The sequence below is a fragment of the Mesoplodon mirus genome (assembly GCF_964341445.2).
Source record: "Mesoplodon mirus genome assembly, chromosome: 9".
Classification (NCBI taxonomy): Eukaryota; Metazoa; Chordata; class Mammalia; order Artiodactyla; family Ziphiidae; genus Mesoplodon; species Mesoplodon mirus.
In genome coordinates this window covers 74,315,177-75,357,472 of record NC_138985.1, presented here as the reverse complement: position 1 = coordinate 75,357,472, position 1,042,296 = coordinate 74,315,177, and the positions used below count along the sequence as shown (strand labels likewise).

The 1,042,296-nt window shown below is 41.2% G+C and overlaps 2 protein-coding genes and 1 pseudogene across 12 annotated transcripts; 2 read left to right on the top strand and 1 right to left on the bottom strand.

Moving 5' to 3' along the window:
• Window positions 1-135,459: 135,459 nt before the first annotated feature.
• ELMO1 (engulfment and cell motility 1) lies at window positions 135,460-732,377 on the top strand. 9 transcript variants are annotated; one of them, XM_082632561.1, is made up of 25 exons: window positions 135,460-135,657; window positions 137,885-137,953; window positions 159,768-160,069; window positions 196,092-196,213; window positions 270,408-270,557; window positions 294,560-294,600; window positions 295,581-295,653; window positions 330,190-330,240; window positions 340,348-340,517; window positions 351,305-351,340; window positions 360,892-360,991; window positions 369,180-369,331; window positions 371,657-371,735; window positions 378,185-378,235; window positions 381,134-381,256; window positions 382,927-383,058; window positions 438,720-438,824; window positions 472,618-472,726; window positions 557,925-558,061; window positions 687,961-688,124; window positions 697,124-697,236; window positions 706,719-706,826; window positions 713,983-714,065; window positions 725,212-725,289; window positions 730,808-732,377. In XM_082632561.1, exons 5-25 carry the CDS (start codon window positions 270,480-270,482, stop codon window positions 731,006-731,008), a joined length of 2,184 nt encoding a protein of 727 aa, XP_082488687.1. In that variant the 5' UTR covers window positions 135,460-135,657; window positions 137,885-137,953; window positions 159,768-160,069; window positions 196,092-196,213; window positions 270,408-270,479; the 3' UTR covers window positions 731,009-732,377. The 9 variants fall into 9 exon arrangements, with proteins under 9 accessions (XP_082488687.1, XP_082488688.1, XP_082488685.1 ...); XM_082632562.1 differs by lacking the exons at window positions 135,460-135,657; window positions 137,885-137,953; window positions 159,768-160,069 and adding an exon at window positions 168,495-168,565; XM_082632559.1 differs by lacking the exons at window positions 135,460-135,657; window positions 137,885-137,953; window positions 159,768-160,069; window positions 196,092-196,213 and adding exons at window positions 168,500-168,760; window positions 228,976-229,063.
• A 95,434-nt stretch (window positions 732,378-827,811) lies between these two features.
• On the top strand, window positions 827,812-1,007,912 carry AOAH (acyloxyacyl hydrolase). 2 transcript variants are annotated; one of them, XM_082632566.1, is made up of 21 exons: window positions 827,812-828,247; window positions 844,077-844,172; window positions 860,761-860,827; window positions 869,126-869,225; window positions 891,076-891,135; window positions 897,003-897,073; window positions 906,111-906,171; window positions 907,257-907,327; window positions 908,204-908,252; window positions 910,646-910,694; window positions 912,557-912,651; window positions 934,983-935,074; window positions 953,970-954,052; window positions 971,022-971,058; window positions 971,760-971,834; window positions 981,557-981,729; window positions 988,176-988,234; window positions 988,317-988,376; window positions 989,641-989,737; window positions 996,766-996,842; window positions 1,007,639-1,007,912. In XM_082632566.1, exons 1-21 carry the CDS (start codon window positions 828,121-828,123, stop codon window positions 1,007,765-1,007,767), a joined length of 1,728 nt encoding a protein of 575 aa, XP_082488692.1. In that variant the 5' UTR covers window positions 827,812-828,120; the 3' UTR covers window positions 1,007,768-1,007,912. The 2 variants fall into 2 exon arrangements, with proteins under 2 accessions (XP_082488692.1, XP_082488693.1); XM_082632567.1 differs by lacking the exons at window positions 996,766-996,842; window positions 1,007,639-1,007,912 and adding an exon at window positions 988,466-988,536 and having other exon boundaries at window positions 989,641-989,699.
• Window positions 1,007,913-1,032,606: 24,694 nt separating this feature from the next.
• LOC309810341 (heterogeneous nuclear ribonucleoprotein A1-like) lies at window positions 1,032,607-1,033,700 on the bottom strand (annotated as a pseudogene). Its single transcript has one exon. The product of its transcript is annotated as a heterogeneous nuclear ribonucleoprotein A1-like (transcript).
• Between the last annotated feature and the right edge of the window lie 8,596 nt (window positions 1,033,701-1,042,296).

Here is a 1,042,296-nt window from a genome sequence, read left to right as displayed (position 1 = left end):
GAGGTCCTGCATCATCTTCACTATCATTATTCTGAATTCTTTTTCTGGAAGGTTGCCTATCTCCACTTCATTTAGTTGTTTTTGTGGGGTTTTATCTTTTTCCTTAATCTAGTACATAGCTCTCTGCCTTTTCATCTTGTCTGTCTTTCTGTGAATGTGTTTTTTTCCCCACGGGAACAGGATTGTAGTTCTTGCTTCTGCTGTCTGCCCTCTGGTGGATGAGGCTATCTAAGAGGCTTGTGCGCAGGGAATTTTTTAAAAACAGCATCTATAGGATTTATTGCTGATGTTACTTAGATATGACACCCAAATATCTTATTGTGTTTCCCCTTCCCAAAATATTATACCCTATTCATTCCCTTCTGCACACTCCTGAGGTCGAAACTCAAATTCCTTTTCCTTCAGGAGCCCTCTCTGGCCCTCTTATACATTCTCAGCTGCTTTCTCAAAATGCTTCACCTAAGTGTCTCATTCCTTCTTTCATTGCTTCATTAATTCCCATTTTAATTCTTTATTTTAGTCATTTGTGTATCTGTTTTTAATGTTGAATTTCTTTCAGAACTAACATGATTTTTTTTATAGTAGGCATGAATTTTTAACTGAATGTGTGAAATAATGGTGAAAAACCACCTTGACCTTATTAAACATATCCCTGAAAGGGCCGCGTTTGGATCTAATTCAGCAACTGATGTTGCAATTTTAGAATAAACTGTTGGCCCAGGGCACCCTCTCCTAAGGAGCAGGGCTGCCTCCCTGGCTCTCTGTGAGCCACCTTGCCTTGGGCGGCGAGCTCTTCTTTGTCTCTGTCATCGATCCCTGAAGCACAGCAAGAAGCCTAGCCTCAAACTCCAGTTTCCCTCTGCCTTCTCTCATTCTCCTACTTTTGGGGAATTCCCTGGTAGTCCAGAGGTTAGGACTCTGAGATTTCATTGCTGAAGGCCCAGGTCCCAGGTTCAATCCCTGGTTGGGGAACTAAAATCCCTCAATCTCCCACAAGCCAAATGGCAAAAAACAAACAAACAAACAGCCATGCTTCCTTGGTTCCTTTTAGTGAAAAGAATGAAGTCTGACGCTTACCACACCACACACCATACACACCATTAAGCCATTTGTAATCTGACCCCAACTTATATTTCAAAGCATACTTTTTGTCATGACTGCTCTTTCCTCACCCCACCCTCAGCTGATGCTCCATACCTACAGGCCTTCTTGCCATTCCTGGAATGTTTTTTTTTCATACCTACAAGTTGTTTCTTCTCTCTATAGACCCCAAACGTACAGTTTGGCACTGGAGACTGAGGTCTAAATTATATCCTAAATGATTTTATTTCTTTTCTTAACAATGGGCTTGTTCTCCCATTGCCTCTCAGAGATATATAAATGTCTTAGCATGACATACTAAATCTCTCCCGCTGGCCTTTATAATTCTATATCCAGCCTCTCCGCCACTGGAGCACCAGGATTCCCCCATCTTCCCTGAAGAATTTCTTCATTGTTCTGCTCTGACCTCAACCCACACAGGAGAACTCTTCAGCTTTGCCTGAGGCTTGGCAGGGGCTATTTCCTTGAGTCTCACCAGTTCCCTTCCCCATGCTTTGCTCACAACCCTGCTTGGGCCTCATTGGTCATTACCCATGGGCTGATGCCTACCTCCATATCATAAGTAAGACATAAAGTGGCTTCTGTGGCTGTTTTATAAGGAATCCATGATAGAACCAACATTAGAGGCCAGTCTACGAATTGAGAATCCTAAAAAAAAATTGTACAGTCCTACAAAATAGCATTAGGCAATCCATATCCTCATGAGTGCCTAGACTTCAGGTCCCAGGACCACCTCTCCTTTCTAGAAGTGCATCTATAATCTACTTAGGGATTTCTCACTTCGTTCAATAAAGAAATCATATTATTTTAAGTATCTTTCATCTAGTAGGTAGTTAATATTCTGAGATTAATAAAACATATCCCTCCCTGCATTTAAATCTCCTTCTGTCTAGTAGGGAAGAAAGAGGTACATAAGTATTTACAACAACACCGACACCTACAGGAAGATGCCACAAGAATTCAGAAAGGGGAGTAATTTATATAATGCAGTGGAGAGTGAAGGCATCAAAATGTAGCAGCAATGGAGTAATGCTTGGGCACAGATTTGTAACAGGTGCTGGACCTTGGAGGATGCATTAAAGTTCTAGATGCAGACAGAAAGAGATAGAGCACTCCAGGTAAAGACAAGAGTCCGAGAAAAGGCATGGATGCATGTTCAGGGAATTGCCGATAGTCTGATGTGCCAGGAATATTAGGTAAATGAGGAGAAAAATAGGTGAATATCTGTAGATGAAGCTTGTCTCCTGAAAATTATAGAGATGCAAATTGTAAAATATCAAATGACATTTTAATATTTCAATTCCAAAAGCTTACTTTGGGCAACAGAATGGAGAAAGGATTGGAGGAAGGCAGGACAAAAAGATTAATACTGTTAACAGGCTATTATGCTGCTCAAGTTTAAATATTATAAGGATTGGTACAAGTTGACACCACAGGAGAATTCACCCCCAACTAACAAAAATTGAAGACTCAGGTTGGAGAGGACATTGCGTGCTTCATGTACATCAGTTATCAAGTGATGACATCTATATATTAAATCAACAATAAAAAGACAGGAATAATCACTGGACATTTAAAGAAAACAAATGCCATTTTTCACAGAAGTAGAACCAAAAATTCAAAAATTTATATGGAACCACAAAAGATCCAGAAAGCCAGAGAAACCTTGAGATAAAAGAACAAAACTGGAGGTAACACACTCCCTGATTTCATGCTATATTATAAAGCTATATTGATCAAAACAGCTACTAGAAGAAATAAAAGATACATAGATCAATGGAACAGAATTGAGAGCCCAGAAACATACCCACACATACATGGACAATTAATTTACGAATAGAATATACAATGGAGAAAGGACAGTTTCTTCAATAAATGGTGCTGGGAAAACTGGGCAGCTACATGCAAAAGAATGGAACTAGACCACTATGTCACACCATACACAAAAATCAACTCAAAATCAATAGAAGACTTGAAGGTAAGACCTGAAATCATAAAACTCCTAGAAGAAAATATAGGCAGTATACTCTTTGACATTGGTCTTGTCAATATCTTTCCAGATATATCTCCTCAGGCAAAGAAAACAAAAGCAAAAATAAACAAATGGGACTACATCAAACTGAAAAACTTCTGCACAGCAAAGGATGAAAAATTAAGACAACCCACCAAATGGGAGAAGATATTTATTGACAAAGGCGAAGAATTAATACAGAGAATCAATGTGCTAAGTGGCTGCCTTAAGGTCGGGAGCAGAGTAATGAAGTATGACTCATAGTGGCTGCTGTGCCAGTAACTGGGAGCTTTGGGTGACCTGATCAGGCTCGTGATAAAAGGCCTGGTCCCTCGGACCTTATTCTTCATTCCTCTTTGCTTCCCATTCCATCCCTGGATCACTTCTCCTGCTGCACAGTGAACAAAAGGGACTGTGGGTGACAGCTTCCTGATCATTCAATATCAGAGAACAAGTGCTACCCCAGTTATTTCTTCATAGTTCTTATCACTGTCATCTGACTTTCTCCTTGTCATCCTCCACACCCACATTTGGACCCTTCTGGAAAGAAAGGATCCATGAAAGCTGTATAATTTACCACTGTGTCTGCAGGACCAGAGGAACACCTATGCCAGGGATCAGAAAACAAAAATCACAAAATCTTAGCATTAGGGTGAAACCTAGAGCTTCTTGTGTCCATTTAAACTGAGGAAGACACTGCGGCCCACACAGGGACCTTCCTTACCTAACAAAGCAATCACTAGCTAAATCTCAGCAATCCTGTTCCCATCCAGAACTGTTCCCATGACACAGCACCATTATAGGAGGACATCAGAGGCCTAGAGAGGTAAAACGCAGCTTCTACTGCTCTAAGCCCACCCTCATATATTCCTCTTCAAGAACACCAGATGGGAGCCACAAGGAATATCCAGCCCCAGCTAGAAGAGGCAAAACCATGAGAAAAGGTTGTTTGTGGACAAATGGCTTCCTTGACTTTGAGATACCTTTAGAACAAATTACATTTTGTTATTTCTGTTGGAAATAAATAGGGGCATTCACTTTAATCACTCTGGGAAAATTAAACAGCGTTTTATCCAAAATATTTTGAGAAAAGACTCTGGAATGACAGCTCCATATTAAGAACCACCTCAGGGTAGCTAAAAAAAATCTGTCTCAGGGCTCCCCTGGTGGCGCAGTGGTTGGGGGTCCGCCTGCCGATGCGGGGGACGTGGGTTCATGCCCCGGTCCGGGAGGATCCCGCATGCCGCGGAGCGGCTGGGCCCATGGGCCTATTGGCCACTGGGCCTGCGCGTCTGGAGCCTGTGCTCCGCAGCGGGAGAGGCCACAGCAGGGAGAGGCCCGCGTACCACAAAAAAAAAAAAAAAAAGAAAGAAAAAAAAGAAAAAAAATCTGTCTGAAAATATCAGAAGCAGGGTGGAAAACAACAAAACAGAAATATCAGCTCTAAAGAAATCCATTTGAGGGACTTCCCTGGTGGTGCAGTGGTTAAGAATCTGCCTGCCAATGTGGGGGACACAGGTTCATGCCCTGGTCCACATGCCACGGAGCAACTAGGCCCGTGCACCACAACTACTGAGCCTGTACTCTAGAGCCCGTGAGCTACAACTACTGAGCCCACGTGCCACAACTACTGAAGCCTGTGCGCCTAGAGCCCGAGCTCCGCAACAAGAGAAGTAACCTCAATGAGAAGCCCATGCACCATAACGAAGAGTAGCCCCCCTCTCCACAACTAGAGAAAGCCCACGCGCAACAATAAACACCCAACACAGCCAAAAATAAATAAATGAATAAATTTTTTTTAAAAAAAGAAATCCATTTGAAAGAATTATATGCCTAAGTAACATATTAAACAGTCACCCGTCCCCTGTTTTTTCCTTGTGTTTGTACTCTTTCATGGTCATTTTCCTTTGCTTATACTATTTCTGAAGCTTGAAAGGAATCTCCTTGTTCTTCAACTAAATAGCAAAAAAAAAAAAAAGCTTGCTTGGGCAATTTTAAGTAAAGTTACAGATCTGCAGCCTCGCGAATGAAAAAATTCAGTTTCAACAAACAGCAGCGTTCTGGGTTTGAGCTATTATTTTTGCAATCATTTGAGGAGTTAAACTTTGTTCCCTACTTGATAATTTCTGGTGACCCATAAGGAAGTGAAAGCTGAGGTCAGATCCCCATGAGGGTGAAACTCAGAGCCTTTGTGTTTGTACAGAGTAAGAGCCACACTGCCCTGCAAGCCACCTCAGCACACTATTTCACCACCTACTTTCTCCAAAATAAGGAGCAATCTGTGAGTTCTTTCCATTCCCAGGGGGAGCTTTTTTCAGATATCTAGGTCTGTTGGTATTAAAATGTGCTGTGAATTCTGACGCTCGCATATGTCCCTCACCTCCTTACTGGAAATCTTGCTCCAAAGAAATACCTAGTTGCCCAAGGATTGTGTGTTCTCAGAAAATGTTAAACCTGTGGGTGTGTGTTCCTGGAAATCCCCTTTGCCCAAGGCTGTAATGGTCTTCTTGACACCTTCATCACAGGACCTGGCCTCCTTAATCCACCCCAGCCCCAAAGACAGAAACAACCTGTCAGGTAACCAGTAAGGGAGGAGGGCTTCCGAGAGACAACACTTGGTAGTCAGCCATGCTAGTAACTTCCTTGCCTCTAAGCTTGCATATAGCCCAATGAAGAACTGAAACATAACCAAGTAAGGATAGGATATAACTAAAGAGGCTGCTTTTCACATTTTCATTTCACATGATTCACGCTGAGTATGTTTCATCAAGAGTATCACAAGTAGGCTTTCTTCTTTTCAGCACCACTCTGACCATTTTTGGTGCTTATCTACTTGTTCATCTTCTCCATTTTTTTTCCTTCATAATAACTACAATGGTTTTGTTTCCTTTTCTTTTCTCGGTGTTCCTGTGTTTTATTTTATTACAGAAAGAGGCAACGAAACTAAAGAAACTAAAGAAAAATTAGATGAACAGAATTTTTCCACTCTCTTGAATATTTTAGTATATTTTCTGCTAGTATCTTTCTATTCATCTATGTTAGTGAGATAGATATAATTACATTGTACCTCAATTTTCAACCCATATTTTTCACTAGTGATATATTGAAGGACTTAGCCTTGAAGCTTCTGTACTTTTTTTTTTTTTTTTTTTTTGTGGAACGCGGGCCTCTCACTGTTGTGGCCTCTCCCATTGCGGAGCACAGGCTCCGGACGCGCAGGCTCAGCGGCCATGGCTCACGGGCCCAGCCGCTCCACGGCATGTGGGATCTTCCCGGACCGGGGCACGAACCCGCGTCCCCTGCATCAGCAGGCTGACTCTCAACCACTGCGCCACCAGGGAAGCCCGCTTCTGTACTTTTAAATGACTACGTAACATCCCATCAAGTGGTCATCTTCAAATGCTATTTAACCAAATATTCAGCAATGGGACATCTCCAACTTACTGTTATAAATAACTCTATGATAAACATTTTTGTGAATTAAGCATTTTACATATTTTGGATTATTTCCAGAAGCTGGCATCCAAGAAAAGAGTGGTTGTATGACATGAAAATATTTATGGATCTAGATTTACAGTGCCAAATTGTTTTACATTGATGGATACAAAATATTCATTTAAAGTAAAAAGTTTCTTCCTGCTTTCTAACTTAAGCTGTTACTATCAAGCAGGTTTATAAAAATACTTTTTCCAAATGACTCCAATCAGCCAGCAATCTTTATTCATTATTCTTATGGGCAGAATTCTGAAATGGGCAAAACGAGGAACTATGGGTAAAATGCTGTCCTCAAGTAACTCATTGCCCCTTGAAACCATACCCTCAGCCCTCAGCAAGCTAAGCCAACAACGAAAGAAAAGTATTCCAGAAGTTCTACAGGTATTCTCCTGTTCAAATCCTGTCTTTGCTTCACATCTAAATAGAGCTCTGGAAAAATCATTGACCTCTGTCTTGGAGCTCAGTTTAATCTGCCAACAAGTCAAGATGCCACTGCCAACAGAACATCTAGGGAGGACTGGGAATGGGAACTTCCTTTAGAGAATGTTGAGTCTCTTTATTAAGGGAAACATGACTTTTCATTTGAGAACTCACCAACATCTATGGTTGGAAGGCACCATACCTCCAAGGCGAATGTGAAATATCTTAGAGCAGTAAGGCTTTCCACAAGTCAAAGCTACTGAGAAATTAGCAAGGCAAATCTGCTGAGGCTCCCCCTTCTCTCATCTTCAGTCCCAGGTGCCTCTGGGTCTGTGCTTTCTCATCAACAATGGACATGTCGATTCTAGCACAATTTGTCGATAACAGAGCTGCCATGTTCTCAGTTCTTCCTCGTTTTGGAAATGTCACATACGTTACTTATAATCCTCCCAAGAAGTCTAGGATCTGGGTATTTTTATCCTTAATGAAGAAATTGAGGCTCTGGAAAGCTCAGAAACTTTCCCAGGTTCATTCAGCTAACTAGTGGCAGCACTGAATCCCAAATGCTGAGTGCCAGTTCACAGAGTTGCAGCAGTACAGAAGTCTTCCTCCTGTGAAAAAAAGTGGACATTCCATCCTGCTGCAGCCCTGTTTTCCTCTGAGGTGGGGATTCTCCTAGATAGTTGGTCCTTGTTTCTCCACTGCACTTGTTTACACATCTATGACCAGTTACCAGGGTATTTAAAGGCAGTTAATTTGAATACTAGCAGAAGACTTGGAGAAGTAATTAAATAGGCCCACTTGATATTCTCTAAAGCCAATAAATGTTTGAGAAGTGGTTCATCAGGTTGCACGATAATAGAAAAACAAAACCACATTAAAGTTTAATTACCAAAATTTGATTTGTCCTGAAGATAGAGTCCTGAGCCCCTTTCTTAATTCCTTTCCACTTCTTGAACTGTAAGTCCATAATTCCCCCTTTTTGAGATTGGAAATCACACTCAGAGATGGTTAAAGTGGGCCTGACCAGCTGCTCAACCCCAGATGAATCTAGCCCAGGGAGAGCCATGTCTAGCCATCGATGGACACAAGGGGCTGCTCTATGTAAGTGCCTGCTGCCCGGTGCCCAGGGATCCCTGATGAGCATCTGGGACACAGTCTTCTCCTAAGAATGTCAGGTTGGAGTCGTACCACACCTCTCCTCTGACTGCTTTTTGCCTAGTTCCTGGTTTTTCTTTCCAGCCCCCTCTTGGTCTTAAGTTTCTCTGAACCCAAAAAACATCTTCACATTCTGCTGCTTCTGTCTTTCACCCCATTCCCTCTTTCACTCCATGCCCTCGCATTAATTTAGATGTGTCCCTCCCAGGACCAGCCAGCCCCTCAAATATTGATTCCAGCCTGGCTCCAAAGTTCTTTAGGGACTCCTTCCTCTGTTATTCATTTTGGTCCCTATTCCCAAGGGCTGCTCCTGCTTCCCTTCATCGTCGCATTATTTCTAATGGAATCTCTGGAAGAATTCAAGCTTTGCCTTATGCTCTTATTCCCTCACCTCGTTCCTTCAAAGTTTATCCCCTATCCCATCCCACAGGGGCTAAAGTAAGTTCTTGCAGAAATCCCAGCATAGGAGGAGGTGCCACTTATTTCCTCAGTTTCCCCTCTAATTCTCAGCTCTCCCCACTCCTTTGTTTTTGATTTGCTACCTAGCTGCCTCTGAACTGCATATTCTAACCACAGTCAAGGTGAATTCTAAGATTAGATAATTTAGTCCCTTCTTACAAAAATGACTCATGACTCTCAGATACGTGTGGCAAAGGGTGCGTTTCAATATTTTCGAAGAGAGGAAACTAAGTTGCTAGGAGCATTTTGGTCCTCTGTACAGGAAAAGAGGACCATTTTGTCCATTATTAAATACAGGGTGAGATCCATGTTAGAAGTTAAAATGGGTAGAAGAAGCAACTAACCATTAATGCCAGATGAAAGAAGAGGTGCCAGATATTCAAACATGGATTGGAAAACTTCTTGGCAGATTATTGTACAGAAAACTCATCACTGAATCTGATGGTAAGATAAGATGACCAATCCTGAGATTCCATAATTTAACAAAGACAGGGCTTTTGCAGTCCTGTCCTAACTCCATCTCTTAGCTCACCCAGACTTCCACTTTAGGCTCAGACAACAGAACTGCCCTGTGATGGTCTGATTACAAAACAGCCAAAGGCATTTCTTTCTTGGCTCTGATTCACCCTCAGCTTCTTAAAGCTACCAAATACCAGTATCAGTAGCTTCTCTGGATTCTGGCCACAGAATTATTCTTAAGATAGAATACTCAAAGAGGGCTTGGACTTCCAAGTTCCAAGAATGGCCAACAGTGAAAAGCATTCACTGAAGATCGAAAACCTGTGTCATTGACTTGTCCTCAATATTTTTCCCCTGGATGATGTTTTTTCATCTCAGATGACATGCTAGTATTTTGGCTAATATTCTGTATTCATTTATTTAAGCTACAGCTATGTACAATGAAAGTAGAAATGCCTTGCCTTTCCCATATTTTCTGAGTAAGATGGTGTAGTGGGGTTGAATGGTGGCCAGCACCCAGAAAGATATGTTCAATTATTAATCCCAGAAACCTATGAATGTGACCTTATTTGGAAAAAGAATCCTTGTGGATGTAATTAAATTAGGGATCTCAAGATGAGATCATCCTGGATTATCCATGTAGACCCTAAATCCAATGACAAGGGTCCTTTACAGAGACACACAGGGACTTCCCTGGTGGCGCAGTGATTAAGAATCTGCCTGCCAATGCAGGGGACACGTGTTTGAGCCCTGGTCGGGGAAGATCCCACATGCTGTGGAGCAACTGAGTCCCCGCACCACAACTACTGAGCCTGTGCTCTAGAGCCTACAAGCCACAACTACTGAGCCTGTGTATCACAACTTCTGAAGCCTGCGTGCCTAGAGCCCATGCTCCGCAACAAAGAGAAGCCACCGCAATGAGAAGCCCGCACACCACAACAGAGTAGCGCCTGCTCGCTGCAACTAGAGAAAGCCCACGCACAGCAATGAAGACCTAAGGCAGCCAAAAATAAATAAATAAGTAAATTAATTAAGTTTTAAAAAAAGACACACAGAAGAGAGATACACAGAGAGAAGAGAAGGTCATGTGAGACAGAGGCAGAGATTGGACTTTATGCAGCCACAGGCTAAGGAATGCCTGGGGCCTATAAGAAGCTGGAAGAGGCAAGGAATGATTTTCCCATAGACCCTTCAAGGGGAGTGCGGCCCTGTGAGCGTTTGATTTTAGACTTCTAGCTTCTGACCTGTGTCAGAATAAATTTCTATTGTTTTAAGCCACTAAGATTGTGATGATTTGCTATGTTACCCCCAGGAAACTAATACAGGTGGATATTAGTTTGGTGTTTACATTAACACCAGCAGAAGAAAGTCTGAATTGTGGCAGAACCTCTGAGTCTGTAATGTCAGAACCCCCCAGATTTGTGTGAACATTTTCAAGTACAAATTGGCTGTGTTCCATACCACTGGCTTCGCAGATTGCAGAAGGAAGTTAAGAACATCTGATGAAACTCCTCATTTACAAATAGTAAAACAGACTCTTCATGCCTCTATATTGCACCCCCTCAAAACACACACACACACACAAACACACACACACACCCCACTTATCAGGGAAGTCTAAAATAAAAGAGTATTATGAATCTGAGCTCTGCTTGAGTTATGTATCTTCAAATTCCATGCTGTTGGTGGACATCCAAAACTTTAAAAAATTCCCTAAGGTCCTATGAGTCAGAGATATCTTCATATTCTCTACCAGCCTTGAGACCTCAGAAGAGCCAAGATTTATGTGGATGAGGCACCAGTTGGCAAATGTCCTGTTTCCTTTGCCTACTGGTGGCTCTTTCAAGACGTTCCCTGAATGGGTGTCACTCTTCTTGCCTCAAATCAGACTCACAAGCAGAAAAGACTCTCTAACCCACATTTTCCCTAAAGTTTCTATTTTATCCAGAATCATCATTCACTTTCTTCATATCATTTAATACAATGTCTGTTAAAGTATCTGTTCATTTGTATATTGATTGACCGTTTTCCTCACTAGGCAAGAATCTCCATAAATGACCATGACTATTTAGTCCATCACTATTATGATGCAAAGTCCATAGTAAACACTAAATATTGATTATTTATTGAATTTAAGACTTCTAATCTCCCTTACTAGGTATAAGCTTTTTAATGGTGGAAACTTTCAATATAATTTATGTATTTTATCCCTGAGAGAAAAAGGAATACATTGCAAAGCTATGAGACCAGGGGATCCATTTCCTGGTGTATTTATTGTTTTTGAATAATTATATTTAAGATGCATATGTTTTCCCAAGAGATATGTAAAGATTATATAGTAATGAATGAGGGACACAAAGTAAAAGGAGACACAGGCCTGCCCTCAAGCAGCTTATAATCTAGTGTAGGGGGCAGATGCATGTAGTAGAAATACATGCAGGTGGAATGAGATAGTGCTTTGAGGGCACAGTGGTGGGGGGAGAACAAGCTGCACTGGGAAAAGGAAGAATCCAGGAGGGCCTCACAGGAGAGGCTGCTTTTGAAATGGAACTGAAGGATGGAAAGGATTTTGCAGGCAGAAAGAGAGTAGATGAAAGGAGGAGGAGACTGGAGATGTCAAGGGATGGAACAGCATGAACCACAAAGAACAGACAACAAACTTTGAAGGGTTTGTTAAGGAGCAACATGGTCCTCTCCATTACGACCTGAATGTGTCAACCAGCAAACACACAACCTCCATAGATCTTGATGATCTAGTCCTGGTTGTTCAGAGATGTCCTCAATGCATTTAACTTTTGGAGAGAAGGGCAGTGACAGTAAGAGATATGTTTGTATTTCTCTTTTCTTGTTTTGTTTTAGACCACATGCTTTAGACTAGAGGAAAGAAGTGTAGCTTTTCCCTTTCGTAGATTTGGAAGCAGCTTCTCATTCTTCTCACAAAGCCTCAGTCCACATTTTCTGGGGCCACATTCCCTGCTGACAGTTATTATGTGTTATAAAAATGATGTAAATTTTAATCTTAGTCAGAGACACACACAATTAGGAAGACCTGTCTGTAATCAGAAATAGCCATGGTTTACACATGGCCTTGCTCCATTGTGATAATATCCATCATGGAAAATTGAGGGTCTTTGGCTAGGGAACCTTCCACATATCTTCCTGGGCACCTTATATAGAGCTGGGTCCTAATAAATGCTCACAACACCCTTGGCCCTGTGGGAGACACTTTATGCAGCTCTAGTCTGTAAGGGAAAACCCTCCCTTTAATGTTCAGATAAAAAGAGTTTGAGTTGAAAACCTAGCTGAAAGTTCAGCAACGTTATGTCCTCTTCTATAACAAATGAGATACAAGTAAGTAAAGTTGAAACTTCATTCAGAAATAGAAATTTTTAAGAACGGAATCATGTAAACTGAAAGAAAAACATGCTTTGCAGTACACGGATTCCTGAGCAATGGAACTAACTCACCTGGGAATACAGAAGTTACCACTTTCAGCCAACAAGAAATGATACTTTTGATCACACGCTAATTTTTTTTTTTTTACCATTCTTATTGAAAAAACAGATCCAAGTGAAACAGGATAATTTTTGTTCTTTGGGGTGCTACATTTTATACTAAAGCCCTGGATATTACTTCCTCTAATCTCTGTCCATCCTATTCCCTAACAAATCTTATTTTTTTCCTGGGTCCTAATTTCTCTCAGCAACATATTATACATGGCCAAAAAAAAAAAAAAGTAGTCCTTTATGCTCTAAGTCATTTTTCATTTCCTTTAAGAATTTTCCATTATTCCTCTCCAAGGAATCTTTCCCACCCTAATAGTTAGTTGTACCAGTTTTGTTTCACATCATTTCAAGGTGTCATTATAGTCACTAATTTAGCTTCTCCCTCTCTATAATGAACTATAGACACCCATGGCAGGAACTGTATCTAATTCTTTTCAGTTTCCCCCATAGTTCTTAGCAAGACTGTTGTCTACATGGTTAATTGAAAGAATGAATGATTTGTGGACAGATGTGTTTGCCTGCCTCCTCAGACTCCGTTTCTGCCTTCTTCAAAGCCCATCATTTCCATTTTAGGATCTATGTCATTCTCAAGAAGTTGACTCCATGCCTCAACTTCAAAGATGGGATTCTATACTTGGGTTAAGGTAAACTGAGTAGTACATTTCAACCCTCATCTTATACATAATTGCAATTATTGGTTCAAGATGGACATATGACCTCAGATGGTCCAGTCAGAAAGAATTTCAGGACTCTTTCTGGGAATGCTGGGCAAAGGCAAATCCTCTTGTTTTTTTTGTTTTTGGCTGTGCCACATGGCTTGCAGGATCTTAGTTCCCCGACCAGGGATCGAACCTGTGCCCCTGCAGTGGAATCTCCTAGTCCTAACCACTGGACTGTCAGGGAATTCCCCAAATTCTCTTGTTTTTACTAAGTAGAGTGAGTATATTTAGACTTAGAAGTGTTGCAGTCATTTCACTACCATAACAGAAATCAACATATATTAGGCTCATGATGCTGATTAGTGGTAGCTTGTCAGTAGACATTTAGGTATCTGGTATATGAAATACGTTCTAATAAAAAAAAAACAGGAGACAAAATCCCCTATCAAGTTTTGAACCACTAAAATCTGATAATTAAAGAAGTTAAAGTTTTATCCAGTTTGCATTCATAAAATGCTATTACAGTGTTTCCTCATCTGTAATATGGAACCAATAATGAGGTAAATTATGTAAAGCACTCAGCATGGGCCTGGACACTGAGCAGCCACTCCATAAATCTCAATAGTTTCCTTTCTTTTCTTCCCCATCTAGAGGTCTTTTTCAAAAAACAAAAAAACTAGTAAAACCCTGAAATATATCAATAACCTGAAATTCTTATAATAGCATGTTCTGAAGAATTCAGAAAAAAGATAAATAATACTCAGGAACGAAACTTCATCTTCCAACTTCCATGAGGATACAACCAACCCACACCAGGACTCATATTTTTGGGACTCCTAGTGCTTGAGACACTGATTAATGGGAAGCCATTGCAAAGAACCTAACAGCTTACATCCTGTTTCTACACAACATAGTAACAAACCATGGTGTAACAGTACTTGCTACACAAATGGCAGGTTAAAACACAAAGAAAAATAAACTCTCGATTTCTCAAATTAGACCTTTACAGTAAAAAGTATTCATTGGAAAAATAAGGATAATGTAAAGGTATAAACTTCAATTTGATTTATTCAAGGTTATTTGGATAAATTCATGTTTGCTTCTTTTTTTATTGTTCTTTACCTTGAATTGCCTAAGAAGTTGGGTAACCAGCAGTTAGTTACCAAGAGTTCTAAGTTATTAAAAAATCCTAATACAAACATAATGCTCTAGAATCTAATAGACTGTAAGCCTGCATAGTAATTATCTTCTACCAACTTACCTTTTATTTTGTTGTAATGTGAGGAAAACCCACTCTATTACTCTTCCTGAAATATTTTAGAGCCTTATAGGAAAATACAGTCCTTTGGAGTCAAGTTAACCTATTAGTTCCATTAGCAAAACTGTAGAGTATCGCTCTTTTGATTACCATGATTAAATGTAGTAATTTAAAGGATATATATAGGAGAAAAATAGCCTGAGCCTGGGTCCTAGCTCTGCCACTTATTGGCTGTGTACATCTCTTCACTTTAAAATATTACCACTTCAGCTTTACAGAAGATAATAATACATGCCCTGCCAAACCCATAGACTCTCAAGAGACTAAAAAAGGATCCCACCAACATTTGCCACCAAAATATCTGGCATAAAACCTATCCTTCACTGTATCTCAGAGGAAAATCTAGAAACCCAGGTCCAGGAGGGAAGAAGAGAATGCAACGAAAGACATGCAGAAAATAATAGAAAAGCCATTGGCTTTGCAGACAAAAATGACCATATTTGAATTTTGATACTATTATCAATTTGAACTTAAGGAATTTATTTAATCTCCCTGGGTTCAGTTCCCTTATTTATTTATAAACGGAGATTACACTAACAACACTGCAGAATTGTTAAATGAGAGAACAAAGAGATGTAAAGGGCCCAGTTTAGAGGCTTGCATTAAGAACTTCTTAATAAATGGTTGCTGCAATTACACAGAATAGTCAAGTAGAGAAATAAGGTTTCAATCATGTAAATATGTAACTAATGGGTATTTTGTGCAGTGAACTGGAGGTTCTTTAGCCACAAGGCAGCATATATTGAAGACGACATATATTTAAAGTGATGGAACAATTGCAGATATAGAGTCTGGGAACTTTCATTAAGTAATAAGGCTCAACGCAGACAAGTGTAACCCTGGAACCATGTGGAACCCAGAAAAGCACTTAGAATCTAGGCAGCAAAAAGGAAGAGAAATCTAAACAAGACCTAAGAGATATGCCTGGGAGACACTGGCTAAGGTTTCTGGTTTTTTGTTTTTTTTTTAACAGTTTATCCATAAGAAAGCATTATAAATTAGCATCAGAATCTAATAACATTTTATCTGAATTTTCTTATATGTAAATTGTTTGACTTGATTGGTATCACACTGTGTATATTTGTGGCAGGGCATTGTTTGCCCAATTCTTCACCTTTCCCTTTATGCACACCCTCCGACCTGTGACTTTGCAGTCCCTAATTTATTTCCAGCTCCCTTGACTTTGTGTTTGGCCAAGTGACTTGCTTTAGCCAAAAGATTAAGGTAGAAATGACAGTATGAGAGTTTCACACTTAGACCTTAAGAGGCGGTATTTCTGCCCATTCCCCGTGCCTCTGCCATTACCCTGAGAACAGAATCCTGGGCCAGCCCCTGGTCCCAGAAGGAGGATGAAAGACACACGGAGTGGAGCTAAATCATCCAGGAGAGCCCAGCCTCAGTCAGCAGACACAGGATGTTGGAGCAAGACCAGCTGAGATTTGCAGAGCTGACCATCTGGGGCTAGACCAATTGGCTGACCCTCAACCAGTACACAGGTGGAAGAGGATAAACACTTGCTCATTTTGCTATTGAGTCTTGGGATGACATATCACACAGCATTTTGCTGGCATTTAACTAACTAAATACAATGTCCTTAATAGGTGTTTTGTTTTTTAAAATAATATCCCCATCTAGCTCATGCATTGCCACCAGAAATGTAACCACTCTTTGCCATCTTTCAGGCATCAGGTTTATGTTTATTTTTTTAAAAAATGGCCTTTGATTCGTAACCTGATACGTTATCCAGAGACACGGAGAAAGGTTGTGTGAAAACAAATTCTAACAGTAACTGGCTATTTGACGATATTAAAAAAATATTTTGGGCAAGATAATAGTATTAGAGTTATTTTTTAAACAGAATCCTTGTCTTTTATAGATACATATCAAAATATTTATGGATAAGATGATATTACATCTGGGGTTTTCTGGGGTTTTCTTCAAAATGATCCAGTTTCAGGGTAGGTGTAATAAATCAAACCAGAGCAGCTGGGAATTGCATCATTGTAGCTGGCCGTAGCTGGGTAATGAGTACATGGGGTTCACTACTCCCTACTGTGCTGTATATTTCAAATTTTCCATAATAACAGTTCTAATTAGTAATCTGAAAAAGAGTAAGGGCAGAAAACACTTTCTTTAAAAAAGACAAATAATGGTGAAAGATAGTTATACTTCCATTTTCTGTTATGAGGAGTAAAGATGATAAAATTCAATGCCTCGAAAGGAGACATTGCCAGTGGGGCTCCCTCCAGATCACCAAGTACTCTCAGCTTCTCTACTAGGAACTCATCCTCATTTTACCCTCTGCAGAGAGGGCTTTGTGAACAGAGAATCCACGCTGTGAGACAAATGCAGAGGGAAAACTTAGTGCAGGTGTGCTGGGCACACACAGGCATTCTATGACTGCTCAATCAATAAAAAACACTCCTGGTGGAGGGAAGAGAAGCCAGCTCACACACAACAGACACACTGTAGTCCCTGCTACTGTGCTTCCGGCTTTTACACTCAACTCCCAAGCCTCCCTCTCGCTTAAGTACTTACCACACCCACTGGGGGTTACTTGTGGTTGTCTGAACTTCACCCTTGGCAGGAAACATCTAGTTCAAGACATCCCTTTACAGATACTTCTTTTATCTGTGCCTTAAATGAGTTGTGTTGGCAAGGTATTTGAAAACCATTGCCGTCAGTGAAAATCAAAACAACAATAAGATCTTTTTCATCTAGTGAAGTAAAATATTGTGACAATCTTCAATGCTGGCAAAGATAAGGTAACACTGCTCATTAGAGTTGAAATTGAGACCACATTTCTAGAAATCAATTTGGCAGTGTATGGCAAGTTCATGAATAGCAATCATGCTCTTTGAGTCAGTAATCCCTCTTAAACTAATTACTAAGCAATATTAGCAATGTGTACAAAATGTATGCACTAGACGCAGAGATTTGTTAACGGTAAGTTAATTCTGCTACACCCATATGACCTACTATGCCACTAAAATAATGCTTATAAAGAAATATTAAATAAAATAGAAAATCCCTGTGATAAAGAAGACAAGACTGTTTATACACTGTATTTATTGTAAGTGACTTTATCAAATATTTGAGTAGTTGCTTTGGGCAGGTGGATCATGAATAATTTTGATTTCTTTCTGAAGACTTTTTCATTGTTTTCCAAATTTTCTTCAATAATAAGAATAAATTTTCATTATTATAAAAATATTTAAAAACAATTAAAACTATTAGTTCTTCTAATATTTCCTCCATCATGCAAAATTGCCCTATATTTCTTTTTTTTCCTTTCTCATTTCAGTGTTCTCTTTTAAAGTAAAAAAAAAATTTTGTTGAGATATAGTTGATTTACAAAGTTGTGTTAATTTTTGCTGTACAGCAAAGTGATTCAGATATATATATATGTGTGTGTGTGTGTATATATATATATATATATATATATATATATATATATATATATACACACACACACACATTCTTTTTCATGTTCTTTTCCATTATGGTTTATCACAGGATATTGTACATAGTTCCCTGTGCTATACAGTAGGAACTTATTGTTTGCCCTGTATTTCTTAACTGCCTGATAATAATGACTTTGATGACAGACACAAACAACAGCCTTAGGTATACTCAGAATAGGGGCTATGGCTTGTGCATCTATATATAGTTTTTCTTGGCTCAGTTAAAAATGTAATTTAATAACACCTTCATCTCAAGGTCATTTTGAAGATAAAAGAGACACAATGTATAAAAAGTTTGTATAAGCCTTTAAGTTCACAGTTTCCTTTGTATGTAAAATGTTGAGAAGACGTGGGTAATATACCGTACCTGAACATGCATTGTAAACTATGCAAAATTGCCATTATTATTACTTATTTGAATGAGTACTTTAAGCAAGGCATTTGGACCTTGATACTGTGTTGCTGCTCAAACCCTCTTGCATAATACAGCCAAGGGTTATACATAATAAACCCTGGCTATCTGGGGTCAGTCCCTGCACATGCCTCCCTCTTCGCCCTTATCGGTTTCCTGAAGTCATCTGCCCTTTCCCAAGAGGGACACATGCCTTTCCTGCAAGCACAGCGCTCCTCTGAGACATGACATTATTACTTCCAGGACTTACAAGGGCAGTTTTAGCTTTCACTACTCCCTGCAAATGACACCTTCTTTTGTCACCACCCTGTTAGAACTCCCATTAAACTGTAGAGGAAGAAGTGTGCCTCTTAGCACAAAAATAAATTCAGGAAGAATAACAACTCCCTGCGTAATTGGAGCACAGACTGCTTTCGGCTGGCCTTTTTGCCAAGTAATTATTTAGGAGACAATTTGGAAAAAAATGCTGACAGAATGAAAGGCCAGATTCAGAGCTCAGTTCATTGACTAAATTAGTTCTTTACCCAGGTTTAGCCATTTTTCCTCATCATGTTTCAGTATGGCCACTTATAAAATTATAACCTTAAATCTGCTGGGCTGCTGTGATGGTCTAAATGAGCTAACTTCTAGATCCAAAGCATCTTAGAGGTCACATGTTATCTGAGAGGTCATTCACATTCCAAGGTTCTTTTCAATTTAGGAAATTTCTTTCATACCCAGGCAGACACTTTCAGCTTCACAGAATTCACATTTTTATTTTTCGAGACAGTATGTGGTATTGTTAGACAAAAATAATAGCCGGAAGGTGCTTTATTGTACGTACAGAAGGCTACCCTCTTCTAACAACCTCACCACAGTTAGAGTTCTGTTCTTGGGGTCTTTACAATATAACTGTTTTTCCTTTTTAAATGAACTTCTTCATCAACTGAATATTCCTACCTTCTCTCTTTTCTCTCAGTACCCTGCCATCTTTTCTTATTCAGGCAAGTAACTAAGGTTTTCAACATAGTGTAGGATTATAAGCTTTGGCACTGGAGTCTTGCCTTTATTATTTACTAGCTGGGCCATCTTGGGCAAGTTAATTACTATCCCCATACTTCCTTTTCCTTGTCTGTCAGTTGTATGACTATAATGGTACATATTTCATAAAGTTGTTGTACTAAATGTTTTACTTGCATGCGGATAGTCTACATAAAACACATCACATAGAACTTGGTATAGAGGTTGCACTCCATAAATGTTCATCATTGATGATGCTGATAAAGATGGTGTAGTTTCCAGCACCTTCCTCATATGGCCAGATTATCTGAACATTCTAGTTTGCCAATGTCCTTCTTAAATTATAATGGCAGGGGGACTTCCCTTGTGGCGCAGTGGTTAAGAATCCACCTGCCAATGGGTTCGATCCCTGGTCCAGGAATATCCCACGTGCCATGGAACAACTAAGCCTGTGCACCACAACTACTGAGCCCGCATGCTGCAACCACTGAAGCCCGTGCACCACAACTACTGAGCCCACATGCTGCGACTACTGAAGCCTGTGCGCCTAGAGCCCCTGCTCCACAGCAAGAGAAGCCACCACAGTGAGAAGCCCGTGCACCACAACGAAGAGTAGCCCCCCGCTTGCTGCAACTAGAGAAAGCCCTCACGCAGCAACAAAGACCCAATGCAGCAAATAAATAAATAAATAAATATTATAATGACAGAACTGGAGGCATAAACATGTTACAATCAGGAAAACTCAGAACACAGTGGGGGTGCTCACCACTTGATCTGGGTGTTAGCTATTTGAAATTGAGCAAGTTATTCAGTCTCTTGAAAGTCTACAGATTCCTCATGTATAAAATGGGAATAATAAGATTATTCACTTTGTAAGGCTGTTGTGAACATTTTAGTAATGGTGCTATACTAAGGTACTAAATATGTACAAATCATGGTTCTAAGCACTACATTTAGGACCATCTTGACAAACAGTAAACATTCAGTATTATTATGACAGGAGAAGGTCTAGGAGGTTTAGGGTACAGCTGTCTGAATCTAGGGTGATTTTTTTTTTTTTTTTTTTTTTTTTTTGCAGTACGCGGGCCTCTCATTGTTCTGGCCTCTCCCGTTGCGGAGCACAGGCTCCGGACGTGCAGGCCCAGCGGCCATGGCTTACGGGCCCAGCCGCTCTGCCGCATGTGGGATCTTCCCAGACCGGGGCATGAACCCATGTCCCCTGCATTGGCAGGCGGACTCTCAACTGCTGTGCCACCAGGGAAGCCCTAGGGTGATATATTTTCCCTAGGCGCAGGGTCTGAGGTTACCTCACCCCTGAGAAACCCCACACAGATCTGACCACATCTCTGCCCAGCTCCACTACCAGACACGTTAACAGGAAGGAGGTAAAGGGAAGAAGAGAAGAAGGTTGGGAAACACAGGAGAGAAAGAGGAAGAGGCCATAGCAGTGACAGAGAACTAAGGAACACACCAGGTGGGTGGTCCCTCTCGGAAAAAGGAAAGAGGAGAAGAGCTACCAACAAGAGGGCTTTCTCTTATTTTCCTTCATCCATGCCAGTCTCTTTGCAGGAGTCTACAGTCTATAAGATTTCCGTAAAAAAAAGAAAAAAAAAAAGAAAGAAAGAAAAGAGCCTTACAATATTCAAACGTCACTTGCTTATGAAGAGGCAATGGCATGAAGAACAAAGAACATGAGCTTTGGTATCAGATGCATTTTCCTTTTTTTATAGTTGCATTTTCATGGCACCCATCGTTAAACCTCTCCATCTGAATACCAGATTCAGCTGTCTCTGCAAAGTATAGCTTTTGATTCATGTGACTAAGATTCTTCTTATAGATTCTTTTGCAATTCATTTGTGAATTCTTATCACTGCCGGAGAAGTTAAAGGCACTGTAGAGTGATAAAAGATATTTCCACTTCCTCTTGGTACTTACAGAAATCTGGAGTATTGAGAAAAGTTCTGTCCACTGGGAGAGTTTAACCTCAAGCCTCTTTCTTGGATCTTTTACGAGCATTTTGATGTTCAGAATTACTGATAGGCCTGAGTCCCTCTGTGCTCTGAATTCTGGAAGTTTACCCATCCCAAACCAGTGATTCTCAATCTATTGACAGATTTGCACCATTTTCCCCCTTCTCTGCAACCCCTAGAGTCCCTGCCCAGAGGGTTTAGTGTTAGATGCCGCCAATAATAAATATCCCCGTCACAATCTGAAGGTGAAACTGAAGAGAAGCGGTGTGACTCTTCCTGTGTCAACAGCATCCAGGCCCGAGGGCTTAGGAGACAGCAGACAACCCCTTCTAGTGGAGGGTCTCAGTCTTCCTCTGAATGACCCTCCTTGGAGTATACATGGCTGTCGTCTTCAGTGGTGGTTTTCTGAGATTCCTGTACCTCCTGATTTCCAGAAAAAATGTAGCAGATGCCCCGAATCTTTATTCTTATAGCCCTTCCAATAGAATCTCTATTCTTATAGCCCTCCAAGTGACATGGAGGTTAAATTTGTTCTAGAATAGATGATAGAGAGAGCAAAGTAAAGGCAATTTTCTGAGAGATAATTGCTGATTATAATTGCAGCCTCTGATCCTCTACATTAAATTCCTCCCTGTTTGGAACACCTAGAGTGTTGTGTTTTTCTTTTTCTTTTTTTTTTTTTTCCATGATACTCTGGCTGTTGCATCAATGCTGGCTGCACGGTAGAATTGCCTGGGAAGCTTTTGAAAAGGACTGATGCATGGCTCCCACTTCTGGGAAGGAGACTAGGTATCCATATTTTTCAAATGCTCTTCAAATATTTCCAATGGGCGTCCAAAGATGAAAACCACTGTCTCAATCTCAAATTGAATTCCCAACCTCAGGGTTTGATTTCTTTTCTGTCAGACCCTCATCTTTTTTTTTTAATGTCTTTATTGGAGTATAATTGCTTTACAATGGTGTGCTAGCTTCTGCTTTATAACAAAGTGAACCAGCTACACATATGCACGTATCCCCATATTTCCTCCCTCTTGCATCTCCCTCCCACTCTCCCTATCCCACCCCTCCAGGTGGTCGCAAAGCACCAAGCTGATCTCCCTGTGCTATGTGGCTGCTTCCCACCAGCTATCTATTTTACACTTGGTAATATATATTAGTCCATGCCACTCCCCTCATCTTTTTATCATTTCAAATCAGGTTTATCAAGTCAGAGGACTCACTCTATCCCTTCCCTCAGTGTTTTCCCAACAAATTGAAGAGAGGCCAGTATAAGCAATTTTCAAAATGGCTCAGGGTTTCTGGATATCTGGCTGAAAGTACATGGCAGACACAAATGCCAGTGCAAATGTAAAAATACAAAGAAATAAAATATTTAACATAAGTGATTTTTTAAAATTGATCAGGCAGTTTGAAAAATAAACAAAATTGTATTTTGAAAATGAAAAATATACCCATAGAACCAGAATCTCAAAAGACATATTCAACAAAGAAAATAAAAATTGGTAAACTATATAATAGATACGGAAAGAAATTACTCAGAGTGTGGCTCAGAAAGGAAAATAATAAGAGCAAACACACCGTATACATTTCTTATCACAAAAAAGAAGTGACATGGAGGTTAAATTTGTTCTAGAATAGACGATAGAGCAAAGTAAAGGCAATTTTCTGAGAGATAATTGCTGAGAATTTTCCAGATTTGATGAAAAACATCGATTGTCAGATTCAGTAAGGTCAAAAAATCTTAAGTAGTGTGAATAAGAAGAAATCCATACCTAGACATAGCATAGTGAAACTGCAGAATACTAAGGAAAAAGAGATGCTGACGCTAAAGCCAGCCTATTAGAAAAGACGGATCACCTAAAAAGAAAAGCCTTTACAGGTACAGGTGGGTTTTTAAAAGCAGCAGTGGAGGCCAGAATATAGTAAGATATTACCTTAAACAATGAGTGAAAATAACCATCAACCTACAAAGTATACACAGCAAAATTGTCTTTCAAGAATGTAGACAAGAAAAAGACCTTTCGTACAACAAAAATTGAAAGAGAGTAACACCAGCTTATTCTTTCTAAAGGAACATGTACAGGATATATTTAAGGAAGAAGGAAAGTTACACAAGAAGGGAAATCTAAGTTACAAAGGAAAAAAATGTTAATCAAGGAAACTAAAAATATGGTAAATCTAATCAGATTTTGTATAAAACAACAATAATAAGGGTACCTAATTTATTGGGTTAAAATACAAGATAATACTAAAATATTGGGCAATATTATCATATATAAATGTTGGGGGTTCTCTGTCAATGTATTCTAAGATCTGTATATTGCTTAGGAAAAAAGTAAGACATTGTTTAACTTCAGGGTTTTTAAATTATAATTTTTTAAATTATGAATTTTTTAAATTCATAATTCTTTAATAGCACTAAAAGAATAAAACTTGAATGTATATCTTCCAAACTAGTAAAGGGAGAAAAATGAAGCGAAGAAAAAGCAAGTTCAATTAGTTCAAAAGAAAAGAACACAAAGATGGAAGGAAGGAAAGGAGGAAGGAAGGAAGGGAGGGGAAAAAATAAAACCTACAAAAATGTATACAAATAGCAAAAAATTAAAAGGTAGATGCACCTTTCATTAATAATTCATTTAAGTTGACCATACTCTACAGTTAAAAAAGATTATCAGATTTATGTTTAAAAATCCATAAGAAGTCCATTATTTAGATACATCTTAAATAAAAGAAACTGGAAAGTTTGAAAGAATAAAAATTAAAATGCTATGCAAGATAAACTCCAATTTAAAAAAAAGGAAGGGAGGAAGGAAAGAAGAAATTAATGTATCTATTATCATCACAAAACAGGCCTTAAGTTGTGTATAATAAATGCCATATGAAATAGGTACAGCCTATTGTGAGGTAAAAGGGAGTAGCACCTAATTTTTCCCAAAAAGGTTAGGGGAAGAATTGAAAGAAGTTAAAGGAAGAAAAGGAAATAAACATTTGGGCAATGTTTGTTGAGCAGCTGCCTATTCCTGGCCCTAACCCAGGCGATTTATTTGCATTCTCTCCTTGCAATCCTTATGACAAGTCTCTACAATATGAATTATTACCTCCAGGTTAAATAGGTTGCCCAAAGACTCATATGTGGCTGAACAGGAAATTATATCAAATTCTGTTTGGTTTTTTTTTTACATCTTAATTGGAGTATAATTGCTTTACAATGGTGTGTTAGTTTCTGCTTTATAACAAAGTGAATCAGTTATATATATACATATGTTCCCATATCTCTTCCCTCTTGCATCTCCCTCCCTCCCACCCTCCCTATCCCACCCCTCTAGGTGGTCACAAAGCACGGAGCTGATCTCCCTGTGCTATGCGGCTGCTTCCCACTAGCTATCTATTTTACATTTGGTAGTGTATATATGTCCATGCCACTCTCTCACTTTGTCACAGCTTACCCTTCCTCCTCCCCATATCCTCAAGTCCATTCTCGAGTAGGTCTGTGTCTTTATTCCTGTCTTGCCCCTATGTTCTTCATGACCTTTTTTTTTTCTTAGATTCCATATATATGTGTTAGCATATGGTATTTGTTTTTCTCTTTCTGACTTACTTCACTCTGTATGACAGACTCTAGGTCCATCCACCTCACTACAAATAACTCAATTTTGTTTCTTTTTATAGCTGAGTAGTATTCCATTGTATATATGTGCCACATCTTCTTTATCCATTCATCTGTCGATGGACACTTAGGTTGCTTCCATGTCCTGGCTATTGTAAATAGAGCTGCAATGAACATTTTGGTACATGACTCTTTTTGAATTATGGTTTTCTCAGGGTATATGCCCAGTAGTGGGATTGCTGAGTCGTATTGTAGTTCTATTTTTAGTTTTTTAAGGAACCTCCATACTGTTCTCCATCGTGGCTGTATCAATTTACATTCCCATCAACAGTGCAAGAGGGTTCCCTTTTCTCCACACCCTCTCCAGCATTTATTGTTAGTAGATTTTTTGATGATGGCCATTCTGACCAGTGTGAGATGATATCTCATTGTAGTTTTGATTTGCATTTCTCTAATGATGAATGATGTTGAGCATTCTTTCAAGTGTTTGTTGGCAATCTGTATATGTGCTTTGGAGAAATGTCTATTTAGGTCTTCTGCCCATTTTTGGATTGGGTTGTTTGTTTTTTTGACATTGAGCTGTATGAGCAGCTTATAAATTTTGGAGATTAATCCTTTGTCAGTTGCTTCATTTGCAAATATTTTCTCCCATTCTGAGGGTTTTCTTTTGGTCTTATTTATGGTTTCCTTCGCTGTGCAAAAGCTTTTAAGTTTCATTAGGTCCCATTTGTTTATTTTTCTTCTTATTTCCATTTCTCTAGGAGGTGGGTCAAAAAGGATCTTGCTGTGATTTATGTCATAGAGTGTTCTGCCTATGTTTTCCTCTAAGAGTTTTATAGTGTCGGGCCTTACATTTAGGTCTTTAATCCATTTTGAGTTTATTTTTGTATATGGTGTTGGGGAGTGTTCTAATTTCATACTTTTACATGTCCCTGTCCAGTTTTCCCAGCACCACTTATTGAAGAGGCTGTCTTTTCTCCACTGTATATTCTTGCCTCCTTTATCAAAGATAAGGCAACATATGTGTGTGGGTTTATCTCTGGGCTTTCTATCCTGTTCCATTGATCTATATTTCTGTTTTTGTGCCAGTACCATACTGTCTTGATTACTGTAGCTTTGTAGTATAGTCTGAAGTCAGGGAGCCTGATTCCTCCAGCTCCGTTTTCTTCCCTCAAGACTGCTTTGGCTATTTGGGGTCTTTTGTGTTTCCATACAAATTGTGAAATTTTTTATTCTAGTTCTGTGAAAAATGCCAGTGGTAGTTTGATAGGAATTGCATTGAATCTGTAGATTGCTTTGGGTAGTAGAGTCATTTCCCAGTGTTGATTCTTCCAATCCAAGGACATGATATATCTCTCCATCTATTTGTATCATCTTTAATTTCTTTCATCAGTGTCTTATAATTTTCTGCATGCAGGTCTTTTGTCTCCTTAGGTAGGTTTATTCCTAGATATTCTTTTTGTTGCAGTGGTAAATGGGAGTGTTATCTTAATTTCTCTTTCAGATTTTTCATCATTAGTGTATAGAAATGCCAGAGATTTCTGTGCATTAATTTTGTATTCTGCTACTTTACCAAATTCATTGATTAGCTCTAGTAGTTTTCTGGTAGCATCTTTAGAATTCTCTATGTATGGTATCATGTCAGCTGCAAACAGTGACAGCTTTACTTCTTCTCTTCTGATTTGGATTCCTTTTATTTCCTTTTCTTCTCTGATGGCTGTGGCTAAAACTTCCAAAACTATGTTGAATAAGAGTGGTGAGAGTGGGCAACCTTGTCTTGTTCCTGATCTTAGTGGAAATGGTTTCAGTTTTTCACCATTGAGGACGATGTTGGCTGTGGGTTTGTCCTATATGGCCTTTATTATGTTGAGGAAAGTTCCCTCTGTGCCAACTTTCTGCAGGGTTTTTATCATAAATGGATGTTGAAGTTTGTCGAAAGCTTTCTCTGCATCGATTGAGATGATCATATGGTTTTTCTCCTTCAATTTGCTAATATGGTGTATCACATTGATTGATTTGCATATATTGAAGAATCCTTGCATTCCTGGAATAAACCCCACTTGATCATGGTGTATGATCCTTTTAATGTGCTGTTGGATTCTGTTTGCTAGTATTTTGTTGAGGATTTTTGCATCTATGTTAGTCAGTGATATTGGCCTGTAGTTTTCTTTCTTTGTGACATCTTTGTCTGGTTTTGGTATCAGGGTGATGGTGGCCTTGTAGAATGAGTTTGGGAGTGTTCTTCCCTCTGCTATATTTTGGAAGAGTTTGAGAAAGGTAGGTGTTAGCTCTTCTCTAAATGTTTGATAGAATTCACCTGTGAAGCCATCTGGTCCTGGACTTTTGTTTGTTGGAAGATTTTTAATCACAGTTTCAATTTCAGGGCTTGTGATTGGTCTGTCAAATTCTTTCAAACCAGAAAGCTCACTATGTGAAAACTGAGGCTCAAGGTTTTGTGTGTAGAGTTGACAGATAAAACACAGAATACTCAGATTTGAAATCCAGATAAACAAATGATTATTTTTGTATAAGTATCCCATGTAATATTTGGGACATACTTATACTAAAAGAAAATTATTTACAATTTATCTGAAATTCAGATTTAATTGGGAGTCCTGTATTTTTGTTTTCTTACTTTGGCAACTCTAGGTAGGGATGAAATAAAAGGGAGGGAGTTGGGTTGAGTGACGGTGCTTATCAGAAGTCTTCCCTTGGGTCACGAAGCAAGACTTCCCTCCATTCCTCTGGCAACAACCCATTCAAACATACAAAGAAATATATACATTATCTTTTTCTTAATTGTTATTTATTTATATTTATTATTACTATATAATACTATGTAATAATTACATTATTATTATTATGTCACAAAGCAATATAAGAGGTTGGAGAAAGAAACTCAGGAAAAATATTAATACATTCTCTTTTTTGCCATATTCCATTTTGAGCCCTTGGAGGACCTATTTGTAACTTGCTAAATCACAAGTGAATTGTGAGATTTATTGTCCCTAAGTTTTCATATGGAATTCTTAGGGGTATATATACTATAAAAATGTTTCATCACAGCTACATAGTTTCATGCATCACTGGGGTCCACATTTGCTTCACAGTCTAAGCTGAGGGTACAAATCCTGGTTGGACTGGAAGAATGAAGCACCCAGGCTGGGTTATTCATAAATTTCCTGGGGCAGATGGGTTTTAAATTAAGCTTTATGGGAGGAAAAGAACATAGGTTAGACTCTTCTATAAAAAAGAATATTGCCTAGTAGACTGTATCATAGAAATATGTAGGAGCTGGGTAAACTTTATAAATTAATGTCTAAATTATATGACTTTTAATTTACATGAAAAATATCATTGTGTGATATTCAATTTTAAGTATGAAATCATACAAATACATATGTCAATTACCCATACACACTTGCATTTTTTCTGCACATTTGAAGAATGGGAGATTCTAATTAAAAATCCCTTTTCATCAGAGCAGTGGCATCACATGTGCTTGGGAAGATTCAGGGTAGAACATCTCCTGTGATATGCCTCACCCCATCTTTCCACCCTCAAGTCACAAATGAAGACAATCTGACATGCTGATGGTAGGTGATCTTTTTTTTTTTTTTTTTTTTTTTAGCTCAGACACTATGTTATGCCTTGCTGAAAGAGAAATCTATAAAAAGGGAATTGGGTGTTGAGGCTAGACATGCAATGCCCTTCCGATGCTATGCTACTGAATTTCAGTTTCCACATTCACCCCCTAACCCAAATTTTTCAAAGAGTTAAACTGTAACAAAATACACGTTGCACTAAGTTTATTCTGATCATATAATTTTTCTTTGATGATTCAGAAAGCAACCCAAGCATCTTAGTATGCTTCCAAGCCATCAATTCAATAATTTATTAAAATTGAGGCATAGGGTGTAATGAAAAGACTGTGGGGCTTAACATCAGCTCTACCATAATATGGATAATTGAGGACAAGTGTTCAACTCCCTGAGCTTCATTTTAGCTGACAAGAGTTATCCTTTAAGAAATAATGAAAGGAGGCACGGACTACCTGTTAGGCCCTTTGGCCTCTCAAGCTCCAGTTCTCACTATACAGGATCAGAGAAGCAAATGGTATGAGGCACCATCCTGATTCTTTATCATGCCTAGAAACTGGCAGTTTATTTAAATAAATAAACAAACCCCAGATTAAATAAACCCATTTATATCTATAAATATTTAACTATTACTCATAGTTACAATTTTTAAAATTAACAATTTACACATATTTAATTATTCAAAATGTAAAATACAATTTTAAAAAGTCAAATTGATTTGGGATTTCTTGCTACTTGTAATCTAGAGCATGGGTTTGCAAACTACAGCCCAAGGGCCAAATCCCACCTGCCAACCAATTTTATAAGTAAAGTTTCATTAGAACACAGCCATGCTCATCTGTTCAAGTATGATCTGTGGCTGCTTTCCTGCTACAGTGGCAGTTGAGTAGTCATGATAGGGATGGTATAGCCTACAAAGCTCAAAATATTTACTATCTGTTATTTTATAACAACAACAAAAAATGTTGCCAGTCTTTAATTATAGATCAAAGGATTTTTTTCTGTTGTAAGTAAACTTGAGTGTGATCCATTTAGAGTGATGGGCAGGAATTTATTCATGGTCTCCAATGGTGATCAAAGTACAGCTCAACAAGGTGGTAGCACACCAGACTGGAAGCTTCTATAGTCAGAAGTCAGATCTGTCTTCAGATCCTCCCTTATGTAGATAATATACACGTGAAATTGTTGGGAGGATTAAAGCTAAGCATGATCTAGTAAGTGCCCCCAAAATGTTCAATCTTTCTATTTAAATAGAAATTTAAATTTCTATTCTGTTTCATCTCAGAAGAAAGAAAGAGAAAGGGGGGTCTCTCAGGTACAGTCACTCTGATAAAATGAAACAAAACAAAGTCCCCTTGCAGCACTATTTACAATAGCCAGGTCATGGAAGCAACCTAAATGCCCATCGACAGACAAATGGATAAAGAAGATGTGGTACATATATACAATGGAATATTACTCAGCCATAAAAAGGAACGAAATTGGGTCATTTGTAGAGATGTGGATGGATCTAGAGACTGTCATACAGAGTGAAGTAAGTCAGAAAGAGAAAAACAAATATCGTATATTAACACATATATATAGAATCTAGAAAAATGGTACAGATGAACTGGTTTGCAAGGCAGAAATAGAGACACAGATGTAGAGAACAAACATGGACACCAAGGGGGGAAAGTGGGGTGGTGGTGGTGGTGGTGGTGGTGGGATGAATTGGGAGGTTGGGATTGACATGTATACACTAATATGTATAAAATGGATGACTAACAAGAACATGCTGTATCAAAAAAAAAAAAAGCAAGGTCCCTGTGTAATTTTATCTAAGCATAGACAAAAACAAGGTCATGGGGCCATCCATAAAATACCAAATACACCCTTTCCTGATTAAAATTAATGACTTCTTTTTCTTCATTGAGCGTAAAATTGTTTCTGCCTTATGACAGCATCCAGTACAGAATGAAGCCCCACATCCTTAGACACTCCCCTGAATCACCCCATGAAAGCTCAAACCCTGTAATAGATTGTTTCTAACACTGCCTTACTGAGGTGCCCATGGTTCCCCATGGTGTGTGCTTTCCCTCCCTGCAATGAATCATAAACCCAAGTTGTCCAACTACAGGTGTCCCTATGGTCTTTGTCTGAAAGTCGTTGACAGTGAGATACGAATAGTTTCAGTTTGTTTTATTTGTATTATAAAAACTATAAACTGTACAATGGTGGTAGCAGGGAAGAAGAGTAATAATTATTGAATAATACTATGTCCTAGGCATTTTTCAAACACTATTTCTTTCGATTCTTATAATTCTCATTTGAGTTAGACATTGTGATCTACATTTTACTGACAGAAGGAGCTAAGGATTGTTGACGCTGACCAAGGTCTGGGGCATGGAAGATGTGTGTGTCACTTAGAAGTGTGTAATGGCTGAGAGAATCACAACTTTTTATAAGGAAAGCCAATCTAGTAAGGAATAAAGCCTATGTCTCCCCCTGTGACAGCCTCTCCTGTATGTATCACACAGTGCTGGGCACTGGGGCCAGGATGCATAGATTGTCTTTCTGAACATCTTAGAAACTTCTCCATTCCTCCTTCTCTTAGACTTAAGCCCTCGGAGCAGCTGTTAGTTCTGTCCCTGCTGTTAGCACTTAAAATACAAGGTTAGGAATATGGGATGAGAAAGAACCAACCACCCAACCACAAGCCTTCAGAATCACCCAGGGAGATCAGTCAAACCACTGATGTCCAGAGCCCCACCTCAGACCCCTGGATCAGAATCTATGGGGAGACCTTGATATTGGTGCCCTTAACAAGCTGTTCAGGTGATTCCAATACAGACTCACCTTGAGAGTCACTAATGTAACTGAGTGTCATATTCCTTGCTGTTTATCCAAATTTCATCCACACATCAAGTCTCATTTAAGAGTCTCAACCTTCAGACCTCTCCGTCTTCAGGTACATTCCTCCTCACTGAATTACTCCAACACTCAGAGTCTGCATCACACAGCTCATGCCTGAGTATGGAGGCTGATGGGGAAAATTCAGGACTTGAAGACAAAATTCACTCTCCTGATCTGCCAGGGTATCCAGGTGACCTTAAGCCTTGATTTCATCATTTGCAGTATAAAGGAAAAATAGTCTCAAACCTGGCCTAGGACAGAGTTTTCTGTGTAATCCAGTTCACATGTTCTTCTGGAAAGCAATTAGCTTTCTTGATAAAACACTTTAAATTTTTTCTAATAAGACTTAATGGTATTAAAGACCTGTTTTAGAAAACTAGTTACCCATCCAATCATTTGACTAATGATTTGCACTTATTCTTTTTCCTTTTATGTGATCTAATAAAGATTATCTAACCACTTTTTTTTTCTGTAATTGCCTCTGCCAAGAGAAAAATCTTAGAATTGGTCTGTTCCAGATCTTTTCCCATAAAGAAAATTCGACATTAAACTTTCACGTTCTCGTAATTAAATTTTCTGAAAAAATTAATAGTAAAATAAAGATTAATATACCTACCTCCTCCTTATAAGCTACAAAGCATTTGACAAATATAGAGTCTCATAATGACTTATGACCTTTGCATTTGTTTTACATGGATAAATTGTGTCTCTCCAACTATATTATTATCTCCTGGAAAGCAGGGATCATAAACATCTTTGAATATTTCTGTATGTCTTTCTCTCTATAATATTATAAAGAGTGAAGTAGATATAATAATTCCTATATTCCTATTAAATTTTTTTCTGAAAATTCAATTAAGAGAAACTGAAGTGTTTTATGTCAAATTTTCTTCATGGGAAGAGATCTGAAACAGACCAGTTTAACAATTTTGCTCTTGGTAGAGATGTTTGTAGGTTAGATTATGTTTAATGGAGTATGGACAGAAAGAGAGAGGGAGAAAGCCGGGGAGGGAATTGATGAATGTGATGATTTTTTTCTTAATTCCTGAATCTCATGTTTCTCTAAATTAAGCCCTTGCATAGAATACAGTCTGTGCTTGATAGGGTCATGACTTTGCAAAGAGATTACAGTTTAGGAAAAGATAAGACCTGCACTAAAATAATCTTATGCAGTCTATGCTGAATTAATTACATGAGTGCCACTGTATCTGCTGTGAAATAATAAGAAATAAACATATTGCTCTGCCCCTGGTTCACAGAGCTCCTAAAACCATTGTAATTTGGTGGCATTAAAGGTGTGGATCACAATATTCCAAAGAAAATAATGTGTGATGTGCATTTGAGGAAAGAGGAGATGTCCTAATAGTTGATGCAGAGGAAACAGACTGGAGAATAGTGGGATATAATTTATGAAAAGTATACAGTCAGGTGTTCTCAGACTAGTCTCCCCAATATTTCTAGACCAGAGATAGCTGGAAGCCAGAATAGATAGGCAGTTTATTTTTTCATGTGATTCTAAGAACAGAAGCAAGAATTTGCTTTTTACACAAAAGAACAGATATTATGGTTCCATTTGTGTGAATAACTTAAAATAGTCAAACTCAAAGAGGCATAAAGTAAAATGGTTGTTACCAGAGGCTGGGGTAGGAGGAATGGGGAGTTATTGTTTAAGAGGTACAGAGTTTCAGTTCAGGATGATGAAAAAGTTCTGGAGATGGCTAGTGGCGATGGTTGCACAATAATGTGAATGTACTTAATGCCAACGAACTGTACATGTAAAAATGGTTAAAATGGTAAATTTTCTGTTATGTATACTTTACCAAAATTTTAAGAAGAAACAGGAGAAGAGTTTTTTAGGGTGGACTCTCCATTTAGTCAGGAAAGCATAATTTTGGTGAGCCTTTTAGCTGTACAAATGGAAGGTAAGTGACACTATAAGTACTGAAGATGCTTCAGACCTAGATGGGCCACAATTCTGTTCAATGGGTCTTGCTCTTCAGAGATAATTATGATATGATCTTTTTTTGACACCCTCTAACTGAGGATTAACATAGGAAGGAAGAGACTTGAATTTGTGGATGTAAAGATAAGGAGGGGAGAAGACTTCTGCCCAGAATGATAAGTAGGCCCCAGCAGCATGGCCTCACACCAGGGCTAATGAGAATGGCTGCTGGGAAGAAGTGCTGATGCCTCTAGCAGGTGATCTCTAACTTTGAGTTTTTCATTTCTGTCTAAAACATTGTAATTTCTTAAGCTGTTATCAAGCCTTCATATAATTCATGGGCCAGAAAACTATAGCCCATGGGCCATCCACATGTTTTTGTAAAGCTTTTATCTGATCACAGCAATGCCTATTTATTTATGTGTCATCTCTGGCTGTTTTCGTACTACAACTGGATTACTAAGTAGTTGCAACAGAGATTGTATGGCCCTCAAACCTAAAATATTGATTATCTGGTCCTCTCAGAAAGAGTTTGCCCCCAAAAAGCGCGTCACAGATTCAAGTTAGTTGTGCTTGAGAGGAAACCAAAGGGACCTTGTCCACCTGTTGGAATAAAGTGGACCAGAGAGGCAGAGAGATGATATTCAGATAAACCTGAGGGCAGCAGTTAGACTGAGGGGCACCCACTGTTGTGGACTTGTAGAATGTGTGAACCAGGTCTCCAGAAATCTTCGGGAGGGGACTGAGCTCCTCGTCATCACTTAAGCAAGATCTTGGACCAAGAATAGAAATGAGCTATATATTTGAGATTCCATGTATGAAGCTTCTGGTTTTGGGACTCTGTCTGACTAGTCTTAATCTCTGAGGAGATCCAGTGATATGCAAAACCTCCAAATATTGATAATTGAACAAATGATATCACTTAATGCACAGATACTGCACAGGCACACTCTATAATTACACCCCAAAGTGAACAGCAAGTTGCTATTTCCCTCACAGTTTCTGAGGCAGAGGAGGAGTGAAGGGAGGGCAGGAAGTAGGACGCACCCTTTAGAATAAGGATGTTCAGGCATAGCACCAGATTATACAAAGCTCTGTAGTCTTTTCTTTAAACATTTCTTAAACTTTTTCAATCTTAGGACTTAAATTTCCCTAAAGAATTGAATGAACCATAAACCAGCTATTGTAGATTGAATTTCTCTTTCAGAAAATGAAATTATTCCTAGAGAGAGAAGAGAGGTATGTTTGGATCTCAAGTCATTTCCCACCCCCTGTAGCTGTGGGGACTCCCCAGCCAACAGTGCTCAGATTTTGGCATCGTCAATTAACCATGCACTGGAGGTCAGGCTGAACTTCTTTATCAGGGAGCAGAGTGATATCCTAAACTCTATTAGATCTGACTTTTGGATTGCCCAGGAAAACCTTCCATTTATGTGTAATGCTCAGCTGGTACAACTTCCTACCTGATGCTGAGAATGCTGCTATTCATTAACAAAACTTCACTCTCCAGTCCGTCAATCCCAGAGGCTAAATTACTGGAAAATCTGTAACATGTGAATTAAATTCAACAGACTTCACTCTTTTTAAAAAATGGCTTAATCTCCAGGAACTGCAATCTTTAGTTGACCAAGTATTCTGAAATCCCAGTTATGTCCAAAGTTGAAAAGAAAAGCAATCTTTGGACTTAGTAACTACTGTTTTTAGAGCATTTGGGGTTCAAAGCCTTTGGTATTTATTGTACATAATCTTAATGACAGTGTCTTTATCTTTTCATTCATTCATATATTCATTCCAGAGATGTTGAGTACTCAGTATGTGACAAACACCATTCCAGAATACAAAGATTAAAAAAAAGCATAGTTCCTGCCCTTAAGGAAATCATATTTTTAGGAAAGAGACTCTGCTTAGATTAAGTTTGATTATGATTGTCATGAATAATGCCATTGTCATCAAAAACAAGATAGGACAATGAGAATATTTGATGAATATTTTTACATAACTCATAATAGATTCGAAGACATTTTGCAAAGCAATATTTTCAGAAATGTTTGACCAATTACAGAATTTTTCTCAAGGTTATTACTTGGAAGGATATCACTGATGTGTGCATATTCAAATATTCTTTAAAATATTTTCGATGTGTTATTTTAGTCATAATATGCTAACATCTCTTATGGTGCCAGCACAGAGGCTTAGACATGGTAGACACCCAAAAAGCAAGCATTCCCTTGAATTTTAGATTTGGAATTTTTAGGAATCAGCTAGTCCTGTGGTCCTTAATCTTAACTGGGTTTTAGAGCACTTTGAAAATCTAATGAAATCTTTGGAACTCTTTTTCCCATTATAAAGCACATATTTACAAACACTCAGATTTTTGTATACAGTGTTAGGGGATTGGTGGATTACCTTAAGTATCATCCATAAACTCCTTTGGGGTCACATGATCTAGTCTATATCTTCCATTTTATAACTGTTAAAAATCGTTGCCAAGAACCGGGATTGGAAAATTATGGCCCTGAGGCCAAATACAGCCTTCTTCATTTCTTCTTCTTGTACAGCCTGAGCTAAGAATGGCGTCTACATTTTCAAATAGTTACATTTTAAACAGTTATGTAAGAGCCTGTGTATTATCTTCAACTTTGCCTTTTGGCTTGCAGAACCAAAACTATTCACTACCTAGGCCTTATAGGAAAAATTTGCCAATCCTTGCCCTAGAATGGTCAGAAAATATCTTCTAAATCACTAATCCAATTACTAGAAAACAGAGGACTAGAATTCATACCTCCTGATTTCTCATCCATTGGTCTCTCATTACTCCTATTGATCAATTAAACTGTTGACTGATTGATTTAAACCCAATAAAAAAGAAAACAAGGAGTTGTAAATCTAGAGTACTTGATAAACAATTTCGTCGATAAATAATTGGACATTTTTGCAGAAGTTGAAATCCAGAGAACTAAATGACCTATCCAAAATCATATTACAAATTTGTTAAAGAAGCAAGACTAAGCTGTGAAACTCAGGGTGCGCATTACTGACTACTTTTTTTTTTTTTTTTTTTTTTTTTTTTTTTTTTGCGGTATGCGGGCCTCTCACTGCTGTGGCCTCTCCCGTTGCGGAGCACAGGCTCCGGATGCGCAGGCCCAGCGGCCATGGCTCACGGGCCCAGCCGCTCCGCGGCATATGGGATCCTCCCGGACCGGGGCACGAACCCGTATCCCCTGCATCGGCAGGCGGACTCTCAACCACTGCGCCACCAGGGAGGCCCCTACTGACTACTTTTTTAAACGTTGCATTATTTTCCATTCCACATGTTTGAAATGCAGTACTTCTTGTGAAAGGAAATAATCGTATGGAAGGAACTTACTTAAGGAAAATATTTGAACAGATGCTGTTGTTAACTTCTAATTAAGTGATTTTTAAAGTTATTTTCAGATTCCTCCTGTCATGTAATACTGTAAAAATGGAATGCAAAGAATTATGATAACCATTATCACAAAATCACACACGCTATCTTGAATATATTCTTTTAGAAATTTCAAAGTACTTGATTGCTATTGATTGTTTTCTTCTATCGATTAGGGCTACCAAAATGGTTTCAAACTATATATGACAATATTAGCAATAATAGAGTTTAAAGATTTTCATAATAAAAAATAATAAAACTACTTAAAAGATAAACATATGGGGCTTCCCTGGTGGCGCAGTGGTTGAGAGTCCGTCTGCCGATGCGGGGGACACGGGTTTGTGTCCTGGTCTGGGAGGATCCCACATGCCACGGAGCGGCTGGCCCGTGAGCCATGACCGCTGAGCCTGCGCGTCCGGAGCCTGTGCTCCGCAAGGGGAGAGGCCACAACAGTGAGAGGCCCGTGTACCGCCAAAAAAAAAAAAAAAAAAGATAAACATATGAATAATATGTGAAAGCAATACCAGATCCCCTAAAGACTTCTATGAGGTTTTTAGCCAGAGTCCTTTTTTTTTTCTGATCGATTTTTAAAACATTTTTGTCCATATTTAACCACTAATAAAAATTAGGTGTCAAACTCAGAGTAGAGTGTACTACACAGGAAGAACAAAACAATTGTTTCTATAAAGGAGGAGTTGTGGTCAGACTAGATAAGCTTGTTTTTTTTTCAATATATTTTTTTAACATCTTTATTGGAGTATAATTGCTTTACAATGGTGTGTTAGTTTCTGCTGTATAACAAAGTGAGTCGGCTATATGTATACATATATCCCCATATCTCCTCCCTCTTGCATCTCCCTCCTACCCTCCCTATCCCACCCCTCTAGTTGGACACAAAGCACGGAGCCGATCTCCCTGTGCTATGTGGCTGCTTCCCCCTAGCTATCTATTTTACGTTTGGTAGTGTATATATGTCCATGCCACTCTCTCACTTCGTCCCATAAGCTTGTTTTTCACAGTAAGACTGTCAGGAGATTCTGAATTAGGACTACGTTGGTAAGTCTGTCATGCTCTCTTTATGCATAACCTCTATTCACATGCCCCCCAGCCCAAGTCTTTTGCACTTACCTGAAAAAGCCAGATTTCTCAGGGAAATGTGCAGAGTTAGACCATCTGTCTGAATTCCAAATCTGATTCTTTTTTAATGGCAAGGCTACTTGGGCACTTCCGTGGTCTGCATGCACTCACAGGGCCTGGCCGGTTCACCAAACAAAAGGAAGCTAGTGTTCCAAGTTAAGTTCTGCAAAGAATCAACAGCAACCACAAAACCTCAAGACCATTTCAAACACACTAATATTGAAAAACCAAGCTCTTAAAGATGAACAGTCCAAGTTGCAAAATTATAGGAAGGCCAACTATAAAGAAATATTTTTTTAAGGTTTTAGGACTACTGTGAGAATCCATTTAAAAAAAATTATTCAAACTGAATTTTGTAGAGAATGGGGGGAAAAGACAGTGATGTTATCAAAACTGCAAAGAGAAGATGAACTGTGTGCTGTGTTTAGGGTGGAAGAATATATATATATAATTTCCTTTCAGAAAATTTCCGGAGTTGTTCTATACCCCACTGGGGACCTAGGACTCCTACTCTTATAATTTATTTTGGTGATTAGCTCTGTCATTGGTATATAATATTGACTAAAACATGACACTAACATCAGCTCATTTAATTAGAGTTAAGAAAGAGGATATCTGAACCAGAGTCTATTACAGTGCCCAAGGAGGGGAGTGTGCTTGTCCACAACCTCGTTTTTTAGACCCTTAACATTATCTTCAAAAGAAGTTCTGCACACAGTCATAAAGATATACTGCAAATGTTGAAAGAAAACTAAGTTCCTCAAACTGCTCTAACTTGCCTGCCATTTTATGCAACACTATACATTTTTTTTTTTGCGGTACGCAGGCCTCTCACTGTTGTGGCCTCTCCTGTTGTGGAGCACAGGTTCCGGATGCGCAGGCTCAGTGGCCATGGCTCACGGGCCCAGCCGCTCCATGGCATGTGGGATCTTCCTGGACCGGGGCACGAACCCGTGTCCCCTGCATCGGCAGGCAGACTCTCAACCACTGCGCCACCAGGGAAGCCCTATGCAACACTATAAATTAATATTTTGTCAATATTGTAATTATCTTGTAAATCACCTAATAACATATAGAAATCTGTGAGTTTAGATTGCTGATTTATTAAATATCAACATTTTAAACACCATTCGAATTTTTAAACTCTAATTTGACATTTCTTTATTTAAAAAAAATTATGGGAGCATCAAACTTGTACCGTCCCTGAGTTCTCTCTACTTTAAAGGCCCGAATTAGAATTATGATTTTGGTAACTTCAGATGATTTGTGGTCTCCTTTGCAATGCTGGAATACTAATATTCTAGGCAAACATTTTGCAACTCTTGTTACTCATTGTCCACATTTCTCATTCCAAACATAATGTTATAAATGCACCTGATTTTGTTTTTTCAGTTGCAAGGGAAGTATTCTACATCTGGAAAGTCTTCAATTTTAGCAGGTGTGCACCATTTGTGTTATAGGAATAAAAATGTTATATGCTTCAAAATAACTCATGCCGGAGGAATTTCAATTTTTAGTTATGGTAGAGAAGACGGTTATAGACAAACCCACCCTCTGAGAAGAACTAAAAAAAATTGGATAGCATATAAATTCTATTGGCTTTAGAAAGCTGTCCAGGCAGTGAGAACCTGAAGAAACCAAATCCCCAGGAGAAGAGAAGTACAAAAGGTGAACCTGATTTTTGACTCTTTTTTACTCAAGGTGCTCCTGTTTATAACTGGCCACTGAGAAGCAGAGAAATCAAGCAGAAAGGGGTAGCTAGGGAGCACAGAAGTGGAGGGTACTTGGGTTAGGGAGCAAAATTAGAGTCTAGAAATTACCAAGGAGGTAGTGCCCTTATAGTCACCTTAAGCTTTCAGGTAGAACCCCTGCAGGGCTACGCCTTAGGAGAAGGCATTAACTAGAAATACTGTTCACAAGGTTGAAGCCCAGTTTAAATCAAGTAAATTAGATGATTAGATAATCATTGAACAGATTAGGGAATTCACCACCATTTTAACAGCCTACCTCCGGCCCCAAACAAAAGTCATCTCTGGAGGATGATAACACTATGCAGATCAACAAATTTTCTCTCAAATTTTTTATGTACAATGTCCAAATTTCAATAAATGTTAATAGGCATGTCAGAAGGTAAGACTATATAACCAAAATCATGAAAATAAATAGAAAATAGAAACATGCACAAGGAGATCCAGAGCTGAGGGACTTTAAGATAACTGTGATTAATAGTTTGAAGAAATTAGGTAAAATATAGAGGTTTTTGTATTTTATACTGTAATCTATCCTTAAAATCAAATGGAAATTTTGAAACTGAAAGATAAAATACTGAAACTGAGAGATAAAATAACTAAAATTAAATACCTAGTTACAAATAGGGAGACTCTTTGGCGGGGGACTAATAGAAGATTAGTCCCAGAAGATGAGAATTAGAATAGTTCAGTAGAAAACATCAGATTGAAGAACAGAGGAGGGAATAAAAGACACAGGAAAAGGTCTAATTTTTTTTTTTAATGTAAAGGACAAAGGGAAAAGTTCTAACATGCCCATAATTGGTGTTTTAGAAAGAGAGTAGAGAAAGAATTGGGCAGAAGCAATATTTAAAGAGGTAATAAATTTTTTAATTATATAATTTTAAAAAGACATAGACTCAAGAAGCACTGTGCACCTCAAACAGGGTAGAAATGAAAAAAATCCACACCTAGTTATATCTAGAAAAATTGCTAAAAACCAAACAAATGAAACAAACAATCTTAAAATCAGTTTGAGGGGGGGGAATTATTTTTAAAGGAGCAACAATAAGAGTAAAAGCAAAATCCTCAACAATGAAACCCAAAGGAAATGAAAGAACACCTTCAAAATTGTGAAAGAAAATAACTGCCAACTTAAAATTCCTTATTCAATGAATATACTAATTATCTTGAAGGCAATATATAACATTTCCAGACAAACCAAAAATAAGATAATTTGTAACCTGCAGACATGAACTAAGGGAACTAACAGGAGTTGTTCAGGAGCAAGTGTATCCAAGATGGAAGCCAGAACTGCAAGCAGAAAGTAGGGAGCAAAAGAAGGAGTAAATGTGTGGGTAAACCTAAATACATTTTGAAAATATTATGGTAACAATAATTATAATGCCTAGTGAGGTTCAAAATATTGGGGGAACCAAAATACATGACAATAATAGAGTAAAACATGAGAAGAAGGTAAATTCAATTGAAGTGTCCTAAAATCCCTGCATCTTCTTGGTGGTGGTAAAAGTACAAATTTATTTTAGACTTTAATCAGTTTAGAATACTCATTGTAGTCTCTGGGGTAGCCACTAAAATAATAAAGACATAACATATAATTAACAAGATAAAATAGAAAAAAAAAAGAAATGACAAAAATATTAATCCAAAAAATGCCCAAAGAAAAGGAAAAGAATGGGTTGACAAGTAGAAAACAGAGAGTCAGTGAGTAACTTTAAAACCCTTAATATAATAATAATATGTAAATAAGTGAGCCGTCAAAAACCAGTTTTTTAGATCAGATGGAAAAAAGTACATACAACTCAATGTTGTTTCAAAGAGACACACCTGAAATACAACAACACAAAAAGGCTAAAATAAGAGAATGAAAAATGAGCAGGAGAGGGATCTATGAAGCACAGAATCTCTGTTTGAAGATAGGCACTGATACTAGAAACACCTTCCACGAAATCATCCAGTCTCTCTACCTGTTCGTTGACAGCTCTGACATTTAAAGCTATTCATTATTTACAAGCTGAAATGTCTCACTGTACCATCTACCCACATGTTCAATTCCCCCTCTGCCACAGAGAAAAACTTAATCCCTTTTCTATACGACAGCACTGTAAGTGCTGATAATACTTGACTTGTCCAGTCTTCTCTTCTCCATGCCTGGAGCTGTGTTCTGTTAAAACAATACACGTGCGGTGTGGCTTTGAGTTCCTCCACCCTCCTGGCCACTCTGCTTTCAATACCCTTCAGTTTAGTTAACTTCCTCCTTCTTCACGGTTTATCCAGAATGGCACCTAATGCCTTCAGTGTACTCTGACCTGTGAAACGATGTCTGTTTGTTATATGGTGCTTTCTTTAAGAGCTTCCCACAAGCACATTTTCCACCATCCTGTGGTTTAGACCCAAGAGAAGACCTTTGCATTGATCTTTGCTAAACTTTACTTTGCTCCAGGCTTTTCCATAACTTTTTGGATCCTAAATCTAATCACCACGTCGTCATTCAAGATGTTCAACAGAACATAACTGAAGTTCAAGGCCTCTCTCAGCCACCTGAAAGCTTCCAGTTGGGCAACAGTCCATTCATGTGTGTCCTTCAGCTAGAGCCATTCTCCAGATACCATACAGCCTTGGATTCCAGAATGTCAATATGGCCAGCAGCTACCTTGCTGAATGCCTGGATGAAAACCACATAACCTATGTCTAATGAATATTGTTCATCTTCATTCTGGTAACATGTCCAAGATATCCCTGTCACAATTTTAACTTTCCAGCCACTCTGTACTCACAGTAGAACACAAGGATTTGGAAATTCATCTGCGTTCAGGTTCCTCCCTTTCACCTGGTTAACTGAGTATCCTCAGAAAAACCACATAGACTCTCTGAGCCTCATTTTGCTAATTAAGACAATAGGCTAATTGCCTAGGCCTCTGCTGGAGAATTTTGCTTTGATTTGTTTTATGATGTGCATGAACTTTGTCTAAAGCAGCATTTTCCCTGTAAATTATTCCATGAATTGCAAACTCCACATACAGAATGTTCTGAAACAGAGACTATGAAACATCCCCATGAGTGCAAAGGCCCAAGGTTTTTACCATTTAATGCATTCAGACACTATATTTAGTTATTAAAAAAATGTTGTCACCTGTAAAGAAGTACTGTTATACAGGAAGGTAATGATGATGACACAACCATAGTGAGGATGACAATGATGATGATGATGATGCCTTGATATTCAAACTGTGGCTCCCACCCTGAAGTCTACACCATAATACTTCTGTTGTTGGAATAACTAATAACACTCACCTGGCTTCTCATAGTATGAGGAGTTCTATTTATATGCATGTCAGGATATTATAAGGCATTTCAGGGCAGTTGCTAGGGTGACAAATGAATTATATGAGGAAACATAAACGTACCTCAAATCTATACTTCCTCTCAACAAGGGACTAGATTCAAGGTCTATGTAATTCCTAGGAAACAAGCTTCATGGTGCCATTTTTAAAACAGAACTTGTTTTTCTAGAAGCAGAGCATCAGCCCTTGCACTGTAGTAGACTGCCCTCCTATAAATAGATAAGAAATCTAATGGTATTTTGACTTAGGCAGGAAGTCTTAGGACATTGGAGAAGAATTTCAGTTTTCAATGTATTTATTCACCAATAAATTTCACACACACACACACATACACACACACACACCCCAAATAGATCTAGTAACTGGATCACCAGAAACCTTTATTCTAGGCTAAGCCAGGCCAGCACCTAATCTGAGCTTCACACATCCCCACCCCATTTACAGAAATAGTCTTGGGCTTTTTCTCTTGATATTAACCTTAACTTCTTGCCTCATCATCCATTTCTATATACACCCAGCTCCCAACCGTATGGCTTTGTCTTCCCCTTAGTGGATCTGTACTTGCCCCTTGTAGCTTAAGGTAGATTTGGCTTTTTCAGTTCCAGGAAGCCTCCCTACCTGATTGAGCCCTACCCTGGAACTCATCAATGATGGTTTCCTTGGTTACCTAACACTCACTCCTCAAGTGAGAGGTTGAGAGAGTTTACTTGAGAATGGCCAGCTCTTGCCAGAGAAGTTTGAGACAATTGCAATAGACCTTTCCTTTAGCAGCCCCCGAAGTTTCATTCTCGTTGAAAAAAAATCTCCCCAGGTTTTCTGTTTACTTAACATTTTTGTCTCAGTTCTCTATTTTGGTCACCGTGTCTCCAGAGTACATTTTTTTCTTGAAGGATAAATTTATTAATTTATTCAATGAATACTTATTGTACCAGGCATTGTACTTAACAGCATAGTTCCAGAAGCTGCATGTTAGTTTGATTCCTGCCTTTGCTGGGGAACCTGTCATCTGCTTGTGCAACATCACTCATGGGCCTCGTCACATGGGCCAGCACTCTGCTAGAGAGTGTCTCTTTGTCTTTGAATTCCTTCACCTGGGAATACAAGTCTTCCCATTCACACTCTCTGTCTCATTTGCTATCATCCCCAACTTGTTCACCAAAAGCTTAATTTCTCTACCATAATAAACTCATTTGTTTAATCCAATATCCATATGTCATGTACAGTTCAACAGAAGATGAGATCCATGAAATTAGGGACTGTGATTTATCTACATCCAGATGACCAAAACTTAGTAGCACAACAGCACAAAACACATTGTATACACTCAATAAATGATTACTTAGTGAGTGGATGGGTTGATGGATGGATGGATGGTCGCTTAGTATGTGCCAAGCAGATACTAAGAATTTTATACAAAATAAATAAACCCTGGGGATGTAATGTTCATCATGGTGGAAATAGTTAATACTGTGTGTATTGTATATTTGAAAGTTGCTGAGAGTAAATCTTAAAAGTTCTCTTTTCAAGAAAAAAAAACTTGTAACTATGTGCAGGGTTGGATGTTAACTAGGCTTATTATGGTGATCATTTCACAATATACACAAATATCAAATCATTATGTGGTATACCTGAATCTAATATGTTATATGTCAATTATATCTCAATTAAAACTAATCAATAATTATATTATCCCCTCAGCAATTGTAGGGAGTAGGAATCATTAGTCTAATTTTACAGATGGAAAAAAACTCAGAAATATTTTGATAACTTTCCCAAGATTATTGTTAACAGTAATACTGTTATTTTGTTTATTAAGGTATAGTTTATTTTCACTATTATATTAGTTTTAGTTGTACAATATAGTGATTCAAAATTTTTATAAATTATACTCCATTCGTAGTTATTATAAAATATTGGCTGTACAATATACCCTAGTAGATTATTTATTTTATACAAAGTAGTTTGCATCTCTTAACCCTCTACCTTTCCCCTCCCTCTTCCCTCTCCCCACTGGTAACCACTACTTTGTTCTCTATATCTGTTAATCTTTTTTGTTATATTCACTCATTTCTTTTATTTTTTGTATTCCACATATAGGTGATATTATACAGTATTTGTCTTTGTCTGTCTGACTTATTTCACTAAGTATAATATCCTCCAGGTCCATCTGTGTTGTTGCAAATGGAAAATTTTCATTCTTTTTTATGACTGAGTAATATTCTATTGTATAAATAGACCACGTCTTGTTTATCCATTCATCTGCTGATGGACACTTAGGTTGCTTCCATATCTTGGCTATTGTAAATAATGCTTGTATGAACACTGGGATGAATATATCTTTTTGAGTTGGTGTTTCATTTTCTTTGGGTATATACCCAGGACAGCAATATTGTTATTACTTGGTATCATGTTAGTCAGAGTTGCATTAATGATTAATAATGATTAGTAATCCTGTTAGCTAGCATCTATTGGATATTTATGCCTTCAATAGGTATTTTCTTCACATTATCTTATATAGTCCTCAGATAACTGTAGAATAGTGCTATTATTATGTCTATTATATGTATTTTTTAATGCCACATCCAAAAGTGTTCTATAGGTGCATGACACTCTGAATGAAAGATGTGAAAGCTACCTTTTCACTTATTCACAGTTCTTTCTCCATGGCCAACACAGGAGGTAGAGCATACAAAGAACCCCTGCTTCTGCTTTTCTAGGAACAGTATTGCCCAAAGCAAATAAAATCAGTAGATATCTACAGTTGCTCCTTCAGTTCTTCAATACTAGAAAGATAGTCATCTGGACCACTAAATTGTCATCACTAAATTAGTTTGAATTTATCTCCCAGTAGGGATAGCAGTCAGGATAGGACCACAAGGTTTTGACAAGCTATGATAGTATTAAAAAATACATATATTTCTCTTACACACCATCTCAGACAATTAAATAGCGAGTTAAATGTGGTGTTCTTTTTTTTTTGCAGTACGCGGGCCTCTCACTGTTGTGGCCTCTCCCATTTTGGAGCACAGGTTCCGGACGCACAGGCTCAGCGGCCATGGCTCACAGGCCTAGCCGCTCCACGGCACATGGGATCTTCCCGGACTGGGGCACGAACCCATGTCCCCTGTATCAGCAGGCGGACTCTCAACCACTGCGCCACCAGGGAAGCCCCTGAATGTGGTGTTTTTGTGATGAGGACACAACTATGAATCAAGTTCATCTAATGTCATCATTCCTAATTTTATTTATTTTTATTAAAAATTTTTACTGAGGTATAGATGACATATAACTAATTGTTATATTAGTGTCAGATATACAACATAATGATTTGTTATTTATATATACTGAAAAATGGTTACCACAATAAGTCTAGTGAACATCTTTCCCCTTAAATAGATACATTTTTTTCCCTTGTGATAAGGTCTTTAAAGATTTACTCTTAGACACTTCCAAATATGCAATACAGTATTATTAACTATAGTGATCCATTATTCTTATATCGGCTTTCCCAGTAGAGACTGATAGCTCTCACAGGATTTTTTCACTTTTAAAAAATCTTAATTCTCTCTTCTCTTCCACCTGAATCATTTTTAAATTTCTATCCTCTGGGTCACTTATTCTCTCTTGCGTCAGATCTGCTGATGCTTTCTAATGCATTCTTCATCTCATTCATTGATTTCTTCAGCTCCAGAATTTCTGTTTGGTTCTTTTTAATAATTCCAATCTCGTTGGTAAAGTACTCCCTCTGTTCATTAATTTTATTCCTGAGTTCATTAACTTGTCTTTCCGAGTTTTTCTGTAGCTTGTTGAATTTCTTCATAACAGCTATTTTGAAGTTTTATCAGTTAAGTTGCAGTACTTCATGCATTTGAATTTTACCGCTGGAGAATTGCCATTTTCTTTTCGTGATACCATATTAACGTGATTTTTCATAGTGGTTGATGAAATGTGCCTCTTCTGTTGCATGTGAAATATCAGATACCTTTCTTATTTACGGAAGGAAGGCTTTGTTTACTTTGATTCTGACAGTTCAACAATCTAGCAATTGGAAACTTTTCTTTTGCTTTCCAGAAGATGGTGCTATAACACAGGGTTTTGGATTGTTTTACTGAACAGACTCTCCATGCTACACACTTTCACTTTCCACCTCTTCTGCCAGAGAGGTCGCCCCTGCCACCACTACAATCCCAGCAAGTGGCAGTGAAGGTCTGGGTTGTGAGGCTCCCCTGGCCTGTTCCTCCTTTTCCTCTGCCTCCAAACTCCACTCCATCCTGTTCTGACGGCTTGCTGAGTTTTCCTGTCAGGTGGGCTGCACCTCTACAACTTCTCTATCTCCCATGAGTGCCCAGTTTTGCACTCTCCAGATTACCTTCTTCCTTTTGGTAGCAAGTGGGGGTGGGCAGGCTATGACTCCCTTGGATCCACATCCTCCTCTGAGGTCCTATCCACTTCCTATCTACTTTTCACAGGTGGAAAGGTGGCTTTCCCGGGTGTCTTGGTGTACTGTGCAGAGGCACTTTTGATGGGTTATGGATGTCTGGTTAGTTGTGAATCAAAAAGAAGAGAAAAAGCAAATGACTCTTGCCACCACTATGTCCACATCACTCTCCTCAAAAACTTTGCTTTAAATAAGAATGGCCCTAGGATAACTATAGAAAATTATATTTGTTTTCTATTTATTAACTATTTCACCTTTTTGAAAATATAAATCTAAATGATATATCTTGGTCCTGGTCAGCCTTTATCCCGATGGCGGTAATGCTGCAAGGATGGCTGTTTGCCACCTCTAGTGAGACTTGTGAAGAATGATGCTCATCATGTCATGTCTCTGACTGCAGCCCAGGACACAGCTCTTCAGTGGCACAGGCTTGTCTCCAACCAGCTGATGCTGCATCACAACCACGTAGATATACAGAGAATTAAACCTCCTGTAGCTATGGTGCCAATAGACTGGAATATCTGTGGGTACATCCTGTAACAGGGCCAATGTCACAATAGTGACCCCAGCAGGTTTTAGGTTCTCCCCTGGACAGGCTCACAACAAAGTTTAATTTGAGTTGAGTTTTATCTATACTGATGCACTCATTATCTTTTGTAACACATTGTTATTCACCACTCTGTGTCCTAGTTTGAATAAGCATCTTCAGGAAGCATATATCTTTTTTTTTTTTTAATTTTTGGCTGCATTGGGTCTTCATTGCTGCGCGCGGGCTTTCTCTAGTTGCAGTGAGTAGGGACTACTCTTCGTTGTGGTGCTCCGTCTTCTCATTGCGGTGGCTTCTCTTGTTGCAGAACACAGGCTGTAGGTGCACCAGCTTCAGTAGTTATGGCTCGTGGGTTCTAGAGTGCAGGCTCAGTAGTTGTGGCGCATGGGCTTAGTTGCTCCGCAGCATGCGGGATCTTCCTGGACCAGGGCTCAAACCCGTGTTCCCTGCATTGGCAGGAGGATTCTTAACCACTGCACCATCAGGGAAGCCCACATATATCATTTTATGGGATGCTTTAGGCAGGGGTCAGCAAACTTTTTCTGTAGATGGCCAGATAGTACATATTTTAGGCTGTGCAGGCCATATGAGCTCTGCCACAACTACTCAAATGTGCCCTCATAAGTCAAAAGCAGTGATAGACAATAAACCAATGACTGTGGTCCAATAAAACTGAATTTATAAAAACAGACAGCAGGTCAGATTTGGCATGTGGGCCATATTTTGTGGCCTTCTGCTATTAACAGAAACAATTGTAGTTAGATGCAGGGTTCTAGAGCAAACTTGAAGCAGTTCTGAAGAGTATGATATAAAATCCAGTTTGATCCATCTTCAGACTGCTAAAGGTTTCACATCATTGGAATCTTGATCCAATTGTTAAACATTCTGAGCCACCTCAGACATTTCACTAAAGCACTGCCATTCTTCTTGCCCAGGAAAATTGTGTGAGAATAGGTGTAGACCTTCTGAAATTTATCTGGTTCCTTTTTTCTTTCCTCTGCATTATCTTTGAGCATAGAAAATGGGCAGAACCTCTAGTTTAAAAATTTTGCCAGGGCTTCCCTGGTGGCGCAGTGGTTGAGAGTCTGCCTGCCGATGCAGGGGACACGGGTTCGTGCCCCAGTTCGGGAAGATCCCACATGCCGCGGAGCGGCTGGGCCCGTGAGCCATGGCCGCTGAGCCTGCGCGTCCGGAGCCTGTGCTCCGCAACGGGAGAGGCCACGACAGTGAGAGGCCCGCATACCGCAAAAAAATAAAAATAAAATAAAATAAAAATTTTGCCAGAATAAACATCTGATCTGGATACTGCTCCTAACACTTTTCAAATTTCTCTTTCAACTTAAGGGCTCTCATCTGTTCAGTTGGTACATAGTGGGCTTCATGACTATTCTCTTGCCAGCCATGGTGCAAAAAATCTCCCAGGCCTCTCAGGAATTAGCCTGAGTGACGGCGAATTGCAGTATGAGTGCCTGTAGCGTTATAATCTTGAAGGACACTTTGCTCTGAAATGAGTTCTAAGCTGTAAACTCACCCATTTTAAATTTTAGGGTCTTGTTAAATCGGTCAACAATTCCTACCGTAACTGGGTCATCACAAACAAAATTGTCTCATTATATATAGGATTTTAAAAACTCACACATTAAGAGATTTTGAAATTTATTCCCTGATGAATTTCCCACCCCTTTCCTTAAAATGTTCCAAAATAAAACTGACCCCCATTTTGGCTGCTCATTCCCCCCCTCCCCAAAATAGTAAATCTCTTTTTAAAAGTGTCTCTGCCACGGTAATTTTAGAGAACTTTGTCATTTAAAAAAAAATCACCTTTATTCACATAAGCAGTCTAGGCAGAAAGCACGTATTTATAACATCAGAGGAAGTTCTTTCAGATAAGACCTATCTTGAGGCATAGGTTCGGACAAGTATCTAACTTTTGGCAGGTGGCTCATTGGGAACACACACGCTGACCCAGCCCTGCTTTAACGACCTTACAGCACACTCCCATAACATTTGCAGAAGCATATCCTCCTGCAGCGTAAAACTGTGGCAAACTCCTGTATGAGTTTTGATCATATAAACAGTTCAGAGTTGCTGTCATAAAATTAACAGTTTCCCTAATAAAACACAACATCTGCATTTTATATCCACCATGGGTTATGAGCCCCAGCAGATCAGAGAGTTTGAGTTTGCCTTTTCCTCCTCACTAGGTACCAGGTACAGGAAAACTATTCTGAGTTCCAGATTATATCGATTATAAAGCTATCCACCAGAAGACATTTAGAAATAACCCTCCCTAGGAGACCTTTCACATCAATTGCCTGGCTGATCTTAGGAAAGAATTGTGAGCAACAGATGGTAGAGGCTGACGGTCCATTCGCATTGGCAAACACATCCAGGCTCTCATTTTCTTGGTCAGCCATAAAGCCTTAACATGGAGAAGGAAATAACATGAAATAAGATGAATTCTATGGAATACAAAGTCCATCCAATTAATACTAAAACCCAGCTAGACTAGGGTTTCAAACCCCTTCTTGGTCTTTAGCTTCTGAAATACAGAGCAAACACCAGCTTTGTTGATAGTGACAGTGCCCCAGAGAATAATTTTTTTTGCATAGCGTCAGAGCCAACCTCTGCAAACCATGTCAGCCTACTTTTCCCTCTGCGGTGAATTCTGGCAGACTCTTCTTTCAGTCTCTTAGACCACTAATCTGTTCTTTACTCATATCAGCTTTGCAATTCAATTCATCTACTGTTTTCTTTTTAATTTCCAAGGACTCTGTCTCAATTTATAACATCTATGAATTCTCTTTTGTTAATGTTTTTGTTTGTTTGTTTGATTCCCCCATTAACTCTGCTTCCTTGAATATTTCCTTTGTCTTCATCTTATCAGTGCCTCTGTTTCACACTATTAGCCTTCTTGAAATTTTGAAGATTTAGAACTCTATGCTCGTATTTTGAGTTGAGGGTTTAGACGTAAAACACTGTTGGTCACGAGTCTATTTTCATTCCCCAAAGAGAGTTCTCATTCTCCTGCTGTGGCTGAAAGTCCTGATCATGGACTAGTGGTGTTTGTTGAGAGGAGGGGCTGGGGATGAGTTTGGGCAGAGTGGGCAGGAGGTCAAGTGAGTAGAGTGGCGCTCTCCATTCTTCCTGTCAACCAAATGCTTCTCTAGGAATCTCTATGTCAGAACTTTCTCTACAGCAGTTCCTGCCTTGGCTTTAATCTAGGGGTAAAGCCTGGTGTCTACTGATCCTTTTCCATTTTTAATTCCCAGCTGTCACCCAAAGGTAGAGCCTTATCTCCAAACTCTGCTCTGCCTCTTGGTCCAGCCCAGTCTCCCCAGGGATTTCGCTGGCGGGCAGTGTAAGTGGAGAAGCAGCAGCCCCCAACTAGCTCAGCTATTTTGAAGGAAGACCTTTAATGAATTACCCCAATGGTTGCCTTGTTTGCATTTGTTGACTCTGACTTTAAAATTTCTCTGGATCTCTTTGGAGAGGAAAGAATCCCATCTGAGATACTTTTCTCCAGCCTGTATTTTGGATTGTATTCTTTTAGCTCTGATTAATAATTGCAGTGCCTCAAGACTTCTGCTCTACTGATAGCAGACTTTCATTTTTTTTCCCATCACTGTTGGAAATTATATTTTTTAATATACATGTTTCAGATCTGTCAATGAACTTTGGGACAGAAGAGGAAAGAGGTGCAAGTGCTGAATCCTTCAACTTACAGCAGTAGTTAGAAGAGGTTATTTATCTTGGTAGAGATGTATGGGTTTGCTTTATCATTTACTCTCTGCCTCTTTCTGTGTGTGTGTGTGTTTGTATGTGTATGTATGTGTATACATATATTTATATTTCTCCAAGCCTTAAATGATCTTTTAAAGTATTATGATCGGGGCTTCCCGGTGGCGCAGTGGTTGAGAGTCCGCCTGCCGATGCAGGGGACACGGGTTCGTGCCCCGGTCTGGGAAGATCCCACATGCCGCGGAGCGGCTGGGCCCGTGAGCCATGGCCGCTGAGCCTGCGCGTCCGGAGCCGGTGCTCCGCAACGGGAGAGTCCACAGCAGTGAGAAGCCCGCGTACCGCAAAAAAAAAAAAAAAAAAGTATTATGATCAATTTTATGGATGAAAAATTCAGTTGAGGCTTAAGAACAATTAACTTGATATAATTTCAAGCAATAGGTATCTTCGTACTACACCTGATCTAGTACATCATTTTATCTAATTTTTTATACTTTTAAGTGATTTGCCCCATCTAGACTTTGAACTGTATCATTTCAGGATAATCGTTTATTCATCTCTGTCACTAGTGCCTAGTAGTGGCTGACATATACAGTAGGCACTCAATCCATGTTTGCTAAAATCAGTTGAAGTGAAAGAACCAGGACTCTAATCCAAGTTTGTCTCACTTCAGAGTATACATTGTTTTCACCACATTCTCCATCAGAGCTGACAACTGCTCTAATTCTTTAGAGTTAAGACATCACTCCCTCCCAATGCAATGTAAGGAAACTGCATACTCTTGCAATCCCCTTCCTCTAGCTTGACACATTTCCCCAAGTGATCATTTGCATATTCAGTAACTATTCTCCACAGAAGTCTCTAGCAATGAGTTTTAGAGACTAGAACCCTAGAGAAAACAAGCAACATGTCTCTGTTTTGCTTTTTCTAGTTGCTTCCCTGGTGGTCCACAAACTTAGGATAACATACAAGTTGGAAAATTAACCAGATGTGAAAATAGAATATGTCAGGAGTAACAGCTTTGGAGACAAACAGAAGCAATCAGTTAAAGCTGAGGCTGCACCAGTGCTGGAATTCAAGTGTCTGATCATGATTAGCAAATAGCACTTAAAGGGTATCAGTTCACATAGATCCATTTGGGCTAGTGCTTTATGGTTTATGAAGAGAAAGGAGGCTGTACATGCAGGTTTACATGAATACATAAAGGTTTAAAAAGGGCTAATGGAAGCAACTTCAAGTATCTTCCCAAGACTGAGTCCATGGGCTCAGCTCTAAGTCTTACAGAGGCTAAAAGATCTTTTTTTACGAGGAACACTTTCAGACTTTCAGGCATGAGTAGGGTAACTTGGATTTCCAGACCATAGATGAAGTGCAACACAGAGTGAGTACGATGAGCATGGTCCTCGTTTCTGCTCAGAACCCATTAACTATCATGATTATAGTCCTGTGAATTAGTGCATTGATGATGGGGGCCACACAGTAGTGACAGGACACCCATGGAGACCAGGAGGTCCAGCAGGAGGTGGTGTAAGCCCATTGGAAACTTGTGAAGAAAAACAGCAGTACCTAGACCACATTTGTAATAACTGTGAGACAAATGACATACCTTGTAGGAATCCCTCAGAACTTTTGTGGGAGGCGGGGGCTGCAGAAATTGACTTCACAGGGAACCAAGAAATAAGTTAATAAGCCAAAATAATTTGAGAATTAATATGAACATGACCTCACTTTTACCCACAGCTCTTGGGATCTATGAAGATTCTGATTTTATTTCCTTTCTTTTTAACCATTTCCTTAATTCCTAGTGTCATGTATGTTTAGGCATACTATCATAGCTTATTTAATAAAATAGTCTCTGAAATCTCACTGCCCAGTCTGGATACCCAGTTTTGTCATTTGCTAGTTGTGTTACTGCCCTACATTTACTCCTGGACCTTTGTGTGCTCACTACACACATCTGCAAAACAGTACCTCCTTCAAAGCATCATTGTGAGTATTAAATGAAATAATGGATTCAAACATAGCATAGGGCTCAGCCTCCTATAAGCATTAGTTCATGTTAGCTGTGTGGTTATTGTCATTAGTATCATCATCATCATCGTTATTATTGAGTTCATCTTCATTTGGGGCATTAGACCTACTCATCTCACTGTAATTTTCATTTTCTCAACATTTTTTTTTTCATCATAGACTTCTTGGCTTTCTGAATAGTCATCCGCATGCAACGACTTGACTCTCGCTGTGAATTTTCCCTTTTCATTTCAGTGGATAGTGGTGTTTGTTGACTTATTTATTCCTTCATTATTCACTAAATCACTTAGTCAACCACTGTTTAGTATGCCTACTGTATGTTAAGCAGAATTCTAGGAGCTACGCATATGGCACGGGAATCATGCATACAGCATTAAGCTGCCCTCAGGGAGCTTATATTATCATGGAGGAGATAGACAATAAGATAAATAAATATGTAATGTAATGTCAGGTCAAGGCAAGGGCTATGAAGAAAAATAAAGTAGGGCAAATGAAGAGAGAGTGACAGGTAATGTAAGTTAAAATGCAGAAATCAGGAAAGGTACCTCTTTATTTATAACAGAGCATGAGGATGTTCAAGCTCAAGGACACTGATGAAAGCAATAGAGTTCTTGGAGGTAAGCAATTAAGAGGAGTCTCCTTGATAGCAACAAGGAAAATGGTAAAGCAGCTAGAAGTATAACAGAGAGAACCAGAGAACAAGACAGCTAAGAAGAGCTTTCCTGGGGTAAATCAAGCCTCAAAGACTACCTCTGCAAAGGGGCCCAACTCTAATTGAATCAGACTGTGGAGCAATTTATGACCCAAGGTGTTGTCAAAAACAATAGAGAAATCAGCCAGCAAATAGTGGAGGATAACAGCTTGGTGTGATAATCTGCCTGAAGCTTAACAGGGTGTTCAGGGAAAGAAACAGTCAAAGAGAACCAGCTAAAGCCATATTCATCCCTGGGGAAGGAGGTCAGTGAAACTATGCACATGCCCAAGGCTGCACCCTTTAGGGAGTGACATCTGAGCATGCATACTACATGGGAAGTAGACTTCACTGAACTAGCCCAGCCATGTCACTAAATTAATAATCAAGCAGGGCTTCCCTGGTGGCGCAGTGGTTGAGAGTCCGCCTGCCGATGCAGGGGACACGGGTTCGTGCCCTGGTCTGGGAAGATCCCACATGCCGCGGAGCGGCTGGCCCGTGAGCCATGGCCGCTGAGCCTGCGCATCCGGAGCCTGTGCTCTGCAACGGAGAGGCCACAACAGTGAGAGGCCTGCGTACCGCAAAAAAAAAAAAATAATCAAGCAAATAAGCAAGCAAACAATAAGAATACCAAAGAAAATAGGGAGGAGACAGATTTGTATTCATGTTTGCAACAATATATTATTGAAAATGTCTGGTTTTCAACAAAAAAGGATAAGACAAAAATAAACAGGAAAGTGTTGCCCGGAAACAGAAAAAAAGAGTAGACAAAAGAAATTGCCTTTGAGGGCTTCAAAGCAGCCATTATAAACATCAGAGCTAAAAGAAGCATGTTATAGAAGTAAAAAAAAAAAAATGATGACAATGTCTTACCAAATAGAGAATATCAAAGGAAATTCTGGAATTGAAAAGTACAATAACTGAAATTAAAATTCAATGAGTTGGTTCAACATATTTGAGCTGGCAGAAGAAAGAATTAGCAAACACAAAGATAAATTGATAGAGGCTGTGTAATCTGAAGAATGGAAGGAAAGAAGACAAAAACTATAGTCAGCCCTTTGTATCTTCGGGTTCCACATCCTCAGATTTAACAACCACACATCAAATTTCAAAGCTGGTTGAATCTGCATATGCAGAACCCCCAGATACGGAGGGCTGACTCTATTCCACCATTCTATGTGAGAGATTTGAACATTACTGGATTTTGGTATCTACAGGGGTTCCGGAACCAATCCCCTGAAGCTACCATGATAATCTCAATACATATAGAAAAAGCATTTAACAATATTCAACATGCTTTCATGAAAAAAAAACTTAAATAGAAATAGAAGGTATTTCCTCTCTCTGATAAAAGGCATCTACAAAATTCTCACAGCTAATATACTTAATGGTGAAGCTGAAGACTTTCCCTTTAAGGCCAGGAACAAAACATGGATGACCACTCTCATCACCTGTATTCAACATTGTACTGGAGGTTCTAGACTGAGCAATTAGACAAGAAAGAGAACTAAAAGACATACAGATTACAAAGAAAGAAGTAAAACCATCTCTAATTTCAAGTGGCATTATATTTTATGTAGAAAATCCTAAGGAATCACTAATTAATGAGTTAAGGTTACAGAATATAAGATCAACCTATAAAAATCAATTGTATTTCAATAGCAGCAGTGAATGATCTGAGAATGAAATTAAAAAAAAAAACAATTTTACTTAATAGCATCAAAAAGAATAAAATACTTAGATGTAAATTAACAAAAGAATTGCAAAACTTGCACTGCCAAAACTACAAAACATCATTGAAAGAAATTAGAAGAAAACTAATAAAATGTAAATATGTTCATGGATCAGAGACCTAGTATTGTTAAGGTGATAATACTCCCCAAATTGATCTATGGAGTCAGTGTCATCTTTATCAAAATCCCAGCTGTCTTCTTTGCAGAAAAGTCATCACGGGACTGTGGAGTAGAGAACAGATGGAGAAGGCAAGAGTGGAGGTGGGAAACCCAGTTTACAGGTAATGCCACTCATCTAAGTGAAAGACGGTGTTAGTCTGTATTAAGCTTAGGGTGGTGAGGGACTTCCCTGGTGGTCCAGCGGTTAAGACTCCACGCTTAAAATGCAGGGGGCGCAGTTTCGATCGCTAGTCAGGGAACCAAGGTCCCACATGCTGCAGGGCACAGCCAAAAAAAAAAAAGAAAGCTTACGGTGATGGAGATAGAGAAATGTGACTAGATTCAAGACATATTTGTGGGTAAAATAAGAAAAAATATGAAAGTAAACATAGGGCTAAATAACATGTCTGTAAATGTATATGATCTTGGAATAATTTCCTCTAATGAGCCCTTCAGAGAATAACTGCCAGATAAATCTAAATAAATAATGAGAATCTGCTCAATGACTAAGGTGCAATGTTATTCTTCAGTGAGTGTTCTGCAGAAAAAGCAACATCTTTCTTGATTGTTCTTGGCAACTTCTCAGAAATTCTCACTTAATTGTTTTATTGTGGAGCAGGAAACCTTGCTGTATCTTTTAAAACCTCCTTCCCCAACTCAAAGCCTCTGGCAGAGAATTAGGGGGTGGGAAACAGCACAGGTTCTCAGGATTCCTAATAAAAATAGAAAGCCATTAATTTCAGAATAGATGTTTAAAGCTATTACATTATTAACTTAAATGAAGGTCTGAACTTTTTTTCTAATTTCCATTTTATTGAGGCATAATTGACGTATAAAGTTGTAAGATAAATTGTACATCATAGTGATTTGATATATGTATACACTGTGAAAGGATTCTCCTCATCTAGTTAATTAACACATCCGTATCCATCACCTCACATATTTATCTTTTCTTTTTTGGGGGATGAACATTTAAGTTCTACTCTCTTAGCAAATTTCAATTATACAATACAGTTTTATCAACTATAGTCTGAACTTTTAAGCAATTTTTTTCTATCTCTCATCTTCAAGATACTACAACAGATAGCAAGCAGGAGACAAATACAAAAGTTGTGGTTTTCTTGTAAATATGAGTTTATTCTCAGGTTGCTAAATCAAAGGGATTAAACCTACTGATGTCTATTTAATCATTAAACTAAGTAACAGGATATTTTACTTTTAGCCTTATAGTCTATACTTCAGGTATCAGCCTTAGCTCCATCAGCAAAATTCATCCTTTTAATTTATGACTTTCATTCTAATTACTAATTTCTTTACACAGTGTGTTTAACTGCATTTTTGTACCTGGGATTATCTCATTTGAAACTCTTTTTATCAAATATTTTAACATCTAATTTTGTGTGTGCTTTCAGAATTAGATAGCCTAGAGGGAAAATGCTTTGCTGAGCCAACGATAAAAATACTATTTTAAAAACTTCTTTACTAGCAGATGCAGTTGACATGGCTTTTTAGAATTTTTAATTGACTATGGTTACCCTAGGACTTTATATTCATTGAAGTCAAAGCCCATGTTTTAGTTACCTTGTTATTAGGAGGTAGTGCATTGTTCTGTTTTGTTTTGTACACATAGTTCTGCTAAATAGGTGCTGAATTCAACACTAATATCAAAACGAATGTATTTTTATATTTAGCATTTATGCTGTAACAGTATTAAACTGTATGAGTTTTTAATGTGATAAGCTCTGCAAAGCATTTGTAGAAATTTCAGGATCTGAAAATCAGTTACCTTTAGGACAGATAAATTTTTTGTTCTAATAAGAGTTTAATTTAATTCTAGATAAGTAAAAATCAGGGAAAGGGCTGATTAATAAAGTTAAGGAAAGAAAAGATCGAGTACTTACAGGAAACTATCTGTGGAAATGTTTTTAAATCAAGTACATTATACATAATGGCGATATATACCCATTTACGCAGACTCCAGATATAACCAAGCAAGTATGACAGGCCATTATGCTGGCTGTAGTGAGACTCCACCTATTCAGATAATCATCCTTTTGCTTAAATCACACTACATATCTTTTCTTGACAATGAAATTAGGTTAGAGGGGAAAGAGAACATTAACAGTTACTATGTGCTGACCATGGGGCTTGGTCCCAGTTTCATAAATTGATTTCAGACATTAGAGCACCAAAAACTCCAGTGTTTTTTCTCAGTGATACTATCTGTAATTAAGTAATAGCAAAACAGAGAACTCCAAAGATGCCAGGCCAAATTATTACCAGAAACAAAAAATAAAACATCCAGATTTATAGCAGAAAGCTGAGATAGTGGTACAAAGAAACAGAGATGATAAATGTTAATAATTACCCACAAATACTGCAACTACTACTGTTTGTGCACTGCATAGCACACTGTGTGCACAGAGCCCTTAATTTTCCAACCTGGTAGTATTTCAAGGAGGTATTTTTGTTGCATGTTCTCATCTTAATATTCCCCTGTGCAAAGTGGTTAAGCTTTGGATGCAGCTCTGTGAATTCAGTGAGTCAACATTTCCAATGTGATTTGGTCTCAGAGAAGCAGGTATTGCAGAATATGATAAGCTACTCTGTAGATACAGACACATAATGGATGGGTGCATGAATATTTAGACAGATAGAAGCCACCATTTCTTGAGTACTTCCTATGCATCAGACACTGCCCTAAGTACTTTACATAATTACTCCTCACATAGAACTATTTCCCCATTTACTTTGTTATAAAGCAGAAACTAACACACCACTGTAAAGCAATTATACTCCAATAAAGATGATAAAAAAAAAAACTATTTCCACGTTTAAAAAAAGTTCAAACAGCAAGGTTTATTATTGTACCAAGGTTAAATGAGGGCAGACTAGGAATCCAACCCAGGCTTGTCTGTTTCTAAACCATGTGGTTTATAAAAATCATTACATCGTGCTCTGTCTTATAATTAACAATTGTGTAGAAAATGTTTACTGGGTGCCAGTGTGTTTACCCTTTGATTACATGGTATGTGTTTCAAATACATGAGCTCATCTCAGCTGAGGATTATTTTATACATGAGGCTCAGAAAAGCCAAATATTAAATCGTCTAATGACTACTAAACCCTTGGAGTCCTTTGTTTAGTGTCCAAATTCAATCACTTGGAAAATATGTCTTTCCTCTTAAGCATTTCTGTAATCAGTGCTTAGGAAGGAAGAAGCAATATCTTTTGTTTTTAACTTTTAGATGAGGCAACTGAATCACAAAGAATTCAGTGACTTGCAAAGTCTCCTTTGCCAATCAGTGGTAAAGCCAAATTATAGCTCCTGTATCTGAATCATGCTGTTTCTCTGGACTGCTCCTCACCTGAAAAGGCTACAATCAGCCTTTGTTATTCCACTGCCCCTGAAGCTCCTATGACTTTCACGTTGCTTTTGTCCTCTTGATGGTCTCCAGGGAGACCAGGAGGATGCTGCCTGGAGAAATAGTGCCTCTCTTGTAATATACAGTAAGACCTTGATGGGTCTTTTGGCAATGTGAGTTTTTTTCTATGTGTGGGGCATGTGTGTGTCTTTTGTTTTTAATAAAAGACACTTTGGAGGGATAATATGCTGGCTGGACTTCAGTTTTAAAAATAAGTTTTTCAGCTTGTAATCTAAATGACTCACCAAAGATATGAAAACCTAATCAAAGATTGTTGATAAAGGACTCATAAGCAGCGCCTGTCCTGTATATACATGTGAGGCCCCAAGGGGAGAACCAAAGATTTGCAAAGCAAGATCTACCAAAAATTCAGCCTCTTCTGCAGACAGAAGTGCCTATACTGTAAGAACACAAAGACCTGCTTCCTGACTGGCCTTGGCAGAGGAGGACATGCATTCTTATTACCATGACACTGGTTAATGTGGGCTGTTAGCTCTTACAAGGGGCAAGCCCTGTACTGAACCAAATGGCCAGTATGGACAAGAAAGACAGAACAGCTAAGGAAACTTACACAATGCTTGTTCCTAGGAGGTTTAGTAAAAATAGCACATATTTAAGCAGGTAACCTGAATTAGTTACCTTTCTTGATCAGTAAAATTTTGGTAAAAATAATAACAACTACAATGATGACCTTACTGGGCTGTTGGGAAAATTTAAAGAAACTATATGTGTATGTGGTATGTATTTTATATACATAAATATTTTACAAATACTATATACATATAAAGCATTTAACAGTATTTATTTATTCATTCATTCATTCAAACACACAATAAATGCTGGATACCTAGGTTCTTTTTGTTCTGCTCTCTTGTCTTATATCTCAACCTGAGTTTTGGCACAATGCTTGAGATGCCTCTTAAATCCATTTTTCTATTTTGATTTGGATTTAAAATACATTTAGAATACATTTTGATGGTTTAATGGTTCTGAAGGACCTAGGGGCAGGACAGGAATAAAGACACAGATGTAAAGAATGGACTTGAGGACACAGGGAGGGGGAAGGGTAAGCCGGGATGAAGTGAGAGAGTGGCATGGACATATATACACTACCAAACGTAAAATAGATAGCTAGTGGGAAGCAGCTGCATAGCACAGGGAGATCAGCTCGGTGCTTTGTGACCACCTAGAGGGGTGGGATAGGGAGGGTGGGAGGGAGACGCAAGAGGGAGGAGATATGGGGACATATGTATATATATAGCTGATTCACTTTGTTATAAAGCAGAAACTAACACACCATTGTAAAGAAATTATACTCCAATAAATATGTTAAAAAAAATAAATTAAAAGCCAACATGCTCCTCCCTCCCCATTGCTGCAAAAGTGCCAGTACAGGCTGATTCAGCCCAAGTAGAGATAACCCTGGAATATTACCTCAGCACCGAGGGAAGTTGTGCTGTGAGATCAGCATTCTGGCCTGATCACGAATGGATTTTTCAGGAGGGTGTGGAGATAAAGGAACCCTCCTACACTGTTGGTGGGAATGTGAATCGGTGCAGCCACTATGGAGAACAGTATGGAGGTTCCTTAAAAAACTAAAAACAGGGCTACCATATGATCCTGCAATCCCAATCCTGGGCATATACCCTGAGAAAACTCAAATTCAAAAAGGTACATGCACTCCAGTGTTCATAGCAGCACAATTTAAATTAAAGACATGGAAGCAACCTAAATGTCCATCAACAGATGAATGGATAAAGAAGATGTGGTATATATATGTAATGGAACATTGCTCAGCCATAAAATAAAAAATGAAATAATGATATTTGCAGCAACATGAATGGACCTAGAGATTATCATATTCAGTGAAGTAAGTCAGACAGAGAAAGACACATATCATGTGATATCACATATGTGGAATCTTAAAAAAATAATACGAATGAACTGCTTTACAAAGCAGAAATAGACTCATAGACATAGAAAACAAACTTATGATTACCAAAGGGGTTAGCAGGGGCAGGGGGAGATAAATTAGGAGTTTGGGATTAACATATACATACTACTATATATAAAAATGGTAAACAACAAGGACCTACTGTACAGCACAGGGAATTATATCCAATATCTTGTAATAACCTATAATGGAAAATAATCTGAAAAAGACTATATATATGTATAACTGAATCACTTTGTACACTTGAAACTAACACAACATTGTAAATTAACTATACTCCAATTTAAAAAAGAATGGACTTTTCCAAAGGCAAATAAATAAATAATAAAATACATTTTGATTGTTTAAAGAAATTATCATTTCTCTCTTCTGCTAGAAGAACAATGACTTAGATGTTTCTATTAAATCTAAGTAACTGGCTTCTTAAAACTGTAAACAGTTGGAATCAGAGGGTTTCAGGGGAAAGAAAAAGATGAGTGAAAAAGCATTCCCCTGAATGCATGCTACTCTCTTAAAACTCAATTTTTTTATCCTGATACCCTCTCTGTTCATCAGCCCACAACATTTGCTTATCTCAGTGGATATTTAACAGCCGAGCTCAGTTGGTTGTCTTTATGTTAGGGTCTGCTGTACTTCCCAGATTAGAGTTATCTATAATTTGCATCTCACAGTGCCTGAAATGGTACCTCCGGGCACTCTCCCCCTTGTTCTCTGCCTCAGTGTCTTTACAAAGGCTGTCCTCTCTGTCTCAAGCTCTTGAATACACACCCTGCAACACTGCCAGCTACCTCCTAGGGACCACCCCTCCCCCTAGCCTCTGCACAATCCCACCTCTTAGTTAAGTCCTGGGCAGTCTTCAGATTTCAGCCAGCTGCTTAGGAGAGTTGGGTCCCCTTATTATATACATTCTAAAAACAAAAACTGTACATTTTCTTTAACTTGTCAGGTTGCAATTATATGTGTGTGTGTGTTTATTTGATAAACATCTGTCTTGTCCTCAGCACCATAAGCTACAGAATAATAAAGACTTTGTTTTCTTCTTCTTATATCACTGTACTAAGTACAGTGCCAGGCACATGGTAAGCATGCATGCATTTGTTGAGTGAATAAAGTATTGGTAATGGCCTACCAAAAAAAATCGTTCTCATAAATATTCCTAAGCCTCAAGTCCACATAGGGTGATGCTAAAATGGCCCTATAAAAGAGGTATTCACTAGAATAGTGAGTAGAACAGCCAGGGTCTTGGGAAAAATCAAGTTTGCTTTTTCAGATACCTTATAGTCAATCCTTAGGTTAAACCTAATTCACATACTATGTATGGTGGCAGCATGAATACAACAGCCAGGATAATATGAGTTGTGCTTTCTGCTCCATGACTGTGTACCCTGCCCTTCTGAACAACACCAGGCACACAGGAAGGGAAGGGCATCAACCTCTGTAGCTCTCCTGTGATGTGTCAGTTATTTTACCTATGCCATTTCCTTGAAGGGAAGGATGTAATTCTGTTTATTCCATGTTGCCTAAGGCACCTATGTCAGTCTAGAACATATGGCAAGCATTGTATTAACTATTAATGCTTGTTTAAAAAATTGCATGAACGGGCCTCCCTGGTGGCGCAGTGGTTGAGAGTCCGCCTGTCGATGCAGGGGATACGGGTTCGTGCCGTATGGAGGATCCCATATGCCGCGGAGCGGCTGGTCCCGTGAGCCATGGCCGCTGAGCCTGCGCGTCCGGAGCCTGTGCTCCGCAGCGGGAGAGGCCACAACAGTGAGAGGCCCGCGTACCGCAAAAAAAAAAAAAAAAAAAATTGCATGAATGAAAAGGGGGATCCTATGACAATGCAGGCAACCATAGACAAGCAAAAACAATGGTTACTTATGGGGACATGTTTTATATACATGTGATTTAGAAGAGAGAACTGTAGCTGGAATAAAATTCCGAAAAGTAAAAAAATACATTTGGCTAGTGCTACAGTAGAAAGTGTTGAAGTAAAAGGCAATTAAGAGTGTGTTAATCACTGAGATAAGTTCTTAGCTAACTGTGAAAAGATAAGATAACCAAATTTGACTAGGTAAGAATAAGGAGATGCTTGTTATGTGGTACCTACCTCCAAAGACATTGCTTAAGAAATCTGCTTGGCTTCAGCATAGGTAAGCCCTCTAGATTTTGTTTGTGTGTTCACAATGGAAAATTCCAAATCAGTACAGAAGTGGAAAGAATAATACAATAAATCCATGCACCCATGGCTCAAATAGGTACAAAAGTAGAAAGAATAATACAATAAATCCATGCACCCATGGTTCAAACTTCATTTTTTTTTTAAAGATTTTTTTGATGTGGACCATTTTTAAAGTCTTTACTGAATTTGTTACAATATTGCTTCTGTTTTATGTTTTGTTATTTTAGCCGTGAGGCATGTGGGATCTTAGCTCCCCAACCAGGGATCAAACACACACCCCCTGCACTGGAAGGCAAATTCTTAACCACTAGACTGCCAAGGAAGCCCCTCAATTATTTTAAACACATGAAAAATCTTTCATTTATACCCCCACCATTTCTCCCATAACACTAGATTATTTTGAAGCAAATCACTGGTATTATAATATTTCCTCAATGAATGTGCCAATCCTAAAATATAATGACTCTTCTTTTTAACATAACCACAATACCATTGTTATACTTAAAAATGATAATTCCTTAGTATCTTAGTATCACAATATATCACATAAATGTTTTTATTGTTTATTGGTTGGTTGGTTGTTTTTGTGTTGTTGTTACTTGTTTGTTTTTACAGTCGGCTTGTTAGAATCAGAAGCCAAACGGAATCCATATCTTGTATTGGTTGATATATCCCTTATGTCTCTCTTAATCAATAGTTCCCCCCTCCTTTGTAATTTTATTTGTATTTTGTTTATCTTTTGAAGAAAGTGGGTCATTTGTAGAGTCTTCCACGTACTGGATTTCACTGATATGTCACCAGAGTGTTGTTTAACATGCTCTTCTGTCCCTTGTGTTTCCTGTACAGTTGTAGTTAGAGGCTTGATAGATTCATTTTCGATGTTTGGCAAGAATACTTCATAGCTGGTATTTTGTACTTCCTTTTGCATCACTTTAGGCATCACACAGTATCTGATTGTATCTCTTTTTTTTGTTGTGTTAAAATTGATCAGTAGATTCAAGTGTTGCCAACCTGAGCAGTCCACTATAAAGTTTTTTATTAGTTTTAACCAAATAATTTTAATAGCCTTTGATACTCTTTGCCTAGATGCAGTTTTCATTAGTGGTTGTGAAATGTTGGTATTCTAATTCTCTCATTTTTTCTGCATTTATCATTTAGAATTCTTTTATAGAGAACATTTTCTTATCAATGGAATATGAATATGTATGTATATTTAGTCTTCATTATAGTTTGTATACAAATTACAGGATAAATACTTTCCCTTTGTTTACCAGTTTTCAGAATGAATTGGTTCCCTAGCATCTAATAGTGGTCACAAGTTTGTTTGTTTTTCTTCAAAGCATTATGAACTCATGGATTAAATACGTTCAATATACTTCAATACACTGTAGTTATTATCCCTATTGATGTTTCAATTACCCATTTTTGAGACAAGTAGAAGCCAATTCAAGTTGCCTCTTCAGTCCTTTTGATATGGCTCCAGTGATTTTCAATAATCTCCTTACTTTCAATATTGAGATTTCAGGCTAATTTTGTACATTTGCTGCCACAGACCTGGAATCAGCTATCTCTTCAAAGAGCTCTTGTTCCTTTTATGGAAATGAGTGTTCAGGGACTACAGTCTGGATGCTTGGGATGATCTTTGCTCTGGGTTAGTAATTTTTTCTAGTTCTTTTCAGTGGACAAACTTAGAAAATATGTAACTTTTGAAGAGAAAACTCATCAGGTTTTTATAAAGTTCGTATTTCCAATTCAAATTTAGGCCTATGGGTTTTTACACAATTTCTTTGATTTTATATTTGTATCTCTTTCCTCTTATGCTGAAAATATTGACTCAACAGCATTAACATAATTACTTATTTGCTTTATCCATATATATATACACACACACATATGTGTGCATGCATACCTACCCCTATTATACACACATTGGTTTAGAAAAAAAATCTCAATAACATTAACACTATGCTTACTAAAAACAGCTGAATTTTGTTGTTCTTTTTGTCCATAGGATCTATTCCACAAAGGATATCCTGTCAAATTACTGTGTTTTACAATCAATGAAATAATTTTTCTCTCACTGATAAAACCAGCAACTCAATAGAGTTAGTTTCATTTGTGTCATTTTGCCTTTTATTACTTAGACTTAATTTTGTTAATAATAATGTGAAGAATATACATGATTCCAAATCAAATCTACTAAATAAGATACATGCAAAGAAGTCTAACTTCCGTCTATACCCCTTCCAATCTATTTTCTCCCTCCCCACTGGTTTTTAAATATAAGCAAATGTAGGTATCTATTTGTATCCTCTCCTTTCTTAGGTAGAAGTTAGCATAGTTTGCAAGCTTATCTCCAGAGTGCTTTTTTCATTAAATAAAAAATCCTAGAGATCCCTTTATAGTGATATACGGAGAGTTTTTGCATCTTCTTTATGCAGCATGGTCCTCCAGTGTCCTGACCTACTAGGGCTTATTCCTCTACTAGTCTACATTTGTCTGGTCTCTAGGCTTTTACTTATCAGAAGCAGTGCTGCAATAAATAGTCTAGAACATGTATCTTTTCATATTTTTACTATTGTATTTTCTGGATAGATTATTAAAAATGAGATGGCTGAGTTAAAGGGTAAATGCATATGTAATTTTGCTAAATATCACCAATAGTGAATGAGAGTTTTTCCTTTCTCTCAGCCTTGCTGACAATGCATGCTGTCATACTTTTGGATTTTTGCCAATCTGGTATGTGAGAAATGATATCTCAGTGAAATTTTAATTTACATATCTCATATTCTGAGTGAGGTTGATCATCTTTTCTCACACTTCAGGACCATTTGCATTACTTTTATTTTTTTCTAAAGATTTGTTGAAATTTTTCTTCTCTATGTCTAGAAGTCCTTTATGCATGAGGTGATATAAGTTGAAGTATTTTTCCAAGTCAGCCATTTGTCTTTTTACTTGCCTTATCATGTAAAAGTTGTTTCTGGAATTTGAGTCGTAAGAGGAAAGTATTCCACACTCCTAATCCATAGAGGAATTTGTCCATGTTTTCTTTTAGTATTTATATAATTTTTCACATTTAAATTTCTAATAAATTTGAATTTATTCTAGTACACAGTAGAGGGATAGATTGATTTGTCTCTTTCCAAATGGGTATCTAGTTATGCCAATATCATTTATTAAAAACTCCACCTTGCTCTTCCTCTTTCTTCCTCTTCCCTTCCTTTCCCTCCATTTTTGGAATAATACACTTTCAAAGCTATTTAGTAGAGTGTCCCCATGTGACACAGAGTGGTAGTGCCTGAGTAGAGTGAGAAGGCTCAAAGAGGAAAGGCCTTAAATAGGATATCAGAGTTCGGGTTGTGCCTGAAGGGTGTGTGTGTGTGTGTGTGTGAACGTGTGAGTGTGTGTGTGTGTGTGTGTGTTGGTTAGGAGGACCCAGTGTTAGGCGTGAGAACTCAACAAAGGAAGGCGGACATTTACATGTTTGGGAATCAAAGTATGAAACATCAGGGCCAAAGCAGAATGAGGAGGTCATACGCACACAAGGTTGGCTTGGCACGCAGTGTTGAAGCCCAAGCAGGGAGAGGAGGATGTCCACACTGGGGGGAACCCCAGCACAGGGTGTCAGAGGCCAAGTAACATGTTGTAGAAAGGCATCTGCATGGAGGAGGAGGTGTGGCAGTAGTGACAGGGGATTGGTTATATCCAGAGGAATTGAAACAGGTAAATATGTGAAGGATTTTGAGAGATGATTATCTCATTGTTAAAGAGTTACAACATAAAATGAAACAAAACGAAAATGGACCCCCTTAACTGAAAACTGCAAGATAATGCAGAGAGAAATTAAAGAAAAACTAAGTAACTGCAAAGAAATACAATGTTAATGTATTGAGAAACTCAGTTAAGAAGTGAATCTTTCCCAAAGTGATTAATAGAGTCAATGTCATCCCTTTCAAAATTCCAGCGACATTTTGGTAGAAATTAGTAAGTTGATTTTAATGTTTATAATGAAATACAAAGGACCTAGAATAGCTAAAATAATTTTGAAAAAGAAGAAAATAGAAGATTACAAGTATATGATTTTAAATCTTATTATAAAATTATACTAATAAAGTATGCTATTGGCATAAGGATAGATATATATCCATGGTATAGGTCTGTTTAATTTCTCTCTGCAATATTTTATTGTTTTCAGCATAGAAGTCGTACATGTCATTTGTAAGTATATTGAATTTTTGACTCTATTTTAAATGGTGTTGGCTTTTAAATTTGATTTTTTAATTGGCTGTTGCTAGTGTATGTAAATAAAATTAACTTTGCATCTTGACTTCTATCCTGTGAGCTTGTTATATTCCCTTTTTAATATCAGTTGTTCTTGTGGATTCGTTTAGAATTTTCTGCATATATAATCATGTCATCTATGAACAAAAATAGCTTTTTATTATTCCTTTCCTCCGTATACTTTTTATTTCATCTTCATGCCTTATTGCACTAGCTAGGACTTCCAGTACAATATTAAATAGAAGTGATGAGAGTGGGAAATTTTGCCTTATTTCTAAACTTAGGGAGAAAAGAAGTCTTTTACCATTAAGTATATTAGCTGTAGTTTTTTTTGCAGGTGTCCTTGATCAGGTTAAAAAAAACTTCCCTTTATTTCTAATTTGCTGAGAGGTATTATCATAAATAGATATTTAATATTTTTCTGTATTTATAGAAATGATCATATGGTTTTATTCCTTTATTCTGTTAAGATAATGAATTACATTGACTGATTTTCAAAAGTTAAACTAACCTTGCATTGCTGGAATAAAACTCAGTTGATTATAATGTATTATCTTTTTTATATAGTTCTGGATTTTATATCCCAATATTTTGTTAAGAATTTTCTATCTAAGTTAATGACACTATAAGTTTGTAATTTTCCTTTCTTATAATATATTTTAATATGTTTGTCTTATCATCAAAGGCAATATGTTATGTTGGCCTCATAAAACAAGTTTTGATATATTTCCTCATCTTAAGTTTATTGAAAGCACCTGGGTAATATTAGTTTTATTTCTTCTTTAAATGTTTGTTAGAATTCATCACTGAAGCCACAATAGCCTAGACATTTCTCTGAAAGAAAGCATTTAATTATGAATTCAGTTTCTCTAATAGAGATGAGACTATTCACTTTTTCTATTTAATTTTATACTATTTTATGTAAATTGTGGGGGTTTTTTTCAAGCAAGTTTTCCATTTCATCTAAGTTGTTAAATTTTTTGGTGTAAACTTGTTCATTGTTTTTTCTTATCACCTTTCAATACCTATAGGTCTTGTATTGATGTTCCTTTATCCTTCCTAATGTTAGTAATTTCTGTCTTCTTTTTGCTTTGTCTTTATCAGTCTTGCCAAAGTTTATCAATATTAGTAGTCTTTCAACAACCAAACTTTTGGAGTCATGATATTCTTTATTAATTAATTTCTGCCTTTATTTTGGTCCTTGCTGGGTATGTCTAAATATATGACACATTTCAATGCTCAAATATGTGGAAGTGACCTGTTTATGCACAGAGGCCAGTCAGGAAATGAACTTCTATTTGTCAGAAGTTACTGACTAACTTTCAATAGAAGCTATTTAACTAACCGTTAGACATAATTCAGTTAAGGAAAAAGAAGCAAAACAACCCCTTTAATAGAATAGGAAATGCAGATAAAAACCCTAATGTTATTTGATAAGACTTATATTTTATTGTTAAACCTAAATCTTCTAAATTATTCAAGTTCAGTCACCTGGGTTGTAAAAAAAATATTATTTTCATGGTATAGTATATAATCGATTGCTCATAGCCAAAATTTTTCAGAAAAACCTTTGACTTTTAATGAGAAAAAAATCATAGACCTAAACTTTGATTGAGAAACTAAAGAGAGTGGTTTGTATTTAAAGGTATGCCATTGTTAATTGGTAAATCCGTTTTTTAGTTTATTTAATAGGATTTTTTTTATTGGTGATGAATTTGTCATTGATATCTCTGAATTCAAGAAATAATATACATAAGTATTTTTCAGAGAAATGGTACTCGGTGTCTGTGTAATGGGTACAGTGTTTTAAAAACATTTTCTGATTTGTTTTTTTCTAACTGGGAATCATTGTGTCTCCCTGTATCTTGGCCAACGAAAGGCTTGGTTTGAGAAGGGAGAGGCCTGATGTAAAGAAGCCTCAGTGGAAGATGGGAGTGTGAAAAAAAAATGTACTCTGGTCCCTAAAATAGACAGAAGAAAGTGACTGAAGGATAGGAAAGTAGTGAGGCACTTGGATCCCGATCTCCTCTTCTGGTCTAAAGTCCTAGAGTAGGCTAGGGAAAGCCAAGAGCAGAAGGGCTTTCCTCCCACTTCCTGCCTGGACTCTGGGAGGAGACCACCTTGCAGGTTGCTCTGCCTCCAAACAGTGGTGGCTTCATCAGAGTAAAGGGCAGTACAGCAAATTTGGAGAGGGGACGAACCATGTGTAAGCCCGTGAGCTGCACTGTCCTCCTGCACCTTCAGTAGCTTATTCTGCTATTAGGTGTCAAAACTGAAATGCCAGCCTGGGCAGTCTGAATTCAGAAACTGAACAATTAATTACCCAGCTGTGCATGGAGAGAGGGGGCATGGAAGAGAATCTCTGCTGTTTCCAAAATGCAGTGAGCCTTCCTAAGATCGCTACTGCTGTTGTTTTCCCACCTGAGCTTAAAGGTCCTCCAAGCATGACCAGACTCGTGGAAAGGCTTATGCCCTGCCATCCAGCAAGGCATAGCTACACCTGTATTAAGAGAAAGATGTATAGCCTTAAATGTACTTACCATTAAATAAGAATGAAAATATATAGCCTAATACTCTAAAGAAGAAGTTAGAAAAGCAATGATAAATAACCATTAAAAAAGCAGGTGAGAAGAATTAATGAAGATAAAAGCAGAAATTAACTAATTAGAAAATGAAAATTTTGCAAGAAATAAATACATATTGATTCTTTGAATATACCAGTCATCAAAACAAATCTCTGAAAATCAAATCAATATAAAAATAAAGAAAATATGAATATGAAACATATGGAATTAGAAAGAGAATATAACTAAAAATACAAAGGGGTATTTTTTGTTTTAAGTTCTAGGGAATGTTATGTATAATTACATGCTGAAACTCTGAAAATTTCATTGATACTGATGACCTTTTAGGAAAAGTAAGAAACCAAATTAAAAGAAGAAAAGGAAATAAACCTGAATTGAGCAATATTCATGAAAGAAAAAGATGAAGCTGTCAAAGCGCAAAAGCTGCTGCCCCTGGGGAGCCATTTCTCAGGCAAGTTTGTTCAGATCCTAAAAAGTATGTCCTTGCTGTTTAGATTCTTTTTGAGCTTATAAAGTTTCCTTATTAATATTAAAAAGCTAACATAATCCTGATTCCTAACCCTAATAGAAATAACACACAGAGGGTAAAAACAAAACGTATTGCATCTTCATGTATAAATGTTAATGCACAAACCCTAAATAAGATAGAAAATCTAACTTTTTCATGAAAAAGCTGAATTGAAAAAAGTCAAAGAAATTTCCTGGCTTCAAGTCTTCTCAGTGCCTTTAATTGGTTCATATACAAGAAGGAGGAATTGTGTTCAGTCTTTCCAAATTTAGTTGATTATAAAATCTTTTTTAATGCCAGACATGATGTGCTTTATAACTCAGTTTGAGAAATATTCAGCAATGTCAATAGATGAAAGCAAGGAAAAGCAGGTGATCATTTTGATAGATGGTAGAACGGGGAATGACAAAATTCATTTTGCTAAAACACTTTGGAAAACCAGACGGGAGTGTACTTCAAAACTAAGAGCCAACATAAAATTTCACAATGATGGATTAGAGGCATTTTTGCTAAAGTCAGAAAAAGAAAAAAAGACTCAGCACACTTATGTAAGAATGCTTATATATTCCCACTGGGGTACTGATGAAAGAAGAGAAATAACAGACACAAATACAGGGAGGGAAAAATATAGTGTTAGTTTACAATGACTGGTTATCAGGAAAAGAACTCAAAAGAGCCAACCAGTAAAAGTTGAAATCATAAGAATGTTCAACAAGGTAATCAGTTAGCAAAGAAAAGCTCAAAAGTATATTAATAAAAATAAACTATTGGGAAATGGAAAAATTTTCCTATTTTCCATAACCACAAAATATAGGAAGTAAATAGAAAAAAGTAAAAGAAGTATCCTGGACTTGAACAAAATGCTTCAACTCCAATGAGGGACATAAATGAAGACTTGGATAGCTAGAGAGACAACATGACTCTGACAAAGCAAATATCAAGTTATCTAAAGAAATGCAGTACAAGGAAAGCAAGTAGGCTGATGAGGGGGAGCCAGCAGGGCCAGGATGGTTCCTCACGGAGCTGACCTGACCCGACCAGAATTGCTGGTTATTGGGCAGCTAGTGCATCTCCCTGAAAGAGTATGATGTGATGGTCGAACAAAATCCACCCCAAGGAGAGGTTCTATGGAGGACTTTGGGCCCTGGGACAAGTATCTGTTAAGACTCCTGTTGGGAGAAAGCAGATCAGCACTGTGGTGAGCTCCAAAGAAGTTTCAGATGGCCTATTCAAACCTACTGAGAACAAACGTGGATAGGCTGAAAAAGAGGACACAGAAAGCAAGAATAAGAAGAGCAGAGCAATCCAGTAGGAGGCACAGAATTTCCTGCTTTCATTTTACTTTTGGCTACAAAGCCAGATTCCTGGTTCCCCCACAGTAACTGTTTTCATGTGTGATTAGGGTCATTTTGGAGGAAAGAAAGTTGTAATGTTTACAGGCCAGTTGTGGTGAGAAACCAGGTTACTTTAGATCTGGCTAATTGGTCTGGGTTGTGTGCTTGTGTATGCCTGGATTATAGTTTAGAGTCTCTGCAGCCATCTGTGTGAAGAGCAATGTTCACCATTAAGAAAACAAAACAAAGGAAAAGAAAAAAGTTACTTTTTGAAGAAAAACAATCAGGGATAGAGTGGGGAAGACTTGGAATCCTAGATGTAAAGCCACATTATTTAACACACTGTGCTATCAGAATAATGTAGGGTATACAAACCAACGACACGTATTAGAAGGCCTTGAAACACCCTCTAGTGTGTATAAAAATACATTCATTATGAAAGTGATTTATCAGTTAAGATAAATTTGGCTACATGAAACAGAAATCCAGTTATGCAGAATTCACTAAAGAGGAGTTTCGGTTTCTCACAAGCAAGACGTCTAGAGCTAGCATGATTATTCCAGAAAATCACCTGGGGTTAGAGTTCTCTGACCTCCTGTCCCACCATCCTCAGCAGGTGGATTTGCCTCAGGTTGGGAAGATGGTTACCTCACTGACTAACAGCATCCACCTCATATTTCAGGAACAAGGAAGGAAAAAGGTGAAATGACACTTAACGTGAGACCACCACTTCATAAGATGTGAGCTGTTCTGCTCTCTGGCACACACAGTCAGCTGCAAGGAAATATGTGCCTGTTGCTCCCAACAATTGGGTTCTATTTGTCTAAAAAACAATGAGAAATGGTTATGATTAGTAATGAGTCAGCCATGAGTGGCATTTTAAATAAAGGATGAAAGGTTGGATTGATCAACACATAGAGTGATTCTGGCTAAGCATGGCACGGCAGGGGTGCAGGGGAAGAAAACTAAATTAGAGTTCTCCCTCACTTACTACATAAATATAAATTCCACGTGGATAAAAAATGTAATTGCCAGGATAAATCATGGGTAATACTCATGCAGTCACGCGGTGGGGGGGATGCTTTTCCAAGCCCAATGCCACAAGTGTAAAGGAGCATAAAGGAAAAGATTGATGAATTCAGTTATTGAAATGTTGAAAACCTTTTTGTTATAGCTTCCAAGCAACAAAATATCCATGAACATAATTCAACAAAAAACTATTTACTAACAAAAATCTTTTCAATATATACTACAAAGGGTAAATCTCCTTAATGTAAGATTTAATTAGAGAACAATTAATACAATAAATGGCAAAGGTTCATTAACACAGTTTGGAAGAGAAGAGAAAATTAACTATCTGATACATGAAAATATGCTTAACTTCATTATTAAGCAAAGGAATGCTAATTGACAATAATGAGTTACCATGTCTTACCTATAAAACTGTCAACTATTAAAAAACCTGATGACATCAGTGACTGGGGTACAGACATATATGTCTACTAGGAGAAAAACTCGAACTGTTTTTCAGTGGGCAATATAACAGTGTATAATACACAGTATATTATAAACAGTATATAATATATTAAATACCTTAAATGCCATTGCTAATGTTTCTTCTGTAAAAATTTTTAGGGATCTGTGAAAGGCTTAGCTATGAAATTTTTGTCATGATATTGTTATTTAGAGTAAAAATTTGGAGAAGCATAAATGTTCACAACAGGAAATTGGTTAAATAATTTTGTTATACAAAAATAGTTTATTCTCTCATTGTTAATTATACTATACATGAAATTTTGTGATATGGAAATACTCTCTTGATATATTAAAAAGAACATACAGGGTAAGAAACATTAAAGAGACTGACAAACAGAGACTAAGAACAAGATTGACACGCAGAGAAGATTCAAATGAATCTTTGAATTTATGTTTCAATTATCTGTAATTTCCTTTTATAATTAATATGCAACATTTATAACAACATCAAAAAGCAATAAAATTTATCGTGAATAATGTTACACCAAAATATCAGTGATGGTTATCCCAGGATCAGAGGACTGTGGAGGCTTTCCATTTATGTTTTCATTTATAAACTTTTCTGTGTTTCCCTTTAATGAACAAGTAAACTGCAATCTGAGGAAACAAATACTATTTTTTAAAAAATAACACTGAGATGCTCTCTGTTGCTCTCGTAATAGAGTCCAAAGTTCATTAGAAGGTATGTAAGTTTCTTCATGATCTGGCCTTTACTTGCCATGAGACATCTCTCTTACTATCTGTTCTACCACAGTCCAAGGCTGGCCAGAACTACTTTCAGTTCTCTAAAAATAGCAAAGCTCCCCCTCCCCCTCTGGGCCTTTGCTCCTGCCCACATGCCCCTTCCTGACTTCTCACAGCTCCTTCTACTGGAACCCTCACACCCCCTCACCTTCACCACCCAGCTTGGTGGGTCAGGTGCCCTGTGCATGCCTACATCATTGCATTAATCGCACACCATTTTCTGTTTGCTTGTCTTTCTCACACACTGGACTCTACATTCCTGTAGGGAAGCATTTAATGAGTGATCAGCAATTATTGTTGTCAAAGGAGGTAATGAATGAGTAAGAGAACAAATGGAATCAGCCTCTGTGTATCAGACCCTGCTGTGGACATCTCATTTACTTTATCTCATTGAATACTAACTGAGATTTATGCAGCAGGTGTTATGCACCCCTTTCCAGCTAAGGAGACCAAAAATTTAGGAATTTGGATCACACTCAGCAGCCCCTGGTGTGTAGTAAGTGATAAAAATTACAGAATAGGGGCTTCCTTGGTGGCGCAGTGGTTGAGAGTCCGCCTGCCGATGCAGGGGACACGGGTTCGTGCCCCGGTCCGGGAAGATCCCACGTAACGCGGAGCGGCTGGGCCCGTGAGCCATGGCCGCTGAGCCTGCGCGTCCGGAGCCTGTGCTCCGCAACGGGAGAGGCCACAGTAATGAGAGGCCCGCATACCGCAAAAAAAAAAAAAAAAAAAAAAAAAAAATTACAGAATAAAAGTGCACTCACAGTCTGTGGCCATTTCTATAAAGTCAAAACTAAGTGAAGAAATGAGATAATTAAAACAAAAAGCACTTTGCTATGATGAGGTTGAGAGTGGAAATAGAAACAGGTTATTTTACTTTTTTCTTTTCATCTTGAATTATTTTAGATATCTACATAGAGGCCTGGATTCATCTGCATTGAAGCCCCTCGAGAATTTTGATAGGTTGAACCAAAACAGAATAATGAAATGCACCCTTCTAGGCAGGAAGGCAGAAGCAGACATAAAAGATGATTTCTCTGTGTTATTTGGCCTTTATGAAAAGGACCATGATGAGCTCCTAGAAAATGCATTATTGATGTGATGTAATAAGGTGAGCTATCTTTCTTCTTTTCAAATAATGACTTATTTTATATTAACCGTGGTATGAAACAGTGCCACTAAAATTGTTTTTCAGCACAAGTGAATTGTATTTGATCTCATACCCTGCCTTTTCCATCTGTTTCAATAACTCTCATGTTTCATCAATGAAGCTTTATTCATGTCATTATTCCATTTCTAGTTCAGCATGGATGCAATGGATTTGAGAAATTTTTCTTGCCTGAATCATACCCTTTGTTCCCTACATTTAGTTTTCTTGGTTTCTGAGTGATTCTTGGTCAATTCACGCTTACCTTCATATTTCATTTCCTTCTACAAAAAACCTTTAACTGAGCTACAGTTGAGAAAACAGATGTTTGCCAATAATTAAATATTTTGTTGTTTAAAAGGGCAGCTGCCTCTGCTTAATGTCTTGAAAAATATTAAAATCCACAGCCCTGTTCTTTTACTGTATGTGTGTATCTTAATTGCATGCAAGATTGTTACTGGAGCAACAGGGCAAACAAACTCAAAATCCATATAAAGGGATTTTTATTTAGAATATCAGTTTGGAGGAGAAAAGCTAATTAGGGCTTGATATAACATTTACAAATCCAAATTACACAAACATTAATGTTCTTCCCCAGCTACATTTGATAATGATGTATTTGTTGTCTGCTTAGCATTCAGTTGGCACGAACTCATAAATATATACATAGTGAGTGAATATCCATTTTCTTCCTTCCCATGATGGAAAGTCTTTTGTGTGCCAGGCACTCTGCTAAACAGCGTCTCTGTTCTCTCGGAGCTCACGGTCTCGGAGGAAGATGAAATCACACTGATGAGCGTATAATTACAAGCCAAGGTGAGTGCCCTGAAGACAAGGAGCATGGTCACAGGAGTTTCTCTGGGGTGAGACAGTCCACACCTTCCAAACCTCTACACTGTGGTCCCTGGTAAATCTGTGAAATGCCTGCCCTGCCTGTGCTCACACTGAAACATTTTCCCTGCCAAATGCTTGAGGCAAAAAACTTGATAGACCTGACCTGGCCAGAATTTTAAAATTCAGTTAGAAAGTCTTCTGCTTCTGCGGTTGATACTGCAATGCATCTTATTTTCAGATTTTTAAATTTTTAAATGTTTAAAAAAATAAATTTATTTGGGGCTTCCCTGGTGGCGCAGTGGTTGAGAGTCCGCCTGCCGATGCAAGGGACGCAGGTTCGTGCCCCGGTCCGGGAAGATCCCACATGCCATGAAGCGGCTAGGCCTGTGAGCCATGGCCGCTGAGCCTGCACGTCCGGAGCCTGTGCTCCGCAATGGGAGAGGCCACAACAGTGAGAGGCCCGTGTACCGCAAAAGAATAAACAAATAAATAAAAATAAAATTATTTATTTATTTATTTTTGACCGCGTTGGGTCTTTTGTTGCTGCGCGTGGGCTATTTCTAGCTGCAGCGAGTGGGGGCTACTCTTCGTTGCAGTGCACGGGCTTCTCATTGTGGTGGCTTCTCTTGTTGTGGAGCACGGGCTCTAGATGCACGGGCTCAGTAGTTGTGGTGCATGGGCTTAGTTGCTCTACAGCATGTGGCATCTTTCCGGAGCAGGGCTCGAACCTGTGTCCCCTGAATTGGCAGGCAGATTCTTAATCACTGCACCACCAGGGAAGTCCCTTATTTTCAGATTTGAAATGAGAAATTTCATCCAGGTGGCTGCCCACCTACCAAGGCTTTATTTAGAATATTTGGTTTAGAGAGTATCTGCAGCAAAGAAGGGCCTGGAACAAGCACCAGAATTAAATCCACTGTGGCAATGGCCAGGCAATGTGGTAGTGCTCGGCAGCATGCACAGTGTTGCCTGGACAACTCTGTCTCGCTTCACCATTGCTCACAAACTCCCTTTGCATCCCATGTACACACACACACACACACATAACCCTTACATCAAGTGTGTACTATTAATTAGAATCATTAGGAAAAGATTGATAAAGCAAGAGGTGCTTGAGTCCATCCAGGATAACTGAAACCCAGGGAAGGAACTGAATGAGAAGAGTGAAAAATTGGCCTTTTGACAAATACACACGGTCAAGGTAAACACTGTATCTGGGAATGATTGACTGGGCTCCCAGTTAAGTGAGTTCATGTTAGACACTTGATGACTTCACATGGGGTAACTATTATCTGACCAAGCTGCAGAAAAACACAACTCAGAAAGTTAAGTCTGTTAGCAGAGAAGGGAGGGGAGGAGGGAGGGAGGGACAGCCCAGTCCTCAGGGTTATTTCATGTCTCTTTGAATGTTCAGTTTCAGATTTGAACCCAAGTCTCTCTGACCTCAAAGCTCTACATTTTCTGCTAAAGTGTAAGCATACAACAAAATCCCCATTTCCAAAAGTCAGCCCTCCACATAAACTCAGTTCATGCTGATTTCAAAAAGCAGAGGCAGTTTTAATGGTTTCCCATGACATGATGAAAACACCCAAACTCCCCGAAAGGCTTTCACAGCCTCCCACCCAACAGCTCGACTATTGATCTGATCTTACTTTCCACTTCCAGGAACAGCTCTAGTCTGCAGCATTTCATGTTGGTGGCCGTCTCCCTCTGGACGCTCCTTTCCCACCCACCAAAGTCCTTTGTGTTCTTTGTGTCCCTGCTCCTACCATCCCACCTGCTGTAGGAGGGCTTCCCAATTCCCTTCCCAATTCTTGTCACTCTCCCTGGACTTCTGTCACCTGTCTCATGTCTGAGGTTATCTTCAGCCATCTGAGCATCTCTCTACAGACCCAGCACAATGCAGGGCACAGAACTGGCTTCGAATAAATATCAGTTACATTGAATTTAAAGATGATGGGTCTGTAACTTTATTTGCAGCTAACCTTAATATCCTCTGGAGGTTTCTCCTGGAAAATGGGAACATCACATTTCAATGATTAACACAAAATCCAAAGGGAGCAAAGCCAGCATGGCTGTCTTGTAAGCGGCTCCTGTTACTTCCAGTACCTGATTAAGAACTTGCCGGCCCGACCAGATTATGTGTTTATGTTAGACCCAATCTGAAGGATGAAATGATGCTGGATAGAAAAAGTCCCATTGATTTTCTTTCATGTGCCTCAGCTCAGCAACTGTGCCTGGGTGCCAGCCATGTCCAGTGTAACAATAACCAGAGGCCTGGGTGTTCTGAGGTGAGCTGTGGGCTTGAAAGGCACGTTACAGGGTCCTCAGTGTTTTCTCTGGGAGATGCACCTGCTTAGATGCCATTCAAACTACCAGTTTCTTGATAAATTGTCCTTGTACTGCTCCAGCAGAACCCAGGTGGCTGTCTGCACAGCCCTCAGGTTGATGGCTAGCAGACCTGCTCTGCAGGACTCTAGAAATGCAGCACCTTTGTCTTCCTTAATTCCTTAATTGGCACAGAGGAGATTCCATCCTCCTGGGAAGGCCACAGGGAGACAGAGAGCAGCGTGGTAAAGAAAGCATCCCGCCCATTGAAATGATACCTATTTATTCCATGAGCACTTACACCCAAAAGGAAACAAACATAAAATTACAAAGTAGTTTATGCCTTTCTCCTTATTCATTATTTCCAACATTATTCTTCACAGCCACATGCTGCCTTCCTTTAAAAGGCACCAAAACACTTCTCAGATGTTGTCAGAGTGCTATTCTTTCAACATTTCAGGATGTTGAAACTTTTCATTTAATATAAAAGGTTGAAATATCTTTTAAAAATAATAAAAAGCAAGAAAAAAGTTCATGAAGGCCCTTGCCTAGTGAGTGGGAAATTGCCACACTTCCACATTTTTCCCAGGCGTTGCTTGCTGTGACTTCCTGCACCTGCCAAATCCTCTCATCATTCTGTCCTCAGGTTTGCTGATGCTCCCTTCTCTACACCTGACACAGACCAAACATGGAATATGACCCCTTCTTCCTTGATTCCCACAAAACTCCCTACACAAGGCAAGTATGTGCAATCACTTTGACCAAAGATCCTGGGGCAATGGTTGGGGGCAGGGCTTACGTTACAGAGCATCAAAAGAATACATGGAGGGCCTCCCTGGTGGCGCAGTGGTTGAGAGTCCGCCTGCCGATGCAGGGGATACGGGTTCGTGCCCCGGTCTGGGAGGATCCCATATGCCGCGGAGCGGCTGGGCCCGTGAGCTATGGCTGCTGGGCCTGCGCATCCGGAGCCTGTGCTCCGCAACGGGAGAGGCCACAACAGTGAGAGGCCCGCATACCGCAAAAAGAAAAAAAAAAAAAAAAAGAATACATGGAAATGGAATATTTTTCTTTTTAAAATTAATTTTTATTGGAGTGTAGTTGCTTTAAAATGTTGTGTTAGTTTGTTGCTGTACAGCAAAGTGAGTCAGTCATATATATACATATATCCACTATTTTTGGGATTTCCTTCCCATTTAGGTCACACAGAGCATTGAGTAGAGTTCCCTGTGCTATACAGTAAGTTCTCATTGGTTATCTATTTTATACACGGTAGTGTATATATGTCAGTCCCAATCTCCCAATTCATCCCACCCTCCTTCCCTCCTTGGTAACCATAAGTTTATGCTCTACATCTGTGACTATGTTTCTGCTTTGCAAATAAGTTAATCTCTATCATTCTTCTAGATTCCACATATAAGCGATATTATACAATATTTGTTTTTCTCTTTCTGACTTACTTCCCTCTGTATGACAATCTCTAGGTCCATCCACGTCTCTGCAAGTGGCACTATTTCGTTCCTTTTTTAATGCCTGAGTAATATTCCATTGTATATATGTACCACATCTTCTCTATCCATTCCTCTGTCGATGGACATTGAGGTTGCTTCTGTGTCTTGGCTATTGTAAATAGGGGTGCTGCAATGAACATCAGGGTGCATGCATCCTTTCAAATTAAGGTTTTCTCTGGATATATGCCTAGGAGTGGGATTGCTGGGTGATATGGTAACTCTATTTTAAGTTTTGTAAGGAACCTCCGTACTGTTCTCCATCGTGACTGTACCAATTTACATTCCCACCAACAGTGCAAGAGGATTCCCTTTTCTCCAGACCCTCTCCAGCATTTACTGTTTGTAGATTTTTTGATGATGCCCATTCTGACAGGTGTGAGGTGATACCTCGTTGTAGTTTTGATTTGCATTTCTCTAATAATTAGTGATGTTGAGCATCTTTTCATGTGTTTGTTGGCCATCTGTATGTCCTCTTTGGAGAAATGTCTATTTAGGTCTTCCACCCAAAAAATGGAGTATTTTTCAATCAAACTTATAAACACCATTTTCCTTTATGGTTTTAAAATGAGTAATGCACTTTAACATCCTATTCTTGAAGTCATATTTTCAATAAAGTAAGACAACTGAAAGGTGGCCATTGCTGTTTCTAGAAGTCCCCTGGCCAGTCCTACTACCAGGAGGGCCAGCCTAAGGTTTTTGCCTGCTTTTCTTTTCTCCTCAAGGCCCAGCCTCCCATCACGCACTCAGCTGACTCCCTTTCCTCCTCCACCCCCTCCCTCTCTCTGTCCACACAAACTCTGAATTCAACTCAATTTCTCATGCAAAGCCACTCAGTTCTCTCTATATTCTGTCCCCTGCCTTCAAACCCTGTGTCTATCTGAGTGGTAGGAGGGAGAGCTACACTCAATAGAGCCACAGATCTCTTAATTCATTTGGTTAAGCAAAAATCATTTGCCCCCGAGAGCAATCACGTTAGCAGAGGGCAAAAGCATAGATGCAGTGTTTGTTTAAATAGCAATTAGAAAAATTGTTGCTACCCTGAACTGTGGCTTCACCAAAGAACCCGATTTTTTTTTTTGAGAACCCTATTTAAAATGTGGCAAACAGTAGCAATTTGTATGGGAACTTTGTCTATTTGGCCTGCTGCAGAAAGGCAGTCCTCTTTCAAATGAGCTCTAGGAATGCTACTGTCATCGTATCTTCCTGGGTCACTAGCCAGCGACAGGACAATTGAGACAATGTAAAGAAGACTACCCCCACCCCCTTTTCCCAGCCCAGTGATCTGCACAACCATCATTGGTATTCTTTTTTTTTTTTTTTTTTTTCTTTTTGCGGTATGCGGGCCTCTCACTGTTGTGGCCTCCCCCGTTGCGGAGCACAGGCTCCGGATGCGCAGGCCCAGCGGCCATGGCTCACGGGCCCAGCCGCTCCGTGGCATATGGGATCCTCCCAGACCGGGGCACGAACCCGTATCCCCTGCATCGGCAGGCGGACTCTCAACCACTGCGCCACCAGGGAGGCCCCCATCATTGGTATTCTTGACTCAGCCCTCCCACAACAGCTCTATTCAGTCTCTTCAATTCTGTTCAGACTTTTTGACCTGGATCTCAACTCCTTTTGGGGGCCTTACTTTGTACTTCCTATGCCAGGGTCCTGGACCTGTTCTGAATCTACCCTGATCCTGGAAAATCTGCTTTCTGTGCATTGTCCCCACTCCATCTAATCTGTTTAGCTTCATATGAGCAGGATTCAGTGACCTCTGCCTTCATATCATTTTTGCCAGTCCCAGTTTCCAAAGGTCACATGAAAGCCTTGAGGAACATCATCCTTTCCCTGTCATTTCTTCCTCCAATATCCCAACTCCCACTGGGAGTTGACGTTTCTTCCCAGAGGCTTATTCCAATCCTCCACTTTGAGTGGAGTGCACTCTCTGCCTTGCTTCTGGAACTTTGAACCATCAGAAAGAACCATGGAAATATTACTGGTCTAAGACCAGCCAAATGCCTCTTTGTTCTGAACAAGAGCATGTTGGAGTCGTTTGCTTGCATTAAAATGGAAATTTCAGGACAATAAGAAATAGAAACTTGTTCAAGGTCTCACTCTCCAATCCCCTATTAAATGAAGTACCATGTGATATTTAAATAGCACCTGCACTCCTGGATAAAGGAGGGCTTCTTCAGCTGCAGACCTGCCTGGAGCCCCAAGCAGTGGGTGACGGCCCTCGAAGCAACCAAAACGCTGTGAGCAACCAGCATGACCCTTTCCAGGGCAGGGTAGCCATCTCTACCCTCTTGCTATTGCATCCAGGCCCAAAGGTATGATCATAACTTATCTTACCAGATTTGGGACAATATGGGGTAAATGTCATCCTAATTTTGGTAGAAACATAAAAGCAAGTAAGCATGATGTCTAAACAGATGGAATTTTAGTCTAGGGTTTGCAAAAGTTATATTCGCCTTCATTGTAATCGTAATTGCCTATAGAGTGGTAAGTAGAACTCCTTGTTCCTTTCATAAAAATCTGCAACTAATAGCCTCAGCCTGTTAATCCTGTTTCTCATAATTGAGAAACACTATCTGATGGACTCAGGGGTCTCCTGTAACAACCACATGCCAGTGAGCGGTACTGTTCTGAGAAGAACATCTGCCTTCCTTGAGGACCACATACCCTGGTCCTCTTACAGGTGGACACACATACTCTGCCTCAGTGACTAGTCTGGGGTTGGCAACATCTTCATCCTGGGCAATCAGAGCCCTTCCCATGGAACTGTGTAACTTGAGCTCACCAGAGACAGCCCTTTCCACTCTGGAGGTAAGGTTGGGAATATGTGAGTCCAGAGCCTTCAGCTGCTCCTGGGCCTACTGCCTGTCCCAAGCCCGCCTGCAGGAGGAGAGAAGGAACCTGACACACACAAGAGAAGCAGAGGTGAGGGACACCGAGGGGGCCCGAGGTTCCAGTGACAAACGTCCTTAGAAAAGCTGTGGGTACTTCCTGAGGCTCTGTTTTTAGGTTGTGGTTTTTTTCTGATATTGGTCTTGACTTTCTGAACTACCCTGATCCCTCCAATGTATCTTTTTTTTTTTTTCTAAGAAGATGTTGGGGGTAAGAGTTAATTAATTTATTTATTTATTTTTCCTGTGTTGGGTCTTTGTTTCTGTGCGAGGGCTTTCTCTAGTTGTGGCAAGCGGGGGCCACTCTTCATCGCGGTGCGCGGGCCTCTCACTATCACGGCCTCTCTTGTTGTGGAGCACAGGCTCCAGATGCGCAGGCTCAGTAGCTGTGGCACACAGGCCTAGTTGCTCTGTGGCATGTGGGATCCTCCCAGACCAGGGCTCGAACCCGTGTCCCCTGCATTAGCAGGCAGATTCTCAACCAGTGCGCCACCAGGGAAGCCCACCTCCAGTGTATCTTTTTATGCTTAGAGGAATCTATTTGGTTTTCTAATACCTGGAACTCAAAGAATCCTAATTACCAAATGGCCCATTATTTATCTTGGTAATTGATATAATTACTATGTGCCAGCAATTGTATGAGGCCTCGAGGAAATGCACGTAAGTAGGATGGCTTCTCCTCCTACAGTACTCACCTTCCAGGGGAAGCTGCAGCTGGTTAGCACTCCTTTCTCTGAGTTCCTGGATTTATCTGGGTGTCAACGACCCTTTCTGAGGATACTTTAGCACGCTCTCTCCACAGGAGCAGCAATGGCCCTTTTTCCATTTTATATTCCTATTATCTAGTGCAATCATAAAGACCCTCTGAATATTTGTTATGGGAATAAGTGAAATGCAATAATAATAACAATGAAGATGTTTTATAGTTTTCAAAGCCCTTTCAGATAAATTATATCAAATACCCAGAATATCCATGGGATCTTTATAGTAGAAAGTTGATGTTTATCAGCATCACAGCCAAATAAAAACATCCTGTAAGACCTTCAGCTTCCTTCCCTTTTCTTATCTAATCTTAATATGGCTTTCTAAGGAGGCCTTCTTACTGGGAAAAGAATGAGCTAGTGACCGAGAGCAGGGGAGGAAGGGTGATAAAAGCATCTGGTTAACTTGGTTGCATTTCCTGAAAATAAAATTAATTGGTTTCTGTCGAAGATGAATCTCAGGGCCTCAGGTACCTAACAACCTGATCCTCCAGTGGTGACCTAGGAAGCAAAGTTCAGGATCTGCAAAGCTGAGGCCCCGACACCTCATTCACTCTTTCATTCAACAAGTTCTATTCAGTGCCAATTATGTATCAAGCATCACGGTAATTGTTGTGACTCTCCTCACTCTCCGTAGTTTACAGCCTAGTACAGTGGTTCTCAAACTGACTTGTACCTTGGAATCACCAGGAGAGCTGACACCTGAATCCCACCCCCAGAGATTGTAATTTCATTAGTCTGGGGTGTGATCTGGATATCTGGAGTTTTCAAATGTCCCCAGGTGATTCTAAGTGTGCCACCAAGGCTGAGAACCACTGGTCTAGGGGAAGAGAAAGATGCATAAGCAGGGAATTACTAGTAAGATTTAAGCACATGATGCAATGGGGCCACGTGAGACCCTCTCTGCCCAGGCTTGGAAGACCCTGAGAGGCTTCCCGGAGAGGCAACAGAGACCTAAGGGGCCATGAGGACTGGCCAGGTGATGATGCTGGGGAGATGGGAGAAGAGTATTCTGAGCAAAAAGAACAGTAAATGTCATAAGAAAGTGCCCTGAAGAGAGAGAGCAAGCCTGGTGTGTTAGATGAGAATAGAAAATGGCTTTACAGCAAAAGGAGAGATAGGCAGTGATAAAAATTGAGCTTGAAAAGGTGAGCAAAGGTCAAAACACAAAAATGGAAGTTTTGGGAAGTAATTCGGAAGGCAATGGGGACACGTGACAAGGTGTGCACCAGGAGAATGAAAGCATCAGCTGTGTTAGAGCCAGAACCCTCATTCATCGGAATAACTCTGATGGCCACACCTGTAAATAGGACCAGCCTGGTGGCATGTTAATGTGGCTTTGTAATTGTGTTAATGATTTATCCTCTCTTTTAAAAATCGTGTCTATACCTAGTCATTGTGTGTGATAAATTTATAGGCTTCTTTTTCTCCCCACGAGATCAAAGCCACTGCATCATCTCATTAACCTTCACCACTGGAGAAGATGGTGAGGTAAATGATATTATATTAGGGAAAATTTTAAACACTTAAAGTTTAAAAGACTTGCCAAAAACTCAGTGTGATAAACGGAGAAAATGCCAAGTTCTGGGGCTGCTTTTTCTGCTGATTCTTAGGCTCTGATTTATCTGTGAGATGACATTGTGGAGAGAGAGGAACAGGTCAGCTTAGAGCATTTCTGAAGAGTAGGGCAGCACCGAGCTTCAAGCTAGCCCGCATTTAGAAAAATATCAGAGAGGAACGAAATTGCTTTTTGCTCAAAGAAACTCTTCTGGTTTCAGTTCCAGGGGAAATAGTTAATTCATGAACTGAGCTGTGAGAGAAATGAATGCACTGGTTCCCAGAGGAAAAGGGATCTGGCCATCTCACCAACTGCTAATACAAAGTTTAGGCTATTTTACATTTGCCCTGAATGCTAGATGAGCTAGCTAGATATTGCTTATCTAAAGCTAAAACACTTTGGACTGGATTTGACAGGTAGACTTTTGCTAACTCAGCCACAACATGATGAGGTTGGCCCATTTATTTGGTTTTGAATCGGTCGACTGTGTTTCCCAACAAACTGCCAACTCTCGTAGGCCCCCATCTGATTTTCTGCTGCTCATGCCTGAAGTCCCCTCTCAGCCTGATCACCTGAAAAAGATGGTTCAAGTTTATCTTCCAGTTCCAGCTTTGAACTCAGTCCATTGCCTGAGTTCAGACAAAGAAGTCAGAGTGTGGATTAGACCAGTGCTTCTCAAACTGTAATGCATGTACTCCCAAATCACCTGGAGATCTTGTGAAAGCGCAGACCCCACATGCTGCATTTCTGACAAGCTCCCAAGTGGTGTCAATGCTGCATGTCCATAAGCCACACCTTTTTCTCTACCTGTTCTGAACCTCTGAGATCTCTCCTCTCAAAAGCATCTTCCCCGTCAGCCTGCTTCAGTTTCTGTTAGTAGAGCATCTGAGTCTTAAAGGCCTTTTGCCCTTCCAGAGTCTCCTTTTTAAAACACTTTCCCTGGAGGATTAATATTTGATGCTCTGTCTCAGCTAAGCGTATCAGGGATTAGGTTTCAGTTGGTTGAAATACAAACCAAAATGGAATGAGTCAGGACTGTAGATATTAAAGGGACAAATGCAGCAGGGAACAAAGAAAGGGACTCATTGATGATACATTCTTCCCCAATTAAAAGGAAACTAACAAATGAAAACCAAGCCACTCTTCTTGTCTTCAGCAGAGTTTCAAGCCAGAGAATGTTACCTAGAACACACTGGAGAGTCATAACCTTGGAGGTAAATCCCACTCTGCCCTAGGATTGGGACTTGGGGCAAACTCTAACCTTCTGCATTCGTTTCCTAATCTGTAGAATGGAAATGACAGTACCTACTCCATCCACCCCAAGTTATTGTGAGGGTTAAATGAGATATCTAATCTTAGCTATTGCCAAGCACCTAGTATGATGGTCCTAATAGTCACTCAAAATATAATCAAAATGTACCAAACAATGCTGTTGAGGTCTGCAAAATTCAGATTAGCAGAAGAGCTCGAGAAGGACTTCAGGAATTCAATAAGCTCCAGTTTGGGATGTACAAAGGAAATACACATCATGTAATTTGTCCTCTTGTATCTTGTACTCCATCTCAGCTCTCCGCCTGTGATGATGCCTTCCTCGATGACTCCTTTTTTTTTTTTTTTTTTTTTTTGCGGTACGCGGGCCTCTCACAGCTGTGGCCTCTCCCGCTGCAGAGCACAGACTCCAGCGGCCATGGCCCGCGGGCCCAGCCGCTCTGCGGCATATGGGATCTCCCCGGACCGGGGCACGAACCTGTGTCCCCTGCATCGGCAGGCGGCCTCTCAACCACTGTGCCACCAGGGAAGACCCCTCGACTCCTCCTTTTAATGATTGCTCCTATCTCATTTACTCCTAGATTCTTTTTCTAGGGAAATGCATATTTAAGAAAAAAAACAGCCGGAGGAATTATTACGGATTCTTCTTGGTATACCTTACTTAATTAGAAGAAAACACTGAAAATCCATTACTTCACTTGCCATTTACTACCTGATGTTGGGCAAATAACAAACTTTCCCACCCTTGGTTTCCTGCTCTGTTGAGTGGAAGCAAGAACAGCTATCCCAGAGGGTTGTTGTGCAGCTAATATGGAATATTATTGTACATGGCCCTTCAGTCATTGAAAACTGCAGTCCCTTCTACCCCAAACCCCCTTCAGTGTCCCTTCATCCCATGTGTCAAATGGACTAGTCCCTTAGAAGCAAATAAACCAACCCAAACGTTGATTCTAACCTTATTGCTTCATTTTTTTTCCAAACACGATATGTTCACTCCTGTTCTCTTAACCCTTCCCAAGCTGATGCTGCCCATTTCCCCCCAAACTGTAGCAGCCCAAAGAATTAATTGGAGAAGCTGAGTTGAATGTGATGTTTTAGGGCTGTTCTTTTCTAACAATAGATCTAAACAGGGCTAATTTGAATTTCTAAGGAGGTCAGCATCTCAGCCACTCAGCCTCATGGTGGGAACTGCTCATGGGAAAAGGAGGTGTCAGGGACAACACTGCAGGGGTCAATGGGGACCCCCCAAGAGGGGCTCTCCTTCTCCTCCCTAGGACTCAAATGGCCCCAAGCCAAGAATCCAAAACAAAATTGTCAACATATGCTTTGTTTTCCGACAAATGATGTTCAGTTTAGGCCATGATAATTTTTCTAAAATACCATTTAATATAAATTTTGTTTTTTATGTGTGTTAGCAGATGGGGCCTGAAAGGTGCAGAGCAGAATGGCTGTGTGGTATGTCGTAAGTCAGGTTGGTAGAGTGACAGGTTCCATGTGTCTGCATGGGGTAGGGAGCTGTTAAAAAAATAAAAAGAAAATCAGGTCAACACTTAGGTGTTATGAAGATGAAAAAAATCATAATTTAAGAATCTAGGTGTTGTTAATCTGATTTTTTTTAAGATGGGAAATGAAGTGTTGAAATACCCCTTGGGTAGAGCACCACTTTGATCAATTCTCACCTCCTCTTTGGGCCTCAGTTTCCTTATGCAGAAAAGGAGGCTAGTTTTGGGTCAGAGATCACAAAGAGATTTCCCTTCATGTGCTAAGTCTAACCTGTGGCAGTGGCTGCTCTGAGGACTGGCCTGAGAAGTCTGAGGCTCCAGCTGGACTGGTGTCACGATAAGTAATTATTATCTGTCATGAGTCTAGGGTAGAGCCTGTTACAGTTGTGCTAAACACTTGAACCCATGTGAATTAGATGGTTTCTGAAATCCCTTGCATTCTTTTTTTAAAATATTTATTTATTTTCCTCTTTTTTTGGCTGTGTCGGGTCTTAGTTGTGACACATGGGATCTTCGTTGAGGCATGCGGGATCGTCTCGTTATGCATGCGGTCTCTTTGTTGTGGTGCTCGGGCCTCTCTCTAGTTGTGGCATGCAGGCTCCAGGGCACATGGGCTCTGTAGTTTGCGACATATGGGCTCTCTCGCTGAGGCTCATGAGCTCAGTAGTTGTGGCACACGGGCTTAGTTGTGGCGTGTGGGATCTTAGTTCCCCGACCAGGGATCGAACTTGCGTCCCCTGAATTGGAAGGCAGATTCTTTACCACTGGACCACCAGGGAAGTCCCATCCCTTGCATTCTTAATAGTTATTGAGCCTAATGTGGCCACCATGGGATGAAGGGCACAGGAAGAGGAGGAGCTGCAGAGTATTAGATTGGGAGGCTCCAGAGAGAGGAGAGTCACCTACAGGTCACCTAGGAGCATAGCTTTGGTTAAAAGACACCCTGAAGTTTGGCTCCCTTTGCCACTAAATGCCACCCACAAAAATTCAAGCCCAGACAATACATGTGACACAGAGACCAAGAAACATTTATATAAAAAAACAACAAAGGGCTTCCCTGGTGGCGCAGTGGTTGAGAGTCCGCCTGCCGATGCAGGGGACACGGGTTCATGCCCCGGTCTGGGAAGATCCCACATGCCGCAGAGCAGCTGGGCCCGTGAACCATGGCCGCTGAGTCTGCGCGTCCGGAACCTGTGCTCCGTAACAGGAGAGGCCACAACAGTGAGAGGCCCGTGTACCGCAAAAAATAAAAATTTAAAAAATTTAAAAAATAAATACAACAAAAATATAGGTCCTCATAGTTCCCTCATTTGGCACGTAGGATGGGTTGAATGGTGGTTCCCAAAAAGATTTTTCCATTTCTTCATGCCTAGAACCTGTGAATGTTCCCTTATTTCATAAAAGGGTGTTTGCAGAAGTAATTAAGTTAAAGATCTTGAGATGAAATCATCTGGGATTACTCAGGTGGGTCCTAAATCCAGTGATGAGTGTCCTTATAAGAGACAGGAGAGGTCACACAGGAAGAGGAGGAGGGATTGTGGCCATGGAGGCAGAGGTTGGAGTGATGCAGGCCAAGGAGGGCTGACAGCCACCAGCAGCTAGAAGAGGCAGGGGAGGATCCTCCCCTGGCCCCCAGAAAGTAAACATGAGAAAATAAACGTCTGTTGTTATAAGCCACCAAGTTTCAGGTCATTTTTACAACAGCCTCAGGAAGCTAATATAGCAGCCTATTGGACCAATGGTGGGCACAGAATGGCTTAGGCTGGCCAGAGGAAGAGTCAGCGTCGTGGGTTCTGCAGAGGACACTGGCCCAGGTCCCCACCATTCCTTCCAGCCTCCCCTGCCCTTCAGACTCTGCCTGACACAGGATCATTTCTGCAGCCCAAGCAAGGAGCCCATGCCCGGACTCCTCTGGGCCTCCACTCAACTGCACCACCTTAGCCTTCAGATGGCCTCATGCAGGCCACCCTCAAGCCCACCTGGACCTCAGCCAAGTTCTATAGTCTAACTCAGCTATAAGCTTAATAATTCAGGTAATTCTAGTTGCACAGAATGCTCCTGGCTCTGTTGGAGAACATACTCTCAAGATAGACTCCCTCCCCTTTATTACCCAAATGACAGCTTATGACTGTATGCACAAATACCACTGAAGCTCGGCCAGCATTTGCCAGCTGAAAATGGAGCAAAAGAGGAACTCAAATGTGATCAACCTCCCTGAAACAGTGTTTGATAAGGAAACGTTACTCTCCAATTTGCAATACATAATGGGCAAAGGGACCATTTCTGAAATTTCATCTTGATAACTTCAGAATTTCAATCTACAGGAGGGAACAGCAATTCACAGTAATAACAAGTAGACCAAACCATGAATTTTTTTTGCTGTTATTGCCCATGCCTTACCTTTTTCTAATGATGGGTATTGCTGGGCATACTGAGGAAATCTGAATTTCAGTATATAGCAAGCCCCTCTCCCTCCCCTGAAACTTACACACACTACGCCCACTTCTCATTTCATTCCACAGCCACTTACTAGACCTCTCTAGTAAAAACAGAGCCAGCTGTCCTGTGAGCTCTCCCTCCCCTCCCCTGTCACAGCTTGTGGCAAGGGACTAATGTGGCTCAAATCTCTCACTTTATTATGAGAGTTGTGGTGAGGAAAACCCAGGCCACGGATTCTATTTACTATATATTGCTATAATACCATATATTATTATAGCTTACTATTTACCATCTGTGTGACATAGAGCATTTATTTGACACCTGGGAAACACTGGCTTCTCATCTATGGGGAAGGAATAATAATAGTTTTCTTGCATGATTACAGTGAGAATCAATGTACTTAATTCTGGGCCTGGCACATCTAAAGTCCTCAGGAAATATTCATTACTGTGATTCCCATTGCTATTATTGTGATTGTTGTCTTGACTCCCCTCCCCCAAAGATACATAATCCCCTACCTCCCCCGACCAGGTCTGCTTGCCTCCATGTTTGCTCATATGATGACTGAGGGAGGGATGCAGACCATGGAAGAAATGGAAGCACAGACTTGGAGCCCGCTGGGTCAGAAGGGGTCCGAACCATTCCAAGACTAGGAGATGCATCTGTGTACCAGCCTCTTTGATTAACTCTCTTTCATATTCTGTACACAGAGTCCTCATTAGACACTTTTGCTTCAGAAATCACAGCAGCCTAACTGACACTTGGTTTTATCTCCCAAATCACCAACCTGTGTATGAAATATGCATCACCCCAAGAAACCCATCACAAATTTTGCTTTGTGAATGATTAGACACGTTACTCCAAAACTGCCCAGTGCAGACAGCCCAGGCTGCTTTGGCCCCTCCCTTCTACCTGGAATAGCCCTGCCAGTCACCTTTGGCCAAGCACAGAGGGAAGGGCTTCTGTTTCTGTCCCCACCAACCTGGTCTTTGTCCACCAAAACCTCCAGCCTCATCCCCCTTGGGGTTCTGGCTCTACGCAGCACTTTAAACTGTGGTACATCCCACTGCACCCCCTTCAGCGCCTCAGCTCTGACTCTTCCCCTCAACCTGCCGCTGCCCTCACCTCTCCATTTAGCCATGCTCTTCTGTACCTGTACACACCTGGCTCTTGACCAAAATGCAGGTTATTGACATTGCCTTGGACCTCCTTAGGCAAAGTTCAACCTTCCTGATTGTTCCCACCAATGTACTCAGCTCTGTTGTAAGTGGGAGCTGGGAAGTGCGCCTGGTCATCCAGGCGATGCTCCAAATGGCCCTGCAGTGTCCTCACCGGAATCAAAGTTCTCCCTTTCGCTGTACAATCAATCAGCCTTGAAGTTTACCTGATGGACTTATGTAAATGACCGTGAGAAAGCAAAGGCTCTCCCTTTGGGACTGGTAACCTAACAGGTAGGCATTCCTCAGGGTCCTCTGTTGGCCAAAACATTGGGAACCTTTGTACCCTTTTCAAAAATGAGTTATTTAAACAAAAGTCAGTCAGTGCATTAGTTTGCTAGGGCTGCCATAACAAAGTATCACAAACTGAGTAGCTTAAACAACAGAAATTTATTATCTCAGTGTTCTGGAGGCCAGAAGTTTGAAATCAAGATGTCAGCAGGGTTGCTGCCTTCTGAGGGCTGTGGGGGACAATCTGTCCCACGCCTGTCCTCCAGCTTGTGCTACCCTCAGGAGCTCTTCACCTTGTAGATGGCTTTCTACCTGTGTCTTCACATCATCTTCCTTCTGTACATATCTGTCTGTGCATCCAAATTTCCACATTTTATAAGGACACCAGTCATATTGGATTATGGACCACCCTAATGACCTCATCTTAATTTGATCATCTGCAAAGACCCTATTTCCAAATAAGGTCACATTCACAGGCCCTGGGGGCTAGGACTCCAACACATTTTGGAGGGGACACAACTTAACCCATAACTTAGGTACAGTGTATCCTTATTTATATCAAGGATTCATTCCCCAAAACCTCATAGGATATAAAGCTTTCATAATTAATTTTTCTAAAGGAAAAACAATAGTTGAGGGCAAGGTGGAGGGACACTTATCTCAAGATGTATTTATCATGTTGTTCTTTAATATTTCTTTTTTTCTTTTCTCAGTCTCTTCTCTGATATTTTCCTTTGGGGACTCACTGAATTTATTGCCTGGCCTATCCCAGTGGTCACTTGGCTCGTGTAATGGCATTTTATGTAAATTTCACTGCAAAGTTACTGATTTTCAGACCTGATTTTCAGCACTTGCACAAGCAATATGACAGTGACATCTTGGATGATACAGTTATGTGATACAGAAATTTTTAAATGTTTCAGTAGCAATGAATATTAAAATAACAGCACAAAAGGGATCAAAACCCCTTGTAGAAATTCTGGTGCATGCAAACCTGAGGGTGATCCACAGCCCTCTGACAGAGAAAGCAGGGTATTTCCATTAAGCAGCTGAAGTGACACTGTCGCCTGGCAATAGTGTGAACACGGGATGCAATTCATACAGGCCCCCTGCTTTGAAATTGTGAGAATTTTTATTTTATTGAAGTATAGTTGGTTTACAATGCTGTGCCAGTCTCTGCTGTACAGCAGAGTGACTCAGTTTTACACATATAGACATTCTTTTTAAAATATTCTTTTCCATTATGGTTTATTCCAAGAGATTGGATATAGTTCCCTGTCCTGTACAGTAGGGCCTTGTTGTTTATCCATTCCAAAGGTAATCATTTGTGTGAATTTGTTTTTAATTTGAGGAATTTATAGCTTTTTTAAATTTCAAATTTGAGTAACCAGTTGAGACCTTGTTATTACTTCCAGGTCACACTGTTTCAAATTCACATAGTTCAAATTTGCATTAAGTGCCACTGAACTGTGTAATAAGCATCTTTCCTTTAGCAGGAAGAATTGTAGAATAAAACTACCCAGAGGAAACCAGACAGATGGAAGCCTCATGTCTAGTCACAGATGCCAGCTTCGTGTAGATCAGGAAGAAGTGGGTTTAGACATGTCTCATGGTTTTAAATTATTTATTCCCCAGTCCCTTCTGCCTAGCTCTGAAGTCTACTAACAAAAGAAATATTACCTTTATTATATGTTCGTTTGTCCTCCCCGTCTCCAGCTGCCAAAATAAGCCTTTCGTTTCTTGGTATAAATGCTAAGCTCCTATAGCAAAATGACCTAAAGGTGACATGAGGCAGTTAGCACTCAGCAGTGTCCTGCTGTGGGTGCCCTCATATCAGGAGTCCTGAGACTCAGCTTTTAATTAAGACTTGGCTCTGCCATCAAAAAGTGATACTTCTTGGGACAATTTGTCTGGATTTCCATGTCTTCATAGTAATTGGTTTTGTGCATTTTTGTTAAAGTGTTGGAATGACAAAGGCAACACAGGAGATGCACCACTATCCTCTTTTAGGGAGAAATATGGCTCGTGAGAAGGGTATCTCAAATCATGAACCCTCTCTTCTCCCCACTAAAACCATGGTTCTCCCGAGTCCCCAGGTGGTGCTGAGGTTTCATGGGCCATGGAGAGCCCCTTGGGCCCTCCCCACCGCTTTTGCTAATGTTCTCATTATGAACAGCCACACACCACCGGCTCCCAAGCTTAAGTCTGCACCTTCACCCAGCCCTTATGGGGAAGAAGAGGCTATCTCGGCAGTGTTGTGCTGATCCTGACTTTAACTGCCCCGCAGGTCTTGGACGAGCCCATCCTTGGGCTCTTGGATAGAAGGGCCTCAGGTAGACACAGTATACATTTTTCTGACTAAAAACACATGATTTGTTTCACAAGAGATTTGTGAATTTTCAAATAATCTGAAAAATATGACAAATCATATTTAGTTAAGCCTCTAATTAATTGCCTTGATCAAAAAAGAACAAACTTACATTAAATTCATCTACCCAAGGAAATCAGAGTGGGACCCATGACCACTCATTTCTCCCTTATTAGTGAGAAACAAGACTCCTCTCCCCCACCCCAACCAATCTCTATTGCTGATTCCACAGTCCAGCCCCATTTTTTTTTTTTTTTTTTTTTTTGCGGTACGCGGGCCTCTCACTGTTGTGGCCTCTCCCATTGCAAAGCACAGGCTCCAGACGCTCAGGCTCAGCGGTCGTGGCTCACGGGCCCAGCCGCTCTGTGGCATGTGGGATCTTCCCGGACCGGGGCACGAACCTGTGTCCCTTGCATCGGCAGGCGGACTCTCAACCACTGCGCCACCAGGGAAGCCCCAGCCCCATTTCTTCTTTCCAAAATCCTTTCCTGTCTATTTAAAGGAAGACATTAATTTTCAGCCTCATGGAAAGATAAACAAAAGGAAGAATGCATCTTGTCCCAGTCTTTAGGAATTTCAATGTAAAAATGCATTCCATTTGTAGAACAAAGGCTTGTTATTTTCACCCCATCTTCAGGAATGGTGATTCCCAGAAAGGTCTGGAATTTTAACTTTTGGTTTCATGCTTGACATCTGGATGGGTTTGTTTATGTGTGACTGTTTCTTATCTTGGGAAGGCGGGAGTGGTGAGAGAAAGGCATTAAATACTCAACTCTTGCCTGCCCACCAGCACTGGCAGCAACTGGTGTCAATAAAGATAGTGGAAAATGAACTGTGATTCCAACATCTGTGAACCAGGTCTCCCTTGGAGCTGACGTGCAAGTTGGAGACAGGTAGACGGCGCCTTGCCTCTTCAGGCTGCAGTGGGGCAGAATAACTTCTTGGGGGAGGTAAACAGGCTTCCCAGGCATGAATATCATTCTACTCATTTTCTTCTGGAAACAGTGCTCTGAAAAAGGTTGATGAAGACGTCAGGATACCCAGTTATTTTAGAGCCATTTGGCAATTTTTTCTGTAGTCGTCCAAAAGGTCATTAGACTTGCTAACAGCCGATGTTGAATGCCAACTTGTTTGCAGAAGAACCCAGTTATCACACACAAAAACCCTCCGGTCGCAGATCAGTTTACTCGCCTGCCAGCTTTCAGAAAAGAGAAAGAAACAGATGTTCCTCGTGCTCTGACTTCAGCAGACCTCCAACCAACCCCTCCAGCAGCAGAGACCTGATCTCAGCCCAGTGGGCACCTTTGAACCAAAGTCCTGCGTCCCCTCTGGCATCTGGTCCACCCCACCCACTCTGCCCCCAGCCTCCCAGGCCCAGTCAGTGCTCAGAGGAGCCAGGTCTCTTCTAACTTGTTTTCCTTTTTTAAAACAGAGAAGTGATTTTTTTTTCTGGTTTTGAAAATAACCAAGAGCTGCAGTGCTAACTCTCAAGGTGAACTTGGCCGAAAGGAGGCATAGTTGTGGACTCTGTGACCTGCCAGCTTGAGTGACAGGATGTTTACAGTCATTAGGAGACTCTGAGAATTGAAGCCCTCTGTAGATTTCTTGGTTTTTTTGAATGCTTAAAAATACAGTGATTTGGGGCTTCCCTGGTGGCGCAGTGGTTGAGAGTCAGCCTGCCGATGCAGGGGATACGGTTTCGTGCCCCGGTCTGGGAAGATCCCACATGCCACGGAGCAGCTGGGCCTGTGAGCCATGGCCGCTGAGCCTACGCATCCGGAACCTGTGCTCTGCAACGGGAGAGGCCACAACAGTGAGAGGCCCACGTGCCGCAAAAAAAAAAAAAAAATACAGTGATTTTTTAAAGGGCCTCATTTAGGAATCATCTATCTCATGTTTCCTAATCTGTATATTTAAACTTCTATGTCATTTATCAATACAGTAGAGGCACTAATGATGAATAATTATGAGTGTGGAACTTTAAAAGTTCAGAATATGTAGTCATTTACAGAGGCAGCGCAGCACAGTGGTCAAGGCACAGACTCTGGAGCCAGCCTGCATTTGAACCCTGGCTGTGTGACCTTGGACAACTGACAACCTCTCTGAGCCTCTTTTCCCTTTTGTAAAAAGCACATGAGAAAGATCCTTCTTCATATGATTTTTGTGAGGATTAGAACAGTGGTGAATAGGTGAGAGCTAATGGTATTTACAATTTTTTGGAAGCACAAATTTGAATCGTGTGCCGTGGATTGACATGCAATAGCTTATCCCCTGACCTGAGAGACAGGCTATTGTAGATCAGTGAGGAAGAGTGAATACATTAATAATGATGCTGGGACGGTTGGTGACCCCCATGGGAAGGCAATGAAAATAGAGCCCTGCTTCCCTACTTTCATACACGAAAATCAATTATAGACAGAAATAAATTAAGGACTTAAACATGAAAGGTAAAACTTTAAATTTTTTAGAAGAAAACATAAGAGAATATCATTTTGTCCTTAGAGTAGGAGACTTTTTTTTTAAAGACAAAAACAGGTGAAACTATTTTTGAAAGCTATTAATAAATTCAACTACATTAAAATTAAGCACTTCTGCTCATTAAGATACCACAAAATATTGAAAAGATAGGCACAACCTGGGAAAAGAGATTTGTAACACATTTAACTGACAAAAGATTCATGTCCAGAATAAAAAGAATGCCCATAAATCAAGAAGAAAAAAGCAAACAACCTAACAAAAAAGATCTGAACAGGTATTTCACAGAAGAGAAGACAGGAAAGTTACTGAACATATGAAAGTATACTCAGTACTGTTAGAAGACAAGACAATGCAAGTTAAAATCACAGTAAAATGCTACTTCACACCTACCAAGTTGATAAAATACCAAGCATGGCTAGAGGGCAATGATCAGGGACTCAGATGCACTGGTAGTGGGAAGTGCGTGGGTATAACCATTTTGTAACACAACCAGGTATTGGCAAGTAGAGTTGAAAACCCACAACCCTACAGCCTAAGCCCACTCCTAAGAGTGGATCCCCAAATTTGCTGCATGTCACAATCACCTGGCATGCTTTTAGAAATCCTGTGCCCAGGCTGCACCCAGATGAATTTAAATAAGAATCTCTGGGGGTGAGACCAAGACATCAGTATTTTTTAAAACAGCCAGATGATTCCCATGTGCAGCCAAGCTCTCCAGCCAAGGGTACCCCCTGCCTATGACCTTCAGCTGCTTCTCAGAGGATGCTGAAGAGGAAGAGGCCCAGGTTTGATGAGACACCTGGAAGGCTACAAGCATGGTGAGCAAAATCCCACACAAGCTTCCCTTCCACAGGCACTGCCTGCAGGAGAGGGGTCCTGTCCACTCTGGATTTCTACCTCTTGTGCCACATAAAAAGCAAAGTCCCCAGCAGCCCATCTGGCCCAAGGCACAGCCATGACCTCTTCCCCTACACCAACTGGGTAGCTGTGCTCAAACTGTACAGCTGAGGATGGGGCTTTCTGTGCTGTGGAGCTGAAGGCTGGGCAGGAGTGGAGGGACTCCCAGGAGGTGGACTTTAGTCAGAGGTCTCTAAATTGGGGGCTGCCAGCAGACTGTCGCTGATGTTCCGTTTTACAACATCCATATAGCTGTAGGGTGACTGCTCAAACGAGGCAGGCCTCCTCAGCAAATAAGAGCTTCCTCATTATTTTGTAATAGTTGATATAAAAAATTGTGATTGAATTTGAAATCCAGTTGCATTATCAAGGGATTTTTCAACCTAACATTTGTCAATGAAAGAAAAGGAAGAGTTGTTTGATTCTTTAGGTATCATTCTTCAATTGTTATTACATGGTTTTAAAATTTTTATTCCTAACCTTGAGAGTAATGGCTTTTGTCCATGAAGACTATCAAAACTTTAAAGATGGGCTTCCCTGGTGGCGCAGTGGTTGAGAGTCCGCCTGCCAATGCAGGGGACACAGGTTCGTGCCCCGGCCCGGGAAGATCCCACATGCCGCGGAGCAGCTGGGCCCGTGAGCCATGGCCGCTGAGCCTGCGCGTCTGGAGCCTGTGCTCCGCAATGGGAGAGGCCGCAACAGTGAGAGGCCCGCGTATTGAAAAAAAAAATTTTTTTTTTAAGAGATCATCATTTAAAATCTTGATCAAAATTGCATGTAACTATTTCATGCATAAAACCTGATTTTTTAGAAAAGTATGTTCAAGGAGAAAATCTCAAGTTTCTTTTATTTTTTAAATGTGAAAAGAGTCTATATAGAAGTGTTATACTTTTTCCTAACATAATTATGTAATATTAAAAAAATCACTTTCTTAACATAATTATGAAACATAAAAATAGTTCTTTTTTCACCCGTACCTATAGAGATGCCCCCAAATCACCTGCAGCTTACCCCAATATGCAGAACAAATATCATCTTTTTCGATGCACCATGACGGCTTGGGAAGCATGGCCTTAAAGAGAAATTTTGCATGAAAAGTATGTAAGAATGTATTTTATAGCAGCATTCTTTATAATAGTAAACAAACAGAAAACCACCCAAAAGATCGACAACAGAATGGATAAATGGTGGCGTGCTCATTCAACGGAATAGGACACAGTAGGGGTATCAGTGAACTACAGCAACATGTCACCATGAAGCAATCTCAACAGCTTTATATTAAGCAAGGGAAAAAAAGCAAGTCACAGAAGAAAATGTACAAAGCTCAAAAATAGGCAAAACCAAACAATAAATTTGGGTGAGAGGGCATTAGTGATTTTTTTAAGGGAAAATACAGCCATTCACTCATTCAAGTCCACTCAAACCTTGACACTTGCTGTTTTTTCTGCCTGGAATACTTTCCCCAGAGAGTGATTTGGTTTTTCCAAAATAAGGCACTACCTTATCTGTGAGGTCTTCCCAGATCAGCTGATAGAAAATTGTACAAGAGAACATGCAGCGCGGGGGCGTGCGCACACACAAACACACACACACATCCATCCAGACATACCCCTGCTCACACCACACAAGGATACACATCATGTGCACACTCCATACCCACCTTATTTGACTTCATAGAATTCAACACCTGGCATATAGATTTATTTGTTTACTGTCTGTCCTTCCCACCCAAGGGAGCAGAAACTTATTTTGTTCACTGCTATCTCTCCAGCACCTAGAACGGTGGTTGGCACATACTAGGAATTCAATAAAAATCATTGGATACAAATGGGGATTTATTTAGCAGTTACTTTATTCACACTACCAAATTCTAGTGCAGGTACAAGATTTAAAGTCACCAACTTGGGTATGTAAAAAAGCACAAGCTGCTTGTCAAGCACAAGCTGCTGTCTGTCCTAAAGCACTTAGCCCACTGGGTCATGGCACATCTGCTTGTACATACATGTCCTGAACTAGGCTGTGCACTGCTTAGGGGTAGGTATCACATTTTATTCATATCCACATCCCAATACCCCAGGCAGGGCCTTCCACAGAGCAGACAGTATTTGTGGCATGGATGGGGGGATGCATTGGTGGGTGGGTGGGAAGGTAAGTGGATGGAGGAAAGCCTAGGGCAGCTCCAAAGCCCTTTTGCAACAGAAAGATGTAGAGGCCTGTGTGGCCCCTGTTGTTTCACAGCTGTGTTGGATGACTTGAGCTGTACGTGACTTGGTAAAGAGTGCATTACTCTATTACATTGTGAATAATGAACTCTTTCCAACTAGGTGCATACACAGACAGAAAATAGCAACAAGTTCTTAGAGTTCAGGTAGTTTCAACTCTGTAGCTGAAGAGTACATATGTATTAGGGTTGTTCAGAGTTTATGCAGACCCTTTAGGATGGCGTCGTAAGTCCTCTCTCATCTGGCCCCAACCTCCCTTCCCAGGCTTCCTTCTCCTCTATCTCTTCACTGCCTGCTGAGAACTGGTCAGTCCAAGAACACTTTACAGATATCCCATCATAATCAACTGCCCCCTCTCTGCACACCCTCGGAAAACTACTGTGTTTTTTGTCTTTGCAATATAATTTGTCCATTTTATAGATAAGGAAACTGAGGATTACAGAGATTAACTAATTTGCCCAAGCTCACAGAGTTAGTAAGTAGAAGCAACAGGATGTGAACCTGGGCTATGTAACTCCAGAGGAAATGTTCTTGAACACCATGCAAAGAGCAGGGATGTTTACTTATTTTAGCAAATATGTCAATAGTACTCGGAAAAATGGTGCTGATGTGCTGAACTGGCATCAGCCATTATAAAAAAGAATGAGTAATTGACACAAATCATAACTCTTGGTTACTTCAGTGACTAATCTCTTTATTCAGATTACTATCATGATATATACATACATATATATATATAGATATATACATCAACATATTAATTGTCAATTTCAAATGTATAATCTGTGTTTCCCTGGGCCAGAATAAAGGCTGGAGTTCAAAGCAGGGTCAAATTAACAGTAATTATTATTCTTTTATGATCTTTATTTCCTGCTTGCTCTTATAGGACTTACAACCTACTGCCAAGCTTCCCCAGAATCTGTTTATTCTAGGGAACTCCTTGGAATATCACATACATTAAGGCCCTGTTGGTTACTAACATATGGTATGGACCTTCTCTCCAACTGTGTTCTGACACCTTGGATGAGGCTCGCTAATGCCACCTCTGCTATCATGAGTAAGACAGCACCATATTTTCCCCATTTCACCAAAACCATCTTACAGTCCAAGTATAAAGCAAGAGAATGCCTGTCTCCTTTTATATTTCCCTTAGGACCCTAAACTCAAAACTAGTCTTAGATTGCCCTGGTATCTACAAGATTTTAACAAAACCATCTTTTTCTGTTTTGACAAGACACACCTCTGTCCTATGCAACCATTCCTTTGGCCCTGCCAAGGACCAACAGGGCATCCTCCCCTAAGGAAACCTTTTGAGGAGGTGGTAGAGTCTGCCCTTGGGTTTGCTACAGCAGAATGCCCAGGAATCCAACTGGCCCTAAGGTCCATGCTCAAGCTGCCAGTGCCTGGCCTTCACAGCCTCTAGGCTCTGTGATCATTTTTCTAGTCAGGCCATGTTATAAACTGACTTGGTGACCCTACCCACCCACCCCAATTCATACATCGAAGCCCTAGCCCCCAGTGTGACTGGCCTTTACAGAGATAATTAAGGTTAAATGAGGTCATAAGGGTGGGGCCCTAATAGTACTGGTGTTCTTAAGAGGAAGAGACAGACGCCAGGGAGCTCCCTCTCTCTCTGTATGTGCACAGGGGGAAGGCTAAGTGAGGACCCAGTGAGAAGGTGGGAAGAGAGGTTTCACCACAAACCAACCAACAGCACCTTGATCTTGGACACCCAGCCTCCAGAACTTCAAGAAAATAGATTTCTGTTGTTTAAGCCACCCGGTCTGTGGTATTTTGTGATGACAGCCCTAGCAGACTGATATAGACCATAAAGGTCCAAACAAGTTCACTCAACAACTAATAGGAATCGCAATGCAGTAAAATTCCCCACACGCTTTTTCAGGGAAAGACATTTCTGGGACACCTTTTGCCCCAATGATTATTCCTCACCCACTGATTTCTGTGTTCCAAGGAGAAGCTTCCCTTCCTGCTGACTTTAAGCTTCCTGTGGAATAAAGATCATCTACAGGAAAGGCATCATCTAATCTCAACCACAGAGACTCCCTGAGGGATCAAGGAACACAGCCAGAGAATTTCACTCTCTGGGCATCTCTGCTCCTATGCAAAGAGGGGCTTATGCAGAAAGGATTTACCCACATAACAAAATTGCCATAAGGTAACTGCTAATGACATGGCTGCCGCTCCATGCAGAGCACCTGCCGCCACCTGACACAGCACAGAGCTCCACATTTTGGCAGCACTTCTTTGTCTAACAAAAATGATCTTATTTTCACAAGCAGCTGGAACTGCCAAAAGCCCCAGTGAACAAACACAGGCTGGCATATGCCACGATGGGGCTGAGAATATGAGTTCCTGGGACGGGAACTGGCAGGTTTACACACTTCCAGGTCCCAGCAGGCAGAGCACAGGTGACAGACACACACTGACCTGCATGTTAACGTCCCCAAAGTGCAGAGAACAGGACATGGGAGACGCAGAGGTGAAATTGGTATGAAAGTGCTTTAAGGTGAAACAAAATGCTTCTCACTGCTTTAACCACTGAGGAGATTTTCAGATTATTCAAAGGCAAAGGCAGCCTGTAAACAAGGTACAGGCACATAAAATATGTTTTTAACTGGAAAAGCTATCCAGGGCTGTCTAAATGCTTCATATGATAGAAATATTTACATTTACATAGAAGGAAGAAAAATGGTTAATTGGATTCTTTTGAATGAAGGACCATTAAAGTGTATTTTCACAATAATTGGTAGCTTCTTGCTCAGGGACACTTGCAGCTATAGGAGACTCTCAGGAATGTGGGAAATCACCCCTTCTCCGGTGGCAGCCTCTTGGATACATCCTCTGCACTGCCACCGTGCCCCCCAGAGAGCTTTATAAAATGCACAACTCTTCACATCCTCCCGAGGGTTGCTCTTTTTTGCCCTCAAAGTTATAGCTACAGTCGTCAGCATGGCCCATGCATGAGTCCCTTCATCATGGCCTTTGCCTACCCCTCTGCCATCATCTCCTGCCCTCAGACATCACCCCACACAATAAAGATCCCAAACTACTCACTTTCAAGCTGTCTTCATCTCCATAACTTTGCATATACTCTTTCATCCTCTACTCTGCTGAGTGAATTATGACCCATTCTTCAACATATGGGTCAAATTTACTCTTCTTTTCAAAGCTTCCCTGATGCTTCTAGGCAGTATTACTTGCTCCCTCCTTTACATCCCCAGAATACTTGAGGAGTCCCTTTGACGTGAGGTTTAATATTCCATTTTGTTAGGATGTCTTGATACATATTGAGATGATGGGCCCAGGTGGTAGGTACCATTCTTATTTTTCTTTGAGTCTCTTTAGTATCCTCTAGGGCCAAGCATATTAGCTGTTTGCCTAGAAAAATCTTTTCCTGTTAAAATATGTGGAAACAGACAAACAAATGAAAAACACAAGGTGATTCATAAAATATCTTGAAGCATATGGAAAAGGTAATGTTCCCTAAAAATGTAGAAAAATATACAATAAAACAACAAAAGAGGAAGGGAGGGAAGAAGGAAGGGAAGAAGGAAGAAAAGAAGAGCAAAGAAAATTATAGAGGACATTAGCTTGATGTCTTCAAAAAGACATAAGGGCATGACCTCCAGGAAACAGGATCAGGGAACCACAAGAAGAGAAGAGGTTGTGATGAAAGAAGAGACGTGACAGGAACTTGTGGAACTGGAAAAAAAAAATGCAAAAAGGCAAGGAATTACAAAAGCAAAACCAAGGCTAAATTAGAGCCATAAAAACCTCTTTCTTATTGTTCAGCTGTGTTTCCCCACCTGGCACATCAGGCCCTGGCTTCTTCCTCCTGCCCAGTCTAAGCTACAGGAGTCCCAGCAGATCTCCTGACTTAGCCCCACCCCAGACTTCCTCCTAACAGCCAAAGAGAGGGCCATCTTGGAAGTCATCTTCTAGCCCCAGTCCAGCCTTCAGATGACAGCAGCCCCAGCCCACATCATGACTGCAACCTCATGAGAGGGCCCCACCAGAAACACCCAGTAAAGCTGCTTGGATTCTGACCCCCAAAAACTGTGAGACAAACAATGTTTACTGTTTTAAGTCATTACGTTTTGGGTAATTTATTATGTAGCAATAGATAAATCAGTGCAGCATGGATCCACACACGTAGTATAAGACTAAGCAAAGTTATCTCTTTTTCACTAAGTGGGACTTTGGGACCAGACCCAATATGGAATCTTTAATGGAGACTCTGTGACTCTCTTGCTTACACTTGGCAGCTATGAGACTTAGGGACAACGCTGAGAGAGACACTTCCGCTATGCATTTCCTTGAGGCCCAAACTCATAGTCTAGCCCTCTAATTATTGCCAGTCAAATGGCCCAGTAAGGCCATTCCAAGGAAAACTGTGCCAAGTAAAAGCAAGGAAGAGGGAGGTGGAATCTGAATCTGACCAACAGGCCCATGGAGGTGGGAGGAGGGGACGAGGAAACAGCTTGTAAGAGGACACAGCCCCTCACCCTCTTCACAGAAGCAATCCCAGAAGAAAAGAGCAAATTTGCAGAAAAGGGAAAACTTTCCATTCTGACCTGGAATCCAGACCTCTTTCCTTGTCCCTCAAAATTCTCCACCTCCAAGTGCTCAGAGTTATTAAATATCTGTAATCAGATCCATTCACATTAGATTCCTCTGACCTGGGTTGCAGTGGGGTTAATGCAAAGGAGCTTTATGCCTTCCCTGGAGGCCAAATGGCATTATCTCCTGGCCTCCTAGGGCTATTGTTCTCTGCTTTTTACTAATAAAGGCTGGGGTCTGATTAATTCTATGACAGAATAACAGTTTCTAATAATAACCTATCTTCTCAAGTTCATTTTCACTTAATAACATCATACTCTAGTACATAGAGTCACTCAAATGAATAATCAACCAAGTGTTTTCACACTTACACCTTGCTAAAGTGGCTTTAATGGGCAGGGTATTTAGCACAATAATTGTTTACATACAGCAACAAAAAAATTGCATGAATTCGTTAATGTTTGTAATTTTTTTTCTAAATTAAAACTGTCCCCTTTTATTGAATTCTCACTAATTATTTTCATCTTGACAGATAGCTCATATTATGCTTTGGGTGAATTATCAGCAAATTGATGAATTTGTGTAGCTTAAATGAAAGAAATATTTCACCAGCAATAGCTATTTGACTATTGCCCAGCAGTCAATTTCATTCCTTGTTTAAAAGACTAACTTGCATGTTGGGCCCTTTTTTACATGTATGGATGGATGGATAGATAGAACAGGAGATAGATGGGTAGACAGACAGACAGGGAGAGAGAGAAAAAGAGAAAGGGAGAGAGAGCCACCCGGGTATACAGAAATGGAAGGCAAAGCTGAACCACACAGGAGACAAAAAGTCATTACCACTTGGCAGAACACAACACACTGGAATCTGAGTCCTGGTTCTGTGCCCTACTCCGGCACTTACAACTTTTTTGCCGAAAGCAAGTAACTGCAGCCATTCTCAGGTCCATTTCCTTGTCTGTGGTAGGGGATACCACTGCCCCCGTCCTGCCTGTGGTGTTGAAATATTTGAGTAGGTGACAGCGCTCTAAAATGACAATCAACAACAGTGTAAGAGATCATAAAGATGGGGAGAAAACCCCTCATGTGGCTGCCACCTTAATTCCTACCCCTCTATTTCCAAACTTGCTTATGCTGTTCTAATGGGCACAGTGGAGGCTTCTTGTAAGGATTCCAGTGTTTGGTTCCTTTGAAACACCGCCTCTCAGTGACTATGGCCAAGTACCTAGAGGAGCAGCCAGGGAGTATTTGCATCAGCACCTTTTAGATCATACTCCAAACACTTTGTTCTTGCCTACCCCAAACCTTCACTTCCAGAATGAAACCAAACTCCTGCTAAAATAAAAATTAGCATAAAAGTGACTTTAATATCACTGAGCACACAATAACCAAGACCCAAACTGTGATTAGATGTCCTGCTCTGCTTGGCCCTAAATTAAAACCACCAAAAAAACAAAACTGTTCCCTCTCTCTCTTCCCTCCTTGCTCCTGGCGGGTTGGAGTGACTTTTGACGACCTTTGCCCTCCCTCTAGGACTAAGAATTTTTTTTTTTTTAAGAAGATGTTGGGGGTAGGAGTTTATTAATTAATTAATCTTATTTTTGCTGTGATAGGTCTTCATTTCTGTGCGAGGGCTTTCTCTAATTGTGGCAAGCGGGGGCCACTCTTCATCGCGGTGCGTGGGCCTCTCACTATCGCGGCCTCTCTTGTTGCGGAGCACAGGCTCCAGACGCGCAGGCTCAGTAGCTGTGACTCACGGGCCCAGTTGCTCCGCAGCATGTGGGATCCTCCCAGCCCAGGGCTCGAACCCGTGTCCCCTGCATTAGCAGGCAGACTCTCAACCACTGCGCCACCAGGGAAGCCCCTGGGACTAAGAATTTTAATCATGGCATCCCGAGGCCTCACTCAAAGCCATCGAGTTCTCCTCATTTTACAAAGCCCACCTTGAGCTGTCGAGACTAGCACACAGTTATACGGCCCCTGGGATGCCCCCACTCCCACCTCCCCAAACACAGGATTGTGCAAAAGAGCATGTTTCTTGCCCATCTTTTCCCCTCGTATCCTCTGTTAACCTGTGACACAGTATTTTGGTCAAAGCGTCAATGAATGAGTCACAAATGGTGAGAGAGAGTTTCCACTTCACAAATAGTTTTCAGTGTGGGTGGTACCTTACCTTAGTAGATTTGTCAACTGCTTTTTCAAGCTCGGGAATCATGGAAACCTTTGCAGCACTGCATAGAGCTCAAGAAAAATTAGCCGAGAAACCATTAATGTGATATAAAAATGCACATGTGCCCTGGGCCAACGGAGGCGAAGGCAGACGTGTAATGCTAATAAGATGATTCACAGGCACTTCTGGGTCCTCTAAGGATGCCCAGGACCCAGAAATACTTGTATCATCTTTGCAGCTGTTTGTATCAACAAAATACATTTTTCATTGGCCATGAAACAACAACAAAAATGCTCAGAGATAATCTCCAACATCTGTTAATCCAGTCTGAATTTTAGGGGAGCCAGGGAAGAATTCTAAGGAAACGTGGGTTTTTATCACCTCTAGGCAACTGAATGAACACGCTCATCACTTTAAGACTCTTTTCCACAAGCCCACAAGTGCCATCCTCTCTGCCAGGAAAACCTAAGCATCCATGTCCACTTGTCCCCTCTAGATCTTCACTCTTACGCCTCCCTCAATGGCCACCAGAAAATACATTTATTGGAAGCCACATCAAAACCAGATGGCTCGTCATGGATTTGGGGAGCCTGGCTTCAGCCCACTGTTGCCGTGACTTTCATGACTTTTTATCAGCATTGCCACCACTGCCACCCCAGATGATTAATTAAGAGAAACCAGATCTATTATTGTCACACCAAGTGGTAGATCCAAATAATTCTGAGAGTCCTAGATGGGTGAGTATGTCATATTTTAGAATCAGGATAGGAGTGGGGCTTTACTTATTTTCTTATTCTAAGGGAAAGCAAGCTCTCAGTTGCTGGCCTCCAGCCCAGATTCATGGTCAAAGACCTGGGCTTTGTGGCCTTGAGCTTTCTCCACCTCCATTCCTCCCTTCCAAACTACATGATGCAGACTCTGCTGATGTCCGTGGAAAATGCTGTGATGTACAGCCCAGATCTCCCTTCAGGAATGAAAGGCTCATTTTCCTGGCTGTTCAGTGGGCAGTTGGCCAACAGCGCTTAGCTCTGAGCCCTCTCGGGGAATTGCCTTGGCTGAAGGGAGCCACCTTGCCCAGGGCAGCCCTCATCCAATGACTGGTCCACAGGGGGATATAAAGACCCTTCCCCTTTGCCCCAACTCAGGACAACTCTGAAGAGCCATCCTTGCTTCAAAGCTCCCTGAGGGGTCAGCTGCACCTTCCTTAGAGCTGCATCACAGCCAAACAAACTTCTCCCTCTGCCTACGCCTGCGTTCTTCCATCCCCTGCAGGGGTTGATCCCAAGACAACTTCCTATAATATTTCTTGCATACTAATCTCTATCCCAGAGTCTACTTCCTGGAATCCAACCTCTGGCTATCCCCATGTCCCTCAGTCCACCTCCATTTTGACTTAAGCTGAGGCTGAGAATCTGGTGACTGACAGCGTCCAACCTTGAGCACCTGCATTTCTTGGCATCTCTGCCTGGGGCTTTCTTAGCAAAATGGTACAACTGGGGAGGATGGAACTTAACACGCCTGGAAGGACCCAGGATAAATGCCCACCTTCCCATATTTGGGTGGCACAGTTCTGAGGCATATTCCACAGTTTCTCCAGAGTCCCTGAGATCTGTGTCTCCACTGTGCCCCCAGCCACCTCACCTGTGGACACATTGTTGGCTTTCTCCTTCTTTGTCTCATTGCTTCACTCCCTGCTTCTCTTCCCGGGATCACCTCCCAATAAGCCACTAGCACCCAGGTTCCTGCCTCAGAGTCCACCTCTGGGTGAGATGTGCTTATTTCTTTCCCTTTCTAAGCTGGAAACTCATCTTCCTGGGGGCAGAACCAAGGGGGCACTTGCAGGAAGGGGGCCATGAGTCACGATGAGTGTGAGTGTCAGGACAACCGTGGAAGATGCTAAGGACACGAGCTAGATCCTCCACAATGCCTGGCTAGTGTCGACGTATTTTATGATAAAATTTATTAAGAGAAGGTAGGCTTAAATGTCACCCTTCCCCCATCTTCCTGTGTGGGAACTCCCCAGGTGACCAGAGATTGGATGACAACAGTGACTGTCGCTTACCAAGCCCTGTGCCGATTCAGGGAGCAGCACTGGGCAGGATCTCACTCATCCTTCGAGGTCGATAAAATCATTGACTCAGTTATGAAAACTGAGACTGAGAATGGTGAGTGATTTCCATGGTCTCACCATTAATCAGCTAAGAGCCAGGATTCAAATCCAGAGCAGATCACTTCAAACTGCTAATTCCTAATCAGGGGGTAAGAGGTCACTGAAATATGCATGTGCCCAGTCAGGGGAATGCTGGGCAGCTTGGGGTCAGTGATTTGAAGAGGAGAAATGACATGGTCTTTGTGTATTTCAGGGATACCTACGAAAGCATGTAGGAAAAGGGCTAACAGGGTCCCGAAAGCTCTAAACACAAAAATATATTGAGGAGGGTAGAGAATGAGAAAAGAGATAAAATAACCACATCATCTTCCAGGTCAGCAGGGAGCCCTTGAGAAATGAGCTTGGTGACAGTCCGAGCAGGCTGAATATGATCTGTCCTGAGGAGGGCCTCTGGTTTCAATAGTGTGCCCCCAGATGTCACTTTTCAACCAACATTTATTGAGCGCTCTTGAACTGGAGACGTGGAAATAAGCAGAAAAGGCAAGTGCCCTGCCCCCAGAAAGCGAATCTACTAGTCAGGGGAAACTGATGAGAAATAAATAAATTGATATATTATAGAGTCCGAGAGTAATAAGAGCTATGAACAAATTAAAGGGGTGTGTTCACAGTTGATAATGGCAGGTGCAATCTTAGATGAGGCAGCAGAGAGGCCTCTGGGGAAGGTCACATTGAGGGAGATTGACAGATGGGAGGCAAAGCATCCAGGGGAGGGAGCAGCAGGTACCAAGGCCCTGGGCAGGGCTGGGGAGCAGCAAGCAGGCCAGCGTAAAATAAAACACCCCACTAAATACACACTTTCCCCAGGCTTAACATTAAAGCAGTGTGTGTATTTATCAGAAAGCAAGCTGAGCTTTCTGTTAAATGCCCGACTTGAGCCCCGTATTCCAAGGACACCTCCACAGCTCTGTACCATAGATCATCCCCTAGGAAACCCAGCAGAGATCTGCAGGCTTCACGGTGCTCATGTCCTCTCCATTTATAGCTGACCTAATTTTTCTCTAGGCGAAAAATGCACACGCCACGCGGCTCTGCGCGCAAGCCGACTCCGTTGGTCGCAAACCGATGTCCCTTCCGTCCTGCTGCCCAGCCCTTGGGTTCCAGCGCTGTTACCACACACCTGCCCGGGCCGGGGGCAGGGTTCTAACGAGATGGAGAATATTTTATTCTGTCAGTGGTTGTTGGAGGATTCCTCTTAGGGAAGATCTACCTTGGTGAAGAAATGCTTTTAAGATTTCCATTTGGAGCAGAAATAGTTCCAGGGTTGGAGAAAGCAAGTGCGTGGAGGGGGAGAAGTACTGACTGGGTGGGCATAGGGGCAAAGAAGAGGAGGAAGAGAGGGGGAGGGAGAGGACCGATGGACTGGGCTGGATAAAGGGAGCCTTCCCTTGCATACCCCGGATCTTAATACATGGAACAGCCAGAAACTGCTTGTTGTGGTTAGTTCTTTTTTTTTTTTTTTTTTTTGTGGTACACGGGCCTCTCACTGTTGTGGCCTCTCCCGTTGCGGAGCACAGGCTCCAGACGCGCAGGCTCAGCGGCCATGGCTCACGGGCCCAGCCGCTCCACGGCATGTGGGATCTTCCCGGACCGGGGCACGAACCCGTGTCCCCTGCATCTGCAGGTGGACTCTCAACCACTGCGCCACCAGGGAAGCCCCTGTGGTTAGTTCTTATAAAACAACTGTGATAGGGTTTCCCTGGTGGCGCAGTGGTTGAGTCCGCCTGCCGATGCAGGGCACACGGGTTGGTGCCCCGGTCCGGGAAGAGCCCACATGCCGTGGAGCGGCTGGGCCCATGAGCCTGTGCTCCGCAGCGGGAGAGGCCCGCGTACCGCAAACAAACAAACAAACAAACAAACAAAAGAAACGCTGTGATAGGTTAACTCTTGGTTGTCACCAGGTGAAACCAACACAGTAAAGGAGGATGAAGGGGCTGGAGCTGCAGGACGTGGGGAGTGTTAGGCCCACAGGAACTTGGGGGAGAGCTTTAAACTTTCACAGGCCTGGATGTTATTGGCCACAAGAAAACATCTCCGTTCGGTTCGCCTCCTCTCTCACTGACGTCTCCCTTGCTTCCTCTGCACCTCTGTTTTATTTTTCTTTCGTGATAATCTAGATTAGGTAGTAAGATAAAAGATGGATTTCAGAAAATAGATAGGCTGCGAATAAACATAAATAGTCCCAGCCTATGATATCTTTGTGACACAACTCTTTTTCCCTCCCTCTCCACCCCTTCACCCTTCCACCTTGGGGGTGCAGATATACTTACAGTTGCTGCCATTTATTGCACTCCTAATATATGTGCAGGCATTATCTTTAATTCTTCTAAAACAAGATAGTTAATACTACTTCTGTTTTACAGATGCAGAAACCAAGGCTCACGGGGGGTTGCTCCAGGCCACATGACTAAAACAGAGAAGTGACTAAAACAGAGAAGTGCCTAAGTCCTTCTGAACTGATTTCCCATTGCCTCCAAAAGAAAAAGTCTTTGGCCTTTTCTTGATTCTGAGAGGAACCAATCTCCCTGTTCTCTGAGAGTGGCTTTTGCAAGATCAATCCTGGGACAAGCCCTCGATTGAGCTTATTCCTTGGCAAAGCCAAGGTGGTTCAGGTCACCAATGGGTACTGAACATCTGCCATGGGGGCCTCAGAACAGAAAGAGCAGAGGGTGCAGGGCAAACGGGAGCATGGAGGTGTCCAAAAAACAAGGGATTGAGTCCCTCCTTCCCAAATTTCTAACGAAATTTTAAACGTACCTACTTGGTGACTTTACCAAGCTGTCAGAAGAATCCAGGAGCAGGAAAGATGCATGTCTCTCCCCGTATACCTCCTTACTCCTCTCTTTCCCATCCTCATGGCTTACCCTGTGGCTGGTTGAATATTATTCTGTCTCATATCTTCCTCGTTTTGCTGTCAGGAGGATCCAATACGATAAGGTGTATGCCAGTACTTTGTAAACTCTACTAAATTACTAGAAAAGCACCATTCTCAGGTGTCGTATTAAGCCTGGTGGAGGCCATCCATGTGCTTGTTTCAGTGTCCTCACAGGGTGTTGCACCTCAGTTACAGCCATTATCCTCACCAGCACCAGCAGCAAGAAATATTCATCGACCTCTTCTGTTATGCCAACCTCTACGCTGAGCACAAAGGTAATTCTGTCTAACCTTTCAAAACACTCTGTAAGGTAGGTATTATCACCTCCATTTTACAGAAGAGGATGTTAGGAATTTCGTCCCTAAATAAGATGCTTTGGGTGAATTTAGGTATATTGCTTTCTGGAGCCAGGTATTTGAACGTTGCATGAAGTAACTTTCTTGGTTAAACTATATCCTTCAAGGAGTTAGAAGAAAAACAGAAAGGACAGGTGCTCTTAGGGAAAACAAGTGTTTAACAGGGGCCCCTTAACTCAGTCCACAAACCCGTAAATCACAGAAATATCCTACAAGCATCTCATGTCCCCTCATCACCATGAGCGTAGACAATTCCAAGACAAGTTGCTCTGGGAAGGTCATTTGCAGCCAAGTCAGCCTTTGGGAGAAGGAGAGCAAGCTGTGACTTACGAATGCATCAGACCCAGGCTGGGGATGACATGTCACCCCTGTTATGTCAGACTCTACTTGGTCCCTCCCTGGGGCCTCATTTGCCTCTACTCTTTCCCTGTTTTCTACTCCTACTTCCTTCTGTGTCCTCCACAAATCTCATTACCAATCAACCCAATATTGGAACTTTGTGTTTAGAAAAGGCCTTAACAATGATGGTCCTGTTTAGTCACGGAGCCAGGTACTGTTCCAAGTGATTTACATGTACCTCGTTGTCAGATCCTCATGGGTACCTGTGAAGCACTGTTAGTCCCCGTTTTACAGATGAGTGGACTAAGGCACACAGAAGAGAGGAGACTTTCTTAAACTCATGCTGACTTTAAAAGGCAGAGCTGGAGTGGGGACCCAAGCAGTCCAATGTGGCTGCTTTAGAGACTATTTCAGTCATTTTAAAAGATCATTTTATTCTGGAAAGTCCCGAGTATCCAGGAAGATGATAACTGAAAATGTGGTAATCGGTGAATATGTCTCCGGAAAGTCAAGGCATTGTTCAGCCTAGAATTGGATTACAAAGGAAAAGAGTGGCAGGTCCTCACTCATAACAAGAGTGGTTTTAAAAAGAAAGATGAGGGCTTCCCTGGTGGCGCAGTGGTTGAGAGTCTGCCTGCCGATGCAGGGGACATGGGTTCGTGCCCCGGTCCGGGAAGATCCCACATGCCGTGGAGCGGCTGGGCGCGTGAGCCATGGCCGCTGAACCTGCGTGTCCGGAGCCTGTGCTCCACAACAGTGAGAGGCCCGCGTACCGCAAAAAAAAAAAAAAAAAAGAAAGAAAGATGAAAATAAGAATGAGGGATGGAGCCAAAAGCAAGAGCCCCTACCTGGAAACCCAGACACCTTTCAGAAGTCCAATGAGAGCTACTATGCACAGAGTGAGCATTTGGTATGGAAACTGAGCCAGGGCTTTAGAGCATCACCTCGTTGGGTGTTCCCAACCCCCCTGAGAGGGAAGTCATTTGCCAAAGGTCTTTGAGCCAGTGAGAGGGCGAGTTGGGGTCTGAATGCCTTTCTGTGGGAGGCCAGAGCTGGAGCTCTGAACCACTTGCTATGCTTTTCAGAAGGTTGAGATAGAAAGTCAGTTGCAGCTGGCTAGGTGCTGTGCTGATGAAGCCAAGTGTCGTGCTGATGGAGCTAAAGATACAGGCACTGTTCCTGAGGTGGGCAGCTTCATCAACAGAGTGGAAATAAGTGGGGCGTTCACTTGACCAGCTCGGTAAGGACCAATGAAAACCGATGTCCATCCTAGGAAGACCACTCCAGGAGGTCCTACCAAGACCAAATAAAGACACTTCTCAGCTTATATTAGAGTTGGTTCCCTATTACATATTAATTATAATATACTCTCTGGTCTTAGTAAATCGGAGTGGGAAGATAAATGTTATGCCTACAAATCTAATTTAAAATAAAAATGTTCTCTGTAACTCATCTTTGATTCTTGTGAGCCAGTTTATTGCCATATAAATGGGTGAGAGTTGATCATATTCTGAGAACTATTGCTTTAAGTATTTTAACTAAAGTCCTCTCTAATGGTTTATTCAACCGCTAACCATTTATTAAGAAACTACAACTCAGTTGTAAATGTCATCAGTAAGCATAAAATTGTTAAACACCAAAATAAACTCTGGTAGGAGCAGCAAAGAACAGTCCTGAATCTAGTTGCTATGCTATTCTCTAGTCCTGACTCTAGTGGCACTGACAGTCCTGCCTGGGAAGCCACCACAGAGTAAGGGCCCACCAGGGAGCAGTGTCTGGGAAATACTCTTCCAGATCAGGACTTTTCTCTTTCCACCAAAATCTGGTAGAACTAGAAATTTCCCCTGACACTGCCAACGCCAACAATGAGAAGGACAGTCTTATTTGCTTGTTTTTAAACAGCTAGTAGATTTACAGGATGAGAACATCACCTCTCCAGCAATTGCACAGACTTGTCAAGAGCAAACAGGAACACCAACAACTAGAGTGTTAGAAATGCAGTAGATAAAAAAGATTCTGTGACATTAAGTGGGAACTCAAGCCCTTGCAGGGAGGAAACCCAATGCTCAGGATCTAGATGCCTAGAGTCCCATTCTGAGGGCCTCTGAGCTGAGCGAGGAAGTGGCAGCAGCAGAATCTATGCAACATTTCCGGTGCTCCAACATGCTGACGACAGGGTGTGCTCTCTGTCAACCCTGGAAGCACAGCGAAATAAGTTTTCTTTTTGTTGTTTGGTCATTGGCTATACCTGTGTTTAATAAAAGGAACCTCCTGGGGCTTCCCTGGTGGCGCAGTGGTTGAGAGTCCGCCTGCTGATGCAGGGGACACGGGTTCGTGCCCCGGTTCAGGAAGATCCCACATGCTGCGGAGCGGCTGGGCCCATGAGCCATGGCCGCCAAGCCTGCGCGTCCGGAGCCTGTCCTCCGCAACAGTACACAAAAAAAAATTAAAAAATAAATAAAAAATAAAAGGAACCTCCTGTAGATTCAGTTTGTCTCAACTAATTCTTTTGTCAATTCTACAGATCTCCAGTTTAGAAACTGCTCGGGCACCTTTAAAGAATCTTTCCAAAATGGGGTCGACCCACATGACAATGACTGTCAAGATCCTGGGGACTCGAGTGAGCCCACGCTCTAAGTCAGCAGCCACCCTTCCATTATAGTGTGTGAGACAAAAAGTGAGATAATGAGAGATACTTGGGATTCAGGGTCTCGAGGTCAAACATATTAAATGAACTGTTAGGTGACTGCACCCGTGAGAGAACAGTGAGGAAAGAGCATGTTCTTTACCCCTGGGGAATTTCTTAGTGTCGTAAAAGGTGAGGAACTGCACTGGAGGACATGGGTTGATTAAAAATATCAATGCAGTGAAACATTGGAATCTGGAAATCCTAGACTCAAACCAAGCTCTGCCACCTATTAGCTGTGGTCCTTTGTGCAGTTTCGTTATTTGGGCTTTATTTTGAGCCACAGGGTCATAACAGTGAAGCACCTGCCAGGAGTTGCTACACTGCTCTTCTATCTATTTGCCACTTTGTTTATGTTGACTGCCTGTCTCCTTCCCTTGCTCGTCAAATATGTACTAATTATATACTCTGTTTCATCTCCCCTCATTGTTACTTATATATGCTTTTACTATTTCTTTATAAGTAATAAAAATTAACACCTGATTACAAATGGACAAACACTATATGAGGTACTTAGAGTAATCAAATCCATAGAGACAGAATGTATTTAAAGTAGTGGTTGCTGGGCTTCCCTCGTGGCTTAGTGGTTGAGAGTCTGCCTGCCAACGCAGGGGATGAAGGTTCGAGCCCTGGTCCGGGAAGATCCCATATGCCGTGAAGCCACTGGGCCCGTGCGCCTCAGCTGCTGGGCTTGTGCTCTAGAGCTTGTGCTCTGCAACCCCCCGCTCACAGCAACTGGAGAGGGCCCAAGCGCAGCAACGAAGACCCAATGCAGCCAAAATAAAATAAATAAATGTATTAAAAAAATAAAAAGTAAAATAAAATAGTTGTTGCCAGGGGTTCTGGGGCAGGGGGTGTGGTGGTGGTAGGGAAATGGGGAGTTAGTGTTTAATGGGTATAGAATTTCAGTTTTGCAAGATGAAAAAAGTGCTGGTGATGGATGGTGGTGATGGTTTCAAAATGATGGGAATGTACTTAGTGCCACTGAAGTGTATACTGGTTAAAACGGTAAATTTTGTGTTATGTCTATTTTATCATAAATTAAAAAATAGAAACAGAAGATAAATACCTGACTCACTCTCGAGACACTTACCTACAAGATCCACAAGATTCCAGAATAGAAATATTTGTCACATCCAGACCCACCTCAACACTGTCTTTTGGGAAGAACTGAGGTGGGAAAATACACACGCTCCCCGCTCCCCCCCACCCCCCCACCCCGGCAAAGAGGATACACACAGTACCCAGCAGAGGGCAGAAGAGAGTCAAGGAGGCATTTCGCCTGGAATTTTGGTTTTGTGATCATTCTTTCTTTTCTAATTTGTTGTCTTAATTAAATGTTATTGCCTTTAAAAGTGAAAGTCTTTCTAAGACAACCACATTAGAGGACAGAGGATAAACGACTCTTCCACTGAGTTAAATGATCACATCATTTAAACTGTCACATGGAAATAACTGCTCTGTGCTGGGTTTTCTGGTGGTACCAAGTTCCAACTTAACTAGTCATTTTTGTTTTGTGTGTATATCCTGTACCTGGATTCTTTTACAAAGTACTCTATGAATAACTGTACTGGTGTTTGCAGAAAGGACAGTAAGAACTGCACTAAGTCTCAGTGGAAATACTATTGTAAAATTAATGGAATTCAGGTATTTAGGTGTTTTCTTTCCTCCCAGCTGAGCTACACTGCCATAACCAAATACCGTAAAGGCGCTGCCATTCACATTCACTTTAACTGAGAAAATAGCTTTCTCCTTCCCTTGATTTTCTCCCTACCTTGATTTCCTACAACATAGTTACAGTTATCCTTGATGGGCAGTAATTACTTTGGGGGAGATTGCTTTCTGGCTTAAAAGGATATTGCCATTTTATTATGTTAAAACACCAAGGGAATACTTTTCAAAGAAGAGAGCAGCGTTTTTACTACAAGGGTTTTCTCACTTCTCTCTTAAAGGAAGCCGCATTTAAGGTTGCGGATTGTTTTTTGACGTCTGGTTTCAAACAGCCTGGGAGTTGCAGGGCTGGCATGTGTATTGGAGAGGAAGGTTTGTTTAATGACAATGAGCATTAGCTCTCGCCTTCTCCCTTAGCAGCTGCTAGGCATCGTGTTAAAACTGGTGGCAGCAGCAGTAACTGCCCAGGCAATAATGGTTCTTCCTTTTCTTCAGGTAATTTGGATGCAGATAGCTTTCTCTTTCCTGCATCGAATATGATTTAAGTCCCAAATATCCGTTATTATTTCACCTGCCTTGCAACGGGAATTGTAAGCGCTCTGATAAATGATTTGAAAGACTGTCTAATTTCCGAGGTAAATACCTCTGCCGGCTGTTAACTTGCAATTTTATAACGTCTAAAACATTCTGAAATTCCTCTGTGCATACCCCGAGTGAGCTGACAGCCACGTGTCCCCAGCATCAATTCTGCCAAAAAAAAAAAAAAAAAAAAAAAAAACTAGAGAGAAAAGAAAACTATTTTTCTCTTTCTCTGGCAGTGGAAGAATACTGCTCACAAAATCCCGCTTGTGTGAACAATGAGCCTTTTTCTATAGAATAGAAATGATGGGGGAGCCCATCCCTACGCATGCTAGGATGGGCTTAAGGCATTTAATTTCTGTCTTCAGAACATTCCCTTCTCCTTTCTCGGAGTCAAGCTGAAGGGAGAGTGGGAGGGCACAGAGATGGGAAGCTAGGAGATCAAAAAAGAACCAGACAACTGAACAGCCCTGAGTTCTTTCAGAGGCTGAAAACCCTCTGCGTTGAGCTACCTTGTGTTGTGTGCTGTGTGAATATTTGTGGCAACATAAAGATGGGTCGATGTCATCTCCAAGCTCAGTTGCCCTTCTGTACATGGTAATCGCTTGGTTTACAATAAGCTTCAGGAAAACCCACTTTCATGTGGAGTTGACCACATGAAAGCTCTGTAAGAGTTATTTTCAAAACCTTAAATCCCGAATTTCCATGAGGAGAATCTAAACAAATTGTACAGACTAAATAAACATCACTGTGGTGAAGGAAAGGCTCCAATATGGAAATCATGGTGACACATGCGTTGGCAGGAGATGCATGCTACAGTAAAGTAAAATGTAAACAGCTTTCCTTGATAGAGAATCCCATATGGAAAATGTAATCTGGCTGTAGAATGTAGACCACATAAAACACCATGTCTCTGCACTGAGTGGTAAAGCTAAAGAAGACAGTGTAGGGATGCTTGTGTTCATCCAGGCTGCACCGGGAGGGTGAACTTGTCTGTTGAACTCCATTGTGGAAAGTGGGTGCCCAGCTCCCCAGGGCACACTCCACTACAGCTCAGGCTCACAGAAGCGTTTGTTTCCTTGGGTCACAACTAAGTTCATCACAATAGAGACTTCGTCCTTCTGATAAGGGCTGTGGAAAAGGATCTGAATCCATATTTAGTGTGCCCTATATGCCAGACACTATAAAATTTAATTAAAAATTTAAAATAAAAGTACAGAAAATAATTTAACAAACACTGTCTCCAGATTAACAAATGCCAATATTGTATTCTCCTTGGCTCAGATCTTTGTGCGTTTGTATAAAAGATGCAAAATATTCCAGCTAAAACAGAAGCTCCCTTTGCTCCCCTCCTGAGTCCTTTTCCTCTCCCTCCCTCCTTCCCTGAAAAGGTGCCGCCCTGAATTTGGTGACTATCATCCTCCTGTGGATGTGTTAACCACGTTACCTCATTTATTCCTTCTAGCAACTCTTTGAAAAGGATATTATCCCCATGTTACAGATGAGGAAACTGAGACTCAAGGAGATCAGTATTTGCCTAGGGTCACACAGCAAGTTGGTAAAAGAGTTGAGGTTCAAAGTCAGTGTGATCTTATTCGAAACCTGTGCCCTTTTTACTGCATCCTACATCCAGAAGAGCTGGTCCTGTTCCTCACGGCACCTGAGGACCACAAGGATTCTTCCCAGCTGAATCATTTCACCTCTCCAGATCTTGATTCATGAGCTTTACTTTATGATTCCTTAATGGAACTATTTTCAAAGCTTTGCTTTTTTGGTTTGTAAAGCCCAAACACAAACCCAACTGGGGAGGGGTAAAATGGGAGAATTACACTATCTTATTATATGCATGTGGACCTCCTATCTAATATTAAATACACCGCTGGTGCATGGTTGCCTTCCTGAGGGCTAACTGTACATCCCATATTTCATTGGTTCCATGCCGTTAGGGAGCTAACATCTACCTTAAAGATTTGGGAAAACTGAATGGGCTAAAATATGAAACAACTTATCCCACTTACTGGCACCGGGTAGTGCTCAATGAATTGTATCTAAAGGAATGATTACATATATCTAAAAAGGTACAGATCTACTGCAAATTCTAGAAAAATGTCAAGACTGGATTTAAATATATAAAAAGATAAGAATCCAATTTATGTTATGTGCTTTTTACTACAGTAAAAAAAGAAAAAAGAACAATTTGATTTGAGCTAATGGTGTAGGGGTGGAAATATTTTCCTCTACCCTCTTAGGTTTTGTACTGGGGGTCTGCAAATTAAACAAACTTATAGCTTAACAAGGAATGTACCAAAAAGTGGCTCTCTAAGCAGCTAAAAATGGGAGTTTATATACCTAACTTAATGGCAGGGGAAGAGAGGAAAGAGAGAAGAATATTCTGTGAAATGAACGAATGGTTTTCTAGGGGAACAAATGGGAGATAAGAAAGTTTGTGATAATGTCCGTTTATGCAAATGGGAGTGGTCTTTTCAGATTTTTTCTTCATGGCCATAAAGCTCCCGGGGTAGGGGATTCTTGGCAGCCTCACTCCCAGAAGTTTCTGCTTTTTGTGGTAAAGGAAGGCTTCTTTCTGCATCTGTTAGATCTAAAATGTCTTTACTAAAATAATCGTCATATCAATTGTGGGCGTCTGAGTGGGTCTCCACATTGGCATTAAAACCCTTCCCCACCCCTATATATTAAATAAACGTGCTATAATGTTGTTAGGCAGATTTTATAAAGTTTTAAAATAAAGTGATATCTTCTAAGCTGTTACTGTGTAAACTAAGACAAAGGAAGCCTTTCCAATCCAGGAGAAAAAAGTTCTAGCAGAGTGTAGATTCAGAGACCATTGCAATGGTGAAAAGAGCCCTGGATTAGTAACCCAAGACCTTTGTCACAGGAACAATGTTTACCTCCTGTGTTCCACCGCCCAAGGGTCTGGGACCTGCTGGTCCTCAGTTTTCTCACCTATAAAATGAGGATGATAATACTGTCTAAGTTGCAGGTTTCTTTGAATAAGATCTATGTAGGCTGAAAAATCATTTGGCTTATAAAGGCTCATTTATGTTAGATTAAAACATTTTAAAACAGTATGATCCTATAAATAAGGTGACATTTTATTCATTTAAATCAACAGAGATGGGACGGTGATTAAACTTGAAAACTTAACTTAAAAAAACACATACATATATATATATAAATATTCACCTCCAGGGAATGCCAAGCTGACATTCACCCTTAGGCACTCTGATGGCTGTAGTTTAGCACAACGACAGTCAATGCTGTTGTTTTGGAGACAAAACTGTTTTTAAAAAACTGGATCAAGTAAGAGCCAGAGACCTTACTGAAATAAAGCAATAGCTACTTAAGGACATCCTTGAGCACGGTGACCTTGTAGAATGCAATTGTTCTTACAGAACGTTGTGTCCTCAGTACCTTAGCCTTTTTATTTTCCTGGCTCAAGCCAGAAATGCCAACTTCTCCATCTATCCTAGAATCTCTGGCATGTTTATGGATGGAAAATGGCTGACCATAGGTTCATTTTTGGTTAGGTGATCTTCAGTTAGAACTGAAATTTATCTGCTATTTTAAGCAAGATTTTATAAGCTAGCCACCTACCCTCCCCACCCCAAACACACACGCACACTACCTTTCATAAAGAGTCCTCCCCAACCTCACAGGTTTATCTGGAAAAAAGTGAAGCAATCGTCAGCGTAGCTATTAACACTAACTTCAGAATTGCAAGGTCCAAGTGGATATAAACATCAGTATAAAGTATCCTATGTGCAGTGATTTTTTAAAAATAATATGCTTCTAAAAATTAAGCTTTTCATGTGGAAATTGTCAAATAAATAGCTGTGCTCATTTCTAAAGGGATAAATAGCTCCAGGGTTTCATTATTTGCTACAAATTTTCAAAAGAATTGATTAAAACTCACATCTGGCTAGCAGTCCCTGAGAGACTCTCCTATTTTCCACTAAAATACATACAAAGTTGCTTTTTGTTTGTTTGTTTCTAAATGTCAGTCATAAAAAAAAAAAAAAAAAAGAACCACTGTGTTCAAACTCGTTGCATGGTCTGGCCTTTCCCTACTTGCACTTTCATCTTACCCTTTTCCTTCTTAATGAAACAAACTTCCCACCTATTATACCACGTGATCTTCTATGCCTCAGGCTCACGTGTCCCACCTGACTCCAGTTCTTTGAATTACTGTTTATTCTTCAATACTCAGCTCAAACACTGTCTCCTCCAAGACCCATTGTCCATTGAATGACCTAAAAACCCAGTCGTATGGAGTTCCAGAGCATTCTGTAGCAATAGTTCAAAAACCTCTTCACATTACATTGAAGCTATCTCTTCCCCTGTCTGTTTCTGCTCTGTTAACCTAAAACATTATAAAAGAGCCAGTTATTTTACCAGCAAAACAGGGTTTACTTGGGAGCAGCAAAGAATTGCAATCCTAGACACGCATTTATGGCGAACCACATGCATGTCAGGTTTAACAAGGGAGAGGAGAAGGGGAAGTGGGAGAGGCTGTTATAAACAAAAAGTTCATTTTTGAGGGAACTGGGAGTTCAAAGTATAGTGGTTTTTTATTGGCTGAGCTGTTGCCAGGCAAGGAGAAAACCTTTCTTCTTCCTGCTGGCGATAGTAATGTCACTTTCTGCCAGAGATCTAAGAAGGTGTATCTCTCCCTATTGGGATCTGTACTGATACAAGTGGTAGGTGCATGAGAGCTCCCCAACTCCATTTTCATGAAATTTCCCTTTGAATTTTCACAGCTCCCACTCTGCCGAGGTCTTCAGGACAGAGCTGATGTGCTGTTTAGCAATTCCTAACTCAAGGTTTCACCATGAAATTATTATTTCCATTTTATAATGTGTAGTTAAAATGTCATTATTCTCAAATTAACAGTAAACTATGTAGTTAATTACAGAGCACAGAGAACAATGGTTCAGTTGTTCCAAATTCATGTTTAACTATGCATGCACATCGTATGTGTGTATGTGCACAAAATACTTGAGTTAAAATAACCCATGAAACCAACATTTTCTAAAGCAAATTTTTAGAAACATTTGTTTCATGAGCTACTCAATGAAAAAAGGAAAATTGAAATTAAATAGTCTGAGATATCCTACACTAAGAACATTGCAGACATCCTTGAACACAATGGTTCCAATAGTTGTCTGACCGTGACACCAATTTTGTCAAGTACACTTCTGAACATTCAGAGTAAGTAGAGTTCTGTGGACATACATTTTGAGAAATGCTGCATGACTTATTCTAACCCGCCAGTTGCTAATGTGGCAGACAGGTCAGACCTAGATGTCCCAGCACAGATGGAAGGTTTTTTTTGGAGTGGACTATGCTCTTACCAGAGCACAACCAGAAGGAACAGACACATTCCAAGTGGTACTCTGTTGGAGGACTATTCATCTTATCTTTTCCAATTCTAAAAATTCTGCTCTGTTTTCACAGGCAGTCCTTCTAATTCAATGAATAATGTTTTCTCCTTTGGGGGCATGTGTAAATGGATTGTTAACTATTTTGAAAAGTACCCATCTGTGACAACAGTCATGCTTATGGGTGGCAGTTAATTGAGACAATTTGGGAGATGATGATGACTCACAAACAGGAGGGAAGAAAGGGCAGAGAGGCGCCCCCTTTCTTTATAATATCATTTATTTTTAATATCATATTTTCATATTTATTTTGTATTTGTGTACAGTATCATATTTGTAATATATTTTCCATTTAGGTGTTTTTTAAATTAAAGCATGGTTTGGGGAGTAGGTACCAAAATGCACTCCTAATTTACAGTTTTGGGTGGAATAAGGACAATTTAGCTTCTCCTACTTTATTCATGAAATCAGCACAGGAAATGCTACACTATCATTTGTTTGTGGCTTCATCTTCAGCACAAAATTAAGTTTTCTGCCTGGTGTCATTTGTCGAACAGTCTTTTAAAGCAGTAATTTCCCTGCATCCCTTACAAAGGCAGCCCATCTTTAAAACCACTGCATGCCTACGTCACGCAACAAATTGTCACTAAGGAGAAGGAACATGCTGAGAGTTACAACGCTGACCAAGTGCAGAGCAGACAATCTCTCTGACCATCATCTTATCACAAATGCAGACTCAACTGTTAACTTTGGTAATAGTTCAGAAGGTTAACACTCTGCCCTGTGTGCCACGAAGTAGGCATAACTACATTATACACAAAATCGTACATGTGTTGAACATACCAACTATACAGAGGAGCCCAATGTGCCATAAAATATACATGTATCATATACAAAATGATGAAATGTCAGTCTAAATATTAAAGAAATTTTACCCTAAACTGAATGTTTGTTCCAGCAATAATAAATAATTTACAATATTTGATTAAATATACATTTGCTAAATGCTTAGGATTTAAAGATGCTGTAAGGAAATTATAGGGAGTCCATATCTTTTTGAAATGTTGGACAGAAAATTCCGGTTTTCAAATCCCTACCTAAAGTAGCATTCAAATCATTTTGCATTTTCAGGAGAACCTGTAATTACCACCTTTCAAGCTAGGTGGTGTACTCAAGAACAGAAAAAGCTATCAAATGGCTGAATACATTTGATTTAGTAAGGTCAAAAGAAACAGAGAGGATAATTTAAAACTTGGAAAGAGGTAACCATCTTATAAAGAATTCCAATGTGTTTGATAAAGAAAACAGACTGAGAGACAGAGAGGTATGGAAAAATGGTTCAAATAGTCTTGGGGATACCTCTCAACAGGGATTCTCCAAGAGTAAGCCACCTACCACCAGGAGAGCTGGTTAAAACACACATTCCTAGGGCACCCTGGCACACCCCCAAATTACTGCATCACACTGATGAGGATGAATTAGAGACCTGAATCTGTCTAGTAGTAAGAAACCCCAGTTGGTTGACAAGTTCTTGATGTTCAGAAACTTTGTTTTCAGCTTCCTATAGCTCAGAGGTCCCCCAACCTTTTCGGCACCAGGGACCAGTTTCGTAGAAGACAATTTTTCCACGGATAGGGTTGGGGGGAATGGTTCAGAGGGTAATGCGAGCGATGGGGAGCGATGGGGAAGGGCATTTCGCTCGCCCGCCACTCACCTCCTGCTGTGCGGCCCGCGGAGTGTGTGGGAGGTTGGGAGACCCCTGCTATTGCTTGTATCTTGAAGATCAGCCGTCGTAGGTTTCACTCTAAAATCTCCAGATGAACTTTTGCTAAGTTACTATCACTCCAAGAAAATTCATAGTGGCAGGTTCAACCCTGTATGTAATAAAATATTTGGAAAGCAGTTTGAGCTTTGTAGAATGGGAAAAATGTGTTTTATGAAATGCAGTGAAAGTGAATCTCTTCTGGGAGGAATGGGTGGTATTTATATTAGGTATTCAAAAGTCGAACCACATTGGTCTGCCTTTCGAAGTAATTACATTGATCTCTGGAGTTCAGAGAAATGTATTGCTTATTCCCTGTGGATATTTTCAAAACCTCTTTTGAAGAACCAAAGCAGTTTTCTTCCTCTAGTCTGAGTCACAAAGGAAAACATGTTCCTGAATTGCAGCTAATTATCGTGAGTAATGTGTGTGTGTGCACATGCGCGTGCATGTGTGTTTGTGTGCTCTCTAGAACCTCCTGAAATGAATTTTCTGGGTTTTATTTTAGATGAGAATTTTTTGGTGTAGTCAAAAGCTTGCTCTTTTAAACTCACCTGTTTTAAAATATTTTAAAATGGATAATATACTAAGATAACCACTCCAACTTCAACTGAAGTTGAATACAGAATAAAATATAACCATTGCTTTAAGACTTAGCACAGTCCGTGTGAAAATATATTCTGTACAGAGTTTGAAGTAGTGGCTTCTTCAGGGCCCACTGAGGACTATTGGCCCCTACAGTACCTGAACCCAGGCATCTTTGCTCTTTGAATATTTGTACCTACATTGTATGGTTTTCTTATTTTTTCCTTACTTTCAATTGTTATTTCATGTCACTATCAATACACCAAAGCAGTAGGGAGGACTCTTTCTATTTCTAATCTGCAGAAGTCTTGGAAGGTGATAACCACATTTAGTTTGTTAGAAATGTGTATAGAACAAGGAGAGTCGGGGTCCAGTGGAGTTAAGAATGCTGCATTAGTGAAGTGGCAGATACTTTGCAATATCTACCCTGCCAATGCTTTCTAATTATTTTCTCTGGGTTTTTTTTATTTTTTTTTTTTGCGGTACGCGGGCCTCTCACTGCCGTGGCCCCTCCCGCTGCGGAGCACAGGCTCCGGACGCGCAGGCTCACCGGCCATGACTCACGGGCCCAGCCGCTCCGCGGCGTGTGGGATCTTCCCGGACCGGGGCACGAACCCGCGTCCCCTGCATCGGCAGGCGGACTCTCAACCACTGCGCCACCAGGGAAGCCCTATTTTCTCATTCTTGATTGTTTTTCCAAAAGGTGAAACTGCAGGTATTTGAATTGTGGGTAGTTGAACTATTATTTCAAGCAAATCTTCCTAATCTACTTTTACTTGTGATTATAATCATGATATTTATAGAAAAGATTTGTGGCCCCCTCCAATTATATAAGTCGTCTTAATAATAGTAGAGAGTATTTTCTTTCTTAAATAAATCTAAATGTGCTTCAGAGTTTTCATTGATAAGAAAGCATATCTGTATTATTTTCTAGGCATATATGTATATGTGCATACACACATATAAATGCACATATGTGAGTGTGTATTTAATATGGGGCAGAGTGAAAAAAGGAGCTCATTCTTCCACTTTGGGAAATGACTTCATATGCATCTGCTTTCTTTGAGTTACTTTCATTGCTTAATTATCTTTATCAGGGTCACTAAAAGGTAGAAATGCCAACAAAAGCAGGAATAAGGGTACTTTACAAAGGATCAGTACACCAGGACTGGAACTGTTTGTCTGCTCTCTCTCTGGGGCAGGATAGGGGAGTTGCTAAACAAAAGTAGCTATTTCCCAGAACAAACAATGGCATTCTCTGTGACCTGGAGCACAGCTGGCAACCCTGGATGCTCAGACATAACTCCCTCCCGTGCTGACTTTTCCTCCAGCCGCATCTACAGTGCCAGCAACTCAGACACGTTGAGCATCTTACTGTTTCTTTTTGATTTTAAAAAACATTTCTTCTAATGGAAAAAAATTAGCATTTTCTTATTATTTTTCTTTTAACTAAAGAACAACTTTGGTAAATTTATAAATCTCTAAATACATGGAGTTTGTTTGTTGGGACTTTTATCTGGAATTACTAAATACCCATATGACCAGGTGCTCCAGGAGGGTGAAGACAGAATTTGCTTTGCTCAACATGGTCTGTCTAGCATGGCCCAGTGCCTGGCACACAGTAGGCCCATGCTAAACATTGTTCATCAACTGACTGATGATAGTTACAAACAGAAGCTCATCTGTGGGATCAGTTGGATTACAACATAAATGTGATTTTTTGTGTGTCTCTTACTGATTTATTTCCTCTTGTTCCCCTCACATAGCTTTGAAAATATATTTTAAATTTCATGAGAAGCAAATGACATATTCCACTATGCCATCTAAAATCTCCTTTTCTGAATTCAGGTTTCATCTTAAGTGTAGAAAAAGTGATACAGGCTCACTGTAGAAAAAGTAAATACAGAAAAGTATATTTTTGAAAATACCCATAATCTCACTGCCCCGAAATAACCACTAAAATGTTTGTTGTTTCCTTATATTTTTCTGTATTTACATCTTTAATTTATATCTACATTCACATAATTGGATATTGTAAATATAATTTCATATTCTGCTTTTAAAGTTAATGTTATTTCTTGAGCATATGCAATATCATTAAAACCTCTTTAAAAAAGCATAATTTTGATAGCCATGTTGTATTCTACCATAGAGAGATGCCCCATAATCAAGTTAAATTCATTTTTCTATTGTTGAGTATTTAGGTCATATGGAATATTTTATCTTTATGACCATCTTTGCACATAATGTTTGTGAACATCAGAGTACTTTCTTGGAACACTTTCCTAAAAATATACTTGATTATTTTTAAGGCTTTTGATTAAGTATTGCCATATTGCTTTCTGGTTTTATTACAATTAGTAGATTAAACTTCTATCAGCAGTGAATGAGACTCTAATAGTAGCTGATAGCAGCTACCTTTTTTGTTGAAGTCTTATTATCTGCCAGATACCATGCTAAATGCTTTACGTGTATTATCTCATTTAACTTTATCCATAACAATATAAAGTAGGTATTATTTTATACCCATTTACAGATGACAAACTGAGGCACAAAGAGGTTACATAACTTCCCCAAAGTCATACAACCAGATTTTTGGACCCAATGATCTGACACCAGAGCCCTGGCCCTCACTATACTGAAGGAATCTATGGCAGCATTGAAAGGTACACCTTATATCCAGTATTTTAATTCTTTGCTAATTTCATAGAAGAAAAAACAGTATCTCGTTTTTTCTAAGTTTCATTATTTTAATATTAGCAACTTTATGTGCTTTGCTGATATAGTTATTCAGCCAGTTGTTTTTCTTCCAGTGTGAATTGTGTGTTTCCATCATTTGCTACTTAGTGACTTTATTTTAATATAAACTTACTAAGTATTAAAAATATTCTCATTTGTCTGTGCCTGTGCCTGTTGTGGCTAAATACGGTTCCTGTTTGGCATTTACTTGTATTTATGATATTTTGGATATATGAAACTTCTTCATTTTTAAGCAGTTGAATATATTGATAGTTCTCTTTGTGATTCCTTCCATCTCTTTTATGCCCAGAAAGAAGTTCCATATCCAGATACCAGATCGATGTTAACTTAAATTTTCTTTAAAAACTATGTCCTTTCCTGGAAAAGAAAAGTCTTACTGATAGCCTCGGGTTTCTTCTATTTGTCTGAGACTGCATTGTTAGAATCAAAGTGGAAACAAATATTTTCTAATATTTTTGGTACTCTGAAAACACAATTCATAGAAATTTCAGGGCAGCAATTTTGTCTGCCCCTCCCACCCCTCCCCGCCAAGAAGGGGAAAACAAAGAAAGCATAGGTACACATTGCTGATGACAATCTGATACAAAGGATTGGGTTTTGGTTCCGGGCATTCTGTTTTGTTGTCACCAACGTAGGTTCCCCCTTCCTGGCACTGTAATACACTTGGACTTGTTCTCGGTATGAGATGCCAAAAGACTACAGTTACTCATGAGGTGTTACTTCTAAAATTTAAGCCCAGCAGGATGTAGTTCTAATCAGAAATATCTGCCTTCTGAGCTAGATCATTGTAGAGTAGTCTTTGTTTACAAAGCATCACATTAAATGGCAACAAAGCCTCCTAATGCCACAATTAGGGCTCCTTTCATTTTGCCAACACTATTTGCTGATAATTCTTCATGTAAAAGCTTTGATATAAACCACTTTTTCTTCATTCTACTAACTTGTATCAACATATTTGGGAGTATAATATTCTGTTTAAAAAGAACATATTTGGGGGAGACAGTGCAAAGCTTCTTCATCCACTCTAAAATCTAAGCCTAAAATTATTTACATGCAATTTTCAGTGATTTATTAATTAATTATCCACTAAAGTAGGGCTGATGTTGAAAAGGGTAGATTTGCTATTCGTTACTGATGTGCCAGGAAAAGAAAACCTATAATTATAAACAAGACACAGGCAACCATGGTAACAGAGAGATCTACTTTTCATAACAAAAAAAAATTTTTCAAAAACAACTAATGTTCCTTAATGTTTGACTAGTTGTCACAAGCAATTCCAATGGCCTCTGTTACATTTTTTAAGAAGTTAATGTCTAGATAACTATAGATCTAGACCCATTAACTTTAGACTAGCTATATGGACCTGGGTTTTACTGACTTTAGATTTTAAAATCCTGCAACTGTTTTTTGATCCAATTTTAGACTATTCTATAATGTAAGTAACTTATCAACAAACAGTCAATAATGTGGAAGTTACACAGTGATTTATAATGCATTATAGGATAGTGAGCAATTACTCTTTTAAAATAATAACTGTAATGGGAATCAAAATGGTTTTCCAAATATAATGAACAGTCACTCTCATCCAGCTACTTTTCGTACCACAAGACTAGAAGATATTTCACAAATTATCTGGACCGGCTTTGAAAATAAATCCAAGCAACTGAAGGGAATAAAAATCACTTCCCAGAATACCCTAGTCAGAAATAATTATTCATAGCAACAGCTAAAATTTATTGAGCACCTACTAGATGCCTGAGAGTTTCCAATCAACTGACACTGATTTCTCAGGTGCTGTGTTGTCCTCATTTCATGCATAAGCAAAATGAGGCTTAGAGAGTCAAGTAAGTTGTTTAAAGTTAACCTTCTGGTAAGGGGCAAGCCTGGGATTTAGACTTGACCTGTCTGAGTTCAGGACTCAAGCTCCTAACTCCTATGTAATAAATAAATGTCAACCACATTTTGCCAACCCATCCTAGGTACATGACTATTAATAAGGCTGACTCTTCCACCCTTCCCTAAGCTTCATTCAGCCAACATAGTGTTCAAGATATCTGGGAAATTGGGATCCCACAAAAGATGCCAGGAGTGACCCCATTAGCCAAGATCACTTATCTTTAAAGACAACTAAGACTGTTTGAAGGTCTCTTATTTTTGGAATAAAGGGCCCCGCCTCCCTCAGAGTAATGCACCACCTTTTACGTAGAATTTTTTCTGTGTGGGAATAGAGTTCAAGGTGGCCCTGAATAGCTTTTAATGGGATTCTTTTTTTTTCATGACACATGGAATGTCCGTGTGTGAATAATTTATAGCCATTCTTTAAGCAAATAGTGGACCAGAACTCCAAATACTAAGTGTACTCTCAGGCTTTTTGATGCCCATTCCCTCTTGCCATAAAAACATTGCCAATTTCTTGATTGTGTTAATGTACTGTATTATATAAGATGGTATCATTGGGGAAAGCTGAGTGATGAGAACATGGGACCTCTCTGTACTGGTTTTGCAACTTCTCATCAGTCTATAATTATTTCAATGTAAAAAAGTTTTAAACTATTGCCAAATCTCCATTTTGCCTGGGAAATGAACTTCTGATTTTTGCAGCTGGTAACTTTCAAGGTTCCTCTTGGGGAATTGGCCATCGGTTTGAAGAATCACTGATGTGTGAGACGGGCACAATTTGTTAGCATACAAGGAACAACAGAGCGTGTCCATAAACCTGCATCAGAGGGTCAACCACATGCCCTTCTCCAGGAATCCAGCTGAGGGCCAGGCTGCCTCTGAAAAGCCTCATTAGAAATGAAAGTCAGCCTGTTGTGGAAGAATCCCAGCTACCTCTGGTGCCACTAACACCCCTGAACAAGAAGAACTCACCAGGTGACAGGATGAGCCGGAGATTCCTTCCTGCAGGGGAGGAATTAGCCGAACTCATGCCTGACTGCTTCCTCTGCCTGTTTACTGAAATGTATCAGTTTCAAATCCTGACAAGGACAGATCACAGGACTGCTGGGTTCCAGGAACAGAGTGTGCAATAGAGAGAAAAGCAAAGCAATCTTGCACGGGAGATCAAGGCCAGCCTTGAGCAGAGCCTCAGGAGGGTGCAGGTCCCTTGTCACTGGGGGATGGTACGCCCCTCACCCAGGAAGTTTACTCTCTGTAAAACACCTTGAGCAACTAGGAACAGTTGCTGAAATAAGACACTGATGTGAAGAACTGAAGGATGCTAAAGGAAAACATTGAAAGATTTGTTCTGGAGGCACCTGTCTGAAATATGATCATTGCCTTTTTTTTTTTTTTTAAGAGGGAGAGGAGGGAAATAAAGGACTCAGTAGCTTCATGTAGTCAATGAGGCTGATCCTGGAAGTTCCTGGAACTCACTTTGGCTCATCCTGCCCAGAAATGCTGTGCCAATAAAGGTTTGTCTCCAGTCGGTAGTAGAGGAACCTGTTGAAGGGAGTATTCGGAAAAAAGGCTGCAACTTTGAAAAGATAGTTTCATGCTGCACACAGCATGAATTCAGAGATGGAAGATGTGCTAACAGAATCTTGGAAGACAAATGACAGGGCAAGGAATACAAGGAGCTCTTGCGTGAGCCATTTCACAGGCTGCCTCGAAGCTGCCTCGAAACTGCCCGTTCGTCTTCTGCTGTCAACCAACTAAAAGCCCTGTTGGCCTCTCTGGAAATAGATTGCTAAATAAGCCTAAGCTTTTTTGGTTTGTAGGATTGGTGAATCAAAGGGGCAGCAGATTTATTTCATTCCTCTAAATATCATTTATAACATGGCTAAGTGGCCCAGAGTAAAACCACAATAAAGGTGATTCATGCAGGAAACCCACTCTGTTGAGGCAGAAATGAAAATCCACATTAAATCACAGTCCAATCTGTGCACGGGGGGAGTTAGATCAAGCCAAGCTCAGTGGATTCCCAGGCACACTGAAGGCTGAATGCAATTGCTCTTGTAAAATGGGTATATGAGACTCCTTTATAGTGAGAATGCAACCTCCAGCTCTGGGAGCAGAGGCACCCCTGAATGGGGTGAGTTACCCAGTGGCCCTGCCAGGTGGGTATCTGGGACCATATTCCCAGATGGCAGCCAGCCTGGGGATCTATTCAGTTACCACAAGCTCCTTGCCGGGAAGTTTTCATCAGCTCCACTATCTACCAAGACAACTGGACCCAGTACAGAAACCCACCTTTGCAAATTGCCCTTAAAGTGGCCTCTGTGTGACTGAGTCAGGGATGTCCACTGCCTCTTGGCACTTGAACTCAACCGTAAAGTTGATCACCTGAAAAAGTTGTTGATCCTCACCTTCACCTTCCTTTCTTGCCCTGAAGGTCTAAAGTATTAAAGAATGATGTAAGTGCAAGAACAGGACATAGACATAGAGAACAAAGGTATGGATACCAAGGGGGAAAGGGGTGGAGTGGGAGGAACTGGGAGCCTGGGATTGATGCACATACATTATTGATACTATGTATAAAACAGACAACTGATGGGAACATACTGTATAGCACAGGGAACTCTACCTAATGTACTGTGGTAACCTAAATAGGAGGGAAGTTCAAAAGGGAGGGGATATCTGTATGTGTATGGATGATTCATTTTGTTATGCAGTGGAGGCTAACGTGACATTGTAAAGTAACTATACTCCAATAAAAATAAATTAAAAAAACATATAACCAAAATAAATAAATAAATAAAATTTCAGTAAGCTAAAAAAAATAGAACAGGTCATAGAGCATGTGTGGTGGCCCACTATTTTCCATGTGACTTACTTTTTGTGACATTAAATTCCTCCTAGCTTTTTTTCCTTCCTTCAGCTGGCACCACATTTCTTCCCTTTTTCCTTCTGATATCTATCAGTTCTTACACCTGGGCATTGGTAATGATCAAGTGAAATGCTTTCTGCACCCAAATCCTCACTTTTCAGTGAGAAGTTGACTGGGGCTCCATCATAAGGCCTCCAAGCATATTGTAAATTAATCAAAAATGTAAAATCTTTTTAGTACATCTGATTTGGGGTTTTCCTTCTCCATTGGTTCTTCCCTTTGTGTTAGTAATGTTGCAACTTCACATATAGTTATTCATAGTGAATGATCTCTAATGCAAGCTGGTTGACAGCAAGGGAGTCTGAAATGGAGACAGTCCGTAACTACACACAGATCAGAGTGGTACTGGCCATAAATCATTGGTCCTCATCTGTTGTCTTTACTGGAAGCTGACAGAGGTCATTGTGACACATTCTAAAGGGTGGTCTAAGCAGCATGCCCAGAGCTGTGATAAAGGTAGTATTCCATCCACAATGAATTTAGCAAAGACAAAACCTCATCAAAGCAAAGCTCTTTCCCTGAAAAAAAGGAAAATCTATTCACTTGTTACACTTTTATCAAAAGTGCTGATGTCCTTAGAGGTAATAGTAAGCTATCTTGTCCATTGACAAAACACTTGAAAACTGGATTTAGATGGGAATTGTTGGCTTTCTTCAAAAATAATTCATGTCTATTACTATGCCTGGAAGGGATGCACTGCAAACATCAGCAATAAAGAAGGCTTATTTTATGGGAAAAGCAATCTGGTAGACTGAAGACAGAACACTAAATTTGTGTGGTCATGCAAATCTCATAAGCATGAACTAAAATATACTGAGTGCATCAATTAACCAGAGCTCTTATTGGATTTTTTTTCCTACAAAAATGGTTTCTCATCTCAAAACAGTCAGTATTTTAATTTGTTTCCTTTTCAAAGACTAAGGATGTGCTCCTGCTAACAAGCTGCTGCTCATCAAACTATAAGGAGAGAATTAATTTAATGAAGAGTTTCTATTTAGGAAGAAGCAGTAGGAGGAAAGGGCAACAGTGGGAGCTTCCACCAGGCTGGCTAGGGTTTTACATGCTGGAGAAGCAGCTGGAAATTTGGATGACAGTTTTCAAAGATGGATGATAAGGAAAAGGTCACTGAAATTGAAATGGTGGGTGGGAAAATGGAGCAGACCAGGATAATGTGGCAAAACTGAATCATCTCATGCGTGTTAAAGCTTTTAAGGAACTCTTTTCTTTTTGTTTCAAACAGTTTGCTATTCTCCCTGGTGACTAACTGTCCCACGAATGGCATAGATTATTGGCCCTTTTCTTCCACCCAAATCAATTCTAAAAGCAATTTTTAAAGTTCAGTTTATATGATAGAGGATGTTCCCTTCAGACCCAAGAAAAATTGTGAATGTGTGTCTTTTACTTAAGTATGATTTTTTAAGCGAATGTTTGTTTCCAAACTACCTTAAAAACAGTGTGTGTATTTACAAAACTAACAAACACTATAGCTTGGAAAATTCCTTTGGCACAGACCGGAGCGATCAGCCACAAATGCTCCTGACTTAAAAGCTGCACCAAATAAAACTTGACAGCAAGGCAAAATATTTTATAGGCAAAGTGACATTTTATAATAATGGAATAATAAATGCAGAAGGGAAAATGAAGCAAGGCTGAAATATCATCTCAGATCCCTTGGATGCTAAAGAGGGGTGAATCTCAATTAGACTTTTCCTGTTTTTATTGCACTAATAATTATGGCTATGACTGAAGCACTCAAACTTAGAGATCTCCAGTATTTCTAATCATGGTGTCACATGTCTCCAATCACTTGTCTATATGAGAATGTGATGATACAGTGCAAAAGCCTTGGCAGCATGCTGAAGTGGATGGAAGAGAGCAATGGGAAAATCACAGGACCACTTTATCAAGCACTTCAACTTGGAACCAAATCAAGCAATGTTTTTTTGTTTGTTTTGTTTTGTTTTTTTTGCAGTATGCGGGCCTCTCACTGTTGTGGCCTCTCCCGTTGCAGAGCACAGGCTCCAGATGTGCAGGCTCAGCGGCCATGGCTCATGGGCCCAGCCGCTCCGCGGCATGTGGGATCTTCCCGAACCAGGGCATGAACCCGTGTCCCCTGCATCGGCAGGCGGACTCTCAACCACTGCGCCACCAGGGAAGCCCTCAAGCAATGTTTTAATCATCCTGATGAACACAATCCAACCCAAAACATCTAGAACTCGACAGAAATCAGATTACAAATGGAATTAATAAAGACCAAGTAAGTTTACTTGCCTGTCTCCATCTTCCTCCCCTTGATGAAACTCAACTACCAGAGGTGATTTGGGCCAGTTTAGGAAAATCAGCAAGGGTCCATCAATCATCCTTCTATTCCATAGCACAACAATTGTAAAGAGGGTTAAAAAAACAAACAAACCCTGATGTTTAACTCTGGGAAAAGAGAAACAGTCAAGGCTGGTCTTAACACAGTGGTTTTTTAGATTAGGATGAAAAGACAGCCAGGGTAACAAGGAGAGGAAAATTGGAGTGTGTTTTCACTCAGTTCTAGAGATATGCATCTGCCTTTCTCTAAGTCCTGGTCAAATGTACTTTGGGACAGATGGTAGCTAGACTTATTGTGATAACCATGTCGAAATGTATATAAATATCGAATCACTATGACGTATGCCTGAAACTAATATGATACTGTATGTCAACTGTATTTCAATTTTAAAAAATGTACTTTGGGTTCACAATGGACTCCAGACTGGAAAAACCCTGTAAGTCCTCATTTTCATCACTCAGAAACAGATGTTTCCGCAAAAGAATGACCATGGTGTAACACAGAAGAAATAAACCAAGGCAACAAGGAACTCAAAATCATCAAATTAGTAGATAAAACAATGATTTAACTAGGCATTAATTATTCATTCATTTGATAGCCATTTATTGATGCCCACTTTATCCAAGGTACTTATGAGGTGATGGAGTACAACTGGAAAAGACTCAAGCGTCTTATCTCTGGATAGTTGGTTTCATTAGGTCTGGAGTGGGGTTTAGAAACAGGTCACTGTTTTTTTTTTCTTTTTAACTACTAAGATAATTCTAAGGATCAGCAAATTGGGAACTCATGACCTGAAACAGTGATTATCAATCTTTTTGTTGTCTGGTAGGTCATAGAGAGAACGGTAGGGAGGAATTAGAGTTGATCCAGAGACCATTGATCATAACTCCAGTCTCTGTGGTTGTAGGACAGCAGCTACAGGGGGTGTTGCTGGGGAAGACTCAGGACTCTTGATTCAAACACTATGTTACTGCTTAGAAGCTATGTGACCAGGATCAAGTCATTAAACTCGAAGAGGAAATTACACCCACTTTCAGAATTGTTCAGCATTCCAAGTGAGATCATAACAAGGCTCTGCCCAGTGCCTGGTCCATTGTAAGGCTGAGTTTCTGTCCTTTTCTTGCATGTGGCGTACCCTCTCTTTTTTCCCTGTTACTTTTAAAAATTGTTTTCATTTTTCATAACCCAATCCCAATCCACATTCTCCATGAAAGTTTCTCGACACCCCACTACTCCCACCTCTAAGGCTCACTGACCTCCCTCTTCTATACTCCTTCAGCCCTCATATTCAGGATCACAAAATCTGATGCTGAATTGTCCTCCAATTACTTCATGGGTATTGCTTTAGTTTTCCTGGCTGGGTTCTTGCTGAGCACTTGGACAATGTTTTCCTCCATAGAGATACAAAAGAATTACTTGTTGGTTGGTCAAAAGTACCTGTTGGGCTGCTGCCATAAGAGACATCTAGGGCTTCCCTGGTGGCGCAGTGGTTGAGAATCTGCCTGCTAATGCAGGGGACACGGGTTCAAGCCCTGGGCTGGGAGGATCCCACATGCCACGGAGCAACTAGGCCCGTGAGCCACAACTACTGAGCCTGTGCGTCAGGAGCCTGTGCTCCGCAACAAGAGAGGCCGCAATAGTGAGAGGCCCGTGCACCGCGATGAAGAGTGGCCCCCGCTTGCCACAACTAGAGAAAGCTGTCGCACAGAAACGAAGACCCAACACAGCAAAAATAAATTAATAAATTAATAAACTCCTACCCCCAACATCTTCTAAAAAAAAAAAAAAAGAGACATCTAAAGAGGGAGGGGATACCCTCACTTTTCTGTCAGCATAATGCAGTCGAGACCTGCCAACCCTGCCACCGTCTCTGGTAGGCATTAGTATTCTGAAAAAATCATCAGAATGCCAGTCTCCTTCCACCCCCACTCATTTATTTTGTTGGAAAAATGCAGGTTTTGCATTTTTCCATGAACCAGATTTTACTCTATGCACAGAGTGAATGCAGCGTCTGTGTTTAGCATCCCAATGTGATAATTACGCATTATGCTTACTCCGTGGCTAAATCCTACATTTCTAAACTAAAACACAAAGGAATGACTAAATACTCTAGTGTGTTATCTTGCCCTTCCTTTCCATTGTGATTTTTTTTCTTATCATCCAGATTGCCCCCATGCTGAACCGTGACTGTAAAAATAACGGAGAAACCTCAGATGTGTATATAGCTTGAAAGGTGAGTGACAAGAAGAGGGGAATTGCAGGGACATCTGTGCCAGCAAACACATGAGCATATTGGGAAGAGGTAGCAGTGTGTGTGTGTGTGTGTGTGTGTGTGTGTGAAACAGTATGCCTATGGAGAAAAGATTTTTTTTTTAATGAGAAACAAAAGCTGGGTTATGTAAGCAGCATGGTTCGAAATGGCTTGTATAGCAAGAATGGAAATAGGGTATGAATATTAATAAGAAATTCTGAATATCATTTGACCACAATTTTATCCAGGAAGCTTTAGATGTGTAGATCACATAATATATCATACAAATTCAAAACCAACTAACCCCATTGCCTAAATTTCCCCCTTCAGCACACTAATAACCAGTTTATTAATATTTCCACATATTACTCAGCCAATTTGCCTTAAACAAATTAGAATTTTGCATCTCTGAAGACCTAAAAGTGAAAGAAGAAAGAAATAACAAAACAAGAACCATATACAAAAATTAACTCCAAATGGATCAAAGGATTAAATGTAAGAGCCAAAACTATAAAACTCACACAAGAAAACATAAGGGTAAATCTTTGTGACCTTGGGTTGGACAATGGATTCTTAGATATGACCCCAAAACATAAGCAAGGTAAGAAGAAAAAATAGATATGTTGGACTTCTTTGAAATTAATTAGGTACTTTCAAAAGACACTATCAAGAAAGTGAAAAGACAACCCACAGAATGGGAGGAAATATTTGCAAATCATGTATCTGATAAGAGCCTTGCATCTAGAATATATAAAGAACCCTTATAACTCAGTAATAACAAGTAACCCAATTAAAAATTGGCAAAGCATCTGGGGCTTCCCTCGTGGTGCAGTGGTTGAGAATCTTCCTGCTAATGCAGAGGACACGGGTTCGAGCCCTGGTCTGGGAGGATCCCACATGCCATGGAGCAACTAGGCCCGTGAGCCACAACTACTGAGCCTGTGTGTCTGGAGCCTGTGCTCCGCAACAAGAGAGGCCGCGATAGTGAGAGGCCCACGCACCGCAATGAAGAGTGGCCCCCGCTTGCCACAACTAGAGAAAGCCCTCGCACAGAAATGAAGACCCAACACAGCAAAAATAAATAAATTAATTAATAAACTCCTACCCCCAACATCTTCTTTAAAAATTGGCAAAGCATCTGAATAGACATTTCTCCAGGAAAGATAAACAAATGGCCAGTACGCAAGTGAAAAGATCACTAGTCATTAGGGAAATGCAAATCAAAACCACAATGAGATACCACTTCACATTCACTAGAATGGCAATAAAGGCATACCTTGGAGATATTGCAGGTTTGATTCCAGACCACTGAGATAAAGTGATTAGCTCAATAAAGGGAGTCACACAATTTTTTTGATTTCCCAGTACATGTAAAAGTTATGTTTACACTACACTGTAGTCTATTAAGTGTGCAATAGAATTATGTCTAAAAAACAATGTACATACCTTAATTTAAAAATACTTCATTGCTAATCATCTGACAGCTCAGGTTGCCACAAACTTTCAATATTTAAAAATGCACTATCTGTAAAGCACAATAAAATGAGATATACCTGTAACTCAAAAGTCAGGTAATAATAAGTGTGGGTGAGGATGTGGAGAAAATGCAACCCTCATACACTGCTAGTGGGAATGTAAAATGGTACAGCTACTTTGGAAAACAGTTTAGCAGTTCCCCAGACAGTTAAACATAGAATTGACATTTGACTCAGTAATTCCACTCCAGATATATACTCAAGATAAATGAAAACACATGTCCACACAATAATTTGCACACAAATATTAATAGTAGCATTATTGATAATAGCCAAAATGTAGAAACAACCCAAATATTCATCAACTGATGAATGGACAAACAAAATGTGGTTATCCATACAATGGGATATTAATCAACCATAAAAAGGAATTAAGTACTGGTTTCATGCTATATCGTGGATAAACCTTGAAAACATTGTGCTAAGTAAAAGCAGCCAGTCACAAAAGACCACATGTCATATGATTCCATTTATATAAAATGTCTACATAGGCAAATTCCTAGAGATAGAGAGTTGAGTAGTGTTTGCTTAGGTCTGTGGAGAATATAATGGTGACAGCTAAAAAGATACGGGGTTCCCTTTTGAAGTGATAAAAAATGTTCTAAAATTGACTATTATGGTGGTTGCACAACTCTGTAAATATACCAAAAACTACTGAATTGCGTACTTTAAATGGGTAATGTATGTGAATTATTATTTCAATAACACTTTGCAAAAGAAAAAAAAAGAAGAAAGAGAAAAAAAGGAAAAATGAAGCAATCAGCATGATCTTGGACTCTGTTAGAAGCTCAAACTATCAAATAAAACTGTATCAATGAAATTGTTAGTGAATTAAATGATAGAAAATGAAAAGAAAATGCTCACATAAAACCCCATCCCAACCTCTAATCCATTCCCTAAAGCTCACGCACCATGATGTGAATTTCAACGTTGGGCTCTTACATAAGTGAGAGTTTCTTCCTCGAGCAGAACTTTGATCCTCCATACATTTGTCTTGAAAATTGGAAGCCTCAAAGCGAAGTTGGTGTCAAATGGCTGACTACCAGGTGGCATTTGTCACAGTGTTCAACCTCCGGAGCCTAAACCTGATAGTATTTTTGTTGAGTAATCTCCCAGAATTTGATTAGGAAACCAGTGAATCTCGAGAATGAGATCAAATGAGCAAATCTTAACTCCTGAATCAGGGATAGTAAGGGCAAAGATTAAATATACTTCAACCTGTCCATGGACTCTAGCCCAGAATGGATCTCTAGGCCAGTGTTTTCAAACTGTGCCCTGTGGAGGCTACTGTGGGGAGAGAGCCCAGGAGGATATGCTTCAGGGCATCCCCCAGAGAATCTCTGCTTCTACCTGTTCTAAATACAGAGTTTCCTCTTAAAGAAGAGATTTAGCAGATTTTTGGCTAAAACAAGTATTGAAACCTAGGGATCTAGACCATATTAATTCACAGAAGCATCCTCACAAGGTTTTTGGCAAAAAATAGATCGCATTCAGGTCCTGATATCACTCACAGAGGAAACCTCACCAGCTCACACAAGACCTGCTTCCTACGAAGGACCCTCACCCAAAATATTTCTGGGAGGGTCCTGGAGGCATTTTGCTTACTCTCAAGAACAAGTCAACATTTATTCATTCAAAAAGCATCAACTCTGTGCCTGGCACAATGCAAGTATCTGCCATGCTTCAGGTCAGGAGTTCCTGCCCTTCCCTCATCCTTGACTTAGTTTTTTTGGCTAGACAATACTAACACTTCCAACCATGAGAGACAGCCTATCTTTCCAGTCACTTTTGACCAGCTACTAATAAAAAAAATGCAATAACACCTTGATGTTTCCTTGAGGAAACATGATGCTCCCTAATCCTTCCAACACAAATACATACCAAGAAGATTTTCTGGCTCTTAAAAAATGATCGTCTTAGGTCAGAGATAAAGCTAGATTTTCATCACGTAGCTTTAGACTATGGGGTTTCTAATATTAATGGACTGTCTGCTGTTTGCAGAATAAACAAGCTTTTGAAAATCTAACTTCCAAAACCAGCCATTGCTGGTTTCATGTGGAATCTAACTAGCAGTTTCTGACTTGGCCTCACCCAGCTTCCCACTAAAATACCCATGGGGACTCAGAACAATGAACCCTCAGACAGACAACCCACCCACTACCAGAGTATGTATGACAACTGCACTAACTCATTAGTGGCGTTCAATATTTGTAGGGAAGAAACCAGCTTTGGCAGAACCAATGAAAAAATTTATGCCTTCCACCCTGACTCAGGGATCTGAGTCTCTCCCAGCCATAACTTGGACAAGTGCTCTTTTGCCTTACTCCATCCGGGAGGTCAAAGCATTAGAATACGTCAATCTTTTCAGAGCAACCTAGGTAGAAAAAAATTGGATATTTAGATTTTTGTCTCTATATTTTTGGCAATATTGCTTCTATGCGCCAATACTATGGTGAAATTATCTTAAATTTGAATGATGATAGAAAGAATTCTATTTTGTTCACTGATGTGCACCCAGTACCTAGAACAGTGCCTGGCCATAGAGTAAACACTCAATTAATATTCACTGTTTAAATGTTTGTATGTAATTAGTTTTAAAAAATAATCAATAGGACCTCAATTGGCTTCTACTCACACTTGCACTTTAGTTTTTGAAGAGAATTTAGGCATGGAATTCTTTAATAATTGATGGATACGTTATTTCATAAAGAATTTAATCATGAAATTCACCAACAACTTAGAGGAATAAAAGCAGGAGCTTGATGAAAGAAAGAATAGTCCATTTAACAGCAAAGGAATTAAAATAAAAAGGAACTTTGTTTATTTGTGACCTTCAAGGAATCAGCCCCACATCCTCTCCCTGCCCACCGGCAGCCAGTGCTAGCAAGTCTGCTCATTTGCCAGAGCAGAGCTGGGTTCCCTGTCAGTGCTGCTGACAGCAAAAACAGAATAATTACTTCTTAAAGCCATGTATTAATTGAAGCACTTGGGAGAATTCAATTTGTAAAAAATATAGAATTCAGTGGGAACAAAAGAAATACTGTGTTTAAAGTCAGAATAGAAAGGTTAGAGACTAAAGAGAGGTGAACTGAACGAAGTGTGGGGAAAACATGGTGAGCGGAAGGCACTAGGGAGACCAGCTCCTCACGACAGTGTGCTTTGCACACACCTCTCCGCCCGCCAGTGTAGGCACCGCCCTCTGCACACTTACACCACCTGCCTCCCACTATCCAGACAAGGTGGGGAAAACTCACTAACCTCCTGGTGTTGATTCTAGAACCTACTTATTTTAGGAAAGGGCACCAATGTCATGAGTACTGACTGGAGATTGAAGTCCACATGGCGTTAAAGGTAGCTCTGGGGCCTTCTTTCTTTCTCTTTTCTCCCTGTCCCAACTCCTATGACTCTTATCTCTAAATTATTCCTTGACTTCCTCAGCTTTGAGGAATAAACATAAAGTAGGAGGCTAAAATAGTTTTAATTCTGTCATTTAAAGGTGCTTTCAAATATAGGTTTTATTATGCTTTAAGTATGGTAAGGCCTCCAGATCAGAAGACAACTGCCACTGAAAAGATAGTTTGTTATACTCACAGATGCCAAGAAGAGGGGCATACTACATCATGGAGGGCTATGTAGGGAAGCACCAGGGCTGGTCAGGAGGCAGAGGGAGAGGGGAAAATTGTGAGCAAGAGCCTTCATTATGATTTCTGAAGGAAGGAATGGGTCTGGCATGGTACACGGACTTAGGATTGGCTAATTTGGACCATTTCAATGGGCTCTGGGGCACAGAGTCTGTCCCTAGTCTGTCAGTTTTCTAGTTCCTGACCCTGTGGAGATTAGGGCAAGTGTACAGTGGCCCAGAATGTGAAAGCTGGATAAAGGCAGTGACTGGGGATAAGGGCTCTGGATTGGTTGCTTTGCATTTGAAAGGCGTGCTCACTGTCCAGTTGTTCACTATCTCTAGGAATCAGCTAGCCCCGGGAGGGGTAGTCCCTCCAAGCTCAGCAAGGCCCTAGAAATGAAAGCATCAGAACACAGAAAATAAAAGACATGGTTCATACAAGAGGCACTTGCATAGATTGAGTTTACTAGACTAGTAAAGCATTTCACTTGGTGACTTCCATCATAGCACGGAACTCCAGTTTTTGGAAGGTCAGGCTCCTTATAAATTCAAAACCAAAAAGGGTCCCACAGTGAACGTGAATAAACTGCTTGTATTTCTTGGGAACCATCCTCATCCTTACCCTGGGGATTTTCCCTCTCTGAATACTAAAAAAATGCTTCAGGAGAAGGATGCTTTATATTTCATTCTTGAGGTTAACTTGTCACAATATGAAGGAAAAGGATGGTTTAGGAACTGTTGATGAGAACAGGGAGATTTTCTCTCCATTGCAAGGTGAAAATCCAGCCTAGTACATCAATAGTAGAAGCTCTTATCAGTCAATAGAAGTTCAGAGCCTTGGAGAAACGGGTCTGCAGGAAATTACTTTGCTGGAGTGAAAAAAAAAATGACATCAGGTTATTGGCCCCAAGTGGCTCTTAACTTCCAAAAATAAAATACAGATGAAGATGTCAAAAGAAGGGGGAATGTTCAACCACACTAAAAATTAAGATTTCCTACCAGCATATTACTGGAGTTTGGAAAGAATTCTCTCTAGCACTAAGGCTGTTGGAATTGAATTGAAAAATATAATCAGTGGCTCATTCAATGAATACCAGTTTACCAAATGGTAAGAAGAGCTTGCTTTCTTCTTGCACTGTTTACACCCTGGTTGCTGGAACCCAAGAGGGGGTATATAGATTTATCGTTCTCTGGGATGGATAGACAAGCAAAGCAAAAACAGAAGCAAAATATGCCCATGGAAAAAATGTATTAACAATGAATAAAGGATGTCAGACCTGATGCTAAAAACTATAGAGGAAAAATAAGCCTCCGAAATGGCTTTATTTCAGAAACCAAAGGAAATTGTTAAAAACTGTCAACCTTAACAGGATGAAAGATATAACTTTTGTGGAAATGAAGCAGGAAAGAAATAGGAATAGAAGAGTCTGAGATGAAAAGGGGACTGGGTGAGATAAGGAAGGTATTCAAGAAAACTAAAAATGTAATAATAGCAGAACCCCAAACCACAACAATTACTGGGAAAAAACTGAAACTGTCAGAAAATCAAATCAGTGTAGAGGAGGCAAGATTTAGAAACTCTTCAGGAAAACAGAAAGAAAATAAAGAAATAAAAAATGATAAGAAAGAGGATGATAAATGTCTAGGACAGAGAACAGAGAGTCAGCTGAGAAATTGTGTGGTGGACCTGAGGAAGGAAACACAATGACAGAACAAGAGCAAGAAATCAGACTTCCCCAGACCAAAAAAAACTGGGGAATTTGACTTGGTAGGCTTCATCACATTCCTAGAAAATTTAGTACATCTTGACAAAATACTTGACATACAAGAACTACAAGAAAGGAAAAAATATATATAAGCTTCTAAGCCAAAAAGTGGGTTATGTGTAAAGGATAAAAATCAGGTTAGCCTCTGTGACACTAATCTGTGGCTAGATTTTATGGTGTGAAAAGTCAGCTGATAATGACAGGAACCACTTAGTGCAAGTAACTGTTGAGAATTTACTTACAATATCAAAGACAAGTCTAAGAAAACTTTTTGAAAAAGAAGGTATATATGACAAAAGAATAATTTAATTCATAAAATTTAAGTCAAAAACTTAAAATTGTGTTATAAAACCCAAGAATTAGGGCAATTAAGGTAGGAAAAATGTTTTAAATCCCACATATCATATGAGGACTCAGAAGATTGCTATCCATTCTTGATTTGATATAAGAAGATTACAGTTTTTAATGTTATTTTTTAAAAAAAAAAACCTTAAAGACAACCAACAGCAACATGAAATGCACAATACATGACCTGCAAATCAGGGAAGATAAATGCAAACATATCACAATGTGATCCTGGCCTATTAAAAAACTCAAAATGGATTAAAGACCTGAATGTAAGGCCAGACACTATAAAACTCTCATTGGAAAACATAGGCAGAACACTCTATGACATAAATCACAGCAAGATCCTTTTTGACCCACCTCCTAGCGAAATGGAAATAAAAACAAAAATAAACAAATGGGATCTAATGAAACTTAAAAGCTTTTGCACAGAAAAGGAAACCATAAACAAGACCAAAAGACAACCCTCAGAATGGGAGAAAATATTTGCGAATGAAGCAACTGACAAAGGATTAATCTCCAAAATATACAAGCAGCTCATGCAGCTCAACATCAAAAAAACAAACAACCCAATCCAAAAATGGGCGGAAGACCTAAATAGACATTTCTCCAAAGAAGATATACAGATTGCCAACAAACACATGAAAGGATGCTCAACATCACTAATCATTAGAGAAATGCAAATCAAAACTACAATGATGTATTACCTGTCACCGGTCAGAATGGCCATCATCAAAAAATCTACAAACAATAAATGCTGGAGAGGGTGTGGAGAAAAGGGAACCCTCTTGCACTGTTGGTGGGAATCTAAATTGATACAGCCACTATGGAGAACAGTATGGAGGTTCCTTTAAAAAACTAAAATTAGAATGACCATATGACCCAGCAATCCCACTACTGGGCATATACCCTGAGAAAACCACAATTCAAAAAGAGTCATGTACCACAATGTTCATTGCCACACTTTTTACAATAGTCAGGACATGGAAGCAACCTAAGTGTCCATCGACAGATGAATGAATAAAGAAGATGTGGCACATATATACAATGGAATATTACTCAGCCATAAAAAGAAATGAAATTGAGTTATTTGTAGTGAGGTGGATGGACCTAGAGTCTGTCATACAGAGTGAAGTAAGTCAGAAAGAGAAAAACAAATACCATATGCTAACACATATATATGGAATCTAAAAAAAAAAAATGGTTCTGATGAACCTAGGGGCAGGACAGGAATAAAGACACAGACATAGAGAATGGACTTGAGGACATAGGGAGGGGGAAGGGTAAGCTGGGACGAAGTGAGAGAGTGGCATTGACATATATATACTACCAAATGTAAAATAGATAGCTAGTGGGAAGCAGCTGCATAGCACAGGGAGATCAGCTCGGTGCTTTGTGACCACCTAGAGGGGTGGGATAGGGAGGGTGGGAGGGAGACCCAAGAGGGAGGGGATATGGGGATATATGTGTACATATAGCTGATTCACTTTGTTATACAGCAGAAACTAACAACATTGTAAAGCAATTATACTCTGATAAAGATGTTAAAAAGAAAAAAAGGAAAAGAAAATACATTGGTATCCCTCACAATACTGGTATGTCTTTACATTTACTGGGGGATAAGTAAACTTGAAAATATATTTAAATGTAGTAATTTTTTGGGCTTCCCTGGTGGCGCAGTGGTTGAGAGTCCGCCTGCCGATGCAGGGGACACAGGTTCGTGCCCCGGTCTGGGAAGATCCCACATGCCGCGGAGCAGCTAGGCCCGTGAGCCATGGCCGCTGAGCCTGCGTGTCCAGAGCCTGTGCTCTGCAACGGGAGAGGCCACAACAGTGAGAGGCCTGTGTACCGCAAAACAAACAAACAAACAAACAATTTTTATACATGCATTAAAAACAGACACAATAGCTGTGTAAAAAAAAAGTCTATTAAAATCTATTTGTAATAGGCATGTATTTATTTTCATTTCAATTTTTAGTGTTTTCTAAAATAAATATAGAGGATGGATAAATAAATATATATTTATTATATAAATAAATATAAATAATTTAAATAATAATTAAACTATTAATTTAAATAAATATTAATAATTAATTAATTAGCATTAATTAATAATTATTGATTAAATTAATAATACAAATTTTATATATTTATATAATAAATATACTTAATTTTATATTAACTTTAAATATAAAATGTTTTATTCTTAAAAAAGAGACGTCTCTCATACATAAATGAAAAGAAATTCATTGGCATTTTCCAACCAGTTTCCATGACCAGCATTTGTTTATTCTGTGCAATTCACCATCAGAACGGTCCTCATGGGCAGACTCAATTTAAAAGCCTATGAGAAAATGGTCTTAGTGCAAACTTCAGTTGGATTTTTGGAAAAAAATAATCTGAATTGCTTTAGATAACTATTTTGAACATCTACTGGGTTATATAGAAGGTTCTTCTTTTCTTTAAATTCTAGATTAGCAGTTCTTCATGTGCCTTTGTCTTTGATTAGACTATGGTCTCTTGGAGGCCCAAGATTTTTTTTTTTTCCGATTCCCACTACCTATCCCAGAACCTGAATATATGATTGTTCCATTGAAGTGAAATGAAATGATATAAATGAAATTATTCTGCCACATGGTTTGTGCCATCACCATGTTCATTCCCATTATTGGACGAAAGGCACTGAACTCACAGCTTCTGCTTTCTTTAGTTGCATCTTGGGCAATTTCAAACTATTCCTCCCTCCAATTTTTTTTAAAGTTTACTCACACCTGCAAAACCCAGGTGGTTACTATATATGCTTTTAATTACCAGTAGCTTAAATGTACCATAGTTGTAAAATTGCATTTGTTTTGCTTACATTTAAAACTTTTTCCATCATCTGACTTTATTTAGGTCCTGACTTTTCTTCCCCCAATTTCTATATAGCTGCATTAATTTCACTTTCTTCAGAAAACTTGTTTGAGCTAATAATTTAAACATGACATGCTTTTTCACAGCTCCAGGCCTTCGCTCATGCTGTTCACTTGGCCCAAGCCTCCTTTCCCTTCCTTTCCCCTCATATTTATACTCGTCTGAATTCAGATGTCACCTCTTCGATGAAGCTTCTTTCCCTATGAGTTTTCATTGCACACTGTATGGTCATTATGCTAATGCTTCTCCAGCATGGCAGCGCCTGTCTCCTTCACACCCAGCCCCCTTCTTAGAACACTATGACATACAAATATTCAATAAACCAATTTACTGCGAGCAGACCATGTGCAAAGTCCTCTACCAGACCCCCAGGGTACAGCATTGAACAGGCAAGTAACAGTGACAAGGTACTCTCCTCAAGTAGCTCCCAAGCTTGTCTAATAAAATAAAGATTAGTTTTGATAGAGCTGTGACCAAAATAGAATGAATACTTGCAGTGTCTGTTTTGATAGGAAGGGTCTATTCTGATAGGTGATCAAGGCAGACCTACTTGAGGGGAATCTAAGGCAAAGGTCTGAAATATAAGAAGGAGCTCACCATGCGGAGAACCAGGTAAGCGCCTTCCAGGCAGACAGAAGAGCATGTACAAAGCCCCTGAGGAGGGCACAAGCTTGCTCTGTTCAAGGAAAAGGCCAGTGTGCCTGGAGCAGAGGGTGAGAATCACCCCCAGTGGAGAAGAGTGGTATGAGTTGAAGTCAGGCAGGGGGACCCCGATAACGCTGGCCCTGCAGCCAGCAGGGAATTTTGTTTTAATTCCATTGGCCATGAGTTCCCACTCAAGAGTTTTAAATGGGAAGTGACATTACCTCATTTCTATTTTTAAAAGATCACTGTGAAAGTGGATTGTTACAAGATACATTTTGGGTGGATAGTGGTGCTGTTTACCAAGGTTGGGAAGAAGGTGGGGTGTGGAGTGTGTTTCCAGGGCTGGGGGTAGGTTTTAGACACAATGTGTTTGAAAGTGGAACAATCAAGTAGGTAGGCAGATTTATGAATTCACACTTCATGAGAAATGTCTGGCTCAGAGATTTAATTTAGGAGATAGTCGCATCTAATGGTATTTCAGGCTATGGGATAGGAAAAGATTAGTTTGGAAGAAATGGAATAGGACCCAGGTCAAGTCCTGAGGCAACCAATCATTCAGAGGTCAGATGGAAGAGGGAAAACTAGCAAAGGAGTCCAAGAAAGAGAAGCCAGTAATGTTGGGGGAGTGTGACTTGAAGGGAAACAAAAGGAGAGTATTTTAGAAGGAGGAAACAGCCTGTTGTGTGGAATGATGCTGGCAGAGTGAGTGAAGGAGGATAGAAGATGTCCTTCTGTGTTGATAAATCCCAGGTGGTTGGCCACTTTGTCAAAAACAGTTTTGATGGGGTGGCGGGAACAGAAGTCAGGTTGGCATGGATTGTAGAGAGGGTGGAAATGAGAAAGGAGAGACAGTGAGGGAGTTGGCCTTCGAGACAAATTTTGCTGTGAAGGGGAGCAGAGAAGTCACTTTCTACCTATCTCCATAATACATACAGGACATAAGGTTTTGAACACACTGTAATACCTCTTCTTCACTACTGCTCAAAATATAGCAAGAATCAACTGACCAAACAGCAATATTTACAAGAAACGGTGTGGTTGGGAGAAGTTTTCTTTTAATCACGTATTGAAACCAAGTTCCCCTAAGACTGAGTTCCCCTGACAAGTTTATGGTTAACTTCTTTATCAAAAATTTTATTCCTTTTCTTATCCCCTCTGACCTCAATCCTGTGCTAACTGAATGCTAAACATCCAGAGTAAGATGAATAACACTGCTGGTGTCGATAACACTGTTAATGTACTGAGACTCGGGTTGCTTCTCCTGGGCAAGATGAGCTAACAGACCCACCCCACCATGCCCCTGGTCATGGACCACCAGACCAGAGACCCCTAAACTGTAGGCATCTTGACTCCCAAAACTACACCTAAGAAATGTCACAAGAGGATGACTACCCCCAGCCTCGTTTTTCTTCCCCTTTAAAAAATCCCTAACTCAAAGACCAAGTTGGTGTGGGTCTGAGGCTTGTCTCCCACTCTCTTGCTTGGCGCCCTGCAATAAATCCTGATTTTGCTGCAAACACTTGCCATCAGAGTTTGGCTTTCTGTGCCGTGGGCACATGAGCCCTTGCTTGGTTACAGTGTTTTTTCGTTCATTTCTGTACTATCCTACACAGCTAAATTAACAATAGCTGACATCTTAAAGGGAATTATAATTTTCCAACTAAAATATTAATTTATTCAATACTCCTAACAACCCTATGAGACAGATACTCTGACTATTCCATTTCATAGATGAGGAATCCAAGAGAGTTAAGAGATTACACCAGACCACAGAGCTAGTGAGTGGTAGAGGCAGAATGAAGACCCAAGTTCTAACTCCAATGTCTGCATTCCCAACCTTTGCAAAACAAGAGGTGGAGATAAGAAAGAAGTTATTAATGGCTTAGGATAAACACTGGAATCTTAGCCATCCTCATTTAAAGAAAAATGGTCTTTCTCAATTCACTAATAATTTTGGTAACAAGATGAATGGCTTTGTTGAATAATCCTTAGCAATAATTTAAATAATTCTACGGGTAGCTGAGAATAAATGAATGGAGGCCTTAGGTATGATTCCTTCCCTTTTTTTTAGTGCTAGAAGGAAAGGGATTTAGGAAACGCTGTGAACTTCCTACTAAATTTGGAATACTGATGACAATATTCTAAATAAGTCTCTGACAATATGCCCCAGATATTCATAAGAGAAGTGTCTGAGTAAAAGTAGTAGTACATGCTTTATTTACTGGATTTATGAAAATGTGCTTATAGCAGTAGCTTCTAGGCATGTTTAAAAAGAAAGTAGGTTCCCTGAACATTTGACAAACTTCCATCAGTAGTTAAGGCAACATCCAGGTAGAAAAGTTGAGTCACATGCATTACCTAAAGAGATCACCAAATGCATAAACATCAAGAAATGATACACAGGAAGTATGAGCATACACAGGATGGATACCCCCTTAAAACAGAACCCATATGACTCTTCAAATCAATGCTCTATGCATTAAGAGAGCAAAGTGACACAACTCAACTCTAGGAGATGTTTAAGGCAGACAGTCATTCAATCATACATGCAGTTAGTCATCTCACAAATGGTTTTGAGTTTTTCTAAGCACTCAGCATTGCAAAAGAAGAGGCTCAAGCTCTTGGGGAATTTATGATCTTTATGGAGAGATGAGTTCTTTGGCTTATTTGTTGAGTGCCATAGGAGTGATAGACATAAGAGTGACATTAGGATGAATGAATACAAGGCATAGTTTAAAATTTTTTTTTTTTGCAATTTTTAAGGAAATATGTGCCCGGTGTTTAAATTACAAACAAAAGAAGTAAAACAAACACACACAATTCATCCTTAGAGAGCATTGATATTTTTGGATATGCATTTATACAGTTGAAATATAATGTACATACAAACATCTATCTCTTTTTCATTCAATGATATGTAGTGTTTCATACCACATGATATAATTTCCAACATCATTAAAAATTCTTCATATATACAGGCCATTTTAATGATTATTTATACTCCATTATATGGATGGATGAACTGTAACTTATTAAAGTATTGCCCTATTGTTGACCATTTGAGTTTCATGCAACTTTTGATTGTTGTAGCTATAAGCTAAGCTGGAATGAACACATTTGTGCCAATCATGTTTGTTTTTTCTTTTTTTTATAAATTTATTGATTTTTATTTTTGGCTGCATTGGGTCTTTGTTGCAGTGCATGGGCTTCTCATTGCGGTGGCTTCTCTTGTTGCAGAGCATGGGCTCTAGGCACATGGGCTTCAGTAGTTGTGGCACACGGGCTCAGTAGTTGTGGCTCGCAGGCTCTAGAGCACAGGCTCAGTAGTTGTGGCGCACGGGCTTAGTTGCTCCGCGGCATGTGGGATCTTCCCAGACCAGGGCTCGAACCCGTGTCCCCTGCATTGGCAGGCAGATGCTTAACCACTGCACCACCAGGGAAGCCCTCATGTTTGTCTCTATCCCTTATTATTTCCTTAAGTATACATCACCAGGAGTGAGTGAAACTTCAGGGTCAAAAGATATGAACGTTTTTAAGACTCTTGTCAGATCACTTTCCAGAAAGACTGCAGCAATTTCTACCTCTTCAAGGAATGCATAGGTGTGTCTGTCTCATTAAACTTTGGACCACTAAAATCCTAACTTTAAAAAATATACATTTGGGGCTTCCCTGGTGGCGCAGTGGTTGAGAGTCCGCCTGCCGATGCAGGGGACACGGGTTCGTGCCCCGGTCTGGGAGGATCCCACATGCCGCGGAGCGGCTGGGCCCGTGAGCCATGGCCGCTGGGCCTGCGCGTCCGGAGCCTGTGCTCCGCAGGGGGAGAGGCCACAGCAGTGAGAGGCCCGCCTACCGCAAAAAAAAAAATAAAAAATAAAAAAAATATATATATATATATACATTTGTTAGTTTGATGAGGAAAACAATTAGTCATATTATTTGAATTCTTTGAGATTTTAAATTCCATTAATGTTCCATAAGCCACCTGCATTTCTCCTTTTATAAATTATCTGTTAATATCCTTGCTCATTTGTTTTTTGGAGTTTTAGTGTTTTAATGATGTATTTGAGTTAATTGTATATCAATATCATACCTATTAACAAATGTTTCAAAATATCTCCCTCACTAACAGTTTGCCTTTCAATTGTGTCTCTGCTTCCTGTCCACAGGATGGACAGGAAGCAGAGGCAGAGATGCATTAAAGCATCACTTTGGGAGGAAGAGGGTTCAGGTGGGTGTGGAGTTTCCAGACACATGTATGCCTCTATTCTGGCAGATGAGGGTGAAAAGTGTGCTGGTAAGGGCTGTGTATGGTTCATACTTCACATTCTTGTTAGTATGTAGCGATGAACTATTGGAGGCTTAAAAAAAGTGACATAATCAGATCTACATCTTAGAAATCAAGATCTAGTGGTAGGGAGGAGGATGGATTAGAGGGAAAGACATTTTCAGTCAGCTGCTGGACTCCTGGAAGACCCTCCTCAGTGGTCTCCTGGGCTTAACTGATACAACTTTAAGTTCCTTTATGTTTAAATTTAAATATTTAAACTTAAACTGAAATATGGAATGAAGTAGGGTCAATATTTCTTTCTGAGAGAAAGAAATAAAATAGGTAAAAATGAGTGAAGAGATCAATAAATTGAAAATGTTTATGGGACTGATGTTAAAGGAACATAGGCCTTTCTTTTGCAATATGTGCTTATTTGGTGAAATATTTGACTAAATCCTGGTAATCATATAGAAAAGTAGCAGAGATGAAACTGTAAGAGATGGGCTAGCCTAGCCTGACAGCAGAAGGCATTAGTGTTAGAAGTTAGAATTATTTGTAGATAATGGGTAATCTAAAAGTTTTAGACATGAATAGAGTTGCTTATTGGGAACATTAGCCTGGGAATGTGCAATTTGGATTGGAAAGAGAGACCAACTAGAAGCAGAAAGCTCAGTTATGAGTTCATTGTTTTGGCACAATATTTCCAGAGGGCAATTTGGTGATAATGCAGCAACATATATAATACATCCATCTTTTGACCCTACAATTTCACTCCTAGGAATTTATTAAAGAAATAATAGGGAAAGTGTTTTAGAGTTGTATGTTCAAAGATGTTCATTGAATTGCCATATATAATAAAGAAAATGTAAAAACTAAACTTCCAACAATTCATAAGATGAAATACTGTGAAGTGATTAAGTATCATGAAGTAAATCTGTATTTATTAACTTTGAAATGGCTTCATAATATACTTAAATATACTTAAATACTCTACATTTAGAGTGCCTCCTTCTTCACTTTAATCCATATATCATCCTATCCTGGTGATGCTTGTAAGATTGTTATCACAGTGGTGATTTCTAAAGCAAATCTTATTTAAAGTAAACTTCACAAAATAGAATGGTTCAATTCTCCTCTTTCCTTCCTAGAAGGAATGAAGTAAAACAGGACAAGGGCCAGTGCTTGTTTATACACAGTCCCTGATGCAAAATAGCACTCAGTAAGTCTGTGCCTAATGTTAAATTAGTGCAGGTTCTGTGTTCTGTAGGTTAGTAACACATAGTAATATACCAATTCTTTTTCATATCAATGACTGCAAAGGCACTTTTCTCCAAATACAGTTAGTCATCTGATGGCTTCAAACTTAAGTCTTCAACAGTCCCCATAAGGTCTGCTAGAGAGATGTGGTGTGGACTTCTACTATAGCAGAATGATCCTGGCTCTGGATTGAGAAATTTGCTTTCAATTTGCATCTGTCACTTTACAGTTGTATAAATTTGGCAGGTCACTTAACCTCTTTGAGTCTCTGCTTCATCTTTAAAATAGAGATAATAAAATATCTTTCCTTTAGTTGTGGTGTAACTGAACACAAACAAAAGCCCTTCCATTACTTAATCCTTGCTACTTCACATTAGAAATTTCAGACAAGGAATATCAATATCTAGAAAAAGTTATTTTTTATCTTACTTAAAAGCAACATACCCACAACCCACTATCTAGAATGCTAAACTGTTTTCTCTTTATAATTAATCTCTTTGGAATAAACCACAGATCATTTCCCCCAAATATTACAGAACTTTCCTATTTTTATAAGTTCATATGCAAATTGAAGAAGATCTCACCTCAGTTATGAGTACTCAAGATAACATAATTATGCTATTCATGTAACCTACCTTGAACTTATCTTCAAATCCATGGTGTATTTTCCAGAAAAGAGGGCCTACCTTCTTTAGGTTCATTTAAAATGTTTTGCTTGTGGAAACAAAATGCTATTTAAGATTTTTGCCTTCAGGCAAATATATAGGGAATCTCACTTGCCCTTTACTCCCTGTTCATGTCCCAAATACTAGACTCATTAGGGGAACAAATTCACATGCTTAGAAGCGAATAATTACTGTACTTGGTAATAAATGTTATTGTATTAACATAAAACCTAATGTTGTTCCTCCAAATTTTATCCAAGAATTTAGCAAAACAAAAAAATTTTTAAATACAAGAATCACATCAACTCCAAAGCCTTAAAATTGGCAATTAATAGTAAAATTACTACACTGTCTTTAAATTATCTTTTCACATTTAATCCCCTGCTTTTCCTTTGAAATGAAAGAAGAGTTAAGGTCATGTTTGAGGGCAAACAATATGGAGTGTTGACAAAGAATTGCAAAAATTGAGACTTTGATCTTAAAATAAAATAGATGTCATGGAGGAACTTTATGAAAGTTAACCTTCAATCAAATTCTGGGACCTCAATCCAAAAAAGATCAATGTATATAGAATCAAAGATGAGCTAAATTTCTCCAGGTATATATGTCTTTGGAGAGACCAAGCTAGAGGATGAGCTCAGGTGTGCTGTTCCCGAGTTGTGTGTGGTGACCCAGGAGGGGAAGCTGGAAGATGTGATTGTGATTCTTGGAGACCCTGTGAGCAAGGAGAGAAGTGGAAGAGCTAAATTGCTTAGAGGGCCTGATTCATGTGTCATGTGCCTCAACAAAGTGGGAACAGTGTTTCAGGAAAATTCTGACTGGCCTCTGGAGGGGGCAACTGAGTTCTACAGACTGAAAGGAGAACTTTAAAAAAAATCAACTTGAATGAGGCACAATCTACTCACCTTTTAAAAAATTCACTCCTTTAAAATTTTTAGATTTTTATTTTGAGATAATTGTATATTTACATGCAGTTGTAAGAAATAATACAGAAAGATTCCATGAACTGTTTACCCAAGCTAGTAGATGAGTGAAACTGTAGTAAAGTATCACAATATTGTTTTATAAAATATAGTACTATATAAGAAGATATATTAAAAATATATAGAGAGTACACTATCACAACAAGGATATTGACACTGATACAGTGGAAAAGAGGAGCAGTTCCATCACAAGGATCCTGCATGCAACCCTTACATAACCATACACCTCCTTTCTCCCTCACTTTCCCATCCACCATCGCTGACCCCTGGCAACCACTAATCTGTTCTCCATTTTTATAGGTTTGTCATTTCAGGAATGATACTTAAATGAAATCATCACACAGTGTGTGATGTGTGACCTTTTAGGGTAGGATTTTATTTTTACTTAGCATGATTCCCTGGAAATTCATCCAAGTTGTCATCAATATTTCATTCCTTTACATTGCTGAGTATTATTCCATGATATGGATGACCACAGTTTGCTTAGCCAGTCCCCTGCTGAAAGACAAAATGACTAATTTTAAGTTTTTGATGAGTTTTGACAAATTGATATGCCCTGGAATCATTGCCATAATCAATAAATAGGACATTTACTCAAGAGAAAAGAAAATATATGTTCACACATAAGCTACATGAACCTCTGTAGCAGTTTAATTCATAATAACTAAAAACTAGAACTAAACCAAATGGCCAACCACAGATGAGTAAATAAATGAATAAATAATGACATATCTGTACAATGCAATACTACTCAGCAGTAAGAAGAAGTGAACTACTGATATAAACATCACACATAGTGAAAAAAGGCAAGACATAAAAGAGTATATGCTCTATGATTCTGTTTATATGAATTTCTAGAACAGGTAAAGCTAATCCATAGTGTCAGAGAGCAGATCAGTGATTACCTAGAGCTGGGTGAAGGGAGGGGAGAGATTGACTGCAAAGGGGCACAAGAAAACTTTTCATGGTTTAAGAGAACATTTTAAACCCGCAACCTGGAGAGAAACTACTGCTCAGAACAGAAGGGCCTTACTTTCACAGAAATCAAGAAACTGGTGCAAATTAAATTTGTTTATGGAGGATAGGAAAAAGAGTAAAGTAGGAATAGAGGCCCAAAGAACCAAGGTATAGAAGAATAATGAACCCCAAAGGTGAAAACAGAGGAAACTTGGAAAAAAACTTATCAAAGCTTCAAACTGCAGAAGGCTGAAGGGAACATTGTAACACGAGGATGTGAGCTTCATCTATTTGACATCAAGTTTGTAGTATGCAAATTCCCCCTCCTTGGCTTGTGATCTTTACACAGCTGTGTGTCTGCCTTTCTTTGGGTCCTGCAGGAAAAGTTAGCCCAGTAAACACAGAAGGAAAGGGTGTTGAGATTGCAGGTGTGGTCTTTGACAGGAAAATTCTTTGATTCCACTAATTAGTAAAGACATGAAATTACCTCTAATAGCAGAAAGCAAACAAGGAACAGTTTCTTCGCTTTACTTGGGACCCTTTCATGACAAAATACATTGTCATATTTTCCACCAAGATCCTTCTGGAAGCCCTCTCTATCCCTCTGAAAAGCATGTAGTGCTAATGTAGTAAATAGCATGCCTAGATAGAAATAAGCCCTTATGGCACAATATATATGCCAAATTCTTTCCGCCTTTGAAGGAGACAGTACTTACCTGGGTTGTAGGGAGAGAAACTGGGGCAAAGACAATGGAAGGCTAGCGACATGAGTTGAGCCTGAAAGAGAACAAAAGGGAGGTTCAAATCCAGGTGAGAGTAGGGATAAACGTCCATTCCAGGGGACTTGTAGGTGAAAGAGAAGTGAGATATGTTACTGGAATTCAGAACTGGGGGAATAAACTAAAGTAAATAGGAAGCCAGCTGGAATTAAGTTGTAATTGGGGAGAATTATCAGTAGATGCTAAAATCACTGGGTAAAAGATTGTTCTGGAATAGGCTATTTGTACAGTGTAAAATATCCTCCCACAGATTTCTTATTAGTTGTCAAAGGAAAATGTACTTTTTCACTGGCCTAATCTAGCTGGTGGTGACAAACTTCCCAAGAGTGGCACAGACTGACAATGCATATACGATGTGATGCAGCATCAAGTGCCCGTATTACCCATGAAGTGTTCATGCCAAAAATGTTTAACCTGAAGCTCATCACACCTAACTCCTACAGAAGCACAAAGGATAGAGGGATAAATAAATAAAATGAAACCATAGGTGGGGCTTCCCTGGTGGCACAGTGGTTGAGAATCTGCCTGCCAATGCAGGGGACACGGGTTCGAGCCCTGGTCTGGGAAGATCCCACATGCCGCGGAGCAACTGGGCCCGTGAGCCACAACTACTGAGCCTGCACGTCTGGAGCCTGTGCTCTGCAACAAGAGAGGCCGCGATAGTGAGAGGCCCGCGCACCGCAATGAAGAGTGGCCCCCCGGGCTTCCCTGGTGGCGCAATGGTTGGGAGTCCGCCTGCTGATGCAGGGGACATGGGTTCGTGCCCCGGTCCGGGAGGATCCCACATGCCACAGAGCGGCTGAGCCCGTGAGCCATGGCCGCTGAGCCTGCGCGTCCGGAGCGTGTGCTCCGCAACAGGAGAGGCCACAACAGTGAGAGGCCCGCGTATCGCAAAAAAAAAAAAAAAGAGTGGCCCCCGCTTGCCGTAACTAGAGAAAGCCCTCGCACAGAAACGAAGACCCAACACAGCCAAAAAAACCCCCAAAAAAAACCAACAAAAAAAAGTGCTCTGTAAACTTTTTTTTAAAAAAAGAAAGAAACCATAGGTAACAGACAAATCCAGAGTATTTGCTGTTCTATAAGAGGATTTGCCTGTACCCTATACATTATTAGTAATAGTAATCAGTAATAGTTCTAGATAGAAGGGAGCATTTCACCTCCTAATACTGTAGGCCCTAGATAAAGTTAATTGACAAGTTATAACTCAAATGACTAAAGAAGAAACCCCAGATAGATCTTTAGACCCAGTGCTTAATAAGAAAAAAATTGGAGGTTAAGGCCAGGGTTTCATGCTATAGCATTTGTAGAATATAAGTACGCATGTTAACTAAACAAATATGTATAGTTTTCATTCAACATGACTTCAGTCATTTTCAACTTGTCCTTTTGTTGTCCTTATAGAGTCTCACATAAAAGATGTCTCTTCAGATATTCTTGTAGCTTTTTACAAAAACTTGGTAGACCCCACTTCATTCCAGTAGACAAGATTCTAAGGCTCAGGGAGAGCACCTTACAGGAGAAATCTATTAATTCAGTGGAATCGGCCCAAGTATTCTGCATCAGCTGGTCAGTACAGGTAGATCTAAGTCCCTGACAGCTTTCGATAAAATAACTCAGGACTGCTCCCTCCAAAAAACATAATTTTGTCCCTTACATTTTATTTTGAAAAATTTCAAGCATACAGAAAATTTGAAAGACTATTTAAATAAATGCCTTTGTACCCTCCTTGTAGGTTCAAGAATTGTTAACATTTTGCCCAATTTCACTTATATATATATATGTTAAGACATTCTCCTCCATAAGCCCAATACTATTTATATACACAAGAAAGTGAAAAATACCATATCATCTACTATACAGTGACTAAATTCCCCAGTTGTCCCAATAATACATTTTGTAGCTTTCCCCAGTGAATCAGGATCTAGTCAAAACTTACTCATTGTATTATTTATGTGTGATTAACATTTTTTATCTCTTATAGTATGGAATAATCTCTTTATTTTTTCCTCACTGGTTTTTTCTTCTTTCTTTTTTAAATCTTCATGACACTGACATTTTAAAGAATCCAGGTAAGCCCTCCTGTTCATGAGGAGTGGGAAAGCTTGGCTGCATGGGGGCCAGAGCATGGGGAACTGAGCGCCAGGGCTTTGGAAACCACGGCAAGCAAGATCTCCATGCGTGGCAAAGAGTGAGCTGCAATGCCAGCAGACTTGTCAGCCCTCAACATGGAGGCTCCAACATGAAGAAGCCACAGACCGAAAGACCTCTTTGGGGGTCACCCATAAAATTCTCATCCACTCATATGATCGTGGAGGGGGCGACGGACCTATACAATCAACTGAGATTGGATCTCCAGCCAACTCAGTAAGTGGGTGCTAAATTAGAGTGAAGTGATTTGGAAAATTAAGGGAGGTTTGTGTTGAAGATGGTAGCCTGAACACTTGAGTTTTCTCACCTTTGTCCAAAATCCCATTGAAATAACAGTAAAGATATACAAAAGGGGATCAATAGGTAACCACAGAGAGAACAGAATGGGGGAACAGAGGCCAGAGTTTTGATGAAATTATGTAGCATGGAAGGTGGACTAGATCTTCGTGATCATCTATCAGAGTGGAGGGAGCTGCTACTTAGAAGAGACACAGGGGAAGGATGATACAAAGACATAGGGGCAGATCTGTCCAGCAAACCTTATGCTGGCTCAGAGGCTGCAGGCACTGGGAGCAAGAATGGACTATGGAGCAGTAATCAAGGAATTTAATTAAGCAATAATCAAGGACTGAGTACAGAACAGCTCGGTCAGTGGGTCCCACCTATATTTAGAGGGTGATCAGCATCAATACTGTTTACCACTTAGTTAAAAATGGAAAGCTACTGTCTGAAGAAACTAAAAGATATGCCTGAAAATACCTACACATATACTATCTGTGTTCACAGATATAAATATTAGGAAATATAAACTGATAATCTGTGATCACTGGACCATCAAAGAAAACCATCAGTCCCAGAGACAAGAACCAAGGTGAACAAAGAGAAAAAATGAACCTCAAATTAACAGATAATTCTGGAAACAGAGAATTTATAAACAAAACAAAACAGTTTTTAATTAGAATCTTGGAAGAGGTTCACGAAGACATGTCCTTAAAAAAGGAATTGGCTGCTATGAAAAATAGAACAATCAGAAATACTAAAAAAAAAAAAAAACATGACGGCTGATACTAAAAGAATTCACTAAAAGGGTCAGAGGATAAAGTCAGGAATCTTCTAGAAAAGCACAGAGCAAAAAAAGGGAAGAAATGTAGGAGATAAGGAGATGTGATACAGAAGGTCCAACAATGATTTAGATAGAACTTCCAGAAAAGAGAATATAAAAAATGAGATGAAAATGAAGAAAATACAGAAAGAAATTTCCCAAGGTTGAAAGGGACAGGTCTTCGTTTGAAAGGCTTGTGTAGTGCCAAGAGGGAACGGTGATAAAATACCCTCACCCATTTCCATCCTGACAACAGTTCAGAATGTCAAGGATAAAGAGAAGATTCTAAGTGCTTCTAGAAATGAAAACACATATACAGAGGCACACACACAGGTACATGAGGCAAACCACAAAAGAAGAAGATGGTTTTGACCTCTGACTTCTTATCAGCTGGAAGACAGGAAGCCATGTTTTTAAGAGTTCTGATGGCTACTAATCTGCCAATCAAATGTAACTGCAAAGTAAGGATAGTCTCAGACATGAAGGTTCTCAGAACTGTTGGCCTTCCATTCACACTTTCTAAAAAAAAAATTTTGGTTATGTATTTCAGTGAAAAAAAACAGAGTCTTAGAAAGCAGAAGACAAGGTATTCGAGAAATGGGGGACATAACTAGAGGGTAATGGAAAGAAATTCTAGGAAAACAGTGAGGAAGTAGGCGACAATGGGACAGAAAATCTGAAGGCTCTGTGGAGAATGTCTTCAAGAGTAAAGTGAATTCCATGTGTAAGGACATGGAAGACTTTAATATGTTTTGGCAATTTCAGACTCCAAGGAGGGAAAAAACCATAAAGTGACGATGCTTCCATGAAGTAAGTTAAAATATACCCAAATTGTGGACAACTGACAGACTTTAGAAGAGAGAATCTGTTCAGTCTTGACTCCTGACACATTCTTCTTCAGGGGTGACTGGTTTAATGACATAGGATTATATTCCTTCTCTTTCAGTGCAGTCATGCTATTTGGCTCTGCCATGTGTAATAACATATGATATAATACTGTAAACTCTGCTTTAAAATTTTTAGAATCAACTAATAGACACTATATAAAGAAACTTTCATTATAGTGTCAGGAAAGAAGGTAGCAGAATATAAATATAATAAACACTGCAAATGTAAAACTAGTATTAAGTTTGGAAATATAATGTCATAATTACACACATCTAGTCCTCCTCTAGTCCCACCCCCCTGGGGCTAAAAAGAAGAGTTTGTAGCCACACCAGAAAAGGGAGGAAGGGAGGAAGGAAGGAAAAGAGGGAGGGAGGGAGGGAAGGAAGGAGAAAGAAAGGCCACCAGAGTTTTGGAGAGTAGACTGGATCAGATATAGAGAAAATTAAAATGGGAGGAAACCTCAGCTGATCTCTTTTTGGCTCTAGAGCTGGGATGGCCTTGAAGAGATGCTCTGAACTGGGCAAGGGAGGGCAATTCAGGGAAAGGTACTCAGGCATGAGGTATCAACACTGATATTCTCAGCAGCCTGGGGGGATCAGGGACAGGGTGGTGATTCCACAACTGAGCACCTTGGTCCTGAGGTGGGGGTGGAGGATAGAAAGGAAAGGGGAAGGGGTTCGTGTGGTGCACACAGCATCCACTAGAGGTAATTATAAAAAGTGTCGATTAGAGAATCTGGAAATTAATATTTTGATCATCAAAAACAAACAAAAAACTAAAATAAAGGGAAGAATGGACAAGGCTAAAGAGTGAATTAACGAGCTGGAAGACAGAGCCAGTGTACTCTCCTAGAGGACAGTATAAAGACTCATAGGATAAAAAGAATGAGAGAAAGTGAAGTGACATGAATGATAATATCAGAAGGCCTGTGTCAATAAATAAAACACTGTCATCAATAAAACACCAAAATGTGATGTTATAATCAGAAAGAAGAAGAATTGAGAAAGAGGGGGTAAGCCAAAGTTTTAGAAATCTTTCATAGAAAAGAGTAAATAGATACTGTATGAAATTGATAAACCAAGAGATAATAGTATAGACAATTAGAACTATGGCACTAACCACCTAAATAATTAAAAACAGAAATGATTAAGTGTGTTGACCTTTAGGGACCAGGACTGGAGATGGCGGGGGTGGGGGGGAGAGAGTTGCACTTTTCATTTACTTTTTTATATTAAAAAAAAATTTGACATATATTTCTTTAAAAAATTTTTTAAAGAAAAAATAAAGATTATTGTACTCCCACCTGACCATTATAGAAGAGGTTAATAGCCATTACTAGTGCAGAGTGGTTAACATTCATCTTGGCTAAATTTACTGAGTATTTACTATATGCTAGGCATTGCTTGAGAGAAGTATCATCATATAATCAACTCCATATTATAGGCTCAGAGAAAAATACAATAATTTGTTCAAGGTCACATGGCTATTAAGAAGTAGAGCTGGGATTCCTTTCCATATCTGTAAACTCCGCAAGCCTGGACATTTGAATACTTTGCAGAGTTTGCTCTGATGAGACTGGTGGGTCAATCCTCTTGTCAGAGTTTACTGTAACACCGTAGGGATTCCTTGAGTTATTGATCAATGCAATTTCTTTGGCCATCATTCTTTGGGCAAGGGGAGGTAGAGAGTGGATATAGATCTGAAAGTCTTGATAGATGCCCTGCTAAACACAAATCCAAACAGGGGAGTGCATTTGGTTAATGCATGACTTGGCAGTCCATGGAGACATTTTTTGTTTAAAAATAGGGTGGGATGGCTAGAGCAGGAGGAGCTGGTGCAGGGAGTAAAGTTTACATGTTTTGATGGGTGTCCTCCACCACTGGACAATTTATAATGACTATGAAATGGGGATCTGCTGGGCATGAACCCAGAGTAATGGTGTCACAGAAATGGTCAGTAGCCAAACAAGAGTAGAGTCATCCCTTTCATTTCTCGAGCCCGTCCTTGACCTGGGGGCAAGTGCTGCAGGTAGTCGCATGTTGGACACAGGGTTACAAGAAGGCCAACCAAGTTCAGTGTTTGGTTGGGCCGAGGTAGCAAGGCAAAAGCAAATCGTTTGTTTGTGGGCCTCTACAACTAGGATGACCGACCATCTGTTCTACAGGCCCTCTGCTTCCTTTGTAACATTTCCGTTTCTCCAGTTCTCCCCAGCCCCTTGGTTTTGGTGACTTAGGCTCCATCTTCTCTAGCCTTAGCTTCCTGCAATAACTCCCTATCTGTTCTTCCCACGTGCCTTTTTGTCTCCCCTCTAATCCATTCTCTATTCGGTAGGATCAACCTTTAAAATAAAAAACCAACCATGATAGTCTCTTGCTTAAAAGAGTCCACTTGGAAAACAAAACAACAAAAAAATCCCAAACAAAACACTTGTCAGTGCCTTCCCATTATCCTTAATATATTCAGCATGACTGACAAGGGCTTCCAAATTTTGGCTTTTGCCCTGTGCTCTTAGATTCAATTTTGATATTCTCACACTTTAACCAAATTGACTTTTTTAAGGTTCTGCCTGCACTATGGTCCCTATAGACCTTTGTGCAAACTGTTTTTTGATCTAGAACCCCTCCCCATTACCCAGCCCACCGCCTTCCCCCACTGTCCTGGCTAACGTATACTCATTCACCCTTCAGGGTTTCAACTGTAGCAGAGCTTCCCAGGGAGACTTACAGGTGATGGTAGCATCCCTGCCTCCACATTGTACTTCAATATTTGGTTATTACTATGTTCTTCTACTACATTCTGTCTTCTTAACTAGGTTGGAAGTGCCAGGAGGGGCCCCCCATGCTTCTCATGCTCACCACTGTAGCCTCCCTTCCTCCCACGGTAGCTCACATTTAAGGCCTTCAGTGCACATTGAATTAAGGAATGATGGAGAGAAGGAAGGCCCTGGCACACAGACCCCCTTGTCACTCTGCTTGTCCCACGGCTGACCCCAGTGGCTCTGTACTGCAGGTGTCTGCCTGCTACCCAGACATTGTTATCTCTGGTACAGCAGCTTCCTGGAGCTGAGGTCACTCTCTCTACCCCCAGAGCTGTTTCAAGACTAGAGTCAAGCCATCGTGAGCCTGATTCTAAGACAGGAAAAGAGAATAGATTTTTCAAGCTATAGATCAAGGAAGTTGAGGCTGATTTGAGGCAAAATTCTGAAGCAAATTATGAAATGTATTATTAAATGCACAGGGCTTATTTGCAGTTCAGTAAGTGTTTTTTAAAAATGAATTAGAAATGAATATTTGTGAATGCTTAGGAAGGAAAGAGTTGATCAACATGAGTCATCATTGATTAAAAATATAACAGGCCATTTTTGCAATTTGGGGTTTCATGGTGACATTTGGGTACTCATCCCTCCTCTCTTGGAGTTCTGTAAACACAGGAAGAATAAAGATGTTAGAAACACAGGATCGAGTTATTAAATCTGGGAAATTCGCCCAAATACCTCTCTATCCATCAACAATGCAAAGCTGTCTTGTAAGCATGGTTGCGGGAAGCAGTTTAGACTTCAGGCTTCAGTGAATTTTGTTCTTTAGCCAGCTTTCTCTGCCATGCTTCCTTTTCTCCTAGCCATCTTGAAACTGAGATGCGTGGTCCTATAGGGGAGATCCTGAGTCCACTTCCCCAACCGTTTGAGATGTAGATGAGGCTGGCCCATCTGCAGAGAGCCTAGCCCTGCCCTGGTGGACTTACTGCAAATACTAGTGATGAGCTGCCCTTGGATTCTGATCCTTATTATAAAATGGCCACCCTCCTGCCACAGCATGACCTGATGATTGAACGGCCCAGTCTCTGACCAGGAGATGAAATAAAATCAGAGTTGTGATACTAGCTCTTTCCCTGCCCTATGGGTAGAAACTGATGCGTGGGGAAAGGGAGGAGATGTTGCTCTTATTTACTGATTAGAGGACTGTTACAGATACTAGCTAAACTAACATTTAGTGAGTGCTTCTATGTGCCAAGCCCTGTCCTAAGAGCTTTACTGTATCAACTCATTGAATCCTCACTCAACCCTCCCAGGTAGGTATGGTTTTAGTCCGTAAGTTAAGTCACTTGCATAGGGTAATGCAGCTAGTAAATGGCAATGCTGGAATTTATATCCAACAACCAAGTCCAGAGATGGAGCCCTTCTACATGTTACCACCACACAGCCTGCTCTACACAAAGTGCCCACTGCAGACCACCAGCTAGCCCAGGGTGAAGGTGGATTTCTCTAAGGCATTTGACACATCTAATATGTCTTTATGAATACAATAGAAAAATAAGGCTTGGTAATTGCACAGTTAAGAAGGTCATTAGTAACTGAATGAACCAGTGAACCCAAAGAATGCTGATCCCCACCATGGCGGAGGGAGCTTCTTAGTAGCATCCAGGACCCTAGTGTTCTAACCTAACCTGCAGACATGGGGAGACACTGGATGCCTGAATCAAATCCAAAGAGACTTAGAGAAGGTGGACCAGAAACTGGTTTCCAAGACTAACCTCATAAGCATGCACATGGCCTAATCGTAACACAGCAAAGAATTTCTAGTCTTCCCCTTGCACTGGGATCCACAGTGAGATGTATCTGAAAAATAATTGACAAGAGCTTATAACTTGTTTTTAATGGTTAGTTAGCTAGTTAATTTATATGACAACTAACTTTTTTAAAAGGCAGAGACAGGTGTCCTTTAAAAAACAGTGAAAGAGATTTGAAGCCATATCACATGAAAAGGAGTTAGAGTAGCTGAGAATGTTTAATCCTCGGAAGAGAAAGTTTAGGTAGAATTCTAGGTCTATCTTCAAAGATCTGAAAGATTATCTCTTGCAGGAAGGATGTGACTTACTCTGTGTTAACTGCAGAGGGCAGAGCTGGGACCACAGGTTACAGGGAGGTGGATTTGTCTAATTGCTGTGCAAAGTTCCCTGTCTACCCTTGGAACAATTATGACACCTAACATTTACCGAGTATTCATGGTGTCTGCACTAAAGTAAAGGTCTTTATGTGCCTTAGCTAGAAAGTTGTGGATCAGATTCATACTTATCACTATAAGCATCTCATCATCATTAGTAAAGGCTCCATTTACTGACTGCTTATTAAATTACCTCATTTGATAGCTGCCCTGTTGACTGTTATTATTGTATCATTACTGTTTTACAGATGAAGAAATAAAGAAGTGAAATTACTTTCCTGGAATCATACTGTTTTAAGTTATTGGTTTATAATGATCTGGACCCGAATATTCCAGCTACTAATACTGCCTCCTGGGGTTATGCATATAATAAGGGGTTAGATCAAGGCAGTTCATTAGAAATATAATGTAAGCCGCTAATGAGAACCATGTGTATAATCTTACTTTTCCTAGTAGTCGTGTTAAAAATGTAAAAACCAACCAGTGAAATTATCTTTAGTGTATATAATATACATTTTATATCTTAACCCAATACATTAACCCAACTGAATCATCACATCTAAACTATCATCATTTGTTGGAATGATGTAATCAACGTTAGAATTATTAACGAGCTATTTTACATTCTGTTTTTCACACGAAGTCTAGTGTCTATTTTACACTTAACAGAACATCTCAGCATTAGCCACATTTCAAGCGTTCAATAGCTGCTTGGAACTCTTGGCTGCTAATGGACAGTCAGCACATGGTTAAAATTTAAGTCTCCTTGGGGGGCTAGGGGGTGGGATTGAAACTTAAAGAACAGGTTTGCTTCCACCTTACATTCTAATGCCTCCCTGCCCCCGACTTACCTCCTTTGTCATTTTGCAGGGAATGTATAGCAACTGCCTTTGCCTTTTCTGGTAGAGCCAGCGTAGATATTTCTGAATTTGGAGAGGACAGGTGTTTCTCCTTCCAACAATTGTCAATTTCCCTCCTGGCAGCTATTCGGAGTTAACGTGTTTGATTTCTGCTTTGAAAAGGACTGAAGTAGGTTGTATGAATCAACTAATGTACCCTAAATACCAAATTGGGGGTAGAACGTTTTGCTTTATGCAAAGTTATGCAAAATTAGGGAGTCCCTGGCTTAATTGATGAGAAATAAATCCTTTGGTCGGTAAATGCACAGGTGACTGAGGAGGAGGAAACGTTCTCTTGTTATTTTTGTCGCGCCGTCCAAGGGTCGAGGCAGAACGTCAAAACAAACACATCAGCCTCTTAAGGTAGCTTTAAAACAGCCCACCGAAGTTTCCCCTCAAAATTCCAAACCAGTTGCCCAAATTGAAAGCTTATAAAAAGATGCCGCGCACTTTCGGCCTCCCGGAGGTGGCGCTATGAGGGTGACGGAGTTAGTGCCTGCAAAACGCCGCGTGTGAGCTCATTCGAGAAGTCATGCTCTGCACACATATTATTTATAGCAGAACTGAGGCGTACGCGGTGTTTGACATTTTCTTCTTTTTAAGTAGGGGGACTTCAAAAAGTCGTGGGCACCCCCATCCCCCAGGCAAAGTGCAGTGGGCCGGCGTCAGGGCGCCGGCTGGAGGCGAACGCGCCAACCACGCGTGTCCGGGCGCAGGTGCGGGGGGCGACGGCGGCCACTCCGCAGCGTCCGCTCGGGAGGAGATTTCGCGGCTAATCTCGGGATGCCTTGCAGATGCAAAATGTGTCTCTGGCCAGCAGGAGGAAGGAAGAGGAAGTGAGAGCAGCGGCCGCCGGCGGCGCAGCAGCCGGCCGACCCGGAGTGTAAGTGCGTGTTCTCTGGCGAGCGCGAACCGGCGAGGATGGGCAAGGGATAGAGGCAGAGCCACTCACACCGCCGGGGCCCCGAGTTGGGCGACAGACCCTCCGGTCCCCCTTCAGTGGTCGCGGGGTCGCCAGAGCTCTGATTGCTGGGAACCCTCGCCGCCGCCGCCGCCACCGTCCTGCGACCCCGGGCAGGTTCGTAAAGTTTCCTGGGCTGGCGCGGCGCCCTGACTCGCTGACCTCAGCGGAGCCGGGGAGGGAGCTGGGGCAAGGAGGAGGCTTCTTGAGCGGGGGGACTCTGGGCGCCGCGGAGACACTTTTGTTTTCTCCCTGGGGGCGCCGCGGCGCAGGCGGGGGGTGGCCGCCGGGGTGAAGGCTGCGGGCGCGTGGGGCACTCAGCCCCAGCTGGGAAAGTCAGGGCGGAGGGGGCGGCGGGAGGGCGAGTGGGAGCGGAGGGAGGGGCGCAGAGGAGGGAGCGCAGGGCCGGTGGCCAGGGAACCCGCAGAGATGTTTCGGTCAGGGCGGGCTGGAGGGGGCTGACCGAGGGCTGGGCTGCTGGCGCCGGGGGGCTGGGGACAGGGAGAGTGTGTGATTGTGGGGTTGGAGACCCGAGAGGCTGCGCGGGAGAAGGGACTGGCAGCTAGGACTCCCGGCTTTTCTCAGGCGCTCGCAGATGGAAGGGAATCCCCCGGCGAGCGCGCTCCTGGGAGGGGGCGGTGATGGTCTAGAGGCGGGGAGGGCCGGGAGGGACGCGAGGGGGCGGTTGGGGCAGCTGGGAGCCCCGGGCGACTGTTAGTAAATACCCGCCTCCCGGGGACACGCCGAAGTCCCCCCGGGACCGGGAAAGGAGGTGGGGGGCTTCGATGGGTGATCCCTGCATCAGAGAGGGGGCGCAGCGGGTGCGCCTGCAGAGAAGGAAGGCAGCCGAGCTTCGGGGGCCCTGGAATCCGAGCAGAGAGGGGCGGCCGAGATCGCAGGAGTAGCTTTGAGGAAGAGGAAATACAGAACTCAGCCGGCCCGGGGGTGCGCGCGTGCGTTTGGGATTGGGAAGTCCGTGTGGTGCCGCGGGCGCGCGCGAGGGCGGCGAGCGGCGAGTGTGTGTGTGTGTGTGTGTGTGTGTGTGTGTGTGTGTGTGTGTGTGTGTGTGTGTGTGTGTGTGTGTGTGTGTGTGTGTGTGTGTGTGTGTGTGTGTGTGTGTGTGTGTGTGTGTGTGTGTGTGTGTGTGACCGCGAGGGGCTCCGGAGCCGAGTGACCCTCTGCCACCTAGGGGCTGTTTGAAATTGGCTGCTCCGGGAAATTGGCTGCTCGGGGCAGGGGTTGCTGGCGGCGGGACCTGCGTTGACCTAAAGCCTAGCGCTTGGCCCCGGTAGTGACCCTGCTCTGCGGGCCTCTGGACAGCTCCAGGGACTCGCAGGACATACATATTTCGTGATGCCCAGTGCCCCAGACGTAGGGCCTGCTAACACCACTGGCCATAAATGATGCGGATCTGGTTCGTTATATTTAAGATTTCAGAGAACCTATTGCAAGGGTTTCTGCCTCTGGAGGCAGAGGCCACAGGCTCCTCATTTACGGCTGCCAGTGACTTGGGGGTGGTGTGTGGGGCAGTGGAAGAATTTCTGAGTTGTTGTTCTTGGATTTTTTTGTCTATAAAAAAATAAAAGTAAATAAAAGTTACTGTTTAACCCTAACCGAACTAGTAAATAAAAGTAATTAATGACCCGTATTTATATATCAACTTTACAGAACTGGGCACTGAGTTAGAAGGTCAGACCCCCTGCTGTCAAGTAGCAGCCTTTTCTTCCTTACAGCTGACCTTCTGAACCTGCTCTTTACTATGGTACATTTCCTATCTCTTAAGGGCTGTGGTTAAAGGTTCATGTTGATTTCTTACCACACTTATTACTCACTTTTGTTTATTTTTAATTAGATGGATTGTACATCCTCTGGGGAAATTGTGAGGGAATGACCTAGAGTGTTGGGACTCTGCAGGGGGGATGGTGTGAGGAGGGCAGGGAACTAGGGAAGAAGCTTGGTAGGTGTCAGGGAGGGGCGCGCTGGGAGGCTGGCCCAGACCTGGGTCTGGTGGAATTCAGGACCTGGAGCAGTCACTGGGTTACAGGATGGGTGGTCCTATTGATGGCCTTATCCCCCTTTCCCCCCCAACCCTTTCACGTGTCTCATCTCTCTGCCTTTCTTGACTACAGCTACTCTGACTGCCTTACATTCTTCTTTTACACCAAGTTCTCTCATGAGGAGCCTCTCCCCACCGTGTCCAGGTGGCTCACTCCGTTGCTTCCTTCAGGTCTCTGCCCAGTTATCAGTTTGCAGGAGGGCTTCCCTGACTGCCTCATATAAAATAGCAACCAGCCACTCCCTGGTCCTTTTAAGTCACTCAGTTTTCCCTCTTAGCACTTATTACCCCCTGGCATTATATGTTCACTTGTTTGTTTGATTATTGTTCGTCTCTCCCCTTAGAATGGAAGATCCACGAGGGCAGGAACCTTGTCTTGTTTACAGGTCCAGAACTTAGACTGGTTCCCACATAGTAGGTGCTCAAGAAATACTTGTTGACTAAGATATGCCTTTATGGGAGAGGCTCACCAGGGAAATATACCACAAAAACAAAATACTGCAGCATCAGCAGCAAGTAAGAAGCCCAGGTAACGGGCTTTTGCTTCCTCTCCTCTGTCCTCTCCCCATGCCCAGCCACACTTCTTGCAGATCCCTTTCTACCTTGAGTAAACTCCTCCCCTTAGAATTTCAGCCTGAAGAAAGGAACAGAGAGGTGATTCCTTGGGGGAGTGGAAAACCAGAACAGTTTATTAATAACGCATAACTGCTTCAGATCTGCTGTCTGTATCATCACTCTCCTTGGAGAATGTCTTTTAAAAGTGTGGTGCTTTAGCCAAAGAAAGACTCCCCTGGGAAGAAGGGAATTACTGTGAGTGCAGTGAAGTCAGAGACATCCACTGTATCCCACTCCACTCCCCCAGCAGATGGGAGACAAGGAGAGGAGAGGAGTAAGGGAAGAAGGAGAGGGAGACAGAAAGGGGCTGGGTGGCAGATGCTGGGGAGAAGAGAGATGAGAAATGCCCAGAAGAAAAATGAAAGAGAGAAAATGGATGAGGGGTTTCTACAGTGCTGCTAAATCATAAGCCTTTATTAAATTGAGATAGGGCAATATTTGAGTGTTTTAAGGTAATATACCCCTTTGGGTGTTGGGTGTGAATGGGTGGGGAAAGGCGGAGGAAGGGAGTGCTTTGAAGCCTTGCAGAGAGGATGTGGCTAGGGGTGTGCCAAGGGGCTCTGAGCACACACTTTGCTGACATTATTATCTTTCTTAACACTGAAGGTTTAGAGGTAATCATTCCTATGGAGGACATTTCCTGTCCGGATCTAAGACGGTGGGTACCCTTAAGGTTTGGAACTGAAGCCTGCAACCACTTTTCAATGCCTGAAACCATCCACGTGGGTAGTTTGATTTATAAGACATTCATTTTGTTGAACGTAGAAAAGGTGGGGAATTGCTAAACCCTCTCTACCTCACAAAGCCTCAAGTGTTTGCTGCTACTTGTGCAACTCCAGTTCTGCTGCTTCTAACTAACTAGTCTAGTGTTTTTGAAGCTTAGCATTACGACTAGGAATGGATCATAATATCAATTTATTAGGTCCGGACCAGCAGTTGAAAACATGAAATAGAAGAGAGTACAATGGAAAATTGAGTGTTTTTCAAAACGGACACCAAATCTTAATGTCAAGTGTATCACTTAATGTGGGTCATGATGAAAAAAGTCTGTTTTAATAATTCTGGAGGCCCTAGGAATGTACATTTTAAACCATTTGCCAGGGATTCTGATGAAAGTGGTTCATAGGGCCATACTTTAAAAAACACTTAGCTCCCCGCCCTCCAAAATGCTATTGGTTTAATCTCCTGCAAGAGATGCTGTTTCCAAATGTTGAATCAGATGGAGTAAAAGCATCAGTCATTGACTTAACTTTTAAAATACTACTGCTAGGCCCCGAGGCTGATGTCTTGGCAAAGCTGGAGGGCCAAGTATATGTTTTTCACTTTAGTGATATGGAGAGACAGTAGATTATGTGTAATAACTCTTTCTTTTTTTTTTTTTTTTTTTTTTTTTTCTTTTTGCGGTATGCGGGCCTCTCACTGTTGTGGCCTCTCCCGTTGCGGAGCACAGGCTCCGGATGCGCAGGCCCAGCGGCCATGGCTCACGGGCCCAGCCGCTCCGCGGCATATGGGATCCTCCCAGACCGGGGCACGAACCCGTATCCCCTGCATCAGCAGGCGGACTCTCAACCACTGCGCCACCAGGGAGGCCCTGTAATAACTCTTTAAGTTAGAATAAAATGAGTGAAAATACTCTTTTCTGGACAAGTTTTAGTTTAAGCTTTTGAGGTCTTTAAGGTTTTGAGGTCTTTGGAACCTTACTTCACTGAACTTTTCCTTTCATATTGTATGCCTCACGGTCCCCATATGCATGCTTTTAATTACTTTCAGAGGTTTGCAAAGACAGAAGTAATCTCTTCTGGTGGCAGCCACACTGCTGTGATACACAATCAGATTAAGCTTCTTAGCTGACCAGGGCTTGGGACTGGCTAACCAAAGAAGAAAAAGGCTGAGAACTTCAGCACTGTCCAAAACATCAGGATTTTGAAGACCAGCCATCCAGGGTACAGAGTGTGGCTCCCATGAAATGCGTGTGGCCCGTGAAAGCCTTTGAATATGCCAAGCACAGCATTTTTAGGTACAACAAAGCCAGCCTGCAAGCACAATGCAACACTGGTGGCAGTTTTCAGTTCCCTGGATAATTTAGGTTGTCTGAGTGCCAACAATTGGAACTTACAGATAATAGCCAGAACTGAAGCTCTCAAATCACGCTTTTGATCCATGATTAATTTAACTTGTGACTTAGTACTATGCTTTCTAAGCTTTCACAGGATAAGTGCAGGTCTGTTTGAGCAGATTTTTGTCCCTGGCCTAAGGTGGGGTGAACAGCCAAGTATTGTGTAGGAATCCATGCGGGAGAAGGGATGCTAGCTCATCAAACAGAATTAACCACAGCAACAACCTGGCCTAGTGCTGAGTAGAGAAATTAGTCACATGTATAAATAGAATGAGATGATGAGTCTCAGTCAGTGTTCTAGGCCCCCGCAAACACTGATTTCCAGAATCTGAGCAAGATTATTATTGGAACCTCAATTTTAGGAATTAAGGCTACAGTTTTGACTATTTTCGTTCTAACAGTTAATACGGGGAGCAAAACTTCCCATGGTAGAAAACACTGGAAAACGTCCGTACTAATTGCTGGGCTCCAGGACTGCTATGGGTTGGGTGGGTTGTACTTGCCGGCTAAGGAGCAGTGGTTTGAGGGCGGCAGGACTGAGTAAGCCCTGACTGAGCGTTGCCCCAGGGGGCTGAAGTCACAGGATCCATGCAACATTTTCCTCCATGTGCCGGCAACTGACATGCTTCCTCCTGGAATGCTGTTTTCGAAATGGTGGGGATGAACTGGTATAGTATTCATATCCCATTTTATAGAAGTGGCTTGGAGAAATGAAATGTCACTAGTATATTTGGAGAGTAGATCTGAGCCTACACCCACCTTTTCTGACTCTTTTTACCCTGCTGTTTCTTGCCCGTGCCCCATGACGCCTGTGTTGAATACTTATTCTTCTTGTTGGTTCTCCTGGACTAGGCTGGTCTGAGGCCAGGATCCCCACATTGAGCTATGCTGCGGCCCTCCCAGGGGGCCCTTCACTCCTGTATGCTGGTAGAAATGCCCTGGGTTCTGATGGTTGTGCCCTGGGTTACTGTGGCACCTAGGGATGTGTCTGCCACCACCGAGGCCAAGTCTTTCAGTGCCTCCCTTTGGATATCCCATTCTAAAGCTGACCTCTTTAGTCCTGGGAGTCAGAGATCCTTCTCTCAGGGACAGCATGCCCATCACCCAAGCTCATGATATTGATGCGTATAAGCCAGAATGCAATTCATTAATCAAAAATGAGAATGATGTTGGCCGAGGGGAATAGACACATATTCTTTAGCCAGCATTTTTTTTTCTCTGTGGATGAGTCATGGTGAAAGCAAAAGCATGGAACCACTTGCGGGGATTGGGGGGGGGACCAATTTGGGGGGGGTAATATGTTTAACAGAGTAATTTCCAGCTAGTCACAATTTTTGCTGCTTCTGCCCCATGTATTAATACCAACTAAGTGAACCAGAGACTGGAGTTCTTAACCAGGATGGTTTCTCCCTTGAGTGATGCTGAGGCTACTGATTCTCTTCTTTTTCTTCCTGCAGGCTATTGCCCATTCTATGTTGACCATTTATATCAGGCAGTCTCAACCTTGGCACTGTTGACATTGATTATCCAGAGGCTGGATAATCCTTTGTTGCGGGGGGGGTGTCCTGTGCATTGTAGGAAGTTTACTAGCTTCTCTGGCCTCTACCCACCAGATGCCAGTAACAGCATCCAGTTGCAATAACCAAATATGTCTCCAGACGTTGCCAATTGCTAACCTCCTTCTCCTAGTAAGAACCACAGTTTTTTTTTTCTTTTTTTTTTGTGGTACGCAGACCTCCCACTGTTGTGTCCTCTCCCGTTGCGGAGCACAGGCTCCGGACGTGCAGGCCCAGCAGCCATGGCTCACGGGCCCAGCTGCTCCGCGGCGTGTGGGATCTTCCCGGACCGGGGCACGAACCCGTGTCCCCTGCATTGGCAGGCGGACTCTCAACCACTGCGCCACCAGGGAAGCCCCACAGTTTTGTTTTCTTGCATAAATTAGTTCAACTGTGGGCTATCAGACATGCTAGACTTTTGACAGCAGTTATAAGTGCCCCAGTTTTCTATTTACTGGTTATTCCTTTGCCCTAAGGTGGTTTATTTACAGATGGGTGGTCTCATCCTTTATGTTCATTTATTTCCTCTAGTTCTCCAGATTTCCTCTCTAGCTTCCTCTCCTCCTATAATTGCAATTGTCTCCCTAACCCAAGTTGCTTTCAAGTCTGAATTTCATGTGTATTTCTTCCTGGCACCCTCTGGTTGAAAAAAACTGTAGCTAGTGATTTTATGCCTCAGTTTCCTCACAGGGTCTTGAATTCTGGCCCCTGGTTACTGTGTTAGCTATAACCTCCACCTAATGCGAATAAGATCAGTGAAATGAGGGAGGTGGTCGCAAAGCTCAGCTGGGCTCGTTCAGAGGTCTCTGTCACAAGATTAAGGAAATGTCTGCTTGGGAATGAGTTAACAGGGTGAAATGCCTCCTCTGCTGGTAAAATACGCCTTGGTTAGTTGGGTAGTAATAAATATTGATGTTCCATTAGCATGACCAGGACATTGCTTTAAGGTATTGCTATATGTGGAGTCCTTTTCCACTCTGTCCATTAGATTTCCGTCCTAATCTTGCCACATTTGTTTTCTTATGTAATTATCTGTCAACCTGTTATTTACCTTTGCTGTCGGGCTGCTGTAGCAGAGTAGCATCTAGGGGCTTAAGGGATGGAGAGAGATTGTTCAGCTTGTGTACTAGCTTGTCTCCCCGAGGCAGTCGCCTTCTTATAAGTCACAGCCCTACAGTAAACCTCCACCCTTCCTTCCGCCCTTTGTGCCTTTTTTTTTTTTTTTTTTTTTTTTTTTAGCTTGAGATTGAATTTAGAAAGCCAGCGTTTTGTGTTGTGGGGTTCTGTGGCTGAGCAGTCCTGGATGAGCTATATTTTCCAGGCTGCTACACACAATTACCCTTAATTTCGAAGCATAGTGCATTTCAAAATAATTTTTTTTTTTTCTGTTTTCAGGCTCTTTAATCCAGATGCAGAGCCACAGCTGGCTTTGCCCTTGCCCACCAGAAGGCATGTGGCTTGGGAGGTAGAACCAGTGGAGGGACTTTGGTTAGATTGCGTATTTTTGGCTGAGTGAAGAGTGAATTCCAATAACACTCAGTAAGGCTGGTTTTTTACTTGACTCCTGCCCACCCTCACCACTGCCCCACCCCATCATTTTCATAGTAGCATTTTTATAGTGGGCCATGTGACCTAGTTATTCCAACTGTGAGCCATTCATAGGAAGTGACCAAGTATTCAGAAATTTCAATTTGGGGGAATAGGACTGATCCTTTCATACACTAAATAGTAAGCGTGTATTGTGTATGTATGTGTACGTGTGAGAAAGACACACACACACACACACACACACACACACACACACATACATATCCATGTAGCTCTCCCAATATTGAAAGGTCTTCAGGAGCAAAGAAACTATTATATCACCTGGTAAATCCTTTTTTCTCCAGTGCTTATCACTTTTATAGCAAGTCAGAATAAATCACATTAAATCAAAACTTTTCTCAAGGAATGAATATATTTCCATCATCCTTAGACTTACTTGACTGCCAAGAAGTGAGTTCAACTCGTTAGAACTACTTTCTCAATTACTGTCCATTCTTTGAGAGTTTTGAGAAACATTTGCCTGGATTAATATGAGAGAAGCACAATAAAGATTTATTTATTAATTGTAGTATATTTTTAAAATGTGTGCCATATACTTAAATATCCATATAAATATTATTAAATTGAAATACTGTTGGGCTTACAGCACCCATCATAATACTTCACTCATTCATTCATTCATTCATTCTGCAGCCATTTTGATCGCATTTTATGTCCTGTAGTCAAGTCTCTTGCTGGTCATTATAAGACCCGCTTCATATGAGCAGTGTGGTGAGAGGGGCTGGAGGGGAAACAGATCCATTAATAGATAGTCATTATAGAGTGTGATAAATGTGTGTTTACAGTGTGTGCAGATCACAGAGGAAGGAGCTCACAATGAAATGACTTTGAGAAGGATCTGGAAAGCTGAGTGTTAAAAGAAAGAACCTGGTAAGACCAGGGAATACAGCCATCAGGGTAGTGGGAGAATGTTTGAGAGAGGCCTTGTGTCAACTCTTCTGGGAGCTGGGCATTTGGATTGAGCAGAAAGGAGTGCTAAAGGATTTTAGGCAAGGAAAAGACACAGTTGGAATTCAATAAGAAATCTAAGTCCCAAGGCCACATGGAAGATAGATTAGATGGTACAGCAGGAGGGAGGTGCCAAGGAAAGATGGAAGCTGTAAGCCCTTTCCTTCTACCCGAATAAACACACGATCTTGGTCAAATGAATAAATAAAGCAGTGTGTTTCCTGTGTAAATGCAACTCCATCTTCAAGTCTGAGTAGTGGGCCAATACTCTTCCTTTAAAGAGGCAACTTCCAGAGGGCCAACCCCTCCCCCCTCAAGCTGGATTCAAGCCAGAAGGAAAGGATATTGACGTTGATGAAAAAAAGATTTGCTGACTGAATGAATTTGGGGGAAAAAGGGAAAAGTCTTTGAGGTGTAAAGCTAAATAAATACATACTTGTTGGTTGAGGGTTCAAATTATCTTTTGGACTCTCATGGGTGGTTGACTTGGTGTATGTTAATTACCTTTCTCAGCCTCAGTTTTTTGTTTTTTTTAAGAAGATGTTGGGGGTAGGAGTTTATTAATTTATTTATATTTATTTTTGCTGTGTTGGGTCTTCGTTTCTGTGCAAGGGCTTTCTCTAGTTGTGGCAAGCGGGGGCCACTCTTCATTGCGGTGCACGGGCCTCTCACTATCGCGGCCTCTCTTGTTGCGGAGCACAGGCTCCAGATGCGCAGGCTCAGTAGTTGTGGCTCATGGGCCTAGTTGCTCCATGGCATGTGGGATCCTCCCAGACCAGGGCTCGAACCCGTGTCCCCTGCATTAGCAGGCAGATTCTCAACCACTGCGCCACCAGGGAAGCCCTCAGCCTCAGTTTTTACACCTTTCAAATGGGCGTACTATAAGTCTCTACATCTTGGAGTTGCTGAGGTAATTAAATAATAATTGTAAAGTAGGATACCCCAAAAGCATTGGGTTGGACTTGCTATTATTGTTGATGTTATTAGTACTAATTCAGTAGTTTTTATTCAAGTTTTTTATTCAAATACGTTGCTAAAATCATTTAAAGACGTACATCTATTATTTTATCTTCTTTAAGTAGCTTGGGGAATTCCTCCTAAAATCTTGACTAGACTATTAGGTTGATTTACATATCTTTTCTTCAAGAATACAGCAGAAGTAAACTGCTGAAAAACAGGTCAGGTAAAATTACCATCAATTGTGAATTAAAAGAACTGACATAACAAATCATGTTAGCAACGTGGGGTCCTCAAATAAAACCTCTTGTAAATGGATCTCTATCCCCCATTCACTGACAACTAACCTGGGATTTTACTGTTTTATTATTATTTTACTTTGGATAGAGAGAACGGAGGTTGCTAATTGGGGGTCTTTCCCTTTCCTTGAATCCAGCCTTCTGGGGGCTGTTTGTACTTGTCCAGCGTGGATTGGAGCCCAGTGAGAAACCCCCAGTTTGTGAAGCAGTAGTGGAGGAGCATTTGGCAGGACTTTAATTCGGTTGAACTGGGTTTCATATGATTATGTTGTATGTTAAGGAGTTAGCTCAATGGTTCCAATAACGCTTTGTAAGTGTCCCTTTCTGAATCATTTGGAACTTCCTGTGAGTAGGGGACAGTTCAAATGTTCATTGACAGGTGGGTGGTAGGAAAGTATTAATTTTTCTTCTTTAACCTGAGCCTAGAAATCAGATTAGAAAATATTCTGGAGATGAAAAATAGAAAAATAAAAGTAAGACGTCTGTAATCCTGAGTGCACAGACCCAGTATAGCTCTGTCATCTCAGCATGATTAAGTGTACCAACTTTCTCTTTCAAAAGTGCCCCAGGTTGGACAATTCATTTTATGACCACCTAAGTAGAAGCCACCTGTTTCCATTTCTACTCATTCTGTCTGGCTATTGCCAGTTTGTTTGAGTGCCTTTTCTACTTTCTGTTCCTTCAGGAAGGCAACAACTAGCTGACAGGCTCCCAGCTCATTAAGTAGTGGTTCATGTACCCGCCACTTGGTAATGGCTTTTATGGAGTGGTTGAAAAAAAAAAAAAAACCTCAATGTAGACACTAAACTGCCATGAAGTATGGGTATAGGAGAGAAATGTGCCAAATGAAAACTACTTCTCCAAGCTTGTGCTTTGAAAAGTATAGTCCGCGCACCTCCTATTACTATAGTCATGAAAAGTCACTTATCAATCACTATAATCAAATCTTGTTTGGTACCTGACAAATTATATACTCTCTTCAGTGTACAATAAAAATCTCCATCACTTTCTCTTCTCCCAGACAGGGTGATAAGTATGGATTTTTAAGCTGCTAGATTGTCAGTTGTGTGACAATGCCTCTTTACTGTATATCAGGATTAGTGCAGAGCTATAAATAGGATCTAGTGTTAAATAAATGTTTAAAGACCCATAAAAAGATTTTTATAGTGAAATATAGATTTACAGTAAATCACTGGAGAATTATATCCATACCAAAATATATATCAGATTAACAGTGAGTCAAACATATTAATTCACCTTGGACCCATTTTACAGATGAGGAAATTTACTTGTCAGGGAGGCTGGCTGCCCAGATCAATGCAAGGCCCAGGGAAATGGTATAATAGCAGTTGTTATGTTGAATTTCACTCTTCTTTCAAAATCGAGGAATTTTCTGCAGCGCACCGAATGCTACGCTCTTTTGCTTCCAAGTCTCCGTCCATTTGTCCAATTCATTTTTGCCTCAGTTGAACCCATTACATTGGAATATTGTGTTTAGCTGGGAACAATTTGCTGTGAGAGCTTTGCTTCAGGAACATGTAAAAGAGCACAGTCAGGGCAACAAACCATTCATTACCTGAGCCAGGGCCTACTGCCAGCAAGATGGCAGAGAAAAGAGGGCAGTAATGGTTGATTCGTTTATATCCCCGTGAAATATCATTCCACCGTAGTAGAGATTGTGTTGTAATTATGGCCAACTTATTGAGGGCCATTCGAAATCATTCAGATATGCTGCTAACAATTCTAGCATTTGAAAATGCAGTGGAACAGTCTGAGAATTGGCACCCGAGAATGATAAGACGCACGAAGGCGTACACAAATATAAGAAGTAAGTCATCATGGAAACCAGGTCTCTTTTCATTTCAACATATGTCTTTCAGACAATGAATAGGCTTTAGGGTAATTTTTCATAACTAGATCAATGCAAGGCCCAGAGAAATGGCATAATAGCAGTTATAATGTTGAACTTCACTCTCCTTTCAAAATCCAGGAATTGCATTAGGAAGAGTTGGGCTCATCCTTTTGAAGTGGTAAATGCAAAAGAAGGTATCTAGTATCATATGCAGGGGAAGGGAAACTGCCATAGGACTTAGTCTTCAGGGTGCTGGAGAGACCCTGGAGCTTTTAACTTTTAGGAGAGGGATCCGAGTGTATTTTAAATTCCTGGTGGCTATTGTGGGTCTGCGTTTGCCTCCAGTGTTTGCTTTTTAGATACTCTTTTAATTCCTTTGTTCATTCACAAATATTTAATGAGCATCAGCTATGTTCCATGGGTGTGCTAGGTGATACATAAACAATGGTGGGTTTCCTTCCTAGGGAAGAAAACAAAATAGTCCTTTAGCTGATGTCATGGGCTACTTAGACACCGGTGGAGGAAATGTACATTACTCAAAGGATCGCACAAATAAATGTGACATTTAAACTGTGCCAGGGACTGTGGGGGAAAGGGCTGATGCTGGGAGAGCCTACAGCAGGGGGATTTATATAGTCAGGGAGATCTGGGAAGAGGAAGAACGGATTTTACTGGGGAAAGAAGAGTCCCTGCGGGTGGCTAGTGTGTGTGAAGGTCATGTGAAGGGCGGACTTGGATGTTGAAGGAACTGAAGACCAGAACGCTGGGCAGGGGACACTCCAGGCCTGGATTAGGCTGAGGAGGTGGGCTCGTTGGGACCACGGCTCTGGGCCTTTACCAAAAGAGCAATGAGAAATCACTGAAGTGTTTATCCAGGGGAGTGATGTGACCACATTTATGTTTTGCAAAGATCTTTCCGACTTCAGTGTGTAACTTTTACATCATTTAAAACCGGTCACAGTGTGACTGCACCATTACTACTTTTAGAATCTTAACAATTTCTAAAAGAATCAATTGAGCCACTGGTGTCTCCTTCAAATTTTAAAGAGCAGTTTAACTGAGTGATTTAGCATGGGTATTGCAACCACTTAAGAATGATATAGTACCGAGATCTGTGGTTCACAGACTTCAAAATGCCTAAGAATCGCTGGGGACCCGGAAATTGCATTTTAACAAGTCCGTCAGGTGATTCTTTTTTTTTTTTTTTTTTTTTTTTTCCGTACGCGGGCCTCTCACTGTTGTGGCTTTTCCCGTTGCGGAGCACAGGCTCCGGATGCGCAGGCTCAGCGGCCATGGCTCACGGGCCCAGCCGCTCCGCGGCATATGGGATCCTCCCAGACCGGGGCACGAACCCGTATCCCCTGCATCGGCAGGCGGACTCTCAACCACTGCGCCACCAGGGAGGCCCCGTCAGGTGATTCTAATGCAAGTGGTCCTGATTCCACTTTGAGGAGCCTGGTCCTAGAAAGTGCTAAGGAGTGAAAGAAGAATTATAAACCTCAAGGTAGAACATTATCAGGCAGCCAGTAACGGATGGATCCTCTTTATTGCCTGGGTTTTAACTTGGACCTCTTCTCCCCACACTGGCAGGATTTTCTTGCAGTGCACCTGAAATGGATTCTAAATCCTTTGAGTTTCTTCTAATTTATTCCCTAATCCTTTCATATGCAGCTGTTTTCTCAGACCTGTGGCTTACTACTTCTATGTCTCTGATATTTTAGATTTCATTTTGTAGCCATTTCATAGGAATCTTCTTATGTAAGTGCCGAAGAAAGCCACGAGGCAGGGAGGTAGTGGGGAAGCCTGACCCGACGAGGAGGGTGGTGAGAAGCCCCTCCATGGATTTTGCTTACTTCGCCATCTGAAGCAGGAGACTGAGCACATTGTACAAGGGAGAGACCAGACCATAGTTGCCACAATGTGGAATTGTTTCCAGGGACGTAAAGGGCCAGGGATACAGGAGGATTACTTTGGTGGGGGAGGGCGTCTCCTTTAAAGCTATTCTCTAGTGCCCTCTTAAAATTCTGCTCAGAAACCGATCATGAGGAAGAGAGTGGGCTCACGGCTGTTCCCCAGGGAGTGTAAGAGCCCAGAATTCCTTCGCAAGTGAAATTAGGTTGAAATGAACATTAAGAGTAAACTTAGGACAGAAAAGTCACAGAAAAGGCATCAGGCAATTGGTGGCGAGAAGAGAGAATGAAGTGCCTTGAACCCACATCTCCCCCTGGTCAACGTGACACATCTCAGTAGTCACCTCCTCAGGGAGCCTTCCTTGATTTCCTGGTATCCCCTCCTGGGACACGCCGAGTGCTTCCCTGTGCTGGCATTTATGGTGCCTCTTGTGCCTCTTTACGCTCTGCTTCCTGTCTTTGTTCCTGAGTAGACTGGAGGTCCTGAGGGCAGATATTCCCAGTGCTGAGGCCACAACAGGTGCTCAGTCAGTGCTTGTGGGGAGAAGCACTGGGGTACGTGTATGTGAGCACTGCGTCCTTTTGGAAGAGCCCTTTAAAATGGCTTCTTTGCCCCGAGTCAGGGCTGCAGGGCCACGTGGCTCGGGGATGGCTGACGTGTAACTCTCATTGCACTCAGTTTTGCTGAAGACCAGTCCTGCCTGAGGTCACTGTGATGGAGGTGGGGGCCAGACCAGATGTCAGATGTGGAGGACAAACGGCCGCTGGCCTTGCAGTGCCTTAATCCTGTGGTGGCAGTGGTTACTGCTTTACTGTCATTCCACTGGACCCTGCGTGTAATGAACGCTCCAGAGGAGGACACCAATGTTGTCATCACATTCTGTCTGCAGAAGTATTTATACCTCGTGTGTCTGCTTGTAATTCTCTGCTAGTCACCAAAAAATCCTATGGGGCAGAGATATTAGAAGAGCATAAGCTGGAAGAATGTAGAAAACATTTCTTGGCTTCAACCCTGAAACTTCTACCCCCTCTGTGCCTTCATCCACAGTTCAGCCAATGTTGAATCTGGAGAATATGTTTCTCTCTTCCTTCCTCCCAGGGCCTGTGGGCGACCAGGCATTCATGACACAAACTGGGGCTGGGATCCTTACCACATACGTGGTTACCTTCATTTTATTTATTATATTCTGAGAGCACTGTGACCTTTATAATTTATGTTTCTAGGCTAAAATTGCACATTATTTTTCTAGCAGCTATCAAAGGTTTCAGCTAGCAATTGAAACTTGATAGGTGTCGTGGCTCTTCATTGCTGGAACCATTTATCCTGATGTTCAAGTGCTGAGCTGAGCCCATTACTTTTAAGCCAAACAGCACACACACAGTAAACCCTAAACTTAGTGTTCTGAGTTCACTCTGGAAGTAGAGCATATTTGGGCCTTTGGAGCCACATTCTCAGACCTTCCACAGCCCTTTTCTCCTTCAATTAAATAACCAAACGACTCCTTGCTTCCCCAGTGTGGGGATCATGCCAGTTGCTGAGTATGTCTATTCCAATTATGTATTCTGGAGCTGGGGAAGTAACCGCAGGATGGGTTTGGGGACCCACTGCAAGATGGATCTGAGCTGAAACCCCATTGATCACTTGAATTCCATAAGCACCTTCTCGGACTGGTGGGCCACCAGGGACATTTTGGGTCTCCTGGAATTAGTGTCAGTTCAGAGGCTGTGACCAGTAATCCTCCAAAGGTTTGGTTATTTCCTATTCCCCATTGCACAGTCTCCTCAGTAAAAGGCTGCCAGTTCCTTCGGGGGAAGACTGGGAGAAAGATTAACAGTATATATTTTTGGCAATGTACCAGGGTCCTTCCTCAAGGGGGCCCAGCCTCCCCTTCATTTAAGGGATTTTGGGTCTATAAAGTGGTTCAAGTTGGGGAATTGATGGAGGGGCCACGACTCTGTTTTTATGGTTCAGGTTAGACTTTCATTCACTTGACCTAGAACTTTCCTGTTTCTACAGATCCAGTAAGAATGTAGTAGGCTTCCTATATATTTCACTTGTAGAAACACCATGGTTAACTAGCTAACACCATAGGTCTGTGTGAATCCCGCTGTTCTGATTGCTGCTTCGACTCTGCTGTCTATATGGGAACCACGCCACACTAGAAGGTACTTAAATAGAACCCTTGACTGGCTGGAGGCCTGACGCCCTCGCTCCCTTAGACACTTTGCTGAGCTGCCTTGGGGGAGTGACAGAGGCAGGATCTCCACAGCTAAACAGATGGAGTTTGAAATTACTCATTCTCTACTTGCTGTGGGCAAATTCATTAAGCTCTCATAGCTTCCATTTCCTCTTGTATAAATGGAAATGGTGTCCATGTAATGCCATGATAAAATGAAACACGTTGCCAAGGAACAGAGTTCCTTGGCTCCAGCGGGTGTGCAATAGATGCGAAAGGATATATACGTTTTGAACCTCTCCTCCAAAATTGTGCGTTCAAGACCAACAGTTGGTTAGAAGGGATGGAATTAGGAATCACAAATGAACTCACAAGGTACACCATTCCTGTATCTTTCCACACCCCTCAGTTTCGCTGACTCTGAAACACGTGCTCGATTTTAACTTTCGTAGAAAAAAAAATGCCATTTCATTAGAATAGGTTATGTCTACAAGAAAATTTCATGATGTTTTCTGTTCTTTGCATTATGACTTTTTAAAGTTCACTGTGTTTTCCACTACCAGAGTTGATTCCTGCGTCTTATTTTTCTCTCTTTAGAGAAAATAAGGTCCCTAGGACAGGTGACCTTCTCAGTGCTTCCCTGATGCTGGTGCAGAGTCCTGTTTGTGGACCCCATTTGTGGACTTCATTCACTGACTCATTCTTTAGACACTCGATGCCAGGGAAGTGGTGATACACAGGGACTGACTTTCCTCCCTTTTGGGGGCAGGAGGCAGTCATGGACACACCAGTAACGCAGTGTGGCTGATACTCTCATGCAGGCACCAACCACTGTCGCTATTGGTCAACGTCCTGCTTCATGGGAGATGTTGTACCTCATGAGCTCTGCAGGCTCTGGTGGTCCAGGCATGGAGTTCAGCGTCAAGTGGCCAGAGTCTTGGTCCCGGGGTTGAACTGACTATAATCTGTGCCTACCTTGATGGCCTCAGTTTTCTTAGCTGTATAATATGGAGGAAGGGGGCTAGATGTAATCAGTGGGTCCCAACCAGAAATCTCTGGATCAGTCAACTGCTTCAGAATCATCTCAGTGGTTACAAAGGATTAGAATCTGGGCCCTCAACACCAGAAATTCTGATTCTGGGTGAGTTCTGGAATCCCTATTTATACAAAGACTTCCTGCCCTAGCCAGTTGTGCGATGAAGCCCCTTTGGGGAATCCCTGGATGACTTCTAGGTGCCTCTTCCCTATGGTTCTGCTCTTCATCCTTTACAACCTGTTGCCCTCTTAAATGTCTCCTGCAGAAAGCCTTCTGACCTCTGACTGATTGGTCTCCATAGAGAATTAATTCATGCATCTGTGCAAAAAAAGAGAAAGACCAACCTCATCCATTTGTGCTTGTTTACTTTTCTGTCTCTTCTTTTGGCCTGGGGGCTCCTGAGTATAATGAGGGCACCATATTTGTCTTTACATCCTCTGTGCCCTGCCCATTGCCTGGCATGTGGAATGTACCCAAAGGGGCATTTTAAAGACAGCAAGATGGGAGAGTATGAAACTGAAGATCAGCCCTTCTCTCTGCCTGTTAGCACATCTGGGAAAGGTTTAAGAGACGTTTCAAACAAATCGCTCCAACAGGTTTGCCATTGCCCATTGAGTTGGTTAATCTATGCTGGCCCCTTCCTTTCAAATATCTGACTGTTACAGAGGTAACTGTATTCCATCCTGTAGCCTTGAGACCCCCAGGATGGACGTGGAATCACTGAGAGAAGTGGGAGGAGGAAGACAAGTTGGACATTAACAGTTTAAACTCAGGGGTTTTGCAAATACAAGTACTTCCAATATATGACTTGGCATTCCCTCTGTATGCCTCCTCCCTTCCCCAATTGCAAAAGACAACCGACACTATGTGTGCCCAAATCATCCTCTGGACGGAACAGAGTCACACTGAGAAAAGGAAAGTTGATTTCCTGGTTGCCCTCCCACTCACAGAGTTCTGGGTGGCGCCATCCCACACTATTTGCATCACTGAGCTACACACACACTGCCAAGACTGCGTCTTAAATTTAAACACATTCTCAGGAGGATAAAGAAAGCCCGAGGGAAGAAGGTAACACTTCGCCATAGAGGTGCGTAAGCACTGTACATTGTATGTTTTACTTCTGCTTTTGGGTTAAGGACAGAACATTAATTAAAAAGTAAAAAGCTCATCTTCTGAGCAACAATTAATTTGTGCATTGCTGTACTTTCATCTGTTGAGCCTTTGAATTTTTGAAAACATAAAGACTGAAAAATATTTCCTAGGGGTCTCTCCAGTGTGCCTTCTCACTTAATTGTTTTGATCTTTAGGCTACGTGTTGACTTGAGAAAGAACCAGTGTTAAAGAAAGAAATGTCATCGTAAAGTTCTGGTTCCTGATTGCCGTCTGTGTGACACAGATGTGACAGGACTCTAAGCGTGTACTCTGATGTTCACTGGTTCTGCCCCACCCCCGTCCGGAGTCGGATGCTCCCATTTAATCAAGGCTGTTAAGAAGCAACATAACTGGATTCATTAGCCTGAGTTCTGAAAGCTCCTCTGAAGAGTTATTTTTGTATTCATCCAATTTTAATATTTGGGGACAGGCTGAACCACTTTCCAGGTGCCAGAAGTGATCATTCAGTTTTCTTATTAAATACTATTTTAGATTCAAAACGATTATTATTTTTTTTGTGGACTGCTTTGTGCCTTTGACCCAGTTCTCTTTTCCCTGGGATGTGTGTCCTGAGAGGATGAGGTTTATGATATTAGTAATACCTGGAATATTAATCCCTTTCAGGTGAAATCACTGCCCAGCACACACACAAACACACACACACACACCCTCCCTTCCCAAACATGCATCTTTCATGTGGCTGAACTGCCTGTGGAGCATGTATGGGGAAAACTGATTTTTCTCCTCTTTTCAGAACGAGAAAGAATATACAGAGGCCTTGTGAGACAGAGCTGGAGTAACCAAGGCCCCTAACTGGCAAACCTGGGCACTGTTGTCGTTATTGTTCCTTTTAAGCAGGACTTTCGTGCTCCTGGATGATGTGCCAGGAAGGAGGACCACAGGCCTTGCAAGAATGAGCGAGCGTGCCATTCACAGAAGTAGGGAAGCTGTCAGCAGCCATTTCCTCTAACTATAATTTGCTACAGCCTGGAAATGAATAAGCGACAGCTATTAAAAGGGCTTTAGAATGATTGCAGTTAAAAGTAAAGATATTATAGCAAAGCTATTATAGACTACCACTTATACTTGTTTCTACTCATGGAAGGGCTGGACATTGGGGCCCATAAAATGTTTACAGAATAGTATCCTTTTCTATTGGTCTTTTCTATTTATGACAGTCTACAATACTCTTTATGTCTTTTTCCATTTCATAGTGGCTTTGGTTTTGCTGATGTCTGAAGGAGGGTGACATTACATTGGAGGGAGCTGTGACACATTTTCAGCATTGGTTGCTGCCAACCTGGGGTGAGGTGACTGGGGGTTATTTCATCTGAGTGTTAGAGTTCTTCAACTTGTGCTTTTTCTGGGGGTGGGATGAGGGTAGAGCAGGTGCTCTTGTTCTTGGCTGGGTGTCGTTATGCCTGTTATATGCTTTTTGTGAGTTTCAGTTGTGGAATTCAAAAAAGTCTTAGCCCGAAACATATCTTAAAAATGTCTCCCCACCTCTCAGCTAATGTAGCACATCCTAGAGATGCCATTTTTTTTCTTGTGAATTGAACTAGAGGATCGTTGTCCATTTTGGCAAACCATTTTGTTCCAAATAAGTACACACGTTAATTTGCTTGACAGAGGAAAAGAGTACCTGTATCTGAACTTGGGAGAGAATTCTGAAGGTCATTCTTGCTTTGGAAAGTCCCAGGCAACTCCATGCCCTTTGTCATCTCTGATTTCCAGCTGTTAAATGATTTGAATCTAGTTTCTAAAAAGGATCCCTTCGATGGTCTGAACCATGATGCTTCCTTGCTGGGGCTGGGTGGTTGTTGGCATTTGTAAAGCTTTGTTTGTGATTTTTCAGGAGAGATGATATCTCATCTTTTACTGAAAGGATCTTGGAGATCCTGAGTTACTGCTTCCCAGTGTGTGGTGTTGAAGATGATTCAGGTATTAATGCTGGCTTTTGAAAGGTATTTAAATAATTGTTCATTCATTTTAATGCATATTGGAAAAAGGTAACAAGCGCATCAAATATATGATTTCACAGATTTTCATGCGTAGGGTGAGACTAAGGTGAAATAATTTTAAGAGAAATATTAAGTAAAATAGGGCTGGAAAATAGTCTTTGAAGAGCTAGAGTTTGGAATATGCTGATATAATCCAAAGTCTGCCTTTTGCCAGTGATGAGGCTAGATAGGGACCAACATGCCAAAGTCTGCTTAGTGGTGACTTTGGGACAGAAATCCAAACAGTGTGTTACACTAGTGAATAATAACAAGGACAGCTAACCTTTACTGAGTGTTTACTGTGTGTGATGCAAAGTGATTTATACACATTATCTCACTTAATTCTCACTACAGTCCTTTGAGTTAACTACTATTGATATTCTTATTTTATAGATAAGAAAGCTGAAAGTTTAGAGAGGGTGAATAGCTTGCCCAAGGTCATAGAGCCAGAAAGAGGCAGAACCAAAGAGAAAGATGGACTGCATGTCAGGTGATCTTAGGTCAATGAGAATAGTTAACATCAAAGAAGACCTTGAAGAAGGGATCCTTTTGTTAGGAGATTGGAAGACCTGCAGAGCAAATATTTGTTGAGAGCTTAAAAGTGTGCTGAACTGCTAGGCACCAGGCACCAACTGAGACTTGCCTGGAAACCCTTGTGAATTAAGGGTTTTGTAGCCTTGTTGGAGTGGGTGACTTTCGTAAGACTTTCTTGGGGAGATTCTCTGTGAATTAGCATGTTAAATGCTGAGAAGCCTGCAGTCAGGGATCTGTTTTCTTCTGTAACATGTTGGTTTTCAAACTCAGTTAACCACAGTTTCCCTCTTTCTCCAAATAAAACCTATCACATTTTGCAGAACCAATATTCTGTGGAGCACTCATTTGTGATCTCACCTAATCCTTTTAACTCATTGTACACGTGAGAAATCTGAGGCCCATGACTTGGCCAAAGTCAAAACTAGTTGTTGGCAGAGTTTGTGTCATTCGTTTATTCATTCAATGGATATACATCTAGTGTATGTAACTATAATTGCTATCAATTTTGGTGTGTATTACTCTTCGGTACATTAAAAACAAAATGTTCCAGAGGTCCCTAGATTGAAGTGAGTCTACTGGTCATCCTTGCTAAAAAGCCAATTCTGAAACCATTGACCTTAGGCAGTCCTTAGAAGACATTATTTATGAAAGCAGTCAAGTTGGAAAATCATCTCTATAGGTTTCTCAGCATTGCTAAATTGTTTCATTGGCTAGAATTTTCATATCACATCTGTTTGTTGATTCCTGGGCTTTTGGCCATGTTGCTACAGTGCCAGAATCTCTAAGGCTCTACCCAAATTGCTAATATGGACAGATTCCTGAGTAGGATATAGTTTGTTTAGTTACAATAGAGATGGGACACAGAATCTTATCAGATGGCTAGTCTTTCATAGCTTCTGTTTGGAGGAACTACCTGTGGGTACTGGGCAATGTGTCCATCTGGTGATTTTCTGAACTATATAGCACACTGTGGCCTTGTAAATCTCTGCTCATGAATACTGAAGAGGACTCATGGAAGGATGCATAGCTTCTGTTGCATCATACATTTCAAGCATACAAAAAATGGCTGATGTTGGTACAGTATGAGGGGTCTATGAGTCCACTGGGCTAGAGGTTCTGAGCTGCCCAGGTGGAAGATAAAGAAGGTCAACAAACAAATGGCTTTTCCACTTGCATATCTCCTTTTCTAAGGGATTTGTGACTGAGGAAGATCATTTTGCTATGGAGGAAATGATGATCTGGTGCTCATGGCTCTTTACAGTTTGCTTTGTTGTCCTGGGAAAGGGGGAAGTGCCATGCTGGACCTTGCTCTGCATTCCACAGGGGACTCCCTGCTTCTGAGGGGCCCTCACCCATCAGATCCACCCACATAGCCCTCAGGAAGCAATACTTCATCTCAAGCAGAGCATTTAATTTAGGAGAAGGGTATCCTGAATTTTAGATAGGGGTATTTTAATGGTTAGAAATGCAACCTCTCTGGTAGAGGGCACTTATGATTTAAAAGAAGAGAAACGGAAATGAATCTGACACTGTCTGTCAAACTCATTTCTAGGTTTCTCATGGGAAATCTAGGTTTCCCCAAGAGGGTATTTCCCTGAGAAGGAATTGTTTATTTCATTCTACCTGGCTTTATGGATCACAGCATAATCAGACATTTATTTCTGGGCAAAAAAGGCCAAAAAATACTTATATAAAAAGGTTAAGAATTGAGATAGATGTTTTAGAAGTAATATAAAATGGGAAGCTGCAAGTTTTATTTAGCCTCAGAAGTGAAAGCAAAGCTGTAAGAGGTTAGGTAAAGAGACACAGGCTTAATCGTATCTGTAGGAGTTTACTGTAGGCGATGAGAGGAACGCCTGACTACATAGAAAAATGACTTGAAGGGAAATGGTGGACTTTTTTCCCTTTCATATTTTTAGGAAATAAGCTGTAATGTGGAAGACATTGGTACAGGTCAAAGAGCATGATACCTGGAGCTTGAAAGAGCCAGGCCTGAATCCCACATTCTCCACTTATTAGATATGGGAATTTAAGCAAGTTATGTGATATTTTTGAATCTCAATTTCTTCAGCTGTAAAATGTAGATAATAATACAGACCTCTAGAGGATGCTATGCAGTGCTTAACAGGCCTGACACATGAGGAGTGCCCAATAAATTGTAGCTTTTATTAGGAACTATAAATAGGAAAGTATCTAAGTGGTGCCCACCACACCTGGAAAGGAGCTCTGAAATGCCCTCCGGAGGTGCTGTAGACCCTGTGACTTAACTTAGTGTGGCATCATGCTTGTCCAATTTTGTTTGTTTCTAAAGAAATCATATAGTGCATCATTATTGGAACACATTTTAGAGTTTTTACACTCAGTTAACTAATTCTAAAACCCTTTACCTAAATAGGAAGGCAGGTGTTGTCTGCTTCATCTGTTTATTTGTACACCTGTTTAAGCATTTAAGAATCCATCAAAACATTTAAAGTCATGAAAGCTAATTGCTTCATGACTAAACAAAATTCCCTAAAAGTGTATATTCCTGCCAACAGTTGAATCCTCTAAAAGAGGCAGGAAAACCACATGAGCTTCTCTCTACTAATGCTGTTGATGTGTTGGGACTTGTACCAGGTCCCTTAGGCCAAAAGGAAGCACAGATTTGGGGGGAAAAAGTCTGATGAGTTAAGCCAATAACATCCAACCTCTTGGCCAGAGAGATGTAAATTGTTTCTCTAAACTCACAGAAATGAGACTTTCAGGGTTGGAAAAGACTTTGATAAGTAATGCAAACTCCTCTTTTTATTGAATTTATTTCTCTGGATGCTATATATGTAATTGGTAATCAATAAATATTATTTGCTTGCCTGTGAAATTGTTTCAAGTTGGGATAAGGATGAATCTGTTGTGTTGAAATAGAGGAAAGCTAATTTTCTTATGCTGGGACTGGCTGTAATCTTATTAGCCAGATGGTCTAACCATTAGAGCTAACCAGCCAGACTAGGCCACAAATATCTCAGTTGCACAATGCAACTGGATTTGTGAGCTGCAATCTTTTTTTTTTTTTTGGACATTTTTATTTTATTCTTTATTTTTTATTTTTTAACTTAATTTAATTTATTTTTATTTGTGGCTGTGTTGTGTCTTCATTGTTGCGTGCAGGCTTTCTCCAGTTGTGGCGAGCGGGGGCTACTCTTGGTTGCGGAGCACGGGCTTCTCATTGCGGTGGCTTCTCTTGTTGTGGAGCACGGGCTCTAGGAGTGTGGGCTTCAGTAGTTGTGGCACGTGGGCTCAGTAGTTGTGGCTCTCAGGCTCTAGAGCGCAGGTGCAGTAGTTGTGGCGCACGGGTTTAGTTGCTCCGCGGCATGTGGGATCTTCCCAGACCAGGGCTCGAACCCGTGTCCCCTGCATTGGCAGGCGGATTCTTAACCACTGCACCACCAGGGAAGCCCCTGCGAGCTGCAGTCTTTAAGGGTTATCATTTGTATGGGGACAGAGGCACCTCTTGTCTGCATTTTGGGAGCATAGATTGGCTCCCTGGTCTCACTCAGGTCAGCAGCACCTCTGCCCATCCTTACTGGCTCCAACCCCTTGCGGTTAAATCCCAGTGCATTTGTAAGCCCCAAGTGCAGGGACCAATTTTGGCCGATGCAAGTGGTTAACCCTTCTGGCAGGCCCTCTCCTCCTGCTGTTTATGAGGCGTGGCTCTTTCATCTTTGCCTGTTGGAAGAGCATTCAGAAAAATCAATTGCAGCTCCCAATTTTGAAAAAGCCTTTAATTTTCCATCTTTTCCTTTTGCAGCTTCATCCACTTGCTGCATATTCAACCCCAAAGAAGCTGGGGTTGAAATGAGATGATAGATTCAGAACGGCCTGCAGTTTAGAGGATGTGATTATAGTAGAGGGTTTCCAGCCTTGAGTTTGCTTAGCTTTGAAATCTGGAGGACTGTCCTCACAGGGAAAGATTCCTGGCTTCTGGGGAAACAGCACTGTGGCCCAAATGAACTGTGATATTTATCTTGATAAGGTGCTTGAGGAGGTTGCTGGATGTAGAAGAGAGTAGGTTTCTGAAGAGTACAAGCAATCTTGATCCCTCTTGGCTGGTAATCGCAAAATGTACGTGCCCTAAGAAATCAGAAAATATGTGGTGGGTACGGTAGAAAGAGTCAAGTTGGCTAAAATAAGGAAATAGGGGGAGAAAGCTATTTAGAGAGAATTTGGCATATATTTGGTATTTGTGTCTGTTTTTCTCTTGAAATGGGCTCATGTGTTGGCAAGGAGCTTCTAGCTGTTGTCAGAGATACGAACATCTGTGCTCCTTTGCAGAAAACTCAGGACTCTAAAGTGTTTGGGGGAAACTAAGTAACTGCCACTTACTGTCTCCTCCTTAAGAGCTGAGTCTCTACTGCTCAGAGTGTGTTTTTAAAAGGAAGACGTGGCTTATGGCTTTCGGCTTTACTTTTGCCTACCACGTGGCAGAGGAGTTCCCAGAGATGAAATCTAAGGCTGTCAGATGTAAGTGTGCATACTTGAGGCAAATCAGTTTTACGTGCTTTGTTAGAAATAAGAAGGAAAGATGCCAAGTTAGCAAGATCATGGTGACACAGGTATGCAAGGAGAGCCATCAAGGTGTGAAGCCTTTGCTTTAGTCCCCGTAGCTAATGCTGAATGCCGTTACAATGATCCCCAAATATCAATGGCAACACAATAAGAATGTAATTTTTGATCACTTTGAAGTCCAATGGGGTCACCCTAGGCATCAGTATCTACCCAATACACTACCCATAGTCTGCCTTCCTTTAGCCAGAACTCAATCACAGGCGTGGCCAAATGCAGAGGAAACCGGGAAATGTACTTACGCCATGTGCTTGTGGGCAATGCAATTGGTGTACGTAAGTTGTAGTATCATCTCTGCCGCAGCCCTAAATGTTCTTCCTAGACAGTTGTGGATTCGGGTTTTGTGGGGTCTGAAGCTTATGCAAGTCTGGGGCTTATGTTAGAAAATTACACAGAATTAGATACACAAGTGAATATTTATTTAGAAGGAGGATGGGAAGGACTCAATCAAGTGAGAGGCCCTGAAGATTAAGGTTGCTTAGCGCCACGGTAAATGTCTCTCTGTTCTTAGATGTCTGCATATAAAATGTGTTTTTCCCCAACTTGCTCGGTGCCCCCATGGAGCACTTAGTGCTAGTGAGGGTGTCCCAGGCTAGCTACCTCTCATTGCCCTTCAGAGTGAAAACTGCTTCAGCCCTTCTGGGAAGCCAGTAGGCTGGCTATCCGCGCTGAGAGCCTGTGACACATCTCCAGCTGTAAGTCAGTGGTCTTGCCTTTGCATGCCTGTGAGAGGCTGAGGGCATGGGTGTAGATACAGATTCAGGCTGTTCAGAACCCAGCCACCATTTACTCCACGTTCTTTAGCTTTTCCAAGCTAAAAATTCTGCCCTCCCCCCAACCCCCTGCCAAATTTATACAGTTGGCATAGCAAAGCACATAACTCGGTGCTGGTATCAAGATTAGCTGGGATAATGCACTGAAAGTGCTTAACTTAGTGCCTAGAAGTTAACAAGAACTTCATCCACGTTGTCTATTTTTTACTGTCATCACACTAGGCACAGATTTATGTTTGAAGATGCTCAATCTGCATTAGCCATATGTAAGAAAATGAAAGCTTTCTAATTGGCCAATGACAGGTAAATGCTTGAATTGTGTCTCCATGCAAAGGACTATTACAGTAACTAGAAATGATGATACAATGTTTTGTTCAAGGAAAAATGCATATCATATAATAAGTGAAAACAGAATGATATGCAACAGTATGATCTGAATTATGTAAATCATGAGTAAATTAAAAAAACACTGAAATTAGGAAAACCTTAGCATTGCTCATCTCTGGGTGATAGACAAATGACCAAACTTTATTCTCATCTTTATAGTTTCTGCATCTGGCAAATAGTATTTATTTATTTAAATAATGATACTGCTGATCCTGCCTTATAAATCCGATATTGCAGCCTTAAATTTGCCTAATATTATATTTTATTGTTTCCAAAGTGCGATCACATCACATTTAATCTCCACAACAATTCTGACAGGACAACAAAGGGAAAACATGCTTTTAATGGAAAACAGATCAAACAAAACAAACCCACCCAACCACTAAAAACTTTGAATTGGTAGAAATTTCCAGACATCATTGTCACAGAAGTCTCCATCTCCTGCCTCATGTTCCCCTAATTAATTCTGCTGTTCGCCAAGCACTGTAACAAAGGAAAAAAAACTACTCCCTTCTAGATTAATATAGTTTTCTATTTAGATTTGTAATTACAAGTATTTTAACAGTGTTGGTTTGGATTATTTCTTTATAGAAGTTTTAGAATGGAGCTTGGAACCTTAGCCTTGTTCTACCAGAAAAACACTTTCTGCATTTTATGGAGGTGAAAAGTCCACTTTGGGTCAGAGCCTGCCTGCTTTCTGCTCTGTGCTCCCCACCCTCCCCTCCCCTGCAGGCCCAGCTCTTGAAGATGGGGGGTGGGATTGCTGAAGGGATCTCTAGGACCGGGGGGCCAATACCTCCTGATCAGATCACCCTGCATGCTCTTCTCCCCTGGCTGACTAGTGTTCTATACCTGGCTTCTGCTTTGTTCCAGGTGCCAGAATCCTTGCTAGAAGAACCCACTGAGAGCTGGGCCCTGGGCTCATACCAGTCCCTCCTTCCTTCCTGCCTGGTACTCCACTGCAGAAGCTGAAGTTTGCCTCCTGCCCTAGCCAGGTGACTGACACCACCTTATAAGTCTGATTCTGGCTACCTGCCTGTACCTGGGAATACTGTGTGTTCTCTGATTGGCCCTCTCCACATTTGGCCTTGCCTGATGTTTCTTATTCCCGATCTGACCTGCAGATGCTGACCCAGTTACTTGAGCTGACTCTAAGGCATCCTTGCCTTGATATTCAGCAGGTACAGAGTTCCACTGGGGCAGTTCACTCCCTTCCAGCTACCTCAGCTGCCTTTCTCCTTGCTGTTGGCCTTGCTCACTCCTGGGGCCTGGGCAGATCCAGTTCCAGGTTCTGGAATCTCCCACGGGTCTTACCTCATTGCGGTGATCTGGGCCAGGTCACCAGATACTGTGCTTTGAAAAGACAATCTGTTTTTAAGTTGCTAACTGCTTGGAGGACAGCAGAACTGCAGGCTGCTGGAGGGGCTGGAAGTTAGGGAGCAGGGTAGGATACTCTTATTTCAATTTTGATTAAAAATACTCTTCAAGACAGTTCAAACTATGTTGCACTTTCTACTTGTAACAGTCTCAAGTCTGGGAAAGTATCGTGGAGTGGCAGTTTTCACTTCTCTTCTTTAACAGACAGGTCAGGTTAAGTGGAAGTGTGGGCAGGGAAAAGAGTAGTCGGTGAGAGCCTGGACTGCTGGGTTTGATTCCTAGGGCTGCCCTAACAAATTGCAACTGGGTGACTTAAAACAGCAGAAATTTGTTCTCTCACAGTTCTGGATGCTAAGAGCGCAAAATCAAGGTGTCAGTGGGGTCTTGCTCCCTGGGAAGTCTCTAGGGGAGGATCCTTCCTTGGCTTTTCCAGCTTCTAGTAGCTCCAGGCATTCCTTGGCTTGTGCAGCATAGCTCCCATCTCTACCTCTGTCTCCCTGTGGCCATCTTCTTTTCATGTGTGTCTGTCTTTCATGATGTTTTCCTCTTCTTGAAAGGATGCCAGTCATATTGGATTAGAGTTCACCCTAATGACCTCATCTTAACTTGATTATATCTGCAAAGACCCTATTTCCAAGTCAGGTCACATTCATGGATACTGAGGGTTAGGACTTCAATATAGCTTTTGGGAAGACACAATTCAGCCCATAACTGCTGCCTGTGGTCCAGTTCTGGGTGCCTGCTTCATTGGTGTGGCCACCAGCAAGGCTGCTTTGGGTCTCAGTTTTCTTGGCTGTAAATTGGAGATAATAATAGTGCCTTTCTTATAGGATTGCTGTGAGAATTAAATGGGAAAAGGCTTGGGAAATTATCTGGCTTATAGAAAGTGCTCAGTAGGGGTGAGCTTTTAAGGCCAGTCACTTCCAGTCCTAGGATTTTCCAAGCTAGTTCATGGAGAAATTGAGGAAGTGAATGAGCCACACACAGAGTAACACTATGGTAAAGCAGAGGTTAACTCTTTCGATGCTGTGGTGCACAGGACTCATCTGCATACAAATTTTGCTTCCAAGGTTGTTGTCACCACTAATTTTGCTCAAGTATTTGCTTGATGGAAATCTCCTATGCTGCTCTTTAAAGTGAATGCAAAGTAACCCTGTTGTGCAAGTTCTAGAAAATCTTGGCCCCTAGCTGGACTGAGCAAATGTGTCTATCCTTTCAGGGTGGTCCTGTATGACACCTGGCTTGTGCACCACTCACCTCCAGGGTACAGTTCATATCGTGGTCTGTGTGAATGCTGCTGCATGCCTGGACCCTGTGTGTGGTGGCCCCAGGTCCTTCCTGGGGTTGTGTGAGGTTTTCAAGTAGCACAGTCATGGTGTGAAACTTGAACCACATTCCGCTGGCTTAATTATTCAATAGAAACGGGGTTCCCAGGATTCTAAAGAGAAGTCCATCCCTTTGGAGAATACATATGTCTATTACATTATCCATCAGGATAAAACCTGAGAGTTGAATGCAAGTCAAATTGTTATTTTTCTCTCTGATTCATCTTTGTGAGGTTGGTGTCATCAGTTTTATAGTTGGCAGCACATCTGATTTAGGAAATAGATGCTACAAGTTGAAGGCCTAAATAAAGCTTAGCTTTAGATTGAAGTCCAATAAAGGAATTATCTATAGTTAGTTCACTTATTTCTGGTACAAGTCAGTTACATATCTGAAAATACAGGCTTAAATCTGCATGCTCATTTAGTTGTGTTGATCATCTGAAATGCTGGTCATTAGAAAGGTTATAGTTTCATTATGGAGTATAATTTGAACTTAATTTGTATGTGGGTCTATTGGTGTTCTGGGAATTTTGCTCTAAGATGTATTGAAGGTGTGCTGTAGCTATGAGGTGTATGAGTTGTTGACGAGTTGTTGAGGTGCTATTTATTTTTAATATACTCCTTTTTTTTCTTCCCAAAACAAATAATCAAGGATTAATGTTTAAGTGGCATCCATTTACTTCATACTGAGAGTTATTATTACTCTAATTCATGTTTCTTTTCCCTTGAAGCTCTGATGTATCTTTGGGAAGATAAACCTTTTTGTGTATTAATTATTTTTCAGTATTAATTATTACAACACAGCAGTGAACATTATTGCACACTTATTATGTGCCAGGCACTGTGCTAACTGCTTTAGATAGATTTTTATTATTTAATTTTTCTATCCATACTAGACTTTTGAGTAATGTCTATTAGAATTCACATTTTATAATGAGGATCTGAGACCTGGGGAAGCAAACCTGCTGAGGTTTCATGTTTGTGAGTGGCAGAGCCAGGGTTTGAACCCAGGTATTCTGGCTTGGGATCCCCTGCTCCTTAACCCTACACTCTTGATATTGCAGATACAGGCATATCTTTGCATTTGAGGAGAGAACTACAGGTGCAATCTAGAACTTTCCAGTGCTTCAGAAGGGCTCTGCGTTTTCATGTAATATGAATTTCGGGACAGTGGATTGATTCACTTTGCTTAATTTGTTTTGTTCAAGTTGGCATCCTGCTACTTTGCACAGGCAGTAGCTGAAAGCAGTGGGAGATACCCCAGTAGGGCTCTGGGTTGCAAGATATGTTAGCATGGAATTAAGAAGTTCACACCTTCATATAACCTTGAGACTGACTCACTTGTTATCAAGATGAAAACTATGGCCCAAAGTATGTGTTTCAGAACATAGGATGTTACTTGGTTTTCTGTAATAAATAATAGCAAAGTCAACTTAAATAACTACTTTAAGTTATTAAATCAACTTAGATAACTGGTCTAAAAAGTTAAATAAGTTTCTTTTTTTTATTTCAGAAAATTTTCCAGGCCTTTAATATATGTATACTATGTGCATTGCCATCTCCAAGAAGAAAAAAAAAGGAGTATTAAGTGTTTTTGGAATGTACCTGACAATTACTTGATTGTCCATTTGTTCTGGCAGATAAGATTTGTCATAATGCATCCATGATGCATTGTTTTAGATTTTTCCAGTCTAGCAGTTAGGATGACTTTGACTGTAAGTAACAGGAGACCCCGCGCCGAGTGGTTTAAACAATAAAACTTTATGTAAGTGAAAAGGTTAGAAGTATAGGGAAATCTAGAATTAATTAACAGCTTGATTCAGCCACTCCCTAGGTCATTTAGGGTTTGGTTTCTTTTTGTTTTTCTCTGTCTGCCAGAGTTGAACTTTGGAGCTGGGCAAGGGGAAAATTCCCCTAGCTAATGAGCAGGGTGCATCACCAAAGAATGGCAGGACAAAAATCTGATACTTTTTAGGAACAGTGAATGGGAGCATGGATGTTTGAGAGGCAGCCAACAAATGTCCACTGTGGCCAGTGACCTGGTACCCCTAACTTAGATTAATGAAGATATTAATCTCCTCTCTTCTTCACCTTGTATGTATTGATATTCCACACGTATTGTGTAGGCTTTTTCCCTGCCTCAGGTATTTTCAGTTAATATTTCTATAGTTACCTCTAAACACAGAAAAATTTTCCAGCAGCATTCTTAGAGGTAGCATTCTGCATATTTCAGTTTCCCATATAGCAATCCTGTAGACCTGATAAGATATTAGTATTGGCTGCTAACATCTAAGAAAATTTTTTTCCAAGGAAATTAAAAAAAAAATTTTCTTAGCAAATTGAATGTCATTATGACATGTTACCCATTCCTTGCTGTATGATTCTTATTTACACTTAATATTATTTTGATATTAAAATATCCCAGTGGATGTAAATTGAGTTCTCTTAATTTACCCTTTCACATGACTGCTTGCAGGTTTTCCCTCAGTTCTCAGAAAAGTGCTGAAGGATGTTTCACTCAATGACAGGCTGGGGTTTTAGACAGCAAGAAAAAGAGAACTAAGGGCTGTAAGTTTGCATGTCACGGAGACAGTCACTTTTGGCCCTGGGGATTTCTTCTGAGAAGTGAGAAATGCCTTCAGATGACTTGGTTCATTTGGTGGTTGCCCTTTTTGCCACGTTGTAACAACTGGTATTTCCTTCTGTTCAGTAAATGGACTGAGTGTCTGCTCTGTGCAAGGTATTTGGTGTGGAGTCTAAGTTGATTGGGAGACTTTCCTTAGAAGTACAGGCTTCCTGGTCTTTCAGCCTGGTCAGGGAGATGAGACAAGCATACAAATAACTAATACAAAGGATCAAATGTGGAGGGAGGCACAGAGAAAAGTCTAAGGGGCTGAGCGGAGGGAAAGATCCCTGGGGAGATGAGGAGTCCTGTGTTGGTGGAGGAAGGGGGAAGAATGGGGACTTCAGACAGAGGAAGAGTTAGGAAAAGGATAAATACTCTAGTTTGGTTAGAGTCTAAATGTTGTGAAGCAGTTAAAAAAAAAAAGAATTCTCTTACTAGTGATTTATTGTTGTATAACAAATTAGCCCAAAACTTAGTGGCTAAACCAACAGTCTTTATTATCTTCTATGGTTTCCATGGGTCAGGAATCCAGGAGCATCTTGGCTGAGGGGTTCTGGTTGAGGGTCTGGCCTGAGGTCATAGACACATGTCAGCTGGGGCTGCAAGTCATCTGAAGGTTCGACTAAGGCTAGAAGATTTGCTCCAAGGTGGCTCATTCACATAGCTGGTAAGTTGGTGCTTGTGCTCTTGACAGGACAGCTGGCCTCTCCCAGAGTGAACTTTTAAGATAGAGATAGTCAAGTGGCAGCTGTATCCTTTTTATGATCTAGTCTTGGAAATCACAAAGCATCACTTCCTAAGCATTCTATGTTTTAGAAAAGGCCAGTCTAAGGGGAGGGAGAACTAGGAGTCATTTTTTAAAGGGAGGAGTGTCTAAGAATGTGCACACAGAATTTTAAAACCACTACTGTTCTTGAAAAAATAAATGACAGAAGCAAAACAATAGTTGCATTGCAGTGGTTTTCCTTTAGTTGTTTCTACTACAGTGTTACTCATCTTAGTTGGCATGCTAGACTGTTTTGATTGGTAAACTATGGTGTAAATAATGTCAAAAGCGTATTTTCATCTAGTTATTTAAAATAAAAAATAAAAATAAAATAAAAATTGGTAATTTATTCAAAAGTTCTCCTGTAGCAGAAACTTACTACATAAGAGAGATAAAGCAGAAGTGACTCAGGCTGAGGTTGTGGAGGAGGGGTGCAGCCTCCCATCAGCACCCAGGAAGGCCCCACAGACACCTTGGACCCTGAGAATGGCACTCAGTTTGAAAGCCATGCCATGGATCCATCCAATTATTTTTCGATTTTCTTTGAGAATTCAGTTTGTTCTTTTGAAGAACTCTTCCCCATTCAGGGATTCAGAATTGCTTTGTAAAGTGTATTCTAATTGTAAGAATTATTTTCTGTAATTTAAATAACATGGTTGAGCCATGGCACTGAATGATGGTTAGTATTGTTTTATTCAAAATGTGTTTTGTGGGTGATGGTGGGAGGTGGTTGAGAGAGAGGAGGGGACTTTAGTTGGAACAGACTTTTCCCCTCTGTGGAGCACATATTAGTTAAATACACACTTGGGACTCAAACATAAAGTGATGGTTACAGCAATGAAAGACAGGGCCCACCATTCTCGCGTGATATCAAAACTAAAAGCTATCCATGACCATGTGACCTCAAACCATCACGATATTGCTGCTGCAGTGGGAGGCAAACTTCTGAGAAATGGAGAATGTGTGTGCTTTGGCGTGAGTGTTTTGATAATTACCAGAAGTAACAGGGGAAATTTTCATGAACCAGGTAAGGAAAAATATGCTTATTAGTCATATGAATAGTAGTTTTCTCAACACAATAATATACTGCTAAAGTCCACCCCCCCCCCAAAAAAAGCCATTTCTGTAGACTGCAGGAAAAGAGACTCTTTAATACAATAGAGAAATTGGAAAAGCAGAGTACATTACCTCTCTCTAATTTAGCACATTTAAAGGGCAATAGCCAGCAAAATTAAATTTTATTTAAAGAATTCTGAGGATGAAAAGCATGAAGATATTAATTTTTCTCCACTACCACTTTCATTGCTGCTACGATCCACTTTACCCACTCATTCCTGGAAAATAAAGAACGTAAAGCTTGCTGCAGTGATTTCTTTTTAAAATAAAGAAGTATTGTAGCAGATGTAGAAAGCCTAGAAGAGACCAGAGGCTGGGCGCTAAATGAGAGAAGGGAGACTTTTTTTTTTTTTTTTTTACAAAGATGTGTGTGTGGAAAGTGATGATTGCTCAGTGAATTCATCCATTGACCATCAGTATTAATACCAGTGGGATTTCCCATTTAGAATATTGCTAAGGTAGAATTAGTTGCTGTATCTCCACAATTATTTCTTAAAATGATTTTCTATGAACCAGTAAAATGCCATGCTACTTTTTGTCCCTACTTCCTGTTCCTGCTGTTCTAGGTTTTATGTGAAAATGTATTTGTGGGAGTGGAAGCCTGAGCTCTTAGCAGGGTGCCTGGCATGGAGTAGCATCTGTAACCATGAATTCCCTTCCTCCTCTTCTCCTCATGTGTATTTGCACTTGACCTCAGCATCCAAGTTGGGAGGGTGTCAAAAAGTGTCAGAGAAGATGCCTATAAATTGCATCTTTCCGTCATGCAGCTGAAAATTCTTCCACTTACGTCTTCTTCACTTTGCAGGTTTATCTGTTTCTCTCTCAACACGCAACCCACTGTTTCTTTCTCCACCAAAATATAAGTCAGGTTGCCATCATTTAGGCCTAGGCCAGCAGGACTAATGATGGGATCTCATTTCTCTGTTAGTTTTCTCTTGTTTGAATGAGGAAAGTGACTATAAACCTGGATTATTGTTCATTCTGTTTTCTTTATATGCCATTCATTCATTCATTCATTTGTTCAGGATAACATTTATTGTGGGCCCACTGTGTAGGGCTGTGTGTGTGTTGGGGTGAGGTGTGGGGCATGGAGGTTACTGTGCTCTAGGTATCCAGGCCTTTGTCTCTGCCTTTTGGTATCTCACAGTCTGGTGGAGGGTTGGAGAGATAGACATTTAAACAAGTAGGTACATTTCAGATAAGCACTTACGGACCTCCTGTGGTATGCAGTGAAGTGAACCAAATATCATGTAGATGTCAGGTTTTACTAAACTTCCTTTCTTTCAAGGAGTTCATAGTTTAGTACAGGAAAGAAGACATATCTAATTTAGTAAACATTTAGAGAGCTGTGTCTGTCAGTAAACTGCTCTAGTTGGGAAGTTCAAGTTTATTTTCATGTTAATTACATGAAATAAACCCTTCATATGCAAAGAAAGTAAAGACCTTTGGAAGGGAAGTAATTAGAGTGGGAATTGTGGAGGAAGTGGGAAGCAGAATAGTTAAGGGTAATTAAGGGCTCAGACTCTGGGAGTCATATATATCTGGGTTGGATCTTGCCTCCATTACTTAATAGCTGTCTGATTTTCAGTGTGTGTGAGGGTGGAATTAATTTCCTCTCCCAGACTCAGTTTCCCCGTCTACAAAATGGGGATGATATTGGTAATATTTACTGTGGCAGATTGTATTTTCTGAACATGTTCAAACCAGTATCTCTCATCCCTCATGTTCTTTTTACAATATCACTTTGACAGTCCTTGCATCTAGTGATAGAGTTTATGTCCCTTCTCTTTGATCTTGAGTGGAATGTTGTGACCACCTTGACCAACAAAGTATAGCAAAAGTGTTGCTACATGACTTGCAAGGCTAGATGATAAAAGTGCTATGCATCTCCATCTTGCTCTGTGGTGTTCATTCTTGGAAGCCAGCCACCATGCTGTGAGGAAGCCCAAGCTGCCCATGGAGAGGCCCAAGTAGGAGGAATTGAGGCCCCTGGCCCACAGGCCTGGCTGAGCTCCAAGCCGACTGCTAGCTCAACTCTCCAGCATATGAGTGAGCCCTCGTGAAAGTGGATCCTGCAGCATGCCGCACGTGAGTTGCCCTGGCTGCCTCTACGTGGAGCCTAGACCAGCCATGCCTGCCCAATCCTGCCAAATTGTAGATTCATGAGCAAAGTAAATGACTGTTGTTGTTTGAAGGCCCTAAGTCTTAGGATGGTTTGTTACACAGTAATAAATAACCAGGACATATGCCATATAAGGCTGTTAGAAGAGTCAATGAAATGATGTGTGTAAACCAGCACAAAACTAATGCTTCACTAATGATTGCTCTTTTCACTATTGTTGGTAGTTGAGAAGATATTTAATGAAAATCAGCATTAATTCAAAGTGAGGTCACAACCTAAAGTTCCCCCCAAGAACTTCTGGTATCTAGTAGGTTTTAGGGAACTTGTTTTATTCCCTTTTCTATCATTTGCAAAATCTGTTTTGTGTCAGCTTCCTAGAGTCCTTTTCTCCTGGGTTTATGATGCTGACTTTGTGCTGGACTCTGTCCTCTGCTGAATCAGAGTTTCACTCAGGCTTTCAGTGTCATAACCAGACTTGTAATCAATGTTTACACTTTCATAATGTTCTTTTTTTTATTGTAGTAAAAAAAGTAACATAAAATTTATCATTTTAATCATTTTAAAGTGTACAGTTTAGTGCTGTTCACTCTATGAATATTGTTGTGCAACTGATCTCTAGTAATTTTTCATATTTCAAAACTAAAACTTCATACCTATTGAACAACAACTCCCCATCGTCTGTCCTCCACCCCCCCCAGCCCTAGGCAACCACCATTCTACTTTCTACTTTCTATTTCTAAAAGTTTGACTCCCTCCTGTAAGTAGAATCACACAGTATTTGTCCTTTTGTGACTGGTTTATTTCACTTAATGTCATGTCCACAAGATTCATTCATGTTGTAGTATGTGACAGGATTTCCTTCTTTTTTAAAGGCTGAGTAATATTCCATTGTACATATATACCACATTTTGTTTACCCCTTTATCCATCAGTGGACATTTAGTTTGCTTCCACCTCTCGACCATTGTGAGTAATGGTGCAGTGAACATGGGTGTGCAAATATGGCTCTGCTGTTATTATTTTCCCCTCCCACCAATAGCAGAATCTCTTTGAAGTGCATTTGAGAGGGGTAGAGGCTTGTCGGTGTTCATTGCAATCTTTTTTACCAACATATCTTGAGGTAGTTACACGTAATCAGGTAGCGAGGCTGCCTGGATTCTAACGGGGGTTTCAACCTCAGTAGGCATATCTGTTGTGTAACCTGAGTAGTTTTAGAGTTATACCTCTATTTGTAGGCTCTATTGCTTTCAGAGCAGTTTTAAAAGCATTATTTTATTTAACCCTTGCTACATGGTGGCTGTTTCTTTCATATGAAGAATATGAGGATACAATTATGGTACAGATATAAACTCTGTGAAGCTATAGGTATTCAATGTAGTATTCACTATTCTTCACCAAAGTGGGCTTTTCTTTTGAATAGACTTGAGATAGTTTTTTACCTTATCTTTTAAATTAATAGATGCTATATTTTAGAGCAGTTTTGTTTTAGAGACAAATTGGGCACAAAGTAGAGAAAGTTCTCATCCCCTCTCTCCCTGTACCATGTCCACTATTATTAACATCTTGCATTATTATGGTACATTTGTTACAACTGATGGACCAATAACAATATATTATTACTAACCAGAGTGCAGAGTTTATGTTAGGAGTCACTCTTTGTTTTGTGTAGCTGTATGCATTTTGACAAATGTATAATGTAGGTATCCATTATTCCAGTATCGTACAGGATAGGTTTTATTGTCCTGAAAATCCCCTGTGATTCACCTGTTCATTCCTCCCTTCTTTCCTCCCCGCCCCTGACTGACAGCTATTGATCTTTTTATTGTCTCTATAGTTTTGCCTTTTCCAGGCCATCATACAGTTGGGATCAACAGTATATAGCCTTTTCAGACTGGCTTTCTTTGCCTAGAAATATGCCTATAAAAGTAATCCATGTTTTTTGTTTGTTTGTTTGTGGCTTGCTAGCTCATTTCTTTTTAAGGCTGAATACTATTCCATTGTGTGGAGGGACAGCAGTTTATCCACTCTCATACTGAAGGGATGTCATAGTTGTTTGGGGGTTTTGGCAATTAATAAGGCTGCTATAAACTTTTGTGTGCAAGTTTTTGTGTGGACATGTTTTCAGTTTATTTGGGTAAATACCATGGAGTGCGATTGTTAGATCCTATGGTGGGAATATGTTTAGTTTTGTAAGAAACTGCCAAACTGTCTTCCAAAGTGGCTCTCCCATTTTGTATTCCGACCAGCAATGAGTGAGAGACTTCCTATGAGTCCACATCCTCACCAGCATGTAGAGTTGTCAGTGTTTTGGATTTTAGCCATTCTTATAGGTATATTGTGCTATCTTGTTGTTTGAATTTGTAATTTCCTAATGAAACACAATGCTGATAATTTTTTCATATGCGACATGTTTTTATTTTTATTTTTTAAAGTTTTATTTTGAACTAAGTATAGACTCACAAGAAATTGCAGAAAAATAGTATGGCGAGGTTCCTTAATTCAGCTTCCCCCAATGGTAACATCTTACTTAACGAGAACATTATCAAAACCAGGAAGTTGAGACTTCACAATACAATGACCAGACTATAGGCGTTACTAGAATTTCACCAGTTTCTGCATGCACTCATTCTATTTTTGTGTGTGTATCCAGTTTTATGAAATTTTATTGCATGTGTAGATTCATGTAACCACGGCCACAATCAAGATAGAGAACTGATCCATCACCACAGACACTCCCTACAGCTCTGCCTTTGTAGTTGCATGCTCCCCCAAACCCTGCCTTGCCCCAATCTCTATTGACCACTGGTCAGACATATGTTTTTAAAAATTAGCCCTGGAGTTATTGATGCAGTTTTGTCTCTGCATCAGTATAGTTTGAAGGTTATTGATTGATTGATCTTCCTTTTGACTTTGATATTTATGGCTCTAGTCCCAGGTTAGTTAAAATGAGCACGTGTATCTTCATGTATTTTTTGGAACAGGAATCTTTTCTTCTTAGAAGTTGAGTATAAAGAAATTTTGCAGAGTGCACTGCAAGGTTTTGAATGGGTAACACAAACAGTTGCAGTTTAGTGAATTTGAATAAAATGGGAACACTTCAGGCACTTGGGACAGGCTTGTTGCTGCAGATCCTGAAGTATAGTCATGAGTCCTTATGCAGCAGATAAAAGTAGGCTTGCATTATTATTTTTATTATATATTATATATGTGTATATTATTATAATGTTGCAAAAATTTTATTAGCAAGTTCCTTTAAGTAATGACCTACTTTAGTTCACTGAAAACATGATTCAATTTCCTGAAACATAATTTACAAATAATTTTTCAGGTGAAATACCAATGGGTATTTCCTAACCAGCAAATGATAGCACTGTGAGGAAGTGGAAGACTCATGAGAGAGACAACACAAGGTGGGAGGAGGAAGGAGTCCTTGTGAGCGTGAGCCTGTTTCAGGCCTGGTGAATGGTGTTCAACAATAGTGCTGGAGCCCAGGAAAGATATTTATTGAGGGTGTTGGGAACATTTTTTTTTTTTTTTTTTTTTTTTTGCGGTATGCGGGCCTCTCACTGTTGTGGCCTCTCCCGTTGCGGAGCACAGGCTCCGGATGCGCAGGCTCAGCGGCCATGGCTCACGGGCCCAGCCGCTCCGCGGCATATGGGATCCTCCCGGACCGGGGCACGAACCCGTATCCCCTGCATTGGCAGGCGGACTCTCAACCACTGCGCCACCAGGGAGGCCCTGTTGGGAACATTTTAATCTCTCATTTCAAAGGAGAGAAAAGTGTACTTCAGAAATCACTGGTGATTTTTATTTAAACTTTTTTTTTTCTTTTAAGGAAAAGGAAGCACAGCATTTTGTGTCTTGGAGTTTACTGCCCTCAGATTCCAGCCAGTGGCCACTTAAGAGGTCTATATATGGTGGGAAAGTTAAATTTGTGCTGGGGGATTATTAGTTAAATAATTAATTTGTAAAAACAACTGCATTCCATCGTTCTAGAGCAGAGTTTCTCAACCTCAGTGCTACTGACATTTTAGGCCAGATAAGTTTTTCTGTTGTGCGGCTGTTCATTGCATTGTAGGAAGTTACCAGAATATTTGGCCAGTACCCACCACAGTAGCACTCCCTGCCCAAGTTATGTCAAAGAAAAAAGTTTCCAGATGTTGCCGAATGTCCCCAGGGGAGGAGGAGCTACTCCTGTTTGAGAACCACTGGTTTTATATTATATATATATATACATATATTATATATATATGTATAAACAAACACATATATTCTTGAAAAATATATAGTATTATTTCCCAGTTGACATAATGGTGTAGTGTGTATATTGTTCTGCATCTTGCTTTTGTCCATTTGTTAATGTTTTTGAGATTCAGCCATGTATATAAATAGTTTATTTTTATTATTTGCCGTATATTGGGTCACCTTTAGACCATATCACATTTTATTTATCTATTTATTGATGGGCATGTAAGTTGTTTCTAATTTTGCCATAAAAAATTATTCCTCAGTGATTATTTTTATCCATGTCACCCAGAGCATGTATGTGATCATCCTAGATATTGAATAAAAGCCCCCTAGAATTTATTCAACTTTACTATAAATGACCAAATTGTTCTCCAAACAAGTTATATTAATTTATACTCCCAGTTGGCAGTATATGCAATCCTATTTACACCACATTCTGACACTTGATGTTGTAGAATTGTTTAATCTTTGTTCATCTGAAAGGTGAACATGATATCTTATTGCTGTTTTAATTCACATTTTCCTGATTACTAGTGAGTCATAAAGTTTTAAACCTGGAAGGAACTTTGTAGTCTTCTAGTCAATACTTATATTTTAAAGATGAAAAAAATGAGACTAAGAATATTTTCTTAATTCTTTCTCACCTTTACTTTTCTTCACCAATAATATTTTTCTGCCTCATTGTTTCATGTCCCTCATTGTTTTGTCCTATTGAATTCAGTAGCAAATCAAATGAAACCTTTCACATTTGCAAGGAAGGCAGGAAATGTATAGAGAAAAACATGAAAGATTTTGATAGTACAGAGTTCCTCCTTGCAATATTGTTTTTCACCAGCCACCCCAAGAAGATGGCTCTTTACTGAACTTATTATGTTAGGCACAGGACCTAAACCAAGGAGGACACACAGGTGTATACATGAATGATGGAATGAACCCTAAGATGTAATGAGCAAAAGATAAGATCCTAGGAGCATCTAAGGCTTTTTTTTTTCTCATCTCCTCTGCATCTTAAGTTTAATTTCCTGATTGTGCCTGCAGCCTCAGCGGACCTGGGAATTACTAAGAATGGAAGGAAGTGTCGCTATTTTCCTTATTTGGAAGGATTCCCCAGTGAATTTTGATCCACGCTCCTGGGGTCAGCCCTCTTGAGTCCAGACTCCTAGATGCCAGCTGTTGAGACCAGCAGAGTTGACCCTCCGTGGCAGAGCAGTCTGGGCACTGTCCCCTGAGGGACACGTGGTCTCCTCTGTAAGGCCTCCAGACTGGAAGAGGTCCTGCCTGTCTGTGTTATAACTGGTCCGACTCTAATAAGCCTATTTTCCTGAAAACCTCATTCCCAGTAATGAACACAGCATCCCGAGTACCAGTAAGCATGTCCAACGTGATTTCAGTGCCCCACGCACAGGCAAGTTTAATTACTATGTGCTTGCCTCAGATGGGAAATGAAGGAACATGTGACCTACAAGGCTAGCATTGCAGTTCTATGTAATCCATTTCATCACAGGTATTTGTGTCAGTCAAAACAACATGGAAATATATTTGTTTTATTTGTGATTTGGGAAAATAACTGCAGATAAGCCAGCTTTCCCCAGAGTTAAACTCTGTGAGCTTATTTTTATGCTAAATGGTGCACGTAACACATGTTAATATTTTGTCAAGCTGAAAAATAGTTCTTGCTGAAAGAGACTCTGTTTAGAGGCTTTTTCAAGCCACTGCATGCAGGATGCGCTAAAGCCCATTTGTGTGTTCAGTTCTTCTGTGATTTGTGTTTTGAGTAGGCATCTGTTGATGACCTATTGTGGGCAGCATACAGTCACGTTGCTGGAGCTAGAAAGAGGACTAAGAGGAAGACCCTGTCTTTGGAGCCCTCTGTCAAGTGGAGATAAAGATGTGCAAACAGATAGTCACTGAGAAAGGAGCCAGGTACAGGCAATAGGGGACAGAAAGGAAGAACTGAATAACCACTTTGGGGAACTTGCAAGTTTCCTCAAAGGAGGAGCATTCCTGCTGTATCCTGAATAATGTGTGAGGGTGACAAGGATTGGAGTGTGGGCAGGGCTGAGTCTTGGGATGGGCTGGGAGGGGAGGGTGTTCAGGCAGAGGGAACAGTATGTGCAAAGGCAGGGAATTGTGAGAAAGCCTGACCTTTTGGGAAGAATTGTTAGTGATTATTCATTCTTGTTATTTGGTCTGGATGTATTAAAAACACCCATGCCCTGCTTATGGGAATGATTCATTTGGATAAAATCCTATTACCACCCCAAGTTATGCTGTGTAACACAAGCATTTCAGCCCCCCAGCTGGTGGCCCCCATTACCAAGGCTTCAGTGATCTGGCCACAGTGACTTCTCTCCAGGGAGTATGTGCTCAGCAAATGCCTTCTCCCTGGCCAATTTCATAGCATCCACACTTTTAGTGAGGACTCCTGATCGTGCATCCATTTGCATTTTATTCAGTAAAGATGAAAAGGGGGGAAAAAAGAGGGGAAGAAATCTGAGCCAAGTAATGGCTGACTTTTTTTTTTTTACTAGATATTTTGTTTTTTCTGATGAAAATAGTACTTGATAGTAACAGTTATCTAGCTACAACCTTAGTCTATTTAGTACTAAACTTTTAAGTTAGCCTTTCAGAGTCCATAGAAAACTATGAAAAAAAGATCCAGGAAACTTTTGGGACTGGAGTGTGAGACCTCCTTCTTTTCATGCTGAATTCAGAATCTTTGCTACATTTCTGCAGAGAAGCTAGATCTCAACACTGATTGGAATTCTGGGCCCTACAGATGAGGAGTCGTTGGACAATGTTTGGGTATAAGAGAGCCCTTATGGAAACAACCTGAAGGACCCGGGGAATTTACTTATTACTTACTAGGTTGTTACTTCCATTAATGCAATGAAGCGTCTGAACCATGCCTTTTTTTCTGGAGATGTCATTATCAGAGTAAAAATAAGTGGGAAGCCTAGGGATGCCCTGGAAAGCTGAGGGAGCGGCAGTAAAGTGCATTCCTTGGAGTGAAGTGAAGGTGAAGGGGAGGAACCGCCCAAGGTCAAATTCAGGGTTGGGTCTTGGTGGGAGGGGGAGAGGTCGTTTGTTGAAAGGTGAGGACGGAAGATGCTGATTCAAACCTTCCCACGCGCTCCTTAAATTGGGTACGTTTCTGAACTGATGTGAGAAGAAAACTATGATAATTTTAGGGATTCTTCCCCTCCCCCAGTCCCCTCTTTCCTTTTTCTTTTTTTCTATGAATAGACTTTATTTTTTTGGAACAGTTTTAGATTTTACAGAAAAATTGAGCAGATAGTGCAGAGTTCCAATATACAATCCCCTTTCTGCACAGTTTTCCCTGCTAGAAACATCTTGCATGAGTGTGGTACATTTTTTAAAATTAATGAACCAATACTGATGCATGAATATCCATTAACATCCACAGTTTACATTAAGGTTCACTCCTTGTGTTGTACATTCTGTGGGTTTTGACAAGTGCATGTGTCATGTAGCCACCATTATAGTATCATACAAAGTAGTTTCAATGCCCTAAGAATCCCCTGTGCTCCACCTGTTCATCACTCTTTCCCTTCTCCGTCCCTTCCACCTGCACCCGCAGCCTTCAAACCCCTGGCACACACACATCTTCTGATCTTTTTACTGTGTCTATAGTTTTGCCTTTTCCAGAATGTCATGTAGTTAGCATTAAACTGCCTGTAGCCTTTTCACACTGGCTTTCTTCACTTAGAAATATACATTTAAGATTCACCATATTATTTTATGCCTTGATAGCTCCAGCACGGTTGCTGGGTTGTATGGTATATAGACTAAATGTTTGGCTTTGTAAGAGGCAACTGTCTTCCAAGTTGGCTGTATCTTTCCTCCTTGCTTTTGAACTTTCCACATGACTTTCGTTTGGGAGCAGAACATAGAAATAATTTGTGGGAAAATGCAGGTGCTACTTAAATTGTAGCACACGGATTCCAAAATACCTAGAGAAGTGTTTTGTATTAGGTAGAATGTGGTAGGTGGAGACCTGACCAACAGTCTCTTACTGTAAAGACATTTATTGTTTACTTAACCAAAAGTCAGGGCCAGGTGGCTTCAGATTCATTAAGTAGCTCAAGGAAATCATCAAGGACCCAAGATCTTTTCTTCTGCTCTCCCATACTAAGTATGTGGCCTTTTGTCTTTTGTTCACACTTATAGTCTCAAGATGGCTGCTGTAGCACCAGGCACTGCCCTCACACCCTTAACAGGAAGAAAGAGGAAGGGGAAACACCAGCAGCTCTCCTGTCCCTTTGTCTCTTATATTAGAAAAGTGACCTTAAGCAGATATCCTCTGATGTCTTTTTGGCTTCAGATGGTTCATTTAGTCACTCTAGCTGCACAGAGGCCAGGAAGTGGCTTTTCTGAGCCCCTTGAATGTTTGACCAGGCCTCACTCATCTATCTTGGGGACTATTGCATGAGCTACTTGTCACTTTTTTTGGCCTCAGCATCCTCACTCATCTGTGATATGTGATATCAGTCACTTTCAAACTGTGCTTCCATGAGACCAAACTTTCTGAGGATGAGCTTAGTGGTCACTGCAGGGGGAGTGAGTGGGAGCGGGGGACAGTGAGCCAGGCTCTGGCCTCCCATTTCTTCCTGGATAAGCAAACTTACAGCTTCCTCACAGGTTAGGGCTCCTGGAGGGTTTCCTTTGGATAAGGCCTCTACAGCTAAAATTAAGGGTGGAAGCACCCTGGGTTAGATGATGGTGAATGTTTCAATTCTAAGAGTCAGACTTTTGGACGAAAGTGAGACAAGGTTATTAGTCTCTTCCTAAGTGCTTCATAAAATTCTTAGGATTTTTGCCTTGAAAATTTTACCAAATGCACATGTTGTACAGAGATGTTGTCCTCTGTCCTAAAGGAGGAGGACTTCGCCATTTGTAAAGTGGTTTAAATCTTACCTCTTCTTTGATGAGGAGATAGTCTGGAGGTGGAAGATAAAAAGATGGTCAACAGCCTGAGTGTTATCCCTAAAAAGTGGAAAATTTGATCTTCCTTCATCTTTTCAAACACAGTTAATCAAATGTCCCTGAGTAATTGAAGAGGATGATTTGTGTTCTCTTCTATGCTCTTTGAACTCTTTTCCATGTTTATGTGAATATGTGGACTTCTCAGGTGGACATTTTATCTTTGATGTAACTATTTCATCTATAGTGAAAAATGTTGTGGGCTTTTAAAATTATTTCAGTTAAAATGCTTTGTAATTTATATTTGTCCCCTGAAGTGATTTTGTGAAATTTTAGGAAGAGAAAGTACATTAAAAAAAACCACAAATAGGTATGTGTTTAAAAGATGGGCAGAGGGTCTTTTTTTTTTTTTTTTTTTTTTTTTTTTGCGGTATGCGGGCCTCTCACTGTTGTGGCCTCTCCCGTTGCGGAGCACAGGCTCCGGACGCGCAGGCCCAGCGGCCATGGCTCACGGGCCCAGCCGCTCCGCGGCATATGGGATCCTCCCAGACCGGGGCACGAACCCGCATCCCCTGCATCGGCAGGCGGACTCTCAACCACTGCGCCACCAGGGAGGCCCGGCAGAGGGTCTTAATAGACATTTTCCCAAAGAGGACATGCAGACACATGAAAAGATGCTCAACATTATTAATTATTAGGGAGCTGCAAATCAAAACCACACTGAGATATCACCTCACACCTGTTGGAATGGCTATCGTCAAAAAGACGACAAGTGGGGAGTGTTGGCAAGGATGTGGAGAAAAGGAACCCCTCATGTACTGTTGGTTGGAATGTAAATTGGTGCAGCCACTATGGAAAACAATATGGAGATTCCTCAAAAAATTAAAAACAGAACTACCATACAACCCAGCAAGTCTACTCTGGGTATTTATCCAAAGAAAATTAAAACACTAATTCAAAAAGATATTGCACCCTTATGTTCATTGCAGCATTATTTAAAATAATCAAGATACGGAAGCAACCTAAGTGCCCATCAACAGATGAATGGATAAAGAATATGTGGAGGGCCTCCCTGGTGGCGCAGTGGTTGAGAGTCCGCCTGCCGATGCAGGGGATACGGGTTCGTGCCCCGGTCTGGGAGGATCCCGCGTGCCGCGGAGCGGCTGGGCCCGTGAGCCATGGCCGCTGGGCCTGCGCATCCGGAGCCTGTGCTCCGCGACGGGGGAGGCCACGGCAGTGAGAGGCCCGCATACCGCAAAAAAAAAAAAAAAAAAAAAAAAAAAAGAATATGTGGAACATATATATATATATATATATATATATATATATATATATATATATATATATAAAGTATAAAATCTTGCCGTTTGCTCCAACATGGATGGACCTAGAGGGTATTATGCTAAGTGAAATAAGTCGGAGAAAGACAAATACTGTATAATTTCACTTATATGTGGAATCTAAAAAACAAAACAAATGAACAATTATAACAAAGTAGGAACAGAGTCAGAGATACAGAGAACGAACAGGTGGTTGCCAAAGCAGAGAGGGAAGAGGGGTGGCAGAGGAGAGAAATAGATGAGGGAGATTAAGAGGTACAAACTCCCAGTGGCAAAATAAATGAGTCAGGGGTATGAAATATATAGTGTGGGGGAATATAGTCAATAATTATGTAATATCTTTGTACGGTGGCAGATCATAAGTAGATTTATTGTGGTGATAATTTTGAAATGTATAGAAATATCAAATCACTATGTTGTGTAACAGGAACTAACATAGTGTTGTAGATCAATTATACTTCAAAAACAAACAAACAAACTCACAAAAAAGAGATCAACCTTGTGGTTACCAAAGGTGAGATGTGGGAGAAGTGGGAACTGGATAAAGGCAATCAAAGGTACAAACTTCCAGTTACAAGATAAATAAGTACTAGGGATGCGTTGTGCAACATGGTAAATATAATGAACACTGCTGTATATTACATGTGAAAATTAAGAGAGTAAAGCCTAAGAGTTCTCATCACAAGGCAAAAAATTTTTTTCTATTTCTTTAACTTTGTATCTTATATGAGATGATGGATGTTCACTAAACTTATCGTGGTCGTCATTTCATGATGTATGTAAGTCAGATCATTATGCTGTACACCTTAAATTCATACAGCTGCATGTCAAGTATTTCTCAATGAAACTGGAAGAAAAAAAAAAAAGAAAAACAAACAAACTAGGTCTGCACTCCCTAAGGAAGAATTGGTGAATCTACTGCTGTGTAAAGCTGACTTTTCTGTTTTTTTTTTTTTTTTGGAAATAATTCCAGTGGCTTCATAGTTGGCACAGCACTTTGTGATATATGGACAACATGCTGATGCAGATTCCATCCAGGAATGCCCCCCTGATCCTGGGCTGCATGCTGCTTTTCAGGTCTTATTGGTACAGTGTTTAGATAGAGGAACCCTGCTGTGTGCAAGACAAAGGGCTTCAGTTCTAAAGGAGCATATGCCCTCTGATGTTCTACATAGTCATGTGTCATCTCATTATGATGCATAACTCCCTCCAAAGTAGAGGTTATTACATTTTACAGGGGAAATGGCAGAGCTGGAGCTGTAGTCTCCCCAGAAGCCTGAACATTTGCCACTAAATCAGTTGCTCTTCCCTTCTACAATTAATTGGCATTTCTCACACAAATGCGGGGAAAGAGAATTATCAATTTTTGGAATACTTTTTTGGGTCAGATAATTTGCGTATTTTAAGACATTTAATCTTCACATCAACCCTAGGGGGAAGAGAGTTTATGCCAGTACGTGGAGTGATTGTTACAGTATTATCCCCATTTTATGTCACAGCAAACTGAGAATTTTAGAGGAAATGGGTCCTTTAAAGGACATGTGAAAATCTGCTCAAGATGTTGGAATAATGGTACTACAGGAGACTCCAGATAATACGGTTTCTGGCCTCTGTGGATTTATAAAGGTCCTCCCCAAACAGAGTCAACTCAGTTTATTCCTTTTACAGAAAGCACAATGCCATGCCTTGTCCAAAAGGATGGTGAATGTTTGTCTACTGGAAGAAAAAGATAAAAAGTCCAGCCTTTCCTCCTCTCCCACACACTTTCACAGTGGCTCATAGTCAGAGTACTTGGGTTCCCCCTCTCTGCCTGTATCGGGCTGACACTGGGGCTAAAGTAGAGGGTAGGATGTGTTGGCACATTGTAACTGTCCACAGGGCTTCCTGAGAGTGGGTTAGGGCCCTGGTGAAATACAGAATTGGTGGTCCCTCCAGCAAGGACTCACTGACTGAAAATCTCTACATAGAATTTAGATCAAAATTGCCTGACACTCCATTTCCCCAAGTCTAGGAAGAGACTCATTTGCCTCCCGCTCTCCTCTCCCCTAAGAGTTTGTCGAGTGAGTTGAATCAAGGACATGATCCCAGCCCTCACTGTGCTGTCCTGGCAGAGCCTGGGTGGGTAATGACATCAAGGAGAAGCCAGAACCTGGAATGGATGTGCCTCTTGGATGGAGGTGGGTTGCAGATGGGAGGGCATAAACCAGCTGGGGACTGAGGACCTTGGTCCAGCCAAATGGCAGAATGTGGTGTCCAGATTGGAGGGTCTCAGGGGCAGATGTCTGGCCAGCAGTTGTTGGGTTGGTGAGGGTATATGTGAGGTGGCTGCTCCTTGTCACACTAAGTATTAGCATTAATGAAGCTGTGTTTGGACCAGCTAGTGATCCAGTGTATCTCAAAGGTCGGTACTGGGTTAGAATATGCTAGGAAGGTGGGGATGATTCTCTTAGGAGGTCAGAGCCTTAAGCTGAGCATGGTGTTTCCCAGAGAGGAGCCAGGAATAGAATAGGGCCCCTTGAAGGAAGCCCTACTGTGCCTCTGGGTTGGGGTTGAGGGTGATGAGGGAGGGACTCCCACACGGGACACAGACCTATCATGGGGCTGAGTCCAAGAAGTGTTAATGTGCCTCAGTTAGGATCATCCTTTTTTCCATTTTCCAAGAGGGATTTATGGGTGAAGGTGAGGCTGGAAACCCATGATGTGACAATAGCAGCAGTACACAAGAGCCTGTGCTATCTTCTGATCTCTTGTCCTTCTTTGTCATTTCCCTGGGGGAGGAACCTTCTGCCCTTTGGTTTCCTTACTTAGAAAAGTTTTCTTTTGTTTCAAGTGTCCAGGAATCATGTCAGGAGATAAATAAAATAATGGAAACAAAGCAGGAACATAAACAAGTTTGGTGAAATCAGCCCCTTTTTGGTTCCCATCTGAATTTCCTTATCCTGTTACTTGAATTAAGCAGTGAAGAGAGCTTCAGAAGAAAGAGCATGTCATGATTAATTGAACCCTTACTTTTAAATAAATATATAGATTGAATTTTCATCTGAAAGAAACTTGAAAGTCCTGGAGGTAGGAAGTGAAAATAAAAATAAACAAAAAAATAGTAACCGACTTACTTTCTAGGTGACTGAGAATACAGTTCAAAAGTCCTTTGCTGTTTTTCATGTATTTATACATCACCCCCAAAAAATGACCCTGGGAACAGAAAAAGGTAGTACTTATTTACTAGTGTCTAGTATATGTCAGGGTCTGTGCTGGAGTTTGTATGGACGTGAGCTCATTTACTGCTCACAACAGCCCTAATGAAATGTGTGTTATTGGCCATGTCGATGAGAAAATTGAGGTTCAGAGACATTATGTGGGCTGCCTACAGGAAAATCACTGGTAAATGGACCTGCAGGATTCCAATTCTGTCTTCACAAACATGCTGTTCTTAACCCTGCTGTGCACCTGTGCTACCAAATGAGACTGTCTTACAGATATCTTTTATAGTCATTACTTTACCCTATATATTCCTCATATATTGATTCAAAGATGAGCTTGAACCTACCTTCAACTTTCTTAATCTTTGATAACTGAATCTTCCTATTTTGAGCATGAAGTGTTTTAAACATTGCTATTCAAAGGGATAGAAAGGTAAAGAAGAAATGAAATTAAGAAATTTTATACTATGAGAGGCTGGAAAAATTACAAAGTATTTTGAGCTTCTCTTGGGTCTTACATTATTTCTTGTTTTAATATATAAGTTAAATAAAATTCAATTGGCTATACATTTTGCAGACATTCTACCGTTCATTAGAGTTTAAGAGTATGACTAATTTTATATTTCCAGCCAGTTTGTTTCTTTCTGATGAAAATTCCTATCTTCAGTCTATACCATTCTGTTTTTCTTAGGGTTATGCTATCAGATTTAGACAAATAATCCTTCATAACATGATGCAGAAATTCTTTATTTTCCCTTTTTTCTTGTTCAATGAAATCGTTTGATGCTCTGAATTTTCTTCTTATTACTTCTTTGCCTGAGTTGTCCTGTAGGATTTCGTATATAGCTTTCTCAAAATAATTAGTTTCTGGACAGCACATTGAACACCTGTGACATTCTAGTGCAGAGGGAAAATACCTGAAACTTGGAAACAGGCAAATAGGCAAAAGGATAACTGTGTCCCTTCAAAGTCATACTGGATTATAGTCCCTACCCAAGGATTATCTAATTCTCTAGGCCTGTGTGCCTTTCTTTGCTTTTCTTTGATTTACTATTTACTGTTGTAAAATAGTTTACAAATCTATAAGGGTGAATGAATACCTATAGAAACTTGTGCAATGCAAATGATTATTCTTTTCCATTAGAAAAGATAATCCCCAAAGTATAATTTTGATGCTCTGCAAGGCATTAAACAAAGTTTGTATCTACTTTAGCAATCTGATTTCAGCATTCTTTCTTTCAGCGACTATATATAAATATTTCTCTTCCATAATCCTTTGAAACAATATTTCTGTTCTGTTGGTTTTCTCATTGAATTAAATACATCTTTAATATGTAGTTATTTTATGAGGGTCATTTTTTAACATTTTGGAAGTTGCTTTACACTAGGAACAATGTTAGAATCTTTCACCTGTGTCAAAAGAAAAACCAGAGCTGGACAGTAGTTAAAGCCATAAAACCAATTTTACTCAGGAACCATTGCAATAGGGGGAAAAAAGTCCTTAGTACAGAACTAGGCTCAATTCCAAATGCAACAAGGGAAAGTGGGGATTTATAGCCGAGGAACAGGGTTGGGGAGTGGTCAGTGGAAGGAAAATCACTAAGGGGAAACATTAAAAATAGGGGGATTCTTGCTAAACAGACTCAACAGGATTCTTGCTGAAGGCAGGCCAGGGTGATCACAGTTCACCTGGAGGATGAGGAATTTGATCAGATATTGAGGGTGAGGATTCTTTCTAAGCCAATTTAGCAGGATTCTTGTTAAAATTGGACTCTACAAGGACAGAGATGGAAGCAGAGGGCTCAGAGGACACTGACTAAAGTTTGGCAAGGGGAAGATCTTTGTTATGTGTATTATGCAATTTAATATTCACATACATCTTCTTAGGTGAGCTTATCATTGTCTCCACTGTGCTTAGGAAGAAACAGAGGCTCAAGAGTGTTCAAATGACTTAGTTCAGGATGGACAGGGTATAATGTGGAGGCACCAAATTAGCCCAGGTTTATATGAATCAAGGTCCACTGCTGATTATACTTCACCATGTTGCCCGGAAAACTCACATGCTTCCCACCAAGGACAGTGATGACAAAGTGTGGCTGAGGGTGACCCAATACTGTGCACAAAAGAATATAGATAAGTAAAAGGAAGAAATAAGTGAAGGAAAAAAGGCTGATATTGTCTACAAAAGAACTATGATACTGTTGGGGTTTTTTCTCCCCATAAATCAAAAAGAAAGTGTGTAAAATGTGTGTGCAATTATTTTGAGTCATTGGATGGATATTACTTGGAAAGTCCCCATCTCTTACTTCAGACCTGAATATTTGCTTATTGGGTGTATGGAGAGAAGTAGGTAAAAAATAAGAAGTAGCAGAGGTGCTTGCCTTACATTAGAACAAACAAAACATTAGGAGGGGAGAAGAACCATAACTGCTTCCAGACTTTGGCCAGACATCAAGTTTTCATCTTTTACTGTGTAAAGGTATAGTTCCTAAGCTTAGCTTTTGAACACTGTAGGGTGTTTTCAGTTTTTCTCAAGGATCTCATAAAGTTCTCAAAACAAAATTGGTTATAATTCACATTACTTAAAAATAAATACATGAGAGGTGTGCTATGACATTAAGTCAATAGTATGCTGCCTCAAGTCCAAAATTTCTGGAAATGATTAGGGAAACATAAATGGTAGGTGGCAGTGAGAGAGGCAAGGATGAACAAGTCTTAAACATCTCTCTCTCTTTCTCTTACTGTAAAATTACCCCCAGCTATGCCCACAATAATCACTGCAGTAGGTAACGTTAGGAACTCAAACGTATTTAAAATACTAGGGCTGAAACTCAGCATGCTGTGGTATCTATAACAGCAAACAGTCCTTGAAATCCTCTACTAACCCGGATTTGTATAAATTCACTAGAATTCCAGATTTAAGAGGTTGGGAAATTGGTTTTATGTCTGGAAGTGTCATTAGCAACAACCTACTGTTGTTATATTCTGCATCCTGATTAAAGGCATCCCAGTTACATCCATTTAATCCAGAAGCCCCTGGGCTTTTCTGTATGTCTTTTTTTTTTTTTTTTTTTGCGGTACGCGGGCCTCTCACTGTTGTGGCCTCTCCCGTTGCAGAGCACAGGCTCCGGACGCGCAGGCTCAGCGGCCATGGCTCACGGGCCCAGCCGCTCCGCGGCATGTGGGATCTTCCCGGACCGGGGCACGAACCCGTGTCCCCTGCATCGGCAGGCGGACTCTCAACCACTGCGCCACCAGGGAAGCCCTTTCTGTATGTCTTGATCCTCTACTTCTCACGCTCCTAAAAAATTCCATGGATGCTGCATCCTGTGTTTCTATGGAATTTGGCCCCTGTTTCCTCCTCATTGTTCCTGTCCTGGACTAACCTTCATCAGCTTCTGGTCTGACCGATAACTGCAATTTTCTCCTCACTATATTCTGTGTACTTAGCTTCCCTTCTGTTCCTCCTTCTTCCTCTCTGTAGATGGTTCCTCGAATTGTTGTAAAAATATCTGCATGATCTTGCCACTGGGTTTCAAACCCTTTAGTGGTTCCTCATGGCTTAAGGGACAAGGTATGCAGAGTTTTGCTAAACCTATGAAGGCCTTTCTGACCCAGTCCCTGTCCACCTCATTCTCCAATCTCCCCTCTCCTGCAGCTCACCTTTGCTCTCAGGCTGATCTGGGATCTATTTACATCTGCTTTCAGCAGAACATGCCAGACTGTGTTGAGCCAGCCAGTCCCTGTGCTGGATTGCTTCCCTCTCAACCTGGACTAGATTCTCCTTCTCAATACTGCACTGTAGCTGTTTATTTATATTGAATAACATTTCTGTAAGGGACCATGCTGTCCTTCAGGGCAGGGCAGTGTCCACTGTATGTTGGTGTCCCTGTGCCTAACAGGGAGAGGCTCTCCATAAATGTTTATAGGTTGAATGAATGAATGAGTGAAGTGGGACCTTTTTTGCATGAAGAAATGAATGCAGTTTACCTCTATGGAAAAATTGTGTGAGTAGGACCTAAGGAATTGTATTATTTATCCGCAAAAGCATTTCATCTGTCTTCTTTTCCTTTCTCTATATCTCATCTCTGTAAATGCTTCTCTGTGAATCTGCTGTCATTGCCATCATTACAGTTCCCCCCAAGGGGGCGGCAGAGCAGGGGGGCACTGTTTGTGATAAAGGGCAGAGAAGGTACAAACCAAGACATGCCCAGACCCTCCCTAGCTCAGCCCGTCCTTGGGTTAGGCAGGCCAATCTTCATGGACTTGTGGGGATTTGAACACCACACACAGACACACACACACACACAGACACACACAGACACACACACACACACACAGACAAGCGGGGGGAAAAAATTGAACATTACCAGCAAAGGGAGAAACCAAAATTATGTACCACTCAATGACATTCAAGGGAAAGGATGTAGCATCACTTTTCCATGATGTTCTGCCAAAAATTCATAACCTGAATTTTATCAGAGGAAGCATCAGACAAAGCCAAATTGAGAGATTTTATCCAAAATAAACAGCCTGTAATCTTAAAAACTGTCAAGGTCAGAAAAGTCAGGGAAAGACTGAGGAAAGTGTTTTAGAATAAAGGAGGCTAAGGAGACCTAACAACTAAAAGCACTGTGTGATTCTGATCCTTTTGCTATAAAGTACATTCGTGGGACATTTGGTAAAATTTGAATGGGGTCCAGGAGCAAATGCAACATGTATTCAATGTTAATTTCCTGGTTTTGATGGTTGTGTTGTGGCTGTGGGGGAGAATGTCATTGTTGTAGGAAATGCACACTGAAGTATCACTGAGTGATGGGGCTTCTGTTTGGCAAGTTACTTTCAGGTGTTTCAGAAAGAGAGAAAGGTTTTTGTACATGACTTACAATATTTTTTGGTGAATTTGAGATTGCTTGAAAATTAAAAAAAATTTTTTTTAAAGAAAAAAGTTAAGAAACCAACTTGGACTTTTTATCATGGACAAGTTGTCTTGATGAGATTCGATCTGCATTATATGCTGAGGGAAATGTGCAGAAGAGGGGCCTTGGTGTTCCTTGAGAAGATTTAGGGGTGGAGACGTGGTGAAGCCTAGGGGCATAGCCAAGAGCAAGCCTGCATCTCAGCAGCTCTCAGCAAGTGAAAACAGACTCTGAAGACAGACTGTCAGCTCTGGGATAGCAGAGAGACCTCCCAGGGGCAAGTGCAATTAGCAGGTTTCTGGGGACTGGGGAGCAAGATGCCAATTTGATGATTTAGTGTGAGAAAATGTACACAAGGCCATTGGCACTCTTTGACTAGCGGATTTCCTCCCTGTTGCAAACTTCAAGGGGGAAGCCAGGTGGCAATCAGGAGACTGCTTGGTAAGTAAGGAATCACAGTGAGAGGAGCTGACCAGTGTGATCAGAGCATCCAGAGGTAACTGTCCAGGGCAGCCTGATTTCTGCGTTCTGCACATGAGCCTCACACTTGGCAATGCTTTGTGGAGGCGTGAGTCTGGGACGGGGCTTGCCCTCCCTTGGGCAGAGCTGGGGTGGCCTCCCAAGCTTCAGTTTTTGTCTGCTTTCATGGTTGGCCACCTCTCCGCTTGTGTTCTTTCTTTAGATACGGTAATAGCCTCAGCCAGGTTGTGGACCCCTGAATGTCTTTGCCTGTGTGTGATTCTGTGTTGCCTCCTTCTGGGTTGATTTCATACGTTCACTCTCAGGGACATATACCCTCTTCATTCAGGTTCCTTAGAGATCCTTCTTGCTGCTACTGGCCACATGAGAACTGTGTTAGAGAGAGACTGCACTCTAGAATAGCAACTTCCCTCTTTCTGTTTTTATTTATTTTTTTAAGTCTGCAGCCATGTAAAAGGAAGGAAAGACTTTTTTTTTTTTTTTTTTTTGTAAAGAGGCTTACCTGCTTGGAATATCATATTATCCTCTAACTTCCCTGGGTTGCAGGCTTTCTTTTAGAGATTTAGCCCAAATGGATATTTTTTCCCGATTGAGGCCTGCTACGAACCAAAGGAATTCGGTTCCTTGGTGCAAAGTCCATGCAGGGCCGTTGGATGTGGGTGGAGACTACAGTTCACTTTCTACAACTGAGTAGTGCTGTCTCAGGGGTGAGACCCCACCCCTCCCAACCCTGCCCCTTCAATCCCCCCTCCGCTGGAGGGTTTGCTGTTCTTTCTCCCACAGGTAGCCATATCTCCTCCAGGTACTTGAAGGCCCCGGGCTCCTTAGCCCTGGAACCTGTGGTCCCAAATGGCTCCTTATGTAAAAGCCGTTTGTTTCCTGGTGAATGTTAACGGCAGTTGCCCTAACTTTGAGGCTCTTGAGTGCTAGAATCTGTTTTTGAAGAGGTGCTGGAAACCCGAAACCTGGCACGCAGGTTAAGTCTGCCTGCGGCCCAGAAGCAATGGTTCTGTATGGCTCATTGGTTAGAGACCAGCCAAGAGGGTCTGGGTCCTTCTGTGAGTGATGAAGACCATGGGAGCCCTCAGACACGAACCCTGTATTCTTCAAAGGAAGGTTAGAAGGTTGTTTTGATTTTTACAAAGGAAGCACACGTACATATATGGTCTGGCCCACACTGGTCTAACTTCAGAGTCCTCAATTTAGTGTAATTTTATATTTTGTTTACCCCTTTGCCCATACCATACCATGATAAAGCCTTTCATACAGATGCCTTTATAAATAACTACTCCTTTTCCAGAACATGCCTGATTTGCCTTTCTACACTGTGGACATTGAACCACGTGTTCAGTTGGGGTGTCTAGCAACCCCACCTAGTTGCTACACGGTCACTAGGTCAGCTGTTGAGTCCTGGCTTGGCCATCTGTGCTCTGTGGCAGATGTCGGACCATCCTCTCATCTAAAAGTGCTGCCTCATGAAGAGCTCATGGCCCTTAGCACCTGGCGGACAGAAACACTAGCTTAGAGGGTGGAGTGGTGAGCACCTGCAAGGCTCAAGGAACAGAGACTTGGTTTCCATTTGTAAACAAAACAAAACAAAAAGCCCCATGTGAATTCTGGCACTAGTCTTTGCCATCTGTTTGATTTTTTTTACTGGGTCAGGCGCTGTGATGAGTACCAACCTCTGCGGACCAGTGAAAAGGATTAGAAGTAGAATCACCTGAAAGATGGCATTCAAAGCAGGTAGGGCCTGTGGTCTGCTTAGGGATGTATAACTTTCACTTGCGTTCTGTTGCTAGGCCTCCTTGCATCTGGGAGTAGGGGCTGGGGTGGCGGGGAAAGGCAGGCAATAACAAGAAATGTGTCCCTTGGGGCCTCCTACTAAGCTGTGCCTCTGTCAGTCAGATTTCCTATTTGATGGAAATAGTTCTGCTCTCTCCAGCTCTGCCAGGCATCCCCCTTGGAGAGAGGGGTGGGAACTGGATGTGAAACTGATGTGAAACTGATCCCACTCCTCCAAGTGGCCAAGTGGCTGGAGGCTGACAGCTGTGTAAGGAAACGTTCCCTGTCATGGGCTTTGGGTCCCTGCTCAGTCAAAAGGCAGACTTTTTACTCCCAGTGACAGCTGCAAAGTACAGATTTCTGGTGGGGCACTAGCTCTGAATTCCAAATACCATTTGAGTTTCAAAAGCGTCTACGTTTCCACGTCTCTGGTGCTCTTTTACAACTTGGCACTGTGATTGCCGATGCACGGCCATCCACTTTTACTAAGAATTCTAGCCAAATGATTTGCGGAATGAGAGCACAGGTGATACTTAAGGCTTTGCTCCTTGGGGGATGAAAGTGGTGCGGAATGTGCTCTGAATTTCAAGAGATGAGAAAGGTGGGTGGTATGGGGACGGAAGGCGATGAGATTTTGGAAGCTGGGTGACGCCTGTGAGGCTGTGGAAAACATGTATTTCTGTTTACAATGATTAATTTTTGTTTCAGAGAGCAACTCTCCCTACTGAGGGTTGCATGTGCCAGAGAGTTAATAAAGGATCCTGGGGACACCCGTGCTTCATGCTTTATGCATGCCCATAGGTGGAGGTGGAAGCATTTGGATCTAGTACAACTTGACAGTCTATTTCCTGTGGTTGAGGGATGGCTGGATTCGCTACTGTAAGAGCAGGATCTGGAGCCTAGCCCTTCGCCCAAGCTGTCATTCTTGCCTGTTAATGCAGGATGGACGGTGTTATCTTCTAACTTTGATAATTTGTGACTCAGAGATTCTTGCATAGCTGAGATGTTTTAACAATGAATTAAAGTGTACAGATTTCAAGTAACAACTTCTTTGCTTCTGTTTGAGGCAATACACTTGACTGTCCACATTCATGTTAACGCAGTGGTGGAAAATAAATCTCAATGTTTTAAAATAGACTTTAAAAAGCATTACCAAGACTACTCAGTGCCTTTAAAAAGAATCCTCCTCCTGAACTTTGAAAGTCTTTCTCTCCAAACATAAAGGAAAGGTCTTACATGGCTGTTTTACTTAATGTGGGCTGGTTTTATTTTGGACTCTTTGAAACCCAGCACGAAGGCTAAAATTCTGCTATGTAGAGAAGTAAAAATGAAAGAAATGGTGAGGTTTTGGTTGTGCTAAATTAAAGTGACAAGGTACAGATAACAGGGCACGGCTGTGTCCTCAAATTAGCCCTCTCTAATTTGCTGCTGTGGAAAGTAGTGCTTTGGTGTTGCATTGTAATTTCTTTCTTGAATTAAAAGTTAAACAAAAAAAGAAAGTCTACTTTGCTCAAAAGAGGAAACCTGAAAAACTCAAGCCTTTCAGTATTTAAATGGCCTATGGTTCCCTGTGTGCAGGGAACTATTTGAGCAAATCCTGCTTCAAAAATATGTAAATTACATGGTTTTATTTTTAGAAGCCACACTATGTGTTGGATTGTTTTGTGTGCTACTTAAAGTTATCCTTTTCCAAAGCTTTTGTTGTAATTCAGAATGTATTTTGCGTTGAGCAGGTGGCAGCTGTATTTTGTGTGGTCTCTTGTGTAAATACAGTACCACGTCATGTACAGAATAGATTTCTGATGGCTGGAGGGTGGGGCGGGAGTGGGGCGGAGAAGAACAAGGCTCCCTTCTCCAACTTCTGTTTAGTTCTGTGCAATAACTCTATACTGGTGGGGAGCCAGGATGACATTTGGTTTCCCCAGTCACAAAATGTCTTGCCCCAGATTATGATATTCTTTTCCCCAAAGTCAACTTCCCAGAAGGCTGAAATGTCATTTTGCAAAGTGTGGTGGCACATGAACTATTTTATTATATTACAGAAAATCAGCTGCACAGATTGCAGAACAAAAGTCAGGATTGTTTATCACAACACTTTTTAAAAATTGCAATTTATGATCATTTGTCTTTTGTTTTCAGTTTCTATGGGTATTTGCTCAAGGAGAGACCCATGACTCCACATCAGACCGTCCATTCCTGGGTGCTGACACTTTCACCCTCCTTTGAGGCTTTAATTCGTCACGACTCATTCCACACAAACATCTAAGATGTTTCCTAAAGTGTGTTCCACAGATCATTAACAGATGTGATGTTTAAAGAGTTCCACAGTCAAATTTGAGAGACACTGGGAAAAACAAAGCTAAAAGACTGCTTTACTGAAGGACTTTTCCAGGGCCTTTAACAGACAAATGTGCATGTGAATTGTCAGGACAGTAAGTTCATCTTCTTGCTGTGTCCTCACCTGTGGTCTCTTTTGAAAGGGCACCAATCTCATTCATGAGGGATCCACCTTCAGGAGCTAATCACCTCCCCAAACCTTACCTTCAATACCGTCACACTGGGATTAGGTTTCAACAGAGGGAATTTGGAGATGCAGACATTCAGTCTGTAACATAATGGTTCAATGAGAGGCTGCGTGTAAAGGCACTGAGTTCAGGGCCTGGGAGACCAGCGTTAGACTGTTGGGAGACGTATCAGGAAACCTGCCATCCTCTTCTGCAACCCCTTCCTCCTCAGTGAGGCTCCCTAGACAGGAATAATCTGCCCTGCTACCTTATGCCTATTATCCAAACCTTGATTCCTCCTTCCTTATTCCTCTCTTCCTCCCCAACAGTCTGCTCATAACAAGCCCAACATTCAATAGGCTTCCAAAGAAAAGGAAACCTGCATTCTTTGTTTTTTAAATTGTTTTTCTTTTTTTAATTAATTTTTTTTTTGGCTGCGTTGGGTCTTCGTTGCTGCACGCGGGCTTTCTCTAGTTGCAGTGAGCGGGGGCTGCTCTTCGTTGCACTGCGCGGGCTTCTCATTGTGGTGGCTTCTCTTGTTGCAGAGCCTGGGCTCTAGGCACGTGGGCTTTCAGTAGTTGTGGCACATGGGCTCAGTAGTTGTGGCACGCTTGCTCAGTAGTTATGGCTCACGGGCTCTAGAGTGCAGGATCAGTAGTTGTGGCGCAAGGACTTAATTGCTCCCCTGCATGTGAGATCTTCCCAGACCAGGGATCGAACCCATGTCCGCTGTGTTGGCTGGCAGGCAGATTCTTAACCACTGAGCCACCAGGGAAGTCCCAGATAACTCAATTCTGTAAGCAATACTGGATTGGCTCCCAGACCAGGGAAGCAAATTCTTTGTTTTTGTACGATAAAGGAAATAATTGGGCCAATTAGTGAAATTTGAATAGGAAATCATATACTAGTGTTGTATCAGTTTTAATTTCCTGACTTTGATAATTGTGCTTTGTTTATGTAAGTGAACTTTTTTTTTTTTTTTTTTTTTGCTGCGCTGCACAACTTGCAGGATCTTAGTTTCCTAACCAAGGATTGAACACGTAATCTTGGCAGTAAAAGCTCGGAGTCCTAACCAGTGGACCACCAGGGAATTCCCTGTAAGTGAATGTTCTTGATCTTCAGAAATACATGTTGAAGTATTTAGGGTAAAAGGGCATCACGTCTACAACTTATTCATATACAGTTATAGGGGAGGAAAAACTATTCTTTTTCCATTATGTTCCTAGTTTCTCCACTTGGGGCCCTGCAAATTAGTCTGAAAAAGACAGAATAATGAGAGAAAAACAAATAAGTTTATTGACACAAGCAGCATGCATACCCAAGGGAGAAACTCAGTGATGAGTGACTCAAAGAGGTGGCTAGGACTTGGGTTTGTATAGCATCTTAACAAAGAACAATAAATTTTAGAAAAGTGATGGGACAAAGGAAAGGGACTTTAGGTTTCCAGGGGTGGCAAACTGTGGGAAGGTATATGTATGTGAAAACTAATGGAAGGTAAGGGTCAATTTAATAAGGTTCGTTTGTGCAGGTCTACCTGGTGCCACCTCAACTCAGGAGTTAAGGTTGTTATTCTGTTTTCAAGCAGATCAGCAGAGGGCAGAAAGCTCATCCTGTGTCTGCTTTTTAAGAAATTGCCTTCAGTCAAAACAATCCTTGTGATAGAGTGGCATATTTTGGGGTGGTGTACTCTGAACTACTTCACAATTCAGAAAAAAGTAATAATACAAAAAAGAGATAAAACGTTAGTATTTGCTGGGTGAAGGATATACTTCATATTCATCTTGGAACGTTTTTTAATTGAAATATAGTTGATGTACAATTTTATATGTTACAGGTGTACAATATAGTGATTCACAATTTTTTAAGATTATACTCCATTTATAGTTATTACAAAATATTGGCTATATTCCCCAGGTTGTACAATATATCCTTGTAGCCAAACTTACACCCAGTAGTTTGTACTTTCCACCCCCCCACCCTTATATGGCTCCCCCCACCCCCACTGGTAACCACTAGTTTGTTCTCTATATCTGTGAGTCTACTTCTTTTTTGTTATATTCACTAGTTTGTTGTATATTTTAGATTCCATATATAAGTGATATCATGTAGTGTTTGTCTTTGTCTGACTTATTTCACTTAGTATAATGCCCTCCAAGTCCATCCAGGTTGTTGCAAATGGCAAAATTTCATTTTTTAATAGTTGAGTAATATATGTATATATATGTTTTATATATGTATATATATATACATATATATATACATATATATATATATAAAATACATTTTCTTGATCCATTCATCTGTTGATGGACACTTAGGTTGCTTCCATATCTTGGCTACTGTAAATAACGCTGCTGCTTTGAAAGTTGGGATACATGCATCTTTTCAAATTAGTGTTTTTATTTATTTTTTGAATATGTACCAAGGAGTGGAATTGCTGGGTCATGTGGTAGTTCCAGTTTTAGTTTTTGAGAAACCTCCATACTGTTGTCCACAGTGGCTGCAGCAGTTTACATTACCACCAACAGTGTGTGAGGGTTCCCTTTTCTCCACACCCTCACCAACACTTGTTATTTGTGTTTTTTTCTTTTTTCTTTCTTTTTTTTTTTTTTTTTTTTTGCTAATAGGCAATCTGACAGGTGTGAAGTGATATCTCATTGTGGTTTTGATTTACATTTCCCTGATGATTAGCAATGTTGAGCATCTTTTCATGTGCCTGTTGGCCATCTGCCTTCCCTCTCTGGAAAAGTGTCTAATCAAGTCTTCTTCCCATGTTTAATTGGGTTGTTTATTTTTTTGATCATTTTGGAACATTTATGTAAGTCTGAAATTATTTCAAATTATGAACTCTAAATTGAGTTCAGGAGAGAACATTTAATTTTCTCCCAAACTTCAAAACATTTCTAAGCTAGTAGTCTCTAAATAGTAGGAAGAAGGCTCTTCTTTTTTAAGTATACGGCAAGTGATTTTGAGATTGCCTTAAATTCATATCAATTAGCTAAAAATATTTCAGACATTATACCTTCTATCCATAGAGTAGTGTGAGTCTTGACATGCTAACAGAGCCACTTAGAATAAAGTGGACCAGTAGGAAGTATTTTTCTAATGCTGAATTTTTAAATAGTCTTAAATAGTCTTTTAAATTCTTAAATAGAAAACTAGTCTGTAATTGAAGATATTTTTACTCATACTGTTCATAAACTTACAGGCTAATCTCAACCCTTGTCATTGAATGTGTTTTAAAAGAGTAAATAAAAATGTACTAAGAAGTGAGAAACCGTAGAGGGGATTTCCTGAAAAGTGAGAGTGATCATGTACTGGAAGCTTGTTGAAGAGTCTTTCCTCCCCTGTGGACTAGGAAGAGGCACAGATACTTGATTTCTCATGGTCTACATGTCAATATACCTGGACATTAGTCTGTGGATGATTCAAGTTTTGACTCTTAAAAATATTTATAGGCCCACAAATTTACATTTTTTATTAATCTTAGGACCTACATCCCATTGTGAAATCACCCATTGTTATTACAAGTAACTTGGGGCTCCCTTGTGAATTGTCACTTATTAGTAGCTAGTTCCTGCAGTTTAACTCTTCAGTAGTGTAGAGTCATAGATTGCTAACTACTTTTATACAGATTTGTATCCATTCTATGAAGAAGAGTTTTGCCTCTCTCTGCACTTTCCACTGGAACTTTGATAAACTGGCAATCTAGGAGTCTTAATAATTATAACTAATCTAGCTAGAGTAATGGTACCCTGCTTTAGAAAGAGCAGTTCTTTCCTTGGTGATGCTGATCTAATGAATGGATGTAAGCTGTGAAGTCGGACATTTTCTGGGGGTCTGTCCTCACTCTAACGTATCTGTATAACCTTATACAAGCTACAGTCCATCCTCCTTATTGGGGGCTTCCATATTTGTGAATTTGCCTACTTGAGAGTAGTAACCTCAAATCAGTGCTTATGGTGCTTTTGTAGTCATTCACAGACATGAACAGAGCAGTGAACATTTGGAGTTACCCAGTGAACAAGTTCCCAGTTGAAGTCAAATAAGGCACTCTGCCTTCTTTTTTCAGCTCTTGTACTGTAAACAGATGTCCTTTTTTCATAGTCTATTTAATGCCATGTTTTCCACATTTTTATGCTTTTTGTTTATAATTTCACTGTTTAAAATTAGCTCAAAGCACAGTGATAGAGAGTTCTCTGTGTTCCCAAGTGCAGGAAGCCTACGCTATGCCTTAAAGAGAAAATATGTATGCTAATTATCTTTGTACATGCATGAGTGACCGTGTTGTTGCCATGAGTTCAATGTTAATGAATCAACAATACATATCAAATGAGGTGTCTTTAAACAGAAACACACATGAAACCAAGTTATTTATTGATTGGCTGAAGGAAGTATTGTGGCCAGTCACTAGCTTGCGGGAACGTAATTCTGCATTTCCCCTTGGAGCAGTGGTTCAGCATTGGCTAATTTAGTGTTCATGAAGACTCTATAGAGCATAACTACCACGATTAAGGAGAATTAACTCCTTATTTGATCTCTCCGAATCTCAGCTTCCTTATAGGTAGAGTGACTATATTACTCATCATAAAGCCCAGAACGAAGGTGAGAATTTATCAATCGTTATCCTAGTTCAACAGGTGTAAACAAAGACTGTGTCGAGCAGACTGGGTCATATAGTCATCCTATCACAGGTAATGTGGAGATTAAAATACCTAATTTCAGTAGCATTCAACAAATATTTCTTGATCCTCTCCTGTGGGGCTGGGTGTTGTATTGGGCGATAGCTATCAGTGGTAAACAAAACCACCATGTCCCCTGCCTGCATAGAGTTTACTGTCTGTTGGACGAAGGGACATGAATGAATAAACACACAAATAAGTATATTGTCACATGTTTTGACTGATTCTATGAAAGAAAATTACAACCAGTTCTATAGGTTTTAATTGTAGAGAATAAATATCTAATTTTGAAGTTGGGTGTGTCAACTGAAAAAAAATGCACAACCTAAAATTGAGAATTACGTTTTACTCGGTGGACTTTCTGAGGACTCAAGCCCAAGAGGCAGCCTCTCAGATAGCGCTGAGGGACTGGTCTGAAAAGGAAAGGGAGGAGCCAGGATATATAAGAGTTTTTGCAACAAAAACCAGGGAGTCAGAACATCAAAAGATTAATGTTAATTAAAGAAAACCAGACATCTCAAGTTAATGAATTTAGCACTTTTCTATGTATGGGAAGATGGAAGAGTCTGGGCTCACTGAAATCATTCCTTTGATATGCACGTTAGCTATCTGGGGCCAGCATCCTGTTCTTTCCTATCCTGAGTCCTCTCAGGGTGCACTGTTGGGGTCCGCTGTAGTGGCTGATGGCTTGATGGCTGCAACATTCTTTGTTTACTGATATGGCAGGCGACATTTTTCATCCACAGGTAATAAGGCAAGGAAGAGGTCTCTGAAAAGGTGACGTTTAATCCGAGATCAGAAGATGATCTTCAGTTTATCTTTCCAAGTAGAGAGTGAGGTAGGATAGAGCCTGACCCTTTCCAGAAAGACTGTAGTGGCTGAAAAGTAACGAACAAGGAGAGAATGATACAAGACAAGGTCATGGTGAAGATACTAGGAGCAGTGGGAATCCATTGAGGGATTCTGAATTGAGAAGTGATAAGATATTTTAAAAGTTCTCTGTAGTGGGGCTTCCCTGGTGGCACAGTGGTTGAGAGTCTGCCTGCCGATGCAGGGGACACAGGTTCGTGCCCCGGTCTGGGAAGATTCCACATGCTGCATAGCGGCTGGGCCTGTGAGCCATGGCCGCTGAGCCTGTGCGTCCGGAGCCTGTGCTCCGCAACGGGAGAGGCCACAACAGTGAGAGGCCCGCGTACCGCAAAAAAAAAAAAAAAAAGTTCTCTGTAGTGAGTGGAATTGGGAGTGGGAGGGGAGGAGCAAGTGAATGCAAGGGGCCACTTAGGAGGCTACTGCATCAGTCCCAGTGATGTAAACCAACTATACCCCCCGCCCCCGCAAAAAAAAGAAGTCCCAGCGGAAGTGCTGGTGGCAGTGGAGGTGGAAGAAAACTGGGAGAGATACATGAGGTCAGATCTGCTCGTCTTGGCAGTGAATATGAATGAGCGGGATAAGAAAAAAAAAAAGTTAGGAATGGTTCTTAGATTGCTTGACTAGAGGTTCCACTTCCTGAAAGGGGAAATGTTGAAGGATAAACATTGTGGGGACCAGAGTCAAGAATTTAGCAAATTAGATGTAAATGTATTTACATAGAAGACCATGGATAAATGCTAGTTTCTTTTCCTGTTTTATATCCTAGCCGTAGCAGTTTTTGGAATTTTTTTTTTTTTCTTCATCTCTTTCTCTCTGTGGGTTTGTGTGACATTCACATTTGGTCAGTATTCTTTCATTTTTCATATCAATTTTCTGAACATTCTTTTATGCACATTAGTTGGAAGTCAGTTAACACCCCATCTCTTCAGTGCTGCCACTATCTGAAAACTTTAGGGGTGTATCTGGTCCACATTTCAGGTCTGATTCAGGATGCCAGGAAGAGAGAGAACTGGGAGCCAGAACTGGCTTAGATCCTTGCGCAGTCCATGTGGTACCCCAGTGTAGGCTTCTAATGTCACAGTTCTTATATGTACACATCTGAGCTCAGCTGCTGCCCGGGTACAGGCTCCCTCAGCCAGCATGACTGGATTGTGGACGAACTCTCCAGATCCTGTTTTTGAACTTGGGTTTTACTTCTGACTTTTCCTTCTGTCTTTGGGACCTGCTGGGCAGAAAACTTTTCCTCTACCCACTTAGATTGGGTTGGTCTGGGGCTTGCCCATTAACTGACAATAGCCAGATTATAAGGAGAAAAGAGAAATCTTATTTACCTGTGCTTACAGTAGTACTCAGTAAGGAGTAATTTGTCAAATATTCAGAGGTAAAGATCTATACACCAGTTTAAGAAAAGGGAAGGGGGCTTAGAGCTTCAGTGGGAAAGTATGGAAAGTTCTGTTGGGCTCGTTGATGTTAATGGAAACAGAATTCATACTTTCTGGTGGTAAGAGTCACTCTTCCCTCTGAAGGGCAGGTCAGGGGCAACTGTATTATGAGGAGGCTCTGCTCTGAGTTTAGATAATTTTTTTTTTCTGTAGCTGCTGATTGTTTTGATGTTTTCAGTTTAAGGTAATTTTTTTTTTGGTGGTACGCGGGCCTCTCACTGGTGTGGCCTCTCCCGTTGCGGAGCACAGGCTCCGGATGCACAGGCTCAGCGGCCATGGCTCACGGGCCTAGCGCTCCGAGGCATGTGGGATCTTCCCTGACCAGGGCATGAACCCGTGTCCCCTGCATCGGCAGACGGACTCTCAACCACTGCACCACCAGGGAAGCCCCAGTTTAAAGTAATTTTAATGCCACTTTGGTGGGCTATTAATTAATCCCTTCAAACTCTAGGTTTCGTTTTGCTCAGGGCAATCCCTACCCATTTGAGACTAATAAGTTGAATGTCAAAAGGAAGGGTTCTGGGTCGCTTTTTTCCTGGCAACTCCTCTATCCTTATGCAAATTTACCCATCTTCTCCCCTTTGAACTGCTCTGTCTACCAAGGATTGTTGGGAGGGGTGACCCTTTCAGGTCACAAAAGGTCATGGCCCTCCCTGTCCTGGGGAGGTACTAGTGTTTCATCCCTCATTTGCATAACTGTGTGAGGCCACAGAGTTGACTCATCCCTGAACTAAGATCTGTTTCTAGTGACCTAAGTTTGCTGACCCAAAGACAGACACATGGTCTGGCAGCTTCCCTTTCTTGAAACTTTAAGACCTGCCACATCCTGTGGATATGGAGATTTTTAGCTAATGGATAATTAAGGGATGCTGTGAATTAAAGGCTCACAGATTTCTTGCAACTTTTTGATCTTGGATAAACAAAAATGTTTAAAAAACAGTGATTATAAGGCCAGGTCTCTGTTCAAAGGTATAATCCTAAACCTTGCTGAGCTGATTCAGCCTTTCCCTCTTGGGCTGCATGAACTGGTCCTTTTTGATTAGGAAAAATTTGATATCTGGTTACTGGTTCATAAAAACAGAAAGATTTTCCTTCTTTTTCAGTTACCAAGTTTTTAGCAGGGAAATGGTAACCTGTTAAGGTGTGATTATGTGTGCTTTTGAGTACTGCTTTGCTTCCAAGGAGAAAAACTGTTAGAGGCATCAGGGAGATGGGAACAAAGAACCAAAAATTACTATGTAAAACTTTTAGATATTTTTTAAAACAATTAAGTAATGTTCTTTTTATCTGGCAAGTGATAATGATGCCCTGGATATATAGTATATTGAACTTTTGTGAGACTTTCAAAAATTTATTGTTAAGTTTTTGGACAACATGGAGAAATGGGAGCTAGATGCCTATACAGTTAGATACAAATGGTTGTATAACAACAGCAAAGCTTCAGCAGCCACCTCCTCCTTTTTCCTTCCTGGACTGCTTGGGTGTTCAAGGCACTGGCCTTCAGCCAGGACTCACTGGTATACTGGTCCCTCATGGCCAGAGTCCATTCTGATTGGTCACCGTGCACCCTATGTCTGTGTTAAATATTTTAAATGTGATCTTAGGGTATGAACTACAGCTCTTGGGAAAAGCAGGCTGAAGCTGGGCCAGGGCCATATGAGTGCTTTGGGAACTTCATACGTGGTACCCATACCCCAGCTATAATTGAAACGAAAAATAAATCATAGTGTCAGGAAATCCAACACAGTGCACATTTTCCCATGATGTAGACTTCAGCTTTCTGTTTAGAACTATTAAGTAAAAAATTATGTTTTATTTTCTCATGGATTGGATGCTCCTGCTTTGTTAGTGCCTTAAACATGAACCTTTGCTGAGCTCAGAGTGGGCCTCCTAAGGCAGCAGGGAAAGGAGAGAACTGGGGGTTATGCATTGATTCTACTTACATTTTGAGCTTCTATTGGTAGTTGCCTTGGCTAAAAGTGAGTAAAAATTGTTTGCATAGCCATTAAGCATTTATGATAATGTGTAAAGTTGTTTTTTTAAAAAAAGCATTGCTTAAATTAAAATAGCACCATGAGCAAATAAGCCTTAGACTTCTTGTAATAAAAAAAATGAAACAAAATACTCAACAGAGGCATTTGCCACAAAATGTATATTTATTAAACGACCACTTTGCATATTGGCTTAGTTACATTATTTGCTTTTGGTTTTAGGGTAAATAAGTGTGCCTTTGCCAGAAGAACAGACCTCCCCTAGCGCCATCTTCTCTTTTACACCTGACTCTCCTGCTGTCATATGAAATGCTGACTTGCAAAGCAGATGATGAGGTGGGATTTGAGGTGATGATATTTGGGGTGATCTTTTCCTAGAGATGTTACAGTGTACTGTGACTATTTCTCAGCACTGAGAGTCTGGGTGGAAGACTAGCAGATCTTTACAAGCCTCAGGATGGGCTTCTAGCTTCATTTGCCATCATAAAAGCCTGTCTGACGGGGGAGATGTCTCATGATAATCTCAAGCTCCCTTCTGCTCTATGCCAGGTTGAAAAGAAAGATAATTATGAAAAAAAGAGTGATGAAGAGAAGCGCCAACTGCCAGATCCCTTAATGAGTGAAGGATTTATCTAGAAACACAGCTGAAAATACCCATTAAATGTGTAAACTAGACTGAAGGGATTGACACAAAGTAGACTGACAATTATTTATTGAATTACTGCATTTTTATTAGTTTGAAATGCACTTGCATATGTTCCAATTAGCCCTGGGGAGGAGAAAAAAGTATATTAGTAACAATTCAAAGTTATAAAAAATGTTAATTATTAAGCTGCTATAACTCTAAAAATGAGATGTGTAGGTTAGGGTTGGATGGATAGAAAGAGAAATCTATAGAAAATTCTGTTTTGGAACTACCAGGCTTTATGACCTTAGGAAATAAAGATAATAAACATTTATTGAACATTTATTGTGTGCCAGGTTCTCATGGGAGCACTTGGCATCATTTAATCAACGTAGTAACCTTATGAGGTGGCAGTATTATTCCCGTTCTACAGACGGGTAACTGAGGCCTGGAGAGCTTAAGGGAAGGTATTTGGCCAGAGTCACCTGGCTAGTTAATGACACAGTCAGGATTCCAACCCAGGCCCTCTGACCTCAGAAGTTATGGTCTTAAACATATGAAGATATGTTTCTTGCCTCTGTCATTTAACTTCTCTGGGCAGTTTTCTTATTTTTAAAATTAAGGATCAGGACTAGATTATTTGTGATTAATCAGAGAGTTTTGAAACTAGAAGCTCATTGCTTTTTTTTTTTTTTTAACTGAAACTGAGAAGAGCCAATGTTCATCCCATACTCACCACAAAAGGTCAAGAGAATGACTAAATGGCAATTACTAGCCAGTATTTGTAGCGACTTAAGTCATTTCAGGATTTTACTTTTGACAGTTTCTTTTTATTAGTTTTAGTAACAGGGACATGGAAAAAAGGTATTTCTGAGCCTACATCTCAACTGCTTTCTCATTTCTCTCTGTATGAACCCCACCCCCAGCCCATCATCCCCCGGACTAGCTAAATAATCCCATGACAGGCCATCAGCTCATCAAGGGAGTGATGCAGGAGGTGCATGAGAGGAGGAAATTTCAGGCAAGGAATAAGGAACATGCCACTGATTAAGAGAATCAGGAAGAAACTGCAGTCATTCTGTCCTGTTCAGATCTGAAGGTTTTTAAAGTCTACATCAGTAGAAAATATGCTCCTTACTTCTTTAGGAAAGAAACTATTTATTCTTTACCAGATTATAAATTCTTCTGTGTTATGCATAGTTTCTTAAGACATAGCTAAGTTAAATATATACAGGAAAGTTTAAAGGTACCTCCAATGTTTATTAATTAGTAAAGGAATGCATCATTCTTTTGTTATTATGCTAAACTTTGGCCTTTCACATAAGTGAAGTTGCTAGGTAAATAAATACCAAAATTTAACATTTTTTTTTAATTCAAACAGAAAGTCACAAAAAGTATAATCATCCTCATCGGTTCACTCAGTCCCATGTAATTAATTTTTTTTCATCTTGATCTTTTGTTAACACTTTTATGAATTCATCAGTTTTCCATTAGAGTTCGGAAAATGCTTATTCATTCAGTTCAGCAGTATAGTCAGTTACCAGAAACCTGTACTTGTCAGAGTCTTTTCCATGAATTCCTTGAAGATGAAACCCTTTTATAGGAACATACTTGTAAAGCATCAGAGTACACCCGGAACTGTGTGTAAATGACAAAAGACTTAAAAATGACCACGGTTAAAGACTTGATGAAAGTTCATAATAATACAATTGACAAGGAAATTTAGTTATTTCTGAGATATACATTTTAAAGTAATAACTAGAATTATGACTTATAACATTATACCGGAACACATAAGATTTTTAGGAATCTCATGTAATGTCTGAAACATTTATATTAACATATTTCCATACAAATAACCCAAAGAAAGTTTAGTATTAGTTTTTTTTAATTTTTTTAATTTAATTTAATTTATTTTTTTATATAGCAGGTTCTTATTAGTCATCAATTTTATACACATTAGTGTATACATGTCAATCCCAATCGCCAAATTCAGCACACCACCATCCCCACCCCCCCGCGGTTTTCCCCCCTTGGTGTCCATACGTTTGTTCTTTACATCTGCGTCTCAACTTCTGCCCTGCAAACCGGTTCATCTGTACCATTTTTCTAGGTTCCACACACATGCGTTAATATACAGTATTTGTTGTTCTCTTTCTGACTTACATCACTCTGTATGACAGTCTCTGGATCCATCCACGTCTCAACAAATGACTCAATTTCGTTCCTTTTCGTTGCTGAGTAATACTCCATTGTATATATGTACCACATCTTCTTTATCCATTCGTCTGTCGATGGGCATTTAGGTTGCTTCCATGACCTGGCTATTGTAAATAGTGCTGCAATGAACATTGGGGTGCATGTGTCTTTTTGAATTATAGTTTTCTCTGGGTATATGCCCAGTAGTGGGATTGCTGGATCATATGGTAACTCTATTTTTAATTTTTTAAGGCCCCTCCATACTGTTCTCCATAGTGGCTGTATCAATTTACATTCCCACCAACAGTGCAAGAGGGTTCCCTTTTCTCAACACCCACTCCAGCATTTGTTGTTTGTAGATTTTCTGTTGAGGCCCATTCTAACTGGTGTGAGGTGATACCTCATTGTAGTTTTGATTTCAATATCTCTAATAATTAGTGATGTTGAGCAGCTTTTCATGTGCTTCTTGGCCATCTGTATGTCTTCTTGGGACAAATATCTACTTAGGTCATCTGCCCATTTTGGGATTGGGTTGTTTGTTTTTTTTAATATTGAGCTGCATGAGCTGTTTATATATTTTGGAGATTAATCCTTTGTCTGTTGACTCATTTGCAAATATTTTCTCCCATTCTGAGGGCTGTCTTTTCGTCTTGTTTATGGTTTCCTTTACTGTGCAAAAGCTTTGAAGTTCCATTAGGTCCCATTTGTTTATTTTTGTTTTTATTTCCATTACTCTAGGAGGTGGATCAAAAAAGATCTTGCTGTGATTTATGTCAAAGAGTGTTCTTCCTATGTTTTCCTCTAAGAGTTTTATAGTGTCCGGTCTTACATTTAGGTCTCGAATCCATTTTGAGTTTATTTTTGTGTATGGTGCTCGGGAGTGTTCTAATTTCATTCTTTTACATGTAGCTGTCCAGTTTTCCCAGCACCACTTATTGAAGAGACTGCCTTTTCTCCATTTTATATCCTTGCCTCCTTTGTCATAGATTAGTTGACCATAGATGCATGAGTTTATCTCTGGGCTTTCTATCCTGTTCCATTGATCTATATTTCTGGTTTTGTGCCAGTACCATACTGTCTTGATTACTGTCGATTTGTAGTATAGTCTGAAGTCAGGGAGTCTGATTCCTCCAGCTCCATTTTTTTCCCTCAAGACTGCTTTGGCTATTCAGGGTCGTTTGTGTCTCCATAGAAATTTTAAGACTTTTTGTTCTAGTTCCTTAAAAATTGCCATTGGTAATTTGATAGGGATTGCATTGAATCTGTAGATTGCTTTGGGTAGTATAGTCATTTTCACAATATTGATTCTTCCCATCCAAGAACATTGTGTAGCTCTCCATCTGTTGGTATCATCTTTAATTTCTTTCATCAGTATCTTATAGTTTTCTGCATACAGGTCTTTTGTCTCCCTAGGTAGGTTTATTCCTAGGTATTTTATTCTTTTTGTTGCAGTGGTAAATGGGAATGTTTTCTTAATTTCTCTATCATATATTTCATCATTAGTGTATAACAATGCAAGAGATATCTGTGCATTAATTTTGTATCTTGCAACTTTACCAAATTCATTGATTAGCTCTAGTAGTTTTATGGTTGCATTTTTAGGATTCTCTATGTATAGTATCATGTCATCTGCAAACAGTGACAATTTTACTTTTTCTTTTCCAATTTGTATTCCTTTTATTTCTTTTTCTTCTCTGATTGCCGTGGCTAGGATTTCCAAAACTAAGTTGAATAATAGTGGTGAGAGTGGACATCCTTGTCTTGTTCCTGATCTTAGAGGAAATGATTTCAGTTTTTCACCAGTGAGAATGGTGTTTGCTGTGGGTTTGTCATATATGGCTTTTATTATGTTGAGGTAGCTTCCCTGTATGCCCACTTTCTGGAGAGTTTTTATCATAAATGGGTGTTGAATTTTGTTAAAAGCTTTTTCTGCATCTATTGAGATGATCATATGGTTTTTATTCTTCAATTTGTTAGTATGTTGTATCACATGGATTGATTTGCGTGTATTGAAGAATCCTTGCATCCCTGGGATAAATCCCACTTTATCATGGTGTATGATCCTTTTAATGTGTTGTTGGATTCTGTTTGCTAGTATTTTGTTGAGGATTTTTGCATCTATATTCATGAGTGACATTGGTCCGTAATTTTCTTTTTTTGTCATATCTTTGTCTGGTTTTGGTATCAGGGTGATGGTGGCCTCATAGAATGAGTTTGGGAGTGTTCCTTCCTCTGAAATTTTTTGGAAGAGTTTGAGAAGGATGGGTGTTAGCTCTTCTCTAAATGTTTTATTATTATTATTATTATTTTTTTGCGGTACACGGGCCTCTCACTGTTGTGGCCTCTCCCGTTGCGGAGCACGGGCTCCGGACGCGCAGGCTCAGCGGCCATGGCTCACGGGCCCAGCCGCTCCGCGGCATGCGGGATCCTCCCGGACCGGGGCACGAACCCGTGTCCCCTGCATCGGCAGGCGGACTCTCAACCACTGCGCCACCAGGGAAGCCCTTCTCTAAATGTTTGATAGAATTCACCTGTGAAGCCATCTGGTCCTGGACTTTTGTTTGTTGGAAGATTTTTAATCACAGTTTCAATTTCATTACGTGTGATTGGTCTGTTCATATTTTCTCTTTCTTCCTGGTTCAGTCTTGGCAGGTTATACCTTTCTAAGAATTTGTCCATTTCTTCCAGGTTGTCCATTTTATTGGCATAGAGTTGCTTGTAGTAGTCTCGTAGGATGCGTTGTATTTCTGCGGTGTCTGTTGTAACTTCTCCTTTTTCATTTCTAATTTTGTTGATTTGAGTCCTCTCCGTCTTTTTCTTGATGAGTCTGGCTAATGGTTTATCAATTTTGTTTATGTTCTCAAAGAACCAGCTTTTAGTTTTATTGATCTTTGCTATTGTTTTCTTTGTTTCTATTTCATTTATTTCTGCTCTGATCTTTATGATTTCTTTCCTTCTGCTAACTTTGGGTTTTGTATGTTCTTCTTTCTTTCGTTCCTTTAGGTGTAAGTTTAGATTGTTTACTTGGGATTTTTCTTCTTTCGTGAGGTATGCTTATATAGCTGTAAACAACCTTCTTAGAACTGCTTTTGCTGCGTCTGTTAGGTTTTGGATCTTCGTGTTTTCATTGTCATTTGTCTCTAGGTATTTTTTGATTTCCTCTTTGATTTCTTCAGTGATCTCTTGGTTATTTAGTAACGTATTGTTTAGCCTCCATGTGTTTTTGTTTTTTCCCTGTAATTCATTTCTAATCTCATAGCATTGTGATCAGAAAAGATGTTTGATATGATTTAAATTTTCTTAAATTTACTGAGGCTTGATTTGTGACCCAAGATATGATCTACCCTGGAGAATGTTCCGTGTGCACTTGAGAAGAAAGTGTAATCTGCTACTTTTGGATGGAATGTCCTATAAATATCAATTAAATCTATCTGGTCTATTGTGTCATTTAAAGCTTGTATTTCCTTATTTATTTTCATTTTGGATGATCTGTCCATCGGTGTAAGTGAGGTGTTAAAGTCCCCCACTATTATTGTGTTACTGTCGATTTCCTCTTTCATAGCTGTTAGCAGTTGCCTTATGTATTGAGGTGGTCCTATGTTGCGTGCATATATATTTATAATTGTTATATCTTCTTCTTGGATTGATCCCTTGATCATTATGTGGTGTCCTTCCTTGTCTCTTGTAACATTCTTTATTTTAAAGTCTATTTTATCTTATATGAGTATAGCTACTCCAGCTATCTTTTGATTTCCATTTGCAGGGAATATCTTTTTCCATCCTCTCACTTTCAGTCTGTATGTGTCCCTAGGTCTGAAGTGGGTTTCTTATGGACAGCATATACATGGGTCTTGTTTTTGTATCCATTCAGCAAGCCTGTGTCTTTTGGTTGGAGCATTTAATCCATTCACGTTTAAGGTAATTATCAATATGTATGTTCCTATGACCATTTTCTTAATTGTTGTGGGTTTGTTTTTGTAGGTCCTTTTCTTCTCTTGTATTTCCCACTTAGAGAAGTTCCTTTAGCATTTGTTGTAGAGTTGTTTTGGTGGTGCTGAATTCTCTTAGCTCTTGCTTGTCTGTAAAGCTTTTGATTTCTCTATCAAATCTGAATGAGACCCTTGCCGGGTAGAGTAATGTTGATTGTAGGTTCTTCCCTTTCATCACTTTAAGTATATCATGCCACTCTCTTCTGGCTTGTAGAGTTTCTGCTGAGAAATCAGCTCTTAACCCTATGGGAGTTCCCTTGTATGTTATTTGTCGTTTTTCCCTTGCTGCTTTCAATAATTTTTCTTTGTCTTTAATTCTTGACAATTTGATTACTGTGTGTCTCGGCATGTTTCTCTTTGGGTTTATCCTGTATGGGACTCGCTGCGCTTCCTGGACTTGGGTAGCTATTTCCTTTCCCATGTTAAGGAAGTTTTCGACTATAGTCTCTTCAAATATTTCCTCTGGTCCTTTCTCTCTTCTCCTTCTGGAACCCCTATAATGCGAATGTTATTGTGTTTAATGTTGTCCCAGAGGTCTCTTAGGCTGTCTTCATTTCTTTTCATTCTTTTTTCTTTATTCTGTTCTGCAGTAGTGAATTCCACCATTCTGTCTTCCAGGTCACTTATCCGTTCTTCTGCCTCAGTTATTCTGCTATTGATTCCTTCTAGTGTAGTTTTCATTTCACTTATTGTATTGTTCATCTCTGTTTGTTTGTTCTTTAATTCTTCTAGGTCTTTGTTAAACATTTCTTGTATCTTCTCGACCTTTGCCTCCATTGTTTTTCCAAGATCTTGTATCATCTTCACTATCATTATTCTGAATTCTTTTTCTGGAAGGTTGCCTATCTCCAGTTCATTTAGTTGTTTTTATGGGGTTTTATCTTCTTTCTTCATATTTTACATAGCCCTGTGCCTTTTCATCTTGTCCATCTTTCTGTGAATGTGTTTTTTGTTCCACAGGCTGCAGGATTGTAGTTCTTCTTGCTTCTGCTGTCTGCCGTCTGGTGGATGAGGCTATCTGAGAGGCTTGTGTACGTTTCCATATGAGAGGGACTGGTGATGGGTAGAGCTGACTGTTGCTCTGGTGGGCAGAGCTCAGTAAAACATTAATCCACTTGACTGTTGATCAGTGGGGCTGGGTTCCCTCCCTGTTGGTTGTTTGGCCTGAGGCAACCCAATACTGGACCCTACCTCGGCTCTTTGGTGGGGCTAATGACAGACTCTCGGGGGGCTCACGCCAAGGAGTACTTCCCAGAACTTCTTCTGCCAGTGTTCTTGTCCCCACAGTGAGCCACAGCCACCCCCTGCCTCTACAGGAGACCCTCTAGCACTAGCCGGTAGGTCTGGTTCAGTCTCCCCTGGGGTCACTGCTCCTTCCCATGGGTCCCGACGCACACACTACTTTGTCCCGATGCACACACTACTACAAGAGTGGAGTCTCTGTTTCCCCCAGTCCCGTCGAAGTCCTGCAATCAATTCCCACTAGGCTTCAAAGTCTGATTCTCTAGGAATTCCACCTCCCGTTGCCGGACCCCCAGGTTGGGAAGCCTGACATGGGGCTCAGAACCTTCACTCCCGTGGGTGGACTTCTGTGTTGTAAGTGTTCTGCAGTCTGTGAGTCACCCACCCAGCAGTTATGGGATTTGATTTTACTGTGATTGCACCCCTCCTACCATCTCACTGTGGCTTCTCCTTTGTCTTTGGATGTGGGGTATCTTTTTTGGTGAGTTCCAGTGTCTTCCTTCAATGCTTGTCCAGCAGCTAGTTGTGATTCTGGTGTTCTGGCAAGAGGGAGTGAGAGCACATCCTTCCACTCCGCCATCTTGGTTCCTCTAGATCTAATATTTTTATTTTAATAAATTATGATGGAATTCTATAATTTTATTAAGTGTACTATATAGGCAAATGATGATATATAAAAGATATATATTGTTTAATGGAGAATAATAAAATTAATACCCAGGTACCTACCTACCACCCAGCCTGAGAAATAGAACATCACCAGTGCCTTTGAAGCCCTGATCCCATTTCATTCCCTCAACCTTGTAACCTTTGTCTTGAATATTTTATTAATGATATCTTTGTTTTTTATTTTTAGAGTTACACAAATATAAACTATATTTTGCAACTTTATAAAAAATGGATTTTTCTCTATGACCTTTTCTGTGACTTGTTCAACATTAAAATTATGTTTCTGCGATTCACTTGTGTTGATGTATGTATTGGTAGCTGTAGTTCATTTTCACTCTTTATAGTATATTCTTCTTTATGGATATGCTGCAGTTTATTTTTCTTGGGTTAGACATTTATTTGAGTTGTTTCCAGTTTCTTGCTGTTAGGGTGATGCTGTGAATAATTTTGTATACTTCTCCTAGATGATCAAGAGTTTCTTCAGGATGTATACCCAGGAGGAGGAGCCATGTTTTAGTGTGTACAACGTATAGCTTTACTAGGCAATGATAGTGTATTCCTAAAGTAGTTGTGCTAATTTAAATTCTTCCCAGGGCTATATGAAACTTCCTGTTTCTTCACCTATTTGTCAGTACTTGAGATTGTCAGGTTGTATAAATTTTCTAGTCTCATGGGTATAAAATGGTGTTATATTGAGGTTTCTTTGCATTTCTTCAATTACTGATGAAGTTGACCATCTTTTCATAGGTTTATTGACCTTAATATTTTCTCTTGGATGAAATGCCTGGGTATACCTTTTGGCTTGCATATTCTTTTCATATTAATTCATTGGAATTCTTTATATATTATATGTATTAAGTCCTTGTTCATTATGTTACATATATCTTCTCAATATGTGACATATTTTTATATTATATTTTTCTTATGGCACCTTTTGTAAATAGTTTTTAATTATATTGTAGGTGAATTGATCATTCTCTTTATGTTTTGGACTATTTATAACTTGTGTAAGGTATCCTTCTTATCCTATGATAATTAAGATGATCTTGTATATATTTTTAAAGATTTTCTTTCTGTTCATTTTAATACTTAATCTCAGGAATGGTTCCATTTAATGTAAATTGTGAGGTAGGGGTTGAATTTAATTTTTCCTTCACTGTTCCAGAGCCATTTATTAAATACTTCATTTTTCCCCACACTGGTCTGCAGTGTCACCCTTAGCATATAGCAAGCTTCTGTCTGTCTGTAGACCTTTCTCCAGCCTTTATGTGTGTTATATGTCCTTGTTGATGTCTTTACAATGTTGATTCCTCTTATTCATAAACTTTAGATATCTCTCCATTTACTTTGGTGTTTAATATTTTTTAATAAATGTTATTATCTTTTTTTTTTTTTTTTGGTATGTGGGCCTCTCACTGTTGTGGCCTCTCCCGTTGCGGAGCACAGGCTCCGGACGCGCAGGCCCAGCGGCCATGGCTCACGGGCCCAGCCGCTCCGCGGCATGTGGGATCCTCCCGGACCGGGGCACGAACCCACGTCCCCTGCATCGGCAGGCGGACTCTCAACCACTGTGCCACCAGGGAAGCCCTAAATTTTATTATCTTATACAGAAAGATCTTGTAAAAATCTCTTTTGTTATTATTGTATATTTAAAAGACTGCTATTTCCAATGCTTTGTTGCTAGTGTATAGAAATGCAAATCACTTCTGTATTTTGATCTTATACGCAGAAACCTTGACAACTATCTTATTAATACTAATAAGGTTTCTAGTAGACAATCATATCATTCAAATAATAACAAATCTGCTTTCCCTCCCTTCCAATCCTTATAATGCTTGTTTGTTTTTCTTGTCTTATTGTGTAGGCTGAGACCTCCAGTACAATATTTAATAGAGGTTGTGCTATTTGACTTCCTTGCCTTGGTTTTGATTTTAAAGGGAAAGCTTGATGGTTCATAACTGAGAATGATTATTGTTTTTTGTAGACATCCTTTAGGAAGAAAATTCTGCTCTACTCCTAATTTGTCTACTTTGCTAAACGGCTTTAAAAAATTATGATTTACTAAAGTGTTGGTGATTCTGATGCCCTGTTTAGTTATGGCAGAGAGGAGTTAAGTTTATTATTCATGATTGATGAAGATCCCTGCAGTGGTTGTTAGTGGGGAGGGGAAGGTAGGAGGAAGTAACCTGTGATTGCTGTATGCTTATTTCTACGTGTTTATATTGCTATAAAACAATTCCACATACATCACCTCATTTTGGTTATTATTCCCAGCTTTTTTTTCTTGTTTAGAGCATTCTGATTCCATGACTGTGACCGGAACTCAGGTCTGATGCCCACCAGTTTTTCCAAGTACACTCTGGTGATACTTAATTTGCACCATTCTTAAGTAACCAATTCTTTCTTCTATTGCCTTCCTCAGTCTCTCCAGTTCACACACTTATTGAATTTAATCTGCAACCTGTTATTTTTCACTGTATTTCTGAGGAATTGCCTTAAAGCATCTAAGAAATAAATGACTTCCTCAGAATCTGATCAATTTATTCATTTATTCACTCACTTCCTCATTCACCAAATATTCATTGAGAATATACTATGTGACTATAGACATAATAGTGAAGAATACAGCATCCCTGCCCTCATAGAGCTTATACTCTGGCGTGGAGTCACGATAAACGAACAGATGAATATATAATATGTTGCAAGGTAATGATAAGTGATGAGTGAAGGGGGGTGAGTGAGAGAGAGAGGGAGAGGGTGACTGGGAATGTGTGTGCTGGGGTGTGTGTGCCAATTTTATTGGCATTAGGTCACGTAGAGAAGGCTTCTCTGAGGAGGTGACATTTGGGCTGAGTCCTGAATTCGGTGAACATGCCAGCTATGGGAAGTTGTAGGAACAGTGGGTGGAAAGTGTGATAAATCTGAAGAACTTCAAGACTTCCTGGGTGGTCAGAGGAGATTGAACAAAGAGGAGCAGAGTAGGAGGTGGGGACAGAGAAAGAGGCAGAGGCCAGAAAACGTTGGGCTTGTAAAAACTCATCAGATAGATTTTGCTTTCCTATTCTGATTGCCATAATGGAATTAGGTAGGTGTAAAGTAATTCAGTAGCATCTGGTATCTTTTTGTTCTTTTACTCTTTCAGTCCGTTATCCAGTTGTTGAGAATAAGAATGTAAACTCTTTGAGAGCAGCAGCCTGAGTTTCTTTCACTCTTGTGTCAGAGTCTCCAGGCTCCATGATTGATGGAAGGAAAAACCTGTGTTAATATTTATGAAACAAATAGACAATCTCTCTTAGAGGTGTATGGGGAACACTGTCACTGAACTGGGGCAGGTTCTTGGCATCATGTTGGGAGATGCTGCTGTTCTGCAGGGACTCTAGAGGAATGAAACTTGGAAAAGGGCAGGTGTAAGCTAGTTGTCTTCCCAGCCTTGAAATGCTCCATGGATGAGGCTCGTTAGTGTGAGGGTTAGAAATTCTCAGAGTCTGACTTCCTCTCTTCAAGTGGTAACATATAACTTAGTCAAGTGTAAATGATTCGTTCATGATTCCATAACTTTGTCTTACTTCAGCTACTGTTCTGAACACTAGGTGTTAGGAGATTGGAACTAATCTTATTTTGAGCTGGGTCTTAACTTCTATGCCTCAGTCTGCTACCTGTGTAACAGTATTTGCCTCCCTGTCTCACAGAGATTCTATGTGTGATGAAATGAGATGGATGTTTGAAGGTTTGGTTTGTCTGTTTTTGTTTGTTTGTTTGTTTGTTTGTTTTGCGGTACGCGGGCCTCTCACTGTTGTGGCCTCTCCCATTGCAGAGCACAGGCTCCAGACACGCAGGCTCAGCGGCCATGGCTTACAGGCCTAGCCGCTCCGCAACATGTGGGATCCTCCCAGACTGGGGCACGAACCCGTGTCCCCTGCGTTGGCAGGCGGACTCTCAACCACTGCTCCACCAGGGAAGCCTGGTTTGCCTGTTTTAGTATGTGAGAAATAGCTAATGCTGAAGTCAGATATAAAATAGTTATTGCTAATAATGTTTATTTTTGTTGTATGCAATATAATCTAACTTTGAAGAAAAAATACACTGGACATTCCATTGAGACCACCTAAATATGACTATGGTTTCTTCCTTCATCTTTTAGAAGAATGGCACAATTATGAAAATTGAGGGGCAAAAGTAAGGATACTTTTTCTGAATTTTCCTTCTCATCCTTTAGCCTCTTTGAGTTTGATGGGGTTTTCTGCTTAGAATTTAGAAACAACTTCTGGGTCATTTTAATAACAGTAGGAACCTCATTGGTGGAGAGGTCCCTGTAAGTGGTGGACGGAAGTGAAATCTAGTTTGGTGACTCATCCATCTGATGTTTTCTTATCAATGTAGTTGTAATCTTTAGTAGGTTATACAGTGAATATTAACTATTTTACATTTTTATACTTGTGAAGCTTAAAATCATTGCACGTAGTTGATATTATGACAACACAGGAAGAATAATGGTGCTTATGGTGATACTTTACTATGTCTCTATCTGCCTAACAAAAGGTAAGTGATGAGTTGGAATAATTACAAGTAATGGAGAGAAAAGAGCCTACTATTGAGGAAAAGAAGAATCTTCAGATGCGCCACGTTGATGAACTGGTTGGTTAGTTCTTCAGCTCTTCGCTTTACCTCAGAAGCCACATTTTTTTCTGTGTCTTCACACACTGGGTTTGAACTTTTACCATCACTGAGATCAAAGTTTTGGTCTTAAGAATTAATGACTGAGATGAGTAGTTGGTATTTGAGAATTGTCAGTTCTGCAGTAGAAGACGGTCTTCTCTTCTGCTTTTTCTAATGAGGAGTGCTTCTCCGGGTACCGGTGTTGAGCAGATCTCCTGCTGCCTTTGTATCCTGCGGCTGCTTTGGTGCTGGCCAGCACTAACCGGAGGGAGCTTGGATGTGTCTCTTCCCTGTTGAGAGCTGAGCTTCTGGTTTCATTCCTGTCTCCTCACACTTCAAACATGATCCCCTGCAGCAGCAAGCTTGGGAGTTGATCAGTGTTCACCAAAACAGTTTCTTTTATTTTCAGGTGCCCTTTTAAAAGACTCTTCATTCTGTGAAGTTTCACAGCCTTTGAGTACTCTAGGAATTTAAGACCACAACTTAGAATTTAAAACACAAAGTGGAAATGTGCCCTGATATTATAAGGCATTTCAATAAAAGTGGATGTGTTTCCCAATTGATGGGAGTAGGCAGGAAAACAACGATTGCTTTCCCATTTCATGCAGGCTCAGATGTAAACCTGTGGGAGTGAAGAACTTTTTATTTGATAAAAGCTAAAAACTTACCTGCATTTCTCACCTTTCAAGTTATGATAGTCATTCACAACTGCCAAATATAAAGATGTTTTGGACACTATTCAGAGCTTATCTTTAGCAAGTTCCAAGTGTGAGACGTATAAGAGTTTATAAAAACATTCTGAGCTTTGTTAAGAAGATGCTTTGGACACACTTTCAATAAGATTCACTTTTTGAGTTATTTTTCCATCAATGGTGGTGGAACAGGAAATATCCTGAGCTGTCTTGCACCTGAAAAACAGGATGTGTCCACAAAAGCACTCTAGTGTGATCCATTTTCTCAAGCAAAACTTGCCAAATTTTAAGATGGTGAAATGAAAGGAAGAAGAAATTTGGTTTGACTTGAACTTTTCTTTTAATTTTAATTATTAAAAGTGAGGATTCTGGAAAAAAATTTCGAGAGCAGAAATAAAGACCAGAATTAAAGTACTAAAGCATGTCTTATAGAACTCATCCATTATTTTTCCTATACATTAAAGGTTTTTGAAATGAACAAATAAATATGGAAAGAAATCTCTTCCCAATTGGATTAACATTTAGGTGAAAGCAAAAATGGTCAAGTTTGAGTAAAACTCTTCAGAAGATCCTTAATTTAAGCATAAGTCTGTTTTAACACTCTAGATCTTTGTTTGAAACTTGGAACACTTTTAGTCATAGAGTCAATACTATATTTGGCAGAATTGATGTTAGACACACAGCCATATGAGGGTCTCCTGGGTACCTCTGAAGTCTCATTTTGTATTAATAAAGAAAGAGATAAAAATTGATTGGAGAATTTGATTCTAAGGGAAAAATGTATTGAGGGTTCCAGTTTGGCATGCTGGGAGGATATTATCCTTCACCACTGCTTATTCCATCTTAAAGTTTTATGAATACCATAAGTGATTAAATCAGTTTCCTATTAGTAAACCTTATGTCTGTTTATAACATTTTCCCATTGAAAACAGTGCAGTCACCAACTGTGTAGATGGCAGTGAGTTCAATATTATTCCTACTGATAAGGGTGCAGAGTGCAATTACTCTTTATTCCTGGCAGTTGCTTGCAACCACATATGCCTTAATGAGTCAGTTGATCTGGGGATTGGGTTGAAATCCTTTTGAAATTTGAGGAGCTTAATTTGATCCCACTTTTGAATAGACAGTCACCTACCTCCTGGTGGGTATGCCAAGGAGTACCCTCAAGCAGATCCTGGATTTTTCTCAAAATAAGTAATTTGTGTCTCGTGGCCCCTAAGCTTGTTTTATGCTTTAATGTATGGCTGAATTAATTTTTTAAAAAATATTTATTTATTTATTTGGTTGTGCTGGGTCTTAGTTGCAGCAGGAGGGCTCGCCAGTTCCTTAGTTGTGGCATGTGAACTCTTAGTTGAGGCATGCATGTGGGATCTAGTTCCCTGACCAGGGATCGAACCCAGGCCCCCTGCATTGGGAGTGTAGAGTTTTAACCACAGAGCCACCAGGGAAGTCCCTGAATTAACTTTTGCCTGGAAATTTTTTAAGTAGATGTTTGAAATGTCTACCTTATTTTTTTTTAAAAAATCTCAGCAGAATTTCATAAACTTTCATTTTAACCTGTGTAACTCCCCAGTGAACTCTCTTGTACATGAGTAAATTGATTTGCTATTTAGGTTCTTTGCCATAATAAGCTCATTAAATGCTGAGGCCTGCTACCAAAAAGTCATTATTTCAGTTTTGAGTACTTGTTCTGAGGCTGTACTCTGACAGAGCTAGATGTCAATTAAGATTATTCCTTGGGCCTCCCTGGTGGCGCAGTGGTTGAGAGTCCGCCTGCCGATGCAGGGGATGCGGGTTCGTGCCCCGGTCTGGGAGGATCCCATATGCCGCGGAGCGGCTGGGCCCGTGAGCCACGGCCGCTGGGCCTGCGCATCCGGAGCCTGTGCTCCGCAACGGGAGAGGCCACAACAGTGAGAGGCCCGCATACCGCAAAAAGAAAAAAAAAAAAAAAAAAAAGATTATTCCTTGTTAGTGGAAATAAAATCATTTTACCTGCTTATAAAAGAATCCCTCTGTTCTTTCTCTTGGGGAGAGAGGGATAAACTCACAAAAAGTTTATCCATTAAGTGAAAAGGTAAAAAGATAGAGGTTGTGAAAAGATCCCTGTCTAAACTCACTGGAAGTTATGATCGCAGTCAGGGGGTACTTTTCCTGCAGAGCTGTGTCTCAGAGTGCCTTTCAAGTTGCAGGTTCTGTCACAGCATCAAGAGGTATGTCTGTGATGAGCCTGAAAAACTCAGGCTGTATGATTCCTGTCCACGGGGTCAAAGTCAGAGCAAGTTCAGGAAGTCACCTTCAATATTATGTAAGTATGAGATGGGAAGGTGCCGTAGGGATCCATGATGGAAAAAGCGTTTAATGCCTTCTTCCTTGTGAACCATATTGGTTGTAAAAGCCTAGATTTGCTGATTCATAGGGCTAATGGCGGCCGGTTCTCAGTTTGTGCCAGGCCCTGTTCTAAGCACTTTGTGTGTGTTAAAAGTCAGAGGAAGTTGAATATAATGGTTCTGAGCACAGACTTTGGACTGGCTAGATTGCTAACGAGCCACGTTAGTGGCTGGTTTCCTCAGTAACTCTATTTCTTCATTTTTAGAATGGAGATTATAATAGCACCTATGTCACAGGGCTGATGGGTAGACTGAATGAGTTAAAATACATGAACTGTTCAGTAGGGTACCTGGCACATAGTAAGTTATATAAACATTAGCTATTACCATCATCATCTTATTACTCATCTCAAGAAAGCTGTGAGATAGTTACTGTGGTTTTCTCCATTTTAGAGTTGAGTAAACTGAGGCACAGAGAGCAATTTTCCTAAGGCTAGGAGGCAGTGAAACTAGGATTAGAATACAAGCAATCTGAGTCCAATCTGTGGCCATAACTGCTATACTCTGCTGCCTCTCAACTTAATAAGAAGGAAATGGCCATGAGTTTTAGAGGTAACCTGCAGTAAAGCAGATTAGGTTTACAGAGAAGAGGAGGAAGGGTGTCTCTTGTACTAGAGGCTTGGACTTTACTACTGGGTCATCCAGGTGAGTCTACTCGGTAGTGGTCAACAAATTGGCTGGGATGCGTCTTCCTTTTAGAGTATTCCTATCTCAGTAATGGCATCACCATCTATTCTGTTGTGTAAGTCAGAATCCTGGCTCACCCTTGACTCCAGCTTCTCCCTCTTCCCCTAGATCCAGTTTATCATCAATTTCTGTTGATTTTTATCTCTAAAAACAGCTCATAAATCTTTTGCCTTCTCCATCTACAAGGCCACCACCCCAGCCGCCATCAGTCTTACCAAGCCTTACCAGTCCATCCTTGCCCCATCCCAGTCTGCTCTCCGATAGGCTGAGGCAGAATGCAAATCTGCTTATCTTGTGCCCTGACTTAAAGCATCACCCACTTTTGCATTCAAATCCAGATATGTCTGACTCTAAAACCCATCCTCTTTCTTATGCCATCTTGCCTCTATAAAGTTTAAAGCCATTGGCTTTGATTTGCAAAGCTGAAAAAAGTAAGATTCTTAGGTGTCAAGTGGAATCTGGTTTTCCTTGACCTCATTTATTAAATTCATGCTTCAGGTAATCAGGCCCTAGAATCTGACCCCACTACCAGGCCTGTCAGCAGAACTCAAGTGTTCCACAAAGATTTATAATATCTGACCTTTTTTCTAGGCAAGGCAAAGTATATTACAGTAGGAACATAAGATGCAGGGCAGTTCTTTCTAATTTTCTTCACAATCTCCTTCACTAATCTAGCTAGGTTTTGTGTGTGTGTTGTTTTTATTATTATTGGTTTGTTGGTTTGTTTTTTGTATGACTGAGTCCTTATCAAAACAGATATTAGCAAGTTGAGTCTGAAGTTTGCTAGAACTGAGTACAGATAAAAAGAATCTTTTAAAATTTTTTAATTGATATGTAGTTGATTTACAGTGTTGTGTTAGTTTCTGTTGTACAGCAAAGTGATTCAGTTATACATATGTATACATTCCTTTTTTATATTCTTTTCCATTATGGTTTATCACAAGATATTAGATATAGTTCTCTGTGCTATACAGTAGGACCTTGTTGTTTATCCATTCTATATATAATAGTTTGCATCTGCTAACTAAAAAGAATCTTAAATCATCAGCATCCTGTTAATTAACCAACATAAATTTTAAAAGGTACTCAGTTAGCAAACTGCCAGCACTGAGTTGGAATTCTTCTATCTTCCTCTTATCAGTTTTTAATCTCACCGCTTCCCAGGGCATGTAGACAGATTGTAGGGAAGCTCTGCCCAGTGTAAAGTGAAGGGGAAAAGCATTTAAAAAAAAATCCATCCAGAATGTGATCTTCTGGATATCAATAACCTCAAGGTGTAATCAGTAATACTGGCTTTCAGAATAGAACTGCAGGCCACCTTTCCCCCAGTTTGTACCCTGGTTTTATTTTATTTTTTAAAATTTATTTATTTTTATTTTTGTCTGCGTTGGGTCTTTATTGCTGCGTGCGGGCTTTTCTCCAGTTGCTGTGAGCAGAGGCCATTCTTTGTTGCGGTGCGTGGGCTTCCCATTGTGGTGGCTTCTCTTGTTGCAGAGCACGGGTTCCAGGCACATGGGCTTCAGCAGTTGTGGCTCGTGGGCTCTAGAGCGCAGCCTCAGTAGTTGTGGCTCACGGGTTTAGTTGCCCCTCGGCATGTGGGATCTTCCCGGACCAGGGCTCGAACCCGTGTCCCCTGCATTGACAGGCAGATTCTTAACCACTGTGCCACCAGGGAAGCCCCCACGGGTTTGATTTTTAAATAAACATGATGAGGATTTTCTGGATTCATATATATGTGTGTGTGTGTGTGTGTGTGTGTGTGTGTGTGTGTGTGTGTGTGTGTGTGTGTGTGTGTGTGTGTGTGTGTGTGTGTGTGGAAGAGCAATCCTTTTGTTCCCCCATCCACAAGGAACACTGGCCTCCTGGATCCACTGTTATCTTGGTGTTCGCGTGAAACACTCTTCAAAGTGTGGCCACCTGTCCTTGCTGCTAGCACGTCCCCTGATAGTATTTTATCTTAAAATAAACTGCAGCAAACTTGTGAGGGAACCCAGATAAAAACCAGAAGGAAGAGACTTCTCTCCTACAATCCAGGGAGTTTTGATAGCACCTCCTAAGGTGAAAGAGGTAACGAAAAACCTGCAGGCTTTTGTTTCTGTTTGTGTTGCTGGGGTGTGTGGGTTTGTGCCTGGTAACCAGAGGGATAAACTACCTAAAACCCTGAAAATGGAGGAAATTCATGTTTTCTAACAAAATCTTTCCCAAGAAACGTTTTGAGCTTCTTCTGTTTAGAGCCACAAGAGGAGCTGTGTAATCATTGGCCACTGTGCCTTTATCCCCACTGAAACCTCAGCTTCTGCATAGCTGCTAGGACACACAGCTGGGGAGGCTGTGCAGTAACTGGGGCAAGCCTCCCTGCTGTGCAGAGAGCACCCCTTTGGTCCTTGTTTGGGGACTATTAACTGCCTCATGACTGAAGACCTCATCCACTTCTCCTTGCGGAGAAAGGGTCTAGAAGAAGTCGAGTCCTGGTCACCTCCCTATACTCAGAGAACCTTCCCGGGAGGCCTGGGCCTGTGGTCAGGAGAGAAAATGGGTCTCTTCTGTTTCAGCAGGTTATCTGCTCAGGCGGTTCTCTGTGACTTCCTGCCTTTGCAGTGCAGGTTAATCCTTCCAGAATCTTAACCCTAACCTTCCTCTTCCAATTCCTCCCAACCCGGTCACTTACCTAGAAACTTTTGCTCATCCTTTAAAACCCATAAAAAAAAAAAAGTTCAAATCTAGAAAACCTCCATGGACGTTCAGGCTGAGTTATCATTCCCTCTTGACTCTCATAACAGTTTGTCCACCTCTGTTATGATGCTTAAGGGAAAAATAATTGCCGTGCAGTGGGACCTGCATGTGTTTCACTAGAGGAGACAACAGACAGCATCACCCAGTTTATTCATCCGGGTACCGCATGCCTGGTAAATTAATAGTCATCATAATGCCACAGCAGACCCTGTTCTCATTGCTTTTTGTGTTTAGTCTTCACGGCAATCCTATGAGAATGGTTCTACTGTTGCTCCAGTTTTACAGATGAGGACGTTAAGGGTGAGCCATGTTATGTAACTCATCCAGAGCCACAGAGCTGTGGACATGGAGAACCAGGATTAACCCAGGCAGACATCTGACAACACTCACTCACATGCCTGTGCTCATCTGAAGAATAGAACCTAAAACGCCAGAGGAGGGAGAAAAAGGCAGAGGCTGTTGCCATCCTGTGTGCATGGGGCGTGCGGCATTGCGTCAGGCACTGCCGTTCAGTATGACTAATTCTGTGCTGAGTTGTCAGGTGGAAGCCTGTGGAAGCACAGCCCAGCACCCGCCTTCTGCAGAGGGCCCTCACTGCTAATCTGATGCAATCGAATTTCCTAGGGTGGCCTTTAGGGCTCTGCTGTTGCTGGAAAGGTTTTGCGCATTGTTTTTTGATCAGCAGGTTTGGAAACTTTGAGTGTTTGGCTCACAGGATGGTGGAAGTGCTCCAGCGTTTCCTGTGGCCTCGAGTCTGGGTTCTGAGATAGGGAACTAAGCCTGAGCTTTGCCTGCCCCACTGGGGAATGTCAACACACATCACCGAGTGACAGGGATTGCCAGAGGAGGGTAGCTGGGAGAGATGCTGGGGAGAGGAGGGGAGCAGTCACTGGCATTACAACAGCTGAAAAGGAATTTGAAAAGCAAATGTCCAAAAACCAGAACAAGGGAAGAAATGTGTACATTAGTTTGAAAATAATGAAGTTTCCATTTGAGATGCTGATTCCCTAAGTGTGAGAGAGAGAGCACTCAGAGTTGAAGGGATGAAAATCAGCGGCTCTGATCTCATCTTGTTTTTGACAGAATTTCTTTGGGAGGAAAATGAATGTGGAATTAGCCCTGCTCTCACCTATGAGCATCTCCATTTCTGTTTCTGTCCAGCGGGACAAATGAATAGGTGCTGCTTGAAGAAGCTCCTAAAGGTTTTCTGTGCAAGGAATTCTGGATTTTAAAAATGCATCATTGGCTTGTGTAATCTCTCATATCAAAAAAAAAAAATCTCTGAATTTGCTTTTAAGGAAAGAGTGGTTCATTCGTTTATTTATTCACTTGTCTGAAAAATATTTATTGAGCAGCTGTTTGCCATGCCATCTGGTCAGGAACAGAGGTACAGAGATGAGTAAGATATATGACCCCTGCCCTCGGGGAACTCATAAACTAATAGCATAAGGTGTAGAAAGGTGCTCTGGTTGGTGCATTGTAAGCACCTAAGAAGACAGATGTTGCGGCAGTTACTTCTAGCCTTGGAGGCTCTGGGGTCAGGGAGATCTCTCAGAGGAGCGGGCACATGAAATTGGCTTTGAAGTCTAGGTGGTAATTTTTGAAGCCAACACAAGGGGAGGGGAAGAGACGTTCTGGAACGCAGAGGGAACATTATGAACAGAGGCAGGAGCCACAAGAATTTGGCAAGCCCAGGAAATGGCCAGCAGTTTTATGAGGAGAGAGATAGCCAACATTTTACTCGGTGCCGTCCCTCTGCATTCAGTAGATCATGGTACACTCTGAGAGTGATCCTGACCTGGCCAGTCTGGGGCTTGCCTTCTTTAAGCAGTGCTCCTATCAGCCACTGCAAAAGCACTGTATCGATGATCTTAAGGGAAAACCTATTTGTCATCATGTCTGACTTACAGTCTTTGCCTGTGTCTGTGGGGGTAGGACGCAGGGATACAGTTGGTGGGGGGAAGGGTGTACTGGAGTTGTGGTGCTCAGAGGCAGGCTGGAGCCAGAAGGGTTTATGTGCCCTGAATCACCTTCCAGAGATTTAAAGCAAGAAGTGAGATATTCAGATTCTAGCTATCACAATTACAAATCTTCTCTTTCTTTTGTTATTTATCTTCTGATGGTTTGCACAGTAGAAGCTGTGGTTAGTTGAATTCCTGAGTGAATTGGAAAGAGTTACTCAAAGAACCGGGGCTGCTTTCCTGGAGACAATCCCGTAGACGCAGGTGATGATAATTCAATACGGGACTAAAGGAGAGAGTTTTCTCTGCCACTTTCCACTATATTTCTGGCCAAGACTATTCAACAATTCATTTTTCCTGAGAGACAAAGGAGGCAAATGGACTCAAAGCATCACTTCTCAAAGTGTGTCCCATGAGAAACCAGTGTCACTGGCTGCTCTAGGAAAAAGATAAGAGTTTTCTGGACAGATATATTTGGGAAGTATTGTATATTGCATATGAAGATTTCAGAGTACACCTACATTACATTAAAGGCCCAATAAGTCCTGTAGTAAATAAACCCTTTTCAAAATATGGTATAGTGATTAAAACCATGGGCTATGGAATGAGACAGATGTGGATTGAGTTCTGGCTGGGCTCCATAGGTGGCTATGAGACTTTGGGCAACTGACTTAAATGTCTCTGCATCTCAGTTTCCTCGTCTGTAAAATGGTTTAGTAAATGGTACCTATTTCATAAGGTTGTTATGAAAAGTATATAGTCCATGAAGTAGTTATTATTATTAGCTATTATCCATTCAGTGTTTTACAAGAGCTTTGACTGTTTTTTGCATTAAATTAATTAATATCTCAAAGAAATAGTGCTGTGTGGGAAATGCTGGACTAAGACTAATTCCTGAATTGCAGGCATGACTTCTGTTAGCAGTCCAACAGAGCAAAGGCAGCTCCTAGGCACTGAGGGCTCCATCAGGAATATGCATGTACAGGTATCAGAGCTCTAGAATTGGGGAGCACAGTATCATTCCCTCTAGGCTGCGAGGTTAGATTGTGTAACTTCAGTGTGTTTTGTGTGCCAGTCAGCTCTAAGGGAATGGCAGGATTCTAACTCAGGGCAGTAAAATGTTATGGTAGGGTTGATTTGTTAGGAGTTTTTCAATTACAGGTGGTGGAAACCTAACTCAAACTCACGTAGCATAACAGGGAATTTAAGAGTTCATAAATCTAGGAAGAATATTAGGATAGATCAAAGATCGGAAGGAAACGTGTAGGAGACAGAAACTCAACGTAGTTAGGACTCCTGGCCGCTTTTCTTCCCTCCTGTCTCTCCTCTCTACTTGTCTTTGCTTCTCTTTGCCTCAGTCCTTCCTATAGCAAATGGCCCTTCCCTATCTGGAGGGAATATGGCTGCTGACAGCTTCAGCTGAACAAGCCGTGCAGAAACAGAGAACTCTCTCCTTCCAAGGCCTCATAAATCAATCCCCAGAAATCGATTTGCTTGGACCAGGTCTGTCCCATGGACCAATCACTGGTGCTGTGATTGGCTAGGCCTGCCACATGCCTATTCTTGGTTAGTAGCCAGTGGGACGGGGCCTGCTACCTGAAGAAAAGAGATGGAAAAGCTCACTAGACCACTAGACGGACAAAAACTGAAGCTACAAGAGCTTGCTAGAGCTGTGTGTGAAGGAAATAATGCTGGAGTAAAATGCTCCAAAATTATCCTCAAGTGGTATCAAGGTATTCATGTTTTTATGTCAAATTCCCTTTCCTGTCGGTTTTCTTCAATTTATCCTTGCTCTATATCTCAGCTCCCTTTTTTGCAGTTAAAATATTATATGTATGGGGCTCCCCTGGTGGCGCAGTGGTTGAGAGTCCGCCTGCTGATGCAGTGGACACGGGTTCGTGCCCTGGTCCGGGAAGATCCCACATGCCGCGGAGCGGCTGGACCCGTCAGCCATGGCCGCTGAGCCTGCGCGTCCGGAGCCTGTGCTCCACAACGGGAGAGGCCACAACAGTGAGAGGCCCGCGTACTGCAAAAAAAAAAAAAATTATATGTATGACTATTAATATCCGCTTTGTAAAGTTGGTCTCTATAAAAAGGTTTTTTAAAAAGCAAGATTAGAATCAGTCACCTGAGTGACCTGGTTCTCAACCATGGGTGATTTTGTCCCCCAGGGGACATTGGGCAATGTCTGGAGACATTTGGATTGTCACGACTGGGAGGAACTACTGGCCTCTGATGGATAGAGTCCAGGGATGCTGCTAAACATCCTGCAGTCTCCAGGATGGATCTGGTCCAAAATGTCATTAGTGCAGTGCTTAAGAAATGCTGCTTTAGTGGTTTCATGAGAACCGAAATTATAACAACCAAATTTATTACTCTAAATTTTATGGATTAAAAATAAATTAATTTCTTATTTTCAAAGGGCTTTTGCTTTTACTTTTTTTTCCTTGATGGTAACGATATATGAGAATATTATTTTGCCTGCTGTGTCACCAGTGAATAAGTGTTTGTTTCTTTTCTACCGATATGTTATTCAACAAAGGTATTTTTGTATTTTAATTTGCGTTTCTCTTATTACTATTAAGCATGAAGTTTTTAGGTATTTATTGATCATATATTTCCTCTTGTGTGAATTGCTTTGTCTGTTTTTTTTCTTTTAGATTGTACAAGTATTTTTTTCTTATAAATTTATATTATTAATGATATTTATGCCAGGTTGGGTCATAGTTGTTGCAAATATTTTCTCAGATTGTTATTTGTCTTTAAATTTTTATAGTGCTTTTTGGAATGCAGAAGATCTTAAGCATCTTTGTGTTAAACTATCAGCCTCTTATGTTTTCTGTTTTTGGTGTTGTGAGTTTGCTAGGGCTGCCATGACAAAGTACTGCAGACTGAGTGGCTTAAGCAACACAGATTTATTGCCTCACAGTTCTGGGGGCGGAAAGTCTGAGATCAAGGTGTTGGCAGGGTTGGCAAAGTGAGGTCTCCCTTCTTGGCTTGTAGATGGCTCTCTTCTCCCTGTGTCCTCAAATGGTCATCCCTTTGTACCTGGGTCCAAATTTCTTCTCCGTATAAGGACACCAGTCAGATGAAATTAGGGCTGCCCTAATGACCTCATCTTAATTTAATTACCTCTTTAAAGGCCCAATCTCCAAATACAGTCACATTCTTAGGTACTAGGAATTGAGACTTCAACATGTGAATTTGGAGGGGGACATACAATAGCCCACAATAGGTATCATGATAGAGAGGCCTCCATCATCTTGAGAATATGTAAATATTTGGAGGAAGTTATTCAAACTGCTGAGATTTAGCATCTTCATTCATTTACTTCAGATAGTGCCAGCTGTCGCTCGGGGCTGGGGTGAAGAATAAGTGAGAAAGTGTGTATTTCAAGTGCCCAATTCAGTGTCTGCTCTCAGCTCGTGCCTGCCCCTTTCTGCCAGCTATCCCATAGCCTCCATGATGAGAATTCAAGATGCTGTGACAGCACTGTTCTCTGCAAGTTTGCAACATATCGTAAGCCAAGAGTATCTAATTTCACATTTCCCCACCTGGCAAGTAAATGGGCCGAGTTAATAGTGAGATGACCACATGAGGCTTTTGTGCACAGCATATCCATAAAATGAAATATTGGGTTTCTGCATTTGATTCAATTCTCTTTACTTTCGTCTGAATGCTTGTGTCTTGCACAGTGTTCCCCCATTTCTGAAGCCGTAAAGTTTCTTCCTTAGCCCTCCACTCTTCTCACAATGGCCATCAGTTCCCTAACGCAGATGGAGAATCTGAGATGGCAGCCCTACCATTTATCGCTCCATATGGACCCTCCAGTGCAGGAGGCACACGTCCACTACCTTTGGCAGTCGTTGCTTACCTATGTGACTGGTAAAGAGGAATGTCTGTCCCTCCCTGATATATGTTTGGGAAGGGAAACAAAGGCAGAGTTCAGCAAGTCTGAATGATCACAACATCCCAAGTAATGTCCAGCTGACAGCTCCTATTTCCTGTATTCTTCTACCAAGACAGTTAGGGTGTTGAGATACTATAAGTCTGTTTGGAATAAAAAGAATGTGTACAAAGAAGAGGGGAGCAAAACTTTTATCCAAATCTGTTTCCAGTGAGCCTTCCTGAGGCACAGTGTATGGTGCAAGGCAGTGTCCTCAAAAGAGAAAACTAGAGAGCTCAAGGCAGACAGTGTAGTCAAAGGAGATTGGAAGATGCCACCTCAAAATATTCCACTTTGCAATAAGGATTATTTTTGAGCTGAAAGCAGTTAAGAAACAGTACATTCAGAAGGAGCTCTCTGCCTTTCTTTCTACTTAAAAGCAGGGCATAAATTTCCATTTGTAAAAATGTCCTTCCCTCCCAAACGAGAAAGAGAACTATTCCAGAGACAACTCTTGTCACCTGAGAGGACTTGAGATGGCATAACAAACCTTACTAAACAACCCTTTCTTACCATATATTTCCAAGTTACCTTTCCACAACATACAGTTCCACCCCACCCCCACCCAAGAAGCCCTAACCCCCTCGTCCTTTGTCTAGCCTTTTCTCCACACTTTATCACCCCTTGTTAAGATGGTTTGTGAGCTACAACTTTTAACCATCTCTTTGAGTTACTCATCTCCGAGTTCTCCTGCATGTATAGGCATTGCATGAATAAATAAACTTTTTTTCCTCCTGTTAATCTTTGTTTTGTTAGTTTAATTTGCATGCCTCAGTTACTGAACCTAAGAGGATTGAGGAAAGGTTTTTTTTTTGTTTGATTTCTTTTTTCCCCCTCCTCTACATAGTACAGAGAGAAGCGCTGCTTTCAGTGCCACTTTCAGAGGTCCTTTTCCTTTGTATGTAACTCGAATGCCAAGGGAAAATGTTGTCTATTTCTTTTTCTATCAAGGACCACTTAACATTTAAAATATGGGACTAGTTCTCCCTCCCCACTATTCATTCCCATAATCGTTATAAACCTATTATCTGTCATAAGTGGATAATGATGGCCAGTGGGGCAGAGGACAGCTTGCCTATGGAGAAAAGGGAAAGAGGAGTTGAAGCAAATCGTTTTTCCAGCTGTTTGGTGTTTCTTTCCCATTGATCTGCCTTTTGGCCTCTACTGATCCATCTGTCAGGCTCTTTCAGTTTGTGGCGGCACACAGTTCACCAGGGCAATCGTGCTAGTTTTCCCACTACACAGGTCCTATAGAACATCCTCATAGGCTTAACTTTTTATTCTCTTAATAGGGTTTGCTGGTGTAACAGAAAGTCTAGAAATAAGATAAAAGGGTTTAAAGCCATTCAGGGACCCAAAGCTAAAACTATATGGAAAATTCAGCGGAAAAAAATGTGTGAGGTATTTGGGAATTTTATGAACTCCAAGACCTAATCAAGCTGCCTGGACAAACAGGGAGAGATGTAACAGATCTTTTAAGAGACTTTAGTGAGACGAGTTTCCAACACAGACACGTAGCACTTTGGGCTTAGAACAATGTGTAGCGACAGACAGATTTCTAGATAGGAATCAAGAGTGTTTTTTTTCCATTGTCTTAGAGACGTGACCCAAAGATAAGAAGGAGACATTCAGCAGAATGATAAAGACAATTTCAACTTGCTCAGGGGTTATAGAGTCACATCTGACATGCAGATTTTGTTAACTAACTCCCAAGTGAGAAGTGACTCCTTTTTTTTCCTTTAATTCACTCAACTATTAACAATCTCTTTGGCATGCATATTAAGGTTGTATAATCTTGGTACTGGAATAAAGTAAATCAGTCAGCAGTCAAGCAGGAACATTGTAGAATTCTCCACTCATTCCCTAGGTAGGGAGAACCACAAGGCAGAGTGGTTGGAAGGTCTAGCCTACACTTCCCTTTAGTGGTTCTTAAATTTTAGTCTGCATAAGAATTATTATATCCAGGAGTTTATTACACAAATTCATGCAGCTTATATTTACTGGGCAATTTTGACTAGACTTAGTTTTATCGCCAGTAGCTCTGATGAGATGTCATTCGTGGAAAGTATGCATTCAGCTGACACCATGAATGAGATGCTTGTGTGCCCTGGTGATGTAACTGTGTTCAGGAAGTGCACCCTGCCATAAGAGTGCTCTAGGTGTGGTAGGGGGAGGCTGACCAGAAGACTCAAGTGCCATGAGTGCTGTGCCTGGGGAAGCAAAGACTCTAGGAGATTACATTTGTTGACTGAAATTTAGAAATGCGTTTCCATCTCAGTTATGCCTGACCAAGCACTGGGCCTGCATGTTGATGTTTCTTGGAGAGTCTGATGAAACTATTAGTCTTGTTTGAAGTTCAGCCATGGGTTTCCCTGATCATTAGTAATCTGCCCAGAGAACTTGGTAGCTCTCAACTTAACTGGAGGATGATTTTGCCCCGCAGAGGACTTTTGGCAATGTCTGGAGACATTTCTGACTGTCACAGCTGAAGAGGAGTATTGACCTCTAGTACGTAGAGGCCAGGGATGCTGCGAACCATCTTACAATGTACAGGACAGCCCCACAGCAAAGGACTATGGCCCCAAACGCTAACAGTGCCAAGGGCAAGAAAACCTGAGCTACAAACTTTCTCTTCTGAATTACATCAGTAGCAACAGTGACTATATGTAGAAGCCTCAGGGCTAACTGTTCCCTCTTGGAAATATAAATTCAAGAGGATAAAATGTGGACTTCTGAGGATAACGTTGTGGATCAGATTATTCATTCTGCAATTGTGCACCTGACTCTACCCATGGGAGCCTGGCTGCACCCTGTCTCTGCCATTTGTTAACGTGGGGAAAACTGATGAGGTCTAATTTGGCTGGTTAAGTGAGTTCCCAAGGGATGCACCCTCGCCTCTTTGCTCTCAATGGCTGCTTTGTACACTGCTCTTATGTTGTTCTCCACAGAGACACAGGGAGAACTGCATTATTCTGTTCTCACCTGTTCAACAGGTTTTGTCTGAAGAGTCTTTGAGAAATAAATATCAGTTAAAAAGGAAAAAAGCACGCTTGGCCTTTGATTCCTGGAAGGCCAGAGGACCTCTTTCAGTGTAACTCTAGACTATTTTGTGTAGAGTTGGGAGGAAGGTGCTCAAAATGCATTTTTATTTCTATTATCTACTCTCTTAACCACCAAGATTATGTGTTCTTTGTTTTGAATAGTGTTACCTGATATTTACTGAGTTATTTACCTGATAGTTACTGAGTCTGTTTTCACATTAGAACCTGTTTTCTTAACTCTTACTCTAGGAAGTGTAATTGAATCTAGATCTTGAAGTGACTTGGTACAGATAAAATACACTGTCCTTGGAATTCTCAAGTGAATTAAAAGAGTGTAGAGACTATGAAGAAGTCTGTCCCAGTGCAGATTGTCTGCTTGTATTTGTACCTATGAGATCCATAATTTATGTAGCAAGTCCCTGTTGTTGAATATTAAATTGTTTTCAAGTTTTGGGAATTACAACCAAAACAGCAATTGGCGTTGTTATGGTTAAGTTAATAATTATTTCTTGAGGAAGCATCCTAGAAAAGTAAAATCACTCAAGGGGAACACAAAATTTTAAGGCTTTTGGTACAGTCTACCAAAAGTACCTCTGGAAAGTTGTACCAATTTTTACTCTGAATAAATGTGCGTGGACATGAACTTTCTTCTTTAGAAGTCACGACCAAGAGTTAGGGTAGGAGTGTCTAGGCGGGGACAAGAGTATGGTCAATGAACCTACCAAGTTATGATCCAACAGCTGCTGGAACTCATTCTCTTATTACTCTAGCTCTTACTTACTTGGCTTTGGCCACTCACCTGTTTCTGGAACATACAAGGCATGCTCCTGCCTCAGGGCCTTTGCACTTGCTGTTTGAGAAATAGAATATTGCCTACCATATGGGTAAACAAAGGATCTAGCTACCACATTACAGCCACCCTGATTGTGAGCCTTGAGGGCACTCAGGAAGGAAACAAAGAACGCTTGCCATCTAGCAGTCATGAGACTGCAGCCATCCCCTATGGTGCAGCTTGAGGAAACTCTGGATGAGGAAACACCACTGGCCCCAGATAGCTGAGGTGCATACCAAAGGAATGATTTCAGTGAGCCCAGACTCTTGCATCTTCCCATGCATAGAAAAGCATTAAATTCTTTAACTTGAGATATCTAGTTTTCTTTTATTAACAGTAATCTTTGTTCTGATTTCCTGGTGTTGTTGCAAAAACTCCTATATATCCTGGCTCCCCGCTTCCTCTTCAGAGCAGTTTGCTCAGGGTTATTTAAGATGCTGCCTCAGGGCTTAAAGTCCTAAGAATGTCCAATGAATAAAACATAACTCTCAACTTTTAGGTTGTGCATTTTTTTTTCAGTCGACATGTTCCCTTGGCCTGTGACATGATTCCTCCAGGTGTCCACATGGCTCACCTCCTCACTTCTCATAGGTCTTTACTCAGATGCTATGTCTCACTGAAGCTTTCCCTGGTTTCCCTATTTAAGACTGCAGTCCTGCCCCTCCCACAGAGATATACTTACATGCTTCAGATTCTCCTTCCCTGATTCATTTCTATCCATATCCCTTGATGCCACCTAACATGTAGATTTGCTGCTGTATCCCCAGCACTGAGAACAGGGCTGGTACAGAGTAGGGCTCAGTAATTATCTGTTGAACGGGCTACTGAACCACTGCTTTGAAGGTTTGCCCCTGCTGGTTAGCACTCATTATCGTCACACCAGGCTGTCTTCATCATCCTTGGCCAAAGGGACAGCGGTTCTGTTTTGCGTCATTTCCTTTACTTGTCAGCTCTGGTGAAGTTAGTTTTTCATATAACTGCTGGTGTTGTTGTGATTAACTGCCATTAGGCTGCCATTATTAACTCTGCTATCTCTATCATCTTAGCCATGCCTAATGGCCACTGAGCTCGGGGATGGTAACTGACAAGTCCCACTCTGGTTTGATAAAGAACCAAAGGCACATGTTTGATTAACATCTTCAAACAGAGATCAACTTCTGGAGAAAGACTAAGAACCCAGTAGAAAAAAGGCAAAGTATTTGGACAGTTCACAGAAAAGTAGACATGGGACTTTGCATCTTTATATTCAACCTCTCTCATAATAAGAGAAATAGACATTGAAAGTACATTGAGGGCTTCCCTGGTGGTGCAGTGGTTGAGAGTCCGCCTGCCGATGCAGGGGACACGGGTTCGTGCCCCGGTCCAGGAGGATCCCACATGCCGCGGAGTGGCTGGGCCCGTGAGCCATGGCCGCTGAGCCTGCGCGTCCGGAGCCTGTGCTCCTCAACGGGAGAGGCCACAACAGTGAGAGGCCCGCGTACAGCAAAAAAAAAAAAAAAGTACATTGAGGACCTCCCTGGTGGTGCAGTGGTTAAGACTCTGCCTGCCAATGCGGGGGACACGGGTTCGAGCCCTGGTCTGGGAAGATCCCACATGCTGTGGAGCAACTAAGCCCGCGTGCCACAACTACTGAGCCTGTGCTCTAGAGCCCTCAAGCCACAATTACTGAGCCCGCGTGCTGCAGCTACTGAAGCCCACGTGCCTAGAGCCCATGCTCCGCAGCAAGAGAAGCCACCACGATGAGAAACGCGCGCACTGTAACGAAGAATAGCCCTGGCTCGCTGCAACTAGAGAAAGCCTGCACGCAGCAATGAAGACCCAACACAGGCAAAAATAAATAAATTAATTAATTTAATTAAATAAAAAGAAAGTACATTGAGATACATTTTTTTCAATGCATCAGGTGTGCAAAAGTTCAATCTGTTGGTGAGTCTGTGTGTAAAGAGGCAAGCCTCATCCATTGCTGAAGGGAGTATAGATTGGTACAACTCTCACTATGGAGATATATTTGGAGATGGCTATCAGAATCTAAAACTGCCTATGCTCTTTGACCCAACAATTTTACTTCTGTGAATCTACTGTAAAAATATACTTGCACATGAGCAAAATGATGTATGCATAAGATTTTTCACCAGAGGCTTTTTATAACAGCCAAAGGTGAGAGATCACCCAGTGGCCCACGGCAGGGGACTGGTTCTTCAGATAAGACACTGGGAAGTTGCTGCATAGCACAGGGAGATCAGCTTGATGCTTTGTGATGACCTAGAGGAGTGGGATAGGGAGGGTGGGAGGGAGCCTCAAGAGGGAGGGGATATGGGGATATTCATATACATATAGCTGATTCACTTTGTTGTAGAGCAGAAACTAACGTAACATTGTAAAGCAGTTATACTCCAGTAAAGATGTAAAAAAAAAAAAAGGCTGATAAACATAAAAAAAGAAATCAAATAAAATATTAAAAAAAAGATACTTCCATACAAAGAACAACTATGCAGCTGTAGAAGGAACCAGGACACAAAATTTGTATTAATATAGAAGGATTTAGAAGATACATGAAATGAAAAAAAAACAGGGTATAGAATGCTGCCTTTTACGTAAAGAAAGTGGGAACTATAATATGCTTTTGCATTTGACTTACATACCTGAAGAAGTTCTGGAGCGATACATAAGAAAGTAGTAACCGTGGCTAGCTGGAGGGGTAGGGATAGAAGTGGGTATTGGGTGGGTGTATCATTTCGGGAGGAGGGAGATTCTACACTCTCTTTACATGCACACACACACATGCACACACGTTCAAGATTTGAATCACATGAGTGTTTTACCTATTCAAAAATATTGTTTTTATTTATTTGTTTTAATTTATTTATATTATTTATTTACTCTTGGCTGCGTTGGGTCTTTGTTGCTGCATGCAGGCTTTCTCTAGTTGCAGAGAGCTCGGGCTCTAGAGCGCAGGCTCAGTAGTTGTGGAGCACAGACTTAGTTGCTCCGCGGTATGTGGGATCTTCCCAGACCAGGGCTCGAACCCATGTCCCCTGCATTGTCAGGCGGATTCTTAACCACTGAGCACCAGAGAAGCCCCTCAAAATATTAAGTTAAACAAGTTATCCTAAAAGAAACGAGTGAGTCTAGGAGAGAGAGGCAGCAGAGGATAATCTTACTTCCTTTGTGTAAGCAACACTATTCATTCCAGTGAGAATTCAAGGTCTGTTCTGAATGCTGTACTAGCCGCTACAATTAGTTTTCTTTGCGTCTTGTGAACTGGCCTTGGGGAGGGAGTGTGTGTGCATGTGTGTGAACCTTGGGGCATTGCGCCTTCCTTATGAAATCCTGGTTGCTATAGTGCGGAGGAGCTCTATTTGTGACACACGGAAAACACTTTAAAGATATGCTGCTTCCTGGCCATGACTTCCTGGGCAGTCTGTCCTTCCGGAGGCTGCTGAGCACGAGGAGTTTGCATGCACTTCTGGGCAGAGTGAGCCAGGCTCATTCAGACCCTGGGCACCGTTCAGAGTAGAAGCAGGCAGTAAGGGATGCCTTGCTTCCCACTGAGGACTTGGGAGGCTGTCGCCTCTCTGGGGCCTCGTCTCCAACTCCGGGGCATTGGCACCTTCCCCTCCTTTGCCTTCTCTCCTCTGGAGCCACCCGTGAATGGTGCAGTTGGCACCCTGTGTCTTCTGCACCCAGAGCCGTTTCTTGTACCAAAACCACCAGTGAAAACAGGAAGTGATAAAACAAAATTCGCCCTGCATCTGCACTGAGCGACTTCTCTTTCTCTTTTTGTCATTCCTCATTAGGTATAGACACGTGCGGCCATCTACACTGTAGGATCCCACTTCCACCGGCTTTGGACATTCCGGGGATTTGCAATGCCGCCACCTGCGGACATCGTCAAGGTGGCCATAGAATGGCCAGGCGCCTACCCCAAGCTCATGGAAATCGACCAGGTTAGTAATACTGGCAGTTGTTTAGGGGTTATTTTAGTTTCCCTTCTATTCTGAATTTACACAGACTTCAGATAGCTCTTTTTTCTCCTGTTCTCTCTCTGGCTGTGTTGAAAAATTGGTGTGATAATAGTTGCAGTGTAGTTTGATTTCTGTACCACATGCAGTGGCGATGGATGGGGTTTTTATACTCATCCAACATCTACTTGGAGTGTGTCAATACAGGGTTTGTGTCTGAAGCTGTGAGGGAGGCAGGAGGGACAAGAGGACTAGACTCTGGGCAGTTGACACAGTGGAGGCTGTCCCAGCCCTGCCTTGCAGAGACTCATGACTACGTGCTGATTGTTTTATCATAGACAACACAAATCTTAATTTTTGGAATCACTCTTCTCTTTGGTTTTTGCATAAGTAGCCAACAAGTACGTTGCTACTTTGTCATATTAATAGTTTGGTCATGCGTGGATGGATCTAGAGACTGTCATACAGAGTGAAGTAAGTCAGAAAGAGAAAAACAAATATCGTATATTAACGCGCATATGTGGAACCTAGAAAAATGGTACAGATGAACCGTTTTGCAGGGCAGAAATTGAGACACAGATGTAGAGAACAAATGTATGGACACCACGGGGGGGAAGTGGAGGGGGGGTGGTGGTGGTGTGATGAATTGGGCTATTGGGATTGACATGTATACACTGATGTGTATAAAATGGATGACTAATAAGAACCTGCTGTATAAAAAAAAAAAGTTTGGTCGTGAAATTAGTGTAGAGGGATGGTTCTTGGATCCTAGCCAGTTGTAATTTTATTATTAGAGTAAAATGCACTCTGGGTCTAGTATATTGTCTGGTATGTAATAAATACTCAGTACATTTTTACTGAATGAAAAAATAGCAAGAAGATTTTTAAAATGGTTTTACCTATGGAGGCATCGTTTAGTTTGTGTACTGACAGTCTTATGATGTAACTCTCATTTACTATAGATTATAGGCTATCTCAGGAAGGTGGTTTTTGTCATTGTAAATGACTTAAAAGAAAAAAAGATTGAGGCCTAGTGTATGCTTAAGGGTTTCATGAAGCATATAGTATAGGATTCTAGACGGCTTTCTACATTTTCAAAATTAGGGTACCATGGCAACTCCACTTTTTATGTTCTTGATATTATTTTATGATCTATACTTTTCTGATACTATTTTATGATCTATACTTTTTTTTTCTGGTCAGATTTTATTATCTGATTGAAGACCACTGCAAGATTTACATGGCATTGTGTGGATCCAAAGGATTCATTAGAATGAATTATAAAGGTCAAATAAGAATTAGTTGAGTTTGAGCATGAATGTAAGAAAGGGTCCATTTTTAGGTTTGTTTTCAAAAAAGGTGTCATCAGACCAGCATGTCATAGTCATTTGAACTGTTCTCTGAGGCAGATTTTGTTGACTTCAGAAGCAACCCATGAAAGTAGAGAAGCCCGCCCAGTAATTTTATATACATTTGTGTCAGACAACAGTTGTTTACCTTTTTTTCACATGCTGTTTGAGAGAGGATATGTGTTGAATGTTACTTGAAAATATGGCTGGACTACTTGGTGAAGACTAAATGTTGTTAAGATTAGGTTTGTCTACAACCCAGGAGAACAACGGTTTCAAAGAGATAGAAGTTGGCCTCTCAAGTCCACATGGCAGTCCTGGGCTGGCATGATGCTCCAGTGTCATGGACCCAGGCCCCTTCTGTCTTGTTGCTTTGCCTTCTCCATAGGTGGGGCTGAGGACCAGGTGCTTGAGCATCACCTGAGAGCTCAGTAGATATGCAGAGTCTCAGACCCTACCCAGACCTCCTGACCCAGATGTGCATTTTAACAAGATCCCCAGGGGATTCCTTGTGTTGTTAAGTCTGAGAAATGCTGAGCTGGATACCAGGTACCCAAGCCCAAGGCCACATCAGAACCACCTGGGGCACTTGTTCAAATGTTCTCTGGGGCCCCAGCCCCAGAGATTCTAAGTCAGTGGTTTAGGTAGACTATTTCCTTTTGCTTCTGCCATGGCCCAGGGTGTCTGGAAACCTCTTCTTTAAGACAGTAGCTCTTGATATATACTCTTAGGGGCCTGTGGAGTCAGTATCTTGTTCCTGCCTTTGGGGATGGCCTTTGCTGTATGTGTGTCTTAATAATTTTTTAAAAAATATTCTTTTCATTTTGGAACAAGTTTAAATTTATAGATGAATTACCAAGATGGTATAGAGAGTTTTTGTATTCCCTTCACTCAGTTTCTCCTGATGTTAAAATCTTAATATAACTGCGGTACATTTGCCAAAACTGGTAGATTACTAGTAACTGAACTATAAAATTTATTAGGATTTCATCAGTTTTTCCACTGATGTCCTTCTGTTACAGGATCCAGTGCAGGAATACCAACTGCACTGTAATGTTTCATGTTTCCTTTGTCTTCTTAGGTCTTTGACAATTTCTAAGTCTTTCCCTTGTTTTTCATGGCCTGATAGTTTTGAAGAGTAACTTTACTTCAGTACAATTTCACACGCAGAAATGACAAGAATAGTACAAAGGAATTCCTGTCTACCTTTTATCTAGATTCACTACTTATTAATATTTTGCTTCATTTGCTTTATTGTTTTTTCTCTCTCTAGTATACCTATCCCCTTTTGAACCATTTAAGGGTGACTTAGGAGCATCATCTCCCTTTACCCCTAAATACTCAATGTGTCCTTCTTAAGAACAAAATCACTCTCTTACATAACCACAGTCTCTTTAAAGAAACCAGAAAATTGAACATTAGTTCAACATTATCATCTAATTCAAAGCCCAAAGCCCATATTTAAATTTCATCAAGTATCCCAATAAGGTCCTTGATAGGTATTTTCCTCACAGTCTGACATCCCTCCAGGATCGTGTATTACATTTATTGCCATGTCTCTCTGGTCTTCATGGATCTAGAATGGTTCCTTAGTCTTTCTTCATCTTTTGTGACCTTGATAGTTTTGTAGAGTACAGGACAGCTGTTTTGTGGAATGTCCTTCAGTTTGGGTTTCTCCGATGTTTCCTTCCAATTAGATTCAGGTTTTGCATTTTTGGCAGACAGGCAAGAGAGATGAAGTTGTGTCCTCTTCAGGGCATCATATCAAGAGGCACCTGAAGTTTCCTTGTCTCCTTCTTGGTGATGGTTCTAGATTTATACATGATTATATTGAGGTCCATACAAGTTAGATGATTTCCTAGTCAGTGAGACCAGGACACAAACCCAGGCCTCCTGTACTTTGAAGACTCAACTTTTAAACCGTTGGCTAAATTGTAGGGCTCCTGCTAATGCCATATGGAGACCTCCACAAAGAGTTAGAGACCCAGTCCCTTTTTGCCCTACAGCCGCTGAAGTTGGAGAGTGGCAGTGTTGGTGTCAGGTGCTGTTTCTTTTTTCTTTTTAAGATTTATTGTTTATTTATTTAATTTATTTTTGGCTGCGTCGGGTCTTAGTTGCAGCATGCAGGATCTTCGTTGAGGCATGTGGGCCTCTCTTCAGTTGTGGCGTGTGGGTTTTCTCTCTCTAGCTGTGGCACACGGGTTCCAGAGTGCGTGGGCTCTGTAGTTGTGGTGCACGGGCTCCAGGGTGCATGGGCTCTGTAGTTTGCGGCACACAGGCTCTCTAGTTGAGGCATGTGAGCTCAGTAGTTGTGGCGCGCGGGTTTAGTTTCCCTGAAGCACGTGGGATCTTAGTTCCCTGACCAGGGATCAAACCCGTGTCCCCTGCATTGGAAGGCAGATTCTTTACCACTGGGCCACCAGGGAGGTCCCCAGGTGCTGTTTCTTGATCGAGTTGGAAGTTGGCACAAGAATTGGAAATGTATTTGCACAAACAAGGAAGACTTGAGCAGTGATTATTACTGGGGTTTTCTCCTAATCTTCTACCTTGTTCAATTACAGGTCACACCACCTGTTTCTCTCCCATTGCAAGTTACCTTTGCTCCTTTACTCTTAGCTACCATTTCACTAAAAGGAATTCCTGGAAGCTGGGTCAGGCAGTGCTGCCCCATCTTCTCCCCAAACCTCCAGTACCCGTCCACTTGTCACACTGTGTTGTCCTTGTCAATCAGCTTAAACCAGTGGTCCTCAACCTTGTGTGTGCCCAAGAGTCACCCGGGGAGCTGGTGAGAAACGCACGTCCCCAGCCCAGCTGCAGAGACTGTGATTCTGCCGACCAGGGATGGATCCTTAATCTGGTTTGTGATGAGCATTAGGTGAGTCTAAAGCAGGGCCTCCCACACTGCATCATGCAGGGGCTCGTGAGAAACGGCCATGAGCCCGAGTTACTCCATTTTTGAATACTGTTTCTCTAGTGCCTGGTGAACAACATTCCTTGAGAAGTGAATATTTAATTAATGAATAACCAGGAGAGGGAGCTTCCTGAGTGGGGATCAGTTCTGCTCAGCCAGGGCCCATGAGGTTCAAGGGGATGTCTGCTTGGAGTGGACTGGTTTACCTTCCTTCTGAATTTTGAGGAGACAATTCTGTGTTTCCACTCCACAGGAAAAGCCCCGAGGAGCTTCTCACAACTGGAGTTTGCTGTGTCATATGAGGCTCTCGAAAGAGCTGTCAGCTAGCTCTTTTGTTCACAGCAGCAGCCTCTGCTCCTGCCTTCACTGTCTGTTGTTGGCTTTCAACCTCAAGAGCCACTTGAGGCTGTAGGTGATGATTGTCTGGATACACAGAGCCCAAAAGGCTCCCCATCCACTCTTCCTGTTAACCTAATATTTTTTTTTTCTTTTTTTTTTTTTTTGCGGTATGCGGGCCTCTCACTGTTGTGGCCTCTCCCGTTGTGGAGCACAGGCTCCGGATGCGCAGGCTCAGCGGCCATGGCTCACGGGCCCAGCCGCTCCGCGGCATGTGGGATCCTCCCGAACTGGGGCACGAACCCACGTCCCCTGCATCGGCAGGCGGACTCTCAACCACTGCGCCACCAGGGAACCCCCCCCCCCCTAGCGCTTTTGACACGAGGCATGATGCTGAGAGGCAATGTGTCCTAACAGACACAGTATGGGCTCTGGGACATTTAAATCTGGGTGTGGGCCCTGGAGCCCCCCATTCTGTGAGAACCCAGTTAGCCTCTATGAGCCTTGGTATCTTGGCCTGGTCAAGTCGAGATAATAATTTCCCATTTCTATGATGGTTGTGAAGATTAAAGAAAATATGTGAAAAGAATATAGGACACTGCCAGCTCAGGGTAATTACTCAGTAAAGGCATTATTGCTGCTAGGTCAAGCAAGTCTGCATGAAATTAGAAAATTAGATGCTCTGATTTTTGTTTTTACTTGCCCTTCCATCGTGCACAGTTTCCCACCTTTCTCCTTCTTTCTCTGCCTAGCTTTGTAAAAGTCTAGAAGGAGAAAAAATTAAAGGGCAAGTGGGAGGGAGGCATCAGCTAGTAATAAAGGAGCATGCTAACTGGACATGCAGCCAATTCATGCTATGGAATATTCACTGGCTCCCTAGTACTCCTCCACAATATTTTCTCCCATCTCTTGGCCACCCACCAATATTCTGGGAAGCAGCCCCTCTGTTCCTTGCACATGCTCTTTGGTCCTCCAGTCTCTCCTGCCTCTGTCCTTCCCCCACATGCCTTTCTTTTCGAGGAGTACACTGAAGCCAGAAAGCCACTGCTCCCATCCGTGCCTCAGAAGTTCTCTGCTATGTGTTTGCACACCTCCACAGACCACTCAATGCCTTTGTCTCCTGTCATGCTGTCTTGCTTTTCCACTGCCAGCAGAGATGGGAAGATGTGTCCCTACTCTCTTCCTAAGGCATTCAGCCTGTCCCAACCTCCATCTCTTTTGCTCCACCTGTGTTTTGACTTGTCCTCTCCCCTTACCTGAGGCTTTGCCCATCAAAATCCCCTTCATTTGTTCTTTTCTCCTCTGCTTTCAACAGGAAGCTCTTCTATACCTATACCTTGGAAAATCCTCCTCTTGACCTAGTAACTCTCTTGCTGGAGTATAATTTATTTTCTGTCTTTCCATCCCAAGCCGATCTAAGTGCTGTCAGTATATGTCATCCATGTTGCTTTGGAATCTACTTAATCTTAGTATGAATAACAATTTCCCTCCCTCTGGTGTTGCTGTCTTTGATGGCACCTATGCCCTCCCATTTGCTAAATCGAGTGGTCTTCACTCTGTCTTGGTGTCACTCAGCAAAGCTGCTCGTTCGTATCTTCTTGAAACTACCCCCCTCCCTTCATTCAGCTTCAGTTCTGAGATTCTCCCTCCTTGTCTGATTAGTCTTTGTGGGTTTCCTGCATGGTTCCGTGTCTTTCTCCTTCTTTCTAAATCAGTCACAACCTCAGTGCTTAGCCCTCTGGTCTGCGTGTTCACCAGTGACACTTGTTGGCTCAGATTCCATGTTCTTTCATGGCTTTAAGTGTAACTTCTCTCTGAATAATACCAGCTCTGGTCACCAGCTTGTCCTACTAACTGGTCATCAGTTCATCTCTCTGTTTAGTGGATGCATTATTTCCCTCTATAAACCTTCAGTTGCCTACAGAATACAAGCAAATGGTTGGTAAAACTGCTCATATGTGAACCTGAAGGAAGGGAGTCTGATAGGTGTTACCAACTTTTGGAAGTTATTTCATGTAGAATGGGGTTCATGAGATGTGTTATTTATGGCCCCAAGTGTACAAACTCCATCCACTCCCTATAACAAGATAGATCTCATCTCTAATCAAGAAAAGCCAGCATGGGCCATCTTGGCAGGCAAGGAGCCCTGATCATCTCTCTTACTTGTGCATCAAACACTTGGGCAGACTGCTATGCTGCAAGTTCAGGCCCAGAGAGGATGATGGGAGGAGATGCACGGTTTTCAATCTTAGTTCTGCAGATCCTTCTCAAATGGTTCAGGGGCGAGGGGTGTGTGCCATGGGCTTCCAGGCTCTCCACACTCACTCCTGCCACAGCAGCTGCTATTGACCTCTATTCATTTTTAGATGCTTTGGGGAAAGAGTTTGTTCGAAGGAAGTATACCACAATTAAAAGAAAAAGTCACGGATGATTCTTGAGCTTTTTAGTATCCCTGAGACTTGAGTCAGATTCCTTAGCTTGCCTTCATGTCCTGCCATGATTTCCCTTTACATTATCCCAGGTTCAGGGTATTTGCAGGTGCTGCATGCAATTCTCAAGTACCCTCTTGCTTTGTAGGAGCTGCCCCTTTAGGAGTGTGTCCCTGCACATTTTTGCACTTTTTTTTCTTTTCATGTCTTGTAGTTTCTTTCTAACAGCCAACTTGCTTGGGTTCCTTCTGCCCTCTCTTCCCCTCTCCACTCCACTAAATCCTGGCTTTGCTGGCACTGCGGAGAGCCTTCTTTCTGCTCAAGTCTTTTTTGATCACGTAATGTAGTTGTTTCTCCATCCTTCTTATACCATTTTCTTTGCCTGTAGATTTTATTTACAGTTAATATAACCTGTGCCTGTTATTATTTACATGTGCCCATGTCTTTTGAAGTATATTATAAGATGTAGATTATAAATAGATTATAAGATGTTATTATAAGCTCTTGGTGGTCAGCCTGATTTACATACTACATTTGTGTCCTGTGGTCCGTCACAATGATCTCTATTTATGTGGGTCTACTTTTGGCTTGAATTGTGAGTAGTAAAGATAAGAACAAAACACTGGTTATTCTCCATTCTCCAAACAGAAAAAATTACAATAGCACTCCTTCTCATACATGGTTGCAGATTTTATTTTTCTCAAAGAAACATAGATGCATGTGTTTTTAGGCAAGCATGTACAAACTGATTGCCCACGGTTCTCCCTCAGCTGTCCTATTTCTGTAATATATTTAAGATATAATTCAATACATATAAATTCGATTTACCCATAAAGCTCACTCATTTTTAAATCTCAATACATAAAGTACATTGAAGTTTTTGTGCTTGACATAGGCGTTTAACTCATTCGGTGCGTAACGCCTAGTAGTAGTAGTGATAATGGCCTGTACCATCTCCTCAGCACATATTATGCGCCAGGCACTGTGTTAAGTGCCCTGCACAGAGTATTTCATCCCCTTCCTACAGCCCAGCAAGGCAGGCTTTATACTTCCCAGGTCATGATTGTCCAGAGGCTCAGTGAGTTGCCTGAGATCACACAGTTAGGAAGCTACTGATTTGAGTCTAGCACTGGGTGACACTAAAACCCAGACAGTTTCTACTAAATCATAAATCTGTTCAATAGTTCTTTTTTGATTTCATTTCAGCTTTATTGAGGTATAATTGACATATGGTGAGAACAATTGAGTTTTACTCTCTTAGCAAATTTAAAATCATACAATATAGTAGCATCAACTACAGTCACCACGTTTTACATTAGAGCCTCAGGCCTTGTTCATCTTATAGCTGAAAGTTTGTATCCTTTGACCAACCTTTCCATATTTCCCCTGCCTTCCAGCCTCTGGCAACTACTTTTCTACTTTCTGTTTCTATGAGTTTGATTTTTTTTTTTGTAGATTCTACATATAAGTGATACTGGATGGTATTTGTCTTTCTCTGTCTGGCTTATTTCATGTGTTTGGTAATTCTCTTTGAGTCTCTCCATCTCTTAGGGCTCAGTTTAATGGTGGTTTGAAGAGATGCCTATGCCACTGCCAGCTTGCCTGCTACATCCACTGACAATGTGACTTCCATGGACATGTTGTATTATGAAAGCCAAGATTGTATTACCTTAAAAGTTAGGGAAAATATGGCGAGTGGTCTGGGTTTTTACAGAAGGAGCCCACCTGAAGCGAGACAGAGCCTTGAAATGCAGGTTTCTTTGGGGCTGGACACTGGGAGAGGCAGGCTGGCCTGGTGATTACGGGCATGGACTTTGGGTGGACTTATTTGGACTCAAAATCTGGGCTGCCACTAAGTGCTGTGTGACTGGGGACAAGCCTCCTGCTTTGTAAGGAAGAATTGTCAATATTTATACATCGTTCCTGGCATTGTGGGGATTCGGTGAGGTAATCACTCAGCGCCCTGCTTTATAATAGAAACCATTAGGAGCCAATTATGATTTTTTTCAGTCATACATAGAATAGAACAAGTTTCTTATGTTTCAAGCAAGACTGGAACCAATAATACAAACTTTTCCTTAAATGCATTAAAGTTAGCTCTTCAGCCTGAAAACCCATAATTCCCAAAACATTTAAGTATTGAGAGCCTGGTGAACGAAAATGACAGTTGAGCTCCAAATAAAGAGTCTTGAATTCAGATGCAATCACACAGAATATACAATCTGAGTGTATTTAATACCCCTGAACACTATGTTTAAAAATAGTTAAGATTGTAATTTTAATGTTACGTGTATTTTACCACAATAATAGTAATAAAAAATCCCATAGAATCAAGAAAATGAGACTGAATTTCTGGAAAGTGAAGCTCCAACCTTGCCCTGCAGAAATGAAAAGTCACGTAATTTTTCTGGACTGTTCTTTCCTGAGTGGTTGGATTACATCAGGATTTCTCAACTTCAGCACTATTGACATTTTTGACTGCATAATTCTGAGTTTTGAGGGCTGTCCTGTGCATTGTAGGATTTTAGCAGTATCCGGGCCTTTACCCACTAGTTGCCAGTAGCATTCCCTCCCCCAGTTGTGACAACCAAAAATGTCTCCAGACATTGCCAGTATCCCCAGGGTGGGGGACAAATTTCCCTTGTTAAGGATGGTCTAAATCAGTGGCTCCCAAGTTCGGTTCTGCATATGAATTGTTATGAAACATATTGAACACACAGAGAGGATTATTTGTAGGTGTGGTTCAAGGCCTGGGAATTCCTGTTTTTTTTCAAGCTCCATGGCGATACTGATGCTCTTGGACCCAGATTTAGAAATTACTGTCTCTACATCCCACTACATTTCTAGCTGTATCTGCTTGTGATACCTCTGGCTCCCACAGTAATGTTTAGGGAGTACCTCAGTGCTTCCATCAGTAAAATGGTCCTAATGGTTCTTCACCTTTAATTACTCTGCAGAGAGTATGAGCATAACACCTTCAAGAGCTTCTTCTGTTCCACTTAAGAAAGCCTGGGTGATGTCGCACCACTATTTTCTGTGCTGTCATAATCAGGTAGAATGATATTGGGACAGGAATAGTCATTGCTCATCTGATTTTTGCAACTGTTGGATTTGGTATTGTAACAACTATTTCTTTTTTTAAAAGATTATTTATTTTATTTTTGGCTGCTTTGGGTCTTTCCTGCTGCATGCAGGCTTTCTCTAGTTGTGGCAAGCGGGGGCTACTCTTCGTTGCGGTGTGTGGGCTTCTCATTGCGGTGGCTTCTCTTGTTATGGAGCATGGGCTCTAGGCTCATGGGCTTCAGCAGCTGTGGCTCGTGGGCTCAGTAGTTGTGGCACACGGGCTTAGTTGCTCCACGGCATGTGGGATCTTCCCAGACCAGGGCTCAAACCCGTGCCCCCTGCACTGGCAGGCGGATTCTTAACCACTGCGCCACCAGGGAAGCCCCTGTAACAACTATTTCTTTTCTTTTTTTTTTTTTTTTTGCGGTATGTGGGCCTCTCACTGCTGTGGCCTCCCCCATTGCAGAGCACAGGCTCCGGACGCGCAGGCTCAGCAGCCATGGCTCACGGGCCCAGCCGCTCCACGGCATGTGGGATCCTCCCGGACTGGGGCACGAACCCGCGTCCCCTGCATTGGCAGGTGGACTCTCAACCACTGCACCACGAGGGAAGCCCATGTAACAACTGTTTCTTAAACTTCCTTTACTATAAAGTGACCGAAGTACTTCTCTTTCTGGTTTTAGCTCTGTCCCTTTGTACGTGAGAGTGTATGTAACTTCATAAAATCTTAGAGTTTGCCATGCTTTGGAAGAGAAAGACAGAAAACATATGTCTCCCCTCAGCTGAGAACCCAGTTTAATTGCACAGGAATGAACTCTAGTGTTCTGCTTTTTCTTCTGAAAATGAACTACAGATTTCAGTTTCCTTTCTGGGTAGGAAGGGGTGATAGTCTCCTCCATTCTATTTCCCTTCCCGAACTCTGTCACTAAGAGCACATTGGGGAACTCAGGACAGAGCCTTTTATCAACCGTGTTTTCTTGAGATTTTGGTGACTAAGACATCTCACATTTCTAGAACCTTTTGTGTGTGTCACATTTTGTACTTCATTTTCCTGTTAGGTCAACTGGCAGTTTGTGGCGGGGTATGCATTAAGCAGGACTCTGGGTTCCCAGGAAAAGGTGTTTTGTTCTGCAGAAAGGCAGCTTGTACTTTGTCTCTAGGGGTATATAGACCTGTGCAGTGTGCCCAGAACTGTGAGGGAATGAGAGCAGCCTCGGGGAAAGAAAATGTGTGCTCTTCTAAGTTGATTTTTCTAGAATTTCCATCAGATGTACTTGCGGGTCCTGTAACTAAGTCAGCGGCACCAGCGTGGCACTGGACAGCCTCCCCTGCAGCTCCCAAAGCCTCTCAAATAGCAAGTCCTGTGGGGGTTCCCTCCTCAGTGATTCCTGATTCTGGCCACCTTTGCTCCGTCCTCGCTGCCACTGCTCTCGCTTGTCTCCACGTACCTCCTCGGCTGGCCTCCCGGTCACCACTCTTACTTCCCCTCCGGTGCGTTCTCCCAGGCATTCTGCAGTGACTCTCCCACTGCACTTAGAATAAATTCCACACGTCCTTGCTGTGGTTATTAGGACCCTGCTATCCTCAGCTCTTGCCTACATCACCAGCTTTGCTTAGAGTCAATGTGGCTTCCCCCAGATTCCTCTGTCTTGGTTCTCATTATAATTGGCTTTTTTCCTTTCATGAATGCATAGTTCTCAGAGCCTTTACAAATGTGATTTTTCTCTTAACTGGAAATTACCGCCCCTTCATTTCTCTGCTTATCTAACTCCTGTTCACTCTTCATCCCACATGAAGAGTAAGCTGCTGAAAAGTCTTCAGATTTCTCAGATCAGACCAAGGCCCTTGTTATACGCACTTGTAACATCCTATATGGCTCCACGTATTCATTGTGTGATGTTCTGCACAGGCCAAGTGTGTTCCCAATGCCTAGGACAGGGCCTGATATGTGGTAAAATCATAATAATGTGAACAAAGGAAATAGGTGATGTTTGTACTTTTTCTGTCCTATGATGCAATTAAATATAATTATGAAAAGAGTGGCCCTGGTGAGAAAAGCATCCCTTCCCTTGTTCCCACCATGCATTCTAAATATATTATTATATCTTATGAATTGACTTTATGAAGATCTATTTTTGTCCTTCCATCAAAGTCATCCATAATCAAAAGACAACCAAATGACTTTGAGATAAGCTGTATCAATTTTCAAAACGATTATAGATGGATCATTACCCTGGGACAAGTTTGTGGTGATCTATTTGCATTCATCATCCTCGTCACCATAAGATGCTCATAATTTCCTCTGTCACTTCATTCTTGACCTCCTGACCCATATAAACAACTACCTGTCTGCTTACTTGTCATGCCCATCTAGATGTCCCTTGCACCTCAAACTCAACATATTCAAAACAGTCCTCATTGTTCCTTCCAACCCCAAGCCTGTGCAGTTTTGCTTTTCTTCATATTTTCCTTTTCTCAGTGACATATGAACACACACCCAGTTTACTGAAGCTGAAATTACATGTCTTCCTAGACTCTTCTCTTTCCCTCAGCTTTTCTTTCCAATCAGTTACCTCAGAAAACTTACCTGCATCTGGTCCCTCTTTGTCACACCTGCTGCTGCTGCTGTAGGTGGCCCTATTCCCTCTGGTCGGTGTGGAGGAACATAGAGATCAAGGGAGGACTTAAAAATAAGTGTGTCGTAGATCCTCAAAGGAAGAACTTTGGAAGAGACAGACTAGTATCTACACAAACAGGAAATTATGCACACAAAGTAGGTAGACATAACTTGAGAATAGAGGAATATGAGACAGAAACAAAAATCTCAGAAATAAAAAATATACATATAGTAAGTAAAATGTAAAAAAAAAACCCTACAACAGGAAAAAAAACCAATAAAACACATAGAGTTACTCTACAGTGGATTTGGCTATAGAGAGAACCAGTAACTTGGAAGATGAAAATAAGGAATACATCCAGAATACATTCCAAAAGATAAGGAATGAAAAATATATATGAATGCGAAGTTGTGTTGAAAGGACACGTGAAGAAGTTCCATCCTGTGTTTAATTGACAATACTATTAATGAAGAACAAGAACAGAAGGAATGATGGAGAGGTGATATTTGAGGAGATCCTGGCTAATATCTTACCTCTCTGGAATTGAAAGAAGTTCCATAGGGGCTTTGGATTTGGCTGGTTGGATGGATAGAGGCTCTGCCATGAGGAGTTGTGCGGACTTCATACTCTAAGAGTCATGAAAAAAGGGAAGGTTTCTAAGCAGGGGAGTGACATGGTGGTATGATTTGTACTTTTGGAAGGTCAAAATTTGAGAATTGTTTTGTGAAGGTAAAATGAAATAAGAGAGACTAGTTAGACAGCTCTTGCAGTAGCCCAGGTGAGAAATGATTATTATGTCATGGCCTAGGATAGTGACAGAGGAGACAAAAAGAAGTCAGACGTATGTCTCATCAAGACATATGAGAAGATTAAATTGACAGGAAATTGGTGATTGATTATACGTGGGAGGTAAGCGAGAGCAAAATGTTTAAGGATGATAACGAGATTTCTTGTGAACAACTGGGCATATGTTGGTGACAGCTACCAAGATAGAAAACACTAGTGGAGGAATATTCAGGTGGAGTTGCATTCTTCATGGAACACTTACAAATGGGTACAGGAAAATACGGCAGCTTATCCATATGGTTGGACTTCCTTTCAGATTTCCTTTGTGTTTTGGTACACTGGCCAACTTGTCTCTTGGCCTCCAGTGTAATCACCTATCATTAGAAAATGCACATTTGATTGTGTCACTTTCCTGCTTAAAAACCTATGATGAGTCCAAATTGTCAAGAGTTAGACATTTTTGGCCTCCAGCTTGCCTTTCTAGCCACTTTCTCTCATTCACGCATATGACATTGTCAGCTCCTCCATATGCAACATGAGCATCCACTTACCGTGCCTTTATGGGTGCCCTAAGTAATCCAAATAGCAACTATTTTTACTTGCTTCTCTTTACCCATGGGCAGAATAAAGAAGTTTAGAGAGTAACCTCTGAGGTTGACTTGGCAGGACCGAAGAAGAACAAACAACATGAAGGAGAGGGAAGACGTAACATTGATTGCAAGGTTATTTTCTGGCAGACTAGAAAAAGATGACTAAAAGTTGAAAAGTGAAAAAGAATTTTGGAGTAAGATTTGAATTTGAGGTTATGGAAGTTAAAATGGCCTGAGACAGAAGGGGACTATGGAGAAGTCAGGACTGGAGGTGTTGATTTGAGCATCAAAAGTGAGAAGAAAGCTGGAGCAGAGAGTTCTTCCCCTGGATATCGGAAGCTTCAGTGTTGACTTGGGAGTTCATCATAATTTATGTGGATAGTCCATGAAGCAGGATCATCTACTATTCTCATGGTAGTGCTACAACATTGAGCCTTAAATAACATTTTTCAAAAGCTCACTATGTGCCAGGAATTAAGAGGCCCAGAATTTCATTGCCTTCCCCTCAGGTGTTAGCTCTGGGCCCTTGGGCTTGTTGTTGATGGTTGCTAGTACTCCAGATTTGGGACAGAGTTAAAGAGCAAGGGTTCTGGAATTATATAGGTCTGGGTTCAAATTCTGGCTTTGCCCCATATGCTGTGAGGCTTGGAGCAAGCTACTTAACATCTCCAGATCCTCATACAGTTTTCTCATTTGTAATGTAGACTTAGTAACATCATCTTGTAGGGGATATATGGTAGTCACTCAATAAATAGTAGCTACTGCTATTATCATTATTGTCAGAAGGGCTAGCCAAGTGATGATAGATAATGAAAGTCTGGGTTGATGATATGTCAAAGGTAGGGGAGTTTTAGAAAGTGCATGAGGTTGTGGCCATTGTTTGGATATTCCAGACCCTTCCAGAAGAGCCTGTTTTATTGTTCTTTAAGGCTGTGGTTTAGCCTCAGGTTGCTGTGGTCACATTCATGGGACATATATTTGAGACTTGGAAGCTCACTTCCTCCACTACTTGCTGGCAGATATCTCAGCACATCCATAAGCACTCTAGAAAGAAGGATGAATAGGCATTAGTGCATCCACTCACAAACAAAGTAAAGCAACTACATGGCCAAGTGAGACAAGTAGTAAAAAGGGACAAAAAGCCCCAAATTAAAAAAGTAAACTCACTTCTTAATACTCCCTTTGCCACTAGTTCTACTTAGTATTCTTCGACAGCTGCCTTATACCCAATCTCAGCTTCTTTGCAGTTGATAAACCTTCATAATCCTGTGTTTAAATTGAACTTGAACTCTACCTTGCCTTCAGAGCTTATCTGGCTTTTTCGTATCTACCCACCTGGTCTGATATCACCCTGTCCATCAGAGTCAGCAGTCATTTCTGTTTATCCTACCGAACCTGTCTGACTTTTTTACTTTCATACCATGCACATAAATACGATTGACCTTCCACATATGAACTTGACACAGATAAGGAGACTATTTCACAGGAGTGAAGACAGGCAAACCTTAAGACCTGAACTGAGTCACAGTGTGAATCACTCATTTCCACATAAAAAAGGACACTTGACTCAAGTTGTGGTGGAATGAAATGGCCTGCCAGCCAGGCCCAAGTCATCTGAGAGTACTTCTTGGAAAAGACAGATATTAAGGAAGGTAGAGAGAGATATAGGAATTGGGAAATTTGTTGTTTTTGCTGCCTGAGATATTGAAATTTGGAAAAAGATTTTATATCCATAGCAACATTGATATTAGGACAATGGAAAATAGTCAAGGACAAGGAAGGAGACTCAAATAGATAACTGATATGAGTAGGGCTTTATTTTTGCATTGTTCATCTCTACATTTCTGTCTTTTTCTAAAATTGTAGTGTCCCTTCCAACTGAAGGAGAGCACAGTTTCTACTGAGTAGAAGTACATCACAATTCCTAAAAGAGAAAGAGGTGTTTCTATTCCTCTTTAACCCACTAATACGTGAGAGTACTAATTATTTTTTGTCTTTGCTCACTTACATAGTCCAGTGATGTTTATGATGCAAAGACTGTACTTTGTCTCGCTGAATCTAATATTTAATTAGTTCCATGAAGCTTGAAACAAATCATTTTTAGTAAACCATTTAGACACAAATCATTTGTCAAAAAAAGGTAGCATAGCCTGTCATCTTTCAATTTTTAAAATTAATGTGATACATAGTTTTACTACTTTGGAGATGTAGTTGTGAGCTCCCCCCTTTGTCATTTCTGACAGTCACTGAAGTCTTGTGTCAGTGATTCACATTGGAACTGTTGTCAAAATACTTGCTTTCCAAGAACCAGCTAAATTTGCCTCAGGAAAGTGTGGTTTTTGTCGTTAACTTTCAGATTATTTAGGCAGCTGTTAGGAAAACAGAATATGCATACACACCTCTCGGGACACATTGGATTCCTCCATACTAAAGGTATATGGCTCAGAAGCATGGAGAGTAGTCATCGGGCTCAATGGAGGAGGAATAACGCTGTTGTGAAATGACTGGTGTCATTGACACAGTGTCAGGAGGCACCTCCGGGAACCAGAAGAGTTATTGCACATGAAATTTTCTCCAAGTCACATTCTAGGCTAAGTCGTAGTAAACACGCATATCCCTTTTCAGAGGTGTCCTGACATTTGGAAGCTGGGTTTCTTTTTTTTCTGGGCCAACATTACTCATAACTGCTGTGCAGAATATGTTCAATGAATTTCCATCTATAAAAGCAAAGTAAAATCCCAAGTGCTGTCAAACTGTCAAAATAAAGCAGCTGTCACATTCTTTTAAAGCACTAGAGAAAGGCTTTTTAATAGTCTGGGACCAAAAACTTTAAGTCTTTGTGAAAAATGGTTTTGCAATTACAGGGCTGTATGACAATGGCACTACACAAGGGCAGCTGCGTGGTGGTGATGGGGGATTGCTCCTGTCTTCCTCTTGCTGTTGGTCTTCCATCTGTAGCTCCTGCCTGAGCTTCAGAGGCAGTCGGAAGAGACCAGAAGAAAGGGAAAGAAGCTAAAGGCTGAAAAAAGAAGTGTTCTTAATCAAAAAATGTTCATCAATTTGCACCCTTGTGGCCTAGCAACCACTCGCTTGGAGGTGACAGAGGTGTCTCAGAGGCAGTCTCTGCCTCCTAATGAGTATAAGCTAGTTAGCAGAAGAAAGGAAAATGAGTTGAAGAATAAAGAACAGTATGAGATGAGTGCCAAAGTCAGCACTGGGAGTTGGAGTCACTTGAGGAAGAAGGAAGAATTGGATACTCATTCATTCATGTATTTAATTTCTTTAACCAACTTTAAAAAAAAGTACCTGCAAAGCGTCCAAGCAGGATTTAAGAGATGAAAGAACCTATTCATAGGTAACATTTATCCAATGCCTTGCTATGTACCAGGTGCAATTTCAAGGGTTTTACATACATCCTCTCAGTTAATCTTCACTACCCTACAATGTGCAAGATACTGCTTTTATTTTCAGAAAAGAAAATGGAAACATTGAGAGGAGAAGTAAAAAGCCTAAAGCTACAAAATTAGGGACTGCAGAAGTTGGGGTTCAATCCCAGGAAGTCATTTTCTAAAGTCATTCAAGTGCTTATAGTTGGGGGAAGGTATAGAAAAGCTAGTTGATAAAAATTCAGCATTCAAAATGCTTTTCTGGTGTCCCTTTACTTACTGTCATCTCATAAGCATTTTTCCCCTCATGTATTTAAAAGCATTTGAAATACATAAGATTTCAGTGAAGCCAAGCTTTCTTTTTGGGATGATGCTCATTTTAGGACAGACCTGGGCCTGAGAAGTAGATGTCAGAGGTTGGAACTGCAGCGCACAATCCATAGTTGCTGACAGGTGTGTATCACATCGGATGGGGAAGCTACCAGCCTCCATGGGCTGGTGTCAAGGCATCAATGTGGGCAGCAGCAGACTTGAGAGCTCCGAGGTGAGCATTTGGCCTGGGTAATATCCCCAGGCCGGGTGCCCTGCCAATGGGCAGAAACAGGTGGTTGAACAGGAACTGCTCCACTCATCAGGGAGGGGACACTGATGAGGGACAGCGGCTGGGTCGTGTCCGGAGAACGTGCCTCAAGGCAGGTGGGACTCCACAACCTCTGAAATAAACAACTGGGGACTCCCAAGGATGTTTCTTCTTGGGGTTCTCTCATGCCTGAAAGCAACCATGAGCTTTGGGTGGGAGAGTGATCTTTTTTTTTTAAGAGATGAAAGGGAGGCAGGGGGGAGGATCTGGTTTACTGAGGAAGAAGGTGAAGTGTTCATCTTGAAGGGGTGGCAGGACATCCACCGGGGGTTGTTGGGAAGGGAGGACCAGGCCTTAGAAGGAGGGTCACAGTGGGTGACATGGATTCAGGAATTTATGACACTGGCATTTCATTAAAGGCAGGAGAGAGTGTAGAAAGGAAAGTGAAGGATCAACATCCACTTTAAGGATTAGGTAGAAAGAATATATATTCTTTTCTCTCTCTAATCCTTAAAAAAATCTTTTTTTTTTCTTACCCAATTGCAGTAGGTTTAATAGTGGACCCAAAAAGTATGTCCAAGTCGTAACCCCCAGAATATGCAAAGGTGATCTTATTTGGAAAAAGGGTTTTTGCATATTTAATTGTGGATCTTGAGATGAGATCACCCTGGATTTAGGGTGGGCCCTAAATCCTCCTTATAAGAACAGGAGAGAAGACCATATGAGGACAGAGGCAGAGATGTAGATCACAAATGAATTGCTGGGGAATTTGGCCATTCTCAGGAATCTAGGTGATTTTATGTAAAGTAGATAAATCTTTTGTACAGGAAATTTGCTTTCTGGACTTACTCTTTGATAAATTAAGTTGACTAAAGGAATCCTTTGGGAGAATAAGAGTAAAAATAAAAAGGGAGGAATAAATTTCCCCAAAAAAACAACAAAAAAAGCTTACCCCTTGAATAGAACTGTTGGCACATGGTACCTTTCCAATCAAATTCGTATGGAAATGCATACTTTGACAAATAAAAATTTTTGTGCCATCATTAAGATTTTCCCAGATTAATATAAAGAGAAAAAATACTTTCTCATGCTGCAAGATGACCTCACCATTGCTAAAGGGAACGGGGTAGAGAGTGCACATAATCCCCAGTACCCTGCACAAGGAAATCTGGTAACTGTCTAGCCCTCTGGGTTATCCTTAAAAACATTCCTGCTCTTCCCTTCTCACTGCTGAGTCTGAGAAGGCAGTTTTGACCTTCAGAACAAAAAGCTTAAGGGATTTAGTTACGATTTTTTTAAGTTATGAAAACATGCTCAGGCAATTAAAATAATTGTGCCTCAATATTCTACATCCAGATATATTCATATCGAGTGTAGAATTTAGTTTTCATTCCTTTAGAGTTTATGGAATCAAAGGGAGAGGAACCAGTTTTCATCCTTTTAGATCAAATTTTCTTTTCTCCTGGGCTTTTGTCTCAATGAGGTAAAAGGCAAATTATTCCGTGGGTCTACAAAAAGCTACCAAGGCATTGCACTTGTCAGCCTACTTCCAAGTCATAGAGAACTGGGCAGATAGACAGAAACATCTTATGTAACCTGAACAAATGTTAACTAAACCATAGAGCCGACCTTTGGCTTAGAATTTAAGTCAGGCAAGGGGCTCAAGTCAAATTGAGGGCTTTGTATAGGAAGTGAGAAAAGCACTGCTACCAGAAGAGCGTATTTGGGGTATCTCATTCAGTCCCTGTTTACAGGAGTAGTTTGTGCTTACCTGTGTGGCCTTTCTAATGGATGGAGACAATTATACCTGTTGAATTATACTCTTCATCACCTGGCTGACTCAATGCTCTTCCAAGCTGTGAATCACAGAGTGGTCTGTGAGGGGAGTAGTGACAACCTTCACGTGTCTGAGCAGCTGCTTAGAACCACCCTGCAGTGGGTTACCTGGTAGGAAGTGGGATGTGTGCTGATTAATCCAGGCTATGCTTCGAAATGGTTTACTTTTACAGTCAAGCCTTTTTTGTTTGTTTGTTTTTGAAAGGAATGTTAGTGAATGTGTGGATTTTCCATTTAACAGAAGTGTACTGAGTCTCCTCTGTATACTGTGCAACTAGTACTGAGGGGTGGAGAAGGTTACAAAGATGAATTAAGATGAATTAAGGTGCCTTGTTCTCAAGGGACAAGAAGATAAGACAGATATACTAAGTCCTTAGGAGTGATATATTTAATGTGCTAAGCACAGAGAGACTGATCTCTATCTGGGGAAATCAGGGACATCTCCTCAGAGGAGGTGTCATTGTTAGAGTTGGAACAGAAAGGAGGAGATGGACATTTCAACAAATGGCATTAAGTGAAAGTATGGGGGTGGGATTTTTTTGGATGAATCATCAGCTAATCCAGAAGCATGGGGAACATGTACAACATTAGTAAAGCTTGATTGCTTGAGACCAGATTGTGGAAGGCCTTGGATGACAAGCTAAGGGATTTATACTGTACAGGTGATGGTCATGGGGCATCTATGAAGGATACTGGAGCCAAAGAATGACACGAGTAAAGTTTGTGGGGAAAGCGTGATTTTGCCTAGTTATAGTTAACATGGGGATTAGAGATAAAGAAACTGGAGATGCAAAGACTTTTTTGCAAGGATCTGGCACCAAGATCCTGAGAACTCTTAACCAAAGGTGGTAGTAAGATCTGGAAAGGATTAAGGGGAGAGAGGTTGTGGAGGAAAGAATGGTGGGACTCAGTGTCTTGTAAATACCCATATGTCACAGAATAGAGAAGGCAAAGATAAGTTCCCTAGAAGTGTACATGGAAGAACTGCCAGAAATAGGCAAGGCGAGTGCAGGAACTAATGGAAGATAGGAATCTGAGTTTGATAGACCAGTGGAGCATTTGATTGGAAACTTATGGCAAGTAGTTAGTGCTAGTAATGATGGGCTGGTACTCAGGAAAGGCACTGGGGCTGAGGAAACAGAATTAAGGGTGATGGAATTGGGGTATGACTTATGTGGTAGGAGTTGGAAGGAGGAGTGTCAGGATTTTACAAGAGTGGTTAGGAGGAGGTAAGAAGTAATGATGTGAATGTCACAGAGGAAAATGCTACATCACCTGTAACAAATCAGAACTGGAGAGTGAAGAAATAAAGGTTAATGATGCTCCGGGCTGTATTGGTGTCATAATGAGACACAGAAATCATGGCTGGGATGGAGGGAGTTTGGGGGCAGGGGCATGCTATTATTGGGGTAGATTGATGGGTAGGGAATGGTGAGAGTGATTTTTTGTTTGTATATTTAATAAAATGCTTGAAGGAGAGTTAACATGCTGTTTCTAACAAACTGTCAGAGATTTGCAAGGGCGTTTGGGATCAGGCTATAGACTTGGGGCAGTTGAAATGAATGAGGAACTGACCAATTAAGTAAAAACAGAAGAGATAGGAACAGAAATTTGGAGTTAGGAAGCTAGAGATAAAAGAGAAATAATGAAGGATCTCTTGAATTTTATCGAAGGATTATTGATTATAACTGTAGGAGACTGAAGGAAATATAGCAGCTCTGGAAAGAGTGTTTCAAAAAGAAGGTAGCAATGATATTGTCAAATAAGGTGGATGAGAATTGTGAAAAGTCACTGGAATTAGATTTGGGCGGTGGAGCCAGCGTTTCATTGGAACAGATAAAGAACGGAGGGGACAGGTGTAGGAAGTGGGCCATGGGACCAGCCCTGTCCTTACATAACATTCGTTTTAATTGGTGAGGCTGCATAATGAGTGCATTATGTTCAGTTAACTATGGTTCCTTTTCCTCTGTGGTTTAAAGTTTTTCTTTAGTCTTTCTCTATTAAATCTCTAAGTTTTGTTCTTCCAGAGTCTTTACTCCTTTCATATATCCAACTTCAGAATGTTCTAGATATGACAGTTCTAGAAGCCCATAGACTTCTGTCTTTTCAAATTTGATTCTGAATCTATGAATCAGACCTGAATTAAAATCCAAGAAATTCCTCTAAGTTACCTAGACTAAGAATTCTAATTCTGAAAGCTGTAATTTAAATGCTTTCTCCTACATCAATAGCAACACTTTCTTGGCCTGATCTGTCCTTTCAATGTAACTTAAGTCTGAAATCCAGCCCTCTTATTTATATTTCAGTTTTGAGGGTACAAGAAGTAAGATTGGGAGGGTAGGAGACCTCTAGGTCCTCATGAAATACCGATAGCCTGGAGAGGCCTCTGGCAACTGGAAGTGCAAAATCCTCATCTTATGGGAAAAGTTTTGTTTCTAAAGCTCCTTTGTCCTTTGGTTGTGAGAGCACATTTGCCCCTTGACTCACAGCCAGAGCCATAAACAATGGACAAGTTCTTGCAAAGGTCTAGGAGTTGTGTAACCTGTAACATCACTGTAGAACCCAATCTCCATTTCCAATCTTATTCTAAAGGAGACCACCTCAGAATGTCAGGAATACTTACCATCTTTCCACCCCTCAACAATTCTAGGTTCCTTTTCTGCCCACTGCATTTATGTTGTAGGGGTAGGCAGACATTCTTTTGAAAACATAGTGGTGGGTTTAGTCATAGACCCCAGAGCTCCAGAGGGAGGGAGAGCATTGGAGGAACACTGAGGACTGTGTTGGAGCTTTTATCAGGGCCTAGAGGCCCTTAGAAAGGACTATGAAGAGTGCTCAGAACTAACGAAGAGGGCAGACCTAGCAGCATCGGGCCCAAGGGCAAGGATGCAAAGAGGAAATCAAGGTCTTCTAGTGATGTGAGAGGGTAGGGAAGTGGAGCCCTTACCCTTTTTTGAACCTTTTGCCCTTTGTTTTAATTCTCATTTAACTTAATTTAATTTAATTTAATTTAATTTAATTCTTATAACAGCCCTGAGGAGTGGATAGGTCCTCTGCCCATTTTACAGGTTAGTTAGTTGAGGTTCAGCAAATTAAGGAAATTGTAGGTCTCACTGCAGAGAGGGTGACACAGCTAGGATTTGAACTGAGTCTGCTTGATTCAGAATTCCTTCCCCCATATGACAGTGCCCCGCAGAGGGACAGGAGGAGAACATGTTTAGATGCTTTTCTATGGTTGTATCTGAAAATCCAGGGCCATGTGTTGTATTTCTTTGATTTCTCTTCCCCATTTGTTTCTTGTCTGTGATGTGTTCCTTTGGTTGACACACTACTGCCCATCCCAGGAGATAGCCAGGGTCTGTTTGCATCCAAAGCAGAAAGAGTTTCGACATCTCTGGGCGAGCTGTGTGTGTCTCTTCACTGCATTCTTTCAATCTGGAGGCAGGCGGAGCACAGCTGTGGCTGTTAGGCCAAGAGCACAGCTGTAGTCAGCCGCCAGTTGACACCATGGCACATGGTGTCATGGTCCCATTACTCGAGTGTGTCCTGCTCAGGCCGCTGCGTGATTGGCATTTGCATGGGCCACAGTTGGGGGAAGAATTCTATGTACTTTGTAGGAACAATGTCACCATGCTTCATATTCCATTTGCCTCATGTTCTCATAAAAATATTCCACATCCAAGCTTGTTTGCATAAAATGAAACTGCTGGTTGCCCGATTCATGTCCTACTCTTGAGGAATTCTGGTTATCATTTGACCTGGCGGATTGTCATTGCCTGTGAGATATTTGACCAAAGCTATGTTTCATCTTGATTTTAATGTGGCTAAGTTAAATATGATATATGTTTTTTTTCAATTAGCAATGTTAAAGTGTAGAAAAATGACCACAAGGTTGATAAATCATTAATATAGTTGGTGGTGATGGCTGGTCGATTATTACCTTGAGAAAAACAACACACTCACTGACACAACCAAGAATAGCAAATGTAAATTCTTCTTACTTAGATATCTCTTTATTAGGCCTCTTCTTCTTCTTTTTTTTTTAAATGTAAAATGATGAAATGAAACTGAGACAAAGTATTTCCTTTTTTTCTATTTTTCAGAAAAAACCACTGTCTGCAATAATAAAGGAAGTCTGTGATGGGTAAGTGTTACTCAGGATTTATCCAGGGAGCTCCAGTCCACAAATTGAAAGGCAAATAAAATATTCTTGAGCAATCATTAAATATTATTCACTAAGTCACTATTTGACCTGCCAAAAGACACCAAGAATTGCTGTGTAAGATTTCCATGCCTTTTCAACCAAAAAAATTATCACTGTTTCTCAAGGAATAGAAAGTGTAGAATGGCTGATATGTGGACACTGGAATTGATATTATTTATTTTGAAAAGTTGTGGTTCATTCATCCTGCTCACTGGTGAGGTTAAGTACACACTTCATCTGGTATAAAATGAGAGGGCCACTCAGGTCTCCACAGAAGATAAAATAATTTAAAAGACAGGTCAATGGGTGGTTGTGCTGCCATGTGGAACTCCACAATGATAGTGAACTTTCTTACTTCTCTGGGTTGCTCTAACAATCCAAAGGAAAAGCACATTGATATGGAAGTTGCATGAAGTTTTTTATTTTTAAATCAGAAGTGTGAATATAGTATTACCTGGAATTTATTTAAGACCTGGGATCCTCAATTGGAATGTTCCAAGCTACAGCAAGCATACCGACTGGGGACTGTAGACTACAGAGGCAATTAAAATGTAACAATTATCAAAAATTTAAATTGCACTCATTTTCTTTGTTTTCCTCTCTCTGCTCCACTCACTCATTCATAATAGGGAGGAATGGAACTTTATATTTAAATACCCTTCCCTCAAAGCCATGAAGATAAAATGCCTAAAGGTGAGCAATAGGCTTGGAATAACACCTAGATGACCCACATCTGAAATGGTTGGTCTCAGGGTCATGAAAGGGGGGCTAATGCCATTTTGTTTTAGGAACTGCACTGTGGGTATCTTGGGTACTGGCTCAATTCCAATCATAGGGTGTTTATTTCATCTAACTCTATCAAACTATAAACAAGAAAATGTTTTTTGTTTTTCTGATCAGTTTATGCTTGTATTTTTCAGGTGGTCCCTTGCCAACCATGAATACTTTGCACTGCAGCATGCTGATAGTTCAAACTTCTATATCACAGAAAAGGTAGGTCAACTGCATTATTTAATCTGGGACACTTATATTTAAAGGAAATTAAAACATAACTGATGTTTCCTCTACTCAGGACTAAACATGCTGGTCTAAATTTTGCATCTCTACCATCCACAAAAATAGAGTCTGCAAAGCAAACAACTGCTACTTTAGTATTAACAAGGGGATATTTAGCCCATTCAAGAGTGAAGACCAAATATGTTTCTGCGTCCTGTTTTAGCAACAGCATTTGGCTTCTAACTGTGAATTCACTAATTAGCTCTCTTTCTTATTGCTTGGTTAAAGCATTTATTTGATACTTAATGACTTAGTATAGCTTTCCTTTCTCAGATTTTTTTTTTCAGAATAACCTCTAAGCCCTGCTTAAAGTTATTGAAAGAATGACAAGAAACCATTTCGAAGGTGGCATTGCATAGGCACTGAGTGTTCTGTGGTTCTTGGGAACACTGCTTCCTTCTTGGGTGATTTTAACTCTTTAGGAAGCTTGGAGGAGAAGGAGGGAATTGTGAAGACTACAGTGGCTCTGGCAGCAAGTACAATTAATGTCTTAGAGATCCCTGATAAGAGAAAGGAAAACTAACATTTATTCAGCACCTACTATGTGCCAGGAACTGGGCCAAGCACATTACCTCTGTTTGTTGATTTTGTCCTCAAGACTAACCTGTGATGGAAACCACAGTGGCTTTGGTTAAGAGATAAGAAACTGAATCATAGAAGTCAGATGGCTTGGCCAATATCTCAGGGGTAATAAACCACAGAAAAAAGTGCTTTATTCTTCCCAGATGGTCCCTGGAATTTTCATAACTGATCATGTTTTCTTCTGCACACTGATTGCCAGAAGGCTGAGAGTTAACAAGTGGACTAGATTTCCTGGCCTGTGTTGTATCTATTCCTTTTACTTGTTGCTTTGATTCATTCCGCAAACAGTTTTCTGTCTTTACTTCCCCCTTGCTTCATTTTCTTCAAATATTTCATTCCTTTTATATTTATATAATCTGCATGCTATTCTTGGTGAGATAAAGAGGATATAAATAAATAAAAGTTAAATGTTAGCAGTTGAATGTACTGTTGTTGATACCCTTAAACAGAAGACTGTCTCATTTACCTTGGTTCACCTTTTAAAGGTAGCTAAAATATTGTGACTTTTGGGGTATTATTGGAAAAGATTGGATGGCTGTCTACTATTTAGGATATAATATGAAAAAGTTTAAAAATTATTAAGTGATAAAATTATAGGACAACAGAAGTTATAATAGTGTTTTTCAAGCATCACCATTTAATGAGTAGTGAAATTAATTTAGTTGGTGTTCATAGCATTAAAAATTGGAATATAATAGAGTAGAATAGGTCACAGTACATCACCTGTGTTGTTTCTGAAAGACTTATGTCACACACACACCTGTATATAATACTAGTATATTGTGCTAGTTTTTTACCCTAGGCTGTGCCCCAAAAGCCATTGAGTCACAGTTAACTCTGCCTTTGATTAACTGTATTGGCTTGTGTCCCCTGGTGGCTGTCCTGTCTTCTGTCATTATTCTCAGGAGACCTCAATGTATTGGTGATTACTAAGGATGGAATTCTCAGACTAGAGAACATAAGCATCACAGGGAGAATCATTTTAAAATGTAGGTTTTTCAGATCGCAACCCCAAAGACTCAGAATGAGCAAGCCTTGGATATGGCCTAGGATTTTGCAGTTTAAGAGCCCTCTGTGGAATTCTGATGCAGGTACCCAGGGACCACTTGGAGGAACACTGCTCTCGGGCCCTTTTCTGAAGAGGTGGGACCCGAGTGTCCCAGGCACTGGGCACTATGAACAGAGGTCAAGTGCTAAGTTTCATTTAGGAGGGTGTTTGTGTGTGGCCAATTCGTAGAATAATTTAAAAATTCATGTACTATTTATGCTTTTACTCTAATTAACATTAATATCTAACATTAATATCTAATTTTCTGATATTAACATTAATATCAGAAAATTCAAACTACTCAACAATGGATAAATTATTATTTTATTGGGCATCCTAGTTATTTTCTGAGAGATCTTGTTTGGCCTGAGGAAATCCTTAATGTTGAATTTAAAGGGACTGCCACCTAAATCTGTCTTCAATCTGTCTGTCTCTCTTCATTGGCCAGTAGTGAGGATTCTTCCTTTACTAAAAGTTTAGGGAATGAGAAGCCTCATTTTCCCAATTGCAGCTCTTTATTTGTAAGTAAAATGTCGTCACTCTTCCTCCTACAGCTGTCACTGAGCACAGTGTCTGCATGTGACACAGAACGTGACACACAAAGGGCAGGAGATGGACCTTGAATCCTGGGTCCACAGGGGCAAACCTGGGCTGCCTTCAGTCTGCGGTTAGGTCTGTCTAGTTCTTTGCAAGTATTCTTAAAAATAGAGCCCATTTCCCATTTTTTTTTTTTTTTTAAGTAATGTGTTTAGCATCATCTTGGTTACTTACAGCCCAGTGAGTTGTTAGGTGATATTTGTGTTACCATGGTAACTGGTGACTAATTTTCGAAACTTGTGCATGTTCTTAGTTAATGACTTTCCCTTGTATGTGAGGTGGTCTCCCTTCCTCTGACACAGGTAAAATATCACCTGTAATTTTTTTTTTTTTTTTTTGCGGTATGCGGGCCTCTCACTGCTGTGGCCTCTCCCGTTGCGGAGCACAGGCTCCGGACGCACAGGCTCAGCGGCCGTGGCTCACGGGCTCAGCCGCTCCGTGGCATGTGGGATCTTCCCGGACTGGGGCACGAACCCGCATCCCCTGCATTGGCAGGCGGACTCTCAACCACTGCGCCACCAGGGAAGCCCCCCTCACCTGTAATTTTAAAGAAGAAAAATTCTCCAGCCCTGGCTGGACAAGCTAACATATTCTGTAACTGATAGATGCTTGTGATTCTCTACTAAGATCCTCAGGAAGGCACCTCCCCTGCTTTTCTCATGTTATCCAAGCCCATTTTCTGAAATTGTCTTCATTTGCTTATTGGGCCATTAACGTCTGTTTTTCATCGCAGGGGGAAAAATGTCATGTTGTTGAGCAGCGTTCAGCAGAAGCATAGCATGCAAATGCCTTAGAGAAAGTTAAGATTCAGCTATTTACAAGTTCAAATTCTGCCCCAGTAACTTTCATATTTCAGGGTGATGTCTCAGAGACGGAGAGAGAAAATACAAAAGAAAAAGTGAATTGTGTATTTTTCAGCTTTATGGAGGTGTAATTGACAAACAAAATTGTAAGGTATTTAAGCATATGTCATGGTCATTTGATATACATATACATTGTGAAAGGATTCCCATCCTGTTAATTAACATATCCATCATTGCTATTTATTTATTTGGTGAAAACATTTAAATTCTACTTTCTTAGCACATTTCAATTATACAATACAGTGCTATCAACTAAGTCACCATATTTTACATTAGATCCTGAGACCTAAGCGTTTTATAACCTGAAATGTTGTACCCTTTTACTTACTTCTATTTCCCCCAACCCTTCAGCCCCTGGCAACCATTGTTTCTACTCTCTGTTTCAATGAGTTTGACTTTTTTTTAAGATTCCACGGATAAGTGATTGCATGCAGTGTTTGTCTTTCTCTGTCTGACTTGTTTCCCTTAGCATGGTGCCCTCAAGTTTCATCCATGTTGTTGCAAATGGCAGGATTTCCTTCCTTCTCATGGCTGAATAATATCCTATTGTATATATCTACCACATCTTCTTTATCCATTCATACGTTGACATCACTTAGATTGTTTCCATATCTTGGCAGTTGTGAATAATGCTGCGGTGGATATGGGAATACAGATACCTCTTCGATATCCTGTTTTCATTTCCTTTGGATATATACCCAGAAGTGGGATGGTTGGATCCTTATTGTAGTTCTATTTTTGATTTTTTGAGGAACCTTCATGCTGTTTTCCATAATGCCTATACCAATTTATATTCCCACCAACAGTGTATGGGGGTTCTCTTTTTTTCACATCCTTACCAGCACTTATCTCTCTCTGTTTTTGTTTTTGATAATAACCATTCTAACAGGTATGAGGTGATTTCTCATTGTGGTTTTAATTTGCATTTCCCTGATGATTAGTGACGTTGATTAGTCATATATGTGTTGGCTGTTTGTATGTCTTCTTTGGAAAAATGTCTATTCACTTTCTCTGCCCATTTTAAAAATTGGGCTTTTTTTCTATTGAGTTGTGTGAGTTTGTTACATATTTTGGATATTGACCCCTTATCAGATATATGATTTGCAGATATTTCTCTCTTTTCCACGTACTGCCTTTTCATTTTGTCGATGGTTTCCTTTGCTGTGCAGCTTTTTAATTTGATGTAGTCCCATTTGTTTACTTTAAGTATTCCAGTGGAATTTGTCTTCCGAAAAAGAATTTTAGAGAGAGAGAGGGCTAAGCGTTTTAGTCCATTATCTTCATTCCAGTCTGATGAGGCAGGTTATTATTATCTCCATTTTACAATGAGGAAAGTGAGACAGAGAGAGATTATGCAACAACCCGTTTAGGTCATACAGATGGGCAGTGGTTGAGCTGCGGCTTGGACCCAGGTGAGTCTGCCTCCAAAGCTGCCTATGCCACCTCCTGGTAACCCTCTGTCCCCACTAACTGGGCCCTGGTTTGTTTATGATGCTCCTTTTTTTTTTTTTTTTTTGCTGACACCAGGCCAGTGATCCTGATGGTAATTGCCTCAGGACAATAAATATAGGAAGTTAAAGCCTGTGAGCATTGCTTACCAGCTTTAGTCTGTGACCTTTTTATTCCTTAAGAGGATGGCTTGGAGGAAGTTGTAACAGATAATCTTCCACTCACTGGGGGTTAGCAAAACACATTTTCATTTGCCTTTGGTCTGGATTGTATAATTGTCTAAGGTAGTATTATTGCATTAATACCATATTTTTTAGGCAAACAGGAAAATTGCCTTGTCATCCTTAACCCTAAGCATGCAGACAGGTAGGTCCCCAGAAAGCATGGAGCATGGTAGAGGGCACCTTTAGGAGATCGTGTACTTGTGGACAATTGAAGTTCTCTCACGATTTCAGGATGGTATTTTGGTCCCCCTGTGCTAAGACCCACTTCAGAATGTGTGAAGTACAGTGATACACCATGGCAGTATCTTGTTTCTATAAGTTTTTTGTAAGAATAGAGATATCCATTTCTCATCCAGGCCCTCTCTGCAAAGCTGGCCCCAGGAACTTTCGGGGAAAGAAGTGGGGTCATTTGAAGGGCACCCCTTTTTAATGCCATTCCCACTTCCTAGGTGCTCTGTGTTCTCAGGCAGGCCTTGAGCTTCCCCGAATCCCTGGGCAGACAGGGCTTGTGTATCCCTGGGACTTGTATGTCCGACCTGGGTCAGGAGACTACTCAGTCATCGAGTGGAATTCAGTTCACCTGTCACACTTTAAGCACGGGCTCTACAAAGAGCTCAGTGAGATGAATCCCTTTCAATCTATGCATCCATGGATCTCAGGGTCTAGTGGGGGAAGAATACCTTGAAGTGGGCACAGGTTTTGAGGAAGAAGAGGAAGGAACCAAGTGATTATAGAAGAGAAGAGGGATCCAAAAGGGTCCTGGAGTGGGCTAACTGTGTCTGAACTGAACTTTGAGAAACTAACGGGAAAAGTATTCATTCAAAGACAGGACTCTGTTTGTGAGTTTTAGGCACCTTCTCAGGTCAGCTGGGGCATTAGTCGGGGGGATGGTAACAAGTGTCCTGAACATTTGTTGGATGCTTGCTATGTGGCAGGCGCTGAGCTAAACGCTTCGCTTCACATGGGCTCTTTGTTGTACTTGAGTCTTCACAGGAAGCCTGTAAACCAGGTTTTATTGTTACCTGCTCCATTCTCTGGAGGGCACAACTGAGGCTCACGGGTGTAAGCAACAGAGCAGGGATGGACACAGGAAGTCTGGCTCCAGAGCCAGTGTCCTGTGCTCTTGGGCCGTGCTGTGGGACAGGCAGGAATCTCGGCAGTTCTCATCATGCTGTGCCACAGATGGAAGGCACACCAGTTCTTGGTGTGGGAGGTGGAAATCCATCTTTCCATCCTCTATTTTACCTCCCTGGTTTCCTCTACTGACAGTCCTCATTCTACTACCTCTTGGTCCTCCAAAAAGCATTTGTTCCTATTTATACCCATGACCCAATAACCCAATTGCATCAGCATTGCTGAGCGAAGTAATTTGCCTTAGAAATTCCCCAGAGATAACACACATTACCAGCAGAGTTTCTTTTCCATTTGGAACGAGGCTGGTGAGCCCAAGGGAGCTGGTTCCATCCCTGTGTGGGAAGGTTGGCTTTGCATAGAGGAAATGGTTGGTGCTTCTCAGCTGGGTTGGTTAACCCAAGGGCGTGAGTCCTTATTGGTCACTAAACAAATTGAGCACAGGGGTGTCATGTGACTGCCTCAAGGACACTGTAATGAAAACAGTTCAATGCACTAGACATCTCTGGCGCTTGCTTCATCTTTTAAAAGTGGCTAAAGTATTGTGGGGTTTGGGGTATTATTGGGAAAGGATTGGGGAATTTTCTTCTATATGAGTATAACGTGAAAAGTGTAAAATTGTTTTTGAATGATAAAATTACAGGACAATAGAGGTAATAGTAGGGCTTTTCAAACCATTGGTCATCACTTGTTAGTGGGTGGTAAATCAATTTAGTAGCTTGAAGGAGCATTAAAAAACGGACTATAACAGGATAGAAAACAATCAGAGTGTGTTACATGTGTTGTTTTGTGAAATATTTGTTTCATGTGCATTCATACGTAATACATGTTTAGTCTTATTTTTTACCCTGGGGTCAAAAATGTTTGAAAGTCACTGAAAATATTTACGCGGTGGGGAATTAACTAGGGAGAATAAACGCACATGCTGTATGTTAAGTAGTTTAAGGAAGCCTTGTGTTTGGAATGTGTTCTTCCCTGGAGAAGGTAATACACACACCAGCACCACCCGCACCAGCACCAAACAAAATACAAAGAAACTGAGGCACGTCTTCCCCTGGGGAGCTGCCGGTCCGCTGGCTCCTAGGAGGGGCAGCCTACGGCCTGATGCCATGTGTCCCTTCTCTATTGCCCCCAACAGCTAAGGGGACCAGAAGTTGACACCTTACCCTAGCTGAGCCCCCCTGGCCCCCCACACTGTGCTTCTCTTCTGGGAATCTGAAATTGAGAGGTGAGTTGGGTGATGATATTTGCCAGAACGGGAAGGTGAGATGGAGTCAAAGCTGCTGTGGTGTCGGGCAGGTGCGTCTTCCTACAAGCTTGAGTGTGGGGCTTTGCAGCCCCGGCCATACGTACAAGTACACAGAGTAACACCAGTCTGCAGAAAGGATTGAGATAAGTGGGGATGAAGGCCTGGGAGGGAGTCAGAGGATGGGCAGAGGGAGCGGCTTCCAATCCTGATTTCCTCTCTGCTTTCTGTTTCCTGTGTTTGCATCCCTGTGAGAGGATATCCTGTGGCTTTTCAGTCCTTCCCCTGAAATCACTGTACTTGGGTCTCCGTTACTCTTTTTTAAAAATTATTTATTTATTTATTTCTGGCTGTGTTGGGTCTTCCTTTCTGTGCGAGGGCTTTCTCTAGTTGCGGCGAGCGGGGGCCACACTTCATCGCAGCGCGCGGGCCTCTCACTGTCGCGGCCTCTCTTGTTGTGGAGCACAAGCTCCAGACGCGCAGGCTCGGTAGTTGTGGCTCACGGGCCTAGTTGCTCCGCGGAATGTGGGATCCTCCCAGACCAGGGCTCGAACCCGTGTCCCCTGCATTGGCAGGCAGATTCTCAACCACTGCGCCACCAGGGAAGGCCTCTGTTACTCTTGATCAAAGAACTTTCACTGGGACAGGCATTTTAATTTGAGCAAACCAGAGCTCAGGAACATTGTAAATTTCCTAACCTAGCCACACATCCTATGCGACATTCCTTTTTCTGCTGCTGCTTGTGGTAAAAGATTCTGGATTTGTTCAACAGAAGCCACTGTGGCTGCCTCAGCAAGTTATCCCTGCTGATCTGGGCCAGTGCCTCCAGGACCGGCTCTCAGCAGGCAGAAATGGGCAAAGAAAGACGGTCCCGCTTTTCACCTTGCCCTGACTCTTCAGCTCTTCTGGGGCTCCTGGCTCCCAGCATTTCTCTCTTGCTGCCCTGTTGCCCCATCTCTTGCCTTTCTCATACCCTGCTGCCTGCTCTCCCTTTGTTAAAGACTCCACATTCACATGTGCCTTGCTGCTGAATTCTTTCTTTTTTGATTTGTAACTGAACCTGACTTCTGGTATGGATGCTCCTTGCCCTACTGGCTGCTTGTATGCCTGTCACCAGCCTTTAGAAAGCACTGGACTCTTCTAGACAGGCTGCTTGTCTTGGATCTGCCAGCTCATAATCTAGGGCTGTCAAAAAAAAAACAGCCATGCCAGGAGGAAAAGAGCCATGCATGCATGTATTCAAGAAAAGAAACTTGTACTGACTTCCCATATGTGCCAAGCGCTGTGCTAAGCTTTTAACATCTTAATTGAGATATAATTCATACACCATAAAAACTACCATTTCAAGTGTACAATGCAATGGCTTCTAGCATATTTACAGAGTTGTACAGTACTTTATGTTTTAGATAGTAAAGCTGTGTCATTTCTATCCAGGGTATTTTCAAGTTCCAAACCAGAAGCTCTCAGGTGTAAATGGAGATCATGGCCTCAAATCTAGACATGCGGGTCCACTAGATCAAGGCTGCACTTCAAACATTTTTAACAAGTCCAGGTGGTACTAGTGCTCCATTTGAACATTACCCATTAGAAATGTGGGCAGCCTCTGGATCTTTCTCTTTATTCCTGCATGCGATATGTCAGCTGAAGAAAAATGCACGACCTAAAAGTGGCCAGTTATGTTTTATTCAGGGACTTTACTGCGGACTATAGCCCAGGAGACAGCCTCTCAGGTAGCTGTGAGGAACTGTTCCAAAGAGGGAAGGGAGGAACCAGGATACAGAGGAATTTTTGCAAAACAAAAAACAAACCCCAAAACATTTAGTCAAACATCAAAAGATTACTGCTAATCACAAAAAACCAGGCATCTCAAGTTAATGATTTTAGTACTTTCTACATTTGGGAGGATTCAAGAGTCTGGGCTCACTGAAATTATTCCTCAGATATGCATCTTAACCATCTAGGGTCAGTATCCTGTTTTTCTACATCCTGAATTCCCCTCAGGGCACAGGATGGGGGCTGCTGCTGTGGCTGATGGCTTGATGGCAGCAACATTTGTTGTTTACCAGAATGGCAGGTAACATTCTTTGCTTACTGAAATGGCAGGCAACATTTTTTGTCTGCAGAAGAAAACCCATGTTGTGAAATCTTACCGGCTAGAAGTCCTGTGCGCTGCCTGAAGTGGGGACATCATTCTGCTTGGTTTCCACCGTTGCTGAGAGAGAACGAGGTCCAACTTCCTTCCTTAACCTGGCCGTCAGGGCGTGTCACAATCCAGCCCCGGTCGACACGTTCAATTTGCCATCTTTTTCTTGTTCTCTCCGCTTTAGCCAAATTGCCTTAATGTTCTCCAAATAAACCTTGCGCTGTCTCCCCCGTGTAGCTTTCCTCGCCTGGAATTCAGTCCTGCCTACCCTCCCTCCCTCCGTCCCATTCTGTTTCAGGCACTAGATTAGATGCTGGGAATAAAGACATGAAATGACAGACTCCTTGCTTCTGGGGGAGATGAGTCTTACCAACAAACACACCCAGGAAGTAATGCCATTAAAACAACTGCCATTTCGGGACAGCCGACCCTCCTCTCCCTCCCAATCCTAAATTGTCTGAGCTGGAAGAAACCATAGCTGCTTGCCTGAAATAATCTTAATCCTGGTGTTGGTGATTAGTGTCTTCATTCAGTCCTTCAGCTCTAAATCTCTTCCCTTCTTCTCTGCTGCTACAGGAATTATTGTCTTTTTATTGTCTCTTAGGTTCATTTGATACTTAAGCAGGATCTGCATGTCTTTATTGTTGCCTTGAAGTGGTACTTAACTATTTGTGTGCAAACTTGTATTTTCCCCTCCCTGGAGTTGCAAGTGCCTTGCAAGTAAAAACTTCATGTTCTCCCTCTGGGGCCCCTGCAAGTGTCTCGTAGTTCCTTGAACATATTCTTCAGGTGTTCAAAGATTGTTTGTGGATTTTATGTGATGCAGTTTTCTCTGTAAGATAAAAGGTACAATTAGTTGCTTAATAGATTATGTATGATGTTGGCTAATTCAGTTACCAGAATATGCACATAAACTTTCAGATTATTCACAGCAGAGGGATCATAGAGTGAGTAAATGAATCTTAATGCTCCTCTTAGAGTCTTAAGTCAGTGTTAAAAAGTTGGCTTTTAGGGCTTCCCTGGTGGTGCAGTGGTTGGGAGTCCGCCTGCCGATGCAGGGGGCACGGGTTCGTGCCCCGGTCCGGGAGGATCCCGCGTGCTGCGGAGCAGCTGGGCCCGTGGGCCGTGGCCGCTGGGCCTGTGCGTCCGGAGCCTGTGCTTCGCAACGGGGGGGGGCCGCAACAGTGAGAGTTCTGCGTACCGCAAAAAAAAAAAAAAAAAAAAAAAAAAAGTTGGCTTTTAGTACCGCAGGACTGATTAATTATCTTTTCCAAAATAAGTACATACACACATACATACATACACATAATATTTATACTGTGCTGGATGTCGACTAAAATTTTTAAAGATTCATCAGATTTCATAAGATGACACTTAAACCCAGTCCCATGGATTTAAGTACTCCTTCTTTAGAATAAATGACCTGTTTCTGAGAATTTGGTCAGCTGTATGAACTTATCTCTAGTTCACAGCAATAGCTATGGGGAGGGAAAAATAAGAGACCCTCTGGTACCTCATACAAATAATTCTCCATTAGGCAGATGATCAAAGAGTAATACAATTTCAAAGTCAGTATTATCATTTTTTGTTTTGTTTTGTTTTTTGGGTTTTTTTTTTTTGCTGTACATGGGCCTCTCACTGTTGTGGACTCTCCCGTTGCGGAGCACAGGCTCCGGATGTGCAGGCCCAGCGGCCATGGCTCACGGGCCCAGCCGCTCCGCGGCATGTGGGATCTTCCTGGACTGGGGCACAAACCCGTGTCCCCTGCATCGGCAGGCGGACTCTCAACCACTGCACCACCAGGGAAGCCCAGTATTATCATTTTTATTTTCATTATAGCAAACAACAACTTCTGAGAACCAAACTATAGTTTTGACAGATAATTTACCCCCAATTTTATGATTTTTGTTGTTCAGTTCTGAGAAAGTGAGTTTTACTTTATTTCACCCTGCCCCCAGAATATCAATATCCATTGATATTCTTGTAGTTCACCCATCTTTGGTTCTTTATTTCCTGCAGTTGGCTCTGTGGAAGCAGTGATCACGGAAGAGTAGAGAGATTTCTAGGCTTAAATACATGCTTTAGAGTTTCCATGAAGGAAAACATGGGCAGTGACTTCGAAACCTTGTCAGCATTTTCTCCCCACTCCACATACTCTTTTTCATTAAATGAAGGAGAAACTTAGGATAGTCACACTCCACTGTGGTGACACATTTTCCAATAACCAAGGAACAATTGAATGCAAGTGTTTGCAGTTGGAATTATATGTACATACGGTGAAAGCCAGTCACTAAGAACAGAGGTTGTAGCAAGAATCTTGAGCAACAGGAAAAGCACTTTGGAATTTGTCATATTGTGTTTTCTGTGTCTTAGTCCTTTCAGCTTGGCTAACAAAAATACCATAGACTGAGTGTCTTACAAACAACAGTTTTGGAGGCTGGTAGTTCAAGATGAAGGCGCTGGAGATTCAGTGCTTGGTGAAGGGCTGCTTCCTGGTTCATAGATGGCCTTCTGTTGCTGTGACCTCATAAGGCAGAAAGGGAGAGTCAGCTTTCATAAGGGCACTAATCCCATTCATGAGGGCTCCCCTCTCATGATCTAATCACCTCCCAAAGGCCACACCTCATAATAGCATCACACTGGGCATTAGGATTTAACAAATGACTTTTGGGTGGACACAAACATTTAGTCTATAGCAACGTGCCACATGTGAACCAGGAAAGTTTTATTATCATCCCCCAAGTATGTAGTTAGTTAGTATCACAGGACTGATTAATTATCTTTTCCAAAGTAGTTAGTATCTTACATTTTGAGTTTCTCCAAGACAGGAACCAAAAGATTATTAATATTATTCATATTTACTTTAAGAACATATTGGATTTTTCCCAGTTCAGTCGTCAAAGACAAAAGGCTGCAGTTGAGCTAAGGGAAGGATGATAGCCACATGACATACTTGGGTATTTGGTTCCTGGGATGTTGTTTGGGATAGATGATAAGTACTACTCTTGGGTTCCCTCAGCCCTTTCTCAATTCATCAAGCCCAACTCGGGAAAATTGAAGTATACTCACACACTGGTACACATGCATACATGCATCAGACTGTCCTAACTTTCCCCAGGAGCTATCCAGCCCTGCCATTAGGCTTCAGCCAGCTGTTTTCTTTTCTGGGAATGCCGCCCCACCTCTCTCCTGGTACCTTTGCTCTTAGTGACTCAAACTAAATTGGCATTAAACTTTCTGAAGTCTCTAAAAACATTTTTGGGGTGTTTTTAGAGTTTTCTAATTAAGAGTTTGGGAATTGGATGGGAGCTATCATTTAAAATCATTTAGTGCTTTTCCTCTAGAGAGGACTTGGAAGAGTATATACTTATTTCAGGATGAAGTAAAAAAAAAAAGACAATCCAAGTTGAGTAATATAAATGCGAGGGAGCAGGGGAGAGGAGGGTACTGACTGCCACCAGCATTACTCAGATGTCAGTGGGTTTTATGTCATGTTATTTAATGTTTACCACCGACTGTTGGATAGAGGCTATAACAAGATGATTGCACAGACGGCTAACTTTTTTGCTTAGGCTCCCTAGCTTGTGTTTGGTAAGATACTACTGCTTCTAGAATTGCAGGCAAAGATAAATGCCAGAGGTCATGATAATTCCATGTTCTCCAGTTCAGCTATTAAACAAATGAATAGATTGACTCAAGTACTGAAACATTTAACTGTGTAATGCTCAGATACAGGATGAATGACACAGGGGTTTCCTGCAAAGGCAGGCACTTGTTTACCAGAAATGATCCTAGAAACACCAGAACACCCCTTCTAAAGAAAACAAACAACAGTAAAAAGCAAAAACCCATTATCAGTAGAGGAGGTTAGTTCTGAGAATGGCTCTGCGACTCTTACATTGTGTTCCAAAGCCAGAAACCTAATTGCAGATTTCCTAAGTACAATCCCATTCATGTTTTTTATACTCTAGGAATGAGGTTTATTTTTGAATAGCTATTGGACTATGTTTCTCAAAGTTTTAAGTTGAAGACAAAATATATACATTGTGCCAAAGGTAACAAAAAAGTCATGAAACAATAGTCACCGAAATGCGTTTTCATTGTTGTTGTTATTTTTAGTCTATTATTTTCTATTTTGTTTTATGTTTTTTCAGTGTTTGCTAGGATCCATCAGGATGACTTCATGACTATTACTGATTGTGATCCATAGTGTGAAAAACATTTCATTACATTCTTTGCTGTACAATGTCACAAAGTTAGATATCCTCACTTTACTATCCCAGTATCTAGAGCAATGCTCAAAAAAATATTTATTTAATGAAAACATGAATACCCAGTACAACAGTAAATCAGTGACTCAAGGGCAGACTTGAGGGATAGGCATGAACAAAAGGAAGAAGAGAAATAAAAGAAAAAGATACAAAATTTGGTAGAAAGACTGGGGAGAGGGCAGAGGAAGGAGTTCTTGCCTCAACCCAAGAAAGGTAGTATGCCTGCAGCTGTTTTCTGGATATAGCACTCTGTGACATTTGGGGTTCTAGGATGCCCACACACTTTCCACTGTGATCAGAGTTAAGTTACAGTAATAACTATTGCATGATCATTTCTTTTTATCTCCATAGTTCCATTCATTTTTGCATTAAAAATACCCCATATTTAGTAACCTAAAGCAAAACCCATTATTAGTGGAGATGATACTGATTCCCTGGGTGAGGCATTTGGACATGGCAAAGCAGGGATGATGGCTTGTCTCTGATGATGTCTGGAGTCTCATCTGGGAAGGCACAAATACCTGGGGGCTGGAATCATTTGGAAGCTTCTTCACTTACATGTCTGGCTCCTGGGCTGGGATGACGCAAAGGCAGAGCTCAGTTGGGACTGTACACTGGAGTGCCTACCTGTGGTCTTTCCATGTGGCTTGGGCTTCCTCACAGCATGGTAGCAATGTTCCTAGAAGCTCCCTGAGAGGGCATTTCCTGAGAGCCAATATTCCAGGAGAACCAAGCAGAAGCTGTATGGCTCTTTATGACCTAGCCTTGGAAGTTCTGTAGAATCCTCTGCTGTACTCTATTGCTGAAATTAGTCATAACCCTCCCCAGATTCAAGGGGAGAAGACATGGGCTCCTCCTCTCTATGGAAAGGATGGCAAACAACTTTGGAGCTTTTTAATTAAACCACCATATGCCATATCCCATTACCTTTCTTTTTCAGGAAAAAGCTGTTAGATAGAGTTACCATTTTCCAGAAGTTATCCAAAGATTAAACTTATCTTTTACTTTTGCCAGATTTCAACTTTTTAAGCTAAGAGGAAGAAGAAAAGGTAGTTAAAATAAGAAATATAGAAGGAAGTTTAGAGCATTAAAACATAGGGCAGCAATGAGTTGATTTTCCACATTGATAAAAGATATAGGAGGAGGAACAATTTATTGCTTCTTTTTCTTAAGGGTGGAGAGGGGAAGTTGGGTAAATTGAGCAAGTGTTCAGAGGGATTTAGAGGGAATTAGGCACCTTGATATTTACGCCTTCTTTTGAGTATAATTCTTGGGGAAATGGGTTTACCTCCTTTGCTGTGTCTGAAGATTAAAGTTAAAAAATAAGTGCTTTGTTACCATCAACTCCACTTGTAAACCAGTAACTGCTCTTCATTTATCAAAGACAGTCTTGTGCTTGGTACTGTGACTAAAGAGAAAGCTGAAAAATACCTGGTTTGTTAATTGCAGTCCTATCAAGTCTCTAGGGCTGATGCAGGGCAGGTTAACCTTGGTTATCAAGTACCTTCTTCAGTCACTTCTCATTCTTACAGGGGAAAAATACAAAAAAAACACAAAACTTTAAAAGTGATTCATTGTCATCTTATCTAAGCTTTTCCATTTCACTTAGAGATGAATAGGAAGGGATGGTTCCTCCTCTATTCTTATTTTTTAAATGTATTTCTTCTCTTTTCTCATTGTTAGTCTGCTCCCTATTGTTTATTTTTAATTCTCCTCTGACCCTGTTTCTTCCTGCTGACCCCTTCCTTCCTTCCTTCTTTCCTTTCTGTTAGTCTGTAACTCTATTTTTCTTTCATTCCATCTTTCCTCACTACCATCTCCTTTTTTAGGTCATTAGCCATCTTTTTAAAAATTTCTCTTCCTAGTCTCTGTTCATCTACTTTTCTTTCTCTCCTCTATGTTCAGATGCCCTCCCTCTTGAAACTTTAGACTTGCAAGCACTGTAGTTTAGATTTTTAGGTATAAAAAAATAGTGAGGTGCCACTTTACTAATATAATGCAACTTACATAAAACTTTCCTTTTTTCAGTATCTGCTACTCCTAAGCAAACAGATATGAAATCTCAAGTTTCATTAAAAAATTTACATAAACAGATAAGCATATTGGAGACATATTAGAAGTAAAAAAAAGAGTAAAAATTGTTTTAATTATCAGAATCCTAGTGCTCAGAGAAAACCACTGACGTTTTAGTATATACACTTCAAAATTTGAGTTTGAGTGTGCATTTGTTTTGTAAAATGTGATCATAGCATACACATTCTTTCATAACTTGCATTTTAACTTAATATATAGCGGGCATCTTAACATGTTAGTGTACTCTGCCTACTTCACTGTGTAATGAAGATTAAATTGGATAATGCTGGCAAAACACTTTGCCAGGCGCTTAGCTCACGGTCACCCCTCAGTGAGTCATATTTCCTATTTATTCGTCAAACTTAATGGCTGAGAAGTATTGAACTCAGTTTTTAAGTCAGTTCTTTTTGTTTTAATTTTTAGATTGTTTGCTTTTTTCTTTCTTCCTCTTTCTCTCTCTCTTTTCTTTAAATAACACTGAAGTGTCCATTCCTTAAACTGAGTCTTTGTGTAATTCCTTAACCATTTCCTTACAAAATATCAATAGAAGTTGAATGAAGAGTCAAACTGGGTTGTCCTGACTTAATTCAACCACTGCTTACTGATGACCCCCTGGGTGCCAGGCCCTTTCATGAGTGATTTCATTTAAGCAATTAGGGCTCACAGAGGTCTTGGGAGGTTTTGGAGTTTAGGTCACACAACTATGAGTGTCATCTTTGGAACTGAAACTGAGATCTATATTATTGTGAAGAACGTTCCATTTCAGGGGATTTTAGGGATGGTTCATGAATTGCAGAAGTATTTGATATATCTGGCCTTTTAAATGGTTATTTTGAACTTTTTCAACATGAATAAAAAATCAACATAAACTGTAGTAATAACCTTATTATTATTAACTTAAGCTGTTGGGTTAAGTTGACTTTAGGTGGACCTCAACATGAAGCATTTTATTTCCTTTATCCTTGTGCATACATTTACACTTCTTATAAACGTGTCATTGACTGGGAAGATTGGAGTGTTTTATTTTAAATCAGGCATGAATCTACCCACTCGAGTAAAATCATCTAAGTAAGTTTACCTGTGCCACACCTGAGTACCTGGTTCATGTACAGTCAGGGCTAGTTCAGGCTTCTCGGCTTGGCCGCATGTCAGGTGTCCAGTAACAGGGGAAGACCCAATTTTATTCCTTTATGTAAGTTTGGGGTGCTTTTTTGCCTGACCTCCAGTATTTATTATGAGGAATGAGAGTTGAGGTTAGATGTTAGTTATACAGATCTGAAAGAAAAAAATGCCCTATTGTTCCCTTTCCAAGCATCTGGAGAAACTCCTGAGATTTAAAGGTTACCATTGACAGCTACATATCTGGGTATGGTAGGCAGAATTCTAAGGTGGCGCCCAAGATTCCCATCCCCTACTGTTGCATGCCCCATACAAATCCTTCCTCTTGAGTGTGGTCTGGACCTGTGAATCTGAAGGGATGTCACTCAGGTGATTACATCACAGTTTGTCAAAGGGATTTGCAGATACAGTTAAGGTCCATAAACACTTGACTTTGGGTTGGCTTTGGGTTCATCAAAAGGGAGATTAGCCTTGTGCACCTGACTTAATCAGATGGGCCCTTTAAAGAAGGTGAAACATTAAAGCGATGCTCTCCTGTTGGCCTGAGAAGGTGCAAATTGCCAGGTTGTGGAGAAGGCTACAGGGTAAGGACCTGAGAGCAGCCTCTGGGAGTTGAGTGTGATCCCTGGTCAACAGCTGGTGAGGAAATGGGAGGAAGTGGGAGGAAGTGGGATCCTTAGTCAAACAACCACAGGAAACAAATTAAGTAGCAACTGGAATGAACTTGGAAGTGGCCTCTGAGTTCCAAATAAGGATGCAGCCATCTGACACCTTGATTTCAGCCCTGTGTGACCCTGAGCAGAGGACCCAGTTAAAATGTGCTACCCTCCTGACCCCATAGAAACTACGACATCATACATTTGTTTCAGCTTCTGAGGTTTTGGTAATTTGTTTTGTAACAATAGAAAATGAGCACATTGTGTGAATGTATCCAGATTTTCTCTACATTGAATAAGATAACAGAACACAAAAGCAAATTGAATGTGGAAGCTTGTTATATTATTGTAATGATCATCCATAATGCCAGATATTAAATTTTTATGTTAATAAAAAAACCTCATTATTCCTGCTGATTACCTTAAAAAATATACATTTACAAACCTAAGCTCGTAAAACATGTTAATATTAATACAATACCTCTTTGTCTATTTTAGGTTCTGAGGGATTTTTTTTCCTTTTCTAGAACAAAAAGATTCCATTATTTGAAAACCACTGGCTTGACTAATAGGCACTTTTTAAAAAGACTGCATTTTGGTTGTTTTAAGAATGTAACTGTTGGCAGGGAAAAGAAGAGCGGGATTGTGCAAGGCTAATTTATAGTCAGCACATTGGTTTTAAATATATGTTTATCTTTAATTGTTCCTTCATTACAAAGTAATGCATAGATGTAAGAAATCCAGCCATTACTTTTGATTTAGACAGATGAGTTTCACACTAGTGATTGTTTTTAAATCAGAAGTCATTTAAATAGTAATTTAAAACTTCTAAAGCATGCAATATTTCAAACCTCTCAAAAAGTACAGAAAATGATATAACTGATACCCATACACCCAATCATCTAGATGTTAATAGAGGTTAACATTTTGCCTGTTGCTTCAGGTTTTCTTTTTTAGAAAAGTGCAAATCCAGCTGCAATGCTCTTCTATCATTTCTCCTGTCTCTCCTCCTATTCCTCCCTCCCAAGAGGTAAATACTAGCCTGAAATGGATGTATATTATTCTCATGAATGTTTTATAGATTTTCTACATATGTATGTATTCATGAATAATATAGAGAATTGTTTTATACTTTAAAATTTAAATGATTGGTATCATACGGAAGGTAACATTTTGCAATTTCATTTTTTCACTCAAAGTTATATTTTTGAGATAAATAATGAATAATGTCCCGTGGCATGAATAAAGCACAGTTGATTTATCCTTTTTTCTGCTAATAAGCAGCTGTTTCCCCAATTTTGGTGTCACAAATAGTACTGTCATGAATATTCTTGTTCATGTATTCATGTGATTCCATTTGAACATTTCTCTAGAATAGGAAGTAGGAAGCTGTTGGGTTGAATCTTTAACTTTGCTAGGAGTTGCCAAACTGCTTTCCAAAGCGGTTCTGCTAGACTGGTCCCACCCACAAAGTAGAGTTCCTCTTCCCTTCTTTTCACCCTGTGTTTGTTGTCATAGTCCTGCTAATGCTAGCCAACTGGATGGTGGGGGGGGGGGCATGCGACTTCTTGTGGCTTTAATGTGTATTTCCCTAATTGCTGAGGCTGAGCCTATTTCCTATGTTTGTTATGCTTCAGATTTCCCTTCTACAAACTGCCTGTACAGTCTTTGTGGAATAGTGGGAAGGGAGTGTTTTATTCTCATTGATTTATAGGAGTTCTTTATAGGATATGGACAATTCTTTTTTATCTAGCTACCCCTAGTCCACTAGTCCATAACTGTTTAATTTCCTATGGTGTCTCTCGTCAAACAGAAGTTAATAAGACCATTTTAATATCAGATTGATCACTTTTCCCTTTATTCCTTGGGCTACTTATGTTTTGTTTAAAAGCACTTCCACTAGTCATGTATTATAAAGGTATTCTCTTTTATTTTCTTGCAGAAGTTAGAGAGTCTTGATTTTCGTATAGATCATTAATCCATTTTGAAAGAGAGAGAGAGAGAGAGAGAGTGTGTGTGTGTGTGTGTGTGTGCGTGCATGTTTCTATTAGGTAGGGATCTAATTTTATCTTTTTCCTCATAGCACCTTTTATTGAGTAACTCATTACCTATCTTCCCACCCTCATGATTTACATCGTCACCTCTGTAGTGAGTCAAGTTTCCGTGATTATAGGCATCTCAGTGGCTTTCTGCTTTTTTGTTCCTTACCATACAGCTTTGAGCACTTACAACTCAGTAACAAGACTTGATGTTTAGTGGGATGAATCTGTCTTCTTTTCCTTTATCAAAATCACCCTGCGTAGTGTAAGTCTTTTACTTTGCCAAATGAATTTTAGCATCAGTTTGTCAAATCCTGCAAAAATTTTGATTAAAATGGAATTAACTTATGTATTAATTTTGGAGGGAAATTGCTTTCATTAGCATATTGTTTATCTCATCCACGAAAACAATATATTTTTCCATTTATTAGAATGTTCCTTAAACTTTTTCAACAAAGTCATAATTTTTACCTCAAAGTTCTTGTATATATTTAGTAATATATGTGCCTAGGTACCTCATAATTTTGTATCTATCATAAATTGTATCTGTTTTTAAGCACTTCCACTCTTTATGACTATTTATGTACAATTTATTGAGTGTTTGCTGTGTACAAGGCTTTCTGTTGAGCTTAATTTCTGCAAATACACCGAGATGTATTTATCAGTGTATTTCTTGTTTTTTATTATTAACAAAATTAAGTATCAGAGAGATTAAGTAACCTTATGATTATATATGATTAACTGTATAGCCTAGATTTTAACTCAGTTTTATCTAAATCTTTTATCTAAATCTTTACCTTTTGCTAAAAGCCTTTTCTTTTAAATCAGCTAATGTTTCTCTGATGTATGTCATCTTGTTTCACAGTATCTTTTTATAGTAAAAACCCAAAATCTCATTACAGAGTCTCTATGTGAAAAAGGCATTTATTTCACCAAGTAGAAGTCCCTTCATACCAGTTAGTTAGACACGTTTATGGCAGAGAATAAGTCTATAAAAGAAATGTTTCTCTGGCTGTTATTTTTGGATCAACTCTTAAGGAAAACACCTGTCCTAATTGACTTAGTGTGTTCTTTTTCTTGCTCACTACTTCACTTGTGCTTAGAGGAATTTAGGGTGAGTCCTCCCGACAAGACAGATAGCTTCTTAGAGGCAAGGCCTGGATGTCCAAGTGCAGGGTGGATGCTCCAGTGAAAAGAAAGAAGAAAAGCTAAGATGTAGATGAGCTTTTTCATACATTTAAAGTTTTTTTAAATTGACACAACATTATGTTAATTTCAGGTGTACAGCATAATGATTCAGCATTATGTATATTGTGAAATTATCACCACAATAAGTCTGGTTAACACCCCTTACCATATGTAGTTAACAACTTTTTTCTTAGCAACTTTCAAATATGCAATACAGTATTATTAACTGTAGTCACCGTGCTGTACATGACATTCCCATCACTTGTTTACTTTATAACTGGAAATTTGTGCCTTTGACTCCGTTCACCCATTTTGCCCACCCCATACTCCGCGCCTCTGGCAACCACCAATCTAATCTGTTCTCTGTATCTATGAACTAGAGTTTTGTTTGCTTTTTTTGTGTGTGTGTGAAGATTCCACATATGAGTGAGATATACAGTATTTACCTTTGTCTGACTTATTTCACTTAGCATAATATCCTTAGGGTCCATCCATATTGTAGCTAATGACAGGATTTCCTGTTTCTCATGGCTGAATGATATTTCATTGTATATATGTATACCACATTTTCTTTATCCATTCATTCATCAGTGGACACTTAGGTTTCCATATCTGGGCTATTATGAATAATGATGCAGTAAACATGGAGGTGCATATATCTTTTCAAGTCAGTGGTTTCATTTTCTTTGGATAAATACGCAGAAGTGGGATTGTGGGATCATATGGTAGTTCTATTTTTAACTTTTTGAGGACCCTTCATACTATTTTCCATAGTGGCTGCACCAATTTACATTCCCACCAGCAGTGCACAAGGGTTCCCTTTTCTCCACATCTTTGCAAACACTTGTTATTATTTTATCTTTTTGATGATAGCCAATGAAAACAGGTGTGAGGCAATATCTCATTGTGGTTTTAATTTGCATTTCCCTCATGATTAGGGTTGTTGAGCATCTTTTCATGTACCTCTTGGCCATTTTCCTTTGGAAGAAAATGTCTTCTCAGTTCCTCTGCCCATTTTTTTTTCATCAGATTGTTTTTTTGCTATTGACTTGTAAAAGTTCTTCATATATTTTGGATATTAACCCCTTCTCAGATACATGATTTGTAAATCATTTGTAAATTATTTTTTGCCATTCAGTATGTTGCTTTTTCATTTTGTTGATGGTTTCCTTTGCTGTGCAGAAGCTTTTTAATTTGATGTAGTCCCACTTGTTTATTTTTTTTACTTTTGTTGCCTTTGCTTTTAGTGTCAAATCTAAAAAGTCCAAGACCCATGTCAAGAAGCTTACTGCCTCTGTTTTCTTCTAGAATTTTTATGGTAATACTTTCAAAGTTTTGACTGTTTAATTCCCTCCTCTTTCATTTATCATCCATACTGACTTCTCTGGAGAAGTCTACTTAAACTCTAATTTTTCTCCTAGTGCAAGAAGGAAGAAGAGATAGGATAGAAGGGAGGAACCTCTAGTGGGATTCCAGCTAAAGCCCATTTGTTCTCTAGTGTGTCCTGTTGGGTACTTTCACTTCCAACACTGAGGCCAAGCCTGCTTTTCTAAGGCCTCTATCTGGCCTCTTCTCATCACTGGGCCCTTCCTCTTAGGGCTGAAACAGGTGAGTTTCTGGGAGTGGTTCTGGATGGTTTTGTGAGCGTCAGAGCTCAGTTGTAGATGTCTGGGACTGTTTGTAACTCTGCTTCTGTGCTAGAGCAGCCTGATGCTGTGGCTTAGGTGAACAATATGGTGGAATATGGTTCACTTCCATTCAGGACATTATTGAGGACACAAGGATTGATAGTGGAACATGAGCAATTATACTTCAGTTATCCCTTTTAAAAAATGCTTAATGATACACGTGCCTCCTAGTAGGCATGAAATAAATAGCTACTGGTTGACTGAAGATTGTAGAATAGGGAAGGAAAGGAAAGATGGTCTGAGATTTATCTGAATTGTGGGAGGAAGAAAGGGACAGTATTTCTGTCTTTGAAGACATAAGTGGCCAGTTAGTTTTAGTTTACAGATATATTCTGGCTATTGCTTTAGGTCCTATAACGATTAAAATATCCATTCCATTCATTCAAAAAGTATGTATTGAGCACGTTTTACATACAAGGCACTGTTTTGGACACTGGTGATGATCAAAACCTGAAGATGCCCACTCCTCTCATGTATATGTTCTCATGGGTGTGGGTGGAGACAGACAGGAGATTTTAAAAAAATGAACAAGGTATTTTCAGATTGGAGTAAGTGCTCTGAAGGAAATAAATGGAGTAACATGATAAAGATTTGGGGGCAGAGTTTGTTAGGCAGGCATTGCTGTTGAGCTTAGTCTGCCAGGCTAGCCATGTAATTTAGGTTCAAGAATGGGTCAGAAATACGACTTGACTTGGTTTAAATTTCCAAATAACCAGATATGGATGAAATAAGGCTACAGGAGAGTGGGCATGGTTTCCAGAATTGGGGGCTTCTTCCTCCAATTACGTGCACCCCAAGAAACGAACTTACACTCCTGCTCTAAGGCTTCAATTCTGCTGTCAGTGTTCGTGTTACCCAAGGTTAATGTCTGGGTTCTGGGTGTTCACGTTGGGATTGTGCCAGCTCTGGGGCAATCTGCATCTCTCTGCAAGGCCCCAGATGTCCATCTGTGGCCAAGATTGCTGTAAAGCATCAGGGAGTGTCCTTCTAAAGAGGTAACATTTGTGCCAAGACTTGAGAGTCACAAGGAGGCAGATCATAGCATTGCAGGAAAAGGCACAACCAGTACAGAAGCCTTGAAGCACGAAGGGCTTGGTGTGATACGGAACAAAAGGGAACAGGATAGTGAGCTGGGGAGTGGGGGAGTATCAGATATGATTGTTAGAGGTTGGCCAGGGCCACATCGGGAGTTTTTTAAACCATTGTAGGAATAGGGATTTTCTTCTAAGTACAGTGGAGAGCCACTGTTTTAACCCAGGCTCCATGAACTTGTATAGGAAGAAAGTTATAACTGTATGAAAACAAAAATTTTGCATTATTTCAATGATGAATGTAGACAACCAGCCATGATAGTATAAACAGTATCTGTATTGATGTTACCAGTAGAAATCATAGATATTTCCACTTATTACTGTTATTGCAGTGATCTCAAAATGTCATTTATGATCATTACACTAATTAGAAATTACAGTAGTTATTAGCGCTTATAATGTATTTTGTTATTTCATGCATTAATAAAGGCACCATTGAACTATATAGCCTGTGGACCAAATCCAGGCTGCCACCTGGTTTTGTAAATAAAGTTTATTGGAATACAGCCATGCCCATTCATTTATGTATCATAGTTGCAAAAGAAAATTTCTTTCCCTGCAATGCCTAAACTACTTAGTATCTGACTCTTTCTGGAAAAAGTTTGCTGATACCTGTACTGATAAAGCAGCATATATATTTGGTACAATTTAAAAAATTGGGTAACTGTTGGTTTCTTTGCAAGCTCATGTGTTTTATTTTATGCATTTGAAAATGTTATTTATAGAAGTGACCCATAGGCTTCACCAGACAGCCAAAACATCCATGACCAGGGGGCAAAAAGAAAGGAAAAAGAATCCCTGCCCTGCAGTGTTCCAGGCAGGGAGACAAAATGGCTTGATCTGTATTTCCTCTGCCTTCCCCCTTCCTGATCTGGCAAATTTTTCATGTTTTCAGTACCCAGTACCTAAGCTGCCTCTTCTTTATGGATGATGTTTTGAGTCCTTCCCTTGTGCCAGGCAGGGTCTTTATTAGGACTGTCTAATTTAATGCCCATGACAACACCATATGGTCTAGGTGTGACGGTCTTCATGCAGCAGTGAGGGAGGCTCAGAGGTGTTGTCAAGCCCATGTATTAATTTACCGAATGTTCACTGAGCACCTGCTATATGCCAGGCTCTGTGCCAAATGCCCAGGTGACAAAGCTGTCCGTGATGATGCCAAGGTTTGAATCAGGCCCGTCTGATGCCAGTGTTGGGGAGGCTCACATCACAGCAGGTGATGTTCAGGATGACAGGTGACGCCACACTGTCTCTTTGAAGCCAGACAGCAAGCAGCCAGCAAACTCGGTCACTCTTCCTTCTCTTGTGTTTCCATCCCACTTTACTCCATAGCTCCCTCTGCTCTAAAGGTTTATGTCTCGTTCTCACTCCTTAGTTTGTTGTTTGCATCAGCTTTGCCTAGAATAGACCATGGAGTTGGTATTTTCCCAGCTGTAGCAGCAACCTTAGTGATCCCTGCCAATGCCACTGGAATGGCCCTTTAAAATCTTTCTTTTTTGCAAGCATGAGCTTCTTTCCTGTAAGTGCATCTCTCTTCTCCAGCACTTTGTGGATTTCTAAGACCACAGGCTCTAATTTGCCCATCTCAACCCAGGTTTAAACATTTGCACATGTCATTTGATTGAGGGGTAGGTTAAAATTGATAGCAGGAGGGCCTGGCAATCAAGTCTCTATCTCAAATGAATAGAAAAATGGGACTGTAGGGCAAGGCCTGGTCACCGTGGTTCACCCCAGCTTGTGCAAGTCCTTCTGTCCAAAACCAGGGAGGTTCCTTTCTCCCCTAGAAACGTAGCCAATGTTCGTTAGCTGGGTTGGGCAAGTACAGTATCAGGCATTTTTCTTAATTTCTTTTCTTTTTTCACATGTTGCAAGTGAAGAGCATTGTTCACCTGATTATCTACCTGGGCACCAGCAATTTATCAGTATATACACACATATTTCATCAATTTGAACTCATACTGCAATACTGTTTTGCAACCTACATTTTTCACTTGCTAACTAAAAACAATGCAGGAGGCTGCAAATAAGAAAAGAGTTTATTTGGGGTCTTAAGAATTGCAATTCGGAAGACACAGGTTGGGATAACCCTGAAAGAGCGTTCTGGAAGAGAAAGAGTCAGGGGCTTATAAAGACAAAAAGCCACCAGATTGTTAAAAGTTGCCTGGGGTGAGAGCTGTGGTTGACTCTGACGTGAATCAGAAAATATTTGTCCTTAAGGAACCACAAGCTGTTTTAGGATAGGGGTCCAATAAGTCGATAGACCATCACAAGTTATTTTAGGATAAGGGTCCGATAAGTATCTTGAATTTCTGGCAGGTGTTCTGGATCCCTTCATCAGGTCAAAAGGTCAGATTCCTTCCAGTCTGACATGTGCATGGGTCACACTTCCTTAAAGGCCCCCAGCTTCATTTTAGAGAGCTCTCTTCGCAATACGGACTCCATTTTTATTTTCCTTTCACATACTTCACAACACAGTGTGACATGTTCTCATATTATTAAACACTCTTTCATACCAACACTTTAATGGCTATATTATGTATCATTTTCCTGCTTTAGCATTTTTATTTAAATTTTCCTTCATATTAAGTGACATTTGGAAGATTTGGTATGTCAGTCAGGGTTCAGTCAGGATACAGTTCAAATATCATTATTTGAACTGGGGAAATTTAATTTAAAAATCAGTAACTAGTGGAATCTGTTAACTGTGAGCAAAGGGGTAGAAAAGGACTCTGGTGGGTCCCCAGAAGGAGCAGCTGTGGCAAAGTAGCTGTGGCCTCTAGTCTGAGGAGGAGAGGACAATTTAAGAACTAAAGACCCCCCAGGGGGCACAGCCCCCTTCCCCAGGGCTCTTCAAAGAGAACATGGCTACCACAGAGGCATCACCACAGTGATGAAGGATGCAGGCCTGTGCTGAACTATGGGAGTGTGTCTTGCTGGAAGGTTGAGTAAGCAGAGCTGCTTGGAAGTGGCTTCTGGTAGGAGTAGGGCCTGAGGGTGGATCAGACCTGTGGACTTGACATTTACTACTGCTACCATGACTACTACTACTAAAATGGTGGCTTACAAGAGAACTGCCTTTCTATGACCAGGCAGGATCATTCCAGTGCTCTCTTTTTTTTTTTTTTTTTTTTTTTTTGCGTTATGCGGGCCTCTCACTGTTGTGGCCTCTCCCGTTGCGGAGCACAGGCTCCGGACGCGCAGGCTCAGCGGACATGGCTCACGGGCCCAGCCGCTCCGTGGCATGTGGGGTCTTCCCGGGCCGGGGCGCAAACCCGTGTCCCCTGCATCGGCAGGCGGACTCGCAACCCCTGTGCCACCGGGGAAGCCCTCCAGTGCTCTCTTTTGGTGAAGCTTAACATTCTCCTACGATGGCAAACGGGAAATGCTTGCAGGGTCTATCTCCAATATACAAAGTGAGGCCAAGAATGTTGGATTTAGGGTTGAGAGACAATAAATGAATAACTGAAACACTTGGGCTTGCTTTTAGTTGTATTTCTCTGTTATAAACAATGTTTCGGTGGACATCATCTTTTTTGTAAAATGTCCACCTCTCTGATGTTTCCAAAGGAAAAATTCATAAAATTTGATTTTGATTTTTAAGGCTGTTATTAACGTTACAAAATAACCCATGAAAAATGTGTCTCTACTTACTGTCCTTCAAGTTATGTGTGGGAGGAAAGGCACATATTTTTGTCATAGAACTTATTACTTACTAGCTTTTCGGTTCTTGGGTTTATCTATTGGATTGTTAACTTGGAGACTGGAGGTGCTCCGAGCCAGGAGTCCTATGGTTGGAGCCTGGGGTCTAACTTAGTTGAGTGCCAAGCCCTGTAGTGATGGAGGCAGCTGTGTGTTGTTGGAACCCTCCACCACCTTGCCCAATCTCCTTAACTTACTCCCTTTCCATTCTAATTCACTGCTGCTGACAGATTTATTTCTCTGAAACATCCCCTTGGTCATAATGCTTAAAAGCCTTCAATGTTTCCTCTTTGTTTATTGTATTGAGAATAAAAGAGAAGCGAAGAGAATTGACCTTGGGTGCTGGGCCCCTTGCTTCCATTCTTTTGATGAGGAAACTAAAGCCAGTGGACTTGCCCAAGGTCACATGGGAAGTCAGTTGGTCCAGGCTCAACCTGGAGCTTCCTTCCTTCCAGTTCACTGCTCTTTCCAGGCTCCCAGACCCCTGCTGGTCAGTTGTCCTCACCACCTTATTGTTCTCCCAGCACAGCACCTGTAGTGAAAGAGAGTCTATGAATACACGTCCTCATCCTTTGACACTCATACTGTGTCTTTGCTGGTGCTTATCCCACCATCTGTATTGCCAAAATGAACCACCTCACCTTCTGTGCTCAAGGGACTGGCTACTCTGACTTCAAGGTGGATTCCATCTAAGTAGTGACCTGCCATTACTTTTTTTTTTTTTTTTTTTTTTTGCACCACACCACATGGCATGTGGGATCTTAGTTCCCCAGCCAGGGATTGAACCCACGCCCCCGGCAGTGGAAGTGTGGAGACTTAACCACTGGACTGCCAGGGAAGTCCTATTACTTTTTAACAGATTGGACTCAGTCAATTCTTATCCTAGGATGTTAGAGGGACACAGGCATGGATTGGGTTCTACCCTGAGCTTTTGGTCCTGGGGCCTGGACACCAGGTAAAGGCAGGTGTGTGCTCACTCCTGCCATATGAAAGTGGCTGAGGAAACAAGCATCTTCCCTGACTTTCTAAAAGGGTGCCCCTTTTTAAGCAGCAGTGAACATCTAATAGTGCCTGTTGCTTTAAGATAAGCATGTCCTTCTCCGGAAAAGCACTGTTCTTTTTCTCTTTCTCCTACAAGCAGTTGATTAAAATGCCAAGGGGGACAGGCATTCTTCGGCTGTTCCTCCCCTTGGGCTCATCACACCCCATAGACTCCCCTGGGCTCCTGCAGGCTGTCTGCCCGCTTCACTCCACTCCTTCCACCCAGGTCTTATTACAAGTAGAAAGAGAGCAAAGCATTCCGGTCTGTGTTTACACAGCACAAATAAGTAGTTAACAGAATCTTACTTAACACCTGTCTTGTCTGTCTTCTCTTGGTTTGGGGAATTGTGTAAATGGTACATGGGTGCTGTGAAAAGTAAAATGATTAAAGAAACACAATAACTGAGAATAGAACCTAGCTAGAGGCTTGAAGAAAGAGTGGAACAGAAGTCAAATCAAGATCCTTCAAATCCACGGGTGATGATGAGCTGCTAAAGCCATATGGGGCTGAGGAGTGGGGGGAGGAACGTGGTCCCTGATGGTAAGGACCCCCGGGGGAAGGCTGAAATATTAGTTACGGAAAATGTACATTTAGAATAGTTTGCCACCCTTTCTTCCTTATCCTTTTTCCCCACCTCACCTCTCAGCCTTTTTTTTCCTGGCTTTTGCGGGTTTGGATTTATTTTAGGGTATTTCTATCCTCCTCCTCAAATGTTAGACCTGTAGTCCTCCGTCTAGAGGCATTGCTCTGTAACCTAGCAACCGGCATGTCGTATGCGGTCCTCACTTATTTCCTTCAGCCCAAAGATCTGAAGATCATGCACATGGACACATAAAGGATGGAAAGGATCAGGTCTACGTGCAAAATCAGTCTTTGTGACGATTGAGCAATGGATGCGAAGAACAGCCTTATTTCCTAGTAATACATCCAAAGTAAGGGCCTCATCACATCAGGAGAGAGAGACAGTGATAGACAAAGACAGAGCAAGGAGGAGAAGGAGCCAAAGAAAAGATCCTGGAGCTTCCTGGACTTGTGGGGTTGTAAGTGCCCCCGCCCCCGCCCCTCCCCTCCTCCTCCCCCTCCGACCTCCTGCTTTCCTTGCTCAATAGCGGGAAGAGGGGTAGAATTCGGAATTTTTGACCAGGGAATGATTCCTAATTTGTCTGGCTACATAGAAAGTTGGCAGACTGAGATAAATTTCAGAGGGAAAAATATGACAACAGCGACGTTTTTCTGCAGGATCTTATTATCCAGTCCACACAGAGGCCGAGTCACTGAGCTGATTCTGTGAAGAAACACAAAGACATCCTCTCGAGACGCCTGTGAATGTCAGGGGCTAGTACAGTCTGCCACTGCTGGCTTAGGAGTAACTGGGACAGTGGGGCCTTAGCGGGCTTTCACTGGGCCCCTTGTCATTCATTCTTCCCGTGCATTGTGTGCCGTTAGGACATTATCCCGCAGAAATGTTCTTTCTGCTGCTTTCTGCTCCTCAGTTTTGAGGAGGTGGCATTAGTCTTGTTTGCCTCACTTTATTACCTCGAAATTCAGAATACTTACTCTAAATGTCATGCATAGTCTTATGAATTAGACTGGGATGATTCTAAACTTTATTGTACATGAGAATTACTTGGGAGCATAGTGAAAATGTAGAGTCCCAGGTCCCTGAGTGTGGGCTTGGCGAGCTGGGGAGTCCCAGAAATCTGCATTTTAATACTCATGGTGATTCTAAAGCCAATGGTATGAAGATCCCATGAGAATAGGAGATTAAAGACTGATTTCCTAGAGAGGGGCATGGGACAGTTTCTTGGCTCTATGAGTTGATGGATACATTCTTCATTACTGCAGAATCCCCCTCTCCATTTGAAGGGAGGGAGTTCACTTTTACTTTTGTTCCTTCCCCATGTGCTTTTATATGTCATTTAGCGGTGTTCCTTGCCTGGCCCCGAGAGAGGTGACCTTGACTCTGTTGAATGCTGATGGATAGGTCCTGTTGAAAGCTGCCTCCCCAGGGTCAGTGGCATAACCTGTTGATGAAGCAAAGCTGGCCAGTGTATGAGTCACCTCACTAAGGGAGAACAGTACCAGGCCAAGCTGTGGCAGCGCCTCGGCAGGTAGAGGTGTATTGGTCAGGGTCAACGAGAGGTGATGGTCAGCGGGTAGAGGGCGGCAGCCAATGGACAGGATAAGGAAGCACAATCACACGCACACCCATACACACACACACAGCCCTTATTGAATGCTTGGAGGACTGCATCAAAGAAGGCTCCTCTGAAACAGACCTAGAGGCCTGAGACTATGATAAAAGAGTGAGTGGCAGCTCCCCAGCCTTTGATGCGGAGCCCGCTGTGTGCCAGAACCCCCTCCTCAGCCATGCTGGTCTGCTGATAGAAGAGGCGTACAGTTGCTAACTGTTATTCTGCTGGATATGTGCTGCTGACTTCCTAAAGTCTTAGACTCAGGATAACATAGATGGCACTATTATTTTTACTGATTGGATTACATATAGAGACTAGCTAAAAACAAATAAGCATACGCAGCACTGTGCTTTTTAGATGTTATTTTTGCACTAATGATAAACAGCTAACTTTTTTTCATGAGCGTTTGCAAGGTGTTTGCCATTCTCTGTTCTAAGCACTTTAAATGGATTATTTCAGTTAATCCTCAGAACAGCCTTAGGAGACAGGTGCTCTCCTTATTTTACACCTGAACAAGCTGACACAAAGGGCAGCTGTGTCACTTGTAGCAGATTCCCCAGGTAAGAAGTGACATGTGGATCCAATTGAGACTGTCCTATCTGGAAATCCAACTCTTAAGTGATGCTGCAGTGTCTGGATGGAACTTATGAAATTAAGAGTAAGTCCAAGCCTTTTCCTTTGTCTACATCACAAGTTAGACAGCCTTGGAGAGCAAAGGGTGTCATCAGTCTGTGGCAGATGAGGTGGAATCCAGGTGATTTTCCTGATAGAATAGTCTCTGAAGCAGATGTCTACCATTGCCTATTTCTTTCAGTTTGATCTACCTTTCTGTCGGGACCTTAACGTTTTTAAGGCATATAATAGTGGCTCTTCTACTTATCTTTTTTATTCCAAAATACAAAATGCTGATTAAGAAACATCTTTTTAGGGAAAAGGAAGAGACAGAGGGCAAGTGGACTGCCGACTGGGAAGGGAGGCGTGCTGCTCTCGGCGTAATAGTCCCGATCGCTCTCATTTTTGAACCAGTTTTAGGCCAGGCACAGATCATCTGTCACGTCTGGTTCTTACTACATTCTCTAAGCAATGACTTGTTCTTCCCATATTAGGGAGGAGAAAACTTAGATCAGAGTGGTTAAGTAGCTCGCACCGAGCACACACAGCTGGTGCGAGACGGAGGTCATTTGAACCCAGCCCTGCCTGTCAGTGGTTTTAACACTGCTTTTGTTTTAAACAATCCTCAAGACCCTTTCTTCAAAGAACTCCTACTTGGGTCCCAGAAAGTCAGGAGTCAACGTTGTAGGAGCCCACATGGGGGCCTGGAAGTCAACTGCTTGAGGTCACCCCGGCCGTACTCCCACCTGGTGCCCCGTGCCCAGGGCATCCCAGGGAACACCTGGGCATCTGCAGAGCATTTGTTTATACCATTCTTACTTCTTTGCTCTCATATATGTTGACCAGGTGATGAGCTCTCCCCCTTGAAGATAAATGCAAGATCTAGATCTTCTTACCTTTTCCAGAGAGAGCACAGCATCTGGTGTCAGATGTTCCCCACCCTGATGAGTGTGAGTCCGCCCTTCCCCCTCCATAATGTTGGGCAAATAATTTATCCTCTTGGTAGCTTTGGTTTCTTATCTTTAAAATGAGCATCAAGTTATTATGATGGTTAAATAAGCATTCCAACAAAAACCAAAAACCCTCACCCCAGTACCTTTCAATAAATGTTAGTTTATTGCTTTTATTAGGAATGCTTCATCGTCACTCCTAATTTTCATGAGGAGAGATTATTGCTAAACCCTCCTGGTTTCTTCATACCCTCTTTCCCTACTTGATTCGTTATTTGGGAAGAGTAAACTGGACCCCCTTTTCCTCTTGGGAAGGAACTTGCCTTTGGTCTTACCTCAACGGGTATGTTAATCTGAGGGTTTAGTTATCTGTCTGCTGGTTCTCACTCTCAGCCTTGTGTTCACTAATCACTAATAAAGGAGGTATTTTAGTCTTTCATCTTCTGACTCTCTTTCATTTAGAACCTGACAGGAAAGAGGTATGCTATGTGTTTGGCTTCCTTAATTCTATAATTACTATTTGTGGTCTTCCTCTCCAATTCTCATAGAGGCATAGAATTTTAGAGTTGAAAGGAGTTTTTTTTTTTTTTAAAGACTGAAATTCATTTCACCATCTCATACCTGAGCCTGGCTGCCAGGTGGCTATTCAGCCCTTGCCTGCACACTTCGGGTAATGAGGACCTTGCTCTCTCAAGAGGTGGCCCAGGGTGTCTGGCTGGGGATGCTCTAGATTGCGCTGAAATTGCCCGAGGAAGGTTTGGATCTGGCAGTATGGAGTTTTCAGGCCTGAACGGCAGTATAAAACGCTCAGGTTAGGTTTTCTTTGGGAGAGAGTATTGGCCTGAAGCCTGTTCGCTTTCAGATAATTCTTTTACAAAATTCATTTTCCAATAAGTAGTCAGAATTGGCTGAGGGAGAGAGTGAGTGTTCTTTGTGTTTTTGGCATCTCATCCTGAGAAATTTCCCACCAGTTCAGCGTGCGTGCTGCATCCTGAGCAAATTCTAGCTTGGGACTTGTCTGAAACAGTACAGGAGAAGGGCCCACAGCACTTTATTAACCTCCTGGCCTCAGTGCTCCAGGGTGAGGGATGTGGTATTGTGACTCCCAGAAGGCCAACTCCTGAAAGCTGAGCATGGTGCGTACTCTGGTGGCAGAAAAGAAAACTACCAGTGAAATTCTCCCTTCAATGCCAAAGATGCTAAGTGAAAGTTTCAAGGCACTCACCTCAAATACACTTGCCAAGTGGAGATGGACTGATCTGGGATCTGCTCATTTATGCTGTTTGTTCTTAACTTCAAGGCAAAATGCAGTAGGGACCAGCAAATGTTAAGAAACCAGGTTCCTTTCTAACCTTTCGTTTAAAAAAGAACAGCTTTATTGAGATATAATTCACGTACCAAAAAACTCATCTTATAAAGTGTTCAATTCATTGGATTTTACTATATTCACAGATTTCTGAAATCATCACCATAATCAATTTTAGAACATTTAATCACCCCCCCAAAACCCCTGCATCCATTATCACTCACTCCCAAATCCTCCTCCGCCAGCCCTTGGAAGCCATTAATCTGCTTCCTGTTTCTATGGATTTGCCTCTTCGGATAAATGGAATCATAAAATATGTGGCCTTTGCCTCTAGACTCTTTCACTTGATGTTTTCAAGATTCATCTACGTGGTAGTGTGTATCAATACTTCATTTCTTTTTATGGCCTAATAATATTCCATTATATGGATTTACCACATTTTGTTTATCTAGTCATCTGCTGATGGACATTCAGGTTGTTTACACTTCTGGCTATTATGAATAACATTTCTATGAACATTCGTGTACAAGTTTTTATGTGGACATATAGTTTCGGTTCTCTTGTGTGTATATGTGGGAATGGTACTGCTGGGTCATGTTCCCTTAAAAACCTTTTTAAATTGCTTTTTTTGATTGCTATCCTTGGGCCCCGTATTCCTGTTTTCTGGGTTTATATTCACTTCCTCTGTACTGAATGCTGTCCATGACTTGGTATAAAGAAACAGAACAGAAATAGACTCATGGACTTTGAAAACAAACTTATGGTTCCCAAAGGGGAAAGGTCGGGGGTGGGGGGTGGGGGGGAGGGATGAGTTAACAGTATGGGATTAACATATACACACTACTATATATAAAATAGATAATCAACAAGGACCTACTGTATAGCACAGGGAACTCTACTCACTATTCTGTAATAACCTATATGGGAAAAGAATCTGAAAAAGAATGGTTTTATGTATATGTATAACTGAATCACTTTGCTGTGCACCCGAAACTAACACAACATTGTAAATCAGCTATACTCCAAAATAAAATAAAAATTAAATTAAACAAAAAGAATTGAAGGGAAAAAAATAAAGTTGATACATCTGGGACCCAGTTTAAAGTTCTTTGTGAAATAACTAAAAATTATTCAAGTGAGAATAAACTGAATCATATGAATGCTTATTATATAGAGTCTCTGCTAGATTATATTTACCTTTGTTCTTTTCTTTCCCAAGCGTCCACTTGAAGATTTACAAAGATTTTTTTTTCTTTTCCAGAATCGCAATGAAATAAAAAATGGCACTATCCTTCGATTAACCACATCTCCAGTAAGTTGATCTTTGTTTGTAGCTTTCTAGTAATGTCTTTGATCTGCAGTTTGTTAAAGGGATTATGGGATGTTAATTTTTCACGGTGACTTTTGTGTGAAACAAAAGATCTTTGGACGGTCCTCATATTCTGGACTGGCAGGAATGCCCCTCCTTCTATTTCCCATTACAGAAAGGGCAGTTTTTGTTCCAGGTTATGTGCAAGTAAATTGACCTTAAAGTTTGAGTTTTGGGGTCATCTCAGCAATTCTCATATTACAGATGGGATAACTCAGCTGTACTGATCGGTTTTACCTACCTGTCCACAGATGCACTTAAGGCCATCTGAACAAATTCAGACAACAAACAAAGGAAACAAAACTAGAGACAGCCCATTACTTCCCTTTGAAGTCAGAGGGTGTGTCTGTGTGTGAAAGAGAGAGAGAGTTTAAGCATTTTCTAGTTTTGGTCAGTTATTATGGCAATTCATAAATATATAGTTTAAGAAATGTTTGCCACTTAACGCTGTTTAACCGACAGCTGATTGTAGAAAAAACAAAACAAAACACTTCAAAGTCTTCCAGATAAAAGCTGCTAAACAAAATGCTACAGTATATTTAGATTACTATAGCCGACTGTGTTGCTTCTCTTGATCTTTCTTGCTGGCTTATAGATACTTTGGGTAGTAACATTAGCATATTTAAACTACGTATTTTTCACAGTGCATTTTATCTCTTTCCTAAAAAATAATCTGCACAAAATACACCAAGTGTTTCTATTTTCACTCTGAATATGTGATGAAAACTGTGTCTAGCTCTCATTTTCAGTTTCCACTGAAGCCATGTGGTAGGCTAAAAATAAATATAAAAATTGGGAAAAGCATCTGGCTAAAATTAAATTGTGGGTACTGTAACCACCACAAATTCTTCTTGTCGAAAATTACATTAGAGAGGCTTACAAACTCCTGAACATTTTACCCAGTAACATTTTGAGCCTAAACACAGTGATGGACTCCATAAGAATATGTTGCTGGCATTGGCTGAACTGTCTTTTGGTACCTTCTTTTCCACTTAATGGGAATTATGATTCATACTCATTTTTCAGTAGCTACATGATGAGCTGAGACATTTTTGTCTGCCTTAGCGTTGATCTTCTTACTTTAGTCAGCATGAATTCATGTTAATTTGACCTTTAGAGACCATGGTTTCATTTGGGTTTTGTAGTTCCTATTTATCCTGCTGAAATTATTCATCTGCTTGATGGGCAGAAAGAGTACACCTTGCCTTTTGTTTCCTCTCAGAATTAGAAAGGCACTGCTTTTTAAAAAAATCTAGGCCTTCACTAAATGAAGTCAGTTCTCTTTTTTATTTGCCATGGGTTCATGAACAAAATTTCTGCAGCGCTAAGCTACTCCTTGAAAGAATGTTAGGTGTTTGGCAGGGTGGAGTTTGTCAGCATCTGGAAAGTCAAGTACTAACACCATGGCATGACTTGGCATCACTGGGGACAATGGAGCTTGTGCCCTTCATATACCCAGCACGGTGAATGGAGAGATGTGAAAGCCAGTGCACAAGGCAGTATTATACGATGGAATTCACTACAAGAGATTGGTTTACATTTTCCAGAGGACAGTGGTCCCCAAACCTGAATCATTGGTAGAATTTGTAAAATGCTGATGTCTGAGCCTTTAAAGAGAAGCTGAATAATGGTATCTAGGAATAGGGTCCAGGCACCTGCAGTTTAAGTAAGCATTTATGGTTTGACTGTAGCCACAGGGTATAGAATTGGGAATTACGCTACAATCAAGATAGTTTGGATCTGTACACTTCACTTGTTGCTGGTAGACTTTTAAAAAATTATTTTGTGTTTGACTGAAAAATATGGGTCAGCATATGCTAACTCTTTCACTTTTTACATACACAATAAAAATATATTAAAAAAATAGCTGTCTCTATTAAATTTGCTAGGAAAACTGGCAAGCAGTGTTGTGCTAGCTTTTACAAGTCCTTTCATCTACCTCAGCTGAACTCTCCCTGTAGCCAGAAAAGACGCACACATGCCCACACTCGTACACACATGCATACATACACTCTTGTTTTAGGCAATGTGCAGCTGGGCTGAGTCTCACCTCCACTCTATCAATGATGGTATTTTTGTTGATGGATTTATTTTCAGTCCTCCTCTATATAGAACCATCCTTTCTGGATTGTTCCTAACAAAATAGGGCATTAATAAGAGAAGATCGAAGAAAACAACCTACATTTTTATTCTTTTAAAAGTCCAACACTTGGCTTATGGTCTTCCTCTGCATTGCACATCTTTAGACAATCTCTCTAGTAACCATCTTAAACATGTATCTTTTTTAGGTGTCCTCTCCTTATCCATCTCTCCAGTATCATGAAAATCTAGCCATGAACATACTCAGGGAATGTGTGCAAATGTGTGTGAATTTCTGAGCATTTCAGGGTTTGGAGACCTTCAGGTTGTGCAGCTAAGTAGTGTTCCCTTGTGCCTGCCATGATAATAATACCTATGGAAATCTAACCTGAGGTCACACGTTGCATAAAGCATATTTTCCATAAATTTTGGCTATTGTTCCTATTAGAAGAAGCTTGCGTTCCCAGACCATTGTTTTCACTTTCCTGAAATTTTTGTTTTAAAAAGTTTTCACAGTAAATATATTTGTAATCTTGGAGTGTGGAAAGCTACTCTAAGTAGGACACAAAACCCAGAAGTCATAAAGAAAAAGATTGATAAATTTGACTACCAAAAAGTAAAAACAACCCCACAAAACCTTCATGTTTGGAAAGTATTCCAGAAACAAAGTCAAAAACAGCAAATTAAGGAAAACAATTGGCAACTTGCATGATAAATAGAGGGCTAATTTCTCAATTTGCAGGATCTCTTATGAATAAATTAACTGCCCCCAAAACAGATGGCCAAAAGCTATAAACAAAAATGATTTCTTTCTCTCTCTTGATCTATAAATCTCTATATATAGTCTATCTATAGATATATATAGATAGATGGATCTGTATAGATCTATATATGGCTATTTAGCTATAGCTGTATAGATCTATATAGATATAGATATATATGACAGAAAAAACTCAGTCTTTCTCTCAAAAGAGATGAAAATCTACACTCCTAGATAATCAAGGTGTGAGGCAAAGATGCTGTGGTGTCAAGAGTATAAATTGGTATAGCCTCTTTGGAGGGCGATTTAGCTGTATCCACCCAAGCTTAAAATACATATGTCTTTGTCCTAACAATTTTACTACTGGGAATTTATCCAGTAGATAGACTCACAAAAGCACTGCAGGACACACACACACACACACACACACACACACACACACACACACACACACACACACACACACACACACACACACACACACACACACACACACACACACACACACACATACAGGGCTGTATGCATCATTGCTTTCAGTAATCAAAAACTGAAACCTGTTAACTGTCTATCAGTTGGGACTAGTTAAATGCATTGGGTAATAACCATGTGATAGAATACTGTGTAGCTGTAAAAAAGAATGTGTCGTGCTGCCTCAGAGGCATCTAAAACTTTTATTATTGAGTGCAAAAGCAGGTTGCAGAACATTGTGTATGGAGTGACAGCGTTATGCACAGGGAAAGGAGGTGTATGTATGTTGATAAAAGGATAAAAATGATTCTCAAGGGACACAAGAAACTGTTAACATTAGGCTAACTTTATTTATCGTTTTATAACTTCCGGTAGTACTTACATATTTCTATACCATATGCTGGTGTTATTTTTAATTAAATAAATACACACACAAATACATATCATAATGTCACTACAGTATACAAGAGGTGAATCATAACATTCCATGCTAAAACCATTCCAGTATTCCAAACCATTAGATTTGTTTGTTTGTTTGTTTTTTGTTTGTTTGTTTTGTTTTTTTTGCGGTACGCAGGCCTCTCTCACTGTTGTGGCCTCTCCCGTTGCGGAGCACAGGCTCCGGACGCGCAGGCTCAGCGGCCATGGCTCACGGGCCCAGCCGCTCCGTGGCATGTGGGATCTTCCCGAACTGGGGCACGAACCCATGACCCCTGCATCGGCAGGCGGACTCTGAACCACTGCGCCACCAGGGAAGCCCCAAACCATTAGATTTTTAAGAGCCATTTTATATATGACCTGAACTCTTCTTGCCTTTTATCCCTCATTTGGCCCGTGTGGACATATTAAATAAAACTGCTCATCAAGTATCTGCTGTTGCTTTGTCAGCTCTAAGCATAACCCTGCCTTTGGGGAAATGATATTAGAGGCATCTGGGTCAGAGGACTTGTCACACTGATTTTGGGGGCCAGTTACCCTAGCTAAAAGAAAAGCAGTGTTATCACATTCACTCTGTGGATTCAGGTTATCAGAGATTCTTAACAGGGAGGCCATTAAAATTTTTGGAACCAATTTCTCTCCACGGAGCTGAGAGACTTGAAAAGAATTGTAAGCTGTCTTAAGTTCTATTTCTCTCCATTGCCCTATGAGCCTAACTTAGAGAGAAGCCAGTGGAGGCTTTTAGGCAGAGGAGTGACAAGATCACTCTGGCTGCTGCCCAAGAACAGGTTGTAGGTGGCAGGGGGACAGGTTAGGAGTTCAGGGCAGCAGTCCCGGCAGGAGATGAAGATGGTGTGGACTGCCTGCGTTGTAAGGACGCGGAGGGTCTGAAGGAGTGTTAGAGGGCAAGCGCTAGCACTTGCTGATACTTTGGATGTGGTGCCCCTTGAGAGAGGCTGCGAGGATGGCCCGGTATTTGGGCACAATAAACAGTAGTGCTGTTTACTGGAATAGAAGGTTTGGGAAGGGGAAAATGAAGAGTTCGAGATGCCTGTTATGTGCCCGTGAGCACAGCATGTCAACCAGGCAGTTAGGAATGTGTGTCGGGCAGCCTGGAGAATACAGGTGTGCCAGCTATCACAGGTACGTGGCGTGGAAGGCCATGTGCTGGGTGAGGTTGTCCGCCACAGGGAAGGCAGGGCCCTGGGCACACTCTCAGGTTTGGAGGAGGAGCTGTCCAAGAAGCCAACAGAAGAAAGTGCCTCGAGAAAGAAAGGAACACTTAGGTGTGCTGAAGGCTGCCGAGACAGTAGGAAGATCAGATGAGCGAGGAGGGTGTGCTGCACAGAGGTATTGGTAGCAGCATGGAGATGTGCGCATGCTATCCTATATTCTCTGAAAGTTTCATTTTTAATTCCATGTGATATTTCATCCTATGACTGTATCATGAGTTATTTAACCATTGTCCTATTGTTGAACATTGTGGTGGCTTCCAGGGTTTGAATACAATGCTATTTTGAGAGCTTTAAAGGTACCACACAACTGTCTAGATATTTAAATGCATCCTTTCAGTCAGGGATGCTCATCACCACCCAGGATTCCTCCAGCTCTGCTGCTCATGATCTCCTGAGGCCGCCTGGCCCAGTCTGCTTGCCTGTCCTCACCTCCTTCCACTTTCTCCTTTGCTCTCCAACCCCAGATACACTGGTCCTCCTTCCATCCCTCCAGACATGACAGGCTTGTTCCTCCTGTTCCTCCTTTGTACTAACCATTCCTGCTGCCCAGAATATCTTCCTCGGCCCTTGCCTGATGTGCCTGACTCCTTGTCAATCAGATCTCTGCATCAATGTTGCTTTCTTACGCTGCTTGTCCCTGAAAACCACTCCATCTTAAAAAGCCACCCGTCACTATCTCATTCCCCTTTTATGTTTTGCTATGAACTCATCGATATTTAATTTCTTACTGTTAATTTGTTTTATTGTCTGCCCCCACCTCGAGGACGTAAGCTCCAGGAGGGCAAGAAGCTTGCCTCCTGTTTGTTGCGGAATCCTAAATATATAGAACAGTGCCTGGTTCAGAGTAAGCTTCCAGGAGTATTTGTTGAATCAGTGAGTGAGGATTCTGTCTTTGATTTTGAAGGGGCATAGCTTCATGGATAACTGTAAAGACTTGTCTGAATATAGGCCAAGTGAAATTATGTGCCGAGTAATCTTTGGCAAATAACTGATGCCAAAAAAGTAAGTTTTTCTTACACAACCCCAGTATCTTAATAATAAAACGTATTCTCACATTATTTTTTCTAATAAAAGTTTCACATCCACGTTATTTAGAAATTAAAGAAGGTAAAAAGAATACATATCTCTACCTGTTCCGGTTCCACCTGGAAAAATATTGCATTAAAAATGTCCCAGCAGTTTGATGTATAATAATATTTTGACTGGGGCTCACATAGGGCATTAACATCTATGGAGCAAACTTTCTCTAGGCAGACTTCATGACAAGGGTTCCTGCCCACCTGAGGAACAATCTATGACTCTGTGGGTTGGGGGAACCCTAAACGTGATCTCATCACAGTTCCTCAGTGTACCGATGAGGAAAATGAGGCCCAGAGATTAAGAGACTTTCTCCAAGGCACCAGAGCTAACCAGTGACAGGGCTGGAAGTAGCCCGGCTTCTCACTCGTAGTTCAGGGAGCTCTCCACCACAGCCCGCCAAGCTGGCCATAACCCTCCCATCCTCATGAATGGTGTGTCCCCTCCGGTGGTTTACTTATGTCCTGAAACCACAAGGAAAACTTACCCAACACCAGATGCCTTGGGAACTTGACATTTTTATGAAGAGTTGACTTCTTAGATGATGGCACTCAGGGAAGGAAGAAGGTCTGCCCTTAAGGATAAGAACACCTCCAAGAAAACAGGACATATTGTTTTCAGGCACTAGGTCAAGTGCAGGAGAGTTGTGGACTGTTCCATAGAAACTTCTCAGGTGATTGCATCTATGAACTGGATGTTGCAGTCTGACACAATTTGGAGCCTTTATTACTGTTATTGGGAGTAACTCTTTGGCTGAGACCCCAGCAAGTCAGAGTATCACTTTGTTGTACTGGTGTGTGACTGTCCTGGTAAAATATTTTTGATTTCCACAGCAGCAACCGATTAGCAGTCCTAGGATTTGTGACTATTTGGTCTTAAAAAAAATTTTTTTTATTAGAGTACAGTTGATTTACAACATTGTGTTAGTTTCTGCTGTGTATTAAAGTGATTCAGTTATACATATATATAAATTCTGTTTTATATTCTTTTCCATTTTGATTTATCACAGGATATTGAATATAATATAGTTCCCTGTGCTCTACAGTGGGACCATGTGGTTTATCCATTCTATGTATACTAGTTTGCATCTGCTAACCCCAAACTCCCCACCCACGCCTCCCCCAGCCATCTTCCCCCTTGGCAACCACAGGTCTGTTCTCTACATCTGTGAGGGGCTGTTTAGTCTTAATTCTTCTGCTCAGGACACTTGTCCTTTCCAGGTTTCTGTTGTTGTCTCTCTTCACTTCTACTATTTTCAATTAATTCATTCATGAACTTCTAAGTAGGTAACATTTCAAGCACATACAAAAGCAGAAAGAATGGTATAATAAATCTCATCTACCTAGATCTTATAATTATTGATTCATTCTTTCTATTTTCTTAGCAAATGTTTCTGCTGAGAAATGTACCCTTTCAAAAGGGCGAGTAGATTGTCTTTTTGCTCCAGGAAGCCACGAGGGGCTTCTGGGGCCCCAGCTGGAGAAGATGAGGTGGTGATTAGAAGACAGAGGCAGAGCCCATGAGCCCTGTGGGGCTGGGCCACACCTCCATCATCACTTTGAGACACAGTATCGTGGGAGTTTTAGAACAGCGGTTCTCAGCATGTGATGCCAGGATCATCAGCAGCAGCAGCACCTGGGAGCTTGTTAAACATGCACTTTAGGGGCTTCCCTGGAGGCGCAGTGGTTGAGAGTCCGCCTGCTGATGCAGGGGACACAGGTTCGTGCCCCGGTCCGGGAAGATCCCACATGCTGCGGAGCGGCTGGGCCCGTGAGCCATGGCCGCTGAGCCTGCGTGTCCGGAGCCTGTGCTCCACAATGGGAGAGGCCACAACAGTGAGAGGCCCGCATGCCACAAAACAACAACAACAACAAAAAAAACATGCACTTTAGGGGACTCCACCTCAGCCCTACAGAAACAAAAACTTTGGGTGGAGCCTAGGTAGCCATGTTTTAAGAAGCCATCCAGGGGGTTCTCATGCACGACACAGTGCACTACTTTAGAGCCTGTTCCCCGAGTCCAGCTGCCCAGGCTCTATCTTAGCTCCAGCATGGACAAGCTGTGTGACCCTGGGCAAGTTACTTAACTTCTCTACACTTCCATTTCCTTTGTAAAATGAAGATAATGAAAGCTCCTGCCTGATAAATTGAATGAAGTCCTTCAGGAAGGTATTTTGAATAGTGGCTCACAAAAAACACTAGGTGGGAATTCCCTGGCAGTCCAGTGGTTAGGACTCCACACTTTCACTGCCGAGGGCCTGGATTCGATCCCTGGTCAGGGAACTAAGATCCTGCAAGCCACGCAGCATGGCCAAAAACTGAAAATCACTAAGTAACTGTTAGCTGTTTCTATTAGTGGTATTAACAGCACCAAACACTATTAATTATGACAATGAAATCATTTTTGAGTCCTCATTATTATCATAATCTCTATCATAAATGCAGACTTGCTGCTGGGAGAAAAATATATTTTTCAAGGAATTCAAAGTGACTCACTTGGTTTGAATATTGTATGTTACTGTTAATGCTGTATCTCCATTTGAAAATTTTGGAGAATGGTACATCTTTGAACAATGGAAAAAGATAAAGTTATTCTCCCTTTCTAAAAAATGGAATTTAGGATTTGAGCCATTTGTCAGCTATGTGGGTATCAGTGAATGAGTAGGAAAGGTTCTTATTCTCCTGCACCTTCCTTTGCTTCCTTCTTCTACTCTAGTTTCTGATGCAAAGTGTCAAGTTTTGGTTATAATTACATGGGAGACCATAGTATATGTCTCTGACCAAGTGGTAGGAGTATGGGTTTCATCTGTCTTGGTCACTGAAGGATTGCATTGGTTTCCCTGCTGAATCCCCTTCGTTCTGTGGGGCTGCTTCCAGGTGACAGGGAAGGGGAGCTGGACAGGGGGGAAGGGGGCACTTGGGGTGGAGTCCCTTTGCTCTTAGTTCCTGTGTGGATTCTATTTTTTCTGCTCTGCAATCTTAGCCTTGTTATAGTTCACATGGGGCTCCTGTGATATCTCTAATCAGTTTCTGTTTGGGAGAAGATGCCTCACTGTTGGGATCAAATATACCTTCTTCCCCTTTCTCTGAAATATGACAAGTTTCAAAGGAGAATATGAGAATGGCAGAGTGCTTCAACCATTGCAGTTTTGAGTTAATAACTACAAAGATATTCAGTTATTTCTATTAAGCAAAAACACAGGCAGAAAAATGTATTATCTTATTTTTCCTACTGTCTGTCCCAACTGAAAGGTAGATATGGAAACCTTTACTGGGTGAATGAGAAATACAGAAGACACATTATTATCTAGAAGTTCAGCTCCTCCAGTATACTTCTGTCCTGCATGTAGAAGCAACATGCAAATGCCTTAAAAAGGGGAACTTTAATTGGAGACAAAGCTGCTAATTTGGTTGCCTAATTATTTTGTTTTAAATTCACGCAGTAAATAGCTAATGCACGTGAAACACGTGTTGTTGAAAAGTGGAATTTACAAGCCACATTGTGTTGTGCTGGAAGACTTTCCATAACCCCGAAAGATGATTTGGGTGTCTAATGAAGCTTTTGAACATTGTGTGTAGGCAGTTATTACTCAGAGTATTGACTGAACGGGTGAACATGCTGTATAAATTTGTGTAATTGCTTAATTAAGCAAATAGCTTTCTGTCATTTATAGATAATAATTTTACTTAAAAAGTAAACATTCTCCCCATTTTCCCCTCCGCACTGCCATACCCGCTCCATTTCTGGGGTTTTACTGTTCTTGGGCTTTTGCTTTTCCTTGAGATGGAAATATGGGTCCTGTCAAAAGAGGGCAACTGATTCCCGCTGTGAAATTGACAGGCATTGCCTGAAGTTGGAGTCATTGGTTTGTAATACTCATCTAGTCTTGTGCTTTTGGCCTTTGAATCTTCATTTCTCAATGAGATGTTAATAATTTATCTGTTGTGGTTTCCTCCGTGAACACTGTGCTTTGTTTTTGTCCCCGGTGAGGCTCAAAACGCCCACCAGCTCCATGAACGAATCCAGTCGTCGAGTATGGACGCCAAGCTGGAGGCCCTGAAGGACTTGGCCAGCCTCTCCCGGGATGTCACGTTTGCCCAGGAGTTTATCAATCTGGATGGCATCTCTCTCCTCACGCAGATGGTGGAAAGCGGCACTGAGTAAGCATCTTTTACCTAGACTTCCAGTCTGTCCTGTACTTTGTAACGTTTTGGGTATTTGTTACTTTTCTTGTACTTGCAGTTTCTAGTTTTAAATGCCAGAAATTGTCTAGGCTCAGGGAAAAAAAAAATGGCGTTTAAGATAATGTGTGGGCTGTGGTTTCGTAATGTAATATCACTATGTTCTCCACCCACCAACTAGCCATTATCTAAGACAATCTCTGAAATTTTAGATTTACAAGGAAAAATATTAGTCATTATCTCTAAGGGCGATTCCAACACAAATTATAATTCTTCAAAATATAAATTCCTCACATCCTTTGCTTATCCCTAAAAAAAATTTTCCTTCCCTGACTCCATTTTTTTAAAAAGTTAGAATACCTCCTCATGTTTCAAAGTCTTAAACCAGGTCGAAATAACATCCCGGAAGTAATTTTTTAAAAAATTAACACTTGACTGATGAAATACATGTCCTTAATTATTTATCATTAAGTACAATAATCATTTATTAGGTACCCATTGTGTGCAAAAAAGTGGAAGTTGGGAAAATTTTAAATGATGTGAACCTTGCCATCTAAATATTTATGGAGGCAGAATTCAGTTGAGGTACAATTCCTCCTGAGGGCTGGGAGTCTAGAGGTTGGACCAGTTACATCTCATGGAACCTTATGGGGGGTGGGGGGGGAGGTGTCAGTGAATGGGCCTTGAAGGAGTTTGAGTTCTACCATGAGCAAGGAAGGAATGGGCATTGGGGAGCTCACCTTCTCAGGGTAGGGTTTGATCTCTGGTGTGATTCTCTGGCTACAGAGCCAGATGGGTCTAGCTTTTACATGTGTGGACAGATAATTCCCTTGACCACAGAATACCAGGGTAGGGTCCACAGGACACTGCTCATTTCCATATAGTCAGGTGCAACTGGTAAAGACTGTTAGAGCATGCCAGTTAGAGCATGTGAGAATGCTGAGTCAGCTAACTACATAGTAATATGCTAAATAAACAATGTGCAGAGTTGAGATAGGTATTTGTTAGGAAAGAATAAATAGCACTTAGAATTGGGGTGTAAACCTGGACCAGTTAAATCTCTCTTCAGTACGTGATTTAAAGAATGACCTGCTGGCTGTACATGGTAGAGACCTATCTTGGCCCACTCCCTTCCTTCCTTCCTTTCTTCCTTCCTGTCTCCTCCTACACTTGGCATTATTTAGCCTCTGTAGTTGGCACTAATGAAGATTCTTTTTTTTTCCTCATTCAAAGAGAGCATGTTTTATAACAGCAAGAATATCTCCTGTATAAGAATGTTCTCTAGAGTTTGGAGTTGGAGGCCTTCACAAAAAAGTAGAGAAAATATCTAGGAGTGAATGGGGGCAGGGCAGTCAAATCCAAGAGGACTGACAAGCAGGACTGGGTGATCTGGAAAGGCTCGATTGTAGACAGGTATCATTTATTTTTTTAATGATGACTAAAACTCTGCTTATTACATTTTTGGCAAACATCAGCTTAGAGTAGGGCAGAGAATCTCAAATTCTGGGTGTTATCAGAATCCAAAGTGGTTACTGAAAAATTGGGGTTGGAGCTTGAAACAGCTTGAGGGAAGTTAAATTAGTTTAGGGATCCAAGAGACTGGCCCAAGGAAAAGGAGAAAGAGGGTTCTGTCTTTGTTGGAAGCTCCAGCTGATATCTATTGTAGAGCGTGTCAGATCCCTCATTCCTTGTTACTAGTGAGCAGTGGATCGCGAGTTGTGATTACAACCACCTTCCCTGGTAACTGTGGACAACTTCATGCGACTGCCACATGTGGTGGGCCCCTCTTCACGCCCACCACTGCTTCAGGTGGGACAGTGAGCCCTGGGAGTTTCTGCCTCCATCACATTTACAAGGTGTTAGATAAAAATGTAAAACTGTCCTCATGTTTATTGATTTATCTAAGTCCCAGCCATTGATGTATCAAAAACACTGCATCAGAGCCAGTCATAATGGAACCTGCTAATATTAGGTGGTTCTGCCACAGATACCTAAGTATCCAGGGGCTTAAGCTCTGGAATATTCAGAATGACATTGTGTTAATACTTCCAAATTTATCAGAATTGCAATCATAATTACAATTACAATGGTACATACGCTGAAAGCCAGAGTCCATGTGATACGCGCCCTGAATAGAGGACTGGAGCTGAGCTCCAGTACCTCTGGAGGTTGGCAGTTATATATTTAACAATGAGGGAAAATGCATGTTAGGGGCTTTACTTTTTTAGTTTCTCATTATATTTGTTTGCTAGTGCTTCCATAACAAAATAGCACAGACCAGGTGGCTTAAAGAAGAGAAATTTATATTCGCACAGTGCTGGTGGCTGGAAGCCCAAGATCAAGGTGTTGGCAGGCTTGATTTCTTCTGCAGCTCTCTCCTTGATTTGCTAATGTCCACCTTCTTCCTAAGTCCTCACATCATCTTTCCTCTGAGCATAAGCATCCCTGGTGTCTCTTTGTGTGTCTAAATTTCCTCCTCTTATAAGGACACCAGTCAGATTGGATTAGGACACACCCTAATGACCTCATTTTAACTTAATCACCTCTTTAAAGGCTCTATCTCCAAATACTGTCCCATTCTGAGGTACTGGGGGCAGGGATTCGACATATGAATTTGGGGGGGGGACACGATTCAGCCGATAAGACTCATCAAAGGGACACTCCCACCTTGTGCTCCAGAAGAGAAGGAGTAAAAACTGATACTATGTATTGTCTTGTCAACATTAGGACTTTTCATCTGTGCTATTGCCTTACTCTATAATTCATCTTGACTTACTGAGTGACCCAAAGACTGATCACTGGGGACAGGAGGTCTGAATTATTTCTCTGTGTTTCACATGTTAATACTGAATTTACTTTATGTGAACCACAGTAACTGAATTCTTTTTTTTCTATAGTGTATCATCCTCATTAATATTTTAATTATTTATAATCTGTAAGCCATCCCAATTTGTTACATGCAGCCAGATTTCAGACAGATGAGCAGAACTCAAGACCAGATCTTGGTTTGCATTGTCTCTTACACTTTCCCATAACACTATGTTACTGGGAAGGGATGATGTCTCTCTGAATCACCTTGGTGTGTGCCCTCATCACCATTTTATATAAGTTATAGGGCATGCTACACTTAGGGATGGAGGAAAGAGGGCACTGGAGCTGTACAACCTCCTCCCTTCCTTCTGCAAGGTCCTGCAACTCATGCTAAGAAGCTGCTCATTTAATGCACAGCTATTTTCAGATCTTTTGCTCAGATGAAAAAGAAAAGAGAAAGACACTTTTCTTATAAGGAAACCCGGCTTCTCAATTAAACTTAAACAAGACTTTAATTAATTAACAGGAAACCTCTGGAATATAAACTGCACAAATTAAATAGGCCCTACAATTTGGAAGGCATTTACTTATGACTCCTGGGCACACTTCCAGCTGGGAAAGGCAGAGGTTTCCTGAGCAGGACCTGTGGAAATTTTTAGGAAACACTGAAGAAATGTAGCTGGAATTTTTCTGCTTACTTTGAGCTGTAATGAGATTCAAAGATAGACTTGCCTGTTTGCCATTGCCCAAGGCTGAGCTGTTAAAGGTCTCTCTCCAGCTGGTACCAGGAGCGACGATGGGGAAAAAATTAGCCACAAAGGAGCAAGGGGAAGTGTCACTTTGGCAGAACACAGTGTCCAAAACTTGAATTTTAATTTTTCCATTCTTGTGGAATTTTGAAATTCCATGTCTAGTTTCAGCTTGAAACATTGATGTAGAAGCAAATAAATTTGTGGGGAAGCTTGTTTCCCCAAACTGAGCCAGGAAATGGTGCCCATTAAGGAATGGGCAGTGGTTTTTTGTAAAGATTTCTCAGAAATTATATATATTTTTTTATTTGAAAGAAAAAATATTGTACCTGCAACTCTAAATCCATTGTAGTGAATAACACTGCTTTTCTTTGGGTTTTAATAAAACACTGTGTTCTTTGTCTATGCTGCTATGCACATAGACAATTGGACAGTTTACCCTGTGCCCTTCTACTGTTCAACCATCAGAAGAACAGGGGGAACATTTCCAAGAATGAAAGGATCCTTATAGTTTCCCACTTGGCAACATGACAGGAAAATTATGCCCTTGGAATATGAGTAAGCAGTAGCAACACCCTGGCAGAAAAGTTAAGAGTGAAAGAAATTAAATTCACGTATTTACGAAAAACTCATTTTTTTTTGAATTAGCTTTCTCTCCTTAATAAAAAAAATATATTTATTGTTTAAAAAATAAATGTAAGTAAGCAGAAGGAGGAGAATAAGAGTCATTTGTAATCTGCCTTTCCAGAGACAAATATTTTTAACATCTTGGTGTATATTGTTTTTGCATATTCTTTTAGATACACACACACACACACTGGCTTTACAAAAGTAGAATTACATTATTCATGCTCTGTGTAGCCTGCTTTTTGTACCTAACAATATTCCCATGTGATTAAATATTATTCCCCTCATCATTTTTGTTATCTGCCTATTAATTCATTTTTAAAGCTCTGTTGAGGTAGAGTTGATATGCAATGTAATAGGAGAATTTGAAGGATATGCAGAGTAGAGTTAACCATTCCCCTGTTGTTGGATATTTACACTGCTTTCAGGTTTTTTCAAGATTATGAACATTCTCTCATCGGTTTTTCTTTCAGCAGAATCTCTGTGAATATCTATTCTGTTGGAATAAAATTCCTGATTCAGAGGATATACACATGTTGAAGCTGTGTTAAAATAAGAACATCCCCATAGCTTGTTGACGTGTCCTAATTTGTACTTTACCATTCATGTCGGGGGTATGTCCATTCCTAACACCCTGGGCAATACTGGGCTGGCGTTTCCTTAGGGATTCTAGCTTTCCTAAGAAAAATAGCAGTGAGGTATTTGAGGAGCTTTCACTAATCTGGGGAATTTATAAGTACTTTTTATTTGCTTGGTTGGTCATTTCTTCAAAATTGGCTGTATTAGGAACAGGGCAAATAGTCCCGTAGTTGTTTTAGAGATATGTAAAGCCCTTAAGTAATTGTCTTAAAAACAAACCACATTTGCTGTATAAACTATCAATCCCCTCCCCATTCTGTCATATAGATGACACAGATGAGGATGTTTGGGTGTATGTATAGCTATGTGTGTTTGTGTTTGTAAAAATTGTCATTGTTAGCACACGAACAGTTTCATATTAAACTTCGATTATTCAGATCGTTTCCTCCTGGCTGGAATCAGAGCTGTGACTGTTTCTCAGGAGATGTGAAAATTGAGTTATGACCTGAATTAAGCACCCTGAAATGATGTCTTGGCTTTGATGTTGCCTGGCACCCACACTTGAGAATGGATTTGTAGGTTTTATTCATTTAGCAAAGTATATATTATTTAAGTGCTGAATATTCCTGACACTGGGTTAGGCACATGGGTGTATGTGTGTGCATAGAAAATACAAACATGCATATGACAGTTTGCGACTGTGTGACATTTTTTGAAATTTTGTCTTCATACAAAAGATGAATTTCTTTTTTGAAAGTAACTTTATTAACCTCCACGGACATGGATGGTTGGCTCTAACTCATGCTGTCGCTTCTGAGAATTCAGTGTCTCTTATAAGCCTTGGTTGTTCTGGAAGGTCCAGGCCAGGCCAAATTCATCAGCGACTCTTTGCCAGCCGCCAAGCACAGGTCACACCATGTGTGTCTTGCACTTCACCTCAGACAGAGGCCATGGGGAGGAGCAAGTAGCTCCCCAGACAGAGTCGGAAAGAACCTGCTCTGTGTGGTCTGTGGGCCCCAGCTGAGAAGCCTGCTGTGTCTTCCCAGCTCCCTCTGTCTGCTTTCCTGGAGCTGCACTTAGCAGAGCCCAGGGAGTTCCAACTGCAGCAGCCCTTCTGGGGCCCTGCCAGAAATTTGCATCACAAACGCCAAAGGGGCCAACTGTCTAGGGCTTTGTCAGGGGTTGTGTGGCAGAAAATCCCTTATGCTGGAACTCCGCCTCGCCATCCCTTTTTGCTTTGTTTCTGTGTCTTTGTCTATCACTCCGGTAATGGAAATGAGAAGGGGTCACACAGCCTGTTTAAAGAAGAGATTATCTTCTGCTAGGGAAAAGGTGCCATAGCTTGGGCTGAGGTGAGGGGCTTCTGATCACTGTGAAACATCAGTCTTTCGAGAATCATTTGTTCTCCAGATATGTTTCTTTTAAAGTGGGTATATATTGAGAGAGAGAGAGAGAGAGAAATGCAGTTAGGAAAACAGACATCACAACAAAAAGTTCGTCTTCTGCTTACATTTACTCTGAAGCCAAAGTGAGGAAGTGGAGAAGTAAGAAACACTGTTTAGGCAATGAATTTCTTTCTGCACTCTGGTCAGGGAGAACTTTCTAAGGCCAGGGTCTGCTACAGGGGGTAGAACACATATATAAATCTAAGGATGCTCAGGCCCTACGCGAGAAAGTTATTTTGGAAAATTGCAGTGACGGCTTTATATATTACACACACCCCCCACAAGCATTAATTTTGTAGCAGTTCTGTTAAAAGATTAACTGAGGCATATTAAAAATTTTTACAGTGTATTTGAGCAAAAATCAGTAGAATTGGTCAGTGCCAAACTGGAAGTGGTTAGGAACACTCTACCCACCGGGGCTGGTGGGGGAGAGGGGAGACTCTTGTAGAGAAGAAGCGGAAGCAAAGCAAGGGAGTTGTTGGATTGGCTGTAGTTTAAAGTCTAGTTGGCTGTGATTGCTTGTCCTTAGGTTTCCATTTCCTAACCTGGAGGCATTTGCAGGTTTAGGGTTTTAGATTGCTTTTACAGGCCTCCAGAGCATTAGAGCCCCTTCGGTCTAAAGGCATCCTTGTTCAATTAATTTAACAGTTCCAGACTTAATGGAAAAGTTGCAAGATCAAGTTTCACCAGTTGTCCTGTTTGTGTCCTTTACAAAGACCTAACTCCAGAGAGCCCCTTGCACCCAGTTGTCCTGTCTTCTCCTAGTTGTTGCAGGAAGGGGGACCCCTTCCAAGGCCTGAGAGTGGGCTCTTGTCTAATACTCAGAAATGAATTGTCCTAGGAGAAACATGTACTGACAAAGCAAAAGACTTTATTGGAAAGGGGAGTCCGGGCAGAGAGCAGCAGGGTAAGGGAAACTGGGAGAGCCGTTCCTCCGCGTGGCTCATAGTCTCAGGTTTTATGGCAATGGGGTTAGTTTCCAAGTGGTCTCTGGCCAGTCTTTTTTTTTTTTTTTTTTTTTGCGGTACACGGGCCTCTTACTGCCGTGGCCTCTCCCGCTGTGGAGCACAGGCTCCGGATGCCCAGGCTCAGCGACCATGGATCACGGGCCCAGCCACTCCGCGGCATGTGGGATCCTCCCAGACCAGGGCACGAACCTGCATCCCCTACATCAGCAGGCGGACTCTCAACCACTGCGCCACCAGGGAAGCCCTGGCCAGTCATCTTGCTTGTGCTCATGTTTGGTCTGACTCAGGGTCCTTCCTGGTGGCAACGTGCATCTCTCAGCCAAGATGGATTCCAGTGAGAAAGATTCTGGGAGGTTGATGGGACCTATGGACTGGCATCTCTTCCCTCCTTTCGGCCCCTCCCGAATTCTCCTGGTTAGTTTTTGGTGGCAGCACCTTGTTTCTTATCAGGACCTCTTATTGCCAGACAACTCATCCAAGTGGTTATCATTGTGCCTGGCCAAGGCGGGTGGCTTCAGTCAACGGTTCCCTAACATAATCTCATGCAATCTGGAGCTATTCCTTAGTCTTTCCTTTTCTCTCATGGCTTTGACATTTTTTGAGATTATAGGTGAGCCATTTTTAGAATATTCCCCAATTGGGGTTTATTAAAAGGTAATTAATTAAAAGGTAATTATCAGGGAAAGATAAAAGCATGGCTTTCATAAAGATATAAAATTGAATATGTGTTAAAAGAATGTATTTTACTCATCTGATATGAGGGAACCAAGCAGATGTTTTCACCGGTTCAAAGGAAGAGTCAAAAGGGCACAAATTTATATGAAACAGAGCAATGTCGAAATGAATTGCAAATGGAGACAAAACTGGTTTTTCACCTGCAGGGAGGAAGTTAATTAAATCACCACTAGGCAGGACAAAATATACATATGCATCAGTTACCTACAACTTAAAGACAACAGGGCTAGGATCTGATAACCCAGAAGAGTAAGCCATAGACACTGCATAGTTTCCTACTGAAACACGAAGTCCTTTTTCTACAGGTTTCTCCAGTGTTTTCTTCTTTTAGAAAACGTATGTCTTTGGCTAGAATATCACAGATGCTTGTGTTTATTTCATTGCATCCTATTAATGGCACATGATGTCTCTTTGTCTTATTACTGATGTTGTTCACTTTGACCACTTGTTAAGATAGCGCCTTCCTGGTATCTCCCTGTAATGCAATTTCCCCCCTTTGTAAATAATTAAGAAATAATTTTGGAGTAGTTACACCATGGGAAATGGAAAGTGGTACAAATCAGGTTTGTATATTTTCTCCCAGAGATTTGGCGCTTCAGCAATACTAACACACCACTCTTTAAAGCAGTGTAGGCCATTTGTTCCGTTTTATTCATTAGCCTATAATTTATCACTATTATTATTTATTTTGATGTCCAATTTGTCCCAGATATGGCTTTGGAAACTTCATCAAGCTGTATTCTGTGTCCTGCCTTGTCTCCCATTATTCTTTGAGCATTTCTGTACTTTTTGGCTCAGCGAAATGTTCCAGGCTTATCTAGATCTTTCCAGCCCTGGACCGAGTCATTTCTCCAAGGAGCCCCAGTTCCTTTTAGTGGAGAGTAGTGTTTGGCTCTTGCAAAAGGGCCCAAACTCTGCTCAGGCCTCCTTCCCCATGGCCACCTACTTCTTCCACTCTGCCCAATGGCTATTTGAAGGAGAAGGAAAGGAAGCTAATATATATGTGGATGAAAAATGTCCGCCTGCCATATCAGTAAACAAAGGACACTGTGGCCATCAAGTCATCAGCCACTGCAGCTGCCCCCCCAACCCTGAGGGGGTTCAGGATGTAGAAAAGCAGGATACTGGCCCTAAATCGCTAAGGTGCATGTCAAAGGAATGATTTCAATGAGCCCAGACTGTTGCATCTTCTCATATATGGAAAAGCACTAAATCCATTAACTTAAGATGTCTGGTTTTTCTTTAGTTAACCATAATCCTTTGATGTTCTGACTCCCTGGTTTATTGCAAAACTCCTATGTGTCCCGGCTCCTCCCTTTCCTCTTCGGAGCCGTCCCTCAGCACTATCTGAGAGGCTGCCTCTGGGATTGAGTCCTCAGAAAGTCCACCGAATAAAATATAATTCTCAACTTTTAGGTAGTGCATTTTATATATATATATATATATATATATATATTTTTTTTTTTTTTTTTTTTTTAAAGAAAGGCAGGTTAAGGATGGGGAAGGGAGCAGGAAGAGGAAGATCACTTTATATACATTTTTAACTCCCCAGTTTTTTGGGGTTTTTTTTTGCGGTACGCGGGCCTCTCACCACCCTGGCCTCTCCCGTTGCGGAGCACAGGCTCCGGACGCGCAGGCTCAGCGGCCATGGCTCACGGGCCCAGCCGCTCCGCGGCATATGGGATCCTCCCAGACTGGGGCACGAACCCGTGTTCTCTGCATTGGCAGGCGGACTCTCAACCACTGCGCCACCAGGGAAGCCCTAACTCGTCAGTTTTATCAAATACTAGATCTGATCTTCTCGTGGTCAGTTAGGTTTCTGAAGTGGTTACATTTTATGTGGTGGAAAATGTGAAACTTAACTTCTTCCGAATTGAGTACCTACTCTGCATGTGCCTGACTTTATAGTAGTTGAGTTACAGAGCGAGCCTTTGCCTTCAGGTAGCTGGAAGGGCAGTGAGATGTCCTAAGTTATGCAGCTGATGTATTCTCAGCACTGTGGACATGGGCGCCACCCTCAGTCTGGTCAAGGAAGGGAAATCAGAAGTCAGGGAGGCTGCACAGAGGAGCCTCGAATCAGATGAATTTGGGGTAGGACTTAGCTAGTCTGACAGGGAGGGGAAGGGTATTCCCCCAGCAGAGGGAAGAACACACTTAATGCCAGAGAAATGTGGCAGACTTGAGGAATGGGAAGTGGTTTGATAAGGTTAGAAACACTTGTTTCCTAATCTTCTTGACCTAATCTTTAGTTTTTAAAGAAGCATAATTGTCCTTTTTTACAGACATGTTTTGTTGATTGTGCACTTTTTTTGCAGACTACTATCCCAGGGTTCCATCTGTGGTCCAGGAATTATTGCAGTGTCTCACGGTGTCTTCCTTCAGAAGAAGCATTTTTTTTTTTTCTCTTAAGAAAGGAGAAAGAATTAGTGGGCATTTTACCAAAGAAAGATAATCAACTATTTCTCCATTGTTGAGCATGTACTTAAGAACAACTGGACTAGTGTTTTTTGGCTCTTCTTTTTCATTGAAAATATGCTCCTCTTATTTCTAGGGATTTCCCCCTGTTGAATATATACCCATTCTGAGCCAAATGGAGTGTTCTTGTTGCCTTTACTCATAAGTAAATGCAATAGGTTGGTTACAGTGGTTTAATCCCCATCTTTTGATTGTTCCGTATCATTAAAAAACACCAATTTATTGCTTGGAGAAATGTTTTGAAATGAATTAAGTTCTCTTAATGACTGTTAAATCTGCCCTATATCTCATCCTGGGCTTTCTTTGTGATCTGTAATTTGTGTAAAACTCATTGCTTTCACACATGCTCCTTACATGACTGTTTTTGAATTTTGCAGACGATACCAGAAATTGCAGAAGATCATGAAGCCTTGGTAAGAATTTCTGATGGGTTGATACAGATGATATAACACTTCCTTCTCCTCTGCATAATTAAACCCTGTCCTCTGACTGATTGTGTAACTATGTGTCTAGATGTTTTGAGTAAGTGATTTATTTTTGCTTTCTTTTTAATGTTCTTTTTTTAAATTAATTAATTATTATTATTATTATTTTTTTGGCTGTGTTGGGTCTTCGTTTCTGTGCGAGGGCTTTCTCTAGTTGCGGCAAGCGGGGGCCACTCTTCGTCGCGGTGCGCGGGCCTTTCACTATCGCGGCCTCTCTTGTTGCGGAGCACAGGCTCCAGACGCGCAGGCTCAGTAGTTGTGGCTCACGGTCCTAGTTGCTGCGCTTCACGTGGGATCTTCCCAGACCAGGGCTCGAACCTGTGTCCCCTGCATTGGCCAGCAGATTCTCAACCACAGCGCCACCAGGGAAGCCCCTTTTTGATTTTCTTATGAGCAGGTTCTTTAAAAATTTATTTCCCTTTTCTATTTGCTTTGTGGTAGAAAGAGTATTTTATGTTTGTAACCATAAAATGATCACATCAGGATTGCTACCCTTCTCCTGGAGCAAGGCTAGGCATAATTTTATGTATTACTTTAAAAAAAAAACTTTCTTTTTTGTGGCCTATGTGATGTTCAAAGTCAAAAGTCTTTGATTTTCTTCAATGGCTTGGTAAGAAAAAGATCTGCATTAAAAAAGTATTTAGGGCTGAAGTATGGAATGAAAATTATTTACTTTCAGTCTGAGAATGTGTTCATCCACCTATATATTTGTGAATTGCCTGATAATTATGTCTGGAAATCTCAAAACTTCTTCCTTAGAGTATTCCCTCCTCAGTGCCTTTATTATCCACTAAACAAGGTGAGTCCAAAGAGGATCTAACAAACTCTCTATAATAGGTTGAACAAAGTCCCATTTTGCTAAGTTGTTAAGCATACAGTTTCAGTTTGAGAAGGAAGACTGAACAGTATCTGAAAATGTGCACCTTATTTTTTAAGGCTTCAGAGAAAATTCTGATCAGTGTATGATAGTGGTCTCAAATCATTCATCTTCCCCTACCCCTCCCACTAGAAGAAGTATTAATTGCAGGAACTCTTCAGTTATTAAATTCTAATAAAGTAGAAATATTGAGTTTTTAGGGTAAAGCTTCTTAAACCTAACTTTGATATATATTTTTAATATAGTAGAAGCACTTAATGGTAATAGCAGTAGAAGCCATCTTTTATGGGAATTTACTCTGTCCTGGCCATTGTCTCAATGTTTACACTCATTACTTCTAATTTACACTTTTATCCACCATACAAGATGAGTAAAATTAGAATTGTTTCCTTTATGAAGAAGTTAAAATGAGGTGGTGTTGGGATTCAAACTGATTTTTTCTCTAACAACCTCATACAATTTGCTAATGCAGAAGAATTTTAGTCTCTGAAGACAAAATAATTTCTTAAAATTTATCTGCCAGTAGTTTTAATCTTTTGGTATATAGAGGTGTTGGAAGTGTGACTAAGCATGAATCATGATTTCCATTTATCAATCACAGACAAAATCAATGCTCAGGGCCCTGGTAATTGCAAAGTAGCTTAATCAGACTAAGTACCATAGATAATAATTATAAACTCTAGACAAAATATTGCAAACAGAAACATCTAAAAACAAGTGTTTGAAGAAACTGTATAGCAACTGAAAACAGAAAGAAGAAGTAATTCAATCTTTGAGAGAAGAAATAAGCCCTAGATGAGATTTGTGTGTTTGCAGCTTTTTGCCTGAGGATTCCTGCTTATCCAGGTAGCATGGGGTGACAAGAACCCTCAGTCTCAGTAAGTTACTAAGAGGATATAGTTTGGGGCTGGCAGAGCATCTAGATTATTAAGGGGAATCCATGAAAGAAAGGAGGCTCAGAGGGTATGAGACGACCCCATATCTATATATAAACTCTGCCAAATCTATCACTGATCACTGAAGTGTGAATATACGTGTGTATGGGAACCCCAGAAGGGACCTGGTAAAATTAGCAACTGGAAATGGAAAGAATTGGGAAGAGATTTAAACTGCCACTCACTGAGGAGTTTGGAGTCTGATTTTAGCCAAGTTAACTTCCTACTAGAACAAAAACCAATTCTTCAGAAGAACAAAACTGAACTATGGCCTTGGCAATGTTTCATTCCCAATGTTCAGAATACAGTAAAAAATTACTAGGTATATAAGGAATAGGAAAAGATGACCTATACTTAAGAAAAGAAATAAAGCAAGTAGTAGAAGCCTACCTTAAGATGACCCAGATGTTGGAAATAGCAGATGACAATTTTAAAGCAATGTTTATAAATATATTAAAAGACTAAAGAAAAGCATTAGCATATTAAATTCGCAGATGGGGAGTCTCAGCAGAGAAATGGAAATAAGAAATAACCAATTGGAAATTATGAAACTGAAAAGTATAATATTTAAAATGAAAAATTCACTGTAGGAGTTGAAGATGGCAGAAGAGACAGTAACCTTGAAGATATATCAGTATAGATTACCCAATCTGAAGACTAGATAAAGTGAATAGTGAATAATTGACCTGTGAGATAGTAGCAGTTGATTTTAAATACATTTAATTGGGGTCCCAGAGAGAGAGGAAACAGATAATGGGGCAGAAAAATGTTTGAGGAAATAATGACAGAAAATTTCTGAAATTTGTTGAAAAACATAAATTTTTAGATCTAAGAAGCTTGTTGAACCCAAGTGGGATAAATAGAAAACTATGCCTAGAAACATCATAGTCAAACTTCTGAAATTGAAGGATAAAAAGGATACCTTGAAGGCAGCCAGAGAAAAACAACTTATTACATTAAGAAAATAAAAATAAGAATGAGAGCTGACTTCTGATTAGAAATAGTGGAGGCCAGAAGGCAACCTCTTAAAAGTGCTAAAAGAAAAAAAAAAAAACTTGTCAACCCAGAATTCTTTTCTAATAATACTATCTTGAAAATGAAGGTGAAATAAAAGCACTTTCAAATAAAGGAAAACTAAGATGGTTCATTGTTAGCAGATACACACTACAGGAAACGTGAAGGAAGTTCTTCAATTAAGAGGCTTCAGGTCAAATTTGAAAAAGCAGGACCCAGCTATATGCTGTTTACAAGAGATATACTATAAATACAAAGGAACATGTAGTTTGAAAGTGGAAAAACATATACCATGTAACTGGAAATAATAATAAAACAGTTGTTTTATTAATATCAGGCACAATAAGACTTCAAGGCAACATATTATCAAAGATTAAGAGAGATAATTCACAATAAAAAATGGTTGGCTCATTAGGAAGACATAAAGTGTTAAATGTGTCTGTACCTAATATAAGGCTTCAAAGTACATGAAGCAAATCTGAACTAAAGAGAAGTATAGACAAATCTGTAATCATGGTTGGAGATTTTAACACTCTTTTCTAATTTCTTTTTTAATTTCTAATCTCCCTTCAAGAAAGAATTTGCTAATAAGCCCTGAGGAGTACAGTTAGTGATAGCTTCCCGCTATAGCACATTCAAGATCCATAACAGCTTTCAAACTAAGACCTTACACGCTCTTTCTAGGCAGCCCCTAGTCAGTGAGCCTGATGAGCATGGTGCACATACCAGGGCCTGGCCATTTCTGCCCATTGTGGGACCCCTCTGAGCTTCCTCTTGGGTTGGCTGGGACTGTCAGATCTACATCTGTGTCCCCTTTCCTTTCACAGGCATCAGGTCTACCTCACGGTCTGAAGGGTATTTTTACCGTCTTGCTTTGTGCCTCTTTATCTTTCACAAGCACCACCTATCTTCCAATAAACCTCTTGCTCTCCTTACTCCATCTCAGCATTAACTGAGGACTAAACTGACACAAAACTGACCTATGAGGAAATAGAAAATCTGAATACCCACATCTATTAAAGAAGTTGAATTCATTTTCAAAAGCCTTTACACAATGAAAATTGGTTACACTGGTGAATTTTATTATACATATGCATAAGAAATACCAAATCTACACATATGGTTTCAGAAAATAGAGGCAGAGGGGAAAAGTCCTCAATCATTTTATGAGGCCAATGAGGCCAGTATCAGTCTGATACCAAAACCTGACAAAGCCAATGCAGGAAATAAAAATTATAGATGATTTAATGAACAGAGGTGCAAAACTCCCCAGAAATGTATGAACAAATATGATCAAGCAATGTATAAAAAAGATTTGTGGCCTGTAAGGATGTAAAGATTTATCTCAAAAATAGTTTAACATCTGAAAAATCAGTCACTGTGATTTAGTATTTAGCAAAATAAAGGAGAAAACTTAAAGAGAAAAAGCATCTTTACAGATACAGAAAGTAGATAATAGATACAGAAAAAGCATTTCATAGCACCCAACAGTCATTCATAAAAATTCTCAGCAATCGAGGAATAATGGAGGGAACTTCCTCAACCTGATAAAGACTATCTGCAAAAAAAAAAAAAAAAGTGTTATACTTAATGTTGGAAGACTGAATCCCCACCCCTCCCAATAAAGATTGGGAATAAGACAAATATGTAACACTTCTATTCAACCTTGTACTGTAGTTTTTAGCCATAGCAATAAGTCAAGAGAGAGAAAAAAGACATAATGATCAGAGAGGAAGAAGTAAAACCAACTCTATTCATAGAAGACATGATTGACTATGTAGAAAATCCTAAGGAATCTACAAAGAAACTGCTATATCTCATAACTGAATTTAGCAAAGTTTCAGGATATAACATGAGTATATAAAAGGGACATATTTTTATACCTTAATAGCAAACAACTGGAAAATGAAATTTTATAATTTCCATTTACAAAGTGTCAAAAATCATAAAATTCTTAGGAATAAATTTGACAAGAGACATCAGTATCTGTTCACTGAAAAAAAATATATTGCTGAAAGAAATTAAAGAAGACCTAAATAAGTGGAGAATATACCATTTCATGGATTGGAAGACACAATATACTTAAGATAGCAATTCTCTCCAAATTAGGTTCAGTGAAATACAATCTTTTAAAAAGTAATTACGAGACAATCCTAAAAACTTAAAGGAAATGCACCGGACCTAGAAGAGCCAAAACAGTCTTGAAAAACTCATAAAAATAGTAAACTTGGAAGATTTCATTAACTGACTTCAAGGCTTCCTGTAAATTTAGTTATTAACACAATATGATATTGGTATAAGAGGATAGACAGGTCCATGGAATAGAATAGAGTCCAAAATTGATCCACAGTTAAATTTTCAATAAAGGAGCCAAAAGAATATATGCTGACGTAAGTAATGCTATGATTCTAAAGGGTAAGGGAATGTCTGAAGGGCAACAGAAATCCATACATTTCAGTGTATATAAGTTTTACCAGAAACAAAATAAAATACTAGGAAAAACTCAAAGGGTAGGGTAGAACTATATTCATTAATTCTGGCAATTAGGGATATATTATGATTTATTAATAACTTTGAAACTGGTCTTTATTTTCATCTTTTTTCTGCTTTTCTTTTGGGCATGACACCCAATGGAGACATTTGGAAGCACTATTCTTTTATAAAATTAGCAGCATAAAATGTAAATGCTTTGAGATTGGCTGAATTTTGTTGGAAAGAAGAGGGTCTCTACTGAATTGATGAGAAATATTTATTTGAATCATTCCAGCACACATGGTGTGTTGGCTGTGACATGGCTCTCAACCAGCATGTAAAGTTTGCAGTCGGCTTAATTTGTGGCAGTCAGTGCTGCAAAATCTTTATTTAGCTTGGCACTTTCTAAGAAACAAATAAACCAAACAAATAAAAATGCTCCCCGCATGTGCCATGTGGTTGCTTTATATTTGTAATCCTTTTAGCCTTGATCTTCTGCACCCAGCACTGATTTCAGAGACAGGACCTTGGCTCCTGCCTTCCCTCTTGGAGCCTGAATCACTCCTCTAGCAGTGAAATAAGCATCTGTGTCAGGGTTCAATAAGAGCTTTTATAGCTGCCTCATTTGAAATGAGATTAAGTCCGTTGATTTGGAAGGTAATACAATTTTAGCATGGCTCTCCTTTTCTTGCAACTAAGGATTTGAAGTTGAATTTTGAAAAAATTCTCCCTCATGTAAACCTAGTATGCCATCCAGCAACCAGTTATAATGAATTATATATGTCATATATATACTATATGTATAATATAGTATAAATGCATATTATATATTTTATAATATATAATATATAACATGTAAACATAGTATATCTAATAACATATGTATATCTATATATTTTATAAGATACATATATATGATTATATATAATATATATGTCTAATAACATTATATCCATAGAGTATATAGTTATATATTTAAATATATTAAATGTTATTAGATAATATTTATATAAGTATAAATTATATAACATTTATATAAAACATTAGATGGACTAAGAGAGCTCTCCTTCTCCTGGGCACCTTGGTGTGATGTGAAGAAGCTTCTCTCATTTGTCAGTCGTTCACACTAATGGGTGATCACAAAGCACAGAAAGCCCTAGCTGCACTCTCAGAAATGGTGCTCCAACTCCTTAACAACCTTGGGGAGTTAAATCCTGGTCCCGAAAGCAGCTTGGAGATTTGGAAACCAAACAATACTCTTTCCCTTTTTCTCCATCTTTTTCCCAGGTCCTTGCAGACTGTCTGAGGAGCCTGTAGGCAGAGCTCTGGAACACTTAAGGAAGAGGGACAATCCCCAGATGTTACTAAGTCCATTTGGATTATGAGTCCATTGAGCAAGGAGCAGAGTCATTTTGCCTTCAGATAATTACATAGCATAAATACAATTTATCTTTTGCTTTTAAAGAAGTTAATGAAGACTAATATCATCTCTAGTCCCAGCTACAGGGAATATAAAGAAGAGTTTGATTTCAGCAGCATTTTACTCCTTTTTCACTGCCTGTTCCGTTGCTTGTTCTTTTAGTGACAATACTGAAGCAGTATTTTTGCACTGTGTGGAGGTCACAAATGCCATCCTCCAATGTCTTATAGATGGGCATCTTATAGCAGTTGAGGTCTTTTAGCATGCCAGGTGTAAACAAATGTCAGCCATTTGTTATCACTTGGTGGTTGTTTTTTCCTTTTTTTAAGTAAAAAAAATTGCTAATATGGTTTATCACTAATAATATAATAAAATAATAAATTAGCTAATATTGTTTACTAGTAATTCTATACATTATTATGTAATATTTTCACAGTAATACTAATGCCTACATAATCTGTTAATAAATCTTATTAATTGCTTTTATTTCCTGGCTCTCTTATTTTCCTGAGGCAATTTCCTGCTTGATTTTTTTTGCAAGCTAATGTTTGGATTTTCTTAGGACTCATTGTCTGTAGAAAGAGCCATTCTGGAATTTTTATATAACCTTTCTTGCTAGTATTTTTAATCCATTTTCCACCTGTCTTTCTACTTTTTTTTGTTTTCTTAAAATAAGCTTGAGTTTTCTGGTTTGGAATTTCTTTTTTGGGGCATGATTCTCTGATGCCACCCTGTATGATTGGGATTGCCCGCCTGTGACTCAGAAAAGCCTTAAAAAAAATATTTGCTGCTTTTCTCTCTGGCTTGAAACGTTTGGCTTTTTTTGCAATTTTTTTTTTCTCTCTCCAAGGACAGAGAATTCTTGACACAATGAAGACAGACATTTGAAAATCATGAGCTTTATGTAGCTTTTTAAAATACCACTTTGCATAATGATAATAACTAACATTTGCATACTGCCTTCCATGTGCTATACAATGCTTAGAGGGCTCTAAGTATGGTAGCTCCTTTCATTTCCCCAGCAATTCTCTGAGTTAGGTATCGCCACCACCACCAGCGTCACTGTCGTCCTCATTTTTATAAAATGAGGAAACCGAGGCATACAATGTGTCCTTGTCCACTGAGAGCTGGAGGGTAACCTCTGCTGTCTGACCCCAGAAACCAACCGCTTAGCCATTTCTATCAGGCTCACCTCATCCCCTCTGATCTCTGGCAGCTTGGGATCACGGTCCTTTCCTGAGAGCCGCTTCCTCTTTAATAGGTCTCTTTTCAGCATCACAGCTTCGGGGATGATGCAGAATTTTCCAGGTCTGTTATTGAGGTTGGGCTGAGAACACTAGGAAGAAGGGAAATTGTGAAGCTGTTTTAAAAGAAATATGAGCTTGTTTTCTATTCTATTAATTGAAAATGGATGGGAAGATTCAATCTAGAGACTTTATGAGACTTTGTAGTGTAGCAATTGTGATATATAAGAGTCTACAGATTAAAAATCTGAACAACTAACTTTATTTTTAAAAAATCAAGCATATGAATCAGTGTGGTTGTATATAGTGTGGAGATCCTGATGGGCGTAATTCAATGTACCTGAAGAGAAAGTACTTATCTTGAGAGTTTTGAGTTCCTATTTATTATGGTGATAATTTACAATAGAAGTGAGTTTCCAGTGTTGTTTTGAAAGCCCTAGAAATCAGGGTATTGTCTGATAAGGGTCACAGATGGAGCTTTTTTAGAAGGCCGTTCTTTTACTTGAGCTTGCCTGATCTCTGCTTAGACTTCTAACCCACTCATGAGACCCTTCCTACAGCCTTTTGAATCACAGCAAGTCTATGGCCAGCAAACAGTTATTATCTATAATATTCTAGAAAGCTATTGTATAAAGCCTATTAACTAAAGATAAAATGCTGGCCAGTGTAATATAGAAATGAATATGCTTACTTACATATATATTTGTATCTATGTGTGTGTGTGTAAATGCACTCACCCAAACACACACACACACACACACACACAAATATAGACCACAAGAATCCTTTGCAAAGTGCTGATACTGTTAATAGAATTATTTATAATCTTCCCTGTTGGATACCCAGAGATAATAAAAGAAGCATATTGCCCTCTTCCTAATTTTTGTTTACTGGGAAGCTTTTTTTTTTTTTTTTTCTTTTTGTGGTACGCGGGCCTCTCACTGTTGTGGCCTCTCCCGTTGTGGAGCACAGGCTCCGGACACGCAGGCTCAGCGGCCATGGCTCACGGGCCCAGCCACTCCGCGGCATGTGGGATCTTCCCGGACCGGGGCACGAACCCGTGTCCCCTGCATCGGCAGGCGGACTCTCAACCACTGTGCCACCAAGGAAGCCCGGAAGCTTTTTTAAGCTATCATTTACTGAATGCTTGTATGTTGCACACTTTATTAAGTGCTCTACAAGCAGCCCTGTGATGAAATAGATTTCACTATCCAGATTTTCAGCAGAGAAGACAGAGGCTCAAGGAGATTAGGGACCTGCCCAGTACAACACAGCTCACCTGAGTGAGAGTGTGAGCCCGGGTGTGTCCCATAGAGGCCCTGGCTCCCCTCTGTGAAGCCACCTGCCTCCTGCCTACTGACTCATGTTTGCAAGGACATTGCCTGTGGCCCAGCTGCTTATCCCAGCGACCTCTTACAGTTCTGCTTGTATTCATCTTTCTAAAGCTTTCTCACTTCTGTCTTCCCTTGTATTCAGCTCTTGGGCCCATCACCCTTATACCATCTTGTGTTTTCCAGCTTTGGAGACATGCTGTCCTTCACCCTGACGGCCTTTGTGGAGCTGATGGACCACGGAATAGTGTCCTGGGATACGTTTTCGGTGGCATTCATTAAGAAGGTAATTCAGATCGTGCTTCCCAAGGTCAAATCACTTCCTTCTTTTACAGATATTTTTCTCTGATTTGAACATATTTTAGAGTCGTTTCTCTTAGTTCTTTGTGTTAAAGTGTGAGTGTGGTTTTTGATAGTATTATGTATGTGGGGGTCAGGGCATCTAAATTCTGTATGAAAAATGACATTTTCTCCCCACTGGGATCATAAGGGATTGTATAATACATGAGAACCCATAGTCAAGGAAAATCAAGGTGACATGTTAAAATCAGAGAAGTGTCTGCTGAGCCCCTGTTCTGGACTCTGCTGTTCTCAAGATCTAAGTAGAGTTCCTGCTGTCCTTCCCGATCCTTCTCCCCTTAACCAGGTGTTTAGGAAAAGGGAAAGAGGCAAAATATACTGATTATTATATGACTGGGTCTGAAGCAGGAATGTAAGAGAAGAAGGTGTGCTTGGATCCATGCCTCTTAGGCCGAGTAAGCCTGCTTACTGGTAATCTTGGTGCAATAAATGTCTCTGGGATCAACTAATTCGATTGGTTCCTACTTTCATTAGGAGGAAACTAATGAAGGTACAGGCAAGGGTGGACCTGGTTTGGGGAGAGAGGGCAGAAGAGGCCCCTACCATTCCCAGCAGTTGAATAGTAATAAAGACATGTCTGCAAATTTACAATTCTGTTTCCAATCTTCTAACCAAAAGTGAATAGCCCTGACTTTATAACTATTAAATGTAGTATTAAATCAAGAATCATTATTATTTATTAATTTGTTAACTTATTTTTCCTCTCTTTGTATTTGTGAAATGGTTTATAAATGTATTGGCATCTTTCTTCCTGCTGTTTTTGGGAATGAAGAGTTGTTTGGAATTCATGTATTTGTCTTATAGGTCTAGATTCCTGGGAAGGATTGTCTAAAATAAAGAATTTCAGAGAGTCTGTGCAAAAGCTGGAAAATCAAAGCAAAATCCAGTATGAGTCACTTGAGTTTTTAAAGACTTTTATTTTGAAATCATGGTAGACTTAGAGAGAATTTGCAAAAAAATAGTACAGAATGTTCCATGTAACCTTCAACCAGTTTCCCTAAGCATTTTGCATAATAATAGTATTATTTTCAAAACTAGGAAATTAACAGTGGTGTAATACTGTTACCATTATTTGATTTCAGCAGTTTTTCTACCAATTTCCTTTCTCTGGTTAAGGACCAGATCCAGGATCCAAGACTGCATTTAGTTGGCATGTCTCCTTAGTGTCTTCCAATGTGACAGTTCCTCAGTTTTTCCCTGTCTTTCATGACTTTGACAATTTTGAAGAATACTGGTCAGTTATTTTGTAGAATGTCCCTCAGTTTGGGTTTTTTGATATTTCCCTCATGGTTAAATTAAGGTTATGCGTTTTCGGCAAGAATATTAGAGAAGTAATGTTGTGCCCTTTTCAGAGCATCACATTGGGGTGTGAGATGTTAATATGCTTATTACTGGTGATGTTGACCTTGATTATGTGGATAAGGTGGTATCTTCTGGGTTTCCCCACTGTGAAGTTATCTCTTTTCCTTTTAACGTTAGTCAGTACCTGGAGGGAGACACTGCCTTGAATTGAAGAGCATAGAAGAGCCCCTAGTCTGTGCATTGAGGGTGTTGGGAGCAGAAGCCCCACAGATTGAACGCCTTCATTATGTTGCCTATTTTTTTCAGAGGAGGGCCGATTGGGAACCCAGGGCCTTCTTGACGCACCTCTGAATCCTTTTTTCCTACATAAGGGCATAAAGCCAAGAGAAACAAGTAATGGGAACCACCTAGAAAACATACAAAGAAGGATGAAGTCTCTTTTTGCCTATATTTGTCAGTGGAATGAATTGCTAAAAAAAGGAGAAATGACTGTAGAAGAGAAAGCCAAGGAAATCCTGATGTGTTAGGAAGTACTTTCCTTTAGTGGTGACAGAAAAAGCAAGCATTAGATTATGAATGCAGAGAACAAATTGCTGTATTTTTTCTTTCCAAGATAAAAGTTCTAGAGAAATGGAATATTATTCAGCCATAGAAAGAATGAAATATTGCCATTTGTAGCAACATGGATGGACCTAGAGACGATCACACTAAGTGAAGTAAGTCAGAAAGAGAAAGACAAATATCACATGATATCACTTATATGTGGGATCTAAAAAATAGTACAAATGAACTTATTTACAAAACAGAAACAGACTTACAGACATGGAAAACAAACTTATGGTTACCAAAGGGTAAAGGGGAGAGGGATAAATTAGGAGTATGGAATTAACAGATACATACTACTATATGTAAAATAGATAAACAACAAGGACCTACTGTAGAGCACAGGGAACTATATTCAATATCTTGTAATAACCTATAATGGAAAAGAAGCTGAAAAAGAATATATATATATGTGTGTGTATATATATATATATATATATATATATATACACGCACACATATATATGTACACACACATATATAAAACTGAATCATTTTGCTGTACTGACACTAACAGAATATTGTAAATCAACTGGACTTCAATTTAAAACAAAAATTCTAGGGAAGAAAGTTCAAATCTAAAAATACTGGGTTTTTCAGATTTTTTATACTTAACAGAATTTTTCGGTTCATTCTGAATTTATGTCAGGCCTTTCTTTCCTACATCCAAATTGCTTTGCTTTTCTGATATTAGAGCCTCTTTTGCTATAAAAACAGTGCTGTTCTGAACGTGAATTCCTTGAAGTTATGTTATGCTTTCACCCACATTATCTCTTTTGATCCCCACAGCAATCCTTTGCAGAACAGAGCAGTTAGTCTTGCTATTCCTGGTCAGGAGATGAGGACACGGTGGCTTGGGGAGATTGAGTGAGGTTATAGAGAGCGGAGTGTCATTGGTCCCCCGGGTCAGGGCTCCCTCCCCTGTCATCATGCGCCTGTGTTTTAAGTGAAGGAAAGAACAGCTCCTGAAGGATAGTCTTGGTGAAGCAGCGTTACCTGTTGTTCAGCCCTCCCTGACCTCACTGGTGCAGAGTTAACTGATTTCTTCTGCTCTCCATTCTCCTTGGATCTTGTATATGCCTCTGTTCCAGCACTTACCACATTTCTGAGGACTTCTTGTTCTTTTGACTGGCTCTCCCAAGAGACCATGAGTCCTTGGAGGGTGGAACCATGGCTTTCTTCCTGTCTCTATCCTTAGAACCCGGCATAGAGTAAGACCTTAATACGTTTCTGTGAAATGAATGAGTGAAATTTGCTTTGGAAGCATTTTTTTAAACCCTAAAACTTGAAGAAAAAAAAAGAATACTGTGCCACTGTATTTAAATATATTTCAATTAAAACTTCAGTTATGAATATAAAGGAATTACAAAGCTGTCTTTCTTTAAACGATGTGAGACGTGGTTAGAGAGAATGACAGTGATCTATTTTCCTAACTGCTTATGAAAACAGTTTTCATTCACTGAAATTAAATAAAAATCATATTAGATCTAAGGAAGCAAAGACTAGCAGTCTTGGCAGTTTAAGTTAAAAATTAAATATTTTTCAAAAGGCATCACGTTTAATATATGCTATCCTCATTCCTAGTCATTCTGTTTCCTTTGCATTGCTACTTAAATCTCAACTCCTTATGTGAATTAAAAAAAGAATGGTCATCAGAAAATGACTTTATAATTGATAGTTTTTGTAAGGTTAACTTTTTTATTCATTAGCTGGATCAAATTCAGCACTTTGACAACCCAGGAATTGTATACAGGCAACTGTCTTTTAAATGGAGCTTTATCTAGACAAAAATCAACTAGGAAATGCGCTGACAAAAGATGCTTATCTCTGTGGTCCAGACTTGGCTTCCTATTAATGCCAAATTCATACGACTTTGGAGCAATATTTTTCCCCTGCCAGCCTTGGTCTCCTTCTCCACTATCTATTTTGTTATGTGTGAATCTAGATTCTAGTTTACAAATTTTTTCTGTAATAAATAATATCATTTCATAAACACTTTAAAACTTGGAATCCCTTGATGCCAATATATAACGTTGTTGCTTTTTAAAGACTTGGCTTCTTAGGGAGAGGGTCAGAAGGCATGGAGAGGAAAGAAATGAAAAAAAAAAACAAAACCTAGAACTTTCTGTGTTACCAGTTGGTTTTCCCCTAGCCAAGTATAATATCAGTGATTTTTCTTGGAAGGAAAATTTTATACAAATGCTCTTGAAACCTTAGCTCTGCAGGAGGGCCTGGTTCACCCTGCAGTATTTTCAGTGTCTGGATAAACATCCAGCCAGTTTCAGCTTAGGCACCCAATAATTTTTGCCTCTTAAAAACTTGAGAGATTTATGGGCCTCTGCCCAGATAATTTAAAATATGGGAGTGGAGCTCCATGTTCTCCATGGATCTTTTCAGCTTTGATAACTCAGGATAATTTTAAGATCTCAATCTAAGTGATTCAAAGAAGTGTTTATGTAATTTTAATAATTTGTATCATTAATTCATGTGATGACCCTTAGCTTCTTAAAAGTCACCCAAATATTCCTATGTTTTATTTCGGTAGCACTTTTAAATGAGTGGAAGCATGTGGAGGTAATATATATATATAATTACTGTTAGTTCCTCCTACCTCTTTTTCCCTTTGATACAGACCTACTTTCAAGAAGCTGTCCTTTGATTGGTTTAGGCCAGCTCACCTGTGTTGACCAAAAGTACAGAAATGGAGCTGGGAAAAATTTAAAGGCAAAGGAAGTCATTATTGACTTTTGGGAAGCTAAGGGAAATTAAAATTTAACCAGACAATCTTTAACCTTCTATAGCCATACTACGATCTATAGTTTTTAAACTAGACATGGAAAATAACATTTATACAGTCACAAATTTGTCCATGCACCAATAAGGAGCCTGTCTACAGTCATCATGTTTGCTCAATCAACCCGGATGCCTTGGTTATTAGTACTCATTAGTTGACAATATTGGGTCATTTAGATGTCTAGTTAAAACTATTGACAAATAAGGCAAAAGATAGAAGTTAGTTTCAAAAAACAACTAGTATCTCCTACAGAATTGTGCATAAGACTCTAATGAGTTGTGTGCCTGCTCTCTGCCAGCTTAGTGTGTTACACAAAATTTTGTGCCCTGCTTCAGGCTTGCTGAAGAGATGGGATCTATGTGTCAAGGAAGAGCTGAAGTGATAGAAAAGATTAACTTTAAACAATACCTTGAGGAAGGTAATGGATTAGTTTCATGAGAGAGAAATATATAAAAATGGCAAATGGAAATGGAATATATATGTGGGGTACAATGTCTGAATGAAAGCAAAGGCCATAGCCTGTTTTACCATCATTGTATAAGCCTGTTGGGAGCAGGTGAGAGTTAATAGTTTGCAGAGAACTTTAAAACCCATTATAGGGCCTCCCTGGTGGCGCAGTGGTTGAGAGTCCGCCTGCCGATGCAGGGGATGCGGGTTCGTGCCCCGGTCTGGGGGGATCCCATATGCCGCGGAGCGGCTGGGCCCGTGAGCCATGGCCGCTGGGCTTGCGCATCCGGAGCCTGTGCTCCGCAACGGGAGAGGCCACAACAGTGAGAGGCCCGCATACCGCAAAAAGAAAAAAAAAAAAAAAAAAAAAAAACCCATTATAAGAAAGTGTGCTTCATACCAGGAAAACATTGAGAGTTTTTTTTTTTTTTTTTTTGCGGTACGCGGGCCTCTCACTGCTGTGGCCTCTCCCGTTGCGGAGCACAGGCTCCGGACGCGCAGGCTCAGCGGCCATGGCTCACGGGCCCAGCCGCTCCGCAGCATGTGGGACCCTCCCGGACCGGGGCACGAACCCGTGTCCCCTGCATCGGCAGGCGGACTCTCAACCACTGCGCCACCAGGGAAGCCCTACGTTGAGAGTTTTGATTATTTCAAGAAAGGAAATACTGTCACAGGATATTTATGGAAGTAAAGGGTAAATTTGTATTAGAGGGAAATCTTAAATATAGAGGAAACTGAAGAAGATGCTGTCTTAGTAACCCAGGAAAGAGTTGGACCGTGGGCCAGTGTTGTGTATATACAACTGAACATGTATCATAGGGGAGACGTTGCAAATGTGTCCATAGAAATAGAAAGTAGGGAACTAAGACTATTAATCACTAATGATTATGGCAAACTTTGAGAAAGGTGATACTTGAGAAGACAGGAATAAGAAGTCAATGAGATTGATTTTTAGCCCATTTAATTTTAGGCTTTGTTGGAATGTCTAAGTGGCAGTATACTTTTGGATGCCAAGAATAAGCATGTAACATACTTCATAGTAAATGACTTTTTAATCTGTCTGTCTGTGCTAGATTATAAAGTCCTTGAAGTTAAAAGTCATGTGTGTTTGCTCATCTCTTGATTTCCAGATCCTAGGTCAGTGCAAGCCTGTTTCATAGCATATGGTCAATACACATTACTTGAATGAATGCAAAGAAGGGATGAAGGCTAGAGAGTGGGGGAGGGAGGTTGACCATCAGCTTTCAGCTGGAGGATTCTCCATGGAGTCTTAAAGGTACATCCAAATTTACTAAATGGAGACAAGAAAAGGAGCATGGAAGGAGAATAGAATTAGTGCAGAGAAATCAGTTACTGTCAATGCACTTCTTTGTGAGTTCTTCAGTTTTCTAATAAGTGCCAAGAATTATACTGGGACAATGACAAATGGTTGGGGTGGTGCTGGTGGGGAAGTCAAAGAATTTATATTCTATTTAGAAGAGATCTAAGTTAGGTGTTAAACCATGAGCACGGTATGAGGGTCATTGGATTTGGGGGAGAGAAAGTTGGCCTCAGAGAAGGAAAGGTGGCATGATAGATATCATAGGGGAGCTGACCCAGGCTATGAGGATTAAGATGAGGGCTTGGCAGGGACAGTAAACACTTGAGAGAAGTTTACTAGCTGTGAAAGGAGCTAAAGCAGTCTTTTGAGAATCTTAAAGTTCTCATACTCTTCCTGTAGTGTGTAGTATAAAATAATAACTTTTTGGAATATAAAATCATAATGTTACTTTATTTCTTCATGTCATTTATTTTTCACCCCCTGAGATCCAGGTGTATCTGGAGGCACAGGGGGTGTTGATATCTGTACCCCTCACCCCTACTTTCACTGGGGAGTAATTGGGCTAAAAACAGTTGAGCTGGTAACTGTCAGTTGTCATGGTCCTTTTGCATTTTATCTTGTACAATGATGGAGAGGATGAGGACAAGGGGACAGTGAGACAGCAGAAAGGGAGAAATTAGTTTTGATTGGGGGGGAGCAGTAAGTGTCAATTTGTCATGGAACCAAACTATTTAGCTTTAAAGAAAGCAGTCATTATGATGATATAATAACAGCATTTTAGTGTGAGTTGTCAACAGACAGTAATAACTTTTAATGAGGCCTCTAAATAAAACCTTCATGGTACCCATGTGTTTGGGTTACTGTGATCCATTATTCTAACCCTTATTTTACTTCCCTCTTACATTGTGATTTATTATGTTTGAGGCTTTAGTGATTAATTCCTTAGGGAATGTATTTTAGAGCTTAAATGACTATTTTAACTTTTAACACTTCTAATTTAAATGGTTTCCTGTTTGCTAAATTTGAGAAGAATTTATTTTAACCATAAGAAATTGGAAGAATGGGGGAAAGAGTGTTTCGTTGAATAAAAAGGAGAGTAGCCAGTGAGTGAAAAGTTGCCAGTTGCATTGTGTTGACAAGTGTGATTTGTGTGAGTCCCTTAAGAATGTAACTCCCTTAAGAATGTAACAGGAACATAATAAGAACATAAAAGCCACAGATCATGTGGGTGAAGGAGTAGCCTGGAAATGGAAGGGAATGGCTATTAGTATATGTTGAAATTACTGTCTCAAAGAAACACAAGAGTTCTTACAGTCTATGTGTTGAAATTGTCTGCCCCTGAAAGCTGAAACTCAGAATCATTCCAGAAACACCAGACAGAATAATTCTTTGAAGCTGTTTCCTTTTTAAGATTGCTTATTACTGAGTTAGAGAAATAGGATATAAATAGTGGTCTGTAATAAGCTGGTGAACAATCACTGTTGACTCCATGCGTTTCTGACTATCCTTCTGTAATAGTACTATTCCAGGTACTTTTCGTCCTCAGTGTCTGGTGTTTCTTAAATGAGCTCCCGATTTACTTGATCTACTCCCTTCTCTACTTCTTTGCTCTGCTTACCATGAGTTGTGTCCCGCTTGGGTTTTCAGATAGCAAGTTTTGTCAACAAGTCAGCCATAGACGTCTCCATCCTGCAGCGGTCCTTGGCCATTCTGGAGTCCATGGTGCTCAACAGCCATGACCTCTACCAGAAGGTGGCACAAGAGATCACTATTGGCCAACTCATTCCCCATCTTCAAGGGTAAGCAAGATTGACTCCACCACAGTGGGAAGGGAAAATGCTTCAGGTGGACAGCCACCATAACCCCCCGGGAAAGGTTTCATATTGGTTTGACTAATATACAGAAAAAGAATCTTGATTTGGTATATAATCAAACCATGTTCCATGCTTGTCCCCCACCACACTGACATGGCACAGTTACTTGCCCTGGGTGCTCCCCTTGGCTGCTCTTGTCACTGGTCTGCCCCCAGTGCCTTGGTAGGCACTCACTTCTGATCAATGTTCATAGATATCAGTAGAGTTTTACTTTTAATAAGACACAATAGGACAATTTGTTCTCTTAAGTTCTCAACAGAGTCTTTATCCTTAGTCATATAAAATAGTGCTTTCTGTGATATAATGAGAATTTTCATACTTAATTAGGAATTTTTAAAGCCAGGCTTCTTTCTTAGGCTCCAGGTGATTACAGTGACCTTTGATTGCTGCATTCTATAATATACGAATTTTTTAAGAGGCTTGAGCTATGAGACAGCTGCCCTAGCGGACTTCGGTCTTTGGAGATCTCTCCTTCTCTCTATGCTTAGGTAACTAGTAAGGTTGCCTCTGATGATACAAGCCTGAGAAGGAATCCCTTGTACAATGCCACTTTATCAATTAAAGTATTTGGATTGCAGGTGGCAAGAAGCATCCTGAGCTAGGACAGGGAGTTTATTGAAAGGATGCTGGCGCACTTTATAGAACCGAGGAATGACTTAAGTAGCTAAGCCTTGGGAAGGACAGAAACTATGGCCTCCTTGGAGTCCTCACAACAGGCCTTTTCTCTAGCGCACTGGCTGGCAGTCACATGACTTGGCTCCCAGTAACTGCGGCCCCTGGTCTCTCAGGTCACACTGGCAAATTTTCAAGAAGAAACCTGATTGGCCTGTTTGGGTTGGGGGTGTAGGATGGGGATGCGAGGGAGTATTCAGTAGTTCTCAATATACCGAAAATGTTGACTGTGTTTATAATATAAACTACCAAAGTGCGTTAGAAGCTTCCTTCATAGGGAGGGGGGATGGTGACTAGAATGTAAAATGTTAAGTCACACAGTCTATGGATTGTGGCCTCAGGGAAAATTAACATATGCTCTAAAATGATGATTTTGTGTGAAATCTCTCTGGAAGTAATACCAGTTTCACATGTCCCTGAATGTGAACTGTATCAACTTAAAAGTCTGTATCGTTTCTCTGAATCTCGAGGGCATCACTGTGCATTTATAGAGCGCTTTGCCAAGTGGAGAGTTGCTCATTTGCCAAGTGCTGTACTAAAGATTTTATATGCATTACCTCATTTTATCCTAAAGGCAGCTCCTTGAAATAAGAGTGTTTTTACCCAGTGTTACAGATGAGGAAACTGTGTAGAGACACCCCGTGAACTTGTCCAAGGCCACACAGCCAGCCTGTGGGGCACTGGGCTTAGAATTTCATCCTGCCAAAGGCTGTGTTCTAAGCTCTGCCTCTTCCTAAATTATCTCTAAATATAGCCTACAGGCCTCTGGTCCTTAGCCTTGGGTCCTTCTCATTTACTATTTACCCTGCAGCTAACATTAGATCTTGGCTTCTTTTGAAATTTCCAATTTCATTCCTGTGAAAAGCAAATTTGTAAACATAAAAACCTATTCTTTTGTTATTTAAAAGTTTCTATTTGGTAGATAGCTAGTGGGAGGCAGCTGCATAGCACAGGGAGATCAGCTCCGTGCTTTGTGACTACCTAGGGGTGGGATAGGGAGGGTGGGAGGGAGACACAAGAGGGAGGGGATATGGGGATATATTGTACATATAGCTGATTTCTGCTAGCACAACATTGTAAAGCAATTATACTCCAATAAAGATGTTAAATTAAAAAAAAGTTTCTATTTGAAAAATAGATTTTTAGAATATGTAATATTATTGCCATGGCGACCAAACAGTTTCCTTTATCATAAGCCCAGGAATGTAGGGATACCCAGGACTATTACCAGGTATACTTCATGCTTCAGACAGAAAATCACATACACACACACACATACACACATACATCCCCTGGTCCATGTTTTTGACTAATAGAGGAGAAGTAGAGAGAGCCAGCTGGCCACCTGTATGTCTGGGTGATCTCCACTGAGTGTGTTTTGTCTGGCTAGCAATAGTAATTGTCCCCTCCCTGTGTTTCCAGCCTCGTGATAGTCGAAATATTTTTTCAGTGCTGAATGCGTTTTCTAGGTCCTGGCTTTCTCTCTCACTGTTTTGGGGGAGATAATCATGAGCTTTATCATGGTCTAACTCAGGGGTAGCCTCTTCTGACTTTCTGTATTACTGTGTGTCTTTACAGGACAGATCAAGAAATCCAAACCTACACCATTGCAGTGATTAATGCACTTTTCCTGAAGGCTCCTGATGAGAAGAGGCAGGTAAGTTGCACTTCTTTTGTCTTAAAGACTGTGCCCAGTTGTGCTGGCAACTTTTGGTGCAGAGAGAGCCTTCCCCTTCCCATCCCAGGAACTCCTTTGGGGCTCCTTGCTGCTCAGTGGTTTGCCTGGACAGCCTGGGATCATTCACAGATCCAGTGGGAACTAGGTGGAGATGGGCAAGCCCCTGTCTGATGAGGAAAGTTAGGAGTGTTCCAGTGGTAGAGCCCTTTCATCACATGAAACCCAACATAGAAGCCCAGAACAAAGAGATGAAATAAAGATGAAACTCTGCCTCTGTGGTGGATGCAGAGTTAGAAGCCCCTGTGATCTTCTATCATTTCATTGGATACTCACTGGGTCCAGGGAGGGATTGTCCCCATTTGCCTGATGAGAAAACGTAGACCCTGCGAGTTGTCATGCTTTCCCCAGGGAGGTGTGAGATGGGAAGGTGAGAAGACAGGACAGGGAAGGTGAAAATTGCTGCAGGGGTTGAGATAACTGTTCATCTGTGAGAGGGGCTCTTTGCTTGGTGATATTTCTGCTTCTGTGTGTGGGTGTGACCAGGAAGACTGAGCAATTCATTTCCCCTCCTCTGTGCAAACAAGAGGAGGAAACCCCTGAAATGGACCTACGTGAAATCTACCCTTTGATATTGGTTCTTCTTCAACTAGGGAAAAGACTATTATAAGTGGTTGTAGAAGAAGTGGGTTTTTGCATGTCTTAGAATTTGGTTCACACCTCAGAATCCATTCCTGGTTTTTTTTTCCATCAACATAACATACTTGTTACCTTGGTCACAATTTACTTCATTTACAAACTGGATGGAAATATGAGAGATTTTTCAACCTTTAGAAAGTGTACTGGGGAGCTTGATGACAGTTACTAATAAATTGTTTTAGAAGAATTTAGAAAGCTAGCATGCTACTGAAAACTGTGTCAAGAATTTTATTTTTTTTTTACTTTATTTTTTCGTTGCCAAGGATTTTAAATCTCAGTGGCTAAATGTGAAGGTTTCTGGTTTGTTTTCCATTTAGGATTGTTTGCTCATTCCTAGGGGCTATGTTTGCACAGTAAGTAGAGTGGCTTTATAGTTTCCTGTGCTTTTGGTTTGGTGTTGGCTGGAGCCAGGAGGTGCCTGTCCTCACCAAGCCTATGCTTCAGGCTGGATTTTTAAGGGTGGCTTTGCACATCTTAAGTGGGATCATGGATAGGGCTGCTCCTTTTATATTTATATCTAAATACTGGGCTCATGATAATTCCCATCATCCCAGCAAATTGCCTGGGCATGTTCACAAGCCTGACATGGGCAGCACATACATAAACCTGACATGGGCATTGAGAAGCTTGATCCTTCTACTGGCCAGGCCACTGATGGCTGCTTGTAGAGTGGGGTCAAGAGCCAGGCCAGAATGCTGATTGGACCTCTTGAGACTGTCTTTTTTCCTGTGGCTGGATTAGAGGATATGAAAGCTCATGCTCACCCCAAGTGCTTGGATCTCTGCATCTAGACACGAGTAAGATGCATACATCTTACATCTTTCTGTTACACTGAAACTACTGTTAATCTGTTGAATTGGAATTGAATGACCATGGAAAAATAGGGAATTAGATGCCAATCTATGCTGACTCCAGGACAATGATAACAATGAAAACATAATGGGATACCATTATATTAGGAATACCATTAACATTAGGTTTGGATTCTGCTAATCAAATCTTTTTTTATTTTTGAAAAATTAGGCTCCATGAGACCGACATGGTACAGTTTTGCTGTATTAATAATAAATCACGGGCTTCCCTGGTGGCGCAGTGGTTGAGGGTCCGCCTGCCGATGCAGGGGACGCGGGTTCGTGCCCCGGTCTGGGGGGATCCCGCGTGCCGTGGAGCGGCTGGGCCTGTGGGCCGTGGCCGCTGGGCCTGCGCGTCTGGAGCCTGTGCTCCGCAGCGGGAGAGGCCACAGCAGTGAGAGGCCCGCGTACTGCAAAAAAAAAAAAAAAAAAAAAAAAACCAAACAAATAATAAATCACAAAGAGTAGTCTAATAACATTAAACCATTTAAGAAAACAATTCAACTAAGAAAGATAGGGTGTATATCAACCAGCAGAAAATCCAAAGTATTATCTGACTAATTTAGTCTTTGAAATAAAAATGACGATACTTGTCGATAGAAAATTAACTTGGACTTATAAACTATGTTGAATTTAAGATGAATCAGTGATTATTGTTGGTCAAGAAAATGAATATTTTGATTTTTAATTTTTAAAGTACATTTTAGTGAGTTAAGAAAGAGTTGGCTCAAAATTATTTTGAGTTCATAATGAAGAAAAGTTTATTTGTTGTTATTTTCTGAACATCAGTGGAGGCCTTTAAAGCAGAAAATCAAGCTAGTTGGTGACATCTTGCTGTATATTATATATTGTTATTGGCTTATGTTTTGAAAGATTGAAAGGTCTGAATTTTTTTGGCAAACAGGAAAATTTCCCAAAGCCTGTCACCAATGATAATATTTGAGGGTTTGCCATGCACCATGCCATGTTCAGTATCTTATGTCATTTCATTTAATTCTCATATCTATAGAAAGTCTTATTATTTCCATTTTATAAATGAGGAAATTGAGAGTCAAAGGAAGTAGAGAACTTGACCGATTGCTGAGCTGAAAAAAGTCAAAGCTAGAATCCCAACCTCATTCTTGCTCTTACCTGCAAAGCATCCCACTGAATGCCAGTCAAGGAGACATCACCTGCAGAATGGCCTTGTATTTGCCTGGTAAAGAACTTACCGACACCTGAAAGACATCAAGCCCATTTTCTTACTCCAATCAGATTAAAACATAATTCTAAACACTTATTTACTGGATTTACAGGAATGTCCCTTTTTTTGTTGTTGTTTGTTTGTTTGTCTTTTTAAAGCTTTTGGACATTGGATAAAATTCCACTTCAGTCAAAAAATGTTATTTATTTCAACATTTCTTTCCAACTTGGGCTCAAACACATTGGTAGGACTCTATTATCTGGATTTTCTTTATTTTTCAAAATGTTAATGAATTTAGAAGAATTTTAAATACCTATACCTTATTTCTGCTTTTACTGAAGAAAAATATGACTAAAGTCAGATCTTTTTACTTGGCAGGCAGACCTGGGTGATATTTTTGTTTTGCATTCATTGAGTTGGCCTGCCTGAGAGAGCAGTGAACTTGGGCCTGGGGTATAACTGCGTCCTCTGTGGATGGTTCCCTGTCAGCCTCCCTGGGAGGTGGGGGGTTGGGTCATGCTTTCCTCTGCCTCCCAGGTATTGGAGACTCTCCCTTTTCCTGCCCTAATAAAGGGAAGGCGTGCTTGTTTTGTAGGAGAGGGGATAGCTATTAGGTGGGCAAGTGGATCCTTTTTCTTACAACTAGTTGCCATTATTTATTTTATTATTTTCATGGCAAAGAAGTTGGTCAGATCCCTTCCAAATTTCTCTACAAATATTTATGGTTTTGATAAGCATTATTTTAAAAAAACCCTTTATAGTTAAAAGATTTGATAGAAAAATCCGAAAATACAGATTCCAAAGGAAGAAATTTTAAGGAAACCTATAATTGCATTCCCAGAGAGGGAACCACTGCAACTACTCACACCTGTGGGACTGTCATGGTCCTACTTCTTGCTTTTTGTGCAAAGACTGTCCTGCAGACATCATTTTTTCACTAGATGTGATCATACCGCATGCACTGTTTTTTGTTTCTTTTTAACTGCTTTTAAAACTAAAGAAGATTTTGTGGACATCTTTCCATGTCAGTTTATCTATACAGGCAGACCTCATTTTACTGCATTTCGCTTTATTGTGCTTTACAAATACTGTGTTATTTTACACGTTGAAAGTTTGTGGCAACCCTGCATCGACCAAGTCTACTGGCACCATTTTCTGACAGCATTTGCTCACATGGTGTCTCTGGTAATTCTGGCAAAATTTCAAGCCCTCCATCAGCAAAAAGATTATGAGTCTATGAAGGTTTAGATGATGTTATCATTTTTTAGCAATAAAGTATTTTAAAATTAAGGTATGTACATTGTTTTCTTAGACAAAATGTATTGCATACATAATAGACTACAGCATAGTGTAAACATAACTTTTATGTGCACTGGGAAACCAAAATATTAGTGTGACTCACTTGATTGTGGTATTTGCTGTATTGTGGTGGTCTGTAACCAAACTTGCAATATCTCTGAGGTATGCCTGTATCCATATCCATAGTCATATCTATCTATATACTTTTATATCATCCTAATGGTATAAAATATTCTCCATAGATTCTCAAGTTCACTCAAACCATTCCTTAATATTGGGCAAAAAAAAAAAAAATCCATGGTGTGGACAAGGACTTTTCTGTTTTCTCTCTGATCAAGTTCCTGTTCCTTTAGGAGGGTAGCGGGATGTTTTATGAAACATTCATTGCCTACTCTGTGCCAACCATTGTGCTGTGGCTGGGAATGCGAAGATGAAAAGGACAGTCTTTGTGCCCTTGAGAAGACCACACTCTTATGCAGAAGATAAATATTTCAAACAGATCATTATAATAATTGCTCTAGTAGATGTTGGAAATATACTGTCCTTCTAACTTATTTTAAAAATTGTTAAGTCGATAGGCTGACATAGGCACAGAGAATTTTTTTCTTTTTTTTTGGTTTGTGTGTCAATAAAGCAATAATTTCATTTTTATTAAAGAAAAGGAATTATAAAGGAACGTTGGGCCTTTTGTTTTCATCTGATCCAAGAAGAAAAAAGATGGACCTTTCTGTCTTGATCAGGAGGAAAGCATGGCTTTCTGCGACCCATGGAAGGGCAGTTCCTTCTGGATTGCCATTTAACTTGTTTCCGATGGTGTCCTCGTCCTTGCCTTCTTGTTTTCAAGAGGTTGGAAGAGGACTTAGTATTGGATTTTGTTTTCGTTGTCGTTGTTTTTTAAAAATCGTTATTGGAGTATAGTTAATTTACAATGTTGTGTTACTTTCTGCTACACAGCAAAGTGAATGAGTTATACGTATACCTGAATCCACTCTTTTTTTAGATTCCTTTCCCATATAGGTCATTACAGAGTATTGCATAGAGTTTCCTGTGCTATATAGTAGGTCCTTATTAGTTATCTACTTTATATATAGTAGTATAGTATTGGATTTTGACTTTGATGCCATCTAGCCCTTTTAGATCACCTTAGCATATTTGTGTGCTTTTCTCTTCAATGCAGCGGGTCAGCAGGGGCGTTAAAATTAAGCTGTAATGTCTAACAGAGTGCTCTGAATTTCCATTCCTTCTTCTCTCCTGCTGGCTTTCCTTTCTGTGGTGGCGATGGCCGTTAGGTTGATGTAGACAGCAGTGTTGACATCCTTGATTGTCCTCTGACTGTAAGTCCCCACGTTCCCTTTGTCAGCACAAAGTGGGCCTTGCACTCCCATTCTGCCCGTCCAGCCCTGCCTGTGTGCCCCCTCGTACTTCCTCCCTGTGTTCTGAGTTCTCCTTGCTACCTCCAAGTTTATTTTGACCTTGATCGAATTCATGGTTGTGTTTTTAAATCATAGCTTAGTTTCTTCTCTACTCATTAAGAGTAGTGACACTAAAATTACCGCCCCCCCCAAGCACCAGAAAACAACATTCAAGTGACTTTCTGAATATGAGCAGTATTTTTCCTTTGGGATGTTTGTACCAAGATTGTGTTCAACTATTTCATTTCCCCTTAGTACCTGTTTGACAATATTCAGAAAGGGCATCTGTGAATCATTTCATTTAATAAAATCACCTGCAAATCCTCTATGCCAGTCAGGCAGGCCAAAGCACAAAGCACAGCCTGCAGAATTGAGGCCCAGGAATGCTGAGTGCGGCCCCCAGGGCTTTGCATCTGCCCAGATGTTTGTCCTTTGCTAAAACTTCACTCAGTTCATTTGCATAGACTATTAAGCCCTGGGGTATGTACTACTCACTCTTTGGTTTTGCACAGATTAAGATGAAATGGCTTTTAGAAGTCTTAGACCTTTAAAGTGATGGCTCTCTAGTATTGGAATCTCCTCTGTGCAGGCGTTATGTTGCCTTGTAGTAAAAACTCTGCACATATACAGTCTAATAAAAGCTGATGAGCCATTCCAGTGGGGAGCCATTGCTTTCATTTAGAGTGTTTGATTTTTATTCAGCACTTACCTTTTCCTGGAAGGAGGAAATTCCCAAGAAAACAAAGGAAAAAAAAAAGAAATTTGCAGGTGCCAGATTTCCTTCCTTTGCTGTTGGCTACTGCTTTGTTATCTAAACAACATTCACAAAGTAATTTGAATACTACTGTCCACTTGAGTCCTTTCTTTGGTAAGAAATACTGCTGATATCCAGTTTTGAAGCATGCCCCAGGATAAAGTCATCTGGGGCTATGTGGAAATGTATCTTTCTAACCAAAGCTTTTCTGACCGTGTGTTTTTCTTCCACAGGAGATGGCGAATATTTTGGCTCAGAAGCAACTGCGTTCCATCATCTTAACAGTGAGTACCTATGTGCTGTGACCACCTTGTTGGGAAGGAATGGTCTGGTGTATTTATTCATCTCCTCTTTTGGCTTGGTTTTGTGATTTGTCCTGTGACTTGCTTCTGTGGTGAAGCAGTAGTAACTAGAAAGGAGGGAAAAGTGTGCTTTTGGAAATGGAATAAACAAAGCTCTCCCACCGGAATGGCCTCATGATTGGAGGGAGAGCGTCTCTGGAACTGCTCTAGAGAGAAACGCATTTTGGCAGGAAGGGTTGGAAATCTCTCTCGGTGGGGCAGGTCTATTATACTCACTGAAGCTTTAGCTTTCCGTTTAAGGAAATCAGGGGCTCCGTGACTTTAAAAATTCCACCAGTATGAGCTTATACTGTTTTTAAGTGAGGCAACTAGCTGGAAACATATCAGACTCTGAGAGAAGTCCTGAAATTTCGACCATCATTTTCCTGGGCCCCTTTCCTAGAGAAAGGCAGGAAAGACAGACATGAAACCCACTCATTAACTGTGATGGGAAAAAGACCTGAAACCTCAGTGGAAAAGAAGCTCTACATGTTACGTTGTGAATGTTTAGAAATAAATCAAATAGCAAGATTTCCTGAGGCCTTATCTGCTACTTGACTTTTAACGAAAGGCTGAAAGAAGCATGTGTGATTGATTCTTCTGCTTACCAAAAAAAAAAAAAAAGTGCTCATGTAATTCTGAAAAGTTCTGCAAGCTTACAGTTACACACACACACACACACACACACACACATACACATTCCAATACAATGAGGCCTTTAAAAATTAAAAACCTTATGAGGGTAAAGAAAATAAATATTCTAGAACCCAAAGCCAATAATAATGACTATTGTCATCAAGTTTCATGTTAAACTTCCTGGCTGTTAAGGATAAAGAGAAACCATATGAGTGTAATTTTCACTGTTTGATAAAAGAGTTACCCCAGTTCTTTGGGGGATGACATATTTTGCCCCCTGGAACTGGAATATGAAATGGGTATTGTTAGAACATTCTAATAGATTCTTGGTCCAAGAATGGCTTTTTAGAAATCACAGAGGGATTCGTAATATGGTTATTTTTTATACTGGCTCTCAATAAAGGTGGAAGCAGTGATTTTTTAAATTTATTTATTTATTTTTGGCTGCATTGGGTCTTTGTTGTGATGCATGGGCTTCTCATTGCGGTGGCTTCTCTTGTTGCGGAGCACAGGCTCTAGGCATGTGGGCTTTAGTAGTTGCAGCACGCGGGCTCAGTAGTTGTGGCTCACGGGCTCTAGAGCGCAGGCTCAGTAGTTGTGGTGCATGGGCTTAGTTGTTCCGCGGCATGTGGGATCTTCCCAGACGAGGACTCGAACCCATGCCCCCTGAATTGGTAGGCAGATTCTTAACCACTACGTCACCAGGGAAGCCCCCTGAAGCAGTGATTTTAAAGCATAGTGCAATGAAGGTGTTTGTGCAGGGGAGGAGAGTGGGGAGATGAAGGAGTAGAAACTTGGAATTAAGGTCTTAGCCTGTTGTTGGTATCGCCTTGGTAAGGCAGTTGGAGTTAGAATACCCAGAGATGGGGTGGGTGGAATGACTGTAGCCATCATGTCTCAAAGATCAGTTTGTTTCAGTGGGACTTTTTATATGAGATTTTGATGGCTGGAAGTTCAAGGTTGGTATTCTCTGGCAATAACTTGGAGTGCAGATACTTTTGAGTTGCTAATAAAATAGATACCCATATGCTCTAGAACCCATACACTTTGGATACTCAACATATACTATGATTTAACATTCTATTGGGAAGATTGGAAGATATGAGGTTTGATTCTCCCCCCATCCCATTGCCTGGCTTCCCACCCCCCAACCTCCATAATTTTGGTTCAGCCACTTCCTTCTATTCCTCATTCTTCACCCCACCCCTCCTTCTTCAATTGCTTATTTTGACATGGTGCTCAGAGCCAGCTGAGGAGTCCAGGTGCATATCAGGTTGGGGGGCACCCAGAGAAAGTTCTTTGAGACAGCAAAACGTGGTTGGGTCTGGCACATTCAAAATAACTCATTTGAACGGGTGTTTCACCACTTTGACTGGTTGGTTGGCAGTTTTAAGGCACAACGGTGGTCTCTGACAAATCGGATGTATATTAGACCCAAATGCTGCCTCCCGTTTCAAACCCAACCCTGGTGTGGGCGAAGGCCCCCACATCTGTCTCCTGCCAGTCCTTTTATATTTGTTCCATTTTGGTTCTGTTTCAAAGGGGAAGGGTCATTTTTTAAAAAGAATTCATTGTTAACAGGTGAGTAAAAAGTAATATACATAAATTCACTCACTGCATTGTGGTGACAGTAGTTACTGTACAGTTTCCACGGTGAACTAACTACAAACCTGATAGGTACTTTGCTTTTGTGTGATGCTTCTAAAGCTTTTCCCCGTTGAGAAGTGGGATCACTTGTCAGAGACAGTTGCAGGGTTAAGATGATGGCAAAATTGCTTACAATACATATGCACCATTTATTTCTCTACTGTAGGCAAGGAATGCTTCTGTTGTAGAAATCCACAGTTTTTCTCAAGGTGCTCTCATTTCAGGCATACCTTCTCTTGATTTATATGGATGTAATCACCACCGAATTTCCACTTCCTTCCCCACCTCCACTCTTCACTGCACACAGTAGGTCTTTTCTCCACTTCTGGCCTAAAGATCAGGAACCTCACTGGGCTCTGAGATGTAAAGGAATGCTCCGGGGTCACCTGTGTGCTCATCTTTCTCCTGAAGGGTGGTTCCACCCACTTACATCCCCCATGCTTCCAAATAAGGACTTCTGAGGTTCTGCTTGGCATCGTGATGGGGGGTAACTTAGGTAATTTGCTTTTTCTTTCTTTCTTTGTTTAAAAAAATTTCACTTGTGAACCATCTCCCTAGCATGTCATCCGAGCTCAGCGGGCCATCAACAATGAAATGGCACACCAGCTGTACGTGCTGCAGGTGCTAACCTTTAACCTTTTGGAAGACAGGATGATGACCAAGATGGATCCCCAGGACCAGGTGAGTGCTCGTTAGACAATGGTAAAAGCACATGAGGGAAAGAGTGTCATTAAAAGTCTTTCCTTGGGCTTCTTTTACTTGGAAACCAGGAGGATTTAGATGATGATAATATTTTATTATCATCTCAGGACTTAGGGGAATGGATTTAAAATTTAGGTAAATCGGGCCTCCCTGGTGGCGCAGTGGTTGAGAGTCCGCCTGCTGATGCAGGGGATGCGGGTTCGTGCCCCGGTCTGGGAGGATCCCATATGCCGCAGAGCGGCTGGGCCCGTGAGCCATGGCCGCTGGGCCTGCGCATCCGGAGCCTGTGCTCCGCAACGGGAGAGGCCACAGCAGTGAGAGGCCCGCATACCGCGAAAAAAAAAAAAAAATAAAATAAAATAAAATAAAATTTAGGTAAATTTAGGATCAGAGAATAAAATAAATGAATTATTTCATTATGCATCAAACACATACATATTCTTTCTTTATTGGATAAGAAAGCTTGACATCACGTGGCTGCAAACGTTGGCCCTTGGCCCCAATACCTTCAACGGCGATAGCTTTGGCGTCAAGTTCCCAGAACACATAGCCACTTGGTAGCTCCGTGTGAGACTGATTCTGCAGGCTGAAGGAGTAATTTCCATTCTCCAGTGATAAGTGCCATGGGTGGAGGTCCCAGTTTACATATGATTTCTGGGCTTACGTCTTTGTCAGTTGTCTCTTTGCTATAATTCTCTCTAGGTCTCTGGTTGTTGTTCATGAAAAGTTAAGTCTCGATCCAAAACGCTTTGGGGGAACTTTACTGTGTGAGGACGGAGTGAGAGGAAACAGCTGGGAGCCCTGCTGTAGCACATTTTCAACTTAAATAGCGCTGCAGCTTTGGAAAGGAAAACACTCATTATTGGCACGTGAGGGTCTGATCTCTAGCAGATGTGGATGCACATGCAAAGTGTGTAACCACCGCAGCACTTCATTCATGGCATGAGGCCATGAGATTAGGAATGATGGAGAGGCTTCAAGCAGCTGTCTAACATGCCCCACGCTTTTGGCAAGACCAAGTGCGATCACCCCAGAGAGATGCGACTGTCTTACTACTTCTAGTACGAAAAGCAATGTGTCTTAAGGTGAAACAGCCCTCCCTGCTTGGGAACTGCCTCCTTTTATCTAAAAGATATATTTTTTCTTATTGTGGTTAAATATGCCTCACAGAAAATTTACCATTTTAACCATTTTTAAGGTTTGTTTCTATGAAGTCACTTCTCAGTGGAGTTAGGGATCCCTTGTCACTTACGTATTGTTCATAAACCTTATGTGCCTCTTGCTTTATTTCTGACAGTACAGGACTCCCAGGTCCTTTAATTTTTAATTTTTTTTTCCAATCACAAGCCTTCCATCATATTTGGGGCTCTCATTTAGAACTTCACAAGGCAATTCATATCAGTGCTCCAAGTGGCTTGGCTGTGAGGGTAATTGTGGAATAAAGCCAGCGCTGACCAGGAGGGAGAGCGGCAGGAGGAAAAGAAGTATACAGAGCTGTAACTTAGGACATTGGTTGCCTTTTATCTGTTTTTCTTTTGCCTGTATGCAGTGATTCATTTAGACCCTGGGGAACGAGGGAGTGGATGTAACGTCACACAGTGAAGGCAGCTCTCTTTCCCCCTCCTGTTTTTTCTCCCTAACCCCTTCAGGCTCAGCGGGACATCATATTTGAACTTCGAAGAATTGCTTTTGATGCAGAGTCTGAACCAAATAACAGCAGCGGCAGCATGGAGAAGCGCAAGTCCATGTACACCCGGGATTATAAAAAACTTGGCTTCATTGTAAGTAAGCCATCTCCAGTAAGCTCTCCTTCCAGCATCCCGGGGCCTGACCTCAGCCACATAACTGATGTCTCCTCCAAGCGTGTGGTCCTCTTGTGCCTTACAGAATAGTTTCCACATTTTCCAGATGTTTAGCTGGTTTAAACAAGATCACATGAAAATCTCTTCTGGCTGCAGTGAAATGGAATAACTTGCACAAGTGTGACTAATACTGAGTTTGCTTACTCAGTTCTGATTAAGTGTAACCAAGAGTAGTTAGCCCGGAAAGCATCTAGACTTCATTAAATCTACTTCACAAGAGGCTTAAGGTTCTATTTGAATTAAATGGGTGATGGCAACTGTGGGATGGATCTTATTATTGGGCTAGTGATTGGATTATTCACATACATCAATTTCATATCAAAATCAAATTGAGACTCCTGAAATTTAATCACGATCTGATTTATGCAATTTATATTTTCCTAAAAGTTTTGTCTTGCTATGGATGCTGATAAGATATCTCCTAGATTTTCTTTTTATTCAGTTTGCAAATCAGAACACAGCTTGTCCCGAATATAAACTGTTGTTTTCGTTTCTACTTCTGGTCTATTCTTGCTTTTATCACCATCATATTTCTATATGACCTTTGGCTAATTAATCTCAAATTCTGCAGGTGTAAATTTGGGTTTCTTTTTTACCTCCTTCATAAGCATCATAAATGAGATTTCTGGCTTCAGTGATAAGAAATCACCAGGCATTATTTTTTTATTTTTTCACACACACACACACACACACACACACACACACTGTATTTTATTTTTACAAGAGATAAATAAACTGACACCAAGCATTGTAAATGGATGACCACAACAAAAGCAACAATGATTGCAATTACCAAACACGAAACACACTCAGACTATGTCATAATATTGACATTCAGTCCAGTAATCCTCCACTGTCACAGCTCCTTCACTTTGCAGTGAAAGTTGATTTGTATATTTTTTGCCTCTGAGTCCTTGTGGGATTTTTTTTTTAATGCAAACAGAAAGTCACAAAAATTATAATCATTCTCATCAGTTCACTCAGTCCCATGTGATTTTTTTTATCTTGATCTTTTGTTAGCACTTTTATGAATTCATCAGTTTTCCATTAGAGTTCTGAAAATGCTTGTTCATTCAGTTCAACAGTATCGTCAGTTACCAGAAACCTGTACTTGTCAGAGTCTTTTCCATGAATTCCTTGAAGATGAAACCCTTTTATAGCAGCATTTTTGCAAAAGCATAAAAGTACACCCAGAACTGTCTGTAAATGACAAAAAAACTTAAAAATGACCACGGTTAAAGATTTCATGAAAGTTCATAATAATGCAATAGACAAGGAAATTTAGTTATTTCTGAGATACACATTTTAAAGTAATGACTAGAATTATGACTTATAACATTATACCAGAACATATAAGACTTTTAGAAATTTCATGTAATGTCTGAAACATTTATATTAACATATTTCCATATAAATAACCCAAAGAAAGTTTAGTATTAGTGTTTTTGTTTGTTTCTTTGTTTTTTTATACTGCAGGTTCTTATTAGTCATCAGTTTTATACACATCAGTGTATACATGTCAATCCCAATCGCCAAATTCAGCACACCACCGTCCCCATCCCACCATGGTTTTCCCCCCTTGGTGTCCATACGTCTGTTCGCTACATCTGTGTCTCAACTTCTGCCCTGCAAACCGGTTCATCTGTACCATTTTTCTAGGTTCCACATAAATGCATTAATATACGATATTTGTTTTTCTCTTTCTGACTTACTTCACTCTGTATGACCGTCTCTAGACCCATCCACGTCTCAAGAAATGACTCAATTTCGTTCCTTTTTATGGCTGAGTAATATTCCGTTGTATATATGTACCACATCTTCTTTATCCATTCATCTGTCGATGGGCATTTAGGTTGCTTCCATGACCTGGCTATTGTAAATAGTGCTGCAATGAACATTGGGGTGCATGTGTCTTTTTGAATTATGGTTTTCTCTGGGTATATGCCCAGTAGTGGGATTGCTGGGTCATATGGTAATTCTATTTTTAATTTTTTAAGGAACCTCCATACTGTTCTCCATAGTGGCTGTATCAATTTACATTCCCACCAACAGTGCAAGAGGGTTCCATTTTCTCAACACCCTCTCCAGCATTTGTTGTTTGTAGATTTTCTGATGATGCCCATTCTAACTGGTGTGAGGTGATACCTCATTGTAGTTTTGATTTCAATTTCTCTAATGATTAGTGCTGTTGAGCAGCTTTTCATGTGCTTCTTGGCCATCTGTATGTCTTCTTTGGAGAAATGTCTATTTAGGTCTTCTCCCCATTTTTTGATTGGGATATTTGTTTCTTTAATATTGAGCTGCATGAGCTGTTTATATATTTGGGAGACTAATCCTTTGTCCATTGATTCATTTGCAAATATTTTCTCCCATTCTGAGGGTTGTCTTTTTGTCTTGTTTATGGTTTCCTTTGCTGTGAAAAAGCTTTGAAGTTTCATTAGGTCCCATTTGTTTATTTTTGTTTTTATTTCCATTACTCTAGGAGATGGATCAAAAAAGATCTTGCTGTGATTTACGTCAAAGAGTGTTCTTCCTATGTTTTCCTCTAAGAGTTTTATAGTATCTGGTCTTACATTTAGGTCTCATATCCATCTTGAGTTTATTTTTGTATATGGTGTTAGGGGTGTTCTAATTTCATTCTTTTACATGTAGCTGTCCAGTTTTCCCAGCACCACTTATTGAAGAGACTGTCTTTTCTCCATTGTATATCTTTGCCTCCTTTGTCATAGATTAGTTGACCATAGGTGCGTGGGTTTATCTCTGGGATTTCTATCATGTTCCATTGATCTATGTTTCTGTTTTTGTGCCAGTACCATATTGTCTTGATTACTGTAGATTTGTAGTATAGTCTGAAGTCATGGAGTCTGATTCCTCCAGCTCCGTTTTTTTCCCTCAAGATGCTTTGGCTATTCGGGTCTTTTGTGTCCCCATACAAACTTTAAGATGATTTGATCTAGTTCCATAAAAAATGCCATTGGTAATTTGATACGGATTGCACTGAATCTGTAGATTGCTTTGGGTAGTATAGTCATTTTCACAATATTGATTCTTCCAATCCAAGAACATGGTATATCTCTCCATCTGTTGGTATCATCTTTAATTTCTTTCATCAGTATCTTATAGTTTTCTGCATACAGGTCTTCTGTCTCCCTAGGTAGGTTTATTCCTAGGTATTTTATTCTTTTGGTTGCAATGGTAAACGGGAGTGTTTCGATAAGTTCCCTTTCAGATTTTTCATCATTAGTGTATACGAATGCAAGAGATTTCTGTGCATTAATTTTGTATCCTGCAACGTTACCAAATTCATTGATTAGCACTAGCAGTTTTCTGGTGGCATTTTTAGGATTCTCTGTGTATGTCATGTCATCTGCAAACAGTGACAATTTTACTTTTTCTTTTCCAATTTATATTCCATTTATTTCTTTCTCTTCTCTGATTGCCATGGCTAGGACTTCCAAAACTATGTTGAATAATAGTGGTGAGAGTGGACATCCTTGTCCCTTTCCTGATCTTAGAGGAAATGCTTTCAGTTTTTCACCATTGAGAATGGTGTTTGCTGTGGGTTTGTCATATATGGCCTTTATTATGTTGAGGTAGGTTCCCTCTATGCCCACTTTCTGGAGAGTTTTTATCATAAATGGGTGTTGAATTTTGTCAAAAGCTTTTTCTGCATCTATTGAGATGATCATATGTTTTTTATTCTTCAATTTGTTAATATGGTGTATCACATTGATTGATTTGCATATATTGAAGAATCCTTGCATCCCTGGGATAAATCCCACTTGATCATTGTGTATGATCCTTTTAATGTGTTGTTGGATTCTGTTTGCTAGTATTTTGTTGAGGATTTTTGCATCTATATTCATCAGTGATATTGGTCTGTAATTTTCTATTTTGTAGTATCTTTGTCTGGTTTTGGTATCAGGGTGATGGTGGCCTCATAGAATGAGTTTGGGAGTGTTCCTTCCTCTGTAATTTTTTGGAAGAGTTTGAGAAGGATGGCCGTTACCTCTTCTTTAAATGTTTGGTAGAATTCACCTGTGAAGCCATCTGGACTTTTGTCCCGGACATTTGTTTGTTGGAAGATTTTTAATCACAGTTTCAATTTCATTGCTTGTGATTGGTCTGTTCATATTTTCTGTTTCTTCATGGTTCAGTCTTGGAAGGTTATACCTTTCTATGAATTTGTCCATTTCTTCCAGGTTGTCCATTTTATTGGCATAGAGTTGCTTGTAGTAGTCTCTGTAGGATCCTTTGTATTTCTATGGTGTCTGTTGTAACTTCTCCTTTTTTATTTCTAATTTTATTGATTTGAGTCCTCTCCCTCTTTTTCTTAATGAGTCTGGCTAATGGTTTATCAATTTTGTTTATCTTCTCAAAGAACCAGCTTTTAGTTTTATTGATCTTTGCTATTGTTTTCTTTGTTTCTATTTCATTTATTTCTGCTCTGATCTTTATGATTTCTTTCCTTCTGCTAACTTTGAGTTTTGTTTGTTCTTTGTTCTCTAGTTCCTTTAGGTGTAATGTTAGATTGTTGACTTGAGATTTTTTTTGTTTCCTGAGGTAGGCTTGTATAGCTATAAACTTCCCTCTTAGAACTCCTTTTGCTGCGTCCCATAGGTTTCGGATCGTCGTGTTTTCATTGTCATTTGTCTCTAGGTATTTTTTGATTTCCTCTTTGATTTCTTCAATGATCTCTTGGTTATTTAGTAACATATTGTTTAGCCTCCATATGTTTGTGTTTTTTATGTTTTTTTCCCTGTAATTCATTTCTAATCTCAGAGCATTGTGGTCAGAAGAGATGCTTGATTTGATTTCAGTTTTCTTAAATTTACTGAGGCTTGATATGTGACCCAAGATATGTTCTATCCTGGAGAATGTTCCCTGTCCACTTGAGAAGAAAGTGTAATCTGCTGCTTTTGGATGGAATGCCCTATAAATATCAATTAAATCTATCTGGTCTATTGTGTCATTTAAAGCTTGTGTTTCCTTATTTATTTTCATTTTGGCGTCCATTGGTGTAAGTGAGGTGTTAAAGTCCCCCACTATTACTGTGTTACTGTCGATTTCCTCTTTTATAGCTGTTAGCAGTTGCCTTATGTATTGAGGTACTCCTATGTTTGGTGCATATATATTTGTAATTGTTATATCTTCTTCTTGGATTGATCCCTTGATCATTATGTAGTGTCCTTCCTTGTCTCTTGTAACATTCTTTATTTTAAAGTCTATTTTATCTGATATGAGTATAGCTACTCCAGCTTTCTTTTGATTTCCATTTGCATGGAATATCTTTTTCCATCCCCTCACTTTCAGTCTGTATGTGTCCCTAGGTCTGAAGTGGGTCTCTTGTAGACAGCACATACATGGGTCTTGTTTTTGTATTCATTCAGCAAGCCTGTGTCTTTTTTTTGTGTGTGTGTGGTACGTGGGCCTCTCACTGTTGTGGCCTCTCCCGTTGCGGAGCACAGGCTCCGGACGCGCAGGCTCAGCGGCCATGGCTCACGGGCCCAGCCACTCCGCGGCATGTGGGATCTTCCTGGACCGGGGCATGAACCCACGTTCTCTGCATCGGCAGGCGGACTCTCAACCACTGCGCCACCAGGGAAGCCCAAGCCTGTGTCTTTTGGTTGGAGCATATAATCCATTCACGTTTAAGGTATCGATATGTATGTTCCTATGACCATTTTCTTAATTGTTGTGGGTTTGTTTCTGTAGGTCCTTTTCTTCTCTTGTGTTTCCCACTTAGAGAAGTTCCTTTAGCATTTGTTGTAGAGATGATTTGGTGGTGCTGAATTCTCTTAGCTTTTGCTTGTTAGTAAAGCTTTTGATTTATCCATCAAATCTGAATGAGATCCTTGCCGGGTAGAGTAATCTTGGTTGTACATTCTTCCCTTTCATCACTTTAAGTATATCATGCCACTCCCTTCTGGCTTGTAGAGTTTCTGCTGAGAAATCAGCTGTTCACCTTATGGGAGTTCCCTTGTATGTTATTTGTCATTCTTCCTTGCTGCTTTGAATAATTTTTTTGTCTTTAATTTTTGCCAATTTGATTACTATGTGTCTCAGCATGTTTCTCCTTGGGTTTATCCTGTATGGTACTCTCTGTTCTTCCTGGACTTGGGTGGCTATTTCCTTTCCCGTGTTACAGAAGTTTTTGACTATAATCTCTTCAAATATTTTCTCGGGTCCTTTCTCTCTTCTCCTTCTGAGACCCCTATAATGCGAATGTTTTTGTGTTTAATGTTGTCCCAGAGGTCTCTTAGGCTGTCTTAATTTCTTTTCATTCTTTTTTCTTTAGTCTGTTCCACAGCAGTGAATTCCACCATTCTGTCTTCCAGGTCACTTATCCGTTCTTCTGCCTCTGTTATTTTGCTGTTGATTCCTTCTAGTGTAGTTTTCATTTCAGCTATTGTGTTGTTCATCTCTGTTCGTTTGTTCCTTCTTTAATTCTTCTAGGTCTTTGTTAAACATTTTTTGCATCTTCTCGATCTTTGCCTCCATTCTTTTTCCGAGGTCCTGGATCATCTTCACTATCATTATTCTGAATTCTTTTTCTGGAAGGTTGCCTATCTCCACTTCATTTAGTTGTTTTTCTGGGGTTTTATCTTGTTCCTTCATCTGGTACATAGCCCTCTGCCTTGTCATCTTGTCTGTCTTTCTGTGAATGTGCTTTTTGTTCCACAGGCTGCAGGATTGTAGTTCGTCTTGCTTCTGCTGTTTGCCCTCTGGTGGATGATGCTATCTGAGAGGCTTGATGGGAGGGACTGGTGCTTGATAGGAGGGACTGGTGGTGGGTAGAGCTGACTGTTGCTCTGGTGGGCAGAGCTCAGTAAAACTTTAATCCACTTGACTGTTGATCAGTGGGGCTGGGTTCCCTCCCTGTTGGTTGTTTGGCCTGAGGCAACCCAACACTGGAGCCTACCTGGGCTCTTTGGTGGGGCTAATGACAGACTCTGGGAGGGCTCACACCAAGGAGTACTTCCCAGAACTTCTGCTGCCTGTGTCCTTGTCCTCACGGTGAGCCACAGCCACCCCCCGCCTCTGCAGGAGACCCTCCAACACTAGCAGGTAGGTCTGGTTCAGTCTCCCCTGGGGTCACTGCTCCTTCCCCTGGGTCCCGATGCGCACACTACTTTGTGTGTGCCCTCCAAGAGTGGAGTCTCTGTTTCCCCCAGTCCTGTCGAAGTCCTGCAATCAATTCCCACTAGCCTTCAAAGTCTGATTCTCTAGGAATTCCTCCTCCCGTTGCCAGACCCCCAGGTTGGAAAGCCTGACATGGGGCTCAGAGCCTTCAGTCCAGTGGGTGGACTTCTGTGGTGTAAGTGTTCTCCAGTCTGTGAGTCACCCACCCAGCAGTTATGGGATTTGATTTTACTGTGATTGCACCCCTCCTACCATCTCATTGTGATTTCTCCTTTGTCTTTGGATGTGGGTATCTTTTTTGGTGAGTTCCAGTGTCTTCCTGTCAATGATTGTCCAGCAGCTAGTTGTGATTCTGGTGTTCTCGCAAGAGGGAGTGAGAGCACATCTTTCTACTCCACCATCTTGGTTCCTCCAACCCAGGCATTATTTTATAACTGCAAATACTCTTTTCTTGAATTCACACACACACCACATACACACATATTAATATTTATTTATACACATTTGTATCCATGCCTTATTGTTATTTGAGAAACCTTGTCTTTCATGGGAATTGTCTTTGAAAATGTTTCCACATCAGTTACGTGGGTTGTGTTTCATTACTGAAGAGTTTTTATTATTTGGATGTACTACAGTTTATTTAACCAAGCTCTTTTACTGAGTGTTTAAGTGTTTTGAAATTACCAATAAGTCCATAATTAACATCTTTGCCACCCAATATTTATGTACATCCATGATCATGTTATTAGGGTAAATCTGTGGAACTGGCATTTCTATGGTATATATTTTTAAAGCTTTTAACATCATCAGTTTGCTTTCCACAAACATTGAGTAATTTCCACTTTAACCGGCAGTGGATCAGAGTAACTGTTTTATAAACCTCTCCAATGTTTCTTAAACTAAAAAAAAAAAAACCTAGTAATTTGATGTTATTCCTTTTATACTGGTAGTCTTAACATGTCTTTTCTAATGAGAATACTTGTGAAGCATTGTATTTAGCTTTGCAACTTGCTTTACAGAGGTATTATGACATTTTTATACTATCATATCCCAAATTTTGACTTGGACATTCCATTTGATCTTTTAGCTGAATCTATTTTTCTAAATTTTAGCAAAAAGTTTTTAGTAAAAATCTCTCTTACCCTCAAGTCATATCAAAATGGCCAGGGAAGAGACCAAGCTGTGTACATTTCAAAATGCTTCCCCTTGATCTTGATATTCTGTCCTGGTGGAGAGCCTGGTTGTAGGGTACACCTGAGTTACTGCCACTTCATTTTTACTTGGATCCATTTTACCTGGAGTTCTAGTGCATTTGAACTATGTAGAAAATGCAAAATGATCTCTTTATGAGTACTGATCCCTGGACTTGAAGTGTCTTTACCCCAGGTCCTAGTGGTTTTTGTTGGGGGCAGTTGGATCCCAGAATGGACAGTATTACTTCTTTTCCTGGGCATGTGTATGAGGGATGGAGGAGAGAGGGAAGTTGGGGAAAGACCACTTGGTGTGACTCGGATTATCCCAGGTTCTCGGGTTATGACAGGTCCCTAGGAAGGATATACATAATGGGGGTGGGAGGTATGAATTACCTCCTTTTATTTTCATGCTCTGGTCCTGTGTGAAGTCGCTGGGATATCCCATGAGCCAAATGGAGTGATTTTTCTCAGTGGAGCTCCATCTGTCTTAACGTGATTGTTACTTCCTTCCACAGTTTGCTATTAGGGTACATCCTACTGTCTTAGTTTTCAGTGTCAGATGAGTGTTCTGCTTCGTGAGTACTTTATTAAAAACAAGGCGTTTTTAAGCTGAAAGTTAATTTGATGTGGTTTTAAGGCCTTTAGTACTTCTGTGGCCTCCACTCCAAGGACTTGAAAAGTCGTTTTAGAAAAAGCAAAGGCCTTGAACAGAAAATAACCAAAGGAGAGTGTCGATGTCCTTAATTTTTCCCCTGTTCTTTTTGGAGTTTTCAATTTTAGTCCTTTCTCTGAAACTTCTTCCAGGCCACGATCTTGTATCAGAGAATGGAGAAATTGGAAAGACTAGTCAGTAATGATTTCAAATGCTAGAAATGATGCAGCTGCTTTCACAAGCAGTGATTTTCACTTTTGACTAACCCTCAGTCACCAGAAAGAGACAAGCTGCAGTGATGGAAACACATGTTTGTTGTGCCACCTAGAGGCCATTGTGCAAAGCGGTGAAAGCTGGTTGAGGACCTCAAGTGTCTGGCCAGGAAAGCTCTGGATGCTGGAAGCTGCCCTGGTGCAAGATTCTCTCTGTGCTTCCAAAGGAGGAATAATCTTGCCCATTAACTCCTTACTGACCTCCTTCCTGTTACCTCCTTCAGAAGCAATTTGAGATTTGGATAACCTTTTGGATCTCCTTGAAGGAAAGTTCAATTCATATAAGATTGCTATTTCTCATTTCATGTCTCCAGAGTAGGCAGTGCCCAGGAAGTGTTAGTGACAACTATTTGGAGTTGAGTGGGCCTAGATTTTAATGCCCTCCTGCCTACTTCCAAGCCACTTACTAATAATAAGCTGTTTATTAATAACTGGCCAGTGGGGCAGTTATTTAACCTATTTGTGTGTGTCAGCTTCCTCAGTGTGAAACTGGGCAGGCGCTCTTCTATTTTGCGGCTGTTTCAGGGCCCTGTGAGACCATCTGTGAGCAGTTGGCACTGTGCCGGGCACGGCGGATGCACCCAGCAGACGGCACTTCCCTTCCTTGCTTTTTGAAGAGCAAGGAAATCATAGTCAGCTTTTCAAGTTTTCCAAAGTAGAGGGGCCATTGCTCCAACAAGGCAAGAAGAACAGTTTGTTACAGGATAATAAAGCACAACACCTTTGAGAAGGCACATGGGCCTCACATTTCTTCTCAGCACAGCATCCCAACAGAGCAGATTTTTCTGGTGAAATCATTCTAAAATCTCAGTCTGAAGTGGCTATATGGCTTCTATGTTTAGTCCTAACACAGAAAAGCACTTGCTTTTAAAGCAAAGCTGCTTATTCTTCTGAGATCTCTTAGTTAATGGTTTCTTAATTGCAAAATGGACATGCCTTTGTCGGTTTCCCGGTAGGAAGAAGGGGTCAACGTTGTCTGAGTTAATACTAATCTCATTGGAACATCTAAGGAGGAGCATGTGTACTTCTCAAGGTGACAGAAGGCAGATTCTTATTTTTAGAATGATTTTATTTTGAAAATGGGGGAAATGCCTGTATACAAACTATATGACCTGTTGATTATAATAACCAGAAGCTGTGCAACACGGTTTTCATACTCTGTGAAGAGTTGAATTCCTGTCCAGAGACCCTTCAGAATGTAGCTATCTTGATGTCGAATTGACAGCTTCTCTATTTGTGGATTGTACCTTTGTCCAGTCTATTGGACAAACATTAAAAAAGAGATGTCTGTAGTTCATCTTTCTGAGCCCTCTTGGACCAAGGCCGATGTTAAAATTGGACAAAGCTGGGTTTTTTTCCGAGTTCCTTTTTTTTCTTTTTCTTTAGCTTGACTGGGGCTAAAATAAGCTCAGTTTAAAAAAGAAACTGCTTCTGAACAATATAGTGTACTTTAATATGAAACGTTTTGATAAACATTTCCCTTAACATTTTCAGATTGTCTTAAAAGAAAAAGATGACTAAAATGTAAAGGTGGAAAAAAGTAATGGGAAAAATATTATTTCAGAATTAAGACTCTTTTAAAATGTAGGTTTTATTGTATTCAGGTATGGTAAGGCCAGCAGTGTCCCTGGAGATGGTTGCTGTTGAAAAGACAGTTTGTTACTCATAGTTTCCAAGAGGAGGGAGCATGTCACATCACACAGGGACACAAGGGAAGCACCAGGGTTGGTCAGGAGGCAGAGGGAGCCAGGGGAAAACACAGGCAACAGCCTTTGTTGTGATTTCCACGGGAAAACCGAGGCACAGAAGGTAAGTAGGCTCAGAATTGGCTACTCTGAATAATCTCCTTGGGTTCAGGAGCCTACCTGCTACCCCTAGTTGTCTGGTACCTGGCCCTGTGGTCATTAGGGCAGGGGGATGGTGGCCCAGAGTACAAAAGCCCGCTAAAGGAGGTTGTTGGGGAATAGGACCTGGGTTGGTTGGTTTGCATATGAAAGGCAGGCTTCTTATCTCTGTAGGAAGTGGGTCACCCTGCGAAGGGCAGTCCCTCTAATGTCAGCAAGGACCCAAGATACCAAAGCATCAGAAAGGACAAAAAATGAAAAGAAACGTGATTAATACAGATTTATGTTCAACTTTTTAAAGGATTTTTTACCTTCTGAGGTGATAGAAGACAATTATGCATAGTTGCACAAGTATAATTCTACATAATTACATATGCAGTGCTTGGTGTCATTTTAATATATTTTTTCAATACAGATGGCAGGGAATGACATGAGATGCATATTTATATATCTCTTCCTCCATCTCCATCTCCATCCCTGTTCCCATATCACAGAAGAAAGCATCTTAGTCTAAATGCTACTAGAATTCAACAGCTACTGGGAGAGTGTGACATTGGGATTAAGCTTGTCCAGGGCTGTTCCTGACTCTGTCACTCACAGGCTGAGTGATCCCGACAAGGTACTTGACATTGTCATGAATCAGTTTTCTTGTCTTTAAAATGGGGCATGTTAGTTGTTTCTATCAATAGGTTCGTTGTGTGGATTAAATGAGTAGATACTTATAAATCATACAGAACGGTGCCTGGTCGTAGCAAGCAGACGACGAACTTGGAGGCTGTTATGACGATGTTACAACCACTATTAATATTATTATTGGAATGTCGCCCAGTGTCCCATGACACTGTGACACACAGTGATGGGAGAATGTGAGAGTTGTAAGTTGTCCCAGGAAGATAGGGAGAAACTGCATGGTTCAAAGTAGCAGTGAAAGATGAAGGAATAATGTGTGCTTGGGAAACTGCAAGTAATTTGTCGTGGCCAGTGTTTGTGTTGCCTGGGGACAGAGAAGTAGAGTTTAATTGCAAGCGAGAGACAGATCACAGAGAATTTTAAATTCAGAGGGGTGGAAATATGCAGTCAGTCTTCACGGATTCCATATCCGCAAACTCACCTATTCACTAAAATTTATTTGCAACCCCCAAATCAGCCATTGTAGTGCTTTCATAGGCGTTTGCAGACAAGCACAGAGTGGCAAAAAATATGAGTTGCTGGGCAGGCCCATGAGGTCAGACAAGGTGGTTCTCTGCCTTCTTGTTTCAGCTCATATTGTAACCGAGCATCCTTTTTGCAGTCTAGCTGGGGCCACATTTTCTGAAACCTTGTGCTTTCTGTTGGTGATTTTGCTGTTTAAAATAGCTCCCAAGCACTGTGCTCAAGTGCTGTCCAGGGTTCCTAAGTGTAGGAGGCTGCAGTGGGCCTTAAAGAGAAAACATACGCATTAGATAAATTTCGTTCACGCATGAGTGATAGTGCTGTTGCTGTGAGTTCAGTGTTAATGAATCAACAGTATGTGTTAAATAGTGTGTCCTTAAATAGAAACGCACGTAAAACAAAGTTATATATTGATCGGTTGACAAAAATCTTGTGACCAGGGCCTCGAAGGAATCTAACCCTGTATTGCCTCAAGACCAATGGCTCAGTGTTCGTTAATTCAGGGTTTGTGGTGACTTCATAGAACATAACTACAGGAAATAAGGAGAATCAATGTACTTTAAGTCCCTGAGGAGCTTTCAGGCAGGGGTGAGCCATGGAGAGGAGAATCCCAGGCGGTCCTAGGCTCAGTTCTCTCCTAGCCACGTGTCCCGTACGTGTTAAGTGGGGAAGAGAAAGCCTGTCCTTCACTAGCTCACAGGCGTGTGAGAGGTTAACATTTGCAGAGCAGGGCAGTGCTCAGGACAGTGGGGCTGGGAGGGGCGGAGTACTGTAACCTACTGTGACTTGAGTCATTTATTTCAAGAAGCTGCCTTGAAACTGCTGCTGTACCAAAATACCATGTCCCTGAAATCAGGTGAATTTTCATTCTACCATCAGTTTTCATTCTAAACTCATTCTACATAGATGAGAACTCAGCCTATGGTGGACTTGGCTTATATCTCAGCATCACTCCTAACAGGACTTTCTTAAAGGTTTTGTCACTGAGAATGTGATTCAGTCCCTTGGAGTACAAGGACAGCATTAGGAAGAATCTAGAACATACGGAAAGTAAATTTGAACATTTACCTAGTTTTTGTGGTCCTCAACCCCCTTTTGCAGCAAGGCATACCTGGAAACCAGAAGTTAAAGCAGATTTTAATAAAGAAAATCACATTTTCCCATAGGAATGATTTAATAATTGGGATAGTATTCCTAAGCAAGCACCCTGCTTTCAAATAGTTTAAGATATGACCCATAAACAATAGGGCATACAAGCAAAAGGACAACTAATATTTTTTCAGTGATTTATTGAAATTCTGTAAGTTTTAGCCACACGGGATTCAGGAGGTCCCCGCGGGGGCTGGAGCCCTCTGTGAGGAAGCTCTGGCAAGTAGTAACCAGTCCACCCAGGTCCAGGCTATCCCTTCCACGAGGGACCTTCTGCGGATGTTGGTGAAGGGATTACTGAGACCCATGAATGTTTAGGTTCAGTCTGGATGAACTTGCAGGCACATACTGCATGCGCCTATTCCCCAGAACTACATCTATTTTCTGCCTCATTGACAGTGTGCTCTGGCCCATTCTGATCAGAAACCCCCTTACCCTATTCAAAATGCAGCAAAACCCCAGTCCTAATCATTTCTAGTCTTGCTCCATCTGGCTGTAAACTAGCCAGGAGATTCCAGTTATTAGTGAGGCCTGAGCAGAATCAGCCACTAGACGGTGCAAAACCATAGCCATTGACGACTCCCAGCCAGACCGCCCCCCTCCCCCCAGACTCGGAGGACCAGCCACTGCAACACCCAACTGCATTACAGCTCTGCTTATCAGCCTGCAGAGTGTGAAGTTGTAGTACCAAGACAGGAGGCCTTAGGATCTCCTCGGGAGGTCTGTTTAGCCTCAAGGCCCTGCAGAAGCTAGGACCATTCTAAGATGCCCAGCTGGCCTCCTTGTTAAGTGAGATAGGCCTGCAGTTCACGGCAGGTGAGCATTTATGTAGTACCCACATCTCCTGTCTCTCATTCCCAATTATTTTTCCTTATGCTGTAGTGAAAGTCTTTTATATGGGACATAATCTATACAGTCTCATATTTTCTTCTCTCAACATGGAAATGCAGGAAAGAATGCACTGGAAATAGAATATCCAAATAAATATTCACTGTAGAAACAATAATAATAATGTATTTGAGGATTTAAACATATGCATAATTAAAATGCGTGACAGCAGTAACCTGGAGGGGGTGGGAGGGGTAAACTGAGGCAAAGTGAACCAGCATCACTGGGACATGGTACAAAGCTGTCTGGGGAAGTTTGAGCTGATTCTTCATATGTATTTCTCAGGTGAGTAGAAACTTAGAGATTCACTTTTCAACTTTTTCTTTTGCCACTTCCGGAGTTCAATGTTCAGAGATATCACTGAAACTTCTGTCTTGATGGTAGGGGGTACTTGAGCCTCTTAGACATTTTTTTCCTTTTATCTCTGCCTTTCCCTTCCTCACTTCAACAAATAGCAAGGGGGCTGCTGAGAGGAAAAGCAGCCCAAGGAGAGCATTCTTTGAGGATTCCCATAGTTTAAGCCAAAACTTGCAGGCAGTTCTGTTGGTCACTTCCTTGATTGGCAGGTGAGAGTCCTGTCTTTCCAGTGACTCCTCATTACAGGTGAAGACAAGACCACCATGGCCAGGGAGGGCTCTGCGGCGTCTTTCTTGGATGTTTTTGGTAAATGATACATAGCATAGCACGTGCTGTCTTCACATTTGGTTGTAAGCGCAGGGACCATAGCTTTGTTGAAGTTGTAGCTGCACATAAAGAAGAGGAGAAGTTAGCTTTGGAAAGTCTCTGGCAGAACCCAGAAAGATTGGATATCGGGCTTTAATTCCCCCTCATTGAACCGAGGGGAACAGATCACCAGACAGAGCTCCTGCACGGTGGGCTCTTCGTGTTGGTATCCGCAGCCTCGTAGGGCCGCCTCCATCTCAGGGTAGTGTCATCTCACTTGCTAGTGATGCAGAGAGATACCAAGAAGTCCCATGTAGATCACTTGCAGGACTTTTCTTCCCTGTCCCTCCTTTGCTGTCCGGCTGGTGTGGGAAAGGACCGTCCAAACGGGCGCAGTGTGTCTGGCTTGCAGGGGGCAGCCCTCACGTGGGCTGTGTCGCTGACAGAGGTGACAGGTAAGCCCGTTTCCACTGCCTGCCTCTTGCATCAGGGCTTGTGCTGTCGCTGCCATTTCCATCAAGTTGGTGGCTTTACATATGTGACACGTTACTTCCCTTCTCCCTTCCCTGGCAGGGGAGGGAGCTTGGAGGAGCAGTGAGAACTGGGGATAATCTCATCTCAGAATCAGCCTCCAAAGAACCAGCAGTTACCTGCTGTAGATGCCATGTGAAGATGGTGAAAAGTACATCAGTCCTACAAGGGACACATGAATAATTGTGCTCTTGAAATGCTTTGATATTTTTAAAGGAAATATTCTAAAGGAAAACTTTGAGAAACAAATGAACTGTGATTCATTGCTATGACAATATTTAAGCTTCATTCTCTTCTTGTATTTTAATGTAATTAATTGTAACTCTAGGCGGAATTTCTCAGAGGTGACTACTGAAAACTGAGTGGGGAGATGGGTTTCTCCTGCTCTGTGTTTTCCCCCTCCTTTCCTGTTCAGCACCCATTGTCAAGCCTGGTGTCTGTTTATCTCCTGTTAGCGCTGAATCTGTTTTCTAGTCACTAGGGGGCGTTCCTAACAAAGGCATGTGTATTCATTACTCTCCAGGCTGAAGACGTTTTCATAAAGAGCAGCTCTGAGAAGGTGGAGTACTTAAAGGGGTAATTTTTTTTTTTTTTTTTGCGGTACGCGGGCCTCTCACTGTTGTGGCCTCTCCCGTTGCGGAGCACAGGCTCTGGACGCGCAGGCTCAGCGGCCATGGCTCACGGGCCCAACCGCTCCGCGGCATGTGGGAACTTCCCAGACTGGACCGGGGCATGAACCCGCGTCCCCTGCATCGGCAGGCGGACTCTCAACCACTGCGCCACCAGGGAAGCCCAAGGGGTAATTTTTAAAAGGTTCAGAAGAACCATTCCCCAGCCGAAACCTTCTGCCTTACACTTCTAACTTAAAACCCACAAGAATGTTGTCGCCTTTAAAACAAGACCCTGGCAGAGGGTGGTAACTTATTAAACAGTGTTAATCATTAACCCCTTAGGGTACCCCTTTCCTGGCATCCTTTCTTGTACAAAGAAACTTTGTACAATAGAACTTTGGAGCAAAGGAGCACCATCCAGCAGGTGCAGGGGTGTTACAGAGGGAATGTGGGCTTATGACATATAAACAGGTCAGTTCATCTGAGACTAATATAGCACAGCTTTTATGAACACAGCCTCTGGGACCAGACTGCCTGATTTTCCATCCCAGCTCCATTGCTCCTCAGCTGTGTGACCTTGGACAATTTACCTAACCTTTCTATATCCCAGTATCTGCATTAGTAAGAATGGTTTAGTAATAGTTCCTACCTAAGCTTTGTTGTGGGGGTTAATAAGTTAATAGAGGTCGAGTTCTTAGAAACCTGCCTGGCATTGAGAGAATTGTAATAAATTCTAATTATTGATGTTACCATTTGGGTCTGGTGGCCGCAGTGAGTATGGGGTCTGCATTTTGACTGGGTTAGTTCTTCATTTGACCATAGCCAGCTGGATCACAGAGTAGAAATATGTAGCTTCAAAGTGGAGCTAGATTACTCTGAAGGGTGATACCTCCCAAAGTCCATGAATTCAAGAGAATTTTTATAAAAGTGCTTGGCAGGGCAAGAATTTTATAATCTTCAAAAAGCCTCTTTAATGAAGAGGTGCTTCCTTTTCCTCTGCCTTGAGTAGCAGCTCAGGAGCCAGCATGCAGGCCCATCCCTAAGCATGTCCTTAGGGATCTGGTTCTCATAGGCACCTGCTCCTGTGTGAATTTTCAAAAGAGGGGAGGGCTCAAAATCACTATATAAATCAAATTAATTTTGCTGTTCACAGCAGGAAGCACCTTTCAGTTGGCTGACTCTATCCAGGGTAACCCTTTAGAGTACCTTGGACTTAGGCTAGACAGTGCTAGAACCAGAACCAGATCAGAGTCTAAAATAGAACAAGCGGTTATGGAATTCTGGTACCTATGATGGATTGTTGTAAACATCCAGCACCTCCTCCTGTTGTGCTCTGCTGTCGTGGCCTGGCCTCATGGTTTTTGCCCCTGGTAGAACCGTATCAAAGCACCTCTGAGAGCTGCTGGCTCTTCTGGGGTGCAGGCCAGAGGGTGAAGAAATGCCAGTTCAGAGACCCCTGATGCAGTCGCCTGCTTGCTGTCGACCCTGCCTTTGACAGTCACTGAACAGCTCCACATCAAGTTAGCGGGCCTTCTATTCTCATCCTTTTTCCTGAGACTTTTTTTTTCCTTTTTTGCAAATGGTCACCATTTGTTGATGTGTCTCATAGCTCTGAATTCGGTGTGATGTGACCTTGGGAGAGGAGGTGTGAACACGCCATGCAGACCTGTTTTATGTCTGGGAGGAAGTAATTTATATACCAGGAGCTGGCTCCATGGCGTGGGATTCTAAATCTGGGCCTGGCATTTTGTAGGTGTAGGAAGGCTGTCAAAACCTTTCCAATGGAAGGGACCAGAACCAATTTGAGAATAACGTGGTTATATAAGAACCATCCCGGCACAGGCATCTCGGCACACTTCCTGTACTTGTTCATTCTGAAGAGGAGAGAGAGGGAAACGGGAGGAATTCTCCGTGAACTCTTGCAAACTCACAGACTTCCCAGTGAGAAATGACACAAGCTCCTGAGATAGGAGACAACGTAGTTAAAAAAGGGTAATGGGTATTTATGAAGCCTTTGCTTTCTTAGTATTCCTGCCCTTTATCTTGAAATGTTCATCAAACGGATTGGCCTGCTGAGTCTATATCATTTTCAGGTTGGCCCATTGGGGTTTCCGTTGGTTTTATATCAGTAACAAAACAGCCACAGTGGCACCCACCAGCAGCAGCATTTTGAGTCCTTCTTGGGACCTGGGCCAAATGGTTCCCATGCAGGGTCTCATTTCATCTCTACAAGGCACAAGGCACAGCCATTATTTTTCCTATTTTAGAGATGAAGTCATGTGGTGGGGACATTTGAGATGGGCCTTATAGAATGGGAAGTGTTTGGACATGCGGGAATTGGAGGGCAAACGAAGGGACAGGCACGGATTAGCCCTGGAGGAGGAGCATGGGTGAGGGGCGGGGGGTGGACAACTGGAGATTGTGAAGAAAATGTTCCTTTGACGACAGGCCATGAAAGATTTGTGCCTGGGTATTTGGATGGTATTTGATCTTTTTAAATTAGGAGATTATGTGGTTAAACATGAGGATTTCACTTTGGTGGCAGTATAAAGAAGATGCCGTTTTGGAGTAGATTCTTGCAGCCTCTTTTCTCTGCATACACACGGGGATGCTGTAGGCTTTCCGGTGGCAGGAGTACTGCTATAGCACGATTCGAATACCCAGGGTGGTTTCTTCTGAGCAGAGGATGCGTGATAGATTTACAGGTTTATGTGTGTGCATGTGTATGCATATATCTGTGTGTGCACAGATGTGTGTTCCCATCTGCCAGCAGGAGAGAAAGTGATGAGAAGAGAAAACTGGAAATTGGATGGCCTATAACACAGGAACTCTCTGTGTTATAGGCCATTATAGCTAGGAAACAAAATATATACTCTTCCTATAAAAAGCCTTTTGCATTGTCCTATTTTTAGTGTTTCCTAGTGACTCAACACTGTATATATAGTACTGCCCTGTTTTTAGTGCTGGGTGTGAGTCTACTGCCTAAGGCTGCTGGTTAGCAAGGGTGCTCCCCCTCCAAGCTCCCGGTCCGGCAGGGACCCTCCCAGAGTGGTGGCTTGTGTCTCTGTGTCCTTCTCTGTTACACCCTGAGCCTGGCAGAGCATGTCCCTACCCCAGTGGGCAACGGGTCCGTCCTTTCTGTCCTCCACTGCTGCTTATGTAACAGCTTGTCGTGTTCATTCAGTTTACATGTCAGAAAAAATTACCTCCGTCTTAAAAGAGATTTCTGTGAAAACATCAGCCTGGCAGAAGTACAGGGAGCCAGGGGCCTTGGTTGGATGAGCATCTTTTTGTGGGTTTTGCACTGTAATCCCTGTCGGGTATGGGGGCTTCATGTTTGCTTGACTGCCCCCAGCCTTAGTTCTCACGTGTGTTCTTCTCCTTCCTCCTGGAGAAACCAAGGGGGAGGTGGTCAAAGAACTCGTGGAGTCCTTGGCAGTTTTTACAAGAACAAACATGGTAAACGGATAATTACTTGTGAGGTTGAATCCTTCAAAGCCCTCAAAAAAAATTCTCTCTCCAGATCTGAACACATATCTGCAATGTTTTGTTTTGGTTTTTGTACTTTTACCTCATGGACTTTCTATTTACACTTTTTAACAGTCTTTCTTTCTGCTAGTCAACTTAATACTTCCCTATTGTGGAAACTTTGGAGAGGAGAGGAAATTGTGAAGAAGCAAAGAAAACAGGAAACCCCAAAAAAATACCTGTAACCCCACCCTCCACTAGCAAACACTGCTACTGTTTAGTATATTTCCTTTATTGCTTTTTCTATGGATTCTGTTCTTTACATAGTTGAGGTTAAAATTTATGTTCAATTTCCTATCATTTCTGTTTGTCACGAGTAAACCTTGATAAAAATCATGTGTAGGGCTTTCCTGGTGGTGCAGTGGTTGAGAGTCCGCCTGCCGATGCAGGGGACACGGGTTCGTGCCCCAGTCCGGGAAGATCCCACATGCCGCGGAGCGGCTGGACCCATGAGCCATGGCTGCTGAGCCTGCGCGTCCAGAGCCTGTGCTCCGCAACGGGAGAGGCCACAACAGTGAGAGGCCCGCGTACCGCAAAAAAAAAAAAAAAAAAAAAAAATCATGTGTAGTGGCTGGATAGCACTGCAATAAGTGATTGAACCATAATTTACTTAGGTGTTCTCCCATATAATTAAGGATATTTTAAAATAAATCACAAAAATGATTCAACGAACATATGGTGCATAACTATTTGTCCACATTTAGAATTATTTCCTTAGGAGACATTTTTAGACACTTGGATCAAAATTTAAGAATAAAAGCTCTCATTTATAATTTTGTTTATTTGTACTTCCTATTTTTAAATTCTTGCTTTCCTTGAAATGGTTTTTATTCGCATTGTTTCTAACTACATTATTTGAATGCTCTTTTTAACTATTCTAATTCTGAAAGCAAGACAAACTGCAGAGAATTCAGAAATATAGATAATTAAAATGATTTAGAAAAGAATAAGCCACATTCCTTCATATATAAATAAAATAGTTACAATTTTGGTGCACATCTTTTCCAGATATTTTCTATGCTTATGTAAATAAGTATGCTTTCTCTAAAATGTGATCCTATGGTTTTTTAAATTTTCAAAGTGAATTTTTATTTTAAGGTTTCTAGTGAAAAGGTAGTAGAATTTATTATGTCATTTTAGTATATGCTTAGCTTTATCTGACAGAAACTTAGTGAAAATCTTACAAATACAGGAGCTAAGCTACACTATTGATGAAGCCTGCCTTTTCTGTACATACTCATAGAAGCTTCTCGCAGAAGGACCAGTCATGGGTGGCTCCTGTGGCCACAGCCAAGAATTCCGTGCCTTTGTCCCCAGCAAGATTTAGCCATGCAGTGTTTTTAGGGATTTTGATGCATATTGCAAAATTTGTTAGAAGAAACACTGTAATAATTTACATTTCCACCATGAGCCTTAGAAAGTGCCCATTTGACTGAATCCTCAATAACTCTGAAGACTTTTGTCTTTACTAATTTCACAAGCTTTAAAAAATCTCCTAAGATGCCTTTTCTCTATATCCCCACAGCCGTATTTCCTATCTGCCTATTAGAGTCTTCTTTTGCTCTTATTTATCATTTTTTTTATCTTCTCCCACTGGCCTGTGATTTTGTCTTTCTAACAAGAAGCACGGTCCAGAACTAAGCACTTTTCCCCCTTTGAATACAGGATTATAACTCATTTAACTTAGGACAGTGCAGTAATCCAGTTCTTCCCATCCAGTTAACCCTCAGGGTACCACCTTGCTCCATCTTCCTCTGACTGCAGGCCAGCAGTTTTGCATCTCCCTGCTTATCTGCTTCTTTGGTCACTTCTGCAGACTGCTTTTTCTTTCTTTTTTTTTAAAAGGCTCATTTTATTTTACTTTTTGGCCACACTGTGCGGCATGTGGGATCCTAGTTCCCTGACCAGGATCAAACCCACGCACCCTGCACTGGAAGCGCGGAGTCTTAACCACTGGACCGCCAGGGAAGTCTCCGCAGACCGCTTTTTCTTTTTTCAGCATGAATAGGGAAGGCAATGGGTGTTCCATCTCTAGCTTTACATAACATACCCAATCCTGTGCCCATTGATGACTCATGGCTTCTAAGAGAAGTACTTCTAATTTTCTGGATGGAAATCTTGTCCAATTTCAGTCAAATGACCACCTTCGCCCAATCAGACCTGACCAGGGTAGTGGGTCCCTCCAGATTATATCCAGAACTGTTTCTCCAACAAGAGGATGTATATAGGGAGGGTGTAGATGATTAGAGTGTCCACTGTAGCTCCCTGCCCAGCAAGTGGACCTTTGTTTGAAACTTGGAGATCACATAAATACTTATTATTTTTAACATGTTTATTGGAGTATAATTGCTTTACAATGCTGTGTTAGTTTCTGCTGTATAACAAAGTGAATCAGCTATTTGTAGCGAGGTGGATGGGCCTAGAGTATCATACAGAGTGAAGTAAGTCAGAAAGAGAAAAACAAATACTTATTATTTTTTCATGAATATTCATTTACTTTGTAATTATTAAAACACAGTGTTACTTTAACAAGCAGTAAATGGAAACAATTAAGTATTATCAAAGACTTCTTTTGTATAAATGATACTAGTTAGACCTCCCTATTAAATATGCTGGTCCTGTATCAAATTCCATTGTAATCTCTTTAAAAATTATAGAAATGGTTTCTATTTTAAAACTCTATTTGACTGCTGCTGTGTTAAAAATAGAGGTGGATGACAAACTCAACATAAGATGCAGTTTGTTTGCCTTTAGGCTATTAGAGTTCATTCAGAATAACTCAGTTCCTTAGAAAGTCTTTAATGATATGATGGGAGAGGAAATGGGAAATGCCTCACAGTAGCCCATTCTCTGTTTATCCACCTACTTATAATGGAGAAATTATAAGTTTCGATCTTCATATGTTGTGACTTCTAAAGATGAGAGGATTTTAATATAATAGACATGAAAATTGGTCAAATATGTAGATGAGGAGAAAAAAGGTGATTTAGTGATTTGTGATGGACTTAAGCATACGTAGAAGTTCCAACAAATGCAGGTTGATTTGGGTGAATGTTTTGGTCTAGGTTTGCTATATTTTTATCCTGTAGGGAGTATGGTTTCCCAGGCTACATTTTAGGTGTTTTGCCCTCACTATATAAAACAATTTAGAGGGACCCATATCAACAGGTGTCTGCAGCTGTAGCTCTAGTGCCTGAAGTCAGACCACCTTGGCAGCCAGAGAAGGTATCCTAAACTGTGTCTGCCTTCATCTTTGACCTCAGAACGACACATGCATGGAGCAGACTCAAAGCAGCCTAGCTACAGACAAAGGATCTGAACTGAGGCCAGAGCGGCAGCCCCCCAGACAATCTGCAGTTCAAGCACAGACAAGAAAATCATCTGCTAAAACAAAGGAAACAACACTCATTAGAGAAAAATGACAGAATCCAGAGTCTCCACAACATAACGTTCATAATGCCTGGAATACAATCCCAAATTCCCTGATGTATGAAGAACGAAGACAAAAATCTATCAAATCCAACTCTAAGATGAACCAAATGTTGACACTAACAGACAATGGTTTTAAAAGATCATGAAAACTGTCCACAGTGAAAACAAGCAAACCATGTTTTCAGTGAATAAAAATCTTAGCAGAAAAATTAGAAGTCTCAGTAGAGAAATAAAACCAATAGGAAAGAATGAAATGGACATTCTAGAATAAAAAACACAATCTCTGAAATTCCCAGTACATAATAAATCTTCTGCAAATGTAAGCTATTATTATTATTATTTGTAAGAACAAAGGTAAAGTATTTTGCTTTATTTTATTACATTTTTATTAATGAAATCGAAGCAGATAGAGCAATTCTAACCATCTTTTCCTCTTCTAAACCTTATTCTCCTTAACCTTGAGGAAAAGAGAAAGTTCTGGAATGTGAGTAGTGAAGTGAGAAAGTTTGAGGGAGTTGGGGAGTATATAGCATAGACCCTTGACTCCTATCTCTTCTGTGCTACTTTCTATACTTTGTGCACAGATTTGTCGATTTTCATAGAGCAAATTCCACTTCATCTCCTGATATATCTCTCTCCCCTGATGTGCCCTGAATAATAGGAGGTCAGCTTCTAGGTCTTTCTTCTCTCTTTCGCTGATAGGAGTGGAATGAATGGGCACTGAGTGAATGAATAAAGCTTTTGGGTCCCTCAGGTTCTGCTGCCATCTCCTTGCCTTTTTCTTGAAATTGTCGTGTCTTTATTGCAAATGCTTTTCAGTGATTTACAAGAAATTACATAATTACTGAAGCAGTATTACTTACTGAGTACACTGGCAGAATGTTTGCCATTTTTCTTTATCATCAGGTTTTATTTTTGCACAGTGTATTTAATCACGGTAAAAATGAAAGTGTCACTCACTATAAATAGACTTGTCCTTCCATCTCCTACCCCTCCACACCTGTGTTCCATTTTCTCTTCCTTTATTCGTCCTTCTGGGCAGGTGTTATGATGTCCATCTCTAAAATAGTCCCCTTTAAAATGGTGCCATGGCAGTATGTCTACACACCAATCACTTTTACCAAATGCATCTTAGTCATTGCATTTTGAGTCTAGCTTCAGTGTGTGAGCTGTTTTTTGACACTTTTTTGGTAGGGCTTTGAAGAAAAAAAAAGAGCAAGTAGCAGAGATATGAATTCTCTTTATGGATCACCAACCCCAGTGGGGAAAGGAGAACTAGACATCTTTTGTTTACTTATTATCCTGTGCCAGGGCCTCTCCTGGGTGTTTGACACGCGTTCCTCATTTAGTCTTCACAACCAGTTTGTGAAACAGAGGTTTTGCTCTTATTTTATACTTGAAAATACTGAGGTTAAATAACCTGCCCAGAGTCTCACAGGTGGTAAGAAGTGACACCAGAAATTCAGTGATAATTTTATCTCATCCCCAGACCACTGTTGTTTGGCACTGAACCATACTGCATCTCTCTGAAATAAAAGGTTAAGAGAACTCAGGAATGCAAATGAGAAGGTGGATGTAGAGCATGAGTGGTTGGTTTTGTGTAATAATTTTTAAGCTTTTCCCACTAGGGAAGCCCATGATGGAATTCATACACACACACACACACACACACACACACACACACACACACCCCTCTCCCATGATGGAATTCATAAACACACACACACACACACACACACACACACACACCCTCTCTTCCTTCTCCTGAGAGCTGTTATGCTGCCTCTTTCTCTCTCACTCTCAAGAGCACATTGAAGTGCAAGTGAATAGCTATGGGATTGTTATATGAATCTACCCTCCAGTATTTGCCAGTGTGTAAAACTCAGCGGTGTGTAAGATGCACGGCCAATGTTATAAAACTGCCTAGAAGATGAGAAACTCCTGTCTTTACTGTGCTCTTCTAATTGCCTCGTGCTGACACCAGGCGGCAGCATCTTCACATAGTTTCCAATTTAGTGGGCGTTTGGGGGAGTGGGCCATGGCATGCTGTGATCAAGTTCACCGCAAACCTGGTCACTCTTCACCTCTTATTTTCCAAGCCAGATGACCCAATCTTCATTGGGCAAAGTGAGTGCAAATCAGTTTTCAGGGGAGGTCAGTGAGAGGGAGGAAATACCCCTTGTATGTTAGCATACACATGAAAATGTTTGGTTCTTTATATGAACGGCTCTGTTCTGTGTATTATAGAGTTCTTTCCTCTACTGAGAGCACCCATTCCCTTTGCCAGGACTGCAGTGCTGAACAAATGTCTCAACTGCAAGTTAAACTTTGTTTCCCCCTAAAACTTTAGTGTGTATATATTTCCTAAAAGGGTACCTAGCACAATTACCAAAATCTCAGAATTTAACATTGATAAATACTATTTTGTAATCCAGTCCTTACTTGAATTTCATGAAATGTCCTTTAAACCATGTTATTTAGTCCAGATCCACAGTTATGTGTTGCACTTAGTTGTTGTCCTCTTTGCTTTCTCTTAATCTGGAGCAGCTCTTTTGGTTTTCCCTCTGTTCCTTGACCTTGATGGTTTTTGAAGAATATGGGCCAGTTATTTTTTTATTTTTATTTTTGAGTTAACTTTTGTGAGTGGTGTAAGGTAAGTGTTCACCTTCACTTTTCTGCATGTGGATATCCAGCTTTCCCAATACCATTTTGGACCAGTTATTTTGTACATTGTCTCTCAATTTGAGTTTGGCTAATATTTTTCATGATTAGATTGAAGTTCTCATTATAATTCATACCATACTATGGAAAAATGAGTCCTGATTTCCAAACGCTAGACGTAGGAACATTGTTTATCTCATACTATCTCTTCAAAAGCCAGACATTATGTGTAGACGGCATTTTTTAGCTCTGCATTGTAAAGATGCCCTAACCCTGCGGGCTCCAGTGATACTGGATTTAATTTCCCTGAGACCACCAGACATCTGCAGCATGGGGATTCACGAATTGTTTAACAGGAGGTTTATGGCTTCAAGAGTGGAAGGCAGTGACTGAGAATCATGTTGTGTATCCCTCTGTGTTAAAATCATTGTTCTTTGTTATCATGGAGCCAAACGGAGTTTAACTGTATGTTGAACAGTTAGATGTTGAGTGAGAAAATGACACTCAACATCAGATGTCAGATGTTGAGTGAGAAAATGACAATTTGCAATGTAAATTGTTGGGGTCATTAAGCGAGTCCTCTAAGGCATGGCGAAGGCTGCCTGTTTGACTCTTGTACCCCTTCCCAGAGAGGATGGAGCGTTTCATTTCCTTGGCAGTGGCATTTCCCTCTCCAAGAAAAAACATGTTACTACCCTGAGAGTAAAAAGCAAATCAACAATGTCAATTTTGATATATGGCTAATTTCTTAAGACAATTTTATTAGTAGTGGTATAGCTACTATTAGAAGCAGACCCAGGGAAGTGACTCTGCCTTTCTACTCTTTTCTCCTCCCTTTATCCAGCCTCCCCCAAACCTTTGCTTTTCCTTTCCCCATCCTGCTGTATTTGATAACTCAGCTTTTCCTAAAAGAATTTTCGCTTTTGTTGAAAACGTTGAAATGAAAAAGCTCTATGCAAATATATGCAGATTAAATTTGGATTATTTTTAAGCCACATGGACAAAATTCCCCTCACCAGTCTGTTCCCACTAAGAAAAATTCCTCTGTTTTTCTCTTTCTTTTTTAAATTTTTTATTTTGAAATAATTTTAGATGAACAGAAGTGTTGCAACTATAGTACAGGGAGTTACTGTAACCCTTCATGTTGCTGCCGGTAATGTTAACATTTACACAATCATAGTATATTTTTTTAAAACTAAAAATTAACATTGGTATGATACTATTGACTAAACTACAGAGTTTATTAGGATTTCCCAGTTTTTCCACTAATATCCTCTTTCTTTTCCAGGATCCTGGGATGCATTTAGTTGTCATGTCTTCTTAGTCTCCTCCAACCTGTGATAGCTTCTCAGTCTTTCCTTGTTTATAACAACCTTGACACTTTTAAAGGAGATCTAGTCAGGTGTTTTGTAGAAAGTTCCTCAGTTTGGGTTTGTCTGATATTTTCCCATGATTAGACTGGGGTTATGGTTTTTAGGAAAGAATATGATGGAGATGAAGTCCCATTCTCATCACAGAATCTCATCACCTCATATCTGGGATATGTGATATCTTTGTTGACGTCTATAATTTTCTTATATTCTTCCTCTGTTTTGCAGTTTATAATACCTCTTTATGCTACTACAGCTGTTTTTTAAAAATTGAATACTGTGGTCAGTTACTTGGTTGTTCACAAAAAATCCTCAGAACTCCTTAAGTTTTCTGTAAACATAGGATATCTCCATGAAAAAAAAATCAAATGAGAACATTGCTTCCTCTTTCTCAGATACTTTCAGCCTTTCAACTCCACCTGAAAAGCATGGGTATGCCCCTTTATAAAGTGTTTAGAGAATCTTGGACAAAACATGGCACATCTTGAGATTTCTTTTAAGGTTATTCTTAATGAACCAGACTCGTGCACTGGAACAAATCATGCCAGAGGCATAGAAGGGCTTGAGTGCGTTCCGCGGTACCTGACTCCCTACGGAAGCCAAAATTTGACTCTCTGAGTTTCAGAGAGGGGGCTTTGTTTGGCTCAAAGCATCTGTGGATATTTCAGAAAGCTGATTTTAATCTTAATATAAAACTTCCCCTTCCAATACGGGAATAACATGGGTGTGGATTTTCTCTCATTTCCCCTTCATTCATGAACTTTCTGGGTCCTAGAAATATTCAATTTAAACAGTGGGTCATGCATTGCAAACCAGTTCATCTGTACCATTTTTCTAGATTCCACATATATGCGTTAATATACGATATTTGTTTTTTTCTTTCTGACTTACTTCACTCTGTATGACAGTCTCTAGGCCCATCCACATCTGAAATAGAGACACAGATGTAGAGAACAAACGTATGGACACCAAGGGGGGAAGTGGGATGGTGGTGGTGGGGGGGGGGATGAATTGGGAGATTGGGAATGACATATATACACTAATACGTATAAAATAGCTAATAAGAACCTGCTGTATAAAAAAATAAAATAAAATAAAATTCCAAAAAAAACCCAGAGTCAAAATGAGGAAGGACCTAAGTGATCCACAAACCATAATCAATGTGTGACCACCAGTAGCTGAAATTGTTGCTCTTGAGCTTCCTCTAATTAGAAACCCCCCTTTTTTACTGAGGTATAAGTGACATAAAAACATTATATTAGTTTCAGGTGTACAACATAATGTTTTGTATATAATGCATAAAATCTTTATAGTAATGGCCTCCTGAACATAGAGTGACAAATAAAATAAAACATAACAAAAGAAAACAAATACGTAACTTTCTTTTTATAAAGCTAATCGTTAGAAGGAAGATCACCCGTGTTTACTTCTTATGATTTAATTCTAATTATGGCTCTTAGAACACATTCTAAATTATTGTGTTGTAGCTTGAATATTGCTAATTACCTATGCTTCCAATTGGGAGGAAAAAAAAAAAGAAATTTAATTAGCTCTGAAGTTCGAGAACTGTTGAAACAAGCACTATTTCCATGCCACTTCTCTGTGCTTTCTCGTGCAGATGATGTATTTAATTGCTAGTATTTCTTGCTTGATGTGTGAATGTATTTGGCAGCCATTGCCATCGAGTTGAGTATCATGAGCTTTCCTAAGCCACATATGCTCAGAAGGTTTTCTGACAGGGCAGAGAGAAGAAAATCTCAGATCTGCTGCACTCACAATCTTCTACTTGAACATGCTATGTCTAGAGTACTGATGAGTGAGCTTTCTAATTGGAAAGGATCTTATCTAATTCCTTGAAGCTCTTAATTTCAATTCCACTGAGAACTCTTCCTTCCCTTTCTGTTGCATGTTTTTTTTTTTTAAATTAATTTATTTATTTATTAATTTTTGGCTGCATTGGGTCTTGGTTGCTGTGCACAGGCTTTCTCCAGTTGCGGTGAGCGGGGGCTACTCATTGCGGTGGCCTCTCTCGCTGCGAAGCACAGGCTCTAGGCACACGGGCTTCAGGAGCCGTGGCACGTGGGTTCAGTAGTTGTGGCTCGTGGGCTCTAGAGCGCAGGCTCAGCAGTTGTGGCGCACGGGCTTAGTTGTTCCATGGCATGTGGGATCTTCCCGGACCAGGGCTCGAACCCGTGTCCCCTGCATTGGCAGGCGGACTCTCAACCACTGTGCCACCAGGGAAGCCCTGTTGCATGTTTTTTTAACATGAGATATCTCTTTCTGAGTTGGTCTCTTTCTCCACTGGAATATACATCTGCATTTTTTTCCTTTAGCGTTTTTAATTGCTATGCCATCTCCATGCTTTCTCATTGAGCTGTATACAATCTTGGTTTATGTCTGTATTGTGTGATATCGATAGTATATTCTTCTAAAAGCTGTGATCTGTTTCCCCCTTTTTCCTTCTTTAATATTTTTTTCAATTTTTGTTTATTGCACAAACATCAGCATAATAGTAATAAGGAAACAGAAGAAACATTAGTTCTATGTTCACATTACAATGCACCAGCAATTTTTGTTCTGTTTCTGGTTTTTGATTATACATGTAAATATTTACATAACTGTAATACTAAAGGACAGATTATTTCATATTTTGAAGCATTATATCATAAGGATTTTTTTCATATTGCTGTATCACCATCATCCTAATGACTGTTTATGTTGTTGAGTTTGATACACTGTCTTGTATTTAGATATTTTTAATTGCTGGACATTTAATGTTGCAGTATTTTTCTATTTATAAATAATATTCTATTGTGCATCTCTTTTCTTTTGAATTATTTCACTGGGATAGGTCACTAACCAAAGTGCTTGAAGATTTTCATTGTTCTCAGGCTCTACACTGTGTTTCTTTTGTGCTTGTGTTTTTTTGTTGTTTTTTTTTTGCGGTACGCGGGCCTTTCACTGTTGTGGCCTCTCCCGTTGCGGAGCACAGGCTCCGGACGCACAGGCTCAGCAGCCATGGCCCACGGGCCCAGCCGCTCCGCGGCATGTGGGATCCTCCCGGACCGGGGCACAAACCCGTGTCCCCTGCATCGGCAAGGGGACTTCTCAACCACTGCGCCACCAGGGAAGCCCTGTGCTTGTTTTTAGCACAATGTCATTTATAAGAAAGCACTTTTGGGACTTCCCTGGTGGTCCAGTGGTTAAGACTCTGCGCTACCAATGTACGGGGCATGGGTTCTATCCCTGCTGGGGGAACTAAGATCCTACGTGCCTCGCAGCGCTGCCAAAAGAAAATAGAAAAATTAAAAAAGAAGGCACTTTGCCAATGTCTTGGGATCAGATGATGATAAGGGAGTCCATTTCGGAAGCAGTCTTTTTATGTGAGATTATTGTTGGGGTTCTGAAGATGTTCTTTTAGGAAACGATAGTGAAAGCAAAGCAGCCATTGAGTCTTCGGGGAGCTTATCAAATCGTTGTGATTTAAAAGACCAATTGGAAATTCATTTGCCAGCCCACTGTAATCTACACTATTTCTAGTAACAATATATTCTCAACAATATCAAAGACTATTTTAAAAGCTGGCTTGGTGTCCTGTATATCATTCCAAATATCATTTGAAAGTTTTATGTCTAACCGGAATCCCAATCTGCTGTGGAAAATCATTTATAGGTATTACAGTCCAACTTGCAATTAAGCATAGCTACATTCTTCTTCATAGAGAGTAGAGACACTGTATTCTACTATGACCATGGGCATTTTTGGGGTTTTGAGTTGGGCATGGAGCAGAGGGAAAGCAGTGTCCCTGTAGGGTTGAGAGGTGATTGAAGATGAGCCTTGATATAACTCCAGGATAGGGTCCTCTTTCTTAAAATCTGTTTGGTTTCAGCTGTCCTAAGGGGAAGATTCACTCTAGCCCAACAGTGCCTTCTGTGATGGGTTACCATTGCGATCCCCTTCCAATCAGACACTGAAAATTTGCTGAACGAATTTAAAGAGCTGTGGGTACTTGCTAATTTGTAATGGGTGAGGTGATGATAGTACATGACAACTTGATTTGAAGCCCATACTCAACATTTGGAAGTGATAAACATTTTATTAATATGCTCTTCTCGAAAACTACCCCAAATTTCATTTTCTTTTACTCTCTCTGTCCTTTTATCCCTATTCGCCCTCTATTGTTGTCTCTTTTCTGATGTTTCCAGTGCTGTTTTTCTCCTCCTTCCTCCATTCTCCCCCTCATTCCTCCTCCCTCCTCTTTGTTTTCTATATCATTCCTCTCTCCCCCCTTTCCCTCACTTCATTTTGAGAACCTCCTTCCCTCTTAGTCTCTGCCATTCTTAATTCCTTTCTTTTTCCTTTGGGAAATAGGCTTTAAATTTTGAGTGTGCTAAGGGAATGTCATTTCACAGTGAAAAACTGCAGGATTCAGGGACTGCATTTTGTGGCTTATTGATAAAGAGAGGCTGCAGGAGCTTGTGCTTATGGCAGTGATTTAAGGGTGATGGCTCCGTGTCTCAGATGGACCTGATGATGTTGTGGGACAGCTGGATTCCATTTTCGTCTCTGGATTCTGTTTTGACCTCTCTTTGCCATGTAATTAACAGTGTGCCAGCCACAGATCATAAAGTGAATGCGGTTCAATGAATAATATTACATACTGATGCCTGAAGTTTCTCTTATCCATAGGACCTAGTGGGCATGGGGTATGCCTGGATGTCTAGCCAGGAGTGACATTTAAACTCAATTGCCTGATGCTGGGTTATGAGAGCTCTGACATGCATCCCCAGACAGCTGCTCAGTACAGATGGCAGATGAGCTCTGAAGCTTCAGGCTGACGTGTCCAGGAGCCCAGAGGCAAACTGACCCTTTTCTCTTTAGGCTCAGTGTCTGTGTTGGCTGTTAGAAATAATCAGAATACATTTTAATTTATTTTCCAGATGAAGCTTGGGAGGCTTAATTTTTGGTGATTAAACTAGACTTCTGAATAGATTTCCCCAAACCCCAAACACCTTGCATAGAGATTCATATAGTGAAGTAGCTTTGCCTCCCTTGACGAGTATTGCATTGAATTCAGCCCTTTTCATGGCTTTTGTGTTGTGTATTGATTAACAGAGAATGAGCTGACTGCCAGGCACGTGCACAGAAAATAAGAATTGGGGAGGGTATTAAGCATGGAATGTATAATGCTCATTTGCTTGAGATGCATAAAATAAGTTGAGGTAGAACGGGGAGGGGTACAAGACAGAAGATTTACAGCCCCCAATCATGGTTTCATTTACTAATTAAGGGATTCAGCAAGGTTGTTCAGACAGATTCAGGGGCTGAGTGTAAGCAGTCTTCCAATAATCACTAAGATGTTATTCAGAACACAAACCAGATGACTTTGGTTTCACAAGATGGGCAGAGATGGCCACGTAGTCAATTAGTAACTCTTGGAATTCCAGGAGTCTGGGGGTGGGGCACCACTATTGTGGTTTTTCTTTGTCCAGCATCACGAAAGCCAACAGAGCAGGTGCTGTGCTGTGCATTTGAGTTTGGGGGTAGGGGTGGTCCTGAGAGGAGCCCGAAGGAGAGAGAGAGGTCCTTTAAAAGTAAAACATTTCTTATCTCTTCTCTGAATGAGTTTTGAGCTTAACATGAGATGACATCACAGAAGGAGTTCACCTTGCGTTTATGCGTTGAGGCTGCCTGTGGAAAGATGCCACCGCGGGGATAGAAGAGGAGGTCAGCCTGGGCTAGGAGCTCTTCAAGCTTTTGCAGTTTAGTTTCACTATTTACTTTGAAATGGATTCTGTGATAATTGGTTCCATGTAAAAATCAACAGATTTGAAATAACACATTCAGAGGTAAATCAGAAGGATTTTCAGTCATCCTTTTCGTTGCTTTTTTCCATCAAAGGGGTACGTTGTGACTTGGCTTCTACCACCTCAGTGGTCCCTTTCCTTGGACCCTCGGATGGTGACATGGGGCTTCCAGGTGGGGTATAAGAAGACGTGTATGCCTTCCCATGCGCCCATGCTGGCCAGGTCTGAGAATAGGGGGATATTACTGAGGCCAGTAGATCTAATTTCAAAGAGTATATCTCTAGAGTTAAATGAGTTTGCCTTAAATTCTGAACAGTTGCAGATGATGTAATCCTTTGAGACATTTTATTAGGCAAATTAAATTAAGATACAGGAAATGCTATTTCACATTTCATCAGAGAGGAAAGTCAAGTCTTGTGAAAGTTGTTTACTATAACAGAAGGTTGTTGTGCGTCTGTTTTGACTTAATTTTCTCATTGTTTCAGGATCTATGTTCTCTGCTGCCATCTACTCCTTGCACAGTAGAAAATCTAGTCTGCTAGGAGCTTGCTGAGATGACTAAGTGCCTTATTCCAGTTGTGGGAAATTGGGGCTCAATGAAAGTAGTCCATGGAAACCTCTGTTTGCTTTATCAAGTATGTGGTACTTACATGCATACATGGAACCTATTTATTTAGCTCCAGTGTTGTAACTAAGATGGCCATTTTCCTTCTAGGCATAGCATATATGTACACTAACTTGACAGTAATTGAGTAGTTAACTTGAGCTCTGTTTCTGGTATTGTTGGTCATGTGCCCTCCAATAAGATAAGGTGTTTGGCTAATTGCTGTAGACTCTAATATTGTAATTGTAATATCGTTAAGTCCATTAGTACCTCGTGATAGCAGACTAGATCCTAAATTTACGTAAATGTCACATCAAATCTTACCTTTTCTTAGCTTAGCTGATGGACTCTATTGGAAGATAGGGAGAATAATAAGCTGGTTTTGGTGAGTGATATTTTGGATAGGGGTGTGAGGAGGAAACAAAATGAGGGATGCATTGGAATGTCTCACTTAGCCTTTCTTATGTTAAAAGAAATACTGAGAAAACACTTCCTAGATATTGAGAGTAAGTTTCTTTTCTGAAATATCTTAAGTGGCTCAGAAGAGGATTTCAGTATGAAATGACTTTTTTTTAAATGAAAGCACAGACAATTCTCTTTCTACCCTCAACCCTTTACAGATTTTCAAAGGAGAGGAGAAATAGAAATGAAGCTGACAAGAGAAGCCATCTAAAATTAAAACTCTCCATATGGAATTCCTTTTTCTTTTGCTCTATATATTGTACTTTAAGTCCTAGAAACTCAGCTCCATCTTTGAGAATTTTCTTACAGAATGGTCATTGGAGGCTCTTTTAACTCCTAACTTCTATCATTGTTCGATGATTTATATCTTCTAAATGGTGAAAATGTGTTCTTCCAAATGATAAGTTTTTATTGAAAGAAATCCTTACTAACTTTCTTATATATTGAGTAGATAATAGTACAAAATTCAAAAGGTACAGAAGGTAAAAAATGGTGAAACGTGTTCCTTCCACCTGTTTTCTCCAGCCTCCCTTTTCCCTTCTTCAGAGGCAAACACTGCTGCCCATTTCTTTCTTTTTATCTTTTAGTTTGAATCTGATTGTGTTTAGGAGCTGATGGAGTGTAAGTAGCTCTTTATGCTGGATGTGCTTTATGGGTTCCCATCAGTTTAAAATGTATTAGATGAGAAGGCAAGGCCTGGCTATAGTAATAAACTAATGGATTATATTTAGCTAATCACATAAGTTTACCTAGAAATCTCCTGGGTAAATCCTCTTGCTACTGTATCTACACTTATATGCCCATATTTCGTTGTCCAAGATGCCATGGAGTGGTAGCTATACATTTTATGTACAACTACGAATGAAAAAAAACCTAGCCAGTGAACTGTTAACCAGTACTTCCTGTTATTTAATTATTTAGTTTATTTATAATACTAATTGTAAATATTTATATACTATTTAATATTTTAAAAAATACTTTATTTATTTAAAGAGCTCTTTTAGACTTGCTGATACATAGTTGCTTATCATTCAACACACTTGTAAACACATGAAAAGAAATAGCAGGAGAATAAATTAGATAAGTTTCATTTCTGAAATTACTACCCACGGACCCAACTCTTATGAATCATTCACCTCAACTTTTATTAACTATTTTTCACACAATTTGCCCTGTGTGCCGTCAAGAGCATTGGTGATACAGTTTTACAAAGTATCTGAAAACGAATTAAAAGTCATTGGTGCTGAGCTCTTAAGCTATCTTACTTCTGCAATTTTGCAGAATTAGCACATTTTGGCTATCACTGGGCTGGAAATGTATCAAAGCATGCTTGGTTTCCCTCAGCTTCTACTGCTTCCCACAACCATTGGGTGCTTAGGGTTAAAAAAGCTCCAGTATCGTCTCACATTTTTACTGCAGACCCTGATACCCATTCTGTTATCATGATGCTGATGTTTTTAATATTCACACATGCTCATGCAAAGAAAATTACTTTGTAACTGATGTCTGGTAGAGAGCACTTGAAACATGCCATTGGTTATGAAATTCTACCCAAATTTAGAACTGTTAAAATATGAAAAACAAGTGCATCTTAGAATTCATAACCTTAATTCTGAATCTTATTAATAAAAAATAGAATTTCTAGAATATTTAATCTTTCAGATAAGAATTATCTCTAGATTGTAGACTTTGGCAGTGCTCATAAATCAAAGCCATAAGTCAAAACCACTAAGCTTTGAGGTTTTTTTTAACATCTTTATTGGAGTATAACTGCTTTACAATGGTGTGTTAGTTTCTGCTGTATAACAAAGTGAATCAGCTATACATATACATATATCCTCATATCCCCTCCCTCTTGCATCTCCCTCCCACCCTCTCTATCCCACCCCTCTAGGTGGTCACAAAACATGGAGCTGATCTCCCTGTGCTATGTGGCTGCTTCCAACTAGCTTTCTGTTTTACATTTGGTAGTGTATATAGGTCAATGCCACTCTCTCACTTCATCCCAGCTTAAGCTTCCCCCTCCCCATGCCCTCAAGTCCATTCTCTATGTCTGCATCTTTATTCCTGTCCTGTCCCTAGGTTCTTCAGAACCATTTTTTTTTTTTTTAGATTCCATATATATGTGTTAGCATATGGTATTTGTTTTTCTCTTTCTGACGTACTTCACTCGTATGACAGACTCTAGGTCCATCCACCTCACTACAAATAACTCAGTTTCGTTTCTTTTTATGGCTTAGTAATGTTCCATTGTATATATGTGCCACATCTTCTTTATCCATTCATCTGTCGATGGACACTTAGGTTACTTCCATGTCCTGGCTATTGTAAATAGAGCTGCAATGAACAATGTGCTACATGACTCTTTTTGAATTACGGTTTTCTCAGGGTATATGCCCAGTAGTGGGATTGCTGGACCATATGGTAATTCTATTTTTAGTTTCTTAAGGAATATCCATACTGTTCTCCATAGTGGCTGTATCAATTTACATTCCCACCAACAGTGCAAGAGGGTTCCCTTTTCTCCACACCCTCTCCAGCATTTATTGTTTGTAGATTTTTTTGATGATGGCCATTCTGACCGGTGTGAGGTGATACCTCACTGTAGTTTGGACTTGCATTTCTCTAATGATTAGTGATGTTGAGCATCCTTTCATGTGTTTGTTGGCAATCTGTATATCTTCTTTGGAGAAATGTCTATTTAGGTCTTCTGCCCATTTTTGGATTGGGTTGTTTGTTTTTTTGATAATGAGCTACATGAGCTGCTTGTATATTTTGGAGATTAATCCTTTGTCAGTTTCTTCGTATGCAAATATTTTCTCCCATTCTGAGGGTTGTCTTTTCATCTTTTTTATGGTTTCCTTTGCTGTGCAAAAGCTTTTAAGTTTCCTTAGGTCCCATTTGTTTATTTTGTTTTTATTTCCCTTTCTCTAGGAGGTGGGTCAAAAAGGATCTTGCTGTGATTTATGTCATAGAGTGTTCTGCCTATGTTGTCCTCTAAGAGTTTTATAGTGTCTGGTCTTACATTTAGGCCTTTAATCAATTTTGAGTTTATTTTTGTGTATGGTGTTAGGGAGTGTTCTAATTTCATTCTTTTACACGTAACTGTCCAGTTTTTCCAGCACCACTTATTGAAGAGGCTGTCTTTTCTCCATTGTATATTCTTGCCTCCTTTATCAAAGATAAGGTGACCATATGTGCATGGGTTTTTCTGGGCTTTCTATCTTGTTCCATTGATCTATATGTCTGTTTTTGTGCCAGTACCATATTGTCTTGATTACTGTAGCTTTGTAGTATAGTCTGAAGTCAGGGAGCCTGATTCCTGAAGCTCCGTTTTTCTTTCTCAAGATTTCTTTGGCTATTCAGGGTATTTTGTGTTTCCATACAAATTGTGAAATTTTTTGTTCTAGTTCTGTGAAAAATGCCAGTGGTAGTTTGATAGGGATTGCACTGAATCTGTAGATTGCTTTGGGTAGTATAGTAATTTTCACAATGTTGATTCTTCCAATCCAAGAACATTGTATTCTCTCCATCTGTTGGTATTATCTTTAATTTCTTTCATCAGTGTCTTATAGTTTTCTGAGTACAGGTCTTTTGTCTCCTTAGGTAGGTTTATTCCTAGGTATTTTATTCTTTTTGTTGCAATGGTAAAGGGGAGTGTTTCCTTAATTTCTCTTTCAGATTTTTCATTGTTAGTGTATAGGAATGCCAGAGATTTCTGTGCATTAATTTTGTAACCTGCTACTTTACCAAATTCATTGATTAGCTCTAGTAGTTTTCTGGTAGCATCTTTAGGATTCTCTATGTATACTATCATGTCATCTGCAAACAGTGACAGCTTTACTTCTTCTTTTCTGATTTGGATTTCTTTTATTTCTTTTTCTTCTCTGATTGCTGTGGCTAAAACTTCCAAAAGTTTGCTGAATAATAGTGGTGAGAGTGGGCAACCTTGTCTTGTTCCTGATCTTAGTGGAAATGGTTTCAGTTTATCACCATTGAGGACGATGTTGGCTGTGGGTTTGTCCTATATGGCCTTTATTATGTTGAGGTAAGTTCCCTCTATGCCTACTTTGTGGAGGGTTTTAATCATAAATGGATGTTGAATTTTGTCGAAAGCTTTTTCTGCATCTATTGAGATGATCATATGGTTTTTCTCCTTCAATTTATTAATATGGTGTATCACTTTGATTGATTTGCATCTATTAAAGAATCTTTGCATTCCTGGAATAAACCCCACTTGATCATGTTGTATGATCCTTTTAATGTGCTGTTGGATTCTGTTTGCTAGTATTTTGTTGAGGATTTTTGCATCTATGTTCATCAGTGATATTGGCCTGTAGTTTTCTTTCTTTGTAACATCTTTGGTTTTGGTATCAGGGTGATGGTGGCCTCGTAGAATGAGTTGGGGAGTGTTCCTCCCTCTGCTATATTTTGGAAGAGTTTGAGAAGGATAGGTGTTAGCTCTTCTCTAAATGTTTGATAGAATTCGCCTGTGAAGCCATCTGGTCCTGGGCTTTGTTTTCTTGGAAGATTTTTAATCACAGTTTCAATTTCAGTGCTTGTGATTGGTCTGTTCATATTTTCTATTTCTTCCTGATTCAGTCTTGGCAGGTTGTGCTTTTCTAAGAATTTGTCCATTTCTTCCAGGTTGTCCATTTTATTGGCATAGAGTTGCTTGTAGTAATCTCTCATGATCTTTTGTATTTCTGCAGTGTCAGTTGTTACTTCTCCTTTTTCATTTCTAATTCTATTGATTTGAGTCTTCTCCCTTTTTATCTTGATGAGTCTGGCTAATGGTTTATCAATTTTGTTTATCTTCTCAAAGAACCAGCTTTTAGTTTTATTGATCTTTGCTATCGTTTCCTTCATTTCTTTTTCATTTATTTCTGATCTGATTTTTATGATTTCTTTCCTCAGCTAACTTTGGGGGTTTTTTTGTTCTTCTTTCTCTAATTGCTTTAGGTGCAAGGTCAGGTTGTTTACTCGAGATGTTTCCTGTTTCTTAAGGTGGGATTGTATTGCTATAAACTTCCCTCTTAGAACTGCTTTTGCTGCATCCCATAGGTTTTGGGTCATTGTGTTTTCCTTGTCATTTGTTTCTAGGTATTTTTTTTTATTTCCTCTTTGATTTATTCAGTGATCTCTTGGTTATTTAGTAGTGTATTGTTTAGCCACCATGTGTTTGTATTTTTTACAGTTTTTTTCTTGTAATTGATATCCTATCTCATAGTGTTGTGGTCGGAAAAGATTAAGCTTTGAGATTTTGAAATGTCTTAGTTTCATAAGTGTGAACCTTCCCTTCCTTTGTATGTTCACAAATATTGACAATACATTTCTTTTTCAGAACATCTGAAGTGAGTCAGTTTGAATACTTACATGGCAGGTTAAAAACTCTTTTCTTTTCTCCTCTACTGAGTCAGCTATTTGTTTTACTCTAAGAAATTCAGAGATCAGATATAAGGATGATCTTCTAATTGAAAAAGGGAAAAACAATGAGAAAAAAGTCTACATTTGCAACCCAACTTGGCTTAAGTCATAGCTGTTTTTTTTCCTTCTTTGAAATGTGTAGTATTATTGTCAATAAGTTACTATGAAAAAAATTCAAAACTTGAAAAGTAGGCAAAAAGTAGAGTGGCATATCCTTTCAATGTAGTACTGGAACATTAAAAAAAATGTCTGTCCAAGGATGATTTAATTCTCCAGGAGAGCATCCTTGTGTTTGACTTGGTTGTTTACTGTTACTAGAGCCTAGATACTGGGAAATGATATGTTAATGTGTAGTTTTTAGCTGGTAGAGCTGCCCAGTAGGAAAGCTTACCCCAAGTGTTGTAATGCTCTGTAGGACATTAACCAGCTTTGTAAGTAACCTACCAGTCTTTTACTCAAATTCTTTTTGCAAATGCTACAAACACCTTCCCTCTCACATGCTCTTTGAACCAGCTTTATCATCCTGCTGGTTTCTTCATTATTGAGCTGAGTAAATCTTGATACGTGTTTATTCTGTATTTTTATAAGAGTCCTGTTATTAAATTTTTGACCATTTTCCTTTGTCAAGATTTTAATCTGTCTCGTGAAACAGAGTTATTACCAGGCACTATGATATATATATTTGTAGATTGACAAGTGTGTGTGGTAGTAGTTCATAGTAACCTGAAAGCATGGTAATGCATGTTTACCAGATTGTTTACCAGCAATCTACCAAAAGTAGATTGCTGAGGCTGTATGAGTTAGACTTTTATCCAGTGATTCCAATGTGATTAGAAAATGATTTTACTTGTGCGGATGGGAAAGTTTCAGGAGCTGGAGCTGGGCTTGTGTAAGGACCTGTGGGATTCTAGCCAGAGCTGGAATTGTATACAGAAGTCTGAGAGCCATCTCAGGAAACAGCCCTAGGGTGCAGGGGTGCCCTACAGAGGCAGATTTTGTGTTTACTCCTTTAGCTCCAGGAGTGGAGTTTTCTAAGCCCTCAACCATGCACGTAGTGGTTCCCTGGAGTTATCACCATTGTCCTTCAGGGACTATCATACATTAAATTTATTCAGTTCAGGTCACCCTCTCACACCCTGATTATTCTCTCATTATACCTGTCCTGCAATCAGTCCTATTTTTCTCCTTCCTTTCTTCTCTCTGCCTCTCTATCCATTAAGGAATGCTCCCTGACTTGGAACGGTATGGCAGATGGCATTATGTTTAACTGAGATATACATTTATTTGCTTACTTCAAGCTTTTCTATAATGTCTTAGAAGCAGCTTTCACAGTAACTACCAATCAATGAAACACACAAATCAGTAGAGTGAAATTTCCTATGTATTGGAACACTGCATTGATCACCTTCTCCGGTGTGCCGAAGCCATTTTCCTAAGATGATAATATCTCATATTTGAAGTGGTTTAAGGACACTAATTTTGAAGTGACAGAATACTCAAAGTACAATGCTGCATTATCTTATGTAATTCGGCACCTGGAAGTCAGGTAAAATGTCGCTGAATGTATAAATGAGTGGAAGAGGAGAAATGCTATTGAATCTTCTTTGCCAGAAGTCCCTATAAATAGAACAAGTTACTATGTGGGTGGGAGACTGAAATTTTCCACTCTTGAATGCAGGGAGTTGGGGAAGGTACAGTATCCCCCAGGATCTTTGGGGAGCTTTTGATTCTTTAATTAGTCGTTGTCTGATCCTGTTGGCAGATTCCTGGGGTAGGGATCTGTTCAACAGTGTCGGGAAGGAGGCCCCCTTAGCATGGTATTGGTGAGATCCTTGAGTAAGTGTGGGCTGAGTGTAGTCTAGGGAATCGGATCCGTGGGGCCAGTGAGAAAGCCAAACTTCGAATTAACAGCATCGGAAGCCTATGAGTTCAAGGTCCCTTGATATCTTGAGGGGAACCAGACCTAGAAAACTGACCAGGATTTCCGAACTAAGGATCTTTGGCAGAAGGTAGGGGAGGACACTGATGCAACTCTAGAAGGAAAGTGAATAACCCACAGCTACTATTTCCCTGGGGCTTACCTGGCGCTCTATTCAGGGTGTTTTCTTTACATCATCTTGTTTGATCTTAACCAGGCCAATGAGAGAGGCAATGCCTACACAGTGTTATGGGTGAGAAGTGGGTTTTAGAAAGTGAAGTTTCTTTTCTAAGAGCATCAGCTAATTTTGAAGATTGCATTGGAACCTGCGTTGGCGTCTCTCCAAATCTGGGCCGCTTACCACCACGCCGTGATGCCCCCTGCGTGTGCTTGTTTGGCCCTTTGAGGTTAGCCAGGCTCTTTACTGATGAAGTCCTTGTCAGGCTTGAAGGACCAGAGACGTTCCTGTCTGTACAAAGACACTTGGGGTGGAACGTTTGGAGGATAAGCCCCGTGAACGTGGTGGGCACAAGACCCAGGTAGGCTTTCTTCCTGTAGGACACTGTACTCCCAGGAGGGGGCCTCTCTAGGGTCTTTTGGGGGGCCAGCTGTGCTCCCTTTGAGCTGTTCCTCGATTTTTCCCATCCCACCTCCTGCACCTGGGACCACTGAGGGAGGTACCACCTACGCCAGCTTTACTGGTGAAGAGTGAGTGCTTTGTGAACAAGTAGACTCATCCTGCCACCTCTGCCTGTTGTCTGATGTGTGAGAACTCGACAAAGCGCCTTCCCATCAGGGTGCTGAATTAAAAAATTGATCCTTGACTGGAAAATGGGGACTGGGAGAGGAAATCATGCTCTTTTGTAGATGAGGGAGGAATTTATATAAATATGCTCTGAATGGTTTTACAGACTACCCATGTATGCACTGAGTCTGTTCAAGAAAGATTAATTTGTGGAGGGTTGAAATATTCCTATTAATATTCCTTATCTAAGAGAAACAGAGGCATCTGCTGAATTTCACGAAAGGTAATACGAAAACTGATCTCCAAGGATCTTTAATATTTGGCTTCCTCTTTTGTTGTTGAAAATACATTTCAGTTCTCCTCTACATGCCAGCGTACAGCAGAAGAAAAAGCATAATCAGTATGAAAGCAATAAATGTTAGTGCCCATTTGTGATTCTGGCAGCAACCACTTTTCATCTTATGTTTTATTATTCTGTACTATTTAAGGTGCAAAGTCCTAAAGCTGTAAAACCTACATTAGTTTGCTGTGGTCAAATAAAATTAGTAAAATGTAGACTCTCTAAATTTAAATCGTAATTATGAACTATTTCGATCGGAGAAACATAACAGCATATAAAAAGCATTCATGTATGTACCCACCACTCAGATTTAATAGATGGTAACATTTTGCTGTATTTTCTTCAAACATCTTTATTTGGGGAGGGGGCACGAAACAGGACATTACGTATTCAGTCTGTGTATCTCCCTGCCTGTCGCCTTTTCATCCCTCCTTTGTCTTATCGTGATGCAGATACACATTATTTCCTTGCATGTTTTTGTATTTTGAAAAAATGGTTATGGAAATTTCGAGTCAAATTTTCTTCACAAATGTATTTTGTGATAGCATCACTTTAAAGCCATAATATATATTTTTTAAGTTATTTTTTCTGTGGGGTATAATTATCAAAGACCCACTTGTTAGAGGAGGTTGAAGTTAGTAAAATAACTACCAAAAAATAAATTAGATTTTAAGAGGTTAGTTCTAGTTTCTCCTGCCCATCCTACTGCCCTCAGCCTCTGAGTAACCTGACAGATCCTTCCACGTGTGGGGGGCCTTTGGGACAAAGTTCCTAGAGCATCTGAGGTTTGCAAGACAACTGAGAGGTTTTTGTTTTTGTTTTTAACATGGAAATTTTTAATTCTGTTTAATCTGTTTGCTAAGGTTATGGGCAACTTGGCATTCACATGCTATTTATCTAACATTTCCAAGAATTCTCATCCTCTTTCAGGGTTTATTGCTCTCTGATGAGTAATGGTCTCAAATGCTTATTTTTCAGATCCTTATTCTTAGGACTGAGAAAGTCACAGTCACTGTGTCTGCAGATGGGTAGATTTATATGAGCAAAACCAAACCAAAGAGAGGTTGCCCGCTTTTTGTTGGCCTCCTATGAGTCACAGCCAGGAGGGGAGATACTTCCCCTTGGTCTTTGCTGATTTCACAGAGGCGGGAGATGTGTTACAAGATGGACTTTAAAAAGTTCATTTAAAAAATCAATTTTAATATTTATTTTCAAACTAAAACTGTGGCACTCCCTCAGGTCTTTTTATCCTCAGCCCCCTGCTCATTCCCTTTGGAACTGCTTCCATTGCATTCTCCAGAAGGCCACCTCCTTTCAAGAATTTTTGAGATGACTGGGGGTAATTGCATCTATTTAGCTTGACCATTTTTAAGTTGAACCGTGTGAAATTCCATTTTGTTAGGTCATAAATGGTCAGATATTGGCAGTTTCAATGGTTCTACCCTACATATTTGGGGAACTCTGAACATTTACAATTCAGCTTTGGAGCTGGAAGGCCCCATCAAGATTGTCCAACTCTCAGCATTTACAGGTGATCGCCCTTGGGGTGGCCCAGGATTGCCCATTCAGTGGTGAAGTGACTCATCCAGGCCGAAGCTGTGATCATACAATTTCCTGACAAATGAAGTGAAGTGTGCTGTGAACTGTCAGGCTTCAGGAGATGCTGGCTTAAAGGAGTTATGTTAAAAGAGAGGGGTCCTTTAAGCCTAGAGGGCTATACCCTGGTAGGGCAGGCAAATTGAGCAAACACCCTGCAGCTCAGATCAGATCAGATAAGTACCTCTTCCTGGCCTCCTTCATCTGAAGGAAACGTCTGAATTTACATACTTTCTGAAATACTGTTAATCCAAGCTGTCCATCTGCCTGCATAGGACTTCCTTGGGCAGGTGGAGATGAACCTTTCTGCTCGAGTACATCCCTTGGGCACAGCTGGACGTGAGCTGCAGGGAGGGCTTCAGCAAAGGCTTGGGAGGGTCCAGGGTAAGAATCCAAACTGTATCTCATGTTCTCCTGCAGGATGGTCTCTGTTTCCTTTTAGAGAACAGTGGGCACACCTCTGATCAAATATAAGTAAAAATCAATGCATCCTCATTAGAGAAAATTAGAAAAATATGGACAGGTAGGAAAAAAATTTTCCACCTTCCCACCACCACAAATAATTACTATTAACACTTTGGTAAATTTCCTTCCAGTTTTTAAAAGCATTTTTTAGAAAACTCACAATTATATGCTAAATATATATCTTGATATTGCATACATATATATGTAATATATATATATAATGTAATAAGAATGTATTATATAGAGAGTACTCTATAAAATACACAATGCCAAGGAATATATATACTACTATTGAAATTCTATATAAACTACAACATATATTTTATATTCCTATTTTTTCATTTATGATAACTAAGTACTCTATGAAGATAATTTTTAAAGGCTGTGTAGTATTCCATCAAGTGATTCCCCCCCGCCCACTGCATAGGTAGCCAATTATCCTTTTAGAATAGTAGTTAAGAAATGGACTCTAGTACATCTGGGTTCAAATTCAAGCATAGTGGTTGTGTGAACGTGGGCAGGATCCTTAACCTCTCTACACCTCAGTTTCTTCATTTTTAAAATAAGCATAAGAATTCTACTTATTCTGGTATGGAAAAAGGGACCACAGTGTCCAAATTTAAAAGCCAAGACTTTGCCATTTACAAGAGCTGCACTGAAGGGGGGAAGCAGGAGAATGCTTACCAGACACAATCCAGATCCCTAACTCATCAGACTTACAGGCAGTCTTATATAAAGGTATATAAAATAATAAAAATGTATATAAAAGTATAAAGGTCTTATATAAAAGAACCCCTCCGAGGTTTGCCTTTGGTCAGCAAGGGGAAGGGGCCCAAAGGCACCAAGATGAGGCCTTGAGTAACAAGTTAAGGCTACTGAAAAGATTCATCTCAATATAACATTTGCAAGACACAGAATTTTGTCCAGCTAAAACTTGGGAATCTTTAAAATCATTACGATATTATCCAGGGGAGCAAAACACTGAACATTTACAAAGGGCTTATGTTGTGCAGGTAGCAAAACATTAGCATTTCTTTGTTAATTGAGATTTTTAACTCTGGTTAAGGAGGGACTGATTTTCTTTTTTTTTTTTTTTTTTTTTTTTTTGCGTTATGTGGGCCTCTCACTGTTGTGGCCTCTCCCGTCGCGGAGCACAGGCTCCGGACGCGCAGGCCCAGCGGCCATGGCTCACGGGCCCAGCTGCTCTGCAGCATGTGGGATCCTCCCAGACCCGGGCACGAACCCGTGTCCCCTGCACCGGCAGGCGGACTCTCAACCACTGTGCCACCAGGGAAGCCCGGGACTGATTTTCTTAACTCATTAAATTGCCTTGAGAACAAACACTTAGAAAAAGGTTTGGCAAACTTTTCTTGTAAAGGGTCAGGAAGTAAATATTTTAGGCTTTGTAGGCCAAATGCAAAACCAGGTGCAGACAATATGTAAATAAATGAGCATGGGTATGTTGCAACAAAGCTTTCTTTATGGACATTGCAATTTTAATTTCATGTAATTTTCACGTGTCAGAGATAAGTATTTTCCGATTAAAAAAAGATTTTAAAAAGGTAAAAAAAAGACATGAAACTTTTAAACTCACAACTCTACAAAAGTTGAGTGGTAAACCCAACTTAGCCTGTGGGCCAAAGTAACCCGTGCCTTAGAACAGTCCTTGGCACTCATTATGTGTGTGTGTTAGCTGCTACTTCCATGATTAAAGTTGTTATCACCATCTCTATCCTAGCACCATGCAGTGCTAGACCCTGGAGGAGGGCAGCAGTACACAGCCCGTGCATCCCTTTGACCTCCTGAGAGTCCATTAGTAGCAGCAGCAGCTTGATCAGCTCCTGGCTCCATCGTGGCAAAGAGGTTTCATCTGCCATGTACGTGGTGGTTCCCTTACCAGAGGCTGCCTGGAGAGCTTTGCTGGGCTGGAGGGAACAGGTTTCCAGCTTGACTAGCTAGACCAGCCCTGGCGTGACGGTAGCACACATTCTGTGTCCTTTTTTTTTTTTTTTTTTGTGGTACGCGGGCCTCTCACTGCTATGGCCTCTCCCGTTGCGGGGCGCGGCTCGGGACGCGCAGGCTCGGGACGCGCAGGCTCAGCGGCCATGGCTCACGGGCCCAGCCGCTCCGCGGCATGTGGGATCTTCCCGGACCGGGGCACGAACCCGCGTCCCCTGCATCAGCAGACGGACTCTCAACCACTGCGCCACCAGGGAAGCCCCATTCTGTGTCCCTTGATGGAACTTTTAGCCTGTGCTCTTCCTGGGGATGAGTGAAAAAGGGAGACAGAGAAACCCACTCTGCATAACTGGTGCTAGTCCACTTCCTGTTTTAAAACTACAAAAGGTAGGCGAAAAGGGAGCTCTAAAAAGATTGGTGAAAAAGGAGCTGGGACTTAAGGGAAGAAAGAGTAGGGTGTTGCTAGCACAAGCCACAGTGCTTGGGTCGTTTATAATCTGGCATGCACTCAGCTCAGTAGAAAAATTGCAGATATCTTTATAAACCTTGACAGCATTATTTCATTATTCATGAAGACTTTGTTTTTTTAACCATAACCAGCTTCATTTTAAAGGAGATTTATTCCCAAGGCATTTTAATTGCATCTTCATGGTAATTCTTTGTACTGACTGTTAAATCAACATACCAAATAAACAATATTGGAGTTTACTCTTTTCTTCGGTAAGTCTCAACTCTGCTTCTTCAAGATAATGAAGTGAGAGTGAGTCCAGATTTTCATGAATTGAATACACAGCACTGCACGGCCTTTCCTGACCTTTTGAGAGTAATTTTAAAAAGGACATTGTGTTTTAACTAAGGAAATTTGCCTTAAATCCAGAATTTTCTATGTGAGAGCTTCCACAGTGTGCATGTGTGAAGTTACTTATGCCTGTGTGGTGTGTGTGTTTGTGTGTGTGCATATGTGCATATTTCAAAGCTATATTATTAAGGCTTTTTTTAAATTTTATGAATTTATTTATTTATTTTTGGCTGCGTTGGGTCTTGTTGCTGTGCGCGGGCTTTCTCTAGTTGCGGAGAGCGGGGGCTACTCTTCGTTGCGGTGCGCGGACTTATTATTGTGGTGGCTTCTCTTGTTGAGGAGCACAGGCTCTAGGCCTGAGGGCTTCAGTAGTTGTGGCACACAGGCTTCAGTAGTTGTGGCACGCAAGCTCTAGAGCACAGGCTCAGTAGTTGTGGCACACGGGCATAGTTACTCTGTGGCATGTGGGATCTTCCCGGACCAGGGCTCAAACCCATGTCCCCTGCATTGGCAGGTGGATTCTTAACCACTGTGCCACCAGGGAAGTCCTTGTTAAGGCTTTTAATAATTCACTTCTGAGACAGAAGTTTCGTGAAGACAAGTACTATTTTGTTTTAAATTAATCTCTGGATGAAATTTATTATGTCTGTCTCCCATGGTGCCTTGCACAGTAGTAGAAATCCAAAATTATTTGATGAGAGAAGGAATGAATCAGGGGCTGCAAAGTATCTCAAGGTCATTTGCTCCAATTCTCTACCCTTTAGTTCTCTGGACAATATTCCTGCTGGACATCCTGCTTCAATATTTCTAAAAACTCACTTCTCTGCTAATCCTGTTTCCTGTAGCTGCCCACACAATAATATCAGTCCTTCAGATGCCTAAGGACAGTAGTGGACCAACTCACAACCCCCATCCTACCTCCACCACATATACTTTTTTCCCCCCGGCTAAATATCTAAAGGTTTTTTTCGAACTTTTCTGATATACCCTACTGTTTAGATATTTCTGCTTCTTCCTGGCCATGCTTTTGTACATGATTTCCTGTGTGTCAGGAGCTGGCTCCCAGTGTAGCCCCCAGAACTGTGTGTTGTGTCCAAATGTGGCCTCAGCTGGGCCCTGTCGGTGGAACCCTCCTCTGTTCTTCTTGCTGTTCTCCTATTAATAAATCCCAGCCTGTCAGAGCCTCCTGACTGCCACTCAGAATTGACTCATCTTGGACTTACACTGCCAACTCTAACTCTTAGTTCTTAATAAGAGGATTGGTCTTGGACTCTCCTAGGTTGCAGAACAAGCCCAGGGAGGGGGTCCTGGTGATAGTGCGTAGTTGTGGATGGTCCCAGAGCTCTAGAACCAGAGGTATTCCCCCAAAGATTAGTTGTGGACCTGCCAAAGGAGGGAAGATGGAGCCAGGTTGAAGGTCGGGAGAACGAAAGGGTAGCAGGTGGATGAATGACATGAGAGAGACTAGCAGAGGTGTTCCAGAGGCCAGGCAAGGAGAAGAGAATGAACAGCTGAGGGGGAGGTACGGCACGGAAGCCAGGTAGTTTAGAATCTGTTGGCCTGAACCCTTAACATCTTCCTGGGTGTTTCTTTCATGCAGATCCTTAGTGCTTTACCTAAAAGAATCAAATTTTAATGATGTGGAGCTGAGATCTCATGAATTATTTGTAAGCCAGATTTCCCTTGTTCTGTAGTAGATGTGTTTTTGAATTTTTAAAAAAATATTTTTATGGGACGTTACATTTCACTGATTAAACTTCTTCTTGCTAATGGGGCCCATCTTCCTATTCTCCAAAGGCCTTTTGAACCTAAATAGGAAAAAAAAAAAGCTGCAGAGCTGAAGTGGTGACTCTGCCACTTCTAACCATGCTCTTGCACAAGTCACAAGTTCTCACCCTCATTTGTAGGAAGAGAATAATAACATTTACCTCATTAATAACTCACCTCACTGGGTAGTTGGGAAGATTAAATTAAATCACGCCTTTGGAGTGCCTGGCACGACGCCTACCTGTCCCTCGTCACAGTTATTTTTCTGCCCCTCAGCATACCACCTTGCCCACTCTTAGGTCAGATTTAGTAGGCTGCCTTCTCTGAATTCATCCAAACTATTCATTTTTATTGAATTTACTGGAGAGAGACCAAGAACAGAATCCGAAGGTGTCTAAAGGCTACGTCTAGGACTCTTTGGAACATTGATCCATGTTGGGGGTCACAAAGTCGGATGCTGTCAAGAACCTCCTTATATAAATGTGTGAAGCAGCCAGGTGAGAGAGTGCCGGGCCTGTGTCAGCTCGGAGTGTGCATGTCCTCCCTAAAGCAGGCATCCCAATAAAAGCCGCTGCAAACCAAACATTTCGATACAGGGAATCAAGATTCCAACTCCATCAGTTGTTGGGTGTAGATCCCTAGAATGCTCTTGCATTGGGTTACTGGGGCTTTAGAGCAGAGGTTCTCAAAGTATGATCCAGAGACCATCAGTAGCACCTGGGAACGTATATGAATGCAGATTCTCAGGGCTTACCCAGACCTACTCAACCAGAAACTCTGGAGGCTGGGGGACAGCACCAGCAATCTGTTTGAACAGACCCTCTAAGAGATTCCAATCACGTTCAAATTTGAGACCCACTGATTGGGGAAAGTGTTCTCAACCCTGGCTGGACTTTGGAATCATCTGGGGAGCTTTAAAAGTCCAGTTGCTTGGTTTCCAACCACAAAGTTTCTCATTTAACTGATTTTGGGTATCAGCCTGGACATCAGGATTTTTCAGAGCTCTCAAGGGGATTTTCAGGGGCATCCAAGGTGGATAAGTGCTCTTCTAGGAGCCTGTTGAAACACCCACATACCCTTTCTCCTGAGTGGGGAGGGGAGGAGTGGGAGGCACATGTAATGTGGCACAGCTCCCAAGGGATCTGCTGCAACCATCAAACCCTGCTTCCCCTTGGAGAACATGACCTTAAACTACCAGCCTCAAGAAAGAGCTTTGATAGGGCCTTTCCTAGACTGAATGAATATTCACTCAATGTGATTTGTTTTAAAGGTTGCTTTTAATGCTATATTTGTTCAGCAAATGTAGGCACTTGTATAGCACAAATATTAACTCCTAAATCCTCCAAGGCTTTCCCTGCGATATGCCATCTGGCAGGCATTATTGTAATCATCTCTTTATTATCCACACTAATGAAGGACTAGCATGGCATTGGTAATTGAGAAACACAGATCATTTACAAATCATTCAGGCTAGTGCTGGCACTGCTTCCCCAACCAGGAAGCATTCAAGAGTAGAAAATATTGACTGATTACAGTTTCCTACCTTCCCTGTGGAGGTACTAATAATATTATTTTAGTCAGAAATTTGAGAAGTAGGAGAAGTGAGAGGCTTCTAAATTATAATTCCTTTTTCTGAATAAGGAAATTTCAGTTTTCTCAATAAGAGGCCAAAGCACAAAGCAGATAAACAGCAAGTATATTTAAAATGCATTGAACTTTGGAACCAGTCAGTTCAAAGCATGCTATAGTAGAAGCTGCATGGGATTCAAGAGATCAGTGGATCTGGATTCTAGATCTTACTTTGATATTACCCGTGCTATGTGAGATGTGCCATTCCAGCCATCAGCGGGTCTCAAAGTGTGGTCCTCAGACAGCAGCATCTGCATCACTTGGGAACTCGTTAGAGATGCAGATTCTCAGGCCTCTCCCCAACCCACCTGAATCAGAGACTCTGAGGGTGGGGCTAGCAATTGGTGCTTCGACAAACCCTCCTGGAGATTCAGTTCAGATGCCTGCTCAAGTTTGAGCACTGCTGTTCTCCAGGCACTCAGTTTTCTCAACTTTAAAATAAGGTGACAAGCCTAGTTTATATTTGAGGTCCACTCCAACTCTCCAATGGCCTTAATGTATGGTCCTGGAAGGTTGAAAGATTCTCTGTCGTAGACCTTGAATGTGCGATTGAAATAATTCAAGTAAAAAACTGACATGTGTGTAACAGAAGAGAAACAGATCTTTAGGAACTCTGTACACAAACCCCATATAGGATGCTCACTTTAAATAAATAGTGCTATCTTCAGTTGGTTGGTACCATTTTCTGAAAGTGAAAAAACCTTGGTGCTTTGGAAAGGGAGGTGGCCGCTCCTCCTTTCTCCAGGGGCTGAGAGCTGTCTGATGTGATTCACAGAGCAACACTTCTACAGGCTCTAACAAATGGCATTTCAGAAGGATGTACAGAGGTACACAGGCTTTGCAGTAAAACAAGGGATATTTTCAAGTCATTTATGAAAGCTCTTGCAGCTTCCATTTCAAGACAGGTGGAAAAAAATAACATGGAACAAGAAAAGAAAATAAATCTGTATCCAGAGCATCTCATAAATAAGGAAGGAGCGGGGGTCTGTTGGCCTTGCCGGGTTCTCAGAGTATTTTTGTAACAGTACAGAAAGCTCTCAAATGTTTTGGCAAGTAATTCTTATACTGTTTCCGTTATCAAAATCTATGCTTGTAAAATTATTTTGCTGGCTGTTAAAACCAAAAGAGAAAAAGGAAACAATCATTTCAAGGAGAGAGAGGCTGGGAAAGTGATGCTCAGAGTTAAAAAAGAGAGAGACAGAAAAAAAGAATATAGTTCACCCACAACTGCAAAAAATTTTTTTCATCTAAAATGCAGTGACACTTCATAATTTAGAGCAAGTCATAGAAAATCGAAGGCAATTTTCTAATTGGCTTTTGTTTAATTAAGAGCCTGTTTGTTGGAGACAATAGGACCTGGTTTGTTGAACTTGAGAGAGACTTTGTTATGTCTGGGAGGGATGGAGAGATTATAGCTTTTATTGAAAAGGATGGATCACAGACCCACTTTGCCTGAGCAAAGCATGTTGATTGAGGAGAAGCACAACAATGGGGAACCTGCACTAGACATCTTTGTGAAATTCCCAGTGGCGTCTGGTTGAGCAAAAACTTGACCCTAAAACCCTGGTTAAAAGCCTGTACTCTGAGTTCAAATTCCGGCTCTGCCACATACTGGCTCTGAAACTCTGGGCAAGCTACTCAGATGCTCAGTGCCTCAGTTTCCTTCTGTCAAAGGAGGAAAATAATAGGACCTGCCTTGTGGGAATTTTATGAGGATTAAAAGTTAGCATATGCAAGGTGCTTTATATAACACCTGCCACATAGCAGGCATTATTTTATTAGGACTATTTGCTAAATAGCCATATGGATCTTTAAAAGAACTCTAAAAATGTGTTATACTGTTTCGTAACTGTAAGACCTTAGAAAGCAGCAGTGCCCTATTTGATACCCCCATTGTGTGCCTAAGGAGGTGTGTGATTGATACAAAGAGGCTTCCAGGGCATCCTGGGAGCACAATTCAAACAAGCCTGATGATTCTTAACCCATGGGGGGCTTCTCCCTGGTCAACTTCACTAACACATAGCTTTGGGGGGTTGTTCAAACAAGATTCAGAGAAACTAATTTTTCTCATTTGATCTCCTTTTTGTGTATTTATTTTTGGAATAGATTCATAGACCAACACTAGAAATAGCTCTGAAATAAATGCCATATTTTTCTCTCTTATATTTGGCACACTCTCCTTTGTTGGCTGGACCATGCTGTGTAGCAGCTGATATTGATTAGCCTACGTTTTTCTCAAATCAGTTTTTCTGAGGCTATATAAAGTCTAAATGCTGGCAGTACTAAAACAGATGCATTCAATTTATAAACTGGTGGTAAGGAAAAAGGTATGGACAGAAGCATGCTGAAACATATTGTCCAAGCAAGACATTGCCTGCTCTGCCAAATTCAAGTTGCCAGGTCCTGGGCAAGCTTCTTATCTCATCTGAGCTGCAGTTTCCTCGCCAATAAAATTGATGCAGCTGCTGTGGAAAACAGTATGGTGGTTCCTTCAAAAACTAAAAATAGAACTACTGTATGATCCAGCAGTTCCATTCCTGGGTATATATTCGAAGAAAACAAAAACACTAATCAAAAAGATACATGCACCCCAACATTCATAGCAGCATAGCCAAGATATGGAAACGACCAAAGTGCCGTCAACAGATAAATGGATGAAGAAGATGTGGTGTGTAATCTCACACACACACAGTGGAATACTACTCAGCCATTAAAAAGAATAAAATCTTGCCATTTTCAACAACATGGATGGACCTGGAAGGTATTATGCTCAGTGAAATAAGTCAGACGGAGAAAGACAAATACTGTATGCTATCACTTATGTGTGTAATCTGAAAAATAAAACGAATGAATATAACAAAACAGATGCAGACTCACAGATATATAGAGAACACACTGGTAGTTACCAGTGGGGAGAGGGAAGCAGGGAGGGGCAGCATAGGGGTGCAAACTACTATGTATAAAATAAATGAGCTACAAGGACATATTGTACAGCACAGGCAATATAGCCAATATTTTATAAAAACTTTAAATGGAATATAAGCTATAAAAATATTGAATCACTATGTTGTATACCTGAAATTAATATAATATTGTAAATCAACTATATACTTCAATAAAAATTACAGCCAAGAAAAAAATATGAGATAAAAATATCTCCCATAGTTCCACTACCTAGAGATAACCATTTAACATTTTGGAATACTGTACTCCAGAATTAAAAAAATAAAACAGGGTCATATTATTAAAAAACAAATAATAAATAATAAAATAAAATGGGGCTAACAATAGTGCCCACCACCTATCAGATGAGGTAACACATATGAAACCCAAACTAGTGCTAACCCCAAGAAAGTACTCAGCAAATTCTAACATTTTTATGTTACTTGTGTTCATGAAAATCGAACGTATCAAAGTCAAAATAATAAATGTATGCATAATGAGGGAAGTTCTACTATTCTTTTCTTAAGAACTGAAAATATCATAAAATCTTTCATTGCAATTTACTTCTGAGACTAAATCTCTGATCGTTTATTTCCAGCATTTTGATTATCCCCTCACTATTGAATACAGACCTGAGCCTCTTACACCAATGAGTATCAGATTAAAGCTGAAACCCACTTCATTTGATGTGCCCAGTGATTTTCATTTTTGTTACAATTATATTTGTTTTATGAAATATACCTTTCTTATCATAAGTAGTATACTTTTGTATTTTAAAATTTTTCCAACATCTTAACAAACAAATCAGGATAAAATGCTAAAATAAAATATTGAAGTCACTACACTGACCCAACTTGCTATACAGATATGGACAGGAGTGCTCTGGAAATTGTGGAACTGTGGCCAGTAGGCAGCACCACTGTCCTATAATTTTAGATGTTGTTTATTAGCTCATAAAAAAATTTCAAATCAGCATGGAAAAGACAGGTTCTGTGTACTCTTGAATAATGTAGAAAAGTGTGGGTTGTTTGAACCTTGAACAAGTGAACAAAATGTCCTTCCTGTACTTAAATTAGAAAAAATTACAGTTGACCAAAATTTCCCTGGCAAATCAGAGAGCCAAGCTGTTTATTAAGAAATATTCAGGAAGAAAACAAAAATATGTCCTTTCATAAAAATTACCTAGATTATGAGGTAAGAGCAGTTTTCTTTAATATCTCTTTAACTTTTCCATTTCTTGAACATAAGAATGACTTCCCTTAAATCATTAGCCATTTAGATCTGAATTTTCAGGACAGATCTTGGTCATCATTTTAGACAATTAGCGGTGGAGAGTGATTTACTGCCCTGAATAGGGGTCTCGTGGTGTTTACTGAGTGATCTCCAGCATATGGAGAATTTGTTGGGCATATTTATAACTATTGTTTGTCTTTGTGGTTCTTGGCAGAGTGTGGGTGACCACAAGGCCAGAACACTCCCTCCAAGTAGGCAGATGTTAGGACCCTGTGGACCTCTGTGAATTTTATAGAGTGCCTGTGCTCAGAGACCTACAGACTGTGTAAGTCTGGAAAGTTCACAAACACCATGGACAGGTGTGTCCATACCTAACCCTCACACACGAGGATGAGGAAGTTAAGGTGAAAAAAGGTAAATGGCAGAGATGTGGCTTCATCCCAGGTTTTTCTCCCCAAATGCTGTTGGTTCCACTAGAGCACAGCCAATAATGTAAAAATACAGTTTTTACATTATTTTCTTTTCCTGCAGTGTCACATGTCTAAGAATAATCCCATATTTCGATCTTCAGCTGAGTTTCCCAACCCTGGGTCTAGAAGCTGGTTTTGCTCCACTTGTAGAAGGAAGCCCTCATTGCCACCCTGATCAGTTCACAAGGAGATAGCAAATGTCATCCTACTTGATTATTCGGAGCTTGCCTTGTGGTACTTTGGTCTTCTGGAGGGAAATCAGACCTCTGACGGTTGGTGAAATCTGCTGAAGAATTAACCTGATCAAACATTTTGTTTTAATGACAGAATCATGTCAACCCTGCCATGGACTTTACCCAGACACCTCCTGGGATGTTAGCTCTGGACAATATGCTCTACTTTGCCAAGCACCACCAGGATGCCTACATTCGGGTAAGCACGCAGCCCCTTTCAGCTCTTGTAGGTTTCCTACTGAATTCGAATTTCACACTTATGGATATGGAGGGATTACTTTTAGATGAGTGGCCCCAGAGATTGGCTTTTGTCACTTAGTAAAGTAAAAATGAAAATTAAATGAAGTTAAAGAGCACCAAAATAGGGATTTTTAACTTTTAATTTTTTCACATGACATTTAAAAATATATTAGATATTGGAAAAATATTTTATATAGTTCATTTGATTATGACAAAAACTCTTAGCCTTAAATAACAAAGAAGAGAAACAAACTATCTACCAAAAACCTGCATGATCCCAACGTTAGTGAAAAACACTTAGACTTATTTGGCTTCTTGAAAAGAGGCCCAGGATTCTGTCTAGCACTGCTTTGTTCAATCTAATGCTGGAGATACAATCAGATAAACAGAAAGAGAAGTGTGGGAGGGATGGGGAGGGATGAGAAATGCCTTCTCTCATTTCATAACAGATTAGTGAAACTCCAGCTACTAAGGCAATGCCTTTGTGGGTGGGGCTGAGGAAAATAGAAGGTGCCACCTGCCTATGCAGAGCAGGGACGGGAAGGACAAAGTGTGAATGAATTGGAGCATAGGGACAGTGACAGAGAAGGCCTGCGAGTCAAGGCTGCTCCACTGGAGGCCCTGGATTTGTGCTGACCCCTGTCCCCTGTCCCCAGGGAGAGGAGCCCAGATTCAGTTGGGCGAGGGATACAGATCCACGATTGAGATGAAGGAGGATATTAATAAATGGGACAAGGGCATTGGCAAGTGGTTAAAATGATGACTAGATATAAGCTTAGAAAATATTCGATGAATGGATATCCTAATGCAGGAAGAGTAAAGCTGAAATCAGAGTAAGGTATGAGCCTGTGCCTCTGATATTCTCCGTTGGCTCCCTCTTGGCACTGGCTTTCTGGAGACCAGGGTTCAAGACCTGGCACTGTCGTTACCTGGTAATGCAAATGGGGCCATTCCTTTTGACTGGGCTATAGTTTCTTCTCCAAACTAGGGAGCATTAGTCCCTCAAGGAGCATTTGGAAATGTGCGGGCATGTTTTTTCGGTAGTCACCATGCCCATTGGGGTGCTACTGGCCACAGCCCTCTAAAACATGGGACAGCCTGCACCATGAAAAACTGTCCTACTCAGTAATGACCCCTTTGAAAAAAAAAGTCATGCCAGGTCTGAATTCCCTGTAAGCACTATATTTTAACTTTATCTGTTTTTCTATATATGCAATTTGACAAGCTTTGACGTATATTGAAACATTATTTGTACTTTAATTATATGAAGGATTTTATGCATTTCTCTGAATGGTGTTATGTGCTTCTCAGGTATTTGATTAGAAATGCAATTTTCCATAAGAAAATTGTTTTTTCATAAAAGTTTAATTTGGTTTATATGTATATATATTTATTGCACAGATTTTTTTCTAGGAATGTAATCTGCTCTCACAGTAAGTAAATTAATATTTTTGAGATACCTTGTGGTATAGCCTCAGAGAGTTGAGTGTGAAAAGAAGAAGCCTAGCAGAAATTGAATTTAGCATTACCTGATTAATGTTTGTGGATGAATGTTTCTAAAGTTAGAGAGTATTGATTCTGAATGTATTGTTAATTGCATAAGAAGCATATGTCTCAAGAAGAGTAATTTAATATTTTAAGCCCATTTTCTTCACTGTGTTCTCTAAACTGTCATAAGTGAAATTAATACCATGGCAACCTGACAGAACTTTATATCTGATGGGAACTTAAAAGAAAATCCTATTTGAAAAGAAAGGTGTGGACTTTTTTGTCCACATGCAGTTTCTTTCTGGTTAGGCTGAGAAAGGAATGTTTTCTCGAAAGTGTTCCTTTCCTAGTATGTTCTGTGTCCCATCTGACTTTGGGACCATTAAATGCTGCATGGAAAGCTAAAGCTATTTACATGAATGAATGGGGTTAGGGGATCATATATAAAGCTGAGGCATTCTGCAAGGAAGCTTTGTGGTGACTATGAAAACAGATGTCCCAGTGGTAGTGAGATAGTGATGGAGACAATGAAAATGGTCACCCCAGACTGCTAATTAAATTTTGATCTATGAGCTGAGTGATCTTTTCTGAAGCATAAAGAAGGGCTCTTGGTTTTTTAATAAGCTTACATTTTGATGAAATTTCCTTTTTTTGATGAGGTAAATTTCCTGTCTGAATGCAGTTATTCATTTATTATTTATATCTTTCATTCAATAAACACGTATTCTGTACCTAAATCTATAGTCTCACTTTTCACTTTGCCAGTCAGATTTATGGTTGAGATTTTCAAAAGGAATTGTAACACACACACACACACGTGCGCACACACACACACACGTGCACACACACACACATATTCCCTCTTTGCCCTTGACACGCCCACGCCCTCCAGCTATCCTGTTCCCTCAATGTATATTTTTCCAAGTTGTCTTCTTACCCCGTGTTCTAACTCACCTGCCGCTCACTTTTCAACACTTTGCACCCATCACTTTCTAGAAGCTGTTCTCCTGCTACATGGGGAGCTCTCTCCTCTTCCTTCATCTTCTTTGTCCTCCCATGGACACTGGACACTGTTTCCATTGGCCAGTTCTCCCTTTTTGCCTGCAGCCCTTGCTGTCTGTCTTGGTTCTCTCCTTGGCTGCATCTCTTAGTCTCTCTGATGGGTTTCTCTCCCTCTGCCTGCCCATCAAATGCACATAATCCTCACGACTCTGTCTGTGGATCTTTTTTCTTTTTCAGGCACTCAAGCTGCACGTGTTTACTGAGTAACTATCAAATGGCCTGCAGTGAGGGAGGGGATAGAGATTCCCCAAGGAACAAGTCACTCATGAGTCCTGTCATTGAGGATTTTACTGTCTAGCGATGGAAGGAGGGGTAGTTGGAGGAAGAGTTAAATGCCAGCACTTTCCAAGCCACTTAGAATGGATTTTGTTTGGCAGGAGTGATATTGGGGGCACAGAGGAGAGTCATAAACACAGATGTGGGAGTCAGGTCAGTAAAACTTCCTTCAAGAAGTGGCATCTAGGGCTTCCCTGGTGGCGCAGTGGTTGAGAGTCCGCCTGCCGATGCAGGGGACATGGGTTCGTGCCCCGGTCCGGGAGGATCCCACATGCCGCAGAGCGGCTGGGCCCGTGAGCCATGGCCGCTGGGCCTGTGCATCCGGAGCCTGTGCTCTGCTGCGGGAGAGGCCACAACAGTGAGAGGCCCGCGTAACGCAAAAAAAAAAAAAAAAAAAAAAGAGGTGGCATCTAGGGCTTCCCAGGAGGCACAGTGGTTGAGAGTCTGCCTGCCGATGCAGGGGACACGGGTTTGTGCCCCAGTCCGGGAAGATCCCACATGCCGCAGAGCAGCTGGGCCCGTAAGCCATGGCCGCTGAGCCTGCGCGTCCGGAGCCTGTGTTCCACAACAGGAGAGGCCACAACAGTGAGACGCCCACGTACCGGGAAAAAAAAAAAAAAAGAAAATGAAGTGACATCTACACTAAGGCCTGTTGGATAGTACTAGTTATCAGGTGAGGGGAAGGGGGATGTGAGAGAGTACTCCAAGCAGAGGGAAACATGTGAACAGAGGCATAAAGGTGTGTGCTTTGTTCAAGGAACCACAAATAGTACAGCATGGTTAAGACAGGGAGTGGCAAATACAATCATGGCTTGGGAGGCAAATGTGGGCTAGTTCATTAGGGACCCTCCACACTGTATTAAGGTGCTCGCTTGTGCCTTAACCCAAAGGCAGTGAAGAATTTCTGAACTATTTTAAGTAAAGAGGATGAGAGTTAATTTTAGAAAAATCACTCTCCTGCCAGAAAACAAATGTGAGAAATCAAGACTAGCAGCAAAAATAAAATTGGGGAAATTATAGAGAAATGATGGTAACCTGATAAGGGTAGTGGCTGTGACATTGGGGAGAAGCAGTTTGAATGAATTATTTTGGAGCTAAGGTAAACTAGACTCTATCCAAGGAAAAGGGAGATACTGGCTTGAGTGGATGGATGGTGGTGTCATTGATGAACTAGATCTGCGGGTCTGAGGGGTTGGTCATTTGGAGACATCCAGATACTATATGCATATGGGACAACTGTCCAGGTGGATGTTTCTAGTAGGCAGTGAGATATGGGCAGTGGTGGTCAATAAGAACAGCAGGGTCTAGTTCTTAGGTAACAGAATACAGACCAGCAAGCAAAGGAAGAGAGTGTAATTTTTGTTGTTGTTGTTTTGTTTTGTTTTATCTTGTTTTCTTTTTTTCCCCCTTGGGTTTTTTAAAATTTTCTTCTGAATTTTTAGATGTGACCTATCCTTGGCACATCTATCAAGTCATAAAACCGTTTTACCTGATACTTATTTGCAGTTTTCTACACTATATTGAGCAGATAAACATTTCACTGTTTTATAAATTATCATACTGTTTAACCATATCACGATCACTTAGGACTTGCTTCCTTCCCCAGGGACCTAATTTTAAACAGTGGCACTACCTCTTAGAGAAATATTCTGATGTTGAGTCAATATGGAAAAGAACAAACTTAACCCTTTTTGTATATTTTATTTAGTGTGGTGCTATGTTATAAGTAATTTTTTTTTTTTTTTTTTTTTTTTTTTTGGCTACACCACGCGCCTTATGGGATCTCAGTTCCCCAACCAGGGATTGAACCCAGACCACGGCAGTGAAAGCCCGGCATCCTAACCACTAGGGACCAGAGAACTCCCAATGTTTCCTTAATGAGGTTGCCACCGAACTAATTACACAATTTATAAGATCTCAAGCCTTCTAGTAACAAAATTAAAAGTAAATTCTGGAAACGGCTTGTTCTTTATGTGCCCTGAAGTTCTTTGCCTCAACATCCCTCAAAATTTACAGTCAACATCTCATCCAGTTGGAATATATTTGCACACTGGGTGACTGTGATAGAAGAGAATGAATTTCCTGAGAAGGGAAAATAGAAATGCCTTCAAAAGCAAGATTTATTTCAATGGTTTCATGCAGTTGTGAGCCAGGGCACATGTGTTTTTAGTATCATACCAAATCAGAACAGAAATATTTATAATATGTCAAGTAAATGAGATTATGGGAAAAGATGGCTATTTGTACCTAAGAGTTGTTTTCTCAAGGTTCTTTTATGGTAGCCATTTTTAAACAGATGAAAAAATGTCAGTATGTTTACACTATTTTAAAACCTTTCTTCCTCCTCATGATGCATACATAGTAAACAATATTTTTTACAGATAGCTGGGAGAAATAATGGTTTAGACCCTAACTCACTGCTGGGACATGAGAGGCCTTGTTCTTGAGGCAGTACTGACAAGAAAATGCTATGAGATGACCTAGCATGAGAAAAGCTGCCATCTTTTAAGTCTTTACTGTATTTTGAATATTTCACATACATTATTTGTAATCTTCTCTTCAGTGCTCCCAGAGGTGGGAAGATAAGGTAGCTTTGGTACCCCCCTCCTTCCGGTATGTATATCTCTCTGTCCATTGAGGCCCACCTCAGGTTCAAAGTTACTCTAGGGAAACTCTTCAACTTTTCCTATGTCAGAGGGCATAAACATACTTATAATAGCAAACATAGAGCTTGCTGTGAGATAACAAGTATGCTAAACACTTTCATTAATATCTCACAACACCACTGTGAGGTTGACACTGTTATTATTTCCATTTTGTGGATGAGGAAACTGACACACAGCAGGGATTACCCACAGCGAAGGAAGTGCTAGAGCTAAATTTAAGACAAAAGTCTGCTTCCAGTGTCCACACTCTGCATTTTAGGGGTTCATAGATTCATATAGGGGTTGCAGCCACAGTTCAAGTAAGTTCTAAGGATGTATTTTGCTCAACTGGCACAGTACTTTTATTTTTATTTATTTATTTATTTTTTTTTTTTTCGGTACGCAGGCCTCTCACTGTTATGGCCTCTCCTGTTGTGGAGCGCAGGCTCCGGATGCGCAGGCTCAGCGGCCATGGCTCACAGGCGCAGCCGCTCCGTGGCATGTAGGATCTTCCCGGACCGGGGCACGAACCTGTGTCCCCTGCATCGGCAGGTGGACTCTCAACCACTGCACCACCGGGGAAGCCCTGGCATGGTATTTTTAAAGGGAAGAGAATTTGAATTACCTGAACTCCCTTTCCAAATAACCATGAACCCCGGGACTCCCTATTATATTCTGTCTGGCTGCTTTATGAATTCTAGTTATCTGCCTGGTACTTGAGGGGCTTGACTTAGTGGCCATGATATTGATGACCTTTGTGAAGTTCTGAATGCATTGTCAGCACACAGTAGGTGCTTAACTTCTTTTACTTGCCTTTTCCTTTTCCACATAAAGTTGTACTTGATTACTGTCCCTTCTCCTGGGGGTTTCATATTTCTGCACTTAATGTTTGTTGTCTTTCCATCCTTGTTGTCAACTCCCAGAGAGCAGGTGCTTCATCTTGTGTTGGGTATTTGTTCCCTTGCTGAGACTAAAGGACTTTAATTTCAACCTCCCAAGTGTAGAGGAAAAGATTAGGCATGCTTCTCAAATTCTCTGGTTGTAAATATTAAAGAAAAAAGTCATCAGATATTATTACAAATACACAGGCCTACTGTTCTCGGGGCTCTCAGCACAGTCAGCCCTCTGCGCTGTGCGTCAGACCATGCAATGGAGTTCCTGCTGCCCTTTTAAGGGGGACAGAAACCAAGTATCCCTCATGTACTAAGGGGGGTGCTGATGGAGGCAATGCTGAGCCTTTAAAATAAATTAAGGAACTTTTAACATTTCAAGGGGGAAATTGGCAGTTTCCCAAGCGACATAATTACAAGACCGTGTGTAATGTGTAATTAAACTTAACTATGAAGCAAATGATTGGAATAAAGCTTGGTGGCACATCATTTTTTTTTGTTCCCATAGTGCTGACAGATCCTTCCCTCCCCTTGTCCCTGAAATGGCTTCAGCAGCAATTGCTCCTAATTTTTTTTAAATGAAATTATATGTTGCCAGTTAAACACACAGTTTCATGTAAAGGAAACTTTTTTTTTGTTTGTTTGAGTGACATTTTCCTTCTAGGTGATCTGGAGCATAGCATCCATAGAATAACAAAGACCTCAAGGCAAAGCCTTGCTGGGACTTTAAAATGAATCTTTGTCTAATAATTCATTTAAATAGTTTATTCTTTACTTTTAATTTTTTTTTCTTTCTTTGACCAAGGTCCACAGCCTGGAGGCTTGTTTTTATGTAGTTTTCTTTCATGTTTTAAAAATAGTGACATTAATTTTGTTGATTGAGAATAACCAAGCTGTTATTGCCAAACAATCAGGACCCCTTGAGAATGTGAATATGTGTGATTAGCTTTTTACTAATTGCGCTGGCAAGCAGAATTTCTGACTTCGAAAACCAGTGATTTGAATGGAGTGCTTCAGGCCTCAGGATGAGATCATTTTTCAGCATGGGCTTGGTTTTATCTCAGAAGGCCCATCATCAGAGGGAGGGAAGGCAGTTTCCACATCCATTAATGACGGCTGGATATAACAGTGCTTGTACTCTGAGTTCTCACCAGCTGAGTTCGTTTGGTACTGGCTTCAGTACCTGAAGTCTGAAGCAGGTCTAAAACATGGTAGTTACTTGTTTCATTCTCCTTTTCTACTAGCCCAAGCTGGGTATTAAGTTTAGAGTTTTTTACTTAGCTATCTGAGGGTTTTTTGTTTGTTTTTGTTTCTGTTTTTTTAAACTTTAAAACACAGTGAGACTTTAAAACACATTGATGGATTGCTTGAGAAAAAATGTAACCAACCAATAGAATGAACTATATGCAGTTGACACAGTGCAAACCTAGGCCCAGTGTGAATTTCAAGGTTAGAAACTACAGACAGCCTTATGTGTGGTTGACACTGTCCCTCATTAGGGTACCAGCAAAACCCTTAGTCAACAGTGGCTATCCTGGGGTCTCTATCTTAGACCCAGTAATAGCTTCCCATTGTTTCTCCAAACTGATTCTTTCTCAGTCCACATTGTCCATTTTTTTGGTCTCACTAAATTAGTTAAATAAATATTTATTGAGTACCTTCTCAGTGACAAGCTGCCTCCTTTCTGCTGTCATTGACCAAGCTTCCCCCTTTAATTGTGCATTTTCTACCTTCATTGTGGAGGGCTCAGTAGCTGCTGTGCTGCGGGTTTGCTGTGGCTTCTCCCCTTTCTGCTGTAACTGCTGTGCCATGTTGTAGAGCAGAAGTTCCAAGAGCTGCCCTTCACATCTGCCTGTCCCTTTAAGAGGGGAAAGATTTCTGGGAATCTCCTCTCTTCTGTGTGTCTTGAACTGGAAGGTGTTATAGACCTCACTGGCTTTTTAATTCTTTCTAAATAATGGACAACATTTTTTAGGGTAGTTTTAGGTTTACAGAAAAGTTCAGCAGAAAGTACAGAGGGTTCCCACATATCCCCTTTTGTCCCTCTCCCACACACAGTTTCCCACATTATTAACATCTTGCATTAATGTGGTACTTTGTTTGATGTAATGAAACCAATAACCTACAGTCTTGCTATAATTGCCTGTTAGTTACAGGAGGTTTTTTTGTTGTTGTTCCTTTGAAATTTTCTAGATAAACAATCATGTCATCTGTGCACCAGTAATTTTATTTCTTCCTTCCCAATCTCTATACTTTTTGTATCCTTTTCTTATCTTATTGCATTAGCTAGGACTTCCAATAAGAAGTTGAATAGGAGTAGTAAGAAGGAATACCCAGATATTAGGGGGAAAGAGTCAAGTTTTTCATCATTAAGTATGATGTTAGCTGTAGAGTTTTTATAGGTGTTCTTTATCAAGTTGATGAACCTCAGTATTAGTTTGCTAGGACTGCCATAACAAAGCAGTATACACTGGGTGGCTCAGAGAATAGAAATATATCCTTTAGCAATTCTAGAGGCTAGAAGTTTGAGATCAAGGTGCCTGCAGGGTTGGCTCCTCCTGAGGCCTCTCTCCTTGGTTTGCAGACAGCTGCCTACTTGCTGTGTTCTCACGTGGTCATCTTGCTATGCACTCACATCCCTGGTGTCTCTTTCTCTTCGTATAGGGGAATCAGTCATATTGAATTAGGGCTTCATGCTGATGGCCTCATTTTAAATTACTTGCCTCTTTAAAAGCTCTGTCTCCCAATACAGTCACATCGTGGGAGACTGAGGGTTAGATCTTCAGCATACAGATTGTGGGGGGACACAGATCAGTGCATAGCATTCTATCTACCTTGAACATCCCAGGTGATTCCAACCTCTGGGCCTGGTACAGGCATACCTCATTTTATTGCTCTTCACAGATATTGTGTTTTATTACCAGTTGAAGGTTTGTGGCAACCCTGTATTGAGCAAGTCTATTGAGCAGCACCTGTTCGCTCTGTGTTTCTTTGTCACATTTTGGTAATTCTTGCAATATTTCAAACTTTTAAATTATTATTACATTTGTCATGATCATCTGTGATCAGTGATCTTTTTAAAATTTATTTATTTATTTATTTATTTATTTGTGGCTGTGTTGGGTCTTCGTTTCTGTGAGAGGGCTTTCTCCAGTTGTGACGAGCGGGGGCCACTCTTCATCGCGGTGCGCGAGTCTCTCACTATCGTGGCCTCTCTTGTTGCGGAGTGCAGGCTCCAGATGCACAGGCTCAGTAATTGTGGCTCACGGGCCCAGTTGCTCCATGGCATGTGGGATCCTCCCAGACCAGGGCTCGAACCCATGTCCCCTGCGTTGGCAGGCAGATTCTCAACCACTGCGCCACCAGGGAAGCCCTGATCAGTGATCTTTTTTTTTTTTTTTTTTTTCTTTTTGCGGTATGCGGGCCTCTCACTGCCGCGGCCTCTCCCGCTGCGGAGCACAGGCTCCGGACGCGCAGGCCCAGCGGCCACGGCTCACGGGCCCAGCCGCTCCGCGGCATATGGGATCCTCCCAGACCAGGGCACGAACCCGTATCCCCTGCATCGGCAGGCGGACTCCCAACCACTGCGCCACCAGGGAGGCCCATGATCAGTGATCTTTGATGTTTCTATTATAATTGTTTGGGGGCACCACAAACTGCACCGGTATAAGATGGTGAACTTGATAAACACATGTGTTCTGACTGCTCCGCTGACTGACCATTCCCCCATCTCTTTTCCTCTCCTTGGGCCTCCCTATTCCCTGAGACACAACAATATTGAAATTAGGCCAGTTAAATAACCCTACAATGCCCTCTAAGTGTTTAAGTGAAAGGAAGAGTCTCATGTCTCTCACGTTAAATCAAAAGCTACAGATGACTAAGCTTGGTGAGAAAGCCATGTGGAAAGTCAAGATAGGCTGAAAGCTAGTTCTCTTGCACCAAACAGCAAGTTGTAAATGCAAAGGAAAACTTTTTTTTTTTTTTAGCAAAGGAACAAACTTCTTTTTATTGTTGTTATTCCATTGTTTCAGTGTAGTATTCATTTATCTGTTTTTTTCTGCTTTATAACAAATTTAATCAGTTATACATATACATATGTTCCCATATCCCCTCCCTTTAGCGTCTCCCTCCCACCCTCCCTATCCTACCCCTCCAGGCGGTCACAAAGCACCAAGCTGATCTCCCTGTGCTATGCGGCTGCTTCCCACTAGCTATCTACCTTGTGTTTGGTAGTGTATATATGTCTATGCCGCTCTTTCGCTTTGTCACAGCTTACCCTTCCTCCTCCCCATATCCTCAAGTCCATTCTCTAGTAGGTCTGTGTCTTTATTCCTGTCTTACCCCTATGTTCTTCATGACATTTTTTTTCTTAAGTTCCATATATATGTGTCAGCATACAGTATTTGTCTTTCTCTTTCTGACTTACTTCACTCTGTATGACAGACTCTAGGAGGAAAACTTCTTGAAGGAAATAAAACTACAACTCCATTGGACACACATATGATAAGAAAGTGAAACAGCCTTACTGCTGATATGAATAAAGTTTTAGTGGTCTGGATAGAAGATTAAACCAGCGACAGCATTCTATTAAGCCAAAGCCTAATCCATAGTAAGGCCCTAACTTTCTTCAGTTCTGTGAAGGCTGAGAGGGTGAGGAAGCTGCAGAAGAAAAGTTTGAAGCTAGCAGAGTTTGCTTCGTGAGGTTTAAGGCAAGAAGCCATCTCCATAACATCAGCGTGCAAGGTGAAGCAGCAATTGCTGATGTAGAAGCTGCAGCAAGTTATCCAGAAGATTTAGCTAAGATAATGAATGAAGGTGACTCTACCAAACAACAGATTTTCAGCGTAGACAAAATAGCCTTCTATTGGAAGAAGATGTCATCTAGGACTTTCATAGTTAGAAGATAAGTCAATGCCTGGCTTCAAACTTCAAAGGACAGGCTGACTCTCTTGTTAGGGGCTAATGCAGCTGGTGATTTTAAGTTGAAGCCAATGCTTATTTACCATTATGAAAATCCTAGGGCCCTTAAGAATTATGCTAAGTTGACTCTGCCTGTGTTCTATAAATGCAAGAAAAAAACCTGGCTGGCAGCATATCTGTTTACAACATGGTCTCCTGAATATTTTAAGCTCACTGTTGACACCTACTACTCAGAAAAAAATGTTCATTTCGAAATATTTCTGCTTATCGACACTGCACTTGGTCACCCAAGAATTCTGATGGAGATTAACGTTTTTTTCACGTGTGCTAACACAACATCCATTCTGCAGCCCATGGATTAAGGGGTAATTTCCATTTTCAAGTCCTGTTGTTCAAGAAATACATTTTTGTGAGGCTATAGCTGCCATTGATAGTGATTCCTCTGATGGGTCTGGGCAAATAAACTGAAAAGTTTCTGGAAAGGATTTGCCATTCTAGATACCATTAAGAACATTGTGGGGCTTCCCTGGTGGCGCAGTGGTTGAGAGTCCGCCTGCCGACACAGGGGACACAGGTTCGTGCCCCGGTCCGGGAAGATCCCACATGCCGCGGCGCGGCTGGGCCCGTGAGCCATGGCCGCTGAGCCTGTGCGTCCGGAGCCTGTGCTCCGCAATGGGAGAGGCCACAACAGTGAGAGGCCCGCGTACCGCAAAAAAAAAAAAAAAAAAAAAAAAGGACATTGTGATTCATGGGAAGAGGTCAAAATGTCAACATTAACAGGAGTTTGGAAGAAGCTGATTCCAGCCTTCATGCATGACTTTGAGGGGTTCAAGACTTCAGTGGAGGAAGTAACTGCAGATGTGGTGGAATCAACAGGAGAACTAGAATTAGACGTGGAGCCTGAAGATGTGACTGAATTGCTGCAATCTCATGATAAAACTTTAGCAGATGAGAAGTTACTTCTTATGGATGAGCAAAGAAAGTAGTTTCCTGAGGTGGAATCTATTCCTGATGAAGATGCTGTGAAGATTATTGAAAAGACAATATAGGATTTAGAATATTACACAAACTTAATTGATAAAGCAGTGGCAGGCTTTGATAGAACTGACTCCAATTTTGAAAGAAGTTCTGCTGTGAGTGAAATGCTATCAGACAGCATTGCATGGTACAGAGAAGTCATTCATGAAAGGAAGAATCAATCAATGGGGCCAATTTCATTGTTGTCTCATTTTAAGAAATTATCACAGTCACCCCAACCTTCAGCAACACCACTCTGATCAGTCAGCAGCCATCAACATCAAGGCAAGACACTCCACCAACAAAAAGATTAGGCTCAGATGCTGGTGAAGCCTCAGATGCTGGTCAGCATTTTTTAGCAGTAGAGTGTTTTTTAATTAAAGATGACATTGTTTTGCACATTTAATAGACTGCAGTGTAGTGTAAACATAACTTTTATGTGCACTGGGAAACCAAAAAATTTGTGTGACTCACTTTATTTTGATATTCGCTTTATTGCAGTTTGGAACCAAACCTATAATATCTCCAAGGTATGTCTGTACTTGCTTCTTCGTCTCCAGGGAATCTGCTCCCCAGTTAGCCAGGGAGCTTCTTCCCTCGCTTGCTGTAGGCTCAGGGTGGCCTTTCTTCACCAGCAAATATAAAGCCGTAATTTCATCCCTTTACTCCCTGTCCATCTTACCTCTTTTGTTTTGCTCCAAATGTAATGCTTGTTTACATACTCTAAATTTACCTTTGTGTCTATTCCCTGTTTACCTGTACAAGTGTGTAAGCTCCATGAGGGCAGGGACTGTGTACTGCGTCTCTCCTGTGCCCCAGTGCCAGCGCAGTGGCGGACACACAGAAGGCACTCAGCACATATCTGTTAAATCGGTATCCGAATTGAGTGCGTTCTGGTGTTCTGCCTTCTGGCCGGATCGCCAGTCACCCCAAGGTAGGATACCACAGAACAGATTTTTATCTGGAATATGCTATAATCTCCCTGGCTGCGGCTGTCCTTCTGGCCTTTGTCCATTCTGGAATGGAAACCAAATTAGCAGTTATATTGGTGTGGCCCAAAATGGGCTTGCCCCAGATATGCTGATGCTTATACTTGGGTGAATCACTGCTGACTTTCATTTTTAAATTGTATTCATGTGACCAGAGTCCAGCCAGTATTAGCAATCTGCCTACCAAATCAGAAGGCAATTGTATTGGTATAATAGAATTTAGGTGGTAGTGTTCCTGAATGTTTCATTGTATTCGGTTAAAAATAGCTTTCTCCTCTTAAGAACTAGGCAATACACCTGGTACACCCAGGAGTGTTTGACACTGTCAGGTAACTTTATTTTTACATTGACCTTAATTTTATTGACTTTTCCTCTGCCTTGGTAAAACCCAAGTTTCCAAAATTTGGTATACATCATAAATCATCGACAATATTTTTCTTACATTTGATAGAGCAACTGAAACACTGTTAGTAACAGATATAACAGCCCTGACAACTAATTTGTCTCTGGCTGGTTTATCAAATGCTATTCTGTACATAAGTACAAGCGTCCTTGAACTTGGTGGCCTTTAGAAGACGCTGATATATGTTATTCATACCTGTCTACAAACTTGTGATTATTACCAAGATCAGGGAAGTCAGTTTGACTGAACTTTCATATCTTGAATGGTGATGCTTTTGTGCCACAGGGCTCTTGCACATGCTGTTCCTGTTGTGTCAGCCCCCCTTTTCTCTGCCCATACTTACTTGCCCACGTAACTCTCATTCATTCTTTAGGACTTCATTCTGAAGGCTCCTCTTTTATTGCTTTTCTTTCCTTGTTACTTCCTTTATAGCACTGACTCAACTTGGAATTATATAATTACATGTTTTATTATTTGATCATTATTTCTCTCAAACATGACATTTTTGAGCAGAGACCTTTTACCTCTTTTTTTTTTTTTTTTGGTCTTTTGTCCTCACTGTCTAGCACTGAGACATTTAAATTATTCGCTAAACGAAAGATTAAAGAGTTGATATGTCGAATCCCTGACCAGTGTTACTTCTCTGTTTTCCCCTCGGAAGTCCTTCATGGCCATATGTGATATTTGTCAGAGAATCAAAACTGAAATGAGACTTGGAAGAAATCTGCCTTTCAATGGGTGGGGTCATTGAAATGGCCACAGTTCGTTAGAACTGATGAGCTACATGGTATCAAGCCTCACCTAAAATCTTAGTTATGAAAGCCATGAGAATAAGTGTATGTTACATGAGTAGACATGGGTTCTGTATAAGAAAATGACTAAGAGAACCTGCCCCCATTCACGCAAACCCAGATTCTGGGTCCCCCTTCATGGTAACAGGAGGGTGAGGAGTGGAGCATGAGGGGTATGTGGAGGGCACGTTCCTTTGCTATGGAAGTTGGCTTCCTATCATCTCAGACAATTTTTCCTGCTGGTTTTCATCCTCAGCATTACAGGAAATGTGTTTTTTTGTTTTTTGTTTTTTGGGTTTTTTTTGCCTTATGCGGGCCTCTCACTGTTGTGGCCTCTCCCGTTGCGGAGCACAGGCTCCAGACGGGCAGGCTCAGCAGCCATGGCTCACGGACCCAGCTGCTCCGCTGCATGTGGGATCTTCCCGGACTGGGGCACGAACCCGCGTCCCCTGCATCGGCAGGCGGACTCTCAACCATTGCACCACCAGGGAAGCCTACAGGAAGTGTTTATAGCAAATAATTGCCAAGTGTTTTCCATAAACATACAACTAAGGACATTTTTCCCACATTCCAACTCTCTGTAAATGTTTGTTTTCCCAATGCACAAAGAAGGTGAGTATGCAGTTTCCTTAAGCAGGCCTTTGATATGTGGGCTTTGGCCCAGAGAGAGTTCCCTTCTGAGTTTGTCCTTCTTCTGGCCATGTTGTCCCTGCACAAGCAGTAGACTCAGAGAGTTTCTAAATGAGTTTTCTTCCACAGCTTGGATTCCTAGCCACACGGCTGGACTCCAGGTAACTTCTGGGTCCTGAGCACCCCCTCAGTGAAGGACAGGGTGAGGTCAGAGGTTGCTGGGAGCATCACAGAAGTCATTGCTTCTGATAAAATCCACAGGGAAATACAATGGGGAATGTGGATGACAGGGGATAAGGAGATAATTGGAACTCAGGATGCACGTGAATGTATATAAATAATAGATTATGGAAATTCTCATATTAAAACCAGGCAAGGGTCTTCCCTGGTGGCACAGTGGTTAAGAATCCGCCTGCCAATGCAGGGGGCACGGGTTCGAGCTCTGGTCCGGAAAGATCCCACATGCCACAGAGCAGCTAAGCCCGTGTGCCACAACTACTGAGCCTGCGCTCTAGAGCCACAACTACTGAACCCATGTGCCTAGAGCTTGTGCTCCACAACAAGAGAAGCCACAGCAATGAGAAGCCCGCACACCGCAACGAAGAGTAGCCCCCGCTCGCCGCAACTAGAGAAACCCCACGCGCAGCAGCGAAGACCCAATGCAGCCAAAAAAAAAACCAGGCAAGCTAGTGTTCATTGTTCATTAATAAGCGCCTAGTGTATGCTGCAGTGTGGGGAATTCACAGGTGACTGAGATACGGTTCCTGACCTCAAGGGCTCAACCCCACCAGAGGAAGTAAGACATATATTTCACCACAATTTGGAGCAGAAAGTGAGGATTGCTGTGAGAAAGATATAGATAAAGGACTGTGGGTTTTTAGACAAAGGAATTTCATTAGGTTTTATGAAGAAGGTGACACTGGCTTGGGGCCAAAGGAGAAGGACAATTTAGACACGCACGGGAGGTGAGGTAGGGGTGGATGGGTGTCAGAGGAAGCAATTCCCATAGAAGGAATCACATATGGACCTACCACTGTAGGAGGGCTGTCTCACAGCAGAGAGCTCTCGTTTGGCAGAATTAGTCAAAATTTGGGATGCTTATATAGAATTAGATATAATGAGATAAATTCCTTTTAAAAAGCGAGATTTAATAGAAGAAAGATTTCCTTTTCACATGCCTTTAACTTGAAGGAAAACAATGTATGGCTTAATTTCTTAATTAGGTTCCAAAAAATAATTTTTCCATTGCAGCTAATTAAATATGTGTATAATTGGAAAATTGACATTTTTTGTTTGAAAATGTTTCTGCAAAGGCAGATTATTATTGTTCAGAAGTGGGTGATGGAAAATATTTCTCTCTTCCTCACCTTTTCATCCCCTCATGTCCATTCTCCCAAACCAGAGTGAATTTATAAATCTGTGAGCCAAGTGAGAAAATGAAAAAAAAAGTCAGGTGTGATCTGACTTACAGGAATCCATTTTACCACTAGCTCTCTGAGAATGTGTTTGCTTAGTAAAGTGAGTTACATCCAAATATGTTTCAGACAAATATATGTGGAGTGTAACATAGCTTTAAGACTGCAATAACTGTTAAGACAAGTGGTGACAATTTCTCAGTAAGAAATCAGGCTTGAGAAACGTCAAGGCTAATTTTTCATCCAATGGTGACTGTCAGACAGTGCCAAACATCTTGGTGTCTTTGTATTCCATTGAAGGAGACAGGAGGCATTTGTATTCAGTAATGCAACGTTGAGTGAGTCAAAATTCTGACTTGTGATCGTGTGATTTATTGCTAATATTGCCCAAGATACAGAGGGGCTTCTCTGCCTTCATTCGGTATCCATTTCCCAGTTGCAATTAATCTTTATTACAGTCCATAGCTCACCTCACCTGGTTTGGAATGTTAAAAAGATGCCTTGGAAGAGAGTCTGGAATCAGTTTCTTCTCCTTCAAGTTTTACCCTGTTGATGAAGCTTAGCCTGCCTGCCCACTGCATTTCACATGAACCTTCATCCCAGAAAGTCGTACTTCCTTGTAAAAAATGCAGACAATTTAGAAGGACACAGAAGAGGTACATAGCAAATGAAAGTCTGTCCGCCCTGCAAATCCCATCCCCATATGTCTTCCAAATAGACTGCAAGCCCCTAAAGATGGTATTTTACTTATATTTGTATTTTTAGCATCCAGCAAGTTACTTAGCAATAATCAAGGCTTAAAGAAATGCTTTGTTGGATAAATGAATCAATCAAAGGGTGTGGAGGAGAGTGGGGCTAGAATTTCCGTGGTAGATTTGGAGGAGTATAGTATTTTGCTTTTCAAAATGTGGTGCTTGGACCAGCAGCATCAGCATCTTCTGGGATCTGGTTAGAAATGCAGGACCTCAGGCTTACCCCAGGCTACTGGATCAGAATCTGCATTTTAACAAGATCTTCAGGTGATCAGTGAGTGCTTTATAGCTTGAGCCAACTTACGGTTGTCCTTTGTATATCTGCAATATCATTAAAATGTGAGCTTTCACAAATAAATGCAAGGAAAGGCATGTGATTTGCATTTAAGCAGTATGCAGTGGAGGCCTTATCCATCAGTGTATACCGAAGGAATCTGTAAGGGCTTCATGCGTCACTCCCTGGGTGTGAAGCTGTCCTTGGGTGTGGCTGTCCTTGGATGTCCTGTAGGACTGTCATTCTGGGCCATTTCCAGACCATCACCGCTAGGGCCAAATCTGGTCAGTCCTAAACCCCAGTCTGAAATAGACACATTTCACTTCACCCAAGAAACAGTTTAAACCACAGTGTAGAAATCACATAGAAACCTTGCTTGTTGACTCAGGATGCTGGCACATCACATTTAAACTGCTAGACAGCAGGCATGTTATTCAATGCCCAAGGTATGGTTTCCTCATCTGTAACATGTCCTGCTTTGATGACTTATGAGGACTAAAGGAGTTAAACACTTGAGAGTTTGCACATGGTAATCAGTCCATATGTATTCACTCTATTTTTAATTGAGGCAAAATTCACACAACATAAAGTTAACCATTTCAAAGTGAACTATTCAGTGACATTTGGTACATTCATGGTATGTTGTGCAAACGTCACCTCTACCTAGTTCCAGACATAAATTATCATCACCCTGAAAGGAAACCATGTACCCATTAAGCAGTTGTTTCCCATTCTCCATTCCCACAACCCCTGGCCACTACCAATCTGCATTCTCTTTCTATGGATTTTAACTCTTACTAATGATATTTTTATTAGTCACAGAAAAAACAAACAAACAAACCCAAAAAACTCAGATTTATTTCTTCTTCTGTCTACTTTCATTGCTTTCCACGTCCTGAAAAACAGGAGGTTTGCTAATGATGGAAACTGGAAGTAGAGATGTGATATAACTTTAAAGCAGTGGTTCATAAAGTGTGGTCCCAAATTAGCAGCATACACATTACCTGGGAACTTGTTAGAAATGCAGATTCTTGGGTTTGCCCCAGAACAGCTGAATCATAACTCTGGGGGTGGGGCCCAGCAATCTGTGCTTTAATAAGCTTCCAGATGATTCTAATGCATGCTTCCGTTAGAGAACAGTTGCTTTAAATAAACCAGATATTACCTCTCCAAGCCTCTAGGGATGCCTACAAGTGCCTTCACACACACCTGTACCATCCTTGGGCCCAGGAAGACATGTACTGGCCTAGGAGAGGAGGTCTTCCAGCCCTGTTTCTTTGATGCAGGCATCAGCTAGGGAATCTTTCCTGCTATCCTCTGGCCTTTGGAACAGTCAACAGAGCTGTTGCCTAGGCTTCCTCCAGTGACATCAGGGTTACTGTGCAGGCACAGGCACAAATACAAGTCATCCCTGCTGTTATTTAATCCTTTCCCCTCTTGGTGCTACTTCATACTCAAAGGGAGGACTTTTCAGCAACGTGTGGATGTGAGTGCTTGCTGTATTTCACACATCCTGCTTTTGTTGCACTATATCAAAGTGCAGGCAGCATTTCTTTTTGGTTGATTAATGTTCAATTCGAGGTCTATTATGAACCTCCAGGCTTTAATTACTACACCGTTACCCAGTCAATTCCTTGCCATTTTATATTTATGGCCTTTATTATGCCTCTGCATGTGCAATTGCCTAATTTTATTCTGGAAGAATTTCACCTCATTAGCTGGGTTTTATACCATTCTTCTCATTTGTCCATATTGTTATTTATCTCGGTTCCTTGTGTGTGCTTTCCATCTTATTTTTTCACCAATCTGACCCTTTGTACATACTTTTTCTCCTTTTCCTGGGATGCATTGTTCTTTTGCCCTTGGAAACAGCTCTTCAGGTTTTTGCAAACTCTTCTCTGGGTGGTTTTTTCCCTGGTGATCTGTTATACTCACTCTTAACTGGTTTTTCCGTCTGGATTGCTTGGTGTCATTGGCCCTTCCAAAGGCCTGGAGGCCCAGCTCTTCAGCCCTGGACATACCATGGACAGTGGTTTCTCTCTAAAGGGCCAATTAAGGATCAGGGAAGAAGCTTTTTTCTTTTTTAAAGACTATGCTGCTAAAAATAATTTTTAAAAGACCTCTAAAATGCCTTACTAACACTCCCTATCTCAATCCCCCCAGTGCCTCAGAAGAATTTAGAGTTTGGTTTGCTTGCTTTTATATTTTCTTACGTTCCATCCCAGACCTGCTGAAACAAACTCCGGGGAGCAAGCCAGCAGTCTGGGTTTTATAAGCCCCCAGATGATTCTGATGCCCACTCAAGTTTGAGAGCCACTGTTCTAAACAGATGCTGAAAGAAGTTCAGGAAACCCACCTAGGTCAGAAATAGCATTTATTCCACCTGAGTCCTTACTTTGCCAAAGAGCAAGATTAATAATTTCGATAGCAGTTGTGTTTGGGTTTTTGTTGTGTGTGGTTTTTATCAACATCCTTGCCCTAGAGTTATAAGAATATTTCTGTAAATCAAGAGCTCATGTAATTATTATAGCAATAGTAGATCAGTCATCTCCCCCATTGAGTATTTGAGATGTCTCAGGCACTAAGAGATCTTTACCTCCATTTTTTATTTTCATTTAATCTTTACAGCCCTTTGTAGGTTGGTATTCCTGTTCCCATTTTTATAGGTGGAAATTCACGTTAAGGAATGTGTGTCAAGTCACCAAGTCTGTTAGATGTAGATCTAGGAAAATCATCTCTGTCCAGAGCCACATTATCCAGTCATCTGCTACCATGTTAAGGACTTTCCTGATCAAAGCTTTATTATTATTATTTCATCCTCTCCTTTTTCAGTAAGCGTAGGTATCATGTGTTTCAGTAGGAATCAGTAACCAGGAATGTGTGCTCTAGGGTTAGGCCACCTAAGTTCCTGAGCTGGGTCTGTTTATTTCTGTGCTATGTGAACCTTGGGCAAATTATACAACATCTTTTTGCTTCAGTTTCTCCATCTGTAAAGTGGGATAGTGCAGTATTTCTGTCATGTGGTAGTACATGTACCTTAAATGAGATAATGAGTGAAAACACTTAGAACGAGACCTGGGAAATAAATGCTCTTGATAAATATTAGCTGCTGTTTCTCTTTCTCTGCCCTCTTGTCTGTGCCGTTAAAGCTCTTTACTTTGGGGCTCACTATCCTTATCTGTGAAGAAGGAGTGGTGGATCAGGTGGACTAACAGCCTGGAATTATGATTTTTTCTGGTTTATTTTCCTGCTTGGCATAGTTTCTATAATTTTAATGTTCTTTGTTCTCTGCCCACTTAAAATCATATTAAGGCTTTGGCATGTTTATTTGATTTTAGGGACTTGCTCAAAATTCATGATCACGATTAAGCTCTTGTGCAACCCCCTAGAGGCAGCTCAGTGCTCTTTCTAAAGCTTCTCTCTGGCTTTCTGAGACCAATCACCATTAACATTAGTACCAAAGGGAACATAGAAGGTGGCTCCCTCTTGGCCCGCAAGTCTCTGTGAGAGGACCCCACTGTGGCCTTACACGTTGACTTCAGAAGATGTCTGTGTCTTGATGATGAGATCTAAGGGCTAACACTTCACTCTGGGGTGTTCCCTGATTCTGTTACTAATGTAAAAGTACCCCTGTGTTGGGGGTAGGGAGGGAGCTCATGGATAAAATAAAGGTTTTTATTTCTTATTTATTGGTTTAACATGGGAGATGACTGGCATCTCCTCTGGTGGGTCAACAGACAAGTTTTAATAGAGCTTGTGGGGTTGACAAGACTCCGAGGACGGGTGTCCTGTGGTGGCTGTAACTGTTTAGTATTGGGACTTTATTGCCAAAACTATCAGGCTGTGACTTATTCTTTGGGGTCCTTGCTCATACTCTGCACTTGTACAACCCCATCTTCCTGTGGAAGACTGCTGCTTGAATATGAGCACATGGGACTTCCTATCTTGCATTTCTGGTGTAAGTAAGTGGTGACACCGTTTTTATGCTTCTCATGCTAGAATGAGGGAGAGCCTCTGCATTGCTTTCATCCATCCCCAGAGGCCCGTCATCAAAGAGCCAGTCTCACATCAGTCATGATTTTCGTTTGGTTGCTGGTAAATGTTGGCCAAGGGCCTCAAGGGAATAGGAAGAGGGAGGGCAATAAAGCGATAATAAACACCAACTCTGTCAAGTCTGCTTTAGGCATTTTGCCTTTGTTTTGTGATTTAGGATGCACAACAGTCCTATGAAGTGGACTTTCTGGAATTTGTGTACAATTCACAAAAAGACGGAATGCCTCATGCAAGCTTACACTAGTTTGGCCCAGGCTCTCTGTGTTATACGTGCTTCCCGCAGCAGCTTTGGGTCAGAATTGGGGCAAGACGGACAATCCCTTCTCTTTGGAGAGAACACGGTCCAGGTTCACATACTGTCCTTTCTGGCCTGTGAGGAGACCATTAAGCTTCATGTGACCGTCAGAGTCAAAGCAGCCTGAACAAGAAACCTCCACAGGTGAGAGGAGATGGAAGAAACCCTTGAGGCTCGGTCCAGGGCTGGCTACAGGGAAAGCAGAATGGACTGGACTCACCCCAGATGAGGAGAGCTTAAGAGAAAGTGGAGGAAAGTGTGACAGGGACAACCAGCTGAATATAAGTCAGCAACATGATGCTGAAGCTAAGAGGCAAGTACTAGAGTGTGGTTGGCCATGTACTTGGCACTTAATGGTAACTCCCAAGCCAGATAAGTTTGTCACCAATGGAGAAGAAGAACTCAAAATGCATGGAAGTAAAGCCTATGGGAACCCTCCACACAAAGTCATTAACCCTGAGCAATAGTTACTGACCCTTAGGGGATAAATGAGATAAGAGAGAACCTTATACCTTTGTCTAGAAGGGTCTGGGATTTATAAACCTACTTCAGTGAGATAGAGGAAATGGATCAAAGTTCCCTTAGCCTCTTGACACATGAAATCCATTGAGTTTCATGGCAATGTGTATGTGAAGGCAGTTTGTAAAATATAATGGGGAAGGAGGAGATTTGGAAATTGAAGACCTTAAAAATTGAATTCCAGGAGTGACTTAGGGTATGCTCTAAGCAGGTCACCTCTTCCTCTTGTTTTAACTTTCTCAAGAGAACAATAATAATACCTGCCTTATCCATTTGATGGACTTGTTGGGGAATCAGTGGACAGAAAACACATAAATATACTCTGTAAAGTTGAAGTATTTAATAAAATGTTTTATACTTAATATTGTATAAATATCAAGTGTTCTATAAAATATGCAGACAGTTTCAACTACTTTCGGTATATGAAGTATTCTAAAATGAGTGATAATAGCAGTTTTTAATATGTACTCCATCCATCGAGGTTTCTGTTCCAGCATGTTTGCTTTTAAAACCAAAGAGTGAGGGAAAAAATAAAGATGAAAAACATGCTTTGATATTTCCAGATAGAGCTCAAAATATCTCACGTAAACATGATTAATACCAGAATGTTGAAATTGAAAATAGATATATTAGTGTATGTATTAAGTAAAAAAAAAAAAACTACTGTCTAGTCTAAGAATGATCTCTCACTGTAGTAATATCTTATTAGTAACATTCATAACCATAGTCTTTTCTGAATATTTCTGTGACACTGTTGACCTTAAAGCTCACACAGGCAACTTGAAAGATTTGTGTTGGCTTTGTCTAAAGAAACCAATCAAGAAGGAGAGTCTATTTTTCTTTAGGTGGGTAAATATAATAAGATGGATGGCACATTTTTTTAAAAAACAGATCTCTATTCATAGGACTCTTTAAATTAATTAATTAATTAATTAATTTATGGCTGCGATGGGTCTTTGTTGCTGTGCGCAGGCTTTCTCTAGTTGCGGTGAGTGGGGGCTACTGTTCATTGTGGTGCGAGGGATTCCCATTGCAGTGGCTTCTCTTGTTGCAGAGCATGGGCTCTAGGCACGCGGGCTTCAGTAGTTGTGGCTTGAGGGCTCTAGAGCGCAGGCTCAGTAGTTGAGGCACAAGGGCTTAGTTGCTCTGCAGCATGTGGATCTTCCTGGACCAGGCCTCGAACCTGTGTCCCCTGCATTGGCAGGCGGATTCTTAACCACTGTGCCACCAGGGAAGTCCCTAGAGATGGATGGTACATTAAAGAGTAAGGAGAAGGGCTTTTCCAAGCTGATTTATGTATTGGTTACTTAAATTACTCCTTAGTTTACTACCTGCTAATAAACAGTGTCTTGGAAATGTTTTCGGAACATTTATTGGCTGCAGTAATTCCACCTACAGTGTATTCAGATCACATCCTCATTAAATATTGATGCTCTCATGAAATGTTAATTGTTAACGTGAAATGCCAGGGAATGTCCTTGCTGGGAGCTGGGGGCTGACTGAAGACTACCTGTCTCCTGTCTTTTCTTTTTTTCTTTTCTTTTTTTTTTTTTGCGGTACACGGGCCTCTCACTGTTGTGGCCTCTCCCGTTGCGGAGCACAGGCACCGGATGCGCAGGCTCAGCGGCCATGGCTCACAGGCCCAGCTGCTCCGCAGCATGTGGGATCTTCCCGGACCGGGGCACGAACCCGTGTCCCCTGCATCGGCAGGCGGACTCTCAACCACTGCGCCACCAGAGAAGCCCTCCTGTCTTTTCTTTATGTTCTGTCTTCTTGCTCTGTTTTCCCCACTCATTTCCCATCATCAAGAGATTCAGATTTGCTCCTCGATGGGGCAATCTCAGATACAAACATTTTCAGAGAAATAAAGATTCACTGATTGATGAGAACTTAGTTGTTCTTCCCTCCTGCTTTCCTGAACTGGAATTCCTGATTAGAACCAGAAAGGATTCTCCTAAAAGGAAGAGGGTGATTCAGGCTCAGTCGAATGAGACTGTTCACGTTCAGGCAAATTTCCAAAAGAGACCATGAAGAGGGGCAGAGGCTTTCAAGGACTCCAACGCTGATCCTTTCTGCTTGGCAGGAGAAGGGATTTAGTTGGATTTTATGACCAGCTTTCTCAGAGGAAAAACAACCAACTCAGAACACGTTTTGGCTAAAGAGACTGTAAGGAAGAATTTTATCATAAATCCCAAGGACAGCAAAGGCCCAGTTCATGCGATATGCAATGCATAATTATTTATGTGAGCATGTGCTGCAAACAGTTGACAGTTGACAGGTCCCACAAAATGGGATGGTTCATCAACTTCTTGGACAATCATAAGGGTGATAAAGCAACAGTGATGAACTTTGAAAACTGCCCTGATTCAGCAAGTGGAACTGTTTGGGTTGTGATTAGGGTTAGGTGTACGTGCAATGCTGGAAGGAACATCCCCAAATGGAAATGGTTGATTTGTTAGTGTGGTACTGTCAGTGCATACAATAATTATATGTGTGTGTGTGTGTGTGTTATTGTTACAGTGTTTGTGCGGATAACAATGGGAACACATTTGTATCGAAAACCTACTCCTTTGGTTTTACTTTATTTTATTGATTTATTTATTGGTAGGTAAGGACTGGATTTATTTAGAGAGAAACACACTCCACAGACAAAGTGTGGGACATCTCAGAAGGCAAGAGGCCCCAGGGTATGGGGAGGTTAGTTTTTATAGGCTTGGTAATTTCTTTTTTCTTACTACCTAAATTTTATTTATTTATTTATTTATTTAATACAGCAGGTTCTTATTAGATATCTTTTTTTTTTTTTGCGGTAAGCTGGCCTCTCACTGTTGTGGCCTCTCCCGTTGTGGAGCACAGGCTCCGGACATGCAGGCTCAGCGGCCATGGCTCACGGGCCCAGCTGCTCCGCGGCATGTGGGATCTTGCCGGCCTGGGGCACGAACCCGTGTCCCCTGCATCGGCAGGCAGACTCTCAACCACTGCTCCACCAGAGAAGCCCTTAGATATCTATTTGATACATATTAGTGTATGTATGTCAATCCCAATCTCCCGATTCATCCCAACACCACCACCCCACCCCCACTTTCCCCCCTTGTTGTCCATACGTTTGTTCTCTACAGCAGTATCTCTATTTCTGCCTTGCAAACCGGTTCATCTGTACCTTTTTCTAGATTCCACATATATGCGTTAATAGACGATATTTGTTTTTCTCTATCTGACTTACTTCACTCTGTATGACAGTCTCTAGGTCCATCCACGTCTCTACAAATGACCCAATTTTTTTCCTTTTTATGGCTGAGTAATATTCCGTTGTATATATGTACCACACCTTCTTTATCCATTCGTCTGTTGATGGGCATTTAGGTTGCTTCCATGACCTGGCTATTGTAAATAGTGCTGCAATAAACATTGGGGTGCATGTGTCTTTTTGAATTATGGTTTTCTCTGGGTACATGCCCAGTAGTGGGATTGCTGGCTCATATGGTAGTTATTTTTAGTTTTTTAAGGAAACTCCATACTGTTCTCCATAGTGGTTGTATCAATTTACGTTACCACCAACAGTGCAAAGGGTTCCCTTTTCACCAAACCTTCTCCAGCGTATTTTGTTTGTAGATTTTCTGATGACGCCCATTCTAACTGGTGTGAGGTGATACCTCACTGTAGTTTAGATTTGCATTTCTCTAGTAATTAGTGATGTTGAGCAGGTTTTTATGTGTCTCTTTTCCATCTGTATGCCTTCTGTGGAGAAATGTCTGTTTAGGTCTTCTGTCCATTTTTTGATTGGGTTCTTTGTTTTTTTAATATTGAGCTGTTTATATATTTTGGAGATTAATCCTTTGTCTGTTGCTTCATTTGCAAATATTTTCTCCCATTCTGAGGGTTGTCTTTTCATCTCATTTATGGTTTCCTTTGCTGTGCAAAAGCTTTTAAGTTTCATTAGGTCCCAATTGTTTATTTTTGTTTTTATTTCCATTTCTCTAGGAGGTGAGTCAAAAAGGATCCTGCTGTGATTTATGTCATAGAGTGTTCTGCCTATGTTTTCCTCTAAGAGTTTTATAGTATGCAGTCTTACATTTAGGTCTTTAATCCATTTGGAGTTTATTTTTGTGTATAGTGTCAGGGAGTGTTCTAATTACATTTTTTACATGTAGCTGTCCAGTTTTCCCAGCACCACTTATTGAAGAGACTGTCTTTTCTCCATTGTATATCCTTGCCTCCTTTGTCATACATTAGTTGACCATAGGTGCATGGGTTTATCTCTGGGCTTTCTATCTTGTTCCATTGATCAATGTTTCTGTTTTTGTGCTAGTACCATATTGTCTTGATTACTGTAGCTTTGTAGTATAGTCTGAAGTCAGGGAGTCTGATTCCTCCAGCTCTGTTTTTTTCCCTCAAGACTGCTTAGGCAATTCGGGGTCTTTTGTGTCTCCATACAAATTTTAAGATTTTTTGCTCTAGTTCCATAAAAAATGCCATTGGTAATTTGATAGGGATTGCACTGAATCTGTAGATTGCTTTGGGTAGTATAGTCATTTTCACAATGTTGATTCTTCCAATCCAAGAACATGGTACATCTCTCCATCTGTTTGTGTCATCTTTGATTTCTTTCATCAGTGTCTTATAGTTTTCTGAGTACAGGTTTTTACCTTCTTAGGTAGGCTTCTTACTAAGTATTTTATTCTTATTGTTGCAGTGGTGAATGGGGTTGTTTCCTTAATTTCTCTTTCTGATCTTTTGTTGTTAGTGTATAGGAATGCCAGAGATTTCTGTGCATTAATTTTGTATCCTGCAACCTTACCAAATTCATTTATTAGCTCTAGTAGTTTTCTGGTAGCATCTTTAGGATTCTCTGCCTATAGCATCATGTCATCTGCAAACAGTGACAGTTTTACTTCTTCTTTTCCAATTTATATTCCTTTTATTTCTTTTTCTCTCTGATTGCCATGGCTAGTACTTCCAAAACTATGTTGAATAATAGTGGTGAGAGTGGACATCCTTGTTGTTCCTGATCTTAGAGGAAATGCTTTCAGTTTTTCACCATTGAGAAAGATGTTTCTTGTGGGTTTGTCATATATGGCCTTTATTACGTTGAGGTAGGTTCCCTCTATGCCCACTTTCTGGAGAGTTTTTTTCATAAATGGGTTTTGAATTTTGTCAAAAGCTTTTTCTGCATCTATTGAGATGATCATATGGTTTTTATTCTTCAATTTGTTAACGTGGTGTATCACATTGATTCATTTGCATATATTGAAGAATCCTTGCATCCCTGGGATAAATCCCATGTGATCATGGAGTATGATCCTTTTAATGTGCTGTTGGATTCTGTTTGCTAGTATTTTGTTGAGGATTTTTACATCTATATTCATCAGTGATATTGTTCGGTAATTTTCTTTTTTTGTAGTATCTTTGTCTGAGTTTAGTATCAGGGTGATGGTGGCTTCGTAGAATGAATTTGGGAGTGTTCCTTCCTCTGCAATTTTTTGGAAGAGTTTGAGAAGGATGGGTGTTAGCTCTTCTCTAAATGTCTGATAGAATTCACCTGTGAAGCCATCTGGTCCCGGACATTTGTTTGTTGGAAGATTTTTAATCACAGTTTCAATTTCATTATGTGTGATTGGTCTGTTCATATTTTCTGTTTCTTCCTGCTTAAGTCGTGGATGGTTATACCTTTCTAAGAATTTGTCCATTTCTTCCAGGTTGTCCATTTTATTGGCATAGAGTTTCTTGTAATAGTCTCTTATGATGCTTTCTATTTCTGTGGTGTCTGTTGTAACTTCTCCTTTTTCACTTCTAACTTTATTGATTTGAGTCCTCTCTTTTCCTTGATGAGTCTGGCTATAGGTTTATGAATTTTGTGTATCTTCTCAAAGAACCAGCTTTTAGTTTTATTGATCTTTGCTATTGTTTTCTTTGTTTCTATTTCATTTATTTCTGCTCTGATCTTTATGATTTCTTTCCTTCTCCTAACTTTGGGTTTTGTTTGTTCTTCTTTCTCTAGTTCCTTTAGGTGTAAAGTTAGATTGTTTATTTGAATTTTTTCTTGTTTCTTGAGGTAGGATTCTATTGCTCTAAACTTCCCTCTTAGAACTGCTTTTGCTGCATCCCATTGGTTTTGGATCATTGTGTTTTCATTGTCATTTGTCTCTAGGTATTTTTTGATTTCCTCTTTGATTTCTTCAGTGATCTCTTGGTTATTTAGTAATGTATTGTTTACCCTCCATGTGTTTATGTTTTTTACATTTTTTCCCTTGTAATTTATTTCTAATCTCATAGTGTTGTGGTCAGAAAAGATGCTTGATATGATTTCAATTTTCTTAAATTTACTGAGGCTTGATATGTGACCCAAGATGTGATCTATCCTGGAGAATGTTCCATGTGCACTTGAGAAGAAAGTGTAGTCTGCTGTTTTCGGATGGAATGTCCTATGAATATCAATTAAGTCCATCTTGTTTAATGTATCATTTAAAGCTTGTGTTTCCTTATTAATTTTCTGTCTGGATGGTCTCTCCATTGGTGAAAGTGAGATGTTAAAGTCCCCCACTATTATTGTGTTACTGTCAATTTCCTCTTTTTTGCTGTTAGCATTTGCCTTATGTATTAAGGTGCTCCTATGTTGGGTGCATATATATTTATAATCGTTATATCTTCTTCTTGGATTGATCCCTTGATCATTATGTAGTGTCCCTCCTTGTCTCTTGTAACATCCTTTATTTTAAAGTCTATTTTATTTGGTATGAGTATTGCTACTCCTGCTTTCCTTTTGTTTCCATTTGCATGGAATATCTTTTTCCATCCCCTCACTTTTAGTCTCTATGTATCCCTAGGCATGAAGTGAGTCTCTTTGAGACCACATGTAAATGGGTGTTGTTTTTGTATCCATTCAGCAAGCCTGTGTCTTTTGTTTGGAGCATTTAATCCATTCACACTTAAGGTAATTATCGATAGGTATGTTCCTGTGACCATCTTCTTAATTGTTGTGGGTTTGTTTTTGTAGGTCTTTTTCTTCTCTTGTGTTTCCCCCTTAGAGAAGTTCCATTAGCATTTGTTGTAGAGCTGGTTTGGTGGTGCTGGATTCTCTTAGCTTTTGCTTGTCTGTAAAGCTTTTGATTTCTCCGTTGAAGCTGAATGAGATCCTTGCCAGGTAGAGTAATCTTGGTTGTAGGTCCTTCCATTTCATCACTTTAAATATATCATGCCACACCCTTCTGGCTTTCAGAGTTTCTGCTGAGAGATCCATAATGGGAGTTCCCTTGTATGTTATTTGTTCCCTTGTATGTTATTTGTTGTATTTCCCTTGTTGCTTTGAATAATTTTTCTTTGTCTTTAATTTTTGTCAGTTTGATTACTATGTGTCTTGACATGTTTCTCCTGTGTTTATCCTGCCTGAGACTCTCTGCACTTCCTGGACTTGGGTGGCTATTTCCTTTCCCATGTAAAGGAAGTTTTAACTATAATCTCTTCAAATATTTTCTAGGGTTCTTTCTCTCTGTCTTTTCCTTCTGGGACCCCTATAATGCTAATGTTGGTGTGTTTAATGTTGTCCCAGAGGTCTTTTAGGCTCTCTTCATTTCTTTTCATTCTTTTTTCTTTATTCTCTTCCATGGCAGTGAATTTCCCATTCTGTCTTCCAGGTCACTTATCCATTCTTCTGCTTCAGTTATTCTGCTATTAATTCCTTCTAGTGTATTTTTCTTTTCAGGTATTGTATTGTTCATCTCTTTTTTTTTGTCCTTTAATTCTTGTAGGTGTTTCTTCATTAATTCTTCTAGGTCTTTGTTAAACATTTCTTGCATGTTCTTGATCGTTGCCTCCATTTTTTTTTCCAAGGTCCTGGATTGTCTTCACTATCATTATTCTGAATTCTTTTTCTGGAAGGTTGCCTATCTCCACTTCATTTAGTTGTTTTTCTGGGGTTTTATCTTGTTCCTTCATCTGGTACATATTCCTCTGCCTTTTCATTTTGTCTGTCTCTCTGTGAATGTGGTTTTCATTCCACAGGCTGCAGAATTGTATTTCTTCTTGCTTCTGCTGTCCGCCCTCTGGTGGAGGATGAGGCTCTAAGAGGCTTGTGCAAGCTTCCTGATGGGAGGGACTGGTGGTGGGTAGAGCTGGCTGTTGCTGTGGTGGGCAGAGCTTAGTAAAGCTTTAATCGGCTTGTCTGCTGATAGTTGGGGCTGGGTTCCCACCCTGTTGGTTGTTTGGCCTGAGGCAACCCAGCACTGTAGCCTCCTCAGCTCTTTGGTGGGGCTAATAGAGGACTCTGGGAAGGCTCATGCCAAGGGGTACTTCCCAGAACTCCTGCTGTCAGTGTTCTTGTCCCCATGTTGAGCCACAGCCACCCCCACCTCTACAGGAGACCCTCCAACACTAGCAGGTAGGTCTGGTTCAGTCTCCCCTGGGGTAACTGCTCCTTCCCCATGGTCCCGATGCGCACACTACTTTGTGTGTACCCTGCAAGAGTGGAGTCTCTGTTTTCCCCAGTCCTGTCAAAGTCCTGCAGTCAAATCCCACTAGCCTTCAAAGTCTGATTCTCTGGGAATACCTCCTCCTGTTGCCCGACCCCCAGGTTGGGAAGCCTGACGTGGCACTCAGAACCTTCACTCCAGTGGGTGGACTTCTGTGGTATAATTGTTCTCCAGTTTGTGAGTAACCCACCCAGCAGTTATGGGATTTGATTTTATTGTGATTGCGCCGCTCCTACAGTCTCATTGCGGTTTCTTCTTTGTCTTTGGATGTGCGGTATATTTTTGGTGATTTCCAGTTGACGATTGTTCAGCAGTTAGTTGTGATTCTGGTATTCTTGCAAAAGGAATCACTCCTTTGGTTTTAAACCATTCACCCTATTCTGCGGTCCCTCACATTTCTTCACTATTTGGAACTCAGTCTGTGTCAATCAAACAGCACTCGCATTTACTTTTCCTTCTTCCCCTTTTTATGTTCTCCTTCATTTTTCTTCCCTCCTTCCAAATACTCTTCCTTTTATCTCTCTTTCCTAAATGCTTTCCCCTCTTTATTCCTTGTCTATACTCCTTGCCTTTTTTGATCACTTACCGAGTGCTGAGTGCACTGCACAGGCCCAGTCTGCGCCACCCTCATCTCTGCCAGGGATGCTGCAGCCCCTCCAGAAGGACTGCACTTTCTTTCTTAGTCCCTACTATCCATTCTCCACACCTGCGGATCTTTTCAAAACAAATCAGGTCACGTCACTCACCTGTCTAAACCTCCTGTTTAGCATCTCAGGATCTAAAAATGACCCCCCATGCAGCCCGTGGCAGTGGCTTCAGCCCACCTCTATGCACTCTGGCTCACTCTGCTCCGCTCAGGCTCCTGGAACCTGAACCCTGCCCTGTACAGTTCCAAATCCCTCCACATGGTAGACCAGGCAGTGTACAGAGGTTGTGTCCAAAACACATCTTACTCAACTCAGGGGCTCTGTCCTTGATCTCTGCCTGAAATATTCTTTCTCCCAGACCTTGACATGGCAAGCTCTCTCTCACCCTTTGATTTCCAATAGTCACCTAGCTGTCTACACTCTCCTCCCCAAGTCTTCCCTGTTATTCTTTGCCACCTCAACTACTTTTTTTTCATGGCACTTGTTATAAACTGTAATTACCTATTTTGTTTTATCCGTTTCCCTCAATTAGAATGGATGCTCTGATAAGTCAGAGCCCTGGTCTTGTTCTCCACTTTATAGGCCTAGACATCTTCCTGGTAGACAATAGGTACTCAATTACTACTGTTGATTGAATGAATAAAACACCATTTCTGCCACCAAAGAGGTCATAGTCTGGGGGAAAAACAACATAAGTCGATGCACAACATTGTTGTAAATGCTACTGGGATACACCTACTCAGGACGGTGTAGCTTCTGAGGACATTCCAGACAACTCCATTGAGGAAGTTGGAGGTGGTGTCAGAGATGGATATGCTGATTATTCCTTTTGTCAACGTATGAATTTGAAGATTGGCAACCTTTTTTTTTTAATTTTGTGCATTTTAGAACAATTGGCTAATTCCCCTTTATTTTTGAAGTTTAGTAACTTTAAAATAGAGTTTTCCTGTTTTGTTTTACTTTTGTTTAATACATGTGCAGAATGACTCCCTTAGTTATGGTAGGAATATCTCAAACTGGCTTAAGGAAAGAGGAGAATTTATTGGATGACCCAAAGGATTTTCAGTGGAAGGGTTTAGCAAATAAACCATAAGGTTAGGGAAATAGCTTTGCTCCAGGAACACATGCGACCAGCCGCTCAAACGCTGTCAGGGCTACCAGTGCCTCTCCTCTCTGTTTTCCCTTGCATTTTGGCTTGCTTTCCTTTTTTCTTTTTTTGTTTTTGTTTTTTTCTTGCAGATTCACTTTCAGGTAGTTCCTACACTCGTACCTCTTGGGTACTGTCAGCATAGTTGGGCCAGTTTTTCCCTTTTTGTGTGATAAGTCTCAGGGAAGGACTCTGGTTGGTCCAGTTTGTGTCACGTGTCCCTTAGGTGTGGTCCAGTCAACTAGTGCCAAGGGTGAGATCTTGTAAGAACATGGAAACTCCTGTGGGAAATATGTGATTAAACGTAGGAGCTGAACGATTAAAAAAGGACAAAATAATGCCATTTGCAGCAAAATGGATGCAACTAGAGATTATCAAACTAAGTGAAGTAAGCCAGAAAGACAAAGGCAAATACCATATGATATCACTTATACATGTGGAATCTAAAATATGACACAAATGAACCTATCTATGAAACAGAAACAGAATCACAGACATAGAGAACAGACAGGTGTTTGCCAAGGGGGAGGGGGTTGGGGGAGGGATGGAGTGGGAGGTTGGGGTTAGCAGATGTAAGCTTCTATATATAGAATGGATAAACAACAAGGTCCTACTGTACAGCACAGAGAACTATATTCAATATCCTATCATAAATAGAAAAAAATATTTAAGAAAAGGAAAAAAATGTAGGAGCTGAAGTCATAGAAAGAGAGTTGCTATTCCCAGGAAAGGGAAGATACGACTGGGAGAAAAAGAGAGTGGTTTTGTCACTTAAGTAAAAAGTCTTTACTGTGCTATTTTTAAAAATTCTCCACGGGCACCTCTGTGTAAGTGGAAACCAACAAGCAAAATATCCTCTTACAGAGTTGAAAATGGTTTTAGGAGATTTGGAAAACATGAGAGTTTTCAGTCCTTTTACAGAGAATATATTTAAAGTACAGTTTTGTTCTGCCCCCAAGAGCCCAGTTTGGTGGTCTGGAGTGGATCTGTTTCTCTGTTATAGTAGAGCCAACATTTTGTATGTTTTCTACAAACTGACTTTCCTTTCTGACCTGTTCCCTTTCCTGCTTGCAGATTGTGCTTGAGAACAGTAGCCGAGAAGATAAGCATGAATGTCCCTTTGGCCGCAGTAGTATAGAGCTGACCAAGATGCTGTGTGAGATCTTGAAAGTGGGCGAGCTGCGTAAGTACACATATTTCCCACAGGGTGTGAGGCTTGGCAGAGACCCAGCTTCCAAGGTAGTGCCCTGACCTACATGCAGGGTTCCCAAGGTGCTGACAGCTAAGCAGGAGCACCCCCATGGACCGAACATTCTTTGGCTCAGGTTTCCAGTGTATGTATTTCTTCATGTCTGCCCTGGGAATAAATGTTATTAAATCTACAGGGATAGAAAAATGTGCAGGTATTGTGACTGAATTTCAAATATTATAAAAATGAGTGTATATTAAGAAATGAGTGTATATTACTCTGTTTAGGAAAAAGATCTATGGATTTCCTTTTAAAAATTCCAGTTTTTATGCTACCAGTAGATCATTTTCTTTTCTTTCTTTTTTTTTGAATTTTATTTTATTTATTTTTTTATACAGCAGATTCTTATTAGTCATCAATTTTATACACATCAGTGTATACATGTCAATCCCAATCTCCCAATTCTTCACACCACCACCCCCACGGCCCCACCACTTTCCCCCCTTGGTGTCCATACATTTGTTCTCTACATCTGTGTCTCAATTTCTGCCCTGCAAACCGGTTCATCTGTACCATTTTTCTAGGTTCCATATACATGTGTTAATATACGATATTTGTTTTTCTCTTTCTGACTTACTTCACTCTGTATGACAGTCTCTAGATCCATCCACATCTCAACAAATGACCCAATATCGTTCCTTTTTATGGCTGAGTAATATTCCATTGTATATATGTACCACATCTTCTTTATCCATTCGTCTGTCGATGGGCATTTAGGTTGCTTCCATGACCTGGCTATTGTAAACAGTGCTGCAATGAACATTGGGGTGCATGTGTCTTCTTGAATAATGGTTTTCTCTGGGTATATGCCCAGTAGCAGATCATATGGTAATTCTATTTTTAGTTTTTTAAGGAACCTCCAAACTGTTCTCCATAGTTGCTGAATCAATTTACATTCCCACCAACAGTGCAAGAGGGTTCCCTTTTCTTCACACCCACTCCAGCATTTGTTGTTTGTAGATTTTCTGATGATGCCCATTCTAACTGGTATGAGATGATACCTCACTGTAGTTTTGATTTGCATTTCTCTAATAATTAGTGATGTAGAGCATCTTTTCATGTGCTTCTTGGCCATCTGTGTGTCTTCTTTGGAGAAATGTCTATTTAGATCTTCTGCTCATTTTTGGATTGGGTTGTTTGTTTTTTTTATGTAGAGCTGCATGAGCTATTTGTATATTTTGGAGATTAATCCTTTGTCCGTTGATTCATTTGCAAATGTTTTCTCCCATTCTGAGGGTTGTCTTTTGGTCTTGTTTATGGTTTCCTTTGCTGTGCAAAAGCTTTGAAGTTTCATTAGGTCCCAATTGTTTATTTTTGTTTTTATTTCCATTACTCTAGGAGGTGGATCACAAAAGATCTTGCTGTGATTTATGTCAAAGACTGTTGTTCCTATGTTTTCCTCTAAGAGTTTTATAGTGTCCAGTCTTCCATTTAGGTCTCGAATCCATTTTGAGTTTATTTTTGTGTATGGTGTTAGGGAGTGTTCTAATTTCATTTTTACATGTAGCTATCCAGTTTTCCCAGCACCACTTATTGAAGAGACTGTCTTTTCTCCATTGTATATCCTTGCCTCCTTTGTCATAGATTAGTTGACCATTGGTGTGTGGGTTTATCTCTGGGCTTTCTATCTTGTTCCATTGATCAATGTTTCTGTTTTTTGTGCCAGTACCATATTGTCTTGATTACTGTAGCTTTGTAATATAGTCTGAAGTCAGGGAGCCTGATTCCTCCAGCTCCGTTTTTTTTCCTTCAAGACTTCTTTGGCTATTCGGGGTCTTTTGTGTCTCCATACAAATTTTAAGATTTTTTTGTTCTAGTTCCGTAAAAAATGCCATTGGTAATTTGATAGGGATTGCATTCAATCTGTAGATTGCTTTGGGTAGTATAGTCATTTTCACAATATTGATTCTTCCAATCCAAGTACATGGTATATATCTCCATCTGTTGGTATCATCTTCAATTTCTTTCATCAGTGTCTTATAGTTTTCTGCATACAGGTCTTTTGTTTCCCTAGGTAGGTTTATTCCTAGGTATTTTATTCTTTTTTGTTGCAATGGTAAATGAGAGTGTTTCCTTAATTTCTCTTTCAGATTTTTCATCATTTGTGTATAGGAATGCAGGAGATTTCTGTGACTTAATTTTGTATCCTGCAAGTTTACCAAATTCATTGATAAGCTCTAGTAGTTTTCTGGTGGCACCTTTAGGATTCTCTATGTATAGTATCGTGTCATCTGCAAACAGTGACAATTTTACTGTTCTTTTCCAATTTGTATTTCTTTTTCTTCTCTGATTGCCGTAGCTAGGACTTCCAAAACTATGTTGAATAATAGTGGTGAGAGTGGATATCCTTGTCCCTTTCCTAATCTTAGAGGAAATGCTTTCAGTTTTTCAGCATTGAGAATGATGTTTGCTGTGGGTTTGTCGTATATGGCCTTTATTATGTTGAGGTAGGTTCCCTGTATCCCCACTTTCTGGAGAGTTTTTATCATAAATTGGTGTTGAACTTTGTCAGAAACTTTTTCTGCATCTACTGAGATGATCATATGTTTTTTATTCTTCAATTTGTTAATATGGTGTATCACATTGATTCACTTGCGTATATTGAAGAATCCTTGCATCCCTGGGATAAATCTCACTTGATCATTGTGTATGATCCTTTTAATGTGTTGTTGGATTCTGTTTGCTAGTATTTTGTTGAGGATTTTTACATCTATATTCATCAGTGATATTGTTCGTTTATTTTCTTTTTTTGTGGTATCTTTGTCTGGTTTTGGTATCAGGGTGATGGTGGCCTCATAGAATGAGTTTGGGAGTGTTCCTTCCTCTGTGATTTTTTGGAAGAGTTTGGGAAGGATGGGTGTTATCTCTTTTCTAAGTGTTTTGTAGAATTCACCTGTGAAGCCATCTGGTCCTGGGCTTTTGTTTGTTGGAAGATTTTTAATCACAGTTTCAATTCCATTACTTGTGATTGGTCTGTTCATATTTTCTGTTTCTTCCTGGTTCAGTCTTGGAAGGTTATACCTTTCTAAGAATTTTTCCATTTCTTCCAGGTTTTCCATTTTATTGGCATACAGTTGCTTGTAGTAGTGCCTTAGGATGCTTTGTATTTCTGCGGTGTTTGTTGTAACTTCTCCTTTTTCTCTTCTAATTTTATTGATTTGAGTCCTCTCCCTTTCTTTCTTGATGAGTCTGGCTAATGGTTTATCAATTTTGTTTATCTTCTCAAAGAACCAACTTTTAGTTTTATTGATCTTTGCTATTGTTTTCTTTGTTTCCAATTCATTTATTTCTGCTCTGATCTTTATGATTTCTTTCCTTCTGCTAACTTTGGGTTTTGTTTGTTCTTCTTTCTCTAGTTCCTTTACGTATAAATTTAGATTGTTTATTTGAGATTTTTCTTGTTTCTTGATGTAGGCTTGTATAGCTATAAACTTCCCTCTTAGAACCGCTTTTCCTGCACCCCATGGGTTTTGGATTATGATGCTTTCATTGTCATTTGTATTGTTCATCTCTGTTTGTTCTTTAAGCCTTCTAAGTCTTTATTAAACATTTCTTGCATGTTCTCAATCTCTGCCTCCATTCTTTTTCCGAGGTCCTGGATCATCTTCACTATCATTATTCTGAATTCTTTTTCTGGAAGGTTGCCTATCTCCACTTCATTTAGTTGTTTTTCTGGGGTTTTATCTTGTTCCTTCATCTGGTACATAGCCCTCTGCCTTGTCATCTTGTCTGTCTTTCTGTGAATGTGCTTTTTGTTCCACAGGCTGCAGGATTGTAATTCTTCTTGCTTCTGCTGTTTGCCCTCTGGTGGATGATGCTATCTGAGAGGCTTGATGGGAGGGACTGGTGCTTGATAGGAGGGACTGGTGGTGGGTAAAGCTGACTGTTGGTCTGGTGGGCAGAGCTCAGTAAAACTTTAATCCACTTGACTGCTGATGGGGGGTGCTGGGTTCCCTCCCTGTTGGTTGTTTGGCCTGAGGCAACCCAACACTGGAGCCTACCTGGGCTCTTTGGTGGGGCTAATGGCTGACTCTGGGAGGCCTCATGCCAAGGAGTACTTCCCAGAGCTTCGGCTGCTGTGTCCTTGTCCTCACGGTGAGCCACAGCCACCCCCCACCTCTGCCAGAGGCCTTCCAACACTAGCAGGTAGGTCTGGATCAGTCTCCCCTGGGGTCACTGCTCCTTCCCCTTGGTCCCGATGTGCACACTACTTTGTGTATGCCCTCCAAGAGTGGAGTCTCTGTTTCCCCCAGTCCTGTTGAAGTCCTGCAATCAAATCCCGCTAGCCTTCCAAGTCTGATTCTCTAGGAATTCCTCCTCCCGTTGCCGGACCCCCAGGTTGGGAAGCCTGACATGGGGCTCAGAACCTTCACTCCAGTGGGTGGACTTCTGTGGTATAAGTGTTCTCCAGTCTGTGAGTCACCCACCCAGCGGTTATGGGATTTGATTTTACTGTGATTGCGCCCCTCCTACCATCTCACTGTGGCTTCTCCTTTGTCTTTGGATGTGGGGTATCTTTTTTGGTGAGTTCCAGTGTCTTCCTTTCGATGATTGTCCAGCAGCTAGTTGTGATTCTGGTGTTCTCGCAAGAGGGAGTGAGAGCACATCCTTCTACTCTGCCATCTTGGTTCTGATAAAGCTAATTCTTTTTTCTTTTTTTTTGAAACTTTTTTATGTAAAGAAAAATTGCATACCTTAATGAAATCCTCTTGCTTCCAGTATTTTACTTGTTTAGAATGCTTTCTCTATGAAAGAAGGAATTATTGAAGGAAGTGGGTAGATGATCATGAAAAATGTGGTCAGAGATATGCTTGTTGCTCTTTTTCTTCCTTATATTACAAAATTTAGGAGAGGATACCTAGAAATAGAGAGCCTGGTAATTTTCTTGCCTTTGGCTCACTGGCTTAATTTGGCTTTAACTTGTTAAGGCAAATATGATTAAACCTGGCCTGCAATCATTGTCAGCATTCAGTCTTCCTATAGTGGGTAAATTCCATTCCCTCCACCAGCTATAGAGCTGACACACAGATAAATCTTTCCTTGTAGGCTTAATAACATGGGCACCAGAGAAGGCTGTTTATACCAGAGAAATGTCGAATGTTTGCTATTATTGTGAAAGCGTAAATATTTAGTCACCTGCTTGAGAGCTTAAAATAATGGTCTGAAATGATTAGTGGGAAAGAATCTAAAGATTAAATTGGAAAGGGGGTTATGTGTTATTTACAGTGTAGAACTGACTACACACACTGCTAAGGTAAATTTTAAAATTTAAAAGTTAATAAGGACAAAGCTAAGAGTTTGAGCTGTTTGACCAAGATGTTATCATCCTCCCATGTAAGGGGTGTGGGGAAAAGAAGTTGAAGTGGACGTGGAACTGCCATGGAAGTCTGTTACTAGTGAGCCCAAATTAGGGCATTTTTGCATTAGGAGTAGCAGCCTGACCTGAGAGATTTCTGTTCTCGGGTTCACTTATCACCAATGTTAACATTTCAGTTTATCTGTGTGCTTGAAGTGAGTTATTCTTCCTACTCCTCATTCGAGTAACTTGTGGAGATTTATATCCACTATGTCGCTTACTGTGTATTCTGCTGAAGGATTAAAGTCCTGAATCAAACAAATTCTCCTGAATTCCTCAGTCTGATAACCATGCCTATTTTGCATTCATTTCAATTTGATGCGGGAAACTGTAGAAAGTCACTTGCTTAAAAGCACTGCAAGACCATCCAAGATTTTGAGAAACTGGAGAAGAAGCAGAGTCATGCTGTGCTTGGCTGGTACTCCTTGTGTCCAGGTTATTGCCCTGCAATGTCCTTTTCTTACCCTGCTTTCATTTTCATCTTCCCCAGTGGCCTGCTTTGGCTATTAGCTCTCATCTTGATGGCAGTAGAAGGTATACTCTTGTGTGCTTTGACGGCCATACCCAGCTTTCTGCTCTTCTCCTTTGCCTAACGGACATGTTAAAAGTTAGCGCAGAACAGAGATATGGTGAACTAGAAGGAGAATACTGGGGACAAGGGGCAGCTTGGTTCCACCTCTGCCATTTATGAATTTTGTGTCCTTGGGTAATGTACTCATAAATTTCACTGTGCACTTATATTCCTACATTTCCCCAGAAGTAGATTGAGGTGATGATTTGAGTAGTGATGATTTGAGTAGGTGATGATTTGAGTAGTTGCATTCATTTTGTCTCTATCACAAGTAACGTTGGTGGCTGAAATTGCAGTGATAGGCGTGAGAGGAGTATCCTGGGAATAGACAGTATTCAACCTAGGGAAACTAACTTGGACAAGATAGCCAAATTTCAGGCTGTGTGTGTGCAAGGTAAACATGGATCTGATCTGGACTCTCCTCCTTGTCAATGGGGCCCCATCTGGTGGGCAGATGGGAACCTTGGTGGCAGGAATCTGAGCAGACAGTGCTGCTCAGGTGGACGTCACTCTGTGCTTTGGGGGAGAGAACTGGTACAGAGTAGGGGCTGACTTCTAGCTGGTGTAGAGCAGCCTTCCCAGACTTTTGAAAACCTGGTAGTCAAGCCAGGAGCCAGGATAGAATCCCATTTGTATGGGCTGAGGTAACAGAGTGGGGATGAAAGCAAATACCTTTGGGATCTCTGGAGGTGCCCCAGATGCTGTTCTTGCACTATGTATTATTCCAGAAGGTGAGAACCTTCTGTTGCAGAGAAGGATTTCAACATTCTGCCACAGTTTGCTTAGCACCTGGTCAGGTCTGGTCTCTGCAGTGAGGTTGGGCTTGGACAGCTGGGACCTGACATACTCATGGCAGGCTTCCTTAATCTAAGATGACAAATGCATTTATTCATTTGTTTAATAAAAATTTACAGATTACTTACAATGTACCAGGGACTATACTGGACACTGCAGGTGCAGAGGTGAACCAGATACAGTCTCTGTCCCCAAGAGTCAGTTTTCCATTTGGGAAAGTGTAAGAATGAGGTGGGACTGATATTTTTTCCTATTGGCTATAAATGTGTGTATAAATATTATATATATATTTATATATTATCTATCTATCTATCTACCCATTATCTGTTCTAAAGCATATTTTTTTCCAATATTTTGATAGTTTGAGATTTCAGGTTGACCTGTGTTCGCCCTCTACTGACAGAAAAGGCCATTCTTGACATTTTGCAAGGCCTACCAAAGACTCCCACATTTCTGAAATCTACAGATTCAGAAATGCCCAAATTAGTTGCTTTCTGCTCATAAAATATTAAAGGATTGCTACATTCTGATTGAGTGCTAGACATCAAATGATAAAACACCCTGTAGTAAGAGGAAAATTGCTTTTTAATGGTTGCCTTTTGTTCATTGCCATATTAAATAAGTTACTAATAGGAAAAGTAAATCTGAGCGAACCCTTATGTTGGAGCAGATATCTGTTTTTCTTCTGAGGAAAATTAGGTTCACACCCAGATCCATCTTCCTTTGGTTTGTGTGTGTTTGCTTTTCTCAGTTCCTAAATTCATGGTTTTTCTCAGGTTCATGTTAATAATTGACCTGGAACATCATGGTCACATTACATCTGTAAGGAAGTACTGAGACCAAAGAAGTACCCAACTAAAATTCTAACTGATTTTTCAACAAAAGTGGAAAGATTCAATTTTCTAGAAATGTTTTGTCTTTCAATTTAACTTAAGGTCTTTTGAGGAAACCCACTTCTGAAATACCAATTATATTTTGGTGTCTAAAGCAAACATATAATGTTCAGTTAAATTACTAATACCAAATATTTATGCACAGATTTTTTTCTTTTTAGATTACTTTTTAAAAAGTGCTATTTTTCTGCATCCCAATTATTGGCATTGTAAGATGCAGATGTTTAATAGTGTGGTCTAAAAAGCAATGCCTACTTATATACTCAGAGCACTTTATCAAGGTTATTTAATTGAAGTCTGTAACACCCCCAGGAGTTAAACAAGGTCAATAGCATCTATGTTTATTAATGAAGAGAAGACTTGTACTTACTGCATATTGTCTAGGGTCATTGAGCTCAAATTGGTGTTCAGGTTGCCCAAAGAAGGGTGCAGAAAGAGGCACGAACGTCGGGTGTTTGCATTTTGGTATCTGAATGACCCATTTGAATCACAGCTCAGCTGTTAATTGGATGCCTTGGGCATGCTTCTTCTCTGTTCTGAGCTTCTGGTTCCTTATCCGTAAAATAAAGATAATATCTGCTGCACATATTTCCTGAGAGGGTTAAATGAGATAATGGATGTTGCTTTAGTTGGAAGAGGGATAGTTTTTTGGCAAGTGGTAGGATCTTACTTTCTAGAAAGAAACTGCAGGTTAAGCGAGGGAGGGAGAATGCCCTGGTTTCAGTGACAGCTGGAACCAGGACCTGGAACAGCGTCCCTTGTTTCTTCACTCTCTACATTATGACTAAATTTTTTCTTTTAACCTGCTTTCTTCATGAGGCTCATTTGAGAGCAAGGCACTTGTGTTCTTAGTTTCAATTTTAAAAATCACAAAGAAGAATACTGTTGACCTGGATGTAGTCACATATCCCCATGGCCTGGGTTGTAGAATTGTCAGCCCCACTTAGAAGAACAAGATTAATTAGAAGAGCAAGCTTTCAAAAGAAGAGGTATGCTTGTGAGTGTGGGGTGGGTGAGGGTCGGGGGAAGCAGGAAGTGGTTTCCTTACCCAAGAAGGGAGGCGTAACACAGATAAATCGATAGACTCGTTCCAGCTATGAAGTCTGCATGAAGAAACCCTGCTCCTAACAGGAGCTAAAAATGTTACTGTTGTTTTTGTTATTGTAGTACTGTCTCCAAAGCAATAATAAATCATTGAGGGAGGTAATAAAAACTTGATTTCTGATATAAATAAGTTAATTACTTATCTTTTGAGTATGTAACACCTCATTCAGTTACATTCCAGTTACAGTCAGAACTAGGATATTTCTTTTTGTCTCTCACTCATTCATTCAATAACTAGGACTCCTCCTCTATGAGTCAGGATCTAATCCCTGATGACAAGGACTTAGAACACACACTCCATCCTCAGGCAGTTCACATACTGACTGAAGAGTCTTTCACATAAACAAATAATTATAAAACATCTTACTATTTGTAAGTTACATTTAAATTATGTTAATGTCACTAGGAGGCAGTGTTCAGGTGTTTTTGTTCATGGGGAGCCAGGCGGGCTGAGGAAGTGATGTGACATGTTCCAAGAAGAGATATTTGAGTGTGTGGAGTCACAAAGATGAGGAGAAGAATAACCAGGCAGGCCCGTGTGTGTGTATGGTGCGTAGCAGCTGTTGAAAATGCTGGGCAGGGAGAACTGTAGGTGAAAGTAACCCCGAGGTTCAGAGAATTCTACAGTCCACCCTTCGTATCTCCGTGTTCTGCGTCTTCGGATTCAGCCAGTCCTGGAACCAACCCCCTGCAGATACTGAGGGATGGTACTTTAGTGTGGCTAAAGCAGAAGGCTCAAGGGAACCGGCAAATGGAGGAGATGCTGGAAGAAGAGGCAAGAGTCCAGATAGAAGGATTTGCAGTGCAGAGGAGTTGGGATTTCACCAGGCAGTGGGAACCAATAGAAGAATTTTAATGACAAAAAGGAATGTTGCAGTCCTGGGCATAAAATTCTAAAATTGGATTACATTTTCTGGGTGTGACAAGAACTTGCAAGTATGATCATGTGCAGTACCAGGACCAGGGACAAGCCTACCTTACTCTAGCCCTGACGTAATAATAATCAGCTGGGGGTCCGTTAGGAGGCTTTCAGCTTCAAGTACTCAAAATCCCAACTCAAAATGGCCAATGTAAGAGGAATATTTATTGAGTGTCACAGTTTCACAGTTGAGTAGGTCCTGGGGTTATCTGTTCAGTGATGTCACCAAGGACCCACGTGCTTTCCATCTTTTGGTTCTGCCATTCTTAGTGTACCAAATTTGTCCTCATTGCTGGTAACAAAATGGTGGCTGCCATCACAAGGTCCAGGTGGACAAGAGGCTTTCTCTTCCAGTGAGTCTCTTTTAGGTGTGTGAAAATGTTTCCAAAAGCCCTTCAGACGAAGTAGGGCATATTAGGGTGGCATGGCTGTAGACCCAAAAGCCCTTCAGCAAACTTTCTCTCGTTATCACTGACTAACACTATGGCCTGTGCCTAACTCAGTCATTGAGAGGGGACTGGAACCTTCTGAGGGTCAGACCAGTCATTAGCTTCTCCCAAGATTGAAACCAGCCTTCCTTGAGAGGCCATAGGATGGTAGGTAGCTGAAGAAAATTGGGGTTCTGTTAAGATAAGGAAAAACTACTTGAAACCCTTAATTGTGTCCCTTTACCCAGAAGAGTATTTTCTGCAATTTCCTTACTGCTGCAAAAAGCCATAAGAAATTGAAGTCAGATTACAGCCCTCTGTCATTTTGCTTTTATTGGGAGTTGGGGAAATTCACTGTATTTTTTTAAGTAGCAGTATCAAAGTTTGCAGAAAAATGGAAATTGAAGTTTGATTATAACGTATTTCATTTTTCATCACTACGCTACTAGGGCTCCACTACCTTACTTTCCTTTTAGCAAATGGATATTTCCACATCCTCAATTATGCTTTTGTGTGTGGGTTATTCTCAGGTGTGTTCTGAAGGGCAGAATGGACATACATTTGTGATCGAAGCCTTCATATTTCTCTGAAACAATTTTGCCAACTTCACCTATATGGCCATACATAATTAGATTAAAATTTAGTAACTACTTGTCTTTAAAAAAACAAGAATGAAATCTATATCACACACTATGAAAATGTTCGGCATTTCCTTACTTTGTCTTTCAGTGGAAATATTTATTCTAACACACCAGTGGTGCTGAGTGAAAGCACCTTGTATAATTCATCACCCAGACACCTCTGCTTTAGCAAGTAAAAATAACACAGATGAGCAATCTGAAGGACTCTTTGGAGTGCACAGCAATTAGAATAGACACTTAACTCTGGGACATTGATGTTTTCCTACTTTGAGAAGTACCATCCATCACTTTCATTCTTAGAACATCCTGGCTAAAGAAAACTCAAGAAAATTAGCTTTTAACAATTAAACCTCTTAAGGACATTTTTTCCTCCTAATGCTAGCTTATACCTATGCTCCTTGGAAAGTTGAAGCCTCTCATCTTGACTTTTTTTTTTTTAATAGATCTTTATTGGAGTATAATTGCTTCACAATACTGTGTTAGCTTCTGTTGTACAACAAAGTGAATCAGCCATACGCATACATATATCCCCATATCCCCTCCCTGTTGCGTCTCCCTCCCATCCTCCCTATCCCGCCTCTCTAGGTCATAGCAAAGCAAATATCCCTGTGCTATGCTGCTGCTTCCCACTAGCTAACTATTTTACGTCCGGTAGTATATATATGGCGATGCTACTCTCACTTTGCCCCAGCTTCCCCCTCCTCCCCCCCAACCCCCCATGTCCTCAAGTCCATTCTCTATGCCTACATCTTTATTCCTGCCCTGCCACTAGGTTCATCAGTACGTTTTTTTTTGGGGGGGGGGTTTTGTTTGTTTTTAGATTCCATATATATGTGCTACCATACAGTATTTGTCTTTCTCTTTCTGACTTACTTCACTCTGTATGATAGACTCTAGGTCCATCCACCTCACTACAAATAACTCAATTTTGTATCTTTCTGAGTAATATTCCATTGTATATATGTGCCACATCTGCTTTATCCATTCATCTGTCAATGGACATTTAGGCTAGGACATTTAGGCCACACGCCTCCCCACACCCACCCCACACACACATTTAGGTATCCATGTCCTGGCTGTTGTAAATAGTGCTGCAGTGAACACTGTGGTACATGTCTCTTTTTGAATTATGGCTTTCTCACAGTATATGTCCAGTAGTGGGATTGCTGGGTCATATGGTAGTTCTATTTTTAGTTTTTTAAGGAACCTCCATACTGTTCTCCATAGTGGTTGCATCAATTTACATTCCCACCAACAGTGCAGGAGGGTTCCTTTTTCACCACACCCTTTCCAACATTTATTGTTTCCAGATTTTTTTGTGTGTGTGTGGTATGCGGGTCTCTCACTGCTGTGGCCTCTCCCGCTGCGGAGCACAGGCTCCGGACGCGCAGGCCCAGCAGCCATGGCTCACGGGCCCAGCCACTCCACGGCATGTGGGATCCTCCCGGACCGGGGCACGAACCCGTGTCCCCTGCATCGTCAGGCGGACCCTCAACCACTGCGCCACCAGGGAAGCCCCCCAGATTTTTTGATAATGGCCATTCTGACCGGTGTGAGGTGATACCTCATTGTAGTTTTGATTTGCATTTCTCTAATAATTAGTGATGTTGAGCATCTTTTCATGTGCCTCTTGGCCATCTGTATGTCTTCTCTGGTGAAATGTCTATTTAGGTCTTCTACCCATTTTTTAACTGAATTGTTTGTTTTTTTGATATTGAGCTCCATGAGCTGTTAGTATATTTTGGAGGTTAATCCTTTGTCCGTTGATTCGTTTGCAAATATTTTCTCCCATTCTGAGGGTTGTCATTTCATCTTGTTTATGGTTTCCTTTGCTGTGCAAAAGCTTTAAGTATCATTAGGTCCCATTTCTTTATTTTTGTTTTTATTACCATTTCTCTAGGAGGTGGGTCAAAAAGGATCTTGCTGTGATTTATGTCATAGAGTGTTCTGCCTATGTTTTCCTCTAAGAGTTTTATAGTGTCTGGCCTTAAATTTAGGTCTTTAATCCATTTTGAGTTTATTTTTGTGTATGGTGTTAGGGAGTGTTCTAATTTCATTCTTTTACATGTAGCTGTCCAGTTTTCCCAACACTACTTATTGAAGAGACTGTCTTTTCTCCATTGTATGTTCTTGCCTCCTTTGTCATAAATTCGGTGACCATATGTGCGTGGGTTTATCTCTGGTCTTTCTATCCTGTACCATTGATCTATATTTCTGTTTTTGTGCCAGTACCATACTGTCTTGATTACTATAGCTTTATAGTATAGTTTGAAGTATAGTTTGATTCCTCTGGCCCCATTTTTCTTTCTCAAGATTGCTTTGGCTATTTGGGGTCTTTTGTATTTCCATACAAATAGTAAACTTTTTTGTTCTAATTAAGTTAAGAATGCCATTGGTAGTTTGATAGGGATTGCATTGAATCTGTAGATTGCTTTGGGTAATATAGTCATTTTCACTATATTGATTCTTCCAATCCAAGAACATGGTATATCTCTCCATCTGTTTGTGTCATCTTTGATTTCTTTCATCAGTGTTTTATAGTTTTCTGAGTACAAGTCTTTTGCCTCCTTAGGTAGGTTTATTCCTAGGTATTTTATTATTTTTCTTGCGATGGTAAATGGGATTGTTTCCTTTATTTCTCTTTCTGATTTTTCATTGTTAGTGTATAGGAATGCAAGAGATTTTTGTGCATTAATTTTGTATCTTGCAACCTTACCAAATTTACTGATTAGTTCTAGTAGTTTTCTGGCGGCATCTTTAGGATTTTCTATGTACGGTATCATGTCATCTGCAAACAGTGACAGTTTTACTTCTTCTTTTCCAATTTGTATTCCTTTTATTTCTTCTTATTCTCTGATTGCCACAGCTAGGACTTCCAAAACTATGTTGGATAAGAGTGGCGAGAGTGGTCATCCTTGTCTTGTTCCTGATCTTAGTGGAAATCCTTTCAGTTTTTCACCATTGAGTATGTTGTTTGCTGTGGGTTTGTCATATATGGCCTTTATTCTGTTGCAGTCATTTCCTTCTATGCCCATTTTCTGGAGAGTTTTTATGCTAAATGGGTGTTGAATTTTGTCAAAAGCTTTTTCTGCATCTATTGAGATGATCATATGGTTTTTATTCCTTAATTTGTTAATATGGTGTATCACATGGATTGATTTGAGTATATTGAAGAATTCTTGCATCACTGGGATAAATTCCACTTGGTCATGGTGTATGATCCTTTTAGTATGTTGTTGGATTCTGTTTGCTAGTATTTTGTTCAGGATATTTGTATCTATGTTCATCAGTGATATTGGTCTATAATTTTTTCTGTGTGTGTGATATCTTTTTCTGGTTTTGGTATCAGGGTGATGGTGGCTTCATGGAATGAATTTGGGAGTGTTTCTCCCTCTGCAATTTTTTGGAAGAGTTCGAGAAGGATTGATGTTAGCTCTTCTCTAAATGTTTGATAGAATTCACCTGTGAAGACATCTGGTCCTGGACTTTGTTTGTTGGAAGATTTTTAATTACAGTTTCAATTTCATTACTTGTGATAGGTCTGTTTATATTTTCTAATTCTTCCTCATTCAGTCTTGGAAAATTGTACCTTTCCAAGAATTTGTCCATTTCTTCGTGGTTGTCCACTTTATTGGCATATAGTTGTTCGTAGTAGTCTCTTATAATCCTTTGTATTTCTGCGGTGTCAGTTGTGATTTCTCCTTTTTCATTACTAATTTTATTGATTTGCGTCCTCTCCCTTTTTTTCTTGATGAGTCTGGCTAAGGGTTTATGAATTTTGTTTATCTTCTCAGAGAACCAGCTTTTAGTTTTATTGATCTTTGCTGTCGTTTTCTTCACTTCTATTTCATAAATGTTTATATTCTACTTCTGCTTTCTTACTCTACTTCAACCTTAAGTTTAATGTAAGAGCAACAAGCAAGCAAAAAATATTCAAGGCCTGAGCCCGGATTTAGAAAGTTACGTGCACTTTCGGCCCCAGTTTAAAATGTCATAGGAGAGAGTATAAAAGTCATTCCAGGGCTTCCCTGGTGGTGCAGTGGTTGAGAGTCCGCCTGCCGATGCAGGGGACACAGGTTTGTGCCCCGGTCCAGGAAGATCCCACGTGCTGTGGAGCAGCTGGGCCCGTGAGCCATGGCCGCTGAGCCTGCACGTCTGGAGCCTGTGGCTCCACAATGGGAGAGGCCACAGCAGTGAGAGGCCTGCGTACAACAACAACAACAAAAAAAAAAAAAAAAAAAAAAGTCATTCCAGAATGGTTGTTTAGAATAGTTATAAAACTGTTATCAGAATTTATAATAGTAGTACCATAAAACAGAGGGACTGATTCTTGGATTCAGAATCCGAAGCCCTGGGTAATAGGCATAACTGATTTTGTCTTTTGTCAAGATGGCTAGCCATCTTGCTCCTTAGTCTCCCCTTTGTAACATGGGAAACTTATCATTCTCCTCCTCCTCCTCCTCCTCAACTGAGAATTGTTTTGTTGTTAAGTTGTTTTGTTAACTGTCAAACGCTCTCTACTTGAAGGAAGTAGTATTATCTCAAATATGTGCAGATTCAGAGACCCTGACATGTATCCCAACCAATATAGCAGAGCCAACGCTTTCTGTGCATTTAGGGGCCATTGTGAGAATCTCAAGTTCTGTGGTGGTTTGTTGGTGATTCCGAAGCAGTCCTTGTAGAGCCTTCTGAATCACAGTGTGACGTTTGTCTCCATCGGAAATGACTGCTGAGAGAAATTACACAAACTTGGCAGTTTGAAAGGATGTATCAAGCATATCCCAGTTATTAATGGATGAAAATAATTTATATTTACCATAGCCTTTTTTAGGACTTGCTCCTTTGTACGTTATTTCTGGAAAGATATATAGCTGGAAACAATCAGTATCCATTCCTGTTATTTCTTAGGTTATAGATTGAGCGGGGAGACTGGTACATTTGCCCAGTGTCATGATGAAGAGAGATGCAGACATGCTGAAAGAACACAGTTGCCTGTTGTCTTCTTCTACCTTTTGTAGAAATACTTTTCCTCCAGTTTCATCTTAAACATCCCATTTGGGTGACAGGTCTGATTCCTCCCCTGACCCCGACAGTAGGAGGGTATCACATCCTCCTTGAAACCCCTGTAGCACTTTATCTTTGTCTCTTCTGTTATACTTTCTACTGCATAAAGAGGTTTTTTTTTTTTCCTTTAATTTGTGGCCCTGTTTCCCCTACAAGTTGAGGTAGTTTGTAGAAAAGCATAAAGATAATTTAAAAATAAATAAATGGTGAAAACAAAGGCAATTAAAAAAATAAAACTGAAAAAAATGGATTATGAAGGTTTGCAAAGTATGTTGTAAAGACCTTTGTATTAACTAGCAATGGACCTTGAATTTGGCTCAAAGGTTTGTTTATGCCAAGGAAACAAAAGAAGTTCAATAACAGAAAACAGATCACTGCCCATATCACTTGAATAAACTCTATATGAAAACTGAAATGCTAATTTCAATTAATCCAAAATACTATTTGATAACATTTATTACCATTTGTTAAAGATGGAATAGCATATATTCTTAACATCATTTTTTAAACTACTATAAAGCAACAAGCCAACATGATACTTAAAATGGTAAAAACAAAACAGCTTTGCCATTAAAAACTGGAACTAGAGTAGGATGCAAAGGATGCTGATATTCACTAGACAGCACATTGATAGAATGGAGGTACAGCACATTGATAGAAACAAAGTATTTTAAATTAGAGACAATAAAACTTTCTAGAAATCCCTGAAGAAACAAAGGAGAAGCTGTTAGGATGAATGTAATTTAGAAGAGTAGCTATATAGTGGGTAAACAAAACTTAGTAGCATTTCCATATGTCAGCAGTAATTAGTTAATTATAAAATGGATAAAAAGAGTTTTTCTAGCAGTGGCAATAAAAATGTAAACTGCTTTTGGAATAATCATAATGGAAAACATCCTGGACTAATGTGAAGAAAACTGTAAGACTTTACTAAGACATGCAGCACAAGTTTCAAATAAATAAACAAGCAAATGTTTTATTCCTGGGAGGAAAACATTAATATTTTGATCAAGATCTTAAGTTCCCCAAGCAATGTTCAGGCTTATATCTTGTTCCAAAATACCAGTGGGCTCTAGGATGGAAACGTCACAGAATGATGGTAGAGTTCATTTGGAAGAATAAGGACATGAAAATTGGGAAGGAGAACTGATAAAGAAGAGCAATGAAAAATGAGTGGAAATAAAAATGTATTTCTTTTTTAAAGACATTTTTTCGTGAAAAAGTCCAAAGAATTCATTCATATATACCTTTCACTCTGGTTCACCTACTGTTGTGTTAACATTTTGCCATAATTGCTTTACCATTCTCTCTCTCTACACATACACACATTCACAATAGGGGGTATGTGAAAAATATGAAAAAAATACCTTTTATGGCAGAAAAAGATTTTAATATAATTTGAAGAAAAAAATCAAAATAACGGGGCTTCCCTGGTGGCGCAGTGGTTGAGAGTCCGCCTGCCGATGCAGGGGACACGGGTTCGTGCCCTGGTCCGGGAAGATCCAACATGCCACGGAGCGGCTGGGCCTGTGAGCCGTGGCCTCTGGACCTGCGCGTCCGGAGCCCGTGCTCCGCAACGGGAGAGGCCCGCGTACCGCAAAAAAAAAAAAAAAAAAAAAAAAAAAAATCAAAATAACTAAATAAAAAATGATTTTAAGTTGGATCCAGCTCTGGCCTGTTGACTCTTAGAGAGAGCAAAATGTGCTAGAAGCCCTGCCTAGCAAGAGGGTTCCTAGGATGGCTGTGGGGAGGAAGGTTAGGGTGTCACTGGACAAGGCATCATCGTGGAAGTGGTGGGAGCCTAGCTCACAACATTTGCTCACCTCGCCGCTGGAGGTCTTAGAGAGGCCCACTGCTACTCCTCACCTCCTCGGTGCAGGTCAGGGGTATATATGACGAAAGTTTCATCACCTCCCCTCTGTTCTTCTACAACACTGGGGATATGGCTTACCTAAAATCCAGTGGTTATAGATATGAAAAACCATGGATTTCAGGACATCCAGCTTCTTATATAAGCAGAAACATCATTAAAAAAAAAAAAGCCCATAAAAGTAAAGTGATCCCAGTAGATGAAGCAGGCTGTCTTCACTCCTCATCTGGGAAGTCAGTCTAGTATTAAAGTTACTAGTCTCATTCCAAAAATGTGAAGGGTGAAAACCATCTTCCCCTAGTTCTGCAGATGTCTGTCTCTTCCAAACCCCGGGCTTGGACCCACAGGCTATTCTCCTCCTGAGCATTAATCACACTTCCTAGCACTTATTGTAGGATTGTGTCGCAGCAGGTTTTGAGCTAAAAGGACCCAGGATGTTGTAAAAGTAGAATATTAATTTGGGAGGGGTGAAATTAGAGGCATGAAATTAGAGGGAAAGTATAAGCAGAATTCTGGAAGATTCAAATAGATGGTAAGCGGAATAAAATAGATCAGAAAAAGAAAGGAATTAAAACAACAGAATCAGGATGCCATACTGCACTGAAATGGTGATAAAATGCTAAATAATAAGGTTTTTAAAACCAAAATGTATGTGAGCAAAACAAAAACAAACAAACAAAAACCCAGGAGCATACCCACAGCTTCAGTCTTTAATGTAATTCCTACAGTGTTGGATTGACCCCCAGGGAGTCCCCATTGGTTGGGAGAGCAGCAAAGGACAGAAAGCTCTAGGATGCCTTTTAAAACATCTCAACCTGAGGCCTTTGAATGGAGAGATTTTTCTGGTTGCTGCAGTAGATTAGGAGATAGATGCCAGTGGACTCTCCCAACCCTGGGCACTTGAACTTCAATCAAAAACCACTGTTGATTTAAAGATGAGTGGAAAGAATTTATTTAAAAAAAATAAGACCACTACCATGTATTAGATGCTTTCTATTTGGCAGGCAGTTCTATAAGGTCAATACTCTATTCACCCTTAAGTATCTCCATTTACAAATGAAGGACCTGGGACTCCGGGAGAGGTTAAGTAGACTGAGGTCACAAAACATTAGATGCAGTTAACTATTATGGGATACTGCTGTGCTGTTTACTTATAACTAGTGTGCAAAACTATCAACCACTGCTTTCATTTTTAAAAGAATATCCTCTCTTCCTTACAGGCTGTAAGCACTTCGAGGACTAGACTCAGAGGGGATTCATGTTCCATCCTAGCCTCTGGTCTGGTGCTTTACACAAATCTGCATTTAATAAGTATTTACTGCATGAAAAGAGTAGCTTTCTATTTGCTTCAGGGTCAGTTCCAAAAATATTTTGCAGACATCACTAAATTTTTTATGAACAAACACTGTGTTTTACCCCAAAACCTCTCAAACAGCATCCCTTTTTCTTCTAAAGTAAGTGAGAACGAGTTATGCAAAAGGGGTCCTCCTCATCCCTCCTCCCGCTCCTCCTTCTGGGGTAATTTGATGAGAGGGCCTCCTGGATCCAAATTTGAATTAGAAAATATCAACACTACAGTATGTTCCCCAAAGAGGAAAAAATTATCTATTTTCAATCTTATGTTTCAGAACACACAGCTGTGTGACTTCCTAATTTATTATATTCCCCATCTGCCTCCAGACAGTTCTCAGCTTGCTTCTTTTCTACCCACCCCCTTGCTATGGGAAACGGGGCAGACTTTAACCAGTCCAGAGCTTGGACTGTAGTGAGAGGCCAGTAAACGGCTCCTCCCAAGACGCCTCCTGCCCAAGCAGGTGCATCCAGCCACTAGGACCCTAAGGGAGCCAGGCTCCATGGAATGGCAGCTGTAGGTTAGGGAGCCAAGCTGCTAGCTCCTTGAAGGTCAGTGCCAGCTGCCTGCGTGTCTGTCTGGAGTGTGGCCATTCCCTGTCTCCTGAGAGCAGAACAGAGCTTTGGGTCCCAGCAATCAAGCCCAACGTGGCTTCCCTTAATTGGGCTTTCCAAGGGTTTTGGCCACAAGAACAGATTGCAGCTGTGGCCTTAGCGTCTTTAGAAATGTGAATCATTTTTTTTTCTCCTTAAGAAGCTATTTTGAGCTTCATAATTGCATATTTCCATGTTGTTTTTTCATAGTGTGAGTAAGGAGAATGACTTGCATTTTTTAATAGAAATCTGTTGGTTTCTTTGCTCTTCTGTCTTGCATAATCCAGACCAGTGATTCCTGAACCTGGCCATGCATCAGATTCACTTGGGGGAACTTCTGTGAAATGTAAATTCCTGCAATGGAATCCAGAAATCAGCATGTTTTATAAACTCTCCAGTGCATTCCTAGGCAGCCAGACCGGCCTCTCCTAGGTTTGGGAATCTCTTTTGAACCCCCTCTCCCTCCCCCATGCTAATTTGGGTCATGGTTAAACGGTTATCTTTATGGGGTGGTAAGAGCTCTAGATTGGGCACTAAAAGACCTGGAATCTAGTTCTAGATCCACGACTGACCAGCTCTAGATAAATCTCATCTCCTATGTCCTCAGTTTCCTCTGGTGAAAACACTGCTATTGCCCAGGTGGCTGCCGGGTCCAAAACTGCTGTGTTAAGCAGAGTCCTTTTTATCAACCCAATAAGGTGACCCTAACCACTGCACTAGTTAATTAGAACTTTGCCATCATCAGTTCTCGAGTGCCATGTATAGAACCTAGATTGGTTAGTGGATTCTGTGCCAGAGAATTAAAGAGATGCCCAAAGACCTTGTGAGGAGGGGCTGCTAGTGATAAGGCAACCTCCCAGCATGGACCGGAAGACTTGCAGATATGACTCCTCTCTCCTTTTGAACAGAAACTTTTGTTAAATATGCTTTTCCCTCTCTGAATGTTTTCCTCCTTTGAAGTATCAACTTTCTTGCCAGCAAAGTGTCCTTTGAGAAGAACTAAGCCTTAATTTTGCCAGAAAAGATAAAGGAAATGGCAAGAAAACGTTCCTCTCACTTCGTTCTTCCCTGCCTAGCTGATTTCACCGTGTCTCTTCCCACCTTGTCATCCTCTCGGCTGGGTTTGGTGGCTTTTGCCTCACGCCATGATGCGGTGGGGCTGTCGTGGGGCTGGAGCAGCTGCCTCACCCATCTTTACTTGGAAACAGGAGTGTTTAAATAATCTTGAAACTTGGAAGAAGACACAAGCCTAAATCCAAATGCTACCTAACGTTTCTGCAAGTCATATCTATCCCCACTCCGAGAAGCACAGCTCTAATGGTTCTATGGCTTTTATGAGCTGTTTAGTGGTTTGAGGAATTGCTTAGCACTGGAGCCCGTAGAATCCTACCAAAGTGCACACACCATCCCAACGTGGCCAGGTTAGAACTAATCCTGCTGTTCTTCTGTGTCATTAATGTCATCAGAGGAAACCTCAAAGTTAAGGCCTCGTGGAGTTGACTGTTTTGATCATTTAAAAAATTTTTGTTTTGGATTAGGAGTTTACCTTAATGCATATACTTTAACAAATTTTCCTTATAAAAATGAGCTAATGTTATGCATATTACTTTGTAATCTGATACTTTTCTCTTAAGGTGTTACAGACCTCTTTCCTTTTAGTAAATGTATTCATTTGCAGTTTATGCAAACTTTTAACAGTTGAATAGTATTCCATTTCATATGTATGGGCATCTTGTGGATAAAGATATAAATAGTATCCTATTTTCTGAAAGTGTGGGTCTCTTATTGGCAAATATTTACATTGTTTACAAATTTTTGTTTTTATAAAGGGCATCAGGATGAACATTTGCTCAGTAAATACACTTAGAGTCTTAGCACTGGGGCTGTGGCAGTAAAATAAAACAGAATACTATCCCTTCTCTTAAGTAGCATATATTTTACTTGGAGAAAAACCAGCAATAAGCAAATGGAGAAGTATGTCACATGGTTAAAAATGCAACAGAGACAAATCAGACAGAAAAGGGAGGATGCATGACATTGCCTCAGTGAGATGATGACAATGATCAAAAATATGAAGGAAGTGAGGGAGCAGACCAACATAGTATCTGATCAAGAGCTTTCTTGAAAGAGGGAACAGCAGTGCAAAGGCCCTGAGACAGGAGTATACAGCATTGGAAAAGAAGTGTAAGGAGACCAGTGTGGCAGGAGCAGAGAGAACCTGGGGAAAAGTAGCAGGAGATAAAGGAGGTTGGAGGAAGGAGAGATTCTGCAGGCCCTTGTAGGCCACTGTAACAAATTTGGCTTTTACTCTGAGTGAAAAGAGAAGCCATGGGATGGACTGAGTATGCACGTGACATTATAGGACATAATTTGAAAGAATGGTTTGGTTTATTTATTGAGATTAGACTATACAGGAGGGCAAGTTAATGCACCCTACTACAATGAGCAAGCTGAGAGATAATGGTGTCTTGAACCAGAGTGTTAGCAGTGGAGATACTGAAAAGCAGTTGGGTTCCAGGAAATAAAAAGAGGAGTCAAGGGTGGACAACTAGAAGCAGGAAATTGTCATTGAGATTGATGTAGGACATAGAAGATCAGCAGTTCTGTTTTGGTCATGTTAATGTTGAGATGCCTTTTAGACATCCAAAGGAATGTTGACTTTGGATGTTGACTTTGTAGTTGAATGTGTATCTAGGGTTCAGGGGATGGTTCTGAGCTAGAGATTTAACTTTGGGCATCATCAGCATATAGATACTATTTAAAGTTATGAGATTGGATGAGAACAGTGAAGAGGCTCCAGGACTGAGCCCTGAGCACCCCAAAGTTGAAGGTTGAGGAGAAGAGGGAGAACTAGGGGCACAATCATGGGGATGTAGGAAGAGAACCAAGAGAAAGTTCAATTAAAGGTAAAGGAGAGATTGCCTGTATGAAATGCTGCAGACCGTGGAGTTAAACAAGGATTGAGAATTGAACATTGATTTTAGCAACGTGGAAGTCTGAGGTGACCTGAGCAAGGGTGATTTCAATGCAGGGGTGGGGAAGAGAGCCTGATTGGATGGGTTAACAGCAAGAGAGGGCAGAAGGATTGGGACAGTGAATACAGACAAGTCCCACTCAGTGTGCGGGACTTGATGATAGGAAACTGTATCTTGGTGGCTTCATCTTTGTACACATCTTTAGTAATTTTCTGAGTTAAATGTCTACCAAAAGATCCGAATCAAAGAGTACATATTTTTAGTATTTTTTAATTCAATGTAATATATGCTCATTGTTGAAAAAATTTTAAATGCAGAGAAGCAAAATTGATAATTATCCATTATCCTACCACCAAGGTAGACTGGTATATATCTTTTCCATTACAATGAGCTTAAACCATAATATTTAACATATCCTATCCTTTCCATTTCATATATTGTGACTATCTTCCTACAACAATAAATATATAATTACATGTATCATTATTTATGGCTGCTTAATATTTCATTGTTTGGATCAACTGTAATTAATTTGACCAGACTCTTATTACAGAATATTTAGGGATGTTTCCATTTTTTTAGTAGAAATAGCACTGTGATGAGCATCCTTGTAATTCCATCTGATTATTTCCTGAGAATTAATTCTTAGTAGAAGTGCCGTGTCAAATGATCTGAAAATTTATAACTTTTTATTCCTTTACAATTTACCCATAGAAAGGATGAAGCATTTGCACTCCACTGAGCAGTCAAGTAGATTTAGAATACAAGGTTTAACACAGTTTTTTAAACTACTGAAAGAATTGGGGGTGGCGGAAGAAACCTAACTGAGATGGTGGGATCTGGGGTGATGATATGTAGGGAGATGTTCAGATAGATGGACCTATATCTCATAAGTGTATTGTAGATGATAAAGGCTTGTAGGTCAAGACATGACGTATAGTTATCTCTCCCACAGCCACGTTATGACTTTCATGAGCCCCAGGCGCTTTAACCTTTGTGGGCAGCTTCCACTGTAAAACATATTAAAATTTATATTTTAAGCCTGCATTGTTATAAAGATGACTGTAATCCAGGTTGGATTCATTATTATATGTTCATTATTATCCTATTTATGTTTTTCTTCTGACTTTAAAAGCAATAAAGATGAAAACAGTTTCATGGGCTCAGAAGTACCACGTGCCCTCAGAACTGTGCCTGCCAAGCCCCATGGATAGATTGGCCCTGATTATGCATCTCTGTCCTTTTAATATTTTTAATAACGAATAGATATGACTTATGACCAAAACATACAAGAGAAAAATGTCAGACTAAATTTATAAATATTCATGGTCCCTAAGTAGTTTCGCTTCACTTTACCCACAGAAGGAGGATCTCTCCTATGTTCCATCCCATTTCCTCCCTATCAGTGGGCTGTAACGGAAGACTTGGTTCCTGCCATAAAGAAAAGTAAAAGCAAAAACTCACTAGCTTTCCTCCCAAACCTGCCGCTACTCCTGATCCCTGGTGCCAGCATTCACCTGGTTGTCCGCCCTAAATCTTGAGGTCATCCTTAGTCGCAGCCTCATGTCCACAGCCAATCAATGACCAAGCCTTGTCAAGTCAGCACTTAAAGGTTTCTTTCTTTTTTAAAAAATTGAGATATAAGTAACTGTAACATGTATTAATTTTAGGTGTACAACATAATGATTTGGGAAGGGAAGCGGATGTACGTATGTGTTGCAAAATGATGATCAGAATTAGCTTAGTTAACATCCAGCACCTCACATAATTACAAATTTGTGTGTGTGATGAGAACTTCTAAGAGCTATTCTCTTAGCATTCTTCAAATATACAGTACTGTTAACTCTCATATTGCTAACTATAGTTACCATGCTGTATGTTATATTCCCTAAACTTGGTTGTCTTATAACTGGAAGTTTGTACCTTTTGACCACTAAACATTTCTTCTGTCTCCCTATTTCTCTGTGTTTCCACTGCCATCATCCTGATTCAGATCACCATGGTACTGCCTGGACACTTGCCCCCTCTAATCCACCCCTGCTCCATCCTGCAACCTGGGCTTTGTCTAGGGCATAAATCAGATCTGTTTAATCCAATTTATTAAAATGAGAAATGAGATGGCTCCTGTTGGCTCCTGTTTTCTCCCAGAGTAAAATCCAAACTTCCGTTTATCACCCTCACCCTCCAGAAATCCCAGCATGACATTCTTCCTCTTCACTCTGGACCTTGGCACACACTGGCTTCTTCTTAGAACATCCATCCTTTGTTCCTTTGCATCCCTACCTCAGACTCACTCTTCAGCCCCCACTCCCTGACAGCAACCTTCCAGAGGGCTGGGTTTGACCCTTGATCTTCCCCCATTGAGGCACATCTCACACTACATGGAAATGGCATTTACTTGTCTGTCTTTGCACATTTTCTCCCTTCAGCTTCATCTGCTTCATAATTAGTACAGTTCCACCCAGATTCTTGTATAAGGTTGTCCATTAATCCAGCACAGATGAGAAGTGTGGAGAGGCTACATGGGGGCAGCTAGTGGGTGCCATAGAGAACTGGAAGGAAGACAAATTTTGTTAGAAAGCTGAATCCTTTGGCTCTGGGACCATAATTTGGACAGATAATAGTCAATAAAACCTCCCAATCAGGACATGCAATGTCATGTGGGATGAAGAAGACAGTGGGTTGGGTCTTAGCCATAGTGTATGACAGGCAGGAAGAGCTCAGCAGATACTGCCTGTCACCTTCATCCCAGTTGGGAATCTTCCCACCAGGGTTTGCCCTCTGCTCTGCTGGGTCCTGCCTGCTGGATGGTGGAGCAGCCCCAGATTGATATGACACTGTCAGTCAGATGGAGGTCAGAAACCAGCAGGTGAGTCCTGTTGTGTCTAGATCATCACCAATAGAAGCAAGTTCTGTGTTCTCTTTATGTGAGAGTGGAGCCCAAGTTTCTTTGCTGCTCTTGGCCTTGAGAAAAAGTCAGAAGTATAGGCAGTGACACTTATGGCTATTTTGGCTGCCTAGAGGGTTGGTTTTTCAGGTGATGAGAAAATAAACTAAAACAAAAACCAAACGAAACCAAAATAAATCTAACCCTCTAGCTGTTAACCCATTTTGCTTCTCTCTCAGAGCATTGGTCATTGCAGCTGGTAAGATGGTAAAAAGGGGACCTTGTACCTTTTTTTTTACCACTTCTTATACCAAGTGGCTGCCTGCATTTATGCTTAAGATAATACCATAACTTCTATTGTTTTGACAATTCCTCTGGGTCATGAGTCATTTGATTTCTAACTTTAATTGTTCATGAGATATGGTTATAAGCATTTTATCTGAAGAAAATATCTGGAAGGAGGCACTCAAATGGATTATTCTCTTGAAGTAATTGCGAAGAGTGACTCATGGTAACGAAATCACTTTAGTGTGTTTTGAATAGTGTTTTTAAAAAACGGAATAAAATAATTTTTAGAGCGCTTCACAAGTAGCAGAGACAAGTGTTCCATTATATCAGTTTGACCTGCATGTATACTGGGATGCAATGCAAGATGTGTTTTGTGCTGTAGGTCATGGTTGAAAAAGTTTAGAAGCCCCCCTCCCCTGCCCCGTCATAAGGCAATTCACCTTGAAATTACTCTAGAGCATTGCCTGCTTTTACACTAATATATGCATTACAGAGTTTTTTATTCATATGTGTTATTCTATCAGAGTTTATCTTAATGGATGAGGTGCCTACCTCACAATGATACAAGTGAGGCTGATTATCTCCCATAAGCACCTCCTGCATGATTCCTGCTCACGTCTTTTCTCTTGGTACTGCTTCTGGCTTTCAGTGATATCCCCAAATTTCTAGGTTCTTTCCTCTTAGAAGGGCTTCTCTACAGATTAGACATGAGAATTGTATACGTGATATTTCCTACGTGTACGTAAGAGGGAGCCACAAGACATGTCTTTAAATGAAAGGGCAGTGTCCGGTCTTTTGTGCCAAAAATGACTAGAGCCTTCAAACAGCTTTTGTGTTTCTGATTTATTTCAGTGTTTTACCAGTGTTGTATCTGAAAGACAATATTCTGTTTTAAACAGTTCTAAATGGAAAGCCCTCAACCACCATTTATGTAAAAACCTGTATCTAAAAACTCGAGCAGAAATGTCTGGCTAGGGCTTCCCTGGTGGTGCAGTGGTTGAGAGTCCCCCTGCCAATGCAGGGGACACGGGTTTGTGTCCCAGTCCGGGAAGATCCCACATGCTGCGGAGCGGCTGGGCCGTGAGCCATGGCCGCTGAGCCTGCGCAACTGGAGCCTGTGCTCCGCAACGGGAGAGGCCACAACAGTGAGAGGCCCGTGTACCGAAAACAAACAAACAAACAAAAAACAACAACAAAAAGAAATGTCTGGCTAAATGATAAATGCCCTTCTCTCCTCCCGAGCTCCCTTCATGCCATCGAAGGAACATGAATAAGAATAAGTGGGGCATGAGAAAGCAATTTTGAGGTTCTGACTAATAAAATCATTGAACAGTCATTCACTCCCACTCAAGCCTAGGACTGTGGACAATCCCCTGTTGCTTTGGGCCTTTAAAGACTTCATAATCTGCCCTCTGTCTGCTTTTCTAACCTGACTGTACAATTCAAAAAATAAAATTAACATTAAAAAATAAAGAAAAAATAAACTCTAAACCCTAAACTGCCACAACCAGCTTGCATTTTATTTTGATATAGCCCACTTGCAGTTCCTTAAATAAGTCAGACTACCTCATTTGTGCCTTGGCTCTTTGGCATTTTCCCTCACAGCTGCTTTTGGTCTAGTATCAACCCAGCCTGTGTTGTCCAGGTTATCGGCACAAAACCTTTAGGGACCCTCCTGATTAATTTGCATTCAGTGTGCTTCTGTAGAGCACTTACCACAATTCAAGAACTGTGCTCAGAAAACACATGCTTCTTCATCATCTCTCCCTCCAGAGAAGCCAACGTTCAGAATCATTAGACAAATATGTCTTGAGCATCTTCCATGCCCCACACCTCGTTCTGGGCATTGGAACTTTGCTGATCTGTTGAAGGTAATCTAAAAGTCAGTTGTGGAATTATCTTTGTGCACTTCATTAACTTATATCCTAACATCAGTGCAGCCATGTGAATAAAACTGTTTATTAGAGCTATAACAAAATCTCCATGCATCGTTTTAAGATGTTCAACAAAGTGTTCTATAGAAACAAAATAAAAGACTAGTAAGGCTATCTCCCCCAAAGGTATCCTTTAGTTTCTATCACTGTTTAGACAAGCGATATTTTATAGCATGTATTTTATTTCTAAATATCCTTTATGATATTATACATTTTATAGAGGATCAGATTTTTATTTTTTTAAATAAATGGTTACATAATAATTGCCCTTGATTTTTCTCTGCCATTTCTCTATCAGAAAATTACATAAACCAGCATTATATCACATTTATATGTATATATATAAAGATTATAAAATCAACACATTAAAAATAAATTTTTTAAAGCAATGCATGTCCACTGTTGAAATTTTAGAAAATGGGAAAGTTTTTTAAAATTTATTTTATTGAAGTATAGTTGATTTACAATGTTGTGTTTATTTCTGCTGTACAGCAAAGTGATTCAGTGATACATACATATAGATTCTTTTTCATATTCTTTCCATTATGGTTTATCACAGGATATTGAACATAATTCCCTGTGCTATATAGTAGGACCTTGTTGTTTATCCATTCTCTATATAATGATTTGCATCTGCTAATCCCAAACTCTCAATCCATCCCTCCCCCACCCCACACCCCTTGGCAACCACAAGTCTGTTCTTTACATCTATGAGTCTGTTTCTGTTTGGGAGATAAGTCCATTTGTGCCATATTTTAGATTCCACATGTAAGTGATATCATATGGTATTTGTCTTTCTGTTTCTGACTTACTTCACTTAGTATGATAATCTCTAGGTCCATCCACATTGCTGCACATGGCATTATTTCATTCTTTTTTAGGGCTGGGTAATATTCCAATGTGTATACATAACACATCTTTATCCATTCATCTATGGACATTTAGGTTGTTTCCTTGTCTTGGCTATTGTAAGTAGTGTTGCAATGAGCATTGGGGTGCATGCATTTTTTTAAATTATAATTTTGTCTGGATATATGCCCAGGAGTAGGATTGAAGGATCATATGGCAACTCTATTTTTAGTTTTTTGAGGAAGCTCCATACTGTCTTCCATATTGGCTGTGCCAATTTACATTCTCACCGACAGTGTAGGAGAGTTCCCTTTTCTCCACACCCTCTCCAGCATTTGTTATTTATAGACGTTTTAATGATGACCATTCTGACTGGTGTGAGGTGGAACCTCACTGTAGTTTTGATTTGCATTTCTCTAATAATTAGTGATGTTGAGCATCTTTTCATGTGCTTATTGGCCATCTGTCTGTCTTCTCTGGAGAAATATCTACTTAGGTCTTCTACCCATTTTTCGAATGGGTTGTTTGTTTTTCTGTTATTGAGCTGTACGAGCTGTTTGTATATTTTGGAAATTAAGCCCTTGTCAGTCGCATCATTTGCAGATATTTCCTCCTGGTCCATAGGTTGTCTTTTTGTTTTGTTTATTGTTTTCTTTGCTGTACAGATGCATGTAGTTTGATTAGGTCCCATTTGTTTATTTTTGCATTTATTTCTATTGCCTTGGGAGACTGACCCAAGAAAACATTGGTACGATTTATGTCAGAGAATGTTTTGCCTATGTTCTCTTCTAAGAGTTTTATGGTGTCATGTCTTATATGTAAGTCATTAAGCCATTTTGAGTTTATTTTTGTATATGTTGTGAGGGTGTGTTCTAACTTCATTGATTTACATGCGACTGTCCAGCTTTCCCAGCACCACTTGCTGAAGAGACTGTCTTTTCTCCATTGTATATTCTTACCTCCTTTGTCAAAGATTAATTGAACGTAGGTGTATGGGTTTATTTCTGGGCTCTCTATTCTATTCCACTGATCTATATGTCTGCTTCTGTGCCAGTACTGTGCTGTTTTGGCTACTGTAGCTTTGTAGTATTGTCTGAAGTCTGGGAGGGTTATGTCTCCTGCTTTGTTCTTTTTCCTCGGGGTTGCTTTGGCAATTCTGGGACTTTTATGGTTCCATATAAATTTTAGGATTATTTGTTCTAGTTCTGTGAAAAATGTCATGGGTAATTTGATAGGGATCGCATTAAATCTATGGATTGCTTTGGGTACTATGGCCAGAAAGTGGGAAAGGTTTTTAAAGAAGAAAATTAAAGACACTCACTATTCTGCCACCCCTGATAACAGCTACAGGCAAAGCGGTGTGTGTCTACCCTGTACTGTATCTGTATTCTCACTGTATAATATTTGTATATTATCTGTAAATATACATATCTTTGCATATACATGCACATATTAAAAATATGAGATCATACTGCCTCAGAATCCCATTTTTCTCTTCACTCAGAATTATTATATCTATAACAACTTTCTTTATCTTGAAATATCCTTCAGGGATATATTCTTTAATGACTAGATACCATTCCACTGTGTAGCTACATCATAATTTATGTAACAGATCTCTATTTTTATATGTTGAGGTTTTTCCTAATTTTTACTATCATAAACACTGCTGAGATGATCATGCTTGCAGATAAATCTTACATTCATCTTTAGTCTTTTACTTAGAATAAATTCCTAGAAGTGAAATTGCTAGTCATGTACACACTTAAGTTCTGGTTACCTGCTGCCAGACTCCCCTCTGAAAAGGTTATCTCAATGTTTGCATCCCCCTCAACAGAATGGGAGAGAGTGTCTGCTTACCACACTGATTACTGTCATAAAAAGAACAACAAAACCAAGCAATCTCATCATTCACTTGAGAGTTCAAAACGTTGTCTCAGTCTTGGCTATTTTATGAGAAATGTTAAACATTTTTTGATGTATGTATTGGCCATATACATTTTGTGTATCAAAATGAGTGGTTCTATCTAAATTGGTTCTATCTTAATCTTAATTGCATGAGAACCGTGCATGCCTTATGTTATATGAATCAGAGAAACCAATGACATTATCAGGTGACACGTTTTTGAGTTTAGGGACTAGGAAGATCGATTCTTTGAAATAAATAAGAATGGGCAATTCTAATTTGGAACATATATAGGGTGATCCTTTTACTTTAGATATTTCAGACTGTTTTTAAAATATTTAGAGGAACTATGCATCAACTTGCCTTCTGAAATAATAAGTTAAGTTGTGGAGACCCAAACCCTTATTGTCAGAGGGACCTTTAAAAAAAAGTCCCTTTTGTAGGCGCTTCAACCACTTTGGGGGACAGTCTTCTCTTTATTGAGTTGCCAGAAGCCTATAGGGTAGTATTTAATTTGTTAAGGTTTTCGATTCTTTTTCATTTAATACTTTTATTAAAAGAGTAGCACATGATATTATAAAGTACTTTAAATTATATAGGAGATTTAAAATAGAGAGAAATAATGTCCCTCTCCATCCTCATCTTGTTTCTTCTTGGGTCCCAGCTCCCAGCAGTAACCTTGGTTTGATGGGCTCTTCTAGTCCTTTCTGATTGCATATACTAATGTATCGTGTGTGGGGGGTGTGTGTGTGTGTGTGTGTGTGATATTATAGAACTCATTATTTTTAATGGCTGGGTAATATTCCAGAGTAACATCTGACCTAATATAATGCTTGAAATGTGAACACAAACAGTGTTAGGTTTACCTGCAGGGAATTTTGTTTATTTTAATCAGTTGGAGAAATTGAGGGGCCCAGGAGATGACCTTTTTTGACTAATGTTACCTACTAGAGAAGGTAATGTAGCATGAGTATTTTATTAAAGTTATGCCAAGTAAAGGAACATGATACCAAACTTAAAGTTTCCTCTTTTTTTGGAACCCAGTTAAATTTGGGGAGGAGAGTAATAAACAAAGTACATCATCAAGGAGCTCTCTCTAGAATTCTCTGTAGGAGAGTTCATCAGAATGTCCAAAATTGATTCTATTCTTGAACAATAGTCCCACTCAAGACTCTGAAGTACAGTTATGAAATCCTTGTTAGTTTCTTCTTGAAAGCATGAAGCCAGCTTTGGGAAAAATAGAATTTTTTTTCTAGGATTGAGAGTGTGGTGAGGAGTATGAGGTGCGTACGTGTGCGTATGTGGGTGGAAGAGATGAATGATTCATCCTCTTCTACCTACAATCCATATAAATGGAATCATACAGTATGTAGCCTTTTGTGTCTGGCTTCTTTCACTCAATGTAATGTTTTTGAGAGTCATCCAGATTGTCACTTACTGTTTTAATGCTAAGTGAGCTTTGTTTTTGTTTTGTTTTCCTTCTCCTTTTAAGTCAGGCGTATTGAGGTATAATTAGCACAGTAAAATTCACCCTTTTTAGGTATTCAGTTCTTTAGTTTTGATAAATGTGTACAATCATGTCCCACCACAATCAGGATAGAGACTATTTTCATCTCCCCCCAAAAGTGTTCTCTTGACAATTTATTTTGCCTTTGACCAATAGTCCTTAACCAATACAGAGTGGAGGGGTCACCAGGGGGAGGTGGTGAAGTTATATCTACCTGATTGCCATAAGCCTTCAGTAATCTTACCTATTCAACTTTCAGAATCACATGACTACTCCTTGATGAGAGTGTCCCCCCCACCCTTTGTGAATCATATAGAGAGGAATGTCACAGTAAAGTCGAGAGATGGCATGTGTTCCTCTCCACTGGGTTACCACGCTTTGCTTAATCTTAGTATGGCAGTTCCTTGGGATGGACCAGAACCTTTCCCTGACAACAGAGCAAAACTCATGCCCATCATTCTGAAATTCATCACATCATCTTTAACTAGAAGTCAATAATGGCCAGAACCAAATAGGAAGACCTTGCTCAAGAAAACAAGGGGTTATAGATGACAACGTGAGGGTAAACCCATCTCATTCGTTAATCACTGTTCCTAATTTACAGATATTATCCAAATTTGATGCTTGAACACAGGTTATGTATAACACACACAAACACACACAGGCCCACAAAGTTCACAGATGTCCATGGAAGTCAAGAAAGGGTGTGATTTTTAGTGAACTGACCAAGTTGATAAATAAGCCCTTTTCTAGGTCTAAGCCCTCTCCTACCGATGATAAAGAAATAAAGAATAAAAGAAGATTGCATCTTCGTATGAGTTTTTCTCAGTATACCATATCCTCTTTAAGTCTGTTTATCACACTCCCGCAAGATGTGGAAGGCTCTGGAAGCACTACAGAGTGAAGGGAGTTAAGCAGTACAGCCTCTTCTGCCGTCAAATGGTGCCACAAAGTTAGGGTAATGAGGATTTCAAATGATGCAGTTTCAGCTTCCTCTCTCTTACCCCCCTTGATTACTATCTTCTCACCCCCCCACAGAGGAATGTCTTCCATGTCTAATCGGATGAGGTGAAGAAGAGAAAATTGCATTTATTTTAAGCTTAAAGTTTAGCCAGATGGGAGCCAGCTTAAGTTTCGTGTGAATATAATTTGATTTTTTTCCCCATCTCACCATCCCATGTTGAGTTGCCTCTGACAACTGATAAAATTCACATTTCCAAGCAAATTTAGGATTTAGATATAAATATGCAGAGTGAGCACGCAAATTAACTCATGTTCTAAAAGTTAAAAAGGGTAAAATCAGACCAGTTTCACATAAGAAAAATTTCGACTTAATGCTGTTGAGATGGAGCAAAATAGAATATAACCCATAATCAGATTCCAAAATTCTTCCAATTCATACTTTTTGACAGAGTGAGTAGGAACATTCTAGCAAAGTTGATTACAAAGTCTGAGATCAATTTTCTCATTAACTTTTGGTATGAAATTGGAGATAAATTCCATTTGGAATAATTTTCCCAAAGATTGACCCAAAAATGCTTGTTATTGAAATAAATTAAAAATTTGGGAAATGTTATGAGATGTGAGACATTAGCAATTTCAGCACCTATTAGTAGTTTACATTTCTTTGCTGCACTAAGGCACAATTTGAGAATTGGGATTTCTTCATTTCACACTTGCAGCCCACAAACCTTTCTGCTTTTAGTTACTCTCGTTCTGGATTTTTATCCTGTCTCATAGGTGAAGGGGCTGGGAAGTGATGGAGTAGAATTTGGTTTTTCTTTGTCAGTCTGATTGAAGATTAACTTTCTGATTCCAGTGATTTGGATCTAGAAACAGATACTTTTTCTTCTAAATAGATCAGTCTTAGGAACAAAATTGCAAGGTATGGATAAAGCAAGCTTTCATATGAATCCCCATCTTCCCTAGCTAGACCCAGTGGGGAAGAAGGGTAGAGATGCTGTCCGAATGGTGGAGTAAAAAGTAAACATAGTAATTCTCATCACTTCAGGCAGTGCATAACTGGAGTGGAGTCATTTCCACACTTGGAGGCTCCCCAGGCAGCAGCAGCTGCAACAGTAGACATGTGATGGGTGGTGTGTCCTGGGAGAGAGGTCACTGCCGGACTGTCACGGTACAGTTCTGACTTTCAATTGAAGGGATCAGGCATTTGGAAACAAGTGACCCATCAATCATTTTAAAGTGAGGTCATTAACACTTGCATATTTCAGAGGCAGAATTGTTACTTAAATTCAAACAGGTATTTTATAATTAATTTCTATCAGCCACCTTTATATTTAGGATCTTCAGCCTTCAAATAATTTGGGGGACCATATGATGACCTAGGGGGCAGAATCATTACTGAACAATATTTGCTTGAGGGGCCCAGACCTTGTAAAGGGGATTTCTCTAGGACCCCTCAGGATATCCTTTCTTTTGTCAGCAGCTCCATCTCCTCCTCTGTAAACCAGCCTGAAGGTTCCCGAGTTTCATTCTGGCAGTGCCCTTCTCCCTCAGTTCTGCAAGTTTCAATATCGTGTATCGTGTTGATTTCTGAGCTAGCTGTGTTGTAACTGTTCTGTTCTTTTGCAAAGTTAATTTTCTTATTTATGTTTTACTCAAACAAATGTTAAAATTTGCACGCCTTAGTGGAGAGGGCATTGCAGATATACTGGCAACTAATGGGTGACATCTGCAAATTTTAGAGCTTCATCTAAAAATGAATGGATGAGTTTCTGTAGAATACATGGATCGCAATTTTTATGGGATCCTCTTTAAATTCTGACAAAGTTTGCCTCGTAAATACAGCCTGTGCAGAATTTTTCTGCCCCTAGAATTGCTCAGATGGAAAATTTATTCCCAAGTCCTTTTTATCGGCATCTCTGTCCAATCAGTCGTAAATCTTCTTGCAGGTGATTGTACCCTGCTAGATTTTCCTAACTGGGTGATGCAAGTGGATTTTCAAGTATCAGGAGCAAATCACGAATACATTGCCCTCCAGCTTCTCATTTTTATAATTACTTTTGCTCTACCCTAAAATTGATATGAGCCCTTGAGCCCAGTTTTTTCAGTGTCAGTAGCTCTTTGAGGCACTAAGGCCCACTGACCTGCAGTCACAATGCCTTCTCAGAGGACGACTCCGGAAGGCCTGGGTGCTGGGTGCTGACAGACACCCCTGTGTCTGCATCCAGGGTCCCTGTTCCTCGAGAGTCACTTTGTGCCAAGAGAGATTTTGCATTTTGCCTAGTTCTTGCCATTGCCCTCAAAGTGCTACATACTAGATTCAAAAGCATCAGGCATAAATGCCTGTATATTTCCATTAATGGACATGCCCCTCTGAATGGTAACTACAAAACTCAGTGCCCTGCAGGTTTGGCTCCAGATCTTCCTTCAGGGACTTGCATAGTTGACTCTCCCTTCTTCCCAGATAGCCTGATGGCTGCTCAAGGCAGGCAGCATTCCTGTTCTTGTTTGTTCCTCCAGGTCTGCTAGGATTGTAGTGTTTTTACTGTCAAAATAGGTACACATTCAGACCAGAGAACACAGGAGGAAAGGCTGTGCTCGAGATAATCCACTGGGAGTCATTGCCATGTGAATTGGTGGTAAAATCATGGCATTGGTAAGGTTGTCTGCAGGGAATTTGGAGTGTGACGCATGGAGGTCCGGAGGCAGACCCATGGGAAACCTTCCTCTATGTGGACCACATAGAGGAAGAGGAGGATACACAAAGGAGAGGCAGGAGGGGGAGGGGCGGAACCAGAAGACACAGAGGTCACGGGTCATACATATGGATCTAAGGATGAAGGATGAAGGCAGAAGTGGTGGTGAGGAGAAAGACTGTGATCCTGGTTCTAGAGTATTTATTATTAAATAACATATCATTTAACATCTTTGTATGAATGACCTTTGGATATGGCTGACATGAGTTGACAGTTTTGCAGTTCACTAACTATACAGGTTTGTTGTATTCATCAGAGAGGGAAGGCATAAGCATGTCTTATAAATTTTTAAACTTTGCTCAGTACTAAGTTTGGGACCTTTTATTAGTATCATTTTTTAAAGATTTAGATTCCTTATTGAACCTGAAAATGAGTGCTGGCATAATAAAAAAATCCTAATTGGATAAATATTAGTCAAGGTTTAGTTATTCCCTAGAAGCTACTTATTGATTTAAAATGCAATCTTCAGCTCCTCTCAGGTAATACAATCAGACTCTGTTCATCTGCGAACATCATCAATTGCATTGACAATCACATAAGACTAAAACTTTGCCCTTCACATAAGTTTCAGATCCATGCCTCCTTTTCTGTCTTGGACTCTCATCAAACCTAAAGGGAATTGGCATTCGCAAGTAATAGCATGTTACAGTGCATATTTTGTGGATCCTTTTCTTACTGGGTGGATGACATAAAATTGCATCCCATGCCTTAGTGTGCAGGGCAAACGTGTCTGTTTATTCTCTTTCATCTCTCTGGAATTCCTGGGCCCGTGTGCACTGTACCCTCACCTGGTCAAGTGGTGTCGGTAGAAGGAAACATTTCTCTTCCTGAACAATAGCCTCTAGTGAGTTACTAATACAAGTGTTGTTTCCCCTGAGTAGCAGCCCATAGTGAGTTACAAATGTGAGTGTTTTTCCCCCTGGTCCTCCTCTTTTTTTTTTTTGATGTATTTTTCCAAATACCATCTTATGAAACCATCTGACCTAGTCTGAAGTATAATGACCCCATTTCATAGACCTTCTTATAAATTCTTTTTTTTTTTTTTTTAGATGTTGAGGGTAGGAGTTTATTAATTAATTTATTTATTTTTGCTGTGTTGGGTCTTCGTTTCTGTGCGAGGGCTTTCTCCAGTAGTGGCAAGCGGGGGCCACTCTTCATTGCGGTGCGCAGGCCTCTCACTATCGTGGCCTCTCTTGTTGCGGAGCACAGGCTCCAGATACACAGGCTCAGTAGTTGTGGCTCACGGGCCTTGTTGCTCCGCAGCATATGGAATCCTCCCAGACCAGGGCTCGAACCTGTGTCCCCTGCATTAGTAGGCAGATTCTCAACCACTGCGCCACCAGGGAAGCACCCCCCACCCCCCGCCCCGCCGGTCCTCCTCTTGAGGTGAGTTGGCTACTCCCTTAATGTGAAGATCAACCTAACTGTGGTTTCACTTGCTTAGGGGCAGTGTTTCCTCGTGCTCTAAGTAGGGTTAATTTTCATAACTTAATTTACCAGGTCCAGGAGGCGAGCTGAAGTTGCTATAGGAACAGTAACTGAATTTCCTGGCATTAGTACATTTAACACATCAACAGTGATGCTATAGTGACATAGGTATGTCTTCCTTTTCCCACTTTCATTTCCTTTTCCTTTTTTAGATGGATTACTGTTGGGGAAAGGAGAGGAGGATTGAATTTCACAAACTGGTTTATCTGATTAGTGTGTCACAGTGTTCACCTGGCAGGTTATTTTCATGGTAATTACACATCCAAAGGATGCCTGTGTCTAAACTTTACCTCCCGCCTTTGGTTGGTGCTACTTTTGACAGGCTTTCTAGCGTCATTGAGGCCCTTGCAGAAAGAGAGAAAAATATTGTTCACCATCATACTCTGGGTGTCCAACTTGGTGCCCCAAACTGAATAATTGATGATTGAACATCACATGGCTTTGTGTACGATGATAAGTTGTGCTCACTCACCTGTCGTCTTCACCACCATGAATCATGTCTTTGCTAAAATTGAAAGGCCCCTTGGGTTAGATATCTATATGCACACAGAGTGTGACTATCAGAGAAGTACTTGCATTGCATTTCTAGGCCACATAATCTTTAGCCTAACATTTGCATATTAATGGATAATTGTAAAACATTATGTAAATTATACATGGTGGTGAATACGTTATCAACTCAAATGGCCTTTAGGGGTAATTACAGGATGCTGCTATGTCAACTAGGACGCTGCAGGTTGAATGCTGCACTTTCCATAGAATGAAATACAACACAGCCAGGGTTTATTTCCATCCAGAGTCACGTGTCGTCTTTCAGTGTGATTTTCATTTTATTAGATGAAGAATCTAACACTTGGGCTGATATTAGTTGCAGAATATTAGGGATTAAAAGAATAAAACCCTGATTGAAAAAATATTAGAATGAGGAAACTCTTAATGTTGGTAATTAATCTAAATGTTTGAGTCACAAAGTCCCATGAATATTTATCTCTTTCATTGTAGTTATTCAAACATATTTTCTTTTTCTTTTTTTAATTTTAAAATAATCCATGCTCTTACTAAAATGCAGCAGACAGTACAGCCTTCTTCAGTCACCCCACTGCAAAAAGACTTCATTCATTTACTGACGTGCATCCTTGAAGACCACTCTCTGCTTTATCGCTCTGTTCTCCACGAGTCCAGCTCGGTGTCTGTCCTATATATGGTGGCAAGAAAGCAATGTGGAAGGAAGGAAGGAAGGCAGATAGGGAGGGAGGACAGGAGTTGAGAGGGAGGCAGGGAGGAAAGGTGAGAGGGAGGGATGGAGGGAGGAAGGGGATGGGTCAGTAAGTGCTACCACCATGAGGCTGAATTCTGGGCAGCCCTAGTCACTTTCTTTGACCATTTGTTAGGATTGCTGCATGAGGAAAGAAATAAGGCTTCTCTTTAGAACATATATTTTTCTACCTATAAATATTGACTGTATATAGTGCTTTGAAGGGAGGCTATCTCTGTAAATATCTCCTGGTAATAAAAACTAGGTGGCAGACCAAGGTCTTTATCACCATTTAAATCTATTCCTTTCTAACCCCTTCTTCCTCAAAACCCCTGTCCTACTGGATTTCCATGCAAAATGATCCTCCTACCACCATTATTCTAACGATTTCTGGTTCTCTGAGTTCTCTATTATGTTAGCCAGTGGAAATTAAGGGTGAAACATTTTATCCTAAAACAAACCTGATATTATGGCAGGTATCCACTTTCCAAAACCAAAATATAAACAGTAAGCAAATTTGGGAGGTCAAAACCAGTCATTCTTCAGAATGATCATTCAGATGTGTACTAGGAAATCTGAATCTCAGCCTGAGGAGCCTCTGAGGCCAGAAACCTTCTGTGTCTGATTTCTCTGCTCCTCCTCTTCTGTGCCTCCGACCCCAGCAGATTGGGCTGGAACTGGTGACTTGGGATGTTAACCCACATTTTTGACAAATAAATTTACTTGGTTTAGTTATACTGTAAATAAAATGAAGCCAGTGATCTAACATTATAATGGCTATAAAGCACAAAAGAATGTTGACTGAAGTTTTTTGTTTTGGTTGATTGTTGTAGAATTTTGCAGGCCCATTTCTAACCAGACAAAGGGAAAGGAACTATGCCTCATTAAAGACATTCCTATTGTTTTCTTAGCACCAGGGTCCGAGTTAGATGATTAAATCCCTGCTTTGCCTCTTGCTGATTCTGTGACCTCAGATGAGTACTTTCATAATAAGCCCTTCTGCACCAGCTTCTAAAGGCCTGGGTAATGATTTTTATCTCACAGTTCTGTTGAGATTCTTATCTCACAGTTTCATATCTGAAACTATGAAACAGATATGAAAGCCCCTAACAGAGGGCTTAATCCATAGAAGGTGCTCAGTACATGTCTCTTCTTGTTCGTAACTCTCCTCGTTGCCATTCTCTTCCTGCGATGGTATCACAGAAACCTCTAAAAGTGACAGTTGTCAAAACTTACATGCCAACAGGTAGCCAAGGTATAAGTCTATGCCTGCCCTTGGGCAAGTCATTTGTTCATCATTAATTTGCCTTTTTTCCATTTCCAGCTCAGATTGGTAATTTGGAGCCATTGGAAACTAATGGAAAATGGAAGGCATTGCTATCAGTATTGCTCTGGTGTCATGAGGTCTCATGTGGGAAAATTTGAGGGAGGAAAAGGAAAAAGAGGAAAAAAAGAAACCTGCCTAGAATTAAGCTGTGCTATCTAGGGTCTCCTTCACGTGACTTCAAAGCCACATTTCCTTAAGTGGGAGTTAAAGGTTTAATCTCCTTGCCAGTTAGAATAATTCTTAATTATTAACATAATAATGAGTCATTTTTTGGCTCTGTGAGATACTATTGATGGCAGTACTGAAAAGCAATGAAACACAGAAATGGCTTCTGCCATACAATGAAAGAGGAAAATATAGCAGCTAATTAACGGGCCATAAAATATTTTCTACTACTGTGTACTAAAAGTTTGACACGCAAACTGTTAGTTTTTAATAAAGGTAAGTTATCCATTTTTTTTTTTTTTTTTTTTTTTTGCGGTACGCGGGCCTCTCACTGCTGTGGCCTCTCCCGTTGCGGAGCACAGGCTCCGGACGCACAGGCTCAGCGGCCATGGCTCACAGGCCCAGCCGCTCCGCGGCATGTGGGATCTTCCCGGACCGGGGCACGAACCCGTGTCCCCTGCATCGGCAGGCAGACTCTCAACCACTGCGCCACCAGGGAAGCCCCCAATTTTTATGTTATTCCATATGCAAAGAGCTGATACGTTGGCTCTAGGCTCACATTCCTGCCTTGAAATCATTTTAAGGTACTCATGACAACAGGCACTACAGAAGATTGTAGCCCGTCAGGCTCCCTGTCTTACAGAACATCTGCCTGTAAAAGCCCCCTAACTGATGTGGTAGTTTCCCTGAGCAGATCAGAATTCCACCCGCCCCTCAACACACAGCTTGGGTTCATTAAGATAATTCATCAATACACAAAATACAAAAGAGCAAAGGTAAGGGAGCTGTCTCAGTGTGGCTCACTGAGCACTGGACAAGCTTCCAGCATCCAGCTCTTATTAGAGACTCTCATCACAGGGAGACCTGAGGTGCCCTAGGGGCCCTGGTAGGAAATCTGAAGCTGATAGGATGCCTCATGGATATCAGCACAATGCCTGATGACATAGGTCCCTCCCCACAGTTCCCCTTTGTCCTTTCTTGGAAGTCCCCCTAGAAAGGAAGGAACTTACCATGGGTTTCAGAAGTCTCTGAAAAATCCTTTTAGGGTAAGGATGAAATTAGACCACCAACTCTAGACTTTCCAATGGTTCACAATCTTTGAGGAATCCTTCCACAAAGTATTCTTGGATAGGGATATTGCCCATGTGGAATCAGGGCCTCTTGGTTTCTAGGGGTTATCTCTATACCGCACTCAATACCCAGAGGCGGTCCTGGTCCTGGGGAACCACCCCAGGGTTTCCTGTATTGAGATTCTCTGAAGGCGAGTTCACATCATGCTCTGGTAAAAGGTGTTTGACCCTTGCTGAATCTGCAGAAGTTATTTATTTACCCTCATGGCAATATGAAGTCATTTCCCATCAGTTCCTCTGGATAGTCTGATGAAAGGTTGGCAGGATTCCTTTTCCTCACTTTCTTTCCTGCTCCCCTCTGGCTGGCCTGCCCACCCTCCCCAATTGGCAGGAAAGTGAAGGAGCAACATAAGGGTACCCTCAAGGGTAGGAGAGAGAACAGATGCCACATGCCTCCTTGCCTCTCAGGTTTTAAAGTGGATTTGTAAATCTGCAAAGAAAATGTGATGAACCAGCTAAAAAGTCCCCCACAAGAGCAGCAGGAGATTATTTAAAAATTTTGCAACTCTGCTCATTTGAGTTGAATGATATATCTTGGAGAATTTAACATATATGTGAAACCAGCCCCACAGAATCAAAGAAAGTGAGAATCAGTAGGAATTTTAGCATAAGGGAGTCTAAGGGACTCTGGACTGATGACCTTACTGGCCTGGGATAGAATTTTCACTGTTCAGCAACCAGTGGTATGTAATGTAATGTATTATATGCATTTGTGTATGTTAGTATAAAGTTGCCATCTGTCTTTTGTAGCACAGAGGGACTAACTTTTTTCTCCATCTGTGTCCTGCCAACTTTTTTAGGGTTAAAAATGACTTGTTACTTATTAAATGTTGGTGGTAATGGTAGAGGACTCTGTAAATGGTTCTGCTTGACACAAAGGGGAGTTGACAACATTATGTCAGTTCCCAAATTTAAAAGAAAATGTTTGCTAGTCTGAGAAAGCTCAAAATAGAGATCATTATCTATATCTAGCAGAACTGCCAGCACCCACTCCCCACCAAACCCAGGTTTCCAGAAGAAGCTCCGAAATGTGAGAAGTGTCCTCACTAATAGACACAGAGGTCAACTCATGGTGCACATGTGCATGTGTGTACACACCTGTACATCAGAAGCTTAGACTAGCCTCTCCTCCTCCTCTGATGCTCTAAATTTGCCAGACTCAGGGTGTGTTACAAAGCTGGATAAGCACCTCTGTATATTAGAGACATCTGAAAGGAGGAATGATGAAAGTCTTGTAAGAATAAAGGTCAGGAAAGAATCTCTTTTGTAAACTATATCATGAGAGCCGCACAACTTTGGGAGAATTTGATTTCTACTCCCAAATGGTTTTACCATTTTCTACCCGGAGTAACACAGCAGGACCCCTAGCCTATGAAAAGCAAGGTATGCCTGACAGAGGTCACTAAAAGAGTCAGTCTCTAACACTTCATTTTCTTTACTCCTGTAAAGTTAGGTATTTGCATAAATCACTGTTAAACTTATTTTTTTCTCAAAAACTTGACAAATTTGCCCCATACTATCATTGATTTTTAACCTTAAAGCAGAGCCAGGATGCAAAACCCACCAAAGAATGTATAAAAGGAATAAAAAAATATATAATGTGCCATTGGTAATATAATCTCCCTCAAAATGATATAATTCACATCTGTCTTCTTACATTTGTTTCAATCCATTTAACAATCATTGATTATTCACCCTTCTCCACCTCTTTTCTGTATTATACCTCACATACTAAAGATACAATACCAATATTTTTTATTACTTAGTATGTACTAGACACTTTGCTAAGAATTTTTTCATCTGTTATCTCATTTAATACTTAAACTGTCCTAAGAAACAGGTACAACCTTAAACTCCATTTTACAGATGAGAGAAGTTATTCAGAGGTCCAGTGACTGGCACAAGATTGCACAGCACAAAAAGGGGTCCAGATAACAAGTGGAACTGAGGTCTCTGTCTCCAAGCCCCCATCCTTCACACTGGGCTCCACTGTTCCAGTCCCGAGTGTATCATTGCATTTCTCCTCCTACCTTCCCACCACCACATACACACCCACACAAGGTCAAAAGAAGCTGTTTTGTTGGTGAGCAATTCCATCTACTAGTCCAAGAACAACTTTCCTCTGTGTCCAAAGGGGTCCCGTTCTGGTGCCTGACAACTCAGACTAAACCACATAGTCAAATCTGCTTGCTTAGAAGGAACCAGAGGCGAGGGCATATTTCTTTCTTTAACCATATCATCCTTTTTGTATTTAAAAAAAATTGACAGATTAAGTAGACCTAATTTGTGGTAGGGATATCCTATTTTGTTTTCTAACAGACAATGACCCTCCATCTAATGGACCACAGTTCGATTTCAGCTTTTCCATGGGAGCTGTGCTTGGTCTGATTACAGTGGGCACAGTAGGAATTCTGAAGGATGGTGCTCCCAGAATTAGTTATCTCGTTGTGAACTGATGAGTGAAAAGCGGACCCTGCCTAGTGCTCCTGTCAAGAAAGTCACTTAGAAGAAACCGCAACTGTTGTTGCTTTTTAATCACCGCATTTCTTTCCTCGTGGGTACACTGACCTCATAAAGAACTGGCTCGGGATCTATAGTCAATAAAAATAGCTTGTGTTTATAAATCACCTTTCCTCCAAAGTATAAAAACTACTCCACAAATTTTACTCAAACTGAAATCTTCTTGAAATATTGAGGGAGACAAGACTATCGTAAATTGTAAATTCTTTCCGGGTAGGATTAGGCTTTTACATTTCTTTTGTTCCCCACAAAGCACTAATGTTTACTGAATATTTTGTGATTAATTGGTTGCTTATTAATATTAAGATCAATGCTAAGACTTAATGGATTGTACAGAATGAACCATGAAAATCTAGGGTTGCTCTTTCAGCCCAGACGATGAGCAAGCATCCCCCTTAGAAAGATAGTGGCAGCCCACTGTGTATGCTTGGGTACTGCCCAGCTGTAAGGGTACACCATTCACATGGCCTATGATGATTATGGGGCCCTCTAGCATTGGACTCAGCTCAACCATACACAGTAATGCAGCTGTGGGCACAGCAGGACCTGTGACTAATAGGACTTAATACAGATGTGGTGAGCAGATGCATTCCCCAGACAGTTTCTCACCCTCAAAATCTCAGGAGACAGAACTAATGAGAGATTCCACCTGCTGAAGGGCTGGAGCTAGCACCCTGTTGAACATTGACTCACAGGCTGTTTGGAGCAGATCCCATGAATGGATAGTGGAGACCATGCTTTGTTGGTTCTGGGGAGAAGAGCTGGGCTATGAGTCTATAGGGGGTGGGTTGGTATCTTGACTGCTAATGCTTTGATTCTAGGCTTACACACATACCTGAATGGACCCAGGGGTCTCTGGCTTCTGCTATAGTATCAATTGTCAAAACATGAAGAAAGTGAGGCTCAGAGAGAGACTCAGCTTGCCCAAATTCCCGTATCTAGTAAGTGGTTGAGATAGAGTTCCCCCAAATCTTTAAAGCTTGTGTGTTTTGCAGTATACTCTGCTGCTTCTAGTTTGGGTAAGTTTTTTCTATAGACATTCCAGCTCTTGGTTTCTTGTTCTTGTCTCTATGTATTTGTCCACTGGCTGCAGAAGCCATTTTCTCATATTCATTTTAATGTTCAGTGTTTACATTTCAGGATGAGTCACAACTGCTTTTGACATAGCTGACAGGGAGACATGGGTATCTTGGGGAAGCTAAATGATAAGCTCCTTAGAAATCTGTTCCCTGGGTGATGGAATAGGCCTAGCTCTATTGTTTATAAGCAGTAGCATTATTGCCAGGACAAGAAATGAAATACATATACTAATATGTGCATGAATAGTTGGAAAGATGGTTGAACCAAAGAAGCTTGTCTGTTTCACATTTAGAGGCAATGAGGATTGAAATTTTTAAGCAGATTTTCAAGAAGATGGCAGAGGTGCCAGAAACTGGAGATTGCTACGTAGTGGTGCCTTCTTCCAAATTACTATAGGCTTGTGTGCTATTTGCAAGGGGAGAGTAACATGATTGCCAATCTTGAAATCCTATGATTCTGTAAAATATTACATAATATATCTTATACAAATCCCCCAGATATGTTAAACATAATTTGAATAAACACAAATTCTTAAATTTAACTTGAATTGAGATTATGCAAAATGCTAAAAATTTTCTTTTCACGTCCCTTATGATTTCCTAAAGTATTTAATAAACTATTAACATATTTTGTCTTTTGTTACTAACCCCAATGTAATTGTGCCCATAACCAATTCCCCATTCTTTCTACATCTTTGAAAATAGAATCCATTTATTATGCATCTTTGTGGTAGGCAGTTAATCAGTGTATGCTAAGGGACTGGGGGTGAATGTTATTATTTTCATTATCTTTAAAAGTGGATTCTAAAAACCATTATCACTGAAAACATTTTAAATGGATTATTGAAAAAGACTAGTTTTTGGTTTTTACAAGAGAAAGTAACAGATACTTGGAGTCATTTGGGTTCCTAAATTTAATTTTTACCAGAAATTACTTTCTTTTCTGTCATAAATGTTAACATGATAAATTAGATAGGTGCCCTAAATATAGTGTATCTAGTTTCTAAGAGAGGGCACATTTTAGGAATTTCTTAGAATCATTTTCTTGGAGGGTGCTGTATCTTTTTAAGGATTTGAATCCATAATCTGAATAAAGGCATGCAAACTATACTTATCAGACTTTTCAGAATACCCAAATCAAGAGGAGCATTTCATAATTAAAGATTTTTAAATGTCCTAGTAGACTGAAACAGTGGGACAAATATCAAGATTAATTTAACTTTGACAAAATTCTGCACTTCAATTTTTAAAAATCCATTGCACAAGTTTAAAACCAAGGAGATGACTTTGATCAATCTTTCTGGGTAAAGAACATGAGCATTTTAGTTGATGACATTGTCAGTTAAGCCCAAGGTAAATGGTTGTTAAGTAAAACCAGTGCAATCTCAGGCTGCACTCACCAAAATAGAGTTCCCAAATACAAGGAGAGTTTTAATAGTCTCATGATAAATATACTTACCTCAGACAGTTCCTGCAATACTAGGGATTATTCTGGGGCACCTATTTTAAGAAGGTCCTTGGCAAATAAGAGCATATATAGAAGAAAATAATGATGTCTGTAAGTAACAGTTGAAGAAATGAGGTATGATTAGCCTTTTGTAGAGAAGGCTAAGAGGAGAAATAAGAACTTTCTTCAAATATTTCAAGGACTGTCAAGTGAAAAATTATCTGATTTACTGCATATAACTCTAGAGGTAAACTAGGACCAATGTGTGTGGAATTTTAGGAAATTAGGCAATGAATTTTGTTTTTGTTTGATTTTGTTTAAACAAATGAAAGTGTATTGCAAAGTTGTGAGGCACTGCTTTTAACCAAAAATTACATGATGGTCTTTCATGGATGTTGCTAATTATGAAATTTTTAAAAATGGGTTTTCCCCATGTCTGGAAATGTAGATTCTTAGAGGGATATTCTAACAAAACTACTTCTAAGGATAGAAAAACTGAGAGCTGGATTATTTTTACCTGATACCCAACCCACCCCAAGACATTTGTTGAACATCCCATAAACCACAGATGCTGGTTCCAGGCTTTCTCTGTGGAGGAGACTAGATGGTCATCATTAGGGAACCTCCATAAGCCCGGCATGTGGTTGGTGCTCTCCGTGGTGCTGAATCAAGGCAGGGCCTTTCAGGCTGCATCTCTTGCCTGTTGTTATCCCTCAGTATTATGGCTCCATACCATATAGATCACACCCTTACATCAAGCTTTCTGATAATTTTGCCTGCCTTTCTTAGACCTGACTGGCACCCAGCCTGCCTTGATCTCAATCCGCTGACCTCTCAAGAGAGGTGAGTTATGGAAGAGATTTGAGATTTTGAGAGAGCTGCAGTAGGTGAAACATGATATTCATATATCTCTCTTGACCTATTAAACAATTACATTTCTAATAACGTGCAAAATCATCTCATGGTATATATTCATTGATTCTTGGTAGACTTAGACATGAAGGCAAATATTGGATAAGATGGGTATCTGGCTGAGAAAGAGGGTCTTAAGGGTTTGATTACATTACTGATAAACTAGATTTTAAAACTGGAATTTTTTCTTTACACTTTTTGTTTCTCTCATACATACAAAGCCCTGTTCTTGGTGGCTGGAGATATCAATTCTTTACACTAACGTGGTTTTGCATAGAATGAAATGCCTTGAGTAAAGGTCATCACATGACAACTTGAGGAACTGCACTGACAGAACATCTTGACAAAAGAAACAGAGATCTGATAAATTCAGTCTGTGCAGAGTAGACAGTCATGTTCTGCAGATGAGAGGATGACACAACTGGACCAACCAGGGAAAGGTACTTCTGTCCTCCTGTGGGGTCTCACCAGACACAGAGAAATTGACTGATGTGAGTATTGTTCTCTGTAGACCCAGAGATCTAGGATTGAGCTCAAATGAGAAAATTTTGGAAACCTAAAATTAAAAGGAAGTAAAGGAACTACTAATGGAGAAAAGGAATATAAAGCACAATGGAGAGAAAAGTCTGAAAATCTCAGATATTTAATGATAAATAACTTATATAAAAACCTGTGTAGAAGCCAAACCATTTAAGATTCATAAATTATATAACTAGATTTTAAATGTAGAATTCATTGAGAAAAAGATTCATTGAAAGTTCACTAGCTATAACTTATAGAACACTGCTGTACCCAGTTATGCACTTAGTAAATGCTTTCTATGATACATGTAGGTTTCGTAGAAAGAGAAAAATCCCCTTAAAATAAAGGGGAAAAATAGAAACATGGTTTCAGGAAATATAACAAATGATATAGTTCATTCTCAAGATTCATCCTGTAAGCTTTCGTGATTAAATAATAATTCGCATAAAGAACTTTGAGGTGAAAGAAATTATGCTCATTCAAAATTTAGACAAGTTTTTTAACATCTGGTCAAATTCAAGGTCAGATTTATTAGACTTAGAAAATTGTACAGATGACTAAAGAGATGGTCTATTTATTTAATAATTCTCTTTGAAAGTTTTTTTTTCCTGAGTAAAATATTCTCCAGAGCAAAGGTGTCCCAGTGTCCGTTTGCAAAGCTCTTAATATCATATCTTACCCAATGTGATTAAGAGGCCAAGTACACAAGGCCTGTTTCTCATCCCCCCCCTTTTTTTTTTAGCATTGCAGTTCTTCTGAAAGAAAACAATATTTGATCAAGCAGTCTGTAATAGCCAGAGGAGGAAAGAAACTGATCATGTCAAAGGAAGAATTCTTAAGTGAAATTCCACATTTATGGCAGGGCATCCTGCCCAAAGCCCTTAGACTAAACCAGGCCCTCCATTTGTGCTATCTTCTGTGGTTAAATTGTCTCCCTGGATGGTAGTTAACCTCAGTTAGAACAGGCTAAATATCAGCAACCAGTGTTTGACTTTCTTCCACTGAAGCACAGATGAGACTCTTATAAAAACGCTTCAAGCTAGTCAGCCTCTGAACTTGGCTTCTACATCTATCAAATATAGGTTGTGTTAACTACCTTGTAGAGTAGCTCTAAGGCATTTGGGTCATTGTAGGGACACAATAACTGTTGGTTCTCTTTCCACCTTCTCTTTCAAGGCTATGTTAAGCACTACTAAAAAAGAGAATTGGGAAGTAAGTATTATTCTTGCCAAACACCGAGGTATCATCTGTCCCTGAAGGCCTTATATCTAAGTAAAGTCTATGACGGATCCATCTCCTCCTGAGGGGAAGCCCAGAGGGCAGCTTTCTTTGAATCCCATGATTGGATGTGGCAGATAGGGCTGCTGACCTAAGCTCTTGGTTTCTCCAGTTGTTCTAAAGATGATAAGGTAAAATATTCCCAAGAGAAAGCCACACTTGGAGAGACAAGTGTCTATTGATTGCTATGGTTCTAAATTTAAAATTTATTAAAGGAAGCAAAATGCTTTTTAGTGGCCAGAATGATAGAAGATGGAAAAATAAGATTTAAAAACAAAAAGAGAGGGCTTCCCTGGTGGTGCAGTGGCTGAGAGTCTGCCAATGCAGGGGACACGGGTCCGTGCCCCGGTGCGGGAAGATCCCACATGCCGCGGAGCGGCTGGGCTTGTGAGCCATGTCCGCTGAGCCTGCGCGTCCGGAGACTGTGCTCCGCAACGGGAGAGGCCACAACAGTGAGAGGCCCGCATAACGCAAAAAAAAAAAAAAAAGAGAGAGAATGGAGAGTGACTGCTAATAGGTGTGAAGTTTCATTTGGTTGTGCTGAAAATCTTCTAACATTATATAATGATGATAGTTGCACAGTTCTCTAAGTACACTAAAAAACATTGAATTTCACACTTAGGTGGGTGAATTTTATGTTATGTAAACTGAATCTCAATAAAGCTATTAATTTTTTAACAGATGAAAAGGTGGCATTTTCCAATGGCATAGGTATTGAGGATGAAAAGACTTGTCAAATCCCCATAACTCTACAGTTAATAGTTGGGTGGCCCTGGGCAAGCTATCTAATTAATACCTCTACACATCAGTTTTCTCATCTCTAAAACGGAGATAAAAAATACCTTCTCCTAGTTTTGTGGGGATAATTGGGATAATGTATGTAAAATATCTACCAGAATGCTTAACTTAGAGAAAGCCCTCAGCAATGCTAGTCATTGGAAATGGGGGATTTGACGGTGCTGACAGTATTAATAGAAGTAAGTCTTCGGTATGAAAGTTCAGAGCCTGTAAGAAACCCTTGTGAGAGAAAACTTGACCATTCCATTTCAGGATATATTTCTTCCCCCAAAACTGTATTGAAGGAAATTGATTTCATTGTTTTCTCTCAATAAGCCTGCCTTTCTTCACTCTTTCCCTGGGCTGATGTGGAGACCAAAATCAGCTAATTCATTTACGCAAGTGTGTGGTTGGAAATCAGACAAAGTTTGTAAGCTCTTCGAGGAAAGTAGAACAGTTCTACACCTTTAACTCTCCCCCCCACCGCACCCCCCCCACCCCTGCCTTCACCACCTGGTTTCCTTTAGAATAGGAAAGCTGAATTGCACAAAGAAGAAGGATGTTGAACATGCCCCATATCTTAATTAGTATAAAAAGGCCCCCAGCTGAATCCTTTCTGTGGCAGAATGCTCTTTCTATGGAGAGGAGATACAGTCAGAGGAGAATCCTTGCCAGAAAGCTGCACTAAGGACCTTTTGGGGAGAGGATCCTGGGAGTCCCAGAGCGACATTGGCAGTGGTCAGGCTGCAGGAAGTGCCTCTCCCCCAACTCAGATCCTGCATTTATTTAACCAGTTCATTCAGTAATATGTATTAAGTGCCAGCTGTGTCTGAGGTGGTACAGTATGTGCTTTTGTATTTATCCATTAACAAGATAAATGTGGTGGTCTGTATCAAGGCTGACATGCCAAGTGGAAGACAGAGAAAACAAGTTAAAGAGAAATTAAATAATTGCAAATTGCTATGAATACAACAAAGTTACAAATAAATCAGAGGACTAAAACATTATAATAACAAGCAAGTGATTGCTTTCCCGGTGGGCCTGTCTCCATTAGGCTCATTGAGAATAACCCTTTCCACCCCATCTTCACATCTGTGAAAGAAAAAGAAAGCTGCCCACATAATCCAAGCACTTTCAGTAAATGCAGGATGTTCCAGGTCAACTGAACTTTTAGTTATCCAAATAGGTTACTATCTAGGTTCTGTTTAAAAAAATCTTACAGAAGACAGTGGCTACATGAGTCTAAAGAGAGACAATGCATGGGAAGCACCTGGAAAATGTTAAAGGACCTATATAGGAATCACTGTGATGATGCCCTGATGAAATATTTTTAAGCATGTGTTCAGACTAAGTCTTTGCATAGCAACTTTGAAATACAGGTACTTATTTATTTTGTGAGCTGGATGGGTAGCTGATCCCAAGACAAAGGCTTCCACTCTTTCATACCAAAAGTCTTCTCAGTATTTCAGATAACAGAATAATCTAATTATTGTGCAAATGCACAGGAGAAGTTTTTTCTTTTGCTTTCTTTTTTTTTTTTTTTTATGGTACACGGGCCTCTCACTGTTGTGGCCTCTCCCGTTGCAGAGCACAGGCTCTGGACGCTCAGGCTCAGCGGCCATGGCTCACAGGCCCAGCCACTCCGCGGCATGTGGGATCTTCCCGGACCGGGGCACGAACCCGTGTCCCCTGCATCGGCAGGCGGACTCTCAACCACTGCGCCACCAGAGAAGCCCCTCTTTTGCTTTCTTATAAAAGAATTAAAAGCAGTTGCTACAGTGCAGAGAAATCATTTCACTTTTATAATTTAAGAAAAGCCATTTTTGTAAGTGTATAATACATATAATAAAGTAGGTTTTCCACTAGGTTTTCATAGCCAAATCAATGGCTCTCAACCAGGGTCGGTTTTACACCCCAGGGTAATGTCTGGAGACAGTTTTGGTTGTCACAACTGGTGAGAGGGCTGCTACTTGGTATCCAGTGAGTAGAGGCTAGGGATGCTGCTAAACATCCTTCAATACACAGCATAGCCCCTTTTCAACAAGAACTATGCAGCCCCAAGTGTCAGTAGTACTGAGGTTGAAAAACCCCAGCCTAAATCAGTACAATTTTTTGTCAAGATGTGAAATTTTACTACAATAAGGCAAAACCTATGATTTATAATAAAGTAGCATGATTTTTCAGATAAACTGCCAGAGTAAATATTTAAGATAGTGATATATTCTGATCAAAGAAAGCAAGGTTCTCTTTTTTTTAAGATACCTTTAAAAAAAAAATCGCAGTTTCTCTTAGTAAGAGGATAGGGAAAGAGAAAACTGTGATAGGAATTCCATACCAGGGAATACTTATCTGATAGCCTCAACTGAGTGCATAAAGATCTCTTGGTGAGGGCTTCCTTGGTGGCGCAGTGGTTGAGAGTCCGCCTGCTGATGTAGGGGACACGGGTTCGTGCCCCAGTCCAGGAAGATCCCACATGCTGCGGAGCGGCTGGGCCCATGTGCCCTGGCCACTGAGCCTGTGCATCTGGAGCCTGTGCTCCGCAATGGGAGAGGCCACAACAGTGAGAGGCCTGCATACCACCAAAAAAAAAAAAAAAAAAAAAAAGATCTCTTGGTGATAAATAGATAACACCAAGTTTAAGCATTAAAGTTCATATACTTTATTTAGAAAAGTCTCTCAGACTCATTCACAGAGTATGTTTATTTTTAATTTAGACACAATTCAGAACTTGTTTGTGGTGGCAGCCATGGTTATGCTTATGGTACTTAACTTGAATAGGCCACATGACCCAGCTAGGAAGAGTTTGCCGCTGTGGTGCAGCCAGAATTTTCTTATTGGGGAAGATCCTTGAATGGTGATGTATTAACCCCATGGAGAGCAAGTGAGAGTGGGTAGCTGCATCCACTCACTGGGTATTTGTTCTCCTCTATACACCTTAAATACCTCAAGTTCTCATAAGCTAAAACTGGGGCCAAGCTGGCATTCTCGTTTATTATTGAACCCGAACCTGCTTTTGTGGTCAGTCCAGCTCTCTCAACTGTGTGTTTCAAAGCTTATACAAGATAACAAAAATCAGAAAAATATAGAGAGGAAATTCTGACAGGCAGGTACATTGATTAATAAGCTATTTCTGTACTTAACAAGCTATTTTGTTCAATTGGCCTCTAAAATGGAAGGCCAGGTCATTTGTATTCAAGAAACATGTTCTGCAGACAAAGTGTTAGAGGCTGGGGACAGGAAGGTGAGCCAGCGGAGCCCTGCTTCTCTAGACATTCATTTCTATGGCTCAGTGCTTTCTCTTTCTCCTTTGCAAGTTAAAGAAGCAGCAATAGCAACTACCAATAACAAACTGTGCAGACTATTTTTTTTAAGTGTAACATTTGATTGATCCTAAGTGATAATTTTTTAATATGGCAATCTTGACTTGTAAACATGGAAGGAGAATTTGTTTCATTAGTGAGCACATAGTGAGTTGTTCCCAGCATTTCACAGCCCCTTCTACAAGCTTAAAGGATCTTGGAAACCCCTTTGTGCTTTGTGCTGGAATTGCTTAAAGAGTTCCCGGATTCCCTTTAAAAAATCAGAAAGTGAATTTACATTAGCTGTTATTTTGCTCCAGAAACTCCCTTGATCTCTCAAAGATCTCCCTTCCCGGTCTGTCAAAATCTCATGCAAGGTACATATTGTTGCCTTCCCCTTGATCTCTCCATGAGTTTCAGAGCGTCAGGGTTAACTGCAGACGTTTGCCTCAGTCTTTGATTTGTCTCAGGCTTTGATTTTTTTGTTTTGTCTTGTTTTCATCATTCTCATTCCCCCATCTGATTCCTCGATGATTATAAAATATCAAAAACATCAAACCTAAACTGCTGCTCTAATGAGAGCAGACACACCAGGGTTCTTTTCTCAGCTGACTGAAGCCCAGAAGGCAGCTCCAAGCGGGATGCTCACAGCGCTGTATTCTCCAACAAGAAGGTGGCTGGGCAGAGGCCTGGGCCCCGTCTTTCTCACATTAGTAAGTACTAATGTCTTGGGATTCCTTGTGGGAAAAATATGAAGAATGCTTGAAGTTTCTGGCAGAGTCATCTGAGATGGTTCTGATTTCTAGCAAATATGACTATGCATGTATAGAAAACATTTTTCTCTCTTTCCGAAGCTGACCTTGAGGTAGTCTGTTGAAATTGTGTATAACTGCTGGACAGTTATACATACTGTATAGTTTTAAAAGGAGACAGGTAAAATATATGTTTTAGGTGACAAGGAAAGATCAGCTGGCTCTTGGCTTATTTATATTCAGGAAGCAGGGAAGTGGTGTATATGCAAAGGTGGACATCATGATTATATACTGAGGATTGATTTAGAACTTGGCAAGGTGCTTCTGTGGGTTTAATCCATTGAAGGCTGCGTCTGGTGTGGCAGCAGTGGCTCCAGGACCCGTAGTGTGCAAGAGAAGCCATAAGGTCTGCAGGAAGCAGACAGTCCTGAATGGCTTGGAAGGTTTTGTTTTGCCGCTTAGAGCCTCAGTTTTCTTGTCCCTAAAATAGATATAATTCTAAACCTCACAGTAGTTACCTAATGTATGACAATGTGTTGGGAAATGCTTTGTTAACTTTGCAATATTGCATAAAATATACTTTTTATCATGGAAATATAGGCTATTTTGTCATCCTAGGCTATTTTAGGGAAACTAGGAAAAGGAAGACTTTATTTAACCATTTTCCCTTTCTCTTAATTCCTTTGTAGAATGAGGCACTTCATAAATATATAAATAACTCTTTCTCCTCCCAAATAAGTGGTATTTTTAAGATTTAATAGAAAATAAAGGACAAGGAAACTGCTGCAGAGCAAAAGCAGTCAGCAACTGGGGGAAAGCCTTTTTGAAAAAGCTTTTGAACTATTGTCATTTGAAAAAAGTATATGTACTGTCTTATCAAAATAAAGAAGTTTTTTATAATAATGATGTAAGTTTGGGGCAGTAAGTAGACAATGCAAAATCTTAGCTTCTTGTGCCACTAAAGTTTTTTTAATGAACTTGATTTTTTAGTATAGTTTAGATTTACAGAAAAATACAAAGATAGTATAAAAAGTTCCCATATGCCCAGTCCATACTTTATTCAGACTACCTTGGTTTTTACCAAATGTTCTTTTTCTATTCCACGAGCCTACCCAGAACACACTTTATATTTAGTCATTGATTTATACTCTAGGTGGCCCAGAGTCCAGTTCCTAGCTTGTAATGTGTCTATATGTGTGTCTCTGTGTTAAACTAGTTACTCTTTCTAAGGGTCTCTGTTGATCATCCTAGGACAGCATTCATAGCCTCATACTGGGAGACTAATGTTACCTCCATCCCAGGGCTCAACTGTGTAGCCACTTTGTCTGAGCAAAGCACAGGCAAAAACTTAGCACAGAAATTTTAAAAATAGCCTGGAACAGTTGCAGTAAATGACAGAGTGCCAACCATATTCATGCACATCACTTCTAGCATTACTTCTCTAATTCATACTTATTTATTTTGATTTTACCCACTTTTTTTTTTAACCCATATTTTTAACCACTGTGGCACCACCGAATATTTTGAACGCTCAGCTTCAAACTCAGACTCAGAATGAGTCTATGCCTATAAATAGCTGAGGGCTACTTGAAACTCTAGAATAAATCTCAGACTGAAGACCCAGAAGATAGTGAGGATAAAAGTATTCTTCTTTTAATGGTTTTAGTAGCTTTTGAATTCAGTATAATGATATGAGTAAAGAGGCCTATGATGAGGGTAATAACAATGTACGTGTGTTCAAGAACATAATAGTAAAGCTCAGTGTCTAACTCTAGGCTCTGCTTATCTCACAGGAACTTTTCTAGAACATTTCTTTGGAGTATGTAGATGAATGGTAAATCATCTTTTTAAAGCTAGAAGTACTCAAACAACTCAATAGTTGTGACTTACTCTTCCACCTGAGAGGCCCTACCACCTGGGGGAGAAAGGCACAGAGTCTGGCAGATCCTGGGTCAGGACTGTGACCTGGTGCAGGACGTGTGACCGTCATGAACTCATCCATCCTCTCGACTAATATTCATCTAAGCGCCAGCCAGCCTGTGATGACACTAAGGGTACAAAATCAACAGATGAGACAGAGGCCCATCTTGTGGAGCTTACATTCTGTTCTCTCCTGTACTGATAATCTTATTTACATTATTAAAGGATCCCTCTGGATTCTTAGTGGAAAAGAGACTATAGCAAGGGTGGAACAGAATGTGTAGTTAGGAGACCACTTGAAGCAGGAGGTGATGTGACTAAACCAGATAGTGGTGGAGTTGGTGACCAGTAGTCAGGTTCTGAATTTATTTTCAAGAGCCAGCCAGATTTGCTGTTGTATTGGGTATGGGTTTGAGAGAAAAAGGAGTCAAAGATGCCTTAAGGCCTTTGGCCATTTACTACAGAAGGGAAGGCTGGGGGAGGGGAGGGCTTGAGGAGGGAAATCAAGAATCCAGTCTTGGCTGTTTGTCTGAGGTGTCTGTGAGACATCTGAATGGTGATGACAGTGGAAAATATGCATTGGCTGCAGGGAGAGGACTCAGAGCCGAGAGACTAGATGAGACGTCATCACCCATGGAGTGAGTACAGGTAGAGAAGCCAAGACGTGCAGGACTGAGCCCCAGGTTTGGAGGTTAAGAATAGGAGGAAGGACCAGTGAAGCAGGAGATCAGTTGTCCGAAGAGCCAAGAGGAAGTGATGTCTCACCCACAAGGGGAAAAGTAAGCACCATGTCAAACTTGAGTGATATTCAGGAGGGATAAGAGGAGAACTTGGCATATACCATTGGATTTGGTAGTGTGGAGATGGTGGCAAAGCCATAATGTCCTCGTTCTTAACTGAAGACAGTAACAGTCTTACCTATAATGTTGTCAGGATTAATATATAATGAAGTGAACGTGCTTAGCACAGTAAATATGCAATTCACGTTAGCTAGTCATTAGCAATGTCATTCCATACAAAAGCAATAGAAACAACAGTCTTAACAAGAAGTTTACAATTGAATATTTGAACAGAAAATCTGTACACATTATCATTTACAGCAATTGTACACGATAAATTAACTGACTATAAAAAAATGTTCTTTCTAAATCCTTCTGCTGTCTTAACTCTTGGAGTAGTATAGGTAGAAGGGCTACTTAGTGCTATTTACAATTACCAAATTAAGACCGTATAACTTACATAAACCCCATTAACCTACCAGCTCAATTTAGTATCTGACTATTCAGTGCTCTGTACGAGGAAAAAAACCCATCTTGACATACTGACAAACGGCCCAAACCCTAACCCTTCCCATAAAGATATTAAAGGTATCTGATTATGAGAACACTCGGCCAGATACCAGTAAAGAAAGCCCCGCGAACATATGCTTAAACCCAAACCAGGAGGGCCTCTCTGAAGAGGTCACATTTAAGCTGAGACCTGAATGTCTGGAGGAAAGTAGCCAAGCAAAATTAAAGAAAATCGCAGGCCAAGGAAACAGCCAGTGCAAAGGCCTTACAGTTGGAACTGAGATTTGTGAGTGTTGGGACGGAAGGAAGACCAGTGCACCTGGAGGGAGGGGCAAGGGGAGAGTGGTAGAGATGAAGCTGGGGAGGTGGGCGGGGGTCAGAGCTCCTGGGGCTTTGCAGAATGACATCCAAACAGATTTCATTCCAAGTGTGATAGGCATGTGGTTTGATGCAGGAAAGAGCATGCTCTGATGTATTTTAAAATATCACTTTGGGTGCTGTGTGGAGAATGGGCTGTAGCAGGTGGAGTGGGTACAGATGGAATGAGGAGGACTAGCTAAGAAGCTGGTGAGGTGAGAGGACAGTGGTTTCCTAACACTGGGGATGGAGAGCAGTGGACCGATTCAGATCGACTTTTAGAGACAGACCTTTGAGAGGGGGCTCCTCTGCACTGGCAGTGGATTTGGCGTGGGATATGAGAGAAAGAGCAAGGGTGTCTCCGATTTTGGAATTGAATTTCTGATCATTGTGATAAATTTCTCCTTGCCTCTCTCCATATAACCTGCATCTTTCTTTGTTCATATCACCAATCACTGCCTGGAATTACAGGTTTCTGGGCCCCAAAACATTAAGCCATAACCCCGATATCCCCAACATGGCAACTGAGCAGTTCTGCTTGGGCTGCAGATTAACCCAGGGAAGAAAGAAATCAGGCTACAAGTAAGAGAAATCAGTGCCTAGCAGCAGGAATAGGGTTAATATGGAAACTTCTGATTAATTACTACAAAACTGCCCCAAATAAACTTGGTTTTACAAAAACACATGCCTCTGAATATGCCTTTACAGTGAAATGTAAGATAAAATAGAAAACTAAAAGTCCCAGGGAACATGTAACTCTTGAACAAAATAGAACTGTCAAGAATACATGAAAGCTGTTATATATGTTGTGAAACGTAAATCACAAACCTCTTTATTTTTGAAAGTGTAATTAGCTACAAGTGTTTCATCAGGATAGAAAACAAAATCAAGGACATCTAAGACCACTTTGGGGTAAATCCACAGACAACAGTTCTCAGGACGTGCAACTGGGTGGGTGTCTGCTCTGCCTTACTGTGTCCTTGTGGGCAAGGTCACCACTGCGCATGGCTCGATACTCATATTTTTACTCTCCTTTCCTTGGCCAGTATTTCAGGGGTTGTGACTTCATTTTGTTAGCTGCATTTTTTTTTTTTTTTTTTTTTTTTTTTTGCGGTACGCGGGCCTCTCACTGCTGTGGCCTCTCCCGTTGCAGAGCACAGGCTCTGGACGCGCGGCCTCAGCGGCCACGGCTCACGGGCCCAGCCGCTCTGCGGCATGTGGGATCTTCCCGGACTGGGGCACGAACCCGCGTCCCCTGCATCGGCAGGCGGACTCTCAACCACTGCGCCACCAGGGAAGCCCTGTTAGCTGCATTTTTAAAACTTATGTCAAAAACTCAATCTTTTGTGTCTCTTTGGTAGTGCTTTTCAAACAATGCCTATATTCTACTCCCCACTCCCTTACTGTAGCTGATAATTTCTAGGAGAAATTGGACAGAGGGGGAAATATATGTATATATATTTATACACACACACACTCAAACATTATAAATGTGTGTGTCCTCTCTAGGCCTGAAATAGAAGCCTTCTTTTGGCCCCCCTCTGCTTTCCTTTGCCACACACAGACCTCTGCTGTTCCAAAGATAACTCAAGAGCCCACAGTAGTTCAGCAAAGTAGGCAAAGACCTTGCTGTTTGAAATATACCTTATATATGTCAGGGGCCTGCTGTCTGTGCATGATGAATAAGGCCTTCATGTGTTCAGGCTTATGGCTGTAAAATGACAAATGGCAACATTAATCTTCACATTGTTCCTTTCCCCTAAGGACATTAGAGGGACAGCCAAGGTCGTGCAACCATGTAACCTTAGGGTTGTTTCTCCTTATTTCCTCTCCTATACAGAATGTTGACATTACCTATTACATATGCTCCTCTCTTCTCTGATCTCCCCAACTTCCTCTTCCCAAATAGCTTTTAGACTTATATAGAATCATAATGTACAAGTAGAAGGAAGGCACAGCATTGATTTCTTATACCCACCGTTTTTGACTGATGAGATGGGCAGCAGAATGTCCTATTCCTCCTTCTCTGGCAGAGAAATACACCAAGTGGTGGCAACACGGTGTGAGAAACATACACTCCTTTAAGTTTGGGACTGGCTGTTTTTGTTCTAGGGCCCACTATCAATGAAGTCATATCTTGGTGGGGGGGGGGATTTGCCACTCTTACAGTGTTGCCTGCCACGTCAATCAAATACTCATCACAGCCAGGTGCTCTAGTGTTTATATTTTTGTTATTTCTGTAGCAGTTAATGTTTTTGTCATAATGATGCTAACTCCTTTCCATGTGGCTTCACTTCTGTTGGTCGTGGATTGGAAGACTTATGCAAGAACTCTTTGTACAGTATCACAGCTACTTTTAACAATGTCACCTGTTCAACCTGTGCCACAGGGGCCTCTGATGAGTAAAATGATCTCAAATTATTTCTACTTGACTTTAGTTTTGTGCTCTGAGGATGATTTTAGCTGAATTGGAGATGGAAATGCAAACGTATATATCACCCTGGAGTAAAAACAAAAAGCTTTTGAAATTACTGAAAATAACAGAAAAACATGTGTGACTCTCCCACATCAGGCACAGGAACTGCTGGCGTCAAACCTAATCCCACGAGACACTTCTCTGTTGCAGATTTTCTTTTGTTAAAACATTAAAGGGCATATGCTACTCTTTCTCCATAGGAGAGTTTCCATTTTCTTTGCTGTGAGACTAGTGGATGCAGAGAATTCCACAAATAAATTTTAACCCTTCATTTTATAATTTTATTAGACGCTTACCTTTTATTCCATAATAACCCCACTGGCATTTCTCACCAGCAAAGTACTTACTCCTCACCATTTTACCACCTTCTTTCCCCAGCTTTCCATTTTCATTGGCCACTTTATTCTCCTGTGATTTCTGCCAACCCAGGCTCTCAACGTGATCTCTGTTTCTTTTATCTTCTATATTCAATTTGTTGAAAACCTGTCGTGAATAGTTCCCTATTATGGAAGTCCTTCTGGGTTACTAGATCTTTTCCAGAAGCTTCCCTCCAACTTCAGTATCATACATGTATTTTAAAAAGAAGAAAAAATTCCACCACCAAAATGTATGACTCTCCTTTGTGGACTTTCTCCTGATTTTTCATCATTCCCACCAACTCTGCTCAGTTATCACCATCCCTGACATTTGTATGATACCAGAACATCTTTGAGGATACTTTTTATATATTTTCTCCTTTGACTCTCTCAGCTGTGTGAAGTTGTGAGAAATTAAGTAATTCCCCCAGAAAACATATGTCTATTTGGTACCAGAGAGTGGACTATTACCTAAGGCTTCTAAGAGTCTCATTTCTTCCTTCTACATAGCGCTGTAATCTAATTCAGAGCGTTACTCACTAACTGTTTACGCCTTTCCTTTATCCTCTGTTGTCTTTATTCTGCATCACTGAATACCACTCACCCCTTTTGGCCTTGGGCATTGAAAGGTTTTTCTCTCAGTGTCCTCTGTGTGTTCTCTTCTTGACTTTTTAAGAATCAGTTCTGATTCTCTTGGCCTCCAAAATTTATGTCCCCAATACCTCATCGTGGGACAAACTGCCTTGCAGTTCCTTTTCCTGATTCTTTATTCTTAGAAACCTCTATTATCAAAGATACCAAATTTGCCTCATTTCTTCATATATTCAATGTACCCTGAATAGTTATGGCCCTACCTCTTGGGAAAGGACTTTCAGGCCTTGACTGTGTAATGCTGACTTTCTTGAAAGTTACAATCTAATGTCTGGTTTTTCCCCCCTAAACACATGATCTAGACATTGTTTTTGCTTCCTTTTTACCCAACATTCATGATAACACAGCTTTGTTTTCACAGAGCACTTTTTGCCTAAAAATTCAAAGTGCTTTGAACATTATCTATCCTTGCAGTGTTCCTCTGAGGTAAGTGGGTGGCAAGTATTTTTATCACCTTCTATTAAAGCAGAGGCAGAATTCACTGCACCATGATCCCCTGGAAAGCAGAGCGATCTGGACTTAGTGAGTCTCTGTTTAATTCTTTGGCCACTGTAAAACTATTCTTCATAGAACTGCATAGAAGCCTCTCCCTTGCAGGCAGACTTACATTCATGCATTTAAATGGCTTCCAAGAGATGTTGATTATGGAATTTGGAGTCTGAATGTAAGTGAATTTGGAATGCGCCTGACTGGGAAATTGTTCTGAATGAAAAACACATTCAGAACTATGAATTAGATTCTACCCAGCCTTTGGTCCAATTCAAATGCCAGTTCCTCTAAGAAAATAAACCTACACTTCCCCAGACTCTCCTACCCTTTGCATATTCTTCCTTTGTGGTATATAACTCACTGTACTTTATTCTGCAGCTGATTCCATGCTTGATTTCCCTCTGTGGATAGCCACTTAAAATGTTTTCTGGAATGGAATGAAAGGAATTAACCTCTATTGTTTATAACTATCATGGAGCTTAAAAATTCTTCCATTGGCAGGTTCTGAGTGCCCTGGATGACATCTACAAGATTGCAGTCCTTTGGCTGTCCTTCCACTTTGCTTCATGTTCACTACTTGGCCATTGATTATTCTGGAGAATGTCTCTCTCCTTAGCCAAGCATTTGCATATCATAACCAAGAAAGAGTAGCCAGCCAGCCATTTATCAACAGTGGCTCTGGGAGACCAGTTTGAAGTGTCAGCCGTGCAGAGGGACCTCGTGCAATGCCTTTACCTCCTTTGAGCCTTCCTGCTCCCTATTGATGACAGGGCAGGGCAACATGGCCAGATACTGGCCTCCCAGGTGAGCTTTGGATGTGTCAGACCTCCAAAGTATCCTGCTGCTCTGATGAAAGGTGCTTTAAGTAGAGTAGCTTGTAAAAAATAAATAATACTCATTCTCAAGCTGCCCCTGGCTCCCTTAGATGTTTCTAAAAGGTGCCAATGAAGCCCAAAAAATATTGGTAATGAATAGAAAGGGAGAGCAGGTTCTTTTTGTCATAAGAGTGAACTGTGACTCACACCTCCTGACTCATTGCAAACATGCAAAGGAAGCCAGTCCGTGGGGGGCACTCTAATAGGATGTTTCTCCAGTGACTCATGTAGACCTGGAATGAGGAGCAGCCTGAATCAAGCCAAACAAGTGTATTTTTAAATACGGGAGGGCATGTTTCCTGGGACAGTATGATGATGGGTTCTACACACTTACATGCTTATTTTAGAGCCCAGGCATTGAAATATGTGGGCGTGGTCTTTGTGGAGCCTTCTCCTGTGATCGTGTTTTGTTTTGTCAGTGGGGAGAAATGTTTAGTGATTAACTGGCACTGGTGAGAATACAAGATTTCAGGGCAATATTTCAGTGTAAGGAGATGAAGCCTTTTTGAATATTGCAACTTCAATAATGCTGCCCCACGGGACAGGTACCACTTCACATCCAACCATGCATTCAACAAACATGTTTGGAAACTCTAAGTACAAAGACAGAGAAGTAGTCCCGGGTCTCCGGGGTCTTTGAATTTCTATGGAGACACACAAAAGCAGACATAGGATTGGGGAATTGACAGAGGGTGAGTTGGAGACACTTAGACATGTCGGCCTGAAGATAATGGGGACAAGGCATCCCATAGAGGTGGTAACAACTGCGCTGGGTCTTGAAAGACCTTCGGAGTTACCACCAAGTAGGGGAATGAGATGAGGCTGGGTGTTTCAAGTAGAGGAAAAGTGTATGTTCAAGTCTAGAAGTCTTGCAAACAGTTTATTTGATTTGATTTGTTTTGGTCATTCTATCTTGTTCTCAAAATTTGAAACTGTTTTCTCCCTCTCACTTGATAAATACATTCTGGAAATTTTATTTTTAAAAATGTGAAATTGGTGTCTTCAGGGCTAGGCAGGGTACACATGGTAAAGACTTTGAGAGGAGTTGGGACTTTGAGGGATTTTAAGCAGAGTGGCTCAATTAATTTCACTATAATAAAGCACTAATAAAACTAGGTTTAAATGCTTGTTACTGCTCTATCTTAAAGCCCGAGCATTAACTTTTATTTCATGTGGAAGGAAGGGTTGAGAATTTTCATCAGAATCTTCCTCCTGAAGTTATAAACATCTTAGTTTTAGTCTCATCCTTAGTTCGTTTCTTCATTAAGATGTGTTCTTATCTAAAATGACCTCTTCTTGGTGAGGGTTTAAAAAGAAAGAGAGGGCTTCCCTGGTGGCGCAGTGGTTGAGAGTCCGCCTGCAGACACGGGTTCGTGCCCCAGTCTGGGAGGATCCCACGTGCCGCGGAACGGCTGGGCCCGTGAGCCATGGCTGCTGAGCCTGCGCGTCCGGAGCCTGTGCTCCACAACGGGAGAGGCCACAACAGTGAGAGGCCCGCGTACTGCAAAAAAAAAAGAAAAAGAAAGAAAGAAAGAGAGAGAGAACGATGATGGCCAAGAAGCTGAAGGCCAAAATAACCTTTGTTGAATTTGGTTTAGGAAAAATTCAACTGGAGGCAGTCTGTGATTGGATAACAACCACCTGAAAATACAAGGATATTATAGAAACTTCAGGAGTTAATTATCATTATATGTCAGCAAGACCAGGGGCGGAAAGTAGTAGACATTCAGTATAAGAAGAGTGTGGATAACAAAGGGTTAAAATATATCTTTACCCATCAATTTAAGTCTGACTTCTTCACAGACACACATTTCTGAGGCAGAATCTATATGTGTGGGCATCCCAGAGGCCCAGGAACAAGAAACCAATGTTTCATTTCTTGGAATACTAATTAGCCCACAATCTATAAGATGAAAAACTCATCTCATTAAAGCAGTAACAAGAGCTTGAACCTAATTTTATTAGTGCTCTTTAATAGTGAAAATAATTTTATCAACTGCAAAGCCAGATCCTAGACATCACTTCTAGGATGTCTGTGTGTTCAAGACAATGAGATGTACTCTGGGAACACACCCTGGTCAATGTGCCACATTTTACTCAAATATATTTCCCAAAATACCACCAAATACCTGGTTGTTTGTTTGTTTGTTTTTGAGGCTATTTCTGTGAAATAGAAATCCAGTCCTAATATAATATTTTAAAGAAATCGGAGTGCATAGGGCTATTTTTAATGAACAGAAGTAGTATAATTTGGCTACTTATTTTAAATCTGAGACATCTGGGGTAGTCATGGGTATGTTTGTGATCCCTCAGGGTCAAAGGGGCTCAATGGCTTTATTATGTGAACACTGGGAAAGTTCTAGCTGCGTAATGGTTAGGACAGCAGCAGCAGCAACTGTGCAGTTAAAAAGCCACTGGGGCAAGGAGACCTCCAAGTACACTGATTACACACATATTTTGTTCAGAGAATAGCCTCTGCAGGCTGAATGCTTCCTACACTTACATTCTGCCTCTGCCTCTCTCTGGCTTTGTGACTGCAGACAAATCACTTAGCCTCTCTGTGCCTTGATTTTCCTCGCCTGTGAAATAGAGATGAGAATCGAACCTGTCTCATATGAGAATTAAATGATTTAATAATTGTAAAGCATGGAGAACATTGGCTGGTGTATATTAAGCGTTATATAATTGCTTGACAAAAAATAGATTGGTCTGATTCGTTTGATTTTCTTAATCTTCCAGGATATTAGTCTTGCATTAAAAGAGACGAATTTTGTATCTTCTTTATTAAGACAAGGATCTATTAAGCCAGTGAACAAATAACATGTCCCTAAGAGTCTATGAATTGTTGAATTTTTTCCTCTGGCATGAAAACAGTAACATTTTCACGCGAATACATGTCTGCCATAGATAAATTGGAAAATGCAGTGTTCTTACCAACTATAAGAACTGCATATCCAAAAATTACCTTAGTTAGCAAGATCAAGTCTTCATTAAAATAATGGATCAGAGAAGAAAGAAATGGAATTGAATTTACTTTGAAGTCACAGTAAACAGGCGTTCTAGAAAGTATTAACTTTCTGCTTTAAAAATCTTCCATAGAGGAAAATTGATGTCTGTTGAGTAGCTTGATAACAGGGACTCTGGACCCAAACTGTTGTTAAACCCTGGCTCTGCCTCTTCTTAGCTCTGTGAACCAAGCTACATCACTCCTCTGTGCCTCAGTTTTCTCATCTGTACAGTGGGGATGATAACTCTACCTACCTTGTGGAATTGTTATGAAGATTAAATGAGAAGATACTTGTAAGGAGCTTAGAACAGTTCTTGTACATGGTCACTGCAATATTCTGAAGTAAATAGCTTACCTTTCTAGGCTGCTCACCTTCGTATTTGCTGAAATAAATTCCCCAAGTGTCCTATAATTCAGATTATGTCCTTTTCAAGTTTTCCAGCCAGCTGTTACTCGTCTGATATGTAATACCTTATCCTTTAGTTTCCTCTGTTTTTGATAAATCTCAGTCCAGTGCCTGTGTGAAGCTTGAACTTTTCCTAAATTATTTACACGATGCTTGAGGATATGCTTCTTGAGGCCTGGTGTTCTGTTTATGCACTGAGAGGGCCCTCTGCACAAACCTGCCCATGTGATCCTGGGTAGGAGAGAGCCATGCTTCTTATCATGCACTCTTCTGTAAGAGGATTGAATGGAACTATATATAGACAAAAATATTAGGGATTTAACTCTGTTTTGTTCACTAATATAAATCTTCATCCTCTCAAAGCCCTTGTTGGCAAAAGCATGATTGTCAATAGATTATTCCCTCGATATCCCCCTGTATCTCCCTTAATTCCACCATCCAGGGGGTACACATTATTAACACTGTTCTGCAATCCTTGAGGCCATATGTGCCTTGTGACAGAGTCTGACATGGACCTGAGATGGGCACTAAGTCCTAGTGCTCCTGCCCAAAGCCATGTGTGGTAAATGAGGCGTGTGGGGAGTGGGTAAGTGACCCCCCCCTCCCTGGCAGGACTAGTTGTTGGTTGGCAGTTGATCTACAGAGGAGGACTACCTACTGTATTTTGGGTACATATCAGATGTGGGTTTTCTTTTCTGTGCATTTGTGTAATTAATCTGCTTCCTTTATAAAGTTCCTCATTTTTTTTATTAAGAGAACACCTATATTTGGATTTCAGAAAACTGGGAGAGAGAAGGCAGAGGACTGGGTTATTTTGCAGGTTGGAATATTTATTTTAAAGCAGTGGGTGAAGCATGTGTGGAGCCTTCCAAAGTGCCCCGTCACAGCAAGAGTGCTGAGACATGTGCTGTGCAAAAGCTGGCGGACATCCCTCATCCCGTTTTATTAAAAGTGCATGAAGTGGGGCATAATAGAAACCATGTAGAAGAAAAACATGTTGAGGGAGGCACGAGGAGGAAGGAAACCAAGGAAGGGAATGTGGGCATGTGTCCGTGGAAGGCTGGCCATGTGAGAACTATGAAGAATGCAGAAATTACTAAATCAGGATTCCTATTTTTTGTAGTTTCATAATCAAGTGTGGGGATTCCGAACAGGTAGAGGAAATAAAGGTCTGTGGAAACACAAAGGAAGTGGAAGTTGGGCAGGGCTAGAGGGAAGTGCCTTTAACAAAGGGATGGGCTTTGGAGGATGACTCAGTGGACTCCATGAAGAGGGAAACCCAAGAGCTTAACATGTGCAGATACAAGCAGGGGTGTTTTATTTGATGAAGAGGTAGAAACTATGGCTGCCTTTAGCATTCAGTCATAGGTCAGAGGAAAGTTAGGAGAATGGAGTAGGGGCAGACTGGGACGTGTTGAATGTTTTGCTAAAGTATTTGCATTTTATCCTAACACCGACAGGTAATCACTGAGTTTTTAAGGGGAGTCATACTGAGTATGAAAGACAAGAAAGGACATCTTGGACTGTCCTCTTTCCTTAATTTCGTATTTATCGGACTTAGGGTTACTTATTTTTAGCCCCTTTTGCCAGCTCCCCAGCTCTGGTTAAGGCTCTGAGCCTCAGGTCAAGATGTCATCCATGGTCATGTGATGGCACACAGTACTTGCTGGGTCTTCAGTGAGGCACATCCCAGCTGCTCATTAATCAGCCTCTATCCCAACATAACCCTCCAGTGCCCATCTCACATGGCTGAACAGGCAATTATTTATATCCATGCTAAATTTGCTATATGACAGTCTCTTAATGTGTCGCTTCTTAGAATAATTTTTCTTATAAAGGAAATTTCAATAAGGGCATGCAGAAATTGCTTCTTGGATATGCTGTCCTTTGTCCTGCCTTGGACTATTTACCACCCAACTAGAATTTTCCTCTTTCTTTATCTTCCACTGTACCTCCCAATGCTGCAGCCATACCACCCCCAAAAGGTAGGTAAAATATATTTCACATTTGTTTTTACATTACTAATATATAGCACAAACTTGATATTCCTTTCCAAATAATTCATTTTTTTTCCTATTCTTTTCTTCTCTTTGGGCTAAGAAAGAGACCTTTCGTAGACCTGTAAGTGGATCCAGAAACAATTATTTTGCCAAGAGATAAGGTGTCAAGGATCCAGGTTCTGTTTTCCTGAAACTCTTAGTTGTTTTGGCCAGAGGACCAAGAAAAAGTACAAATACAGAGCATGTCAGTAAGACCATTTTTCAATTATAAGCTAACTTCTAGGAGTCACTTAGCTCACTCTTTTTTTTTTTTTTTTTTGCGATACGCGGGCCTCTCACTGTTGTGGCCTCTCCCGTTGTGGAGCACAGGCTCTGGACGCGCAGGCTCAGCAGCCGTGGCTCACAGGCCCAGCCGCTCCGCGACATGTGGGATCTTCCTGGACCGGGGCACAAACCCGTGTCCCCTGCATCGGCAGGCAGACTCTCAACCACTGCACCACCAGGGAAGCCCTACTTAGCTCACTCTTATCAGGAATCTTAATTTCCTGGAATTTCTGCACATTTTGTCATTTGGTTAAACATCTTACAATATGATGAGATGCTGCTCTATAATCTTCCAGGTGAACTGATACCTTCATGAAAGGAGGTTAAAGTGAATAAGATTTCACACAAGCTAAACCTTGTATTAAATTCAAGATTTGGGGGAAAATTACACATCATATTTGTATTCTGCACAACATTTTATAGCTACCATTTATTGAGTGCTTATTATATGCCAGGGACTATGCTAAGTGTTTTATGGGAATCCTCTCACTATATCTTTACTCACTTCTGCAGATATAAATTACTGTTATTATCATCATAATAATAGAGACTTGGTGACATTAAAGGACTTAGTTGAGAAGGTATAGAGGAAGAATTCTAGCCATAGTCCTGACTCCTAACCACTTAGTACTCAAGTTTTTATGTGATTCATCACTCGTCCTTAATACACTGAAGTATCAAGTAAGTGGAGTCCAGAATAACAGGAATCCTCAAATTACCTGAATTTTAATTCCATTAAAAAGAGAAAGGGTAGGGGAAGAAAGGCAATAGGAAGTTGTTAACTTTATTCCACTCCTATTTAAACCCTGTTAATGGCTTCCCATTGCAGGTAGAATAAAGCCCACACTCCCTAATGTGGTCTACAAAGAATTAGATGATCTGATGCCTGCCTACTTCTTCAGCCTCATCTCTCCTTGTCCTTGAACTCAAGGTCATATAGATAATGAGTGGCAGAGCTAGGATCCAAACTCAGGCAGAATGGCTCCAGGGCCACGCTCTTAACTACCTTGCTAGTTGGATGTATGGATGGATGAATGGGTAGATGAAGGAATGGGTGGGTGCATGGATGGATGAGTGGATCAATGCATCGATGGACTGATGGATGGACAGTTAGGTGGACATGTACATGCGTGGATGGAAGGAAGGAAGGAAGGAAGGAAGGCTCTATAAATGAATGAAGGAAGTAAATGAGGCAGGGAGGAAACTAATTTCAAAGAGACTTGTGATTCAGAGTTTATATACAACTAGTCAAATCTATTATAGCTTTTCCATCAACATCTGCAATACTCTTCAGTGAGATCAGGATCCCCATTTACAAAAGTAAATACACACATATACTCTTTTGTCCATCTAACAGATGAAATTGAACTAAAGTCCAGGTGTGGAGAGATACTCCTGAACAACAGTAGAGGCTGATACCACTTAGGTGATTGGAGTAGGATGCCTGCATAGACAGGCTATATGTTTTTGATCCAGCCAGTAAACCGGGCTGCATGAAATGCCAATCCCTGGCTCCAGAGGTGATAGGCAGGGCAAATATAGCACTACTTCTGAAAACCCATCAGAATCATCTGCAGTAGTTTTACACTGTCTGAAATATTGTTGTTCCTTTTTATTTGCTTAGAAAGCTCATATTCTACTTTTTTAACTTAATTTTTTTATGCCAGTGTAACTTAAATAAATAGAAGTGTTGAAATCCTGAAAGCACAACACAGCTCAGTGAATTTTCCAGTCACCAGCTATCCATTTTGCTACTCCTTAGCTCAAGATAGAGAGTATTATGCAACTACCAGAGACAATTGTGGGCTGCCCTCCCCCCAATTTCTTCTTATCTCCAAGAGAACAATACCCTGTTTCTACCACCATCAATAAATTTTCCATTTTGAGCTTTATATAAATAGGACCACATAGTATGTTGTCCTTTGTAAAGGGCTCTGTTTGTTCAACATTGTGTTTTCTATTCATTCATGTTACTGTGTGCAGCATAGTTTTTAAAAATTATTTTTTTGTAGTAATTATGTTGCTATATGAGTAAGCTATAATTTATCTAATGTATTGGATGGACATTTTGGTTACTTCGAGATTTTGGCTGTAACAAGTAGTGCCATTATTAACATTCAGGTACCTTTCTTATGTAGCACCTGTGTATGCATTTCTTTTGGGTTTATATCTTTGGGTAGAATTGCTGTGTCATTGGCTATGAATATTTTAGCTTGACTAAATACTGTCAAACTGCTTTTCAAAGTAGTTGAACCAATTTAAACTCCTAACAACAGTTTATGAGGATTCCATTTGTTCCACATTCTTATCCACACTTAGTTTTTTTTTTTTTTTTAATCTCTTCATTGTAGCCATTCTGGTGATGTTTGAAAATATCTCATTGTAGTTTAAATTTGCATTTCCCTGGTGATTAAAAAAGCCAAGCATCTTTTCATGTGTTTATTGGACACCTAGATATCTTATTTTGTGAAGTACCTATTTACATTTTGCCTATTTTTCTACTAGATTGTCTCTCTTTTTATTATTGATTTATAGGGATATTTATATATTATGGATACCAGTTTTTTTGCCAGGTAATGTTGCACGTTTTTCTCCTACCGTGAAGTTGCCATCCTTTTTGTATCTTTTGATGAACAGAGGTTCTTGATCTTAATATAAGCCAATGGACATTTTCCTTAGGGTTAATGATTTTTTTGGTCCTGTTTAAGAAACCTTTGCTCACCTCTAGGTTATGACTGTATTCTCCTGTATTTTATAGAAGCTTCATTGTTTTTTCTTTCACACTGAGACTTATAATCTACTTAGAGTTGAGTTTTGTAGATGATGTGAGGTAGGGAGTCATAATTCATTTTTTAGATGCATATATAATTGGCTCATCACAAGTTATTGAAAATTCTTTCCACTGTGGTGTCACCTTTTTCATAAATCTAGTGATTGTATATAAAAGACTATATCTGAGAAACTTAAAAGCTTTTGCACAGCAAAGGAAACCATGAACAAGATGAAAAGACAACCCTCAGAATGGGAAAAATATTTGCAAATGAAGCAACTGACAAAGGATTAATCTCCAAAATTTACAAGCAGCTCATACAGTTCAATATCAAAAAAATACACAACCCAATCCAAAAATGGGCAGAAGACCTAAATAGACATTTCTCCAAAGAAGATATACAGATTACCAACAAACACATGAAAGGTTGCTCAACATCACTAATCATTAGAGAAATGCAAATCAAAAGTACAATGAAGTATCACCTCACACTAGTCAGAATGGCCATCATCAAAAAATCTACAAACAGTAAATGCTGGAGAGGGTGTGGAGAAAATGGAACCCTCTTGCACTGTTGGTAGGAATGTAAATTGTTACAGCCACTATGGAGAACAGTATGGAGGTTCCTTAAAAAACTAAAAATAGAACTACCATAGAACCCAGCAATCCCACTACTGGGAATACACCCTGAGAAAACCATAATTCAAAAAGAGTCATGTACCACAGTGTTCACTGCAGCTCTATTTACAATAGCCACGACATGGAAGCAACCTTAGTGTCCATCAACAGATGAATGGATAAAGAAGATGTGTCACATATATACAATGGAATATTACTCAGCCATAGAACGAAGCAAAATCGAGTTATTTGTAGTGAGGTGGATAGACCTAGAGTCTGTCATATAGAGTGAAGTAAGTCAGAAAGAGTAAAACAAATACCATATGCTAACACATATGTATGGAATCTAAAAAAAAAAAAAAAGGTTCTGATGAACCTAGGGTCAGGACAGGAATAAAGACACAGATGTAGAGAATGGACTTGAGGACATGGGGAGGGGGAAGGGTAAGCTGGGACAAAGTGAGAGAGTGGCATGGACTTATATATACTACCAAATGTAAAATAGATAGGTAGTGGGAAGCAGCCGCATAGCACAGGGAGATCAGCTCAGTGGTTTGTGTCCATCTAGAGGGGTGGGATAGGGAGGGTGGGAGGGAGACACAAGAGGGAGGAGATATGGGAATATAGGTATATATATAGCTGATTCACTGTGTTATAAAGGAGACACTAACACCTATTGTAAAGCAATTATACTCCAATAAAGATGGTGAAAAAAAAAAAGACTATATCTGAACTCCCTATCCTATTCTATTGTTCTGTTTCTCCATTCATGGACCAATATCAAGCTATTTTAATTATTATAATTTTATAATGTCTTTCTATCCGCACGTATAATTCCTCCAAATTTGTCATTTTACCTAAGTACAATAATAATTATTTTGCTATTAAAACTGGTAACAACTAGCACTTACTGATGCTTGTTTTATCTCAGTTAATATGTGAATCATGTATCACTTTAGATTTAATCTTAGCAGTAATCTGATAAGATGCATTTTCTTTTTTTATAATGAAAATCTTGGGGCCCAGAGGAAGGGTAAGTTGATAAAGGTCACATTGCTACTGAGTAGGGACACCAAGATTTGCACCCAGGCCGACCTTGCTCTAGAACCTGCTCTTTTATTAACACATAACTGTGTGCCTGGGATGTGGCCTCAGGTCATTCTTGGTGAGTCGGCTCTCTTTTGATGCTAGTGTCTGATTTTCAGTCCTAACACTAGTCGGTATTTTTTTCTCTCTCCATGTCCATAAAAAAAGCCCCAGAAGGAAAGTGAACAATGAAGCATTGGATTAGACGGTGTGTCATTTTAGTGTCGATTTCACACTATTTTTAAGCATGAGAGAGGATAGAAAGGAATATCCAGACTTCTGTTAAACCAGGTTTCAGGGGCTGGGTAGAGCTGAGCAGCTTTCAAGCCTCTGATCCCCTGTCCTGAAATAGCAGGGGTGGAAGCTTCTACACTAGCAGAGCTCAGCAGTGGGGGAACTTCACATTCTTCGTCCTCACTCTCTTCGCCTTTTCACCTCTCCCACCTACAAAAGGTTTTGAACTTTTAGCATCTTCCTACACAGCACCAAAACTCCAAAACCAAGCTATTAAAGAATAGCCATTCTAAAAATAGAAACTCAAAGGTCACGAGGGTAAGATTTTCTGCAAAGGTATAAAGAGACATTGCATCTGAGAATTCATGGGTCTGTTACCCAGACTGACCCTAGAGCCACAAAGAGTTCTAGTTTGAGTTTTCCACGCTTTGGATACCTAGTAAGATTTTACAACCATTCTGGCAGTTTTCATGTATTAAATGCTTTTGTGTTTATGATTTATCCCCTTCTTCCTGTAGCTCAGAATTTTAAAACAAAATGCCCTTTGTGTTAGGCCAGTGCTTATCTCTCTTTCAAAGTGCACCATTTCCAAACACTGTTGCAGTTGAAATAGCTCATTATTTCATGGTAAAAATACTCAAAGTTTGCCTAGTGCCTCCAAAACATGTGTCCCTGTATTAACTTGCAGATAGGTTCACAGTCTCAGTATAACAAGGGTCATCGAAAGCATGGGACACAGCTTTTCAGCATGTCAAAAATTATGTTTGTCTAAGAAAATTCCCCTGAAAGTGCAGAAATTACGTGCATTTGCCTGTGTCATCTTGTCATTCTATCTTTAGTCATGTAATTTTTTATGTAATGGTCTGCATTAGGTGATATTAATAGATTGAAAGGGGCTGAAAACAAATAACAAGTTTCATATGAAAGGAAGAGTAAACTAGCTCATCAAACATTTTCTAAGCCTTTCAAATGCCACTTTGATGCCCTAACACCCTAACTGAAATGTGTAGCCATCCTGTCATTCAAGGAAATAATACTTTAGGACATAAGGTTAAATGCAGGTGTAATCTCCAAGTTCTATAATTATTGATGGATATTAGGGACTTAAAAATACATTACGTGGCGTGTGTGTTTGTATGTGCGTGTGTGTAATGTCTTAGAATCTTAGACTTGGCAGGAACCTTACCAGCCCATTTACAGGTAAGAAACTTGGAGCACTGGAGCTGAGGTGACCTTCTAAGGTCACAAGGCAGCACTAGAACCCTTTCTTTGTACGCGCCTTTCATTGTTTACTTGCTGCACTGCAGTAGCCCTTGTTCTTTGAGCCTCCAGTGATGATACCTGCCTCACTTCACATTATGCAATGAAAAATGGGAACAAATCTACTTTGAAAGGCAAAATGCTACATAAGTATATAGCATTCTTATTTTTTATTTTTAAAACAAAGGTGTGTGGATTATAGAAGCTTTCAAAGTTGGCCTATTTATAAATGAATTAGATGTCAGTAAATTAATAAGAACCCATTTCACCCTCAGCCCTGAAAATACCTTAATATTCCAGACTTAAAAGACCAGTAAGTTGATTCTTTTTTTATAAAAGAGAATCTCATTGTGTTAAAAATAGTGTGCTTAAAAAAATTTGGTTTTTGAAAAGTCTTGCTATTTTTGTCCCATTGAAAACTTCTCTTTAAATTTCATGTATAAAATCATTGCCTCCAAATTCAACACTGTTTTTTTCCTCAAAAAGTGTTTTTATTTTCCTTAAAAAGCAGTAGTAAACCTCCCCCTCTCTGTTTTTATCTGTTTGTTTAAACCTCTGAGTTAAGGACCCTGTTCATGAGAGTCAGGCCATCCCTGTGAGCTGATACAAGCTCACGTTTATCACTGGGATGGCCTGGGCCAGGGTCCACTTGCTATATGATGAGGAGCATCATAATCCTGTTGGCTCACACTTGCGTTGAGCTTCTCCCTGTAGTCACTGTTCCCTTTTAATCCCCACAGCCACCTGATGAAGTTTATACTACTGTTGCCCCCACTTTACAGATGAGAACACTGAGACACTGACAGATTAAATGACTTGTCCAGGTGACTCAGCAGTAGGCAAAAGAACCAGGATTTGAACCCCAGCAGCCTGGCTCCCAGCATCTTTGCCCCTTTTCCACCATCATGAACTCTTGGGCAAGCCATTTTGCCTTTCTCACTACTCTTACCTGCAAAATAAAAGAGGGAAGCAGATAATATGGACCAGTCCTTCCTGCTCGATCATCCTCAATCCTGAATATCTGCAATTTGAATGTTTTTGAGGAAAAAAGTATTAATACTTATTACTTTTTCCTTTCCTCTAATACAGGAACATCCTTTTAAGGATGTAAAATCCCAAAATATATCAGTCTTTTCATTGTTTCTTTTGTAACATGTGAAGGAACAAATTGTTTTGATTTGCTGTTTGCCCATTCCTCATCCCAAGGGATGCGTCTCAAAGAATCTTAGGATGATGGCAAAGCCATCCTCATGTGGAGGTTGAAAACACTGGCTCTGGTGTAGCATGTTGGGTGTGATTCCTGGTCCTGTCACTGCAACATGATGGGCTTTGGAGCCAAGTCGACCTGAGTTTGAATCCCACCTCTGCCACCTGAAAGCCATGTGACCTTGGACAATTTTCTAACTGTCCTATTGCTAATTTTATAAAAAGAAATTGATGTTATCTTCCTAGGGGCTTGATGTAATAAGTAACAGTAATGGTGCCTGGCATGTGGCTGGTGACAGTGGCATGGCCATTGTTGGTACTGTCACATGGTCAGGTGTTGTCACCTGTTGGTGCTGGCTGGCCACTTATTGTGAGCCCCACTGGACTGCAGGTCAGGATGCTGGTTTCTGTTGAAGGAGGAATCCAAGGAGATCTAGGAGTGTGGGTGGAGAAATTAATTTTCAAAGTAGCACTCACAAGGAAATGCCCTGAGCTCTTGATATCAACTAAGGCAGGAAGCTGCTGCTGTGTCAACTAAACTGTGGGTTTCCAGTGCTCATTTGGAGCCACCTAAAAAAAGGCTCATGATGGAAGGCTTAATTTCTCCAAGTTTCACCTGTCTTATATATACAATGAGGATAAGCATCATGCCTACCTCCTGGGTTGCTGTGAAGATAACACCTGTAGAGCCCTTGGTGAGTTATACACAATCTTCTGTACCCCCAATCCCTGTTATTAACAATGTTGTTTCCCTCCCTCTTCACCCAAACAAGAGAGGGGCTTGTTGGTCTCAGTTTTGTTTGGCTAGCTCAGCTCCAGTAGTCCCATAAAACTTTAACTAGGGCATAAAGTACACATATAATCACACTAGCCCCCCAAAAGATACCACCATAATGTGATTAATAACGAGGTTTTGTATGGTGATAGTGGTTTAAAGTGCTTCTGTAGACTGGTAAATTTTATTGGCTTCAGTGCTTATGAAAGTGACAGCTCATTGCCCAGGGCAGCAAACACATAATCCTGTGTTTACTTTCAAGTTTCTTAAATAGCTTTGTGTATCAGGTCAGAATGTCACTTTTGCCATCTCTACTGGTAATGAGCTGGAGTGGGATGACTTATATGTTCTTGCCTCTAATTTCTGAGATGTAACAGGCTTGACTTAAGAATTGGAGGAATCAAAAAACAGCCTATGTTCCTGGAAACAATATGCTGCCACGACATTCATTGTTATCACCACCGCCTTGCTCCAACTTTTATCCTTTGAAAGCACTTTCCTGTGAATCGTGTCATTTGAGCCTCTCCATAGCCTATGGGGAAGGCAAAGGAGGTTTCATTTCCATATTTTAGTTTAGAAAATCAAGGCTTAGAAAGGTGAAGTGACTAGCTTCTCATTGTCATGGGCTGGACTTGACCTCAAACCTTCTGCCCTCAGACCCAAACCTTTTCTGCATGACTGCAAGCTGTTGCTAGCCTATGCCCTTACCTTCTCTGGAAGAAAACAGAATTTACTATGATAAAGTGTGAAGATAGAAGAGGTTTGTGTATAAGTGTGTCCCTACCAAAGCAGAGCATGTCCTCTTAGGTTTGATCAGGGTTCACTCAACAGGGGCCTTCACCCGAGGATCCTCTCTAAGTAGAATTCATGTTCAACTACACGGTGGGCACCAGGGTCTTCCCCAAGTACAGAAGTTCTCTGCTGTAAACCCTACTCCTGCCCCACTCCATCCTCATCTCCTGGGTTTCCAGAGCTTAACATTCTATCATTTGGGGTCTTTTTTTTTTTAGTTTCTGCTTTATAACAAAGTGAATCAGTTATACATATATATCTGTTCCCATATCTCCTCCCTCTTGTGTCTCCCTCCCTCCCACCCTCCCTATCCCACCCCTCCAGTCGGTCACAAAGCACCGAGCTGATCTCCCTGTGCTATGCGGCTGCTTCCCACTAGCTATCTACCTTACGTTTGGTAGTGTATATATGTCCATGCCTCTCTTTCGCTTTGTCACAGCTTACCTTTCCCCCTCCCCATATCCTCAAGTCCATTCTCAAGTAGGTCTGTGTCTTTATTCCTGTTTTACCCCTAGGTTCTTCGTGACATTTTTCTTTCTTAAATTCCATATATATGTGTTAGCATACGGTATTTGTCTTTCTCTTTCTGACTTACTTCACTCTGTATGACAGACTCTTGGTCTATCCACCTCATTACAAATAGCTCAATTTCATTTCTTTTTATGGCTGAGTAATATTCCATTGTATATATGTGCCACATCTTCTTTATCCATTCATCAGATGATGGACACTTAGGTTGTTTCCATCTCCTGGCTATTGTAAATAGAGCTGCAATGAACATTTTGGTACATGACTCTTTTTGAATTATGGTTTTCTCTGGGTATATGCCCATTAGTGGGATTGCTAGGTCATATGGTAGTTCTATTTGTAGTTTTTTAAGGAACCTCCATACTGTTCTCCATAGTGGCTGTACCAATTCACATTCCCACCAGCAGTGCAAGAGTGTTCCCTTTTCTCCACACCCTCTCCAGCATTTCTTGTTTCTAGATTTTTTGATGATGGCGATTCTGACTGGTGTGAGATGATATCTCATTGTAGTTTTAATTTGCATTTCTCTAATGATTAATGATGTTGAGTATTCTTTCATGTGTTTGTTGGCAGTCTGTATATCTTCTTTGGAGAAATGTCTATTTAGGTCTTCTGCCCATTTTTGGATTGGATTGTTTGTTTTTTTAATATTGAGATGCATGAGCTGCTTATAAATGTTGGAGATTAATCCTTTGTCAGTTGCTTCATTTGCAAATATTTTCTCCCATTCTGAGGGTTGTCTTTTCATCTTGTTTATGGTTTCCTTTGCTGTGCAAAAGCTTTTAAGTTTCATTAGGTCCCACTTGTTTATTTTCGTTTTTATTTCCATTTCTCTAGGAGGCGGGTCAAAAAGGATCTTGCTGTGATTTATGTCATAGAGTGTTCTGCCTGTGTTTTCCTCCAAGAGTTTGATAGTTTCTGGCCTTACATTTAGGTCTTTAATCCATTTTGAGCTTATTTTTGTGTATGGTGTTAGGGAGTGATCTAATCTCATATTTTTACATGTACCTGTCCAGTTTTCCCAGCACCACTTATTGAATAGGCTGTCCTTTCTCCACTGTACATTCCTGCCTCCTTTATCAAAGATAAGGTGGCCATATGTACGTGGGTTTATCTCTGGGCTTTCTATTCTGTTCCATTGATCTATCTTTCTGTTTTTGTGCCAGTACCATACTGTCTTGATTACTGTAGCTTTGTAGTATAGTCTGAAGTCAGGGAGCCTGATTCCTCCAGCTCCATTTTTCGTACTCAAGATTGCTTTGGCTATTTGGGGTCTTTTGTGTTTCCATACAAATTGTGAAATTTTTTGTTCTAGTTCTTTGAAAAATGCCAGTGGTAGTTCGATAGGGATTGCATTGAATCTGTAGATTGCTCTGGGTAGTAGAGTCATTTTCACAATGTTGATTCTTCCAATCCAGGAACATGGTGTATCTCTCCATCTATTTGTATCATCTTTAATTTCTTTCATCAGTGTCTTATAATTTTCTGCATACAGGTCTTTTGTCTCCTTAGGTAGGTTTATTCCTAGATATTTTCTTTTTGTTGCAATGGTAAATGGCAGTGTTTTCTTGATTTCACTTTCAGATTTTTCATCATTAGTATACAGGAATGCCAGAGATTTCTGTGTATTAATTTTGTATCCTGCTACTTTACCAAATTCATTGATTAGCTCTAGTAGTTTTCTGGTAACATCTTCAGGATTCTCTATGTATAGTATCATGTCATCTGCAAACAGTGACAGCTTTACTTCCTCATTTCTGATTTGGATTCCTTTTATTTCCTTTTCTTCTCTGATGGCTGTGGCTAAAACTTCCAAAACTATGTTGAATAAGAGTGGTGAGAGTGGGCAACCTTGTCTTTTTCCTCGTCTTAATGGAATGGTTTCAATTTTTCACCATTGAGGACGATGTTAGCTGTGGGTTTGTCATATATGGCCTTTATTATGTTGAGGAAAGTTCCCTCTCTGCCTACTTTCTGCAGGGTTTTTATCATAAATGGGTGTTGAATTTTGTCGAAAGCTTTCTCTGCATCTATTGAGATGATCATATGGTTTTTCTCCTTCAATTTATTAATATGGTGTATCACGTTGATTGATTTGCGTATATTGAAGAATCCTTGCATTCCTGGAATAAACCCCACTTGATCATGGTGTATGATCCTTTTAATGTGCTGTTGGATTCTGTTTGCTAGTATTTTGTTGAGGATCTTTGCATCTATGTTCATCAGTGATATTGGCCTGTAGTTTTCTTTCTTTGTGACATTCTTGTCTGGTTTTGGTATCAGGGTGATGGTGGCCTCGTAGAATGAGTTGGGGAGTGTTCCTCCCTCTGCTATATTTTGGAAGAGTTTGAGAAGGATAGGTGTTAGCTCTTCTCTAAATGTTTGATAGAATTCGCCTGTGAAGCCATCTGGTCCTGGGCTTTGTTTTCTTGGAAGATTTTTAATCACAGTTTCAATTTCAGTGCTTGTGATTGGTCTGTTCATATTTTCTATTTCTTCCTGATTCAGTCTTGGCAGGTTGTGCTTTTCTAAGAACTTGTCCATTTCTTCCAGGTTGTCCATTTTATTGGCATAGAGTTGCTTGTAGTAATCTCTCATGATCTTTTGTATTTCTGCAGTGTCAGTTGTTACTTCTCCTTTTTCATTTCTAATTCTATTGATTTGAGTCTTCTCCCTTTTTATCTTGATGAGTCTGGCTAATGGTTTATCAATTTTGTTTATCTTCTCAAAGAACCAGCTTTTAGTTTTATTGATCTTTGCTATCGTTTCCTTCATTTCTTTTTCATTTATTTCTGATCTGATTTTTATGATTTCTTTCCTCAGCTAACTTTGGGGGTTTTTTTGTTCTTCTTTCTCTAATTGCTTTAGGTGCAAGGTCAGGTTGTTTACTCGAGATGTTTCCTGTTTCTTAAGGTGGGATTGTATTGCTATAAACTTCCCTCTTAGAACTGCTTTTGCTGCATCCCATAGGTTTTGTGTCATCGTGTCTCTATTGTCATTTGTTTCTAGGTATTTTTTGATTTCCTCTTTGATTTCTTCAGTGATTACTTCGTTATTAAGTAGTGTATTGTTTAGCCTCCATGTTTTTGTATTTTTTACAGAACTTTTCCTGTAATTGGTATCTAGTGTCATAGCATTGTGGTCGGAAAAGATACTTGATACAATTTCAATTTTCTTAAATTTACCAAGGCTTGATTTGTGACCCAAGATATGATCTATCCTGGAGAATGTTCCATGAGCACTTGAGAAAAATATGTATTCTGTTGTTTTTGGATGGAATGTCCTATAAATATCAATTAAGTCCATCTTGTTTAATGTATCATTTAAAGCTTGTGTTTCCTTATTTATTTTCATTTTGGATGATCTGTCTATTGGTGAAAGTGGGGTGTTAAAGTCCCCTGCTATGAATGTGTTACTATCGATTTCCCCTTTAATGGCTGTTAGTATTTGCCTTATGTATTGAGGTGCTCCTATGTTGGGTGTATAAATATTTACAATTGTTATATCTTCTTCTTGGATCGAACCCTTGATCATTGTATAGTTTCTTTCTTTATCTCTTCTAATAGTCTTTAATTTAAAGTGTATTTTGTCTGATAGGAGAATTGCTACTCCAGCTTTCTTTTGATTTCCATTTGCATGGAGTATCTTTTTCCATCCCCTTACTTTCAGTTTGTATGTGTCTCTAGGTCTGAGGTGGGTCTCTTGTAGACAGCATATACATGGGTCTTGTTTTTGTATCCATTCAGCCAATCTGTGTCTTTTGGTGGGAGCATTTAGTCCATTTACATTTAAGGTAATTATCGATATGTATGTTACTATTCCTATTTTCTTAATTGTTTTGGGTTCGTTATTGTAGGTCTTTTCCTTCTGTTGTGTTTCTTGCCTAGAGAAGTTCCTTTAGCATTTGTTGTAAAGTTGGTTTGGTGGTGCTGAACTCTCTCAGCTTTTGCTTGTCTGTAAACGTTTTAATTTCTCCATCAAATCTGAATGAGATCCTTGCTGGGTAGAGTAATCTTGGTTGCAGGTTTTTCTCCTTCATCACTTTAAATATGTCCTGCCAGTCCCTTCTGGCTTGCAGAGTTTCTGCTGAAAGATCAGCTGTTAACCTTATGGGGATTCCTTTGTGTGTTATTTGTTGTTTTTCCCTTGCTGCTTTTACTATGTTTTTTTTGTATTTAATTTTTGACAGTTTGATTAATATGTGTCTTGGCGTATTTCTCCTTGGAGTTATCCTGTATGGGACCCTCTGTGCCTCCTGGACTTGATTAACTATTTCCTTTCCCATATTAGGGAAGTTTTCAACTATAATCTCTTCAAATATTTTCTCAGTCCCTTTTTCTCTTCTTCCTCTGGAACCCCTATAATTAGAATGTTGGTGCGTTTTGATGTTGTCTCAGAGGTCTCTGAGACTGTCCTCAGTTCTTTTCATTCTTTTTTCTTTATTCTGCTCTGCAGCAGTTATTTCCACTATTTTATCTTCCACGTCACTTATCCGTTCTTCTGCCTCAGTTATTCTGCTATTGATCCCATCTAGAGTATTTTTAATTTCATTTATTGCATTGCTCATCGTTGCTTGATTCATCTTTAGTTCTTCTAGGTCCTTGTTAAATGTTTCTTGCATTTTGTCTATTCTATTTCCATCATTTTGGATCATCTTTACTATCATTATTCTGAATTCTTTTTCAGGTAGACTGCCTATTTCCTCTTCATTTGTTAGGTCTGTTGGGTTTTTATCTTGCTCCTTCACCTGCTGTGTGTTTTTCTGTCTTCTCATTTTGCTTATCTTACTGTGTTTGGGGTCTCCTTTTTGCGGGCTGCAGGTTCGTAGTTCCCGTTGTTTTTGGTGTCTGTCCCCAGTGGCTAAGGTTGGTTCAGTGGGTTGTGTAGGCTTCCTGGTGGAGGGGACTAGTGCCTGTGTTCTGGTGGATGAGGCTGGATCTTGTCTTTCTGGTGGGCAGGTCCACGTCTGGTGGTGTGTTTTGGGGTGTCTGTGGAGTTATTATGATTTTAGGCAGCCTCTCTGCTAATGGGTGGGGTTGTGTTCCTGTCTTGCTAGTTGTTTGGCATAGTGTGTCCAGCACTATAGCTTGCTGGTCGTTGAGTGAAGCTGGGTGCTGGTGTTGAGATGGAGATCTCTGGGAGATTTTCACCATTTGATATTATGTGGAGCTGGGAGGTCTCTTGTGGACTAGTGTCCTGAAGTTGGCTCTCTCACCTCAGAGGCACAGCACTGACTCCTGGCTGCAGCACCAAGAACTTTTCATCCACACGGCTCAGAATAAAAGGGAGAAAAACTAGAAAGAAAGAATTAGTAGAAGTACAAAGAAAGAAAGGAAGAGGAGGGAGGGAGGGAAGAAGGAGAGAAGGTAGGAAAAAAAGAGAGAAGATAAAGTAAAATAGAATTAAGTATGATAAAATATAATAAAGTTATTAAAGTAAAAAATAATTATTAAGAAAAAAATTTTAAAAAACAAAAACAAAAACGGGCGGATAGAACCCTGGGACAGATGGTGGAAGCAAAGCTATACAGAGAAAATCTCACACAGAAGCATACACATACACATTCACAAAAAGAGGAAAAGGAGAAAAAATCATAAACCTTGGTCTCAAAGTCCACCTCCTGAATTTGGGATGATTCACTGTATAAAGGAGGGAAGGAAGGACATAAAGAAAGAAAGAAAGAAAGAAGATAAAGTAAAATAAAAGTAAGATAAAATAAAATAAAGTTATTAAAATAAATAATTATTAAGAAAAAATTTTAAGAAAAACAAACGGACGGACAGAACCCTAGGACAAATGGTGGAAGCAAAGCTGGACAGACAAAATCTCACACAGAAGTATACACATACACACTCACAAAAAGAGGAAAAGGGGAAAAAATCATAAATCTTGTTCTCAAAGTCCACCTCCTCAATTTGGGAGGATTCGTTGTCTATTCATGTATTCCACAGATGCAGGGTATATCAAGTTGATTGTGGAGCTTTAATCCGCCGCTTCTGAGGCTGCTGTGAGAGATTTCCCTTTATCTTCCTTATTCTCACAGCTCCTGGGGCTCAGCTTTGGATTTGGCCCCGCCTCTGCGTGTAGATCGCCGGAGGGCGTCTGTTCTTCCCTCAAACAGGACGGGGTTAAAGGAGCAGCCGCTTCCGGGACTCTGGCTCACTCAGGCCTCGGGGAGGGAGGGGCACGGAGGGCGGGGCGAGCCTGCGGTGGCAGAGGCCGACATGATGTTGCACCAGCCCTAGGTGCACCGTGCGCTCTCCCGGGCAAGCTGTCCCTGGATCCCGGGACCCCGGCAGTGGCGGGCTGCACCTGCTCCCCAGAAAAGGGGCGTGGACAGTGACCTGCGCTCGCACACAGGCCTCTTGGCGGCGGCAGCAGCAGCCCCAGCGTCCCACGCCCGTCTCTGGGGTCCGCGCTTTTATCCGCGGCTCGCGCAGTCTCTGGAGCTCCTTTAAGCAGCGCTCTTAATCCCCTCTCCTCGCGCACCACGAAACAAAGAGGGAAGAAAAAGTCTCTTGCCTCTTCGGCAGGTCCAGACTTTTTCCTGGACTCCGTCCCGGCCAGCCGTGGTGCACTAACCCCTTCAGGCTGTGTTCTCGCCGCCAGTCCTCTCCCTGCTCTCCAACCGAAGCCCAGGCCTCAGTTCCCAGCTCCGCCCGCCCCAGCGGGTAAGCAGGCAAGCCTCTCAGGCTGGTGAGTGCCGGTCGGCACCGATCCTCTGTGCGGGAATCTCTCCGCTTTCCCCTCCGCACCCCTGTTTCTGTGCTCTCCTCCGCGGCTCCGAAGCTTTCCCCCTCTGCCACCCACAGTCTCTGCCCGCGAAGGGGCTTCCTAGTGTGTGGAAACCTTTCCTCCTTCACGGTTCCCTCCCACTGGTGCAGGTCCCGTCCCTATCCTTTTGTCTCTGTTTTTTTCTTTTTCTTTTTGCCCTACCCAGGTACGTGGGGAGTTTCTTGCCTTTTGGGAGGTCTGAGGTCTTCTGCCAGAGTTCAGTAGGTGTTTTGTAGGAGTTGTTCCACGTGTAGATGAATTTCTGGTGTATCTGTGGGGAGGAAGGTGATCTCCGAGTCTTACTCTTCCGCCATCTTCTCCTCCCTCCCAAATTGGTCTTTAAATAGATTCCAATTAAAATCAGAATTCTTTCACTGTAAGTAACAGCTTATATTTAAAGAAAAAAAATTTAGAATCTTGTTTTGGGGGGTCACAAAGCCTACTTCCTTGGGCTCCAGTGTCCTCATCCCTTAAGACATGAACAGTAAGACGCGTTCTGAAGATCAAATGAATGTACGTAGAAGGGCTATAAAGAGGTCAGCTTGACAGAGAGCTGAGAAGGAAGGGGCTGGTGTACTGGTCTGGGAAGGAGGAGAGAGGTGGCCATACCTAGAACTCAGAGCACTGGGTCTAACCATTACAAAGGAAGCTTTGTAATGGGGTGGCTTGAAGGCAGTCTGACTGACCTCAGGGTTTGGTCCAGGACTGAACCAGTTGCAGCCTTCAAAGCCACTTGGGTTGCTTTGACCTCCAGCCATCTGTGTCTGAGAATGTAAAACAAATGGTTAATGGTGTCTGAGGTTAATGATCTCAAATATCCCCTACTTATCTCAAATATCCCTAATTAATGCCATAAGAGGAAAAACAGCCCCCGGAGAAATAATCAAGGATGCTATTTTCAAAGTTGCAATTAATTGTGTTTTTGGGAAAACTCATCTTCTGCCAGTTATTCTATTGAGAAATAGGAAATTAAGGGTGATGGAAGAGCTGTGACTGACAGGGCAGCTTGAATAACCTTTATAAGGTCAAGAAGGCAGATGCAGAGCCCATATTCAACACCAGGGATCCTGGACCAAAGCCATAAGGATCATATCATGGAGTGAGTTAGGAGCTCACTTCCTTCGGTCAAAATATGTGCCTAAGGGTAGGTCTGACCATCTGACCTTAAACTGTGAAGTTTCATGGTGACTACCCTTTGGTTGCCTTTTCAAAATGCCTTTTTTTCCACTGTGGCTTGAGCCAAATATGCCTCTCGTCATCTCCCTTTGGAGCATGTGTCTGTATCCTCTCATTTCCCTTCTCAGACTTCCTCCCTTCTTTCCCTCCTCTTTCCTCCAGCTAGTGAGACCTGCAACGATTTCCACCCGATGTTCTTCACCCACGACAGATCCTTCGAGGAGTTTTTCTGCATCTGTATCCAGCTCCTGAACAAGACATGGAAGGAAATGAGGGCAACCTCTGAAGACTTCAACAAGGTAAGGAGAATCTGAAGCAGAGACAGAAGCTTCCTGTGTCCCCGGTGGAGGCCCACCCACCTTTGCTTGGTCCTTTCGCTGGGTGTGGAAGGAGAATGAGGACGACTGTGATTTTAGGTGACGTTAAGGATGGAGAAGGAAAGGCATACCTATACAGACAGGAAGCTGTGTGCCAGTGATGCTCTTATCTCTCTAGGGATAAGCTTGGAGCAGCTTTGTTCCTTTTGGCTTACTAAGCAGGGACCACCAGCAGAGACCCTTTCTTGAGAAATATTGATAAGATGAACTTTTTCCTTTGAAAGCCTTGGTCCGGGATGCCTTGTTATTATAGATCTAGTGGGGAAAATGCCTCCACTCCACCTGTGCAGGTGGCTGCCAGGGAGAGAATGAGATGAGGAAGGCTGCTGTGGTCACTTGGTTTCTTTGTGGGTTATGGCTGCACTGAGATAACTGCCCTTTGCTCTGTCACAACGAGTATTAAAATGCAAGACCTCTTTCAGGGAGTTGAGTAAGTTTATATGGAACATGTCGGTTTACAGAAAGCATTTGGTTTTTTTGAAGAGTGTGAATTTCACATTTCTGTTTGTGAATGAATGTTGGGTGGAGAGAAGAGTGCTGACCAACTTAAAGGAAGCAAAAGCATTGTGTACACTTTTCAAGATAAACAAAATCTTTATCCTTGGATCAAAGCCTTGTTAGCAATCATGACATGGCTAGTAATAACTGATGGTTGGGACAGGTACGCTTAGGTCTTTAATCATTCTGGTTTGCTACTGTATGTGACTCTGGGTTCGGTTGGCCCCATCACCCATGCCTGCTGACCTGGTACTGGGGGCATAACTGTTTCTAAGAGTCTAAGTGTCTGGCCTCACAGTCATCCCGTGGGGCCTTCATGGGTTTGTGCTTGGGGCATAACATAATATCTGAATTCCAGCGTCACTTGATGTTCTTGTTGGTCTTTGCCTCCCAGTCCTCTTTCCCACCATATTTCTGGTCCATGGCATCTTGAACCAATATTGGTTAAAAAGAAAGAAAACTGGAAAGAGGACACTCTTCCCCAAGCCTTCCCCAAGGTTAGAACCTGACAGTCTCCATCAATATAATGATCTCACCTGCAGTTGTAGCAGAGAACGCCATTCCATCCCAGTTATTCTGAGCCACCTAATCAGTTCCTTTCTTTTCCGTTTTTGTGAACCTGTTGCATGTTTTTGATTTGTGGTTACCATGGTTTTCGAGTTTTCGATCATAACTGTATCGACTTGCTTTAGGCTGATAAGTTCAGTCGTGTAAGTTCAAACACATTCTAAAAGATCTACAGTGTTTACTCCCCTCCCCTACAATTTGTGATTTTGATGCCCTATTTTACATCTTCATGTTTATCCTATTGCTGTTCATTGTGGTTATAATCACTTTTACAAAATTTTTTTTATTGTTTTTTTACTCTGTATACTGGCCTAAGTGATCTTCGGTCCTTTTATATATTTGTCTGGGCCATCTATTTAACTCATTGAAATAGGCCCCAGGGACTCCCCTCTGTGGAAAACACTGATCTGTAAATTGCATGCTGGGGCTTCAAGTGTCTGAGCAACTATAGCCAAGGTCAGACGTGATTCAGGAGGGGAGGTGGAGGAAAGAAGCCCATTAATTCCCTTCTGATTGTTCACTGCAGCCTCCTGAGTGTACTTCGCTTGATTATGAAGGCCTTTGCACTTCAGGTGCAATTATCCTTGGGAGAGAGGGAAGAAGGAGCACAGAGACCTTTGTTCAATCAGGCCAAAAAAAGGGGGGAAAGTTAAAATCAGTAGTCTCTGAAATTGCTATGGCCACATTGCTTCTGGATCAGTTCAACTCTTCCTGTACTGCACTGTTTCTCAAAGCCATCCAGTCCTCAGCTCTTGTGTCCTGGGACACTTATTCCTCCAAGAGAAGGAGACTTCACTGACTCTCATGTGTTCTGGCACTGAGCTATCCATCTGCTGAGGGCATTTCATTCATCCCGCTTCTCCAGAATTACAGAAATCTGCATTTCTGTAAATGATAAAATCAAATATTATTGCTGTTGATCTATACACAGATAAGGTATATAGAAGACATTACCAAATTCCTGCAAAGGGATGGCTCAAGGGAATGAGTACTTAGACACTTAATTTCTGTAGAACTTACAAGTTTAGGACATGAAGCCCCAAGAATACATACACTGTTAACAAAATAAACCAGAGGCCTCAGTCTGGAGTTGCTGAGAGGGGCTTCAGGAAGGAGACGAGCATGGCTCTCACGTCCGTGTTATTCATGGTGGCTGTGTGCTCGGGTTGGTGGAGGTGATATTCTCGTTGCTCAGGGTGAGGTCCTGCTAGGTGATGGCAACCCCCCCAAAGGGTCATGTGGAAACCTTTTTGTAGTTAACTTATATGGCTGCAAAAACTTCCTGCAGCAAGATCTAAGAGCCAGGTTCCAGTACAGTTTCTTACTGTGGCCCTAGTGCCATCTTTTTGCATTGGACAATTGTAAACTAGCTGTGATGTTACACATCTGCTGCCAAGTAGGGATGGTAGTTTATGGCCGTGGGCAGGCAGCTGGAGGCAGAGCGTCCCACTCCACATGTCCATTCATTGGTTAAGAATGGATATCCGAGGAGGATCAGGGATGGGTATGACAAGGCATTTCAATTTTCTGCATTAACTATGTCTGCTTTTCTCTTTCGAATACTATGCATGCCTTCCTTTTGTAACCAGAAAAGTTTATCAGTGATATATTTTATCACGTGTATTATTACTTTCCTAATACTGCTGGAACATACTGCCACAAACTTAGTGGCGTGAACAATACAAATTTATTATCTTACAGTTCCATAATTCAGAAGCCAAAAATGGGTCTCCCAGGGCTAAAATCAAGGTGTCAGCAGAGCTATGTTCCTTTCTGGAGGCTCTTGGGGAGAATTCATTTCATTGCCTGTTCCAGATTCTGGAAACTGCCTGCATTCCTTGTCTCAATGGCCCTCTTTCTCCATCTTCAAAACCGGCAACTGCAGGTTCAGTCGTTTCCACGTTACTTATCACTCTGATCCCTCTTCTGTTTCCATCTTTCACCTGTAAGGACCCCTATGATTACATTGGACCACGTGGATAATCCAGGGTAATTGTTCCTATTTTAAGGTCAGTTGATTAGCAACCTCAATTTCACCTGCAACCTAAATTCCCTTTTGCCGTAAAAGGAAATATATTCACAGATTATGGGGATTAAAATATGGACATCAACGGGGAGCCATTATTCTGCTTACCATAATGTGTATTTAAGTTGTAAGTACATTAGATTTGTAGCTGTGGGTATCAAATTAAATTAATGAAACATGGACAGATGAGCTTTTTTGTTGTTCTTTTGGCTGGTAGACTAGCATAATACCTGTTGCAGAGTTCTGCTAGTGGTTGCTCAAATTCAGATATAATTATGTCCTTTTTCTTTTATTTCTCTTTTTTGTCTCTTTGGCCTTAACAAAAAAAAAAAGGGGGGCCCTGTGTGAGGGCCTCTAGTTCAATGTGAAGAATGTCTTTTCTGATTTTTCCTGCTGCTTATCAGCCACCTTTTGCTTTACCAGATAATAAATTGGAGAAGAGAGAAAAGCTGAAATTTTAATCAGTTCACTTTTCTTCTTGTTATTAACTTGGTATCAGAAGAGATTGAATTTAGGAACAAATGTGGGTTTGGTGTTACTGGTGGATTTAACGTTTTTCTTGTTTCCTAAGATTGTCCAAATGGGAATTCAGAAGTATCTTAAAAGAGCCCAACATGAGACACAGTTTCTTTGAACTTTCTTGGACATCTTTTCAGGCTTTCACCACTTTGAATGGAAGCATAGATGGTGGATTTAATTGTTGACCTGAGACCCAGGGTTCTGTAAGAAAGGCTTAGCTATCTGCCTTCTTTAGCTCACTACTGGAGAAGCAGTATCCCTCACTCTAAAATTGTGATTTTTTCCAACAAACAATATCAGATTCCAGCAGACACAGGAATCTCTTCTACAACTCACCTTGGTGGGGACACTAGTTGGTAGATACCTAGTGCTTGGTAGTTAATGCTGCTGCTGGAAGCGAGTGTTTGGAAAAGCAGCTGTCTTCCTGCTCCTCCAGACCTGGGAAGCAGCAGATGCGATGTTTTTTATTTATTTAAGAGAAGTAGAATTAGAGAGTGGTTAAAATATTTATTCTTTGAAAGGTACTTTCTTACAGTTTCTCAATATAGTAGTCTCCACAGAGTAATCCATTGGTTCAGACCATTGAGTTTGTATTCTGTGTTTTTGACTTTTATAACCAGTATTTCAGAACATGCATTATTCATTGTCATGGGAAGAGCTAAACCAGAGCTGGATACCTTGGGACACAAGTGGCCCCATAATTATTTCATTGAAGCTTTTATTTATTTATTTTTAACATCTTTATTGGAGTATAATTGCTTTACAGTGGTGTGTTAGTTTCAGCTTTATAACATAGTGAATCAGCTATACATATACATATATCCCCATATCTCCTCCCTCTTGTGTCTCCCTCCCTCCTACCCTCCCTATCCCACCCCTCTAGGTGGTCACATAGCACCAAGCTGATCTCCCTGTGCCATGCGGCTGCTTCCCACTAGCTATCTATTTTACCTTTGGTAGTGTATATATGTCCATGCCACTCTCTCACTTCATCCCAGCTTACCCTTCCCCCTCCCCATATCCTCAAGTCCATTCTCTATGTCTGCATCTTTATTCCTGTCCTGCTCTTAGGTTCATCAGAACCTTTTTTTTTTTTTAGATTCCATATATCTATGTTAGCATATGGTATTTGTTTTTCTCTTTCTGGCTTACTTCACTCTGTATAACAGACTCTAGGTGCATCCAACTCACTACAAATAACTCAATTTCGTTTCTTTTTATGGCTGAGTAATATTCCATTGTATATACGTGCCACATCTTCTTTATCCATTCATCTGTTGATGGACACTTACGTTGCTTCCATGTCCTGGCTATTGTAAATAGTGCTGCAGTGAACATTGTTGTGCGTGACTCTTTTTGAATTATGGTTTTCTCAGGGTGTATGCTCAGTAGTGGGTTTGCTGGGTCTTATGGTAGTTCTATATTTAGATTTTTAAGGAACCTCCATACTGTTCTCCATAGTGGCTGTATCAATTTACATTCCCACCTACAGTGCAAGAGGGTTCCCTTTTCTCCACACCCTCTCCAGCATTTGATGTTTGTAGATTTTTTGATAATGGCCATTCTGACCAGTGTGAGGTTAGAATGTTGAGGAAAGTTCCCTCTATGCCTACTTTCTGCAGGGTTTTTATCATAAATGGGTGTTGAATTTGGTCAGAAGCTTTTTCTGCATCTATTGAGATGATAATATGGTTTTTCTCCTTCAGTTGGTTAATATGGTTTATCACATTGATTGATTTGCATATATTGAAGAATCCTTGCATTCCTGGGATAAAACCCAATTGATTATGGTGTATGATCCTTTTAATGTGCTGTTGGATTCTGTTTGCTAGTATTAGTTGAGGATTTTTGCATCTATGTTCATCAGTGATATTAGCCTGTAGTCTTCTTTCTTTGTCTGGTTTTGGTATCAGGATGATGGTGGCCTCGTAGAATGAGTGGGGGAGTGTTCCTCCCTCTGCTATATTTTGGAAGAGTTTGAGAAAGATAGGTGTTAGCTCTTCTCTAAATATTTGAGAGAATTTGCATGTGAAGCCATCTGGTCCTGGGCTTTTGTTTGTTGGAATATTTTTTTTTTTTTTTTTTTTTGCGCTACGCGGGCCTCTCACCGTTGTGACCTCTCCCGTTGCGGAGCACAGGCTCTGGACGCGCAGGCTCAGCGGCCATGGCTCACAGGCCCAGCCACTCCGCAGCATGTGGAGTCTTCCCAAACCGGGACACGAACCCATGTCCCCTGCATCGGCAGGCGGACTCTCAACCGCTGCGCCACCAGGGAAGCCCTGTTGGAAGATTTTAAATCACAGTCTCAATTTCAGTGCTTGTGATTGGTCTGTTTATATTTTCTATTTCTTCCTGGTTCACAACTCGGAAGGTTGTGCTTTTCTAAGAATTTGTCCATTTCTTCCAGGTTGTCAATTTTATTGGCATATGGTTTCTTCTAGTAATTTCTCACGGTCCTTTGTATTTCTTCAGTGTCGGTTGTTACTTTTCCTTTTTCATTTCTAATTCTATTGATTTGAATCTTCTCCCTTTTTTTCTATCTAGTGGTTTATCAATTTTGTTTATCTTCTCAGGGAACCAGCTTTTAGTTTTACTGATCTTTTTTAGTTTTACTGATCTCTTGTTTCCTTCATTTCTTTTTCATTTGTTTCTGATCTAATCTTTATGATTTCTTCTGATAACTTTGGGGGTTTTAGGTTCTTCTTGCTTTAGGTATAAAGTTAGGTTGGTTATTTGAGATGTTTCTTGTTTCTTGAGGTAGGGTTGTATTGCTATAAACTTCCATCTTAGAACTGCTTTTGCTACATCTCATAGGTTTTGGGTTGTCATGTTTTCATTGTCATTTGTTTCTAGGTATTTTTTGATTTCCTCTTTGATTTCTTCAGTGATCTCTTGGTTATTAAGTAGTGTATTGTTTAGCCTCCATGTGTTTGTATTCTTTACAGATTTTTTCCTGTAATTGATACCTAGTCTCATAGTATTGTGGTCAGAAAACATACTTAATACACTTTCAATTTTCTTAAATTTACCAAGACTTGATTTGTGACCCAAGATATGATCTATCCTGGAGAAAGTTCCATGAACACTTGAGAAGAAAGTGTAATCTGCTGTTTTTGGATTGAATGTCCTATAAATATCAATTAAATCTATCTGGTCTATTGTGTCATTTAAAGCTTCTGTTTCCTTATTTATATTCATTTTGGATGATCTGTCCCTTGGTGTAAGTGAGGTGTTAAAGTCTCCCACTATTATTTTGTTACTGTCGATTTCCTCTTTTATAGCTGTTAGCAGTTGCCTTATGTATTGAGGTGTTCCTGTGTTGGGTGCATAAATATTTACAATTGTTATATCTTCTTCTTGGATTGATCCCTTGATCGTTATGTAGTGTCCTTTGTGTCTTGTAACAGTCTTTATTTTAAAGTCTGTTTGGTCTGATGTGAGAATTGCTACTCCAGCTTTCTTTTGATTTCCACTTGCATGGAATATCTTTTTCCATCCCCTCACTTTCAGTCTGTATGTGTCCCTAGGTCTGAGGTGTGTCTGTTGTAGATAGTATATGTATGGGTCTTGTTTCTGTATCCATTCAGCCAGTCTATGTCTTTTGGTTGGTTCATTTAATCCATTTACAGTTAAGGTAGTTATTGATATGTGTGTTCCAATTACCATTTTCTTAATTGTTTTGGGTTTGTTATTGTAGGTCTTTTCCTTTCTTTGTGTTTTCTGCCTAGAGAAGTTCCTTTAGCATTTGTTTTAGAGCTGGTTTTGTGGTGCTGAATTCTGTTAGCTTTTGCTTGTCTGTAAAGGTTTTAATTTCTTCATCGAATCTGAATGAGATCCTTGCTGGGTGGAGTAATCTTGGTTGTAGGTTTTTCCCTTTCATCACTTTAAATATGTCCTGCCACTCCCTTCTGGCTTGCAGAGTTTCTGCTGAAAGATCAGCTGTTAACCTTATGGGGATTCCCTTGTATGTTATTTGTTGTTTTTCCCTTGCTGCTTTTAATATTTTTGTTTGTATTTAATTTTTGTTAGTTTGATTAATATGTGTCTTGGCGTGTGTCTCCTTGGATCTATCCTATATGGTACTCTCTACACTTTCTGGACTTGATGGACTATTTCCTTTCCCATATTAGGGAAGTTTTCAACTATAATCTCTTCAAATATTTTCTCAGTCCCTTTCTTTTTCTCTTCCTCTTCTGGGCCCCCTAAAATTCGAATGTTGGTGTGTTTAATGTTGTCCCAGCAGTCTCTGAGACTGTCCTCAATTCTTTTCATTCTTTTTTCTTTATTCTGTTCTGTGGTAGTTATTTCCAAAATTTTATCTTCCAGGTCACTTAACCGTTCTTCTCCCTCAGTTATTCTGCTATTGATTCCTTCTAGAGAATTTTTAAGTTCATTAATTGTGTTGTTCATCATTGTTTGCTCTTTAGTTCTTCTAGTTCCTTGTTGAACATCTCTTGTATTTATTCTATTTCCAAGATTTTGGATCATCTTTACTATCATTATTCTGAATTCTTTTTTGGGTAGACTCCGTATTTCCTCTTCATTTGTTTGGTCTGGTGGGTTTTTACCTTGCTCTTTCATCTGCTGTGTGTTTCTCTATCTTCTCATTTTGCTTAACTTACTGTGTTTGGAGTCTTCTTTTCCTAGGCTACAGGTTCATAGTTCCCGTTGTTTTTGGTGTCTGTCCCCAGTGGCTGAGGTTTGTTCAGTGGGTTGTGTAGGCTTCCTGGTGGAGGGGAGTGGTGCCTGTGTTCTGGTGGTTGAGGCTGGATCTTGTCTTTCTGGTGGGCAGGACTGCATCCAGTGGTGTGTTTTGGGGTATCTGTGACCTTATTATGATTTGAGGCAGCCTCTCTGCTAATGGGTGGGGTTGTGTTCCTGGCTTGCTAGTTGTTTGGCATATGGTGTCCAGCACTGTAGCTTGCTGGTCGTTGAGTTGAGCTGGGTCTTAGCATTGAGATGGAAATCTCTGGGAGAGCTTTCGCTGTTTAATATTATGTGGAGCCGGGAGGTCTCTGGTGGACCAGTGTCCTGAACTCAGCTCTCCCACCTCAGAGGCACAGGCCTGACACCCAGCCGGAGCACCAAGACCCTGTCAGCCACACAGCCAGGTATGTGGGGAGTTTCTTGCCTTTTGGGAAGTCTGAGTTCTTCTGCCAGCATTCAGTAGGTGTTCTGTAGGAGTTGTTCCACATGTACATGTATTTCTGATGTATTTGTCTGGAGGAAGGTGATCTACACATCTTACTCCTCCACCATCTTGAAGGTCTCTTGAAGCCTTTATTTTTGAGCGGGGACAGGGTTTAGGAAAGAGAACGCAAGTGATTTGGCTATTTCAGGTATGGGAATCTCATTTAATGATTTTGTGGCTGACTGTTCTACTTTAAAAATTCAAATAATGTATGTACGTCAAAATCTGTACCTGTGTGTAGCAGCGTTTCTCAACCTGCCCATACATTAGAATCACCTTGGGGGCTTTTGAAAGCCCTGTTATCCCAGCGCCCAACTGCACCACATGCCAATTAAAGCCTTGGGGTGGAGTCAGTGCTATCAATGAAGATTTTCACTAGGGTAGATTTGATCACTAAAAGTGAATCGTGTCCATAGACTTACCGTCAGTTGACACCTGTATCACGTCACTAATTCATGGCATGCCTTGATGAAGTAGTGTGTCTGTTGGTCTGCAAGGCCCAGACTTTAATCCTGATTCTTCTACTCAGGAGCTCTATGCCTGAAAGTTTAAAAAAAAAAAGTGGATACCAGTATTCCATCGCTGTCTCTTATGGTGGTGTGACCTTAAGTTGAAGTAATAAATGTAAAAAGACTTTGAGGAAGTAAAATATTGTATGCAGTTGTAAAGTGTTCTTTTTGTATGTAATAAGACAGATCCTGTCTCTACAATATGAGTAAATTGCCCTTTTCACAAGAAGACATTTTTTGGCCATTTTGTTAAAAAAGGGAAGAAAGAAAAGTGAAGCTGTCTATGTACCCCCAATTAAGTTCTGAACGGAATTAAACAACTCATTTAACTTTGGCGGAAATAAGGTTTCAGCTGAAAATTTGGTGGTGTCTTTCTCCAAACAACTTTATTAAGTACCTTGGTTTTCCACGTGACAAGCCCTGAGTAGCAGCCTAAAAATCAGCAGGTCCCACAGTTTTCATGTACTTAATGGCTGGCAAGAGTTAAGGCCTCTCCAGCAATTACCTGGTTGCCCAGACCTCTCCAGGGATGGCTGAGCCTTCTAGATACCATCAAAATATTTGCTCATAGCATTAGTGTTACCTTAGATACTATCAGAATGGGCATTAAAAACCAAGATCAAATGACTTTGCCATGCTTTCAAATTACCAAAACGGAAGAAACTAATGATTTGAAAAATGTAGTCACTCTAGAGCAAAAGCACTATTTTGAAACGTTACCCGGCAGCATAAGAAGCAAAGCACACATGATAGAGTTTATACTCAGGCTCGCAGATGAGAACCCATCCCTTGAAAGAGGAGAGGCTGTGCAAGGGGAGAACCCAGGCCCATCAAACAAAGCTGCAGCTGCCTCTGGCTAAGCTACCAGCTTCTTCCGAGTCAATGGGTGAAAATATCAATTCAGTAGGAAGAATCGGAGAGCAGGACACTTGACGGAGGAAACATCCTGAGAAATCCCCTGGAAGGTTATCCATGGAAAATAACCTCTAACTCGTCACATCTGATGGATTATGGTGTGGTATAGAAAAGGAATTGTTTGAAAGCTCAGAGGCAGGGATCGCATGAATGAAAAAGGGAAATATGTTTGCTCCCCAAACTGCTTCCAGCTTACTGACTTTCTATGCGTGCTTTTCAGGGGACAATTAGATATTCAGAAGTCCCCTTCCTAGGCCAGCTCAACCGCGTAGTGGTGCAGAGGGCGCTCTGTTAGCTGAGCTGGCCTAGGGAATGAAAGGTGGTCTGTAACTCTCACCATGAATAAACATGAAGCTCTTCATTTGCATGAGGCAGGTGACTGTAAAATATCTTGGAGCAAATTGTGAAAGGAGGCTTTGTGCATCTGTGCCCAGGGGAAGCTGGGGAGGACTCGGCGTTGTTTATCTTCATTAGAATTCCATCTAGTGCTGCTGTTATTGATCTGAACCCGGGCCTGGTGTGGTTAATAAAGTAGGTGTACGTTTTAATTGAAACATGAATATTTAAGTAGAGGAGAAGTCTTTTAAAGGGCCCTCATGTCATATGAGGTTATCCATTTTTCAGCTGTCTAGGCCCTTTACAAGTATTTATTCAAAAAGCTTCTGATGTTTCACAAAGATCTTTAGGTTTGGCACGAAGGAAATGGAATCTCCTGTAGAAGCAAATGTGTTACATGAATTGATTTATTTTTTTCCTTTGATGTTTCCCGTGGGAGAGGTAGCAAATGGTTCGTGTGTGTGTGTGTATATGTGTGTGTGTGTGTGTATGTATGTTTGAGTGTGTTTAAGGTATCCACTGAAGGTAGTGTTACCCTTTTTCATGTAACTTGCCAGTTTCTGTTGGACAGAAATCACGGCATGTCCTCATCAATATCAATTATGCAGTCTAGAGACAGTGGAAAGACCAAGAAAGAGACAGACTTCACTAATTTATTGTTTTCAAGAGTTATCTTTTAAACAGACCCCAGTGTCTACACTTTCTGAGAAGAAATGTATTAATTATAAGTAACAGTCCTAGCCAAGACAGGGAGGCTGCTGTGGTGTGAAGCAGTATTTCTCCAACTCTTTTGCATCACAACCCCATTAAGGAGGTTTTGTAGATATCTTTCCACTAATCACCCTCCTCCTGAAATTTTAATTATGCAGACATGTCATTATCTGTTTATATAATGTGTGTACATCTGCGCTTTATACGTTAAAAGACTAAGAATTTTGCTCCTCCAAGAACCAATTTTCACCCCTGGGGGCACTGTCCCATGCCCCATCGAGAATGCAAGGTGAAGAGGAAAGAACCCGGGCTGAGAGAAGCAGGAGAGTCTGCTGGCAGTCCCAGCATGGTCCCTCGCCAGCAGTGTGACCTTGAGCATGTCCTTTAGCTGTCAAGTCCCTTCCCATTTGTAAGCTGAATAGCAATAACAATAATGATAATAATAGCAATGGTATTTCCCTGGATCACAGTGAGAATTAGGCCCTCAAAGGTGGGCTTTGTAAATTGCCACATACAAATGGGAGGTGCTGATCTCACAGACAAATAGTAATTTGCACTTGGTTGTGCAGTATAATTGAGCTGCTTTGATTTCCCAAGGTAGTTAGTCCAAATATCTATAAATACAGATTTCCCCATACCTCTGTAAGGGGAGCCATTGAACTTTAGCTGCAAAAGGGGATTTTGACCACAGTGGGGACAAATTTCTAGGTGAGGAGGAAGTGCTCTTGTGCAGGCTCGTAGTGGTGAGGGACGCTCTCCCCAGCCTGCCCAAAGATGTACTGCAGGTGATACAGGAGCTTAGCTGAATCTCAGAGGCGGAGCACGCTGATCGTTCAAGAGCCCAGGTCCCCCACTGCCGGCTGGATAACCTTGTGCAAGGGACTCAGCCCTGTCAGCTTCAAATTCCTCATCTGTGAGGTGGGGCAGGAACATTACCGCGGCTAGGTGGGCTGTGAGCCCTGGACCGTCTGGCCTGGAGCAAGCACCAGGTGACACAGGACTCTAAATCCCTCTGAAAAAGAAAAGGATACTCATGGCAAGGCTGATGGCAAAACATTTTCAGGCTTTTCCCTCGGATTTAGTGATTAACTTAACAAACGTCCATCTCAGAGTGCCATCTTAGTGGTCCCAGCTGCACAGCATCTGTGCAACTTTTATGAGAAAACAGGGATGGCCGTAAAGTGGTTCATTTCCAGGGACTGTCCTGGGGTCCTGCCACTAAGAGCCTGGGTGTGCCTCCTTATGAAGCAGTTTTATACAAGGATCCTGAGTCATCCAGAAAGAATTAGATTTTGTTGACTCTGTTCTTGTAATTTCCATAAGAAATAGTTAAACTGTTTAAAATCTGTTTAAAAGTTGACTGGTAGATTTAGTTGGTTGAGAACACTGCTAACATGTTTTGCTTTCTCGACATTCTCTATAACGGGAGGATTTATAAAAAATGATATTTACCAAGATTGAGTCTTATGAATAATTTTGGGACAAGCTTGACAATAGTAAATATACATCTTGGGGGTTCCTTTGTGTGCAGGGTCTGGCTTAGGGCTCTTCTTATTACCAAAATCTTCCTAGAGTCAATGCTTCTTTCTCTGAATGTGTAACATGTGCTAAACTTCTCAATTATGAGAAGCAAAGAATCGATAGGTTCTTCTGCTGGACAGCGGTAAGACACATCAGTCCCTTTCTTTTATTTTATTTTTATTTTATTTTTTTTCCTTTCTTTTAATATACATATATTTTATTGAATTATAATTGACATACAATGTCATGTTAGTTTCAGGTATACAACATAGTGATTCGATATTTTTATACATTCTGAAATGACCACCGTGACAAGTCTAATTACCATCTGTCACCATACAGAGTTATAACAATGTTATTGACAATATTTTATATGCTGTACATTAAACCCCCATGTACTTCAGTCCCTTGGTTCAACTGCAGGCCATCCCTGAACATGAAAATAATGACAACTCTTTAAGTTAACTGCTCTCTATAACTCTATTCAATGACTTTTGAAATTTTTTCCCTTTCATTAACTACACTTTGGGGCACTGTATGCACTGCTAACTGGTTCCTATGACCTGAATTCCATATTCCATGGTGGATTATGTGAGGGATTTGATAGTGACACAGAAACCATTTTATTAGCATATGTCCAATTAGAAGGAAATTACCTACATTTTAAGTTAGGCATAATGAAATTTAGGCATTTTAAGTTAAAGGGCAGATGGGAAACAGAGTTGGAAACCTAAGAAGAGTACCATTAGATGGGAATCTCTCAAAAACTTCAAGTCCTTTTTGATTTAAAAGAAAATATTTATCTTGTAATTGCAAAGTGTAAATTATGTTAAAAGGGAGTTGAGAACACACTCCTACAGAGGGATGTGTTTCCAAAGGTAGAAAAAAAGTACATAAGGTAGCGTCATATAGGTGCCCCTCTTGCCAACTGAGGGTACCAAATGTTGAGGTGAGGTGGGAGATGGAGGGCAAAGAGGGGCCCTAGATAAACTGAGGACTCAGAATGAGATGGTAGTGTCAGAAGCCATTTGCTAGGACTCCAATAGAAGAGGTGGGATAAGTTAGAAGATCCCAAGCAAGATTTCCAAATATCCCCTGCAAAAATACCAGATCTTGGGGGTCGGGAGTTAAAATATATACTTGATTATTTAAACATACATAATTAAACTTCTCATTTACACTAATTGTATGCCTGTACAGGTTTTTCAAAATCATGCTTTTAATCTGAACAGTGGTAAATGATGGGTCAAGACTATCCACCTTCATTTTCCCAAACAGGAGCTAAAGCACTCACCTGCATGGTTCAACACCAGATGCTGGTCTGCCCACGCCATCTCCAGGCATAGATATAAGCCACTGAGTCTAACAGGTCAAAAGCAGGAGCGAAGTTTGAGAGACAAAAAGAGGGTACCAAAGTAATACTCAATTTTACAGCAGTTTCTACAGCTGACTGTTATAGAGAGAAAAATCAACATGGAAACTTGAATTTGAGAGATGAGAATGCCTAACTGCTAGTTTCTTCTTTTCCTGTCCTTCCTCTCTCCATTCTTGCATTGTTGCTGTGTATTTTCCATGCAGTTCTGGTAAAATTAAAAATAATAGTGAGGAGCTTCCCTGGTGGCGCAGTGGTTGAGAGTCCACCTGCTGATGCAGGGGACACGGGTTTGTGCCCCAGTCTGGGAAGATCCCACATGCCATGGAGCGGCTGGGCCCGTGAGCCATGGCCGCCGAGCCTGCGTGTCCGGAGCCTGTGCTCCGCAATGGGAGAGGCCACAACAGTGAGAGGCCCACATACCACACACACACAAAAATAATAATAATAATAATAGTGAGTGCTCAGTGCAGCTATGTGGGAGGAAGTCATTTAGGCAGGTAGTCAGTTCAGATATTATTCCCATACCCAGCCAACGCCTTCCCTAGGAAAGTTCTGAAGCCCACAGCTATCTCTTTTGGTGACAACTCATTCAGATCCCCTTCAGGTGCTCCCTTTGCTCTGTCCTTGTGAATAGCCATACCTAGAATTTACCACAGTGAACTTCAATTGTCTGTCAGGTTTCTAGTGAGCAGAGCCTTGCTTTTTCTGTATTCTCAGAATCTACTCAGTATCTGGGATATAGAAGGTATTCAGTGTTACTGTCCCACAGCTGTCATATACACAGCATGGCCACATCAGTGGTCCACTTTTTGTTAATAGTGTTACTATCCAACCTAAACTTTAAATGCTGTCCATCCTTTCAACAAACATTATTGTGTGTTCACAACACAGTGGGCACTGCTCCAAGCACCAGGAATACAGAGGTAAACTAGACAGATGGTTCCTGCACTCATGGAGCTGGCAGTCTGGTGAGTTTCTATTTGGAAGTTTATGGACTAGAACCTCTTTGTGAAACTAGTCTGTGACCAAAGTCACTACAATCACTGTTAGGTCCTCTGTCTTCTCATGATTGCCTTGGTTCAGATATTCCTCTTCTCTCCAAATCTGGTAGACTGAATGGCTGGTTGCAATTCTTCACTGCTCCATGGGAGCGTTATATCTCCACATCCTTGCCATGACATCATGGTGAGTGAAGTGTATTTCTCCCGCCCTTCAACTTTTGACTTGGTCAAGTGATTTGTTTGGGCCAGTGAGATATTCATGGATGTGAACTGAGCAGAGGCCTGACTATGGCCCCTGTGGTTGGGTTGGGTTCTTGCATTCTACCTTCATCATGAGATGAATTATATAACCTGAGCAGCCACTACCCCTTCATTGTAGGTCCTAGAATGAGGCATATGGACTATAGTTTCCTTACCTAGCCCATAGAATTACAGCTTAAGACAGCTACCTTAGCTGACCTATAGGCCTGTGAGTATAAGAAGAGCTTCTTAGCTGTTGGGATTATTTGTTACACAGCACTGGTAATAGCTGACTAAGAAACCAACTATTGCAGTAACTTATCTCCCAACTTCAAAACCTTCCCACTTTCCAAATGTCCTCAACACAGATCTGACCATATCATACTTGATTTAATCCACATCTGTGGCTGTCCATTGCCTGCCTTATAAAGTTTCATAACCTTAGCAAGATGTTCAGATTTCTCTTCAATTGGCCTAACATACTTTTCCTGCTTCATCCCCATATCTTCACCCTGCACCTGTCCTAAGCTCTGCATATCCTGAACTGCCCATCATTCCTTGCATATGCCATCATGCTTTCCTAGCTGAGGTGTTTGCTCATCCTCCTTCCCTGTGCCAGAAATGTCTTCCTCCATCTGCCTGTTGAAATTCTACTTTAGGATTTTGCACAAGTGCCACCCCAGTAAGATGGTTACCATCTCCCTTTCATTCAGAATGAAATTCTGCCCCTCTGCCTTCACAGCATGGAATTCAAAATTTCTTTTGGAAGATATATTTGAACTATAGACTAGTAGTTTATTTACAAAGCTACCTTTCTAAATTAAGTAAACATGTCATTGGAAGCAAGAACTATAGCTTTAAATCTTAATGTGGTCACTGTTGTTCTATTCCTAGAGACTATAGGTACTAAGTATTCTGCAGTTCTGCAGAATAAAGGATTTTCTTGCCCCAAATTCCAACAGACCTTATTGAGAAACACTTCTAGACCCTTTTTTCTGAATCTCTTCTTCAGATGTCAAAACTTTGAGGGAGTTACAAATGGATTTTGCCATTCATTTCTTAAGAAAAATGAAAATTATTTTCCCACATCTGTAGCTTTATATAAGATGGATGGAAAGCCTCAAAGACATTGAACAGTTGCAAAATAAACTGAATTTCTTTTTTCCAAGGAGAGTGGTTGGACCCCCTAGTTAAAAAAAAATCCCTCTATTTTATTTTTTCACCTTCACTCATTTCTTTTTTTTTTTTTTTTTGTGGTACGCGGGACTCTCACTGCTGTGGCCTCTCCCGTTGCGGAGCACAGGCTCCGGACGCGCAGGCTCAGCGGCCATGGCTCACGGGCCTAGCCGCTCCGCGGCATGTGGTATCCTCCCAGACCGGGGCACGAACCCATGTCCCCCGCACCGGCAGGCGGACTCTCAACCACTGCACCACCAGGGAAGCCCCCACTCATTTCTTATATCACTCTTAGATCTGCTTAATTCACATGCCCTGGCCATTTGGGGAGTACTCTATTTCTCCCTAGTTGTGTTTCCGGGCCACTGGGGAAAATAGTGCCGATAATGGCATGTATCCTTTCACAAGATGGCCACCAAGACACTTTCCAGTGCAGAGGACAGACGTGCCTTCCAGCAGTCCATCCCATTAAGGTGACTCCACTCTCCCTGAGCACACCCAAGAAACATGTGCCTGTATAGCATGTCAGATAGTAAACATGAGCACATCACGCAGTTCTCACAAAAATTATCTTTTGTATTTTACCTTTACCTCCCAAATTTCTCTTAAATTAGAAAAAAAAAGTTGCATTCCTCAAGAGTCTCTTAAGAGCAGGAAGATTTGATTCGTGCCACAGTGATTGTGTGTTTTAAGTGCTGGAGGAAGTCAAGTCCCTGGAACTCTTCTGATCCCGATTTCCTTATTTCTCTTTCACATATCCGTTTGCGTGGCTTGGCTTGATTCGAGGTGTATGGCATATGGCTTTTTGCCGCTTGAGCTGCCACAGAAGTAAATGTCACTGGCATATAATGCCAGATTTCCATTTTTTGAATCACAGAGCATGGGATTCTGTCTGAAAGCTCCCAGGCCGCTGTGTGTTCTTAAAGCAGAAGCAGAAAAGGATAAGAACCACATCTCAAAGATGCTCTTCCTATTAAAATGTGTCTATTGCAATAAGAAGTATATATAAAATGGAGATGCTGTTGCCCTCAAGTGTGTTAGAAAAAGCTGCTTGGCTTGTTTTATTGGGCACTGGGCAACCCTGGAGATTTGTTCCAAGCCTCAACTAGGCAGATATCAGTCAGGAATATAGAGTTGTTTTTGAATTTTTTCAGACCGAGAAAATTCAGTGGTTCACATACCAGAAAACATACGACTGTGAATAAAAGATATTGATGGTTTTTTGATGCAGTTTACCAAAATTTTGTATTCATTACACTTTCAAGTTATAGAGCTCTTTAAGACAGACTTGGCTGATGAAAGAGCCCAGAAGCTGCCACAGGCCTAGCCTCAGCCTTGGCTTCCCACTTCACCCTCCTCACTGCCCTCACCACCTCATTCCCAATCCCCTCCCATGGCTGAGGAATCAAGAGGAGGGGTTGGAAATTCACAAAGAAGCAAGAAGTTCAGTCAATAAGTTCAGTAAGTCAAGAGCATTGACCCTGAACCCAGAGTGGGATTCAAAGCCTAGTGCTGAGTGATCTTTGGCAGATTAATTAACTTGCTCTGTTTCTCAGTCTCTTCATCTGTGAAATAATATAGTTGGAACTTAATATAGTTGTCCTTAAGGGTTAAATGAGCCAATATGAACCTGATCATATGAAATGGCCAATATTTGACCATTTCTGAATTGCAAAATTGAAAATTCTTTATGGTTTATCCTAATAAAGCACTTGGGCCATTCCCATGAGGATTACACAATGCTCCAGACGAGGTGTGGATTCTAGTCCAGTTCTGGCTTTAGTTTATAACATGACCCTGGGCGGTTCTCCTACACCTGCACTCAACACCTCTTCCCTTTGTAGACAGAGGTGGCACCTGAGACGATTCCTCCCTCTGTGCTTTGAATTCTCTCGCTTCTCATATCTGCTCCAGGACTCTACTCACTAGTCTCCTTTCTAATCCTCACATCATCAATCTCGTCCTCTTGGATGCTGTCTTCTCACCAGCATAAAAATGTACTCAAATCTCTTGAATTTTTAAAAAAACAAATAAATAACTCCTTCTCAATCCTCTCTCCACGTCAAGCCAGGTTTCCTCAAATAGTTGCCTCTATGTACCATCTCTTTTTTTTCCTTGCCATTAACTTATTAATCCACTGCAACCTGTCTTCTGCCCTCACTAAAAATATAACTGAGTAGAAGGAGAGAAATAGGGCTCTAAAAAGCACTAAATTATACTGTCAATACTTGAAAACCTCTTTAGCCACAAAAACCACCAGTTTTGACAAAGTCAAGAATGACCTCTGATGGACATTTAAAAATCTCTGTCTTATTTGCCTTCTTTGCCTTCTTTGGAGCACTTTACCCTGTTAGCCACTCTCTTCTTAAAAACTGTCTTACTGTGGCTTTGGAAATGAACACATACACAAGATACATACGTGATACGCTATACATATTGAAAGGAAGAAATAAAATAATTATCGTTGTTCCAGTTACTAATGATATTTTTAGACAAAAATTTTTTAAAGGTAACTAAAAATATAACAGCTCAAGAAGAGAAATATGACTCTAAAATGCACTAATGCACATTTTGAATACTCGAAAACCTCTTTAAAGACATAATTTCTAAGAGGCAAGTGGAGATTGAGAGGAATCATTGAGTTGTTCTAATTTAAGACTGGAAAGAAGTTACATTGTTACGAATCTCTGTTCTGATGAAAAAGACATCAAAAAATTTATAAAAATAAATCTTTTATCCCTTACTCCTTTATACTTATTGGCACCTTCCCTCCTCCCTCTTCATTTTCTTCTCTTCACCTAAAAATCTCTCCAGTCCTGTATTTTTCACCCCTGTTCCTCTTTCAAGTTCTTTACACTCTCTTTTGTTCCCTGCACGGCCAAATTTGCCAAGAGAGATTGCAATCTCCTTGCCCACCTCCTCCACTTGCTGTGGTCTGACATTCACCCAAGTCCACCTACTGAGACTGCTGTATTTAGGTCAGCAGTCACCGCCTGAGTGTCAATCTGACAGCCTGTTCCCTATGTTCATCCTGTTCCATGGCCCTAAAGCCCTGGCTCATGTCCCCACCTGTGCTTCCTGGGATCCTCTCCATTCCTTGACTCCCAAAACACTGAGACCACCTCTCAGTGACCCCATAAGCATAGACATTCCCCCAGGCCTTCTTGTTTCTCTCCTATCACTTCCTCCTCCCTACCCACAGCCTCTCATCTTCAATCATCCATCGACTCCACGAGTGGCACCTTGTCTCTTAGACTTGGAACCTTGGAATGATCCCTGGCTCTCCTTGCCTCTTCTCCTGACAGGTCCCCAGATCCTATGGATCCAGCAGCGTATGATAAAGCGTCATCTGGCTTTAACTGCTCTTACCCTGCTTCCTGCCACCATTACCTCTGGTGGAGACTGTGTTTGTCTTTTCATGTTCTCCCTGAATCTGGACTCAGCCCACCTATAAGTTCTCTTTCCCCTAGCTGCCAGAAACACCTTTCTAGAACACAAGTCTTCTAACAACACATCCATACTCAAAAACCTTCGGCTTCCTCTTCTTACAGCATGATAGCGAAAGCTCCACTATTCTGTTGCGAACCACTTTTCTAAGTGAAATGCTGATTGCACCCTGCAAAACCCCCCCTACTAACCTGTAATTAATCATATTGATGGTTCCCCAAGCATGCCTTGCACATCCAAGTCTCTATCTTTACCTGTGTTCCCTCAACAAGGAAGACCCTTCACTTTTTCTGTTGAAATTCTGCCCATCTTTTCAAGGCCCAGCCCATGGGTTCTGCAGAGACCTTCCAAGGAGGCATAATTAGTTTTTTTCTTTTAGGTGCACTTTCTTTTTCCCTTTCTTGTATCACTTAACATGCTTGGCCATACCTTGAGTTCGAAAACTTTTTTTAGCCAGTTAGCTTGCTTCAAACAGGTCCCTTACCACCCCTTATCCCACCTCATGGCTACTTTGAGGCAACACTGTGGAATCCTGGAAGGACCCACTGAAAACCATGGTCTTGGATTATAGTTAGTTACCTGCACTCTCTCCTTCTTCTTTTTTTTTTTTTTTTTTTTTTTGTGGTACGTGGGCCTATCACTGTTGTGGCCTCTCCCGTTGTGGAGCACAGGCTCAGCAGCCATGGCTCACGGGCCTAGCCACTCCGCGGCATGTGGGATCTTCCCGGACTGGGGCACGAACCCGTGTCCCCTGCGTCGGCAGGCGGACTCTCAACCACTGCGCCACCAGGGAAGCCCACTCTCTCCTTCTTGACTCTACTCCTGAGAATAAGGACAAATTCTGCCTCATCTTTCTATCCCAAGATGCCTACCAAAAATTATACAGTTGCTCAACAGACATTACATGGATTGAATCTTTATCCTTCCACTAATGGAAAAAAAGAAAAAAGCTGATAATGTTTATTTTTTAATAAGATAATCATGTTTTAAAATGAAAAAAAGCACATCCCAGAACAAACTTTGCAAACCTGTAGAACAAATTCATTCTTAAGTGAGAAGTATTATTGTGTGGCTACAATGAGACAGGAGAAGGAGTGATAGATACTTTAGAGTGACAATTTCTTTCTGGACTGGGAAAAAAAATAAGACACTTCCAGGATAGAAAGAAAAGAAATTCTGTGTGTGTGTGTGCCTTAAAAACACCTTTACATTTTGTTTTCATGGTATTTAGTGCCTGACAAAAGCCAATTCACTTTTTGTGCTGGCGTGCGCTCCTGCACAGAGACCAGGGCCTGAGATGCTACAAACACATTCACAACTCAAACCAGGCTGTGGCTGAGCCTGGGAGACCTAGCCTCCAGTTGTTTGTGAGGTTGATTACCTCCCATCCTTCCCTCACTTTTTTATGTCTGGTGGAAGACCTGGAGCTCCCTCTGCAAAAAAGAAAGGAGGAATTGGCATCCCCAGTGACTTTAAAGGGTCCCTTGCTACCATTTTGTTGGCAGAAACCTTGACATTTCAGAGAATTTTAAGAAACAAATTGGGACAAATTTCCTGTTGGGAAATTCACCAACAATTGATGACCCTCACCTATAAAGCCATGCAATACAATCCAGCTATTTAGAATCGTAGACATTCCAGCGAGAAAACGAAAGGTCTGTGTATAGATGTTCATGTCATTGTTATTTACAGAAGGAAGAAAATGAAAATTAAACCAACAATTTAACAATGAGAAGATGATAAATTAATTTATGGCCACATTTATTTATATGTCAGATTTTTCAGTCATTTAAAATGACATATGTGAATAGTATTTAAATATAAGAAAACATTTTTTAATATTATGTCAAATGTAGTGAGGGAGCAGGATGAAACATTATATCTTAACCAAGTAAAACTATGAACGAAAAAGCTTTTAACATTAAATTTGAATGATTTTAACAATGGTTTCTTCTTCACGGTGTGCTTAACTATAATTTTTTTCTCTTTTATTAAGTTTATAATGTTAAGCGTGTTCTCTACTGAGCATGTATGTTCTTACAGTCATATTTTTTTGTGTGTGTGGGCCTCTCACTGTTGTGGCCTCTCCCGTTGCGGAGCACAGGCTCCAGACACGCAGGCTCAGCGGCCATGGCTCACGGGCCCAGCCGCTCTGCGGCATGTGGGATCTTCCCGGACCGGGGCACGAACCCGTGTTCCCTACATCGGCAGGCGGACTGTCAACCACTGCACCACCAGGGAAGCCCCTTACAGTCATATTTTAAAAGACAACCTTAAAGTATGGGGGTACAGAACTGTCACTAAGCTCCAGTTGTAGTCTGTTAAGTGGTACAGGTCCAGAGGGAATTCTTTGACCTCAGCACTCCACATTATACACTCAGGCTACGTTTGTTTAGTCTTCCTTAAAATAAAGCATGGGGTTGAGCCAGCTGTGCCAGCTGAGCCAGTGCCCTGCATCTTCAACCTGAAGTTGATTGGTAGGTACTAAGATCAAAACCCTCTGAGGCTCCATTTGAGGAAGACTCATTAACTGGAAAAAAGTTCTGAGCAGATGTTACATCCTTGAAAAAGTGAGCCAGATCACAGACAGAGCGGGTCCCAGCACCTGGGCTGCTTATAAAATGGGTTTGCGAAGGGGAGGTTTCCAGCTGCTTTCCAGTGCACCCTCTTCCCTCTGAGGCTGGGGATGCAGAAGTGGGAGGAGGGAGGAATGGGAGAAAACATGAGATGAGTCACTGAGATGTTTTCAAAGATATACTTATCTCATAACTTTATCCATGATGTTGGGTAGAATGACAGAGAAGTACTCAGAAGGATTTTATCACTTCCCTAAGTGTAAAGGTTTGCAAAAAGATTTTGTATTTTTGGCTAAGGTATCAGAGACATGTAGAGATGGTATTCCTAGTGTTGTGTGAATAAATCTGACTCTAAGGAGTTCACAGCATTGGGCATAGCCCTGGAAAGAGATCATTACAAAATAACGTGACGTGCAACAGCAAAAGCCCATACGTTGTATGAAAGTAATTCAAAGGAGGGATTATATAGGAGAAGGACTCTGCTTAGGAGGGTTTTAATGTATGAATAGAAGCTTACCAGGTGAGCAGAAGAGAACTGACTGGGAAAAGACATGAAATAGAATGAATACATCAAGAGAAAACTTAATAAATGGAGCTCTCTTGCTTTCAAGATTTTAAGGTTGTATTCTTGGGTTCCCAAGACTTGAAAGAAAAAACATGAAGAAACATGTGAAAGCACATTATCAGTACTTCCTAAACATTAGTTGAATGAGTTGGATGCCCAAATTCCTTACTTAAAAACTGGACTTTTTTGGTGAAAGGTATTTTTTCAGTGTATGTACAGAACAACTGAGATGTCTGACACACAATAGATTCCCCCCAAATATAAACAAGAGCACTTATTCATGGTTGAACATATGTCATTATTTGAAATATTTGCTTCACAATTCTCATGCTTGTCACTGCATTAAGAGAATTATGGGCAATGCATTTTAAATCATGTTTCATATTTGCCGTGGGATGACTTGGAGGGAGAGCATTTTTGCATTTAAAATGGATTGAGTATCGCCCTTTGGGTCCAATTTTTATTTATATTATCAAATTAACTCTTTCCTGCAATTACTGGCTTTAAAAATGAAAGGCCAGTACTGATCAATAAAATAAAATTATACTTTGGTCTGAATTTAATTGCTGCACAAATTAGGTTGCAAAGCTCATTCTTTGTGAGAGTTGGGAATAACCTGTTAGTATCATTTGCCTAGGGGTCATGGTTCACATTAAAAAGCTTTCTTTAATTGGAAGTAGAATAGAGAACAGTTTGCAAGCAATCTGGCTCTGACAAGCTGATGATATTGAAGGACTGAGATTAAAAATAAGCCTGTCCTTGTGGTGGCAATGCCGGTTTGCCATGAGTGTTCACACTCTGAGTTGGTTTTTCTAGAGAAGCGCTGGGTTATTGCTGATATTGAAGCACTGGGCACATGGTTGTGACGCGACTGGCTTCTGACAAAGCCAGCTTCTTTATCAAGGGACAAAGTAAAATAACTGAATTCAAACAGAACTCAGCCTAGAATTTCATACAGTGACCCCCCCTTGGTCCTGTGGGTGTCCTCACCTTGTGGTTTCATACCTGGCTCTGTACAGACCTTTTGGACCTTCTTCCAAGCCCTCAGACTCTTTTGCTTTGCCCATCCTCTTCCACATCAGATCATGACCTCCTGAAATCTGACAGACTAAATCTCTAGTGCCTTCCTCTTCCTCCCTCCTTGCCTGAATAAACCGCATCTACTTACCTTCTTGGTCTTCTTGGCTTCCCTCTTGCCCAGCAAACCCTCTGTCCTTCCCCTTCATCCCTGGCTTACCCTGTTCCGCTGCAGTGTAAGCCCTGTTATAACAGGAGACCAGGACACATAGTTTATCTGTGAATCTGTGAGCAGAAAGAGCAGAGAAAGTGAGGGCATCAAATGTCAACCATTTGATTAAACAATAGATTTAATCTCTACCAACTGCAGTGAAATTGGTCCTTTTATTGAGAATATCAGAAACTAAATTTTTTCTCAAAAGATAGAATTATTTGCATGTGAAATTCTATGTTTTTCAGAATTGAGAGAGGTTTACTTATGCATTAGATCTGAAAATCAAGAAGAATGTGATGACAGCCCAGAAGCATCCCTTTTCCTAGTGGTGAAGAAGCTGTTTCCCATTTTGCATCGTCTAAAGAGTAACCTACCATTGGCCCAGTAGCTTTTTGCCACCATATTGCCAGTGGACATGCTTGGCAAGGCTGAGCTGAGGATTTTGGCATTTTCATTTTTCCTTTTGGCATGAGTTTTCATCACCCTGCAATTCTGGAATGCGCTTCCATAGTGTACTTGAAAAATTTGAGCTGGCAAGACCATAAGCTTTCAGAATTCACCAACTATTCCTTTAAAGGCAGTCAGAATTATAAGAGATGCATCACATTAGGCCTTGCTCTTCTGGCCCCCACGGTCTTCTCAGGTCAGCTCATTCCATTTGGTCAAGTCCTTCACACCCCAAGGACTTCTAGACCTTGACTCTCCAACCTTATGAGTGCAAATCATGGCCACCACCTATCAGAGGTCTGTACTCTGGAAGAGGAAAGAAGAAATGCATGGGTTGGAGACTTGTTTATAGATGGGTTTGCATTTCGTGGATCTGGTTTTATTTCAGTGTTTGTAGGTTTTGCTTATATTTTAGGAATTTTTAAGGGCAATACAAAAATAGCAAAGTTCAGGGACATAAACTTCTTCATACTAATGCCTCATAATGTGAGTTACAAAACATAACGCAGTCTTAGGATGCTATTGCGGCTATCTCACCTGCTCTAGACTCCTTACTTATGGGAGGCCTGAGGCATGGTGCAGTATACTGCTCATGGTGCTTCACAGACAGACACCTGACCTTGAATCCTGAGTCTGCCATTTACTGGATGGCGACTGTAGACATTCTACTTAAATGTCACGGATCTTAATACCCTTTTTGGAAAACAGGCATTATTATGATATTGGCCGATTGTAGGTTCTGCATATGCATTCGCTATTATTTCTCTCATCTTTCCATGGATGTTGAGGCTACGTCACATAGAGCTTAGCGTCCTGGGACCTAAAGATACAGACATTATAACAGGCTTTGTCAGCTCTGCTTATGATCACCTCATCATAAAGATGAGAAAAAGAGAAGTGGCTGTCTGTGTATGGGGATTTGTCTATGGAATGTTATTATGATTATCATCTCCCCTTGGGGATAAAAAGATATGTAAAAGTTATCCAGACCATGTTTAGTTGAGGTTTTGCATATGTTTTCATTTTAAAATACACCATGTAAAAAAATCAGAGCTAACTATATACTGGCCAGCCCAACCAACTAGAGAAACATCTCTCAATATCTCTTGAATGAAATAAAGCTACAGAACGGACCAACAGTAATTACACTTCTGACCTATTAGGACAGAGTCCTTACTTCTGACCTCACACGCTTGAGGAATATGGTCTGGTCCAGTCTGTACTGGGACTGTTTCTGTTAGGCAGGGTAGAATTGAAGTCAGTGTGTGGGTGTTCTCACAGTAGGGAGAGGGGGGTGCCTTAAGAAGGCTAAGATGGGGCTTCCCTGGTGGCGCAGTGGTTGAGAGTCTGCCTGCCGATGCAGGGGACACGGGTTCGTGCCCCGGTCCGGGAAGATCCCACATGCCGCGGAGCGGCTGGGCCCGTGAGCCATGGCCGCTGAGCCTGAGCGTCCGGAGCCTGTGCTCCGCAACGGGAGAGGCCACAGCAGTGAGAGGCCCAAGTACCACGGGAAAAAAAAAAAAAAAAAAAGGCTAAGATGTAGTTGGAGGTGAGCCTTGTGCATTATGCACCCTACTTGTTCGAAGTTTACTTGTAGCTCAGTTTGACCCTAATGACCTCCCTCCCTCTTAAGAATGAATCAACCAAACAAAAATGGGACTCAGCGTCCATGTCATGAATTAAGGAGGTCATTGCCATCACATCCATTGCCAGCAATGAACATGAATCCTGATGAAACGGATGCCCAGTTTGTGGAAGTAATCTCTTTGGGACCAAGAGTTGGCAAATAGAAGGAGTTGCTATTAGTGCCAGCTCTTTATAACTCAGTGAGTAGAATCTTCTTCAGCTCTCTTTCAAATGCCCAATATAAATGATGCTCATTTTAGTTAAAACCTGTAGGTAGACTAAGGAAAATGCAGACAGCAAATTTAGAAATCACCCCACAGTAGTCACTATTTTCTGATCCCAAAATATATTGTCCCCTAATGTAATTCTTTCTTGAGTTTTATATTTATTTTTAAAGCATTACAAAGTTATATGACTTACATCAAATTTGGTAATAACACATTTAATAAACCATGTTTAGGAAAAAGAATAGAATTTAATTAGCTTGAATCTTTCCCTAAGAAAATGCTGGATAAATGGTACCGGCAGTGCCTACCTGGAACGGAGCAGAGAGTACAGGCTGTAATGTGTAGGTGAAATGGAAAGAGATTTCTTCTGATTTTATTCAGATGCCCCGGCATGATTACTTCTCCCTGAATTTTCCAGGTATTTGATGCTGTGATTCCCTTCTCCTGTCTGTAGACAACACATAATAAATCTGAATGTGTTCGGAAGCTTGATGATACACTACCAACAATACATTTTGAGCCTCCAGCATGCAAGTTCATTAAATGGATGTTTCATACCAGTTCTTGGGGACTTGACAAGCAGAAATTCAAATATCAAGCTGATAAAATCCAGGTTTCCCTGTTTTTTTGAGGTCCAGCAGCAGCTCTCTTTTTTTTAATTGAAGTAGAGTTGATTTACAATGTTGTGTTAATTTCTGCTATGCAGCAAAGTGATCCAGTTATACATATGTGTTCTTTTTCATATTGTTTTCCATTATGGTTTAGAACGGGATATTGAATATAGTTCCCTGTGCTATACAGTAGGACCTTGTTGTTTATCCATTCTCTATATAACAGTTTGCATCCATCAACAGCTCTCTAAGCTTGTATATGCTCATTTCATTACATAGCCTAGAAAGGGAAGAATACCCAATAATGGCCAAGTTAACTCACCCAGTCTGTGATCTCAGTAACAAAACTACGAGACAAGCTTCCACAGGAAAAATTTTGGGAAGATTTTCCAAAGACTCTGTAACTATTCTGTATGAAGTGACCCCTCTGGAAATGTAGATGAAGTTGCTTATTTTCCAAAACTAAAACCATGACTAGCTAGGTGAACCAAAATTCCTGCTTGCTAGCTTTTGAGTAGAGGAGGGGAGTGGGTCAGACTGAAGGCCAAAAAGTATTCTCTGTCTTCCTTGCAATTTTGTCTTAAAAATGAATTTTCTAGAAAAAAATTACCCAAAGATAATATGTGATTGTTCACGCTAGTATGTGATCTACCTGTCTTCTTGCTGGCAGGTCTGATAGCATCTCTCACTACCTGGTGAATCTGGTCTTCAGGAGCTCACGTGTTCTTTCTTCACATACCTGCTCACCAGCATAGCTACTGAGCCCAAACTGTGCTACCGTACCCACCCTCAACTCTAAAATTGGTAGTCAGTCAAAGGAACGTTACCTTGTTCTGATGTAAATGGGTGCTTTGGGGTGGCCTGGAGTAGTGAGACGCCCCCATTCTCAAAAAAAAAATGCCCTTCTCCATTTTATACATTAAAAATTAATTTAGGATTAGTCTTTTTTTCCTTTATTTAAACCTGTCTTAGCAGTGATTCTCAAGCTGTGGTGTATATAAGAATCCCCTGGAGAGCTTGGGAAAATGTTCCTCAGCTCCACTCCTGACATTGTGGGTTAGGAGGAATGCAATGGGATCCCAGCAACCTGCATTTTGTTGAGAAGTCCAAGTGATTCTGATCCGGGTGGTCCCTGTACATCACACTTAAAGAAACTGGAGCTAGAATCTTTTTGTTCACATCTCAGCTCTGCCGCTTTTTGTCTTCGTGACCGTGGTCAAGTTACTTTACTTCCTTATGCTTCCATTTCCTCATGGTTATTATAGGGATAATAATAATACCTCATAGGGTTGTTGTGAGGCTTAAATTGGTTAATCCAGATCAAGTGCTACCTGGACTATTAACTGCTTCATAGGTGTTAGCTAGATCAGTCCAACGTGTTATGGATGCCTTGAAACTGACTGTTTCAATCAGGTTGATATGCTGTTAACTTGTTGCTGAGAGTATCTGGGGAATATATTGAGTTATGTAAGTGTGTTTGGGGCGTGAGGGCAGGGAGTCATTTAGTGAAGTACTTCAGTGGCTTGTCATTGCTTACAGGATAAAAACCAAACTCCTGAACATGATTTCTGGGACCCTGCAGGTCTGGCCTCTGCTTGCTGTCCAAGCTTATCTCACACCATCCTTTTAATCATTCTCACTCTGATCAGCCACGTTTGGCTTCTTCCAGGTTTTCAAAGATGTCACCCTCCCTTGTAGGCAGTGCACATCTAGGCAGGCCCTTTGCGTGTATTATTCCTTATGTCTGAGATACTGTTCCCCTCATTTTTAATTCATTAACTTTTACTCTTCTTTAGATCTTAGCTCAAATATCAGTTCCTCCAAGATATTCTTCTTTACCTCACTAAATTCAGTCTCTTTTATTATTTGTGCTCATAGCACATAGCTCTCCTTCATCCCCCATATGAAAGTTACATTTTAATACTTTTTGTGTCCTCTGCTAGGGTCATTTTGCTGCCAGTTTGTTTTGTCACTAGCACAGTTTTTGTTTTTTGTGTTTTTTTGGCACATAAACACTCACTAAATATTTGTTAAACAAATGATTAAATTTTCATTAAATTTCCAACCAGGGAAGACCTGGTTGGAATGATATGTTTCTGCATAAAAGCAGTGGCAATTTGGACAGTCTCAGGAGGGTGAGAGGGCAAAGGGTAGGTGGCCCCATGGCAGAGGAAGGTAGGCAGGCGAGGTTAGAAAGTTTCCAGAAAGGTGGTAGAGGAGACCTGAGATATCCATGCCCCTGGAGCATGGAGGTAGTCTGGACAGAGCTGAGAAAGACTGCTGGGTCCCTGGAAGGCAGAGCTGGGGTGAGAATTCCTTCCCAAGCTCACAGTGGCACAAAGAGACAAAATGGAAAGCCAGGACTCAGATTTTGGAGAGGGCAAGTACAACATCAAGACCACTGGGCCAGAACTGAGCACTTGGAGACATGGTTTGGAGCAAGAGTCATTTGGGAATAAAGGAGGTCCAGGGCTACTGTTGCTTATTAGACACTGGGTGTGTGGTAATGAATAGCTCACCTTGCCTCCAAGGGCCAGAGACATGCAAAGAGCTAGCCTCAGCTCGCTCGGAAGCCTGGTCTGTGTCTGGTTTTATTTATTTATTTTTGGCTGTGTTGGGTCCTCATTGCTGCACGTGGGCTTTCTCTAGTTGCGGCGAGCGGGGGCTACTCTTCGGTGCGGTGCGTGGGCTTCTCATTGTGGTGGCTTCTCTTGTTGTGGAGCATGGGCTCTAGGCACGTGGGCTTCAGTAGTTGTGGCACACGAGCTCAGTAGTTGTGGCTCACTGGCTCTAGAGTGCAGGCTCAGTAGTTGTGGCACACGGGTTTAGTTGCTCCACGGCATGTGGGATCCCCCCGGACCAGGGCTCCAACCCGTGTCCCTTGCATCGGCAGGTGGATTCTTAACCACTGCACCACCAGGGAAGCCCTGGTCTGTGTCCTTGATAGTTTGAGGGCACCAGACTTGCAGAGACCATTAAGAAAGAAAATGTTCTCCTTGAGATTCATTATGATGGGACAGAGAATAATTCCTTTCTCTCAGACTTAAGCCAGAATCATAGCCTTCTTTGACACTTGCCATTTTCAGTCAGTTTCTGTAGAATTGAGGGCTTCCCACAGACCCATGTGGGAGATTACCACCATCTGATCCCCGTCCTGGGTTTGACCAGGCCAAGCAGCCATTTGTTGCTCAGTGGCGGCCCCTGTTGTTCAAGAGAAATGTAGCAGCATATCCAAAGTGTGACATAACTCTGGTCATGCAACCAGAAGAATTTGGAGCAAGCAGGGGAGGAGTCAGAGGGGATGTAAATGAGCTGAGGAAATCCCCAGGGGGATGCTCCAGCATTCAGGTGCTTTGGTGAGGTGCTAATACAGAGAAGAAGCTGAGCCTAAATGCTTTGTGCAAGCTTTCTTCCGCAAGCACCCGGTTTAGTCGCTTTATTCCAAAGGTCTGCTAGGAATCGCTGCAGTGCCCTCCGAGAAATGCCACTGCAAACTTCTATTTGAGGGCTTTTAGGGCTGTTAGATGACAAATATTTTAAAAGCTACTCCACTAATTCTTTAGGTAACTTACAGTAAATTTTAGTTAGAGGTGGAGGCACAGGAGGGGCTGTGTGTGTTTGTTTATGTCCCGAGTAGGAATCAGAGAATGGATCCTCCCGTGGGAACCCTGCTGGGATTCACTCTCGCATGAAGGCATTTATGGGTATGTGAGCACCCCTGGCATGCGTGTGCTATGTGTACAGAGTGAGGCTGTTACATGACATTTCTGGACAAAAACTGTATGTGAAGAAGAGGAGGGAGAAAGCAAACTCACAATCAAATAAAAGTAGGGAGGAGAGATGAGATTGCAGTTGATTATGGGTCTGGCAGCAGATGTTCTACATGAATCCAACTCGCTGCAGCCAGTCTGTTTCCATGGCAACAGAATCAGTAATTATTGAGCCCGGGAGCTCCCCCCTCCTTTCTCCCAACAAGGTGGAGGCTGATGAATATGAACCATCTCCAGCCCACCACCAGCTCTTTCTTCTTCTTCTTCTTCCTCTTTTTCTTTTGTTTTTCGTTCCTTATAAGGGGAGAGTATTGAGTAGTACCAAGAAAAGGAGCTGTCTCTTTACTGATGAAAGAGCATAGGGCACTAAAATTAAATGAAGTTATTGTTTTCTCTTATGATACTATAAGAGAAAAGCTCTTCCTAGAAAAGCCAGTGATCTCTGAAGATGCTAAATAAACGAGCAGGAGTTTCCCTGAAATGGAGGCTCCCTTTGATTGGCTGACCTTTCTGCGATTCCTGCCAATCAGAGCACCCCTGGGCTCCAGCTCCATAAACATAAGCAAAGCTACATGCTTATTCTTCTGGACTTGAAGTGTATACCATTCAAAGGTGTGCAGCGGGTCTCCATTCACATGGCTCAACTGGAAACCTGTTTCGTGAATAAGCTTACTCAGGAACCATCTGATATTCCAGCACATTGTTCTTCTGGGGGTCGACTTTAAGTCATTTGGTGGCAACAGCAGCTTAGAAGCAGTATTTGTAGTTGGGAAAGATGGACTTACGGGAGCTTGGTGAGTAAACCTCAATCGTACACATCTGTCTGCTGGTATTAGCAGCCCGAGCTAAAATGTAGCTTTGTCCTATTGTCTGCAGAGAAAACTGTGAATTGGAACAAGCACATGGAAGAACAAGCATTCTAGGGTTCCCATGATGTGTGAGTGTCTGTATTCCAAAGGCTGCATGCATTGCCTGGGTATGATCGGATTTGTAGTTGACTGTGTATTATACTGGGACATTGGTTTGTCTACTTAGGATCAGTGTGAGGAGTGGAGTTTTGCATTATCTCCCTGGGCACTGATCCATTTCAAAAGAAGATGCCTTTAAAACTAAATTTATAAGAGTCAACCCTGTGCATTGCTGGGAAGAGAGAGAAAGGTGCAGGAACGGAGCTGAGCTGTGAGCTGCTTGATTGTGTTGCTGGTGTTTGCATTGTGAAGGGAGATGTTATTACAATCGTTTGTCAAACACTTCTTCAGACCCTCAGCCACAGAAAGAAGCATCTCTTCCGGGTGTGCTGCCGTTCTCTGCTGGGGAACTGTGCAACTGAGCTAGGTCGTGTCCCTTTCTTCTTTCGTGAAACCAGTCTCCAAATTGAAATATGTTCTCTCTCTTTTTAAAAAATTATTTGCAGAAAGAGTTAGAGTACAGTCAGAGAGATTCTGGCTGTCAAAAACCATGCTTCTAAATGACTCTGTTTTGCATCCTTTTAAACCAGAGAGGGTTTGCAAAGTTGTATTCAAGGATTGGCTCTTTGCCGGGGAAGGGATGCTCTGGGCTATTCCTCTGCTCCCTAGGGTTTAATTTTCTGACACTGGTGATGCAATTTTCAATTTTGTTGGGTAGAAGAAGGAAGAATAAGAAAGCAGTGCTGTAAACAGGCAGTGGGGGGGCAGCGGGTGAAAGGAGAAACTCTTTTCCTTTAGGGACCCTTCTGGCCGCAACCTTAAAAATATATGTGGCAAGACAGAACTCAAGCACTACACTCAAATGTAGGATTTTAGAGGAACTATAATCCTTCCAAACGTGAAGAGGAGAGGCATTGCTTTTGGTTTGGGTGCAGAGAGTGGCGGCTGAACTTGGGGCTTCCAGCTCTGCCTAAGAACCTCTCTCTCCCCAGCGTCTCTGTCTGCTGATTTTGTGATTTCCTATGTTATGTGCCGGGGAGGCTGACAGCACACTTGATGTCTTCTATTTACAGTCCACTTGGGTTCAAATAACAGAGAGAATAGAGCAAAAAATAATTATCATCTGGTTCATAAATGTATGCACGTGAAAGAGTCATATATGGGAAATCTTACTGGCTTATCCTTTAAAACAGTGTCCTATTGACAGATTAGTGTTGTGGGTCTTCACATGGCTCTACAATGGAAATTGCTATGTCCTAAATGAGCTCTGTGATGAACGGGTAAAGAAACAAAAGAGCTAGGAATGTTTTGCCTGTGGAAGACTCGAAAGCAGGGTGAGGGCGATTGGGTATTTAGGAGAGACATTTTACTTCTGTGACCAGTAAAGAGACGGGGTTGACTCTCCGGAGGAGAGGAAGAGTTTCCCAACTCCGGGTGACTTCACACCACACAGGGGAAACCTGGCCAGACCAAGTCAGTGTCCTGTTTGTTAGCTGAAACCTCTCTAGAAATGTAGGCTGTCCTGTGATCCCAAGAAGCTCAAGATGGTGTGCTGGATTGAGAATTCCACTTGATGGGAGGCGAGCGTGAGCATCTCTCCCTGCTGCATCTCACTCCTCAGTACACCTCAATACAGGCACAATTTGGAGGAAGTCTGTTTTCTAGTGGCTGTGCATTAAGTGACAGTCATCTCATTAGAACGACCCTCCATCCTCTTTTGGTCTCTTCTCTCCCCCACTAGTGTCACTTGACATGAGTGAAGTGCTGGCACCTGTTGGCAAGAATGAGAGAAGAAACAGCCTTTTATGGAAGCAGTCAGAATGTAAAAAAAAAAAAAAAAAAAAAAAAATTAAGAGTAGTTAATTAGCCTATTTTTGGATCATGGAAGTCTAAGAATTTGAAAGCTATGAAACTCTCCCCTGGCCTTAAGAAAATACATTTATGCCTAATCACATAATACTTTAGTGACAGCCCATTTCAGGGTCAAGTAAGATCTCTGCCCTGCGTGACTAGCCAAGAATTTATTGTACTCTCCAGTTCATTATCTCCTTTTTGCAAACGAGTCCACTGAATACAGCCACAGCCCTATCTTATTTAGCTGCTGGTTTAAGCAGTGGCTTCAGTACCTGAATGAGGTCCTGGGCATTCTCACTTAAAGTCCGAATTAAGAAGTTTTGGAAATGATTCTAGATCACGGTGGTTTTCTCACTCCTGAGCTTGGAGGGTTGGTGAAGCTGGAGTTATGGGACTTGAAATGAAAATGCTTTTTCAGGGACCAGAATTAACTGCATGCTTGTAACTGTTCCATTTGCTCCTGGGATAGAAGGCTTCTTCCCACTGCCTCTTCCTGGCATTTGCAAGATGTGGGACATATTAGAAAGATAAATGTAAAGACAAAGAAAAGTGAATTCCCTTAGATTTTCAAGTGACCATCAGAGTTTCCCAGTATAAGTCAAAGTGAATATAAATACATTGAATCTAATCCCTGAAATTCAGCTCTGAGAGCTGGAATCATAGGATTCCTCAGTTCTCCCAGCAGTTGAAATAAAATCAATCACAACAGGAATAGCTAACCTGCCTCGAGCATTAGCTGTGTGCCAGGCACTGTTCAATACATTTTATGTAGATGTAATAACTCACTGAAGCTTTATAACAGCCCAACGGCGCTACTTGTACTCCTTATTTCCTAGATGAGGAAACGGAGTCGCCAAAAATTTAAAGAACTTGTTTATGTTTATCCGGCTAGAAGCTGGCAAGTGCTTGGTGTGCTCACACAGTTGATCTACTTGTTTGCTGCATTCATGGATGGGTGGAGTCTGAGTGGGTAGAGAAGGAGGTCTCCTAGGCTATCAGTCTGACTAGTGGAGTCAAGCCACAGGGCGTTGAGCGAAAACAGTCATTGCAATAATTAAAGTCAAATTAGAAAGGCACTTTGGGGTGGTTGGTTGAATTATTAATAATGCCATTTAAGAAAAAAATTTTGAACTAAGTAAAAACCTGTCACCAAAGTGTTGCATTTGTTCGCCCCCTTGTGTTCCTCTGTGACGTGCCACCTTATTCTGCAGAGTGTTTATTTGACTGGTGTGAACTGGGTCAGTTTCTATATGAGACCAGCTCCTCCTGGGCCATCTGTAAGAGGTGGAAGGTCGCCAGTTTCATGGCTGCCCTTTGCTTGCATTTGCCGGGAATGGTTTGCAGTTGCCATAGCAATGGTGAGGGTCATGACAGACCAGAACAACAGGGCAGCCAGTTAGGGGGTTTCATGTCTCGCAATGGCTGTGGGAATTACCAGGGCTACCGTGCTTTCTGAAGACCTTGTAAACAGGAGTGAGGATCCCAGCTCAGAAAGAGATTCCAGGTAGTAATAGCGGACATAAAAAGATGGAGCAACTGAAGACTCAGGTTAGGCCTGGAAATCAAGTGACATAGATTTCAAAATATGCCCCCCAGAGTTGGGCTCATTGAGGGGACAGGGGTTATGTGGTTGGGGGTGGTAGGTCTTCAACTCCCACTTTAACCAGAGCATCTCCATTTCTGTCTGTTTTATAAACTGGCAATCCCCACTGAAGACTTACTAATGAAAAATGAAAGGGAAGGTTAGGCTACTAGAAGGAAAAAGAAAAACTATTGATCTCAAAATTTCCAAATTGACATATAAAGAAATGAAAGATCAGAGCATATAAGCCAGCCCACACTGCTATATGGAAAAGGAATCAGTAGGGGTCTTAGTAGCAGCTTTTAAAAACGTGGGTTATTTGTTATGCATGCCTAATGTTATGTAGTTTCTATTATTACACCAGTTATGCATATGTGTAGAAGACAATTTAAATAACTGTTCAATAAATAAAGTCCTACAGGGACAATATGGCAGATCTCTTTCTAGACCAGCACTGTCCAGTGGGAACATAATGAAAATTATGTACGTAATTTCAGTTTTTTTAGTAGTCACATTAAAAAAGTAAAACAAAAACAAAACCCCCAGATCTATTCATTTTAATAATATATATTATTTAACCAGTATGTCCAAAATATTATCCTTTCAATATGCAACTATGAAATTATTAACAAAATATTTATATTCAGTTTTTCATGTTAATTCTTTGAAATCTGATATATATTTTACACTTACAGCACAACGCAATTTGGATACTGAATTTTCACAGGAAATCTATATTTAGATTTCACAAGATTTACAGTTACAAAAGTAGATTCAGGAACAGAAATTGTTCTTTAAAAGTTTTCCAATAACTGAAGTATCAATTTAAAGACTTAAATTAGCTAAAATTAAATAAAATTTAAAACTTCAAAAAAAACCAAAAAAGCAGAACAAACAAAAAAACTTAATTTCACAGTCACGCTAACCACATGTTTCAAGGTTCCCATGGCCATGTATGGTTAGTGGCTACTCTACCAGACAGTGCAGTTGTGGACCCTAACTCTACTCTTAAACTAGGCCAGTTACTTTCCTCACTTCCTCATCACTCCATGGCACCTTCCTCTCTTTTATCTCCATTAGATACCTGGCAGACTTGCCCTGGTAACAAAGAGAGAAATAGAACACTAGTATTCACAGATGTGTTTACCTTTGCCTTTAACTATTGCATGTGTCAAACCCAGCATGTGGCTAAATCTTGGTTTCTCCATTGCACTGTTTCACATGGAGGAATTAAAAGGTGTGCCATTTCCCATTACAGAAAGTCAACACACCATCTGTGGCATTTCTCAGTCCTCAGATATCTTGGCCTTGCCACTTTCTGTGCTTTGGAACTACCTCCTTCAACTCAGTATGCTCAGGGAACGTGGCTTTCATTTTAATAATAAGCTAAGCAAACCAGAATAAGAAGGTAAATCTGCTGCAAACAGTTAATTCTTTATGAAGACAAGTATAAATTGAGGCTAAGGGATGATTTAATTGATGTCATCTTATTCAATTCTACAAATTTTATTTAACTAGAAATTATTGACTGCATAGTTCTTCCAATTAATTTGGTCTTAAAATCTTTACCTTCAACATCAGATAACATCCTTATCTAAGGTTTTCTTTTTTTAGTATAAAAGCAACCGTGAAAACAGAATCAACCTCTTCAATAACATGCTGCAAGGCCTTCTTAGAGGCATCCAATCCCAGCCTCCTAAAGATGACCTGCAATTTCAGCCAAATCTGCAAGTGGAAGGATAAAGCTCACTCCAAGTTTGGTGCTCTTAAACCTTCCATTCATAAAGAGCTCTTTTAGAAATAACACAAAACATTGAGAAAGGAAAAATATCCATAGAGTTCAATACCATCCCTAGTATCAGGGATGCCTTCTGGTCCAACTCTATCCATTTCTAGCATGTTGGACAGAATTGCCAAGGAGAATGCCTTGTGCACTTTAGCACTCAACAAATGTTCGTTGGATTAAATTGTGTGGATCCTTTGCAACTTCTTTCTTTTCATGGCATGACTTAATCTTTTTTTCTGAGGCAACAGTGGCAAACCAAGTAGATTAAACCATAGGCAGGGTTGAATCTTAAGAGCAAGGTGACTTGTTTTGTGAATCTGCTGATACTTGGCCAAGCCAACAGCTAATACACTCAATCAATCATGAGCAGAAAGAAGTGCTGTGGGATTTCAGTGATTGCAGAGACACTAGGAACTAGCTGTATGTTACATAAATAAAATTAACATTACAATAATTGTCTTTGCATTATCACAGGATTTTGAAGTTCCCTAATTTTCTAGCTTATTTCAAACAATCTGTGATATTTCTAGAAATACAGAACTAGAAAAGTATTTGCATAGATGACAGAACAGTAGTCTTGGATTGTTGTCTCTAGTTTAAGAATGAAATTTTACAAGTCACTTAACCCTTATGCTCCTCAGCATCTTCACATGGGTAAAGAGTAGTTTAGACTTGGTGACTTCCAAAGTCTTGTATATGTCAAGCTTCGAAATAATCTATCCTCCATGGCCCATGCTCCATTGATCATAGCAGTCTTTCCCACTATACCCAGATAGAGCCTTGGGATCTTTCTTAACACTGCTCTAAGCCAGCCACTGACAAGTGATCAGAATTGGCTTACAGCTGGAAATGATTCTTTCATCCCTCTCTTAGGTCCTTTCCTCAGCTCTGTGCCTTGTGCAAGACTTTGGAAAGGAACATACAGGGAATTATCATCAGTATGCAAGGTTCCAGCGATAAGGGAATGACAGTTCTTTACTCATCCCCTTGCTCAGCTGTTCGATGGAGGTGTTGCCATCTGACAAGGAGAGATGCAGCCTGCACTTTGGGAGCTCACTTTTCTCTTCCTTTGAACTATAAGTGATGAGAGACCTGTCAAGGAGAGCAGTTCACTGGCATCATTCCCAGACCTGGAACATAATGAAATAAAATTTCATTCTGACTTGGTTGGAATTCTTCTAGCTGAACGTTCGAGATAGCATCTGGGGCAATTCTAACATCCACTTGCCTAGTTGGAATGAAGCACCCATCAGCTAATGGCCTTCATGCAGTCAGGGCCTCTTGGGGCAAATCATTTCTAACTAGAGCCAGCCAGTCCATAGCTCCCAGCAGGTAAGGTAGAACCCACTCATGTCTAATGGGCCAGCAATGTGAAATCTGCATTTCAGAAGCTTTATTATTTACAAAGAGTGATATCAAAGCAGGAAATGTCTGAAAGCCACCAACACTGGTACTGCACCTAGTCCTAGACTCCTCAACATTTAAGACTTTAATCTGAGACTCGGGTTCTGGAGGTGTTAGGTTAGTATTGTCCGTTGACACTCGTTCTGGTACCCACAATCGTAATAGCAGGGCCATTCCCTTCCAGCTTTGGAGAGGGGTGGAGGTCAAGGGCAAAGCCCCCATTCTATATTCTGTGAGCCAGGTTCAAATGCCTTTGCAAATTAGACCCAAAGAGATTTGCAAAGATCACCTTATGGGCAATCCCTGTCCACCCTAAATTTCCCAAGCACTGTGTAGATGACTACTGAACCTCTCTGAACCCTAGTTTTCCTTATCTGTAAAAATGGAGGTAAAGGTACATATCTCACGGGGCTGTTAAATGAAAATTAGAGTGATGTCTATGTGAATGATTAGTATGCCATAATGCACTATGTAATGAGAAAATAATATGATTACATTCCTTGGGTAGAAGCCATGTATTTTTCATGTCTCATAGAATGTCTAGCTCAGCTCTTTGGCTATGGAAGATTCTCTAATTGGACAACCAGGGTGCATGCTGTCTGCTCTCAAATCATTCTAAATCCTCAGAGACTACCCAACTCCTGCTAGCACTGGAGGCCACCCAGAGAGAAGAGAACATTTCACTTAGAACCAGAAGCCTGAGGTAGAAGTCCCAGCTTAGCCACTAGCAAGGTTTAGGTCTTTCCATGTTACCTCTCCAGTCTTTAGTATTTTTTTTCTTCATGGATAAAATATAGATATTATCTACACTAAACTGACATATAGAAATGTCTAGAGGACAAATGAATTAACATGTTCCATGTGCTTTGTGGATTGTAACATAAGGTACTACTATTATTATTTCAAATCTAGTGTCTCCTAACAACTCAGCCTTGTTTTTTGAGGAGGAATAATTGGGAAGATGTTTCTGGAGGCAGAGTACCAGAAGCTCCAGGATGGTAATGTATACCTTCCTGACTCTGGAAGCCAGTCAAGATCAAATAATATTGCGCTTCTAGGCAGATGCCTGTGGCATTCAGGGAGGCTGTGAACTGCCATAAATAATTGGTGGCTTTTGCATTTGTAAGTCAAGCTGTTCTTGGTCTCTGCAGATGGCCTGTAAATCTTTCTGGATAGCCAAACCTTAGCCATATAGCACCAGCTCTGTCCTTCTTCTTGAAAACACAATAAAAGCTTTGAAAAGCATTCATATTTTGGGTTCTTCTATTTGCACGTTCTCAGCCACTTCTTGATAACTTTCTTCCCCTCCCCTACCCACCGCCACTGTCGCCAGCCAGGCACTTCACACCCCCTGAATTACATATTCTGTCAAGAGAGGAGAAGAAGTGATTTCTTCCTTTGTAACAATGGTGCTCTATTTACTGAAATCCCATAACATCCTAGATCTTGAGGAAACCTGAGTCCTGGGGCGGCAAAGAAATTCCATCTAGTGACAGCTTGGGTGCACTGGTGGTGGCTGCCCAGGGCTCTACATCTGGGCTCAGTGGTCCCGTGGGCAAGGAGAGGAGGGCAGCAGCATACAGTTACCTTATTACAGGCAGAGAAAGGGAGGTTCAGACAAATTAATTGACTTGCTAATATATTTCTGTTAACAAGGGACAATAACCACATTTCCTTGCTCTCTCAGTTTATTCAACAACCAATACTTGCTGAATGCCTACTGTGTGTAAGTTCTACGCCTTAGTATTATCAATGAACATAGATAATCTCTGAAGATCTATGAAGTAACCTGCACAGAGCTTTATTTTTTATGCAATCTTTGGTGTCAAAGTTGGAACTGCCCAGAATTCAGAGGCTATGATAAGAAAAATTTCCAACAGACTAGTTATTTATATATTCATTAATTCATTCATGCATTCACTTATGCATTTATTTCCATGCCCATTTACCTAAAGAATAAATATCCACTTTCAAAAATTGACCAATAACTGCCCTTACCTTCTGCCTTGCTTCCTCCCAGCCTCCTTTTACAGCCTTGCTGGCACAGAGTTGGAAATGAACACAGAAGAAAATCTGAACTATAAGAGCAAACTCAAAAACTGTACACTATCTTAGTTTTGCAAAGCAACTTACAAGGTGAAGTTTGGATGAACCAACTTTTTTTCACTTTACCAAAGGTTTCTGAACTGTTAGAATTATCAAAGGGCAAAGAATGCAACTATGGTGATTGAGAACTGTGGCAATTCCATGTCACCTGGGTAGAGGTATAAATAGCAGTGGATAGGAAAATCTCTTAGCCCAAAATCTGAGCACTGTAGGTAACTATGCAATAATCACACTAACCGTGTGTGGTGATCTGTCTCCCTCTCCCATCTCTGGTTAATTGTCCTTCATAAGCTCACTCCCAGTCACTTGCTTCAAGGCCAGAGCAATGTCAGAAACACTGTCTGGTGGGTATATGAATTGTGCCCTCTCTGTGCTAGGCACTTTGCATATGCATAGGTCCTTATGGTGGAATTTCCCAAACCTTTAAAAAATATTTCTAGTGTAACTATTATTTCTAAATTGCCACATGCCATGGTCTATCAGGATACAAGTTTTTACCAAAAAGTGCGTCCCCATATACTCAAAGGATGAATGGAAGTAGGGAATCAGGGAACTTCTGGTGCTGATTCTCAGTATCTGTCCTTTTTCCTAACATAGTTTCAGTACAGTGGTAAGAGCAATGTTAAAAGACTTTATATCTCCTTTTACACATAAGGAAACAGAGATGTAGAAGAGTTAGCTTATGACCCATCTAGTAAGTGGCAGAGTGCAGTTCAAATCCAGGTCTGTCTGACTCCCAGGCATGTGTGTGTGTGTGTATGACTTCCAAGTGATATATATACATATATATATGTTTACATTTCATAGAAGTATGATAGCATGATTAAGAGCTGACATTTTAGCATAAAATTCTATTATAAAATTCCATATGAGTAGAATCAAGATAGAATGGGGGAAATGGGAAGCAGAATGGGAATTTGAGTTCTAGGACAGAGGTTGGCAAAATGACTCAAATCCAACCCATGGCCTATTCTTGTAAATGAAATTTGATTGGAATACAGCAATGCCCGTTTGTCTATATATTGTCTGTGACTGCTCTCATGCTACAACAGCAATGTTGATTAGGTATGACAGAGACTGCTTGAAAGGCCTAAAATAATATTTGGCCTTTTATATTAAAAGTTTGCTGACCTGTATTAAAGGAGAAAAATGAGGATGTAAAATTTCCAACTATTAAGAAGAGTTTGTTCATGTATGTTTAAACGAGCAATTATGGGTATCAAATCACTCTTGTATGTATATCCAAGGATACATTTTTAAAAGTGATGCAACTGGGCTTCCCTGGTGGCGCAGTGGTTGAGAGTCCGCCTGCCGATGCAGGGGACACGGGTTCGTGCCCCGGTCCAGGAAGATCTCACATGCCACGGAGCGGCTAGGCCCCTGAGCCATGGCTGCTGAGCCTGCGGGTCCGGAGCCTGTGCTCCACAATGGGAGAGGCCACAACAGTGAGAGGCCCACATACCGCAAAAAAAAAAAAAAAGAGATGCAGCCATTTTATTTTTTAAATATCAGTATTGTAATACACTGAAAATTACATTCTTTGCAACTATTTTTTAACTTTGATAAAAAATATTTCAAAGTCAATTTAAAAATGTGTAAGAGGGTATGTAGATTTTTAAAAATAGAGAGTTAGGAGACCTCTGCCCTAGAGGACAGGATGAGGGATGTGACTTTCCATAGTTCAAGGCCATCCTGTGATGAATGGGAGCTTGTTTCCTTCTCATGGGGCGAATTGAGCCCCAAGTGTGCACCTCACCCCTCAATCAAGCTGTTCTCCCACAACCTCGAGGGCTAGCTGCTGGAAATGTGGGGCTCTAATAGGACAGTGCCAAAGAGTGATTTCTTAAACATCTGGGCTCAGTCCTACAGATCATAAAATCCTTCAAGCATCCCTATATTGGCCCTTCTATCAGCCTGCAGTGCCCTTTGAGAATGTAGATGGCTGGGCTTTTCAGGATGTACCTGTAGACTTGATGGGAACCTGTGCTGTGCTCCAGCTGCACTGACTATGGGGTGTGTACCAGACAAGTGGACGTTTAAACCTGCCTAGCAACCTTGATACATGTTAAGGGTTGAATTGTGTCCTCCTCCAAAAAAGATATGCTGGTCTTAACTATCAGCACCTCAGAATGTGACCTTATGTGGAGACAGGGTCTTTATAGAGCTAATCAAGTTAAAATGAGGTCATTAGAATGGTCCCTAATCCAAGAAGACTGGTGTCCCTAAAAAAAGGGGAAATTTGGGTACAGAGGTAAGACATGCATTGAGGGAAGACAATGTGAAAAGACACAGGGAGAAGACACAAGCTGTTATCAGAGTACATCTAAGGATGGAGGACTGGAACCAGGAAGACTTTAGCCCTGGACCCTAGTCTCCTTCCTTTCCCTTAGAGCAGTTCAGCAGAGCATTTAAGATCAAAAACTCTGGAGCCAGCGATTTTGGGTTTTAAATCCTACCAGCCATGTGACCTGGGGCCCAAATAGCCTCACTTGTTAAATAGAAGAATAATAGTACCTGCCTTGATAGGTTATTGTAAGAACCAACTGAGTTAATAACATGTAAAACTCTTAGTGCTTGGCACATAGTAAGTACTCAACAGTGAAGTGTTCATTACTGGGAATCAGAAGAACAACTTTTGCCTAAGACCACCCCAGACCCATGAATCACCTAGCAAGTACTACCTGTATGTTCCTCTGGAATTCTAGAAGTTTTATTTGTGAAATTACCATATACATGTTTGAAGGGGGGTTTTGAAAAAAATCTCTGATCATCTTTTCTTGTTTTATCCTGTCTTATTCTTGGAAAGGCTAATATTTGAGAATAGCCAGCATGCTTTGTTAATCCTTTAAAGAAAAAGTATCTGCTCTGGTACCAGTTGACAGGTAGATTTCATCAGTCACTTGAGATTATGGATTAGCTCACTGATCTTTTTACCCTTCCAGCTAATTAGCCTTTGGACAAATACAGCTAGTCACAAAAGCCAAGCACAGCTGACCAAACACATTTTAAACTAAATTTGTTGGGTAAGAAATGCCAAGCTTACTTAGATCTCTCGATGATATTGCTTTTCTGAGTCACTAGAATCTCGATGATGTCTTTCTCAGCTAGATTTGAAAGTGAGGTGTTTGTAACCCTTCAAAGCAATAGGGAAAATGTGACTAATTAAACTAGCTATCTCCTCCCTTCCTAGCACCCTCCCATTTAAAATTATTTCTTCTCTCATGTCTGTCTTCAAATAACTGGCCCAGTTTGATTTTAAATGATTTAAGCATATCCTTTGGGACTCTTGTGTAACAGATAAAAGAGACTTTCCTAGATCCCCAGATAAAATGCAATTTTTCTCAGTGTATTTTAATTACTACTACCTGCCAAGGCTTTCTCATACCTCTAGAAGGCACCTTACACAGTTCATGCCTCATCTTGGTGCTAAGGCTTGCTAAGTACTTGTAGATAATAATCATATCCTCATAGATAGTGTTTGGTGAAACTCAAAATCTTTAGCCCTTTCATTCTTTGCTAAAGAAGACCTCTGCAGCTAATTTCTTTTCAAGCTTCCTTGAGTTGAAATTATTCTCACACTATAAAATCATAGACAGCCTCACCAGCAAGTCCTCAGTAGTTGCAGGGAGCTTCTCTGTGGGGCGGGGCCATCTCCTTGGTAGTGACAGCTGGAATGGTGTGGCCATCCTGGTGTTCAGCTCTGTTGATTTCTCCCTTGACGACTCATCACATGGGCAGCCTTACACTGTGCATCTGTATTCTTCTGAGTGACCACTGCTTCTTCCTGATTCCACAAGGCAGAGTTCTGGTGAAGGGATTCTAGATGGAGTGACCAGCTCTGACATTGAACAACCACATACCTAAGTCACTGGGTTTTGGTTTTTGTTCTTGCATTTGAGAAAACAGAAAATAAGAAATGGTTTAGCTCTTATTTCAGAAGAGTAGTGTGATCATTTTGCATTGTCATCAATATTCATTGATTCAACAAAACATTTATCAAGTGAATACTAAGTGCCTAGCGCTGTGTTTGGTAAATGGGAGGAATCCAAAGAGAACACAGTCTAGACTTTGCTCTCAGGGATCTTAGTAAGAGTGAAAAGCTTACAAGATAGTAAACATATTGAACAGTATTATCTAGTTAATAACAAAATTGAGAGCTTCAAGAGGACAGTCCTAGGCCACCATTCTGTCACTAGTATGTCTGGAAAAATGTCCCATGGTAGAGAGCACTGCACTCTACACTTGCGTGGGCTTCCCTAAACCAGGTTATTGTGTCTGATACCCAAGTGGCATCTGTCTAAATAAATTATGATAATATGAGTTAATTACACAGAATGAACTATATTTGACAGGAAAAATGACCAAGAAACATTTCTCAGTGAACAAAGAAGGTAGGAGGACAATACACAGCATATGATCCCTGGTATGTGTGTGTATGTGGGTCTATGTGTGTGTGTTAGGTGTATGAATGTATGTGTGTGTTTGCATATATGTAAGGAAAGTCTGGAAAATGAATAAGACAATGTCAAGAATGGTTAATGCTGGAGGATGAGATTGGGGAACCCAGAAGAGGACTTTTATTTTTAATATGATGTTCTTTTGTACTTATTTTTGCTGTAAGTATATACTGACTTTTATATTTATTTTAATTTAATCATCAAAGTGAATTCTTAAAAAATATAAATCTTAATAAAATATTAGTAAAAGTCAAAACCTTTTACAATATTATCAATATAGGAAAGTGTGTTTACTCTTGAATTTAATTATGGGAGAAATGTAATTTTGAGTTTGTTTTGGAAATATTTAAAGCAGTGGTTCTCATTCCTTGGTGCACATTATAATCACCTATTGATTCTTTTAAAAATTGAAAGACCCAGCTCCTGCATCACCTTAACTTTATAAACCAGAATTGCAAGTGGGGCTTAATTAAGTGTGTTTAAAAACAACACACACACCCCACCACCACCAACAACAACTTACTCAGGTGATTCTGATGTGCACCAAGTTAAAGCATAGAGCTAGAGAGGAAATGAAAGGATGACAAATGCCACCCATCTTGGCCATATACATACTAAGTTAAACTTCCTGAGAAAAGATAAAAATCTTAAAATGGATCAAAAAACAATATATAACCATGTTCTACTCACAAAATAACCACCTAAATAAATGACAGACAAAAATTTGGAAGGAAAAATGTAGCACACAAGTTGGAGAGAAAGAAAATAGGAATAGCAATATGGACATCAAAGAAGAAATTAAGCCTAAAATCATCAAATGGGACAAAGAATCATTTCCTAGATAAAATGTTCAAACTAAAATAATAAAAAATCCTGAATCTTTATTCACAACATATCAGTATCATCAAAAGAAAAAGGAAAAGTTAAGGAAAAAAGAATGGACAAAAATATAGCTGTTATAAAACATCATTGCATTATTACTATATTATGTTTCAAATAAAATATATAGATTTTAAAATATATAGATTTTAAAAACGTAATTGTCAACCAGTAGGTACATACTGAATTGGCACCTTACACTGAATGTATGCCTTCTTTTCAAGTATCCATGCAACTTTTTAAAAAAATATCACATGGCCAAATGTTCTTAATAAATTCTGAAAGTAACAGGCTTCTAAATAACTATTGAGTCAAAGAGGAAATAAAAGCTACTATTAAAAGCTATTTAGAAAGTGGTGACAGTGAGAACATGGCATGCCAAAACTTACAAGATACAGCCAAAGCTGTCCTCAAATGGTATATTTATAGCCCTAAAAATCATTATTTTTATAGAAAGAATGAAAATAAATGAACTAAGGACCTAAGTTAGAAAACAATAACAAAAGAGCAAAGAAGAGGCAAGAGGAAAGATATGATAAACAATAATAAACTAGAAAATAGAGAAATAATAGAAACAATAAGTAAATCCAAGAACTACTTCTATTAAGTAACTAACAACCATTGACAATTTTATCAAAGAAAATATAGAGGAAACATGAATTTAAAAACTTATCATTGAAAATAAGGTGAAAACAGGCATTAGGTGACTAAAACATTATTAATGAATTTGATGGGTGGTAAAATGCTACTATACTGGATAATGCTCAGTTAGTGCACAGGTGAAACAAAAAGCATGTATGCATGGCATATCAAGACTGAGGATGCCACGGACTCTAATGTTCACTGGGTAGTGTGAGTACTTTCCATTTCCTTGAAGGGGGAATAAATGAAAGATGGAGGGAGAAGGTTCTAGCTAGTACATGCTGTCTCTCCAAATGCTGAGGTCTTTGGTGTCCCAGTGCTTCCATCATGGGCCTTTTATCATTAATCCCTAGGAAGTCAGCTGTTCCTTGCCAGATATTTAAATCTCTACTAAAAATACCTCTTACTCACCCAGGAACACTGACTCCTTTTCCTTCTTTTGTCCCTTTATCCTTTCTTTCTGTAAGTCTGAGCTTTTGGAAGCAATCAGCACCCTCCCTTTACCAGAAGCACAAAATTTGGCAAACACTCCCCCTAGTGGCAATTTAACAGATCTCCTAAAATGGCTTACCCAAGAGCCAGGGCTGAAAGCCATGCCAGCCTGTGTTAATGGAGGCGGTTGTTAATGAAACACATTGCTGGGCTCCACATCAGAAGGGTGGCTCAGAATATATATTACTCTTCTAACAAGCAGCCCAAATAATTAAAGTTTGCGTCTGTTGACCTAAGTTATATATCTCTGTATGATTTAGAAAAGATGGGCAATGTGAGAAGAAATTCTTATAAACTAACTTAGTATTAATTTCCAAAAAGCATAGGAGCCAGAGGTGTTTGTATTAATTTTCTACAATGAGCACTTATGAGAACGCTTGCTGCTACCTGCCAATATATGGGAGTATAAATTACAAACAAGCCAGTTGTACTTGAGCATTGTTTGCTTCATTATTCTCCGTTCATATTTCTAAACATCCTCCACACCTTAGATTTCTCTCTCCATTTTCTAGATTGCCAACCCATTCAGAACAGCCTGCTGATTTCATCAACATGCTGCTTATCATGTTTTCCAGATTTTTTAATGGGTCTCTTAAATAAAACTGGCCCTTATTCTAACTGGTGTTTCTACTCTGGTCCCTTTCATAAAATCATCTGTTTCATAGTCAAAGTTTCTTTTCATTATTTCTCTGAAGTCTTTGGTGATCCCTTTTCACCACTTCCTTGTTCAGAACTGTCAAATGGCACATTAATTCGATTCACTGATGTTAATAGTACTTGCAGGGAAGAGGAAGCTATTCATATTAATATCAACACATTACCCAAATCATTTATCAACTGCATGTAAAGTTTTAGAGAATAGGTTTGTCATCATTATTGATTAAGAGAGGAAAGAGCCTTCTTGCTGAGGAACCACAGACAGGCGGTGTCCATTGCTGCCTCTGCTTCGGGAAGGAGTATTCTCATCGTGTGAAATGGCATTATTTGAGGAGTGGCGTATATGGATCAAGTTTTCAAGAGTCCCACCTGAAAAAGCTGTGGTCCTAATACTGCTAAGCAAAAGATTCCAAATATAAATAACCTTTGAGCTGATCCATCGATTCAGGTCTCATTCCCATTTCACAAGTGGTTTCTAAGGTATACAGTTAGGTCATATAAAAGTGACATTAAAACTCATGTTGGCAGAATGCCATTGTGGCATGACTTCTGTAATAAATAACAGCTGCAAATAGGCAAGATAATGTAAGATTTGAATGGGGTTGCATTCTGCAAGGAAGGCAGCCAGAGGTCCTGAGGATTAATGGAGGAGCTGCAGAAAAAATATGGCTCTATTACACCAAGCACTTTCCTATTTTCCTTTCTTTGCCTGACTGAGATGATTTGGCAGAGTTGAAAAATAAATGAACTGTATTCATTTTTCCTTCAGAGCTCTTCTTTGAAGACATTCTGTAAGAAAAAAAAAATGAAATACTAACACAGGCAGTATGGGAGGATCAAGACATGAAGATGTAAGCATTCTATCCAGCAGTATATATTTCATAGCCCAGCACTCCTCATGTGGGGAAATATGCCTGGTTCCAACTAAGGTCATATCATACAGGCAAATGTGATGCTTTAAAGAGATGTTAATGATCTGCTAGGTAATGCAGAGGAAATGATGTTTTGAATGGGTTTCAGTAGCGTTTGAACCTTTCCACTGCTGTCTTTACACTGCACCATATAGTGATAAGGATTATGTTTTTTTAATAGCAACTCGATTCCAATTTTCAGTACTAACTAGAGACAGGATTCTTTTGCAGGCTTATTATTTATGTTGATTATTCCTTTTCACATTTTATGTTAGCCACAGAACCTTTATTCTAAACAGAGTGGACCTCTAGTTATAAAGCACATGAAAGTACAGCTCTGTGTTAGAAATGAGGTTGGACATCTCAGAGATCCCCTCCCCAAATGAGCTTTTTTTCCAGTGCATCCCTCACATCTCCCCGTAACCAAGTTTGAAAACAGTCTTCTGGGAGAAAGAACAAGATTTCTTCTTTATAACCTGGGTGGGGGGAATGCCTTTAATTATTCATTCATTCTTTATTGGGATAAATATTTTTTTCAGTGATGTTATAAACCAGGCCCTCTTCTAGGCATTAGGGATGCAACAGTGAACAGGAAGGACCAAGCGTCTGCTCTCAGGGAGATAGTGAGGGAGATGGCCAGGTAACCAGGAGGTGATTGGTGATATGAAGAAAGTAAAGAATGATGGATGAAGGGAGGAGTCCTAGGATGAGAGCTAACATAGGAAGAAGAGTCAGGTAAGGAACTAGAATGCTGGGAAAGAGTGGCCACATCCAGAGCTTGAAAGTGTTTCAGGCAAAGAAAGCTCCTGAAAGCCCTGAAGCAAGGGTATTCAAGGCATGTCTGACAGGCAGGCACCTGGAGCCCAGCAGGATTATGGGGGAGCTGGGGGCTGTGGCAGACAGAGAGGTCAAAGTTAAGGAAGCTTGTTGATGGAGCATCTACTAGGCCATGAGGGAAATGCTGTACTTCTCATTTTATTTTAAATTTACTTTTAATCTTGGTTTAATTATTTATTATTACCCACTTATGATTAAACTCTTTACATTTTTATTCCCTGAACTTCCTAAATGGCTTTGAGGTAACATATATATGCTGCCTAAATACAGGTGCTTTCAAATAAAAGCTCAAGACCATTTAGAGGGAGAATGAAGTAATAGGTAGCAGGACTGAGAATTTAAAATATAGTTCTGGCCTTTGCGGGGGCTAATGGTGGATGCTGGGAGGGCGCTTCCCAAAGAGTATTTCCCAGAACTTCTGCTGCCAGTGTCCTTGTCCCCGCGGTGAGCCACAGCTGCCCCCCACCTCTGCAGGAGACCCTCCAACACTAGCAAGAAGAGCTGCAGCTTAGCATTATCGTGTATCTGTGGGCCTGACCAAGACCATCCTTGAATAGGACACCTAGCTGCCCACCAGCCAGCAGTGACATCATTCTGCCAGCCTGGAGGACCTACCCCATGTCTCCTAAACAACAGCCGTGTGGCTGACAGGGTTTGGTGATCCGGCCGAGTGTCGGGCCTGAGCCTCTGAGGTAGGAGAGCCAGTTCAGGACACAGGTCCACCAGATACCTCCTGGCCCCTCGTAATATCAATCAGTGAGAGCTCTCCCAGAGATCTCCATCTCAATGCTAAGGCCCAACTCCACCCAACGGCCAGCAAAATCCGGTGCTGGACACCCCATGCCAAACAACTAGCAAGACAGGAACACAACCCCACCCATTAGCAGAGAGACTGCCTAAAATCTTACTAAGTTCACAGACACCCCAAAACACCCACCAGACATGGTCCTGCCCACCAGAAAGACAAGATCCAAGCTCATCCCCCAGAACACAGGCACCAGTCCCCTCCACCAGAAAGCCTACACAACCCACTGAACCACTGGGGCAGACACCAAAAACAATGAGAACTATGAAACTGCAGCTTGTGAAAAGGAGGCTCCAAACACAGTAAGTTAAGCAAAATGAGAAGACAGAGAAATACACAGCAGATGAAGGAGCAAGGTAAAAGCCACCAGGCCAAACAAATGAAGAGGAAATAGGCAATGTGCCTGAAAAAGAATTCAGAGGAATGATAGTAAAGATGATCCAAAGTCTCAGAAATAGAAGGGAGAAAATACAAGAAACGTTTAACAAGGACCTAGAAGAATTAAAGAGCAAACAAACAATGAGGAACTTCACAATAAATGAAATTAAAAATTCTCTAGAAGGAATCAATAGCAGAATAACTGAGGCAGAAGAATAGATAAGTGACCTGGAAGATAAAATAGTGGAAATAACTACCGCAGAGCAGAATAAAGAAAAAAGAATGAAAAGAATTGAGGACACTCTCAGAGACCTCTGAGACAACATGAAACGCACCAGCATTCGAATTATAGGGGTCCCAGAAAAAGAAGAAAAAAAGAAAGGGACTGAGAAAGTATTTGAAGAGATTATACTTCAAAACTTCCCTAACGTGGAAAGGAAATAGTCCATCAAGTCCAGGAAGTGCAGAGAGTCCCATACAGGATAAATCCAAGGAGAAACATGCCAAAACACATATTAATCAAACTATCAAAAATTACATACGAAGAAAAAATATTAAAAGCAGCAAATAACATACAAGGGAATCCCCATAAGGTTAAAAGCTGATCTTTCAGCAGAAACTCTGCAAGCCAGAAGGGTGCGGCAGGACATATTTAAAGTGATGAAAGAGAAGAACCTACAACCAAGATTACTCTACCCTGCAAGGGTCTCATTCAGCTTCGACAGAGAAATTAAAACCTTTACAGGCAAGCAAAAGCTAAGAGAATTCAGCACCACCAAACCAGCTTTACAACAAATGCTAAAGGAACATCTCTAGGCAGGAAACAAAAGAGAAGGAAAAGACCTAAAATAACAAACCCAAAACAAGTTAGAAAATGATAATAGGAGCATACATATCGAAAATTACCTTAAATGTAAATGGATTAAATGCTACAACCAAAAGACATAGATGGCTGAATGGATACAAAAACAAGACCTGTATATATGCTGTCTACAAGAAACCCACTTCAGACCTAGGGACACATACAGACCAAAAAGTGAGGGGATGAAAAAAGATATTCCATGCAAATGGATATCAAAAGAAAGCTGGAGGGCTTCCCTGGTGGCGCAGTGGTTGAGAGTCCGCCTGCCGATGCGGGGGACGCGGGTTCGTGCCCCGGTCCCGGAGGATCCCACGTGCCGCGGAGCGGCTGGGCCCGCGAGCCATGGCCGCGGAGCCTGTGTGTCCGGAGCCTGTGCTCCGCAACGGGGGAGGCCACGGCAGTGAGAGGCCCGCGTACAGCAAAAAAAAAAAAAAAAAAAAAAAAAAAAAAGAAAGCTGGAGTAGCAATTCTCATATCAGACAAAATAGACTTTAAAATAAAGACTATTTCAAGAGACAAAGAATAACACTACATAATGATCAAGGGATTAATCCAAGAAGAAGATATAACAATTGTAAATATTTATGCACCCAACATAGGAGCACCTCAATATATAAGGCAAATGCTAACAGCCATAAAAGGGGAAATCAACAGTAACACAATCATAGTAGGGGACTTTAACACCCCACTTTCACCAATGGACAGATCATTCAAAATGAAAATAAATAAAGAAACACAAGCTTTAAGTGACACATTAAACAAGATGGACTTGATTGATATTTATAGGACATTCCATCTGAAAACAACGGAATGCACTTTCTTCTCAAGTGTTCATGGAACATTCTCCAGGATAGATCATATGTTGGGTCACAAATCAAGCCTTGGTAAACTTAATAAAATTGAAATCGCATCAAGTATCTTTTCCGACCACAACACTATGAGACTAGATATCAATTACAGGAAAAAATCTGTAAGAAGTACAAACACATGGAGGCTAAACAACACACTACTTAATAACCAAGAGATCACTGAAGAAATCAAAGAGGAAATAAAAAAATACCTAGAAACAAATTACAAGGAAAACATGACGACCCAAAACCTATGGGATGCAGCAAAAGCAGTTCTAAGAAGGAAATTTATAGCAATACAATCTACCTCAAGAAACAAGAAACATCTCAAATAAACAACCTAACCTTACACCTTAAGCAATTAGAGAAAGAAGAACAAAATATCCCCAAAGTTAGCAGAAGGAAAGAAATCATAAAGATCAGATCAGAAATAAATGAAAAAGAAATGAAGGAAAAAATAGCAAATATCAATAAAACTAAAAGCTGGTTCTTTGAGAAGATAAAATTGATAAACCATTAGCCAGACTCATCAAGAAAAAAAGGGAAAAGACTCAAATCAGTAGAATTAGAAATGAAAAAGGAGAAGTAACAACTGACACTGGGGAAATACAAAGGATCATGAGGGATTACTACAAGCAACTATATGCCAATAATATGACAACCTGGAAGAAACAGACAAATTCTTAGGAAAGCACAACCTTCCAAGACTGAACCAGGAAGAAATAGAAAATATAAGCAGACCAATCACAAGCACTGAAATTGAAACTGTAAGGAACAAAAGTCCAGGACCAGATGGCTTCACAGGTGAATTGTATCAAACATTCAGAGAAGAGCTAACAGTGATACTCTCAAACTCTTCCAAAAAATTGCAGAGGGAGAAACACTCCCAAATTCATTCTACAAAGCCACCATCACCCTGATACCAAAACCAGGCAAGATGTCACACACACACAAAAAAAGCTACAGGCCAATATCACTGATGAACATAGATGCAAAAATCCTCAACAAAATACTAGCAAACAGAATCCAACAACACATTAAAAGGATCATACACCATGATCAAGTGGGGTTTATCCCAGGAATGCAAGGATTCTTCAATATATGCAAATCAATCAATGTGATAACCCATATTAACAAACTGAAGGATAAAAACCATATGATAACTCAATAGATGCAGGAAAAGCTTTTGACAAAATTCAACACCCATTTATGATAAAAGCTCTCTGAAAAGTAGGCATAGAGGGAATTACCTCAACATAATAAAGGCCATATATGACAAACCCACAACAAACATTGTTCTCAATGGTGAAACTGAAAGCATTTCCTCTAAGATCAGGAACAAGGTTGCCCACTCTCACCACCATTATTCACCATAGTTTTGGAAGTTTTAGCCACAGCAATCAGAGAAGAAAAAGAAATAAAAGGAATCCTAATTGGAAAAGAAGAAGTAAAGCTGTCACTGTTTGCAGATGACATGATACTATACTTCCTAAAGATGCTACCAGAAAACTACTAGAGCTAATCAATGAATTTGGTAAAGTAGGATACAAAATTAATGCACAGAAATCTCTTGCATTCGTATACACTAATGATGAAAAATCTGAAAGAGAAATTAAGGAGATATGCCCATTTAACATTGCAGCAAAAAGAATAAAATACCTAGGAATAAGCCTACCTAAGGAGACAGAAGACCTGTATGCAGAAAACCATAAGACACTGATGAAAGAAATTAAAGATGATACAAACAGATGGAGAGATATACCATGTTCTTGGATTGGAAGAATCAACACTGTGAAAGTGACTCTACTACCCAAAGCAATCTACAGATTCAGTGCAATCCCACCAATGGCATTTTTCACAGAACTAGAACAAAAAATTTCACAATTTTTATGGAAACACAGAAGACCCCTAATAGCCAAAGCAATCTTGAGAAAGAAAAATGGAGCTGGAGGAATCAGGCTCCCTGACTTCGGACTATACTACAAAGCTACAGTAATCAAGACAGTGTGGTACTGGCAGAAAAACAGAAATATAGATCAATGGAACAGGATAGTAAGCCCAGAGATAAACCCACGCACATATGGTCACCTTATCTTTGATAAAGGAGGCAGGAATGTACAGTGGAGAAAGGACAGTCTCTTCAATAAGTGGTGCTGGGAAAACTGGATAGGGACATGTAAAAGTATGAGATTAGATCACTCCCTAACACCATACACAAAAATAAGCTCAAAATGGATTAAAGACCTAAATGTAAGGCCAGACACTATCAAACTCTTAGAGGAAAACATAGGCAGAACACTCTATGACATAAATCACAGCAAGAGACATACAGTTCAATGATGTCATTAGTAACTGCTACCTGGCACTCTAGTGTACAAATGTTCATTATTTATTTAACCAATATTCTAGAGTTGCTCAAATGTTAGAATTAATGCTGGGATGAACAATCTTTAGAATATATCTTTTTCCACTTTTTCAGTTTTCTGTAATACCTTTCTAGAAGCAGAGAGAACAGTGATTTGTAGTAAGTATCCTAGTTCTAACTGAGTCACATACATACCCAAAGCCTTTCCTTCAGACCTTTGCTGATTGACTGTAACTGCAGGCAATGCTAAGCTATCTTTTAGACAGAGGGAAGGGGGCTTCAAAGCACCAAGTGAGTCCCTGAATTTTAGATTCTCATTTGTTTTTCCTTTCTTCCCACCCCAATCCCATTAATTACCTTAAATCAATAATCCAGGCCAGATGATGGATAGCATTGTCAACTCCTTCTCTTCTCTCAATGCCTACCACATCCAATTAGTCACCAAGTTATTTAAGTTCTGCCTCCTAAAAAATGCCCTGAATCTGTATGCTGCCTTCCTCCCACTTAATTTATCTGGCCCTGATCACTGACCCTGATTCCTAGAGAATTTCCTAAATGCTCTCCTCTTCTTGGGTTTAGATCACCCTCTAATCCATCTTTCATATTTCATTTTAATGTAAACCTGATGATGCCACACTCTGCCTCAAAGTTTGTTATGGTGCCATATTACTTTCTAGATAGAATTCTGAGCCTGCAGCTTGGTATACAGGCCTCTGTTTCTGGACCAAGTCACCCAAGCTGAGTCCTGAGAATCTGTATGTTTCAAACCTTCTCTGTGATTACAGTGCAAGGAGTTTGGCCCTTCATGAGTCACAGGATGGGCACATAGTAAGCACTGGTCTGCTTGGAACCCACTCTAGAGCAGGAGGCCAGCTACAGCTGGAAACTTCCCTCAGCCATGGCTTAAAATTATTCAGCACGATGTGATTATTTTAGGAAAAATTTCAAAAGCATTCCGCCAAAGAGTATAGGTTAGAAAATCATTTCCGTTTAGGAAGCCTAATTTAATTAAGTGACAATTTTAAAGCTATAAAAGCTTTTTCCTGCTGAGTCAGGATTTTTTGCTTCTTGACTAATAGAAAATAGGTAGTGGAAATTAGAGACTGGCTCCAGAGACTACTACATGCTTGGCTGCATCAAAGTCCAGAGTATAAAGTATTGTTCTGTGGGGTAGAGGGGCGAGAGGGCATTTTGTTTAAATCTTGTTAAAGCACCATGTGAAACTGTTTTTTTAAAATTAAGACATTTAAAATCTAGCTTTCTTAGAGAAATACTGAAAAGCCACTGAATTATTTGCATTCCTTATAGAAAATGATATTCATAAACATCATCAAACTTAAAAAAGGAAAAGAAAAAGATTTTGGAACAGTTGTATGTTTTCTTGGGATTAGTGGTGAAGTTTTTAAAGAAACAGTACACTTGTGAGACTGAAAAAGATATTTCTATAATAGAGGTTTATTTCATCTCATCTCTTGCTAATCCTCAAGGAGTTTGGTGGACTAAAACTCCCTAATTGTCATGCCAGGTAATGTGAACACCCTACATAGTCATTAATATCATTAATATTACGTGTGGAAGATACAGAGTTGGGATTTTAAAACAATTTTGGTTATTTTTCTTTCTGTCTCCACTAAAATGTAATTTTCATGAAGACAGAGTCTCTGTCTTGTTCACACTGGGTCCCCAGCCCCTGGTTCATAGTAGGCACCAGTAAATATCTGCTAAGTTAATGTTTGCCTGCCAAAGAGTGAAGATTTTGTGTAATATACTCCTCTGTGGAGATATAAAAGGAGAGGGAAGCTTATAATAGTAACCTTCCTTTACCTGAAGGAAGCTTATAATAGTAGCAATTACCTCTTTTTCTAGCCCACCTGATTTATCCAATTATGATCATGCTATGTACATTGCAACATGATTCTCAATAGAAAATCTATTTTGTCTTCTTTCATATCTATCCTCTCTCCTCCTTTTGATACACATAATCAATACATATATTCCAAAATTGTCACTAATGTATATGTCATGTGTATGTGGAAGGGGCATCTTCCTCATAACACAAATATCTCCAGGTATGTTCAGAGATTAAAAAGTAGTTTTCAAAACCATAGATAAGAAGTTGCAGGAGATACTGGGCTAGATGATCTACATCAGTGTTACTCAAAATGCCGGTCAGTCAGCTCTTTGTACCTGATCTGCAACAGAATGTAAATCAACTATGTCATTAAGCGCACAGTTTAGTTCAGTTTATACCTTTCCCCTGGTAAGACTTTCTTCATGCGGGAAGCAGCACATTGACTTGCATTCTCATGCAAGCTCTTTATCTTGTTGTGATTGGGTCTCAAGCAGTTCATAGACTAGCATGGCTGTACAACCACACCTTGAACAGCACTAATCTTCATCAAAGTCTTATCTACTTCAAGGAATCTCCAAACTACCTTTTAAAAGTATCGTTTTCAGTTTGTTATATGGTTATTTCTCCACTAATTACTTATGTGATAATAATTAATACAAATAATATAATTAATTATATTTATATAGATAGATGGATATATAATGTCATGTCAAGTAGTAGCAGTGTCATAGAAAAAATAAACAAGGCTAAAGGGTTAGAGAAAGGTAGGGGATGCTTTTTTGGTCAGAGTTCTCTTGGGTGGTTTCTGTGAGGAGGTGACACTGGAGCTGTAGCGAGAAAGCTATGTAATTATAGCTGGGAAAGAGCATTCTGGGAAGAGAGAAGATTAGGCTCCAGAGGTTTGAGATGAGAGCAAGCTTGGTGTTTAAAAAATAACAAGGCAGGGCCTCCCTGGTGGCGCAGTGGTTGAGAGTCCGCCTGCTGATGCAGGGGACGCGGGTTCATGCCCCGGTCTGGGGGGGATCCCGTGTGCCGCGGAGCGGCTGGGCCGGTGAGCCATGGCCGCTGAGCCTGCGCGTCCGGAGCCTGTGCTCCGCAGCGGGAGAGGCCGCAGCGGTGAGAGGCCCGCGTAACGCAAAAAAAACAAACAAACAAAAAAAAACAAGGCAGTCAGTGTGCCTGGAAGGCAGTGAATAAGGAGGAAGGTGGTAGGGAACTGGGTCAGAGAGCCAGGGACCAGATTTTGCAGGGCCTTGTAGGCCATGGAAAGGACCTTGGCTTTTGTTTTGAGTGAGACATGGAACCCTTGGAGAGTTGTGAGCATGTGAGTGCCATGATCTAATAGGTTTTAAAGGATCACTACGACTGCAAAGGAGTAAAGGTGAAGTGAGGCCGGTGAGGAGGCTGTGGCTGCAGATCAGGCAAGGGATGGGTGGTGGTTTAGACTAAAGTGGAAGGACTGGTGATAACAAACTCACATCCTGAATTTGTGTTAAAGGCACAACCAATAGGATATGCTGGCTGGGTATGATAGGTTGGGCATGGGGTAGGAGAGAATGAACGAAGCCAAGGATGACTCTGGGTTTTGATGGCATTGTTTATGGACATGAGGAACACTGGAAAAGGACAGATTTGGGGTGAGGGAAGAGGAAGGAAGAGTTGAGTTTGGACCTGTTGGATGTGAGACAGCTGAAAGACATCCAGGTGCAGATGTGGAGAGAGCAGTGCAATAGATGCATCTGACTCCTAGGAAGAGGTTGGGACCAGAAATATAATTTGGGAGTTGCTAGCTCATCTAGGGAGTGAGTGAAAATAGAAGTCTAAGGACCAAACTCAGGGCACTCCCAACAGTTAGAGATCAGAGAGATGAGAAAAACTCAACAAAGGATACTAAGAAGGAGATAGGAGGCACACAGACCACAACAACAAAATGTGGCATTATGAGCGTCAGGAGAAGAAAGACTTTTTTAGGAGGAGGCAGTAATCATCTGTTTCAAACACTTTGTGGAATGAAGATTGTAAATTATCTATCAGAACAGGCCTTAATGGAGGTCATTGGTGCTCATGATTAAAGCAGTTTCAGTTCTAATTCACTGCCTAATTAGAGAAGTTCTCTTGTGATTTGTTTTAGTTTCTTAGTGAAATGAGAATCAGTTATATGATGAAAACTAAGAAGGAAGGAAGGGGCCTTGGAGGTTTTCGAATAGAGGAGAAGCTATGAAGAGTGAATCAACTGGGTAAGTACAGTAGGATTGCCCACAGAGCTAAGAACTCACTTGTTAGTTGAGGTCATAGATTTAAAATGACACCAGACAGCACCACTGTATGCTTTCCTCCAGCCACTCAACTATGTAGATAGGTGGAGGCAGAGGATAGGATTTAAGGAAGATCGGTGTTTTACTGGGCAAATATGATGGAGGGAAGAGGTTCTGGGTATTTGGGAGTAAATGTCAGGGAGTGATTAAAATTATAATGGATTAGAGATTAGGTAAAAAAGCGAAGATGTGAATGGAGAAGGAAATGGTGGCAATGTCAAAAGTCACAGTAGGTTCAAAGAATGTTTGGAATGGAGACATTAGAAAGAGTGAGTTGGAAAGATGAGATAATAGTTGTAATCTTGAGACTTTGGCGAATGTTCTGTATCAGCAATGACAACATTTAGGATACAGTCAAAGAGTATCCAAAGCAGGGTGGCTTTGGAGTATATAATGGACAAGTCATTGGTTGAGGAGACCATGGAACTAAGGAGCTAGATGTTGGATGGATCGTTTGTGAACGTATTGAAATTACTGAGAATAATAACAGAATGATGGCAAAGGGAAAAAAGGTAAGAAAATCTTCAATAAATTGTGGGCATGACTAGGAGGAGAGTCAATAACATCAGGAGGGATAGTGAGTAGCATAGTCTGATGGCAGGCATGTCAGAGGAACTGGGCAGGGGTTAGGGAGTAGAAAGGACAGTGGTCTGGAAGCAACAAGGAGGAGCAAGAAGGACAACCTGTCCAACCTCCAAGTTCAGTAGCACCAAGAGGTAGGAGGAAGAACTTGAGAGATCTACAAGAGAAACAGTCTCCTAGAAAGTCAGCCAGATTTCCATCAGGGTGAGAAAGAGAAACAAATGCTTAGAGAAGATACAGGAGAATTTACCAATGACAGACCTTGGGTTTCAGAGGGCACACTGGAAAGGTTTGAAGATGACGGGAGGGGTGGCCAGAGCTTCAAGCAGATTAGGGAATAAGCAGAACCTTTGGGAATGCAGATCTGTGAGAGTCTGGGAGATGAGGAATGAGCTGGAGTCATGACTGAGGTACAAAGGAATGAGAGATGTGACAGGCTGGTCCTGGCGGAGTCTCAGAGGGAGTGGGATACTCAGCACTGAAAGCAGTTATTTGTTGGGACTGGTCTCTTTGGTGGTTCTTAGGAGGAGGTGGGAAGGATTGGAGGAGGCAGAATAGAAATTGCACAGAAAGCCAGGAGCACTTGGAGGACTCCTTGGATGCCAAGGAGAGTGGTCTGACAGGGGCTGCAGAGCTCTAGGGATCTTGTGTCCATCCTGTCAAGAGCAACCTCAAGGTTTCCAGAAACCATACTCCTTAGTTGTCCATTATCTTCTCTAGATTAGAAAATCACCATCCAGTGATTTTCAGGCTCTTGGCCTGAATGTATTTCAGAATTACTAGGTTGGTTGAATCCTTCAATAAGTACTGTTTTTATGGAGAGAACTTCAAATTTACATTGGAAAAGAGCTGGTGCCACCCTCTCCACAAAAACAAGGCTGACAGCATTTAAATAGCTTTGGCTATCTCTTGGGGAGATCGCAGTTGGTGGGAAATTGACAACATTACTTGGAACATAACTTGGAAATGATATTTTTCTTTGCTCTCTACTAGACATTTTGGACTTGGGAAACTCAGACTACCAGAGAAGTAGCTAATACGTAAGGGCGGTAGAGACTCTCTTCAGCGAGTCATTTCTTGTAATTTTTTTCCCCTGCATTATAATCAAACCTACAGACCACTCATTATTTACCTACTGTAAGTTTAGCTTTCCTGCTTTTCCCATTTCAAAGTCATCATTGAAAAATGGCCCAGCTGATGATTTTTATGCAGGCTGATGATTTGTATGTAGGCACCACATATTTTTGATGATAATCTTTCCAACAACTGCTAGAAAGCTTTGTCTCTACAGGCTGTCGCAAGATGGCCTCACTTGTTAGTCTTAAAGTCTAATTAGTTTTCTTGTACATCTCAGTGCATTTTTAAGCTGTAAAATAAAACTTCTTGGACAAAGTGACCTTTTTTCTTATACACAATCTAGCTGATTTCAGAATTGTCCTTTACAAACATTTAATATATTGATTGATCTGATGGCATTCGGGTCTAAAATTACTTCTTGGATATAGAAGAAACCAAGGCCTTGTTTGGAAAGTTTCTGGCTTAATTGTTTTCTTTCAAAAAAAGAGAAGAAGGCAGATTCAGAATTTTGAGAGAACTATTGATTTTTGCCCTGACCTGTTCCTGAATCAAAATGTTTATAGGCTTAAGGACACCCTAGACAAAAGAAGGTTTTGAAAAAGGGAACAGATATTGAGAGATAAATTTGAATCAGGCATCTGTTTATGCATCAGGCACTGACTAAGAGAGAGAGAGACATAAAAATGAAAAAAGGATCTTGTCTCAAGCATCAGATGGTCTAGCAAAGGGGACAGACATAAACCAATTACCCTGTTGAATTCCATTAGACTTAAGTAGAGGATGTGAGATCAGTTTATCCTCATGGAGGAAGAAAGAAAGTGGGTAGTGGATGGGGCAGGGGGGAGCTGGGACTTTGGAAGATGATAGAGAATTTACCACATCCATAGGAGTGGGGCAGAGGTCATCTGAGAGAGAATTCAAAGAGGAAGCCACAGCCCAAGCAGAGGACTGGAGGCATGAGTAGGGTAGCCTGTGGGACCCTGGGGAGGCAGCAAGGGCAGAAAGATGTCACAACTCTGACTGAGATTCTTTGTACCTTTGACAAATATAGGGAGAATAAAGACATTATGAAGAATGCTCATTTTTATTTGTTATTCAGAGACATTCAGAAATCTAATTATTTTACTGAAATAATATGGAATTAGACCATGTTTCTATAATGAGTCCAGATAATTCATTTGGTGAGTGTTTTCATAAAGGAAGGCTTTTACCTGCTCAGCGTGTTGTTTTTCCAAGTACATTTACTCAGGAATTTGTTCTTAAAACTGGATTCTCCATCTTTTGGGAATGAGACCAAAGGGTGTAGTGGTGAGGTGAGAATTAACAGAGATGAGATGGTGTAGAGAAAGCAGAGGATTTGAGATAAGAGAGGAGGGTTTACTTCCTAGTGTGAGCAGTTAGGAGCTATGTGATGGAGCCTAAAGTCACGTGCCCTCCTGGCATTTGTTCCTTCCTCTGTGTAGGGGGAGCCGATGAGTTGTTTTGAGATATCAGACAGCAAGTATAGATACGAGAGTTGATAGTGACACTAATCTCTCAGTTGTGAACTTTGCTTTGTTAAGACCCCAAGATCATAAATTGTACAATGAACTTAGAGAATGACTCTCAGATTTTTGGGTCCAGAAACATTTCTCACCTGGTATACTTGTAAAAATGCCAAATATGTGGAATCACCTGCAGAATTTCTGATTCAGTAGGATTTAATAGGGATAAGGTTTAGGAATCTGCTTTTTAAACAAATACCCTATGTGATTCCAAAGAAGGTGATCCAAGGAGACTATTTTTAGAGAAACTGTTCCAAAAGATCTGAAAAGATATATGCATCCAGCAAAATCAGGCCAGAAAGGTCCCAACCTGTTAATAAAACCCTGGAATCTTTACCTTCCAAGAGAAAGTGCACATACCCCTTGTTGAGCTTTGAGGTTCTCTTTGACTAGGTGCCACAGATGAAGTTTGCCTCACTACCTTAAGCCAAATCAAGAAGGCACCACCTTTTTTTTTTTTTAAATTTATTTATTTTTGGCTGCGTTGGGTCTTCGTTGCTGCACGCGGGCTTTCTCTAGTTGCAGAGAGTGGAGGCTACTCTTTATTGCGGTGCGCGAGCTTCTCATTGCAGTGGCTTCTCTTGTTGTGGAGCACAGGCGCTAGGTGTGTGGGCTTCAGTAGTTGTGGCGCACGGGCTTAGTTGCTCCACAGCATGTGGGATCTTCCCAGACCAGGGCTCGAACCCACGTCCCCTGCATTGGCAGGCGGATTTGTAACCACTGCGCCACCAGGGAAGTCCGGCACCACCTTTTTGAAGTCCCGTGATTGTGTTCTGGGCGGAGGATAGAAGACCCAATTACCCTATACCTGCTACCGAGCACAGGCCTCCCCTTCCTATCGTGTTGAGCCTTTATTCAGCAGCAGTGTCCCCTGGTGAGAATCAGTCTGCCTTCCAGAGATGTCCATCCTTCCCCTACTTCTCCACCAGCCCTGCCCCAAGGGCATCTGCCATCAGTAGAAGGTACCCTAAGCATTTAGTCTGAACTCTAATCCTGATACTTAGTGACTCTGTGACTCCAGCAATTCCTTTACTTTCCTAGTTTCCATTTTTCAACTGTAAGTGAGGATGACACACCTAGCTTGCAACACTGCTATGAAGATGAAGCGAGATGGCTAAATGCTCTGTGTAAGCCTGCTGTGTGGGCTTCTCCATCCAGACAGTGATGAGTTCCTGCCTCCCAGAAACTTGTGTGTTTACGCTCTTATGAGCAACAGCAGTATCTTTGGAAAGACTGCCTAGGAGTCAGAGCAAGGGTCCAGGTTTTAGGCATGGAGTCAAGAGCATGAAAATTTTCAGTACAAGTCTGTTAGCTTCTGAATAAAGATGGTAACTTTGGATTGAAACATTTAATTCCCCTTTTTCCAAAATTTCCCTACAGGACACACACACATACACACACACACACGTGTATACACACAACATACTGTCCCAGGTCTGGAGCAAGGAAGGGTTAAATCTAGTCGTTCACTTAGCAACATGGTAGCACTCACACCCATGAGATGCCAGACTCTCCATGGGTCCATTTCATACAGGCTAAAACTGAAAATCACCTACATGTTCAGCAGTAGGAAGAAAGTTAAATAAATAGAAAACTGTGCTTTCCTTAAAGATAATGATGCATTAGCATAGATATTTATATAGAAAATGTGTTTATGTTATTATATAAAAAAAGCTTTTAAAAACAGTATGTACAATATTTTACTAAAACTATTCTCATGAAATCTTTTAGAAAGATGTGCACCAAAATTTTTAACAGTGTTTTCTTTTGTAGATGGTAGGATTAAAGATCATTTTTTAAAATATTGCTATCTATTCTTTCTAACTTAATTACATTGAATTTAACACACTTGTGTAATAAACAAATATACCTAACAGATTGTAACAGTCAGGGCTTTCAGACATTAACTGCAGACCTAAAAAATATTTGTGCAGCTAATTTGGGGCTTTTGTGTGATGTTCATGTTTATGTGAAGAGGGCAGTACCTATCTTCCATCATTTGACACCTGACCTCATGATACTGAAATGTCGTGAGAGTCCTGTCATCTTCCTGTGGGTCCCCTAAGCAATGCTTTGGAGGTAACAAAGAGATCTGTCTCCTCCAAGAGAGGAAGGAACTCCAGTCTTCTGCGATGTCTGTATTGTTTTCCTCCCCATCTATTCACATGCCAGTAGAATTTCTTTTATGTAGGGGGACCTCTCTTGAGACTCTCTGTGATGGGGAAGAATGTGTTAAGTCTTTTTCTCTCCTTTTTTTTTAAAGCACCATTACAATTCTCACTTTCCCTCCATTCGTTTTCATAACTGAGTCTAGAGTGATTGCTTTTTCTTTGAACCTTGCTTAAAAGCATCCCAATCCCTTTACAAACGTCCCTTTACCTGGAGCCTCGAAGGTGAGAGCGATGATATGGAGGGGCTGTCTTATTAATCAAATGTTTGCTCTGCACTGGGCATTCATCATACAAACCCACCCAGCTGGATAAGATTCGTTAGTGTCATCTTTCACTGCTCTTGTCTGCCTACCCAGCTCACTCTCTGCGGCATTCGTTAAAATGCCACCGATGCTTCCGTAGCTGGCTCCATCTCTCCCTCTCACCTCCCGTGGCCAGGTGCAGTGTGTGACCCCCCAGGGACAGGGAAAGATCACAAAGAGGTTACCAAGCAGAATATTAAAGAGCCTCTGATGGCCTCTTTGACTGATTTCCTTTCAAATCTGCCTGGATCCTCTGAGAGCTTCTTCTCGGGATCCATGTTCTACCCTGAGCCAGATGGCAGCCCCCGGGGTGGAGATGGGCCTTCGCCTGACACTGAGCATTTATATGCTGTGGGCTTTGCCAGAGTGACACACCTATTCAGCAGTCACTGCGCCTCACAGGGGACATCTTGCTGGTGCCCAGACCCTCCTCCTTGGTTCCCAGCCAGCTCCTGCTCCAATCTACTTGCTAATTTCATATAGACGTCTTTGAGTTCAGAGTCTCTTGCTCTGGCCTTTAAATCCCCCTTTGTGTTGTTATTCTTTGAAGAAGTATTTATGGAGCATCTACTATGTGCCAGGCCCTGCACCAGTCACTGGGGACTCAATGCTGAGCCAAAGAGACATGGTTCTGCCCTCATGGAGTTAAGTCTAGCAGGGAAGACAAGCAAAAGCAAAACAAGAGTAAACAAAGCAAAATGGTCTCAAATGTAAGAAGTGCTATGAAGTAAACAAAAAAAGGGCAGAGACGGAATCTACCAGGGGTGGGGAAACCTTCTTTCGAACAGTGTAGTCAGAGAAAGCTGTGGTCCCTGGGCCAGTAGCACCAGCATCACCCACAACCTGTTAGAAATGCAGATTCTTGGACTGTAGCCCAGACGTCTGATTCAGAGACTCTGGGGTGGGCCCAGCAGTCTGTGTTTAACAAGGTAGAGCTGTGTGAAAGTGTGTAGAGGAAAGTACATTCCAGGCAGGGGGTGCAGAAGACCCAAGACAGGAAGGAGCTCGACTTGTTCAGAGAAGTGAAATCAAGACTGCTTTGGCCAGAGCAAAGTGAGGGGGAAAGTGGCAGAAGATGATGTGTGTGATGTGGGCAGGGATCAAATCATGCAGGTTCTTGTAGACCAGGTAAGGGGGTTGGACTTTAGCTAATGTGAGAAACCACTGAAGCATTTTAAGCAGTACCATGCACTGATCTGAATTATTTTTAAGACGATCTCCATTACTGAGCCCAAACTAGATTGAAGCAGCTTAAGAGTGGAAGTAGGAAGACCGGTTAGGAGGCTGATGCACTGGTCTAAGCAGTAGGTGATGGTGGCCTGGACTAAAGCAGTAGGAGATAGAGGTAAGAAAGTAATTCCAAGATGTATTTTAGAGAGGAGTTGACGGTCCGGCTATGGGTGGGGAGTTGTTATGGAGTCGGGAAGGGTGACAGTCGACTCCCCCGTTTCTTCCTTGAGTAACTGGGCGGATGGAGGTGTCATCTACTGCTTTGGAGGGGTAATAGGGTAAGTATGCCTTCCTGGCCTTTATCTCAGACGCCCGCCCCCTAACCTGTTTGGGCAGGCATCCCACTGTAACAGCTTCCTAGAGCCTATCCTCAGCTTGACTCGTGGGCTACATCCTCAGTCCGACCCAGACCCCTGACAGAGGAGCCCCTGGACTGGTCCCCATAAGGGCTCTGTCCCTAAGGCACAGTGTCTTGTGTGCGTGAAGGTTTGAGGAATACCTAAACGGCTATGTCTGCATGTAGAGCGGTGTTCCTGTTGGAAAGGATTGAGTCAGTCCCCAGCCGTGCTAAGAGGTGCACACTCGCTACCTTCACCTTAGGAAGGAGAAAAGAAGTAGAGAAAAGAGAGGTAAATTGCCTGGGGCCAGGAAGCACAGCTGGCCCTGGAATCCAGTGGGGCTTGAACCAAAAGAAGCAGAAGACTGGAGTGGCCAGGGGCAAAGAAGGAAATTGGAGAAATCTGGGGCTCTGTGGTGAGTGACCCTTTGCCCAGTTACCCACCAGGAAGAGTGAACTGCAGGAGGGAACAGCAAGGAAGACAGATGTTTAAACTCTTCGCATCTCCTGCAGAGATGGTGGGCTGGTTACATAAGAAGCTGCTTGTGGGCTGCTCAATTCCCGAGTCTTGCTCATGAGGCTAAAGGAAATGTCACCTCCTCTCTCACATCTGTGAATAATAGGCATGTCAGCCAATCCAGCCAGTCAGGAGTCAGCCACCTCCAATTGTCCACATGCCTTAGTGGTTGTACGCTGTGCATAGTATTTTGTTCCTCATTGACTGTGTCTGTTTGGGATATGCAGGTGGTTTCATCTTCTAGAATTAAAATCTGAAAAAATTGGTGAGATAGACAGGGGGGATATAAAAGAATGTAAAGAAGCATGGAGGGAAAAAAGAGCTTGAGAACTCTGACCAAAGGAGCCATGACCTGAGAAGGTGGGAAGTTGATCCAGTAGAATCAGCTTAGCCAGGAGAGCTCTGGGAATTTGCTTTGGAAAGATGTTTACATTCTACATGATACACATTTGAGACCATTGGTTCTCACATAGGGGGAGGGATTTACCCCAGGGAGCATCTGGCAATGTCTGGAGACAGTTTTGTCACATTTGGGTAGGGGTGGGAGAGGGTGGAATTTGCTATTGGCATCCAGCAGGTAGAGGCAAAGCATGCTACTAAACATCCTGCAATTCACAGGACGGCCTCCATGACATAGAATTATCTGCACCAAAATGTCAGTAGTGCTGAGGTTGAAAAACCCTGGGCTGTACCGTGTGAGGAGGACAGAATAAGGAAGCGGGTCCGATGCCTGCCGCCAGAAGAGGGCATGACATCCACACTGGGAAGTGGTGCTTGTCCGCTGGTCTCTTGTCAAAGGAACAAGATGAGAAAATTCTGAGAAATCCCACCTGTAGTTCCAGCTTTTGTCTGAGTCTCGGGAAATCAGCAAATATTCCCTGCCCACCATCTATGTGTAAGGCAACAGGTGAGGTGGTGTGGGAGAGCTGGGGGCTGTGGCAGACAGAGAGGTCAGAGATAAGTAAGCCCAGCCCACTTATGGAGCACCCAGTTGGCTATAATGAAAATTCTGTATTTCTCATCTACATTGTAGAACCTTTGTAAGGATACAATGATAATGTATGCAAAGTGCCTATACCTGGCTGACTTACTAACCAGATGCCAGATCTTCTCCTTGCTCCAGAGTTTAGCTGAAGGAGTTCAGCTTCTTCTGCACACAGTTATGTGCATTTGGATCCCACATGTTGCCTTAGTTTCCCTTACCTTCCCCATCCATGCACGGAAGCAAATCCCTCTCCCTCTCCCCCATCTATCTCACCAAACAATTTTAAGGACAAAATGTCCTCTAAAGTGCTTATAAGCTGCTCTAAGATAAGTTTCATATAAAATCAAGATCCTATTCATTCTAGTTATGTTTTTCACCACTTTTTACCACTTATCTATTCAGTCTGCATTTCTTTTTTTTTTAACAGTTTTTTTTAAGATGTTTTGTTTTTTAAGATTTATTAATTAATTAATTTATTTTTGCTGTGTTGGGTCTTCGTTTCTGTGTGAGGGCTTTCTCTAGTTGTGGCAAGTGGGGACCACTCTTCATTGCGGTGCGTGGGCCTCTCACTATCACGGCCTCTATTGTTGCGGAGCACAGGCTCCAGACGCGCAGGCTCAGTAGTTGTGGCTCACGGGCCTAGTTGCTCTGCGGCATGCAGGATCCTCCCAGACCAGGGCTCGAACCCATGTCTCCTGCATCAGCAGGCAGATTCTCAACCACTGCGCCACCAGGGAAGCCCAGTCTGCATTTCTTGAGCATCTACTTCATGCTAGGAACTGTCATAGAAGCTGGGGAAATTAAGTCAAAGAACACATAATCCTCCACTTGACTGTCACAGACAAGTGTTCGCTCATCTTCTGTCACTTGAGCCCTACCTTCCTGAATCTTGTCATATTATTTAGTTGATATACTCAGGCTACATCCTGAAGGAGGATAGGAATCCTGGGGGCTGGGGTGCTTGTGGGATATTCCAGGCAGACAAATGTGGGTGCTTCCAGGTCACTGGTCAGCGTGTGAGCAGGTAAAAGGCAAGAAGTACAGCCACAGGGGTGAGCCAGGTCAGCGTGAGAAGGGCTTTGTACAAGCTGCTGTACAACCTGCTTCGTACAACCTGCTGTGGGGAGCTTGGGCTTTGTCCCAGGGTTATTAAAGACTACAGAAATAGTTTAAGCCAAGGAGAGACATGGTCAGATTTGTGCTTTAGAAAGAGAACTCTCTGGATTGAAAAATCCCAGATGACCAGAGGAGAGACCAGTTTAGGAGGTGGTTGCCTAATCTAAGAAGGACATGATATGGGCCTGAATCCAGGTAGTGGTGAACATGGGAACGGAGTCCATAGATGTTTAGGCTGTGGAATCAACAGATTTGGGTGATTCTTTGGATGTAATTGAGAGTGAGTTGGAGAATGAGACATTGAGCATGATTTCCTGGTGGATATTGGAGCCTCCAACCAAGATAGAGAATATGGGAGTAAGAACAAACCAGGATTTGGGGGCGAGATGAGTTCAGTTTCTGAGCTAGGTGGGAAGTGCTTTGGGTACATCCACGTGGGAATAATGTCCTATGCAAAGCTAGACGGTCTAATGAGCAAAGGTGAGTGGGATGCGCTGGAGATACACAATTGGTGTCACAAGCATGAGATAGAGCTGTAAGTCATTTGAATAATAGACCACCAAGGGAGAAGGTGGAGAGTGAGATAAGAAAGAGGGCCCAGGACTACGCACCTGCATTTATTTTTTAATTGTTTTAATTTTTATTGGCGTATAGTTGATTGACAATGTTGTGTTAGTTTCGGGTGTACAGCAAAGTTGAATCAGTTTTATATATATATGTATCTACTCTTTTTTAGATTCTTTTCCCATATAGACCATTACAGAGTATTGAGTAGAGTTACCTGTGCTATACAGTAGGTCCTTATTAGTTATCTGTTTTATATATAGTGGTGTGTATATGTCAATCCCAATCTCCCAAGTTATCCCTCCCCCCCATGCCCTGGCAACCATAAGTTTGTTTTCTACCTCTGTAACTGCATCTAAGGGATGTGCAGATGAAGGCAAACTCACAAAAGACACTGAAGAGGATGATTAGAGAAGTAGAAGAGAAGGCTGCTTTCAGTGAAAAATAGGGGGTCCTGATGGTTTCCGAAGGAAATTGTAGGTTTCTCTGGAAAACCACCCCACCCCCATCCTGACTATAGGTATCAGTCTTCCTTTGGAAGGCACAGACATGCACACTCCTGTGCACACACATACAGGCACACACACACGACATACACACATAGGCAACACACACACACATAGAGGTTGCTGGCAGCAAATGCCATTTTGGCTTTAGCCAGGGGTGTCTTTGAAGCTTCAACCACAAAGAAGTGACTAGGACAATTCCACTTTTCTGTCCAGACAGCCTTTTATCTTCACAGCATAGCAGGAGTGTCCAGTGGCCACTTGGACAGCAGGTGCACTTTCCCTGTAACCAGTAACACTACTCATTCCCCTACCTACTAGGAGGGAGTGTAGCCCTTGTAGCTACCCCAAGCCTCTCTTCCTGGTGATGGAAATTTCCATTATTGGCGGGAAAACGGCAGGCTAATGGCACAGATGAGTTGTAAATTTTGACAGCCCCGACAGGTAAATATTGGCTTTGCACAAACAGGTTTCTATAAATAACCTGTCTGCTGTAGAAACTCCACAGATGGCAGCACGGCTGCCCAAGCGCTGATTTTCCCAGGGTGTTCGTTGCAGAAAAGCACAGCTGTCAGCTTTGCTGTTCTCATTGTGAGCTCAGGCTGCCTCTGCTGTGCCGGCAGCCTGTCCCCATCCCATCCTGTTTCGGCAGGCAGAGGCGTGGACAGGTGGAAATCAGTCATTTTAATAACCTGCCTCCAGTGCCTTTCCTTCCAGGATTCCAAAGGGGTTTCTTTAAAATGCCACTTTTTCAGGTTTAGCAGTCAGAGTGGGAGTTTGTCTGATATGGGGATTTGTTGGCCTGTTCTAATTTAAGTTGGTCCTATTGAAAAGAAAATCAGGTGAAGTGAGACACATAGTCACCCTGGATTGTGTGCTATGTGGCTGCATTGCTAAAAATAATGCTTTCAAGGGTTCTGGGCAGACGTTGGGCTGTTGCGTGTGGGCACGCCATGGATGCTGACCTGGAAGAGAATGGGCGGGGTGGAGGATCACTCACATCAGCAAGTCATCTTCCTGGGAAAATTTGCCCAGTGGCCATCTCACCGCATCCAAGAGCCAACGGGAATGTAATGAGCCACTGATGGAAAAATACGGGGGCATTCTTATTTCTTAAATAGTGGGCTAAGAGCCTGTAGCTGAAACAGTGCTGATTGAAGTGAAGGCATTCTAAATGATCATTCTAAGGATGCCCAGAAAACTTTGTGCTAAATTAAACACTCCGTCACTGTGGCTGGGCTCTGGTTTGGGGTATGCCTGTACTTCCCTCCCTCCCTACTGTTTTTTCCTGCTGCTTCTTATTTCTCTGGGCTCATGGATCTAGTGCATTCTGTTGTAAGCCTCTTCAGTCTCTTTTGGAAGTAGACAAGGTATAAATCATATAAAATGAGTCAAATGATTCTAGAAGGTGCCTAAGACAGCAATAGTGATCAAAAAATCATTATGTTTCCCCTTCCACAAAAGTTTGGAGAAAGCAAATGGTAATAATAGACATTGTGCAATTAAACAATTCGAAACAGAAAATGAGGAGGAAAAATTTGTGGAGAACTGCAATAGGAAATAACACGTGAATAATGAAGCAGTGTTGGCGTCCCACCCAAAGCAGAGTTGTCTGTGGTTTTTCCCTTTGGCCTTATCCCGAGAGAGGAGAGCAACGCTGATGGGAATCAGCCATCAGTATAAAGTATAGCACGTATATTTGCTGTGCTCTCCGTTCACAAAGTGAATTCAGTGCTTTTCATTCCTCTCAGGCAACTGATGACCATTAGCAGAGTTTTCCTTGGCTTTTTCTTTTTCTGGGGTTACCTTCTAGTTATACTTCCACATTCAGAAGGACTACTAGTTTATTAGGGTTTGGGGCTTTGGGCCTTTTCTCCCAAGTCTGGTCTCCATGCATAAAGGCCTATGTTTCCAAGAAGGGCTTTGCACGCCTCCTAGGCTGGGCTTGTCCAGTGCTTTCTGCTTCCCAAGCAGTCTATACAGTGCCTGGCAGCCAGAAGGCAGCAGGCAACAATGTTTGGGGAGTGGAGCCAACTCAGTGAGCTCTGGTTATCAGGGAATCTCATTTCCATATTGGGGAAGAGACCAGAAAAATTCTTCCCAGGTAAAATTATAACTTGATATTCAATAGTATAGCTGAGCAAGGTGTTCAGCATAGAAAATAATGAGTCATCTTCCACTAAAGCTGTGAGAAGGAGAGAACATATATTTTACAGGAAGCCCCAGTAGGACAGTGGGAAGTGTAATTACAAAGTGGAGCTTTGTAATCAGACAGGCTTTATTTTAAATTGTGCATTCCTTATGTGAATTGGCTGACTCTGGGCAAGTTTTTGATCCTCTTTGAATCTCAGCTTCTTCATTTTAAAAGTATAGATGAAAATAATCATCAAATTCTCAAGATTGTGGCATCCAAAAGGCAGTATAATGTCACCGTTGCAAGCAGGAACTCTGGAGCCACATTACCAGGTTCACCTCCCTGCTCTGCCATTTACTAGCTGAGTGATCTGTAGCAAATTCCTTAACTTTTTGTGCCTAAATGTCCTTATGTTTGAAATGGGGAGCGTTGCTGTGATGAATAAATAATTAATATACGTAAAGTGCTTCGAACAGCATGGTATACAAGTGTTCAACATGTGCTTATGACAGTATCAGATGGCACTGAGAAAAGGTGCCCTGCCTGGGGTGCTTGCTCCCTCCACCCCACTCTCTTACTCTCTCCGTGCCTTTCTGAACAATTTCCTGATCATTTTGTTAATTGTGGAACCAGCCACACTATTGGCATCTTCATAAAGGATTGCACAGCTCTTGTCTAATACGTATGGCCTCACCAAGAGGGCACCTGTGTCATTTCCACACAAAGCCAAAAAGGAAGCCTTTGAGACCCCAGGAGGGAGAGGGGGTGAGTGTTGTTATGCAGAGCTGGAGTTAAGGTTTTGTTTCTCTTTTGTTATGAACATATGTTCTTTAATTGAAAAAAAATTGCAAAGTATTCCCAAAAATCCAAAATAATATGCTTGTTTACCTAGTAAGGGGTGAGTGTGATTTTTAGAGGCATATAATGCACTTCACTTATTCAAGATGTTGATATATACTCCAATCATTCATTCATTCATTCATTCAAACTCTCTTATGCAGTGATTGTACATTGGGTCCTATGCCAGGTGCTGGGGATAGAAGTAGGAGCAAGACTATCTTTGCCCCCAAAACTCCAATCAAATTGGCAATGTCAATTAATGAAATCTGATGACACAAGCAATTGAATGAAGGTCTCTTCATGAATGATGATCCAGAATACCAAGAGGGAACTATAGACTAGGGGAAGGTGATTAACCTCGTGTTAGGACTGGTGTAGAACCTTAGCTAAGGCAGAGCTTAACAGCGGACATGGGGCAAGGAAGATTGAACGTATATAAACACCAGTGCTACTTTGAATTTTTCTTAATAGTTAAAGAAAAAATATAACCAGTCTAAGTAAGTGATCATGAATGTGTACCTTGGAAGGACTTTGGTGAATTTGTTCCATTCTCACTTTCATGTTCATCATCCTCTAACCATATGATCAAGGGTGTCCCTGATGCACAAATGAAGAACCTGGAGCTCAAAGAGAATAAGGGATTAGCCACTCATAAGGAGCATCTGTGAGATGGGACTCCAGGTTCCCCAGGTGGCTGAGATCCCCGTCACAGTGCACTGTCCTGCTAGGCCAGCCTGCTGCTGCTGTGATCTGAAGGTGGTTTGTCATGGTGATTTATCCCTGCAAGCGAACTCTGGAAGCTCTCAGTGGCATGTTGTAGCAACCACCTTTTTTCTTCCAGCTCTTCAGGCATCTTCCTCCATCCTTCTGTGTACATCTTACCAGTTAGTATAACAACTCTTGGGCTTCCTGTACTGTGTGTTCGTTTTCTCAGCAAGTGTTCATCATACCTGTAGGTTTTTTCGCAGAGCCTAAAAATATCCTGGCTGGGGCAGTAAATCTCCTAATTAGCATGCAAGGCCATGTATGATCTCATGTTATGACTCCTTGAAGCTAAAACACAGTGAACCCGCCATTGAAGGAAGCGCTTCCTTTAAGAGGTCATGCCATTTATCCAGATTTTCTCATTCATGGTGTAAATCTATGGTTTTCATGTAACTAAGACAATTCGTTGTCTACAGCAAAGAAAATGTCCTCTCCATAACTCTCCTGAAATTCCCATCCCACGTTGTCTGTCTCCTGAGACCAAGAAAGCTCCGCTTTTGAGCCTTAGCACAACTTGAGGACTGTCACTTGTAATTACTTCATGTTTCTATTTCAAGGGCTGTTGGCTGATGCTTTGGAAAAATCATTTTGTTTCTTCCAGATATAGCTGAGGGGTCTTAGAAGTAACGTGCAGCTGCACTTCCTGGTGGAACAGGAAAGATTCTCTAGATGTGGCAGAGGAGGTGACTACTTAGTGAGTCAGGGTTGGGTGTGGCTCGGTGACTCTGTGATTCTTTGGTCAGTGTCCACCAGGCTGTGAACCAGTGTGTGGAGATCTGGCCTAACAGGGGAGTGCTTTGGACTGTTGTACCTTAAAAAAATCTGTCTCTGAATATCCGTTGATGAGATGATGACTGTATCGTCTGTTGGATTTATGTAAATTACAGATTGCTATTTACCTCTGTCCCTAAAACCTCATTCCCTAGAATCACCCAGCACTAAACTAAGGTGATACTAGCTTTCCAGCACTATTGTGAATCCAAGACAGCTGGGGTAGAGTGACCAGGAAGGCTTAGGAAACAGAATTCAAGTCCTGCCACCTCCCAGCTGTGCAGTCTTAGGCATGTTGGTTTACCTTCTCTGAGCTTTAGGTTGCTCACCTGTGAAAAGGAGAGAAATAAGGCCCACCTCACAAGGCCGTGTAAGGGTGTTTTGTAGAGAAGATGAGTTAAATCCTTTGGAAGTGCGTGTTTGATCATCTTCCCTGGGCGTGGCCACAAGGTCACAAGGCCAGAAGCCACAGACTTTCTTTCCAGATTGCCTGAATGGGTTTAGGTTTGACATGCTATTCTAATGACCCTTTGGCATTGCATGCCAATTGCTCAAGGCAACAATTTCCAAGATGAACTAGAAAATTAGTAGGTATTATGCTAGGAGATAAAAAGTCTTACATGACCAAATATGTTTGTGATATCCTAGGTTTAGTAAATTGAATAGATTTAACTTGTATACGCTAATATATATAGTGAGGCTCCAGAAGGGAGATATAAAAAATGAAATTTCTCAAAACTATACATCACAGAATGTGATCCAACTATACATCCAACTTCCTTTCTCCTACCCAACCCGGCATATCATGGAACTAGTGTAACCCGAAGCATATTCTGAAAAATGCTGATGCAAAGAATTCTAAAGAAACTACCCTTAGCTTTTTATACCTTTGCTAGTAGAAAGGCATGGTGTCATAGATAATGTCAAATACCAAATACTGTGTAAAGTGTCAATACATGACTTCTGAATATACCATAAAGTAGTAAATGAAGGTGATTGAAGCAGTAGGGTTTTTTTCCTATATGGTCTCTCTTTAGCTGATATTTGAGAAATCTGTTTAGCTAATATTTGAGAAATCAATTTATTTTTTCTAGAACTAATATGGATAAGAGTAATGGAATTTATTCCAAGAATATATACTATATAATTAGAAACTAATTTAGAATTTAGTTTACATTGCTTAGGGCTATTTCATAAACCACATAGCTGAGGGCCAGTGCCACCTTGTTCATAAAGCTGCTCTGACTTCCCCAGCTATAAGTTGTTTTTTCCTTCTCCCAACCTCTTATCACACTTTAACTGTGCCTGTCTTGTGCATTTATAATTTTCCACCTCACTCAAGAACTAATTGTGTACATGGCTTATCTCCCCTGCTGACCAAGAAGCTCCTTTTGTGGACTGCTTCGTAGAGCCCCACAATGCCTAGCAGAGAGCATACATGTGCTAGACACTAAGATGGTTGCCTTGGTAGAGTTTCTCATATTTCCTTGAGATTATTCATTTACTGTTATTATTGTTATTATTACTTAGTTGTTATTCATTAGCCAATATTTGTTAAACATCTACTATGTGTTAAGCACTTGGCATTGATTATTTCATTTAATATTCGCAACAAAACTCTGAGGTAGATACCTTTTACCCTCAGTTTACAAATAAAGGAACTGAGGCTTTAAGAAATGCTAAATAACTTGCCCAGCATCAGAACCAGTATTCCAAACTATGGGTGTCTCTTGCCCAAGCCTGTGCTTCAGATCACTAAGTGTCATCCTCTCAGGGGCTAATGAATAGACAAATACTCACAGTCCAGAAGAGTAGCCTCAGTGGTACCTTTGTAGTTCTCCATTCTGAGTCCCACTGTAGAGATAATCACCCTCATAAATGAAAGACTTATAGGCCACCAGCCAATTGCTTTTTCTCCTACAGTTTGAGTGTGGAAGGCCCTCTTTGGCCTGTTCTGTCTGAGGTTGCTTTCACCAGCTATGCCCTGCTGTGACTGTAAGCCCTTGTTAAGTTTGGGTTAATTGCCAGTTTAGGCAGTGTTCTCCTTTAGAAAGTCCCTCCAGAAAGAACAGCTCAGAACTGGAAAATGGTTGTCTCTTTGCTCTCCACTTGCCCAGCTGCTAATGGGGTTAGGAGGATGCCAACAACATACGCCACTCCAGATTTTTCTCATTTACAAAGTCTTGATGATTTACACACCAGATGATTTTCAGCCTTTTGCCACCTGTGGAGTCAGGAAGTCAAACCAGCCAGTATCTATTGGGCACAAGCCACATGTAAGGACAGGGTGGCCCTAAGAACTCATTCACACTCATTTTGATTCTTCTTTTTCCTGGTTTTCTTGTGCCAGGGGCATAGAGTATGGTGAAGATTAGAACAGGAGATTTGAGTTCTCACTTTAGATCAGATACCACTCCATGCATGCCATAGGCCAGCCACTTGGCCCCTCTGACCCCCAGTCTCCTCAGCTAAAAGCAGGAAGGTGGGCTGTGGCACTTCCTGCTCTCTCCTGCTTGATCTGGCTTTCTCATAGTGGGTGCAGCTCCCCAGGGAAAGAGTTTATCTGCAGTCTGAATGGGGATGGGGACTTTTGTAGCATATGGAACAATCCAGAACCATTGCAATACTGCTGGTATGTTTTATTTACCACATCATCTCTGAGAATGTTCAGAAAACACGGTTCGTGGTAAGTGAATGGAATAAAAACAGAAATCCAAGTTGGAGTGGGATTTACACTCTGTAGACTTTTACTTTCAGGAGGTGAAACAGGCAGAGCCTATATATAGAGCTGTTCTAAGGGTGCTGGCCCTCACCTGACGGGGTTAGGGGTCGGAGAGTTCTCAGACTTCTGTCTCTGGTAAATGACAAAGTCTTTGACCTAGATATGATGTGGCCAGGAAATCAACAAAGTCCTTCCTGAGACTCATGCCTAAGGTATAATTATATCCAAAAGGAGGTGATTTATGGGTCATTTTCCATTTTTAATAGCTTTAAAAATTATGCAAGTAAACACGTCCCGTTTTTTAAATTAACAATGCCTATGACGTTTTGAATCAATAGAATTTTTTAAAATGAGCATCACTGAACAAAGCAGGCAAGCATTCCCTCTCTCATGGAGCTTATATCTAGGTGGCCACTGATGACAACTAAGGTAAAAAAACCAGCATTTGCCCATCCAAGAACAGAGCATCCAAAATGAAGCAACTGCAATAAAGACCCTCTTACCCCATGCCGCTGGGGCTGGCAGCTAATTAGTTAACAAAAAAGACCATGAAAATGGTTATGGTTAATCATAACATGATATAACTGTACCTTAAATATTTTACTTTAACTTAAAACATATAAATGCATATTAATTCACCATTTTTTAATGTGAGACTAAAACATTTTTTAGGTTTGCTGATTGGAGTTTTTAATGACCATTCTTAGACAAATCATGCCTAAAAGGCATCATCTGCAATTCCCAGTTTCAGTTTTCTTAAAGTGGAATGAGATCTTGAAGGCACTTAGGAAGCAATCCAACTTCAGAATATTCCAGTCTTCTGTGGTTGACCCACTCAAACCTGGCTCGACAGCAGGTTTCATTTTGTTTTAGCAACTTTTTCCCTCAGTCTTCTAAAGCATGCAACTTAGAGCATTTTCTTTTTCACACCCACATTTCATCAGTGTATATAATATGCGACCAAATTGCATAATTACACTAACAAGTATAACCGGCAGATCCCAAAATCTCACATCACAACTGGTAGAAGCAGAAGCACAGAAGCATACCAGCAATTAGACGATTAGCTTGTATCAGCTTGGGTGTCAGTCAGTATATTAACAGAAAGGATGGCAAGCATTTCTTAATATGGCAAGTCAGTTATGCAGTAATCAGTTGAGAGAACTCCTACTGTACTCCTGAATGTGGCCATAAGCACCCATTATTTGCATCCCCTAGAACAGAATTTCTCATTTGGAACCCTGATGACTTTACTGGGGGGCTCAGGGGTCATTAGGAAGAGTTGGCAGCATGTCTGAATCTCCCTAACTTCCTTCAGCTGTAGGAGCTGCACTTTTATCTGTTTTATACACCTGACTACTGCATTTGATTTCATTTTTAAAGAAAAGATCTAGAGAATGATTGTATCTTTAAGTAACGGCTATTGGGAGGCTTTTAGAGAGGAAATTTTAGACTTTTAGCAGCCTGGCATAAACCACCATAGATAGAGGACACCTGATAACATTTTAAAGTTTTTAAAAAGAGAGATGATTTAAAATGCCTGCTTTCCACCTGATTTCTTTCCATTAAGTGTTTCTGAATAGGCAGTGTATTCATTTCCTAGAACTGCCATAACAAAGCACCACAAACCAGGTGGCGTAAAACAGTGGAAATTTATAATCTCACAGTGCTGGAGCCTGGAAGTCCAAAATCAAGGTGTCAACAGGCCCATGCTCCTTCTGCAACCTGTAAGGGAAGCCTTCCTTTCCTCTTTCTAGCCTCTGGTGTTTTGCTGGCAATCCTTGGAGTTCCTTGGCCTGCAGCTGCATGTTTCCAATCTCTGCCTTTGTTATCACATGACATTCTCCTTGTGTGCCTGTGTCTTCACATTGCCGTCTACTCATAAGAAAACCAATTACATTGGACCAGGGGCCCACCCTACTGCAGTGTAACCTCATCTTATCTAATTACATCTGGAATGACCCTATTTCCAAGTAGGGTCACATTCTGAGGTACTGGCATCAGGACTTTGATCTATATTTGGGGGGAACATAATTCAACCCATAAGAGACACTAAGGATTTTCTGGATATAGTTCTTCTCCCTGCCCTCCGCACAATTCCTAGACATTGCCAAGGAACAAAACAAAGCCTCTCACCCTTTATAATGCCAGTGATGTCCCTGTGCTTGAATAAAACCAAAATAGGTCTCTGGGAGAATCCCTTAATCAAGGTGAGGCAGTATAGCCAGAAAAGATGCTACGGTGAAAGGAACTATCAGGTTTTGAATGCATACCCTGTATTTAGTCTTACGTTAATAAGCACAGCACATCCATGTATATATTTTTTTTTCTTTTTTTTTTTTTGCAGTACACGGGCCTCTCACTGTTGTGGCCTCTCCCGTTCCGGAGCACAGGCTCCAGACGCGCAGGCTCAGCGGCCATGGCTCACGGGCCTAGCCGCTCTGTGGCATGTGGGATCTTCCCGGACCGGGGCACAAACCCGTGTCCCCTGCATCGGCAGGCGGACTCTCAACCACTGCGCCACCAGGGAAGCCCCACATCCATATTTTTATACTTTATTTATCTTCCCCAAAATTCTTATAGATGTCTATTATTTTATATACTTTAATTTTCAAGTAACAGAAAATTTGCAATTGTTAATTATCTTTAACAAGAATAAAATGTATTGGCTCATATAACTAGAAGCTAGAATTGTAGACCTCAGGGCTGATTTAAGCCAGGGGCTGTACCTCTGGAATCCCTGGCCTCCACAGCTTTGTGATTCCCTGGACTCTGCCCTCATCTGTGTGGCAGCTTTAGTGCTGAACGTTGCACACCACAACATCCCATGAAAGAGAGAGGGAGTCACTTTAGGATACGATCCCAGACGGAGTAAGAGCATTTATAGAAGCACCCAGGCAACCCTCTGCTTGTCTCCTTGGCTTGAATTTGAACACACACCCTGTTCTGAGCAAAATACTGTAAAAAAAAAAGGGGGGGGTGAGCGGGGGGTGTGGGCTCAGACCAATCAGATCTGCACCTGCAGTCAGGGTGGCAGGGGAAGCATTAACCCAGGTTCAAGGACTGCCTGGAGGATAGGTGGATATCTAAATAAAATTAGGGTTCTCTTATGAAGAAGGAGGAGGAGGGCAATCGCTGTGTAAGTCACCAGTAATGCCCACCTCAGCAGGACCAGCGCACAGGTGAATAACTAAGATTTAGGGAAGTTAATCACTCTTTTCCAAAATCACATAGCTTGTGAGTGTTAGACTAACATTCAACACTGAATGTCTCTGACTTTCTCATGTAGCAGGCTACCACCAGTTCCCTTACTGGAGTGGCTGAGCTCTTTGTGTGCTTTTTGGAGTAGTTATTTAGTCTCAGCTTCTTAGAAGCCTGGTCTCCACACCCTTGATTGTGCACCTTCTTATAAGGGTGCCAAGAGCCCCGTGTGATGTGCTTCTGTGAATGAATAAGGCTGCTGAGGCGTTGAGCGGCAAGAGAGAATTCTAGAGGGCTGGTGCTGGGAGGATGGATCCCCCACCTGAATAGACAGCCTCAATAGAAGTACTGGATTGTTAGCTTCCCTTTTGTGCTTTAATGCACTCTGAGCAAGATAACAGGTAGGCTGGCTCACCAAGTAAGAATATCTGAGAGAAAGAGAGAGAGAGAGAGAGAGAGAAGAGAAAGGTACTCCCTCCAACTTTGCAGTTAGACCAATTGGGTCTAACTGGGAGACACAAGGTAAATACCTTTATAACCTCTCAGGAGGATCTTGCAGTGATAGAAACTGTGGTGGTGTCTGTTATGGTTGAGCAGGAACAATTAATGTCCAAGATGGAAGAACTGAAACTTTCCTGCCTGCCCAGCATCTCACTCAAGTGATGAGAAATGAGGAATGAGTTTCCTCACACTCAGACCCTGGGTCTTTGTCTCTAACCCTTAGTTGAACTACTTCTACCAAGTTTCCTTTAGCATTTCTCTGGCCCTTGGCTATTTCAAGTTTTTTCTAGCAACACCAGTGGAGCATTGCAAAATCCAAAAGTTTTTCAAGGACGTTTCCTCTGTGAGCATCTGTATTGTCAAGGAAAAAAAATTGTTTTGCGCATTATTAACCTTCATGCTAATTGTTTCTTTTTTCATCTCCTAATCATCGAAAGCACATGTTTTCATTTCCATTTCAATCATTTCAGTTACTTGCATCCAAAGCAGAAATAATCCCAATGTTATTAACTTTTATAATGCCCTAAAGTAAACAGCTCTTGACCTTACCTACCTATGCCTGAAGGTTCTCTTTTCCCTTGGAAGGCACTCCCACTTTGTTTCACATGTGTGTTCAGGGAGAGGGAAATACTGTGAATGTTCTAAAGCTGGTGCCCTTCCCTACCTGCAGAGTTTCTAAAGAAAAGGCAGATGTTGTCCACTCCTCAGACCACTCTGGCTCCTGAGCCAACTGGGAAAGGATTTCAGCAGCCTCGATCCCACTGTCTCCATTAGGGGAAGGGCTGAATTAAACGTGCACGTAATAAGCCTGATTTGCAGGATGCCAGGAATGTGACTTGCCATCTGGGTTGTCCCCAGTTCTCCACATTCCTGCTCCTTGTCTTGGTATCCCAATCTCTACAAGACCTCACTCTCTCTCCCTGTTGATACACATTTCTTCCAAGAGTCAGACCTGCCCTCAACCCTTGGCCTCACTCTAACAGGGCTCTCTCTAGCCCCCGTACCCACCCGAATCTCCTGGGATCCTACCAGGAAAGCTAGATTCACATATTCCAAACATTTCCACAGTCAAAACTTTCCGAAGGAAAAAAGGAAGGAAGGGAGGGAGGAAGGAAGGAAGGAAGGAAGAAAGGGGGGAAAGGCTAAGGGGAAACTTAAAAGCAGAGCTATTCTCACTTAAATAGGAGGGGACAACTTGATGTCCTGCCCTTTGGTCCTCTGAGGTGAATCCCTCCATCTCTTTTGAACACAGTATAAAAATCACAGACCTGAAACCAAGAGACCTCTGGTGTGGCTGGAACTGTCACTTCACCCTGCGTTCTGCTCTCCTGCCCCCTGCTTCTCTGCCTAGTAGTTGGAGACCCCAGGACTCTCTGAGTTTTTCATGTGTCTGGAAGATTCCCATGGAATTACCCTTCTTCTCACAGAGATGGAGCCCTTGCATGCATGAGAGTGTTACCCTCATTCTATCGCCCCGATTCTGGAGCTCTCTCCTCCCAAGGGCTTGTGTTGGTCATACACCTGTCACTATAGCTCACCGGAGCACAGAAGGTATTTCCCAGAAAGCTTTTAAGGTGTGTATAGACAACTTTGGATCACTGTTGTTCATACAATTGTGGTTTCACCACTAACTTCTCACCTTGGAGGGTTGGTGGGAGCTACAGTGCATCTTCCCACACCCAAGTTCCAAAAGAAGCACATAGACTTAGGGTCCTTCCTGTTCTTCAAGGAGAAAATGACCTGATCTTCCTGGAAGAAAGTGACTAGTCATTCCTATCTGGGGTGTCTTGAACCAAATGGATTAGTGTCCTTGAAAATGTCATAGTTGCACTCTGTTCCTACAAAATTCTAGCTATACAAAGCCTGTGACATTGTGAATAGTCATATCTAAATGAGCTTGGAATACAGTCATTCCCAACCTGCAGCCTGGACTTGTAAAGTCTTCTCCAAGTATGGTGAGTGGCATAAAAGGTAATTTCCAGTCCCATACGCTCTTTGAGGCCAGGGTTAACTAAGCCAAATGGACACCTTGATGTGCCTCTATCACGGTAGTGTTTCTCTGGGTTGCTGTAGAAAACAAGGCAGCTCTGTGGAACCAGAGAGTTGGCCCTGCACGCAACACCTTTGCACAGGACAGTCTACCACCATAATGGAGATTCTAGAGGTCTTGAGTCCATGAATAACCTCCACTGCTGGGTCTCTTGGATGCTTACTTCAGGTGCCAACATTCCTCTGCCTCTGATGCCTACCATTCCTACAGTATTTCAGCGTGGACTGTGTGCTCCTTGAGGATAAGGAAACCAAAGCAGAGCAAAGTGCTTTGAACATAGTATTTATGCCTTGTGTCTTTTTCGCACCTTAATTCACTGGCAAGCATTCCTCGTACCAGGTTGAGGAAAAGTAATCCAATAAATATATTTTAAGAATTTAAGACCTGCATCATAGAAGGCATCAAGCATGGCCATTTCCCAAAGTCAAGCTCCCCAAAGGGCACAGAGGTGCTTGCCCTTTCTGCATTTATGCCTCTCCAAACCAGACTCCCTAGAGCCCTCAACCACTCTCTATATGACTTGGCTTCAAATTACTTATGCACAATATCCAACATGGAATGTATCAAGAATGATTCATCATAGCCTTGTTAAGTAGCTTGCCCCAAACTTGATCCGTATCAAACTAGAATCAAACTAGAAGCAAGAATACCTTGGCATTCCCACTTCAATCAGTAGAAAACATTAGAGACTTGTACTTATACGATTGGCACTCCTGAGGTCTTTGGACTCACACTGGAACTACACCGCTGGCTTTCTGAATCTCCAGCTCCCAGACCACAGATTGTTGGACTTCTCAGTCTCCATAATCAGCCATGTGGCTGACAGGGTATTGGTGCTCCAGCCTGCTGTCAGACCTGAGCCTCTGAGGTGGGAGAGCCGAGTTCAGGACATTGGACCACCAGAGATCTCCCGGCCCCCCATAATATCAATCAGCAAAAGCTCTCCCAGAGACCTCTATCTCAACGCTAAGACCCAGCACCACCCAACGGCCAGCAAAATCCAGTGCTGGATGCCCCACACCAAACAACTAGCAAGACAGGAACACAACCCCAACCATTACCAGAGAGGCTGCCTAAAATCATACTAAGTTTACAGACACCTCCAAACACACCACCAGATACAGCCCTGCCCACCAGAAAGACAAGATCCAGCCCCACCCATCAAATACAGGCACCAGTCCCCTCCACCAGGAAACCTACACAAGCACTGAACCAAACTCACCCACTGAGGGCAGACACCAAAAACAACAGGAACTATGAACCTGGAGCCTGCGAAAAGGAGACCCCAAACACAGTAAGTTAAACAAAATGAGAAGACAGAGAAATATGCAGCTGATGAAGGAGCAAGGTAAAAACTCAACAGACCAAACAACTGAAGAGGAAATAGGCAGTCTACCTGAAAAAGAATTCAGAGTAATGATAGTAAAGATGATCCAAAATCTCGGAAACAGAACAGAGAAAATACAAGAAACGTTTAACAAGGAAGGACCTGGAAGAACTAAAGAGTAAGCAAACAATGATGAACAACATAATAAATGAAATTAAAAATTCTCTAGAAGGAATCAATAGCAGAATAACTGAGGCAGAAGAACGGATAAGTGACCTGGAAGATAAAATAGTGGAAATAACTGATGCAGAGCAGAATAAAGAAAAAAGAACGAAAACAATAGAGGATAGTCACAGAGACCTCTGAGACAGCATGAGATGCACCAGCATTTGAATTTTAGAGGTCCCAGAAGAAGAAGAGAAAAACAAAGGGACTGAGAAAACATTTGAAGAGATTATAGTTGGAAACTTCCCTAACATGGGAAAGGAAATAGTCAATCAAGTCTAGGAAGCGCAGAGAGTCCCATACAGGATAAATCCAAGGAGAAACATGCCAAGACACATATTAATCAAACTATCAAAAAGTAAATACAAAGAAAAAATATTAAAAGCAGCAAGGGAAAAGCAACAAATAACATACAAGGGAATCCCCATAAGGTTAACAGCTGAACTTTCAGCAGAAACTCTGCAAGCCAGTAGGGAGTGGCAGAACATATTTAAAGTGATGAAAGGGAAGAACCTACAACCAAGATTACTCTACCCAGCAAGGATCTCATTCAGTTTCTACGGAGAAATTAAAACCTTTACAGACAAGCAAAAGCTAAGAGAATTCAGCACCACCAAACCAGCCTTACAACAAAATGCTAAAGTAATGTCTCTAGGCAGGAAACACAAGAGAAGGAAAAGACCTACAATAACAAACCCAAAACAACTAAGAAAATGATAATAGGAACATATATATCTATAATTACCTTAAATGTAAATGGATTAAATGCTTCAACCAAAAGACATAGACTGGCTGAATGGATCCAAAAACAAGACCTGTATATATGCTATCTACAAGAGACCCACTTCAGACCTAGCAACACATACACACTGAAAGTGAGGGGATGGAAAAAGATACTCCATGAAAATGGAAATCAAAAGAAAGCTGGAGTAGCAATTCTCATATCAGACAAAATAGACTTTAAGATAGAGACTATTACAAGAGACAAAGAAGAACACTACATAATGATCAAGGGATCAATCCAAGAAGAAGATATAACAATTGTAAATATTTATGCACCCAACATAGGAGCACCTCAGTACATAAGGCAAATGCTAACAGCCATAAAAGGGGAAATCAACAGTAACACAATCATAGTAGGGGATATTAACACCCCCCTGTCACCAATGGACAGATCATCCAAAATGAAAATAAATAAGGAAACACAAGCTTTAAATGACACATTAAACAAGATGGACTTAATAGATATTTATAGGACATTCCATCCAAAAACAACAGAATACACTTTCTGCTCAAGTGCTTATGGAACATTCTCCAGGAGAGATCATATTTTGGGTCACAAATCAAGCCTTGGTAAATTTAAGATATTTGAAATCACATGAAGTATCTTTTCCAACCACAACGCTATGACAGTAGATATCAATTATAGGAAAAAAAACTAAAAAATACAAGGCATGGAGGCTAACAATACGCTACTAAATAACCAAGAGATCACTGAGGAAATCAAAGAGGAAATTAAAAAATACCTAGAAATAAATGACAATGAAAACACAACGACCCAAAACCTATGGGAGGCAGCAAAAGCAGTTCTAAGAACGAAGTTTACAGCAATACAATCCTACCTCAAGAAACAAGAAAAACCTCATATAGACAACCTAACCTTACACCTAATTCAATTGGAGAAAGAATGACAAAAAAAACGCAAAGGTAGCAGAAGGAAAGAAATCATAAAGATCAGATCCGAAATAAATGAAAAAGAAATGAAGGAAACAATAGCAAAGATGAGTAAAACTAAAATCTGCTTCTTTGAGAAGATAAATAAAATTCATAAACCATTAGCCAGACTCCTCAAGGAAAAAAGGGAGAAGACTCAAATCAACAGAATTAGAAATCAAAAAGGAGAAATAACAACTGACACTGCAGAAATACAAAGCATCATCAGAGACTACTACAAGCAACTCTATGCCAATAAAATGACAACCTGGAAGAAAAGGACAAATTCTTAGAAAAGCACAACCTTCCAAGACTGAACCAGGAAGAAATAGAAAATATAAACAGACCAATCACAATCACTGAAATTGAAACTGTGATTAAAAATCTTCCAACAAGCAAAAGCCCTGAACCAGATGGCTTCACAGGCAAATTCTATCAAACATTTAGACAAGAGCTAACACCTATCCTTGTCAGACTCCTCCAAAATATAGCAGAGGGAAGAACACTCCCCAACTCATTCTACAAGGCCACCATCACCCTGATACCAAAACCAGACAAAGATGTCACAAAGAAAGAAAACAACAGGCCATATCACTGATGAACATAGATGCAAAAATCCTGAACAAAATACTAGCAAACAGAATCCAACAGCACATCAAAAGGATCATACACCATGATCAAGTGGGGTTTATCCCAGGAATGCAAGGATTCTTCAATATATGCAAATCAATCAATGTGATACACCATATTAACAAATTGAAGGATAAAAACCTTATGGTCATTTCAATAGATGCAGAAAAAGCTGTCAACAAAATTCAACACCCATTTATGATAAAAACCCTGCAGAAAGTAGGCATAGAGGGAACTTTCCTCAACATAATAAAGGCCATATATGACAAACCCACAGCCAACATTGTTCTCAATGGTGAAAAACTTAAACCATTTCCTCTAAGATCAGGAACAAGACCAGGCTGACCACTCTCACCAGTATTATTCAACATAGTTTTGGAAGTTCTAGCCACAGCAATCAAAGAAAAGGAAATAAAAGGAATCCAAATCAGAAAAGAAGTAAAGCTGTCACTGTTTGCAGATGACATGATAGTATACATAGAGAATCCTAAAGATGCTACCAGAAAACTACTAGAGCTAATCAAGGAATTTGGTAGAGTAGCAGGATATAAAATTAATGCACAGAAATCTCTTGCGTTCCTATACACTAATGATGAAAAATCTGAAAGAGAAATTAAGGAAACACTCCCATTTGCCATTGCAACAAAAAGAATAAAATACCTAGGAATAAACCTACGTTTACAAAAGACCTGTATACATAAAACTATAAGACACTGATGAAAGAAGTTAAAGATGATACAAACAGATGGAGAGATATACCATGTACTTAGATTGAAAGAATCAACATTGTGAAAATGACTCTACTGCCCAAAGCAATCTACAGATTCAGTGCAATCCCTATCAAACTACCAATGGCATTTTTCAAAGAACTAGAACAAAAAATTTCACAATTTGTATGGAAACACAAGAGACCCCGAATAGCCAAAGCAATCTTGAGAAAGAAAAATGGAGCTGGAGGAATCAGGCTCCCTGACTTCAGACTATACTGTGAAGCTACAGTAATCAAGACAGGATGGTACTGGCACAAAAACAGAAATATGGATCAATGGAACAGGATAGAAAGCTCAGAGATAAACCCACGCACGTATGGTCACCTTATCTTTGATAAAGGAGGCAAGCATATACAATGGAGAAAAGACAGCCTCTTCAATAAGTGGTGCTGGGAAAACTGGGCAGCTACATGTGAAAAAATGAAATTAGAATGCTCCCTAACACCATACACAAAAATAAACTCAAAATGGATTAAAGACCTAAATGTAAGGCCAGACACCATAAAACTCTTAGAGGAAAACATAGGCAGGAAACTCTATGACATAAATCATAGCAAGATCCTTTTTGACCCACCTCCTAGACAAAGGGAAATAAAAACAAAAATAAACAAGTGGTACCTAATGAAACTTAAAAGCTTTTGCACAGCAATGGAAACCATAAACAAGATGAAAAGACAACCCTCAGAATGGGAGAAAATATTTCCAAATGAAGCAACTGACAAAGGATTAATCGCCAAAATGTACAAGCAGCTCATGCGGCTCAATATCAAATAAACAAACAATCCAATCCAAAAATGGGCAGAAGACCTAAATAGACATTTCTCCAAAGAAGATATACAGATTGCCAACAAACACATGAAAGGATGCTCAACATCACTAATCATTAGAGAAATGCAAATCAAAACTACAATGAGGTGTCACCTCACACCGGTCAGAATGGCCATTATCAAAAAATCTACAAACAATAAATTCTGGAGAGGGTGTGGAGAAAAGGGAACCCTCTTGCACTGTAGGTGGGAATGTAAATTGATACAGCCGCTATGAACAACAGTATGGAGGTTCCTTAAAAAACTAAAAGTAGAACTACCATGTGACCCAGCAATCCCACTACTGGGCATATACCCTGAAAAAACTGTAATTCAAAAAGAGTCATGTACCACAATGTTCATTGCAGCTCTATTTACAATAGCCAGACATGGAAGCAACCTAAGTGTCCATCAACAGATGAATGGATAAAGAAAATGTGGCACATGTATACAATGGAATATTACTCAGCCATAGAAAGAAACAAAATTGAGTTATTTGTAGTGAGGTGGATGGACCTAGAGTCTGTCATACAGAGTGAAGTAAGTCAGAAAGAGAAAAACAAATGCCATATGTGAACACATGTACATGGAATCTAAAACAAATAAATGGTTCTGATGAACCTAGGAGCTGGACAGGAATAAAGACGCAGACATAGAGAATGGACTTGAGAACACAGAGAGAGGAAGGGTAAGCTGGGATGAAGTGAGAGAGCAGCATTGACATATATACACTACCAAATGTAAAATAGATAGCTAGTGGGAAGCAGCCGCATAGCCCAGGGAGATCAGCTCCGTGCTTTGTGACCACCTAGAGGGGTGGGATGTGGAGGGTGGGAGGGAGACATAAGAGGGAGGGAATATGGGGATGTATGTATATGTATAGCTGATTCACTTTGTTATACAGCAGAAATTAACTCAACATTGTAAAGCAATTATACTCCAACAAAGATGTTAAAAAAAAAAAAAAGAGAGAACTCATTGTTCTTGCCTTTTGGGGGCAAATCCAAGCAAAATCCTTGAGCCTTGTCTGGAGCACCAGCCTTGAGAAGGCTTTTCTCCATCCACTGTCTCTGCAGCCCCAGGAGGAACCCTGAGGTGGGAAGCAAGCATTTCCCATTCCTCTGTCCCGTCAACATACATTTACAGTCTTTTTTGTGGCAGCCACTGAGCTTGGGGCTGGGTACTGAAGTATGAATGGACTTCACGGGACAGTGTTGTCAAGTTGACTCAGCAGACTGAAGAATTATGGGGACATTTCGTCTTCGGAACATCCAAGAGACTATTGGATGTTAAGACATAGCGAGCACAAGACCTAAAGGAAAGCATGAAATCAGCTCTTGCCTTTGCTCCCTGCCTCTGCTCTCTGCATCCTCTCAGCACGCTTTCTTCAATCAACAGAAACATATACCCTGCAAAACCTTCCAATTTTGTTTCACTTAGTATTTCCTTAGCACTCTCTTTCTCCCCCTGTCCTTACCTCTACAAGAGTAAGCACAGTTAATCTTTTTCTAAATTACAAAGACTTTTCAATTAGCAGGTTCTGAACAAATGACATTTTTTATCCATGCACCTCAAGATAGCCAGTTAGAAGTAGATGGACTCCTCAATCTTAATATATTTTTCCCCTCCATCCATGAATCTGAAAGTGACAGAAGGGTATTAAGCACATTCCTTTCTTTTAGCACTTATCACCCAATCCTTGAACTGATTTTCATTTGTCTCCCAGTTAATCAGAGATCTCCTTGAGGAAGGAAGAGAAGGAAACTAACACTGATTATGAAGGGTACTGAGCCATGAACGGTGTGGGAACCCTGTGTGGACAGGGGCTGTGTTTTATTAAACTGGGTCTACTAGTGCCTTGCCTACCTCTTAATACCCACAATAAATGTTTTATGAATGAATGAGGTTTGCCCTCTAAAGAGCAGGCCATTTTACATCTCAGCACATGTTTACCACCCGGGCCCATATAACTTCTTGTGTGTAGTATCTGGTTACCTGAAACAATACCTTATATCATACAGGACTTTGCTGATTTTTATTCACATCCTTAAAGAGAGACACATATACACAAAAGTTCCTGGCACATAAAATTTGTTCAGCTACTAATTGATACATACAGATGGTCATTAAATGAATTCTGTAAAATAGGTAATAGCATTCTCCTTTTCAGGGAGGTTATTGTATGTGTGCCCAAGGTCACAGCTCACATTTTGGATTTGTGTTCAGGTTACATGTGTTGAGGGCCTGCTATGTGTTGGATGTGCCATTAGGTGTTGTCTGTGTGTTTGTAATCTAATCCTACCACAACTCTTCAGCGTCTATATTAACGGTGTGTTTAACTGAGGCCTTAAGAAGATAAATGGGTTTTATTTAAGGCCACGAGTTCATACTGACAGGCCCCCTTTCCAGTAGTGCTTCTTACAGCTCAAGCAACTAGTACTAGTCCTAGGAGATGGACCCTTTGGGATGAATCCCCAAAAGCTGCCTTACATGTTCTAAAGGAAGCATTTTTCTTTCCAAGTTTGCATCTATCTTTCTCACTGTAAGATGGTGCTCGATAGTGTGATAGTGGACAATGTTTCCACGTTATTCAAATTCTGCATTAAGAATAAATGCATCAACTGTTAAACTGACATTAATGGATCAAGTGCAATAGGAAAGCCAGAAACTCATTTTCATTCTGACCCCTTCCAATGACTAATAATATGATGGAGATGCAGGGAGAGAGAAAGAAACTAAAAGTGCCCACATTCTCATCTCACACGTGAGCCTGTCTGAAAATGCCCACTGAATTTGTCTGCATGCCCTCCTTGTGCAGAAGGGGAGGGAGCATGTCCTTCCCACCCTGGAGAACATGCTCTGACTGTTTTTTCTCCCACTTGCCTGCTTGGAAAACAGCTGAAATTCTAAATATGACATGATTGGAATGTTGGACTTTCTCAGTGAGAGGGGAAAACACAGTTAAGTTTATTTTTAAAAATCAGTGAGATGTTTCTAAAAGCAGAACATTAAAAAGTGATGTACCTGGGCAAGCTCTGTAGAAGATGATTTTATCCTGTTTTAGTGGGTATTTCAATTATGGCTTACTCTTAACGGGGAACGGTGCCCTGGAACACGAAGTGAGTAACGAAGCACGGCATGTGGCTTGGGAGGCTTCCCACTAAATGCAACTCATCAAATTAAAAGCATAAGTAATTTTAATGACAGCACAGAGAAACGAACCTTCAAAGGTTAGGAAATTTAAAATAGCTTTAACTTGAGGGAATTGCAGGGAGGTAGGCTTTCAACTCTTTTCATCTTAAAAAGGCACATCCTAAAATATTACAACATATGCATGTGGAATAAAATTCACTGAATCTGTAATTCGGAAGCAAAATATAGCTTTTGAATTTCCTAACATTGACCTGCTATTGATATTATTAACAAAACTGCCTTGGGCCGCAAATAGCCCACTTATAATTTCTAGACACATCCAGGGCTATGGATACTCCCTGGTCAATGGCAGCTGGCCTGTAGGTGGGGGAATCCAGCACACCACGGTATTCAGTTCAGTTGCAAGAGAAACAGAGAGAGAGGGAGCGAGCTCATGGCTGCTCAGTGACTAAATGTGTTTCCCACCTCTTTTTCCTTTGGGTTGACCAGTTCTCCTCACAGCAGGGATGCTACCTAATGAGCAACGTAATCCCCAAACATAATTTAGGCCCTTGTGGAAATGCATTATTTCATTAGGCCACTCGGATCTCATGGAGCAGAAGACTATTCATTTTCTCAGTTGTTCCCAAAGGGGTGTGCAAAGCTGATGAACCTCCTTACTTACACTTTGGGAGTCAGTCATTGACCAGATAAGCATTGGCCCATATTTAGAGGCCTATTGGGCAGTGGTGTATTTCAAGTGCATTTGGAAACCAATATGATGGATTTGGCTACCATAACTTTAATACTTAATATGACAGTATGCCTTTGCCAGCTACTTTTATATTGTTCTGCTACAGTGACTTTAAGACATACCCTCTTTTAAATTCATCAGCTGATTGAACGATTCATTGTTCATTCATTCAGCAAGTATTGATGGGGTCCCCACCATTCAGAGCTGGACCACACTGAACCTGGAACTTGAGGACTTTAAGGTGCTTAATAAAGGTTTAGAAGGTGCTACTGAGGTTGTGGTATATTTGCCCATTAAGAAATAGTTATACAACAATTTTATTTATTTATTTTTTATTTATTTATTTATTTTTGATTGTGTTGGGTCTTCACTGCTACGTGCAGGCTATCTCTAGTTGCGGCGAGAAGGGCCCACTCTTTGTTCGTGTAGGCTTCTCATTGTGGTGGCTTCTCTTGTTGCGGAGCACAGGCTCTAGGCACACGGGCTTTGGTAGTTGAGGCACACAGGATCAATAGTTGTGGCTCACGGGCTCAGTAGTTGTGGCGCACAGGCTTAGTTGCTCTACAGCATGTGGGATCTTCCTGGACCAGGGCTCAAACCCGTGTCCCCTGCATTGGCAGGCGGATTCTTAACTGCTGTGCCACCAGGGAAGTCCTGCCAATTTTAATTACAACCTGGAGTGAGAAATTTTCACTAGTGTCTTAAAATGTATTCACCTTCTTTCAGAAAACTCAGATATGGGAGGCAGGAGGCTGCACAGGAGAAGTGATCCTAGCAAATTAAAAGGAGATGGTAGTTTTCTGCATTTATCAACTAATCTTATGATCTTCTCCTTTATTATGTTTATCTGGTTAATTATATTGAGTGTTTTACATATCTCTTATAAACAGCATATACTTAAAAAAAACTTAACCTGACCACCTTTGTGCTGTAGTTGGAACATTTAGTTCCTCAACATATGATGTAATGTCTAATATACTGAATTTAAATCAATTAAAAATTTTTTGTCTTCCTGTTCTATAAAAAAAAAAAAAAAGGAGATGGCAGCACCTACTCTTCCATCCACGCAGAAGGGGAGGGCAAAGCTCAGCAATATGGCTGGCCTTGGACACAGGGAAGTGAATCCACACCCCAGTGTGCAGCTACCCACACTGAGGTCAGTCCTCCAAGACAGCTGTAAAGAGTATGGGCTTTAGCATCTTGTGCATCTTCTGTTTGGTTCCCAGCCTGCTACCTACTAGCCGTGCAACCTTGAGTAAAGCTCTTAACTCTCCCAATTGCCCTTTCTTGGTAATGCGAGGATGATAACATCTCTACCACTAGGGCAGGTACAGCACTTAGCTCAATGGCTGGCCAAAAAAAACATCCCATGAGTGCTGGTCGCCAGTGACTGCAGTGGCTATGCTGCCACTGCTGTCTGTCACTCCTGTTCTCCTAGTGCATGGTCTACACTTGTGCACGTGCACAAGTGCACACACACACCGGGCAGCTCTGTATGTGTCAGACGTATAGAATGTACATTCTTGCCATTCAGAAAAGCTCTCTTTCACATTTACTCTAGTAGGAAGAGGCTCCTCAGCAGGGGTTGTCTGATTCCCTGGGGCCTCTCCAAGCAGCCTGATGGGTGGGATGATTGGCTGTAGCATTTTTAGACCACAGTTAGTATTTACGGCCAGGACTGGGAATAGGGATGGGGGATGGTTGGCCGACTCTAGAGGCAAGTGTTATTAACCAGGCAGTGGGAACCAAGCAGGGCCTGAAATAGATGTCGACATTATCTTTTGGTTGCAGGGTGTCACTGCCCTGCTGCTTTTGTTGTCAGTGCTTCCTGGATCAGGGTTAAAAAAAAAGGCAAAATTCACCGTTCTTATCAGAAACTCAACTTTTCAAATATAAAATGCTGTTTATGTGTCACTGATGCTGTTGGAATTGCCTTCTGCACCTGATTTATACAGATGGCTCTTTTTGACTGGCTACACTGAATGATTTGCTTGAAGTCCTATTGATTGGATGGAGAAGGGTAAGCATTACTGTCAAAGCCCTGGAGTCTGCAGGATAGAAGGTAGGGGGAGAGTCAGAATGTCTTAAAATAACCCTATTCTTGGAAAGAAGTGCAGGTAGCAAGAGATAGCCAGCTTTTTGTTTTCTGGGACAGAGGAAAGACACATTTATGAATCCTGGAGTTAATCTTGAAGCCTCAGTTGAACCAAAGGAGCTTAACAAGTGGCAAAAAATAAAACTTCTGAACCTTCTTTTCCCTCATTTGCCTTTTGAGATCTCAGAGATTTACCAACACCCAAGGAAAATGATAAATCACTAAGAGATTAAGTTTGGATTTCTGAATAATCAGAAGTTGATTGTTATGATTTATTCATATTGAATTTAAGTCTGGCTTCCCAGAAGAGTTGAGAGCCAGTCACCTATTTTCTGCATTTGAACCCCAAAATCTCTCGCCCTTGAACCTATTACAGTAATTGAAATGACAGTCCTAAGCAGTAACTAATTCCTTTAAATATGTACATAGCCTGTGGGCCTCTATCAATCATTCATACTCTGGTATGAACTAGTTCCTTCAAGTTTGATTTCTAGAGTTATACTCATTGGATGGGAGGAAGGGGCACGTGTTTTGCAAAAAAATAAAGCAGTTTGGTACTGTCTCCCAAAAGTCGGACTGAATGTGATACCACAGTGGGTAGTTCTAGGCTACCTGTCTACTGTAAGCTTCCAAATCTGCTACTCCAGCTTCGAGCTTTATGTAATCCCGGTCAACAATGAGATGTAGTAGACTGCAGATGAGAGAGAGACGCAGAACACCCAGCTACACTGAGGGGATGACTGGGTGCTCATAAACGTAGACTTCATTCATTCACTGAATATTTACTGCTCTGTGTCTGGTACTGTGCTAGGGAGTTTTGGTCCTGGGAGCAAGAAAAGGCAGCTCTAGCCTTTACTCAAACCATACCAAAAAGGAATTTGCAAAATTACATTTCGAAGATATACATGAGAAAGTTTGTGCTCAGCTTACACAAAGTTGCACAACTAAAGAGTGGTGGATTTAGAATTTGCCTCGAGCTCTGCCTGACATGTGTCCATGCACATGCCCATACATCCCACTGCATCCCTCTTAGAGCTCAGAAAACACCTGGAAACTCCCAAATTACAGCTGTCTGCTGAGGTTTACAACTGGTGATTTGAACTGTTTGAGTGAATCTTATTAGCTGTGGGTCCCTCTCACAGGTGAAAACTGGAAATTGATTTTTCAAAAAAGCAACAGCAGCAGCTGCCCCAGACGTGAGCTTGGAGCCATATTCCAAGGATGCCATGTCCATTAGCATGGCCCATAGTTCTCTTCTCTCCCATTGGCTGGGATGTGGGTTTTGGTTGCCAAAGGTGGTGAGGGCCTGAACGTGCTATTCACCGGCCTCCTCTGGCAGGAATCACTCAGCTTCTTTAAACTGGAAGCGAAAATCCACTCAAAGGGAAAATGAGAGCAGCACTTTCCATTGTGTCAAGGGGAGTTGAGGAACAAATGGGGAACATAGACACATGAAGTGTCTCAATCACTCCTTGGTCTTTCCCAAGTCCTGGTCCCCCCATTTTTTGGTTTGATAGAAAACAGAGTGTACCTTTTACACTTTTCTAGATACTCTGCCAAAAATGGTGGAGTGAATCCAGGGAAATCAGTAGGTTAATTAGGATATCTACATGGCTCTTCAACAGCAAGAAGCATAATGAAGCCATACTGTGGATAGTTAATAATGACTTCTCTCAAAGGAAAGTTATTATAGCTCACCCCTTGATGTTAGTGTGAGAATCAGCCTAGGAAGACTCTGGAACTTTACTAGCACTAATTTAAACAAGGTTTCCTGTATGTGGGATTGTTGCTGAGCAGCAGATTCTAAATTACATCCCACGGAATACATGTTCGAGATTTTGTAAGCAGGTATAATAAGTAGCAGTGTTCTGCGATCCAACAAGTTTGAGGAAACACTAAGGTAAGCAAAGAATCTTGAATTTGCTAGTTGTTTATAGATTTCCAATATATCCTTTGTATTTTTCCTTGGCCATTAAACTTGTTGCCAAGGAGCATCTCTTGAGGCAGGATAGCCTTGTGATTAAGGAGTCTGGAGCCAGATATCCCTACTCTGCCACTCATTATCTGTGTGGCCCTCAGCAAGTTGCCTCAGTTTCCTCATCTGTAAAATGGGGATCATAATAGTATCTACCTCCTAGGGTTGTTGACACAATTAAATGAATTAAACCATATAAGACATTTAGAACTATGCCTAGTACGTGGTAAGTGCTCTCTAAGTGGCAGGATTATTGTTATTATAATTTTTGAAACTAAAAGACTGGGTATCTAAGCACCTACAGACAACTTTATAGGGACCAGTCTCTTCAGGGCTAATTGTTTGTTGTTTGCTTCAAAATAAGTTACAGGGATTTCTTCTTCAGCATGTGTGGAATTAGGACACAATTAATTTAAAAAGCAGGAAACACAATGAATTGTGGGATTCCATTGCATTAGATATATAGAAAATGACAAATCATGAGAGTCAAATAGGAACTTGAACATAATAGTTTAGAAACATTGAAGGACAGCCTCTGGCTTCAGAACTTAGTGTGTGAAATAAAAGTACCAATTACCAATGGCAGATCATATGGTTCCCACTTTCCCCTCCATATTGAAAGCACACATGAATGCAGCCTTTGGTAGAGTAAGAACAAGGCACTGACTACTGGGTTTCTCTCCATCCTCTCCTTCTTCACAGTAAGGTGAGAAGGAGGAGAGGGGAAGGTTTAATCATGTGAGATTTAAGTACAATTCTGAGTGAAGCCCAAAGCTAAAAAGGCAAAGACCTGAAGTTAACAATGCTGGTTTGAGTGGGTAGCTTCCCCCATGGGACTCTGGGGACCCATGAGAAAACTTACCGTAACCCTGCCACATGTGAGATAAAAGGAAAACTTGCCCACCATACTCTTCAGAGGCAGGAGTCCAGTGGGACTTGGGCCCTAATCTCGCCACTAACAGAACGCGTGACCCTGAGCCAGTCGTTCCAGGCCCAAGCCTAGTTCTTTTGTCAAACAAGGGACCCGCATGAGTCTTAGCCCTGCCCTCCCATGGGACAGTCTTCCACTGTCCTGACAGCAGTGAATTGTGCTGAGGCGTACACAGCAAGGTAGAAATGAGGACAGTCTCTGTCGGTCACGAATTCAGAGTTTTTCCCTCCCTCCGTCTCCTTGCCTTGGGCAGCCGGGATCTTCCTTATGTAACTTGGTCAGGAAAAAGAGGGCAGGAAGGTAAAAATATTACCCCACAGCTGTAGCCAACCCAGTACTGAGCTGGGTTCTGGCAATGGAGGAACGAAGATGAAGGGGACTCGGGGGAAATGGGAAGGAACGGAACGCACGTAAAATCGAGATTGAGTCCTCTGGCCCGGGGCGTTCATCCGTATTTGGTCCTCCATGTGGCTGCTGGGTCTGGGTTGGAGAAGATGCCGCGGGGGACGTGGTGGGGGCGCTGGGAGGGAGATGCATCCATCACTGTGGCTCAGAATGTTTAATTTTCCAGAGACTGTCATTAAATCAATTTCTGCTGCAGCCTGGCAGCCCTCGCAGATATTTGTTGGAAGAAAATTACAAGGAGGTGATTTGTCGGAGGTAATAGCCAGGCGGGGCTCCAAATTCTTAATGGCACGTGGACCTTTTGCCTTTTAAAATATTGCTTGTTAGAAAATTCATTTTCTGGCCTGTCTGTGCAATCAGAGTCGGAGGGGTTGGGGCAATGTGAAAAGAAAAGGCAAAAAAGCTTGCTGGGCTTTCAGGCCTGGAATTGGGGCCAAGAAATTGAAATGAGTAGGGGGGCAATACAGGGACCAAATGCTAGGGATTGAATGATGGGGTGGGAGGGATGCTGGGCATAAGGGAGGATGCTTTTACTGGAAATTTCTGGCCATTACCTGCCAGGAATAGCATCCTTTTATAATTTAAGGTCTTATCTTTTGCTGCAGCAGCAGCTAGCCCAGAGAGGCCTGGCAACGCCCTGCGCAGGGAGGATCCGAGAGGCTGAGAGCTATGTATAGAAGGCAGGGTTGCTCTTACTGAGAGAGTCGTCATGACAAAAATGCTCGCTCTGTTTGTTCCTTGAAGTATAAAAATGATTTTATTTTTAGACATTACAGTGTTTTTTAAAAAAATCTACTGGCAGTTGTCTTCAAATGAAGCCATGGAAAGTGCAGCCAAGGATGGGTGCAGGCAGGAAACTTTGTAGGGTGTCAAGGGTTCCTCAGCGTCAGTGCTATTGACATTTGGGGCTGGATAATTCTTTGTTGGGAGGCTGTCCTGGGTATTGTAAGATGTGTAGCAGCATCCCTGGGCTCGACACCATAGATGCCAGTAGCACCTCCCCACCTCCAGCTGGGGTGGCCAAATGTTACCAAATGTTCCATGGGGGGTGAAATTATCCCAAGTTGAGACCACTGCCCAGAAAACACAACCTTTCCCATGGCCCCTGCATTCATTTTTTCTTCACTGACCAGCTATCCCCCAGACCACTGGTCTCACCTGTGCCCACTTTGTATCCACTTCTCCACCCTGCGGGGGCACCATTCCCCCTCCATTGTCTGATCGCCTCCAAGATGAAATGCTTTCCACCCTCCTCTTTTCCCCCATAATATGCTGTAAGTTTAATGCACACTGTTCTTGTCACGAAATATTTGCATTGTATTTACCAAATATATGTTCTTTAAGGAAAAGTTTGCCAAATGTGCTGCTTCAGCAGGAGAAAACACATTTCCACTCAGTGTTTCCATTTGGTTTTGTTTACGTGTGTTTTTTTTAAGGCAGCGCCAAGAGGACACATTTGTCCTGAGATCTCTGTGGTTCTGGGTTTTGGTTTGGGGGAGTTTTTTTGTTTGTTTTTTTGTTTTTGTTTGTTTGTTTGTTTGGTACAGCTTAGATTTCTTTTACTCTCACCCCAAAGCACCTACATATAAGGTGGTGGTGATTCGTCCTGAGTGGCCACAGGTTCTAGCCCATGGACTTGCAAGCTTCTCGTTCCCAGATACAACATACCTCCAAAGAAGAAAGAAGAACATTTCTCCTAGGAAAAATGAGCTAAACCATGAAGTCAAGACCAGGGCTGTTGGACAGCTGTCTGAGATCTACATGTTTAGTAAGATCTAAATTTAGTATTGGAAGTGAAACCTAACTGGAACAGGTAGAATTTAGATTAACAATTGTTCTCATACACAGCTCAGAAGGCCATCTCACTCTTTGTTTAGAGGCTTTGGTTCCTGCAGGAGGAATCCATCCTCCTTGGCCTGGAACGGAAGGCTTCTGTGATTTGCCTACAGAAACTTCATCGCCAGTCTTTCCTCTGGCCAGTTCCCTCATTGTCTGTGTTCCAGCTATACAGAACTATTTTCAGTTTTCCAAACATGCCAGGCTTTTTCATACCTTTTCCAGAAATGTCCCTCCTCTTTTCGCTTCTACCTGGGATGTTCCTGCGCATCATCCTTGACGTAACTCAAAAGACCTGATCTTTGGTGCAGCCTCTCTGCCTAATAACCTGTGGTACATCATGGTTCTTCTCATGATATTTTACAATTATTTATGATCCTTTCTCAGTTTCCAATACTGACAACAAAGTAGACACCCCCTGAACGTAATCGAATGAACCAATGCATGATCCCAGTCCCCCAAAAAGTTATTAAGAATTTGCTGTTCTTGGGCCTCCCTGGTGGCGCAGTGGTTGAGAGTCCGCCTGCCGATGCAGGGGATACGGGTTCGTGCCCCGGTCTGGGAGGATCCCATATGCCGCGGAGCGGCTGGGCCCATGAGCCATGGCCGCTGAGCCTGTGCGTCCGGAGCCTGTGCTCCGCAACGGGAGAGGCCACAACAGTGAGAGGCCCGCGTACAGCAAAAAAAAAAAAAAAAAAAAAGAATTTGCTGTTCTTGAGAAGAGTTAAAAAAAAAATGCATTCACTAAAGTTCTAAATTCCAGAAGGTGCCTTGAAAATTCCAAGGTCCCCACCCAACCTCTTCCTCTTTGGAAAGCCTAGCCAAATCTAAGCCCGTAGACCAGGTCCCCTGCTGCTGCAAATCCAACCATCACCGGGTTTTTGTCATGGTTTCCCTTCTTCTGTGATTTTCAGTTGCCGTGGCATCATTGGGATTGTTTTCTCTAAACTGAAACTGTTTCCTCTTTACCTTTGCTATTCTACCTGAGGATGTAATACTGACATAGAAGACTTTCCTGCAAGATATGAGTCCAAATTCAGAAGAAATTTCACCCATTGTTAGGTTAACGAACCCATTAGTTCTCGAAGTTGCGTTCTATTTTGGGAGTTTGAATAATTTCTATTTTCATTAATTAATTAATTGGCATCTAGGGGATGTAGAAAAGAAAAAGGTATAGTTCCACCACCAAGGGGTTCACAGTCTAGTGAGATCATTATCTAATGTTTCCACTGCCCGAAAAACATGCTCTCATAATCGTGTGCTGGGAATAGGGAAAGCCTGATGGAAGGAGGGAGAGCGTGTAGGGAAGCCCAGACAGACTGCACAGGGGGTTGTGAAAGTGAAACCCTTGGATGCCTGTGGGGTGCCTGTCTTGATTACATCCTCTTCTCATTCATCTTCCCTGACCGCTTTAATTGTGGTTCTTCTTACTTATTATTAGCCTTAAGAAAGATGGAAGGTACACTGAGAAGCTCCGTGAACACTTTCCATAGGAAACACGTCGTTAAGATGAAGTTTTAAGCTAACCCTCAGCCATTTTTTTAAAAAGCTATCATGAAAGACAGATGTGCAGTGGAGGCTTTTAGACCTTGATTCCTGCTGAGAGCCAAGGGCAGCATCCACAACGGAAGCGTGTGCTGTCGCCTGGAACTCAGCCACCCATTGCCCCTTGATACCTTCCCAGCAGAAGCAAGTTAATCATTAAGCCAGAGTCATCTGTAAGATGGAGGTTTTCATATTTTTCTTTGTCTTCCTTGTTTTCCTTTTCTTTTCCTTCTCTGTCATGTTTGGGAAGGTTTCTTAATTTTGAGAAGGAAAAGATCCCAGAGTCCAAGAATAAAACTAATTATAATGACAAAATGACCAAAATGAGAAAAATGACAAATAATCTGTAGGCTGAAATTTTCCCAAAAGCCAGGAATAAATAAAATGTCTCTTAAAGTGCCTGGTGGAGGAGGCTGATAAAAGAAACTCAATTATCTGTTGTTTCTTCTTCAGTCTGTGATATCTGACTTTAAAAGGGAAATATGGTAAAAAAAAATTTTTTTAAGAATATGAAGTAAAATAATAAATAGAAGTTCATGAGCGTCTGTGAATTTGGAGGTTGAGAGAAAATGTATTCATAGTAAAATAACTAATGAGTCAGTAGCTTTGCTTTCAAGAATAGATCATTCAACTTAGCCTCCTCTCTTACGTTAAACTGCTTCAGTTGGACAATTGGACACCTACCACCTACTTATTATTATTGGAACTTTTAAGCGCTTTACTCTAAATAGATACCCTACTTTGTTTCCCTGAAATTTGCCTCATTCTCATAAGAAAACAGGAAAAAAGCAATTAGCAAGGAGCAAATATAGAGAATTCCAAGTGTTTGATGGAGAGTGAGGAAAGTTCCATAAGAAAGGGAAGGAGATCTGGCCCATGCAGAGAAGTCCTACCAGTCTTTAAAGAGACCTTACCTGTGCACTTTCTCATAGCTAGAGCCCAGCAAATGCCCTAGAGTCAATGTGACCCTTTTTCAGAGGACTTTTTCAAGAGACATACAACCTTGAAAGATAAATGACTACCGTAAATATGGGGATTTTTTACAGTGAATCCGTTATGGTCCAAATATTTGTATCTCCCCCAAATTAGTATGTTGAAACCCAAACCCCCATAGATGATAGTATTAGGAAAGGGGCCTTTGGAAGGTGGTGCTCAGGTCACGGGGGCAGAGCCCTCATGAATGGGATTAGCGTTCTTATGAAAGAGGCCCCACAGAGGTCTCTAGCCCCTTCTACCATATGAGGACACAATGAAAAGATGCCAGCTAGGGACCAGGAAAAGCGTCCCCACCCAGCATGCTGACACCCTAATCTTAAACTCAGCCTCCAGAACTGTGAGAAATAAATTTCTATTGTTGACTATATGCTACCCAGTTCATGGTATTTTGTTATAATAGCTCAAACAGACTAAAACAGAATCTTATCTGGACCCTTGCTCCATTGAAGAACATTTTGGGAACTTTTCTGTGTTGAAAATAAGGGATTTTAGAGAACTCGTTTGATAGTTATTGAATGCCTATGGTATACCAATTATTATACTTGACTTGAGCCAAGTGTGAGAAACAGACCCTCATCAGCTGTCAGGGAGGTCACAGACCAGGTGGGAAGGGAGTAGTAGTAATGACAGTAATAGCAATAACAGCAACACCAACAACTATTATTATTATTTGAAGGTAGAACCGTTATTATCCCCACTGTACACTTGAAGTAACTGAGGCCAAGAGCGGTTAAGTAACTTGATAAAGCCACATAGTTACTAAGTGGCAGAGCCAAGTCCTAAAGGCAGGTGTGGTCCAGTAGTCCAGCCCCTAACCACAAGGCGGCACTGCTTCTCAAGGACATGGAAATTGATCACCTAAATGTGCTCATAGAGGCCTATAAAAAGAGCTTTGGGTGAACAGAGAATAGAGTGACTTGTAGTGGAGTCAGAAAGGACTTCTCAAAAGAGGTGACAGTTCAAGAGAGACAAGATAGTCAATCTAACAACAAAAAAGTTAAATGGCAGAAAACAACCTGAAATTCTGTTCATAAATTACCATTGTGGAGAGTGATTTAATATGCATATTTTTCAAGTTTATTTATTTGTTTAGTTAGTTAGTTTTTGGTTGAGTTGGGTCTTCGTTGCTGTGCACTGGCTTTCTCTAGTTGCAGCGAGCGAGGGCTACTCTTCATTGCGGTGCGTGGGCTTCTCATTGCGGTGGCTTCTCTTCTTGTGGAGCACAGGCTCTAGGCGCGCAGGCTTCAGTAGTTGTGGCATACGGGCTCAGTAGTTGTGGCTCATGGGCTGTAGAGCATGGGCTCAGTAGTTGTGGCACACGGGCTTAGTTGCTCCACGGCATGTGGGATCTTCCCAGACCAGCGATTGAACCCGTGTCCCCTGCATTGGCAGACGGATTCTTAACCACTGCGCCACCAGGGAAGCCCTAATATGCATATGTTTTACGCCAAATTTTAAAAAGCCTTTTATGCATAAAATCATAATGATCTATTGATAATCATTAAAATATGTGCACGTATATATGCATAAATTTCATTATGTAGATATATAAATTAATATATTGGGTGAGAGATTATGTTTTAGGATTTAAAGTGAACACTATATTATGATTCAGTTTTAAGGAATATTATTGTTAGTTTTGGACGTTGTGGCAGTTGTTTTAAATATCCACAAATCAGCAGAGTGGGAAAACATGAGCCCTTAGGAGCTCCATGAGGTCAGCGTCTCCAGAAGCAGTGCCACGTGACGGTTGCCTGCACTGGGCAACAGACCAGCTACCCAGTCAATCCAAATCTCATCTGGAAATGAGGAATGATGCACTTCATTTGCTCCGTCATTCATTTTCATGAAATCACTGACTCTTATGTTCAACAGATATTTTTTTGAGTAGGTCTGGAGCCCTGTGTTGGCTCTTGAATGGCTCGGCCAATGGGCATATTACACAGAGTAGAAGGGGTGAGATCTGGGTCTTAGAGGCCAGGCAACAGGATGAAGTCTAAGGCTGGCCTGTGGAGGAGAAAGCTATTAGACATTTATTAGCCCAGGCTAGAATGCCCAGAGGGAAGAACCAAGCATCCTGATCAGATTACTGCTGGTGTCCAAAGAGGGTGGGGGGCTTTTGGCACCCCATGGAGAGTTCCCAGTAGTGACACAGTATAGCTCTGAATGGTCCACAGAATCTAAGATCTCAGTTCCATTGGCTAGCGATTTGGGGATGACAGGGGCTAGGACTCTAGGGAAAGAGGGCTGGAAATGGCCAGATGGGTTGTTCCAGTTGCAACTAAGATGGTATTGGGGTTCAGGAAGGGCTCCATTTCATGAGAGCTTTGGATTGAAGAAACTCCTCCACATGAGCCCAGCACGAATCACAGAGCATAGAGATGTGAACTAGAGCTCTGTGAGCACTGGGGGCCAGAGCTCACACAAGAGGACTAGATGCTCAGTTTGTAGCAATACACTTGCAGCAGCCTCACTTCCATATTTTCCAGGTCCACTCTGTTTCAGGCACTGTACATTCACTATGTGATGCTCACAGCAACCCAGCAAAGTTGATGTCATTATCCCATTTCACAGATGAAGAGACTGAGGCTCAGTCAGTAGATGACAGAGCCGAGTTTCAAACCCAGAGTTACCTGACTCCAAAGCCCATATTTTTCCTATTTTACTAAATGCTGCTTCTGTTGAGCCAGTCCAAGCCTGCCTCACTGGCAAGAGAGATTGGTTCAGGAATTTATCAGGTATAGTCTTAAGGTCTCCAGCCAGCATCTGAACAGCACTGGAAAAGGCAGAGACTGCATGGTACTAAATGCTGTGGGAAAGAAAAGAATCATACAAAAGAATGACTGTCCTAGTCAGTATTAACCAAATGCTGGAGTCCATGAACACACAGTGACACCCAACAGAAAGAGCTGCATTCTCTGCCTTCTAGGATCTTCCAGCCCAAGATGCACATTTACTTGCTTGAATATTGAGCTAAGAGAAGGAAAGTCGCTAAATTTGTGCAAGTTATTTTTATTACAGATGCCTAATTACTTTGAGTTAGTTGAACCATCCTCAGGTGTTGACTGAATGAATGAATGAAGGCATGTTTGCTTGCTCTTACAGATAAGGTTTTATCTATGGATAAACCAAAAGAAAAAATATTTTCCCATACCCCCTAAAGCGAGTCTACTTTGTTTTGTGGGAGGAAGCAATTTATAGACCTATCTACACATTATTTTCTAAAACTCAAGTATTTTGGAAGAGCAGATGGAGTACCATACTGTACACACTAGTCATATATTTTGAAATATATTACTTTTTGAGCAGTTCAGTGCTGCTTTATTTAGCAAAAGCTGTTGAAGGTTTTAAAAGCAATGATCCAAAGAACATGAGTGGCTGAGATCATAGTGGACAGACAGGCACGATGGCAATGCTTTTCAAATTCTACTCTTCAGACCCCAGCCGTGGTCCCCATTGCCTCCCCTGTGTAGAGATGATGACCCATTTTGTTCTGGGGGATGTGGCAGTGGAGCCTGGTTATCTGTATTTTTTGTAAATCCTCTGGGTGATTCTGATGTGCACCCAGGTTTGAGAACCAATCTCCTATACCCATGTCTGAGTCCTACTCTTGGTACCTTGTTTTCTTGAGACTCATTTATTTTCATTGATTAAATTATTAGACCAACGAAGGAAAGAAAACTCCATTCCTTTTATATTTCCTAAGAGTCATGGGGGAAGCAAAGAGGTGTTGAGCACCTCTGATATTGCCAGGAAATTTGTTTTATAGATTGCACTTAATCTTCACAAGAACTCACCAACATTTTAAGAATCGGCCCTCAGATTTAAGTTATACCTACTCCTCAGTCCATACCTTATCACCATAAGTCCATGTAAGACTTTCCTTTTATTTTGTTATTGTTCCTCTTCACCCTTGCTCCCAAACCCATTCCCCTCCCCAACAGAGAACTACCTAAATATGATGGAACTCAAATATACGTGTGTGCTTATAAAATATATCTTATTATTTGTGTATGTGTATATTGTTATTTTGATAAATGATAAATCTGTAATACAAATAGGCTATAAAAAGTAAGAATGTTTCTTAGTTTTTACTTAACATTACATTTTCAGGTAGATCCCTGTTACCGTGTAGACTACCAACATTTTCATAGTATTTCATTGTCTGCATTTCACTCCATTTTATTTCTGTCCTTCCCGTTGATATACACCCATGCTACCTCCTGATCCCCACTGTCACAAAACACTCTGCAACGAACATCCTCATTTGTAACCCTTGGGGACCTGTGTGAGAATTACTTCCGGGATGCGTACCCACGAGTTGGGTCCCGCAGTCATATGATATATTGCATATTAGTTTCAGACTGGTCTCCTAAATGGAAAGAGCACATGAGTGTTCTCACCTCCCTACATCCCTTCCAACATTTGGTGTGGACATTTGGTCATTCCGATGGCTGAGAGCACATGTCATTGTTGTTTTAATTTTCATACCTTGGGTCACTGGTGAATTTGAGCTTCTTTTCATGTGCTTCTTACCTGTTTGGATTTTTCCTTCTAAGAATTGCATTTTTATGTCCTTTATCTACTTTTCTATTTCTTTTTATATTCTAGGTATTAATCCTTTGTCAGCTCTGGCTGCTGCAATAATTAACTCCCAGTTAGTTATTTGTCTGATAACTTACCAATTTTTTTTCAAAAATCCTGACTATTTAATGTAGGTAAATCCAACAATTTTTCCTCTTATGGTTAATGATTTTAGGAGCTTTCTTATGAAGTACTTTCCCACCCAGAATATGGATTTGATTCCTATTTTTGTAGGTAAGGAAATGGGATCACAGTCTTGTTACCCAAACTCACACTATCAGTTAGTGTGATTTGAAACTATTAATAATTAGCTGTTAATAAATGAGATCATGGTGTTCACAACACTTTTAAACCAATCAAGTATTATTTGCACCAAAAACATCCTGTGAGTTTCACTCAGAGATCTCTCAAAAATTCCAGTCTGCAGCTTGTATCCCTCAGATTTCACTAAATTTTCCTTCCTGCCCCGAAATTCTTCCAAAGTGTCTCAAATTGCATTACAACCAGGCTGGTCATAATTACAGCTTTGGCCTTCATTAAGCTAATTACTACTTGGACTCAAATTGAGCCATTTCGCTCAAATAACACTGTAAAGCAGTCCTTTCTCTGTGATGTCTCTGCCTTTTCTAGGAAAGTACAAGGCTGATATCAGAGCTCTGACTCTCCTTAAAGCCGGGGATTTCAAGCTGCCTTTTTCCAAGGAGCCCTGGGGTACAGCTCAAGTGTCTCATAATGTAAGAGAAATGGGGGAGGGAGTTGCAGTCTGGAAGGACCCTGAACACAGGCCCTTTCCTCCAATTTAACCCAGTCAAGCTTTGCCTTTATTTGTTGTGTGTATTGGATGATATGTCAGATCTATTTGAAAAGGGATTCTACTGATAAAGGGAGGGTGGGGGAGAAGCACTGCCTTAGAGAACTAGACTACTTGTATATATTTTCATCTCTCTGCTCATGTTACATTTATATAGTGCTTTACATTTTGAAAAACACTGACATTATTTCTGTGTGAGGTAGGCATATTTCAACAGCTGCAGCACAATTTTCTCACAATTAAAAGCTCCATCTTGCAGCACCTGTTCTAGCAGGCGGGCTGAAGGGCCATATGTCAAGAGAGTAGAGATTATCGACGGCTTGGGTCGAAGGTAGAACTAGATGAGATCTAATCTCTCTGTTTGTGCAAAGATGTTATAACTGGGAATGCTTAGAGAAGAAAGTAACATCACAAGAATTGGCTACACTAAGCTTCTTGTCTGCCGGGGAAAGAAAGAGAGACTCCACACATTTCTTGAACACCTGCTCTGGTCTAGTCACCATGCTAGGTGCCTCATTTCATTTAATCTTACAGCCACTCTGGGAGGAAGGTATTATTATACCCATTTTAAAGGTGTTGAAAGTGAACCATGTCAGGTTAAGTGGAAAAGCTTGAAGCCCAGAGCTTTCCAGCTCCAAAACCAGGGCTCTTCCCACTGCATAAGGAGACCTCCACATAAACATTGCGTCTTTTAAAAACCAGCCCCTTTGAACTTCATTTAAGCAGTTATATTTGGAAGGAAGTTTTTCATGAGTCATTCTGTCTCATGCTGGGCATCACTTCAATGCCTTGGTCCTCTCCCTCCCTCTGGTCTTTACCTCCTGCTTTTGGAGCAAGCCGCATCATCTGTCATTTATAGCTACTTTCAGCCTCCTTGTTGATGAGGTCACTTGCCATGACTCAGCTGTTAGCATCTTTTCTGCTTTGATTTCCTGGGTTTCCAACACAAGCCCATGCTATTTTTGGTCTTGCCTCAGATAGGAAGATTGGAAAACAGCAGTCCAGCCTTCTGGTTCTCCAAGTTGTTGATTCGACTTGGCTTTCTCTCTTCATTCATGAATTCTTTCTGGGCTGCAAGCTGAGAAAGTTTGCATGATTGAAAGTTTCTTCTCTCTTCTCAGAGGGTGTACATCTGGGACACAAACAGGGGCCAAATGTGGTATCAGCTTTGGTTATCTTTGTTTTCACTCTTCTGATCAGAATCCCTCAAAGTACACAATCACCCTTTCCCCCACCTATTTCTTAAATAAAAGAATAAATATATTGAATAATGTTGTTGAGTAGTTTTATTTCTAATATGCATATATTATGACTAGTGTTCTGAGCAAGACAGAAATTACCAAAGCTAGGTTTATTTAATCTTTTATTACTAGGGCCAATCTTTCAATGAAACTGTGCTCTGTTAAATGGAAGCTGTCTGGTATTCACAACTTGTGCTTCTGGGTTCTTGCATTTTATACCAGGAGGCAGTTTACTCATATGTTTCTGATCATTCTAAAATGATGGAGAGCAAGAATGTATGTTTGCATAACACCTTACACTTTATGAAGTGCTTTCAGATGTATCGTCTGTTTTACCTTAATTACTCTACGGGGTAGGTTTTATCATCCCTATTTCACGTAAGTAAATTCAGATGCAAGGAGCCTTAAACTTTATAAAAGAGCCTTCATTTTGAAAAACAAATGTACGCATAAGGAGATTGAGCAGTCACCTAGACCTAGCACATGCGAGTCATTAGCTTCTTTTGCCACAAACAATGCTGTGCTGATGAAGAAATAATATAATATTATACTTTGGGAGAAGCTGGTGCATATAAAAAATTGAGGTTAAGACTGAATTGTCATTCAGCTGGCTGACACTCAGGACAGTATCGGAGGGGCGGGACTCATGGAATTAAGCAGGGTTTGATATTCTCCATGTCAGAAGTAGAGCCTTTATTTGTGAACTGTTTTCCCTTCGAGATGGTTTCCTACAGCTGGTTCTGTTGGCCAAGCCTTCAGAGCAGCCATCGGGCTTTCAGGATCCCCCAACCAGAAGAAAACGAGCACACCATGGATTCTCAGGAGGCTAGGCAATATTCTAGGTGTTGAGGCTAACACAGTTAATAGGAAGTGTCCTTGCCCAGAGAATATAACAATACGGTGGGAAGTAGAGGGGTACAATGAGATCCGGGCTGTGATGGGTGACAAGCCTACTTGCGCGAAGGATGAGCAGTTAGCCTGTTAAAGAGGGAGGATTTCAAAAAGAGACATCAACATAGAAAAATGAGGAAATCACCCAGTAACTTGGTGTTTCTAAAAGGCGGTGTCTGAACTTGAGAAATAGGCAAGATATAGGCAGATATAGGCAGAGGCCCTGTGATGGAGGACATCCTTTCTGACATCAAAAAGTTTAGCTTTTATGCTGCTGAGCACCTGGATCCAAATGGTCAGATTTGTGCTGAGTTCATAACACTGTAGAAAAGGGATGGGAGGAGTTGAGCGTGGAGCGAGGGAGATAAGTTAGGAGGCTTCTGAAGTTGTCCAGATGAGGGATGTGGAGCCTCAACAGGCAGAGAAAGTAGGAGTGAAAGGAAAAGGGCAGAGCTGAGAAACGTGGAGAAGGTGGAGTCACAACTTGAGGATTGGACACGGAGGTTAAGGAAGAGAAAGGTGTCTAAGATGACTTTATTATTTCTGGTCTGAAGGAGGACTCCATAAATCCGTATAGGGCAGGCTCCAGGCAGGACAGTTTTTTTTTTTTTTTACAACTTTATTGGAGTATAATTGCTTCACAGTGGTGTATTAGTTTCTGCTTTATAACAAAGTGAATCAGTTATACATATACATATGTTCCCATCTCTCTTCCCTCTTGCATCTCGCTCCCTCCCACCCTCCCTATCCCACCCCTCCAGGCGGTCACAAAGCACCGAGCTGATCTCCCTGTGCTATGCGGCTGCTTCCCACTAGCTATCTACCTTACGTTTGGTAGTGTATATATGTCCATGCCTCTCTTTCGCTTTGTCACAGCTTACCCTTCCCCCTCCCCATATCCTCAAGTCCATTCTCAAGTAGGTCTGTGTCTTTATTCCTGTTTTACCCCTAGGTTCTTCATGACATTTGTTTTTTTTCTTAAATTCCATATATATGTGTTAGCATACGGTATTTGTCTTTCTCTTTCTGACTTACTCCACTCTGTATGACAGACTCTAGGTCTATCCAACTCAGTACAAATAGTTCAATTTCATTTCTTTTTATGGCTGAGTAATATTCCATTGTATATATGTGCCACATCTTCTTTATCCATACATCAGATGATGGACACTTAGGTTGTTTCCATCTCTGGGCTATTGTAAATAGAGCTGCAATGAACATTTTGGTACATGACTCTTTTTGAATTATGGTTTTCTCAGGGTATATGCCCAGTAGTGGGATTGCTGGGTCGTATGGTAGTTCTGTTTTTAGTTTTTTAAGGAACCTCCATACTGTTCTCCATAGTGGCTGTACCAATTCACATTCCCACCAGCAGTGCAAGAGTGTTCCCTTTTCTCTACACCCTCTCCAGCATTTATTGTTTCTAGATTTTTTGCTGATGGCCATTCTGACTGGTGTGAGATGATATCTCATTGTAGTTTTGATTTGCATTTCTCTAATGAGTAAAGATGTTGAGCATCCTTTCATGTGTTTGTTGGCAATCTGTATATCTTCTGTGGAGAAATGTCTGTTTAGATCTTCTGCCCATTTTTGGATTGGGTTGTTTGTTTTTTTGCTATTGAGCTGCATGAGCTGCTTATAAATTTTGGAGATTAATCCTTTGTCAGTTGCTTCATTTGCAAATATTTTCTCCCATTCTGAGAGTTGTCTTTTGGTCTTGTTTATGGTTTCCATTGCTGTGCAAAAGCTTTGAAGTTTCATTAGGTCCCATTTGTTTATTTTTGTCTTTATTTCCATTTCTCTAGGAGGTGGGTCAAAAAGGATCTTGCTGTGATTTATGTCATAGAGTGTCTGTCTATGTTTTCCTCTAAGAGTTTGATAGTTTCTGGCCTTACATTTAGGTCTTTAATCCATTTTGAGCTTATTTTTGTGTATGGTGTTAGGGAGTGATCTAATCTCATACTTTTACATGTACTTGTCCAGTTTTCCCAGCACCACTTATTGAAGAGGCTGTCCTTTCTCCACTGTACATTCCTGCCTCCTTTATCAAAGATAAGGTGACCATATGTGCGTGGGTTTATCTCTGGGCTTTCTATCCTGTTCCATTGATCTATCTTTCTGTTTTTGTGCCAGTACCATACTGTCTTGATTACTCAGGCAGGACAGTTTTAAGAGGAAGATAATAAGTTGAGTTTTAGAAATGTGTGAGAGGTGTTTATGGGACACTTCTAAGACAGTGTTTTACAGACAAAGAAATCAGTTTGTATCTCAAAGCTAGACATACAGCTTTTGCTCTGGTTTGCATTTTTTTTTCTCTTGCTACTCTCTTTAAATCACTGATTCTTTTGGGCTTCATCATGACCAACTTTATAAATCCGATGACAGCAACAGATTCCCTGGGGGTGGAAAAACACACATGCACACGTTCATAAAACATGACATAAAATTTCAGGTAGTTTGAAGAGCTCCAAGTTAATACTACTTGCTTTCAATGGGACTTGGAGCTTTAAAACTCCATATAAATCTCAGAGAAGCCAAGTCACATATTGATTGACTGTCAAGGATCTTCTACTATTGCTATATGACTGGAGGAGTCCAGTTGCAACCACATGGTTTATTATCAACACAAGTCAGTGGGAGATCAGAAAGCAATTACAATACCTAGAAACTGGAGCACGCAGGCTCATTTTAACTCTTCTGTATACTACTTAGATCTTTTCTCATGACCCCATTCTTTGCCTGTGTCATAAACTCCTCCCCAGACTTTCCCCCAAGGCAGAGCTAATAGGACACGAGTTGTTCAGACTCTTACTATTTATTGATGCAAATGTGGTCTTTCTTGTCCCAATTCATTATCATCATAAGGTGAGGATCCTGTTGTGAGGACAGCCTCGCTTCATCTTCCGCTCAACTCACTTTTGGTTTCACAAGAATGTAAACATCCCACAGCTTTCATCTCCATATTTTAACTCTTTTTCTACAAGCTCCATGCATGTTCATGTGCAATAAGCTTTTTCACACATTTTGTTCTAATGCTGAGGAATGTTGGCATTCCTCTCCTCTAATGCACTAAATAGTCCTTCAGATTAACAGAGTCCCCCAAACAGATACAACGGTGCATTAAAGGATTCTGTCACCTAATATTATTGAGTACTTCTTATGGACTAGGTCTCCCTTGAGGGTCTCCAGTCTAACAAAAGAGGCAAATGTAGATTTATAAATTACATACAGTGTGATCATTGCATTAATAGAGGTATTGAACCCAGGAGCTCATAATATGCATGCTGTGGTCCCCCTTATCTGATGGGTTGAGTCTTTTCAGTCATTTTTCTGTGAGCATTTGTCGCACCCCTCCTGACTGGGCTTCACGGTGCTGTGGGGATATATACTTGGACAAATCTTGAATTTGAGAAACTTTGACGGCTTAACAAAGATATACAAAATAAGCTTTAATGGAAGGTAGAAGTGATACGTGCCATAAGTATGAAGAAAAACAAAGGGGAAACTAGCATTTATTAAGTACATACTATGTGTCAGGTATTATTTTAGATACTTCCATTTACACTTTCTAACTGAATGCTCCTACCTGTGTTTAGGCTTAATTAGGCTTTTCTAACTTAATTTACAAATTAAGACTCAGAGATGATAAGCAAATTACCGAAGATCTCCTTGTTTGTAAAACTCACGATATTTCCACTCTATATTGCTAAAAGGACCTTAGGAAATATATCAAAATAATAAAGTGAGACAGAATATACTCATTTAGTTACTGCTCAATGTTCCAGTTTTCTTTCAACTTCATTTATGCATTTTGCCCTGCCCCTTATGGGTCAGTACATACCCTAGAACATACTTAGGGCTTGTCCCTTACCAGCTTTAACTATCATTAATATTATGGCAATTTCAAAAATAAATCCCTGTGGATGTGGGTCAGCAACTGGCTCCTATCTTTCTCCTGTGATTTCCTCAATCCCTGGTAGCATTAACATTAGAGATAATTAAATTTGCTACCTTTACAGGATGACTTTCCATGGGCATGCCATCTTTTTTCTAAAGTGTGAACATTTCTTAATAAGACGTAGACGTGGCAGGCACCTTTTCTTATAATTCAAGGCCTTCTAATGTCCTTTTTAACAAAACTACTGACAAAGCCACTCTTAAGTTTCCTTTACTGGATGGGAATTATTACAGCTCAGATCCATTTATCCAGTGTCACACAAGTAGCTGGATATACTCGATAAACGACCCAAATTTTAACCTTCTTACAATTTAACACTTTAAATAAAAGCCAGCAAGCTTCACCTCATTGGAAAATTACTATATGTCTGAAACAATTGGGATATCAATATCTGTCAGACAGCCTTCCTAGGTGTAACGTCTAAAGCAAGACTCATTGAGGTGACTCGCGTTCTCTGCGTGGTGTTTACCCAGTAGTCATCACTCATGTTTGCTCATTATGTGTTGGAGTGATGAGCCAACCGCTGTACTCTCAGCTGGGGCTATAGCCTGTTTAGTTTGGCACTGATTAATGATGTGCCCAGAGTGAGCCATTCTCAGAGCCATCTTAGAAACCCAGTTAGCCAAAGACAAATAGCTGGAACTTGGCCGATGGGAGCACAGGAGGTGTGCTCTTGAGAGGGGGAGTCATTTAGAAACATCCATATGACTTTTGGTTGTCTTAACTAGGGAAGAGGCAGGTTCTGTGGTAAAAAAAAAAAAAAAAAAGCCTTGGGGTGTGGTTTCTTGGTAGGCACCCCAGATTCAGTGTAAGGCATGTTACTGATGTATAATACTTGTACAACTGCATCATTTTTCTATGCTTTGGGTCTCACCATTTATAAACTTGCTTATGGAGCCTACCTGCTTCCCAGCCACACCTTCAACAAAAGGCACTTGTATCAGTGAGTATCTCGAGATGTTCCTTTTGAAGATCTTATGCCAAAGAACAAGCATCTATAGCTTTACATTTTCTTTACCAAATGAACTTTACATACACACAAAGTTTTAAGGGTAGTGTTTTTCTTGCCTTTGTACCTTATTTTTCCTTCTCATTTCATTCACCTGTTGTACCATGTTGGTTTGACATCCATTTCTTTACTCAAGATTTCTCCTCTTTGCCTCTTTCTGTCCTTTAGGTGGGACAATAAGGAAGAGTTACATTGATCTTGAAGTTATAGAGAAAATGTCTCAGTGCTAATTAGAGTGCTGGCCTTTTAGTGGTGTCCCAAAACTGGGCACAGCACCTTATTTTAGCCTTTCCAGAAAGGACCTTCTCTCCCTGTTACTGACAGAAAGCATCTCTGAAGTTCCATTGGCAACTCCTGTTCCGAGATTTTAGGAATATTTATTTCCAAAAGATAAATAACCCCCTTTTTAGAGGGCATTTTTTCACTAGCCCATCCAAAATGCTCAATTCAAAAGTTACAAGGATGCCCAAATCCACTTTGTGGGAGAAAATACAGAGATGAAAGGATGAGCCCAATGTTACACAGGAGGCAGGATAAGAAGAAAAATGCAAAGCAAGGTAGGCACTAGGTAATCTGGTTTAGTCATTAGTGTTTGACTTTATGACTTTGTTCCTCTGCTCAAAGATCTTAATTTTTCATCACTTCCTGCAAGATACAGTTCAGATTCTTCTACTTGGCAGGTACAGGCATCCATAGTTTGATCCTGACCTGTCCCTCACAGCTTACTTCCTACCCCTCTCCCTAAGTGAGTAAGAATAAACAATAACCATCATGTATGTCTAGTCTCATAGAAGCTGCTCAACAAACATTCCTTTAATCCTTAAACCACACTGCAGGGTCTGCGCTATAATCTCCAGGTTACTGGGGATCTGAGGCTTAGGGAGGTTCAGAAATGTGCTCTAGGACACATAGATGGTAAAAGTGAGAGAGCCAAGAATCAAACCCAGTTCTGCCTGACTCCAGGGCTTGCTGTTTTCCTTTCACTAAAGCCAAAGTGATCTTGAGCAACTGCCTTTCTATTGGCTTCGAAAGCCCATCCCCCTCACTTATGTTTTTAGATCTAAATCATACCCATCCTGCAGGACCCCACCCAGAACATGCCTTGTTCATACAATGCTTCCTAACCACCCCAGCTGGAAGTGGTCTCCCCTGCCAGGTAGGAGTCAGGAGCTTTGGGCTCAAATCGCTACTCTGCCACTGTCTAGTGTGTGATTTTGAGTAAGTCACTTGATTCTACCTTGACATATGCTGCAACCTGACCTCTATAGTTCTACCCAATCAAAAGCTGTAGAATTGTGAAGTTATATATAATTTCTTGTATGTGCTAAGTCCTCTATCTCTCTGCCTACCTCACCCCCATTTCCCACTGGCTAGTACAGTACCTTATGCAGAAGGAGAGGCACAGCAGATAGTATTGTGGAGAGACGCATCTACTCTTCATTTCTAACTCACTCCCATTTATTTGTTTATCTCTTTTATTCACTTAGTCATCCATTCATTTATTTATTGCTAGGGCTGAATTTTTCTGTGACTTCCATGATCCTTCCTGAGATGTCCTAGAAGCCTCACCTCCACTTTTAGACAATATAGTTATTGGTTTGGGAAAAGTTATTGGGCAATACTTAATGCCTTGGGGGCAAGGACTTTTCATTTTTTATACTCAAAGTAGATAAAACAGAAGGAGAAGTCACTTTGACAATATGAGATCTCAGAAAAAGAAGTTTGGACAAATACCGATAAACACTTTTGTAACATTTTCTGTGTCATGGCTCTTTCAGCATCTCATCAGTCCTTGCGCACCTGTGCATACCAGCCCATGGTTTCCAACCTGCACAGAAAAATGGATGGTTACCAATTAATTTAAGTCACCAGGTTTCAAGTTTGGTTCCAAAGGACTATCATCTTCTGTACCATCTTCAGTGACACTTGTCCCCTTTTGGTCCTAAAATCTTTGGCTCCTGCAGGCCCTCAAGCATTCCTTTAGGAGACAGTGATTCTGCTTATCCCATCAGCAGACACCACTGGGCAAAACAGATATCATCTTCCTCCCCCCTAATCCCCAGAAAATTCTTGGACTCTAGCTTTCACCTGTCAGATGTTCATGCTAATTGAAATTTGAAAAGAAGGGAAAAGGCAATTATTTTCAACATCAGAAGGCCTACAGTTTGAACAAGGAGACCCTGTCTTCCCACTATTTTATCCATTCAACAAATGTGTCAGGCCCTCCTGAGCGTTTGGCACTGTTCTTAGGCCCATGGCTAAGTCCTTTCCCTGGACAGTACACCATTTCCTAAGGTGTTAGTATTGGCTTCAATTGCCAAGACGGTAAGTGAGATACAAATACTGTTTAGCTATTGGGCTGAACAACTTTCACAAGGACATAAGACTGAAAATAATTTCAGGCCCTGAAAAAATTTGGTCTGGGTCATTGGGACTTTTAAGAAAGTCTAATCCAAAGTTACTGAACAGTCAAATGTGTTAGATAAGGTTAACTATTGCTGACCAACATCAGTTGCTTCGGAGATGATGGGTGGGTGCTCTTGTGAATACCAAATTCAATTAATTGGTAGGGACTGCCTGCAGACAGAGTCCTGGTTCAGCAGGAAATAAAAGTGCCACGATAGATTAGTCATGTCTGCCATTGTCATGGGAGAGAAGAATGATGGTATATATGCCATATAATTGCCATCTATGCTGTTTCCTCCAAAGGACCCATCAGTAAGGGGAGGAATCACATTCAGGTGAAAGCATGGCAGACCCAGTGGATTTCTGGAAACTGTGGCAATAGCTGCCTGCATCCAGCTGAGAGAGATATAGTGAATGAGCAGAAAGGAAGAGGTATTGAGTGGAAAAAAACACAAGGACCATTTCAGATCTGCCTTGGGTGCATTAGCTCCAAACCACCAAATGACTAAGGATTTTGCAGAATCAGGGCATTTTGGGCTGTTTTAATTGTCTGAGCTTTGTGGCCATGGTGGTTGACAGGTTCCCCTTTAAAGATGGCTCACAATTACTTTAGTTTGGGAAGTGCTCTTCTGCCCTGGGACTGTGTAGTAACCAGCCACGGAAAAGAAAAGGCCTGGGGATTTATGAGATGTCACAGTTTACAGCCATCTGGGAGAAATACAGCAGGATGTTGGTACAGTAGTGTGTTAGCCAGAGTTAATCTATCATTGCTACTGTTATAAACACCCTCGTTCCCTCTGCTTAAAACCATCGCACAGATTTGACCCCAGTCTTCATAAAGACGGGCCAGAAATCATCCTTTTTAATCATGTAACCCAGAAATACAGTCAAATTGACCTTCGGTTTACTAGACTGAGGGGGAAAGTTCCCAGGTATGAGAAATTTTAAAATCCACTAGTGATAAAAAGAAAAATGAGGTATAGTCTCTTCCTTCAAGGGACTCAGGGTCCTACGGGAAACCAGTAGTGAATACATAATTTCAGTACACTCTGAGAAGTGCAGTCCTTGAAGCGATCGGGCAAGAATAGGAAATGTTTGTATGCGCAAAAACCAGTAGTGTGCTAAATCATCACTTTGCTTTCCCTGCCCCCAAATTATATTGGTAACTCATACCCATAATAGCACTTATTGAGGGCCACTGTTATTATTTGTTTACACACCTACCTCCCACTAACTGCCTTTGAGTTCTGCAAGAGTGAGCATTGGATCTGGTTTTTGTGTGGCCAGCACTTCAGCCAGTGATTAGCATGTATTAGATGCCTGACGAATGTTAGCTGAGCTAATACCGGACTGAACATATTCAGCTGACCCTTAAACTACATGGGGGTTAGGACGCCAACCCTCTGCACAGTCAAAAATCCACATATGACATATAGTTTGGGCAGTTCCTTCATATCCGTGGCTCCACATCTAAGGATTCAACCAACTCCAAATCATCTAGTGCTGCAGTATTTACTATTGAAAAGAATCCACGAGTAAGTGGATCCACAGGGTTCAAACCCATGTTCAGTGGTCAACTGTACTTCTAAAGCCTCTAATGCAATACCCAGAATTGACAACTTATTAGAGAAAATTTAGAAAATAAAACATACTTACTCTTAAGGTGTTTGTTGATGATTCAGCTGAATCTATTTGGAAATTAAAAAGCATACCATAGTGTTCTAAATTTCTCAACAAAGAATGGTCCGCTTCTAATATCACACTGTAAACTATAGAAACAAACATTCGATGTACCATTTTAAAACTGTAAAAACACAAGAAAATACTACATGTTATTTATGGATAAGGCATATGTGGAATTATAAAAATATCTACAGAAAGAATATATCTCTGGCAAGAGTAGAATGAGGAGAGGATGACACCTATGGCATTTTGTATCTTTAAAAAAGACATCTAAAACAAATACGGCAAAATGCTGACATAAATAAAATTGCCATGGTGGATGATTATATGCTCTATTATTTTCTGTTTGAAATATTTCATAATTTTAAAGTTTATAATTACTCTTTTATGAAGTAAGACTACTGGGTGGGAAAAAAATATCGCACTCTTAATTTGATGCATACTGAAAGGGAAAAGTATTTGGACAAGTGTGGCAAGAACCTTCCTTCCCTGTATGTCAGAGTTTAGACCAGCGGGCTCTGCTTAATTTAAGTCCCACTGCATGGCCATCCCCCCTGCCCGGTGTGTGTGTGCTGAGGAGCATCCACCAACACTTTCGTTTTGGTGGCACTGTCCTTCTAGAGTGACTTGCCAAAGCAGAGATTCCTGTGTCCTCTGAGTTCGGGAGCCTTGCCTGGTGGCAGAGCTGGCTTATAGAAGCCAGACCTTGCTTTTCCCACCCCGTATCCCCTGTGGTCTTGCCTGAGCAGTCTGCTTACGAAAAGTTTATTAAATCTCCCTTCCAGAGGGGCGCATTGTCCCCTTTCGTTTGTCGCTATTTAACAGCTTATGCAAAGTATGCTGGGAGAACCTAATGTGTGAGGCTTCAGGATTTACCTCCATGTGAGACAGTAGACGATGCATTTCTTTCTTTTTTTTTTTTTTTTTTTTTTTTTTTTTGCGGTATGCGGGCCTCTCACTGTTGTGGCCTCTCCCGTTGCGGAGCACAGGCTCCAGACGCGCAGGCTCAGCGGCCATGGCTCACGGGCCCAGCCGCTCCGCGGCATGTGGGATCCTCCTGGACCGGGGCACGAACCCGCGTCCCCTGCATTAGCAGGCGGACTCTCAACCACTGCGCCACCGGGGAAGCCCTGCATTTATTTCTTAATGGTGACTAATTTTAGAATAGTTTGGGGCTGATTTATCTGATATTTTTTCTGTCCATTTTCCATTTAGCTCATTCATTCACTCTGCAAATATTTTTGAAACTCATACTGGATGCTGGGCACACAGAGATGAATTGGGTAAAATCCCCCCGTCCACAGAGGTTGAGACACATGGGGGAAGCTCAACACATGAGCAGATGGTCACCGTTCACTGCTTTTCTTCACACCTTACCCATGAATGAGTGAAGAAGGGCAGTGAATGCATCTCAGATTTGTTGGTAAACAGCCCATAATGTTTAAAGGGGTATCTGTGGATGCCATTGATCCATGAACAGACCTAGGAAATTGCTTATCATTTAGTACCGTGTATTTGGGCATCATCATTGTGGAACTTAAAAAAGAAAACTCCTGGGCCTCCCTGGTGGCGCAGTGGTTGAGAGTCCGCCTGCCGATGCAGGGGATACGGGTTCGTGCCCCGGTCTGGGAGGATCCCATATGCCGCGGAGCGGCTGGGCCCGTGAGCCATGGCCGCTGAGCCTGCGCATCCGGAGCCTGTGCTCCGCAACGGGAGAGGCCACAACAGTGAGAGGCCCGCGTACGGAAAAAAAAAAAAAAAAAAAAAAAAAGAAAACTCCTTTCAGGCTCAGTTACTTCTTCAATAAAATTCCTCCCCTGCTTTTGGGGAGCCCCTAGGAGAGGCAGTCCAGCCCCTACCCCCCACCATGGTCAGCCAGGGTACCGTAGAGCACAGCACCTCGGTAGCAACTCTAGTTTGGGAGACTGGCCCGTTGGGAAGGTCATTCTTTGTAACTTTCAGAAGATTTGCCTAAGTCTTTGTTTTCAACACTTAAAGCTTGACAAAGTATGGCTAAGTTTGGTAAATGAGCATTAGAAAACCAACAGTAGCAGAATTATTAAAAATCTGTAGCCATTTTCCCCCAAACCTATTGGAAGAGAGTATTTCAACCTTCTTTGCCAGAAAACCAGCCCCGTTGGTTTCTTCCCTTCTCACCATTCATGGTCCCATATTTTGACTGACTTACTTGACATGTTGTTTATTCAAAGCTGTGGATTAAATGCCACCCACTAATATGATTGGTGTGGACTTTGCTTGCCTGAGGCCAGCATCCTCAGACACTGGTGAAAATAGCTTCCTGCTGTCCAACAGAGCCTTAGTTAGCTAACCTGCAAATCTAGCCTGATTGCTGTATTAATTTGACTCCCCATTTCAGTGGGGAAAGGAAGCTTGGTCACACAACTGTTTGCCTCTTGATCTCTCTCCCCTCAACGGCAGGATACAGAGGGAAGGCAGTGATCCCAAACCTCACCTTTTCTGTTTCCTCTTTTGAGCTGGCTTCCTTTGGATGCTGAAGAAAGTGAGAAGGATGTTTCTTCCATATCCTTTGTTCTTCAACAAAGCCAGCACAAATTGATTTTAAGACTAATTGCTGGTTGAAAGATTTAGTTCTTTTACTGGCTATAAACATGCCTGAAACCTTAAATTAAAATGCCTTCTTGTGAGGAGGAGGGCAGCTCTTAGTGTCTTAGACTTTGGAATGTGAAATCACCCAGATAGCATCTGCGCGGAATCCCAGGTCAGGCATTATATAATGAGTTATTTGGGGGGGCTATTGGCAAAGCCCTCGGAGCTCTCAGTTTGGATTATGATCAGATTCTCAGGATGCTTGAAGCTGCCTAAGCATCACTACCCGCCCCATCTGATTCCTACTTTATTTGTAGCTAAAACCAGGGGACGTTCTCAGCAAGCAAATAGCAGTACCAAGCAGCTAGCTCCCTTTCTAACTGCTCCGGTGCCATCTGCTTTGCTCTCCGGGTGAGTCTGAAAAGTCATCTTCTATACTCTAATAATAATCCTCCGTCAGGTTCCCCAGGCCCGTCTGGACACTGCTAGCCACAGGCTTGCCCGCTCAGGGTCGGCACTCGGGCTACTGCCCTGTATCCAGAAACACTGATGCTGATTGCTGCCCAGCGGATTGTGGGTTTACTGGGGAGACAGTGGCTGCCCTTGCTAAAGAAAGCCCTTAAGTGGCACCTGAGCCAGGTAGGCAGATGCTCTCACCACAGTGGCTGTGGCTGCCTCGGTGAGAAGCAGCCCACCGAGTGGAGGTGGCTTCTAAGAGCCCTACCCAAGTGTGCTCAGAGCAGACACTCTCTCCTGACCATCTCTGTGACTTCCCAGGTGAGAGCACTCACCTTGTCCCCACTGTAGCTGGTACCTGAAGGCCACCCCTTGGGGGAACTGAGGGCAGTAACAAACTGAGGCCTGGGTTCGTCATCTGTAAGTTACATTGACATTTCTGAGGGAAGGTCGCATGTCCCTTTCTCTTTTCCTAGGCAACCATCATAGCTCCTTCCTACCTTCTTATGCCTCCTCATTTAAACCAGTAGCCCTCAACCCCAGCTGCACATTAGTACCCGCTGGGCAGCTTTGTAGAGCATGACCAGTGTCTGGAACCCATTCCAGACCAGATGAATCAGAATCTCTGGGAGTGAGGCCAGGCAAAGGTACGTTTTAAATTTTGTTGTAGACTGAGGGTTGGGAATTACTGATTTTGAGGCTATTTCTCTCTTTTAATCATTTGTCGAGTCCATCAGTCATAAATTAAACAGACATTTTGTCAGTTACTATGTGATCGGATCATTCATCTGGATATGCAAGAGTGACCAAGGACACAGCCCATGACATTATGGAACAGTCCTAGGATGGGAGAATATGTGGTCCTACATTGCCTTTAGGGGGAGGGCTGCAGGTCAGAAATGGATTTCTAGAATTGAAGAATGAGCAAGTGTTAGAAAGGAGGGCGTTAGTCACGGGTGGAAGGAAGAGCACAAGTTAAGGCACGGGGTGAAGTTCAAGGCACTGAGAGGACCTCAGTGCGGCTGGGTCACGGGGTCTGAAGGGTGGTTCCAAGGAGGAGGCATCTATTGGGGGGGGTGGGAGTGGAAGGTAACCACGAGGCCCCGTGTGGTCACACTAGAGGAGCTGGTCTTCACCCGCAGGCAGTGCTGGACCAAGCAAATGATGTGATCAGATTTGCATTTGGGAAATAATCTGGCCTCTGTGAGGAGGGGCTGGAAGGGGGAAAGTTGAAGTCAGAGGTTGTTGGGTGAACCTGGACAGGTAATGGGGCAGGGGTCCAGGGACGAGTCAGTGAGAATGACGTGAAGTAGAGGAAGGGACAGATATTCAAGAGGTGAGTGAACATCACACGACTCCTGAAAACTATAATCCTCAGAGCAAAGTTCCCAACTTTCATGAACATTCAGGTTCCTAAGCCCAGCTAGTTCCATTATTTTGATCATTGCTACCTAGTTTTTCATCACTCACCAAAGACATAATGTAACCCAGAGTTGCATGACGGGCACAGTACATATACCTGGCGTCCAGAGAACAGGCCTTGGCTATAAGCAGTTTGCATTCCAGACTCTAACTTGGGAGAAGTGAAACCAATGGACAGTCCCAGTCTACAGCGAACTGTTCTTATTCTCAGCTCTTGGGTACAAATCTTGGCTTTTAACGTGACGCATAACAAGCCTAGTATTTGCTGGGTTCGGAAATGCCATCTTAGAGAGGAACAGTCACAGTGACCTCACTGTCCACGTCACACACAGCACTTTGCATGTAATATCTTGAATAGATTTTTCAACAACCCTGTGAACTCTGCACTATGCTTACATAGTAACATGCATAGTAGAATGCATGTTATCATGTCAGTGCTTCCACTTTACATGAGCAAACTGAGGCTTGAGAAGGGAAACTCACGTTTGCTAAATATCTACAATGTACCTTAAAGGGTGTTAGGCTTCATCTCATTAACAATAACCTGATGAATCCCAAATGATTCGTTCTCCCAGTTTATAGATGATGCAAATGAGTCTGGGAGGGATTGAGTGTCTTGAGGAAGTCTGCAGCCTGGCTTCAAAATTGTGTGCGCTGAGCTCTAAAGGCTGTGAAACTATCCTGAACCCAGTACCCAACTGTTTGCTGAAAACTACCACCGTGGGCTCCAAAAGCATATTTTCTTTAATACCTGAGTCATGCACTGCCTACCTTCTGCCTTTGCTCTTGTCGGTCCCTCTGCCTGGATTCCCCTTTCCTCTTCCTTCACCTCATAACTCCCGTTCATCCTTCAAGTCCCAGCGACAATTGTCTCAACCGTGTAGACTTTGCTGACATCCCTCCTTTCCCCAGCTGGACCAGGAATAAAGATTCCTTCACATGTGTCCCAACCTACTTTCTATTATTGAATCCCATCATACCTCCCCAAATCCTCTGGTGATTTATCATTAGTAACAGAAGAAACAATCTACAGTTTTCATCTTAACCAGCAAAGCCATCCACCATCTGCCCAGCCTTACCTTGCAGCCCCACCTCATTCGTCCAACTAAACGAAACCACCAGCCACTCTTCCCCACCCAGAGCTGTACTCTCCTCCTTCCAAGCCAAGGCTCATGCTGTTTCTCCCACCAAGACTGGCTCCTTCCCTGCACCTCTTTGTGTCCACATCTTGCTTCTCCTTAAGCCCCGGCCAAAGTCCCCATGCTGTACCCTCAGCCCACTGGCCCTCGAGAGGGGCTCTGTAAGTATTTGGGGGGTAAACACCTTGCCCTTACCCTGCTGTGACGTCACTTCCTCTCTTGGGGGAGGCAAGTGTGTGCATGTCTTTCACTCTCCCAGACCGGGACTTCATTGAGCACAAGTGCTCACTCACAGGGCCTTGTACAGTGTAGGTGCTCAAAAACAGTTGTTGAATGAATGGATGAACGATGCTGGATAAAGCTGTGGCTCTAAAGGCAGGGTCAAAGGGGACGAGACCACAAGCATATGGAGACTCCGTGGATCCGGAGCACATTTCAGTTAACAACGATGAAACCAGAGCGTACAGTTAGACCAACAGCATGCTCGCTTCTATTCAGGGACCCCCAGCACTTACACCTTTAATCCACTCTGAGGAGCCAAAAGGTTTTTTCCATTTGAAGTACAAGTAATATCTTGTGAGACCCCCCCACTTCTTTTGTATTTAACATGTGACATTATTACAGCAAACATGTGCTGGGAAAACTCCAGAAACACATGGCTCAGACTGCAGGCACGGTTCGGGGCTTGATTAAATAATGTCAGTACCAAATTCAGATTATAAGAGTATGTTTTCTTTGAAAACACACTGTAGCAAAGCACGTGTTGTAATTAAGCAAAGTTTTAAGTTCATTGATTTGCTGATGCCTCTGCAGCACCATCTGTGGGTTTTTCAAACAGTGATTAAAGGTCTGATAATTTGCAAAGAGGACAGAGTTAAGGATGGTGGTTGTGGGAGTCTTGATTTAAATCGCACGCATAGAGCATTAACAGAGACTTTACGCCATCAATTCTAATCCTTGTAGAAGCTACTTTGCAAAGGAATAGAAGACTAGTTGACCTGTCTATTTTGTCCCTTCTTAAGAAAACAGTGACATCTATCATGGGGGTCACTGTGCTTGGCACACGGAGTGACCATAGAACAATGGTCAATGGCCAGTGCCAAGCAAAACTGTGAAGTAGGCAAAACCAGTCTTTGGCTGCTGTTTTATGCTGTATACCTACCACTTTCATCCCTTTCCCTAGGGCCAGGGCCCTCTAGAACTCGTCTCCCTTATCAACCTGCTCTTAGGAAATGGGCTATATTTTCTTCAAATTGAAGTGTAAATGATTGCTGGGGATTTAAAGGATTGTTGCACTTATGGATGCTTACATCTAGCAGGGATCGAAGTCTTAAGCTAGAGAAATGGAACTCTAACTGGATTTTAAGCATAAGATATAAGTAGGAGCTGCAAAGTTTCCCATACTTACATAGGGGATTATCATCATTTCCATGCAAAGGTACAACCATGAGCATATAAATGAATATGATTTTTTAAGTTATTTCTTATCAAAGCAGCTTTGTTGTTTCTATCCAGCTTCCTTCTATTTTTTTCTCCAATCTGGGCAACCTCAGCCCCATAAGCTGGTACTCCTGCATACTGCATTGCATGTATTTGTTGAGATCTTTGGTTGAAAGTGACAAGAATCCCATTCAAACCATTTTAAGAAAAGAAAAAGGCTTATGTAACCAAACCAGCAAACGTCAGGGTCGAACTGATTTTGTGGTTGAATATGGCGTCACCGTTAACACATTCTTTCACACACACACACACACACACACACACACACACGAACTTTCTTCCATCTGATTCTACTGGCATTGGTCTCATTATCTTCCACTTTCCCGAATATTAAGGGACAGTCTTTAGAGGTCTCAGTTTGAGGGGAAAAGCATGCTTCAGCTATGCCTCAGGTTAAGTCAGGAAAGTCTGGGGAAGGATGCTGATTGGTCAGTTCATGTCACATGCCCACTTACTAGCATGATCATTGTGTCTAGTCACATGTAGTGTGGTGACTGTCATCTCTGACACCCCTTAAGAAACACATGAAAAGGGGAATCACCTGGCCCTCTGGGCTTCTGTCTTCTTATCTATAAAACAAGGGGAGTGGAGGTAGCTCTAAAAGTCTCTCAGCATTAACCTGATTCTATTTTAAAATCTCTTCGTCATTTTTGGCATTCAAATGGCTATATCTTTGTCTCTCTTACATGTCTTACCTCCCACCAGAAGGTCAAATAACATTAGGAGATGACAGTTACCTCCTTGGCTCAACTCAGAGTTTCTCTAAATGAGGAAAGGGGCAGCTCCTGTGGTGCCCCTCACATGAAACTGCAAAGTGTTATAATTCAGCCTGGACTAAATTTAGCCACCATTTATACTGCATGATATGATATGGTAACAATTTCAAAATTTGTGAAGCATTCCAAATTTAGCATTTTGCCTGAGTAAATAAAGAAGCAGATCAGGTGGAAGGTCAACTGGAAATTTAGCATATTGCCTGAGTAAATAAAGAAGCAGATCAGGTGGAGGGTCAACTGGAAATTTTCCTCTCTGCCGTTATGCTGGGGGCATGAAACAATGTTTATGTAACTGGTTCCAATTCAGATACAGCCCAGGTTCCAAGTGGCTAAGATGTGGTCATTTCCATATTATTTACCTACTTCCATACCACTGAACAGCCATTCTTTCTGCAAAATCCATGTGATGTCTTCTTCTCTGAAATACCATCCCCCCCTGCCAGCAGTGTTCATCAGTCCACCTGCCTTGTCTCATCCACACTTCTGCTGTCATGATCTTTGTCCATCCTGGCTCTCTTATTAGACCCTTCGTTCACATTAAGGCAAGGGCCTTAATGTTCCTTATACTGTCCACCCAGTATAGACTCATGGTAAGCACTCAGCAACATTTGCTGTATTGACGTCACAAATAATGCTTCTCAAGCAAATTTTTGTTAATAGCTTCTGTCAATACAGTCTGATTTATAGTAAGCTAATAACCAGTTGAGTTATACTGAAGAGAGCAACCCAGCCATGGCCCTAGAAACTCCCATGAGTCAGTGGTCTGGAAGACAGTTGCCTTCATGCCTTTATATCACTGTTGTCACCAGCAACCTCTTCTTCACCGGGCAAGCATGGCACGCAGGTCCTCTGAGAATAGTGGTGCCTACTGGATAAAGCAGATCCATAAGTGGATGATACAGATCTGTTATCCTTCACTGTTTCGTCTGAAGTTTCCCAAGATTCCTGCCATTAGATTTATTTCTTGTGATAAAATATTGCTTCCCAGATAGCCCCTATGAAAATGCAAATAGGTTACCTAGTAGAGGGTATTCTGACTGTGGACATGGATTCCTAAAGGTCAGAAGCATATAAGGAAAAATGAGGGTTGATATCACTTGAAAATAGATAGACCTGTTTGTCTCACAGCCACCTATGACTTGTCTTACCCTCGGTTCAGCCATGTTCAGTTGACTAAAGGGAAAATGTGGTTGACGTGGGATTCCTGGTTGCACGAGGACACTGCAAGCAACGTGTATGCAGATGACTAAAGAGTGAGAATATCGGGCATCCCTGAGCTGAGGGGACTCATGGGCTTGTGGGTTCCCCTGATGCTCAGGTTTTTCTGAAGGCATATTGGGTTTTGCTACCAAGGAGGACTGACTTTCTTGTTCAGCCTCCTGATGTCTCTAGACCCCAGCAGATCACTGGACAGGTCCTCACATGATAGGACAGCTATAGGAGAGACATACACTTGGAGAAAGCAACCTGCACCATCAGAGAGGGGACAGCACCATTAAACAGAGCTCAGCAAGCACAAGGAGCTGTCCCATGTTTGGAGGATATTTCAGCTGTCAAATATGTCCCAAGGTAGTGAGATTTTTCCCATCACCTGGCCATCAGGCAGGTTCGAAAGTTCTGGATTGCCACAGTCTTTTCCATGCTGTAAAACTGTTACTTCTATTACAATAACATTTCATGAAAGTGGCAATTTGGTGGAACTAGTCAGTGAACAATTACTGAAGTATCCACCATGCGTGAATGGTTGAATGAACAACTGATTAGAAGCCATAGGAGCATACTGAGATCACATTTATAGTGACAGGAGAGGGACCCAGGGCTGTTCAACACCCAGTGTATGCTCTGCCCACCATACGGGTATCTTAGAATTCAACTAGATATCTGTGACCTTGGACAAGTTCTCAATCCTTCTCAGTCTCCATTTTCTTACCTTTTAAAAAAATTTTTTATCTTATATTGGAGTATAGTTGATTTACAGTGTTGTGTTCATTTAAGGCATACAGCAAAGTGATATAGTTATGCATAGTCATATATCTATTCTTTTTCAGATCCTTTTCCCACAGAGTACTGAGTCCATTTTTCTTACCTTTAAAATAGTGTTTAAAAGCACCTACACTATTGTATTGGAAAGAGGATTAAATGGGGTGATGAACAGCAAAGTGCCTGGCACAGAACCTAGCACCTAATTGAGGTGCATTTGTGATTTTTTCTTATTTGTAAGTTGCAAACAACCCAAAAATGGTGGTATGGGGTGCAGTATAATACAGTGTTTACAGTCCTAAGTTCAAATCTCAGCTCACTCACCTACCAATCAGCTGTATGATTTTGAACTAGTTAACTTAAGGTTTCGAAGCTTCAGTTTCTTCATATGGAAATGTAAAAGATGATAATATCTACCTCGTGGATTTGAGTAGATTAAGAGAAGGAATATATATAAAACATTTTCCATAGTATCTGGCACATAGTAAGTACGTTATCAAGGGTAACAATTGTTGTTCTCATCTGTAATGTGAGATTAAAAAAAGCAGCAGCAAGATTACAGTCTCTTGGATGCCTCTGTGTGTTTTCTGGTCTTTTCCTGCTCTAGATATTCTGATGAAGATGAATCCACATTAATAGAGGCAATGGTTAATTGCCTCCTTGTGGGCTGGACCTATTCTAAAGAAGAAAATTACCATATTCTTCTTTCTTGAGGTTTCCAATGGGATATATCTATTCTAGTTCAGTAGACCTCTTTTTTTAGTGCCTGGCTCAAAGAGGCAATACCACATGCACATTTCCAAATACATCATTTGTATGAACACTCAGGCCTTAACTACATGGGGAAAGCAATCCAGGAGGGGCGGGGGTGGGTATTATTTCACATTCACTTGAACCGGTGCCAACCAAACTTCCACAGTTAATTGTGTCTCAGCGATTTTCTCCTGGAAAAAAATAATGATTATGCAGACTTCTAGCTGTTGCTTGGACTTCTTTCATTCTTGAATTTGCATTGTTTACAGTCACATAATATATCAAGCAAATGAATATGCATATATCCTCCCACCCCAAGTCTCCCACGGTCCCCCCCATTTCATAGTTAGTCAATTCACCTCCTTCCTTGCAGTTCCAGTGGTACAGGAGGTAATAGAAGCTGTACATCATGGTAGTTGACTCTTCAGAAAAGCACTCTTGAAGTTAGGGCTGAGAGTGCAAACTAAAGGGCTCAGTGGGTAGGGAACCATTATCTGTGGAAGACTTTTCTGAATGGGTAAGGTCAACCCCCAGGAAAATTATGGTCTTCCTTTAATCTCACAGGTAATGCAGGTGGTGAAGGAGCAGGTTATGAGAGCTCTTACAACCAAGCCTAGCTCCCTGGACCAGTTCAAGAGCAAACTGCAGAACCTGAGCTACACCGAGATCCTGAAAATCCGCCAGTCTGAGAGGATGAACCAGGAAGATTTCCAGTCTCGCCCGATTTTGTAAGTTACCCCTGACCTCTACCTTCTCAAAGGCTCTGACACACCATTTCTAGAGTGAAAGCTTATCAAGCAGCTGGGCTGTATTGTGAGCTCTTTATGGAAGGCCAACAGAAGAGGTCTACTCAGTTCCTGAAGTCTCAGCAACTCCTTGAGAAAAGCTGGGCAGGGGTGGGCTAGGAGGAGGTAGGGACAGGTGCTGGCAGGAGGATCTAAACCAAGAAGTGACCCAGTTACTGATGAGTCCTCTAAGAATTTGCAGCTGAAAAGTTTGAAACCTTTTGTAATACTTGGGACAATTCTGTTTTGCCCATGAAGCTATATTCTGTGTAGGTACCCTTGAGTGGCAAGATGTTCTTCCCCAGCCAGAGTGAGACCTACCAATAATTAAAGCAATATGAACATTGAAGTATCATGAGTAGGAGGGAGGGAGAGCCAGCTTGAGAGGAAGAGAGAGACCCACTTTCTCCCTGCCCCGTTGGCTCTGAGTCAGAACGTCTCATATGGCTCTTGGGACTATCAACCCACAGGCCTAAGGTGGAGAATCAGGGGACCACCCCCCTTTTTTTTTTTGCGGTACGCGGGCCTCTCACTGTTGTGGCCTCTCCCGTTGCAGAGCACAGGCTCCGGACGCGCAGGCTCAGTGGCCATGGCTCACGGGCCCAGCCGCTCCGTGGCATGTGGGATCCACCCGTACCGGGGCACAAACCCATGTCCCCTGCATCGGCAGGCAGACTCTCAACCACTGCGCCACTAGGGAAGCCCAGGGGACCCTTTTTATAGGACTTTGTATCAGATGCACTTGCAACGGTTGTGTAATTTCATGAATCTCCATCTTTAAGATGTTCTGAACCCTGAACATGAACACTGTTTTAGACTGTTTTGTTTGCTTTATCTTTCTTAGTATTGGCCTCTTTATCTTCCCTTGTTCTTTTCTAAGAGCTAGGTCAGCGCTGTTACCTTTATCGTTTTTAGGGAAGGGAATAGGAAACAGGGTTGGGGGTAAGGAAAGTGTTTGACGTTTATTCTTATTATTCCCTCAGAAGGCTGGACACAGCTTCTTCTGAGCTTTCGATGAAGCCATCTTACATCATAGGTGTCATGAAGTTCATCTTAAACCTTTCTCTCTAATTCTTTTTCTTTCTTCCCCCTTTCTGTTTCTTGCTTTTATATATTTGACATGTTTAATGATTGGCAATTTGCAAAGCACCTCCTCATGCTATTTCATTTCCTCACACCTGTGTGAGGTAGGCCAATCTCATTCCCATTCGAGGACCAGGATATAGTCTAGAGAAGGGAGGACCTTGTTGACAAGTGGACGAACCAGGACTTGAACTCCAGCCCACTGATCCCTTAGCTAATTCTTCATCTACCCTACCAGAACTCCTTTGCCAAGTGCAAGACTAAGATGAAGTTTTTAAAAGTGCACAGAAAAAACCATAGCCAAGCTATAGTGTCTACTTTGTGTTTATTTTCAAGCCTTAAGAAGCACCATTAGAAGCTGCAGAGCAGAACTGCAGGCTTTAGTGGGGATGACGTTAGGCAGCAGGGGAAGGGAAGTGCTTCCTCAGGGTCTTCGGCTCGCATCTGCATTAAACTATACCCACACTGGGCAGCAGGCAGCTCTCAGGAGAGGCAGAGCTGGGGTTTTGCTTTGGTCCCTCAACTAGACGTTAACAGCCCCGTATCCCAAGCAGAAAGAACTTCGAATAAAGGACTCCTCCGAGGTGCAGTTTCTTTCTTTTTTTAAATCTTTTTACTGAAGTATAGTTGATTTACAATGTTGTGTTAGTTTCAGGTGTACAGCAAAATGATTCAGTTTCAGATAGGTAGATAGATACTTTTTCAGATTCTTTTCCCTTATAGGTTACTACAGAATATTGAGTATAGTTCCCTGTGCTATACAGTAGGTCCTTGCTGGTTATCTGTTTCATACATAGCAGTGTGTATATGTTAATCCCAAACTGCTAATTTATCCCTCCCCTTCCCCCTTGGTAACCACAAGTTTGTTTTCTATGTCTGTGGGTCTATTTCTGTTTTGTACATAAGTTCATTTATATCATTCTTTTTTTTAGATTCCACATATAAGTGATTTCATAAGATATTTGTCTTTCTCTGTTTGGCTAGCTTCACTTAGCATGATAACCTCTAGGTCCATCCATGTTGCTGCAAATGGTATTATTTCATTTTGTTTATGGCTGAGTAGTATTCCATGGTATGTATATACCACATCTTCTTTATCCACTCCTCCATTGATGGCATTTAGCCATGTCCTGGCTATTGTAAACAGTGCTGCAGTGAACACTGGGGTGCATGCATCTTTTCAAATTATGGTTTTCTCCAGATATATGCCCAGGAGTGGGATTGCAGGATTATATGGTAGCTCTGTTTTTTAATTTTTTAGGGAACTTCCATGCTGTTCTCCGTAGTGGCTGCACCAATTTACATTCCCACTAACAGTGTAGGAGGGTTCCCTTTTCTCCACACCCTCTCCAGCATTTATTATTTGTAGATTTTTTGATGATGGCCATTCTGACCAATGTGAGGTGATACCTGATGCAGTTTCTGTCTTGCAAGGAGGGACAGTGGCGCCTTGCCCCATCCCAGGGCCTACAGTACTAAAATGTTGGCTATCATAATGTCTGTTTCAGCAGATGTGTGAACACAAGGAGATTTTATTGTGCTTTTGACAATAATTCTTAAAACCTAAAGGGAGACTTGAGGGACCACTTCAGTTAAGGCCAAGTGATTCTAAATTAATGTTTGACCATGACTTTGTTCCAAGGAAGACTGTTAACTGCTTGTCAAGTATGAAAACTTTGCTCCTGCTTTGGCTTCATAACTTTACTTCCCAAGGCTCTGCCTGTGACATTCTGAAGTCTCTTTTCCCTTTATTATAAGAAACTCTTACTTTACGCTTATTATTTAGAGAGAAGCAATGGAAATATTAAGGAAATCTCCTGTTATACGTAACTTTGGCATCATCACTCGGCCATAGGACTGAAAAGCACCACGGTCCACTGGAGCTCTGGATATAGTTGCAGTAAAGTCACAAAGACTTGTCAGAGCTACAGCATTTCACGGGGGAGGCCATGAACCAGCCTGGTCATTATGCCAGAGCCCTTAAAACAGGCAGGAGGGTACCAGCCTCCAGCTTCTTCTCCAGCGATGCTCTGTCTGTTAGAATGATCTGCTAGACAGGAGCTCACTGTGGGGTTAGATGAAGTGCAAATGCTGTCACAGTGGCTTATAGGATAAGCCCAAGTCAAGAAAGAAAAGGCATAGACCATGTACGTACGATAGTCTTCAGTCATTCATTTATTCATTCATTTAACAAATGTATATTGAGTGACTCCTACCTGCCAGGCCCAGCCTGAGGTGCTGGGACAGGCAGAGAACCAGAGACCCTTGGCTATCCCTGTGCCAGACTTTAAAGCTGGGGTTTGGAGGGATTATCAGGGACTGTGCTCAGTGCCAGGTGGGAGGAAGCACAGGCGGGTGGGTTGTCACTAGAGCACACAGGAAACACATCTAACCCAAGCTTGGGGGTTAGGATATTCAAATTTTAGAACTGAAAAGCATCTTTAAGGTCATCCAGTTCAAGCTTTTCATTTTGCAGACAGGGACAGTGGCTTGGCTGGGGCTTGACTGCTGGTGTGGAACCCCGCTGGCTGCCCTCTCCCCATCACCTGGCTGCTGCACGCAGCACAGAGGCAAATCTCAGTGCCACGAAGATCCCTTAGGCATGTGTCGTGTTTTTATAAAATATTTATATTTCCTGAGAAGGAAAATGCAAATTCCAAGTGACCAGATATTTTGGGAGACCTTGTATTCAGTGGGTTGAAGAAACTCTTATTTCTTAGCTCTTGACTAATTATTTCAGAAGGAGGTATTTGTTATTTTCTACTTAGTGTGACTTTATGGGAAGGATAAGTCCATCCACACAATTAATCCGAGTTAATGGATATAAAAAGTTTGAATAGTCCCAAAATACGTCATTTACGATGATGTTGGGGGAAGGGGAGCTGCAGGGACAAACACCAGGGAAGCAGAGAAGCAAAATGTGGAAAATCCAGACCTGGGAGCTAACAGACCTAGGACCAGATTCCAAGGCCATCATTTGCGGATGTGGCTCTTTAGTCAAGTGCTGTCACCCATTCTAAACCTGTTTTTCTTACGTCTAAAAGTGAAGATGATAAAAGTGTCCACATCCTTGGGTTGTTAGGAGGACTCAGTGAAATAGTACATGAAAAGCCCTTAGCATATGCCCCACACATACCATCCACTCAGAGAAATGGTCACCCTTATTATGAGCTGATAACCAGAATTTAACAAGTGTCACAGTGTCAATATGTAAATGGTAAAACTGACACTCTGAATGTATTTGTTTATACCTCATCTTATCTCAGAATGTACAGTAAAAGTAGATGAGAAAGAAAAAGTAAAAGCAAATAGAGCCAGAAATAAGGCTAATGCCTATCCTGCAAACCTGCATCCTTGCTAAAGATTGGCCACAAGCTTTGCTCACGGCTCTCTTAGCTAAAGCCAGTGTTCAGTGCACTTGACAAATACTTATCAAGTGCCTGCCACTTGCCAGGTACGGTTCTGTGTGTTGATAATTCAGCAGTGAAGAGAACAGATACAATTATCACCCTTGTAGTGATTATATTTAGGGGAGAAATAGATGATAAACATGGTAAATAAGATTGTAGCATGTTAAAATAGGATACAGGAATGCTCACTTCAGCAGCACATATACTAAAATTGGAATAATACAGAGAAGATTACAATGGCCCCTGTGCAAGGATGCGTGAAGTGTTCCATATTTTCAGCAGGTGCAAACTATGACATATAGAATGGATAAACAACAAGGTCCTATTGTATAGCACAGGGAGCTATATTCAATACCCCATAATAAACCATAATGGAGAAGAGTATGAAAAAGAATATATACAATAGAATCACTTTAATGTACAGCAGAAATTAGCACAACATTGTAAATCAACTGTACTTCAAAAAAATAAATTTTTTTTTCAAAAGAGGATACAGGAAATAAAAAGCGGAATAAGGGAAATGGGGAGTTTGCGATTTTAAATAAAGTGGCAAGAGTAGATCTCTCTAGTTGGCATGGTGACATTTGGGTAAAGATGTGGAAAGGACTAAGGGAGCAGGCTATGTGTGTATGTGGGAGAAACAATTTCCAGCAGAGAGGATCACCAGTGCAAAGGCCCTGAGGTCAGAGTAGGTCTGGGCACTCAGTAACAAGGAGGCAAGTGTGGTTGGAGCAGAACAAGCAATAGGAGGCGAGGCCAGAAGGGTAGCCAGGAGCCTGAATTTGTGGGACCTTGTTGGGGAACCATTGGCACAGGGGGCTGGTGTGCTCTGACTTGGGTTTTTTTTTTTTTTTTTGCGGTATGTGGGCCTCTCACTGTTGTGGCCTCTCCTGTTGCAGAGCACAGGCTCCGGATGCACAGGCTCAGTGGCCATGGCTCACGGGCCCAGCCACTCTGCAGCATGTGGGATCTTCCCAGACCGGGGCACGAACCCATGTCCCCTGCATCGGCAGGCGGACTCTCAACCACTGCGCCACCAGGGAAGCCCTGATTTGGGTTTTTAATGATCTCTCTTGCTGTTGTATAGGGAATAGACTCCAAGGAGGCAAGTTTGGAAGCAGAGAGGTCAGTGAGGAAGTTATTTCAATAATCCAAGAAGAGGTGATGAGAAGTGATTAGAGTCTCTACCATAGATTATATAGATTTTGAAGATAAGAAGCAAAGGTATTTACTGATCAATTAGATGCAGGGTATAAGAGAAGGATGAACTCATATTTGGGGCCTGAACAACTAAAGGACAGAGTGAGTGGAGCAGGCTTGGACAAGGGGATCAAGGGTTCAGTTTTGGACCTGTCAAGTTTGAGGCATCTGCGAGATATCCAAGTAGACAGCTGGATTGATGAGTTTGGAGTTTGGCCGAGAGGTCTAGGTTAGAATTATAAATTTGGACATAGTCAACAGAAAGTTGGTGTTTAAAGTCGTGAATCTGAAATAGAAGAGGTGCAAGGAATGACCTTGGGGACCCTGTAGTAAGACAGAAACAGATAAATTTCTGTGAAATAGACACTGTTACTCAGCCCAAAGTCTCCCCAGAGCCCTTGTAGATCAGGGATTGGCAAACTATAGCTCTTAGGGCAAAACTGACCCACTATCCGTTTTTGTAAATAGAGTTTTATTGGAACACAGCCACACTCCTTTGTTTTCATGCTGTCAACTGCTTTCACTCTACCATGGCAGAGCTGAGTAGTTGCAACAGAGTGTATGACCCACAAATCTGGAACATTTACCATCTGGCCTTTTACAGAAAAAGTTTGCCAACTTCTGTTCTAGATGAACACCAGATGGCAGCTCAGCAGGGCAGACCCCAGGTCCAGGAAGGAGTCTCACGAGTCTAGTGGTACTGTCTGTCCTCTGCACATGGCACTGGCCTCATTGGGCCTGGTCTTGGGATTCTCTTCAGGAAAAAGTGTTAGAATTTGAATTGCTCTTCACACACTCATTTATTCTCCCTCCTTTAATCTTCCTCCTTTTATTTATTTACAGGGCTTTTAGATAGACTTAGGGGAATATTTATCAAAGCAAAGCCAGTGAACCCATGACCTTGACCTCATTAGCCCCAAGCTGAGAATTTCAAAACCCAATTCCAGCCCATGGTTATTACCTGGATTACCCTAGAGGTCATATCTCATTCACAGAGACACCATATAGGGATTACATATGTTTTCCTAATATGAGTGAATTCGGTAACTACTGAGTCCATTTGCAGGGAAAGAAGAGGATATAACTTAGGGGGGAAACAAAAACCTGTTCCATTTCCCACATTGCCTAATCATGTTTTGGAGTCCTTTGGGGTTCATAACAAGAAAAGGTAACTCTTGTAGCGCAGATCCACTTATTCTGATAGTCTGTCTCCGAAGATGGTTCATCATGGAGTGTGTCATGATGAGCTCATCTGGGTCTTACACTAAAAATCATAAATCATCAAGTTCTTTCAATTATTTCCTCCTTTTGGCCCTTGTCTCTGCATCTTCATCTCCATTTTAATAACTAAACTCTAGCCTAGTAAAACTATTATTTAAAGATACATCTCTAACCTAAGACTTGATGAAATTGCCAGATTCTCTCTCCCATGATTTCCCCGTCGCCCTAACTCGGAAGCCAGGAGTGGTGATTTATCGTTGTGTGCAACTGCCCTGGCAATTCCCCACCTTCTTCTCCATTCAGAGCAGGGTTCATCAAAGCTGCAATTTGCTGAGTCCATTCTACAAAAGCTGAACGCTGATCATAGATAGTTTTAGTGATCTGAAAGCCTGAGATGAGACCCTGTGAGACCCACACTGGAAAAGCAAATGCAAGTAAAGCAAATGCACCAAGCTGTGCCTCTGGGGCTGAATCTTCACATTAGGCTTTATAAATAGTCAGTTGGAACAGTATTAAATTACAGGGCATTTGAGGCCATTTAAGTCTAAAATATGTATTAACAGCTTTCTAGAATACCTTGTTAGATGGCCAGATGCTTTTATATCACTTTTTATTCTTTTTTTTTTTCTCACGGGTAAATAGACGCAGTTTGCACAAGAAACACTTGAGTTTGTACCCCTATTCAGGGCTTCAGCTCTGTAAACTCTTTCCCATCTGTGAGATGGGAATGATGATATTAATACCTGTTCCCAAAAGTTGGCGTTTTTGTGGTGGGGAGGAGGGAAGGGGTGTTAAATGAGCTAAAATTGCATAGTACACTACCTGGCTCATAGCACACACTTACCGAGTGTCTGTGCCTTCCGCACCTGGAAACAGAACACCATGTGAAGACAGATTGCCTGCAATCCAGAGCAAGCCCAGAGTTAAGGCTGAAGCTGACAAAAATGTGAGCCTTGACAACAGTGTAATATGGGCACCAGGAATATTTGGCTTGAGGAAAGAAGAGAATATTATCAAAGCAAATTCAGTAACACCTTGCATTCCTGCCCAATGCTTACAGCTAACTTACACTCACACTGTCTCCTTTGGGACAGGAAAGATTCTTATTCCCATTTTACAGATGAAGAAACTGAGACTTACAGGAGCTACCTGAAATGCCAGTCATGGGCAGAGCCTAGATTGAAGTCCTATCCTTCTGAGTTTGGGTCAGTGCTTTCAACACTGCTCTGAGGGCTGGACTCTGGGTCTCTCTATACATCCTCAAGTAGAACAACTCTAGCTTTACTAGACTCAAATGCTAGGGCACTACATAAAATTTCACATGATAAAAAATCTCTGCTTTTGAAATAAAAGATTTAAAACCCATTACACTCTATTATTATATCTTCACAGCATAGTGCCTCTAAACCTAAATTACATTGTATTACCCTGAGACAAGATGCAAATAAGCCTTAATTTATCCTCTCATTATCCCAATCTCTGTGGGCTACAATCTGGGTCGATGTGTTGTTCCCAGTTGTAAGTGACAGAATCCAAAGCAAAATGTGGTCCTGTACTTTGCCCGATACTGTGTTTGCTGTGGAATAGTCATCCTGTGGTTGTCCAACATTCCTTTTTGGTCAGATCACAAATGCAGTCTAGGAGTTTATCTGCTGTAGGAGGGCAGAAGATGACCAGAGATTCATTGTCTCAGCAGAGCTGAGTGAATTTTTGCGTAAATTTATATCTGTGGCTTCGTAAAACAAGAGAAGAAATTTTTCAGGAGACCTTGGTCTAGAAAAACACCACTGAAGTGATTGGTGCTCTTGTGGGTATCTGTAAATGTCAGAGAACCTATAGTGTTATTAGAATAGATAACCCTTTCCACTGATGCTTAATAAATGATTCTCTAAAGCACCCACTTGGGAGTGTCAGGTTGTTCATGAAAGGTTAAAGCTTGCACTCGCCTGCCCCATCTGCCCATGGTGCCCTTTCAGCCAAGTGCTGTTCTCAAGGCACACTGTGGAACATGTGTTTATCCTTTCACAGGGAACTAAAGGAGAAGATTCAGCCAGAAATCTTGGAGTTGATCAAACAACAACGCCTGAACCGCCTCGTGGAAGGGACCTGCTTTAGGAAACTCAACTGCCGGCGGAGGCAAGGTATTGTTTGGGGCCACTCCAGACCTAGCAAGGAAGAATAGTGGCCTGCCCCCTGCGGAATCACATGGGCATGGGTGTTGGTTTAAGGGTAGCCTATGCAGCATTGTACTCAGGACAGGACTAGCAGTCCAGGTAAGTTCTGATTTCCCATGTATACCCAGGGAGAATCAAAATCTAGAATCACCAGGAGACCCATGGAACTGAAGAGCCACCTGGGCCATTTCGTGCCTCAAGTCTGCCAGTAGTGGTTCAACAACAGCTAACGTTATTGAGAGCTTACCATGTGCCAGGCTCTCACTTTACCTATGTTAATGAATTTCATCTTCCCAGTAACCCTATGAAGTAGCTATTGTGATCACGCCCAGTTTACAGATAGGGAAACGAAGGCAGTGAGGTGTGAAGTAACTTGCTCAAAGTCACAGAAGAGCAGGGATTTATACTCCAGCAACTCTATGGCTCTAACTTTTAATGATTCACTATGCTATCAGGAGAGCTGGCACCCACTGTTGGATTTGATCTTGAAATTTTCAGCATGGATGGCCCTTATTTTCAAATCCCCATACTGATTCTCTTCCAAGTCAGAATTATTTTATTTGTAGATATAAGTAACAGTGAACCAAGGTGGGATAGAATCAATTTTCATAATCTTGTAAGACAAATTTCTGAACTGTCTCTATAAACTTTAATCCCAAAATATCAAGTTAAAATGGATGCCATTAGACTAGTTCCAATAGGTGGAAAGAATTTCCAGCTGTTTCTTAGCCAGGGAAGTAAAGTCCCTTGATTGCTTTCTTGACATACTGCTCATTGCAAAGTACTCATATCATACTGTCCTGGAAACAAATAGTCAGAAAATAAAATTGAAAGATAAGATTTGGGGAGAGGTGAAGAGATTGGGGAACAGTCAGGAACAAGCATAAGCATTAGCAACTGTACCAAGAACAAATATCAGTTATGGCCCCAGAGAAACCCTGGCAGATATTTTTGTTGTTGTTGTTATTGTTTTGTTTTGTTTTTTTGTGGTACGCGGGCCTCTCACCGTTGTGGCCTCTCCCGTTGCGGAGCACAGGCTCCGGACGCGCAGGCTCAGCGGCCATGGCTCACGGGCCCAGCAGCTCCGCGGCATGTGGGATCTTCCTGGACCGGGGCACGAACCCGTGTCCCCTGCATCGGCAGGTGGACTCTCAACCACTGCGCCACCAGGGAAGCCCCCCTGGCAGATATTTTTGAAACCCAATGGATGCCCTGCTCAGACACAGACTTCGCCCACTAATGACAAACATCACTTCATGTTTATGCTGAGCCCATCCTCCCGGCCATTTACTTTTAATGGCTTTTGCTGAATATTGAGTAAATTCAACGTATTTCGAATGTAAGCATTAAAAATCATTATTAAGGAATGTCCAAAGGCAGAACTTCCTTGACGAATGAAAATGCAGGTTATTCCCAGAGGATAAGAAACCATGACAATGAGCTTCAGGCTGGGCCTCAGGGGAGGATAGTGGGCAGAGTAAGAAAGGGCTGAGTTACAGCTGGGACCGACAAAGGCTCACATTAGGAAGAAGGAACTCATCTCTCCCATTCAGCCATTGGAGGACTGGTTCACCCCCTCCTTCCTCACTGCATTCCTTGCATTTGGGCACCTTCATCAGAGTGAATGCTGTTCTAAGAAGATAGTGTGGCACAGTGAGGAAGACAAGAGCCCTGGAGCCAGATGAAGTGGGTACCGTCCTACCTCTGTCCCTGTCCAGCTCTGTGACCTTGAGCAGTTTCCCCATCTGAAATGGGGTTAACAATGCCTGTCTCCTAAAGTTATGGTGAGGAAGAAAAGTGGTCATGAATGCAGCTCTTAGAAAGCAGCTTTAAACAAAGGGGGTGGTAGCTACTGTTTTATTCTGGATGATCCTGTAGAAAAGAACAATGAGCTGGGGGTGAGTAGACTTGGTTCTAAGCTTCTCAACTCTGTACTTACAGAGTTAACCACCTGGGTGTTTTTATGCAGAATGCGTGACCTCTTAGGGCCACAGTTTCTCATCTGTTAAGTGGGAGAATAGGACTAGATGATCTATTGGTTCAGTTAGCCAGATTGCCTGCTGTATGCTCTGATCTCCTCATTGCCTTTGGCAAAATCAATATTCAGGGTATATTGCCCATGTAAGGTGATTTATAAAGTTTTTATTTACCTGACATTGGGCAAAAGGCACAGAAGTGGGTGGAGGAGAGGTGGCAAATAGACACATGCCACCAAATGCCTCGCTCATGCCTAGCTAGAATCCTTCGGAACCTAATTCAGAGAACCCAATTTGACCTTCCAGTCTGCTCCACCACGAGACTTCCTTTCTAGGCTGAAATGGGTAGATTCTACTTGAATAATCCTGTTTCTAGATGTCATAATTACAGTATTTTGGCTAAAAAAGTGTTAGTTCCAAATATGCTGCTTTTTCCAGTTTTCTAAAAATGAATTACCTACTAAACAAAAAATATTAGCATCTAGATTATAAATTTATTAGTTAAACTCCCTAGGGAGCACGACCATCTGTGTTTAGTATAAAATCATCCTTCCAATTGAAGGAAGGCTTTTTGGTGTTTGGTAAATTGATCTAAAATCTGGTGACTAGCTCTGTGTGCTTAAAAATACGGATAGATACATAGATAGATAAATAAATAAGATTCAAAGCAGACTATGCTGAAATTGGTTTCCTATCACCCCATCAAAACATTCCATTTAGATTTACCCACATTAATGAGGACATGGTGTAAATTCATTTTAATCCCTTTGAGAAAGGTGAGATCTCAGACAGGAACAGCCATGAGCCATCCCAGGTTAAAGAGCAAGCACATGCGCAAAGGGCCCGTGCGTGACCACACTCCCTCTAAACTTGTCCAACAGTGAGTCAAACACAGATGAGTGGGCTTCCCTGGTGGCACAGTGGTTGAGAGTCCACCTGCGGATGCAGGGGACACAGGTTCGTGCTCCGGTCTAGGAAGATCCCACATGCCGCGGAGCGGCTGGGCCCATGAGCCACGGCCGCTGAGCCTGCGCGTCCGGAGCCTGTGCTGAGCCTGCGCGTCCGGAGCCTGTGCTCTGCAACGGGAGAGGCCACAACAGTGAGAGGTCCGCGTACCACAAAAAAAAAAAAGATGAGTGGATTTAAGTATTAACTTTACAGGGGAAAATAGGAAAGAGCTTCCTGTCTCACAGAACTGGAAAGGAGAGGGGTAGCTGTAGAGCCCTTTAGTGTGCCCTGTTTGGCTAGAAGGCCCCTGAGTTGCTACGTGCCTGTCATTCTACCTGCCTCATTTGCAACTCTGCTACTTGGTTAGTCCAATATAGATATATACAAATCTGGATTTCTGGGAATTCTGACCACAGTAGAACTGAGAGGCGGTAAATCATGGGAGACACATCAAGCTGCATTCAAGTCCCTGCCTCCCCACCCTCTAGCTGGGTAGCCTTGGACAACCTAATAAATCTCTCTGTGCTTCTGCTTCCTGATCTGTCAGGTGGGGATGATATCAGTTCCTACATCAAATCATTGCAAGGGTTAAATAAAATCATGCATCTATAGCACTTGGTGCTCAGCACATGGTCAAACATTCATTAATGGTATTTAGTATTAATTTTAGCTTACAGTTACTCCGAATATAGGTTTTTAAACACAGGCCATAGAGTGGCAATGGCTGTCACAGGCTTGCTTCACTCTGTCCCGCATTCTCTATGGAATGTGAAAGGCTCTTGTTCACAATCCTTCATAATGAGATTGCCTTGCTTCCGTGTTCCCTGAACTTCTCAAGAGAGTCAAGATGAAATCCCAGAAGTTGTCTGTGTTCGAGCCGTTATATGCTTCATGAGAATCTACAGGCTCAGGAACTGCCTCCTATTTTCCTTTCTTTTCAGAGATTAGGGTCTTTCAGAATCACTTGCATTGAATAGTCTTGGTAAGAGCCCAGGGCTACACACTGGAGTATCATTTTCAAGAAATGATAGCATGAAACTTTTGCTTCTCGTTGAAGACAGTGTCTATTTTGTTGACCAGTATCCAGTATCCCTTCTCTAAGCATTAACACGACAAACTTAATCTGAAACCCACTGGTGAGTGAAACATGTACCCAGAGGGGTTGGCATGTTCCTGCGCTGAGGCCAAGGGCGGGGTACCTGCCTTGTTCTTTCAGCTCGCTCAGAAGACCTAGAGCTGAATGGTACGTTCAGGCCATTTCAGTAACCATATGAACCCTTTTGGGTAGCAGGTTGTTTCTTCCTCTTTGATTGAAATTTTCTTTTAATATTTAATTAAACCTTATCATAACTCATTTTTACAAAAAGGCAGGTATAAATAAATGCGTTTTTTCAAAAGAAGAGAAGCCAGATTATTTTCAGAAAAAAATCACTTTGCAATAGATCAAAATAACAGATAATCATTGTTCTCAAAAGGTGGAGGGACCAGTAATGTGAATGAGAGGGGAGATTAGGAGATTGACTAGGAGATTAGGAAGGCACTAATATTTGAGAGCCAGCTCTGTGGAAGGTGCATGATGGATACTCTATATATGTTTTACTCATATAATTATTAGTGTTACTTAACAAAGGAACCATAGGGGTCCCTAAGGTTTTTATAATTTGGCCAAGACTCCATAGCTGATGTGTAAAGACCAGGTGTGTAACTCAGGTCTGTGTGACTCCAAAGTATCAGTTAGGCCAAACCATCTTTAAAATGACTGGGGGGCTCTGGAGTTATCTTTTGCTATGAAAGGAGCGTCTCCAGGGAGACAGAATTCTGAATCAAAACAAGAGTATCTCATTCTGAAGAATGTTGAGTGAAGTGAGGAAGATTTGAAAGGCGGAATGACCTTCATTCTGTATCCGTAGTTGTCTTCCTTTACTGGACCAACAGAGAGATCTTATATCTCATCACCTAGAAGATGACATTTCCCTTTAAAACCATTGCTGGGGTTCCTCATGTTTTGTGACTTGGAAACGTTTGACCCTAGGCAGGAAGCAGACCTTCCCCTGAGCACACTGAAGATTTTGCACATTTTAGGTTAACCTAAGAAAGACCCAAGGTCCTAGTGGAAGTGCCATAAGATTTCACTTTAGTAAAGGCCACCTGTCTCCCAAACACAGGACTTTCAGGGCCCCCTGGGCCAGCAGCCAGCTGCCAACTGTGGGCTTTGCGCACAAGACAAAGATGTCCCCGAGTCCATGGCAGAGTCAATCAGGACTCGGTTCTTGCTGTGCCCTGTGCCTCACTTTACAGTCCACATTTCACACTCAACAATGGTAGCTATTATTCAGCTTGCCCGTCTCCCATAAACACCTGCTGGCCGACCCAACACTTGTCTCCAGCCTGGGTATGAAGAGAGACAATGAGCTGCACTGTTCCATATAGCTACCTATGGCTATTTAAGTTAATTAAAATTAAATAAAATTCAAATTTTCTTCTATTGAATAAGCAGGTATAGAGTATTTGTATCATTGCAAAAAGTTATATCAAACATTGCTGCAAGAATTACAGTTGTCAAGGGTGATTAGCTCCATAATGATCTATGTGACACTGGGAATAACTTTAATCAGCGCTGGAGACCTTCTTACCAGCCTGTGAGCTTTGAAACCAGCTTTTCCCTCTGAACCTTCACTCACTCACACTCACACACACACACACACACACACACAAAAGAGTGAAGCACAAAATTATCTCCATATTTTCAGTTTTTGAGTTGGGGGAATGAAAAGATGGCTATTAACGTACTAAAATTTCTAATTGACTGAAAGACCTCTATACTAACTCCTGTTTTCTCTTTAAATTCTACTAAACATTCTTTGCTAATGTTCTCACTGCTTCCTGCTAATTGCTTTTAGTGACACAATCCACTCATTCATTGCCCAGAGGGATTGGGGAACTAGTAACATCATGCTGGGTTTTGAATAGAAAATACACATTTTTCTTACCATAAAAGAAACTGCAAATCAAGCTGCCACTGGTGGCTGACACTACAACTGTCTTACCCAACAAGTCGGTGCGCTCTGCTTGTCAGAGGTGGCATCTCTGGTCTCCTTTATAGCGGCTCTGCCTTCAAGACAGCCACACACAAGTTATGATGCCTCTAAACCTTCTCAGAGCTAACGACTCCAGCCTTTATCCTGAGAGAGATACTGGCTGAGTATCCACCCATTTGTTTATGAGTCAGAACAACCTTCCCAAGCCGTTCAGCCCCTTTTCCAATATTTTGTCATCCATCCAAGACTTCCTATTTGATGGGAGGAGCAGAACGCATCACTCACGTCAATGATGCACAGATCTTTTGCTCTCCACCATTTTAGTAGTAGACAGAGAAAGAGGAACTTCTATAGGATAAGAGAAGAGGTAGCCAGAGGCAGGAGGAAAACCAGAAGCTGGTGGTGTCATAAAAGTCAAGAGAATTTAAGCCTCTGGAAAGAGGAAAATCTGTCAGCTACACCCTGTATTGTTATGGCAAGGTTCCAAGTAGCCTTTTTTGTTTCTTTAAACAAACAGCTTTTCAAGGAAGACGGTTGTTTTACCTCCCAGAACCCTGATAAATAGCCACTGTTTTCAATAGTTGCTGAAAGTTAGGAGTGTGTTGCACAAGAGATTTTCCCTATTCCTGTTTTTCCCTGTAGTATAGGCAGAGTTGCTGAGTCATCATGGTCCCTACTTCCCAGACCTGGGAAACAAGTGTTTCCACCATATTTCTTTAAGTTGCCACTAAGAGCTAGGGAGCTCCTTCTTGAGCTGCTTGGCTTTGTCCCTCATGTCTGCCTTTCATCCTAATAATTTTTGCTACACCCAGTAGAGTACTGTAGGCACTCTGCAAATATTTACTGGAGAAATAGACATAATGTATTAAATAGACAACTTATGAAAGTATGCGCAGCAAATTTTTGAAGTGTTGCAAATGAATGTAAGTTGTGCATTTTACTCCACAGTATATGTTTGTACCACTTAAATTTCTCAATGCTCCCCCAATTATATTGAGGATGATTGATGCATTTGTGCCATATTGACCCTTGGGCTTCAGGTTACCACTGCCAATCCCTAGAGTTTACCCTGGTTTGAAAAGTGAGGGATTTCTAGGAAGAACAGGCTAAGACCTCACTCAAAATAAGACCAACGTGTCCAAGCACTACGGCTCACCAACTTCCTTCCCAGCTTTCTGTCACCCTTTTTCAGTTGCTCACTTAGCCAAAGTCCCATCTCAGAGGTAGCAGGGGAAGGAGAGCTCTCTAGGAAATATTTCCAGCTGGCTTTGTGGCCATCACAGTTCATTTAGACAAGGTGAAAGGTCCTTTGTGGGGAAGAAATCTCTACAGTTTCTCAAGCCAGGTTCCCAAGAGCACTGTTGGTTCTCGTGGCCAACACTTGGCCCTCTCCTTTGGAACTGCAATTCCTATTGTGATCACAAGTCAGATGCCCAAATGTGTTCTCCTCATGGAAAACTGCCTAATTGAAATGGTTATGAATTATTCAGGGATAACTTTATTTTCTCTGTTTGAAATGCTCTCCCAGAAGAATGACCTGTGCTGTTGAGTGTGTGTGTGTGTATGTACATATATATAACAGAATTTTGAAAATTTAGCAATTCCAGATGTTTTCCTAGCGCTCAAAGCACTGTTTCTTTCCTCTCAAATTTTCCCACCAGTGTTTAGAGTTTTTTAAATATATGGATTGCCATATTCTGGCTACATTCAGGAATTCTCAAACCCTGTTTATAGATGAGAAAGGAATCACAGAGGCATTTTGCTTTTGTGGATCCAGTTTAGGTGTTTTGTTTATTGTGTGGCTTTTACTTCCAGTTTTAAAACTTTCTTTCCTACAAAAAGAATTGTAGCTTCCCTGGTGGCGCAGTGGTTGAGAGCTCGCCTGCCGATGCAGGGGACACGGGTTCGTGCCCCGGTCTGGGAGGATCCCACATGCCGCGGAGCGGCTGGGCCCGTGAGCCATGGCCGCTGAGCCTGCGCGTCCGGAGCCTGTGCTCCACAACGGGAGAGGCCACAGCAGTGAGAGGCCCGCATAACGCAAAAAAAAAAAAAAAAAAAAAAAAAAAAAAAGAATTGTAGTTAAAATGTGGTTTTGCAGTGAAAGCAATTTTAAGTAGAAGAACATTTTTCTTAAACATTATAGAGACCTTTTTGGTCAGAGTGGCTTCAAAATAATTTGTGTTTGTAGACACAGTAATGGGGTGACTTGACCAAGGCCACTGTGTTTGCCAATTGCATAATGTCACAAAGGGGTTTACAGGCCATGGATGCTCTGTGCCTTAAGCATCTTGACTGGGTCCCCTTGGGTCTTCATTTATCAATTTAGCCAACAGCAACTGTGTAACTTCCACGTGCCAGGCACTGTGCCAAGGGACCAGTGCAGTGCAATTGTCAAAGACAGTGGTTGTCATCAGAGCGCCCTGACTTCTCCACACTGTCAGGGCTGATGTGTGTCCTGGAGTCCTCTTCTGTCAGTAACCTTTCACACTGCACCCACTGGGGCAAGTTGCTTACCTAGGGTCTATGGCAGATAATGGGGAGTACTAAGGGTCTTAACATGGGAGCACCAGGATCCAAGGAGATGCTGGAGCAGCTAAGAGGATGGGGAGGGTCCCTTTGGCTGCAGTAATCAGAGAGGGCTTCCTGGAGGAGGCAGCATCTAGCACAGCCCTGAGAGCTGCACAAAGATTGCTGTCACAATCTCAGTTTCTTATCCAGAAAGAGCACTCTCTGCCTCCTTCTCGCTGCCTCACCAGCTTATTCAACAATTTTTATTACATTTGGGGAAGTCAACTTAAAGAAAGGACTTCTTTATAAGAATGATCCTAAGGTACTGGTCACACTTATTTAAGAGAACTAAACTCTAGGAATGAGAGAGGAGATGACTGCAATATCCTCATTCTCGGATAAATTTCTGAACTATTAGCATATTTCCTCATGAATTCCATCCCTTGTGTGTATCACTAGCTTCCTAACAATTTATTCATTGATTAGTTTGTGTGCATAGGCCTCAGGGGTGAGGGGTTTGATATGCCAACTGAGATATGGCACAGCCATCTCATCAGTCTTAAAATCTCACAGAGGAAAGTGGAAGCAGAAAAATTCTGAGAAAGCTTTTTTTTCTTCATCTCCCTCCCCACTTTTGTCAGGCCCAACTGAATAAGGAGTAATCCCCTAGTCATTATAGATACTGAATGAAATAACCCTCTGGAAGCCACCACCTCAGAAACCCTGTTGCCACTGTCCTCAAAGGATTTGATAACTTTCCCAGTGGTACCAAATGTCTACCAAGAAGGACAGGAGCTAACTAAATATCAAAATCGACAAGGGACTAACTGCCAGGGCTCTAGAAGTCATTCCTTCTTGAGGACTTAAAATCGAAGGAACTGCGTGTTCTCCCAGGCAAGACTATGACGAAATAAGGATGTCAATATTTTTTGGAAACCAGAATCGCTTACCTGGCAAATTTGTGTTTTTTTTCCCCCAGACAAGTTTTGGTATTGTCGGCTTTCACCAAACCACAAGGTCCTGCATTATGGAGACTTGGAAGAAAGTCCTCAGGGAGAAGTGCCCCACGATTCCTTGCAGGACAAACGTAAGTGCCTCTCCTGTATTGGAGGCCTGGGTTTTGGTTGCTTATTCGTTTCCTGGTCACAGAATATCATGCAGAAAGACTATCAACCTAAGTAAACCCATTAGGCATGTCTCATCTAGCTGTGAGTCCTGGCCTGAGCCATCTCTCAGCATAAGACCTTGATGGATTTGTGGTTTGGGACTGAAGAGGGGAGGGTGTAAAAGGAATGTTCACCTATCTTTCCTAAAAGACGTAAACCTGGGGTTCAAACACCCACTTTTACATTACTTGTCCAGGTGTTATTCTAAGGAGCAAAAACAATATAAACCTGATTGTTAGTTGTCTTTTTCTGATGACCCAAAATAATTTCACGTGAATCATGTGCTTGATCTCACCACGTTTATGCATTATAGTTTACTGTATCCCACATTTATAATGCAGAGCTAATGGCAGATCCAAATGTGGCTAGTTTACTTCAAAGAAGTAACTCAGACACTCAATAACATTCTATTGTTTCCTAAATATTCCCCAAAATACATATTATTTATACAGATTTGCTATTTCTGTACCATGTCTTTTAAAGAGCCAGTCATACGCTAGATTATTTTAGCCCAACACCAAAGCAGGTTCCAGGTTTTTTTAGACAGCATTAAGTGTACTAATTAAACAAAGTATTACAGAAATATTAAAATACACAAAGGTAATGGATTAATTTGGAAGAGAAATGAGATAAAGTTAGACATAGCCTCAGAGGATATCTCAGGTAGAGAAATCAAAGAATGAGAAAAAAGGAAAGACACTTTAAAATAACTTTTAAAAGTCACCTTGACCCTGCCATGAGTCATATAAACAAGTCACAAACAGAATCCTTACCTCCAGATCCTAGCACCTTCCCCCTTGTCACCCCAGGGCCTATGGAAGTCAAATCTGTACTGTCTTCCTTGCAGCTCATGGCCATCACAGGGGAAAATAAACCACAAGTGGCAAATTCCTGACACACTCAGACTCTGGGCTGACATATCAGACAGACAGCCTGGAACATTCTCGCTTCCTCCAGCTTAAAAATGAGACAGTCTGGTCTTCATAGTGTCATTTAGTTCAGAAGGCAATCTTATTTCCTTTCATGGGAGCACTGCCTCTTCAGCCCACGTTATTTGAAACCCAGTACCGCAGAGTCTGGGGCAGTGTCTATGCATTCCTGCTATGGGGTCTCCCCAGGCCTCCTCCTGTGATAAGGACCCTCCCTTCAGGTCTCAGAAAGCCTTCCGCATCCCACCATGGACAGAGCTGGACCAGTGGTTCTCAGAGTGTGGTCCTTGGACCACCAGCAGCAGCATCACCTGGGAAATTACTAGACATGCAGCTTCTCAGATCCTCACTCCCAGACCTGATGAATCAGAAACTCTGGGGATGGGGCCAACAACCTCTGTCTTAACAGACCCTCCAGGCGTTTCTGATGAGCACTCAAATTGAGAAGTGTGGAGCCAGATGTTGCCTGACACGCTTCATAATGAGTCCCTAAATTTGGCTTTCACCAATACGTAAATATTTTAAAAGAACAAGAAAAGTGAATCGACAGTGGGTTGCCAACTTTCAGTTTTGGCAGAAATAAAGGCTATTATAAAAGAAAATCTAACTAAAATTTAATATCACATTCCTTTCATTTTAAAAAGCGCTCTTGATCAAACAAAAGGAAAGACCAGAAAGGCCTAATCTTGGAATAAAGGACAGTCCCTTGTACTAAATTAAATTAGCTGTGTGAAAACTCACAGCAGTGTCTTCATTTTCCTCTGTTTGCTATTAACTGGTGAAAAACTCACTGATGAAACCTCCCTCGTGAACTCAGAACTGTCCAGAGGCCAGCCATTTGGAATCTCTGCTCTAATGCAGTAAAATGAAAAGTTAGAGGTCAAAGCAACCACAAGCTCTATATGAAGTCTTTCACCGCCTCCTTCTTAACCTGACCAGGAAATAGGGAAAGTGGTCTGGGCAGAAAAATGAAAAAACCACAGCTGGATTCATTCCTAACCCATATGGCCCAGAGATTCGGCTCTCCCACTCACTGGGTGTGTTATTTATCTCCATAGTTATAGGGGTCTAATCCACTCCTCAACCCACAGATAGGCACTAGATTGGTGTGGATTGTAGGTTTAAATGCAGCACTCTCATTCTCGCTGGTTGTGCTGCTTAGGAAGTCGGTAGCCCTGCCCCTAGAGAAGGTCAAGGCGTGGACAGCACCTGAGCCTTGAGTAGGGACGGTCTCTGGGCTAGAAACCCGAGGGCCGATGCCAGGGAGAGCCAGCTTGCCAGGGTGATTGCAGAAGAGCCACGACAGAGCTGCAGATCTCCAAACAGTTTTTGGTCGTGGCCACAGAGTGAGGCTGCTTCTGGGAAAGGGTGGCATCCGTCCCTCTGACAGTGGCTGTGAAACTCATCCACTCCTTTCCTCTGCGGCCTTTGAAGTCTAGTAATTCAGAGTTCCAGAAGAGCTGCTCCGTAAACAGTTATCCATTGCAAGGCAAACCAAGAATGAGTACCTGTGCAGGTGTGTGCATATGGGAGGATGTGGGGTGTGTGTGTGTGTGTATGTGTGTGTGTTGAGGAGATTATATCTGTATGCACATGTGTGCCAGGGAGGGGGTATATTTCATGTAATGAAATCAAATGAAACTATTATGTGCCTGAGATGAGAAGGTCCCAGCCTAGGAAACGAAAGTTTGCTGCTTCAGGCCTGCCATCTGGTTTACATTTAATTACAGTTCGCATCCTGCCTGGAGCAAAATAGTCCATCCTCTTGGAGCCCTTAGTCAAAAACCTCATTCCACTAGAAAAATGAGACATTCCTTTAATTCAGTTCAAGTACCCTTGCTCTTGCCGTGTACAATTGCCCTCTCTTGCGACCAAGGGGGAAATTGTCTTCCACCCCTTGAGTTAATCAGTGCTGAATACTGAGATATTGGTGAATCAAATAGCGTAATTGGATCCTCTTAATCCAGAGAGTGCAAGTGGAGATTGAGGACCTCTCCTAAGCTGTTTTCATGTCTAAAGGTTTAGCAAATCTCTCTTCTCGTATTCCTTTCGTTAGGCAGGAAACACGGCCCTTGAAAACCCACATCTCCTAACCCTTCGCCCCACATTCCTTCCACTGGGTTTAGAGAGACTCTCATCACCCCCACTAAACACCAGACTCCTCTGCTGTCCAGCAGTGCCTGGGCCCCTCAGAGACTCCCTTTGAAAGAATCTAGGCCAGCACTCTTCACTCCCACATCAAAGGGTTTTGCTCCCTCACACAAGGCCATTAAGCCTATCACAGCAGAGGAGAGAAGCAAGGGCCACAGCAAAGCAAACTGGGCAATTTGGGTCATTGAAGCGTGGGGAATAATTCAGGCGCCTCAATCTACAGAGAGAATTAACTTTGACTATTGATAATGAGAATAATAGCAAATAACATCTTTTGAGTGTTTACTTGACACCAGGCACTGTGCTAAGAGCTCTACATTACATAATAAATTATCCTCCCCACAACCTGAAGAGGTAGGTATCATTGGAAAATCAGGATTAGGAAAATGAGGTACAGAAAAGTTAAGTAACCTGTTGAAGGTCACATGTCCAATAAATAATAGAGCAAAGATCTGAATGCAGCCGTCCAACTCTATGGCCTAGATTTTTACCCACTTCTCCAGACCACCTAGATTCAAAGCCAGCAATGATCTTGGCTCCAGCATTGAGTTAATTCTCAGAACAACCCTATGAGATGAATGGTGTTATATTTCTACATTGTAGACAAGAAAGTTTATGCTCCAAGAACTTAAGCCCAAAGTGGTATAGCCAGTAGATGCATCTAGAATTCAAATCCAGGCTCTGTGATTCTAAAAGCACAGCGCTTCCAACCACTCCAGGCTTCCAAGTTAGAGTCCAGATTCTTTACTAAACTGTACTGGGATCAGCCTGCCCCTCCTCTGTATTTCTGCCCATAGGAGCTTCCATGATGGAGCTGTGTATACAGCAAGTGCTCATGGCTTACTGGTTACTTCCTGGGGTAATTTCTGCCTCAGTTTGGCTCCCGGGGGTGAAAGCTAGAACAATTTTTATCATGGTGGCCACATTTACTTTTTCAAAGGCATTTTTTTAATCACAATTAAAGTTCCTTCCCCAGATAGTAGCAATCAAAGAGCTTCCTGAACATATCTGAAGTGATAACCACTTCCAGGGCTGTGTTCAGCATGATTTGGGGGGCTGACATCTTCCAAATATAGGGAAAAATCATGGCCTAGCAAGGGACCATAGAATAGAAGAAAGAGCAGCAGTCCCAGCTCTGTCCCTCACTAGCTGTGTGAGGTTGCATGATTTATGTCTTCTCTTTAGTCCTCAGTCTTCCCATCTATAAAATGGGAGTGTTGAATTAAAGATTGTCTCAATCCAGCTCAAACTGAAAAAAGCATTGAAAGAAATGACGCCAGGCCGCAAGGAGTTAGAGTGGGCATTAGGGAACCAGTGGTGACCCTCCTGGTTCTCATATCTCTGAACCCCACTTAGTTATGTTGCTTCTACAAAAAAGGGCCTGATAGAAACACCAGCCCTGCTTTGAAGTAATCAAGGGCCCTCTGTTGCCTCTTAAGAGTGTAGATTCAAAGGATATGGGTCTGATTCTGCTCATGGGTTTAGAGAGGACAGCATTTTAGCCCTTCTGATGCCTAATCTTCCAGTGCATCTAGAGACAAACTATGTAAAGAGCAACCTTTAAAAGCCATGCTGTATTTTTAGAATTTTGTGTTTTCCTTTTAGCCATAATCCTGTGAGTAATATAGCAGCTTGTCTCCTTGACAGGGGACAATGCATATAAAATACATAAAATATGTAATGCCACAAGCACGGTGGAAGAGTGCTTTTTCTCCGCTGATTCCTTCTCATTAGAGATTCTAAAGACTGCTCCCACGACAGACTTTAGTGTTACTCTTGTCCTGTTCCGGGTTAATCTTTTCCAGTTTTCAAAGCCAAGGGGTAACTTACTATTTATAGATCTTCAAAGCCAAGGGGTAACTTACTATTTATAGATCTTCATTGACCATGTTACATATTATACAACAGAAGACTACCCTGTGACTCAAACTCCATCTGAAGCTTGAGGAGGTTTTTGGATTTGGTATGTTAACTATATCACAAATTCACTTTGGTGGTGGATTTTCATTGAAAAGTAAATCTTAAGTAAACCCAGCTTCCCAAAGTGCCCAAATATCTCCTCCTGGGGTAGTGATTAGGTAGCCAGGTCAGCCACTGAGAAGAGGGCTGATTGTTGGTTCCGAAAATGGTTTTGAGGAGAACTGAAGTCAGAGGCTGTGGTCAAAGGTAGGTTCAGGAATCACAAGGACCGTCTAAAAGAAGATGCCAATCTCGAGCAGCCAGGCAGAGAAGGAAAGCGGTCCAAGGTCAAGGGTCATGCCGTTCAGGAGAGGCTGCATCACTACATTTTGCTGCAAGAATAAATAACCTCCAAAATCTCAGTGGCTCAGCACAACAGGAGTTTATTTCTCACTCCTCACATTACATAACTGACATGGGCTTTCAAAGGACCGCTCCACACAATCACAGAGACTCAGGCCAATGGCTGCTCTGCCATCCCAGAGCTGTGCCATCTGGATGGACCATGTGACCGGATCAGTCCCTGTGGCTGGAGAAGAGAGGCTGGTAGGCGTGGACTTTTCACTGCCTCAGCTAAGAAAGAGGCCATTTCCTCTCACATTTCATTGACCAGAGCTAATCGTATGGCTCCACCTAACTGCAGAAGTTGCTGGGAAGAGTAGTCTTCCATAAGCCCGGAAGGAGAGGAGAGGCAGTTATTAGTGAGTACAAGTCAGGTCTACCAAAGAGATCTAGAATCAGGACTGCAAGCTGGAGGGACAGACGTGGTGGGAGAGCTAGCAGGGGGTACCTGCAGAGAATCCTGGAAGAGTTCCTCACAGCCTCACTCTTCTCTAGGGTTTGAGAGAGCTCTAGAGGTGTCATAGATTTGGACAAAGTTCTTAGCAACTTAAGGGTACAGGGACAGTGTTAGCTTTTCAAGAGCCTTCCTGTTACGTTGTTCTGACATTCTACATATTTTATAATTTTCTCTTCATCTAAATGTCACCCCCAAACCCAGTGCCCCAATAAAAATAGGTGAACTTTAATCATGAAATCTCTCATTATCTTCATCCTTAGAGGAGTCTAGAAATTGATGACACAAAGCTTCTGCAGATCCTAAGTGAGCTCCTAAATTCACAGTCCCTTACACGAGCGAAAGATGAGGAATTGGAAAGGGACAGATGACTGTGCAGGTTTTTAAACTAAGCTTCCAAACCGTCCTACTGCCTTCTCTCCATCAGATGATCTGAACAACAGCTTTAAAGGCCCAAACCTTTCCACATCTTTTATCTTCCCCCAAGTTCTGAGTAGGATGAGAGAGAACATCATTTTATCAAACTGCATTACGCTCAGGATTTCCAAGACAAACACCAGCTACCACTTCCCTGTCAGAAAGGAATGTTCCCTCTATTTAATGGAGTTTAATTTCATTGTCCATAAAATAGGAATAATAAAACCTGCCTCACAGAATGGTTGTGAGAAGTAATGAGATGGTAAAAGGGAGAATTTGGAGAATGAGAGTTCAGGATGGTTTCGATTCAGATAAATTTTTTTGTGATAAGGTTACTTCCCCTCATTATCCAAAACTCAGAAACTAAAGGGATGTAGCACGTGTAGCAGGAGATGTCCGTCTGTAGGAAGCATGTGGCATTGCTCCTGGCACACAGATGTCTTCCATAAAATCAGTATCAGTGCCATTATTAGTATGGTTATTATGGCTGCTTCTAATACCGTCACTTTTAATGCGACTATGATGGGTTTGTTGTTGTTGTTTCTGGTCTTTTTTTTTTTAGGTATTTGCTTTATTGAACCAAATTCTACTATGAACATAGATTTTTCTCCCCAAGGATGCTTTTTACCAGGACATAAGGATATATTTTAGTTCTAGCCCTGGACACCGCTTGACTTCTCTTGTCTTTTCAACTCTTTTGTCTCCTAGCGGTAGTGTCTGGGAATGGCAGCCGTAGCAGCAGACTCGATGCTTAGTCTTGCTACTTTATGGATACTTAAGCAGTCACATGATGTAGTTACTTTCATTTTCTCTTATGAATTGCAGTGCCGGTGGCAGATATCAAAGCTGTGGTGACGGGAAAGGACTGCCCTCATATGAAAGAGAAAGGTGCCCTTAAACAAAACAAGGTATGATTTCCAAGTTATTGCAAATAGTTCTGTCTGCTCAATAACAGTTATTGACTGCAGTGGGCCAAGCCCTTCTTTGGTAGCTATGCTTCTGTGGTTGGTGTGTGTTTGTGTGTGTGCGTGTACACACACACACAGTTACACATCTCTTAAACTCAGCTCCTTTTCCTTTCCTCATTCCTTTTACATCTCTTACCTAGTCTTATTCTTTCTCTCACTGATCACTTGTCGAATCTCCACCATGTCTTGCATTCTCTCACTTCCTTTCTACGTACAGCCCTAGGAATTGTCCTCTCTCTGTTGTCACCAGTCTTCTCTCAAGCCTTTTCCACTCATCTCCGTCCATCCTCTGGGCCTCTGCTAACCTTCTATTTATGTTCATATTCTCCCTTCTGCACTTCCACCCCAATCCCTTTCATTTCCTCCTTCTTAGTTACCTGCCTGGTGTCTCAGTGAAGTCTGGGAAAGGGAGGAGAGACTAGATGGCTCCAAAAAAAATCTTAGAAAACTTTTAAAGGCCTGATATTCTTCAGCATCATGGGAAATATTGTGAAACAGTTCAAACCCAGCTTAAGGGAGAAAATTTTCCCAAAGGTGAATATTGCTTAAATACTCTTAACATTGCAATATTCTTCACCCTCCCTATCATGTTGTTCCCCATGACAGCCTACATTCCATAACAGAGGGTATGGGAGGTGGCATTTTCTGAAAAGATGGAGGAATTTCCCTTGCCCCCAATTTAGAGGTATTTGCCCTTGGAGGGGCCATCAGGGAGCCAATTTTTTACTTCTTGGCATCTTGTGATACATAGTATCTGTCCATGAACAAAATTAATCAGATTCATCTGGGTGCTTCAGGCACCTTGGTGCCAAAAATATCACATAGATCAATAGGTTGCTTCTTTATTGTCCCGTGTCATTATCTAAGAGGAGTGTAAACATTACACATCCTATTTATCAATCAGTGTTGAAGTGAATAATGCCTGCCCTGTAATTTCAGTCATTATAAGATGAAGGTGAATCCAGGTCTGCATAAGATGACCCTATCTATGGTTAAGGAAAATCAAAAGCACTACGAAAGTACTGTTTAGGAAGAAAACAGGGAGAGGATACAGCCAAGGAGACGGATAACAAGATCTTTGCTTCTTAAGTTACATAAGTATAACTCACCTCAAGTCCATATGAATCCTTCTGTGTCAAGTCTGTCACAGTGCTATCATATAAAACACTGAGTGACATAAGGGCATGCCTTAGGGTCTGTAGGTCATCTGTTACACAGCATTTCTTTCTTCTCCAAGATATGGGGAAGTAGGTATCCAACAGCTCATCATATTCCAAAAGAGCATCCTTAACTAAAGCAGCAAGTCCGCAGCCTTCATGGTTTGCCTCCTGTGGGGCTGCCTTCCTTCAAGACCACCTGATAACAGAGGGAGCACCGGCTCTGCTCAGCTCCAGCTGAGGTCCCCATGGTTATATAACACTTGGAGCCGAGCAGGACAAGGCGTGAGGAAATTGGCAGCAACAAGAGTCTGTAACCTAAAGAAGGCTAGGAGGGGTGTAGTTGGCAGCCAAGCAACTTGCCAGGACTCAAGCACTCTGATTGGGACAGCAAATTATGTAAAACAGGTGTGAAGGAACTTCTGGCTTCACCCCAACCTGTAAAGAGCCTAGGAGTTGTCACTCCTATCCTTACAGTAAGAAGAAACTGAATAAAGTGAAAATCAACAATTTTCTTGGAACTACCGAGAGAACTGATGTTACAGGGGAGACCACAGCCATGGAATCTGGAGAGTCAGGTACATCCAGAGAGTCACAGCCAGATCTGCTCACCTGAAGCAGAATCTACTGGAGCCGTAAGCTGTAAGATCATTTAGCTGGCAATTCTGATGACTGCTAGTATGAGAGTGAGAAACTCTTGGGGGTTGCAGTCTTGTGGGGGCATACTTTCATGGGCTTTATTTCCAATAAGCCTAGCAGATTCTCTCAGTGAAGATCTTATAGAGAGTCCCCCATCCCCCACTGCCCACCTCCATCATGGCTCTGGGAGGGGAAAGAGGTGAGTAATCATGGAATATGACAGAGCCTTCACCATAACGAAGCCCTGTTCTCCAAACCTTTATCCCAGCTAGGGGAAAGGAATTTCTCCCATTGCATTCCTTTTTAGACTTCTTATCTCAACCACAGGGTTGGGGTTGGGGAAGACATAATCAACAGCAGTCAGAACCTCAAGGAAATTAGTAGGAAACTCTGTAGCTATGCTACCGGGAAAGCTATACTACTGGAGATACACCTGAGAAGGTGACAGCCACAAGACATAGGACCCCTAAAAGATGGAGGTTTAATTGGAACGTTATGGAGTGCTATCCCTCACCCATATCCTACCTATTTGGAATCTATACCACTAGATTCCAAAATAATAACACTGGATTATACCTGAAAGTTCTGCAAGATACAACCTCTCTCTGAGGAGGAGTATTTAGGGAAGCTCAAGGTCAGTAGGGTAGACAAAAACAGGGACACTAGAGGAATTTGAAGCCTCTGGCACTTACAGGTATAGCAAGCATTTAACATATCCCAGTTCCTTGCTAGATTAACATAAACCATCACTCTAAAGGTCTGTGTATCTCCCTTCCTATTACCTGATACAGCATGTCTGGATTTCAACAAAAAGTTACAAGCATGCCAAAAAGCAATTAAAAAACAGCCTGGAAAAACAAAGCAATCATCAGAAGCAGACTGCAATACGATACAAATGCTGGGATTATCAGACAGAGAATTTAAAATAACTGTGATTAAAAGGATTAGAGACTCTAATGGAAAAAGTAAACAACATGAAAGAATAGATGGGTAATATAAGCAGAGATGTGGAAACTCTAGAAGTGAATCAAAAGGAAAGGGTATAAATAAAAAGTACTGTAACAGATATATACACTACCAAACGTAAGGTAGATAGCTAGTGGGAAGCAGCCGCATAGCACAGGGAGATCAGATCGGTGCTTTGTGACTGCCTGGAGGGGTGGGATAGGGAGGGTGGGAGGGAGGGAGATGCAAGAGGGAAGGGATATGGGAACAGATGTATATGTATAACTGATTCACTTTGTTATAAAGCAGAAACTAACACACCATTGTGAAGCAATTATACTCCAATAAAGTTGTAAAAAAAAAAATACTGTAACAGAAGTGAAATAAAGTATGCTTTTAATGGGCTCTTCAGTAGACTTGACATGGCTGAGGAAAGGATTAGTGAGCTTGAAAATGAGTCAGTAGAAACTTCCTAAACTGAAATGCCAAAAGGAAAAAAATTAGAACATCAAAGAACTGAGGGACAATTGCAAAAAGTATAATATATGTATAATTAAAATACCAAAAGAAAGAGAATAGAACTGAAGAAATATTGAATCAATAATGGCCAAGAACTTTCCAAAATTAAAGATAGATATCCAACCACAGATCCAGGAAGCTTATAAGATACCAAGCAGGATAAATACCAACACACACACACACACACACACACACACACACACACACACACACACACACGCATATCATATTCCAACCGAAGAAAACCAAAGACAAAGAGAAAATCTTAAACCAGAGGAGGAAAAACATCTTACTGGTAGAGGAACAAATATTAAAATTAAAGTAGATTTCTCATCAGAAACCATGCAAGCAAGAAGAAAGTAGAGTGAAATATTTAGTGTTAAAAAAAAAAACCACCAACCTAAAATTCCATATCCAGTGAAATTATCTTTCCAAAGTGAAGGAGAAACACTTTCTAAGATAACCAAAACCAAGGAAATTCACTGCCAGCAGACCTACTCTGCAAGAAATTCTTCAGCCTAAAGGAAAATTATATATGTTAGAAACTTGAATCTACGTAAAGAATGGAAGAGTGTCAGAGAAGGAATAAGTGAAGGTAAAATAAAAATATATTTTTTTCTTATTAATTCATCGAAAAGATAACTCTTTGCTTAAAATAATAATATTAAAATGTGTTAGATGATTATAGCATATGGATCAGTGAAATGAATGACAGCAAAGTCATAAGGGATAGGAGGGAGGAATTGGGATACTCAAAACAGAAGACAAAAAAGGGAGAAAATTAAAAATAAAGAACAAATACAACACATGAAAAGAGTTACAAACATGGCAGATATAATCTAACTATATCAATAGTCATTTTAAATGTCGATGGTCTAAATACACCAATTAAAAGACAGACATTGTCCGAGTGGATAAAAAGCAAGACCAACTATATGGTTTTCTACAAGAAACCCACTTAAATATAAAGACTAAAATAGGTGAAAGTAAGGGGATGGACAAAGATATCAAAATACATGAGACAAACTGAGAGAACTGAAAGGAGACATTCACAAATCCATTATTATCCTGGAGTTTTTGGTACCCTTCTGGCAGTAATTGATACATCAAGTGGAAAGAAAATCAATAAGGATATTGATGACTTGAAAAGCACCATCAGTCAACTACATCCAATTAACATTAATAGAAAATCCACCCAACAACAGAATACACATTTTTCTCAACCTCACAAGAAACATTCACCAAGATAGACCACATTCTGGGCCATAAAATACATCTTAACAAATTTAAAAGAAGAGCAATCATACAAAGTATGTTCTACTTCACAATGGAATTAGACTAGTAATAAATAACAGAAAGATAGATGGAAAATCCCCCAAATATTTGGAAATTGAAAACACACTATCAAATAACCCATAGTTTAAAGAAGAAGTCTAAAGAGAAATTACAAAATGTTTTAAACTAAGTAGAATGAAAATATAACTTATCAAAATGTGTGGGTTTTAGTGAAAGCCGTGCATAGAGGGAAATTTATACCATTAAATGCATATATTACAAAAGAGGAAGGATCTAAAATCAGTAAAGTTTCCACCTTAGGAAACTAGAGAAAAAAGAGCAATTTAAGCCTAAAGCAAGCAGAAGAAAAGAAATAGTAAATATTAGAGATGAATGAAATTGAAAATAAGAAAACAGTAGAGAAAATCAACAAAATCAAAACTTGGTCCTTGGAAAAGATAAATAAAATTGATAAATTTCTAGCCTGACTAACCAAGAGAAAATGAAAGAAGATACAAGGTACCAATACCAAAACAGGTGTAGAGATGATGTTCTCATTTGAGCCTAGGATGTGTGTGGGTAGTTTTGGCCTTCTTGTAGGAGATTCCTCTCCCCTTAGAGGAGATCAACAAAACAAACTGAGTAAATGACATTTCCAAACTTTTAAAAAAAATTGTAAATGACACATAGAAAATTGGACGGGTGGGTGGACAGATGGATGGATGGATGGATAATGGGGCACACTGCTATAAACACATAAATAAGACTTCAAATGGAGGCTACTTCCTGGGATTCACTGGCAGAGATATTCCAGCCACTCCCAGCTCTTCTAGGCTGCCTTGAGGGCTGACAGAAACAGCAGTATCTCTACCAGCCTGGCTCTTTCATTTCTATGCATATGAAAATTGTTTGTCTTGTAATGTTAATAGTGTTCACACATCTGGTTCATCAGGTAAAACGTCAAAAGGCAGAAAGGAAACCCACAGTTCTAATAATTTATTTCCTCAATCCACCCACACCCACACTCCTTCCCCAGTGCTCCAGAGGCCTGCTCCTCCCTACGTCTAGGACTTCTGGATAGGAGAGGGGAGACCTGCAGCTTAAAAGGAGAGTTGGCCAAAATCTGTCCACAGGAGGTCTGTCAGTGAACGGCAGTGGGCAGCACCCAAGGCATGTTGCTGGCTCTTCAGCTTTTCCAGCTAGAGAGTAGGTTCTGACATTTTGTGCCACAGGACTTTCCATTGGCTTAATTACTGAACAGGGCAAACTGGGACATTAGCATCTTTAAGGCAGACACTTGTTAATAGCAAGATGTTGGTAACTGATAGTACTTCTCACTCATTCAACATCTGGCATGCCAGTCATGGTCTAAGGCTTGCTCATAGAGTCATTCACTCAGTGAGCATTAGAGCACCTGAGATAGGATAGACTCTGGGCACAGAGTGATGAACAGGCAGACATGGCCCTGTCCTCCTGGAGCTTAGAGTCCAACGTGTTTAAAAGAGGTTGGTGCAACAGACAAATTCCTGTGGACTCAAGAAGTGTTGGCTTCTTCATAGAGAGATTAGGAAATGTCTAACACTTAGGAAATGTCTAACACTTGAAAAGAATTATCATGGGTGAATGCAAATTCAATTGGAAGAATTTGACTTTCGAGGATTAAGCATTCTAAATTTAAACTCTGTGGTTCATAAAATAAAGTTGATTTGTCGCCTTATCTTTGAAAGTGGGCATTCCTGGTACTTATCCCACTGATTTGGGCCTTAAGAGTTAAACAGTTTTAACATGTAATCACCAGAGGGAAGATATGACCAGACCTCAGTGAAAGGGATAGGAATATATTTGACATGAAAGAAGCTTGAATCTCACCATGTCCAGAGCCCAGCTTTTATTTTTCCAGTATGATTCATGTACCTGAAATAAGAAGCAGATTATACTAGAAGCTGATGTTCTAGCCTCAGCTTGAAAAGCCTGGTCTTAACCAAAAAGCCTTTTATTCAGATTTACTTCGTTCATCATTCATACTCATAATGTATTGAGTATCTTCTTTATACCAGGCCTGTGCTGGGTGCTGGGAATCCAAAGATAAATACGACCTGGCACGTGTCCTTGGGTGTCTAACAGATATAAGACTTAAGTATCAACATGAAATTACAATCCAATATTGCCTATGCCCCAGTAAATTTAAATACCAGGAGAGCCTGGGAGACTTGAGAAAGCTTGTGGAGGAAATGATGTCTGAGCTGGCTTTTGAAAAGGAGAAGCGAGGGGAAGACTTTCTAGGAGGAGGAAACAATATGTGAAAAGGCACGTGGGGCCTTTTGACATGTAAAAGTGCATCCTCTGACTGAGAAACATTGAATTCAGAGTACAGGATTGGTGGGGACAGAGAGAAGAAAATGGGTTAGAGAACTATTGGCTGATCATGCTAAGATAGCTGGGGACCAGAACATTATAGCTGCTTATAGAAGGCAAGATCCTATCTTATTATACACTATATGAATGACTGATTTTGCCTTCTAAAATTTAAACTCAAACTCATAGATATACAGGTGAGCAACAATGCTTCATAGTTATGATATCTAGTTCTCCGGCTATATTTAGCACACACACATGCCAAGTTATATCCTACACCTTTAATCAAAATTCTTTGACCTCAAGATAACGTAGATAGATGATGGAGAGCCAACATAATTAAAGTGAATGCCAGGCGAGATGGCCAAATGAGGCAAGTCACACGTAAGGAACGGCGGCCGACGCTATACACCGAAAATATGTTGTATAAAATTCTACTCTCGTATTCAGTCAACCCATCATCTGACCCCTGGGAGATGGCAATCCCCAAACCAAGCACCATCATGCCCTGAATTTCTCTGAGCATCCCCTAACCCCACATGCCTTGTCTCTAGTCCCAGGGCTAGAGGGTTGAATATGGGGTCAGAGACCATAGGATCAGTTCCTCCTGTATCCTCTAACCCCAGAACTCACTTATCCCAGGCCTTCCTCCACATGGTGAGGTGGGAGATGTGCATTAGTGGAACAGAGGATGGAAATAAGCTGCTCCTGGACATGATTTTCCACTGACTTAAATCCGGAGGGAATAAAAGACCTCAGGTAGTGAGTAGCAAAGCCCCAGAGCATCAGATGTCTAAGAAAGTGTTACGGTGTGTGACAAGAAGCCCCTGAGGGGGACACTGCCCCAGATCCATGACTGCTTACTCCACCATCTCCTGGCACCTCTCTCCCTCACAGACAGTTTGGACAGGTGGCAGCTTCTGGAGTGTTAGCCTGAGAGGCCACCGCTCCCAGCTCCTCCGTCTGCCTGCTCAAACTGCTGGAGAGCTGACCTCCACTGATGCCTCAATGACAGTTGGCCAGGGACGTCAGTAAAACTCATTATAAGTGATAGCAGCACTTTAACACAGGCATGTGGGTCAGAGAAGTAATTCCTCCAACCCCTCCCAGGCAGCTGTGGTGAAATTAAAGTGGGGAATGATATTCTCACGACTTTCCTATTTCCTCCCTGTGTTTATCAGAAATCTAGGTCATGACAGCTCCGCTCATTCACATCTTCACTGGTAAATGCCTTAGAAGGGCAAAACCCAAAGTTTGCAGGCCCCCTCCTTTTTCTTCCTGCTCCCTCCCTGCCCTGCAGAAGAAAAAATGTCACAAAGGATAACCACACTGACACTCTGGTCTCAAGTGACGTCAGCACCTAGTCAAGAGGCCACATCTGGGCTCTGGTGATGCTCACACCTGCTGTCGTAAGCAAGGGTATGGATTAGCCATGTGACTGCCCTAAGCAAAGTGGCAGTCATGGTCCAATGTCAGCTGGAAATCCATTGTCAGTTTCACCTTTTCCTGTTGACCTCTGAAGGTCACGTGGTGCTGCTGTAATGTACTGACTGGGTGTCCAGAAGCAAAGCCTGTCCTCTCCTTACTCTCAAGTATGAGTCAAAGACTTTTCCTAATGAATGACACTAAGATTAGTAAAGAAATCATCATGTATATCAGTGTTTCTCATCTAAGAACAATCTTTATGAATTTATGAGATTAGAGCTTAACATTGTTGAAAAAATGTTTTCAGTTTTTTAAAAGAAAATAATCACCTGTGATCCTAGCACCTTAACATAATTATTTTCATTTCACAATTTGCTTCCAGTTTCCAACCACAGGAAGACATTGTTCATAATTGTGATTTGTATGTATATAGTGTTCATTTCTCTTGCTTTTTTTCACTTAAGATCAGATTTTCATAATTGTACTGAATGCCTGGCTGCATGTATTTCTCCGGGTTGCTAATTTGTGATTTTTTTGATGGTTTACCCAAAGAAGGGAGAACATTTATTGAGTTTCTCATATTATGTTCTTACAGATAATGATATATACAGCTTTTGCTTCCTTTTGAATTTTCTTTAGGAATAACCCCAGGAGTGGGACCCCTCATTCTTGATATGGATTGCCTTACTGACTTTTTTAAAAGGATGACACCAATTATGGTACCACTACTACAGCCCATGACCATTTTCATTATAAACTAAAAGACCCAAAAGAGATGCCAAACTTATGGGAAAATTGTTTTTGTTTGTTTTGGCGAACTCTTTTTTAATATTATTGATCTTAACTGGGCAGGCTTGAATGGAATCCTAAGGAAGAAAAAAATGAAAAATGCAGGGACTTCCCTGGTAGTACAGGGGTTAAGAATCCGCCTGCCAAAGCAGGGGACATGGGTTCGATCCCTGGTCTGGGAAGATCCCACATGCCACGGAGCAACTAAGCCCATGCTCCATACTCCTGAGCCTACGCTCTAGAGCCCACAAGCCACAACTACTGAGCCTGTGTGCCACAACTACTGAAGTCCGCATGCCTAGAGCCTGTGCTCCACAACAAGAGAAGCCACTGCAATGAGAAGCCGCGCACCGCAACGAAGAGTAGCCCCGGCTCGCCACAACTAGAGAAAGCCCACACACAGCAACAAAGACCCAACACAACCAAAAATAAATTTAAAAAAAAATGAAATATGCAGAGGGGGGTAGTTTTGCAGAACAGATCCCATTCTATGACTCAGCATTCTTTCCTTCACTTGTTTCTATTTCTGGTAGGGCGAGGATGCCCTAAGAGTATGAGAATACTGGTAGGTCTGGGCTTAGAACAAGAGCTGCTTTCCCTTAATGATGGGACAGCTAGAGGTGAGCCAGACACAGATAAAATCCATGAGAGCCACAAATAGCCTGATGGTTGGCTGTGTCAGGAGAGGCATCCAGCTAATGCTGAGCCTTTGGAGTTCACTTGGAAGAATTCTTTCTCATCTGAAATTCTGAAATCTGAAGGCACTGACCTCATCTTTCTGCCTGCTGTCTTCTTTCTGGGGGCATTCTTGCTGTGACTTACTGGCCAAAGGCAAATCCTCTGACAGATGTTGAGGTAGAGAATGATGTGGAGAGATCTACCTCCCTAAGAAAGAACACCTGTGGGTAGTTACTGAGAGTGCAGCTCCCAGATCATAGCACAAGAAAGGGGCAGTCATCAGTGGTGCCTAATAGACACAGAGAAGGAAGGCTAGCACGTGTGTTGCACTGATGCAGAGCACCGATGTGGACTCACTTGGCTCTTCCCTCCAAATTAGGAGTTGTTAGGGTGTTGAGATGTGCAATGACTCTCACCTTCCATTGGTTGTACCCTGCTGTCAGTCCAATAGAATAATCATAGATTCCAGTATTGCACAGTACATACAATTTGAGAAGCATATATTTACATACATATTAGGCATGACACTGAATGTCTCAGCCAAGGTCATTCAGCTACAATGAAATGACAGTGTCACTTAGTCCTTGGTCCTGGGGGTCTGTCTCATAGTCTATTATGAACAAACCCAGACATTCAAATGAACACTCACCAATGAATGAACCCAGCTATTCTGCCACTTGGGCCCATGCTCTCCTTTATGCCCTGCAGCCACTATAGGATAAAACTAGGTTTTGTGTAGCCTTTGCTCTACAGTAGTTCAGAGGTCAAAGGGCATACGTGTTACCTACAGATAATGGGTTCATCCAGAAGCCTCATTGCCTCCTACGTAGCTTCCATGTTGTAGCAAGTTTATAACCCTATGGACACCTGTCTGTTTGGAAATGACAGAAGATAGAGCAGCCCATAATGCTGCCGATTGGGAAAGAGTTTACTGTTTTTCATGGTCTCCCTAGGAGGGAGATGCTGAAGAGAGGAGAGTAGCACAGCTTTGGGGATATGTGGCCTTGGACAACACACTTAACCTCTCTGAGCTCCTTTGCATAAAAGGGGAATGATAACACTTGGCTCCATGTGCTGTCTTGAGAATTAAATGAGATGGTTCACGCAGACTCCCCCTGAACAGAGAGAAGGAAATGTGCTGTGAACCTTGAAAAACATGCTTCTTCCTCCCGTCAGCCTCACGGCTGCTCCTCTTGCCTGGACATACTGTAGGCACTATTCCAGGTTCAATCTGCAGCCATTTGTGGCTACAAAACAAATGTGTCAACTTTCCTCAATGTGGTGTTTTCTCTGATCTCTCTTAGGAGGTGCTTGAACTTGCTTTCTCGATCTTGTATGACTCAAACTGCCAGCTGAACTTCATAGCTCCTGACAAGCATGAGGTAAGGGTCTCAGTGGGGTTAATTTATGAGAGACTATCATATTTTCTCAAGAAAAACAAGCAGGTAAAAAATATTGGAAAGAAAGAAATTTCATTTTTTAAAAAAGTCTACCTGAGAAAAATCACGAGCAAAGGTACATCTTGTTGACTTGGAATAGAATGGAAACCTCTCAAAAAACTGCAAGTTGTAACAGATTCAACTTCTTCTTAGCTTGATCAAGAGTTTTTGGTAAGAACTTCCCTGGCAGTCCAGTGGTTAAGACTCCGTGCTTCCAATGCAGTGGGCGTGGGTTCGATCCCTGGTTGGGGAACTAAGATCCCACATGCCACACAGCCTGGCCAAAAAATAAATAAATAAACAAAAACTTAAAAAATAAAAATAAAGAGTTTATGGTAAAGAAGAAGAATGTACAAATGTTTCATACTCAGTAAGGGCATAATTGTTAACCCAGAGGAAGTATCAGCCCTGGCTTATAGCTTTGGTTTTCCTTGAATATTTAGCTTTGGGTCAGAATTTTCCCATGATAAACTTATTTCTATTCTTTAAAACATTTGATGAAGTAGGTTTTTTACCATGATTCTTTAAGTTATTTTAAGAGGTTTAGGGCTGTCTCTGCTATTGGAATTTTATTTTTGAGATGCTTTTATTCCTTTTGACATCTTGTTATATGTATAATTTGTTTCTCTTCTTGAAACATGCTGTCAGCTATATTTAAAATATTTAGCATAAATCCAGGAAAATGCATTTGTAAGATGAAGTAGCAGCTCTGGTTGATTTAACTGTTTCTCTTGTAAACTAGAACCCAACATCATGCTTGAAACTCTTATTTTTAGATGATACCATTCAAATTTTTGTTGTGCATATGGTTACATAAAAAGCTTTTAGAAAGGAAGGAACATTTTAATAGAATTTGAATTTTGTTCCCCATTTCCCCTGGGAGACTTAGCTCATTTAAAAGTTATTCTGTATTTGGTTTTCACTGGTTTGAAGCTTTTGAATAAAATTGTACATCCTAAAGAGAGAAGAAAGATTATATGCAAATCCTGCATTTAGAGTGGCGCTTAAATATAATTCTGTGTTACTTGACATTTCGTTCACAGAAGGGGATGACTTTGTCTTCATCTTCCTGAAAATAGACACTGTGTCCTACCATTTCTCTTTTTAAATAAAATTGTGGTTGTACACAGGCCACCGTATTCAAGATATATACGGATGTGTAGGAAACTACTTAAAATGGTAGAACTGCGGATGCTATTTAAATCTATACAGCGCTGTTTTTCCCAGTGTACATTAATTCCAGATACGGATAAATGTTCTGGGACTGCCAAATTTTTATTCATATCTGCCATGTTTTACTGATGTAGTGAGGAGAAAAATGCCATACACTTGTGTAAATTAAAAGTATTCTTCAGACCACTTCCGTACCTATTACCTCATTTTATTTCCATAATTGCTCCATAAAATGGAAAGTTCTATCACAGATATCCTTGTTTATCAAAGGGGGAGAGAGAGGCCTCCCAAAGTTGAATAACTTGACAATAGTACTGATAATAGTAATTATAACCGGAATACTCTGTACCAGGGACCATTCAACGCTTTATGTGCTTCACCTCTCTTAATCCTCATTCTGTAACTCTTAAGGAACAAACTAATGTTATTCCCATTTTATAAAAAAGGGAAACGAGGCACAGAGAGGTTAAGAAACTTGTCCAAGACGAAACAAGCAGTAAGTGATAGAGCTTGGATTTAAACCGTGGGGGTCTTGTTCCAGAAACACTTTCTCTTTGGCCCCTGCACTGTGTAGCTTGGAAGGAAGAAAGCAGGACCTGGACTCATGGCTTCCTGCCAGTGCCCATCCCCCAGCTTCAGCAATTATCAGCTCATGGCCAATTAGGTTTCACCTATACCCTCACTCACACCCAGCTGCCACAACACCCCAGATTATTTTCAAAGCTCATCCAGATATCATATCATTTTATTTGTAAATATTCCCATGTGCATCTCTAAATAATAAAGAGTCCACTTGGAAACATAACTATCATACCATGATCACACTCAATTTTATAACATTTTAATACCACGATTTGCAGTCAGTTTTCAGATTTCTCTGTCTCCTTTCTGGTTTTCCTTTTTTCTTTTATACTTTGTTCAGATCAGAATCCAGATAAGATCCATACATATCAATTGGTTCACGTGTTTCTTCAGTTTCCTTGAATCTATAGGTTCCTCTCTCCTTCTCTCATGAACACGTGCATGTGTTTTCTTTTCCTTGCAATTTATTCATTGAAAAAAGCAGCTCATCTGTTTGGTAGCATAGCCAATAGTCTAGATTTTGCTGATTTTAATTCTGTATATTAGTTTCCTTGTCTGCTGTAACAAATTACCACAAATTTAGTGGCTTAAAGCAACATAAATATATTATCTTACAATTCTGGAGATCAGAAGTCGGATGCAGGTCTTTCTGGGCTAAACTCAAGGTATCGACAGAGCTGAACTCCTTTCTGGACTAGGGGATAATCCATTTCCTCACCCCTTCCACTTCTAGAGTCACCCGCACTCCTCGGCTCATTCCTCACCTCCATCCATCTCAGTAACGGTGGGTTGAGTCCTCACACTGCATCATTCTGACCGCCTCTTCCATACTCAGATCTCCCTCTCTCTCACTCCTGTTCTGTTTCCCTCTTCCACTTTTAAGGACCTTTGTGATTACATTGGGCCCACCTAGAAAATCCCAGATAAAAATCCCTGTTTTAAGATCAGATGGTTAGCAGTCTTAATTCCCTTCACCATGTAACCTAACATACTCACAGGTTCCAGGGATTAGGACATGGTCTTACTTAAAAGGAGGGTACTATTCTGCCTACCATAACCTGCTGTCTCATTTCATGTGTTTATCTGCATCCTGTACTTCCTGTTAAGTGATAGTTAGACGATTCATCAAATTCAGGCTCTACTTTAAGCAGCAGTAGTGTTGTATTCTTCCATGATGTCTGGTTGTCTCGCTTTTGGAAACGTTTGCAGCCATTGATGATTATCGCCTAGATCCTTGGATCTGTTAGACTTTGGAAAAGGTTGATATTCCAATTCTATTATAGCTACATAAAGAGAAACTGCCTCATCAACTCTTTGGTTACCCTGAGGTTAAACAGTGTACATAGGATAGGCAGGAGAATGCTTGATTCTCTTTACCAGTTTTCAAAATCATGAGCATCTTCAAAGGAGCCCAGTGAAGGATTTTTGGTGTTTGGGTATCATTATGAAGTTATGGATTTAATGTATTTGTACATCAATAGGTTGCAGTTATTGTCATTATCAGTGTCCAAATTATCTAGAGAAAGAAGGAACACCTTCTGGTTAGCTTCTGAGTTCTATTGACAGATGTCTTTGGCAGCTTTCAAGCATTCTGGCATGACAAGATATTCCAGGTTCATCTTGTACATTTCCTACCTTTTCTCTGTGGAGCTTTGGCTCCTTTTGGTATTTAGCAACCAGATTCTGGACATTAGGTGTGCCTGTCACTACTGGGTTGGTCATTATTTTCGGGGTTTTTGTAGACAGAGCTTGGAGTTATGTTTTTTTAAAGATAAAATACACTGTAAGTTCATATTGATACTTCCAGCTCAGATTCAGTACTACAGAGTTCTTATTTATTGGTTGATGTACTTTTTAATAAAATTTTCTGTACTTGCTGCTTCTCAAAAGAAAAGCACCACAGAAGTGTTCCTGTGGGTTAAATTAATCTGTACTAGGAAGCTAGCCAGGACTGGGAAAGCTGTGTACAGAGAGCAGTAATCCCCAGCACTTAGGGATTTACAATGAAACAGTGCCAGAGCTGAAAGGGGCCTTAAAGAGCATGGGGTTCAGTGGTGCCCATATCTAGAGGTACATCAGAATTAGCTAGAAGCTTTTCCAAATAAAGTTTCCTGACCCAAGATCCATAAGATCAGGATCTGCAGGGTAGGACCTGGGTATCTATTTTTATTAAAGTTATTTACGAGGAAACGAATGTTTCGATGTGTTCGGAGTCTACCTAAGGTATTCATGAGGACACGAATACTTCCAGAAATCCTTTAGCACTCAACTGATGTTTAGATAGGTTAAATGCTTTGGCTGAGATCACATAGCCAAGGCAGAACCAAAGCTCTACAGTTCAGGGCTGCACTACTCAGGCATGGGCCTCGTAATACACCCATGGTACACGTCCTTGGCTTAAAAAGTGGTGCCACCAATGTGCGTCGTGGTAGATTTCTATCACCTCACTATGACTTAAGATCTGTGTAGTGCTTGCCATCTTGTAGTACTTTTATGTTGAGATCTGCTATCATATTCTGGAACATAGCCCAGGTAACCACAGTGCAAAGGACAAGCTAAGTAGGGTCTGGAATTGCAGCTTGACCCAGTGAGGGCAAGAGGGGGAAATCTGGAGCATGTTCTAGAAGGAAGACCAGTCCCACAGGAAAAGCAGAGAAATTGCTATCAAAGAAGCCTTATATAGGACTAGGACATCCAAAAGGTGAGCAAGCAGAGCATCCAGAATGCAGGCATTTTTCTGAGATGCGGGCAGCAGAGGCTTGTTCTTCCACCAGGTATCATGGCTGTAATACCAGGTCAGGGCAGGGTTTCAGCCTCTGGAGGGAAACTGACAAGAGCAAGGCAGGTCCTCAGATACATGAAGCACAGTTCATAATCTACTGGAGAGGCAAAGGACGCGATTAATTTTAATGAGAGGGGAAGAACCAAATTCTTGGTTGGGTACCATGGAGTGCTTTCCAAAAACAGGTGATGTCCCCAGGGACCAGGCTCCAGAGACCTGGAGGAGAAAAACCTTGGAACCTGGAGACCCAGGCAGAAGGGGTCCCTAGACCGGCAGCCAAGCCACCTTCCGTTAAGATCACCCAATAATTTTAGCCACTTTGCCCACCAGACATTGGGCAGCACTCAGATATTTCCTAGACCTTTTGCTGAGAAATGCAAAGGTGGGCCTCCCATTGGGCTGTCATTGTGAGTGCTGGGAATCAGATAGGATAGGCAGAGATTAGCTACTAGACTGGGAACCATACTTGGAGTGCGGAAAGAAGCAAGCTTGACCTGATGTTGAGTCCAGGAGTGTTGGGATATATTCTACCAATACCTTAAACTCATTGACTCACTGGTGGGATGTTAGAGATATTATGTTGCACAGGCATGAGAACCCAAACCCTCCTGCTGCGCCACGGGGAGGCATCATGGGCACAGAAGAGTGCAGGCACTGGAAGCAGATTGCGTAAGTTCAAATCCCACCCACTCCACGTACTACCAAGTGACTTAATTCCTCACCACCTCAGTTCCCTCATCTGTAAAACAGAGACGCTCCCAGAAGTGTCAGCTTTATAGAGATGCTGTGCATATTAAATGATGATGTAGGCAAAGCACTTAGCACAGAGCCTAGACCATGCTGAGTGATCAGTAAGTGTCAGCTATTGTTCCTCCTCTTGTTATTGTCATCAGTAGTTCTCATTGTCACCTCCCTTCCCACCAGTACTGTATCTGGACAGATGGGCTGAATGCGCTGCTGGGGAAAGATATGATGAGCGACCTGACGAGGAATGACTTGGACACGCTGCTCAGCATGGAAATCAAGCTCCGCCTCCTAGACCTGGAAAACATTCAGATCCCCGACGCACCTCCACCCATCCCCAAGGAGCCCAGCAACTATGACTTTGTCTATGACTGTAACTGAAGCGCCCGGGGCCCAGAAGCTCCCCCTCCAAAACTGGAAGAGCTAGCTAACAGGAGAGAAGAATGAAAACGCTCCCATGCCTTGGAATCCGCTGTGGTAGAGGAAAGCTGCGGGCCACATTTCCTTTGGCCCCAATGCCTCTAGCCCCGGCGTCTTCCTGCCCCTCCCTGGCGTCCTGCTCACTGCCCTGATTCCGTTTCTAGACTCCCGTTGCTTTAGGTCACCTCCCGTTGCTGCAGCCTAAGGTGGGAGAAAAGCAAAACCCACCGCCAGTAAGAGAGCCAAAGGGCCCTTCCATCTTCTTCCCAGCAGGCAAGCCCTCCCCTCCTGGAGGCTGAAAGCCAGCAGCACCAGACCGCCCCCAAACCTACAGCCAGACCCAGGGGTGTGCCCGAGGCCTGTGTCTGGAAGAAAACAGTCTAGCTACTTGAGAAGACCAAACACCTCCTCGTTCCCTTGCTTCTAGAGTCTGCTCACACCACCAGTTCCATGTGAATTGAAATCTGCTTCCAAACCCCCTCCCTCCTGCATCCCAGCCTTTGCCTGCCCTGTTGCTCTCTGGTCCCAAGAGCAGTAGCAGCAGCTTCTTCCTAATTCTTCCCAGGGCTGGGTCTCCAGACACAGTCTGTGGGTCCCATGGCCACTTCACGTCTGCCCTGTGACGGTGACCACCCTTCCTGCCTCCCAGCAAGTCTTGGCTTTTCTCTCCCCGCCCCAGCCCAGACCTGCCCTCTTCACTGCCACACACCCTTCCAGCCCCTTAGCTGAAAGCACAAATGGTAAAACCAGTCCCCTTGCTCCATCTCTAATGTACTAAATCTAAAAGCCTCGATGAGGGGCAGTTGCTTATCGAAGGGTTTGGTGGTCCTCCTCCTGGTGGCTCTGCTGAGCACAGGTTTCCACAGGATGGTCAAGTACCCAAGTTTACATCGTTGTAATTATTACAGGTATTGACAGTTTGCAAGGGTTCAGGGTTGTTGATTTGGGGGGGGGGGTTATGGTTTTTTTTGGTTATTTTTTTTTCTTTGCTTTGTTTTTGTACAAAAGAGTCTAACATTTTTTGCCAAACAGATATATATTTAATGAAAAGAAAAGATACATAAAGGTGTGTACTTTCCAGGGTTTTTTTTTTTTTCTAATTATTTGAATCCTAAACCTCTTCCTGAGAATAACATTCCCCTAAACATGCTGTGGAATAAAATTAATTGTGATGAGTTGTGGGGCTGGTGTTTTGATTTGGTAATTTAGGTTCTTGCTGCTCAGGCATCAGCATCATCTGTGAGCTTGTTAGAAATGCAGAATCTTAAACCTCACCCCAGCCCTGCAGAATCAGGTGATGCACGTGCATATTAAAGTTTGAAAAGCACTGGCCTAGGGGACTCCTGACCATTGCTGTGTCACCATAGGCTCCGCACATCAGTAAAGAATGATCCTTCTAAGAAGACCATCTCAAGTCATCTAAAAAAATCAGACCCACTATGTAATAATATGATCTATTCATTTTACACTGTTGCCTCCTGACAGTGACTTTCTCTTTTATTTTTTCTTCCTTACCATTATATAATTTATGGAACTGACCAAATGAAACACATCACAGTTTGAAGGAGTACAGTGAGCAAAGGAAAAGAATGCAGACCCACAGACCAGAAATCAGTCAAGCCAGAACTAAATGAATCTAACTATGAATTAATGAAATATGGGTAAGAGCCCAGCAAAAGATTTTTCTGAGGTTAGTTCCTTTGGAGGCATATCTGGATCATAAACTCCAAGGGCTGGAAGGGATATCAGAAAGGTCCCAGTGATACAGAATTTACAGCACAAGCCACTCTTGACTCTCAATAGAAGTGTTAGGTGCCTTCAGGTCACTGCTGTTTGTTACCCAGATGTGCAATTACAAATTGACCTGAGTTGAGATGACATTACAGGAAAAAAAGAAAAAAAAGACCTCCTTTATAACCCATAGTAATTCCCAAGCGATTATGCTTTACGTCAGCGCACACCTGAATGTCAAGGTGATACTTCCTTTACATTAAGCTTTGATGATATTAACATGTACGTCCTTCATGTCAGGAGCACTTATTGATCTACCCATCATCCTGATAAAATGATAAATGTTAGGTAACAGAAAGCAGACAGAGTCATACCGTTTTTTACTTAGGAATTACCTGACTCCATCCATGAACAGGGGAATTCTTTGGACCAAGATATCTGAGGTCCTGGGACACTGAGTTTAAGAGATTGATCGTCCTATGACCCTTGCTAGGAAGAACAAGCCCTTCTCTGTTCTGTTGCTCCTGCTTTGGTCCATTAAATAGAAACTAACCCTTTCAGGGCTATTAAAGCATTCTGCTTCATCCCTGTAGACCCTCCTCTCAAGGACTGGTGAGGTCCTGAGAGTGTGACATCATTCCTTCATTTTGTGGCAATATGGTGCAGGGTTGCTCTCCACATTTGGCCACCTCATCTTCTCAGCCTAGGCTGCGGAAGGCAACTTTCCCAGCCAGTGGGCTTCCCACAGCCAGCTCAGCTCCCGTCGCCACAGGTTTCTAAGCTTGGACAAATCAGCCAAAGCCAAGGGAGCACTGAAGGAGGAGCCCAGTTTTGTCGTGAAGTCTAAGCTGCATCCTCCAATTCAGCTTTACTGAAATAAAACTGATCCTTGAATTTTAATCCACTGATATTTTAATTCCTCTCTTATTCTTATTCAGAACCTATAGGGGAAAGGGTAATTAACTGGCACTTTCAAACACAAAAGTGACCAAGGGCAGGAAAATCTGATGATTATTGCAGAAGAAAAAGTGCAAGGCTGAATGTTTCTTGAGTCTATTTGCAAATCCATTCTAAACCACCTTCCAACTAGCAACTCAAGCATTTCCTACCTACCTGCTTTTATAATGAACTGAGCAGTTGTACGATTGACATACATGCCTTTTATCGATTTTTGTCTTAGTTATGAAATCTTTAACTTAAACCTTTAGCTTACTATAAACCTTTAGCTTAAAGGAAATAAAATATTCCTATGATAATCAAAAACATGCTTAGAGCTAGACACTAGGAATGCAACAAGAATAAAATTTGTAAAATCAGGAAGGTTATAATCAAGTAATTTAGTCAAATATAAAACCAAATAATTGCAGCACAGTGTGGAAATGATACTATATAACTGTGTACAACATAGAGTCGTAGAAAGGAGGATGAGCTCAACACGCTTGAAAGTGGGGTAAGGGAAACCAAGAGGAGTAGAAACTTGAATTAGGTCTTGAAAGAGAGAAGCTGTTTGCCACGCAAGAGATAAACATTCCAAGTAGAGCAAAACATACAAACAGAGCCTGGAGGCAGGAAAGCTGGTGACTATTCCAGAATCTGTAAAACATTCAGTGTGGCCGGAATGTAGGATGGATATGAGAGGGGAAGGGAGAGAAGACTGCAGAGGATGTAAGAGGCACAAATCATGAAAATCCTGAGATGGTTGGCCAGGGATTTTACTTGAGGGCAAAAGAGTGTAGTCAGAGGAGTGATGTTGTCAGATTTGCCATTCAGAAATATCACAAAGACAAAATACCCATGTGGGGGAAAGATCAGTGTGGGAGAAATAGAAGAGATATTAGCAAGAAGGTGATCGACATAGTCCCAAGGAAGAACCATTTGAGCCAGACTTTGGTATAAACGATGGGAAAGGGGAGGAGAGTAAAGCCATTAAAGGGCAGGGTTAGCTGCCTTTTTAGTGAAGGAGAGAGAAGAATGCCAGTGACTCCTGAGTTTCTGGATTGGGTGAGTAAGCAGATAACAAGGCTGTTACCTAAAATCAGGAAGAGAGGAGAAACGGGAGATTTTAGAAATAAAAGTGAGGGGAGATCATGAGACAGCTTGTTGGACTTCTCCAATCAAAAAAATGGAAGCCAAACCTCATTCTAAAATGGAAATCTCATGACTTGAGAAACCTGTGCATGAGGGGCCTGGAAATGGTCATCGCTCAGTAAGTAAATCCCCTCCCATCCCTTTGGTCCCCCATCCATGCCCTCTCCTTCCCTCACGCCCTCTCCTTTCCTTTATGATAACATAGTGGTTGAATGATCTTTAGTATAGTTCAACTATACGGCATGTTTCAACCAATTCAGCCTGTTTTATGAAAAAGGAAAATAATAAGCAAAGGAAAGGAAGAAAGGAGAAGAATTTAAATGTGAACATACTCTTGAAATAAATATTTGAGGTAACTTGCAATAAAACCACAATTTAAAATAAACTTGGGGGTGGGTGGGTGGGTGGAGGATATATGGTATAATTCTATATGAAAATATAGTTATACCCTATATTTTTCTTTTAATGGAATTACATTTTTTTTCTGACAGTAAAATGAATGTTATATGTTTTTAATCAGAACACACCCAAATGAAGGAAGGAAATAATTCTACCAGAAACATGATGTGTAGTTGATATACTTGAACATTAAGTCTGGGCTTCCTGGAAGCCAACGTAAATAAGGAAGCAAATTGGGATATATAGCTCTCATTTTTTTAATTAAATTTTTATCACCTCATAAGCAAATATCCTTTCCCAGGCACCAAATCTCGGAGAGGACATGCTATTAAAAGCACATAACACCTTCAATAAACACTGCTTAGTAGGTGCTGTTTGTCTGCCACTCTGTTTTGCTAATGAAAAGAGTTACCCCCCGAAGCCCCTTGAGGGATGGAAGCAAACAGGTACCAGAGAAGGGGCGTTCTGAATGCTAGAGTCAGTTTAGGGACAAAGTATAGAAGAATCAGAAGAGGAGTCTGGAAGTTGAGCAACCAAGGAAAGCTTGGCCAGAGAAGGAGGTTCAGGAATGCACCAGGTGGGTCCAGGGCTAGGAGAGGTGCTGGGCACAGACGAGCAGGATCCAGGAACTGAATCCCCTTGCACTTTCATCAGGCACTCACTATGCACCATACACAGGGCACAGGGATACAAAAGTAAACAAGTGACTCGGCCTTCTAGAGTCTCATAGCCTAGGACAGGAAAGACAGACAAATAAACGCAATCCAGAGCTAAAAGGATCTTAACGTAGAGAACACTGAGCTAGCACACAGAGCAGGAAGTGACTTCTTCTGCCTGGAGGGAAGTGAGGCCTGAGAGAGGGTTGGAAGGATGAGCAGGAAGCCACCAGGTGACAAGGGAAAGAAGGCCAGGCTCACTCTCTGCTCAGCCTTCGGGTCCCAGTATGATCATAGTTTTCCCTGGACATCAAAGTCAAGGTTGGGGGCTCCGGCTCTGTGTTCCCAGAGCCACTTTTACTTATGGTCATTGAGCTTTCACTGTCTTCCTCATTTGCCGGGAACCCTATGAAAGAGTGCACTTGGCCAGCTGTTCTCACCACTTTCATGCCCTATCCTAAGCCCAGTGCCAGGCACTTAACTGCACTCCATCAGCTCTTTCTAAGAGAATTGATCAAGGGCTTTTCTGGAAGGGGTAACAGCATGAGGCAATAGAAAGAGGAAATGGGTTATGGCTGGAACAGACATGAGTGTGGGAGAGAGAAAAGTAGGAGATAATCTTGGAAAAGAGAGTGAGGACCTTGAATGGCAGACCAAGAGGTTGGAACTATATTTTTTATGTGGCCGGGGCCACTGACAGAGATACGTAGGTGAATGGAGTAACCTGATTTGCATTTTAAGATCACCACTTTCATACTGACAGCAGCACAAAAGGCAGGTTGAGGAAGAACGGGTCCAGAGGCAGGGAGACCAGGCTACACATGTTTCCAAGGTGCCTCACTCATTTTTTTTTAATTTCTTTTCTTCCATTTATGTAAGTGCAATATCACTATCACATTCGGCAAATGCAGCAGTTAACACCTTACTAGAAGAAGTGACTTGGCAAAAACATAAGTGGTAAAACTAGGATTTGAATTCAGGTTCTCTGGTTCCAGCTTCTCCTTCTTAATTCCTTTTGCAAGCCATTTTATTTATTTATTTATTTGCTTGTTTATTATTGAATTGCCATTGTCATACAATATTATATGTTTTAGGTGTACAATATAGTGATTTGATATTTTTTCTACATTAAGAAATGATCACCACAATAAGTCTAGTTGCCATCTGCCACATACAGAGTTATTACAATATTATTATTACTAATTTTTTTTTTTTTTTTTTTTGCGGTATGTGGGCCTCTCACTGTTGTGGCCTCTCCCGTTGTGGAGCACAGGCTCCGGACGCGCAGGCTCAGCAGCCATGGCTCACGGGCCCAGCCGCTCCACGGCATGTGAGATCTTCCCGGACCGGGGCATGAACCCGTGTCCCCTGAATCGGCAGGCGGACTCTCAAACACTGCGCCACCAGGGAAGCCCTACAATATTATTGACTCTGTTCCTATGCTGTATATTACATCCTGTGACTTATTTATTTTACAGCTGCAAGTAAAGCTGCCTCACTTTTAAGAAGGCTGAGCTTATCAATCAATCAATCAAATTACTAGGATCAAACTGAGTTCAGAAAAGAATATATGTGTGTGCTGTAAAAGAGGTGAAACAATCATCATTGCAAAGACAGAAAAATTAAAGGCAAAAGGATGTATAATTGAAGCCTAATGTATAAATACAAAAATAGAAACAAGACCAGATCTTTCCCAGATTGCCTGAACAAACAAAATCTGGACAAATGCTGGTTACAAGATATCTGCCTAAAATAAAATGACACAGAATAATTGAAAATACAGAGGTGAGCATGATATACCAGCAAATACAAAGTCACAGTTTCACATGAGGAGAAGAGATGGCAGGAGGGGAGAAAATAGATATCAGGAAAGTAAAATGAAGATAAAAATCTATGGAAAAAGAAAGTAACTTTGTAATACTCTTTAACATTGATATAACTTACCATGTTGATATGACTGATGAGAATATCTAATGTCACTGTTAACTGGTAAAGGGCTTTCACCGGAACCTGACCTAGTGGACACCCTGATCCTGGACTTCCAGGCTCTAGAACTATGAGAAATTTCTGTTCTTATAAGCCACCCAGTCAGTGGTATTTTGTTATAGAAGCCTGAACAGACTAAGATACATGGTTTGTAGCTCACCTTCAATAAATAAACTCTGGTTTGATGGTGTTCCACTTAAAATGTCACTTGAAACGAATCACACTTTTCTAAAACTGTGACAGTCCAGCAAACAAGACCTTACTGAATTTGCAGAGAATTTTTGCATAATTAAAATTTAAGAACACAATCAATTTTTATTTTATTTTACTTCATTTCATTTTACTTCATTTCATTTTTGGAACCAGGTAGTACTATCGACCAAAAATTCTAAGAGATTTAGCAAGGTCTAATGCTACTAAATATAATTTTTAAAAACAAAAGCACAAAATATGATAGCAAAAAAAACACATATGAGAGAGAGAGAGAGAAAGGGAGAGAGAGAAAATGAGAATGTACATGTATGTTGAGGAAAAGCCTAACTTTGAAGCAATATCATGGTTGCACAGTTGTTAAGAAAATATAAGCTGTGAAGTCCTGTGCCAAATTCCAGTTCCAGTGCTTGCTAGCTGTGTGACCTAGTTATTTCCTGGTTTGTAAAATTTTGTTTATACAATTCTTTTATAACAACTATTGAAAGATTATATTAAATCATGTTTATAAGTTTCATGGGACAGTGTCTTGAGTATAGTAAATACTCAAAAAATAGTAAATAGTAAATACTCATAGCTAGACTTTACTGATGCCAAAAAAATCAAACACATCCACTTGAATCCCTTTGAGTCTGAGAACTGGGCCACACTCCAACCCTCTTTCCAGGCTAGTTGCTGACCATGTGGATCTTGTTGTACCCTTCACACTTTGCCCTCATGAATTGCTACTGTCTTATTTCCACCATTCAGATCTTACCCCCACTCTCCTGTATGGTAGTAGTGGATGTTGAACAAGGGGCCAGACCCTGGGTGTTACCTGCACAACCAGGATCAGTGGCCAATCTGCAGGAATGGAGCTAAAGTGGAAACTAAGTCAACATGAAGGAGCCAGGCAGAACCAGCAACAGCAAGGTCAGAAGCCAAGGGGTGTTCCATGTGGCACCAGGAATAAAGGGGAACTCTCTGTATCTACCTTTATTGGACATGAGAAGTGTGGTGCCTGTGTGCTTCTGGCTGCCATGTACTGACCACCTGGTTGGCAGGCATTGGGCGACACGTTTTCCTTGCAGTACATCATTTTCCTCTCCAGGGGGCTGGCATTGTTACCTATTTCACAGATGAGAAATCCAAAGCTCAGAGAGTTTAGATCACTCCCCAAGGTCACATAGTAAGGAAAGAGTTGAATCTGGGGCTTTCTCTGACACAATGCCCTCTACTGACTCCAAAGGACAATGTGTGGTGGACCCCTTCACCTTCTGATGCTTATACTATACAGTTTTTTGAACCTAAATTTGGAACTTCACGTTTCTCTCCTGGATGAGGAGAAGCAGGTCATTGCATTTTGCTGGTGGAATCCCTTACCTCTGAAACATGAAGCTTCTCTAGAAGCTTCTCTTAGGAGCTGCGTGCCATACACCAGCTTGCTTAAGGTCCTGCTGTTGCTGTCATGGTCCCTCAGCCCGTGCATCACCTGCTCAGCCTCACACCTGAGCAGGTTCTCCCCAGCTGCATCAGTTCTCCTAGACTTTTCACCAGGGATGTGTAATGCCTTATTCTGGTCACAAGTTGCAAGAGAACTTTCACACTGTTCTTAAAATTCCCTACATGCCTTGATTGATTTATCTTGGATTCTCCAACTCTTCTCTTCCTGGCCCATCTCTCTCTCTTATAGTTGCTCTTAGTTAAGTTTTTTTTTTTTTATCAGCTACCTCCCCATTTTCTTTGGGATCACTGTGGTCCTTGAAAGCTGCCAGGGTAGCTCTTTAAGGTTAGATTCCGAAGTACATACCCAGAATTTTTGAGGAATCGCTTCAGATACAAGAGAGAGCTGCCTGTTTGCTTTTTCAGTGAGTGCCATCGGATCACTCCCTATGACAAGGAGCATCCGTGGTTTTTCCTATAAAATAGCTTTCCAGCACTTTCCCCATTACAGACTAGTGGCCCTTTGAGAAGTGAGACCATTCCTTCACAAGACTGGATTTTGCATTTTCCTGTTTACATTTGGAAAAGAGCGATCTGCTATCACTGCAGAGTGCAAAGCAGAAGAGGGAGTAAGAGCCATTTTGGGAGTGGATCTTCGTACCCCAGCAGAGCCTGCTGTGGGGCGGTATTGCTGCATTGGCACATTTGACAGCTTTGTGCGGCTCTCCAAAGAGCGAGCACCCAAGGCCGATGCTGCCTCTGGACAGGAAGGTCAGGTCACGCCATCCCTCTGTCCTGTAGTGGGCTATCTATTTCCCACACCCACTGTGAGAGGGGTGAGGAGAAATGAACAGGCATACATGCAATTTCGTTTGGCCAAAGTCATTTCAACATCTGTAAAGCAACCAAGAATTCATCCATCACCAAATAAAGTAATTATCGAAGCAGCTGTTACCCAGACATGACTCTCAGCTGGGGCAGTGGGAGAGCAATTTATCTCTTAGCAGCAGCTTGCCAACATCTAACTTGTGATTTATAGAGGAGGAGAAATCCTCAGAATATAAGGTTCAGGCAGATGTGTTGAAAATGGCTCTTCAAATTCTTTTGAAATGTTGTCTACTGTTATTCAACTTATAAAATACTCATAGAAAATTTGGAATATTCAGAAGCAAGTATACAGGGAAAAAAATGACTTCTAATCAAGATAACCACATCAATATTTTAATACACGCCCCTTCCAGGCATTTCTCCATCTGTTAGATAGATACTGTGTAATTGAGAATATATCACATATTTATTTGTATTTGTATCATCAACTGAATGGAATCAACCAGGGAAAATGAGTCTATCCATACAACTCTGCCCTCATTGTAGCCAGGATTCCTTGGGGTCTCATCCAGTGATCCTCCTTAGCTTTTTCTAATGTTTGGCATCTTATTTCACATGGCCACTCCCAGGACTTCTGGAAATGTCCCGTGGTCAGTCTGGGCACCCTCAACTTCATATCCCAGGATATCTCTCTCTGTTTCCTGTATACATGCTTCTGTGTTTCTCAGTATACAGTATGAACAGATGAGAAGGATAACAAACTTAAGTAAATCCCATATATCAAATGGGGAAAAGTTGAAGGAAATACTTCAAGTCAAAAGGAAATGAGATAATGCAGGATGTTAGAGAAATACAGAGCCCAACTTGAGGACCAAAGAGGAAAGAAATGCCGGCCACGTCAGGTTGAACAGAACTCTTCCCCCTACACTCAGTAGTAAGAGCAATCCCATTTGGGTATTTTTCCCAACTCTCTTTCAAACCTTCTTTATGAGAAAGGAAGATATATCAGGCACATTCCTTACCTTCAAGGAACTCATGAATAAGAATATATACCATCCTCTAGGGCCAGGTTTCTCAACCATGGCACTACTGACATTTAGGGCCAGTTAATCCTCTGTTATGCAGGGCTGTCCTGGGCTTTGTAGGATATTTAGCAGCACCCCTGGATTCTACCCACTAGATTCTAGTAGTACCTCTCTCCACTTCACCCCACCCCGCCCAGCAAGTTGTGACAGCCCAAAATGTCTCCAGATATTGTCAAATGTCCCTTGGGGGGCAAAACTGAGATTCTCCCCAACTGAGAATCACTGAACTAGATATGGGGGCTGGGGACAGGGGGATATTCTTCTGCTTGCTGACATCAAGCAAAATAATCCTATTTGCAAATCATTGGGAAAAAATTCCAGCAGCAATGACCTTAGGGACATCAGGGTAGAGAGCACCCAGAGCCATTTGGGTTTGGGAAAGAGAAAGGAAATAAAAATGGATTCACATACCTCATTTATTTTAGACCTCTCGACAATCTTTCAAGGTCAGCTTTATTCGCTCACTTTACAGGTGAGAAAACCAAGACTCAGAGAGGATAAGTAACTGGCCCAGGACCACAGAGCAGGTAAGCAGAGTGCTCCCCACTCCACAGTGCTGTGTGCAGCCAAAAGATAAGAGTTCCTAGAGTTTGGAGAAAGGAAATCTTACAAATTCTAAATGTATACGTTTAAAATCAGAAAACCTAGAGAATGAGGAGATGGGTCTGAAGGGAGGAAGGCTTGAGTGACTTCAAAACCTGAGTGACTCCAAAGAGAAGATTTTACCCACTTTGAAATGGTTTGTTTAGAATTACTTTGTCAGCAAAATTGTCATTGCAATATTTTGTCTACTGATTGGGCCCTACAATTAAGCCTCCCTTGATGAAGGCATGTTAAGGCTAATTTTAAATCTGATTACCGTCAGCACGACATCCACTTGGAGCTGCTTTTCAAACAAGCAGCAGTGTTTTCCTGGGGATGTCAGTGTCGGAATTTGTGGCCAGAAGTCTCTGCAGCCACATGTTCCTCTCCCACCCCTGTAACCCGCTCCAGACACTGTCAGTTCCCAGCATCTTAAACTCAAAGTGCCTTGATGCAAAGTAAGCTGCAGCACTTCTCTCAGGAGCCCAGAAATGCCGTGGTGTCTAAGCATTGGCCTGAATCAGAGAACAGAGGAAGATTGAGTATCTAATCAGATTAGTATGAGAAAAGGCTCTGGGTCATGTCATGCCATCCCTTGACTTGAAGCCTCTGTATTAATAGTAGTGATATGTGATTTGTGCCACCTCTGCTCCGTTGTGGAAGGATAAAGGCGAGTGGGATTGACACGGATTATTAAAAAGCCTCTTGGCCCCAAGCTTTCCATTGTCTCTGGTCCTTCTGGTCCTCCTTTGAATAAAACATATGTTAAGCAAGACAGGAACTCTGAAGACTGTCTCTTCAGACCCTCTTCAATCAGTGGAGAAGCTGACTGTCCACCTCTGCTGCTTAAGATGACACCACACTCAGAAAAGTGTGCCAAAGGGGGCAGCACCGGGCAGAGCCAGCGCTGTGGAATCAATTCTGGCATCTGCACATCTGCCTGGGTCCAGTGCTAACCAATCTTTTCTCTGACTCTCAATTTTCCCTGCTCCTCTTTATGCTCCCCTTTGAGATGGTACATATCTAGGCAAACTACTGTTTTCATTAATTCCCAGCACCCAAACAAGGAACATAAAATCCTTGTTTATCTCTTCAGACCCATCTCACTTACAGTGAGGGCTTGAAAAGCACGGGGTTGATGAAGATAGAAGAGAGATTTGGGAGGTAGAAGAGGCAGCACCTGGTGGCCAACTGAGTGTGGGAGTGAACACAAGGGAGCAGTCCAGAGTGACCGTGAGGTGACTTGCTTCATTGATTAGGGCAATGGTTACACATTAAGCAGCAGAATGAACTCGGGGTGGAACACATCTGGGGGGAAGATGGGTGACTCAGTTTAGGTCATGGAGGTTTGAGTACCCAGGGCCACCCCAGGACCTGTGCCGGGAGAGAAGACGAACTCTCTCTGCTACAACTCCAATCACTCCAATGAGCTGGATCCCTGCTCCATTGTCTACACAGATTACGGAAGGTGACCTAAAAGGAAATGGCAAGCCAGGGTCTTAAAGTAAGACTTTTGGCAGTGGGGGAAATAGGAGAAGAAGGAGGCTACTGGTTTCTTCCTTGCATTTGCAGACCCACCAAAAATTGACATTGACAAAAGGGACTCAGCCTTCACGTTCTGCAATAGCGTCTGGGCTGCAGCTCTGATCACCAAGCTCAGTGGTGAAGACCTCAGTCTCGCCGCTAAAAGACACCTGCCTGGGGCCAGGAAGAGTCCACAGCCTCCCCCTGCAGCAATTTACTTGTTTGCTTATGCTTTTCATTGTTGATATTATTGTTATTTTTAATATCTCAACTTTAAAATGGCTTTTTGTTATGTCATTTTGGTGCGTTTTTCCTCCTTTTGAAGTGTCTAGTCTTATCTAGCTGCTTTCCCGTTCGATATTTGACCTTCTGAGCTCAGAGCCAGAGTTTCCCTTTTTATTATTTTTCCTTGTTCTTATTTTTTTTTATTTTATTTTTATTATTATTATTATTATTTTTTGCAGTACGCGGGCCTCTCACTGTTGTGGCCTCTCCCATTGCGGAGCACAGGCTCGGGATGCGCGGGCCCAGCGGTCATTGCTCATGGGCCCAGCCGCTCTGCAGCATGTGGGATCCTCCCGGACCGGGGCACAAACCCGTGCCCCTGCATCAGCAGGCGGACTCTCAACCACTGCGCCACCAGGGAAGCCCCCTTGATTTTATTTTTAACATTCTACCTTACATTATATAAATTTGGATTCATTTTGATTTTCATTTTAGCTTTTGAGCTGAAGGTGTTTACATTTTTATCTCTAAAAATTCTTCCCTTTGTGTCTGTTTGAATTTTTACTTTAGTCCTTTTATTGATTCATTTTAAAAATATTTTTTTCTTTTATTCATTTTCAAAATTTCTACCCTTAAATTCTTAGCCCATTTCTCACAATCATTTTCTTACTAGGTTTTCTCTTTTTAATTTCTTTTAAAATTTATTCTTAACATTAAGTCTGTCATTGCTCCCGCTGTTTATTGTTGTTTTTGTTGTTGCATTAAGGTTCTGGAAATAATTCCCCTATTTCCCATGCAAAACAGAGATTAGGTGTCTTTTCCCTTCTAACTATATACCTCCTTCCTTTCTGTCTGGCCCTGATAAATTTTTCCATATAGGTTTTTAGAAGTGAATTCTAAAACAATTCTAAAATAAATTAGACATGCAAACACACACACACACGCCTCTTATCTTATAAAATGAAATCCCTTCCCAGTCAAGAAAGCTGCCTCTGCAGATGTACATCTGAAGATTTGGAATGATGTATCATTTCACCACATTATAAGAAGCCATGGGATTTATAATCTTTGACTCCAAAGAATTCAAAGAACAATAGAAGAGAGGATTTCAATGGTCTGCTCTGCAGACCACTTGCATCAACATCTTCCAGGTTGTTTGTAAAACAACCAAGTCCCATTTCCATTTTTAACAAGTTTCCCAGATGATCACTTACATTAAAGTTTGAGAACAACTGCTTTATTGTACTAAAATCTATCTATATCTACATATAGGTATATACAAAACCACTGAAGCTATTATGAATAATTGTTACTTCTGGGGAGTGAGACAGAATGGTGGGGCAAATATAACTTTTTAAATAATAAACATTTGCTACATTTATAGCAATAGTTTTAATTAAATAATTTTTAAAGTTATTACACACTCCTTTGGATATTTTCTTATGCTGTCGGAATCTCTTTTGACTTTAAGATAGAAAGTAGAACAAGTTACAAGTACATAGCCTCTAAAATACTGACACTGCCTCTCACTACATTAAGACAGGAGTTGGAATTCCGTGGAGTGCCACCATAGGAAATTCACCTGCTCTGGCCCTGCCATGTTCCTCTTCAAAGAACTGGAAACTAAACAAGGAGGGATGAGGTTGCTCAGTTTCTCTTCCACTCCTTTCACTTAGCTTCCACATGTCTACAGGATGGAGAGCAAACATTTGGCAGAGAATTCACTGGTGCAAATGAGTGAGGCTGTCCTTGTTTTAACACTCCAACTACTTTCATTGTCCTATTTCCAAACATTTATTTACACAGCCCCATGCCACTTCTAGAGAGATTTCCGGATCAAGGCTCCCCAGCTAACTTTAATTGGTCAAGGCCAAGAGCTTGTCAGTGTAGTCTTTAGGGATTTTAGCCAGGGTCAGGCCCTGAGCAACTGGGATAAGGATGGCAAGAAGACTGGAGAGGACAGGCAAAGAGGGAGGAGGCAGGAAATCTGCTATCACACACTTGGTGGACTACCTGGATTAGTGCCTGTGGCATGTCTGGCTCAATATTTATGAAATCCTGTTATCAGCATTTCTCTAAACTCCAGGGTATGTGTGTGGGGTTAGAGATGGGGTGAGCAGGTTGACTCCCTCAGACCCTGTGCCCAGAATCATTCCTGTGTGTTGAAAGGCCCTGCCTCCACCCCTCTTTGCTCTTCCCTTATAGCTTGGGCATTTAATTTGAGCAAGCATCTCTAATTATCTCTTTAGGATAGATTCCAAGAAGTCAGACTACTAGGTCAAAGAGTAATCCTACTTTGAGAACTTTAATTTATGTCTATTCATTAGGCAAGTGTTAGGTTTTTCCCACTGGATGACCAATTATAGACAAACATTCTATAACAGATATGTGTTTGTGGGCATATGAATAACAAATTATTAGAAATAGCAGAGCTTTAATGCTCTTCAATGTACATAACACTTGACTAGCCCCAATCTACTGATTGGTGGTCCACAAAGCCTTCAGTGATAATGCCATGCTCTCTATAAAAGAAAAGTTTAAGATTTCTGACTCAGGATGGTCAAACTAATGTGGAATCTATAGTTTGAATGATCCAGACAGGCTGTGTCAGCTAATGAATAAACTAAAGGATCCATGTGTCCTGATGGCTGTGGAAATGCAGGCTCATGCATATAACATGCCAACACTCCAGAGGATCTATCAAAATTGAGAAATAATTCACACACCGTAAGTCTTTTTTTTAGGTATACAATTCAGTGATATTTAGTATATTCACAAGGTTGTGCAATGCCACTATCTAAGCCCAGAACATTTTTAGCACTCCACAAAGAGACTCCATACCCATCAGCAGTCCCTCTATGTTTGTCCTCCCTCCAGCCCATAGCAGCCACAAATCTGCTTCCTGCCTGTATGGATTTGCCTATTCTGGGCATTTCATGTAAATGGAAGTATACAGCATGTGGACTTTTGTGACTGGCTTCTTTCCCTTAGCAGAACATTTTCAAGGTTCATCCATGTTGTAGCATGTGTCAGTACTTCGTTTCTTTTTATGGCTGAATAATATTGCATCGCATGATATACCACATTTTGGTCATCCATTCATCTGTGGAGGGTTTTTAATGTTAGCTTTTAATTTATTATGGAATACACCCAGAAAAGATTATACTAATGATAATTGTACACGTTGATGAATTCTTACCAAGTGAGTAACCAGCACTCAGATTGTGAAACAGAACATTACCAGAACCCCCAAAAGCCCCACTAGGCCCTTTTCCAGTCCCTAATTACCCTCCAAATATAACCATTATCTTAATTCCTAACTCTACAGATTAGTTTTGCCTGTTTTTGAAATTTATACAAGTGAAATCCTACACTCTATGCTGTCTCTTGTGTCTGGTTTCTTTCACTCAACTCTATATTTGTGAGATTCATCCATGTTGTGGCATATAGCTACAGTTGATTCCTTCTCAATGCTGTATGGTTTTCCATTGTGTAAATGCTACTGTTGATGGATATTTGGGTTTCAATTTTTTGCTGTTGCTCACAGTGCCTTACTGTCTCTAGGTGAATATATGTGCACATTTTTGTTGGTTATACATCTAGGAGTGGAATTGCTGGCTCATAGGTGCATATATGTTCACTTTTAATACATACTATGGAATAGTTTTCCAAAATGATTGTATCAAGTTACAATCTCACCCTCCATGTATGGGTGTTACGGTGGCTTCACATCCTTGTCAACAGAGAGTATTATCTTTTTCATTTCAGCCATTCTGGTGGAGGTATACTGGTATCACATTGTATTTTTAAATTATTTCACTAATGAAGTTCAGCACCTTTTCATAGAGTTATTGGCCATTTAAAGCCTTCTTTTCGAAGTGACTGTTCAATGTTTAATTTTAATGTAGTAGTAATGTATTAGAGATATCTGAATGGAAATAAGAACAAAGGAACAAATCAGCACACAGTCTGCCGACACCTAGCAGAGACCCCATACTTCTCTCTGTTAGCCTTTAAAAGAACCCGGTCCACGGTTGTCTCTCAATTTATTGTTTCTGGCTGTATCTCTAATTCTTTTCCAGCTTGTACATCATCCTCATTTGTGGAAACAATTTGTTTTGACTTCTTAATCTCTATCTTTTTGTCTAAATATAAACCATATTTTATGACTCTATTAGTCAATTTGTAACCATCCAAGCAGGAGTAAGGAAATTTCTGGGAAGAGCAGCTCAACAATGTTCCAATAGATTTATCTCTCCATCTGAACCCTTCTCGAACATGCCAAGTGTCCTTCCAATTACCAATCTGGTGACACTTTGAGCATCACTATAATTTATGTCAGAGGGAGTCTAGGGGGCAAGAAAGACAAATTAGCCAGATTTTCAATGGCATTGCACTGCCACATGAAACAGAAAGATTGTACAAAAGCCAGCTCCTCTCCAAGGGTCATGGTGCCTTCCTGGCTCATCCTGATATACACAGTATTTGCATCAAGCTAATAGTGATGATTGATTCTGTTACTGTGTCACACTGCAAATGCAAAACGTACTCTCCCTCCAAATTATCTGCTGCTAAATAATATGATCAGGCAGAGTTGCACAACCAGATTGTCAAGAAAGGAATGATTCACTGGGTGCTTGGAATAGCTAGCCAGCAATCAGAGAGTCTCACACCCTCACAAAGCACAGCAGCTGCATCTCCTGAGGATGGGAAGCTTTCTGAGCACACTTCATTATGAAGCATGGAAAGACTCACAAAATGGGACCAAAGGGAGAATTAGCAACAGCAAGGGAATGAGAGGCACAGGTCAGAATGACATGTGTTTGCCCCAGTGGCACTCCTTAATTCACACAGCAGGTGTGGAGGGCTGAGACTGAGGGCCATAGGATTGCTTCCCCAGAGACTGGGTAAGAGAATGGCTTGATCTTGTCTCCAACACTCTCAATTCTCTCAAAGTTTGGGAGAAACAGATAGATAACGAGCTAAAAATATAAAAAATGCTTATTAAAAGCTACTATGTATGAAGAGTCAGGGAGTTCCATTGTCTAGTGAAGCGAGTAAAACCATCTCTCCAATACAGCCTGAAAAACATTAGCCACTAATTCCTTTTATCTTAAACTAGGTTCTATTGCAAGATATAGCCTCTCTGCTCTGTGATCGGAGCATCTCTATTCTGTAATGTCAGTGTTTGTCCTAGGTTCAGCCTTATCTGTAGAGTGGGAAGTGGAGTTTATTCTGCTCTTTGACATGAGCTGAAGGCAGGCCCTGCAGTGGGCATGCACATGGATGCCATAAAACATCACGTGACTCTGTCTGAGGTCCACCTTTCTGCAGTGATCAGAAATTTGATCACTTAATTCATGGTTTAATTAATGGATGCCATTGTTTATGTAGGCCAGTGAATTCCAAAGTTGGCTCCTGTTAAGAGCCATCTGGGCAGCTTCTGAAAAATACCCATTTCCTATACCTCATTCCAGAATATTTGGATTCATTTTGTTAATCTTCTTGATTTTGAAGTTCTTCAGGTGAGCCTGATCATCAAAAAAGTTTGGAAACAGTTGGGGTAGGCTAAAATAAAAGTAGGAAGTAATGAAGAGCCATTGAAACAGTCATATCAGAATTTATGTGTGCTAAGGCCGAGGTCCTGGAAGCAAATGAGATGCTGCCTGTTCCTGTAACTTCTTACTTGGTAAAGTCCTGAGGATGGAATTTCCTACCACACTGGCTTTCCCCCTCTTTCTACTCACTAAATGCCTAAAGTGCATCTTTTTCCTTTCCCTGTGGGGGCAGGGAGTTGGCGAAACCAGACTTCTAAATCTCATTTAATGGGTTCTCAACCGTAAAGGGAGTTTTGTTACCAGAATATGGGGGAAGGAGAATGGATAAACCATTGTGCACCTCAGAGAAATTGCCAACTGCTAACATTATACAATCATCTGTCCAGGATGGAAAGAGGAAAAGAGAAAAGCTTAAATAGTCTACTGCAAGTTGGATGATACCAAGTTTGGAATGTTAGACCAGTGTCATGCGAAATCTCTGCTCCTGGGAGGATGTAATTGTGCTGCATAGAAAATATCTTGTTGCCTGTGTTTCTTTACAACAAAGGAGGATTTTATCACCAGCTCCAAGACAGAAATGGTTTTTCCCTCGTAAAGGAATTTAAAGCATCCTTCAACTTGTTACAGTATGCCAAGCACATGGTCATCAGAGCTGAGAGCATGGGGTGTAACACCCAGAACAGATAATCACAGAATCTACACCCACGGAAATAGGCAGTATACCTGAAAAAGAATTCAGAGTAATGATAGTAGAGATGATCCAAAATCTTGGAAACAGAATGGAGACAATAAAAGAAATGTTTAACAAGAACCTAGAAGAACTAAAGAGCAAACAAACAATGATGAACAACAAAAAAATGAAATTAAAAATTCTCTAGAAGGAAGCAATAGCAGAATAGCTGAGAGAGAAGAGCGGATAAGTGACCTGGAAGATAAAAGAGTGGAAATAACTACCACAAAGCAGAATAAAGAAAAAAGAATGAGAAGAATCAAGGACAGCCTCAGAGACCTCTGGAACAACATGAAATGTACCAACATTGGAATTATAGAGGTCTCAGAAGAAGAAGAGAAAAACAAAATGATTGAGAAAATATTTGAAGAGATTATAGTTGAAAGCTTCCCTAATATGGGAAAGGAAATAGTCAATCAAGTCTAGGAAGCACAGAGAGTCCCAAATAGGATAAATCCAAGGAGAAACACACCAAGACACATATTAATCAAACTATCAAAAATAAATACAAAGAAAAAATATTAAAAGCAGCAAGGGAAAAACAACAAATAATATACAAAGGAATCCCTATAAGGTTAACAGCTGATCTTTCAGCAGAAACTCTGCAAGCCAGAAGGGAGTGGCAGGACATATTTAAAGTGATGAAAGGGGAAAACCTACAATCAAGATTACTCTAACCAGCAATGATTTTATTCAGATTCGACACAGAAATCAAAACCTTTACAGACAAGCAAAAGCTAAGAGGATTCAGCATCATCAAACCAGCTTTACAACAAATGCTAAATGAACTTCTCTAGGCAAGAAACACAAGAGAAGGAAAAGACCGACAATAACACACCCAAAACAATTTAGAAAATGGTAATAGGAACATACATATTGATAACTACCTTAAATGTAAAGGGATTAAATGCTCCAACCAAAAGACATAGACTGGCTGAATGGATCCAAAAACAAGACCTGTATATATGCTATCTACAAGAGACCCACTTCAGACCTAGGGACACATACAGACTGAAAGTGAGAGGAGGGAAAAAGATATTACATGCAAATGGAAATCAAAAGAAAGCTGGAGTAGCAATTCTCATATCAGACAAAATAGACTTTAAAATAAAGACTATTAGGGCTTCCCTGGTGGCTCAGTGGTTGAGAGTCCGCCTGCCGATGCAGGGGACGCGGGTTCGTGCCCCGGTCCGGGAAGATCCCACATGCCGCGGAGCGGCTGGGCCCGTGAGCCATGGCCGCTGGGCCTGTGCGTCCGGAGCTTGTGCTCCGCAATGGGAGAGGCCACAACGGTGAGAGGCCTGCGTACCGCAAAAAAATAAAAAAATAAAAATAAATAAAGACTATTAGAAGAGACAAAGAGGACACTACATAATGATCAAGGGATCAATCCAAGAAGATATAGCAGTTGTCAATATATATGCACACAACATAGGAACACCTCAATACATGAGGCAACTGCTAACAGCCATAAAAGGGGAAATCAACAGTAACACAATAATAGTAGGGGACTTTAACACCCCACTGTCACCAATGGACAGATCATCCAACATGAAAATAAATAAGGAAACACAAGCGTTAAATGATACATTAAACAAGATGGATTTAATTGATATTTATAGGACAATCCATCCAAAAACAACAGAATACACTTTCTTCTCAAGTGCTCATGGAACATTCTCCAGGAGAGATATCTTGCGTCACAAATCAAGCCTCGGTAAACTTAAGAAAATTGAAATCATATCAAGTATCTTTTCTGACAACAACACTGTGAGACTAGATACAAATTACAGGAAAAAACTTGTAAAACTTACAGATACATGGAGGCTAAACAATACACTACTAAATAACCAAGAGATCACTGAAGAAATCAAAGAGGAAATTCAAAAATACCTAGAAACAAATGACAAGGAAAACACGACGACCCAAAACCTATGGGATGCAGCAAAAGCAGTTCGAAGAGGGAAGTGTATAACAATACAATCCTACCTCAAGAAACAAGAAACATCTCAAATAAACAACATAACCTTACACCTAAAGCAATTTGAGAAAGAAGAACAAAACCCCCCCAAAGTTAGCAGAAGGAAAGAAATCCTAAAGATCAAATCAGAAATAAATGAAAAAGAAATGAAGAAAATAATAGCAAAGTTCAATAAAACTAACAGCTGGTGCTTTGAGAAGATAAACAAAATTGATAAACCATTAGCCAGACTCATCAAGAAAAAAAGGGAGAAGACTCAAATCAATAGAATTAGAAATGAAAAAGGAGAAGTAACAGCTGACACTGCAGAAATACAAAAGATCATGAGAGATTACTACAAGCAACTCTATGCCAATAAAATGGACAACCTGGAAGAAATGGACAAATTCTTAGAAATGCACACAACCTGCCAAGACTGAATCAGGAAGAAATAGAAAATAGGAACAGACCAATCAAATCACTGAAATTTGAAATTGAACCTGTGATAAAAAATCTTCCAACAAACAAAAGCCCAGGACCAGATGGCTTCACAGGTGAATTCTATCAAGCATTTAGAGAAGAGCTAACACCTATCCTTCTCAAACTCTTCCAAAATATAACAGAGGGAGGAACACTCCCAAACTCATTCTACGAGGCCACCATCACTCTGATACCAAAACCAGACAAGGATGTCACAAAGAAAGAAAACTACAGGCCAATATCACTGATGAACAAAGATGCAAAAATCCTCAACAAATAATAGCCAACAGAATCCATCAGCACATTAAAAGGATCATACACCATGATCAGATGGGGTTTATTTCAGGAATGCAAGGATTCTTCAATATATGCAAATCAATCAATGTGATACACCATATTAACAAATTGAAGGAGAAAAACCATATGATCATCTCAATCGATGCAGAGAAAGCTTTCAACAAAATTCAACACCCATTTATGATAAAAACCCTCCAGAAAGTAGGCATAGGGAGAACTTTCTTCAATATAATAAAGGCCATATATGACAAACCCACAGCCAACATCATCCTCAATGGTGAAACACTGAAACCATTTCCACTGAGATCAGGAACAAGACAAGGTTGCCCCCTCTCACCACTCTTATTCAACATAGTTTTGGAAGTTTTAGCCACAGCCATCAGAGAAGAAAAGGAAATAAAAGGAATCCAAATCGGAAAAGAAGAAGTAAAGCTGTCACTGTTTGCAGATGACATGATACCATACATAGAGAATCCTAAAGATGCTACCAGAAAACTACTAGAGCTAATCAATGAATTTGGTAAAGTAGCAGGATACAAACTTAATGCACAGAAATCTCTGGCATTCCTATACACTAATGATGAAAAATCTGAAAGTGAAATCAAGAAAACACTCCCCTTTACCACTGCAACAAAAAGAATAAGCTATCTAGGAATAAACCTACCTAAGGAGACAAAAGACCTGTATGCAGAAAATTATAAGACACTGATGAAAGAAATTAAAGATGATACAAATAGATGGAGAGATATACTATGTTCTTAGATTGGAAGAATCAACATTGTGAAAATGACTCTACTACCCAAAGCAATCTACAGATTCAATGCAATCCCTATCAAACTACCACTGGCATTTTTCACAGAACTAGAACAAAAAATTTCACAATTTGTATGGAAACACAAAAGACCCAGAATAGCCAAAGCAATCTTGAGAACAAAAAATGGAGCTGGAGAAATCAGGCTCCCTGACTTCAGACTATACTACAAAGCTACAGTAATCAAGACAGTACGGTACTGGCACAAAAACAGAAAGATAGATCAGTGGAACAGGATAGAAAGCCCAGAGATAAACCAATGCACATATGGTCACCTTATCTTTGATAAAGGAGGCAGGAATGTACAGTGGAGAAAGGACAGCCTCTTCAATAAGTGGTGCTGGGAAAACTGGATAGGGACATATAAAAGTATGAGATTAGATCACTCCCTAACACCATACACAAAAATAAGCTCAAAATGGATTAAAGACCTAAATGTAAGGCCAGAAGCTATCAAACTCTTAGAGGAAAACATAGGCAGAACACTCTATGACATAAATCACAGCAAGATCCTTTTTGACCCACCTCCTAGAGAAATGGAAATAAAGACAAAAATAAACACATGGGACCTAATGAAACTTCAAAGCTTTTGCACAGCAAAGGAAACCATAAACAAGACCAAAAGACAACCCTCAGAATGGGAGAAAATATTTGCAAATGAAGCAACTGACAAAGGATTAATCTCCAAAATTTATAAGCAGCTCATGCAGCTCAATAACAAAACAACAAACAACCCAATCCAAAAATGGGCAGAAGACCTAAATAGACATTTCTCCACAGAAGATATACAGACTGCCAACAAACACATGAAAGAATGCTCAACATCTTTAATCATTAGAGAAATGCAAATCAAAACAACAATGAGATATCATCTCACACCAGTCAGAATGGCCATCAGCAAAAAATCTAGAAACAAGAAATGCTGGAGAGGGTGTGGAGAAAAGGGAACACTCTTGCACTGCTGGTGGGAATGTGAATTGGTACAGCCACTATGGAGAACAGTATGGAGGTTCCTTAAAAAACTAAAAATAGAACTACCATACGACCCAGCAATCCCACTACTGGGCATATATCCTGAGAAAACCATACTTCAGAAAGAGTGATGTACCAAAATGTTCATTGCAGCTCTATTTACAATAGCCCGGAGATGGAAACAACCTAAGTGTCCATCATCGGATGAATGGATAAAGAAGATGTGGCACATATATACAATGGAATATTACTCAGCCATAAAAAGAAATGAAACTGAGCTATTTGTAATGAGGTGGATAGACCTAGAGTCTGTCATACAGAGTGAAGTAAGTCAGAAAGAGAAAGACAAATACCACATGCTAACACATATATATGGAATTTAAGAAGAAAAGAAAAAATGTCATGAAGAATCTAGGGGTAAGACATGAATAAAGACACAGACCTACTAGAGAATGGACTTGAGGATATGGGGAGGGGGAAGTGTAAGCTGTGACAAAGCAAAAGAGAGGCATGGACATATATATACTACCAAATGTAAGATAGATCGCTAGTGCGAAGCAGCCGCATAGCACAGGGAGATCAGCTCCGTGCTTTGTGACCACCTAGAGGGGTGGGATAGGGAGGGTGGGAGGGAGACGCAAGAGGGAGGAGATATGGGGACATATGTATATATATAGCTGATTCACTTTGTTATAAAGCAGAAACTAACACACCATTGTTAAGCAATTATACGCCAATAAAGATGTAAAAAAAAAAAACTAAAAATAGAACCATCATACAACCTAGCAATCCCACTACTGGGCATATACCCTGAGGAAACCATAATTCAAAAAGAGTCATGTACCACAATATTCATTGCAGCTCTATTTACAATAGCTAGGACATGGAAGCAACCTAAGTGTCCATCGACAGATGAATGGATAAAGAAGATGTGGCACATATATACAATGGAATATTACTCAGCCATAAAAAGAAACGAAATTGAGTTATTTGTAGTGAGGTGGATGGACCTAGAGTCTGTCATACAGAGTGAAGTAAGTCAGAAAGAGAAAAACAAAACCATATGCTAACACATATATATCGAATCTAAGGGGGAAAAAAAAGGTCATGAAGAACCTAGGGGCAAGACGGGAAGAAAGACACAGACCTACTAGAGAATGGACCTACAGATATGGGGAGGGGGAAGGGTAAGCTGTGACAAAGTGAGAGAGTGGCATGGACATATATACATTACCAAACATAAAATAGATAGCTAGTGGGAAGTAGCTGCATAGCACAGGGAGATCAGCTCGGTGCTTTGTGACCACCTAGTGGGGTGGGATAAGGAGGGTGGGAGGGAGGGAGATGCAAGAGGGAAGAGATATGGGGATATATGTATATGTATAACTGATTCACTTTGTTATAAAGGAGAAAATAACACACCATTGTAAAGCAATTTTACTCCAATAAAGATGTTAAAAAAAAAAGAATGTACACCCATGGCTAGCGTCAGCCAAGTGCGTTGGAGGCAAGAATGCCCATCCTAGAAATCAGTGATGAAGTTTCAGAATGTAAACATGGTATTTGTAGGAAACACAACCAAATACTAAGACTTCTTAATAAAGTTCTAAAACAAAGGAGAGCAATTGGTCATCTCTTTTATGACTCAAGCACAATATGTAACCCCCAGGAAGGATCCAGCAAAGAATGGCTGTGTTACTTTGTCAGGGAGAAGTAGCCAGGGATTAACATCACAGTTCATTGTCCATGTTTTTGTTGTTTTTTATATATATGCGTATACATGTATGTCAGCCATGTGGTTTTCATTAATGGGTTGGGTTCAACTTTGGTGTTCTCCATCCTGCCTGAGCTAGAAAGTTCTAGGGCTGCATGGTTCCCAGCAGACAGTGAGAGTTAAAATTCCAGGGTTCAAATCAAGTGCACACTTTCCCTTCCAGAATTCTATCTTGACAAAGGTTGTTTCTTTCTGGGGTTATGCAGAAGTCTTCAATACCATGCTACTGCACAAATCTTTATAAGAGTCTTGTTAATTTTTTTGTTTGTTTGTTTTTGCGGTACGCGGGCCTCTCACTGTTGTGGCCTCTCCCGTTGCGAGGCACAGGCTCCGGACGCGCAGGCTCAGCGGCCATGGCTCACGGGCCCAGCCGCTCCGCGGCATGTGGGATCTTCCCGGACCGGGGCACGAACCCGTGTCCCCTGCATCGGCAGGCAGACTCTCAACCACTGCGCCACCAGGGAAGCCCAAGAACTTGTTTTTAATTCTGTTTTTAAATTTTATAATGAATAATAGATCATTTTTAAGAATAATTATCAGATCTCTCTATTTATAGAAAATAAATGCAAAATAAAGGTTTATTCATTTCCATATTCTCAGTTGTTTCATCTAAGCAATGCTGCTACATTCTAAAGAAGAACTGTTTCATGTGATTTTAAATATTTAATCTCTGCTTATGGCTCCTTTAATGAATTCCATTATTTTAGATTGCTTCTTGTCTTTTTTTATAAGCATCACATTATTTACCCTCTTGCTTCTCACAAGGCCGTCTGCATTAATATGTATGAGTGTATCTCCCTTCATTTCAGCACATATAAGTGAACAAGCACATGCTACATGGCCATGAAAACACATGTGTGCACACACAAACAGACAATATACTTGTGTGATCACATGCAGAAAGAATTTGTCTGCTTTACTCAGTCTTGGAGTCCATACAGAACAATAAATGACCAGGGAAAAGGAGGATATTGTCATTGATCTTCTCCAAGTCAAATACCATAATTTTTATAATTCAGTTTTTATTTTTACCAAAGTTAGACATGTATACATATGGAGTCAAATAGTGCTACCAGAATTATTACCAAAATCAAACCAAACCCAAACAAACTCCTATTCATCACCCACAATCTCAAGTTTTTATTTCTAGGAGACCACCTTTTGCAACTTTATAAACTGTTGCTCTTGTTTTTTTACCTGTATTTCAATAAACTTCACACTTTTTTTTAGCACTACTTGAGATTTTTCAGTATTAGCCAGCATAAATTGACTTCCTACTATGGAAGTAGGAATTTAGTTCTTTTTTACCAGATTCTCACTTTTCTAGAAAATCAAAGGGTCTTCTGACAATAACTTTAGCCAAATCTATGCCTCTGGCTGTTGTCTACACTGGTGAATTACCCTGTGGAATCTTTGTACCATTTAGTAAGATGGTTGTTGGAAAAATAGCATGCCACTCTCAGTGTGGGTGGAGTTTATTACGGCACTTTGTATCTGTTATTCCATTTAAACCTCATAGCAACCTGGGAAGGTGAGTGCTGTTTTCTAGAAAGATGTGATCCACTCAGGTTACACAGAGAGTGTGAAGAGCCACAGTAGTTGTCTGCTCTAAATAACTCATTAAATCTCATCCAATCTTTATTCCCCTGCACTTTCTGTCCCTATGAGCTCAGCTTTATTTCCTTGTAAATATCAAGGCTCCTGCATTTTGATTCTCCAAGGTTCTCAGAGGTTCAGTTTGGGCCATTCATTGCCCGAAGTAGCACAGGCAACCCCACCAGTAACCAGGAATGTGGCCAGGCAAATTACTGGTCTCTGACTGAACCTGAAATAAGCCAACTATGAAGGCCAAATGCTTTAACTTGAGGGCTATGAGCTAGTTATTGAGAGGATAAAAGAGATTCGCTTCTGTGTTTGGGGAAGGCATCCTGCTACAGTAATTTCTAATTAATCAGACCAGCTCATGGTCGGCAGGTTTGGCTTTGTAAATAGAAAGCAGATTTCCATGGGAGCTGCATGAGTAAGGAAAATAGCAGAAATGGCTTCAAGCTGTGACAGTTTCAATGAAAAGGATTTGAAGAAATGATGGTAAGTTTTTAGACATTTTATTAAAAGTAGTAGTGGGTGTGTATAGCCAAAAACCTTATTCTTTTCTGAGAAAAGCTGCCTGAAATATGTTTCAAATAAACTTTCCAAATGTCCTTTTCAAAAACAAACAAACAAACAAACAAAAAGATTTGGGCATGTAAATAATTATCTATCTTAATTACAAACCAACCTATTTTTACAAAGTTTGTTCTTGTTCCCTCAGAAGTAATACACATATTCACAGTGTCTATCACGTGCCAGGTACTTTACAGCTGTGACCTCCTTGAATTCTCATAAAAACCCTGCAAGGGAGATGGCTTTTATTTTTTCCTAGTTGGATGAGGAAAGGAAGGCAAAGAGAGGGAAACAACTTGCTCCGGATCACACACTGGCAAGGGGAGGAGCCGGAGAGGCCCCAGGTGACAGGCAGAGCTGGGGTGGAGCCTGGTGACCTGAGCTCTGGCTCTGCAGCAGACTCACCTGGTCCAAATCCCAACTCTACCCTCACTGGCTACAATGCCTTGGCCAAGTCATTTAAGTGTTCTGTGCCTCAGTTTCCTCAACCATAATGTAGGAATAAGGGACAATAAACCAACAATGGTCAAACCATGTATGACAGTAGAACTCTGGCCCTCTACCTCTATAGCAACCAGCCCAGGAAGCCAAACCATCACCTGTGCAGTAACTGATCCAGAACTGTCAGAATGTAGCCAAGGCTGCCAGCTTCCCTAGACTTTTGCCCTTCCTTTCAACTCACAACTAACCAGGGAAAGCTAAATATGCTACCCAAACAAATCACATAAGATGCCCCACTTCTAGTTAGCCCACCTCCTGCATCTCTGTGCCAACAGCCTCTAATCAGAGGAGACATGAAGGCTGCCCCTTTTGATAGCTTTCCCACTCCCCTGACTGTGCTGGAGTCCCTGCCAGATGCGAGGGATGGTGGCCAACTCCCTTCCTGTAGCAAGCCCTGAACAGCCTGTTTGTTTTCATTTGGTTGGTCTTCAGTTATTTCCACAGGGATAATAATGGCACCAACTTCATAGAATTGTCAGGAGGATAAATGTAAGCAATGCAGGTAAAGTGCTTAAAGCAGAACCTAACACATGTTAAGTGCTCACAAAGATAGTTTTTTTTTAAATTAATTTCACAATGAAAAGTGGTAAGGCAGAATTAAGTAAATTATTTGCATAGGAAAAAATTTTAAGAACTACAGAAGGATGGGGATTTGGGCAGATATTTATGTGAGGCTCTTCTCTGACCTGTCCTGAGCAATATCATTTTCCCTGCTCTATAGAATAGCAAACTGAGACTCAGCAAGGCTGAAATTTGAGGAAGAAATTGACTCCAAAATCCAACTTATTTCTACTTCCCATGCTCATTTTCTATTATGATTTTTTAAAGCAATTATACTCCAATAAAGATGTTAGAAAAAATGTGCTGAAAAAGAAAATGACAAAAATGAACTTATTACAAAACAGAAACAGACTTACAGATATCGAAAACAAACTTATGGTTACCAAAGGGGAAACATGAGGCAGGGGGAGGGATAAATCAGGAGCTTGGGATTAACATACACACTACTATATGTAAGATAGATAACCAACAAGGACCTACTATATAGCACAGGGAACTCTGCTCAATATTCTGTGATAATCTGCATGAGAAAAGAATCTGAAAATGAACGAATATATGTATATGTGTGACTGAATCACTTTGCTGTACACCTGAAACTAACACATTGTAAATCAACTATACTCCAATAAAATTAAAAAAAAAAAAAAAACCATGCGATCCAGCAATCCCACTCCTGTGCACATATCCAAAGAAAACCATAATTTGAAAAGGTACACACACCCCAATGTTCACTGCAGCACTATTTACAATAGCCAAGACATGGAAGCAACCCAAATGTCCATCAACAAAGGAATGGATAAAAACTACGTGGTACATATATACAACAGAATATTAGTCATAAAAAAAAGAAAGAATGCCATCTGCAGCAACATGGATGGACCTAGAGATTATCACACCAAGTGAAATAAGTCAGACAGAAATACAAATATCATATATCACTCATATGTGGAATCTAATTTTTAAAAATGACACAAATGAACTTACTTACAAAACGGAAACAGACTTACAGATATCGAAAACAAACTTATGGTTACCAAAGGGGAAACGTGGTGGGGAGAATGGATAAATCAGGAGCTTGGGATTAACATACACACTACTATATATAAGACAGATAACCAACAAGGACCTACTGTATAGCACAAGGAATTCTACTCAATATTCTGTGATAACCTATATGAGAAAAGAATCTGAAAAAGAAAGAATATATGTATATATATAACTGACTCACCTTGCTGTACACCTGAAACCAATACAACATTGTAAATCAACCATTCCCCAATAAAACAACAAAAAAATGAAAAAGGAATATACACGTGTAACACCACCTCCAGGCAATCATCTTAGGCATGGGTGAAAAACCCCATCACCCTATAAAGCAAGGTTTCCAGTCCAGGAGCAAGGTCTTTTATCTCCGGAATCAGAGGACCCTCATTAATATCAATCAGGTTTAATAAAGTTTTGCCACAGCCATCCAATAGAAAACTCCCATTAGCCAATCCTAACAAATATAACAGTCAGGGCAAACAAATCCAAAGGCCTGGGACTTTAACCCAGTCCTTTTTTTTTTTTTTTCTCTTCTCGGTACGCGGGCCTCTCACTGTTGTCGCCTTTCCCGTTGCGGAGCACAGGCTCCGGACGCGCAGGCTCAGCGGCCATGGCTCACGGGCCCAGCCGCTCCGTGGCATGTGGGATCTTCCCGGACCGGGGCACGAACCCGCGTCCCCTGCACCGGCAGGCGGACTCTCAACCACTGCGCCACCAGGAAAGCCCAACTGTAACCTTTTGTACTGTCTCTCTTAGGGTGGGACTGTAGCCCACGATCCTAGCCTTAAGACTCTAACGTGGACTCTATCCCGACCAAAAAAAACTCCCCCAGGCAAGACGCTAACCCACAATTCCGATGAGATTATTAGACAATTTAGGTACAGGCACATTTTAACAAGGTTACTCACCCAAAAGACGTCTGATCCAGGAACTGTTTCTTTTCTCAAAAGTGAAAGTAGCCCGAGGAGCCTGGAGTGCCATGGCGGCGAAGCAGGAACCCGGAACCCGAGAGCTGATCTTCTAGACAAATTCAGTCTAGGTGGCTATTCAAGGTTGGTGCTGAGGGCCCACACTCTGCCAGGGGCTAGAGTGCCTCAGGCAGGCGGTCACAAGACCTACATCTCACCTGGGTTGCCAAAACTTACTGAACAAGGGCTCACTCCCGTGTGCACAGAAGCCAACACTATGGCAACAGTTTTTGAGAAACAAGCTTTACTGCAAGGCCGACTAACGCAGGAGACAAGGCTCTCAAATCTCACCTCAATCCAGCGGTCTGGGTGAAATTTAAGGGGTTAGGGTAATTTCAAACTTGGAAGCTAATTGGCTAGTCCTGAATTAGCCCATATGAGCTACACATGCTGCTGGAAGCCAGATTTTCCTTAATTGAAGGACTTTCACAGGCTCTCCAGGCAACATTTCTATTCTCTGAGTTCTGCAGACTGAAGATCTTGGTTCCGGGGTCATCCTGGGGTCATGGGTTGCTTCTTGGAGATGTGCAGTTCTGTCTCTGTAAAATAATTCTGTTATGGCGGCATTCCTCACGAGCACGGAGCTTACTCTTCTGACCACGAGGCATGATGGCTGTGGTCAGGAACAGCAGACAGGAGTGTGGGCCAATGACACAGGTGATTTGAACACCTGGCAGCTGTGCTCACTTGTTGCTGGGTGCTGCTTAATAACCGGAGAGCTTCTGTTGAGGATTTTTCGCCCTCTTTGAGTCCAGACCTGTCTGAAGCACGGTCCTGGAGCAACACCCCAGCATGTGTAGCGGACGGCAGGCAGGAGGACATGGTGGCTATGATGATTTTTTTAAAAGGTTTCCCTTGGAGGTGTCTACCTCTTAGGGGTATGTGTAATCCTGACCTTTGTATGAGAACAGAGTGGGTAGGTTACATGATTCCCTGATTTGTGAGTCCACCAACCATATTTATATCATGCAGAAATATTATGGCGGGACTTTCTGGGAAAAGTAGTTAAAGATGTCACTGGGTTGAAATTAAATGGTTTAGGGTTAATCTCCTAGAAAGCAAGACCCAGAGCAAAGTATTTCTCAGCTCATGGCACAGTAATGGATGGATGTGAGTTAGGAAACCTACTTAACTGGTGACATCTGTGTTCTATTTTCATGAATATTTTCAAAATAATAAAATAGATAGATGGCACCAGGACCTTAGATAAATAAATTGATAGATAAATAGATTGATAGAGAGATAGGTCTGGCTTTCTTATTGACAGATTATATCAATTACTTAGATGAAGTGAGAACCCAAATTAGGAGCAGTGGGTGATAGACATTGTATATTATCATATTAAAGGCTATTTACAGGCAACAGAGGAAAAGACAGGAAAGTCTCCAGAGAGATGAGCTTCAGGTAGTGCTCCACTCTTACAGAGAAAAAAAGTAAAAACCGTTACATAACTTAGGAGCTCAGTGAGGAATTAAAATGTGTAATGGTTTATAATAGCCAGGACATGGAAGCAACCTAAGTGTCCATCAACAGATGAATGGATAAAGAAGATGTGGCACATATATACCATGGAATATTACTCCCCCATAAAAAGAAACGAAATTGAGTTATTTGTAGTGAGGTGGATGGACCTAGATTCTGTCATACAGAGTGAAGTAAGTCAGAAAGAGAAAAACAAAACCATATGCTAACACATATATATCGAATCTAAGGGGGAAAAAAAAGGTCATGAAGAACCTAGGGGCAAGACGGGAATAAAAACGCAGACCTACTAGAGAATGGACTTGAGGATATGGGGAGGGGGAAGGGTAAGCTGGGACAAAGTGAGAGAGTAACATGGACATATATACACTACCAAACGTAAAATAGATAGCTAGTGGGAAGCAGCCGCATAGCACAGGGAGATCAGCTCGGTGCTTTGTGACCACCTAGAGGGGTGGGAATAAGGAGGGTGGGAGGGAGGGAGACGCAAGAGGGAAGAGATATGGGAACATACGTATATGTATAACTGATACACTTTGTTATAAGGCAGAAACTAACACAGATTGTAAAGCAATTATACTCCAATAAAGATGTTAAAAAAAAAGGAAAAAAAATAAAATGTGTAAGGGAGATAATGAATACCTCTATTGCATAGTAAAAGTTCATCTCGCTGTAAAAGACAAAGAGCTGTGAAATAGCCCTGGGAAGCCCATACATGGGAGAAAGATGAAGCAAATTGTTAAAAAAAAAAAAGCTTCAACAGTTAAGTTAGGAATGAAACTTACAATACACAGGAGTTATTTATACTCTTTTGGCACATATTCTACCTGGAGCATTGTATAGCTTTTAAGCAAAACTTATGGCTCACTGATCCACTTGCCTTTGTATAAATAAATAATGGTATCTTGTTTAAACTGGTAAGTTTGATGAGGTCTATGGGAGACCCCATATTTAACTCCCTTTCCTCCCTAATTTCAATGACAAAGATATAAAAAATAAGAAACAGTCTGGAAGGGGTCGAGGACAAGCCCAGAGCCCCCTGCACCTGCAATCTCAGCAGAAAGGAGCCCCCTCCCATGCAAGGGGACTCCCTGGGGCACATGGGCAGCGCCAGATTTCAGCCCATAATCACGTGGAAGTACCAAGAGTGCGGTTCATTCACCTCCTGACTGTAACCCTCCCTCCCACCACCTTTGAAATGCCTGTCTCTTTTTGCAGGGACTGAAATCACAACTATCCATACTTCAGCAAGAGAGACATCTCTCTCTAAAGAAAAATCACCAGATGTTTGACAAGTTTCAGTGGTTCAAATGAAAGGAGTTTTATATAAGAAATTAAGGAAAATACATGACAAACTGAAAACAGCCACATACAAATACATTTTTGAAAAATGTATTTTCAGCATCTTGACAGGATCCAAGAGAATGTTGTTCCATTGAAAGAGGATCAAGATGATGAGAGAAAATATTACTTGGACATGAGAAACTTGGTGACTGGATTTTAAATGCATGACCTGACTCAGACAATATAGCTTCATGAGAGCAAAGGTTGCCAGGAACTTTGTAAAGAAGGGAGCGCTCAGGCTGAAGTGAGGACTAACGGTGCTAGTGATCACCTTAGCATCACTTAAGGCAGTTCATCTGGACATTCTGCACCTCCAGATGTAATGCCATGGGAAGCACACAGCCCCACCTCTAATGGAGTCTGGCCAAAAAGAAGTGAAAGAGAATCTAATAGAATCTTTTAAAAGTTAGCCACTTATAGAAAACATGGGTGTGGGGAGAAAGGACAAGTCAGTTGACACCACAAGGCTGCAGGACATTTTAGAAGACAACTTCCCGGCATAAAACAAGCCAGGAGAGAAGGGGCTGCCTAGGCTGGGAGAGACTTAGGAGAAAAGACAAACAAATGGTGTACATGCACCCTGTTGGCATCCTTATTCAAACAAACCAATGGCAAAAAGACATTTTTAGAAACATTCAGAGAATCTTGATTAGTAAATTGGATGTTGCGTGATACTAAGAAATTTTTGTCAATTTTATTAGATGTAATTGTGGCATGGTGGTTATATGTAAAGATAGGTCCATCTTATTTTAGACTTGCATGCTTGATATTCAGGGGTAAAATGATGCCGTCTGGGATCATTTTTATTTTTTATTTACTTTTTCCAGCTTTATTGAGATTTTATTGGAATATAATATATGTAAGCCTGAGGTGTACAATGTGATGATTTGATACCACAAATTATGAAATGATTACCACAATAAGGTTAGTTAACATCTCCATCCCCTTACATAGTTACCAATTTTTTGTGATGATAGCTTTGAAGATCTACTCTCTTAACAACTTTCAAGTATATAACACAGTCTTGTTAATTACAGTCACCGTGCTGGATATTAGGTGGGATTATTTTTGTCACCGACAATAAAAAAAATGAATAGATAAAGAAAATGCTGCAACATCTTGAAAATTGTTGAATCCAAGTGCTGGTAAATAAGGGTTATTGTTCTTTTCTCTCTACCTTTTGGTGTTTGAAAACGTTTATGTTAAACATTTTTTTTTTTTTTTTGCGGTATGCGGGCCTCTCACTGTTGTGGCCTCTCCCGTTGCGGAGCACAGGCTCCGGATGCGCAGGCCCAGCGGCCATGGCTCACGGGCCCAGCCGCTCCGCGGCATATGGGATCCTCCCAGACCGGGGCACGAACCCGTATCCCCTGCATCGGCAGGCGGACTCTCAACCACTGCGCCACCAGGGAGGCCCTATGTTAAACATTTTTATTGTATCAGTAACATCTCAGTCAAAATGGACAGAGTGTTCACCATCTGATTTACTACCACAAGGATCAGCCACCAGAACAGAGTATTCTTTTTTGGATGATCTACTTACTCCCAAAGTTATACCACACGAATTTAGTGATGTTAGATCTGTAAGTACTGGCGTGTGTGCTGGGTGCTGTAATGCTTTGTCTGAGTCGTCCTTCAGGACGGAGGGACTATTTCCTCATCTGCCAAGAGAGTTCCCTGCTAATGTCTCAAAGCTGAATCCCTCCCTAGGAGCTGTCTTTGGCCAAAGGGGAGCTGACTTGTACCAGTTGATGGCCCCTTCAGGAGCAGTTCACATCCAATTTCTGGTCCATGTGTGGATAAAGGCCCCCGACCTCAGTTTGGGACTCCATGGCTCCCTACGAGATGGCTGTGAGCTTTGTTGTGGCTGCATTGCAGTTGACCTTCTTCTCATCATTCCTGCTCCCTTTACTCTTCCACAGGTGTTATTCTTAAGAGCAGTAGCTAATTAGCCTCCTACACACAGATCTCCATCTCAGCTTCTGTTTCCCAGGAAACCTAACCTAAGCCAGCGTGGAGAGACCTCCACTACCTGCTGTTGAATGAAAAAAGCAAAATGTGAAACAGTATGAATAGAAATTTTCCATGCACATAATAGTGGGGAAAAAAGCATACATTTCTATATGGGTGTAAATTCACAGAAAAAGATAGAGAAACATATATATGTCTTTTTAATTTGGGGAAGGGAAGTAAGTTGGGGAAATGTTACGGGCAGTTTTCATTTTATTTGACTCGCTTTAACTTTTATCAATGAGATGAATTAATCTGCTATTTGTGTTATTAAAAGTAAGTCAACAACAAATAAATGAAGAAAAATTCCTTGGTGTGAAAAGACTAGAAGCTCAGAGCAAAAGGGTTTTTGATACCAGGCAAAAGAAATGCACATTTATACAGTAGAATTTTTAAACTTAAATGATCACAAAAAATGTCTTACAGGCATTCAGGGATTAAAAACAGGTGGTTGTTCAAATATAAAAATAGTTCAGTTGGCACCAGACTTCTTTAAAAAATCTCAAATACCAGAAGTTAACAAAGAATAACCAGAGCATTTGAGAGGGAAATATTGACCTAAGCGTTTTGCATCCAATGAAATGATATTTAACATGTGCAAGAGAATCAGAAGAGAGTCTCATACATGCAAGAACTAAGAAGCTTAGAATCCACATATTTTCGTTAATAAAAATTATGTGAAGAAGTACTGATTCACAACTTCTCCAAGCCAAGAATTTGAGTCTGGAGGTTGGATAAGAAATTAATGGTGATGAGCAATAAAATAAGTAAAATTTTGAATTAGTCTAAATAATTAATATTAGCTTGGAGTGAAACTTAATGCAAACACCAAGAATAATTCTTTAAAACATGGATGGACCTAGAGAATATTATACTTAGTGAAGGAAGTCAGACAGAAAAAGACAAATATTATATGATATCACTTATATGGAATCTAAAAAATAATACAAGTGAAACAATATACAAAACAGAAACAGACACACAGGCATAGAAAACAAACTTATACTTACCAAAGGGGAAAGAGGGGAGGGATAAATTAGGAGTAGGGGATTAACAGATACAAACTACTAGACATAAAATAAATAAGCAACAAGGATTTACTGTATAACACAGGAAACAATATTCAATATCTTGTAATAACCTATAATGGAAAATAATTTGAAAAAATATATGTAACTGAATCACTTTGTTGCATATCCAAAACTAACACAGTATTGTAAATCAACTATACTCCTATTTTTAAAAAGAATAGTTCTTTAAATTTAATGTTCATATCATTTAAAAAATCATTATTATCATTAATCTGGGTGGAAAGTCCACTGTCTATTGGAAAAACAAAAGAGAGATGGAAGTCAAGAAGGGAGGAAGGCAGGAGAAAGTATGAGGGTGCTAATCTCCCACAGTTTATACAGGTAACCAAAAGACATATTATCTTATCCTTGATATTAATTGGGAAATATATCTTTTTCAGTTTAAAGGCTATCACTGGTGGACCAAAATTACAAATTTTAGTTTCTAAAGAAATAGAAAAAAATAATTAGGGAAATTTGGCCAATGTGAAAAAAAGTAGGAAAAGAAAAAAGTGAAAGATGAGGAAAAATGCATAAAAGTACAAAATAAGATGACAAAATCAAGGTGATACAAATTATTAAAATGAATATAAACATATTAAATAGAAATCTTAAAAACAAAAATATTCAGATTTAGTTAAATAAAATATTCAATTATATGGGATTTTCCAGAGACTCAACTAAAATTAACTAAAATTAATTAAGAAAGGTTAAAAATAATGAGTTAGATAAAGACACACTGGGCCAAAAAAGAATGTAGGGATGGCAATAATAATAACAAATTAAGTTGAAATAAAGAGAAACAATTGCTAAAAGGGACAAAAGGGCTTTGTTTCATATTTTTGAAATATATTTACAATAAAGATAAAATACTCATGAATAATGATTGAACCTATTCATTTACTCACATAGCATTAAAATGATAAAACTATATTAGGAGGAGAAATTGGCAAAAAATATATATAATAGGAAATTTTAGCATGCCTGTCCTAGAATCTAGAGTAGTAGAGACAATTACTAAGGATATGAAAAATTAATATAATTTATAAGCTTGGATCTCTACTATCTATCTATCTATCTATCTAACCATCTATCATTCTATCTGTCATTAATTGTACTTATTACTATCCCTAGTATATTTATGAAAATTCTTATCTAGGGCCACAAAGCAAATCTCAATAATTCCAAAAGAGACTACATACTAGCCAATTTTTCATGACAGTGCAATAAAACTGCAAATGAATAACAAATGGCTTTTTAAAATTCTACTTGGAAACTGAAAAAACACAGCTAAATAACACTGAAGTGAAAGAAGAAATTAAAAGTGCAGTTAAGGATGACTTAGAAAGTGATTATAATAACTAGAATGAATCTCAAATTTTAATCGGGTATAGCCAAAGCTACATCAAAGACATTTCAAGAAGAATAAGAATACATGACCCATGCTTTTATCAATATCAATCTAAGAAATGTATAAATTTGAAACAGAACAATTGATAAAGAGATTTAATTCTGAGCAGACTAAGGAAACAAAGAACAGAAATATACAACATTAAAAGTGAAAAAGCATATATTACTGTAGAAATAGAAAAAAATTAAATTCTTAGAGATGACAAGAATGAGATAAACAATACAGATTACTTTCCCTATTACAACACAAGGATCCTCACATTATTACCAGATTTTTTTTAAAGAGATACATCTAATAGCAAATAACCAGAAGGCTTTAAATGAAAGAGGGAGGCAGAGATCTACCAAGTGAACACAAACACACAAAAAAGTAGGAGTGGTGATATTATCTGACATTGTAGAATCTAAGGCAAAAGGATTAAATAAAATAAAGAACTTATTTTTAATGGATAAGCCTACAATTCACAATGGAAATACAGCAGGTGTGCACCTGTCCATGTCAAATAACATAACCCAGAAAGAGACAAACAGAAAGATAAAAAGACAAGAAAAACAAAAGGCCACAATTGGGATGTGCTATAGGAAAACTCTTGGAAAGTCTTTTTATGGGCTGGGGTTCTTTAGCATTGCCATGTGAAATACCGTCCTTCTCTTTGAAAACAAATGGAGTTAATAAAGTGTGGCAGTTTTTCCAAGCTCCATTTTCTTTCCCAGAGACCATGTAATATTTGCAGAATTCCTCCAAGCACTCACCTCTGTCTGGAAATGATGCTTGCTTGCTGTTTAATGTTCCTATTAAAGAAAAAAAAAACAAAGATGGTCCCTTAGCATTTCAAATCCGATAGCATTATGATTCGATGTCATCCTTAGGTCCTCTAATTCCACCCCAGGAGAAATAATAAAAAGGGACAGAATTACAACTCTTTGAACTAGCCACCTGGTAGAGCCCATCAATGGCAATTCCTGGGTCAAGGCAAACTCCTTGTGTCCCTCTTTTATTTAAGGGAACTAGACTAATTTGGGAGCTTGGGATTGCATGGGAGTAGGGAAAAATAGTTCTTTTTCTTTCTTAGCAGAGAGATTGAAGCAATTTGGGTACTATATGCTTAGCCTCGTCTTGCTTTGATTGGACTCTGTCTTTTGAGACCATCAAACCTCTATACCTTTGCCTTTAAAAGATTTACATATTAAGTCTTGCCCAGAAATATAATAATCTCTACAGTACTTTTGACACTTATTAAAACACGATGGACTGCTTTAAACATTTTTTCTCATAAACGAAGAGATCAAATAGACAAAAATACATGAGGATTTAGAAGCTCTGAAATATACACTTAAGTTTTTAAATAAATAAACAGAGCATTTTACCCTACCAAAAGAATGGATTCTTTAAAATTATCCCTAAAGCATTTACAAAAGTTTACCAATAGTGGCTAAAAATACATCAACAAATTCAAGAATAGAAATTCTATAGGCCCCATTTTCTCATGTATTCATTTGTTCATTCATTCATCCATCCAATATTTAATGGGCATTACCATTTGCCAAGGAGTATGCTAGGTGCTGGTGATGGAGCCAGAAATTTTAGAAATTAAAAAAAAAAAAAAAAAACAGACAAAAATCATCAAGCTTTTGAGTTTGGGGGAACTCAAAAAATATTTCTCCTAAATAGCTCTGGGATCAAAGAATAAATCAAAATGCAATTATAAACTACTTAGGACATACTAATGATAACTATATCACATTCTTGCGAAAACTGTACTCGGGAAATTCATAGCATTTAATGCTTTTGTTATTAAGGGAGAAAGATTTACAATAAATAAATGAAGTGTTTCTGTTAAGTTTAAGAAAAAAAAAAAAACAACAATGAAAGTGACTGAGAGTTTGTGGGGAAAATAATTCATTTTGGTGGGGACCAGACTGGATGTCTGAAGTGAAAAGTGGAAACAGAAGTCTCAATGGCTTCTGATAGAGAAGGGCCTTGGAGGCCATGCTAAGGTATCTGGGTTTATGATGGAGAAAATGGAGTGCCCATGAAAGGAGTTCAAGGAAGGGAGGGGCATTATCATTTGCACATTGTTGCCTCATTCTGGTAATTTCTCCCATGATGAATCTGTTGGTAGGTTGGGGGGTTAGGCGGTAGGGGCTGAGGTTGTCCTCAGGTGAGAGATGGTAAGGGGCTAAGGATGGCCAGTGCCATGGGAATGGAGGGCCAAAAGCCTTCCCAAGACATTTCTGAGGTGAACTCAATAGACATTAGTGGGTGTATAATGGAAAACGGTTATGGGGTGGGGGGCAATAAAGTAGAGCCAGAAATTACCCATAGGCTAAGTTAGGGGCACATGGTAGCACCCTAAACAGAGGTCAAATTTCATGCAAACCCACCCAATCATTCATTGCCAAGCATATTTCTAAACTCAGCATCATAGATTTCTAGCGACAAAAAAGCTCCTCTCCGGAGCTTGAATCTCTTCACAAAATCATGTAGAAGGAATTGTTGATAGTTGTTACAGACACTGAGGTGTGTGTGTGTGTATCTTTGGGGCAGGTGTGCCCTTTCTAAGGCAGCTGCTTCTATCACTGGAGAATAGGACCCGCTTTACCTCCTCCCTGCAGGAAGCCTTCTGCTTCCTTCCCAAGCCTCCTTGACACCTCCCTAGCTCTCCGAGGGAAAGCTGGAACTGGTGTTCTAATGACCAGTTCGGTAGTGACAGGCTGTGTTAGGAGCAACTAAATCTTGGGTGTGTACGTGTGTGTGTGTGCTTGCTTATGTGTGTATGTATTTTGGCGGTGTCATGTTTGTGTGTGTACTTGCCTGTGTCTGTATGTATTTCTGAGGTGTTACGTTTGTGTGTGTACTTGCTTGTGTGTGTGTATATTTAAGTTGTATCTATGTGTGTGTTTGTGTTAGAGTTGCCAGATTTAGCAGATAAAAATCCAGGTCCCACAGCTAAATTTGAATTTCAGATAAACAGCAAAGAATACTTTTAGCGTAAGTACGTTCCATATGTATTTGTGTATGCAATATTTAGGACTTATTTATACTAACATAAGTACTCATTGTTTACCTGAAATTCAAGTATGAAACCTAAGTGTGCGTTTGTGTATGTTTTATGTGGGCCTCTGCGTTTATAGCTGTTTGGGGTTTGTGTACCTGTGTGTTTGTGTGTAGGTGGGTATGTGGTTTTTGTGCTTGTGTGTACATGTGGATCTGAGTTACAGCACTCCTAATAAGAGTGCTATACAAGTGATAAGGTTGCTATACAACCATCCAGGCTATGGGGAAAATAGAAATAGAACTCTCTACTTAGAAGAAAAAAAGCAAGCAGGTTTTTTTCTATTATTAATTTTAACTTTGAACAAGTCACTACAAAGTGAAGAGGTTGAACAGATTCAACCATTTAAATATTTATCGACCATCCTAGGAGCAGAAGGTACAAAGGCAAATAATTCACAGAGGGCTCACAGTCTAGAGAAAGGACATCTATATAACTGATGAGGTTACAATGCAGTTAATGCCACGATAAACGTGCCAGCCAACATCCCAACGATGTGGTGGTACCTTCCAGTTCTTCGTATCTGTAAAGGCAACAGATATTTCAATGTGATGCTTTTATCATTTGCAATCTTTAAATTATGATTATTGGTGGAAGCATGTGTGCTGCTCTGCTAAGCACAGATGATCACCCAGGCATCAGTTTGTTGGGTTTTTTTTAACAGCAGCAGTATTCATGAGAGCCAGGAAATATCACTGACTTGTGCATTTAAAGCATTTCTTATCAGGCCTCCTGTCATCCTGGGCGGCGCACATTGCTGCTTTAAAGGGCCGCAGCTTCCCCTGCAGGGCATCTAATCTCCCTCAGAGTTGGGTTCCTGAGGCTCAAAAGAAGTGGGTTTGCACTTCTTTTGCTCACCCGCAATTTTCAGGATCTACCTTTCAAAAGACAATTAGCTGGCTAAGTGAGATACTGGCCATGCAGGCTTGAAATCTGTCTCAAGTGAGCACTCACACCCCTATAGAAAGCTGCCTTAATATCATAATTGAGGAATTATGTAGGAGCGTCTGAATCCACTGGTGTTCATTTAGAAGACAGGCTACAGCAAAAACACCTCAGTGGTGGCAACAAGACAGAAGTTTATTTCTCACTCACCTAGTAGTCTGAGCCCAAGCTGTTTTGTTGGACACAGCAGTCCCAGAGTGACAAGGAGCCCCATTCCTTCTGCTTCGTGCTCTGCTGCCTTCAGTCCATGGCTGCCAGCCCACGCACGGTCTAAAACACTGTCCTGGCTCTCATGGATGTGGCCTCATCCCAGGTAGCAAAAAGAGAGAGAGGCAGGAGGTGCAGGTCCAGTTCCTTTCCAGACCAGACTTAGAATTTGCATGTATCACTCCCCCACCCCACCTCCACAGCCATACGTGAAAGTGCGGCCAGCCTTGACTTCAAAAGAGGCCGGAAATGTGATCTTCCTCTGGACCATCACAGGGCCTTTATCACTATGGAAGAAGGAAAGGTGGATATCGGGGCAACCAGTCACCTCTGCCCAAAGAGTTATTTGCCTTGAACTATTTAAGAGTACTAAGGGCAAATAGCCCTCAGAATACACTAGTCTGTTTATAGCTGGCAGGACCAAGAGCCAATACTGAGCATTCACTCTGTTCCAGACTCTGTGAGAATCATTTAGTTAGTGTTATTTTCCATAATCCTGATAGGCAAAGAGCCTGAAGTGAAGTAACTTGCCCACTCATAACTATGGTGCCAAAGGGGGCATTTGGACTCAGGAACTTTCCCACAGAGCATCCTGACTCCTATAATCTACTGGTGACTGAATGAATCCCTTGGCTGTGTGCTGAATTTTGGGGTGTCAATTAAGCATCGCTACCATCCCCATCTAGGTCTCCTCTGCATTGCAGAAGCAAAGAAGGAACTACATTTCCCAGGATGCCATTCCCTGCAGGATCCAGGTTAGAGCATCAGTGAGAGACATTTGGAAGGAAGGAGAGAGGCAGAGGCTTTTATCCTGCAGAGGTGGTTGTATCTAGACACCTAGGCAGATGGAGCTTCATAGCAGCTTCCCACCAGCTCCTGAAAACTTCTGGCTTTAGTGTTTCAGGCTGAGATCTTTGGCTGGTGGCTTCTCTCACCTTGGCACCCTGGCTCTTCCAAGGGTTACATAAATCCCTGATTACTATGTAAAACTCTCCATACCTGGAGCACATAGACTGATCTCTCACAGACAAAAATTATGAGATCGTGAGATCTGGCAGAGTTCTTTCTGTAGGGCAGAAAGAACACTAAAATTGGTACTGGATGAACTGGATTTATTTTTTCTTTTTATTGAGGTAACATTAATTTATAACATTATATAGTTTTCATGTGTATAATATTCTATTTCTACTTTTATATATCCTATAATCTGCTCACCACCCAAAATTTATTTTCCATCCATCACCATACAGTTGATCCACTTTACCCATTTCACACTCCCCCGCCGACCACTTCCCCTTCAGTAACCACTACTCTGTCCTCTATATCTGTGTGTTTGTTTTTGTTTGGTTTGGTTTGTTCATTTATTTTGTTTTTGTTCATTTGTTTAACATTTTTTATATTCCACATATGAGTGGATGAACTGGATTTAAATCCCAGCTTTCTTACCAGGCATGACCTTGGGCACATTAGTTAAACTATGTGAGCATCAGTATTTTTTATTTATCAAGTGGGAATAACAAAATCACTGGGAGGATCGCATGTGATAAAATATTTAACAACTATTAGCACAACAGGAAGGTAAAATGGTGTCATTGTTATTACTGGTAGTAATAATAACCAAGCATATTATAAACATGATTTTATTTAATCCTAAAACTACTCTGGTTACTAGTATTATTCTTATTTAACAAGTGGGAAAACTAAAAAACAGAGAACTGAATTAACTTGCAAATGATCATCCAGCTAATTCCTGACGGAGCCAGTAATTGCACCCAGTCTTTCTAGTTCTAGAGCTCACACTCTTTAACAACTATGTGTTGTGTTTCCTGTTAATAAGCATTTCAACTGTTCATTTCCACTTTCCTTCTCAACAAGGTTGCCAACAAGTGAGAGAAAATAATTTGTGGGCAGCCATACAAATGGAATAACCACCTAATAATTTCAAGAACTCAAGATGGAATTAGTCTATCTGGTGAGATGCCTGGTCACTGGATGTTTTCAAAAAAAAACCTCAAGGACAACTGACTCAGAGGCAGTGGTTCTCAACCTGGTGCGACTATACCATCCAGGGGACATTTGCCAATGTCTGAAGTCATTGTCACAACTAGGGATTGGGTACTAATGATATCTAGTGGGTAGAGGCCAGGGATGATACTAAACACCCTGCAGTGCACAGGAAAGCACTCCTCCCCACACTCCACCAAGAATTATCTGGCCCCGCTCAACAGTGTTGCTGCTGGGAACCCTTGCTTTAGGAGGGGTTATGAGATTTTCCGCTCCTGATATGGGTTACATGGGACGTTCTCTACTACTGTGTTGTCTAATACGGTAGTCACTTGCCACGTGTGACTAAACTAAAATTAAATTAAATTAAATTAAAATTTTGATTCCTCAGTTTCACTAGCCACCTTTCAAGTGCTCAAAGTTATGACTAGTGGTCACCATATTAGACAGTACAAATTTATAGAACATTTCCATCATCTCAGAAAGTTCTTTTGGACAATACTGTTGCAAGATCTTCTTTTACTCTGAAATCCTGTTAAATATCTCAAGCTGTAGTTCCTTGCACATTATGGGAAACCAAATATTAAAATGGTACTTTTTATAACAGATAAAATAGGGCATATATATTCATATATATCATAAAAATAATCTTTTAAATGTGAATGTTTCTAATATATTTGATGGCTTATGTCCTTGTTAAGAATCTGATTTATGTGTTTATAGATCATTAAAACGGGGAAGAAAGTGGAAACTTAAACTTAGAATTGGCAAAGCCACTACCAAGTGAAGCTCAAGGGAAGAACTCGAGGCAGCTCTGAAATTACAATCTAAACCAAAGATGTTTATGAAGCTGTAGAATTTTTTAGTTTAACATAAGACTTATCTAATGTTTTTTGGTTTATATTTGCATAATAGTTTTTAGGGACCACAAAGTTCTTGGAGAATCTAGTGAAACACACTGATTATCTCTTCACAAGTGGGAACGTGAACACACTGATATGTACAGATACAATTTTCTATACAATTTGTGCAATCAATGACTTCCCAAAGCCCAGGGAAACCCTCTGTTTTCCACTTGGTCCCCCACCCAAAATGCCCATTTCACAGATGAGGACTCTGAGATTCTGAGAAATTAAGTGACTCACCCACGTTTACACAGTGGCAGAACCTGAATCAGAAGATGGACATTCTAATTCCCAAGCTTCATACATTTATTAAGAAATACCCATTTATATAAAGTAACAAAGGAACTAATCGACTGTATCATATAAGATAGACTAGTACTATCTAAGTTCTTTTGCTTGGCGTCTATGAAGGAAAGGGAGAGGGTAGTGCTTAAAAAGCAAAGGAATGGCCTCTAAAACTGCCAGAGGGTAGAAGAGAGAAATGCAAGTCCATGCAATATTCCACAGACTGGACTGTGTAGCTCTGGATGAAGAAGCACGTTCTTTAATTTCTGATTTAGAATTTTTGTCAGACTGCTTCTCCTTTGAGAATCAACTGCCTTTCTCCATACAACACATTCCAAGTAATAACATAAACTCCTCACCCAAATGCCTCCATCTTTCTCATTAAGGCTTCAGGAAGCAGAGTTTGTGAATTCCCCTTTGAATAGCTCATTAATTTATTTGCTTTTGTTCCTGCCTCCTGTCTCCTGTGTTCTGCATCCTTATTTGTACTTTTTCTTTAAAGCCAACAAAGAGCCTGGAAAACTCCCTTATGTAAAAATTCCAAAATTCAATTGTGTATTTTACTCCTTGGCTTAATTATAAGAAGTTTTGCCTATTCTATACCTACGGCTTTTCAAAGTGTGCTATTACGTAGAGCAGCAAGCAGAAGCAAAAGGGAGCAAACCTCATTGGAAGTCTAATCCACACAGAGCCATCCCTATTGAAATGCTATAAATAGAAATAATATTCAAGTGAAAAGAAATTGCCTCTGGATCTGTGCCCAGTAGATCTACTTACAAATCCCAAACAAAGCTTAGCGTGTCAAGTACACTTAGCCCAATGTCTGGAATATAACAATTAGTTTAAAAAATATTTGTTGAGTGAATACACCATTTTTATTTCCTCCCTTGCCATTCATTCTCTGCTTTTCCTCCTCTTCTGCCATTCTCTGTCCTGACCCCTGTAGACTGCTTCACCCAGGCATTTGTGCTGCATGGCTGCCCGCTGGCTACCGGCAATGGGAGGTCGGAAGATGGAAAGAGACATTGCGTACCTCTTTCTACTCCCCTTTCCTTCTGCACTTTGCTTCTGGGGTGGCTGTACCGTCCACAACCACAGCTCCCCCAGAGTGGCCCCTCTTCCATGGCACCAGGTCTCACTGGCTTCCAGAAACATTATTTCCTCCTCTTGCCCCTTTAGGTGTAAGGCTAATAACAGTTTCTCACATTGTTGGTTCCCGGCTGTCTCCACATTGTTTTTGGTTTCTTCAACTCTGCCCACATCTAGGTAAACCATTTGTGTTAGTCAATTTGGGCTGCTATAACAACACACCATAAAGTGGGTGACTTAAATCACAGAAATTTATTTCTCACAGTTCTGGAGGCTGGGAAGTTGAAGATCAGAGCATCGGCAGATTCTGTGGTGAGAGTCCACTTCCTAGATAGCTGTTTTGTTTTGTTTTGTTTTGTTTTTGCTGTCACCTCATATGGTGTAAGGGATGAGGGAATCTCTCTTAGTGGTAAGAACACTAATCCCATTCATGATCTAATCGTTTCTAAAGGCCTCCTCCTCCTAATACCTTGAGGTTTAGGAATTCAACATAAGAATTTTAGGGTGACACAAACATTCAGCCCATAGCACCATCTCTTCATTAAAATCTTCAGTTGAACCAGGCAAGTTAAATTTTGTTTTTCATTATCCTAACAAATGAAACAGTTAAAAAAGTGAAAAGGATTGGAAAACCAGATTTAAAGTTATTTTGAATGTATGCTTTTTAACATTAAGGAATAATGCTATAAATATAAAAATTCCTTCCCCAAATATGAAAATCTTAATCATTGTGATCTTACTTAAATATAAGTTTCAATATACAAAAATTAACATTCATGTTTATATACTATATGTCAGGGCAGATAATGTTATTGAGAAAATGGATCCAGGTGTCAAGAAAATAAAAGTTAAGAGCATTAATAAATGACAACTGGCAATTAACTTGTACCTCCACTATAGACTGGAAGTTTGCTACCTGTATGTGTGTATGTATGTGTATTGCAAGCAATCCTAACCAATCATAAAATTGATGCAGCCTGGTACATCATTTATGGTCCAACTTCTGACTTAGAACAAAATCTTCTTAGATCATAACTACATGGATTGAGGGAGGTGGAGTTCAAGTGGAGCTCAGACATAGGCATGAGTTGATTTGGGGTTGCAGGTACGAGAAATAGGGAGACACTTCATAAACAAAAGGACTAATCACCCATAGGGAACATGGCTTGAATTGCTTTGGTGTAGGAGGCAGGGTGAAAGCCAGCGTCATGCTCAGAGTTAGGGTAGGTGGCAGCCTGGAGACACCAGTCCATCTCTGAATTAAAGCACTCTTCTCTCTGAGATACACTCTCTCTAGCACGCTGGCACTCTCTCTGTTTCACTCTTACTCTCTCTTATTATAATACATTCCATTTATTTTTCTTATTTTAAGAAGTAACAAATAGCCAGCAAAGAAAAAAATACCATAGAAATAAAGATAAGCGAAAGGAAAATAAAACATAAAATGACCCATAATCTTTCCACACTGAGATAACCAGTTAATACACTGAGGGACAATACCCTTCAGTAGATGGTGATTGATGGCCAGCTAAGTGAATAGATAGGTATTTCCTCGCAAGAATCTAATCAAATGTAGATGTTTTATAACGTGCTGTTTTCGCTTAATAATATGTTTTAATATCTTTCCAAGTTATTGCCTACCCTTCCGCAGCATCATTTTTATAGCTGAAAAATATTGTGTTGTATGAATTTGCCATTGTTTGCTTACCCAATTCTCAACTGTTGGACATTTAGATTCTTTCCAATATTCCCCTTTTTAAACAATGCTGTAGAAGATAATCTCTATAATTGCTTGCTACTTTAATAGCAGGGTTATTGTTATTATCTGAAATTTTTAGTGTAAGGGCAATTGCTTACCCTTCTTACCTCTGAGCTATGGCTGTGATTACAGAAAAATACGATAATCATAGATTAAGCTCAGTTTTGAAGGGATAGGATCTATATGTTCAATCCAGTGCCATTGCTGAAACCTAGGTCCTGCTTGCTACCCAAAGCCTTGTCCCCACACACTGCAATATTGACAGGGTAATCTTGAGGCACTAGCTATTATTTTATTCAGTATTTCTTTTTTCGAATGAATACAAAGTGGTAAAATGAAAGGAGACATGCATCCCATACCTTCATCTACGTACTATGTGTAATACATTTCACAAATATGCACGAGAGTGCATATGTATATGGCTGAATGTCTCTATTGGGTGGCTTATGCTGTCTTTACTGTTCCCATCCAAAGAATTCATAGGTCACCATGTGTTTTGTACTACTTACCCCACTATCCTGGTTACAATCTAGCAAGTCATAGATTCACTATAGTTGGTACAAAGTCCCCATCTACAGCTGGCTGAAGGCTCAGAGGGCTGCTTGATTAACATCTCTGCTGGCAGGGAGCCTGTCTTTTGCAGAGTGATTATCAAATTAGCTAGAACGTTTCTTTTGGAGATTTCAATGCAAAATACCTAAAGGTTCATGCATTTCAAAAAAAAAATATTTATTAGCACCCTCTGTATGCCTAATACTGTGGTGAATGCTCAGGTTAAAGTAGTAAACAAGACTGAAAAGTCCCTGTCCTCACAGACTCACACCCAAAGGCACACTGTCTGCTGTAATAGAAACTCAACAAATTAAATGAGTTAACTCATGTCAAGCACTTAGGGCAGTGTCTGGCACATAGTAGGTGCTTTATAAGTGGTGTTAAGAGTGCTAGCAAGTAGTAGTAGTAGTAGTAGCAACAGCAATAGTAATATTATTTGTGGAATAAATGAGTGAAGGAAGGCAGGAAACCCAGAGAGCTGACAGTGAGCAAAAGCTATAAAGCTGAAGATACTATGAGGCAGACAGATCTGCAGAGAAGTAGATGGAGAAGTAAAAAGTGACAGAAGGTGAGCCATAGAGATAGATATAACAAGCAGCAATAAACATAAGAAAGCCAAAGTAACAATATCAATATCAGGGAAAAGAAATTGCAAAACAAAAATGATTACTGGAACTAAAAAGGAACACTTCAAAATGTCAAAAGTGCAATCCATTAGGAAGACATTGCAATCATAATTATGTATATGTCTAATAACAGAGCTTCAAGATACATGAAACAAAAATTATAGATTCAAAGGGAAAAACAGACAATTCCACAATCAAAATTGTGGATTTTTTTTTTTTTTTTTTTTTTTTTTTTTGCGGTACGCGGGCCTCTCACTGTTGTGGCCTCTCCCATTGCGGAGCACAGGCTCTGGACGCGCAGGCTCAACGGCCATGGCTCACGGGCCCAGCTGCTCCACGGCATGTGGGATCTTCCCGGACCGGGGCACGAACCCGTGTCCCCTGCATCGGCAGGCGGACTCTCAACCACTGCGCCACCAGGGGAGCCCCCAAAATTGTAGATTTTATCACACTACTTTTCTGTCTTTGATAGAAAAGCTAGGTAAAAAAATTGTAAAATCATAGAACTGAACAAAACTATTACCATTATGCAGTAATCAATGTTTATAAAACATATACCCAGGGCTTCCCTGGTGGTGCAGTGGTTGAGAATCTGCCTGCCAATGCAGGGGACACGGGTTCGAGCCCTGGTACGGGAAGATCCCACATGCCGCGGAGCAACTAGGTCTGTGAGCCACAACTACTGAGCCTGCACGTCTGGAGCCTGTGCTCCGCAGCAAGAGAGGCCACGATAGTGAGAGGCCCGCACACCATGATGAAGAGTGGCACCCACTTGCCACAACTAGAGAAAGCCCTCACACAGAAATGAAGACCCAACACAGCCAAAAATAAATATAAAAAATAAATTAATTAATTAATTTAAAAAAACCAAAAAACATATAACCAACAACTGTAGAATACACATTTTTTTTCAACTGCCATGATTTATTTGCCAAGATGGAAAAAAAGCTGGGCATAAAACAAGCTTCAGTAAGTTTGAAAAGATTTATAAGTATATTCTCTGACCACAACATAATTAAATTAGAAACCACAAACAGAATCTAGGTAACCCCTCTAAATTTCAAAAATAATAAAAACCTACTTCTAAATATTCTACGAATCAAAGAAGTCACAAGGGAAATTTAAAATATTTTGAATGATAATAAAAATACAACATATCAAAATTTGTTGGATGCAGTTAAATAAGTGTTTAGAGAAAAAGGTATGGCTTTTAATGTTTATATTAGAAGAGGATTTGGTAAACCACTTCCCTTAGGACAAATCTGGTGTGTAGCCTGTCTTTTATGGCCTGTGAGCTAAGAATGTTTCTGCATTTTTCAATGGTTGTAAAAAATGAAGGAGGAGGAGGAGGAGAATAGGAAAAAAATGTAGCAGAGATCATATGTGATCTGCAAAACCTCACATATTTACTATGTGAACCTTTATGGAAAACATTCACAGAGCCCTGGAAAAGAAGAAAGGTATAGAATCAATTATCTAAGTTCCTACCTTAAGAAATTAAACAAAAAAGGCAAATTAAACCTAAATATGAGGAAGTAAATAATGAAGATAAGTGTAGGAATCAATGAAATAGAAAATAGACAAAAAATAAAGGAAAAAAATTCATTGAAACCAGAAGCTGGTTTTGGAAAAGACAAATAAAATTGATAAATCTCTAACTAGATGTTTCTCTTTTCAAGAGAAAAGACAAAAACTACTAGCATTGAGAGTGAAAATGGGGACAGAACCTACAGATGTGAAAGGATAGTGAAGGAATATTACAAACCACTTATGTCAATAAATATGACAATTTAGATGAAATGGAAAAATATTAGAAAGGCACAAATTACCAAAACTGACCCAAGGACAAATACAAAATTTGAATACTCTATATCAATTATAGAAATTCAATTTGTAATTTAAAAAAACCCTTCCACAAAGAAAACTTCAAGCCCCAATGTCTTCTCTGATGAATTCTATCAAAAATACAAGAAATAATGCTAATTATACACAAACTCTTTTAGAGATTAAAAAAAATAAAGGAGGAATACTTTCCAATTAATTCTATGATATCACCTCAATATTGACAGACAAAGATACCCTAAAGATATTACAGAAAAATATTCCTCATGATCATAAAGATAAAAATCCTTGAACAAAATTGTGATAAATGATTCCAACAGTATATTTAAAAGATAGTAAGTCATGATCAAATGAGTTTTTACTGAGAATGCAAGCCTGATTTGACATTTGAAAATCAATTAAGGTAATTTATCATATTAAGTTAAAGAACAAATACTTCATTTTAATAGATTCAGAAAAAGCATTTGGCAGAATGCAAATCCATTCATGATTTAAAAAAAAAATCTCAGCAAACTAAGAATAGAAGCAAACTTCCTCTACTTAAGGACATCTGTGAAAAGACCACAGCTAATAGCATACTTGTACTAAGGTTTTCCAGAGAAACAGAATAGGGTATTATGTGTGTATGTGTACATATACATATACCATATACACATACATTTATTTATTTAAAGCAATTGGTTCACATGACTATGGGATCTGACAAGTCCAAAATCTACAGGGCAGGCCAGCAGGATGAAGACCCAGGGAAGAGTTGTTGCTGCAGCTGGAGTCTGCAAGCAGTCTGGAGGCCAAATTCTTTCTTTCTCAGAGGACCTGTCTTTGTTAGCTAAAGCTTTCAACAGATTGGGTTAGGCCCACCTACAGTACAGAGGGTAATCTTCTTTATTCAAGGTCTACTGAGTTAAATGTTAATCACATCTAAAAAACTACCTTCACAGTGATATCAAGACTTAAGTTTGATCAAATGTCTAGGTCACTTAGCATAACTCAGTTGACACATAAAATTAACCATCACAGTACTCAATACTGAAAGACTCATTTTCTATCTAGGATCAGGATGAAGGCAATTCTACTCTTGTCATTTCTATTCCACATCATACTGGAGATCCTACTCAGTGCAATAAACTAAGAAAGATAAATAAAAGCAGACAGATTGTAAATGAAGGAATAAAACTGTATTTATTTGCAGATCATAAGATCATGTGCATGGACAATCCTAAGGAATCGACAGAAAAAAGTAACAGGACTGATAAAAGTATTTAGCAAGATCACAGGATACATGATTGATACACAAAAATAAACTGTATTTTGATATACTAGCAACAAACAATTGGAAAATGAGATTAAAAAAAAAACTCCATTAACAATAGCATAGAAAAGTATTCAGGAGTAAGTTTGACGAAAGATGATTTTCAAGACCTGCACGCTGTAAAATACAAAAGATAACCAAGGAAAAATTTTAAAGAGCTAAATAAATGGAGAGATATATTATGTTAATAAATTGAAAGAATCAATATTGTTAAGAAAATAATTCTACTCAAACTATAGAATAAAAGGAATCCCAATAAATATCCCAGCAGGATTTAGTTTTGAAAAAATTGACCAGTGGATTATAAAAGTTATAGGTAAATGCAAAGGAGCTAGAATGAACAAAATAATTTTGAAAAAAAAAAGTAACTTTAAAGAACTTACATTATCAGATTTAAGATGACTTACTATAAATGTGCCGTAATTAAGATATCGTGATATTAGCATAAGCTTAGACACATAAATCAAAATAGTGAATCCAGAAAGAGATCCATATATATACATATAAAGTTAATTGATTTTTGACAAAGCTACCAAGAGGGAAAAGATAGATTTTTAAATAAATGGTGCTGGAACAACCAGAAAAAAAAGGAATCTCAAACTTTACCTCACATGATATACAACAATTAACTGAAAATGTATCAAATACCTAAATGTAAGCACTAAAGCTATAAAACTTCTATATGAAAATATAGAAGAAAATCTTTGTGGTATTGGTTTAGCAAAGATTTCTTGAACAAGACACAAAAGATGTGAACCATTTAAAAATTGATAATGACCTCATCCAAATTAAAAACTTGTGCTCTTTAAAAGATACAGTTAGGAAGATTAAAAAGAAAACCTTAGACTGGGAGAAAATATTTGCAAACCGTATCTGTGATCAAGTGACTATATCCAGTATACATTTTTGAAAGCTCTTACTGTTTAATAAAATAACAAATAATCTAATATAAATGGGCAAAAGATTTAAATGGACGCTTAACAAAAGAAAATACACAAATGGCCAAAAGCACATGAAAAGATGCAAACTAAACCACAATGAGATAGCAAAACACACCCACTAGAATGGCTAAAATTTAAGAGACTGTCAACTTCAAGTGTTGGAAAGAATGTAGAACAACTAGAACTCTCATTTGCTGCTGTTGGGAATGCAAACTGGTGCAGCAACTTTGGGAAGCGTTATGATAGTGTCTCATAAGTTAAACTTACCCTTGCCACAATGACCCAGCAGTCTCACTCCTAGATATTCACCCAAAAGAAATGAAAACATACATCTATAGGAAGACTTGTATGCTAATATTCTCAGCAGCATTATGCATAAGAGTCAGGAACTGGAGACAATCTAAATGACCATCAACTGGTGAACAGATAACTAATCATGGTATATCCTTACTATGATATATAAGTCAGAAATAAAAAGGAACAGAATATCTATTAAAACAAAAAAAGTGAATAAGTCTCAAAAGCATTGTGATAAATGAAAAGTCACATACAAAAGACTACATGTGGTATGATGCCATTTATGTGAAATTCTAAAAAGACAAAACTATAGTGGCAGAACAGTGGTTACTGGCTGCTGGAGGTTGAGAGAAGGGATCAACTAAAAAAGGCATGAGGAATTTTTTTAGGTCGATTAAAATGGTCTATATCTTGGGCTTCCCTGGTGGCGCAGTGGTTGAGAGGCCGCCTGCTGATGCAGGGGACATGGGTTCCTGCCCCGGTCTGGGAAGATCCCACAGGCCGCGGAACGGCTGGGCCCGTGAGCCATGGCCGCTGAGCCTGCGCGTCCGGAGCCTGTGCTCCGCAACAGGAGAGGCCACAACAGTGAGAGACCCGCGTACTGCAAAAAAAAAAAAAAAAAAAAAAGGTCTATATCTTAATTTTTGGCGTGTTTACACGACGGTATACAATTTCTAAAGCTTATTAAATGGTACATTAAAAATGCATACATTTTATTGTACATAAATTATATACCAATAAAGCTGGGGGAAAATCCGATTGCAAAAGAAGGTGAGAAATTCCAGCATTTAAGTATTTAAGTGAAATTCCTATTACTGTTCTCCACTGGTTAGATAATTACATATCATAAGCAGATTCCAGAAAGGAATTTAGTAATAATGATAATTATAATAATAAAATGATAACCATTTATTGAGCAATTACTTTGTGCCAAGAGACTTTATATAGTTATCTTATTTAATCCAAACAACTTTGTGAGAATGAGGCAATTGAGGGACATTTTGTAACTTGCCCAGGATCACAGGGCTAGTAGGTAATAGGTGTCATATACCAGAGCGTGTTTCCCAAATGCTACCAAAAGTTTGCCACCGAGGAACATTGAGAAATGAAATCTAGACTATATTTGGCAAAAAAAAAAAAAAAAAAAAAATTGGCCTCTGCTGCAAAAATTAATAGCCTAGATCCTTGTTTGGTGATCTCTTGAAACAAAATAACTTAATCCAGGTGCCCTCCACCCCCCAAAAAAATAAATGCTAGTAAAAGTGATTTCCCCAAATCTAAATGTGGTTGTTAACAAGGCTCTGGAGAAGACTGCAGAGTGGACTTGTTTCTCCTCACTCTTCTTTGCATGCTATGTGCTCTTTCATGGGTCTGCTCCTTCACGTATAGAGTTCCGTCTCTTTTAAAGTTCCCTTCCCCCCCTTTTACAAGTATTTTCTTATTCCTTTACTGATTCCTTCCATTTTGATTTCTCTCTGTCCTTCTAATCATTTTGCTTCATTAACTACTCTTTGGTCACATTTGTCTTCAATCTTTCCCTCTCCTGGCTCTTCCATATTAAAAAAAAAAAAAAAAAAAGGAGGCTATCGCCCTATATGTCTTCATCCATTCAAAGCCAAATGTCTTGGAGAATTGTTTATATTTCTTATCTCCAATTCTCCACCCTCTTCTGTGTCAACATTCCTCTGAGCCTCTTCTCATCAAACTGACCAATGACCTTCTAATGCCAAATCCATCGGATGTGTCTTCAGCCCTTATTTTGCTTGACTTCTTTGCAGCACTTACCAATTTAGCACATCCTCATTTTTTAAGCTCTCCGATATTTGCTTCCGCAAACTGTTGTCTCTTGGTTTTCCTGCTGCAGTTCTTGAAGCACATTCTCAGTTTTCCTCCTGGAGTGCTTTTTCCTCCATGCTGCCTCCTTAAACATTTCTGTTCTGCAAAGTTCCATCTCTGGGCCTTTGCTCACTTGATCCTCTCTCCTTGAGAAGTCTTATTCACTCCCATGGTTTGGATGACCACTCATACACTGGGCACAGTCATCTGTATCTTCAGTGCAGATCATTCTCTTGAGGTTCAAAATCTAAATCTAACTGCCTCATTTTATTTCTTTTCTGCCCGAATTTATGTCTCCATCTAGTTAGGTATCTTGCTGAATGCCACTTCCGTTCACTCAGACAGAAATTTTACAATTATCCTTATTCCTTCTTCTACCCCAATTTCCACAGTAAGACAATCAGCAAGCCTAGTGGATTCCCCCCAAATAGCTCTCAATTCCACCTATTCTTTTCCTTCCCTATCATTTCTGCCCTGGGTTACTGCTAAATACAGCTTAAATGGAATTCCTATATCTTCATCTTGTCTTTGTCCAGTCTACTGTCCTTGCTTGTGCTGGAGTTTGCGTTTTTGAAATTAAATCTGTCATCCCTTAATGACATCCCGTTGCTTTAAAGGTAAATTTTAAATGCTGTCACATGGCCATCAATGTCCTTACCTAGCCCTGCCTTCCTCTATGTCCCCCATAATCAATCTCCTTTTGATTCCTGGCACTCTCCAGCTAACAGCTATAATACATTTCCCATAAGGGTAGGTGTGGCCATGTGATGAAGTTTGTGTTTTACTTGTTTAAAAGGAAATAGCTTGCCCCAGACTTCCTCACTTTCTATCCCCTTAAGCTGGAACCAGACATGGCAGTGACCCATCCTCAGCTGTGCAAAGGTAGAGGGATAAGATGGCTCCCATATAGCAAAGCTACCTATCACCTAGGCTAGCAAGACAGTCGTGTGAGAAGGAAATAAAAATCTATCTTATTGGCAGTGTTGTATTTTGGGATCGTTTATTGCTCTACCCTAACCTTTTCTCTAACTAGTTAAATGCCTTCTCGTGACATTGTTGCCCTCATCTCCAGTTGGATTCTGTGTTCCATCCATACCAGGCTCGTTGCATGCTCCAAATGTTCCACACTCTTTTATCCTCCATGTTTATATACATGCTGTTCCCGTTGCCTAGAATCTGTCCCCCTTTTCCATCTGCCTGAATAATTCCTATCTGTACCTTAGGATTCCAGTCAGGTGTTGGCTTCTATTCAAATCCTTCTTTAACATGCTTCTCCTCACCCCACTCCTCTCTGTCCGCACAGTACCCTGTGCGTTTTACCAAAAGGCCTTGCGATCACTGGCTGTCCTATGTGTCTTCCCCGACTCTGAGCATTTTGATGGCAGTGTCTATCTTTTATCTCTGGCATATAGTTGGGCTTCAACAAATGTGTACTAAGTGAGGAAGCAGGGAAGCTCATGATGTTCCAAGTGGCCCTAGAGAAAGTTTGTATGTATCTGCGAATAGTTGTACGTGAGTCTGAGACTGAACCATCTTAACGAAAGTACCAGGAGCCTAAAGAGTCAGATGCTGGAAGTGTAGCCAGCATCTTCAGAGAGTGTTGAGGGAGGGAGCTGGAGGTAGGCGTTCAAATGCCAAGTTCACGGATCAGGAGTAAGGGAGAAACTAGAATGGTCAGGAGTAGGGTAACCAGGACAGTACTGCAGAAGGCAGGTAATAGCCCCTACAGGTGTCCATGTCCTAAACCCCTGAAACTGTGACTATGTTCACCTACATATGGAAATTAATAGTGCAGATGGCAAAGGGAAATTAATAGTGCAGATGGAATTAAGGTTACTACTAATTAGCTGACCTTAAAATAAGGATATTATCCTGGATTATCCCAGTTGGGCCAGTGTCATCATAAGGGTCCTTATAAGTGGAAGATTGAGGCAGAAAATAGAGAAGCAGTGAGACGGCCATGTAAGAAAAACTGAATCCAAGGTTGCTGGCTTGGATGCTGGGAAGAGGCCAAGGAACGTGGGCAACATTTTGTAGTTGGAAAAGGCAGGAAAATGGATTCTCTCCTAAAGCCTCGAGAAATGAGTGTAGCCCTGCCCACACCTTGATTTTAACCCAGTGAGACCCATGTCAAACTTCTGAACTCCAGAACAGTATATGTGTTTTTTAAGCCACTAAATTTGTGGTAATTTGTTGCAGAAGAAATCAGAAACTAATAGAAGTAGTATTATCAAGTGAATAAACTTGGACAAAATATTTAATTTCCCTAAACTTCAGTTTCCTCTTGTAAAAAAGGGATAATACTCATTCTGTGATTCTGAGGATTGAATTAGATATTACATCTAAAGATCTTGGTAGAGTGCTTGACACATGGTGAGCACTCCATAAAGAGTAGTTAATTACTATTAATAATGTCATCATTGTTATAATTGTTCACTAATTTGCCTAGTATGTCTGGCCTGGAAAGGAAAAAAGATGAAGTAAAACAATAAATGTCTCTTTTGGAAATCTGCAGGCATATTTGATTTTAGCTCTGTTGTCACGTGTCTTTTAAACTCAGAAAATGTACTTCATTTCCTTCTGCTTTCTTTCTCTTACTTTAGGTATTAAGATCTATTTTAAATTTAGTCATTTCAAAGTCTCCTTGGCATCGTGTAAATGTCACACCATTAAATATATATTCAATGAGTGCTCAAGCAGCTGGCTTCCCTGCCAAGAAATGGAGTCCTGTAGGTGGGCAGGTGGAAGGATGACAGACACCCCCTGCCATAGACCCTGCTGTCCTTACTTACCAAGACCACGTTTACTGAGCTCCAAATTGGGATGTGTGGTCTGACAAATGTGTTTTCTCCTGAGTTTTATTTTTATGAAAAGGTTTTCATGGGTATTAAATTAAATCACATGAAATTCAGTGGATAATCTTTATTGCAAAGAATAAAACCTCAAGTGAAAATTCAAAGAAAATATTTATCAGTTTTTATAATATTTGAAATTTGCATCACCCATGACAATCTAGAAAGTAAGCTTTGTTGACATCTGTGGGGTTTTGTTTTGTTTTGCTTTGCTTTGCTCTCAGGCATCCCCCTACTCTTTTCCTCTGAGCCATGCTTCTCCCGTTCTAATCAGGCGACTCTGGTGAGCAGCCAAACATAGAACCCCAACTTCTGGTTGATCGAATAGACATGTGAAACTGACCTGGCCAATCACAATATCCCACTCCCTGACCAATGATTGGTCCCATGAATAGGCACATGACTCAAATGGAGCTAATTTCATACAGACAGATGAAGAACACAACTCTCTCTTTCCTCTTGAATAACATGCAGTGGAGACATACATAGAAGCTATGGCCTGCAATACTTGCTACCACAAAAAGGAAACATCTGCAGAAAGTGGATGAAGCCAAAAACCAGAAAGAGGCAGGGCTGAGAAATGGAGAGGTGAAAAACTCTAATGATATCTGTGAGCCCTCAGCTCCTGCACTGCCCGACACCACTTACTCCCCATCCTTTTCTGTACATGAACCAATAAATCTTTTTCGAGTGGGTTTTCTGTCACTTGAAATTGAAAGAGCCCTGGCTAATAGACAGGGTCATTGCAAAAACAGTGTTGGCAAAAAGAGACCTCAGAAAATCCATCCCAGAGGTGGGCAAAACAGGAAAAGGAAGAGAGAAGGGTGGATACAGCAAGCAGCAAGACAAAGTGAGAAGAGAACCAGACTCAGAGAGCACCAGGGTTTATGTTCCAGCTCTACCGTTTACCAATGACCCTGGTAAGATGTGATCTTGGGTGACAGCGTTAACATTTCTGTTTAATGATCTGCGGAGTGGACGGCTGATCCCGCTGCAATATATAACAAGATGCGCTGAGGGACGCTCACCTGAGATGATAAATGTGAGCGCTCTTTGTAAATGTTAAGTGCTTGCAAATGGCATTTATTACACAGAAAGCAGCACATTTAAAAGACTATGGATTGAAATAGAGACTAGAAGGGTAACATTAAGCCATAAGTAGCTGAACTCTTGAGAGAGGACTATGCAACTCAGTTAATGGTTGACTCTTCTATGAAGTATCTAAAGAGCTGACAATACTGAATGTCACTGGTTTAAGTAGAAACATATGCAAACTCTATGAAAACTAGAAAACAATTCTAAGTCTGTGTGTGAGTTAAGAGCAGGCAGAGACAGAAGAGAGAACCAATGTTTGTGAGGTGTCCACAATATCTCACCTGTGCACCACACAAGCTCTCATTTGATCCATGAAGCAATACTGCAATGGTCAGGTATTAATGTCTGAGTTTCACATTTGAGGAAAATAAGGCTCAAAACCTACATTCAAGCCCAGGTCTTATGAGTCTACAACTGAATCCTAGACTACATACTGATAATACATTTGAAGGTAGACTTTGGGGGTTAGATGAAGATATGCTTAGTTTTCATTCCAGATTATAAGAACCAATCCATCAATATTTTAATGAATCTCAGAATTTATTTAAATTTTAAAAAGTTAGTTGCGAGTGGTTTTCTGCTGGATTTAAAGTCTAGTGCTTTCGGTAGTTAATAGGAATTTGTGTCTCCTCATCTGCATGTCAAGAATTGTGAAGGGTCTGGGATTTTACCCTACTTAAAAGTGAATAATCTAGACTGTTACTATTCTATGGATGCTGGCAGAAGACACAAGACTCCCAGTCAGAGACCAAGGACTTTATTACTCATGGCAGAAGCAGTAGCCAGAGGTTTACACTGGTTTGTGTTAGTTGGTTCTCAACACCAACGCTCTCACCAAGTCCCACAAGTGTGATGAAGAGAGGCCATGGTGGGTACCCACACATGCCATGAGCTGCATTATGGGAGAGGGACACTAAAATTGGGGCATTTGCTGCTTTCACAGAAAGTGGAAGCAAGCCTATTCTTTGTTTGGGGGACATGTTACCTCATCCCTCAAGACTGCCTACTACAAACACAACTCTGAGAACTGGCCTAGGTAAAGCGTGGCCAGGGCCTTTCATTTTGGGCATACCCAGCAGGAGTGTGTAGGGAGGCTCAGGGTCCATGGTGCACTGCCCTTCCCAGCACCAAGTCCTTACCTTGACAACACCGAGGTCTTGTTTCTACTTATCCTCTCCAACCGCAATTTCATACTTTTGCTCTTCATTAGAATCATCCCTTGCACATATTTCTTCAGGTTCTTTCTCTTTCTTGTTGCAGACATCTCCCACTTTCTCCCCAAAGTTCTTAGAAACGCTCGTTGACGTGTCAACTAGGCTAAGCTGAACCACCAGAGAATACTTCCTCTAGTATTTCCCATCAAGGCAGGCTGCAAGGGATATTCCTTCGTGTAAACTGGAGGACCAAGGGAGGAAGCAGCTGTTTTCCCATGTTCTCCCAGTTACTTCCACAAACAAACACGAATCTAGATACTACCAGATTATCTAGTGTGATAATCTGTGTGAAGGGATTCTACAGATGTAAACTGCCTCATCAGTTGACTTTAAGTTCATTAAAAGAGAGATTATCATGGATGGGCCTGACAATCCATTGGAAGCCCTCTAAAAGAGGGTTTAGGCCTTTCCTGAGCTGGAGTCTGCAAACAGCAGCTGGCTCTGCAATTGCTCTCTTTTCCCATTGGATCTATTTTCTGCCTGCTTGTGAACAGGTTTCAGCTTGACCCCATGGGGTTCCAGCTTGCTGGAGGTCTTTCCTTCCCGACTGCCTGCCCTATGGACCTTGGGCTAGCTGAGCCAGTCCTCACAATTGTGTAACCCAATTCCTTATAATAAATACTGTAATATATTAATAAGAATTAACATAATACTGTAATACTATAGTATAATCATAATATAAACATTAATATTTATCCTTGATAATATATTATTGATATAATCAATAAACACATTTATATTAAAATTAATAATTATTATATAATTTATAATACATAGTTTATAATTTATAATACTTATAATCAACATATGTATCCTACTGGTTTTGCCTCTCTAATTGAAGCCTGACTGATACATGTGTCACTTCATGGAAACTGCTCATTTGATGAGACTGAGACCTCCTTCCTGCCAAATTTAACAACATTCTCAGTGCTCATTTTGCATGATGCTTCCACTGACCATCACCTTTTTTCATTAAAAAAATTTTTTTTAACATCTTTATTGGAGTATAATTGCTTTACATTGTTGTGTTACTTGCTGCTGTATAACAAAGTGAATCAGCTATATGTATACATATATCTCCATATCCCCTCCCTCTTGCGTCTCCCTCCCACCCTCCCTATCCCACCCCTCTAGTTGGACACAAAGCACGGAGCTGATCTCCCTGTGCTATGTGGCTGCTTCCCACTAGCTATCTATTTTACACTTGGTAGTGTATATAACCATCACCTCTTTAAATCACTTCTCCTTTCGTTTTGGAAATACCATTCAGGCTCTCTTCCCAATCTCTCTCTCTCTTCTTCTGGTTCCCCTGGTTCCTCTAACTTTGGTCATTTTCCTAAGAGTATTCATGCCACTTATTATATCTCTTCTTTTTCTCATGCAGGTGGTCTTCAGTCCTCATAGTCTTGACTATACTCAATGCCAATGACACAAATATGTATCTCTCATTTTCACCATCTTGGAATCTCTGTTGCCCAGCCTAGTTTGTGAAAAATGCATTAAAAAGAAGCCCAGTCCCAAGTCTATTTGAATCTTCTGCCCCTCTGGACTCTGGATAAACTGCCTTCGTGGTGATGACAATGCTGATCTACACCACTACCATTTATTGAGCCTTGGTATGTACTGGATGCTATTGAAGGTTCTTTACAAACATGATCTCATTTAATTCTTACGAACATCCTTATGAAGTAGATACTATGATTCCCATTTTTTTTCTCGTGAGAATCTGAGAATTGGGGAAATATCATGTAACTCGCCTTGGGATCCACAACTGGTAGATGTCAGAGTTAGGATTTTTACCCTTAACTCAAGCCCCAAGCAACTGGCAATACTGCCTTTGTCAGAAGATATGGACAGTGAGGGCATAATCATCAAAGACCATTTGAGTTTGTAGGATCTGGCCAAGCATAGCAGTGCTGGGCAGGTATCTCCATCTCAAAAGCTGGCAGTAGCACTCAAGTGACTACTGGAACCAAGAGAGCCATGGGTCTGGTCTAGCTGGTATAATCACAGCTTTCCTTTGCCCTTGGTTCCTCATGCAGCTTTGCAGATTCCCTGGATGTGATCGTATACACTGAGCCAAAGGACAGCCAAATTATTCCCTTGCCAAGCTGTCTGACTCCAACGATGGACAATAACCCAGCTTCCAGACAATGCTATTGTCTCACTGATACTGCTTTCCCCCTCCTGAGCCATGACCTTGACGCCACTGAGTCTCAGTCATACCATGTCTGGCAGACCAATACCCAGCAGGCCCAGGGATTTAGTGATCATTCTGGCTGATGTCAAGTCAGTGCAGTGTTTTTGTAGAATCACGGTGCTTAAAGCCTCCTGCAGCGAAGAGCAGCAGACCATTGATGCCAACAGAAAAAAAAAAAAACTGCCTTCTTCCCCAAACAAGAATTTTTGGCAATTTCTTCTCTTGGCTAAAGCCTTTATATTTTTGGCGTGATGTTTACTTTATGGTCCAGTCATCAAACCCTAATGTGGCTACGAATAAAGATTATGTTGAATATGAAGAACAAATTACAAAGATGGCTGTGGAAGCCTTGCAGATTCCAAAGGAATACGTGCCTGGATGGGAAAACATCTTGGCCTATTCTTCTCTTGGAAGAGAGAGAATAGTTAAATTACCTACTGATTCTAGGGACTTCACCTTCTAATTCTCTAAAGAAGGAGAAGTCCTTGATATATTTTACATTAACCACTTCCTTTTGTGATACTTTGATGGCTTCAGTTTGCTTAAACATTTATTTCAGCTGATTGTGACTTTATTCTAGTCTTTTCAGAAATTAGTTTTACAAGATCCCTGTATCAATTCCCCCAGTGAGAACAGTGACCACTCCACACCTTCTTTGTTTGTTAGTTCAGTGGTTAAGAGGAGCCCTAAAGTGGCCTGGGAGTAAGCTTAGCTCCAAATTTAATTGACCTATGACTCTGACTTCAGGCATAACATTCCTTCCTAGAATACAGATCTCAAGGTAAGGATAATACCAAGCACTACTCCAGCCACTCTCATTTCTCTTGGTTCTTAGGCCCATGCACTCAGGCTCCAGGGAAGATGGCACCAGATATTGCCCACTGGTTTAAGGTAACTGCTTATAAGGAATTATCTTCATCAGACCATTCCAGTAATCTATCAAGCCATCTGTTTCTGGGTGACAGGAGAGAGTAGTGAATGCCAAAGTGAAGAGCCCTTTGCCACCCCTCCTTCACCACCAAATAAGTGCCTTAGATGGCTGCAACATTTTGTGAGATACATGTCAATGGATAGGGCATTTGTAGGCCCATGAGTGGGAATGCCAGCAGAAGCACTTCGAGAAATGAAGGCAAATGTGTATCTGGGATATATATCTATTCCTGTGAGGATAAATCATTGCCTACCTTGGGGAATGGTGTTTTATTAGGACTCGAAGTTGGCCTCTGATGTTGGAAAGTTGGGCAATCGGTAGTGGCTCTCGCCAAATCAACCTTGGGAATGAAAGTCCATGTTAAGCCTCCGTCTTTGTCTCTATTGCCACTCTCTAAATTAGCTCATTGAACAAGCACCAATGCTGTCGAGGAAGGACAGTGACTGACAGCCACCTTTCCCACTGTCTATCGATAGCATTTGCATGTCAGTAGCTAAAAACCAGGCACCAGGAGTAATTATTAATTTGCTTCAGTAATGATACCACATCCAAAATCTCAACTGTGATTTCCATAACCACCTCCTTAAGTCTGGGACAATCTACAATTATTATCTAAGACCCATCTGGCTTTTGCACCTGCCAAACAGACTAGTTAAATGGAAATACAGTAGGTATAATCACCCCTGCACCTCCTAAGTCTCTGATGATGGCATTAAACTTTGCAGTTCCTCCAGGGATGCCACATTACTTTAAGCTGATTATTTTGGGGCTTCTACTTGGCTCTTCCTATCAATATAATCTTCATTCCACACCATAGGGAACTAATGTGAGTATTCTGCCAGTTGAGTACATCAGCTCTCACTATACTTTTAGGAGTGGGAAAATAACTAGAAGGTGAGAACTGGGTAAGAGGAGATATTTTTGCATGCCAAGGATTATCTGTGTCTTATCCCTTTCCCTCTCCTCCTATCGTGGAGGTTATCTATACCCTCCTCAAATATATGCAACCCAATCACAGAACCTCATTTTAAGAGGCTGTGTCCCAGCGGCACTTCTCTCAGTACTAATTACTATGTAATTCAAGATTCTGGCAGGAAACAAGTAGTACATTCAAATTGGGGTACTTGGAGAGTGTAATAAAGGGACATTTTAAAAAGATGTTGGCAGATTTAATAGAAGCCAATAAGGGATAGAGAAGAACAACAGGGTTAGCAACAGTGGGAGCACCCCTTGAAACTCAAGGGAGGGAACCTGGAAAGCGCTGTAAACTTCAGCAAGGATTGTAGCCACTGCCAACCTGTAACCTAGCGAGGAGGTAGCCAGAGGAATAAATACCTTGACTTCAATACACTACCGCCTTCCAATGCCCTGCCAGTGTCACCCTTTGGCCCAACTCAATGGGAAGTCAGAGAGTGAGAGGACCTATTGGTGAAGCCCATATAAGTCATCCTCCCAAGGCACACAGCAGGATGAAAGGCAAATAACAGATCTGGAAGGGCTAATGGAGACTATCCAGCACATCATCTTCAGCAAGCGACCCACCCTGAGAAGTCTAATATATCAATATGGCCCCAAGCCCTGGAATTCCCCCTCCTCTGTATCTTGCTCTACCTTTTCTTTTCCCATGGCATCATCAGCATCTACCATATGTGATTTACCTATTTATGATATTTGTGGTAAATTCTCTATCTCTCTGGTAGAAAGTAAGTTCTCGGAAGAGTAAGACGCGGAGATCACTTTCCTCCCCACAGATACACCAGAAATACATCTACACGTGGAACAACTCCTACGGAACAACTCCTAAAGTACACCTACTGAACGCTGGCACAAGATCTCAGACCCCCCAAAAGGCAAGAAACTCCCCACGTACCTGGGTAGGGCAAAGCGGAGAGATTCCCGCACAGAGGATCGGTGCCGACCAGCACTCACCAGCCCGAGAGGCTTGTCTGCTCACCCGCCAGGGCGGGCGGGGCTGAGAGCTGAGGCTCGGGCTTCAGTCGGGGCGCAGGGAGAGGACTGGGGCTGGCGGCGTGAACACAGCCTGAAAGGGCTAATGCGCCACAGCTAGCCGGGAGGGAGTCCGGGGAAAAGTCTGGACCTGCCGAAGAGGCAAGAGACTTTTTCTCCCCTCTTTGTTTCCTGGTGCGCGAGGAGAGGGGATTAAGAGAGCTGCTTAAAGGAGCCACAGAGATGGGCGCGAGCCGCGGCTAAAAGCGCGGACCCCAGAGACAGGCGGGGGACGCTGGGGCTGCTGCTGCCGCCGCCAAGAGGCCTGTGTGCGAGCGCAGGGCACTGTCCACGCCCCCCTTCCGGGGAGGCTGTGCAGCCCGCCACTGCCGGGGTCCGGGAATCCAGTGATGGCTTCCTCAGGAGAACGCACGGCGCGCCTCGGGCTGGTGCGACGTCACGCCGGCCTCTGACGCTGCAGGCTCGCCCCGCCCTCTGTGCCCCTCCCTCTCCGCGGCCGGAGTAAGCCAGAGGCCCCTAGGCGGCTGCTCCTTTAACTCCGTCCTGTCTGAGCGAAGAACAGACGCCCTCCGGCGACCTACACTCAGAGGCGCGGCCAAATCCAAAGCTGAGACCCGGGAGCTGTGAGAACAAACAAGAGAAAGGGAAATCTCTCCCAGCAGCCTCAGAAGCAGCGGATTAAAGCTCCACAATCAACTTGATGTACCCTGCATCTGTGGAATACATGAATAGACAACGAATCATCCCAAATTGAGGAGCCCTGTGGATGAAAGGTTCTTGGTGCTGCAGCCAGGAGTCAGTGCTGTGCCTCTGAGGTGGGAGAGACAACTTCAGGACACTGGTCCACAAGAGACCTCCCAGCTCCACATAATATCAAACGGCGAAAATCTCCCAGAGATCTCCATCTCAACACAAACACCCAGCTTCACTCAACGACCAGCAAGCTACAGTGCTGGACACCCTATGCCAAACAACTAGCAAGACAGGAACACAACCCCACCCATTAGCAGAGAGGCTGCCTAAAATCATAAAAAGTCCACAAACACCTTAAAACACACCACCAGATGTGGACCTGCCCACCAGAAAGACAAGATCCAGCCTCATCCACCAGAACACAGGCACTAGTCCTCTCCACCAGGAAGCCTACACAACCCACTGAACCAACTTTAGCCACTGGGGACAGACACCAAAAACAACAGGAACTACGAACCTGCAGCCTGCAAAAAGGAGACCCCAAACACAGTAAGATAAGCAAAATGAGAAGACAGAAAAACACACAGCAGGTGAAGGAGCAAGATAAAAACCCACCAGACCTAACAAATGAAGAGGAAATAGGCAGTCTACCTGAAAAAGATTTCAGAAAATGATAGTAAAGATGATCCAAAATCTTGGAAATAGAATAGACAAAATGCAAGAAACAGTTAACAAGGACCTAGAAGAACTAAAGATGAAACAAGCAACGATGAACAACACAATAAATGAAATTTAAAATACTCTAGATGGGGCTTCCCTGGTGGCGCAGTGGTTGAGAGTCCGCCTGCCGATGCAGGGGACACGGGTTCGTGCCCCGGTCTGGGAAGATTCCACATGCCGTGGAGCGGCTGGGCCCGTGAGCCATGGCCACTGAGCCAGCGCATCCGGAGCCTGTGCTCCGCAACGGGAGAGGTCACAACAGTGAGAAGCCCGCGTACCGCAAAAAAAAAAAAAAAATACTCTAGATGGGATCAATAGCAGAATAACTGAGGCATAACGGATAAGTGATGTGGAAGATAAAATAGTGGAAATAACTACTGCAGAGCAGAATAGAGAAAAAAGAATGAAAAGAACTGAGGACAGTCTCAGAGACCTCTGAGACGACATGAGATGCACCAGCATTCTAATTATAGGGGTTCCAGAAGAAGAAGAGAAAAAGAAAGGGACTGAGAAAATATTTGAAGACATTATAGTTGAAAATTTCCCTAATATGGGAAAGAAAATAGTTAATCAAGTCCAGGAGGCACAGAGAGTCCCATACAGAATAAATCCAAGGAGAAATATGCCAAGACACATATTAATCAAACTGTCAAAAATTAAATACAAAGAAAACATATGAAAAGCAGCAAGGGAAAAACAACAAATAACACACAAGGGAATCCCCATAAGGTTAACAGCTGATCTTTCAGCAGAAACTCTGCAAGCCAGAAGGGAGTGGCAGGACATATTTAAAGTGATGAAGGAGAAAAACCTGCAACCAAGATTACTCTACCCAGCAAGGATCTCATTCAGATTTGATGGAGAAATTAAAACGTTTACAGACAAGCAAAAGCTGAGAGAGTTCAGCACCACCAAACCAGCTTTAAAACAAATGCTAAAGGAACTTGTCTAGGCAAGAAACACAACAGAAGGAAAAGACCTACAATAACGAACCCAAAACAATTAAGAAAATGGGAATAGGAACATACATATTGATAATTACCTTATATGTAAATGGACTAAATGCTCCCAAGAAAAGACACAGGCTCGCTGAATGGATACAAAAACAAGACCCATGTATATGCTGTCTACACAAGACCCACTACAGACCTAGAGACATACAGACTGAAAGTAAGGGGATGGAAAAAGATATTCCATGCAAATGGAAACCAAAAGAAAGCTGGAGTAGCAATTCTCATATCAGACAAAATAGACTTTAAAATAAAGACTATTAGAAGAGACAAAGAAGGACACTACATAATGATCAAGGGATCGATCCAAGAAGAAGATATAACAATTGTAAATATTTATGCACCCAACATAGGAGCACCTCAATACATAAGGCAAATACACATTCATAGTAGGGGACTCAGCCATAAAAAGAAACGAAATTGAGCTATTTGTAATGCAGTGGATAGACCTACAGTCTGTCATACAGAGTGAAGTAAGTCAGAAAGAGAAAGACAAATACCGTATGCTAACACATATATATGGAATTTAAGAAAAAAAATGTCATGAAGAACCTAAGGGTAAGACAGGAATAAAGACACAGATCTACTAGAGAATGGACTTCAGGATATGGGGAGGGGGGAGGGTAAGCTGTGACAAAGTGAGAGATAGGCATGGACATATATACACTACCAAAGGTAGATAGCTAGTGGGAAGCAGCAGCATAGCACCGGGAGATCAGACCGGCTGGAGGGGTGGGATAGGGAGGGTGGGAGGGAGGGAGACGCAAGAGGGAGGGGATATGGGAACATATGTATATGTATAACTGATTCACTTTGTTAAAAACCAGAAACTAATACACCATTGTGAAGCAATTATACTCCAATAAAGTTGTAAAAAAAAAAAAGAAAAAAGAAAAGGGCTTCCCTGGTGGCACAGTGGTTGAGAATCTGCCTGCCAATGCAGGGGACACGGGTTCGAGCCCTGGTCTGGGAGGATCCCACATGCCGCGGGGCGGCTGGCCCCGTGAGCCACAATTACTGAGCCTGCGCGTCGGGAGCCTGTGCTCCACAAGAGAGGCCGCGATAGTGAGAGGCCCACACACCGCCATGAGGAGTGGCCCCCACTTGCCGCAGCTAGAGAAAGCCCTCTCACAGAAATGAAGAGCCAACACAGCCATAAATAAATAAATATATATATTTAAAAAAAAAAAAAAAGAAAAAAAGTTCTCCTAGCATAGATATCTTCATCTGGTTTGTTCCCTGATGCCTCCAACTTACCCAGAACAATGCCTGGTACAAAGGTGTTCAATAAATATATGTTGCTGAATACAAATAATGAGTTGTGGATAATGGGAAAGAGGTAGACAGAGAAGAAGGCAAACCTAAGAGCTGATATATAGTGATAAATCTCTAATCCTCCATAGGTTTTAAAGAGAAGATTTGGGACAAAGCTGAGGTATAGAAAGAGGAGAGAAAGGGGGAGGAAGATTTAATTTATGTCAAGAAAAGAGAGAGAGCCAGTGAAGAATTTCGTTGTTGTTCTAGTAAATCTCACAGAAGTTTCAATATATTATTTACCCTAAGGATTAATGAGGAAAAGTGACCAACACTTGAAATGGACTCATATGGTCCAGGTGATAAACCTGGGTCTCCCCCACCTTGCTCAGAATCTATTTTTCTTCTCTCAGCCTATAATATTACAGCAGAAGAGGGGGTGAATGAGTCTGAGATTAACTGAGAAGAACTATAACTCCTTTAGGCTCTCAAATCTCTTTCCTCAACCCTAATACATTTATATCATTAAAAAACAATTGAATCAAAAAAAGTTTTTAAAAAAGCAGGGGTTGGGTAAACACATTTGTGTTTTGATGAGGGTCCAGAGGAGCAAGTTTGGAGCCGTCTGTTGCTCTTGCCTGCCTGGCAGCTTTTTCCCCTTCATTTGGTGACAACTCCACATTTTACTTTGGAGAGTGTTATGGACTGAATGGTGTCCTCCCAAAATTCATATGGTGAAGCCCTAACCCTCCAGTGCATCAGAATGCGATTGTATTTGGAGATAGGGCCTTTAAAGAAGTGTAATTAAGGTTAAATGGGATCATAGGGTGGAGCTCTAATCCAACAGGACTGGTGTTCTTTTTTTTTTTTTTTTTTTTTTTTTTTTTTGTGGTATGTGGGCCTCTCACTGTTGTGGCCTCTCCCTTTACGGAGCACAGGCTCCAGATGCACAGGCTCAGCGGCCATGGCTCACGGGCCCAGCCGCTCCATGGCATGTGGGATCTTCCCGGACCGGGGCACGAACCCGTGTCCCCTGCATCGGCAGGCGGACCCTCAACCACTGCGCCACCAGGGAAGCCCTGGACTGGTGTTCTTATAAGAAGAGGAACAGACACCAGAGAGGCCCATACTCAGAGAAGAGGCCATGTGAGAGCACAGCAAGAAGGTAGCCATCTATAAGTTAAGCAGAGAGGCCTCAGGAGAAACCAAACATTTCAGCACCTTGATATTAGACTTCCAGCCTCCAGAACTGTGAGAAAATTCATTTTTGATGTTTAAGCCACCCAGTTTGTGGCATCTTGTTATAGCAGCCCTAGCAAACTAAAACGGGAGGACTAAAGCTCTCCCATTACTCATGGCATGACAAAATCAACATATGGTTCTTTTTTCCTGCTTTTTGAACCAGGGGCCCACATTTTCTTTGTGCACAGGGGCCTGCAAATTACATAGCTGTAATTTCTGTTATTTGCAGCTATCCTGTCCATGATTGCCTGGACCATCTCAAGTGGCTTTGGGATGTTTTGGTTGTGACCTGATGGAGGCAGGAGTGGAGGCTGAGAAGAAGGTGAATGAACATCATTGAAAGGGATGCAGGGAGAGAGAAAAGGGTCTGGAAGGGAGATGATGGCATCAACCAGTGTCCTTTAGTGGTGTAATCACGCAGCCTGTGAGGAACAACAGGGACAGTATCACTAAAGGAGGGATGCTTAATGTAAAAACGTATGTTCCTCCTTTTATGCTGTGTGGATAAGAGCAATTCAGGGCTAAGAAGTGTTGTTGGAGAAAGGTTCTTTACTCATATGATCGCTGATAACCTCCTCTCTATCACCCGAGCCCAATACTGGGATATATTTGTACAGAAAAGCTGAGAGCTTGTTCTCACGAAACCCAGGGAACAGTGAGATAGATCGATTGATTTGTCAAGCCCAAGCAGACAGAAACAATTTCCTTGACTAGACTTAGTTAATGCAGATGGCAGTTTCCTTCACCCTTTAATACACCTCATCCTGGGCTTGGACGTGTTCCCAGGAGGATGTCACAGTCTCCCTGGAAGGGTCTGCACTTTTTCTCTAGGCATTTGAAAGAAAGAGGAGGTAAAACAGCACAGCAGGAGTCGAGAAAGCTTTTAGCACAAGGTGAGTGTGCCTGTCTCCGTTTAGTGAGTCCAGTCATCCACTGGTGCATCTGAAGCTTTTATGGGGAAAGAAGGCAAAGAATATGCCAACCAAATGCTGATTCTTTACACCTGGAGCATGGGCTTCCCTTCTCTGTCCATTCCATTGAGACACTGGATTGTCAGGAAGCGTATGAAGATGCAGAGCCTAGCAGTTTGTAACCTAAGTGAAAGGGAGCCTGATCACCCTGCTCCTTGCCTCTTCTTCCCCGCACTCACTCTGACATCACTGATCTTACTTCTTTGAAGGCAGGGAAGAGAAGAGCAGAGAACACCTCCCACCCATGCTGTACAAATACTCATTTCACTCTTCCCATTAAATGCCCCAACCATCTCTATCCTATGCAAGGCGGAGTTCAGGGGAGAGGGTGGTTAGGGCTGAGCTGTACCACCAGCTTCCCATCTCTAACCTCTCCTTTCCGCGAACATTTCTGACAACCACAAATGGCTTGTAGTTCCCTGTTTCACCTGTTTTCCCCCTCCATGCCTTTATTTATGCTGTCCCCTCTACTGGAACGCCTTCCCTACTTCTTTACTGACTGGTGTTCATCAAATCCATTTCCTCTTCTTCCTGGCCACACAGGTAAGACTATATTTCCCAGCCTCCCTTGAGGTCAGCTGTAGCCATGTGACTGGGTTCTGGCCAATATTATGTGAGCAGAAGTGAGGTGTGCCACTTCCAGGCCTGATCTATAAGAACTTCCCAGACAAGATCCTCCTAGCTCTTTCCCTTCTGCAGACTATTGCCAGGGACCACAGTACCTGGAGAACTGAGTGATAAAGGTGATGGGGACACAAGAAGGAAGCAACCTAGGTCCTTTAATCTCCACTTGGAGGAGAACCACCTGCTGATCATCAGAAACACCTATTTTGGAAAGTGAGAAATAGACTTCTATTATGTTCAGGGGTTGTTTCAGCAGCCAGTGTTACCATAACTAATACAACTGACTTCTAATAATAGTCTCCCACCTCCTGAGGGTTATAACACAATTGTAACCCAGATATTAGCTGCTCAGATGTCCTTCAGCCAGCTTATCTTAGCATGGGCTCCCTGAAATCCCAGCCTCCTGGCCTTCCTTGGTCCTCACTTGGACTCTCCCTTGAGTTGCAAAGAGGCAAAACCTAAAGATTTAGACCACTGGCTGGCAAACTATGACCCAGAGACGAGATCCAGCCCGCTGCCTGTTTTTGTATAACCCACAAGCTAAGAATGGTGTTTACATGTTTTAATGGTTGGGAAAACATACAAAGAAGAATAAGATTTCTTGACACAGGAAAATCATGTGAAATTCAAATTTCAATGTCTATAAATAAAATTGAACAGAAACACAGCCTACTCAACCCCTTGTGTATTGTCTATGGCTGCATTCACAGTATAGTGGCAGAGCTGAGTAGTTGCAATGGAGAACAAAGCCTACGATCTTCTTATTTATTTATTTATTTATTTATTTGCAGGATCTTAGTTCTCCAACCAGGGATCCAACTCGGGCCCATGGCAGTGAAATTTCCAAGTCTTAACCACTGGACCCCCAGAGAATTCCCAAAGCCTACAATCTTGACTACCTGGCTCTTTACAGAAGACATTTGCCTGGCTTAGACCCTTCACAAGTAGGAAGGTCCCCATGGACACAAACCCTCTCTCATTTGACCCTGCACCCTCAGCTTTGTCTTCTGCAATGATGCCTGTCTATACCTGCGTTTTCTAAACTCTTCTGCAATACGGTAATAGGACAGAACACAAATCGTTCTTTAATCTAATGAATTAAATCCTGGGCTCTTTTTTAAAAAATTTTTTTAACATCTTTATTGGAGTATAATTGCTTAACATTGTTGTGTTAGTTTCTGCTGTGTAACAAAGTGAATCAGCTATACATATAAATATCTCCCCATATTTCCTCCCACTTGTGTCTCCCTCCCACCCTCCCTATCCCACCCCTCTAGGTGGTCACAAAGCAAGGAGCTGATCTCCCTGTGCTATCCGGCTGCTTCCCACTAGCTATCTATTTTACATTTGGTAGTGTATATATGTCCTTGCTACTCTCTAACCTCTTCCCAGCTTACCCTTCCCCCTTCCCGTGTCTTCATGTCCATTATCTACATCTGTGTCTTTATTTCTGTCCTGCCCCTAGGTTCTTCAGAACCTTTTTTTTTTTTTTTAGATTCCATATATATGTGTTAGCATACGGGTTTTTTTTTCTCTTTCTGACTTACTTCACTCTGTATGACAGACTCTATGTCCATCCACCTCACTACAAATAACTCAATTTCGTTTCTTTTTATGGCTGAGTAGTATTCCATTGTATATATGTGCCACACCTTCTTTACCTATTCATCTGTCAATGGACATTTAGCTTGCTTCCATGTCCTGGCTGTTGTAAATAATGCTGCAATGAACATTGAGGTACATGACTCTTTGAATTATGGTTTTCTCAGGGTATATGTCCAGTAGTCAGATTGCTGGGTCATATGGTAATTCTATTTGTAGTTTTTTAAAGAACCTCCATACCGTTCTCCCCATAGTGGCTGTATCAATTTACATTCCCACCAACAGTGCGAGAGGGTTCCCTTTTCTCCACACCCTCTCCAGCATTTATTGTTTGTAGATTTTTTGATGATGGCCATTCTGACTGGTGTGAGGTGATACTTCATTGTAGTTTTAATTTGCATTTCTCTAATGATTAGTGATGTTGAGCATCCTTTCATGTGTTTGTTGGCAATTGGTATATCTTCTTTGGAGAAATGTCTACTTAGGTCTTCTGCCCATTTTTGGATTGGGTTGTTTGTTTTTTTTTGATATTGAGCTGCATGAGCTGCTTGTGTATTTTGGAGATTAATCCTTTGTCCCTTGACTCGTTTGCAAATATTTTCTCCCATTCTGAGGGTTGTCTTTTCGTCTTGTTTATGGTTTCCTTTGCTGTGCAAAAACTTTTAAGTTCCATTAGGTCCCATTTGTTTATTTTTGTTTTTATTTCCATTTCTCTAGGAGGTGGGTCAAAAAGGATCTTGCTGTGATTTATGTCATAGGGTGTTCTGCTTATGTTTTCCTCTAAGAGTTTTATAGTGTCTGGCCTTATATTTAGGTCTCTAATCCATTTTGAGTTTATTTTTGTGTATTGTGTTAGGGAGTATTCTAATTTCATTCTTTTACATGTAGCTGTCCAGTTTTCCCAGCACCACTTATTGAAGAGACTATCTTTTCTCCATTGGATATTCCTGCCTCCTTTATCAAAGATAAGGTGACCATATGTGTGTGGGTTTATCTCTGGGCTTTCTATCCTGTTCCATTGATCTATATTTCTGTTTATAATCCTGGGCTTTTTAAAAAGGATAAAATTATTTTGTTACTGGAAATGTTTTCAGCTCTTTAAATATGCTTTGTGGCCATCCAAATTGGGGATGATTATTCAAGCTTAACATTACTCAAGATTAATTCATCACTCAACAATTTTTTAAGGAATATCCATTATTCTTTAAAACTATGTTATGTTCCACATAACATAATTTTATCCATGCTACTCTATACCTTTACCAAATATCAAAAAATTGTCTTCTAAGTTGGAGCAAATAAATCCCCCTTCTTAGCGAATCCCCTTGGTCATTCACTCCCCTCTTTGGGCACAGAAATTCACTGTGGTGATTGCACATGCTGCCCCTTTCCTCACCACGGACATGCTCACTCTTTCTCTCCCTGATCTGTGATCTCATTCCCCTCCCCTACACACACATCACCCCCTCAAAGACATGGGAAGACAGGAATTTTCAAGCTGCAAGTTATAACCCAGCAGGGGGTCATAAAATCGATTTAGAGGGTCAGTGACCTGCATTTTTAAAAAATAATAAAATAAAAGAGGATATAAAGTATCAGAGTGCATCTCAACAGTACTTGATGACATTTTCTTACCTGTTCTGGGTCACAGCATAAAATGTATTTCTTCCTTTGGGTCATCGTTAAAAATGTTTGAAAGCCACTATGCTAAGGTGCAAACAAAATAAAAGAACACAGCAAAGCCTTATAGCTAACATTTGATTAACAGAAATGTTGTACATCTGTCCTACTATCAATTCTTCTCATGTGTTTCCATTTTAAATTGTAAACATAAGGCCCCAAGGATTGCGTCTTTTGAATAACCTCTGTATCTCCTACCTGTCACTGTCTGTGGGACACACTTCCCTACAGAGGCTGCATAAATATTTGTTGTTGATAAAGAAATGGAAGTAAAAGCTAGTAGGGAAAACTCTTCGGTTTCTACAGCCACTGTCTGTTTAAAGGATGGAAAGTAACCCTCTATGCCTTGTCCACTTCTGCATGGTCTTCCAGAGCCCCCTACACACAACCTAAGGTGACCGAAGGGGCAATGCTTCTCCTTTCTTCTGCAGAAAATGCACACACATGGCTCTAAATTCTTCCCATGCTGCCGTCTTCCTACATTCCACTCTCAGCTCTGCCCTCTCTTCCTGGGCACCCTACGCTCCAGCCACTGTCTTCAGGAATCCTCCATGCATCTGCATGCAAAGCTTCTCCCTCCACGCTTTCCTCTTACTGAAATCCTTCTTACCTGTACAAGTCTGCATTGCATAGACCTCTGTGAAGCCCCAACACACGGAGTTACTTGCATCCTTTTTTGTGATCCCACAGGACTTGTTCATGCATCTGTACAGCAAAAATGGCACTGGATTCTAAGTTCTGATGTGCCTATGGTCTCCTCCTGCCCATTGGCTTCTCCAGGACACAGGCTGTATTTTAATTCATCTCTCAGTTGTCCATGACTGGCATGGCATAGCACAAAGTAGGTACCCAATAATGTTTTCAGTGTGAATGAAAAAGAAGAGATAGTATGAAATATCAAAGGGGTGCAAATTTTACTTATAGGGTAGACCATATTGCTTCCTCCCACGACCAAGCCCTCTCTAGCACCTGAGAAAAAGCTTGCTTGCCCACAGGTTGCATAACCTTTAGAGCTGTTTGTGAGTGGATGAATGGAGAGCAGATGGGTGCAGGCTTTCCAGGGATCTCAGGTAGAGAACTGTCGTGGCTGCCTCTTCTACATGGACCAACCCTCCTGAGATTTATAGTCAGTCCGTTCTACATGCAAGGGGGAAGTTTTAATTGCTCGTGAAGCTCTATGTGATCACAGACCCAATACAGCTAGTAGGGGGTGATTAGTAACTTGTAGAATTAGCCCAAATGAGAGCTTTATAATAGCTGTGAATATTGGAAAGTGCAGAATTAAGTAGATTTTGTTCTGAATTTCCTGCAAGCTTTTCTGTTCAGAGCCATCCCTCTAACACCCGCTGCTCCATCCACTCACCCAACAACCCCCTTGTCTTTGTTTTCCCCCAGAGTTAGAACACTGTCTCTCTCACCCATCAGCAGCCACAGGATGACCTGCAGCTCCCTGCACTTGCTGTGTGGCAGTGGCGTTTCATGCCACTGCTGATCAGAGCAATGCCTTCTCTAGGGACCATCTAATTTCTCTGAGGTTGAAAGAGAGTTCACAATGAGTTGCTCCACCTGAGCCAAAGAAGTTGCTGAAGATTAAAAAGGGGCGAAAGCCACTTTTTGGATTCTACCAGGAAATCCACGCAGAGCTATAGAAACACTTACCTTAGTCAGGAAAGCCACACAAACTCCAGAGTAGAAAAAGAAAAGAAACAAAGCCCCTAGGAAGGTCCTGGCCCTCAGCCAGATGTAAAGGGAATGTCACTTGTGACCTTTATTCTCTTTGGGATCTGTGGGTTCCAAAGAAGCAGAACTGAGATTATTAAAATTAATTGTGAGGGGCTGGCACCAAGCACAGAGGTCAAAAGGCATCAAAGAGGAGAACACCCTACTAGATGCAGGCTGACGATGAATTCATTTCAAGTAAACCCAACCCCCTGGGCAATTCACCATGTGCCAGGGACTGAATTCAGCTGAGGGCTCTGAAGGCCCATTATACTTGGGTGTTGCAGACAATGCAGAGATGATAACACTACATAATGCTCATCATCTTCCTCCCAGGCATGTTTCCACCTGGTGGCCTTCACCTAGTTCAAGGCATCGCTCTCCACCTCACTGCCTGGGCCAGACGTCCCTCACTCTCACATCCCTCATCTAGTCAGCAAAACCTGAAGACTTCACTCCCTAGATATTTTTAAATCCCTCCCTCTTCAGTAGAACCTCTGAGGTCCTTTGCATGAACAGCCAGCCTTTAAGCAAGCTGGCCTGTGACTCTCCAGCCTCAGCTCTCTCAGACCGTCCTTCCTGCTTTGCACCCCATGCTTGGGGCTCTGCAGTGCTAACCTGTGATGCTTCATGAGAACTGCAACAGCAAACACAATCAGAAGGCAAAAGACAAACAGGGAACAGTGTCTGTAACGTATATGAAAGTGCAATGGTTTCCATATATATAATATATATGTATATATATATGTATATATAAAATATATAAACTGCTATTATAGATCAGTAAGAAAATACATGAGCAGTCCAAAAAGATAAAGAATACATAAACAAGCATTTTTCAAAAGAAAAATATACGTAGAGAGAATAAACATAAGGGGAAAAGTCCCAACCTCAACAGAAACAAAAGAAATATAAATCAAAACAATGACATATTTTCTGTCTTTGTTGGTGTAGTGAGGAGAGAATAAAGACCTATCCTATGCATCTGATGAAGCCCAACTGTCAAAGAATTTCCCATGGGAAACCTTGCTACCTGAAAAAGTCTTTAAAAAAATGTATATAACACTGACTAAGCAATTACTCTGGTATGATTTTATCCTAAGGAAATAATTAGTAGATTGGAAAATGTTTTCACTTTGGGGATGTATAACATAGTGTGGGTTTTAATAAAAAATATATGGAAATAATCCAAAGTTTCAACAATATGGTATTTTTAAAGTAAATTCCATGCAATACGCTGTATGCATTATTTAAAATGGAAGTGTGGACACATAATTGTGGATATGAGACAAATGTTTATTGGTAAATGTAAAGAGAAAACAGTTTATAAAAATGTATGACAGTATTTTTTTATTTAAAAAATGTATAGGCATAAAATACCAGGGAGAGTATGTACTAAACTATAAATATTGGTTATATCTAGAATAGAACTGGTGAGAAAATTGGTGGGGAAGCCTTTCTACATTTTTTTCATCTTTGAACAATAAAAATGATTTACTTTTATAATAAAAAGTGGTTTAAAAATAACTCAAACAAAATTGCCAAACAATGTTATTTATTACTGAAGGCAAAGACTTGAGCAACTTAATTTAAAAAATAAAGCCAACAATTTACTTCAATCTAGAAGACATTTATTCATGTTCTATGAGCCAGGCATGGTTTTGTGCTTGGTGTAGGGAACATGACATTAAAACGGTAATTCACATAGTTGCTTCAATAAACCTCATGAAATTCCAAGTCAGGAAAATTCGTTTGATTTATGAATCTTGACTACTGTGCCAAAGCTATTTTAACGTTCATTAAGTTAGGTCATATAAAGAAAAAACATTTAAAAATTAAATGATACAGTTACACAAATATACATGTGTCAAAACTAACTGAACTGCACATTTAAGATCTGCACATTTTGCTGTGTGCAATCATACCTCGAAATGTGAAGGCAGAAAAATTAAAACATCCATAAAATAACACAAAATATTTTACATTTTTCATCTTGAATTTTGAATGGCTCTCTGATTTTGAATCAATTAAAAACCAAACACAGGAGTACTTCCACTTCTGGCTCTGATGGAGTAGAGAGAAAGCCCCTCTTTCTGGCCACCTCTCACTTTCTCCCCACACTTATCTTCTCCACCCCCTTCCCCCAAATTCTCAGACACCCCAGTACTTATACTTTTATTTATGCAAGCTTCTTAGAAAAACGAATCATTTTGCATCATGAGAAACTTCTCAGGCTGACCTGAGAACAAAGCAATCAAAATCACATTAAAATTATACCACGAGTTTTCCATAAGACTCATTAAGAAGCCATGAGAAAACCAGTACCCCAACCTGTTGTGAAATCGCAGTATAATGTTTAACCAATTTTCTGTCTTTGGATTATTTCCCCACCACTAACTTCGTTTTCCTCACTGACAGTTTCACTTAATTTCTTCAAGGTGATATAATAAAAAAGTGAGATAAAATGTGCCCATGGGGCTTCCCTGGTGGCGCAGTGGTTGAGAGTCCGCTTGCCGATGCAGGGGACACGGGTTTGTGCCCCAGTCCGGGAAGATCCCACATGCCGCGGAGCGGCTGGGCCTGTGAGCCATGGCCGCTGAGCCTGCGCGTCCGAAGCCTGCTCTTCGCAACGGGAGAGGCCACAACAGTGAGAGGCCCGCGTACCGAGAAAAAAAAAAATGTGCCCATGGTCCTTTAGCCACCCCCTACTGCTCTGTTTCCTGACTCTTGCTTTCCCAAGTCCATGGGTACCGGGCTCTCTTCTGCCCACTGCCACTCCCTTCCTCCCGGCCATTCAATCTGCGCTCTAGAATCTGCTGAATTCAGTGGCGAGAGTACCAGGAAGGAGAAAGGAGCCTAGCCCCCTTATTCATACCTGGCCCCTCCCCTTCCCTCCCATCCACAACATTGCTTTGGGAGCGGTTTTGCGCTTGATCGCCCTCTCTCCCAGCCAGAGTTGATGGGTCTAGAGAAGGCAAATGAGTCCTTTCGTGGAGAATTGTAACTGAGTTGGAGAGAAACTTGGCTCTGCAACATGTAAACTCAGGCGCTCTTGGTGGCTTTCAGGGTTGAACCTGGGAAGGGAAGATAGTCCAAAGCCAAAGGGAAGAATGAAGGGGAGGCTCAGAGAAAAACAGCGAGGATACCGTTCTGGATTTCTTATATGCCTTCCTAAGGCCCCGTGGCTTCTCTGCCCTTGGCATCCATGAGCTACTGTAATACTCTTCCACTGAAATTTAGGTTTTGCTCAAGCTGGTTCCCACAGATTCCTGTAACTTATAACCAGAAGAGCCTAAGGAAGGTGCCAGGCTTCTGCAGCTCAGTTTCGTGGCCTCGGAGAGCCTCACTCCCTTAAGAGGTGAGCACATTCCCTGCCCCCAGTAACTGCACCGGCCCCCTCAGAAAAGCCCCCCTGCTGCCTGAGCTGAGTTAGCCACCTTTTGGCTCTGTGCTCCCCGGCTCTCCTGGCATAATTCTTCCATGGCCTTTAGTCCTTCAGCCTGTGGTCACTCACAAGCCTGAACTAATTGATCTTATTCCAGGGCAAGGACTGGGTCCCCCCATTACAAACCCCTTCATTCTTGTTATCATTGCCGTGTTAACTGGGGTCAAAAATTGCACACACTGCCAGCTTTTGTGAATAAGATAACAGCTTCCTTATTTTCTACAAATGATGGAATCTTCCTTTCATCCTGTGGATAATGTATATTGAGGTCACCCTTTAAACGTGCCAATGAGTAAATCTCAGTCTCTGTGAGTTTCAGTTATCTTTCTGGGGTGATCAGGTCTGTTGGATAAACACTCAACCTTCCAGATCCCCCTACCTTCTCCTTTTCAAGATGGCATCTGGGTGTGAGGAAATGAGGAGATTTCAGGGTGGTGGGAAAGAAACTGGGGAATTCTAGTTCAGACCTCCTCCCTTGCAGACCTGCTGCATCCCACATTTTAGTCTGCCACAGTCACCTCATGCAGCTGAGAGATTCCTGTGATGGGGTCCTCTCACTGTCCCAAACAGCAAGCAGGGTGAAAACCTCTCTGCTCCCGGCTCCCCCTGCAATCTTTCTAACACCTAGGACCCTCAGTTTGACTGGAGGGAGAGAAGTTGTATTATATATGTCTGACTGCTTGGTCACCTATCTCTGCTGTCCTTCTCCTCTACTTTGCTGGCCCAGAAGGGACAGGCTTCCCCTTCTCCTTTTTGTCTGATCTGAAACCCTCTTGTGTCATTTTCTTCTACTTACCTAGGCCAGTAAATCTCGAGGCCTGGCTGCCCTAGACAAAGGGTCCCTGGAAGGAGTTACATGCTAAACTCTCTAGGCTTCAATCAATATGAAAGCTGCAGGACAATTAAGAGTTAGAGATTACCAAAGATAAAAATAAAAACATGCTCAGCTAGCACTAACTGAAAAAATGAATGATGAAAGAATGGATGAATGAATTTCTACCAAACAACGTAAAGAAAATCTGGATATATCCAAACACTAGTACACTAGTAGAGATAAATAAAACTTTCACTGTGACTTTTGATATCAAGCATTATTCTGTCACACTTCGCAGCTAAAAATAATAGCACTTTCATATAATATCTCATCTGGCAGTTGTAAGAATCAAGTAAAGAAGAAGAGAGAGAAAGTGCTGTGAAGCTTATTTTACAGAGGGAGAAACTGAGGTTCAGACTGCATCAAGATGCACAAGCAACACAAGGTAAGCAGACTTCCAGTTAACTTTCTCTTCACCTGCGTATGACATGGCACCATAATAATTATTGATTGATATAAAATTACTTCTGAGATGTATATCTAATAATACAGAGCTAACTCTTGTTTATTTGGGGAATGCTTATCCAGAATATCAAACTATTCTGAACATAGATGACAAACTACAGAGGCTTTAGGGTCAAAATAAATGCCACAGTAAAACCTTTAAAGATCATATGGTCCTTGGGACTTCCCTGGTGGTGCAGTGGTTAAGAATCCACCTGTCGGGCCTCCCTGGTGGCGCAGTGGTTGAGAGTCCGCCTGCCGATGCAGGGGATGCGGGTTCGTGCCCTGGTCCGGGAAGATCCCATATGCCGCGGAGCGGCTGGGCCCGTGAGCCATGGCCGCTGGGCCTGCGCATCCGGAGCCTGTGCTCCGCAACGGGAGAGGCCACAGCAGTGAGAGGCCCGCATACCGCGAAAAAAAAAAAAAAAAAAAAAAAGAATCCACCTGTCAATGCAGGGGACACGGGTTCGAGCCCTGGTCCGGGAAGATCCCACATGTCGCGGAGCAACTAAGCCTGTGTGCCACAACTACTGAGCCTGCACTCTAGAGCCCACGATCCATAACTACTGAGCCCGCGTGACACAGCTCCCGAAGCCCACGTGCCTAGAGCCTGTGCTCTGCAACAAGAGAAGCCACCGCAATGAGAAGCCCACGCATCGCAGCAAAGAGTAGCCCCTGCTCGCTGCAACTAGAGAAAGCCCGTGCACAGCAACAAAGACTCAACCCAGGCAAAAGATAAAAATAAAATAAAATTAGAAAAAAAAAAGATCATGTGGTCCTTTGATAGATTTCCTTGAGCTCTCATTCAAAGCCTATTTTCTCTTTTTTTAAAGTGAATCATAATTTGTTTGGTTTTCAGCCCACAAAAGAATGAAGGTATCACATGAGAGCAAGGAAGCATATACACTGTCTGTAAGAAGTGAGGGAGGAGACAAAAAGACTATGAGAAGCGCACACAAGAACTATGAAGGCATAGCCATCTAGAGCCAGCCAGTGAGGAGAAACAACCACGTTCACTTGGGCGAACTCCAGGCACCTGTAGTCCAGATGTTTTAGGGGACAGAGCACAAGTGGGTTCCTCAGGAAGGTTGATCTTGCTTCTACTTTACCTCTTTGTTCTTTTTGAATGACATAGTCAATGATTGTATTAGTTCCCTATTGCTGCTGTAACAAATTACAACAAACCATAGCTTAAAATAACACAAATTTATTGTCTTACAGTTCTGGAGCTCAGAAGTCCAAACTGAGTTTTGCAGTTTAAACTGAAAGTGTTGGCAGAGCTGCATTTCTTGTGAAGGTTCTTGGGGAGAATCTGTTTCCTTGCGTTTCCAGCTTTTAGAGGCTGCTTGCATTTCTTGGTTTGTGACGGCTTCTTCATATCACTCCAACCTTTGCTTCCATTGTCACATCTCCTACTCTTACTTTGCCCTTCGGCCTCTCTCTTATAAGGACTCTCGTAATATGTTGGGCCTATCCAGGTAGTCCAGAGTAATCTCTCTAGTTCAAGATCTCTAACTTAATCACATTTGCAAAATCTCTTTTGCCATGTAAGGTAACATATTCCCAGATTAGGACATGAACATTTTTGGAGGGCCATTATCCAGGCTACCACACTGAAAAATGAATTTCATAACCAATTCTAAATTAATGTCACCATTTCATCCTCTGAATGTATTCCCTCATGGCAGGGAAAAGGGAGGCAGCCCAGTACTTGTTCTCCGAATGGCCAAGATAAGGTGTTCAGCAGATTTTACGAAAGGCAAAAAGAGGAATACAAACTGAAATAAAAGAGCTCGCTCAAATATGTAAAGTAAATATACAAAAGGACTTTGGCTTTACTGTTACAAACCGGAAAGAAGAAATGAAAGCCAGTATATGGCATCTGGAGTGGGGAATGATCAGCCCTTGGGCTGGGGTTTCCCACACGTTGCCTCATGACAGCAGCCAGACACAGGGCTGATGTTGGCTCTGATGCTCTTGCTCAACAGTAAGAGCTTATATCATGTTGCTAATATGGAAATAGGGGTGCCCCAAACTTTACACAATTTCTCAATCCAAGGGGATAAGTTTAAAGAAGAAAACGTCAGTTCATGGGTATTTCACATCTGTGGAATATGGAATAAGAAGTTGAGAAAAGTAAGATCTTCCAAACTATGAGTTCTTCACCTGGGATCCATGAACCCCCAGAAAATAAATAAATGGGTTTCAAGGATCCATGATGTTTTAAAATTCACATGTACAAATTAGTGTGTTTGTATATGTGCTTTTTTTCCCAGGAAGCGGATCCATAGCTTTCATCAGATTCCCAAACGGGTCTGTGAGTCTATAAAATAGAAGATATTTTATATCAGGTGATCAATAAGGAATAGAGAAAAGGCCTCATGTCATTAATTACTCATACAAGAAGTAGTTTCATTTTATCTATGAAATGTACTTAAAAGTCAACATAGGAACCGATCTATGCAAACTCTAGAGCTCTGCCTTAGCACCCACTCAAGGGCAGAGTAATACAAAGAATGCCTGCCCCAATACAAGCTTCCTGCCCCATGGAACTGGTAGGTTCATGAATTTCCCAAGGAGGGGCTTTCCATACAGCTGCCTGTTCTATCATGTGATTGAATAATGACAAAAAGCAAAAGTGATTTAACTATATTTAAGTAAACTGAAATGCCAGGTGGCACTTCGAGTCCACAGAATGTAAACTCAGAGAGGGTGGGAATCTTTGTGAGTTTCCTTAACTTGATGGTTACAACCTTGCCTGGCCATAAGAAGGTCAATAATAGGTGATCAAGAAATATGCATTGAATTAAAGAATCAATAAAGAGTTTTCTAGAACTCTATGAATACTGTGAGTCCAATTATATTAGGCTGATTTTTTTTTAACATCTTCATTGGAGTACAATGCTTTACAATGGTGTGTTAGTTTCTGCTTTATAACAAAGTGAATCAGCTATACATATACATATATCTCCATATCTCCTCCCTCTTGCGTCTTCCTCCCACCCTCCCTAACCCACCCCTCTGGTGGTCACAAGCCACTGAGCTGATCTCCCTGTGCTATGCGGCTGCTTCCCACTAGCTGTCTATTTTACATTTGGTAGTGTATATATGTCCATGCCACTCTCTCAGTTCGTCTGACCTTCCCCTTCCCATTCCCCGTGTCCTCAAGTCCATTCTCTATGTCTGCATCTTTATTCCTGTCCTGCACCTAGGTTCTTCAGAACCATTTTTTTGTTTTGTTTTGTTTTACATTCCACATATATGTGCTAGCATGCAGTATTTGTTTTTCTCTTTCTGACTTACTTCACTCTGTATGACAGTCTCTAGGTCCATCCACCTCACTACAAATAAATCAAATTTTGTTTCTTTTTATGACTGAGTAATATTCCATTGTATACATGTGCCACATCTTCTTTATTCATTCATCTGTCGATGGACACTTAGGTTGCTTCCATGTCCTGGCTATTGTAAATAGAGCTACAGTGAACATTGTGCTACATGACTCTTTTTCAGTTATGGTTTTCTCAGGGTATATGTCCAGTAGTGGGATTTCTGGGTGCTATGGTAGTTCTATTTTTAGTTTTTTAAGGAACCTCCATGCTGTTCTGCATAGTGGCTATAACAATTTACATTCCCACCAACAGTGCAATATGATTACCTTTTCTCCACACCCTCTCCAGCATTTATGTTTGTAGGCTTCTTGATGATGGCCATTCTGACTGGTGTGTGGTGATACCTCATTGTAGTTTAGATTTGCATTTCTCTAATGATTAGTGATGTTGAGCATCCTTTCATGTGTTTCTTGGCAATTGGTATATCTTCTTTGAAGAAATGTCTATTTAGGTCTTCTGCCCATTCTTGGATTGGGTTGTTTGTTTTTTTAATATCGAGTTGCATGAGCCGTTTATATATTTGGGAGATTAATCCTTTGTCCATTGATTCATTTGCAAATATTTTCTCCCATTCTGAGGGTTGTCTTTTCATCTTGTTTGTAGTTTCCTTTGTTATGCAAAAGCTTTTAAGTTTCATTAGGTCCCCTTTGTTTATTTTTGTTTTCATTTCCATTACTCTAGGAGATGAATCAAAAAAGATCTTGCTGTGATTTATGTCAAAGAGTGTTCTGCCTATGTTTTCCTCTAAGAGTTTTAGAGTGTCTGGTCTTACATTTTGGTCTCTAATCCATTTTGAGTTTATTTTTGTGTATGGTGCTAGGGAGTGTTCTAATTTCATTCTTTTACATGTAGCTGTCCAGTTTTCCCAACACCACTTATTGAAGAGGCTGTCTTTTCTCCATTGTATATCCTTGCCTCCTTTGTCATAGATTAGTTGACCATATGCGTGTGGGTTTATCTCTGGGCTTTCTATGCTGTTCTATTGATCTATATTTCTGTTTTTGTGCCAGGACCATACTGTCTTGATTACTGTAGCTTTGTAGTATAGTCTGAAGTCTGGGAGCCTGATTCCTCCGGTTCCATTTTCTTTCTCAAGATTGCTTTGGCTATTCGGGGCCTTTTGTGTTTCCATACAAATTGTGAAATTTTTTATTCTAGCTCTGTGAACAATGGCCATTGGTAGTTTGATAGGGATTGCATTGAATCTGTAGATTGCTTGGGTAGTAGACTCATTTTCACAATGTTGATTCTTCCAATACAAGAACATGGTATATCTCTCCATCTGTTTGTATCAACTTTAATTTCTTTCATCAGTATCTTATAGTTTTCTGCATACAGGTCTTTTATCTCCTTAGGAAGGTTTATTCCTAGGTATTTTATTCTTTTTGTTGCAGTGGTAAATGGGAGTGTTTCCTTAATTTCTCTTTCAGAGTTTTCATCACTAGTGTATAGGAATGCAAGAGATTTCTGTACATTAATTTTGAATCCTGCTACTTTACCAGATTCCTTGATTAGCTCTAGTAGTTCTCTGGTAGCATCTTTAGGATTCTCTATGCATAGTATCATGTCATCTGCAAACAGTAACAGCTTTACTTCTTCTTTTCTGATTTGGATTCCTTTTATTTCTTTTTCTTCTCTGATTGCTGTGGCTAAAACTTCCAAAAGTATGCTGAATAATAGTGGTGAGAGTGGGCAACCTTGTCTCATTCCTGATCTTAGAGGAAATGGTTTCAGTTTTTCACCATTGAGAATGATGTTGGATGTGGGTTTGTCATATATGGCCTTTCTTATGTTGAGGTAAGTTCACTCTATGCCTAATTGCTGGAGGGTTTTTATCATAAATGGGTGTTGAATTTTGTCAAAAGCTTTTTCTGCATCTATTGAGATGATCATATGGTTTTTCACCTTCAAATGGTTAATATGTTGTATCACATTGATTGATTTGTGTATATTGAAGAATCCTTGCATTCCTGGGATAAACCCCTCTTGATCATGGTGTATGATCCTTTTAATGTGCTGATGGATTCTGTTTGCTAGTATTTTGTTGAGGATTTTTGCATCTATGTTCATCAGTGATATTGGCCTGTAGTTTTCTTTCTTTGTGACATCTTTATCTGGTTTTGGTATCAGGGTGATGGTGCTCTCGTAGAATGAGTTTGTGAGTATTCCTCCCTCTGCTATATTTTGGAAGAGTTTGAGAAGGATAGGGGCTAGCTCTTCTGTAAATGTTTGATAAGATTCGCCTGTGAAGCCATCTGGTCCTGGGCTTTTGTTTGCTGGAAGATTTTTAGGCACAGTTTCAATATCAGTGCTTGTGATCGGTCTGTGTATATTTTCTGTTTCTTCCTGGTTCAGTCTCAGAAGACTGTTCCTTTCTAAGAAAGGTTGTTCTATGAGAAGATAAACAAAATTGATAAACCATTAGCCAGACTCATCAAGAAAAAAAGGGAGAAGACTCAGATCACTAGAATTAGAAATGAGAAAGGAGAAGTAAAAACTGACACTGAAGAAATACAAAGAATCATGAGAGATTACTGCAAGCAATTATATGCCAGTAAAATGGACAACCTGGAAGAAATGGACTTTCTTAGAAAGTCTTCTTGGTGGCTGCAGCAGCAGCCTTTGCATCTCATGCCCGTCTCTAGGGTCCACGCTGATAGCTGCGGCTTGCGCCTGTCTCTGGAGCTTGTTTAGGTGGTGCTCTGAATCCCCTCTCCTTGTGCACCCCGAAACAATAGTCTCTTGCCTCTTAGGCAGGTCCAGATTTTTTCCTGGACTTCCTCCCGGCTAGCTGTGGTGCACTAGCCCCCTTCAGGCTGTGTTCACGCAGCCAACCCCAGTCCTCTCCCTGCGATCGGATCTCCGAAGCCTGAGCCTCAGCTCCCAGCCCTGCCCGCCCCGGCGGGTGAGCAGACAAGCCTCTCAGGCTGGTGAGTGCTGGTCAGCACCGATCCTCTGTGCGGGAATCTCTCTGTTTTGCCCTCTGCACCCCTCTTGCTGCGCTCTCCTCCGTGACTCCAAAGCTTCCCCCCTCCACCACCCCCTGTCTCCACCAGTGAATGGGCTTCCTAGTGTGTGGAAACCTTTCCTCCTTTACAGCTCCCTCCCACTGGTGCAGGTCCCATCCCTATCCTTTTGTCTCTGTTTATTCTTTTTTCTTTTGCCCTACCCAGGTACATGGGGAGTTTCTTGCCTTTTGGGAAGTCTGAGGTCTTCTGCCAGCGTTCAGTAGGTGTTCTGTAGGAGTTGTTCCACATGTTCCACATGTAGATGTATTTCAGATGTATTTGTGGGGAGGAAGGCGATCTCCAAGTCTCACTCCTCCGCCATCTTGAAGGTCTCCTAGGCTGACTTTTTAATTTCTTTTACCACTAATAAATTTATTTGGTTTTATTAAAAGCCACATATTGGCATTAAATCAAAAATTTTCATATTTTATTATAATTGTTTTCATTCTGAATGTCTGAAAGCTGTTCATTGAAAAATTTCATCTTTCATCAATGCAGTATTTCCTTATTTTTATTAAAATTTACATATGAAATAAAATGGGGAGAAAGGGCCACTACCTGATACTTTGCATTCATAATCATGTAATTTAGGACCTCTGACTCCATGGAAATAAAAGATCTAAGTTTCAGAGCTATCAATGACAGGATGAAAGCCTTCAGCTGTTGCTGGTTGAGAATGAACTATTTCCCTGCATGGTGGAATTCAGGGATGTCCTTCATCGTGCTGTGTATTAATTGGATTGTTTTTGGTATAGCTTGTTTAAGCGTGGCACAGATCATTTCCACATGGGTATCTTGAGTCAGGCTGGCCTTCTAAACCCACAGTTCTGTTTTAAAGTCTGAGCACTTTCTCACATCAGAGCAGAAGGGAAGTTTCTGAATCAAAAACTAAGTGGATTTCTTATCTCATGGCCTGCAGCCATAAGGTGTGCTAACTTCCTGAGAGAGATGTCTCACCAGAACTTTTAAAGAGAGGCACCGGCTGGGTGCTTTACCTTCATTGGTCAGTTTGCAGGAAGATGCCTTCAAAGGAGCCATGTTAAAGGAAACACCCAGTTAGATGGTCCCATTCTTTTTGGCTTGTATACTGGGAAGGTAGATGCATTGCTGCTACAGAGCAGTGAGGAGGTGGTGTCTCCAGAGAGGCTAAACCACTCCTAAAATGTATTCCAGCAAAGCAGGGAACACCAGGGTAGCAAATGGTCTAATTAATGGCCTTCAAGAGTCTAGTCCCAGGAGAAGATAGAGGGATGAGGGTCTGAAGAAGGGTCATTCTTGGTCAGAGCAAACTGGGCAGGTCTGCAGTCTGCAGAGGAATCAACTTTGCCATCTTATTACAAAAACCATGACAAACTGGAGGAAATTGCACGACTCTAGACTTCACCCCCTGACAACATAATACTATCACTTCTTGTTTTCTCTCTACACAGTTGTGGGACTGCATCTCAAATTCTGACTTGGATGCTTGACCCTTATTGCATCCTTTGCTGATCTGATTCCACAGCATTTGCACTAGGGTTTAGTACTAAACCCCAAATTTATTGCCTTCAATGCTTTTCCTTTTGCATAATAGTCCTGAGAGCATTTTTTAAAATAGCTTCGTCTGTTTCACTGTACTGCCATAATATATCTTTAAATTTTTCATAAAGTTTTTATAATATCTTACATTTTTTTGCCTTTTGTTTGCTCCCTTCTTTCCCCCATGATCATTTATTGAATACCTGCCATGAGTCAGGTGCATGTTCTATGGTGATGGAGCTAAATAACTTGGATGCTGATGTCATCAGCATCCAATGGGGGGGCGGGGAGAATCAGGTGCCCACACTAATGGCCATGCCACAGAGGCAAGGGCCAGTGGAGGCTTGCCTGAAGTGTCGTGGGAACACTGAGGATGGAGCAAACACTTGTGCTTGGCAAGGGACACAGAAAGCTTTTGAGAAGAGGAGAACTTGAACAAAAAGAAGTTGTCCTGGAAACAAATCCTCTTATCAAGAGAAGGATATTTCAGGCAGAATGACAGCTCATGCAAAGGCACTGAGGCATGAACAGCGGCATGTCTGGGGACATCACTGGTAATTTGGTGCCACCAGAACATAGGGCACATGGGAAAGTGATTAGAAATGTGGCTGGAGGGATGAAGCCTCCAGACAATGAGAAGACATGTGGGCCCTTCCAAGGAATTCACTCTTTATTTGGTGGGCCATAGGGAGCTTTGATGGGTTGTAAGCATCAGGGTAGTATGATCTATTGTGTTTTTGACTAAGATTGCTAATATTCTTCAACTCTAATTTTTCCTTTAATTGTACTCCCTGTATCTTTCTTTTTCTTTAAAGCCCATAATATTTATTCTCATTATCTATTTTCCAAAACCTATAAAAGTATATTCATCCCCACCCTCTCTTCCCTTCCATCACCCTCCCATTGGAAGCACTTGGCAGGAGTTTAGATATAGATTTGCATACAACATTTTAAGCACTTGTTCTGTGCCAGGCACCGTGTAAAGCAATTTCATGATCTTCTCTCTTCTCCCCTTACTGTCTGTCCACTAACTCTTTTTTTTTTTTTTTTTTTTTGCTATACGCGGGCCTCTCACTGCTGTGGCCTCTCCCGTTGTGGAGCCCAGTCTCCGGATGCGCAGGCTCAGCGGCCATGGCTCACGGGCCTAGCCGCTCCGCGGCATGTGGGGTCTTCCCGGACCGGGGCACGAACCCTTGTCCCCTGCATCGGCAGGCGGACTCTCAACCACTGCGCCACCAGGAGAGCCCTGTCCACTAACTCTTAACACAATGACTGGGAATATCGAGGAGAAAGCTTTGAACCGAATGAAGAACTCCAAAGAAGCCTGTAATATACTGCTCTGAGCTCACCCTGTGCATCTGGGGCTCGTGCAGTAAAATAGTGTACACTCAGCTCAAGGCAAGTTCTTAAGGTGATCTTATATTTAGCCACTTCTCCTCTCAGACCATTTGACCATGACTGCTCTAGTCTTCTGCAATTGCAATGTCCCATACCTTCCACACGCACCTTGAAGCTGCTTTTTAGCCTTTTGTTCACAGTTAGCATGAAGCTTAGTGCATTTTACTTAGGCTTCCTCCATGAAAATATCCCCGGAAGAGATTTAACTAATCCATATTTTTTAATATAGTGGCAAACTCCCCAGTAAGTCAGGACCTTGTCTTATTCATGATAGTCCCCTGATCACAGGTTAGCCTGTCTCATTTCAATCTCAGCTGTGGTATTGGTTTTTGCCAATTTGTGTTTCCATGAGCTGTCCAGGACAAGAGTTGGAGAGAAAAGTGCCTTTAGGGAGCATCTGCTGCCCATGATTCAAAGAAAACCCCACTGGGAAGAATAGGACAGGCCAGTGTGCCTCATTCCACTTTCCAAAAACTCATAATGCAAGGTAATCTTACATATTCAATTCAAAAAGAAAAATATTCACATGTATTTATATATAATATACATGGTAGGCAGTTGCCTCCCAATATTCTATTTCTCCTTCTGTTTAGACCCCTGATTTTTAGCAGAGCATGTTGCCATCAGAATAAGTGATGGCAACTTCCCTTAGTTAGGAGTGGTCATATGACTCTATTTCCCAGCACCCCTTGTAGCCAGGTGTGGCCACTGAGATGTATGCAGAAGTGTTGGGAGATTTGGGGGAAGAAGCTCTTTATAAGGAAATGTGTGAATTTCACTAGCCGTCTTTTGCTTTCTTCTACTGCCGGCTTGGAACATAGACATGATGGCTGGAGCTCTAGCAGCTATTTTAGCCATCTAAGGTCTAAAATTTTCTGTCCTACTAGTTATAGGATAGTAGGACAGAAAATAAAAAGCTTTGGCACCTGAAGGCACCATGCAACAACCATAACAGCCTTGAGCTGCCTACCCCTGGACTTCTTTTATCTAAGAATGAATAAAAGAATGAATGAATGAGCTTCAAGCTTATTTCAGCTATGTTTATTTTATTTTGTTCTGTATGTGCATTCAAACTCAAGTTTACACATTGGAGATCTAAGTAAAAGTAGTTTAAGTCTACCTTCCTCCCAGTCTATAGCATATGGGAGTCTAAAGCATATGAGAATCAATCTACGATTGATATATGAGAGTCCTAAGCCCTCCCCAAGATACCTGTGAATCCCTGAGCATGTAAACTCCTAGTCCTTCAGCTTCTGGAGTTGTTATTACCTGTGCCTCCTTTGCTCTGTCCTGCTCTGATCCAAACATGAAACTTGTTTCTTCATTGATTTCCACAAGAATCCATTCAGGATCTTGGCAAAGTATCATCTCTCACATGGCACAGCAAACAACTTACTGATCTATATTGAACTTCCTATTAGCTCAGGTCTTTTCACCACCCCACTTCCCAGCACTTCTCTTTTGGCGCTTCAGCCAGGAAGACCCCAGTGTCTCATTTGATCCTGCTTCTCCCTTCTCTGCACCTACTTCCTTCCTTTTACATCCAAATTCTACTGCCTCACTTATAAAAAGTAGCCCATGTGCCACATCTCCTTTACCCAAATTTACTCTCAGGTGCCTGGCAGACAAAAGAAGTTCTATTTAATAGAATTCACTCTCCTAAGAAGGCAGTTGTAGTTGTAAATGGCATACCTCTGCCAGTGAGTGTGAACGTAGCTCTAAAAATCTTAAGAACCTCAGAGTGCACGAAGGAGTGGGTGGGGTGTATGGGGAGCGGGAAAGGAGTGTTGGAGCAAAGATCTGCCTCTGTGTCTGGGTCACTCTGCACCCTTGCCATTGCTACATTGTTAACACATTCAGGATCACTGGCTTATTTCCTGGTGTGTGTCTCTTCCTGCTGGAAACTACCAGTGTACCTCTTGGGAGGTGGGTTTCCACATTCTCTCTCACCATGTGGTTATTTCCTACATTACATCTGCAAGTTTCTCTCCTACCAGTGATAATACGCTTGGGTGGCCACTCCTCTGGGGTGTTCTGAATTTCTACTTTGTATCTACTCAAGTGCGTTACTAAAATGGACATTCCTTTAAAGATTCCGAGAAAATATATAAAACATGTTAAAATCCCAATACTTGAGAAGGATAGTGTTAATTCATTGTTAGCTTTAAATTTACCTAACATTTACTGTTAGGTTTTTTTCATTCATGTTGTCTCTTTAATCCTCATAATTTCCCTATAATATTGGCATCATATACCCCATTTTGTAGTTAAATAAACTGATACCCAGAGAGATGGATCAGCTTGCCCAAGGACACACAATTAGTAAGTGATGAAACCATGATGAAGATGAAAGTGCCCCTGATTCTAAGCCCAGAACTCTTTTAATTAGCCGACATGCACCCTTGTCATGGATTAATTTACCGTTTCCCTAGCAGAGAGCAGAGACGTGAGGTAGAATAAATAAACCCTGACTGGGGAGGAGGGGTCAGCAAAGGATCTGGGCTTGGTGTGAACCAAGGGTCACCGCAGAGAATCCTGGGAAGCCAGAAGCAAGGGGAGGGATCCTTGGTGTCCGAAAGAGGAGGAAGTCAAAAAGAAGAGGCGCTTTTGAGAGAGCACCAGATTCTACAATCTCTCCTGTCACCCAGGTCAGTTTTTTTTTTGTTTTTTGTTTTGTTTTTCTGATTAAGGAACTTGCTGTGAATGAGATGGTTCAGGCCAATGCAGTTCAAAAAATAGTCAGGAAGCATATTCAAACAGAACAAGTCAGAACCACTGGTGTAACATTTGAGAATTATAAACCCTCAGCCTTCAGTAGCAGCTGGACAGAGTGTGATCCGAATCGAAACTCTCGGAGTGAAGTAAGTAACAAAGTGCTCCAAGGAAGAAATCTCATTTCCCAAAAGCAGATTTTGAGAAACTCAGAATGGGAGCATCTGACACAGGTGTCCTCAGGGGACATCGTACAGGGTCCAACAAGTCGTTAGAAACCATTGGCAGGTTCAGGGCCTTTGAGCAAGTTTTACAGAGATTCTAATAGGTCATGCGCACTCAACGCTCCAGGAGCACAGGCAGCCCTGTCGGGGAGATGAGACCAGGCAGTCTGAGCGATGCCTGTGCAAACAGTAGGAGCCCTGAGCCTTCGCCTCGGCGACCGGCGACCGGAGGGAGGGTTTGTTAATGGTACATGGGCTCACGCACTCCCTTCAGCATCAGTTAGCGAAATCACTTCCTGACTTCTGTGTTCCTCTTTTGACCCTGCCAAGTAGGAACTCACCTAGCACGAAAATCACTTCCGTTTAGGGAAAACCTACTATATGTCAAATACTGCCATGACATTCCCCAACAGCTGAAGAATCTCAGCCCTGGAAATGGTAAGGGACTGGCTCAGTGCTATACAGCTAAGCCCGGGGTTCCCAGGGCAGCCAGCCCTGCCCGAAGCCCCAGCATCTCAGGCGGCCTCAGGACTGCCATCCCTGGGGTGCTTGTGGGTGGAACTGCCTGGGTCATGCACACATGACCAAGGATCTAAAACTTGCACGCAGCCTAACAGTGAGAAATGCCTCTCACCCTGAGGTGTCCCAGTCCTGCTCGCAGCCATAGACGTAGACCAGGAGACCCTCAGGAGGCCCAGAGCCAGGGCCAAATGCTTTTGCCGAAGCTGTGTGAAGATTCCTCACCCACCTATGGGTTAACAAACTAGACTCTGCTCCTGGAGGGCTGTCCTGCACACAGACGGTGTTTGATAAATGCAGCCTTCAGTAAATGCAGCCAGTATCATTTTCCTATACCTTGGTCTGCAACTACAATGGGCGTCTTAGAATTCTCTCGAAATCTGGCCTGGGGTGCAAATTTCATCATACTCCTGCTGGGATAATAACCAAAGCTTTGATTTACCGAATCTTCTTGCTGGGCACACTGCTTTATAGTATGAATACATCGTCTATTTTAGTCCTTCCAGCAACCCTGACAAATATTATTATAATTACAATATAAATGAAGAAGTAGAAGAAAGTATAGAAAGGTTCCATCACTGGTCTAATACATGACTCAGAAGTGAACAATGGACAGAATAGTTGAACATGTGTCTTTTTGTCTTTCCAGTCAGTGCTATTAATAACTCTATTATCCTGCCTGCCGAGGAATTCTCTGGAATTTCTCTAGGCCCTGACCCCTCTGTTGGTCCTGGTGACCTCCAGAGCTTCCCTTGGCCACAGGGTCGGAGACCTTGTGAAACAGCAGCTCAGCCTCAAAGGAAGCCACGGGTCCATGGTGACCAAGGACATCCATGGCATTCACTGGCCTAACCAGTGCTGGACCCTTAAGTAGGGAAATACCCTGGTGAGTGATATCTCTGCTGCAGATTCAGAGATTTGACAAATTGGTGTTTGTTAAACTAATGCTCACTCAAGAAGTCTTCAAACCATAAAAATTGGTATTTCCTACCTCCTGGAAAGAATACAACTCTAAAATTCTACCTGCTGCTTAAAATGCTATTCCTTAAGTAAAAGCAGGAGGAGGAGAAGAAATGTCTACCAATTTTGATAACTTTTATAATATTTTATAAAGTTTATGATAAGCTTTCCTCAGAGCCTAAACAGGGAGAATATTAATTGCATGATCCCCCAGGCTTATCTAGATTGCGGCCCTTTGCCCCACTCCCCTTACCTCGTCAGAGAACGGCTTGTGACTTTGCTGTATCCTATTTTAGAACAAAGCATTTAGATTATATGTCTTTTCTCTATCTATGATCTGGTTTAGTTTTCAGTTTGTTTGTTTGTTTGTTTTCTTCTTGGAAAAACAGCATTCAATTCTCATCTTCAAAATAGAAAATCAGTCTTAAAAATGAACAAATCTTTCGCAGGTGAGGGATGTAAACAGACTTTGAAATTCTGGAGAAAAGAGATGTATCGTGTACAGCCAAGTAAATATGAATTGGTTAATTACAGCTCATCTTTTTTCTTATTAGATTGAAAATCCAGCCATTTTGACTGCCCATTACTGTCCCACTGTTCCTTTTCTGAACACCAATAAATGGCCTTGGGAAAACTTGACCCTTCAAGGAATAATCCAACTTCTCCAGAGGAAAATAACTACTTGACCAGAATATTCTTTAACAACAAAATAAGGAGCCCAACCTCACCATATAAAACTGTTTAGAGCAAAACTAAACTTCTGAATACAACAGATTATAATTTCTACAGCCTGTGAACACTGCTGATCAAATTGCTAAAGGCTGCTGTTTTTGTGGTTGAAGTTTTCTTCTTCGGTTTTACTTTTAATTTAGTTTTGTTTTGCAACAACGAAAGAGGAAGTGCCACCTAACCAGGCCGCGGGACGATTCCAGCAAGCCTCGAGTTTCCCGGGGTTCACAGCCACAGACTTCAGCCAGCAAGTGCAGAAGCACTTGTTGCTGCCTCAGCTGCAACCTGGGTTTTTCCTTGTCTTGCAGTTTGTAGCTTAGAAGAACAGTGTGCAAGGGACTCCAGCTCTTCCCAGACCCAGGCCAGCGTGGCTCTCTCTCAGGGCTCTGCCGTAGTGAAAAATGTGTATGTGAGTGTGGTGTGTGTGTGTGTCAGAGAACGAAAGAGAAGGGGAGAGAGACTGATCGATTCTTCGGCCTCAACTTCAGCATCCCTCAGTCGGCCGCTTCTGTCCCCAGGCTGGTGTCTTCTAGTGCAGTAGCTCCAAGATGAAGTCACCCTGGAAAATCCTTATGGCCACTCCTCTGTTCTTTCTCCTGACCCTTCACACCTTGGCCTCTCCAGCCTATGACCACCAGCCCGGCACCAGACGCTCCAATGGCCAAGTCTGTATAGGTACGTAAATATTCTGTGTATTTTTAATGTGGATATCATGGGGTCAAATCCCTGGCTTGCATAGTAAATCACCTATTTAATGACATCCGTAGCTATAAGATTGCAAGTAAGACACCAATGACCTTACCAGCGTAGAAAAATTTTGCTTCTTAGAGTATGTGTTCACACTACATGCACATATGTGTGTATAGAAGCATGCTATATAGTTGCTAGTTTGAATTAAAAGTCTTCCACCTCATTGGTGATTGGAATTTTTTCCCCCTGGATGGGCAACTATAAAAGCATGAAATTCTTTCCACCTTTCAGGACAGTAGGCAGCATTACACAGTAGAAGGAAGATGGACTTTGACCTTTGAATTGCTGCCACCTCCTCCCCCTCTGCTCTGTCCCTTACAGTCTGAAACTTGGAGCCACTTAACACTTCCATGCCTCTGTGTTCTTATGGATGAAATGAGGCTTATAATACCCACTTCATGGCGATGTTGTGAGAATTGAGATCATGCATGTAAATTTATGGTATTTGCACACAGTAAGGATTCAACAATCTTAGTTTTCTTCCTTCTCTCAGTGAGTACAGAGATGGCAATGAAAGGACAGTCACCTGGAAACATTGAACTTTGACTGAGATATGACTTTCACTTATCTTTTATTGAAGTATTTTACTTCAAAGTAGTTGTTGTTGTTTGGCGTTTTGGGTTTTGTTTTTCGTTTTTTTTAGGGGGGGCTGTTTTTTTGTTTGTTTGTTTTTTTGGAGAGGAGTAAAAGTAGGGTAAGATCTTTGATATTCATGTTATACCTGGAGATTCCTGAACAGGGCCAAGGGCTTTCAATGGGTCAGTCCATGGAGCCAAGGATACTCAAAAGTTTGAGTAGTAATTATTCAATGAGCAGATCTCAAAATAAAATTCTGGTTTAAGAAGCCAGAAAAAGAACTCGAGGGATAAGTATGGTGGCCATCTCTTACAAATGAAAAGTGTGGATACAGATTATGATACATATGAATTATTTCTGGAGACAGTACAGAAAAATATCTGAATTAGTCCTATTTCCTGAAAAACCAGGATTTCCAGTCATTATACATGTTAAGGAACACATCTCTGGTTTCAAGGTCTTCTTTTAAATTAAAACCTTAAGACCCAAATTCCCTGCGAATCTATTCTCCACAGGCCTGGAAGCAGAGGTCTGTGGCCCCATTGGAGCCATGCCTGGGAGGTTATCCCCACCCACTGTTTGGTTCCGTCAGATAATTATTTACCACCTATTTTCTCAAAACAAACACCTAAAGCTTGTCAAGTGGAAATGCACTTGAGAAAGGCTTAAGTGGAATCAGTTCTACTTCTAGGATGGTTGCATAATCTGAGATACTTGGCCCTCCACCCCTATAAAGTAGACATGAGATACTCATTCCCTTCCCTGCCCCATTCCCACTGAGGCATAGAGAATTACAAGGAGGTGTTGAGGGGATTCTAGGATGCGGTTGTTCTGGCTATCTATTATTGCATAACAAATTTTAAAATAACCATTTTGTCATACCATGATCTTGTGGGTTGAGTGTGCACCTTCAGCACCAGCACGCCCAGCAGCTGTGGGGATTGGAGGTGTCTCCTGAAAGGGGACCTGGGGGTGCTCTTAGGCACTGGCCAAATGTGGAAGTGTCTTAGGAAGCAGCAAAGTAAACTTACTCGCAGCTGGTGGTAAGAGGAAGAGCCTCATAGAGGGGGTGGGAGAAGAGGAGGAATTGTCATTTGGACTTCTGTTAATCCCAACAACTTTTTTTTTTTTTTTTTTTTTTGCGGTACGCGGGCCTCTCACTGTTGTGGCCTCTCCCGTTGCGGAGCACAGGCTCCAGACGTGCAGGCTCAGCGGCCATGGCTCACGGGCCTAGCCGCTCTGCAGCATATGGGATCTTCCCGGACCGGGGAAAGAACCCGTGTCCCCTGCATCGGCAGGCAGACTCTCAACCACTGCACCACCAGGGAAGCCCAATCCCAACAACTTTCAAATGAAAAGCAGGACTACACGCCGTCCAACTCATTGGCTCCCATAGTCCAGAGTTTGCACGTAAGAGGTCAACCCACACAGAGATGGACTCTTCTTTTTTTTTTTTTTTTTTTTTTTTTTTTGCGGTACGTGGGCCTCTCACTGCTGTGGCCTCTCCCGTTGCGGAGCACAGGCTCCGGATGGGCAGGCTCAGCGGCCATGGCTCACGGGCCCAGCCGCTCCGCGGCATGTGGGATCTTCCTGGACCGGGGCATGAACCCATGTCCCCTACATCGGCAGGCGGACTCTCAACCACTGCGCCACCAGGGAAGCCCTGGACTCTTCTTCTGGCTGTCATCTAACATCCTGGCACAGAGAATCTGGGCTAAGTCTTTAGCTCACTGAACAAGAGGCAGGGGAGAGTGAGGAGAGCTCCCAGTGCAGATGTGGCTGCCAGGGTCACGGAGGGAGGGGGCAGCTCTCACAGAAGTGGGAACTCTTGTGACTGGAGAGATACTCCACAAGGAGCCACTAAGTTATTGAGTGATTGAACCAACATCCCCATCATAAACAAACAACCCCAGCTCCTATGCCAAGAAGGACCTTTGCAGTGGGGAACCAACCAGCAGATCTGGAGGGCATGGCCTTGAACATATTCCAAAATCAGAACTAAGCTATGCAAAGCCCCAGTGGCCTCTTTCCCAATTTACCATAATTCCTTTGCACTGAACTGTACGTTCATTTGATCACTAAGTAAACTCTGATTCTACTGTGCTGGAACAGCCAGGGCCCCTTTCTGCCACTTTTCAAATGTTATGAAATCAATAATAAGCCATGTTCATTTTTGCAAAACATTATTTTCTTTACATGGCTGATTTAGGGGCAAAGTAATCCTTATGTTTCTAAGTCATTGACATTTAAATTAATTCACTGAATTTTGGGTTTTTTTTTTTTTTCAAGGAAGCTTTTTAAAGCACTTAAAAAAATTTGTTTTTCCCTCATTCATGTTTGGTTAAATATATAAAATGCCCTCAGAGTCCGATAAAACCTCCTCCCCCCTGAACCACATCACACACACAGTGGTCAGAGATGACTTTATAGTTTGAAAGATAAAGGGGATGACACGATCCTAAGCTTTCAACCAGCATGAATGGTAAAATGACAATGTCGCTGACAAAAATAGGAAAGATTTAGACAGAGCCAGCAGAGAAGATTGAAAATTTATGATCACAATTTACATGTACAGAAATTTCATTTTCTCTGTTTCTCTATATCGGAACACTTGTTCATAAGCCACCACCATTGCTGCTGAGGGCAGAAAACATTTCATCTTTCCACTCATGTGTTTAAATTTAGTCTCCTCTGGATAATTCAGGGCTCTCTTCCTTTTCCCCTGTCTTAGGGTTGCTCTCAGTCCTTGGGGAGGGCTCGTGTATCACCCTGACACGGTTCTCGGCCCTCAGAACTCCCACAGTGAAGTGTCATGGCTGGTGCAGCTCATGGGCTGTTCTCAACAGAATCCATGGTCACTCCCTGCTGACAAGCTGCCCACCTCCCCCATCGCGGCCCCTGCAGACCCTTGAGGTGTAGCCAGATGCCCACTGGTTCCCAGCTGCAGCTGCAGCCCTCTGCACTTTGTCCCTCACTCTTCACACTTGCCCTCTCCTTAATCCCCTACTTTTATTTTTAGATTATCACAGAATTTAATCCCAACCTTGGCACAGATGGTAGGTTTCTGATCATCTCAATTTTCACTAAACTCACCTTTGCCTTTTTTTCTTTTTTTCCTGGATTGTTCTGGGGCATAACCCTGAAGAGAAGGACCACAAAGACGCTCTAGAGAGAGGTCCACAACTCTGTGAAAGGTCCCAAAGTGAGCAAAACCAAAAGAATCCAAGTGGGCAGTTTGCTTTTCCTTAAGGAGAAAGTGAAAAATTTCTTTTTTGGTGGGAAGGGGTGGGCAGTAAACTAGATCATAGTTTAAATGTACTATGAGAAAGAGGGGAAAAAAAGAATGTTGCAAAGCATTAAGCAGAGTAAAATCCCCGTAAAATTATATATAATGTGCCTATCTCTCTATTTATATAGCTGTCTTCCCAGATAGGATGAAAAGCAAAATGCCAATAGCTGTTCTATGGTTATCTATGAGTGATGAGGTTACAAATGATCTGTAATCTCTTTTCAGTGCATTTCTGAATTTTCCACATTTTCTAGATGAGCTTGCAAAAACAATAGTAAGACATGGTGGTTAAGAGCAAAAGAGCTTAAGCTCTGGGGTCAGACTGCCTGGATTGGAATCCTGGCTCTGCCACTCTGTACATATGTGACATTAAGGGCACAGTTTCACCCTCTGTACCTTGTGTCCCCTATCTGTAAGATGAGATTACATGGGACCTGCATCCTTGGGTGATGTGGAGGGCTAATGAGTAAATACACATGAAGGACTTAGAACTGTGCTTGGTACATACTAAGTACCCAAAGGGGTTGTGATTATGGATTCTTTTGGAAATCAGGAAAAAAATATTGAAAATAAGCTATGGAAGTCCTGCATTTAAACCTATCATAAGGCAAAGAGGCCTGAGTAAACTGAATAATTACATGTGAATCTACATCTTATGTAAATACAAATTCTCAAATCTTGGATATCTTAAGGAAAGATTCACTTATGAAAAAAGATTTCATAGTGTATTAGCTTTCTATTGCTGTGTAATAAATTGCCACACATTCATCAGTTTAAAACAACATAAATTTATTATTTCATGGTTTCTGCACATGAGAAGTCTGGACATAATATAACTGGGTTCTCTGCTCAGAGTTTTACAAGGCTGAAATCGAGATGTCACATGGGGCTTCATGTGATGTGAGACTCAGGTTCTCTCACAAGTTCACTAGTGGTTGGCAGAATCCAGGTTCTTGGATTTGCAGGGCTGAGGTCCCACGTGCTTTCGAGCTGTCAGCCAGCTCTGAGAGGCTGCCCCTTTGCAAAGGAAGTTAATAACGTAGCTATTTCTTTCTTGTTTAAGAACAGCTGGAGCAAACTCTCTGCATTTAAAGGGCTCGCCTGATTATGTTGGGTCCACCCAGGATCACCTTGAGTAACTCAGAGTAAACTAACTAGAGTCCTTAATTACATATGCAAAATCTCTCTTATCATAGAACATAACACAATCACAGAAGTGATATCCAATCACACTCACAGGTTCTGCCCTCACTCAGGGGAGGGGATTAAGTAAGGCCTCTACATCAGGAGACAGTAATCTTATCATTCTGCCTACCACTCATAGAAATGCTTAAAAAAGAAAAAGTCTTCAAACTAAACACCAGATAGTATTGCAAAAGAGAATTGATGTGACTTGGTCCCAAAGTGATTCACCAAATAGGCACGACTATATAGTAGAAATTCATAGATGAAGAGTAAACTGTGGGTTGAAGCATTTTTTGTTTTGTTTTGTTTTTGAGGGAGAGGGCTTGATATTCAAGATTTTTCTCCTGGCCTTCACACTCAGAATTTGGAAAGGAAAACAAATTACTCCACTACCATACCCTTCCTCTCATAAAGTAGTTGTTTTTCAATGTTAATATAGAGAACAAATTCCCCATCTGAATCTTTCCCTGGACAAAGGACATCTAGGACCAAGCATAAAACTGGAAAGACTGTCACAAGCAACCATTTCAGGACACTAAAAATCAACCAATGGCACACAATGAATTGAGGAATGTTTATTCTTGAAAAACTGCTTGAACTTCAGGAAGAACAGTAAGACTCTGACCCTTTTGCCTGAGGTTGCTCCATCTCCACTTGCCCTCAGCTTAGTAAGAAGAGTAGTTTCATCACTGTGAAACTGGCTGCAAAAACCAGTAAGTCTACTGCTAATGGGGCAGACTTGATTCAACCAGGATTCAAAGATCCCTGGCTTTGTTGGCTAAAAGTGATGGACTCCATTGGGAATTAACAAGGAGAAACTGCAGCTTTGCTAACTCAAAGTTTTGGCCCTAGATTGGACAATGAAGATCAGCCAGAAATTTAACAGGGAGACCCTGATAATGTGAACATTATAGAAGGGCTAAGATGAGGTCTCCGTACATCCCTGATTGATTGGGAAACTGTACCTGTGTTAGGAAGACCTGAAAGAGCCTAAGAAAAGTGAAAACTGAAGGAGACTTGAGAACTAGATGCAGCCTTGAATGTATTCACCAACCCATTTGAATACATTTCCTTTCTTTCATAAAATATAAGAGGAAGACTTCCCAGATCATTCTGTGTTTTACACTAATACCAAATCCAGACAAAGACATCACAGGAAAGAAAATAACAGATCAATATCCTTTGTGAACACAGATGCAAAAATCCTTAATAAAATATTAACAAACTGAATCCCACAACATATAAAATGGATTATACACCATGACCAAGTGGGGTTTATCCTAGGAATGCATGGTTGTTTTAACATCTGAAAATCAATTAATAGGATATACCAAATTAGTAGAATAGAGGCTATAACTACATTATCATCCCAATAGAAATAGAAAAATTATTTGACAAAATCCATCACCCACCCATGTTAAAACCTCTCAACAAGTTATGAAAGAAAAAGGAACTTCCTCAATTTGATAAAGGACTTTTATGAAACACTGCAGATAACGTCATACTTAATGATGGAAGATTGAACGCTTTCCTCCTAAAATCAGAAACATGGTAGGGATGTCCACTCTCACCACTTGTAGTTAACATTGTTTTGAAAATTCTATTCAGTTTAATAAAGAAAGAAAAATAATAAAGATATGTGAATTGAAAAGGAATAAGTAAAACTGTCTTTATTTTCAGACAACATGTTCCTGAATGTAGAGAATCCTAAGATATTTAAAATAAAACTACCAGAATTAATAAGAGAGTTTAACAAGGTCCCAGGATTCAAGATTAATATAAAAAATCAATTGTATTTATTTATATTAGCAACAAACATTGAAGAACTGAAATTAAGAAAACAATTCCATTCACAATATAATAAAAAATGCTAAGGAATAAATTTAACAAAAGAAATGCAATTACTCTACATAGAAAACTACAAAACATTGCTGAGAGAAATTAAAGGATGCTTTATAGAAATGGAGAGATGCTTCCCACTAATGGATCAGAAGACTCAATAATGTTAAGATTGCAATACTCCCCACATTGATCTATAGACTAAACACTATTCCATTCAAAATTGTAACATCCTTTTTTTTGGTAGAAATTGGCAAGCTGATCCTAAAATTTTAATGGAAATGAAAAGAAGCCAGAATAGACAAAATTTTTGAAGAACGTGGTTGGAGAACTGACACTATCTGATTCCTTACTTCAAATCACACACAATTATTAACTCAAAATAAATCATAGACCTCAAGGTAAAAGCTAAAACTAAAAACTTCTAGAAAAAGTGCAAGAGAAAGATCTGTGTGACTTTGGATTGGGCAAAGACTCTTAGATATGACATCAAAAGAACTATACAAAAAGAAAAAAATTGATAACATGTACTTTATTAAGTTTAAACACTGTTCTGCACAAAACATCATTAGAAAGAGAAAAGAATATTGGGAAACAATATTCACAAATCATATAGACTTCAGTATAGCAATGATTATTTTAATTAACATGATTGATAATTTTCACTTTCAAAATTTTAATGTATGCAGTGTCTGCAGTGTGACACTCAGCAGTCTATAAATTTCAAGGTTCAATAGATCTGGATTGGAATTACCAGCTAGCCAGTGAGCAGCTGAATCACTGCTTAGCTGAAAGGCCTTAGATATATTGCTTAACCTCTCTGAGCCTCATATTTTTCATCTGTAAAATGGGAAGTAACAATCTCATGAGGGTGCTGTGAGGATTAAATGAGATATAGTTTGTGAAAACACCTAGCGGAGAGCTGAAAGAACAAAGGTCCAAAGGTCTTTTCATGTTTTCCTAAAACTTATTGAGGTAGAAGTCAACATTAAAAAGCGTACTCAATGAGAATTTGTTTGATAAAATACAATTTATTGGGTTTTTTCTAGTTATAAAAGAATATATAATTTTTATAGAGATCTTTAAAAATACAGAATACTTTTAAAGAATAAAATCAACTGTAATCCCAAAACTCAGATGATCACTACTGATATTCGGGTATATTTCCTTTCAAAACCATCTAGGTTTATATTTATAGAGTTTGGATCTTGTTTTTATTGATTTATTTAACTTCTAAGTTTGAATTGTTAAGTAGACAATCTAAAATTAAACATCTTTTTCTTTCAACAAAACATTTGTAAGAAATTTGGCAGTAGTAAGCCTTTGCTGGCAGGTGGGAACTTTTCAAGTTAGCAGCTAAGTTAGTGGATAAAAATGATTGGGCATAGTCTAAGATGATTTTTCTATCTATGCACCTATCTATCCATTTATTCATCATCTGTCTACCCTTCTTTCTATTCATCCATCTATTCATTCATCCATCCACCCACTCACCCAATCATCCATCTTTTTCTATTCATCCATCCTCTATCTATCTTAGAATTCAAATACAGAAGTAAATGGAAAAATAAAGTCATACTTTTTCTGAAATTTTTCTGAAAATTTCTGAAAATCTGATTGGTTAATTTCTTTGATAATAAGATCTGACTTTGCTATTTAGGTTTATACAGAGGACATTTTTCATAGTTTGAATGAACTAAATCTGCAGCTCCAACATTTGACAAAAATATCTATGAAGTATGCAATAAGATAAATAATTTTGCTTAAAATATTGTATAGGTAAAAGTGTGTTGAAAAGAACAATATTTCAACTTGTCAGTTCTTTCTGAGTATATTAGGTTTTAACAAGGCCTCACTCAATGAAATTGTAGTAGGTAAAATTAAAAGATAAGTCTTAGTAAAACTTTTTTTAATATTTCTCAGAAAATGAGAAAGTGAAAGACTCCATTGATTGGGTAACAAATGTTTTTGCAAGGCAGGTGGTTTCTAGTTCTTTGCTTTTAACACAATTGAAGGGAGACAAATAATTTTCAATGATAGATCACTATCAGATTTTTGACATTTAACTCAGAAGGAGTTAAAGAATTGAGTGACATCGCCATATCAAAAGTCCTTCCATTCTCATTTACTTATTTAAGTAAGCATGTTTTCTCAGAACTTACCTCTTTAAAAATGAAAAATAAAACATTGGGATTAGCAGATGTAAGCGTTTATGTATAGAATGGATAAACAACAAGGTCCTACCATATAGCACAAAAATTATGTTCAATATCCTATGATAAACAATAATAGAAAAGTATATATTAAAAAAAGAATGTATGTATAACTGAATCACTTTGCTGTACAGCAGTAATTAACACAACACTGTAAGTCAACTAAACTTCAATTAAATAAAAGGAAAAGAAAAAAGAAAAAGAAAAACAGACATGATATTTGACATGAACCTTGTTTATTTACATGAATAAGTAATATTTTTTAACAGATACAGGTACTAATTTAAACAGCCCAACCATCTCATTAAGAGATTTAATTCCAAGAAAATTTTGCCTTTATTATTTAGAAACTGTTTATCAAATTGACAATACATATTGCTTAGATAAGTTAATTTTGCTAATAAAGAAAACTCTATCCAGAAGAATTTTTAAAGTACTTCTAGGGTTTTATTCCTAAGAAATTAAAGTTTTTATTTAAATTTTATACATATTTTTAGTGTTAAGAAGTATAATAGTGTGAAAAAATACTTCCAACAATAAAAATACATTACATTGGGATAAAACTCTAGTGGAAGAAAAATTCAATGAAGTAGATTTTTATTGAAATACGAATTCAAGGAGAGGAATTATCAAAGTATATTTTTCACTGTGAAAAAGAACTTGATCATATATTTTTTAAAGTAGATGAGAGTTGGTATAAGTCACTATAATATTTAGATTCCTTTAGAAACATATAGAAGACTAATGTAATATTTCTATTATAATATTTACAATCTTCCTGGAATTTTGCAATGAATGAAATTGACATCCATTAATAATATTTTAACATCCATTAAAATGTAGAAGCATACATAGTTTTTCAAAGTTCTTTTGGGGGTTCAGAGCAAAATGTTTGAAAACCATTGGTTTGCACTCTAGAGCATGGTAGATGGTGGAATGAGAGGGGCTGGATATCTAGAATGGCCTTGTTCACGAATCTGGTAGTTGGCATACTGTTACTGGGGTTTGCCTTCATGTAGCCTCTCCAGCAGGCTAGCTCAAGCTCATGGCTGTGAAGGTCTAAAAGGGCAAAAGGGAAGATGCAAGGCCTCTTGAGGTCTAGGTTTGGATCTGACATGCTCTCACTTCTATGTTCTACTGATCAAAGCAAGGTCACAAGGCCAGATTCAAAGCCTGGAAAATAGATATCACCTCTTCATGGGAGGAAGTATAAAAAGTCTGTGGCCATTTTTAATGTACCACACAAGAGGGCTTTATTATTCTATTCTGTGGGTACCAAAATCTGGGTTCAGAGAGTTTAACCATCCTGCCAAATACAACAGCTCAGGGGCTTCCCCGGTGGTGCAGTGGTTGAGAGTCCGCCTGCCGATGCAGGGGACATGGGTTCGTGCCCTGGTCCGGGAAAATCCCACATGCCGCGGAGCGGCTGGGCCCGTGAGCCATGGCTGATGGGCCTGCGGGTCCGACCGCAAAAACAAAAAAACCCAAAAACAACAGCTCATAAGTAATAGAAGCAAGATTTGAACCCAGGTCTGTCTGAACCACAAATTCTTCAGTCTCTGCTGTACCATAACTTCTCCCTTCTCTTTCCTCCCCTCCACTCTCTTTTCTTCTCCTACCCACTCTCCCTATCCATGTCCAGACTGAGAGTAGGATGCAGAAGAAAAAGTGAAGTTGCAGTGTTCATACCTGGGCTGTGTGCTGCCATCTCTGGCTTGATAACTAATATCTCAGGGAAACAAAGTTGGCTGTAGGATCATTTTGGGTGATTGTTTTCCTACCTTTCTTTCTTATTTCCTTTTCTCTTCACCAACATGAGAAAGATCTGGGATAAAAGTTGTTGATTAGAATTACAACATATAAAACTATATCCTCTGCTCCCACCCAATGAGCGAAATCTGAGAACAGAATTTAGGTGTTTGTGGAGGGGCATTGGGTGGGGAGAGAGGGGTCAGGTGAGGAATGCACTTGATAATGTCATGCTGGTCCAACAGGGGTGCAGGGGCCCAAATCCAGGTGTGGTGTGACTCTAAAACCTGTGCTCTACGCTTCTCTAGGGCCTAAGCCAGAAACAAGAGTCATCCTTGATTCTCACATTTCTCATCAATTTATTAATAAATCCAATCGGGTCAGCCTCCATAACAGATTCCAGATTTGCCCATTTTCCTCCATCCCCACTGCCACTCATTACTCTATCCAATCAGTAATCACCTCTCTCCAGGACAAAAATAGCCTCCTTCTTCATCTCTCTGCCCCCAAGATCCTTCCTCCTCCTGACAGCCAGCATGATATTGTAAAGACACAGATCAAATAGCAGCAGCCCTCTCCACAAAACACATTCACAGTTTCCCATTCCTCTCAGGTTGAATCCCTACCTCTTTTGCCATCTACAAAACCCACAGACCTGACCTCCACCTATGCCTGCACCTCATCTCCTAATGTCAGGTTTTCCCAGTCTCATTGCCATAAGGTAGGCACCAGCTCCTCCTACCTACAAAGCCTGCCTGGCTGCTCACCCTGCTTGTTCCTTTCCATTATATGAGCCATTTTTGTGTGTGTTCTTCAGAGAAGCCTTCTCTCTCTATCAGCTCTAGTTGATGTTCATACCACCTCATCCTTGTTGCCCTCTGTTACTTCACCTTGTTCCTTTTCTTCATAGTACCTAAAATTATTTATAACTGCATGCATGCTTACATGTTTACAATCACTTTTCCCTAATAGAGTATGATCTCTGAGAGGGCAGGAATCATATCTGTTTGTTCTCAGCATGTACTTATAGCTCAGCATGGTGCCTGGACTCAATACATACTGTGTTCCAGTCCCAGCTCCCCTGCTCACTAGCTACATAATTGGCAAGGCATCTAACCTCTCTGAGCCTCCGATTGCTGGTCTATACAATAATAAGAACAGTAATTCCTACATCTATGAGTTGTTCAGAAGTTTGAATGAGATGATAATGTATGCAAAACCCTTTGAAATCTGCAGAGAACATTCTAGCCATGTGATGAATTATTTATGCCCTGACTCAGGGTCAAAAATGGAGTGTAGTCATGTCGATCCTGGTTCTGACAACTGCCAGGTGCTTTCAAGGCTTCTCAATGAAGTGTAGGCTTCAGACAAATGAGAAATCTACTAGACTGCTCTCTGCAGTTGGCTGAGTTTCCAGCCAGCACAGATATGATTATAATTAGAGTTTCAAGAGTTCTGTTTCATTTCAAAAGGATTCCGTGGTACAGTCTGCAGTCTACCTGAGATGTGTGTCTAGAAGCAGATTGCTGTGGCAGGTGTTTTTATTCTGGCCTATTTGCTTCTTTTCCTACAATATCAGGGGTGTCTGTTTCTATTATACTCATTATTTTCACTTGCCAGGTGAGAAGAGATTTTCCATATGGGAGATTTCAGATAGTGACCACTGAGCAAAATACGTAGTTCTCACCCACTCTCATCACTTCCTTAATGAACAGTTGCTTGGACAAACTTGCTTTAGCAGACCCAGGCCTTTTATTAGCAGCCAGAGAATAGTCTATAATGGGAGGAATTACTCTGCATATGCATTTCTCCAAGGAAAAAAATTTTTTTAGCCTGTCAAGACAGTAAATGCTCTTATTAGAAACTATAGCAAAGTCAATTTCTCCATTCTTGCTGCTAAAGGATTCAGGACGCACCTCAGTGCAGACCCTAAATTAACAATCCAATGGGAGATGAGCTCGCTGGAAATGGGCAGGGATGTCCAAGGGAGCAGGACTCGAATCAAAGCTGAGCCCAACATGGGCGTTTACATATTTCAAGCCCCATTACCTGCTTTTCTGCAGGGTCCTTTTGATCATAATAACTCTTCACTAGGCAGAGTGGCCATAGTGGCAAGATCCACCCTATCTTCAGAGACAGCTGACTTTTTTGGTTCCTTTTTATTTATCTAATGATTTCCAATTTTAGCCAGCAGTGCTAAGGAGCCACAAAAGTCATGAGTCCTTGGGATTGCTCTGAGTGAAAGAAAAGCCCATATCTGTAAGTACAAAGAAGCAGGTTGGTCTCAAGCAGCACAATTCTCTTTGCATTCATCCTTCCACTCCAAGGATGAAAATAAATACATACCTGTGTTTCAAGTCCATTCTGGGTGCCAAATGCTGCAACTCATTGATAAGACTCCATATGAAGTGATTGTTATTCAAGGTCTCAACCCAATCTCCACTGCGTTCTTCTTTGATTCTGAGCTGCACATCATGACCATTTGCTATAGAATCTGCTGGTTGACTTAAGAGAGGGCGCTGGTTGTTTCACACCAGGATGAAAAGTGGAGCCTTTTCCTGTAATGAGATGGAACAAAGAGTAAGCAACGTCATCAGTGGGATGACTGAGCCAGAACACAAATTCAGTTGCATCCATTAACCGTTTCCTATGGAGGTCCCGAGCAAGTGACAACAGAAGTGTCCCTCGGTTGGTTCTCCAGTCAGTTGGCTGCAAGTCAGCCAACATCTCTTATCTCCTTCCTCCAAACCAGGCTCTTATGTCAGGCACTCAAAATTAGAGGTACTAAGACCCCATTCCTGCCCTCAAGGAACTTACGCTCTAACTCTAAACTCTTAAAAAGAGGCTCCAGAAGGGTAGGTAACTTGTTCAAAGTTATACCATTTTAAGTGACTGATCCAGCATTTGAACCTTGTTTTTTAAAAAAAAGTTTATTTTTTATTCCAAAGCTTCTCCCTTTTCAACTATACCACATTGCATTCTCTTGTCACATTGCAGTATAATTACTTATAATTATTTTAAATTGCAGTTATTAAAATGTATTTAGCTCCACTAACTTAGCAGGTGATTAGCAGGGACATAAATCAAGGTGTAATAGTGCATTATAAATGTTGAAAATATTCCCATATATTAAACATATTTTATATATTTAAAACAAAAGTGAAATTGGTTTATCTCTGGGTGATTTAAATGATGTTTATCTTTTTTACACTGTTGGGTATCTTAAAATTTTTCTGAAATGAGATTGCATTGCATCTATCTTTTTTGAAAAGTTACTTTTAAAATAAAACAAAATATATATGAAAATGTTTTTTAGGCTGTAAAGTGCTAATAAGTATCAGCTACTGAATTCATTGCAATGTAATAAAACCCTCAATGCATGGATTAGGTTAAAAGCACATCCAATCAACCTTGGTAACTGATGTTGATAAATGTCCCAGAAGTAGGTGCTCCCAGAGCAGTAAGACTATGGTTATCAAGATCAAACTATCTCAGATTTGGTGAGCCCAGCTTTGCCCAGCATTACCAGAGGGTACAGAACAAATGAGGCCAGACCCTGGTCAGGTGTGGCAGTGTCTAGAAAGGTGGAAATCTCTCCCTCTTTGTTGGCAATCTCTCATTTTATGGGAGGTTTAAAGAAATGCCCAATTGTACTATTCACATCTGTTATCAGCCACTTTCCCTCAAGGATTCCTAGTGGGAATTTGGTTTTAATGACACTGCATGTGAACTTGGGTCCCCAGCTCCTTGAGCAGGTGGATAAGAGTGAGCATACTTCTGGGCCAGGCACCCTGGAACTTCTTTACTTTGGATGTAATCCTTCTTTTGCCTCCTTGGAAACCGACCTCTGCCAATAAGTGCTACTCCTCCTATCCAAATGAAGCCTAACAATTTCTTCTCAGGCTTACTGATCTTTGACCAACCAACCCCTTGTGTATAGAAGAGTCCCCTCCCTTTGGACAAAGGAGGTTTGGGCTTCCCTAGCAGTTTAGGAGATCAAGGCTGGTGATAGAAACTTCTAGGGGTATTAGCCTAGCAGTTCTGAGCCTTCACACTTATCATACATCAAAGTAGCTTAAGGAATATATTCCTAATTTAATCCAAGGTTCCTTCTAGACACTTACTATATTGGTACGTGCTTTCAAGCAGAGTGCTTTATAGCTGGGAGGTAAAATAATATTTTACAATAGTGTATGCTTTCAAAGGCACCTTCACTTGCACTTTTATTTCATTTAATCATCACAGCAGCCCTTTGGGAAACTTATTTACTTTGCAGTAAGGAAAACAAGGCTTAGAAAAGATGGGTGGTAAGTCCAGGATTCAAGGGCAAGATTCAATCCCAGGTCTTCTGACTCCAAATGTTGGGCAATTTCCACTGCTTTTCCACAATTAAAAATCTGACCCTAGGTCACGGGCTGAGAGTGTGTAGGGTGAGAATGATCTTACTCACAGTGAAGCTGTCCTGCAGAAGGGAAGGAGAGGGGACAGGAAAGGAGCCACTGTCCACTGAGCTTCTCCTCAGTGCTGGCTGTCTTCCATGCACTAACTCCTGTAAATGTCTTCCGTGCGCTATCTCCCCATTTACAGGAGATAGTGATCAAAAAGAAATGGAAATAAAGCAAGATTCAATTACTTCCCCGAAGTCACATAGCTTACAAGTGACAAAGGTAAGCTGATAACCAGTCTTTCTGACCCCCAAATACACAATCTGCTTACCACACTTCATATTTCACTACAACTCAGTGCATTTACATACATGGTTGATTATAAAAAGCATGGCAAAGAAAAGTTCTCTGTTTTAGAAAGGTTTGCGTTTCTAAGGACACACATATATCCCCTTTCTTTCCCCCAACTCTCCAGCACAGCTTTCCATGTGACATGGCTGACTTCTGCTCCCTTGCAGGGTGTATGCTGGTGGTGTCTGTGATTGAACAGCTTGCTCAAGTTCACAACTCAACGGTCCAGACCTCAGTGGAGAGACTGTGCAGCTACTTGCCTGGTAAATACAGAAAGGCTCACTTGACTGTGGGTCTGCGTTTTTTTTCATTCATGAGCCATCATGAGTGAGTTTATACCCTACGTGTGCTTACAGAGGAGGATCTGATTGTGTTATTTCTGTGAGTTGATATTCTTATGGAGCTCATAGAAATTAAAAGGAAGACACAAAAAAATACTTGAGGCAATTTTTTCCCCCGACATTCATTTTCTCTCATAGCAGAATGAGATTGTTATGGACATTTAGGGAATAAAATGTAGAATGGCCGATTGTTGTTTTATGTGTCACATTTATAATGATTTGCCCACCTGGTGATCATGGCCTTAAGTACCAAGAAGGTCAAAATTATGAATGAATAATTTTCAATGATTTTTGTTAATTTAACCACATATACATTCTCAGATGCAAGCACCTCCTTTCTAACACAGAGCTTTATTTAGGCTGAGGAGACAATGGATCTTAAAACTCCAAATGGGAAAATAATCTGGGGACATTCCATTGATTTGAACTGGATCCCTATAAAATCCTCTACACATCCTGCAAAAGAAGGAAATGATTGGTGGTTTAAACAAATTGTATAGTTTTTTACACTCTCAGCAGAAAGAAAATATTGATGCTATTTCTCTTATAGAATACTGTTAGGTGTACAATCACAATGAATAAACTTCTTTGAGAGTCAAATTTTCATTCACTTAATGTTAAGGAACTAATTCTTCAAAGTTGCCTACATTATTATTTTTAAGTAAGGTAGTTGGACTCATGACGATTTTATATTTGATTTAACAGACGTGTCAATGGCATCAAAACATTTTCGGAAAATTTATTGCATGCAGTCTCAATGTATACTCATAAGCTCATTTTTTTAGAATTCAAAAATAAAGACTGGGAGAGGATAATACACAAATACATGTGTTTGCAATGTCCCAGTTTGACCATTGCTAAGACTTTGACATATTTTCACAGAATTAGAAGGTAACAAATAAATTTGAAACGCCCTTTGGCCTCCCCCACTCCCAGTTACATTTTCCTACCACCTCCCTAGATGGAACCATTCATAGGAACTTGATGGGCATTGGGTTTGGCAAATTTTATACTTTTACATTCACTTGTATGAATCCATAGACTATGTGTAGTATTGTCTGTGGATAATTTTTTAACCTTTTTTTGGTAAAAGGAAATAAATTAAAAACACACACAAAATAAATTTAGAGCTTTATCAGTTATTGAAAAGTGAACACCCTTGTAAACATAGCACAGATCAGGAAGGAACAGATAGGTAGCTGCTCCAAAAGTCCCATCCACATGCCCCAACCCATCATAAATTCCTCCTCCCCCCTAAAAAAACAACATCCTGAAGATCACTATACTCATTTCCTTGTATTGCTTTACAGCTTTATCACCCAACTGCGTATCTCCAGACACCATAGTCCTGCCCAGTTTTTAAATTTTTGATATGTCTTTTAAGTCGATTTTAATCTACCAGTTTCCTTTCCATCCCTTCCTTTTCCTTGTAATTTAGCTGTGGTATCTGTCGTGTAGAGTTTCTGCATTTTGCTGATGGCATCCCTGTGGTATGATTGAATATGTTTCTCTGTACTCTGTATTCCCTGAAAATTGGCAGCTAGATCCAGAGGCTTGATGAGACTCCAGTTTGATATCTTTGGTAAGGCTATAAGTGATGGTGTTTTCTTTCAACATGAGGCCATCATAAGTGGTTTTCTCTTTTTTATTTTTGTGATATTAGCAGCTGTTGATGCTCTATGACTAGGTCTATCCGTTCATTGGAGGTTGCAAAATGGTGCTATTCTAATCTATCAATTATATTTCCTTTAGTAGTTGAAATATATTAGAGACAGTTTCCCTCATCATCATCATAGTTTAGGGATGTTTTCCCCCACAGTTCCTAATGGTACTATTGTTCATTCTAAGAAAGGCAGGATAAATGCTTGATTCTTTTGTTTTACTTGCCAGTTTTCCAATAACTCATTGCCTTTGTAGTGTCATCCCAAAGTAGTCACTTGGTTTTCTTTAAAGTATCATTATGAACTCATGAATTTATACACATTTGATGAGTTTCAGACTACTTCAAATATTATCCCTTTAAAGCTCAAATTCTCTCATCTTTGACCAGTAGGAACTTCTTCAAGTTGGCTTCTGGGTCCTTTTGACATAAGTCTAAGTAGTCTTTGTAGCTTCCTCACTAACTAGTGTGACAAGTTGTTCCAGCCTGTCTTGTACATTTCCAACCCCAGGCTTGAAATCAGTCATTTCTCTTAGAAGCTCTGGTTTCTTTTAGTGGGAAATAGTATTAAGACCATGATCTGGGTGCATAGGAATGTCATTGCTACTCAGTTGGTCATTCTTTCTAGACTTCTTCTGTTGACAGTGATAGAAAATATACATATATACATTTACATATATTATTTTAATATAAAATATATGAGTTCATTCTGACACTTCAAATTCAAATTCAGGACTGCAGGATTTTTTTTTCTTAGTTTCTTCTGTATCATATCTGTATCTTCTTTCCACACTCAAAGTCCTAACTCTCAAGGACAGGGGGATTGATAGAATTAAAATATCTCATAATTACTCATTTACCTATCCTTCTTTACACATATGACAGCCTAATTTCTCCATTATTTGAGTATATGGCCGTTACGTACAATATATACATTCCTTTTCATCTTCATTTAGTTTTAGTTCCATCAGCAACTATAAGATTGATGTTCACCACCAGCCCTTATGCAGATGTCTCTCTAGTCGAGGTGCTGTCTAAAATTCATTCCTCAGGAAGGACTCATGGGAACAATATTCCCTGAATTCTTGCACGTTGATAACAAGCTGGCTTGTCCTTTATATTAGAAAGTCAGTATTTTTCCGGATATAAAAATCCTTGGCAGGGACTTCCCTGGCAGTCCAGTGGGTAAGGCTCCGCACCTCCATTGCAGGAGGTACGGGTTCAATCCCTGGTCAGGGAACTAGGATCCCACATGCCACAGAGTGTGGCCAAAAAAAACAAAAAAAAACCCTTGGCACAGTTTCTTTCCCTAAGTGTCTTAAATATGTTATTTAAAAGCCTAATGATAATCTAATTTTCTTTTTCTTATAAGTCACTTGCTGTTTTTGCCTAGTTCAAAGGATTTTTTGTTCTTCTATAAAATTTAGTCATCTAACTAGACTATGTCTTGGTGTCGGCTGTTGTATATTGATGTTCTCAGGCATGCAGTGTGCTCTTATTCTCTCATTTTGTAACTAATATGTGGTTTCAAATACATTTTTTATAATTTCAGGAAAGCTTTTAGTATTTGGTCAGTTTCCTTGATTTGGTTTTCTTTGTCAGGGATTTCTAATAACCATATTTTAAATCTTCTTTGCCTGTATTCGCGATTTTGCCTATCTCTTGAATGAATACTTTTTATCACTTCATTTATTTTTTATCTTGAAAGTTTTCCTCTTTTTCATATTCTATTTCTCTTAAAACATCAGCTATTGTATTCCCTTCCTCTTGTGTTCATTCTAATTTAGATTTCATTACTTTTATAATCTTGTTTTCTTCCCTGAGTTCTTTTATTCCATACCTGAGTTTTTCCAATTCTGATTTCTGTTGTTCTTTCATATCTTATACTATTTTATTAATGCTTCTCACTCATTTTGAAATACTGTTATGTTTTAATCCTTTTTTTGGCATGATTTTCTGGCATGCTTTTGCTATCTGTAAGGATGTGATTCTGTTCCTTATTCTTTTTTTTTCTTATAATAACTTTGTATGGGAGTTGACCTAGATACATATCTGTTGCTCATTTTTATGTGAAATTAGTTTTCAAAAACTCTTAGAAAGAGAAGTGGCTAAGGGTAGCTTCTCCAAATGCACAGAACTCCTTCTTCCATTGTTTTTGTGTAGTGTTAAAAAGTAAGTAAACAAACACATGGCTGCTTTCATTTTGAAATTTTCTGATTCTGTCCCTCTGCACACTTTTACCTGGATTTTCTCTTTACTTTGCTTCTATCCAACTCAGTTTTGATTCCAAACCCACTAGTTTCCCCCCAGTGTGGACCCTGTCCTGGAAGGGAGGTCTGGTAGATCATTTCTAGAATTTGTAAATGCCTGACCACTCAAATCCCTTAGTCCTTATAACCTTGAGTCCTTTGCACTCATCTGCTACTGCAGTGGGCAAAACCCCTCCCAGTTTCAGCTGATGTTCTTCATTGGCCCACCATACTTTGTCATCAATACCTGTGGGCTATTGTGGAGATTCTGCTATTCATCCCTTTGCTTTCCTTTACTTTCTCCCACACTGATGTTGATAACCCTTAAGTCTCATGATTGTGAGTGGTTTATCGTTGCCTTAATTGTATTCTGGGGCTCGTGGAGATATCTAGTTTTGTTGTAAGTATTGTCCATGGCGTTTTGGTTTTCCTATCTAGAAGTTCTATTTTATTTTATTTTTTTTTTGTAGAGATTCAGTGAAATTCCAAAACTCTGCTGCCTCCACCATCATCTTTCCAGAATCCTCCCTTGTGGGGACTGTAGTTTCACATCAATGTTTACTGTATATACAACTCTGCAACTTCTGCTTTTCACTCACCATTATGTTTTTGAGATCTATATGTGTCAAGACATATATAGACTTAGGTCAAGCCTCTTAATTATTCTATAGTCCTTCACCATATAAATGTCCCATATTTTATTTATCCATCCCCATTTTTATTGGACATTCAAAATCTATTATAAACCTTACTTTATATTTTCACATCTTTGAATTAGAGAAAGAAGAATGTTATTACCATTTTATAAAAAGGAAGAAAAATTAAAAAGTCATAATCATCATTAAGACTTGTTTTGATTGTTGTCATTTCTGTGTAGTAGACCACACTGACAGATATCACCATTTTTACCTTGAGTTTGATTTTCTCTTTTTAAGCAAAGTTGTGTTGTTCAAAGATGAAAGGCTGAGTAAAAATCTTATTTCTCAGATGATCCTGTCCCAATGTACCAGCAAAATAGAAAACAACATGAACCAAGATTGCTGGTGTTCAAGGTTCCACTTTGGTTCCTTTTGACTCATAATAGAAAATTTTAGTCTGCTGAGGTAAAATGAGAGGTTGAAAAGTCAGATGCTGGTAAAATAGAAGCTAGCACTTTGCCAAGGGAAGGAAAGTTGGTATTTCAGTTTTTCAGTGGAGGGTTACCTTTTAATTGGAGGAATTTCAAAGGATTAATAAGGCTATTTGGAGTTATTTTCATTTTATTAATTAATATTCACCTCTAGATAGAAATAAAGTTCTCAGTTCGGATTAAAGGCTCTTTCACCTGACAGACATAAGGGCAGGCTTGGCGTTACTGTTTCCATTTTGTGGATAAGAAAGAATGCACAGAAAGGTCACGTGAATTGTATAGGGTGACAAAGATAGTCTGACCCTTAGCTAAAGATTTCTCCTTCTAGAAAACATAATAGGCCTGGTCCACAGTGACTGCCTGCACCCAGTATTGCCTTCTGTCTGGTGAGAATGGAAGAGAGGGGAAGTCAAAATATGCAGAGCAACACACAGTTATTATTTTAAAAATTATTTTTAAGTAGTACTGCTTTTATCTCCACAGCTAAACAAGTATATAAAACATAACCTTAGCAGAGAAACCATGCAAGCAACATTCTTGAGAATAATCACTCAGTAAATCATGCGGGCCTTTCTGATGCCTGGGAAGACAATTTTTTCGAATTGTGCGAAGTATTTCTGACCTTCAGTTTCACCCACTGGATTTGCCTCTGGCTCTCACTAGTAAACACCTTGGAAGGATCTCAGAATTGTTAATGGAAAAATGATTAATGGAATCATTCTCACCAGGGGTCAGTAGACTCATATGCCCTCGGATTCTTGCTAGAATTTCAGTTTCTTGGGTCACCTGTGGAGAAATCTTGTCTCCATGGAGTATGATAGCTAAAAACTCATGTCGTCTTAAAATGAGGAAGGCAGCTCTCCTCACATTCTGTAGGTTCTGAAAATCTACATGCAGCCCAGAACACGTAGCTACAAAACTATCTCAGTGGTCTGTTCACCTCACTGTTCTGCAAATTTCTAATGAGTAGTTAGTGTGTACCTGCCATACCTGAGGTAGAGGCATCAAATAAAATGTCCTAGGTACGTTGAAATGCATACTACAGATAGTTTGGGCTTTTGGGGTAGAAGACTTTAATCTCTTACTGAACCACTGTGCTCTTGGGCAGCCTTATCTCTCTAAACCTCAAAGTTCCTTCCCATAGAATGAGGGTAAAAATAACCACCCCCTCAAAAGTTTCTTATGAGAAATGAAGCGATGATAAACATAAAAGTGACTTACAACTTGGGATGTTCTAGGTTTTATTTACACCCACATATGTGGATACAACTATTGTTCCTTTTTTAACCTTCCTTTGCCCTTGGGAATGGCCATCCTTTTTTTTCCCCTATGCTGTTCCAAGTGCTTTTGATTCTGTAGAAATTAAATGCTCTTGTACTTTCCTGTTCACGGGCAAGGTTTAACTGTATACATTTTACATCAGATAGGTTACTAGCACTCTGTCAGTGCCAGTCTTTTCTTCAGTTGTAGCAGTAACAGGTTACCATCGGACCATGGCTGACTGGGCCCTGTCTGGCTTTTTCTAGAGACTTTGCCTCTCTCGTCTCTGCACCCTTCTGTGTTGATCTAGAGTTTAGCTCTCAGAGGCCCATCTCTTGTCCCACATTAGCCATCTCTGCAGGAGCCTCTCATTCTTAACCATCACAGAATCTGTTTGAGAAAACTGATTGTTCAGATGGCCCTGCACAGAGGGTGAGGAGAACATTGCTGCCACTCACTTCAACTTGAGCAGAATAATATTCTATAAGAAATACACACACACACATGGAAACACCTCTTATTTTACCAGAAAAAAGAAAAATGTTCTTTGCCTTTCAGGCAGCACTGCAAGTATATCAAAGAACACCCTGGTGTCGATCTTTAAATTGCTCTGCTCTCGGCTAAACTAGTTTTACATTAACGATACTGGAAACTCATTTCCAAAGTGCTTTGCAAGTTCACGCACGTAATTTTGAATGTCAGTTACATAATCCTCCAAGCTTCCAAGACAATGAAGGGAACTGAACTGAATCCTACTCCTACATTTTTCAGATGAGGAAACTGAAACCCAGAAGGGGAAGCAACCTGACCAAGGTCAGAAGCCAGTTAGCCGGTGATGAAACCCTGGTGTCCGAGACTTGGGACATCAGAGCTTTTTTGACACCCCTAAAGAGACGCACCCAAGGGGTGCTGTTTTTATTTTATGACAGTTGCATTGATATTTAATTCACATGCCATACAATTCACTCATTTAAAGTGTATAATTCAGTGGTTTTTAGTATATTCACAGAGTTTTGCATCCATCGACACCATTAATTTTAGAACATTTTCATTATACCAAAAAGGACCTCCATGCCCCTTAGCTGTCACCTCCCAAACATCCATTCTCCCCAGCGCTAAGCAACCACTAATCGACTTTATGCCTCTGTGAATTTGCCTATTCTAGGCATTTCATGAAAATGGAATCGTAGAAATATGTTTCTTTCACTTAGCATAATGTATTTAACTTCATCCATGTTGTAGCATGTATCAAAAAGTCATTACTTTTTTTTAATGGTGTGTTAATTTCTGCTTTATAACAAAGTGAATCAGTTATACATATACATATGTTCCCATATCCCCTCCCTCTTGCATCTTCCTCCCACCCTCCCTATCCCACCCCTCCAGGCGGTCACAAAGCACGGAGCTGATCTCCCTGTGCTATGCGGCTGCTTCCCACTAGCTATCTACCTTACGTTTGGTAGTGTATATATGTCCATGCCTCTCTTTCGCTTTGTCACAGCTTACCCTTCCCCTTTCCCATATCCTCAAGTCCATTCTCAAGTAGGTCTGTGTCTTTATTCCTGTCTTACCCCTAGGTACTTCATGACATATTTTTCTTCTTAAATTCCATATATATGTGTTAGCATATGGTATTTGTCTTTCTCTTTCTGACTTACTTCACTCTGTATGACAGACTCTAGGTCTATCCACCTCATTACAAATAGCTCAATTTCGTTTCTTTTTATGGCTGAGTAATATTCCATTGTATATATGTGCCACATCTTCTTTATCCATTCATCCGATGATGGACACTTAGGTTGTTTCCATCTCTGGGCTATTGTAAATGAGGCTGCAATGAACAATTTGGTACATGACTCTTTTTGAATTATGGTTTTCTCAGGGTATATGCCCAGTAGTGGGATTGCTGGGTCATATGGTAGTTCTATTTGTAGTTTTTTAAGGAACCTCCATACTGTTCTCCATAGCGGTTGTACCAATTCACATTCAACCAGCAGTGCAAGAGTGTTCCCTTTTTTCCACACCCTCTCCAGCATTTATTGTTTCTAGATTTTTTGATGATGGCCTTTCTGACTGGTGTGAGATGATATCTCATTGTTGTTTTGATTTGCATTTCTCCAATGATTAATGATGTTGAGCATTCTTTCATGTGTTTGTTGGTAGTCTGTATATCTTCTTCGGAGAAATGTCTATTTAGGTCTTCTGCCCATTTTTGGATTGGGTTGTTTGTTTTTTTGTTATTGAGCTGCATGAGCTGCTTATAAATTTTGGAGATTAATCTTTTGTCAGTTGCTTCATTTGCAAATGTTTTCTCCCATTCTGAGGGTTGTCTTTTGGTCTTGTTTATGGTTTCCTTTGCTGTGCAAAAGTTTTGAAGTTTCATTAGGTCCCATGTGTTTATTTTTGTCTTTATTTCCATTTCTCTAGGAGGTGGGTCAAAAAGGATCTTGCTCTGATTTATGTCATAGAGTGTTCTGCCTATGTTTTCCTCTAAGAGTTTGATAGTTTCTGGCCTTACATTTAGGTCTTTAATCCATTTTGAGCTTATTTTTGTGTATGGTGTTAGGGAGTGATCTAATCTCATAGTTTTACATGTCCCTGTCCAGTTTTCCCAGCACCACTTATTGAAGAGGCTGTCCTTTCTCCACTGTACATTCCTGCCTCCTTTATCAAAGATAAGGTGACCATATGTGCGTGGGTTTATCCCTGGGCTTTGTATCCTGTTCCATTGATCTATCTTTCTGTTTTTGTGCCAGTACCACACTGTCTTGATTACTGGAGATTTCTAGGATAGTCTGAAGTCAGGGAGCCTGATTCCTCCAGCTCCATTTTTCGTTCTCAAGATTGCTTTGGCTATTCCGGGTCTTTTGTGTTTCCATATAAATTGTGAAATTTTTGTACTAGTTCTGTGAAAAAGGCCATTGGTAGTTTGATAGGGATTGCATTGAATCTGTAGATTGCTTTGGGCAGTAGAGTCATTTTCACAATGTTGATTCTTCCAATCCAAGAACATTGTATATCTCTCCATCTATTTGTATCATCTTTAATTTCTTTCATCAGTGTCTTATAATTTTCTGCATACAGGTCTTTTGTCTCCTTAGGTAGGTTTATTCCTAGATAGCTTATTCTTTTTGTTTCAATGGTAAATGGGAGTGTTTTCTGGATTTCACTTTCAGATTTTTCATCATTAGTGTATAGGAATGCCAGAGATTTCTGTGCATTAAGTTTGTATCCTGCTACTTTACCAAATTCATTGATTAGCTCTAGTAGTTTTCTGGTAGCATCTTTAGGATTCTCTATGTATAGTATCATGTCATCTGCAAACAGTGACAGCTTTACTACTTCTTTTCCGATTTGGATTCCTTTTATTTCCTTTTCTTCTCTGATGGCTGTGGCTAAAACTTCCAAAACTATGTTGAATAAGAGTGGTGAGAGTGGGCAACCTTGTCTTGTTCCTGATCTCAGTGGAAATGCTTTTAGTTTTTCACCATTGAGGACGATGTTGGCTGTGGGTTTGTCATATATGGCTTTTATTATGTTGAGGAAAGTTCCCTCTATGCCTACTTTCTGCAGGGTTTTTATCATAAATGGGTGTTGAATTTTGTTGAAAGCTTTCTCTGCATCTATTGAGATGATCATATGGTTTTTCTCCTTCAATTTGTTAATATGGTGTATCACATTGATTGATTTGCATATATTGAAGAATCCTTGCATTCCTGGAATAAACCCCACTTGATCATGGTGTATGATCCTTTTAATATGCTGTTGGATTCTGTTTGCTAGTATTTTGTTGAGGATTTTTGCATCTATGTTCATCAGTGATATTGGCCTGTGGTTTTCTTTCTTTGTGACATCCTTGTCTGGTTTTGGTATCAAGGTGATGGTGGCCTCATAGAATGAGTTTGGGAGTGTTCCTCCCTCTGCTATATTTTGGAAGAGTTTGAGAAGGATAGGTGTTAGCTCTTCTCTAAATGCTTGATAGAATTCGCCTGTGAAGCCATCTGGTCCTGGGCTTTTGTTTGTTGGAAGATTTTTAGGCACAGTTTCGATTTCAGTGATTGTGATTGGTCTGTTCATATTTTCTAGTTCTTCCTGATTCAGTCTTGGCAGGTTGTGCTTTTCTAAGAATTTGTCCATTTCTTCCAGGTTGTCCATTTTATTGGCATAGAGTTGCTTGTAGTAATCTCTAATGATCTTTTGTATTTCTGCAGTGTCAGTTGTTACTTCTCCTTTTTCATTTCTAATTCTATTGATTTGAGTCTTCTCCCTTTTTTTCTTGATAAGTCTGGCTAATGGTTTATCAATTTTGTTTATCTTCTCAAAGAACCAGCTTTTAGTTTTATTGATCTTTGCTATTGTTTCCTTCATTTCTTTTTCATTTATTTCCGATCTGATTTTTATGATTTCTTTCCTTCTGCTAACTTTGGGATGTTTTTGTTCTTCTTTCTCTAATTGCTTTAGGTGCAAGGTTAGGTTGTTTATTCGAGATGTTTCCTGTTTCTTAAGGTAGGATTGTATTGCTATAAACTTCCCTCTTAGAACTGCTTTTGCTGCATCCCATAGGTTTTGGGTCGTCGTGTCTTCATTGTCATTTGTTTCTAGGTATTTTTTAATTTACTTTTTGATTTCGTCAGTGATCACTTCGTTATTAAGTAGTGTATTGTTTAGCCTCCATGTGTTTGTATTTTTACAGCTCTTTTCCTGTAATTGATATCTAGTCTCATAGCATTGCGGTCAGAAAAGATACTTGATACAATTTCAATTTTCTTAAATTTAGCAAGGCTTGATTTGTGACCCAAGATATGATCTATCCTGGAGAATGTTCCAGGAGCACTTGAGAAAAATATGTATTCTGTTGTTTTTGGATGGAATGTCCTATAAATATCAATTAAGTCCATCTTGTTTAATGTATCATTTAAAGCTTGTGTTTCCTTATTTATTTTCATTTTGGATGATCTGTCCATTGGTGAAAGTGGGGTGTTAAAGTCCCCTACTCTGATTGTGTTACTGTCGATTTCCCCTTTTATGTCTGTTAGTATTTGCCTTATGTATTGAGGTGCTCCTATGTTGGGTGCATAAATATTTACAATTGTTGTATCTTCTTCTTGGATCGATCCCTTGATCATTATGTAGTGTCCTTCTTTGTCTCTTCTAGTAGTCTTTATTTTAAAGTCTATTTTGTCTGATATGAGAATTGCTACTCCAGCTTTCTTTTGGTTTCCATTTGCATGGAATATCTTTTTCCATCCCCTTACTTTCAGTCTGTATGTGTCTCTAGGTCTGAAGTGGGTCTCTTGTAGACAGCATATATATGGGTCTTGTTTTTGTATCCATTTAGCCAATCTGTGTCTTTTGGTGGGAGCATTTAGTCCATTTACATTTAAGGTAATTATCGATATGTATGTCCTATTCCCATTTTCTTAATTGTTTTGGGTTCGTTATTGTAGGTCTTTCCTTCTGTTGTGTTTCTTGCCTAGACAAGTTCCTTTAGCATTTGTTGTAAAGCTGGTTTGGTAGTGCTGAACTCTCTCAGCTTTTGCTTGTCTGTAAAGGTTTTAATTTCTCCATCAAATCTGAATGAGATCCTTGCTGCGTAGAGTAATCTTGGTTGCAGGTTTTTCTCCTTCATCACTTTAAATATGTCCTGCCAGTCCCTTCTGGCTTGCAGAGTTTCTGCTGAAAGATCAGCTGTTAACCTTATGGGTATTCCCTTGTGTATTATTTGTTGTTTTTCCCTTGCTGCTTTTAATATGTTTTCTTTGTATTTAATTTTTGACAGTTTGAGTAATATGTGTCTTGGCGTATTTCTCATTGGAGTTATCCTGTATGGGACTCTCTGTGCCTCCTGGACTTGATTAACTATTTCCTTACCCATATTAGGGAAGTTTTCAACTATAATCTCTTCAAATATTTTCTCAGTCCCTTTCTTTTTCTCTTCTTCTTCTGGAACCCCTATAATTCGAATGTTGGTGCATTTAATGTTGTCCCAGAGGTCTCTGAGACTGTCCTCAGTTCTTTTCATTCTTTTTTCTTTCTTCTGCTCTGCAGTAGTTATTTCCACTATTTTATCTTCCACGTCACTTATCCGTTCTTCTGCCTCAGTTATTCTGCTATTGATCCCATCTAGAGTACTTTTAATTTCATTTATTGTGTTGTTCATCGTTGCTTGTTTCATCTTTAGTTCTTCTAGGTCCTTGTTAACTGTTTCTTGCATTTTGTCTATTCTATTTCCAAGATTTTGGATTATCTTTACTATCATTATTCTGAAATCTTTTTCAGGTAGACTGCCTATTTCCTCTTCATTTGTTAGGTCTGGTGGGTTTTTATCTTGCTCCTTCACCTGCTGTGTGTTTTTCTGTCTTCTCATTTTGCTTATCTTACTGTGTTTGGGGTCTCCTTTTTGCAGGCTGCAGGTTTGTAGTTCCTGTTGTTTTTGGTGTCTGTCCTCAGTGGCTAAGGTTGGTTCAGTGGGTTGTGTAGGCTTCCTGATGGAGAGGACTAGTGCCTGTGTTCTGGTGGATGAGGCTGGATCTTGTCTTTCTGGTGGGCAGGTTCACGTCTGGTGGTGTGTTTTGGGGTGTTTGTGGACTTTTTATGATTTTAGGCAGCCTCTCTGCTAATGGGTGGGGTTGTGTTCCTGTCTTGCTAGTTGTTTGGCATAGGGTGTCCAGCACTGTAGCTTGCTGGTCGTTGAGTGAAGCTGGGTGTTGGTGTTGAGATGGAGATCTCCGGGAGATTTTCACCTTTTGATATTATGTGGAGCTGGGAGGTCTCTTGTGGACCAGTGTCCTGAAGTTGTCTCTCCCACCTCAGAGGCACAGCACTGACTCCTGGCTGCAGCACCAAGAAACTTTCATCCACACGGCTCCTCAATTTGGGATGATTCGTTGTCTATTCATGTATTCCACAGATGCAGGGTACATCAAGTTGATTGTGGAGCTTTAATCCGCTGCTTCTGAGGCTGCTGGGAGAGATTTCCCTTTCTCTTCTTTGTTCTCACAGCTCCCGGGTCTTAGCTTTGGATTTGGCCGCGCCTCTGAGTGTAGGTCGCCGGAGGGCATCTGATCTTCGCTCAGACAGGACGGAGTTAAAGGAGCAGCCGCTTAGGGGCCTCTGGCTCACTCCGGCCGCGGAGAGGGAGGGGCACGGAGGGCGGGGCGAGCCTGCGGCGTCAGAGGCCAGCGTGACGTCGCACCAGCCCGAGGCGCGCCGTGCGTTCTCCAGAGGAAGCCATCACTGGATCCCTGGACCCCGGCAGTGGCGGGCTGCACAGCCTCCCCGGAAGGGGGGCGTGGACAGTGCCCTGCGCTCGCACACAGGCCTCTTGGCGGCGGCAGCAGCAGCCCCAGCGTCCCACGCCCGTCTCTGGGGTCCGCGCTTTTAGCTGCGGCTCGCGCCCATCTCTGTGGCTCCTTTAAGCAGCTATCTTAATCCCCTCTCCTCGCGCACCAGGAAACAAAGTGGGAAGAAAAAGTCTCTTGCCTCTTCGGCAGGTCCAGACTTTTCCCTGGACTCCCTCCCGGCTAGCTGTGGCGCATTAGCCCCTTCAGACTGTGTTCACGCCGCCAACTCCACTCCTCTTTGCGCTCCGACCGAAGCCCGAGCCTCCGCTCCCAGCCCCGCCCGCCCTGGCGGGTGAGCAGACAAGCCTCTCGGGCTGGTGAGTGCCGGTCAGCACCGATCCTCTGTGCGGGAATCTCTCCACTTTGCCCTACCCAGGTACGTGGGGAGTTTTTTGCCTTTTGGGAGGTCTGAGGTCTTCTGCCAGCGTTCAGTAGGTGTTTTGTAGGAGTTGTTCCACGTGTAGATGTATTTCTGGTGTATCTGTGGGGTGGAAGGTGATCTCCGAGTCTTACTCTTCCGCCATCTTCCCCGGAAGTCAGTCATTACTCTTTATAGTTGAATAATATTTTGTTGTGTGTAGATAGCCCATTCTCTTCATCCACTCAGTAGTTAATGGCCATTTGGGTTGAGGTATTTCCACTTCTTTGCTATTTTATATAATTCCTCTATGAACATTCATGTATAAGTTTTTGTGTGAGTATATAAATATTTGAATTCTTTTGGGCCTAGGAATGGGCTTATTGGCTCATATAGTAACTCAATATTTAACCACTTGTGGAACTGTCAGACTGTTTACCAAAGTTGCTGTACTGTTTTATACACCCACCAGCAGAATATGAGGATTCTAATTTCTCCACATCCTCATCAATACTTGTTATCATCCTTCATTTTTTTAAAATAAAAGTAGCCACCTCTTTTTTTTTTATAAATTTATTTATTTTATTTATTTTTGGCTGCGTTGGATCTTAATTGCTGCACACGAGTTTTCTCTAGTTGTGGTGAGCGGGGGCTACTCTTTGTTGTTGTGCGTGGGCTTCTCATTGCAGTGGCTTCTCTTGTCGCATAGCACGGGCTCTAGGCACACGGGCTTCAGTAGTTGTGGCACACGGGCTCAGTAGTTGTGGCTCACGGGCTTTGTTGCTTCACGGCATGTGGGATCTTCCCAGACCAGGGCTCGAACCTGTGTCCCCTGCATTGGCAGGTGGATTCTCAACCACTGCCCCCCTCCCAGGGAAACCCTTATCTGTCATTTTTTTTTTTTTTTTTTTTTTTTTTTTTTTGCGGTATGCGGGCCTCTCACTGTTGTGGCCTCCCCCGTTGCGGAGCACAGGCTCCGGATGCGCAGGCCCAGCGGCCATGGCTCACGGGCCCAGCCGCTCCGCGGCATATGGGATCCTCCCAGACCGGGGCACGAACCCGTATCCCCTGCATCGGCAGGCGGACTCTCAACCACTGCGCCACCAGGGAGGCCCCCTTATCTGTCATTTTTATTCTCACATATCATCGAGGGTGTCAAGTGGTATCTCAATGTGGTTTTTATTTACATTTCCTGTAACAGCTGATGATGTTGACCATCTTTTCATGTGCTTATTGGCTATTTGTATAACTTCTTTGGAGAATATCTATTCAGATGATTTTTGAAAACGTTTGGTACAATTCACCAGTGAAGCTATCTGGTCCTGGGCTTTTCTTTATGGGACATTTTTGATTACTAATTTAATCTCTTGTTGTATGTCTATTAAGATTGTATATTTATTCTTCAGTCAGTTTTGGTAGTTTGCCTTTCATTTGCTGCCATGCAGATGTCATAGTATTTCCTTATCATTGTTTTTATTTCTGTAAGGTCAATACTAATGTGAGATTAGTTTTAAGTTCCTACTTCAAAAGCATAATGTGTTTGAAGTCTCATGCTTTATTGCAAAAAAAGTCCCATGAAACTATCTATTTTAATATAAAAGTAATATTTACATTATTTGCCATTGAGTAAAATTGAAGTACCAGAGAGTTTTCCCATATTTATCCTGAATAGTGCCTATTCTCTAAGCAACTGGTAGCCCAGTTTGAGGTAAGTATGACAAGAAAAATTTTTCTCAGGGAGGGTTTCCCATCTGTCCCCAGGACAGTCCATCCGTCCTAACCATGCAAAAGCCCTCCATAGAATTACCAGGGTTCCACAGTCGGCTGACAAACTGTAGAAAGAGGTCCAGAGATTTAACAGGTTTGCTTGTCCAAACAGACCAATCCATAAAGCCTTCCTGTATTTTCATAACAGGGAAGCAGGAGAAGGAGGTTGTCTAGGCCGTGGGTTTGCGTGTGTGTGTGTGTGTGTGTATGTGTGTGTGTGTGTGTGTGTGTGTATGTTCTCTGGTGTTGACGGCAATGCAGAGACACCTGTGACAGTATCCTTTTATGTCTGGAATACCAACAGCAAAAATTAAATAGCCAAAGTAAAGTCTTTTTTCCCCAAATGAGCATCAGAGAAGAATATTTTTAACAAAGCAATATTTCAGATTATTTACTTTAAAGCAAGTCCTGTTTCTGTCATCAACAAATGAGACCCTTACCAACATTCAGACATTCCCTGCTGTACAAAAGAAAATGAGACTCCAGAATTTAACTGTATTTTTATCAAAAATCAGTGGTCTTTAACATCTACAGTAAACAAAGTGCCATTTACATAAACCTGAGGTGGAAATGATATTTTCATGGGTATATTAACTGTAACATTTCTCCCAAACCTTTACAATTAATCACTTGAATTAATAATAAATTAAGCACTTAGCTTCAGTTCCTAGTAAAGATCATTATTAACTCGTGTGTTAAATTCATCATAATGAAAAATAATTTATTTCCCCTGATTTTTCTTAGAAAAACTGTTCTTGAAGACCACCTGCTATTTAGTGGTAGACATATTTGGACCAGACATCATAAAACTGTGAGTATGCCAGCACATTAATCTGATTTGGTTGCTGGGACATGATGGGGGGGAAGCAGGAAAACGGGGAGGTAGCTGGCTCCATTTCCAGTTGGATGTACTTTTTGTAAAAGGGCGTAATATCTATCCAGTTCTTGTTAATAGTGGAAAATTCAAACCTGACTCAGATCCTTTGTGATCCTAGGCAAAGGCTCCCTTTGAATTACAGTGTGGCAACCTGGCTCAGTTTCTCTCCAAGAGGATTTCAGAAGGCATTTCACCAATAATGCCAACAAATGACAAGATCCTAGTGGCTGGACATGGGAATTTGACCCTTTCTCCTGAGCTTGCCCTACACTCCCTCCTGGGTTCTCAGGCCACGTGCTTCTCAGGTTCTTTCCTTCTCTCTTCTCACCTGCTGGTTTCCTGGCCTTCTCTCCAGCCCCACCCCTCAAGGTCCTGTGTGTGCACCATTATCATTACCTGTCTGCTTCCTTTCTTTCTTTTCTCTTTTTTGAGCTCAGAGCACTGGATCAGATAAATCATATTCCTGTTCATGGCACTTTCTCATCAAGGATTCATACATGGCTTTCTTGTATTTCTTATTTAGTTATTTACCTAGTTACTTTGAATACTGTAATTAGCTTCCAAATTACCACCCAAGGCAAATTCTAGGTCCTTGACAATAACTTACCCTGACCACACTGTCCTTCTCTTCCTTCTCAAGCTATTCTCCACCCGAGTAATAAATCCCATGTTTATCTTTCTCTTGTTTCCTTTTTCTATAGTCTTTATATATATATATGTATATTTTTATTAATATGATAAATTATAATCATAAAAATAATATATGCTAATACAACAAATAATTATTAATATATTTCATTTATATATTCCTTTAAAGCATATTTTAAAATTCTGGTTATTTCTTTACTTTATGAAGAGAGTATCACATTGTTCATAATCTTTGGGGACTTACCACTTAAATTTGTATGTCTAAGATTCATCCATAGATTTGTGTCACTGCTGTAGTTCATGCTCTCTGACTGCACACAATATTCCATTGTGTCTCTACAAGAGTCTATTTCTTCACTCCCCCATTGACAGGTGTTTGGGTTGTTTTCTGGTTTTGCACTGTTCGCATGTGGCACTTGTGAACAGTGCTACTGTGAACATTCTTACATGGTTCCTATTTTATATGCCTAATATTAGCCTCAGAGCAGAGTGGCTCAGAGAAGCTAACCCCACAGAAGGGTAGCCTACAGTTACAGAATTCTAAAGACAAAAGGAACTTAAAATGATACAGACCCAAGGGATGATCAGTGTTCCATCGTGCTGTGCACCTGCCTCTATTTATATTGCCCTCCCTCTACTGTGGTCAGTGATTTTTCACGGGCCCTGGACTGGGAGTTTTTGGAAGGCAGGGACCCCTTCTTCTTAGCTCATATCTCTATTACTGCCATTGCCTCCTAATAGGACCCCAGCCCTGCAGGATTGCCCATTGCCTTGCAAGTCCATAATCCACATTCTAGCTGGCTAGATAGTTTTTTAATGCAAAACTAATTATGGCAATCTCCAACATAAAATTTTCACACCCTTTGCAGGATTCCTTAGCCCCCTACACAAAGCTCTTTATGAACTGACCCCTGAGGACATTTTCACACTCATCCCTGGCTGCTCCACAGCACACCATGCTCCAAACCACTTGTAATTCTCCCCACACATCAGAAGGTTTTTGCCTCAGGACCTTTGCGTGAGCTGTTCACTCAGCTTGGCACATCCAAAACCTGTACCCCAGACAAATCTTACTTCTTTGGACCTCAGCTCCAGGGTCACTTCCTCTGGAAGCTTTCCTGACCCTCCCTAGGCTAAGATAGATACCCCCAACACACACACAGACACACACATTCTTCCTATCCTGTGCAAACCCCTAGCACTTGCAAACAGCACTTATCATGTCTGTTTGTACTTTAATTCTCCATTTACTTTTTTGAGTTGCTAACTAGATTGAAAAACTTCTGAGAACTAAGACTACATTTATTCATCTTAAGCAAAATACTGAATATGTGGAAGGAAGGAAGGGAGGGAGGGAGGGAGGGAGGGAGGGGAAGCAGGGGGCTTTGTATCTCCAGGGCTTGGTGCAATACTTGAGCATAGAAAGCCTTTAGTAAACATTTGTTAAATTGATTCTTTATAAAAATAAAATTATCACTACAGATGAACTAAAGAAAAGAAAACAATTTAGCCTATTCAGTGAATCTGTTTACACACTTAGTCTGAGCCAGGTGTTCTGGGGGAAACATCAGCTTGGCCAGAGAGGTTTTCCTGGGCCTAGATCAGGGAACCAGAGAAGTAAGTGGAAAACAGTCATAGAAGCCGAAGAGGGCAGTGCACACAGATATGCAAAAGGGATGTCAGAGGTTAGCTACCAAGTGTGCTGGGAGTAATAGGGAAGTGGTCTGGGTTCACTGGGAAACCCAATGCTCTTCTGTAGCTGGCTAGAGGGCGCTGAGTGCAAGAGCCAGTTAAGCATGGGATCAGAGAGGACAGACAGACACTGTACTAGATAACTGCAGGTGTGGACTGTACAAGAGACAGTCCCCACCTCAAATAACTATAAGTGGACACAGGGTGTTGAGAAAAAATGGGCCTGGCAAGCCACTGAAAGAGGCTGAATAGGTGGTGGGGAGGGGAAGAAAGTTTTTCCTTTGAGAGTCATAAGTGACTAATTCTCATTAGTATGGGGGAGGCCCCTTTGAAGAAAGATAGATATAATAAATGATCCCCCTTTGTGGTTCCGTCCACTATTAGTTCTGTTTGTGTGTAATTTTCCAGGACCCATATTAGTTGTTTGCTGATAGCACTTTCTCTTCCTATGGTGGCCTCTTCTTACAGCTTATTTTAATCAATCACATGCAATTCTGGGCTGATGTAGACCCTGAACATGACAACCTTATGATTTAGTTTTACCTGAATTTCAGGCTTCCAATACTAAATGTGTTTCCTAACCCAGAGGGCATCCCTCCTCATTATTTCACAGGTCAATTCTCAATGATTCATGGACTAATTATTCAGTAATTACATTTCCTACCCACAGGCGAACCACAGGATCTTGTTAGGAAGTGGGACACCTGAGTACTTGGGCATTCATTAGCCCAAGAACCTGGGTCAGGCAGGGCGGGGCTACTTCGGGAGCAACCAAGCCTAGCCAGTGACCACGTGCTCGGTCTTCCTTGTCTTGACTTCTGTTGTGCCAGAGCTTGCCATAGCAAAGCTGATGCTGGTCTTCTGTTCATCTCACCTTGCTTCATGGTATCTATTTATGCTCTCAATCATAAAATCTTATATTCCAAACTTAGGGGTTTTCAGAAATCGGGAGAGGCCTAAACTACTAACATGTTTAGAAGAAAAATGCAAAACAGGGTTTAAAACAATTTTGGTACAACTTAAATGTAACTAACATATTTTTAAATAGCAAAAATATAAAGTACAATAATACAACTGAGCCATTGACAAGGTAATGACAAGATTTATAGAAATGATTAAATTCCTAGTACACTCTAAAGAGTGTGGTCCTGAAGTGAGATAAAAGTGTTAAGTCGTATGAGGAAGATCTTCTTTCAATGCTGTGAGTGTATCTCTGTGGCTATATATTAATGTATAAATTCTCCTTTGAAAGTGATGTCAGAGGTCTAAATCTGAGAGCTTTCTTGTGTGAAAGGCTCTGTCCTTGCTCCCTGCCATAGGCTATCACTCTGCCTGTCTGTTCAAACTTAACCCTGACCGTGCTCCCTTCTTTTTTTTTTTTTTTTTGCCGTACGCGGGCCTCTCACTGTTGTGGCCTCTCCCGTTGCGGAGCACAGGCTCCAGACGCGCAGGCTCAGTGGCCATGGCTCACGGGCCCAGCCACTCTGCGGCATGTGGGATCTTCCCGGACCGGGGCACGAACCCGTGTCCCCTGCATCGGCAGGCAGACTCTCAACCACTGCGCCACCAGGGAAGCCCTCCCTTCTTTTGATTTATGATGATGACAATCATCAGCATTGACTTCCTTCTACCATGATCCTAATTAAACTTGTTAATTAGCTCTGCCGAATGTGTTGAAGCTTCCTCCCCACATGACTCACTCCTGTACAACTCTGTTACATGTAAACGTAGCAAAGGATGTAAATTGAAATGTGACCATTTTGGTCTTACTTGCAGCTCCGGGAAAAAGAAGGCAATGTTGGATGGGAATAGTTATTAAGGGTTTGGAGATTTCCTAAGGATTTCACAAAGTATGTATAGCCTAAGCCTTCTGTCCCAAGATTGATTAAGAGCACACATGCTACTTTGCCACTTCTTTGCATCTTGCACATTGTCATGGTCTGACACTTGTCTGGATGTATGAGGCTCAGCACTTTCTACTCTTGTCCAAAGGAGTGCTTCTCAATTCCAGTCTTTTGATGATAAAGCTCTGATCTTAGAGGACTGGGGAGGGAAACCACATACCCAGTTCCCCTCTTCTATTTTTCAGTTCAGAGAACACAAGTCTCACATGCTGAATGAGGGGCCCCCATCCCCACTCCCATATTCAAGTTCACTTATTGAAATTTTGCTCTGTTTGCAGGGGAAAGAGAATAGATCTTGGACACCATATGATGTGTTAGCTCTGGTGGTTCTGAATTGCCACAGATGGGATATTGGCCTTAGGTTGAAAAAAAAAAAAAAAGATTAAGCAGAGCTCTATTTATTACCCTCCTGAGTCCACAAAATACCAGATCTCCCCAAAGACAGCAGTCATCAATTAAATAAATGAACCATTAAGTTGAGAACAGATGTGTGAAAACAACCACCCTCTCCTGATTTACTGACCTTTGGTAGACATTACTTTGGTAATGGACCTTGTGTGTCACAAACTGCTTGTCCCACAGCTTAGTCACCTTTACGTTACCTTCCCCTCCACCTCCTATGAAGGAACCCTGGGGCCAAGCAGATGACTCTCATGATGAGCTCGCTTTCCTGTCTTAACTCAGATGCTCACAAAAAGCTGAAAGGCCATCTAGCCAGTCACACTGTTAGTCTCATTCAGCTGTAATGAAATTTGAAAGCCATTATCCCAGCCTATGTTTTCACATACTAGTGACCATCAAAATACTTTCTCTTAAAAAAAATTTTTTTTTCTCTTTTTTTAATTGAAGTATAGTTGACTTACAATATTGTCTTAGTTTCAGGGGTACAGCAAAGTGATTTGGTTATACATATATTCTTTTTTATTATTTTCCATTATAGTTTATTATAAGATACTGAATATAGTTCCCTATGCTACACAGTAAAACCTTGTTGTTTACCTGTTTTATATATGGTAGTGTGTATCTGTTAATCCCATATTCCTAATTTATCCCTCTCCCTTCCCCTTTGGTAACCATAAATTTCTTTTCTATGTCTGTGAGTCTATTTCTGTTTCATATATAAGTCCATTTGTACTATTTTTTTTTTTTTTTTTTTTTTTTTTTCCGTACGCGGGCCTCTCACTGTTGCGGCCTCTCCCGTTGCGGAGCACAGGCTCCGGATGCGCAGGCTCAGCGGCCATGGCTCACGGGCCCAGCCGCTCCGCGGCATATGGGATCCTCCCAGACCGGGGCACGAACCCGTATCCCCTGCATCGGCAGGCGGACTCTCAACCACTGCGCCACCAGGGAGGCCCATTTGTACTATTTTTTAGATTCCACATATAAGTGGTATCATATAACATTTGTCTTTCTCTCTCTGACTTACTTCACTTAGTATGATAAGCTCTAGGTCCATCATGTTGCAGCAAATGGCATTATTTCATTCTTCTTTATGGCATTGTTTAATTCTTTTTTATTCCATTGTGTGTGTGTGTGTGTGTGTGTGTGTATACACACACACACATATCACATCTTTATCCATTCACCTGTTGATAGACACTTAGGTTGCTTCCATGTCTTGGCTATTCTAAATAGTGCTGCTATTAACATTGGAGTGCATGTGTCTTTTCAAATTAGAGTTTTCATCTTTTCCTGATAGATGCCCAGGAATGGCATTCCTGGATCACATCAAAATATTTAAAGATCTCTGAGATGGACTCTCTTTCTCTGATAGGCTTTTCAGTAATATTGGGGCAGTTCTTTTTGCAAGAAGGTTCATGGTATAAATTAAGACTCAAGGCCCCTCCTCGCACTTTTTGCTTGGCAGTCCAAAGTTAAGATTATTTAGAGCTTTTAAAGATGTTTCAATGTTCAGCAACTATTAAAAGTGCTACTTATGCACACTAAGTGAAACCAGGATGCGTTTCTGTTTTATTTTGTTTTGTTTGCACCTTGCTTTTGTTTTACCTCTCTAAATCTCATTTTTTATTCTGCATGTCCAGGTAGAAAACTCCCTTGGAGGAGTGGACAACCCAGTGGAGGGTTGCTGCAATAGTTATTGGAGAAATAAAGCAGAAACAGGAATGAAACCAGGGAGCAGATCTAATGACTTACATCCAGGCCCTGGTCACAGGGCCAAGCATTGCCAAGCTCACCAATGCTCCTCAAGGGCTGGCCCATGCGTGGGCTGTGACTGCATTCAGTCAAAAAACACAAAAAAAACAGAAACAACTTAGCTTTGCTTGTGAAGTAGAAGGAAGAGGAAGAGGAGGAGGGTCAGGGAGAGAAGAATGGTGGTAGTGATTGTAGTAGCTGTAGAGATAGTCACTGTAATAGTTGGAGGGGGAGGGTGTTAGAGTAAATTTATTACAAGGGCACCTAAAGCATGTCATGGAACTTAAAGACAGGAAAATATCCAGGCTTCAGACAGAGCTGGAAACAGGACTGGGAAGCCACCAGGAACAGAGTCTCTTCCTCACTGCACACGTTGGGTTCTGCCCCCTGACCCCCATTCTACAGACTAGCTTTCCAAATGCTCTGTCCTCATGGCAGGAAATGACATTAGAGTCCCCAGTCACTATAGCTCCTGCTATTCTTGGAACAGCCCAGAATGAAGTCAGACTTCTTAATACCAATTCCAAATTTCCCTGAGAGAGAATCTGATTGGTCCTACTTGAATTGCAGTGTAATGAGGACCAATCAACTGGCGGGAGATATGAAGTATATACACAGTTGCCAGGAACCCACCCCTACAGGTGAAGGGGGACAGTTAAGTGATCTTGTGAGTTGTGAAGAAACCCCTCAAAATAGCTTCTAGAATCTATAACTGTCCTCCCAAGATTAGTCTCTAGATATTACTAGATAACTGTCCTTCCAAGATTAGTCTCTAGATATTACTAGATAAACGTATGTTTCTGGAGTCTTTGTTTTTGTTGTTTTGATTTGAGTTTGAGTCAGTAGTTTACTTGGAAAAGTTACTAAAAGCCCACACATGACTTGTTCGTCATTTGAAGCAGCACATTATACTCATTCTTCTTGGTTTAAGAGTGTTGGGGGTGGCATGTAGAAAATGAATATGGAAGGTTTGTTTTAACCCCTTCAAACCTAGACATAAACCAAAATGTTTGAAGAGCACTATCCTTACACCATACTCAGGGGAAAAAGTCAAAGATAAATATATTTACTTTAAAAGGAAAAGAGGTGATTTGGATTACATCTAAGAAAATAATTTTAGGTGTTTAAGGCTATATCAAAGATTTTTTGCTGGAAGGCTCAGCAAACATTAAAATGTTGTTCTGGGGCTTCCCTGGTGGTGCAGTGGTTGAGAGTCTGCCTGCCAATGCGGGGGACACGGGTTCGAGCCCTGGTCTGGGAGGGTCCCACATGCCTCTGGGCAACTAAGCCCGTGTGCCACAACTACTGAGCCCACGTGCCACAACTACTGAAGCCCATGCACCTAGAGCTTGTGCTCTGCAACAAGAGAAACCACAGCAATGAGAAGCCCACGCACCACAACGAAGAGTAGCCCCCAATCGTCTCAACTAGAGAAAGCCTGCACGCATCAACGAAGAGCCAACACAGCCAAAAATAAATAAAATAAATAAATAAATAAGTAAAAATAATGTTGTTCCCATGAAATTACACCCCTGTCCATTTTTCCTTTCTCAGTTTTATTTGTGGCTTCTCCTGAAAAGCATCACAGTGCCCGTGTGAGAGGCCAGCTCACAGCTCAGTGCTGTGAGTCCTCTCTCCCCACCCCCAGGACCTTATTCTAAAAGTAGGAGAGAGCAAGTGGCAGGAAATCGTTATGATCCAGCAGCTGCATGGAACTGGACTCAAAGGCCATACATACTAGAATTCATTCTGGGAGTTGACCTTCTTTTGAAATAGCTTTTGTTTCCTAATGCCTGCTTTTAAATATCCTTTGTTTTGCCCTATTTCCCTCCAGGCTCAGAGCGGATGTGAATGCTGATGTGGTGTGTCACACCCTGGAGTTTTGTAAACAGGACCCTGGCCAACCCTTGTGTCACCTCTATCCCCTTCCCAAGGTGAGTGCTTTTTCATTCTGAATGTCAGATTATGGTGATATGCAAGCCCTTTGGAAATCTGGTAAAGGGAGGTTCAGCTTCACTGGCTCAGTGGTCTGGGGACAGGGACCGGAAAAATGACATTTTCCATTACATCGCCTGGAATAATATTCCCACACTTCAACTTAGATCCCTCCCCCATGCCACCAAAGAATGTATTTGCTATTTATTTTAGACTGTAATCTAGAGCTGGGCTGGCAGTACATAGGAAATCTGACCAGCCAAGGTGATAAGAGGTTAAATCCCTCTCTACCCCTTAAAAATCAAGCAAGTTACTTTTATAGAGTGACCAACTCATGCAGTTTGCCCAGGACTTTCCTGGTATAAGCACTTGGAAGTCCCACATCCTGGGAAAACTTGGGCAGTTGTTCCCCCTAGTCTAAGCTTTATTGTTCTCACCCATAAAATTGGTCTAACAAAATACCTAAAATACCTCCTTCATAGATTTGTTGGGGGAAGTAGGTGAACTAATATATATAAAATGCTTAGCACAATACCTGTTGCATAAATAAATATTAATAAAAATGGTAGCTAATATAATTATTACCAATATCATTATTATTCAGAGGTAGCTCTTCAGAATACCATGTGTGCATTATATCATGTTGGACAATTTTTTATTTATTTATTTTTAAAATATTTATTTATGTATTTATTTTTTGGCTGCATCGGGTCTTAGTTGCGGCTCATGGGATCTTTCATTGCAGCGTGTGGGCTCTTCATTGCAGTGCATGGACTTCTCTCTAGTTGTGGCACACAGGCTCGTTAGTTGCGGTGCGAGGGCTCTCTAGTTGTGGCATGTGGGCTCCGTAGTTGCGGTGTGTGGGCTTAGTTGCCCTGCGGCATGTGGGACCTTAGTTCCCTGACCAGGGATTGAACCGGCATCCCCTTCATTACAAGACAGATTCTTAACCACTGGACCACCAGGGAGGTCCTGACAATTCTGAATTGGAATGCAGATGGAAAGAGACAAATGTGGACACAATTTCCTGCTCATGCTATGAATGAGAGTATGATATTAGATCTGGTTAGGCCTCAAAATAATGATTTTCAGAAACTTCCTATAAAATAAAATAAAACAAAATAAGTAAAATAAAAAAATAAAATAAAATTCTTTGCTCCCTTTCTCAGAATTATAGTCTTTCTATATATAACACAACAGGCTTCTGTTTTATTTGTAATTTCCTTTTTATTCTTATTGAAATAAAGTCATTTTAACACTTTTTGGCCTAACCAATGAACATGATTTGGGTTACTGGTAATATTAAATATCATAAGGCTGTCTCCTTGAGCAGGAAGAAAGAGATGCAAATACCTGGGGTACATGTGCATTTCATGCTACCTCGATTATTGACTAAGCACCAGTTAAATTTCCCTTAATTCTACCTGAGAAGATGTGGTCTCCACTGATTTCTAGAAGAGTTAATTTTAATTAAAAATCTTTTTCCATGTATTCAAATAGCATGCGAATATAATAATATTCACTGTTTGATAATGTACAGAAGTAACGTGTCTCTATGTACAAAGGCAAGTGATATGGGTTTTTGTGATTTCCTTAAATAACATCATTTTATATATTTTCACACTCACAGCTATACATAGTCACAAAATGTTCAACTTTAAACTATCCCATTTAAAATGACATTCTTTATTTTTATACTCTGTAGAATTTATACTCGAAATAGCATTTCCTTGTCCTCCCATCACCACCCCCTTTTCAATTCCCAACTTGGGAACATTTCGACCATCCTTTCTGGCTGGGAGGAAGTCGGAGGATTTCATCTCAGAAATGTTCAGCTTCCACCCCAGCTGGGCGTGCTCCCTGGTCCCTCCACCCTCCTCCTCAAATCCCATCGCCAGCCTCCATCTCTACAGAGGACCCAGAAAAGAGGGGCAGTTGGTGTAAATGTGGACAGCTTCATCCTCTTCTGCCTCCACAGTTTCCTTTAATAGCAATAACTGATATTTACTGAGCATTCACTGTGCTTACTCTTCATCCTGTCTAGTCCCCCAAATAGCCCCAGCGTGGAAAGCACCATTATGACCCCTTTTCTAAGACTGAGGAAACTGAGGGTTAAAAAGGTTACAGAACTTGCTGGAAGTCACTCCCCTGAGAAAGACCAGAACTGGGATTCACATCCCTGTCCTTTGCTCAGAGAGGTTGGTTGGTCTCTCAACCTTTGTGTCAGTGTTTCTTGAAAATCCCCTCGGGGTATCTCTTCACAGTAGTCAACTGAAATCCCACCACCAGAAATAGCCAATATTAAAATATTGGGTATTTTCCTTTTAATTTTTACATAAATTATATTAATTTCTTTGAGAGTTATGATAATGTTATATGTACAAATTTTTATCCTACTCTTCCCCCTTAACATTACATTTTGAGTATGCATTTTTTTAAATGGTACATATCAGACCTACTTGTCATTCCCATGGCACACAAATTACACCTACAAAGCAGGTGTGAATTAGTAGTAAAGATACAGATATAATTTCCAGCCTGCCAGAACCTTCCTCATGACCCTTCCAGTCAATAACCACCCCCCAATACACCCACTACTCTGAAATCTACCACCACAGATTAGTTCATTTATATAAAGTTCTACTCTTGAATTTCATGTAAATGGAAGAATACAGTATATTCTTCTTTGTGTCTGGTTTCTTTTGTCTGTGAGAGTCATCTGTGTTATTACAAGTAACAGTATCATTGCATGAAGTTTTCACCCAATCATCTTTTGATGTTACTCCTGCTATAGCTTCCCAACTAGTTCAACCAAATCTGCTCTTGACCTCTTTCCAATAAATTTTCCATACGGATGCCAGAAATACCTTTCTATAAAATAGATATGATCTTGTGCACCCCAAAATCTTTGCCTGAAGGATGAGGAAGCCATCCCTGACTTCTTTTACACACACTCTTCTTGTCAAAGCTCCTGTAGGTTCTTTCTTTGAACTTGCCTTGTCTTGAATGATATACCTGCATGATCATCTGTGAGTCTCTCCCACTAGGCTATAACCTCCAGGAGGTCAGATTCTATCTTGTTCATCTATGTATACCCAATGTCTAGGATGGTGCCTTATACATAACAAAGAAATATTTGTTGAATGAATAAATGAAGTGCCACTAGTTTCTCATTTGCATTGCTGATGGAAATTCTAATTGTCCTTACTTCATGGCCACACTAATTTTCCTGTTGCACACCTCTAATCATATTATTTCCCCCAGCCTATGACCTCCACGTTGCCTGCACAATTAAGTACACATTTTCACTTAGCATTTTAGGATTCTCAAAAAGCCTTCCTGGACCTCTACTATTATCCTTGTGTAGCTCATGCTGTAGCCCAAAAGGAGTGATTGGCTCCCCCTTGAACCCATCTCAACCTTTCCAGCCCTGCACCTTTGCAGCTCTTAATCATTCCTTCTACCCAGAATGCCCTGTCAACACCAAGGCCATCCTTCTAGCTCATCTCATTGTCACCTTCTCTGTAAAATAACTCTTAATCCTCTCCACAAAATGTTAACTCTCCTCTCAACCATCAGCATGAAATACCTTTGCGAGTACTACAATGTGCCAGTACTTTTCTAAATGTTTCATGTATGTTAATCATTCAATCTTATGAAATAAGCATTGTTGTCACCCACACATTATAGATGAGGAAAGGGAGTCACAGAGATATTAAGTTTACATAGATTTCCTTATTAGAATGTAAATATATCAGGCAGCAGCTCTGCATCTCGCCCATCTTTGTCACCTCCATCTTGCCAGGCACATACGTGGTATGTGAGTAATGTACCAGGCACTGCACTTTACATACGTGATCTCATTTAGCAGTGCTCTTGGGGGTGTATTTATTTTGCAGATGAGGAAACTGAGACTAAAAGATGAGGAGTTTGCCTAGGTTACACAGCTAGGAAGGGGCAAGGAGAGGATTCAGCCCTGGGTCTGTTTGTCCTTAAAGCCCAAGTTCTTACCCCTGTGCTCTGTGCCTCACTGATACCCCTGGGGTATTGGTATTCTGAGTCAAACCACTGCTCCTGGGCCAGCTAGTTCCTCACAAGCAAGACTCTGCACCCTCACTGTCCTGCTTTTCATGCGTTTCAGATTCCGGTAAAATGTAGTATGATGCAAGCCATTGTCCCTGCGAAATGCATGCTATGGAGTAGAGGGACAAAGGGGTCTCTCTGCTCCAGGGGCCTGCAGGGGCGAAGCCCCGCAGTGCAGAGCAACAGGTGCCTGACTTTAGTGGGGCCAAAAGCGAAAGGTGGGACAGCATGTAGGGACTGCAACGAGCCCGTGTTCATTATCTACAGCAAAGCTGAAATTCCAGCCCACTTCTCGCCAGTCCTTTAGTCACATCTCCATATCCTTCTCTACCATGCGTTCAAAAATGACGGACTCCTTCCATCATTAATTGAAGCAAGAAACAGTCTACAGTGTTCAGCGGCCACGAGGAGGATGGAGTGGGAATAGGCGGAGTGGAGGGAAGACGAGGACAAGACAAGGAGAAAGGAGAGAGGAGGGGAGGGGAGAGAAGAGGAGAGGAAAAAGGAAATTGCAGACTGTGTTGTAAAGACCACCCAGATGGTTTTGTGCTACTTTGGGGGGATTATTTATAGCATTCCTCCTCTCATTTGCACACAAAGCAAGGCCCTGCCTGCTGCCAGTGTGTGTGTGTGTGTGCGTGTGCATGAGCACATCCTGACACCACAGCTCTCCAGCTGAAAACTGGATGTGGTTTCTTCCTGTGTGCCCTGTTGCTTTAAACCTCTCATTTTTAGATCAGAGGGTTACCATGTACGAGCCCCGACTGGGCCCGGTGCAGCCTGGAGCCTCTGCAGTTTTATGCTGCTCCCTCCTGGGTCCCTTAACTCTGAGATCCCCAAGCCGACTCTGTGGCTTTGAACCGACCTACTTCCTCACCACCCCTGAGCTGGAGGGACGGGCCGTATTTACCAACATCTCTAAGGCGTAGTCAAGACTTACTTCACACCACTTTGATCCACATTACAAGAGAATTATGTTCAGAATGTGTGCGTTAGTGGAGATAGATTCTTCTAATTCCCTGGGGCCTCCAACCCATTTAAACGACTGCAAAAGAGACCTGCTGCCTTAGGAAAGCAATCCAGGCTTTGCAACAGCTTTACCCACAGTAAATCTGATTTCTGCAGGAACCAGAAGTTCTCCAGTGCTGAGTGTGTGGGCGTGTGTGCATGTACACGGAATTCGTGTTTCCCTGGAATCAAACTACCAGGAAGCCGACATAAGGAGAAAGTTAGCACTTTTTATGAGAAAGTGACACAGGACAAATTCTCGTTCAACTGAGGAATAAACAATCTGACCTCAGGAATTTATATTTTTTAAACATTAAGTGTCAGATAAACTATCTGGTGTCTCTTTTAATGGGAGGTAATAGGGTGTAGGAAAAAATTATAGATGGACAGGAAATTTAACATTTTCTAAGATTCATTAATCACTAAATTTCCTTCCGTACAATGGACAGTGCCTTTCCGTTCATAATGATGTGCTTAGCTCTGTGAGCTTGCGATGTGCTTTACCGTTTAATCGCCCCCAAACTCCGCTTGTGTTTTTTTAATAAGATTTTTATTTTGGAATAATTTCAAGTTTACAAAAAGGTTGTGAAGATTCCATAGAGAGTACACCCTCACCCAAGTTCAATTTCCCCTAATGTTAACATTTTAACATTACTTGGTCAAAACTAAAGAAGCCAACATTACCCTTGTATGTGACTAGTAACCAAACTTCAGACTGGATTTGGATTTCACCAGTTTTTCCGCTAATGTCCTTCCTCTGTTCCAGGATCTAATCCAAGACACACGTTGCATTTAGGGTCTCCCTAGTCTCCTCTAGTCTATGATGGGTTTTCAATCTTTCCTTGCTTTTCATGACCTTGACAGTTTTCAGGATTACTGGTTAAGTATGTTCATTAAATGTCCCTCAAATTGGGATTTGTTTGATGTTTTTATATTGATTAGACAGAGTCTTTTTTTTTTTTTTTTGGAAGGAAGGAAGACCACAGAGGTTAAGTGCCCTTCTCATCACATTTTATCAGGGGTACCTGATACCCACATGACATCCAGGGGGACGTTAACCTTGATCACTTTGTTAAGGTGGTGTTTGCCAGGCTTCCTCATGGGAAAGTCACTATTTTTCCCTTTTCCTTTTCTCTGTTCTTTAGAACTGGGTCACTATGTCCAAACCACACTCAATAGGATGGGGGCTCTAAGCTCACCTTCTGGAGAAGAGAGTATATTATTTGGAATTCTTCTGCAAAGATATATCTCCCCTTCCCTATTTATGTATTCAGTTATTCATTTATGTCAATGTAGACTTGTGTATATGTATTTCATACTTCGAGTTATAATTCAGTACTACGTTACTTATTTTCTTGCTCAGATTTTTTCAGCTTTGGCCACTGGGAGCTCTTTCAGATTGCCCTGGGTCCTTTTGACACAATTCCATTCCATTCCTTTTTTTTTTCTTTGCTTGTTGTCTTTCTTTCTTCCTTTCTTCATTCCTTCTTTTTTCCCTTTCTTTCTTTAGAATTTCCTTACTTTCTGGTAGTGCCAGATGATCCAGGGTCATCTTGTATTTTTCCTGCCCCAACCCTACAATCCACCACTTTCGAAGGAGACCTGGTTCCTTTTATTGGAGAATGGTGTTTAGACACTGAGATCTGGTTGCTGGGTGTGCCTGTTGTTACTAGGATGGCATTGCTTCTAGATCCTCCTAGAGGAGAGCTTAGTAAAGTATATTTGTATGTATGTAAGCCATGAATCTACCCATCTGTGTGTGTGTGTGTGTGGACATGAGTTCATACTGATGTCTCCAACTTTAGTATAGTATCACAGGGCCAAACTCTTTTTTTTTTTTTTTTTTTTTCTTTTTGCGTATGCGGGCCTCTCACTGCTGTGGCCTCTCCCGTTGCGGAGCACAGGCTCCGGACGCGCAGGCTCCGGATGCGCAGGCTCAGCGGCCATGGCTCACGGGCCCAGCCGCTCCGCGGCATATGGGATTCTCCCAGACCGGGGCACGAACCCGTATCCCCTGCATCGGCAGGCGGACTCTCAACCACTGCGCCACCAGGGAGGCCCCAAACTCTATTTTATAGGTATAGTTATCGAACATATTTTACCTCTAAGGCTTAAGGTCTTGACCCAGGTCTCATACCTAGTGAGTAGAACCTGAACTCAACCTGCAGCTCTTCACATCAGCACACCTGTGTTTGGCATAAATTATGAAGCACATTCAGAGTAGCCCGTCCTCAGTGTCAGAAAGTAAACACAGCTCTGGTTTTAGCTTTAATGAAATATTATGAAGAGCTTAATTTCCAAGAACCTTGCACAAGTATCCCAGCTTTCTCATTACCAGTTAAATCATATAGTCATCACTCACATAGTCAGTCACGCCTCAACCAACATCTCTCAAGCACTTACTGTGTGCCAGCCCTGCTGCTAGGCACCCTGGGTAAGCTGTCTCTTTTAACCATCACATATCTGCAGGACAGATGTGATTCCCCCATTTTATTTATAAATAAGTCTACTGAGACCTAGAGGATTAAAAGACTTGCCTAAAGTCCTGTAGCTTCTACAGAATGATTCTGTTTTCTTTTTTCCAGCAGCAAATATTTATAGAGAATGAATTATGTAGGACAGTATTCCAGCAAATGAGGCGGGCAATCGTGATGCATAGAGTGATTCTAGACAGGGAGACCAACTTGTAAACAAACTATGATGAGAGACAAGTGTTCCAACAGCGGGTGCAAAGAGGAACAGAAAGCTCAGCAGAGAAGGGCTGGGCCCTCCCTGGGCAGGAGTGGAGGTGGCTGTCTTCAAGGTGGAGTAAGTGTTGATGTGACACTCCAGGCCTTGCCTGTCTCAGTGCCTTGTTCTTGGGCCCTTTGCCCAGAACCCTTCCAGTTCTCTGCACGGTCAGCACCTTCTCCTCCTTCAGCTTTCTGTTGAAATGTCCCCTCCTCAGAGGGGCCTTCCCCGAACCGCCCACCTGAAGAAGGTCTCCTTTGTGTTCTCACATAACACTTTGTTTCTTTCACAGCACTTGAGGGTAGGGACCATGCCTTTCTTGCTCACCATCATGTTTCCAGGACTGTGTAATGCCTGGCACAGTGTAGGTGCTTCATAAGATTTGTTAAATGAAAGCTAAGATGGGAAGGGCAGTTCTGAACAAGTAGGTGCTTTACTTCCTCTCTTGTGAGGCTTTATCTGGTCTCAATGGAATATACCAGAGTGTAAAAGGTTTAGCTTATTTTAGAATGTGAAGCAATTTTCAGAAATATGTGTGGAGTCCCACCTCAGTGCATCTGGTTCAGTATTTCTGGGGTGAGCCTATGCACTTCTACAAAGCTTCGGATGAGCATTAAAGGGTGAGAAGTGTTGGCTCAAGCCTGAAAGCTGCCATTAACAAGCCTGAAAGTATTGTCTCTCCTCCTGCTACTGGCCTTTTCTTTGTCATCTGGTAGCTTCTCAGACACCCAAAGTCACGTGTCTCCACTTATCCCCTAGCATTATCCTTGGTTCCTTGATTTCTGCCCCTTTTCTCATGGATTCATTAACAAACTCTGTTTATGGGTTTCTAGTCTCCAGTCCCCTGGGAATAAGGCCTCATAGAAGGGCTGAGGGAACTGGAGGTTTTAGAAATAATCCATTTAGAGTTCACTCCTTATTTATGGATTTTCTCATAACAGTATGCTAATTGGGCAGGGTTGCACTGAAATTATCTACACCCAAGGAAGAAAATGAGGATACCTATTAACCTGCTCAGGTCTCTCCCATTCCAAAAATTAAATATAAAAATAAACCTCCCAGAACCCCCATTCCTCTCCAGCTACAATCACATTTCTCTGCTGCTTCTAATTGAGGGGCAGTTCAATAGGGTGGTTATGAGCACAGATCTTAGAGCCAGACCACCTGGGCTCAAAGCCTGGCTACATCTCTGTCTCTCCTGAAGCAAGTTGCTCAATCACTCTGGGCCTCAGTTTCTTCATCTGTAAAATGGTGTTAATACTCAGACTTCATACAGTTGTTATGAATATTTAACAATTTAATATAGATCTCTGTGTATTTATACACATACATACATATGTGTGTATGTATATTGTCTGAGGGGGGAGGGGATTGAGTTTTAGGACAGTGCTTTGCTTATAATAAGTACTAATAAGTGTTAGCAGCAGCAGCAGCAGAATCCAGCAACTTTTTAAAAGAGGAGAGCTTTTCTTCACCTCCCATTTGCTTCTCAAGCTACTGCAGGCTGGCCTCTAGCCCCATCACTCTAATGAAACACCGCCCCTTAAGGCCACCAATGACCTCCTAAACATCAAATCCAAAAACCTTCTTACCCATCGTCTGCTGCATTTGACACTGCTTGCCACTCCCTTCCCGAGAAACTCCTCTGCCCTTTTCTGGTTCTCTTTGCACTACTCTGTCCCTTTGAGGGTTACCCTTCCCTTCCTGAGCACCAGGACCCACCCAGCCAAGAATCTGCTCACTCTGGGCTTTCTCCCTGAGTGATTATAGGCAGGACAGCCTGGTGGCTAAGCACAGAGATTCAGATGCCAGCCTGAGGGCGTCAGTGACCCTGGCTCCACCGTGTACTTGCTGAGTGATTTGAGATATATCACCTAACTTCCTTGTGTTTCTTCATATGTTAAATGGGGAATATAGTAGAGCCTATCTCCAAGGGCTAATGTGAGGATTACATAAATTAGTATGTGTGAAAATTCTTAGAATAGTGACTGATCATCATAAACATACAGAATGTTTGCTCTTGTAAGCCTCACAAATAAAGCTCAAGACTTTCCTCAGAGCTTCTGCCAGTGCATACAGCTTCCAGATACATATCCTCATTTATAGGTCCCAAAGACGCCTTGAACATAACATGTCAGAAACTGGACTGTTATCTTTTCCACACATCAGCTATCCCTCCCATATTCCATATTTCAGTTTTGAAACCACCTTTCACCCACCTAAATGGTTCTTTCTAGTCTATCCCCCTTCTGCATCCTCAATTCCACCTGCCTAATTCAGGGGCTTATCATTTCTAGGATGGAGTACTGCAACAACGTTGTAACTGATATCTCTTCCTCCAGCCTTGAAATCCTCAAATCCAGGCACCAAAGTGATGTTTCCAAACTCAAGTCAGACCATGTTCCCTTTCCTGCTTAAATCCCTCAGAGCCATCCATCAAGGTCAGGATGAAGTCTGAGTTGCATTATTTAGCCTGTCCCTACCTACCCAGCCTTGTTCTTGGAGAAACTGCCTTATCTACTTCTCTCCAGCATCTCAACACTTCTTATCATTTCCATCACATCCTGCTGGGTCTCACCTCCCAGCCTTGCTCTATTTCCCCCTGCACCTATAATATACCCTTTCCCTGAGTTATCCTTTAAGACCCAGCTCAGTTGTCACCTTCTGCTAGAAACCGTCTGACACTTATGCTCCCACTCCAGTGAGGATTAGACTCCCTTCCTCATTGTCCCCAAGATACCATGTCCTAACAGCTATCATTGCACTTTCGGTGTTGCATTTTAGTCATTAGTTTAAGTGTCTGGCTCTTAAGAGACTGACTGCTGGACTACGAGTTGTAAAGCTGGGACTACACCTGAGCCAGCTCTCTCTCCCCACTGCCTGGTATGGGTATAGGAGGCTGGCACACTACTTGTGCCCAGTAAATGTGTATTGAATGAATGGGCTTACATTTGAACCCAGTTCTTTCTATAAAATAGGACAGTAATGCCTTCATAATACCCCTTCTCTCTACATTCCTTCCCAGCACTTGCTGGAGTCTGTACTCCCAGTGCATCTTCTTCTTTATCTTTTTTACAGACCCAACCTAAGCCTTAAGGTGTCTTGATCCCATTTTTTTTAACAATAAAGTATTTTTTAATTAAAAAAATGATGTATTGATCCATCTATCTAGACTTGGGCCTTTCCTGCCACTAATCTTCCAGATGACTCATCATGGGCATCCAGTCTGTCCTTTCCAGTTCTCCACTCTGACTAAGGCCATAGTTATCTCCCAGAAATGCATCTCTGCATTATTCCCCTATTGAGACAGCCTAGAGTTCATTATAATAGGAGCCTCAAACTTGAATAGTTTTGGAGGCATATTCTCAGAGGCTACCACAGTTCTTGGAATCAAGTATATGTTCAATAAATGGTGATTTTTTAAAAATAAAATGAATTAATGAATGAGCAGTGAGGTCGAATTGGCAAGAGGATTGGAGTTTAGCATCTCCACTGTTTAAAACCAAACTGTTCTCTAGTAACCATCAATTATTCCTTTGTTCTTGTTCAAGAAAAGTAATCTCTGATCCCGAGCTCCATTTTGTTTAACGTGTGTGTGTGTGTGTGTGTGTGTAAATTTCTTTAACCTATCTGTGTTATGACTTGGCTTTTTTGTAGCAGGTACATAGAAAATAAAAATGATTAAGTGTTCTCAGTTTAACAGAATCTCTGTGTCAAGCAAGGAAAGGAAATTGCTTCCTCTGTCATCATGGTTATATTGGAGCCTCCAAGGCTACTACCATGGACAACTCTAGCAAAATAGTAGCTCAAAACCTGAACTAAATAGATAAAAATAAGCTTCTCTTCTCCTTCAGTTGTCTGGTCAACCTACCCAGCTTGTATTTGCTCTTCTCCTGTTCTCCACCCTAACTCTGTATAGTATGTGAGTGTTTTCTTACAAATCCAGGCCTACGAGAAAACAAATTATTAAATAAGAAAGAAGGCATTTGTGTGATCATCAGAGTTTTAGGTTAAGGAAATTTCCTTCCTGAGTGATGGCTATTCTTCAGCTGTGAATTGGCAAATCATTAGAAAATCAAATGTTATTTTTGAAGGGAACAAACATCCGAGAAAGAATAACCTACAGCTTTGGAACATTTTTTGTGTACCTTGATATTCTGGAAGACTTAATAAAGTTTTCCAAATTACCTCACTTAATAAACTCATAGCTGTGTCTGGAAGACAACCATATCTCTGATAACTGAGGCCAGAAATGGTACTAAGGTGAAAAGAGCCTTGGCTAAAACTGATAGGCTTTCAAGGCATAGACAGTCATTCTCTTAGTTTCATAATATACATTTACTAAGCCCCTATTGTATGATAGGTACACATTAGGGGCTGAAAAACAAAAGGCAATTGACAACCACAATCTGAGTGGCTATAACATACCAAAAGCTGCACTAAGTACTTATCATACATCATCTAAAATCCTCCCACACAATCGAGAAGTTATTCCATTTTCCCAATTTTATACATGAGAAATCAAAATTCAAGTAAATTGTTGGTTGTGGAGTTGTTTACTTGACAATATTTCTAAGGTTCCTCTTTAAACATCTCAGGAAATTACGAGCAGTGAGATAAATTACAGGGGACTATAGCCATCTAGATACAAAAATGTCAGCTTAAAAGCTTAAACTGGAATGGAATATAGTATCTAAAAATAAACCCAAATGCATTTGAGATTCTTGTTTTTGATAAAAAAGATAGCCTTTCAAATCAGTGGCAAAGCACTGGTTTATTCAGTAAATGGGTGGGATTAAAGACTAGCCATCTGGGGAATAAAATTTAAGCTAGGTGTTTATCTATTCCTTATAGCAAAATAAATCCCAAATAAATTAAAGGTTGAATCATAAAGAATGGAACTATAAAAGAAGAAAAACCTGAGCAATTTTATTCATAATTTGCCCAAAGTCACAAAGGGAAATATGAATACATCTAACTTATAAAAACCTGGCATACACAAAGTCAAAAGACAAATGGCAAACTGGGAAATGTTTTTATAATATGCCACACTATGAATTATTTTCTCCATGATTCAAAGAGCTCTTACAAAATCAAAAAGAAAAAACAGAGCAAAGGCTGCAAAAAAATTGGTCTATAGAAGAAGATCAAGGGGCCAAAAATGACAGGGGGATATGATGATACTTTTCTCATAATTAAAAAAGTGAAAACTAAATGAGATTCCATCTGCCTCTTATGTATTTTGCCTCTGCAAAACTCTCTGAAGTTCATTAGACAAGAAATTATCACAGAAACAGAAAGGCTGTAAATATCAGAGACCACTAAATTAAATTTCTCCCTGAAGACTTGAAGGCTTAAAATTCTAACAGAACTTAGAACAGCATTTAACACCATACTTGGATGTATAGTCTGCTATTCAATCATTTCTCCCAGCATTTCAAAGGATTTGACAGACATTGCTAGCCGTATTTTGGTTTAAGTCTATATTTGGAATCTTGGAGAATGTATCTACTCAGATTTATTTAAAGTCTTATTTGGGGGTCATTAAGCTCTTAGCGATCCCAAGAATCTTCAGTGGATAGTACTAACAATGCAAATGTTAAGTTACCCTTGACTTCTGATAAGTAGAAGAAATCAGATAACTCCAAGGAAGGTACTTACTTACATGGTATTCAAATTTGGAAATGTTTCTTACCTGCTTTTGAGAAGTTAAAAAATAATGACAACTATATATCTCTTGATAATATGCTTTCTTCCCTTAGCTCAAGAAAAGCTAATGACCCTATTGAATTTGAAAAGTTCTAAAAGGTACTTTGAGTTTTAAAGTTTTATGGGTTTTTTTGTTTTTGTGGTATGCGGGCCTCTCACTGTTGTGGCCTCTCCTGTTGTGGAGCACAGGCTCCGGATGTGCAGGCTCAGCGGCCGTGGCTCACGGGCCTAGCTGCTCCGTGGCATGTGGGATCTTCCCAGACCAGGGCACGAACCCGTGTCCCCTGCATCAGCAGGCGGACTCTCAACCACTGCGCCACCAGGGAAGCCCTAAGTTTTAAAGTTTTAATCATTGGTCTCTCAGCTTCCACTCTTGGCCCTTATCTTACCTAATTAATCACCCACATCTGAGCTCAGATCAGAAGTCATTTCTTCTAAGAAGTTTTCCTTGATGCCCCAAGTTAAGTTAGGTCCTCTAGGATTCCTCTTCTTTCATGGCATTCCATGCTTCCAGAACTTGTCATAATTGTAATTAAACAGTTGTACAATAAGATAAATAACTGTAGAATTATTATTTAATGTCTGCCCCTTCTGTTAATGTGTAAGCTCCATGAAAGCAGATAATCTGGCTGATTTATTTCTCAAGTTCCCTGTGACTTCCCCAGAGCCCAGCACATTTCACTGCATATATTAATTGCTCAATAAGTATTTGTTCAATGAGCAGTATTGTATACAGAATAATGGCCTCCCCAAAGAGGTCTACATCCTAGTCCTCAGAATCTGTGAATGTTACCTTACATGGCAAAAAAGACTTTGCAAGCATGATTAAGTTAAGGGTCTATAGATTGAGAGATTATCCTGAATCATCTGGATGAGCCCAATGTAATCACAAGGGTCCTTATAAGAGAAAGGCAGGAGGATCAGCATGGGAGAAGAAAATGTGACAACAGACGTATTGGTCAGAGTGATGAGGCCATCAGCCAAGGAATGTGTGCAGCTGCTAGAAACTGAAGAGGCAAGAAACAGATTCTCCCCCTGGAAAGTACAGAGGGAACCAGCCCTGCTGACACATGATTTTAGTCTCCTAAGACTCATTTAGGACTTCTGGCCTCCAGAGCTATAAAAGAATAAATTTGTGGGGACTTCCCTGGTGGTCCAGTGGTTAAGACTCTGTGCTTCCACTGCAGAGGGCCCAGGTTCGATCTCCGCTCAGGGAACTAAAGATCCCACAAGCCGAGTGGCATGGCCAAAAAAAAAGAATAAATTTGTTTTTAAGCTACTAAATTTGTGGTAATTTGTACGGCAACAGTAGGAAACTAAGATGAAGAAATTGATTAATTGTGTAACATAACGCAAGACTGATCTAGGAACCTGAACGCAAATAGAATAATGGTAAAAAATTAGAATAGTATGTTACAAAGTACTTGACCCAAGACAACCCAATGACTGAACCACACCCACTATCTGACGAACCCAATTATTTGCCAGAAATCATGTGTTTAAAGAGTAGGACAATAATAAGAAGAAAAGCCCATGGAGTCCAGCCATGCAGAACTTGGGCACATGCCCAGATACTAGTGAAGAAACTGTCAAAATGAAACAAAATTCATCGTGAAGCCTTGGACAATTCACTTAAACAGTACTGGGTTGTAGACTTCTCAACTATAAAGTAAGGTTAAGAACTGTTCGTTCCTACTTTGCTGAGTAGGTATATGGTATATACAGTGCTTGATAGAGAACTTGATACACAGAAGAACCTCTTTAAGTATGTAGTGATGATGGCAGTGGCGGTGGTTATAGTAAAATCAGTGAATTATGTCAGGAAAAGTTGTGGGGTGGGAATAGTGTTATTTAAAATAAGACTTTTTTTAAAAAAAATAGGTATTTCCTATAGAAAAGGATAAAAGCAGTGTGACTAAATGTACTGATGATACTAATAGCTCCACAGTGCAGAATTGGTCCAGGAGAAGAAAAGGAGGAAATTTAGCTAATGGTAAAATATGTATGAAGAAAAGACATTTAGTGATATAGGGAATGCATTCAAAAGTGGTGGTGTTTTCTGTTACTTTTACAGTTCTTTCTTTCTCTCTCTCCTTTTTTTTTTTTTTCCTTTTTTGGTCTCTGAAAGAAGAAAATGACATGAACTGATTTGATTTTTTTCCACAAATCTTATTAAAGTCCTAAAGCTGGGAAATGTGGGAACATTAAAATCAAATTGGGCTTTGGTAGAGCTAAATCCTATGTATTGGAAAATAGCCACTGTAGGTTATGGTGGAATGCAGATAAAATAATAAACCAGCAAATTCCAGCCATGCCACTATTTGATAAAAACTTATATGAGCAAAACCATCATGGGTATATGCTGCTGTGTGCTCTGATGATCAAGCAAAGGGTTGACCTCTCCCCTTTTGTAGACTGCTAGGGAGCCATGCCATGTTGTCCTTGGAATTTTCCAAGTCCTTGAATAAAGAAATGCAATATACATATCCATGGTTCTTTGGGCTGTAAGACCCTAGGCTGAGGGTGTATATCTCTGTAAGCCTGTGTGATGGCTTCCTCTGCAATTCACTCATGAGAGTGTTAAGTAGACTGTGAAGGGGATTTGAAACTGGAATAAGGAAACATTACAATCAAAGGGAGAAAGTAATGAGAAGCTGAAAAGATTTGACCGTAACAAATGGCAGGATCAAACGAGTACTTCCAGAACCAAGCCCCTCATTGTTGATGGAGAATCTGCTTATGCCTCAGGTGATTGCTCTCAGTGAGTCAGAAAGATCATTACAGATTCCAACTAGGAGAGTTTTATATCCAGCTCACAATCTATTCCCCAACTTTCTTTCCAACCACTGATTACAGTTGCACCCTCCATTCTGAAGTTGTAATTTTTCAGAAGATGGAAGCGTGGTCTTCATACTTTAGAAACAATGGCTTAAACGCTAGATTGCGGATAGTGAAAAGGTTACCAAGGAGAGAGAGCGATTATCTTCATTTTCACGTTGCTTACAATTTACCCCCTTTGCCTGTCATTAAGACAAGCAAAAAACTTAGCTTTAATAAATGTCTTTGAGTCCTTCCATCCAATTTTACAGATAGAAAGCAGACACTCAGAGGTTACATAATTTTTTTTTGCAGTACGCGGGCCTCTCACTGTTGTGGTCTCTCCCGTTGCGGAGCACAGGCTCCGGACTTGCAGGCTCAGCGGCCATGGCTCACGGGCCCAGCCGCTCTGCGGCATGTGGGATTTTCCCAGACCGGGGCACAAACCCGTGTCCCCTGCATCGGCAGGCGGACTCTCAACCACTGCGCCCCCAGGGAAGCCCGAGGTTACATAATTTAACCATGGCCATCTGCAAGCAGAGCTGGTGGTTCAGGTCTCTGGACTCCAGCACCTTTCCCACCATTGCCACACTATTTTCCAAGAAGGAAGTATGCCTGAAATTTTAATACAAGCCAGATAATATGACTCATGAGGTCACTAAGGCTCAGGGGAATGGCAAGTGTAGCTCCTATGGAGGGTGGATGACTTAATGCAGATAATCACATGGTTGGGGGAGAGCTCTGGCTCTGTGTGCCAAGCACCTACACAAGTGTGTAGAAATCCATGTAACCTAGGGACAAGCGCAGTTATAAGCATATGATTGATAATGAAAGGAGAAAGAAATATTCATTCAGCCAGTCATTTCTCTGTGTAATCATTCATTCTATTCATTCATTTCACAAGTACTTATTAAGTATCTATGTCATGCCATGAATTATATATTAGGGATGTAATAGTGAATGACACATAATCCTTCTCATCAAGGGTTTTATAACTTGGGAGAGAAGATTGACAGCAAACTGTGATAAAACTACAATGTAGGGCTTCCCTGGTGGCGCAGTGGTTGAGAGTCCACCTGCCGATGCAGGGGACACGGGTTCATGCCCCGGTCCGGGAAGATCCCACATGCCGCGGAGCGGCTGGGCCCGTGAGCCATGGCCGCTGTGCGCGTCCGGAGCCTGTGCTCCGCAACAGGAGAGGCCACAGCAGTGAGAGGCCCACGTACCGCAAAAAAAAAACCCCAAAAAAACTACAATGTAGAAAGTGTTAAGTAATAATTACTATTATCCCTATTTTATAGATGAGGTAACTGGGTCTTAGAGTGGATACATAACTTGCTCAAAGTCACAGAGCTAGTAAGTGGCACAGTCCAGATTCAATCCAGACCTGTGTGACACAAAAATCCTTGCTTTTACTCCCGCTCTGAGAGATGCTAATAGGTGTGCTAGAAAAGAAAATTGTTGTTGTTTTAAGTTTTAAAAGTTTGGGAAATCTGTAAACTAAATGTCCTGCTGGGAGAGCCACAGCACATATTAGCACGTTCAAGGGTTTGAGCCACTTTGTCGTAAGGAATACTATTTAGAAAGGCATTTCCCAAACATTCAAATGTTTCAGCCAAAGCACACTGCACTGTATTGACAATGATGGGAAAACATGCAGAGAATGTAGTGTGCAGGGGATGCTCCAGAACTCAACACAATGTCCCTCGACTTTTCAGGAGTATTGGTGAATTGGACAGGACACATTCACAGAGTGGGCCTTCTCACGTTCTATGATGTTAAAGAATTGAATTCTGGTACACTCAGGAGTGAAGGGAATAAAGAAAAATCGTATTTTTAGGCATGAGTTTCTACAGGGAATAATTTTTAGTGATGGGGTTATCTGCTATCAATTATAGCAGCAGTAGATTTGAAAATTACCGAAAGTGCCTTTTGTTCACGTGGTACTTTGACAACAGTGACAGGCTCCACAAAGGAGAAAGCCCCTGGGACGTGAAATGATTTTAGACGTGAGTTTCTTATTGTCAAAGAGCAGGCATTTATGAGGGGGTTTGAGGGTGGGGAGAAGATCTCTGATCTACTCCAGATCTTTTCTAGAAGTTTATTAGGACAGGCTGTTCCTCACCCCCAGATTTCATGGCGTAAGTTGATTTACAAATGGAGCAAGGTTTGAACGAAGCCATCCCCATGGACTTGACTGCCCCCTGAAGGCAGTAAGCACATAAATAACTCCAGCAGAAGGCAGACCAGAGGAGTTAAGAGAGAAGGACAAAAGCGCTTTGAGGACATTTCTGTTAGGTACAAAGACAAATGTAGGAAGCTCCGCTGCTTATAATTTTTTATCAGATAGTGGAGTGTCGGGCCTTTGGGTGGAATTTGCTGGTCTATTATTATATCTGCTTTCCACTGTATCCTACAGTGACTATTTTTCAGTACATAGGATTTAGCTTTACCAAAGCATTTTTTAAAAGCACTTATGAGTTTGTTTTTTTTTTAATGTTGGTATTAGTGCACTTAAACTGTGGGAGACAGTGGTGCTCTGGTCAAGCCAAGACCAGATAAATCTGCCCTCAGCATTCCAGGGAGGACCCCAAAAGCAGCAACTGTGCCCAGTACTAAAGGGATCAGAAGGCATTTGGTGAAGCCCTTATCACTTCTTCTTTTTTTTTGGTTGTCTTTATCCCTCACTAAACATTGATCTCCCCTGAGAACTGAGCTGGATTAAAATCAAATCAGTTATCTTGAGGGGATCCAAGTGGCCTCTCCTAAAAAGACATTGCCAATGCCCTCTCTCTGCTTCATCTCACTTCTATTTACTGTATTTACTGTACTAGTTCCTGGTGTCTCCTTGCCAGCCCAGAAACTATGGGAGGGCAGGCGTGTCTGTTCACCCCCAGATCTCCAGGGTCCTCACCCCATCCCTGTGCTGAGAACAAATCATTTTCTTCTTCAGTAAGAAACAGGGCAACATGTATTGAGTTCTTTTTTTAAAAAAGCATGTATTGCTGAATTTGTGTTCATTATTGAATATTTAGAAAACACAGAAAAGAACCAAAAAGAAAAGTTATCAACAACAGTTTTTATGGCATATTTCTTTGCAGAATTTTTTCTTGTGTGTGTAAAATCTGATAGCCTTTTCTTCCCTTGCTTAGCACAATATCATAAATGTTTTCTTTTACTTTTATTTCTGTATCTATTGAGCACCTACTATGTAGCAGGAACTGTGCTAGGCCCTGTAGATGCGTGAGATGGACCTTAAAATGCAAAGGGGTATTTCCAAAGCAGAGAAGCAGGGGACCCATAATTAAGGCAGAGGAACTCCACCTTCAATATTGTGGACAATGAACTTTAAGCTAACAAGGGCAGCCAAAAAGGACACCATAATAGAAATTTGCAGCTAGATCTAGTGTCTTATAATGACCCTACCAGAAATACTTACTTGATACAATAGGAAATTTTCCAGGATTTATCAAAATTCCAGAAAAGGACAAAATAGCAATCAGTAAGGTCAGTTTTTGAATGGGGCCATTTCCTAAGCAGTCTTTCTGTTAAAGACATCGATGTTTTAAAAATGAGGATTGTAATGAACTGTCTTGGCCCTGCTGCCAGCCAATCAGAATGGACACTGGGTGCCATGTTGGATCAAGGTCTGAAGATGCCCACCAGACTGTGCCGTGACATTGGCCCCTACGTTGACTGATCACAGGGAGGTCTGGGGAGTCCTAAGGAGAGGCTGGATGGCCAAGGCAGTGATGGGGGACACTCAGGGACACAACTGCTCACCAACTGGAACAGTAGTGCTTCAGTGGTTTAAGAAGCATACACTGTACAAGTGCATCCTGGCTACAAGACCTACCTGGAGAGCAACGTCTTTTCTCAAGTTGCTAAACGTGTGCTCTTAGATGTCAGCGGGCCTGCTGCCTGTGACACAAGAGCCGTGGTTTGCCATCCTTTCAACTTGAGCAGGTGGAATATGATTTGGGGCAGACACTAGGGAGAGGGGTTCAGAGCCAGCCCATGGGGGGCAAGCTGCAGCTGGCTCTACCCCGCTCCTTCCTAAAGAACCTCCTGGAAAATTCACTCTAACCCAGGCTCCCACTGAGCAGTCACACCTCCACTCATGTATACACAACGTGGCTGAAGTCTTCGGAACACACGGGGCTCCATGGTGGAGGAAGGCATCTCCCAGGGTGAAGAACACACAATGTGGTCATGTAGGGACTCAACTCCTGAACAAAGGCCAGCATCTCCCAAGAGGCCTGTCCTGCTGACCAGCCAGCTCCAAGTCCTATCCCAGTACCTGTATTTTCTGCTTAGGTGCAGGGACAACATTCCCAGTTACCTGGAGAGAGAACTATGAAAACTATGGCACTCTCCTTGAACCTCAGCTTCCCTACTGATTTGGGTGAGGGGATAGCTGGGGCTGAAAGACAGTTTTCCAATCAAACTATCAATGACTGAGCAGGGGCTATCAGGGTAGGCCCTGGACTAGAGGCCTGACATGATGTCCTGTAATCCTCACAGCACCCTTTGAGGTCAGTAGCTATAATTCCCATGTTGCAGATAATGAAAATAGGGCTTTCTTATATGTCAAGGAATTCTGGGGATACTGAGGGGCTCAGAATATAACTTGCTTAAGGACTCACAGCTAGTCAGCAGCAGAGCTGGAGTTTGAACACAGACATGTAAACCATCACCCAAGTTATATTAGGGCCACACAGGAGACAGCCTGAGGAGGAATATGGCAGGGTCAGGACATTTGAGGAGGGGGGACCAAAGCTCTGGGAAGCAGTGCTGGGAGTGAATACTTCCCATCCCCCACCCCCTGCCCCAGCTTACTTTTCTCCCAACCCTCCCACAAATACACAGATACGGAGCTCCACAACAAAAGTTATCGGTAATAATGAGCTAACCCTTTATACTTGCAACATAAACTCAGAAGATGCCCTTGGATGCTCTAGAAACGGGGATGTCAAAGCAGGAGAAGAGGAGGTGAACAAGAGGTGGAGTCAGCTCGAATGGCAGCTGTCATCCGTTCTTCTGTCCTGCAGCACAAGGCACTCAGGTTGTCTGTCGACAGCCTCCTGCCCTTAGGCTTTCAGATCCAAAAACAAGTTACTGAGTTTAGCGTAGCAGGCAGGAAGACAGAGGTTCAGATGGCATCTCTATCGGACACTGCCTCTGAGATCTTCAGACAGTTTCCTAGCTTTTCTGCATCTTAATTTCCTCATCTGTAAAAAGGTCATATATCTCAGAGTTGCTGTGAAGATTAAATAAGATAATATTTGTGAAGTGCTTAGCGTGGCATCTGGCACAGTGCAAATCCCTTAATGAAGAGAGTTATTAACATGAAATTGCTTTCTTGTGAATTATTTTATCAGAAATTTATGGAATAATTCCTTTATTGCTAGGTTACGAACTTAAAAAAACCTAACTTTGGAAAACACGGAGAAAGGAAAGATGAGACACAAGTTGTAATATTGTCTAACTTAATTTTTATAGGAGACGTGGAAATTGACACTAGAGAAGGCAAGACAGATTGTCAAGAAATCCCCAACTCTGGTAAGCAACCAACGCTGGGAGAACGCCAGCGTTTTCCTTGGCACGTTCACCTCCAAAGGCCAGGGGCTACCCCAGACGCAAACCCACAACACAACATGCCACAGGTGAATTGGGTTTGAATAGGAATATGAGCCCCTTCCTCTTTTTTCTCCTCTCTTCTCTCTAGAGCAGCATTTCTCAACTCTGGTTGTGGGCACTGTCCTGGGCATTGTAGGATGTTAGCAGCATCCCTGTCCTCTACCCACTAGATGCCAGCACCCCCCACCAATAGTTGTGACAGCCAAAAATGTCTTCTGGCATTGCCAAATATCTACTGGTACTCACTATTGAGAACTGCTGCCCTCTGGTAGACCATATTGGAGGGGGCTGTATCCTCCTGCTTCTCCACTTTCTATGTATGTGATCTAGGCTGAGCCTCAGTTTCCCTATCAGTGAGGTAGGGACAATAAGAGTGTTCCTTTCTCAAAGCATGGATGTCAGGACTAAGAGAGTTGATGTGTGTGGGGTGTCTGGTATCATGCCTGGGACTTATCAAGCACTCTATATATGCCAGCTAAAATCATCACCATTATTATTCTTTTCCTCTAATTTTTCCTCTTTGCAATCATAGTTTTATTCAACAGAATGCCTAGTTCAAATCAGTTATCATTAAGTCAAGTATTTGACTTGGGCCCTGGTGGCCAATCAGCCCCAGTTGAAGAGGAAGCAGAAAGGTAAACCTTTAAAGAACAGTGTCTCCCTAATGCTAGCAGTCCTGGCAGGAAGGAAGCATTCATCAGAGATGAGAGGGCATGGCCTTCGTCCTTGGCTTCTCCCTGCTGGCCCTGATTCAATACATTCAAAGTAGTATTGATTTGGCAACATGGAAATAAAGGGGAGGAAAATTCCTCATGGCTTGGTTTGTCAGACTTAGCAAATAAAAACAGAGGATGCCCAATTAAATTTGAATTTCAAATAAATAATGAATAATTATTTAGTGTAAGTATGTCCAGTACAGTATTTTATTTGGCAACCCTACTTGTGGGGGGCACATGGGTTTTGACGTACAAGGCTGATACATGTTGGATGACAGTATGCAGGCATTTCTGCACAATTGATTAATCAATCACAATGCCTGCATCTCCAATTATTATTTAATTCAGTGAGTAATTAAAGGCCAACCATAGCTGGTTCAGCTAATCTGCTTAAGTTATTGAATAAGAAATTGAAACATCACATGAAACCCTTGACCACCACCTTCAGAACTCTAAAGAGACTGGAGAATAATACCGTTTTTCTCTTATTCTTCTCAACATGCATCTAAAAACTTATTCTCAGGGCATTGTTTACTTCACTAGTATGAACTGCCTTGGCATTAACTCAAAGACTAATTAGGATTTTACAATTTTTCATTTCTGTCACCAGAATTGCGAGCATAATTCATGGGGCAGGATTCCAATCATGACTTGCAAGAAGCCAAAAAAAAAATCAACTGAACAATTCACCAATTAAAAAAAAAAAACTCCTCAAAAACCTCCTCCAATTTCTTTACTCTCTAGATTAAAGCTATCAGGGAAAAAATAATCAGGAAATGCAAATAAGCATCTCTGAAAAACTGCTCAGAAGATATTGGCTGCAATTAACTCCATTGTGATGGCTGATGTAACTGCCGACCTAGCCAGAATGCGGAGAGAAACAGAGTAGGTTTCATGTCATTTCAGCACAGCCTGTCAGATGGAGAATCCAGACTGGGGAAGAGTTTAGTGTTAGTGAAGAATGGAATGTTCCAGAGAAGATCTGCCTCTCAAGGAGGTCCCGAGAGGCTCCTCGGGGGGTCTTTGTGGATTTGGCAGAACACTAAGCATCTGAGGGTTTAGAACACCTGAGCCATGGCATCAATTTATTTAATTATCACAAAAACTCCTACAAAGTAGATAGCATATTTCTGTTATCAACCCCATTTTACAGATGAGAGGACTAAGGATGAGAGGTTAAGTAATTCCCTCACTCCACATAGCTAATAAGTGAGAAACCCATCATTTACATCCAGATTTAGCTTCTTCCAAGTTTCTACCCCTTCCACCACTATTCCAATAGCTCTCAACCAGACCTCCTCAGTACTGAATTTCAGGAAGCACCATTCACATCACAGGCTATGTGAATATTAGAATCTTGTAGTGCACAACCTGTACTGCTGTACGTGATGGCCCGGATTTCCAACCTACCTACTCAACAGAACCATCTGGAAAGCCTTCAAAAATTGCTGCTGTTCAAACTTGCCCCAAGTAAAATAATCCAAGTTAAATTCAAGTAAAATAATACACAACAATGGTTTAAAAGCACTTCATCACACAGAAATTCAATCTTAAGTTGTCTGTGTACAGAAGAGATGTTATGCTCCCGCTTTGACCCTCTATTTACCCCATTCACCTCATTCCATTTATTCAACCCCTGTTTGTTGTTCTGTATTCATTTAACATCCTGGGGTGGGAAAGCTCCAGATGCAAGCAGAAGCTGGGTAAATAGATGGCAAAATAAAGATGCTGCCTGACTCCTGTGCCCAGGGACAGCCCAGATTTGAGACTTTCATTTTAGATGGGATTACATGCAGTCAGATGTGATGTTTTAAATCCATTGCTGAGTTAATAACAGCCCACATTCTGCCTCTGTCTAGCAAGGTTTGAATTGAAAGGAAGGGGCTGTCAAACGTGCAAGTGAGGACCTCTGCACTGTTGCTCTGTGTCCATCTAAGTTCCCTTTGCAAGTTTGTAAGAAGAGGTTAGTCCTTCCAGTACTGTGTGATGAAAAGGCTGCATAATCAAACAGAAGGAATTCTGGGGGTCCCTGGACAAGTTGCATCATCTATTGCCCACATCCTAGATCTAATTTCTGCACAATTAATGTCAAAGACAGCTGCAGCCTTCAGGCTGAATTTTGACAGTGAACAGCTGTGCAATTATAACATTTTATTCCATTGTACCCCTTGTATAGTAATTATCAGGCTGTTGTGTAAATCTTTTCATGTATTGGTTATCATCAGTGTTAAAATCTACGTTGCCATTACGTTCATTAGACCAAGGCCTTCAGACTAAAGTAAATATTAAAAGATGTAGCTCACACATTCAAATGCAGTCTGACTCTGGGTCTTAGAATGTGTCTCTTTCCAAATTGCCACCAACGTTGGGTATAATTGCACGCTGGTGTTTATTTTACAGCGTACCTACACTGCTCATCTCAATCAGTTACCAGGTCTCTAACCACCCCTCCTTTGCACCACCATCCTCCCCCTCCCACCTCACATCTGTGGTTCGCAACCAGGGGCAATGTTGTCCTCCCTCCTCCTCTCCTGGAAATGTTGGCAACATCTGGAGACATTTGGGGGCTGCTGGCTTATAGTGGCCAAATGCCAGATATCCTGCTAAACATCCTACAATGCACAGGACAGCCCACAACAAAGAATTATTCAGGACCAAATGGCAGTAGTGCTGAGGTTAGAAACCCCAAGATCACGTCTCAGATCCTTATCTGCCAACAGGTCTCTCTGTCCCATATTGCTTCCTCGAGGCCTTCCTGTCACCTGCAGAGATATCTTTCCAAAATACAAATGTGATCCCTCTGCTTAAGACAGGATTCTCCACTGTCCTCAAGATAGCACGTAGTGCAGTGTCCTAGGCTTGTCCTAATGTCCCCTTCCTTCCATGGTTCACCGTATTCTCCCACTACCTTATACTCCAGCCAGGTTGAAATGTTTGGCAGTCCCCCAAGACGCCAGCCCTGCTCACGTGCCCACAGCGCTGCGAGGGTGCTCCCTCTACCAGCGGCCGTGCTTTTCCAGCTGTGGTGTGTACTCCAGCCACCTGGGACCTTGTTATAATGCAGATTCTGATTCAGCAGGTCAACTGAGTTTGTGGCCAGAGACTTTAGTCCTGAAAGTTCCCAGCTGGCCTCAATGCTCCTGGTTTGTGATCACACTTTCATCAGCTAGAACCTAGAGCAGTAGTTCTCAAACCTTAGTGAGCATCAGAACGACTGGGAGGCTGTGAAAACACAGATTCCTGGGACCTACCCCAGACTTTCTGATTTACTAGATTGGGGGGAGCCCATGAATTACATTTGTAACAAGTCTGCAAGCTGCACTTGGAGTTGAAAAGCATAGAGCATCTGTCTCTTCCTTCCCACCTGCCTCCTGTCTGATTTCTGGGTCCTCGCCTGCCTCCTCCTCCAGTTCCCAGAAAGCCATATTAATGCCTGGACCACCACAGACATCACAGAGCATGCTAAGAGCTGGGCTATTCACCCCGACGCTCCACTAGACAGTAAGCTGCATGACAACAAGGACAGTGTTTTCTGTCCCCAAATCTTGCATGCTAATCAGCGTTTTTCCTCATCCTAGAAAGTTGGGCAAGCATCCTGAAGATCCTTAAAAACCTCATTTGTAACCAGAAAAGGTTACCTGTCCACCTTTGCTAGTGTCAAAATATTACCAACGCTGTTAATACCACTCACAGCCATCTGAAGGACTTTTTGGGCTAGAGGGAATCACTACAGGTTTCCCCGCTATCCAAAAGTAGAGCATTCCTATGAAGTCTTTCCTAAGGCAAAGAAGCAGTTACCGTAGGACACATCTTGCTAACAGATGCACGAAATAAACTGAGATCAAGCACAGAGGCTCACAGACACAGTTCAAAGCTATGGTGGCCTGATGCTGAGATGCTCAGTGTGGTTTCTGGGGAAGGAGCTGGGCGGTGCCCCTCTCCTGTTCAGGGTGCTCGCTGCCTCTCCACTGGCTCCTGCAAAACAAACGATGAACGTTATTTTTGCTTTTTGCATTTTTTTTTGTGAGAGCAAAAAACTTCTTTGGATTTCTTTCAGTTCGTGAGTAGGTAGGTAGTAACCTAGGTCTTTCATAGAAGCAAAGTGGTATGAAGTGAACTTTTTTTTTTTTGCGGTACGCGGGCCTCTCACTGTTGTGGCCTCTCCCATTGCGGAGCACAGGCTCCGGACGCGCAGGCTCAGCGGCCATGGCTCACGGGCCCAGCCGCTCCGTGGCATGTGGGATCTTCCCGGACCGGGGCACGAACCCGTGTCCCCTGCATCGGTAGGCGGACTCTCAACCACTGCACCACCAGGGAAGCCCTGAAGTAAACTTTTGAAAAGCGAACTGTCTCTCCCTTTGTTGATAAATGCTGGTTCCTTACTTTTTCTACCCTGTTGATATTTTCTTTTGTCTGAGAAAAGCTTCAAGGGAACTGCAATCTTTCTAAAATCATTACTTGGTAAAAAGCCAAGGCTTTTAATTTATCCCACAAGCTAGATTCTTATGGAAACTGCTGTCTGAAATCCCTTTGTTCAGGAAGCTTTGAGGGGCTTCATCTACACACCCCTCCTTCCCCTACCCCGCCTCCCCCAGGGAAGGGACCTTCCTTCTTCCTTCTTCCCAAGCCAGTGTCTCTCCCATTAGTCTTTATTTTATCTCATAACAGGAAGGAATTATTTTATTTGAAAACAGTCTTTATTTTCAAATCCTTTTTTAAAGCCACTGAGGGCAGTGAGGAGAGGAACGTTGTCTGAGTAGAATGGACCAAGGTGGGCCAGATCCTTTTGGGAAGAGGTGGAAAAGAGATGAAGGTGGGACTAGCTGGCTGGGGGAGAAGGGGAAGCCTTCAGGCTGAGGAGCCGGCGTGAACAAAGGCACACAGGTGGAGTGAATATGGAGTGTGGAAACAGGAACAAGAGGTAAATTTAGTTAAGTAAAATGGCCCAGATTCTGGAGAAAGAAGAGTCCAGAAATCCAAACTGTGGAGCCAAGAGGAGAGGAAGGGCCTTTAGAAGTTGGAAAATCATCCCTTGAACTAAACAACTCTTTTTGTTTTTGTTTTTCTCTCCAGACATATTCCAGAAGTGGTTCTGATATTTGTTCACTCCCATTTTGGGCCAAGATCTGTCAGAGGATTAAATTGTACGTATACAAGTTCCCCTTCCTAAGCACTGGCGGGGGATGGCATCTTTGGTTGTCCCTGTTTTCTAATGACTAAAATGGTCTTCAAGTTAAAAGGCATCTTTCTGAAAGTGAAAGTGTTTCTTGCTCATGACTTGTACAGAAGCTAGAAGACAAGTTAGCTCAGAACAAATCATTTTGGAAATAAACTGAACACCAGCATCTTTGAACCTCCAACCTGACTTACTGCCCCGGACTGGAATGCAGCCTGCCTGCCAGTGAGACTTGTGAGTGGCTCAGTGCATGCTCACACTGCACCTGGGGACAGGACAGCTCCTCCTTGCTGTGTAAGATACAGACAAGGTTGGCCACCTGTTATGGCAGGGACCCTTTGAGCATCTTTAGAGCAAGGCACTCACAAGGCTAGAAAAGGACCATTTTTTCACAGAGCCCAACCTATTACCTAGAAAATCTAGCTCTGCTATGTATGAACAGGATTCCTAATACAGAGACACTGTCCAAAGTTCCCAAGCCCTCCTGTCTCTGTTTAAAATCCCATGCTTCCTCCAGCTGCACTCTGAGTCTGAGGTTATGCTGGGTGTTATAGTCATCACTGTCCAAAACATTAAAAGATGGAACAGTCCTGAGAGGCACGTTGGACTAAGAGGCAAAATAGCATAGGTCCACCTTCCACTCGGCTGCTTCCCATGTGACTGCGGCAGAGGCTGCTGCCAGGCAGTGTATGGCACTGTTCTGGGGTCCAGATGCTGAACTTTCAATGCACTTCTGCACTGAGTTCTCACAATTCCATGAAGTAGGGATTATCATTATTTCCATTTCACAGAGAAGGAAACTGAGTCTTACAGAAGTAACTCCCCCCAGCCATGAGGACCCAAGATACACCCCCAGGTATATTGGACCCCACTTGTTCTTTGGAAACATCCACTTTCTTGACTCTTGTGCAATGCTGCCTCTTGAGCCAACTTTGAAGACTTGAGCCACTTAATGTCTCTGAGCTTCAGTTTCCCCATGTCTAAACTCAAGCTATAGACCCATTTGGAAAGTTTTAAAAATGCAGACTCCTTGGCCTGAGACCTGATGGGACAGAGTGGCATGTTCGTAGGTTCCTGGTTGACTGTGTCCTCCCTAGCGCGCTCACATTCTATTTCAGGAGCCAGACCGCAGATGCTTCCTGTACAGATGATGCTTTAATGACTCAAAATAATGGTCCTTCACTGTGAGACATTCACGGAGACCACTCCATCTGCCCTGGCCCCTGCTGCTTTTATTCTCACTCTCCCATAGGCAATTCCTATCACTTGAGTGCATTCTGGTCCAGCCTGGCTCTCATGGTGAGGAGTTAGAGGGAAGAACTCCCCAGAGGTGAGAGTCAGGCTGAACATCTGGACTTAGAGGCTGTATTGGTTTCCCAAGGCTGCTGTAATAAAATACCACAAGCTAGGTGGCTTGAAACAACATAAATGTATTCTCTCCCAGTTCTGGAGGCTGGAAGTCTGAAAGCAAGGCCAGATCCCTCTGAGACCCTGCTCCCTCTGAGATTCCCTCGGGGACTCTGGGTCGAATCCTTCCTTGCCTCTTAGCTTCTGGTGGTGCCCGTCCATCCTTGGCAACCCTGGGCTTGCAGCTGTGTCATTCCAATCTCTGCTTCCCTCTTCTTATATGGCCATCTTCCCTGTGTGTCTGGTTTTCCTTTTGCAACCAGTCATATTGGATTAGGATCCACACTTATGGCCTCATCTTAACTCAGTAACATCTGCAAAGACCCTTTTTCCAAGTAAGTTCACATTCACAGGGAGCAGGGGTTAGAACTTCAACATATCTTTTTGGTGAACACAGTTCAACCCACAATAGAGGCACTTTTCCTATGTTCCTCCTTCCTTCACCTCATGAGCTTTGTGGACGCTAAATGCATTGAACATCCCCCGTCTGCTTTGAAAGTATCTCAGGAGAGGAGGCGGCTGTGCATCTGACCCACATTCAGAGCCTCTGAGGGATCCAAGAGTTTAAAAACTTTTCCTGGTTCATCTGCCCACATAAGCTCCTGCAAGCCAACTGTGCAAAGTGCGGACTTGGATCCTGGAACAGTTATCGATCCCGCTTTTCATGAATAGAAGTGGAGGCAGAGACCATCAGGACATGAGTAGAGGGGAAATATTGGACGTGAAAGAAAGTGAGGGAGGCTAAGATGCGGCCAGGTCCCAAGCCCCCGACCATCTCATCGTGCTTAGCTCTTGTTGAATCGAGACCCCGTCCCCTCCTTGCTGAAAGCATCATTGCATTTTCTGTGTCAAACCAAGCATGGGCCCTCGGGACCTAAAATGACAACTCTTCAATTGAACCACCTTTGAAAACCTGAATTCAAGAGCATCTGTGGCCAGGGATTTTCCTGGCCCAATTTCAAAGGGAAATTTTTTCATGAAAAAGCAAAAGCAGTATGTTTTTCTTCTTTCTAAAAATCATTGTGCTTCTAGTATAATTCGTACCAGGTCATGAATTATTCAGTGCTGCATGGGTTATAAAGCACATTTAAATGCAGCCTCGTTTATTCTTTAAAACAACCTGTGGCTCAGTCATAATAATGACAAGTAAAAGTTATCTGATACTGTCTCTGCACCAGGAACTCTTATAAATGCAACCCTGTTAGACAGACAATTTTTTGGTCCCCTTTTTAAAGATGTAAAGCCGTTTGTCCAAGGTCACAGAGCTAGTCATGGATAAATATGATGTTTGAACCCAGCAGCCTGGTTATAAAGGTCAGGCTCAGAGCCACAACACTGCCTGTCCCTTGACTCGGAGCCTCACTTTCAAATGAGCAAGTCGGTTCTAGTTTATGTAATGCTTGGCCCACTAGCACAGTCAGCAGGTGGTAGAGACAAGGACCTATGTGTCTTCTGTTACATAATGCGTCCCTAAAACCCCCTCCAGTAAGAATGCCTTTCTGGCTCTGTGCCTGTCTTGTCCCCATCCTGTTTGGTCTAATGCCTTCATAAACAAGACGAAAAGACAACCCTCAGAATGGGAGAAAATACTTGCAAACGAATCAACAGACAAAGGATTAATCTCCCAAATATATAAACAGCTCATGCAGCTCAATATTAAAGAAACAAACAACCCAATCCAAAAATGGGCAGAAGACCTAAATAGACATTTCTCTAAAGAAGACACACATATGGCCAAGAAGCACATGAAAAGCTGCTCAACATCACTAATTATTAGAGAAATGCAAATCAAAACTACAATGAGGTATCACCTCACACCAGTTAGAACGGGCATCATCAGAAAATCTACAAACAACAAATGCTGGAGAATGTGTGGAGAAAAGGGAACCCTCTTGCACTGTTGGTGGGAATGTCAATTGATACAGCCACTATGGAGAACAGTATGGAGGGGCCTTAAAAAATTAAAAATAGAATTACCATATGACCCAGCAATCCCACTACTGGGCATATACCCTGAGAAAACCATAATTCAAAAAGATACATGCAGGGCTTCCCTGGTGGCGCAGTGGTTGAGAGTCCGCCTGCCGATGCAGGGGACACGGGTTCGTGCCCCGATCCCGGAAGAACCCACATGCCGCGGAGCGGCTGGGCCCGCGAGCCATGGCCGCGGAGCCTGTGTGTCCGGAGCCTGTGCTCCGCAACGGGAGAGGCCACAGCAGTGAGAGGCCCGCGTACAGCAAAAAAAAAAAAAAAAAAAAAAAGATACATGCACCCCAATGTTCATTGCAGCACTATTTACAATAGCCAGGTCATGGAAGCAACCTAAATGCCCATCGACAGATGAATGGATAAAGAAGATGTGGTACATATATACAATGGAATATTACTCAGCCATAAAAAGGAACAAAATTGAGTCATTTCTTGAGACGTGGATGGGTCTAGAGACGGTCATACAGAGTGAAGTAAGTCAGAAAGAGAAAAACAAATATCGTATATTAACTCATTTATGTGGAACCTAGAAAAATGGTACAGATGAACCGGTTTGCAGGGCAGAAGTTGAGACACAGATGTAGCGAACAGACGTATGGACACCAAGGGGGGAAAACCACGGTGGGATGGGGATGGTGGTGTACTGAATTTGGCGATTGGGATTGACATGTATACACTGATGTGTATAAAATTGATGACTAATAAGAACCTGCAGTATAAACAAACAACAACAAAAAAACAACTAATACTAAACTTTCTTTGGATTATTTGTATGGAAATATGTTAATATAAATGTTTCAGACATTACATGAAATTTCTAAAAGTCTTATATGTTCTGGTATAATGTTATAAGTTATAATTCTAGTTATTACTTTAAAATGTATATCTCAGAAATAACTAAATTTCCTTGTCAATTGCAAAAATAATAATAATAATAATAATAATAATAATACAATGGAGGTGTCTCCACCCTTGGGCAGCTTTGCAGCTCCCAGCCTAGCTCCGGTTGCTTGGCTAGCCTCCTCCGTACTCCAGGCTCACTGGTGCCTGCTCCTGCACCCTGTTCCTCTCTGGCTGCTTCCCCATCAGTCTCCCGCCCCCACCGACAGCTCTTGGAGAGTGGGGATACCATTTCTTGGTAAACTTTTTATCCCTGGTTCCTACCACAGTGCTTAGTTTTAGTAGGGACTCTGTAGAAACAAGGGAATAAATAAATAAAAAGCGCTACTTTATTAGAAAAACAAATGTTTAGGATACCAGGCTACTACCATGGGGCAGCCAACTTTTTGGTTGGTGTTTTGTTTTGATCAGAGTTCACAGTGCCTATATACTGCCTATTTTCTATTGTAGCAGTGGTAGGACAGGAGGGTCCCCTCTTAATAATTTATTCTTTTTATTGAATTTCCAAATGCATGAACCCACATATGTATTATTTCACATAAATTCACACAGACTATCTTATCTTACGTTAACTGTGCTTTTAATTCATCATTCTTTGCCTTTTTTCATTTGTTCCTTCTTGCTCCTGCCCTGCTCTTTCCTCCCACATCGTCCTTGTCCCCACGACATGGTGAGCCGTGTAAACACGTCAGGATGTGTCCTTCCATGGTTTTCTCTGCTCTCATTTTATCTTACAGGGATGCACGTAACGCATCCACACGCATATGAAACAGAGTCACGCTGGCCCTGGAGTACTGCCTGGGACTCAAATATGAGGCAGATACACATGGAAATTTTATTCCCCCTAGTTTTCTTTTGTTGTAATGCCCCAGTTTCATGACATAATTTTAGGCACTTTGAACTTGAATAGCTCACCATTATGTAACAAATGCCATTCAGCTGCAATCACAATTGCTCCCTGGGTCAAGCCTGCTAGCCCAACCCCAGATAGTCATAGGGCAGGAGCAGCAAGCAGGTGATTAGCTGCACCAGCCAACGTGGTAACTGGGGTTCTAGGTATTTTCACCGTAAATTTCTCTGCCTTAGACAGCTTTGCTGCCAAAAACATTTTTGCCATGTAACTAATTAGCCATGATTTTCCTGTAAAGGATAAAACAATGAAAAATAAAAGAGACATTAAGAAGGACATCATGAAACATGAAAAAATGAATTACAAAATTAAAGAGACTTTATTGCTAATTACAAAATATCTGAATATATTTAAAGTGTGTGTATATTTCATGGCAATACTGTGCAAATGGCTGATCTTATTTCGTGACTTGTACATAAGCACTTGTCTTCCAGGTCTTTCCTTCTTAGTATTTTACACACTGTTTTTTCTTGTTGATTCTTCTCCTCATTTGGCATCACACTTTTTCTTTTTTGCTGAGATTTCTTCCTTCGTTAGGAGAGGTATCAGTTTCCAAATATGAGGATGTATGTTCATACCTAAGCTTTGTATTGTGTTGTGAAAACCTCTACACTGTTGTGTGTTCTTGGCATCTTGTAATATGTCTGTTGATAAACACTCCAAAGTTCTATGGGAAATGCGAGTTCAAATCTGCAACTTTCAGGCCCTCAACCTCTTTCTCCTCCATTGTAGTGTGCTTCAAAATCAGAAACCAGCTCTTGGGGCAAATCATCATCATCTGTCATGATTTTTTTTTTTTTTTAAAGGTTCCATCAGCTTCCACAGTAACCCAGTTTTTAATTTTCAGTTCTCATTGTCAGACCTTGCTTTTTTTTTTTTAATTTATTTATTTTATTTATGGCTGTGTTGGGTCTTCGTTTCTGTGCGAGGGCCCTCTCCAGCTGCGGCAAGCGGGGGCCACTCCTCATCGCCATGCGCGGGCCTCTCACTATCGCGGCCTCTCCCGCCGCGGAGCACAGGCTCCAGACGCGCAGGCTCAGCAGTTGTGGCTCACGGGCCCAGCTGCTCCGCGGCATGTGGGATCTTCCCAGACCAGGGCTCGAACCCGTGTCCCCTGCATTGGCAGGTGGACTCTCAACCACTGCGCCACCATGGAAGCCCCCTGTCATGATTTTTGTATGATATATATCAAAACAAACTATCAACCAATCATTTTACCTTTTATGGCAAAATTGTCTTATGGCCAATTAGTTATGCAGTGAAAATGTTTACAGCAAAAATGCTTGCTGCAAAGGTGCTTATGGTTAAAATACCTAAAAATAATGGACATGCATAACTGGACGGGACATTGTGTGGCTGGGAACCTGAAAATCTGAAGAGAGTCCATGGATTGGATCCGAGATATCTCCAGAAACTAAAATGTCATAAGAGCAGACACCTGATTCCTATTTGCCCAATCCTAGAAACCACCCTTGGAATAACTGTTAGCATTGCACATAATAATGAAAAGAGCTAATATTTTGTGAGTACTTATCACATGCTTGGCACAGGTCTTCCTTGCTTCACACATAACAGTGCTATTAGTCTTTGCAACAGCCCTAGGAAGCAGGTACTGACACTGGCCCCGTTTACAAATGAGGTAACAGATGTACAAACAGATTAAATAATTTGCCCAAAGTTACATACCAAGTAGACGGCAGACCTGGGATTCAAATCCAAGGAGTCTAATTTCAGAACCTAGAGCTATGTTTAAGGGGCTTCCCATACTTTTCCTTCCTACTAGAACACCCACACCCATCACCCAATTACTTGCTTTGAAAATGCTTTCTCATCCTTTAGCTTTCACCTTAAGATCACCTCCTTCCCTGTATAGAGTTAGAAATGTTTTCCCTCTGTGTGCACAACCCTCTTATAGAATTTTCTCCATAGCACTGTGATTATCTGTTGATGCCTTGTTTCCCCCCACCCATCATTAAGCTCTTCTAGCATAGGAAATGCATCTTATATTCAGCCCTAATATCTATTATGATGCCTGGCATATGCAAGGACTTCAAAAATGGCTGTGGAATGAATGAATGAATGAATATTTCAGCATACAACCAGATACCTGTAAGGATACACAAAGTATCAAGTTTAGATACAATTTTGCAGAAGTAATAGTAGTGAAAGTCAACAATGCTTTATCCAAAACAGAGCCAGATGTGATTTTGAATTCAGATTTTAAGAAAGTAACATATGGTACATATGCCATAACTCACCTAACACTCCCAGCACCTCCTAATCAAACAAATTTATATATCAGCAATGAAATATCCGGATAGTCACACTAAATAAGGTATAGCTTATGAATTGCCTTAGACCAGTTTGGGTCAAGTTTTGCCACCAAATGTGTTAGTAGCAAAGTTGAAAATAAGAAACAACTCTTGGTGTTCAGACCTGTTTGGATTTGGGGGCTATGAATAAGGGATTGTGGAGTTTATGTAAATTGCAATTTATGTGACTTATGGTGACAAATCTACCCTCTCATGTCTAGAATGTATGGTTTTGGTTTGTCACTCTGAGCCTTTAAAATAAGCAGGTAAATGTTAGTTTAATGAACTAGCTTTCTAATTCTAGAGACAACTCATTGTTCCTTCCTTCAAGGACAAACTCTCATCCCTGAGATGGCAAAGGTGGAAAGGGGTAGCTTTGTCATCCTCAGTGAGACCTTTCACCCAGAACCTTTTCTCAGACTGAAAATGTGGCTCTTTGGGTCTGTTCATCCTCTTTCTCTCTCTCCATCTCCCCCTCCCTCTCCCTCTCCCTCTGTGTCTTCCCTCCTTTTCTCATCTAGAAACATAAAATAGCTATCAAGAGGTCAAATATATACATGGGAGAAAACTACCTAGTCTTACAGGAGATGTCATCTCCCAAGGGGTCTATTAATGTGGACTTGTGGTGGGTCCACCATCTCAAGAGCTCATAAGACAGGCTCCATACCACCAATTAGGCTCCATGCTGGCTCTGGCTGAATTCACTTGACTTGAGACTCTCAGAACTGCTGAGAAGCTCTTGATTCAAAAGACCATTTACTAAATCCTTTAAAGGGTCATGTTACTCCCTCTATTTTCTAAGCTCAAAGAATAACCTCACCCTGCCATATGATGGCTCTTCCCTGCTACTCTGTAAGTGATTTTCCTAGAGGGAAACAGTGTTTGCCTTTGGAAGCTGGGAAAAGTCTGGTAGTGAGATCTCAGGGGAAATCCTCACTCAGGGGGGTGTCCATGGTTTTGGCATGAATTGCTTGGTCTTCAATCACAACAGAGCCCTTGGTTCCCCAGGCTCTTGAACGGGAGTGACAACTAAATTGTCAGATTCTCAGAATAAGTGGTTTAACAGAGGAGAATCTTAAGAAAAGATTTCCATCACAAAATGTGTAAAATGTGTAAAATCTGTAGTACTGAGCTCGTTGACTGGACCAAAAATGTAGGTTCTTTCCTGAGGACCTCAACAGCCGTATCCCATGCCCTCTAAAACTTGAGTTCATTATATTTTACCTCCCCATATAGGCCAAGTAAAAAGTCAGAGAGAAAATAGTTCTGTTGAGTGGAGAGCAGGGATGAGCAAAGTTTGACTGGTACTCTGATTTTATTTTTATTTTATTTTTTAAATTTTTATTTAGGTCTTTAATTTTATTTTTAGAATGGGGTTCTGTCACATAAACTCAACACAGCCATATCTAACAAGGTCTCTATTTGTTTTCACAAACACCATTTGTTTTTTGTTAGCTCACCAGGTGTTTTGTTTTTTTTTCTTCTAGGGCTATACAAAATTCTTTACCATTCAAAGATGTAGATTCAGACAAATACAGTGTTTTCCCAGTAAGTATCACTAAGACTAACCAGATGTTCGCTAAATATTGCATCGCTTCCTATAAATTTCTTTCCTTTAATAAGACAAGATTGAATGCCATTTGAATGTATTATTAATGTGATAATACACCATTTTATGACGTTTACAGACTTTTTGGTATCTTACTAATACATGGACCATCAAAGTGGATCTTAGTCCTAGACTGTTTTCGTTTCCTGAAGCCATTCCCACCTGGAATTCTCCACGGGGATAACAGTTATCTTGAAATGTGTTGGGAATTATTTTCAAAATTCTTAAACATATTTTAACTTACTTTTTTAAAGTGTGTGTGTATGTGTTTATGTCTGTGTACACATGTTAGATTTAGAACAGTTAGGATGTCAGAATGTTCTCTGCAAAATTCAACAAGCAAGCAACAGATGTCACAAACTCTCCAAAGTAGGTGGGATCTCAAATACTCTACCTGGGAATGTGAGAAATAAAAACATTGACATTATCATGACTCTTGATTCTTTCAAATCAGACATGTCAAAAATATAATAAATCCACACAACTAACCAGTTTGGCTAGAGGTTTTTAAAATTATCCAGCAAAATGATTAATCACTGAACCAAATAAACCAATTGTTTTGGAGCCTTTGATAGAGAAAGTTCAGGGAGTTGGATGGTCCTGCTCTTTGTGGAAGTGCACATAGACACATACACATGAACACACATGTACACAGACACGTGTATAAAACATGCATTCACATAACCCATGTGAATGCACACGTGCCCACATACATGCACACACATGCACCCCCATACACTCACATATCAGCACGCACCCAACAACACATATACACACACGTACACACACTCTCACATACACACACACTTCATCTGTGATTGGCCCTGGTACCATATTACATTTCACCTCACACAGGAGGTCTTAGCATATCATCTTAATTTTCTTAGTGATCTCTAGTGTTCCTAGACTGTATTTGGATTTAAAATGGCAGATGTCAGTACCCCTCAGACAGCTCTGATTGGCCTTCACTGTGGATAACGTCAAAGCAGAACTGACCCTTCCTGTGTATGCTCTTCAATTTCAGACACTGCGGGGCTCTCACTGGCGAGGGAGAGACTGTAATGACAGCAACAAGATGGCATACCCAGGCAGAAGGTAATGGTCTCTGCTGGTCACTGATTTTGAAAATCACCTTCTGAAAAGGAGGCAGAAGGCATAATTATCTCCCTCAGCCTAGGGGATTCGTGCTTACAGAGAGAAGGGACCTCCATGTCCTAATTGAAGTAAAGCGCAATGAAAAAACTGTTTGTTCATTCATTTGCCCAAAAAATGCTCATCGAGCGTTGCCCAGCACTCTGCATCATGTTGGGTGGTAAACAAATAGAAATAGGCCTCCTCTCGAGGAGTTTACAGTCTAGTGGGAGGAACACGTGAGTAGACAGGTTATTGTGGACATTTATCCAGCCTCCTGCACGAGTTCTACAGGCAGCTCTGGGCCCAGAAAGAGTAGCCTCTTCCACCAGGAGGAGGGCGACGGGGGCAGAGAGTAGAGCGCAGGTCCCATTTTAGTCCCAGGCTGATGTTCAGTCACATCTCAGACCTCAAACTGGGTATGCCAGCCTTCATCTTAGCTGTGACTACAGTGCTGAAGCATTAACCAGATGTTTGGGGCGTTAGAGGCATAACTTTAATGGTGTCACCTGTCTAAATGAAATGGACTGCAGGTGTGTTCATTATTCCCATCAGCATCATTCCACAACAATACCTCCCATGAATATAGTCAATTGTGAAAAGACTGCATTTGGTCCACAGTTCCCAGCAAACATCCAAAGCCAAGAGAATGGCAAAGAGGCCAAGTGAGGCTTCTGTGTGCCACAACACACAATGGTGTGTGGCACTTTTCCCTGAAGAAACTGTTGTCTATCGAAGACACTTGGTGTAGCACTCATTCGTTCATTCCTTCATTTGTGAAGCTGACATTCAGAATGAAAAATACATGCCAAAGACCAATGTTGATGTTTTTCTTCATAGGCCAGACAACTGGGATACACATCAGGATTCAAACTGTAATGGCATTTGGGTAAGCGACTAAATTCAAATATAACCCTGTTCTCTTGCTTTCCGCCCTCCTTAAAAGCCCATTGCCTGTTTGCTTCAGTCAGACCTAAGGAAGAAGATGGTAGATTACAGCAACTCTTCTGCTGTTTGGAAGAGGGGCATAGAATCCAATCCCATGTGAAGAGTGTCCATGTTGTAATGAGAGTTGAGGCTGTCTCTGTCACAGCCACTCTAAGTCTTGCTTAAGGTCATTCACATCTAATCCCTTTATTCTGTTTGGAAATTAAATGGAGAATGGTGTTAACAAAGTTTTACAGTAACCCAAACAGCTATTGGAGCAAACCACATGCTGTCACCATTTCATTGCAGCCATTCTTTTCTATTTCATAAGGCTAGTCAGGCAGAGTGGAAGTTACCTGTAGTTACCCCACTACCCACATCCTGAGGCATCTAATGCTGGTACCCCAGTTCCCTATGAATAATAAATTAGCAGCTTCCACGTAGAGAAAAGGGAAGGAAAGAGAAAAGCCAAACACTTAATCTTAGCACGGCAAGGGCAGCAGACCCAATTTTGTGAGGTCTTGAGCTTATAGGATTTGAGGGGTCCTCCTGAAGAAAAAGAATACCAAATACAAATACAAAATCAAGAATAAAAGTATAATTAATTAGAACAGTAAAAGAAATCTTAACAAATTCCTGGAGTCTTGGAAATTCAGGTCCCTTTCTTCTGAGATCTCTTTTCCAATTTACCAGGAGTGCTTATGTAGAAATATTGTTCTGAGTGCCTGGCTGCTCTCCACCTAAAACACTCTATAGCTCCCAGCTGCTCCCAGCACTCGCACAGGTAGGGATCGTACAAACAAGGAGCCTTGAAGTTTAAGATTCCCCAGCTTCAAGATAGATTGCCTCTGAATGGTTGCCTAATTTGTCTGCTTGGATGAAGAGGAGAAAGTTTCTGTAAATAGTTTCCCCTCTCCAGGACACTGATGATCAATTTCTTCTGAGATATGGAGAGCAAGACAGATTGTATCCTGGTATAGCCCTACCCACCCACCCTATCATCAGTCACACTGCCTTTTCATGAGGAGGGGAAGACATGTCCCCTAGATCTTAAGGTGTCAAGGTGTCAAGACCCCCAAGGCAGCTCTTGTTCGATAAAGTCAAGCTTAGTTGTCATGTTGGAGGACATGGGGGTTTATTAGTGTGTGAAGCTGCTGTCTTGGTTCCATGACCCCATCCCTGCTTCTGACATGGGAGCCCACCTACATAAGGAAGGCCAATAAGAGACTGTGCTAGACCAGTGGAAATCCACCAGGAGCCCAGGGAGCCAAGACTCAGAATTTATCATCAGTAATAGGAGAAAGACACATGACCTTCATACCTATCCCTTTCCATGGAGGAAAAATGACTCACAGAATCACAAAATCATAAACTCAGAGAGGACTTTACAATCACTAAGTCCAACATTTCCCAGACTGTGTCCAAGAACTCCAGTGTTGAGTGGTAGGTTAAGAGGTAAGGGAGGAGGGGCGCTAGAGCAACGTTTGGAAAGTACTGGGTCAAATAAGCCTGAACAGTTTTCTTTACTTCCGAATTTCTCAGCATCTTTAATGTTTTAATGCATGTTGGGAGTCCCCAAGACCAAGACAGTGAACACACTGTTTCCAGTACATCTCTGACCATCAGGTTCTTTCTTCCTAAAATACTGTTAATACCATTAATATCTAGTGGAATGCCAGTGCTCTCCAGACCAGAGTTTGGCAAACAAAAGAAAAAAAGAATTATATATATATTTTTTAACTTTTTTAAAGTTATCCAGACTCTGCTCAAGCCTTCCAAGGACCAGCTGCTCCACTAATGCACAGACTTAGCTTTAAGTGTTAGGAAGTGCCCTCAGCTGTGGTAACTTTGTCCCACTCACAGGCTCAACCTCACTTCTGGGCTTCTCAGTCTCATCACATCAACATTTGGAATCATTCTTTATGGTTTGGGCTGCCTTGTACATTGTATGATGGTCAGTAGCATCCCTGCCTCTCCCCACTAAATGCCAGTAGCTCCCTCTCCCCCCATTTTAACAACCACAGATGTCTCCCAGGCATTGCCAAATGTCCCTTCGGATGGCTGTGGGGCAGGGGTGGGGAAGGGGTGCCTCAAAAGCAGCCCTGTTGAGAATCTCTGCTCTAGAAGCATCAACCCTGGTCCAGTTTCTGGATCTCTCCTTATTCCTGCCCCCAGTTCCTTAAAGCCCAATTCACTTACCTAGGATGTTGCTATGTTGGATTAAGGGCTCAAGAGACTTTAAAGGATTTTATCTACTGATTTGTTTTCGTGCTTTTAAAGCCATTTGGGAAGGATTTTGTGTTTGTGTCTCATAAATTTAAAAGCAAGCTGCTAATTTCATCATTTCTCTTAAAGGGTGTTGATCCAAAAGATGGAATTCCATACGAGAAGAAATTCTGTGAAGGTATGAATTGTAAAAGTCAGTGTACTTATTCCAATAGAATATTCTTTTCTAGTCTGAGTCAGATTGAAGCAAACGGACCATCCAAGTGAGGAAGTGCCTGATGCTACCACATAATGTTGACCAATTTACATTTATTTTTGTGACAAATTAGAAAATGACGTGAAAGGGATTATAGACAAATGAGGCAGAATCAAGACAAAGCAAAACTAAATGTGTTTAATTGATTCCTTTTTGGGGGAATTGGAAACTTCAATGATAATATTAGAAAAGGCTGTAAGATAGATAACAGGGTAACTGAAATCCAGCACTTCTCCAAATAAGAAAATAAGTGGAGGTGATAATTTTCAGTCTTCTCTGTGTCTTCCTCAATACACTACAAGGTCAGACGTCTAGACTTGTACTGACAGAGTCCTTGTGTCGACTGGGCTAAAGACTCAAATCTGGGTGACTTGAGGGAGACCTCCAAGCAATAGCCATTGAGAGTTCCCAAAAATACCTGAGCAAAAGCTCTGTATTCTAAATGCCCAATGCCACATACACCTGGGCTTCCAGTGTTCTTAGGAGGAACCTATTACCACCCACATAGTACTGAAAACATGGTCCTGGTGATGCCCAAAGAGTCTCAAACAAGACCCTATGGTAGCATCAGTGTTTTATGTTTAGACAACACTTTCCCCTAACATTTAGAAGCATTTCATTGATTCATTCATTCAACAGATATTTCCTGAACACCTATTCCTATTATGCACCAAGGGCTATACTTGGCTCTGAGTTTTTATGGGCAGACGTGATACAGTCCTTGCCCTCAATCAGCTTAAAGTCTAATTGTCTGTAAGCTATTAGAAGGACAGGATGGAGGTAGAAAATGTAAGGACCCGACTCATAGTAATGCAGTTTAGAAATGCTTGTTGGATGAATAAAGGAATGCATTAACAAATAGACAAATGAATAAGTAAACTCAGATCTAAGTGAAATCCTGGTGTGAGGCTCTGGGTTCACTGTGGGAAGCCTCTTGGATTCCCCAAATCCCAACCCCTCCTCAATGTCCTGGGCCTTCTCAGTCCCCATTTGTGTGGCCAAGTGCTAGCTGTCACAAAGTCCCGAGATAGGGAGCCGCCGGAGTGAGGCTGGGCCATCCTCGGCTTGATTTGGGGCCTTTGGAGGTGGAGGAAGTAGGCTCTCCTCTCTGACTCTGCGAGGCACTGATTGATTCTTTCAGGATCTTAAGGGATTTGGAAGAGTTCGTGCATCACCCATGGATGAATGCTTCGTGTAGATGGGCCTTAGAATCAGATTAAGTGATTCTTAACCTCCTAACATATAGGGCTGCATAGAGATTTTATCTCTCCATCTCCCCACTAATCAGCCATAATTGTCCATCCAGTGCTTTTGTATATATAGATTAAGGACATTAAAAGACCATAACATCTTTGAAAAAAATCAAAATTGCTCCATGAGCTTACTAATTCCTAAAGTGGATATTAACAGAAATGAATGTGTTTTCCAAGAAAGCAATTTTCAGAACCAAAATTTAGGGCATATTTCTGAGTTCAGATAAAGTTTTGATGCTTTATTCATCTATCATTCACTCAAGATGTTGCACAGGAGTTTGTTTTATGCTGAGCTAGGAAGCACACCTGCATCTGTACAGCTTAGCTGGCAGTTTCAATGGCCTGGAAATCTCGTTCAGCTCCTAAATGCTATGCCCCTCACTCTCCAACACTCGAAAAGTGGCAATGCATCACTGTTACGATGCTCTATGCACAGAATATGCACCAGGGTATGTGCTCACCTAACTACCCAATCTGGAGGCTCCAAACTACTTGAGTGCATAAATAATGCAAATAAATTGTGCCACCTAGGTTCACAGCCCAGGGGAATCATTTTGCTGGGAGACTCAGCTGGGGCTCATTTTCACATCCCTCCCGATTGGATCACAGCTTCACAGATGTCTTTGGTAAGTAATTTTGGCAGTAATCATGTGGGATGTGCTGGCCTCTGTGTTTGTTTCCCCCTTGCTCTCTATAAATGTGATGCCAGATCCAAACAGGTGCAAATTTCCCTTCTCAGCACAATCTGCCATCAAAGGCACATCCATAGCCATTTCAGTTCAGTTCAGTTCAAACAGTGTGATAAGAACAGGCTCATAACAAGAGCTATCTTGTCCATTAGAGAAGGAGGATGGTGCCCCTGCCGGGTGGAAAGGAAACTTGGGCATAGTGGGGAAGCCCTTGTTGTACAGCCACCTTGGGATGTAGTTCTCTCTTCAACCTCCTATAAAATGAAAACGCTGATCCAGGGAACTTAAACTACAAGAATTATACATTGTTCTTTAATCCCTTTTCTCACACTGAAGAAATCAGACATGAACCTGAATACTCTCTGATGGAACCTCTCCCAAGTTCTAAAACTGGGCAAACACAGACCTCCCTTGTAAGATGAGCAAACAGAGAAACATTTGAACATAGAAAAAATGTTCATGGTCTCCAAAGAAAAGAACTCTTGAAAAAAGCTTGCTACAGGAAAGTAAATTTTGTAAGATATTAAATCCAGATTCTCAACAATAATGTGAGGAGATTATACTCATGAAAAAGGAACAATCTAAGGTTAGGGAAGACTACTTTTAGGTGAAACAATAATGGCCTGATATAAAAATGTGATGGTCATACTGACTTGCAAGTTGGACAATGTAAAAAACAGGGTGAGAAAACCAGTCAGCCAAATTCTGGAACTCACATAAGAGGCATATAGGTTATAGGTCCAGGAGATTGAATAGGAAACCCGGGGGAGGAGAACACATCAGACAGAGAGGAAGTGGTGACCAAATAAACAGCAAAAAATAATTTTCTTGAGTTGAAGAAATCCTTGACTTTAATCCAAAACCCCACTGAACTCCAGAGAATATAAAAGAGACTCTCCTCGTCATGTCTTGCTTTTCCATTATATTCCAAATATAAAGAAAAATCTTCCAATCATTCAGCCCAACAAACAACCAGGGGACACACTAGGAGGAAAAATCCTTTTGACATCAGACTTATCTTTCAATGATAAATTTCAGAAAATGGTGGAACGACCTCTACAACATTTTGAGGATAGTGTGTCAAAACTGCTCCAGCTGCCAAGATATGGTTCCTACATGAAGCCCACAGAAATGTATTCTCAGTCATTCAAAGATTCAGAAAATATAACAGATTTATGCTTTCCTGAAAAAGATTATTTTAAGAAGTATTCCAATCTCTCTGAGCATGGTATTATAAAAGCAAAGCCAAAAAAAAGTATTACTAGATTTAATTACATGAAATCTTTAAATGTATACAATGTCCAAAAATTCATAAAATTAAAAGACAAATGAAAAACTAGAGCAATATTTATAACATATAAGACAAAATTTAAAGTCTCTAATAACAAAGAGTTCCTGCATATCAATAAGGAAAAAACAATTTAATTTTTTAATGATCAAGAACATGACCAATAAATATAAAAACAGTTTCATCTTCAGTAGTAATCAAAGAAAACCAAATTAAAACAACAATGAGGTATCATCTATCATCTGTCTAATAAGCAAAGGTTAAAAAGTGATAAAGGCCTACTTTTAGCAAGAATATGGTGAAAGGGACATGTTCCTTCACCACTAATGAGAGTTTTAAGTTGCTAGAACTTCTCTGACAGGCAACTTGACAATATGTATAAAGTGACGTTATAACGTTTGTGATTTTAACAAGTAATTCTGCTTCTGAAAATTTCTCTTTAAGACTAAGCAGTCATTTGCTCGAGAATCTATGTACATGAGTATTCATCAAAGAGTTATTTATAAGAGCAAAAGTGAAAACAGAAATTCAAACAAAAAAATAGGGGATTAGGGGTGGAGTCAAGATGGCATACTAGGAGGATGCGGAATTTGCATCTCCTCACAACTAGGGCACCTACCAGGCACCGGTGGGGGACCACAGACACCTAAGGGGATGGGAGGAACCCCCAGCAACCGGTGATCTCTCTTTTTGGCTTGTTGCCCGCCCCCCCCTTTTTTTTTCTGCTTTGGTTTTATTTTACCTTGTTGCAGTTGTTTCCATTATAGTTTTATTTTTCCTAATATATTTTTTATCTTTCTAATTTTACTCTGTTTTTTATTCTTTGATATTGTACTGCTCCTTTCTTCCTTTTTTTTTTTTTTTTTACCATGCCACGAAGCTTGTGGGATCTTGGTTCCCAGGCCAGAGGCTGGGCCGGAGCTCCTGTGTTGGGAGCTCCAAGTCCAAACCACTGGACTAACAGAGAACCTCAGACCCCAGGGAATATCAATCGGAGTGAGGCTTCCCAGAGGTTCTCATTTCAGCACCAAGACCCAGCTCTATCTAACTGCCTGCAATTAGAACACTTCCTAACACCATACAAAAAAATAAACGGAAAGTGGATTAAAGACCTAAATGTAAGGCCAGACACTCTAAAACTCTTAGAGGAAAACATAGGCAGAACACTCTTTGACATAAATCACAGCAAGATCCTTTTTGACCCACCTCCTAGAGTACTGGAAATAAAAATAAAGAAATGGGACCTAATGAAACTTAAAAGTTTTTGCACAGCAATGGAAACCATAAACAAGATGAAAAGACAACCTTCAGAGTGGGAGGAAATATTTGCAAATGAAGCAACTGACAAAGGATTAATCTCCAAAATATACAAGCAGCTCATGCAGCTCAAAATCCAAAAAACAAACAACCCAACCCAAAAATGGGCAGAAGCCCTAAATAGACATTTCTCCAAAAAAGATATACAAATTCCCAATGAATACATGAAAAGATTCTCAACACCACTAATCATTAGAGAAATACAAATCAAAACTACAATGAGGTATCACCTCACACTGGTCAGAATGGCCATCATCAAAAAATCTACAAACAATAAATGCTAGAGAGGGTGTGGAGAAAAGGTAATCATATTGCACTGTTGGTGGGAATGTAAATTGATCCATCCACTATGGAGAACAGTATAGAGGTTCCTTAAAAAGCCAAAAATAGAACTACCATATGACCCAGCAATCCCACTACTAGGCATATACCCTGAGAAAACCATAATTCAGCAAGAGTCATGTACCACAATGTTCACTGCTGCACTATTTACAATAGCCAGGACATGGAAACAACCTAAGCATCCATCGACAGATGAAAGGATAAAGAAGATGTGGCACGTATATACAAAGGAATGTTACTCAGCCATAAAAAGAAATGAAATTGAGTTATTTGTAGTGACGTGGATGGACCTAGAGTCTGTCATAGACAGTGAAGTAAGTCAGGTAGAGAAAAACAAATACCATATGCTAACACATATATAGGGAATCTAAAAAAAAAAAGTGGTTCTGATGAACCTAGGGGCAGGACAGGAATAAAGATGCAGACGTAAAGAATGGCCTTGAGGACATGGGGAGGGGGAAGGGTTAGCTGGGACAAAGTGAGAGTAGCATTGACATATATACATTACCAAATGTAAAATAGATAGCTAGTGGGAAGCAGCTGCATAGCACAGGGAGATCAGCTCGGTGTTTTGCAACCACCTAGAGGGGTGGGATAAGGAGGGTGGGAGGGAGACTCAAGAGGGAGGGGATATGGGGATATACGTATGCATATAACTGATTCACTTTGTTATACAGCCAAAACTAACACAATACTATAAAGCAGTTATACTCCAATAAAGATGTTTAAAAAAATAGGGGATTAGATATTTAAAAATATATTGCATCCACAAAATGAAATATTATGCAACTGTTAATACACATATTATAGACACATTTCTTAGCAAGAAAATATGTTTATGGTAATTTGTTAGGTGGCAAAACCAGGTTACAAGATAGTAATATATGGGCCAGTTTTTATGAATATATGTGTGTTCAGACAAAATATTTTGAAGGTTGTAGATCAGTATGTTAACTTTGGACTCTAGAATTCTGGGTAACTTTTATTCTAGTTTTTCTTCAATGAATAATTGTTATGTATGTACCAAACTTTTGAGGGATTGTTTTGTTTGGTTTTTAAGCAAATAGCTAAGGAAACCAGCTAAAGAATACTAAAGCATTACTTTTTTAATCTTCATAAAAGCCCTCTGAGGTAGGTGTTATTACAACATAGCCTCACTTTCCAGACAAGTACTCAGAAATGTTGAGTAGATAGCCTAAGGTCACACAGCTAAGAGGTGCAGAACTACTTCCTGTCAGTATCATCTTGAACAAACCACCTAACCAGAAACTCTGTAGATGATGAAGGAAGGCCATGCGCTTCAGTGAGCTACGGTCTGTGAAAATGCTTTAGAAACTGTATGTTGGATTCAAACCAGATAAAAGTAGATTGACATACAGCTCACGTAGTGCAGTGGTAGCTAACCAGGCTGGTCGATGTCCTCACGCTTGACCTTCTTATCCCACACCTGGCCTCTGGAGGCTGAGGTGAGGGGTGCCTCTCGCTTTAGGGTTCCCTTGGGGAGGACAGCCTCTCACTGGAGCTGGCAGCTCTCCCATCAGTGTGCTAAGTCTCTGGGGAAGAGAAAGACCCATTGAGAAGATGCTTTAAAGAAATCATTCCCACAAGCCCAGTAGCCAGCCCCATCCTGGAATCCAGACAATTGGGATTTGGATTGTAGCAATTTTTTATTTGCTATTTGCAACAACACATGAATTGAAATAACTGCAGATCAGCAGTTGTTGGTTTGGGTTTGGGTTATTTCCCACCCCACACCCATCCCTTTTTGGCAGTAAATTAGTAGTTCTGAAAAATGACTATGAGAATGGTAATGAGGAACCCATATTGGGCATAATGGTAATTGGGATTCATTAGTATCATCAATATGTTAATAATGCTATTGATGGTAGAGACAACACTACCGTTTTAGTGTTAGTCATCTATTTCAAGCCTTTGATGTTCTAGAATTCTTAAAATATCTCTCCAGGTTAACATTCCTCTCCAAGCTAAAAGTTAGCCTGGGCGCTCCCAGCCTGGGCCACTTCTGTGGGATACCATTTGATAAGAATGAAAGATGGGACAAGAAGAATAAAAGACAGAGATTTTGCTCAGAAAGTTGATGTTGAAAATGAAGATTTATCACTGAGTTATTGTCAAAATAATGCTGTATACACCACCCAAATCTCAATGACTTAAAACAATCGTCATTTCATCTCACTCACACAGCTGTTCTAGGCTGGGCTCTGTTGGTCTTCGCTCCAAGCTGAAGCTTGGGTCCAGGTCTGCTCCACATGTCTCTCATTTTTCCTTGGTTGGGCAATCTATCCAGAGCATGCACTTTTCATGATAATGTCAGAAGTGCAAGAGGGCAAGGCCCTCACACAAACATATTTGCTGCATCATGTCCACCATCAACCCATAGGCAAAGCAAGTCACATGGCCAAGACCAATAGGGAAGGAAGTAATCTGCCCAAAGTGAAAGAGGGAAGAGAGGGAATGTTTGCTCTGTTGCTTTTATCTAATCAGATATGTTAAATATTCAGTGGAGAAAAATAAGCAAATACAGAAATTATGAAGAAATTATTAAAATTTCCCTTGTGCTACCACCCAGAGAGAATCATTTTAACATTTTGGAGTATCAGATTTGTTTTGAAATATTCTTTTAATCTTCTTCCTATTGGGGAAAAAAGAAGATATAAAGTCAACATTAGAACCAATTATGAGAATATTTTTAAAAATTATCCCTACTATCTTAAACTTTTCTCTTCCCCAGTACTCTACCCTCACTACGCATACACACACACACACACACACACACGCACACACTATGTAGTCACAAGAATAGCAAGTAAGCAATTGGCAATGCTCCTTTTTTTTAAAATTAGTACTAATCATAATCATTTTTCCACATTGCTACTTAGTCTTTTTACTCATTATATCTGTCAGTGTTTCATACTGTCCTTTTCAGTGTACAAGCCATAATCCACAACTGGATATTAAGCTGATTCATGGTTTCATTTTCTGGCCAGTATAGATCATACTCCTTTTTTTTTTACTTATTTTTTATTGAAGTAACATCAGTTTATAACATTATATATGCTTCATATGTACAACATTATATTACAACTTCTGTATACACTACAGCATGTTCACCGCCAAAAATTTAGTTTCTATCCATCATCATACAGTTGAACCCCTTTACCCAGTACCCATCGGCAGGTGCATGGATAAAGAAGATGTGGCACATATATACAGTGAAGTATTACTCAGCCACAAAAAGAAACGAAATTGAGTTATTTGTAGTGAGGTGGATGGACCTAGAGTCTGTCATACAGAGTGAAGTAAGCCAGAAAGAGAAAAACAAATACCATATGCTAACATAGATATATGGAATCTAAAAAAAAAAAAGGTTCTGACGAACCTAAGGGCAGGACAGGAATAAAGATGCAGGCGTAGAGAATGGACTTGAGGACACAGGGAGGGGGGAGGGTAAGCTGAGACGAAGTGAGAGAGTGGCATTGACATATATACACTACCAAATGTAAAATAGATAACTAGTGGGAAGCAGCCACATAGCACAGGGAGATCAGCTCGGTGCTTTGTGACCACCTAGAGAAGTGGGATAGGGCGGGTAGGAGGGAGATGCAAGAGGGAGGGCATATAAGGATATATATATACGTATAGCTGATTCACTTTGTTATACAGCAGCAACTAACAGAACATTGTAAAGCAATTATACTCCAATAAAGATGTAAAAAAAAAAAAGAAATGGAAGCATAGAGAAATTAAGGATCCTGCCCAAGATCAATCAGATAATAAAGATCAAAACCATGATTAGGAAAAAAAAAAAGAAGAAGATGTGGTATATATATACAATAGAATACTACCCAGCCATAAAAATAAAAAGATGAAATCTTGCCATTAGCCACAACATGGATGGATCTTGAGGGTATTAGGCTAAGTGAAATAAGTCAGATGGAAAAAAAACAAATACCATATGATTTCACTCATATATGGAATATTTTTTAAATGTTCCTTTTTAAAAAAGACTTCCAGTTTTTCAAACTTATTATCTATAGAGTCTCTTCATTTGCACAGAGAATCAGGTTAGGTATAAGTACCATGCCTAGCGGACACCCATGATGTATGTTGAGCTCAGATGTCTCCTGTTTTGGTTTTTTGGCTTTTAATGTGTGTAAGCAAAATATCACTAAATCCTAACCCAGGACCTACCAAGTGCCAAACCCTGTGATAGGAGCTAATGACACAGAGGTGAAGAGGATGGAAAGAGCCCAGGTCCTCAGAGAGTTTCAGGCCTTGTGGGGAAATGCAGCTAAGCAAATAGGCAATTCCAGAGTGTGAGCTGCTGTGATGCACACGTGCTTCCCAAACTGGGAGGAAGAAGGCATCGGAGGCATCCGTCCCAGCAGACCTAGGAAGGAGTGTCTTAGGGGCTGAAAGAGCACGTGCAAAGGCTCACAAGTAAGAGGGTGCAGAATTATGAGAAGTTTGGTGGGGCTGAACTGACATTGATCCAGCACAAGGTCTGAATGTAAGAGAAGAGCCTAGGAAGGTGCATAGGAGCTGATCTCAAAGGACCTCAAAGCCACATTAAGGAACTCAGAGTTTATCCTGAAGGCAATAGGAAGCTGACAAAGGGGTTTAAACTAAGAAATAGCAGCAGTCTGACTTGAATTTCAGAAAAATCACTCCGGTTTCAATGGGCAGGATGGATTACATTGGTGGGGGGGTGTGGGGGAGGAAGGGGGAGCAGGCAAGAAACTCAGCTAGGAGTTTGTTATTATTCTAGTAAATGTGTCCTAAGCTAGAAGAGTACATTGGGAATAAAAGAAATGGACAAACTCAGAAGTTATCTAGAATCAACAATGGATATGTAGTTTTCTCACACCCTGCCTGCTCTGTGGACTTTACATCCAGTTTCTGAATGGACCACCCTCCTCCAGCCAGGTATCTCAGGCTGCGGTTAACCCAGGGCTGTTCCCAGCATCCTTGCATCTGGGGAGGCTGCCTGGACTTCATCTCCCCAGTGCATATCTTCCCTGCAGGGTCTAAGCCAGGCTTTGGAGACTCTACTGGAAGAGTCTGCCCTCCTACAAAACTTCTGGTGCTTCTGGTTCCTCTGCACCAAACTCCCCTAACCCTAGCGGTTGTGGTGGTCTTATAATTTATTGCCCAAACTTGAGAGAAGAGGGATCATTACTGTTAATTATGTGAGGACAATAGGCATTAACCCAGACCAGCCCAGACATATTGGGATATATAGCCACCCTACTGATGGCACAGAAGCCATTTGTGAAACTGACACCATGAACCCAGAGGGGAATTTCAAGCCCCTAAATTATCTCTGTATAAAATAATCTTGGACTTTGAATCAGACATACCTGTGTTCAAATCCTGGCTTAGCCACTTACCTTTACTTATTTTCTCTGAGCTTTAATTTCCTTGTGTATAAAATATAAATAATGATAGATATTTCATTAGAAATTCAGGATGATTTTGTAACAAATGTTAAAAACTGGACTATTTATTTCTACCTAACTTTCAAGTGAGACCCTAAGACAATGTGGGCCAACTAGTCCCACCTTCCACAGTCAAATATTAGAAGGACTTCAGCAGGACCTGCAGAAGAAGGGAGTGAAAACCATTTCTGCAACCTGTAGCTTGAGGCTGAGAATCGCTAGTGTCAGTGTGGCAGTGGGGTTCCGCTCTCCCCATGGGGGAAGGGCAGGATGCTTCCCCTCATTGTAGGAGGCCACTAAGAGACTTGGACAGGTGTCTTCGGAGACTGGGGTCAAAAAAGCTGGAGTCTGACACTCTTGTGAGTAATGTAAGGGTGGTGACTGAGTCATCAGGACAGAAAGAGTGTGCGTCCTGGGGCAAGGATATGGACCCCAGGAAGGGAGAGCCAACATGGGCCATTGAAAATCCTGGAGAGGACTGCCTGGATTTGACCTCAATGTGGGGATTAAACTCCAGATGACCAGGGGCTGGAGCATGAAACTTAAGTGACTAGTGAGGGTGAAGGGAATGTACCAACTCCACAATGGGATTTATTAATTCATTAGAAAATAACAATAAGAAACACATTAACATGAATAACATTTTTATAACAACTTTATTTTCTGAAACAAAAAAATAGGCTAAAATAATAGCATTCTCTTCTACTTTTGTGAATCTCCTTGATATCTGGATAGAAGACACCTAAATTCCCCTATCTGCTTCTGCGTTCAATCTATTTCTGTATCCATGTATGTGGCCTCTTGAAAACTCCATTGTACCCTTATGAGTGAATTAAAATAGAAAAGATAAATCAAGTCTTAGTATTATGATGATAATAGTGATCTCATGGACACTCTCTGAGGGTCTCAAAGATCCCCAGGGGTCCCCAGACTTTGAGAACCACTGTCATAGGATTTCCCCACTGCCTCCAATGTCCAAACTTTGAGGATTTACAAAAGAAAGATGTGGTTGTGGGATACTGCAGTGTAGTTTTCAAAATTCTTCACATGTCAGGGAAGAGCTTGCACTCTAAGACAGACCGCTGCAGGGCAAAATGGGGAAGCCTTCAGCATGGTGTGGGCTAGTCCCTCAACCAAAGTATTTCTGGAGCACATTGGAAAGTGCAAGGTTCCCCAAGAGAGCATCTCTGCCCATCAGACTATCCTCAGGCCTCACTCTGCCCACAGGTTCCCCTATTTGAGAGCCTTTTAGTGATGTCACCGCAAAGAGAGAAAGCCTCCAATATTTTGGCTAATTCAGCATGTGGAACCCTTTTAAACTGTGTTTCTTGTCACTGTCAGAGTCACCATTTATGAGGGGTCAGTCAGGAAAATGAAAGCATTCCAACAGAGGGGATTTAATATAGGGGATTGGCTACCCTGGTAGATTTAATACAGGGAACTGATTACACAGGTATTAGAACAAAAAGGGGGATGCTGAAGTTATCAGAGATTAATCATTGCAAAAAGCAGCTGCTGACTGCAGGGCTAAGGAACAACAAGGAGGAAGAGGTATTACCAGAAGCTAGAGGGAGGGGTGCAGCTGGTGTTTGGACTACTGCACAGCCTGTACTCTGACTGCCAAGGGCACACAAACCACCTGCTACTGAACCACTGAGGAGTGTGGAGAGGAGCTGGAAGTAGCACAGAAGGCTGGAGGCTGGAAGCTGCTGGGGGATATCGACCTCAACTAGACACCAGAAAATAGTTCCTCCTCTCCTTCTCTCACCCCCACTTGCCCATCTCCCACCTGCACCTCTCATTGGCAGGGAGACTCAGAGGAATCTGGGAAGTGTAGTTTGCAGAGTGCACAGAGCAGAGATTAGAGGGGTGGGCTTGGAGCCCAGAGGCCATTGGTGTTTACCCAGCACATGCCACTCAAACCCTTTCAGGTCAAGTCTGGAATCAGTTCCAGCCAGCACTGGACACCAGAAAGCAAAGATGTCCAAGGGCATTGAAGTGCAGCAGAAATCTTATGTGTTGGCTCAAGGCTGGGTGACTGAAGGGAAACAGCTGCCAGAGGCCAGTGCTGATTACTCAACCTCATGGGCCCTGTGGAATCAGAGGCCTGGTTGGTGGTCAGCATGGCCTCAACCCAGTAAAGCCTCGTTTCTTTACGTCCTTATTAACCTGGGACCTGCCTCACCCAGGGAGCACGCACACTGGTTGTTATTCAGTTAATGCCAGATCGTCCCCTCCTCAACTGCCTTTAGGAAACCTTCCCATAATGACAGAAGAGGGCAACAGCCAGAAGTTGTCTTTTAAAATGAAGCTGTGTGACCTTTCTCCAACCTGTTCAGCAGAAAGAGGTTCTGAATTTGGATTCTGTACCACTGACTGTGAAACTTGAAAGTACCCGCTGACCCCTAACCCCACCCTATAATCCCTCCACGATCTCATGTTCCACGAGGAATAGTAATGGGACCACCTCTTCCAAAGTGAACATTTGGCTGGGTGGTCTTTCTCAGGGTCTGACCATGGGAATGCATATTATCAACCAAGACCCTTCAGGAACCCCCAGCGTGTTTGGTGCCATTCCTTTGCTGCACCAAGTAGTAAATCATATTCTGGGAAGAGCAGTAAGTGCTGTAGAGAAACAAGGATTCATTGTTCATAATAGGCCATTCTGCCCTTTATGAGACTAGTCAACATGTCTTTGCTTTTGTCTCCCTATAAGGCAGAAAACACTCCTGCCGATACATCACCCCATCCCAACTGTGCCCATTGAAAAGGACTTCACAGTCTTGGGTATCTTTCCTGCACCAGCCCACCTCCCCTTCTGCTCATGCCATCCTCTAATTAAAGCACTGCGGCACCCGAGAGGCCTGTTTACAGCTAATTAGATTAGGAGTGTGTTCATCTGGAAAGATATCTGTAGTTCAATAGAGAGTGTGAAGAATCACCCTCGTGGTTCCACAGCAACTAAGGGTTCTGAACCTCCCTCGCCCTTTTCCTCCTTAAAAACACCTTAGCGTCTGTCCAAGATGTCCTTAGCAGTCAGGTTCAAAATGAGCTTCCCATATCACACAGAAGACCTCAACTTAGAAAGGTTTCAACAAAAAACAAAGAGCAAATCTGAAAACACTTTCATGCTGTCTTATTTTTTTTTCTTTCAAAGGAAAAACAATCACTGCTCGAGTTGCTTTGTTGCAGAAGAAGGGGAGGTAGAGAGATCATCAAGGCCAGCAGTAGATGCTGCCCTCCTGCCTCTTCCCCATCTGCTTGAAAATTATTTCCAAAATATTAAATGCTGCACTTCACTGAACCAGAATTGCATGTCAAGTTGCGGGGAGGCGGACAGGAAGGAAGGAGAAGTGATTCTGAAATACAATTTCCCAAATGTTTATTTTGCTAGCAAAGGCTGGTGCCTGTACTATTATAAAATCTTAGCACGACCCCTGGCAAGCTGTTGTCTGTAGGGTAAGTAGGCACAGATTGAATTTCGTGCTGTCAAGGACAAAATGTATCCTTAATCTGGCTGCAGAAAATGCATATTCACCTGAGAGCAAAGCGGCTCCGATCTTTTAAGCCCCTATGCAGTTTTTTCCTCTCTGAGATGATTTTGTAAATCAGCCTAGGCTACTCTTTATTAGCCCACAGGTGACACAGGCAGTGTCTGAGTTCTCACCCTGCCTCTCGCTATCCCGCCCTGCCTCCGCTCTCTGGATTTAGCAGTGAGCATAAAGCTTCCATTAACCATAAAGGCTGATTTTCATGGTGCATAATAAAATATGGAAATTATCTCTCTGCTAACGTCATGTCAACTCCAGAAATATTAAGAGTTAGAGTACTTTTTTATTATTTTTTCTGATGAGGAAAAGCTGTTGTTTAGTAAAACTGGACAAAATTACATTTTCTGCTCCTCAGACATCTTGCAGGCTGGCAGATTAAAGATGCTAAACAATGAGGAGAGAAGCCCCAATCCTAGTTACTTCTCATTTATTCTGTCAGAAAAAGAGAGTTGTGTGCCCCATGGTGAATCCTTTTCTCCAATAGCAATCAGGCCACAAGAGACAGAATGTTCTTGTGTTCCCTTTCCCTGTTCACGGGCACAGGCCAGACGGGCTGTCATCTTGAGTCCTGATCAATTCAATGCCCTTTTCTTCTTGCTCAAGGTGAGCATCTGGGTCTCTTACCTGCCAGCAAAGTCAGGGGCTCTTGCAGGCTCATTCTTCTGAAAACATCAGTGATCTTAGCCCTCACTGCCTTCTGCAAGAATTAAAAAGACATAAACACTGGTTGTTATGAAAAACTACAAGAGGAAATTATTTTAAGCTCCATACTTCTGAAAGGCATTTATAATTACTCAGCCCACATGCCAGTTCCCCCAGCACATTAGATAGACATCTCCGCTTAGATAGTGTGAGTCAGTAAACACCTGTGCAATCCAGTGTGTTGCTAAGACCAGAGAACAATCTCTTGCCCTCTAGTTAATTATATCTACCATTTTGCTATACTCTCCCTCAAGTTCCTCAGCCATAAAATAGGTTTCATGGAAGTGACTCTTCATAGGGGGACATTTAGAATCTCAAATCAGTTGGCATGTGGGAAGAGGACAATCCTAGCATTTAAAAATAATTTTGGATAGTTGGAATTGATTGCTACATACCATTCACTCATTGGTTCCTTCAACTAGTTCCCTCCATGCCACTCCTGGGGGAATGATGAGGACAGCAGTTACCCAGCCCAGCCCTTGCCAAGGTCTGGGGGTCAAGACTGGCCTCTGTGTGATTTCCTGGAGATTTCCTGCTTAAGGTAATGACTGGAGGATTGGTCAGAGGTAGGAGCTAAACCATCATTCCTAGAGGGAAATTATGAAATACAAGGTCCAAAGATTCCAGAAGCAGAAATTGAGGACAGCATCACCAAGAATTTAAAGACTGATTGATAAAGAGCCCAAAAGTAAGTAGATCAAGAAGAACCAAAGAGTATATATACACAATGGAATATTACTCAGCCATAAAAAAGAATGAAATCATGCCATTTGCAGCAACATAGATGGACCTAGAGATTATCATACTAAGTGGAGTAAGTCAGAGAAAGACAAATATCATGATATCACTTATATGTGAAATCTAAAAAATGATATAAGTGAACTTATTTACAAAACAGAAATAGACTCACAGACATAGAAAACAAACTTACGGTTACCAAAGGGGGTGGGGGGGCATAAGTTAGGAGTTTGGGATTAACATATACGAACTACTATATGTAAAATAGATAAACAACAGGACCTACTGTATAGCACAGAGAGCTTTATTCAATATCTTATAATAACCTATAATGGAAAAGAATCTGAAAAAGAATATATATGTGTATATATGTATATATATGAATGTATGTATGTATAACTGAATCACTTTGCTGCACACCTGAAACTAGCACAGCATTGTAAATGAGCTATAATTCAATTTTTTAAAAAAGAAACACCAAAGAGGTCATGCTCTCACATTGATAACATATTAGCCAGCAAGAAGGGAGGGTAGGTCAGCACTTCTTAAAGGACTAATTATTAATTAAGCAGGGTATAGGCTCAGCTGCTGTGAAAGAAAGAATCTCCAAATTAGTGACTTAAGATGGAAATGTGCTTTTCTCTCATATAATAAGTTGTGACGAGAGTCAGAGGAGGGTACCTCACAGAGGAAGGTCAGGGCAGTCAAGAAGGTCAGCATTTAGCTAAAGCTTGACTGATGAGTAGCAAGTGATCAATAAAGACAGTGAAGGAAGAGGAAGAACTTGTGACAAGCCTGGAGGTCTGAGGGGCTGCAGGTGGTTGAGTGGTGGGAGAGACAGGGCTGGGAGAAGAGGCTGGGGCACTTGGTGGTGCCACATGGAGGATGATGTTGAATAGCGGCAGTAGCCTGTAGAGCAGCCTTTCCCAAACTCGGCCAGTCACTGCAGCCATTTAGGGCACTTCTTAAAAATAAGAAGTCTAGGGCCCCACCACAAACCTACCGAAACAGGATCCATATTTTAAAGAACCTCCCCACGAGATTCTGGGATACGCCGCTGAAGACTGACACTAACTCAAGTTGGAAGGATAGAAAGAGCGAGGTTTTGTGACAGCTTCTTGGTAGAAGGTGAAACAGAGGAGAGAAAGAAAATGAGATCATTTTTATGAGTGAGATAGTGGGTTGGAGAGCCCAGCTCAGGCCTGGTCATTAGGTGGCCCAGGAATGGCTTCCCATGTCCTCACCTCTGTAGCTTGACTGTGGACTTTGGGCTTCTTCTAGAATCTAAGCCTGGATTTTACCTCTCAAAGGAAAACTACCCCCGCTTCAGACAAATAGCAGCCCTACTGCTTCAGGAATGACTAAACCTTAGCAAAATCCAATGATGGTATCTCGAGTAGACTTTTATGATAAGCACCCTTTGTTGCTGTTTCTGGCCATTAGAGGAGTTATTTTTTCTGTTTGTGAAAGAATTTTTTTCATTGGCCCCATGAAAGATTGATTTGTGAACATGATATTTTTTAAAAATATTGACTGATTGATAGATTGATTTGGTTGCACCGGGTCTTAGTTGTGGCAGGTGGGCTCACATTTTAAACTCTTGTTTTCTCACTTTTATGAATTTGGATACAGTTCTCCAATCCTTCTGGAAATGATGATGGAAGGAATTGAATTTGTAGAAAAAGTCCAACTACACAATGCATTTTCACTGGATATGGGGCAGTTAGATAAAAGCATCCCTCCACTCATTCATTGAATAAATAAATCATGGGGTTAGAGGTTAAATAGTAAATAATAGAAAAAGGAAAAGACTAAGAGAAGCTGACAAGGTAAAAATAAAAAAAATAAAAAGAGCTATTTTCAGGCAAAATGATGAAAGATTGTTGCCTGCCATTCTGTCCTCTTTATATTTACTGGTCATATTTGCTAGAATTCTTTATTTGACTTTATCTTCACTGCTGCATAAGTTTTTGGACTGGCAGAGGGTCAAAGATGAAATGCTGTACCTTTTCCCTGAAAATCACTTATTTAGCTCAAGTCGAAGTTTAAATGTACATTGAATAGACATCATCCCTGGAGCTGAGCAGTTACTGTCACTGATCTGCTTATATGTAGTATGTGGTAGGCTGCTGAATTTAGAGGCAATTTGTTACATAGCAATAGATAACTGGCCAATTTTGTGTTTGGGGTTGGTCGGAGTGGGGGAGTTTGTTGGTCTTCCTTGTATATAATATGATGGATTTAACCTTGTGGTTTTACATATGGCATAGCCAATGCTTAAACTTTTTTTCCCTACCCCTCTTCCGCTGGCTCCCTCTCACTAACCTTACAGGACTTACACTGGATAACATTTCTTTCAAGATTCCTTCCCCAAATCTCCACATGTGGAATAGGTATCTTTTCTATTACCCTGGACTTCTTATCAATACCACTAATAGCTAACTTTTATTGAGCACTTACAATTCTAAACTTTAGGCACAGATTATCTTTTCTAATCCTCTCAACTACCCAATGATATAGGTGCTGTTATTTGTCCATTCTATAGATAAGAAACTGAGTGAGACACAGGAGTTAAAGAAAGTCTTCCAGGTTACTTAGCTGGGAAGTGTTTATTTTCTGTGCCCCTCTAGACTGTGAGCTCCACGAATAAGGCACAGTGGTCAACAGAATGCCAGTCTGGCACTTGCTGTTTTTCTCAATCTCCTTCTATCTCTCTCTCTCTGAATGTAATGAATTATAGGGCCACAGGGACCTCAACAGCAGACTCGTCTCGCTGCACATGAGTTGCTAAAGTTTACAAATCTATCTCAGAGTTACATTATGTTCTTAAAGTTGTCTATATCAAAGCATTAGCTGAGTGAACAGTGCTGCCTGGTCTAGTTAAGCCTGAGATTACAGAGGCAGAAACCCAATGATTTGTTCTCTCCTTGTTCTCCCAGAACTTCATCTGCCAGGCCCCACTGGAAGATAAACCTCCAGAGCAGCAGAGTGCACTGTTCTCTGTGGCTGCCTTTCCCCAGCATGTGTCAGGCCAGAACAGGCCCTGGGAATGTGAGTGGGGTGTGTGTGTAGGTGTCTGTGTAGGGTCCACATATCATTTCAGTACTTATCCCCAGAACATTCATTCTGCATTCTTTATAAATTATGCATGGCTTCCATAAAAGAGAAACACAGAGGAGGAAAAGTTGGAGACAACTCTAGAGATATCTGTAGGCTTCTGAACTTCTTACCCGAAGCAGTGTCTGAGAGACCGTCCCCTCAGCAGGCAATCAGGAAGCCTCATTTTCAAAAACTAGCAAACCCAGCTTAGCCAATGTTGTGATTTCCAGGAGATCTGGCAGCTTAAGGGAAAAGCAAGGACCAGGTACAATAGGGCTATCAAAAGCTGAGCTTATGAGGACCCCTGCCTGCTCCAAGCCTCTCCTTTATTAGTTCCACCAGAACCTGGGTTCAAATCCCAGCACCACTGTTTACCAGCTCTGTGACTTTGGCAAGTTATCCAAATTCCCTCTAAGTTCCCTTCTCAATAGTTTTTCTGGGCCCTGCTGCCCAATGTAAGGGATTCTTCCACCAACAGAAAATACAGAAATCCTCCGTGGACCAGAATGAGTGATGGGAGGTGCCATCTTAAAAGGGCCTTTTTCAATATCTCTAATCGGGTTGAGGCATGGTCATTTAATTTACTGCCGTTTGTATGAGACCTGGGTACTTGTTTTTTTTTTTTTTTAATTTATTTTTATTTATTTATTTTTGGCTGCGTTGGGTCTTCGTTGCTGCGCACAGGCTTTCTCTAGTTGCGGCAAGTGGGGTCTACTCTTCGTTGCGGTGCACGGCCTTCTCATTGTGGTGGTTTCTCGTGTTGCAGAGCACTGGCTCTAGGCGCGTGGGCTCAGTAGTTGTGGCACATGGGCTCAGTAGTTGTGGCTCGTGGGCTCTAGAGCACAGGCTCAGTAGTTGCTGCACACGGGCTTAGTTGCTCTGTGGCATGTGGGATCTTCCCAGACCAGGGCTTGAACCCATGTCCCCTGCATTGACAGGCAGATTCTTAACCACTGTGCCACCAGGGAAGCCATAGACCTGTGTACTTGTTCTTTTTTAAGAGGTAATATCCAGCTTCTGATACACAGTGGTTGCTCAAAAAGTGATTATACAAAAAATGGTACACACTTGCCAATTATGACATAAAACATTTTTATGTCATTGATAAAATCAGAAGAAAACTTGAAGCAATGCAGTAGTTGATTTAATACTCATTGAGTTTCTGATGCTCTTTACAAGTCTGGAAATTTTTTCTTGGTAAATATAAAGTCTTTCCACATATGCACATTTAAGGTACATTTAAGATGAGTTTCCTGAGAACATAAATGCTTAAGAGGAATAAGCAGGAGTTCATGAGGGAGATCTTAATTTGCATATTTCCTGCCTTAAATGCATGAAATATCTTGAGTATAATGTTGCTTAAATAAGGCTTTTAGTGTTTAATGTGATATGACTTAAACATTCTCTTTTTGCTAAGGTCTATAAAACCTTTAGCTGTTACTTCTCATCTTTAGCTACCAAATTTCCTAAGGAAGAACAAATATCTTGAGGCTTCCATTTGTCTGCTCAGATCTTTTCTATTATCTGGCAATAAACTTTATTCTTCTTAAAACCTGGGACAATCCACTTGGAAAGGGAGAGACTAGGTGATCCATCCTAAACATGATGCTTTACATAGTGCAGGCCTTTGGCTTGTCAAGCTGCTTCTCTCACTGTCTTTTGATCCTCCCAACAGTCTTATTGAAGTAGATAGGATATAATGAGAGACGTCAGAGCTGGAACGCTGGTAAAGCTACATTTTCCTTGATTTTGCACAGTTAACAGTAGTAAAACCTTGCCATAACACCATAAGTGAAGTCGAAAATATTTAACCAGGAAAACACAAATTTGCGTTATTTCAAGGTTAATCAAATAACCAGGATACACCTATGCAGTTTACCTTCCTGGGCCTTCTAGGGCTCAAACTATGGAATGCAAACCCACCCTGATCCCAGCTATAATTCAGCACCTGGTAGGGATGATTCCACAGATGGTGGGGGCTTCTTGAAGAGCAAAGGGTCCAGGATTCTCCCAGGTAGTTGAGACCATTTCTCCAGGTTGATCCAGAGAGATTGAGCTGGGAGAATGCTGGGGACATGGAGGCCCCACTTCTCAAGACAGGGTGGCTGTCCATTTCCTCACTGGTCCTACCCCTTTCTCAACATCTTTTCTTCCCCCACCAGGGAGATAAAATTTTTTTACCCACCACTGATTGAGAATGGGGGCTTCATGAAGTATGGAACCTACTTCCAGAGTGTCATATCCAAACCATGAAGTTTTACTGTATTTGTAGAGCCAGACATAGAAGTCAGATCTCCTAATTCCTAGAGCAGAGCCCTTTCCCCACTTTGCTGTCACACTTCAGAACTACCATCCCCGCCATTATTATTCCAGGCTGCAGAGGGTATCAGACACACCTCCCTATGTCAGCAGAGTTCTTGCCTAACAACTTCTTCTGAAAGAGAGAGCAGACCCACCCAGAATCAGAAGGCCAGTTCCAAACCCAGTTTCCCAAATCTGGGCTTGTCATTGTGCGGATGACTGAGAAAAATGTGAGAGGGTGGTGTGGGGGAGTGTTGTATCGTTCTTTTAAGTTTTAACATGTTTTTACAGGTTGCTAACTTACTTAACACAGCTCATAAATTCTGCCTGCATCTCACAAACCACTTGCTTGCTCACTATCTCGACTTACCACATCTTATGGTTGTCATCTATTCTATGTGTTTTTCTTGTCTTCTCCAGCAGAATTGAATATTCTCAAATCCTACAGCAAGCACACATTATAAGCAGAAAGGCCTATGGAAAAAAAGAAGATAAACAAACAGAGAAAACATTTGATTTATAGTGCCAGGAGGAACAAAAACTAAAAGAGAGTTCCTGCTCAAAACTCCACCACGGTAATGTGGTGGGTGCTTCTTGCTAAGGGGGAACAAAGTGCCAGTCACTGGAATTGCATGGTGCTCCGAGACTTATTGGGAGCCTCCTTCCCATGAGTTTGTTTCTGCTCCTTTGACAGGGATAAATCATAACAAATACAGATGTATTCCAAGAAGCCGTCCTTCCCAACCACCTCCCATACACTTCCAGCTCCTACTGTGCTGGAAATCACACTTGGGAGAAGAATAAGGCTGGGGACCTTGGGATTGACATGTGCAAGGGGGAGGTGATTGAGGAAAGGGGAGTGAAGGAAGCTCACAGAGCCATGGAAAAGAGTGCAAGGCACCATGGGATAACCAGTGCATGTGGAATATATTTATTATATGACTTACTTTGAGAAGTCAGCATAATAGAAGGGTTTATGCCTTGGACCCCTGAATCATAAGAACTATAAGCAAATTGTCCAGTTCAGGCCATGTCCTCATTTTCTAGGGCTGCCACAGCAAAGTACCACAAACTGGGTGACTTAAAACCAAGGAAATTTATTCTCATAGTTTTGGAAGTTGGAAGTTGGAGATCAAGATGTCAGCAAGATGGTTCCTCCTGAGGGATCTGAGAGAGAATCTGTTCCATGCCTCTTTTCTAGCTTCTCTTCTTCCTCTTCTTATAAGAACCCCTAATCATATTGGACTAGGAACCCTTCCTACTCCAACCTCATCCTCACTTAACTAATTACATCTGCAATGACCCAATTACAAATAAAGTCACATTCTGAGATGTTGATGGTTAGGCCTTTAACCCAACTTTTGGGGGAACACATCCAACTAGTAGCAGTCCAAAACTGAGAAATACAAATTTTATTTTATTTCTTTTGAGTACTCATTCTCTATATGATAGTAGGAACTATCACACACTCTGAAGTAGGAAGAATGAGTAGATTCCATTATATATTATATACATATAAATAAAACAAAGTGTTAATAGTGGTTATCTCATAATAGTTATCTCTTAAGGAGAGGTGATGGGGGACTTTCATTTCCACATTGTATATTACTATAATGTTTGAATTTTTATAAGAAGCATGTACTACTTTGTAATCAGAAAAAAACAAGATACATTTTTGAATGGTTAAGGAGAGAGAAATGTGGCTTTTTCTTCCCTCACAGCCTCCATATTCAGAGTCTCCCTAGGAGACAAGGTAAGGATGATCATGGGTGAGAAAGTGAGCAGGGGGCAGGACCATAGGCCATTTGAAAAGTCATATTCAGTGCTACAATTGCTTTGATGTGATTTGTCTTAGGCATTATCTTTCATTTCTTTTTCATTTTAAAATAAGATTGAAGGTGGACTTAAAGCTTTCATGTTCATCCAAAGGGGGCATGGGTTTTCAAGGTTGAGAAACGCAGAGCACATGGAGGAGATGACATTATTTCCTGAAATAAACTGCTTCCTGCAGCCAGGCACTGAGGTTTCCTGTCAGCCAAGGCAAAAAGGGATCATTGGCTTTCTGAGATTTTATCCAAACTGGGATTCCCAAGTAAAATTCAGGACACCCACTTAAATTTGAATTTAGATACACAACAAATAATTTTTTAAGTATAAGTATGTTCCAAATATTGCCCAGGACATACTAATACTAAAAATTATTCCCTGTTTAATTTCAATTCAACTTTTTGCATATTCCTTTTTTTAAATTGTGGTAAAATACACACAACATGAAATTTGCTATCTTACCATTTTTAAACATACAGTTCAGTCGTGTTAAGTATATTCATACTGTTATACAACCAACATCCAGAACTTTTCATCTTGCAAAACTGAAACTCTATACCCATTAAATAGCAACTCCCCATTTCGTCTCCCCCCAGTCCCTGTCAACTACCATTCTACTTAATGTCTCTGTGAATTTGACTACTCTTGATAGCTCATACAAATAGAATCATGCAGTATTTGTCTTTTTGTGACTGGCTTCTTTCACTAAGCATAATTTCCTCAAGGTTCATCCATGTTGTAGCATGTGTCAGAATTTCCATCTTTTTTAAGACTGAGTAGTATTCTGCCGAAAATATATACCACATTTTGTTCATAGAAACTCAAATTTAACTGAGCATCTGTATTTTTATTTGCTAAATCTGGCAACCCTATTCTGAACACATCAATCTAGATAAGCTTTTTCTAGGAATTAGACCAGAGGGGAGGAGGAAAAATCAGGAGACACAGCTGGCAACATTTTTCTTCTGTGATTTTGCACAAGTCATAGAATGTGGTTCAAAGGAATTCTAATTTTGTCAACGCTCTATGTCAGGAGTTCTTGAGTAGGAGTCTATGCAAGAGTCGCAGGAGTTCTGTGAACCCCTTGAAATCATAGGCCATGCTGAGTATATGTGCATCTTCATGAAGAAAGGAACCACAATTAGATTTTTCAAAGGTGTCTGAGGACCCCCCACCCACCCAAGGAGGTCAGGAGGCACCATCCTAATGCCTGAAAGCATAGCTTTGAACCCAGGGAAGGCATATTTGCTGGAGGCTTGGGTATTATTACTTTCCTACAGTCAATTTTCTGATTATCTAGCCTTAGAAATGGAGAAAATCTCAGAAATTAAAGAGTGGAAAGTTTACTTGTCTACTGAAGCACCTCTCTCAGATGAGGGATTAATATGAGCTGCCATGAGTTCTACATTTTTCCCAGGAGCTGAATGGAAGCCAGTTCATGAATGATGCTGATCTTTGTGAATTTTCTGATGATGGTTAACCTTAAGAGGTATATACTTTAAATGCAAAGGCCCTTAAAGAAAGAGATTAAGAAAGAGAGTGAGAGAGAGGCAGACAGACCACAGTGCCTGAGCAATAGATAATCTTACTCCTTATAGAAAACAAGTGATCATTTTGATAATTATTACTTTATTTTTCCTTTAGAAATCCTTCATCAATTTACCAACAGCTCTTACCAATGAGCTTGACTGGCCCCAACTCTCTGGCACTACTGGATTTCTGGACTCCACTAGCGGGTATGTGTGTTTGCACACCCTCAAACATTTCAATATGTCTATGTAAGGAAACAACAGGAGATGAGATTTGTCTCCAAGATGTTGAAATGAGAATTATTAGAAATTGCTTCTGGAACATGAGTGACATACAACAAACCCACCACTGACATAGAGTCTACTGTGTGGTGGGGCATTATGCAAATTAGACTTTACCCCTGCTGGCAAGGAGGGGGTATTCCTGCTCAGGGGCTCTAGAGTTGACCTCCGATGAAAAATACTCAAGCACGTCACTGAGTTTTTCTGCCTCAAGAGACAAATAAGTTTACTTGCTTTTTTTTTTTTTTTTTTTTTTTTCCGGTACGCGGGCCTCTCACCACTGTGGCCTCTCCCGTTGTGGAGCACAGGCTCCGGACGCTCAGGCTCAGCGGCCATGGCTCACGGGCCTAGCCCCTCCGGGATCCTCCCCGACCCGGGCACGAACCCGTGTCCCCTGCATCGGCAGGTGGACTCTCAACCACTGCGCCACCAGGGAAGCCCTTACTTGCTTATTTACTCTCCTATATTAACATTTTAAAAGGCAGCAGGCAGTTCTATTTTTAGTTTTTTAAGGAACCTCCATACTGTTCTCCATAGTGGCTATGTCAATTTACATTCCCACCAAGAGTGCATGAGGGTTCTCTTTTCTCCACACCCTCTCCAGCATTTATTGTTTGTAGATTTTTTGATGATGGACATTCTGGTGTGAGATGATATCACATTGTAGTTTTGATTTGCATTTCTCTAATGATGAATGATGTTGAGCATTCTTTCATGTGTTTGTTGGCAATTTGTATATCTTCTTTGGAGAATGTCTATTTAGGTCTTCTGCCCATTTTTGGATTGGGTTGTTTCTTTTTTTGATATTGAGCTGCATGAGCTGTTAAAAAAAAAAAAGGCAACAGGCAAGTCTCAAGGTCCTAGAATCATTCTGGTTTTAATGCTCTGGAGTTGACAGTAGAGAAGATGCATGGCGAGTCTGAGTGACACACAAACCCAGTGCGCCGTGTGTGATTGGGTGTTGTCTCGGGGCCTGGGGACAGCCAATTAGAGTTTGAGCACCCCATTTTTTAATTTAATAGAGGACATCGCATATCCTGAATAATTTATTCTTATCTTTACTCACTCATTTTAAAAATACTTATTAAATACTTACTACCTAATAAGGCACAGATGCTGTAGCTATTTCAAAGATAAATAAGGCTCATCCTGCCTCTGCAGTCAACTATAATCAAGGAGGGCAGATGAGAGAAATGTGCAAACAATGTTAATATGAGTTAGATGTGCCAAAAGACAACTGTCAACACAGAGCTACAGGGGTCTATAAAGGAAGAAGAATTCATGGAAATGGTCAACAGCCACCTCCTTTTGGGGTGTTTGGCAAGGGGCTCAAACCTGAAAGGATTTAGGAGATGGGGACAATGAAAAAGGTAGAGAAAAAGTTAGAAAAGATAACCAAACTTCAGGAAATGGCGCTCATATTTATGTAGAAATCATAATTTCCCTTATATTCGTGAATATAAGGGAAAGTAAAAGAAATGCGTTTTCAAGTTTAGGTGTAGATTTTCAAGTTTAATCATGTAAAACAAATTAGGTCAGTCCTTGTCATTAGTGTAACAATACTTACAGTATGATTAATAGAGATAGTAGGAAGTAACCTTCATAGGCATTCCCTACATACCAAGCACTATACTGAGTGTTATTTAGAGGTTTTCTCATTTCATCTCTTTGTGAGGTGGGTGGTATTATTTTATGCATTTCAAAGTTGAGGAATCTAAGGGCTAAGTAGATAGGCTAAGAAACTTGACCAAGGCCACAGGTGAATAAGAAGTGGTAAGATCCACCATCATGGAACCTTGTGAATAATGGAACCAGAGAATAATTTGGTGAGCCAAGGCACTCCTAGCTCACAACTTCCAACTTTTATGTGCTGTTTTTATTCTACCTGTGGGAACGCGACCCCCTTTAGCCATTGTCCCTTTGTTTGAGAGTGTAGCTCTAGGATGAGGAAATGACCAAGAATCAAAGATGCCCTCCCCACGTGAAGAGGTGGCATGCATTATTTCAGACGTTGATCATGTGCCCATTGTCCCTTCCTAGGGCCCCCATACTCCCAGTGGTCTGGGGCCCCTGACAAAGACCAAAGGTGGTCTTTGTCACTTGGAACACGTCCAGAGATAGCCTGCCTAAAGCAGCATTCAGGACAACAGTCTCGTTTATCTCCCCACTGTCAACATCAAAATTGAGAAAATATTATTTAAGTACCCGCCACGCAATCCAGCTATCTGTGTATAAAAGTACTTGGAAATTTCTCTAAATCCAGGCTTTTATGACAGACAAAAAGAATTAGTTATGAATGAGAAATGGACACAGTTTACCATACTTTTAATGGAAGCTTAAATTTACATATGAACCCCACCTTTTGACCTAAAGCCTCATGAAGTTGCCATTGAAGAAATACTAGTCTGATGTTTAAAATTAATTGTTACTAGTTTAAACCTTCACTGGAGACACTCAAAGAATGAAAGGGGAATCCATTCCCATGTGCAGCTAAAATGATGAAAACTTGTTTCCTTATCTTTTTCCACTTACAGCTCATACCCACCAATAGTTGCCCCACATGTCCTAAACCTAATTTTCCTAAAACCTCTACCCAAACTTAGCGCCTGCTCCCAAGCAGACTCTGTTCAGTTGTTTTCAGTTTTTGTTGGGCGGTGGCAGCAGGAGCCAGTGTCCCTCTTTCTTTTCTGCCTCTATTCTGTCCTCAGACCAGGGGGTTCCTTCTTTGTCAATGTGAAATCCTGCTAGCTCGCCAATCCTATTGCAGTTTCCACCCATCATCCTATCAGAGACCAGCAGGCAGACAGGTCTTCCTTAGGAGAAAGGCAGCGGGGGGGAAAAGGGGGGGGAAAGGGAGGGGAAAAGTTGTAAGTCATCAGACACAAATGGTTTATAATTCTTACGAGGGCTATGCAGAGAGATTCTGACCACACATCACGAAGGAGGGAACCATCTAGGTGCAGCTTATGTGAAAATCATCTCTATCGTGAGCTACACTATGCTGACATAGCACCTTCTTGTATTAGTCTCTGTACTGCTATTTACAAAACAGTCTGCTCGTGCAACTTGCTCAGTGTTGACTCTAAGCATTATCCTTACTAGCTGTATTTCTAAGGAGATACACACCTCAGCTGGTTGGCCACCTGCCCTGCAGGGGTTTTTTTCTCTATGCTTTTGTGGGCCCAAGTTATCTAGTTATCTCTCTCTTAGTGCTCTTTTGCCACCTGTTTCTGTGTACTGTGCCTGTGTTCTCTGCTGTTTAGCTGGAATGGAGAAGAATATATTTAACTCCTTTTGATAGAAAAGGAAATTCTTTGTCTGGAATCAGAGTTGCAGTGGATCCCCCATTAAGCAAAAACACAGCAGCATGACAGTCCCTGTGTGTCACCATCCAGTATGTCCCTTGTAGCAGTAGCTCCTATTAAACTCTCATGTACTCTCATGTAAATTATACCTGCAGATAACCTGTGCTAGGCCAGTCTCCTTAAAAGAACAAAGAGCTATCAAGTGTGTAACAATTACTAAAGAGAGATTGGCATAGAATGGGGGTCCTCTTCTGGTGGAATAAGGAGAATAAATAGAACATTGACCTAGAGGCAGTGTTTGTGACAGATGTGGCAGCTGCCATAGGCATTTTGAGCAAATGTCCCTTTGAGTCCAAATGCTTATCAACATGGGATAGAATTTATGGATTTCTCTGTTCAGCTGGATCTCTAGAAAGTGCCTCCTATCATCTGTGATCAGCCTCATGCTTTGTGTATTAACAATGTTCTTTGGAAATGTACCTTTGAAAGCGAAAGTTTGGAAGAGAAGATGGTTGCTTTCCTTTCCTTCTTCCATTATGCCCTCCACCCCCTCAAAATTTAGTATCTCCTATATGAGATGAATATAACTCTAATTGAAATTACATGCATGTATTAAAAGACAAACATAACCGCTTAGTTTCACAAATCTTCACATCCTTCAGTTGAGTCAACATTAATGAAATCTGTTCTCTTGACTCTCAGCCTTCAGAAAATTCAAAAAGTTATATCCCTTAAAACCATGTGCTTTCTGAAAGAAATTGAGTAGTTCAAAGGCAAAAACAAAAAGCCCTCTATGAGGTTGGCAGCTTGGGGGCTGGGACGTTGACAATAGGGAGAACTCTAACAATAAGTGAGAAGAAAAAAGTTTTTTGTTTTTTGTTTTTTGTTTTTTTGCGGTACGCGGGCCTCTCACCGCTGCGGCCTCTTCCGTTGCGGAGCACAGGCTCTGGACGCGCAGGCCCAGCGACCACGGCTCACGGGCCCAGCCGCTCCGCGGCACACGGGATCCCCCCGGACCGGGGCACGAACCCGGGTCCCCCGCATCGGCAGGCGGACTCCCAACCACTGCGCCACCAGGGAAGCCCAGAAAAAAGTATTTTTTAAAGATTAAAAATAGTTATTTGTGTTCAGATCACTTTCAAAAGCAATTAATGTAACAGGAAAATCCTATTTAGGTTAAAGAAGCCAAGGCCCAGTAACTCATGTAGAAGGATAAAAAACAATACCAAAACTTCAGGAAGGAAGAACTTCTTGCTTAAAAGCAATACATAGGGCTTCCCTGGTGGTGCAGTGGTTGAGAGTCCTCCTGCCGATGCAGGGGACACGGGTTCGTGCCCTGGTCCAGGAAGATCCCGCACGCGGTGGAGTGGCTGGGCCTGTGAGCCAGGGCCGCTGAGCCTGCGGGTCCGGAGCCTGTGCTCCACAACGGGAGAGGCTACAACAGTGACAGGCCTGCGTACCGCAAAAAAAAAAAAAAAAAAGCAATACATAAATAGATAAGGGAGATTAAGAGGTACAGACTTCCAGCTGCAAAATAAATGAGTCTCAGGAATGAAGTGTACAGTGTGGGCAATATAGTCAATAACTATGTAATATCTTTGTATGGTGATAGATGGTAACTAGACTTATCATGGTGATCATTTTGAAATGCATAAAAATATCGAATCACTATGTTGTGTATCAGGAACTAACAGAGTGTTATAGATCAATTATACTTCAAAAACAAACAAACTCATGGAAAAAGATCAGATTTGTGGTTACCAGAGGGTAGGGGGAGGGGGAATTGGATGAAGACAATCAAAATGTACAAAGGTACAAACTTACAGTTATAAGATAAATGAGTACTAGGGATGTAATGTACGAAATGATAAAATAATTAACACTACTACACATTATATATAACAGTTGTTAACAGAATAAACCCTAAGAATTCTCATCACAAGGAAAATAATTTTTTTATGCTGTATCTATAAGAGATGATGGCTGTTCATTGAACTTCTTATGATAATCATTTCATGATGGATGTAAGTCAAATCAATAAGCAGTACACCTTAAACTTATATGGTGATGTGTGTCAGTTATATCTCAATGAAACTGGAAGAACAAAATGCAACATCTAAAATTCCAGAGCACTGTGAGTCCATGTGGTAGAGTAGGAAGAAGTCTGTGTTTACAGGTGAAAGGGTTCTGGTCTGTGTGGCTGTTAGGTGGAACATTTAGCATCCCTGGACTTCATTTATATGATCAAGTGGAGTTGCACCTGCCGATCTCCGACGTTCTCTCCGATATTCAAGTTTGGTTGTTGTAAGGTAACATGATATTCAAGTCCACATCCTACTTTATGCTGCTGCTTGATTTAGAAGCATTAGGGGAAACTGCTGGAGAGAGATGCTGCTGCTTCTCTCCACCAAATATGCTTTCTCCAACCCTTAACTAGCCGTACCTTGAGAAAAGATATGACTAAGTTTATGGGTCAGAGCCTGAAATGTTCTAGGAACCATGTTTCTCTAGGGCCAGGGATACTGTGCAATAGAGGTCAAGCTCATACATAGTAAGCCCTGCATGAGGTGTTTGACCAGCTTATTAGTTAAAGCGGTTCTCCATTATAATCCTTTACGCGTACTATTTCTTCCAAGCGACCCCCAGAGAGGGAAACAGGTGACTCCAAATCCTTAACAGAAATAACCACCTGAACCCAACGCCTCTAACCAGAGAATTTATGGTTATCCAAATCCCCTTCTGAAAGTGAGGCCAGGAGTCGGTCCAGTCAGTGGAGTTCTGCCTGCTGGGGCTAAATGATAGAGAAGTTCTTCAAAGCTGGGAGGAAGAGCAGGGCAACAGACACAACTTAAAAAAAAATAAAGTAAGCCTGCAGTTAGCCTTAAAAAGTCACGAAAGCCAAAAGAACCAAAAACAATGACCAAAGTTACCATATCAAGCTAGAGAGTTAGAGTGAGACCAGTGGGTCAACATAAGTGGGTGCAAACTAGATGGAATTTTCTAGAGTAACTGTTGCTCCCTCTGCTTCTGACTTAAATTTGCTATTTGGGGCCAGAAACAGAGCAAATGCTTAGAAAGAAATAGATAAAGCCATTGTTATAAGTGGCACAGTAATGCTATTCAAGGACATTTAAACACACATCTTTGATGAGAGGTGTCCTAGAATCTAAGTGTTAAAGGTTATCTATTCTCTCCAACCCAATAGACATTATATGAGAGAACAGTTTTGAAAAGCAGTGTATAACTCCAAACCAAGTCACTTGGGGCATTAAAAACATAAAATTGGAGAGAAGGGATTTGCAGCTAACATTTGCTAACCTAATTTCCTGCTTAAAAAACAAAAGACATGTAAGTATGAAGCACTAATAGGCTTAATAACCTTATTAAAACCATTATTCAAAAATTACATGTGATATAATTGCAAATGATTAGCCATCTTATAATTATACTTTGCAAAACAAATAATTAGCCAAAGAGTTGGTCATTTTGAGGTTGGGTGAGGCTGATTGGAGTGAGAGATAGTCTACATCAGTGATTCTCCAAGTGTGGTCCATGGACCCCTGGGGGCGGGTCTCTAAGACTTTTTCAGGGGGCCCACAGGATAAAACTATTTCACAACAATGCTAAAACAGCAGTTGCCTTTTGCACTGTGTAGCCCTTTGAACTGATGGTGAAAAAGTAATGGTGGGTAAAAAACTGCTTACATCTGAGCATGAATCAAAGCAGTAGCACCAAACTATATTAGTAGTCACTGTGGTCTTCACCTCCACACCACCTGGATTAAAAAAGAGGGGAGGGCTTCCCTGGTGGCGCAATGGTTGGGAGTCTGCCTGCCAATGCAGGGGACACGGGTTCATGCCCCGGTCCAGGAAGATCCCACATGCCGTGGAGCGGCTGGGCCTGTGAGCCATGGCCGCTGAGCCTGCGCATCCGGAGCCTGTGCTCTGCAACGGGAGAGGCCACAACAGTGAGAGGCCCGCGTACCGCAAAAAAAAAAAAAAAAAAAAAAAAAAAAAGAATACTCGTTTCCCCACACCTTTGTCAATACCGGATATTGACAAATATCTTCTTAATTTTTTTCCCATCTAACAAAAAATATTTTATTGCTCTTCTAATATGTAATCCCTTGATTACTAGTGAGTTTGAGCATTTTTCATAGGTATTGAACCTCAGCTTTGTCTTATCTAGTTACCCCCGTTCATGCTTCAACAACCACCAGTCAGGGGTCAGTTCCTTTTGACGGCCTCTCCATACTAACCCCCGTCTGACTATATGATTCTCTCCTGTGCTCCTATTTTGCCCCTTCAATACCAATGTCATCTCACTTGTCATAACTGTTTACTCACTGTCTCCCCACTCCACCCACCCCATACCAGACTCTGGGCATCTCGAGTGCCAGAATTTGGCTTGACTTCGCTCTGTAGCCCTAGCCCCTGGCACAGAGTATGGCACCATAGTAGGTACTCAATAAAAGAATCACTAAGTTTATAATGACATCACTTTATATTTGCAGAGTGTGGTACGATCTACAAACATCCTTCCCTTGCATTTACTCAGATTGCCTAAATCAAATCAGATTTGCAGGAATTAACATTTCAGGGAAAACACCAGGAACACGGGAGGAGGAGTGTAAACAGCATGAATTTGATCACCAGCTGCATAACGGGACGCCTATAAAAATAAATCAGTGTAACTTAAGCCCTTGGACTTCTAAGTGGGTTCGATAATAAATGTTCTACAAGAAATTAGCAAAATTCATCACAATATTAAGATAACTGCACAGTCAACAAATTGGAGAAAATAAGTTTAAAGTAAAATTATCAATTCAGTAGTCAGGTAGAAAGGGTAAAACAAAGGAGAGATCTGCTATTTGGTCAATAATAGATAAATTAAGCATTGATGTGAATTTTTGTCCAGAATGATATAATCTTACAGCAATCTAGATTGATCAAAGTAAATGTACAACCTCCAAATTTTTCTAGTAGAATTCTTGTAACCAACTGAACTTGAGATTTTAGGCCATCTCATAAAGCTCAAATATAGATCACAGAGGATAGTTCATTAATATTCTTCAGAAACTGTTTCTGTGAAATGCTAGTTCCACAAGATGTTAAAAGGGATTATGCACACTTTTAAAAAAGATTTCTAGGTCAAATAAATTTTGGAAATGCTGGTTTAAATAAAGGGAAACAGGTTTATTCAGTGTAAGGCTTATCAGAGCCTTCAATAAGCCCCAAAAGTTTTGTATATAGCTCCAAGGTATAATATGAAACATTTCTTAAACTAATCTGACCACAGAACCATGTAGAATGTGTGTCTGTTTTATGAGAAAAATATGTCTCAAGAAACTAGTGTTGCACAGAGCATCCTTGGAGAAATACTGTTGAGATTACTAAAACAATCTTCTTCTATGCCACAAATGATCTTTGCAGATTTATAAGCATCCACAGGCTTAAATCCCTCAGTTTTATCACAGTTTAAAGTTTACCCTGATACAGTGGCCTAGAATCAAATCTGAGGCTGGCAAAAGCCAGGATGGAGAGAGTTATGATGCCACAAGCTCAGAGAAGGGAGAGGAAGGAATCTTAGTGGAAAGTTAACAGGTAAGAAGCCTTGTGTGAGTATAGCAGCTTATGAATTATTGAACACGATGCCCCTGAAGTCTATTTCCCTCTACTATTTTGCTGCTCCAAATTCAAAAATCTATCATGCTGTCTTGCTAATCTTTTCATGTCTGAACTCCTGGGACCTCCTCTGCAGTCATCCTTACCCTGAAAGCCCCCCTGCATAATTAGCCCATTGCCAGGCTCTTTGAATACACAATGAGTCATATTCTGCATGTTTATCTCTCTCTGAGGCTGAAATCTTGGCTCTCCTGTGATGCAGTGAATTAGGGGTTACACAGGGCTCTGGGATGTGGCTAGTATCAAAGAGCTAGAAGGAATTTTAAAAGTTCTTTAATCCATCTCCCTGGCCCCATGCTGGCCTGACCTCCATCTACATCGGAAAGAAAATTATCCACCCTTGTCTTAAAACTTCCTAGCAGTAGAGGTCCCTGAATAAAGCCTGTCTAGTCTCTAAATTATTCAACTTTATCCCAATCCACTCCCCTGTCCAAACCCTTCACATCAAATGTTACCATTTATCTCTCACTCACCTTCCAAGCCCCAGCCTTTTTTGTGTGACTTATTCCCATTCAGCTTCACAGGGTCTCAGAATTTATACCCAAACTAGCTGTGCTGCTAAAGAGAGTCAGAAATAGACTCAGAAACAGGACCTGATACATCACTGTTGCTTGAATAATATTTCACTCGGTTTATCCCAAAAAACCTCTGATATGCTAAGCCCTTTGGGAAACTGTTGTGTTGCCTCTCTCCAAGTGGGTTCTGCTTGGAATCAACATAGGAGGTGATAATTTTTTCAATTTTAAAACAACCCTTTTAATTTGTCTGCATTATTCTTGAGGCTTGTTCTTAATTTTACTCTCTCTTTTGTTTTTCTTTCAGCCATAGCGAAATGAGGTGTGTGTGTGGGGTCATTAGAAGGCTCTCAGAGAAAGTGGTTTTTGTGTTACCTGAGACCATGTTGGGGAAAGCAACTAGTAGACATTCTGAGATTTATCTGTTTTGAATTTTGGTATTAGAAATCAAAATATGGGGCCTCCCTGGTGGCGCGGTGGTTGAGAGTCCGCCTGCCGATGCAGGGGATGCGGGTTCGTGCCCCGGTCTGGGGGGATCCCATGTGCCGCGGAGCGGCTGGGCCCGTGAGCCGTGGCCGCTGGGCCTGCGCGTCCGGAGCCTGTGCTCCGCAACGGGAGAGGCCACGACAGTGAGAGGCCCGCATGCCGCGAAAAAAAAAAAAAAAAAAAAAAAGAAATCAAAATATGACTAGTGTGTCCTCAGTGAAAGGGCTATACTTCCCAGGCCCTACAATAGATGGAGCTGATAAAACTGGGAATTTAATATGGTGAACCTCCAAGCCTACTCTCAATGCTGAGGGCACCCCTACCTTAGACACTGGGGAATGTGTGAGGAAGAGAACTTTCAAACACTCCTTCTCTGCACCCCTCAAATTACAGGACTGAAGCTATTACCTCTTCTACTAACCCGTTGGACTGGGTTTTGATGCACAACAGAGGAAAAAGAGAAATAAAGATCATACAGGAAACTGGAGTCCAAGTAGGGAGAGGGGAGTGAGAAGAGGGGAATTTGAAACCAGAATGGTGATCACCGTTAACCTTACTATGCAGGGTATCCTCAGTTTAGCCTATTAATTCAAGTTTCACTGACCTTGTATGTAAATAACTTTCAATTAAGCAATCTCCTCCATTTATAGGCATCTCAAATGTTGTATTACAAGCTTCTCAACATATTGTACTGATCCCTCTATCTTCTCAGAATTCTTGAGCACTGCATGAGAAATTCAGTTCCTAAGATTTATAAGAGAGGTTATGTATTGAGAATGGGGATGAAAGAAAATAGTAACTTTTTAGGTGAAATAGTTTCTAGTACTTAGTATTACAAAACCTTAATCCCAAAATTCTAGATGCTATTTCTGGTCAGAAATAGTAATGGAGCTATTTGCCTATTGATAAAGATTTCTATGTTCTTTCTGTAATGTGTGACTAACTGTATCTATAATATTAATATCCACACTGTTTACTCTCCATGAGCAGGTCAAGAGCAAAACAATATTTCAGTACATAAATTCCACTTTTAGAATTATCAAAAATACCTTTCTGGCTAAATATTGGTAATAATTACTTTCCCAAAGTTAAATAACCCCTCTTTATTGACTGTGAAATTATTTTAGTATTGAACTCAGATCTAATGTCCATTTCCCATCTGATTTTTCAAAATATAATAACATAGTCAAGGCAGAGGGTGTAGATGATGCAGTGTATAAAGTATTCATTTTAGCCTTCTGGGTAAGATAGCAGATTGAACAAAGCATTTACTTCTCTTCCTTGAGAAACCCCACTAAAATGACAGTAAACGAATTTGTCCACAAGGGCAAAGAGAACAGGAAGAGCCAACAGCCACAAAATGTTGGAAGCCAGAAAGCAGAAGGACAAGTGGTAACTGACTTAGTCGATTCAAGAAAGTTGCATCCTAAACTAGGAGGAGGGACAGCTGAGAAGCAACCCTGTCTACACCACAGAACCCCAGAGGCCTTGGGAACTGGCTCCGTATGGTAGCTCTAGAAATGAAAGTGAGGCTAAAAACAAGTCTTGGTTGAAAGATTGTTGAAGAAGTAGTTAGATCCTCGGATCTCTTCCCCTCCCTTATTCTGATATAAGACTAGGGTTTTATAGCATATTTATAGCATCTCTCTCTGGAGATGCTAAAATCAAGAGCTTCTGGACTGGAAGACAGCAGACAAGGGGAGGTAGGAGCACTGTGCTAAAACACAAGCATGCTGAATCTGAAGTCCACCCACCCCTGGACCCAGAGGGCTGGCAACCCAGCTGGACACTAGAAGACCTTTCTCTGGGGAATCTGCACATCCTAAGAGGAAAGCCCCAAAGACTCGACAGCAGGGGTTCCCTGAGAAAGGCCCAGCCAGTCTACCCTCTAGTAAGGGCCATAGACAACAAGCCACACCCAGCAGGCCCACTTTCCAATCAGCTTTTGAGTTTTCAGCTAGTTTCCACTTTTACACATAAGCCAACAACCCAAGATCATCAGATATCTGAGACCAACCTCGAATGTGAAAAACAACACAAAAATAAACAGAAAAACAACTTCAAGATAACAGAGACAGTGCTCCAAGGGGAAATTTTTTTAACTTTAATTAATATCCTACTTATAAAAATAATTTAAATGATATCTTCAAAAAAATAAGAGGAGATATTACATTCATGAAATAAAAACATTATACTAAAATTAAAGAAACATTCAGAGACCAAAAAAGATCATTGGGAGATTATACTAATGACATAAGATGAATTTCATGGATGTATTGAAAAATCATGTTGAGGATATCATCCAGAAAATAGAGCAAAAGACAAAGAAATGGAAACTAAGATAGAAAAACTAGGAAAATTAGAGGACCAGTCTAGGTGACCCAGTATCCAAATAATAGGAGTTCTAAGAAAGGAAGAAATCATCAATGGAATAATTCAAGAACACCTCTCAGAACTGAGTGACATGAATTACCAGGTTGAAAGGGTGTCTAACACTGAATGGAAATAGAACCACACCAAGCCTGTCCTCATGACACTTCAGAACACTTGGAAGAGATGCTACTCAGGTTCTCAAAGGATTGAGGCACAGAATGGCTTCAGACAACAACATAGTCAGGATCCAATGGATCAATTCCTTCAAACTTCTGAGGGAAAACGATATTAACCCAGAATTCTGTAAACATCTGTTCTGGACGTGGATTATTGTGTAAAAAGTACTCCAAAGTTTAGTGGCTTAAAACAAGGCATTTTTATACCTCACAGTTTGGGAGGTCAGGAATTCAGGCAGAGCTTGGCTGGCCAATTCTTCCTCTCCATGTAATATTGACCATGGACATGACAGTATTCACTTAGCGCTGGGCTGGAGGGTCCAAGATGGCTTCACTCACACGAAGTGGGTGCCTGACAAGGGGTGACCAGAAGGCTGGGTTTAGCTGGATCTCTTTTCCTTTCCAGGTAGGGCTTTTTTTTTTTTTTTAATAAACTTTAATTTTTGAGCAGTTTTAAGTTTACAGAAAAAATGAGCAGAAAGTACTGAGAGTTCCCAAATACTCCCTCATCTCCTCAATTCCCCCTATTATTAACATCTCAAATTAGTGTGGTAGATTTGTTATAAATGAAGAGCCAACGTTGATACGTTATTCTTAACTGAAGTATATAGTTTACATTAGGGTTTACTCTGTGTTGTGCGTTCTATGGGTTTTGACAAATGCATAATGACATATATCCACCATTACAGTATTGTACAGATTAGTTTCACTGCCCTAAGAAACCCCTGTACTCCACCTATTAATACCCACCTCCCTCCTCTTAACCCCTGGAAACCACTGATTTTTTAATTGTCTCCATGTTTTGCCTTTTCCAGAATGTCACATAGTTGGAATCACACAGTATGTAGCCTTTTCAGGTTGGCTTCTTTTACTTAACAATATGCACTTAAGCTTCCTCTATATCTCTTCATGGCGTAATAGCTCACCTCCTTTTACTGCTGAATAATAGTCCTTTGTATGGGTGTACCACGGTTTGTTTATCTATTCATCTATTGAAGGACATCACTGTTGCTTCCACTATAGGGACTTTTTAACATGGTGTCTCCAGAAAGATAGACTTCTTAGGTGGTGGACCAGGGCTCCAAGAGACCAAAGTTGCCAAGAATCTTAAAAGCCAGGCCAAAACTGGCATAATGTCACTTCCACCATATCTTTTTGGTCAAAGAAGTAACAAGGCAGTCAAGATTTAAGGGTAGCGGTGTCAAAGATAATGAGGCTATTCTTTTTTTTTTATTTTTTTTATTTTTAATTAGTTTCTGCTTTATAACAAAGTGAATCAGTCATACATATACATCTGTTCCCACATCCCTTCCCTCATGCATCTCCCTCCCTCCCACCCTCCCCATCCCACCCCTCCAGTCGGTCACAAAGCACCGAGCTGATCTCCCTGTGCTATGCAGCTGCTTCCCACTATCTATCTACCTTACGTTTGGTAGTGTATATATGTCCATGCCTCTCTTTCGCTTTGTCACAGCTTACCCTTCCCCCTCCCCATATCCTCAAGTCCATTCTCTAGTAGGTCTGTGTCTTTATTCCCGTTTTACCCCTAGGTTCTTCATGACATTTTTTTTTTAATTCCGTATATATGTGTTAGCATACGGTATTTGTCTTTCTCTTTCTGACTTACTTCACTCTGTATGACAGACTCTAGGTCTATCCACCTCATTACAAATAGCTCAGTTTCGTTTCTTTTTATGGCTGAGTAATATTCCATTGTATATATGTGCCACATCTTCTTTATCCATTCATCCGATGATGGACACTTAGGTTGTTTCCAGCTCCGGGCTATTGTGAATAGAGCTGCAATGAACATTTTGGTACATGTCTCTTTTTGAATTACGGTTTTCTCAGGGTATATGCCTAGTAGTGGGATTGCTGGGTCATATGGTGGTTCTATTTTTAGTTTTTTGAGGAACCTCCATACTGTCCTCCATAGTGGCTGTACCAATTCACATTCCCACCAGCAGTGCAAGAGTGTTCCCTTTTTTCCACACCCTCTCCAGCATTTATTGTTTCTAGATTTCTTTTTTTTTTCTTTTTATTAGTTTCTGCTTTATAACAAAGTGAATCAGTCATACATATACATCTGTTCCCACATCACTTCCCTCATGCATCTCCCTCCCTCCCACCCTCCCCATCCCACCCCTCCAGTCGGTCACAAAGCACCGAGCTGATCTCCCTGTGCTATGCAGCTGCTTCCCACTATCTATCTACCTTACGTTTGGTAGTGTATATATGTCCATGCCTCTCTTTCGCTTTGTCACAGCTTACCCTTCCCCCTCCCCATATCCTCAAGTCCATTCTCTAGTAGGTCTGTGTCTTTATTCCCGTTTTACCCCTAGGTTCTTCATGACATTTTTTTTTTAATTCCGTATATATGTGTTAGCATACGGTATTTGTCTTTCTCTTTCTGACTTACTTCACTCTGTATGACAGACTCTAGGTCTATCCACCTCATTACAAATAGCTCAGTTTCGTTTCTTTTTATGGCTGAGTAATATTCCATTGTATATATGTGCCACATCTTCTTTATCCATTCATCCGATGATGGACACTTAGGTTGTTTCCATCTCTGGGCTATTGTGAATAGAGCTGCAATGAACATTTTGGTACATGTCTCTTTTTGAATTACGGTTTTCTCAGGGTATATGCCTAGTAGTGGGATTGCTGGGTCATATGGTGGTTCTATTTTTAGTTTTTTGAGGAACCTCCATACTGTTCTCCATAGTGGCTGTACCAATTCACATTCCCACCAGCAGTGCAAGAGTGTTCCCTTTTTTCCACACCCTCTCCAGCATTTATTGTTTCTAGATTTCTTGATGATGGCCATTCTGACTGGTGTGAGATGATATCTCATTGTAGTTTTGATTTGCATTTCTCTAATGATTAATGATGTTGAGCATTCTTTCATGTGTTTGTTGGCAGTCTGTATATCTTCTTTGGAGAAATGTCTATTTAAGTCTTCTGCCCATTTTTGGATTGGGTTGTTTGTTTTTTTGCTATTGAGCTGCATGAGCTGTTTATAAATTTTGGAGATTAATCCTTTGTCAGTTGCTTCATTTGAAAATATTTTCTCCCATTCTGAGGGTTGTCTTTTGGTCTTGTTTATGGTTTCCTTTGCTGTGCAAAAGCTTTGAAGTTGAGGCTATTCTTAAATCTACCACACCAGTCAACAAGAGGCAAACTGATAATTCTGGAGACCCATTTCCTCTTTCCTATTGGTACTCAACGAGAAGCTGATTCATCCTGTTTGGAACTCCTCCTTTTTAACAAAACAGTTACCTATCCCTGAAATTTATTATTATTATTATTATTATTATTATTATTATTATTATATAGCGACTTATAAACACCAGAACCTGCTTTCCCTAAAAATATATAGGGTGTCCCATATGTGTCCAGTCTAGCTATGTCCTGTCTAAGACACTTTTCTATGAGATAATGAGAGTTCAGGAACCAGGTGAACACTGCTACTTCTCTACTTGAAGCTCATCCCCAACAAGTCCTATTAACCCTTATTTGTGTTTGTATTTATGGTGCAAGCTGTGTTTCTGGGCCTGCCCTACACCTCACCAGCAATACCTCACCACCCTACACCTCACTAAGTCAAAAATAAAAACATTTTCAGATGCTAAAAAAAGTAATGTTACTTCACACACATCCTTCAAACGTTATGTAAAAGTACTCTCCATCAAAAATAAGAAAAATGTGGTCTTCCAGGAAATAGGATATCTAACAAGTCAGGAAGAGGTGAAAAGAATCCCAAGGATATGAAGAAGAAGGCTCCCAGGATATCTGCTCTGCAGCAGAGTGAGAGGGCAACAAGTCCTGATTAAGCAGGGCAAGAGGATCCAGGAGAGAGTTCCACAAGGAGATGAAATTAATAAACTATCTGATATATCAGAGCATATGGAAAAGAGATCAAACAACTGTAAAAAGAGTTAAGGATGAATTGATGATAAACACTTAAGAAAATTAAACAGAGAAACAAAGGCAGCTATTAACTCCAGGGAAATGAAAGCATTGTGAAGAGAAGAAAAAACAATCACAGATGTGTTGTGAATAGCTAAATCCTCCTCTTGATAGTGGGAAGTGAATATATAATGCCAAAGACTAAAAATCAAGAAGTAGCCTTGAAAGTATGTTATTTAGAGATAAGAAAGAAAATATGAAAAGACTCAGTCAAATAAGGTTGAAATTAATTGCCTCTGGGAATGGAGAAATGGGGAGGAATGGGGAGTGTGAGCTTGTTGTTTATCACTACAAGCCTTATAGACGAAAATAGTTCAACTATTTTGTTCTGTAAGGCTCATCACTTCAAGTCTTTGCTCACATCCACCTTTTCAATAAGCCTTGTTCTGACCACTCTAATCCTAGCTCCCCTGCCTCCCTTTTTTCCATAGCATTTACTGTCTCCTAGCATGCTCCATAATTTGCCTGTTCATGATGTTTAGTGGGGTTTTTTCCCTGCCAGAATGTCAATGACACAGGGGCAGGGATCTTCGTCTTTTTCATTTACCAGTAGGACCCAGGTGCCTTGAATAGCGCCTGGAACATAGTAAGCCTCAATAAACATTATTCAAGTAAAATGAATTTGATTTTTAAAACTATGCGCATGGGTAGCTTTGATTTTAAAAAGTAAAATAAATCACTCACCTCAAAACTCTACCACAAAGCAAAAATTCCATAATTAAAATATTGTTCAGAGATCTTGGTCTTCTATTAAGAAATGTTACTAGTAGTTTCTTTTTGGGGGGGGATTAATTGAAGTATAGATGATTACAGTGTTGTATTAGTTTCTTTATTACATTCTTTTCCCTTATAAGTTATTACAAAATAACTTATAAGAGAAAAGAATGTGCTATACAGTAGGTCCTTGTTGGTTATCTATTTTATATATAGTAGTGTGTACATGTTAATCCCAAACTCCTAATTTATCCCTCCCTCCCCCTTTCCCCTTTGGTAACCACAAGTTTTTTTTTCTATTATTATTAGTTTCCTCAGACTTCAGAAAGAACAATACTTACAGTGCATTCTAAGTGCCCAAACCTGAAGCACTTTAGACAGTAGGCAAGCACTATAATACAATGAGTGAGACTTACATAACACTTAAAAATAAGTGATGATTTATGTAAGGTTGTGAGATATGAAGTTTATTATAATGAAGAGAAGATAAAATACATTTGAGGAATAATCAGATATATCTGAGTTTAATTATTGTTCATTAGTTTATACCTGGTCTTGTTTCAAAATGGATTTTAGGAAGCCTATAAAAGTATAGAGAACATAACATTAAATTCCATTTAAGTTAAATTAAAGTTTGGCAAAAGAAGATAGAAAATCAAAGATGGGACAAAGAGAAGCCAATAAAGTGACTTAAAATATGTGCAGTTCCAGCCTGATGCTGGTTGAAAATTTGTCTCTAAAATCTGTGTCCATTAGTATTAGATTCAGCTATAAGTAACGGAGAAACTCAACATATGGGTGGTTTAAATAAGATGACAGATGAGTTTATTTCTCTCATATGTGCAGTCCAGGTCTGATATGGGAGGTCAACTCCACTGGTCCTCAGGGATCCAGGGTCCTTCCAGCTCACACCTCTGTTTACTCAGTGTAGAACTTATCCCCATAGTCTAAGATGACAGCATTCCTATTGTGAGCAGCAGAATGGAGAAAAAGGACTAAGCAAGGGTCACCTGCCAATTGTTTCCTGAGAAACATTCCCAGAAACTGTCACTGTATACTTCTCCTTCCATCTTATTGTCCAGAATTTAGTGAAGTGGCCACTCCTAGCTGCAAGGGAAGCTGAGTAAAGCAGTCATCATTCGGGGCAGACGCATGTCCTACTGAAACTTCTAATAAAATGGATGAAGGGGGAGAAATGGATCTGAAAGACAACAGGAGTGTCTGCCACAGCTTCACAGCAACCGAAAGAAGAAAGGGAACATGGTCAGGTTCAAAATAACCGAGTTGGTAAAAATGACCAGTTGCTCAAGAGACTTACAGCAGCTCTTGGTTAAAAGGTTAGAAAGGGATGACTGGAAGTCTTCATAAAAAGAAGAAAAAGTTTGATCTTATCACATCAGTGCAACCCATTTTGTAGAACTGTTTCTTATAAAAACTCCTAATAATGTATTGACAGTTTAGAGAAAATGTACCTGCAGAGATTTGATTTTCTGAGTTCATTTTCACATTTAAAAAATCATAATAAAACCATGTTTCTTTTAACTCCATCATGTGAATGTCCTGTCATTAAATATACACATATATATTTCTTTCAGAGTTAAAGAAAACTCTATTTACCTTCGTTTACGGAAAAGAAACCGCTGCAATCACAGGGACTACCAGAACATTTCAAGAAATGGTATGTAGTGTTCCATTTAAACTTTCACCAATGTGCCTTTAATGATTGGTTTTATTTTGTAAGCACCACAAAAGCAGGGGATTAGATAATAATGAACATAGAATAAAATGAACAGTCCCCCTTTTCAATACCATTTCCTTTTCTGAGAGAGGGGCCCTTTTAAAGCCTTTTACCCATAGCAAAAGAGAACAAGACAAGATGCCGTTAAGGTAGAGACCACGGGGGCACCTCAGTCATCCAAGAGCAAAGCTCTAGAAAGGCCAAGGTGCAGGGCATCAAGGCTCAGGAGGCAAGGCCTAAGTGAGCATTTGCATAACAGGGGCTGAGCAAAATCAAGGTCATTGCCAAGACTCTGCCCTCCCTTATGGTGCAAAATCTCCCACATTTCTACTGGGGTTGGAGTTTTAAGAAAAATAGCTAAAAGTTTGTGGCTGAAATCCCCCAAAGCCATTTTAAAAAGGAACGTGTTTTCAGGGTATTGTCTCCATCAGCTTCCCATTTTTCCCAGACATCTGTGTCTTCTGGGCTTGTTTCTTACCTGTGTGGTTCTCACCTCCCACCTTGGACCCAGATTCAGTCCACAAGATTTTGGTGAAACTCCTGATTGATAAACCATGGCCTGGCTAGTACCTAATGAGCTGCCAAGTAATGTTTTGTGACACATAATGCAGAGATGGCAAACACTTAGTCTGTGTGTTGCCACTCCATCTTCCAAGGTCTGGGGAAGATATTAACTAACCCACCTTGGCACTGTTGTCTGCTATTCTGGTTCAGCGATTCTCACAACACAGCACACCTGACAATCATCATCAACAGATTAGACTTGGCACATAAAGTTAAACCTATTTGCCATCCCTATGCCATCTCTAATCAACAGAGTACTAAGGAATTTTCCAAGCAGTACAAGTTTTATCTAAATATACGACCTACAAATAATGTATTGTTTATCATATATATTCTACACAGAACAAATGTTCTATTCTAAGGACATCATAGTTTTTTTGTTACTAATAATATAATAGCTGATTATTGATCTCTTACCAAATGCTAAGAACAATTTATGTATAATATTTCACCTAATCCTTTCAACAAACTATAAAGCAAGTATTTATTATATTACATATTATATATTACTTCAATTCTAAGATATCATTGATTGTATTAGCTCTGGAGAGTGTTAATGGTGGAAAAAGGAAAGAAAAATGGCAATGTACACATTGATTGCAGCACTCAACCCAGTATCAAATGTATTAAAATACGTTTCTCAGAATTGGGAATTTGTAATAATATCTACACTGTTACAGCTGAGAAAACAGAGGCATAGAGAGAACCAAGAGCCCTGTCCAGATCACAGAATAGAAAGTTGCAGAGCTGGAATTTGTACCTAGCTTATCTCACTCCACTCAGACACCAACAGCGATAATACAGTCACTGGTCTATGATCCGAGATTGACCCACAGAAAGAAATCAGCCTTGTCTCTCTGCGTATGAACATGACCACCAGTTTATTGGAAAGTTGTCATGCAACCTGGCTAAGAATCATCATAGACACAAAGTGAATACTGACCCCTTGTTGCTCTCTTTCTTCTCCTTTAATGAGATATTCAAACAGTCCCAGTGCTGTCAAAAGCTCTCTGTCGGTGTAGACTGTAAAAACAACAGAAAAACACCATGTGGAATATTATGCAGCTCTAGAAAATGAGGACTAAAAGTCCATATATTTTTACTTAGAAAGGCAAAACACCGCCAAAAGAAAAATTAGCATATAAAATTGGATAGTATAATTTAATTTCTACTATATTTTTAAAAGAAAAGAAAAAACTAGATGTACATAAGAAAATTGGTAGAAAATACACCAAAATCATTATGTTTGATAAATAATGGGTGATAGCTTTCATTTTTTTTAATATTTCTGTTTTCCACAGATTTTGGTTTTATATAGAAATAACAAACAAAAAAAATCTAGATGGAAACAGTGAAGGAACAGTAAAGAACTTGCCCAAGGTCCCCAGCCAAGAGTCCATGTTAGGGTGCAGAATAAGGAATAGGATTCGGCCAGAAATGCAGGCTGGAGGCTGCGCTCTCCCCGTGTGCCTGTGACACCAGCATTTCTCTCTCACAAGACCCAGACGTGTCATCTCAACGTCACTTTGCTCCCACATGAATGCAGCCATCTTCTGTAAAATCTAAAAGACTAAAGTAAAATTCTCTGAAAAGTACTCAGTACAATTTATAGTAGACATCTCTCCTTTTGTGGTACACTGTCTTGACAGCATTTCTTTAAAATTCAGATCGTGGAGATAAAAAGGGAGAAAGGAGATGGGAGGATAGCCTAATCATGAAAAAATGTGTGTGTCAAAATTTGATTGAAACCCATGGCTTCTGTCAGACTTTTATCTAATGAATAGATGCCGGGGTGGAGTTGGGGGTGAGGAGTATTTCTGTTCTTTTCTTTAAATTCAAAATCCTTAGAAATACAGAGAGTATACACTTTGTCTAGTATAACTTCTTTGAAGATGCTTCTTGACTATTTTTCTAAGGATGTAATTATAAAAAAATTTTTTTAAGTTTCTCATAGTTACTCATTAGTTAATGTCCTGGCTGTATTCTCCAGCACATCTTCCTGTTTTCTGCTGCTTTCCTCACTATGGATTTTTCCTTTGATATTATGCAGCATGTAACCTGACTGCCAGTGCCAAATTATTTCAATTACTCCCTAAGGTTTTTATTAGATATAGAAAAAGTCAGCTTTCTATAGCCTGCATTTTTATGTCTACACTTATTTTTCAGAACCAGTGAGAAAGAGGAAAAAGGGAAGAAAGAGTTGAATGGAATATGAAAGTGTTTCTTAAAAATTGTGTAATAAGAATTAAAGAAACAGCTCCTATTTTCCTCTTGAGGTTTATGTACAAGATCTCAAAAATTTCTATAGATAGCTCTACCATGAACCATTGCCAGTGATTATAAGGTATTTTAAAATGTAAACTGTTGAAGTCATTTTAATTTGGGTACTAATTCTCTGGCATGGAGGGTTAAGCGTAGGAAGTTTCTTGCTAGGCCTTCTTTACAATCAGCAAAGGAGATGGGTTGCAGCAGCCCTTACAGCTCCCAACATGCCAACACGGCTTGGGTGGGGAGCAGAAGGGAGTGCGGTGAAGGGGGAAAGGGTCAAAACACCAGGGGGTTGGCTGGGTCCTCACAGAATATCACCTTACTTCTCAGAGATACAAGGTGAAGCCCAGAGAACAGAGAGCAGAGGTCTTCCCCTCCTTGTTACTTCATAAAGTCTTTTTTCTTTGTGTATAAAATAGCAGACTGGTTTTGAATTTAGGCCCTGGAATTGGTGTGTGATTTGGACAAATTGTTAAATTTCTCTGGTCCGTTTCTACATCTATAAAACGGGGATCATGGCTGGATGAGCACAATTGCCCAAGGCGACGCCGGCATCTCATTCTTTGTTGCTGTTGCAACAAGCCAGCTCCAATGGGATTCTTCACCCCACCCTCCTGGGGGAAAGGCTGCACCCAAACTCAGTGGGATGATGGGGTTAAGGGGACAAACCCAGCCTTGTAAGTTTGTCCTTTCCCCCAATAAAGCCAATTCCTTAAACTATGTCACATGACATATAAGAATTCATCACAAAACCCAGATGGGGCTCCCTTTGCAAAATGGGGGTGATAGCAGTCCATACTTGAACTTCACTGGGCCGTGGTAAGGTTGAATGGGGAAATACAGTGCTTCCTGATCGTCCATCTTTCTTGCTAACTTCACATGCCACCTGCCCTGTTATTTACTCAGCGTTGTAAAAACTCAGTCACTTTTTCAATATAAATTTTTGTTTAAAGAAGCAAGTAGATTTGAAAAATCAAAAAAAAAAAACATGTCCAGGGCTTCCCTGGTGGCGCAGTGGTTGAGAGTCTGCCTGCTGATGCAGGGGACATGGGTTCGTGCCCCGGTCCGGGAAGATCCCACATGCTGTGGAGCGGCTGGGCCTGTGAGCCATGGCCGCTGAGCCTGCGCGTCCAGAGCCTGTGCTCCGCAACGGGAGAGGCCACAACAGTGAGAGGCCCATGTACCGCAAAAAAACAAAACAAAACATGTCCATGTTGGGAAGGCCTGTGGCTTCCAGAGTTCAAGGGCAGAAAGAAGGACATCTAGCATTGAGTTTCCTGGCCCCTGGGAACAGTAGCAAGCAGGAAGGTAATGGGGATAGGGGAGGGGCTGCCAGCCCCACCAGGAGAATCTGGCAGAAAGAAAGGGGCTTCCTCTGGGAGGAAGAAGCTGGGCTAGGGATAGGAGTGGGCAGTGATGGAAACTGGTAGCTGGCAGATCTAAGATTGACAGAGGGGATCTGGGGTGAAGGCTAGAGGAGAAATGAGGGGACTGCAGAGGGAGCCCTGGGGAATGGGAGGCGGGTGCAGCCTGGGGAGCAGGCTCGGGGCTCCCCTAGAGAGGCTGGAGGAGACAATGGGCAAGGGCAGGGTTAAGGGGACAGTGTGAGAACTGAGGGTGGGGCAGTGGAAGACCCCTGCTGATGGGTGAGGCAAGAGGTGGAAGCTGTGGGTGGAAGGGGCTGGAGAACAAGCCTTGGCTGCTTGAGCTAGAAGCTCTAGAACACGTTGGAAGGAGCAGAAGCAGATGAGGGATGTCATCTTCTCCCCAGCAATGATCACCCCTCAGAGACTAGAGCTTCAGGCGTGGACGCCAGTCAATATTCAGCTGGGGAGGCCAACACAGCAAACGTGGACCCCAAAAGCACCTCCTATACCCGTGCTGCACGTTCCAATCTTTGGGACCTCATCAAAGTTCTCAGGCCTTAGGCCTCGTGCTCAGAGAGGACTCAATAAGTATTAGCTTTTTTTTTTTTTTTTTTTGCGGTACGCGGGCCTCTCACTGCTGCGGCCTCCCCCATTGCGGAGCACAGGCTCCGGACGCACAGGCTCAGCGGCCATGGCTCACGGGCCCAGCCGCTCCGCAACATGTGGGATCTTCCCAGACCAGGGCACGAACCCGTGTCCCCTGCATCGGCAGGCGGACTCTCAACCACTGCGCCACCAGGGAAGCCCAGTATTAGCTTTTATTCAGCCCTCACATAAGCCCTTTGTCCCTGCCTCTGTTGTTGCCTTTCCTCGCCTGTAGCTGAGTCATTTGCTTTAAGTCTGGCTTCCCAGTCTGACGGTGAGGACAAGCTGCATGGGAACCGAATTTGTACTCCCAGCCCTGAGCTGAGCTTCTGCTGCACATAGTAGGGACTTGTCACACTGACACACTTTTTTTTAAACTAAATAACTTTCAGGAGTTACATTTAACCTTTGAAGAGAAGAAGAGCACACACAGTAATCTTTTGCCAAACTGAATACCTCCATGGTGGGCAAAAACCATGAGGGACAAGATTATGCTTCATCTAAAATAAAAGGTAGAAGAAAAGCAAATGTTAACATGATATTCAATATCAATATGTATTTTAAAGTAAAGAAAAATTCGTAAGGCATCTACTTCCAAAGTAAACAAGACTCATCTGCTTACGAAACAAGCAAATCCCAGCCTTGAGTCTCCATGGCCACACAGCCTGCAGGGGAGGGCACTCTGATGGTCTTAGAGGCCACACCAAGGATCTCTTTACAGTTTGCAAGCAGGACTTTACTGGCTTGAAACAGAATGTCTTTTTCACTTGCAGCCTTCCTCATTTTATTTTTGCAAGTTTAGCAAAACCTTGGTGTCAACACCTGTTTGGGGTTGTTTTGTTTTCAGAAAGTCAAAAGTGCTGAAGAGCATGTCTTCTTGGAGGGGCCCATCCATACAGTGAGAGGTCACCCCTCTCTGTGCACGCATATGCTCACCCACTTAGTGGGAGAGTGGGGAGTAAGGGACTAACTGCAAGTATATAGATATGAAAAAGGGAGAATTTTAACACTTGCGAAAGTGCATGTGTTTGCAGCCTCACCTACCCAGCCTCACCCCAATCCCTTTGCTACAAACCAAATTCAGTCTTGAACTTCTTAACTTCTCTACCCACCCTCCATCCCTCACACCCCCCAAAAAACTTCATCTTGCTCGTTCCCTTGTTTAGCCTTTTGTTAAACCATCTGAAGAATGGGAGAGAATCTGACAGACCAGGAGAAACTAGAAACAAAGGGGCAAAATTCAGGGCAGCCTGAGAATTCATACTCAGACCATCTACAGGATAAAGTCTTAGGAAGTCTAAGTGGGTGGGGTGAAGAGAAGAGAAAGCTGGGCAGCGAAGGGGTGAGGGAAGAGCTTCTAAGGCAAATTGAGGAGGAGGCCTTGGAGCAGAATCAGAGTGAGGGAGGGGATGGCAGAGGAGAGGGGATTTCTACATGATGTGGGACATCACATCGTGTCCATGACAACTGTGAGTCCAGCTCAGGGCTCCTTCTCATGATGCTTGGACTGTTTCTCCTACACATCGCTGCTCTGGGATGAATCACATGAGATTCACATGTGAATCACATGAGCAAAGAAAACAACCTTATTCATATCCCACACGATAATACAACTCTCTCTTGTTGCTCTCCAGTGAAAAACCAGGAGAGGCGAGCCCCAGATTCATGAGAATGATCCTTCATGCCTTCCTTAATTCTACAGTTATTTTTGAGCACCAGTCGCTGTGATAGACACAGAGGATAAAAAGACTAAACGTTAATGCATGCCTAGACCATGTTCAAGTCCTGACCCCTCAATGGCTGGTTCTATAACCTCAGTGAGTCCCTTCCCCATTCTGAGCCTCAGTTTCCCTGAAATAAAGGACTTAAACAGGATAATCAATGTCCATCCAAGCTCTATGATTCTGAAATCCTAAATCAGAGTGTCTTAGACTAGCAATCCTCAGACTCACTCCATGTTTAAGTTTTTTGTTTTTTTAATGTGGTTTATTGCTGATGTTTAATAATCAAGAGATTTTACATAAAAATCCAATTTCCTATTTATCTTAGAAAATCAGCAGTTCTGGTAAACAGCCATGCTTCTGCCTGGCAACAATGGGCTGGCACTGAGTAGTGGCCTCCCCTTCAGGTGGATCATGTGCTGTGTGTTTGGCCAAGGTTCCCACTCTGTTCCATTTGCACATGGACTTAGCTACCTGGTCCCTGTGGCCATTTGAGAGTTCAACCCCGTCCCAAGTCTAATGGTCAGCAACTATTCAAGGAAAAGTGAACTAGGACTTTGATGCACAACAGGTCAGAGGGTTCGAAAGTGAGGAATAGCTCTTGAGAGTTTACCAGGCCCTGGGCATCCAGCAGAGGGACAGAAGCTGCCTCTGGGAGGTGTTCTAACAAGAGTAGACATGGGGGAGAAATCCCTCTTGCTCTTAAGCCTGACTGAGAGGATTTTGATTCCTCAACAAGCACAAGAACTGTCGAAGGAGCTTGTCCTGGGCACAGAGACACCACTCTTCAGGCCTTACTCCAAGCCAGAAGGAACAGGTTGATGTCCTTCCAGTCTCCAGGCAGCTAATCGTGTTTCTCTCAGAAATACTGCCAACGGGGCTTCCCTAGTGGCACAGTGGTTGAGAATCTGCCTGCTAATGCAGGGGACATGGGTTCGAGCCCTGGTTTGGAACGATCCCACATGCCGCAGAGCAACTAGGCCCGTGAGCCACAACTACTGAGCCTGTGTGTCTGGAGCCTGTGCTCCGCAACAAGAGAGGCCACGACAGTGAGGGGCCAGCGCACCATGATGAAGAGTGGCCCCCGCTTGCCACAACTCGAGAAAGCCCTGGCACAGAAACGAAGACCCAACACAGCAAAAATAAATAAATAAGTTAATAAACTCCTACCCCCAACATCTTCAAAAAAAAAAAGAAAGAAATACTGCCAAGGACCGTTGGTCAGGGCACAGCCCTCTAAGGCATCTGTTAGCAGGATGGACAGATTCAGCTGGAGAGTTGTTTGAAGTGGCTATTGTTATTATTACTTTTATAGACTTTAGCTAATACTAAGTACTGCTTAATTAGTTCAGATTGCTTTAACCAAGTACCACAGTGGGTAATTTATAAACGGAAATTTATTTCCCACAGGTCTGGAGGCTCAGGGTGCCTGCATGGGCAGGTTCTGATGAGAGCCTTCTTCCAGGTTGCAAACTGCTGACTTCTCGTTGCAGCCCCTGGCGGCATGGCAGAAGGAGAGTGAGCCAGCTCTCTGGCTTCTTCTTAGAACGGCATTTTTTCTTATAAGGGCACATCTTCACGATCTAATCACCTCTCAAAAGCCCCACCCCCAAATACCATCACTATGGGGATTAGATTTCAATGTATGATTAGAGAGAAACAAATATTCAGTCCATAGAAAGTACCTTCTCTAAGCCAGACATTATGCTAAGTACTTTACACACTCTATCCCCATTTAAACCCCACAGCAAAGTTAAGTAACTTGCCCAAGGTCCATTAGCTTGGTAGAGTTTAAACTCGTGTCCATCTCCTACCAGATACACCAGAGCATGTCTGTCCCTGCTCCCCACCATGCCATACTGTCCCCCTTTTGGATTCTAGCTGCTAAAACCACTATCTTGCTGTCTAGGACAGCCAGTACCTGCCCTGGAGGCAGGTGAATGTCAGAATTAGATACCTTGATCCAGCATTCTGTGTCAGCCTTCTTTATCAAAAGTGGTCCTCTCAGAAAGGGATAGAGGCAAGGAAAAAGTAAAAGAAGGATGAAGAGAAAAACTGCAAATGAGTATTAATCCAGGCTTAGCTGAATTCAGTTATACATACAAGGGCTTATATTTTTATACACCTCCCACCCCGTAAGATCTCTGTATTGGAAGAAAAAATGTTTTGTTCCTTAAACTAACTGAGCAACTGCTACTGTATTCTTGCCTCTATTCAGTCATAACCAGAATTAAATCATGAAGAAACATAAGACAAACCCAAATTGAAGACATTCTATAAAATAATTGGCCAGTACCCTTCAAAAGTGTCAAGGTCATGAGAGACAAAGAAGGACTAAGGAATCAGCCCAGATTAAACGAGGCTAAACAGACATGAAACTAAACACATGTGATCCTGAATTGGATCCTGGCCCTGGTCATTAATGGGGCAATAGTGAAATATGAATGAGGTCTTTAGTGTAGACAACATATTGTACCAATGTGAATTTCCTGATCTTGATCATTGCACTATGATTATGAAAGATGTTCACATTTAAGGAATCTGGATGAAAGGGTATGTGCAAATCCTTTGTTCTATTTTTGCAACTTTTTGTAAATTATTTTGAGTTTTGGAAATTATTTCAACTTTTTGGAAATCATTTCAAAATGAAAATGTTAAGACAATTTTTTCTAAAGGCACAGAGTATTAGAAGAAGCAAAGAAGTCACCTTTGCCAAACAGAAATAGGCCCTCAGTAATTATTTAATGAACCCAACCACTGGGCAGAATATTTGGTCTCAACCCAAGATGTTGACAGGAGATAACAGAAATTACTTATAACAAAACAACTAGGACATTTTTGTTTGGGAGCCATGATCCAGTGTGGTTACAACAACAAAGAAAGACTTTAATACCGATTTTTGAGATGCTTGATCTAAAAGGCAAATGCTTACAGGGCTACAGGCATCAAAACTTGTTCTCTCTCTCAAAGACCAAAAATATCTCCAAGATACAATGTTTAATTATAATAGAAACTTTTGAAAGAGAAACATTTCAGTGTGACACATTTTATACAGAGGGACACATTTCCCTCCTTTTATTAGAGGACATCATTCCAATTTTTAATACTTTCTGGAATTCCAAAGAATCATTAAAGAATGGAGACATTCTGATTCCAATGGGACTATTTCTTAGGACTTATTTATGCAGCCCTTCCTGGCTTCTGCTTGTTCCATGCAACTCATCCAAGTAGGAGCAAGGCATCTGACAATGATTATAATATGAAGAGTGTATGCTTTCTATTCTTCTGTTAGATCAAGATTTTCATCCTGTACCTCTTGAATCAGCACACCTGAAGAGGACAGATTCAGAAGCAAATATCTTACACTTTTGTATGTGATTGTCAATGGCAAGGGCTCCTGAAGTCCTAAGGGGTCTCCTTTCAATCGATCCCTTTTGTTTAGGACTTGAGATAAAGGACATCATAGGGAAAGCTCACTGCTACTTGTGTGGATAGTTTAAAGGAACTTGCCGGGGTTTTGTCAGTTTCAAAGCATCTTGGGAGGTGCCTTTTACCTCTGGTCTTCTCTTTTACTTCCCTTCCTCTCATTTTCCATTTGATTTTGCCCCACCACTCCCTCTCTTTCCTCTCCAATATTGCAATAGCTCCTAGAAACAGAAAGGTGAACAAGACAAAGTCCCTGCCTTCAAGGAGATCATAAGTAAACAGAAAAGAGAGACAAAGAAGGAAAAATTATGGTTCTTGTAAAATAAATAGAGGTAGGTTGAGGTCTCTGGAGATGAGAGACACAGCTCTGCCTGGAGAAGGAGTGGAAAACTTCAGAGAAGATACATTTGAGCAGAGAGCCTTGCAGAAAAAAATAGCAATCCAGAAACCATGGGGAGTTGGTGACTCAGTGCATTGATGCTCCAAGGGCAAAATATCTTTAGGGAAGAAGGAGAGAGAAGTTCAGCATGGTTGAAGGCTACTTGTGAAATTATGTCAAGTTTTGAGACCAGGAGGTAGATTAGAGCCGCTCTGGGAAGGCTGTTATATTCTTTTAAAAATACATGTTTGGGGGAATCATGTATCTAGTTTGTCACAGAAATTCAGAACCACGCTTGTGAATTTGAAAGCATTTTCGGTAGTAGAAACACCATCAGAAATTGTCACAACAAACAGTTATTAAGTACCTACTATTTTGAGCTGATGGTCAGTGTATTAGTCTGAATATTTCTGCTTATTGCAAGCAAAGATTTTTAGAGAAAACAAGGAATTTAAGTTTCTCATGGCTGATTTTTTAACTGGATTATACAAATCGCACTCTTCAAAATGCTTCCTAAGTTTATAAGCAAAATCTGTATTATTTAAAATCTAATTAGAGTTAAATGGCATTATTAGATTGATTTTAGGTCAATGTATGACACCACATTTTTCATGAACTATTTATACTCTCTATAATGCATTTGGTTCCTGGTTCCGGGTATAATGGAGTAAGCAGACTCCACCCTGTCCGTCCCACTGAATGCAGCTATAAAACCTGGACAGACGATATGGAAAAGGTATTGGAGGACCCTGGAAAGAAAATAGTAGCCGACTGAAGAATCAAACCAGAATAAGGAGTACAGCCAAACCAGCAGTTGGCATTTTGTTGTCCTCTGATATCTCCCAACCTAGACTCAGTGCTGCCCCAAACCCAGAAGTGGACAGTGGCATGGAGAGATGGCATCAGAAGAAACCCTCTAGTTCTCACTCTGGAAGTGGGAAAGGGGTCTCTTTGCAGTGACAGCGCAGCAGTGAGGTGTCTAGAATTCTGGGTGGGGGAACAGTCTCTCCAGTTAGAAGAGCTGTGCTCCCTGGAGGGTGGAGCAGATCCCCTATTGCTTATTTTCTCACTCCGTCCTCTCATCTCTAGTTAATTTGTGAGACGTGCACAGGAGAGTGGGGAAAAGGAAGTTGGGGCTTAAGGACCAAAGAGGGGAGCCCAGGGAACTAGAAAGGACCGAGGAGCTCCTAGAGAGAGAGGAGCTTGGGAAAGCAACCCCAGAAAGTTGTGTGTGAACTCCTGGGCTTCCTCTTGAGCTGCACATGCACAGATCTGATCCTTAATTGCATACCAAAGACTTTGAGACCTCAACTTGGACATAGACCACTGCCCAGGTCCCAGAATGGCCACTCAGTGGCACAGACATGAGACAAATCAGAATAACACTACAGAGGCTTTGAGAGTGGAACTGACATTGAAATCATAACCTCCCAGAAGGCTAGTTAGAACTTGCCACCTGAACCTAACTGGGTGGATTGCCTAATAAGACAAAAGTATAAGGCTCAGAGTCTTATAATATCCAAGATGCCCAGGATAGAATCCAAAATTACTCAGCATATAAGGAACCAGAAAAATCTCAACTCACATGGGAAAAGAAAACTAACAGATGTCAGATGTTGGAACTATCTGATAAAAAATTTTATAGCAGTAGTTGCAAAATGCACCTCGAAGTCCTTTTTACGGGCTCTCATATAAGAACTAGATCTTATAATTCACATATTCTCATTTAAGAACTAAAATAATCTGTTTCAGTCATTACTAATGTCTAGTAATTGATACGTGAAATGGGTTACTAGCTGAGATGCTGATTGCTAGCTGTTAGACCTTGAGCAAGCCTCTTTCCCTCTCTGGGCCTCATCTGTAAAGTGGGCTACCTGATCACATACTCTCAAAGGTCCCACCTAGCACTGATGCTCCAAGACTTTGCACTCAACGTCTACGGAGTGCCAAGAGGCAGAGTTATAAGGTTAGTGATGCTGAAGCCTGAGGGCCCCTCACTTGCCTGGTAACCATATGGATTTGTAACATTTACCAACTTGAGATATTTAACCACAATGGATTAAGACTTGCGTCTCTTTGCACTCTGGCTTCTCTTTGTGTCAGGTCTCATTTTTGTGTTTTGTATTCTTTTCCTTAAAGAGGGTCCTCCAAATTGTATAATCTTCAGAACCCAAAACCTGGATCTGCCTCTGTCCTATTCAGAGAGTTTATAACAAAGATGGCATTCAACTAGAGATTTGTTTCTGAGTCGTGTCTAGAAAGCATCAGATATTTTATTGGGAATTCGTTGCCAAGTTCTTCTCTTAGGACTTCAAGAGAAGAAGCACCTACTTTTCTTTCAGTGCTCAGCTTAATACCACTTCTTCAGGGCTTTTCAGAATCCCTAACACTTGATGTTCATTACTTATGAATAACTCTTAAGCCTCACAAAAACAGGGACCATATCTTTTCTATTGACTGATGTGTCCCCAGCATCTATTACAATGCCTGGCACATAGTAAGTACTCCATAAATGTTGCTGAATGAACTAATTAAGTTAAGAAGAACTATTATACTTATACTTAAATATACCCCATGAAGAAGTTGAGACTGAGCATGTACTCTGGGCCAGGCACATAAACAAAAAAATTACAGGCTTATTTAGAAGACCGTTAAGAGTGTCTTACCAGTTGATTCGAATGTCCAGAATATGAAGCACTTGCTTCTGTGGTCAACACTGATCCAGCAGTAGGAATGTAAGCTGAAATTTACTCATGAAAGACAACCGGTGCTGAGATTATGGGAAACCCTTCTTTACTTGCAATACACTATGCCTTATTTAAAAGGGACCGAATGAGGGGCTTCCCTGGTGGCACAGTGGGTGAGAGTCTGCCTGCCAATGCAGGGGACACGGGTTCGTGCCCCGGTCCAGGAAGATCCCACTTGCCGCGGAGCGGCTAGGCCTGTGAGCCATGACCGCTAAGCCTGCGCGTCCGGAGCCTGTGCTCCGCAACGGGAGAGGCCACAACAGTGAGAGGCCCGCGTAACCACAAAAAAAATAAAAATAATAAGTAAATAAATAAAAGGGACTGAATGAGCCAGAATTCAGACTTTTGTGGCCAATAAGGACCCTATTCTTTTCTTAATTGGGGACAGGTAGATTCTCCATTGTACCACCTTGACAAATAAATTAAATGTCCCTATTTCAGAGTCAAAACTTTTCCATTTCTCTGAACTATTATTGTAGAGACCAGGTATGGACCTCTTAAGGGTAGCACCAGTTCTTCAAATGCTCACCTTGTTTTGTCTCATCCCACAGGCTAGAAGCTATCTTTCTCTCCTGCTTACATCTTCCTGTTCCAACTACTTTATTAAGTATTTTCTGTAATAGTAGCAGCAGCCGTAACAAAATCAGCAGCCGAGAGGAAGTCTCTACACAGGAGGAGAGAGAAAAGAGAGCTTGGGAGGGAGAGAGACAGCAAATGATGATGGGGCTGGCAAAGGGATAGCAGAACAACAGGAAAGGGGGACTAAGAAAAGAAAGTGACATGGGAATTACATAAACTCATTACATAATCTCATAAAACTGAGCTTTCCAAAAGGAAATGGAAATCGTGGAAGGTGCCCCAACTCTGGAGCAAAGAAAATTCTGTGCTCCTGTTGTAAACACCCACCAGAAAAAATAAACATTTGGGTAAGGAAGAGTGGGCACTTCCTCTCTCTTTGGGTGGCTGTTTGTGATTGCTGCTTTTAAATCCACCGTAAGCCGTTGCCATTGGCCTGCCGTCTTTGCCCTGAGCATCAGAGGGGTGTAGGGATGTGGGTCCAGGGAGGGGCTGCCCATGCGGCACGCCATGACAGGTTTTCATTTCCATTTCCCTCAAGCTCTGTGGGCGCTCTGCACCTCACATGCCCAGTTGTACTCTGGATAATGAGGAAAACTATTGGCCTGACCTGGTCCTTTAATTTTTTTTCCCACTCATGGCTTGAGCTTTCATTAGTGTTCAGTTCTCATTAAGAGAAAAATCAGAGTGAGAATTAAACACCTCCTGATTTATTAGTTTACTGAAAATGGGAAGATGAGAGTCCTGGGACTGGCACTGGATGAAGGGCCCAGACGATGAGATGAGTGAGCCACCGTAGGCTCCCAATGGCTGCCCTCCTTCTCTTCCCTCTTGGGAGCAAGAGGGAGCCATCTCACACCCAGAAATACTTTGGGTCTCTATGTTTATGACTCGGTGTTGTGAAATCTGGCACCTTCTCTGAGGCAAGATAATAGGCTCAAATCACATTGAGTTTTCTGGGTTTGGTTGCATTAAACCTTTCACCAGTGCTCAGTTATGTGTCTAACCCCACAGATGGTAATCCTCAGGTATAGAGGCTGTGTCCAACTCATCTGCTAATTCCCTACTATGTGCAAGGCACATGGCAAGTGCTCAACAAATGAATGGAGAGGGTGAATGAATGCACGTGTGCTGAGCTGAAATGACTGCCCTTAACTTGTATGTCTGTGTGCATATTTAATACTACCCCGCCTCACTACAAAAAGGAAACAAAGACAGTGTGATGATTCCTAAAAAAAAAATTAACCATAGCATTACCATATGGTCCAACAATTTCAGTTACCTAAAAAGTAGGGACTCAAACAGATACTTGCACACCAATGTTCATAGCAGCATATTCACGATAGCAAAATGTAGAAACAACCCAAATGCCCTTCAGCAGATGAATGGATAAACAAAATGTGGTATGTACATACAATGGAATATTATTCAGTCTTCAAAAGGAAGGAAATTCTGACACATGCTGCAAGTGGATGCACTTTAAAAACATTATGCTAGGGCTTCCCTGGTGATGCAGTGGTTGAGAGTTCGCATGCTGATGCAGGGGACATGGGTTTGTGCCCTGGTCCAGGAAGATCCCACATGCCACGGAGCAGCTGGGCCCGTGAGCCATGGCCACTGAGCCTGCGCGTCCGGAGCCTGTGCTCCACAACAGGAGAGGCCACAACAGTGAGAGGCCTGCGTACCACAAAAAAACAAAACAAAACAAACAAACAAAAAAACATTATGCTAAATGAAATAAGCCAGACACGAAAAGGCGAATATGGTATGATTCCACCTATATGAGGTACCCAGAATAGTTACATTTATACCAACAGAAAGTGGAATGGTGCTATCAGAGGCTGTGGGAGGGGTATTCTCTAATGGATACAGGGCTTCAATTTGGGATGACAGAAAAATTCTGGAGATGGATAGTGGTGATGTTTGCACAACAATATGACTGTATTGATACTTAACGCCACTGAATCGCACACTCAGAATGGGTTAAAATGGTTACGTTTATGTGTTGTATATTTTACCACAATAAGAGGGGAAATAAAGCGATATTCATTTATCGTACTAACATTCCTGAATCAGCCAAGAGAACATCAGTGCTGCCCATACAGCTTGCATCTAGCAGTATGTGGAAAAGGAGGTAGTCCCTGCATGGTCACACGGTTTTGAGGGGACATGGGCCAGCACGCTCCTCATGGGTGTGCACTGCCCTTTCTCCCATGTGGATCTGCAGGAACACCCACTGGCCTTCCCCCCAAGCTTCCAAAGCTGGAAGTTACAGGAAAATCTTCCTTGCCCCTTGAATTGTACCACCCATCTGAGGATTACTCACTAATTGCTGCAGACTGTCTTCCAAGGGACAAAGAAACACTAAACCTATTTGGGTTCACCCTTTCTAGACACCCAGTCTAGAGAAGCACTGTCACACAAGGAACCAGAGCTCAGCCTCACAGAAAGGACTGAGTTTGAATTGCAGCTCTCTGAATGATTAGTTGTGTGCCTGTGGGCAAGTCACTTTAAGTGAGCTTCAGTTTCCTCATCTATAAAATGGGGATACTACTATGCCTACCTCGTACAGTGGTGCTAAGGTCTAAATGAACTAATAATATAAGTGCTTAACAGAGTGTCTATAATAAAATGAGTATTCAATAAATATAATTTTCATATAGGAGATGCATGACAGGTGGTAACAAGGGTGGGGGTAGGATGGTTATGCATGTCACTACAGGAGCTGAAATATTTCAGCTCTACAATCTAAACCTTGCACAGGCCAGCCAGTCAGGAGGAGCCTCAGGAGTGAGCAGGAATGCTGGCAGGCAATTAAATGGGGATTTTTAGGGAGATGGGCAGTTCTCAAATAACCCTTTTTACTGTACCTCTCATCCCTCAACTCATTCCTTAATCTTTGGGTAGTTTCTGTCTTTGCTGATAGATTTATACCTTTTTCTCACATCTACTAGAAAGTGTACCCATTCATGCTTAGGAAATGTCTTGAAACCTGTGAATCTAAAACTTTTAGGATTATGTTAATTATAATGCCAAGCAAACAGAAGACCCATTAAGGAGCGGTGCAGGATGAAGTCATTCCCATCAGCATGATGGTTTGGATGACCTTTGAGTGTACAGTGATGCTTCCTCCATGATTTCAGGCAATCAATCAAACTCTCATACTAATGGTGCTGAATTGAAGTTACTAACTTTAATTATTTTCTTAATTTTAAGGTGCATCTTCCCAAAGCCTGGAGAGATTTATAGAAAGGTAAGTGGAAGAGGGAGGGATATAAGAAGTTGTTTTTAAGTTAGGTTTCTATTTTGAAAAATGAATAAAAACTCTCTGTTGTTACCCAGTAACCACTTATACTGAGCATCCATAACTTGTTAGTCAGTTTCCATACACTGGGAAGTTGTCACTTCTTGACCATAGGAAGTGATTAATTTACATGTGTCCATAAAAATGCATACAAAGTGGGTAAAACTTAGTTCTGGCCAAAGTATTGCTTCTTAATCCTGCTTTATGAACAAGAAAACAAGTTTGAGCTTGTATTGGACTTAAAATTCAGAAGCAAGGCCTTGGGTGTCCAGAATAGAAACCTTGATAAACCCTTGATTTTTCAAAGTTGACCACAGGTCCACAGCTGTAATAATGTCCTACACGTCTGGACACAAGTAACTCAGATAACTCACCTGTGTTTATTCATGACAAATTCTGTGAAACATGCTATAAAGATGGTAGTGTGTCCCCCTACGGGAGACTTCAATCTACTCTTTTAGTTCTATGCATTTATGTGGTCTTTTCCTAATGGAAAAGTGGGTTAAAATTTATAGAGAAGAGGGGAAATGGGAATGGTGATACTAGAATGAAAGAAAAATAGCAAAACGTTATCAAGAAGATGGTCATACACAGATTCACAGCTAGGCTTCCAAGTGTTTGACATTCAGATTCCATCTATGGGTTCTCAGTTTGTCTAGGAACCAGCTGTTGGACCAACCAGCCATTGTCATATACGCCATGATTGGAAATGATGTCTGCAACAGGTGAGTTACTGAGAAAGGTTTGGAAAGTTCTTTGACTTTGAGTTTCCCTGTCCTCTCAACTCGATCCACTCCATTACAGTAGCGTGCTGTGGAACTGAATTTCCCTGTCTTAGCAAGTCCTAGACACATGTGAAATCAACAAAACCAAGCTGCAAAGCAGAAAGACTTTAAGAATATCTGACCCATTCATTCTTTGCTCTGATTCATAACAAAGGAGTGTGTCACGATCAACTCTAAGTTATACCACAAGAAATATGTTAGTGCCAATCAAAAATCCAAGATTGAGAATCATGGCTTTTTAAATAAAATAAGGCAAAATCACAGCTATCTCATAAGAACAGCTTCCTCACTCATATTCTGATTTACCTACCCACGTGGTCGAGACAGCATAGACTTGGAACTTTGCAAAGAAACTGCACGTTATTCACAGCCAATCCTATTTATGCCCATGGCCCATCGTAAGAAAGTAGTTTTGCTAAACTGCTAATATCAGTAGTGATTTCAAAATGTTGAATGCCTTCAGTCCCCCACAACATTTTGGAAGGCTTCTCGAAGTCTGTGCATACCCCTAAGAATATGCTGCACATGTGAATGCCATCTGTCCTGTGATCGTGGCCAAAAAGAAAAAAAAAAAAAGGTGAGATCAGATCTAAAACAACTCCCCAGTCGCCACCCACCCATCATTTTAGTAAAACAGAAAAGCAAAGCCAAGAGAGGTGACATGACTTGCCCAATTAATCGACGGATGGCAGAGCTGGACTCCAACCCAAGAGGTGCTAGAAGCAGGCCACCCTGTTCACTGCCCACCTTTTGCTTTCTCGTACTTCACTCACCAAGTTTCTAAGCCTGTGTTAAAAACATGGTTCCATATTATGAATGTGTGTTTGCCCTCATGGATACCTCCATGAGAGCTCCAGAACTCTTATGGTGAAGGAGGTGTAGTGAGTTCAGGGCAGGAGATACCACACTGCGATCCAGAGATACTGATATGCCCTTCCTTGGCAGCCCCTAGACTGCTTTACCACTGTCCGTAGAACCCCAAGTCTGCCAAGACTACATGCTGCGGACCCAAGGTAGCTGTAATGACCCACCTGGAACTCTCCAGTAAATAGTAAACACCCCCAAAACCTTCCGTAAGCCAAGAGCCACACCAGTCTCTATATCAGGTCATCCCCAGAGCAGCCGTAAGAAGCAAATGTGATTGGTCCCATTTTACAGATGAGGAAATTGAGGTTCAGCAAGGTTAGGTAAGGAACTTGCTTCTGCTGCTATTGAGCAGCAAAGCTGAGAGCCCGTCCGGGTTCTCTGACTAAATTCTGTACTCTTTCTACAGTCCACACTTGCCTTATTTGCTTTCTTTTATGAATTCACTTTTAAACGTACGTATTGACGACCTATGAAATGCCAAGCCGTGTGCCTGGCCTGGCTCTGGGAAATGATGGCAAAGAGGCCACCGTCCCTAACTTCAAGGAGCTTATGGAAGGAGAAGCAATGAGCTTCAACCCCCAGTTCCATCACAAAACAGAACAAACCTATGGTCAGATCAGCCAGTGCCTCTCCAACCTCTGGATCCTGTCTCGCTGGAGGGGACAGAGAGCAAGCTGGTTATACTGTGTAAAAAATACCTTCAGAAAGAGTCTTTTAGTCCAAGAGCCCAAAATCCCTGAAACTGCACTTTTTCAGCAGAAGCTGTACACGCAGAGGGCCCTCCAGCCCAGTCCTGCTCTTCCTTTTCCAAGGAGCCAAAGGGCAGGCACATATCAGCCAGAGACCCATGCCAGCCTCTCTCCCCGCCGGGGATCCAGGCAGAGAAGCAGCAAGCATTTGGGTGAAAGAATGGAGTTGGCAGTGTGGGATGTCCCCGTGGTGCCTACTTTGCAGCGTCCTGTGGAGGGGTTAGAAAAATAAAGACAGATGGCAAGTATACCTCCCCATCTGCCAGAATGTCGAGGTGGAGGAGATTACCCCAAATGAGCAAAGTGATTTCATAAAACCTCAAGCCAGCCACGAATTGCATAAGTCCATCCTGAAAAAACTTTTAGGATATTTGCTTGACTTTTCTCTTTTTTTTTTTTACAACGATGCTAGCTTTTACTAAAATAATGCAGCTATGTGCTTCTTTCTCAATTCTCTAAACAAACGTAGATAATAAATACTTGTTAAATGAATGAAGGTCATGATTGCAGGATAGCTTTTAACATCAGGAATTCAAGAAGAAAGGTAAAATAGACAAACCTAGCTTTCTTGTTGTACCTCTACTCAATTTGGCCTACGCTAACCCAACTTCTTTGGGCTTTTCCTATCATTGCCTTCAAAAGCTATAGAATGTGAGTGATACAGAAGGAGAAAAATTCCTGGAAATAGGGCAAGTATGAGTGAGCTACAGCAGCAGAGGCTTGGGTAGCAAGGGCAGCAATGAGAGATGGGAATGGCCTCAAGAATCTCAAGTCATAAAGGGCGAAGACAAACCTTCCCCAATATCCGATTACAACATCCCTGAAAAAAACATTGTAATTACTGGAAATGTGATTTAAAAAAATAGAAGCATCTAACACTAGCCACAGAAATGGACATGGTTCCATTTTTTATAGTGGACCTAGACATTATAAATTGAACAGTTTTCACCTAATGGAGAGAGCCAGAGCCGCCCTACAGAGGTTGTCTGTGTTGCCGGCCCCCAAGTGTTTTTCTGCAATGCCGATGTTTCAGATGTCACCTAGGACAGCTGGCCAGCACTGCATTAAGAGGAAGCAGTCAAGATGCTGATAGATCACAGACTCCAAGGAGCCTGAACTGCCAGGAAACAATCCACTCTATCCAGTCAAGGGTAGAAAACCAGCAGAGAAGGGAAGGTTAGAACTCTGCTGCTCAGAGGAGTCTTCTCTCCCAGCCTCCTCAGTGAAGGTGTGGGTAGCCAAGGGAATAATGAGTTTCTCTACCAGCCAGCATGCCGTATCCTCTTTTAGGGGACCCAGGATCTCTATGCATCGGGTAATGTGGGCCCATTGAGACCCCACCCCATTCCCAGTCTATGTCAAGATGCCTCCTCAAGGAGGTTGGGTGGGAGGTCAATAATGTGATTACAGCTGGGGGGCCTGAAGCCAAGGGCTACCTCTGTTACCTGGATGCTTCAAAAATACGAAAGCTAGCTGTGAGTGAAATCTGAGCACTCAACCACAGCAGGTCTCTGGGCTTTCACTCTGGTTCTGGGCAATGTTTTCTGCAGAGGCCGTTTGCCTTCTTCCTTGAGAGGGGGGCACCCCTGCCATCAGCCATCAGTGATATCTGGCTGGAACACCCGCCAGGGTAATGAAATGATGGCGTCTGGCCCTGCACCCAAGTCATGAGGCTTACCTTACATGATCAGGCACAATTCATTCGGACAGGGACAGACTCTGAGTCACCCAAAGATGAGGCTCTTTATCTGTTCCAAGCCCACCACGTGTTCCTGACCTGTGAGAGCGTGGTGCTGGGCACCGTCTTCTCTCCCATTATTTTCCTGGAATGAGCGTCACGTCTCTCAACCTGGCTTTCATAGTTCTCCCCTGTAAGCCCCGCACCCTCAACCCCTCACCTCCCCAGGACTGACCGGCCTGAGCTCACCGGTGTGTGAGGAAGGGTGCAGGGCACTGCCGTGGTAGGCAAACGCGGGATGGCAAAGTGAACCTGACGTGGGCTCCAGAGCACCTGCGTGAAGAGGTTTAGACACTTTCAGCTCAGCCCATTCGGCCTTTGACAGCAGGGCAGGCCTAGGAGGTGTTTCCCAAACCACTGGGACTCTTTGGCCCCAAAATACTAGTGCTAAGTCCCCTCAAAAATCACCAGAGGAGGGCTTCCCTGGTGGCACAGTGGATGAGAATCCGCCTGCCGATGCAGGGGACATGGGTTCGTGCCCCAGTCCAGGAAGATACCACATGCCGTGGAGCAGCTGGGCCCGTGAGCCATGGCCGCTGAGTCTGCGCGTCTGGAGCCTGTGCTCCGCAGTGGGAGAGGCCCGCGTACCGCAAAAAAAAAAAAAAAAAAAATCACTGGAGGAGAAAGAATACACAGATCAAAGGGTGTTGAGAATTTTTCAGGGATAGGCTCAGAAGGACCATCTATAGCGTCCAGAGGAGGTGACCCATCACCTGTCACTCAGACCCTTTTGCCCTTGCCTGAACTAAGAATTGGTTAATTTTGCTATACACAGTACAGGGTTTACCTGGCGATGTGCGTATGTAAATTGTCTAGCTGTACGTGATGGAGCAAAGATGACTGGAGAATGTTCCAGCAGAAACACCAAGGCTTCCATTCTTCTTTTTTTTTTTAACTTTTTATTTTATATTGGAGTATAGCCGATTAACAATGTTGTGATAGTTTCAGGTGCACAGCAAAGCAACTCAACCATACATATACATGTATCCATTCTCCCCCAAACTCCCCTCCCATCCAGGCTGCTGCATAACATTGAGCAGAGTTCCCTGTGCTATATAGGTAGGTCCAGCAGGACCTATACAATAGGTCCTTGTTGGTTATCCTTTTTAAATATAGCAGTGCGTACATGTCAGTCCCAAATTCCCTAACTATCCCTTTCCTCCACCCAGGAACCATAAGTTCATTCTTTAAGCCTGTGTGTCCGTTTCTGTTTTGTAAATATCCTCATTTGTATCATTTCTTTTTAGATTCCACATATAAGCGATATCATAGGATATTTCTCTTTCTCTGTCTGAGTTACTTTACTCAGTATGACAATCTCTAGGTCCATCCATGTTGCTACAAATGGCATTATTCCATTCTTTTTGATGGCTGAGTAATATTCCATTGTATATATGTACCACATCTTCTTTATCCATTCCTCTGTCGATGGACATTTATGTTGCTTCCATGTCTTGGCTATTGTAAACAGTGCTGCAATGAACATTGGGGTGCATGTATCCTATCAGACCATGTTTTTCTCTGGATATATACCAAGGCTTACATTCTGATTTCGCGTAGCAATTAGCCATTTTGGTTATGCTTGCTTAATTTGTGAGGTGCCCTTTCATAAATGCAAATTAGCTGAAATTCTTTGTTTATCATCAGGGTTGTGTCTCTAATTAAAAAATAATCATTAAATAGGGAGTATGGGAGAGTTTGCTCCATCTTAACTCATCTTGCCTTTAGGTGGTTGGAGAGTCTTAGCTCAGCATCATCGCTTTGTGCCAAAGAGCTGTTGTATCAGCAGCAGGAAAAAAAAAAAAAAAACCCTGAGATGCCAAGGCAAAAGTTAATAGCCGTGCATTCTAGCTTTACCAATGACAGAAGACAGGATATAGACACCCAACTTGCTTTGTTTCACCCCTGCTGTCACACTCCAAACACACAGTGAAGAGAAAACCTGGTTACTCTGAACCTCGTTCTCCTGGTCTGAACAAACGCACAAGGCAGCCTCAATCCCCTTTGCAAACTGGGGTCCTTCTAGGGCTTCTGTGCATCTGCAAATCAAGCCAAAGCCTTAACCAACCTTTGGCCCCTAGTAGGTAGGCAACCTATTCTCAAATCCTTCTGAGTGCTTTTTATGCAGGCTGGAGAGCTTTTTATTCATAAAGTCGTATAATTTTCGCCAAAGTAATGAAAAACATGAATATAGCATTTTATTCTTCATGCTGGGGTTTTGTACAATGGGACAGCTCTTTCTCTTTCCTCCTATCTCTCTCTCTCTCTCAGAAAGTCCAAGGAACTCATGACCCAGTGCAGAATCACATACACCAACCACACCGAACGCCCCAAACATCAGACTCGCTCCACCTTTTCCTCTGTGCAGCGACATATTGCCCCTCACAACCTGGCCCGTGTGACCTTCACCCCCATGGTCAGCCTGTCACCCTCTGGACAGCAACAACGTGAAAAGTCATTTTATTTCACTAAGTGACATAGGTAGAGGGGAAATGACATAAAATTACAATGTTTTCTGCCCCTCCCATTAATATTTAGCTTTCTTCCTCATTTTAGAAAGAATAAAAATGATATGAGAACCCCTTTCATTTTGACTGTTTCTGTGATTACAAAATAACATCTGTTGTGAGAAGTTCAAATAATACAGGTCTAGGAAGTGAAAGTTTCTCCAGAATCACTCCCTACCACCCCAGCACCACTGCTTAGAGCTAACCAATAGAGATGTTTCCTGTATTTGCAGCCAGATTTTTTCTATGTAAGTTCTAATTTACAGACTGATTAATATTCATTGAAATAAAATAATAATATGTTCACTGCCCTGTAATTTGTTCTCTTCGCTCAACAATACCTTTTAGCAGTCTTTTCCATGCTAAGACATACAGATTATTCTTTTAAAAAATTTTTGTTATATTGAAATGAAATTCACATAATGTAAAATTAAGCATTTTAAAGTGAACGATTCAGTAGCATTGAGTACATTCAGAATATTGTGCAACCATCACCTATATCTAGTTACTTCATTCTTTTTAATGGCTGTATAGAGGTTTACTGCATGGATCTACTATAATTTATATAGCCAGGCTTTTTAGCTTTTCCCAATTTTATTCTATTCCAAGAAATGTTGTCATACTTGTATGTACATTTTTGCACATTTGTGGAAATGTTATGATAGGACAACTTCCCAAAAGAGAAATGTCAAGGTCAAAAGTTGAACCAACTTCAAGTTTTGACACATTCTGAAAAATTCCTTCCAAAATGACAACACCAATTTCCATTTAGGAGCAGCTCCCTTAAAAGTGACAATAGTGGATACCCCTAGGGGCTTCTTTCTGTCTCCTCTTCCCGTGTCTCTTGTGTGTCGTGCCCAGCTTGTGAGTAATGAACTTACTTTTTCTGGTTTGGAAGCTGTATCAATCTCCCTAGGGCTGCAGTGACAAAATATCACAAACTGGGTGAGTTCAAAAAACAAAAATTTATTCTTTCACAGTGCTGGAGGCTAGAAGTCCAAAATCAAGGTGTCAGCAGGGCCATGCTCCCTCTGAAGTGTCTAGGGGAAATCCTTCCTGTCTTTTCATCCTTCTAGTGGCTCCCTGCAATCCTCAGCATTCCTCGCTGTGGCAGCATAACTTCAATTTCCACTTCCAGCTTCACATGGCCTTCTTCCCTATGTGTGTGGGTCTCTCCTCTTCTTAAAAGGACACTAGTCATTGTATTTAAGGCCCAACCTAATCCAGTATGACCTCATCTTAACTGATTACATCTGCAGAGACCCTGTTTCCAAATAAGGTCACATTCTGAGGGAGGCTATTCAATCCACTCCAGGATCATTAGGTAAATCTGGAATTTTAAGGACTTAAAATAGAAGGTAACTTATAGCATGATTCCATTTAGGTTAACAACAGGCAGTTTAAAGCCTAAAGAGAATTCTATTTTCAACTCCCAGGTTAATGCAGGTTAGTATCTTAATTCAAATTTGATATGTTCCTGAAGGCTTGTACAAAAGTCAGCGGTGCAAAAGACGAACAATAATAGACTTACATATTAAAGCCAAAAAATATTCTAGAATCCCTATTTATACCTTGCCCTTTTTTTCCCTGTATTTACATTTATTGATTCAATCCTTTAATCATTTATTCAACACATAGTTACTACATGCAATGTTCTGCTCTAAGCACTAGAAATACAGCAATAAGCAAAACAAAATCCCTGCCTACATGGAGTGTAGTTTACCTACTACAACTACTAGTATAGTTCACAGTACTGAGCATTTGGCCAGGCAGCAGTTTCAAAAATAAAGAAAATGGGTAACATGAGGTGTGGTCATCTACAAACACTGGCATTAACAGCTCATCCTGTCCTGGGAGAAGCAAAAGAAATGAGAGATAGGGAAGAGCAGACAGTAGAGGGTCTTAGTGCTAAACCACAGAGTTTGAATTTCATTCTGTAGTAGATAAGAGTCATCAAAGTGTTTTTTAATGGCAGGGAAGGAGGAAAGGTTGTATTAAACAGTTCAATAGAAAGTATGTTAGTATTATGTTAAACTTGCCAGTCGCTTAGGTTCTGGGCTTCAGTGTGATAGCCTTTATCATTGCCCTCTGAAATGCTATTATGTAAATTTATTAGCCACTCCGTAGTTTTCTTTATTCCCTTAAATCTTTTTCTGTTTGTTGGTTTGTTGTTTTGGTTTTTTTTTTTTCCGGTACGCAGGCCTCTCACTGCTGTGGCCTCTCCCGTTGCGGAGCACAGGCTCCGGACGCGCAGGCTCAGCGGCCATGGCTCACGGGCCCAGCCGCTCCGCGGCATGTGGGATCTTCCCAGACCGGGGCACGAACCCATGTCCCCTGCTTCGGCAGGTGGACTCTCAACCACTGCGCCACCAGGGAAGCCCTGTTTTTTTGTTTTTTTAATTTAATTTAATTTATTTATTTTTTATACAACAGGTTCTTATTAGTTATCTATTCTATACATATTAGTGTATACATGTCAATCCCAATCTCCCAATTCATCCCACCACCACCATCACCACCCCCGCTTTCCCCCCTTGGTGTCCATACATTTGTTCTCTACATCTGTCTCTCTATTTCTGCCTTGCAAACTGGGTCATCTATCCCATTTTTCTAGATTCCACATATATGTGTTAATATACGATAGTTTTTTTCTCTTTCTGGCTTACTTCACTCTGTATGACAGTCTCCAGGTGTATACCTTGCCTTTTAAAGATAACAAGAAAGAAAGGAGGAAGGAAGGAAGGAAGGAAGGGAGGGAGGGAGGGAGGGAGGGAGATTTAAATGGAACTTTCAATGATATATTTCTAGTATTTTGTACAATCCTCACTTTTGTTCTTTTCCAAACCAAATGAAAATAAGACAACCAGCTTAAATTCAGTAAATGTCTAATTAAAGCTAAAGATTTGCTACTTTCACTTATGATTTACATCTTTGTCTTAAATTCTTTGATTTTAGGACTGTGCTCTTATAACTACTTTCAGCACTTCCTTTTTCTGTTTTCACTAGTTTTGTGGAACAAGAAGATTAAAATATAATTTAAAATTTCACATATCCTCTATAGAGCACACGCACTTCTATACAGAGAAAGGCAGTGATGCAAATTGGAATTATCTGTTGACAGATATTGTTGCAGGGGTATAGCCTGGAATAGCAGTCTATCAGGAAATTCATGAAAGTTCAAAAGTTCACTGTAGAATGGAAAGATGTAATGTGGACACATAATGTCACTTCATTTCTCAGTGAAATTTCATCTCCCTGACTGTTATATATGTGAAAAGTTTTAAAGACCAAGTTGCAGAGCTCAAAGTGTCAAACAAATAATAAGCAATACCAGACCCCTTTGATCCTATTAACTGTGAGTAACAGTCAGGATAGGTGAAATTATGCTGCAGGAACAAACAGCCCCTAAATCTTAGTAGCATAAAGCAATAAATATTTATTCACTCGCACTACATTGTCCATCAGGGATCACCATGGAGCTCTGTTCCAGGACTCAGATTGGTGAAGCAGCTGCTTTCTAGAACATTGCCCAGACTCATGGCAAAGAGAAAGGGCATCCTGGAGACTCTCATACAACCAAACATGACACATGTCACTTGTGCTCACAACTCATAGGCCAGACCTGGCCCACCCAACCACAAGGGAGTCCAGAAACCAGAAATATTTTGCAAATAACACCAATAACTACTGTGTGTGTGTGTGTGTGTGTGTGTGTGTGTGTGTGTGTTTTGGGGGTGGGTCTTATATTTGCGTGCATTTATCCTATAATATACTAAGATACTTTGTTTCTTTTGTGAACAGGAAGATTGATCCCGTCCCAGCAATGACCACTCCTGAAAAATTTTACTCAAAGGTCATGCAGACTCTGCAGTATCTAGATTCCCACCTGCCAAATGGCAGCCATGTTATTTTAAACGGCTTACCAGATGGAACCTTTCTCTGGGATAATTTGCACAGCAGATATCATCCTCTCGGTATCAGTTTGAAGATGTTTTTACTCTTTAACAATGTCAATGTATTCGTAGTTCAGATATATGTAGTTCAAACCATACAGGAATACACCTAAAATGCCACCAGAACGATGAAGGGAAGAGCACCCAGGTACAGGATCTAAAAGGTCAGTATCCAAAGGTGGCCAGAACCAGATCCAAAGTCAGAAAGGGCAGATGTATTTGGCAAAGAATTAGGACAAACTGAAAGGTAAGAGTTTAAAACTCCTTCACTGAAGGTGAAATCTAGAAGGAGCCAATGAAGCCCAAACAAGAGATAGGAAAGAGACAAAGGGAAGGATTTCTCCAAACCTCGGTGGTGAGTGCCCCCTAGTGGCCAGGATTCTAATGACGTCTGTGCACCCTGGTGGCCAGTTAGAGTTCTGTACAACAGGGTCCTCCAGAGGGCTTGCTCCCTGCTTCTACACTCTCTTGGAGTCCTTGGCTCTGAAATGCTTTAAAGTTCCAAGAAATTTCTAATAGAATTTCTAGCATGCCAGATGCTTCACAAACATTGTGAAAGTAGTAGTAATTCACCTTGGGAAGGGCTGCCATGCTGATCCTTAAAACAATTCTGCGAGATAAATGTTTCTATTAATTCCATTTGATAGATGAAAAAACTAAGGCTCAGAGAAGTTGTGTAGCTTGCCAAATGTTGCACAGCTTATTGTATATGCAAGCCGGGTGTAGCAGGGCTCTCTTTCTGTGTTTCAGGGAAGAATGTCCTTCCAAAAATACTTATTATATGCCAGGCGCTGTTCTAGGCACTGTGTAACCATCAGTGAACATAATAGTCAAAAATCTCTGTCAACATAGGCTTATGTTACAGTGGGAGAAAGACTCCAAAAGTCAGAGGATGATAAGTTTTACTACAGAAAATTAAGCAGGGAGGGAGGATGGGGAGTGCTGGCCTCAGGCCCCTCTGACAGGCATCTACAAGGAGGGGCCTGGGGACCATCCCCTCAGCCCCATATCGACAGCACCTGTGCCAGTCTCTCATGGAAAAGGGCTGCCCTTTCCCTGGTATTGCCATAGCCACTCCTTAGACCAACCCAAGTGACAGTGCCCAGGTGCTACACTGTCCTGGAGGTCCAAGCAGTTCCTTATGAGTCAGGCGAGCAGTTCAGAGGGGGAAGACCTGAAACTCCTTCCTTTGCGCCCTCCTTAGTGGGTAGAGGTGGAGAGCTTTCCCTTGCATACATAACATCCTTGTGCCTTTTCAATCCCCCTTTGTCCTCCTCCTGTAGTTCCTGTTTAAGCCAACCTCCCTACCAGCTCCCGCAGGAAGTTCCACATCACCCCACATAAGAGCAGGGACCCTTTAACCAGCTCTCAAAGGGCTCTGACCCCTCCACTAGGGTCCCTTCACTGGGGAACAATGGAACATGTCCACATTCCAGGCTCCCCACCGATGTGACTGAAGTCATTTTTCTCTTCAATTATGAAATGTGCCACAAATGTTATTATTCCAAGGAAACACTGTCTAGCCTCTCATGTGGAAAGCATGTTCCTCTTATTCACACGGCTTTGACCATGCCCTTTAACCTGATCACACAGTGAACTTGACTCCATTCTGGGCTGCCTTGGACATGTGAAGGACAACCACTTGGGCTGATCATGTCTCTTTGAGCCATTTGGGGATGAAAAGTTCAGTTCCCCCAATAGATGTTCTCAGACTCCTAGATTTTTCCCATGCTAAGAAATGCTTGGGAAAGGGAAGTTGGGAGTAGGGGAGATGTGCTCCCAATTTACTCTGTCACACCAATAGGGACTTGACTTTGGGTTTTCTGACTTTAGATCCCATTCCCTTCCCATGAACTGCGGTTAGACTGACTCCATAAATTTTCTCAGATATGCCAGGCCGTTCCCTTGACTCAACCACAGTATGTAAAAATGACTCCACGTAACTTGGAAGAGAGCAAGGAAAGGAAAAAGGTGATTGATCAGGGGACTCATCAATCACTTGGTGGATTCTCTTGGCCAGTGGTTCTCATCCAGGGGCAACCCACCCGCCCATTATCATATCACCCCTGGAGATGGAGTGCTACTAGCATCCAAGGGGTAGAATCCAGGAATGTTCCTAAACATCCTACAATGCACAGGACGGCCCCCTACAACCGAGAATGTCGATAGCACCAACGTTGAGAAACCCTGCTCTGGGCTTTGCATTATCCTCAGATGGCCTCCCTCCAGCCGCTGATCTAGACTAGCACTTCACAGCACAAGAGCAAAGGGTGGAACAAGTGTGTTCTATATAAACAACTCTAGTTTGGGAGTAGGGGGAATCCAATTAGGGAGAAAGTTATAACCACCTAAAATTTGTTTAATGTTTTTCAGTTGTTATTCACATCCTAAATTATCCCTGCTGCCTGGTTGCCATGGGAAATAAATCATAAATTCCTCAACGAAGCATCAGGGTCCTTCCTAAACAGACTGGGGAAGTAGGTGGGATTTACCCAGCCTCCTCATTCCTCCTTTGGCAGGCTCCTAACTCACATAAGGTGAGAAGCTTGAACAGGGGGCTGCTGCCCTCTCATTGCCTCCGTTCTGCCCTGCTCCACATCCAATCTTTGAGTCTTCGTTCCCACAGACAGGAACCGGCAGTGAAGCAGGTTAATGCTAGCTCAGCCTCAAGGCCTGGTTGCTTTGCCCAGGTTAGGGTGGATCTCATCTTAATCAATAGCCACATACCTGAGTCTGATTCCTGGGGCACTGTGCTAAGGGTGGGGCAAGCAAATAAAAGGGGTTTTCCATTTCTTCTGCCTTTGAGCCAAGAAACATGATGATGATAATCTGTAGACTTGACTTTAGCCACCCCTTAAGGATTAAGAAAGAGGCCAGGGAGCAAAAGGGGTCAGGGGAGCAGCCCTGAGTCAGTGATTACATTCTCTGCTGCCTCAGTAAACAGGTGGGAATTCAGCCTGACTATTCAGGCAAGAGAAGATTAAATGCCACAGCATCAGATCTGCAGGTAGTGGAGGCCCAGAACAAGAATGGGTGTCTTGCTGACTCCTGCTGGGGAGGAAGGGGCTAGCATTATTCCTCTTAGCCTTGTCTGTGAGTCACGACCCAGTCACTGCCTGGCTGCCAAGGGCTGTGACAGCCCCCACAGGCTCTACCAGCAGTTAAAATTCCTGGTGAGAATGTTTTGTCTTTTTGAGGAATTACCAGAAAGTAAGTCTCACACATTAGGATTATACATTCATAGATCTTTCAAGAAAGTTTATGTTTGGCCAGGGATGAGTCCTCTCAGGCACAGTCTATAAGGAAGGCAATCTTTCCATTAATATGTCTGAGATAACTATTACGTGCTTTGAGGGTAAAAATGATGCTAAGATGAAGTCCTTGTCCTCTAAGGAAAGGACAAATAGTATATAGATCCTGACAGTGAAATTACCGAGGGCCAATGACACTTTTCTAAGCCATATGCATTCAGGGAGCTTTCCAAAGGGTTAGACTATGATCAAGAAATCTGGGAGTGCTGGCTACAAATAAGTCTGCAAGTCAGCCTTCCTTGAAGGGCCTCTGCCACAAAATATCCACAAAAGCTCCATTTTGTCCCAATTACTCTTAAACTTGAAACCTAATGTATTTTAAAATACCTTGTAGTATGCCTTCAATTTTATTATTGCCTCCTCCCTGTCTAAATTGTGGTTTTACCAAGGTTTAATACACTCAGATGGTATTTCATGAAGGTGTGGCTGATCTTTGTTAGTACTAAGCTCTTACGGTAGCTAAAATTTCAATTGTGGTCCCAGCATTAAATAAATGCCAAAGACTCTGCCCTAAAGAACATATACATGACAGACTCGAGCTGCTACTATAGGAGCTGGGGTAGATCCCTTTGATCTTCAGAGGGAGCATATGGTATCAACTGGGCCAACCCACAGGCTCCCCCCCTTACACGCACACACACACACACACACACTCACTCAGTCACTCACTCACTCACTCACTGATGGTTCCTGGCCACTGTGGGGCAGCCCTCTGCCCCTGTCCTGGGCATTCATGACCACCTTTCTTCACCAGATTCACTTTCTAACCAGGGAGTCACAGACACCACCTCTTTGCATGTAGGTACAACATATAGGTAGGATCAGTCTTTATACCAGGGCTTCTCGCTATGGAAGAATACCATTAAAGTAACAAGGATAAAAAGTCATACATAAAAAGAAAGAGCGAATGACTAACTGACAGTTCCAATCAGTGGAGAAAAGCATAAGAACTGTTTTCCCTCTTCGTCATAAACCCATCACAAGCACTCTCAGCCAACCTTCCACATGACCAGCCCCAGAGACACCCTGACCTTTAATAGGCAGAAATACCAGAGAGAAGGGAAACCAACCCATTATACCTTTCCCAGTTTTCTTCTAACTACAGCTAATGTGTGCTTATCCTGTCCACAGACCCACCTACTCACCTAAGAATTTCCCCTCCATCAACCTGGTCCAATTAGAGCCAGTGCCAGAATTGCAAGGACTTCAAGGGGAGGGAACAGGGATTGGTCCAGAAGGAGGATATGCCTTGTGGTCTCATCCTAACATGTTCTGGGACCTCAGCAGTAAGACAGTAGGAAGAGGGGAGTAAGCTGGGATACAACGAGGCTATGGCTCAGCTTAACCCCCAAAGGGGAGCCAGCAGATGAGCTTCCAGTATCCAGGGGCAGGATAACCTTCCAGTCCCTCTGGATAGCAGAGCAGTCCAGTCTTGCAGGTGGGGAGGGAGAGGGTGCAGGAGTGTTATTTATGGTCAGGCATGAGGTGCCACCTCCAGCAGGTTGAAGAGACTTCATCCACTGGGCGGGGAAAAGAGGCCACCAGGTGAGAGTCAGGGCCAAGCAGGGTGTCAGGGCCCCAGCCAAGCTCCCTAAGGTTTATTACAAGGCCCCCCGTCCCAACAAAGAAATAAGATGGCAGAGGGAAGGCTGCTGCTAGGAAGGGGGCGAGAGCCAAGTCCTCCGGGCACATGGAGGATTGAGGGTGGGGAACTCAGGTTGAAGGTGTCAGTCACTGCAGCTGGGCTGGACTGAGTCGGGCAGGGACACATACAGAAAGGAGGCAAATTACAAAAGCACACACACACACACAAATAGAGGGAAAGCAGCCTCTGTGATGGAAAACAGGATCTTGGAGAAAGATGGATCAAGGAGCTCAGGGCTCCATGTGGAGCCCATAAAATGAAAGTGAAGACAGAAGCCAGTGGCTTGGGATTCATCTAAAATGTGAAAATGCAGACACCTTTGGAGCACAGAGAAGACCCAGTGTGTCACTGTGACTTTAATGGCGATAATGAGCCTGTGGTTTTCCAGTCCTGGGATTCACTCACCCACACAGAGAGATAATATATTTTTCCCCTATGACAAGAAAATTGAATCTATCAGTCTAACTGATCTGAGGTATACGTGAAAAATAAGACCGTGTTCTATCACCTTCAATCTTTCTCTTCGCTCCGAGATAGGCCCTATTATTTTCCTTTATTTTTTCAAGCGTGAGAGAAGTGTTAATGGATAAGACATCGGTCATTCACCCCTGAGATTTGGGAGAACCTGGATTTTGTGTCTCAGCCACAGCATGAAACTTGAATTGCCTCGGTTCGGGGGTGGGGCGTGCGATACGGTAGAAGGGGCGGTGGTGGGAGGTGAGAAGAGAGAATAAATAACGCCCCCAGATTCTGGGTCTACAGCTGATATTTGGAAAGGCTCTGCATGAACTCACATTTGGCGCTTACCACTTCATGCGTATGTACTTCTTTAACCTGCAGCAAAAAAATAGAGCCTAGCTACTAATGACGGCTCAAATAAGATAACCACTGGGCCACGAAGGGATATAACGAACGTGCCAGCCTCCCCAGTCCGATGGCCACACAAGCACTTGTGGAAAACTTCAGTTCACCAAACTGCAGGACAGTGCATGGTCAGACCTTCAGACCCTCCAGAGTCCCACCAGGTCCTCAGCATGGGATAATTGGGTCAGACCTGAGTGTTTCATAAACACAAAAGGAGGAGGATTTGGTCAACTCCCACCTTCAATGCTCCCTGGACCCCACAGGGACTTGGCGTTTCATACCATTGCCAGGAGAAAGCCACTGCTCTGCCAGGTCCTTTGTTAGTGGTGTTCTGGTCCATACGGTGCCCTGAATCCCTCTACCTGGGGTCCAGATAAGATCAGGCCCCTCACACCCTGCCCTAGCCCTTGCGAAGAGCTCGAGATAGGAGTAAACTTGGGGCCGCTCCCCAACCCCAGGTCTGAATTTCTAGGGGGCTCAGAAAGAAGGAAAGCACAGGCATCTTCAAGAGCAACGCCGAATGCAAAGCCAGGGCAGGTCCCTGGAGGCGCCAGCCTTCTGCAAGAGAGGCAGGCTCACCCACCAGGGTCCCTAGGTGGCTGCTATATCTGAGTGCATGCAACATGCCAGACCTCTCTGTTTTCCAGGCCAGCTGAACGAGGACGTGACCTACGCGCATTTCTACTCCTTCCTGAACTGTCTCCAGGTGAGCTCACGCTGACTTGTTCCAAAGCTATGTTCCCACAACCAGCACTGTTCTTCTGTAATCAGTGTTTTCCTGCTCTCAGGTCAGCCCCTGCCACGGCTGGATGTCTTCCAATAAGACGCTCCGGACTCTCACTTCCGAGGTAGGGCTGTCGCAGGCCCTTTGATACTGTCTTTGATCATTCTCTCCCTGTTTGCTGCAGGGTTTTCACTGGGGATGGGATTTTGGCAGGGCGATGGCCTCCAAGCTGATGAATAAAAGAAACAAACTCCCGGATGCTTGAGGAGTCAGGAGAATGCGAGGTGACCTGTCTCCCTCCTTCTGCCTCGCTGAGTCTGTAGTTCTTGCTGGGTTTCTCGATCACTGTCTCTATGTGTGCCTGTCTCTCTTGTACACTCACATGCGTGTACATGCACACACACACGCCTTTGAAAGCTGGTCCTAGGCATATTTGTAGAGTCAGAGAAGTGATGAAGGTTAAGTGTACGCAGGGCTGGAATTCTTCCAAGGTAGGGGACGACCAGGTGCCCCAGAGCCTTCCTTTCTTCTCTGAGAAAGTTTCCCACATTTCTTTCACAGATGGTAAATAATTTCTTTGTAAGGAGTTTAGTAAACATTTTTTACAAGGGAAATATATTTCAATTTTTTAAAAGCCTTAGAAAATGTAAAAAATACAAAAAAAAATCACTCAAAATCCCACCACCCAAAATTAATATGTATGTATGTCTTTCCAATATTATTTTCATAGATAGTTACTTTGGGGGTTTTGCCTACATATTGTTTTGTACCTTCTGATGTTCATAATCATTCCTCCACATCATAATTTTGTAATCATTTTAGAAAATAGAGCATATGAATGTACCATGATTTATTTCATCCGTTGGTGTTGGACATATGGATTGTTTCTAATTTTCCACTATGATAAATAACATTGTGATGAACCTTTGTATATATGAAGATGTATGTCTTTGTGTACCATGTCTATTTCCTTAAGACAAATTCCTAGGAAATTATTGGGTCAAAAGTACGTCATGTTTAACGATTTGATCCCTATCACCAAATTGCTCTCTAGAAAGGTTAAACAAGTTGACATTCTCAGTCACATATCCCATGGCAGTACTCTTTATTATCATGATTGTTCATCTTTTCTTTGCCAAACCCATGGGGAGAAAGTGGTATCTTAATACTTTAATTTGCACTGATTATGTTCCTAATGAATTTGAACAGTTTTGTATGCTCGTTGGCCATTTGTGCATGAATGGAATTTAATATGCAGAGCTGCTCTCTGCTGGTGATTTGTAGTCGGGGTGGGGTGGGGACTATTGATTTCTTTGTTCTGCCTGAATTGTCTCCGTAAAGCCCAAGTCTAAGTTTCATGAAATTCTCCCTGTTTCCTTTATATTCAGAGAGCAGAACAACTCTCCAATACGCTGAAAAAAATTGCAACCAGCCAGAAATTTACGAACTTCAATCTTTTCTACATGGATTTTGACTTCCAAGAAAGTAAGTTTTGCTTGGTTTAGGTATTGACACAAGACAGAAGCAGCAGCTACCATTTAGAGTCTACCTGGACAAGGCGTTTGTTTACAAGCCAACAAGCAGTATATTGGGCAGGGTTGCTTCTGCCCATTCTGACACATTAATAGCTCTGAGTATTGAAAAAAGATAAAGTGTGAGACTCTTTCTGGAAAGGTGGAAACTTAGCATCACCTCCTTAATTCACCATTATTTTAGAATCCCTGAAGCAATAGAGCCAGTGACCAGCTGGAAACAGCTTTGGGCTGGGAGCCAACAGATCAGTGGAATCATCTAACTTATTCTTGACAGTTTAACAATGGCCCGCTTACGGCTGGGCTAAAGATGAGTGTGACCGGAATGAGGGGTAAGGCACTGCCTCTCCTTGGGGGCCACTGGATTACCTAAGGACTCAAAACAAGGCAGATTCCCAGACCTCACACATGATGAAACTAATGAGTCTCAAAGGGAGGACTTCAGATGCCTATGGCAAAGTGGACAAACCATATCCCAGCTTTCTGGAAAGAACATTACTGCTGCTTTTCTAGCATTCTATCCAAACATTGGGGTCACTGATGAGTGGCCACAAGAAAACAGCCATGATTACTGGATTTATCCTTTACATCTTGACTCTGAAAAATTATTATCTATTGACTTTAATCCTTCCAGTCCCATTTTCATTGCTAAGCAACTGTTTTGCGAGAGAAAAGTCTCTGTTGATTGACTGCCAGCTGAGATGATGCTAATGAAAAGCTTTGCAGTGTATGCAAAGAGTGGACGATTTCTCATACAGAGTTTATCATCTCTATCTCCCCACCACCAGCTCCCCCAGCTCAAGCATCTGGGATGAGACAGATGGCCATCATGAATTATCAAATATTACATTAGCTGACACGTTTTGCATTGTAGACTCTAGTACTTCAATTCTGAACATCTTTTCAACAAGACTGATCTCCGTTAACTAGATTTCCTGCCTAGGTGATATGTATTTCTCTCATGGGGAGAGACATTTTGATAAATAACCTGTCATTAAAATGCAGAGTTAAAGCCTCATTAATGAATTCCTGGTGTAAACAGATGCACCACCAAGTGATCTTTGATCATCACCCACCCTGAATATAGATAAAGTTTTAAAAAATATAATATTGCCCAGCATTCACTTGAGACTTTTTCATTTTCCACCGTAATCTCTAGCTCTGTCATGTATTATCTTTGGGACTGTTGGCGATTCCCTGAACATTTCTAAACCCTCCTTTCCAGACCTGGAAATGGAGACACTATATCTACATAACAGGTCTTTGTGATGATTATGTCAAATAATGTGTAATCCTCCCAAATGTCATGCCTGGTACATAGCCAGCATCCAGGAAAGAGCACCATTCCCTCACACCCTTGCCACTTAATACATAGTTCAAAATGAGCAACTATACACCTGGGGACTGGTTATAAATGCAGAGAGCCCCAGGCCCCACTCCTAATTAGGACGTACCTAATCAGAGTCTGCATCTATACATAATCCATAGATGATGTATTAAAATTAAAACACACATTAAAATTTAATAAATAGGGCTCCTGTACTGCTCCAAGGTTAAGAACTTAGTCATTTAGTCATCAGATTTTTACTAAGCCCTCCTGTGTGCTGTGTAGGTGCTGGGAATATGGTTGTTAACAAAACAGAACAGTCCTCTCTTCATGAAAGATACAGGGAAAAGAGCTTTCTCCTGGACCCCCATACTGGCCAGCATTCCACATGCTTGGAAACAGAGGTTCCTCAGCTCGTTCTTATCCTCAGAGCAACAATAAATGCAATAAAATAGCAAAAAGTTCAGTTAACCTGAACACTCTACATCAACATGGCAGTTGGTCACCTTACTGAGAAACCTCCTAGGTATCTCTCCTTGTTTGGCACTTCTCATCAGCAGTTCAAGGAATTTGCTGAGACTTTTGTAATTCCCTGACGTTTCTTAAAAATGAAGGTCCAGTTTTGGTCCAGGGCCTTCTTCACCTTCTCCACATGAAGTTAGTCTCCACTAGAGAAGATACAGTGGGAGGGAGAGTGGAGGCAGAGGAAATGGTACTCTGGGATCTGCCTCCAGAAACATCCAGTACAGCATCGTGCATTTAATGGCTACATGCTATCGTGTGCTTCTGAGAGAGCTGGCGTTTTTATCTAGTTTTCAAGAACTGTGGTAAGGTCTTAACTTACACCCAATGTTAGACTACTGCAAAGGGCATGCCTACGTTGAGATTTTAGCATTTTCCAGAGTAGGCAGAGGGCGCATCCACTCCCAGATCCATCTCCGTGGATAAGCTGCCCCAGCTGGGTAGCTCTTCATCCTTGAAATCTGGCCTACCTCATGTAGGCGAATATGTTATTATACAAAGAGCCCAGAATTTACAACCAGATAGACCTGGATTCCTATCTTAACTCAGACATAGAATAGCTGTGTAACCTCGAGCAAATGAAATAACCGTTCAGGTTTAGCTTCCTTTTGTGTAAGGTAACAGTAACTAAACCGTGGGCTCTATGTAAGGATAGAGACAGTGCTTGTCATGTAGTAAGGACTCCGATACCTATTAGCTGACACCCTCCCATCGCCACCACCATCACTGTATGTAAAGCACCTACTACATTCTTCCAGGGCTTATGATAGATGGATAATAAATGTTTATTCTTTTTCAATGTCTAACTCTCCCCATCACCACCTGAGCCTGTGCATCACTTTGAGTTCCTCACAGGAAGCTATGGTAGAAATGCATCTCCTTATCACAGTTTCCTTTTATCAGAAATAAAAACCCTATAGAGTCACTGATTAAATCTGCAGTCTCACTAGTCACACGAAAATCTCTGCTCTCATTTCTATACTGTATTTGAGCTATTGCATCACAAATATCACTTTTCACATGAGATTTACAATTTTACACCCTGTGACAGAGCAAATGACAGTTGAGGGTCCCTGTCCCTTGAGAGTAGACACGAGACCTATCTGCTCTCCGCTCTGACAGCCTCAGTCCAGCACCAAAAGATGACTGCTCACCTCAAAGACTCTTTTTTATCTCTTGCTGACTCATCCTCCAACTGGTTATGAGCTAAACAGAGGCAGCAATTTTTTTTCCCTTCAGGAAATGCCAGCTTGAACAGGTGATGTCCTTTTTCTTCATCTCCACCACACCTCCCAAACAGAGGAAGGAGCATGCCATTTGGCTGACAAGACCATTTTTTCACTGACACTTTAAATATACCACCAGCTCCCCTCAGCTTCTAAGACAACTCAGTTAGAGTTTTGGTTCTTAGTTCCCCTCCCCTCAAGTGTATGTTCGTCAAAATGACCAGTGATTTCATAGTGCTGACCAGAATTCAAATTTCTCTTTTTAAATATCTGCTAATCATCAAGGAGCTACCAAATGTTCTATGAAACTCCTGTGATTTCTATTGCATCTCTGAAAAACTGGTCATTAGCAGAGCTTCTTTGACTTTACAAATAAAGGAAATACATTACGTACCAAATCCAAAGAGATTGCTCATGATCTTTCAAGAGCTTTATTTTAATTCAAGTGTTCCAAAGAACAAACAGGAATTTATCTGCCTATTTTTAATTATGGCCCCAGGCAGGAAGGGAACTGACCAACCTACCATAATACCCTGCTTGGACCACCCAGTCTAAATCAGGGAAGAAGTAGAGACCACTGTCTGGTATTGCATTTATTCTAAGAAAGCAAAATGTCACCCTGAGATAAACAAACTAAAAAGGGTCACTCTGTCTAGCACTGGTCATAATACAGGTAAGACCTTAAACTCTTGCCTGTGAGTTACTGACTCTTCCTGTAAGTGTTATAATTCTTTTTTTTTTTTTTTTTTTTTTTTCTTTCTTTTTGCGGTATGCGGGCCTCTCACTGTTGTGGCCTCTCCCGTTGCGGAGCACAGGCTCCGGATGCACAGGCCCAGCGGCCATGGCTCACGGGCCCAGCCGCTCCGCGGCCTATGGGATCCTCCCAGACCGGGGCACGAACCCGTATCCCCTGCATCGGCAGGCGGACTCTCAACCACTGCGCCACCAGGGAGGCCCCAAGTGTTATAATTCTTATGTCTACAGATATTCAGTGGCTGGTAAGCCTCAGAGACACAATAATCATATGAGAGAATATCCTACGTTATGGGATCAAGCCTCCAAGGGGAGTAGAAGAATCACCATTCCTTCTCACTTTGAAAAATAGTCATTAATTCTGATGACTAAATTATGTCCATCTGTTCCATGAAGTATAATATCTATCACCACCTCTCCCTTTCTCTAAGGGTGATAGTTTTTAGTTTGGTAGTTAGTAATGCACATAAAATTCAAATCAAAATGGAAACAGCCTAGACTAACTTTAAGCCTTGTAAGACTAGCATTGAATCACACTAGAGGAAACACGGGTATAAGAAAGTCTGGTCTTTTTATTGTGGAGCTCTTAACAAACATTCCTCTCCAGGAACACGATTTTGGCTTAAACTGTGTTTCATTTATAAGCTCAAATTTGCTTTCCACTGTTGACTTTCCAGATCTCCAGATCACTGTAATTCCTTTCTGAACATTCTCTTGGCCAGTGAAGGCACAAGTTTAGGTTCAATTTGTCACACAACTTTTTCTGCCAATGTGAAGAGTCAAAAAGTGTTATGAGGAACTTCCTACCCCTGCTGGGTCAGAGGATGTGTGAGCGGTCCAGGTCAGGCCCATGGCTTGCTGTCTATCTCTTTAATACAACCCTTTCTCAGGTCTTGACTGGGCTTGGTTCCCATTGTCTAACAGGCCTGGGAGTTAACTTAACATCTGATTGAGATTTTCTTTCATTCTTTCTTTTCTTTCTCTTTTTAACATTTGTATAGCATAAGGTGAAACCAAACTGAAAATAAGGGAGAAGCAGGAGAAAGGATTGAAAAGTTCATTGAGGATTTGCGTGAAGGAAAGGAGTGCAAATAGAATGGAAGCGAGGTCACCTCTGAAGTCACAGAGGAGCCTAGGAGGCTGACTTCTTGCCTGGGCTGGACCTTTCTGCATCAGTGTTGATTTCTGTATTAGAAAACCTGTGGGGCTGCAAAGTAGAGATGAGACAAATAGTACAAAAGAACAAAAAGCACTGAGGGGGCTCAGTGGGGGTGACATTGACTTTGTATTTGAAGAAACCCTTCCAATGCCTGGTGCTCCATTAAGGGTAATTGATTGGATGTTCAGATTGGAAATGGCTCAGAGAATCAGCATAAAGTTAGAAAGTAGAACAGCAGAACCCAAAAAACAAGTAGGAAAGTGACCCATTCTCTCCCGACCAAGGGGGAGAAAGAACAGTCTGAACCAAGCATGGGGAATGCACGACAGGTGAGCCAGGATGAGCAGAGCTGGGCTGGAGCAGTATGGCACACCCAGAAAGACAGGAGGGACCCACAGGTGCTTCAAAGTGTCAGATCCAGAGGGGAAGGTGAAGCACCCAGAATTGAACCTGAAGCAGAAAATCTGGTTCCGAGGTCATGCCTAAAAAACAGAACAGCCAGGTAAACTGAAGCTAGAGCCAGGCAAGCTTCCCCAAGGCTCTTTTACGGGGTACCTAGGGCCAATGGCAGGAAACTGTGAGGTCTGCAAGCTGGTTCAGCAGAACAAATAAGCCTTCATAAGGGTTAATGTGGTTTCAGTATCATTGTAATTCTGAGCTTCCTATCAGAAGAGCAGATACATAACATTCCTTCAGAGAGATACACCGTTTACCAGCATGAAGCAATCTCTCCCTTGTGACCACATGTGGAGGACACAGTGGACAATAGCCTTGATTTGAGTTTCACAAGAAATGCAAAGGCCACTTTCCATTAGCTGCTTTTTCTAGCAACCTCCAATAAAACCCAGGTATAAAGTATAAGAGAGTGGCTCAGTGGTGGCCATTCTGGCAGAGAAAAAGCCAACAGGAATTGGTGATCCAGTATAGGACTCCAAACCAGCAGCAGGAATTGTTTCCTGTGCTCTGAGAAGGACAGCAGTATTTGCAGCCCCTCTGGGGACAAGGATTGGGTAGCAAGTGTGGACGGCCTGGCGTGATATTAGGACTAATTACAAAAGCAGCATAGTATTGATCCAGCCCTGGGAAAGTCCAGCTTCTCTCATCCAGTTAAAGCCCCTAATAGCATTTCCATTCCTTCCCTTGGGGCAAAAGAGAGATAAACAAAGAGAGCAAGAGGGAACAGATCCCTGCCCTTGAGTTTTTGTGAAGTGAAGAGGAAAGAACTAGAGGAATCTCAGCTGTGCCGGTTCCCCTCTCTGGACACCAGGGACATGAGGACATGGGCTACACTGGGAATGGTAGGTTTCACATTTTTCTCTCTGGAGGCTCTCTAGGGATTTGAAGTTTCCTTGAGGAGTTCTTATTGACTGTATGATATTATAATGTAGAGTTCATTATGCCTTTGCCTTGGAGCAACTGACATTCTTGGTCTCACCCCTGTTGAAGGACAGTTTTATTGCTGTTCATCATTTTGGGGCTCATAACGTTTTCTCTGTAGCCATACTCACTCTAAATGTGATGTCCAGATCATTTTAGGTAATTATATTTCTGACGAACTGTGTGAGTTTTAATGATGATTGCTTGACATGTGCAGGCAGTGTGTGGAAATGGCAGCCAATGAAAGGAGATGTTAACAAAATGCTTAATATTTTCCTCCTACTCCTGAAATTCTGTCCTCCTGGCCACTGAGAAATGAGATGGACTTAAATCGATGCTGAATATTTTCGAGCTCACCCTTCCCCACCACCCTCCTCACTTTACAAACCACATTCATCCAACACTCTCACACATTTGTCTTCCTGAGTTAGAGAAAAAATAATGACACAATGGAAAGATTATTTCTGTTCAGAAAGCCCCCAGCAGAGGCAGACATGGCTGGGTAAGCATGGGCCCAGGAGGAGCCTCCTTCACAGCCTTGCTCTTGGGTGTTGACTGTTGCTCAGGAAAGCATGTCTCTAACCCTGTGTGTGTGTGTGTGTGTGCACGCCCCGCAGTCACGGAGGAGTGGCAGAGGAGCGGAGGGCAGCCCTGGCAACTCATTGAACCTGTGGATGGATTCCACCCTAGTGAGGTAAGTGCAGTCACACGATGGCTACTGAGGGCAGTCTGTTACGTTATCTTTGTAATATAACTATGCACCCATGCATTCGTTTTTATCCTATTTTATTCCAGAAAGAATTTGAGGTGATGTGCACACATGTGTAAGATAGAAGATAAATAAATATAAATTAAATTGATAAAATATAAATAAAATAATAAAGTGAAAATCAGAGTAAAAAGAAAATAAGGTAGAAATGATACCTGAATTCCTGACTTAATGTCTACAATTCACAATGTGTCCCAGGAAGTCCTAAGAAACTGCCTGCAAGGGCCCACGAAATCAGCTCCACGCTTCCTACATGGCTGATGCAAAGAAGGGCATAAGTCATAGCCTTAAGAAGACAAAAAATAAATTAAGTACTCAAAAAAAAAAAAAAAATCAGAAGGACTCCTGGAAGTGAGCCCTGTGAGAAATTCCTTCTGTGGATCCTTCTAGAAAAAAAGAACCATACGAGAGGAGAACAGTGTCCTTAGCAATATCCTGCAGTAAGAGCTGTTTCTCATTTAGGATTCCGAGGAACAATCTGGAAAGTAGTTCTACTCTGGCCTCTTCACAGAGCAAGGGAGCTAGACGGTGGGATTCTGTCCCCTCCCCCTCCCCTGTCCATTGTCCTGGCTGCAGCCAGGGAAGTTCCACTTTTATCTGTTCTACATACTGGACTTGCTCATGGTATTTCTTTGTATAAAAAATAGAAGAAGAAGTGGGGGAGTAGCTCTGCTGCTTCTAACATTTTGAAAGCCAGTCCCCTGCAAGAGGGATGGGCCATTTCCCCACAGGCAATCCTCTGTGGTTATTGTCTTTCTGATACGGCCTTTGTGGCATTGACAAGCGTCCAAACAGTGAGAAGCACTCCTTGTAGCCTTGATCTCCATGGTCAGCCAGGCTACAGGAAGGGCTGATCATCCCCTAAGAAACATGAAGGGAACCATAGTCCTCCCTCCCCCTGAGCTCTAGGTGCCATGAGTACCCATGGGCAGGGCTAAGAACTGTCTCAAAAGAAAAGGAAGAGGGACTTCCCTGGTGGTACAGAGGTTAAGAATCCGCCTGCCAATGCAGGGGACACGGGTTCAAGCCCTGGTCCAGGAAGATCCCACATGTCACGGAGCAACTAAGCCCGTGAGCCACAACTACTGAGCCTGCGCTCTAGAGCCCACGAGCCACAACTACTGAGCCCACGTGCCACAACTACTGAAGCCCGAGAGCCTAGAGCCCATGCTCCGCAACAAGAGAAACCACCACAATGAAGAGTAGCCCCCACTCGCCACAACTAGAGAAAGCCCACATGCAGCAACGAAGACCCAATGCAGCCAAAAATAAAAATTAATTAATTAATTAAAAAGAAAAGAGTGCCACTCCAAGATCAGATGGATGGAGAGTAGAGTCTCACAGATGCTGGGTAAATTTTAAAGTGAGTAGTAAATGCGCATCTTACTGTGTTAAGTAACAACAACCCAAACAATCTAAGTAATGCACCTCAGAATATCTGTTTCCTGTGTATCACTTGGATGGGTTGATCCAAGAGAATTATTGGCTAGAAGCTGGTTAAATATTAGAGTTTGCCCTCCCACCAAAAAAAATGATGTCTTTGGTTTTAGAATAGTTAATGTGGAGACCTGCTTTCTGGCAATAATTAGGTAGTAGTTCTTGTCATTCTTTGTACATTACATAATTTTACCCTTCTGATTCTACAGAGAATGGGGACGAGAGGAGATGGTCAGAGAGAGAGCAATGAGGAACAAACTAAAAAGAAGAGAGTCAAAGACAGCTTTGTTGTATCCCTTGGGACATATTTGTCTGATCTATCAAAAGACTATTCTGTCCCTGACTCTTAAAATAGTATTAGGGTTCAAGGTCTGTCAAATTGGGGCTCTTTCTTGCACTCAAACAGCTTCACCGTTAACTAATTGTTGAGAACAGAGTCAAAAGCTGAAAATCGGTGTGTCATAATCTTATGTTATTCTTGAGAGATTTGTTTACATGCTGAGAGTGGGTGATAGAGTGGGCAACAGTGGTGGAGCCACATCTAAAGTGGGTGACAATGGATAGATATGCCTAAAGCCTGCCTAGTTATCATGTATGTTGAGCTGAGCAATCTAGATAGCAAATTGCCATCCTAGAATGTCTATTGAGTGCCTACGCGGTATCAAACACAGTGAGAAGGGTGAACAGGAAACCACCCCTGCTGGTTAAGGAGATTATAGGGTAGAGTGGGAGAATGACAAATAAATAGATAATTAAATGTAAAAAGTAGTCAATGCCTCCAAACTGTGCAAGCACAGATGCTATGGGAGCATTATGGGGGACGGAATGGGAGAGAGGGGTGCAAGAAAAGATTTTCAGAGGAGGGAACTCAGAACGAAGACCATGAACTAGTCAAGTGAAAGGAAGAGGGGAGGGGCTGCAGAAAGTGTTGAGCTGAGGAAAGTGCAGGGGCAAGGACCTGAATACAAAAGGAAGCATGGCACATTGGAGGTAATAAAAGTGCTTCAGTGTGGCTGGGACATAGAACACGAGAGTGGAGTGGAGAGAGAAGGAGCAAGAGAGATATTCAGGGACAGGTCACATAAGGTCTGAATGGGGTTTGACCTTTTCAACTGTGGAGAACAGAGAGCCGTTGAAGGTTTTTCAGCAAGAGGGAAAAATACCTAGACTTGTTCTCTACAAAGATACCTGTGGTAGCAGCATGAAGAACGGTTTGGTCTAGCAGGGGTGTGGACACTCCTGTGCACAAGAGGGTGATGACCTGAACAGAGCTAGTGAGGAGAAAGAGAAGGGCCTGTATTGGAGAGATTCGGATAGTTGAATCAACAGAACATGGTCATTTATTGGATGTCAAGGTGAAAGAGAAAGAGATGCTAAGCATTATACTTCTTTAGTGACATGGGAAACTGGATAGATGATTTCATTGCCTGCTGAGGTCAAGAATACCTTTAGGGGGATAGGGTGGTTTGAGGATGAGTTTGGTACATGTTGGATTTAAAGAGCCTCTAGGACGTCCATATGGGGATGTCCCTGCAGCAGATAATATACGAGCTTAGAGCTCAGGAAGGGATCTGAGCTGGAGATACAGATGTGAGCACCATCAGGACAGGGTTGTGACTTGAAGAGGGGCCGCTGGATGGCCCTGCATACTTGCCTCCCGATGGTGTACCCTACAGCAGAAGCAGTGTGAAGGGATCCTTCTAGACCATGGGGCAGCTATGGGAGTCCACATCTTTTCCATCTTGAAAGAGTCAGATGGGCAAGGCTGAGTCTCAGGACCTCATCCTTATGGCACAGACATAATACCAACCAAAAGAGTAGACTCGGACCTTTTTCAAGTGCCCCCTCACCAATCCTGTACATCTGAGCAAAAACAGTTGATACTGGCCCCTCACCACCAAGGAGTGAGCAGGCTTTATTTTATTGGCCTATTTCTTCCTAAAACCCTGCTAGAGAAGCAGGGGGGGGGAGTGTGTAACCACTACTGATTCAACTGCTCCAGTTTTCTTAGGCAGACAAGTTTACGTATAAATATGGGCTATGTTGAACAGTTCAAATTTATGATTGATAGATATTAATTTTTAAGCCAGATTATATTCACCACCTAAATTCTTATATTTTAATGGAAAATAAATAAGCATATAAAGATTCTTGTATATCAATAGACTGACAACCGCTTTACATTTTCATCTCATTTCCAAAGTGTAGAACCAGAATTTTAAGAAATATATATAAGGCTAGACTTGCTGATTGATTGGATTTGGTGGGTGGGAGTGAGACGACTCACAGGATTCAACAACTGGATGAAGGGAGGTGAAAATATAAAGTGAAGGAACTCAGAAGAAGGAGCAGATTTGAACATTCTGAATTAGGGGTTCCTGCACAGTATCCAGCCATTAGATCGTATTTATGGGTTCTGATCTCAGGAGACACAGGTTTGGGAATCACCAGCTTCTAGCTGAGAGCAGGAGACACTGGCAGGGATGAAATTGACCCAAGGGATCAAATTATGAAGAAAAATAAAGATCAAAGAGAATTAAGACTGAGAAGGTATTTTAGTTATCTATTGTTGCATACCAAATGACTTAAAAACCACACACATTCCTTTTTAACTTTTTATTTTATATTGGAGTATAGCTGATTAACAATGTTGTGATAGTTTCAGATGCACAGCAAAGGGACCCAGCCATACATACACATGTATCCTTTCTCCCCCAGACTCCCCTCCCATCCAGGCTGCCGCATAACATTGAGCAGAGTTCCCTGTGCTATACAGTAGGTCCTTGTTGGTTATCCTTTTTAAATACAGCAGTGTGTACATGTCAATCCCTAACTCCGTAACTATCCCTTCCCTCCACCCTTCCCACCCCCTGCCCCAGTAACCATAGCTTCGTTCTCTAAGTCTGTGAGTCTGTTTCTGTTTTGTAAACATGTTCATTTGTATCATTTCTTTTTAGATTCCACATATAAGCAATATCATACGATATTTCTCTTCTCTGTCTGACTTACTTCACTCAGTATGACAATCTCTAGGTCCACTCATGTTGCTGCAAATGGCATTATTTCATTCTTTTTAATGACTGAGTAGTATTCCATTGTATATGTGCCACATCTTCTTTATCCATTCCCCTGTCGATGGACTTTTAGGCTGCTTCCATATTTTGGGTATTGTAAACTGTACTGCAGTGAACATTGGGGTGCAAGTATCCTTTTAGACCATGTTTCTCTCCAGATATATGCCCAGGAGTGGCATTGCAGGGTCATACGGTAGCTCTATTTTTAGTTTGTTATGGAACCTCCATACTGTTCTCCATAATGGCTGTACCAATTTACATTCCCACCAACAGTGTAAGAGACACATTTCTTGTTTTTTTGGTTTTTTTTGCGGTACACAGGTCTCTCACTGTTGTGGCCTCTCCTGCTGTGGAGCACAGGCTCCAGACGCTCAGGCTCAGCGGCCATGGCTCACAGGCCCAGCCGCTCCGCGGCATGTGGGATCTTCCCGGTCCGGGGCACGAACCCATGTCCCCTGCATCGGCAGGCAGACTCCCAATCACTGCACCACCAGGGAAGCCCCGGAGACACATTTCTTGTCTCACAGTTTCTGTGGCCAGGAATCCAGGCATAGATAGGCTGGGTATCCTGCTCCACTGACTCTCCCAAGTTTCCATCAAGGTGCCTGCCAGGGCTGGGTCTCATCAGAAAGCTTGACTTGGAAGCTCAAATTTGTTGGCAGAATGTAGTTCCTCGAGACCTGTTGAACTGAGGGTCTCAGTTCCTAATCGGTTGTTGCTCAGAGGCCACCTGAGCCACCTGCTTCATCAATGAGTGCAAAATGGCAACAGAGAGAGTCTGCCAGTTATGTCAGTCACTACGTAACCTAATCACAGAGTAACATTCCATCACCTTTGCCATATTTTAGAAGTTAAAAGCAAGTTACAAGTCCTACCACACTCAAAGGAGAGGGATTACGCAGCTGTGACTACCACAAAGTGGGAACCATTGCCCATCTCAGCAGGACCCGCTGGAAAGAAGTCCTAGGAGATCACTAGATGCCTCCAGAGAGAGCAGGTGTATCCGAGAGTTGGGAATAGCAGTCAAACTGCTGACAAAATGCAAAGAAAGTTTTTCTTAGAAAAGAAATGTCATTGCAAAGACCCGAGACCCAGATTTGTGGCCTGTTGAAGCTGTAGCAATTCTACCTGTTCAAACACTCACTTTTTAAAATCTTTGCAAAGTTAAGTATCTGAAAAGGCACGTAAAAGATCTCTAGGCCTAAAATCAGACAATAGTAAACAGAAAACGTTGAAAGAGCCACGAACATACAAGTCTGCTTTCCTTGGCTATGCTGAGACCACCTAGCTAAACATTCCTGATACCTCCTGCCTTAGAAGCTTTGCCCAACAAAGCTCTCTGCAAAACAGCCTCCTCTCCTCTCCCCTCCTCATGGAAGTAGCAACTGAAACCAATCCTCTTAAAACTCTTCCTACAGGCAGTGAATTTTCCATGACATCAATCCCCTCTTCTTTCTTGAGCCCTGATCCTTATACACTGCTGGTGGCAGACATCAGATATATAACCAGTGGATTGGCTTTAAATAAGTTAACAGTCTCTAGGTCTTTATTTGTCTCAACATGTAAGCCCCTGGGACCCTAGGTCCTTGACAGACTGGTGGAGCCCCTCAAAAAAGGCAGTTAAGCTGGCAGTGGGGAGAGAGAGGAGGGAGGGCCTCCTGGGCCAGGGAACCCTCAAATAACAGACACTTAGGCTGGCCCTCCCATGCATCAGGGACCATGTTTGTTTAGTTTGCTTTATACACCAACTGGCAGCAGTGGTTTTGGTGGTGGCACCCTGAACCAGCACAGACAGGCTTGAGCTGGAAACGTAACATTTTTCCTTAAATATTTTTAAATATGTCTTATACCACTGTCATGTTGTAAGTTTACAAATTTAAAATTAATTGGGACCAAAAGTAACCAGGTCCAATAGACTGTGTTTCTGGACAGATTAAGAGGCCAGAGAAGTAAAACTGTGCCTTCCCTGTGGTGAGGGCTTCCCTGCAGGTGTTTAAAAGCAATCGTACAAGACAGCCTGGAATTGTTCTCCCTTCAAGAAAAATAAATTCACAGTAGATTTTTTACTTTGGTCTGGTAGAACCCCAGAGTTAAATTTAGCAAGAGTTCAACTTAAAAGGTATCAGTCATGATAAGTTGTTGGTGAAATCTATATACTCTTGCTCTGAATTGCATTTATTCTTTAAAAATATTACAAAAATGTAGTTACTGTTCAGGGTTTGTTTTTATGATTGTCTTACTAAAGAGTTCCATTTTTGTAGCAAAATAATACAGTTAGCTTACAAAGTGGGAATGTGGAGGAATCACAGATGATGTCCAGCTATGACCACTGCTGGGCTTCTATCATGTCTGGATATGTGAGCAGATCATGAACATGTGGGCTGGATCTGACATGGTATATTTTCTTGGAGGACCCGGTACTCTCTTGGTTTAGAACTCATCATAAATACAAACATGATTAGGCAAAGAAGCGTGGCGCAATTTTAAATTGTCATTAGAAGGGAGAGAAATTCTAGAAGCCATATGGTGGCTGTCACCAAGGGCTGAATCAAGAAATGGCACCAGGTCCCTACCCTCCAACTCCCCTCTCCGTGGACTCATGCCTGAATCCTAGGGAGATCAGGGGCTGCAAGTAAAAACTGAAAAAGCTGCTTCACCAAAGACTTACATAAGACAATGGGGTGTTAAGTTGCCCTACTTTGTCACCCCTTCTATGAGAGTTTCAAAGAGAAAACTTCACAGTGGGCCAATGACCATCACATGGTTCTGCCACCATGAGGGCTTCTGAGTAGCAGCAGTAGACAGATGGGTGGGTGGCAATGCCCCCACAGAAGCACTGGAGCTGCAGGGATGCCTGCAGAACAGCACCAGTGCCCATCAGATGTGGACTTACCCAGAGGAAGGGCCACACCTGCTAGAACTGAGTGGCACCTAGACAAAAGCAGCACCGCCAGTGTGGCCACCATCTGGACTCTGCAGCTGGGGCCCTTCAAGAGCACAGGCAGCTGAATCAACTGCAAAGGAAGAGACAAGGAAGGGCCTAACCCTGTTAACCAGAATATTCCACTTAACCAGAACTCCACATTCCCTAGCGTTCTGCTGGACCAGATTTCTTTCCGTGCGCATGTCTAGTAGGGTTAGTAAATGAGGCAGCCTGTGAACCCCTCCTGGGCTGCAGATGTTGGGCACACTGGCAACAGGAAACTGTCTCCACCCCTGTCCTGAGGACAAATGTTAGGGAGATGTGTGCGAAAAAAATGCATCAGTGAAATAAATTAGCTTGCATGTATCTGATGGAATATCATGCCTCACATAAAAACGATACAGATCTACTTTTAGTGGCACAGAAATATGTTTGTAATATAGAGCAAAGTAAATAAAAAGCAGATTAGAGATTGTTGGGATGATTACTCAACTGAATGCATTTGTCAACACTCATGGAACTGTTTACCAAAAAGAGTTCATTTTACTGTGTGTAAATTATACCTCCAAAAGAGCAGATTATAAAATATTTACAGAGGGATCAAATGTATGTGTGTGTGCATGTGTGTGTGCCTCAGAAAGGCTCAATGTTAACAGTGACTATCTCTATTATAATTAAGATAAATTTTTTTCTGTTTTTCTTTTTGCTTAATTGTCCTTTAATTTTTTCCCAAATGAATAGATATTGCTTTAATATTTTTAATTGTGAAAAAGGAAGCACAAAAGATATTTGTGTTCAAGGAACACCTCGCTTGGAGTAATGAGGATGACTGGGCCTTGCCCTGTGCAGAGCATCATGGGAGTTACAAGAGGAGGTTGGTTATAAGAAGCCCACAATAGGTGCTCAGTAAATGTTTCTCAGATGAATGAACAATTATATTAGGTCATTTTATCACAAGTATCTAGTTTAGTAATAACAATACCATTCTCATTTTAGACCCAAAATATTGGCAATGCACACATGAATATTTTAGTCTCCATTAGAGTGACAGCCAACTAATTGCTTTCAAACCAAATAGTTTTATTTTAACTTTTATTTTAACTTTCCTCTGCTTATCCTCACCCCCATCTCCTCCTCTATTAATTCACATTGGGAAATAAATGACTACAAATGTATTGGTACCACATAATTGTTAGGAAGACTGCTTAGGTATATCAAAGTGAAAGGCAAAAAACAAAAGAAGAACCAGTAATTTTCCACAGACTTGGAAGCAGCCTACTTTGTTGAGAAGTAGCAGGAAAAACAGCCCAAAACCAGTCCTCTGTTTTTGAAGACATGACTGCTTATAGTGTGAGAGATGATCAGGCCCTTCCTGGAAACCTGCTGGCTTGACAATCAGCCTCTTTAGGTCTGGGGCGGGGGGTGGTGGTGGTGTGTGTGTGTGGGGGGGGGGTATGTGGTACGTGTTGTGTGTGTTGGTGGCAAGTGGGGTGTGTATGTGTGTTAGACACCACATGGATATGATCAAGATTACATTGTTGGATAGATGGAATTTGGGGTCCACCTCAGAAGGCTCAGGAATGTATTAAAATACTGGGGATATTTAATGTATCGACTCAACCAGTTCTATTTTTTTCTAATAACTGCTAAAATCTTACACACAATTTAGACCCAGAAAAGTCTTTAGATCATTTACTCATTTTGCAAATGAGAGAATTTCAGCCCAGAGAAGAAGGCTGAAGAGGGCTGCCCAGCATCACGCAGGGAGCTGGCTGCACTGCTTGCTGGAATGATGAAGAGCATGTGCCCTTTGAAGACAATGTCCATGTGCTTCTGTATAAAGTCAGCTACATCCCTGAGCATCTGCCCTGAACAGTGTGTTCCCCTCTGAGGCCTTCAGCAGTCACGTTTCTCTTATCATTCAGCATTAACCCCCCCACACCCCCCTCCCATGGAGATGTAGCCATCTGGGGCCTGAAGGCCTGTCCAGGGCCCATTTGCTAAATGAGGGCATTATCTGCAGAGAAAGACCCCTCATCAAAGGCATGTTAATGACAAGCCAGAGGACCGAACAACCAAGAATGGATCCTGCTGACATTGTGAATAAAGGGACATACAACAATGCAACCAGAGAGCGGGCATCAGGCCAAGAGAGAGAGGGACAAGCCTATTGTGAATTAAGCCTGTACATTCCACACCCTGGCATTCCAACCACTCTCTCCGTGCCCACAGCCTCCTTCAGGAGCCCAGCCCTGCCAGGGGACCGGTTCAGCTTCATCTCCCAGGCACCCGTAGTCCCCCTCCATGACTTTCTCTTCCACGTCTCTAAGCTTTTGCATGTGCTGTGTCCTCTACCACGTACACTGCTTTCCTCATGATCCATCTGGTGAATTCCTCCTTGAAAATTCAGCTCAGCCATCACACTCTTCAGAGAGGACCTATCCTTTCTTCGCATCCAGCAGAATTGCCACCTCTTCCCCTTCCAGCCATGTGCATCCCTCACAGTCCTCCCTGTGGGTTTGGTGGTGTCATTCTGCATGTCTGGGTCCCTCACTAGACTGGGAGTTCCTTCAAGGAAGGATTCATCCTGTTCACCTCCAAAACCCAAGCCTTAAGCCTGCAGTAAGTGTTAGCTATCCATAGGTAAGTGAATAAATGCCTTTCTGAGAAAGTGTATTTGCTGTCTATTACTAAATAACAAATTACCACAAACGTAGCAGCTTAATACAATACACACTTGTTGTCTCACAGTTTCTGTGGGTCAGGAGTGCTGGCATAGTTTAATTGGGTTCTCTACTTAGAGTCTCAGAGGCTAAAATCTACATTCTCACCAGGAGACTCAACTGGGGAAGATTTGATTTCAGACTCACTTGAGTTAGCAGAATTTATCTCCTTGTGGTTGTAGGACTGAAGACCCAACTTCTTACTAGATGTCAGCTGGAGGCCACCCTCTGTTCCCTGCCATGTGGGCTTTCCAACATGGCTTCTTACATCATCAGCCCATCAGCGAGTCTCCAGAGCAAGTCTGCCAGCAAAGCAGAGCCTTAGATAATGTAACATAATCACCAAACGGACATTCTTTCACCTTTACCATGTTCTATTGCTTAAAACCAAATGATAGGTTCCATCCACATCAAGGGAAGGGGATCATACAAAGACCCAAAGGTAGGAATCCTGGGGAACCATCCTAGAGTCTGTCCACTGCACAAGGAATAGAGTAAATCTTGCTGGTAACTTCTTTACTTTGTTATTTCCCTTTTACTCCTCCTTTGGGTTCTCTCTTGCAGGTGGCTTTACAGCTGTTGGCAGATCGCTTCTGGAAGAAGGTGGAGCTCCAGTGGCCCCAGGTCCTGGGAAAGGAGAATCCATTCAACCCCCAGATTGAGCAGGTGTTTGGAGACCAAGGGGGGCACTAAGTCCTCAGGGACACCTGCTCCTGGGGAGCTCAGGAAGGCAGAAACTTGGGTAAACTCATTCAAGAAATGGTTATGGGGGCGGCTGTGTCACAAACTCACAGGCCCCTCTTCAACAGCATCTTTGCAAAATGCTTTTCTCCCATTTAAGAGCCTAGTGTCACTCTCTTCACTTCCCCTTTCCCACTTTTGGGGATGGCTTCCCAAATAAACCACCAGCACCCAAATCTTTGTCTCAATAAAGACAAAATTATAATGACAGTGTGTGTATAATTATGTATGCTTTATTATTTTATTATTTTTAAATTTATTTGTTTATTCCTGATAGGGAGATATTAATACTTCTATTTTGGCTAGGCACCAGTGTGAACCAAATCTCCCACTCATCGTATCAATGACTGGAAGACCTTACCACAGACTAGCTTCTGGCTTTGTGCATTTCACACCGTGTTTCTCCTCCACGATCCACACACTTCCTGTGCCGGGAGCTATAGGACACTCTCATACTGTGATCTGACCACTATCCCTGAACCTTTGTCACGGTGCTGGTAGACAAAAGAGGCATACCTGGAAGCCCTTTCCTGCACCAGGATGGCTAGCGGTACCGTAACTGTGCACAGAAATGACAGCTAACCACATAAATAGTCCAACCTAAATACAGCCTAAACAGATCTCCATTTCAACTTCCCCAAAATTCCCATGGCTTTTCCAGAGCCACTGGATATAAGGGAAATTGTGACAGAGAGGAAGCAATAGTGTTTAAAATATCTTACTTTTGCAAATTTTACAAAGCATAGGACCATGTGAACTCATTGTTGGGGCCCTTTCCAGGGCTTTGGAAGGAACCCTAAAATTTAATCTTTCTTAGACTTATGGTAAATCCACCTCTACTCACAAGATGAACTGGCCAGATTTGTGTGAACTTCAGTTTGGGAGGCCAACACACTTAAAATGTTGTGAACCCATTAATTTCTTTCACCTGGGCAGAATCCTTGGCTCAGCATGACCAGCACATGTCCCCAGGAGGCCGATCAACAGAGGACCAACAAGCCCCCAGGAGGCTGCTTGTTTCAAGCAGGAAATACAAACTCGGAGTATAGATTGAAGGTGTGAGGTGTGGAGGTGTGGGGCTGTGGACACCTGGTATATCCATCTCCTCCTGGTTTTGGTGTTCCAACATCCCATCTTATTTCTAAGGACTAAAATACCAATACTTGTTGCAGTGTTGTTATTGTTTTTTTAATCTGAAATCTTAATCATTTAGGCTCAAAATATACCCAGAGAACAGTGCACTAAAATTTTGTATTCCTTAAGAAAATTCTATTCAATCCCCCCCGTTTAAAATGCTTCCAAGTTATTGCTATTCTAATTTTTATTTCCGAGTACTAGTGAAGTCAATAATCTTGTATTGCTTTTGCTGTTGTTGGGGGGACGGAGAATTCATTTTAGGCCCTGATCTTTTTCCAGAAGGCCCTGAAGGAATATAGTTATTTTAAAAGTTGGGGGAAACTAGAGGGAGTGTATAGGGAGATTTGGAAGGTACAGGGAGGGGGTTCCCAGGTTGGATCCTCTTGAGCCTGACCACCTCCCGAGCCCGAACACTTCCATCTCCCACCCTAGATGTCATCTGTCCCTGCCATCTTTTTCCTGTTTAAATTCTCTTAAGACTGAACCCCCCACCTTGGGGATAATTTAACCAGTTCCATCTTCCTCATTGTCCACCTGAACAAGTTCAGATGGGAGGATGGAGGTACCTGGGTTCTGAGCCCTGACCTCATTCCTGGGGCAAAGCACCAAGAAATCAAAGGGTGGGAGAAGATGGTGCTCCCATCTCAATTTTTTTATAAAACACTAATGCTGCACGAAATACTAGGTATCACCATTGTCTCCATGAGAACTGGAGTCCCAGGCCAGGCCCACTTCCCTGGATTGGGAGCGCATGGGTGAGGACTGTCCACTTCTGCCTCCATTTTCTGTACTCCCATCAGACATGTTCTTTCTTTGAGATTCAACCATGTCTTTCTCTCTGGCTTGGGGATATTCTGTCCCTGTAAGGTGTTGTATATACTTCTGATAGCTTCTGTGTGTCCAGAATTTATGGTAGAGCCATGGGGGACAGTTTCTATCCAGTATTTCTGCACTGGTGCCCCTTGAGCTACTGTCTTCAGCCTCTAATTTTTCAGAATCATAGTGTATGAGTGCTGTCCTTTGGCAGACACCTGAAGGACCTTCTTGGGGTGGCTTGCACCCCTCTCCATCCCCTTCCCCATTTCCTGGACTGGCCTCCTGGAGAGAAGAGCCAGAACCTGAACAGAAACTCCAGGAGATGAGAACCAGGCCAGTCAGGTTCACTCCTGTATCAACAGCCCTACAACAATGCCTAGCCCATGAAAGATGCTCAATAAGTAGTACTGATTGAATTAATGAATGAATATTAGAGTTGCTCTCCAGGGCACACTTCCTTATATCTTGCTATTTAGGGGGAAAAAAAGCCTCTTTTTGACACATTTGAATTAGCCCTGTTGAATCATACTCCTTGTGGTGTGAAGGGTAAGAAAGAAAAGCAATCAACACAGGGGATGCTTTCCTTTCTGGACACCCTTGGTCAGAAGACATGACTTTCATCTAAACGCCCCAATACTATATTGTCATTTGTTTCTCCTATTTTCAGATTAAAGACCTCTCTTACCCTTTGCTATTGGAATGGGACTCTTCATTTTCCACATGAATAATTATCAAGAACTATCATAGAGCCTTTTGGGTTCAGGACCTGGTGGAAAAAAAATTCAGACCCCCCCAGCAAGAGCAAATCAGCTAAAAAATCTGAGACTTATTGACCCACAACATAGCAGGGACTGGAGCCCCCAGGAATTTTCACCAGCTACCCCGCTCTACCCTCTCCTGAGTTAGTCCCACTAAAGAAGGGATTCTGAACTGCAGTCTATGGGAACCACCCTCTCCCAGAATTAAGAGTGCCTATGAACTTGAATGGGAAAAATTGTCTTTACTACCCTCTAAGTAAAATTCACCATTTCCTTTAATTATGAACGTAGGCAACAAAACACTGTATTTTTTTTTTACAAAACACTGTATGCTTGCAACTGTATTCATAGCTGTCTGTCACAAATATTTTCACATCACATTACATTTGTTGCAGATACAGTCAATTCTCATTACTCAGGACAGTTATGTGCTATAGTCACCTTGAATACTGAATTAGCAAACGCTGAACCACTGTGCCTGATGGAAATACGGGCTTACATTCCTGTGAGCCTCTGGTCACAACATTATCATCAACCAATCAATACACAATCTTTTTTTAATGTGTGGTTTTTGTTTAAAGACACCTTATTTAATTTATAGTTAATGTTGAACTCAGCCAACAGCACGACAACTTGCATCTAAATGAAGCTTAACTACCCATCTATTTTCTTCATAAGGCGCATCACAGTCTCCTGAACTTAAGCACACAAGGTGGTACTTCAGCACTGCACTCGGAGACCGTTTTAAACAGTGAAGTCACCAACGAAAAGCATAAAAGTGTCCAAAATGTGGCAGTAAATACACCGTGAAAAAGACATCTTTTTTTTACAGTGTGAGAGCTGAAACAAGGCAGAGCCCTGCCTTTTTCAACCTCAGCTGGGAACGTGCAGGTCAGGTGATTGAAATTTCTCATCGCTCAAATGACCACAAAAATGCCATGAGTATTGATTTGGGGGTTGCAGATAAATTTTAGCAAGTACGTGAATTCACAGATATAGAATTTGTGAATAATGAGGAATGACTTTATCTTGAAATATCATTTATGGCCATGAGTACTTTGAAACACCTGTAATTATTAGATCCATTAAAAAAAGAAATACATATATTAATACATGCCCATTTTTAAATATTTCATAATATTTTTAGTAATGTGATATTTGGTTTTGATACAAATGGTTTCCTTGTAATCCTATGTGTTTTATTTTTTGCACTTAAAAACGTTATTCTGGGGCTTCCCTGGTGGCGCAGTGGTTGAGAGTCCGCCTGCCGATGCAGGGGACGCGGGTTCGTGCCCCGGGCCGGGAAGATCCCACATGCCGCAGAGCGGCTGGGCCCGTGAGCCATGGCCGCTGAGCCTGCGCGTCCGGAGCCTGTGCTCTGCAATGGGAGAGGCCACAGCAGTGAAAGGCCCGCATACCACCCCCCCAAAAAAAAAAAAAAAACACGTTATTCTGAGAAGGGATCCCCAGCTTCCCCAGCCTGCCAAGGGGGTACATGACACACAGAGTTGTATGTTCTGGGATGTGTTGCTTTGAGAAGGAAGAACTCCACAGTCTAAAAAGAACTCCACAGTCTAAAAAGTCTGGAAGCACAGCATAATTTCTCTGCTTCCTGGAAAGTCACAGCGTGAAAGTTCTGCAGTAGAGAAGTGTGTTCAGCTCATTATTTACCCAACACTTTTGACCTAGAGCCCCTTCTCCTCCTATGAGAGGTATTAACACTCTGTGGTCTTCGTGCTCTACAGAAACACCTTGGGAGATGCTGCCTTTGCCATTTTTAGTTCTACCAGAAAAGCTGTTGTTGCAGTGAGAAGAATTCCAAAGACATCCTGTTTTATACAAAAGATGAGAAGTGGGGATTCTAGTCTGAATCTAGTCTGGGAAGTTCCTCACACTGCCCGGTGAGTGTGTTAGAGGCTAATTCCTCTGGGGATTACACTTTTGAAGCTCTTGGATGGATAGAAATGCAGAGGAGAGGTAAAGAGCACACAATGAGGCTTGCTAAGGATTTGTTTGGGCATTGTGCTCCTGGCTGGCTGCTTTGTTTATAATTAATTACATGGAGTATTTACAGGAACGCTTTCGGCCTCAGAATGCTGCAAATGTAACTCACGGGTTCACAAAGCTGATGTCAATAAACTGCAGCAGAAAGATGGGCAAGAGGACACACCAAGGGCTTTCATGGAGGCCCACGCTCAAGGCAGCTTCAGACCCCGGAGACTTTCAGTCTCCCCTGAGGACTCTACCCTCTGAGATGCACACTTTGCACAGGCTCAGAAAAACACCAGGTGTTAGTATTTTTACAGTGATCCCCCGCATTGTACCTCTGCAAGTATCAGCGGGAGCCTGGACGTTGTACGAGGCTGCTAGGGGAGCAGAGAGCTTTTGAGAAATGAGAGGTGGGAAAGAACAAAACTCTGTCCCTGCTGCCTCCTGGCTGGGGGACACATCAAAGCACAACCAGTGGGAAATTCAGGAAGCAGCAGGTTTTGGAGTCACTTGTCTGGGTTTGAATCTTGTTTAAGCTCCTGGTGCCTCAGCTACTTTCTCTTTCGAATGAGAGCAATAACACCTGTTTCCTAGCGCTCCTGGGAGCACTAACGACAAGAGCTCATGCTTACAGAGGGCTACGTGACGTGGATTATCTCACTTAATCCTTACAACAACTACATTAGGCAGGTCGGCCATGATTATCTGCTTTTACAGATAGAGAAATAGAAGCAGAGAGCAGTTAAGTAACTTGCTGGAGATTGCACAGCTAATAAATGATGAATCAGGAGTTTGCAGCCGGGCCGTCTGGCTCCAGGCTCCGTGCTGTTAGCCACGAGGTGACCCCGCCTTTATTATGTAAGATAATGCTAGTACAACATGACGAGTGATGGATCAATACTTTCTCTCATTGTCTCTACACCCAGGGTATAGTTTAGCCACCACGCAGGCTGGAGTCTGTCTATAGAGTAAAACCGGAACTCATCAACACCCACAGCCTGTGCCTCTGCAGGCTCACTCTTTCCCTGCCCATTTCTTTTAGCCTACATCCTGGCCACAGGAAACTTGTCATTACAAGCACAGGCAGTGGGTAAGTCACCAACGGCTGCCCTCCCTGCCCACGTGTGCCGTTCCTTCCAGGGAGAGACAGCATCTGTGTCCATGCTTCCAAGCCAGCCTGGCCCAGAGAAGGAGGTGCAGGTGAGATGGCCACATCCAGGCCTAATACAAGGAAGCTGAGCTGCCACTTTCATCTTGGAGGGAAGTTGAGGCAATGCTGCTGCGAGAGAGACCCTGGGAGTGAGACACCATGTGGAAGACAGAGGCCACACGGAGAAGAACCGAGGCACCCCAGCCCACACCAAGGCCTCAGAGGTGCGAAAGAGGCTTTCTTGGAACTTCCAGACCAGCCCTCCACCAGCTGAATGCAGCCACATAGGCATTTCCCGCCAAGACCACATGGAGCCCAGTCAGCCCACAGAATCATGGGATATTGTACACTCTTCTCATTTCAAGCCTGAGTTTTCCAGGGTGTTGTTCTGCAGCAATGGTGACCTGAACACAGGCCAGGCCCTCTCACAGCTCCATGTCTTTCCATGTGCTGTCTCCTCAGCCTTCCCTTCCTTCTCTGACTGGAACACTCCTACTCATTCTTCAAGATCCAGCTCACCATGGCCATCATCAAAAAATCTACAAACAATAAATGCTGGACAGGGTGTGGAGAAAAGGGAACCCTCTTGCACTGTTGGTGGGAATGTAAATTGATACAGCCACTATGGAGAACAGTATGGTGTTCTGTTCTCCTTAAAAAACTAAAAATAGAACTACCATATGACCCAGCAATCCCACTACTGGGCATATATCCTGAGAAAACCATAATTCAAAAAGAATCACGTACCACAATGTTCATTGCAGCTCTATTTACAATAGCCAGGACATGGAAGCAGCCTAAGTGTCCACTGACAGATGAATGGATAAAGAAGATGTGGCACATATATACAATGGAATATTACTCAGCCATAAAAAGAAATGAAATTGAGTTATTTGTAGTGAGGTGGATGGATCTAGAGTCTGTCATACAGGGTGGAGTAAGTCAGAAAAAGAGAAACAAATACTGTATGCTAACACATATATATGGAATCTAAAAAAAAAAAAGAAAAAGAAAGAAATGGTTCTGAAGAACCTAGGGGCAGGACAGGAATAAAGACGCAGACGTAGAGAATGGATTGAGGACACGGGGAGGGGGAAGGGTAAGCCGGGATGAAGTGAGAGAGTGGCATGGACATATATACACTACCAAACGTAAGGTAGATAGCTAGTGGGAAGCAGCCACATAGCACAGGGAGATCAGTTCAGTGCTTTGTGACCTGAGAGGTGGGATAGGGAGGGTGGGAGGGAAATGCAGGAGGGAGGAGATATGGGGATATATGCATAGGTATAGCTGATTCACTTTGTTATAAAGTGGAAACTAACACAGCATTGTAAAGCAATTATACTTCAATAAAGATGTTTAAAAAATAAATAAAATAAAATAAAATAAAAAAGACCCGTCTCACCCCGTTGTTGTCAGGGATGGGAAGATACAGACACACACAGTCTGCCAGAGGGCATAAGTATTTCTAGGATTAGGTTCAGCTTTTATGAGTGAAATGCAAAAGAACAAGGCTTTAAAAAGAGAGAAAGTTATTTTTCACATAAAAGATTTCCAGTGGCAGGTGGTGCAGGGTTAGAAGGAGACTCCGTGTGGCCAGGGACCCAGGCCCCTTCTATCTCGTTGCCACCACTTTCAGCATGTAGCTTCCACTTTGTGGCTCAAGAAGGCTTCCTGGGCAACCACTGCCTTGACTGCACCTGGGCCTGCGGGAAGACGTGCGGGGAGAGGAATGGCCACAGCCCCTCCCAGACAATGACTTCTACTCGCACCTCAGTAGGCCAAGCATAGTCACAGGACCACCCAGCTGTAAAGGAGGCTAAAAATTCTGTCTAGACAAGTGTGCAGCTGAAACTAGGAAGTTCTACTACCAGGAGAGAAGGGAGGATGGAGATAGTAGGACAAGTAGCAGTCTCAACTCAGAGTAAATTAGAAGCCTCCAGGAAGGCAATTGAGCAGTAGCAGTAATCCACACGTCAGCTACCTCCACCCCTTGCTACTCAAAATGTGGTTCTCAGACAGCATCATCAGCGTCACCCAGAAGCTTGTTAAAAATGCAAAATCTTGGGCTGCCTGCTAATGATTTGTAATTTGTATCATAACGATAGCCTCGGGTGATTTAGTTGCACACTTCAAATCGTTTGGGAAGCACTTCAGTCTGGGAGGAACTGATCTAAAACAATGGTTTTCAACCCTGGTTGTACATCAGCGTCACCTGGGAAACTTTCTAAAGCCTCCTGGTGCCTGGGTCCTACCTACAGAGCACCTAATTTAATTGGCCTTGGTGAAATCCAGGCATTTGTGATTCTAAAAACCTCCCTCTGGCGATTCTAATGTATAACCAAGTTTGGCAAACTGTGGCTCTAGGCTTTTTGGGGGAAAGAATTTGTCTCACAGTAACTCCTGAGTCACCCAGGCTGCAGCATCTCATCTGCCTCTCTGGAAATTTGTTTGGGGCTTCTGCTCTCTTGATCATACCTCACCCCACTCTATTTTGGCTGTGTCTGTGCCTACTTGATAATGGTTTGGAAGTAATGCAGGAGGTTGCACTGTAGTGCGGTATAGAAGACGACATAAAACTGTGCGTCCCACATCCCTGCCTTTCAACACTCCCCTCCTCGCCCCACCTGGAAATCCTCCACTGGGTGTCCTTCTCCAGGCTCACTGCCACCTACTGTTCTGTTATTCCTCAGCTCCTCCCCTGAGTCCCTGTCTGAGGTACTCCTGGAAATGTACCTATTCTTACTTCATTATGCAGCGCAAGTTATTTCTCCTCTCTTCACCTTACTCTGCTGAGGTCTGTCTTTTCACATTACAGGATTCATTAGGGAAATTGCCAAAAAATCTCCTCTGAAGAGAAAGACCCCCACTCCCTTGGGAGACAGAAGTGGCTATGGAAGACGGTGTTTTGAAAAATAATCGTAAATAATTCCTCTTTACGTTCATGCATTTCAAAATCTTTTAGATTCCATATCTGTCTCAGATTCTAGAAACCACTGACATATTTATAAATTTACTTCTTGAAAGTAAAAAGCTTTGTAAGGCAAAAATATACCATAAGTAGAGTCAAAAGGCAAATGGAAAAATGGAGGAGGGGGAATGCAACTCATTTCACAAAGAGCTAATCATCTCTCCAACGTATAAAGAGTTCTTGAAATAAAGAAGGAAAAAACGATAATTCAAGATTGAAACTGGCAGAGAATATGAATGGACATAGTTCACAGAAGGATCAAATGCCCCTTACACATAGGAAGATAGGAAAATATGCTCCACTTCAATCATAATTAGATAAATACAAAATAAAACTGCACTGAGAGACTTCTGGTTTCTGGTCTGGCATGTAATGAGTTTGTAAGTTGTCACTCCATCCTAATAACAAGTAAAAAAGCTGAACAAACTGAAAACCAACAACTCCTCTTATATCTGTCATAAAATCTGAGGTCACAGAGCAAACCACTGCCCCCAGAGTTGGAGAGATAGACATGCAGATACAGAGAATCACAACTTACTCAAGAAACCTCCATGGAAACTAATACTGAGTGCATCACGTCTGGATTTCAATCAAAAACTAGAAGACATACTAAAAGGCAAAAAAACCCACACAGTTTGAAGAGACAGAGTGAGCATCAGACAAACCTCAGATATGGCAAGGATGTTGAAATTATCAAACTGGGAATTTAAAATAACTATAATTTTAAAGTAAAGGCTAAAGAAAAAAGACAGAAAAAAAAAAGAACAGAATATCCAAGAACTGTAAGACAACTACAAAAGGTATAATATACACATAATAGGAATACCAGGAGAAGAAAGAGAAAGAGAGAACAGAAGAAGTATTTGAAACAACAATGACTAAGAATTTCTCCCAAATTAGTGTCAGACATCAAAGCACAGATCTAGGAGACTCAGAGAACACCAAATAGGATAAATGCCACCCTCCACACCAAAAAAAGCTACACAGAGGCATATCATTTTAAAATTGCAAAAAGTAAAAGATAAAGAAAAATTCTGAAAGAAGCCAGTGGAAAACAACAGCACATGGTGCTGGAATAACTGGATACTCACATGCAAAAAAATGAATCTAGACACAGACCTTACATTCTTCACAAAAATTAACTTGAAATGGGTCATAGACCTAAATGTAAAACACAAAACTGTAATACATAACATAGGAGAAAATCTGGATGACCTTGGGTTTGACAAAGACATTTTAGATGCAACACCAAAGGCACAATCCATGAAAAAAACTGTTGGTAAGCTGGACTTCATTAAAATTTAAAATGTCTGCTCTGTGAAGGACTCCATGAAGAGAATGAGAATACAAGCTAGACTGGGAGAAACTATTTACAAAATACATATCTGATACAGGACTGTTATCCAAAAGAACTCTTAAAACTTGACAGTAAGAAAAAGAAAAACCCAAAAATCTGAACAGACACCTCAGCAAAGAAAATACATACATGGCAAATAGCATATGAAGAGAGTCTCAACAACATATGTCATTAGGGAACTGCAAATTAAAACAATGTGACACCGCTGAAAACCTATTAGAATGACAAAAGTCCAAAACACTGACAACGCCCAATGCTGGTGAGGATGTGGAATAACAGGAACTCTCGTTCATCACTGCTGCTGGGAATATAAAATGGTACAGCTATTTTGGAAGACAATTTGGCAGTTTCTTACAAAACCACACACAATTCAGTGATCCCACTCCTTGGTATTTGCCCAAAAGAGTTGAAAACTTACGTCCACACAAAAACCTGCACATGGATTTTTATAGCAACTTTATTCATAATTGCCAGAACTTGGAAGCAAACAAGATGCTCTTCAGTAGGTGAATGGATAAATAAGCTGTGGTACATCCAGACAATGGAATATTATTCAGTGCTAGAAAGAAATGAGCTATTGAGCCATAAAAAGCTATGGGGGAATCTTAAATGCATTTTACTAAGTGAAAGAAGCCAATCTGAAAAGGGTACTTTTTAAAAATTAATTAATTAATTATTTTTGGCTGCGTTGGGTCTTTGTTGCTGCACGCGGGCTTTCTCTAGTTGTGGTGAGTGGGGGCTACTCTTTGTTGTGGTGCGCGGGCTTCTCTTTGCAGTGGCTTCTCTTGTCGTGGAGCACGGGCTCTAGGCATGCAGGCTTCAGTAGTTGTGGCTTGAGGGCTCTAGAGCACAGGATCAGTAGTTTTGGCACACGGGCTTAGTTCTCCACGACATGTGGGATCTTCCCAAACCAGGGCTTGAACCCGTGTCCCCTGCACTGGCAGGTGGATTCTTAACCACTGTGCCACCAGGGAAGTCCCTGAAGAGGGTACATATTATATCATTCCAACTACATGACATTTTGGAACAGGCAAAACTATGGATACCAACAGTTGCCAGGGGTTGTGGGGGAGTAGGGAGGGATGAATAAGTGGAGCACATGCAATATATTTAGGGCATGAAAATACTCTGTAACATGTCCCAAACAAGGCATGCAGATGGTCAACAGGTACATGAAAAGGTGCTCAACATCACTAATCATCAGGGAAATGCAAATCAAAACTACAATGAGATATCCCCTCACACCTGTTAGAATGGCCATCATCAAAAAGACAAGACCCGGTCTGGGAGGATCCCACATGCCACGGAGTGGCTGGGCCCGTGAGCCATGGCCGCTGAGCCTGCGCTTCCGGAGCCTGTGCTTCGCAACGGGAGAGGCCACAACAGTGAGAGGCCCGCGTACCACAAAGAAAGAAAGAAAAAAAAAAAAAAAGACAAGAAATAACAAATGTTGGCAAGAATGTAGAAACAAGGGAACCCTTGTTCACTGTTGGTGAGAATGTAAATTAGTGCAGCCACTATGGAATACGGTATGGAGGCTCCTCAAAAAAATTAAAACTAGAGCTACCATAAGATCCAGAAATTCGAATTCTGGGTAATTATCTGAAGGAAATGTAAACACTAACTTGAAAAGATATCTAGTCCCCCATGTTCACTGCAGCATTATGTACAATAGCCAAGATGTGGGGAAAATACTAAGTGTCCACCCACGGATGAATGAATAAAGAAAATGTGTTATATATACACACAGTGAAACATTATTCAGCTGTAAAAAAAGAAAATCCTGCCATTTGCAACACATGGATGGGCCTTGAGGGCATTATATTAAGTGAAATAAGTCAGACAGAGAAAAACAAATATCATATGATCTCATATGTGGAATTTAAAAAAAAAATTGAACTTATAGATACAGAGAACAGATTGTTGGTTACCAGAGGCAGAGGGTGGGCAATGGGCAAAGTGGGTGGCAATGGTTAAAAGGTGCAAACTTCCAGTTACAAAATAAATAAGTCCTGGTGCTGTAAGTGCAGCATGGTGACTATAGTTAATAGTCACTGTGTGTATTGTATATCTTCATTTGTATTGTATATTGTATATTTGAAAGTTGTTGAGAGAGTAGATCTTAAAAATCCTCATCACAAGAAAAAAAAAGTTGTAACTATACGTGGTGATGGACGTTAACTAGACTTATTGTGGTGATCATTTCACAATATGTATATATATTGAGTCATTATGTTGTACACCTGAAGCTAATATAATGCTATATGTGGACTTCCCTGGTGGCTCAGTGGTTGAGAGTCCGCCTACCGATGCAGGGGACACAGGTTCGTGCCCCAGTCCGGGAGGATCCCACATGCCGCGGAGCGGCTGGGCCCGTGAGCCATGGCCGCTGAGCCTGCGTGTCCGGAGCCTGTGCTCCACAACGGGAGAGGCCACAACGGTGAGAGGCCCGCGTACCGCAGAAAGAAAGAAAAAAAAAACAATGCTATATGTAACTTATATCTCAATATAAACATACATATAATAAAGCCCTAAGGATGCTTCTTTAATTGAAATAAATGGAAACTTTCTTCTTTTTGCCCTTTTTATTCTGTTTAAATATTTATAATAATTTCCATTTTAACCATTTTAAAATTTACAATTCAGTGGCATTAAGTACATTCACAATGTCGTGCAACCATCACCACTATCCATTTCCAGGACTTTTTCATCATCCCAAACTAAAACTCTGTACTGACTGAACAATAACTCCCCATTTCCTCCTTTCCCCAGTCCCTGGTGACCTCTACTGTATTTGACTTTCTGTCTCTATGAATTTGCCTATTCTAGGTACCTCATATCAGTGGAATCATGCAATATTTGTCCTACTTTGTCTGGCTTATTTCACTTAACATCATGTTTTCAAGGTTCATCTATGTTGTAGCATGTATCAGAATTTTATCCCTTTTTAGAGCTGAACAATATTCAGCTTGTATGCATATAACCACATTTTTCTAATTCATTCATCTGTTGATGGACATCTGGGTTGCTTCTGCCTTTTGGTTATTGTGAATAATGATGCTGTGAACATTGAATTAATAGTATCTGTTTGAGTCCCTGTCTTCAATTCTTTTGAGTATATACTTTGGAGTGGGGAATTTCTGGATCATATGATAATTCTATGTTTAACTTTTTGAGGAACAACCAAACTATTTTTCACAGTGGCTGCAACATTTTACATTTCTACCAGCAATGCACAAAGCTTCCAATTTCTCCACATCTTCAACCAACACTTGTTAACTTCCATTTTTTCTTCATTTTAAATAACAGCCAGCCAAATGTGTATGAAGTTGTATCCTATTGTGTGGGGGGTTTCCAGTTTTGTCAAGGAATAATTGACAGATAAAATTGTAATATATTTAAAGTACAATGTGATTTGTGCACTTCACTGTAGGTAAATTTTATGGACAGGTAGGAAGCTAGGTGTGAAGGCATTAATACCTGTATCTGCTATTAACCTTTATAAAAATAAGTCAAGTGTGATTTTTTAATACCTTAAGGATGACGTATAGATATATGTACATCTATAGACGAATCATTTTTTGAACAAATCTTGAAAATCTATAAAATGTCACTGGAAGAATCCATTAAAATGTTTCACAGTTTATTGAGAACTGTAATATTTTTACAGGCATATAAAAAGAGTTGTGGGTTCATGCAATTGCTAAGCTATTGGTTCAATTACAAGAAAGAAACAGCAGAGAAAAAAAGACTGTAAGCTCCTAAACTTTAGAGTATAAATGGGCTCCTAACTTGGAAGAAAGAAAGACATAAGGGAAAAGAGAAAAAAGGATAATTAGGATGCGAAAAAAGGATAATTACGACGCAAAAAAAGAACATAGCTCCTGAATTACCTTGAAAGCAGTTTTAAAATACAATTATCTTAATTCATTCCCATCCTGAGAAAATGTACAGAATAAAGCCAACAGTTCCTCCCTGGCCTGCTGACAACTTTATTAAGCCAAGTGACTTCTGAAGTCCCCGTTCAAAGAAACAGAATACCTTTATGGGAGGCCAGGGTGGTGCAAAATTTGCAAAAGAAGGTGGGGGACATTAATTAGATGCTGGATTATATTGCTGACAATGTCAAGGCTGATTAGCTGTGTGGACCAAGGGCACAACAGGAATCTCTAACCACTGGAAAATCTGCCATTTGCAGTGTTGACTGTTTGCTTTTCAGCATTGCAGCCAGGCAAGGCTGCTCCATGAAGATGCCAGGGAGGGGCTTTACCTCCATCCATCATGGTGGAATAATTCACTATGCCTTCATATTCTCTGTCATGGACCCCAAAGAAAATAGAGAATAGTGCAAAATATGGGTGAAAAAAACAAAATTGGCAAGGAAGTTAAAGTTCTTTTAGTATTTTAGAATATTTAGTATTTTTAGTAAATGTGGGAGATAATGCAACATTTGGCCTTTTGGAATCAGGCCAAGGTTTGAATGTTGGCTCTGCTGTGTGACCTGAGGAAAGTTACTTAACCACTCAGGTTCCCCATATTCTTATATCCTTATGGTTAACATAGGACACCTGTGAGGATTAAATGACATAGCACATGAAAATCACCTAATATAGCTCCACAATACCTTATCTGCATTCCCCAAATCCAAAAATCTCCTATAACCAAAGGTTTTTCCTAGCTCATTTGGAGGCAAAACCTGACATGACATGACATGAGGCCATCTAGTCTTCATCCCACTTAATGTGAATAGTCATGTTTCTCCGTAGAAGTAGTAATGTTTTGATTATGGGGAGTTGCCCTAGACCCTTCTGGAGTATTACAGAATATGCAGTATATACACTGGATTAAATCTAAGAATTCAAAACGTTCTGAATTCCAAAGCACATCTGACCCCAAGAATTTCAGATAAAGGATTGTGAACCTCTATGACATCCTCATTTTATTAGCACTTTATAAATTCACTGTTCCCACTTCATGGCACATCAAAACCTCCCAGGTATGGATTCAACTTATGTTAAAAGAGTTTATGTGCATTGATTGTGGTTGCTTTTGAGTGGATTATATAATATACGTGAGGTTGGGGTCATCTTCCCAAAGAGAAGCACAGTTTCCGAGCAAAGACTTCTACTACCTCCAGACAGCTCTCGAGTCTCCAGGATACAAAGTTTAAGGAGGAAAAATTATGGTCACTCCTGTTCAGAAGACACCACTGAACAAATGAGGGGAGTCAAGGAAGAGGAGACCAGAAAATGACCATACCTTTGTCTCAAGTCCGCCAGGGAAGCCGAGAAGACAGACCGGTGACTTGCACTCTCCCTCAGCTTAGGAGCAAACAGCTCAACTGTTTGAGGAATCACCTGATGAGCTAGTACGTGCATTAAAGAGTACAGCTTCTGAGCAAGTTTTAATATTAAATGACTGATCTACAAAGCAGCAGATGGCAAGAAAATGGAAATTTTGAAAGATCTGACTTGTAGAAACTGGTTTTTGAGTGTTGTATAAATTAAATATAAAGTGAGAGTACAGTTACAGGAAATAAGTAGCTTTCCATTCATTTCAGGCTGCTTTATTCTTTGGCATAAATTGTTCTGAAGATGTTATAGACTTATACTCATTTTTAACTGTATATAAAGCTGAATTAATAATAAAAACCTTAATTTGGTTAACAGTTTAGGTAACCAGTCTTTAAAGTGTCTCTCAGATGCCGCTTGAGAGGATGCCGAAGCAGCCTGGCAAAACCTATCAGAGAAGTATGGGTGCCATCCTCTGGTGAAACTGAAAACTGCAACTGTGCATGTACCACTTTCAGCTGCTACAAACTCAGTCCTTAAACTGAAAGAGGTTACTGATCAACAAGCCAGTGTTATTTCCTCCAGTGCTGACCTCCTTCCAAAATGTCTATAATCAGCTCTGTAAATTCACACCAGTAGACTGAGATATTGTCATGTTTACGTTAAAAGAAAACATACATAAAAAAAGTTTTATGAGGAACTATTTTATAAGAATCCAAATACAGACACACGTGTATATACTTCCAGGTTCCCAACATTCAAATACTTTTAATCCTTTTCCCCCACCTCAGAAAACTTTAAAAAATATTTACATGTATTAAGTAAATAATAAAGACATAAATATTTTGAGTAATCATTGTTAGCCTTCAAGTGTTGCCTTTGGGTTAGATGTGAGAATTAGGGAGATTTGGAAAACTGTTGCAATCATGGAAGTAAACAAAGGCTGCCCAAATGTGAAACAGGCAAAGACAATTTACTCAGGGATTGCTACAACAAGGGAGTCAGCCACTGGTCTCTCACTTGTGTTGGCTGAGACTCAAAGGCAGGCAGAGGAGTGGGAGAGCTTTGGAAAGGGGGAAGTCTTCCAGTGTGCCCTGAATGGAGGCGGCTGGCATGGGGAAGCTATGGCAGGCTACCTAGAAGCACAGCACCTTACGATTGGTTAGAAGTGCGTATTTCACTTTCTCAGGTTGGTCCTAAATTGGAAGTGGGGACAAAAATTAGGGAAGCTGTCAGTTATTAATCAAGTCCTGGCCATCTGGGGTCGATTGTTCCAGGGCTTACTGTTTGGCTTCCTGGAGCAATGACTAGAGATACGGCCTGACCCATAGATAGCAAACTGGCTTCCTGGGCTGCTTATTGTAGATAATGAGCTGGTTTTCTCCGCTGGTTGCTGCAGATTGTGGGTCAGAGTTCTATTCTTATGTGTAGTCTGGTCATTGTCTGTTTTGTGTATTCAGGCTCTCACACCAAAGGCAACAGCCAGGAAGTTGGACCTTGAGAAGCAGGGGCCCTGGCATGAGTGAAGAGCAATGCCCAGTCCTGGGTTTACATCCCTGCACTAGGTTCCCCTTGAGCAGACAAGACTGGAGTCTGTTAAAGGCCATCTCTTGATCCTTCTATGAGACAGTGAAGAAGGATGTGATGAACTAAGGAAGAAACAACAAATAGGATGTAGAATGAAACATACAATATTTAAATGTGCAAAACAGCATAAAAAGCCCCCCCCCCCAGCAGTGTTACTCTCACCTAGAGCAATGGTAACCACCCTCTACACCACCAGCTCTGTTAAAATTCTAGCTTCTCGGGCTTCCTTGGTGGCGCAGTGGTTGAGAGTCCGCCTGCCGATGCAGGGGACACGGGTTTGTGCCCCGGCCCGGGAGGATCCCACATGCCGTGGAGCGGCTGGGCCCGTGAGCCATGGCCACTGAGCCTGCGCGTCCGGAGCCTGTGCTCCGCAACGGGAGAGGCCCGCGTACCACCAAAAAAAAAAAAAATTCTAGCTTCTCCTCTGAGGAACTTAACCAAGGAGGCTCAAGCCCCCTTCCCTCTCAGAGCAGGGAGACTCATGGGTCCTTGTGTAGGAAGGAATTCATCAGACCAAACGTGCTCCTACTGGCCGCCCCTCCTCTCCATGCTGCTTTGAGCCCTAGGGAAGCAGGAAGCGGCATCCCTTGGAGAAACTGGTCATTGTCTTGAGTTTCTGGGTCTCAGTGCCTCCCTATGTGCTGTTGCCAGCAGCCTCTGCCCAGGATGGGGGCGGGGACGCCCCGGAGGCCTGGGCTGGGAGCGGCCACCAAGGCAGTGGCCGGAGACCCAGGCTTCCTGGATACAGTCCTACTCCACCCACTTCCCTCAGGCCTCCAGAGGCCCCTTCTGGGCCCTGGGTGCCAAACAGAAGTAGCCGACTCTCCCGCAACAGTGGTTTTCTTGGAAACGGGAGTTCTTTAAGTCCATGTTCTCAGCCAAAAAGGCTGTGAAGAGGCTTTTAGAATCCCCTAGAGCAGCTCCTCGTCTACGTAAAGTACACAATTTTATTCCGATATTCAGTCATGCTCGGTGTTTGCTGCTGCAGAAGGATCAGAATGAAGGAGACTATTTGTGTTCTGGGAGCTTTTTCCTGGCTCCCAGCCCCACCCCATGCTGAGAGGATAACCAGGCCCTGGGTTTAGGAGAAGCTGCTCAGAGGCTCCCTCTTCTGGCCTCTTTAGGAGATCGTGCATGAGCCCCTGGGTGGAGAGAGGGTGCGGGGAGCTTTGAGGAGGGGAGAAACGAGACAGGACACCGGGGGGAGGGTCCCAAGACTGAGGGGCCGAGTGAGGGTACAGTGCAGTCGTGGTGTGCCCAGGAGCCCCGCGCTGCCTGGAACCTGGGTGAGGTCAGAGATTGCTCCCCAGTGGTAGAGCCGCCTGCCTTGGCTTACAGAGGTGCTCATTTTATTGAGAGTTCCAGGGCTCAAACCACATTTTGGAAATCAGTTTTCTTTTATAATATATATATATTGCTTCCTTTGAGAAATAAAAATGGAAAATATTTTATTTGTTAACTTTTAGAAAAATAACATTTATTTTTAAAATAAAAATGAAAAACATATACCTATATTTTTAATAGATAATACATTCATGGAGTTTAAAAATAACATACAAAGGTATATAATCTTGCTCACATCCCCAAATAAACAAAAGTAATAATTTCTATTCATTTTTTCCAATCTTTTTTTTGCAAGTACAAACAAATATGAATCCATTGTCTTTTCTCCCTCCCTGCTCTGTAGATTGCTCTTATGTTTAACAATAAATGTCGAAAATCTTTCCACATCAGTTCATAGAGAACTTCCACATCTTCTTTTACAGCTGCATGATATTCCATTGTATGGCTGTACCCTAACTTATTTAACTACCTCTTATTGATGAACATGTGTTGTTTTCAGTTGTTATTTCAAAATTGCATTGTATGTAGTTTGTTTTGCAATTGTACAAATTCATCTGTGCAATTCCAAGAAGTGGAATTTCTGAGCCATAGAGTACACATTTATAATTTCGATAGATTTTTTGGCGGGTAGAAGGAAGAATTTATTACTTGCAGCAAGTAAGGAGAACACTGGGAATGTTTCCCAAAGCAGTGTCTCCTAATTTTGATAGATGTTGCCAGCTTGCTCCACAGGGGTTGTATTAATTTGTATTGTTATCAGCAGTACAACTATATGCAGAGTGTGGGACAAAGTGCAGTGAAGACCTGCATGCTATTTACAGAAAAGTATATGTAAAACTTATCAATTAAGGTAACAAGCTGCTAAATAAAGTGTGTACATTCTATTCTACTGCCATGATAAATATACCTTCATAAGGACCTGGACTTCCAGGCTGAATTTAGAAATCATGGGTTTCTCAGCGTTCTGCATCAGAAGATGGTGAACAGCCTCCAGCCTGCAGCTGCTCCTCTCTCTCTCAATCCCTATCTCAGTCCCACACTCAGGGGGCCTTGCACTCACACATGCAGATACCCACACCTCTAAACTCTATTCATGTCACCCTATGAACAGCCACCCCTCAGGGTCAAGGAAGCACAGGTGTCATGGTCAATCCTTGAGAGGATGACCAGAGAGAAAGTCCCGCACAGCCCCCAGAAGCAGACCGTGGCCTATTGGGTGGGGATTTTGAGGACCCGGAGGCCAGGAGCACGGTCTAGAAGGGGAGGTGCAGGCTGTGGGTGGGCATGTCCCCTTGGCCTCACAGAGGAGGTGCATGGTTGGAGGTGGACCAGGGCAAGAAGGGACAGGTGTCTAGAGCTTGGAGCCCAAGAAGGAGCCTATTGTCTGGAAAGCCACTTTCATGAGTCTTTGTAATCTCAGAAAGCAAAGTAATCTCAGAAGCAAATCTACTCTGCTCTTTTCCCACTTCCTAACAGCCTCCTTTCTGCAGATTCTGGAGCGGGAGTTTGAATACTCCCTTGGCTAAGAGAGGTATTTGTCTTCTCCAAAGGCCTGTCCAAGGACAAAATAGAAATATTACAGGCAACTCTTCAGGCAGTGTCCTGAATTCAGATTCTTAATGCTGTTAGCAATAGTCACAAGCCCTTCTTTATATAAATCCAAAGCAGAAGAGAATTTAATGTCCCAGTTTCAATTAGTCTGTCCCCACTGGTAAACCAATTGTCTGAATTTTTAGTTCCAGGGATATGATCGTTGTATGTGCTTGTACTGGCCGTCGGGAATAAATTTGGGATCTCATTATGCCTTAAGATAAATATGGGTTGTAAACCATAGATCTAAGAAGAAGGATGGAAGGAAGGAAGGGAGGGAGGAGGGAGGAGGGACGGAGGGAGGAAGTCCTCTCTGGGAGTCCTTTGTTATTTACCTTTTATAAATTAATTCGCAATAGCCAGTTATTCTTTGCCAAGGTCAGCAATAACAGTATCTTCCAACCCTGTTACGTTATGCATTTGAAAACATGTCAAGAGCCACCACGTGGAGATAACTTTCCTGTTTTGTTGTCAAACCTCTCATTTAACTTTTCAGCTCTTTTTGCTGCTGCTCTAAGATAAACAGTAGAATTCAAGAGTTAGCTTTACGACAAGGCCTTAGATTTTTCCTAAAATACTTTCAGCCAGTAAGCTCAAAACATTCCTTTTCTTAAAAACAGAATTCTTGTATGCAATCTTACTGTGACAGCGGAAAAAGTGTTAAAATTAAAATTCAGAAGGAGCCTTTTATCTAGCGCTATCAAATAATTGAAAAAGTCAATTAAAGTGGGAAAGCATTATAAAAGATTACACACACATCTCAAATATTCATTTTCATTCATCAAATGTATTGTAAGGACAAGGCCTTTCATTTTGTTTGTTTGTTTGTTTGGGGGTTTTTTTGGTTTTTTTGTGGTACGCGGGCCTCTCACTGTTGTGGCCTCTCCCGTTGCAGAGCACAGGCTCCAGACGCACAGGCTCAGCGGCCATGGCTCACGGGCCCAGCCGCTCCGCGGCATGTGGGATCCTCCCAGACCGGGGCACGAACCCGTGTCCCCTGCATCTGCAGGTGGACTGTCAACCACTGCGCCACCAGGGAAGCCCAAGGCCTTTCACTTTAACTGAAGTGCAGAATGAGCTATACAGCTTCTTCCTTACATAAACATCCAATGTGCAATGTTCAGGTCCCTAAAAAGAACCAGAATTTAAAGACATTGTGAAGTAATCTCAGAGCAATATCCTTCTAGATTTCTATTATTTTCCTCTTTTCTACTTAATATGACAGCACTTTCCTTATAGAACCTCTCCTAGTTCTCAAAGGAAAAAAAAATTCCCTTTTCCCACTTTCAGTTTATGTAATATTTAACTATGTCATTTACAATAACATTTACAACTGGTATGATCAGATTTGGGAACAAACAACATTGACTCTTCTGCCATTTGCTTGTGGAAGCAGAAATGCACACACATATTGGAGAGCAGCCTACTGGCATCTGGATGGTTATTAGTCAATAGATTTTACCAGGGGAATGAGCAACTTAATGTAGTGAGATGGTGAAGTGAGACTTATGGTCTGTTTCTGATGCATGCATACACACACACACACACACACACACACACACACACATCCCTCTGGTTCCTCAGGAGTGTGGTGCTAAGGAAGATCCTTTAGTTTTCCTGAGAAGGGGAAGTTTATGGGGATGCAAATGAAAGAAGCCAAGAGAACGACAGGGTTTTGCTCTGTAACAAATTAACCCAAACTAAGCAGCTTGAAACCTCACCCATTTATTACCTCACTGTGGATTTATCTCACTTGATCTACTCACAAAGGATCGAGTCCAGGCTGGCTTAGCTGGCTTAGGGTCTCACCAGCTGCATTGAGAGCCGGTCAGCTTCCGTTCCTTCCTGGTACTTGGGGGCCTTTTTCGAGCTCAAGTGGGTGTCGGGAGAATTGAGTTCCTTGTGGTGATGGGATGGAGGCCCTTAGCTCCTAGAGGACTCTGCCATTTTCTGCCATGTGGCTCTCTCCATAGCCAGTTCACATAATAGCAGCTGGCTTCTTTGAGGCCAGTAGGCGAGTCTCCTTCCAATCTGCTAAAACAGTCTTAGATAATGAAACGAAATCACAGGAATACATCTCATCACATCAGCCATATTTTATTGCTTAGAAACAAGTCACAGGTTCCTCCCACACTCACCCAAGGAGAAGATTATAAAATTCAATGTCATTCAGTGGGGGTCGCCTTAGGGTATGTCTGCCAGAGGAGGGGAGAGAGGTGAGAACAGCAGAGCCTGGGGACTGTGGGGACTGGAAGACTGAGCTGGGAGAGGGACAAACAGAATTTAGGCAGCTACTTACGTGTCTGGGACTCTGGGGAGACAGAGAAACTTACAGGGCACGTTTTAGCAGTTGGGCATGATAATCCCCTCCACTCTGTCTCTGGGACTATTCAGTGAAAATCTGTGTTATTCTTCCAAGATTCTGGAATCAAGTTTGGGTTGTTGGGTTTTTTGTTTGTTTCTGTTTAGTTTGTTAAAAGCTTAATTCTCAAACTGATTAAAAAAAAAAACCTACTTCTAAAACAACCCAAATTTTCATACCATTAGAAAACATAAAGCTTTACTTAACTACTTAATGAGGGGATCAGCAGAAAGACAAAAGAGCTGGCAAGAAGAGCATTTGAGAAATAAAGCCATAATAGTGGGAAAACAATGCAAAAATGAGAATGTCAGATTAGATATAAAGCTGATTAACTTCCTTTAGAGCAATAATACCATAACATTTAGGGTTATCTTCTATCAGGTCAAACACACACACACACCATATCACCTTTTATAAGTTAACCTTTAACTTTATGGGGAAGTTAAATGGATGGACCCTCATCAGCTGTGGCTAGTTGGTCAAAGCAGTTATATGCCCCCAAGAAGATCTTACCAGAAAATAGCATGATATTTAAAAATCAAAATGGTCCAGTTATATTTGGTTAAATACTTTTCTACTTACGATACAGAGATAAAGAACACTTAGTAATACTTTTAAACTGAGGAATGCATGTGGTTTAGCATTATTACCAGTTTAGAGATAACGAAATTAAGGTTCAAATAAGTTAACGTAACTGGCAAAAATCAGATAGTCCAACTCTGGTCTGTCTTTCCACTATAACAGAGAAATCTAATCAGGTAAATACTAGTTGTCTAATATAGGAAAAGATCCACTTTTTGTCCTTAGAATTTCAATTAATTAGAAATTCAGTGAGTTACTACAAGAGCATAAGACTTTTCGGGTAGTAACCATATAGTGTTTCAAAAGTCAGTTTTCTTACCAAATGTGAAGGCTTTTCACAGCTTTATCTTTTTTTTTTTTTTTTTTTTTTTTTTTTTTGCGGTATGCGGGCCTCTCACTGTTGTGGCCTCTCCCGTTGCGGAGCACAGGCTCCGGATGCGCAGGCCCAGCGGCCATGGCTCACGGGCCCAGCCGCTCCGCGGCATATGGGATCCTCCCAGACCGGGGCACGAACCCGTATCCCCCGCATCGGCAGGCGGACTCTCAACCACTGCGCCACCAGGGAGGCCCTCACAGCTTTATCTTTACATAAGAAAGCTGATGACAGATTTCCTGCAGGTTTTGAACTGGCATGTGTATTACTTGTCAACAATAATAATGTATCAGATATCAACAATAATAATGGCATAAGAAAGGAAACTCTACAGTGTGTAAGGAGAATGCCACAAGTACCTTCTTCCTTAAAAGGGAGAAAAAGTTTTTTCTTAGGTATCTGTCAAATTCAATCAAAAGTCATGTTTGAAAGACCCTCTGAAATTATCTGAAACTTGTAAATAGGCAGAAAAGATTACAAGGTGTTCTTATACTGTGGTGCTGACTTGACTTCCTATTGATTGAGCTATTTCACAAATCTTTGGGGACAGAGGTTAATCTGTAGAATTTTGTTCAGTGGAGATGTAAATAATTTATGTTCATTAGAATAGATAACCTCAAAGGCAATAGTTTATTGCCCTGTTGGACATTGACCAGTTTTACATCTAACCCAGCAATCTTACCAAACACTGCCTCTAAATATCTTACTTCTTCAGTGCTCTTTAAACTGGTTTTAGTGTCTTACCAGTTCCTCATTAATTAGTGAGTTACAGAAAACCTTTGACATATGTTCATTTTATATTTATATGAGTCATGATTTTTTCCTTCTTGAAAACCATACTTTATCCGTCATCATGTCTCCAGTGTAAAATAGGAGAAACTTGATGGAATGACCACTGATTTGGGAACTAAAACACCTAGATTCTATCACTTACTAGCTGCATGAACTTCAGCAAATCACATAAGCTCCTTGAGGCTCAGCTTCCTCATCTGTTAAGTGGGAGTAATAGTAGTGCCTTGTCTGCAGGGAATAATAATAGTTGTGAGAGTCAAACAAGGGCATGGAACAGGCTCAGTGAGTGAATATCTTTGTCCCCAAGCTGTTTACTGACAGCTCTTAAGCTTTTGTAACAAAAGCTGCGGGTTTCCATGAAGGGGAGCTGGTAATAGGATTCCTCAGAGGTTTTTGTTTTTAAAAAAGACACATTTATTCAGCATCATGATCAGACTATTACATTTAGCAATCAACAGCATGGGTGCAAAAAAAAAAAAATCTACATTAAAACCCTTTGTTGGAATGCTTTACACTTTCCACAGAACAAAAACTAAAATAACCTGTTATACAATGTCACAAATACAGTCCTTGAGATTTTTTGCCCATACACATGAGTATTGTCTAAAACGTGTCTTCTTTGTAACAGCTAGGCCCTGCCACCGCTGTGCTTGGCTGAGTTCACAAATCTGTTGCAGCCTGTAGCTTCCCTGTCACTTCTCTGGTTCTCCTCTCCTGCTAAGCTGTATTTCCTGGCAGTAATTACAACCTTCTGCCACTGCCATAGCTCCTGCTGCTGCTGGAACCGCGATAGCCACCTTGATTTCGGGGTTTGGCAAAGTATTGACCTCCACCACCATAGAGGCGAGAACTTCTGCCTCCAAAGTTTCCTCCTTTCACGGGTCCAAAATTTGCAGATTGATTGTTGTAACTGCCAAAATCATTGTAGCTTCCACCACCTCCAAAACTACTTCCAAAACTGCTTCCATCATTACCGAAGCCATTATAGCCATTCTGATGCCACCATATCCACCGCCACCGCAGCTGCCACCAAAGCCAGCTCGACCACTGACGTTTCCTCCACGACCAAAGCTGCCATTCCCACCAAAACCACCGCCACGACCACCACCAAAGTTTCCAGAACCACTTCGACCTCTTTGGCTGGATGAAGCACCAGCCATCTCTCGCTTAGGCTTTCCTTACTTCACAGTTGTGGCCATTTACAGTGTGGCGTTTCTGAATGGCAATCTTGTCTACGGAGTCATGGTCATCAAAGGTTACGAAAACAAAGCCTCTCTTTTTGCCACCGCCTCGGTCAGTCATGATTTCAATCACTTCAATTTTTCCCATACTGTTCAAAAGTAATCTCTTCGGTGATGTTCTTCAGTGTCTTCTTTAATGCCACCAACAAAAATCTTTTTCACAGTTAAGTGGGCACCAGGTCTTTGAGAATCTTCTCTTGAGACGGCCCTCTTTGGTTCCACAGCTCTTCCATCCACCTCGTGTGGCCTTGCATCCATGGCCGCATCCACCTCTTCCACAGTGGCATATGTGACAAACCCGAAGCCTCTGGAGCGCCTGGTGTTTGGATCCCTCTTTACCACACAATCTGTGAGCGTTCCCCACTGCTCAGAATGGCTCCTCAGACTGTCATCGGTTGTCTCAAAGCTCAAACCTCCGATGAAGAGCTTCTGCAGCTGTTCGGGCTCTTTGGGTGACTCTGACTTAGACATGATGGCAGCGGAGGGGGGAGACTTCACCGATGCTTACTCGGCTGCATCCACGGGCAGAAAGCTCCTCAGAGGTTTTGAATTTGAGAACTGAAGCATAGAACTGGCCTTTCACCCACAGAAGCAGAATGCACAGCAGCCCGATAGGGGTAAAAATGTGCAAATTTAGGCTCTTCAAATTTTTGCCTGGGGCTTTTGTTTGTTTAGTTAAACAAGAGAACAGTAATCTTTGCATCTTTGCTTAAATATTTTCAACAGAAACCTAATCAACTCAGAGCAGGAGATAAATTCACCAGGAATCATCATCTAATCCTTACAGTCTCGCCAGCTCACACCCATGCTAGACTTTAACTGAAATATTTGTCTTATATTTTTTTCAATTTGTACTTTTTACTTAGTAAAGTGATCTAAATTCTTTTTTTTTCCCCTTTTTCATCCAAATCTATTTGATACAACAACTTCAGTGAGACTCTCCTCCCAGCCAGGTGCTGGGCTGGAGCTGGAAACACAGGCATGAAGAAACCCAACACCTGGCCTTGTAGTGATCAGACAGCTCTCAGCATTTTAAAACAATAAGACATGGTGGCTGCGAACATTTTCCTACCTCAGAAGTAGTACCCTTTCGTAAAGAAGCTCAAAGCTCCTGGGCCATAAAGCCTAGAATGTGGCACTTGTGACACTGTCACTTTCTTCAGGGACAGAGACACTGATTATAAGCCATAAGCACAACCTGCTAGGAATCTGTCATCAGTTTTTTTTTCACAAATGGACTGTTGGATTGTGAAAAACCTGCTTTTACTTCAAAGGACACTGAGCAACTTAATAGCTTGAAGGCTCTCAGGAGACAATGAGAGATTGTAGCCACAAGTTTATCTTCCTCACTAACTTTTCTGTGTTAAGGAACCATGGTTGGAAATGTAAGGTTAAGACAGCTAAATCTCCCCACAGTTGGACAAAGTGTGTTTAGGTATCCAGATTATTCTCTCTGTAAAGCCATCCTCATTCTTTCTCTTACCTGCAACCCTGAAAAGAAGAGAAATTTCAATTCTAAAACACAGAGATTTGTGTTTAACTACCCATGGCAAATACAGCAGATAGTGTCAAATCCTTGCAGAGCAAGACCATGTCACAGTCCAATACATGGCCAACCCTAGCCCGGGGTCCACCTCAACAGCTGTTCAGTAAGGGTTTGTTAAGTGAATGAAGAAATAATTGCCAACTCTTTCACTAGGGTGGTTAAGTCAGAGAATTATTTTAAGTAGGGTAGCCAACCACCCAGTTTGGTCTGGGACAGAAGGCTCTCCCAGGATTTTTTTTTTTGCGGTACGCAGGCCTCTCACTGTTGTGGCCTCTCCCGTTGTGGAGCACAGGCTCCGGACGTGCAGGCTCAGCGGCCATGGCTCACGGGCCCAGCCGCTCCGCGGTGTGTGGGATCTTCCCGGACCGGGGCAAGAACCCGTGTCCCCTGCATCGGCAGGCGGACTCTCAACCACTGTGCCACCAGGGAAGCCCTCTCCCAGGATTTTAATGCTAAAACCAAGTCCCGGGCAAAACAGGACGACTTGGTCACCCTACTTAACAACGGCTTTCCAGAAATATCCAGGAGTCAACATTATAGGCTCAGATGTGTTTGAACTGATTTGGTGGAGTTTAGTTGACTTTTCAGTATTTTAGGGACAAAGGAAATAGTTCCCTAATTTGGGCCAACAAAATACAGATAGCCTTGCTGTTCACTTTGTAACACTGCTTCTTCATACTCTTCCTTCACCTGACCCACACCAAAGCTGAAGACCTCCTTCCAAGCCACACACACTCTTGGGCTGAAAACACTTAGAAAATATGCCTTTGGCCCTCTCGTGACCACATAAAACACAATTAGGGAATTTTGAATATGTTGAGTGAAAAAATGATGTCTGCAACTCACTTTCAAATAGTAAGCCAAAAAAAAGTTGCTCTAGATATAGATTTAACTTTAAATATATATAAGTATAGGCAAAGCAAATGCAGCAAATGTTAATGGCTATTGAATCTCCTTGGTAGGAGTATGAGTAAAATTCACTGTAACATTCTTTCAACTTTTCTGTATTTTTGAAAATTTTTAAAAATTAAATGTTGAAGGCTGGAGGAAGAGTGAATCTGAGCAAGAGACTCTTTTCAGCATATATCTATGAATTCCCACTAAAGGTCTATTCATACATTGACTTTGATAAAGTGATTTCAAATTATTTTATTTTGATAAAGTGATTTTCAAATCTTTGCATGCAAAGATTTTGTGCACATTTTCTAAGAAGGAGACACTTCCACAGGTAAAGGGTGGAGGTGAGGAGTAGTACTTATTTATTGCTGGTAGATGTCAACGTGTTGGGCACCTGGGATTTGGAAGCTATGGCCATGGATGTTATTATTACTTTTAGCAAAACAGTATGTTTCCCTTTTGCTTCAACAGCCCTGGTGGCAGCAACAGCCTAGAAGAGTAATCCCAGATTTTGGGTTGTCATCACCAATTCTAGAGGGTATTCCTCTCCCTTTCAGAGGTGGCAACAAGATAAAAGTAAGGGAAGGGAAGCTGTTGGTATATATGTTTAGCTTAGGTTTGGCAACATATAACAGAAAACACAGGTGACAATGACTTAAACCTGCAAATGTTTATTATCTTCACATAAAAGAAGTTCAGAAATAGTCTAAGAAGGTGACATCATTAATCTATCAGAGAACTATGTTTATTTTATTTTTTTAAATAAATTTTATTTATTTATTTATTTATTTATTTTTGGCTGCTTTGGGTCTTCGTTGCTGCATCGGGCTTTCTCTAGCTGCAGCGAGCAGGGGCTACTCTTAGTTGTGATGCATGAGTTTCTCATTGTGGTGGCTTCTCTTGTTGCGGAGCATGGGCTCTAGGTGCCTGGGCCTCAGTAATTGTGGCACATGGGACCAGCTGCTCTGCGGCATGGGGGATCCCCCCGGACCAGGGCTTGAACACTTGTTCCCTGCATTGGCAGGTGGATTCTTAACCACTGCACCACCAGGGAGGCCCTATTTTATCTTTATGTTTTACTGTGTTCAGGACACAGCCTCTATCCTCTTGATCCAATATCACTGCTGCAGCTCCAGTCATCATGCATTTATTTTAAGGAGCTGGAAGGAGAAAAAACATTTCCTTAGTGTCTGTCCCTCTTAATGAAACTTTCTTACATATCACTGACCAGAAACAATTCACATGGTCATATCTAGATACAAGGAAGTTTAGGAGATATAGTCTTATATTTAGTTGAGCACACTGTCCCCCCTTCAAGCCCCTACCCCCAGCCAAGTTATACAGTGGTTCTGATATAAGAAAGGAAGAATGAATGTTCGTAGGCATCTAGCAGTACATACCACCATTGGTTCAGCAGCCCAGAAGATAAGCCAATGGTCCCTCAGACAGACTGTCTAAACATTACCCTGGCATGTAATGTGTTCTACATGACTGGGGCTCTCTGGTGCATATTCTGGCTTTGCTTCACATGCTGCCCAAGCCCCACTCACAAGACCTGGGGAAGTCAAGATAAGAGGCCAAGTGAAATCAGGAAGGATGCTCATCAAGGAAGCTTAGCCAGAGTGAAGAGTCAGAATTACTGCTCACAGAAGCCAAATAGAGTCAAGTATTAAACCTCTTAAAGAGGGGCCGAGATGAAAATGGAAGAAAAAGTAGCAAAAACAGTGTTTGGAAGGTTGGCTGCAGAGCAGAATAAGGAGTTAGAAAGTGATCAAAGGTGATTCACAGTGTTAAATGGAAAATATACCCTGGAGCTTACCTTCATGTGGTCCAAGGTGTTTCCTGAGCAAATGGCATCACTTAGAGAAGTGATGCAGGGCCAGAGAGTGGGGAGAGAGGGTCTACAGTGTGCATTTCAATGACAATGGGAAATAGTCACTCTGACCAATGTTCTTCTTTGGGCTGATAACTGAAAATCCACCCTACAAATGCCAACTGTATAGCTGTAAGTATGGTACTTTATTAAAGTTCCAAACGTCACGAGAAATAAAGGTCTTTATGGTGTTATCAAATGCTTATACCTGAATGTGAATGAAGTCACTGACAGCTATTTCGTGGAGTGCAGGAGAGAGATTATCAGGACACTGGGCACCAGTGGGAAAAGTAAAAAACGCAGAGGCTGAGGGCAGAAATAGATCAAGGGGCAAGCCAGGCTGGCAGCTACCCATGGTGCCACCCCATAATGGGCACCAAGACATCACTGGAATAGGAGGAAATATTGTGCCAGTTAGCTGAGATTTCCACATGTAGTTTCTTGCTTTATTGGGAAGCTAATGGGTCCTGCTCTCACCAATTGCCCAAAGTACAAGTGGGCATTTGAAAAGCCATCCTCCCATAGGCCAACTGCTTGTTGTTGTTTCAGCCTCTCCATCAGTGATGGAACGTGGATAGGCTGACAGTCCTACAATGAGGACAAAGTCAACCTAAGCTCTGGCACCAGGTGAGTTTTGACCTGGTGCAGTCAACAAAGAATGAGGGTTCTGCTTTACTGTATGTGTCTTAACCCTCTAATAGGCCTCCCAAAACATTGTCCGGTTCAGGAAAAAATAAAAGTGAAGGAATACAACATCTACCAAAAAAATGAAAAACGTTTGCCATTGTGAAAGTTATAAAAAGGCTTTAAACAATTTTTTTTTTTTTGGCGGTACGCGGGCCTCTCACTGCTGTGGCCTCTCCCGTTGCAGAGCACAGGCTACAGACGCGCAGGCTCAGCGGCCATGGCTCACGGGCCTAGCCGCTCCGCGGCATGTGGGATCCTCCCGGACCTGGGCACGAACCCATGTCCCCTGCATTGGCAGGCAGACTCCCAACCATTGCGCCACCAGGGAAGCCCTAAACATATTTTAATAAAACTTTACAACTACATTCATTCGTTCTCCCTTATAATTAGTGAACATGAATAATGCTATGGAAGAATTGTGAAATAAAAGACATTTCTGGGACTTCCCTGTGGGTCCAGTGGTTAAGACTCCACGCTTCTACTGCAGGGAGCGCAGGTTCAATCCCTGATTAGGGAACTAAGATCCCACGTGCCACATGGCATGGGGAAAAGAAAGACATTTCCTCTTATTTTTAAAATTTTATTTATTTATTTATTTTTGGCTGCGTTGGGTCTCCGTTGCTGCGTGCGGGCTTTCTCTAGCTGCAGAGAGCAGGGGCTACTCTTTGTTGCGGTGCGCAGGCTTCTCATCCTGGTTGCTTCTTTTGTTGCAGACCATGGGCTCTAGGTGCGCGGGTTTCAGTAGCTCGGCACACGGGCTTAGTTGCTCCACGGTATGTGGGATCTTCCCGGACCAGGGCTCGAACCTGTGTCCCCCGAATTGGCAGGCAGATTCTTAATCACTGCACCACCAGGGAAGCCCCAAAAAAGACATTTCTAAGAAAGTTAAAATAAAATGTTACATTTATTCTAAATAACAAGCCCTTAATTCGAAAGAGATATACAATTTTTTAAAGAGAAAATTCATGTCTTCCCTTCAACCACAAACTAAATAAATGTTGAACAAACATGGGAAGTCCGTTGGTTTGGGGGAGTTCCATATTGCTACCCTACTTTGGGCACCACATGTCTATAACCAGCCCTGGCTCACCATATCTACCCCCCTGCCCCAATATAGGTATATATTATCTTTTGGTTTCATGTGAATGCATTTGATTCCTTTATTCAACAAGCATATATTTTATGTCGACTGCATGTCAAGTACTGTCCTAGGTACTCTCAAATATTATCACATTTTATCTTTATAGCAAACCTTTCAGGTTGTTTACAAATGAGAAAATTCATTTCAGAAGCAAACTTCCCAGACTCCCAGACACAATATTAATTTAGTGAATTGATTTTTTTTCCTCATCACATTCCAAAAAGGATTTAAGGCTTTTCCATTAAAAATAAAATCCTACATCTAATGTATGGAGTTTCTGAGTAATGATGGTGCATTGGACAGATGTGTTTACTTTGGCTCTCTCATGGAGGCCCACAAAAAGACAGCAATGGAGTTCTGTTAAAGAGACTCATAATTTACACAAAGTCAGTGGGAGAGGAAACAGCAGCAACAGCATGTGGAAAGTGGTAAAAAGCAGCTGGCTTGGTCAACTCAAGAGAGCCAAGAGCCAAGCCAGAGGAGGGGAAGCCCAGAAACCACCAGCATTGCCTTGCAGAATTTCACAAAATCTCAGAAACAAGCAGCACCAGGTACCTCTGAAATCGAGGGTAAAATCAGAGTCAAAAACAGGATGGTGGCTTGAAAAATCTGTTAAGAAACAGTAGATTCCTTCCCCAACCTCAGCAAAATGGTGTATGTTTATCTTGAGAAAATGGTGAGCCAGAGAGACTCTGCCCCAGAACGCCAGGCAGAGTGAGGTTTGAGATACCATACTGGAAACAGGAGGCTTTGGGAAGGCTGTCCGCTGAATCTGGAGATGCTCCCAGGCTCCTCCCTCACTGGCAGCCAGGTCCTCCACCAAGGACTGGGACATTCTCTGGTCATAGAAAATAATCCCACATATACTGACACTGTAGACCCACAGTGAAATGTGCCACCCCATGATACTTAAGTGGAGTCTGCCACATACAGAGTTTGCAGTCAGCATTTAGTCCCTCATTCGTAAACATGGACAGAGAGCCACAGACTGAAATTGAACACTTGGGGAAAGCTTCTAATGTGAAAAAAGAAAGCTCCAAACTAATAAACAGAAGAAAGAAACTTAGAAGAAACAGAAAATATGTGGGGAGGGGCAGGGGGAGACAAAAGAAAATAATTTCACTAAGATCTTCAAAGGAAGAGAAGATATTTTCCAGAGGTCCCAAGAACAGAATGTTATTAAAAAAAAACCTCAGGAAACAGGAGAGCTGCAATATACAGTTGAGGAGTGTCATAAACAGACTTCCAAAAATGTCCCCACAAGATCCCCACCCTCCAGTTATGCACACACTAACCTTGGTACTACTGTGAAAGGACTTACATGTGCAATTAAGGTTACTAATCAGCCAATCTTAAAGAAGGGAAATGATCCTGGATTACCAAGTAAGTCCCAAAGTAATCACACGAGCCCTTAACTACAGAAGAAGAATCCCAATGATTAAGTGAGATTTGAGATGTGAAAGGGCTGTGCAGTGTACGGGCCTCAGGTAAGGACACTACCTGAGAAAGGTGCTCATGGGAAGCATGAGAAGGAATGTGGGCAGCCTCTAGGAGCAAAGATCAGCTCCTGGCTGACAGCCAGTAAGGAAAAGGGGACTGACTCCAGTCCTACAACCACAAGGAATGGAATTCTGCCACCAACCTCAATGAGCTTGGAAGCAGATTCTTCCCAAACCTTCAGATAAGAGCTCAACCAGCCAACAACTTGATTTCCACCTTGTGAGACACTAAGCAAAGACCCAAATGAGCCATGCTGTGCCCAGACTTCTGACTCCTAGAAACTAAGATCATAAATGGGTGTTGTTTCAAACCTCTAAGTTTATAGTAATTTGTTATGGCAGCAATAGGAAGCTAATACATTGAGACCCTCCAAGAAACAGAAATTAATAATAGAGAGAAGGAAAACCAGAGTCATGAGATTCCATGAGAGGACTGACCCAGAAGGTCTAAAACCTAAATAAAGTCATTAAAAAGGGAACTCAGAAAATGCAAGAGAGGAGATTATTGAAGAAACAGAGAAAAATGCCCTTCAGTGGGGTGGTGGGGGGAGGGATAGATTGGGAGTCTGGAATTGACATGTACACACTGCTATATTTAAAATAGGTAACCAACAAGGACCTACTGTATAGCACAGGGAACTCTGATCAATGCTCTGTAATAACCTAAATGGGAAAAGAATTTGAAAAAGAATAGATGCATGTATATGTAGAACTGAATCACTTTTCTGTACACCTGAAATTAACACAACATTGTTAATCAACCATATTCCAGTGTAAAATAAAAATAAAAAGACAAGAAAAGAAAAATGATCTTCATTTGAAGGACGTGAGTTCTCACATTACAAAAGCCCAACACAGTGGATGGAAAAAGACCCCAGAAATGCCCATTATTTTCCTGAAATTTCAGAACACTCGGAACAGAAAGAAAACCCAAAAAAGCCTCTAGAGAGAAAAAACAAGTCACATCAAAGGATCCAAATCAGAATGGCTTTGGACTTCACAGCTGAAATGCTGGAACCTAGAAACCAATGGGCCAAAGTCCTCAAAATCTAAGGAAAAACTACTTCTAGCCTAGAATTCTAGAACTGGCCAAATTATCAGTGAAGTAGGATGGTAGACTAATGACATTAGACCAGTTAGCTCTCAGGAATGTACCTCCCAGCATCATTCTCAGATGCTTCAACAAAACCAGGACTTTAACCCTGGGAGAGGAAGAGACAGGATTCAGGAGCCACGGGGATGGGGACAGGGGAGGCAGGAAGAACTGGTCTTATAATAAACTTTGTAGAAATATCACACCCTTAAGATTTGATTAAAATAAAAATGGAAAAATAGGCATATTGTAAAAACAGAAGAATAAATAAATGAGGAAACGGATTGAAGAAAACAACCTGGGGTAAACTTTTTTTTTTTTTTTTTGCGGTATGCGGGCCTCTCACTGTTGTGGCCTCCCCCGTTGCGGAGCACAGGCTCCGGATGCGCAGGCCCAGCGGCCGTG

Bases quoted from the DNA above. Each gene is read 5' to 3' on its own strand.
- ELMO1 (XM_082632561.1), top strand. From the start codon at position 270,480: ATGCCGCCACCTGCGGACATCGTCAAGGTGGCCATAGAATGGCCAGGC. The intron at 270,558-294,559 runs GTTAGTAATACT...TCTATTTTTCAG, and splicing joins AGCTCATGGAAATCGACCAG to AAAAAACCACTGTCTGCAAT. The intron at 378,236-381,133 runs GTGAGTACCTAT...CCATCTCCCTAG, and splicing joins TGCGTTCCATCATCTTAACA to CATGTCATCCGAGCTCAGCG.
- AOAH (XM_082632566.1), top strand. From the start codon at position 828,121: ATGAAGTCACCCTGGAAAATCCTTATGGCCACTCCTCTGTTCTTTCTC. The intron at 860,828-869,125 runs GTGAGTATGCCA...ATTTCCCTCCAG, and splicing joins GGACCAGACATCATAAAACT to GCTCAGAGCGGATGTGAATG. The intron at 971,835-981,556 runs GTGAGTTACTGA...TTTTGTGAACAG, and splicing joins GGAAATGATGTCTGCAACAG to GAAGATTGATCCCGTCCCAG.